At 45.4% G+C, this 1,153,433-nt stretch overlaps 1 protein-coding gene across 3 annotated transcripts; it reads right to left on the minus strand.

The window, feature by feature from the left end:
• Nucleotides 1-134,189: 134,189 nt before the first annotated feature.
• SLC37A2 (solute carrier family 37 member 2) lies at nucleotides 134,190-632,161 on the minus strand. Of its 3 annotated transcripts, none has more exons than XM_069614557.1 (19): nucleotides 631,417-631,610; nucleotides 476,385-476,466; nucleotides 402,052-402,142; nucleotides 343,652-343,730; nucleotides 331,895-332,030; nucleotides 311,374-311,450; nucleotides 261,785-261,951; nucleotides 245,959-245,996; nucleotides 244,125-244,298; nucleotides 240,685-240,775; nucleotides 239,274-239,336; nucleotides 232,574-232,659; nucleotides 231,990-232,038; nucleotides 224,313-224,386; nucleotides 175,430-175,508; nucleotides 166,571-166,668; nucleotides 144,547-144,611; nucleotides 143,418-143,493; nucleotides 134,434-134,566 (listed from the first exon to the last, which is right to left on the minus strand). In XM_069614557.1, exons 1-18 carry the CDS (start codon nucleotides 631,473-631,475, stop codon nucleotides 143,442-143,444), a joined length of 1,560 nt encoding a protein of 519 aa, XP_069470658.1. In that variant the 5' UTR covers nucleotides 631,476-631,610; the 3' UTR covers nucleotides 134,434-134,566; nucleotides 143,418-143,441. The 3 variants fall into 3 exon arrangements, with proteins under 3 accessions (XP_069470659.1, XP_069470658.1, XP_069470660.1); XM_069614559.1 differs by lacking the exon at nucleotides 631,417-631,610 and adding an exon at nucleotides 572,642-572,679; XM_069614558.1 differs by lacking the exon at nucleotides 143,418-143,493 and having other exon boundaries at nucleotides 134,190-134,566; nucleotides 631,417-632,161.
• Between the last annotated feature and the right edge of the window lie 521,272 nt (nucleotides 632,162-1,153,433).

Consider the following 1,153,433-nt stretch of genomic DNA (forward strand, 5'->3'; position numbering starts at 1 on the left):
CAAAATTGCCCACTTGTTTGCATTTTGTAATTTGAGCTTTTTGGATTTCGGTAGTTTGTACCCCGCTGGGCATCTAATGTATGCGGGGGACAACCCTTCACCCCCCTCAGCCCATAATACTGAACTAGGGGGGCGGGAGGTGGGGGGACCCCGCAACCCCTGCTCCCCTTGTTTGGTATTATGGGATTCGATCTTTTGTACCAGGCTGAATGCACACTAATTGTGCATTCTGTCTTTTTTTCCCAATATTTTGGGGTAAACCCTCTTGTATGTGTTTATGTATTTGGTTTTCTATTGCGCACACCTATTTGGAAAGCAACACATTGATAAAGTGGTGGTGGGGTAATTGCTCAACCAAAAACTGCTCACATTTATTTTGCATGTTTTTTTATTGAATTTTACCACCAAAATGTAGATGGTGAGTCGGGGGTCAGGCAATATTAGTGGTGGTGGGGTGGGGGATTAAGGAGTGATTGTGGGGGACTGTGGGGCGTCTCCCCTGTGTTCTGTTGTAAACAAGCAACAAATAAATGATCAACAAAATATTTAAAGGTTTTTTTATGAGCAATAGGCATGCATCCTCTAACGGGGCCTTTGTTCTATAGTGGTGTTCCACATATGTGTGATTGTGCTGCTTGGATACATGTACTCTTCTGCACCACTGTATATGGTGATCTTTTTTATTAACCTCTTGGGGTCCGATATAACTATGGCTAACGGTGAATTACAGCTTGACAGAGGGCAACTTTGCTAAACCACATGTACTATTACAATATTTAAGATAAAATGGGCATCATTACAGGTTTGGTGGATCTGGGCGGTAAATCCGCCCAGATAGATACCACCAAACTGTATTACCATTACCAGCACTCGGTCCGGTGGAATTACCTCCAGATTACAGGTGGTAACAATGGTGGTAAATCCCCATTCCATGGAGTTGGAGGATTTGCCGTATTACCGGCACAAGTAATACCGGCCCTGGTAATACTGGCTATTTTTGACGGTAAGGTCCCTGGTTTACCTCGAGCTCTTAGCTAGAGGTAAATCAGGTGCCCCACCGGCAAACTTGGACTTTGCCGTTGCGCTAACATGCTGGTAAATGGAATTACCAGAACGCTATTACCAAACTCCGAATGAAGCCCAATGAAAAATTAAGCAGTGCACCTTTTATTCTTTATACTGGTTTTTACTGGTTAGGGTATTAATCTCCTTCAGGGCTGATTTCAAAGTTGTAATGATATTCCACATTAAAAACACTGCATTCGTAATATATGTAAACCTTCTGGATTGTGTGCTTAACTCCAAGTGTGGGGCAAACAGTTGCAGAGACGGGTATGTAACATAAGGGACCCTGGTTGGAATCACTGTAGCTTTAAGCGCCGGGGCAGCCTTGCCTGGAACGGTCCACCAAAGGACTTCTCCAGTTTTGGCCCACCACCCTGAGCCTTTGTAGACCAGAGGGCCTCAGTGAGGTGTTGGGGCCTTTACCGGCCAAGGATAACCCCGAACACGCAACGTAATGCTGTTGGCACCTGGCACACAGGGGTGAAGATAGTCACTTGAGGCTGAGTAAATACTTCACGAAATTGCCAGTCTAAAAATTAAAGTCCAGCCCCTGAGCGGAGCCCCTCCTCTATTTCCATGCTGTAGCGGGAGGTGGCCAAAAAAGCCAGGGCTGTCTGGCAAGGATGGCAACTGTTGCCCCATGGGCTACATCTCCAATATCTAAAAACAATCATTCAAATAGACGTAAGATTTTCTGTAAATACGGTGAGGCATTTGTCTTGATTGCAGCAACGTTGTCGATGTGCCTGGGTGGCCTCCACAGTGATTGGTAGGGAGAGGAGTCTAGGCTGCAGGGGAATATTCTACCGCTCAGTGGCAATGTATGTATTCAAATAATAGATTCTTTGACCCTGGATGGTAATGTTGGCACCACTGCTCTTCATAGACCATTGGTCTGTTACAATCCACAGCCGCCTATCACGACGCCTACTTACGATGGACGTAGGGGCCCATATCTTATTAGAGTTTGTCTTCAGATTCATTCTGTGTGAATGCTTCCCCTAGGTCCTGGTGAATTGCTTGTTCACTAGTGTGTTCCTACAAAAAGAGTTCAATAGCACCCTGAATAGCACCCATTATTCTTACTTATATAGTGGTTATAGAAATGGTGGCTGGCCTGTTTGTGGCACCTATTTTTGACAGAGTTAAAAAACAAACATAGAAATATGTAATATTCAGGTATTCTTTATAAAATACTACAAACGAAGGGGGTCTTTCAGAGTTGAACTGATGTTTTAATACCACTGAACAAAGTTACCAGCTCCGTCGTTGGCATTTCTGAAAATCCGCCCCAATCAACGTTTACCGCCAGAAGAGGTGGTATTTCTGGAATACCCTCAGTGCTATTTCAGAAATACCACCCTTCATGGTGGTAATGTAAAAGTTTTTATTTTTTTAATGCAGCCATTTTCAGCATCAATGTGAAGCAAGAAATGGATTATGTACAGTATTGGCTCATATCACTAGTGTTGATTTTCTTTACACAAGCAAAAGGTACATTCTGTCCCTTTTATGCATTATATGGGTATGGTGGTGAGCGGAAGCAATCAGAAATGGCCACCTTTTTACCCCCTCACCATGGCCCTTTGTAGAAAAGGTTTTTCCCTCTATTGAAGGGAAGCACCCATGCTTCTAGTCTGTACAGCAAAAAGAAAGATTAAAACATTTTGGGCCACTTTGGATTTTTTACCACTACCTTCCAGGTGGAGGTAAAAATAGGTGGACGTTCTGCAAAAAGTCCAACTAAAATACCACTGCCGGTGTTCCCATGAAATACCACTGATGATATTTGGTCAAACCCTGATTTGGGTGGATGGAAAAATCAATGCTATTTGCAAAATACGGACAACTTTACGGTTACCACCGAACTCTGATCAATCCCCTAAGTCTGTGATTGTTTTTCATTGTCTTTTCCGGAAGACTCTATTCTTATGTGACCAATGAAAGATACGCATGCAAATAAACACCAGATTCAGATATATAGGAGTATACATTGAAGTACATATCAAAGTCACATGAACATATACATTCGTCCACCTGTACTTCACACTGTCACAAATACACTCAAACACATTACCCAGTTAAAGAAACTGAAAAACACACACACATACACTGCACCTTATTTGAAAACACACATAAATGCTCTTACTCCCTCTCCATCGTCAGGTACAAGGCTTAATCCACTTGTAGTTCTCTCTGCTTCCATGAGTTGAAATATACAGCCGACTTTCCAAGAAAGTGCAATTTAAGAGCACAAACAAAGCCAGGTCCCCTCGCCGTATTTCGCTCTGCATTGTCCAAGTGCAGACCCCATAGCCACAAGTACTGGCAAGACCCCAACCACAGCTTCTTGTCATGTCGGGCAGAGGCTGACTGGCAAATCAAGGTGGTCTACTGTCTAACTGTAAGCCAGGGCAATGGAAGGTGGTGAAGGGCAAGGAATGGGTTTGGAGTACTGGGCAATTAAAGGGGCGTTGACTGAGCAAAGTGGGCAAGGGAAGAATGTGCATGCAAAGTAAGGGAAAGGGGATTGAATTAATAGTTACAGGATGTAGCAAAAGGCTAAGTGAGATATGAAAGTGTATTGTAAAAAATAGAGATTTTTCAGAATGTAGTGCAAGGGAAGGACACCGGAAGATGATGGGTAAGGAAAATAGGGTAAATGGGACAGAGGTGCACCTCTGCAACCTTTTTTTCTTACTGAGTGATGCATGCTTGCTTTATGAGCATACATTTAAATTACTGTCTCCTATATTTTGTCAGGTTGCTTTATCATGGGACTTGGTGTGTTGAAAGTACACACCAGTGTACGAACTAAGATTAAAATTATAGTACATTTTCATTATAATTATAGGCTTAGTCTTTTTTTCAGATGCATTTGCCACAAGTTACAGGTGATTAATAGGGTTCTGTCTTGTAGATACATTGTTGCTTTGAAAAACAGATTTATTGAACAGTACATTAGTTTAGTCCTGGAATAACAACTTTGCAGAAAGCTTTTTTATTTGCTGTGATATTGAAGCTGGAATAGGGAAAGATGAAGTCTCTGCTGATTTCTGAATTGGAAACTGTGGATCCAGGAAGACAGGGCTCAAACCCCCACCTTCCACACTTCATACATTATGTAATCCTGACCACTCACTTGTCATCACTTTGCCTTTTTTCCTTAACTGTCTGTAGAGAAAGCTTCACTCATATGGGTTTATATGAGTTTATACTCCATTGTGTTACTCATACTGGTGAGGATGTAGGATGAAAAGTGAGGATCTTATATTGTTGGGGGGTGGGTAGACAGGTTGCAGGTATGAGTTTTGTGTTGTGGGCTGGGGAGACAGGAAGCCAGGTATTGGGTATTTTTCCATGCCAGCTCATGTTTGGCTCAGAAAGCAAACCCAGACTTTCTGGCACAGCAATGGCCTAGCCTTACCAATGAATTCACGAGCTTTGACGCCTCTTTGGATTGTTTAGAACTAAAATGGAATGGGATGGGAGGAGATGTGGCCTGCTGTCAAATTACAAATTGTAGTATATTGAAAACTGGGCTCAAATCCCAGCTTTTTCCATTTCACTAATTATATTATCCTGGTGAAACAGTTTTACATGTTTGTTAAGTGGGAGACTTTCCAGGGTCTGGGACTCTAAGAAAATACAAACATAACTGGAAAATGTGTTGCATAAAAGGAAATTAATGTCTACTATACATGCTTGAGAATGTGTGGGAAGGGCAGAGGTTGGTATTGAGTTTTCTTGTTCTGGAAGTTGGGGCCACTGCGCTGTGGACTTGGGCCATTGCACTGTGAGCTAGAAAAGTAAACTTGCCCCCCAAGCCAAAAGTTGCCAGTCCTCCCTGCTGGAAAGGATATTGGATGGGAGCGGGGTATTGCGTAGAGCGACAGGGGGTAAGTAGAGCTTGGTGAAGAAGGGTGAGTACGTGGGCAGCTGTGAAGGCAGTGGGGAGGTGCAGAGGGAGCTGGCAGGATTCGGGGAAAGTTGGAGATGTGGCGATGTGGCGATGTGGCGAGAAGGACTCTAGGAAGCAGAGGCTAATGTGGGCATACACTGGTGAATACAGCCCACGTTCTACAGCTCCTGATTCGCTGGCACCTTCCAGCCAAGTGCTAGTTGGAGTTAAATCGTCCTTGTGAAGTTGACTGTTTTAATACTCTTGAGCTGGGGAACAGTAAACCAGTTATTTATCTAAATTCTTCAAATGTACTTGGAGCTTTCTGAAGTAAAATCATTCCTGCCTCTCAAATCCCTGCCTCGCAAATCAAAGGGCCACACAAAGTTCATTTTTTCCTGAAGGAAAGATCATCTTGCCAGACACTATTGACATCTGGTGGAGGCCAGGATGTCTTTCAACATCATGTGCCTTGTGTATAAATGCTTGAGTGGCGATGCACAATATCATCTACATGAAAATATCTCACTGTACAGGCCCAAACAGACAGCTATGCTCTGCACATGCTAACCAACAGCTAATCACAAAAAGCAATGGCAAAGCCCATAGTTTAGCCTTTTGTGTAGGCATGACATGGGCATTTTCCAGGCACTGAAATACTCAAACTACCTGGCCATAAGATGGCAACAGCTGGCAAATGGTGTAAGGACCTTAGCAGACTAAAGCAGTACCTGACAAAGGCCTATCTACTGGTCCTTCAAGAAACCAAACTGTTTGCCTTTGTGAAGGCTTCTTTTTAAAAGGAAGGAATTTAGTGCAAGGGTTAGATGGAAGGAGACACATATTTCTCACAAATCAAGTGGCTGAAGGCCCACTTGGTTAAGACATTTTGATCACACCTGAGCTGGGTTACAGCTACAATTAAGCCACTGCCTTTCACAAGACTAATTAGAAGAATTATCGTCATCCCTTTAAAAAAACAGAGCTAGCACACAAAGATCCCAGGGGAGCGTGTTTTGGACAGGTAAGGGCAGGTAGCAGGCAGAAATGGGGCCATTTGGACTAGCATGGCCCTGGGCAGTCAATGGCTGTGTAAAAAGCCAAACAACACTCACAGAGAGTGTGTCCCTCCTCACATCACATCTCCTCTATTTTAAGTTTCTATGCCACAAGTTTCGAAATATATAGACAGCACTTACAGCCACATCTAATCAGTGCTGGAAATTGACAAAATGTACTGGGGGAACTCCCTCCCCCCTCTTCAGGTGCGGGGGAGGGGGTAGCAGGTGGGTGGGGTGGATTGTCAGTGAAGTGGGCCGGACTGAGGGGCGGAGCGAGGTGTCAAGTAATGTGGGTGCAAAAAGACAGTTTTTGCAGGAGCGCAGTTCCATCTTGTTCCAACCCAATTCCTTCCTTGCATCTAATAGCAAAACCTAAAAATGTCAAGCCGAGGTGGTCAGACGCATCGCTGCAAAGACTTCCCGTCTCTGGAATAACCCAGTTAGGCTCCCCGCCCCAAAACTTTATGTCATCCACCCCAGATCTCAAGACCCCATCGGTTCTAATGAGACATTCAGAACGATGAACTGCTGGAAATTGCCAAAAACCAGAAGTGATCACACTATGCAGTGAGCACCCTGCAAATGGTCTCATTATGATACTCGTGTTACCGGCAGGACTGCCGCCAGTATAATTCTTTTTCCGGCACCTAGGAATTGGCAATTACTGGGTCATTATGGCCTTGCCAGACCTGATAATTGCCCATTCACGGTCGCCGGAAAACATTCTTCCCCATTCATCCCCATAGGGCTCAATGGGAATGGGGAAGCCGGATGCACCGGCACCATTCGGGAATGGTGCCGGTGCATCCGACATGCTCTGCTCCCGGGTACTGGTACGGCCACCAGGTCAGATCTGGCGAGCGAAAAAGGCACCCGCAAGCAGAACTCGTAGTTTGCCGGTCCGGAAGCAACAGCACTGGTAGCTTACCGGCACCGTTACTATTGGACCGGCAAACTTTAATGAGGCTCGTATTGAGTCTAGAATAAGAAAATGTACGTCCCGACAGTGTCACTTGTTCATTTCTGACATTTGTTGAGGGTGGGTTCATCTGCCCATATTGAATGAATGCTGTACCAGTGGTTCCCATTTCCTGCATTATATAGATTGTGTGTTAAGTGTAAATGTATGAACTGGAGAAATGTTATGAAACCTCGTTATTACTGACAATACAGTCCTTGATGTCACATATATTGGATATAGATGTTAAGTACAGTGTGGGTTAATGGCTCCCTGCAGATACTGTGTGGCTAGGATTTGCATCCCTGCGGCCCATGCATTTGCATGGCTGGTGATTGTTTGGTGAGTATTTTCTCTCAGGAAGTGCACATAGGGGATCATTACGAGTATGCCATTCTGGAAATAAGGTGCCGGTAACAACGTGTACTGGCACCTTTTCGGGACAGGCATACTCTATACTCTGAGTATGCCGGCATGAGCAGTGAACTGTCGGCAGGCCTAACCTGCCGGTAATTCAGTCCCCTACCAGCAGTGAATTCACTGAATCACTGGCACCGTTAACAGCGGTGCCAGTGGTTCCTAGGGGACTCAGTGGGAACGGGAACTTACTTTTACTCCGCCACCTTTCATATCCCGATGATACCGGGATATCAGATCACGGAAACGGTAATGCAGCTTTCCCGGTATCCCACCGGAGTTATCAGCGGGATACCGGGAAAGCTGTAATGACCCGCATAATCCTTCTTTCTGAGTTGGTTGAGCTGGTGGCTGGCTCTGAATGTGTGTGATAGTCTCAGAGGTGCAACAGGCTGAGCGCTGTCTTGTTTGCTTGCTTTGTGTTCAGGGGACCAGGAGTGCGGTCATTATCGTAATTCGGTATTATTATTATTGGCAGGGCATTTATTGAGGGTGGATCTAGCTTCTGGGAGCAACAAAGCACTTTACAATGATTTGATTTGATTCACAATCACAATGATTCACAATCATAGGGAAGAACTTGCAGAGGGAAGCAGAGAAACAAGGGAGCAGGTAGCTAACAACCGGGGAGCGGGAGGGCAGGCAGTTTGGTAGCATGGGATCTGCAAGAAATCAGGGGAGGAAACAGTGGGGAGCATATCACCCAGTTCTCAGGTAGGGTGGGCAGCGAAGGGTGTGTGGACCTAGGTGTTAGGGAGGAGCATTAATTGAAGAGGAGGGCCTTGATATTCTTTCAGAACTGTAGGAGCAAGGGGACGAGCCTGATATTGATGGGGTGGTTGTTCCAGAGTCTTTGGGTGTAGACCGAGAAGGCCTGTCTTCTGGTTCTTTCTTTCCTTCACCGGCAGAGTTCAAGACTACACATGACCTTACTATTGGTGGATTGTAGGCCTCCACTATTGTGCAATGGGGAGCAGGGTTTGGTTTAAATGATAAAGTGTTCAGACTGTTTTGGGGTTAGGAGTGAGTTGGAACCCACAGTATTAGTGGGTGCAGTTGGGGTTAGAGGTTGCATGTGATGGCCTGATATGCTGCAACGGAGGGAGGCTTTATGCTTTGCCCACTATCCCCGGGAATACAGGCCGACCAATATCAGAATAAAGTTTAGCACGAGTGAAGAGCCAGAATATGGGGAGGGTGCTTGCAGCATCAGGATTTGTGAGGCAACGGTGTCACCTGTGCTGTTTAATGTCTGTATTGTAAGTGCTTTATAAAGGGTCCCTAATGTTTCCCAATATTTGATTTGCTGTGTTTTAAGGTGTCACCTCGGTGGGACAAATAGATGTTTTAATGTGCATGTTACTCACTCTTCCCTGGATGCCATCATCCATAACTCAAGTCAAGCACCTAGTGCTACCTGATGGATATTTGGGCGCATAGAATTTTGCTGTTCACGTAGTTGTGCACTATTCTGTTCTGCAGTACCTTATTAGGTCTTCACAAACCAGATCAAATTACCTTTTTTGTGTTTTTACCCTGTTTTAGGCTGAACGCTACAGAACCTCAATCTTAAAGACATTGGGTGGAACGCTGCAGAACTTCAATCTTTAACTGCTGAGCCTGCTGAGCTTTAATAAAGTCTATGCAAAAAGGACAAGCAAACTCGTCCTTAGCAATTAAGGGGTTAAATATGCTGCAACAAATGTCCACTTTATTTGGAAACTAAGCCACGAAGTTGGTGAGCCCGGAAAACCTTGTGTGTTCGATTGTCATCTGTTAAGGTGTGCAGCTTTTCTGGGGGTTTGCACACTACAAATAAAGTGAATAAATACATTTAACAAAGAGTAAATCACAAGACTGGATCTGTGCTTTATAGAATGAGAAACAGTGTTAGATGTTGTTTCCCAGCATGGCTTTAAGTGGGTGGGTCCTGCCGGGGCCCAACGGGCAGTGTTTACAGTTCTGCTTTCAGACAGGGCCTTGTTGAGAGTCCAAAGCCGCCTGAAATCTTCCCCCTCCTTTCCCGACCACACAAAGATCAACTCTGCTCTCCAGAAGCTGCTGCCTCTGCTAGCTGGGGTGAATCTTCAGTGCCAAGAGGCAGGGCTGGCTTAAGGCAAGGTCAGTCTGTGCCGTCGCCCCAGGCCTCACAGTCTTGGGGGCCGTGCAGCTACCTGCTGCTGTGACTATTAGAGGTAATTCAACTTGCTTTTAACAAGGACGGTGCTGCTTCCAGACGCAAGGCTCTTTTTTTGTCTCTGCAAGACTGAGCTGTCAACTCCCAAACCCCTGTGATGGTCTTCTAGAGACCAGTGGTGTTGCTAGGTCTGGAAAAGATCTGGGGCTACACTAATGTTTGGACTGTCTTGACTCTGTGAATATGTGCTCTGTAAAGCGCTTTGGATAAAGGCGCTATATATAAATAACACATCATTATCATTATCCGGGGGTGCAACCAAAAGACCAGTGGCTATAGCCCCCCCTAGTAACGCCTCTGCTAGAGACAAATATCCCCCTCTGCCCTCCTTCCCAGCAACCCATCAGATCCGTGGGACCTCACAGTTAGGACTTATCACGCGCTTTGTTTTAAAGGGGTATTTAAGAACCTGTGTTGTGGCTAAGGCGTTCAAAAGGGGCATTTGATCCTGAAAGCACATACAGAAAAACGAATAAGACAATGCTCATTTACATTGTGAATGTTCTTCTATTAGGAAAGGCCAGTTGAATTAAATGGGTTCTATGTCCTTTCATCGTCAGGCATTTCAAAGCCTGCAGTTTAAATGTGTATGATATAATGAAATCGTTCATCTTTTATTTTGTGGGGGGGTTCCATACCACTCCCCCTGCAGCTATTTTTTACTATACCCGAAACCCCCAACCACTTATCTGCCCTTTCTCGCCCCCCCAAAAAAAAAAAAAATCAATTCATTTTCAAGTTATTCCGTACACGTTTAAATTGTAGGCTTTGAAATGCCTGGCGATGAAGGGACGTCATACCATTAAATGTGCGCATTTCCCTTTATGATACGTTCAGTCCCTGTGTGTATGATAATGAACCCCCCCCCCCCCCGCCACACTTTTTTGGGACTTGAGCCCTATTGATAGCATTTGAAGACCCGAGGAATTGCTTACTCCGACTGCCTCAGTACCTTCCCTGGAAATATGTTTTGTTTCGATTGCACTATAAGGCAGTCCTGCAGCAAAGGCACTTTGCCCTGTCTGGCCCAAGGCCAATCCCTGCCCTTACATCCTTGTAATGTGCAGTCACATTAGGTATGCTTGGATTACTTACCGGTGATCTTCATTACTCGTTATCCCGCTCTTCCTCGTCGCAGTACTTTCTTTTGCAGTACCCATCTCTACAAATGATTCAGCTCACTCTGCGGTCTACTCCGCCATAAGCTTCATTCCTGATATTTCCACGTGCGTAATAGTAACAGTTAAAATGCAAATACTCTACTTCCATTTATTTGATCCCCACAGATATGAATGAATAATTTTGTGACATCATTTTCTGTAGTGCAAATAAGGCCCCGCCCCCCCCGCCCCCCGCATCTTTTGCTGCATAGGGCTCCAAAAATCCTATGGCCGGTCCTGCCCACAGGCCTTGAATCACACAAAGGGGATCAATCGGACACTTTGGCGCCCCACGAATCGCTGTCTTACAATGTTCTTTTTCTTTTACCAGCCGTACATTGGAAAATATATGTTCTAGTTTTTGCGAACAAGGGAGCGTGCCATGATCATTTTTTCTCTTTTGTTGGGAGAGAACCGTGCCTGCTTGCTACACACTGGTCTCCGCAGCAGGCACAGTAACCGCTCCAGCCTTCTCACTGGCAAGGGGGATTGGAACATGAATTGACCTATTTGTATTCGTTTTTTATTTAATTATTTTTTCCCGACTAAATGATGCATCATTAGTTAGGCATTTCTCTTTCGTGCAAGATACTTCTGTTAGGCCACGCTTATATCCCAATCCCAAAAATTATCTTGGGACTACAAGGTGGCCTACACGGCGGCTCATGGTCAGGAATTGTTGTCTCAGTGCTGGATCGCGGTATGACAACAGTCAGGCCGCAAGCAGATTGATGTATTTATTATTTATTTATTTTGCATTGTTTAAGCGCTCACACAGGCCGCGGGCATCGAGGTGCTGTTACAGGATTATTGTTTTTCGTGTCGCTTTGCTTCCAAAGCGAGCACGTTGCCGCTGAGCTATCCTCCCTGGACAATTTCCAATTGATCCGCAGAACGTTTGCAGAGAGCACATGCCCAAAACCCATTACTTTGGGGGACAACATCATTTTAATTGCCGTGATAAAGTTATTTATCAGGCAAAAGGGGCCAAGAGGACTAGGAGCCAATCCCTAAACTGCGGCGGAAGACGTGAAACTGCGTCATTGCACGGGTCGCCGTTGCCCACCAGCCGCGTGACGTCATAATCCGCTGGCTGGCAACCACAGTAAAACGGCCTTGAAACGAGACAACTGCTGCGTGAGTCACACAACTGCTGTGAAACTAACCCGTCCAAGAGCTAATTCCGGCGAGTGCTTCAGTACACCTTGAAATTATGAGTTCTGAAATGATTAAGTACATCAGCAAAGGTAATTATAAAACATGTTACTGCATTTTCGGTTCATGATTCAGAAAAGCTTAAGACTGCACCCATTCTAGGGTGTCCTCGATTCCCATTTACAGCAACATGGTGGTGTGTATGGCACAGGGTGTGGCTCTACTCACCAGATAAGCAACGATGTTCATTTGAACCGTCGGCGTTTCATTGCTGGTCTTTGGGTGGATTGTGCATGTTGGAATATTGGCTAGTAACCGAGTTCTTGTGTTTTAGAATAAACTATAGTGAAATGAGGCGCTAGGCTCCTGCTCATGTTGTTTAGATGCTTTGGCCTATAACTCCCATTAGCCATAACATGCATGTTCAACAGTGAGGGCTCATGGGAGCTGGATTCCTTACATGCATGATGGAAGTGTGATTCCTTACTTCCTTCAACTGACATTTTACATATCTAAAAAACCTTACTGATTGGAGAATGCAGAAACGCCTGAGGGAAGCGCACCTACTATTTAAATGGGCCTGGTTTAAATACAAATCTTACAACTGCTGTGGGTACTTTTAACTGCATTAATGTCATGTGTCGGGTCGTTTTGCTAACGCAAGCTTCGCTGTGCTACGTCTGCAGTGTCTGGGCTCCTCCTTTTTTAACGCGCGCCTTTTTTTTGTAGTTCCATGATGTTGTGTGTTGGTCTAGTGGTTACATTTGCGTGCGCGTCATGACTGTGTCATGACGCTCCTATAATAAAAGGGGCTCTGCTGGCACGCGAACGCCAGAGCAGCAGAGCCCCAGGAAGTGGCAACTTGTGTTTATGTCTGTGGGTCTGTGGTGATTGCCACGTGGTCGTGGCCTTGTGTGCAGCGCGGCCCGAGTGCCCTCGGAGCCGTGGCAGCGGGTAACCGGGGGTGACCCCCCCACTGTGAAGACCGTTCCCAGTGATCCAGGCGCCGTAGGGTGTACCCCTACCTTTGATTCGCCGGTTGCCCACCGACGTATCTGTCTTGTCGGGTGATCCCGACAGTATCGGTGGGCTGCCCCGGGGACCGGAGGCAGCACACAACACATGTGACCCGCGCATGCGCTTTTAGGGTTATTAACAGCTTGGTTGGGTGGCCGTCCCTGTCTCTTTGCATTGCCTGTTTCCAACGTTATGTCCAGTAATGTCAAACGTACCCTGCGTAGCGCACACCTGCCATTGATATGCCATCACAGCATCCTTTCCCTAACGTCCTGGCTTTCTTCATTCTGCAATATCCGTGGAGGGCATCCTTAGATTTCCGTGCGGCTTGCATAGTTGTATAGATCTGTTATGTTTCCCTCAAACGTTATTTTGTGCACATGCTTGTTAAATAGGTCTTCTGTGTGGTCGGGCTTCCTAGAATTGCTGCGAAGCTTTGCAATGGATGTACAATAGAATGTAAAGAGTCGCCCAGTATTTTAAGTGGCAAGGTGATTTGAGATGCATATGGACTGACCGCCATTGCCAGGGCGATCTTCATACGTGCTGGAGCGCGCAGAATCCGTCTGGGGATTTATTATAAAATAGGGCTATATATTTTCAGAATATGTGGTAAAACTGAATTGCTACCTGCTAAAAAAGCATGACTGCATGGAAAACTTTTTAACTTTACCTCAATTGTGAGTACAGGTAAAATATACATTTCTGTGCAGTAACCAACGCGCATGTGCAAAGTCACCATTACCCTGAGACCAGGGCACACTTCTAGACTGGGTGAGGAAACATTATCACCAGACCCAGGATGTGACAAATTTTGATTCTCCATTCACATCATATCCGTAAACACACGATCATCCTCCATACCACCGTGCGTGCCTGACTTGTTAGGACCCCATGACACATGCATGTGGCCTAGACAATTACATATGTCACATATGTCGCTTGCTGGCCCTCAGAGTCTGTCTCTCATCTCTGACATCATAGCTCTCAACTCACACGCTTTTGGCGGGTGTCCCCAAACCGCCTTGGAAACAGCGGACTCGCCCGCCAAGCCTCCAGCACGCCCATTCGTTTCAATGGGTCTCTCACCCGCCAAAAATAAAATCGGGTGTTTTCACCCGCCTTTGCGACACAAATGGTTGAGAGCTATGAGGTTCATAACCCATGATTGCCCCACGGTGTTCAGGATGTGAGGGGGCCTTCTGCGAGGAAGCTTTGGCTGCATTCCCTGACTCTGCCACGTCCCATGTGCCTCAGCCATGTTTGTCCTAAGGGGACGCTCCTCTGGGTTCCTTCCACGTGGTCCCCTTGGCCATGCAAAGCCCACCGTGCCGGTATAGGTACCAGTCAGTTCCAGGCCAGGAACTTCAGGGCAATAGGTCCTTTTGTGGCATTTTGTCCAAGCATGTGTTAGCCATTTACTATACAGCCATTTTATCCTCACAATACATTCCTACGGTGGTACGAATAAGCATGTAATGTTAGCAGATTGTTGTGAAAAATGAAGCAAACGCCAAGCCCAGTGTGCCTTATGTACTTAGTGATTGACGCATACACCCCCTTGATCAATGCATCTGTGAAATATAAAGGTCTGCGTTATTCTTATGTTCCCAAAACACTCTTTGATATTAAGCAAAGCAGGCAGCAATCATCACTGGCTCCATTTGTCCCCACCCCCTTCTTGGTATTCTGAAGGAATGTACCAGACCGTTCATCTTGGAATTATTACTGTGCATCAGAAAATAATGTATATTATTATTCTAGTTATAAGATAATGTGCTTTGGTCAGTTAGACAAGTGAAACATGTGTATTATGCAGTGGTCGAAGTGTACAAAAAGTAGTGGTACTATGTTCCCTATTGGTCTGCCCCTGCTCCTCACAAACCCCATCACCACACTCCCACCCACGCACAAAACAAAGCCCCAAACACATGCGCCTGCTGTTTAAGGGAATGCTCAGTGCAGCGCACTGAAGGCGCAAGTTTCAACTTCTTACTATACTTTTATTTATAAATGAAACCATTCCGGAACTGTTTCTTATTAAAATAAAATTGTAAGAACAGTAAAACTTAATTAAAAAAAAGTAGAGGAGCACTGCTCCCAACTGCTCCCACCTACTTTGACCACTGGTATTATGACTAAAACATATACTGGAAGTTAGCATTAGAAAAGAACATTTTCGAATGGATTGTGTCCTCCCACATATTCTTCATCTTTGATATTCAAGTCCGCTTGTAGTAGAAGACATGAGACTTCTTCCTCTCTTCTGTGGAAAGGCTTGAGCTTGTTAACATGGAATACCTGAGGGCCTACCCCACGGACTACCATGTCAACCAGATAGTTGACCTCAGCCATCTTGTAGATTATTCGGACGGGTCCCTGCCACTTATCTGCCAGTGCTCTAGGCTTGGCAGGTTCCATCACAAGGATCTCCTGTCCTGGAGTCCACTTTGGGGGGCTTTAAGCTCATGCCAATACATATTTAATTCTTGGCTTGCCTTAATATTCGCTGATGGCTGGCCCATCTGTGCCATCCTCCTTCTGAGGCCTAACACAAAGTCCCCCACTTGCCTGGTAGGACCTGGAGGGGTGGCTTCCAAACATTCTCTGATTAAGGCAAGGGCCCTCCTCACTGGATGCCCGAAGAGGAGCTCAAAGGGGCTGAAACCAACACCCTCTTGAGGTACTTCTATATAGGCAAACTTCAGGCATGGTTGGAGGAGCTCCCATTTCATTCTTAGGGGCTATTCCAAAGCACCCAACATGCCTTTGAGAGTTTTATTAAATCTCTCAACCAGACCATTGGTCTGGGGTGGTAGCATATAGAGAACCTGTATGTTACCCGACATTCCTTCCTTCCACATTGTTTGCATGCAACTAGACATGAAGTTGGACCGTCTGTCAGAGACTACCTCTTTAGGGAAACCAACTCTGGTAAAAATGCCCAAGAGAGCCATAGCAACCACCTTGGCAGTTATGGTCCGAAAGGGTATAGCCTCGGGGTACCTGGTGGCATGATCAACCAGTACCAGGATGGACCTGTGTCCACCCAATGTGGGAGGGTGCAAGGGAAAAAACAATGTTGATGTTGAACCTCGCAAATGGTATGCCAACCACTGGCAAAGGCTATAGTGGGGCAATGACACTGCCTCCAGTCTTGCCAGACAACTGACAAGTGGGACAGGTCCGGCAGTGGGACTCCACTTCTACTCCCATCCTGGGCCAAGATGACCAGCTAAGGGCACCTCGAGCGCCAACTGCAGAAGGAATGGCCTGTAAACCGTGGGTGCCACCAACCCCTTGAGGGCACCAGGTTCAGGCTTAGTGGCTTCACTACAAGGAAGCCCACCCACCCAATAGATCTTGAATGACCTAGGCACTTCACCTTGTGCCTGGGCCTGTTTCCTTAGAGCCTTGAGAGAGTGGCACTCTCTCTGACCCTTACAGAAGTCTCCCCTAAAGGGCCTACCTCAGCCAGCAGGCATTGAAGATCAGGGCGATCCTCTGGGTTGAGTACCTCTCCCTGAGGAGGGTCGTCTGGCTCTTCTCCCTCAGGAGTTGAGTCTATGGTTACCACTGGGCCTAGCCCATCCAGAGTTTGGATCCCAGTGGGTGTTGCTGAAACAGCAGGAAGAGAAGGAGCCCCCTTCACAGAGGTGGTTTTCTTGCTCTTCCGTTTTGCCTTGGGTCTCCCCTTTGGTGTGGGTACCGGGCTAGCAGTCAGACCTTTAGTGACGTGAGACCTAGTGACTGCTGCAGCAGTTGGGGGTAGTCCATCAGAGATCAACCCCAACTCCACTAAGTCATTCCCCAACAATATATGGGCAGGTACATTGTCCTGAACCTTGATGGGGAGCTTTGCTGTCTTGTCCTCAATCTGGATGGTGACTAGGGCTACAGGACATCATTTGGGAGTCCCACCAGCTAACCTGGTAGTTCTCAGAGGAGCACCTGCAATGTCCTCTGGCATGAGAACAGTCCTGTCCACCACTGTCATGCTTGCCCCAGTGTCTCTCAAACCAGGGGAAGGCTGGCCATTTAGGAGGACACTTTGCAAAAAATTGGCAGGTGTTCGTGGGATGGTACCCAGTACTTCTGCGTACTGGTCCCATGCCACAAGGGACACTAGGGAAGTCTTTGCAGGAGCACCAAAGGAGATTCCGGGAGAGGAGGGGAGGACAATGGCCTCCACCTCAGGCATGAAGCAAGGGTAGGTCAGGCTGACAGCCTGGACTCCAAGTACCTTACCTTCACACTTGGGGTCATCCTTCTTGTGGTGTAGAGCCCCACATTCCCAACAAGTGCCAGGAATGCGAGGTACTGTACTGGATCCACTGGGAGCCTGTTTTCCAGCAGGAGAACCGCTACTCTTGCTCCCACCCCCACGAGACTTATCCCCATTAGATCATTGGGTCTTAGAAGAGGGATGTTTAGGTTTACTCAACTCTGATTGCTTATGGGACTCCTCAGGCTTCTGAGAGGTCCCTTTATCTTTGTCCTTGTCCTTCCCACTGGGATCCTTAGGGGACACCCGGTGGGAGAACCACGTGTCAGCCAGCTGGGCCAGCTTAAATGGATCTAAAAGGTTCTGGTCAACAATGTACTGACGCAGCTCTGGTGAATAGGCTTTAGAAACATGCTAAAAAAACAAGGTTTTCACCTTGCATCCATCAATCCATGCCATCACGTTCATATGCGCAGCACTCACCCAGTCAACCCAAGACATATTCTCTCTTTTCTTATATTCCCTGATCCTTTTAAGGTGTTGGGTAGGTGTCTTGCCAAACTTGGCAATCAAAGCAGCTTTCATGCACTCATAATGGCCTCTTTCTTCCACACTCAGTTCCAAAATACAGACATAACCAGTCTGAGGTACTTTACTTAACAAACACTTCACCCAATCCCTTTTATCAACATCATGGATACCACAGGCCACTTCGAATGCTTCTATCTATTGGAGGATATCAAAACCCTCCACATACACACCAACCAACCAAATCTTTCATAAACTTGGTGGCAGGGGACCTGACACTCTCAACTGGTTTGGCTGAAGTCTCCACTCTAGCTTTCTCTAGCTGGATTCTCTGACATTCAGTGTCTTTGTTTTTGAGTTCAAGGTCCCTATCTTTGAGTATCACTTGCTGTGCCAACTCCTCTTTCTTCAATTCAGCTTCAGTTTCCAGCTTTTTTTTTTCAAAGGCCAATTGCATCCTTAATAACTCCAATTCCAAGGTATTCCCTGAAGAAACAATGCTGGGTTACGGAATAGAAGAGTCAGGAGAGGTGGCAATCCCAGTGGCAACATCTGTGACTTCACCAGGGGTAAGGACCCCATCAGAGCCTACCCCAGTTACATCATGTGTGTCACAATCTGCCTGGTAATCCACAAGGGCATCTATAAACTCTACCCTAGACTTATCAGTAAAATCTATTCCTCTCTCTTGACAAGCCCGCTGGAGAGCCTCTAAGCTCATCCTAGTCAATCTGCCATTTGCAATAGATTCAACTGCTTGTAATGTATTTATACCAGTATACACAACTAAACCTCAAATCAACAAAGTGTGGATATTTTGTAGGTGGCAAGGTTACACACTGAGTCTTAAAACCATTAGCATCCCACCGCTACAACCAGTGTAAAGACTGGAGGGTGGTATCTGTATTCCTGCCCCCTATATGGCAGGGTAGAAACACAGAGACCCCAGCCTATGCTCTCTATATGGTAGCTATGGACGAACAACCAAGGCTTAAGCTCTCAGGAGGTGATGCTGGCTGGTTCTTAAGTACAGTGAGTCCCCAAGCCCCCACAAAGGAATGTCCACACACTATGTTATGTGCTAACACAGTTCTTTATATAAAAGTAAGGTTCAGAGATACACCATTCAATAACACTTTGTACTCTGGTAATTCTATACTGACAAATCAACACAGTTCTATGTGCTACCACACGTAGACTTTAGATTCCCTTAAAATGCACCAACTGCTGGCAGTTATAATAATGCATACAAATCATTCAGTAAGGTTTATCAGTGTAGATAATAGGAAAGAAGGCAGGTTAAGGTTAAACAATGGCAGAATGCTTTCTTTGGCTATAGAAAGGCAATTCTGTGTGAGGATACCTCCACCTGGGCAACCTGTAATGAAAGAATTAACAAGCCCAGTCCATAAATGTTCAATAAGCATTGCTTCTTGGTTAAAAAGTTCAACCACCCCAATGTTCCTGAGGTGGAAGAGTTTCTTCTATGGTTCGTCAAAGGTATCCGTCGAGGATGGACCCCCTTTGAAGAAGGAGCCACTGGGTGTCGAGATCCTCGATGAACAGTGGAACACTCGCAGCTATTCAGCAGCTTTGTCCTTTGCAGTGCTCTTCAACAATCGATTGTTTCGATGTTGGAAGTCCAGGGCAGATTAGGCATGCGGTAAAGCTCGATCCAAAGTGTTCGGTGCCGCAAATGCTTCTTGGAAGAGCTGAAGGATGGTCTGTCAGGAGTGATGTATAGACCGTCATTGTGCAAAGATTTGATTAGACTAGTTAAGCAGTTGGATTTTAGGCTAAAACAACCTAAGGGAGAGTGTATAGAATACTACCTGATTTTCGGCAGACTTTTCATCAGGATAGGTCTAGAGGTGGGGCAGTCAGTCAAGAATTTAGACCCTCATTGGAAAGTAAAGTAGTTCCATCTAAACCAAGAGATACTTTAACCAAGGAGGAGTGATAAAAGAGAGTAAGGGAGGGTCTTTGCTTGTACTGTGGCAGACCGTGCCATTTGTTAAAGGATTGTCATAAAATAGGTTGGAAAGCTCCTTTGTAAGTCTCCAATCCTCAATTAGTGATGAACGCCCTTCAGTCTGCGGTTCCTCATTTTACCTTGAATATACCCTTGTACCTAGATTTTGCCAAAGCTGACTCTCTCGGATGTGTACTTGCTTATGTGCAATTTGTCTTAGTTTTCTCTCACAGTTCTGCTCATGTATGTCTAAGCACGTGTCTTTTCACAATTGTGTTCAACTTGTTATGTAATTACTGAGTAGCATGTTTTCCAGTCACCTGCTTGTCGCTTTTATCTTTATTTCTTTGCTTTAGAAAATGTTTGCTGAATTAAACGTCTTTTCACTGGTAGCAATTCTTTTGAAAATAGTTGAACAACAGTTAGTTTTAAGCTTTTAACCTTTTTCCTTTAACTTAGCTAACAATTTATCTGATGTGCATTGAAAAAACTATCCAAACTACAATTTCCAGCATTCCGATTAACAAAATGGCCTACGGCGCTTCACTGCGCACAAACGTCTTCAAAGGAACCCTTTCCTTTAAGTGATGGCTGAAAGATGCTGCTCCAAATCATGCGTCGGATGAAAGCGGGGAGCGGGCAAGTACATCACTGCACATTTATGTCCTATTCCTTATTTTGAATGCTTCGGGCCCTTAATGTAATTCGCAACGTTCCTCCCTCGGAACGTTAAATATCCTGCAGTTCTTTTCACGGCCACTGGGCGAAGTTTATTTATGCTGCAGGAAACCCAACACTCTCAGTGGTGTTACAGAAACCCCTGTGACTAGCCACTGCACAGAAGTGGCGCTGAATACAACTAAGGGCATATGTTTATTCAAAGCTCACTTTTCCGAATGCCTTCAAATGAACTATTTACAGGTGTAAACTTACCAAACATATTTTCACCAAAACGCCATAGTTTCGAGTTTGATTATGAGAGCTACACACTTAACTGAATTAATATTTAAACTTCTGCTTCAGAGCTGAAGGCTCTCCTAAGCGCTACGCTCCCACCAATCTCTTCTGCTCTTCAACTGCTCTTCTCCCCAAACGCTTCCTGCTTCAAAGTTTTCAAGTTTCTCCTAAAATTTGTCCTCAAAGGGAACTTCATAAATTCATGTCTTGACTCTTCCAGGAAAGGTGATGAAAGGCAGTTGGAAACAGAACATTCAACATGCCCTTACCATTCCAAATGATATCACTGTTAAACAGTCCCACCATCTTGGCCTGGGTCAGAGCCCAATCCTCCATTTTGTGCAGATCTCTGGGAAAGACTATTAAGGAAAAATGAAAGCGTTTTAGATTTTCCCCAACACCCTGCCACGGTCCATACTCTCCCACGCCTGAGGTTCCTTGTACCTAGTCTGGATCCTATACATGTCCCAGGCAGTCAGAAGGTAACTGTGTACCACCCTACAGCCCTTACTTGTTCAACTCGTTTCTTACATACCACCAGAATTCCAACTGTCTTTGCAAACCCCCAGTTAAGAAAATTCCCAGTAGGACCCGAAGGAAGCAACACTGAACTCTGACACTTCATCTCACCACTAGCAAGCATGGATAAATTAAGGGTTAAATGTGGAACAGCTGTCTGCAGGGTATTATCCACTTGTTGAGATTAATTGGCAACAGACCGGTATCTCCTAGGACACTGTGGGCAACTATAAAGAAAATGTCACTCCTTAACATAATAAAAGCATAAGTAGTTGTTTCTTCACCTTTCCTTCTCCCCCTTTGAAAGAGGAGCGTGGTTTAAGGCTATTGTGTACCACACCAGACTCTCCTGCCGTCGATGTTCCCTCTCCGTCTCAACTCGAGGACATTGTCAGGACTGTCAGGTACGTGGTGCACAGAGTGGGGGTGGGTGCTTTACCAGTAGGCATTATTGAGTACATGTTATGTGGCGTGGAAAGAGAGAAGAGAATCAGAATACATGAGGATAGGTGGGATTCAATTATTATGTTATTTTCCTTCCTTAAGTACTTTCCTTCCTAGGAAAGCAACCATGTGAGACCTTTCCAAGATGGAGGGGAGGACTCAGACAGCGATTGGTGTGTGTTTCCAGGCACCACAAGACAAAAAAGGGGGGTGGGGACAGAGGAGAAAACAATAATAATGGTCCTACTAGGCCTTTTGACATTCGGATCGTGCAAGTACAGTATCAAGAAGTGCAAAGGGAGGGGGCAGGTGAGGACAAGGGATGGGGTAGGGAGAGGGTGGAGTAGGGAGAAGTGCAGGAGGGAGGGGGCCAAAGGGCCTGGGCAAGTGCTAAGGGATGCCCAAGAAGGCAAGTGCCCGAGAGAGCAAGGGGTAGGGGTGAATGTTAAGGGGGGGTGAGGACCAGCCTAGGAAGGCTAGTCAGGGAAGGGTGCCCCAGGGCAAGAGCTGGTAGGAAGGGGTGAGAGGGGAAGATTGGGCGAAAGAAGGCCTGACCCCAGGGACTCATAAGGAACATGATAGAGAAAAATTGGTAGGACTGCATCTAATGTTTTTATGCTTATTGTGACATTATAAGAACCTACATAATATATCAGTTTTTGCATTAGAACTAGTAATAAGGAATTGATGAAAGCAATTGTGTTTATTTGTTTAACATTGACAGAGTTTAAAAAACTCGTGACAGCTTGTAACTATTGTGGCACGGTGATCCGCGGTGTAAACGTGCACGAGTGGCATTGTTATTCGACTGCGCTGGAAGGTGGTGCAGAGCAACTTGGAAGGTGCGCGTGTTCCATTGAGAGGGTACAGTAATGTTACAAAGTAATAAGCGTGTACGCATGCACGAGCCTCGTTTGGACTCACGCATGTGCTTGGAGAATAAACGCGTCCCGAACGGCAGTTGTCGCCGGGGCCTTGCAGCCATCAGACGCGTCTCTGAGTCTCCATCATTGTGTGCGTGTGTGCGTGGTATGCGAGGTGGCCTGAGGCACTCATAACGGCTAACATTGGCGACGAGGAATCGGCACGCAGTGAGAGTGTGTAAGCGGCGAGTTCCCGACCTGAAAGTCGTGGCAGTCTATCTCATTGCGCAGCTCGAATCCAACACTGCTACGGTTGGTCATTTTGTAATCCAATGTGTTGTAGTAGCAGCCCGCGAGGGTGCTCGTGCGCTGCCCACGTGATCACAAAGGAACAATTTTTGGAATCTTCATGGTTTCCCTGGACGGGGAGCCATGATTTCTGGCCCTGGGGGCCTAAAATAATAAAAAAGAAATTGATCACCCAGTCTGGTGGACCAGTCAAGAAGGAGTTGCTGGGATGAAGTGACTGCATGCTGTGAAGGAGGTCAGTGGTCACTAGTTACAGGTCAAGAAGCCAACTTCTGCCCACAAATTTCTCCAGTGGTGGAGTGCTGTCTGTGTGGGAAAGGTTTGCGGCCTCACACATGCGGATGAGGTGCCTGTGCGACCTGTGAGAATGAGTGACCAAGAAGGAGAAACAGCGGCACCAGCACAAATGTCACATAGACAGCAAGGCGCTCTAGCACCGATGCCAGAATTCAACACATCAGGTCCTCCTTCCAAGCTGGGGCCCAAGTGGCTTATATGGATCAAGAAGCTGGACATGTTCTTCAGAGTGACTGGGGAAGACGACAATGATGCAAAGGTTGCAACGCTGCTGTACTCAGCAGGGACTGAGGTACTCAGCATCTATGAATCATTGAACATTCAGGTGGTAACGTATGCCGCAGTCAAGACTGCCCTTCAGAATCATTTCATACCGCTGTCGAATGTGGACTTTGACAGGTTTGTGATGTGTAGTGAAAAACAACATGACGACGAGTCCATAGACCAATTCTGTGCGCGACTGCGCCAACTTTCAAGCACGTGCAGATGGGACAATGAAAAAGGGATGGTGAGAAACCAGCTAATACAGGGGTGCAACTCGAGCAAGTTGCGGAGGCAGATCCTGCGGGAAGCCAGAATGACTTTGGCTCAAATCCTGGACACTGGCAGGGTATATGAACTGGCAGAAAGCAGAGGGGCAAAGATGGACGCGGCCGTACGGTCAAGCAAAGGTGAAGAGGCTTTTGCCCTAGGGAGGTCCACCCCATCAAAGTCTCGGTGGAGCCAAAAGCATCAAGATGCATCCCCCACCCAGGGCACCCCGGCAGCATGTCAATACTGCGGTTATGATCTGCCGCACACAGAGGACTGCCCCGTGAAGTCAAGAGTATGTGGTAGGCGCAACACACCAGGCCAGTACGCCAGAATGTGCAGAGCTGCAGCACCAGTGATGACCCACAGAGGCCCTGCGAGGGCTAGTAGTGGCAATTTCAGGAGACCACGGAACATGGCCGCGGTAGAACAAGACATACAGAAACTCAACCTGATTGAAGAGGAAGAAGAGGACGAAGAGATATTCTTCATATCCAATATAGCTACAGGAGCCAGGAAAAGAAGGCAACCCACCTGTGTAGTAGACATTAAAGGCACCCCCACACCAGTCCTAATAGACACGGGTGCATCAGTGTGCGTTCTGGCTACAGAGCATTACAAGGCCCTCCCTGGCCCACTGGAGCTTGAAAATTCAAAGGCCAGGATTTACACATTCGGAGGCGACACTCCATTACCGATCCAAGGGGTCTTTGTTGCACCAGTTACCCATGGCCCCAATGCGATCAAAGCTCGATTTTATGTGACGGATGTCAGCCCCCATTCTCTCCTGAGCTGCACCGCATCAGAAGCCCTGAACATCGTTCACGCTAGCGGTGTACCAGTCAGACATTGAACAGCTCCTGAGCAGGTTTGAAAGCCTCTTTCAGGGAGTAGGCAAGCTAAAAGCTGAACCGATACACCTGCACATTGACAAGACTGTAAGGCCCACCGCTCTCAAGCATAGGAGGATACCATTCCATTTAAGAACTCAAGTGGAGAAAGAGCTACAAACACTGATAGATATGGACATTATAGAAAAAGTAGAAGGACTCGCACCGTGGGTATCGCCAATCATAGTAGCACCTAAACCCAAACAACCAGGTGCAGTCCGCAACTGTGTGGACATGCGGTTGCCCAATGCGGCTATAAAGAGGGAACGTCACATTACCCCAACGCTGGATGATGTTATCAGTGAACTACAAGGTGCCAAGCTGTTTTCAAAATTGAACCTGCGTTCTGGGTACCACCATCATGAACTTCACCCGGAATCATGGTACGTCACAACCTTCACAACCCACGAGGGGTTATATCAATTTAAGAGACTGAGTTTCGGTGTGTCGCCCACTGCCACCTCCTTCTCTAGTAGATGTCTTCTCTCACAAGTAAGAACAGAGCGCGAGGTGACGAACACACGCATCATTGCAGCACATGACTTCAATGTACAGCAACATAGGAAAGGATCTATCTGCTCGCATCTCCTCACTTGCATCAACAAAGTGGCAGCCAAATCCACAAAGGGCATCTGAATGAGCGCATCTTAGAATCGCTCATTCATATCTTAGATGTGCTCATTCAGATGTCTTTTCTTCTTCCCCTTTGCACATTTGTACATATATGGGGGTGTTTCAGGGCATTTAAAAGTACATCCCGAATTCACAAATGGGAGGCGTTTTTAAATGCCCTGATACGAGAGGCATCCCCCTCTGCCTTTTAAAACACGAGCAAAGGGAGACACAAATCATGGCATGGTCATTTCTGATCCTGGTAAGAATTGATTTTGAAGTGTGACAGCTGTGGGTGAAACCGCAGCTATCACAGTAGATGAATTTCTTTTTTTTGTGTGTAATTTCCCCTTAACGCCCATCTGTGAAATGCGCTCCCAGCAACCACGTGGTTGCCGGGAGCCTGTCATACATTAGTGTCAAGAGTGCATCCTCCCTACCACCTTGCCTCCAATATCAGTTAATAATGTATTTGTATATAGTTAAATAAAATTCCTCTTTAGTTTGAAGCACTTGCCCCCTTAGGTTAACGTTACTTTTCTAAGTCACATATTTTCGTGCATACATTTTCTTCTGTATGTTTTGTCCCTTATGTATGCCCCACTTTTGTGCACCCTCATATACTGGATTACCATGTGTTCCCATTTTAGTGCTATAGTACAGGCAAACTTAGTGGGAATGCTTCTGCTCTCTGTAAATTTGCTATTGTTAATTATTTCTGTTCCGAAATGACATCCCTGTTTCTTCAAATAAACCTACAAATTCCCTTGTGTTAGTTAGTACTGACCTGGGAAAGCTATCACTCAACAAATGTAGTGTGCAACCATCCTGTATTCCGAGTGATATGCTTGCTAAATGTTTGCATGGGTTCTTCCTGGGGCCATGTCTGTTAAGTTCCTAAAACCACTCTATAGCTATAAAGTCATAGGGACCCCAGAACCTCAAGAGTACAATGGAGGAGGCAGAACTAGATGCAGCGGCCCCTATGTCAGAATGAATCCTGAGGTCAGTGAAGAAAAATCTCATCAGATTCAAGAGCAACCTAATAGAAAATGCTTGGTTCTTTAAAGATGCCGGCCTGCCCCCATTTAAAATTGAAGACCACCCCCATCCAGGAGACTCTATATTGATTCCCACTAGCAACATTTATTTATTTATTTATTTAATGGCATTTATATAACACCCAGAACCTGGGGTATCACAGCATTTGTTGCAGTAGTAGTATAGATTACACAAATAGCACAGTGTTTGTTGCAGGTATAGCATAGGTTACAGACATCATTGGATTACATCGCTCAAACTTGTTGAATAGCCATGTTTTGACAAGTTTGTTAGTTTATTACTTCCTTTGGCTACAATCTGAGTTTGGACATTGGCCACATATGTGGCCTCATTACAAGTGAGGCGGTGCGGAAACAAGGGTGCCGGTTAGCTTACCAGCACCCTTGTTTCCAGATCGCGACACGAGTCTGCCTGCCGGGGCTGTCACGCCCGGCAGGTCTGTCCTGCCGGTGGCGCAGCGGCCCCGGTAGTCAGACATGTCACAGAAGAACCAGCACCGTTAGCAAAGTTGCTGGTGCTTCCATCTCCCTACTCCCATAGAGTCCTATGGGATTGGGGAGTTAGAAAATCTGGCGCCTGACTTCCCTACCATTGCCGGCGGCACCGGTAAGTCAGGTGCCAGATTCAGTGTTACAGGGTTGGCAGCAACCCACCAGTTGCACCAGGGGGTTACCACCAACCTCGCAATGAAGCCCATGGTAGCCTTTTACATTTTCTTATGTGAGAAAGATGAAACATATTTATATTTTATGAAAATGAGAGACCAACCTCGTAGAAGCTCCTTTATTCCTCTAGGGCTATACTCGTTCCAGAATCCCAATTGCCAACAGATATGTCTTTAGGGATTACAGCGTTTATTCATGGTAAGGAAACATTAACATTCCTATGATGCCAGACCTATGATATGATGGGTACCATCCTAGCGACACCATAGGAAAGCAAATTTTGGCACAATCCTCCGGTACTATGTAGGGATGTGTTCACTCATCGTTTATATGGACTACTGCTTGGATCATGCATTTCGAGGGCCGCAAATCCATTGCATAGTAAAAAAGTACAGTTAATACAGATACCAAAGCAAATGTCATAAGACTGAAGACCAACTAACCAGAACACGCTTTTTTTTCATAGGGTTTCTATCCTGCGTGCCACTTTATGCTGAAGCCTGCTACCATCAGGGGGAGTCCTACGTTGGTTTGCAGTAAGAAAATGTTGGCTTTATTTGTTCTGTTATCCACTGAATTTAGAGCTTGGCCACAAAATGTTGCCTGTCATATGAATTAGATGACTAAAGAAATGTCTTAAAATTATTCTAAAGAAGCGACCAACCTTAACGAAACTCCTTTATTTCCACAGGTCTCTACTTGTTTCCAGATTCAACTTGACACCAGCTCTAACTTTAAGGATTGCTGAACTCATTCATGGTAGGAAATATTACCAATCCTCAGATGGGTAGCAGCCCAGGGACACTGTCAGTCATCAAATATGGGTAGAATACTCTGTTATTCGGCAGAGATTTGCTGGACTAAATGTTTGCATCACCTATCTCTGAACTATTGCATTTTAAGGCCAAACCCAATGCATATCCAATCAGGTCAGAGACATCTTGTTTGTGGGGTTTTATTCCTAAAGGCCAGTTGTGGTCTAAATAAAAAGTAATGTGTTGTGTGGGTGGGGTTCATGTATGCGGGAGGAGGGAGTTGTAACCTGTGATCAATATTGGTATTGAAGTTGTGTTAGCACGTGCATGGTGGTAGGGGCCTGAGCAGAGGTAGAAGTCCCTTTTCTATGTTTAGTAAGCATTTGAGTTGCGGGGCAAAGGGTTCCGGTGCTAAGCAGGGACTATAGGCTGAATAGGCTCAGACTGTCAATGTATTTAAATGTGTGGTATTCCTATGAGTTGGACGTTCTAGTTAGGAGCTTAGATGACAGATCCCCATAAGGGTTAGCTGGAGCTATCCTAGATTGCGGAAGGTGTTTTAGCTGGTTAAGCCTCCTGGAGAGAGGCGTTTCACACGTCATGCGATGCAGCTGGTGCAGTTAATCATGAGAATAAGGAGTTTACATCATCCCAGAGAGATGGGAAGACAGCTGTGGGGTTTTGGGTTTGTGGGTTATTGGTGTGAGGTGGAAACAATGGGTCATTGTTCTGTGCACGCACAAATTGTCTATTCATCTGTTCGAACTTTAGCTTGGTGACAACCCCCATAGGTTGGTGCATAGGATGGTGTGTCACAACGGTGAGGAGCTAGCATTGTGGAACTGGGATTGGTAAAGAGGTGAACAAGTGGTGGTGCATGGAAGGTGCATGTGCACATTTGAGGTGGTGTGCCAAACAACGGCAGCGCTGGTGAAGGCGGGGGTGTACGCAGAGCCCGCCGTGTAAGGTGCAGAGCCGCTGAGGCTCGTAGTGAAACACAGTGACAAATATTGCATTATAAACTCTTTTTTCTCCCTCAACAGCAGAGTACAAAAAACCTCGACTAGAGTTCAGGTAACAGATAAAATTGTTATGTATTCATACAGTGGGACGGGGACCATGTATAGCGGGGCGGTAACACCCATACAACACCTTTGTAAGACCCTGCCCTCGTATAAAGATCAAATTGTGAAATACAGTATACAATGGTCTAAGAACACGGAAGGGAAAATAGCAAGACCATGGCCGCCTAACGGCAGTTTCTCCAAAAACGTGCTGCATTCACTATTGACCCGCTTACAGAGCACATATAAGGGAAAGAAATTAGCCAACCACACAGAAATATTTGAACTGTGGCGTATGTTTCAGGAGGACAGGCCATGGATGATGAGCTTGCGGGAGGTGAAGGAGGAGGGATCAGATCCTCCTGCACCGCCTAGCGCAATATCCGATGACGCAGAGGAGGAGCAAGGCATATACCCATTAAGAACTAAAGGCAGCAGAAGGATACTCAAACCTCGAAGAATAGGGCAGGCAGCCAACAGCTCCTACCTCGATGACGAGGGGCTACAGCGCACGAAAAAGGAGTTTGCAGAATCACAAGGTTGTGATTTCACTATATGCGGACGATATGGTGTTATTTATATGAACCCCGACATCAACCTCGATCCAATAATTTGGGAATCTATCTCGGTTAAAAGTGAACACCAGCAAATCAATTATATTCCCTCTGACAGGGGCAGTGGTACGGTTTCAGGACTCCTGGGGCTTCCAGTGGGACATGGTTCAAACTCGATATCTGGGGATCACAATAGCTAGAGAAGTGGGGGCGGTATACCGCAGAAACTACCTACGAACACTGCAGGTGGCTAAGGAGGCAATGGTCAGGTGGAACACTCTCCCACTCAATCTTTATGGCAGAATATCAGTGGTTAAGATGACTATGCTTCCCAGATTCCTTTTCATATTCCTAAACGCACCCATAGCTGTACCTAGAAGATACTTTAGAGAATTGAAGTCGGCAGTGACACAATTTATATGGGCAGGTAAACGAGCAAGGGTGTCCTGGGACAAACTAGTAGCACCTGTATGGGAGGGGGGAAAAGCGCTACAAGAATTTAAAATGTTTTACAACGTGGCGCAAGCTGGCTCTCTTCTCTACTGGTACGGAGCGAAAAACAACCAGCGACACATAGAAGTTGAAAGAGCGATCGCAGCCCCTGCAAGGCTGCAATCTGTAATTCTCATCGCTTCAAGCCGGATGCATAGGACTACAAACATGGTAGACCTCACATGCAGAGCATGGGCACACATTGGAAGGAAGGCTAAAGGGGACATTCTATATTCACCAGAGTTTCCAGTTATACACATCCCAGAAATCCCTCTGACCAGTGAACCAAGATTTGTGTCCCTGATGAAGAAACTCGGAATAGTAAACATTGGACAACCGTTCCCCAATGGGACATTTATAATAATTGACCTTCTGAATGAAAAAGGAGAACTGTCAGCAATAGAGGTATTCCTGTACTACAGGTTCTGGGTGACCTTACAACAGCTTCTTACATCCTTTCCTGAGCAATCCCAGATCTGCAATACGTTGGATAGGGTATATGCCACAGCCTTTTCTAAAAGACTCGCAGCTGTAACCTCACTGAGAGAAGTTTGGGAGAGGACACTGGGAAAGAATATATCAGAGGCAGAATGGGCATATTGCTGCAAGATGATTAGTAAAGGGGCGGCATGCACCAGGTATAAACTGATTCATTTAAAAAATTTGCATCAATAGTATTACACCCCAGCCCAACTGCAAAATTACTTCCCGCAATCCTCGGGAGAATGCGTTAGTTGCAGGTACGGAGCAGTGGGATTCCTCCATATAGCCTGGGAGTGCAGGGAGATCCAACTATTCTGGGGACAGGTATTCGGGGTACTGGAAGGAATCACTGGACAAGCGATAGAACCTACCCAATGCTAGCCCTACTGGGGTACACCAAGTCGATGCCTAAAAGTGTGAGGAAACTAGTGGGCCTCTCTCTGCTACTGGCAAAACGGAGGGTGGTGATGGTGTGGGGGAGGAAAAAGAGTCCAAAACTCGAGCAATGGTCCTTGGACATTCTGTACTGCAATGATATGGAGACTAGATGGGGCAGCATGCAGGTTGGCTGTTGGGAAGACAGGCAGATGTGGGATGCTTAAACACTTTACCTAATCAGACAGTCCGGGAATGAAGAGGACGCCTCAACACCACATGATGTACCCCTAAACACCCAGAACGCGGAGAACTGAGCATAGAAGGAGGCATAGGCAAATGAGGGAACAAGTCGGACATGACTTGGTGATGCCCTGCCACCTCGTCCCTCTCAGAAACAGACCGCAGTCCACACCTACATGACCCAAGCGGAATGTCATCAGGGTATTAAAACAAATAGCCTCGACTAAACAGACTGCAGGGCCACAACTACAACAAACGATAACTTAAAATGACCATCATGTAAAACGCGTCATGATATTTAAGATGTGCCTCCTATTGTAATGTTCCAAGAAAGGGGGGACGGAGGAGGGAAACAGAATTTATGTTGATGTTGAATTTCAAATGCCAATAAAACATTTTGTTTTTAAAAATGAGTTTGCAGGTTTAGGACCAGAAGAATGTATAGCTGCACAGATACTACTAAAACTAAAAGGGGCTAAAGTGGGGAAAGCAGAAGGTGCCACAAAGGCAAAAGAAAGCTTGGAGTTGGGGCACAGGTGTCGTGGAAGGGCAGCACAGGCAGAGAATGAGGAGAAGGAGCAAACTCAAGGGGATGAGGAAGCAAGTCGGGAACGGGAGGACCTGGAGTGGAAGCGAGAATTAGCAAAAGAACTTGAGCTGCAGGAGCAGGGACGGAGAGAGCATTTGGCAATGTTAGAAAGAGAGGGAAGAAACATAGTAGAGAGAGAGAGAGACGAAGGAGGAAAGACAACAAGAAGACATGGAGAAAAAGAGGGAGGAAATGGAGAAGATGGGAGAAGAGGAAAAGGAGATGGAAATGGCATTATGGAGGAAGAAAATATTATTGCAGGCATCACGTAAGTATGAGGAGAAGCGGCTGAAGTAGTTGAGGTCGGAAAGGTGGGCATGGTAGCAATTAGAGAGGATGAGCACGTGCGGGCGTTAGAACGGGTAAGTGACCAAATTAAAGTAGAATTGGCAAGGAAAAGGAGAGATGAGGATACACCAAGAGAAAGGGAATGAGCAGATGCACACAGGGGAGGGCCAGGAGGACACAGTGTGGCGCGGCACGCCTGGGGGAGCGAGAGGAGGAGAACGCATGCAAATTAACAGACATTGATCTTAATACACTGTACGATCCAAACATAATAACACGAAAATTAAACTTCAGACAGATTCTGGAGTCACATGGACGACAAATCTGAACATGACGATGACCATAGTGACGAGGAGAGGGAGGGGCCCAACAAGCTCTACCTAACAAGGACTGGTGAAGGGACCTACTGGGAGTGCAGGTCACATGAATAGAGGGGTAGGGGGCATGACATAGACAAACCAACCCAAGACTTAGTAGAAGGGGTAGACACCCAGATACCATGCAGCAACAGACTCAGGGACCTCCCGGGGGAAAAGAGGGCTGGGGCAATGATCATGTAATCCAGAGGGCATTCCTGCTCTGGGGCGTGGATGGGGCTGTCCGGGGAACAGGGCACATCTCAACAAACACACGCAATAGAGCCAATATACATGGTGCAGAAATTGAGGACGAGAGAGGGCCCATCCAGGTAAGGCAGTGCAGACGGACACCGAAGAAAAGGGCTGCATATTCACACATGCCGTTATTGGAAAGGGGAGGGACAAGACCACAGTACGTGCCCTGGAAACACACAGATAAGGAAAACATTAAGTGTAGATTACCCTTCCTAAATGGAGCAGCTGGGAAATGAATTTATGAAATGGAGAAATTAACCATGGGGCATAGGCTGGCAGTGCGTGACGTCAAAGCCTTGCTGGTTTCTATACTGGGTGACACAGCTGATGAAGAGGGCAGGGTTCCCAGGGGTGACTACCCAAAACACAGCACACAACAGGTCACCAATCACAAATTGCAGAGCGGCAGTGTGGCAGGGACTGCGGAAACAGTACCCTGACGCATCAGACATAGGAGCTATTACGTCACGCAAGATGCGTGACGATGAAGACCCCATTAATTACATCCAAGAGATTCAACAGCTTTGACGCCTCAAAACTCGAGAGCCGTGGGACAAAAATAATAGCAATATTTTATCATACATTGGTGCAAGCACTACCAGAGTCAGTACAGAAAAACTTGAAAACACTGGTAGGCATAGAGGCGAAGGCCTGGCCGGAAATACAACTCACCATAGTGCATCATTGTAGGTCATGGCAAGAAAAGATGAAACAAAAGGCAGAAGAGATGAAGGCAGATGAAGCAAAGTTAATGCAAAGGAAATTGTCAAAATACGCACTAGAAGGAGCGCTAATAACAAGCCCCAGACCACAGACCCATATAGTAACTTCTCAGCCACAGCCTCAGTACCAACCACAACAGCAATATAGCACCATGCCACCATATGCGCCATCCATGGGAGGAGTATACATGGGGAGGGGCGGATACCAACAGAATTTCTGAGGGAGGGGAGGCTTCCAAAGTGGGTGGGGGTTTGGACCACTGTTGGGGAGAAGATGGACCCCCACCAAGGCTTCTGGGAGTCCGAGCTATGGGAAACCCCAACACCTCCCATTTTGCCCAAAGAAATGCAGCAGAGTCCCAAGCAGGCAGCAACATGTTCCAAACTGAGTTTATTTCTGGGCAGCAAAAAAAAAAACACACACAGAGAGCTTCGTGCACAGCGAAAGTCCCGGCACCGTCTCCCCCGGGGCTGGCTTGCAAGCCAGCTTTGTAACACACTGCAGGATGACCTCACAGAATTGGACCAGCTCCCAGAAACCTATCTCATCCTACTATTGGCTGCTAAGTGATAGGTTATCTATGTAGTCCTTATAGGAAGCCTGACCATTGTACATTAGGACTTTTGCGTCAGTGGGTTGGTTTAGCTGTGCCACCCCCATTACCTAACTCTAAAATTGTTGCAGTATGAATCTGTTCCCATCACCTTTAGCTGAAACAGGCTTTTCGCCCCTGGGCTCTCAGTGTTCATTGGCCAGAGCTGAGTCCTTCTTGTTACAATTATGTTTCAAATGGTGTTTGAGTCTTGCAAAAATGTCTTTCGTTCCCAGGAAAAAACACTGGGATCTGGATGTTCTGTCTGCCAGAGTTCACTGTCGTTCAAAGAAAGCAATCTTATCTTACTGTGCGACCTTGGCTGCTCCTGGGTTTGCGAGGAGCATTGCTGAAGTCAGCATAAATCCCCACTGAGGCTGGTGTTCAGTGAGGCAAATGCACTTGGCTACTTGGCTGTAATTTTCTTAAAACATGGCTTTACATTGTGCAATTAGATCAGGTTAATTCATATAGGCCTCTGCAGCCTTTAAACAGGGATCCTTGTGTTTTGTAGATTCTGGTACTGCTGCATTTAGGCTAATGTAGCATGTAGGTTGCAATGTTGGTGAAGTGGGTGTCTTTCAGCATATTTGTCATCCATGGGTGCTCTGGTTCCTGGTTCATATGATAGATGTGCTCTTTATTCTTCCTGCTGTTCTGTCTGTCGATGTGCCTGGGGTGAGGGGCAGGAGTTTGATCTCGATTTTCCCTCTTCACCACTATCACACCAATAAACAGGGGAGTTTTGTGGATACCCACAGCAAATGTCACGGGGACCAGATGAGGGAGGAGGAGGATTCCCATGGCAAGCAAGGGAGCCAACACAGTGCTTGACCTGCGGCCAGCTAGGACACATTTCCTGTACATGCAGAAACCGGGTGGCGCAACAAGGGTGGAGAGAGCAGGGCTATCGTGGAGGGCAGAACGACTACTATGCTCCAGACATGCAGCAACAAGGACAGGTGCAGAACACGCAGCAACAAATGCCACGCCCCCCAAAAAAACAGCCCCAACATGCACCACCCACTGCAGCATCACCCCAAATGACAGTGCCCCAATTGCCTGCGCCGCTGCCCCAATATTTACCAGCAGCACAACAGCTTACACAGTTATGAAAAACTTGTGTACAGGCGCGTTATAAATGCCATATCATATCATATCATATGTGACCAATCTCCAGAACCCATGGAGATGACGGCAGCGGTACCAGTACGGAGGATGGGCAGAGTAACAATAGTGGGGAATAACCCTTGCACAGGCAGCGGGTTATCTCTATTCCCCCAATAGGACAGCCCACAGACGAACTTGCTGTGTCCCATCCTGTTGGTCACACCTAACCCCACGGTTAAACACACAAATATTCTTTTATTGTTTCACTGCGTGCATAATGTCTCTTAGAGCAAGATATTATGAACACTTTCCAGATAGTAAAGATGAATGTGTTAATCCAGTAAAATCTAACATTTCTGCAAGTCAAAATTATTGTAGTAAATTATGCAATTCTTTTTCAGGGACTCTTTGCCCATCCCAGCCCTTTCTTTTCTTCCCATGAAGACTTTGATTTGTGAAACGACCTTTCCACATTGTACAGACTTCTAATTTTAGCAGATAAGGCATAGCATGATAAAAGGATTTGCGGGGAGCACTCAATTTGGTGGAGATAAGGATTATTTTGACTGTCAAAATAAATAAACTCCAAGCAGATAATAACTGTTTATCAAGTGCTGCTCACTACAAAATGAGAATAGAGTCTCATTAATGTAACCCCTGAGGCTTGATTGGAGGGGGAGAGCAGGCCAGAACTGTTGGCCTGGTGTGGGAATATCAGGCGATCCTATAGCAGAATTTGTAAAAGGCAACTCAGCAGGTTAGGTGATTGTTGCTGAGATGTTATATGTTTATACCTTCCTGTAAATCATATGGCTTTTTTCCTATTCCTGCTGCAACATGTGCTGTAAAAAGTGTTCTTTTGACTGGGGATGAGCACGGCTCTCTCGCTTCACTCTGTGTGGGAACCTTTGATCCCATTGCGAAATTCAAAAGCTGGCACCCATGAATCCACGCATAGTAAGTGAACATATCTTAAAGTGAAATATACAAATGTAGTTCAATTGACCTTCCCCTTAGAAGGAAGTGTGAAAGACAAAAAGAGCATTGTTTTTTTAAAAAAAAGATCAACCCCAGAAAAATAACCAGAGAGAGGAAATGTTCCAATAAAAATGCTGGAAAAGTATAAAAGGTGATCACCTTTTAAACCCAGCAATCTGTAGTGAAATATTCCATGGAAAACAAAATCTCAATACAAGACAAGTGCTTGTTTTCTTGTGGGTAAGTGTCTGCACTGGGAACATGACAACCTGGGTAAAATCCTAGTAGCCAAATACTTGCGCAAGCTTGCCAACCTCAAAAAAAACCAAGAAGTTACGTCTGCCCTCAAGTTACGCTGTCCACCCACATTTATCCCTTAAATGAGCCATCATTTATACATCGCTCCTAATTTAAAAACTCTCCTTGAAGAAAGAAAGTGCTAAGCAGCAATTAAGGGGCCTGCATTTCTGATGGGCTGATGGATGCGGGGGCCACATGAGGTTGGGAGGTGACTGTGACACTGTGGCCTCACGCAAGCCTCATACATGGAAGCCTCACACAGCTTTCCTTTTAAAGCCGACAGGCAGCAGACAATTTTCAGCTCTCCTCCAGACAGATACGCATACACAGAGGGTCTCTAATCAAAAACCGAGACACTGAAAAATCCATGTTAAACCATTTTTTGTAAATACAAATATTTGTCAGTGATCAAGGGCTATTTTGAGGAATTTTAGCCAATTTTAAGACGTGAATCAGCAACCATAAAAATGGCTGTGATTTGTCTACAATTCCTCAAAATAGCTCTTACCACGGTGGTGGAAATAGCTCTTACCACATATGAATACATTTTTCTTACAAAGAAAATGATGTAACATTGAATGTACAGTGTTTTTGAATAAGGTCAGGGGACAGGAGGGAAGCAATGGGAGAAAGCAAACAAGCACACATGGGGGGTGTAGGGCCCTTTACCTATTGTCTGCCAAGCCCTCTCTCCAGCCACCCCTTCAACTCCAAACCTCATCCCATCCCTGCTCATACTAAGGCACCACTGGGAACGGGGAAACAGTGTTTTTCAGTTTAAACCTAGGAGGCACTTTTTCTTCCAGGGGTGTTTTTCCAGTGTTTATCGGATTTGACTGAAAACAGGAAAGCCTAATTATAATAGAATGTAGACTTTGACTACAGAATGTGGCCTAGGACATGTTCTAAGATGAGAGAAAATACATTTTAAAATGTTTGAAAAGAAGTGACCAACTTACATAAGCACCTTTATTTGAACAGGGCTCCACTTGTTACCAGATTCAACTTGACACCAGCCCTAACTTTAGGGATTGCTAGTCTTATGCATGGCAAGGAAACATTAACATTCCTCTGTTAGGTAACATTCGGTGGGCACTATTTGTCACCAAATGTAGTTGCAATCCTGTATTTTGATTTAGGGTGCTGCTTGACTACATTTCTGATTGGGCTAATTCTGGCCTTTTATATTTGAAATAATTCCGTGCAAAGCTGTAGATAGCTCATGACTCTTGATCATGGGTTTTTTGCAGGAGAGCACGAACGGAAAGAGCTGCCCCCAAGGTTGATTTCTTTACGAAGAAGGCCAAACGCAAGTGCCATTTGTTTGAAGAGCAAAATGTCAGTCCCTTCGGGGCAAGGAGTTTACGAGCAAGGTTCAGGTGATCCACAAGGTGTGTCCAGGGCTTATAGAAGGTTTTATTGAAGGAATTAATGTAAGCTGTAGAGTGGGGTGCAGAGAGTGCAGAATTATTTTCTTTATTTTCCTTAACTAAGGTACATTCAGAAAGAAGGACCAACCCCTTTCCAGTATGGAGGGGAATCATCTCAACATTGATTGGTCTGGAGATTACAAGTGAGGTAGTGTGAAACTTTGAGAAATGCTCTAAAATCCCTTCCACTCAAAGTATTTGAGCTAGCAAGTCACAGTATTTCCGAACTGAACAATCAGGGAACAGTCAGGGCCCAACTAGAAGTGAAATCCTGAATATATCCCTGCAGAAGAAATCCAGAGTGTGGAAGGAGAAGAACAGTACAGGATCACCATAGAAAGAAAAGCAAAGTGAACTTGAGAAATGTTTCTAAATAATACCTTGAACGTGTTGCAGAATTATAGATGTGGTACCAAAGAATATTATCAGGACAGCAACACGAGTGAGGCTGTCTTCAGAACCTTTGTATAAAGATAAACTGAAAACTATCATACTGAGTTCAGGGGTGAGCGCGTCAACAGCTGACGGGTAATGTGCATTGCGCGTGGTTGCTGGATGGCAAATCATCCTTGAAGCAACCTGTTAAATGCAGTAGGAACACGGAATTTCACTTGTTCCACGCGTTACAATGACATGCAGCATGCACAATCCAACTCCCACTAAATAAATGCAACCAACTGTGGGGCTGCGTGCTCTGTGAACTATAGGAAGTCATTTCAAGAGGTGCAGGTAGGTGCCTCTTCTGAAGTGTCGAGGGTCGGAGAAAAGCTATAAGGGAAACGCGTTCCTTGTCTACCCGCTCATCTGTACAGGATCAGATTAAGAAAAGACTACAGTTTGCAGTATTAAACTGTGGAAGTGATGTGTTGTGAGCAACACACACTTGCCTCTCATGTACAATTAGAAATGAGGTAAGAAGGATCGGAGTAACCACATTAGTGATACAAGTAACAGACATTTCAGAAGGTCAATGAAAGTGTAAAAGGAACATCTCCAGGCAGAGGAAGGTGCAATTACCTCACTGAAAAGAGAAACCTCTAAGCTGAGAGCAGAGGTGCTCGGGTATAAAGGGAGTCACAATAACATGAGAGGGGAGATCTGGGAAGGTGAAAGATTTAGTTTCAGAATTATATGGTCTGGTGTTTTTTTATGATTTCCAGGTCCAAGAGCTGAGTTTCCAAGACAGACAGTGTTGACATGCAAGATGGAGCCTGACAGTTTGTTATTTTATCATTTGCCCAACTCCAGATGATAGTTATTATTATTTTTATTATTATTAGTGAAGGTCAGAAGGTCAGCCAGAAGTCATAGGTAACTTGGAACATTGTGGAAGGTTCTAAAGTGCCTTTCATTTATAGAAACTCAAGGAGCAGGACCAGAGTAAAACAAGCGCAAGCATCAGGCCTTAGAAAGGGCCAAAAGTGAGAGTTTAAAGTAAGCAGTGACGGTGCACCCTCTTTTGGTGCAAGCCTTTTGGCTTTGGTGCAGCTTCTTCACCGCAGTTTCCCTTTAGGCCTACCCTGTTGCACCCAGACAGCGGGGCGCAGGATCCTAACGGCGCATGTACTTTTCGGCGTGATGAAATTAATGAAGGGTTGAGAGTCACAAAGAATATATGTAAGGAAAATAGTGCACACTCAGAAAATGAAGCTGTACTTTAACTATTGTCTAGTTAAAGTGCGGCTTCATTTTTGCAGGGCGCATTCTTTTCCTTACATATATTGTTTGTCACCCTCAACCCTTCATTAATTTCATCACGCTGAATCTAACTTGTGCCGCTAGAACCCTGTGCCCTGCTGGCCGTGTACAACAGGACGCGCCTAAAGGGACAATGTAGCAAAGAAGCCTCGCCGAAACAGCCGGAGCCAAGAGGCTTGCACCATAATGTCCTGATCCAAAGCAGTGCTTAGCTTCATGGGACAGGTTCCAGATGAAAAGGTGGGATCATTTAATCTACATTTCTTTAAAGGGAGACTGAGAAATGTTTGAAACTTCACTAGGAAGGTCAAGTTGTGAAACAGGGCAACATTATATTCAAGTTTAAATGTTTTTGGGAGGGGGAATCTCGCGTCTTGCCCGAGGAGCGCATCTTCATCCGATAACACTTGCCCACGTATATAGGGTCATCCTCAACCTCAAATCCGAGCATCTCTGGAATCCAGGTGGTTGCAAAGGCAACCAGGCATCCACTTCTGTGCACTCTGAGAGACCAATAACCCTGATCTGTTTCGATCTAATAACCCAGGGTGTTCAAGTTTGTTTTCTAAGGCCCTTTGCCCTTAACAGAGGTCTCCAACTTTTCTCCCACCTGTTTCACTGTCAGGGATAACTGGATGCTTTGTTTTTCCAGCTCTGTTGTTTTCTGCTACAAAACGTTGGTTCTCGACTCCAGTTGTGCAGTTGTGCCACCTTCACCGCCATTTTGTCAAATGTATTTTCCAAACACGACACTGATGTTTCAATACTCCCTAACGCTGCCATCACAGGGTCCCTCGATGGAGAGGATGGTCTGGACCTCTCTAGGGCGGGTTGTGTGCTTATTGAGCCACATGGGAGGAAAAAGTCTGAGTCTGTGGGATTATCTTTTTTCCTGCCTTTCCCAGTCGCCATAGCTGTGGCAGTTAATCAGGATAGAAGATAAAAGACACCACGCGTGCGCTTTGTGCTTGATATTGCTATGTGAGCGACTCCTGTCCTACATGGGCTTCAACTCCAACTGTCCTTAAACATAGCTTATGTGCTCAAGCGAGTAGCCATGGGTACCACAATGCACTCCCAACAACAGAGCCCTGCAGGGGTGGGTCATCTAATGTTTAAACATATCTGCAGCAAAGATATCCGCTTCCCCGGGGTCTCCCTGTGTAGCGTTTGATTACCCCTTGATGTCCTCCTGTTAATTTTGTGTCCCACAGAAGGAGACGTTGATGTCCTCCTTAAAAATGGCGTGCACCAGACGTGGTCCCGAGAGGCTGCATCTTTTGTTATCTTCTCGGTGAGAAGCTCGTCACAAAATGTGACTCGGGAAATGTTCTTAAATGAGAATGACCACAAATAAATGTCAATTTAAGAAATTAGCCAACCCTAACATAATCTGTCATCATCTCAATCAGGATGCCATTTGACAACAGCCATGACCTTAAGAACTGCTACATTCATTCATGGTAAGGAACATTTGGCTGCATCCTGGGGCCCTAGTGGACACCAAATTGTGGCACAATCTTCTGCTGCTCTGTAAAGATGTGCCTCAACCTTCAACCACCGATTGCATTGGCTACTGCTTGGATTATGCGTTTTTGAGGCCCGCAAGCCAATTCCATGGTAAGAAACTCCAGGGATCCTGGGCCACTGATCACATTGGGGTAGGCAGAACCTTGTGCAGCTGGTCCTATTTCAAGATAGTTAATAAAGACGGACAAAGAAACAAAGAAAATGTCATAGTTTTCAAGCCCTAACTCATAGAAAATGCTTTGTTCCCTAGGGGTTGCCATCCTGCCTGCCAATTAAAGCTAAAACATGCCACCATCAGGGAGTCTTACATTGGATTGCAGTAAGAACATATTTGCTTTAAGATATTGGGCACAGAATGTGGTCTAGGAAATGTTCTAAGACGAGAGAATAAATGTTTTATTGTTTGGAAAAGAAGCAACCAGCTTTACAGAAGTTCCCTTATTCCCACAGGGCTCCACTTGTTGCCACATTCAACTTGACAACAGCACTAACTTTAGAGATGGCTTCACGCATTCATGGTAATGAAACATTACCATACCACAGATGGGTACCAGCCCAAGGACTCTATCGTCGTCAAATTTGGGTTGTACAATCCTCAGTTACTCAGCAGCTTAAGTAAATGTTTACATCTGCTACTGCTGGGCTCCTGCATTTCAAAGTCAAAAATCACTGAATATATATTGCTTGATCTTTGGGTTCAGCTTTTACTATCAGTTTTTATTTCATGATTAAAGGCCAAAGGTAAATAGTGTTCGTTTAGGGATCAAACTAACATAAAGTCTATTGTTCTCTTAGGTCCTAACCTGTGCAGATGAACCCTGCAACTGACCTGACCAAGACAGTCATTTGGTCATTCATGGTATGTAAACGTTGCCTTTTGTCAGTTGGCAATGACCTGGAGTAGCCATCACTCAACACAAGCAGGGTGCAACCATCTGGTATTCAGAGAGTTATGGCTGCTAAACAATTCCAAGGCTTTCCTCCTGGGGCTCTGCCTCTTGTTTAAAACCACTGCACAGCTCTAAAGTTCTAGGGCCCCTAGAACCTCACCTCATGAGCACTTTGGTGGTGGCAACTCTAGATGCATCTGATCCTATGTCAATATCATTCCAGGGGTTGCTGAAAGTACATTTTATCACGTGTAGACCAACCTAAGAGGCAACATGTTGTTCCTTAAGGCTGCTGGCCTGCCCACAGTTGATACCCACCACCATCAGGGCAGCTCTTGATTGTTTCCCAGCAACAACATATATTTGTTCATTCCTTCCTTTTGCTACACTTTGAGCTTAGATATTGGCCTCATAGTGTGGCCTTTTAAAGGTTATTTTATTCCTTCAGTGTTGCACGTGGTCCTTGATCCAAATGTACAACAGCTCTACCTTTAGGGATTGCTACATTTATTTATGGCAAGGACACATTAACATTCCTCTGATGGGTATAGCTGCAGATATCACTTCTCTTTAGACCATGGAAGGCAGGTTGAAAGAACTACCTCCAAGGCGGATTTCTTTACTGGAAGGCCAAATGCAAATGCCATATGTTTGGAGACCACCTTAACTGAAAAATGGTTTGTTCTCGTGGGGCTCCATAACAGATGCACCAAATAATACCCCTGACCACACACAGCCCTTCAGACATTTATGCTATGTAAACATGGTGCTGTATCCGTTACTCCTATCCTGGGGTTACTAAACGTCACCAAAGGTGGGGGAAAACCATCTAGTGTTCAAAGAGATGTGCCATATAAACCTCTGTATACTTTCTTCCCAGGGCCATGCCTCTCCGGTCTCTAAAACCCATGCATGGCTAAAATATTTTTAGGGCTTATAGACCTCAGGTACCCCTAGGAGTAGCCACATCTAGGTACAGCGTGCCTTATAATGGAAACTTTAATCAGGTTGACCAAAACAAATATTATCAGTTTAAATAGCTACCTAAAAGAAACTCCTGTGCTCCCTTTGGCCTACTGTCTTGTCTGCCACTTAACACGGAAGCCTAGTAACTTCCAGAGAGTCATTCAGGGTTCCAAATAAGAAGATATGTGACTTGTTTCTTTTTTTTTTTTCTGAGTGAGCTGCTCATCACAAAACGTGACTCTGGAAATGTTCTTAAATGAGAGAGACCTCAAATTAATGGCCATTTAAGACATTTTCCAACACTAAGAGAATTTCCTCTCATTCACCGTTCAATTTGACAGCTGCCATGTTAAGATATGATAGGTTATTTATAACACGCTTTATACTTAGAGGTTTCTAAGCGGGGACCCGGGGTTCGAACCTGTGTTGCTCCGCGTCGTTTTGTTTCCAAGGTGAGCACGGACCCCTGAGCTATCCTCCTGAGACGCTTCACTCATTCATGTTGAGAGATAATTGCCAGGCCTGAGATGTGTATATTCTAGGGGACATCAAAGGACACCCAATCATGATACACTCCTCTGATAGTCTGCAGAGATGGGTTTCGCCCAGTGTTTGCCTTGTCTCCTGCTTGAATTGAGCCCACAAAGCAAGAAATGCCAAGGGTCCTGGGTTCATATTGGAGTCAGACTTGGGTACAGCAGGCCCTGTTTCAGGATATGTCATAAAGACGCACAATGTCATCGGTTTAAAGACCAAACAAACAGAAAATGCATTGTTCCTTGGGGGTGCTATCCTACCTGCCACTTAGCGCTGAAGTCTGCCACCACCAAGGGAGTCCTACATTGGTTCCCTGTAAGGAACATATTTCCTTTGCTTCTTTGGTTATCCACTGAGTTTAGATATTGCTCACAAACTCTGGCCTAGAACATTTTCTATGACGCGAGAACAAACTGTTTTAATATGTTTTGAAAAGAAGTGGCCAGCCTTACAGAAGCTCCTTAATTCCCACAGTGCTCCACTAGTGGCTGGATTCAAATTGACAATGGCCCTAAGTTTAGAGATTGCTGCACTCCTTCCTGGTAAGGAAACATTAACATGCCTATGATAGGAGACTATCGGTCATCAAATGTGGGTAGAATCCTCTGTTACTCGGAAGAGATCCACTTGAATCCATCGCCTACGGTTGGGCTTCTGCATTTCAAGGCCAAAACGCACTACATACCCATTTAGGTCAGCGACCTTTATGACTTGGGGTTTCACTGTGCAAGGCCAATTGGGGCACAGCTGTCACCATGTCGGATTTCTTTCAGGATTAAAGGCCAAAACGAAATGTGTTGTCCTATTTTGTTTGCTCGTGTGCTAAAATTTGCTTTCCCAGATGCCTTATCTGATTTGTTATTTTATAGAAAAGAAGGCCTCAACCATCAGTCTTTTTTGTTACGACCCTTTTAATCACCATTTCACGGATTTAGGCCTCAGATGCTTAACTTACTGTTATATTTTTATTTGCTTTGCAGTTGAGTGGCATCAATTCACTAAAAAATGACTTACCTGAGTAGTAACCATTTCACCGCCAGATTTCTCTTTTTCAAAAATGTGTCTTTTTCTCTTGTAACGTTTATTTTCTATGATACAGGATGAGAGTGGGATGGAAGTGTCTTTCACAACATCCTTGGAAACAACTCCCAATGTACAGGTGCGTTGCCCTGTGTTGCCTTGGGTTTGAGGGATGCATATTTATGGTTTTAGAATTGAGAACTTGAATGTCAACAAGATCAGTCTTTACAGTTGGCTGACAGAGTTCATTGCATTGCCCCATCCCATGTGAAAGCGTCATAAAAGTGCCTTTGACGAATTTCTCATTTCATTTAATATTCTACAGGAAAAGACGTATTCTAGCACAACATTTTTGTTAGCCTCCAACATCTAACATTTGGCATTTGTATCAGAGTCCCCTTTGCTTTATTCAATACTGATCATACTTTTTATTGTGTCACAATTTTGAGTAGCAAGATCAACAATGCTGTCATCATAGTGTGTTGGCCAATTAGAAAGTAGAGCCCCTTGACATTTGCCTGTGTGATCACTCTGACATCTTGTGCATCCAGCACATCCCAGTTGATTCAGCATTGTTCTTTATTGGGTTTTTAGTCTGTGCAGGTACAGGTGGAAGCATGCATGTATCAAATGCACGTCCATGGAGCCTCCAAACATACTGAAATGTAGAGCAGCATTAATCTATACATGTGGGACCTAGTACTCAGCCCGATCGTCCCAGGGACCAGCGAGTGAATAAGCAATGCTTGTCACAGGCTGGAACTTTTACATAGAGACCAAATAGGCCTTCAATCCAGTTAGAATGAATGAATCACAGGTTATTTCATTGAACAAATCAACGTTTAGGGCATACACAATTCGATCCTATCATGTGTTTTCATGTCAAATTTATTTATTTAAAAAGTACAAAGAACTAGTTAACACAAGCTCATTTCCTCATGATTATAACATGATTTCAAACTAATTATACCACTATCGTTGTTGTGGTCTATTTTTCATCCCAGATTGTTCTGGGCAGAGTACAATTAGCTGCATTGAATTGACTTACACAGAATCATTGACGGAGTGTGTTTCAGCCTTTTTGGAGCTAGTTTTAAACATTTCTGTCCTGAAGAATGTTTTGTACATGAACAAACACTATAGGATCTAGTTGTGTATGCTCTATCCATCGATTTCTTCAATGGAATAACCTATGATTCATTTATAGCAGCATGCCATTTCCTTCTGCCCCTATTGAAACTTCGAATCAGTGCTGTGTTAATTTCTTGCTCTGCAGGAGTAGAATATCATGGTCACGTTCTCTCAGGACCATATAGCACTACTCAAGGGCAATAGGAATGCACATTGTTTTTGCTCCTTGCTTTTCTGGGGAAAGGTGTAAGCAGCTAGAATTGGAAGCATGCATGTCTCTAGTCTACACCTGTGCTGTCTCCATGCCTAGTGGCATACATTGCACCATGCCATTTCCTTGTATAAATGTTGTACCTTTGACTCATGTCTCTTTTCATTTCTTGGCCTGCAGGAGGATACTATGATGGTCAATCTTTTCTCAGGACCAGATTACGCAACCCAAGGAGAATAGGTAGGCAAAATGTTTTTGCTTAGTGCTTTACTGAGGATAGGGCTCTGCAGCTACAACTGGAATCATGCATGTCACTAGTGTGCCTCTGTGCTTTCTATAGGCCTGGTGGAATGTATAGCCATGCCATTTCCTTGTGTCAATATTGTACTTTTGATTCATGTCTGTTAATTTTGTGTCCCACAGAAGGAGACGTTGATGGAGACTCTTCTCTCACTGGAGGTCTCGGGAGGATAGCTCAGGGGCAACGCGCTCGCCTTGGAAGCAAGACGCCACAGCACAACAAGTTCGATCCCCGGGTCCGCGCTTAGAAACCTCGGGTATTAAGCGCGTTGTAAATAACCTATCATATCTCACGATCATATGACACAGCCTAAGGAGAACAGGTATGCAAAAAGGTTTTGCTTGAGTGGTGATAGTTATCCACGACAGCAAGTGGAAGCATGCATATCACTAGTGAACGTCTCTACACTCTCGAAGCATAGTGGAATGTACCGCGCATGCCATTTCCTTATGTCTGTATTGTGCTTTTAACTCATGTCTCTGATAATTTCTTCTGCCACAGGTGGAGACCATGATGGCGACTCATCTTTTCTTCCACACCAGAACTCTTAATGCACCTTTTGTACCACACTTTGTAGAGTTTGGTCATAAAGTGACGGATTTAAGGTGTTTCTGTATTGTGAAAATTCAGGACTTGTCCATAAATAGAACAGCTAGGACCCTTGCCTACAAAGATCAACTATGGATCTTTCTATTAAAAAGGATTGATTCAGGGCTTAATTCCACGGAGCAGTGGGAATGGGCATGCAATTAGTACTTCTGAGATTGTATGCCATCCATCACTCTGCTGTACTCTCAGAGGTTTCCCTTGCCTCAGATGGTAGTTGTGTTGTTTATTTCCATCATTTTTATTTTGAGATTCTCCCATATTATGCGCTAATTTTTCAAAGTAATGGCCCCTTGGAGGCGTTTTCTGTTGTACATTGGTAGTCTATTTTGTTTATTTTAATTTATATAATTCCTGTGTAATTTTTCTCCAACCTCTTTTTTGTACTTGTGTTGGAAATATGTGACACATTTTAATTGCTTTCTGGTGTGTAATTAGTGCTTTAAAGTATATGTTCATTCATCACAAGACACCACTTATGGAAATGTTTTCCACTCCATCATGGCAGCTGCCTTGTCCATTGCGATGAACTCAGAAGTCTTTTTCTATTTTTATTCCCTGCTTCTTTGATTGTTTTCCACAAGCGTCCTGCATTGTGGTCTTGGCGGCATTCAGAGTTTTGTTGAGGACTACCAGCCTCTAGACTGTGGACATATGGCGCAGATCCCACCTGGACAGCATTTACGTTTGCATTTTATGAAGGTGGTGCTCTGATGTGTGGAGTCATCTGTAGACGTTGCCATAAGCGACCATTCCTGCCATTCGCGTTTGACTTTATTCCGTCCCTTCAGCCTATTCACCCACACTGATAAGTTCTCATTTTCCCAGAAGAATTTGCATTCTACATCCTAGTTTTATTTTTATTTTTTGGTGCTGGTCATTATCAACATTTGATGTGTTGACCCTTTGGCAGCCTGCTTTACATGCCCATGGCGCCTTTGGAACCTTGGTCAGCCACGTCAGGGACTATTGTTTGGTGCAGTTGAATTTCTAATCCCTTGGCAGTTTATTTCACATGCCCTTTCCTTCTTTGCAATTTTGGGCAATTTCTCCAGGTAGTTAATTGTGTATCCTCATGTTTTTTGTCTATCACACTTATGTTTTCTATCATACAGTTAAGTGGTGGTGGTGGTGCTATGGTGTGCGGTTCCCACTTTCAGATTTGTCCTTCATTCCTCAATTGATCAAATCTTTGGTGATCTTTGGATGTGCTGTGTCTGGGTTTCTGCCTCTTTCCCTCCCCTTTGTGGAAGCAGCACATGGGAGGAGACTCAAGTCAAGAAAATTGGGAGAACCGTCTAACCAACTTCCCTAGTGATGCAATAGTCTTAATGGCCTATTGTGAAATTGAAGAATTCGATGTTAAAATGAATCCAAACATTAGGGACTTCACGTGTGCACTTAGCACTGATATGAGGAAGCAGGGCTCAGAAGTGTAGAACTGTGGTCTGCAGTCTAGTGGCTCTAATGACCCACACCTAAGCAGGACTTTTAAATATGTAAAGCCCCTTCAGGTGCAGGTCATTAGACAACAGCAGTGGGAGCAGCAGAAGGAAGACGATGCCAGGACATCTCCGTTTCCAGCTGGAACCCTGTGCCGAGAGAGTCGTAGGAGTCGGGGATCCGAAATACAGAAATTGTACAATGGGAAGCAGTGCTGGGACGGGCTGTCCCATGGGAGAGAGGAGCTCTCCTAGTTCTGTGTCGTACTCCCGTGGTTGGCATTCACAAGGTAGTCTGAGGAGCAAAGCCGGCTCCCTCTGCAGAAGGCACAAGCAACAGGAGTGTGATCGGAGCTGTCCGACGTCCAGGTCCAGACGAGAGAAGAAGTTAAAACAGCAGCTGATTGCGGGGAAAGATCAGTGAGTTGGCCTTTGTTAGGTAACCCTGGGGCACTCCATAATAGACCACTGACTGGAAGCAGCCTGTTTGAATAACGAACAAATGAATTAAAACATTGATAGCGTAACGCTTATATTGAGAGAGACCGGATTTGAATGAAACAAATATAAACTACACAATGAGCGATTACTTAAAAGGGAAGATGATACCCAGCATTGCCTAAACCAAAGAAAGGCAACTATAAATAAAAGGGGAAACAGCTTTCCTAAAAGGGGAACATTGGCAAATAAACATTACCAACAACTAACTCATGTTGTAGAAGGAATTCAAAAGTGGCAGGGGAGAAGCCCTCCTTGTAGAAATCATCAAGTGGGAGAGGAATACAGCCTGCATTGCATGTGTCAAACAAACAGTGTAAATATGTATTGTACCCTTATGGAAGAGGTTGTGAACCCAAATGTTATTGAAAGCCTCACCACAGAGTACTTGTAGTAGTGGTACGAGTTGTATCCTGGTGTGCAAGTATGCTAGGAAAGGGACTATTAGTGGTTAGTCCTGGCAGGTTAGTGGACCAGGAAGAAGATCATTAAAGTACTGCAGTGTGTTCGAAGGTTGTGGTGGAAAGAGTGGTAAGTCCACTAATGTGTTATAATAAACTGTGCTAAAACCATCCTGACAAAATGTTATGGTTTATGAAGAAGAAATGTGAAAGTGGCTGTTCTTCAAAGAAGAGAAATTATATTGAATATAGACTGGAAGTGTGAAGACAAAGTATTTTTGGTTTATTGATCAATCCAACAATCCAAGTGTCAAGAGAAGGACTTATGTGAAAATAACTTGTGTTGTATTTGAAGCAGAACTTGGCTATCGAAAATAACTTTCTTGATTTGCATTTTAGTTTGGAAACTCCTGAATTAATCCTGGGGAACGGGATCCCGACATGGTTACAAGGATACATGGTTACAGAGTTTATGTTTGAATATAAATGTTATTTTGTTGAGTTTGAACGGCCATATGATACCTGTATCATTTTGTTGTATGTACAAGTGTGAGGGACAGATGCTGATATTAAAGTGTTTTTCTTTAGTCTTAGTTTGACAAGCAGCAAAATCCTTGTTAGGTTAGGGAAAACGAGGCGTTTATCGCACCCATATTATTTTATAAAAGGGCTACTTGTGAGAAAACTTTCTACTTGTCTGTCTCCCATTTCTGACTCCTCACACCACCCAAAGAGAACAGGTTTGCAATGCATGTTTTAAAAAAAATGTGCAATAATGGTGTATTTCACAAACTTTGAACTCTGTATGAATATTGATTTAGAAATTGTTCTTGCTAAATTTCCCAACAAACGATGACAATTAGAATACAAATGAACTTTTCTGTTTGTTCGGTGTAGATGCGGACAAAATACAGTGCAGGTTACCTCCTAATGCTACTTCTCTAACTTTACATTCTTCGATTGATCATATTGTAGTGGGCAGAAGTTCTATTCTTCAAACACAGCACATACAAAAAAAATAACAGATAAGGCAATACTATACTGCACTTCAAATTTTATAAATTAGTCTTTGCAGAAACTTTGCTGTATGTGACCTGATCACAACGTCAAACGATTTGTTTGCAATTTGTGGATCAGAAAGATGAATTTATTATTCAAAGGTCTGAGCATGACACCCACTTACAATTGTGTTTATATTTACTTTTAAGTAGAAGCCTAGCAATAAGGAGAAAAGGAAAATGCAGATCAGCCCGCAAACAAGTGCAGGCTGTCAAATGGTGATTTGAGAAGGAACTGTTATTGCAGCAAACTCAACTTCCACACAATGTTGTCAATAGGAATGCCCATTTATCGTGGTCTGAATTTGAGTTAAACACCACCACAGAGCTGTGGAAGTTTATGAAACACCACTGTCACTTCACAACAATCTCCTCAACTGCCATTACCAACAGAAGAGGTCACTGATTTCAGATCAGAACAACAAGTGACACAATCTACACATTCAAAGGCTAATTTTCAAGAATCTGGACACGTTTTCCCAATTTCCCTGATTGGATCGCAGCCAGCAGATTTATTCCTTTTGGAATCTACTAAAGAGAATCAAGACATTACTGATAACAAAGACATAGACCCACACTACACCATGTAAAGTTTGAAGCAGAAGAAAATGGATTCTATGTGAATCACAATATAATGTTTGACTGCTACCTGCTATATATTTTAAATGAGTTGAAATGCAACACATTGACCCGGGGTAACAGTTGGGGTAAACCTTTAATCAAGTTGAAAAGAAATGCAAACAAACTTGACCATTCAAGATGCCTTGTATGACAAACACTGTATCCTTTCATGGTCCGCTTAACCACTTCTTGGGTATGTTCTAGCAGCAATCTGCTAAATTTGTGCCCACTGTTGTGTAGCAGATTGACATTCTCTAAAATCTCTAGGCTTTGGAAATGTTTGCGACTCAAGTTCAACTCCTACTACAAATACCAGACTACAAATTCATGCACTAGCGAACTCATGGTGACAAGAGAAGGCAGCACTGGACTATGCTCTTGCTGGAAAAAAACTTTGGTGGCAAACTGATGGACAGTGTGACAGTGCTGGATTTAGCGCCAAGTATTACATGCATCATCTCCAGGACTTGGACACAAATAAATGTGTAAACTCTGTGGTGGTACATGTCACTGTGAGAAGCATGATTTTGTGAAATCTATTGAACATCTTCTATCCACAGGGTTACAAGTTAAACTAATATGTACTGACAGACATGCAAGAGGTTCCAACAGATCCCACATCAATTTGATGTTTACTATGCCACATTCTGTTGACAAAAAAGTAAATTCTGCATGTAAAAAAGGTCTGTAAAGAACTACTGAAAGGGTAACAGTCCATCAATCAGCTCTGTTGGAGTTATTGTAATTTTGAGACATACTGGTTGAAAAGTGGCAATCACTTCTGTACCATGCTGCTAATAAACATTTATGGGAAGGTAACAAACACAATCATGCCTGCTTAGATCCACCACTGAGCAAATAACAGAGGAGAAATAAATGGCTGGAGCCTGGGGCACCACCGCATACAGCCCTTGTGAAGAATGTGTGTGAAAAACAGACTCACTAGAGATAATGATGATAATGATTTATTTATATAGAGTTTTTTCCAAAGCACTGTACATAGAACATATTTACATACATGTATCATCCCAACGGAAGTTGGTACTCATTTATTGACCTTGGAAGGATGAAAGGCTGAGTTGGCCTTGCCGGGATTTGAACCTGTGACCTGCAGGTCACGCATAGATCACAGCAGCTAGCGCTCAACGTGCTGAGCTACATTACTGGCATAACAGAGATTTGAAGGACTCCTAGAATGTGACCACACTGTGGATTTGGAGGTGCTTCATGACCCATGTCTCAAATACCATCCCAAAAGGCTGCATCTCAGCATGAAGGGCATGGAGGCAAAGACACAGCTAGCTGTGCGGGCCCACAATGAAAAACAGGTTAGAACTTCTAGTGGTGAAATGGAAGGGGTAAATTAAGTTATGGGTTGGCCTTCACAAAAAGAATAAAGGTGGGTCACCAAGTATGAGTTTGAGAAAATAGAATTCAAGTTCATGCGCAATCTCACTTTCACATTCACCATGATGGAAACACATGGTCGAACACTTGGATCTTGTCAGAGTACAGAAACAATGCCCCAAAACATTGCAACAATAGAATGTTCTGAAAATTCTGCATTGTCGCAAAACTAAGTAGCAGATTTAAATAAACTAATGGTCTGGTATTTGGTCATTTTATAGCAGCTTCCACCTAGACCTCTGTCCTTTTTAAACACTGCAATGTCCTTTGTGTGTAATTTATATGAAGGACCAATTTGTGTGGCCCATTCACGTGTCATTGGCTAATAACGCATATGATAATGTCATTTCAATGAAAATTAATTAAAACAGCAAAGGCAAAATGCAGAGGGACAAAATGATATCCGGATGTGGCCATGGGAACATTGAATCATCTCCTGTGTGGCAATGGCTACAGAGCACCTAAATGGGCCATAGGGGGCTGCAGGAAAACTGTTGTGTGCATGATCAATGTACCGAAGCTGGCACATGGGAAACATGAAACCATGGATTTGCTCACTAATAAATTAATTCACTGGATATGCTTGAAATGGGGTTGCCTCTCAGTCTTAAGAGACAACATTGTTTGTTGCAAGAGAGCATCAGCCCCAGGTGTGACCAACCTGGACTACATTTGGATTGAACTTGGAGATGGACATCAGCCGAAGGGCTCAAAACATTGAATATCGAACAAATCCCCAATCAAAAACTAAGACTGAATTTAGAGGCCCATCTCCACTGAGACCAGAATCTCATGAAGATAACCAATTCAAACAGCTGTACTCATATGCAAACTATACAGGGAAAACTGTACCGCTCCATTTTGATTGTAACATTTGTAGTAGTATTGGGGTGTTGCCTGGTGGCCTAAATGTTGGTGACCATGTCGTCGGTGGGCTAGAGGACATTGACTGACTAACAAAATCTTTAATTGAAACTGGCTCCACCTATTCCCAGGATGAGTCCCCAGCCCACCAGCAGCATGGAGCCCTAAAATTAATCATGGAATATTGCTGGGCTGGGGAAAAACATGTTTGACAATGAATGGTGTGGTTTTATAAGAATCTACAACATAGTATGTCTCCGGGAGACTTGAGCTCTACACCCTTTACACATTTGAGGCTGCGAGACCCACTTTGTTCTCTCAACAAAAGGCCCAGGTGGTAGGCCTGGCTGTGGCTTAATAGTTTGGATCAAATCTTCTCTGAATGCTAAGAGTATGGAGGGTGTTATAGCCAGTCACAATCTGCAGAGGTTGTGGCTAGAATTGTTATCAGGTTTCAAATTCCTGCTGCTAAACATCTACAATAGGCCTAGTAATACAAATGGCCCCGGACTAGAGGATTTGGTGAAAGAACGAATTGAGCTGTGGTGGGTAATACATAGTATTTACGCATTATTCTCCTGGGTGAATTAAATTCTCCGGTCAAACCTCTTAATCCATTGTCTGACATTGGGGCAAAGGCGGTCACCGTGTGAGGTATCACTGACCTAGTAGCCAAACCTTTGGGCTAATCCAACTTGCATAAATGTCAATACCAAGGTACAAGTCAAGAGTGCATATAATAATACTCTGGTGTAGTCCCGTTTCAGTGATGAATGTCTAAAAACCTCATTGTCCCGTTAATATTGGTGAAGCAAAAATAATATTGGCTTTGAGGTATATCTCAATCACATTCACCCTCAGTTTGCCAACACCGCTTACATCAGGTTTAGGATCTCACCTTTACCTCTAGCATATGTTAAAAAGAATTGGAATGTTGTGAATTGGATCTCTGCTGGTCATGCATAAATGTCAGAGTCAGTGAGTATTTCTTGCTGTTTTGGCCAGGCTGCAGAGATCTGTGATCCATATACCTGAATCCCCCATTTGTAAATCATGAAATGTGAACCAATGCAGGATCCCTGACTTTTTGTAACTCTACCTCTACTGCCGTGATTACTTAGAGGGGGGGTTGCCAAATATTTGCAGAGCATGCCTGCGTAGGACTGTATTGGCAGCTGAAATTGATACTCATGTATAGCCGTCCCTCCTACCTTGTTTAATTTTCATGTGTCGAATATCAATTTGTATACGTTAGATTTTGAACCTTTGGATGATGAAGCTATTTTTAATAAAGACAATTATGTATTTTGTATTTATATGTCTGTAGCTTTTGATGACTTATGTCAAATAAAGCAAATTGATTGAAAATGAATTAAGAGTGAACACAAATTTGTTTAAGCTGATGGTCGAAAGTCATGCTTTGTGAGGCGATTGATTGTTGATCTTGTGAAAGACTATTTTATTTGATGATTCCATCAAAAGGATGGCCCTTAAACATACATGGTTGATATATGGCATTTTCATCTTCTAACTATTTGGAACTGTAGGGAAAATGGGGCTCCAAATTTCAGCTGGGGCAGAGTATTATTAAAAACACACTCTGAAAGCAAGAGGTGTGAGACTCCGGTGTGAGACTCTGATGTTAATCTGGTGCAAGTTAATACTGTGAATTCAACAGAGCAAAAAGACACATTTTAAAGCTAGCTTTGCATGGTAGCCATACGGTAGCACCACACCATGGTATAGCATGGAGTGTGTTGCAATGAAGATTAATACATACTGATCCCTAACCTACTAATCTCTAATCTTTTGCTAATATTTACAGCTCAGTCCATAGCTCTTTGGTGCAGATCATTGGTACAAGCCGGCTCATCTTGTGAGATGGCAAGCACAGGCTGCGCAATGTTGCCTGGAAAATGCAAGAAATAAACGTGCAGATGATTTAAAACTGTTTTGCGTTGAAAACGTGACAAATTGAGAGCATGGAATGTGCAAGTTCATGTTGCTCAAAGCAAGCTTTTTGGTCAAAACTTCCAGCGCAGGAAGCCTGTGTAACCAGTTTGCATCCATTTAATGTTTTGAATCTCTGTCCAAAGGTGACAGGCTAGACATGTGTTCTCTGGAAGATTCTAGAGGTTTGGTCAGAGGAGGTGGTATCTGATGACATGTGACATCAGAGTCAGGGGCATGGAATTCTTACATTTTCCATAGGGGAATTTACAATAAGGGGCAGGTGGAGGAGAGAGCCCTTAAAAAGGGAAAAGCAAAGGAAGAAGGGGGGGGGGGGGTTGTATCTCGGAGCATCTGGCTGTCTTTGCTGACCGTGGTTTTGCTGGGTTTCGTGCCAAAAGTGAGAGAAACAGCAGAGAAAGGAGGGTGCGCTGAGGGGGAGACAGCCCAGCTGAGTCCAAGGGCACACTGACAGATGGTTCGCTGACTACTGGTGTGAATATTTCAAGCATTCTTTTGGTGAGAAAAAAAGTACAAGTGAGGCGTGTGTTGTATGATTGCACAAAGTGTAATTGTATATCATGGGCAGTTGCTGGCTGGCAAAGGTTTACACGTACAAATGTAGATAGCTATTTTCATGTGTTTTCTGCTCTGTCCAAGAAGCATATTACACGGCCATGGTAGTGGCCGTGTAGTTATGGTTAAGTTGCCGTTTCCATAGGAAGAGCACTTTTTGGGCGGCTTATAACTCCGCTTCCACTGGACGAATCTTCACCAAACTTTGCAAAAAAAAAGTATATGGGCCACTCTGAATTTGTTTTGCAAAGTTTGTTGATGTTTGTTCCAGGGGGGGAAAAGTTATAGGGGGGTCCCAAAACATCATTTTTTCCCATAGACTGAATGGGGGAAAAACTTTGTGCATGGCTACAGAGCAAACCGCTGGACGGATTTTCACCAAATTTGCGGCAGGTGCTTGGTCCCAAAAGCGTGCTTTTGTAAATTTGGTGAACTTCTGTGCAGTACTTTTCTTTAAAACGACCAAAGAGTAGGTCTAAAAAAAATTAGTGATATCTATGTCCGCTCCGCGGTCACACTTCCCTGTTCGCTCTGCGGACAAGATACCGATTGGCTAAGGGGCTGGCGTCATGACCGCGGACACGCGACATCTCCGCCGATTGGCTGCAGTGAGACGTGTTCTGCGTCAGAATGTTTGGATGCACCCGACATCTTGGATCCGCCAACAGCAGAGCAGCAACCAGCGGCAACATGCTATTTCGAAAACTATTTTGCTGTGTCATAGTGTTTGGGCAGGTTCGGACAGTAAGAGATGGGTGAAAAACTGCATTTGTTCTGGCGGTAAGTGTTCATGATGTATTTTCTATGCCCGCCTTGTTCGGGATGTTTGTACGTACAGAAAACGAGGGGTTTAATAAGGTTAGTATTTCAGTCCGTGCTGTGCACAGGGAACATGAAACTGTTCTAAGGACACGCATGGTGTTTTAGCGAACATTGAAATTGAGTGTTAATGTATGCAGTGTAGTGACCTGCATTGGTTGTAGCTCCTGCATGGTAGATTATACCTACTGTTGTAAAGGTTGTCTTTCCAAGTGACACTTGACCGTGTGTGAATCCAGTCAGCTTGCAGTTGTTTTTGGAGCCATCTGCATTATAATCTAGCAGCATAAGTATTATGTACTTACTATGTGCTTGTATCAGTAAGGTAGAGCGATTGTCTGAATTGCACATGGTACATAATCTGCCATGGTTTGTATTCTGTACAAGTTGCTGAAATGGAATGGATTCACAATTAGGTATGGATACATACACAAATAGTTCATTTGGGATGTGTTCCTGTATCACATTGTTACAGAGAGTGCATGTATGTTTCCACATGTATGAAATCTGGAAGATTTCATTTATAGGTATGCTTTTGTTTTCCAGTACTTGTAGTAAGTACATTAGACATTTTTGTGGATCTTCTTGTGTGTTTATAGTGAATCTCACCATTCGAGCACAGTAGTCCAATTCTTGTCTTATTCCGTGAACACTGTATGTGTTGTCAGGATTGTTTGTTGCGTTTCTATGAAGGACTAACATTTGCAAACACAATTGGTCTGTACTGTGTAAGTAAATATTGTTCACAATTGGTGGCAATTGAAACAGAATATTCATTGCTACATTTCCATAGCAATTTACACCAGTTTCATTTGAAAATTTGAATGGAACAGCTAGTTCTGTATCTGAGTGCTTTTTTCTGAGTTTCTCTTCCTTCTTTGAAGAAGTACCTGGATTACTTTCCGTAATAGGTTCTTCTTTGCTTGTGGTGATTGATGAATCTTTACCTTCTTTTGTTTACTTTGAAGGATTTGCTGTCAGCTTCTGTTGCATTTCTGTTTCAATTAGTTTTCTTTTACCACGTTTTACTTTTTCTGGAACAGGATATTGTTTTAGATGGGGGGGTGTAGAGTGAACGTAGTCTATTGTATTCTAAAATGGAAGGAATATCAGCGTTCACTTTACTTGCATCAAAGTTGATTAGAAATAGACTGTGAAGTGTACGTAAGCGTGATAGTGCTACGTACCTCATGCCTTCTTTAAAGACTGTGTTTCCTATATCTATCAATGCTTTGTCTAGGGTAAGACCTTTCGATTTATGAATGGTGACTGCATATGCAAGAGTTAGACAAAATTGTTCTCTATGTACATACATGTCTTTGAACAGAAGGAATTGAGCAGTTGAGTGCCCTATCCTTTTCACTTCTGAAAGTTTATCAAAGCGAATATTGACAAACTGAATGTTGTTGTCAAGTGGGCATGATTGAAAGCCAACAACTGTACTCAGTGCCCCATTAACTAGCCCTTGCTCTACATCAAGGTTACATTTAAGCATTACTCTACAATTTAAGGATAATTTTAATATTTTTTCCAACCCAGCTGTGTTGGAGATTGAATTTTCTAAGCTATTTAGTCTTGTTGTGGCTTGCTCACACATGGGTAGTGTCATACCATGTACGTCTAGTTTCTCTGTAGCGCAAATTTCTATCATTGGTTGCATTTATTTATTTTACATTGTTTCATTGAATTTGAAACAGCTTGCAAGAGTTGGCATTAAGGCCATACAATTGACATTTTTGTGCGCTTATTGTTCCATAACATCAGTAGCACATGCATTATCGCCATAGAGTGCATGAATGTGCCGGTTTTTCAATATTGCTTGTGCTTCTTGAGATAGTACACCAACTCCAATACGTTTTAGGATGTTGGCATAAGTGAGATCTGCAGATTGCTGCATGTTTTCTGTTAATTCTCTGTATTGGAAATGCTGCCAAAGGTTGACATTTCCTATGCTGCCATCAATTTTACGGCAGAGTTTGTGTCCTAAGGTTTTAAAAATAGGTTGACCTTTCACTGGTGTCAATTGTAGAAGATCTCCGAAAATGATAATGTGTTTCCCTGCAAAGAGTTCTTCATAGTTTGTTTTAAGTACTTCTTGCAATCTGAGATGAATCAAAGCCAACATTAGGTTGGAGACCATGCTCACTTCATCTATTAGTAGCATTTTCATTTGCTTTAATACTCTGCATAGTTCCATTGCAGCTTCTGCAGAAAGTTTGTAATAGTCTAATTTGGTTTGGTGTTCTACTGGAAGAAGTAGTAATCAGTGTAAAGTGACACCGCCTATGTTGTAGGCAGCTAAACATGTAGGGGCAGTTACAACAGCTGACAGTTTGTTGTTTGTCAATTGTTGAAGGAACTTGCTGATGCTGTCATGTATCGACGATATCGACCCTTCTGGTCTGACTAGTCCTTCAGTCAATAGACTTTATGCAGTCACATTCAACATGGCCGACTCTATGCCCAGGAGCGGTCTAGTTGTCCGTGCGGACCTCATGCTTCCTTGAAAACAGTCACGCCCCCGCGCTTTTGCGTGTCTCAAGGCTCTGCTTGCTTGCCCTTCGTCCGGCAAGTTGTGTACTTGAGTTAGCCCTTTCCCTTCGTAGGCCCTGGTTTCCAATTCCTTTCCTTCCTGGTTACCACTTTTCCCAGTGCTCTCTCAAAACCCCTTTCCCTGTATTCTTATCCTGGTTCCATCCTGGTCTCTTCCTGGACTCTTCCTGGAACAACTGAACGTACCCGAGCCTCAACGTCTCCGTGCCCGGGAGCCGCAAACCTGCGTACCTCTCTGAAGTCCAGCAGACTGGATACAGAAAACTCCAGAGCCTACCTCTACAAGGCACGCTCATCCAGGAAAAAGAAACCCGCACACTCAAAGAAGAAAACCACAAGAAGCAAACAGGTGAGTCACAAATCCGAGGACTCGGATTCTGACAGATGCTTTTGATTAAGAATGTTTTTCCTGATCCAGCTTCACCACTGACGTACAGTAGTATTGGTTTGTAATTTTGGCAGGTACATTCTTTATTTTCGTGTTGTACACCATGTGCAATTTGTTTTGTTACGTCTTCAAAAATGGTGCACTGATCTTTGTTAAGTTTTGCTTGTTGTACAGTTAAGTCTTCTATATTTTCTTGATAGTCACACATGGTGTTTTCCACTTCTGTCATAGCTAATTCTGCCTCATTTGCTATTAGTGGCTGTTGTAGTGGTTCTTGGCTTCCTGTTACAGAAGGTTGACTACTATCGGAAGAGTCCTTATCTAGTTGGACCTGAAGTAGTTCTTCATGTTGCTGTTCAATGTGCAACATTGTTTTGTACTGCGTAAAGTTCACATCGGTGATAGCGCTTTCATTTGCTTTGAAAGCATCTTCATAGCAATCATAGTTATCTAGTATCTCTTCCCCTTTTCTATATGGTTTAAAAAGTTGTAGCAGACACATGTAATATAGTTCTTTCTGTTGAGGAGTTTTTAATGACATTTTAACATGATTAATTAAGCTTCGTTTGGTAAGTTTTACTAAGCTGCATTCATAATCTGTGACTCTATATCTGCCTTTGCTTTCATCAGGTTTTATAATATTTTTGTATGCAAAGTTTTGAGCTATGTGGTATAGACACAAGCTGTCCAAAGTACTACTCCTGTTCGGATAGTATGTGTCCAGTAAATTGTTTTTTAAAATGTCTTGGCTATTGGGATCATTTCTGGCAATTGTTTCTATGTCCTCATATGATTTCAGAACTCTTTTTCTAGATTTAGCAGGACCAAGACTTAGCCATAATATGTTGTCCGATTTTCTGTACAAAGCAGTACCAGTTAAACGATCAGCTGCTTCATAGGTGCCACGTTCTCTATGAGAGAGCATTTTTATGCCTAGGCTGTACAATTTCTGAGATAGTGTTTTGTCTGATGATAGTTCATCCCGGAGGTCTTGTAGCTCTGTTTTTTCTGCTTTTGTTAAGTAGGCTGTAACATATCATGCAACAGCAGTGGAATTGCCTGCAATGTACCGCACATCTATGTTTGCATTCCATAAGAGGGCAATGATTGCATTGTAATCATTGATATATTTTGATTCTTCTGTTCTTTTTATGTAAAAGGTGTTCTTAGGTGATTTACCTTTAACACTATGTCGAACTGAAGACATGTAGTTGTTCACTTCACCTGTTTCTGTAACTGGTCTAGGGAAACCAAACCGGCATTTGGTGTAGTATTTCCCTTTGTTTTTGTATTTGCGCCAGCAATATTTACCACATTTGTGTCTTTGAAATTGTAAAATCGGCCCATGCAGGTCACTATGTTTCTGTTGTGAAGGGATTTCACAAGTGACATATTTTTGGATGAACTGCAAAACAGTGGCATCAATGTCGTAACCAAATTTAGGTGCACCTTTGATCCATAAAAGCATGTGAATATGTGGTGCTCCTCTCGCTTGGTATTCTTTTCTCCAAAAGAAGTGTTGCACTTCTCCGAGGGGTGGAACAGTTTTATTGCAAATAAAGTGTAGCATAGCAATGAAACGATGATGGAAATATCTTGAGACATTAACTGGATCTAGAGAGCAAAGTTCTCCAAGTGTTAATAAATGTATGTTGGTTTTATTGCTGTTTGATATGCGTAAGAACTCAGGTAAATCTTCCCATGCATATTCTGCACAACTTAGTGTAACAAACCAAGTCGGTGGTCCAAGGTTTCTGATCATACAATGTACGTCTCTGTGCCGTCGGATCCAGTATTCTTTTGTACCACGCATGTTTGCAAACACATTAGTAATACTTGATTGTAAAACCTCATCTTTTTCTTGTACTTTTGGTATTAATTGCGTAGCTGACATATTTTGAAAGTGGGTTCCAGATTTCAAAATGTGTGCAACTCTGTAACATAGGGTTGCTAGTTCACTTTCAAAGAGTAAGTGGAATATGTATTCCACATTTTGTCTAAACCTGGGATCTTCTGAACACATTCGTAATGAGCGGTATTCCGATGCCGTAATCTGAGTGGGTCTATCATTGTATCTTCCACCTTTTCCAGTAGGAAATAGCAGTGGAAAAGCATGTGCTTCCATACTTTTTCCCATATGCTCATTGGTGAACCTTTGGTTTGTCGCATTTGGTAAGTTTCTAGTGCATCATCTATGTTTTCATTGGAATGCAATGGATGAATTGTGTACTGGTCCAAAAGAGTGGATACTGCAGTAGGATCCAGAAGTTCGAATTGTCCAGTTTCTGATGACTCTTCAATTATTTAATTTGTTTCCCTTAAGCTTTCTTCAATATTTATTTCCTTGTAAAATTCATTATTCTCTTTTAGATATTGCAAGGCTTGTCTAACTTTATGTAAGTTCACCAGTTGTTGCCACATGTGTTTGTCTTTTGTTGGTACACCATTTACCAAGACAATTAAAGAATGTTCTATTGAACGTTGCACTCCGAGAGTGTGTACATTTTCTGTTAGATCTAATGGCAAATAGACTACTTTGCCACAAATGCCTTTCACCAATTCAGAGGGAGGTAATGTTGCTGTTTTTGGGTGAAGGCGTATAATTGCTTGAAATGGGTGAACTGTTTGAATTATAATGCTCTCATACAAATTGAGTTGTTGGAGGGTTTTTGGTAGTGGAAGCAATTCCAAATTATTTGTGATAGCACGTGAAGGAGTTTGGTTGTTGTCTAGTTTTGTAGTACAGTAACAGCAACATATTAGGTGTTCACTTACTCGAGATTTGTTTTCAGCTAAAAGGTAGAGAGCTAATTCAAACCATTTGGAATCTTCATTGTCTTCTATTTTGTATGCTGTCTATATTTTTTGTGTTCCTTTTGTAAAAACGTTCTGCGGCAACACACACACACACACACATGGTTTGGTATTTCAGCCGATGCACTTTTAAATTTGAGTATTTCTTTTTTGTATGTGTGTAATAGAAGGTTGCTATGTGCAGAATTGTTGCTAGTCTGCTCTACAGCTATTGCATTTTGTAAGTGGCTTTCACTTCCAAAATATTTTCTCTGGATACGGTCAATTTCTTCTTGTAGATATTTGGGTGTACCATGCAGAAGAGTGTGATTTAAATTGATTAATTCTGAAGCTGGACTTTTAGCATAGTATATTTTATACACTAGATTTCTTACATTTGAATGATGTATTGATATCCTTTTGATGTCATGGAAGGTGCTTTTACAAATAGGTCCAGAAATGCAGGCTAATGAATGTCCTTGTAGTCCTGTGTATTTGCGCACTGGACAGATATTCATATTTTGCAGCACTTTCATTTTAATTTTGTCTTTACCTTTCACATACCGATTGAGGAACTGACGTAAAGATTTGAAAGATTTGTTAGGAATGGCACACCTTGATGTGCATGGCCATTTGTATACTGGACGGTCTGGTTCAGTCGAATCGAGAGGTAATTCTGAGTTTTCAGGGGATACTTTTCTAAGCAGTGTTTCTTTTTCTATGATGCTATTATTGATTTTTTCATACCCTCGTCCACTGCTATGGATGGCAATTGTGTTGGTTTGATTTTGTTTGTATGCTTCTTCATTAAAATATAGTTCTGTGGTTGTTGTGCGACTCCATTCACCTCCACAAATATGTAAGAAGTTATTTTTGTTCACATTCCGTTTATTGATAACTTTCTTTTGTAGTTTGATACTTAGTTTTGTTAGTGGTTTCATCCTATTTAAGACTAATATAAACAACTTCCTTTTGAGAAGGATTGCACTGCCCACGAGAGTTTTTAGGATTCATTTTCTACGGTAGGTTTTTAGGGTTGAGGTGATTTCGGTCCTCTGCTTACTAGATTCTGAAGGACTCTGTGGCGAAACATTTTTGCTAAAATATTTTTTTTACTATAGGTTCTGGTTACTGTATCAGGATTAATAGGAGCATTGTTAGCAGTACTGGTTTTTTGTACAGTGTTTTGTGTTTCGTACCACATTTTGTTGGAGGAGGTAAAGTTTCGGTAGTTGAAGCTTCCTTTGTTTCGCTAAATGACTGTATTAGCTGTTTTGTTCCATCGTTCTCTCTAAATTCTGCTACACATGGATGCTTAGGTTGGACACTTATTTTTATTTCCTCTACTTCTGTGTTCCTTTCTACGGACTTGCTTTTTGGTAGGCATTCTTTGGGGTCTGTTGAAAAAAAGAAGGCATAGTTTGGTCTGTTGTACAATGTATGTGTGCATGCGTGCATGAGTTTGATGGGGAAGCTCTTTGTGGTGGTGTGTGAATGTGCATTGGCCTTTTCCAATGATTTGGGAAGGTTATTTCTCTGTTTGTATACCACTACAATGTGCTTCAGTTGAGAGTACAAAGTGGGTAGTGGCGAGGAGAAGCATTAATAGTAAATGTAATGGCATAAAATTGAAACAGCTATTTTTTTTCTAGTACTAACATTCTAAGGCTTCTGTATGTTATTTGAGTTCCAAACACACTGGGATTTGTGAGGCATTCTGCCTTTTATTCTTTGTTTAATAAATGGGGATTTGTGGGTAGAATGGTTCAGAAATCACTGTTTGCTTTGGTGCGCAAATTACATACATAACCCACACAGTCTGTTTGAGGAACAGTTAGAACATAAAGGTCGTACTGTACTTACTTTTTTTTGCATAATAACCAGGTTTCTTCGGATATGTCGTTTGCAGTGTAGATGCTGTTGATTTTCAGGAGAGTAGTCTTCACTGCAATTGTAAAAAGAAGACGTTAGTAACTTAGTGTGTTCAAAGCAGTGATGTTACTGTACACGTTACTTTTGCATCTTTTGTCGGAGTATTCTCCTTTGATATTTCACCTCAGTGCATGTGTGCATTTCACTTCACTATGTGCTTTGTATGTTACTTCCCGTATATTAGTTGCACATGCTTCAGAAATGAGTACATTTTTTAGGGATATGAAAATGCCTTGTTTCTTTTAAGCTGTGTTATCTATAGCAGAGAGGTTTGTAAGCGATAGATCATTATAGTAGATGGGAAACATTTCTATACTTTCATATTATAAGTGTACGATTTCGAAAAATCGGCAGACCCTCAGAGGGAGATGTCACCACAGCAATCGGGAGCATTTATTTTTCTCATAAAATCGCATTGAAAGTTGCATTTATGTAGGTGGTACGCAGTAAAAAACAGTGCCATTTTGTAATGGAAAATCGAGTTTCGCGCTAATAGGGAGGGTTGTAACGTATGTATAGTTTATGCGGGAGACAGTAAGAAGTAGTGCGGTATGTAATTGACAAATTGGACATCTTGTACTTAAAGGGGGAGAGTTGGTATGTATTGGCTATGCAGATTTAGTGGCATTAATTTGTTTAAATGCAATCATAAGGGTTGCAGATGTTCTCTGATTAAAATATGCATACCTGTACTTTATACGCATGCATGTAAGCATGCATGGAGCCTTACGTAGCTATCCGCAACACTTGCTCAGTAATTTTTGAAGTGCTTGCTTTGCAATGATATGCAACTTGCATTCAGAGTGATCAATAGTACATTTGAAGTGCGAAATTTTGATGACGGAGTTAGATGTAGGGATGTTGAATGTGATTGGTGGATGGTTGTGTGAGTGCTTAGCTGTGTCTAATGAGGGAAGGGATTCGCGCGTGATGTGGAAAGGGTAGAAGGACTGGCTAAGAGTTACGTGCCGCACGTAGACAACACTTGTCAGCGGGTAGGGCGTGTCACATACGGGTTTCTACAGCAAATTCAGCATGTAAAGGGGACTGTAGGCATCAGCCAATTAGATGTTCACATTGTCATTTTGTGTTGAAAGACGGTGCATATACTGAAGATGGCAGAGGTGCAGAGGGTCAGGGTTTTGATCCTTGGAGACATTTTTGTGCATGGTTTACAGCACTATGCCGAAAGTAGGCATGTGGCACACCATTTCGATGTGAGAGGAGTGGAGGTGGTGTGGAGCGCTGAGACTGATCGCAATGTTGTGGCAATTCTTCAAGTTTGCTCCGAGATGCATACGATGACCACTCCTCATGTGGTAGTTTTGCACTTTGGTGCTTGCCATTTGGGCTACGTGAGTTCATGTACTTTGTTGGAAGATTTGTAACAGTTGGTTCAAGCAGTCATGAACATCTTTCTAACTGCGAAATTATTTTTTTCTGGGTTACTCCCTAGAGGGAAATGGGACAACAGTTCTGTTTTATGTCCTGATCAAAGTATTGGGAGGTGTAATATCAATCGCGGCATGCGTGCCTTTATGTTACACACTGGTATGTTTTTCTGCAGCCACGAGAACATTGTTGCCAGTAATGCGGCTTATTTTGAAGCAGATGGTGTTGCGTTATCTTCTTTGGGAAATGCCATGTTATTTTGGAATGTGAGGCTTGCTTTGGAGAAGGTTCTGTAAGGGTTGTAGGAGTAAAGTAAGAACAAAAAATATTTTAAAAACACAAAATAACAGGTTTCTGTAAGGCATCTGCCTAAAAGAAAAAGAAAAACGGCTCTTTTCAGAGCCCACCTTAAAGGGGAAAAGGGGAATAATATTTAAATGTACAGTCGTCACGCTCTGATCCTGTACGTGTCCGGAAACATGGTGGTAGTTTGCAGGCGGCGCGTAGTACCAACAGGGATTCTGGGGTGGAGCCGCATGCAAATGAGAATGTGCAAAGGTAGGCATTGGTCAGTAAAGTTCAGTGGGTGTGTTCTGTAGGGAGAAATTTAGTGAAAACGTCTTTTCCCTGACAGGAGACCAGACAGCCATGGCTCTGTGTGCTCGAAAACAGATTATCTGGATTTTGGGAGACTCATGGATACATTGGTTGAAGGTGAATGCAGAAAGTTGTGGTGTATCTGCAGATCTTGGATTTCCTCATGTGGAAGTGCACTGGCATGGCGTGCGTCTAATGAGATGGCTGGACTTGGTACCTCTCTGTGCAACTTTACAGACAGAGGGTCATCCTGATATAATTATCATTCATTGCGGAGGAAACAGTTTAGGCCATGTCTCTGGAATTTCTTTGCAATTTGCAATGAAGGAAGGACTTGCGACGGTCATGGACATGTTTCCAAATTGCTAAATAATTTTCTCCCGTATTGCACAAAGGCAAATATGGCTGCGTTCTTCTGCATTTGGTCCACAAATTGAGAAAGTGAGGCGCAATGTGAATAAGGCTGTTTGTGCCTTTCTAAGAAATGTTGGAATGTCCTCATTCCACAATGAAAACATTTTGTTTCGCAGCTCTTTCATTTTTCGCAGAGATGGAGTCCATCTCACATATGCTGGCAATCAGATTTTTCTTTGCAATGCAAAATGCATTGCGACTTTTTTTGGAATCATAGTCACCTATTTGTCAATCCATTTTTTACCACATACATTTTTTGAAGCACACACATCACCAAAAGGCTGTTTTCAGAGCCACCACCTACTCCCAACGAAAAGTCCATTGGTTTTGCTACGCTTGCACCCTCCATTTGTGTGTCCCACGGTTGTCCGTGGACTTTTTAAAAAATGCGCTGGGGCCTACAACAGTCACTTGCTAGTTTTATTGTTAAACTGAGAAAGGCGGCTCTGAAAAGAGCCTTTTTTAAAATGTTTGTTATTTTCCAGTTTACTGCTTTTGAGAGGAGGACAAAGGAGAGTAAGGAAAGGGACACCAACCACAGGGATAAGAAGGGCCAGGTTGAGAGAGAAAGATAGGGTGGCCTTTACTTAAGTAGGGAGCAGTTCTTCTGGTGCTCTGTGACCATAACCTCAAAAGCACTTCGAAGACTCTCCCCCCTGCAGAGCACTGCGTCACAATACACACACAATATTGTGAGCCTCGAAAGGTAAGGGTCAACAGCATTGCGAATGGCTTGTGAGGCAGCTGGAGGGATGCGCTCCCCCACAGGAGTGTCTCTTGTGGTGAGAGGATCGGACACGAAGGATGCTGTGGAGGAACTCAACCTACTACGTTCTACGCATGGCACCACCTTGCGAATGTCCGCACTGTGGAACGAAGTTAGGTGACGCTTCTTGGTTGTCGTACCAAAGCTGTACGAACCAGGTTTCCCGCAACTCAGCACCAACTGGCACTGGTTACACCGGACGAGGTTCGTACGTGCTTTTGGTACGTTCCCAACAACGGAAAACAACTGCCACACCCACGACTCCCGGCGAGTGTTTGTAGTGCGGAGTTCCTCCACCTCATTCTCTTCTTCCTCGATCTCTACATCCTCACCCGTATATCCATCTGCAGGCCCTTGGGGAAGTGTTGGCGGTGGAGGGTTTGGGGGTGGTAATGAGGCTAATGAAGCAACAGTAGACATGGATGCCATAAGGATTAGTTGCCAAATGGTCGCTACAGCAGTAAAGGCCGCACAACTCAAACTGCTATAGCCAGAAGCACAATGAAGATGAGCTTGGGGGTGTGGCCATTTATAGGGGTGGAGGGGTGCGCCTTGTGACCATATTCATCACTCAAAAGTGCTGCTAAAATTCTAAACGACCTGTTCATAGGTAGAGCTATTGTATGTGACATGTGAAATGGTCATTTTATACAGTAAAATAATTTCCCATGTATGTATAAGTTCTTTTGCAACGTTGCGGGAGCAGACAAACTCCGCAAAATTAGTCCACACGCTCAGCGTGGATGCAGCTACATGATGACGTCCTGAACACATCCACGAGGGAAATGCATGCCCTCTGGACAGCAAATGCAAAGATACGGCAGTGCGCATGTGTGCGGGTGTTCTACGGACAGTGGTCGGGTCCTGAAAGTAATCAAAAGTGCGACACAAGTGAGACGGACAGTTAGGGACAGGCGCGATGTTCGCAGCCCTTATGGGTGTACTGCGCATGTGCGTACATGATCTGATGACTGTACGGACAGGTCCAGTGTCCTTAGGACACCTCCATTGTGTTTGACTACGAACATGCCGGCCACCGCACCTGTTCTACGGACGCGTCCATCTTGGCTGCGGATGATACGGACAGGTAGAGTGTCCTTAGGACACTCCCATTTTGCTTGTTTACAGACATCGCAGACACCTGGTGTGTTCTAAGAACATGTTTTATCTTGTTTGTGAGCGCACCGGAGAGGTATAATGTACTTAGGACGCCCCATTTTGTTTATTTACGCACAACTTGCACAGATGGTGCGTTCTAAGATCAGTTCCATCTTGCTTGGCATTGGTACGGGTAGGTGTATTGCCGTTAGAACATCCATGTTCCATTGCTTATGGATAGCTCGAACAGGCGCGCTGTTCGCGGACATTTTAAGTCTTTTTAAAAAAAGTTTTTGCCTCAGACTCTTGAACAACAACTAATATACAAACACTTTCTAAAAACACAGTCACACTTCAATCTAAAGAAATACAGGGGGAAGCAGATACTGACACGAATATATGGGAATTAGGATTCAATACGGGCTTGTTGTGAGGGGATGATTTGTGAGGGGAAGAAGGGATGGATGTTTCATCAAAACGTTTACTTTCTTCTTGAAGGTTTGGGGATGGTTCACTAGGGAATGGAGAAGGGGGGCAGGTACAGGTGGGACAGTGATAATATATTTTTCCTCTCACAAACTCCTCCACAAATTGCCTTTAACTGTTGAAATTGTCATTTAATGTGTCAATTTTCAGTTCTATCCTTTTCAGCCTGTCTTCCTCTGTGTCGTTTGTTGGCCTTTCTTCTTTTTTTTCCTTGTGTGTTAAAAATAAATATATATATGTTGAATGCCCATAAAATACTGACCATTATTTTGTTATGCAGAGCAGTATGTACCATTATTATCGCCATCTTCGGACATTTCCCCATGCAGAAAATTCTCCTCCAGCCACTCCAAAGTACTGCACATTTCTGTGTCAAAACATCAGAAAGATTATTTTTTCTGTCCCACATACCAAAAAAAGTACACACACATATATGAAAAATGAAGGTCACTTACTATTTTGTAGTAATTTGCCTTCGTTGTATTGCATACGTCTACTGTCGATCCTGGCTGCCAAGTTTCTGTAAGGTAATTACGTTTGGAGGCATACTTTCTTTTGTTATGGTATAATCCATTTCATTCTACATGGTCATTAAATGCATGGTTTTTATTTCACACGTTTAGATTTCCCTATTTATTTATTAGTACTTATAATGTCTTTATGTGTTCTTTTTCAAAGTTGAGCATTTTTTGTGTAAGTTAATAGTACAATTTCAGATACCCCCTGACTGTTTGGGTACTGTTGACCTTGCCCGCGCCCGTCCACAAACAGGCGCTCAGTCCGTCCCTTCTAAATATCAATAGCGAGGGGGTTCTGTATGTTCTATGTTACATGAATGTAAAGTAAGTAAATTATACTACATATCTCCCAAGATCACATAATGATAGTGTGTATTCAGCAAAAAAACTTTATTAACGCGAAGTTATGATTATGTTACCCTTCAAAAAACCTGTAAAATTCAGTAAAAAAAACTTTGTTAAAGGGACATTGTGGTTAAGTTGCCCTACTAAAAACCCGTAAAATTCACTAAAAAAAAAAACTTTGTTAAGGGGACGTTATTATCTCAAATATAACTGAAGGCTTTAAGCTACCAAAACCAATGATAGGTTTCAAAGCCATTAGATAAGTGTTTTGAACTATGTGAGAAACCTGAAGGTGTCTCACCCACTAGTCACCGGGGATCTGTCATCCAGGTGGCCAGGACACGGTCATTGATATTGGATCCGGTTCCTGGGGGTGGCCCAGTGAGTGAGGATCACCTGGATGAGGGGCTCTTGGGGAGTGGAACATCATTGGTTGAGACGTGGTATCCCCCTTCTTTCAACACCTTTTCCACATCCTACCACGTAGAATATTCCAAAACACTGCGCCCACCCTATTCTGACATGAACACTTTCGCACAACACGAAAGACAACAGACTAACACCAGAGCCGTTTACCGGACATGTCCCAATACAAGGGTCAGGTGAAGTCAGGCAATTGACCAGAATCCCACACACCCGACGGCCCTTACCCTTCCGAAAGAGATAAAAGGTGCAGCAGCAGAGCTCAGTACGAGCAAGTCAGACCGCACAACATGAGAGCTAACTCACCACAACAGTTCAAGAGGAGGCAAAAGACAGCACATACCATGAGGGTGACGAGGAGAGAAGCGACTTTGCCCTTTCGATCAAGGCCTGTCAAACCTCCGCAGATGGAAACATAAGACCGCAAACAATATTTAGCGTGTGTTGCAGTGGTGTGTCATCGGTACACAAGACCCTCCTCCGCTGATGAGAGACGAATGTCTCGGAGGTACCAGCCTTGACTCCAAAGAGAAAGAAAGCCAAGCGGTTCACCACAGCCGGTGAGTTGAAGGGAGAGTCAATGAGAAACCGAACTGTGTTGAATGCAAAGTAGCCAACGGCTAATTTGACATTTGAAAGGTTTAAAGAAACAATTAATGAAAGAGGGGGGAAACCAGCAACAGAGGCATCCGGCACCACGTGGGTGCTCACACAGGAACCTCTGGGTGATTACCCGATGGTAGAGACTACCGTAACAAGAAGGCCTTGGGAAGAGACTTAACCATTGATGAACCTGATAGCTCATACGAAACGGCTGACTCATGCTGGGAAGGCTCTAATGTATGCTGTGCTCAGAAGAACCACCTTGTCCCGTGCTCAAAACATGGGGAATCACATCCTGACTTATTATTTGTGAACCCTCTTTCCTTTATTGAAAACCCTATACCACACTCTTTCTTGGCAATAGTTTTATTTTTTAGTATAGGCCTTTTTTACTTTGACAAGATGCCACAAGGACTGCCTTATTTTTAATTTGAAAGTCGAAGCTTGCTACCAACTTAGATTTAGGTTCAGATTAGGCATTTTCCACCCTGCATTTACAGTTTAATAAACACTTTTGAACTGTGATCACATGTGTCTGTATTTACTGTTGCCACCATGAGTTCCTTACACTACACAAACCTGACTGCCATCACACTTCCCACATGCTAAAAGGCAGGGCACGAAAGCACACTCTAAGCAAGGCCAAATGCACGAGGAAGCAGCTATTCCGGGATGGCAGTTTAAACCAAGGAGAAAGGCGGCGAGATCAGAGAGGAAAACAAGGAGGAGTTATCTTTGCCCGTTTCAAGAAAGGATTGCGACTTTCAAGAAGTCTCAAGGAAATGAAACATAAGACCAGGAATTACAGCTGATCAACAGTGTAGCGTGTGTCAAAGGTATACAGGGCTTCCCGCATTGATTGCCAAGGTGGGTAGAAGCATTCGCCACTGTGGTACTGTCCTTGACTCTGACAGCAAAACAACACCAACAAGTTCAGCACAGTCAGTGAGTCGGGAGAAACTGATAGCAGACCAGCCTGTGTTATGCTCAAGGTTGCAAGCGGCAACATTGTATGAACAAAGAACTTGTGCGATTGAACTTTCTGAAACCAAAATAGGTACTAGATCCAGAGTGGCCGGTGCCACATGGGTGTTCACTCGAAGGTCTCTGTTTGGTACCCCTAGAGCGTGTAAACATTGAATGGTAAAATTGAAGTGGTTCTGCAGTGGGTTAAGTTGAAACCCATGCACATTCGAAAGTCTTTCATTGCATATGAACTGAAATTGGTCTGAGACCGAAAGAGGGGGACTAATTGTTTAAAAGGGTATCTGCGCACAGAAGAGGGGTGTAGAGAAGGTCCCGAGTGAGGCCTGCACTCCAGTCGCCCATTTGAAGTACCAGGTAAGTTCACACCGAGATATGTGACGTATGACGAACAAATATAGAGAGAGCTGCCGTAGGGCTATGCCCAGTGACTATCAGAAGAACAATACCCATTGAAGTAACGATAACCAGACAACCATGGACAGTAAGGTATCCATTGAGAAAACCTTACCAGCAAATGAAACGAAATGAAGATTGCTTAAACACTGTCCCGGAAGAAACTCAAAAGGCCTTAATTGAAGACGAATGGTGACGTCACGAGCACCCGTACAGGCTTGCAGATAGAAGATAAAACGACCCAAAGATGACACATAGAGACGAAATGCCATGAATAAGGATATTGTGAACTTGTGAATTTAGGAGAGACGATGATGAAATATAAAGAAACTTAAGCAGGATGAAGCTATTCAACCAGCTAATGCCTGTACATATGCTTGAAACCGCACGAAAACTAAGAAAACAGTGCAGCTTGCTATGCTTAGTAGAAGATAGACCGCGGGAAGCACCACTTAAACATATCTACCTCAACGAAGCACATTATACAAGTGTGAGTCCACTTTACACAAAAGTAGATTTAACTCAGGTTACTAGAGGTCAAACAGGACAGGACTCGTATTCCAACTAAAACGAGAAGAGATGGCTGAATCTAAACTCAGTAAGAGCAACTCGTGCCTGGGGAGCAGAGCTTAGACCAATAGAAGGAGCGAGCGGTAGCTTTGCGGAATCAAAACCTAAGAACAGAACAACCTATCTCAGGAAGGCCAAGATAAGGAGGCCCAGGCAGGAGGCAAGCCGAATGAGAACTAAATGTACAAACTGGAGAAAACTAGGCAGATTCATGGTGTGAGCAGCACATGACCATCCGAGCAAAAGGAGGCACGGGTTCAAACCTACACCTGGCTGTCGCCCAGACAGATATCATAACTTTTTTTGACAAGAAGATACAGTTTTGAAGCCAACCGCAGCCAACTAATTGGCACATAGCCACTAAAGTAATGATTGATTGAAGGGAGACTGGGCGAATCTTAGGGCATCCTGCACCTGGTTGACCATTCTGCATGCTGCTAATTAAAGTGGAGATGTATGCATGGGGTTGAGGCCAACCCAACCACAATGGACCAAATAATCTAGGGTCCTATAGATAGTAGAACCATTGAGACGTTGTACTTTTAGTGACGTCTACATGAGTAATGTTAGAAGGAAGGGCGTAGACACCCACCGTATAGTGTTTATCCAATCCCATCACTCCGTTACCATATGCAGATATAGTACCTATAGTAAAGTTACCTTTTCCTAACCAATAGAATTGCATGCTAACTTTTGAGTGTTACACGTCAACGATGATGAGTTTTGGGTATAAATGTTACTGTTTGTCTGAAGTTCTTGAAGTTGAAACGAGACGGACTATCGCATCACTGTTGATTTCCATGTTTCGTCGTTTTTTGTACTTGTCATTAAACTGACTCCCCTTTGCCAAACCATTGAGTTGTCCTTATTGAATGGTGTTGGAGTAATATACCTGCACCCCCATCCACCTCACAGGTGCAGCTATCTTGTCTTAAAGTACTGCGGCGCAAACCTCGGCTCTATGGGCCGGCCGGGGGGTCTCCCCAGTAGAGGGGGATCGGGGATGAACAGTAAAACTCACCCGCAAAGATATTGTTGTGGCAAATGTGAACCCGACTGAGGAATGCCTGCAAATTAAACTTGGTCCGAACCCAACTGAGGGAGGCTAATTATAAAAGGAGGATCTGAGACTGGCTGAATATTTAGAAAGGAACTTTTCTTTGTTCTTTCTGGTACATCAGGCCCTCTGAAGCAATAGACTGAACGAAAGAGCCTTGGGCACAGAAGGCCATGATGTTGGTTAAAGGAACTGTATCCTCGTGCCGAAGAAGCCCATGAGTGTGCTGTGCTCGAGTGACTAGCCTTGTCCCGTGCTAAAAATTTGGTGAAGGGAGGCCAACGGCCTAAACATCCTGACTTATCATTTTGTGAACACTGCTTTCTTTTTGTGAACATTATCCCACACTATTTTGTAGCATATCGGTACTGATTGACAATAGTTTTTTTTAGTATAGGCCCTTTTTATTTGACTAGACTCCACTAGGACTGTAGTATTATTATTTGATGGTCGTAGCTTGCTCCTAACCTAAATCTAAGATTAGATAGGTGTTTTTCACACCCCTGATACAGTTCAATAAACGCCCGTGAACTGTGATCATTTGAATTTGTCTTATTCAATACCATGCCTTCCTTACAACTTCAAAACTAAAAGTGTGATTGAAGTCCATTGTGGGAAAAGCTTTGATTGCCAGGAAAGCATTACTATCAAATGTGCTCATAGTTATGGTTTAGCCTGAAGCATAGAATCTGTTATCATTGCAATAGGGAAACATGAGTTTGAGATGTGCGCTTTCATTCAAATTAAAAAGAAGGTCATGTTAAACTCATTAAATTGCACATGTCGTTTTTATTATCACTCATAAACCCTAATTGCTCATAAAGTACCTGAAGAGAATTGAATCAGTTTTGGTATATTCATTGTGTGGTCTAGTTACTTGTGATGCCATATAGAAAGGTACAACGCTAGGAAATTATTTTTACTACTGCTGTGAGAAATCTGAAGGCGTCTCCCTTGGTAGTCCCCTGGAATCTGTCACCCAGGCCTTGCACATGGCCATCACTATTGGATCCAGTTCCTGTGGGTGGACCATTGAGGGAGGATCACCTGGAAGGGGGGTCTTTGGGGAGTGGAAGTGGTACACTGACAGGGGAGACACGATATCCCCCTTCCTTTAACACCTTTTCCCATCCTCTCACGTAGGGCATTCCAAACCACTGCCCCACCCCCCTTTCCAACACAAACACTTTTGCACAACACAAAGGACAACGGACTAACACCAGAGTCATTTACCTGTCATGTCCCAATACAAGGGCCAGGCAAAGCCAGGCAATTGATCAGAATCACACACAACTGACGGCTCTTTCCCTTCCCCTCAGGGATAAAAGGTGCAGCCAGAAAGCGCAGTACGAGCAAGGCGAGCACGGCAGACACCACAACGACACAGCTACGCAGGTGCGGCAGCTCAAGGGAAGGAGAAAGGCGACACGAATCAAGAGGGTGGCGAGGAGAGAAATGACATTGCCCTTTTCATCCCACGGTACCTTTGTGGAGGAGAGCCTAATGCCATGAACAATAGCAGTGTCATGCAGCAGAGGTCTATGGTACATGGGGAAAGCCGACGCCAATAAGCAGGAGCAAGGGGAGCTCCCGCGACAGTGGTACCAGCCTTGACTCCAGGAAAGTCAAAATCCAAGCAGTTCATCACAGCCGGTGAGACGAGGGGAGAATCGTTAAGAACCGGGCTGTGTTAAATGAGAGAGTGGCAAGATTGAACCAAGTTTAATGAACTCTGTAAAGAACTGTAAAGTGTTAAGGGGAGACCAGCAGCAGGGGGAAACCAGCACCACATGGGTGCTAACACAGGAGACTCTGGTCAATCAACATCTGATAGAAACTACAAATACCAGCAGGCCATAGTAGAGACAGCGGGATAGGTCAAAGTGGTCATATGGAGGGTCGAGCAAAATCCCAGTACAATCAAAAGACTTTGATCTACAAACTAAGTGAAAGAAAGGGAACCAAATCCACTAGTGTGTTGACAGATGGAAAACCCGAAAGAGGGATGTCCACTAGGAACTGTTTGAAAAGTCATTGAGAAAACAAGTGAAGTGAATCCTGCTAAAGAGTAGAATACAATTGTAAAGGGTCAGCTCCTAGGAGATGGGGACCCAGGGGTGAGCCCATCTCCCAGCGAACATTGGAAACTGAACGTCATTTGTCTGTTAAAAGGAACTTTTGTTTTAGTTAGTTGAACCTCAGGTTCTCAAAGGCAAGAGACTTTCAAGTGAAACGAGACTTGGCCATCACAGTTCCTGAAAGCTGCTATTGGGACTGTCGTCTCATGCTGGAGAAGCCAGAGACTGTACTGTGCTCCAAGCTCCCATCTTACCCTGTGGTCAAAACGTGGGGAAGGGAGACCCAGGCAACCACATCCTGACAAATTATTTGAGAACACTTCTTTCTTTTCTTGAGAACTATCCCACACCCTTTCTTGTATTAGTTGTAAGGTTTGGCAATTAGTTCTTAGTATAGGCCCTTTTTATTGACAACACCACTACGACTGCCTTATTTTTCATGTGATGGCTGACACTTGCTGCGATCTTAGATTTAGGTTTAGAGTAGTTTTTTTTTTTTAACCTGCATACCAAATTCATTGTTCAATAAACACCCTTGAACTGTGATCACATGTGTGTCTTACTTGTTGCCACCATGAGTTCCTCACACTGCTGACAGTAAAAAGCAAGATTCACCAACACACTTTGAACTAGGGCAAATCATGAAGAGCAGATTCCCCATATTACAGTCTTCAGGTGACCTGGTAAGTCAACACAGAGTTTATACACCATACACCCAATGAAATGCCACCAAAGTGGAAAATTGGGTCCTAGTGCACACTAAATCCGATTTTCAGCTTCCCGCTCATGATCCCTATATAAGAATACCTTCCGGTAGTCCTATGTCTCTCTGGTCCACAAAATACCACAACATATTTATGGTGTGTTGGCCAGAAAGCGGTAAAGCAAATACTGGGTGTGTCTTGCATAGTCATTTTGTGTGTTCTTTCCCCTGCCCTGAAGTGCATTGCGAGGGAAGTGGCAGTGATATTGCAGTGTGCACACTGAATTTCTTATTGTGTTATCAGCATTGAGTTCTGAGATGTCGGAAATTGGGGCATAGTTTTCTGATCCATCTGATTACCTTGAGACACATATTTTTGCTTTTGCTACATGGTCATCTGAAAATGTGTTAAGTTGGTGAGATAGGATTAGCACTGAAGTGGAGAATGAAAACCCTGAAGAGATTTTTGAAAAGGGGGTATTGTGCAAACGTGTCTTCTTAGACTATTTCAAGCAAAAGAACGTAAAGAAGAGGATTACTGTATTATTCTGTTATGTGCCAAGTTGTGGTTTTCCTTGCATAAGCTTAGTAGGCTGGGAGGAAAGGATTCTGATGTCATTGCTGAGTTTGTAGTTTGGATGCAGAACGTGAACGGTTGATGCAGATGTAATCAGATTTAAAACAGAGAGTTGCACGCACCGCTTCAAACTAAATGTAACAATCTCAGTGCACAGTTGATTCAGAAAGAAAACAGTTTGCTGAGAGTGAGGAAGCATAATACACTTGAAAACCGTTTTAGACAGTGTCCTTAAAGATAGAGATGTGGCAATTTCAGAAAGTCAAACACTTAGGAAGGATGGTAGTGAGAAATCTAAGGAATTGCGAGCAATGGAAAATAAAATGTTTAGGCTGTTGGATGAAAATGAAGGAAAAATGAATACAGTTTATCATTACCAAACAAAAATTAAAGAATTACAAGGGGTAATCAGTAAAGTGAGGGTTGAGAAGTCTGCCCTTTATCATGAAGCACAGCAGCTTCATGCTCAGTACAGAGAAATAAAGCGACATCTCGGATTTTGAATACCAAGAAAAGAGACTGTGAATAACGTTCACTGAAGGTGAATTTAATCTTCGCTCTAGTCAGGGAAACTCGCCAGCATCTGTCCACTTATGATCCAGTGTTTGAGGGTGAACCACCCACAACTGCTCACCCACATGCTCTCCCATAAGAGAACAGGGAGAGAATGGACACATCCCACAATGCACCGTGCAATGGAATGAAGATAATGAAGTCTATCAAAGCTGAGATCAAACCATTCAAAACGAAATCAAATTGCTATATCGAAGATCATCTCAAAGTCTTGACTGAGATTATTCAGATGCTTCAGATTCCTAGGGCACAATAAGGCAGATATGTTCATCTTACACTTGATTCTGCATCTGCCAGTGTTATTTGTGGCCTAAATGAGCAGCAGAATTTGTCTTGGGAGGATTTTCAGAAAGAGGCTAGACACCGGGTTTCTCCCTATCATTCTATACAGTAAGCCAAGAAGGCTGCTTACAGCATGACAGGCCAGCCTAATGATTTGACTTAGCAATTTTTTCAAAACTTAAAAAGGGCATTCTCACGTTTTGATGTGGCCTTTAACCCACATTCAACAGAATTCAAGACTGCTTACTTTTATGGGCTACAGCGAGATATTGTGTCTCAGCTAATCCGTGAATTTGAAAGGGAAAAACCACTAAAACGGCTCATTGAACAGGCAATTGAACAACTAAGAGTAGAGAACCTAAACCAAAATCTAAAGAATCTACACTGGCAGTTCAAGAGATAAAGTCTGCAAAGATGCCACTAGAAACAGCCCAAATTCAGGCAAAGAATGACATACCACACAATCAAAGGGGCGTTGCTCCACAAAGGCTACCCCTCAAACACCTGTGTTCCAATCCATAGATCCCAGAACAGAAGAAGACACATTAGTCCTCAGTTTCTTGGTAGTGCTACCAAGGTGGGATTTCGCTTTGATATGCCAGGTCTAAATAACACCCAGAAATCAGATGTACAACAGGCAATTTCAGGCATTACGGGCACAGAGTAGATTTGACCCTTACACTATGGTATATGGCTATCAGGAAAGACCAAGGTATGTAGATAGGTTAATTGAAAATGGAAATCAGCATAGGGAACAATTCCCACCACATGAAAGACCAAATGTGAACTATGGACCTTGCCAATATAGTTAGTACCCAACAGAGAATGACTACGTTCAAAGAATGGTCACCAATGTTCCCCACCTCCTGTGTCACGGGAATTCAGGGGAAACAGAAACAGAAATCAATCTCCTGAACGGTACCAGAACAGGCCTAATCAGGGTGAATTCAACCATTAACGGCTTAGAGCACAGAGGGATGAGTTTAGGCCCATGGACAGATTCCAGTGTTTAGAGGCCCAGGTTAAAATGTTGTTTGGGCAAATAGGGAAATTGTGTGCAGTGCAAAATCAACAGCCAAATGAAAGTGCAGAACATCACAGGAGTGATCTTGCGTGCAGTAACAAGTGACTAGTTAGTCATGCTTGCCATGATGAGAATACAGATGACCATGAATTGTTTTTGAATGGCCAGACTGACTTGCTTAGTGATTTAAAACCAAGAAAACAAATGAATGAAAGTGATACAGGGAACAATAATACACATAAAACAGGGTGGGTGGTTTAACTTAGATTTGAACCAGACCATTCAGGTGTTTGAAAATGAGGAACAGGAAAAAAGAAATGAACATGAAAAACCCAAAGAGCAGCATGATAGATGGAAATTTAAAAAGAATGTGAAACATGAAAATGAAACACATACCATAAAGCAAATGATGGCTTGGGACAAAATGAATAATTGCAGTGCTGATGGTACATAATTATATAAGCAGTGATAAAGGAAAAGAGAGAAAAAAGTGACAATTTATCATTACTTGATAGCCAAGATACTGTTCATACTTCCACAGAAATTATAATTGCTGAACAGACAGGTACAGGTCAGTCACCTGAAGAATGTTTTGAGCCACAGATTTTTGAGGATGCGAAAATGACAGGTATCGAACAAAATGTAGGTAACTGTCAAACACCAGAATCTAACATGCTACCACATGACACAAAAATATAGATTTACTAGGTTCCAGAATGAGGGTAAGTGGAAAGGACCCAGGCAATGAGGTAAAATCAATAGATGAAAGGTATCCCGAAAGAAGTGGGTGGTCAGTGGCTGCGCTGCAAACAGGTTCTGAGCTCAACAAGATAAACCAAGAGATACAAAGAGAGATGGGCAAAACGGGTGATAAGGTGTCATTTCATATGCCCCTTTGCCTAGCAAGACGTCAGGCAGGCCTAAGGAAAGTAAGCCCTGAAATAAGTAACAATACTAGAAGAATGTGATGACATATTATGCCCCTACTACTATCGAAGAGAGGCGCAATGCATTAGCAATGATTGACACAGGTGCCCAGGCAACCGTGATGTCCCAGAAATGAATACAAGGCATAAATGAGGGAAAATCCCCAAAGGACATGCTGATATTGAGGCAGAGTGAATGCCCCATGTATAATTTCAATGGGGAAGAAATACCAGTGGTGGGTGTCACTGAAGTTGACATCAAGTTGGGAGACATAGAATGAGACAGGAAGTGGTGGTCACACCTATAGATAAGATACCATTCCTTATAGGAACAAATTTCCTTAAGAGGCTGTCACCTCTTATTGATGGGGTAAGTGGGGTATTGTGGTCTTTGGCCAGAAAAAAACTGAAACCTAAAAAGGTAACGAGCCAGAGCAAATGTGCACAATGTCACACAATTGCTAGCATTGGAAGTGTATCTTCAAAATGGCTGTGTGCCTAGTGTCGCTGTCATTTTCATGTGTCAGAGTGAAATGCACAGAGAAAAGGAAAATTAATCTGTAGAGATTTTTCTGGACCCCAAGAAAAACTGGCAGACACATATTGCTGAAAACACATTGCGTTTTTATCTAAATGAGATAAATTGTAAACCAAACATTGCTGCAGAGTCAGATCGGGAAAAACATATTTCAACAATTGCAGAGATCCACATGGAAAAATGGATACACGTGGAAGAATGGATACACATGGAAGAAGGGCAGGCCTGGATCCCGGTGCATGTGAATGGGCATCCAGAAATGATTGAGGCAGTGTTGGCCCTAGAGTTTAATTAATGAGAGTGTGGAATACCACGTTTTAAAATAAGAAAATCAACACATCTTTGGGCTCGACGACCCTGAATTGGAGCAAAGAATTATGGGAAGGTGCATGTTGATAATCACAATTGGTTCCAAAAGCATATTTGGATTGTAAGTGGGACCAAAAACAAATTATATTTGGGAAATTGCATCATGCACAGAATGTGTATGGTACTAGATTTCTTGAACCAAAAGGTTTGGTCTAGGTTTGGTGGAGCGGCAACTGAATATGAAAACAAAAGACAAGCTTATCATTGTGCCCAAAGGATGCCATATGCAATTGAGCTTCAGGTAAAGAAGGATGTCACTATTCCTGCTTTCAACAGATGATTCGCAATAGCATTGAAGAACAGAAAGGGACAACAGATGGAAGGGCCTGATGCTTTTGTGTGCCTCAAAGAATCCATGAAACACCAAGTGCTATACTACGAATATACACCATTGGTAGAGATTGGGGATGGCCCCATTCCAATACTGGTGAAAAAGTGGTACCAGAACATTCATTTGAAAGAAAATACAGCATTGGGGATGGCAGTACAGGAATCCCATTACACTGCTGATTTAAATAACACAGTGATGAGGAATATCCCTGAAAGCTTTGCAACTCTACAGGGTGAGTTGCCCGAGTCATTGGACTCTAAACCAAAGGGCATTTTCAGGATACCGTCTGTTTATCCTTACAAACCAAAAGATGTGGTATGCTGTCATCAGGATAATTACATCCTATTCAAACAGGTGAACCTGACACAGAAAAGCAGCAAGGTGACATGCAGCAAATTGAGATTGAGGATAATGTGCCAAAATATCTGAGGGTGGCAGCTGCCCAAAGGGACACTGCCATACAACTAGAGGAAAGCACAGGGGTTTCTCCTATGGAGGATTTCCCAAAATGTTCTAAAATGGTAGAGAAGCAAATTCAATCTGCAGATGCTTGCACAAATGAAGAATAGAGAGGTCAGTTGAGGAGGATATTTGTGGAGTTCAAAGAGGTTTTTGCCAAAGATGCCTATGGCTGTGGGCTGACAGCTGTACATGTTGCTACACTAGCTGAAGGGTATAGTAGGGGGGGCAGTATTTGTGCAACAACATAGGTTACCCCTGTCCTGTCTGGAGTCCCTGGCAGAAATAATAAACCAGAGGCATCATTGGGCCTATTCACAGTACTTCAAATACTCCCATATGAGTTGTGCTAAAGCTCAATGGCCAACGGTGCTTGTGTGCAGATGTGAGAGAACTAAAGAAGGTGCCTGTTTCAAGGTGGCCTCTCCCATTTATTGATCAGGGTCTTGTACAAGTCCACTCTGGATCTCACAGTTGGGTAATGGTGTGTGCCATTAGCTAAAGATATACAAAATCTATTTGCCTTCTCCTTTAACTGATTGCATTATGCATGGTCCCGGACCCCCTTTGACTATAATAATAGTGGAATTGAGTTTGAAATATTCCCAAGTAAGGCACTCTCAGTTGCAGCTGAGAGTGGATCTGTGATTTAAGTGGACAATGTGCTAATCAAAAATGAAGACTTAAAAAGTCACTTCAATGAAATCAGACATGTGCTCGGTCCGTTGCAGAAGGCCGGAGCAAAAGTATCTTTACAGAAAGCAAGTTACAACAGGAAATGTATTGAAGATTATGCAGAAATCACACAACCTTTGACTAAATTACTGCAGCAAAGGGTACCCTGGACATGGGGAAAGGAACAAAGTGAGGCGGTAGCCAAGTTAAAGGGCTGTTTGATAAAAGCCCTGTGTTTGGCTTATCCAATAAAGAACCAGGTTTCTTCATTGAGATAGGTTTTACAGACCAATGTATGTTGGCGGTCATGTGCCAAAAACACTATGTAAATAACAAAAGCATTGCATATGCCCTTAAGGCATTGTCACATGTAGAAACTAATTTCATCAAATGTGAAAAGCACTTTTCACCACTGTTTGGGCATTACCACATTTCCGTCCCATTATTCATAACGGGGGATCATTGAAACAAACCATCAGCCCCTACAATTTGTACAGAGCAAAATAATAAGATCAGGGAATTTAGCCCAGTCAAGAATTACTTAATGGACATTAGCATTGCAGGGATTCCCAGTGGAAGTGAGATATGGACAGAACAAAAGGAGTCCAGTTGCCCAGGGACTTGCAGAACTGCATGATTCTGCATCTGAAACACAGAGCTAGAAACGAACTTAACTGAGATTGAGCAATCTCCACACAAGTCATTCAATGAAGAAACATTTAAGGATCTCCCAACTGTGTATCTAGATGGATGTGCATACCACATGGGAGACGATTCTGAAAATGAATTAGTGGCAGGAATAGGAAATGTGTGGGTCAAGTGTAATGGCATTCCAATGGTAAGCATGAGATTGGTTCCCAAAAGATATCAAGTTGCAGAACTGGCCGCTATCTATAAGGCAGTATCCACAGAAGTAGAACATAAATTCAAAGAAATAGTTTTAGGTACTGATTCTGATTGTGCCCAAAATAGCTTTGTGGAATATTTACCCGGGTGGAAATTGAGAAGAATGGTAAATTATAACAAGAAACCTCGTAAACATAGCAAAATTATCCAAGCCAATCGTCAAACTTGTTTCAGAAAATAACATGATCAATCATTGGAGAAAGATACAAGGCCATCTGAAAACACCAGGGGAAGACAAGGAAGGGATTGACAAGGCAGATCAGTTAGCAAAGATCAGGGCTGTGATGGGGAGTCGCTTTCTATTGAGCACCTACTTGGTGAAATCCAGGTGGATGCAATAACATGCTCCAAAACTCAGGGAACAGTTGATCAGTCTGTGGCACAGTGGAGTTTTGACGATCCTGATCAGAACTTGTTCACGGCACAAAAAGAAGACCCGATTGCAGGCCTGTTATATAATAATTTCCTTGATGCAGAACAAAATCATATGACTGAGGAGGACAGTAAAGGGATAGAAGAGCCGAGGGGGTTGCTAAAGAACAAAGAGAATTCGATTGCAGGATGGACCGATGATTCAGGAATCTGTGTCAGACCAAATCCAATGGGTGGTACCTTTGTCAATTCGGGAATTGATGCTACATTATGCCCATTGTGCCATAACTGCAGGTCACAGAGTTTCCTGGAAAACTTTGGACATTTTAAAAGATTATGCATATTGGCCACACTTGTCCCAAGATGTGTACAAGCGGATGGTTGGTGTGTGCACAGTTTAAACCTACTTCTCCAACACACAGGGTGCCATTAATGAAAAGATGTCTGACACTTCCTTATTCAGATTTACAAATCTACTTTATTGGTCCTGTGCAAAGGTCGGCACAGGAAAACAGAAATTTGTTGACGGTCACCTGTTTAATGTCGAAGTCGCTGGAATGCATTTTGGTACCAGATTGCACGGTGCACACGTCAGCCACTTTGTTAGTCAGCCATATTTTCTCTAGGTTTGTTTTAGCTCAAAGGATAGAATCAGACAGTGGGAGTCATTGCACCATCAAAGATGTGGCAAATCATAGGTATAAAAGGAAACTGCACAATCATACCGGCCCTCTTCTTCTGGGGGTGTGGAACATTGCAACAGGTCAATTGTTGATATTTTAAAGACGTTTATAGCTGAGGCAGGGTCCAGTTGGGATTTGCGACTCCCTCTGGTGCTAATGGCTATTAGGTCAACACCGTCCAGATCCACAAGCCTCAGTTTACACAAGATTCTAACAGGCAGGAAGATGGTTTTGCTGCAACATTTACGGTACCCGACCAATGCACAGGTCCTGGTAAATGCAGCCACAATTCACGAATATGTGGATGAGCTGAGAAAACATTTGCAACATGCATTTGTGTTTGGACAGCGGAATCTGGAAAAAGCTGCTGACAGTACAAAGTCCTACTATGAAAGCCAAGCATCTGTGAGAGAATAAGAAGTTGGTGACCAAGTCTGTAAGTTTAAATTTAGGAAAGGTAAAGAAAAAAATACCAAATTACTCGCATCCTAGCACAAGCCATTTAAAATTGTACAGAAGGTTTTACATGTGATTTACCGGATCGCTGTAAAATAGGGAGAGTTGACTGTGGAAAATTGTGTTCATGTTAACCAAATCAAACCATTTACCCCGAAGCATGAGGTGAGATGGCTTGAACAGATTGAAGAAGCTAGTAGGGAGTAAAAGGTAGTTGTATTCGGGAATTTAAGCACTGTTATCGCAAAGAGATTCACCATAGCAGGCAAGTAGGTATGAATGTAAATATTGATTAAAGTGCAAAGGGGCAAAATAAGGGTACACCAGGTTTAAGAATTATGTAAATAAGTGGAAATGTGAGCACAAGATGTGTAAAAAAATATATGTATAAAAAGAAAAAGGTTGAAATGAGTCAAGAGTTCCAGATTGGCACTGGTTTAGTTTGGTAAGGGTCCAGGTTGATGTCCGATTAGAATAGCAGGTGTTTTGCATGGATGTTGAATCTTTGTAGCAATGATTAATTGGTTTCTATTGTTTCTTGATTCAAAATGATGTGTTGAATTTTGTTATGTTTAACGTACATGCTTATTTACAGTCAGAGATGAAATAGGCGCCATATTATATTTTTGTGCTTAATCCATGTGTTATTTACAGGTGGCTGTGGAGAAATATCCTTGATTAAAAAAATCATAATTGTTTATATTGTATATGTTATGTTGCTTACACAGTTTTATTTCAGCTGAACCTCAAAGCAAAGGGAAAACAAATGAGTTTTGTGTACTTGGTTCTTAATTCGGGTATTTCCCTTTTTTATTTTGCATTTAAAATTCTATTGGCATTTTGGTCAAACAACACGTTGTAAGACAACATGCATGGAAACATAACCCCCCTTTTCCCCTCCCCTTCCCTGGTCCTGTTCCAACTGGTCACTTCCATCAATGAGTTTGGCATGAATTGTTGACCTCCATTGCTATGGACTTCCGCCCCTTCCCATTTGCTTCCCCCTTGAGGTCCCCATCTTTGCTCATTGAGTAGTTGAGCTGGGTCATGGGATGGTTGGACTCCTGAGATCAGTAATTGCACCCTCTTAGGGCACCATGCGCTTTTGGAGTATCGCAGGAGGAATTTCATTGCAAGGTCCCAGTCCATGCAAAACTTCTGGTGTTCTCCTAGAAACGAATATGAAACCCATTCCATAATCGCAAGTCCCATATTTTGCCTATCCATTCATGGTTCATGGGTGCAGCTTTACACTTCCACTTCTGGGCTATTAGTAGGGCCCCTGCCAAAACCAGAATCAAATACACTTTACATTCAGCTTTTGTGGGTAGATTTTCCAGAGGAGTCCAGCCATCCCATGACCTGGTGCACCTTTGCGGAGGGCCAAAGATCTTTTCCAGGGTTTGCCCTCCAATTTCTTAATCCAGCATGTTTTCCCTAACAGTCAATATAGCCCAGCTATAGCACAGGCTCGGGATTAAACCAGTTTTGTACAGTTTCAGAAAGCTCTTTATGGAGAAACCACCTTTATGTCTGATAAAGCTCATTATGGTTTTGGATTTTCTATCCATTTCTTTTATAAATATTCAATTGTTTCCGTCCCCATTTTCCATTTCCATTTATGGCCATTTATCTTATGAGGTCATATTACCATGATGTTTGTTTTTTGGAGATAAATAATCAAACTATTCCTCGTGGAGTATTCACAAAGTATCTATACTTTTTTGCAGCCCTATAGGTGTCTTATCCAGAAATAAGGTGTTGTCAGCTTAGGCGAGCCAACCAATTCATTGCTTATTTATTTTTGGAGGAAAATTGTAAAAGTTGTCTAAAGTGGGGCCCATATCTGAAACGTATAGATTTAACAGAGTTGGAGTCAAAGGGCACCCTTGTTTTAGTCCACAATTGGTGTCCATTGAATCACTCAGGGCGCCCTCTTGGTCCAACCTAATCTGTACGTTTCTGTTATTGTAGCACTCTAATAGAATTCAGTAAACTGAGGCTTATATTTGGAGCGGAATGCATGTTTGGATGCTCAAGCGAAATATGGTCAAGGTGCGAGGGGTCGTTTTGGAAAAAGATCTTCCAAATTCCAACTAGCTACCCAACGGCATGCGTACTTTATGAAGTAGGAGTACCAACCCTGGATGCAAAAATCACTTGGAACATGCTAACTCTATACAACAAAACAATTGAGGCCTCTGTTCCACAGTTCAAAGTACTGGCAGAGCACGAAAAAGAGCAGTCAAAGCCGATACTCCAACAATGGAGATTAAACTGTAAAAAGATACTACAAGAGCTAGGAGCGGAGGAGAACCAGCTGACCACTAATCCAAACGCTGTGAAAAAGAAAGTAATGGAACACGACTGGATCAAAACAATTGAGAAAAGAAACTCCCATAAATGTATGATAAACCATCCAGGTGAAGCAAAGGGAAGAGCGCAGACACCACAATATCTGGAAATGTTTCCATGCAAAATCCTAAGAAGATCTTACCTGAGATTCAGGTTAAATTTGTACGAAACAAGAGAAATGGAAATGCACAGAAAGAAACTGCTGTTCAAGGACTTAAAATGTTGTTTCTGCCAAACAGAGAATGAATCACTGAAACACTTGATCCTGTTCTGCAGTGAACTCAAAGCTCTGAGAATGAAATATCTGGCCACTCAAAGAGATTTAGTCGCAACATACAGCGAGGAAGAGTGGTGGAGCCGCTTACACTGTAGTGCACACAAACAATTGTCGCTGGCACTCACATTGTTTTTGCAACAGATGGAAATCATGATGCAAGAAATGGAGTAAGAAATGTAAGAAATCGCACATTGCCACAAGAAAAAAGTTGAAGCAGGCGTGCCCCCCAAACGGGCAAGGCAGCCCAAGACAGACTCTGATGGAATAGAGTGACAGAATGCTGCTTCCGATGAATTTGTAAATGTTTTAGAAGAAACACATACTAAAAATCAGAAATTAAGTATGCTAGGGTCGAGCATGACAACGATAATGTAAGAAAGTTTCCAAACGTTTTCTAAAGTTTGTATAAACTAAATGGAAAAAAAACTAAAAAAGAAATTAAAAAAAAAAACTGAGGCTTATACTCCATTTCTTTAATTTCGACCACAAGAGGTTGCGATCGACAGTGTCAAATACACCCTTGTAGTCGATGAAGCATATATATAATGCACCATTTTTTTTTCAACGAGTCATGTATTAGGTAAGATAAAGCCCAAAGATTTGAGGTAGAACCCATGCCTTTTCTAACTCCTGATTGTTGATTTGACAGAAAATGATTTCTTTTTATCCACACGTTCAGCTCTACTAGAAGTAGTTTTGAGAATATGTTTGAGCACACATCCATCATAGCCAAAAATATATAATTTGAAGGGTTAGCCGTAGCGACCTTTTAAAATATAGGAATTAAGATGGACGCTTTCCAGCTCGTGGGTAGAATACATGTCTCTATTATGGTAGTTAAGATATTTCCCAGGGTTTTGGCCCACAGAGCCGGATCATTTTTGTTCAATATGTTCGGAATCTCATCACAACCCGGTGCTCTCGAGGTTTTTAATTCTGTAATTATTGTTTCTAGGTCCTCATTATCGCATTAAATGATGTTCTTGTTGTTGGTATAGTAGTCCAGCTGAGCTGGGGTTACCCCCTCTTTATGGTACAGTTGCCCTATATAGGCTTTCCAGGGCTGCTCACACATACAGTTAATCTCTTTTCTACTATCAGCAAGAGTGAGCTTTTGTTTTTTGTACAAGTTCCAAAATTGACGGCAATCTGTGTTTCTTATTGTATTAAACACAAGGAGCTAAATCCTCGTGGATGTGGAGGCCTTAGGTCTCTTAACCACGTTTCTATATTGTGTTTTAAGGTTGGCAATCTTCTTATGCAGTAAAGACCTCTCCAGACTTTCTTTTTTCAGACGTTTTAGTTTTTTATAATGCCACAATTTTCCGTTAGCTATTATTTTATCATATGTTTTCCCTGTGAGGGAGCTTTTTAATCGCACCTTTTTCTGCTCTTTGTACATATTGTTTTGTGTTTTTGTATACCCACTAAAGTTCCTCAGCCATTGTTCGGACTTCAGGACATTTGGTCTGGATTAAGTTATAAAAATAGTGCACATATCTGTCAATTTTATTGACCGTCCAATATATCCTGTTACCAGCAGTGTTGGCCCTAGTTTGACCCATCATAGTTTCCTTATATCAGAAGAAAATGCCAAACTAGATTTTTTACCACATGGTCGCTAAGTGCAGTAGGGATTAACAGCAAGTCACCCACTAGATGGAACATTAAGATTGGCAAGAGGATATAGTAAATTCAAGAGGTTCTTGTGCCAACAGACCATGTGTACTGGTTAGTGCAGAGGTCACACACATTAGTGTATAATTGATATCAGCAGTTAATATTGATAAAAGCAGACCATGCTTCGTAAGTGATCCGGTCCTCTTCCGCATTGTGAATAATCATAATACCCAGTTAATTCTTGGACCATGTGATGTTTTGGGTGCTTTTCCAAAGCGTTGGCCATTTAAATCACCCATTATTAAGAACGGAGCATCTGGTCAATGTGTCTTTTATTTGTTCTAGCCCATCAATAACCGCTGTGGAAACTACACTATCAGGTGGATTATACACATTTAAGATGTGTAGCCTCTGCTCTTTCCCAGCAACCTTAACTTCCAATGTCCCAGCTAAAATATGTAATTGCATACAGAACTTGAATGTGTCATTTGGTTATTTACATAACGATTGATTTCCCATGATAATGCTAATCCCTATGGCCATTCTGTGAAAAATCAGAAGGCGTCTCACCTGCTAGTCCCCGGGGATCTGTCATCCAGGTGACCGGGACACGGCCATCGCTTTTGGATCCAGTTCCTGGGGGTGGACAAGTGCAGGAGGATCACCTGGATGAGGGGTCTTTGGGGAGTGGTAGTGGGACACCAGACAGCGAGTGGCAGTATCCCCTTCCCTGTAACACCTTTTTCCCATCCTACCTACCAGGTAGGATACTTAGGAACTCTACCCCCCCTTCCCCTTTCCCGAAACAAACACTTTCTCATAAACAGCTCACTGTGAGAGTAAACACCCGAGCTGTATACCCAACATGTCATAACACAAGAGTCAGACAGAGTCAAGCAATTACTGAGAATTACACACAGCTGACTTCCATCACACTTCCCCACACGGATAAAAGGCAGAGCACAAAAGCACACTATGAGCAAGGCAAAACACACGAGAAAGCATGAGTTCCAAGATGGCAGTTTAATACGAGGGGAAAGACGTCAAGACGAGAAAGGGTTGCAAGGAGAGAATTGCCCTTGGCCTTTTCAGAGGAAAATCGCTACTTTCCAGAGCCCTCGAGAATAAGAAACATACGACCGGGAATTAAAGCTGAAGAAAGGTGCATTGTGTGTCGAAGGTACCCGGGGCTCTCCCACACCGATAACCAGGGAGGAGCGATTGCCGCTGTGGTACCTTGCTTGGCTGTGCCAGTAAATTCAGCACAGCCGGTGAGTCGAGGAGACGGATAGCAGACCGGTCTATGTTAGCACCATGGTTGGAAGCAGCAACATTGTATGAAGAAATCGGCAAAGAACAGAGTGTGAGGCGTATGTGATGAATGGTGTGAATATAATTGAATATAATTGAATATCCAAGGAGTGACTGAATATTTGAAACCAATATAGATACCATATACAGAGGGGTCCGGCACCACGTGGGTATTCATTCAAAGGTCTCCGTTAGGTATCCAACTGAGTGTAAAATTGTGAACTGTGAAATCGAAGTGGTCCTGCATCATGTCAAGCTAAATCCTGTGCACATTCGAAAGTCTTCAATCGCTAATACGAACTGTAATTGGGCCGAGCCCGGCTGAGGGAGACTAATTGTGTAAAAGGGATCTAAGCCCAGCTGAGGGGGAGCCGGAGTGAACCATTAGTCACCCAAGAAAAGATTTTCTATAAACATTGGAGAAGAGGATCTGATCCCGGAAGAGGGGATCCAAACTAAAGATTGTGGTATAAAAAGGATCTGAGCCCGGCTGAGGGGGATTCAGGGTGACGAGTGACTCAACTGACTTGAGTATTTGTAAATGAACTTTGCTTGTTTTGATACATCAGGCCCTCTGAATCAAGAGACTTTGATAACTTTGATAACTTAAGAGACTTAGGCACAAAATGCCCTGATGTTGGTAATGGAACTGTGTCCTTATGCCGAAGAAGGCCGAGAGTGTGCTATGCTCGAATGAACCACCTTGTCCCATGCTGAAAACGTGGGGAAGGGAGGCCAACGGCCTGAGCATCTTGACTTATCATTTTGTGAACACTTCTTTCTTTTTCATGAACACTACCCCACAATATTTGTATTTAGCTGTAAGGATTGGCAATCGTTTCTTTTTAGTATAAGCCTCTTTTCTTTGACAAGACACCACTAGGACTGTGTTAGTATTATTTGATGGTCGTAGCTCGCTATCATCTCTAGATTTAAGATTAGATAGGCGTTTATCACCCCCTTGTTAAAGTTCAATAAACACCCTTGAACTCTGGTCACTTGTGTCTGTCTTACTTTGATACCATGCCTTCTTTAGATATGGTTTCAGAGTGGGATGTGAGTCAATTGAGAATCCATGCTGATAATTGTCATACAACCAGAAGCGGAAAATAGAATTGTTGAACTCCTTGACTCTGATTGGGTGTCCATTTGCTCTCTCAACTTTGTATCCCAACTAGTCAACAAGACCTGTTTTTCAAAACCCAAGTACTGTTAGATAAACTCCCACTCTCGCACTATCATATCCAACAGTGGGATCGAATACTATTGAAAATCCGACCAGCCTTCACCTTCATTAGACCTAGTGCCCTAAACCCTCCTGCTCCCCAACATTTTTTCTTTGTTGGTACCCAATTAGCATCAGTTGCAGGCCATCTGGGTTAGAGACCAACCAACCTAAATCTCTCCTTTTGGCGGAATCAGATTCAAAAGGATCAGATGAGTTCGAAACTTTATCCGAAGGAGTCGAAACCTGTTTTTCTTCTGATTCAGAAAAAAACCACCAAAGGAACCCTTACCGTATAGGAAGAAATGGCCGACCTAGCCGATGTCATAGCCCAGTTAGAGGCCTATCAAATGCAGGCCAAGGCCAGGCTTCTAGAAAACTTGACAAAATTGGTCGAGTTGCAAGCCAGACCCCCTACTACCACAGGGGGTAATTCAACCATATCTAGAAGTCGAATATCTAGGGAACTTCTTTTTGAATGTTGAAGGATTGGCTGAACAGTTAGGATGGGAAGAAAACCTAAAAAGGTATTTGGGACCCTTGTTGAAAGGGGAACTAAAGACCGCCTACCAACTACTCAATCTTACACGGGGAGCCACCTTTGTATCCATAAAAGAAGGGTTATTGAAAATAGTGGGCCAAACTTATAACTTCTAGAGGCAAAAATTCAGGGCCATAAATTCAAATCTTGGAGAAACACCCCTTTAAATGGGTGAACGTATCAAAAATACCATAGCCCTCTGGACGAATAACAAATCCCTGGAATCACTGATAGGGATGATTACGTTCGAACAGTTCACTAATTACTTGCCCCCTGTTCAACAAAAGGCTGTATTAAAATGAAATTGACCTCCCCCAGCCATGGCCATTGAAACTGCACAAAACCTCTCGCATGCAGCCTAACACTTCCACTCAGTACATCAAGGTGAAGAACGGAAAGATTACAAACCTACCCACCGACCCGAAACTCAGGGAATAGACAAACAAGGAGGGTCATTTCAAATCAAGGAATGCATATCGAAGGAAAGAATAGAAGCCAAAAGATCCGACCTTGTTGTTGCAGTGTGGTAAAGTTTGTGCGCTTTGTTGTGCTATATGGTTGTGGTTGTGTTTGGTTAGAGTTTGAGAGGTGAATGTAGAGTGGTGAAATTGTTATGGATTGATTATTGGCAGCGCTGTCTAGATGCAATGTGTTAAATTTCCACGTTCTTTGTAGGTGTGGCGTGTGAACATCTCTGCACTTCTATCTAGGTCCAACACCGGCCGATATTCGCAATCCCTTCCATATAAAACGCCCACCAATATTCATAACTGTGTCCAATTTTGGATCCTACCCACTTTTGAAACCTATCTATATGTGAGGCAAGCAGGTGTTTGTGATTCCATCCAAATCTGCCCTTGATAGCATTCCCAATAGAGGCCAGATGTGGCATCGGTCATCAACAACCGCTACTCTGTCCAGATATGACAGTGGTCAGCATTCACTTCCATCAGGCAGAGCCGGTGACTGCAGGCCCCCAGATAAGGTATTGAGCCCTCCGTGGGCCGTGTGTTTGTTTTTCTGCCCATTCTTGGGCTGCTGCCATTGTTTTTCCCCGTGTGTTCTCCCTAGCCCCCCTCCCTACCCTTCCGTGTTTCTCCTTGGTCCCCTCCCTCCCTCCCGCCTCCAATCCTCCCAGCTCCCCCCTGATTGGCTGCCGGCCCGTGTGTTGTCTAGGCTAGGCTGCCTGCAGTCCACCGCGCTCGCCACTTCCATCAGGCAGAGCCGGTGACTGCAGGGCCCCAGATAAGGTATTGAGCCCTCCGTGGGCCGTGTGTTTGTTTTTCTGCCCATTCTTGGGCTGCTGCCATTGTTTTTCCCCGTGTGTTCTCCCCAGCCCCCCTCCCTCCCCTTCCGTGTTTCTCCTTGGTCCCCTCCCTCCCTCCCGCCTCCAATCCTCCCAGCTCCCCCCTGATTGGCTGCCGGCCCGTGTGTTGTCTAGGCTAGGCTGCCTGCAGTCCACCGCGCTCGCCACTTCCATCAGGCAGAGCCGGTGACTGCAGGCCCCCAGATAAGGTATTGAGCCCTCCGTGGGCCGTGTGTTTGTTTTTCTGCCCATTCTTGGGCTGCTGCCATTGTTTTTCCCCGTGTGTTCTCCCCAGCCCCCCTCCTTCCCCTACCGTGTTTCTCCTTGGTCCCCTCCCTCCCTCCCGCCTCCAATCCTCCCAGCTCCCCCCTGATTGGCTGCCGGCCCGTGTGTTGTCTAGGCTAGGCTGCCTGCAGTCCACCACGCTCGCCACTTCCATCAGGCAGAGCCGGTGACTGCAGGCCCCCAGATAAGGTATTGAGCCCTCCGTGGGCCGTGTGTTTGTTTTTCTTCCCATTCTTGGGCTGCTGCCATTGTTTTTCCCCGTGTGTTCTCCCCAGCCCCCCTCCCTCCCCTTCCGTGTTTCTCCTTGGTCCCCTCCCTCCCTCCCGCCTCCAATCCTCCCAGCTCCCCCCTGATTGGCTGCCGGCCCGTGTGTTGTCTAGGCTAGGCTGCCTGCAGTCCACCGCGCTCGCCACTTCCATCAGGCAGAGCCGGTGACTGCAGGCCCCCAGATAAGGTATTGAGCCCTCCGTGGGCCGTGTGTTTTGCTGCCCATTCTTGGGCTGCTGCCATTGTTTTTCCCCCTGTGTTCTCCCCAGCACCCCTCCCTCCCCTTCCGTGTTTCTCCTTGGTCCCCTCCCTCCCTCCCGCCTCCAATCCTCCCAGCTCCCCCCTGATTGGCTGCCGGCCCGTGTGTTGTCTAGGCTAGGCTGCCTGCAGTCCACCGCGCTCGCCACTTCCATCAGGCAGAGCCGGTGACTGCAGGCCCCCAGATAAGGTATTGAGCCCTCCGTGGGCCGTGTGTTTGTTTTTCTGCCCATTCTTGGGCTGCTGCCATTGTTTTTCCTCGTGTGTTCTCCCCAGCCCCCCTCCCTCCCCTTCCGTGTTTCTCCTTGGTCCCCTCCCTCCCTCCCGCCTCCAATCCTCCCAGCTCCCCCCTGATTGGCTGCTGGCCCGTGTCTCCTCCTCCTCTTATTGGTGCTACCAGGGCAGCCCCTGCCCGGCAGCCCCAGCGGCTAAGGGCCCCCTTAGGCAAAGGGCGGCTCCCTCCTTTGCGGCTCCCGGTGTGTCTGCAGGTGTCCGCAGGGGACGCCAGGGCCATTCCACCGCTTCATCTTGTGAGCTCCACCTGCTCCCCCGGCCCACCCCACCCCTACCTGTTCACTTCCTCGCAGTGTGGCTACACTTCTTTGTGTTCTGAATATGTGGTAAACTAGGGTTTTTCTCCCTCTGCAGGATTTTCAAACTTAGGTGGCCTCTCCACTGTGTACCTGATACCCCTTACTGTGTTCTGAATTTGTGGTAAACGAACGCCTGCCGCTCTCTTCCTATCCACTTGCGCTTGTCCTGTCTTCCCCCACCCACTCCCTCCTATTCTATGGTGCTCTCTATCTCACCAATAATTTCTAACTGCTTCTCCATTGACTATCCTGCTCTCCTCACTAAATCTGGTAGGAAAAAGTTTAAAAAGGACATCCTGGTCTTCAACCCAGGCCTCCCTATCGCTGACACCTACACTAGTGCCTCCTCCAAGGAAACTCTCACTGACATCCTCTTTTTCGTGCCTTCTCCTGACCTATGGACCCTTCATATGGTCTCTGTGCTCTCTCCTTTCTCCTCTTCCCCCATTAATGGTGGCACCCATTGGGATGTCCTCTTGGCTTCCTTCCACTCCTCTAAGGCCATCATTAATGTCTATGCTAATGGGACCGTCTTGGTCCAAGGCCCTCAGGCCAACCTTCACCTCTTCGATAGACGCTTCCCACGCCTCATCAACTTCCTTTCCTCTCCTGCTGTGCCCCCTCCTCTGTCCTCGACTAACTTGCCTCTTCCCTCCCTCCCCACCCCCTCTCATGCTCCTTCTTCACCTCCGCAGGGCGTACCTCTGATCTGTACCCCTCCCCGGAAGTCCTTCAAAGATGGCAAACTTCTCCACATTGCCACTCTTAACTCTCGCTCTGCCGTCAAACATTCCTCTGATATCTGCCGCCTTCTTGAGGAACTTGACCTTGACGTACTCGGTCTCACTGAGACATGGTTCACGGCCAGCTCTGTCACCAGCTTTGACACACTCCTACCCGACGGTTACAAGATCCTCTCTGTGCCCAGGCCCAACCGTGCGGGGGGAGGTGTGGCCCTTATCTTCCCTGAGTGGATTCCTGCCACTGTTACTCCCATGCAGACCTACTCCTCTTTTGAATGTCTTGTCTGCCGACTCTCTCTCTCTCCTAGCCATTCCCTTACCGTGGCTACTATCTATCGGCCACCTGGTCAAATTTCCTCCTTCCTCTCCGAGTGGGCGGACCTCTCCTCCTCACTCCTGTCCTCAACCACTCAACTCCTCTTTCTTGGAGACTTCAACATCCACCTGGATGCCTCCTGTCCCCCCTCTGGACTCTTTCGCAACCTCTGCGACTCTCTCTCACTCTCTATTCTCCCGTCTGGGCCGACTCATTCTGCAGGGCACACTCTTGATGCCCTGATCTCCTCTGACCTTCCCCTCTCTGTCCCTCTCTCCACTCCTCTCTCCTGGAGTGATCACTTTCTCCTCTCCTCCCACCTCACCCTCCCTACCCCACAGGCAAAGCCACCCCCATCACTGCCACCTTCCTTCTCGGTCATCCGACCCATGAAGCGCGTGTCAGTTGAGGCTTTCGCTGCCACCTTCTTGCCCCCTCCTCCCCCTTCGGCTGACTCCCACCCTGACACAGCCCTCTCCACTCTCCACTCCGCTATATCCGATACTCTTGATATCCTTTCCCCTGTCATGAGAATCCGCCTGAAGCCCAAAGCCAAATGTAACTCCTGGTATGACTCGGATCTCGTCACCCTTAAGCGCAAGTGCAGGGTGGCAGAGAGGAAATGGCGTGCTTCATGTTCATCCTCTGACAAACTGGCCTGTCGCCTGCTCCAAAGGCAATACCGGCTCTCCGTTCTCACCAAGAAGAGAGCCCTTATCCAAGCCCGCATCTCTGCGGCATCTAACAATTCGGCCGAACTCTTTAAAATCTGCAAGGAGCTGGCCAACCCTGCTGCAGTCTCTACCTCTCCTGTCCCCTCCCAGGCCCTCTGCACGGCACTGGTCTCTCACTTCATTTCAAAAACTCAGGACATCCTGTCCTCACTCTCCTCCTATAACCTCCCCCCTCTATTCCCTGCCCTTCCACTGGCTCTTCTGCAGCCACCCCTCCTCTCTCCTTCTCTTCCTTTCCCCTTTTTTCTGCTGACGAGGTTTCAAGACAAGTCCGATCTATGAAAGTCTCATCAAAACAGGTCCACCCCTGTTCCTCCAAAACTATCAAGGACCACATTGACTCCTTGGCTCCTGCCCTTGCTGACTTCTGCAATCACTCCTTCGCCTCTGGAGTCTTCCCAACCCCTCTCAAGCACTCCCTTGTGCACCCCATTCTTAAGAAACCCTCTTCCGACCCTTCCTGCCCAGCTAACTATCGCCCAATCTCTATCACTCCCTTCCTGGGCAAGCTCCTGGAGAAACTGGCCATCTCCCAGCTTAATCTCCATGCTGAATGTGTTGGTAGTCTTCATGACCATCAGTCTGGCTTCAGAGCTGCCAGAAGCACGGAAACTGCTCTCCTGAACATCCGTGAGGACCTGCTCTCGAACCTTGACTCTAACATTCCATGTGTTCTCATTTTGCTTGATCTCTCTTCTGCCTTTGATACTGTCAACCATACCATCCTGCTCAACCGTCTCCGTGATAACCTCAGTATCACTGGTCAGGCTCTGGCGTGGCTGACCTCTTTCCTCTCATATCGACCCTCCCAGGTCCAACTGGGGTCTTTCCTCTCTGACATCTTCTTCTCTACCTGTGGTGTCCCCAGGGATCTAACCTCTCTCCCTGGCTGTTCAACCAGTATCTGGCACTTCTCGCCCACCACATCGCCGCTCTCTGCCCCTACTTTCAGTGCTATGCGGATGATACCCAACTCATTTTCAGGCTACCCTCGGCCTCCTCTTCTCCTTCCCTCATCTCTGACTGTCTTTCTGCTATCCAGGAATGGTGTGCCGCCAACGACCTCTGCCTTAATGCCAGTAAGACTGAGATTCTACTCATCGGCACTCCCACTCCCTCCTTCCCTGCTGCTCTCTGGCCGGCCTCTCTGGGCCCTCTTCCTACTCCTACCTGCAAGGCAAAAAACCTTGGGGTCATCTTCGACTCCACACTCTCCTTCTCTCCTCACATATCCGACGTATCTAAGAAGTCACACTACCAGCTACACCTCCTCAGAGGTATCCTTCCTTTCCTCTCCTTCCCCCAGAAGCTCACTGTCTCTAGAGCCCTGGTTCTCTCTAAGCTGGACTACTGTAACAGCCTCTATCTTAATCTGCCCGCCTCTACTCTCCGCCCTTTGCAACTCATCTAGAACAGGACTGCAAGACTTGTCCTTGGCCTCAAGCCCAGGGACCGTATCTCTCCAGGACTGAAATCACTACACTGGCTCCCAGTGACTGCGAGGATCAAGTTCAAAACCCTCTGCATTGTCCACAAGGCCGTCTGGGGCCTTGGGCCAAAATACCTTCAACTCTCTCTTCCTAAATATCTTCCTTCTCGAGCTCTTCGCTCATCCGCCTCCAACTCCCTCAGGGTCAGCCGCTTCTCCAAACAACGAGTTGGGGGCAGATCTCTTTCCACTGCAGGGGCCTCCCTCTGGAACAGCCTTCCTACCTCCCTGAAACTTGAGGAGAACCACCTCCGGTTCCGGAAGCACCTCAAAACCTTCCTCTTTGCCTCCGCTTTCTCTCCCCCTCTCCCCTGCTAATACTACTGAAACTGCACTGAATCTGCAACTGGGCCATTCACCGTTCTCGGCCCAGCCACTCTCCCCTGCACTGCCTCCACGGCAACCCCTGCACTACGGGACTGTGTCTGTATCCATACAGCCCCCCTTCCCAGCACTTGTTTGCACTTACCTCGCACTTGCCACCAGCTGGCCCTTGTTATTTATCCTGTATGCTGTATGCTTATAACCCTGTACTGCACTTTCCCCTCTCCCTTTCCCCCATGCACTTTTCCCTTCCCCTCTACCCTTGCACTTGCGCGATCTGAATGACACCTGGCCTAGTAAGATCGTTGTCTGTCTCCCCTTGTTCCCCCCCCCCGCCTCGTCGCGCCTTGAAACACTTGTGTATAGGCGCGTTACAAATGCCATATCATATCTATCCAACTGCTCAAGCACGCTACCGCTCACAACCCCCATCCAAGCGTGGCACATGCCAACACTCGCAACTAGGTCCAGGGGCGTCACCTGCCATCATTCACAACTCCGTCCGGGCCTGGCGCATGCCGACGTCACCGCTCCATTCAAATGTGGCAACTGCTAACATTCACAATTCCATTTAATCCAAGTAAGGTAATTGGTGGCATTCATGGAATGGGCGAGGTTGTTGGGTGGAGTTGGGCAGAGAAGTTAATTTCTGTCCTCATGTGGTTTTCGCTTTATCCTATTCAACCTAGCGTCATCTTTCTTGTTATTGTAGGAATTTCCCTTAGTCGGTTCTGGGTGTTGTCTGTGTCCTCCTAAATTCTGTCAACCTGTTCTTTGTGTTTCCTGTTTGATTGTTTAGTTGTTTCAATTTGATTCTGCTGTGTTGAAGAGCCAGGTTTTTAGCAGTTTTCTGAATTGCAGGTGGTCTTTGGTGTTTCTTAATTCTTTTGGGAGGTTGTTCCAGGTTTTTGCAGCTAGGTGGGAGAAAGAGGAGCCTCCTAGTTGTTTCTTGACGTATGGTTTTGGTTCGAGGCGGGTTTCATTGCTTAATCTGAGGGGTCTGGTTGGTTATCTTCTTTTGTAGGAATTCAGCTCCCTGTCCACCGATTGCCCTGTGCATTATTCACATTGTTTTGAACGTGATCCAATGTTTGATTGAGAGCTAATGTAGTATTTTTAGTGATGGAGTAATGTGGTCTCTTCTGGATAGTTTGAGGAGGAGCCTGGCTGTTGCATTTTGGATGCATTGACATTTTTTCAGGTGGTGTTCTGGCATCCCAGGGTCGAGGCTGTTTGTGTAGACAATTCTTGACATGAGGGTGATGATTGTCAGTGTTTTGTGGGTGAACGAGAGGAAAGGTAGGATTCCTATTGTGAAAAGGAGGAAAAAGCATTCCTTGATTATTGCGTTTACTTTTGGTTCTAAGGTTAGGGTGTTGTCCATTAGGACTCCCAGATGTTTTACTACCTTAGATGGTGTGGGCACGGCTCCCATTTCCGGCAGCCAGGGAATGTAGGTGTTGTTCTCTTTGTTTTTGGATACAATCATGATTTCAGTCTTTCCTGGGTTGATTTTCAAATTGTTGGCTTTCATCCAGTTAAAGACTTCCTTTAGACATTCTATTAGGGTGGAGTGATCGGCTTGAGTATCTTTGATTTGGTAGATGATTTGAGTGTTGTCTGCGTAGTTATAGCATATGTGTTTTTTGAAGATCCCAATTACTGGAGTCTAGTAGATGTTGAAGTATAGTGGTGATTATGAGTATCCTTGTGGTACTCCACAGTTAATTTATGGAGTAGATTTGAAGGGTTTGATCCATACGGTTTCTGTCCTGTCTGCAAGGAATGATTTAGTCCAGAGTAGCGCCATGTCCATTATTCCTATATCTTCCAATCTTTTGGTTACGGTGTCATGGCTTACTGTGTCGAAGGCTGCAGAGCGGTCACAAGCAGAATCAGAGCCGATGATTTGTTGGAGTTTGCGTTTGTTTTTAGGTCATCCCAGATGGATAGTAGTGCAGATTCTGTTCCTCTTGGGGGTCTGAAGCCAACTTGTGCTTGGTCAAGCAAGTGGTGTTTTTCTACATGTTCTTGGGTTCATTTCTATATGTACTTTTCTAGGAGTTTTGCCGGGTAGAGAATGTTTGAAATCGGTCTGTAGTTGGAGAGGTCATCCACGTCCCACTTGTATTTTTTAAGAGGGGCTTAATATATGCCGATTTGAAGGATCGTGGTACAGTTCCTGTTGTGAGTGAAAGATTTAAGAGGTTTCTGTAATATTCTGAAGGGGTCCCTTGTGCAAGGATTGATTTGTAGATGCCAAGTGGAGAGGGTTCCATCGGTAATGCCACTTTCTTGCAGTCTTTACCCAGCTTGATGAATGCCTCTGCTGATATTTCAGGGACGTTTTGGAGTTTGTGCTGTGGCTCCTTGACAGGTCTGGTTAGTTGAGTGTTAGGGTTGGTTGGTCTGTTTTGTTTGATTTGTCGGATGTCGTTGATTTTGTTCCTGAAATGGTCTGCCAAGTTGTTGCATAGTTTCTCTGAGAGGTTTGGAGTCTTGTCGCAGCCAGGAGGGTTTCTCATTTCTTTTATGATGTTGAACATTTCTTTTTGTGTGTTGGTGGCATTGGTGATTCTGTCATCATAATGCTTTCTCTTTGCCTTTTGAATTTCCTCCTTGTATGCTTGGATTTGTTTCTGGAACTGGGTTTTCTTATCTAGGTTGTATTCTTTCCTCCATTCCAATTCCAGCTTCTTGTTCTTTTTCATGGTGCTTAGTAGTGGGGTGAACCATTTCGGTATTGCTCTTTTTCTTGAGGCGGTAAGTGGTTTTTCCGGGGTGATGATTTCGATTGTCTCAGCAATCCATTTGTGGAGTAGCTCCACTTACCCATCTAGGTCTGCCACCTCCAGTTCTACTGCTAAAGGTTTGGTCATCTCCAATTGTTCAATTAGGTTGCTTGCTTTGACAGTCTTCCAGTTTCTTTTTGTGGTGGTTGTGAGCTTGAGGGATTGGATGCTGACTTGAGTTGGTAGTGTGATCACGAATGGAATGATGAGATGGTTGCTCCAAAGTATTTGTATCAGTGGTGCCGTGGAGATAAGTTTTTTCTTGGCGAAGATTGCATCAAGGGTGTGTCCTGCCGAGTGTGTTGCCCCTTTGACCAACTGTTGTAATTTCATGATCGTTAGCTGTCCAATTAGTGAGTTTTGAGAGTTGGCATTTTTTTCTCTGAACCAAATGTTGAAGTCCCCCAGAATTATTAGATGTTCGTGCTTGATGGCTATGTTGGTGGTGCCTTATATGAAATTGCCAATGAAGGCTGCATTGTATGTCGGTGGTCTGTAAACCAGTATGAATTTGATGTTTGTTTTTGGATTCACCGATGTGTATGACCATGGTTTCGCAGTTGATGTTGAGATGTTCGTCTGTTTTTACATTCAGGTGTCCTTTGAATGCTATTGCGAGACCTCCTCCTTTTTTATTTTTCTGGTTTATCTGAAGGCATTTAAAGTTGGGGGGAGGCAGATTTGGAGTGCAATTTTGTAGTTGTCATCCAGCCATGTTTCTGTGATGAACAGAATGTCAATGCCGTTGTCGGAGAGAAGGTCAAAGATTTACGTTGAGTGTTTTGACATAAATCTTGCACTTATTAGGTTGCAGTGGATTTGAAGATGACATTGTCTTCTGTTCTGGTGTTAAGGTTTCCTTCCAGGTCAATCTAGTTGAGGTATTGATACAGTTGTGTCTGTGTCGTCGAAAAGCTCTTCTAGGTTCAATCCTGGAATTTTCTTTTCATCGGCTCCTCTTCTAAATTTTGTGGCTGTTGAGTTGAAGGTTCCTCTTGTTTTGGCGACGTAAAGGGTTAGGGCATTGATTATGTTCTTGTTGTTTCTAGCTTTGTCCTTTCTTCTTCTGCGCGGTTGTGTTTGGTTGTAAGCAAACCACCATAAGAGATGACCTGGTCACGACATTGGACCTCGAAAATGGTACCCCAGTTAGAGTTACTTGTGTACACAGGGACAATGAGATATACCCCAAAATACTGGTGTACATTAACTTCAGGGGTGAGTCATGTTTAATAACTTCCACCATCATTCCTGGGCTCCCTGAGGAGGTCGTTGTGGGCCGGGATTTCCCTACATTTTCCATTTTTTGCAGGAACCCGCCGCCTTCCTATAGAGAGTTATCACCCCAGGACTGCTGGCACTCTAATTACTATTCCCCAAACTCTCCAATGTGATTGGGAAAAAGGCAGAATCCCATGAACCTCCCACCAGGTATAAAGAACCCATAAAACTAGAATGAACCCCTAGACACCAGTTTGTTGATTGTTGCAGAGAGACCGATAACACCACCTCGCCTCTACCTACACAGCTAAAAAAAATAATCAGTGGAATATGCAAGTCTCCTTGGATATATCTCATCCCTGTTCTTTCCCAGCTCTTAACAATGAAGAACCTGGACAAAGACCAGTCTTATCCACCTTGCATAGGGGAAGGGTATGTGAGAGACCTGAAGGTGTCTCATCCGCTAGTCCCTGGCGATCTGTCATCCAGGTGGCCAGGACACAGCCAACACTTTTGGACCCAGTTCCTTGGGGTGGAACAGTGCGGGAGGATCACCTGGATGATGGGTCTTCGGGGAGTGGGACAGCGGATGGTGAGACGCGGTATCCCCTTCCCTGTAACACCTTTTCCCCATTCTACCAGGTAGGATACTTTGGAACTGAATGCCCACCCCCCTTTCCCGATAGGAACACTTTCTCATGGACAGCTCACTATGAGAGAAAACAGACTAACACCCGAGCATTATACTTGACATGTCCCAACACAACGGTCAGGCAGAGTCAGGCAATTACTGATAATTACACACACCCGACTTTCATCAGACTTCCCCACATGGATAAAAGGCAGAGCACGAAAGCACACTCTGAGCAAGGCAAAACACACGAGGAAGCAGCAGTTCCGATAAAGTAGTTTAATACGAGGAGAAAGACGGCAAGACCAGAAAGGGTTGCAAGGAGGGAATTGCCTTGACCTTTTCGGAGAAAAGACGCTACTTTCAAGAGCCCTCGAGAACAAGACATATAAGACCCAGAATTAAAGCTGAAGAAAGGTGCATTGTGTGTTGAAGGTACCTGGGGCTCTCCTGCATCGATAGTCGAAGCAGGGAGGAGCAATTGCCGCTGTGGCTCCTACAACAAAGCAGCACCAGTGAAGCCAGCACAGCTGGTGAGTCTCAGAGAACGATAGAAGACCAGTCTGTGTTATAACCAAGGTTGCAAGCAGCAACATTGTATGAAGACATCTGCAAAGAAAAGAGTGTGAGGCATATGCGATGACCGACGCAAATATAATTTAATATACAAGGAGTGACTGAACTTTTTAAACCAAGATAGATACCATATACAGAGAGGGCCGGCACCAAGTGGTTTTTGATTTGAATGTCTCTGTTAGGTATCCAACTGGGTGTGTAAAATTGTGAACTCTGAAATTGAAGTGATCCTGCAATTGGTGAAGATAAACCCTGTGCACATTTGAAAATCTTTGATAGCGAATACGAACTGCAATTGGTCCGATCCCGGCTGTGGGACTAATTGTGTAAAAGGGATCTGAGCCCGGGTGAGGTGGATCCGGGTTGAACCGTTAGTTACCCGAGAAAAGATATTCTATAAGCAATGGAGAAGATGATCCGAGCCCGGAAGAGGGGGATTCAAACAAAAGATTGTGTTAAAAAAAGGATCTGAGCCCGGCTGAGGGGGATCCAGTGTGAAGAGTGACTCACCTGACTTGAGTATTTGCAAAGTAACATTTTGTTTGTTTTGGTACATCAGGACCTCTGAATCAAGAGACTTTGATAACTTAAGAGACTTGGCCACAGAAGGCCCTGATGTTCGTAATGGAACTGTGTCCTTGTGCCGAAGAAGCCCGAGAGTGTGCTATGCTCGAGTGAACCGCCTTGTCCCGTGCTGAAAACTTGGGGAAGGGAGACCAACAGCCTGAGCATCTCGACTTATCATATTGTGAACACTTCTTTCTTTTTCATGAACATTACCCAAACTATTTGTATTTAGCTGCAAGGATTGGCAATAGTTTTTTTTTAGTCTAGGCCCTTTTACTTTGACAAGACACCACTAGGGCTGCATTATTATATGATGGTCGTAGCTTGCTCCCATCTCTAGATTTAGGATTAGATAGGCGTTTACCACCCCCTTGTTAAAGTTCAATAAACACCCTTAAACTGTGGTCATTTGGTGTCTGTCCTTCTTTGATACCATCAAAACAGAATTGCGGGGTTCCAGGTAGTAGAGCGCTCAGATATACCACTCTGCTATACTAATGTTTTTAAGATTGGGAGAAAGTGACTGCCGCAAACCTGTGGAACTGTAGGCTTCCCCAGCCTAATCTAAATAAGCAAAAACAAGACGTGTTCCACAGAAATACGCTGTCACGTCCAGTTGGTTCGTGAGTAAAGATACACAAAATCCGAATTATTACAGTCTGTGTTTCAATCACAGTTATACAGTAAATGTGCCTGAATTTTGCCAACTTTGCCAACCACTAGCGGAAATGCACAGTTGACATGATACTTTATATCGCATAGAATTAATTGGATTATTTGACCGATTTTAGCCACGTTTGAGAGCATTTGTGCCCTTTTAACAGTGTGGCAGCAGGGCTGCCAAAGGAATTTCAAGCCATGACACACAATGGTCATCACATGATTTAATAATAGAACATACATCCAGCAATCGGGCGGTTAGACACACGTCGGACGCTGATCAATTTACACAGAGCCTTGCCTTGAAAAAGACCCAGGAAGGATCGAAACATGTGTTGGCAAAGTTGGCGAAATTCGGGCATATTTGCTGTATAACTGATTAAAACACAGACTAATAATTCGCATTTTGTGCATCTTTACTCGGGGACCAACTGGCTGTGAACATGCATTTCCATGGAACTACTTTGATACCATGCCTTCTTTACAATTCCCACCCACTTCCTGCTCCTCCCCCCACAAAACACATCCTCCTGGGATCTGAGAGCTAGGTTTATCAAGCCTTATCATCAAATGTTATGGTCAACTGCCTGCCAGCGTTTTTTCTATTTTTTAAGCAGGCTTCTGGGTGTTAATGACCTAATTGAAGCTGCAAACACCCTACTGGTGTAATACAAATTCCTACCTTCAGTCAATCAATGTGTAAGCACTATGCGTGCCCTTCACTAAAGCCCTGTTAAAATCAAGCATTGAACAGTGTTGGCTTGTGCATAAATATAGGCATTTGCCAGACAGTGCTATTATATGCCGAGGTGCTCAACTTTTTGCAATTGCTACCATCAATGGTCAGTTATTACCACTACGGCAGTGTCTGGCAAATGCCATTGTCATGCCTGCACAAAAGCCAACACTGTTGGCATTGCCAATGCTTGATTGCTTATTGTTTGTGGCCCAAACTAATGTTCTCACTATTTTACTTTACACCTTGTACCTCAGATAGTAACTATCCACTGTCACACTACAGATGAACAGCAGCTAGTACCCCCACGCCCCGTACCATGCATACACTAACACCATCACAACACTATACCGTTTCCAGAGACGTTTTTATGGGAGGGCAAAAGGGGCACAAGCTCAGGGCCCCCACCTTGGAGGGGCTGCCTGATCTAAAGTAAGATTCCATTGTTGACCCGACTGAAATAGAACATGCCAGAAGATTTTATGGCATGCTGCTGAGGTGCTAAACCTATTGCCTGTCTGTTTTGACAAGTACATTCTGCCTTGATCAATTAATCATGTAATGCTTTCTGTGTTCACTGTGGAATACATAGTGTGTGTGTTCTGTATGGCACAACTTCTGTGGCATTCCTTCCTTCCTGTGGGAATTAGGTTGATCATTATGTTCGGCAGAATCACCTGCAGTACCCTTTGGGAACACTACAGGCAATTAGAAATACAAGTGTAAGCACAATTTCACCTTTGGTACAAGCCTGTACCACACATTAAAGTGGTAGCTGTGGCTGAGCAGCCAGACTTATCCCAAGAGTTTAAGTGAGCAGTAAAACAAGTTACACAAAGGACCACCCAATGCAGTGATTCAAGTAAACACTTACTCAAGGTTTCTTGGTAAAAGAATATACATTTATTTACTCAGTCAGAAAACATTACACTAGCACAAGCAGCTCAATATCACACACTAATACACCACAAAAATCCAACCGGTAAGTAAATGAACAAGTTTAGCTCTAAAATGAAGTGGGAGCAAAATGGCACTTCAGATAATTAATAAAGGAGGGAAAAGACAAGGTTCTAGGAATAGACAGCCCAAATACATTCATAGGCAGGGCAAAGGGTTTCAGTTAAATACAACCAGCAACTCTTCTCAATAGGCCTGGGCCAAAGTCAATGGTTCAGAGTCTTTTGTATAGGATAGCACAGTTCTGGTAAGTAACGGTTAAGTCTTTGCCAAAGATTTTTAAAGGATTTGGTTAGGCAAAAAGTTTGACGAATGTTCAGGGAAGGACAAGCCTTCGTAGTTGAGGAAAGTTTCACCCACTTTCTTGATGGCCGAAAACATTTCTGGACCGTGTTTGCACAGTACCTTGTCAATGAAGAAAGCTGTAGCTGAGGTGGCACTTCCTGGCAGTTCGAGCAGATCTCGCTGTTCCTGAGCTTCAGTCATTGGGAGGTTCCTTCACTGCCCAGGGAAGGGGCCAAAAGCTGTAGCAAGACGTCAGTTTAAGGTGTCAGTGCCTTAAAGTCCACAAGCTTGTTTCCTTCCCTCTGGCTATCCGGTTTTCAACAGCACTCTGATGAAAATTCGAACAGAATAGGACGGTGTCCAGGTGGCTTGCGAGTTGGTTGTTCCCACCAAACTCAAGAGAAGAAGTTAACCTTGAAGGGCTTTCTCTGTCGTCGGAGTTTCAGGCAATTCGGACCTGCAGCAGGGCAGGGCTTCACCGTCATCCAAGAGTTGCAGCAGTCCTCTTTCTTCCTCTCTTCTTTGGTTCTTTCGTTCCAGTGGTTGACTCTGCTTTCCACGTACCAGAGACCTGCTTTTAAACAGCTTTCCCCCATTCATTCCAGCCTGGCTGTCACTCACACAGCTGGGTGGCTGTCCTTGCCGGACAGCCAGCCGGCCAATCATGCCAGAGTGCATTCAGGTCTCCTAGGAGACTAAGCACAGGGAGTTTTGGGCACCTCCCTCACATTCTGTCCACCCAAGACACTCAGGCACCAGGGGAGGGCTTCAGCACCCCAAGCCCGTCAAAGGCTAATGAACAAAGGGACCAAACCTGGTTTGGCGCGCAGAGACAATCACAAGAAGGACCTTTCCTCAAAGAAATGGAGAAAAAAAGATGACTGGAGTCTGTTTTTACAGATAGGTCTTGGGCGCCATATTGAAAAACATGGCTGACCCGATTTTTAGTTACCGTTGTTAGCGGTCAGGAAAAATCACAGCAGTTGATCTAAACCACTGCCACCAGCCATTTAAAGTAGGAATGGGTAACATTTTACTGTTACATGAGTGTTTTGACTCAGGGGAAGCTAGGCAACCTCTCCAGCACTCTATAGTAAGATAGGGTGTACTGGGGCAGTACATTTAAAGAGACTAGTAAAGTCAATTTAACTTTGCATGCTCTGGGAGACAGTAGTCAGTCCCAGAGAATTTATTTAAACCTTGGCGAGTCTGAAAGACACCCCTGTGCCACTGCACTGATGGTGCTGTGTGACACACAGAAAAAGATGATGCCATGGAGTTAGTTTAAAACACCATATCCAAAGAACACAAAAGTAAAACACACATCAAAATACACGAGAGTGGGAAAACATGCTCTCACTCTTTCCAGTTAAAAAATAAAATCCTAGAAATCCAGCAAAGTTGCTGGGGGTCTCAAAAGGTAAGGGAAATTAGCACATATTCAGAATTCGCCCTAACACATTGCAATAGCCAAAGTTGAAATCCATATTGATAAATTGAGTGCCACAATGGTTCAGAAGTTAGCTTAGTGTGTTAAGCACTCATTGCAGAGATATGTGTTCATATGAAAGATTGGAAGAGCACATTCCAGCAAGGCTGGCTGGACCTTTTCTATGTCTGAAGTTTATAAACCTGCCTGCATATGTACTTGGTTTTGGTGCTATTATCAGCAATGTTCCTGCACCAGATAGGGGTTGCTATGAAAACTAACATGTCATTCGTATCTAGGTCTAGAAATTGGTTTGTTCAGATGGGGCGTTCTAAAACCTAGGCAATCCCCTGCAAACAGGTGCATAAACTATTAGTCAAAGAGATGAATAAGTATCCAAATTCAAGACTGTGGAACCAAAGTGTTCATGCTTGTATCCTGGCTTTTCCAGAAGACGATACAGTGATCCTGGCCAAATCATATAATATCTCTTGCATTACTGTGCTGTCTTCTGTGATGTTTGCCTTCTTGAATGCTGATCGCATGGTTTAGCTGATTACTTGATCTTTCTTCTTATTCAGGCCATTTGAGTGGAAGGGGTGGTAGACAGGAGAGAGCGGACCAGATGTTGTGGGCCTCGGGCAAGCATATTTTAAGGTCTGCTCATTCGACACAAAAAACGTTTGCTTTATGTGTAAAGGTCAAAGGCTTTTCTGCACGTTTATGAATAACAATTTCAAAAGCCATTGTTTTGGATGCATTTAAAGCTTAAAAGTATAAAAGACATACCTAGATTAAATCTGCTAAATCACATCGATTGGTATGCTAGTACTTATATACTTCCCTTGATGAAGAGAATGAAGCTAGAATCATTCCCATTTTGCGTAACACCCTTCTGTAACATTTTGGTTTTGAAAATGGTCAGGTTTGGAAATGTCATTTGTGTACTTTGCAAGTCAGTTTTATAAAATGAGATTGTTTTAGTACATGGTAAGAGCTGGAAAAGAAAGTTCAAACGCAGAAATTGCAGAGTTGGCTCAGATCCCAGCTTCTCCCCTTAAGCAATGTGTGATCCTAGGCATCTCATTTAATCTTGTATTGCCTAACCTCTCCCGATTGCCAGTCCCTAATCTTTTCAAAATTGTCAGCCTTCCAGAGTGATTTCCTTCTCAGGGTATGATCTTCATAAAAGCCTCACTCATGGTTTCACTGGCTATAGGGTTGCTTCCATTACAATAGTGAGTATTGATATACTGCACACCACAGGCACATTTTCCCCTTGATCTCTAATGGCAACACTATTTGAAAACCATGTCCCACTTCTAATCTCAGACTGTCTGGATAGAGACACCTTCCTGGAAGCTTCTAATCTGCTTTCACTATCCATGCTATGTGTAGCTTTCTCCTTCCTTACAATTGGTCTACTCTATCCATGCTTGAGCACTTGTGCATTCTATGAGACAGCTAACGTGAGTTCTCGGCCTATTCTCGGTTACATGTACCTTTACATATAGTCCTGCAATAATACTTCAGGCTGCATACCTTCCCGGATGCTATTGATAAAAAACTATCCTGTTTCTATACTAGAAGAGAAGTAACCTCTTCGTACATTGCTAATGTTGGCCTTCAAATGCTACTTTTTTATCATTCTGATTAGAGCAAGAATGAAGGTAAGGGGACTTAAAGGGAGTAAACATGCTTATTTTGAATGCTGCGAGGAAGCATATCAACCTATAGGTTATGATCACAGTGGGGTGAGGGGTCTGGGGGGGGAACAGATATTCTTGATCACTTTATTCCTTTAGTTTGGTGGAGGGGGGCCCGAAAGGTGTCCATGGCCAGGGCCCCAAAATGCTTAAAATGGCCCTGACTATTTCCACCAGGGTTGTCCCACAGTCTTCCAGCAACCCCCAACGGATCCACACTTGGGGCAGACCTAGTTAGTACCAAACCAGGCAGCATAGCTGAACCTGGGGCATCCTTCTGAATACCTCAACTGTCTTCACAACTCACCTAGAAACATAACAGCAGGAACAACAAGCGTTCTTCTGATAAGCCACCGTCAACACACATCCTGTCTGCATTTCTTACAGGACCTGGTGCCAAGAGGGTGTGGGTGCCCTATTCAAGATCATTTTACATCAATTGGGGAGCAGTTGCATTAAATGGCCTGGACGTAAAACAAAAAAAAAACAATAGTTCACATTTTGTTTCCTCTGAAAATGCTGGCTGAGGGCACCAGTTTCCCAAGACACTGCTTCCCAACGAAGCACCCCAGGGGTAGGCAATCAGCAGGTATGATGGAAAAAGACATTAGGACGTGTGGCAGCATGTGTCAGGCACAGGCGGGTGATTAGCAGGAAAGGTGATGATGAGGACACAGAGTCAGGAGACTGGCTATAACGAGGTAGCATGTTAAATAGTTATTTTTCTTCGAACAAATACATTTCTTATTGACCTGCATAAAATGTGCATATTGTGCTAGTCTTTCCAAAATAATGTTCCATGCAAGAGGTTGTCATTTACTTGGGAGAAATAAATTTCTTCAGCCATCGCGCAAAACACCTCATGGCGCCAGACTGCACTGCACCTTTAGTTTAGCGCAAACACGGCATAAAAGGTGCCAGGGAAGAGGAAAACACTGGGATAGCAAATATTTATCAAAGGAATCTTACACACATACAGAGTATTTAGCTCAATCCTAGCTTCAAGCATTAGCAAGCTGTCTGGGACACGATCCATATTTAGGGATCCCATAGAAGTATAAAGAAAATTGTGAGCAGGTCAAGGGACAAAGGCCAGTGGACCAACAGTCAAGGGGAAATAGACAATTCTAGCAGGTTAAGGGTCAAGGATGTGGGCTAGAACTCAGGAAACTGTGGATCACAGAAACAACAATGTCTCTGAAGTGCGTTCTAAAGTGGGCTGTTGGGCTGGAGAGACTGAAGAACTTGTCTACTGCGATTTTGTGGTGATTGCGTCATCTGCAAGAGGAAGCACACTCCATCGCCGCAACACGGATTATGGAGCTGTGACTTGCATTGGACTTTGAACAAGTAACTGCTGTTTGGACTTAGGTACTGTTCTCTCTATTTTGGCGCCGCGGCTTCACTGCGGCTTGCTGTGCTGTTTAAGCACCTCCTACCAATCATTTACTCGAGTGTTCTCTGCTTCCTCCCTAGTTACTATTGGCACCGCCCCCACCCGCCCTCTTGCCTTCCCCCACTGCATCACTTCCTATTTTAGCACCGGTGCGCGTGCATCCGAAGTGCATTCTAAAGTGGGCTGTTGGGCTGTTAGGCTGTGAGGCTGTGAGGCTGTGAGGGTGCTAGGGTGTGGGTGAGTTCTGAACGTACTTTCAATTTTGTTCAAAATACTACAATTACAAATGACCAAACTAATTGGTAAACTAAGCAGAATGGAGGGATTGCTTTTTAGTGCAATGCAATTTCTGCATTGACTCATAAGCATGATGAGATGCCATTAACTCATAATATTGCCACTCAGACGAAGTATTTTGCTGAGGTAGTGATAGAGGGTTCTAAGCCCAAGTTTGTTGCAGAGTTGGGCGTAGCACATTCCCTGAGAATATAGTGGATGTGAATGCTACAAAAATTGCAGAATTGACCACGCTTGTGAAAGAGATGGCCTCCAGATATGCTAATCATCCCAATATAACTAAAATGGAAGCTATTGTTCTTAGTGATGACAAGGAAAAAGCCTATCCGGATAGTCCCGCTGCGCTCACTGACCTTATTGATCTAACTGAGGAAGGTATTGAACCGAAAGAATCTAAAGAATTGTTATCACACAATACCCATATAGCTGAGCCCTCCATGATTCCGCAAACAAGAAAACAAAAAAGAGCTATGGCAAGAGCAGAAAAGCGCAAAGTTTTTGACAAAAGAATGAAGGGAAAAGCAGAGAAAAAACTTTTAAAAAATCAAGCTCTCGCCAAAATAGACAAATGCAACACACACATGAAGGACATATGCAATTTGTCAGGGGGGGACAATTATCGATTTAAACCAACTCAATGTAATTGAAAGCACTGCTAAATCTCTCCGAATTTAATCATTCGGCTGAACCAATGAAAAAGGGCTTACCTGAATTGAAATTCTTCCAAAGTACTAAAGGAACGACTGATATGAATCAAGTAAAAATGGACAAGGGTGGAAAAAAATGTAATACAAAACCTAAGAAAGGGGTTGTCAGTTTAGCTGAAGGAAAAGAAATCGTAAATTTGGGATCCCTCAATGAAACGCAATCTCCTACTCAAAAACAATCTGTACTTTCAAAATTGTATCCGATGTTGGGCACAAAAAAAACAGAAAAAGTGATCATCGGTATAGGTAATAATCAAAGGGCACAAGATAAAAGCAATTGTATAAATATCAATGGAAATGATCAACAAATTGCTCATAATGTCCAAAAATCCAACATCAGTGAAGTGAAAGCGAAAGACTGAGATGGGACTTGCTAGCCCGTCTCCTCACGGAGCATCGCACGAACAGGGACATATCATCCCGTCAATAACGAATGGCGACGCATTGATATCTGCGCTGCCATGTCCTACTGCATGTGACAACTATAATGACTTAAAAACCGCCATTGTGATGGGATGGGAAAGTGATCCAAGTCGATATGGGAAGGCCCGGTTGAACCGTGCCTTTCTACTTTTTGCCTTACAAGAGATCCCAGCACTACGTATTATAAGATCTAACAATATTGACTGGGTAAAACTGGCATCTGTAAATAACAATAGAATGATCTGCAAATTTATATCCCCTTTTATATTGAAGCTAATATGGGAATATAAGGAAGATTTAGAATCCATTGGTTTATCAATCTATATATTTTCCTCCCTCAAAGATGCTATAAGTTTCTTAGAAACTATTCTGCCATCTGTTGAGAGTACGTTTAACAGTATTGCTCAAGGTGATTCTCCGAACATTGATGCAAATACAATGAAACAATTTATGGCTTTTGTGTCGGCCATAAAAGGGATGTTATGGACGGATCCTCAGAGTGAACAGGTAACCACTCTGATTCGATAAGAGATTCATAGCTTCACTAAATTTCATATAATTTCTTGGAATTCTTGCGGATTAAACAATTTAAAAAAAATGGTACAGTATCAACAAGTACCAAAAGTCCGATATCATCTTTCTGCAAGAATCCATGTACCAATCAAAATTTACCATTGACAGTTACTTTGCCTATATTCAAGTAGCTAGTCGGGGACCTTTGGGAAGACCTTTGGGCGGTCTTGCCATTGTGGTCAATACTGCCTGTAAACGTTCCACGGAATTGATCAGCAACTCTGACTCGATATTGGCAATTATTTTAGTAGATGATGAGGATCCATCCATCATTCTATTATTGATCTGTATATATTGGAATAAATGTAACATGACAATTGATGCCATTCTTGATGAATTGAACTATCTGATAGCAAAGGTAGTGATAGCAAATCCCTCTGTAAGAATAATTGCTGGTGGCGATCTGAACTGTTATTGTTACGATGAGAACTCTCAATCGGGAGCTTTTTGGAACAAACATTCGAAATTGTCAAAGAAAAACGGGCAAATGTGGAATGATTTTTTCCTTCACTGGGATATGCAAACCCCTACCTTCCCCCTGTACCCTTATCACTACACCTGGGCAAGGGGAGGATGTAAGTCATTTATGGACTACTTTTTTTTCTCTTCGGGGCTCTACTGGTATGTCAATTCTGCATTGATAATCAATCCGATATTAGTGGACCATCTGATCATCAAATTGACTTTAAACATTCCTATTGCCCGTTTTTCTGAAGAGATAATGTTATCTCTGATAGAACCTGATTGTCAACATTTATCTGTGAGATGGAATACCAGAGCTTGTAACACTATTATAAAATATCTTGCACTGGATACTGAAATCATCACTAATACAGTCTCAGGGGTTACTTGTCTGTTACAAATAGAAAACAAGAACTCTATCAGAATTAATTTCCATTTGCAAAAATTGGCATCCAAAGGAACTCAGAAAGACCAGTTACACATGTCATATTCACACTTTTAATTTGCACGTAGCCAATTTGAAAGGCGAAAAAAACTTAGCCATTAGGTGTTTATTAAAAATAAAACCCCACACAGAAGGATTAAATCGAACAAATAAAAAAGATTAAACAAAAGTATAGAAATGAACTAAAATGGATGAAAAGTAAATAGCATTATGAAGACAATCAAAAAATCATTGATCACCTGCTAAAACATGACTCCAGGCAGATATGGTCCACCTTGCGTACCATAACTTCCGATTCGGGCAATGCGATAGAATCAGTAATTAAGGCAGTAGCATGGGTCCTGCACATAAAAGAAAAATATCAACTACCTGATCGCTTTATCTCGCTTAAAGGGGAAGAACCAAAGTTGAAATCAGGTATGCAATCTATGTGGTCGATTTGGGATATCATCGAGGCCGTTAAAAAACTCAAAAGATCCTGGACCCGATGGCCTGCCAGCTTGTGTATACAAATCTAATCTGTTTTTTTGGGCTCATATTTTAAAATTCAGATTTGACATGATTCTACATACTGGTATAATTCCACACTCTTGGTGTTCAGCTCTTGTCATTCCCATCTATAAAAAGGGCCCCCTTGACTCCCCGTCCAATTATCGCCCCAATAGCATTAAACAATGCCTCCTCGAAAATATTTTCCCTACTATTGTTACACCAGTTGCAAAGGCACATTGATCAACAACATTTATTGTCACCTTACCAGGTAGGCTTTCGAAAACAAATTGGCTGTCCTTTGAATGCTACCATATTATACCATCTTCAGGCTCAAACATCGACAGCTAAAAGTGGTCCAGTAAATATGGCCAACCTCGATTTAACGGCAGCGTTCGACAGTGTAATTCGAGAGATACTTTGGACTAAAATGCTAGCAATGGGAATACCTACCACTTTGGTTGCTCTTATTGCACTGTTACATAAAAATACTAACTATCAAATTTGTCTCAACCGAGAAGGAGCACTTACTAACCCCAGTCCAACTGAAATGGGGGTAAAACAGGGGTGCAATATGGCAGCAGTTTTATTCAACTTATACCTCTTGGGATTAGATGATCACTGGCAGAGTGGTGGGAGCTTTTCAGTAAAACTAGGCTCCTTCAAATTAGAATGGATGGGATTTGCAGATCTGCTAGTTTTTGACAGAACCCCTTTTGGTCTGCAAAGAAAGTTAGATCTATTTGCAGAATTTGCCTACGAACATAACCTCAAAACCAATCCTGTAAAATCCTACATATTAATTTTTTCTGACAGTAAACGTAAGCCCCACCGTTTTACCTGGTCACTTAACGGAATTAACGTTGAATATGCAGCTATGATTCGCTATTTAGGCTACCCGCTCACAGATTCTTATTCTTCGAAAATGTGGAAACATTTCTTAAATCAAAAGGTCAAAACTCTTACATCGCAAATGAAAATCTTTTTTCACAAATACTGCATGTTTTCTTTATTACCTTTGATACAATTTTACTTGTTGAAAGTGGAGCCCATAATACTATACGTACTTGACATTTGTAGCTATGAGCTTGATGATTTCTTAGATATATTACAGGACAAACTCTGGAAAAATGCTTTAGGCATCACACTTACAATCCCTAATGTAATGATATGCCATGAGTTAAATCTGCTACCCCTTTCAGTAAAACATAGCTGGAGAAGTATAACTAATTACATCAAAATGCTGAATCCGCCTAAAAACACTCTATATGTAGAGTTGAATCCAACTCTAGTCGACTCAAGCTTTAGATTGCTGAATAAACTAACTCGAAAACTCAAGGAAAACCTAACTGCTATTAATGAAACTCCAGAATCCATGAGCTTGTGGCTACCTAGTCAAAAGAAAAAATATCAAAGATTTTACTGGTGCAGTATGATGGATGTTATGGGGACATATTCTTCCTTTGAGGAGTATAATCTTTTCAGAAGTAAATGGGGCACACGGCTAAAATATCTAATTCAGTTTCCATCTGCAGTAGCAAGGAAAACATATATGCGATTCAGATTAAATCAATTTCCAAAGTACTCAAGAACTAAATACTGGTTCAGATGTCATGGAATTATGGGCTCAGGAACATGTCGCTTTTGTGAGAAAAATGATGTTATTGAAACATTGAAACAACTGGTGATCTTTTGTATATTTTTCGAGGAATCTCGAATTCGAATATTTGAGAGTTATCTATCAAACAAGTCAACTATTGCTAGGGAATCCCTTTGGAAACACTGCATGAAAGGATTTAGCCAAAAACTTATACTAAAGCTAACTGATTTCCTTGTGATCATAGAGGCAGAATAGGGCGAGAAACAGCAAAGCGTTTAATTGGACAATGTGGAGCAGTACGAAATCTTTTGAGTTGTCTTGATGTTTCTTATCAATTGGCATTCTATCATTACCTTGCCATTTTAAATAGTGGTAATACGAAATGAAGTATTTCTCTGTTTTAGGTACAATGAATTACAACTATCTAAGTTCTGATTGTGCCCTGGTAAAAATATTAATGAAGACGCCGAAAATCAATATAGTTGTCAAATTATCTGATCATGCTAAAGTGTATGTATCGTATAAATGAGTTTGTGTATAAGTCTGTGTTGAGATCAATGATGTTTACCTAGGACACCTAATGGATATTTGGTTCTTGTTTTGTGTAGTTTGATTTAAGTGGAAAAAGCTCAAGATGGATATGTTTTATGGAGCTATGCATTGTTTTAATCTTTGTAGGTTAAAGTGCAAAGTATTTTATATGAATTATGTGTAAGAAGTTTTTTTTAACTGAAATACACAATTAAAAAAAACAATGTCTGTCCATCAAGCACAGTCATCATGGCCAGAGTGGGACAATTGTGTCATGACCAGAGCCAGACAAGGCCACCAACAGAAAAGTTAGACAAAGGTCAGAGCTGGACAATCCCATCATGGTACGAGTTAGGGAAGGCTATAGTGATACAATTCCATCAAGGGTAGCACAAGACAGTGCGTGAAGGTTGCAGTTGGACAATGCTATAAACATTAGAGTGGCACATTGCTATCAACCCTAGAGCGGGGCAATGGTGTCAAGGTTATAGTGGGGTTCTGGGACATAGGCATTATAATGATTGTCATTAAAATAAGACAAGGGAGTGCTTATCCAGGGTGCACCAAACATTTTCCCTTGCCAACCAGAAAATGATTTGGTTGGTGTACAGGTGTTACCAGCAAAGTTGATTGGAGGATTTTCCTTAGTCAGTCTGCAGAAGAGGAAAGTGAATTAGGCCAAAATCCCTTATTTTCCTTCCTGTTCATGGGAAATGTAACATCTTACCCTTCACAGTGCCTGTTTTGCAGTCTGTTTTGTTCCTGGGCTGCCACTTTCAAAGAACCTGAAGGCCAGGGAACCAACAAGTATTAGGGACAAGCTACCCACTCCCTTCTATGTGTGGCCACTCACCTAGCATGGCTGCAAAGGTGACTTGGGACCATGGACTGTGGCAGCAGTGACAAACGTGGAGCCATAGCTTGCCAATGGGCATGTGGTCGTCCCAGGAGTGTAGTGCCAGGAACTGGGAGAAAAGCACTTACCTCCCTCGTCCAGGTTCTGTTCTGGTCGTTTTGGACAGCTGTACAGAGCATCCTGGCTCCTTCGCTGGCTGCAATGCAATTCAACATATCAGCTTCCAGTCAGTGCAATGCCAGCCCATTAAAGGCCAGGAGCATGACCACAAGTTTCACAATCTGCTACTATTGTTATGCCGACTAGAGGAAGCAGAGGAGTGGGCCCAAGCAACACCTTTTGAGCATGTGCATCTGTCTTTCTGCTTTTGCAGGATATGCGAGTGTTGGGTCGCCTGGGGGGAAAAAGAAAGCCCAGTGACAGAAATTAATATGTACCAAGAAATCGCACTGTGTGTGAGATTTGGTCCCCCTGCTTGGTTCTTGGGAATACAAAGGGCTTGACTCAGGCTGCCACCCCACTTCAGTGGAAGATGAGACCAGGGGGCAATATGAGGAGTATTTCCACCCATGTCACCTTGCCTTGGTCCTAATCACAGGGACAATAACAGTAACCAAGAGACAATCGTGGTAGCCTTGACCCTCCCCAATATCCCAGTGAGGCCATGCAGCACATTTATAGTGGAACCCCTCCCAACCGAGGGAGCCAGAATCTATCTCTAGGCAGAGCCAAAGTCCCATCAATGAAAGACAAACTGCTATCATTTCACTAAATTCCATATTACCTGTGTGTTCTGATGCTATTACAGCTCAGACTGTGGCGCGAGAGAGGCCATTCCAATCTCCAGCAAGATGCTTTGGGATCTTCTGAGACCCTCACTGGATACAGTGTTGCTCCACTCTCACAGCTAATGGCCCAGCTGAATACTTCACTGCAAAAATGTCCAAACTTAGAGACTCTCTCCTGATCTTCCTCACACTCCCTCCTCCTACATTTTACACTCCACCTATTCTTGCATCATTCTCTGCCTCTATCTCCCCCTTTAGTCACACTAATACTGATAAAGTCTCATGTCTATGGATGAAAGCCAACCCCTCTTGTGCCCCATCAGACCCTATTGCTCCTCAGCTAATCAAGCCTATTGCTCTCTAGTGGCCTCTCAACTCGCTGAACTCTTCAACCTGTCCTTTGACTCTGCTTGCTTTCCTCGTTTTCAAAACAGCCACAATCATGCCTCTCCTAAAAAAGCAATGGGCTGAACTCAACCTACCAGCTAACCTTCGCTCTGTGTTCCTCCTTCTACACTACTCTAAAGTGCTTAAAAAGGTTGCGTCAACCGTCATACCAATTGTGTACCCCTACAAGCAGGTTTCCGCTCCGGTCACTCCATGGAAATTGCTCTCATGAATGTGTTCAACTTCATCACCGCTGCTAAGCACTCCAACCTATCCTCTATCCTAATTCTCCTTGACCCGTCTGCTGCCTTTAACACAGTCGATAACTCTGATCTCCTTAATACTCTTTCTTCTTGGGATTCGTGAGAGCGCTCTTGCCTGGATTGAATCATACCTTCTAAATCACCAATTCTCTGTCTCCTGGAGCAACACCACCGCTCAACTCACTCCCCTAACTGTTGGTGTTCCACAAGATCCGTTTTGGGTCTGCTCCGAATTTAAACTTTACACTTGTGCTTTTGGGGCACTAATCTCCTCCTTTGGGTGCACATACCAACTCTTTGTGGATGATACCCCAATATTCTTCTCTTTTCCTGCACTCTCCTCTGATCTATCTATCAAAATGTCCAACTTTCTCTCAGGCATTAAATAATGGATCACTTTGCACTTTCTGCTGTTAAACTCTACCAAAACAGAGGTGCTCCTATTCCCTGCCAAAAGCTCTCTCTCATCTCTTCCTCCATCTATCCAGTTCCCACCTCTCCCATACTCTTCTTCGGCTAGAAACCTCAGTATGCAGTATTTAGAACGAAAAAAGAAACACCTAAATAACAACAACAATTATTTTGTAAAAGTCTATATGGGGTGGGGTTCGTTGGGGGAGGGTAAAAAGGCAGTAGAAATGGAGGGCTGGGGTGGTGGGCCCCCAAATAAAATAATTAAAAAATCATTATTCAGGTGTCATTTTGAAAGTATGTTGTTATTTAGGGTGTCGTTGTAAAGACTTGGAACCAAAACCTCAACATCCTCTATGACCCTTCTCACAACTTCTCTACTTTCATCTCCAAAACCGCAAGTGTAGCTCGCCTCACCCTCCTAAATATTAGGAAAATCAGGCATCTCATTCCTTTCAACAGTGACAAGCATCCCTTGGCCACTCTTGTCTTCTCTAAACTGGACTGCTGTGCCAACATCCTTTGTTCTCCCCAACTATGCTTTGTCCTCTTGACAAGATTAACTTCGCCACGAGGACTCTTTAAACTCCCTCTCTTCATACCTTCTTCCTTGTATCGTCACCAGGCTGGATGATGGACTATGCAAAACAGGGCCAGATTTAAATGTCTTCTCCTTGTTCACAAATCTATCCACAGCAAGGCATCACTATATCCATCATCCTCTATTGAATTCTACAAGCGTTCTCGTAATCTCCAATATGCCTCCATGGCTACGCTTGTGCCTATTAGCCCTCCATGTGCTTCTTCTTGCTTCCGCTCTTTCTCTCTTTCTCTGTTCTTGATCCACTTGTAAGGAATTATCTTCCCCCGGATATCCGAGACACAGTTCACATGAATTTGCTCAAAGCCAAACTAAAGGCCTACCTCACCACCTCCGAGTTACCCTCTTATCATCTGCCCGTTATCTAACATTTTTCTCTTGCCTCTTACCTGCCTCTGTCCCGCACTTCCTCTGTCTCCACTGTCTCCAGTCTAGCGCTTCACCCATCATGGTCACCTACCAAGCACAGCTGGCTGTACCGCATAGCTGCACTTAAAAATGTCCAATGTTGGTTGTTCTTAACCTATATATACACACACACACACTTACGCATTGTCTACTGTGATTGTTCCATTTACTCTCCTCCACAACCTGGTCAAAATGTTCCTCAAACACACCCCATTGTAAGAAGCTCACTATTTCTAATCTATTGTACGTTGTTTTGTGATCCAAAGAGCATTGTGCCTCCTGTATATAAATAAAATAATAAGTCCTCTCCAGAGACCTAAGCTTGATACGTCTCGAGCATGTGGTTTTCCCACTGCCAATTGTTCTGCATGTGATGTCATGTTACAAATTCGTTGTCTCGCCACAGAGTGATCCCTTATCAAGGATACAATGTTGAAGACACTGTGCTCCAACATCCTATATTTATTGTATTGAGTATTTGTAAGGTGCTTTATACAACATAATTGTGTTTTCATTAAAGGTTCTTATATTTTGTATTCAAACATGTGAATATCAAACCTTTGGAAGGGAGTCTGAAAATGAATAAAATTCTTGTAGACCATCTCGAGTGGGGTAAACCCCGTAGGCCAGATTATTTTAACCATGCACGTCCTTGTTAGAGGTGCTCTCACACCTCTGTAAACTTTGTTGTAATTGAACGTCACCAACCAAATGAAGTACCCCCAACTCTTCCCTGCCTGTTATTTTTCTATCTGTTGGTTCACCCTCTGTTTTCTCATTGGTTTGTGGATAATTGGAGGTTAGCTGAAATTAGATTCCCAAAACCTTGCAAACGGCAATCCAAAATATTGACACAAGTTGTGAGCCTTTGTCAGAGGTGGCTGTGTAAATGAACCACATTCTGCAGGTAAGGCTGCAGCAAAGTAGCAGATGCTGCTGGCCCTTTTATCAGGATAAAGTGCCCAGCTGTAGTCCAAACGTCTACAATAACCAAAATCACAGTACATCCTGCTTCGACAAGGAGATCCACAGTACAATCCATCAAAAGCGTGCACCAAGGTCATGGCGTAAAGGGCAGAGGTATTTATTGAGAGTACCAACAGGCTGAAGTTGCGAGGCAGATTTTTTTTGCAGAAAATGCTAATTTCTTATGAGCACAGTCTCAAAATTCTCAGCATATTTTTAAAATCACCTGCAGATTTTCAAACATTTGGTCAGTTTCCGCAGATTTCTGCTCTGTAATAACAATGTATGCCCCCTCCCACAGAAATATGAAAAATATTTCAGCAGATTTTCAGTATGATGTCCAGAGACATGGACTGCCTCTTGTTAAGTGTTGCACGGGCTTCTTCCTTTCGGGCTTAGAATTAATGAAGACCTTGCAAGTCTTTACGAAGTTTAGGACTTCCACTCACATACTCATCCATCAAACGTTGCAATGCAATCATTTCAAAGTCTTCGGATCTGCGTGATCACTGCGCAACGGAAAACATTGTGGCCAAAACATCAATTACGACAGAAAAAAAAAAAGGAAAAGAAAATTCACCCGACACGCATGAACAATTAAGTCACGGTAAAGAAAGATACCACGAAATAAGCCAATTAATAAATTATTTACCTTGTTCGAGCATGCTAGGGGCAATCGCATACCTCTAGCAGAATTCACACACTTTTTTTTTTTAACAATTTCCACTTTCTTCCCGATTTCGTTAAAATGTTCTTATATTTTGTATTCAAACATGTTAATATCAAACCTTTGGAAGGGAGTCTGACAGTGAATCAAATTCACACAATGTTTTAAAAATGCAAAAATAACTGTTCGGCTTGACATTTTAAATTACTGTTAAACTCTGTTTATTTTGGTTGATCATCCGCCTTTGAATACAGGGTTTACTTTTAGTAGCTGCCAAATATACAAATTTAGGGCACAAAGCCATAAGTTAAGAAGAACGCAATAGTAAGGAGAAGGAGATCACTGCATACACTTGTGTACGAGCGTGATATAAATACAGTGTCATTCATTCATTCATTACTGCCATTCGACAGCCACAGCGAAAGCCTTAAACCGAAACGAGCATTGCGAGAATGGAAGCGGGAGAACAAACACACTATGGGAAGGAGAGGTAAACTTTTCTGATTAAAAACGACATTTTGTTGATTGCGGCCCAACAATGATTTAGTTCAAAATTCGCAGTAATGGATAACTCAAAGAAAAAATAAATCGAAGTTTTCGACCTATACCAAGTCTTCCAATAACCAGAACGCCGAGTCATGGCACGCCCTTAACACAGAATCCCTGAGCACCTCTGAATAAATACAGCTGGACCTACTAAAATAGCGAAAATTAAATTTTGAATGCATGTTCACTGCGCATTTGCAGTAAACGAAAATACTGTGGGCCCGATTCTCATCATGGCACAGTGAACGTGCTAAATAGCACCATTCACTGCGCCATTTCATGACGCCCAGGCACCACTGCTATTCTGAAGTGGGCCTGGTCGTCATCGCAAAGCACGACAGTGCTTTCGCTGTAATCCGCCTGTTTCTAATGGAAACAGGCATATTGCAGAATCTCGGCAGCATTTTCGTTAAATAACGAGGGAATTGTTATTTAACGAAAACGCTGCCGATCTTATACACCAAAGTGAGCAGCTTCAACATTACAGGATGTTGAAGCTGCTTACTGTGGTGTATAGGAAAGTGTTCATATACACCTGTGTGGTGTATATGAACACTTTAATTTACACCAAAGCGAGCAGCTTCAACGTTGAAGCTGCTTGCTTTGGTGTACATGAAAGTGTCCATATACAACACGGGTGTATGGACACTTCCATTTACACTAGTGGCACTCCTTCAGTTTAACGGCACCAAAAGGGTACCGTAAATGTGCGCTCATTTAACGCACATATTAAACTGGAGGAGTGCCACAAGAATAGGTTTCCAAAAAGCCAGTTTACGAATGTGGCGGTTGCTAGGTTGGTTTCCAACCCATCCTAGCAACCGCCACATGTATTCCGAAAGTGGCGCATTCCTTCAGACTTCGGAAGAATGCGCCACCTTCAGAATAGGTCTTAAGTACCAAAAAGGTAGTTAAGCCTTTTAACGTCATTTTCGGTACTTAACACCTACATGAGAATCGGGCCCTCAAACTCGGTTATACCGCACAAGGGGATGGGGTGTTGAAGGGGTGTCCCCCACCCCCTTCTGCAGTAAAGCGCAGTTGGATGGTGGGATTGTGCAATTGGCGATGGCACTGATATCTATTTCACTACTGTGGGCCTGCATTGTTGCATTCGGAATTTCTGAATGCAGCATTTTCAGCCATGCAGTGATGTCTTTGAGACGTCAAATCCGAAGTGCTGGTTCAATAATGAAAGTGCAGTTTTAAAAAGTGTATTGCAAGAAGCACTGAAACTAGGAGGAGGCAGGGAAATGGTCACTATTCTCAGAAAGAACTACAAGACCATGCTTATACAGAAAAACAACATTTCGAAACCGCAGTTGAGAGTACTTCACATGATCTGCCAATGATAAAGAACCCAAATCCTTCTGGAGGGCTGTGAGTCAGGATCTTGGGCATTCCAGATCATGTGCAGATACCAACATATCTGAGAAGGAGTGGGTGTTTCATTGATTTTCGGGGCAATTACTGCAGATGCCTTAAGCTCTACAGAGGTGCATTTGGCATGGAGGACTAGATTGAGAGAGGTGAAGCCCTTGCCAATAATATCTCTAACGGAGGTTGGTGTTCTTAGAGTAGGGTAACCTCTGTTAGAGATGTTAATGGCATGGACTTCACCTCTCTCAATCTAGTCCTCCATGCCAAATGCACCTCTGAAATAGGGCAGTATTTGGCTGGACAGGTACGGTCTGCTGAAGGTTTTTTCAGGAGGGGGTCTACAAGGGAGTACTTGAGGGATGATGTGAAAGATCCAGTGGGAAAGGAGTGGTTGCAGAGGTTCGCGAGTACAGGAGCAAGCGAGCCAATGTTGTCCTTGACGGCTCTGGAGGAGCAAGGGGAAACCTTTTTCGAAGAGACGTTCATGGAGAGGGCAACTCTGGAGACTTCCTCAGGTGTGACAGGGGAGAAGGAGGAGAGGAGGTTGAGAAGCCATAGAAGGCAAGGGAGTGAGGGAGGGGTTGGCTGGGAGGGTAGCAAGGGTGCTCAGGATGTCGAGAGGCTTAGTGGTGAAGTGTGTGGCCAGTATGTTGCAGAGGCCCTCGGATGGAAGAGGGGAGGAGGAGACTGTGGAAGGGTTTACTATTTCCTTGCAGATTTGAAAGCGTTCATCCATGTTGTTTGATGCACCCGATATCCATGCCTGGATGTGGGCCCTTTTCTTGGCATGGATGGAGAGTCTGTATTTCCTTTGGAGCAGGCGGCAGGCCAGTTTGTCACAGGGTGAGCCTGAGGTTTGCCACTTCTGATCCGCAACTCTGCACTTGCGTTTCAGGGCTGTAAATTCAGAGGCGTAGCAGGTGTTATGTTTGGAGGCAGTTTTCAGGCAGATCCTCATGACTGGGCCAAGAATGCGAAGGGTGTTGGTAATGGACAAATGGAGGTTGCAGAGAGCTGAGTTGGTGGTAGAGTCAAGAGGGGGGAGAGGGGTGGATGAAGGTGGATGCAAAGGCAGCAGATGACACTCGTTTCATCGGACGATGTTCGTGAACGAGGTTGGCAGGGCTTTTGGAGGGGTGGTCAAAGGGCCAAGGGGACCCTGGTGCGAGGAGAGAATGGTCTAACTAAGAGAGTGAGTGACCAGAGGGGGAGGAGAGAGCGAGGTCAGAATGGACAAGGGTGTCCAGAGTGTGTCCAGCTGAATGGGTTGGACCAGGAGGGAGAATGGAGAGGGATGATGTGCAGTGGTCGGGGAAGAGTGGTGCTGTGACAGGGGAGTCCAATTGAATGTTGAAATCACCCATGAGGAGGAGATTGGAGGTGGTTGAGAGTAGGTAGGACCAGAAATCAGCCCATTCAGAGAGGAACAAGGTGGTAGCACCAAGAGGCCTGTAGATGTAGAAATGGCCAGAGAGGAGGCGGGGAGATGACCAGCTTGCAGACCAGACTCTCAAAGGAAGAGTAGAGCTGGGTGGGTATGATGGAAGAAGGAACTGACTCAGGGTAAATGAAGGCACCCCGCTGCCAGCACAGTGAGGTTGTGGATTGGAGGTGATCTTGAAGGCATCAGGGAGAAGGGAGTCAAAAACAGTGACATAGCTGGCTTTGGACCATGGTCTTATTCCATTATTAAACCCTACATGAGAAAGGCCCAACTCATGAGATATCTTCATACAGACCAATCTGCTGTATAGATAAAGACTAAGATTTTTAGCCATATAATTCTATCTAAATGTAACAGCAGGATAGGGGCAAACTATTCTGGATTGCACACAGGGTGGTTTTAGACCAGAGCTTTCAACTGTGGATCAGGTTTTTGTGTTTTGGCACCCATTGACCAAATACTCTCTAGCTAAGAGTATGCTGCTATATGTAGCTGTTCTCCATTTCTCAACAGGCTTTGACCTGGTGGTAAGAGATGCTATGGGTCACACTGGCAAAAATGGGAATCAACAGCTCACTGTCCAACATTACTAAGTTACTATATCTCAATATTCTGTACAGATTAGATTTGGCCCACGCAGTCAACCAAAAAAATGCCAACTGCTACAGGAGTAAAACAGAGTTGCTAGTTTGTTCTGGTTTTGTTGGTAAATAAATGATATGTCCAATTATGTCGAAGAAGCATCTAAAAAAATCCCGCTATTAATGGACCGTCTGTATATGTTGATTCCGTTCTTCTTGCAAGATCCAAGAAAGCTCTCAGCGACCAACGTAAGGCTGCAGTGCCCTATTGTAATATTAATCATCTGATCTTGAATCTAAAATCAAACGGATGGTTCCTAACAAACACCATAGTAGGAACCAAAAAGTTTGCTTTAAGATGGAGGGCAAACACATTGAGGTGAAACATTTTGTATACCTAGGTGTAGTCATGACATCGAACCTCTCTTGGAAAGACTAAGTGGAGCACACAAATAGGAAAGCAGCTGGGCCCGGCAGAGCGATCATTAGTTTTGTTCATAAGCATATGGTCAACTTTGATCCTAAAGTTGAAATGGTCCACCCAGAACGGTGTGGATGCTCAGGAGCTTGTGAGACAGATATGGCTTAGACAAGAATGTTGCCAGAAGGGGCATACGAGAGCACAGTTTCTGGAGACAGCTCCTACATCCCCCTAAAAGCTTTCTGAATGCCAACCTCTGTGCCGATGTGGGCTTCCACTGCCACCAAAGAAGGGCAATTGATTCCCCTGCCAGGTATGCGGTTAAAAGAGTAACATCCCAGAAAAATGTGCTGGTGGACAGAACCTGGCGCAAACATTTTGCTAAAGGTTTTTTTTTTATCTACTGGGAAGAACCAGTTGTTAAAAGACATTACCACATTGGGCTTAGGATACATTTTGGACCCACTCTATAGCCCTATTGATACATATAGTTCTTTGATGAGCAAGCTCAAAAATACTCAATTGATGAGAACAAGAAAGACTGAAGGAGGATCTGGTGTGCTTGGCCTACTTAGGATCGGCAAACATCTTTATAACAGGTTCAGGTCACCAACCCTACCTTTCAAGTTTGTCAAACCCTCAAGTCAGAGCAGACACTCTTCCTTTGGCAAATAACTTGAAGAGATGGAACAACGCATGTCAGTGCAATGTGCAAAATGTGTGATGAGGTCTACAAAAATCAAAATGTTTTCATCACATGACCAGCCTATGTTTTGCTGAGGTTAAGATGCATCAACCCCGATTTACTGAAGGAAGGTCTCAAAGACATTGTGAATGCAGCAATGACCCTTCTACTGGGGGATTGTGTTAGTGATATTACTCAGTGCAATAACTAGCTGAACATTTTGGGGGGTGGGACATGACATCTAAAGGAAAGGGGACCCTGCCAAATGAGGGGGACAAAATGGTGTGCCATGAAAGTTTGGGTGGGGGTAAAAACACCCTTGTCCCCCCTAAAATTACACCCATGATATTACTAAATCAGTGGCGGGTTTTATCTATGGAGCTTGGTGACCAAGATCTGTGCAGAGAGTTCATTGACCCAAGGATCCCAGGCAGCATTGGGGGCTGCAAGAGAGAAGACGTTTATGTGAACACTCTCCCTCGGACTCTTCCATGGGTCAATTTTAAAACAATCCCACCTTGGTAGACTACAATGGTATGGTGACCATGGTGGTTAGGGTCGATTTTACGTTGATGCATCTTTTTGTATTAGGCTGTATATTTTAAGTAATGTTTGAAATTGTTTTCATCTTGCCTTTGTATGGTATGCATTTTCTAATCTTGAATATCGTGGTCACAAAATTCTAAATTAGTCGACAGAGTAAAATAAATAATTTGTCTAAATGGATAATTACTAGTCCATAACTGCATCTGTGCTGGAGGAATTGCATTCGCTCTCCTGGCACGAATTACAACTCCTACTTATTCCACCTGTCAAGTTCTCTTCCAACATTAGAGTATTGGCTCTGAACTACGGATTCCCTCGCTGCAAGGATAGTGTCAAATGAAGGCATCAGATGTCTCTTCCAATCTTCCTGGCTTGAACACTATAGCAAGATTGCATTCTGCAAAAAAGAATGACCATAACACTTGAGGTGCAAGTGTCTTTGCAGATTTCAGAAACTGAAAATTCCTGAGGTCTGTCAGCACCGACAGTATGCCAGGTCCTTATCAAGTAGTGCCTCCACTCTTGGAAAGCTTATTTTATGGCCAACAATTCCAGAGCCAAAATGATGTAATTGATTTCTGCCGGCTTCACAGAGGACACTTGTCCTGTTGTAAGGTGATGCTGTGACAGCGCTGCTTCCTAGGCAAGGTGTGAAGCATTCGCAAAGAGCAGCTGATGATCATTAGGATTCAGAATGGGTTGGGTCGGGAGTGAATCTTTTCGTCAGAAGCTGGAAGGCACGCTTTGCCTCTGGCGACCAGAAGAATCTTGCCCCTTTCTTTTGTAGCTTGGTGATTGCCACAACCAACTGCAAGAAAAACAAGGATTACTTTATTTATTTATTTTATTTATTTTGCATTTTTAAAGCGCACTCACAGCCCGGGGGCATCGAGTCGCTGTTACAGGAATTGTTTTTTTTCTTTGTCTTAGTTGCATTACAGTTCACAAACCCAAGGAAGCCTAGTACTTTCTTGAAGTTGTCAAGGGTAGGATCTTGTGAGAGACCATCTCAGTCCCCCGATGAGATTAAAAAAGCCAAAACCGGCAGGTCTTAGTCCATCTTGTCCTGTGGGAGTTGCTGAACCCCACTGACCTTTCACAAGTGTCCTTACTGCAACTGGCCCTGAACAGTTACATACTGGACAACCCCAAAGGGGAAGTGGATAAAATAAAAAATACCATATTCGCTAGCTCACTGTCTTACTTCTAGGTCTTGCTGGAAATCTGAAAAGAGACACAAGATTTCTTCTCTTGCAGCTTTTTCTCCAGGTTCCCCACACCTACAGCACAACTAAAAGCAATTACCTGGAAGCCTGTGCTGATTTCCTAAAGGCAACCTGAAATGTGAATTTGCTCCTATTTACTTTAGTAAACAAATTGATTCTTATTATTTACTTACTGCAAGGGCTTCTTGGCATGTCACTAATCTAAACCCAACTTCTATTATCCTGCTTCCAAATATACATTTTTGTTTTCTTTCTATTCTTACTATTTGTCTTGTATCCTCCCAACTATTGAGTTATAGACAGTTCTTGCAATTTAGGATTTTGATTTCCTTGGTATGACCTTTTCCTTGCAGTTATGATTACTGAACATAGTCCCCAGATAGTCCATTCAAGGATATTTTCTGATTCCTGGAGCTGAACGATTATGAAGCACGACCCTCACTTAGCGGTACTAAATCTTCATCAATGAGAATGCTCATCAGACACTTAAGGGCTTTCTACACGTGCAGCGCGTTTGAGTTTTTTACGGTTACTGAACACTATGAAGGGCTGGATCACACCTTTCTACAACTCTAGCTCCTGGTAGATGATCGCATGCAAGGAGAAGGAGACTCGTAGCATTACATTTCGCTCACCAGCATTCGCTAGAGCGCTCTGGAGGGCCCTGTCGTGCAATGCTCACGTTGAAGTACTGCTCAGTAACACTAGTGTAGCCACAAAAGAAAGCACCACATATTTAGAGGCCCTGCAAAAGGGGCGTTTAGATCATTATGAACGTTCCTGAAGGCCAGTGGTGCCTTCTCAAATGTTATTTTGAATATGCATAGTTCCACATTAAACTGATTTCTCCGGTAAATCTGCATCATGTCACACAAAGACTCTTACGTGTCTGTTCTTTTCCAATCTCCTGGAAATCATCTCAGAATAGGGGGCCAAAAACAGACTCTCAAAACGTACCTGCTGCCACTGAAACAGGAATAAAAAGCATTTTAGAATGTCTTCAAATGGTTCACTCTGCCTCCCTGTAAAGAGGCAGAGCCAAAAAGCATCTTTGTTCCACCCCTCCATGTTGGAAAGGACTGGCCCACCTCCTTGAAAGGGAATTGGTTAAGGAAAATGGCAACCTCAATTCAATCATTTCCAAACGCTCTGAGCACCTACAGTCAGCCCCCAGATAGGTACTTCCCTAAAACCTGTGATACACTCAAAGAGAACCTCCCCCCACTTTTTGTATCACAATAGCTTTCCCTGAAACTCTCCTGGAGCTTGTGGATCCGACAACTGTCTCATCGCGACTCTGGCTTTGTCATATTTTGTGAATAGTTCCCTGAGATTCTCCAAAACCTGTCTTGTGTGCTCTTTGTGTAGTTCCGAATTTCTTTGGGAAAAAAGTAAGCCGTCATTGATATGTACCACCACAAAAACATCCCAAAACTCTCAGTTCATCACTGATCAAAAAAAAGTGGAAGCTTCTGGAGCGTTGACCAGACCAAATGGCATAACTTATAACTAACACAAGTCAAACTGTTTGTCAAGGGAGTCTTCCATTCAACTTCTTTAACCTATACCAGATCAGTTCCCTTGTGGTCCAGTTTCATGAATATGTTAGTCTCCAGGATCTGCGTAACATAACCAAATTTTGATTGCAGTGAGTACACTTCATAATATTAACCTCGTCGGTGCATGATAATCTATGCATGTGCACAAAGTGTCATCCTTCTTGGTCATAAAGAACAAGGGTGAAGCTGTGGGGGACTGAACGTCCGATGAATCCCTTCTCTAGATATTTCTTCAGATGATCTTTCTTCTGCATCAACATATATATCCTAATGAAAAGCCAAGGATGGCAGGGCCTGATGAGGTTCTATCATAAATATGGGGCCGGATTTTAAGTAAATGTCTTGAAGTATACAGAGCCAGAGTGGGGTCAAGGCTCCTTTATGCAAGCGCAATGTGGGGGTTTGCCAAGTGTGAGCATCGTGGGTGGCCCAGAGGGCACGACGTACATTTATCAACAGTGTTTTTTTTTTCAATGGGCTTTTTGATTATTTCTTTTGTTGAAAAATCTCTTCCAAAAATATAGGGAATTTTGGTTAAAGGTATATAAATGGTGGGGGGGGGTCAGGAATAGCGTCAACATTAATAGGGAAGAGGAATTTGGGTGGCGACCCCCCAAAAATACAAAATAAATGTGATTAGTCTTTTCAAGAAAAAAATATGTCAGCAGAAAACCCATTGAAAATAACCCTGTTGATGAATGAACATAGAACCAGCCCAGAATAAACTGCTTAAGAAGTTACCCCCGGGTACAACCAATAGTGCAATTAGGTTGGAGCTATGGGTTCTTAACCTAGTCACACTGGCAAACTTAGAATGGGACCTGTGTTGGGCCTGGGGAACCCCAACATACAGAATGCACTAAGGGCAGATGGTGTACTGTTTCCAGAAGCAAATATATATAATGGTATAATGAGGGGTGTACTCTTAACTATGTGGGACCATAAGAGAGTGAAGGAATTGACTGCTCAGGAATTTTTCAAGAAAAAAAAAAGAGCCGACAAGGAAAGCCATTTGTTTTGACAAAGAAATAGATAGGGCTAAGAAGTTGTGCACGTTACCTTCCCTTGTATTGCATAAGGCTACCCGACTGTATACTGAAGTTGGAAGAGACATCTGTAATATTAATTCCCACGAATGTAGGAGATGTAAGTTAATGATCAGACAATGTACTCCCATTAAATGCTCGTAATACCTGGAAAAGGCGGATGAGTACACAAAATGTACCTCTGGAATGGGAGCTGAGGAAGGTTTAAGGCACTTTCTGCTAATTTGTGGGAATTATCTTAAAGAGCAGAAAAGGTGGCTTATGCTCCACTTCCTAAAGGCCAACATTAGAACAAATCAAGAGGCTTTATTTTTTTTTTTATCATGAACTAATGAAAAAAAATACTACTTTGTAATTTTATCTTTTTTTAAAAACAATTCTATGATGGGTTAACAGGGATGCTGGGCGATCTGGATTGATTTTAGAACTGTATTGTGTAATTTGTGTTTTAATGGAGAAATGCGAATAAAGACATTGGATTGATTGCAATGAATCCACGTGCCAGCTTGCACTTCTACCTTGTAATCATAGGCCCTCTGTGAAGGCAGCTCCCCCACTTCAAAGACGTCCCAGAAATCCAGGCAACAGGCTGGTAGCTCACCTACTGTTTGTCCCACCAAATGTAGACATCCTGCTCCTCCAGACAGGTCCTCCGTTATCTCCATCTGATATTCTGAGCTTGGCTCTATGTCCTCTTTCCTAACACAGCAATTCTGGCAAAATGTGGGTTCAAATTCTAGGAATCTCTTTTCCCAATCTAGTCACGGAGGGCACTCCAAGAATCACCCTTAACTGTGGGGCATCAGTTAATTAAAAGACCATTTCTTCCTAATGCCTCCGCTGGAGTTCCATTCCTAGGGGAAACGTCTCATGGGTGATTGGATATGTAGATTACCGGGTCTTGTCCACTGCGTGCACCTGCACTCTGGAAACCTAAATGCTTGCAACTCTGGGAAAACCGAGGCATGACTAAATCAGTTTCTGCTCTGTGAGGATTGGAAAGACATTAGGCTCTGAAGGATTGAGACCCCCTGGGGACCAATGAGGACATTGCGGGGGCCTCCTGGTGGTGGAGAGGTCCAGTGAAACCAAGGAGAGGAACCACTCTCACAAGTTTATTTAAGTAAGCTCCCCTTTCTGGTGAAGTTGGCCCCTTTGTTATTATTTTCCTAATAAAATGTTTTAACCTCAAACATATGTTCTTGGCGTTCATCTTGGCCACAGGCAACTCTTTGACAGGTCCCATATCACTATTAAGCACAGTTCTATGCTAGTCCTATCATAGTTCTGTAACTTCTGGCTTCAGTATTGTGAGGCTAACACTAAATGCAAACAAAAGCCAATTAAGTGCTCAGATTCTTCCACTACTCGGAATCTTTAGTTGAACACATTTTAGAAATAAAATGCACTTGAGTAGCACACAAAGCTTATATTCACTAACTATTTCCACTCAGAAATGTGCTAAACTATCTGCGTTAGGTTGGAGTCTTCCCCAGCATGCAGTGGTGTGCTGCTTATTTAAAAAGGGATGGAAGAGAACCTAAATCAAACTAACTGCCCTTAAGCACCATTACTATTGTAAACCAGTTATTAGAAATAACCAAATTAATATTTTACCTTAGACAGTTTATAGCTACATAGGCTAGACCCAAAAATAAATGTGTCTTTGAGATGGGAAAAAAAGGAAAGGGGGCGGGGGGGCATCTCATCAATCTTTTATTATTCACTCTTATAGGTTCCTTATGTGGGAGCTTAAAACACATTTTGTGTTCCAGACTATCATCAGCAAATATGATATCCCTGTGTTAATTGGCCCGACCGGTGTCTGCAACAATCAGTGGTTTGTCAGTCGCATTCTTCAGGACCCTTGCCATCCATTGCTTTGGACGAGGTTTATTTGGGGTCAAGGTGCAGTTATTGTTTTTATTGCCTATGCGATTCATTCTGGCATTCCACAACAAAGGCAGCACAACAGATGGATGCTAGCAAAACAAATAATAACTTTGTTGAATAATACAAGGAACAGTGCACAACAAACCAATGCAGTAAATAAACTGTTCCACAACCCCAAATAAAACTATTTTGGTACCTAAAGTACTGTTTTTGTTTTGGGACATTCGTGCTGGCTCATACTTCTTGAAAGTGTATACTCTGCCCTCGCCCCATGCTACCGTAAAGAGGCAAAGGAGGTGTACCATTCATGTTGTGTCCATTTTGCCTTTATGATTGGAATCATGGCTGGTTAATTAGAAGTGTGGGGCTGAATTTAGAAACCAACACTCATCCCTGTTCTCCTACAGAGTAGTCATTGCATCACAGTTATCGTATGTAAACCAGGCATGTGTGAGCCTCAGGTTTTTTTTGTATTCCCTTCCCTCCAGCCTGCTTTGTCCCCGGTAGAGGACGATGGCAGACTCCAGCTGTGTGGAGACTTGGAGCAGGACCATCCCCACTCCAATTCTCCACACGGCTGGCGGCTTCCATCGTCCCCCGCCGGGAACACAGGTCCATTTTTTTCCCCCTCCCTCACACCCTCCCAACCCCACTTACCTTCTTTTTTTGGGGGGAGTGGACGCTTTGGGAACGCTTCTGTTCCCAGCGCGTCCGCTCCCGATGGCCGCCATGGAAAGGGAAAACTGACTCCATTTTCCCTTTCCCGGCTGCCATTTTCTTGGTCTTTTTTCCTTCTTTTATCTGTGCCGAAACGCTGCAGCATTTCAGGACCAAAAAAATGTTTAGTGACCCGGTCATGCAGATCTTGCAGGCCGGGTTACTAATAGCTATATGCCCCTTGCAGCGGGGGCATTACCTGAGTCGGTAATGCCCCCGCCGCGAGGGGCATATTGCTTAATTATGTACATTGCATTAGGAGGTGTAAGAATTGCATTCCCCAAGTTGTTAAACAATTTACCATTCTCGCCGAACTACTATCCCAATACGTAGCTGTGCAGAGAGTTCTGCAGTGGTCGTAACATGATTTAAACCACGTTGCTTTTCACATTGATTTACAGACAAAAGATCAAAGGGTGTTGTGTGGCACAGATGCCATTGCTTATTGCTCTGGCAAAGGATTAAATGAAATGGAACAGAAGGTCTCCTTTTGGCACTTTTAATAGTAAAAATGATGATCATAAAACACGAGCAACAATTAGCAGACAGCAGTCATGGGACAGAAACAATAATTACCCGTACAGCACATTCATAACACAAAAATACATGCAAATTTACAGTCATCTCTGAATTTGAGAACCCCCCTCCCCCTTCTGTTTGCTGTACAGAAAGTGGAGGCGATGAAAACGTGTCGGCCTATTTGCATTTCTCCTTTACATATTTCAATCTTCCAGGTCCATTCAGCTGGCTTTATTCTCTCCAACTTTGAACTAGCAGCATCAAAGCCGATTCCGTCAGCACGATTCGGCTCGAGCCCGACACCTGCTGGTTCTTCACTGGCTGCTCACACTTCCTTAAATCTACAAGATGAAAACAGACATGTCAATGCCTTGTAAGGGAGCCCGCCCGGGGTGAATGCAGATGGCGGCGGGGCCATTCAGAAACAGCTCCTGCCATTGTTAGGCTGCAGTTTGTTTCCACAAATGTAATTACATAAGGAGGAAACATTAAAAGACTGTCCGATCTTGCCTCGGTGGAGTCTGCAACCCAGGTGCCAGCTGCACGTGGCATCCAGCAACTGTCCTTATGCAAAATGCATCATTCAAATGCAAAGGGGAGTTGACGCATCGCGCAGTGAGAAAGAATGAGCGAGAACTGGAGGGTAAGGAGAACGATTGAGGAAAAGCGTCAAATGAGCGGGGGAAAGAAAGTGCGGTCAGAAAAACTTAGAAAGAGGGCACGACAGATCAGATGTGTACAAGACAGAAAAATGGAAACAGTAAAAAGAGAAATGATGCTGCAGGAAAATAGGGCTGGATAAATCAATAAAATAAAGGAGAGAAGGTGAGTAAAGTAAGTGAGGCGAGGAAGAACGAAGAAGACAAAGAAAGGAAGAAAAACAAAACTGATGCACTGAAGGGGAAAGAGGAGATGGAAAGAAAGGAAAGGCAGGCACCCGCTCAAGGCCCTGGACTAAGACTTCGGTGCAGGTACTGTATACAGTTTAAATAGAATGCTACTGTATGGACAGTGTACAAATATTACCATCTTAAACTAACATTTGTTTAAATATGAGAACAGTAAGAACACGTTTTGTGCCAAATAGGAACTGCACTATATTCTGTATGGGCAACAATGTCATAATAAGGAACGGTGCTAATCCATAGTAAAAGTACTTGCTATGCTATCCGGCCCTATAAAGGCAGATGAGAGTAGGGAGATTGCGTATGTTTCGAAAAAGTGAGGATGGCAGGAGTTCGTAAAAGGTGCAAATCATGTTAAATTGTGGTGCTGTAAAACAAGAGGCACATATCATAAAAGACCAGTGGTCGAAGTGAGCGGGAACGGTCAGGAGCAGAGTTGTACTACTTTTCTTTCTTACTTTTAACAGTTGCACTACTTTTTGCAACCATTTTTTACCATTCTGGAACGGTTCCTTGTGAAGTTAAAGCTAATTTCTCCACTTTACCACTCAATAGCAGTTACAGCTAAACTGAAATCTGTTGCAACTCAATTGGATGTCAACCAGCATAGCTGCAACCTGGTAAAATGTGTTGCATGCTGCTCTCCGCAAGGGTCACAGTTCCACTACCTTTTTGGGTACACTTCTACCACTGTAAAGCACCAGGGTGATCAGGCTGGTGAACAGATCTATGCTGCCGCACGAGACGTGCCATTTTACCGCCCCATGCACCTTCCTCGCAATGGGGCCAGATTTCGTTTTTTTTAGAGCCACAATGGTTCCCTCTTGCGTCCGCTAGAATTGCTTTAGTGGAAGACCACAGTGACTGATGAAGAGGGGAATCAGGGAGGAAGATAGAAGACTGAAAAAAAGGAGTTATGAGGTGCCAGATCAGCGGCAGGTCTTCCTTGGCAAGGACCGTGCGTTGTGCCTGAAAGAATCAGATCTTTCTCCTTCCATATAAAGATAAGGTTACAAAATACAGAAGGAAAAATTGAAGTGCAAGGAAACAAATAAAGTTCCTTTAGGATCAGAAAAGAAAATAAACACTCCGGCAGCTCTCCTGATGAACCATAAGAATTGTTATGGGGAAAAACGTGTCGAGAGATGAATGGCAATGGAAAAAGAACATTAAAATTTTATGAAACCAATACAAAGCACAAAAACTATATGACCACAAAGTGAAAATAAGTGTATAACTATATATGAGAGAGAAACAGCAAACTGTATGAAATCAATACAAAATTGCCCAAGATAAAAAACTGTGGAGAAAAATTGTATGATTTATAATACAAGTACCAAAAAGACAATTCATATTAAAAAAAAAGTATACAGCTAAACATAAGAAATTTGTATGCGTTTATTGAAGACTTACAAAATCTCAGACAGTTATCGCACAGTCTAAAGGTACCTCTCTAAGCTAAACACAAGTTTCTATTAGTGACACGGTCACAATAAGGGTACCAGATGTGCTGACAACAGTGTATAATATTTTATAGCTGTGGTCTCGCCCAAGGGAAAAAAAGCAGTTTGTGGGCGGAACCATTGTATGCAAACTTCCTTGGCAAGGAGTGTGGAGAAAGAAAGAACTTAGCCAGAGACCAGAGGGAATGAGGATAGAAAGTGTGCAACCGCTCGTGGACAACAAGAAAGAAGAAAATGGAAGATGAAGTCGTTCTTTGTTTTTATCCTAGCAAAAGAAAGGAGGTTACCCATGGCAGATAAAATAACAGAGCAAGAAAAACGAGGGAGAGAGAAAGTGAGATTAAAAACAAGAGAGAAAATGTCTGAAAGGGCCAAAGTAGAATAAAGGAAGCGAGACAACACATGTACAGACTAAGGGAGGGTCTTTCAAACCAGGAAAAGGAGGGCACACAGGTAGACAGGAGTGAGGCTGGGTACACATGGTAGAGAAACGTTGCATAGATCTAAATCTGCTGTAAGTATCACCAAACAACACATTTGTGCAGATATAATTTTTCGAAGCAGTGGATTCTTACTGTTTTCTGCAGGTATTTTCACCAAAAGCTGCAAGCCCTTCATAACTTGTATGCCTTTTTAGCATTTTCGTTTCTCTTGACACTTTTGCAAAGCGCTCCCCTTTTGAAACATTTTCTGGACTTTAAACCCTGTCAGTTCCAAAAAAGAAAGTTTCTCACTAAAGGTCATGCCTAGACAGCGAACTGCTGAACCACAAAGCCAACTAACCAACTGATGGCAAGACTCAAATCCACAGGCCTGTGTGAACAAGTAATCTTTACCTATTGGCCAAGACCCCACTGCAAGAGCAGGACTGAAAACACAAAACCCTTGGTAGACTGAAAGGGCACCCACACCAGAGGGTCTTTAAGGAAAGTGAACAGCGAGCTGGTTTACTTACATTGCACTGACTCGTTGTGACGTCATACATGCATTTAAACATGTAGCACTCTCGGTATGGTGGCATCACAAGTAGTTAGTAAATAAAACTGCTGGCTGCTCTACTGAAAATCGACCTGGAATGATAGACCCACTGCACCAAAACATAAAACCATGGCATGATGACCACCAACAGGTTGTGATGTTGGTGTTGGCGTATTGCTGGGTGTTGATCACTTTCGAACACCACCAAACTAAGCTTTCATTCCTTGAGGGTCTAGGTCTTACACATGGAGACCCAAGACAAATTCAAAATGTTTGAAAGACAGAATATGCATAGAAGAGGAGCACAGAATCCACTGGAAACATTACCTGCAAACCTCAGTGTACGCGTTACCTGGTGACAACTGTGGCCGGAGCATGCCTGGTGTCGTCCATTAGTGAAATGACATGCTGCCTTTGGCAGTGCCACAGTTTAGTGTTTTAGTTATAATTAGAATAGAGAACCTAACATCGATCCAATTAAAATCATGGGTCCCAATAGGGAAATCTACTAATCCATTTTGATTCGATCCAGAACTACTGAACGATGAGAAATTAGCGTGATTGCTTGATTTGATTTACACTTATTGTGATTAGTTTGCATGCTTTTGGCATTTTCTTAACTGCCGTTTCAACACTTCAAATAGTAACACCACCACCACCACCACCACATCGGAGGACGATTATTCCGTATCTTTAGGTATGCATACATCAATACCTACAATAGCATGCACATGCATAGCTGCACACATTAAGTTTGCACGATAGTGTGTTATTGTGTTAATTTGTTAGTTCAAGCAAGGGGTGGCAGAAACATTCAACTTCTTATATCAAAATCCTGGCTTTTCGTTTAATTTCTGCTTATTCAGGCATGAAAACCCTCAAAGGTCCCCAAGACCGGTTTTCTAAAGTGCCACCCACGCCAGGTTTTCAGGATAACCAGATTGAGATAACTCCAATTCAGATTCCAGTATGGACATGTGTTCTGTGTGAATATTCAGAAAACAGCGTGAATTTGGCTCTTGAGGACCGAAGCTGGGGAAGCATGCCCTAACTACATTAGTGGTTCGTTTCAGAACAACCTTAATGTTATGCAACACGATTTTCCTGGTTAATTTAAACACTCCAAAGGCAAGTCTTTTGGTCGACCAGTGGTGCACGCAGCACTCGTCACTCCCGTGAAATCACGGTGTTCATATCTATGTACCATATTTGGATGTAGTTTAAAGAACTTTGAACCTTGCACAGGCCTATCTAGTAGTGTTGTAGAAGTCTGATATTACAGACCATGTGCTTGCCAATTCATGGACACCAAGATTTACGCACTTAGGGGAGAATGTAAACAGGAAGTGTTCCATGTGCACCAGATGTTAAAAAATCTTCAAAATCAATAAACACATTGTTCTTTCTTTTAAGACCTGGCATTGACGAAAAAGTCTCCACCATCTCTGCTGTGAGAACCTAGTCTTCGTGTTCTCCTCTACTTACGAACCAATGGCAGAAAAAAGTGAGACCCCTCGATGCCTACTTTTCAGTTTGGCCAACCACTAGATTGTGTATTATGCAAATCATGTGAATCTAAAAAAGATTTGCAAGCTGAAAAATTGACATTTACATCGCATAGCCTAAAAATGTATATATTTTGCTTTTAAAATAATTAACAGATTTGTAGGTGGGTGGCTTGACCTTTAAGGCAGTAACACCTGGTGCATTTAACCATACAATTCTAGGACCTATTACAGACACCTGGCAGAGAAGATGGTGAAGCGATCCTTCCTCCATCTACGATTTTCATGGTTTTAAGTTGATGCCATCAATCTTTTGTGTCAGCTGGTCTATTGTAAAGGAGTGAAGCTCGCCTGCCCAAGTTAAATTGTATAAAGGCTGAGAATTTATAATTGAATCACCAGTTCAAATCGAACATTAGGATGCTGATATCACTCAAGCTATGTGAAATAGAACATCTGAGTTCAACTGATAACCATGATTAGTACCCAGCGAGGGGGTTCTGGTGGCCTCCCAGCCAATGGGGAGGCTCAGACCGAGGGCGTTACAAGACGGTAAACCCGCTGTCCTGAGCCTCCTCAGGGCTGGCGGCCGCCATCTCCCCTCGCCACGGAATTGGGTATTTCCCTCTCCCCTACCTACAAACACAGAATTCCCTACCTGCCCTCCCACACCCACTTAACTTCTTTTCTGTCTATTTCAGGAGTGGATGCGCTGGGAACACTTCTGTCCCCAGTGCGTCCGCTCCCGATCTGCGACAGGCCATCATGGAAAGGAAGAAGGGACTACACATAGTCCCTTCTGTCCATTCCATGGCGGCCATTTTTTTTGGTTTAATTTATGCAGCCATTTTGTTTGTTTTCTTTTTTCACGTATTTTCAATGGCCGCCATGGAAAGGGAAAACTGACTTTGTTTTCCATTCCCTGGCGGCCATTTCTTTTACATTTTTCTTTTCTGTTCCGAAACGGTGGAGAAAAAAAATGCTTTAAGTACCCTGGACTTACAAGCTGGTTACTAATAGCAATAAATGCCTCGCAGGGGAGCATTACCACTTCAGGTAATGCCCTGGGGCCTTCGTTAAGGGCCTCGCTTTGCTCTGACCTGTAACTACGGGCCCAGGGGCATTACCTGAAGTGGTAATGCCCCCCTGCTCGGGCTTATTGCTTAATTAAGGAGAGGCAAGTCTTCTTTGTTTTCCAACATCACAATTTAACACCTGTAGCCATTTTTCTCTGTCCCACTGTACTAATGGCACAAAGAATATCTCAGGCCCTACTTTTCTGCACATGAGGCATAAAAATATGCAAACTTCCAATAGCCTAGAATTTCTCTGCATGAAGTAGCTGCACTCACTTGGGAACAATGATTACAATTGAATAGGTCCAAGAGAAATAGGTGCTAACAGAATACTCCTGTGCTTTTATCACCCTCTGCATCAAAGAAGAATAAAAATGTCCAAACTCTGTTGTAGAATCAATCTTATTTTTTATCTAATGTTAGTACAGTTCAAAATAAAATGGACGTTTCAGAGTTAGCAACAAGAGAAAAGGGAGGTCATTGACCTAAAGTACAGAAAATATTTGCATCACACGGAATCAAAGGTTTTTCGGTAGGACCACCATTTTGTGTGTGCAAAACAAAAGCAAATTCAAATTTCATTTGTCAAGGGGTTCGCAAGTGATGTTGTAAATGTCCAATTGTTTATATGTTTGCCATTTTCATGCGAACCCCTTGACAAATGAAATTTGAATTTGCTTTTGTTTTGCACACACAAAATGGTTGTCCTACCGAAAAACCTTTGATTCCGTGTGATGTAAATATTTTCTGTACTTTAGGTCAATGACCTCCCTTTTCTCTTGTTGCTAACTCTGAAACGTCCATTTTATTTTGAACTGTACTAACATTAGATAAAAAAATAAGATTGATTCTATAACAGAGTTTGGACATTTTTATTCTTCTTTGATGCAGAGGGTGATAAAAAAAAAACAGGAGTATTCTGTTGGCACCTATTTCTCTTGGACCTATTCAATTGTAATCATTGTTCCCTACTAACCCTCCTGGGTAGAATAGGCTCCCAACCAGGAGCCCTAACTTTTGAAGCTGCACTCACTTGTACTTGGGTCCAACTCATAGTACGGGAAACGAAAACGACTAAAGCTATTCATATTCATATGCCAATCCCCGTCCCTTTTAAAAACATGCCTGGGGCAAAAATACTATTTTGTTCAAACAAAGGTGCAGCTAATAAACCGCGGGGCTTGGTGAAATACTGGCCTTTCATGGCACCAAGATTGTAATTAACCATCACCACCCTGTTGAAAGCAATGCTTCGGTTGTCAGCATTGGGGCAAATGCTCCACCAGGCTCATACATGATTAGGAGTGTTCATCCAAGTTGTGACTCTGCCCATGCGAACACTGAGCTACCCATCTCAAAGGAGATGCAGTAAATTCAACATATTAATTCGCCATTGAATTCTATCATTCAAAGTAATGCAAGCCAGTGTGAGGCTTCTGCATAAATATGGATGTCAACGCCCCTCGCCTCCCCGACCCGTTTAACAGAGTTTGGAGGGCAGAGACCCTTGCTCCTCCTACTTGGAATATTTAGTGACCATATGCCACAGGGTCCACTTAAAAGTGTATTTGTTGCAGCGAGAAGAGCTACATTTTTGGTGTCACCCCCTACTCTCCTACTTGCTAGTACTCTGGGTGAAGGTAGGGTGGGCAGGCAAATAAAGGGCATGTTCTGCCCAAACTAGTCAACCTTTACTTGTTCAGTAGATCTGTGATTTGATTTTTTTCCCATTCAATGTGCAGGTTTATTTCCTGCTTTGACAATATTAATTTGTACTATTTTTCTATTTAACATGACCTACGCAGGCATGTCATTAATTTCTCATGCTTCATATTTGAGACTTACTTTTGCTTTACCTCACTTAATAGTTAGTATCAACATGTGTACATGAATATTAAAATGTCAAGTTTCTTGTCATCAATTTTGATTTATACGTACAGAATAAATAAATGTAGATCAACATGTATTATGTGGAACTAGAATTCTGGCCACCATTTGGGAATGATGTAAGAATTGGTCAGTAAATGAGTCGAATCGTTTAGAAATACTCCCATGGAAGTTTTGTGAGCTATAGATGCATAACACCAACCCCGGCCAGTGTCCATCTGAAGAAAAGGGGGCAGGGCTACCCTTTCCAGATAACCTGCTTCTACCATTCGAGAGGTGCGGGGAAGGAGAGGTGCCCACTTGCCACCTCTCAGCTCCCTTGTTCAGGCTTGTGTTCTAGGTTTAGCATATCTGCCCTGAAGTTGCTGAACTAAAAACATTGCAGTGATCTTTTATCCAGTCAGTGGCGCTCTAGTTGTGAATTGTGTTGAAAGGTTTCTCCCCAAACAAGACTGGGAGAGACTAAAGTAAGGAATGCCACAGGTTTAAACGTCCACCCTATGCGAAATCAGGCAGTTCGTGGGGCACAATTCACTTCACACCAAATTGTGAATACACCCTCTCCACTTGCTATTTCATCCCAAATATTTGCAAAGAGAAAATGGCAAAAAATAAGTACATTTGACCAAACCACTTGCAAAGAATTGTGATGAAAAATAAAGAATTTATTTTTAAAAATGAAGTAAGGGGCCTTTGTAGATTTCTTTTCCACCAACTCCTCATAAAAAAATAAAATAAAGATATTTCAACGCTCATAGTTAAAGAATCAGGACAATTTGAGTTGTGGCCAACTGCAAAGGTGATACAGCTGCTTTTGTAGAGAAAATCAAACTCATTGTGAATTGGGGCTCAACACCACTCACTAGGTTAAACGCCTTTGTAGTAATGGCTTTGAAAAGGACCAGGTTATTGGGAAAACCAGGTGTGCTAGGAGAGCTGGAGTTTATCCAATACAGTCTCAAGGGTTACTAAATGCTAATAAGGGAGGGAGATACTTGCTGGGAAGAGATGGCCTTTAAGAGGCAGTGGTCTGGCAGAGTCTCAGTCATCCTACAAGTCGCATTGCCAGGATGTTTGCAATATGTATGATCCTTCAGAATTATTCATTTTTAAATACATTGAATAAGTTCACAGGCTCCCATGATGTGTTAAACGCATGTTGACCTACATGAGTCTTTATAAGGAGTATGTTGCAAAACATTACAATAGTAACACACTATCTTGCTTGGTTGCTGTACGAATGTAATTGGCACGCAATCCCCTAAATCAACCCCACGATAGAAACACAAAATCAATGACTGATTTTAAATGAATAGATCGATAGATTAATCGCACCAGAGCTGCAAACACTCAAGCAAATAAAACTAAAAATACTCACAATTTACAACACAAGCTTTGTCAATTACTTCATGTTATCCAATGCTACTTTGTTCTCTAATGCCAGATCAGAGCTACTGTATGAAGACACATTCAAGACAACCTTTTAGTCCAGGTGGGAAGGAGCTTGGGGGTTTCGAGAAAACACTTGCACCCTAAATTCAGAACATGAACGTCACATGAGGGACCTAGACTCTCCACAAAGCATCCGTGAAACTTTACTGACTTGTGATTAGGTGGTTGGAGATTAAGTGAGGTAATTGCTTATTCTACTGTTTAGCTTCTATCTCTCATACCAGAGATCAGGCTGGATTATCCCGGAGTACTCTCTGCTTTTGAAGTCGAGCTCCCCTCAATTTCTCAGGAGGCAAAAGACATGGCGGAAAAGGGTTTTCCAGAAATGCAGTAGAGATGGGGCAAATTCTCAAAAATGTTTTGGTGCAAGTGATGAGACGCTGGCGTATCTCGTTTGAGCCAATGTGCACTGTGCTCAAATCCCAGATGCACACAGTCAAATGCCTTTTTTTACCCTTTGCACAAAACAGGGGGCGTTTCCGTGCATTTCAAAGCACAGCCTGGATTCAAAAACAGCAAGCGCTTTAAAATGCACACAAAACAAATGCATTCCCCTGAGCTTGTTTGGAAAAGGGGAGTAAAAGCGACTCGTGCTTTTTTTGATTTGCATTCATTTTTGAGAATTTGTCCAATGGTGTCTAATTTTAAAAGCATGAAGCCAGACTGCAAAATCCCTCCCTAGGAAGCAGAGCAACTATTCTTTTGGTGGTTGGTGGTGGGGGCAGTTGAATATAAAAATACTTTGCCAGTAAGAGCTATTTGTCATATTGATATTTGATAGTTATTGGGAAAATGTTGATAAACTGAGCAAGTCCTGCTATTAAAGGAGGGGTGGGGGTTAGGGGCACAATCTTGGTTTGCTGGGACAATCATGGATTGAACAGGATTGTTGGGGCAACAGGTAATTCATGATTTTTTGGGGATCTGCACACCTGCTCAGGCATCACATGGAGGCATAAAGCAAAGTGGCCCTTAACATGTGTACCCTTGAAACAATGTTTCCAAACTGGAGCTGAAGCAAATTGGCCTAGCCTTTAAATGTCAAAAACGCATACCCTCTTCTTTTCGTTAATGATCCACACCATCCACTCATCTCCTTGTACACCAACCGAGACAGCAACTGCAAAAGAGGGGAGAGAACCAAAGAAGAGGGTTACTAGAGTCTCGACTAATTGAAGCAGGAAGAGATGAAATTACACAACGAATAAGCCAACATTTGCTGCCACATGGGATCCATGAAGTCCAATTTACAGGTGGATGAACCTAATTGACATGGCAAGTGTCGGACCGACTTGCCAGAGCCACTGGTTTCCTTCTCTTGCTGCACGCACATTAACTATGGCATTTTGGAAACAAATGTTTAAACCCCATACCCATGTTATCAACTGGCCTGCCCTTTGCCACCATAAGAAAAGGGCTGTGGCACCATGGAACTGTATGAGCATAGTCCCAAAGTAAAGCAGAGTGAGGTCAAAAATAAAGTGCCCAATAAGGGTAGGGATCTAGTGAAGTGGAGTTGCAGATTAGTCCACTGTGGACCTTGTTAACCGCCCCAGCTTTCGTTACCACTTGATCACATTGTGATTTTGTGCCTCGGCTCCCTTGTTTGCCAAACCGTAGATACTTCGAAGAGGGCTTTCATGAAGGAGTATATAAATGTACAATGGCGCCCGATCAAAGCAATTCATGTTTTGTGGTATGTTTTGTTCTGTTATTGCTCGCCGGTTAAGTGCAAACTCCTCCGACACAGGCGGCCAGTCGGATTTTGCCACGGTTAACCCCTGGCAAGTCGGACTCAGTTTGTTGACCAGAAAGAAAAAGGGACTAGGTTACATCTGGTCCACAAACTATGTTCCATTAAACTGGGTAACAAAGCTTCAAGTGGAAAGACTCTGGCACATAGTGCTACATAAAAAGCATGACATAGTATTACTTCATTACTACAGAGAAATATAGCTTAGACGGTTAAGTGCGCTGTCGAGATCTGTGTGTGATCTGCAGGCCACAACTTCGAATCTTGGCAAGGCCAACTCAGCCTTTCATCCTTTGAGTTCATTAAACGAGTACCAGATAATAACTGTATTATATAAGAGTATGCGTATTTATTATATGTCATTTAAAGCGCTTTGGCAAAAGCGCAGTGTAATTTACAGATTCATTACCCCAGAAGGGAAGAGAATGTTTCAAGATAAGAACAAGTCTGGACTGGGAATCAAAAGTGGCCCCGGATGGGTTTTCTTTTTTAAAAGTGGCCCCATACTTCACCGAACAAGCGCAGCGAGTAAGCGCAACTCTTATAAGAGGGGGTTGGGTTCCACCCATGGACAGGTTAAAAAACATGGGTCAAAAGGGCACATTTCAAAGAATATTTTTAAACATATAGGGATTAAATGACAGTTACATATACAGTGATTAGGTTCTTCTTTTCCCACTACTTACTCATGCTGGTTTAGTTTACAGTGCTTTTCCTCCCACAATGCATTGTAATATGTGTATTCCAATCTAAGCAAAAGGAGACTTTAAATAGATGGACATGCGGGCAGGACTACCGATTACTAACATACTCGAGCTAGAAAGAGGCGCCCGACATGAGGGCTTCGCCCTAGACTGGAGGCACGAGACCAAGCATCAGAAAGGAAACTGAAATGACTTGGGGTATTCAGACCATCGCAGGATGTTATTGTACACAGGTGATGTTGTCCATTTTCTTTGCAGATTCATTCATAGCTTTGCAAAATGTTGATTTCAGTACGATTTTAACCCCTGCATGTCATGCATCAGAACTTTGACGTTTAGGGTTACAGACCGGGCTTCCGTTTGAAAGGCATGTGATATGGCACGAACGCTAGAACAACCGAAGCAGAGGACAAGATAGCTGGCTCAATTGTTCCTATTCCATATAGGGGAGACTATCTAGTGCAGGATGACCCAGTAGATACACAGACACTGACCATGAGAGGAAGGGCCATCCTGGAACCTTCATTCATAGCTGGTGATGACACAGATGGGTAAAGCAAGCACGATTGTCCTATGGCTTCATTGCCCCTTCAACTAGGTCTTCTGTGGATCCGAAGAAAGATGAAAACGGTGGGTAGTAGGTCAAAGACCTTAAAAAAAAAAAAGATCGATTTAGAAAGACTGCTCTGTGACCACACTTTCTAAATCAAACTGTCATGCCCCTGCCCCACACGAGTGCGCGCAGACGCTGACAGGCATGCCCGGACCAGGGACAGAGGAAAGGAGTTCAGGGGGTGAAACACCCCTTATTTCTAGCACATCCTTCCTGAGAGGGTGGGGACAAAGCTATGTCATGTTTTTGCAGGCCGCCTAAAAACTGGCTAAAAAAATCAAATTGGTTTTATTAGGCAACCGGCAAAAAGCAAAAATATAACATAGAAGCAAACAGTGTGGCTCATTGCGCAGAGGAGAGACAACACAGTGGTTCAGCGCTTTTGTCGCGCTATACAATTCAGTTAATGTTGAACCCAGGCGATGCTTGCTTCACGTTTGCTCTGTTTTGTACATTATGGATTCGTTTTAATGGCCCCTGGCCTTGCATTGCCTTTTTGCCCATGACATGCAGGGCAATTGATACTGCTGGAAGCTAGGCTTAGTATACGGTCATAAGCAGAGGCGTTGCTAGGGGAAGGGGCTGAGGGGGCCCTTGATCTTTTCCAAACCTAGCAACATCCCGGGTCCTACGTCCTGTGTTCTCGCTCTGAATTAACAGCTCGGCGCACTCATCGATGGACCCGGTCATTAGCCCGAAGTGCCTTTTGGTTTCATATGGTTTCATATGGTTTTTGGCAATTGTACAGCGCTTCACTATGATTCAGACATGTTTGTCAAGTGCATAAAGTCATTCAAATTCACATGGGAATGAAACCGCACTGTATCTCAACTGTGGCACTCTCCCCACGCCCAACCTCCCATTCACGCGCCCTCAGGCCCTGAAGTCATGCTGAATTAAAGTAAATATGTGCTCTAGTGCGTTTTAAAGAACCACAAATATTCCCTATATACATCCTGCAATAGTTGCGTTTCTGTGAGAGACAGCAGAAGACAACGGCTCTCTGGCGAGACATGTGATGTGAACAACAAAACATCTAAAATTCAGAAAATCACTAAAAATCATGGCTCGTTCACTCACTGAACTAAACAGAAAAGAAGACCATAGAGAAGCGGACACCACCACAAGAAGAGTTCCCCAAAACAACTGAAACCCAATTAACCGAAACAGGGATACACCAATGAAATAAAAACCAAACAAGGATTAAAGGCAAGCAAACAACCCTTGCAGAGAAGCGCACAGACGGCTTCCATCACTAACCGTTATATAAAATCTCAACAATGTATTGGAGCAGTACTTGGAAAAGATTCTTGAGGCATTTCTTTCAAATGGGAATGATACCAAGCTTTCTCTGGTGCCTCCTCTCAAACCTCCCACCCACAGACCTCCCTGCTCTAGCAAACATTGCAGAGGAGGCTGCGTGACCTCTAATGTTGGCAATCGTGTTGGTGCATGAACATCCACACGACTCTTCAATCTACGTACGTGCCTACATTAGAGAAAAAAAGCCTGGAGAATTGGGTCACCCAAGCTCCACAAGGCTCTTCCCACCGGCCACACCCACATATTTAAACAAAAAACAAGACTACCAAGAAACATAAAAAAAAGTGTACTTTTCAAACTGATACACCAAGGTAGAGGTGCACAAAGCGATTACATGCCAACAGGTCCATACAAAAAGCTCAGGGCAGCAGAAAAACACACTTCTTTGCAAATGCCCCACCGCTGATTCTCAGTTACCTTCTCAGACAAGTGAGAGTGCATGTCTGCACCCATCCATTGCACTGCCAAGCTCAGAGCATCTGAGAGGAAGGGGTGCGCGGTGGTGGGTATGAGGTTTCTGCCTAGCGAAGCCCTATCCCCAGAGAATGGTGTGAGAAACTTCTGGAAGAATGGGGACTCCTGGCAGGTGGTCCATGCCAGTCCCTCCAGAACACTAGTCACATGCCGCAATCACCATACCCTGTAGTGTTGCTGTACTGCTGAGGATGCCTGGACGGTATTTACATTCAATACAGAGCCTCCACTCATGCCTAAATGTGATTGACTACAGAAAGAACTATAGCAGCCAATCACGTGGCAGCATGGGCGGAATTTCTCAGATTACCAGGAAACCCAGAGACATCATGCTCTTCCCCAGAGACCCGAAGAACTAGGCAGATGTGACTGAGACTAGTGACAACAGCATAATGATTACCGACCTGTCTCTGCCTGGCAGGGCTGGTGCTACCACTAGGCAAGGTTAGGCGCTTGCCTATAATGTGTAAATGTTAGAGTGGCAAATGCATGATTTTTTGTATAATATTTATTATAACGTATTCTCCCTCGTGAGGCAGGCAGCACTCTCGGCGGCACTGTCTGCAGCAGCAGCAGGCACCGTGAGGCTCGGGTCAGAATCAAGTGTGGGCATGGCACGCTGTGGGACACGCAGGGCCTCAGGCAGCACCTGCACATTAGCACTGCACGTGCCCACTGCCCTTTTGACTGAGGTTTGCTCGTGCAAATACTCTTTTCCGATTTCTGGATGAGTGAACGGTCTTCTGGTGACTGGACCATCCGTGGTGGCCCGTCCCACTGCACACTAGATGGAGCATTGTGTATCGTGACAGGAGGTTTCAAGGGTATTTTCACAGAGTACTGTGGAATGCCTTCAAGATTGCAAATGGTTGCAGTGCTGAGATTGGAAATTTTGTTAGATTTCCAGAAGATGGGACGGGTTAGGGGTATTCGATATCAGGGGTTGTCTATGATGTCCAGGCAATTTCAACGACACATTTTATATGTTTTATAAATGCTTTGTGGGGTTTGGTAGTATGGGGAGTATTATATAGGTAGGTATAACAGCATGCGTCCAAGGTGGTATTTACCACTAATAATCAGCAAATACAAAGTCCTCGATCAGCATGGTACTGCAGTACTAAGTATATGAAAATTCTGTTATGGAAGGTTGTATATTATGCAGGTTTGTAAAGTGCCAACTTCCCATGGCAGGTGGCTTCTTGGCGCTGCACCCCTGGCTGCAGGTGAAATGAAGAGCCGGCGTGTCTCCCAGCAGCTCAGCTCCACCATGATTAGGTACATTAAGCTTCTATATACCCGTCCGGTGGCGAGAGACCTGGTAAACTCGCAGGTCTCCGAACAGTTCCCCCTTGGAAGAGGTACCCGGCAGGATTGCCCACTGTCAACCATTTTTTATTTGGCCTTGCCATTGAAACAATGGCAGACCTGATCAGGGAGTGTCATGTGAGGCAGGGTCTGCAGTTGTTGGTTCCCTCGGAAATAATCTCCCTCTATGCGGATGACGTGCTATTGTTTATCAGGGACCTTGAAGTGAATCTGCACCCGATAACGCGTGATGTTACACGCAGTGATTTTTCAGGATTGGTGGTGAACTAGACCAAATCCAAAATGTTCTTGTTAACAGCCAGCACGGTGAGGTTAATCAGAGATTTCTCTTTGCGGTGGTCGCCAGACCGCATTAAATACCTGGGGGTAGTTGTATCTAGAGAAAAGAGCTCACTGCTCCAACATAACTATGCCGCCGTGGAACGGTATGTGGGGGGATAAATAAGTGGAAGCCTGTGTCCATTTAGCTGGCAGGTAGACTGGCCCTGGTTAAAATGATACTCTTTTCCAAATTACTATACACCTTCACCAATATCCCCCTCTGGCCAGGTAAAGCTTATTTTACCAGGCGTCATTTCCACCCAAGAAATGGGTGGAAATGACGATGCCCTATGTTAACGGAGGATTTGCGTCACAACACCTCAAAATATACTGGCTGGCCGCTGTGAGAAACCTGAAGTTGTCTCCCTGACCAGTTCCGGGGGGTCTGTCATCCAGATGGCCACTAGACGGCCATCGCTATTGGATCCAGTTCCTTGGGGGTGGACTAGCGAGGGAGGATCACCTGGATGTTCGGGGGGGGGGGGATCTTCGGGGAGTGGAAGTGGGACACTGATGGGCAAGACGCGGTAGCCCCCTTCTTGTAACACCTTTTTCTCTGACCTACACTGTAGGATACTCACACACTCTACCCTACCCCCTTTTCTAACACAAACACTTTCAAACACCATGGAAGATGGACAAGCACCAATGCCGTTGACCTAACATGTCCCAATACAAGGGTCAGGCAAAGTCAGGCAATTGACCAGGATCACACACACCTGATGGCCCTTTCCCTTCCCCACAGGGATAAAAGGTGGAGCACAAGAGCACAATACGAGCAAGGCGGACTGCACAATGAGACAGCTATCCAGGCACGAAAGTTGAAGACGAGGATTAAGGTGGCGAATATCTAAAGGCTGATGAGGAGAGAAGCAACCTTTCCCTTTCTTACCCAGACCCACAAGACCTCTGCAGAAGGAATCATAAGACTGCGTATAATAGCTCAAGTGTGTTGCAGCAGATTTCAATGGTAGATGGAGTGTGCCTATGCTGATAAGATTGACCGAGGGAGATGCCTGTTTCTGTGGGACCAGCCTTGACTCCAGATACAACGAAAGGCAAGCGGTTCATCACAGCTGGTGAGTCGAGGGGAGAACCGATAAGAAACCAAACTGTGTTGAATGAAAGTCGCAAAGTGGCACATTGAGAAAAGTTCAAAGAACTGTAAATTGTTAAGGGAAGACCAGCTGCAGAGGGAATCGGCACCACATGGGTGCTTACTAGAGAGACTCTGGTTAATCCCATATTTTGAGTAAAACTAATGATACCAGAAGGCCGTAGGGGAACCACCATGAAAGGTCAAAGTGATCATACAGGGGTCTAGCAAAATCCCTGTACAGTTGAAAGTCTTGGACCGACAAACTGTTGAGAAAGCAAGAGAAGTGAATCCTGCATCAAGAGAAAGCAAAAGGCAATATGAAGTGGTAAGAGTCTTCTGGGTAGTCAGTGTCGAAGACAAAGACATTTTTGGTTAGATCAAGGACATATCTGAGGCGCGTCATAGTTCTCGAAGCGTAAACTTACTCTGAAAAATGGAACTGAAGCAAACGGTCGCTGCGCGTGCTATATATGCCGTTGATGACGACATCCTTGAAACAGAGGCCCTTGAGGGACATCGAGTCGACTGCATCAAGGCACAGTGCACTCTGCCTAAAAAAATTAAATTTAGAAGCAGCTGTAGCTGGACATTGGATATATCAAAGATGAGGAATATGTGGGAGGACACAATCCTTTTGAATCTATTATATGCCCAATAAGCTCAACAAGATGTACCCGTCCGCAGATCATGAATGTCCAAGGTGCAACCTTGGGAATGCTGGCCACTTGCGTATGCTGTGGGGCTGTAGTAAACTATGCACATTTTGGACATATGTGCTGGATTCTGTCGGAGGTCATTGATCAGCCGGTTTCATTCCCACCCATGGGTGCATTATTTGGATTGTGGGAAGACATGCCTTCGAAACGGAACAGATCCTTTCTTGATATAGGTTGCATTGTTGCTGAAAGGTGTGTACTTTGTAAGTGGAAGGACAAAGTCCCCCCCGGAGGGAAGAGACTGGCTGTCGGTCCTGGTGTGGGTGGACAATTGCGAGGGCACCCATTTTATTTATTACATTTACGTAGGAATGTTACCTGGCACGTCGAGGTCCAAAGATGTGTGGAGTGAATTCAGAGGGTATTTGTCTAAGTGCCCTGTGGTGCCGGGTATACTTGGGCCAGGAGGGGGGCATATGTGGACGGGGCATGGCCACACCGTCTACTTCCTGAAACTCTTGAGCTTGCTATACATATATTGGTCTCCGATAATGTGCCTATGTTGCAAAGCTCAATCTATTGTTGTTACTATGATAGTGCGTCCTGTTTGACTGCCAAGTTTAAATAAATGTTTTTTAAAAAGAAAAAGATTTTGATCAGTTTAGCAGGAACAATATCTTCATAAAATGTAGGTTATTTTGTTCAGAACCGTTCATTAAAATGTTAGGCCTTCTAATAAAAACAGGGGACATAGTCGTAAGTAGCTAAACAGAGTAAGGACAGAAAAATGACCTCATAGTTAAGAGTTCCATGGAGGGAATAAACAGGGAAAAAGAGGAGTGTCATTTTCTGTGATGTTGATTTACGTTCAGCTTGTACTTTGAACGTTTGTTCAATAAAGTATGTTAATTGAAGCAGGCATTTCTGGAGGGAATTGTACAGCCGAGAGAGAAGATGGGTTACGGCAATACTTCACAGTTTCATATAAAGTAAGTGCAGGGTTTTAATTAATGACATTTGAAATCTGATTTTGGCAAGCACCGGATTTTGCCTGCAGAATGGCTAAACATACTTTGAGCCTCCTGAAGTTATATTTAATATACGTACACACTGTGCAATATATTTGTAATTTATGAATACGGCTCTGGATGACTAAATAAAGAGAGCACCTAGCTTTGGATTATAAAAATGTTCACCATCCCTGGGGCAGACTGGTCAAGGGAGGACTTTAACCTAAAGTTGAATGCATGTAAGAGATTGTTAACTTGCCATTATTCCATATGCTGGTAATCAATGAGGTCATATCTAACTATTGTGTTTCTGTAAGAGGTGAAACATTTCACTTCACAGTATACTGAAGCTTAGATACCGTGTCACCAAAGCATGGATTTAAAATGTAATAGAAAAAGGGTCGCTCCAGTCAAGAGGACCCAGAGGGCTGTATCCAACCTTAAATGAGGATGACAAGTGAGAATTGAGGGTTCTCATGTTGGAGGAAATGTGATTGAGTAAAAGATGCGAGTAAATTAGGAAATTTAAGATACAGTGAATTGTATTTCCCAGATTTGGGTAGACTGAAATCTCAAAAGAAGAATGCACAAAAAGGTCTGTGAGCCCCTGTACCAAGGACGAACATGACCAAATAACCAGTTCTATGGGAAGGTGCCCACTCGGGGGGGGGGGGGGGGGGGGTCTACAACCAGGGTATTTGACCCATGTTTGTTCTCAGTAGAGGGGCTCCCACACTCCATTGTAACACTGGGGGTTTCACCCTAAGTAACCCAGGGTAATCCAGACGTGGACACCTTGCTCACTGTGTTTTACAGCTTTACCTCAATGATGAGGCCAGACTAGGCCGAAACACGTGTCTGGGGTTGCTGATGGCACTCTTGTTCAGAGGAGAATTGCCTAGCATTTCGGTTCTAGACTGCCCTTATGGGTGGGACCAGACTGATATGCAAATAGATAGTTCTCCTCTGTGAAGGGTGCAGTGAGCTAAACGTGGTTGTAGACCCTCCTGAGTGGGACAGATTCCATATAACAGGGTATTTGACACATGTTCGTCCTCAGTCGATGGGCTCCCACACTCCTTTGTAACTTTTGGAAAAAAAGAAGTTGGTTCCAAAGGTCTGACAAAGATTCCCCTTTTATTGCCCATGACAAACCTACACCACATGTCTATGCATCACAGATAATCCACTGCAATCTCTCAGTGGAATAGAGAGTACCGATTGGGCCTGTCTGTTTCTAGCCAAGATGAGCAATCCGAAAAAAATGTGAGGGGCACCCAAACCAAGTCTGTCCTTGCCATAATTCGATGCAAAGCTGACATAGGTCAAGAAAGTGAGGTTTCTTCTAATATTCTGACCTACTTTCATGATAGGTTATTCTGTACTCTGCCCAAAAAAGACAGGCTTCTCACTCAACTGTACAGCCGACATGGTGTCAGACTGTATTTACGGCAAAAATACACAGCATTCCTTCTGGCTTGTAACTATTTCCACTTCCAACGCAGGATGGGTTTCCAAAAACAATGAGCACACAACTACAAGACATAGCCTACAAGATTTCAGCTACTCATGGAACTGCACACAACCAAGAACTTAGTTTGCCTCTTTACATTCACTTTATCCCAAGGAAGGGAGACTCGTCAGCGAGCCAGGAAGCCTGTGCTATCAAGAGATGGAGCAAGCATTTACAATATTTGGAGTATCAGCAGTGTACAATTAGAACACCTAATAATGTTCTGATCGTTAAGCCTATGTTCTGATCGGTAAGCCTATGTAGATATTGAACATGTGTGGGATTGTGAAGGATCCCTGCATTATTTCACTTGGAAGAATACAGTTCGAAGATACAAGAACTAATCCGAATAAGAAATGCACCAGGCATAGGTACTCATTCTCCATCTTTTCAGTAGACTAGTGCAGGCCACTGTGTTGTAGATATCATACATGTCGAGTATCAGGGAATCGGGGCCACATGAAGGAGTTTTCTCTAGGCAGTTGAAAAGGAGATTAATAATTCTTTGGTCACTCATCTTAGTTGGTTGCTAATAAATTGGACTTCTGGAGGACCCGAACGATAAGATCAAAACGCTTATTATGTTAAGAGTCTCATCATGGGAAGGCTGCAAGCTTACCTCAGTGTTCCTCTTGAACCAGCCATCTAATCTAGGAGCCGAGTATCAAACATCTAAAAAGTTTTAAATGACCCTGAAAAGCAAGGTTTGTGGCAGAATGTGGGTTGACCATTAAATACTCTTTCCTAATTCTGTCAGCTTTCCCAGTAGCCAAATCAGGAGGTCCCTATTTGCAACACAGGAAGCTTCAGATGGGAAAAATGGTACAGCCGGCCACCAGTCTATATCTTGTCTGATGGGAAACACTTCCAAGTACGGGCAGGTGTGTTGCCGAGATCTTCCGTTTCTCATTCCTTGGTTCTCTCGCATGTGGTTTTGCAGGTTTCCTCTCCCACCACAAGCCTCACAATTTCTTTTCTCAAACACACCTGCCAGTATTACTCCCCTTACCACATCTTGTTCCTCTTCCCATACACGGGCCCACTCTCATCCACTCAGCTCCCAAATCCCAGATTGTGTGGGACAAACTAGGCTCCAAACAGGAGAGCAGGAAGAATTCACCCAGCATTTGACATGAGGTAGACAATGCTACAGTCCAAACAAAAAGGTTACCTTGTGGAAATGATGACCCTAACTCTACGCCATATTGCATTAGCACAGAGGCCTTTTTACAAGTTAGCATCAATAATTCTAGCTCCGGGAAACCAGAGACCATGACACTAAAGCCCTCCAGACAGCAAAATCCACATGACTGTTACGAAGGGGCCCTTGATAATGGCACTAAGAGGTACTGAAACCTAAAAGAAGGAATTGTATTCCGGAACGTGGCAACAAGAGATAGAATGCTAGTCCCAGTGGAACATGGGTTCTACATCTTGCAAAGGCCACGGGCACCTTGACAATAGAGGGCGCCCTGTACTGCCAGCAAATTGCGACACTGGCGATGCAGTCAGAACTGCACAATGGGGGCCTGGCAGCATTCATCATTCGAGTTCATGGCACTACTGGATATTGGGGCCTGTGCCACGTTCACAAGAGCTTCCAATAAGGCAGGATATCGCTTCTGAAGAGATTTTTCTTAGCATTTCTTACATTTTAAGGAAGAACCTCACACTTGCAGAAATCTTAGGAGCACATTCCAGGATTTTGCTGTTGGGTCTCTAAAACATTCCTTGTCTGTAGTTGAGAGCAACTGTAGTGGTGTTCACCAAAAATCCTGCATTGGAGCATATGAATCGTTTGTGAAATATTACAGAGCAGACTGGGCAGTGTAAACTTCATTCAGGTTTCCAGTGTTAGACAATGAAGGACCTTCCAAGCCTGAAAAATAAGCTCCCCCTTTCTTAGCCATGGATTAACTATGCCCCCCCCATACTACGTCATTTCATTAATTAGGTAGTAACCTGTTACTTCTGCACAGTCCAGGCTAACATGAGCAGCTGCTTATAAAAAAAGGATTCCGTTTCAGAGATAAAGAAGGAATATTTTATAAGAGAACAATAGAACATGCCCGGTTTAAAAAAAAAAAAAAAATATTTTGGGGGTCCATGCGCATTAGTTATCTAGGGCGCGCCCTGCATTCTTCACTATGTCGATGTGCAACAGATTCGAGAATTAAGAGTGGAACACAGAGGTCTGCAAAGATGGATCTACCTGAATTCAGCAGTGCGACAAACCGATGTAAATGTGTTCTAAACATTTATCAGGGATAAATGAAGACTGATGGAGACATCTAGAGCTCTAAGTCATGTATCGGAGATCTGATTGCAAATTAAAAGGGGGGCGGCGTGGGGAGTCATTTATGTGCCAAAACTCATGAGGAAGAGTGGGACCCTCTGGGGCACGCCACAGATCACCTCTACTCTTAATAAGACAAACAGGCCCCCTCAGGATCTATTCAGCAGAAATCCACCAATCTATCTTGGTGATTTTATTGGCACCTTTCCCCACTACTGCCTTTGCCAAACAGGATTGCCTGGGCAATGGAGTCAAACATGGTTGATCTATTCGGGAGCACCAAGACTGCCACGTCCCCTCCATTCACCAATGCCAGGTGTTTTTCCAAAGAAGCAAGCAGGGTGGTTTGTGTTCTATACTTGGAGGGGTAGCCAGAGGGGCAAGGTAGTGGTTCTGAAATGTCTCATTGCGGTATCAGGTTTGCCAAAGCCCGTGTTTCTGGGCCTAGCATTCCCGTTTCAACAAGACTCAATTTTGCTGCTCGCTCCACTACCCTTCATCCTTCTAATGCAGGAACACCACTGCGACCCTAGTTCTGACCTCCCAACCCTCTACATGCCTTATATCTGTGGGCACCCCAACAACTCCTGCTCCACTCCCTCCTGCGCGTTACAGCCCGGGGATACTCACCTGACCTTACTACTCCACCTTTGACCTAAGCCCCAGACCTTGTCTCCCCACTCCACACATCACCTCAGGGGACACATGGCATTCTGGTCCCTCATATGCTAGTGAGCAATCGCTTCAGACCTTTCCCGATTAGCCACCTTTACTGAATGGTGACCTGTCTGGAAATAGCCAGCAGGAAAGGTGGGCTGCATGCAGGGTAGAGACTCTTAAAGAAGAAACTCAAAAACCCATCTTTTCCAGCTCCTTACCAAACGATGGGCAAGTTTGCAATCGATTGTATTGCTCATTCTATCCGGGTCAAGCCTGGGAATGGTGGCATAAGCTATTACCAAAGGCACCTGGTGTAATTTACTTACCATTTCCATTGATACTTGTATGGTAGCCGGTCACCTGTCTCCATACCTTGCAGTGATGCACAAAGAGTCGGCAAGCAGAAGATGAGGGGAAGCAGGAGATGGCCCAATAGCTACTGTTCCTAAGGGGTCTTTCGTTAGTCACTGGCACAGACCTCCGAGTACGGAGGGTCTTTCTAGTCCTCTGAACAGCAGATTCGTTTCAGGATGAACTAATGGAAACAGGCCCTAGTTGCACTGGCATTTGTGAACCCCTATCTTATTCATGCTTCTCCCCCTTTTTCCAGTTTTCCTTCCTTCTTCCTCCGCCTGAGTAGCCTGGGAGGGCGCAAAATGCATATTTCTCAGACAAAATACGAGAGCTGTAAGAACACTTGAGTGGTGCAGTATAAAACGTGTAACATAAATGCTGGGTGTTTGCTACTTGCACTGAGCAAACATGTAAAATCATCAGCCTGATTACCAAGTGGAACTGCCTATCCAACATCAAGTAGAGCACTGGTGTTGATCTGTGTTTGCACTACACTGCTTGATGATGAATCCGAGGGAGTCATCACCGATTTCCTGGCGGTGACCTCCTTCCATGTGGCATGGGGACAGCAGCCACTACCTGATCCTGACCGTGGCGGCAGCTACATGAGGGAGGATCACATGTGGGAGACAACCTCCGGGGAGATGTCATGGCTTCATAGAATGAGACCTGGTATCCCCCACTTTCTTTTGAAAATAGCCCCCTCCATATCCAATTCCCTCATAGCCTTTTGGTATGCATCCAATCCTTCTCCCATGAAGAATAGGGAAATCACTCTCTCCAGTTCCAACTATCATTTGTCCAGAAACTCATTCACCATTTGATATTAATGAGAATGGGTATAATTATCAGAGTACGTTCTCAAAACTGGACTTCCTTTCCCAGGATGACCGAAGTACAGGGATGAAAAAGAGGGATCGAACAGTGCAGAGCACAGGGAGCAACAACCCCAGCGAGCGCTCTGGTGGTTGTGCATACACACTGCTCACAGAGTTTAAAAAGGCAAGTGCAGCAGAGACTGTACATCGACTGCAGCTGGCGGGAGAGAGCAAAGTCTGTCCTTGAGATTAAGGAAACCCAAAGTTGATTACCAGTGTGGTGGGGTCAGGAGTCTCACCACGGAAGACAACAGAAGCAGCTACGGGGAAAAGACACACTGTGGGAACGCCATGACCCGGCGGGGGACTCCTGGCCTTTCACAGGTTATTTCAAGCAGCGCTGGGCTTACCAGAACCTGGAGCAAAGCAGACATGTGGAGGGAAAGCCGTGAGAGCCAAAGAAACCAGGACGAAGCGGTCGGGAGAGGGAAACCGATGGCAATGCTTCTCCAAGAGAGAAAGAGCAAATTAACTTAAAAAGGAATTTGTAGAACATACAAAATCCCTGCAAACACATGAATATTTATTGTGCAAATAAAGAAGGAGCCCAGAACAGATAATACATCTGAAGAACATTGTGAGAAACAAAGTATATGTACAACTTTGGAGAAGGGCAGAGGACCTTGTGAGAAACCTGAAGGTGTCTCACCCACTAGTCCCTGGGGATCCGTCAACGAGGTGGCCAGAAAGAGCCAATTGTGTCTGTGATTCGATTCCTGAACCATTATCCATCTACACAGACTGGTCATTGCGTCCTTTTGTGAGAAAGATGTGCTCATTTATATTCGTTTATATAAGATACAAGTATGATTAACATCTTGAAAAACCAACATGCCTATTTAAATGACATATTGGTTAGGTTAGACACGAGCATTCCGAAAATGATCTGCTTCCAAGTTATGGAGCAGTACCATAATAAATGCACCACAACTTTATTCAAAGTCCCAACAGCGTTTATTTTGGAGTGTATCAGAATAGCCTTGACAGAGAACTTTTTTCTATACGAAGGCACCGTCTATAATAAAAAAAACATGGTACAAGCATGGGGGCAATTTTTGCCCCTGACCTTGCAAACTTGTTCATGGATAATCTAGAAGAACTCTCCATTTACTATCCAGACAACCCTTCTAAAGATAATATAAGAGGTTGGCTACGTTATATTGATGATGTTTTTATGATCTCAAAGGGACTCCTGAAATACTTGAACAATTCTTGATTTGGTTAAATGCTCAAAATGAATACATCAACTTCACTATGGAGTATGACTATAACAAAATGCCGTTCCTTGATTTAGAAATAAAAAAAACAGCTCAAGGAGCTTTAATACAACTCTGTTTAAGAAACCTACAGACAAAATATGCTCCTTCAGTATAAAAGCATTCATCCATTGAGCTTAAGAGAGCTGACCAATAGGACAGTTTGAGGATATGAATTTAAGTGATTTTATACAACATGGAAAAATCCTCCAATCACGACTGAAAGATAGAGGTTACCCGAAAAAGATAATACAAACAGCATACAAAAGGGCACAGCATGCAAACAGAGAAGACTATCTAGACCCGCAAAAGACTACCTGTTTGGACAAAATAACCTGTGTCAGTACATTCAGCCCAAACAGTAATGGCTTAAGAAAAGTGATCCTAAAAAACGGGCATATCATCAAAACACCAGATTTCAATCCGGCGCCACCAAGATTTGTCTTCAGAAGGCAAACAAATCTAAAATACACTCTTGTCCATATTTACCCTAAGAATGAAAATGCCCAGACTATGCAACCAACATTATGTGGCCTCCAACCTGTGGTGGGTCACTTTAGATGCGGAAGGTGTTCCGTATGTTCTCTCACTAGAGATATAAAATCAATAGCTCTACAAGGGAAAGATTGGAAATTTATTAACTTGACAATTGCTTGACTGAATGGGCTGTATACGGCACAAAATGCCTGTGTAATCTTCTTTACATTGGTAAAACAAAACGCCAAGTGCATCAACAAATCTTTGAGCACCGTTCGTGCATTAAAAACAGAGAATAAACCGTTAGTAGCACGTTTTGTAAAACGCCAACATAAACCAACAGACATTTTTTGGTTTGTTACTCAAGTGATAAAAGCCCAGCGTAGAGGTGGTAATAGAGGCCTGGCACTACAGAAATGTGAACAGCTGATTTATAATCTGGACACTGTAAAAAATGGTCTAAATTCTTCAGTTGAATGGAACCTTTTTATGTAAAACCAGAGTACACTTACCTAGGAGTAAATCATCTTCATAAAGAGAATATATATATATATATATATATATATATATATATATATATATATATATATATATATATATATAAATAACATCTTTGAGCAGCGGGTGTGGACATAATTTGCTATGAGTTTATAGACTCATGGAGGTCCGAATGAACACCTCTAATGAGTAAAATAAATAAACAAAATAACAGAAAATGTTGTTCCAAGAGTTTGAACATCAAATAACTCCTTTTGGAAATAATGCAATTTGCGCAGATTATATATCTTGCAATACATCATATGCAATGACACATCTCATGCCTAAAGACACAAATGAGGTCATAAGATCGAGGTAATCTCCAAATCAAAACATATGCGCCTATAACCTGTTCCTATTGAGTAAAAGGTTCAGGTAATTGTTTGTGCATTTGCTATCTGCATTTGTACGTGCATATAAAGGACACCCGTATGGAAGTATGAAACTACATTTATGCGAGCCCACTGGCCAAAGAGAATTATGAAATCTGATTGTAGATAGTTCATAAAAATATGAACTGTCACTATATATAAATTTAAAAAAATCTGACTCGATAGCCCGAATAAGGACCAGTTTTGCCCTATTTCGGTGTTGATCAGACTGAAGGTGAACATTCCAAGCTAAGAGCCGTGATAGCTCCAACTCATGTGTGCGGTGAACAAGCATCCGTTCAGCTGATACAAAGAATATCATAACATGGCGCTGCTCTATGACACCATGGTAACACTGTTGGGAGCCGCGGCGAAACTTGAACGTGTGCTATTTCCATGTGATCAACGTGTTCTGTTCACATGATCACAGAATAGGAATCTTAAATGCAATTGACAAAACGTGCGCTGTGGACAATAGCGGCAAAACGGCGAGCAGACGCGCTACGCAGTGTAAAGAGTCTTCCGTTTTTGGGAAGATAAGTGAATAAAAAGCAGAACTTCTTCTGCTATGTTGCTTCTAATGGATACGTTAACAGCCTTAAGAAGGAATTATGGATAAACAAATGGTTAACTATTCTGAGCATAAATGATTGTGATCTAGTCAAATATTATAACATTCACTCATGGAAAATACTGCGAGTCAATAGCAGTTTACATGTATAGATAGGTAATCAATGCGTAACAATACATGAGAGTAAATGTCCCTCCTATTACCAATTGTTTTGCAGTTCAAAATTGTCGAGCAACACGTTAAGCAAATAATCTTCACAAAGAAGCACAATTTAGCACAGCCACACAAGTGATCTGGAGATACCAGGTCAGTACTCCTTAGTCAATGCATGAAAAAAAAAGTATGAAACTTGAAGCAAATATAATAAGGCAAATACAGGCCACTGATTTTGCAGGTAAACACGAATGAGCAGTTCACTGCACCTGTAATTAACGCCTGCATTAACATAATTAAAAATACATGGGAATAAATGTTCCTCTCATCATTACTTTTGCAGTAGAAAATTGTTGAGAAACACATTAAGAAAATATCTTCCACAAAGGAGCACGACTCAGAGTTGCTAAATAAGTGATCTGGGGATACCAGGTCAGTACTCCCTAAACAATGTAAGAAATAGAAGTATGAAACTCGAAGTAACTATAAACAACGCAATCAATAGAGGCCTCTTCTTTTGTAGGTAAACACGAATTAGCAATTACCTGTGCAGGTTAAGGTATTAGCAAATATACTTGACCCAGCCTCTCCTGTCCGTATTCTGTTTGTTTATCAGGTTGGTGACCTCTCTAAATTAGGTTAATATACCAGTGACTCCAACTCTCTCCTCCATGGTTTTCAATTAGTTGTTTTTGTACTGATTTTTACAGCGGAAATTCCACTGATACCCAACGGGGTAGCTGTGATTGATTCTACAACAAAGAAATGTCCTGAAGGCGGCCATAAATGCCTAGAAAAAGTGCTAGAGATAGTACCTAATTAGAAATATGGCGAAACATATGTAGACCATATATGAGACGCAAATTTGGTCAGTCTCAACATTCTGGAGACCGGATTAGAGGTCACCCGGAGAAAAACGAAGTCGTTGTGACTTGTATGTGGCGTTTACAGTCTTTTCAAACTCAAAATTATTGAAGCATGTCATAAGAATATGATCGCTTTATGTACCATCTTTTGTCTCATCCGGTCATCTCAATAAATGTTATATAGTTCGATAAAGGATCTAAGTCACATACTAACCCCACCATGATGTGATTGATTTTGATTTTATAGTATGAACGGTTTTTAGTTGTGTTTGAAGTTATAAAAAACTATTTTAGTGAAAAAACAATTGTTTGTGGAGATGGACTAACCAGCATTTATGAGTGGTTAATTGGTAGGTCATGTATCCAAATATAAATGGACAAAAGAGAGGGGTAATCAGTCCATCCTACTATTATATGAATATTGCAGTCTTCCCAAACGGATTCCCCCGTCAACAACACATTAGAGAAATACCCAATTGGATAGCACCCAGGTGGCCAGGACACAGCCATCGCTATTCATTCCAGTTCCTTGGGGTGGACCAGTGCAGGAGGATCACCTGGATAGGGAGTTGAAGGGGGACACCAAAGGGTGAGACGCAGTATCCCCTTTCTTGTAGCACCTTTTCCCCCTCCTACCAGGTAGGATACCTAGAAACTCAACCCCCCCTCCCTTTTCCAACATGAACACTGTCTCATGGACAGTTGATCGTGAGCGACAACGGACTAACACCAGGGCCATATACCTGACATGTCCCAACGCAAGGGACAGGCATAGTCAGGCAATTACTGATAATTACCCACACCTGACTTCCATCACACTTCCCCACATGGATAAAAGGTGGAGCACGAAAGCACACTCCGAGCAAGCAGCAATTCCAACATGGCGGTTTAAACTGAGGAGAAAGATGGCGAGACCGGAGAGGACGACAAGCAGGGTGTTAACCTTGCCCTTTTCAACAAAGGGTCCGCGACTTTCAAGAAGCCTCAAGGACAAGAAACAGGACTGGGAATTACAGATTCCGAGTGGTGTAGCGTGCGTCAAAGGTACACAGGGCCCTTCTGCATGGATAGCCAAGGCGGGGAGATGCGATTGCCACCGTAGTACTGTCGTTGACTCTGACAGCAAAGCAACGCTAGCGAGTTCAGCTCAGCTGGTGAGTTGAAGAAACCGATAGCAGACCGGACTGTGGTAAGCTCATGGTTGAAAGCGGCAACATTGTATGAAAAAAGGAACTGTTTGAACTTTATGAAACCGAACTAGGTACCAGATACTAAGTGGTTTGGCGCCACATGGGTGCTCTCTCAAAGATCTGTTTGGTGTCCTCGCCCCTGAGCGGGTAAGTATTGTTGAATCTTGAAATCGAAGTGGTCCTGCAGCGGGTTAAGTTAAATCCTGTGCACATTCGAATGTCTTCGATCGTATGTGAACTGAAATTGGTCTGAGCCTGGCTGAGCGGGACTGATTGTAGAAAAGGGGTCTGAGCCCGGAAGAGGGGGATCCTGGGTGAACAGTAACACACCTGAGAAGATATCGCTCTGGCAAATGTGAACCCGACTGAGGGATGCCTATGAAACTGAAGCTAGTCTGAACACGACTAACTGAGGCAAATTGTGAAAATAGGATCTGAGCCCGGCCGAGGGGGATCCAGGGTGAAGAGTGAATCACTGACTTTAATATTTGTAAAGGAACTTTGTTCGTTGTTTTGATGCTTCAGGCTCTCTGAAGCAAGAGACTTTGAATACAAGAGACTTGTGCACAGAAGGGTCTGATGTTGGTAAAAGGAACTGTGATATCATGCTGAAGAAGCCCAAGAGTTTGATATGCTCAAGTGACCCGCCTTGTCATTGTGCTAAAAACGTGGGGAAGGGAGGCCAATGGGCTAATCATCCTGACTTATCAGCATTTGCAGCATGGTGGTAAGGATTGGCAATAGTTTTTTTTAGCATAGGCCCTTTTATTTGACCAGACTCCTCTAGGACTATTATTTGATGGCTGTAGCTTGCTCACACCTTAGATTTAGGTTTAGATAGGCGTTTTGCACAACACTTATAAAAGTTCAATAAACACCCTTGAACTGTGATCACTTGTGTCCGTCTTACTTTGATACCATGCCTTCCTTACAACCTGTGTGATTGCAAGTGTGTAAATACAAGAGGTCCAAGCAGGAGAGCATACCAGGCAGTCACAATTGTGTGAAAACAAGAAGCCATGGCACAAGTGTATACCAGGCAATCACAAGTTTGTAAAAGCAAAAAACCTTAACAGGCGAATGTACCGGGCAATCACAAATGTGTGAAAGCAAGATGCCTTGATAGATGAACGTACCAGTTGGTGAGGCCTATGTGCAATAAAAATGTCATGAGATACTACACATAAGGACATAGAAAGACTGTTGATTAAAAGAGGCCCTGAGAAGTAACAGGACTGAGAGAAGGATTGTGTTGATTGAAAATAAGGAGGTCCTGAGAAAAGACATCAGGACTAGAAAAGAAGTTGTGTGAATCAAGTAGGAAAGCAGAAGCCTGGTAGGAAGGCATACTAGGTATTTAGAAAGAGGCATATTGAAAGTCAGACAAGTTTGTGCGTTAACTTAGTTGTGGACCATAAGAGGCATAAGGAACAGTTATATGTGAAACGTCAGAGAGCAAAGAGGAATCCAGAGGAAGGGAGCCACTCTCTGGAACAGAGACTTATCCTCAATAACTTGTTTTGTTGGAACTATGTATTCTTATTTTGTCAACACTTTTCAAAACCTCCCAAAGGTTAAAGACATTTCCCGGTTGACTTTAGAGTTTAGTTTTAGTGTGAGGGTCAGAAGAGAACTTTGGACACCGGAGAAGCATTTTCCATAACCCCTTTTTCTTTGATTAACATTTTTAACCAAAAACATGGCAAAGTTGTGTCCGAGTTTCATTGCCGACTCCTCACGGACCTTACTTTGCCTTCGAAGAAGCCACCCTACATGCTCTATATTTCACATGCCATGCGTTCCCCACCGGCAAAAGACATTATATGCTTGGACTTGTATATTAAAGAGTTCACAACCCAATTATAAGAAAACGTATTTAAAAAGAAATTACAAACGCGCCAAACCTATTCAAATGTGTGAGAACTATTGAACACCAGGTTTTAGTTGTGTGAATAAGGGACAACATAAACCCAGGAAAGTAGATCAGTTGGTTATGAAACAGCGACAGAGAGCGTTTTAGTAAAATATAAAGGTTTGTAGCATTTATCCTCTTTTGCCCGCAATCCAAAAATCATAGAGAAAAGAGGGCGCACGAGAGAGAGAGAGAAACTATGTTGGGTGGCGGGCGGTGCGCTGTGTGGGTGTATTTGGGGGGTATGTTTGTGTATGTGGGAGGCGCAGTGGTAGTATCGAGGAAGGGGGAGTGAAATGAGTGGTTCCAGCGATGAAACCCCCTGATATTTTTTTATTTTTTTTTTAAGTATATGCCACCAAGGGGGGAGGTGTGGGTAGGGAATGGGGGTACAAACCGTTTATGCCCGTTGGAGGCCACAATAAAACTGCCTACAAAATGGCCTTTTTGTTATGCAGATCCAACGGGCAGCATACAGACAGACTGGTTCATAGCGCTCACTTAGCCGTTTATCCTTTATAGTTTAATAAATGGTGTTGGGCAACATCGTCTATCAAACAGCCAAAATACATTCCTGGTTGTGGCGCAAGTATGCCGTTATCATTACAGTTATGCATGTCATGAGTAGTACATGCATTATAATGCAATTCAGCTCAGCCTTTATTCGTGAGGCATCTATCCCACGCCTATTACCATGTTTAGCAGCTATTTATTGATAATCTGGCTGGCGGATAGCTGGGACAGATAGCAGAAAGATACTTACCAGACACGCGCATATGTCAGCAACTATTAACATGTAGAAAACACTGCTCCAGCCAGTGGGAGAGATCACCCCTGCCAGCAGGGGTCCTAACGCAGCACCTGTGGACAGAAGAGGACCAGCGTTATTAAAATTAATTGCCTTAAAAACATGCGACTCACAGCACGTTGAGTACAACTTCCAAACACTGTTCGGCTTTGCTCATGGGGGGCCTAGACTGCGTCTATTCAGCATTTAATCGGAACTCTAAATTAGGCCACAGTTCTTGCGCAAGAGACATTTGGTTTTGATTTAGATGTCAGAAAGAGGTCCCGATAACACTTTGTTTTTATTTATCTAACATTTATAGTGCGCACCAAACCAGTGGGCATCTGGCCGCTGGAAAACAGGTAATCCGATACAGTCAACAATAAAAAACATAAGTTTGGCATCTTTTTATTGAACATATTTACAGACATAGGATAATTTACAGATGCATAGTATCCATAAGTAAAATAATCAGTGATTCTCAAAACTCCAATAGCTCGGTTTTCTATTTTTCTATTTCTATTCATTTGTAATGCGCCAGTAACTTGCAGGCCTCGGGGCACAGATACATGGACACCTGGAACAACACAAATAACGAGACAGAGCTAATACCTAAGAAAGCATCTGGGAGATTTTAGGACGGCAGTTAATTAAAGATGCAAGTCTTTACCTGCTTGCAGAAGCGTAGATAATTCACTTCTCTTCTTATGTTGATAGGCAGGCTATTCCACAAGCCTGCTGTAACAGTCGGGAAGGATTTACCTAGCTTGCGTACCTTAATCTTGTTTTGATCAGCTGATCTTAGAGAGCGGTAGGCACATATGTCTGTATTTTAGGTTTCAGGTACCCTGGTGCCTTCCCATGAATACACCGGTGTGCTATGGTGAGAGCCTTAAATTGAAATCTATTTTCAATTTTAAGCCAGTGCAGCTCTTTCCTTGAATTGCTAATGTGGTCGAATTTTGGAATGTGCTTAATAATTCTGACTGCATTATTCTGTATGATCTGGTAAACTTGGAGGCATTTGTTGTTTGCCCCTACCATCAGGGCATTACCATAATCCAATCGGGATGAGATAGTTGCCCTAGCCACTGTGGCACAATTGTCCTCCGATAGGTATGGTCTGATGGCTTTAAGGAGTCTAAGATAATAGCTACATTTTTTTTTAATATATATTGCGTCTGCGCATCGGCTCCTAATGATGCTTCCATCATCATGCCCAGTATTTTAACTTTGTTGAGGACCTTAATCTGTGCGTTTTCGATCTGGAAAGAGCTGTGTTCTGGAGAGAGAGAGTTTCTGGCCTGATGTGAACCGAAGACCATTAACTCTCTCTTCTTGCCATTTAGGCACATCCAGTTTGTGTGCATCCACTGGTCTATACTGGAATAGATGCTATGTAGATTTTCATCATCTTTTTTGTGATCTCCACAGAGTTCCATTACTAGCTGAGTGTCGTCAGCATAGTTTGTGCTCAGCAAAGAAGTTTCTCAGACCCTGGTCACCCTTGAAAGCGCCCAGAGTGCCTTAAATCCACAGTGCGCACAGTACCACCAGTCAGATCAATCACTTAACGCACACGGATTGCTAAAAGAGGCCAACAATGTGTTTAAAGGCATTTGGGTGAGCCGCAAATGCTTTTGTACCATCATAATCTTTCAGAGATCATAAAACTATTTCCTTGACAGAGTTTTCAAACAGTGCAATTTTGTTTGTTAATCCAAATTAGACACCAATGCCCTCGTTGCAGGTTCGGTAGCAACAGTAAAAAGTGTGCTATTTGCAAATAGCGCCCGTTTCTTCTCCGTGCATTATTCCACAGGCATATCAAATATGCTAAATAATGTCTGATATATGGCATTTATGACGCGCCTATACAAAAGTGTTTTGAGGCGCGACGAGTCGGAGAGGGGTGGGGGGTTACAGAAGGATGACAAAGACAACGATCTTACTAGGCCAAGTGACATTGAGATCGCGCAGGTTCACATTGAGTTTAACAAACTCTTATTGCACCAATTTTTACCCCCACCTGATAGAAGGTAAAAATGATTTTAAAAAACTTGCCATCAATTTGAATGAATAATTGCTGCGGCAGTGAAGGGAAGCGGATGCGCTTTGTTTCAAAGCAGGGAAAAACATCTCTACATTGGCCAACAAAAAGGGGTGGGAAGTGGCCACCTCGGATGTCCGTTTTCTCACCCAATTTGCAGTGTAATGCAGAGAAGGGACGAAAATGACCCTTTTCTGGATTATTAAAAATGCTGAAGTAGCGATATGATCCACCATTGTACAAAATCCATTTCCGACCTCATTAGGACGGTGGAAATGGATTTTTTTTTAAAAATACATGATTCATGTGCATTTACATAAATACTGCATGCAATGTTTCTGAACATGCGTATCCATCAATTTAGCTGATTTTCTGTAATTAGCCGGATTGCAAGTATGATTGCGAGCACCAAGGGTAATCAGAATATTCTTTGCAAAATTATGCTGGTGCTGAACTCCCAATTAAGGCCCAGGTGATTTTCATAGCTATGAGTTTACCAACTTAACATTATTGTAAAATAGTCCTACAAAAATCCAGGTACTAATATTACAGGGAACTTGAGCTGTGGAAACAGGTTTGCATCAGTTACTCCAATGACAGCAGCGGTCATTAACATAGGATGTAGTGGCCACATTGGAGATTGAGGCTGATTCGCTTGCGTCCCTTCTGGCTCATTACACAATACAGGATATCCTCTATTACTGCCGGTCTTGACCGGCAAGAACAATGCCGTGAGCCTTCGCTCCCATCGCGCCACAGCTGCACAAACACACTTCGGACTGGCTTAACGGCTGTGCTTCAAGTAGGGTGGTAAATTGAGCAGGGGCTCTCGTTAGCGGGCGTGGCCTAAGTTAGAGTGCTTAGGCCATGCCCCCGCCCTCCGACAGAGTCCCCGTGAAGAGCCTCCCCCAGCCCTTGCATTCAAGGAGCCGTGGTAAAAGAATTGCCTGCAGGTGTCACTGACCCTCCCACGCAACCCCTCAACCACACAGCTCCTTGAATGCAATGCGTGATGTGTCTTTAATACAAAACAGGAGGAGGGCGGAGTTGGCCAGTCTCTCCTTTTGGTACAGAGTAAAGAGCTAACACACAGTGGAAGCCCTTCACCCAAGCACAGTTCATGGGATTATTGCTGCACGTTAGCTCTTTACTCATACAAAAGGAGAGGCTGGCTAACCCAACCCTCCTCCTGTTTCTAAATAAAATTACATCACACAGCAGGTTTAGCCGACGCGCAGCTTGGTTACACGGCGGACTTTAGGTATCAGCATTTCGGATTAGAAGAAAGAACAGGTGATGCCTTTTCTTGTTTCTAATCTGAAATGTTGACACCTGTAGGCAGCCGTTTAACCTTTCAGCGCTCGGCTAAGCGGCTGCCAGAAAGGTCATTGTGGCTGGGACTAGTCGTGGTGAGCCCCGGCTCGGGAGCCCATCTCGGAAACTCCCGCCCCGGCCCACTTAAAGCCCTGCTTAACAGTCTACCTTTAAGTCCCATGCTGTGACTGAGAGTCACTCTGCTAGAGGAACCTTTTCGTTCTAATAATGCCTTCATAAATGGCTCAAATTTGTGTGATAAACACTATGCAGTGAGTGTTTTCCACTTAGCAGATCGACTGCATCTTGTGGAAGGCAGTCTTGCTTCTTTTTGGCTGTTTGCAGAAGCTCTCAGGTTTCCCCATGTCCCTGCGCGAGCAGGACATCCACTCCTGTTATTTTCCCTTTGGATCCTGGCACTCTTTTCCATCCCATTTAGAATTTATGAAAACTACAAGTCCCAGAATTCTGAGCAAAACAGCAATGGATGGCCTTCTAAAGCAAGGTCACAGAAAACCTGAGCTCCCATATATTGTTGTGGATGTTTTATTTTCTAAAAACTCCAGGATAAAGTCTGGCATCATGTTTGGAGGGCTCATGATATTTAGTTGGCTCTTCAGTAGGTTATGTAGTGGGTTGGAGCACTAGAAACACGGGATTCGCGTCTTCGATTTGGTGGTTACGGTATACCTTGCTGCGTGTGGTGGGGTTTACTTGGGACCGTGCCCCACTATCCTTAGTTGCAATTGGGGTTTCCACCCTTCACACTCGCACCTTTTTTACTTTACTTTAATAGATTTATAATGCGCAGCAATTAACCCGTAGGCATGATAGCGTGGACAAGACAGCATGACAAGAAACAAGTAGAAGATGGCCGCAAGGAGACGTCATAGACTAAAGCGGGAGAGGACCTTAATCAAACAGCCAGGTTTTAAGCTTTCTTTTGAAGAGCTCAAGTTTGGTTTCCAGCCTGAGGTCTAACGGCAAGCGGTTCTAGGCAGTCAGAGCTGCTATGGCAAAAGCTCCTTTTTCGGCTTTCCTGGATTTGCTTCTCGGATCATTAGCACTTTGGTCTACTGCGACCTAAGATCGTGAGGTGCTTTTGGGCAATATAAGTTCATTCAAATAGCGGGACATAATACCCAAGCGACTCTTAAAGGTAATGAGTAGTAGGCGATAATGGATTCTGGCCTCTACATGGAGCCAGTGTAAAGCTCTTCTGGCAGGTGTGACATGGTCAGGTCTGATCAGACCTGCGACCACTCTCAATGCTCCATTCTGGTTAACTTGCAGTCTATTTAATTCTGTTTTACTAATACCAGTCCACAGACTGCAACAGTAATCCATTTTGGCTCCCACTATTTCTCTAGCCAGAGTTTCTGCATTTGCCTGGGAGATTATGGGTCAAAGGTGTGCGAAAAGTTTTAAATAGTAAGCCGTACCCGATACCACACTTCCCACATGAGCTTTCATAGAAAGGTGTTGGTCTAGGATCACCCATAATGACTTGACTTTCTTGAGAGTGTCAATTTTGACTTCACCAAGCTGGAAGTTGCTGTACCTGGGATCTAACTTGGAGATCTGGCTAAGAGTACCCACAATCATGAGCTCAGTGTTGGCTCTGTTAAGTGCAAGACCATTTTGCACCATCCAATTTTCGATACACGTGTACGCATTACTTATGCACTCTTCATCTTGTGTATGGTTTCCGGTCAACGGGATGATACATTGCGTGTCATCCGCAAAGTTGGTAAACCAGATGTTTTCTTGAACCAACATGGAGAAGAAGGGAACAGTAAAGATGTTATAAAAGCAGGGTGAAATTCTTGCTCCCTGTGGGACTTCATTTTCGATCAGAATTGTATCTGCTTCAGCTATGTCCGAATAGATGCAACTGATCCGATTCTTGAGAAGGGAGGCTACCCACCGCAAAGCTTCTGGTGAAAAAGCTGCCACTTGTTCGAGCCTGGTGGCCAACAATATGTTGTCAACCAGGTCGTATGCAGCTGAGAGGTGCAGCAGCATAAGCATGGTGCCCTCTCCCTTATCCATATTGGATAGAAGCCTGGATTTGAGTTCCAGTAGGGCTGTTTCGGTGCTGTGCCCTGCTCTGAAAGCTGATTGACGACAGTTTAGAATGGGATGGCTTTCTATACGTTTAGCTATTTGTATATATGAGACCCTGTCCAGGATTTTCATCGGAAAGGCAGAGTTCGTGATAGGCCTGTAGTTCAGTGGGTCCTCTTTGGGGAGGCTGTTTTTTTTCAATAGAGGTGTCACCCATGAACGTTTGAGTACATCGGGCACTGTGCTCTCTCTGAAAGATGCATTCACAAACTGGAGAATAGCCGCTAACAGTGTAGGGGAGCATATTTTGATGAGGATAGCGGAAAACGGGTCACCCCTGCAGCTGGTTGTTTCCAAATGTTTCACTACATCCGTAAATTCCTCCAGCGTGATTGCTGAAAATGAGAATTCAGGGATCGTAGGACATCTGATGGGTTCTTGGGCTTCACTGGTGCTAATTTATCTGTGTGAGTTAGCCTTGGCTTTGATACCCTGAAGTTTAGTACTCATGGCATCCTAAATAGCCTGGCACCATGCTTTATCTTTCACTACTTCATCTACCTCAAGGCTAGGTGTAAGTTCTTGCTCTTTGAGAATTTTAAAGAGCTCTCTGGCCTCGACCTAGTTGCAGTGATCCTGTCATTAAAGAAGTTCTTCTTAGCCTCCAGTATGGCTGGTTTAAACGATCTAGCCGCCTCTCGGTAGGCAAGAAGCAGATCCGGAGAATGGTTAGTTTTCCAGCTATAATATTGATTACGCATAAACACTCTGTTTGCGTAACTCAGGTGTAAACCAGGGTTTATTGGGGGGAGCTAGTGTGTGTTTTCGCAGTTTCTCCGGGGCTAGCTGATTAGTGATGTCCTCGAAGGTTTCCATAACGTTAGTAGCAAGCTCCTGAGCGGTGTTTATTTCATTAGTCAAGTAAGTGAGCAAAGGGGAGATTTTTTCCAAAGTGAGCAATTTGGGATTATGACCCTTAGTAGGAGGAGGAATTCTACTTATGTTTAACAGAGAATACTGAACAGATTACAAAATTAACAAAGTAGTGATCTGACCAATGGCAGGGCATGGTGCTCAGGTCTGTTATAGACACATTGGCTTCTGCTAGCCAATCGAGGGTGTGTCCAAGATGGTGCGAAGGGTGGCGGTTGTATTGGGTAAAACCCAGGGAATGCAAGGTATACTCCAAGTCTGCCCCTTTTGGATCATCTTGAGGGCCAAGCCAATGATTGAAGTCACCCAGGACAATGAAACTAGAAAGTGGTTTGAGACATGTTATGAGATGGTTAGACAGCGCAGTAGGAAGACCTCAACGTGAGATGGAGGCCTGTATATTAGTAATAAATTGGTAGTAGTCTCCACATTTATGCTTATCTTGACCTGAAGAGATTCAATACCTTCTAGAATGTTGGTAGATTTACCCCAGATAGTATTGTGAGATTTACATATCAACGACACTCCATCCCGCACCAGATATTAAAATGAGGATGAGAGCATGTTCTCTCTAGTAATGAATAGGAAGTCGTCAGTTTAGGGGTACCAAAAGTGTTTAATTGTGTAGCCTAGGGTTTGGGTAGGGTGGTAGTGAAGGGGGACCATGGGGGGGGGTGGGGGGGGACACCCCATAAATAAAATACACAAATTCGAAGTAAAAATTCAAAGTAATTTCCACAAAGTAAATTTGTAAAAAGTAAGTTATTTAGTTGAAATGACATGGAACCATACAAACAGATCCACAGTGTATTCCTCTGTGTGGATAAATTGGGTGCAACGCACTCCTCCGAGGATAGTTCGTGTTAGAGTCTGCCTAGGCGATTATATCTATGCATCTTCCCGAATTACGCCTGGAATGAAGGTTCATAAAGTCTGGTTGAAGGCCTTGACAAGTTTTAATATTAATTGGAGCATGTTTGGCAGATTGTCTAAAGAATGATATGTTCATGGCGTCGCCTTTTGTGGCAGGGGGGAGGGGGCGTGGGAAATAGTTAAGTAAAAAAGGGATGCATATGGAGGGTATGCCTATGTATAACGACAGTGCCACTAGCTTTCTTATAAGGCCATTCAATGCCACCTTAAGTTTCGCATAGCTAGTCACAACATGAGTGGTATAGCACTAAATGTTCAGTCACTGCCAACACCGGCCAAGCGCATCCTTAAAACCCCCAAGTTCTGTGCATATGTCCATGTGGTGTTACTTAACGATGCTGACAGCCCTCACATAATGCCAAGATCTAAACACTAATTGGCAAAGCCAAAAGGTTTTGTTTTTCAACGTGCAGTGCAACCTCAAATCTTCAACTAGGTCTGGTGTTCTCAATTTGCTATGCTGTGAATTATTTACAACGTGTAACTGAATAATGTAGAGGTCACCAAGGTCATTGGCAAAGGCACTAGTTGACCCGATATTACTTTGCTTGTTGATTTTGTGGTGCCGATGTGGGCGTGACATCTTTCAAGTAAGCAGCATGTAGGGAGCCCTCGCTCTATCATTTATAATGGTTAGTTCAGGTTTGCTACCAAGAACCCTCCTACATTTGAAGGTTTAGTTTGTCCTTTCATTGTGTGAATGCATTTGTGAGGCCGTGCATTACCACAACTTGACCCGCGCAATCTTGCTCCATGTAAATCTGCTGCAGACGCGTTAATCCCATAATGCTTTTCACTACCTCGAGATCAGGGCATTCCCGGGGCTATGGGCACAGGTCTACTTATTCTGTAGCAGCGCATGTGACGGCCTAAAGGGAGAACCTCTTTTGCAGCACACACTTAAAACATTGGCGTCTAAATGTGGCTGCTTAGGGATTGAAGCTCTTCGATGTGGCACAGTGCCATCCTCATGTGGTTTTACGAAATCGGCAGAGCAGACCCCTAGTTTGAATTCTTGTGTGTATAGTTGCTTTATTCTAACCTTTTTCGTCAGTGATGGATGCTTCGTGTTCTACATAGGCAGTTTTTGTGTGGGAGTGTTTGGTTTTAGAATCCAATCCTGCTGCTATGCCCCAAATCTAGATGAAAGTGGCGGTACATGTGCAATCCTGAGGCGAGTTGCAAGTCTGTTTTTACTGTCCAATTGGAGACCGAGTAGCGGAGGTTGGATGGAGTGCTCTTTGGCAGGCTCTCCCGCAGTCGTAGAATCCAGCCTTGGTTTACGCTTGCTGCGAATATGGTCTTCTGGTGCCTAGTTGCACTTCTGCAACTATCACGACTAATTGCGCTGGTGTGTCGAAAGCGATGTTTTGACTGTAGTAAATGCCTCATTTAACATTAGCAGATGTTTTTAGAACCCCATATCTATTCAAAAAGCCAATCTCAACTTGCACTTGCTGCACACGACAGCGGAGAACAGGTCACAAATAAATTCTGCAACGATAACTCCAAACGGCAACTTGTGCCATGCATCTCACCTATGGAGCCCGTCCCGTCAATGATTGCAGCCACCGTGGAAAGTGCTCTGGCATTGCCATGGAGAGACTCATGGGTACCCTGTGGATGAAAGACACATTTCAAATCAAACATGCAGCATTATATGTTGTATTTGTCATTTCATTTCAAAAGGAATACTGCAGTGTGTCTTCAAAGTGCAAAGACAAGAATAGAACATGCCACTAGACACTTCAAGGAGAGGTTCCTTTCTGTCCAGACAAATAGTCTACCACCGACTCCACCACAGCCATCAGAGCGTGCTGCATACTTGCTCATGCAGGCTTGCTGAGTCAAAGCGCTGTCGGACGTAGCTGATGGAAACTCGCCCCTTTTAACTACGGCAACACCACACAACAAGCCTAACTGAGGGCGACGACTCCTAGCCCGACTACATTAAAGCATTAGCCCATGCTTGACAACACTCAATTGCTTGCTCTTGGGTTAGGAGTAGAAGGTCAATTAACACGAATGAATGCCAGCACTAGCTTGGTACTAAGGCTTCTTGAAAAATATGCCTAAAGAATATTCCAGCATAAAAGCAAAGAGACTCAAGAGGTGTAAAACCCCATTTAACTCTAGACAGCTTACACTAGATCCTAACCAAAGTCACCACATATACCAGAAGGTACCATGCACCGAGTGTGCAGCATTTGCAGTAACTTGAATTCAGTTACAACAAGGTACCAAGATGGGTGTGAAAGGTGAAGACACATCCATGGTATATCCTTAGCCCACTGTTCCTCCCACTCTCTTGTGAAACATCTGAGCCCCTGCTTTTTTGGAGTTTCAGAGGGTCTGACTGAGGTCTTGACACATTAAGATTCTTATGTCAAGCCAGTAGGGTTAACACCATAGACAGATTCCCAGCCAATTCTATTGCATGTAAAGAAGACATGAGCATTGCAGTGAGTGTTCCCTTCAACCCATGGGATGGTTAATAGCCATACCGTGCGTCAAATATTTCTCATGTCTCTTGTCATGACCAACAAGAAATACCTTGTGGAATATATGAAGGCAATACTTTGCAGCATAAATCAAGGGTATGCCTCCATATTATCCCCACCAAAAATATCACAGTACATATAGTCGTCTGTCTCACCATAGGCAATATTTTTGTGGGGAATAATTTGTGGGAGCAGGGGTTGTGGGGGTGTGCCCCGCACATTCAAAAATAATGTAGGGGTTGCGGTGGTGTCCCCCGCAGGGTCCATGGCTCAATATCGTCGCAAAACTATGGCAATATTTTTGTATCGTGATATTTTTGTGGGGATATTAACACATGGAACAAAATCAAGGACATTCATTCTGGGTTTAGAAAGGACCATATGCCAAACTACACAAGTTTCTTAATATTTATCAGTATGGTGTTTTCTTCTGGTATAACAGATTGCTGCGCAGTGTGGCATAATGGATGACAATGCCCTTTGTCATAAATAAAATGGACTAGTTTCCAATGGAATGCAATGCTCAAGCAAAGCAATAATGCTGGCAACATTAACAATATCACCCGTATTAATATATGGCAATATTCTCTGGCATAAAGGCTATACCTTTTGGCAAGGATGGGGATGATGCTTCTTACAAAAATAACAGCAATACCCTCCGACATAAATAATGATATGTTGCAGCATAAACAATAGAAGAGCTTTTGGCAGCAAATTATGCCCAAAACCAGAGGCACAAACAATGGAAATACTATTGCTATCAATGAAAGCATAAACAATGGTTGTTGACATCCCTACACATTGTACAGATATAGTTGTGAGGGCAAGTATAGGTTTTGGACACAGACCGATTCCTAAGTTGAACTCTTTGACTCAGATTTTCCTTATTTTTATTTAGGAAGGGAACACCCATCTTAGTATAAGGTAAGCTAGGCCTTTTTTCACCGTGACATTTAAGTTAATAAAGAACTTGGTTTTGAATTTATGTGTCTTGCTTCATGATGCCTTCAGATAACACATAGGATTTCTTTACATGCCATAAACTAAAGCAATCCTTTATGAAAGCCGGTCATGCCATCCTTTCAGCAGAAACGCATGCAGTTAGAGGCTCAAACACGGTTGTTTGTACCAGAATAGATTATGATTTATGCCAAAAAGTGTTGCCAGGAAGTTCCGGCACAGTTTGTATTGCCAAGCTTCCATGGACTGCCTCTCTCCGTAGTCCTCAACGTCTTTCTCCAACAAGGTTCTCTGCTGCATGCACCGGGCTCCTTGCTGCTTCCCCTCTCGCTCTCTTCCTGACTGGGCTGGTCTCCTTCTATGCACCCGCAGCCCCCCGGCAGGCTACAGGTGTGATGGTATAATTAGCCCTTTCGGACCAAATCAGAGGCACATGCCTGACCATCGCAGCTCGTAGCAGGCATCTTCCGCGTCCCAGTCCCAAAGACATAAAAGAGCATAGTCTTCATTGCTCTCAATTGCCTCTTCTTCGTCCCAGTACTGCAAAGTGTCAATTGTGAAGAAATGATGGGAACTGGCTTAACAGCCCATGAAGGTTGTGTTGTTGTCAAGAGACAAAGGGGGATACTATGTCTCACCCAAGGGCACCCCACACCCATTGCCCAAGGACCCTGCACCCAGGTGATCCTCCCTCGCTTCTCTGCGCCCTGAGTTGGGATTCAATAGTGATGGCCTTTCCCTGGCCACCTGTGCAGAGGATCCAAGGGGGTTAGAAGTGAGAATACCCTCGGGTTTCTCACACTTAGCAGAAATGATGGCACTATCCTCTGCCATATATGAAAGCAATAACGCCATACCAACGGTAGCAGGATGCAGCACAGTGCCAACCACTCTAGCCTGGCATCAATCGGTGGGGAATTATTATGATGGCTGGCCATGTCTGGATTTGCCCGTACAGAGCAGAAGCTTGCTCAGTTTGAGTTAAGGGGGTGGAGTTGATGTGGATATGTGGTGCATCCCATCGGGGAATAATGTCGGCGATATGCAAATAATGGCGGTGATCGCCACACGCCAATATTATGAGGAGCTGGTCATGCCGCGCTTGTAGCCACAAGGAAAGTAATTGCCTCAAGGGAGCGGGAAGGGCAGCAGAGCTCGCCGACAGGCTTTAAAGGGGTGCCGTTTGCAGAAATGACTGGCAGGCGCTGGTTAAGGCATTCCCATGACGGGGACACATTGTGCAAATACAGGATTGAGATGAGTGGGGTGAATGGGCTGCATGCATTTTTATTAATGGGAGTATTGATTTCATGGACTTTGGCAGCAGTAGGGCGTGTGCCGCGCTAGATCTCACAAGCCGCGTTCTACCCACAGCTTCCAGTTCCGCCGGTGGTGTCACCTCACCGGTGTGCTTTATGGAATGGGACAGCATTGACAGAAACAGGTTGAATTTCTGGCATGTTGAAACAAAAGATTTTATGCACAGTTACCTTGTGGGGCACTTTGAAGGGCGGCAGTTGGGTTGAGGGCCAAAGAGGTCTGGTTATTTTCATGCACACTGCTGCAGGGGTGGGGAAAAGGATACTGCTTGGTTTCTCTTTGTTGTGAAAGTCGGGCAACACTCCTGCTTGCATGCTTACAATTGGGGCAACACCCTTGAAAAGCATAAATTGTAAGGGGGCTGAAAAGAGAATTAGCCGGTTTTGAGGGATATTTGCATAAAGGGATGCATGAATTTAGAGGGAATTTTGATATTGGAGGGTTAAGCTCAGCACACCGCAGGGTCGGCCCCACAAAGATTTCTACTGAGAGAGGGGACGAGGTGGGCCACATACCAGGTTTTGCTACATTGGCAAATGACAGTGTGGAGGACATTATTTGCTGCCTTGCTGGTCTTTCAATAACAGGCCTATGTTTATGTGCTGGCACAGGTGAAAAAAACTATCGAAGGATGAAGAGGACCGTTTCAGGTTGGTCTCGGTTGTGCACGAGACAGGAAGTCTCAGCATCACTTCAAGTGCTGGGGAATGTTAAGGGCGTGACTTGCACGGAGAGGGAAGAAACTGGTTGTCAGATTGGGGTGTATTTAGACTTACATGCAAGGGTTGGAGACTCATTAGCGGTGTGATTAATGCAGGTGTTTGCATGGGGGAAGTTGCATGTCCAAGCACAGTGCATTGGGAGGAACAAGCCAGTTTTGAATTGGGTTTGGACCTTTCGAGAAATTTGAGCTGCATGCATAGGATGAGAGATAATTTGGCTTATGTCATCATAGGTCAGCTTTGATATGTCAGGACAAGGGTCACCAGACATGTTCTCTAGCGGTGAAGGAAGCTCCAGCGGCAGGAACGGGCACGATTTTGACTAAGAGGCTGAGCTCTGGGCACTCTTTCCAGAGAGGTTATGCAGCAAAGCAAAGGGCTGGGCGAGAAAGGTTCTAGATGAGGGGCGTGAGGTGCCCACCTGCGAGCAAGTGGTGCAAGAACAGGTTTGCCCACCTATCATGCTCAACACCCCACTGGCTACAGAGGGGATAACAGAGGAGCCAACAAGTAGAAAGAGGGCATTGCGTCAAACCAGGGGTAAGGTGGCCCCAGCAAAAAGGCGCAAACAGGTTGAGTTGCACATTTTGGGGGATCCCACACAAAGCAGCGGTGAAGCGCAGCAGGGTGAGCTGCCTGCATGTAACGAATTGGGGAATGGCGCAATAACAAAGGCTTCGGATGAAATGTGGAAATCAATGTGAAATGTTGCGCAGTCAGCAGGTAAGGAGGCCACCAGTAGTGTCAGGGTAGTATGGGGGGCCCCACAGGACCTGTCGCTATTGCGGTTGCCACAGGAGCACCAATCACCCTTGCTGCAATGGGGCACCCAGGTGTCTCGGAGGGCATAGCAGTGCCCTTAGAGCAGCATGTTCTGACCGGGTTGGGGCACTTGCTTGGGCAGGGTCAAGGGGAAAAATGTCGATTAGCCCCATCAGTGGTCCCCCAAGTTCACCCCATGTAGCAATTACATGCAAAAACAAGTGGAAACGGGAGCCCGGGAATTGGAGACTGGTGTCACAGGGCAACCTAGTGGAGTGGGGGTTAACGGGGATAGCGGTACACTTGTGACGATTGCCCCATTGCTATCAGGAAGGTCAACCCTGGCGTGGTGTATCGCCAAACAGGTTAAAGAGTGCATTTGGGCCAGGTAAACCTTTGATATATTTTCCTTATTAGTGGAGACAGCTGCGCCAGATCTAGCGATAAGCAAGGATGAGGACAAGAGAAGACAGAAGAGACAGAAGGGGACTAGGGCAGACGAGACGATTAGTAATCTGAATAAGGACTTTTCCTTGTTGGCAGCAGTTATAATGAAAATGTTTCCAGAGCAGGGAGCTGCCTTGAGGAAATATAGGAACACAATTGTAGAAGAGCACAGAAGGGATGGGACAGGCGAGATGGGTGAATTACGACCAGGATTTCAGATCCAAGTTGTCGTCGGTTCCTGAGAGGAGGTCGGACAAGGAAGGTTGGGAAGCCTACATGGGGGTAATCAATAGGGCGAACCAATCAAACTGCAAATTTGGAAGGGTTCCACGGAAGTCTTGGGCTGTGAGGTATGAGCACAACCAAAGAGGGAGCTGGCAGCCATTTCGCGGGGGAACCAAAGGCATAGAGGGGAGGGAACGGGCACACAACAGTGACCCCCAAGGGCCAGGGGAAAAGCCCCAGGTGGAGCAGGAACATGGGATAAATCATGCTGGGTATTCAATGGGTACGGGGGGAGTCATGCCACTGAGGTACAAGGTGCAGATTTGGGGTGGGGGGACACACCCAGAAGAAAAATGTCAAAGGTCTGAGGGGGGTGTGAGAGGGAGAGGGCACAACAGAGGAGCGCTATATAATGAAGTGGGGAAAAGGGCCTTCCCCCGGTTGACAGACCTACAGGAATCTTTGAATGACTACCCCAGAGTTAAGGAGCGCAATTTATTGTACAAAAAATGTATGAATGGGTTCTGCATACCCTAGGAGTGCCCACTGACGGTGAGGATCGCCAAAAACTTACCTTTGGCCGAGAAGTTGCCGGGAGTGGTGAAGGAAAAGATCACAAATGAGTTGGAATTGGGCAGGGTGGCGGGCCCCTTTACACCCCGCCCCTACCCAATTTCATAATGTCCCCACTGGGCACAGTGCCCAAGAAGGAACAAGGTATGTACAAGCTTATCCATTATTTATCTTATGCCAAAGGGGAGTCGGAATATTGCTCTGTGTGAAGGCATCATGAACAAGACACATACAACAGAGTTATTAAATCAAATGTCCGGATGGTAGAAGGTCTAACTTGCCCTATCCTAAGGTGGGATTTCCCTACCTGAACGAAACTAAGGAAAGTCCGTCAAAGAGTTCAACTTAAAAGTATGTGTCCAAAACCTATACCTGCGCTCACAACTAAAGCCAACCAATGTGTAGGGATGTCAAACCAAAAGGAAATAGCGCCTCATTAAGAGTTTGGAGGTAGCCATGGTGCTGTGAGCACCATAGCTGCCCCCAAACCGGGCTCCATAACCGGGTTCCTGCAATGAGGACTTACCGGGTCATTCCGACATAGGAGGACCCGGTAATTCCTCCTTGCAGGAACTATACCCCCATTTCCATTTGAGCCCCTATAGGGCTCAATGGGAATGGGGAGGTAGGTAATAACGGGCACATTACAACTGGCCAGTTATTGCCTCCCTCTTCCCCTCGCGGGACCCGGAAAGGACGCCTGGTTTTACCAGGCATCCTTACAGGGTCCCGCAAAGGGAACCTCGTAATCGGAGCTCCCGGGATCGCCAGGGTTATAATGAGGCCCATAGTGTTCAACACAAAGTTCTAAGCCTCTTCCAGCTTGCAGCTTTCACTCAGCTCTCCTTGCCAAAGTATAACAAAGTTTCACAAAAAGTCTGAAGACATAGTTCAAAACCAATCCTCAGGGACCCCTTCCCCAAGTTCCAAGCACCACAGTTCACAGAAACCAAAAGGTCTTGAGGCTTCGTTCTCAAGACCACACATGAAGCTCCTCAAGTCTCGGGGTTCCCTTTCCCAAGTGTTTAAAGGGATGGTCTAGTAAAGATTTTTATTTAAAAAATAGATAGGCAACATAAAAAAAAAAATACTAGCATTCTCCGTTTTAAAACTTCCTATGTAAAATTTTGAGCTATTCAAGCTCAAAGTTTGCAAAAGCAAGCACATGGGCGCATCCATTTTGTGAAATGGAGGCCCTCCTGTGCTGGCTTTTGCGGCACTAATGAAGGAAAAGCCAGCCAGCTGTAGTAAACAAAGGCTACCGCTGGGTGGCTTTCCCTTCATTAGTGCTGTAGGCGGAGGACGGGGACCGGAGACCAGAGCAGGAAAGCTGCAGCTGAATCTCGGTAAGTGCTATTTATTTATTTTTTAAAAATAAGCACTAGCTGCGTTTTTTTTTTCTAAGTTTTCCGGGCTGGAGGAGCCCGGAAAACTTAGAAATAAAACCGCAGCTTTAAAAACATTGTATTTATGTTTGCGGTCGCTTTTGAAGCGACCGCAAACATAAATACAACGTTATTGTGTTGGAAAACGCTGCGGTTTTTCTTTCCAAGTTTCTCAGGCTCCTCGGGCTCGGAGGAGTCTGAGAAACTTGGAAAGAAAAACCTCAGCGTTTTCCAACACAAACGCGTTGTTTCTGCCTGAATCTGCTTTACCATTTGGGGCTCTCGGGCTCCCCACGGGGAGCCCGAGAGCCCCAAATGGTAAAGCAGATTCAGGCAGAAACAACGCGGCATTGCGGAAAACAACCGCGTTGTTTCTGCCTGAATCTGCTTTTCCATTTGGGGCTCTCGCGTTGTTTCTGCCTGAATCTGCTTTTCCATTTGGGGCTCTTGGGCTCCCCGTGTGGAGCCTGAGAGCCCCAAATGGGAAAGCAGATTTAGGCAGACAACGCAGCATTTAGCATTTCCCATTTGGGTCTCTCGGGCTCCCCACGGGGAGCCCGAGAGCCCCAAATGGGAAATCAGCTGCAGGTAGAAACACTACGCGGCATGTAAACATAACCGCGTGTGTTTCTGCCTGCCTTGGCTTTCACTTTGGGTCTCCGGTGCTCCCCTGGGAGCACCGGAGACCCAAAGTGATAGCCACAGCAGGCAGAAACACACGCGGTTGTGTTGGAAAACGCTGCGGTTTTTCTTTCCAAGTTTCTCAGGCTCCTCCAGGAGCCTGAGAAACTTGGAAAGAAAAACCGCAGCGTTTTCCAACACAATAACGTTGTATATGTTTGCGATCGCTTCAAAAGTGACCGCAAACATAAATACAACGTTTTTAAAGCTGCGGTTTTATTTCTAAGTTTTCCGGGCTCCTCCAGCCCGGAAAACTTAGAAAAAAAAACGCAGCTGGTGCTTATTTTTTTAAAAAAAATAAATAGCACTTACCGAGATTCAACTGCAGCTTTCCTGCTCTGGTCTCCGGTCCCCGTCCTCCGCCTACAGCACTAATGAAGGGAAAGCCACCCAGCGGTAGCCTTTGTTTACTACTGCTGGCTGGCTTTTCCTTCATTAGTGCCGCAAAAGCAAAAGCCAGCACAGGAGGGCCTCCATTTCACAAAATGGATGTGCCCATGTGCTTGCTTTTGCAAATTTTGAGCTTGAATAGCTCAAAATTTTACATAGGAAGGTTTAAAACGGAGAATGCTAGTATTTTTTTTTATGTTGCCTATCTATTTTTTAAATAACATTTTTTACTAGACCATCCCTTTAACTTCATCATCACAATGTCTTTTTGTTTTCAACGTTTTGGAGCTCACTGGTCTAGGCGCAGTTGTCAAACCAAATGGTCTATCCATCACAGGTCGCACAACCAGGATCCCTGAATCTTGGCCTCTTGGCTTTGATGTGTAGCTTTGTAATCTTCTGGCTTTTCCTTATTAGCCTCTTGGCTTTGCCATTACTTGTCACGCATCCTTTCCAGTCTTTGGCCTTCTCACGCTGCATTCATTCATAAATGTTCACTTTAAGGGTGTTTTGCTCACATCCACCTTCTTGTAACTGTCACACTGGTGCCCTTTTCTGCAAGACGTTTTCACCTGGGCATTTAAGTTATTCACCTTATTTGCTTGGCCCATGAAGGTTTTTATCCCATTTACCACTGTGAATGCTTAATTTCAGAGTTTCATTCAATTCTGTATTTGATAAGTATTCATATGCTTAATTGTAACGCTTCCTTCTGTTCGGCATTCAATATGCATCTTTTACTAGGTTTTAAAGTTTCATTTGGTTCAGTATTCAGTGAGCCTTCGTTGCAAAGTTCCATTCAATTTGGTATTGAAAATACATTGGGTTTGCTTGATTTTAAAGTTCCATCTAATTCAGTATTCAACAAGAATTAGTTTTGCTTAGCTTTAAAGTTCTATTCAATTTGGTATGCAAAATGCATTCCCAGGAGCGCCCCGTTATGTAAGCGTCTTCCCCGACAATCACCTCTGCTTCTCCTTCTCCACTGAAGCCGGGGACACTCACCCTCTGGAGCCCCGCTTGTCAGCCGTGTGACTCTATCCACGCCGGCAAGAAGAATGCTTCCTTCTGGACGCAGACAGTGTCCTTGTTCCTTGGTAATCTCTCGCAGCTCCTGCTGCAGTCCTTCTGTAACAGAGGCTCCCAGACTGCCAACCTTTACAAGTTTCACTGGCTACGGGCTGTGTAAGTTGTCTGAGAAGTTTGCCGGCATCCTGGTTCCTCGTCTGGTCCCACCACGGCTGTCGCCCGTGACGCAAGGTCCCCTGCTTGTCTCTCCCACACAGGCCTCCCTGTTGCTCCTCATTGTGCTCTACTGGCCTCTCTTTATACACCTACAGACCCTTGACAGGCTGCGGGTGTGGAACTCTGAGACTTGCCTGACCATAATTAAAGGGACATGCCTGATCCTCATGGCTACTTGTAGGCATCTTCCAGTATTGAAGTGGTGGAATGGTACAGTGTTTATTACGCTCAGTCGCTGCTTCTTTGTCGCAGTACTGTCAAGTGTCATGTGTGGAAATGAGGGGAGTGGCTATATAATAAACTATAACGTTTGGGGAAAGGCTTGGTTGATTCTCAACATAAGGGGGATACCAGGTCTCCCCCAAGGGTAGCCCACTCCCAGGTCTCCAGGACCCTCCACCAAGGTGATTCTCCCTTGCTTCTTCACCCTCAGGATCAGGATCCAAGAACAATGGCCTTTCCGTGGCGACCTGAGCATAGAATCCAGGGGTCCTAGGAGTGAGAATACCCTCAGGTTTCTAACATCTGTGACATATGCTTCCTTTAATAAGGCAATGGACCTGGTGGCTGAGACTGGTCAGGGGGCTTTGTTTGCCAAAGTGGATATGGAATCTGCTTTTTGGCTCCAGTCTGTGCACCCTGAGCAGAGACGATGCATCTTGCACTACCCAATGATTTCCTCTCTGTGGGCAAAGGGGGATTCAGGGATTGTGCAGGTGCGCCAGCCTCCTTTCAGAATTGGGAGGATGGTGATCTTACGGTCACCAGACAAAACACAGAGCCCCTCTGAGAGGATCCCATTCATGGGAATTGAAAGAGACACCACAAAGGGCATCTGCAGGTTGCCCGCCAACTAAGTTATGGTTCTAGTCACAGAGATCGATAATAACTTGACTAAGGACAGGACCACTGTGGAGAAGGTGCAGCAGTTGCTGGGGAAATTTAACTTTGCCTCCAGGGTAATCCCTGCAGGCAGGGTCTTTGCAAGAAGGCTTGCGAGGGCAATGGCAGGTGTCATGTTAAAGAACTATCACATCAGGCTCAGTTCGGCCCTGAAGCAGGGTCTGCACATGTGGCACACATTCCTACTGAGATGTAATGTGATAAGGATGTGAAGGGCCCTCTGGGTAACAAGCAGGGTGTTCCAAATGTACTCCGATACATCAGGAGGAGAAGGTTTCACAGTTATCCTTGGTCGGGAATGGTATGATATATTTTATTTGTATCGCACTCGTACACAGGTGTTTCAGAGCGCCACCAGGCAAAGGTAGGGGAACAGGGGAAAACAAAAACAACGATCTTACTAGGCCCAGTGACATTGAGGATGTACAAGTGCATGGGGAAGGGAAAAGGGGGAAAGTGCATGGGAGGGGGGAGAAATTGGAAAGTGCAGAGCATAGAAGAGGACAAGATAAATAATAAGTAAAATAAATAAGGTGATCCAAAGCAGTGGTAGTGCAGCCTGTGATTGGCCAAGTGCAGGGTTAGTCAGATAGGGAGTATCTGATAAGTGCAGAATAGAGGAAGGGGGCCTGTAAGGGTACAGATACAGGCCCAAGTGTAAGGAGTGGACAGGTGGCAGTGCAGGAGGGTGGCAGGGTGAGCAGGTACCCGGGCCTGAAGGGAAGAGGGTGGCTAGGTGCAGCATTGCCGAGAGAGAAAGCAGATCAGCAGGGGAGAAGAGGCGCAAAGGCAGAGGCGAAGAGGAAGGTCTTGAGAAGCTTCCGGAACCGTAGATGGTTCTCCTCAAGTTTCAAGGTGGCAGGTAGGCAGTTCCAGAGGGAGGACCCCGCTGAAGAGAGATCTACCACCAGCTCGTTTCTTTGAAAAATGACTGACCCTGATGGAGTTAGAGGTAGAAGAGCGAAGGACTCTAGAGGGGAGGTATTTACGGAGGGATAGTTGACGGTAATTTGGACCTAGGCCCCAGAAAACTTTGTGGACAATGCAAAGGGTTTTAAATGTAATCCTTGCAACAACAGGGAGCCAATGAAGTGATTTCAGAGTTGGGGAGATTCGATTCCAAGGCTTGAGTCCAAGGACAAGTCTCGCAGTCCTGTTCTGCATTAGTTGTAAAGGGCGGACAGTGGAGGAAGGTAGATTCAGAAAGAGGCTGTTACAGTAGTCCAACCTAGAGAGACTCGGATCTTGGGAGACCAGGAGCTTCTGAGGGAAGGAGAGGAAAGGAAGAGTGCCTTTAAGGAGGTGCAGTAAGAAGTTTGACTTTTTGGAGACATCGGAGATATGTGCGGAGAAGAAAAGAGTGGAGTCAAAGAGGACACTGAGGTTCTTAGCTTTGCAGGTAGGGGCAGGAGGAGAGCCAAGGGAGGCCGGCCAAAGAGTGAGGGGAAAGGATGGAGGGGGTGTACCAATGAGGAGAATCTCAGTCTTGTTGGCATTTAAACAAAGATCATTTGCGGCACACCAGTTTTGAATGGCGATTAGGCAGTCAGAGATGAGGGAAGGAGAGGAGGTGGCCGAGGGAAGCCTGAAAATGAGTTGGGTGTCATCAGCATAGCACTGGAAATTTGAGAAGAAAATGGAAATGCAGTAGGCGAGAGTTGCCAGGTATTGGTTGAAAAGCCAGGGTGAGAGGTTAGACCCCTGGGGAACACCACAGGTAGAGTGGGAGATAGAGGATAGGAAGGTCCCAAGTTGTACCTGGGAGGGTCGATCAGAGTGAAAAGAGGTCAGCCAGGCCAGAGTCGGATCGGTGATAACCAGTTTGTCATGGAGACAATTGAGCAGGGTGTATGATTGACTGTGTCAAAAGCAGAGGAGAGATCGAGTAGGATGAGGCCAGAGGGAAAGTTAGAGTCAAGGTTGGAGAGCAGGTCTTCACTGATGGTCAGGAGAGCAGTTTCCATACATCTGGCAGCTCTGAAGCCAGATTGGTGATCATGGAGAGAGCCAACCGAGTCGGAATGAAGGTTAAGCTGAGAGAAGGCAAGCTTTTCCAGGAGCTTACCCAAAAAGGGAGTAATGGAAATTGGGCGATAGTTAGCCGGACAAGAGTGAACGGCTGTGTGTTTGAGGAGAGGATGCACAAGGGAGTGCTTCAGAGGGGAGGGGAAATATCCAGAGGCAAAGGAGAGGTTTCAGAAGTCAGCAAGGGCCGGAGCACGGGTATTGATGTGGTCCTTAATAGTTTTGGAGGAGCAGGGATGGACCTGTCTTGAAGAGGCTTTTATAGATCGGACTTATCTAGCAACCTCATCAGGGGAGAAGAGAGCAAAGGCAGAGAAGAGAGAGGGGGGGAGTTGAGGGTGGATCAACAAGCCGAGAACGAGAGGAGCGGGAGAGGAGGAGAGTGTGGACAAGATGTCCTGGGTTTTAGAAATAAAGTATGAGGCAAGGTCATTTCAAAGAGCCTGAGAGGCGAGAGGAGGAGTGGATACTGCACCAGGGTTGGCCAGCTCCTTGCAGATTTTAAAGAGTTTGGCCGAGTTGTTAGATGGCGCAGAGACACGGCTTGAATATGGAATCGCTTCTTGGTGCGTACAGAGAGACAGTATTGCCGTTGTAGTAGGCAGCAGGCCAGTTTGTCAGAGGATGAGCAAGAGGCCCTCCATTTTCTCTCAGCCACCCTACACTTACGTTTAAGTGTAGCTAGGTCAGAGTCATACCAAGAATTGCACTTGATTTTGGGTTTCAAACGGATCCTCATGACAGGGGCAAGAGCATCAAGAGTATCAGAAATAGAAGAGATGTGAGAGAGGGCTGTGTCAGGGTGCGAATCAGCCAGGAGTGGAGGAGGGGGTGAGAAGGTAGCCTCGACTGAAACACACTTCATGGGCCAGATGTCCGAGAAGGTGGGTGGCAGTCTTGGGGTAGGCTTGACTTGAGGGGAGGAGATGGAAAGATGAGAGGAGAGCAGGCAGTGGTGGCTCCATGAAAGTGGAGTGATGAGGGGAGTAGATAGGGGGAGGCCAGAGGAGATCAAGACATCAAGTGTGTGGCCAGCAGAATGAGTTGGGCCGGAGGGGAGGCTAGAAAGGGAGAGTAAATCGCAGAGGTCGTGAAAGAGTGCAAATGAGGAACAAGGAGAATCAAGATGGATGTTGAGGTCACCAAGGAGGAGGAGTTGAGAGGTAGAGGCAAGGAGCGAGGAGGAGAGGTCAGCAAACTCAGAATTAAAAGAGGTCAATTGACCAGGGGGGCTGGTAGAGGGTAGCAACAGTAAGGGAGTGGCTAGGAGAGAGACAAAGCCTACAGACAAGGCATTCAAAAGAGGAGTAAGTCTGAATAGGGATGATAGAGGCAGGAATCCACTCAGGGAAGATCAGGGCTATACCCCCTCCAGGCCGGGTGTATCTGGGGGCACAGAGGATCATGTAACCATCAGGGAGGGGAGTGTCAAAGCTCTGGACAGAGCTGGCTGTGAACCATGTCTCAGTAAGACCGAGGACATCGAGGTCAAGTTCTTCAAGGAGGTGGCAGATGTCAAAGGAGTGTTTGACAGCAGAGCAAGGATTGAGGGTGACAAGATGGTGAAGGTTGCCAGTCTTAAAGACCGTCCGGGGAGGGTTACATATCAGAGGTACACCCTGTGAGATGGGGCAGAGAAGGAAGGGGCAAGGTAGCCAAGGGAGGGGAGTAGGGGACAGCAGGAGATGAGAGGAAGTTGATGAGTTGAGGGAACCGCCTATCGAAGAGACGGAGATTGGCCTGAGGGCCTTGCACCATGACAGTGCCATTAAGGTAGACATTAATGATGACTCTGGAGGAGTCAAAGGATTCCATACGCACTTCCCAGCGGGATCCACCATTAATGGGAGAGGAGGAGACAGGTCTGAGAACAGATCATATGAGGGGTCCAGATATCTGGTGAAGGGATGACAAAGAGAATGTCGATAAGGGTTTGTCTGGTAGAAGCGCTGGAATAGGTATCAGCAATGAGGAGTCCTGGATTGGAGGCCAGGATATCCTTTTTAAGTTTCTTCTTAGCAGGCTTAGTTAGAAGGGAAGGATAGTTGATAATGCAGCAGTTTGAGTAGATAGGAGAGACAGACAGAGCCATGGTCAGGTGGAGAGAGGGCAATGGGAGAAAAAATGCAAATACAACGGTAGAGAATAGTCACTGGGCTAGCTGGTTACAGTTTCGGTCCAAAATGAGATGAAACAAAAATGAGAACAGACCCAAACTTTGCTGACAAAAAACACACCCAGATTTGACTTTCTAAAACACACCCAAATTTGCTGACAAAAACACACCCACATTTGACTTTCTATGACATAGGCTAGGGGGAGCTGATCCCACAAGAGGAAAGTAGGAATGTCTTGGTAGTCCAGTTAAATAGTTGATAGAGATGGCGGCCACAGGAAAGGGTCTGGCTGGTGTAGTGGCATCATCATGCATTCTGGTATGCGGACAGGGAAGCTGACAGGTCCTTAGAAGTGGGCCTTGGAATGACTGGGCCGGCTGAAAGCTTGCCAGTCCCTCGTTGGCCCAGAAATGCAAACTCCCCACCAATCAGGGAGCAGGATGGAGCAAGGTGCCCCAACACAGAAAGCCTCTCTAAAAGAGAGGGCCCAGACGGCCATGTTGAAAGCATCTAATGGTGCAGGATAGGCAGTATGGCTTTCAATCACATGCAGGACGTGTGCAGACAAGTGGCCTATTCAATGGCGCAACAAAGGAAGGACCAATAATATCATGGCTGTAGAGTTGTTCGCCTTTTGTGGTGGACTTCCTGCTGTGACCGGGTGAATTGTGTAACAGGAGGGGGCATTTTTGGTCCAACAACAGGGCTGTGGTGCAGGCCATTAACATGCAGTCAGCGTCTTCTCCGGTGGTACGAGGTCTCCTGAGGAAACTAGAAGAAGTATGCATGTACCAGAATATTGAGTTCAGGGCGCACCATGTAGAGAGTACTGTTAACATCGCAGCTTAAGTGCTCTCGTTTTCAGTGGGACTGGTTCCAGAAGGCCCACTCCACTGCCTGGGAGAAAGGGGTGCAGTTCAGGGACAAATGGTGGCAGCTGGTGTCGTGGTCCGGACGCTCGGGGACCCATTGCTCACTCCAGGAGTTAGGTCCAGGTACATGAGGGGCTTAGTTTCTGAGTGTGTCACGCACAATGGATTGTGTCGATGAGGCGCTGGAAGAGCAGGTGCGCATATATTTTGCGTCAGCGAACTGCCCACGACCGGTAGGGACGACCAGTCGGGGAAGGCGCTGCTTTTGAGTGATGTGGTGTTCCCGGAGGGCAGGATGAACATAAGGTCGAGGAGATCAAAGACCGATCAGGATGGCAAAGGTAAATGGGTTTCCCCGTTTAGCTCCCTTCACAAGGAGATTTGCGTCATCTGGTTGCTTTCCATTACTTGAGCAGCAGACCGTCAGGTGGGACATACCTATTAGCGCATGACAACAGGTCCCCCCATAACGATTTTTCAATTTTGCCAGATTGCATCAGCGACAATGGGTGAGGTTGGCTTCCACAGGAAGGGATGGTCATACCACAGTTTCAGGATAGGGGCTGCAATAACAGCTTTCCAACAGGGGATGCTGGGGCCAACAATAAAAAAGATAGGAAGATGGGAATCTGACCATTATCGGCTGTATGTGAGGCACAGGCGGGGTCCCCAAGGCTCAGGAGTAGGCCCAGATAGAAGGATGAGCACTGAATGGTGCGGGTTATGGGTAGCAAGACGACCTGCACTTTATTGCAGGAGGGGTGTATGGTGAAAATGTACGCTTTTCATAAAGCCGGCAAGTGGCATTGTGTGGCTCATGGGGCGTTCATTCATGTGTCGAGGGTGGAGAAGAGAGCGCAGCAGTGGCGGAGAGGTGTGAGCAAGGGTCTCGGGAGTACAGAATTGGTCTTGCAGGGCACAACTTGGCATGCATTGGTATTCATTGCTGCTCGCGGTCTGCAGCTGAGAGAGGATGCCGGCACCTAGCATTTCGGTATTGCACCTGGGGGGGGGGGGAGGGGAATGATCACCACATTGGGAAAGGGGCACCTAATAGCACAGATGCAGGTTGCAAAGAGAATTGTAGGTTAGTAGCTGCCAGGCACAGACATTTTCTGGTAAGAGATTGTGCCCCGGCAGCTGTGGTGACGTGCTATCTCTAATGCTGCCATGGAACAATGAAGAAAAAAGGGTAAATAAGCAGGGGAGCCACGGCCAAATCATGGCGAAGTTGCTGAGCGCAGTCACGCCGCGGTTCCTGCTGTGAGTATTACCCGCTGGCCGCACAAGGAAGGTTGGGGTTAGACCGGCACCGACACCCTTACGGACAGTTGACCAGTGTTATTCGCTCCATGCAAGGGCGTGGGAGACCGAGGTGGTCATCCACCAGGAAATAACCGGAAGTGACAGGGTCGACCCAGGACATTAAGGATTAAAATGTAATGGTTAAAGATCGGTAATTGTAAAGGGCTGCCCGAAAGGTGTTGTAGGCCATTTATGCTGAATAAGGCTGGGACCGCCCATTTTTGTTCACTCCAATAAGCGTGATCTGCTTTTCCAATATAATATTGTCTCTGTGGTCTATTTAGTAAGCTAATGTGGGTATGATGTTTGGGTGGGGGGGGGGCACAGTAGGGGTTAGCCCCGCTATGCTTCTTGCGTTTGTACTGGGAGCACATTTGCCCCTGGAAAGACAAGTGTCTTAGCTGCTGTATTGCAACACACGTTTGGGGTCCAGTGAAGACTTTAAGGTGCTCGCTCTTGGGTCTAAACGTTCGCTGAGCTCACCACTGGAGCAAATTTGCTGCTCAGTGCTCTGCTCAATCAAGGGAATGTTTAAAATGGCATGGACCAGAAAAGAACAAACAAGCAGACAGCTGGTCTCTGCGTGCAGTTTCTGATTCGTGCCATTTTAAAACCGCTTCAAAACGAGGCTACACGTGTGGGGTCAAGTTATGAGAATGTTTTGAGCAGTCTCTGAAACCTATATATCAGAACAATGTGTTGAAAAAAAGGTAGCAGGCAAAGTTGAAAAATAAAATCTTAAAGGGGCGGCCACACTTTAATAGATTGGCTGGCGGTCTAGGTTTGTTTATACCCCATGGTCGTTCTATAAAAACATTCAAAAGTCGGGCACAACAGCACTGTTGCAAACCTTCATATCCAAAAGGTATTGGAGCATGATAGGTTATATGCAATTTGTAAAATGCTCACCTCCCATTTGTATGACCGCACCGTGCTGTGAAAGGTATGTGTGAGGCGCTTCGATGCTCTGGGTTTCCAATATGATATAAAACACATTTCAGAGATTACAAATGGCTTTGGGATAACCGTGTTTGGCATTAATAACATCCATATCAAGTTTGACCTCTTACACGCACCAGACAATGCAACACTGCTGAGGATGAGGATGTTCCTAGTTGCAGAGGGGTATGCAGTTATGCAGTTGACAATGTCAGTTTCTAATGCTGCCGGAGTGAATGCGTGATTGTATATATGAAACAAATCGAAAACACTCAAAAGCTGTCCTCTGGTGCAAATAATAACATTACAAGAATGTAGACAAAAAAGAAGCTTGTGAAGTAAATGTGTGCTGCATGATTCTAGAGAGCCCGTACTTCTTTTGTGGTCCTTCGTTGCCAGCTTGTTGGGCAAGCTGCTCCTTCAGCATGCCAGGCCGACCAACTGCTCCAAAGAAGCTACATAAAGCAGCAACAGATTTTTTTTAATAGGGGACCCTGCCATGTAAACCCTCTATTACGTGCACGAGCCCATAATCCTCTGTAGAACTAGGCCAATCGCCAGGTCCTGTTTTTCCACCTTTCAGCTGTGTTGGAGAACTGCTCCTTGTTTACAGTTTTATGTGTGCAGGCATTTCTACATTTTCAATAGCTTTGAGAATATTTTCTGAGAAAGAGGACTTTTCTCTTTATCCGGTGTACAAGGCCTTTGCTATCCACATCCTGTTTTTTTTAATAGCAAAACGCATTGGCGGTCTGCTTCACCTTTCCTCCCCGGATGAAACTCTCGTCCATAGTGGTATTGGAATCAGATTCTGGATTCCCTGATAAGGACCGATTGAGGCTATTGCTTCCGTGACCTTAACCTTCACTCCTGGAAGACTTCCTTCCTAGTGTCAGTGACTTCTGTTAGGAGGGTGAGTTCCAGTCACTCCTCATAATAAGCCCGATGTGGTTTCCCATGTAGATTAAGTGAATCGTAGGACAGTTCTGTCCTTCATTCCCAAGGTCCTGTCTAATTTCTGAAACGGCAGATTTACCTTCCTCTTTCCAGTCTGGGCCACAGAACTCCCAGGCAGAAGAGGTTCTGCACAGTGTGGCGATGGCCAAGATCTTCAGGCTTCACTTGCGCAGGACCACGCCTTTTATGCAGGTCAGAGAACCTTTCGTTACACCAACATTGTGAGGTACATTTCAAAGACATACAACCTGCACAGACTTCTTGTTCCCAGATGGGCCACAACTGTATCCAACCAAATCATGGGCAACATCCTACACTTTCCAAAGGTTTGTGCCCATTTCTGAGATCTGTCAGGTGGCCACATGAGCTACTGACCATGTGCCCTGTAAGCATTGCCCGCTGAATATTTCCGGCAGGCAAAATGTTTCTTTCAGCCAGGAAATGTTGATAACCTGTTTACTAGAAGCCATCTGGCATATACAACATCGGCTTCCAATGGACAAAGGAGTAAAGAAAACATTCCCTTCATGAACCTTCATGGCAAGTTGGGATGGGTTTTTAGGGGACCATGGGTAACTGGGTGCGTACAGGGGGTTCACGTACTGGACTCCACTGAAGTGGGAGAATGGGAGAACAAGCTCCCCCCAATCTCATCACGACCATGGCCTAGGGGATCGCGGCCCAGGCACCCCCCATGGGACGCGTTTGTCTATCTACCAGATGACAAAATACTCTGGTTCAGGAACATAAGGATATGCCCACCAGCCTGTCCGACTCAAGCCGACACCTGCGGCATGGATGAACTCGACTAAGACAACAGCCACAAGCACCCACATCGTTAGAGATGCCACAACGACCTAGCCAACTGCCAAGAACACACGTCCCACCATGCACACTGGTCACTCACGCACCAGCCTACACGGAGAACATATTCAGTGCTATGACGTAGGTGACTGACACACCCACTGACGTGCATCATTGTTATTTTTCACATAGGCCCTTTTATAGTAATACAGAAACGCAAGAAGCTTGAAGAACTCGCGTATACGCTTGCTGACGCTTCTCCCACCACTCGCAATGTGATGACCCCATCATATCATGTATACCTAACATTGCTTGTGACGGCATGTCGAACCGCAATCTCCATCACATGGATTATGCATCACCACCCATAAACTAGGCCCGAGTAGGCCGCAAGCAAGAGCCTCATCATGAAAACACTCTCAGTGCAAGAATACAAGTGCTGATCAAGCAGAACAAGCCCCAGCGAGAGCTCATAGCCAAGGCCACGATGTTGCAACTCGTATGCTACCAGCCGGCGCTAAGGTTACACCTGTAAGAAAAGCCAAGCACGCAGAAACGAAATACAACTCTACATGTGCAGAATTCCGCTCCAGCTACAGTCTCTCCATACGTGACCAAGCCGATCTGACCAGGTGCCAGACCCACGAGACAGAAGTCTGGGACACAGGTTGCAACAGCAAAGCAGCAAGATGGACACCTACGGCGATGGAAATGACCTGCTCACAAGCCTATGAGCAGACCCGTATGCTGTCTGCACAAACACATAGTAACACATTGTTGCTAGTGACAGGTACACCGCGAGCTGGGAACGGCGATCGTCCCAGGCTTGGGGGCTTGCGAGAGGACCAATCAGAACACGGGGGGGCTCATCACTGACGCCACTGTTATATCCGCCCTGCGCCCCGCAACACGGTGACGCAGGGTGTATGAATAAAAGGCCCGCCCCCGTGCAAGGGCGGCAGTTCCGGGCACAGACTCTAACAACATGTGGCGTGATTCATTTCGCTCCGGCCAGAGCTGTGCCACTGCGGCCTACCTCAGAGGCCTTCAACGTTCTGCCTCCGTGCGGAGCCAGAACACAACACTGGCGACGAAGGAAACGGGAACCAGCACACGTGCTCGGCACCCTACCATCTCATTCCTCCTGCAACGCACGACCCATCGGCATCCATGGGCCACTGGTACCACGCCTGGTCGTGTGAGCCCACCGCACATGCAGTGCACACGTGCGATCACGGCAGCGGGTACCTGGAACGAGGCAGCGGCCCCATCTGCCAACACTTCGTAGGTCGGCCCCAAAAGGGACCATCAGGTGACGACGACACCCCACCATGGAGACCGGCACATCCACCCCCGGGCCCAGCACGCCATCTAGACTTGCGGCAAATCTGTCGATGTTGTCACTGCCGGCTCGCCCACAAAGCAGCTCCTCCACAATGATTCAGCCATTTAACCCATTCACGGATCCATCTTCAGTTGGCCCCCGGTGGCAGCTATGGCTCCAAAAATTCGAGATGGCAATGGAGTGCAAAGACGTAACCTCTGCCAGGAAAATGAGATCGCACCCATCATTGAATGTGGGGGACGAGGTGCTACGAATCTTCAACTCGCTAACCATTGCGGATGGCCAGGACATTTACTAAACATCGAAAGACGCTTTGACGGTTCATTTTCTCCCGCAACTCAACCCCGATTATGAGACTTTCATATTCTGCACCACATTTCAGGCAGAAGAGGAGACCTTGGATGCCTACCACACCCGGCTCAGGAAGCTGGCGATGTCGTGAGAGTTCACGGATGTCGAGAAAGAAATCCGGAGACAACTCATTAACGGCATCCAATCGGAGAAACTAAGAAGGATGGTGCTGGGTGAGAGGGGCATCTCCCTAACACGCATTCTGGAGATGGGTCGCCAAAGGGAACTGGCACATGCCAGGGCCGCCAACATGGGCATGACTCTGCAAAAACTAGAACCTGCCCTCGCGTCATCCATGGTGGCCCATATCACCAATAAACAGTCCACTAGAGATTAATCTGGCTGCAACTACTCACCAACCAGATGGCAGCCACGGATCCCGGGACCGACGGAGTGCGGATGGTGTGGTGGATCGCGTCATGGGTGGCGAAACTGCCCGGCGCAAGGCACAACGTGTGGGGCATGTGGCAGAAAGGACCACTATGCCAAGGTGTGCCGATCGGGCGCTCCATTACCGCCTCCGCAGAACCCCCAGGAGAAGAGTGGAACCAAGAAAAAGAAGCAGGCGATCACAAGGCGAGTCGAAATGACCAACTCGTCGACCGAGTAAGAAGGGGATGACATCACAAGGACTCAACAGGACCCCGGTAGAGAGCAGCGGACTAAAGGGAGAAAGGTCTACCCGGTGTCAGCCCTGGATAGTGGGCACGCTACGTAGAAGAAAGGGCTCTGGAGGCGCAAATGCCAGGTCACCCTCCAAAACCAGCAGGTATGGATGACCATAGACACGGGAGTCTTGGTGAATGTCATGCCCACGAGCACCTTCCAAACACTGCAACCACGACCAGCCCTCAAGAACACAGACACTCTCCTGTTTGGATATGGCAGAAAGCCGTTACCGGTGGTTGGCAGATTCTGTACCACCCTCAGCCATGGTGAAAACAGGCTACCATCCAAAATATACACAGTGAATGCTGGGATTGAATGCCTTCTGAGTGGCGATGAAGCTGAGGATCTAGGGCTGGTACAGTTCGTCAGTCAAGTCAAGGAAGCCCAAGAGGTTGAGAACATCCTTGCACAGTATCCCAACATACAAAACGGGATTGGGTGTCTGAAAGGAAAGACGATCAAGCTCCATATTGATAAGTCGGTCCAGCCAAAGGCCGTCAGACACCGAAGGACCCCCTTCCACATGCGCGAACAGGTGGAGATAGAACTCAAAGCGTTGGAAGAAGCTGGCATTATAGAGGAGGTGACGGGCCGACACCATGGGTGTCCCGATGGTGGTCACTAAGAAACCTAAACAGCCGGGAAAGGTCCGCATTTGCATAGACATGCGCCTCCCGAACACCGCCATCAGGAGGGAGTACCACATCACGCCAACCCTCGACGAAATTGTGGCTGACCTCACGGGATCGAGAGTCTTCCCGAAGGTTGACTTGAAAGCAGGATACCACCAGCTGAAGCGGCACAGAGACTCTCGGTACATAACCACATTTTCCACACATTTGGGTCTGCGAAGGTACAAGCGGCTATGAATGTGAGCGACGACATCCTGATCCATGCCCAGGACAAAGGTGAACACATGAGAAGACTACAGATGTTTCTGTGCCGATTAGAAGATGCAGGCCTAACCATCCATAAGGAAAAATGTGAGTTTTTCAAGACAGAGATATCGTTCTTTGGCTACAAGTTTAGCAGCACTGGCATCTCCCTGGACCCCCAGAAGGTTGCTGACATACAGGCCGCGAGTCCGCCCATGACACCCACCGACGTCCGCAGCTTCCTGGGGATGGCCACGTACTGTGGGAGATTCATCCGGAACCTGGCCACACTGTCGGAACCCCTTCGAGAATTTACCAAGCTCAACGCAAAGTGGGAATGGGGGAAAGAGTGCCAGGAATCCTTCGAAAGTATCAGTCACTTTCCGTGGATACGAAAATGTCGTACTATGACACAGCGCTTAAGACTGAACTTTATGTGGATGCCAGCCCTGATGGCCTGGGGGCCATCCTCATGCAGGTCACCAAAGAGGGCGAGAAGAGACCCATCGCCTATGCGTCACAAGCTCTCACGGCGACGGAGCAGCGATACTCACACCGAGAAGGAGGCAATCGCCGTACTGTGGGGGTGCCGCCATTTCCACCTCTATCTGTACGGTCGCAGGTTCACGGCGATCACAAACCCCTCCTACCAATCTTCATGGGCACCCCCTCGCACCCGCCGGTCAGAATAGCCAAATGGCTGCTCCATCTTAAGCAGTATCATTTCGAGTCGACGTATCAGCCGGGAAGCGGCAACCGGGCAGATTTCCTCTCAAGGCACCCTCGGGCGGCGACGCCACAGGAGGTTCAGGTGGCCGAAGAGACCGAGGAGCACATCTGCCAGGTGGTGCGGGCCATGAGGCCGAAGGCTGTCAGCATTGATGACACCGCAGAAGAAACAGGCAATGACTCCTGTTGCGACTTGGTAAAGGATGCCATAATTTCAGGTGACTGCTGAGGTCCTTCATGAAAAACACGCACAACAGGACGGAAGAAGCAAAGGCGTTCCTCACAGGGATGTTCACCATTCGCCAGGATCTGTCGATAACAGAGCAAGGTCTGCTGCTCCGCGGAAATCGCATCGTCATCCCACCAGGCCTGCACGACCAAATAGTGGCCCTCGCCCATGAGGGCCACCGAGGGATGGCTCGAACGAAGGCTCGAATTCGACACCGAGTGTGGTTTCCACGGATAGACGAAAAAGTGGAAAAACTAGTCAACACTTGCCTACCATGCCTGATAATCGGAGCCCCACCGGATCCAGAACCTATCCAGTCGGCGGAACGAGGCTCTGGCAGGTGGGACGCAATAAGCATGGACTTCTGCAAACTGCGAGAGGGCCTGTACCTCCTGGTGGCCATCGACGATCACTCCCGATACCGAGGTCGAGGTGGTCAAATCCACGGCGGAAGTGGTCATCCCGGCCATGGAGAAGATGTTCGCGACACATGGACTACCCACCACGCTCAAAAGTGACAACGGCGCACCGTTCCAAGGGGAGGAGTTCAAACACTACCTGCAAGATCTGAACATCCGGTATCACCACATCATGCCAAGGTGGCCCCAGGCGAATGGGGATGTGGAACGGTTCATGAGAACAATCAAAGTGTTGAGGTTATCAAAAGAAAATGCCAGTCCGTGGAAAGTCGACCTCTATCATTTACTGAGAAACTACAGGGTCAACCCGCACTGGTGTCCCCCCAGCTGATCTCATGTTCGGCACCATCATAAAGTTGTCCATTCCACATCACCCCAGCAGAAGACCGGACAAACTCGACAATGGGCGCACCGAAAGAAGGAGAACAGATGCCAATGCCCACATGAGTGCCAAGAGGAGGTCTAAACCATCCAACCACCAGGTGGGCGACCAGGTGGTCATGTTATGGAACCCGACGAAGTCCAAGATGGACTCACACTATGAGACTCTTCCCATGGACCGTGCGCGAGACGCAAGGGACCATGATAACCGTGCAAAGAGGGCACCGTCAGGTGACGCGCAATGCGTCTTGGTTCAAGGCGGTGCCGCGCAACCTTTGGACTGATGAGGACTGTCCCCAAGAAGATGAGGGCTCTCCGCTGGTCGACGACGAACCTGCCAATCTTCAGGGCGAAGAAAATGCAGGTGACAGAACGTGGGAGCAGTGGAGTGAACCGGACCTGGGTGAGCCGGAGGTGGAAGGTGAGAGATCAGATGAGACGGTGGAGCCCAGCACCCGGGGTGGGAGATATGGACTGAGAACCGCCACTCAGCCGCCAGCTCGGCTCAAGGACTATGTGTGGTAGTTGGCACCACAAGAACTGTGAAAGTGAAAAGTGTCGGTATTTGTTGTGTTCACAAGCATGGGTATATTCATATGGGTGTGTTTGGTTGTTATGTTTATTTATAATAAAGGAGGAATGTTATATTCGCCCTGCGCCCCGCAACACGGTGATGCAGGGTGTCTCAATAAAAGCCCCACCCCTGTGCAAGGGCGGCAGTTCCGGGCACAAACTAACAACGTGTGGCGTGTTTCATTTTGCTCTGGCCGGAGCTGCGCCACTGCGGCCTACCTCAGAGGCCTTCAACGTTCTGCCTCCGCGCATAGCCAGAACGTAACAGCCACTAACATTAGCCAATCATCAGGGGTCTTCTTGTAACGATTTTCAAGTATCTAATAGTAGGGACAGCCCAAGTATACCACCTGACTCATCCTTAACCACTAATATTCTTCTCTATATGTATCCTATACTAGCCCTACCACTCGGGGAACCAATCCGAAGTGGCAATAGGTTTTTTGCTAACTTTCCCAGGTGACGCAAGTAGCGCGTCATACTGCTGTAAAAAGCGCCTGCGAGCCCCACTAAAACGGAGTCTGGACGGACGCGTACGATCCAAGACCCATCCCTGCCGTTGTTATAATAAACAGCAGAACCACCTTGCTCCTTGTGTGTGTCTCATACTCATTCACGGAAGCACGGGAGGAGTTGGAGCCTCCCAGCCCGGAGGTCTGCGGATGGCTCAACCGACCCTGGGATAATCACCCCGACAAGTTCGAGGCACTGCTGAGATCCGTTTAAGGTCTACCTTTTCAGTTTTTATTTTCCAAGGCCTCTCGTTGCGAGGAGGCCCGACGGTGCGGCCCCCTCTGCCGCTGCCCCCTTTTGAGGGCTACAGGACCATCGCAGAACTGCGAGAAGACCGGACAGCGCAATCCGGATATTGGCCCTCGGGAGCCGGTTGAGAAGTATCCCGCCTACGGTTGGCGAGTGTCCAGACGTGGTCCAGACGAGGGGAGGTGGCGAACCGCTTGGAGGGGTGCACGCAGTCGAGCGGCCCCGCATCAAGAGAACTTGGTGAGTATGACACACCCAAAAAGCAATGTGAGATTGTGAGGGAGGTGGGAGGAGTTGTAATAAGGGCGGCGGGAGGTGTTATTAAAGTGTGTGGCGAAGATTTGATCAATTAGTGTTGATAGGCAAGTGAGCGTTAATGGGACAGGCACGAGGGCCGTCCTCTACCACGTCACGGAAGCAGGGTGGGTGGAACGAGAAGGCACCACATGCGGTTGCTAGTAGACACCGATTGGTCTAGATCGTGGCCACCTGTAGAGGGTGTGTGGGTGGCTTTCCTACGAATTGGCGTTTTCAATCAATGAGTAGATGAGGATCCCTATTGATCGAGCAGTGAAACACGATAGATAGATTATGTTTTCCTGTAGGAGGTAGCTAGATTGTTGCCAAGTACGGAAGATAATTGGCTGGTTAAGCCCTCCTGGCGAGGGGCGTGTCACACGCGAGGCGACGCAGTGTGCGCAGTCCAATTATAAGCGGGTATTGTTGGTTACCTTGTTCCGGGCGTAACAAGAGGACAGCTGTGGGGTTAACGGGGACAAGAAGTTAAAACTTATTGCGCGCTCTCTTGAAGTGTAAAGATCTTACCGGTAGTAGTTGAAAGAGGTTGCTGACGTCACCGTAGGGCCTTCATAGGACACCTTGACCACATCGCGTTGTTGAAGGGTGGTGGGGGAGTAAACTGATGACTAGGGCAGTAAACCGGAGGTGGGGGGTGCGCACGGAGACCGCCGGCCACCCCAAATACGGGAAAGGTGGAGAGGGGGAAGTGACCGTGCACAGAGAACGACGGCCACGCTGAGTGAGGTCGAAGAAGGAGGGGAGTGGAAAAAGTGGGGCAGTTGTACAGCACGTCACACAGGGCACGCAGCCGCAGGGGGCTTCATGCGCTGTGGCCGCAGGGGGCCGTACCAACAGCATCAAGGAAGAAAACAAACGGAGGAAAAGGACTGTATATTTGTAATTGTTATATTTGGTTGTTTCACTTTTAGCGGACGGTGGAAAGTCCCCAATCTATGGGGCCAGGTAAAGACGGCTGTACTGAGGGGAGCTAAAACACAGTGTAACCATGTCATACAGGTTGGGATCGGGAGGGTGGGGGAACACCCTGACTACCCCCTTCCAGCATATTTGAAAAACACTGTCAACCCATAGGGAAAAACTCATCAAATATAGCATAGAATGGACACAAGGAACAGACAACAAAATGACGACACCATGGCCGCCTAATGGCAGTTTTGACCCGTACATCCAACACTCACTACTGACACACATACACAACATGTACAAAGGGAAGAAGTTGGCACATCACGTGGAGGTGTTTAAGTTGTGGAGGATGTTCCAGGGATCCTGACCAGGGCCAACCGGAATGTTCACCGTGGAAGGGACGACAGAAGGGAAGGGGAGCGAGGAAACAAAGGAGGGGAAGGAGATCAAGGAGGAAGAAGGAAACGGGGAAAGGGCGACCAGTAGCGGACAATGCGCTGGAAAAGACGGGAAGGGGGGTGAAAAGCCTGATACTATACATGAAGTAGAAGTAAAAAAGGAAGGGACAAGAAGACATGCCCCTAGCAAAGGTAGTGAAGGAGGAAGGTGGGTTATATCCTGTGACAGAGCTACGAGAGGCAGCAAGGCAACAACTGATGGCAGCTGAGGGGTACTCGAACCCCACGTACAGCCCTCCACCATATACAGCTACAGGTAGCTACCGGGGGGGGGGGGGGGAGGTGACAAGCACGGTAGGCCTGAATTGCACGCAGGTGCGCACATGGGAGGGAAGAACAGCGAAGAGCCCATTTCAAACATAGGACAAGAGGAGTGGGTAGCAGCGCAGGTGCTCTTAACGCTGTGGGGGACATTAACAGGAGAAGAAAAAGAGGTGGTGAGGAGAATGAATAAAGACGACGTGGGTAGCACTGGAATAAGAGGCGAGGAGAACAACACGAGAGACGGAGAGCTGTCACAAGAAGAGGAGGAGATTTTGGAGGAACGATTGGCTGAATTAAGGGATGAGCAGAGTACACTGATTAAGCAGCTCGAGAAAGAGGCACGAGGAAGAAGGAGGGAAAGGAAGGAAAGTAGGGATGAGTTAGAGAGAATGATGGAGCGAACTGAAGAAAGGAAGAGGGAAGCGGAGAGGATGAAGGCAATAGCAGAAAGGGTATCCCGAGCAGCACAGCGTGACAGGAAGAGAGAGGAAGAAGAGAAAGAAAGGGAAATGGAACTATGGAAGAAGAAAATACTCTCCGAGAGCACCAGGAAATACGAAGAAGGTAAAGTAATAGAAAGCATATTAGAAAGGGAGAGAGAGAAATGGGAAAGGAGGAGAGAGGAAGAAAGAATATTGGAGAAGGTAAGTAGTGAGGTGATGGAGGAATTGAAAAAGAAAAGACAGGAAATAGGTGATGAAATAGTGGAAAAGAAGGAAGAGGAGAGAAGAGAGGAAAGGGGGCAGTGGGGTAAGAACATATGTGCATCGGGATGCAGAAGTAGCTACAACATCAGCACAAAGGGGAGTAACTGGTAAAGGAGAACAGGAAGGAACGGATGGGGGTCGTCACTCCTGGATGAATTTTGCAGCAAAGAAGAAGAGGGAGTGGGGGGAGAAGGAAGAAGCGGTGGTACGGAGAGCTTAGATAAATTGTACATTACACGCACTTACGGGGAATCACCATGGGCATGTAAAAAGAAGTAAGAAGTGAAGGGAAGTGAGGAGCAGGGAAGAGAAGTGGCAGGAGGACCAACACGTGCAGTTACACTCACATCATTACGCCCAACACGCCCACCCACACCCGCTCCTGAACACACCCCATACATCGGCAGGCTCAGGGACCTCCCAGGATGCAGGCAGGAAGAATGGACACCCACCTGCAGTAAACAAAGAGAGCAATAGGAGAAGGGGGAGAAATGAAGGAGAAGATACGACAAGCAGCGGTAATATGGATATGGCAGAAGATTTAGTTGACACAGAGGAAGAGGAGGAATACAAGGATTCCATCCCGCGACAACTAGGGGGACAGATGGGGTACAATTTAATGCCACTATTGGAGAGGGGAGGGGTTAGATCACAATGCGTCCCTTGGAAGCATGCTGATAAGGAGAATATAAAGTGCAGGCTCCCATCACTAAGCGGAGGAGCGGGTAAATGGATATACGAGATTGAAAAACACACCACAGGACAGAAACTAGCAGTGGGAGACGTGAAGGGTCTATTAATATCGATATTGGGGGACGCAGCAGATGACATTTGGAAGAGGGAATGATTCCCCGGAGTTACAATAACAAACGCATCACATGACGGGGCACCATTTGCGAACTGCAGGCATGCATTATGGCAAGCCCTGAGGGTGCAGTATCCAGACACATCAGATGTAGGAGCAATTACGTCACGCAAGATGCGTGAGAATGAAGATCCTGTTGATTATATCCAGAAGATTCAGGAGAAGTGGCGCATGGAAACTAGAGAGCAATGGGACAAGGCACCGGCAATTTTAGGAAAGCAGAGGATGCAAAATTAGTGCAGAAAAAACTAAGTACACCAGGGAAGGAGCACTAATAGCTACACCGACAACAATGACACCAAACCCCACGCAAGTAGTGGCTGCACAAGATCCCACACAGCTACAAATAGCACCATTACCACAACTTATAACACAACAGATGCCACCACCCCACCATACAAGGCTCCCACAGGAGGAGGGTACATGCTACCGGGAAATGGATATTATAACACCAGGGGAAGGGGTTGGAATGATGAGAGGGAGGGGATATGGCCAACCTGCACAACAGCAAGGGGGAGGATTTCAGAGTTACTACCCCAATGGGCAACAAGGGTACCAAGAAAATGCGGGGAGTTTCCCATGGCAGGCCAGGGAACCACCTGTATGTGGTTCCATGTAATAATGTCGCCACAAAAATATCGCCATACAAAAATATCGTGAAAAATGGTCGTTTTTGGTGGCGGCATTATTGTATGGAACATGCCGGGGACACCCCCGCATTTTTTTTTTGCCCCTATCGCCACATATATGGTCACCCAAATAATATCACCATGACATTTTCGCGGCGATATTATTTACGGCGACCATATATGTGGCGATGTTAATACCTGGTGCCCTGTATGGTGGGTTTGTGGAATGTTAGGACACATGTCACGCACGTGTAGCATGAGACCCACCCCACCAGCCTGGGGGGGAACAGGGACCACAAGGGCCTATGAGGGAGCAGCAGGGTTACCAGCTACTGCAGGGAACACAACAGAGCAACACGCAGCAGCAAGTATCACCACAACAGTTGCAGACATACTCACCACCGCAGCAGCAGGTTGCAATAACACAACCCCACCAAGTACAACCAGTACAACAGCTCACTCAAATACAGGACCATAAATTGACCCCCATCGATACACCGCTGCAACAAACACAGTTAGGGAGGGTGACTATCTTGGGACACAACCCTTACACAGGAAGCGGTCAGTCACTGTACCCACAATAGGACAGCCCACAGACGTCCTTGGTGTGTCCCATGCTGTCGATAACACCTAATAGTGCGGAGGACCACGCATTGAGGTAGCGATAGGTGACAAAAAAATTCTCCTTCCTTGTTGACACTGGGGCAACCAGGTCTTGCATAAGGGAGGGTAGATTTAAAATGTCAGGCGAGGCCATGCACACCCAAGGATTTTCTGGGGCTAGAGGGTTGGTTCCCTTTACTGATAACATCTCCTTATCTATAGGAGATTATGACATTTCTGTCCCACTCCTGTATTCAAGGGAGTCGCCAGTGAACATACTTGTAAGGGACATAATCAGCAGATTAAATACGACAATCTCCTTCACGGAGAATGGCATAATTTGCTCCACACCAGGAATAAGCAGGCTTACTGCACGACAAATACTGCAAGCGTACTGTGGCCAGACAGTAGCTCGAGCAGAGCCTGTGGATGGCGAGCTGTTCCAATATGGAACAGACATGGCATTTGCATGGATGCCAGGAATAGAAGGAAAGATTTGGAGGAGGCCAGCAGCATATTTGTTCAGGCCTGAGACACCAGCTAGTGAACCAGAGGGGAAGGTGATTTCGGTGAGCATCGAGAGCATTATAGCAACTGCAGATTATATCGCAGTACATGCCCAAGACAGGGAAGAGATAGCATGGAGAGCAGTGATAGCCCTGGCTGAGGGATGCAGGCTCACCCAGGTGTCTGATGAAGAGCTATTTTCAGAAAACAGGGGAGAAGGAGAGATGGTATTTATGATGAGTGTAGACATCTGGTTAACATTAACATACAAGCAAGTAGCAGTGAAAATGGCTATGGCACTCGAGGCACCTGCATCTACCCCAGTACCATTTTACGAGGAAGATATGGCTAAGGTTCCAGCATCACTGTGGACCACCAGTCCCTATGACGTGGGCTGCATAAAGAGTATTGGAGGAGTAAAAATAAAGTTGAAAAAGGGCGCAATACTACCTAGAGTGGAGCAATACCCACTATCAAAAGAAGCAGATGAGGGCATATACAAAACCATAACGGCCCTGATAAATAATGGCATATTGGTACCATCAGAGTCAGCATGTAGCACTGCTGTGCACCCAGTGCGCAAGGCTAAAGGAGGGTCTTGGTGTTTTATCCAGGACCTTAGGCCCTTGAATTACATTGTAGAGGCAGAGTACCCCATAGCAGCAATCCCAACCACGATACTATGTGGAATACCAGCAGACGCATCACGCTTCACTGTCATTGACCTCAAGTCTTTTTCTCAATACCTCTGCACCCAGATTCACAAGATTTGACAAGCTTCACATACAGGAATACAAAATGGAAACACACAAGGTTACCACAAGGGTACTGCGAGTCACCCTCAATTTTCAACAGAGTAATACAGATGGATTTGGGAAGAATTCAATTGGAAAGTACAGTGCTGCAATATGTTGATGATATAATAATTTGCGGCACAACTGAGGAGAGGTGCAGGGAAGACTCAGTGACTTGACCACTCCCCAGACACAACACTGCCATAGACGTTGGACACTTGCCCATAGCTCACCCCATGGTCACGAGATCATAAAGTAAACAAACCTCTGCCCAATCCAGTCCCACCCCTCCCTCCGAGGCCACCACCGATTGAAGGACACTATATAACAAACTTGGATGTTACACAAACACATGTTTTTCTCTATTTTTTCTTGCGCACATGCAGGTACCGCATATAAGTGTACTGTTTAGAAAGTAAAGTAACTAATGGTGTGTTCTGCCCAGGAGTAGATGCTGCGCGCGGATGATAACACCCCTGAGGCCCTATCACACCAATGTGTATATCATATAAGGCCGAAGTACCTAAAAAGAAGAAGGGTACGCGTATATTACACCGCATTTGTTTTGGCCATAGAACAATCATTTCCCCATCTTCACGAGCACTTACCGGCTCTAAGAGATAGGTCACTAAGATTAGCGTGGGAACAGCTCTTCGCCTGGGCACTGAACGATTGATTACTTTACTTGATAGGTAGAGCTTAATTAACAAAAACTAACAATAATAACCAGCACATTGAGGATTTTCAGGCAGGCACCTTTAACGTTGCAAGAATAAGCTGCCGGACTGCAGCAAGGTAAGAACAAAATGCCGGTGAGACTAGCTCTTGTAAGAAAACTGATAGGGGTGTTGGTCATCACTGGTTTGTTGGCTGCCTCTGTATGGCAGAAAAGTTATGCTATCAATTTTGTGGCTGCACCCAAAACTAACATGCCCCCTACCACAGCTGCAACAGGTATGATATCAGGTGGTACTAGCAACCCTAAGAGTAAGGGAGTTAAACGGAGCACATATACTGACAACAAAAGGTATTGATAATTACATAACAGATTCAGCACACGTCTCAAACAACATGTGGTACCAGCACATGACCCAAATTGGTAAGCAGACAACAGAGGATAGCTGCTATGTGTGCTCATTGATCCCATACGCCATGAGCGCATCAAGGACATTCATTGCCACAGAAATACAGGAAAAGACAGCGCAATGTATAGTATATCTGGCACTATTCCAAACGAGGGGACAATTCCAAGGAACGGTGGTGGAATGCAGTGGGAAACAAGGGACACGTACCCATACGAAAACAACTTCCTCAAGTCATATTTGAGCTACCATAAGAGCAACTTACACGCTGAGGCATTCAGATACATGATGAGTGAAGGAGAAACGAAGAAAGTAACACTATAATACCTGTCATGAGATTGGTACACCACTGAAGTTCCTGGTGTGCAGGGATGTTGGGAAAGGCCACTGATAACAATAACAGGGAAGATATACATGAACAATGAATGGGAAATAGGAGCGGTTGGGAGAAACATGATAACAAGAGAAAATGTTACCACCATACAGGAAAACAAAGACAGATGTTGGACGACATCGGGTAAATATGTACCCATGCTGACATGGATGGAGAAGGATGAAGACCCAATAAGCATACTACCGCTGACCACATCCAAGCTATGCTACCAACACAAAGGAGATGTGGAGGTGGGATACAACACTAACTGCGGAAGCGTATTAGAACTACCAGAGGGGGGTGGTGGAACGGCAGTAATAATGGATCACTATTGGGCCTGCGGAGATAAGGCATACCACACCTTGCCTCCGTTGTGGAATGGAATATGCACCATGGTACACATCAATGTACCATCACTAGTAGTGCTCCAAAAACATGTTAACATGGCCAATTTCCCCAAGATGGATGAAGGGAACAAGAGGAGGAGAAGGTCTGTACAATCACGAGAAGGAGAGAACAACAATAACATCCTACCGAGAATGAAAAGACAAGGAGAACCCCTGACAGGAAACTACCTGTGGGGAAGATCGTAAACAGCACTCACCTCCATCCCACCAGAACACAGATTATTCAGCAGGGCTGCAATGTTCTTCTTGTCAATAATACACCCAGGACTACAAGCATATGCAACGCAAAATGGCTTCAGATCACCCGATGGGAACTGATGATGACGATTAATTCAACAGTAAACGGATTCAACGCCATAAAAGAGGAGCTGCGAGTGGTAAGAATGGTAGCACTACAAAACAGATGTACTGGATCTTCTCACGGCTAAGGAAGGAGGAGTTTGTGCGAAATTTGGACAATCATATTGCACATTTAACCCTGCTAACGATGCAGATAATGGGACACGTACTGAAGCAGTATCACAACTGGCCCAGAGGCACTCCAAAATGATGGAAGAAAGCAAAGGAGTGAATAAGGATACTAGTTGGTTTTCATTGTTATGGTCATGGATGCCATCATGGCTGTCAGATGAACTGAAGGTGATAGTTGGATGCATAATATTAGCTGCAGCAGTATTGACTGTAATAAGGTTCTGGAAAGCCAGGAAAGCACGCACTACAGACAAAATGATCGAAATGGTTGGCATGCACCCCTTGATGCCAACTGATGATGACCAGCACACCGACGTGATAATAAAGGAAAGAGAGAGACTGCGTAAACAGATCATTACCAACCACTTGGATCTGCCATCTGTAAAATTGGAGAACCCAAGAAACCCGAGGAGCTATGTTGGAAGATGGGTAAACTGCAAACCAGGAGGCAGCTGTGTTTATATGTACTGGTCATTCGAAGACCATGTCAACCACTATGGACACTTGGCTGCAATAACTAAAGTATGGAGAGTAAGAGGAGATAAAGAAAAGGATGTTTGTGGTCGACAAGTCGACCAGAGGGGGGACTGAAGTGGGAGAATGGGAGAACAAGCTCCCCCCAATCTCATCATGACCATGGCCTAGAGGATCGCGGCCCAGGCACCCCCCCACAGGACGAGTTCGTCTATCTACCCGATGACAAAATACCCTCGTTCAGGAACATAAGGATATGCCCACCAGCCTGGCCGACACCTACGGGTGACCCATACGTTGTCTGCACAAACACATAGTTACACATTGTTGCTAGTGACAGGTACATCGCGAGCTGGGAACGGCGATGGTCCCAGGCTTGGGGGCTCGCGAAAGGACCAATCAGAACACGGACAGACTCATCACTGACGCCACTAACATTAGCCAATCATCAGGGGTCTTCTTGTAACGATTTTCAAGTATCTAATAGTAGGGACAGCCCAGGTATACCACCTGACTCATCCTTAACCACTAATATTCTTCTCTATATGTATCCTATACTAACCCTACCACTCGGGGAACCAATCCGAAGTGGCAATAGGTTTTTTGCTAACTTTCCCAGGTGACGCAAGTAGCGCGTCATACTGCTGTAAAAAGGGCCTGTGAGCCCCACTAAGATAGAGTCTGGACGGACGCGTACGATCCAAGACCCATCCCTGCCGTTGTTATAATAAACACCAGAACCACCTTGCTCCTTGTGTGTGTCTCATACTCATTCACGGAAGCACGGGAGGGGTTGGAGCCTCCCAGCCCGGAGGTTCGCGGACGGCTCAGCCGACCCCGGGATAATCACCCGACACCACGTTCAAAATTATTTTACTGCATGATGCAGCAACTCTGCTGCAGTTATCCGGCTGGAGTAAGCTTCTGAAAAAGTTGGGAAGGTGGAAAGTACACGGACTAAGTCCCTGAATCACCATGAAGCTTATTTGTAGTTATTGTACTCTTTTGCCTTGCTTAGGTAAGACCTAAAATAAACATGACCTGCAAAATAGCAAATGTCATGTCTGGATAGGCATCTATCCTCGGTAGCACTAGTTTTCCGTCTGGAAAAGGAGGCTGGTTAATTGATTAAAGTATTTATTACTTCTTAACAAAAAAGTTTTAAGTATTCACTTTTTTTAATTTTATGGACCAAACCGCCATGATTGAGGGTCAGATGAACCTACATACCACACACCTGGGATTATGCAATCACTAAGGAAAATGGGATCCTGTCCTCGGGATAAATGGATGGATCACTCAGTCTCTGATCCGGCACCACCCAAAGCATGACCATCCAGAGATCAGAGCTTAGAGTGAAGTGAAAATTGAGCAAGTTCTCGGCCATGTTCAGAATGAATGAAACAAGGCACATGCTATGCAGTGCTGACCTGGCAAATGCAGACGGACACAACCTTCTTGCATGAATGGATTCATGCCTCAATGTTTTCTTTGACCGTGAAAAAGATCAGGAAGTGAACACCTCAGATAGAACTGTCTGAAGTTTTACTTCCACCAGTAAAGTCATTCACTTTGTAATTCATCATCCCAGTTGTACATCACACAGAGAAGTTAGATGAATGTTTCAGGAATGTTTCTTTAGCTTTTCCTCATTGGTTCAGTGTTATCCACACTTTTGAGGATATTAGGGAATGCGCCACAGTGGCTTGAGTGAGCACTTGTGTCATGTGCCATCAGAGACTAGAATGTGGCATCTGCATTTGAGGAAATTGTCATCTTGCAAGGATGTAGAATCTCTGGATTTTTAGTTTTTAATACATTAATAAAATGATCTGGGTAAATACATCTCAGGAAGGGAAATCTGTTCCGATTTCCCTTTCATAAGCTCCATGCCAAAGCATAATATACTCCGATGTCCCGCTGCACCAGTAGCCCGATCTCCAGTGCCTGCTCTCCAGTGGCACAGAGCAGATCCAGGGGGTCACAGATGCCCTCTTGACAACCACAGCGATAGCCAAGTCTCTGCGTCACAGGGGCTGTATTTAAAATATGCAACCCTGTTAAAAAACTACATAACTATGTTAACTGTAAATATAAGCCATACCCGAGTTTAGGGTATGGTGGCCAGCATCTGTTATCCAAGCTACATTAATTAGATTTCACACATGCGTCAGCCCGGTGAGCCCATTTCATCTGTAGAAGGGTTATGTGTATTTCCCCCAGACAGGCTATTCTGCTCCAGCCAGCAAGACTGTAGTCTTGAGGGGAACTCTGTTCCTTTGTGAGGGCAGGTAAAACCCTGCCCAGAAAGGTAGCCAGTCCACAGGAAGCTGTCTTGGGAACAGGAATCAAAGGGCACACCCACCCTCAAAAGGGGCAGTCTCACACCAGGGTGCTGCATATCTAAGACCATTAAGTCTACTGAGAAGGAGAGGGGTGGGATTAATGTTGGCAGAGGGTGCTCTTTACAGCTGGAGGACGGTTCTGCCATCCTGTTGCTCTTTGCCTCCATCATTCCTTCTTGTCCTCTCCACTTCCTGTAGATCAGGAATTGTGGGTGTGATTTGAGAAGGCAAAGCCCACTTGTTCCAAGAACACGGATTGTATCTCTAAAGCAGGCTTGGTTTAGTACAATAACCTGGGGGCTATTGCCTTTAAAAGAAGGTGTCTCCCACCACTTCTGACTTCAAACTTCAAAGAACATTTTTATTGGACCCTGTTTGAGAGCAGTCCTTTCAAAAGTATTCCAGTTGTGCGGTGGGGACAGGTGGTACAATGCAGAGGCAATCTCTGTCCCTTAACCATCTCACGGGACTATTGGGGATGACCTTCTGTTGAAACAAGGCTGGCATCTCTACAAGCCATGCTGCTGCTTAGGACCTCACTGTGTTGCAGAGCCCCCGAAAGTGTATGCTAGCCTCTTCATTTTTGGGAGCCTGAGAAAAGGGCTCAGTGGTCGCAAACCCTGGAGTGGGACTCGCATCTCCTGGTGCGTTAACGTCTACTCTTCCTTGTACTCCTGCAGGGCATCTTTTTACTCTGACAGGGCAAAAGTCAAATTATCACAGTGTACTTTAAAAGAAGTGGTCAGCACCAGTAAAACTAACTGCACTTTATGCTCTGCCAAAAATCACACTCTCAAAAAGATGGCACTCAGGACAAGCACAGAAAAATAAATAGGCAAGGGATCCTCAAAAAAGAGGAAGGGATACCTATGAGTAGCTACTAATTTTTACTTTGTTCGCACTTTAGACGGTCCATAGAACAGTTGTTCCTTCATTCTATCCCCAGCAAGCACACTAAGAGGCTGCATGCTCTCCACAGCAGAGCTGAAAAGGAATGAGATAAACAAAACAAAAAATACAAATAAAAAAAAAAAATGTTTGCGTTGAAAAAGTGGAGACGCAAGATGTTTTGCTTATTTATTTATAGGTGTTTTCACTATATGTTGTTCATTTGTTGGTAATTGTATGTCGTGTGGCCAAAATGCATATACCTTTATAATGTCCTTACTACGAATGCATTGCATGTCTACGACTGATTGTTGGGATCACCACAATGTCGGTTTTGCCGGATCACACTAATTCGAATGAACTTTGTTCGGTTTGCATATTTGAATTGTATATGGCCTTGATGGCCTTTTGATTCACTTATTTTTTTGGTGGAGACATCTCGATTTCCCCCACATTATTGCATCTATTTTGATTTGATGCACTGACCGATGTTTGATTTTATGGCCAGTTTATGCCCTGAAGAACTTGACAGTCCAAAACGCATCGGCGATTGGTACATCTGCATTTACTTCTAAATCAATAAAACCACAGCCAGCGCTTGGCGAATAAGAGTGAAGAATACTACTATCTATGAATCTTCTGGAATTTCCATAAAAGATATGGCAACAGAAATGTACCACTTCTATCTAACCACATAGCGGATGTCAGAGCGTGCCGCCCACACCGAAGGCTAGAGCGCCTTGATCCTTTTCATCTCAGTTATATTGTGTGCCCGACATAGAGGCACTCATTACTGGGTTTGCACCCCACTCATTTATATGAGCAAGAATTGTCTCGCATGGAGCTGGATGATTCAACTAGGGAAGTAAAAGCTGTGCCCACTCACCACAAGGATCCTCAAAAGATGCCATCACACCTCCCCACGCCCCCTTGCACAATGCGGGGGACAGAGCAATGAGAAGGGGATGGCAATGAAGGCTCAATTTAAACAGGTGCTGGAAAAGCCAAAATAATCTTTTGTATAGTAAGATGGGTTTTGCAAAGGATACACATTTTCTTTTTTAATCTAACCACGATTATAATGTCTCTTGATTGCAATGGGAGTTATCCATTGGTCCATCATCGAGGTGATGCACACAGGGGCGATCCAGTGCCATCTCTAAATAACGGCAGTCATGGATACACTTGGAAATATGTAGACAACATGCTTCCAAAACCAAACGAGGACTGTGCCACTGAATGCTTTTCTCTACCCTCTAAATAAATACCCCACAGCCCACTGTGAAGTGACCTCAGAAAGAGCAGATGCACCCACACCCAAGGACAGGAAGCATTAGAGTTGCAACAATCAACCTTTCACGTGTGGACCAATGCTCGCGTGTGCCTTCTGTGCAGAAGGGAGTCATAGAAACTTGCCCACTCACCATGCCCAATGTTTACACCCCAGGGAACTTTAGAGGTCAGATACCAAATACATGGTAAATGGACAAAACCCAGGAGTATGATGCAGTACGAACAGGTATGCTTTTATGGCTTGAAATCCCTGTATGATTATGTGATGGGACAAAGGTATCCTGGGGCACAGAAATGCTGGAAGATTTGTGGACAACAGTAGCCTCGAGATTCTCTGTTCGCATGCAAGGGTCTAAAAGAAATAGGGAGGACCTGATTTAGGTGTAATGTGGTAGTACCCAGAGGGAGTTTATCACCTACCAATCATTAGCACAGTGCCCGTGTCACTTTGTGAGGTGAAAGATTGCTGCCCTCCCCCTTGGGAACAGCGGGGGGGGGGGGATGGACATGCAAGCAATTTACACGCATCTTTAAAAACTATATGCGTTATACTCAAGGATGTGATCATTACATTGTACAACGGTATAGTTTAAACACCATCAGCGTGCTAGGGTGAAGAACAGACTCCTGCTTATTAAATGCATTTATAGCTTGCATTGAGTTCTTAGCTTCTTTTGGTGATAGATTGTCCCAATTTGGCATTGTGAGGATGTTAGCATGGGCATACATGTTAAGCAAGTCTGAGCAGAAATTCCTAGTGCTAAAGAATCCTTTACAAATTGGAGAATGATGAAAGTCGATCACCAGTCAGATATTATGGAATCTTCCGGCCCCAAAGGATCCCGGTCCATGAGAAATGTTTGTGCTGTGCTCGACAATATTACCGCCTTCTCCCAGTGAGACCCCTAGCCCCACATACAGAACAGGATATCCTACTTCTGGAGATTAGTGAGATTTCAACCTATGCATGGGACTGTAGGACATCTGCTGCAGCCCTTGTGTCCATAAGGAACACGTTACTTACCTGTAATTGTTGTTCTCCAGCATGGGTCTGGCATGGATTCACATGCTCATGAATATTCCCCGTCGTCAGGCTGGGAATCCTCGGTAAAGAAAAAACCAGTATCAGTTTCGTTTCTGATCTGTCTTTCGTAGTAGTAACCAATCACTGGTCTCTGCGTCATACTGACCACAGCCAATGACTGCCCTCTACCTAAGCACCGCCTCTGGCAGCCATCTTCAGATTTGGAAGCACGTGAAGTGGCAGTATGACCAAGTGAAGAGCCGCAGAGGGGTAGGCGGGAGGGTTCGCATGTGAATCCATGCCAGACCCATGCTGGAGAACAACAGTTACAGGTAAGTAACTTGTTCCTTCTCCAGCATGGGGTCTGGCATGGATTCACATGCTCATGAATAAAGAATACATAGCAGTACACACATGCACAACCACGGGAGGTGGCAAAGGCTCAACATTAAGCATCACATCAAACTCAACATTAACCATCTTACCTCCTCACCAGGCTCACCTTAGGCGAACAGGTTGCGCAGCACTGCTTGGCCGACCCTGGACTCCTCCCTGGAATCCCGATCGACGCAGTAGAATTTCGTGAAGGTGTGCGTCGACCTCCACATAGCAGCCCTACATATGTCCAGCAGGGGCACACCAGAAAGGAACGCCGTGGTAGCTGCGATCGCTCTGGTGGAATGGGCTCTCGGACGGCCAGGCAGCGGTCGGTTTGCCAACCGATGACAGTACATGATACAGCCGGAGAGCCATCTGGAAATGGAAGCCTTCGAGAGAGCCTTCCCCGGATTGACAGGTCCAAAGTTCACAAAGAGTTGTGACGTCTTCCGAAAACACTTCGTGCAGTCCACGTAGAACTTCAGTGCTCTAGCCACATCCAGCGAGTGCAAAGTCCTCTCAGCCGGCGACGAAGGCGACGGGAAGAACACAGGCAACACCAAGGGTTCGTTGAGATGGAAGTCCGACGGCACCTCGGGCATGAAGGAGGGGTGTGTCCTGAGCACTACCCTCGTGTCGTGAAAAGTCAAGTACGGGGCCTTGCAGGAAAGCGCCTGGATCTCTCCCACCCGTCGTGCGGAGGTGATGGCCACAAGAAACACTGTTTTCCACGACAGAAACTTCAACGGGGCCGAGTGCAGAGGCTCGAACGGAGGTCCTATGAGCTTGGTCAGCACCACGTTGAGCTCCCACGCCGGGGCCGGAGCCTTCACCGGCGGGAACGATCTGAACAGTCCCTTCATGAACTCTTTCACCAGACGATGAGACCACAAGGACATCCGCCCCGTGATTCTGGTGTATCGGGAGATCGCAGCAAGATGAATCTTGATGGACGCGTGTGCCAGACCAGCTTTGGCCAGCGTCAGCAGGTACGGCAGTACCTGAGGAGCCGTAATCCGTAGAGGGTTAATCTTCTGTGCGTGGCACCAGACAGAGAACCTCTTCCATTTGTGTCCGTAGCATTTAAGAGTCGAAGACGCCCTGGCCTTTGCAAGAACCTCTCTGCAATCGGCCAGTATGTCGTATTCTCCAAACTCTAGCGCTGCAGGAGCCAGGGCTGCAAGTTCAGTGATTTCGGGTCATGGTGGAGGATGGCGCCTCCTTCCCTGGAGAGTAGATCCGCGTCCACCGGCCGCTTGATTGGCGGGGACGCTGACAAGTTCAGAAGGTCCGGGAACCATATCTGCCTCCGCCACGCAGGTGCGACGAGGATCATCCTGCACTGTGACCGCTTGAGCTGGTTGACGAGCCGGATTAGCAGTGGCAAAGGAGGGAACGCGTAGAGGAAAAGGCCCTCCCAGGGGAACGAGAAAGCATCGCCCATGCTCCTCGCCTGGGGAAACCTGCTGGCGAACCTCCGGCACTTGGAGTTTGTCGCCGTCGCGAACAGGTCGATCTGGGGTGTGCCCCACCGTCGGAAGAGGCGATCCACTAGATCCTGCCGTAGTTCCCACTCGTGGCACGAGCGCAGCTCCCTGCTGAGTGAGTCGGCGATGGCGTTTTTTATCCCTGCCAGATGAAACGGCACCAGAAATGTCCTTTGGGCGACGGCCCAATGCCACAGGTCCTGCGCCTCCTTGGACAGTGCTGGGGACCTGGTTCCGCCCTGTTTCCTGATGTAAAACATGGTGGTGGTGTTGTCGGTGAAGATCCTCACCACCTTGCCCTTGAGGGACGGAAGGAAGGACCTGAGGGCCCAGAACACTGCACGGAGCTCCAGGACGTTGATATGGAGGGACTTCTCCGTCGGGAGCCAAAGGCCTCTCGCGTGCAGATTTTCGGTGTGCGCTCCCCACCCTTCCAGGGAGGCATCCGTGGTCACTGTCTCCTGGTGGTCTGGGGTCTGGAAGTCCATGCCCGCCGTCAGATGCGCGCGGGTGCCCCACCACCGGACCGCTCGGCGGAAACTCTCGTCGAGTGTGATCCTCTCCTCGAAGCCGCCCGTCGTTTGGATCCAGCGCGCGTCCAGGAACTCCTGCAACGGGCGCATCCGGAGCCTGCACATGGGAATGAGGTAGATGCAAGAAGACATCATTCCGAGGAGGGACTTGATGGACCTCACCTTGGCCGCGTCGGAAGCCAACATCCGCTGTACCTTGCCCAGGATGGACCTGGTCCTTTCCTCCGACGGGGAGGCCAGAAGGGACACTGTGTCGAGCTTCGCTCCCAGAACAGTGCGTTTTGCGCGGGTACCAGGTGGGACTTGGCGTAGTTCACAGAGAATCCCAGGTCTGTGAGAAGTTGGACGGTCCTTGCCGTGTGCTCCACGGCGAGCTCCCTCGTCTTGGCTCGGATGAGCCAGTCATCCAGGTAGGGGTAGACGTGGATCCCCTCGCGGCGCAGCTGCGCCGCCACCGGTGCAAGGCACTTGGTGAATACCCTGGGTGCCGACCGTAGTCCGAAGGGGAGGGCTTTGAACTGGTAGTGACGCCCTTGGACCACAAACCTGAGGAATTTTCGGTGCCCCTTTAGGATGGGAATATGGAAGTAGGCATCCTCCAAATCCAACGACGACAGGAAGTCTCCTTCCTCCAGCTGACCCAGGACGTGCTGGAGGGTGACCATCCGGAACTTCTGCGCCTTGATGAATTTGTTCAGACGTCGCAGGTCTAGGATGTGGCGCCATCCTCCCGTCTTCTTCTTCACGAGGAAGTATCTCGAGTAAACTCTGCAGCCCCGAAGCTTCTTTGGGACGAGTTCGATGGCGCCCTTCCTGAGCATCGCCCTTACCTCCAGGAGAAGCTGAGGGACGTGAAGCTCTTTCCTGGCCACGGGGGGGACGCGCGGGCACCTTCTTTGAAACTCGAGCGCGTGGCCCCGGGCTAAGGCGTCCAGCACCCAACGGTCGGTGGAGATGGACTCCCACACGCTGACGAAGCTCGCCAGCCGGCCTCCCACCGGGGTGCATCGGTGGGGGCCCGACCCCACGGTCGGTTCAATCCTGTTTCGACAAGGCTTTGCCGCCTTGACCTCCTTGGCGACGACGGCGGGGTCCGCCAGACTTGCCTCGTCCTCTGTAGGCCTCCTGAGACGACGAGCGGGCCGCTTGACGGTAGGTGGAGAAACCGCCGCCAGAACCTTTGGAGGCGCCCTTGCCTCCGCTGCTCCGAAAGGGCGTCGGTCATTGCTGCAGAACCCAAGGGCCCGGGCCGTCTCAGTGTCCGCTTTAATGGCCTGAAGGGAATCGTCCACTGTTTTCCCAAACAGGTTGTTCCCATCGAACGGCATGTCCACTACTCTGGTCTGTACGTCTTGACGGAAGTCCGTAGCGTTGAGCCATCCACGCCGCCTAAGGCACACGCCGTTGCCCAACTGGCGAAACCCAGTGTCGGCGATGTCCGTCGCAATAGTGATGGCGTGGTCCGACGCCACCTCACCTTCCTGTAGGATCTCCAGGGCATCCGCCCTCTTGTCGTCCGGTAGGAAGTCCAGCAGGGGAGCCAGTTTGTACCATAGCTCCCTGTCGTAGCAGGCCACGATAGCCAAGGCGTTGGCCGCTTTAATCGTCGTCGCTGCAGACGAGATAACCCTGCGTCCCATAGAGTCCAATTTCTTTCCCTCGCCGTCCGGTGGGGAAGTCGATGTGGAGGCCGCACCCCCCCGCTTTCTTCTTGGCCGCCGCGGAGACGACAGAGTCCGGGGTAGGCTGCGCCCGGAGGCACAGGGGGGCCGCGTCCGGGACCCGGTACTTCTTCTCGTACCAGTCTCTTCTAGCTGGCATAGTGGAAGGGTTCTTGAGGAGGGCGAGGCCCTCATCCCAAATGTCGTCCAGTAGAGGCACCGCAAGGACCGTCTTCCTCTTGGCCTCGCGCCGTTGATAAAGGAATCCTTCCTTTTTCTTCTCCTCAGGGCAGAGTTGGAAAAGCTCGGATGCCCTGGCGATCATGGAGTGGAACGAACCAATCTCGTCGGGCGGAGAAGCCCTGGTGGGAGGTGACGACGGTAGATCCTCGTCGTATACCTCGTCGTCCGTACCCGTCGCTGCCGTGTCAGTCCCCGTATCATCCCCTCGGGTGGACGGGGAGGAGGGCTGGACGGTGCGCGACGGCTGAAAAGGAGGTGGAGGGTGAATCCTTCTTTTCTTGGGCGGGGGAACACCAGAAGGTCCCGGCTCAGGATCCCCCGATGGGAGAGGTTCCTCCGTCGGCAACGGCAGTCTCGTCCTTATCTCTGAGCATAAGGACTGTATAGCCAACAAAATGGCCGCCGAGTTGTCTTGCGGCGCTGGCAGAGGGGAATCCGACGGGCGATCAGGGGCCCCGTCGGCACCCTCGACGATGTTGTCACCTGCGTCGGGATCGATCCCGATGGGCCGGTCTTCTTCCACGGCAAGGCCGTGGTTTAAGACCTCGATCAGCTCTTCCTCCGAGGTTGAAGCCGAATCTACGACGACGCCCTGCCCCCCCTTTTTCTTCCCCGCCGGGGATTTCACGGGGGTCCTATCGATGGGCACAAAAGAGGACTCCCTCCGAGGTGGCAGGGAGACTCTGAGCCCCGAGGTCGCCACCACTGGTGTAGCCTCCACAGGCTGAGCCAGGGTCGCCGCGACAGTATCGATAGAGGGCTTGGCCGGATGGATTAAGGCCTTCACCACCTTAGGTGTGCTCACCGCCTTATCCTTGAGGGGAGGGACACTGCCTCGCTCCCCCTCCGATGGGGCCTTCGAGCTCGACCGGGGCCTCTCCAGGAGCTTTGCCGGGTGCTCGCCCTTCCTCTTACCCGACCCAGAGCGTTGGCTCGTGGCTGAAGGTGCCGGGGAGGGTGCGCCCTGCCTGGCGCCCGTAGAGCCCGACCGTTCGGCGCTCCCGGTGCCAGCGGACTCGCGGTGCTTGGCCTTGTGTTGGACCCCCGTCGCCGGGGCGTCCTCAAAGGTCTTAGAAGACCGCTCGGATTTCTTCCTCTTCTTCTCGCCTGACGGGCTCTTACCTTCCAGCCAGTTGATGGCGGTCCTTCATGGTCCGCTCCGACATATTGCCGCAAAACGCACAGTCCTTCTCCACGTGCGTCTTGTCCTCATGTAAGCCGTAGAGACAAAAGGAGTGTTCGTCCTCCTTAAAGACGTTCTGCAGCTGGCATCCAGGGCAGACCCTGAACAGCTTTCCGGGCGTCGAGCTTCCCTTCTCTGGGCCATGTCCGGGCCTGAGAAGCTTCTGGAGTCCTCCAAAAGCGTAGCTCGACGAAATCTTCACGCTTGAGGGGCGCAGACGAATCCGACACGGGTCCCCGTTGATCGGATGGAGAGTCGGTGGAGCTTGAGGCTCTTTTGACCGAAAAAAGTTTTTGAGCAAAAAACGTGAAAAAATAGCACTAACGCTCGAGAGCAATAGCACGAGGATCCCAACACATCACATGAACGTGCGGTAAAAATCTGAAGATGGCTGCCAGAGGCGGTGCTTAGGTAGAGGGCAGTCATTGGCTGTGGTCAGTATGACGCAGAGACCAGTGATTGGTTACTACTACGAAAGACAGATCAGAAACGAAACTGATACTGGTTTTTTCTTTACCGAGGATTCCCAGCCTGACGACGGGGAATATTCATGAGCATGTGAATCCATGCCAGACCCCATGCTGGAGAATAACTATCCTCTTGGCTTTGGTACAGAAGGGAGCAATTAAGACAGATCACCACCCGGTCTCATTTTTCACCCAATAGGACTTGTTGTGGTTTCTGTGGTGTGATAAGAACAGCTGCCTACTTTGAGAGAAACTGATATGCATTGTCCAGTGAAAGAAATATCCAGCAATCCTTAGTAAATATTTGATACTCTATGCAAACATGTTGCACCCATGATATGATAGTTTATTTATATAGCGCCTATACACAATGTGTTTCAAAGTGCCTATACCCATGAAGAGACAAAACACTGGTGTAACCAGAAAGAAAAACATCTCACTGAACCAAGCCCTCAACATCATCCTCTGAAACCAGTGACTCAACCATGGGTGAACAGAACATTTTAATATTGAATAAAGTGACAGTTCTGAACACCTCTTTAGAGACACTAGAACCCCCACCACTTCCCTCCCCCCCACCCCGACCTCCAATTGAGGGAGGCCCACAAAACCTAAAAAAGAAAATGGCATTAAAAAGTTGATACTACTTTTCAGGTTGGTTAAGGAAATCTATGTCCATAGAACAACAAAGAAATTTAAAAAAAGAACCTGCAAGTATGCAGGTAGACTAGGTCAGAAGAAAGCCCACGCTACCCCCACACCACACCCCTGGAATATCAACTCCAACATCTTATTAACTGTAGATATATCTAAGGTAGACCACAGCTCTGCATAAAGCAACCAATCGGTTGTGGCAAACAGAAGGGACTGGGTCATGCAAGCCAGAGCATGCGTGATGGGCGGATTAGGGAGTGGCACCTGGCTTCGTCCATTACAGCACACAAACGATGGCCATTTTTTTCATGCTTTGAAAAAAGTGTTCTTTTCGATGGAACTCATGTTATATAAAAATATCTTAGATATACCAGTATATTTACAGATGATGTGGAGCGATAGACTACAACATCTTGTGCACGAGTACACCCAAAACATAGGTCTGGTAATTTCATCATTTATTTAAAACAAAGCTCCCATTCACCCCAAGTCAGGATAGCCAAAAGAGAAGGCTTATGGAAGTGTAAAGGAATGACTATACCCCCACCTTAAACTGAATATAGTGGATATAGACCCCATCCGCCTCATACCAAACGTAGATAACTCGGTGGGGTTATCAATGCCTTCAAATGTTGCAGAATTTAGAATTGTAGTGCTTTGCAGCAAAGTGCTTTAAAGACCGATTCATGTTAATAAGGTCTGAATGTTTTCAATAATAGAAGACTTGTTTAGTACATGCTAAGTATATTGTACTAAAAAACTAGACTTGAATTGGACAGGTATCAAAATATGGCCAGAAATCGGGTGATCCACCATTTTGTAATAGGTCAGGCGATTCCTAAAATGGTGGATTACTGCGAGTCATGATGACACCAGTGGAGATCTTTTCATAAGAGTTAATCCAGGGGACAAGGGAGGGGGCTAGGAGTGGGTTTAGCCGGTTTAGACTAGGCCAGCGCATCACAAAGTAGAAAGAAGAGCAGCTCATTAATCATCCCATATGAGTTAGCGAATCATAGGTAGGAAGGGGTTGTTTTTGTGACCCAACCATTACTTCACCTCCCTAGGACTGTATATAAAAGGCTAGGTAAACGTAGCAATTTGAGCAGAGTTCCTGAGGTGCCCCTGATGTATGATGTGTACTGCCTACTGGAAGAAATAAACATGATGACCTCTGAAACTTGTCCGAGTATCCCGTTTGCTCCAGAGTCTCCTTTTTGACCCGAAGAGATGCCAAAGGCTAGCAGATGGGGGTGTTGGGACCCCCATGAACAGAAGTCTTAGTCCAAAACCTAAAGAGCCACAAGTGGAAGACGCCTGATCCAAAGAACTATGTGCACAAATTCCAGCTTAAATCATTCCACTGTCTGCCAGCAAATTCAAGGCCGTGTGCATGTGGCAAAAGGAATTCTGGAGGAACAAATGCTCTCTGAAGCAATCCCAACCCCATTGAAACTGTACTACCATCCCCTACCCACCTGATCTTCCCGATTTACCAAGCAAACCCCACACACTTGCAAACACAGCATCAAGAGAGGCAAAATAGAGATTCTGCCCATTAACTGGGCCAACAAATGCATGGGGGGGAGCTGCAAGGGTTTCCAAAACTTCTAAATAAATACTCCTGGAGCTCAAATGGCCAAAGCACCAGAGCCCCTTTACAGAACCAGAACACGTGCCCGCAGTATGCCAAATTCCCCTCTAGGTGGCCTCACTGTCCTAAAAGCATTCATATTTGTTCAGGTAGATCTACCTTATGTGCCTAATTCTAGATTGGCCTCATTGATCACAAACGACTAAAAAAGAAAATAGCAGTTTCAGCATTTCACTCTTGTGCAATAAAACATACATTTTGTGCAAATAAGTTTGAAGAAGCAGCGCAGGGTAAGAGAAATGCAATTGGGTTTGGAAAAACAGTGAAGTAATCGTGAAAAGTCTTACCAGATCAGCAGACACCGCTGTGGTTATTAGCGCGTAAGGCCCGTTCACCAATGCCCCACAAACCACAAGAAATGCTGCAAAGAGAGAGAGAGAGAGCACAATGTTGCATATTATTTCATGAAATACCAAGATATTAAATCATGTTATCACCACAAATATTCAAACACTGCAACTAGCCACGCGAAAGGACTTTAGACATGCTCCTGGAAAGTAAAGAAAACACAACCAGAGATTTAGGGGCGCTGTGATGCAGAAAGAAACAAAAGTCCACACTTAAGAAAGACCAAACAAGTCATGTGTTCTATTCCAACAATGCCACTTCATGACAGCATCCAGAAATGTTAAGGCTTGTGGACACTCCACAATCGTATGTGTTTCACAGAAAGACGACTGTTAAATGCAAAGGCAATCCAGCACATCGGGTCATGGACAGAACTTACAAAAACATAATGTTTGACTTATGAATACGAACTAACCAGAACATAGGACCCCCCCCCCTCCCGCCCCCAAGCGCACTGAAAACCAGGCAAAGGCAGTTACCGAATCCATGCGTTGAAAATTCATCCTGTTCTCTTTTGGAATTCTGGGATATACACTTTTGTCTTATCATTCATAATTTAAGGCTAGACATCCCAGAATTAAGAAAGAAAACTGGACTAGATGACTTGCTCACTCGTGGAAATTGGAAACTTCAGAGCTCTGGCCAAGGTGTGACGAGCAACCCTGTGAGGACTCGCCATCCTATCCTCTGTGACCTTACTGTGCTTGCGATGAAGTTAGGGTGACCAGATTTTTAAAATAAAAAAACGGGACTGGCCACCAACATATAAGTAGGACTACCGTTTCAGCTGACAAAGACAAAAGCACTAAAATGCACATTGGACTCCAATGAAACTGTAGTGCTACGTCTAAGTCAGCAGCCTTTTCCACTCAAAGTACATGCTTAAAGGTTCATTGGAGGAAGAGGGAGAGTGTGAAAAACAATCAAATGCAATCATGAAGAGCCATGCCCAGCCCGATTGTGGCATTTATTCAAGGAGTACCAGCAAAAACCAGGACATTAGCCCGCCATCCCTCAAATCACGCGACATGTCAAAGTCACTGAAAATAACTTTTGCAGGAGTGACTCCTAGAGGGCCACATAATGTACACTGGCATGGACTATGGCTTGAGGATGGAACCATGGAAAATAACAGCCACATATAGAAAGCCAAAATGCTGAGCGTTTTGCTTGTGATTCGGCGGGAGATTTATAGAACGACATCTGGGGTTTGTGTAGGAGGCCTCTGCGTTGATGTAGTCGTCCACCCATCTATATAAACTGTAGACATCCTTCCTCATTGGAATAGAAGAGTTTAGTTTCTGGACGATTCTTGGGTGGTTGTAATCGGGTCACAAGGGCTTGACCTATACATTCGGAGGTCTGGTGGCCAGGTCAGGTTGCTGAGTGAACTCATTGCTCCGTTGACCGTCTTGCAAGACAACAGAGTCTGACTCTGTTCCTATGCGAAAAGGATTTTGTGAACTTAGTTTCTCCAATGCACCATAGGTAAGAGCACAGGCTCCTATTCAGATTAGCCTATAGCAGCCGTCTGAGAGTGTAGTCCGCTATAAAATGTGGAACACAGGACAGTGAGCTTGAAGTTGTTTCCGTGGTTTTAAATGAGCTGGACAGGCTGATCACTCTCTGCTCCCGAGCCGGGGCTCAGACTGTCCACCAACACATACAATCACGTGTCTCAAAGCACAACTGAGGAAAGCTCACGCTAGTTGAAAATTGCAGGGACCAGCATCGATGTACACAGTTGCGAAAGGAATGCTTTTAGAGTTCGAGAAATGAGAATTTGTCTTCTGCTCAATGTGCCAAGTTGAGGATGTCCAAATGAGTGTACCTGGTTCTTGGTTTTCAGACATTTTACTGTCAGGTTAAGTATTGTGACTAATTGGACGAGCACCAAGCCCACTATGTAGTACATGTTTTGAAGGCTTCATGCTTGATTCACTATCAGCTATATGTGTCAAGTATAAACATCTGTGGCCATACTTCTCTTCCCAGAATGTTCTTTGATTTTATGCAAAGCAGCAAGGAACGTACATTAGTACTCTTTGTGCCCTTATCGTTTCCCGCATGGGATTTGTTTACACAAAAAGAGTGATGTACTCACCGATTGAAGTGTGTAAGCAGAGAGAATGATTTATTTACAGACATCCTGAGCCACAGAGATTTATTTACAATTTGAAGACTGGATGTACACAACTACCCGAGACCATGTTGACTGACCCAAAATGCATGTTTTCAGCGTCCCATAATATATTGTATGGGCACATACCCTCCACCCCCTTTTAGGCCACACCAAACATTTGTTATCCCACGCCTAGCTCTTAGGTCACACCTCTTGCTCGACTCCACCCCCCCTTCATTTTGCATCCCAATTAAAGCAATGAGAATTTTGAATGGCTCGATTCCTAAAGGCGAGTCACCATCTGGACAAGGTACCTTTTTGTGTGATTTCCAAGAATCGAGGATTATGTTCAAGTTTAGAAGTAGTGGTTGTTGCCAATACAAGTGGCAATTCGTACTCTGGTCATGATACCTACCTATAGGGTACCTTCATGTGGAACTTGTGGGGCCCAAAACGTCTCAGGCATACAAAGATGCCGGAGCCCTCCCATGTACTCCCCAAAAGGATCAATGAACTCCTGGGTTGCTTACTGGAGCCTAGCCAGCCCAGCTAATTCCTAATCTTGGCCAAATGCACACACGCATTCAGAGCCTTTCCTGAGAATGTTCCCATGCCTTAACTTCGGTCCCCATGGCCGTTCCCACCACAAGCGCGTTAAAACCATAATAATGGGGAAAAAGGCACTAAATGAATGACTACTACTACTACTACTACTCAGTACTGGTACCTCAGGGCGTAGCAGACATGAACTGGAACAGTCACATGCAGCTTCTTGTTGCACTGTTGGGCCATCTGGTACCTTAGAGTTAGCACTCATGGAGCAGTCACAGATGCAGCTTACCTTCGGGCCTCTGTGCAGAGTCTGCCTCAGAAGAGCCCATCAGTAGGATCAACAGACTGGGGGTGCCTACATACCTTCTGTTACCTTGCAACAAAATCTGGGAACCTTCCGATAGGTACAAGCTCTGAAGATGTCTTGCAAGTGATAGACAGGCCTTTTAGAGGCCAGCTTGAAGAGGAAGCAGCACCAATACCAAAAGGTAAACAATGGGGTTTCCTCCAAATAATGCAGTGTGCTAGGGTCATCTTCAGTAATTGGGACCTGCATTAGGTTGAACTGCGGTTACGTAAAACAATTAAGCTTTTCATATAAGACCAAGACCCTCAGTCATTCCCGCTCTTCCTTTGGAGCCCACCACATAGTCCTTCCTTGTCTTTTGCGTTATAAGTGCCCCAGCAATGTTTTCTTTGCTGAGCTTTTATAGAAGTGGTCAGGGTATCGCTTTTCTTTTTGTAACAATACTGGCACCACCCTCCCAGCTGACCTAAATGTGGGCCACCAGTCAGATTCTTTAGGACCTGAAAGATTTCAGTGGGCCCTGGGGTTGTCAGGCTTGCCTGCCTCTCTGGTGGTTGTCGATTACGCCAACATTTCTCGAGGCACTTAGTATTCACCCACCTACGTAGTTTACTGCCCCTTGACTTTTTCACTGCATCCCTCTTAGTTCTTCCCCTTTCTTCCTGTATGGTCTTCACCCTCTGGATTCTCTAAACGGTACACCATGTTCTTATGTTTACCTCCTCCACCTCCCTCCCATTTCCTACTCTTTCTCTCCCTCCTGATCCTTCCATCCCCTCACCACCACCTTATCTGCTTTTCTCTTAGCATTGCTGCCCTCTTGGGGCTTCCCTCAGCCTACTTCATCGCTGATGCTCAACTCATTCAGGATAGAAAGAAAAAGTCCAGAAGTCCAGCAAAAAGTGCTGGGTGTCTCACTAGGAGAAGGGAAGAAGCATAAAAATGATAGAATTGTGAGGTTTAGCCAGTCATCAGACAGAGAATTGTGATGTTTTCCCATTGGCCACAATTACACAGAATTATGGAGATTAGTCTTTTGTCACAACAGATAGGACTGTGTTTATTATCCACATAGAAGAATTTAGCGAGTAGCCAAAGCACTAACCACCTGCTTCTACTTCCTCAAACACACCATGCAAACACTATACATGCCCATTGGGCTAGCCAACCTGTACCCCAACACAAGCAAAACACAATTACAACGAAAAGGCCTGGACACTAGACCATACCCATACAGACACAACAAGCCTGTACGCACAAGCTTAACCACCTGCCAATCTACAGATAAAACACACAGACACACCCCAACACAACAAACGGCAACACAGAAAACATCCCAGTCATTGGACCTTACACGTACGGAGACAACAAGCAAGTGCACACAACTTACCATCTGCAAGTGAACACACGCAGAAGCCAGTTTCTCCTGGTTCTGGACCTATCACACCATTCTTCCCTCACTAACCAACCCCGTCCTCTTTCTTGCAGGGCCACGCACGTGCCTTGAGACTGCCCTTGGGTGGTATCTGTGCGCGGTATAAAAATCAGCATAACATAAGAGACCATAACATTGCACCTACTGCTACCTGCCCCTCTTTCCAATCCTGAACCCCCGCTTTCCTTTCTTTCCAGATTATCTCTCTGCCCCTTTTCCATTCACTGCACTATCCTCACACTCTTTACTTCTACACTTAGGGCCCGATTCTCATCTTGGCGCAGTGAGCGTACTAAATAGCACGACTCACTGCGGCATTTCTTGACGCCCAGGCACCACTGCTATTCTCATGTGGGCCTGGGCGTCTTCGCAAAGCACGACAGTGCTTTCGCTGTAATCCGCCTGTTTCTAATGGAAACAGGTGGATTGCAGAATCTCGGCAGCATTTTCGTTAAATAACGAGGGAATCGTTATTTAACGAAAATGCTGCCGAGATGAAAACAAAAATGCACGTGGGTTTTGGGTGTGCAGAGGCTGACAGGTGGGTCCTGCACTGCATTTGTTTATCTTTGTTTCCAGAAGAGTGCATACTGCCATCCATATGGATGGCAGTATGCACTCTTCTGGAAACAAACAAATAAATGCAATGCTGGACCCACCTGTCACCATCTGCACACCCAAACAGCCATGTGCTTCTTGTGGCACTCCTACTGTACGACACCAATTTGGTACCTTACTTTAGCGTCAATTTCAAGCGCTTATTGGAGGAGTGCCACAAGAATAACCATACAAAGACAGAGTTAACGAGAGTGCCGGTTGCTATGTCGGTTTCCAGCCATTCCTAGCAACCGGCACCCATATTCCTAAAGTGGCGCAATCATTCCGACTTCGGAAGATTGCGGCACCTTCAGAATAGGGTGTAATTACCGAAAATGTCATTCGCCCTTTTTACGACATTTTCGGCAATTAACACCAACTTGAGAATCGGGCCCTTAGTCTTCACCACATCCTCTACAACTCTATCCCCATTGCTGAACGATAATGCACTATCCTGCTCTGTACATCTCCAACTCCTGACTTTAAATACCTCTCCTTTCCATATGCTCTCTTTTATATGGTTGTATACGAATTGTTCGTTTTACAACAGTTCGAATTACAATTGACCTTTTCACAATTGACCGAATTGTGAAGGTCAATTGTAACATATATGTGGGGGAAACCCCCCACAGCCCCCCACCCAACGCCAAACCCCCCAAAACCCCTATATAGATATACGGTCAATTGTGAAAAGGTCAATTGTGACCCTTTAAATTCGGTCAATTGTTCATTCGAACAATTGTAAACGAACAATTTGGGTAATACCCTTTTATACTCCAGTGGGCTCCCCCACTGGCCTTGTTAATTATGTTATTTACATCAGACCTCAGTCTATTTCAAGAGCTCTATAGCCATAGGCGTAGACAGGTTAGGGCCCGAGTGAGCAAGGCCCACTCAAAATCTGTAAATGCCCATTCAGCAGAGCTTTGTGGGCATTTACAGATATTAATGTCACTGCGGTGGGCCCAACTACATTAGCTTCAGACCCCACTTGTTAGACAATCCTGGCTACGCCTCGGTCTATAGTTTGAGCACATGCTAGCAACTACCAACTTCCCAGCTGATCCACCCTTGTCGTTTGCCTCTTTGCACAGGTCTTCCCACATCCCCTCCCCCGAGCCTTCCACTAGGTGGGCTGCCATCTTGAATTCATGTTCTCAGAGTACGTGGCTGAGGCCACTCTACTGGGGCTCATCCTCCTTCGGACATGCAGTGATAACGGGCACGCTTCCTTGCACCATATTGATTCCGGTGAAAAACCAGCACTCTGGCTTTGCATGGACCCACAATAGCGAGCGTTGTCACCAAATATTTTCTCGTTTCAGACCACTTTGTCAACATTAAATTAGTTGGCTCGCAAGAATTCTCAGTAGCCATCCCTTGAGCAGGTGAGACCAGAGATGTTGATTGCCCACAAGCCTCTCTCTCCTTTAAAGAGTCAGAGTGTTGCTCAATACATAGCGTTTTCTGTAGGAACAATCGCAGGGTCCTTTTGCTCACGATATGGTCTTTGCTCCTTAATATGTGGAACAGTTCTTTCCTGACTGAAGGCAGGGATCGTCCCACTGACTGGCAGGGACTCCCTGGGTTTGTTGGGGGTGCTTAAGCGCAGTAGGCTAGGGGCAGATTTTGGCACGTGGGATCCTCCTTATCGCTCCTATGGGGTCTATTTCGTGGTGGTGGTCCCTGGGCCCCAGGATCTCCCCACGTCCATCCTCTAGCCAGACATTATGGGACTTCATAACAGCCGTCTACTCCAAAAGAGCATAATCGTAATATTGACTGCAGATTATTTGTGTTGCTGGTCATAAAAGGCATTTCAATCAGCACAAAGCATCCAATGAACAGATCACGGATATGCGCACATGGGAAAGAACACCACCACAGGAGGCGAAGTTTACATTCAATAAAATTGACACTTTTTCCCCCTCTGCAAAAAGGCATGCTTACAAGACATACCACCAGGTTTGAAAATAGTGATTGTGTGCCCAGGCCTTTAAAAGAATGCTGGATGCAGGGACTTAAATATGACATTTCCTTTTGACCAATCCAGGTACGAGTGCCTTTAACTGTACCTTTACCATCCAAGAGCAGCAGGCCTTTGGCTACTATGATGCAACATGATCTGCAGGAAGCATTGCAGTGCTGTGCTAGAAGAACTTTGTGTGGGGAAAGCAGAGAGCTGGGTTTTAAATGTCTTTTGGATCAATGCACAAGTGTTCTTCTCACTAAAAGGATGTTGTTTCCCCAAAATATTTGTGCAAATAGAATATGGCTCATGGAGCACCTACATCCTAGGAATTGTGTGTTGTAATGGGTGCTCTAGCTTATCTGCTCTGCCTACTATTCGTGAAGATGCCAGAGAAAGAACTCTTGCTATCAGACTTCCTTTAACTTGGTCTCATCAAAGCTAAAAAGAAGAGGTTGACGGATGTTCAAAGTAACGGAGACAATGTATATATTGCAGATGGGCTGGAGGCAGCTACAGAGTTGAAAGCAAAAAAAAGCTTGAAGAAAATAACTGCAGAAAAGATGTACAAACAAATAGAAAATAGAAAAGCTCAATTATGTATTAGGGGAAAAATGTATCATCTTCCACTTACCAATTGTAGTCGAAACTCCAGTTGAACCAAAGTGATTGTACAAAAACAACTAAAAAAAAATGCAAACCATTAGTTGACGTGATCTTGGAAACATCTGATAGACATTTCAAGATCCAATTTAATTGCAGGCTATTATTTTCTATTTGTTATTTAGTATGTGGTGATTTTGGGGAGGCCCAGCCCACAATGCTCTCAAGTGAAGTTGACTACAGTCCATGGACTGATGCAGTGAAAGGCGGATCATGTGTGCTCAAGGGGGACCAACTCTACACATTTCTGATCAGTTACCTAGAGGAGGCACTCGCGATAGTAAATCATTGATTAGGACAATCACATTCCTTTGATGTATTCATTAAAAAGGTATTTGGCAACTTAAAACTTGCAAAATCTAGTTTTACAGCTTCTGACACACAAACTATTTGGATAACACAGAGCTAACCAGTTAATTTAGGACTAGCAATGTAAAATAATGTATTGAACTATAGCCATGAGATGCCAAGCTTTACATCCATTGTGCCCTTGCAAGTCCTCTTGCAAGGGCAAAGTTTCAGTGTGGCTGATGTGAAGCAGCCGATTCTACTCACCATAGGAGCTGCCAGAATCAGCATCACTGCGCACGTGGTGGCTCTACCATTGGAATAATCAGATACCAGGCCAGCAACAATGCCACCTGCAGAGAAAGCAAAATACCTCAGACCTGGTTGCAACAAAAAAGGTGTGGAGGCCCAGCACCAGGTCTCTTCACATTTGGAATACCAACCCGGGCTTGCTTTGAGAAACGGGCCAAAGGTTGCCAGATCGGTTCATCCTCACCCCAACCCCAAGTGGGAAAGGTTCATCCTCACCCCAACTCCAAGTGGGAAAGGTTCATCCTCACCCAAAGTGGGAAAGGTTCATCCTCACCCCAACCCCAAGTGGGAAAGGTTCATCCTCACCCCAACCCCAAGTGGGAAATGGATATCTTGCATTTTCAATTCGAACTGTCAACGTGCTACAAAATAATCAACGCAACAAACCACAACACAAGTAAACATAACACTACATGGGAGAAGCAAAAAATAAAAAGCACAGAACAGGCTTAGCATGCTTACTGCTTTTGGACATAGCTCTTTTGAGGAGAGGAACATCGATTTAAAAAGCTGCTTCCAGTTGGGCCATTCTGCTAGCCTGTATAAACTGCTATTCAGCTAGTTGTGTCGCGGATGAATCTTTCACATGCAAACACCAGAATTACCTGTTTTATTGAGGTTTACATCGGACCCCTACAGCTTGCAAGAGGCTGACCGGTGATTTAACCCATGGGCCATGGCATTGCCTTGTTCCCAATTGAAGACTTTGCCCAGAACTATTCTCCCAGCCCAAATTTTAAAACACCATAAGTCATTCTTTTATTAGTGAACCTATACTCATTACTATTTACTTCTGCGTGGGATAGTCCAGATTGGTTTGCAATGAGTGGGTCCGCGTTCCTACTGCTTTCAGACACAGTATTTTATTGGGAATCTATACAAATGCTCCATTTCAGCATTTTCTGGTATGAATAATGACCTTAATGATGGCCCAATGCACCATTGTATCCTCGTCTGGGCGCATGCGCTCAAATTCAACATGTACAGGGCTTAAGGCGGTCATCAATTTGGAAGGGTTACACTGTACAAATGAAACAGAACAGCATGGCTGAAGAGGTTGACATACTGTAGACTTGGAATACAGTCCTAGGGGTTCGCAGGAAGCAAGCCGATACACCATGGTAAAGTGGGTACATCACATGCATGTTCCATACAGGTATTCAGGGAAACAAATGGCAAAAGAGTAACTGCACACATACATCACATTCAGGTTTCATTCAAGCTTTCATGCGTTCCAGTACTTTACATTGCGAGAGGCGGAGCTGCCTCACCCAAGACATTGACATTATTATTTTTAATCAGATAGTTTGATTTACTCCTTTTGTGCTTACATTGTCATTACCTCTTTCGCTTTAACTTTGTTTCTCCGTTTGACGAGATCTAGGTTGCTTCACATAACACTATCACTCTTGCCTCTTTACTCCCTTCCTCCACTTATTTCCCCCCACACCCCTCATGCCTTCGGCCGACCACTCTTCCTGGACCCCAACTGCTTCCCCTCCGAATCTCCCCATTTTCCTAATCCTCTACCACTGGCTTTTCTTGTCATTTATAGGCCCTCGTGTCCTACCTCTAACTTCTTTAATGACCTTGACTCTTTGTTCATCCCTTGTTCTTCTCCTTGGTGACTTTAACCTCCCCCTTCCTCATTACTCACCCTTTATCTCCTTTTCTCGCTCTTCCTGAATCCTATCATTTAGACCTAATCCCTTATCCTCCATCTCATACTTCCTGCTCCCACCTGGATCTTCTCTTCTCTTCACTTGCCTCCCCTAATAACAATATTACTACCCACCCTATTCCTTCTTCTGATCATTTGTCCTCTTTATTTCCCCCTCTCGGAGCTCCTGCACCCCTTCCACCCACCTTTTCTCATCACAATTTTCCCTCATTCAATTACTCTTCCTTCTTATCCTCTCTCCTCTCCCTCAACACCATCACTTCTCTTCTCTTCCCCTTGACTGCACCGCTGCCTCTCTTCATACCTCTATCATCGCAAACCTAGATTCCATTTATCCCTCTAAGCCCCACATCCCTGGCTTACCCCGGATCTCACTTACCTTTCTGTAACCTTTGACCTATAACCATACTATTCGCAACGCCGAATGGCAGTGGAAGACATGTCAGTTTCCCTCGGACCTCAACAATACTATTTCTTTTCTCCACTCGCCTTATGACTGGTTCTTCCGACTTCTCCAAAACATTCTTTCTCCTCGCCCTCCTGATGAATCTATCATCTTCTCTTTTTTACTCTCACTTTGCCAACTACTTCACGTCTAACATTCCTCCTCCCCGTTCTTCTTTTCCCTCTATCCCCTCCTTATCCTACTTCTGTACCCCCTTCGCTCTCGTCATTCCAGCAACTTACCGACCTCCATATTGCTGCTCTTACCCAGTCATCCCACTTCTTCCCCCACACCCATCTACCCTTATCCCTTGCATCGACCTCATCTCATTTCTTATCATACCTGTCTCATCAACATATCTCTACCTCCTGCTTTCCGTCCTCTTTCAAACATACTATGGTCATACCTATCCTGGAAACAAATAACTATCATATGCTTCCTGCCAAGTTCATCCCATTTCTCTTCAACCATTCCTCTCTAAATGGACTGAGTAGGTGATCTACTCGCTGGTGTCATCTAAATCTTCATTCTCTTCTTCCTCCTCTTTAGTCTAGTTTCTGCTCCTCCCACTCTACTGAGACAGCTCTCAATGGTCCAGTTGCACTCTACTCTAAATATTCTTCTGGACCTTTCCGCTGCCTACACCACTGTGGATCACTCTGTTCAACTGTCCTGTCTCATTTCAATCAGGTTCTCAGATTCCATTCTTAAATAGTCCCAGTCCTATCTTCATAAACATTCCCATTTAGTTTGCTGGTTCAGAACACATGTCAGCCCCATGTTCACTTCTTTCTGGCATTCCACACGGTTCTGTAGTTGGCCCTCTCCAGTCTCTGCTCCCATATCTTCTTACAACCTAGCCTATTGCTTCTATGCAAACGATACACACATCTTTTCTCCTCATTCACTGACTCACTTGATTGTATTGTCACCAACTGTCTCTCCACAATACAACTTTGGATATCCTCTCCCTGCCTTCTATTCAATTCCTCCAACACAGAGACCCTCTTTTTCCCTGCCACCACCCTTCCCCAATCCCCTTCCTTCCCCTCCTCTCTTCACTTCACTATCTCTGATCATACCTTTTTAATTCCTCTCTTTCTTTGCCTCTACATATCTCAAACGCTGATTGATCCAGCCATTTCTATAGCATCTACCGTGCCTGCCCGAATCCATCTTTTCATGCTACCAATCTCCTCATCGCTTCTCTCGCATTGACTATTGCTCAGTCTCCCATCTTGCTCCTCTCTTCTGTCCAACTCATCTGTCCATTACTTTTTCTCTCCATCGCTCCTACCTTTTCATACCATTTTTTTCACATGCTTTCTCTTGATTTCATATGCATCCATGGCCTTGCTCCATTCTATCCTTCCTCCTTAATTGCCCTCTACTCTCCCCCTCTCTCCCTAAAACCAGCTACTTACTGTTTTCAGGTCCCCCTGACCCTCATCCCATTTCCACTCTTTTTTAACAGTTTGAATTAATTTGTTATCATTGCCGCCTTATCGTACTGTCTCTTGCCATCATGTGCAGTGCTTTGGCAAATACTGTTCCAGAGGGTACACTTGACAAAAACAATGCTGAACTATACATTAATATGCGGACCACTTTCAGAAAAAAACTGCTCGCCAAGATAGTTCCAAAAACAAAGACCTCCCCTTTCATGCTAAAACTACAGCATTTACTTCACCCAGGTACAGGGGTTTCCAAAGGTTTCATTGACGGGACGCCATATTCCTGCAGGTGCCTCAGTCTGCAGCAAGGTGACACGATTACCTCAATTTTAAGATTACTAAATTGGCTCTGACTTCTAATGGTTCTATGTGAAAATGTCCCCAGGAAAATGTAATCCTGTGAAAAAGGAGTCTGCAAAAAGAAGTTTTCAAAAATGTAATCGTTCAATGCAAAATGTGAAAATGTTGCCAGTAATAAAATCACCAAATAAGAGATTTTTAAATACATAAAAGTACAAGGCTGTTACCATAGCTACCCACACTTCTAACAAAACATCCACAATCTCTCTAACTCCATTTCTAACCCTTAACCTAACTCTCATTACAACCCTTACTATACAGTGAACCCTTAATTAACAATAACCCTTCAGCGCACTAAATCATTCTTGTGACTTAATACAAAACACCAAATGAATAGTAAATGAAGCGAACCTAACTCCAACCTCATGCATCAGCTCTACACAAAATCCATTGACCTTGCTCCAATCCCAACCTTAGTCTTAAACTATCTATAACTAGAACACCTACCATAATGCTTACTCTACCCCAAGCCCTAGGTTTATCCTAACCCCTGTGACGAAGGTGGTCATTTTGTCCCTTCTTCCCAGAGGGGAGCCGCCCCATGAGGCTAGGGAGGTGAGCCTACTCTGCAAGACCCTCCCTAGGGGTCTGGGCAAGTGAGACCTAACTGGGAGTGACACCCCTCTCGAGAACAAAGACTCCCAGTCCGATAAGGAACTCCCAGTGCGGAAGACATGGTCTGCCTACATGGAACTTGGAAAAACTGTTTGACTCTGCCAACCAGTAACATTGCTTCCATTTCTTTCAATTCAGGTAATGCTGGATTTCGCCTGAACGCAACAGTCAATGAAGAAGGACACACCTTTTGTTTGGCATGATGTACATGAAAAACAGGAAGAACTGTGAATGGAGTGAAAACTCCTATGCCGAGATGAGCGCGACTCCTGCACAGAGGCAAACCTCTGGAGTTGATATCCTGGAGGGGCAGCGCCACACAAGACAGTGAAATCAGGTGTGGCATGGAAGACAACCAACCGCTAAATGGACGCTGGAAGTTCTGGCATGCTGACCGACCGGGGAGCCCAGGTCGGGAACTAGGCAGAGATGGAAGAGTGACAATCTCATCTGGTGGCACGACCACAAGGGAGCCGTGGTGGGCCGAGCCCGTAGCCGATGCCGAGACCAGACTGCAGAGGGGTGCCCAGATCCAGGCGCTCCGCACGAGAAATGCATTTGCAGCGGAGAAGCACAACAGAAGAGAAAGTAAACGCTCCCAGTGAGGAGGAGATACAAACTTGCACCAACAAGGCTGGGTAAGCCAAGTAGGTTATGGGAGCCTGATAAATCTGTACATAGAGAGAGTGAGCCTGTCGGAGGGCCTTAGGGCTTCTGAGAGCCCTGGGAAATTAAGAGACTATCAAGGCTGGGGAAGCCGTCCAGGTTATGGGAGCCTGATAAACCAGAGCAGAGAGAAAACAATCCTGTTAAAGGAAACAGGGCTTCGAGAGCCAAGAGAAACTATGAGACTGCCAAGGCTGGGGACATCAGCAAGGTTACGGGAGCCTGACAAACCCTAGGGGGCAGATGCACTTTGCAAGCCAAGTTCGAACCTAGCAAATAGAGGACCAGGGGAGTGTGAAGAGTCAAAGAATCACGGAAATTGACTTGACAGCAGAACCTACAGAGGGGTTACAAACTGTCTTTTGCGACGCTAACAAACTTTGTTCATAGGCAACAGAGATTCTACTGATTGGGTCAGGCAGAAGCCGAAGATGGAGGCCATTGCTCTGGCCTCCTCCCTTTTGTTGTTTTCTTAAAGTAGTCTTGATCGTTCCAAAGGGAAAAGAAACCGTACGAAAGACTGACTTGACAACAGAACCTACAGAGAGGATATTCTCTGTTTTTGGGATACTGATGAACCGTGTACATAAGCAAAAGATTTCGGTGATTGGGCCAGACACAACTTCTCTTAAAGCGGTAGGGCCAGTTAGCAGAATTGGATTTGGATTAAGGATGGTTTTCTTTTGACACGCACCATTAATTTTAGTTTCTAGGTAGGAAACTCCCTCAGACATGGGGCAAGATACGAGTTTTCTTTTAAATGTAATAAACACCCTGGAACATGTCAGTCATTGGTCTGATTCCTTCTTGTTCGCCACACCCCCCACCCTACACCAACATAACCAGCCCTCTATAACCTTCATTTTCCTTTCTTTAACACTTACCCAAACATTACTCTATAGCCCTATCTTTACCATAAGCTCTACCCCAACACCTGACACTTCATCTACCCTAACTACTACCCAAACCTCAACATCACCAGGCCTCCCCCACAAGCAATTATAACCAAAATCCTTTCTCTAACCCCCATCTTCACTTGACCCCCTAACCTAACTCTAAACAGGCTATCACAAGTCCACTTACCGCTCTTTGACCCGAACACTTAATTCATGGCCATTTTCAGCTGCATTGTCCGACTATTTTTTGCTTGATGACTTTCACTACAGGGGAATTTTCACCATGATTTTGTCACCGACTACATCTGTGTTGGCAACATTTTCACTGGCTCCCCTGCCTTGTACAGTGACCCCAATACCGTCTTCTGTCAAATCCTGACTTGGTGTTTAAAACAGGCCCACTATAGATAGTGAGCATTTAGCACCAAACGTGTTTTGCTAATACGCAAACATGCTGCAACAGTTTGCGTTTTTTAAATGCGAAAAAAGAAAAGTAAAACTGGACATATGTTACCCATTGCATATCTATGTATCTTACCAGCAATTCCTCCAGCATCGAATAGAGTGGACATGTCACCCGCCTGTTTCGCGTCAAAGTGTCCTGCAAGAAAGAGCAGAACAGTAAGCGGCACATTCAGAAGGTACAAGAAAAAAGGTCCGTGGTGGTTCTTCCTGTGATGAGCACTCACAGCACAGATATTACGAAGATCCCAAACCTCTGATCGCATGCAATTTACATGAGTGCTACTAGGCATGCAATGGGATCCTCGGATCTCACAAAGTTCGTTTCCTACGGTGCAGTCACATACGTCACTGATATCAAACAGGTCCACACAAGGTGTTACTGGTTCCAGAATCTCTAGACCCGTGCAATAAAAGGCGTTGCTCTCAAACCGTAGCCCCCACATTCACCCACACATAAAACGAAGGCAGAAAAGTGAATTATCCGTTGGAATGGATGGAACAGAGCGTGACTTGATGGGATGTTGGTGTATAGAGTAGGCCTGTGCAGCACTCAATGTACAATCTTGCGTATTTCCAAACAGAACTACAAATATGGAAACAGCGTAATAATGAACACGCTATAGATGAGCCGGACCTTCGAATACCAAAAAGACCCTATGGACTAATGGTGCTGGGTTTTGTGTATGGATACAATCCCCTTTAGCGTTCATTCCAGGAGGCTCCCTTTTGTTCCAAACCATCTGAGCACAGATAGCCAAGCTGGAATCCTGGGGTCACAGGGGGACGCCTCAAGTTGGGCTTTTGGCATACATCTTAGTTGCCATCTCTTTTTGGCCATCATGACATCTATTCCCTCATCAGTCTTTATTTTGGTATTTGCGTTATCTCCCCAAGATACCCTAATAATTGTGTTGCTCTCACATATATCCATGATCTGTCTTTGCTGATTACTCTCCAGGTTTCCCCTCTTGAGCTTTAAATTCTGCTATTCCAGACAGTCTTATTTCACTGAATTCCTTCCCAATCTGTTTTCCCTTTACTCCCAGTTAACGTTGCTAATCATGGAGGGACCACTCCACCTGGGCTCATGCCCCCTACACCCAGAGCTCCTTCTGTTTTCCTGTTGAAAAGAACAATCCTACTTTCCATTGATTCCTCCTACCATATACTAGAGTAATGATTTCCACCAGAGGAATGACGTCTAACCCCCTGCTTTTAGACTGTCAATTGCTTCATGCATTCATGACATTATTTCAACATGGAAGGCTTTGAAGGTAGCACCATATAAATGCAATGAAATTAAATTCAGGGGCATTTGCAGATAAGCACAGGACCTTACAAATACCCTCTTGTCAAACGTACAAACTGTAGTGGTGACTGGCCAATGATAGAGTAGACCTGGCAAAGTCCACTTAAGCAGCATTTCCCTGAAAGGCGCAGGTAAATTATAGGTGACGGCCGCCGCCTGTGTGCCCACAACTTACCAACATTTGCAATGTAGAGTGGCAGCCAGTAGAGGAACGTGTAACTGACCAGCTTGGCAAACAGCAAGCACAAGGCAAATTCCACCACTCCCTGGAAATGAAAGGCAACACATGTCAGGCAAAATTGACCTGGTTCTTTTCAATTGCAAGGGTTAGCTCCCTGGGAATTTCAGTGGTTAGTACAAAGCACCCATCATTTGTGTTTTAGTCACCTTTAGTGGAACGGATATTCCCACATTTGGCTTCAGAGATCACTGTCTTGTGACAATTTCAAAATATATCTGGGAGTGCTTGTTGAGCCACACAGAACTAATGGAACGTAGTAGCTTGTGCATAAAAGGCTCTTTTTGCAGAGAGACAATAACAGTCTTTGCACTTGTGTTATTTTGATGCGCTGTGTCCTACGTTGCATCTTGCCCCCTGATATCCCAAGTCCTCTCGACTCCACACTGTATTTTTTTACTACACAGTAAACAATTTTAACATGGGCCCCACCAATCTTGCCCCTGAAATATTGGAGAGACGATATAAATTGCCCATTGACCTCCCAAAGCCAGCACTCATCTTCCCGACTCAGCTACAGCATAAGCAGACCAACCATGCCAGACACACGCAGGGCAAGGTTAAAAATCCTTCCCTTCAGACATCAATGTAATCAAAACTCTGATACATTCCACCACTCCGGCCAAGGCATCCTAGCTACACTGCGCCGGAGGATCCCTCCTCGAAACAGAGGCCTCAATCCCCCTCAAAACAGGCCATGTAGAAACAGATCTGCATGCAGACCCCTGGAGCTTCCAATGTGGACGCAACGACACAACGTCAGAGCCCCCTTGCATCGTCTCTCGCTCAACGCTCCCCTAACCCACAACCCACTCTTTCAGTTCCGCCCGAGCACCGGGAGAGCATGTGTGGTGCACATCCCAGTAATAGAGGGCTCTTCCTCCTTCTGAAATGGCACTACCGGGCTACAAAATCGAACGGAAAGCCGATCGTGGGAATGGTTACATTAATTCGAAGATGCCCATTGGTGAAATGATTCAGGAATTCTGCAAACATTGTTTAGACTATGAAAGCATATCCAACATGCACCATGTCACACGAAGGAGAAAACGGCTCTGAGTGACATACATGCCAAAATGCCACATTCCCTTTGGGAATTGCTGGTGCAGTCCTGCTATATTGAATTCTATCCTGGCATCCGAGGTCGTGTATTTCTAATGGGAAATGTGGTTCTAAATGTGCCAGAATGCAAAGAAAAAAGTCAGTACCGGTCAAGCACTGCCGGACTGTGATTGGAATGAGGCGTGCTGATCTGTCAGCTGCTTCACCGAGCAGGTGTGCACCTGCACAATTGGATTTACATTTTCGAAGAAATAGAACTTAACATAATACATTGGCATCATTAAAACGGAGACCGTGTGTATTATTCCATGATTAAAGCAACAAATGTAAGCTTTTCAAAGGGAAGTTTGATTCATCCGAACCATTGGCTGTTCCCGGCGTAGTATGCGCTAATCTAACACGAAAATGTTCTAGCTCGTGCGCGCTCCATTTCTGTGGTCGAAATGTACATTAATAGGTATGCTCTTGGTCAGTGCGGTCTGGTACACTCTCACACACTGTTGGCATGGTACGTTTCACTTTCTCTGTGTTACTGCGGCCCATCTCTGCTGACTCAATACATTCTTGTACATGTGCAATCCCCATCAGTAGTGCCTGGTTATAGTTCCCTCTCTCTCGTTCTCTCTCTCTCTCGTCATGTCCCTCTCGCATCTTCCTTTCTGTGTCTCTCTCGCTCTCTCTCTCTGCCCCTCTCTGTCTCTCACTCTGTGTTTAAGTTCTCATTCCAAGGTGGACACACTGGTATGCTCTTATTGTATTCTTTCAAGATGCCCCTACGTGAAAAGAAAAAGGTGACAAATAACACCAACGTGGGTTCCTGTCTGCTTTGCATACAATCAAAGAGCATTGTGGAGACATGTGTATGAACATGACAGCAGGACTGAAATCCTTCCCATTGGGACTCCTACTCCCCTTTCTTCCTCTCACTCTGGCCACCCTCTATGCCCTCCTTCTCCATCTGAAGCCAGAAACCTTGGAGTCATCTTCGACTCCTCTTTCCTTCCTCCTTCACAGTCAGGACTTTGCCAAGAAGGCCCACTTTCAACTCTACCTCCTCAAAGGAATTGTCACTTTCCCCCAGAAGCTCATGATCTCTAGAGCTCTGGTTCTCTCTAAGGAAAAGGCTATTGCAGTAGTGTAGCGTAATCTACCTTCTTCTTCTCTACGCCCGCTCCGTTAATCCAGAATAGTGCTGCTTAACTGAAGCCCAGGGACCGCACCTCTCCAGCCCTAAAATCTCTCCACAAGCTCCCGGTTTCAGCAAGGATCAAATTCAAATCCTCTGCCTCATCCATAAGGCTGTCTGGGGCCAGGGACCACGCTATCTACTACTGACTCTCTAAATACTCTCCCTCCAGATTGCTACGTTCCTCTGGCACTAACTCTGTGTGTCAAGCGCTTCGCTAAACACCGAGCTGTTGGCTGATCTATTTCCTTGGCTGCCTCCCTCCTATGGAACAGCCTCCCCTTCCTCTTGAGCCAGATCTCCTCAAATTCCGCAAGCTCATAAAGACCTTCCTTTTCACCTCCTCCCTGCTCTGCTAAATCCCACAGTTGCGGAGATTGGTGACGGGGGCCGTTATTTGTCCACCTGGGCCCTGGCCTCCCACAACCAATCTCGTTGAGCCTCCACCTGCTCCCAGCACTTCCCTTGGCACCCACTGGCCTATGCCACCACAGGCCTGCACTTATTTATTGGCAGACCACTCTCACCAAATCACTTAATAGCTGCCTACTCCCCAGCACTTCCCCCTGCGGTACTGCTAGCACTTACCCCAACTCCCTCATCCCTTCTCTCTCTGTGCACGTGCACATTCTGAATACGTGCAAGGCCTAGTAGGACCGCCTCTCTCTTTCATTGTTATATTTGCATTTCATTCCCATGTTCCCTCACTGTTGCCCTTTGAAACACAATATACTCTATGTTTAAGTGCCTTACAAATGCACAATAAATAAAATAAAAAAAATTGACCTTTACGACGAATAGGTTTGCGATACAATGGTTGTATGCTTGAATCGCAAAATGCAAAATTCACACTAATCTTGATGCCGATTTCATTCTTCATGACAGCCTAATCGTAAAGTGCATATACCAGTGTACTCCTTAAACACATTCAGAATTTGGATGCAAGAGTAAAATGTATGTGAGGACGCCTGCGTTTGGCAGCTTTGCTGAATTTGAAAAGAGGTGGGGAGGGGCCGAGAGGGGAAGCTGGGTTTCAAGAGGATGCATTAAAGCTGAAATGTATCATGATGTCAGGGAATTGCTGAACAAAGTCCATGGAAATGGTACTGGTATGGAAAGTTTTACTGACTGGTATCCGGAGAGCTCCAATAAAGCTGATGGCCTCTGGGTGCTCAACGGGGCTGGCATCATTCACAGAGCCATCCACTCTGTTCTCTCCGGTGTGGTTTGAGCCAGGGGGGAAAAACTCCTCTGTGCTGCTGTTTGGCATCTGTGGGTTCTCCAAGTCTTCTTCTGTGTTAACCTAAGAGGTAAAACATTCAAGAAACAAGTGTAAAAACCCTAGTCTGGTGGCAGTAAAACTGTTGCTTAAATGCAATTACTTCTGTGTTCTGAATAGAAACACGGGCAAGGTGATTGCTACACTTGATTGTCCAGAGAACTCACAACTTTTCAATATCCATTAGCAAATGGTTGACTGTATTGGAGTGGAGGCATTGCATCATTTCAGAACAGTTCATATAAGGAGTGAAAAAGTACAGAGGGAGAGGAGGCCAGATATAGCACTCATTGTCTAGCCGAGGGGATCCGGATTTCGTTTTGTAGGACCTCGAGGAACCTGGGAGATCAGGGTCATTACCAGGCACCCCAGTAAGTGTATGCACACCAGAAAAGGGGGGCAGCACTGGGCTTCCTTTAATCCCTATAAAAACCCAACAACAATGGCACAGCGTCTACAGCAGGACCAGTGATGCCAACCCACATTTGAATCCTAAGACACGATTCTAGAGAAAACAGCCAAACTGGTTCAGCAAAACATTCATCCCACTCTGGCAAGATCCCAGAGAGTTAGCAGATGATTCTCAGACCCAAGAAGCCTGGGTACTCCAATGATGGGCCCCGAGGGCCCCACGGGGAAAGGAAATGGAAGACTATCTTAGAAATGACGTAGTGTTCATCATTTGAAAAGGCATTCAAAATGTGCCAATTGAGCAGGGCGGAGGTGCCCAAAAATAGGACCGAAAAGGGGGGCGGGGGGCACAGGGAGTGTACATAATAGAGGACACATCTCTCCTGGATTAGTGCACACAAATGATGAAATCACACAGCTGTGCATAGGTAAGTTAAAGAGGGGTCTGAGAGACCTATAGGGAAGACATTTAGGATGTTGACATTACACTAAACATGCAGTTGGATTGTTTTGGGGGTTGGGGAGGCAACAGGCAGAGGCTCCTTGTTGCCTTCCCACATCAACATTTTTTTTTTTTTTTAAAGACGTCACATGGTGGAGGTCATCGATCGGGTGACTGGAACAGTGGGCGGGGGAGGTTTGTGGTATTCTCGCCCGCTGTGCCAGCTAACTGATTGGCTGATGGTCCTTCCCCCGGGTGCAAATACGAGATCAGACAGAGGTTGGCTAGATGTCTAAAGACCTGGTTAAAAGTTTAGCGATACTGGTAAAACACCCAGTAATTGCTGTTACCAGGTGTTTTACCACTCTGCCAAATTAGAAGTTCAATTTTTTCAACTCATTTTTCTAGCCACAAAAGCCGTACTGCATGTGATCATTACCAGGTGCGGTAATAACCGGACCCCCAGGAAGTCATTGGGACTTCACACAATGGGCAATAACAATGTGGTCAGCATGACTTGTAATTTGGTGGTATTAGATGGTGTAATACCTTCAAACCAGTAATCAGTAGATTAGTAGTTTGGGGGTGAGGGGGCTCAGTGACAAATTACATTTAAGTGAAAGTTGCTTCATAGAAAGGTCGCAGAAGAGAAAGATGCACTTTATGGAATGTGATGAGAACCACATTTCCTGGAATATTATCATGCACTTTTATCCCCGGTAACCAAACTGCACTTATCGATACAAACAAACTAGGATTTGAATGGCGTTGGCGGTGCGACGCCATTTGCCTGTGAAGATATCCTTGTCCCCAACATCCCTCCATACTCACATGTTGCCGCGGAAGAGAACATCCCACATCATTAGGATCTAGAAGAGAAATAAGAATGACCACTGCAAAATGATGTTTGGATGGACAACAATTTACAGTTCATAATAATGTAATCAGCAAATAATGACATTAGAGCGAGCAGAGTATAATATAGCTCAACCTTTATCTCCGCTTCCATCTCCTCAAACTCCCCAGGCCCGTAGGTCCACTTGAACACTAGTCCCACCCCCATTCTGATGCACATCATTGCAGCTCACTAGAGTACCATGACGTCACATTCTGGAGACAGGAAGAAGGGACTGGGGCAACCAGAGGGACCAGGGATAACCACCACCAGCTCAGTGATGCCAGTCCCAGAGAATGTAGGTGGGCGATTTCCCCCAGACTGCACAGTCAATCCCAAACCTGGTCAACCCTGCCGTCCATGAAAAAGAGGGGGGAGGGGAAAACGAGCAAGAGGAGGAAAGAGCAATCAGGGAATGTGGGACGAAAGAGAGAAACCGCGCGAGAGCGAAAGAACAAGCGAGAGAGAGAGAGAAAGAAATCCATGCTGTCAATGGAGTCACCACTGCAGGCATCCGTGTACGACATTTCTCAAAAACCTGACATGTTGCACAGTTGTGGATTGAACGAGACATTGGCCATCAGAGGTAGTGACAGCACGAGCTGTCCACTGAATAATTCCAAGATCGCGAATTTGGGGGAATATCGGTGAGAAGAGACGCAGAGCAGTCCGTAGCCAAACCCTGCAGTCCAAGGGTTCAACACCCAAACACAAGACACACACACACACACACACACACACACCAGACCCGCGTACAGCAGCAATTTCACGTCCTGGGCCTCTTCTGCCACGTGGAAAAATGGGAAGCAAGGCCTGAAGGGTCTGGGAGGCAGGAGCTCAGAAGGTGAGGCACAGGACTGTGCAACGAGGACAAGAGGACACGAAAGAGCAAAGCAGAGGTAGTGGGGGAGTCCAGAGCAGAGCTTTCGGAGGCCGAGGAGGTGGAGAGCAGACCGGGGAAAATGGAGGAACCTAGAGGTGGCAGGGCCGCGAGGAGGCAAAGAGAAAAGGAGAGGTAAGCAGAAGGGGAGAAAGGACTTCAAAACCAAAGGAATACCAGATAGGAGGGAGCGAGGTAGCTCAAGGAAAGGCTGAGAGCCAGAGGCGGATTGAACAGTCGCCAGGCAGACAAATGGCAAGCAGGCCCCTGTGCCCTGCCCCACCCCCTGCCTTCCGAGTCTCTCTGACTGACACACGTCGCAGACACCACATTCAGATGTACTTCAACCCAGAGCTGGAAGTGTAATATAAATAATTGGTACGAGAAGAAAGAATAAGAGAATACACCGTATATCATAAAGTCAGACCAAGAACCAGGGCCCTGTTAAACCCCTAGGGTAGAGGGGGCCAAGGCAGAGCCAAGACCTACTCAAAGGGAAGACGAGCCTGACAACCCCGTGTCCAACAACTGCCAATGCCTGCCACCTGACCCTGAATAGACTACCCACGGCAGCAAGGCTGATGATGCCCGGCATGCCACAAGCTCAGGAGGACCAATGCCATGTCCAGACAAGTCCAAGATGAGCCCAAGGGGAAGTGTGGAGGCACCATTAAAACCAGAGGCTGAGTGAATGCTTGCCACACAGAAGGCGTGCTCTTTTGGGGACGGAAAATGGAAGGAGAGAGGATAACGGGTCTAAGGTGGCTAGCAGATGGCTATTGATGCACCCCAACCTCGAATTTTGTTTTGATGTAGAAATTAAACCTACTTTAAGTTTTAACTTGGGGGTGGGGTTTGGGGTGAGTCTTTTTTTGATCCATTCAGTCATCACAAAATCAGATCTTGGGGAAACTATGTGGAGTGCTTTCCATTATAAAGGATTCCACTACCCGCCTATTTTGCATAATCACAAGAAATTAGTCTTACTTGGATTCTAAAAGACATAACTCAAAAGGTAGTCTAATGATATTAAAAGGCCTCCAGGTGCCGCTTCACATGATTCTCCCTGGGAGCTTGTGCTTTCTGGACCATTAAATATCATTTTAAAAAAGGAACAGAGTGCATTCTTTTTTATTTTAAAAAATAAACTAAAGAATTTAATCAAAATACATAAGCAGTAAATAACGACTGCATCTGGCTAACAACCCCAAAAAAACAGAGCGGGCCAAGAACATCCAGAGACGATGACATTCTGAGATCTTGGAAAACACTGGACACTGCTAAGGTCAAGCGTTTGCCGAATCGGTAAAAGCCATCACTTTTTAAATGGGAGTTTCAACCCCCGGCACAAAACCGCCTCTGAGGAGGATAGCTCAGGGGCAACGTGCTTGCCTTCGACGCAAGACGACACGGAGCACCACAGGTTCGATCCCCGGGTCCACGCTTAGAAACCTCTGGGTATTAAGCGTGTTATAAATAACCTACCATATCAACTACTCCCACTACTTCCCATAACACTTACTACTTTGCGGTTTGTTCCATTTGGTTGCTCTGAAGAGGTCCATTTGAATTTGTAGAGTAAACAATGCACCTATGAAGACAGGCCCCCGTTCGGAGTTATGTTAAAGGGCAGGAATATGTAAAACACTAAATACCCACTGGGTCTCGCAAGCAGACTTTTCCGTTGTCTTGACATGTTGGAGGGGGAATGGAACATTTAAATCAGGGTTGGCACTACCCTAATGGGGACCTTTCAGCCACAACTGGTAGGACACGTCACTTCTGCAAGAGGTCACAAGCAACCGCAGGCCTGTTTCAGCCTCATTGGGCGTTAGCGAGGTACATTGGGTCTCACAACTGGGCACACTCACAACTGGGCATACCAGCCGCAATCCGAGTTCACCAGTATTCTGGCCGCAGACGCATTAACCCACTGAGCTAACCAATAGGGTACAGCAATCAAATAAGGACTTACCTTTGTGAAAAAATGTCATTCAAAACATTTAACACACATGTTAAGGAATACGTGCTTAGTTCTGAGGAGACAGGAGAGGTGTGCCTTGTCCCACCAGGGGGGTGGGGGGTATCTGTGTAACTGCTTTTTCTGGAAACGCCCCTATTGTCACTATTGCTGTAACAATAATGAACTGGCTTACATGCGGCACATTATGCAGAGTGCTGATGCAGCGAGCAGAAAAAATGCCTACACAAATCTTGCCGTGATCTTAATGCAAGCCCATTGTATGGGTCAGAGGTCGACCACTTCACGGTTGGCACACGTTTTAAACGAACCACTGCTTTTAGCCAGAATGGCTGCCTCAGCCATGGGGCAAGCCTGCATTCCCACAGTGCATTTCCTTTGGCAGGACCGACTCGGCTCTTCGCTCTTCCAAGTCTAGATCGGGTGAACCCTCGATGCGCCCTGCCTCGGCCAGCATTAATTATCTCTGTACCAAGAGACGTCATAGCCGATTGTATAGCAGCTTGCCGCTTCAAAGCACTGGCAGTCCCCTTAAACAGAAAAGATGAATTTATTGGACATGGAGCCAAGCACAGATTTGACTTCTGGATGAGGAAGGTGGAAAATTAAAGCACGTTCACTAAATAGTAAAAAACCGGTCTTAAAAAAACAGAGCAGAAAAAACACAGCCGCCGTTTGAAGCCGCGACAACCATAGTGAATGGAATGAATGGCACGATTGCCCTTCGTGGCAACATGCCCACCCCTTTCCTTCAGGAAATGCCAGTCGCGTCCTGTTTTGTTGCTCTGCAGTCTGCGATTCCGCCCTGGATTTCGCCATAATTAATCCAGGACTGCAATTCCCAGAATGCACAGAAATAACACAGGCTGGCATCCCGGAATGGAATGTAATATCGTGTATTCAATCCTTCGTATGCTCACAGATTGTTTTAGTCTAGTCGTAAACACTTGGTAGAGATACAGATGTTCCCGTATGTGACGGGGCGTAGCGTTCCCGAGTTTTACAGCCTTGGGCATTTTTCCCGTTCCTCTGAGTGAGATATGAGATCGCGTCACTGCTAGAACACAGAGCTCGAGCAGAAACAAGGGACAGTCACAACCTGGTGAGAGGAAATTGCCAAAAATGTCGCAATCCGAGAACGAAAAACAACTTCGGCTGACGCTCGTCAGAATAAGTTGCAGTTTAAGCAGCCCACATGGACACATAGGTCACGTGAATAAGAGGATACCGTACAGAATGCAGCCAGAGCAGTCTAGGACACCAGGAGTATGCAACCTTCAAGCTCCACTTAAACAGCAGCCTGCACTCAGCCTAATACTCATCTCCGCGCCTGGCGGAAAGTCTGCACGCCCACCCGTCAGCTAGGAAACGGGTTGCTTCATAGACGTGCTGCACGTGCCCCTTCTGATCAGTAACCTTCCCTGTATGCAAGGTCACAGGCACGGAAGGCGTGATCGTGACGCCATCGCATTTCTATCCAGCGCTCCAAGACGGACTGCTCCCGCTTCCAAGCGCTCCAACAGGTGTGATTATTGACCCGTTTAATGGTACGCGTATCGACCACTTGATGGGTGAAAGGAAGAGTCGGCCCTGCCAAAAATCAAACCGGAGACTTAAGCGACAGTTTAGTCCTCTTGCTTGTATAAAAGTGCATTATATAATACTTAGATTCTGGTTTTGGACTCTACTCCCGTTAACATACCCAGCATAGTAAATTTGAAATGGCATGAGACTTATCTGGAGGGCTACTCCATGAGTGACCTCCCCTTGCAAACAATTTTAGACTTCCTACAGAGAGCATTATCACACAGCTATTGCACACTGCTTCCCTTTGCGCCACACTACACACTCCAGAACTAAAAGGAATACATTCAAAACGATGAAACGTTAAAAATTGAGGGCTTGGTCACTCAATGAGTATCCTCCCTTTAATATTGGAGGCACCGCCTTCTATCACTTATCCGCAAAATCCTTGAACAACATTCCAAAAGAAATAACACCAAAAGGTCACCTAAAATTCAGAAAATTACTAAAAATCTGGCTCTTCAACACCACAGACAAACTGAAAACCGAAACAGAAAGGAAAAAGAATGACTAAACCGGAAAGGACACTGACAAGCTCCCAGAACCGCCTGAGAAGCACCCACGGCACCTGGACGGGTGATGCCGGGTAGAGTGGAACACAGGTGACACCCATGGGGACGGAGTCAACAACCCCAACCAATCCCAGCCAACATCTTCACTCGCCCCTTAGCTGCTACTAGGCACCACAGTGTTGTGGAATTGTCGCGATAGTACCAATCACCACACCGAGTTGTGGACACTGGCAGGTGCACTGGCCATACGTAAGTGGGAAGGACAGGTGGGGTTGTGAGGGAGGCTGGTGGAGGTGGGAGCGAGATGTGAAAGGGACCTTGAAAGCCAGCCGGGCCCAGATCAGGCCAGAGGAACAGGGTGCCCCCGCACACTATGAATAACGCTGGCGACGATGGATTTTGGAAGAAGACAGGTAACACCAAAGGTTAGGTGAGGTGGAATTCCGACTGTACCTCCGGCATAAAGGTGGGATGTGTACGCAGTAGCACCATTGAAGCGTGGAAAGACAAGTAAGGCTGCTTGCAAGACAGGGCCTGGATCTCCTCGACATGCCTGGCCGAGGTGATAGCCACAAGGAAAGCCATATTTCACGAGAGAAACTTGAGCAGGCTTGATGCCTAGGCTCAAAAGGCGATCCCATTAACTTAGTCATGACTACCTTGAGCTCCCAAGCCGGGGCAGGAGCCTTCACCAGCAGCAAAGTTCTGAAGAGCCCCTTGAAGAACTCCTTGACGAATCTGTGCGACCACAAAGAAGGCCTACCCAGAGACCTGGTGTAATGGAATCTGGCAGTGAGATGCACCTTGATAGAGGCATGAGCCAGTCCAGCCTTGGCCAAGGAAAGCTAGAATGGTAGAAGCTGCAGGGCTGTGACACGCAGAGGGGTAATCTGAGCCTGGCACCGCACATAGAAGCGCTTCCACTTACGGCCGTATCACCTCAACGTTGACGAGGCTCTGGCCCTAGCCAGAATGTCCTTACATTCCACAGGTAAAGCACAACTTCCAAGCTCTAGAGCTGCAGGAGCCACGCCTTCATGTTCAGCAACTGCGGGTCGAGGTGCAGAATCACCCCTAGCTCTCTGGTGAGCAGGTCCAGGAGCAGCGACAGCCTGATGGATGGAGCCACCGGTAGACACAGCAGGTCCGGGTACCAGATTTGTCACGCCCACGCCAGGGTGACTAGTATCCTGCAGTGGCACTGTCGGAGTGTGTTGATCACACATAGATGGGGTGGAAATGGAGGAAAAGCGTCCAGGAGCAGTCCCGCCCATGGGAACGAGAATGCGTCCCCCATGCTCCTCGGCGGAGGGAAACTGCTGGTGACCTTCTGGCACTTGGAGTTCACCTCCACTTAAAGATTGATCTGGGGTTGGCCCCATTTGCCGAAAAGAAGGTCCATCTGGTCCTGGCAAAGCTCCCACTTGTGGCACGAACGCAGCTCTCTGCTGAGCGACTCCGCAATGGTTTTCTTGACCCCCACCAGGTGAAAGGGGAGAAGATCCTGGGCCTCATTGGAGAGGGCTGGCGAGTGGGTCCCTCCTTGCTTCCGGATGTAGAACATGGTGGTGGTGTTGTTGTCCATGAAGACCCTCACTACCTTGCCCCTCAACAATGGCAGACAAGACTTGAGGGCCCAGAATACGCCCTGAAGTTCCAGAACATTGATATGCAGGCCCTTTTCTCCCTGTTGTCAGAGGCCTCTGGCGTGCAACTGCCCGGTGTGGGCTCCCCAGCTTTCTAGAGACACATCTGTGGTGACTGTCTGCTGGTAAGACAGAACTTGAAATGAGTGCCCTGGACAAGATGCGGCTGTACACCCCACCACTGTATCGCCTGATGGAAGTCCTTGTTGAGGGTGATCTTGTCTGCAAAAGTCCAATACTTGCATCCACCTCACATCCAGGATCTCCTGGAGAGACCTCATCTGTAGTCTGCAGATGCGGACAAGGCTGATGCAGGAGGACATCATGCCCAGCAGCAACTTGATGGCCCGTACTGTGGCTATCTGCATCAATGACAACCGCCGTACCTTCCCCTCTATGGCGATCATCCTCTCCTCTGAGGGGGACACCAAACACATTACTTTGTTGAGCCAGGCACCTAGAAACTGTCAAGCAGGACTTTGGATAGTTTATGGATAATCCCAACTCCGTCAACAGACGTACAGTTCTCAATGTGTGCTTGCTCGCCAGAGCGTGGGAGCGGGATTGAACAAGCCATTAATCCAGGTAAGGGTACACATGGATGCCCTGCAAGCGAAGGTGCACTTCCACCAGGGCCAAGCACTTTGTAAAGACCCTTGGAGCCTATTTTAGGCTGAAGGGAAGTAGGCGTCCTCCAGATCCAACAACTTCAAAAAATCCCCTTCCTCCAGCTGGCTGAGCACGTGTTGTAACGTGACCATCAAGAATTTGAGGGCCTTAAGTATTTGTTGAGATGACACCAATCCAGGATTGGCCTCCAACCCCCCCCCCCATTTCCTTTCGAACCAGAAAGTATCTGGAATATACTCTGGAGCCCCAGAGGTGCTGGGGAATGGGTTCTAATGCCCCCTTCCGTATCATGGCATACACCTCTTGCAGAAGCTGGGGCCGTGTTGTTCCTGTCGAGGTACCAGAGGGATACGAGGACAGCTGCATTGGAACTCCGAGATGTGCCCCTCTTCGAGAGCATCCAGCACCCATCTGTCAGTGGTGATCTTCCACGTACTGATTAACTGGGGTGCATAAGTGGGGGCCTGTAGCCACAGCCAGTTCAGGCCTGCTTGGGGGTAGGGGCCCTGCCGACGCGTCCTTCCACTGCCGTAAGCCTGAGAGCGACCCCTGTATGCTTCTTGAGTGGAGGAGCGGGAAGGCTGTCCGTACACGGTAGTATATCCCTTGGAGGATCTGCTGGGCTTTCCTATGGACAAACAAAATGACAACCAACGCTGTTGCAGGGATACCAGGGAGCGCGCTGTCTCGTGTCAGTCTTTATAGCTTGCAAAGACTCATCGAAGGCCTTGCCGAAGAGGTTTTCACTGTCAAACGGCATATCCAGCAGCTTCGCCTGAACATCCTGGCGGATGTTTGTGGCCTTCAACCACCCATGTTGATGAAAGGACACGCCGTTCCCCATCTGGCGGAATCCCATGTCTGCGATGTACACCACCACTGTAATGGCATGGTCCGAGGCCACCTTCCCCTCTTGAAACAGTTCAGTTGCCTCAACCTTCTTGTCCTCAGGCAGGAAGTTTAGAATTTGTGCCAGCTTGATCCATAGTTCCCAGTCATTTTGGGACAAAATGGCTAGGACATTAGCGGCTTTGATGGTGGAGGATGCTGTATAGATCATTCTCTTGCCCATTCTCTTGCCCATTGTGTCCAGCTTCTTTTCCTCCTGGTCCGGAGGCACCATGGCTGCAGACGATGGGTTTGTTGGGCGCTTCCTGGTTGCAGCTGAGACCACCGAGTCGGGTGAAGGTTGAGATCTTGAGCACCTGGGGGCTGAATCTGATACCCTGTACTTTTTCTCGAGTCTGTCACGCTTGGGTGGGGCAGTCCTCTGGTTCTTCTTTAGCGCCAGGCCCTCTTCCCAGATATCATCCGGGAAAGGAGCAACATTATGGTCTTTCTTCTGTTCTTGTGCCGCCGGTACAGGAACCCATCTTTCTTAGTTTCCTCAGGTACTAACTGAAACAGTTCAGAGTCCCTGGACATCATGGAATTAAAGGATACAACTTTGTCTGGCGGGGATGCCCTGTGGGGCTTGTCCGCGTGTGGCGTTTCCCCATCAGATGGCACAAAGTCGTCTTCCTTGTCGGTACTTGTAGCCGTAGTAGCCGTGTCCGTGCCTGTGTCCGTGTCCGGAGCACCGGGTGGAGTCGGGTCGCAACATGGCAGAGGTGGAAGAGGGGTGGAGTGACACAGAGGACCAGCTCCCCCTTTAGACTTTCTCTTCCGACGAGGAGGGCTCAACCTTGGAGTTTCCCCGAGGGTCCTGTGGTGGCACATGCCCCTTGTGTAGGGGGCAAATCGCTGCTGCATCTACGTGACCAGTGTGTGTAGAGTCGTCACAATGTCCAGCGACAGCTCCCTCAGTTGAGGGGTGGAAGGAGCCAACAGTGTAAGGTCTGGACTGACATGCCTCTTTTGAGTGCAGGGGATTTAGGCTCACCGCCCTGAGATTCTCCTCCTTCGTGGTCTGTATAGTAGTAGTCATCAAGCAAATCATTGTTGCCGTTTGAGCTTGAGTAAATCTGCATCAGTTTTTCTGGAGCCGTACTTGGGTTCAAATCCTGTTGAGGTTCCATGGGGAGGGCCTTGTCCTCTTTCCTTCTCTAGAGGTTTCTAGAGGAGTCGATGCAGTCAAATGGCCTTTTTCTATCCCTGGGGTGCCTACTGTCTTCGTTGCTGCCACCACAGCTGTATAAAGTCTCGGGGTAAGGACACACGTGGTGTGGCCGTTGTAGGCACCACCTTCATGGACCCGCTCTCCTTCAATGCTGTTGTGATGGACGTCATCGACTTCGTTGACAATGTGGTCATCGAGGCCCTCGCAGATAGGGCCATCGTCGAATCGGTAGACTGAGAGGTCTTAGTTTTAAAGGATCCTCCCCAGACTCCTCCCACATTGATTTGTCAGCTGATAAATAGAGTTTGGACAGGGTTAGGGACTTTCTCTTAGAGGCCCCCTTCGTAGGCAGGCTCACTGTGGAGACTGATGGTGATGCCGATCGCGCTCTGCCGGACTTGGAAACCGCATCAGCGGCGAACCCAAGGCAACCAGTGTCACAGAGCTTGGCCTTCTTTTGGACCCTGACAGGTAGGGCGTCCTCAGAGGATCTCAACCTCCCCACAGAGGGCGTGCTCTCCTTGTACTGGCAGGTCCTGAGTGAGGCACTGCCATTTTTCCAGAGGCCAAGTCAGGGGCGTGGCTCGATTCTTAGTTTTCTTTGAGAAACGACGGCACACCTCACACAATATAAGCATTTATGATGTCTATCTTCTATGAATATGTTCCTTAATCCACACTTCATGCAGAGTTTGAAGAGGCTCCTGCCCCCCTTCTCCTCGGACATGGTTGAAAGGCATGAAGTAGGCCCAAGGCAGGGCCTTCTCGCAACTTCGATGGATGAACCGCAGTGGATGTCCATCTTCGCCGGCAGCATATCCACGCAGCCGGTAGCTGTCCTTTGGTCAAAAACAGTAAGTCAAATGTATTCAATTTTCTATGGAAAAAAACTCAAAAATGCACAAAAAATAGCTCGGAGAGCAACATAAGGACTCGTAATACTGAGGTGGAGCTTAGGGAGAGGGCTGTCATTGGATGCAGGCAGTATGACCCAGATGACAATGATTGGTTTAGAGGAGAAAAACTGTTTTAAAAAGAAAGTGAAACTGTTTTTTCTTATACCACTGATTTCCAGCCTAATGACGGGGTATATAGATGAGCAAGTGAATCCATGCCAGACTCCATGCTGCAGAAGTAAAGAGTAAAACAAAGGAGAAATTGCCTATGCTCTTCATTCTTCCACTATGTATGTCCGACTGAAGCCACCTGCTTTTATCAGGTGGTAATTCCTGGCAGATTTCCCAGCAAGGCCCAGGATAATAAGGCCAATACCTGTCTTCACCTGTCCTCAGCCTTCCTCGCCGTTCGCCCGGACCCCCTGCCGGATTCCCGACCAACCACGACGGTAAACGCCACTTCGCTTACGCAGCCCGTGGGTAAATTGAACTGCTTTGACTCTTGATAAGGCTTTGTTACCATAAGCTTCTTACTGCCATTTTCGTGCACTCCTGCCTTATTGCATGCTGTATCTGTGCCCAAGGATGCTTTGCACTGCATATGTTTGCTCCCCTTCCTCCTAATCCATGCCCTCCTACCTTACGCGCACCTTGATACTGCTCAAAGCCTTCACACATACCTCTGTCCTACCTCCCTTCGCAGCCATCCCGTCGACAGCGCTGTCGGTAGGTTGAGATTTGCCATGTTGCATCCCTCTTTACTGTAAACACTTTACCATCATTTTTTATCCTCTGCATGCTTGGCCGCACCTACCTGTTTGCCCAACCTGATCTACATGCTCTCCATTGAACTTCTGTACTGCCTTTACCACTAGCCTTACACTATGACACTCACTAACTCTTGAACTTAGGTGGCTGCACCTATTGTTACCTCATCTTGCTATGGTCCGCCATGATCAATGACTTGTGTGCTGCCCGAGATTATAGTCTATAGACCTGAGCCATCTGCAGCCATTTATAGGATCCTGCTACAGTGCTGCTGGCCTGCTATGCATACTCTCCAAGCCGCACTAGGTCAGCCCTCTCTGGGGTTATTACATAATTGACCCTGCCATAGCAACCCTAATTGTGTTGTGCCCTAAGGTCGCTTACAGACCAGTTCACTTGTGTTGTGCCTTAAGGTCGCTTACAGACCATTTCACTTGTGTTGTGCCCTAAGGTCGCTTACAGACCATTTCAATTGTGTTGTGCCCTAAGGTCGCTTACAGACCATTTCAATTGTGTTGTGCCCTAAGGTCGCTTACAGACCATTTCAATTGTGTTGTGCCTTAAGGTCGCTTACAGACCATTTCAATTGTGTTGTGCCTTAAGGTCGCTTACAGACCATTTCAATTGTGTTGTGCCTTAAGGTCGCTTACAGACCATTCAATTGTAGGTTAAAATTGCATTTAGTGATATGTTTCTAGTCGCAAAATGGAACTTAGAACTTAGCTATGTTTTTAGTCGCATTCTACAATGGCATACCTTTAGTTTAAAGCTGAATCTAGCTGTGCCTTGATTCGCATTCCGCAACTCCCTATCTTCAGGTTAATTAGCGAAAGCTAAATCTAACTGTGCTGCTATCTGCGCACCTGACTTAGTCAGCTAGCATGTACTCTCCAAAACCAAACAAACTAAGTATCATTGCACTAGATAGGACAGCTAAGTTACCTCTCTACGCTGCCTCCCTTACCATATTAGTGGTATTATCACTCTCCTACCTTACCATGCCTATTTCTCAACAAACCATTGGACCTACAGCAAACCAGTATCAAGATGATACTACCACATACAGGCCCTGTAGTACCACGGACAGAAACCTCAAACTTCGTGCTCGCCTACCAAAATTGTACGAACTACCAGCAAAGCAAATTGAACAAATCAACTTCCTAAAAATGAACATACAGCCGAAAACCACTGCAGAACACACTAGGAAACCTCATATCCCTAAAAGACCCACACAAAAATGCTCCAAACCTACCATTATAGCAAGCACCATGCTCACTAAACATCACCTCAAAGGTGCACTCATAAATGCTAGGTCCCTAGTCGCTCATGCTACAGAAATCTCAGATATTATTCTCGGACACCACCTAGACTTCCTGGCCATATCAGAATCATGGCTTCACGATGCAGCGGGTCCCGCCCTCTCCTTAGCAGTTCCCGACAATTATACCATCATACGAGCTGACAGACACACCTCCCGAGGCGGGGGTCTAGCCATTATAGCCAAGATCAGTCTTGACATAAGAGTCTCCACATCCCCCATCACGAAATCTTGTGAATGCCTCTCGGTCAAAATAGCCACCGCCAGCTCCCAAACATTAAACATCGTCCTGCTCTACAGACCTCCTGGTCCTATTGGAACCCTTGTTGAGGACCTCTCCACCACCCTGTCCAACAATTTGAAAAACACCTCCCAAACTATAGTGCTAGGAGACTTCAACCTAGGCTACAACGATATTAAAGACACCCAGTCCACAGCTACTGTTCTGATCCTAAAAGAGCTGGGCTTTGCCCAAAGAGTCACCTGTCCCACTCATAATAAAGGTCGCATCCTTGACTGGATAGCTGATCACAACTGTGGAGTAACCATTACAGACACTGTTCCCCAGATCTGGACGGACCACTTTCTACTACTATTTACAGTAGATACAAACTTAGCCACAGCCAAGTCCACACCTGCCCCTCCTATACCCACGAGGAACAAAAAGCTAATAACCACGGAAAAATTGTTGCCAATCATACTACCCCAACTAAACGCGCTCCCAGCTAACACGGAGCCTGATATGCTAGTTGATCAATTCAATGAAACTATGAACTCAGCCCTTGATCACATAGCACCGCTCAAATTACGGACTAGTAAACCGAAAAAACATCTCAACTCATGGTTCACCCCCCACCTAAAAAATCTCAGGTTAACCAAAAGAAAACTAGAATCCAAATGGAGACTTACTCCAACAGTAGAAAACAAACTGAACCTTGCAAAGATATCATCCCAGTACAAAAAAGATATCCTACTAGCCAAACGGGAAACATACAATACCAGAATATCCCAATCTAAATCAAGTGTCAGAGAACTGTTCAGTATCTTGAAAGAGCTGGAAACACCCATCAATCCTCAAGAAAACTGCACCAAGGACAAAAAATGGTGCTCAGACATTCAGTCTGCCCTTACCAACAAAGTAGTCAACCTACAAACTAAAATCGCCTTCAAAAAAGCATCTCTCACACCTCAGGACGCTCTAACCCCAGCACCCCTACTTAAATCTAAACAAATAACACATTTCTGCTTCTCCAAGGTATCTACCATTGAAGTCGAAAAAGTGATCCTTGGACTTAAACCATCCAACTGTAAAGGCGACCAATGCCCTGCCCAATTAATTAAGGATGCTGCGAGAGAACTATCGCCATTCATAACTAAACTCATCAACTCATCCTTCACTACCGGCATTGTACCGAAAAATCTTAAAGAGTCATGGGTCCTGCCACTCCTAAAGAAGCAAACCCTCGACCCTGCCATTCCCACCAATTTTAGGCCTATCACGACTGTGCCCTTTCTTCTAAAAATTTTAGACAAAGTGGCATACATGCAAATAAAAAATTTCCTTGAATCCAACCACCTGCTCGGAACCCGCCAATCTGGATTCCGTCGCCAGCATGGAACAGAGACTGCCCTTATCGATCTCAAGGCCCAAATAGATCATTGTAGGGACAATGGCCAAGCAGCCTTACTCCTCTTGCTAGACCTCTCAGCAGCGTTCGATTTAGTCGACCATACAGTCTTATGTAGCCACCTAGACTCTGCTGCTCACTTCTCCAAAGAGGCCATATTATGTATCAAATCCTTCCTGAATAACCGCACCATGAGAGTCTTCTCTCCATCAGCCTCAGCTGACCCGATCCCTATAACGTGCGGTGTACCCCAGGGATCTTGTGTATCACCAACCCTCTATAACATATTCACAAAGCCGCTCTTTGACGAAATGGATCATCTGGGTATCGCCTACACCAACTATGCAGACGATACCCAGATCCTCCTTCCGCTCTCAGGAGATTACGTCGTGGATCTGGCTTTAGTAAATAAAATTTACAGCATTGTTCAGGCATGGATGGCCACACACGGCTTATGCCTGAACGACGACAACTGAGCTCATAATCCTAGGCACTCCGACATACATAACTAAACTTAACACTGACTATGCCAGCTTCATTATCGATGGGAATAATATCAAAGTAGCAAAGGAAGTCAAGACCCTAGGCTTTTACCTTGACGCCACCTTAAACTTTGGCAAACAAGTCAACTCCCTAGCCTCTTCTACAGCATATACTTGCAAACTCATTAGAGCCAGCAAGCAATTCCTCTCTACAGACAGCTGCATCACGCTTGCCAGAGCCCTTATACTGTCCAAACTGGACTACTGTAATGGTCTCTACATTGGGGCTAACAAACAGACTATCCAAAATATCCAGGTCCTACAGAATAATGCCCTGAGAGCCGCGCTAAAGATCAACAGGAAAGAGCATATCTCCTCTATAAGAAGAGAATATAAATGGCTATTCACCCAGGACAAAATCCAACTCGAAATTGCCTCCCTTACTCACAAGTGCCTCAATAACATGGCACCACCGTACCTCATGGACAGGCTACACTTAAGAACCTCACCTAGACCAACAAGAACGGTCAATGCGAATTGCCTCTATGTCCCTCGCTTTAAACGTGCCACTATTGGAGGACATAGCTTCGCAGTCAAAGCAGCACAGCTTTGGAACTCCCTACCACATGATATAAGAGAACCCCAGCCCTTCGCGAAATTCAGGCAGAATTTGACCAAGTGGCTGAGAGCCAATGACATCTAACTAATCCGACCTGCTTGACCTGACTGTCCCTACTGGCGATCCACCTGCATGCCCCAGCTCTGATACCTCGGTCTGTATTTTACACCATTGTATATTACTGTACTTATTCCACTATTTTACACCATTGTATATTACTGTATATCACCTCCACATTGTTAAGTATTCCTGTACCCTTATCACCTCTTGTCTGGACCTAGCTCCAGCCCTGCTCATTCTTGCTTATTGTATACTGTATTATGACCATGCACATGTACCTGTACATATTTTATTTATTGTAGAATGTACTATGATTATGTAGATGTACCTGTAACAAAGTTGAGCATATTCTTGTCTTGTGCGCCCTGATGCTCCAGGGCATGGCGCGCCCTACAAATAATAAACTAAACTAAGCTATAGGAATTCATTTAATTACCACCAGTATGGAAACACATGTAGTGGAAAATGAAGTGGATTTGACAAGTGGATCTGGGAGAGCAAGACATGTTTAGTCTACTTTGTTCTCTAACTCTGCCTGCCAAACCAAAGAAAATCCTGTAGATCGGTAGAAATTGTGGTAAAAGTGTACCTTCACTTTTACCGATCCGTTGGACTTCGAAAATGAGGCTCAATGTGTCTAGCTCAGCAAAAACAGCAAGAGGAAACCATAGGAAGAGACCAGGGGAAATGTATACTTACACTCAACCAGGAAAAAGAAGCAGACCACCCCCAAAGCAGCAATGATGACTCCAGGAACAATGAAAGACAGCCCCCACGCCTTCGACACAAATGCCCCTGCGATCAAGGACCCCAAAATATTTCCAACCGAAGTATGGGAATTCCAGAAGCCCATGATTACTCCTCTCCTGCAAAAAAGAAGAAAAAAAAAGTCACTCGCCAAACTGTCAAGTCAATGCATGTCTGAATAAACACCTAGTGTGAAAGAAATTAAAGGGAATTTGCATTCCAATGACAGGGTGCCAAATTCGGTGAAAATTATTGAATACCCCCCCACCAAGGCAAACCTCTAGACTCCATGCCCTCCCAACTCATTATTAGATTTGTGACCATGAAATATGGTCTAAAGGCAATAGCTTTCAATATAAATATGTGCAGAGGTTGAAATATTAGGGCCGAGAAGATAACTCTGGGGCAATGCGTTTGCTTGGGAAGCAAGACAAGACAACAGAGCAATACAGGCTCGAATCCTGCCCCTGTAGGTCTCTGGTAGTAAGCTTGTTATAAAAGATTAAATAATTTCAACACTGACACAACATGTGTTCACAGCTTTTGTAATACACTTGACACAGATCAGTTTCATTCCACCCATCAATGTGCAGCAGAGATCCAAGGTTGAGCTTGTTGGAATGATCAGTTTTATTGAGAAACACACGTCATAAAGCTTGGTTTGGTTACAAAACCGTAATTAAAACCTCCATACCAAGATAAGGGTAATTACCGTGGGATGATGACTTTCCCCCAAAGTATTGCCCAAGGAGAAGCTGAGGGTTATTAGTGAGTGAGGCATTATCCAAAATGATATTACACCCCCAAAAGGACACTAAGGCCATTACCAAGTGAGATGAAAGTAAAAGAAAACTCGTTATTGTGGGTGAAAACATGGAATTAGTAATAATAAATTGTACACATTTTGTGTTTCATTGTGGATTGCCAATTTATGGAATTGAACTGTACATGCTCCTATTTTTACGCAGCTGAACAACTGTTTTTGTGCATCTTGTCAGGATGCTGCTGAAGTCAGAATGTTTGGAATGTCTCTACCGGAGATTATGGACTGCATTCGGAGCATTGTAATTGGCAGAGAAGTCGGTAATGGAATCCATGAGCTAAACGCAATTTAAACGGTCACAAAATAGAATAAAAGAAATGTATTTAAAAACTGAGGTGCAGTCTTATATACAAGCAGTAGCCTAAACCAGATGGATTAAAAACACTACCACACACAGTCAGGCTATTAAAGATTAAAACAACTGCAAAGAATACATATCATGATGTAATAAAGGGTGACTTGATTCTCAGGAACAAGCGGGCCTCACTTTGATTCGTTTTTAGGGGTGTACAGTGCAGCGGGGCAACACAGTGGTGTTTTATGAGAAGCTTAAAGAAGGCGGAGGGGGAGCTGGTTGCTGCAGAAATTAGTGCAATCCATGACCTTCTGCACAAACCACAGTGTCCTATAGCTTCATCAGGAGCCTGTCATAGCAGGCGCTGTGCCTTAAAATCAGCACAGCACATCGTCGTTCCTCATTTCTGCTATTGCGCCGGGTAGAACGGCAGCATTGGAATGTTCCATGACAGAATTATCTGAGAACAGATGCAGCGTGCTCTTGCAGGTGGAGCCTAAGCGTTTCAGTGGAATATTTTGGTCGAGGTGCAAGAAAACAGGTTGCATGCGATATAAATTGCTGGATAAAACATCCAGGGTGACTCGATATTTTTAAAGGCACTAAACACCCTTCCCAATATATTTTAGGACTGGTGCAATTATATAAACAAACTCCAATCGTAGTATCTGTGGTGAAAGTGTTTGCTATTGGCTTTAAAAATGAGTCCCCCTCGATGTTTATTTCCAGCAATGAAATCACTGGATGCCGCCACAACATTGCATGTTGTGGCTGAGGGGAGTATGTGCAGGAGATGGCAGAGTGAGGGTCTGTTAGAAGGAACAGCTCTTCTCTGCTTCAACACTTCCTCAGAGCTGCTCCTTGGTGGAAATCCCCATGCGTTGGACCTCAAATTTCATGTTCCCCTGCAACAGTTTCCCTTGAACCTCCTTTGCTCTACCGCACTCCTCCGTTTCTTTTTTTTCTCTTCAACAATGTCTTTATTCAACTGTTACCATTTTACAAATTGGGCATAAGACCTAGCAATGTACGTAATATTACATGAATCACTCATGAGCCGATTCATTAAGAATCTACTCACAAACATTGGTAGCAATCACCGAGATCCCAGCATCCATGTGTTGATCCTTCTTTTTGCTCTCCCCACCCCACTGCCGTTAATCCAAGTAGTTTATCCCTCAGTGAGCAGGATCGCCACAGCAGAGAATCTCTTCTGATCAAGGGAGGTTTCAGTTACCAGAGGCACTTTGAATGTTCTGTAAACGGCATCCATATATTTCTGTATCGCTCGTATTTCCCCATCCCTCCGAGGGCTCCCCTTCTCTGGGCCGCTCTGTTCCAATAGTAGATTGTATTTTGTGTCGAGATCAGTTTGGGAAATGCCTCCCTATGTTTGCCTATTTGCAGAAAGGGAATGTGAGATGGGGGCCGGGTGGGGCAGGGAGAACACTTGTTCAATTTACTTTCACTTTGGCCTTAGGTCTTCCATCTTAACGTTACGATATCTGTGCTGCCAAATTAGATCTATGCACGTCAGGGACCCCCAGGCCACCACTGAATTCCCCTCAACAGAACCTTCCTTGGTCTACGTGCTTTTTTCTTCCCCCATTTGAATTAGAGTATCTTTGCTTGAAGTGTCCACAAATCGGAATCGGGGATTCTGACTGGTAGTGCAGAGCATTGGTATAGCAGCCTAGGGATCAGTTTAATCTTGACTGCCGCTATCCTACAAAACCAAGGCGTTTCATGCGGATACCACCTATCCAATTCCTCAACGAAATCTTTAAAAAGCAGCATGAAGTTACATGGAAATATCACCGATCTGGTATTGGGAATCCTAACAACCAGGTAATCTATGGCCGTCTGAGCTGACTTTAATCGGGCATATCTCAGAAACCCTGTCCTGCATCCAATGAGGCAATATACCAAGGGCACGAGACTTTGAATAGTTGACCACAAATCCAGAGGCCAGACCAAAACCCCCCAATGTTTCCATCAACCCAGGTACAGATGTATCAAAGCCTGACCAAATAGGAGAATCAGTAGTCTGGTAGAGAATGGACAAAGCAAGACATTTATTCAAAAAGAAGTTTGCAAACTGAATAAATGGACAGCACCCCACTAGCCCGCCACCCAATCTAACCCAACCCAGCTCCAACTTGCCTTCACCCTTATATTCCCTCATGATGTGGCCCCTTTAATTCCCAGTCATTTCTACTTGACCTTTCCCACCCCCATGATGTCACAATTACTCCCATTATTTATCACTTTAGTCTTTCCTCAGTTTCCATCGGAATTCCATGTATAATGTTATCTTCTTCTGGGTCGGTCACACTGGTCTGAGGATATCCAGCATCCTCCGCCTCGGACGAGTTGCATTGTCCCACCACACCCCGACGTGTTTCCGGAAAACAAATAAGAACCCATTGTCTTGTCTAGTCCAAATTGGTGAAACTAAGATGGAGGATCAGTGCCCCAGAGAGCTCCTCAGAATGCTGTCTCAGCAGTCCTACTGCTCATGCTTGGGCAGAGAAGTACCCGTACAGGGACAAGTATTACCCAAGTTTTCCCTATCCAATGTCCACTAGGATTGAAAGGAAAATACTACACAGTCGGCCCTTTTCATATGACAAGTGAACCTTCAGGTATTTGAATATTTCCCCAGACTCCTCATATCCTCATTTACCTTCTTCATGTTTGTAGCCATCATATGCAGTTAAGACAAAAAACACCACACAAATCCCATCCTCAGACCCCCCCACTCCCCCTCACTTCTCTCGGGGTCCTTAATCATTCACAAGCATATGTAGCTCTCGTATTGGGACCATCACATCATCCGCAAATAGGGATATGTTATACTCCTCTCCTCCAATCTCGATCCCCCGAATCCTTTTGTTAGACCGAAACAAATTTGCAAAAGGTTCCATAGACATCTGAAATATCAAGTGGGACAAGGAGCATCCCTGTCTAGTACTGCTCGTATTTGCTATTTTCGATGCAAGGAGCCCATTCATTTTTATTGTCGTATTTCGTTTCTGATTGTTCGCCACAAATCAATCTCCTAATGTTCCGATGAAACCGAAATGCCTCTAGCACCAAATGAAGTCCCAATCTACCTTATCACAAGCCTTATGTGCATCCAAAAATATAGCCCGCATTGTGATCTTTTCACTTTTCCTAACTTTGATAATATTCAAACACCCTGAGAATGTTGTCCTGGGTATTTCTATTTGTTATAAACCCTGATTGGTCCTCATTAATCAGACCCGGGAGGGTATACATCACCCTTTGTGCCAGGATTTTGCAATACGATTGTGTGATTGTACCTGTGTCTGAAAAGGAGTTAAATAATTGTGTCAGGTACGGGGTCAGTTGGGCCTGAAATTTGTTATAGATGCTGCAGTAAAGCCGTCATGGCCTGGGGCTTTATCGTTAAGTGTTTTAATGGCCCATTCCAGCTGCGATGGCAAAATCGGAACCGCCAGATCTCGCTCAAGACCGGCAAACAGACAAGGTAGGTTTGCACCCGCAAAATAGTGCTCTTCATCCACTGCATTAAGGAACTCTTCGGATATTAATGCCGCAGAATACGTGCAGAGTATTTTCAACTTTCCGGCCTCATCAAAGCCCATTGCTCCATCTCAGTTCTAATTGCTTGTATATTGTTCCGCATTTGGATCTTCTAAAAACTTTAAGAGATGGTTTACCTTATTCCCATTAATGTAACAATGGCATTTAGTATTGAGTAAGGCCTGCGCTATTCTGTCTGCCAAATTAGCTTCTAGTTTAGCCCTAGCCAATTTTCATTTCTGAAATGCTGCTTGGGTTCTACTCGCCTCCTCTAGTTGTGACCGATTTTTGTATTGGTCCTCGTATATGCCTCCGTACGACTAATTTTTCCCCTCTATTACTTCTTTCATGGTATCCCCACTGCCGCCATAGATTGGGTGTGTATGAATTTTTTCAAAAAGGTAGTTTGAGATAACCTCAGCCATCTCCTGACAGAGGACCCAGTCTTCGGGAGACTCCTAATATTGCGACCACTGGAGCATGGTCAGAGATTATTTGGGGCACTATATGGGTCTCGCGAATACAGGGAGAGAGAACCCGATGTTAATAAGTGATCTATTCTGGACAGTCGCCATGGATGAGAGAGTAAAACATGGAATCAAGGGCATCATCATTAGATGGTCTACATTCAGGTACCACTGCCATCTCCCATCTAGAAAATGAAATTGCATTGTTATAATTTAATCTAGAGGGTTGTGATGATTTATCTACCTCAGGATTAGTTACCAAGTTGAAATAGCCCCTTATTATTGTTTCCCTTTTGGCGAATGCCACAGTTTGTGGTAGGACAACAGACAAATATTGCTCCGGTCAACTATTGGGCGCATAAAGCGACATTAAAGTGAACATGGACCCCCAGAGCAAGCCCTTAAACACACATTTCCCACGAGAATCCCTCAAAACACAGGCATTAACAAAAGGTACATCTTTGCCAATAATATCGCAACTGCCCTCTTCTTTTCTCTCCCAGATGCAAAGAACTGACGCCTATACATTAAACTGTGTTCATCCGGTATCCAGTCATTGCCTCGACAGCCAAACCATCGACAACCATACCCTTGAAAAAAATGGATCGAAAAAAAACATCTAATGCATTTTTTTCAATGGCAAAGGGTTTTGTTTAGCAAAAATGGGTTTTAAATGTTAAAAAAAGGTGGGTTGGGGGGAACCCCCCCCATTAAAAAAATAAAATAAAAATGCATCCAATGGTTTGTCGATGCTTTTCTTTCAAGGGTAGGGTTATCAATGGTTTGGCTGTCGAGGCAATCACTATAAACCATTCATCCACTTTCAACAGGTGTGTTTCATGCAAGCATACTATTGCCGGAGATATATCTAACAGCCTTCCAAAAACTGACCTCTTCATGGATCCCTGCATATACCACTTGACTATACGCATCTCATCATTTACCCCATCTGTATCGAACATGGCTCATATATAAACATTTTCCCATCCACAAACTTTCCATCCCAGTCTTAGAGTCTTGACTCGGCCCATGAAACGTTGTACCCAAAGAATACGTCAATTTTCAACTCCAAAATTGCTAAACCCCTTCCCCTCACACCCATTCCCTATCCAAGCCCATATCAACTCACAAACTTGAACAAGTATGGCATACATTACTCACAGTAATCGTATTTCTGATGCTTGTATCTGCTTAGATTCACATGCTATGCATAGGCCGACATCTAGTCGCAGAATATGACATGATTTGTTTTTGAAACTCAAAATAGGACGTCGACTGGGCGTGTTAGTAATACCATCCTTAGTGTGCCGTCTTCTGCACCCATGGTCCTTCATGCATCAAGGTCTCGGAGATTGTTTTGTTTCGTACATGAGGTTGCATGAAGTGTAGCATGAGTATGGAAGTAGTAAACAGAAATGTAGATATAGAAAAACATCTATGCCCCTTCAACTCCAGGAGGGGATGAAGGGTGGGCGCATGTGCATCTAAGCAGATACAAGCATCAGAAATACGATTATGGTGAGTAATGTATGCAACCTGAGGCTTGTGGATCTGCTTAGATCACATGCTATGCATAGATTAGCGAGCAGTACCTGGAGAAGGAGGCGAGTTGTGAGAAGGTACAGCAGCATAAAGAGGTTTTAGCACCGCTTGTCCCACCTGTGAATCTGTTTTAGAGTGTGTGTCAATGCAGTAATGCTGAGTAAATGTATTTATAGAGCTTCAAGTAGCTGCCTTGCAAATTGTGTCTAAGTGAACATTTGCAATAAAATCTAAAGTAGCTCCTGTACTTCTTGTAGAGTGAGCTCTTTGTGTAAAAGGCAGACTCTTTTTTGACAGCGAGTAGCAAAGCTATATGCACTTGACTATCCATCTGGAGATAGCGTTCTTTGAAATATGATCTCCTTCCCCAATGGATGCTATGGAAACAAAGAGTTGATCTGTTTTCCTTTGGGGTTTAATTTTGTTTATGTAGTACAAGACCACCCTTCTTAAATCTAGGGAATCTAGGGTATGGAGCCATCTTTCAGTCGAGTTTGATGGTTTTTGGAAAATAATAGGTAGTTCAATGGACTGGTTAGCATGGATCTTGGATATGAATTTAGGTGAGCACCTAGGGTGTGTTCAAATAACCACCTCGTCTTTGTTAATGACGATGAAAGAATCTTGTACTGAGAGTGCCTTTAGTTCACTGACTCTTCTTATAGAGGGGATAGCTACTAGAAAGGCAGACTTGTAAGTTACATTTTTGAGGCTGGCCTTGTGCATAGGCTCAAAGGGAGGGCATGGAAGATTTGAAAAGGGAGGGTATAGTCATGACTCCTTCTGTGAATGCTTTGATAACTGGTAACTTCCATTATGACACTTTAATTTGGGATGTAATGTAAGCAAACAGAGCCGCTAGGTGTACTTTGATGAAATTAAATAGTAAACCTGAGTCTAGCAGGTAAAGCATATAGGGAAGAATGTTAGAGGGTGAACATTCAATTGGATTTATGCCTTGTGATCTGCACAAAAAGACACATCTCTTCCATTTGTTAAAGAAGCAGTGTCTGGTGTCGGGTTTACATGCTTCCTAAAGGATATCTATACACTTTTGTGGAAGATTTAATTGCCCAAATTCTATGACTTCAGGAGCCAAGTTGCCAGGTTTATAGTTTGAGGGTATGGATGGAGTGTGGTCCACTCTTGCTGAGACAGTATGTTGAAGGGGCACAGGAGTTTGATTGGTTTGCACATTGCTAGTTTGAGCAGGTGTGGAAACCATGGTTGTTGTGCCCACAGTGAAGTGATTGGGTGACCTGTTCCTGGTGCATCTTGTGCAATATCTTGTTGAGGAGTGGTGTTGGTGGAAAAGTGCAGGCAAATTTCCCTTACCGACTCATATACAGGGCATTCCCCTTGGACCCTGGTTGAGGAAACCCGGATGCAAAGTCTGGGCATTGTGTGTCTAGGTTTGTTGCGAACAAATCAAGTGGTGGATGCCCACACTGGGTGAAGATATAATTTAAAATAGCCTTGTGAATTTGCCACTTGTGTTCCTAGGGTGGAGGACTTCTGCTTAGAGTGTCTGCTAGAGCATTGAGTTCCCCTGGAACGTGTTGCAAGACTAGAACATGTTCCTCTTGAGCGCTCACTTCCAAATCTTTTGGGATAACCTGGACAGAGTTAGAGAGTGTGTCCCTCCCTGCTTGTTTTGATAAAGCATGGCAGTGGTTTTGTATTTGAGAACTTGCACTGTTAGGCCTAATAGATGTTGCTGAAAAGCTTGTACAGTCTTGGTACTACTAGATGTTCTAGAAGGTGTATGTGGCTCTGTGCTGTAGTTTGTGTCCACATGCTATGTGCTGTGTGATGAAGATAATGGGCTCCACTCCCTGAGAGTGAGGCGTTGGTTGTAAGAAATCACTTGTACTGGTGGATTGTGAAAGGGTTTTTCTTTTAGCAAGTTGTCTTTGGACCACCAGAGTACAGCTCGTACTAAGGTTAGTGAAACAAACCACTATATTGTCTGTAAAGACTGGTAGGGGGTGTCTGTACTTCCGCTCTCTATATGGTAGAGGAGAGGCAGAGAGGACCCCAGCCAAGATTCTCTATTATTGGTACGTGGTCGAGCAATCAAGGCCTAGCTTCTCAGGAGGTGATGCAGGCTGGTTCTTAAGTACAGTGTAGTCCCGAACCCCGACAAAGGAATGTCCACACACTATTACTGAAAACACAGTCTTTATATAATATTCAAAGGGATGTACACGATCACAATAACGCACTTTGTACTTGGAAGTCAATAATGATAAATATACACAATTCTAAAGTGGTACCACTAATGTTATCCAATCTCATTAAAGTGCATCAACTGTACGGTTAAAAGGTCACACAGATTAATAACGAGGAAACCAGCAATAGAGATAGGAAGGAACGCAAGATGGTTGAAACAATAGGCAGAATGCTGCCCCCTACCACTAGGCACAGTTCTGTGTGGAGATCCCCCCCACCTGGGCAACCTGTAAATAAAGATATATAGCACAAGCCCAGTCCATATAATGTTCGATAGTCTTACTTCCTCCTATTAAGGTTTTACCCCCCCCCCCCCCAATGTACCTGGTGGAGTAGAGTTCTCCGACGATGCGTCGACCGATCCTTCTTGAGTGACTCCCTTTAAGGCAGCAGCCACGGATCGTCGAGAGGTGTCGGGGAATCGACGGCCCTTCTTGAGTGCCCTCCCTTTAAAGCAGGAGTCATGGGACGTCGAACGTCCGACGGTGAACAGGTTGAACTACGGCAGGGAAGCGACAGCTTCGTCTCTAGTGGTGCTCGTCGACGACAGAGCGTTGGCGTCCTGCAAGGAAGAGGCGTGCGGGGCACCTCGATGACGATAGTTCTGGACCGCAAAGAGATGATGAACTGTGGCCCAGCAAGGGCGTCGAGTCGTCGGCGTCTGTGGTCCTTAGGTGGCGGAAAACCCACCGGTGGATGATCCTTGGCGCGTCGACGGTCGGGCCTTCTCCAGTGGGAGACAAGCGGGTGATGATGCAGACTAGAGCGTCCGATGATCAATGGAAGTTCTTAGGCAAACGGGAGCACGGCGGCTCCGGTCGGCGACGGCGGTCGTCGACAGTGGCGGACAACAGTCCGAGTGCTTCTCCTTGGAGTTCCGCAGCAGTCCCCGTCTCGGGTCGGCAGCCTGTCGAAGGTCTGTCTACCAGGGAGCTTTGGCAAAGATCAGCTGTGCACGATGGTCCCTCGTAGCTCGGGAAGAGGGCGCCTTACCAGGTCCTCTCTGGGTCAGTCCTTGGAAACACAGCAGCTTTCAGATTGCGAAGGAGAGCAACAGCACTCCTCCTCGTCCAGCGGGGCTTCAAGGTCAAGCGTCAGTTACTCCAGTTACTCGACGTAGTGGACTTCAGCTTCTGAACACGATTCCTAGCAGTGAGAGGTCCCCAGATATACTGTTGATCTCCCATTCATTCCGCTGGGTCACACTCAAGCATCCAATCACTACTAAGGGCATTCATGCAGGCAGGCAGCCAATCAGGCACACAAGGTATTCAGGCCATTCACTTCTCTCCAGACACTCACAACAAGTTATGTGTATTGGGACAAGTACCGACCCATTCAACACTGCATTCATACCGGTTTCGGGCAGGGCTGTCTCAGTCATTGTGTCAACCACCAGATACTAGACATCCACAACATAGAATGCATATTCGTCACACACTCTATTCACCCAGGTCCCACCCACAGGAGGTACCCACAACATACATCACCAGGAAGGCTCCAGCTAGTCTGGCCGGGCCTTCACAACAACACCATATACGCATTTCCTCCCAACAGCCAGTCAGGGGGAAGGGACAGAGTCAGGGCTCCCCAGGACTTTGGGAAAACAAGGTAATGGGTAATAGAAAGCAAGAGGCCACCGGGGCCATCTTGTTTTCCATCAGGAATCAACTGATCCCAATGGCAGGGCCGGGGTATCCCAAAATGGAGGATACTCCGCGCACCTGTCAAATTCAGCATGGAGCTGCCACCAGCCCATACCCTGCTCTGTGGGCCACCCACAGGTGCCCAAAAACATACACTAGGGGCACAGGGTTGTACCCCCACCCATGGGTGCCATAAGGGTATCCCACGGGTCTGTTCACCAAACCAAAAGAAAGAGCTGCACCGCCAGGAGTCCCACATGAACTCCTGCGTGGAAAACACGAGAGAACACACGATAAAAAGCCGTAAAGGACAAGGATACGGAGGCCTGTCCCTCTGATGCATTTCCAGCATCACGTTGTCCCACTGACCACTTGCCTTACACCATTATTTTGCTAACCACTCCTGCATTTGGCGTGTGCGCAGCCACGCATGGGGAACCAGGTAGATGCAGGAGGCCATCATCCCAAGCAGACATTTCCTTGCAAACGATTATCTTGCATCTGGCTAGGTAATAAAGTACTTGAAACATGTTTTGTACCCTTTCATTTCAGGGGAATACTAGCTCTTCTTGAGTGTTTATGATAGCTCCCAGAAATTGTTTTAAATGACTGAGGACAAGACTTGACTTTCTCACTGATGGAGAATCCCAATTGGAACAACAGATTTGTTCTTTGGGTGTTGAGTTTGCATATTTGTAGAGTCTCCCCTGTTATTAGGCAGTCGTCCAGATAGGGGCACACTGGGATTGATTTTCTGCGTAGGTGCGCCGCCACCACTGCTAGTATCTTTGTGATCACTCGTGGAGCAGAGGCTATGCCGAAGGGGAGTACATTGAATTGGTAATGTTCTGTCACTATTTTTGGAAGCACAGGTACTCTGTCTGCTGGGAAGGGAACATGGAAATATGAAAGTATGCATCTTTCATATCCAATGTTGCCATGAAATCCCCCAGTTTTAAGAGAGAGATATGACATCCTGCAGTGTTGTCATGCAAAACATTTGCGGTTTGACATGTTCGCTGGGCGCAAGTCTAATACAGGGCGCATAGTTAAGTCTTTCTTTGGCACAGGAAAGTATGTTGAATAAATATCCTGATTTACCTGGTTTGCTGGGACTATTTCTATAGCGTCTTTCTCCAGCAGGGCCTTTACTTCTAGTAGTACAAGTCTTTCTTTTGGGGTCATCTTTCTTTGTGTTGGTGGATACTTGAATGGCTTCTGCAAAACTACTATGCAGTACCCTCCTGCCACGGTGGACAACCCCCACTTGTCCGGAGGGATCCTTTCCATGCGTGGGTGAAATGCGAGATGCAACCTTCTACTGGAGTAGCATGGGAGGGGACCTAAATCAGGGCGTCATTGTTTAGAGCCTCTAGTTGCAGGGCCCTACCTCTAGTTCTGGATCTTTTGTATCCTCTTTGAAAACCCCATGATGGGGACGGGCCTCCTTGACTATAGTTAGTGGAGCGTTGTGGGCCCTGGCCTCAAAAAGAATTTCTGGTGCTGGACGCCCCTCTTTCGATAAAAGGCTCATTAGACAGTTGTCCTAATGACTTTAAGGTGTCATTCTTCCATAGCACTTTTTAGTGCATCCTCAGCTGCTTTGCCAAACAAAGCGTTAGGCTTGATGGGCATGTTCAGACATGTGGCCTGTGTTTTCAGCTTGAAGCTTGACTGCCTTAACCAGGCACGGCACTTGATAAAGGTGCCCTCAGATAAAATACGGCCTGCATTGTCTGCAGCGTCCAAATTATTCTTTAGATTTAGAATGCAATTAGCGATTTGCTTGCCTTCAGTAATAGTTTTAGTAAGCAGAGATTTCAGTGGCTCAGGGATGGCTTCAATCTGCTGTTCTAGTGAGTCCCACACATGGCAACAATAATTAGCCAGGAGAGTGGCATTATTGGCGGTTCTGGTTTGATAAGCAGCTGAGGATATCACTTTCCCGCCGAAGGTATACATCTTTACTTTCCTTGTCAGGAGGTGCCTCAGCAGAAGCTAGGGGCTTCCTGGTCGTGGCGACTACTAGCGAGTCCAGTTTTAGCTGACCTTTGATGTAAAGTGGGTCAGTTTATGCTGGCTTCAACATTTTCAATGCAGGGGTTAACCACCCTTGTGAGGTTGGGAGTAGGTAGGGAGGGCTGAATATGCCTTTGTACTGACTGAAGGATGTGAATACATTGTAATGCAGACTTTTTGGCCCCCATAATGTCGTCCACAAAATCTTGGACGTCTTGAATCTCTATTTTGAAGTGTTGGGTGGACTTTAGGAGCAGCTTTTTATACTGGAGCTGATCTATGGTGGGGGGGAGGGGCCAGGTGGAGTCGGCCACCGGCTGGTCCTGGTTGTCTGAGGACTGAATGACGTAGATATCGAGGTCATCATAGTATTGGTCCTGACTATACTGATCGCCCCGAGAGCCTGGTTCATGAGAGTTTGAAGGGTCTACAAAATACAAGTCCTGTGAGGGGTCTTGAATATGAGAGGTGACTGGAGTTTGGGTAGAAGTGCCGGGTTGGGAACTGTCCAACCGTGGTACTTTAGAAGGTGGTTCACCAGTAGACACTCATTTACCCTGCAGGCTTCTAAATTATTCTGGGCGACGGTCCATGAAATCCACAAAGAAAGATATCCTTCTCATCACCCTGTCAAAGCTGTCAGGTGTCCATTCAGTGGAGCTTGGGAAGACAGGAGGGGCAGGAGTCTCTTGGGGGGGGGGGGGTTTGCTTTCACAGTGTGTACTCAGATGGAATATAGCCTCTCTCTTGTGAAGGAGGGGGCTTAGATGGCACGTCAGGCGATGTTTCGGTGGTTTTCAATGTTATAGGATTTTTAAAGCGTCTTTGGGCATGTTTTTTTAAACTTTTTTTTGCAACACTTTATAAGAGGGCACTGAAGGTTTTGGTTTCGATGTGTGCCCTTCGGCGCGTGAAAGGAGGGCTTTTTTGGCCACAGTGTCTGAAATGGGCATACTCGGCACCTGGTTGGGAGACCTGCCATGCGGTGATCGCAATGGTCCCTGGTCACCTTTCATAGCCTGAACATCCTTTTACATAGAACTCAACGGGCCGGCAGGATAGCTCGGGGGCAAAGCATTTGTCATGTAGGCAAGAAAACGCAGAGCAACATAGGTTCAAATCCCAGTCCTGCGCTTAAAGATTAATTAACAATAGTGTGTGAAAACATCGGATTTTGTTTTTGGCAGGTGAGAGCCCACTGAAGTGTATGGGCATATAAGCGGCTTATAGGGGGACTGAACTGATGACGGGTGACACCTGCCAAACGCGTGAGAGTTGGGCGGTATGCCTTCAGAGCCAAGTTTTCATCTACTGTCTAATTCACCCTCCAAGATCTAAGTTTACAATATACACACAGAACTGCAAATGTTTGGTAAGCATGTACTTCAGACCCAGACTGCGGAACACTGTAGCAACGGTCCAGAAAAATTGGCAGTCTCTCAATTCAGAGCTGCACTGAACATTGACCTTTTCTATTTGTGTTATCTTGATGGCGTGGATCAATGCAGAATGTGCACTTTATTGATCTGCTTTTGCTGGTCCAGTTTGCTGATTTCACATCGTGTGTGTGTGTGCCTCAGTCCACCGAGGTGGTCACTTTCTTGTATCATACTGTTCTGTTTGTGTGCTTATTTAAAAGAGAATGCCCATTACTCGAAGTAGAGTGAAGAATTGTTTTGTCGCATTTGATAGGTGGGTGGATATCTGGTATCTCCACTGCTTGGATAAATCTGCAGAATGTTGAGATGTGTGAATGGAATGTTAGAATGGCTTAGCGTTTGAACAGACAACTTGAAATGCACTAATTGTATGTTTTATCACAAACGGAAATAGGATTGACTAAACCAACACTGGTGGGGTCGGAAATGGTATAACAAAATCCAGCCCCACACCAGACATGTGACTTCCCTTAGCAGTGTGGTCCTCAGTACTTCCACCTCTCCTTTTAGTTCAAGGTCACCTCCCAGGCGGCTCAGTAATGCAGTCTATGGGATTGTTTAGGTTTCAGAACACTTATCTTTTTGCTGGTGCAGGAAGCGGAAGTCTCTTGCAGTTATCTATCACCACCTGGCACCCTTATAAGGCTTACTCATCTCTTCATCCAACTTACCGACTCCTCTCAAAGAGACAAAGAAAGAGAAACACACACACACACCCAAAAAGGCAGCCACCACAGGCCTAGCCATTAGCACATCAACACTACCCGAACCGTGATTAAGCTCTCCTCTTTAGCCCTACCACATTCTGCACATCAGCAGCTATCCAGACCCACAGCACTGTGGTCTATGTGTTCTCTAAGAATAACCTACTCTCAAGTCTCTCCACCAAACCCATAGAAAGCATTAGGACACACAAGAACAGGGTACTTCTGGCCAGCACACAACAGCGCAGGTCTTGCATCTGCCTCTCCCACTGTCCCCACTAAAGACACCCCATTATTTTTCTTACAGAGCCACACAGCGAGGCCACCAAAAGTGGCAGAAGGGCCCTATACAAGGCCACATACAATTTTCATTCATCCTAAGGGTGTGAGGCATCAGACAAAGCATATGAAGTTGCACCCAAGGCACTTCAATCGTTCCCCTTCTACATGGTCTAAAATCACAGCATCCCCCACTTAGTCTGTATTAGAGGTCTCCACCACTAGGCTTGTGTGTTTAGCCTACATTAGCCCCTGTTGCGGCCCGTCTCTACCAGCTTTAGAGCACCCTCCGAGCCCAGGTCTAAACAAGCTGGACTTCTTTGACCTCCCCTCCAAGACATACCCCTTTGCTTACCTCCTTTAGGCCACCTCTTCCCTGGCGCAGCTGGTGCGCCTCCTATTCTCTGGCTTCGTTTCACTTCCCTCTCGGATATTCCCTCTTTTTTGCTCTACACAGATCTATCATGCTCTGTTCCCTCCCTTGATATTATTCTTATGGCTCCTCTCCAACTACAAGAAGGTAGTTTCCCATCACCATCTCTCCTTCCTTGCTCTTCTTCCTCCTCCTTACTTTGGTATCCCCCCTCTACCTCCTCTTCATCCACCTTCTCTTTGGTCTCGGTCTCTCCACTCATTTTATACCCTATCCTGTCCATTCTCCAAGATGGTCACTTCCCTTTCATTTCCCGCTTCTATGATGTTTCTTCTCCACCTCCTCTGAATCTGCTTGCTCGCCAGGCATCTCCAAACTCCCTCACTTCTCCTCAGATTAACTCCTTATCCCCTAGCAGGGTTTTGAACTTGCCTTGCGATAGGAAGATGTGCAGCCCTGTGGTTGGGTCTGGAGCAGGATTTGTAAATGATGTAGACTTGGGCAGACTACAATTTGCTCAGGTGAGCTTGCTTTTGTGGCAGACCTCCCCATGTCTCCGCGCACCTAATGACCATTTAGCATTTTGGAATCAGGCAACACTTCCCTTCTGGTCACCGGATTTCAAGATGGTCAAGCTATGGTTTATCTGCCAAATTATTTCTGATGTGCTCTCGATGTACTTGTATGCCTGGTTTGCTCTCCAGTAAAATTAATGGACAAAATAAAATAATTGTGCACATTCTCAGCCAAAAGAAGGTGTTCTGGAACCAATCCATATGGTCTTTGAATCAAAGCACTTGGTAACTGGTTCGAGTCATCGATGAACTAACTCGCTCAATGGCAGACATCCCAGGCTTTGAATAAAAAGGCTGCCTCATGTCTTCATTATTTATTCCCTCTAATATCTGTAAGGTGGACGTTCATTTGATGCAAACACCATTTTCATTCAAACTGATAGGGAATGGTTTCAAAATATCTGAATTGAATTTCATAGGAATTGCCAAATGTTAATTAGAAAAAAAGTCATAGGCATAGACCATTTGATTAAACTATTTATAGAAAACTAGCACCATTTGTTTAAATCTCTTGTTGAGTATCCACACTAACAGAAAATGTCACCCCATCACAGAGTGTCAAGAAAAGGAATGTCATACTGAAAAGCTAAAATTGCATTCGTTTCCAATGGATGTTTTAAGAATGCATTACTGATTAAACAAATGGCACTAGGACATGAACCTTTTCAAAATGTCTGCATCCACAGGATTCAAGATTGAATATCCTAGTGTGAGTAAGTAGGTGCACCTTTAGATTCCACGCATGATGGCACCCTCACCCCTTGAACAGCTATAACTTCAACTAAGGCGTTTCTGTAACTGCTGGTCACTCTCTCAGAATGCTTTGAGGAATACTCCTCCCACAACGTTTCAATGATGTTTGGGTCCAGAGATTTCAGAGGCCATTGCTAAATCTGCAGGAAAGTTTGAGTCGTCTAGCAACTCAATGATTCTACTTCGATTCAGCTTCTGCTCAGAGATGGAGGACCCGACATTAACCACACATATCTCCTGTTACAATTCAGAAATCATGCTTGTATCAATGATGGCAAACTATCCAAATCCTAAAACAGCAAAGCAGCTCCAAACCACCACACTGCCATAAGTATACTTGACAGTGGGATGAGGTTATTCGGTTTCAACACTGTTTGGATTCTGCTAAACGGAAAATGTCTTATTGAGGCAAAACGTTCTACAGTGGTCTTGACTGTCCAGAAAACTATGTTCCAGAAGCCCAGGATCCATTGATGTGCTCTTTGACCACTTGAATATTGGTAGCAAATAGCAGCGGTTTCCGCTTTGCTATTGCAGTGAAATCCCCTGCCTGACTCGTGGGATAAATGAGTAGAGCCTGGGCATAGTGTAGAGGATTCCTGACCACTCTACCATGCCCCAATCATTTGGCAGGGTTGGTCACATTGCACAGGAACATGCCCCTGTTCCTCTAAGAAGACCTCCAAGCATGCGTATACATCTAAATAAAAATGCCATTGCCCTTATGGTACAACCAGGCCCAATGATTTCTGTCTGCAGCGAAGATGAAAACATCAGAAGCCATAGTAACAGGGCAACACAGAGCCTGCTGTAAAAATACGGCTCACACATGCAAACATCAAGACACCGGTATGATTCGGAATCACGTGCAGCTGAGCAAAACCATGGGTCAAAATGTAAGTATGCTACAGTAGCCCCTCTCCTCGTTTTAGAAAAATGGAATAGCAACCTTCGTCAAGGCTCAGACTACACTCCTGGTGGGCCATAAAGGTGGTAGAAAAGTCGTGAACAATTACCACTTAGCCAATCCAGTCCCAAGTATTAAATAAACACCTGAGTGTGGTTAAGCAAACACAGTACTCAGGGTATGGCCAGCCTGCTTTATAAGCTGCAGGCTTGCTAACAGTGTGGGTGTTTGGAGGCAGTTAAGGATCTTGGGAGAGAGATGGCGGTGTAAACAAAAGGAGGTAGCAGGTTGGAGAGAGGTGGCTAGAGGAAGGGAGGAGGTGTGTATTCAGGAGGAAACTGGATGGGACAGTGAGGAGAATAAGGAGTGTGTTAAGGTGATTGGGGGAGGAGAGGCCTATCGGAGTGAAGTTGGAAAAGACTAGAGTCAAGTGAGTCAGGAGCAGACACAACCGAAGACTGAGGGTCTTGAGTGGAGATGAGATGGTGGTAGGAGCATATGGCAAAGTGTTGAGAAGATACAAGTGAGAGGAAGCAGAGGAGAGGGCATGAGGTGCAGCAAAGCACACCTTAGTCACAAGGAAATTGTGTCAGGTAGGGAAGGAAGATGAACATGGGTTGTTGAAAACTAGAACCAGGACCCGGAGAGCGAGAGCTAAAGAAGGCACCCTGATGCAGCATGTACAGGCGCTCAGGTGGACAGCCTCCTGGTGGAGGCTTTGGGGCTTTTCCTGGTATTTTCCAGCCCTAACATCTGTCAATGTCCCAGGCTAGTGTGCATCTGCACTTGGGGCCCGAGACCTAGGCAAGAGCATCTTGAGGGGTAGAGAATGAGAAACAGGATGAGAAACAGAGGGCCTACCAAGACTAAGTGACTGAAGTCAAGATGTCAAGATGTACATCCCAGGAAAGGATCCCCATTTGGGGAATTTGAAAACCATAGACTTTGTTAGAGCTCAAAGGCAATACTTTCCTTAGTTGGCCCATTTATGTAAAAATCCCTAATAAAATTACGGGCCTCATTAGGAGTATGTCACTGCATGAAAGAAATGGTGGTAACAGAATTATCGCCACATTAACCACAAACAAATTCTAAAATTGTTGGAAATTTAAATCAACTCAATTTAGCAAACTCACGGCCAAAACGAGTTCGGTAGCAGTGAACGCGTTTTACAGCATTGTGCATTTTAGAATATCCTCATCAATCTTCGAACCTAAACGTCATTGAAATGTTGTGGGAGGACCAGGAGCAATCTCTTGTGTGTGAAGAGGTAATGGAGGTAAAGTGATCTCTTGTGAGCGGGTACCATAATGTCCTCAGCAGGACACCTCGTGACCATCCGATCTTGAGGTGTAGTCTTAAAACTCTCCTGAACCATAGAACAACCGTCCTAAACATTGATGGGCGCATCCAAATACCTTCTGCAGGCTTAAGTAGCAAGAATGGATCCTTGGTTCATGTAGGACGGTCTACATGAGGACACTGATTTCATTTGGTTCCTCCTTCACTCCTGCTGTCTGAGGGCATCAAGTGACAATATCCTTGGTGTAAAGAATCAAACGGAGCAATGCTCTCTCTCCTCAAAGTCACTCTAATTTGCACACTTTCCGTGAGCTTTCAAATTCATATACTTTCATATGCACTATATTTAGTATTCTGATATGAAGTTTCATTTCCATGTTTGTGTGCTGGAAACAAGACACCCTCAACTAAGGGAACACTTTAATTTGGAGTCAATTTAGCAGTATGTTTGTCTGCCTGCTCCCTCTTCTCTTTGAGTTTCATTGCATCAGTTGATCTAACTATGCATTTTATAAACTAAACTTTGTTCCTTCTGAATTATTTTGGTTTCAAAAGGTCAAAAAGTCAAGATAGACATTGGGTTCATATCTCTGCCACACCAAATTGGAGTTTTGGAGTAGTCTTTCTAAGACAATCAATGGGTGTTTTTGCATGCCTTGACTGGACAGGCATCTTTTTGGTAAGGAATAGTTTTAGCTCTACCCTTTAACACAATGATTCTTGTCACAGCAAACAAGTGTTTGACTTGGATTAGTGCATGGTAGAACCTTATTAAAAGTCTATCAAGTACTTCCTTCAAAGCAATCTCCTTATTTAACCGCAGGGAGATCTTTGGACAATCATGCTTTGTGTCCTCTATGCAACTCTAGGTGCCATCACCGTCATTAATGCGGCCAGTTAATGCTGCCACAAGAGAGATCAGCGGCTGACTCGCTCATCAAGGTTGTGGCACAAAGCCCACTCTTTCCTTGCTGATATTTTGCTTTTTGGTTTGAAGATGCTGACACAACTGCCCTTTGCATTGCAGTGATGTTGCGAAGGCCAGAAGGTTATCCAATAGCAGGAACATTGTATTGCACCCAGTGTAGAACTTGAACAAAGTTCTCGTTATGCCTAATTACAGAGTTAAAAGATGATATCCTGAATTGAAAAGTCTCATTCATCTTCCAAAGGACCAACTCTCCCCCTTCAGAGCAGAAGAGCTCCTCTGGTGAATGCTTTCTGGATTCTCTGCCTAGCAGTTCCAGATTGTGGTGGTAAAAAAAGAAATGGTATTGGGGTCTGCACCATTGTGAGCTTCCTGTCGACATCACACAATTATTCAAGAAGCATCCATGATCAGCACCAACAATGTCAAATTTAAAGAACACAACAAACTAAATTCAGGCAGTATCTACATCTTTTATGGATTTTCACCATACAATAAATGTTACTTTTAATCAACAATAGAAAATAAAAAATTCATTTCATCGGCCTTAGACATGTGTAAGGGAAAGTTGGGATTCAAACCTGCGACGTGTGGTTTACACAAAGATACCAACAGCCTGTGCTGAACTCACTGAGCTCTCTCACCAGTTTCTTCATTCACAACAAGTTAGTGGCAATGGATGTCACAATTGTCTAGCCCAAGGTTTATCATAAATCATAATTAATCATTTATTTCTTAAATAGTGCTACACATCGATAGGTCTCAGAGCACTGAAATAACAGAAGAGATTATCCCACAGTGTCGCACTGAATGTGGCTACCTCGAAAGGCGGAGTTGACCCTGCCAGGATTTGAACCTGCCACAGCAGGCTGCACACAGATATCAGTAATGAGCGCTTAGCTCACTGTGTTATCTGAATGGCTATTGCTGCCAAGTCAACTCAGCTATGCTGCTGGGCTGCCATCAGTAAACTTTAGGGCTTACAATTGTGCAGCATCTTCTGTGACCTCAAATGAAAGGAGGCGATGCTCTGCCTCAGCTCCATTTTTAGCGAACAGGCACGTACTTCACCCATTTGACCATATGTAAGATAGCTTAGCAAGTTAAGCCCATGCGTGAGAGATCCGTGTGCAGCATGCCAAAACCCCTGTGGTGGTCTAGCAGTGAGTCAAAGGGTGAAGAGATGGTTTGGATTGCGTGGTATTGTGGAAAATTACCCATTACATTTGCCTCCTGCAGTTCCACTCTGCAGCGAGTGTAAACATGAAGGCTTATAAAGACGGAGTGGAGGGGCTGCTTGACTTGTTCCAGGAGAACCTGTAGAACAGGCTTTGTGATGAACTATGCGATGGGAAACTTGATTTGTTGGTTCATTGTGGAGTAGCCTGTTCACAGCTACCACTGCCTGGATGTACCATTTTGGTAGCAATTTAAATATTTCCATTCGCTCCCTATGACTTATTTGCCATCTTCCTCATTCTGTCATACACATGACTGAAATCATTTATTTTTCCATACATCCCCCTAAAACAAGTTTCCAATTATGGAAAGAAGAAGCTTAACAATGTTTTGGGCGATTATATCGGTGATTAAGAGGGTTGGGGCTAGGACAGTGGATATATTTTTGGCATGGTCCTTTGAGGAGAAGGTTAGTCAGTGTGGAAATCAATGGTGAGGACTAAACCGTCAAGGGCAAGTGCTCTGGATCCGGAGCTGCAGTGGTATATTGGAGTGTGCTGGCAATGACAAACCAGTCAGCAACAAGCAGAGCCTATACAAGCACAACAAGACCACAGATTTTAGGAGGGCTCAAGAGTGGTTGGATTCACGGACACATTCTCTTCCCAATTAGAACACCTTCTGGTTTCAAAACCAGTCCTGAAGACGTCACAAATGTGTAGCAACAGAATTGTCTTAGTGAGTTTACAATGTATAAAGGTCAGTTAAAGTTGTGTGGCAGTCGGTGAAGTTAAAAATGAAGTGTACCCCACAGCTGTAATGAGCAAACTCAATGGGCCTCGTCACTTCACGAACAAAGGATGTGTACCTCAACCTAGTAGTTGTACGACGAATACATTAAAAACATCATGCACAAAAACATAACTAAGCCATCACAATAAAACAGGGAGAATTGGTGTATTTCACATGTATCGGTTTCAGTTGTGTTTAGGTCACATAATGGCAGCTAGGGGGTCCGTGCTAGGAGACCCTGCGAGCCGGGGACCGCCAACCACTCTGCTGATGGTCCCAGAGACAGAGCATGTGGGATTAACAAGGGTCCCTCGTCCCCAGCGTCGTGTGTCGGGGTTTCTGTAATCACAGGGAACCTCACTATGATCGTCAAGTCTGTGGCTAAAACCTCAAAACTCCCCCCCCCCCCGCGCGACCCAAGAATTTTCAATGTCATTCTAAAGCCCCACGTCTGGAGAATTCAGGCAGCCTTTTCGCAGACGGCCAGTGGCGGTGCTCAGTGGAATGCATGGTAACGTTTGCAAATTCATGACAGAATAGGCTCATGTGCACGGTGTGCGAGAGGCTCTATGCTTCCTATTCGCTTCAGACCGCAGTCGCTTGGAAGCATCAAGACCTCATACCATGAGGCAGAAGATCACAAAAAATGCATTAGCAAGCAGTCTGGCTGGGAGAGATTCGCCAGCTGAATCTAAAATGGCAGCTGGCCACAATACACTCTTGGTCCAAGCAACTGCTAAGTGGTCTAACACAAAAGCTAGTTGACTTGGGGAAATTGTAGATCTCCCTGGTCCGCACGAATTACTAAACTCGTCCTTAGCCAGCACTCCGTTGCCATGCATCCTCAACGTACCAGCCCAACCCCAAATGTATTCTAGGTACAAAGAGAAAAACTGAAAGGGTAAGTGGGGAGCTACACATCGAATGGCAGAGGTGCAAGAGAGATGAATAGTGTAGAGTAGAGCATGGCGGAGCAGTAAGGAGGTGGAGAGAAGGAGAAAGAATAGCGGAAGAGTTGGTAATGAGGAGGAGAGGAGGATGCTAAAGAGGAACATGCGAAAAGCTGAAAGGGCAGAGGTGGCGATGAAAGAACCACAGAGAAGAAAGGAAAGGAAGGAGGTCATTATAAAACCCCAGAGTCTGAGTGACTGTTTGACTCAACAGGGAACAGGAAGAAAATGGCCAGCTGGCATATGCAGCGGTTTCCTGTTCAGCTCCTAACTCCCATCCCCTTTTTACTCAGTAAACCCTCAACAAAAAATAATGCCAATATTGAAACTACAATAAGTCTCAAGTGATCTGTGGATCCTGGGCCATTACATGTTCCGTTTTCAACAATTTGATCTGCAGCTCGTACAGAAACCTAAACATCAAGAAGAGTTGCAGGAGTTACCAAAAGATCAAAGATGTGGATTTGTCCAGGATTTCCAAAAATTATTCCTCCACACGGTTTGCGGCCAATGCCTGTAACCCGTCTCACATCTGTGAAGGGGTATTCAATATTTCCCCAGTAAAGTTTACAGTCATACAGATTTTGAACTGGCAGAAAAGGGGGTGGGGGAGGGCGACAACATCTAACTGTGGGCTCCATAGACTGCTACATACCTTTATAGTCCGGATAACCTTTCTAGTGTCAGAAAATCCTGCAACCTGGGGGCTACGCAGACTTGAATTTGTATATATTGGAACTGCCTCTAAATACTTCAAGGTACATACACGTGGCTCACTGTCCTGCTTACACCCACTGTTGAGGGGTTCCATTTTCTGAATATCTACAATCATTTTCGGACCCCCCCTATCTGTACATTTACAACTTCTGAAAGTGCTCTAATCCTAGGGCTACACGATACCAGGATTTGTTGACTGGTTAGTGAGCTTATCAGCCTTTCCGTGGCCGGTTCCCAAAGGCCTTTGGCAGGAGGAGATTACATCTCAAGACCATCTGGAAGACTATATAAAAAGTGGGGTGGTCCCCGTCAACTTTCAGGGTTTTAAGCGTCCAGATCACCAAAAGAGTCTGCAATATGCAGCTTTGCTGTTTCTGTATAGAAGTAACAGACTTGCCAGTAGGAGTGAAGTATTACTGGTCTGCTGTAAACAGGAGAAATCGGGAGGCTACTTCACCCCAACACTATTATAAGCACCAGCATTGGCAGTTTACTGGTTTAGGGTGCGGAGCTTTGAAGGAACAAACATGTTATTGCACCCCACCATCTTTCGTGCTCTTGCTCCCGCTATTATTGTATAGCAGGGTTGTCCAACCCAGGCCTCGAGGGCCGGAAACATGTCGGACTTTTGGGATTCCACTCATTAATATTCGTGAGGTAAATGCACATACAATGTTTCTAAAAGTATGCCATTTCTTTCTCATGAATAATGAGGGATATTCTTAAAACTCGTCAGGATTCCAGCCCTCCAGGCATGGATGTTGGACAATCCTGTTACCATCCTTATTAAGCGGGATGCACAAAACATCAACTGGAGTAGCCATACTCTCTGCTCTAGAATACCCTGCGAAGAGTTAGAAGAACTTGCAGTATGTTTTTATCTGTTTATTTTATTTATTGTATTTGTCGAGCGCAGACCCAGCCCAGCGGAGCACCCGACAGCTGTACTTAGCAGTGAGGGAGCAAACATGGGTACAAGGTACATAGCAATGACTGATGGCGACAGGGTAAACAGCAAAGCGATCAACAGCATTGAACAGTTCTCAGGAGCCTTGAAAGATTTGAAGAGGAGATGAAGTACAGGGTCCATGAGGACTGGTTAGGCAGTTTAGATATTGAGACCAGCAGGAGGCGCTGCTAGAAGAGGACGGTTTTTAGTTAGAGTTGAGGGGGTGGGGGGCTGGTTGGAAAGATAGGTCAATGCAAGTAATGGGCTGCGGGACTGCCACCAATTAGATGGAATCCATTTGTGATCCGATGCTTCTGTGTACAGGGTTGAATCGTTATAAAAGGCTGTAGGCATGCTCAAATAAGCCCTGGACAGCCGTGTTTGTCCCAGTATGTTCATGGGGTTACGCGTGATCTGCAACTTGAGGTGCATGTCCAGGGTCAGCTCTGCATTTCCAGTGCTGTACCGTAGCCATAAGGGCGCACTGTGTAGCGGCAGAGCCCGAATTCATGCAAAGCTCTGATCAGGATTGAGCAGTCCAGATCCAGGGACCAAAAGCAGTGCAGGCGTTCGTTTGTTCGGTCCCCAGGAATTTCAGTGCGGTTTATTCACTGCACACATTTTCAGTCATTGCAAAGAAATTTACCTACTATATACATTGGTTAAAAAGACATAGGTGGGATGTTTGGAAAAAGAGATAATGGCTTATTTCGAGTGGGGGTCCGGGCTAATGGGGGGCTGCATCACATTTTCCTGCCTCACGGAATTGAAAAAGGTGAACATTTAAAAATGAAACATTCCGCACAGAAATAATGAGAGGTAAAAACGCAGGGAACCTTTATTCTTCCCCATCCTTCTAAAAACTCCATATGCAATCCAAAGGGGAGGACAGACTGAGCTGGTTGGGACTACCAAGCCGAGAAGGGCAGGTTGGGGCAGCTGGACTCCAGACGACAATTTCTCCCTGTTTCACCCGGAGCAATGAAGAAGCTGAACAGCTGGACACACCTGTCCTACTAAGCGGGCCTCCTGGCCTTGTACAAATGAGCCATTCCAGCAATCTCAGTGAAGACCACATAGAACCTATGCCCTCATAGGCCCTCAACACCGTTTCGACTGCTCGCTGAGGTCCATCACCCGGTGGGTGTGCACGGGTTTTGAAGAACCTATGTCCTCGTAGGCCCTCAACACCGTTCCAACCGCTCGATGAGGTATATCACCCGGTGGGTGTACACAGGTTCTTGACAGTCACCACCATTACAACATTTGAGCTTCCACCTCTCTGCGACTTTTAGACACATTCTGCTGCAGCTCGTGTAATCGGATCTCTCTACAAGCCTGTGAGCAGTGGCCATTGGGTACTTTTGAGCATATGGCAGACAGCAATTAGGAAGACATTATTTTGAAAGGTTTCCACCCATTTTAATATGACTCCAAGCATTTTCGCTGACTGTTTTTTAAACCCCAGCTTGATTTTTTGAAGTAACGTACTTCACTCCCTGGCTTAACTCGCCATGCATTTGGGGGCACTGGCCAATCTTTAAAACGGGTATGAGGGCATGGGGCCAATTTAAGTCTATTGTAGCACAACTTACACCTCCCTTAAGGAGAGTAGTGCAGGGAAACCTTGTAGCATATGGGTGTATAACAATGCTATGTGCAGCCCAGATAGGCTAGTGGCAGTGGTATCTCTATGTTTTACCTTTCTATGGGCGCCCTTTAATTACTGCATTCAAATCTTTTGTGCTGTACAGTGTTCAAAATGGCTGGCCATGTCCGTTATACTGTGTCGTTCTTCACTGTCCATTTGACCTTCTTCCTGCCTGGCAGGAGTAGGATAGGACCATAAACGGGCAGTCTCTTCCAGTCACTTGTGAAGTAGCTCCTTGGTGTGCATTGGCCTGCTGGTTTAGGTAAGGGGCCGGGATACTGTCCCAAAGTATATCCTAAACATTGTGCGTGGCCATTGCTGTACCGGATGTGGACACCCATGATTGGGCAGCCACCGAGTCTGAATGTAGCAGGGCCCCCTGAAGGGCAGGGGGGAAGGAAAGTGTGTTGATTGTTCGGTCTCTCTCGCCCCGCTGTCTTCCCTCCCTCCCTTGGTGTTACAGGAGAAACACATCATTCGTTTTATTCAGTGTGCCACCCTTCCCAAGAAGGAAGGACATTGATAGATTAGACAGTGTGTATTCCTGGCAAAAGAAGCTAGGACAAATGGAAATGATCTTTGTAAGCTGGCTCTTTTAACATGTTACAATATTCATTTCTAATATCACTTCAATATAATAATACCAACGTTACACTTGTCTGTCTACGCAAAGCACATCATCAAAACCGAGAAGAACCATGGACATTATTCCCTATTGCACTCTTTCGAAATACACTAAGAGAAAGGTGAAAAGAACAGTGCACCAATGGGGGCTCCTGGCTGCTTTGCACAAAAAAAAAAAGTTAGAAAGCATATTTGGAACATAAGAATGATGACAGATCTTTAGATTTCACTAATAAGAGAGCAATTAAATGGTTGTTGGCTTGAATCACTAAGCACGTAACGAAGAAGGGCTGGGCTCCCTGTTTTTTCTCAACACTTCTCCGATCGTTAAAGCACTGTAATCTTGAACCTGGTTTGGTCAGCCTCAGGATTTGGATGTTAGGACAAAAAGGCTACACATCAAAAAATACATTGGGATTTGCTGGCCTTCCTTCTTGCCCCAGCTGAACGCTAGAAGTTGAAGGACTGAAAGGGTAAATCGGGTCCATTGAGATTGATATATTTTTATATTCAGTGAAAAAAAAAACTTTGTTAAAAGGGACATCATTGTTACAAGTAAAACCAAAAAACCCCAGAAATTTGCCAGTTATGCTAAGCTAAGCAACCATAACTCGTGACACCACCGTGCCCTGCTAAGACTAACACCAAGGACATCAAAGACGACATCACAAATGTCATTGATGACAAATACATTTTGATGAAATCCCTACAAAGGGTTGTGCTTACAATATTGGTAACAAGATGTCAGGGTTGATCGGGAGACCACTCGCATACTAATTCATTAAAAAATGTACTCATCTAAGCAAAACATTACATTGGAGTGTTGTGTATAATACAGGAACCTAACAATACGTACACATAGGAAATGGGTGCAGCATGCACCATAGAAGTACATTATTTTTTATCTGCTAATGTTGGCCAGTACAATAATACATGCAAACCTATCAGAGTGTTGACTAACATTAAACTTGTAATTACTAACTAGCAATACAAGGCTCACTAGTACAAACAATACATATGATGTGCAGAGCCACAATGCATAGAAATCTGAGGCACATACAGGGAAACAGCAGTAAAGAGTAAAGACACGACATCACCAAAAAATGACACAGAGTTGATCATCATGTACACAAATGAATTGTGTGTTTGAGGCCTGCTTATTGACCCATGTATGTGCATCATAAACTGAGATCAAACTCAAAGGAAAGCACTTTAAGAACATACGTGAAGGTTAATGTCTAGATATATAGCATCATTTCAATTTCTGAAATTCTCAGTCAGTGAACAAAAACAACTAGTCTAGATATGTCAGACAACACAATAAGTAGCCCACCCGTGATGTCATCAGTGATGTTATCAATGACATTTGTGATGTAATCTTTTATGTCCTTGGTGTTAGTCTTAGTAGTGCACAGTGGTGGTGCGAGTTATGGTTGCTTAGCTTACCAAAACCGGCACATTTCTGGGGGGTTTCTGTTTCACTGTAAACATAATGTACCTTTAACAATGTTTTTTTACTGAATTTTATAAGTTTTTACCAGTGCAACATAATTTGCTACAACTTCCTAATATAATACTCAACTCCAATATATCAGCATTTCCATAAAATCTAGAAAGTTTCAAGTAAAAACTATGCCATTTCCTAGTAACATTCTAAAATCAACTTTCTACAACTCTTTACACTGTTTTTTGTTTGCAGATGTTCGCAAACGTCTGACGTCACCACATACTTCTCGAACAGCATCATGTGACCGCACGCGCAACATGATGATTTGTTCACAAACCGGTCCGTTTTTCGTGACCACGTCCGTGCTTCCTGAACTTTTCGCAACTTCATTTTCAGCCGATCTAGGAAGTTTCAAGCTGAAAGTGTACTCTTCCACAGCTCCTAGACCCATTCTTACTCATTTTCCATCCACAATCCTGGAAAGAGCACCTGCTGGAAGAGCATTGGCACACCTACTATTTATTTAACTTCAAACATGGCATCAGCCATGGCCATCCCTCCTCCCCATGGGCCGCAAAGACAACCTCCACCAGCTGGAGGGCCGGGACAAAGGAAAAGGTGCATGATACAGAGGATGATCAAGAGGACCAAGAAGATGCGACAGAAGAAATGCCTACCTCCAGCACCCAGAGAGAATTATGGGTGTGCCGGTTCTTTAAGAATGTAGAAGGGGTACAACAAAGGCTCAGGCTACCCATGTTGAATGCACTGATTGTGGAATAACACTTAGTCGCGGACAACACGGGTAGTAGTCGTTTGGTACCACCTTCATGCGCCGCCATACCTGCTCATACCACCCAGGTACTCAGAGAAAGGCTGTTCCTTTCTCAGGAAGTAGTAGGCTGTCTTCCTCTAGCGCATCTTCCTCAACCACTACTGCCACCACAAAGGCTAGTAGGGTGGGGCACAAGATCCCCACCAGCTACCTTGCAAGTCATAAAAGAGGCTGTTGATCCATATCTTTCCAAGACAACAGTACTTTATATATACTGCAACACACCACTGTGCAGGGGGGAACAGTTTTGTAGTGCTTTCGAAGCTGTGATCATGTATCATGAGAAACACTGCCCCCTTCCTTAGATTTAACGCACACCCAACATCTTCCCCTGGTCCACCTGCCCCTTCATATATGTGGTTGGTGCCACTTCCCTAATTTCCCTCCTCCACCGTACTTCCTAGCATCTCCTGGAAAAAATTATAAAATACACAAATACAAAAAAAAGTTCCTTTAGGACATTTCACAGGTAAAAATACAACTAAAATAAATAGTTTTATAGACTCCATCTAATTTACATTTTTCAGTAATGTAGTTAAAACTCAATAAGATGCTCCAAAATGTCCATTATCATGTTGTACTATGCCAATGGAAATAATGGACAATTGCAGACTAGACAAAAAAAATAAAAAGGACAAACAATTTTCTGTCCCAAATACTTTTCTCTAGCATAACTATTTGTGTCTCTGCAGTCCCCTTTCCAGGCCATGCATCATTAAAAGACCCAGAGGACACATGCACACCATGGCACAGGACAGCCCTTCTACCCTTTTTACTTTTATGTTTGTAACACTCCCTCATTGCACGCTTTCGAAAAGTCACATATCCATCCACCAACCACTTCCAAACACTCTACATATAACCCTATCAATATATTAAACTTCCGCACACCAAATGCCACTTAACAATGTTCTGCATAACTTCTGCATCAGCATTTCCCTTACCTATACAAAAATATCGTACACAGTGCTGCTATAACTGCAGCATATGCATTGTTCAGTGACAGAAGTGCATGATTGGAAGGAGGAGTAAGGATGGGCAAGTGCTGATGGGAGCCCAGGAGGGAAGTGCCAAAGGATGCCAAGGTGAAAGGCCACTGGCTAACTGCTCGGGTGGGGTAGTCCCATGGGTGGGGTGCATATCTGCCAGGCGCTAGACCCGCAAGGGCAGTGCTGAAGGGAGGAGGTACTGGTGTCGACTAGATATAGGTTCTGGACCCAGTTGTATGAGTGGGCAAGGAAGGTATAGAGGGAAAGAGAAGAGAAAAGAAATGTGTTGAGAAGGTTCCAAAACTTAAGGATGTCAGGCTCAAGTCTGAGAGGTGCAGGGAGGCTATTCCAAAGAGGCACCAGCTGAAAAAAAGACCGCTGCCACCCACTCTCTCTTTGGAGAAGCATTTGACAAGCTGAGAATTGGAGTCAGAGGAGCAGAGGGCTCTAGCAGAGGAGTATTCAGGGAGAAAAAGTTGGAGATAGCATGGTCTCAGGCCCCAGAAAGCCTTGTCGATAATACAGAGTATCTTGATTTTCATCCTTGCAGCCACCAGGAGCCAATGTACAGATTTTAGGGCAGCAGAGATCCGATCCTTGGGCGTGAGGGCAAGGACAAGTCTTCCAGCCATATTCTAGATTAGCTGAAGGGGGCACAGACAACAAAAGGGGAGGTGGATTAAAAAAAAAAGACTTTTGCAGTAGTCCAGCCTAGACAGGACCAGGGCTCTAGAGATGTTGTGCTTCTGGGGGAAGGTCATGAAAGGTACAATGCAGGTAAGGTGATGAAAGTGAAAGTGGGCCTTCTTGACAAGGTCCAACATTTAAGCAGTGAAGTAGCGAGAGAGGGGAGTCAAACATAACCCCAAGGTTTTTGGCCTCACAGGATGGTGAGGGGAGAGGCCCAAGGAAGGCGGCCAGAAGGTAGGAGGGAAACAGGGCACAGCTGTCCCAAAAAGAAAAATCCCTGTTTTACTGGCATTGAGACAGATTGTTGGCTGCACACAATGCCTGGATGGCAGTCAATCTGGATGAAAGACGGGGAGGAGAAGTAGAAGGACGTTTCAAGGAAAGCTGTGTCTTCAGAATAACAGTGGAAATGAGGCGAGAAGAAGGAGAAAAGGTGAGCCAGAGGCACTGGATTTACCAAAATGTTGGCATCCCCCTCCCCTTATAACTTTGCACAATTATAAGCCGACCAAAAAGTACTCTATAAATTGAGCAACTTAACCATAACTACACTGCTGCCACCAGAGGCCATGTAGAATATATATATATATATATATATATATATATATATATATATATATATATATATATATATATATATATATAAACACACACGCGCACCCAAGAATCTGGAGTCTGGAGCCAGCCACTACAATAGAATTAAACCATATGCCTTCAAATAACAAGACTCGCCCACAACCCCGCCTAACCCTAATGATGTCCGCAGACTCTAAAATTAACTGCAGCCTTGACGGCACCTGCAAACCCTTTTTCCACCTAGAAAGACAACTCCATATCAACTTTCTTCCACTCCTCCACCCTTTCCAGGCCCTCTTTCGGCCACCAAATAACCCGAAATCTGTTTTCCAGACTTTTTCCTTACTGCACTATCCACAGACACTGGCAGCCGTCTGCCGAGCCAACATGGACACCGGTCCCAAAAATATGACAAAGCTAATGTTTATCCCCATCCAATTAACGGACGCATACAATGTCTGTGGACATCACACCGTTCCCAGATTGGTCCAGAGGCGTCCGCGTACTTCGAATCAGGAAATGAGTCCATGGACCGGACCCAGATTATTTTTTTTACTACTTTTTGGCCATTTAAAAAAAAAAAAATACTGGACAGAAAGCACACTTTTGGGACCAAGCTGCACTCCTGGCACACATTTGGTGAAAATCTGTCCAGCGGTTTCAGCTGTAGGCGCATGCAAAAATAATTTCCATTGCATCTACAAGGATTTCCACACATTTTGGGACCCCACCTATAACTTTGCCGCTCCCTCGACGAAACTGCACCAAACTTTCCAAAATCATTCCGACGGGGCCATATACTTTCTTTTCAGCGTTTTCTGAGGGTTCGTCTGGGGGTTTATAAGCCACCCAAAGAGTTGAGCATCTCAACCATAACTACAGGCCCTGTAAAATAAAAATGATATATACATACACATATATGTATGTGTATATATATATATATATATATATATATATATATATATATATATATATATATATATATATATATGGGATACATTACTCACCGTAATCGTATTTCTGATGCTTGTATCTGCTTAGATTCACATGCTGTGCATAGGCCGACATCTAGTGGAAGCTGCGGAGTATTACAGTTTGTTTTTCGAAAGTCGAAAATGGGCGTCGACACAGGCGTGCCAGTAATACTATCCCTAGTGTGACGTCCACTGTACCCAAGATCCCTCACGCGTGTAGGATCCTCAGATTGTATTTTTTCTGACATGAGGAAGCATGAGGAGTAGCGTGAGTACAGATAATCCAAGCAGATAGACAGAAAAGGTAAGACTACAAGCAATCATGCGCCTTCTCTCGGAGGGGAGGAAGGGTGGGTCGCATGTGAATCTAAGCAGATACAAGCATCAGAAATACGATTACGGTGAGTAATGTATCCCTTCTGAGGCTTGTGGAATCTGCTTAGATCACATGCTGTGCATAGATTAGCGAGCAGTACCAGAAGAAGGAGGTGGGATGTGAGAAGGGTCATGAGCAAACAGGTGTCTTAGAACCGCTTGTCCCACTTGTGTATCTGTCTTGGAATGAGTGTCAATGCAGTAATGCTGAGTAAAAGTGTGAATAGAGCTCCAAGTAGCCGCTTTGCAAATGGTGTCGAGGGGAACATTTGCAATGAAAGCCAGAGTGGCACCAATGCCTCTAGTAGAGTGGGCCCTTGGCGTAAAAGGCAGAGTCTTGTCAGAAAGAGAGTAACACAGCTGTATACAGTTGATAATCCACTTCGAGATAGCGCCCTTAGAGACGCGATCCCCCTCTCTGCCTGTAGCTACGGAGACAAACAGTTGATCTGTTTTCCTTAGCGGTCTGGTTTTATTTACATAGTATAGGACCGCCCTACGCACATCTAGGGTGTGTAGTTTCACCTCAGCCGAGCTTTGCGGGTTCTGGAAGAAAGCCGGAAGCTCGATGGACTGGTTTACATGGAACTTGGATATGAATTTAGGTGAGAACCTAGGGTGTGTGCGTAAAACCAGTTTGTCCTTGTGGATAGTAAAGAAAGGATCCTGCACTGACAGAGCCTGAATTTCACTGACCCTTCTTATGGAGGTAATGGCTACTAAGAAGGCCGTTTTATAAGTCAGGTGTTTGAGACTACTTTTATGCATGGGTTCGAATGGGGGTCCCATGAGCTTAGCTAGCACCACGTTGAGGTCCCATCCTGGCGGTGGGTTCGAAATAGGAGGGTGAAGTCTCTTTACTCCTTCCATGAAGGCTTTAACCACTGGTACTTTCCACCACGAGACCTTGTTATGGGATGTGGTGTAAGCCGAGAGGGCTGCCAGGTGTACTTTCAGCGAGTTAAAAACCAACCCTGCATCCAGCAGGTGGAGCATGTATGTCACAACGTTGGAAGGAGTGCAATCAACCGGGTTGATTTGTTTATTCTGGCACCAGATAACGAATCTTTTCCACTTATCAAAGTAACAGTGCCTTGTATTTGGTTTCCTGGACTCCTTTAGAATGTCCATACACCTCTGTGGTAATTTGAGATGTCCAAACTCTATGACTTCAGGAGCCATGCTGCTAGGTTCATAGAGTTGGGTTCCTGATGCACTGTTTGACCCTGTTGCTGGGACAGTAGGTTGTACCAGGCTGGGAGTCTGATGGGTTCGCACACCGCCATCCTGCGTAGGTGTGGAAACCATGGTTGTCTCGCCCACATGGGAGCAACTAGGATGAGCGTCATAGATTCCTTGTTCATCTTGTACACCACCTTCCTGATGAGAGGAGTTGGTGGAAAAGCGTACGCAAACATCCCTGACCAGTTCATCCACAGGGCATTCCCTTGGGAGTCCGGCTGGGGGAACCTGGATGCAAATCCTGGGCATTGTTTGTTTTCGCTTGTGGCGAATAGGTCTATAGTGGGGAAACCCCACTGAGAGAAGAGATCTTCTACTACGTCTCTGTGAAGGACCCATTCGTGTTCTTCTGGGAGGGAGTTTCTGCTTAGAGCATCCGCTAGGGAATTGAGCTCCCCTGGAACATGTTGCGATGACAGGAAGATGTTCCGTCTGAGTGCCCATATCCATATTTTCTGGGCAAGCTTGGACAGATTTGGCGAACGAGTCCCCCCTTGCTTGTTCAGATAGAACATGGCTGTCGTGCTGTCCGTCCTGATCTGCACCGACAAGTTCAGTAGATGGGGCTCGAACGCCCTTAGCGCTCGGAATACTGCCAGAAGCTCTAGCAGATTGATGTGGTTCTTGGCTACTGAGTGAGACCAGAGACCCTGAGCTGTGTGGTGGAGATGGTGAGCTCCCCACCCAGTCAGGCATGCATCTGTAGTCACCACGGCTTGTACTTCGGGATCGTAAAAGGGTTTCCCCTTTGCGAGATTCTCTCTTGTCCACCAGTGTAGGCTCTGTACGAGTGTTGGCGAAACGACCACTAGATCGTCCCAATGACCACTTGCCTGAGACCACTGTTTCGCCAACCATTCCTGCATGGGACGCATGCGCAGACGCGCGTGGGGGACCAGGTAAATGCATGACGCCATCATGCCCAGTAACCGCATAGCTTTGCGTACTGTTATCTGTTGACCTGACTGATAATGCGGAATTTGCAGAAGTATATTCCGAATTCTCTCTTCCGAAGGGAAGGTCAATCCTTTCTGAGTATCTAGGATAGCTCCTAGAAACTGTTTTGAGGTGCTTGGCACCAGACTTGACTTTTTCTCGTTGATGGAGAAGCCTAATTCGTGGAGGAGGTCGATAGTCCTCTGAATGTTTGACCTGCAAATTCCTGGGGTTTCCCCCGTTATGAGCCAGTCGTCCAGATAAGGGTACACCGGGATTGCTTCCCTGCGTAGGTGTGCAGCCGCCACCGCCAGTACCTTGGTGAATACCCTTGGTGCTGAAGCTATCCCGAAGGGCAGTACCTTGAATTGGTAGTGGCGACTGTCCACCTTGAAGCGCAAGTACTTTTTGTGCGCTGGGAGCATGGAAATATGAAAATAAGCATCTTTCATATCCAAGGTTGCCATGTAATCCCCCTTTTTTAGGAGGGGGATTACCTCTTGTAGCGTGGTCATACGGAATTTTTGGGGCTTGACATATTTGTTGGCAGGCCGTAAGTCCAATACTGGGCGCATTGTCAAATCTTTCTTTGGCACAAGGAAGTAAGTTGAATAGATACCCTTGTTTACCTGGTGTCCTGGGACGAGTTCTATCGCGTCCTTTTCTAGCAGAATGGCGATCTCCTCGAGAAGGATCCTTTGATGCTCTAGGGAGTGCACTCTTTGTCGTGGAGGATGATTCCGGGGACGCTGCAGTAGTTCTATACAATATCCTGCGGATACTGTTGACAGCACCCATCTGTCTGAGGTGATCCCTTCCCAAGCCTGGGTGAAGGTGGAAATGCGTCCCCCTACTGGGGTTGCGTGGCAAGGGACCCTGAACTGAGCGTCACTGTTTTGGTGGAGGCGTGCCCCCGCCCTTGTTGGGGCTGCCTCTGCCTCTTCCACGACCTCTCTTGTTACCCCTGCCGTAACTCTGGGTAGACTGCTGGTTGTTATTCCATTGTGTACCTTGTCCCTGGGCATAGTTGCCTCTTTGTGAATTTTGGCCGCGTGGGCGACGAAAATTATTGTTCCCCCTCTGGTTAGGGGGTTTGTTGGTAAGCTGGCCAAGGGATTTGAGAGTCTCATATTCATCTTTGGCATTTTTAAGTGCGTCTTCGACCGCTTTCCCAAACAATAGGTCGGGTTCCACTGGCTTGTCTATTAAAGAAGCCTGGGTTTCTGTCTTGAATCCCGACTGCCGTAACCACGCATGTCTCTTGATAACAGTACCTTCTGCTATCAATCTCCCTGCGTTGTCAGCGGCGTCGAAAGTTGCTTTTAAAATGCAACCAGACACGGCTCTCCCCTCTGCCGAGATCCGAGCCAGCTGGCCCTTTAACGGTTCTGGAGCAGAGGCAATGAGCGCCGCGACTTCTTCCCATTGATGGCAATTGTAACTAGCCAACAGGGTGGTGGAATTCGCAATCCTTGCTTGGTAGGCGGACGTTGAGGCTACCTTTCTGCCAAACCCGTAAAGTTTTTTGCTCTCCTTGTCGGGAGGAGCTTCTGATGAAGATAAGGGCGTGCCAGCCCTCTTTCTAGTGTTGGTCACCACTAGGGAATCTGGTTTAAGATGTCCCTTTATATACAGAGGGTCAGACTGGGCTGCCCGGAAAATCTTTTCAATTCTGGGGTTGACAGCTCTGGTGAGGTTAGGATTCACCAGGGAAGGATCTATTCTTCGTTGGATGGATTTGAGGATAGGGATGGTCTGAGCGACCGGTCTTCTCTCTCCTACAAACTCCTCCGCGAAGTCCCTTTCCTCCTGTACACCGTGGGTGTCGATGTGGAAGTGTTCCGCTGCTCGAGCGAGAACCTCGTTAAGGAGGGGCTGGTTATCAACTGGAGAGTCAGTAACTGGGGCTTCGCTTTGTACTGGGGAATCTACTCTGTAAATTTTCTGCTCATCTTCTCCCTCCTCCAGGTCCTCATCCTCTGCATAGTAATCTGTCCCGGTTTGTTCTTCCATAAATGCAAACTCCTGGTCCTCTTCAGGGAAAACTTGTCCCTGATAACTGGGGAGTGGAGTAGAATATGGAGTGGAGTAAGGCTGAACCTTGAAGGGTTCAGGTCTTTCGACCCGGGGCTCTTTACTTAGCGGGATAGGATCGGAGGAGCCTGAGGGTGTGGCCCCTTGAGGGTTATATGAAAGAAAGTGTTCTGGGTTCTTATCATAAAAATCAGCCAAGGAAGACATCCTAGACATAACCCTGTCTATGTCTTCACTGGACCATTCCCTGGAACAGGGTATTACTTTAGCAGGTGATTTATTTTCAAGGGTAGACTTGTGTTTGCTTGTCTGCTTAGGCTTTACAGGGGTGGAAGGCTGTGCTTTCCGCTGTTTCCCCCCTTCTCCGTGCGTGGAAAAATGTTTTCCCTGTCCCTTGGGGGCCCCAGAGACTTTCGACGCCTGGCGTCGAGGGTCTGGAGAGGTATCTGTGTGCTTCGGGCGTGGGGCCTCACTGATGTTAACCGCGGTCTCGGTATCTTGGAGCGCGGCCTGGGGGTGGAAGTCGTCTTCGTCTCCCGACGATCGAACTTCCGTTAGTGTGTGTAGCGAGGCACTCTTGGCAAGAGTGGATGATTGCCTTGCGTCGTGAGGCGATCTCGATCGAGAGCGCCCAGAGGACACCGAGTCGGACCGTTCTTTTTGTGCCTCTTTCCGGGAAGTCGACGTCGTCGAGGTCCGGTTGGTCTTAGTGTGTTTAGTGTGTGTTAGGTGTGTAGCGCTTGCGTCGCCGGGGGTCTTCCCCATAGCCGCCTTGCCGGACGACCTTCCGAGGTCGGGGACCTGCGCTCGTCGGCTGTCTTTCGACGCCGTAATGCCCTCGCCGTCCGAAAGTACGGCGTCGCTGCCATCGCTGAAGGCGCCCTCCGCTGCCATGGCCTCCTGCCTGGCGTGGTGGGCCCAACGCTTTGTCGAACGGTCCTTAAGTGTCTTAGGTTTAAACCTACTACACGCTCTGCAGTTCGCTTCGGGGTGATCCCTCGGCAAGCAGAGATTGCACGTGGCGTGCCTGTCGACCCAAGGGTATTTGCGATTGCACTTGGGGCAGAATTGAAAAGGGGTACCCTCCATACGCACCTTAAGGCAGCGGGCTGCTAAGTGTAGGAATATATATAAATGTAACTATATATCAAGAGTGAAGAGTATGTACCACCCCCCACTCTCCCTACTTGTAAGGGCCGAGGCCAGCGGCCTACTAGGCCCGGGCCGAGGCCAGCGGCCTACCGAGGCCCAGATCCGTCGTGCAGCAGTCGACGGTCGATGACTTCTCCAGCCGTCGTCGAGGTTGAGGGTCGACGTTGGGGTGGGGAAGGGAATGAATAAGAATTAAAATTATAATAACAGCAAAAGTATGGCTAAGGCCAGGGAACTCCGCAAGATGCTTCCGACCAGTATGGCGGAAAAAAAACAATCTGAGGATCCTACACGCGTGAGGGATCTTGGGTACAGTGGACGTCACACTAGGGATAGTATTACTGGCACGCCTGTGTCGACGCCCATTTTCGACTTTCGAAAAACAAACTGTAATACTCCGCAGCTTCCACTAGATGTCGGCCTATGCACAGCATGTGATCTAAGCAGATTCCACAAGCCTCAGAAATATATATATATATATGGGATACATTACTCACCGTAATCGTATTTCTGATGCTTGTATCTGCTTAGATTCACATGCTGTGCATAGGCCGACATCTAGTGGAAGCTGCGGAGTATTACAGTTTGTTTTTCGAAACTCGAAAATGGGCGTCGACACAGGCGTGCCAGTAATACTATCCCTAGTGTGACGTCCACTGTACCCAAGATCCCTCACGCGTGTAGGATCCTCAGATTGTATTTTTTCTGACATGAGGAAGCATGAGGAGTAGCGTGAGTACAGATAATCCAAGCAGATAGACAGAAAGGTAAGACTACAAGCAATCATGCGCCTTCTCTCGGAGGGGAGGAAGGGTGGGTCGCATGTGAATCTAAGCAGATACAAGCATCAGAAATACGATTACGGTGAGTAATGTATCCCTTCTGAGGCTTGTGGAATCTGCTTAGATCACATGCTGTGCATAGATTAGCGAGCAGTACCAGAAGAAGGAGGTGGGATGTGAGAAGGGTCATGAGCAAACAGGTGTCTTAGAACCGCTTGTCCCACTTGTGTATCTGTCTTGGAATGAGTGTCAATGCAGTAATGCTGAGTAAAAGTGTGAATAGAGCTCCAAGTAGCCGCTTTGCAAATGGTGTCGAGGGGAACATTTGCAATGAAAGCCAGAGTGGCACCAATGCCTCTAGTAGAGTGGGCCCTTGGCATAAAAGGCAGAGTCTTTTCAGAAAGAGAGTAACACAGCTGTATACAGTTGATAATCCACTTCGAGATAGCGCCCTTAGAGACGCGATCCCCCTCTCTGCCTGTAGCTACGGAGACAAACAGTTGATCTGTTTTTCTTAGCGGTCTGGTTTTATTTACATAGTATAGGACCGCCCTACGCACATCTAGGGTGTGTAGTTTCACCTCAGCCGAGCTTTGCGGGTTCTGGAAGAAAGCCGGAAGCTCGATGGACTGGTTTACATGGAACTTGGATATGAATTTAGGTGAGAACCTAGGGTGTGTGCGTAAAACCAGTTTGTCCTTGTGGATAGTAAAGAAAGGATCCTGCACTGACAGAGCCTGAATTTCACTGACCCTTCTTATGGAGGTAATGGCTACTAAGAAGGCCGTTTTGTAAGTCAGGTGTTTGAGACTACTTTTATGCATGGGTTCGAATGGGGGTCCCATGAGCTTAGCTAGCACCACGTTGAGGTCCCATCCTGGCGGTGGGTTCGAAATAGGAGGGTGAAGTCTCTTTACTCCTTCCATGAAGGCTTTAACCACTGGTACTTTCCACCACGAGACCTTGTTATGGGATGTGGTGTAAGCCGAGAGGGCTGCCAGGTGTACTTTCAGCGAGTTAAAAACCAACCCTGCATCCAGCAGGTGGAGCATGTATGTCACAACGTTGGAAGGAGTGCAATCAACCGGGTTGATTTGTTTATTCTGGCACCAGATAACGAATCTTTTCCACTTATCAAAGTAACAGTGCCTTGTATTTGGTTTCCTGGACTCCTTTAGAATGTCCATACACCTCTGTGGTAATTTGAGATGTCCAAACTCTATGACTTCAGGAGCCATGCTGCTAGGTTCATAGAGTTGGGTTCCTGATGCACTGTTTGACCCTGTTGCTGGGACAGTAGGTTGTACCAGGCTGGGAGTCTGATGGGTTCGCACACCGCCATTCTGCGTAGGTGTGGAAACCATGGTTGTCTCGCCCACATGGGAGCAACTAGGATGAGCGTCATCGATTCCTTGTTCATCTTGTACACCACCTTCCTGATGAGAGGAGTTGGTGGAAAAGCGTACGCAAACATCCCTGACCAGTTCATCCACAGGGCATTCCCTTGGGAGTCCGGCTGGGGGAACCTGGATGCAAATCCTGGGCATTGTTTGTTTTCGCTTGTGGCGAATAGGTCTATAGTGGGGAAACCCCACTGAGAAAAGAGATCTTCTACTACGTCTCTGTGAAGGACCCATTCGTGTTCTTCTGGGAGGGAGTCTCTGCTTAGAGCATCCGCTAGGGAATTGAGCTCCCCTGGAACATGTTGCGATGACAGGAAGATGTTCCGTCTGAGTGCCCATATCCATATTTTCTGGGCAAGCTTGGACAGATTTGGCGAACGAGTCCCCCCTTGCTTGTTCAGATAGAACATGGCTGTCGTGCTGTCCGTCCTGATCTGCACCGACAAGTTCATTAGATGGGGCTCGAACGCCCTTAGCGCTCGGAATACTGCCAGAAGCTCTAGCAGATTGATGTGGTTCTTGGCTACTGAGTGAGACCAAAGACCCTGAGCTGTGTGGTGGAGATGGTGAGCTCCCCACCCAGTCAGGCATGCATCTGTAGTCACCACTGCTTGTACTTCGGGATCGTAAAAGGGTTTCCCCTTTGCGAGATTCTCTCTTGTCCACCAGTGTAGGCTCTGTACGAGTGTTGGCGAAACGACCACTAGATCGTCCCAAAGACCACTTGCCTGAGACCACAGTTTCGCCAACCATTCCTGCATGGGACGCATGCGCAGACGCGCGTGGGGGACCAGGTAAATGCATGACGCCATCATGCCCAGTAACCGCATAGCTTTGCGTACTGTTATCTGTTGACCTGACTGATAATGCGGAATTTGCAGAAGTATATTCCGAATTCTCTCTTCCGAAGGGAAGGTCAATCCTTTGTGAGTATCTAGGATAGCTCCTAGAAACTGTTTTGAGGTGCTTGGCACCAGACTTGACTTTTTCTCGTTGATGGAGAAGCCTAATTCGTGGAGGAGGTCGATAGTCCTCTGAATGTTTGACCTGCAAATTCCTGGGGTTTCCCCCGTTATGAGCCAGTCGTCCAGATAAGGGTACACCGGGATTGCTTCCCTGCGTAGGTGTGCAGCCGCCACCGCCAGTACCTTGGTGAATACCCTTGGTGCTGAAGCTATCCCGAAGGGCAGTACCTTGAATTGGTAGTGGCGACTGTCCACCTTGAAGCGCAAGTACTTTCTGTGCGCTGGGAGCATGGAAATATGAAAATAAGCATCTTTCATATCCAAGGTTGCCATGTAATCCCCCTTTTTTAGGAGGGGGATTACCTCTTGTAGCGTGGTCATACGGAATTTTTGGGGCTTGACATACTTGTTGGCAGGCCGTAATTCCAATACTGGGCGCATTGTCAAATCTTTCTTTGGCACAAGGAAGTAAGTTGAATAGATACCCTTGTTTACCTGGTGTCCTGGGACGAGTTCTATCGCGTCCTTTTCTAGCAGAGTGGCGATCTCCTCGAGAAGGATCCTTTGATGCTCTAGGGAGTGCACTCTTTGTCGTGGAGGATGATTCCGGGGACGCTGCAGTAGTTCTATACAATATCCTGCGGATACTGTTGACAGCACCCATCTGTCTGAGGTGATCCCTTCCCAAGCCTGGGTGAAGGTGGAAATGCGTCCCCCTACTGGGGTTGCGTGGCAAGGGACCCTGCACTGAGCGTCACTGTTTAGGTGGAGGCGTGCCACCTCCCTTGTTGGGGCTGCCTCTGCCTCTTCCACGACCTCTCTTGTTACCCCTGCCGTAACTCTGGGTAGACTGCTGGTTGTTATTCCATTGTGTACCTTGTCCCTGGGCATAGTTGCCTCTTTGTGAATTTTGGCCGCGTGGGCGACGAAAATTATTGTTCCCCCTCTGGTTAGGGGGTTTGTTGGTAAGCTGGCCAAGGGATTTGAGAGTCTCATATTCATCCTTGGCATTTTTAAGTGCGTCTTCGACCGCTTTCCCAAACAATAGGTCGGGTTCCACTGGCTTGTCTATTAAAGAAGCCTGGGTTTCTGTCTTGAATCCCGACTGCCGTAACCACGCATGTCTCTTGATAACAGTACCTTCTGCTATCATTCTCCCTGCGTTGTCAGCGGCGTCGAAAGTTGCTTTTAAAATGCAACCAGACACGGCTCTCCCCTCTGCCGAGATCCGAGCCAGCTGGCCCTTTAACGGTTCTGGAGCAGAGGCAATGAGCGCCGCGACTTCTTCCCATTGATGGCAATTGTAACTAGCCAACAGGGTGGTGGAATTCGCAATCCTTGCTTGGTAGGCGGACGTTGAGGCTACCTTTCTGCCCAACCCGTAAAGTTTTTTGCTCTCCTTGTCGGGAGGAGCTTCTGATGAAGATAAGGGCGTGCCAGCCCTTTTTCTAGTGTTGGTCACCACTAGGGAATCTGGTTTAAGATGTCCCCTTATATACGGAGGGTCAGACTGGGCTGCCCGGAAAATCTTTTCAATTCTGGGGTTGACAGCTCTGGTGAGGTTAGGATTCACCAGGGAAGGATCTATTCTTCGTTGGATGGATTTGAGGATAGGGATGGTCTGAGCGACCGGTCTTCTCTCTCCTACAAACTCCTCCGCGAAGTCCCTTTCCTCCTGTACACCTTGGGTGTCGATGTGGAAGTGTTCCGCTGCCCGAGCGAGAACCTCGTTGAGGAGGGGCTGGTTATCAACTGGAGAGTCAGTAACTGGGGCTTCGCTTTGTACTGGGGAATCTACTCTGTAAATTTCCTGCTCATTTTCTCCCTCCTCCAGGTCCTCATCCTCTGCATAGTAATCTGTCCCGGTTTGTTCTTCCATAATTTCAAACTCCTGGTCCTCTTCAGGGAAAACTTGTCCCTGGTAACTGGGGAGTGGAGTAGAATATGGAGTGGAGTAAGGCTGAACCTCGAAGGGTTCAGGTCTTTCGACCCGGGGCTTTTTACTTAGCGGGATAGGATCGGAGGAGCCTGAGGGTGTGGCCCCTTGAGGGTTATATGAAAGAAGTGTTCTGGGTTCTTATTATAAAAATCAGCCAAGGAAGACATCCTAGACATAACCCTGTCTATGTCCTCACTGGACCATTCCCTGGAACAGGGTATTACTTTAGCAGGTGATGATGTATGGGACTTTCCAAGGGTAGACTTGTGTTTACTTGTCTGCCTAGGGTGAGAGGATGGCTTAACAGGGGTGGAAGGCTGTGCTTTCCGCTGTTTCCCCCCCTCCCCGTGCGTGGAAAAATGTTTTCCCTGTCCCTTGGAGGCCCCAGAGACCTTCGACGCCTGGCGCCGAGGGTCTGGAGAGGTATCTGTGTGCTTCGGGCGTGGGGCCTCACTGGTGTTAACCGCGGGCTCGGTATCTTGGAGCGCGGCCTGGGGGTGGAAGTCGTCTTCGTCTCCCGACGATCGAACCTCCGTTAATATGTGTAGCGAGGCACTCTTGGCAAGAGTGGATGATTGCCTTGCGTCGTGAGGTGATCTCGATCGAGAGCGCCCAGAGGACACCGAGTCGGACCGTTCTTTTTGTGCCTCTTTCCGGGAAGTCGACGTCGTCGAGGTCCGGTTGGTCTTAGTGTGTTTAGTGTGTGTTAGGTGTGTAGCGCTTGCGTCGCCGGGGGTCTTCCCCATAGCCGCCCTGCCGGACGACCTTCCGAGGTCGGGGACCTGCGCTCGCTGGCTGTCTCTCGACGCCATAATGCCCTCGCCGTCCGAAAGTACGGCGTCGCTGCCATCGCTGAAGGCGCCCTCCGCTGCCATGGCCGCCTGCCTGGCGTGGTGGGCCCAACGCTTTGTCGAACGGTCCTTAAGTGTCTTAGGTTTAAACCTACTACACGCTCTGCAGTTCGCTTCGGGGTGATCCCTCGGCAAGCAGAGATTGCACGTGGCGTGCCTGTCGACCCAAGGGTATTTGCGATTGCACTTGGGGCAGAATTGAAAAGGGGTACCCTCCATACGCACCTTAAGGCAGCGGGCTGCTAAGTGTAGGAATATATATAACTATATATCAAGAGTGAAGAGTATGTACCACCCCCCACTCTCCCTACTTGTAAGGGCCGAGGCCAGCGGCCTACTAGGCCCGGGCCGAGGCCAGCGGCCTTCCGAGGCCCAGATCCGTCGAGCAGTCGACGGTCGATGACTTCTCCAGCCGTCGTCGAGGTTGAGGGTCGACGTTGGGGTGGGGAAGGGAATGAATAAGAATTATAATTATAATAACAGCAAAAGTATGGCTAAGGCCAGGGAACTCCGCAAGATGCTTCCGACCAGTATGGCGGAAAAAAACAATCTGAGGATCCTACACGCGTGAGGGATCTTGGGTACAGTGGACGTCACACTAGGGATAGTATTACTGGCACGCCTGTGTCGACGCCCATTTTCGAGTTTCGAAAAACAAACTGTAATACTCCGCAGCTTCCACTAGATGTCGGCCTATGCACAGCATGTGATCTAAGCAGATTCCACAAGCCTCAGAAATATATATATATACACACACACACACAGGCTGCATTTGGTTCAAGATACAAGTTCTCTGAATTCCTAAGGTGATAAAACGGTTGTGAATAAAGGCTGCAGTATGAAGGAGACTTCTGGTTACCCTCATCCCAGCGCACTCCCGTGATACTTTAAGAAAAGGGTTTTCTAGGTATGTCAAGCTCATCACTAAACTCATAAGCACGTCACCCACACCCATTCTTAAGCACCCTTTCTATTTCCATAGAAGTGCAGACTTCCCAGCGCTTCTGCTTAAGTGTTTAGTTTCTTGGCATTAAACTTACTACAAACCTGGAACATGCCTTCCTCAGGGACCCATGTGAAACAACATTCGCAGACCTATGACCGCAGGATGGGCAACATTTATATGCAAATTTAATTTTGTTAATTGAGGCCCAGACACTAAAAGCACTAGGGATGTGAAACTGACCCAAATAAATAAATCGTACTTCCATTCTCATATGACCTTCCCGCAAACTCGCAATGCTGTGTCAAAGGACTCCAAGTCGTGAGAAGTAGATTTTCCACCATTGGTTTTGATCATGATCTGGGGAGGGTGTGAACTAGGAGCGTTGTGGTTAGCATGTACACATCATATACAGATCCCATTACGGAGATGCCCAACAAAGCAAACAACTTGTAATACTCCAGGCGAACAACTGGTTGGTGGTATATGAAAAACATGTATAGCTCAGAGGCAACGCATTCGCCTTTGGAAGCAACACTTCACAGAGAAGCACAGCTTCGATCCCCGCGTCCGTGCTTAGAAACCTCTGGGTATTAAGCGTGTTATAAATAACCAAATCATACTTGCACATCTAAAAGTGTTGCAAGCTGCAAAAATATGTTAAAGAGCTCCTCTGTTAAGTTTCCTAAATGCTGTTGCCCAGGCTCTGTTTCTAGTTTGCTAGGCACCCACAGAAACATGCGCCCTCCCTCATCTTGATATAATCTATCCATAAGAACAAAGCATTCTTTTCCGAGCTCAGGATCTGCTGCATTGGACAGCTGCAAATTGAGATGCCAGAAAGTAGAGTTCTCGATCACCCTGAACATTTGCGTCGCCCATAAAAGCCCGCTCATGATCTTGCCAGGCACTCTGAAAACTCCCTATAAAAGGCAGGCATGTCCTGAAAAACCTTTAAAAAACATGAACAATGACAACTACTTTCCCAAATGACAGGCGTCTCAACGAAAGCAACAGCTTTAGCCAGAATTGGATTTACATTTTCTGCAACCCACTGCCCTTTTTAGATTTGTGCTCAGGAATCTGAAGCATGATGTTGCCTGGTTCAAGGGTAAGGCCGCCAGCTGTCTTTCTTCCTTATCCATCAGTCAGAGAAGATGAATTTCACAGCAACATTGCCTTTTCAGTGTTTGATCAGAAAACACACTTTAGTTTGCGAGAATCGGGTCTGGGCGCTGTGTTCCAGGTTGAGCTGGCAGAGTTTTAGTATTTTCTCTTGATGTAATGCTTTACGTGCAAGAAAAAAGGCACCTCTAGAATATCCAACTGCGCCACACAAGACCACATCAATTTACTTTACAGGCCTGAACCGGTAAATGTCGTTGTATGTACTTTGCATGCGACCTGGGATGGTAACCAGAGCAGAGAACAAACCAAGGTCTGCTTCCAGCTTCATGAAGCATGCATTATGCTGCGTCTTTGTGCAATTTATCAATCTGCTGGTCCAACCTCTGCCGCCACATTCCCAAAAGTATCATGGAGCAGAAAGTCTGTCTCGGACATGGAGATATGCTCTCTAAAAGAGCGGTCTTTTCATGTTTTCAATGCTAAACATTCAATCCATGTAGTTTCTGTGGCATTGTAAGTAATGCAGCTTTGAAGAGCTACAATTCTATTAACTCAAGAATTGTCAGAAAGTGTTAAGAGTTTACATATTAATCGGCCCAAACATTGAGCAGTGGTTCAGAACGGAGCCCAAACATGGTAAAAGATGGGCAGGCCACTGGGAGGAGTGTCCGCAGGGCAGCTCCTGGCGACCATAGCATCCGGGGGAAATACCACAACGCACGCCTATACTTCAAACGCCCCACTGCAAACCGCCCCTCCACCCCCAGCGTAATACAAGCATTACAATAGAAAGAAAACTCGTTTTATTAAACGAGGAGCAGATCGCTCTACAGATAGTGTACTCATCACGGAAACCGGAAATATCCAGCAGACAGCCCCATAAAAAAAAAAAACACAAAGTATTAACTAATAGGTAGAAACAGCAAAGTGGACAGAATTGCAAAAAATGTACTTTCATCATCTCATGTTTATTGTCCATATGTTGCTGTTGCACAATCTATGTTTGCAATAATGTTGCTCTCCATTGAATGTACAACTAGAGCCAATAGCCTTTACGCGGCCATTACATTTTGCTTAATATGGTGAATACGTTGGTAAAAAAATAAAACACATTTTGACCTTCTGCAAGCCATCATTGTTGGCTTGGTCAATAACTGCAGCCCAATAAAGCATGAGTGAGGCATTTTTTTTTCGTAGCACACGACAAACTTTAGCCCTTCTTAAGGTCTCCCAATGTTGGTAGCTACAGCACAGTAAGATTAAGGCCTAATTCACAGGAGTGTTTTATGATGGCAAACCCCCAGTGGAAAACACTCTGTGAAAGGGCCTAAATGATTTGCCCAGGATCACATGCTCAGGTTATGGTGGGATGTGCGCATAGCCTGCAATTGAAGCATTTAACCACAGCTTGTACAGATAATGGGAGCCTAAACAGATCTTCTCTGGGCTTTACAGCTGTAGTATGGGGGCTGAAAGTCACAGTGAAAGAAATGCACAAGGCCACCTGTTTGAAGTCACGGTTTTACAAAGCATTTTCACTTCACAAGGGACATCTCACTAACACTAGGGACTTCCAATTATTTGCAGCTGTGATTCAGCTACTACTCGCTCCTGGTGTAACATGCTTGGCTATACACAGACTTTTTTCATACATATTTGACAGACTATCATCTGCTTTTCTTCGTTGTACTTGACATACAAAGCAAAAAAAACAGAACCGTGTTCATAAACGGAACTGCTCACCCTACGCACTAAATAAGTTGTGCCCTTGTCTGCTGCCCATTTCAGCCAACCCAAGAAAAGCCTTGACATTTGTCCATTTGTGACATCCATGCACAGAAACAGAAGGCTGTAAACATGATTAGCCTAAACAGACACTGTTCATCCTGGACTTCAGTTTAGCGTCACATTCAGACACAGCCAAAGAAAGCCTTTTTAGGGCCTATTCGAGTGGAATACTGCTTTCTTAGTTGTTTAGAGGAATTCTTTAAATCTGAAGATACTTTACTGTAAGGGGATGTGTGCAACTGTAAAAATACAAGTATTCCAAAAGAGAGACAAAGGGGCTCATTATGACTATGCCGGTCCAGCAACAACGGTGCTGCGGTTTCTGGACCGGCATATTACATGTCTGCCTAGCGGATCCGCTGTGCCCGACAGGTCGGACACTGCCGGGCACAGCGTCCACGGTAGGCAGACCGTCACGCAAGCACTGACACCGTTATTAACGGTTCCGGTGCTTCCGTGTTCCCAATTCCCATAAATGGGAATGGGGATTTACAATTTACTGGTGCCTGACTTTCTGGACAGCAGAGGTTGTAATATCCCGGTGTTACCAGCAAGCCAAGCACCGGTAAATCTTTACGAGTCTGGCGGCAGCCGGTCAGTAGTACCGGCATGGTTACCACCAAACTCATAATGAGCCCCAAAGTCGCTCAGTACTGCTAGTCATATGAACTAGTCAGTTTCCCCATAACAATGAACAAAATAGGCAAGCAGGGGGCTTTATTGGCCTTCAAAAGTCAGGACAGGGTTAAAAAAATAAGTAAAAGGAGTGGGGCCCCCATAGGAATCAATGGAGGGAAAGGTGCAAAAGGAGATCTTTCCTAACACACGGCATGGCTGATCATGCTCCAAAATGAACCCCAGGGGCAGCCATGGCAATGAGTCATCAGACGTGTGTCTCGTGAAACATGGACTGGTGCATGGAAGTTGGATCCATAGAGGTCAGATTAGGCAAAATTATTCATTATAAATACAAGAGCTCTGCAGAGGTAGACTAGATAGTCAACTGTCATTTTATCCTATACGCTGTGCCACCGTATGCACAAGTAGTCTCCAGCTTTGTGTTTTACTTAGACTTCACCAGTACAAAACGTTTGAAGTTTGCAAACTTCGCATAACTCCCATTCCCCAAGCTTCAGATTACAACCTTTCCTTCTTTACGGAGTGGTCAGTTAGCACCAACATGGAGATTAACAGCACCAGTTAATAGTGGTCTCCAGGGAGCTCAGTTTCAAATGTACTTCATATATTCTATTTCATCCCAATACTCCACTGCTTCTATAAAAGCACTGTACAGAATGCTAGTAAACTGGAGCTCTCCAACCCTTGCAAAACAGAGAACTGTTCACTTTATGAAAATCACCCAGAGTAAGCTGGTGAGGTAGCTCAGCAGTAACAGATTCCAAACCTAGTGACATAGCTTTGCATGTCAGGGTGCCTGCTGCAGAGATCTGTGTGTAGCCTGCGGGTTACAGTGTTAGTAAAATAGGTCAGCAGGCTGTGTTTGCTACAGAGATTCTCTCAATTACTGGTGCCCCCTAATTGATTGGACCCCCTGCCTCCAGTGCAAAGCATTGTGAATCGGGTTTCATATATGTAGTCATCCGGTTTTCAAAATTTCACACTGCAAAAGCAACACTGGGGTTTGGGCCAGAGAGTGCCGATTGCCGGCACTGAAACACACAGCGTTTAAGACTTCCCTCAGATTTCATTATGCAAATACCTACACAAGATCATTTATACAAAAGTAGAAGTGTGGAAATCTGCAGCTGTACGTACCTTCCCTTCCCATACCAATTTCCCATGCAAGCCACCACCGAAGGCCAGCCTGTTGTCTGCACCAAGCCATTGATTATCTGCAGGGTAGGAAAGAACAGGTCAGTTTCGTCATGCCAAGATTGTAAATGTCATATATACTTTTGTCGTTTGTTGGCCATTAGTATCATGCTTGGTGGAGCCAGGCACTACGCGTGCTCGGAGCAAGTACTTTGTTCACCGGTACCAGTGTTCTGAGCTGGGTGGTGTCTGGCTTCCCCCAGATCCCCGGTTCCCCTCCACTCACTCACTTGGCACTCCTGTGATTAAAATGAATGGGAAAAAGGACATATTGTCTAGTCAATTCCACCCCACATTCGCAGCTGCTCATCAGCCCCAACCAGCAGCCGTCATGAAAATAGAAAAGGGGCTCCTTCAGTAAATCCCTTTGCATCTTCTGGTAAACCAGTTTGTGATCTCAGTGTGAACTAGTTTACCAAAAATCAAACGGGCACTAATGGTGATAAAATATGCCTTAGTGGGCCTCCCCAGCCACTAATGGCACTGCACACCCCTCTTAGGACCAGAGGGCCTAAGCGCAGCGTGCCAATTCTAGCTGGAAGGGCTCATCACCAAGTGTTTATTAGCTCCTAATAAAAAATATATAAAATACATTTGAAAAAAGTGTATGCACTTTGCATGCAGTGCCAGTTTGAGGGCAAGTTAAGACTTGATGGTTGCGCGTGTAGTCCTTGGACTGGGATGCCAAGGTCAGGCCCAAGATCAGAAATAAGCAAACGATATTCGTGCAGCTCCTTGCTTCAGAGTCCTCCTCAACCAGGGCACAAGAAATATACGTTCTACGGTTCTATGCCTGTGGCTGTGAAGTTTCAAGCTGTCAGTGCGAAGTTAGCCCACTCCTGCTCCGAATACATTTTTGGATGTAGTGGGTTGAGTACCTGCTTGGAGGCAGTGATCTACTTGGAACTCGTATGCAAGGTGGAAAAAGCAATGACAAGGCAAGCGCCTCCCCAGTAGATCGCATTTTTTTAAATTCTTGTGCATTTGCAGAACCTCCCTTGGCCACCACAACTGAGCAACGTCCTGCTCTTGAAATCACGGGCAGATCACCGTTGAAGTATGTGGGGTGATAGGGCCCACATTATTCATTCTGGGGCCAGACCTTCCACAAGAAACAAGGTACTTACCTGCAACAATCACTTGCAGCTTATTATCCATTACACACGCGCATGTACGCATGATCGTTTCATGGAGTACTGGGGGGAAAAATACCCACTTGCTCCTGCAAAAAGTTGACCACTCATTTTCATTAACCAATTATTTCCTATTACGCCACATAGCCAAGGGCGTAGCACTGCTGTACAATTGCATACTAAAAATAACTAAACACCCCTCCCCCCAAAAAAACGGAGGATGTAGATGCCATGACTAAAATATACAAGACAAAATGAATAAAACAAGTAGGAAAACAGCCAAAGTAAAAATAAAATTTTAAAAGTAACAAAGACAGTGAAAAAAAATATTAGAAGCTCTGAGTGTGGCCATTTGCAGGGACAGAATTTAAAAAAAGAAGCGATTGCAAGTCCCACTGCCAAATCTTTCTGAAAAAGCGACAGTTCTGAAAATGACTGCTGCTTTAGCTTGCTTTTTTGATCATGGGGTTTCCAATCTAAGAATGCTCCTGTACCCAAGTTGCGTCTGGGCTCGGACATTCGCCATGGCGCAGTAAACGGCTTCATGAGAAGTCCTGCAATCTGAAATAATCTATGATCTAGCGGCAGCCAATCCAGAGCCCGGCATCTTCTGGCTCCACTCACCAGCGGGCCTGCAGGACAGAGTATTGCTTTTAGTCAATCAGGTTTTCTAGGATGAATACTCAAAGCCACCAAAAAAATAAAAGTCTAGAATACAAACAAACCTACCATCTGCCCAAAATAAGAATATAAAAATCAATATAGCAGGAAATCATGAAGCAACACAGTTATTATCTACTTCACAGCTTGAAAACAGAACGTTGATTATACAATTACATGAGCCATCATATGTGGGTAACCTACAAGGATGGTGCTGCCTTCTAATGCTGCCTTTTCAGCTTCCATGCTCAGTCCAGAAATGTAGACCACCCTGCCAGCGACTTGTGGGGATTTGCTGTTCATTTTCACATTATTTCGGGCCCCCCTCAAAATGCGCATGGCCCAGATTTCTGAACAGGATGAGCCAATAGGGTCTGGGTCTAGTAGAGAGTGGGCAAACATCACAAAAAATTGCTTCATCCATGAAGGCTGCAGGGCCGATGGGATACATCCCTCCAATGCTTCCCAACCATTGCAGCGACGCGTGAAGGAGCCGAACGGCAATGTACCAAAATAATGCTTGATCTACCAAGACCTATCGCAGGGATGGGCTACCGTGCCGAAGGAACTCTTGCAATTCAAATGAAAACGTAACCTCCAAGTAACGTGATGGTGGCCCATTGGGTTTGGTGGAATATAACACTTTCAAAGTTCTGTAGGCCTGCTTAATTTCTCAGTTAGATCCAGAGAGGGGGGATTGTCCCAAAGAGGGGCCAAATCCAAGAGGCTCACTGTCTCGCTTACTCCAACCATGGGAGTGACTCGGCCCACAGGGCCCTATATATATCCAGGGGCGTTGCTGGGGGGGGGGCTCAGGGGTCTATAGCCCCTGATCTTTTGGTTGTAGCCCCGGATAGAATCTCAAGAGCTACAGCCAAAAGACTAAAAGACTAGCTAGCCCCCAGTCCCAACAGTTACGACATCAGCTTAGCCCCGGGTCTTTTCCAGACCTAGCAACTCCCCTGCATATTTCCCCAAACAGAGCAGACTCCAAATCCTCACCAGTACACTATGGGCCTAAGTTTTCTACTATTTGATATACCCAGATGGCCATATGCTGATTACTAATTTCAAGGGAACTGTAGGTGTACTTGGATGGGGTGACAATATTTCCTTATGGGACTTATTTTTGATTCTTTCCAAAGTAGATAAATGACTGACTCCCCAAATCTGAACACCATACATGGCCACAGGGATTGCTTGCGCTTTACAGACCTCCAGTGTTAGACTGATGTCTCTCCTGCTAAATATTTCAACAAGGTTCCTCAGTGGGAACAACCATCGAGCGATTATATTGCTCGCTTAACGGATTACCCCTCTTTGCATTGATACACAACGGGACATGCAGATAATCAAAATTCTCCATCTGCGCCAAAAAAGGACACTGTAGGTGGGTATCTAGAGTGGCGCGACCTAAACGTTGTCTCGCTCACATGCACCATTAGCTCTTAAAGGAACACGGACACGAAAAAGTAGTCCGCTGACGTTGCATGCGAATTGGGGATTTAAAAAGCAAACCTGCATTATACACAATTAAAAGGGCCGCCCACCTTTGTCGCCATCTAACCATTAAATTCCTTGGAGATCGCATCAAAAGGTCCCCAGAGACCCCTTCATAAAAAACAAAAAATGAAAAGAAAAAAAAATTAAAAATAAAAAAAATTCAAAAAAAATCGAACAAATCTCAGCAATCACCCAGCAATCTACAAAGTTAAAGGTGTTCACACACCAGCATCTTCCCTCCCTGCCCATATATGATCTCCTACTTGGTGCACATTGCTCAGGTGCATGTACCAGCTGGCTTCAGCAATGTCCAAATCGTTCTGGTTGATGGCTTGGACACAGGCTTTGGTTGCAATACATGCCAAAGGTCCAGCCGTTCCCATCAGGCATCTCTTTTTAAAAAAATGATTGCTTTCAAAGGAAGGATAGAAGACCTGGGAAGGGCAGCTAGCACAGCATTAAGTACATCTAGGTGCAAACTCTTAAGGAGCTAGACAACCATGCACAAAGTCCACCTCCTGAATTAGATGGTGAATTTCCACAGAAAAAATATTGGGAATGTAACTGACTTGGATACTTTCAACGTCAAGCCAGAGACCAGGAAAAATCCCACCCCGTGAGATTAAGACTGCAAACACATGACCTGCTCACATCGCTGATGTCTCCTGAAGCCAAGCTTGCACAGGAAATCTTCAGGAGCTGCCTGGGACCCGCAGATATTTCAAAATGAAAGGGTTCAATTTGACAGCGTCAGGCAATCCAGGGTGTGATTGCTTCCAAGCAGAACCACAGGACCTGGACATCCCGAATTGGGAACACATGAAAATATAATTGTGTCTGTTGTCTGTGTGCTGAGATTTTCAGCTGGGTGGTCAAGGTCTTGTGGTAGACAGACCAAATAATTGACCCAAGTTATACATTGCAACTTGTTTTACTGAGGTCAGGAGGCAGACGAGTATAGGAGCTAGTGGGTTATCTACAACAGAAAAGAGTGTTCCGATCCTGGGACAAGGTAAACAAAAGGTTTCAGGAGGGGCTAAACTATAAAGCATCAGGGTGTCAAGAGTAAGAGGTCTAGAAAGTCTCTCGCAAAACTAACTAGGTTCTCCCCTTGAGAGCCAGGCCTGAACTCGTTATTTTAACTAATTATTCTGAATCGTACGAGATCAGGATAAAACTTCTACCTATGGAGAATGGGCGTTAATATATCAAACGGATTTTCTCTTCTTAGAACCATCTTGACATATGGTGTTGGGTTACCTTCAAATATAGAGCGGCATGGATTCCTTTCTAGTAGGCACACTTATCTTGCTCGGGGTCCCGCCTCTCCGTTTTGTGGCCATAGTGCCCAGCATGGATCTTTCTCAGATTCAGTCCTAAAGGTCCAGTGCTGTGACATTCTCCTATTTGCTAGGGAAAATCTGCATATTAATTTAAAGAAATGTTAGGAGTTCAAGATAATGGATTATGACTACAAATTAGCGTCCCTTTCGTAAAGAGGGTGCCTTAATACATGGAATGTGTGGTTTCTACTTAGTTGGACCGGTCACGATATATGGAGCATTATCTCTGGAACCCCTATGAACACATGTATATTTCTGCCATGCATCATTAATTTTAACTAACATACTAGCAACTATTAGGGAACATGGTCACCTAACAGTAGATACAGAGAGACAAAGTGCACATGAAGGCTGAACCCAGCGTTCATGCAAGTTTCCTTTAAACGCCAAGTGACTTTAATGACTGCCAACCCCGAAACCTCACCAAATCAGAGCAGAATTAGGTTTACTGTAAAGGTACAGCCCCAAAAATAAAATATCACTGCCATATTGTTTTGTTTGCCTTTCTAGGTGGCAGTACCCTTGCATCAAAACTGGAGGCTAGAGACCCGCCAACAGGATGCAGTTCGCCTCCTAAGGATTTGTTTGGTCAATTCTGGAACAACATTCTGGGCAATTTAACATTTACATTTCTAGGCGTGCAAACTTGACAATCTTTTTCATGCTAAGAGCCAACCGGCTCTAGGATTATGGCCAGGATACATATTTATCTGTTGGCACCTCCAACATGATTAGTGCAAATATCAACGTTGGAGTGTACCATTAATCAAGTCTGCTACGCAAATCGCAAGCGGTCTTCCATTGGACTCTCCAATTTTCGCACTGCATCGGGCAAATTAGATCCTGGATTGAAGTATACTCGCAGTGTCTAATACCATGTAAAACCCCTTGTTCTGTTGATTAAGTGTCCTTCTCCAACTCATCGGTGCAGTCTTCCGCCAGAGCCTGCACAGTCTCCTCTGTGCACAACCCCCCGTGGCCAAACAGACTGGCATACACAGAAACAAGTGCCTAATCTAACCTTTTGTGGAAGCGTGGTCCCTCATCTTCACTCCTGCCTTCATGGACGTGTGCGCCAACAGGAAACAGAAGTGGTTTGACACCTTTCTACCTCCCTGGGACCAACTTCAAATTCGGTGCCTTAATGCCTTTTTATGGCCAATGCAGCCTTGTGTTATCTAATGAGCCAGGGACCGTGCATGCTTTGCCTCGAGACAACACCCCAAATGAGGGACTTCAGGGCTTTAACCCATGCAAACAGCAGGATATGAATCAGTCATGAACAGCACTCCTGAAATGGTTCACTGTGCAAGACTGAAAGATGGTGTACAATGGGAAGTTCTCCCCTCAAAGCCTGTAATTCTACTGCCACCACTGCCTCTCATTCTACGAGGAATATATTACCTCCTCTCAGACTCTAGTAGTTCCTTTACCTTCAGGTGCCCCAATCCTTTCTCCTAGTCTCACTCTGCAGCTACAGTTTGGTCATCCTGCCAGGCTGGTCCAGGACCTTCACAGTTTATTTTGTCAGTCTGTACAAACGGTCTGTGTGTGTGCTTCTTTGTGTAAGTCTCGGTTGTTGATCTCTCGCTCAGAATCTGCATGATCTACCAGCTCCTGGAACACTGCTCTCCTTCCTCATTCCACCCTCATTATAGGTCTTGGCATTCACAGACCCATCTTTGATTGTTCAATTGTTTTATAAGGTCTCTAACAAGCTTCCTGGATCCATGAAGTCGTTTGCCCCAGCTTTTATGGGTCTGTGGCATGCTGAGGTTTGAAAAGACCAACAGTCTTCTTTGGTTAGGCTAAGGTCCCGCCCCTGGCCTTTAGCTCTGCTCTAGTCTCTTGTGCCTCCTCAGTGTCCATGGGAGTCCCCGTTAGTCCATGGGAGCCCACAGCGGTGCCTGGGGATGCAAGGTGATAGATTAGCTCTGTGCATGGATCCCTCATAGTACACTGTAACCTGACGTCCTAGTTTCTCACTATTACTCAGAATCTCTGCTTCCCTCTGGCTGCATAAAGAGTAAGGGGATATGGTCATGGAGAGGACCCTGCAAATATGTAATCTCCCTATTATTATAATCCAAATCTTTGACTCAATGTTTAGGTCTCTGGGAATGAAGGGGGCATGTAGGAGGAGGGGTACCTGGAAATACCCACTCTGAGCCATCTCTAGTTAGGTCAACGCTCTAGTGATAATGCCCCGCTAATCTTCCAAGCCGCCTTCATGCCCATGATGGAGCCAGGCATCAGACTTCACAGTTCCTAGTGGCTCCATAAACACAATGAGCATGGCAGCCAAGATGGAACCTCATGGCACTCAAAAAGGGGCAGTGCTTAGGCTGCATTTGGCATATAGCTGTTCCGATAGCACAGCGCTCCCTTTGTACCTCTCAAAACAATGTGTAGAGTAGAGGTCACTTGGACTGTTTGATGACGAGTGTAGTGGATAATTTGGCTTAATTTTGGTCATTGTGCCAACAAACCAGAACAGGTATCCAAGCACTGTCACAGGAGCTATATCCTCAAATGTGAAGTAGTACAAGGATAATTTAGTGTGAATTTAGTGTGAAACTGGGTTGTTGGGGTTTAGGTTATAAAATGGCGGCTCAGTTAGTGGCTGCTATGAGTTTGTACAGGATTCTCTTAGAAAACGAATACAACTTTAGTAAACTAGACAACCTTACAGAGAAAATCAATGAGTAGGTAGTTGGGTCTGTGTATATTGTTTAAAATAAATATATGTAATCGGATGATCAATTTATATTATTTCTTCTTCGAGCGAATACCAACCATAAAAAAAAACCTGGGTTTGGATGTTAATGCATTTATCATCTGGTAGGTTTTGGAATGGACCAGCAACCAATGTGTTAAAGTTAAATAAAGCAATAACCTGATGGGCAGAAACTGGGGAGCTGCTTGGCCCAGCTATGTACAAGAAACTGCGGCCAGTAGCTTTAGCAACTCAGGCAGTTTCTTTTTCTACCAAAAAGGAGGAACTTGATGTCACAATGTCTGAACCGGAAACACGAGGAATTACTAATCTGTGCCATTTCAGATGTCCTTCTGCGGGATGTGCGCACAAAAGGTCCACTCTGCACACCGCCTTCAAAATATGCTTTCACTGGGATTGCGACACCTACAGGGACATCCTGACCACCACCACACCTTCCAGCACTGGAAAGAAACCTATCCTGTAATTTGGGAATTATTCAATTGCACAGAAATGGCTACATTGAAACAATTTTGAACTCATTATCTATGATGAGCTAACAAAGCTTTTACCAGTATTGCAAAACAATACTCGTCAATGTTTTGTCAAAGCCTTGCAAACCACAAGCCCCAGACTTACGCAAATTAAACCACTGCTACCAAGTACTTGCATTCCCAGTTTATAAAAAGATAAGATTATTTTTTGGACATTTATAACAAATGCTGGTGGCCATTTCAGAGTAGCAGTGAGAAGAAGGGAGGATTAAGAAGGGCGTATGAGTGAAAAGAGAGGCAAAGAAAAGGACTCCAGATGCAGGGATGCAAAACCTAGGATGCGATTATTTAGAAGGCCAAGTTGAACAAGAATATTCTCATTTTAGTTTTGCTGTGCTGAAGAAAGATCATCGTCCAAAATGGCAGCATGAGGGAGTTCTGGTATTCATGAAGATGGATTTCCAAAATCCACCCGTTTACCCTATTATAGGGACCAGGGAGACAATGAGATTTTAGCCAAAGCCAATCAAGGCAAGGTAGCAGAGCGTCCAGGCTTAGTTTCAGGAAGGATGAGAGAGTGGTGTAGGGCTACAATGAGTCCACACGGAACACCATCAATAAGTCCAGTTAGACAGGCAAGTACAAAAATAAACAATGTTTAGTCCATTAAAGTATCTACTAAGCAAGTAAAAACATCTAGTCAAATATTGTCACACCAACACTATAAAACAGATATGTACATTCACCCTTAGGAGATAAAGGAAATCCTTTGATTCAATAGTGCAACATAGGGAAGTACTCAGATGCATTAAAAGTAGAAAAGATACTTTAGAATAACCAGGAGCAGCTTGCCTAGCTCTTATAAAGTCCAACCCTAAAATGATTCTGGGCTTGTGCCCGAACGTTATCAGTTCCAAAGATATACTTTACAGGTAGGTTTATTAAGAGGTTTACGATGCTAGTGGTTATGATCAAAAGAGTCAAACGTTATGCACAGTTCAGGTAAGTAAATACACTCAATCCTAAACACTAGAATAGATCTATAGTAAGGGATCCATGACCAGGCCTCCACCGGCCAAAGTCAGGAAACAGTGATTTAGGGTCAGGACTGGACACCCATCTAACCCTATGGAGGACAAGGACGGGGGGACAGAAAATTGTATGCTAATTTAACCCCACCCCCTCACTCAGATTACTACAGAGACCACTGCAGAGGCAACAGAATCCATTGGGGACAATCTTCTGGGCTTGGACTGGTGGAGGGAGGCAACAGGGTTGCAAGTGCAAAGGTCACCTTTTGGCGTGAAATTCTGTCAGTCGGGGTACAAAGGAATCGGTTTCATACAGCTTCTAGCAGAACCACCAGAAAAAGAACAGATAAAGACTCCTGCAGTGCAGACGACCAAAGGACACCTCCAGGATGCAAAAAAATACAGATTGCAGTGGGAGTCAGCAAGGTCAGTAGGCGACAGGCGCTCTTCAATGGATGAAAAAAGGAACAGGCCCAGCACAGCTTCAGGAAGGCTGAAAATGCAGGCGCAGGTGTCTTCTTGCACAGGTTGAAAATCCTACAGATTCCAAGGTTGCACTCGGAATGGAGATGGTTGCTGAAAGTTAGCCCAGGAAAATCAGTCAAAAGATTGGTTCAGCAACACTTCCAAAGCAGAGGTCGACACTCGTCGATCCCACCAGTCCAAATGTCTAAGCACCGACAAGTATCTTCTTGAGATCAGACAGTAGTGTGGCTTCACCCTGACATCACTGGAGTTGGTGCCTTGTCAGCTGCAGGCATTGTCTTCGGGTCATCAACTGGCTGCTCTTTTTCATGGAGGACTTGGCTCAAACGATGTTCTGTCGAATGGCTGCAAGAGCCCTCCTTTTATGAACTTTGGGCTGGGAGCTCACCCAAGCTCACCAATGGTAAGGATGTGCGCTAATCAAACTGGTAGTGGCTATCAAATTATAGCTAGCCACTGGCAACGTCTTCCCAGCATAAGACATTCAGTCTCCCTGTCTTTACTGGTACCAAACATTTCCATTCCCCACATCCAGGCTCACACACAACTCCACCTTTACCCGCGAAAGCAGCAGCTTTACCAGGGAAAGGGCATTCCATATACAGCAAACTAGCAATGGACAAGATGGCCACGGGCAAGCGAAAACCTTGTGGCAAGACTATCTTAGAGTTCTAGCCACCCTTTGTAGCCATTTGCGGTAAATGCAAAGATGCACAGGTAAAATTACAAAACACAGTAAAAAAATATCTGCTGCCACCAGCTAGTCCTACGCACATTGTCAAAGTAACCAAAAGCCTTTAAAGAAAAAGTTATAAGCAGAGGCATTGCTAAGGAGTTAGGGGGTTTTAACCCTGGATCTTTTGGTTGTAGCCCCGGATAGAAGCTCAGGTGCTACAGCCAAAATGCTACCTAGTCCCAAATCCCGCCAGTCCCGACATAAACCTAGCCCCTGATCATTTGCAGACCTAGCAACACCCTTGGTTATAAGGATACAAAGTATCCTAAATCACACTTCACTTCTTTAATTTGTGCAATTGTAACAATACAAGAATTTCACAAAGCAAGACATAGGGCCTAATTAAAGGTTTGGTTGTACTGTGGTGGTAAATCTGACAGAATACCACTAAACAGAATTACCGTTACTACCACTTGGTCCTGCAGAATTTCCACCATATTACAAGTGGTGATATGGCAGCATTAGTCTTTATTTCAATTTTTATAAACCGCTGCACGCAGGCCTCAGAGCGCACAAAGTCCATAGGAATCCATGGGGATTTTCGGCAGAATTACTGTCTGCAGGAAGGAGGCGGAATTACCTATATAATTTTTCTGCCGGTTTTTCCTCTGTCTCACCACCAAAGTTGTAGTACAGCAGTGCAGGAATGCAGTGGTAACAGTTACTGCTGCATTAATGCTTTTTTTCCCCCCAGACCGCTGTACTTGTAATGAGGCCCATAGTCTCTGAACGGATGGATTGATAAGTTTCATCAGAAGAATGAGCAAAAGGGCAAGGGAAGTAAAGCAGAAAGCTTTAGCTACCTCAAACAGTCAGCATAGGAGTGTAAATAAAGCAACAACAAAAAAGGGTGCCCCATAGAAGTCTATCGGAGGAAAGCAGCAAAAAGACTTTCCTAACAGTATTGCTGGAGTAATCTTGTAAAGAAAGCTTTGTATAACTGTTTGAGTTGATGCTGATCTGATGAGGGTGGTCCTCTGTGTGGTTGGATTTGGAGTTCCTGTTTGAAACCTTATTTGTCACTATGAAGAGTGAACCTGTGTTGGAGTATCTTGTGCGGTGTCTTTGGGCCAATCCGACAGGGATTTGCAGTATGTGGACTGTCATCCAGAATTCCAATATATATCTTGATGATGCACACCAATGCATTGCCCCTTTCTGTGTGCTTCATACATGTCGATCAATTATTTAGGGGGGAAAAAGCCTAGTTGCTTCTGACACTAAGCTACAAACTCTATGGAAACCAACATGCTCACAGTAGACTCCTACCCAACAGATGTTGGACACCAGTAGTAAAAAGACTTTAAGGCTTCCTTTCTTATTAATATACGAGAAACCTTAAACTTCTACTGTGATTTAATTTTTCTGTTGGAGTCAACAGTTGTCAGGTAGGAGGAGCCTACCACGCACCCTTTGGTAACTGGTTATCCAGGCAACCTCTTGTTGGGTCCACCGGAGGGAGGGGGAGGGTCTGGGGTCCCATTAGCACACAACTGAGATTTGACGTTGAAACATTTGAAGAACTCTAAGCAGCCACGAGTAAGGGTTGAAGTGCTGAGGGAATGACAAGGTTCACAGGGCGATCTTTGTTATCCAGCACGCATCAGGGGAAAAAGGAAAATAGACGAGCAGCATGGCCTCAGACCCCAAGCCAGTCTTTTGAATGAAGACCTACAAACCTAAACTAATTAGGATGGCGTGTTTCTCATTGTTAATCTCCCACAAGAGGCATTGTTCACAAGAGGGCAGATTCAGTGCTGTGCACAGTGGTCGAAGTGTACGAAAAGAAGTAGTGGAACTATGTTCCCTGCTGGCCTACCCTGCTCCCCACAAACCCCATTGCCACAACCCCTCCCACACACAATGCACCCCCCAAACACTTGCACCTGCTGTTTAAGGGAACGTTCAGTGCTGTGCACTGAAAGTGAAGGTTTCAACTTCTTCCTACACTTTGAATTTAAAACGAAACCATCCCGGAACGGTTTCTTTTTAAAATACAAATATAGGAGCTGTAGAAGGTCATTAAAAAAAGTATAGGAGCACAGCTCCCGCTCACCTCGACCACCGGCTGTGCACGTGCCAAATATTCCCGATTAATATGAAAAAATGAGCGATTTCATCAAAGCTCGGAGCTGCACTCCAGCCAGACCTCCAAGGGTTTGCTGATTCAGAGGAGATCGAAGCTTCCACTGGGAACTGGGTCAAACCCAGGAGTGTTTCTAGGTCTGGAAAAGATCTGGGGCTATGCGAATGTCGGGACTGTCGGAACTCGGGGCTAGCAAGCATTTTGGTTGTAGCCCCTGAGCTTCTATCTGTGGTTACAAGTCAAAAGACCCATGTCTATAGCCCCCTCAGCCTACCCCCTAGCAACACCTCTGGTCAAACCTATATCTTATGTTTGTTGCCATAGAGCTAGAAAATATTTCCGATTTGCACATTGTTTCCCCTCCTCTGTAATGGCAAATAGTGCTAACAATCTACAGTCTGGTGGTGGCCCTGCGCAACTCAATGGATTCAAAACCTTCCATGCATCACTCTTCAGTGTCACGTTTGTATGGCACTTAACCTGCCCTGCAGGTCCAAAATTCTACCCCTATTGCACATGGAGAACTTTACCCCTTTTTGGACTATCTGTTTCTTCTCACATTAGTACTACTCGGCCAGATGAAAACAATGCAGAGGTCTTCAAAACCACACCTGCAACAAACCTATTGCCTGGTTAGTATAAGGAAAGGGGGCTGATTAAAGTGCACCGTTAACACCTGCTATTGCATTTTCAGATATGTCCCCCTGCACGTGCAATGTCCTGCCACACTAACACCTCATCAATATCATTGGTTATCTTCTGTAGGTCTATATTGTTGTATATTTGGTATTGTGTACATTGATTTCAGAACACAAACAATATGTGCAGGAGGTGCTTCTGAGACTTAGCACCCATGAAACGATGTGAAACAATGTAAAAAAAATAAACTCCAAGCACCATCCTCTTTCTAGCATGGGTCTGTTTGCAGCCTCCAATGTTTTTCTCTGCTTGCTGGTTGTTTAGCCATTTGATTTTCTTTGCCGTGGTAAGTTCTTAGTTTCGGGTTTGCGTTGGGCGTTGTCTGGTTGTGGTGAGAATTCGTAGTCTGTGTCGATTGCAGCATTTGTAGTTTTCCATGCATTTGGACCTTTCTCCACCGGATTTCTGGGACTGGTGTGGAAATGGCAGTTTCTACGTCCCCTTTCATTTGCAATGTAGTACATGTCTTAATTTCCCCACTGTATTCATTGTATTGCACAACTTAATTTTCCAAAGTATTGGGCAACATTGATTTTTCCCTGTGGGGGTTGTGGTCCCAAGCCATGATCCCTCCAAGAACGAGTTCTACCTGTTGGTCAGCGGCATCCTGGTACCCCTTTCAACTCTTATGCCCACTCACCCCACCCTTTAATTAATCTCCCCTTTGTCTTGGCATGAAGTCTCTATGAACCCTGCAAAACGAGTTCCACTTGTTGTGTCCATCATGGGTGGGTGGCCCCAGCTTCCATTCCAGTGGGTGTGCCTAGCTAGTCCAGTGTGTCCAATATATCCTGCTGTCAATGAGTTCACTCCTCTTCCTGTAATAAATATGCTCCTGGTTTCTACAAAGACTTTGGTGCCTTCATGTGTTCCCACTTTTCAGTGCAGCCTGCCTGTTATTACTAGAGGGGGGGGGGTGGAGATCCAGTACTTCAGTGTATAAAACATGCCCCACCGGGTCTGTTGACTCCCTGATCCAAGACTGTGGCCCTGAGTGAGCTCTCCTACACGGCCTCCCCAGTATGGCCTCCCTCCCACTTCCACATGGGAGTCCTGCAAAATAGCAAACTCTGGCCAGAAAACTGTTGGAGTATGAATCGTACAACAGAAAATGGTACCATTGTCAACATGCATTGCACATGTGAGGGATCAGAAATGCGAGGTGGACAAGTTTTTGATGGATTTCTTAACAAATTCCATTTTAATAAATTATAAGATTGGATAAACACCTCACTATCCCTACACCGACGAGGATATCCCTGCCTAAAAAAAAAGTAAAGGAACCACTCTAACAAAGGATATCTGTCTCACTCATTCATATAATAAATACACAAGGATATACATGGCAGTTCAAACAATAATGACTGACTTTTAAATGTACCACAGTCCCTCCTAATAAAATTGACAAATTCCCCTTCCCCAGGTTTTCAGCCGAATTCTTCTTCGCAGTTCAAGAAAAGAAAAATAAGGATCACCTGTTTTGCAACAAAGTTCCAACACAGTTCATTGCAAGGTCAACTGCTCAATAGAAATTCTCAGCTCTCCATTGATAAAGAAAATAAATGACTTCTATTTTGAGTATATTATTTATCCTCCTTGGATAAAGGACCTTTTCTCAGTTAATCAATAACAACAATGATTGTCTTGGTCAAGATGATTTGCCACAAATAAGTTCCAAGGAGATAACTTCTTGATAATAACTTTATAAAGTACTTTCTTCAGTACTACCTACAACATAAAGTGTCTGTCAGGACCACTTTTTAACACTTCCTCAACTTCCAACTGATTTACTCCCTTGCCAGGCCTACTCTACAGATTTACATCATCCGGGTATACTCCCCTGCCCAGACAATGTCTCACCATGGTAAATACTTTTGTGGTCAAGGTCGACTGACAGATGGTTCACAACAATTTCACAGTATGCAACAGTTTGCAGCTTAAAAAGTTTAACAGCTCTTTAGGGAAGACCAGATTCAAAGTGGTACTCCAATACTCTTCTGTAAATAATGTTCCTCTCCTTATGAATACCCTTTTCCAGAAGGGCAGCCTTTTTGCCACTCTTGTTTCCCCACTGCCCCAGTAACCAAACACTGACATGGACAGGGTGTTCTGCTTCTCCCTTGGCTTTGGCAATATGAGTTTACCCCAGCTTTTACACTTCGTTGGGTAAGATATGAGAAACAAGTTTCAAAATTAGTGAACCTTTCAATAGCCGCCTTCTGCTGTTGGTAATATCTCAAGATTGTATTTGCCTTGATTTTCGTCTCTTGGCTTGGGCTATGCTTATTGGTAGTAATTTTGTCCCCACAGACTCACTCTTTTAAAGTTACTGTAATTTGGCTTTGTTACATAATCCTTTAGTTGCTTCGATAATTCAGTATTCATAATTACTTTGATAACCACTTTTACTCATACGCGAGTGCTGCTTCCTCGCTGAATGCCTGCCTTGTACTTCATGAGCCAGTGCAGAGCTCTCCGGGGTCACTACCAGCTTTTGAACTCACTGGTTAAGATGTGCGCCTTCGTCCCTTTGCCGATTACAAGACTTCTGCTTCTGAGACTTCTCGGAATCCAGCAAACTGCTTCTCTAAGTCTGCCTTCACCCACGCCGCGTTCTCTTCACTCCTGAGGCTCTTGTGCAACCCAGCTACTGGAGTTAGCCTCAAGGCTCTCGGGTGCACACCAGCCACCTGCAACAGCCTCCTGGGAATTTATTTTATTTATTGTTCATTTATATACACAGGTGAAGTGCTTCAAAGTGGAAGGACTTCATTTCTGCTGTGCAGCCTTTGCAGAATAGGTCTCCATGGGGGCAAGCTTCCCTCTTGCACGCTTTCCGCTGCATGACCTCTGCACTTCAGGAGTTGGGAAAAAGTCCCTCTCAGGACCGGCAGCTGATATCTGCCATACAGTGATCCCGGCGTCGTCTCTGTCCTCCAGTGTCTGCCTGGTGCCTGGGCTGCTTACACAAACTACAATGCTGCTGCTTGCTTTCTCCCCTCTTCTCTCTCTTCGGCCTGCACCTGAGGGAGCCTTTTAAGCCTCTGTCTCCATCGGGTGTGGGCCATTTGAATTAACAAGCAGACCACTCCTGCAACATCACTTTTTAGGCCTCTTCTTCACCCCAGCACTTAGGGAATTATCTGACTTGAATTCCATGATGACAACGTTGGGTTTTTGGCTTTTACACCCAACTCTGTTTCTTATAATATTCTCAAAATGTATGCCACATGGATTGGTCGATGTGTGGGATATATTGACCCCACTCAACAGCATTGCCGCACATCACTAAGCTGCAGTTGCACAAGAAACAGCAACCTGGCTGCGCTGGCTCCTGTGCGCACCAGGACTTCAAAACTGCGTTTTGGCAGCAACAAAAGATGGCTGCACCATCCTGCCTAGTACACTTCAGGCAAGATGGAACAAGGGGACACACTGAAAAAGTATGCCAGTGTGGTATGAGACATATATATGGAATCAAGTGAACCGGCAGCACTGCATTGCTGCAAAAGCCAATAATTCCCCTTCAAAATGAAACCTTGTTCACCCTTTCCAAATGCTGTGCTATGCTATTTCCATCGGCCCTGCCAGGCCCAGGAAAATTCATTGTGCCTCAGAAAAAACGGCCATAATTCCTGAATGGCAGGTCCTGTCAAAGTAGATTTGAAAGAAATCAACAAGCAACATTTTCACCTGCACGGGAACACGTGTTTATTGTTTATTTCTTGCCAAAATGTATCCAGGCGCAGTAGTTCAAAGAGACTTTTTACGCTCTGAGCCAGATCAAGGATACATGCATCTATGCTTTAGATAGAACTCCTGCATGCAAAGAAATTACTACAGCTGCAAAGACAGTGGCAATCCAAGGAGCTGCAAACCGAATTAAAGAAAGAAATGCTTGCAGGTTTAACAGATGTGAAAAAATGGGCTGTGCTGACTGAAGAGAAAAAAAAATGGCCCGTTTTAAAATAAACTGTTGATGAAAGCCTGCTTGGTGATAATACACACATATGACATCTTCTGCCATAGGTTTGTTTAATTCAAGACCCAAAGTAAGGAATTAAACAGTTTAAAAACACATAGGCTGGAGTTGCAAGCTCTCTGAAAAAACTGTTATTCCAGTTGCCAGCCATGAAAATTCTCCAAGGAAGGGAGATACACCATAAATCCAGGACATGTAGGTGCGAAGATCCAGCTTGAAAAACTGAATGGGACAGGACAATGAAAGTTCACACGCTCGTCAGATATTTGTCAGATATTTGTCTGTGCCCCAGGCTGGGACAATGGCAGTCCTGGGACACTCACCTGTGTGAAGGGGCAATAAAACCTTCAATTAAGACTGGAAACCCCCTTGCCTGGAAGGAAATGACATTTGCTTGCAGTTGGAAGAAAAAAACAGGATCTAGTAACAAAGGGACTGCCTGTTGGTGCCAAAGACTAGGTTATAAAGAAACTTTAAAGACTTATTTCTGCAGCAAGAGTTTGCAGTTTTAAATCTAATTTTGTGGGCTATCTTTCAAAACTTGGTAGAACTCATTGCCGCATGGGGAACAGAAGTTATGAAATATGACAGATCCCAAGGAAATTATTAATGTGGCAAACATAAGATTTTGTACATACATCCCTGGGGACAATTCGCATTTGTGTATAAAATTGTGGAATTTTAGCCCAAATCTTTAATGTGTAAAACTACCAAACTGTATCAGGAAGGCGAAACAAGGTCGTACAGACCTGAGGATTGGATTGATCTGGGCTGCACATATGTAACCTATGTGTATAATTTGGCAAGAAATTACAAGTGAAGAAATGTATGTTTTTAGCAAAATTGGATTTTAAGTAAAGTAAATGGGGGATTGTTGGGACATTGTAAATATCAGCTCATAAACCTGACATCATTCCTTTAGAAATCCAACCAACTGAGAGCGAGGCGGAGACTAGCTCCCCTGCCCAATCCAAGTATTTTAGGGGCGGGCATAGTTAACCCTGCCCAGCCTCTACCTTGATGATGTCATTTTGCATAATAAACAAGGGTACTTGACAAGACCCTGGACACACACACACTCTTCCCGATTTCCAGCGCTGTGTTCCTGTTCCTGTTTCATCTTCAAGACTCCAGATCCCAACAACAAGGCCAAGCATTGTTGATCCTGCTCCAGCAAGGCCTACCCTACAATATTAAAACCCACCAATCTCCCAGTAACCAGGAGAAACTGTGGTACTTTTGGCATCCTAATCCAGGTTGGCTTGCCACCACTCACTGCATGCTGCTGCTATCCTGCTACCCTGATGACCTATAGTAGCCAGAATTGCCAGTCCAGAAGAACTATCCTTTGGTATCCAGTCCCTGCCCAGCTGATCCTGTCCCGCTGATTTTGTCCAGCTGTCCTATGTTAGACCAGACACGTGTGGAGACCAGAACCGCTGACTGTCCAAAATCCAAACTAAAAAGTGGACTGTATCAATAGGAACCATAGAAAACCATAGCATACCTTGCCCTGAGTTCCACTCTCTAAGTCATCCTATCCTTATCCTGATAACTTGTAATATTGTCATAAATCATTCTTGAAACCCTGCCTTTGATTTCTTGTACTAGCGCCAACTTCTTTAATAATTTTGTCTGGTGAAATCATAAGCCCTTAGTCCTCTTCCGAGTGATCAGACTGGTTCTGCCAGGGTGGGCGCGGAGGTGCTAGGGTTGAACTCGCAAGTCAACCCTGGAGCTTACTGTGTCTCAATCTGGTAGCCTAGCCTGAATGCTCTAGTGTAGAGTAAAACGGTCTTGTCAAAACTGATTTCTTTTCCTTTTTCGCGCCTTCATTTTCTCAAAACGCACCTCACTAGATCTTGCATACCTCACTCAATTTACCAGCTAGATACCTAATTTCACTTACTTCCATATTGTACCTATGATCCATAGCTACACCTCAAGACAAAAACAGAATAATGAATTACAATATTTCACCCATTTTTATTAAAACTGTTTTGGTAAATTCAGGCGGGAATTGCAAAAGTTTGCTAAATTTACAACATGTCATTTTCATTATAAACTGTTTTAAATCTTCCTTTCAATTTCGAATTGTATGCTTTTGCTCAATCCATTGCTTGTGATTGCAAGCATCTTTCCAGTGTTGCTCCAGTAAAGAATAGTTTTTGTTTCAAGAGTTTTATACACATTCGTTGTTTTATTAATCCATTTCTGAGTGTCAATTTTAGCATTGCCAGGGTTTAAAATCCGTTTTTCGCTCTTTTTTGGGGGAGGGAAAGTCAGATTTCAATTCTGTTTGGTCATTCCCGATTACCTGCTGCTTCAGTTTATCCACTTAGAATTGATTATTTGTGGGTGGAGGGAACATTGCAGGGGTAAATTCTCACTCAACTGCTATCTTACCTAAAATCAAAAAGTGTTCCTATTCCCTGGTGTTTTGTAGTTGTGTCAATGGAAAGTTAAACTAAGTGCATTGCTTACATTCCTATTGTTCTCATCACCCCATTGGTGATTGCTACCCCATATTAAAAAGGTTATGATTTCTTTTGAATTTTAAAATACATAAATAAATATTACATTTCATGGTCCATTGTGAACCGGGGTATTTGAAAAGGGGGTGTGATATGAGTGGTGTACCATCTCAATATTGAATCTAACAAAACATAAGCCTTTCGATTGTGTGCTGCATACTGGGTGGAGACTAAGGTGTTTGTGGCTGATTGAAATCCTTAACAACCAGATTTGATTGCGAAGGGGAAGGCAGTAGTCATGATCATTCACAGATTTCCTTTCACTGTATCTTTGGGAGTTAGGAGTGCTTCTTACTTTATAATTCTCCAGGATTTTAGAAGGGCTTTCACTTCTTCCAATGTCTAAGGACCTAGGATTGATTTTACCTATGTTAAGATGTTCAACTTGTGGAACAGACAAATTATAATGCGACCAAGCCATCATACATTTGGGCATGGAAATGTCCTCCCCAAGGGAAGACAAATACTGCATCTGATCCCATGCAGTCTGATCATTCCCCTGAGCCCTTTCTCCTCCCAGGAGACCCTCCCGCAGAACACCACCCCCAAGGTCAGGATCAGGAAGTGTCTGCCTTTCCCTGGCCCCCTGGGAGGAGACTTTAGGCAGGGATTTGGTGAGGAGTCCGGAGTATTCATCACACACATGAGGGGGTTTCAAGGGCAGGGACCCCCTCCCAAGCCACTTCTGGGTGGGGTTCCTTTCCCCACCCCCTAACAGGGTCATGACCTGGACCCTGTCACAGCAGATTCAACAATTATAATTTGATGGGTTGCTATTTGTTCATGATCATTGAATTCCTTTGACTTAAAAAGAGAAAACGCCCACTTGCACATTTTTCTTGGATGTTCCAAATTCCACAGACTGCAAGCAGGAGTACACTCAAGATCATTCTGATGGAGTGCCATCATTAAAAGTGAAGCATAGCTTGTGGGCAGGTGGCTTCTGTTTAAATCCTACATAAATAAACTCTTACAAAGACAATTTAACAATGCAAAAAGATTAACATTTAGTCATCACCTTCAATAACCTATTTTTCCCAAAGAAATGTAACGCAGCTTACCTGAATAATGACATAGTACCATATGGAGTGAATGTTCCAGTAATAGCCCAGTCCAAAGAGAGCAGTGAAAAGACCACTTAGTCCCATTCCACATGACAGGTAGTACCGCAAAGGGAGGCGCTCACCAAACACGCCACTGTGGAAAAGGAAGAGATCAGTAAGTGTTAATTGGAGGTTCTCCCATGGTGTACAGTGTAATTTCATGCCTGCAACAGACAACACAGTGGTACAGGCTCATTAAAGCAGGCCCCCAGCAGGGAATAAAAACCGGTTGGTGTCCTAAGAAGGAGCTAAATACACAAGACCAAAGGCCACGTGCCGGGCAAAACTCTCAGGATTGTGCCCAGGGTTTTCTATCTGATTGGTAACTCTCACACTTGAGAAATAATACATACACACATGCCAAATGGGGCTGGTGCTCCAATATAGCAATTCTAGGCAGCTGCCTAGGGTGTCCCCAACTTGGGGGCACAATATCTGCCTCAAAACATCAAATCTGGACATGGGGTGAATATATCCTTGCACTCCCCCAGATGGTGAAAAGTCACCTTCGGTTCTGTCAGCCAACCACTTAATGATTGTCCTCCCAGATGGATTTGTGGGCAAAGGACTCAGAATTCTTCATCATTAGGGGTCAGATTTAGAATGTCCTGGGGCATGCCGAGACAGGCAAGGACCATCTCGTTTTACAGAAAGGCTTAAACCATTTCCTATTTTTAGAAAATCCTTATTAAATGGAAACAACCTCCTGCCTAGTGTGAGAAACCATAAGGTGTCTCACCCACTAGTCCCTAGGGATCCGTCATCCAGGTTGCCAGGACACGCCCATCAGTTTTGGATCTAGTTCCTGGGGATGGAGCAGTGCAGGAAGATCACCTGGTTGAGGGGTCTTCGGGGAGCGGGACACTGGATGGCGAGATGTGGTATTCCCTTCCTTGTAAAACCTTTACCCCACCCTACCTGGTGGATATTTAGGAACTCGACCCCCCCTTTTACAACACAAACACATTCTCACTGACAGCCTGCGCTAAGGGAAAAGAGACTAACACCCGAGCCGTGTACCTGACATGTCCCAATACTATGGTCAGACGAGGTCAGGCAATTATCGACAATCACTCATACCTGACTTCCATTACACTTCCCCACACGGATAAAAGGTGGAGCACGAGAGCACACTGAGCGAGGCACAACACACGAGGAAACAGCAGTTCCAAGATGGCAGTTTAATGAGAGAAGAAAGACAGTGAAACAGAAAAGGATCGCAGGGAGGGAAGTACCCCTGACCTTTTCAACAAGGAACCGTTGCTATCATAAGTCCTACATTGAAAAAGACCAGAAAAACAGGCTGAGGAATCATGCATTGGGTGTTGGAGATACCCAGGGCCCTCCCCTGTCAATCAAGGATCAAGCCCGGAGAGAATCACCAGCCACTGTGGTACTGTCCTTGGCTCCAAGAACAAAGCAGCATTAGTGAAATCAACACAGCCGGTGAGTTGGGCAGACTGTGTTGAAGGCAACGTTGCAAGCAGAACATTGTATGGCAAGCGCTGAAACAAACATTGTTAAAAAGCGTGTGATAAGAGACACGAGTGAAGTTAAACTGTTGATGAGTGGTTGAACTTTAAAGGAAGCTACAATACCTTTGACAGAGTGGTCTGGCATCGCGTGGGCGCTCAATCGGAGGTCTCTAAGGTATCCAGCTAAGAAGTTACGAAAGGAGATACATTCGATTTGAGACTGGCAGAGAAAGATCATTTGAAAGTGAACAAATAAATGTTAATCAAAGTGGTTCTGCGATGGGCCAAGCAAACTCCTGCGCACAGTGGAAAGTGTTCTATTTTGATGAAATAGAGAAAGTTTGGATAAATACATGAATCTGGTCCGAACCCAGTAGAGGGAGACCAATTGAAGATAAAATGTTAAAGTGGGTCTGAGCCCGGCAGAGGAGGGCCCGGGATGAACAGTAAATCATCCAAGAAGGTTTTGGGCTAAAGTGGGTCTGAGGCCGGCGCAGGGGTACCCGGGATGAATTGAAAATCACTGAAGAAGTTGTACAGGAGAATCCTGAGGAGAAAGGAACTTTTGCATGTTTGTAGTATCAGGCCCTATGAATTAAGTGACTTTGAATGGCAAAGAGACTTTGGTACAGAAGGCCCCGATACTGAGATTTGAACTGCATCCTCGTACTAGAGAAGCCAGAGACTGTGGTAGCTTGAGTGTGCCATCTTGTCCCGCGCTGAAACATGGGGAAGGGAAGCCACTGGCTTGAATATCCTGACATATAATTTCTTGAACTCTTCTTTTGCATCACATTGTTTCCCACACTATTTGTATTTAGAAGTCAGGATTGCCAAAAGATTTCTTAGTATAGGCCCTTTTATTTTGATAAGAAACCTCTAGGAGTGCGTTATTGTTTGATGGTCGTAGCTTGCACCCATCTTTAGATTTAGGATTAGATAGTCGTGAAGTTCAATAAACACCCTTGAACTCTGATCACTTGTGTGTCTTACTGTTTGTTACCATTCCTTCCTTACACTAACAACCTTCATCCATATGCAGGAAACTTTAGTGGCATGCATGATGTATGTCAATATCATTCAGTCAATCGCCATTTCCATCCTAGTTGGCAATCTTCATTAGACAAATAGAAACATGTTTTCACATCACAGCAAAGGTCAACCAACGCCCATTGGCTAGCCCCCTTAGGAACAGTCTCAGGTTTGGGTTAATGGCACCAAGAGCAATGCCAAACCTCTCACTACTCTATAGAAAAGAAAGCATGGAATCCTGAAGGTGAGTATGGAATCCAGAAGGTGCGCTATCAACTTGTCAATATTTACCCATAAGCCAATGGGTATGTCAAACAAAGCACTACTCGTCAATTCACAAGCCAATGGAAAAACAAGAAAGTTCGAGCAGCAACCCAGTTTTCAGTCTAGGTATCTTCAGTCTTGGATTGGTTGAATGGAAGCAGGAAGACTCATGCTTTCCATTAATCTAAACATCACATGATGCCTCATAAATATACGGTGCAGAGACTAAAGCTGTTCTCCCGGTCAGTTTTTGACTACAATTATTTTGTGATAGGAGGGATTTCAGAAAAGACGGTTCACAAAATGCTCAAACCACCATTACATGAACTCATGGTGAGCAATAATCACATTGCATAATTAATGGTGTTCACATTGTGTCTTTGTGCATTCAGTCCTCACAAATAGTCCTCGTTTCTCCTTTTATCCCCATCCTCAGCTGGGATCAGCATCAATTTGGAAAGGTCATCTCAGGTTACTTCAGGTTAGGAGTTTGCAATATTTGGCTCTATGGATGTTTTGGACTACATCTCTCACCAGCCCTAGTCAGCATAGTCAAATATGGGGGTTCATGGGAGTTGTAGTTCAAACTGTACTGTGAGGCACAGGTTCCAAGGTCTATCCTAGGCCTTCAAAAACCTTGTGGAGAGCGCCCATTTCAATAAATCTCAATAGCAATGCTTAATCCCATCCACAGACTCGCGCCATCATGGTGTCTAAATGGCAATCTCACTGTCCCACAGTACAGCTGTATTGGTTTTGACTACCAGAAATGTCATACTCTGTCGTGGCCTGATGAATAATTGGGGCCTCCATATCGTTTTATAAATCCATAAGCATCTTCTTTATCTAGTTTCTTCACAATCCATGTGACACTGTCCAATACCTGGAAGGAATAGTATTCTATAATGGACAGCACAACACTGTAGAGTAGAAACCCACTCTACACATCTCTCTGCTGAGAGCTATTCTATGCAGTTTTGCCTCTCCTCATTAGTTCATGCGGGTGGGCAGGAATTAAAATAAGGAGGACCATCAAGTCATATAGAGAAATAAGGATCTAATGCAATGGAGGCATGCAGGCATTAAAGGATGTGAGATCCGAGGTTTGCAAAAAGGATGAGATCAAACCATAGAGTGCACTCTAAGGAAATTAGAATGAGCTTATCAAGAAATTCCCTAGAAGGAAAACATCCAGGCTTGAGCATGGGGATAGACAGAGGGTCGAGTAAGACAAACTGTAGGTCACAAACATGCAGGAGTAAAGGGGTAAAAAAAAAGAAAAATTAAAGTCCAGGAAAGTAAATCAATTAATAATTTAGTGCAAAGGAAACCATGTCATCTTCCCTGGATATTAATGAATTTGTATTTACAATTTCCCTTTTTAGCACAGGGAGGAGAGTTGAATACGATAAGGCTATTGATAATCAAAGGCCTGAAGAGTAAAACCCAACCACAAAGCACAGTGAAGCGTAGCCCCACCATAGGCTTGAGGCACACGATGAGTGCTTTACAGTGTTACAATATCGCCCCTATCCATTGTCAACAGCAACTGCAGACAGTGGCCCTCCTTTAGGACTATGCAGATCTGAGAATGAGGCTCAGGGGTCCCTCTGAGCCTGTTGAGCTGCTGTGGGGCTGAACATCAAGACATAATGGCAGCACAAGGGGTTAAAGCTAAACATCAATGAATCGCTAAGATAGGTCACACTTTGACACCTGTGTGGTCCATCCTGTACCTCCAAAATCAAGAGGGGAGGAGTCCATGGCAAAATGCTGTTAACAATTAAGACAAGAAGGACATGCTCTCTGGCAATGACGCCAAATTGGGGAGAACAAATGTATTGAATGTGCAAGAGGTGAGTGTGATGAGGGGCTGTTATAAGAAGAGGGACGAGAAAACATAGCTGATTAACAGAACCTGGTAAGGAAGAGCCAAACCTAAAAAATAGAAACTCTAAATGTAAATGTCAGATAAGAGAAGGCGAGTACAAGGACTGGACTGGAGGGTGCGAGTGCCATGGAAACCTGAAATATGGAAACTTAAAATAATCCTAGAAGGCTGGGGAAATGTCTAAGGGGTGGGTAGCATAAAAAGGCTTAGCCAGGTGAGAGTGGAGGCCTAGAACCACAACTCATCAAATTAGGGCAGGAAGGACGTGCAAGGGGTGTATAACCAAAGATTCCTAGCCAGTCGAACTACAACCCATCAGAACTAGGGTGGGACTGGGAGACGCAATAGCACTACTCCCAGTGAGCCCATAAAATGACTCCCGCTTAATATTTTTTTTATAATAATTGGTTATTTATAACATGCTTGATACCCACAAGTTTCTAAGCGTGCACCTGTGGATTGGACCGGTGTTGCTCCGTGTCGTCTTGTTTCCAAGGTGAACTCGTTGCCCCTGAGCTATCCTCCCAGCCTGTGTTGATCGATGTTAATCCAAGGTTTAATAAGACAGAAGTGCACAACCCCCAGCGGACCAGTGATAACCCTCCTGCCGAACCTCCATGTCTCCGGTCATGCTCCTGTTACCTCAATGGCACTTAATGTGCCCATAGGGCATTGCCTGTGGCCATCCCTGTTCGACACACTGCCCAGGGATGTGCACAACAAACACAGCTGCAGTGTCTAACATGTTTCTGGCTGATCAAAAGTCTTGCTTTCAAATAGCTTTTCAGATTGATTTCTTTCTTCAGTCCAAGGAACAAATGGGCAAGTCTGGGGCTACAAGTGTGGTATGCAGGTCTGCAATAACACCAGCTCTATTTATGGTCAATTGGTGCCACTTTTCCAGATATTTTATACAAACCACTAAAAAGATTTTCATCAGACCAAGTTAAGATCACAAGTGGGAGCAGACTCTAGTTTATGTCATAGGTTTGGTGTAAATTCATCCAGCATAGGAGTTTGCAAAGGAAATGCATCCTATGGGCCCTTACCTTTAACTTTGCCACCTAAAAACTCAACTTCAGAATGTCTTGTGCAGTTTTGTCGAATGGTGCCATTTGTCACAAGTATTTGAAAAGTTCTCCTCCTACCCCCGTGAGTCCAATTTAAACCATAACCTCAGAGTTACAATAGCTGGCCTGAAATAGATATAAAGGTCTCTATTGCCCAGTCTAGATAAGGGGGATGAAATGCGTTCCTGCCTTAAATAGGCAAAGTCTACAAACCTTGGCAATGCCAGCGTCATTACACTCTAATAATACTACATAACACTAAAAATGAATCTTTAAATCAGTCTCTACCTCTGCTTCACAAGACTCATTTTATGAGCAGTACCGAAGTAAGCTATCGAAAGGTTAAATGTAGAGGAAAGGAAATATTATTGTACTTCAAGATCTTAAACGATATACAGTAATCAAACATATTTGGTTCAGACAATAAAGAAAGTGTAGGTCAGTAAGTTTTCCAAAATGATTGAAATGTGTTTTTTAAAGTTTTAATATTAGTGGTTTAGTTTCCATATACATAGAAGCTTTGAATTTATGGTTTTAAAAAGAGTATTTTCTTAAATGTCTGATTTACATAAAGTAATAGTTAAGTCCTCCCATTAGCTACCATAGCTACAAATGCAGACAGAGCACATCAATGGTTCCAAGTTAGTGGTTACCCTTCCCTGCAAGATAAAACTATAAAATCGCTCAGTTTGCTGGGGTCCATTGCTCTGGGAACCTTATGTAGAGGTTTCTGGCAAATGATGTCCCTCCTGGGCATTGGTTGCAGGCGGAATTGGAGCCCCTGAGCTAAGGGCAGTGTTGTTCAGTACAATTCCTGCAGCCAGCCTTGGTTTCTCCCACTTCATCTGAGGCTTAGATGTCTGCTAAGCCCATCAGAGGCCCCTTCCTTGTTTGGAATTTGGGGGTTACCCAGGTTCAGATCCTCCTTGGTTCTGCTCTCAATGAGCCCTCCTGGTGTGAGTTCAGAAGAAGTCCTCCTTTCCAGGATACTTAATGATACTTCAACGCATGCCAATTTCTCCGCTCAGCTTGGTTTAAAGACCTTTAAGATCTGTTTTAGAATGAGCCTCTTTGCATTAGATTCACAAATTGCCACATTGCTTCAGAGTCACAATAAGAATATTCTGTTCTGTTCCTTGGTGTGTCCCTTCCACTAGAATCCAGCCTACATGCCCTGGTTAATATAGGACTGTAAATGTCTCGATCTCTCTCTCTGTCCCCCACCAGAATCTTGGCAGCCAGATAGTCTCTTGATATTTCCTGGATCATTAGGTTGTGGCCATGCCAGTCTTTAGGCACAGGCAGTCAAGGCTTTCAACTTTACTAGCACTCGTGTCCTGGGTGCCCCCAGCTCTGGTGCCAGTGGTCTCGCTGCCTACCTCTATGCACCTGTTCCAACCCATGGCCCCCTTTGGCTTGGCCCCTGCTGGAACTCTATTCTGGACATCCGTCAACTACCCCAGCAGTCGTCTTCCTCCACTAACATAGTCCTCCCCTTCTTGCGTGCACTCCTTTAACTATCACTTACTTCAAGTCCTCTGTCCCTTCTCCAGCGATTACTGGCCAGCCTGGATGGTGGTCATATGCCCCTCCCCGCTGTCCTGCTGCTTCATGTGCCGATACTTTAAAAGGAGGGGTCACCACTGTTCCCTATGGCCACTGTCAAAGCTGCTCCCTCTCCCTAAACTGCTGCCCAAACTTTGATGAGTTTTCGCTGCCGCGAGATACAGACGAGGTTCAGATTGCAGGCTAGAATGGTGTACATTACCTCTCCCCAATACCATTCACTATAGTCTGGTGTGAGAGGCATCATTTAATCTGAAAGTCCCTCTTGCTCATAGTGCTCGGGGGTATCCGAGATACCCCAGTTACGTGGTTCAGACAGACTGGCGAGGGAGGAAGATGCTCTATATCCCTTCTCCGCAGTCAGCATCATAAAGCGGGTGGCTTTTTCCAGCTCCCAAGTCCCTCTCATCCAATTTCCTAGCCTCACCGCTGGTAAAATGGTCACACATGGTTGACCAAAAAAACATGCACAACTTGGGTCACCTGCTCACACATGGCACAACGTGAGCCCTTAGCCAATACTTTACTATAGTCCATCATCACACAGAAAAGTGACACTGACCATCAGAAGCTTGCTTAATCTACCTGCTTTGCAGGAAAACGCAGTTTGAAACAACCACACTGCTGTTCGCTTCCCTTCTGCTGCAGCCGATGAGCACCTCGCTGTGGGGATTCCTCCGACTCCCTTTCAGCGAAGTGCAAGTCACACATGTCATATCCGGCTTTTTCACAGCCTCCAATTGTACATTCCGGAAGCTAGATTAGAGACGTTTAAAGTCTAGATTCATAACTAAATCTCGAACACAGGGGTTTAATTTTATATTATAGATTTTTCAGGACTAATTTCAAAGCACTGACCTTAGGGTGGCTTAAGCAAGTAACCTCCGTCAAAAGCAAAAAGGATGGTTCTCATATTTACTGCCCTTAGATGAGCACACCACACCAAGTCGACGGTCCGACTGCCTTTCCCACACCACTTAGAGTGGTACTAATCAGCATGGAATTAAATACAATATGCATATATTTTCATCTCGTATATCCCAATTTCTAGCCTTTGAAAAGAGTGGGTGCATTTAGTAAATAAATGACTTCAAACCAGGGTAACCAGTAGTATCTAAAAGCTATGTGGTAGCCCACTGCTTTAAAAATTCAATTATACAAAAGTCAGCTGATCTAGTACAAGGCAGTACACCATGTCTTTTCTTATGCCGTGTACCCATGAATTGATTTTGGCAGACAATGTGCCAATGAAAGGGAGTTGAAATAATTGTGGGTGTGGTTATGGCCAAGTGCAATGGAATCAGTTTCACAGGTCACTCAGGGTGTGCTGGAGGTCTCAAGCCTGCGGCTACTCACACTTCGAAAGGTTGAATCAATCCTTTCGAGGTGGAAAATAGAGTACCTTTAAATTCGGTAATAACAGCTATTACAGCACTTAGAACCAGGAGGAATATGGCATGAAGCACTACATGAAAACCCAGTTTACTGATTGTGGACACCTCAAGGGAAATCATGCTAACAAATGCCAAACTGAAAATTTGATTTACCTTAATTGCAGAGTATGAGCTAGATCTCAATTATGTTGCCCTTTCAAATTAATGGTCTTCTAAACTTCGGCTCAGGTGACATTTGTTTAAGCTCATTCTTGCCAACATTAGAATTTGCTTTGCCCTCATTAGAATGGTTTGAAGTGAGAATACCAGACTCTAACCTGGTCCCTCTGCCACAGTTTCATTACCAGTTAAAAGAAACATATTTGCCTAAACTTGTTTCTCAGTCCATCAACGCTTCTAAATGTTGTACGTTTGCAAGAAACAACTGCTTTTAGGATTAGGGGTGCTCAAAGGGTTACACTCAAGCGTCTACATTCGTCCGAGAACTACTAAAACTCAGAATGGAGATTTCCTCTTCTATGGTGCCCATATTTTGGTCTTACGTACATCGGATCTATTTGCAAATTCTTCTTCGGTTGTTAATGGGATCATGTATAAAAAACAAACAGGTGTCCATGTGTACTTGGTCACCCCTGTTCCAGCTCTGACTTTTTCCCCATGGTATTTGTATCCATGCTCTATTGGTTAATCATGGTTATTACGTCCATGGTCTGTCCATGAAACGGTGATCTACAGACCAACAACTTTCGACCGTCTTTGGTATTATGGATAAACAAAGTTGTTGATGTGTATATTGGTCATGACTTTTCAATCTGTCCCAATAATGTTTGGCCATGTAACAAGGGTATGGAAAGACAAGCAACCAGAGCAGCCCACAGTCAGTTTGATTCTCCTCAATATCATCTGACCAGGGTTTGGGTATGGACATGCATCTTAGATTTTGGTAATGCCTTTATTTCATGTATAATTAATTAAGAGTAGAGGGGTGTTCATCTGTGGATGGAGAATGTGTACTTCTATTAAAGCAAAATACTAGTTGAGTGGAGAGGGGAGAGTAAGATTGGTATGGAGAGAGGAGATTAGTAGTGTGAAGTAGAGAAAGAGTAGCAGGGACCAAGATAGGAGGGTTGAGGTAGATAGTACATGAAGACACATTGGAGGTATAGAGGAGGAAATGTCCAGAGGAAAGTGGAGAGAGTGTGGGTGGACAAGGAGAGGAGAGTAGGAGGAAGAAAGGAGAGCGACAGACACATAGGGAGAGGGACATCAGAGTGTGGAAGGATAAGACCAAGTGGGGCCCAAGTGTCCGGAAGGCACAACCCCATCCATTATATCACATTGGGGATCCGGCATTGTTCCCACTGGGAGATTTAGATGGATAAGGTGGTTGTTCTTAGTTTAGGCCATCGCTGTCGGATCGTTTCGTAGATAATAGGGATTACTGCTCATTAGTGACCAGCCTGGGGTTGCGGAACACCTGGGCTAGGGTGGGAATGTCTTGTACTAGGATAGAGAGCTAGGGACGGCCCTTAGGAAGCCCCTTGATTATTTTGAGAATAGAAACACTTGAATTGTCTTCAAAAGTTGGTGTGTTCTTGAAGCCATCTGAGACAGGGGTCACATGTAAAGTGCAGATATTAGTTCAATATGAGTTATGAATCACATGGTGTTCAAAGAATGGAGGGTTATCTGCCTTTCAAAATGGTTTACAATTATGGAAATATTTTAGGTAGATTAATCTGGTCTTTGTAGTGGATTTTATGGTGAAAACGAAGAAGAACTTTTTTTCAAGTGATTATGAAATCACCAATGAAATGAACAGATTTGATGAAAGGGAAATTATAAACATACATTTCTAGCTTATTTTGCAAATATAGCAATGTACAAAAGATGATTTTACATTAATGCTATGGATATTAAAAAAAAATGGAACAATACTGAGATACATGTCATCATTTGTGTCTTTATACTGCACCAGAGCCCAGTGTGTTCACTATGGGATGAATTTATTTTAGTGTGGATATGATGTTGAAGCTGAGAAGGTCTCTTTCCATCTAGCCGAACCTTGATTTATAGTCCAAGATGCACACTCTGATGAGGCCTGTGTTTATGTTTGATGTACAAGAAGTTTGGATTCTGATGAAGACATTGGGCCTCATTTGTTTGGTGGTATCCCGCCAGTAAATCCGGGGGCATACCACTGAACGTTATTACTGTTACCGGCACTTGGTCTGCTGATAATACCGGTATATTACAAGTGCCAGTAAGGGTGGGTATTTGTCCATTCCATGGAGTCCCGCGGGACTCCAAGTAGGTAATATTGGCATTTGTTGGTGGTGGGGTACCGGAATTACAGTGAGCTCGGAGCTGCAGGTAATTCTGGCCACCCCACCAACAAACTTGTCGTTTGGTGATATGGGAAAAGTGCACTAACAGAATTACTAATCAAACTTGTTGACACAGTGCACTCCTTATAATAAACTCATTGGACTTTTACACAAAGTGACTGAAATTTAAACTAAAGAGGAAATGTATTTCTAGGTGCGGGGGAGAAAACCACAACTTTGGCATATAGGTTGTATAACGGACAGAGGAGCCATTTGCCACTTCACCCAAAAAAAGTTTGCCTCGGATTTAGGCCATAGACAGTGTGCAGGGGACTGGAGTTCCCCCAACATGGAACCTTCTTGTTATTCCAGTAAAGGAATTACTGCCACTTGTATTAGGCCAATTGTGTTGACCCGGTCTATAAGAATCTGCCAGCTTCTTCCCACGTCTTGGATGATCGCATGTAAATGTCCAGTGCTATACAACCACCTAAAACTAAGCTTGCTACTAAAATCGAAGGATCCATAAAATACCATACAAAAAAGGCTTTCCACAAGTGACAAAAATAAAACAATGGCAAATTCTTTAATTGTAATAAAATCCACAAAGCCAAACAGTTCGGAGGCAATGAGCCATTTAAGGAATTAGCGAGCAAATGATGATCGACTCGACTTTTCACATTTGAAAGCACTTACCTGACGAACATGCCAATAGCATAGGCAACAAGGAATGCATTATCCAGGGCACCAAAGAGTTCCTTGTAGTTAGAATTTTCTGAAAAAGCCAACAGAAAGAAAAATATTACAAACATGTTCACAAATCGTCAAGCTCCACTTCCATTACCACTTGGTTTCTAACCTAAAGAACATCAAAACATTGCAAAATGACATTTAAATTAGAATGGTTCATATTTGATTAAATAATGCTGTGTACCTAATTGGCATATGAAGAAATATATTTTATTTGCTAGAACATCATGCTATACTAAGACGAGTGGACATGTCTGAAGTTTAATTATAATTATTTAAATGTCAAGCACTACGTGCTACTTTAGCAAATGCATTCAAGTAAGAAACTTGGTTTTCTACTCTGCAACTGTAAGACCACCTACTAATGCATGGTTAAATCGTTTTTCATGCAGCTGAATTCCAGACAAACTCAAAAGCTTATTTTCAGCATTTCACAGGTAACCTGGTACACTTATTATTTCCAGGATACTGGGACGTATGAACAATTAGAAAGCGCTCAGTCCCTGAACATCAGATCAGTTGCTCATTAAGAATTTACAGGGTCTGCAGTAGCGACTCTGTAGTTATGGTTAAATTTGCTTTTCCCTGGGGGGCGCTGTTGAGCAGCCGACAAAATGGCTGCCTAGCTTTTCGGCTCCGAGCACTACCGCTCTTCATCCCCCGACATCTGCATTCAGCTACTTCACCCCGCCTTCATACCCCTCCCCCTGCGTTGCTGATATCCAGGGCTACCTTTGTGTGAAATTTGGCCCCGAATTGGACATCTAAGCCCAACATAGGGCCGGCCTGCACTGCCTCTGTACTGGGCTAGGCCCTGTGACTGCGGAGGCGCGCGGCGGGCCCTGTGTGGCGCTTGCTGCTGTCTGTGCCCCTGCAGATCCGGAACTTGTGCCACCTACCTGACTGGTCACCTTGTTGTCCTTGCCGGGCCTGACCGCCTGGGGACCCGGACCGAGCGCGGTGCGCACGGTCCGCCTGCGGGACCTGAGCCACTACGAGGGGGCTGAACCTCCATGAGGTGTCGGCGCTAGGATCCCGGGACTGCCAGAGGCCTGTGACTGCTCTGGGCCCGCGCGCCGCGCGACCGCTGAGGCAGCCCTGCAGCGCGGCACCTTGCCCCTCCTCTCTCTGTGCCTGACAGATGGAGAGCCCCCTGTGACCTTGCTGGTGCTGCATTTTCGGGGCTGTACGTGCCAGCCTGCCGGAGATCCAGTCAGTTGTGACCTGAATCACGGGCCTCGCTGCAGGTGAGGAGCTGGAGGGGCTGCTGCACACTGATTTCCTCCGCTGTCCGTTAAAGCCAAATGTGATTATCTCGAATCCAGATCACAGAGAAATTATATACGTATTATCGGAGTCCCGGAAAACGCGCTGAAGGGCCAGCTTGAACTGGCAGTCGAGAATCTTCGGAAAGATCTACTGGGCAACCCAAAAATGTCCCCCTTCTTCACCATTGAAAGAGCTCATAGGGCGCTGTCTCCGCGCCCCAAACCAGGGGGCTTCCCGAAGCCCATCATTGCGAAAATCCTAAGCTTTAAAGACCGCAACCAGATTCTCCGCCTTGCACGTGAAAAGGGAGAGCTTAGAATGGAATCACAAGTGATCAGAATTTTTCCTGACTTTTCAACCAGAGTGCAGCAGGTGCGTCGCCCATTCCTTGGAGTTAAAAAAAACTGCTTAGAGAGAGGAATATTCCGTATGCCATATAATTCCCTGCGCGCCTGAAGTTCACATTCAACAACAAACTATTTCTTTACGGTGCCATCGGAAGCAGTGAAATTCATAGAAGCACATGTTCCCCTACATCCTCCCGCTGATGACCTCATGGACAATGACTGAGCTTCGAACATGGCCTGTATTCTTTAAATGTCCTATTCATATGTGAATCAAGAATCTCACCGGACATTGACCTTACCTACAGTTAACCCTGTTGCCTTACCCTGTTACACAGCTCTGGCTGCACACATGTCACCTAGTACCTTGGGGATACACACCACTGAGCTAATGCAATACTGCATTGTTTAATTTGATTACATTTATTGTTTATTAGAGTTCAAACTGCAACGCTCTAATGTTTCATATGCAGACCCCTATCTCCCATTTAGAGATGCAGGGGCAGGCACTATACGACCTCTAAAACTGCTTGTTTTGTAACAGAACCATTTGAGTTCCAAGCGTGCTAGTGCACGGAAATGGCACACCCCACTGTGATTGCACTGTTCTTAGATACACCTTTGTTTTGGGTTAGCCCCATTTGGGCTGTTGTACAGGTTGGGCCAAGTTGGGGGAAGGCTCAGCACAAGCATTGAAAGGGCACAAGTGCACTTTCAACTCCAACTTTTGGAGCTCACATAATCGCTGGATCTAGGATGTTCATTAGACAGGTATTATGGGATTAGATGATAATCACTGACATGCCTACCGTCATAATGTCCTGGAACATCCGGGGATTGAGCAATCATACCAAGGCACGTAAGATCATGGCCTATGCTAACAGGCATGGCTGTAAAATACAATTTCTACAGGAAACGCATTCCAATGCTCGTATGCCACGGACCATGGTTCCGTTGTGGGGCCCCGATAGGTACTTCACTTCCTACTCAACCCAATCCAGGGGTGTCCTCACGATGGCCCATAAATCTATTAAATTTGTATTACACAAAAGCTACATAGACCCCGAAGGACGCTATATCATACTACACGGCACACTGGTCAACAAGGAGTATCTGCTTGTTAACACCTACTGCCCTAACGTAGACTCTCCCGAGTTTGACACTGTAGCCACCATACTACTAGGCTACGTAGGAATCCAGGTTATATGGGGAGGGGACATGAATCTTATTCTAGACACTGTTCTGGACAGAACTGGGACTGCTGCCCGATCCCTGTCTGGTGCTGCACGCAGGTTACATGGCCACATTAGGACGCTTAACATCTGTGATGTCTGGAGGATGCTATACCCACAACGGCGGGAATATACTTATTACTCGTCGGTGCATGATAGCTCATCCAGGATATACCGGTTCTTGGTGTCTAGTGAAATCATGGGCAGGGTGGAGGAGTCCCGGATCTTACCTCGCACATTGTCAGACCACGCCCCAATTACACCATCTGTGGAGCTGGGAACACCTGTCCCGACATGCAGTACCTGGTGCTTTAAATCCAAAGCCCTCAAGGATATTATGTTCAAGGCTGAAATACTGGCTGACATTGAGTCTTTCTTTGAGCACAACTCCCTCCAGGCCACGTCTGCTGGAGTTAGGTGGGACACCTTCAAAGTGTATATTAGGGGGATGTATATCTCCAGGGAGGCTGGAGTTCTGAAAGCAATTAGAGCCGCCCTCGGTCGCTCCGAAGCCAAACTGAGGCAACTGGAGTTGCATTACTCCACTGGTGCTGACCCTGCTATACTCGCCCAAATCAGCGAAGAACTCCAGACATACAATTCACTTGCTACCAATGAAGTCCAATACTTTAGCCGCCCGCAGACCGCCCGTAAATATGGTGAGGGGGATAGACCAGGGAAAACACTAGCAACACTTGTAAGAGGGAAACCTGGCCAGGCCCAGATTACCTCCATCAAAGACGAGCAAGGTAACGCACAGTGGGCGGACCAACAAATCTTAGACATATTCACCGAGTTTTACAGGTCCCTTTACTCCCAGCCTGCTGAACACACAGAACACCACATGCAAGAGCTTCTTGACCAGAACCCCACCACATGTATTTCCCCCCTCACCCAGGACCAACTTGACTCCCCAATCACACTAGATGAGATAGTTACGGCCATCTCACACCTGCCTAAAGGTAAAGCGCCGGCCCTGATGGGCTCACCACAGAATTCTATCAACAACACATCGCCATACTAGCCCCCAGGTTGCTCGAGGTTTGGGACAAATCACTTTCCGTGTTTTCATTCTTCCCCCCCTCCTTGCGTGAAGCTGTCATCACGGTACTGCTCAAGCCTGGTACGCCCGACGATGAGTGTGGGTCATATAGACCCCTCTTTCTCTCTCATGAACAATGATACCAAAATCTTTGCAAAAATTATAGCTAATCGCTTTCTGCCCATCATGACATACCTGGTTCATGAGGACCAGGCAGGCTTCGTCCCTGGGAGGTCCACCTCCCATAATATTAGGAGAATGTTTAATGTAATGTCCCGTATTGACCAGGATGCGCAGGCTGTGGCGGTTACGCTGGATGCTCAGAAGGCCTTCAATATGGTCTCGTGGAGATACATGTGGCTGGTGCTGGAGGTAATGGGCGTCGGCCCAAACATGATTGGGTACATTAAACTCTTATACACTTCCCCCTGTGGCGCGAGTACGAGCAAATTCATTGACATCTAACCTGTTCACACTTTTCAGGGGTACCCGACAGGGTTGCCCCTTTTCCCCGATCCTTTTTGCCCTAGTAATAGAGCCAATGGCAGATTATGCCTGTGCGCGCCATGCCTGCAAGGGAAGAAAGATAACCCCGAAATGATATCCTTATATGCGGATGACGTACTGTTATACATCAGAGATCCCACTGCCCATCTTGACCCCGTACTGAGAGACATCACTCTCATTGGCACCCACTCCGGGTTTACAATTACTCAAAGTCTGAGATGTTCCCGCTCACTAGATCTACTCAACAACCCACCACCGAATACCCTCTCCACTGGTCCTCGGATGGTGTCAGGTATTTGGTTGTTTAGATATCCCTAACCAAACCCACCTTGCTTGCCGATAATTACCTGGCGGTAGCACAAACAGTCGAGACAAATCTCACGGTGGCGTACTCTCCCATTATCTATGGCTGGTCGCTCTCCCGCATTAAAATGATTCTACTTCCCAAGCTCCTTTACACTTTTAGTAACAAACCCGTATGGCCTGGGAGGGAATACTTTGCCAAACTACACACACTATGTGCACAGTTCCTATGGCACTCTGGCGCGGTGCGCAAGAAGTGGACCGACATGGTGCTTCCATACAAACAAGGGGGATTCACGGCTCCTGATCTGGCACTCTATTGGACTGTGGCCCAGGCCCAACACGCCTCTCACTGGTACCCTGGCTCTCCAGCGCGTCTGCACGTTAAATTGAAGAGGCTGGCAGCTGCTGGCGTCAACATAATGTCCCAGCATTACACACCTGACTCTCCTATTGATCCAATCAACACGACCCTCCGTGCCTGGACCCTTTTGCTGCACCCGACAACCGAGTCCTATCCATACTAAAAATGTCTCCCTGTGTGGGCCTTCCCCAGTCTGGAACCTACGCATGACACCGCTCTGGTCCGACACTGGGGGGCCTTGGGATACCAGGCACTGTCTGACTTCTACACAGATGGCAGGTTCATTGACCCCCAGACATGGAAACCAGGGCACACCGGATCCACCTTGGAGACCCTCCAATATTATAGACTCCGGGATGCATTCCGCAGCAAATGGTCCTCCTTTCCAGACGAGCCCCCAGATGATCTGGTGATCGCATACATTGCCAACTCGGGCGGCACCCGTGGCGTCGTCTCCTCACTGTACAAGATTCTACAGGACACTGTCCCGACTCAGACTCTCAAGGCATGCAATGAATGGCAGCGCAATTGGGCCTGAAAATATCTGACCATATTTGGGAGAAAAAGTGCCTACACACTCAAAAGGTCTCCCTCAACTCCCGCTACTGCGCCATGTAGTATAAGCTTCTAAACAGGCTTTATTATACCCCACATAGAACTTGGAGGTTCACCCACACCACTGTGCACCCCTGCCCCCGCTGCAGGGCGGATGAAGCGGATCACTTACATATGTTCTGGACCTGTAACAAACTGCTTGAATTTTGGGAAAGCATCTTGGAAAGACTTACTGCAATTACTGATACTGCAATTGATCCTGACCCTCTAGTGGTCCTGTTTGGAGCATGGAGAACAGATGACACCAGACGTATGGCTACATTTCTGAACATAGGTTGTATGATAGCTAAAAAGTGTATACTCCAGAGTTGGAAAAGCTCCTCCCCCCGGTCTTTCAGAAATGGCTGCACTTGCTCACTTGGTCTCGAAACTGTGGAGGAATACCTGACCATGCTCCCCGCCCATTCTCGCCTCAAGAACATCTGGGTCGAATTCAACACTTATCTTAACAATCAAGATGAAAGTACACCCCGGTCTGACTTGTCCCCTGCCCCATCAGGAACTACTCCTACATCATGAACTCCTATACCCTTTCCTCTTAAGTGATGATATGGTGACATTGTTGTGATTACTGTATTGTGCTCAATGTGTTGCTCCAGAGTATACCTGCTATATACATTCTGTGCCTTAATGTATGTGCCTACTGTGAACCTCTGCCGTCAAAAATAAAAGGTAAAAAAAAAAAAAAAATAAGTGCTTTTCCCTAGGAAGAGCAATTTTGGGCCAGTTTATAAGTCTGACAGTTCCATGAATCTGCACAAAACTTTGCACAAAAAAATATATAAATATAGACCTGACTGAATTTGTTTGTAAACTTTCGTGCGGTTTCCTCAACAGGGGGCAAAGTTGTAGGGGGGACCCAAAATCTTTTGAAATCCAGCTAGGCTTGAATGGACAAAAATGATTTGGTCGCGGCTACAGCCCAAACCGCGGGACGGATTTGCACCAAACTTGCATAAGCAGCAGTGGCCTGGTCCCGACAGTGTGCTTTTGCGAATTTGGTGTGTGGGAGATTTGTATAAAAAGCCCCAAAAAGTAGGTAAAACAAATTATTGGTGTCTCGGTCTGGTCCGCGGAATCACTTCGTGATCTCGGTGTCCGCAGCAGGGGCGGCTAGTCCACAATGGGCGGCACTGCGGCAACCCACCTCCCAGTTACCAATAATGGATGAGTCAGCAGGCAACTTAAAACAGATAGAGCAGTGTGTAGAAGCGCCCTCTCCCACTGCAGGAATTGGCTCGGGCATACAGCTCTCCCGGCCTGGCATGACTCACTGAGAATGCTGGATGGGTCATTGCAGCGAGAGGGGGCGATTCTGTACACCCATCCCTCTTGAAACTTTATTGGAAGCCACAGGCCGTACATTTTTAAGAGCCCCAACATGTGCAATATTTGCATGTCCGGAACGCTGACACTCGTCACCACAACGCTTCCTTGTGAGGTGTTCCTGGCAGGATACTGGAGGCAGAGCAGCGGAGAGGCCAGGCTGAACTGCCAGGCAAGCTGTTTTTTCTGGTGTGAGAGCAAGGGAAGGTGAGCAGCATGTGTATATGAACGAGGGTGTGACAGGGCGAGTGGAACTGCTCGAGTGGTTGTCTGCGAGTGTTTGTTTATAGTGACGCTCTACTTTCAACGCATTTACCTCTCAGGCCTCCACCCCTGGTGGGAGAGAGCATAGGCCTTGAAATTAAGCTAAAGATGCCAGAGGAATAGCGAAAATGAAAGGACGGGACAGAGCGAAGGCGGTGGGAGATTTTGGAGGCCAATAATATAGGGTGATCACTGGGTCTGGAACCATGTTCGCCAATGATAATTGAATATGTTTTTGTTAATGACTGTATAGACGAAACATTCTAAAAGGGTCGACCCAATATTTCAGATAAAAAAGCTCTTTGCTTTCATGGGAGCCAAATTGAAAACTCCATTGTGCTCCACATATAAACAGGCAGCACATCAAATTTGAGTAGTTTTAAAAAATGCGTCTTCGTACATTTTTTGGTAAAAAGTAGGTTATTAAATGGAAATATTGAAATTTAACTCACCATTGCAAGTAGTTCTGTTCTAAATTTTAATTTGAGTAGCCTTAGAAAAGGATGTCTGCTACGTTCTTATCCGTGTTGTTTGCTGTTGCCAATGCTTGACGTAGGAATAAAGTTTGATTATCGAGTTTAAATTGGAAGGTGGCTCGGTGGGTTGAAAATTGGCTGCTGAGGTGTGTGTGGAAAATCCCAACATGGCCGATTCCCAGTATTTCATCCTTCTGGGTTGAATAAAGTGAGTCTGGTTGAGTTCGGTAAAAGCTTACCAAACGTGCCAAATTAGGAAACCTATATATAAAAGAGGATGTATTTGATGTAACAAGGTTTTCCAGGTATCCTGCTAAAAATTAGATGTGTTGGTACACACCTTACGTCGAAAAAGAGCTAGAGCGACCTTCGTGTCATCTGTGTACAATTGTCCCTAGAGAACCAAGAGATTGGAATCATTTCCGGAAGGAACATTTGCGGCACAGACTGTCTCCTTTAATTGCCGCAAGGACTAGCGTTAGCGCACATTCCAGCCTGTACTTTACAGGACAGTCAGCAGTGAAGGCAGCCAATTCTGACACCGGCGAAGCTTGGAGATTACTGGTTAATAATATCCCATTCGCAATTGGTCACCCATTCGCGGGGTGAAGACAGTGGTTAGATCGCAAACATCTCTGAGGTTTAGATGTGCTTTCTTAGTAATGCTCTTCTTTAAAGTCCTTTCAGCTCGGCTTTGTGAGTTTTGTGAATGGAAATACTTGTATGGTGTTGCTTAGTGTAAAACGTCTGTACCAAATTAAGTGTTCATTTTCCAACGAGCAAATATCCTTTGAATTTGTAGTGAACAGCGTTCTTGGCATTTGTTGGGAAAAGAAATGCCGGGCATTGTCACTCAATGACCAAATTATAAAATGCTCCTGGAGGCACTGGAGTAGGTACATAGAAAACCAATAATGTTAAAACAGAATGCCAACGCTCCAGCCACAATCAGCTTTTTGCCCAGCTCTGTGGGTCTTCTTAACGTTAACTCTGTGCAGCCAGGGATGGCGTCCGGTCCTTCCAATATTTTCAAATGAAAGGCATGCGGTGGGGTGGGGGTTGCCCATCCCTCATCAACTGCCCCCATGTTGCTAGACAACAGTCTTATGACACAGCAACACATTCCTTATATACATTTTATTCTGGGCCTTTAAATGTGCACTTTGCAGCACTCGCCTTACAAGCTGCATTTGCTGGAGCCCTTCAAACCCTCAATTCCCTCAGGGTATGCAAAAGTGTTAGCATTAAGTTGCACTTTTCAGGGGCATTAAGTGTTTAAGCTTTCTACTGGCTGGCTGTCTCATGTTAATTAGCGGCTATTAACCTTATCTTTGCCACCATAATAATGTATGCACCCACGATTGGGGGCTTCAGACTGCTTTCGCTCTAAGCAAGTGATGGATAGAAACTATTGTGTTGCAATGGCCCCCGCACATCTTCAGCCAGGCCTGGGTGCACTCACGATCAGCATATATGGGAGCATGGTAGGTCATGTTTGGCAGTCAAATACACATTTTGGAAGCCATTTTTCCAAGGCTTTTGCAGGGTTGGGGACCCTACCTAGCATCCTACTTAACATGGATCAGCTCCCTCACTGGGCTTGCTCACTTACAAATGTGGCCTGCTAAATGTCCCCACACCACCATTCTGAGTCGCCAGTCGCCAATGGTCCGCAGACGCCTCTGGATCAAATGAGGGAGCTGCGTAATGTTTGGCACATTGTGTAAAAATGCAGCTGGAGCAATTGAGAAACGTGAGGTGCGTCAAAACCTCTGAAAAGGCCACCATGTTGGATTCTCAAGCTACCACCGTAGACTGCAAACGTGTTGGTAAAATAAAAAAAATATAATAAAATAAAAACATTACACTTGTCTTACAAAAGAAACAACCTCTGGGAAGGTAAGGGGGTGAGGACAGGGTGCAATAGGTCTAGAAAAGGACAAACAAATAGGTGTTTTCTTATCTGAGAAGTCCGACCATCCCAGATGTTCAGGGACATTGCAGTGATGTTCGCGAACTTGAGAAATGTTTGTGGACATTCAGGCATATGTAGACATATTTCTATATTACAAGGTCTGCGGTAGCAACCTTTTAGTTATGGTTAAGTTGACTTTACCCATAGGAAGAACACTTTTTGGGCAGCTTAGAACGTTGGCACCGTTTAAAGAATCCTCACAAACCTTTGCAAAAAGGTCCATTCTATAACAAACAAGCCTACAAAACTAATTACTAAAAGAAAAGTGTGTATATTAGGATGGTTGAGGAGAATATAAAAGAGTTCTGGGGCCAAGGGTTTTGGAATAGGTTATGGGAAGATTATGGACATTTCTCAAACAGTTTAAGCAATGCATTATAATCAGATCATGTTTAATGAGACAGTCGATCAGTTTCAACTTCTATGGAGTTGAAGGTTTTCCTCAAGCAGTGCAATTTCACCCTAGAACAGGTTTTAAGGTCTGTCACCGTTAGTAAAATGGGTAAAGCCACTGGTCCCGATGGCATAAGGTTGGATAAATACAAACTGTTCCAGGAAATGGTGGGCTCCAATTCTGGTGTGCGTGTTTAAAGTGATTGCCCAGGACCAGGTTTATTCGGCTTCATGGAGCAAGAGTGTGATCCTACCAGTATAGAAGAAGGGGTTGCCCAGTAATCCCCATTGTTACCGTCCAATATTCCTTCTTGATACTGCTTGTAAGATTTTCGCGAGTTACCTTGCCCTGAGATCAGAGGAGTGCGCTAAAGCGAATTATGTATTGCCAATCCATCAAGCCAGTTTTAGGACAATGGTTCACTGTTCGGTTCGTAATACATTGCTTAAGTAGTATATTGTAATTAGGAGAGGGCAGGTATAGGCATCCTTTTAGACCTGCCTAAAGCTTTTGGCTCCTTGGATCGAGCAATTCTTGGAGCAAATTATACAAACTGGGAGTCCCTGGGCGCTTATTGCATCTGATAATCTTCCTTTATTCTGAGACCTCCGCTGCTGTGCGCCGCAGTGGAAGTGATGGCGCACCCACTGAGTTCAATGCCAATAAGGATGTTAGGGCCCCACTGCATTATCTTTTTGTCTCATTTTAATCCTCCTCGTCAGTAGGAAATAATATTTTCACCCATGCTAAATGGATCCATCTACCCAGCACTTTTGTAAGCAGACGACGCAGTTTTGATGGATCTGGCCACTAAGGGACTGGGATGCAGCTTGGACTATGCAGCCAGTTATTTTGAGACTCGTGGCATGAAGTTAAATCTGCCAAAATCCAAAATTGTTTTTTGAAAAAAGTTCCTAAATATGTATGCTCAATCAATAATTTGAACACTGAGATCGTGGACACTTCTAATTATGTGGGGACTCTGTTCTCAACAAACTGTAGCTGGGGTCCTCACCTTGGAATGGTGGGAAGAAAAGCTGCGAGTGGGAATGGGTGGTCTGGCTAGATTTTATTATAGGTTTGGGGGTGGTCGTTGGCATTTACTGCAGTGCATTATGGCTGTGAAATATGGGGCCATATGGACTCTCCTGCATTGGACCGCATGCAAAATGGGTTCTTGAGGAAGATACCCTGTTTTGGGGCGAGCATAGCAGGGGCGGCACTGTGGAGGGAGCCGGGAGTATCTTGTATTAGGCTCCCAGAGGAACGAACATTCTTAAAACTCTCCATAAAAGATCCCGCACCAGTTCAGGACACCCAAAAATTATAAATGCAATGGGGGAAATGAAGGCCCGCCTTCAATAAAGTGGAATTAAATTGATTAAAAAGCGAGCAGCCATTTGGAAGAACTCGGGTGTATATAAACTGGACCCAAAGAAGAGAGCCAAGATGCTAGAATAGGATTATGCGATGTTGCATATTTTTAAATGGTGATCTTTAAAATATTTTAGGGACCCTCCCTGTGTGCCTCTTACAGAAAAATCTAAATAAATTAAGTCCCCCAGAGCACAGGGGGGGGATTATCCTACTGCCGAGACTGATGTTCTACTTCCAAGAGGACGTATGTGCTGGTTAAGCAATACTAGGCTCCACCGAAGACTTACCACATTTTATGTTGATTTGCAGCTTGCTGACAGATCATAGGAGGCAGTGGCTTAGGGGATATTTTATTAATTATGTTCGAACTACAGAGAAGGCAAAGTCATTTTTAATGTGGTGTAATATTAGTAGAATGGATAACCATGAATACGTCAAGGCTATTTTAAAAAGATTGGATAGGCAATTTTAACCTTATTTTAGAAACTATACAGGTTCTATCTAGGTCTTTTATAGCGACATTCATTGTGTTAGATTATATATTTTCATGTTAATGGCAAAAGCCAAAAAAACAATTAAAAGCCCCCAAAAATATGGATTGTAGAAATCATTTTGACCCACCTCTACATGTTTTTTTTGCAAATTGTGGTGCTGTTTCATAAGGGGGGGCATATTTATAGGAGGGGTTACCACACTTGCAGTATTTGGCAGCCATTGCCTCTACTGACTAGAAGGTTAAGATGGGCACTGGGCTGGCCTGTGGGAAAGGCATCCAAACACATAAAAAATGTGGATTGTCTTGCATGATAAAGAAATTTGTTGCATCTGCAGTTGAAACCGCTCGATGGATTTTCACTAAACTTGGGTGAGGCTCATCAGTGTTAATCTGTGCAGTGTTTTATTTTTTTCAAAAGGGCCAAAACGTAGGTACAAAAAAATAGTGATCTTTGGACCGCCGGCATGGCCAGTGGCCATGCTATGGGGTTATGGTGGGTATGGGTCTTGGCATGTGGCAATGCCCAATGTCTACTCTAAGATGCTTAGCAGGGCTGCAACATAACTGAATCCCATGCACCAGGGATTGGTCACAAGCTGTGAAAAGCAGCCACCGGTATCTCATTATGAGGGTAAAGTGGCAACTGGGCCAGGCGATAGGCCACGGTCAATGTTTGCTTTAGGTTATTATTAGAATTAGTTTTTTTCATAACACGCTTAATACTGAAGAGGTTTCTAAGCCTGCGTTATCTTGCTTTCAAGACGAGCGCGTTGCCACTGAGCTATACTACCCGTGCAGGTCAATTCGTGGAGCAGGGAACATGGCCGATTCCCATGGCCCAGGGAGTTTGGCCAGTGGCCATGGTCACAAGTTATGGACAGTGTCCCACAGACCCAAAATTGGGTTTACTGACCACTGGAACAGGCTGCAGGGCAGGCCCAATCTCTACTGTGGATTTGTTTGTAGGGCTAGCAACATCTCTTAAACCCACGTCCCAGGTTTTGAGACCACAAGCCATGGACAATGGCCCATGGTCCCATTATGGTATAGAGGGAACAACCTTGGTGGTCGAGTGGATTTATTTTGTGGGTGGCTTAGTGGGACCTTGGGCATGGCTCAACCTCATGCCCCAGGCACTTAGTCATAACTTGCATCCCCAGAATACGTTGCTACAATCGACACACGTCCATGTGTGCTGAAAACCAGACGTTAAATAAACTTTAAAATATAGGAAACTGTAAAGAGCCATTTTTTATAACTTACATACAGTGCTGGAAATTAATGATATCTTCAGTTATAAAAAGCGTTACAATTCAATGACAAAACATTAAGGTCAAATTGTCCGTCCAACATCTGCTGCAGATTGGGTAGCAGAGCTTGCAACATGGCTGAAGCACATGACCCAGGGATTGCTGACACTGGCCATGGCCACAAACCATGAAAGTGGCTCCCAATGCAAAACAGAAAACCAAATACATGTGCCAGTTCTGGTAAGCTATGCTACCATAACTCTCACCCTTGCCATGCACTGCTCAGACTAACACCTAGGACAAAGTTAACATTGCAAATGGCATCATCAATTACATCAGTCGATGACATTAGCTGATGACATTTGTAAATCAGGTCCCCCTTTCCTCCAACTCAGCCCCCTTCCTTGTCAAAAGCCTTTCTCCCATCCCACCACAGACACTAACAGGCAGACAAACACACGCACTTACATTTACCTACCACCCCCGCCACCCTCCCCAAACATTAGTCACAAAACAAACCTTGGGCACCCAGGTCTCCCCTCTTCCGGCCCGGCAGTGCCCATCATCCCCTGCATGTAGTCATGTGCATCGCAGGGGCTGACAGTTCAATTTTATAGACTACACAGAGCGGTCCATCTAAATTGGCCTTTTTAGGAAATTGATTTTATTAAAATTGATGTCTTCACTTAGTACCGAAAGGGAATGGACTGTAATGGATCAAGAGTAAGAGTTGGACACAGTGGCATTATGTTTTTGGTCATAGACTTTTATTAAGATGAAATAAATAAAGGGTTGGGAGAAAAATCGTACCTCGCCCTAACTCTCTTATTTATATTTTTAAAAGCGCTCACCCAGCCCGGGAGCATCGAGGCGCTGTTACAGGAATATGTCTCTTAGTTGCATATTTATAACGCGCTTAATACCAGGAGGTTTCTAAGCACAGACCCGGGGATCGAACCTGTGTTTTGTTTCCAAGGCGAGCACAATGCTGAGCTATCCTCCCGGGATAACTCTGAGGGGTTTCCCTGTCTCAACAAAACTAAGGGCTGTCTGTGTCAGGATGTTTAACCAAAAAGTGTCTTCCGTCATGTGTCCAAAAATGACCCCTCAACTCAATATAATGTGCAACTCGGATTTCTGCAAGCTATTCACGTATAGCATTTTCAAAGTTCCAAAACAAAGTTCTAAGGTGCAGAAAAGAATACAAATTCCACCAGCAAAATGATTCCTCCTTCCCCTTATGTTTCTTTGGGTCTTCCACAGTCTCTCTGGTACTTCCATAAAGAGTCAATAATGTTCCACTGCTTCACAGGGGGGGGGGGACGACTTTTCCCCTGCATTTCTCCTATCATACAATGTTTTACGTCACAGTTTCAAGGGGGAATGACACCTCCCTTTAGTCTCCCTTAAGCACACAGTTCTTTTCAATGTTTCAATCTCTCTTTCTGGATCTCAGTTATCTTTAAAGGGGTATGATTCTTCCTTTTTCCACTTGATTGTCACTATTCCACAATTTCAAGGAGGGGTTTTGACCCCTAAGCTTTTGCAATTCTTTTCCTACCGCTGGTCTGCTCTCCTGCCAGGGTACTTGCAGCTTCATTACTTCTTCCGTTCGCTGGGTCTCAATTATCTTTCAAAGAGGCAGGGCTCTTCCCTTTATGTATTGATGCTGCTTTTCCACAATTTCAAGGAGCGGTCTTGAGCCCTGGGCTTTCCCAATCCTTTTCCTACCCCTGATGTACTCTCCTTTCAGAGTATTTGCAACTTTGTTACTTATGCTTAAAAGGGGGTACAATTCTTCCCTTTTTTGGTTATCACTATTCCACAATTTCAGGACAGGGTTTTTATAACCAAGTTCTCACTCTCTTCTTAACCCTGGTTTACTCTCCTGCCAGGGTATTGCACTTAGGTGTGGGTCCTAGACTCACACACTGCCTGGTCCACTTTCCTTCAACGGTAATCAGGTAAGTCTATGGGGGTAGTTACTATTGCCTCTGTTTATTCCCTTGGCTCACCTTTGCTGTTCTTGTGTTCCCCTTAGGTGTCGCTGTTTGCCTGGTTCAATATCCTGCTGTTTCAATATCCTGCTAGGGCTTTTCTGTTCTCCATTTACTCTCCCTTCTGTCAGGAAATAATGCTTTTCAAGTGCTGGGTCATGAACCTTTAGCAATGTTTGTATTAACTATTTAAGTTCCTTTAACTAGGCTCTCTTGCACGGTCAACGGTATGCATTTGCCCTGAAGCGCCCCAGTGTCCCATTCACTCTCACTGGTCCTCACTAGTGGCTTCGGCATTCCTAGAGTCTCACCTTCATCTTTGCTTTCAGCCCACTGACAGAATGCGTCCAGGTAGCTGCTTGGTTCCTGCTTCGCCTTCCTCTGATTTTGGCGGCTCCAGCTGCCTGTGACAATAATGCAGTAAACTTCTTTCATCTCAGTTTCTCTGCACACCGTTCTTGTCAGCCTTGTGTTGCATCCTGCAGTCTGCTCACCTCTGTGTCCCAGCCAGCCTCAGAACAGGTTGGATTCAACAGCAGTCTCCATATCCCTCTCCCGTTCTGTTCAGCTATGTCAGCTTTAAATGTCCCAGCGTTGGTTAGCATTTTACAAAGACTGGAACACAGTGTTGGTTTACTGCTTCTAGTCATCCTCATTACCCCATCCCTCTTCCTCCTCTCAGTAGTATACAGGTGGGATGGATGGGTAAATAATGTTCTTGGCCAAGAATTACAGCTAAAGTGTTATTCAGATTCAGTATTTTTCCGGTCCCCATGGAGTTTGACCTCCCCTACATGGTCCTCACTCACGCAGATGGCCACACCCAGGGTTAGAGTCATGTAGCTTCTGCCTTTCCCGGTCTATGTAACAGAAGCTTCCCTCCAGGAAATCAGTGACGTTGTTGCTAGATTTGCCACAGTATATAGAGACATTAGCCATCATAGGCCAATTAAAAAGGTCCATTCTGATGTAACGCATTTGTAGAGAAGTCTTTCAATCTATTTTGTTTTTGGGGTTATTAAATAGAGTAAAAACCTGCATGCTTACTGTTATGCAAGAAATTCTTGGTTATCAGGGAAACATATGATGGGTTTCAATATTTCTCATGCGCGGACCAAAGGTAGTCCAGAAACAAAGTACAGGTTCATCCAGATCCCTTGTCCCAGTATAGCATGGGGTCCTTTGGGTTTTGAGCTTTTCCAGATGAGCATCTTTATTAGATGTCATTTAAAAGAAAATCCAGAACCCATATTGAAAGTGATTGCAATGTACTAAAATAGGCACGGCCCCCGAATTGCTATTTCTATGAAATGTCAAAGCAATGATAGCAAAACATGGATTCCACCAATTGAGCTGCTTGACTGCATCTTAGAGCAAGTCAGTCAGTTTAGAAACCACTTGCAGCAAGGATTGCCAGTCATACGAAAAGGAAAACATACTAGATTTGCTCCTTAATGAGATAAAAGATACATTGGATTATTCTAGAATTTAAAACTGGGGTTTCCAAAATATTTCAACTTATAGCCAGAATACACATTTTTATGGATAGTCCATTCTTTAACACTATCAAGATATTTTGTCAAGTATGTAAGGTTTTTGGAGTTAGTACATTCATTAGGTGCCATTATATTTGGAGCAGCAAGAATGTCTGTAATGTCGGTAAAGCAAGTGTCAAAAAATAGGTTGAACAAAAGCAGCTGATAGCAGGGACTGTTTCTTGTCAGACAAAAGGCTAGATATGCTTGATAGACTGGGGTTAACATGGAACTGTATACTACACTTCCATCCCTCCCAAACCTTTCAAGAGGAATCAGCAATTAATCAGATCAAAAATGTTCTTGTGCATCTCAGAAAGTGGTGGCAAGTTTAGTTGACCCGGTAATGTGCAATATTTCACCGGGCGGTAACAATGTATGTTTTGTACTCTAGAGAGGTATTGAACAAATCGCATCTCCCGTTTGGTTTGTACAGAAGCCACCCTCAGACCTGGGCATTGAGCTTCACAACCCACCTGAAAAGCATAGTGGTGATCCTCCCAAACACCAGCTGTATGGAATGGCTCTTAGACTGGTAGTCAGGTATGGAAGGGAGTAGGGCATTAAGTGGGAAAAAGGAGAGAGCAGTTCTAAGTGAAATGGAAACCACTGCTGTTTCAGGATGTCATGGCATAGGCCATTTTAGAGTAGGAGAAGAGAACCTTCCATTGTTTGCTGCTACATAGAAGAGACAAAAAAGTAGGCCAGAAAAAGTGGGGGTCAGTGGATTTATAACACCCATGTGAACTCAGTCTTTTAGATTAGCTCTACTGGGAAGCTTTGGAGAAAGGTTGGAGGGGGGACTTGTATATTGTTGTTTTTTAATTGAATTGTACATCACAGTCTGGGATAAATGGCGATAACACCATGCCGTTATCCTTCACCTTAGACCCAGGCAGAGGTCTGCATTAGTAGGTGAACCCATGGCATTTGGGAAAGGGAAGACCTCTTGAGGTGACACAGGTATATTGTCCTGTGCAATCTGCATTACTCCATAGGATCTGTATAGAGAATCAGGAATAATGTGGTATTGTGTTTGCAGATCTGAGAAGAGATATTTAGGTTGGGTTGGAGCACAAGTTTTTCAGACTGGAAGACCCGTTATTAAGGGTGCATGAAATGCAATATCTTGTGGAACTCAGAAAAGAGAACGTTTGCGATTCATGATTCCGCCAGAGATGGATTGCTTTGCTACTGCAATCACTTGAAGACAGAAATTTCCAAGCAAAGCGCAGTCAGAGATCCTCCCAACATGGAGGGTTTCTCTACTGGGTACTGTGGAATGCTAAAATTGATTGTTGTATATGTTATATCAACGATTTTAACGGAGGGAGCCTAGTTTAGAGAAAGGAGAACCTTCTGGCTTTAACATTGTCTATTCATAAGTACTCCCCTGCCACAAGCTCTACCCTCTATATTTTGTGTGAATTACTGTAGTGCTAGGAAAAACTACATCCTTCATTCAATTATACACATTTGCACATTTCACAACTTCATAAATTTGCCATGTAATCTTGAGATGTCAGTTCTGCAATTGTTCCTTCTTCACCATTTTAACAAAAATGATCTAAAGACTGTCAGTGATCACGATTTGTTCAATTAAGCCCGGATTTGAAAAAGGCAAAAGTATTGTCGAAACACTCGTTATCCTTGGGCATTTTGTTATGACTGTACAAGATTATTTACATCATTAAAGAACCTTTTTGCACATAAATTGTTTGTGGTGCAAGTTAATGCAGGGTCATACCACTGAATCCTGTTCCTAGAGGTGGGGTCCAGACCTCTGTCCCTCCTTATACTGAGACACCTTTCTAAGCAGGGTGCAAAAACAGCAAAGGCTGCATTGCAAAAGAAAGTTAGTGCAACAACCCCCATTTCTTTAGAGACCCTGGGAAGGAACCCTGAGAAGGAGGACAGGCTGCCAAGTCATGGGCCTGTGAGTGAAGGAGAGGCTATAGTGTGGCAAGAGACCAGGGGCAGATGGAGCTATTTGACAGGACTCACGCCAAGGCTTATCCCCTGGGTATAACATTAAAACCCAGGCCACAGAGGGGCAGGTGGGACAACCCTGATCACAGAAATGCCCCCATTGGAAACCCCAAAACCTGCAGAATGCCATATTGGGGAGCTGGCGAAGTGGGAGCGAAATAGAGACTGATGCATTGTGAACATTAATCTCCAGAGACTTTTTTAATTAGAACCTTTGTATAAAGTGAAAGGGTCTGAGCCCTACTGACTGAGACCCGTGTGAGAAGCTAAAGGAGGGATGTGAGACCAACTGAGGGAGACTCATGAAAATTGGAGCAGGGTGGAACACGTGAAGAAGCAGAACTTCTGGGACAGAGGCGAACCCACGGGAACAGAACGACCAATCGAGGGGGGGACCAGACCAAAGGGTTGGGAAACCCTGAAGGTCCCTGCAGGAGGTAGTTGCCTCCAATAAACCAGGAGAGAGCCAAACCCCAGACAAGAAGACTGCATAGTGTTTAAAGGACATCAGCGATCCTCCCGGGTGAAAGACAGAGTTGGGGAGGTGAGGCAAAGCGTCAGTATTAATTTTGACTCCTGAATTGAAGCTGCAAAGTGAATGAACTCTGAAATGCATAATGGTCAAGATTAACCCCGGAAAAAGGGGAAATGGAAAGGTGATTGCTTGACGAGGAACTACCAAGACCAAGAGACACTGGGGCAAATAACACAAAAGGAGAGTGGAAGTGAAAGTCGAAGTGGTCCTGCAGAGGTCCATAGTGCTGTGATTGCGAGTTCCAAGCCATTTAATTAGGTACTTTTTGCTTTGAGAGGTCCAAGCCCGACAGAGGAAGACGTATGTGAACTTTTTATTGAACTGTGAAAGAACTGTGGTGAAATGGAAAACCAGTGACTTTAACGTGGAATGCCAAGTGGGACTCGATCCACGTTTTGAACTGCTTTTTGATAACCTGAGCCAGAGTGTGCCACCCTGCCTACAGGGGGCCACCTCATGCTGTCCAACGTGTGAAGGAAAGCCAACTCAGCCATCTAGATACGTTGTTAGAACACTGACTTTTCTTTGCATACTAATTCCCCTTTACACACTTTTGGTATAAGAAATAGGCAGGCATTAGATTTTGTTAGTATAAGCAATTTTGATTTGACAGACTGACTAGAACAGTGTTTTCTTTATTATTTGATGGTAGACTACTCCCATCATAGCTACAGACCATAGGAGTTTTTCCAAACCCCATGAACCTAATAAAGGTTTTGAAATTGCATCTCTTGTGGCGGTGTCATACTTGTGATACCATGTCTTCCTTACAGTCCATTCCCATCAAGGTCTGCAGTTGAAAGCTAGAACATTCAGGTAAATTCCTTGGAATAATCCCTGCGGATCTGCGCCTCTTCCTAGTCTCAGTCCTCTCTTGTTTTGGATCATTATGTTCATCCCTATTCTTACTCATCTCAGTCCTTTCTACTTATTACCTACTACAGAAGTCCATGGGATAGGCGGGAAGAGGGGGTGAATGAAATGTGGGGGCGTTATATGAATTCTGCGTTCTCCCAGAATAGTCATCACCGAACCCATAGGGGGTTTCCTCCCCCAAGAGCTCCACCTGCTGAGTACCCAGGGGGACTATCGGGTTGTAGCCTCATCTCCCTGCGCTCATGGGAAGGGGATCCCCTACAGAAGCAGCAATGACATCCTGGGATTCGTCAAAGTGTCTAGTATTTTCTCATGGTCTCTGTGCCCGAGTTTACTGAAAGATACAATAGGACATGTTGAAAAGGGTAATTGGAGTGTGAAGAGTTGTAAAAACGGCCACAGAGGCTTTTGTATGGCTTGCTAAGTACAGGTGAATGTATGCATTTGCATAGTTGTAGCGCACATCAATGAAGCAGTCTTTGCATTGGAGTCCTATAGCATACAGATGTTATTTGCTCACGGTGGACAGGATGGTAATCTGGAATGAAAAACAAACTTTTATGTTCCTTCCTCATTTGAGCTTAAGCATAGGCAGCTGTGACGTACATCCTGTACTGACAACAGGATTCCAATATCTTTGATTTGTGTGGTTTTATTACAAAAAGTCATCACTCAAACCAGTTTCCTCATGGTGTCTGTACGAATCTTGGGTACCATTAAAGTTTCAGTCTTGGTAGACAGCGTGTTTGACAAATTTTAAGAATTTTGCATGTGTAGCCCCACTCGCTATGACAAGCAATCAGAATATTAGCTTCAACCTCACAATCATCTTTGAATGTGCAGAAATTGGCCAAAGGGTAAGATATTCTGGAGCGCCTAGGGATGATGACTGCTATATAATTGAAATGTGTCACAATCTCTTGGTTTCCTATAAAGGCATGTGTATATTGTTCCCTGATGGTGTTTAATAATGATGCCCGAAAATTGAATCTCTTGGGCACTTTAATTAGGTGTGAACTCATTGCAATTGTTAAAACATACCATGAACTGATCAAGATCTTGTACAGAGCCCCTCCAGATGAAAAATATATTGTCGATATAGCTCCATCAAACACAGATGTAGATGTATGGGTTGTTGGAATAGATGTACTTCTCTTCACTCACAGTCCCCTTTCTTTGAATGTAGATGTCTTTCTCAAAGGCAAAGTATTGTTGACATAGCACAATCCTGAGTAGTCTCAGAATGAAATTTCTAGCCACCACATGTGGGAGAGGATGAGTGCTCAGGCTGGTTTCGAACACTGTAAGGGCATCTTCCTGCAGTATATTTTTGTAGATTGGTGTAATTTCGCAAGTGACAAGCAACTCCTGGTCTACACAAAACCTGCACCATGTTGAAAAATGCTGTGAAGTCCAGAGGGTAGGGTCTTCGACTGGCAGTATGTTCACCAGGAGGTTGGGCTGAGGTCGTGACGAACAGGGCCGATGAACAATGGAGGAACGTGGCAAACTTCATCGTTCTGCTACCTCTTGGCAAGCGCATGGAACTCAGAGACCATATTGCTTTATTAGGTATCAGAGATCAAAGCTGTATGTACCCAGGATGAAATGTATACCAGCACTGAAAGCGAGGAAGCAGGATGACAGCTGATGGCTGGGAGATGCGGAACAGAGGGGAAAGCCACACCACTAAATCAGAGACAAGCATTACCTCCTTGACGGCTCACCCATGTGCATGTCTATGAGAAACTGGTGAGCGATTGAAGAAGGCATTAGAGGAGAATCTGTGGTCTAGCAACCACCACAATTCGAGGGAGAGTGAGCGGCGCTAGCACGAGGAGGGAATCAGAACTGTTACCGATTAAATTTAAGGTTGAGGTCAAGTTAACCTTTAACTATACTTCGACCAGGACATTTTTTGCATTTTGAGAACGTTGTACATCCCTAAGGGAGACAAGAAACTCAACAATACCATTTTTTAGGGCTGATCACACCTTTAGCATCTGTAAATGGAATAAGTTGGTGTCATCTCCAATCCAAATAGGTTACAAGTCAACAACTATTCAAGCTCTTCCTGTTCATCACACCAAAGGAAAAATAAAGCTCTGTTTAACCATGATTTCGGAGTCTACAGTTTATTTTGCGTTCCACTGGCACACCTACTAGAAAGAAGTCAATACGAAAGTAAACACAATACACTTTGGAGTAAAAGGAGTCTTCTCTATACAATGGGTTAGGCAAACCCCATAATTCATCCAGTCCTAACATCATGGAATTGTCTTTGCCCAAAATTAAATTTAAATCCATTATGAAAATAATCCAAAAAAAAAAGAAAAATAAATAAAATCACCCGCTCAATAATGGTTTGTGCCGTAAGAGACAATGGGCCTCATTATAACTCAGGCGGTCCGGAAATAACAGTGGCGGTAAACCCGCCGCCACTGTTGTTTCCGGACCGCCTGATCCCGACTCCTGCAGGTAGGAGGTGATGTTCCCGCCAGGTCTGACCTGGCGGGTTTAACCCCGCCCGCCTGCAGGACAGACGAGGAAACACCGGCAGCATTACGAGATGCTGCCGGTGTCTCCATGATCCCCATTCCCATCGAGTCCCATAGGACTCGATGGGAATGGGGATTAACACCATTCCGCCTCCGAGATTCCCGGAAAACCGGGGTTGTAATTCCCCGGTAATTCCGGGAATCACAGAGGCGGAATGGTAATACGAGTCCGGCGGTAACCAGGCGGTTTTACCGCCGGACTCGTAATGAGGCCCAATGAGTTCCTAGGACAAATAACGCGCTGGCATTACATATTTGAAAGGTCAACACATATCCCTCATTTTAAACAAAACCATTAATGAGAACATGCAAAATCTCAATGTACTTTATAGACAAATTAAGCTTCTTCATAAATCGTATACTCAGTCCTTTAATCTTGTCGGAAGGTAAAAGGATGTCCTTACGCATCTACTCCCTACATAACTGTAATGCTAATTCCTTGAAAATCTATTGAGATACTAAAAATACAATAGAAACACTTCCATTTACTGTGATGAAGAAAGTAATACTCTGGTCTTCTTTGGGATTATTTAAACCCTTATGAGGGGTGTTGAATGAATTAGCCCATCATGAAGGATTGACCAGCATATAAGAAGGCCAAAAAACTACAAACTAACAGGTCTAGCACTGAAGTGTGCAAAGGAAAGCAAGAACTACAACCACTCATAAAATAAAGAACAGGCACAAAAATACTGACTGTTTAATATGTGCTAGTCAGAAATACAATGTGTAATGAATACTAACTCAATTACTAATTAACAGTACGTTGCACAGAACTATAAATACAAGTTGAATTGGGCAAGAAAAACAATTTAAATGTTCCACAGTAAGCAATACGAATGGTGGCAACTTTTTTAAGCCTTAACATTTGGACCAAAGCAGAAAACAAAAAAACCCAACCAACTATAAATTAAAACAGTCCGAGAACTACAGAACAATTAAAACTACCTTCCATCCTACTTCAAACACCCCATCCCTTCCCTGATCGAAAGGAAAACAGACTGATGTAGTTCTGACAAAAGTACTTTGTCAAATAAAACCCAGATTAGTAGAAATAAATGAGGATCCACTGTTTCAAGCATTTAGAAAAGGTATTCAAGTAAAACTAATATATTACATAAAGAAGTCCGCGCCAACCTGTCCGGAGACAGTCAACTCGAAGCCAAAACAGCCCGGGAAAATGTGGCTGATACCTAATCCCACTGGTCCACATACATCAGTACCTTGAGTAAAACAGGAACATTCTCACTGAGCAACACATTTCATTTTGGAATTCAATCCGTTCCCTCACAGTTGTGTAGACAGTAAAGTCCAAGACTTATTTCTATTAATATCCTTTGTTCCCTATTGTGGTTCTGAAGATTTGGTTATTTCAGATAACTGGGATCCTTCGGAAGTACAAAAACACTGAACGTAAATTGAATAAATTGTCCTTGCAATGAATGGAATTTGCTAAACATGAAAGTAGAATAATCTACTTTCCCCAAAGGCTATTGATTTATGGCAGATGCACCAGCGCACACTGGAAAACTAACATGTTACATGGACAAGGCAGGCAACATGCATGCAGTGCCCGAAACAATAACTGGATTAAATCTGTTGCCTCGTTTTAATAGGGGTCTCGAGCTTTAAAAATTCAAGAGGGCGATTCGGAGGTGGCTGGCACCACTTTACAATGGCTTAACTGTACTTAAAGATTGGAATACAAAGGGATAGGTTAAACAGTTGTAGGTCAGAAGGTTATCATGCTTTACATAGTTACTTTGGCAACTACCTTATGTACATTTCTTTCAACATTCTGCATATCAATGAAGTGCTCTTTTCAACGCATCGCAACTCTTACACTACTTCAAGACATAGAAAACGTGTCGAACTAGCGATCCGGGGTTCACATGACTTAAGTCTTTTTTTTTTGTTGAGTTGTCAGAGTACATTTTCTGTAATATAGTGGTCCAAATGACATTTCTCATAAAATATATCACTGATTCTTTGGGAAATTCACTCATTTTCCCAGAATAGAATGTCAGGCCTCTTTCTCACTAATCTTTTGAGATTTGGTCATTTCGTTACCCTTCCCAGAAATCAGTGCCAGGGCTCTCCATATTAAAAGGGCAGTTGAACGCTTTGGCTTTCATCTCGTTTCGAAGGTTCAGCATATAGATTATCTTTCAGGGCTGTCTAGCAGGTTGGGTTTCATCAAGTTTCTAAGAATTAAGCATCCAGGCTCTCAAGCAATAGGTCTTATGGAAACTTTGGTACTTGACTACATCTCCTATGCAACACCAGGTTCAACTCATGTACTTTTAGCACCAGGGTCTCTTATGTAAGCCTTGTTCGCATGGTCTCATGCAGACTATGGTTTTCCCATGCAATTCTTTAACATCGGTGGCTTTCAGGCTTGCTCACGTCATACCACTTCTCTACAGATATTATGCTCTCATTTATCTCATAGCAGTGTCTCTAGCATCACTTGCAGTGTCAATGTCTCAACTGCAGGGCTTTCTTTTACAGTGTTCCAACTGGGTGTAGGCAAATCAAAATTAGAATGCCCATTTCACACATCACTCTCTAGGCACTCTCCCCCAAACCAGCGCAGGTACTGCTTCCATGTTGCTCCTTCAAGGTCTACACTGTGGTGTCACTGACCCTTCTCATACCACTCATTTCTTGACCCCATTGGTGGGGAATCCCATGGCCTTTTCTTGCAGGTCTCTGGCTCCACCTCATTCTCCAGCATTCCCAGTCACTGACTATGATCACATAGTCCAGGGAGCAGAGGTTATAAAAACTAGGTTGCCATTTTGGACTTTACTGACATTCATCTCTTGAGCCGTGAGTGAGATGTCTGTGTTCTCGTGTTCTCGTTGTATATCAAGGCTGGAGGGTGTGTTTGTTTCCACTAGGCCTGCATGTAATAGATAAGGCCCTCATTATGTGGACTTGTGATCCTAAATGTAGGTCACGGTCAGCAGGTTGATGTATTGTAGCAATGATCATCTTGTTACGAATGCAGGCTTCTGTATGTGACCACTATCAATAGACCGCACTCTCCTAAACATTTTCCTACGGTCTCCAACTTTGGTGAGGCATTTCCCTTGAAGAACCTCCTTGACCTTAGAGGATTTCCATATCCCCATCTTTTAGGTGGATCAGCCCTTCAAAAGAACGCTCTAGGCATTAAAATGCCCCGTGATTTGGTAGTTAATTTTCTTTCTTATTCTAGTCCATCATGTCATTAACTTCTTTAACAAAAATGTTGTCTCCATCAAAAGGCATGTTGATGACTTGAGTCTGTGGGTTGAGCTAGAAGCGTCTCACCAGACCGGTTGCCCTTTGTCTGTCCACCATGTCTGCCACATCGAGACTCATTTCTAGCAATCCATCAGAGCCTATCTGCCCTGCTGTACAATGCATAGGGCTTGTGCCCTAACCTCTTCTGGAAGCATTTTCAGTACTGGTGGCATCTCATACCTGTTGCTCTGATCATACCACACTAATCAGCTGATGTAGCTTTCCCCCGTCTTACGTCATTTAAGCACTTACTTTTCTTGTCTGCTATAGCGCGACGTGGAATCCAGTATACTGACATTTGTTGTGCTGCAATCAGTCATGAGTCAGGCACAGGGTGTTCCTAGTGTATGACTGGAACCTCCCGCGCCAAATTGTATTAATTCTCAATGCAGCAGTTTGCCACTCTTCCCAGGGAGGGATTAAGCATAGTTTGTTTGGACTGCTTTGTAACTTATATCGTCAGGGGGAGGTGTCTTATCCATCTGGGGTCACATACATGTTTCCATCTAGAAATCAGTTTGATGGCATAGTATTATTCGCTCATCAATGAGAGGAGGGGGTGAAGGGTGATAAGACTGTTAGTTTTATTTCTTCAGATAAATAGGATATTTAATTGTCCCATACACTTTTGCTATTCATCCTGTAGGTTTTCCGAATCTTCAGGAAGTTATTTTTCTGCTCCAAGGAGTCTGCAGTTTGACTGAGGTGGGTGGGGAGACAGGTGGTTTCCTGGGTATTTTAAATGGGAGAGGCAGTGGATCTGGCAGAAGTCCCTTTTGTCCCTTATCTCCTGCCCTTCACATTTGGCCTGCATTAATGCTATGCAGAAAAAGCCACCAAGTCCTTATTTCCTTTTTGCGTTTGCATGAAGGTTTAGTGTCGAGATTAAATTCAGATTGAGACATCCCCGGTTTTACCTCCTCTCCATACATGTCTTGTATAGGTGTCGAAGGCTTTTCCCAGCTGAAGTGATTTCATCTTGGAGCAGAGTTTCCCATATTGTTGTTAAAGGTTTTCTTTAGTTGCAACTTGTAAAAGATTATAGGCCGGTGTCCATGCTTTGGAAGACATGTTTGGATAATTAGACCTTAGATTTTTTGAGGCAAATGACACCAGTAAGGGATTTAATGCTGAAGCCACTGGTCTTTGTCTTGGCCTTTGTATTTGGCCCTGAAACCTCCGACAGACATTTGTTGCAGAGTTGGTGTGAGGGTGGCCTGGTTTTGTTCGGCTTGGTACATTACTCAAATTGCAGCATTTCTGTAACACGTGTCTGACCGCTCAGTCTATCCCATTCTGAGGCTCGAATTAAGAGCATTGTTCTTTAAAGCCTACCTTATCTGCACCCACACCTTCACCTTGAAAAAGACCCTTGTTTGGTTGAAACACGTGTCAGCTACACTGTGCAATTGAAAATCACCAATATATACTACACCATTGAGCTTTTTTTACTTATCACGGTTTCCTGCAACATCACAAACGTCAAGCTTTTGAATCTTTTTCTACATCATAGAAACATGTAAACAAAGGGAAACTACCAACCAACCTGGCGCCAGTTTAATACGCACACTGTAAACCAAAAAACGAGATGTAAAGGCACCATCTCACAAGAACCCAGTTATAGGAAGCAGAGTCACACTCACGAATGCATGGATCTAGCGCAGTGATCCTCAAATTTCTAGTGCCTCATCTTCCTCAGTACGTGTGTAAAGGGGTTGCAGGTGAGAGGCTTTTGTTTTAATTGCCTGGCCATAGTTAGGCTTATTAGTAAGATGTGCCTGGTCTTTACAATGGTACTCCTCGGAGGCACTCTACCCCATCTCAGTACCAAAGTGGTGTACCTGCATGTGTGTATAACTCCTATTGTCTCTTCCTCGTCCCAGTACGGTCAAGTATCCCATGTGGAAAAAATGAGGGGGGCAGGTTTATAATAGCCCATACAAGTTGGGGGAGGATTAGGTTTGTTGTCCATAGGAAAAGGGGGATACCATGTCTCGCCCAAGGAATCCCCAATCCCAATCCTCAAGGACCCTCCACCCAGGTAATCCTCCCATGCTTCTCCACCCCCAGGTTCAGGATCCAAGACCGATGGCCTTTCCCTGACCACCTGCAAAGAGGATCCAAGGGGAGAAGGAATGAGAATACCCTGGGGTTTCTCACATAGGGAAGCACACCAGGCAAGGACAAGCTGGACAGTTTATAAGAAACCAACGGTATGTATTGACAGTCATTTAAGACTAGTCACAATGGGAGATATTAATCCATTGATGCACCTGTGTAAAGCTCTGCCAAAACATATGCCTGAGGAGTGGATGCTTACTCAGTGTAGGGAGAAGGTATTGAGCCCTCTGCTCCCCTTCCCTCGCCAGAAGTGAATGATGGCAGCACAGAAGATGTAGGATTGTACACGTAAAAGCAGTGACAGGGTTTAGTAATCCGATATATGAACCGCCTGCTTATAGCAGGGACGATAGTCCAGAAGAGACTAGAAGAAAGGAGGAGATATTTAAGATCTTACAGAACAAGGAGGAGAAAAGTTAACAATTGAATGCAACCACAGACATAGAACGAGAGATTAAGAGATGGAAAGGATAACGCTGACGAGATAACGCTTGTACAGAACAAATGGATGGGAGGACAGATATTGCTCAAGCTTGATGGGAAAAGTATAGAGGAAGTTAGGCAAAGGGAAGATCAAGACAAGCAGGACAGAAAAGACAGAATGAGAAAAGCGACTGAAAGAGGATGAGCTTAAGAGAAAGAGTAGGCAGAGACGAGAAAAGATGCATCAGGAAGACCAGCAAAAGAAAGAGGACAGGGTAGAGAAGAAAAGGAAGTATGACAACAGGCAAATGAGAGAAATTGAAGAACGCGAAAGGAAGAAGAGGAGGAAGCACAGAAATTGTGAGATAAAAGAATACAGAGACAAAGGGAAGAAGAGGAGCGTGGAGCAAATGAAAGAAGAGAAAAGACATGAAGAGGAAAGCGTTAGATGGGAAGCGAAAAAGTGAAGAGAATTAGACAAAGAAGTGGAGCAAAAAAGGAAACAGAGGGAGCGCAATATTGAACGCATTCAGAAAGAATTGATGGAACCGAGTCCAGTAATATCATGGGGCAATAGAGAGGAGTTCCTCCCCTCACAGGGAGCAACATCAGGACTGTCTAGGGTGGCCCGAGAGGAGAATTTTGACAGAGGGAGCATCAGAGGGGATCGATAAAGCCTAATCAAGACTTTAGAGAAAGTAGAAAACCGGGAAGCCGAGGCAAGGGAGAACAGTCCATGGTCTTCCAATCACGAAGTGAAGAAAAAGACCCGTTCAGTCTCGAGCATAGAGCCTTGTCATTAGGCTGACTTTGGATAAGGGTGAAGGGGATGAGAGCCATACTAGCTGGGGGCTAGATATGTCATATGAAGAGAGAGAAACCTTCTGTGGGGAAGAGGGAAGAAGTGTATGCGGCTAGAGGGATGTCTTCAGACAGACAAGGAAGTGAGATGGTCTGATCTAGAGCAGCCTAGAGATAGGACGCCAGATCCTATAGCGCATCCAGAGTGACCTAAAGGATGATTGCATAGCGAGAGGGAGAGTCACCACTATATGTGAGCAGGCTGAGGTCATTGCCAGGTAGAAGGTGATCAGGAACCATTTTCCCTACTATGGATAGGTAGACAATGGGAGCAGGTTATGGATTTGGGTTCACGCAGTTCCCTTTATTGGAGAAAGGAGGGACCAGACCGCCATATATTCCCTGGCCACAAATGGATAAAGTCTCGGTTTAATGGCGGATAAGGGGAAAATGGATCTATGAGCTAGAGAAAATGACAGGGGGGAAATACATTAGCAATAGGGGACATTAAGGGTCTCCTAGCAGCCATTCTTGGGGAAAGGGCTGATGACATTTGGACGAGAACATGATACTCAAGTGTCACGGCACAGAACACAGCGCACAATGGAGCAACATTTATCAATTGTAGAGCAGATGTCTGGAGAGCACTTAAGGTGCAGTATACCGATACATCCAATATGGGTGCAACTAGGCCGTGTAAGATTAGAGAAGATGAAGACCCACTTGCTTACATTCAAAGTATTCAGGAACGTTGGACTCTTGAAACGTGGGAACCATGGGGGAAGACAGAGGCAGTATTCTACCACATATTATGTCAAGGATTGCCAGAACAGGTACAAAGACAACTCAAGAAACTATTGGGAATGGAAGCAAAGCCATGGGCAGAAATACAGTTGACCATAGTGCATCACAGTCAGTTGTTGCAAGAGAAAAATAAGAAGGAAGATGCTAGAAAACTTAAGGAAGCCAAGTTAGTTCAGAAGAAATGGTCAAAATATGCCATAGAAGGGGTGGTGTTGACAAGCGGAGAAGGCGGCTTGGGAATGCAGCAAGCAGTGGGTGCATCACAGGCGAATAGTCAGCACGAAATGGATTAAGGCGGGAATGGGTTTATTCCGCGAGACAGTGGAATGGTCTACAGAGGAAGGGGTCGTTTTCAGAATATGCAGAATGATATTCAAAATATGCACAGAGGATTTAATCAAGGGTGACAAATCAGAAGAGCTCCTCCTGTATGTTGGACATGTGGGATGACAGGGTACATTGCGCGCATGTGTGGAAGCCAGGGGTATGTACAGAATGAGCAATTCTGAAGAGGGGGACAGCTTATCCTCCAGCATATAGTTCACAAACTAGTGATGAATTTGCCCAAGGTCAGACCGTGTATCAAGCACAAGCGCCGCTAATACATCAGGCATTGCAGCCACAGCAATCACCATTGAATCCACTGCAAGGACAGTCGCAACAAGCACCCATGCAAATGCAGCAAAATGCAAACACAGGACAGCTACTGACAACTAGAGTAGGGGCGTCACTGTGGTGGGACAAAATCCTTTCACAGGTACAGGGATAAGTATGTATCCACAATAGGACCGCTCACAGGGTGACTTGATGTGTTCATTAATACCAGTGACACCAGACCCCCCTTTCCCCCCCCAAGAGGAACAAAGGGTTGATGTGACGGTAGAAGGCAAGTCTTTCTTTTTTAGTAGACACTGGGGCTACACGTTCATGTATACAAGAGGGAAAATGCCCAATGTCGGGAAATGCCATGAATGCTCAAGGTTTCTCTGGAGCTACGAGTCAAGTTCCTTTTACTGACGAATTACAAGTAGGAGAGTGTGACATGTCTGTTCCATTATTGTATTCAAGACAGGCACCAGTTAACATCCAGATTTAATGAAGAAGCTTAATATGACGATTTCTTTTACCGATTATGGTATAGTGTATTCTACTCCAGGGATAGATTATATGAATGTGGGCAAATTCATATTGGCATTTACAGGGCAAATGGCTCTGCAAGGAATCCTGTTAGAGCCGGAAGTCCTTTATGGGGTACACATTTTTTTGACATGGCACCCGGCTTAGTGGGAAAGAGTATGAGAATACCTGATACATTTTTGTTCAGGCCGCAGATACCAATGGATGAAGAGGGGGGGACAGACTATTCCCCTAGAGTTAAATGCAGCTAAAGTGCGAGGGGAGATGGCCATGCTCGAAGGAACCGATGACGAGGGCAGGCCATGAAGGACAGTGATTGCCACTGGGGAAGGGTATAGATTGACATCACTGACGAGGATATGTTCAGAGATGATCCATTAGATGAAGTAATATTCAAGATAAGTATTACATATTGAATCAAAATAGAACAAAGAGATTCCCACATTGAATGGTGATAGTGTGGCAGTGTCTCCAGCTTTTTTCAATGAAGATTTGGAAAAGGTACCAAACTCTTTATGGACTACAGACCGCTATGACTTGGGTCTATTGAAGGGGCTAGGGGAGGTTAAGATTAAGCTGAAGGCAGGAGCAATTTTACCTCGAGTAAGACAGTGCCCTCCATGGGGCTACCTCCATGTCTCAAGAGGTGGATGAGGCCATTTTTAAGATTATTTCAGCTCTGAATGAACACGGTATTTTAGTGACATCAGAGTCACCGTGTAATACCGTAGTGTATCCAAAAAATGTTTTTTAAAAAAAAGAAAATTATCGAAGGGAGGGTCGTGGAGATTTATTCAAGATATGAGACTGATTAATCAGATAGTAGAGGCAGAGTTTCCTTTTGTTCTGAATACGGTGACAATATTGTGTAGTATCCCAGCAGAAACATATTTTATGGCGATTGACTTGAAAAAGGCATTTTTCTCAATCCTGTTGCAGAAGGACTCCCAAGACCTTACGTCATTTACATTTTGCCAAACTAGACTGAAAAGCACTCATTTGCCCAAAGGATACTGCGAGTCTCTATCGATCTTTAATAGGTTCCTCCAGATGGACTTAGGCAATATTGATTTGAAAAGCGTGATACAGTACGTAGATATTTTGGTTTGCAGCACAATAAAAGATGAGTGTAGAAAAGACTCAATTCAGTTCATGATTATCCTAGCAGATAAGGGATAGAAGGTAGACAAAAAGAAGTTGCAATATTGTCAAGAAGAAGGGTTATATACAGGCCAGTTGATTTTACATGAGGGGAAGAGGGTCACACCTGAAATAGCTGAGGCGATTATGAAAACAGCATAACCGCACACGGTAAAGCACATGCAACAGTTTTGGGGATTATGCAACTATGTTAGAGTGTGGGTGTTTGATTATAGTTCATACACCAGACCCTTTTTGCAGGCTCTGAAGAAATCCAAGTGAATAAGGAAAAAAAATGGAATGGACTGAGGAAATGGAGGGAGGGTTTAAAGAACTGAAGAAAGCAATTTGTACAGCTCCAGTTTTAGAATTCCCAATTATGACGAGGAGTTCTTTTTATTTTCACATACGAATGGGACAGTCATGACAGCAGTATTTACACAGAGGACTACGGTAGGGTATAAGCCTCCGGCATATTATAGTGGGATTCTGGATCCAGTTATGAAAGGGCACTTTCCTTGCGAACAGTCGCTGGCAGCAGCCCCGTTCGCAATCGAGAAGTCTACGAGTATTGTGATGGGGTGTTCTATGACATGGCTTGTTGAGCATGCTTTGTTTGCCATTTTGGAAAAACCTAAGGGTAAATTAACATCTCAGGGAGCTTCTCATAGGAGGTGGCTTTATTGAATCCAGCAAGTTTGTAGCTGAGCCACTGGCTGTGGTAATGTGCATGATTGCGCCATCTATGAGGAATTCTATGATGACATCTCATGCGTAAAGGAAAATGTGTTAGCGGGGGGAATTCTCTTTATTGATGGTTCTTTGAAAAATCGATCTAACTAGTGGGGAAAGGCATTCAGGTTCAGCTGTGGTGAGACAGAGCAAATGGTGAATTTGGGGTGGTAGCAAGTGCAAGACTACCGTCTCACTTTTCAGCGCAAGCAGCAGAATTGGTGGCGCTTATTGCGCTCGATAATCATACAGGACAGGAACAATGTACAGTGACTCCGTCTATGTGACGTCAACCGTGCACGCAGGGCTAGCATGTTGGAAAAGGAGGGGCTACCACCAAGCAGATGGCTATCCAGTGCATTGGAAAGGCTTATTAAGGAACTGTAGCTCCCAATATACATAGCTTTGTATGTGCTGCACATTTGACTATAGCTAACTGACCATCTCTCGTGGGAACGAAGCCGCAGACGAAGAGGCCAAAAGGGTTGCATATTCACCAGATATTTCAAGTTTTGATACTCCAGATGTAAAGGAAAAAGTAGTCACGATTATGACAGCAAATGAAGGGTTTAATCATTTATCAAGAACACAGTTGGAGGTTCAAGGCAGTGCCCCACAGGAAGAGCATGAATTGTGGAAATGAAGGGGATGTTCTTTATCCCCCTCTGAAGAATTATGACGACAGGACGGCACAGTAAAGCCAGTGATGCCAGTAGCATTGTTAAAGGTAGCGCTTGAACAGCTGCACTACCCTGTGCATGCAACTAGAGAAAGCCTCGCAGCAGCTATAGCAGAGGACTGGTTCGTACCAAACCTGTTAGAACATGTTGCATATTATGTAGTAAATTGCATCGTATGTCAAAAGTTTACTGATGGGCATACACTGCTAATGATCAGAGGAGTGATTCATCGACCGAACGGTCCTTTTTAGCATTTACATATCAATTATGTTGATATGCTGCAAGTATGTAGTGGATACAGGTATATGATAGTGGTGGTGTGTCCCTTTTCCAGGGGGATCAAAGCAGGTCCTTGTACACACCCTGATGCCAGTTGTGCAGAAATGTTTTAGTTCAAGAAGTCTTCCCAGATGGGGAGTGTGTGAGGTGTTGAGATCTGACAATTGACCCCATTTTGTTAATGAAGTATTTGAACAGATTAGTCTCTTACTAAGTATTAACACAAGTTTTTGTCTGCTGATCACCCAGAAGAGAACGGAATATGCGACAGACTCAACAGTCTCCTTAAAGAGAGAATTGCAAAATTGAAATTGACACTGAAGAAGGGATGGCTGTATTGCTTGCCCCTAGCATTATATGCATTAAGGAATCAGCCTGGGTTGGTCCACCACCTCACACCCCATGAGCTAGTAACAGGGAGGTAAATGAGAACACCATTGTCTCCTCTATTGAGGAGCAGAAGTGAGACCCAGAAGACTGCAGAAGTGTTAGGAAATTAGTTACGCGATTATGTATGACCGCTAGTATCTCTGGCATTTCAGATCAACTCAAATGCAAGGGGGGGAGGAATAGTCTCAGGACACAGATGAAGACCACCCAGAATTCAAGAACTACTTCCTGTACCTAGACTTTTTATTGGAGATCCAGTTCTGGTGCGTAACTTCACCCGTAAGTGGCATGAGTCACGCTTTAGTGGCCCTTATATTGTAGAAAATGTTACTCCATCAGCAGTAAAAGTCCAAGAGAGACACGCCTGGATCCATTTAAGTGACGTAAAGCCATAAGCTGGTGAGACCGACGCACCACCAACCATCGATTCGGAAGCAAGACAAGTAGTAGTTGTTCAGCATGAGCAGACCTCGATCGATGACGAGGAAGGACGCTAAGGTTGCTGAATAAATAAATGCAAGTGTGCATAATGCAAGTGTGCATTTTGACTGTGGCTCACCCCAGACGCTCTTTATAGATATTATAGCTGGAGTGCAAACTCAGTTCTTGAGACACAGGAATCTTTTGAATTGGACTTTAGAAAGTGTTGACGTACTAAATATGCCAAATCTGGAGTTCGAATTTGATGACTGGAAACGTGAGCAGTTTCCAGAATCATTCTCACAGAGTTTCTTTTAGGTTAATTCAATGGTCCTGACAGATGACGATGCTCATAGGCCGTTTTCATTTTTATACTTGGAGCTTATCCTGCTCTTGTTTGGCGCAGTACTGATAGTCGCACTTCTCTGGATGATGCTAAAAATGGCCCTGCGATCAGGCGGCTGCTTGTGGCAATAGTTGAACAGATTCTGCCATTACCTGACCATTTAACAGAGTTGCCTGATTAAAAAAACAGAATACAGGTACAATGAGGATTGTCGAGAATGGTACAGTTTTGGAAAGTGAGCCAATCCAACGACGTGTGGAGAATCATAAATGATGGGGATTGATGTATTGGTGCATAATATATATGTGCTCAGCATTTATCATTGTTTTCCTGATTTTACTAAACCATACAATCTACTTCATTGGTCCAAGCAAAGTATAAGTCCCTTTGATTCTTCCCACTCCAGTGACTCTCACAGAGTTGTCCATTACTGAACGACTAAGACCAGTCGTGATTTTTTCCCACACCAAGAGCTCATATAAGTGTGCCTATCACTAAAGCGAATGTACCAATGATCACCCCTGTAGGAAGGGCGATTACTGATATACTTCTGGAGAATTATGCTAGAACTCACCTTACACGAGGGAGACACAGGAGAATCACAGGGGAAGACTATTATGAGTTAAACAATGAGTAAAACAATTATCTAGACAGTATGGCGCACTTGGGTAATAACATGTGGTATCAGCACATGAAAAAGGTGGGAGTGAGAATGTCCAAAGAAAGTTGCTATGTTTGTGCTCTCATACCTTATGCCATGGGGATTTCCAAGATATTCATAGCTATAGAAGTAGCAGTCCAGAAAGCTCACTGCCGGACACCTTGCACTTTTCCATACTAGAGGTCAGTTCCAGGGTCGAACAGCATCCTTGGTATGAGTGACAGAGAAGATTGCTCCACAAGAAGATGATTATGTGCAAGATTTAAAGACAAGAGAGAGACCCAAAACCAGAGATCACGTGATTGATATGAACAGGCTGGAATAAATGGAGCAGGAATCAGATGGGAAACTAAAAGCTCAATTGTCAAGATGCAAGGAGGGAGGTCAGCTGCAAATCAAGGGAACAGTGCTTACTCCGAATGGATGGGCTGAAGGCATGAATATGTGTAAAGCGCCAGCACTAAACCGAAGCATCATTGGCCAAACATTGTAAAGTTGCTGACATGAGTCGAGGATAAAGGAGGACCTTTGCAGATAGTACCTCTAGCAAATGCATCCTTGCATTTCAGAAACAATGGCACGAGAAAAGTTGGGATAAATCTGCAGTGCAGCTGAATTTTCGATGTACCAGGCATGAAAGAGTAGTGATAATGGATCACTACTGAGCATGCGGATCCAGAGCGTATATGAAGTTGCCCAAAGACTGTGGAGGGCTGTGTTCCATAGTACACAGGCATGTTCCAGCATTGGTGATTCCGAGGTGTGACTTGAATATTGGAGAGTTTCCGAAAGCTGATGCCCACATGAGAAAGAGGCCCAATTGAATTTCTTAATCAAACAAAAAAAGCAGAATTACTTCTCAGTTAAGGCCATAGAAGCCTTTGATTCTATTCCATATGAACACATGTTGTTCAGTTAAACTGCTGCAGTATTCACAGCCATCTTCATGCCAGGAATCCAGACGATGGCGAATGCAAAAGTAGTTGCAAATCAATTGCTGGGAGCTCCTTCAGCCGATCAACACTATCATAAAGGGATTCAACGCTATCAAGGAAGAATTGAGAGCCATAAGACTGATGACTCTCCAGAACAGATATGTCTTGGACAGGATTACAGCTATGGATGGAGGTGTTTGTGCCTAAATTGGAGAATCATGTTGCACATTCATACCTTCCCACAATGACGGAAATGGGACCTTGACAGAGGCCATAACGTTGGTAACAAACTTGCACATCAAGATGGAAGATGAAACAGAAGATATTGCAGCTGGCTGGTTTGCATCGATCTTCTCATGGGTTCCACAATGGATGGTGAATATTTTCAAGTTTCTTGGAGCACTATTGGTGATGATCATGTTCAAATTTTGTGTGATCAGAGTAATAATCACAAGTGCAAGTAATAACACAGTGAAAGAAGTCAAAGAGCAATAGGAATGAAGATCATGATCGATGTTGAGTCTGGGTTTGGACCCAAAGAGTTGACAGATGAAGAACTCAGAAAATATATATAAGCGGTTGTTCTAGCACCCGAGGGAATGAAGTTCCTGTATCCAAGAAACCAAAAGTAGTATGTGGGAAAATGGATCTGGACAATGTAGTCACATGACCTAGAGCTTTGATGACCATGTAAAATCAGCAGGATCTCTGAAAGGAGTAGTAAAGATATGGACTCCAAAGAAGCACTTTTTCAGATGAGAATGTCTAAACGTGATGACTGATGGAAGAGTGGATGATGAATCAACCAGAGGGGGGTGGGGAGTGGGGGTTGGGAGTGTAGAGGTGGAGCCAAATGCCTCTACCAGAAGTCCTGCCCCTATTTTGCCTATATGTTGGAAGCCGGAAATTGCGACATGCACAATGCCAATAATGGTACCTATCCCACGAAGAATTCTCGTAACAAGGTATCCATTGAGAAAGCCCTATATGATGTACCCGCAGAGAAATGACAGTCTCTTAAAGGAGGTTCCTGAAGAATTGTGAAGCAGTGAAGGTGCACCAAGGAGAGATACCAAGGAAGACAGTATATAAACCTTATAGAATCTGATGACGAAGTAAAGAATTGAGTAACATTTCATGTGCGGAATGAAGATTGCACGTGTGAAGAGCACTGAAGAAAATTGCAAAATTGCTTTATAATTTTACAAATGCTAAAACGCAAGTAGGATAAGTAACCATGAAGGCTGGCTATACGTAGTGAATAGCGTGCAGTCGGTGTCGCCATTATATAGATGTATATAGAATCTGGATGTTCGTCGTCGCATTTTTAGCAAACTAGGACCCCAGTTGCAAAAAGGCTGAAAGTGTGGCACAGTAGAGAAAGACAGCTGACGATGGAAGATTAGAGAAGGTTGTCTGGCCCAGTGTCAAGGGTTGGGGCAGCCAATTATAGAGGGCGATGTAGCAAAGAGCCCTATACTTTGAACGCCAATGAAACGTGTATTTTATGACACTGAAGATGACTTGCACTAGGGGTGTGCACAGTTGTCCACCCAACTAGAAAGACCCAATTACAATCCTATTCTCCACAGAAAGTATACCTAGATGTTCCCCATAGACCAACCACAATCCAATTTAGGTTTTCTTATTTTGCCACATAGTATGATGTCAATGACGACAAGATTTTACTATAAATGTGTTTTTTGATGTAATACGTTGAGAGAAATACTGCAAGACGTCTGTTGTATTCCCGGTTTTAGAGAATTGCAAATAAAACAGCTAAGTTTTACCAACTTCCCGAGTCAGTCTCATTATTGGTGTAAGAGTAACTTCTGCATCCCCATCCATCCCATATAGTGCTGCCTCGCTTAAAGGGCCTGCGGGCTCAAAAGGAATTCAATGGGGTGCCCGCGAAGCCAATTTCAAGTGAAAGAACTGAAAGGCCCTGACAAGACAGCCAGCTAGCAGGGAGCTGAAACACTAAATTCCCACTGCAAATCTTCAAATCCTCCTTTGTCAGCAAGTGGCTGATGTAGAGCAACCGGTGTCAAATGCAACGAGGTGATTACTCGTGTACCCCAAGGAACTCACGGCTGGAAGGGCTCCATCAATCACATCTTGTAAGGCGAGCATTTCAAAGCACACATTTCAAGCCCCAGAACAAAAAGGAATGTAGAAAGGAATATATTGCTATGTTACAAAACTGCTGACTGGCAACATGGGGGCATTTGCTGTGACCACCGATTCTCCTTTCAACTGAAAAGTCTAAAAAGCCCAGACGCTGTCCCTAGCTCTACCCTTAGGTCTGCTTCACCATTGATGCATGGATCCATGCATCCTGGGTAAAGCGACCCAGCAGCCCCTACCCTAAATTTAAGGGTGAGGACTAGCAAAGACAACACTTTCATCCACCAGTCACACTACTCCTTGCATGCACGCATACATAAATACAAAGATCATTGACACCAACATACATGCTCACATACATACACAGTTAATTTAAACACACATATACACACACACCCACACACAATTTTTTTTAAAAAACACCTACCTCACTTCCATGCACCCTTCTTCATAAAAGCCCATGCAGCCACGGGACGACGGGATGGCCCTCCCTCCTCTCCAGCACCTGGACACTATCTGAGATGCCATGTGCATGTCTGCTGCAACTTTCGTCATGTGTTAGCATGGATTATTATGTTACGTTCCATTATAAAAGTGCAGGGAGTAAAAAAACAACTGCCCAAGTCGGTGCAATTCATTCTTTGCGGACTTGAATAGGAATGCAGAAGTCTTAGACTGTAAAAAGCCGATGCACGCGACTTCTGGCACAAAGATATATTTACATCAAAGGTGATAGACATTTTGCAGAATTAATGATTGAGACTGGGGCTACGCCTGTGGAATTGGGTTTGAGCCCAATCTCATTACTAGAAAGAGATCTATAACAGCTTATGTTTGATTGCCTGCAGCCCAGTGACTGCCTCCAGCTGACATCCTCCTGTCAGCAACACAGCAGAGCTGTACAGTTGCCAATTTAGAGCTGCCTCACCCTTGGTGTACAAAGTAACAAACAATGCCGACACAGACAGCCAAGGGGAACAAAACGGCAGTTCCCTTTTCAAACAAGGAAAGCTCTTCTCATAGATTGGAGTACTAAAGAAGCGTTGCACTCCCGCTTACCTCACAAGCACAAACATTTTCAGTAAATAGAAAACACCACTGCACACATGGCTTGCAGACTGAATCCCAAAGCTCCTGAGGCCATTGCACTTCAGATCTCCGGAAACTACACTGCCATGTCACCGCCGGCAGCATCATTGCAAGTCACAGTGAATGTGCATGAAGCTTTCTGGAAGAACCCGGATGTTCCAGTGCCCCTCTCCAGCACAGGAATGAGAGGCGGTGGAGCTCACTTCAGAGCTCCGCCATCTCTCAGTTTTTTTTGCGGAGCAAAACGGCTGCACAAACAAACCAAAAAAGCATTTAGCAGGGGACAGGACCCTGCTGAGAAGCAGGCAGCACCCTTCCCTGTGTCAATAAAGAATATGTATGGACTGTTGCCTTTGATTCTGGGGCGGGAGGTGCCACAGGCCCCTCCCAAGAGTGAGGCCTGGGACAGATTGCCCCCTCTGACTCCCTTGTGACAGCTCTGACATTATCCTTAAATTAGCGGTCCTCCCTCCCTTTACACGATGCAGGGTTCCCATCTTGTGCCAATAGTCTATGGCATACCTTGGTCTCTAGCAGGCTGTAATCCGATCGCAGAGATTGACCATCTTCTATAAATGGCTTTTGCCAACTAAATGTAGCATACATGCTCAAAAAGCAATGGCTGCGCCAGCCCTAGAAGTGTTTAGGGCTCTCTGATACGGAATTAGTCAATGCTTTACTTATATTTAAATAAAAACATAATTGCGATAAAAACATGACAAAGAGGATTATTTATACAATAAAATCACACTATTAATTAAAAGTAAAAAGTATACAGAAAAACATACAACTGAATATAAATTATAAATATTGCAAATTACTTTAGCTATTTTAAAAATGATTATACACATGAGATGCATGGTATCTTTCCCATTCAAAGATGGCCACTTGTTGTGGCTGGTTTCCAGACAGCTTCCTTAGATACAGTCATCCAAGATGACTGCCTCCATGGAAGAGCTCAAAAAGAACTCAGAGTTCCTGAGATGGGCAGGAATGGGTGCAATTAGCCATAAGGATTACCATGGCTAGAGGCAGGAAATGGGAGGGTGAACAACTGTGTATCCCTCCACAAATATATCTCCATTGAAAATCATTAAAAATGTTCATTCAAAACCCATATTTGAAGCTCTTATGTTAATGCCAAGAGTTTTGGTTTAAAAGGTAGCACTTTCAGTGCCACCTAATAGCCCAAACTAAAAAGGGCCAGCGGGAATGACTCCCTTCCCCATGAGTCTACAGTATACTTGAAAGATTTCAGTTTCCACACTAGGAGAATGACTCCCTTCTCCTGGTGTTTTGAGAGTTCTTTTTCAACTTCGGTTTTATCTTGACAGTATTTCACTATCTCGGGGTCCCAGACCCTTTTGTGGTGGTCAGTAAACTTATCACCACCACTGGTTCGAGGAAGATTTTCTCGGTTGCTTGGTTCTCTTCTGTTAGGGTCCCAGACCTCGCTCTGGTAGTCAGTGGGCTTATCTGCACCACTGGTATAAGGAATGTTTCCTCGGATGCATTCTTCTCCGTTAGGGTCCCAGTCCATTGATGGCCCTCTGATAAGCCTCACGCTTGTTGCCTGCATGCAGTGGAGAACGCTTTGCCTCCCCCTACATCCCTAACGGTCCACCCATGCTTCTGGTTACCTCCGGGGGCTAGCTTGCACGGCGCCGGTCTCTCCAGGGACTGGAATCAGTCTCCTTCCCATTTCCTGCAGTCGTCTGCTTCATTACTGCTTCTGAAGCGGCTCTACATGTTGTGGGACCTAGGAGTCTCTGCACCATTTGGGGACAACACGGTCAACCTCTACCTGGAGGTCGTAACACTGCTTCACCAGTTTCCCGCTGAACTAGGGGACCCCTTGCGGACTACCTTAGCCACTCACTGGCGTCCTCTGCACAGCCCTCTCTTCAGGTCGAGCGCATACTTTAAAAATCCCAAGTTCTCAGATGAGGAGAAAAGGCATAGTCCTTCTCTTTCCACTTTATAGGGCTTCCTCCACCCAAGCGTAACATCAACACCTGTTGTCAATGGCTTCTTGGTATTCCACATTTCGTGAGCCATGAAGTCCTCCCACAATAAACCACCCCTAGGGGGACTATTGGGTAGGGGCCTCCTCTCCCTAGCCTCATGGGAAAAAGGCTACCCCTGGGGAGGAGTCACGATACCAGGCGAATCGTCACAACGGGCAAACCATCTGCATACACCACAAAAGGCAATCAGACATTCAATGTTTTTTCCAAAAAGCACTGATCTATCAGCTGATCCTGTATATATGTGCGTCTATCAGGCACTTTGCACACATTAGAAGATCGCTTTGGATTTAGTTTGACATTTGGTTGTTAGTCTCGTCAATAGGACATGATGTGCACTGTGCCATCTACACCCGGTAATAAAAGTATGCAATCCACATGTTACAAAGGCAGAGAAGGCGATCACATCACTGGTCTGAGATCATCTCCCATTATTCTCTCAAAGCAAAAACCCGGTTAGTGGTGCCACAACACAGAGGGTTGGCTAGCACGCAACTCGATTTGCTATGTGGAATGACTGTCTGCTACCATACAGAAGCCGCTGCCTATATTTCTTCATGAGAAATGAACCTACTAATTGCAAAATGCATTTTCAAATTGAAGTCGTCAATTATTCAGAATTACAGCAGTGCTTAATGGGGTGTGTGCGACTTCCCTGTTGCACACTAGAGCACACCCATCACACTTGGCAAACTTGTGATCCATTCTAATACGTAAAACAAGTGACACAAAGGATTTCATGAAAGGAAGCACATGCATACTGGTAATATCAGTATCCGGCAAGATTTGTCAAGTTATAGGACGTGGAAGAGCAAAACAAGTGGAGACACATTGTCTTTTACAGAGGCAATTATGATGCAGGGGTAGAAGCACAGCTCACTTAGAAAGAAAGACAGTAGATGGAGCGAGCCAGACATGAGTGGATATGCATCCAATGCTGGCAGCTTTCAATGTATGGGGGAATACCCTCAATACAGGACTCACCCTGGCTTCGTTAACCGATCTTCGGAGCCGCTGCCCAAAAGAAAGGACTGAATCATGCCTGACCTCTTGCCACATAAAGGTCATTTTCACAGGTTATATACGCTCCATTTTTATGGAAGGCATACTCGCCAAAGGCAATGCCCAAAAAAAAATCTAATGCCATGTCCCATAAATGGTCCAAGGACCTACACCTCCAATTCATGAAATGGTGCCCATGGCGATTATGTTGGGAGTGGGGGTGGGCAGCGTAGTCGCAAACTTAGTTTGGAGCTGAGATTAACCTTCAAGCCTAGAATATACCAATAAGTAAATACCTTTTTATTTTGCATGCATTCTTCTTGCTTGACACTATTTTGCAATGAACAGAAACTTGCCGACTACCAGAGACTGAGGTTTTCTACATTCCTCAAGAGCACATCTAGGGTACGTTGCATTGAGCCAAGATTTTATTTCCGATAGGTCGACGTTTCAGCTACCATGAAGCTGCGGTTTGTGTTAAGCACCTGCAGACTAGAGAAACAACCTCTAAACTAGTGTCCTTTGCTGCCAACGTCGTCTTTCCCTCAGAGACTATTCCTAAGCCTGGTTCTTGTGCAGCTTCCTTGCAGAGCATCCTTGCTTTGGCCAATGAGAGTAGATCTTCCGGGGACTCAAAGTTGTGCTGTATTTATAAGAACCTGGTCCATCCTTCCTGTGTAACCAAAAGCATCCCGCCACCCCCCACCCCCGCCATCTCAAACCAGGTTTGGTGTCACCAATTCACGCATCCTTCCTGCCAAGCTACCCCAACCTTGCCTCTTTGCTCATCCCTCTACCTTTGCCCAGTTTATTGTATACTCCATTCCCAACAGATCCTAACAGATTTTGCCAACCCTACCTATGGAGCCTTCACATTCTAAATGGCTCAGACTCCTGTCCAAGGAGCAGAACAAGACACATGGAAAGAATCTAAAACAAATAAAAAGAATGTAAAACAAAAATGTAATGGTGAATGGAAGGGGGAGGGGCACCACTTAGGTGACAGAATAAGGGCAGCAAGTGCAAGGAGTAACAGGTTTGAAAATGGCCTCTGATAAGTGTGCACGTGATGCAGCCCACGCTCGCTAATGTTCACCAAATACAAACAGAAATTGACTTGCGTAGGTATATCTGGCATTCAAATGTTACAATTACATTGGGGGCATTATTCAAAATAGTTCCATGATAAACAAATGAGGCTAGATTGGTTATATGGCCCCTCCTGATTAATAAGTGTTCAGCAAAGTGATTGCTGATAACCGACCATGCGGAAAACCCTTAAGTTGTCAATAATCACGTTATCTCATTCTAGAATACCAGGAACAAACCACATGACCCCCCCTATCCCCTCCCAATCTCCTGATTGGCACAGTACGCCTAGTCTGTGCAGTCCAGCGGACGGCATTAAAACCTACTTTACAGACATACTTTAGTCAAATGGATCAATGTGGTCACACGCTAATGATGATGAGATTGTAAATCAAAAGGCTGCTCCTGTAGCCACCAATTCTGCATCGTAAAATGGCGATAAGAAACTAGCAAACACAAAGAGGTGATGGCTGGAAGGTTTAGAATGAATCTTAACCACTGGCATTGCTCTGGGCACCCTCCAGACCATCGTTCTCCACCTGCCAAGCCATTACAGAAGGGGAAAGACCATATGCAAATCAGGCTTGGTCCCACCCCAAAAGGGGCATTCCAGCCCAAACTGCTAGGTCACATCCCTTCTGCACGAGACCACAAGCATCCCCAGACATGTTCCGGCCTTGTTGGGCCTCATCAGTGAGGAGTAGCTTGGGTCTCTAGGCCCAGCAGGCACGGGACCCACGTCTGGGCATACGCGTCCCACTCGGGGTGACAAAGCAAAAACAAAGAGGTGATGGCTGGAAGGTTTAGAATGAATGCGCCATAGGGAACCAAGCTGCACCTCATTGAGGAGGCCCAACAAGGCCGAAACATATCTGGGGTTGCTTGTTGTTTCCGTGCAGAGGGGAACTGGCCTAGCAGTTCGGGCTGGGCTGCTACCATTGGTGGCAGTACCTGACTGATTTGCATATGGCTGGACCCCTTTTGCAATGGCGAGACGGGCTAAAAAAAGGTGGTGTGGAAGGTTGCCCAGAGCAATGCAAGTGGTACAGATTCATTCAAAACCTTCCACCCATCACTTTTGTGGTCACGATAAGAAACCAGCACCTTTTCCCTATTATAAATGATTGCAAGTTATTAAAGTGGTTCCGATTACAAAAGACTTCCTGCGCTACGGTTTGGAAGGACTCCAATTGGGTGAGATTCATCTGAAAATGGCTCCGAAGTCCATAGAAAAGAAGGTCGCATTTGCTGAAGGGAATGGAGGTGAACAGTGCGGAGAGAAAAAGAATCCAGGCTCCGTTTCAGTATAGTTTCTCATTTGTATAGGATAGTCCTGCTAAGGTAAGGAATATATGCCTTCACATTCTCCATATAGAAAATACCACTTTAAACATCGATTTGCTTCTTAGAAAGTTACCAGATGCTTCACCTACATAACGCGAACAATGTACAGTACTCAAGTATAGGCAAGGAACATACACACACTTGCCATGAAAAAGGAAATGCTTTTAAGTACATGCCGAAAGAGGTTAAAACTCCTCTTAACCCATCCACTCTGAGAAATATTTATATAATGGCACACCATCCATCCATCCATCCATCCATCCATCCATCCATCCATCTGGTGTGATGGTCCAGCATAACCAATAAAGAGAGTTGACCGAACTTGGCATAGATCACTTTGGCGGGGAGCGTAGATGGTGCAACATTAGAAACCTGGGCACAGCACATACAGAAACCGTGCTTTAGTGAAGCCCTTTGTGCACATTATTAAATCCAGAAAAAAACATTTGACAGAAGAGGTAGAAAGCCAAAGTGGACCTTTGGAAGTATTCTTACCCTTGCCAATGTCGGACTCTTACACTGAGGACGTTTTAATGAGTCCCTCTCTGCTCCTTATGGCTACAATGGGACTGCTACGAATCCATTTGGCTGATGGACCTTATTTTCCGTCTGAAATTTGAGAACAGTAGTCAGGTGGGATCTACCCAACTCCTGGCCTGAGCCGAAAGGATAGCTGAGGGGCAAACTGATCGTCACGGGAACAAGACGGTGCTGAGAAACATGGGATTGATACTCGCTCATGTGCTTTGAGGTGGAAATCCAGCACGAAGCAAGTTATAACCAATTACATTTTTTTAATTTACTTTTTGGGGTCACAGAAGTCCTTTAATGAAAACATTTTAAGGAAGGATGGGTTTTCACATCGGACTTGAAATTTCTTAATTTCTCCGCCCTGTCCCAAAAGGTCATCTGAAGCCTTGAATAGTATAAATGGCCCCGGGGGATGAAGAGATGGTACAGGGATGTAGATTGAAGAATGCATTGGTTAAGGGTTGCAGCATGTATTTCAGGATGTGGAAAAGTTGTTTTTTATTGTTAAACATAGCACTTAAAATGCGCACCTCAGACACTGGTACCCAGTGCAGGACATGCAAAACCAAGATCCATTGGAGATTGAATAAGAATCAGATGTACATATTCAAAATAAGGACGGTGGGGGGTGGGGGGGCAGCATATAGAAGTAACATAGAAAGCAAACTGGACAAAGTCAACAAGGACAGTGTAACTAGATTCACCTGGAGAAAATGAAATATGCTACATAGAATCCCAAGTTGCAACTTTGCTCATTTTATAAACATATTGGGCCTCATTACAAGTCCTGCGGTAACCCTGCCAGACTCGTAATATTTTACCAGAGCCTGACTTCCCGGTACCATAGCGATATTACAACTCCGGCGGCCTGGGAAGTCAGGTGCTGGTAAAATGTAGGTCCCCATTCCCATAGAGTCCAATAGGACTCTACGGGAGTAGAGACTCGGAAGCACCGGCACTGTCCTTAGCTGCCTACCATGGCTGCTGCGCCCGGCAGGACCTCTCGGGAACAGCGGTCATGGCAGGCAGACATGAAGTTTGCTGGTCTGGAAACAAGGGTGGCAGTGAGTTTACCAGCACCCTTGTTTCCTGACTGGCAAACTCCTAATGAGGCCCATTGTTTTCGTCCGTTTGTATTCTTTTTCAAAGGTTTCATTAAAATGTTTGGAACAGTACAGATCACCTTGTTAACAGATTTACTTTGAGGAAGCCATTTAAGATTAAGAGGAATGTTGGGATGGTCGATAAAGGTCCTAATGAGAAAGATAGGTTCACTTTGCATGCGCCATATTGATGACTAGGAGAACAGAGATGTTGACGCAATGTTTCAATTTAACATGTATCTCGTGTAGTTAATGGGATATGTTACTTTTAGTGTTCCTTTGTGTTGAAGTTGATACATTTTAGATTTGCAAGCGCGCAGCAAGATAAATGTCAAAACCTGCCAATGCAAATATAAACGATATAAGTGTGGTGTGGCATGTAGCACTACACTTTGGGTAGTGAGGTGCTTCATATGTGCATGCAAGAAGATTTGCAGTGGGGAAATCACAGTGAGAGGATGCAGTAGTCTTGAACATACATACATGGGGTTCTTGAGGGATGTATGTTTTGGGCCAGTTGGAGTGCATGGTGAATATCCAAATTTGTAGGCCCCAAATCCTCTCATAAGATAGCGACTTTGCAGGCCTACGAGCCTGGGTTGGTGAGATGAACAATGTTGCTGTGACTGTGGTAAAACGGGTTTAGCAAGGTTGAAGGCTGAAGAAGGGCAGCGGTCAGCTGCGATAATATTCAAAAGGTCAGTTACCGCCAGGCTCTTTTTTTACTTGCCACTATTGTGGAAAGGAGATGCAATTTTTATAAGTAAATGGGAGCCTGTAAATCAGTGTCCAGGGAATGAAAATAACAAACTGCTTAATTACCCCTTTCCTAGTCTACCTTAAAGGGTGGTCAGTAAGAAAAAACAAAGGAATAGATTATCTAGTTCATCTATCCAAATAGTTGTACCAAACAAGTGATCATTATAAAAAAACACATTTTAATCAATGAACAATTCATTAGAAAATGATATGATGTATGCTTTCCCGCCGCATCACAAACATTCAGAGATAATTAAAAACTTAAATTTAAAGAAAAAACAGTCCAACAATTATTGCATTCTTGTGCCCCAAAAATTTGGATGGTGTTAGTAAGTGACATTCACCATTTATCACCATGGCATCAAAAATGTTACCACATGCTATTGTGGCAGGGGAATACTGTCAATGTACAGCAAAAGCTCAAAATTCATTTAGAAGAAAAAGACAACGTTGCTGTGGTGTCTGTGGGATGTCTACATATGTTTCGGCTGAACAGATGTCGTCAACATCTTCCCTGGTTTTCTGCTGTTTGCTTTATAGCCCTCTTCAGGACGGTACGTTGTTTTAATGGATTGACAAAAAATTCAAGGTAAATCCCCAAGGTGTCAGAATATAGTTGGAAACTTTTTGATCTTAATATGGTTAGGCTGGAGCGTCGTGGTTAAAACCAGGAAATTTGCTTCCTTTATGAAGATTGCAGATTGCACTCTAAATCGTGTTCTGATCTTATATTGAGATTAAATCCTGCTAGACGCTTCTTCAAAAGTGTGTGCGAAACCTGCGTGGGTCTTAACGGTCTGTTAATTGTTGTTGTGCTGTTACGAAGCTGGATACTTACCCCATGCAACAGTTCAGGGTGCAGACAGAATCCGTCTTCTCTGTGCTTTTTATCGCGTGTTATCCTGCGAGAGAAAACTGTCTTTCGATGCCCGTGCTGGTGAAACTCCGTCCAGTGTCCAGGGAAGTCTGGCCATCTATTCATGACCAAGTAATAAACCCGGTGCAAGGGTCGCTTAAGGGCAGAGTTGACAAATGTTTTATCCGTTTTTATTAGTTTCTTAGGATGTACCCAGAGGCCATGTGTGTTGAATTGTTAGTCGTGTAGATTAGAGTGAAACAAGATGCCACCAAATCTGGGTGGTTAAGATATTTATCGCCAGTTTAAAGTGAACTTGTTTATTTCTCCCCCTCTACATATCGGCAAAGTGTTCTTGCAAACCATGTGCATCACGTCTGGGGTTAGAGGTCCCAGGCCAGCTGCAACTTCTGATAAATTATGTTTGCATGTGAATGTGTAACTATGGAATGACGTCATTACCTACCACAAAGATAACAAAGGGGATGGTAGCTAAATAAGTATGCCCAATGAGAGTATGGGAATTAAAGAAGACTGGATTTCTTTTGTATAGGTTTAACCAATCATGTGTAGAGGGATGATTTGTTATAAATAATTTGGGAGTGTTAACTGTTACAAAATGTCTAAAATGTGTCAACTTGTGTGGTTCAAGGAGACTCCGGTTAGTTTGACTTTACAGCATCATCTAGCTACTCACAACCATTTTACAATAAACTTGCTTTACGGATTAACGTTCACTCGATTCTTAAGAGGTGGGCCTACATTGGGTTATGGTGATCAGAGGTCTATCCGCACATTTGGCATCCCTGGGACTCAGGCCTTCTGAGAGGTTGGGGGTTTCCTGTCTGCACAACTTGGCTTCAGTGCTTCTCTGCGGGGGACCAGTCTTCCAAACATAGTAAATGGAGAGAACCACATGCAGCATATTGGTCAGAGGCCTGTCTGCTCCCCGGAGGCATGGTACTGTGGTCCAACTGTGCAGGGCGAATTGAAGGAGCACCATTTCAGGGTTCTTTCATGCGAGGGCACTTTTGGCACGTAAAGCAAGGGGTTAATAGGGGGAAAAAAGGGTTTGTCATTGATTTTAGGGGTTTTGGTAAGGGCATGTGTGGAGTTAGATGAGGTTAAGTGGATTGCCATACTCTTGCAGTGTGAACCTGAACATAAGGTTGAATGAGATGACCAAAACACGAAAGTCTCCTGGCCTCTAACGATTAGCAATACAGCAATAGATGACGTAGCATCTCCACCTCTTCCGGCATAGAACAGAAGCAACATACTCTCAAGTCTCTCAGAACTTTATTCCAGGCACCTAGAATTTCATTTGTGTGAATCAAATTCTGTTTTAGCCTCATCACTCTTGACTGCCATGATCTACTGGGTGACCGGTTGAAATATTCCGGACAGATTCTGACTGGTCTACCGTCAATCAGCAAGTCAGAGTACAGATTGTAGGATCTGACTTTGCCGATTGTGTCAATCCAGTCCCACTCTTTCAGTCTCCTTTTCAATTGCGTTGGATTATGACAAACTGTCTTTCAAAAATATAATCGAGAATGACTGCGGGAAACTAAAGGAATAAAATGCTCAATTGTTGGCCTAACGAGGGGACCGATGACAAGGGAATGTTGGACAACTTGTAAACTCTTAGTCACTAGGCACAAGTGTTCAAAGTTAGAGAATCATTTAAATATCTTAAAGTTATGGAGGATGTATGAGGAGGACACCAAGGCCCACAATGTTAAACTCAAAGGAAGGGTCGAGAAAGGAGGTTGCAGGAATTCCTTCTGCACTAACCCCCCATTTCGGTGCCATCGATTGCCTTCAGAAGGGAATACAGAACTGGAATTCGGACCTCCATTTTCTCGGACGCCCCCTCCAGTGGTTGCAAGACAGACACAGGCAATCCCTTCATCAGCTAGGATTCCTAACATATGGAATACTGAGGAAAGTGGAAGGGTAACTCCTTCAATGGCTAGGGACACAAGAAAGGTTGAGAACAGAGGGCAAAAAGGGAATAACTCCCTACTGCTAGGGTAGCAAAGAGATCAATGGTGGAGGAGCAAGAGAGAGCGACCGGCCACCGGAAGATTAGATGGTGCCCTGCAAATGAGCGAAAAAGGAGAGGACTGTGCCTTCTACCACAAGGATAGAGGATAGGCTGCGAATGGCAGTGTAGATGGAGGAGTGGGAACAATTGGAGAAGCTTTGAGGCTAGCGGAGGAAGAGATAGTGTTACGACAGCAGAGAAATTAAGAGCAGGAAGACGTGAACAGGCAGGTAGAAGGAAGTTGGAGGCATGGACAAGTTCTTGTTAGATTGGACAGGTCAGTGATCAAGGAGGTCAATGTGGACCTTGAGGATGAAAGCCTTGCTATGGGTACAGGATGTGAGCAGGCTGAACAAGAACTGGCATCGTACAGAAATGACGAGAATATTTCTGTGCCCATGGATATGCCAGGGGATGTGGCAGCAGAATAGGATGAATGGGAATCATATGTTGAGCAGGGTGCAGCAGCCCCACTGCCCACTCCAGTATCAGCGACAGGTTACACGATGGGGTCTTAGGAAACGACGTGGTACTCATATGGCCGTAGTGAGCAGCAGGGGAAAGACCGGGAAAGCCCCCATAAAGGCGTGTATGGCTTAATTTCTGTTGCGCAAAAAGGATCAGGGGGGAAGTAGTATTATGTCCCATGGTCATCCATGGACCAGAATCATTTGATGAAAACACTCCCTTCACTCACTGCAGAGGCAGGGCAGTGGATTAATGCCTAAGAGAAGCACACTGCCGGTGTCATGTTGGCTATAGGGGACATGAAAAGCGTATTCACAGCTCTAATGGGGGGAATGGTCAGATTAGTTTGAGACACGCAGGGTATCCGGGAGTTAAATTGGATAGGAACACCCACAATGGAGCAGCATTTAATAATTACAGGGCACAGGTATGGGGGGTCCCTGTGTGTCATGTATCCCGATAAACCAGACAAATTCTATTTTGGCCAAGACAATGAAGTTAGATGATGATCCTGCCACACACATCCAGTTAATTCAGCAGATGTAGCTGGCAGAGATGGGAGAAGTATGGGATATTAAAGTGGCGATTTACACATGCTAAAACTGACCTTTCCAAAGAAGTCCAACATGATCTAGATAAAGTAGTAGGGATGGAGGCCAAGGGTTGGCCTGAAATTCAGCCACATAATTAAAGAGAAGTAAAATAAGAGAATAGTGCAGGCACAAAAGGCAGAGGCCAAGCTTGTTCAAAACAAGCTACTGAAGATCTGTTTGGAAGGAGCAGCGATTACCAGCTCCATGGAGGGACAAAATGGACATGTTGTATCAGGTACGACAAGGTTGGATGGACATGTATCCTCCTGGTCAAAAGCAAGTGAGGATTTCCGAGGGGGAAGGGGAGGATTTTCAGGGGGAGGTGTTATTTGGTGGGTTCAGACGAATGGGGCCCCAGTTTAATGGACCAATGGGAAATAAGTATGAAAGGTTGTATGGGATCCAGTGTTGGTCATGGGACACATGGCACAAGAATGTCAGTGCATGCTGCAGTATTTCAATGTAGGTGACCAGCAAATACAAGCCCTGACCATGCCATATGCCCTAGGTTCTGTGCAATCACAGAAGGCATGCTCGGACTGGCGTAAATGGCAATAGGATAATGCCCCAACCAAAAAACACAAAATGCTGGTGTGGGCCACTTTTTTCACCAATGTGGGACAATTTAATGCGTTACTTTACTATGCGGCTAGTAGTTTTGACCAGTTTTGCTGAATCTTTAAACTGGACAATTAGTATTGTCTTGTACAGATAGCGCAGCAAATCTCTTGGCCAGAGATCTCTTCAGTCGACTCCACATGTGGACTGCTTTCATGGAGGAAGGTATATGCTTGACTACAGGTTTGTATCCGGTAAGAGAAGCAGCGCTTTTGCATGCATACTGTAGTGATAAAGGAGGGTATCTGTACATTCAGCTTTGTTCCTTTATGGGGGCAACAATTGTGTCGAGTTGGGTTCCAGGAATTGGAGATCAGACATGGTGGGTACAGATTGAATTTTTGTTTCGGCCTGCTATGCCGAGGAGGTAACACCAGGCACCATTGTCACGGTTGTCCTAGAAGCAGTAGTTATCAAGAAGGGCATGGTGGTTCTCTCAGGCACTTATGAGGAAAGTGGAGCGTGGTGCACAGTTTTGTGCATCGATCTGACCTTATCGATAAGGGACGTGTCCGATGAGCAATTGTTTGAAGACACCAAAGGGATGGTTTTTGAGATTGGGGTGCGATAGAGCAAAGGGAAGTACCACAGACTATGCTCATTGGCAGAAATACATCATCATGTTGGAAGGAAGATTTGGAGAAGGTGCCAGACCATTTATGGACCAGCAATCCTCATGATGTGGGGCTGCTAAAGTGTGTTGGAGTGGTATGGATAAAATTGAAATTGGTGCGTTACTGCCATGTGTTAGACAGTACCCTATCTCTAGAGAGGCAGACTAAGATTTATGAGACCATTATGGCGTTGTTGAAGCATGTGTCCCCATGCAACATGGCCATCTGCCCTGTGAAGTAAGCAAAGGGGTCCAATTGGAGAATGATCCAGGATTTGCGCCTCCTCAATAACATTGTTGAGGTGAAGTTCCCGGTGATACCGAATCCTGCAACCATTCTCAGAAACATCCCTACTGGGTCAACCCACTTCACCGTGATTGAATTAAAGTATGCATTTTTCTCTGCCCCTTATACCCCGAATCTCAGTACCTAACGGCATTTACATATTGTGGTCAGAGATTCGAGCACACAAGGTTTCCCAAGGGGTACTGTGAATCTCTAAGTGTTTTCAACAGGGAGGTTCAGAGGGATTTGGGAAATGTACATGTGTCCAGTACAGCAATCGCGTACATGGATGGCTTAATCTGTAGCACTTCAGAAGAGCAGTGTCAAGGAGATTCAATAAAGCTCCTCATCCTGCTTGTGGAACAGGTAAATCAATTTGTAGGGAAATGTATAGTTTGCATAGAATATAATTCTGGAAACACTATGAAGACGGTAAGAGGAGTTTTGCCCAGGCCCCCCCGAGCCATTTCGGGAGCTCCATATTGATTTCGTAGACATGATTTAGAGATGTAATAATTTTTGCTATCTTATTATCGTTGTATTCCCATTTTCCCGTTAGCTCGAGGTTGGACGCTGCAGGCACCCTGATGCGAAGTCTGCAGCAACATTTTTGGTGAGAGGTATTTCCACGGTTGGGAATTTGTGAGTTCCTGAAGTCGGACAATGGGACCCACTTCTTCAGTGCCTTCTTCTCAAAAATCACTTTGTTCTTGGTGATCAAGCACAGGTTGTGTTCAGTGTACCACCTTCAGATCAATGAAATGGTAGAAGGGTTAAATGGGGTGCTTAAGGTTCATTTATAAAAGTTGTGTAGTGATTTGAATAAAAATTGGCAATATTGTTTGCCAATCGTTCTGCTTTATTTGAGAAATCAGACAGGGAAACATCACCATTTCAGTTCACATGAGATTGTGACTGGACGTAGGCTACACACACCATCTGATGCTGTGTGTGCAGGCGAGAGTGAACACAGATCAGCAGAGATTCTTGCTGAGGAGTTTAGGTTATACCTTAGGGCTTTAACCAAAAGTGTCAGACTTCTATCTTCACGGGTTGCATCTGCTCATCAACCGTGTACAGGAGAAAGCAGCAAAGAACCTGATGATCTACACCAGACAGTTGTACACAGGGGACTTGGTGTTCATCTGCACCTTTGTTCAAAACTGTAACAAGTTGCGTTTCCATGGACTGCACTGACTGACTTTTGCAACTCTGTCTGGGAAGGTGGAGGGCAGCCCGCGCCTTCAAGCTTTCTTCTATTCTTATTCTTCTCGGTCTGTCTGCAGCATTTGACAGTGTAGCCACTCCTTTCTTATTTCCTCACTTTCCACTTTTGGTATTTCTGGGTCTGCTCTCAAACGGTTTCGCTCTTATCTTTTGCAACATACTTATTCTGTTACTTGGGCTGGACACTCTTCTTCATGGTGTCCCCTAAGGCTCGGCACTTGGCCTTTTTTCTCTATACTGCTCCTCTGCCCCCATTTCCTCCTTTCACCTTTCTTTCTGGGTCCAGTGGTGTGGCAGCAGCAGACCCAGGTGTACAGGAAGTTGGGTGCACGGTCAAGCAGTTTAGTTTATTGGCATACAGCTGCTGTTGGAAGCATGTCACCAGTTAAGGACTGGCATTGTTGGTTGACTAGTGCCCGAGAAGGTTCCCCTGTGTGGAGCTGTGGGTTGTCAGCATTTAAGTGGTTAATACTGTTAAAAAAGAACCTTTGAAAGAATCTGCGTTTGTGATATTACTGTGAGGCAACAGCAACAAACGTATGATAACAGAGCCAGCTATTGTATTGAAGTTGAGACAAACTTGAGCACCCTGCATGACCAGTGAATGTGTAGGAGATAAACGTGCAGGAATGTACGAAATGTGTTACACTTATAACTGTGGTACTTGAATAAAACTATTTGTGCCTTGAGAAAGCCTGGGTACGGCAAAAAAATTGCACATGCCTGCAAATGGAGAATGTTGGCACTGCTTAAAATAAATAATTGATCTGATTTAAACGAACAATCAAACAAGTGCAAGAGTGGATTACAATAATTTGATCTTAGAAGCTTAGGCGCATAACATAAACCTACCAACTCACACAACATAACATTTACTAACCGACTGACTAGTGAATATCAGTTAATGCTAGGTTTTTTCTGCCAGGCAACACTATCCATGGACCAAACAATCAGACACGAGGCAGGTGCACTGAAAAATATTCACTTATTTTTACCCGAATATACAAATCTGTATGCTGCAAATCGTCTCATAAGCTAGGGAGCGTGCAGGCCTAGGAGCTTGGGTTGGTGAGATGAATTCCATGTCATTGGGAAAACTGGTTTAGCAAGGCGGAAGGCTGAGGAAGGGCAGTGGGCAGTTGCAATATCGGATGGTCAGTTGTAGCCAGGCTTGGGTTTTTATTACTTGGCACTATTGTGGAAAGGAGATGCAATCTTTATAAGTACATGGGAGCCTGTTATTCAGTGTCCAGGGAAGTCCAGTCATCTGTTCATAACCAAGAAATGTTCCAGGTGCAAGGGCTCATTAAGAGCAGAGTTGACTTTTTATTTATTTTTTTTTTTTATTTATTTTTTTTTTTTAAATCGGTTTCGATTCGTTTCTCAGGATGTACCCAGAGGCCATGCGTGTTGAATTGGTAGTCGTGTAGATTAGAGTGAAACAAGGACACCAGTAAGTCGGGGGTGGGGGGATAACATTTATCGCCAGTTCAAAGGATTTCTCTTGTATAGGTTAACCATTCATGTGTGGGGGGATGATTTGTAATAAAATATGTGTTTTAACTTACTAAATGTATAAAATATGTCAACTTGTGTGGTTCGAGAAGACTCTGGTTAGTATGACGCAACAACATCATCTAGCTCCTCCAGGCCATCTTGTACAATAAACTAAAATGTGCACTTGCTTCTTAAGAGGTGCGCCTACTTTGGGTTAGGGTAATGAGGACCATCCGCACCGGTCGTTCCAGATAGGGAAGGGATATGAGCTGGAGCCAAAACAAAAGAAAAGAAACAAATTAAAACAAATTTTAAGTGTGTTAAGGTATATATGGGTTATCTTTCCTTTCATGGTCTTCAAGTAGTGCATCTGACCTAGACTGGTTGATCTGGAAGGTAGCTCTTGAATATTGAACTTGATGGAAAAAAAGCACTAATCCCGTTTCTGGAGCCGGTTATGGAAGACTGTAGAGCGGAAGGTCGTCAGTGTACAAAGGATATGGGAGCTAGAGCTGGAAAGACATTGGCCTACTGTATGTAATAAGAAGCATTGGCAAAGTCAACAGTGATGGCAACAGCTGGCAAATGGTATTAGTACCTGGCATACTGCCTGGCAAATGCCTTTCTAATGCCCATAAAAGAGCCAAAACTGTTGGCTTTGCCCAGGTGTAAACAGGTATTCAGTGCAAGGAAAAGATGTGCGAGGAAGCATATTGCGTATAATTCAAGTGGATGTAGGTGCACATGGTTAAGACATTATTATGCATGGTATCGTTTATAGCTGCAAATAAGCACTTAACTTTCAGAAGGCTTCTTACAACTAACAATGGATCCCCTTAACAGCATAGAATCCAAGGGTGTGCGTTTTGGGCATGTGGGCCGTATTGGGCTGTAATGGCTTCATAGACTATCATGGCCATGGGCAATACATGGATGGGTAAAATCCAAACACTAACAGGCTGTTTCCTTCCTCACATACCATCGCCCTCCTTTCTTCACTGACCATGCCAATAGTTTTGGCATCTAGGAAGTACTAATCGCGCCAACTAATAGCCAAAACTAAAAAGGGGCAAAAGGAAATGCCACAAGTAGCAGGATGGGTACAGAAAAAAGGATTACCTAATGTATGGAATGTGAATTAATTTTGGAAAATTCCAGAACCACAACCTTACGGATACATCCAACACCACCCTATCACATATTGAAGGTGGGTCACGGTCAACCAATATAAAAAAGTAGCATGTCTGTTGCGTGGTCACCATATGACAAACAGGGTATCAAACCTTCAGTAATTTATTTTTGTGTTGAACAACTATCGCAGACTCCAGGTCTCAGAAAGCCCTCCAAGAGCTATGTCTTAGCTCTTGCACTATCTGAAATGTCATCAGGCCAAGTACGATAGTTAATTTCACATCCTTACTGTTCATGGCCTGTTAGAATGTGGTTGTAATTTCCCTTGTTCCCTCCCTTGCCTTGAAGCGCTTTGAAACACATTGTGTATAGGCGCTATATAAATAAACGATCATATCATAGGAGTGAATAAAAACCTCAGAGCATTAGCTAATGGTTTCTGAGAGGAAGTCATACAATTCTGTGCCTACCTGTTTAGCAGTCCTTTCTTTCATTCCTATTTGTTGCAATTTAAAAATACAGAAATCCTAGCAACATTCTGGCAGTAAATGAATTCCATTTCATAAACAAGGAAGCGAATTGTTAACCAAGGAGTCAGTAAGAATCCTGCCGAGTTCCCTTAAGGTTTAAGGCAGCCAATCACATTTGTAAGTCAGCAATCAGGTTCAAGTTGTGAGGGGCTGGTAAATGTTCAAGGAAAATAAATAGCCAAGAGCAAGAACACGTTGAGGTTTCCACAAGTGGAACCACAAATGAACACAGTCCAGAGTACTTCAGTTCCTGCACTTCATTTTGGACGTTTTATGGCATTTTCTACCCTCAAAAGGGCTCAACCGTACTGCTAAAAACAGTTGCCCATGTGCAGTGTTTTTAGGACCTAGTTCTGCAGACTTCTGTCCCTTCTCTCACCACCTTTTCCCATTGTGATGTCCTAGGAGCTACGCTAGGCATTCAACCGACGGTCAATGTGTGCACTAACTGCACAGGCTGCATAAGGAGAGCGAGTGTTCCTTACAATCGTATTCAACAATATCCATTACTGTGGCACTTACCGAATGGAGCCCAATCACACCACGTCGTATCATTGACCGATATGTTTCCGGGACGTCCAGGGACATTGGAACAGTTCATGTGCAATTGACTCTAAAAATAAAGAGGCGGAAAAACAGTATCAAACCTATATCTCCTCACAGATATTCCCAAATCGCATGCTTGCACCTTCCAAAATATCTTCCATGGTTATCACTCCCAGTCATATTGTTTAAACAGCTCAAGATACATCCACTGTAGAGCACTAATTTTTTATTAATTCACTTAATTGTCATGGTTACAAAATCAATCCATAAATCAGTATTAAAAATTCTAAAATAATAGTTTTATTAACAAGCTACAAATCAGATGAACATAAGGAATTACAAATACATCCCACACCAAGCATATTGGTCTAGCCTTCAGCTTCCTTAATCTTTCTAAACTATAGGCAAAAGACTGGACATGTAAATATATTTACTGTAGGTTTATTATAGAATTACACATCAATCCTTTTTTCTTACTGTCATACAATGGTGTGACTTGTGACAAATAGAGGGATTTAGTCACTTCCCCAAGAGTGGAGGTAAGCGGGACCTCACGGGGAGAGAAGCCCTCTTGGGATAAGGACTCGCATTTCGCATAAGGAACTCCCTCCTTGTTATCCCCCAAAACCCAGAACTACTTACGGGTAGACAACTAAACTCCTCTCACATGTATTGTTGTAATATAATACCAGAAGAATAATGTCAACCATGATACAGTGAAGAGTAAGAACATGAGAGTAATGAAGAGTGCTTATCTATCAAGTACTGACACGAAAAAAGCCAACGGGAAGCATAGAGAATATAGACTCAACACAAAGGAAGGATTTTCCTTGGAAGCAAGGGAAGCCCCAGCAGCAAGTTATAAAAAGAGGATGGTCAAGTGAGCAAGGATGCGAGACCCGGGAGCTCCAAACCGGCCAGATTGAGGAGGCTGGGAAACCAAGGAAGATGCTGCCTTGCCTGTCCAAAAGCAACTATGCAGAAGATGGGACAGCAGCACACTTCCCCGACCAGCAGAGCAGAGAGAATCCCATAGAGTATCTAGAGGGACGCTCGAGAAGGGCCAGTGAAGAGCTCCATCGTTGGCGTGCCGAGTATACGATATGCCAATAACAGACGAAGGAGGTCTGTTCAAGGATGAAGAACGCAAACAGACTATAGGAAGACGGTGGTGGTGATGAATGGTACCAAAAGAAAAACACTTTAATCGCCAAAACCACCAGAGAAAAACAAAAGCATTTTGGAAGAGCGACACAGAAGGAACCAATGAATCATCCTGACCAACCACAGAGGAAAGAAAGAACGCCGACTTGGTCATGCAGAACCCCTTCAGTACAGGCACAGGAGAGATCGGGAGACCGGGAAGCGAGGTCGCACAGCGACCCTGCATCCTCATCCCAGTGATTGGCAAAAGTATAAGAAATACTTAGGAGTGCATGATGCATACTCCTTTGAGTGGCAAGACTGAGAGGAAGAAGAGTAAGAATGACTTTGTCTACACATCGAGAAGAAGTGTTTGGAGAAACAGGGGGAACAAATACATAAGGGCCTGGGAAGACCCAGTGAAAGAACTGAAGGAGCTATTACAAGCTTTAGCAAGGGAACCATTCGAAAATATCATATTGAAGAGTCTGTTGTTGAGAAGCACCCCTCAGGAGAAGGGATTCAATCAATAATACATTTTATTCGGATAACACTATCCATGAAAGTACAAAACGCAGTTCTATAAAAATCCATATATTAAAACATTTTAAACATTAAAATCCAGCCAACCCCTTCAAACTTAACAGTAGCGTAAAATCACCCAAACTCTACCCACCTACTTGAAGGGAAGGTTTACTTTAGTTTGCTAATAAAATGGCATTTTTGTCCTGTATAATCTTCGGGCGCATTTTCAGTGCCCTACTTACAAAGACTGACACAGCCCAGGCTGTCAGAGGGGCTTCTGCTATCAACAGAAAAAGCATCGCTGGACCATACGGAGTAAAGTTTTTTTCCTCTAAAAACAGGGGCCAGCGACCACCTTCATAACAGCGTAATTGCTGCAACAAAAAAAAGGAAGTGTGCCAAAACCTCCAAACCCGCACCACATGCAGGACAGACAGCATGAGTAATCAATCCCTTTCTCCTTGCTATTACTTTCCCCCAATGGTAGACAATTAAAATGTGCTCTGGTGATGTGACTGATTTCTTGTGGGATCATTTTATTTCATTTGTTAATAACATAAAAAGTCTATTCAATGGTTTTACTGTCTCTAAAATCTCTCTCATGCCAGGAATCCAAGTTATCACTCTTTCCCCTTTCACGGCTCCTCACCCTAGTCAGTAGGTTTGACATAACAAAATGCACCGGCAGATTTAGATTCTGTAAAGTTATAGAAGAGGAGCCATTTGATTTTCACCCCATTATGCTTAGCAATGTTCCGTATAGGATGCTGGGACAGGGAAGTATTAGGATTTGGCCAAACCCTGAGCCACAATGAAATCGGTTCTATTGCCACATTCTCCACCATATAGTTCAGGCCCAGCACGGTGCTGACAGTGGTCGGGTGAACTACTTCTTCAGAAACTGCATCTTCTTCATGTTTAATCTCCTTCTGGTTCACATAGCCCCCCAAAAAAAAAACAACTAAAAATAAAAAATAAATAAATCGCAGCCCCATATTTTACGATTCGTCTGGTCCTAGCCATAAACATTGTGCTAACCATCTTTAGCGACTGCTGCCTATGTAGCCCCATAAAGCTAAAAAATGTCCTAGTGAGTGCCTCATACTGCAGAGTTTTTTAAAGTGAGCCTCAGGAGAAAAAGCCTCAGAAAAACTGACCCTCAGGTAGTCAAATTAGTCGACCCATGGAATTGGATCCGTCCCACACCACATAGTCCTAAACATCCCCTCCTTCCTAGCTTGACCACAGTACATTACAGCAGATTTTTTTAGAATTCACCTGCGGGACTAATTCTCCCATAAAGGCTACATAACTGTTAATCAGACATTGCAAAGGTCTTGGGAGTCCGGACTATAAGCACAGAGGCCTCTACATAAACTAGGAATGGCAGTGGCATACCACTTATTTCTGGGAAGTCCGCATGACAATCTACTAAGGCCCTGAGCAGCGTATTGATATACACACGGAGGATAAAATCGGGGCAAGAACGCACCCTTGTCGGAAACCAAGATGTGCAATGACCCTCTGCCCCCGATCTTACACATGCCACATTATTCTCCTGTAAGAAAATGAAGAGAGCCAAGACCCATGGTTGAAAACACCTGCAAGCACCATAGTTTAATTTTGTTGGGTAGGGCATCCCATAGACTAGGGTTAATAAGGCGTTTATTATTTAAATAAAAGCAATTTGATCATGACACCTTATAGTCTGTCTCCTCCTTCTGACCTACCACAGACACCAACCCAATTGTTAACCATATTCATTAATATTAGTGAGCCTATTTAGCATGATATGAAGGTAATGTGCACGTTCGGCAATACATTGCAGTTAAAATAATAAAAACGCAGGTAAGTGTTTCGATCTCGCGTTCAGAGCGCATACAATATTGGATAGTAGTTTTCACCGGGGGACCATCTGCCAGTGATGGGTTCTATGGTTTCTCCAAGACAAAAAGATTTCTGCTGGACCTCTCAGGGCACAGAGACCATTGGACACTGGGGAATTGTTCTGAGATACTATGGCATGGGGACACAGATTTCATGGCATGGCACGATTGATCAGGCAGCATTTTTCTGAGGGTCACCCAGGTGTCACTCTTCCAGGACATTGGGACCCTGATCTTATGGCTCACAGGTAAATAAGCTCAGGAAACGGGTGCATTGATCTCAGAATACTGCTCTCAGGGTGCCAACGGTACTGGGACCTTAATCTCTGGACACTGAGGTGCGATTCTCGGGGAATGGTAGGTACGGATCTCATTCCAATGGGGGTATTCCTCTCAAGGCATTATTCGTGTAATCTGTGGCAGTGACAGTACTGATCTCAGGTGCGAGAAGATGTCAAAGAAATGCACCAAGTGTAAAATTAAAACCCAAGTATTCACTAAAGTAACACAGGATTGATTGGTGGTTCAGTTCGGCCGACTTCCACGTAGTTTCACTTCTCTGCCCCCGTTCTCTCCCCCGCTCTCCTCATGACACTTGTTAAGCGGTTTTTTTACAGGCCTCGAGTTAAGAATATAAAGCCACTAACGTGAATGTGGGGCAGATCACAAAGCACAAATCAAAAGCCAAATCCCTCTTAAAATTGTAGCATGGGAGAGCAGCCAGGCTTAACTCTAGGAAGGGTGAAGGCTGCGGACACAAAAGGTGCAATCAGTCTACACACGTATAAGTAGAACATACACGACATTAGTATACTGAAAGATATACACATGTGTTATGTTACATATATATATATAGACCTAGTTTACTTAAATACTAAGATACGATAGAAACAAAAACACACACACTATAAAAATACCTACCGCATTAAAAAGAAAATGCAAATGTCAAAAAGACGCAACACATCACATTATATTGTAGGTCCAGTACATTGTGGTAGGCACTTTAAATATAACCACAAGGGGTGTCAAGAAAGGTGGACCAGGCAATCCATAGTTAAAATATGAATATAGAATACCGATGCCGACATGAACATTTTTAGACCTTTATGACATAGAATTTTTGAAAATACTAATACACATAAGGTCAGCCGCCGTAAGACCACTATGGTGGCGATTGTCGCAGTACACATATTTAATAAAAGTCAATAATGGTTCTAGGCGGCTGGAAAACAAAACAAAAAGCCAGGAGGTCACCAGAAGACAGTACAAGTTTTAGCTACCCACATTACATCATAAAACCTCAAGGAAGAATTCTAGGCCTGCATCATGGTTGCCCTGAACAGATGAAGCCCCCAAAACAAAATGGCCAAGAGCAAGACTTTAAAAACACAAACACACACAGGTTGGTACCCAAAGGCTACCAGGAAAGAAGATGTTGGCTTCCTTTGGGGTCAGCTTGCAACCCTGGTGAAACCAAAACGAAGTAAAAGCTGCTGACACGCCACACCTAAAACCAATTTAGGGTGGTCTGATCACCCTAGAGCACAAATGGGGTGCTTAGGTAACACTGCTGCATCCGGGAGCATTATGGACGACCCAGGGAAATATACTCAAGGTGATGAAAAAGGTTTGCAATGGGAAGGGACTTCATTATACTTCCTTCCAACCACCAAGAGATCCAAATATAAAAGAGAAAAAGAGCTCTATAAAAATGTCCAACAACATATCCAAAAATGAAATTGTGTTAGCATCACTTTATCTGGTTTTTGCTACTTGTTTATGCCTTCAAGTCCTTTTTCATGGTTTCTTGAAGTTTAGGGATTGGTCTTGGTTTGCCTACATGTATTTAGCCTGTTGCATCCCTTCCCTTCATTATTTTAGAGTAGGGTGCGAGTCATTCTTGTCTCAAGATTTCCAGATTGCAAGCCTTTTACACTCTGGTCCGCCCCATTTCCAAGAGAACGCAGGGGTTGAATGATCACTCCTTGAGTAGTTTGAAATGTGGCTCAACATCTTAGAATACAGTGGGCCTCATTACGAGGTAGGTGGTAAGGGTTTACCAGTGCTGGTAATCCCTTACCACCCTATTCCGTGGTCCCTTAGCGTGTCCCTTCCTTAACGCCTGGTTAAGCTCCTCTCTTCTGGGGATCCTCCGAGCATATGCACTGGCATGCTCTCTTGTAATCTTATTTCATATTGTACAAGGGTGTTTTATCTCTGTGTTTAATATTTAACCTTGCACGGTTATTTTTTAATTTTGTAGTGTGATGAATCGGACAATGTCATCACTCCCAGAGGAGGCCTCCCCCCATGAGGCCAGTGGACGGCAGCCACTCCCTGATCCTGGGAGCGGCTAGATGAGGGAGGCAACCCTCAGGGCGATGACACAGCATTGTCAGGTGAAAGCATATATCCCCCCCTTTCCCTTATATGGATGTTCCTTCCATTCCTCATGCCTTAATGGTACACTGTGGTAAACGCCTTCTGCAGACCACAAGACCTTCTAATGACATTCTCCAATGTTATTATTCCATTTTATTGGTCATTTGTAATGCGCACTATAAGGCTATTGTGTTTCAAGTCGCATCAATGTGGGGGAGGAATAAGGAAGGAACAAAATAAAAGCACAAATGCTCTTAAGGACTGGAACGTGCAAGTGCTAAAGTAAGAGGGAAGGTGGAAGAGGGGGGTGGCGGGAAGTACAGGAAGGGGGTGGAGGAAGAAATAAAACATTCCGACTAGGTCGTGAGATGATTTGGAATGTGCAAGTGCTGAACATGAAAAGCAGCACAAATGAGGGGTGAGGTGGAGGACAGCGAGTGAACGAGGAGAGGAAGGAGAAACAGGCAAGATACAACAGTAAAAAAAGGAATCAACGAAAGTGGTAGGGTTGCATAGGAACAAACTAGCGCAGCAATGCAACAATAACAAGGGCGGATACAAAAATGCAACCAGGTCAGAACTGTAAGGCAGGAAAACAGCACCAGGTGCAGAAGGGACCATCTCAGTAATGTGTAGGCGAGGTGGAGTAGCTGCAGTAAAGAATTGGTAAGAAAATAAAATGTCACAGAAGGATGGTCCAATTGTAGCTTTCAAGGAGTACCGCACTGATATAAGGTCTGCAGGAAGGGGGGTTGCTGGCTTGAAGAATGTTGTTACTGCGATAAACCGACGCAGGAGTTCCGGCCTCTCAGTGTGGACTGAGGGACAATAGAGCCACAAAGCAGACCGTGAAGCCAGCCGGCTTAGGGGGGGGCGGTGAAGGAAGACATTAGATGCTGGTTCACATTATCAGAGCCACAACAGGAAGAAGAGAAATGTCTGCCTGATGGCCACAGGAGCCGAGCGGCAGCACCTAAGCTCCCGGAACATGGAGAACAACTTTACAGCAAGGCAGGATGCGCAAGGGACATGGGAGAAGATGAACAAAGCCAGCAAGCCCGTGAAAGGGAAGCCTGCAAGTCCTTAGAAGGGAAATTGGGACACAAAGGCACCCCAGAAACGTTATCAAGGACAGAGAAGGGCAAGCGAAGTGAATGAAAGGGAATTTGATACCCGAGGTCTCTGGAATAATGATAAAGTGAATGCGAGAAATATACAACAAGGTGAATGCAAGGCAAAGTCAAGTTTGTAAGTGTGTAAAAGGAACTACAGAAGACAATCCTTGTTAGGGGAGTATACCATGCAAAGTCAAGTTTGCAAGTGTGTAAAGTGAGCCACATGAGAAAAACCCTGGCAGGAGAGTTCACCAGGCAAAGCCAAGTCCAAGTTGTTTTGGTGACCAGAGAACCAACACCGGCCCCACCCCCCAAGGAAGAATCATACCCTTAGGAGTTTAAGTGTTTTGAAGAGACCTGGGGAAGGAAGACAGCTCCTCAGGCATGAACTGCGGCGCCAGGAGGAGGGAGCTTTTGTTGTGCAAATGATTCATGGCGTTAGTGAGACATCCCCTGGAACTGTGAAACTTTGTATTGGAGTTACATTTTTCTTTTGATCTTAAACATTTGTGCACTTTCAATCCCAAAGACATTATGCCCATCACATTAGAGTTACTTTTATAGTGTGAGGTCTAGGACAGGATTTCGGACACAGGACATTTTGCTTTGGACATCTTCACATGGGACAGACCCTTTGTTTTTGGTTGAGGTAGGGAAATACCTCTTAGGGTAGGGACAGTGAGGGATTTCCTAACCCCTTCTATTTTGAATAAACGCAAAACAATGAGCTCTGTGTCAGCGTCTCATTCCTGGCTCCTCACATTAGCTTTAATAGATATTTTTATATTCAAATAAAAAGCTGAAGCAAGCTGAATATCATGAGCACATTTCAAAGGATTCAGAGACTGGACAGATTCAACTCAATATCAAAATTGCTCTCAATGCAAGGTGGGTGCTGGGAGAACACGATGGACCACCTTCAAATACCAAATATTGTCCATATTCAACTCAAATATTGTAGTGTACTGGACATTTCTGGTAATTCAAAGGTTAAAACAACGGTGAGCACAAGCTACTTATAAAAATAAGTTTTTAGTCCACTTCACTTTCTTTCTTGCAACCTGGGGATGCAAAGGAAAGCTGCAGAGGTAGGTCCTCAGCAAAGAGGACGCTGCACCCAGGTTGGCAGGGCACTCTGGAGGCTACAAGCAGTTGGAGGAAGATCGTCAGTGACGTGACCTCACTGAGGTGGACCGTTCGGTCTGGCAACTGCGCTGAAACCAAAAGGCCAAACATACTGCAGAGCCAGCGGGTAGCGGAGAACGAGGAAGACCCCAGAAAGAACCGGCAATGTGGTTGAAAGGTAGCGGGGGGGGGCACAGTAGAACCAATAGGGGCTTGGGCAAGGGTCAAGAAATACTTGGGAGCCATCTCCCTCGTCACAGGAGTGATACCCGTAAATAGTTGGATCAAAGCAATTTTAAGACCTGGACATTGTTTATAAGTTCATGGACAGAACTAAAGAAACTTTGTAAGGCTTATGGGAAGAATCAGAAAAAACAAGTTGAAGGAATGTTTACAAGCAGACCGGGAGAACAGAGTCATTCTCCTGGTCCTGGGACAGTTGGTAAATCAGACCCTATCTCAAGGGACTGCTGTTGAAGCAACCAAAGATTGAAATACTTTACCAGGAGAAGGGAGTCATTCTCCTGGTTTTTAATGAATAACTTTAAAGAACACTTTATGCTTTACTTTAGTAGTGGCAGGGATAGATTAGGTGGTTTGGGATGGAGGAAGGTTTACATGTTTTTGGTTGACTTGCATCCTGACGAGCACCTCTATTCTAGGTTGAGGCAGGGAAATTCCCCCCCCCCCCCCCAGTATCCCCTGCCCCCTCTAGAAGTAGGGAGGGATAGGTTTCCTACCTTAGTTAATAAAAGTTTATAACAAAACCAAGTTGTCAGCTTCCTTACTCTAATTGTGGGTTCTAGCCCTACATCAATACAATTAACACTTTTGGGGGTTCTTCGATCAACATCTACTTGCATGACGCACATGGAACTTGGTTGGCATTATTTTTCCAATTATCTTGTCATCCAGCCCTTAATCTTCTGGGCATCAATTTGGCAAAATGATCGATTAGATCACAAGATCTATAATAAACAATTTGAGTGGTTCTCTGCTGTGTGACAATATCCTCTGGCTACTTCATTTAAAGGCTTTTGCTGGTTTTGGGCAGGGGAAAATGGTTTGAAAACGCAGACTGTATTCTCGTGAATACCAAAGGTGTTTCAAGGCATATTTGCTAAAAAATCTTAGAAATAAAAGGAATGCTGCTTTTATATGTTCCAGTGAAATAGAGGAATTTTTGCCGATACCTCTGTTATCGGCGTCCATCAAACTAAGAAGTCTGATTATGCAATTATTGCTCACATGAGATTTCATATTCTTCCATTGGCCTATTTTAGTGAAAAGAGTGTGGTGATACCGGCAACACCAAGCAGTGACATTTTGATACACATCCCCCTGTTTTGGCGCGTTTGTTACTGTGAGAAAACAATTGTTGGTTTCAGTTTTAGACACCATAAACCAGTTGTACTTGCTGTGTTAGCTTCAAAATGATCCATACTTCCGTTTTAGCTTTGTTTCTTATGGTTTAGCTGCATGAAAGATTATAACTCCACTGCTTTCTTGGTCATAGGGGCATGACCCTTGGGTACAATAAAAAGGTATCTTATTTCCTTTTGTACAAGGGTGGGTATTTTATATTTGTGATTAATATTGTACCTTGCATTGTTATTCTTTCATCTTGTATCTTCAATGAGTATTGCTCATATTCTAATAAAGAACTGAAAGAAACTGAATAAAAGGAGGACATTTCATCAGCTTCAGAGACTGGACAGATTAAACTCAGTATCAGAATTGCTCTCAATGCAAGGTGGGTGCTGGGACAACATGGACCACCTTCACCTGCAATTTGAAGAAGGTGCAAGTCAAGCAACTGGGCCATTCATTTGTTACAAATCCCGTGGAAAGAACTGGAACAAGCCTCTGTGTGAATGTACTCATTTTGTGACAGCCCAACCCAGGTAGCAGCTTGCATTCATGAAAGTTCACTCTCAACAGAGAAACGAAAAAAATAAACATACATTCATGCATAAGATTGTCGAGAAAAACAAGTCACACTATAACCTGAATTGTATAGAAAATGTTAGATTAAGCTGTAGCGAACAGAAAATCCTACCTTCAATCTCAAAATTCTGCCCTCTTGAAATTCACAAAAATGAATGTTCGGGAAGTCAGTTGAAAGGAGTGCCCTACATCAATTTGACCAACTTACCCCCAGACCACCTTGTCCATCCAACCTCCCAGTAGAAGACCTTTTGTTTTCCTTGCAGACGGGTCTTTTAAATGTTTTTTATCCCATAGTCCCTAAAGGAAGGATTATTCTCTTACCCTACCTAGTGTGTTTCATGCAATCAGCACATCATTGTTTCCAGAGCCCTCTAAAACCTTCTTTCTTGGCTTAGACAATGGCAGTACACAACCGCTGCCACAAAGTGGGGCACAGAACTAGCACGCCTTGGGAAAGTATTCATCTCAGTCTTGTGGTTCTATGGAAATTATGCATAGTTTGGATGTCTTCCACACCAGTGGCACGTGGCCTAGTGAGTTTTAAAACCATCCTTCCATTGGTCAGACATTTCTGATGTTGCACTGCAATTGGTGGTTATGAATCATCATGTGCATTTAAACCCTATGTATTTTCCTTTGTCCTCCAAGCTGTCCATAACCATGGGCCCGGCATGTCATTCATTGAAAGGCTATGCGTCATCTTTCAGCAGTCTGCTCAAAACCACAAATGTAATGTTTGCCAATCGCAGGCCCCATTCGATGTTTCCGTGAACAAGGTAGGTTTTTAATCTACAGGCGAGCTGTGGAACGCCCAGCTTAGTTGTCACTTTACCTATGGGTCCAGGCACTTTACAATACTCTTTGGGAGTATTCTCTGACATCCAGCAATTTTACTTTTTTGCATGCATTTTAACATGGTTTCATACAAACCTATACGAAAGGAGAGATCGTTGAATGCAGTAAAATCTTTTCACCTAGTAAGGCTTGGAATGAGGACTGGGCAAGTAGTGGGTGGGGGACACACGTTTGGGATGCGAAATGGGACACAGCAGTATATTTGCTTACATGCAACCAAGCTACTAGACCCAGGAGAGATGCCAGGGAACATCAATTTAAGTGCTCGAGTGGTGGTGGCAATCGGAACAGGCATATGTTCCAAATTTGCCGAGGCCATGGATGAAACCAGTGCAGTCAGAGCTGGGGTGGGTCTAGGGAAGAAGGGCTAGTGAATTTATTAACCTAGTTTCTGGGGCTGGTCGGGGTAACGGCCTAAAGATCCCAAGAAAAGCCATAATCTGGATTCTTGTGGGATTGGTTATCCCATCGACGTATTTAAGTAAAACATGTTTGCGGAAATGGAGAGTTTGAGAAAGAAAGGTACAGGTTGCCATTATAACCACAGAAGATAATGGAGATACGTTTGTGGAGAATCTGAGCCGGAATGGTTGGTCTTGTTGCAAATTGGAGCAAAGAAGGGTCGTTGAGAATTCAAACCAGGAGGTTCACTAAGAAGCAGATCCTGGACGACTCCAGTACAGTACCAGTACTAGGCTCTGAAGATGCTGAAGGCAGCAGTAGCATTGGAATGGGCCAATCCCAAAGCAAGCAAGCCCAAGAAACTGCTCTCAGCTAATGTGAGTGAATAAATGACTGAAGCCCAAAAATCCACCTATGACAAATGAGACAAAAATCAAATGTTGCCTGGAAAATGAAGCCAAGTGACCAATCACCAGTGGGGCCAATGTCTGTAGCAACATACGCAAGGGTCCATTTTCTGAAGCTACTAAAAGAACTATGAGTTACTTTGCACAATTCCTTCAATTAAGTCTTATTCGGACTACAAACAATTCTACACAAGAGCATGGTCCTGCTGTCGTTCGGATTTGAGGATCTGAATATCCCTCTCACCCCTTCAGTTCTTCGACAAAATGGTAAATTATAGTACTGTATCTGTACGATTGTGTGTATTTACCAACCACTTGATGGCTATTTTTCTGAGTACATTGGTTTGATTTATTTGGGCTGGCGCAGTGAGGTCAAGGTGTGGAAAGAATTGAGACAATGAAGACTAGCAAGTAGTAGAAGTAACTCGTGTTAAAAAATGTATGTTAGGCCACAGGATGGCGGGATTGTGACGGAGGGATTCTGCAATAATACAATGTTTGTGAAGGCAAGTGACTGAAAAATGAATAAAGACAATGCAAAATACTTGTGCCTGGGCATTGATCTAAGGTTACTTGTGTAATTGATATCAGGATATTTGGGGTATTGATCTAAAGGCAAGTTGTGAAACCTTGGCATCTTGCTGTGATCTTTACATGTGTAGCGTGTGGGCATTGAGAGAACTACTCCGGCCAACTTGCTGCTATTCTGGGTGGTAACACCGGCAATATTTCATGAAACATGTTTTTCTATACAGGTGTAACCTGCAATTGAACGTATGTGCTATGAGCGTACTACTGAGGCATACATGTATTCCATTGCTCTTTAAATGTGCACATTTAGAGCATTTTTCATTTCTCCATTTAATGGTTATATTAACAGTATTCAAGGTTTGCCTTCAGTTTTCTTCCTTGTAAACAAGTACACAAATAAGACACTTGGTTTTCAGAAATTGCAATAAAAATAAATCGGGGGGGAAAAAAAAAAAAGACAGAATTCCGATACAGAGACTAGCGTCCCCAAATATTCACATATGCTAGTCTATGTAAAAACCGGTGGCTCTAGAAAAAAATATTAACAGCCAGTTGGATAATTTATCATCTTTTCCAATACAATGTACTGCAGTTAGCTGGTGAATATATACATCGAATCAAAATATTGCCAAACTATTTAAGGTACTAATATTAAATACTTGCTTATAACATCATCCTATTAATATGTGTCTATAAAGAACTACATCTGTATATTTTGCCTTGGTTATTAGAACTATGAGAACACTCAACTTTAACAGGTTAGTTAAGATACACCTGTGAGACTACAGCCAAGGGAAAATGTGCAATTGACAATCCGCGTCATTCGATGGCTTGAGTGGAAAAAGTAACTATTGGATAGTAAAAAAAATGTGGACTAAATTCATTTTTGGATAACTGTTCTGCCAGTCAACTTTCCAAAATATGGATAAAACCATAGTAGCCAAATTACTTGCAACTGAATGGAAGAATTGAAGAGAAAGCTTGCAAAACATTCAGAAATGAAGTGCTAGCTAGCAAAATCTCACCATGTACGGTACCACACATGTGGTTACACCCATAGGTCATGTGATACTTATTTCAAGCTCATTTTAAGTTGCCCATGTATTACCCGGAGAAGACCCTGGGCACCAACAGAGTGGCCCTTATTGTGTAATTTTAGTTGCATCTGGGTGTAAAAGCCTCTTGAATATTAGCACCGCCAGGGTTCCTATGCTTTATTAGTACATTTCTTTGCTAAGCTCTCTTGGCACTTTATGGCAGACTGCTTAAAATGGGAATTCAGGAATTTTTGTTCAAAATGTATTAATGCTTTATAAAGACTGTTTCATAGTGGAGAGTGTGCTGGATCCTCAGGCAGCTTTGCCAGAGGTACCTTTGAGATTTGGGTTTCCTTGCATTTTGAGTGGGGCCTAGTAGCTGTAGAATGGGGGTGCATGTGCATGGCCAGCCTGCACTGAAGATACATCCTTAGCATATTTTATATGGTGGGCATTACTTATCCAGTAATAGTCCTTCAGCGGCATAGTACACCTGTTTAGAGTCACATGTATCGCATAGGTCACCATCTATTGGTGGTCCAGCGGAAACCGTTCAATGCAACAGAATGCTTGCAATTAGATGAAAAATGTTAGCTTAAGTGACATGATGGTTTAGCGCAACAATAAAGTTTAAATTCAGCAAGTGTCGGAAAATATGCCACCCTAAATCAGACTCCCATTGCACATTCCGTGAGCACACAGATGACGTTACCAATGACTTTGACAGACAGAGCACAGGCGATAACCACGGTCTGTTGCCACACTGCCTGGGGCATGGCCTTAATTTTGGCCTGGGCCATGCCAAGCCGCAGACCAGGTCCAGTGGCTACTTTGTTCCAAAAGTCCCTTTGGCCATACCCCTGGCCCCTCAATATTGGACGTGGCTAGGGGCCAGGAACTGACCCCGGGGGACATGGACAGGCCCAGCGCTTCAAAGGAAAGGCTCTGCCAGGCCAAGAAAAAAAATCGCACCAGCGTGTTAATTACCAGAGACCCTTTGATGCAGGCAGAACGAAGAAAGGGGTGGGGTAGTGTAGTCCTGAAGAGGACTTTTCGTTAGAGAGCAATTCTACCACCAGTTTTTTCCTAGGCCCCCAAACATCCTGTCCCCGTCCCCATTTCCTGCAGACAAAACCACTCTAGGTATGATACCACCAGGCAAGAAGATTCTGAAACAGCAGTCAGGATTGGACCCTTTACAGAACGCTAGAAGGGACCCACTGTTGTGCTTTTCATATTTGGGGGGCTCCCCAGTGTCATTTCATCTTTGAACATTTGAAGGATTACGGCATCTGTTTGGGAGTACAGTCTGCTCCACTCTTCCCACCAACCATCCCAGCTGAATATTTAGGGTGAAAGGTTGGCTGGCCAATGCCTACTACAGCTGTGACCATTGGCACCCAGGAACTGCTCACTGAAGGCGACAGACCTTTGCAAGTGCTCTCTACAAATGCTGGTTTGTTTTTGGAAAGCGGAAAAGGACTTTTATGGTCTCTGCAAACCCTCTAATGCCCAGGAGCCAAGCACTAGCTCTGATCCCAGTTTTCCAGTTTCGATCCATCTGAGCTGGCTCAACTGCTTTGAGATGCTTTGAGCTGCTGCAAGCACCCACAACTGCCTTTAACAATCACAGCTTTTTTGATCTGGTCAGCCATTGAGCCATTGACTCAACTGATGGAGTGTTTATGAGCTGATCACCATTTCAGAACTACATCACGCTGTTGGTTCTCCATGCGCAGACTTGGCCCTTCGCTTGGTTTTTTCACCAGATATGAGACAATCATCGGTAAAGGATGCACTGCATAATTGGACCATGTGAAGCGTACTTGATTGTCTCGATGACCGTGGTCTATTGGAAATCATTGATTTAAAATGTGTCGATGTCACCTCGCCCCATTTAAAAATGCCCTGAATCCTGTCACTAAGTGGTTGGGCCACAAAGGCAAGCATTCAAAGGTATTTTAATCAGTTCTGTCCCGTGGCCCACCTTAAAGGGCCCTGCTGACCGGCTATCGATTTAGACCTCTTTAGTAACGGTCAATTGCTGCTGAAATCACTGCCTGTGCACCCCTGTCTTCAATTCGAGAGAGGCCCCTTTATTCCAAAGTCTGCATTCTCTTTTTTCCCTTACAGGGGTGTGTGAGTGTTATTAGTTGTGTGTATGTTCTAGTTTAATTATAGGATTCTATTTGTATAGAACTTTGGTTGGATATTCTTATATTTTGGTACCCCAATACTATTTGCTTTTCTTATGTACCAGCACAAGGCCCCTGAACAGTATGGCCTGCTCTACCCTAGGAGGTGAAGGAGTTGCTTCCCTCGAGTGGCGCTTCTTACCTTTACAATTGAGACCACTGCGGTTTGCTAGTATTATGGGACCAGAGTAGGCTTCTTATTTGCATCTCACACCTGTGCTATCATTGTGTCACAACCACAACCACGTTGTAGCTCAATGTACCTTTCAAGGAGGAGAAGTATCCATTTACATCAGTCTGGTCCCCTCACAGGGCAGCCCAGCACTGAAATGCTAGGCACTTCTTCGAACATGAGGACCAACAGTAACCCCAAACGTGTTTTGCCTTGTTGGGGTGTCAGTGAGGGAAAGTTGTGCCTGTACAATATGCCTGTCAAGAGATCATTTTACTTCATGTGGTAGTTTGCCGTAATGTACATTTTGATGACATCTGAGGTCATCGGTCTACTCTGCTTTCCAGTTAAGTCATTGATAACAAATCATGACATCTGTAACATCACGGGGGTCATTGGCCGCAGAATGGGGACCTCAGTTTAAAGGGGTCAAGTGTTTTGTTGTGTTAAACCATCAGCTGAACGTCACATCCACTAAAGGTTTTTTCACTGAATTGAAAGGGTTTTGTTACGCAATATCCCTCTCCACCTGCAGTAAAGTTTTTTTTTGTTTTCACATCACAAAAGGGATGTTCAATATTACCACTATGTGAAAAACGAGATGCTGAACCCTCCTTCAACTATGCCGAGCTCCCTCAGTTTACACCAAGCCCCTTCTCAGACCCATAGCATCAAAGGGCCTTTGGTATGCACCACCCTAGTGGGAGGCTAGTGCTTGTGTAGGGTGTGCCCTTTGATGCTCGTTTCCCAGGACAGCCCTTGTGGAGGGGCCGTTTCCCTGTAGAGAGAGGTTTCCCAACCTCACAAAAAAATCAAATGAGCGGACCAGCCATTCAGTCTCTAGCTCTGCAGAGCTGTCAGACCAGAGCACACACACACAATCCTTCCAAGGCTGGTCTGGAATCATGGTGCCGACACACGTATGATATATGTGGCTTCTTTTAGGTTTGTGAATTAGTATTCAGCATACCCTAAACTCCGGTATGGCTTTAGGTTTAAAGATTAAAATGCCACCAGAAGAGTAATTCCAAAGGACTGTGGTTTTGAAACGGGGGTGCAGACTTAAATGCAGCCTCTACGCTGAAGACTTGGCTGTCACAGCAGCTGTCAATAAGGCACCCATGACCTTTGTGCCTGCTCTGTGCCACTGGCGAGCAGGCTGGTGCAGCAGGGCACATCACTATGCTTTTGGCATGCAACTTACGAAAGGGGGAAGTGGTTAGCAGGTTACCTGGGATCAATTACCCTCAAAATGTTATTAAATAACAAATAAAAAAGCCTGGGCTCCTACAGCCTTGCCAGAGGGCATTCCCTCAATATGTGACTTGTAGGCCTGAATTTCACCAATAATAAATATAACAATTCCTACAATACAAATAAAACTATAAGGCTGAGCTGGCATCTCCCCAAAAGAAATGGTACATGTTGGCGTGCATGGATGACAAAAGAGCCCCTAAACCCTTTCACACTTTGCAACAGTCAAAGCCCTAATTTTAGGCCTGCCAGGCCTTAGGCACCAGGTGCAAATAGGCCTGGTAGTTGAACAGGGACGTTAATTCATCAATATGCTAGAGGAGCTGGAAGGGTCGTGTGTATACCACCCTTTCCTCGTGCACTTTGACCCTCCTCCCTGACGGCATCACGTAACCTTTGGATTACCCCTACATTAAAATGGATGCCGTCAGCATGCGACTTGGTTGCTGGTTATATCCGTGTGGAATGTATAGAGAAGGAGCTAAGTACCCCCACCTCAACCAGGTCCCCCATATTGCCTATATGTTGGGAACCAGAGTGTGAGACACGTGCGGTACCAGTGAAAATACCGATACCGAGGAGAATCCTGGAGACAAGGTTCCATTGAGGAAACCATACCTGCATTCGAGACAGTATGATGGACATTTGAATGAAATCCCGGAAGAAGCAGAGCAAATAAATGGCAGAGAAGAATGGCGATGTCACACAGAAGAGATGCAGAGACTAGAGAATGCAGATATTCTATAAAGGCATCAAGAAAGTGTCAAAGATAAGTGACATCTTGGGATCAAGATGAAGAAACCTATGCTACAGAACTTATGAAGATGTCAAGTCAGTTTACACATGTACAGATGCCAAACACAAGCAGGCTAAGTATTCTTGAGACCAGCTAAGCAGTGACTAGATTGCAGCATGCGCCAACATATATATATTATATGTAAAGAATGGATGTTTCCACTACGTGTTATAGCATAGCTGGGCTAAAGAAGGAAGGCCTCCTTTACAGTATGTTGCAGTTAGAAAACAAGTGAATTACAAAGGGAATCTCAAAGGCGAGACAGGATAAGCCAAGAAGCCATGGTCTTATCAGGCTGGAGTGAGCAGACATTGGATACAAATCATGTGAAAGAACGAAGCTCCTGTTCAGAAGGCATGAACAAAACAAGGAAGACGTCAGAGGTCTTTTAGAAAATGGTATTTTAAATACACAAGAAGCTAAATTTTGTGGTCTTCAGTCACGTGGAAGGATGAAGTTGGATGAACATGATGGTCACACCTACGCATGAGGGCAGAGCGCGCCTACACTCCCCTGAATTCTCCAGAGCTAAGAACATTTCCAAGGACAAGTTCAAAGCCCTAATTGACAGCAGACCACTGAGGTGATGATAGATGAATATGGCAATTGGTGGGAAGCTATGGTTGAAGACTAGCTCACCAGCACCTGGAAGCCCAGTCTGCATGCTGCTAAACGTAGGTGGAAACATACTGGCGGAGGTTAGAGTGCCAACCAATAGTAGGGGAACCGCGTGATTAAGGGTCCTATAGTTTGAGTAGCCAATGGGACGTCATGTATTTAGTGACATTCATAGTGACCTGTTTAAGGGGAGGGCTTAGTTGCCCCACCTGATGTTCAGAAACAAATCACTTTCTTTCACTGCCTTAGACGAGCATTGATCGTATACTTAGATATTCCCTTAGACCCGATCATACATGCCACTAGGTGTTTGTAGTTTGCCACAGAGGATGACGTTAGTAATACATCGATTGACGTCACCTAGGATGATTTTTTGCTATAAAAGAATGTTTTTTTTTAAGACGCGTTGAGGGATCTTATGCCGAGACATCCGTTGATGTCCGTTGTACTCCCCGTTTTAGATAATTGATATTAAAACAGTTATCCTTTTGACAACTACCTGAGTCGTTTCGATTATTGATGTTTGAATAATGTCTGCATCACCATCCATCTCAAGGGTATTGCTACCTCATCTTAAAGGGCTGGGAGACTCCAGTTCAAATGCATCCTGTTAAGATTATTCCCTGACGCAACACTGCTTTGTAATGCTACCTGCTAGGTGTGCATCTGGGCTTTGGCGCGTGCCTTTCAAGACTTTCTTCTCTAAAAGTCACTATGGGAGGTTTGCACAGACATCCTTTTGACAGGCCTTTTCTTTGGAGAGTTTCTGTATAGTAAAAACGATAGAAAATGCATCTGACCTGTTGTGTGTGTGCCATGTGCCTCAGCGGTTCTACACATGGCAAACTAAATGGCAGAGGTTATATAAGCATGTGCAACATGTTAATACTGGGAGCACATGGCTAGAACATTAAGCTGCCAACATTTGCAGGTGGATTTTCAGAAACCTTGTCAGTATAAGATATATCAACTTGGCTGATTGAAAGTGAACCTAAAGGCTGTGTTTGCCCTGTGAAACATTATGGTAACCTGATCATGCTATCCAATGCACAGTATTGCAACGAAGACATGGGTGTATGGCAAGGTGTAAACAGTAGGGGACTGGCCTATAGAAAACTCTGGAGATTACCACACGAGTGCCAGGGTGCAGAGGCCTATTGGGTAATCTAATGAATTTAAAAATGTTCTCTTAAGAAAAGGATTGGGCTTGCTGAAAATGTGTAATATCCAAGCAGAGAGCGGGGCAGAACTCTCTCCTCAGCTGGCTCCCTCGTATGGAACTGCCTCCCTCTCTCTGTCTTGAAACGGTCCACCTCAGGTTCCGCAAACATCTCGTCGTCCTCCTCCTCCTCCTCCTCCTCCTCCTCCTCCTCCTCCCCCTTCCCTCTACCCCTCCGGTGCTAACCAATGCCTCTGTTCCTGAGATTGGCGGTCTGGTCCCTCAAAAGTACAATAGGGTCGTGGTCTTCTGCACAATCATCCCCAGAACCCTCCCTGTACTGCCCTCTGGGCCCACACCCGCCTATCAGGTGGGTGCATCCGCTCTGCACTTACCTTTGGGCGGTAGACTTCCCTCACATGGGATGTCTCGTCCATGCACTTATCTGTTGCCTCCTGAACCGGCACATCTGGCACTTACTCCCGTAGGGGACTCTAATAGCACTTACCCCCACCGCATCCCCCCTTCTTATCCACTTTTTTCTTTGCCTGCTCTTGCACGCTCCAAATGTCACAAGGCCCAGTAGGACCGCTTTCCTTTCTATTTACACATTGTCAATGTCATTGTTTATTTGCTCCCTTGTTCCCTTCCCTTGTGGTGCTTTGAAAAACACTCTGCTGTATAAGCGACTTATACATATCCAATAAAATAAAAAATAATGGTCACTTTGAAAATTATTTCCATGGCCTCTTTCGGTTCCCTGTTCACCCCTGGGTGTCAATAATGCAAAACGTTTAGGGTTTTTATTGTGTAATGTAAATCTGATGCATTTAGAAAAAACATGTAAAACATTTAGTTTACACGCCAACATTATCCATTCCAATCGGGAGAGGAATTGAACCCTGGTTTTAGCTTTGCATTCTGGGACGTTGCCATGGGTTTATATTGGGGAAATTCAGGACTACAAGTCCCAGAATGCAAAATTAAAAGCATGACCGGTCTCGGGTCTCCCAAATGGAATGGATGAGGGGCATGCATGATTTGGTGCGCTTCCTTAAAGTGTTTCCAAGCACAAATCAAACGTTTGACCAAAGATCAGCAATCTCATTGACTTGGGTGAAGGTGTGCAAGCAATGTCTCTGGGGTGCCAAGCTAAAGCTCAGGGGTCAGGGTCGGACTGAGCCATAAAATAGTCCTGGGCACCAATGAAAAAGTGGCCCACAGTTGCAAATGGCAATTCATTCCTTATGACACTGTTTGAATAGTACCCAAGGGGGATTTTTTTGATAAAATGTGATGCAAATTGTGCATTTTAAAGAATATTTTTAGAGCAACATTGGTTAAAACCTACTAGCCGCATCGTGAAGTAACTCAAACTGGCCCACATAGGTCAAAACAGTGGGCCACTTTGGGCCAAAAAACGGGCCCACACAGCATTTTTATGTTTTTGGTCGGCCATGGGCCTACTGCTCTATACGCCAGTTCGAGCCACACCGGTAGCACCTGTTACACGTTACCCCTCCCCACCCCCCCCACGTTCCCCTCCCGTACTCCTAAATCATGTCTGTGTTCTTCTCAAATGTCCCTCTGTTTTGCTTCCAATCACGACTTCTGCTTCTGTTTGAAGTTGAACCAGTGCTGACAGGCGTAGACGGGACGTCTGTCGGACTCGTTAGCCTTTGCCGCGGTCCACCTGCTTCTTCTCTATGGTCAAGAGGGCAGTGCATGCAAGTGAACGCCTCGGCCAACTAATTCCCTGCTTCACCACGATCAAGTCATTAAGCAAAGGAAGACTGCCCGACGAAAAAGCGTGTTGCACTGCAGTTCATGAGTTATGTTATGTTATGTTAGCGGTACTTGTATAGCGCACCGTCACCAACGGAATTGGTCCCCAGGCGCTCTGGCGGATCTGTAAACAGGAAGGGTGGGTAGGGTTAGTCGGGAGGAGGGGAGAAGGAGAGTGGGAGAAGTGGTGTGCTGTTGGCAGCTTCAGCTCAGTATACACCGAGTGTTGGGCTTTGGTGCTAGTATCGGATCGGATGAAGGCCTCGAGTGCTGTGGGTGAAGTTTATGTGTTGTTGATGCGGTGTGGTAAAGTGCGTGCGGATTGCTGGGAGAGAGATGGTTGTGTGGTTTTGTGTGGGTTTAAGTATGCAGAAGATTGAGGGTTGGGTTAGTGGGGTCTGTATCCTGGTTCAGGTACTTATGATTCCGTTAGAGTTGTAAACATGTGGGTTCAGATGTTGCTGGTTCTTCGTGGGCCGACTTGTTTTGGTGGTGATGCGCTGATCCACCTGTATCCTATTGAGTATAGTTTGGATTGGTGGGTGCGTCTGAACCAAATCTTCAGGTGTGGGACTGGGTGGGTGATATTTGTTCTCAGGTAATCTAGTGTGACCCTGGTCGGTTAAGGCTTTGAATGGTTCAGGGTAGGGGTCGTGTTGCAGTGTTGTCCTTCTGTCCTGACCGGTTCTTTGATTTTTGTGGGGTGAACATCCTTGGGACTATTGTTTAGTTGTAGTTTTTTGTGCTTCCTGCTTTGTATTGGTGGGCAGTGTGTAGTGATGAAACATTCTGTTTCTCACTCATTGTAATGGGGTCCGCGATGCAGTGCTTCCTTTCTCTCTCTATGTTTTGTTCTTATGACTGTTGGGTAAGGTCATAGTTAAGGTCATGGTCCTCTTGATGATTCGTTCTAGTCTGTCTTAGTTTGCTATATTTACTGTCATTGGTCGTATTGCGACTGTATCCCATTTGGTCCTTTAGTATGTCTTGGGATATTTACCTCAGTTTTTCCCACTGATTGATCGGTGTGTATCGCGGTCGCTCTACGTTCATTGATGTTTTTTGTTATGTCGATGCCCCTGTGGCTAGTCGTTTTAATTCTGACTTTAAGAGCCAGGTTTTGAGTAGTTTCCTGAATAGGTGGTTTCTTGTGTTGCGTATGTACTTGGAAGCTCGTTCCAGGTTTTCGGGGCTTGATGAGAGAGGGAGGATCCTCCATGTTTTCTTTTGTTGTAGGGCTTCGGTTCCGGTCGGATGTCCATGCTTGATCTGAGCGTTCTTGTTGGTTGATGTAGGCGCAGTTTGTCTCTTAGGAACTCAGCGCCTTCGTTGTTAACTGCTCTGTGCGTAATGCACATTGTATTGAATTTTAATAGTTGTTTTATTGGTAGCCAATGTAGTGTTTTCAGCGCTGGTGCGGTGTGTTCCCTTCGGGGTAGTTTCAGAAGTAGTCTGGCTGCCGCGTTTTGAATGTGTTTTTTTTTTTTAGGAGTCATGCCTAGGTATAGGCTATTGGCGTAGTCTACTTTGGGCATGACAAGGGCGATGATGGTGGTCATTTTGTTGGCGAACGATAAGAATGTTAAGATTCTCTTTGCCGCTCGCAGGAGGAAGAAGCATTTCTTGAGCAGAGCGTTTACTTGTGGCTCTAGCGTGATATTGTCCATCAGAACCCCCACATTTTTTACAATTGCCGAGGGTGCTGGGGTTGTCCCGAGTTCCCTTGGCCAAGGGATGAATTGGTTTTCGCCTACATTTATGGTGACAATCATTATTTCGGTTTTGCCTGGGTTGATTTTGAGGGAATTGGAGTTCATCCAGAAGAATACATCGGGGAGGCAGTTTTCTAGCATTGAGTTTCTTTCCGGGTTGTGTTGTATTTTGAAGATTTGTGTATCATCAGTGTAGTTGTAGCAAGTGAGGCCGTGTCTTTTGATGATTCTGATCAGTATGTACAGGTAGATGTTGAATAGTAGCGGGGAGAAGGATGATCCTTGTGGTACTCCACAGGTGGAATCTCTCGGGCTGGATTTGAAGGGTTTCATCCATACAGTTTCCATTCTGTTTGTTAGGAAAGATTTGATCCATAGTAGGGTGATGTCTGTTATTCCAAGTCCTTCTAATCTCGTTATGAGGGTGTCATGGTCGACTGTGTCAAATGCTGCCGATAGGTCTAGGAGTATCAAAGCAGTGCTGTTGTCCGAGTCTGCGTGGATTTTTAGATTGTCCCATATTGAGAGTAGAGCGGATTCCGTTCCTCTCAGTGGTCTGAAGCCAACTTGTGCTTGGTCTAGTAGGCCATGCTCTTCTATAAACTCTTGGGTCGTTTTGTATATGTACGTTGCGAGCAGCTTGGCTGTATACGGGATGTTGGAGATGGGTCTGTAGTTGGAGAGGTCCTCTACGTTTCCTGCTGTATCTTTGAGTAGTGGCCTGATGTATGCAGTTTTGAAGGCTTGTGGCACTTTCCCAGTTGCGATGGAATGGTTGAGGACGTTCCTGTGATATTCCATGGGTGTTCCTCGTTTAGGAATTGATTTGTATATGTCTGGTGGGCATGGGTCTTCGGGGGACCCCGAGTTATTGCTTTCATTCACCTGTTTGACGAATGTCTCCACTGATATTTCTAGAAAGCTTCGTAGTTTGTTTGGGTGCTCCTCCCGGGTGTAGGTTGGGGTTGTGGTCAGATCAGACGGTCTGCTTTGAATGGTTTGTTGGATGGTGGTGATTTTGTTTTTGAAGTGGTCTGCAAGGTTGTTGCAGAGTTTCGCGGACGGAGTTGGTGTGCTGTTACATCCCAGAGGGTTTTTGATTTTGTTTATGATTTTGAAGAGCTTTTTGGGTGTTTGGTGCTTCGAGGATTCAGTTGTCGTAGTGTTTCCTCTTTGCTTTTTGTATTTCCTTTTTGTAAGCCTGGTTGTGTGTAGGAATTTCAGTTTGTTTGCCGCATCGTTTTGTTTTCTCCAATCAAGTTCTAGTCTTCCGTTTTTTCTTTTCATGGTGCAAAGTAGTGGGGTGAACCATTTTCCCATGGACCGTTTATCAGAAGAAGCGAAGGGTTTTTCTTTGGCGATGTTGTCTATAGTATTTATAATCCAGGAATGCAGCAGGGTTACCTTTTTGTCCAGGTCATCATCTTCCATGAATGTTAGGTGTGGTTTGTTTAGCTCCAGGAGTTCATGCAGGTTGGAGTTTTTGATGGTTCTCCAATTTCTTCTCATGGTTTTCGTTCTTTTGTCTGGTTGATTATTAGCCTGGTCATTTTGATTACGAAGGGGATGATGAGGTGGTCGCTCCAGGGTATTTGAATTGGGGGTGCTGTGGTGAGGAGTAATTTGTTGGTGAAGATTGCGTCAAGTGTATGCCCTGCTGAGTGGGTTGCTCCTTTGACTAGTTGTTGCAAGTTCATTTCTGCTAGTTGGCTGGTTAGCGATTTTTGTATGGTTGTGCTTTCTCCTTCAAACCAGATGTTGAAGTCTCCTAGGACTATCAAGAGATTGTGTTTGATGGCTAGGACAGTGATTGCTTCTGTAAAGGAGTCTATGAAAGTTGCATCTTTGGTTGGTGGTCTATATATTAGTACGAATTTCAAGTTTGTTTTGGATGTTACTGCTAGACGTATGATTAGGGATTTGAATTTTCGATGATTAGTGGGTCTTCCAGTTTGATATCCAGGTGTTCCTTGTGAATGATTGCCAGCCCTCCTCCTGTTTTGATTTTTCTGTTTGATTGGACGCATTTGAAGTATTCATGCAGGCAGTTGTTGAGGGTGATCTTATAATTGTCGTCTAGCCAGGTTTCTGTTACAAATAAGATGTCGATCCCTCCGTCACAGAGCAGATCGTATATCTCGGTGGCATGTTTCAACATTGATCTTGCATTGATGAGTTTGCAGTGGATCTTATTGGTGTGGTTTTGCTTGTTGGTTGTACCTTGTTTTGGTTTGTGGTTGTTCAGTTGCGGTTCATCATTGTTGGCGTTGATTGGGAGTGGAAGAGGATCAGCAAAGGATGTATCTTCATTGTAGGAGGGTGTATGAGGATCAGCGGAGGCTGCATCTTCATTGAAGCGGTCTGCTAGATTGAGAGCTTGGGTGCTCAGTGGTGTTGCTTCTCCGTTTGTGCTGTTTAGGTAAAGGTCGTGAAGGCTTCTTCTTTGTTGAATTGGTCAGATAGGTTCATGATTGGGTTTTTGGTTGTAAGATCTTCGTCGTTGATATGTCCGGTATGGCGCAGGTGTTGAGGGCGTCCTTCTGTTCTTGTGATGTATGGGGTGATGGGGTCGGACTCTAGCCACCTTCTTCATGGGTGTTCCCATCTTTTTTCTAGTTGTCTCGGGATGTTCTTCGTCTGTCTTGATGTCTTTGTGTCGTTGAGGTATCCTGGTTCTGGGGTTGTTGCGAGGTATGGTGTGAGATATAAGGAGTTTTCCCTTTGGAGTTTTGTTCTGGTCGTTTTGGTTTTTGGTGTTGCGTTTCTTCTATTTGAGGTTGTTGCTTCGGTGGTAGGTTGGATTTGTGTGCCTGTGTCCAGTGCGGCCTTGTCTTGTGCCCTTTCTCGGCGTCCCTTTCCGGTCCGGGGCATTTTGCTGCTCTGTGCAGAGGTGCCGGTTCATTCGTTGGCTGCTGTGTCTTCTGATGGGAGTGCTGGTATTTCTTCTTGCGATGGTAGGCTTGGGTGCTTTTGTGCCGTCTGTTCTTCCGGTGGGTCAGTTTGTATATCCTCCGAGCGCTGTCTGGTGGGGTTTTGGTGCTGTGCGTACTGTTGTCAGGGGTGTCGGTCAAAGTTCAGTGCGGTTTGTGTAGGTCTCTCGGATAGGATGAGGGCGGTTAGAACTATTCTATCATGGTCTGGTCCTCCCTGGGAGTATGTTAAGGTGGTAAAGCTAAGTTTGTGCTCGAGGCTAGTTCTGACTATGTTCTAGGGTCTCGTATGTTAGGAGGGACCCTAAGGAGTATAGTAATCCTTATGATTCAAAATAAATAAATTCATTTTTTTGGAGCAAGTCCCTACTAAATTTGGGAGACATGTATAGTGGGAGAGAGGCCTATCAATGTAGTCTGAATGGCACAAGGCGCAATTTTGGGGATAGAACCCCTGCTAGATTTGGGAGACCTGTATAGTGTGAGAATGGCCTATCAATGTGAACTGAATAGCATACAATCCGGTTTGGGACCAGAGCCCCTGCTAAAATAGAGAGACCTGCACGGTGGGAGAGAGGCACCCCAATGCAATCCCAATGTCACAATACAGTCTGGGAATAGAACCCCTGCCAAATTTGGGGGACCTGTATACTGGGAGAGAGTCCTAACTATGCAGTCTGAATGTTCCACATTATAATTTTGGGGACAGACCCCATGCTAAATTTGGGAGACCTGTACAGTGGGAGAGAAGCCCATCAAAACAGTCCAAACATCACACAATGCAACTTTAGGGATAGATCCCCCACCAAGTTTGGGAGACCTGCACAGTGGGAGAGGCCTATCAGTGCAATCTGAATATGATACAATACAATTTGGGAATAGGCCTATATCGTGGGTGAGAGGCCTATCAATGCGATCTGAACACCACCCGATACGACCTGGGAACAGAATCCCCGCTAGAACTGGGAAACCTGCATAGCGGGAGAGAAGCCCACCAATGCAATCTGAATATCACAACACAATTTGGGGTTGAACCCCTGATACATTTTGGAGACCTGTATAGTGGGAGAGAGGCCTATCAATGCAATCTGAATATCTTACAATACAATTTGCGAACAGAGGCCCTGCTAAATTTGGGAGACTTGTGTATTGGGAGAGAGGCCTATTAATGCAATATGAATATCACACAATACAGTATGTGTACAGGACCTCTGATAGATTTGGGAGACCTGTATAGTGGGAGAGAGACCTATCAGTGCAATCTGAATATCTTACAATACAATTTGGGAACAGAAACTCTGATACATTTCGGAACTGTTTTATATCAGTTTGTTAAGTGGCTAGGATTTTAGGGTAGAGTGGTTGATCTACTCCTAACCCAGGCCACTCCTACCTTACTGGTCCTTGTAGTTGATGGTTGACGGCTGGCACCCGGCTTCCCCTGTGGACTCCTGCAGACACTTCCTGGAACCTCCTCTATTGGGGCTGCCTTTGGGCTGCCGGGCAGAGGGCTGCACTAGGAAGACCAGTGAAGACGGCTTCCCAGTGTAGGAAGCAGTGGCGGGGGAGAGGGGCAGTGGTCAGCAACGGTGCTGGGGCGCTGGAATGGGCATAGAAACTAAATGCTATGGGCTCAGGAGCTCTCTGGAAGCGGCCGCAGTTACCTGCCTCTGAAGTGGGGTGAGACGGTTGAATGAGGGCGTGACTCTCACCGTGCTTCTTGACCAAGTCAAGATGTCACACAGAGCTATGCTCCAATCAGGGCTCGGGGGCGGGATGGGAGGCGGGAGTGCTGGAATGGAGCCGGTGACCCGCTTGCAGCGAGGCTAGTATCCCCCAACACCGTCCTAAGGACCAATGAGAGCACGGATGTGCGGGTCGGGAGGCGGGAGGCCAGGGAAAGCAGGAACTGGGCACAGGGTGGGAGCGGGCTGCTGGGGGCTCTCAGAGGCCTTGGGGTCTGGTTATATTAAAGAAAGTGCTCAATGGATGAGCCAAGCGTCCCCGAGCTCTGCTGTGGGCCGCAGCGGCGGTGGAATGGGCACAGAAGGTTAAAACTACGGGCCCAGGGGGCTCTCTGGAAGTAGCCGCACTTAACTGCCTCTGGGGTGGGTCGGGAGGCGAGACAGAAGGGAAAACAGGAAGGGGTGAAGGTGGGGAAGGACTACTGCGGGTTAGGAAGGAGCCTCGAGGCCGACACAGGTGTTGCTGAGGGACGGTTGAATGAGGGCGGGACACTCACCATGCTTCTGGACGAAATCCAGGTGTCACACGGAGCTAAGCTCCAATCAGGGCTCAGGGGCGGGATGGGAGGCGGCAGAGGCGTAGGCAGGGTAGGGCCTGAGCAGCAAGGCCCACCCAAAATCAGTAAATGCTCACTCAGCAGCTGGCGTAGCGGGAGAAGGCCTGGCATGCAGGCTGTTAATGTCAAAGGCACCCACGGCAGTGGGCTAAAGGCGCCCCTCCGCCGCGGGTGCCTATGGCAAAAGGCGCCATTAGCCCCCCACCACGCCAGCTCGGGGGAGTCTTTCAAGGACTTCCCCGAGCTGGCGTAGTGGGAGAAGGCACAGCATGCAGGCCTTTGATGTAAAAGGCTCCCACGGCGGTGGGCTAAGGGCGCCCCTCCGCCGCGAGTGCCTTCCACAAAAGGCGCCATTAGCCCCCCACTACGTCAACACTGGCGAGTCTTTCAAGGGCTCCCCCGAGCTGGCGTGATGGCAGAAGGCGTGGCAGGCGCCTCATTGTCATTGAATGCACCCGCGGCGGCGGGCTCATTCAATGACAATGGGCTGCTGACGCGCCCAATTCCTATCATTACCTCCTCGCCTGACTATTTTTGAAACTTTAAGATTCCTACAGATTTATGGTCACAGAATGTTGGCATGTATGCCTGGGTAGTGGGAGCGGGATGAGCCAAGCAACCAAGCTACTCCCACCCAAAAGAGATCCTGCCACCTGACGAATGCTGGACGTCAAGTGGACGTCACCCACGTGAGGAAGACTGGGGCAGCAATGTTTGAAGCGCCATTAGGGTCCAGGAAAGTGGAAATGTGAAAATGTAATGAAATAGTGCAGACCTTGGCAGTCCCAGCTGAAAGGATAACTTTGCTTTACCTTCAACCGTTTGGCAAACACCTTAACACCAACACATGGATGATAAATAAATACACTTTTCAAGCAAAAGCCAACAGAGTGCTATAAAAGTAAAGCAGGCCATGTAGCTCATTGGGGAGTTCATCATTTGGAGATAAATGGTGCAAGCTACCCGCTCGCCCACACTGCGTTCCAGATAACATTCACGTGGCAATGATCATTCTCTGAAGTACCTCGGTACTCAGTAGGGATTCTCAGATACTACCGAAGCAAAACATGAAAGGAAATGAAAAAAGGAAGGGGAAGAAGAGGGGAGAAAAAAAAACAATGCAGGGAAAAAGAGAAATTTTTTAAATTTATGTTTGTATGCATTTTGGATCTTCAAGGCATTTGATAGTAACTAGTAAAGACACTTGTTCTGAAAAACTAGAATCAGTCGCATTAATAAAGTCTCAAATGAAATTCATATCAACCTCTACCCAAACAGCTTTGCGGACAAAACTTACTTTTTTTTTACGTACCGGCTGTTAGGTGTGACCCTCCCATGTGTATTGCCCCTTTAAGGGGATGTGTCCCTCCCACGTGTATATCCCCTTTAAGATGGGCCATGACTGCGTCATGGCCCAAGTTAATAAAGGGAGCCCCTGCAGGCACGTGAAACAGAACGGCTGCAGAGTCCAGAAGAAGAGCTACTGAGGCCAATCCTTACAGGCACTGGGTCTGTAATGTGCTGAGGTGAATAGCATGCGGGTGCCTGCCGGATGTCCATGGCAGGCAACTCCCCCCCAACATCGGCCAAGCATATTAAAAATATTTCACGAAATAAGGGAAATGACACGGGAACACAAGGAACATGAAACATGCTGATGGGTCAGTGAAAAATCATGACGAACCATTTTGATGCAGTACTTGTTATGTGGAATAAAAGGCATCGTTGCGGAAGATCATGTTTAAATTGAAAAAAGCATAGACAGTACCATCACGTTTTTATGTAGCGCTTCATGCCGCACTACTCCCACTTCTGAGTGTTGTAATAACAGTGGCAATGTACAATCTAACAGTTCCCAATTGATCAGCCGCAGAAGGATGAAGGGCTGAGTCAGCCCTTCCAGGTTTGAACTTGCTGGAACCGATGCTCAAAGATTTCCATCGGAAAAATAATCGGCGATACCTAAATGCATTCATGATTTGCATGTTATGTTATTTGGCATTTATATAGCGCTCTATATATAATTGGTATGACCTCAAAGCGCTGGTATGTTGAACGCCCTCTGGGACCATAGTCCCGATCAGTTGAGAGAGTAGGGTGTTGAAGGGTGCTTGGGTCCACCAGTTAAGTGTGCAGCTGATGTAATTGCCCGTTGGTAGCTGCATCCTAGCAGTAGGTGTGGGGGTATTGATATCGGTTCAATGTGTGCAGTCTGGCGGGTGGACACCAAGATTGGGTTCTGGCTGCGTTAGGCTTGTGGGACGGTTATGTGATGAGATGTTCATGGGATAGTGTTCGTATGTGAGCAGCTAGGCCAAATTGATCGAGGGGTGTAGCTGCACTCTAATTGTGTGACGGTGTAGAGAAGTAAGCAAAGTGTTATGATAGTTTATCCATACAGCACCCCCACACAATGCACTTCAAAGCGCTCCACGAAAAGGAAGGGAACAAAGGAAAAAACACAAATCACTCCTACAGGCCATGAACAACAAGAATGCGAAGATTTAGCCATTGCACTCGGCCTAGCGACAACCCACACATTGCAAGTGCCAAGACACAGACAGGAGGGAAACGCAAACAGACAAGCAATTACCACACTAAGCCCGACATCTCCAGAGAATCCCACGAGGTGGAGGGGGGGGGAGGGAAGGAGGAAGAGGAACAAAGCAAACAAGCATCGCACACCTCAGGCATTGTAAGACGGGGGTAACAACTAATGGGGAGGAGAAACAACTTTAACCATCACACTTGGACCAGGGACAATTCCGATAGAGCAAGTGCAGAGAAAAGTTAGGGGCAGGAGAGGAGAGAGATGGAGAGAAGGGGGAGCGGCGGGAGAGGAGAACAGAATAAAACAATGGAAAGAGTAGAGAAGCAGAGGGGAGAGCGAATACAGTTGCAGAGGTCAGGAAAACACAATGTTGTAAGGAACAGAGAATGGAGGCGAGGATTCACGCGGACAAAGGGTACAGCATGATTCAGGGCCAGAATGAGTGCAGGAACCAGGGGAGGTCCAGCATGAGAGTAGAGGGGTGAAGCACCACAAGTTGGTGTCCAAAGGTCGAATCCAAGCGTTGGCAAAAGGTTATTGGTGGTGGACCCTTCGTGACTCAAGACAACTCCTGCAATGAAGATAGGGATGGGGGTTAAGAGATCACAGAAAGCAAGGGGGGGCCAGAAGGGGAGCAGACAGCGACATTACAGGGACCTGAGGGAGCTGGGGGCACACAGCAACAACACGGGGGACCAGTGGGGGCTGGCGGCACACAGCAACAACACAAGGAACCAGAGGGGTAGGGTGGTAGGGGGCATACAGCGACATCACAGGAGGCCAAGAGGGGTTGGGTTGGCAGACAGCGATCATGTGGGACATCTCGAGGTAAGCTGGGGCACACAGTGACAACACGGTGGACCAGAGGGGCGGGGGGGGCACAGCAACATCACAGGGGCCCAGAGGGGCTGGGGGGGGGGGCACACAGCAACATTACGGGGGACCAGAGGGGGCTGGGGGCACATAGCAACATCACAGGGACCAGAGGGGCAGGGGGGATACAGCGACATCACAGGAGGCCAAGAGGGGCTGGGTTGGCACACAGCGATATCACAGGGGACATATCCAAGGGGGCTGGGAGCACACGGCAACATGGGGGCCATAGTAGTTGGGGACACACAGCAACATCACGTGGGACCAGAGGGGCTGGGAGCACACAGCAACAACACAGAGGACCAGAGGGGCCGGGGGGCACATAGCGATATCATGGGATACCAGGGGATCTGGGGAGCACATAGCAACAACACAGAGGACCAGAGGGAGCTGGGCGCACACAGCGACAACACGGGGAATCAGAGGGGCTAGGGGCACACACCAACATCATGGGGCACAGGGGTGTGGGGGCACCCATACGGGGACCCGGAGGGTCTGGGGGGCATATAGCGACATCATGGGGATCAGGAGGGGGCTGGGGGCACACAGCGACAACACGGGGGACCAGAGGGGCTGGGGGGACATAGCAACATCACATGGGTGGGTGGGAAGTGTTCCTGAAGCGGACAGGGAGCAGACAGAGGCCTTTGTCGTGGGCCTTGGTGAAAGGCAGCAAGGATACTGGCAAGTATATGTGAATATCAGCAAGGATAGAGTTTGCGTGGAGTTGTGATCTAAGGAGATCAATATTCAGCATTTCAGTCATTCAGTTGCTTAATAGCAAATTAATTCGCCTATTCAGTGATGAGATTGTTGGGGGATCTCATTGAGCGTTAGTCATCGGGCTGCTAGAGTTCAATCGCTTCAGGAGGTCATGGTTGGTATTACGGAAAGAGACATGTTTTTAGAGCTTTACGGAATGTCATATAGTCTTGGGTGTGTCAAATATGAGGGGGAAGCGAGTTCCACAGAGTCGGGGCCAAGGTTGAGAATACGGATCCTCCGATCCTGACAGAGTTTGAGGTTGGAATCACTAGAAGGAGGGCAGTGCTTGATCTTAGGGTTCGGGATGGGCGGTATGGATGTGTCTCTTTTTGCAGGTATAATGGGCCTGTCTTGTGCACTGCACAGTGTATGATGCACAGGGTCTTGAAAGTGGCCCTTCGTCCGACTGGGAGCCAGTGGAGGGTTTGGAGAGCTGGAGAGATGTGGTCTCTCAGACCCAGGGCAAGGAGCAGCTTTGCAGCTGCGTTTTGGGCTCTTTGGAGTTTAAGCTGGTATGCTGGGGCTCCTAGGTATAGGGCATTGGCATTGTCCAGTCTTGACATCACAATTGACATAGCTGCGACAAGACCGCTCGGGAAGGAGAGGTAGGGAATGATATGTCTGAGAAGTTAGAGATGGTAGTGACAACATTTTGAGACATTGTTGATCTGACGGGAGAGGGTCAGGCCACAGTCCGTAGTGCAGCCTAGGTCGTTTACTGTGTCAGGGGAGGTGAGGGGGGCCCATGTGAGAAGATGAGGTAGAAGGGTAGTTTTGCTGCACACCATGATTTTGGTTTTATTGGGGTTCAATAGGAGGTGGTTTATTGTCATCCATTGATCAATATCGCAAAGACAGGCTTCAAGATCGGGATGGAGTTTAGTGCCAGATTTGAGAATTCTTAGGATGATTTGGGTATCGTCAGCGTAGTTGCAGCATAAGATGTTATGCATGCGCACGATTCCAGCAAGGGTGGTCACAGAGGTTGAACAGGAGAGCAGGTAGGCATGCGCCTTGCGGTACTCCAGTGTTCACTGAGCGAGCAGCTGAGACAAAAGGGGAGAGGAGGGTTATTTGTTTTCTGTTGCTGAGGAAGGAGACGATCCACTTGAGAGCAGTGCCACGGATTCCAAGGTAGTGGAGGTGGTCAAGGAGGATTGAGTGGTTAACCGTGTCAAAGGCTGTGGAGAGATCGAGGAGAATTAGTGCAGCGCATCCTTCAGAGTCTGCAGTGACCTTGAGATCATCCCAGATTGAGGTCAGAGTGGTTTCAGTTCCATGTCGCGGTCTGAAGCCTGATTGTGCAGGGTGGAGGAGACCATTGGTTTCTACAAATGCGTTGGGCTGGGAGTATGCTGTTCGGTCAATAGTTTTCCAAGAAATCTGGTGTTCGAGATGGGTCTGTAGTTTTTGGGGTCAAGCAATGCCTTTTTACATGTGCAATTTTTAAGGTATCGGCGAAGATGCCAGAGGAAAGGGAGTCATTTAGTATGGCTCTTGCATGTTCTCCTGCGCAGGCAGGCAAGAATATTTCTTTCAGGACAGAAGCGGGGCAGGGGTCGAGGGGGGGGAACCGGACGGTTTGCTGGCAGATAGTAGGTCAAGAAACTCATCTCCGAAGATGGGTTTGAATGAGTCGGAGGTAGGAGAATTAGGTGTCAGGCAATGGGGTCCGGTGGGGGCTGGTCATCAGGGGAAGAGGAGGGATAGTTTGTTTTTGAGGGAGGTAGACCTGTCAAGAGCAGTGGTGTACAAGTGTAGGGAGAGAGAATCCCAGAGTGATTGAGATGGGGTGGATTGGGTAGCGGTGCACGTGGGTTTGACGAATTCTGATATGATCATGTGGAGTTGCCACAGTTGATAATTCCGTTATTGTAATAGGCTTTTTTGACCTTTCGGATATCAGCTTCGTACTTGCGGTGGTGCAGGGCGAACATGGATCTGCTGACATCGGTTTTAGATGCTCGCCATTTGCGTTCAAGGGAGTTAAGTGTTTTTTGGTGTTCCTCAGGTGGCACGTGAACCATTTGTGGAATGGTCCATTGTGTGAGGAAGCGGGGTGTGAGGGGATGAGAGGAAGTAGAGAATCATTGAACCAAGAGTCAAAGGAGTCAATGGTTAAGGCTCCATCAGGGGGGGCGGGCCTTGCAGGGGAGGAAGAAGTAGGGCTTCGGTTAAGTCGGAAAGGATCTGGACTTTGTTCCAGCATTTGAGATCCTGAGGGGGGGCCAGGGGGAGCTGTAGGAGGGGGGGGCAGATGTGTTGATAGAGAAGGGGATGACATAGTGGTCAGTCCAGATGAGTGGTGTGGGACAGGATATATAAACCAAGTCATGGGAACTGAAGGTTGCATCAAGAGTGTCCTCCCGAGTGAGTTGGGCCAGTCATATGATGGGAGAGGTTGAGTGCGTCAAGACTGTCAACCAGCGGATAAGTCATGGAGTTGTTGGGAATATCAAACGAGATATTGAAGTCACCAAGAAGTGGAATAGATGGACGCTTTACTTGAATGGTAGCTAGAGAATCACAGAGGTTGTTGGCGAAATGCATGTCGTAACTGGGGGGTCTGTAGATGAGTAGGAAGTTGTGGGAGAAAGTCAGGAAATGCATGTCTGTGATTCAATGAGTGAGACGGAGAAATGAGAGTTGAAGAGGACTGCCACTCTGCCTTCCCTAGAGGGTCTATTGTGGGTGATGAGTGAGTAGCCGAGGGGTGGGGGGGTTCGGGGAAGGCTTCATGTGCAACAGGGGCAACGTCTTCAGAGAACCAGGTTTCGGTGATAGACTACATCAGGCTTGTCAGAGGATAGAAGGTCATAGACGCAGTGTTGGTTACTTGCTACGGAGCAGGCATTAAAAAGAATGCAGTTGACTTAGTGAGGGGATGTAGACCTCGTAGAGGTCAGAGTGTTAGCATGAGGAGCGTGGGTGTTTGGTAGGGTGGTGGTTGAGGGTGGAACATTCAGGGTGGGAGAGACAGGTTGAGGGGGGGGCAGGGATGTGGATTTTGAGTGACGGGTGAGGGGCTTACGTCGATGGGGCAGGGAAGAGTAGGTGGGCGGAGGTGGATCTGTGAGATGCAGGGGAAGGGTCAGGAGGTGGTGGGGTGAGTGGATCAGTTGGTGTGAGGGGGTTTAGGAGGCTAGGAATTGGATCGATCTGGAGGGTGCTGGGGGTTCTGGAGTACAGGGTGAGAAGTCAAGAGAGGGGGTGGAAACTGTGCGAGGGGAGTGGGAGGTAGGGGAGGGAGAGACTGGGAGGTAGGGTTGGGGCAGAAGTGGTGAGGAGTAGCGGGTCGAGAGAGAGGACCAGTCACGTGTTCTGCATTTCGTGGGTTTCGGTGCTATAGGGGAGTGAGGGGGTGCGAGGGTCAGAAGGGGAGGGAGATTTAGCTACCAGTTATCTTGTACTGGTTTCTCAAAGGCTGAAACTGATGCATACCTGGAGGCACTCTGAGCATCTCTAAGAAGCTCATGTGCAAATAGAATACTCAAAGATCTGCTCAAGGAATCTTAGAGGATCCAGGAATCCCCATATTTGACCTAGTTTCACACTTTGTGCATCGGGTACGAGGTAGCAGGAGTAAACCACATACAATAACAGGCATCTCTGTTCTGACCTTTTCCATTTTCAGTCCGTGGTTCGTGCCCGCAAAGTGCAGGCTGGCACCATGTCCAATGTGAACACTTAACTCAGGAGCTATTTCAATCAAAGTTGAACTTCTGGAAACATACAGATGCTTAAAAACCAAAAGATATGTATTGCAAGTAGCTATTGTATTTTAAGTTGCTTTGTGGGATCCACCAGGTGCACCTGGCACCTCTGAAACTTTCTACAACAAGGATTGTGTCCAAATATCAACCCAAGAGAATCTTGAGATCTCAGAGGCCAGTCTATTATTTATTAATCCCTGCTGCAGGACACAGTCATGTGGTCCTTCCTTCAGCTTTTGAGACCACTTCCAGGAATTCTATTCCCAGGGACCTTCATGAAATTTACAATGTCCGTCATTTTTGGAAAATACCCAAAAACTATAAAAAGAAAAATATATATATATATATATTCTCCGACTACTGTGAGGAATCTGAGGGCATCCTCACTTCTTTTCCCCCCCTTTATCTGCCCCCCCAGGTGGCCAGGCAAAGGCCTTTGCTATTGTATCCTGATCCAGTGGATTATGCGAGGGGGGGGGGATCATCTGGGTGGAGAAAACTCCGGGAGCAGACCACATTTAGATCACCCAGGAGCTGGGTGAGAAACGGGAGGAGAAATCCCCTTAAGCCCTTCCATAAAGGCCTTAAGCACCTGTATTTTCCACCATGACACCTTTTGTTGTGATGTGGTGTAGGCTGAAAGAGCAGCCAGTTGAACCTTTAGGGAACTGAAGACCAACCCTGTGTCCAACAAATGGGTTAGGTACAGCACAATGTGTGTGGGTGAGCAATGGGATTGACGCCCTTGGTATTACACCAGATGACAAAAAGTGTCCATTTGCTGGCATAGTTATAACGGGTGTTAGGTTTTATAGCTTCCCCGAGTATGTCCATGCACCTCTGAGGGAGCTGTAGGTGTCCAAACTCTAGGACCTCAGGAGCCAGTCTGCTAACTTCAGAGTTTTGTGGGAATGGGTGTAGGGTCTCCCCCCTGTACTGAGACAACATGTTGTACGGCAGGGCAGTTTTACTGGTGGGGAGAGGGACATTTCCATTAGATGAGTGAACCAGGGTTGGCGGGCCCACATGGGGGCCTCCAGTATCATGGTAACTGGTTCCTGGTGCATCTTGTTGAGAAGTGGAGTCGGGGGGGCGGGGGTGGAAAGCGTAGACACATTTCCCTGACCATGTCATCCAGAGACCGTTCCCCTTGGAGCGGTTCTGGGGGTACCTGGAGGTGTACTATTGGCATTGGGCGTTCTCCTGAGTCGCGAACAGGTCGATCTCTGGGAAGCCCCATTCTGCGAAGACGTTGGACACGATGTCTTTGTGCAGACGCCATTTGTATTCTATGGGCAGAGGGAAATCTCTGCTGAGCACGACTGCCAGAAAATTGAGTTCCCCTGGAACATGTTGGGACAACAGAAACATCTTGTGTTTGAGAGCCCACATCCAAATGTTTTGGGACAGCTTGGATAGCCCTGGAGAGGGAGTGCCCCCATTTGTTCAGGTAAAACATGGCTGTAGTCTTTCCTTGTAACTGCATCTGAAAGGCCTTTAATGCCTTGAACACCGCTAATAGCTTCAGTAAATTTATATAGTTGGACGCTACTTGTGGGGACCACACTCCATGCGATGTCTGCTGAAGCAGGTGAGCCCCCAACCCCGTGAGAGATGGGTCTGTCCTGAGAGTGGCTTCCACTGCAGGGGTGGTGAAGGTTTTCCCCTTCAAGAGGTTTTCCCTTGACCACCACTGCAGAGAGAGAACGAGGGCTAGCGAGACAACTACCAGATCTTCCCAGTGTCCCCTGGACTGACACCACTGGCTGTTGAGCCACTCTTGCATGGGACGCATGCGCAGCCGCCCGTGGGGAACCAAGTATATGCATGATGCCATCATTCCTAGCTAATGCATGGCTTTGCGCACCGTCACCTCCCGACTGGCTACATATTGAGGGATCTGAAAAAGCATGTTCTGAACCCTCTCGTTGGAGGGGAAGACGAGGCCGTCTTTCGTCCGGATTAAGCTCCCAGAATTTTTTTTATTTGACTGGGGACTAGACTGGATTTTTTCTCGTTGATAGAGAAACCCAGACTGAACAGAAGGTCTACGGTCTTTTGGGTGATCAAAAAACATGTGTCGTACGAGTCCCCCGTTATGTGCCAGTCGTCGAGGTAAGGGTAAACCGGGATGGATAGTCTGTGCAGGTGTGCTGCTGATACTGCCAGGACCTTTGTAAACACCCTTGGCGCCGAGGCCATGATGAAGGGGAGCACCTTGAATTGGTAATGCCTGTCCTCTATCATGAAACTTAGATATTTCCTGTGCGCTGGCAACATTGAAATATGAAAGTATGCATCTTTCATGTCCAATGTTGCCATTTAGTCCCCCTGTTTCAACAGTGGGATCACCTCTTGTAGCGTTACCATACAAAACCTTTGAGGTTGTATGAACTTGTTCGCTGGGGTCTAGAACAGGGTGCATGGTGAGGTCCTTTTTTGGGTACAAGCAAGTACACTGAATAAATACCCTTGTTTACCTGAAGAATAAGGACGGCTTCTATGGCCTCCTTTCCCAGCAGCGCTTCCACCTCTTGATTCAGGATCTCCAGATGGTCTGATAAGGCGCCGTGAGTGCAGTGGTCTGAACTGTGGAGGTCTGGCAAATACCACCCAGTACCCATGGGCAACCGTCTTTATGACCCACTGGTCTGAAGTTATCCCCTCCCGTGCCGTGAGGAAAGATGTTAAGCGCCCCCCGACCGGGGTGACATGGGAGGGGACCTGGGTCTGTTGGTCATGTCTGACCAGTGGCTGCGACTCCTCTAGGATTGGGGCCTCTACCTCTGGCTTTGCCGCGTTGCTGACCCCTTGGTGGGTAGCATGCGGGGCTTCCTGATGCTTGTCCAGCATTAAAGTTTCCCGTGCTATAGTTGTTCTGACTTACACAGGACTGCCCTTAAAAGGACCGACGATAATTACTTCCCCTTTGTGGGGAAGGTTTTTGAGTAATCTGTTGCAGGGATTTAAGAATCTCATGCTCTTTTTAGGCCGTTTCCTGGGCCTCATCGACCGCCTTTCCAAAGAGGTTAGTTTCTTCAATGGGTTTGTTGATGAGAGCAGCCTGTGTCTCAGGCTTGAAACCCGAGTTACGAAGCCAAGCGTACCACTTAAGTAAAGTGCCCTGGGCCAGAAACCTGCCTGTTGTCTCAGCAGTGTCCAGAGTGTTCCTTATTACATTCTGGTTTACCTGCCCGCCTTCGGCCACAATTGTAGAAGCCTGGACCGGACGGGTTCTGGGACTTCCTTGTGACCTTCCCGTACTAGGCTCCATTGAGCGTCTGCATAACTCGCCAGCAGCGTAGTGTTACTCGCTATGCGTGTGGTATATGCAGCTGCCGAGGTTACCCGCTTACCTAAGGCATACAACCTCTTGGATTCTTTATCCGGAGGCGCCTCCCCCGTAGCAAGGGGTACTCCTGCCCATTTCTAGGTGGTACTCACTACCAGGGAGTCAGGGGGTGGCGTGCTCTTTAATGTATTGAGGGTCTGAAGGAGCTGGCCGAAATAGCTTTTCCACTCTTGGGCTCACTGCCCGGGTCGGAGCTGGCGACACCAGGGAGGGGGCCAATCTTCTTTTAACAGAATTAAGGAGGGGAATGGCCTGGCTCGAGGGGGGGATTTCTCCTTGAGAATGTCCTCCACAAAGTCCTGCTCGGGTGCTGCTTCTTGAGTAGTGATTTGGAAGTGATCTGCTGCCTTCCTTAAAATGGCATTGAAGGCCAATTGGTCGTCTACAGGCGAGGCCTGGCGAGCCGGGGTGGACGGAGGAGAATCCAGGCACAGAACATCAGTGTCCTGATCTTGTTGGGGGAGCGTCCATGGGTCCGTCTCCACTTGCTGGGTTTCTTCCCAATTGTCCGTGGCATCCGCCTGGTCCTAATTGTAGCCCTGCAGGAAGGAAGGTTCTTTATCTTCACTGTAAATGTCCTGATAAGTGTCGATTTGGACAATATTCAAGAGGGACGGGGACCGAGGGCTGATCTTCTTGGAAACGTGAAGCCGATTTAAGATTAGGTTCTCCACGAGATGAAGGATGTTCAGAAAAATTGATAATGTTTTCAAGACGATCTAGCACCCTTCAAATTTCTCCACTTAGAGGAACCAGAAGGGCCTACGGGTGGAAAAACGTCGTCTTCCGCCCCTTGGCACTGAAATTTGTCACTCAGTGTGTTGGAAAGAGGCTCCTGACTGTCCTTGTAGGTCTCGCGAGAATCGTGGCACCATGGCATATCTATAGATTTGCCCGCGGCCTGCCCCATGTTTTTCGACGGAGTAGGCATCAGCCCAACCGACGAAGTGATTCTTGCGATACTGTGTTCAATCACAGCCGAAATGGCGTGAGTTAGGGGGTCTGAAGGTCATCGGTAGATTTACCACCTACCGCAGCATTTGAGGGCCTAGTGGTAGGTTTCTCGCCTTGAGGCCTATTCGTAGATTTTGGGCCTACCGGCCTTTAGAGACCATTGGCGCGTCGAAAGGCTGCGCTTCGACGTGTAAACCTGATTTAGGCGTAGCACCCTCGTTTGTTTTGGAATGCCCAGTCGCAAAATGCTTCTGCGGAAGCCGGGAAGGCTGCTGATATGAACGATCAGAGGAATCCGCCGAAATTTTCGATGGCCCTGCTGGCGCTTTCACCTTTTTCGACGTACCCGTCGAAATAGGTGGAGGGGTTGTGTGTTTAGTGTGATGCGTTCTTTGTACGCTCCTGTCGCCGGGTGTTGTCCCTGAAGTGAGACTAGCGTCAGGCCTTGAAGGGTCGGGGACGGGCATGGTGGACCTAGAAGTGTCCGCTTCGAGGTCTATAACATGCACAATGGATGTTTGGTCATTGGAGGTGCCCCCGTCACTTTCGGTGGGTGTGGTGGTGGGGGATTGGCGGGGGGGGAAGAGGGTTCCACCCACGACATACCGTACGCGGCCCACCGGTTTACACGGTGCTCTGAAGGAGTTTACAAGCCGCACACCGCTTCTCATCATGATCTAAGGGGAGACAAGAATTACACGTTCTGTGCTCGTCCTTCCACGGGTATGTGACCCTAAACTTAGGGCAGAACCTAAATGGAGTCCTTTCCATAGCGAAAGGTGTAAACAAAGATGACCAGACCTAGACGTCAAAGAAAGGGCACAGAAGGGGCAAAGAAGGGGAAAGAGGAAAGACATGACGAAGATTTGGCCACCACAACCCCACTCTCCCTATTGTGAAGTCCGGGCCAAGTTGATGCTTCAGCCGCCGGATCTTAGGTGCCGAAATCCACCGCCGTAGACAAATCCCGCGCAGTCTTCGTCAAAGTTGTTCCTGCCGTCGAAGTGACTTAAAGGGGGAATAACCGACAAGTTGGTTTAAGATAAACAATGTCTCTTGTAAGAGCTCCGCTATAGGGCGACCAGTTATCTGGGCGGAAAAAAACAATCTGAGGGACCTCGGTGCGTGAGGAATTTTGGGTACACTACACGTCACGATAGGGATAGTCTTACAGACATGCCTATGCCGACGTCCCCTTTCGGTCCCCGAAAGACAATTACCAGGTTCCTCACCGTAGTGACCACCTTACTCCTAGTCCATGGTCCCCTTTCCTCCATATTTATGGGACATCTCTCCGTCCTGTGGGACGGGACCGGAGCACTTTGTAAAAAGCATCCAAATTTTTCTCAAAAATGTGTCCCTCCTCTCTTTCCTGCGCGGGGCCCGGCACGCGGCCGTAACCCCGCCCTTCTTGGCTCCGCCCCGTGCATCGCCCATCAATCCTTTTCTATTGCAGGGTCAAAGAACCATTAGCAATAACAGAGGAACCTTATTAGAGGGGACGGCGGGCGGGCGTATGGAGGAAAGGGGACTATGGACTAGGAGTAAGGTGGTCACTACGGTGAGTGACCTGGTAATACTCCTACGTCCGTCCCCTTTCCTCCATACATATGGGAGATTCCCAAGCACTCCTTACAGGAACTATGGGTGAATGGAAATAACCCTTACTGAAACAGGTTCTTCAGCACAGCCTGGCCGAACTGAGCATCAGCTCTAGAGCTCATATCGAGGCAGTAATGCTTACAGAAAGCAGATGGGGAGGCCCAAGTAGCCACTTTAGCGATGGACTCCCAGGGAACATACTTCTGAAAAGCAACCGCGGCTGCCTTGCCTCGCACCTGGTGTGCATGGATACCTTCAGGAGATTTCAGCTTTTGGACGGTGAAAGATTCCGTGATACAGGCGGTAATCCATCTGGAAATAGATGCCTAGATGCCGGCCTGCCCTGAGGCTTACCGAAGGTCACAAACAGTTGGGAAGAGCTCCGAAGCTCGGAAGTCCTGTCCAGGTAGAACCTAAGAGCCCTTCGGACATCCAGGCAGTGTAGAACCCTTTCCGCTTCCGAGGCAGGGTTCGGAAAAAAGACTGGAAGGGAAATCAACTGATTCAGATGGAATTCGGTCACTACCTTTGGTAGGAAAGCTGGGTTTGTCCGAAGGACTACCTTGTCCTTGTGAAAGACCAAGAAAGGGTGCTCCACCGACAATGCCTGGAGCTCACTCACTTTCCTCGCTGACGTATCAGCTACCAGAAAGGACACTTTCCAGGACACGTACTTGAGGTCAAGCGTAGCCATTGGCTCAAAGGGTTTATGGCACAGCGCCGTCAGGACTACATTTAGGTCCCAAGGCGGGTGCGGACTACGAACCGGAGGGTAGAGGAGTGTCAAGCCTGCAAAATGCCTCTTAGCCACTGGGTTACTCAGAGAATAAGAGCATTGGTCTATAGCAAGATAAGCGGAAAACGCTGAAAGGTAAGTTCTGCATGACAGAATGTAAACACCCGACTCTGCTAGGGAGGACACGAAGGACAGCACCTTGTCAATCGTAGCCACCCTTGGATCCAACTGCTTTTCCAAACACCAACGACAGAACCTGAGCCATTTACTCCTGTATTGGGATCTGGTCGAGGGTTCCCTGGCTGCCTGGATAATACGCATGTTATCTGTAGATAAGTTAAAAAGCTCTAAGACTTGAACTCAGGCACCATGCCGCCAAGCTGAGCGATTGTGGGGAGGGGTGCCAAATCTGCTGTTCCACTTGATGAAGAAGATCTGGGGTTACTGGTAACCTGATCAGCAGAAACACCGACAGGTGTTGAAGTTCTGAGAACCAAAAACTGGCTGGCCACCACGGGGCTATGAGTAGAAGGGAACAGTTCACAGAGTTCTTCAGCTTCCCAATTGCTCGATGAACTAGAGGCAGAGGCGGGAAGGCGGAAGCTCTCATGTTGTGCCATGGAATCTCGAGAGCATCCCCCAGAGAGGAGGCTCTCAGCCCCCCTCTGGGGGCATACGGAGGAAGCTTCTTGTTTACCACCGTAGCGAAGAGGTCCACCTCCGGTGTGCCCCAACGCAAGAAAATCCATGAGAGGATCTCCACCTTCAACTACCACTCGTAGCCGACCACTGTCCGCCGGCTGAGGGCATCCGCTGTGACATTCAGCTGGCCCGGGATGTGCACCGCAAGCAGCCAGACGCCATGAAGCATGGCCCACTCCTATATCTAGATGGACAGATCAACCAAAGGTGCCCACCCCGCAAGCAACAAAAAATTGTGTGGAAGGGGTATCCGAGCATTCCGGTCATAAACTGACCGATAAGGATGCGCACAAGGCCGAGAAACCAGCCCTACACCTGAGGCTGATGGCGCAGCTGTAGGGGTAGCGTTCAAAATGGCTGCCGTTGTCGTGGCGGGAACAGCCACCATTTTGTCCTCATCTGAGGGGAACTGTGGCACGTGAGGAAGTGAGGCAGGGGTCCCCGTCGATGGATCAGGGGTCTTAACTTTAGCCTTAACGTAAGGAACCTCGGCAGAGCCGGTACTATGAGGCCTGGAATGTTTCTGCGACATACCAACTGAGCCTTCAAAGGAAGGGCCTCGGCACTGCCGGTAAAAGAAGAAACTTTCTTCTTTGCCCCGTCAACAGATCTGGTATCACCACAAGAGCGGTAACGGTGCGCTGTCACAGACAGGGCCTTGCCCGGCCCCTCAGAACTGTTGGTATCCTTAGCCTCTGTACGAGGGACCTCGGACCTAGGCCCGATAGAAGTCTTATCGGCACGGGCCTCGAACATCCGTTCGGTAACCTCAAGCCCAGCCAAGACCTCAGGGTGCACCCCGTTTTTTTCTTGTTGAGGGAAGCCGAAAGAGCGGCCTCAGCGCAAGCTCCGGTACCCCACGACTCAGTAGAACTGGGTCTACAAACAGCCCCCACTGGAGGGGTCTCGTAGCGTACTCCGGTGGACACAGGCCCCTTACGAAGACCCTCGGAGAAAACTCTGGTAGAATTATTAGGCCCGACAGGCACCTCAGGGCGAACCCCGGTAACAGAGCGATCAACGCCCCTCCCGGCTCGAGAGGAACCCAGAAAGGTGTCCCCCGGCCGGGGTGCTCTGAAAAGTAAAGAACTTACCAGCGTTTTTTCTTCTCGTCGATGAACGCCTGAAAACGCGAAGGAGGAGTCCGTCCGAACACCTCCTCCCTCCGCTCCAACCGACATTGAAGTGCCCGGACCGAAAGGGAGTCACAGTAAAAACAGGAGTCCCAACGGTGTTCCGGACCCAAACACTCTAAACAAAGAGGATGGGGATCCGCCCTCGCGAAGCGACGGTGTCACGATGAGCAGTCCGGAAAATCTAGTTTAAAAGACAGACAGACTAGTAAATGAACGCTAGCAAGAGCCAGAGAGGGAAAAAAGGGAAGAAAGTCTTCCGAGGATGCAAGTGCATCCGGGCCAGATTGTGCGGAGAAAAGGACTGATGGGCGATGTGTGGGGCGGAGCCAAGATGGGCGGGGTTACGGCCGTGTGCCCGGCCCCGCGCAGGAAAGAGAGGGGGGACAATTTTTGAAAAAAATGTGGATGCTTTTTACAAAGTGCTCCGGTCCCGTCCCACAGGACGGAGAGACGTCCTATAAGTATGGAGGAAAGGGGACGGGACGTAGTAGTAGATGCAATACTCTGAGGTTACCACTGGATGTCGGACCATATGCACAGCATGTGATTCTAAGTAGATTAACAAGCAACAGAAATACAAATACCAGTTAGGTATTGGATGGGAAGGAGGCCAGCAAGAGCAATCCAGGCCTCCCAGTCAGCAATGTCCAGTCCTTTTTGGGTCAGCAATGTCTAGCCCTTTTTGGGCCAATTAGCCCAGCAGGAGATTTAAAAGCAGGAAGTACGGGCGAAAAGTGAGTCACCTGTGGGAGCCAGGTCAACTGTGGAGACAGATCAGCTGAGGAAGCCGAATCAGCTGTGTCCGCTGTGGAAGCAGGTCTACGAACAGCGATGCAAGAGCAGACCTCCTCTGAAAGGCAGAATGGCAAACGGAGTGCTCAAGATCCCTTGGAAGATGCAGAGTGTTTGCAGCAGGAAGCAAGGCTAAAGGAAGCTGAACCCGGTGGCGGACAGTGGAAAGGCAACCGGTGTGACCAGGTCAAGCAGCAGTGTGAGGCCCGAGCTGCGAATGACGCATCAGAGGTGCGAGCAAAGCCACGGAGAGCCGCAGGGGAGATGGAGTAAGCGCTGCACAAGCTAAAGGGAGCTTGTGGCGACTGGAAGCCTTGCTGGAACGCTGTAAACTCGGACCAGTGAATCAACCTAGGGAAGGGGGACACCAAGATGGCAGGTAAACACGCAAAACATTTAATGACTGACGATTTGAATGAAAGGATCTACTTTTGAATAATGAAAGAAAATGAACTTGTTAGGGAGTGCTCAGAAATGTGCTATTTCTTTCTACTTTAGAGACCCACAGCTCTTTTGCTGGGTGTCAGAACTTTACATTTTTATCCTGGAGAGAGAGAGAGAAAGAGAGAGAGAGAGAGAGAGAGAGACCTTTTTCCCATTCCCTCATGTATTTTTCTTTAATTTGAACACTGTTTTTTGGTTTTGGAGTCTGACAAACTCCACAGGCATCATCTTTTTACACTGACACACAGCACCTTCAGTGCAGTGGCACAGGGAAGTCTTTCAGTTTTCCCAAAGGTTTAAATAGCTTCTCTTTATGAAACTACGGTTTCCAAGAGCAGTGAAGTGAAATTGACTTTACTTACATTTGTAACTTTCTAGATCCAGCACACACTATCTTACAATAGGGTGCTGGAGTGGTTACTTAGTATCCCCTTTGTCTAGTTTCTCATGTAACATTTTTATGTTACCCTTTTTACAATTAATGGCTGGTGGCAGTTGTTTACTTTTTTCTACCATTGTGTTTCTACAGCGGGCTGCAATTACAGCTGCACTAAAGCACCCATGGGTGCCCATTTTGTCAAAATGACCTCGGTCTACTTTTTTCACCATTTCTTGCTGAAAAGGTCCTTGATGAGATTTACTCTGTGTGCCAAACTATGTTTGGTCCCTTTCTTCATTTTGACTTTGGCGGGATTCACTGGTGAATCCCACTTCTGGCTGCAGCGTATCTGGCAGGGCAGGAAGTGAGGGAGGTTCCCGAAACTCCCTGTGCTTAGTCTCCTTGGTTACAGGGATGCACCCAAAGGTGATTGACTGGCTGGTTGTCCTTGGAGGACAGCCACCCTGCTGTGTGGGTGACAGCTAGGCTGCAAATGAATGGGAGAAACCTGCATAAAAGGCGAGGTCTTTTGGACAGAAGGCAGAGTCGATCACTGGACGAAGGAATCCAAAGAAGAACTTGGAAGAGATGCTTGCTGCAACTCCTGGATCATTGGTTTGCCCGGTGAAGCCCTGCTGCAGTGCTGAAGCTCTGAATTCGCCTCAACTTGGGAAGCCCTGCAAAGAGCCACTTCGCCCCTTGGGTTGGTGGGACCAATCGACCCCAAGACAAACTCATCTGGAAATCCTCTTAAAGCTGGCTGTACTTCCATTGCTACTGCAGGAACCGAGTGCCAGGCAGAGGAACACCAGAATCAGTTTTAAAGTCAGACCCCAAGCTCCAGGAAGATCCTCCAGACTCCCTTGAAGCAGGACTAACCAAGCCTGAACCACAACAGACTGCTGGAGTCCAGGAGCGAGGAAAGCCCATAAAGGTATCAGAGAACCGCAGTGGTGCTTCGTGAGAAGCTGAAAGCGCAAAGTGCTGCTGATCTGAAGTTTGCCCAGTGCTGCCGTCGACCTTCAAATCATAGTGCAGGAGTCCCCAGACGTCCGCCCTAATGTCCCCACGACTGAGGCCCAGGTACAACAGGATCTGCCATACTACCACAGGAACAGAAGCTAGCTGGAACCAATTTCTTCAGACCGAAGGTACTTTAAGCTAAGGGGAACTTACCTCTTGTTGTGTAGCCTTGCTAGCTCTCAGTTGAGACTTGCCTTGGTTGCCTTTTGCAAAGTTGCTTGCAGCTTTGCCCATCACATGTTTCCCAGTTTGTGGCCCAACAGTGATTCCATTTTCTACAAAGATATAACACATTGTGCAAGACTTTTTTACTTACCTTCAAGAAGTGTTTCAGCTCCCCTAGACGGCTCGATGAAAGACTCTTCTAACCGCTGACTGTTTTAACTATCCCTCCAAAAAGTCATACATTCTTTACTTGTATAGCTGGGAAAGGGTTCATCTACATTGCATTGGGGGGTGGAGTGGAGGTTCAAAAGTACTTACCTGCTTAAAAATATTTGTTAACCATTGTTTTATTCCCTAACCTTTTCCTTTTGACACCAAACTCAGGATTGTTCTAGATGTACCAGTGATAAATCAATGTCCACAGTGCCCTAGTTATTTAAGTCACTTCAGGCTGTAGGAAGTGTCTGTGTGCCATCCCAAATGGGTATCTACTGATTTATTGAAACAGAGTGTGTATTTTCTGAAGTATATTTTAAGTGTTACATATTTGCTCCCTTCTAAAGAAGGTTTATTCAAACGGACTGTTAGTTTAATCAAGAAACCTTGAGTGTGAGTTGTATTTGGATACTTGTCACTGTGAAACTATGTTGCAACCCTACAGCTCACATTGACTCCTCTTGAGATAAGCCTGGCTGCTCAGTCACTCTACCAACTTGTGTACTACATGCTTATACCAAAGGTTGGGTTCACTATTGCTAAGAGGACAAGGCTGGTGCAGTCTCCACAGGGTACTGCATACAATCTTGACTAACAGAAATGAAGCACTTTTTGAATACTTGTCTGATGAAAACTAAGTTGGTGGAACTGCCTGATATAAGTAACTGTATTTTGAGAAAACAAGCATTAGCAACCAAGCATTGGCAAGAGCCATACGACTACAAGGAACTGTGCAACTTGCATGAACAAGCATTGGCAAGAGCCAGGATAGTATGAGAAAGGGCAACAAGTAAATGGTCGCAAAATAAAGCATCATGAGGATGTGAGATGAGAAAAAAACCAAATACCACTGTAAAGCTGAAGCAGACGCAACATGTATATGAAGAAGCAAGTAAGGTACGTTGGTTGCGTGACCTGTAATGGGTCTGACAACTGTGCATAGACAAGTGCACCCATCTATGGAAAAGCCAGTGAAAGCAACCACAAATAAGATTGTGATTGAATAGAAAGGAACTCTTGTAGGATCTGAAGTTAAGGAACTGAATGAAGTTGATGAAAAGTAACCAGACCAGAAGAGCTGGGAAGCATCCGCTTGAGGAAGGGAAACCCATAATAAACCAAGAGCTGGAAGAAGCTCTGAACTTTTATTTGAACACTTCTTATTCTTAAGCTGACATCCCTACACCCTGTATATAATTAGATGTGGGGGCAAGTATAGGTTTCGGACACAGACAGACATTGGTTTCTGACCTCCTGACACAGACTATCCTTAGTTTTATTTAGGTAGGAAAATCCCACCTTAGTATAGGGCAGGTTAGGCCTTTTTCCAACCCTCCTTTTAATTTAATAAACGTTTATAGCCCAAACTTTATTCAGTTGTCGGTGTCTACTAGGTAATGTCAAGGCATCATGAAGTAAATACTACATGAGTGACAAGAGGCTACTCCAGTGGCAAACGTGCATTGAATGAAACACAATGACGTACCCTTTGATTGTGTAGGAGATATGGGATTGTGCCACCCACATAGACTGAGGTCATGCACGTCATTAGAAAAGCTAGGACAAGTACCACCTGGCTCAGGAAGGCAGCGAGGGTGGATTCATCTACCTCAGAATGTTTTGGTATCCCTTTGCTTATTGTCTCCATGGACTGAATGTTCTAAGCTATCAGACTTTGAATGCTTATCTGTGATAGGCTCTTTGAAATCAACTACTTGTCATGCTACTGCACAATGGTTATTGCGCATCAATTACATGATGTATTTGCTCCTCAGTGTACTGGGGCCAATTCCTCCCTGTCTGGGGGGATATTTTGTCACAGTTGAAGTTGGGCCTTATTTCCCAGTTATTGATTACGATTGAAGACAACCCAATGTAGGTAGCAGTATCAAGAAGATAGATTTCATATTGATCAATGTAATCCCTTCAGATCTTACCAATCAGGATGTTGCCACGCCCCCGACTACGGAACAGAAGCACGCACTCTATGCAGTGAGTGACATGCTCAGAGTGACTGAGGATGGGAGATCCAGTTGCTTCGCAGCTTAATCATTATCACCCTAACAACTCACTTTGTCCAATGAGAGAAAAGAATGCCAGTTGAATTTACAGATGACTCATGTGGATGCCATGTTCCATTGCACTACTTTGCTCCCAGCACCCTGGGCCCTGTGCAGCGCTGGACATGCCAACGAGGGATTCCATGCAGATGGGCACATGGGCTCCTTTGGCCTCCGACTTTCCATCCATGGTATCCCCTCCCTCCTTTCCATGCTGGTTCCTCACAGAGTGCCTCCAGGCTCCTCTGCTACTATCCTCCCCAGCCCTTCCCTCCCCATTGACCTGCAGCTCTGTTCCCCACTCAGCAGCCTCAGTAACGTCACTCCAATCCATTCATCACCTTGCACCAAGGTTCCCACTCCCCTATACCCTAGTATCCCTGCTCACTGGAACTGAAAGTTTATTTCCTGCACCCCTATGCTACCCTCCCCTCCGAGCTCCTGAAATATGGCTCAAGACACAGCAACCTTCTACCTCATCCTAGGTCTTCTCAAAACTTCAACCCACTGAATGAGCCACCCCAGCGCTTTCATAAATAGTGATCCTGGGCAGAGAGGAGAGTCCCTGCTCCCTCCTCGCGCCCTGGCCCTCCAACAATAGCAACACAAGCAAGTGGTCACCAAGCTAGCTTCAGTATGCATGCATCCCGTTTTATCTTTCCCTAAGGCTTCCCCTAGACTACGCCAAAAACCAACATGGAATGTAGAGCAATAATGGGGACTTAAAAGTCCTGATCCGGCATTTAAAAGTCCCTTGCCTGCTTTGAAGGCCCTTTAGTTAACTTGGAATAGTGTCAGTGACCTTCCAGTTCACCACCCCATGGTGGTCATTAATGCCTCAAAGAACCCTGCAGTCCACCTTGACACAGGCAAGAACCTGGGGGGTATGGTCCTGGAGCGATGCACAGCCATATCACGTTCTCCAGGCCTCCTCCCCTACCAATGCATTGCAGTGACAAAATGGGGTTTATGCTAGATCCAGTATTGTTCATTCTTTATATGGAACCATGGGGTAATGGGGGGCATATCATCTATACATTCACCAATAATCTGACAACACCCAATTAGACCTGAATAATAATCAGTTTTATAGAACACTACAAACCCACAGGTACCTAAGCACTGAAATAACAGTTGATATTATCCAACCACGTGGTACTCAATTTATCGACCTAGTAAGGATGAAAGGCTGAGTTGGCCCTGCCGGGATTCGAAACCTGCATCAGCAGGCTGTGCACAGATGTCAGAACAAGTGCTCAGCTCACTGAGATACACCATTTGGGACGATGCTGCTAGGAACGTCTGGCCTGGATGGTTGCAGCAAACTGAAAACTCCATCTATTGAAGACTGAACTCTTTCCCTGGGAGTAACTGGCCTTCCACTTCAATCGCAGCGGTCTAAAGACCACTGAAGGAATTACTCCATTCCTGTTAGATTCTGCTCTCTCGGTTTTCTTTTGGATTCCAAGTTGTCTTTTTGGCAATCTGATCACGGACTTCCATTAACACAACCCCGTTTTACTCTACCCTTTCCTTCTCTTCCGCAATGTAGAAAAAAATCTCAAGTTCCTCCCTGGTCTTTGCATGCTATCATTTGTAACGGTTTTATAACACGGCACACTCCAGCCAGGGACTTCTTCCACTGACAATGAATGTGGCTCACAATAAAATTGCTTTTTATTTGAACCCTGGGTTCTTAGTTTGAGAAGGCCCCAACTCGTCTCACACCCACCTTAACAAATACCCCATGTCGCAATGGACCATGAACCAGGCCGGTGTGTAACAATGAAATATTTATTTATTTTTAGAATTGAATGAAAAATCAGAGCAAAATCAAATAGGGCAGCAGCTACCACTTTTGTGGCAATACAAATGCACAATCCTATAACACAGGTAATTCAACTTCCTTACATAATCTACATAAACCTTTAATGGAACAGAAGTAACAACGTTTTTCTTAAATGACAGATAGCACACAGGTTATGCTCTCCCACTGCAATACTTCCCCAACCACCTGCTAACGAAATTCTTTGTGAATGGAAAGTAGTGGCAAGGAGTCAGTAGGAAGAGAGAAATCGAAATGTGAATTCACCCCACCATCCCAAGATGGGAGGCCAGAAACAAAATTGAAAACTTTCAAAAAGGAGCAAAATGGCATACTCTGATTTCACTTGTTACTTGTACATCAGTTTACAATTGCAGAGGGATAGCTAGGACAGACATTTGTGCGTAGAAGGGACAAGTGCGTAGAGGGAACGAGTGCGTAGAGGGGATGAATGCGTAAAACAGGTGAACGCATAGTGCGCCCAGTAGCCGCTCTGTGAATTTAGAAGTGTGCCCAACAGCCTTGCTGAATCTATAAGTGTGCCCACTAGCCGCTCTGTGAATTTAGAAGTATGCCCAATAACCTCTCTGTGAATTAAGTAGTATGCCCTATAGCCTCTCTGTGAAAAGTTGAACTTAAAAGTGCACCCAATAGCCTCTCCGTGAATTTTAGAAGTGTGACCAACTACCTCTCTGTGAAAGTTGAACTTAGGAGGGTGCTCATTAGCCTCCCTGTGAATTCAGAAGTGTGCCCAATAGCTTCTATGTGGAAACAGAACTTAGAAGTGCGCCCAATAGCCTCTCTGTGAATCTAGAAGTGTGCCCAACAGCCGCTCTGTCAATTTAGAAGTATGCCCAATAGCCTCTCTATGAATTAAGAAGTATGCCCAATAGCCTCTGTGAAAATTGAATATAGAAATGTACCCAATAGCCTCTCTGTGAATATTAGAAGCGTGCCCAATACCATCTCTGTGAATTTAGAAATGTCTGAAAGGGCATGTAACCCATCATATCTCACCAACACGCCTACTCTCTCCTTACATCACCACTCAAATAGAACACAGAGATACTATGACACCATTCGGTATAACTGTTCTCATATCAACCTTCGCCGCTCACTCCACATCATTCTAAGTAATCACTGCTGGTTACACACCCCCCAGCCAGGCGTTCTCCTCAGGCCTAACACAGCCACTTCCGATCTGGATAAATACTGCCAGAACGAACACATACCCCTGACCTCTCAACCATCACACCTACCGCTAGAAAGCAGCTATTACACAGATACCACACGAGCTGTACACATACCCGGTGCTCACACGCACCTTTTTGACTCTACTCTCTCTACTGATATGAACTTCGGTTCCCAAGGGCGTTCAGCTTACCAGCCCCTTCAGACCATACCAATGGTATATAAGGCGCTATATAAATGCAAAATAACAACAACAATTTGTGTGGCTGCACTTAAAAGATAAGGAAGCTGGGGGCGTGGCCTGGAGCGCCACTGATGAGGCTGCTCCGTTAATGGCCTCCGTAGGGACCCGCGGCCTCATCTGAAATTTAGCCGGCTCCAGCGTCGCCACTGCTGTCCCCCTGGCGGGGGAAGCTGGCGGAACCACTTGCGCATCCACCGCTCCAATTTTGAAAGCGAACGCGGTAGGAACCCGGAAAACGCGGCGGAAGAACTTGACGCGGGTGCCTCTCCGCGCCGAGCCAAGATGGCGGCCGCAACCCAGGCCCCTCTCCTCTGCCGGCGCCCAGTGACGAGACTCCCATAGGACCCCCTGCTCTCGCCCTCCACTCCGATCCTGAGCCTCGCTATCGGAGGCCGCTGGAGAAACGGCCGCTCCGGTCCCCGGGGCCCTTCCACCTGAGGCCTCGGCTCGGGTTCGGGTGCTCCTTCCACCCGCCTCCCCCTCCACTGGAGCGGAGTACGGGATTGGCGTCAGCCCCAACCACCATCTGGACCCCCCCCCTGCGGAGCCACTCCGTCCGGCCGACTCTCCGGCCCTCCAGACCTGATAAACAGATCTCAGAGAGAGGCCCTCCTGGAGGAGGGCCTCCGGAGCTCCCCGACCCTCGCCCGTGCGGCAGACCAGCTCTCTGGAGAGACGACCAAGCCCCCGGAGCCCTCCGGCTTCTGGACCAGCTGTGGGGGCGAGGGCCCTTCATCCGCCCCCCCCACCTCCTTCACTGGCAAGGATCACCCCGGAGAGCGGGCGAGACGGCGGCTCCCTCCTGCCCCCCAGGACTTTGCATCGGCCCGCAGCCCAGCACCCTGGAGGCGGTATCGGAGGCCTGACCGGGTGAGTGTCCACCGCCCCCCACAATCTCCCCGGCGCTGAATCCGGAGCCCCTTCTAGCTTCCTGGGGCGCCCCTGCCCACCAGATACCTCGCCGGCTGGGGAGAGTGGTCACGTTGTGCTCCTGCCCACCTAGCCGCACAACAGCTTTCCCCGACCTCCTTCTGAAGGCACCCCCACGTCTCCGGCTGACATAATATCCTGGGGCGCTCCTGCCCACTTCACCCACCAGGCCTATCATCCTGGATAGCTGCAGCCCCCTGGCAGGGTGGACATCTACCTCAAGCTGAATCGACCCCCTCCACGACATCCAAGAGTGGCAAGACCCAGATATAACCACTACAACTCTGACGACAAATACGGCTGGCGGATCACTCGCCCTCCACAGCAGACTCGTCCGAAACCAATCATCCCCCCCAAAGCGCCCCCCCAGGGGCCCCTAGCCAGAAGAGGATCCCCAGAGTCCCAGCCCCGGCAAAATGTCGAGACTCACCAAACCAGCCAAAACCGCGGACATTTCCACCATGCTCCTAGTAACAGACAAGACAAGAAAACCGGACCCCTCGCTTAAACTTACCCCGCAAAAGCCCCCAGAAGAACAAGGTAACCTCGCCACCAGAGATGACTTAATGGCCTTCATGAGGTACATCAAAGCCGAAATCCGGTCCTGCATGACCGAGCTCACCACACGACTAGAACAGACGGACCAACGACTCACGGAAGCGGAACAGAGAATAGGAGAGGTCGAAGACTTGACCCAGAACCACGATGCAGCAATAATAGAAATGCGACGCGAGATCCGAGCGCTTCAGTCCAGTAATGAGATTCTCACATTCAAGCAAGAGGACTTAGAAAACAGGGCCCGACGGAATAATCTGCGCATCCGTGGGGTCCCAGCAACGATCCCAGATAAAGACCTCCCGGAGTATATAGGCAACTTCTTCCAGGCTCTCCTCCCGCTTACGGACAAAACCCAACTCGTCCTGGACCGAACCCACAGACTACGCCCGAGACGAGGAGTAGATTCAGACGGCCCGCCGGATGTGATCACTAGAGTACACTTCTACGCTACCAAAGAAGCCATCTCGGCGATAAGCCGCTCCAAAGATGAACTGTCATTCATGAGCACCCCCCTGCAGATATACCAAGATCTCTCCCCGATCACCATACAGAAAAGGAGAGCTCTCAAGCCCTTGAACCTGTTCCTCCAGAGCCAGCAGATTCGCTACCGTTGGCTCTTCCCCGCTACGTTACAATTCTCGTACCAGGGAACTCTGCGCAAAATTAGCCACCTGGAGGACGCGAAATCGATTCTGCACCCAAACTCTCCAGAGTCCTCAACCTCTCCCAGTCCACTCCTCCCGCCAGAGGAACCAGATCAATCACCTCAAAGACAGCAACAACCCTGGTCTAAATCGCAAAGACGCCGAAAGATGAAATGATTCAGAGGTTTGCGCCCATGGTACTAAGACTGACGCTGAAGCCAAAATGAAGCATGGCAATGCCGCGGGCCCCGAACGGCCCAGTCCCCCTCTCCAAGGAGTATGTCACCTACCCACCCTTGGAGCCGAGCCGATCTCAATGGTTCGACCATCGCCCCGTTGGCGAGGAAAACTGTTTGGGCCACGTTGGCCGTGATGGTGGCTGCGCAGAAAATTCCGGCCCCCCACACAGTCGGGAGTTTTCCCACCCGTTGGTGGACCCACTCAGATAAAATGTTACCCTCCCGTTGGAGGATGCAGAAAACCCGGCTGCAGGAGGACCTAGCTAACTCAGAATCTCGAAATGAAGACTGAATACCCCCAACCCACCCACGAGGAACAGTATCCCACCCCAGAAGGCACCCAAGAGGCCCCCCCACCGATCCAGAAACTAAGGTTCCTAACGCTGAACGTTAGAGGCCTCAACGCCCCACAGAAGAGGAAAGCGATCCTAAAACGCATCCAGAATGACAAAGCCTCTGTGGTCTTCCTACAGGAGACACACCTGATCCCAGCGGACTTCATAAGGCTCAGAGATCGGCAATTCCCAACGCAGTTCCTAGCTTCGAATGGAGCGAAGAAGGGTGGCACAGCTATTTTAATCGCCAAAGATTTGAAGCCGCAAATCCTGGACCCTAAACGGGACCCAGATGGCCGCTTCGTGGCGGTGAAATGCCGAATTCTCGGCCAACTATACACGTTGATCTCTGTATATGCGCCAAATCAAGAACAAGAGGCATTCTACTCGGCCCTGGAAAACACCCTTCTTCCATTTGCTGAGGGTCAGACCATCATCGGGGGAGATTTCAACGGAGTCCCCAACCCACTAGTAGATAGACCACACCCCCCTGCCCGCGGAGACTTTGGCTTAGCGATCGCTCTGCTTAAATTGCTCCGAACCTTCGAAGTGGTAGATACCTGGAGGATCCTCCATCCAGAGGAGCGAGACTACTCATGCTACTCTTATGTGCATAGAACTTATTCATGGATCGACCTCTTGCTTGCATCCCCGCAGATCCTGTCGTACACGGACGATGTCCTCATAGGCCCCAGAATCCATTCAGATCATGCACCCTTAATGCTGACACTAAGAGCCTATAACCCGGACCCGCCCCCAAGACGCAGATGGTCTCTTTATGACCCGATCCTAAATAACATGGCGACGAGAGACGTAGTAGCTAAAACCATCAAACAGTACTTCGAAGACAATAAAAACGAAGATACCTCTCCAGCGACTACATGGGACGCAATGAAGGCCATAGTGCGAGGGGTGCTGATCTCCCGAGGAGTGGCCTACCATAAGCAAAAGCAACAGACCCGCCGCATCCTAGAAGACGAGGTCCTTGAGGCAGAGACGACATGTAAAGCCAGAAACTGGTCCCCGAAAACCTACCGAGTCTTGCAGACGGCACGGAGGAAACTAGAGGCTCATTATGCGGAGGACACAGCCCAGCTGCTAACCAAGATGAAACAGAGCTACTACGCCAGGGGAAACAAAGCAAATAAATTCCTGTTGGAAAAACTCGCAAGAATCAAGAGAAGGAACACTATACTAAGCCTCCGGGACCCTCAGGGTGCAGCCCAATTCGCAGATCGGGATAAGCTGAGAATTGCAGAAGCTCACGTAACCGAAACTATGTCAGCTACCCAAAAACCCCAGGAAGAGCAGCAGTCCTACCTGCGGGAAGCCGCCTTGCCCAAGCTCTCAACTACGAGTAGGGAAGAGTTTGAGGCCCCGATCACCATCGAGGAGATCGACGAAGCCATTAAAAGCTTAAGAACTAGAGCCCCCGGGCCCAGATGGTTTCTCGTCCCGATTCTACAAACTCTTCCGGCCTCAACTACTAGCCCCAATGACGACCCTCTTCAACTCCTTCGCCACTTCTGGATCAACAACCACATCAATGAAAGAGTCAATAACAGTATTAGCGCTGAAACCAGGAAAAGACCCCAGCGATATAGCAGCTTATCGACCCATCTCCTTACTAAACCTGGATGCGAATATCTACTCGAAGGTCTTGGCAAACCGATTAGCGAGGCTTCTTCCGGCTTCTTCCGGACATCATAAACCCAGACCAGACGGGATTTATTTTAAACAGAGCCACCACAGATAATACGCGCAGAGTCCTCAACCTGATCGAGATAGCCAGACAAGACTCGAAGAAACTCGCCCTGCTAGCCTTAGACGCGACCAAGGCTTTCGACAAAGTGGACCCTAGCGGAAATCCACAGATTCGGGAAGGTGTCCGGATTTGCCATTAACTTGACGAAATCGACAGCTCTGGGGATAGGATTGAATCAGAGAGATAAGGCATCCTTCAGTGCCCAGTGCGCGGTCCCGCTAAATGACACATCCATGCCCTACCTCGGGGTGCAGATCCCCGCTAACCCGGGAGACATCTATCGAATAAACTTCCCGCCCCTGATGAAAACTTTGGAAAAAGACCTAGACTCTTGGCACAAGCAGAAATATCCCTAATAGGTCGTATCACAGCCTGTAAGATGAATCTGTTGCCACGATTCCTATTCACCTGCTCAGCTCTCCCCATCATAGTCCCTCGCCCCCAACTACAGAGACTTCAAAGGAAGATTTTTGGATTCATATGGAGGAGGAAGGCGGCCCGCATTCCACGGAAGACAATGCTATGTGCTCCGGACCAGGGAGGCCTAGGGGTCCCGGACCTCCAAAAATACCAAATGGCGGCACAGATAGCGCATACCAGGGCTTGGACTATAACGTCAGGACGCCCCAAATGGATGGACATAGAGCAATCCCGATTACCCACCCATTACGCTTTCTTCTACACCTCCCAACCGCGCTGCGCCGGACATGGCCAGCTATTCTATCCTGAACCAAGCAAACGCTGAAGGCGTGGGATTGGGCCCGCAAATCCAGAGGTATCCCGAGAGCTCTGGGCCCCTCAGCCCCAGTCTTCCACAATCCGGCGTTCTCTCCGGGAGCTCACCCCTCAAACTTCAAGAATTGGATCGCCGGAGGCCTCACCTCCCTAAGCCAACTATTTGAGGGAACACAGCCGCTGACATTCGCCCAATGCAAAAGTACGTTCAACCTAGCAGGGTCAGACAGGTTTCATACTGCCAAATCAGACACTGGTGCACACACCCCCAGACGCGAGAGGCGGCCACCCGGACCCTGGATGCCTTGGAATTAACAGTAGCGGACCCTCCCTCCTGAGGGCGGATTTCGACGCTGCATCGACTATTCCAGGAGAACCTCCTGTCCAATAGAGCGACATATATGGCGCAGTGGGAAAAGGACCTAGGGCACTCAATTCAGGATCAAGACTGGGCCGATATCTGGGCCCGCACACACTCATCGTCGTTCTGCATCACCAACCGAGAATGTGCATATAAACTGCTCATGAGATGGTATTTCCCACCGCTACAACTACACCACTTCAACCAGTCGCTAGACCCACAGTGCTGGCGTCGGTGCGGCTCGCCAGGCTCCTACTTACACATGTGGTGGTCATGCCCGGTGGTGAGGGTCTTCTGGGCTACTGCTGGGGACCCCGATCCCAGACACCTACCCGAAAGCGGGCGCATCCGCGGCCCTCATTACACAATTACTCCTAGCCGCTAAAATCACAATAGCCCGGACATGGAAGACTCCGGAAGGCCCCCTAACGGTGCTATGGTGGTTGAAAATCTGGGACATCTTCATCGCGGAGAAAGTTATGGCAGCAAACGGAGGCCGCCTCCATCGTTTCACGAACATTTGGTCGCCGGTGATAGACTATGACTTACGCTTCCCGGCCCTGGCATACAAACCGCGCCTGGTGCAACAGGCCCAGCAGGCGGCGGACAGAGAACAGTCTCAGCCGAAGGAGGAGCAGGCCCCGGAAGATAGCCAAACCCAGGATTGGAGGACGTAAGCCGGGAGAAGGAGGAAGGCGAGTCGAGGTAGGAGGAGACAGGAGCGAGTGAGTCAGGAATCGGACCTTATTGGAAAAGAGACAGTCCAGGGTAGACGGCCGAGACTAAGATGTGGGGTTGGGTGTTGGAGTATAAATAAGTGTATAAAAATGCTGAGATAAAGTGTTGATCTGACATGCTAATGCATTCTCCTGTATGCCAACCGAAAAATAAACAAGTTAAAAAAAAAAAAAGATAAGGAAGCTTACACACTACTATCAGGGCACCAATGCAATGTGAACAAAGGTAAGAACATAGATTTTGGGAAGAAAAACAGAATGCAAAAGAAACACGTGGCAGAATGGCAATTCGATTGTCACACAGGCTTTAAAGTGACAAGCAGCTAAGAAAAGGGGCTTAGCTGGCAAAATCCAAAAATCGGTTTTCTGGATCAGAAACACAGGCACGTGACAGATAGGATTCTGAGGTAAAGGGTTACTCTTTATGGGATTATGGTGTGGGTTTTTTTTTTTTTTTTTTAAATGGGGGAAAAAAATGCAAATCGGAGTTTAGAGAAAAACACAATACACAGGTAATTTCGGTTTGGTTAGCACAATGACTAGTTCTGTAAAAACTATATTTTAATTGCTATAATTAGTAAACACACTCAAAATTGTTACTTTCGAAGGGCAACAATAATGAATGTGAATTTTACAATGAGGAAACTAATTGATTTACTTAAAATGATACTAGGGACTTACACAGATAACAGAAAGAACTAGAAAAGGAATGCACTAACGGACATAGACTAACACAGATTCTTCTATGGAAAAGCAAACAGATGATACTGGCAATTTGGGATTTTCAATAGGATTTGCTAAGAGATGCAGGATTCAAAAGAGGGGTATGCATTTTTTTTTTTAAATTTTTTTTTAGGGATTGGTGATGCAATTCAACGTAAGCTTGAATTTGGTAATTTGGACCACCAGCAAGATATCTGTACAGCGGGCCAAGAGATCTGGTCACTAGGACAGCGAGGCTCTCCTGGATGGGATCAGCTGGTGAAGGTCTGGTCACTGTGGACAGCTGGGCTCTCAATGGGATAAACTGGGCACATTCTGGTCACTGGGCTCTCCTAGATGGGATCAGATGCCTTTCCTCCTTTATCCCCAGATGCTTGGGTATGCTTGGATCTGGATGGGTGGTCTGCCTGGATCTGGATGGGTGGTTCTGCCTGGATGGAATCAGCTGCCTCTGCATCTGGTTTTTGGGTTTTGAATCCCTGTGTTTCCCTGTCTCCCCCTTAAGTAGCCAGAGTGACATCTTAGAATTTTACAATCTGGGCGGGGGGGGGGACTCTGGAGTTACTCCGATCCTAGGATGGGCCAGACTACTGGTGTTCCCTCCACCCCCCCGGGCAGATTGGTACAGGGGAAATTAAATTATTTTATGTGTGTGCATTTATGACTTTGTTCACAAAACCCATTTCTTGACAACATTAGTTATGGAGCAAAAATTTAAATCCATACTAGTCACCATCATAAAAAGCAGATATGCAGATTCCATATGTGACAGGGAATTGGACAGTCAGATTGCCAACTCTGTGTGAGGTTGCAACACCCTTTGGCGCAATTTAGTTATTTTCAAGAAAAGCATACTATTTAAAATTCTGCAAATAGCTACACACATGCCCACTAGTATTTGGCATATTTTCACCAGGTTTCATGTCTGTGCCGTTTATAATTCACCCCAAAATGTATTTTTCCTGCCATTCCAGTTCACTAAGTGCCAGACACATGCACAGGGTCTCATTGTGCTGAACCAAAAAATCCCACTAAATACTGGCATAATATTGAATTATTGCTTATTCATTGTACTAGGAAAAATGTCTTAATGTACAACAGTTTTAAAAATCAATGGACTGGATGAGTCACTGTGTGGGCAGTCTGGCAAAACCCCAACAGCCAAATTGTCTTCCTCCTGGGTCAATCTGCACAAAGGGTTTTATAACACCCTTTGAAGCCATACAGTGTGTGCTGGGACGGGGTGTAGAAGGAATTCACACCTCTGGGTCAACACTGCGCTTTACTCCCTTCGTTTGTCTCTTTGGGCAGTCCTGCCTGCTAGTCTAGCAGAATCAGCAATGATCACACTGTCAGTCCCAGCACATGTCCTCGCAGAATCAGTTCACTTGTAGGTGTGAAAGTGGGAGGTAAGCCTTCCAGCCAAACTGGTTTGACTGGAATTCCTGGGCCTCAGCCAGGCTGATTGAAGTATTTTGTGGGGACACAGCATAAATTACAGGGCTTTGCAGCCCCTCCACACATATACAACCATGTTTCTGTGCAAGCACAGGGTGTCATCTAACATTTAGTTTTAAAACAGCATTTTCCTGATCTGTACAAAAGCAGATCTACACGTGTATTTATTGCCTTTTCAGGTCAATTTCACAAATGTGGTTTCTGCCGTACAGAGTTCCTTGTTAATTAACCTTCTGGAGTGCTTTTAGATTAGACTGTAGGTTCATGGACACAAAGAGATGCTGCAAAGAGTTTCTTTGTAATTGACACGAGAGAAGAAAGAACCACGCTTTCTTTTGCAGTAATTTGAGTGCACTGGTTTATTTCAAAAGGAAATCAAAACCGTGTTGACTGAAAACAGCATTCTTTGCTCTTCATGGACTTTATTAGTGAAAACAATGCCGTTCTGGAAATGTATTGCCTCACTTGATGGCAATCAGATGAAATACACATACAGGGATGTGTTTAACGGAGCAAAACTTTGTGGTGTTTAAAATGAAAGGAAGAACACATCATAGTGCCGTATTGACTGTAGGGCATTTTCTTGTCCTTGATTTGAAGCAAAAATAAATGCAGCCGTTCTCTGGGGTGGCAGTGTTCAAGTTTGCCACACATGTACCAACGAGAACATGACACCATTTTTGTGTGCAATGTTGAAATGCAGTTTTGTGGTGTAGGGAACTTCTGTTTGGGCTGGTAAATGTACCACACACACTGGAAACTGGTGCCATTTTAGTTCAGGTCCATAGAGACCATGCAGGACAGCAGCCACCATTGTGGAAGCTACATTGAAATCACAGCTGTGATAAGGGGTGGTTGTGCAGACCTAATACAGATAGGCTGGCAAGCAAATGGGTGCTCACAAGGCAGTGCAAGAATGAGGCAAGTCATCGTCCAATGCCCAGGTATGCCTACTATGGGGTAGACATGGTTTCAGAAGGCAGACAGACACAAATGAAAAGTTTTGAGAACCTTTATTTAACTTTAATAGGGGTGGGAGGCTTCCTATCTGGCCCCATCTCCAAAGTGGGAGTAGTCTTGACCATTAAATTAAAATAAAGAATGTCCAAGTCAGTCTGTCAAAATAATAAAGGAGTCCATGCCAAACCTCATCTTGCCCACACTTAATTCTACAATGATAATGTGAACGGGGTTTAGGTCAAAAGAGTGAGTCAAAGAATGTCAGGATGGCAAGGGATTTAAATAGCACTCCCTTCCCCCAGCTTTTGTAATAAACATTCATTATCAGCTTGGGTGGTTAGTTCACACAGTTCAATGAGGCACAGTTCTTCCAAGCTTCCCTTGCCTGGCTCAGAATTCACACAGCTCATCAGCATACAGTTTGCTCAAGCTTTCCTCGCCTGCTTTGGTACTAATTTCTCAAAACAGTTTTCTCAGGTTTCCCTCGTCTGATTAGGCATCAACGAAAAATGGCACACAATGGGGTTCCCTTCCCCAACAGTTCAACAATCTTTGAATGTTTTACCTGACAGAGACTTTCGCAAATGCACAGTATTGTGCTTGGTCCAGTGGGGGACCACTCTGTTACTAAGGCCATCTGTACAGTTCGTGCTCCTCTATATTTCACTTGGTCGTGCCCTCAGCACGGCCCTTCACAATTTTCACGTTGTGGGTCCCAGACACTCAATTCTCACAACGGGTCTCGGACCCTCCCCTTAATTCCACAAATAAAACATTCACAATCTCATTTAAACGTACATGCAGCCTCGCTGTCACTTAATTTCTCATCACACACTTTCAACATTGGGCAATTGAAGCTTTCTTCTTCATTGCGTATCCGGTCATACACTTCTCCTCACTTTGCAACATTGTATTTCATTTGCAGCCTTCACAAACCAGGTTCCCTTCTGCTTGGAACTCACCGGCTGTGTTTCTCTTTATCGCCTGTTGCCTGTCGAGGTCAGGGTCTTCTCTGCTTCCCCTCCAACACACCCAGGAGTTCTCGCATGCCCGGGGGAGGGAACAAGCATCCACACCAGGCTTGCTCTTTGGAGTTTGTTTCCTCAAGAAACCCACTTCTGGCTCCTTGCAGACACTGATCACACACGCTTTTTGCAGCCTTTTCACCTCTCTGCGTCTCTGTGCTTCGTTCTCCGCTGACAGATTTACCAAAGGACGCCCCTACCCAGGTGATCCTCCCTCGCTTGTCCACCCCCATGGTCGGGATGCAACAGCGATGGCCCTTCCCTGGACACCTGAATACTGTTTCCCTGGGGCAGGAGTAGTGAAACACTCAGGTTTTTCACACTACCTACTATCCGGACATTAGATCACAATGTGTGTTCAGCTGCCTGAGAACTGGAATAACCACCAGTGACAGCAGAGTTCAGAGTTTTAGTACTAGTGGGCGTGAAGGAAATTTCCCAAAGAGAAGTGGTCTCATGTGGGTGGGCCGAGCGGTATTACATCAAGCTCAGATGTTCTTGAAAAGCCATGCCCCCAGGATGTACTGTTTATTGTTAATGTAACTCACTAAAAAGTATCACACTGACTTTTCTGTATTGGGTTAATTGAGTAAAAGCGTGGGGGAAGAGGCACAATTTTGGGGCACGGATATTATACCGATTTCCCGGCCATTTCGGCAGAGCTTTATGTAATAAATCCTGTCTCGGTCTTTGGTTCCTGTATCCCTGTTGGATTGGTGATGAGCTGCACAGGTTGCTGCTTTTGGTGCTGTAACTCTGATTTGCCATGCCCAGGTGAGATAACAGTAGCAGGATGCACACAAAAAGGTGAAAGCCTTGATTATTTAAATATAAGGCAGTGTGTGCTTTTGCTCATTTATGGAGACATGGTCCAAGGTTCGAAATTGAGGAAAGCTGGGAGCTATTTAGGTCCTGCCTAGATCCTCGTTAGCTTGACAAGAACAGCTACCAAAAGCTACTTTTGGCTCTCCAGGACAGCTGATGCTGAAGAAACACACTTATGTCAATTTCACTCTGTGCATTTGAGACAATCTATAAACAAGCATTAGCACACATCCATGTGAAATCTACACCATAAGGAATAATAAATAATTGTGTTTTATGTGGAAGTTAGATTTGCAGTATGCTATGTACTAGCTCTTAGTTCCCCAGTGGTAGCTTCTAGTTACTAATACTGGATAAGCAGGAGCTAAAAGCAGCTCCTGGGTATCCAACCCTAATTTTGATCCGTGAAGGCCATGCTGGTAGGCAAGACTAAATCCATTTTCCTTCATGTGAAAACATTGCTGTACTCTGCAGCTTGTCTAATCACAGAAGCAAAGATGTCGGGACACAGCACCCCCGCTACCTCCTTGAGGCACCAAGTAAAGAATTGGGAGTGTCTTACAAGGTTACAAAAAAGGCAGCAGGCGCCACCCTCTCGAAAGAACACGGCATGATAACCTGTTCAGCAGTTTTTAGCCACTTTGAGAGTTCGCAGCCACTGCTTTTACTCTCTGTACCTTTCACAGATGGGAAATGATATTCATTTGCATATCAGTCTTTGTCCCGCCCACATGGGCCGTCCAGCACCGAAATGCTATGACCTGGGGGCAACCAGGCGTGGACACCCTGCTCACTGTGCACAGAGAGGCACAGCTCCACCTCACTGATGAGGCCCAACTAGGCTGAAACACGGGTATGGGGTTGCTGTTGGTACTCTTGTTCAGAGAGGAATTGCCATAGCATTTCGGTGCTGGACTGCCCATGTGGGTGGGACAAAGACTGATATGCAAATCGGTATTTCTCATCTGTGAAAGGTACAGTGAGCAAAAAGCAGATGACTGAACTCTCAAAGTGGTTAATAACCACTGAACAGGGTATCATGCCGTGTTCTTTTCGAGAGAGCGGCGCCTGCTACCTTTTTTTATGTGCGTCTTACAAGGTGCTAATTCTCCAGCAGCCTCCCAGCTGTGTAGTCTAACCCACTTCAGATTTCACCTTCCCCAAGGCAGTGAACCTCTGTCAAGCATGGACATGGGAGGCACAGGACATGGCACGAAGCACTGTTATGTACTCATACGGATACATACATCTCCAACTCACTTCACACCTCGCAGTGAGTCACAGCAGTGCTTGCATGCATTGGACAGGAGTCTAAATCCACTGCTGCAACACTACAAGGAGGTGGAGAGAACATGCCACCGCTTTATTGCAATCCCAGGAGTTTCACTGAAGGCGTTCCAAGGTTGTTGAGTTTGCAAGGTTTGTTTTCTACCTTAGTTACACGAGATCCCTTATCGACACACAAATTCATCAAAGCTTGGAACAAAATGTTCTTAGTCACCAGAAACGATCTATCGAAGACTTTCACCAGTGGCAAAATCCAACGGGCAGCAATCCAGAACACGGCCAAGGTACGATGCACCCAACTACTCAGGACATGGAGAGAAATTACAGCGGCAGAAATGAACGAGTGTGTGCTGGGGCCAGGTATGGGGGGCGGACGGAGGGGGGTGGGGGCTGGGGCGGGGGGGGGGACAGACTGAACAACAGGGAGCTTTGGATTACATTGTTTTCGTTCTGGCATCCAAGTTCAGTTTCACCACAAGGATTGCCAACAGGGCATTCCTTGTGTTTTAAAGGCCCTTGCTGGGAATGCGGACATCCTTGGCTATCAGTATCCTGTGTCCATCTCTCTCTAGCAGTTTCCCATGATCACAGCTTGAATATCATGGCCATCACTGGGATTATATTGTAAAGTCACTTTCGAATGTCAGGCCTTTAAAGGTGGTTTAACAAAATGTGAAAATGAAATGTTAGCTGAAAAATGCAGCCATTGAAATGAACCGGAATGTATTTACTACTTAGTGAAATATAATTGTCAGCTCACATCCAAGTCAAACCCACATCGAAGAGGTCCCCTAAGAGCAGGCATTTCACTACTTGCATGCCCAAGTGTGCAGTGGGCCGGGGCTTCTAGCCGCTCCTTTATTCAATCCTTGAGGGCTACAAGAGAGCAATAAAGATGAGAATTCTAATCCCATGAGCGAGGGCTCCAAGGAAGATGCTTTGCTGATGCTAATTCAATTAGACGATGAGGCCTCTCCGAGCTGCCTTTGGGATCATTGTAAAGCCATGGGTGAAGGTTGAGGCTTACCAAGGGCTCTGTAACCGCCTAGTCCAAAGAGGGGTCCACGTCACAATGTGTGGGTTTGGTAAGCCTGCGATTACTTATTGAAATCCAAAGTGGGACTTTAAGGGACCTCATAACTGATAACAGCTCTTGAGATAAAGTTAATGAAGGATACGAACTAATAAAACTCAGGAGGCCCAACCTTCAATCCATCAACACTAACCCACTAGCATCAGTGCCATGAGGCACTGAACTGCGTCAGAGCGCTTCACAAATACAAAACCCAAATCACACGAATGAGGCATCAGGGTAGGTCGTTCTATTTTTTTTTTATTGATTTAAAAAGGGGCGAGAAAAAAAAAATCATTTTACACTATACAAATTGAAGAGAAGCTCCTGTTGACAAAGGAGCTTTTTCCGATTCGATAGTATGAACATGTGTATACTCACTGGTTATTAATCATGTACCCTCTTTCTGAATATAAAAGCGTGGCTATTTGCAGTTGCTTGTGTTTTAACCTCTCCTTACTCAGTGCAATGTTTTCCTTTCCCTTATTTCAGTTAGATACTCTTACTCCTGAATCATCTTAATATGAACATTTTTCAAAGTTAAAAAAAAAACCAAAAAAAACCAACAAAAAAAAATACACACATGACGTGGGGTGACGGGCAAGAAGCAGAACTGGTTTTAGAACCAGGTAGAGGAGTGCTGCAGGCACCAGCTTTAGCTGCTAAATCCCTCAAGGCCTCATTAAAAATGTGGCGGTAGCGGAAAACAAATCCAGTATTTTGGAATAGCATGGGCCCTCATTAAGTGTTTGGTGGTATTTCTGTGGCAAATCCACCAGAATACTGCCAAATGGAATTACCATTACCGCCACTTGGTCCGGTGGATATACCACAGGATTACAAGTGGTTGTGGTAGGCAGAGTAAATCCCCAATTCATGAAGTCCATAGGATTCCATGGGGATTTCAGCAGAATTACCGCTGGCTCTAATTTCGCCAGGAGTAATTCCTCCAATTGCGCGGCAAAAAGTTGGAGTATTTCCCTTCAGCATTATGCTGGAGGTAAATTCCTCACTCAGAGGCCAGACTATGGCAGAGCGGTAAAAGTGCTGGTAATTCAGTTACTGCCACTTTTTTACTGCTCTGCCATAGTCGTAATGAGGGTCCATATGTTTTATCAACCCGTCAAATTCAGGGCTTCATAAAAATGTCCTCCACACAAAGAACAAATGCATGCAGTAATGCCGCAGGCGATATGGCGTTGCCCCTCGAAGTTCAATGGTACTCCAAAATGGGGGATAGAGGAAGGGTGACACATGGCCTTTCCGATTACCGCAAGTGGTAGTGCTAAAATTATAATAAGGCCCTTAGTACATTTAGACTTAAGTTGTCCACATTCTTTTCCCCATTAAGGGGTTGGTTGGGAATATGGTGCTAATGATAAAACAGGTGGTATTTTAAAGCTCACGTGTTTTCAAATAGCACCCAATTAAGATTTGCACATGATATTTACTTCATGTGGCAACTAGAAAATATTGTATGGGGTTCACCAGGTAATTTATCCTGGGCAATCATTTGCAAGCACCCAATGCCAAATACTCAGAGGGATTCTGGGCTCCTAATCAGGTACTATTTTAAAAACAAGTAGTATTTAAAATGCCACATGCTTTTAACATGATAACCATCCTTGTACTGAAGAAATTGGGGGCTGAGAATTGAAGGCATGGATCGTTTGCAACACAGATTGGATTATATGGGCCCCCGTGTTCACAATGCCACCAAATGCACAGCCACCAGCCTGGGGCACATTTCTGAACATGCTGTAGCTAAATTATGAAGCAGAACCAGCATCCGATAGTGTTCTGCAAGGGACTGCCTGGTAAGCAAGGATCATGAAATAAATTGCCTGGCAAGAGACTTGCTTGATGGTCTTCGTGTCTTAAAAACCTGCCAATGAAGAAGTTTATGAAAGAAAGATTTGAGCGTGGAGAAAACCAGAACAAAGACTAGGCCCACGTCCATGACACTCTTGAGCCATCTAGAACACTATCACTGTCAATCACAGGAAGAAGACAGATTTATGTTGGTACTTGCTGGGTGTAGGTGCAGAATAAAGTAGCCTAGACATAGACGTAGCCTAGAAGTAACTGCAGCGCACTATGGGGCTTCGCATGTCAGCCAGATGCTAAGCAACTATGTGGAATGATTAATGCCAATACTAAGAGCCTAACTTAATGTCTGGTCCCTCGGAGCCCATTCCATCGATCTACAAGACCGCATTCTAGAACTCAAACTAGACTTCTTAGTACTTACTGAAACATGGCTTCACTCAGGCTCAGGTCCTCAAATCATTCTAGCCGTCCCCTCTGAATATACTCTAAGAGCAGATCGCCTAGCAGGCATAGGTGGTGGAGTGGCAATCATCCACAAGACCACATTACAGTTCAGTGAATGCAAAATGGAGCCACTTACAGGTTACAAACTCCTCTCACTTGAGTTAGCCATCAACCCTAAAACCACCATTAACATTTTAATAATCTACAGAGCGCTGAACGCTTCAAGTACTCCAGACATAGACCTACCCCTCTTAGTCACACCACTCCTCAAACCCAAAACTAAATACATCATCCTAGGAGACTTTAATCTAGGCTACAACGACCCTCTGGATAGTAAAGCAACAGCTTGCCACAGCTCCTACCAAGAGATGCAATTCACTCAAATTGTTAATGCCCCACCCATTCCAAAAGCAGATTCCTCGATTGGATACTCACAATAAACACTGCAGTAACCATAGTCGACAGCTTCATTATGCAATGGACAGGCCACTACCTTATCAAATTCAACATGAACTTGGACAAGGACCCAACAAGCAAAACATGCAATCCAGCACCCATACAGGTCAGGAAATTGCGCAAACTCACCCCTTAGAATCTCAAACCCCTATTACATAATCTGATAAATGCCAAACCACCTCAAAGCAAAGCACCACCCCAGCTAGCATATCAGATTATTACCACCAATACCTAAAAAGCGCCATAGATGTAGTAGCCCCACTGCAAACTAAGCAACCCAAACCTAAACGTAGTTCGCCCTGGTTCAATGATGAACCATAGAACTTAGAAGAAAAAAAGAAAAAAAAAAAAAAAAAGAGCCCTAGAACACTTAAGAAAAAACCACTCCCCTGAACTACAAACCAAACTCCAACAAATATCTGAATATAAAAGTAGCGTACTCGTCCACAAATCTGAATCATTTAATAAACGCATCTCTAATGCAGCAGCGAACATTAACAAACTTTTTTCGATCATTAGAGAATTAGAATCCCCCATACCTCCCTCCGACCCCACCAACACAAGCAAAGCCTAGTGCACCACCATCCAGGATGCATTGTCCACTAAAGTAAATCCACTCCAATTCAAAATAGTGTCGCAAAACAATTTCAGAACTCACAGCCATTTCTCCTCATCCCTCGGGCACAAATACTATATCCAATGTACCTGAATTCCACTTCGCCCAAGATACTAACCACCAAGTCCTCAAAACTATAGCAGCCCTAAAGCCATTAACTGGAAAGGTGACGGTTTCCCAGCAAAAATAGTGAAAGACTGCGCCAACACACTAGCACCTATCATCACCAAATTTGTGAACACGTCCTTCAACACTATTGAAATACCAGCCTCCATCAAAGTAGCATGGGTTACACCCCTTCTTAAAAAACCTACTTTAGATCCGGAAATCCCCACGAACTACAGACCCATTTCCACAGTGCCTTTTCTCTTGAAAATAATCGACAAATTAGTATATACCCGCTAGGAAAGATTCTCTTTACTGCACCTTTCCTTCCATCTTTATGGAACCCCCAAACTTTTGGCTTTTATTTTTCAATCTGACCTGTACTTTTTGCAGTACAGTGAAGCCTTCAGCTTCACTGTACTGGCCTTTGCTCACATGTCATGGGGAAACTGATATGTTCTTAAGGCTATCAGTAATGGGAAACAGTGTTTCCCTTAGTCTTGTGACTGTGTTGCTACTTGTGATTACTTTTGTATCACATGTGGTAACTTTATCATTGCACACAGCAGCTTACACTGCAGTGCAATGGGGTTCATTTTTGTTTTGCCCTAGACTTACACTCAAATTATTTTTTGATTATTCTGATGTGCTTAAAAGATGGGCTGGTGGCAGCAGTGACTTTTCCCCAATTTTTGGGGAATTTCGTTTTAGCTTTACCACGTTTGGCTACTTACTGTGGCTACTGGCCATACATGGCCATGCCATGAGGTTTTACATCCATTCTTTTTGCATCTTATTGTTTAGCCTTCTTCCTGGCCTCAGAGGCCAGAAAGAGCCTTATAAGGACTTCCTGTGCCTGGGAAAGCAGGAGCTTTTGGTGGGCTACTGGAGGGTTTGGTGTGCTTGCAGGCAGGATGTGGGCTGGGTCAGTCTGACCCCAATACACATCCTGGTATCTGTGTGTCTGAGTGGTATGCATGACTGTTCCCGCCAGTGGTCCTGACTGGACCACTGTGGGGTGTGTGTGGGCTAGTTCTGCCATTGGCTAGTGGGAGTTTCGACTCCTGCCTGGCTTTTAGGATAAGAAAGAAGAGGGCCCCTGCATGCATTTCTCCGAGATCCTGGAAGAACCTGAAAGAGCTAAGAATCCGTCCAGCTGAGAAGACCCGCAAAGAAACATGTAGCCTGTCTGAAGGTGGTGGCCTGGCAACCAACTTCTGCTGCAGTCCTGGTGGAGCCCTGTGTCTCGTGATCTCCAGTAGGCCTACGAAAGTGCTACGACCCCAGGAGTGGAGGGACCATCCATTCCCAAAGCCTACTCGGTGCCCAGCATAAAAACCACCAAGATTTGGAGTGAGGGGGGGTAAGTTACTGAGCTTTTAACATACCCCTACAATCCCATTGAAAGTCAATGGACTTATAATATCCTTTATCTAAAAACTACTGGCTTTCCCAATACTTGCGTTGGCAAGACTTCTAACTGTTGGGGGTAATTTTGGACACTATCTTGAACACTGGCTCTAACCCTGGCTCTAAGAATCCATCACGGGACCCCAGAGACCCTCCCCATATTTTCTCATGCCTCCTGAGTGCTGTGTCTTTGTATCCTGAAAAGTAGGGCACAAGGCCCCAGGCAACTTGGGGTTGGACAATATTAGTTAGGGATCATCTTGGTGTACCTTTTTGTGTGTAATACTCACCTATTCATTCCCTTGCAGGAGTATTTTGATTTGTGTTATGCACTTGAACCTGTGACTGTATATATGCATTTTAGTTTAATGGTATTGGTTGTAAATCTACCTGCTTGTATTAATTTTTCTTATAGTGTGTTTGGCCATAATTAAATAACTATTTTTATAGATCCTGTCTAAGTGTAATTTGTGACTGCCATTGTGTGACCTCATTGTGGACCCTTTACATTCTCACCCCTCTGAATATCTTAGCCTAGACCGCCTGTCACTGCTCCCTTAAACTGGTTTGGCTACAGCTTCCCAGAGTTGTTCCTGTCACAATATAGGTTGGCCTTCTATACATCTGTCCACCAGGCCAAAGTATAGGAAATCAGTCTTAACACCCAAGTACAAACCCACCTAGAACAAAACCACCTGTTAGACAATCAGGATTCCGCCCTACACACAGCACTGAGACTGCCCTCCTGGACCTAAAAATCCAAATGGACTAGATCAGAGACTCAGGTAAACTATGCATCTTACTTCTACTAGACCTCTCAGCGGCCTGCGATTTAGTCGACCACGACAAACTATGCCAAACTCTAACCACCAATTTTCATTTCTCTATGAAAGCCACCACATGGATAAAATCTTTCCTTTCTGACCGCACTTCAAGAGTCACCCTAGGCGACGAGGCAGTCGACCCATCCCAGTACCTTTAGGAGTACCACAAGAATCGTGCCTCTCCCACACCCTTTACAACGCCTACACAAAACTACTCTTTGCGGCACTAGACGCCATGGGAGTCATCTATACTAACTTTGCCGAAAACACACAAATACTCATCATAGGCGATCTCAAACAGGACACAACTTCCATTAACAAAATGTACTCCCTCATCCAAAACTGGATGGCTAACATTCTCTGTTTCACTGGAGAAAAAAAACTAAGATCCTTATAGTCAGCTCCCCAGCCAGACTCAGCAAATTCCAGCCAGACTACTCTTCCAAAATGATAGACGGCACTCCTATCCCCATCTCCCGTAAAGTCAAAACCTTAGGAGTTCACATTTATTCAAGCCTTACCATGAACAATCATATTAGCGCACTTGCCTCCTGCACGGCATATACTGCTAAACTCATCACTCTAAACAGACCTCTCCTCTCCGCTGAAAACTGCATCACACTCGCCAGAGCCCTCATCCTAACAAAATGAGACTACTGTAATGTCCTATTAGGCACCTCAAAATAGAATCTAAATAAACTGCAACTCCTTCAAAACAAAGCTCTCAGAGCTGCTCGAGGCTTTAACAAAAGAGAACACATTTCCCAACAAAGAAGAGATGCCCACTGGCTCCCAGTACAAGCTAGAATTCTCCACAAAACCCTTACCATCACCCATAAATGCATCACAGACAACGCCCCCATTTACCTCAGCCAAAGCGTTTCTCACAAAACCATGGCCAGAACACACTGATCCAGCGCCAGCACAGCTCCACATCCCACGCTTCACAACCTCCCTATAGCAGCACCCCGTATCTGGAACTCACTCCCCGCCCACCTTCGCAACGAAACCTCCTTCCCGAAATTCAAAAAGGCGCTAAAAGCATGGCTGTTCAATAAGCACTAACAGCTTAAGAATACCCCTACTACCCCCACTTTTGCTCCTACTCCACACCTCTACGTGGACACACCCCTCGCGGGCGTAATTTTAGAGGGGGGGACAGGGGTGTTTGTACCCCCACCCCCCAACTTTCATGGCACACTATTTTGTCCCCATTAATTTGGCTGGGGAACCTTTTTTCAGAGGTCATGCCCCCCCAACATTTTCAGCAAAGTTACTCCACTGACACCCCTCCTCTCTCAATCTGTGCAACTGTACATAATGCTATAGGGATTTTTCACCTAAGATGCATGTATGCACCTGTCCAAAATGCAGGCAACCCTATGAATGCATGTACCTGTCCAAAATGTAACAACCAAGATACCCAAAAGACTTACCCATGACATATGTAACCAATTAAGCTCACTAAGCTGTATGTAATTTATGCCGTGATACCGAAGGGTTTGGGCGTGTAACCAAATGGAATAAATACATTATTAAAAAATTGAGTTACCATTGTCTTTGAGTGGTACTACTTTAACAAGAGGGCAATACCTAGGACACTCCTGTACACATCCTTGCTGCCCTGCGTCCCTAGGATTCACATCAACGAAGCCCCTTTTCAGTGTACAATTTGTTCTGGACAAATAGCATGCTCTTATCATACTCACTGAAGGTAGTTCAGTAGGCTATCTGCTCAAGCAGGGTGCGGTCAGCCTGGCAGAATGCTCAGCTGGATACACGGATTACGGATAATAGCAATGCACTTTATAGGACTTCAAAGCAGCAAACCTGTGGTAGCAAGTTCTATAGGATTATTGGTTTCACTATTAAGACTGTTACATTTCCACAAATCCCAAATGGGACCTCATCCCAAAAACATCAACATTAGCAGAACTGTAGCGACAGAATATTCCACAGTACATACCTTCACAATGCTGATTGGCTTTCGCGAGAGGTGAAAAGCCGCGTAAAACAAAAATGTCAGCACAAGGATAAGACCACGATACCTGCAAAACAGATATATGGGAGAGATTATTAGGTGAACACAATACTAGAACAAGACAAGACAAATGGCTCTTAATTTACAAATGTGTGCGCTTACATTACAATATAGTGGGTTAATGTAGCTACGAGCAGGCAACATGGTACATGGAGTCCTACAGAACCACAAAATCCTTTGCTTCAATGGCAATTAGCACATGGTGGGGGCTTCTCACAGCCAAACAGAATGCTTGGAGTGCATTCAATAACTAAGTGTGGACTCTAGTCAAAATATTGACTTCAGGAGCAGATGGGGGAAACCAAGCACCGAGTTGCTGTTTCTTGAATGCAGTGCAATTTCCCAACAGAATGTCTTTCAACAAGGCATTGCAACAACCAATTTACCAAAGTGACACCTACGGCATGACACAATTTGTGCACTTTCGTATACAGAAATCATTCACTTACGTCACACTTAATGCATGGTCATGTCAAACCCATTCCAGCTCAAACAAGCTTACGATTCAAATGCATACCTTATACAAAAAGATGAGCTTTTTACTTAAATACTTCAAAATGCGTACATTTACTCAATTTTAAATTATTTGTTTACTTAACAACCACAACTCCAAAACCTATATTTGTATTACCCCTATGTAAGAATAGCCTTGTAGTTCTCGGGAAGGATCATTTTAGCTTGGGATAACGACCCTTTCCAAACCTATGGCCCTCGGCTTTGCCTCGGGGAATAGCTTGGGTTTGGGCCATTATCCTTCGATAAAGACCCTCTCTACTCCATCCAAAAGGCTAACTAAGAACTACATTTAGAAAATATACATGCAGATACATATCCTCATTTTGCAATAACCAAGAGGTTCTCAACAACGTTAAAAAGGTGAAATACCTGGCTCTAATTACGGTGGCGAAAAAAAGGTTCTTTCTAGTATGTGGTACAGAGTAACGAGAATATCGATAATAAATATTGCCCGAGACTGCAGGCGATATGCCAAAGCATGAGCCTGAGCACAGTGAGTAGGCAGAAGGAGAGCTCAAGCATCAGAATATTGTATTGCCCCATGGCTCTGGGGCAAAAACCCTATTAGTGCCCGGCCGTCTGTGCAGCTGCTAGGCATGCCACTAACATCAGTGAGCATTAAATAAAGGTGAAAGAAAAAAGCAAACACATTTCAACATGGCCACTTTGGAAGAGACTCTCGCCTGCCTTTGGTAGCCACTGGTTTACTGGAGGAGTTGTGAAATATCAATCCAATATCTGACTTTCTGGATGAACATTTGAGGTGGATCACAGGGGCTGCACTAAGTGGGAGATAGTGGACCTACTGGACCCAGAATTGGAATCTCCGATTTATGCCAATTAAGGTCAAACCAGTGTGTTTGCTCCCATGGAAATGGCCCAAGCATTGACGATCCCCCTTCCAGTTTGAGATGAGCCTGTATCAGCAGCATTGCCATGGAAACTACACTGTGGGCTGCAGTGAGGGGGGGGGAGCAGTGCCCTTAAGATCTGGAAGAGGATCCATCGGAGGGAAGCTCTTAAAGGTTCCCCAAATGCGTCGAGGGATCTCGAGTGTGGATCCCTTCTTAACTTCTTGGGTATGGGTTTGCAAAAATCATGCAACCCACTTACATGAAAGGTTTTAACTCCTCTATCTGCTGCATGCAGGCAGCACTTCGCGGTCACTGCTGTTCAATGCAGAAAGAAAGGTCCTGTAGCATTAGTCTGCATACCTTTCTTTGATCACCAGATCTTTATGTTCCTTGGGACTGATGTTTTGCCCGGTCATGGACGGAATCCAGGTTGGGGGTCCCTTACAAGGGATTATTTCAGGAACGAAGATCAAGAGCCCTTACTTTAAAGAAGGCTCCCGCTTAACACCTAGGTCTCCCCCCCCCACCACCTCCCTGCACTCACCGCCTAATCTGAGACTGGGAGATCTGCTCCTCCCGGTTTCATCTCCTGATTGCTTGTAGATCTCTTGCTACCCGATTGCCCACCCTCACCCATTGTCAGATCCCCACTCCCTTGCATTGATCCCTCGTGATCTACTTCCTGCACCATGTATGAGGGAAGTGCTCTCTTGCTTCCTTAAGCTGGATCCACGCTCAATAACTACCCTAATAACTGAATTACCAACTGAGAGAAGATTTGGAAACCGTTTCTAGCGCCTTTGCAATGTGTGGTAGTAATGGACCAGAAGGCTAGAATACTCAGATTGCTGTTCCAGACGTTGCCTGAGTGTTGCATGTCAAGGCCTGAAGTACATGGTCAGAAGAGAGGCCAAATACAATTAAGGTTTGATTTGCAAGGGGGGGTATAAAAGAGCTGTGGGGCTGGCGGGGGGCAAGGTTGATGAAAACAATGTTGCACATCGATTGGAGAATGTAATTCCCTGAGCAAGCAAAGATCTTTCCAAAGGCACATTCATAAACAAAGTTGAACACTAAGAGGGGGCATTTCACAGAGTGCCTCTGGGGGGGGGGGCAAACTATGCCCTTGGGTGGGTAATCAGGTCTGACGTTAGCCTCACCGCAGTCATCGTAATCAGTGAGGAACAGATTCAGAGCTTGAAAGAAGGGTCAGGGGTTTTGAGCTACTCGAGTCCCCATCATCAGCTCTTTTAAATATGAAACAACTGAGTTCTCAGAACCCACAATGTGGGTCTAGAAATGATTATCTGACCTAATGCCAGCAACATTGTAGCCAAGATAAGTGCAGAACTCAGAGGGGGTGTGATGAAATGTGCGATAGGGACCATAGTTGTTCGATAACCCCATCCTTATATTTTAGGTGGCATAGGTTTTTCATGAGCCAGTAGTTTTCTTTCTTATGTCTAGGATTGGATGCATGAAGTAGGTTTGGGGAGTTGATGTAAGCAGTAGGTTTATCGACAGTGACCTTTGTAGTGGAGCAAGGCTATCCAAAGGGCTCACCAGAATGTGGTCTTATTTTGCCATACCTGCTTGCGTGAAGGTGTGCAGATGCATTTGGTTACAGTACCTATTTTCAGAAGGCTTTGGGTGGGAACAATTCTTCAGATGAACAATGTGATTATGGTGATCCATTCACAAGAGGCTTTTAGTTGTTCATCTCCAGATGCAACCTGTCCCTCTCCAGATGTTTTAGACAAGGATTCCCATGATCTCTCACCGTGGACTATGCTGGCTAGGGCAGATGGGAGTTGTAGTTTAAAACATCTGAACAGCCAAAGGATGCTAACCTGTGATCCAGTGTTCAACGGATTAGTGAAAAAAGAAGGCCAATATGGTCACTGACCACATGGGTTAGTTTGTTGAATATTCGAGAAGTCAAGGCTTTCCATATCCACACAGGCGCTGTGACAGTAGGTGTTGACAAAGCTAACATCTCAGCTTTAGCGTACAAAGAACCAAGACACATTTAGAGCAAGTGGAATGAATGGATGGAGCTGAAAAAAGTTGGTTGGTAAGTTGTGGCATTTTTTGGTGCAGAGAGTTTGTCACCCTGGAAGCAGGCAAAGGAATTGGTAGGGCTGATAAAACAAATAGACTTCATAGTTATGAAATGTGTTAACCATTTAACTTTAGCCTTTCGTTATGAAATTGCGATGAAGAACACAGACATTTAGTTGTACTTGAAATATGTACCTATGTTTGTTATAGACATGTTTACATTTTGGAATAAACGTTTTTGCTAACAATGAGGTATTGAAATAAGTCAAACAACCACCCCTATATCGTTTTGAAAGACATTCATTCACATGAAGGCTTCCTCATACCCTTTGCCCTCTGTGCCCGGTTAGAAAGATCTGTAAAGTTCTGTGTAAGAGTTCTTCGACCAGCTTCCACACCTCCTGGTCAATTGAATGTGTTTTGTTATCAAGTCGCAAATTCAGGAGGCATTTTTGATGAGACTAGTGTATTGTGAAGTGCACCCACTCAAAAATAACTATGGAGGTGGGTAGAGGTGACTGACGAATGGCAGTGTGGTCTTTGCTGCTGTAAATGCTGTGATAAAAGGCGGGTCTTATTCTGCAAGGTTGCTGACTCATGATGGAACCTATGGGACATTCCTTGTTCGAGTCGCAGTGGTGTAAGAGGCAGGAAACTATGCTTCGTGTTGGTTAGGAAGTCCAGAATTTTGAGGGGAGACCTCTAAAGTCTTTGCATTCAATGGTAGTTGGTGTGAAGGCCACCAGTAGATACAATAAAAGTTGATCAGGAGCGGCCATGAAAGAGTCAGATGTGTGAATGGCGGGAAGGCTTGTTTATTGATAAATAGCTACAACGTTGGATGCATGCTCATTAGCCCGACGGGACATGTGGACATCTAATGAGTGAAATTACAAATGATCAGAGAGCAAAATGGCAACTGTTGATGACCATTTAGTTGACCCAATTCATTCAGCTGATGTAGAGCTCTATGGTGTCCATCATCTTCAAAACAGCAACTATTTTGTTGACATCCAGGATCAATTTGGAGAATGATATTGCATAAGTATGTCTTAAGGTCAGTGTTCAAGTAAGGATGTCCAGAGAGCAAGGCAGAGGTGGCCATTTAGTGTGCCCAATGTAGGGTAGTAGTAGATAGCTACAAGGAGCATCTCACTGTGATATTGTAAAGTGCTTGATATAAGCATCTTCCTTTTACACTTGGGCGTCCTCCCACCATCTTTAACATAAAAGCTGTACAACCCAAGGACAAAAATCAGTGCAGCTTGGGTACTCTTTTCTTTGGGAAGATGTTCTGTGCCGAGTGATGATGATTCATCCATCCACCTGGGACCTCAGGAGAAGCAAGTCAAAAATCATCTTTATGAACACTTTTGCACCACGTTTAGTGCACAAGCAACATCCCGCTGGTGCATCTGACCACAGACTGTTCGACCATGATGGCTTTTGGAGGGTCCACTTGGTAGACTAGCAGAAAGCACCATGATAGGTGGGATTGTGCTGGGTTCCCATGAGCAGTATCTTGGTTAAAAAGAGTTGGGGCGAGCAAATTTGCATGCATGGTCCCGTGCCCTGAAAGCTAAAAGGGATACTGAGAACATTCAAGAACACGCAAGCCCTTTTCATTTGACACTTCTTTAAAATATTACATTAATATTATTGAGTGTTTGTGCTGCAGGCAATTTAGGGAGTATTGACCAGGTTCTTTAGCCAAAGTTATTCTTTTAGGAGATTTGAGGGGTGGAAGTTACCATCTGGATTCTTCAGAGCACCTCACTACCAGGAACATGCTGGAACCATAAAGGTTCAGAGCACAAGTCGCTTATCGACCAGGATTATTTGAATCAGGCAAGGCCTAGAAGCAGATTCGAGGGTAGAGACATCGGAGTGTACCCCTGTGGCCCGGACCCTACACAAAGGCAGATGGGTGGAGGGAATTCAGTTACTGCACCTGTCACTTACTTGATGAGCTAGAGCCTCCTTCTGCAAGGATTGCTAGCATTACCAACTGCCTTTATAACACACTTTTGCAAATCGAGTTCTGCAGGCATGAAGAGCTTTTTGTTGCGGGCGGTTTGGTCAGAAATGGCCTTGACAAACAAAATAATAAAAAAAATCATCCACTTGCCCTCAAATTAGGACTCATACAGCCTAGTTAACAAGACAAGCCTACCTTAAGGGTGCATTGATTAGTCCCAAGACAACACAAAGGGCTGCATTTTTAAAGTTGGCATCCTCTGCAATGGTGGCCTTAGTAGCAGCAATACTGCCATCTGATTTGAGTTTCACAGACCGGGGTGCGGGACGGGTGAAGGGGCATCCTTTACTTTGCTTACAAGATTAGCAAGGATTTTGGGAGGGGGGGGAGAGGTGGCTTAATATGGGGCGTTGGGCCGAAGAGTAAAGAAATTAGTTTCAGGAAGCCTTTTATTCCGGTTCCTATGTTGGAGTAAATACTCACTCCCGGGGTTGTGTTGGGTTTTAGCGCCAGCTTGTTATCCACTTATAAGGTAATAAGCATGTGTTCTGTCCAAGAGGTCCCATAAGTCATTAATTGAAGTACGGAGTCAGAGACACAAGATCAAACCCGTATCTGCCTCTGAGCTGGTTAAGATACTCAGATAGTAAGTAGCACGATTCAGGTTGGTGCTAATGGAATTGAACAAGTGAGGATTTTTGACTAGGAAGGACATGTGCCACTTTGAGGATTAGAGGATCAATCAAGCATAAACAAATTGGAGAGTCAAGAGTTGCCTTTCAGCAGCATATGCTCCAAATTATAGATTTTCATTTGTTGATTTCGTACAGGCAGTTACTACAGACAATTCACCTTAGAACAGGTGTCTGCAGCCTGTGGCTCTCCAGATGTTGTGGTCTATGACTCCAATGACATATCACTATTGATTATGCTGGCTAAGGCTGATCGCAGTTGTAGTCCAGAGAAGCAAAGGATTCAGAACCCTATTCTAAAGGCTCCGTTGTTGTAAACAATTCCATAACTCTTGGTGGTCATGTCTCTGATCATCAGGAGAGATGGGCGAGTTAACTTTAACCAGGCTGTGTTTGTTAAGTGGATGACGGATCTATCATTTACAGACATGGTTTTGTATCGTGGTAAAGGCAGCAGACTATTAACATTTCTGACGGGAAGACCAACACACACAAGATGATAAACTCGTCAGCAAGAGTCAATCTTGCTTTGTGGGTACTTATGAAATCGGCTACTCACCTGTGCTTTTTAATCTCTATGGCACCAGGAGGTAATTAGAATACCCCATCTGGATTTGACATTGCAGAGTTGGGCTCCAAAAATCTGTATAGAATATAGGCCCACGAAGACCCCTGATAAGGCCACTTTGCTTCATGGATATTTAGCTCAGGGGGATAGCTCAGGGGCAACATGCTCGCCTTGGAAGCAAGACGACACGGAGCACCAGGTTCGATTCCCCGGTCCACGCTTAGAATCCTCTGGGTATTAAGCAAGTTATACATATTAACACTTGGATGGGTGAAAAATCATCTGGCTCCAATGTGTGTAAAAGTCGAGGTCCCGACGGGTGGTGCCACTATTCAACAAGTTCTACCCATTCATTGGCCCTTATTATTGGACACCGGTGTATATTACTAGACACAGGCCATGTACCAGTCAAGCAGGGTTCCAAATAAGACTTGGAGATGGGAATAGTCTGCTCCCTACTTTTAGGCGTTCTGAGCAACATATTTCAAGGAGTAAAAAGGTGGATTTCACTACTTGCTAGGTCATTTTAGGCAATACTTTTTAATGTTAAATACATCGTCATTTTCGTATTCATCATAGTGCCCGGTAATTACTATAAATATTTCATTCCCATCGTCTAGGCCTTCCAGATCTGATAACACTTCATAAGAGTGGTTTTCAGACTAGGGGCATCAGCAACGCCATAAAGACATCAACACTGCAGTTCAGGTTGCAACAAATATCTTTTTTTAACAGTAACAAATATCTGTGCATCTGTTCTTCGTTTTATTGTATTCACATTACTTCCAGGAGTAAAACAGACAGGTTCTATGCTCATCAGGGGGAGCACAGCCAAGTCAGTAAAGAAACTCAGATGTGTTTTTTTTACAATTCCTCTTTTGGCCTACAAATAACAAAATGTACCAACATCACTTCAAAAAGGAGTATGAAGAAAGCCAGAGAGCAAGGAAGCAAGAATACTAAACAAGTGTGTGGGAGCCCCTCTACTAAGAATGGACATGGGTGAAATGCCCTGCTTTATGGAATCTCTCCCACTCAGGAGGGTCTACAACCACGTTTTAGCTCACTGCACCCTTCACAGAGGAGAAATATCCATTTGTATATCAGTCTGATCCCTCCCACAAGGGAAGTCCAGCAACGAAATGCTAGGCAAGTCTTCTCTGAACAGGAGTACCATCAGCAGCTACAGGTACATGTTTTGGCCTTGTTGGGCCTCCTCATTGAGGTGAAGCGGACTCTCGCTAAGGTCAGTGAGCAAGGGGTCCACATGTGCTTAGGGTGAAACCAATGTTTTAAATAATTAAACACGGGTGTGGGAGCCTCTCTACTGAGAGTAAACATGGGTCAAATAGCCTGCTGTATGGAGTTTCTCCCTCTCAGGAGGGTCTACAACCACATTTGCTCACTGTACTAGAGAGGCACAGCTTCCAGAGGGAAGTCAATCAAGGTCTTTATCCTCAAGGTACTTAGTGATCTGGTTGAAGACCTGCTCAAGGACCTCTTAAATATGGGGAAAGAGGAACACCAAGAGAGTTCGCTGGGTTGTTTGGGTCAGAGAGTTGCTTCAAAAGGGGTTGGAGAGTTGCAGATTTGAAGGATGCAAGGAACAGTCTAGCTAAGAGTAGTTAAGGAGCTCAGAGAGGTGCAGCTGAGACTAGGTCTTGGACCATTTGAGTAGCTACAGGGTGGTAGGAGCGAATAATGGGTTGCCCCTGTGAAGGATTGGTGCTAATTTGGTTGGGGAGAAGTAGAAGTAGTTGAGAGTAGAAGTGGTAGGGGCCACTGGTGGTGGACACAGAAAGGGGTAGAGAGAGAAAGAGCAGATGGCTGCAAGTGTCGTGCATTTCAGATTTTAACAGAAAGGTAGTGATCAAAGTCATCAGCAGAAAGGGTGGAGGCAATGGATATTAGCTTGGGACGTATGAGCAAATCTTGGAGGGTCGATGAAAGTTTGCAGGGGTTATAAAATAGTAGATTTGGTTTGGAAGTAATATGATTTGGCAGTATCCAGTGTAGGAGCAAGGACATCAAGGGAATGTATTTATGCTAGACGGATGCGAGTCAATGATTTGCACCAGTGTCACAGGTCATGACACAGGTTTGTTTCGAGGGTCTGAATTTCAGATATGATCCATGGCTGATGGGGACAGGAAGAGGAGATTTGTGTGCAGGGTAGTGTTGGTAAAAAGTGCATAGTGAAAGTTAAAACTAGCATGATCAATGAAAGATGTGTGAATGGGGAACAGACAGTGTTTCCGCCCACAACATGGCACAGAGACAGCTCTCATTGATTTAAAGACCCAAGTTGATGAATTAAGAGATAAAAGGGAAAACGTCCCTCGTCCTTCTTGACCTCTCATCTGCATTCGACCTGGTTGACCACAGGGTCCTATGCAGCCACCTAGACACAGCTGCTCACTTCTCTAGGGAGGCCATAGCAGGGATTGAGTCTTTCCTCAGTGAAAGAACCATGCTGGTATTCTCGCCCTCAGCAGCTGCAGGCCCTGTCCCCATCACATGTGGCGTCCCCCAGGGATCCTGTGTCTCTCGCACGCTATACAACATATTCACCAAGCCCCTTTTCAGTGATTTGGATCTCGGTATCACCTACACTAATTACGCGGATGATACCCAGCTTCTCCTCCAACTTTCTGGGGATTATTGCAAGGATTTGGCCTTGGTGAATAGGGTGTATCTCATCATCCAGGAATGGATGGCCAATCATAGTCTATGCCTGAATGATGACAAAACAGAGCTCATCATTCTGGGCACCTGCTCCAACCTCAAAAACCTTGGGACTGAATATGCCTCCTTCATAATTGACAGCAACCTCATCAAAGTGGCTAGTGAGTTGAAAACCCTTGGCTTCTATCTTGACTCAACCCTCTCCTTCTCCAAACAAGTCAACATGCTGTCATCCACTCCCAGTTACACTTGTAAACTCATCAGAACCGGCAAACCCTTCCTTTGAAACAGCTGCATCATCCTGGCCAAAGCCCTCGTCCTGTCCAGGCTTGACTATTGTAACGCCCTCTATGTAGGCTCAAACAAAGCAATAGTCAGGAAGATCCAAACACTCCAAAACAACGCCCTTAGTGCAGCCATTGGGAGTCGCTAAGAGATCACATTTCTGAGATTAGGCATCAAAATAACTGATTTTGTCATTGGCCGAGAGCCAAACTGAAAACTGCGTCCCTCACTCACAAATCCCTGAACACCGCTGCCCATAGCTATCTGACCGAGAGGTTCCACAAAAGGACCTCCACCATACCCACCAGACTAGCCCATAGCAACTCCCTCCTTGTCCCCAGATTCAAACTCTCCAAGGTAGGTGGGAATAGCTTCCCCGCTAAAGCGGCCCAACTCTGGAATTCCTTGCCTCCTGCTATCCGAGAAGATCAGCCATATCAGAACCTCAGATCCAAATGCACCAATTGGCTCAAATCTTCCGATATCTAACTCACCTGTGTGACTGCGAGCTTCAATCACCTTCAAGTGGACAGTAACGTAATGTAGAACATCAATTGTCACTGTTACCCGTGACTATTGTATGCATGTATGTACCTGTATTGCCAACTTCTTTATCTGTCTAACTAAGCTGAGAACCTGCCTGTAACTGTCACGCCCTGATACCCTCGGGTCTGGAGCGCGTTACAAATGAATAAAACAAAAACTGTGAAGAGGGCCTCACATCATCAAGGCAAGGAGGTTCGGGTTGGGGTGGGGGGTCCTGCTTGAATTTCCTCTTGGTCATTAAAGGGGGGAAAAGCAGAACTAGAGGAACCAAGGTGAATAATGGAGTGGCCATAGGGAGAAGGGTCAATCACAAGGTCCCCCATCCGAGATAAGGGTAATAGAGTTTGCACCAAAGCAGGGCGGCTGCTCATGGAGTGAGTGGTCCTACAGGGCCTTGGGAGCATTTTTCTTTAAATGAAAGGCCCTACACTGTCACCTGCTGCTCCTGTGCATTATTACAATGACATTTTTAAGGCCAACTTGGAATAGGAAAGATTGATTTCATGTCGTTGGAGGGTGTTCTTCAATAGGAAAAGCAGAGAGCTATAGTGTACATTTTGCAAAGACAACATCACATGTTTACTTACAAAAGAGTACTAGTCGATGGTGAAGGGTTATTGTTAAGATTTTGAATCACGGCAACAACAAAAAATATAACAAGCATCAGCAAAGTCAATAGGTAATGTTTATAAATATTGAGCATAAAAATTAATTATCCTGCGGATCAGGAAGGTGGGTGGGGAACGGGGGGTGGCCCTTAAGTTAGGTGAGAAAAATCCTCTGATAGAACGACCATGACGCTAGGCTGGCAATGTTTCATCCTGTAGAGGATTGTTAAAGCACTGCATGTGTTTAGATAAGGCTGGAATGCATTGTGAAAGTGCCTTTTATCTTGTCCTTTAAAGTGCCAATGTTTAAAATATCAAGACTGAGCTAATCTACCCCTCCAAGCCATAACTCACAGACACAAGTGTCCACTACTCAAAGTATACACGCTAGAAAGGTAAAAAAAAAAAGAAGAACACAAACTTGTTTTTCAGAAGCTTCAAAAAGTAGCTGTACACACAAGAAGAGTTTAAGACTGCACATTCATTCACATCGTGCCTACACAAGCAGCACGCCGGGGGTACACAATGCCTCAAAGCGGGTAGGACTTCTAGTGTGTGCTTTACATTTGAAAAGTAGTACACACAGAATTTATAGGGAATCGTAGGTGTCAAAGGTTCAGCCAAACCTGGATTTTAAATTTGCGTTGCTTTGCATTCTGGCACTGTATGCGTGCCTGAAAGCACCCCTGGCAGCATTAGCAACACCACAAATAAAATAAATCAGCATGAAATTAAAAACTTCAAGTAGTGTACAGAATGCAAAATAAAATGACCTAACAAGCCAGGACTTGAAGAACATCCGAGCAGTGCACGAAGGAATGAGTTTAGGTGGGGAAAACATCAGGATTCCAGTTTAACGGTGTCACTTTGCCAGAATTTCCTGTTTAAGCGAGCTTCAGAGTGACATGTTTTTGCTCTGGTGCCAACACTGTGCTTTCGAATGCATTCGCATCAGGGGGAACGCAACCCTCGTAGCACAGTCCTGCCTTTGCCCCCACACGTCCCATATTCATTTGCAAGACTATTGTACTATAATGATGCGCAGTAGACTTGAGGGTTTCTGGTGGAACTGCTTTATTGTGGCTCCAGCATCAGCTTCCTTAATGCAAACATAACTCTGTAGAACTGTGCGCAACAGGCCCTGAAACCAAGCTTTCTGAATAACAGAGAATAAAGTCCATGACATTAATTATTGTCAGTCTTAAGAGGAGCACAGGGAGCTAAGCCTACTCCGTGCCCTCTGACCGGATTCTGGCGCTTCGCGTTCGCGCTTGCGGGAGCTTTCATTTCCGCTTTGCGCGAGATCTCACAAGACTTGGGGTCCCGCGATATCGCTACAACTATCCTACCTTGCCTGACGCTGCTGCTGAAATGCTAGACATGACCAAGAACAATAGCGCTGCTGAAGCACTGCACAACCCAATAGTCCGGTCTATTCACCTTTAGAAACTGCAGCCTTATCAGACTTTTGCCATACCCCTTTTCTACACACTATACCAATATTAGCATCTTGCTAAGTAGTGCTGGGGCACGGTTTTGAGTAAAAACTAAAAATGGCCTGGCGAACATGCTTTGCTGAGAGATCACTTCCTGTGATATCACTTCCTCGGATGGTGTATCGACTCCAAGTTAATTAGCCTGCCCACTATTTTGAATACCTTATGCTCTGCCCAATGGTCATGTCATTTTTACCCAAGGATTAAAGCTCAGGGGTTGACTTGCCGTCAGCCTGCGCAAGAGCTTTCTACTAGCAGAAAAGCCACTGTGTACACAACGGTTACAAATTGAAGACGGAGGAAGGTCGACAACCAAATCTAGGCGGCCCACACCACTGCCTGCTTGTTTGCAACACTGCAGACTAGTGTCCTGCACTGCATTAGCATCACATTAGAATAGAAGGTCTCGACTGTGTGCCATCAGGTAGCAACACCTCAGGAGTACGGTGGTATGGCTAAAAACGGTGCTAATGAAGTGTTAAGTTAACACTGCATTACCCCACTGCCGAACTATGGGGTTGGAGGCGAATTGGAGGAAAAATTCTGCCACCTTCCCACCAAAACTCAGTGTTTTTATCCTTTGCTGAGCACTTTCCACTCCTCTCCTCTCCCTTGCACGCTCCCCCCTTCCCTCTGCACCTGCGCATTCTCAATGTCACTGGGCCAAGTAAGATCATTGTTTTGTCCTCCCATTCCACGTCACGATCTGAAACACTGGTGTATGAGCGCGATACAAATAAAATATATCATATTCAAATGTGCTCCTAAGCATATTCAGAAAGGTGGAAAAGATTTAAAACTAAACAATCACCTATGCTGGCATTCACAAAGATATGCTTTGTAATAATTATGAATTAATTGCATAGCAGAAAAATGCCACAAAAAAAAAAAAGAGCTTGAATGACGTGAGGCCATAAGCAGTGTGGTCCAAGTAACTGGCTTTCAAGAGTGAAGGGGAAGATGTCCAGTGCATCCTTGGCAACTTCGTGTTCATGCTTCTTGGTACAGCGCACACCTCAAACTCAATGGGCCTCATTACGAGTCCGGCGGTAAAACCGCCTGGTTACCGCCGGACTCTTATTACCATTCCGCCTCCGTGATTCCCGGAATTACTGGGGCATTACAACCCCGGTTTTCCGGGAATCACGGAGGCGGAATGGTGTTAATCCCCATTCCCATCGAGTCCTATGGGACTCGATGGGAATGGGGATCATGGAAACACTGGCAGCATCTCGTAATGCTGCCGGTGTTTCCTCGTCCGCCTGCAGGCGGCCGGTGTTAAACCCGCCAGGTCAGACCTGGCGGGAACATCACCTCCCGCCTGGAGGAGTTGTGATCGCCTGGCATGGAAACAACGGTGGCGGCGGGTTTACCGCCACCGTTGTTTCCATACCGGGCGATTTGTTATGAGGCCGAATGGCTTCTGGGTACTACAGTTAATTGCAAATGTGCAATGCAGTGAACGTGTATAAACTATCTGTAACGCTCTGGAGAGAAGTCTGGGTACCTGAAGAACAATCTTTTTTTGCTTTGCAAGACCAATTTATTAGCCTGCTGCAAACAATGGTCCGCTACAATAATTAGTCGGTTTCTTCAAATGACCAATTTTTTGCCAAAGATTTTCAAAAAGTGAAAGCTTTCTGCTTTGAGAAGGACTTGCAAATTTGTTCAATCTCTCCATAAATGCAGGAACCGCCGCCCCCACACCCTCCCTCCCGCCAGGTAACTGCCAGCGATCAAGCCCCTACTAATGAAAAAGATATTCTGTACTGATACGGTCAATCTTTAAATCTATTTCACAACCTGCCTGTCTAGCAAAACTACTGGTCTGTTATCCACGGAGAAGATAACATTCGATGCAACACATTTGCCATTTTTGACTAGCTCAGGCTCGAGACGGTTGTCGACTGTAGAAGCCCCGATTCCAATAAATCTATTGGCGGCCTTCAACAACACGGACCACAAATTCTAGGACATGTACACCAAATGTTCATGCGTCAGCTTGAAGCTGCATCCGATGGATTAGTAAGAAATATGCAAGTCTTCATTCGTCCTTTCAGAAGCCCCTCCCCTCGAAATCCATGAAATCTACAGTCCCACAGGGCTCCACCATCTCCCCGCTCCTGTTCACTTTATTTTTAGCCTTAGTCGGTTGAGTTCTACTCTTTGAACTATGCACACAACATGATAATGTATATACATTTGTCAATTTCCATTTTCTATTATGGGCTGTATGTTGATAAACCTTTCAACACAATACTGGTACTGATTTTTAGCCGCTGATGCTCCTAAGAATCACTGAAATGCAATATTTAGGCCTGACTACATGGGCATGCGTAACCCAATCTTCCAGCATCTTCAAAATCTTGGCATGACTGAGGTGATCCTTTTCCTGGAAATCCAAATATTTGCAGTGATTACTCTTAAAGTTCAGGGGAATGGGGGGAGTTCGATGCAATGACTTTGCTACCCTTCTTATTTCCCCAACAGGGACAGCCACAAAATGCTTCTCTGTCTTCATTGGAATTTTGAAACGTTTGTCTGGACAGCTCTAGAACACAGATGGTCAGATTACATTGCATAAAAAAGGAAGCCACTAGCATCTTCAACAGAGCATCAAGATGTAATCTTTACACTCCCATCTCGATCTCTAAGATCTACCCTCAACCAGAGCCTAATGATCCCTAGATACAAGCTCCAAACAGCCGGTGGATCCAGCTTCCCAGTTTTGGCAGCCAAATTGTGGAACTCTGTCCCCCCTACCATCAGAAACCTTCCTTCTCTGAATCTGTTCAAACACAAAGCCAAACAGTGGCTAGTCACATCTGTTGACCAAGCTGCACTCTGAATACTTGATTACATATGTATCTCTGTACAAACTACCAATGTGTTTGATTACTATGTTAATTTAAATGTAACCTGAAATGTCGTAATGTGATGTAACCACTGTTGCTAAGATATGCGCCCGGTAGCCTCAGGGCCTGGTTTGCGCTATACAAATAAAACAAATACAAAATACTGATGGCCCTTCTCTGGTTGGCATGGATAGGGGAGTCAATAGAAGACCTTGCCTGTTCTACAGAGCTCTATTCTCCGATACAGAGCTCTCCTCCATCTTCTAGACAAGTCAACTCAAATCTAAAAAAGGAATCTCTCCGAGTTCTCCTACCACCATGAGCAGCCTTTTCTTCAGAAAAAGCACGATTAGTGGCAAAGGTGTTTCTGGTATGGAGTGTAAAGATTGGATTGTTAGATTGTTTCTGCATCATGGATGCTGTGGTGAACTATTCCAGAGTTCACCAAAGAAACAATTGGGTTGCTCTATTCATTAGCAGAGGTGCTTCATGTCTCTGCTCATTCGGCACCAAAAGGCCCATCTGGATGAACGTCTCTGCTTTATGGACATGCATATAACATGTTTTAATTATTCTGGTTTAGGGATGTGAGCATGTCAGAATGTGTCACTATTGTAATGGAGAAACAGTCAGCTCTTCCAACCTTCATGGTAGAATGTCTTGGTCAACTAACAGCAACGCCATTGGTTTACATTCATTTAAAACCTTCCAGTCATAACTACAGCCGCTTCAAGAGTCGCTGTAAGCAGAATCGGGTATGCCGAGTCGTGGGTCTCGAGCTTGCTATGCCTAGAGAGCCTTGCTACACCTCACTAATGAATGCTGCTGAAATATGCCTGGGCTTGCTGGTGGTTTCATGCACACAGGATGTGACCTTGGTGCTGGGCTGCCTTCGGGGGTGGGGCCAAGCTCGATCCATTGTAATGCCATGAAAGGCTGAAAAGCAATCACCCGAAAATTTGCCCAGAGCAATGGCAGTGGTTCCCGCCATCCCTTTTCAGTATTGCACGGGTAACGAAGGTGTGCATGGGCTTGAAGGTGCTGCTCTGTCACCATGCCAGTGCCGCAGCACAAGGGAAGTAGCATGGCAGCATTGACAGTGTGGCTACCCCTTCAGTGGCACTAGGAGGCCATGATCAGCAGGAAACAAACTGAAAAGCTAGTAAATTGCAGCGCCTAGAGATTAAACCATAACAAAGTTCAGCCTTTAACAGCAGATGGTGCTTCCCTGAAGATCCATCATAATTTATAGAACGGCAAGTGTGTACATTCTTCGGCTGCACTGTCGGATTCTTATGTCCTGTGGACTTTAAAATGAATATTAAAAAAAAAAGTAAAATAAATAAATAAAAAAAAGCCTTTAGAATCCGGAGGCGCGGCTGAGTTTGACGGATTCCCTTAACAGCATAACAGTCTCCTTGGACTCAAAGTGGTTCTTTAGTCTGTCATATTCAGTGGGAGCTATTCCGTGAACTCCATTTAAAACGTTCGTGGCACAACTATGACTAACATGCAAAACAAACCACTCGTATATTTAGTAATCGTGTTAAAATAATTAGAAAATTGCACACACAAGGCTCATTGTGCGTGATTTGGTTTAGATCACTGGAAAATAGATTTTTTTGCTGATTATTTGCAGCTGAACAAAAAGTGTTCATTTGATGAAGTAAGTTAGTCTCCCCATTCACATCCTGGAGGAAAGCGCTCAAGAACTTGCCTTGCAATTGCAAGACCCAAGACAGGCTTCAATAACGCCAATCCTTACTTATCACTCCTAAGGCCCCCATAGTCTTGTTGCTGCTCCAGTGGTGGCCAGGAAGTGGTGGCTGCCAGGATGTGTCCAGAGAATTATACCCGGGTCTCCAGGAAGCAGGCGAGGTAGGAGCTGTAGACATAGAAATTGTCTATCGACAGGACCTTTCCACTAAAGTCTAAAGAACTGTCCCCCGAAGAGAGCGGAACTCTAAAAGAAGCAGCTGCCAACCAAGATTGCCTTTTCACATACAACTAGAAGACCTTACTTACATGAACAACAATGGGCACCTGTTAGGAGAATTCTCTGTTAAGGCTAATTTCCCAAACCTAGTGAGTCCCCCAGCAGCTTTTCTGGACTTTTGGGGTTTATTTTTTTCTCCTGCTAAGAGTGAGACTCTTTCTCCCACTCTTAGACATGATTTGAGATATCCTTTGACTTTGTAATGTGTTTTATGGGCTATGGGGACTTTTACTCCATAGGGCTTCATGTGTTTTTGGTATGTGTGTTACACAGCACCCTCTGTGCCGTAACACAGGGGTGTCATAGTGACCCCCAAACATAGACTCCGTACCCTGGGACGGACTACTGTCTCCCAGGGCATGTAAAGTCACCATTGGCTTTACTAGTCCTAAATTGTGAACAGAACCAGTACAAACCATCAGATTGTGGGTGTACTGGTAGGGGCAATTCGATTGCCCCTGGGTCTGTTGTTCGAGGGGGCACTGTCCAGTCCCCCCTGAGCAAATTTTGGCTGGTGGCAGTGGATACTACTTTTTATATTCAACCGCAAATATAATCCTATGGGATTTTCCCATTGTTAGAGGCTAATACTTTTTAACATAGCCTCAAACATACCGCCGGTTTATTTATTTAATATTAATACACCGGTTGGTATTTTTTGCCAGAACTCGGTTCCAAAATGGCATTTGTGTTCGCTTCTGTGACTCCAACCCGAAGTTGCACAGAAGCCCTCCAAAGTGTTGCCACTCTGTCTGGGTACCACAGGGGGTGTGGGAGGGGATTTAGGCACCCTGGACTGAGTTGCCTCGGCAACTCAAGTCGCACTCTTGTGTGATTGGCCCAGTGGTGAGCCGCCCGGCTCACCACTTAGCATGTTTGAGTGACAGCTAGGACTGATGAATGGGGGTTTTCTGCATAAAAGCAGGGCTTTGGGGACTGGGACTTCAGACGTCGCCACAGGACCAAAAAATCCAAAGAGGGAGAAGCTGAGCCGACCTGCAACGACGACACCACCGGTGGAGCCCTGCTGAACCAACTCACCAGCGACAGAGGAGATCTTCATCCCGAAGAGTCTTCTTCCTTTGACTGGTGGGGATAACCAGTTTGCCTGCCTTTTTGCCTTCCCGGATCATCTCGTGGCTGCCTTGCCTGTGCCAAGCACCCCGGCAACCGGGACACCACGTTTTACCACTACCGCGAATAAAAGGGTAGTACCTTTTCACCGGAGAACTCTGCGGCTGGTTTCTTCCCTGGCAGTGCAACGACCTTCAGCTTTCCTCCACATTGAGATCCTCTCTTCCTCTGGACGACGCCGCGACTTGCATCCACTGCCAGGAACAACTGCCCCGGCTGGAGGATTCTCTCCACTTTCAAGGTACTGTGTCCGCCTGGCCTCCCTCGCAACGGTCTGTGTGGGGTGTCTCGTAAATCCTCATTTTACCACTTGGGTTGGCCCTAGGCTGGCTAACTGAACTTTCTGAGCCGAACTGATTCCTTTTTAAACTCTCTGCAAGACTTTCCAAGCCTTTTAAACTGTGTGATCTTGGGCGCATTGGTGTTCTACTCCCTCCAAGAGGGAGCCTGGCCTCTGAACTTTTTGCTCACAAGTAGACTTTGACTTTCCTGCCTTGCTGAGTGCTTCTAAAGTATTGTGTTGTGTGCTGTTCCTAATTTCTGCCTTTTCCCTCCCTTTTTCTTAACTTATTGGAGTGCCATCTTTAGTTAAGCGCTCACCTCGGTCTGGAAATAAGTGGTGTTAACTAAGACTTGTCTAATAAGGAAGAAGGGATGTATATATATTAATAGTGACTGTTTTTGAACTTGCTTACAATAATAGTGCTGGAGTGTTTCTAAGTGTGTCTTTTTAATAAATAATTATATACTTGATACCAAAGCTCTGATCAGCGTTTGCTTGTGCTCCTGTATTTTGGTACCTGTCTTGTATACTCTATATACTGTCTAACTCTTATTGAGAGAAGTCTGGCTGCTCAGCCACAGCTACCAGGTAAATCTGGGTGGTACGGACTGCTACCAATTGGGTTTACTGCCAACACCTGTAGTCTTAAGCCTTTTGCAGTGGTCCCTAAGGGAACTGCACAGGTTTCTGCCTAACACTGGTGTACAGCAGTGGGATTTGTATTGAGTATACATTTTAGTGCGCTTATAGATACCTTAGTGCAACTAACCACAAAGCTTAGCACTAAAAAGTTATTTTCTAAACCCGTCAACTATGGAAAGTTATAGTCAAGAGTCCCTTGTTACAAAAACTGCCGATTGTTTAAGAGTTCTCTGTAAGCATAAGAATCTCCTGACTAGAGGCAAGAAAATGGAGCTAATAGAAAGGTTGTTAGCAAACCAAAGTCTGGATGGTGGTTCAGAGGATCCTACCACTCCAGCAAATGTAGATAACAGCAATGATATTGATATTCAACCTAATATTGATAACCTTGAGTCAGAAGCAGAAGAGGAGGATGAAGATTATGTAGTGGTCTCCCCTAGGCCTCTACCTGCTCTGCCAGGTCCCACACTTAATCCTCAATATCTGGAACTAGAAAAAATGGAGCTTGAATTAGAATTCAAAAGAATTAGTGCTCAAACCGAACAACGGCACCAAGAACTAAGTCTCAGAGAAATGGAGCTCAACCATGAGCTAGAAATGAAAAAAATGGTCTGTGGAAAATGCTTCTCTCTCTGAATCCTCTAGGAGTTACAGTCCCAAAAGACCCCGGATGCCTAAGGAGTTGGTGGGTATGTATGTGCCTAAGTTGGATGTGTTAGATTGGTTGAGTCTGTTTGAGTATAATCATGGGCTCCAGGACATCACAGGTAATGCTTTACTTACCTGGTTGTTCTCTAGGCTCCCCCTGTTGCAACTGATGCGTTAATGGAGTTGGGGGAGGAGGATAGGAAGGATTATGAATGTGTGAAGCTAGCTTTGATAGCTAGATTTGGGAAGACCCTTCCCAGTACCTTAAGAGGTTTAGGACCCTCAAAAAGAATGATGGTACCCCTTGGGCTACCTGGGTGAGTGAAAGTTTGAAGAACTTCGAGGGATGGATTAAGGGTTACAAGGTGAACACTTATGAGGGAATAAAGAATCTTGTGATGTTGGAGTCAATATATGATGCCTGCTCTCCTGAGCTCAGACAGCACTTGGCTGATTCAAAGGAATTAGATTCCAGAAAACTAGCTAAGGCTGCCGACTTGTGGGTTGCCAACAGGGCTACTCACAAGGACTCTGGGGTAACTCAGAAAAAGGATGAGGGGAAACAGCCAAAAAAGGACTCCAAAGAGAATTCTAATAATTCCAATCCCAAAGAGGGCCCCAAACAAAACAATAAGGGTAAGCCACAAGGGAAACCAAATCAGATTAGTGTACCTTCTGGTGGTAAACCAGAAGGAGGTCAGAGCAAGCCACCATTCTAGAAAGCATTTGGTAAATGCTATGTTTGTAGCCCGACTGACCATGTGAAAGAAGATCACAGATGTAAGGGTAAACCTTCAGGGGTCCAGCTTGTCTCCTTAGACTTCGCTCCAGAGGAGGAAGTACAAATGGCAAGTGGAAACTTTCTACTACTGGCTGATGAACCCATTGGAGTCTCTGCCAGTGTTTCTTTAGTGTCTCTGGGTCTGTGGGAACAACAGAATTTAGATGTCTATAACTCTATCCCGGATAATACTAAAGAGTACTATAAGGACAGTGTCTAGGTGAATGGTCAGAAGACTCCTGCCATTAGGGACACTGGGGCCAGCATAACTGGTGGATAAATCTTTTTTTTCAGGCTGAGGATGTTGCTAAGGCACCCAAACGCCTCACCAAGTTAGCTGGAGGGCCTGTGCAGATGCTTCCCCAATTACCAGTTCTCATACAGTGAAATGACATGACTGTGAAGATACCTGTCAGCATACAAAGTGAGGTACCAGGAAAGGTTCTGTAGGGTAAGGACCTGAAGACTCTTGGAGTTGTGTCACATACCCCCAGACCTCCTAGTAAAAGGTTACAGGAGCTCACCAGACATGCAAGGGAGAGAACCATGAGAGGTACTCCCAAGGAGATGATGAAGAAGGATATCACTCCTACTCCACTGGAGTTACAACTTGCTATCTCTGAACAACAAGAAGCAAAAGGGGAAACCCAAGACTTCTAGGAAACAGCCACCAGCAAGCACTCCACTGCTTCCAACAAGGACTTCCCCTAGGTTGTCCAAAGTTAAACCTGTAACTCCACCTCCAGCTGAAGCTGAGAGGGAGGTACAACCCTGTGTGGTTGAGCTAGACTCGGAAGAGGAGCTGATGGAAGGCCAAGAACTCATTGGAGACCTGGATCCTGTTTACCATCCTGAGCTGCAGTCTTTACTGGCAGAGGTGGACCCAACAGGGCAGACTTCAGTAAGGGACAGAGAGAATGTCCAACTCTAGAAGGTCTTTGCCAACAGGCAGCTTCTCAGGCTGATGGGCAGGAGCCTGGGAAGTATAGGTTGCACTGGGAAGATGGCAACCGACTGAAGAGAGCGGAACTCTAAAAGAAGCAGCTGCCAACCAAGATTGCCTCTTCACACACAACTAGAAGACCTTACTTACATGAACAATAATGGGCACCTAATGTAAACCCTGCAATATAGACCGAGAATCCATCAGCGGCACATCAAGAATTGCACAGTTGAACTCCAACATAAGGTAAAACAAGCACTGACAAAGCCAACAGGTCTGACTTTAGTCAGTCTATGAGGCAAAGAGGAGAACATGACACTGCAAATAGCTACTCGGGAGAAAGCCAAACAAATAGCTTCTATTTTTTTCTTTAATGATAAATTTTTCTGGGGGCAATTAACATCTACTTAAAAATAGTGTTTTAGCCCAAACAGACTATAATTAAGTACTTATTAATGAACCACCAACTTTGGTAAATGCCACTTATATTGTCACATGCCCAGCTAAAGCCACCATAAGCACAGGTACAGCCTCCCATGTGAAGGTGCTGCCACCAGAAGCCAGATACATCCTTGTGTAGTCGACAAAGCCAACCTATGATGGCTGCAGCCCAACTGTTGTATTTTGCTGCAACATGGCCAGTCAGCCTATGCCAAGGTCTACCTTGGTGTGACTCTTCTAGCCATCTTATCCCAGAGTGAAGTTTACTGTTAAATACCTATGTTAGGCACTGCTTCCCATGTGGATTTATTTACTTGAAGAGCACACATCAGTCATAAGTGCTGAAAGAGCTCATCAGATGACCGCAAGCCAAAGGGAGAGAGGGTAGTCGCGTGTAAAACAAAAAAGTCTAGCGGGTATGTAAATTAATCTTGATTGAAAAGCCATGTTTTTGGGAGCTTCCTGAATTGCATCAGGGAGCAGTCTTGTCTAATGTAGCTGGAAAGGGGTTCCATAAGGTAGCGGCGACCACTGACAACCTCCAGTCTCTTCAGGTTTGTATCTGAGCTACTACTCCGAAAGGATCCTTTCGCCAGACACTGCCATAACATGCAGGTTTTGTCAACGTTTGCCTAGGAACCCCAACTGGTCAGATTGCTTGCTCTTTCACAAAGGACTATGCACTGCACTTGAGAGCAACAGTTCCAATGATTACGCAGTGCAGATGTTGGTACATGACTACATGTCACACCATGAGAAGAAGAAAAATGGGTTGGGAGGCACTCTGAAAAATAAGTAAAATTCACTATAGGTAAATGACCCAAATGGGTCTTGAGTAATGTGTATACTTTCAGTATATAACACTTCAGTTGCAGCAGGGAGAAACTCGAGGTTAAAAAAACTAAAGCAGAAGACACACACCGACCGTTGCCAGTCGGTAGCCCTATGCTGCACTCCTAACGGGAACTAGTCCCAAGTGGTAATTCCACCTTGCAGATACCAGAGACTCCCTCCTGGGAGTATTAGTTCTACAAGGGTTGATCTCAACAACCGTCAAATGATACAACTGACTTTGTCTAATGTTCAAATAGCGAACAGTGTATATGAGGCACTGTCAATCTGTAAATCTACAGACAAGAGTAAATCAGGCTGAGAGCAGACAGATAAAAGACAGACCCAATTGTCATTATATCAACACATAATCAGATTTAATTTGCACCACACTGTTACATTAGATTGTGTTAACACTAATTCAATTCACAGGTTAATTTATACAAGTCAGTTAACGACTCAAAAACAAATGACAGCATTTCAATTGAGCTGAGAAAATACTCAAACCCTGTTTAGTAAAGAAAAAGAACATATATGAAGTACACATTATCTTAGTGAAAATAGTAAGGTAATTCATGTGCAGGGTGGTCACCACATTGGTGTTTCCCTGCTGCTGAGCAGTTACATTCACTCTGCTCTTCCTAAAGACACTCCTATTGAATAATCAGTGCCAACGCATTTCGGATTATTGGAAATCCATCTTCAGGGCAGGACGTGTTTTAGTTTCAACAAAATTCAGTTGGAATTCCTACAAAGTATAAGGATACACTAATTAGATCTTTAAAGAGTTTAGAAGACTCAACAGGTAACTCTCACAGATGGAGATAGACTGACCTGCTTTTCTTGATAAGCAGAGACGATTCATAATCACCCGTATGGTTAAAGTGACATGACATACAGTTTGTAAAAGTTTGATCCTAGGCGCAAAATCATGTTCTAGAGTACTATTAATGTAATTCCTAATTACTCACCCGGTCACAAGACCCAAATGTCTCGCTGGGTGCAAAGGCAGTGTCAGGCTGTGATTCCGAATATGGACAACTTGAGGCATGGAGAGAGAAGGGGTAATCTTAATTACTACACACCCAAGCCTGGCGGCTTTGTGAGTCTGTGACTGTAGTTAGAAGAGTTAACAGTGAATTCCATAAGTAGTGCTGGTTAAATACAGAGACTTAAATATCACAATTCTACAGTCGTGATCATAGACCGTCAGTAAATGCATCCAATTCACTTACGTAGAGAGAATCGCCCTTGGTACGCCAGAAAGAGCAGCCCCTCACAAGGACGCGCTGTACGGCTCTCCGAAGCAAAATAGGTTGCCATAGGATCCTGAGCGGTTTTAAGTCAAAAGGGCAAAGCCTACAAGGAGGCGGCACAAGGTGGAGCCAGTGATGTGTGAATCAGCGCAGGTCAGGATTCAACAGCTGTAGCACGTGCCTTACTGACCATAAGTCAAGCCCTGAGAGGGCCCAAGCCAAGCCTGCTCCTGGACTAACAGGCAAATGAGGGGGTGGGGGGGGGGAGATCACCAGTAACCTTATGCTGGCCCTGGTGGAAGTGGCCAGTCCACCAATGTACTCAAGCAATTGCTGAGTGGAAAAGCCCAGTGAAACCGAAGCTGGACAGAAAGAGAAGGACCGACAATAGCCATAACTGGCAAGTCCACCATGGACGCTACCAGTCCGGAGCAAATGACTACTAACCCAGTGGCTCCATTAGGTACCTGCCTAAGGTTGAGACGCGTTTCGAAAGTGCAAATGATCCTGTAACAATCTCCTGAGAGATTCGGTCAGATGGCACAGCTCCCTTTGAAATTCATGCAGAACCTACAGACGCAGGTTCGAATCCCGGCGGGGCCAAACTCAGCCTTTCATCCTTTCGAGGTCGATAAATGAGCACTACACACCACCATGGGTAATATAAGCAGCACTCAGATCCCTTAGGGTTCATAGCGCTTGATAAATGCAAACATTATTATCCTGTAACCATCTCCTGTGAGAAACGGCCCTTTGCAGGGAGGGGTGGTAAAAACCACAGCCAAAAAAAATCCAATGGTAGACAGTGAAGAAAGAAATATCCAGATTTTCGGAGGACCAAACTGTGGCAAATAAAATCCGAGGAATATTTCGGTCGCCAGAGTTGGACCACAAATCTGGAAAGCTACAAATGGGCTGTCAGCCTCTGAAAAAACACTCAAACCCCAGAGATCTGTGAAAGAGGAATGGGATTTCGAGAATCAGACTCCATGAATAAAGAAGGACTAATTCCAAGCGCAGCATAAACCATCCAGACTTTAAACTGGTATTACTTTTCACAAACTGATTTTGCCAAGGCTTATTTTTCTTTCCCTCGTTGCAGACCTAGCCTACATAGGTTTTCACTTTTCTCCCATCCACTTTCAAGATGCAAGCATAAGATAGCCAAGCAAGTTGTGTTGAGCTGTACGAGTTTTAATGTCGATGATCCCTTTACAGGGACAGATGCCACATGACCAAATGCCCTGCTTACATCACCTGACATGGCATTACAAAAGAAAAAAGAAAAAAGACTAAAACCAATAGCATGACAGCAGACTACATATATGAATTAAGGTGCTGCCTCCGTCTGCCGCAGTTACAGTCATGATATGCCAAGATCACCTCTGCAAGCAGATAAGTTATCGACCAGAGGGAACAGTCTAATATATCCATCCAGCCTCATGTGGACACTTAACTGCCACATTGTGCCAGGCAGGCGTGCTCCACATTGGCTGAATACAGCGATTCAGGCAGGGGTGTTGCTAGGTCTGGAAAAGATCCGGGGCTACACTAATGTCGGGACTGTTGGGACTCAGGGCTAGCTAGCCTTTTGGTTGCAGCACCTGAACTTCTATACAGGACTAAAACCAAAATACTGGGGGCTATACATCCCCATGCCCCCCCCACAAAGCCTCTGAAGGCACTGCCATAATAGGCTACGTTCAGCCTGATAGGTGAAGTAGTGCCATCCTATGCCATGTTAAGCCTCATATCGCATATGCACGGTAGAGCCTCACACGCAGAACTGCTGCCATTACATGGCAAGCGCCACCTAACTTGCTCAAGCAGTCCATGTTCTGCCAGGCAAAGACTAAAATGTCTGCTATGGGATCAGAGGAGACGGAAATGTCTGGTATAGCATCAGATGTGAGGCACAGGCTCACCGGTCCACATGGAGAGTCATGTTTAAGATAAAGGGCGCCATAGACAATGGGCCTCATTACGACCCAGGCGGTAAGGGGTTTACGGCAGCGTAAACAGCGCCAACCCTTACAGCCTGATTCCGAGGTCCCTTAGCGCCATGGAGGATTTAACACCTGCTTTTAGCAGGTGTTAAAATCCATGGCGCTAAGGGACCTTGTTGTTAATTACGCCACCGTAATTTACGGTGGCGTAATTAACGCCTTCCCCACTCCCATTATGCCCTATGGGGCAAAAATGGGAATGGGGAAGGGTAAATGGGGATTGGGGACTTACCGCCCCGCCAACCTCGGAATGGGGCGGTAAGTCCGCCAACCACCATGGCGTAAACGTAGTTTACGCCATGGTGGTAAAGGTACGACCCAGGCGGTAACTTACCGCCTGGGTCGTAATGAGGCCCAATGTCTAAAAGGGCCTGGAGGTGTGGAGGAGGGACATGTGATGGGGTGGATATTAAGGTAAGCAGATTTTAGAAGGTTTTGGATGTGGCCATTTTGTATTTTAAGGGTGCATGATACACCTTGCGTTTGTTTGACTTGCAATTAAAACAATCACTTCTTGGAGAACTAACCAGGAGGTACTGATGTCTTGTGATGGGGCCAAATCACTTTGGTGATTTGGCTGGGATTGGAGCAGTGGTGAACCGGTTCAGTCTCCAGTTAAGCCAGTAGGCCACATTTCCACCCATCTCTAGCCGCGCTGCTGCGTTCCAACCTACAATGTTCTGCATTGTAGTTGGTCAAACGGAAAACCACGTGTCTGTATCTAGTCGAACGAATTTAACGAATTTGCCAAACACCTAACATGCTGATTGAAATCAGATAATACCAAGGAGACCTCTATAGAAACATGTTGGGTACAATAATGAGGATTCATTTTCTTGTTTTCTATATGAAACTTGGTAAAAAAAAAAATGTTCTGCATTTTGCAGCACTGTAAATAACAATTCCTACTGTTAGTCAACGCAATATACCCAATTTACCGACACTGGAATGTTGAAAGGATCAGCAGGGTTTCTGGGATTCAAACCTGGGACAGGGTGTGGACGAACACACTTACCAGCAGAAAAAAAAAGATCAACCAAGCCATTGCCACCCCTTTCTACATAATGTACTTTATCAAAAGAGGCTCCCATTCTGAAACTCGGACACTGGCAGGGCCCCCTGCACAGCAGCCATGCCAAGTTGCCAAGTTGTGGAAAATGTACACGTATTCCTTATGCAAACAGAAGCAGCTCACACTCGTGCAGGATATTCTTGCAATGGCGAAGCAAGCAATCATGGCATCGTGTAGAAGAAGGAACCCGCACAAGTAGAACGTACAAACCAAATGGACACATTTTAGACAAGCCTGTGTTTCACAAGGACACTAAGTGAACGGGCAAGTGGTTACTACCGAAACTGTCTCCTTCACCATGTGCCACAGAGGCAGTGCCAGGGATAGAGAAGAGATTGCCATGGGCAGAGGCGTTGCTAGGGGGGGCTTAGTGGGCTATAGCCCAGGGTCCTTTGGTTGTAGCCCCTGATAGAATCTCAGGGTCTACAACCAAAAGGCTAGCTAGCCCCAAGTCCCGACCGTCCCGACATTAGCGTAGCCCCAGATCTTTTCCAGACCTAGCAACACCCCTGGCCAAGGGTAGACCCGGCCAACCCCATCGTTGCCAATTGACATCCCTCTTGAGCAGCTGTGGCAAAAGAAATATAAAATAGGACAAGAGGAACAAAGTCTGAGGAATGGCAGTAAAAGGAGTAGGGAGGATCTGGCCATTAAAGGGTGTTCCCTGCTTAGCTCAGCGTGGTGGACCCTACACAGCACTGCATGTCACAGACCTCTGGAGAAGGAAAGGCGGAACCGTTCAGATGTAGGTTCCAGGGATGGCAGTGGACTAATACCGTGCATTGTGGGGCATTCCTTTTGATGCACGGAATATATTATTAATGTCTCCGAAACGTTTGACATGCACATTCCTCTTCCAAGGCGACCAACAGGGAAGCATTGTGCACCGGGGGGAATGTACGCTAAAAAGCTCAAGCATATTCCTGTTACAGGGTTATTAGAGTGCATTGTGGGGGTTGACGTGTTTGACCTGGCCATGTCATAATACATCATTCTTGGAGGAAACTAGGCAACTCTTCAGTGCTAGGCTACCAATGTATCCCATATTTTCTCTGGCCATATGACCAGATTCGAAGACCCATGCCTACCCATCTGCCGCATTCCTCAGCAATGTTCCCACTAATACACGCCCCTTAATGCCCGGGAAACAAAGGGGAGGATGCTGAACACCTGACAAAAGACACCAACTTATGCAGTCCTCAGTTTTACTGCCTAACCTAACTTACAGAGGGGATGTGGATTCGATGCAGAATGGGAAATGGCAGGAAGGGGTGGCCAGCCCCTGGAGTGGTCCATCAATGGCTTCCACTTTCTACCTTCCCACCTTGTGCCAAGGACTCATTCACGGAATAGACATTTTGAGAAACCAATGGAAACAGATGCAACGTCTGCTGGCATCATTCAACTGCTTTTTGGCATGCCAAAGCACTTTCCTGGAGTGCTTTTTTAAATATTTTTATTTCCCAGTACAAAAGCTCTGTCTGACGTCAACCAGACTAACAGGTGAACCATGAAGGGAAATTGAAAAAGAACGCCGAGAGCTTGCCACAGATCTGTAGCTCTGGATTCAGTGCTACAACTGGTCGCTTACATTTCTAAGCATTACATAAACGTGTCAGAGTTGCTTTGCAATCATTTTGATCGCATTCATGGATGTTTCTCCCTTGTTAGGTTGACTGATGCCTAAACACATGCCATTACACCACTGTTAAAAGAACCATCTACCAACCTTGAGAAAAGACTAACGACCTTCCTTAAAGCCTGCCCCTTTGATCGTGAAAAAAAGTAACTAAACCATCCTAGGAATAGGTGGCGGCTAGAATGCCCCACCAACGGGTGGGATTCTGCCCACCACAAACAATCAAGTGCAGGAAGCCAGCCTTCAGACACCAAGCAACAGTCCTGCTTCTTCTTGGCTTTACGAACTACCAACATTATTGACCACAAGATCCTGATACGGCACCATGCATGGATACCCGGACCAGCAATGAATACACTGCATTCTCATTTCAGAACCAAAACAAGCACTTTACGGATGGTTCAGCAATTCTCCAGCCTTTGTAATGGTTGACTTTAAGAAGAGTCCTATTCCTTTAATTGAAAAACCACAATGTTCAGACCAAGAAAGCCCAGTCTCCCAGTAACGAGCACAGTGTTAACCGAGGACCTTGAAGGTCTACCATAAGATACATCTATGAGGGTTCATTATGTACTTACCCAGGCAGATGGTTGTGTGCAACAAGTGGTGTGGTAGGTGAGAAGAAGGAGACGGACCAAATGGTGGCATGATTACTAATTTGTTTATTTAAATAATAAAATGCCTTTCCCCAACACAAGGGTTGCCCTACCTAACAGTACACCAACTACAACTGCTGATAGTCAGATCGTTGGCGTTGGCTCCCCACCCAGTGATTGAAGCGTCCGACACTACTGTTATCTCTGGCTATGGTTGCCAAAAAGGTTCTCCTTTCACAATGTTCTCCTTGCAAGCCTACCACAGAAGGTCCTGTGCGACTGCTCAGAACCTGAAGGAGGTCTGACATCCTGCCTGAAAACGGGGACCATTGAGTCCTGAGGGCCCATTGAAGGGGTCTCATTATCAGGTGGGCATCTGGCATCAAGAAAATGCAGGATGCCATGAGGCCGAGCAACTTCAAAAAATGGATGGCCGTAAGACTATGGACACTCTGGAAATTGTTAACCATCTGCAGAATGTCTTGAGCCCTCACCTTGGGTGGCAAGGCTTTTCCCAAGGAATTGTTTCTTGGACAGCCTTGATGAATTAGAGCCTTTGAGATGGTACCATGTGGTACTTCTTGAAGTTGAGGGAGAAGCCCAGTATGTGGAGGGAGTTACAGGTGGAGCCGAGGTGTTCCAGGGCTTGTTCGGGGGAACATGCCATGATCAGCCAACCGTCCAGGTAGGGGTAGACGTGAATCCCCACTCTTCTGAGACTCGCTGCTACCACCAGGGGTGTTGCTAGGTCTGGAAAAAACCCGGGGCTACGCTGATGTCGGAACTGTTGAGAATGGGGGCTAGCTAGCCTTTTAGCTGTAGCTGTTGAGATTCTAACGGGGCGACAACCAAATGACCAAGGGCTACAGCACCCTTAGCCCCCCCCCCAGCAATGCCTCTGGCCGCCACCGTCATCAACTTGGTGAAAACCATTGGGCGAAGGTCAGTGCAAATGGCAGAACTCGAAACTAATAAGGAGAACCACCAATCGAAAACCTCATGTACTTTCTGTGCTCGTGATGGATTGGCACATGAAAGTAAGAATCCTGAAGGTCCAATGATCCCATCCAGTCATGAAGCAGGAGGGCCTGAAGGATCTGCGAAAGGGTAACCCATCTTGAACTTGTCCATCCTGGAGGAACTTGTTCAAGTCTCTTAAGTCCAAGATGTGCCTCAATCCTCTGTCATTTTCGGGTATTAAAAACTAAGAGGCATACCAACCCTTATTCCTCTCAGCTACAGGTTCTATAGCACCTTTCTCTAGCAGGGTCAAATTTTCCTGCATAAGGAACGGATCATGAACTTTGAAAGAGCTGTTCCCCGGTGAATGATCCGGAGGTCTTTTTAGAAAGGGAAGGCAGTAACCCTGGGAAACTGTTTCCAATGCACATTCATCTTAAGTAATACTCCGCCATTCTTTCAGATTCTCTGAAGGTCTGCCTCCCACCGGGGTCTTGTGGATTAATGCCTCAGAGGTTTTGAGGCACCTGATGCAGCAGCTGAGGGTAAAGCAGATGTTGCCTGGGCAGTCTTCGCACCTCTTCCCCATCCACCACGGGGGAATCTTCTCTGACCTTTCATTTGGCATTCCTCTCCCTCTTCCAACTGATAAATAATAGCAAAAGGACCTGCCCTTCCAAGGTGTACCTGTGGAGCGAAATGGTTGTGGCGGTCCGATTGCAGCGCCAAGGGATTTGGCTGCTGCTTTGGAGGTCTGCAGCTTCTCCAGGCTGTCATCATCCTTGCTGCCAAATAAATATGTTATATTATAAACAAAAGAGGGACTCCAAAACGTACAGGCACTCAAATGGAGCAAACAGACATCTATAAACACAAGGGTGTGCCTGAACATACAAAGTCAAAAAATATCATTTGTGGAGCTAACAGTATTATTCTCCTGGTAGCCTAAACAATAGATTAAATCAAATTCAATATTTTAATTTACTGGTCTCTCACCAGTCAAAGTAACCTTTATGAGAAAAAAAGGGGAAAAAGTACATTGGCATAAAAAAATTATAAACTTGCTTTAATTGTTAGTTTGTAACTAGACAATGCGTCAATTTAATGAGTACATACAACATGAAAAACATACAAAAACAATGCAATTTACAAAGAGAAAAAAACAGGACTATTTAGTCCATACAATCAATGCGAGCAGAATTTATGAAAAGGTTCACAGAAGTAAGGGTACAACCCCACTAGGAAATACACATGGGAACCCAATATATGGGAACTGACAAAAAATGATTTGGTGTTAGCAAAACAGTGAATACATTTTAAATCATAAGAGTTTTCCGAGATAGCTAATAAAACTTAAACTATCCCTAGCTGACCCTTACTTGTCTAAAGGCTCAGATTAAACAATTTCGTGAAAATGGCACAGTACATGCGCCAACCAGACCCTAATTATGGCTACAACAAAAAATATATATATCACACAGAATATTGTTTGCTAAGCCTAATTTTGGCTAACCATGTAAACAATGTCGCACAGTGCTGTGTGTTAAGCCAGATTTTGGCTGAATTTTTTTTTCGACATATACAATGTCACCCAAACAGTCATTTATCTGCTGTGTTGTCACAGGCTGAAAGGGGGTGTACTACGCCTGCCGCTATAAAGCGTGTATGTCCATGATGCCAAACCGCAGGAGAATGTAGTTCCTGTGACCATTACATAGGACTAGTTGGCGTTTCGGTGGTATATTGATAGGTAGCAACCACCTTTCCTCAGGTACTGGGATCTTCACATTCAGCCTTAATACAGACATCCTTAATGTAGGGGGTCCTCCTGAAAAGGTAGTAACAGGGGACATTTTGTGAATTCAAAAGGTTTAACTTTAAATGGGAAGAGAACTAGAGAATATACCAATATATGGTGAAGGCATCAGGCCTCAGTGACCCAGAAACAAGTTGGCAGTACCCCCAGACAGAAAACTTTAAGGGCGCCTTTCTGGTAACCTTCAAGTGTAAAGAGCGTGCCCAAAAACTAAGTCACCTTGTGAGAAAAATAAGTGAAAGATGTGATCATATAGTGAAAAATGTGTGTGATAGAATACAAAAAATGCTGTGCAAAAGAAAGGCACATAAATCAAAACATGGCGGAACGTACCTCAGAGGGCACATCATGTGCTCACCATGCAAGGTGTCGTGCATTCAGCACATTATTTGGGTTTAGCAATTAGAAAACGAACTGAATCTGGAATTTTCACCTAAAGTGAAAGAGGAGGAGAACAAAGACATAAAGGTGGCGATAGTTTATGTGCAGCGGTAATTTAATATGGCTGGTGTGCAGGTATGGTAAAGGTAACAAGAACTCACCATATGAATATGTGGATACCCATGAAGCGCTTTGTATTTTGCGCAGGACACACAAACTCCTAGCCTGGGGCTGGTGGTATCAGGCTATGGGTTGATGAGTATGGCAGTGCTGCATAATAGTAAAAAATGACAAGCCCAACATGTGAGTTAGGCAGTGTAAATAAAACGCCCAGCGCGTGGGTCAGTCATGGCTTAGTGAGAAGAGTAAGTAAAGTGGAACTTACTGTTGACTTCTACCACGTAGAAGCAACAGATGACTTGCTTCTAAAGAAATTTACGGCTTGCTTCTGGAAAATGCTGCGTGTATACGCTATTCTTCATAGTGAAGAAAAAGGCAGCCAGTGGGGTGTAGTAGCACTCAACTGGAAGGCATGTAACACTGAATGGAAAAGGTAGACAAAGAAAGAGGACTGGGACTAACAAAGTGAATGGAAAGCAAAATGGAGCCCTTCCATGAATGACCGGACACAAACAAGGGACTAACACTAACATTGCAGGCTTGCTGAGACGTTAGTGAAGCCAGGCATTATTTACTATATGCAAAGGGTACTAATCCTATGAATGAATGAACGGACATAGACAAGGGATTAACACTAACATTGCAGGCTTTGCTGAAACTTTAGTGAGGCCAGGCATTATGTACTATATGCAAAGGGGACTAATCCTAGGGAAAAAACATTAAAAAGCGAAAAGGGGCAGCACACCCCAAAGCATATGGAGTGTTAATTCTACCAAATTCGAAACTGCATGAAAGAAAATTGAAAACCAACCAATAATAAACATTGGTAAAAAGAAACATATAGAAATGCATAAATGCAAAAATTATGAAAAAATTGTAAAAGAGTTTTTTTGAAGAGGACTAGTTAAAAAATTAATTAAATAGTGCCTTAGTGCCAAAGCGGAGATAGCTCATTAAGACCATTGGAAATGGTCCAATTGGAAAATCCAACAAGCCTCCTTTGTGGGCAGAGTTTGAGAGGGGTTGGAAGAGTTTTTGACAACATCAATCACGCACCAGCACAGATCCTCTGTAGAGTGGCCGTATTCCATGTAATTGCTCACTAGTGGTGAGTTAATTGACTTACATTGAATCCTGTAGCGGTGCTCCGTGATTCTAGTGTGTACTGGCCGTGTAGTTTTTCCAATATATTTAAGCCCACACGGGCATTCAATGCAATAGATAGCCCATGCAGTCTTGCAATTTGAATAGTGTCTCAGTTCCCAAGGTTTGCCATGCACCAGGACTGTTTTTGTCTTCATCGCAAATTTACAAATGGAGCAGGACCCGCAGGGAAAGTTACCCGTCAGTGGGCGAAGGTCCCAACTGGTCGTAGTGGATCTAGAAGATTTTAGTGAAGAGGAGGCATGGACTAGTTGGTCCTTGAGATTCTTTTGTCTCTTCATGGCGAAGATCGGCAATGGTTCAGCTGGTAAAGCTAATTGTGCCACTGACCAATGCTTCTTAATTGCTTTTTTGATGCGAAAGGAATGGGGACTATAGGTAAGGGCACATACTAGTTTGTCCTGTGGCTCCACATTTTTAGGTAGTAGCAGGATGTCCCGAGGGGTGAATCTTGCTCGTTTATTGGAATTGGTAATCAATTTTTTGGGGTACCCTGGCTGGCGGAACTTAGTGGTCAGGTTAGTAGCATGTTGGACATAATCTGTTATGGATGTACAGTTCCGTCTAATGCGTAGAAACTGGGAATAGGGTAAGTTTTCTTTCAGAGTGCGTGGGTGGTAACTGTCGTAATGCAGTAATGTATTACGATCTGTGGGCTTGGTAAAAAGAGAACAGACCAGTTGGTTGGCCTTATGTTGAATGAGTAAATCAAGAAAAGGGATTTCGATATTGCTCCTATCATGAGTAAATTTAATCGTCCAGTGGCAAGAGTTCAACCAGAGAAGAAAGGAGTCAAGTTCCTGGGAGGTGCCGTGCCAGATGAAGATTATGTCGTCTATAGAGCGCCTCCAGCTCTCGATATATTGGCGATATGGATTAATGTCAGAAAAAATGAATTTGGACTCAAAGTTGCAGGAACTACTTTGTATATCAAAATCAATTTTATCAGCAAACCCAAGGCACTGCAATGGGTGCGGCCTTCGCCCCCAGCCTGGCCATCATTTTTATGGCTGACTGAGTACAAATTCATTTTTTCTGACATTAATCCATATCGCCAATATATCGAGAGCTGGAGGCGCTATATAGATGACATAATCTTCATCTGGCACGGCACCTCCCAGGAACTTGACTCCTTTCTTCTCTGGTTGAACTCTTGCCACCGGACGATTAAATTTACTCATGATAGGAGCAATATCGAAATCCCTTTTCTTGATTTACTCATTCAACATAAGGCCAACCAACTGGTGTGTTCTCTTTTTACCAAGCCCACAGATTGTAATACATTACTGCATTACGACAGTTACCACCCACGCACGCACTCTGAAAGAAAACTTACCCTATTCCCAGTTTCTACGCATTAGACGGAACTGTACATCCATAGCAGATTATGTCCAACATGCTACTAACCTGACCACTAAGTTCCGCCAGCGAGGGTACCCCAAAAAATTAATTACCAATTCCAATAAACGAGCAAGATTCACCTCTCGGGACACCCTGCTACTACCTAAAAATGTGGAGCCACAGGACAAACTAGTATGTGCCCTTACCTATAGTCCCCATTCCTTTCGCATCAAAAAAGCAATTAAGAAGCATTGGTCAGTGGCACAATTAGCTTTACCAGCTGAACCATTGCCGATCTTCGCCATGAAGAGACAAAAGAATCTCAAGGACCAACTAGTCCATGCCTCCTCTTCACTAAAATCTTCTAGATCCACTACGACCAGTTGGGACCTTCGCCCACTGACGGGTAACTTTCCCTGCGGGTCCTGCTCCATTTGTAAATTTGCGATGAAGACAAAAACAGTCCTGGTGCATGGCAAACTTTGGGAACTGGGACACTATTCAAATTGCAAGACTGCATGGGCTATCTATTGCATTGAATGCCCGTGTGGGCTTAAATATATTGGAAAAACTACACGGCCAGTACACACTAGAATCACGGAGCAACGCTCCAGGATTCGATGTAAGTCAATTAACTCACCACTAGTGAGCCATTACATGGAATACGGCCACTCTACAGAGGATCTGCGCTGGTGTGTGATTGATGTTGTCAAAAACTCTTCCAACCCCTCTCAAACTCTGTCCACAAAGGAGGCTCGTTGGATTTTCCAATTGGACACCATTTCCAATGGTCTTAATGAGCTATCTCCGCTTTGGCACTAAGGCAATATTTAATTAATTTTTTAACTAGTCCTCTTCAAAAAAACTCTTTTACAATGTTTTCATAATTTTTGCATTTATGCATTTCTATATGTTTCTTTTTACCAATGTTTGTTATTGGTTGGTTTTTAATTTTCTTTCATGCAGTTTCGAATTTGGTAGAATTAACACTCCATATGCTTTGGGGTGTGCTGCCCCTTTTCGCTTTTTAATGTTTTTTCCCTAGGATTAGTACCCTTTGCATATAGTACATAATGCCTGGCCTCACTAAAGTTTCAGCAAGCCTGCAATGTTAGTGTTAGTCCCTTGTCTATGTCCGGTCATTCATTCATAGGATTAGTACCCTTTGCATATAGTAAATAATGCCTGGCTTCACTAACGTCTCAGCAAGCCTGCAATGTTAGTGTTAGTCCCTTGTTTGTGTCCGGTCATTCATGGAAGGGCTCCATTTTGCTTTCCATTCACTTTGTTAGTCCAAGTCCCCTTTCTTTGTCTGCCTTTTTCATTCAGTGTTACCAATTCACTTTGTTAGTCCCAGTCCTCTTTCTTTGTCTACCTTTTCCATTCAGTGTTACATGCCTTCCAGTTGAGTGCTACTACACCCCACTGCCTGCCTTTTTCTTCACTATGAAGAATAGCGTATACACGCAGCATTTTCCAGAAGCAAGCCGCAGCTTTCTTTAGAAGCAAGTCATCTGCTGCTTCTACGTGGTAGAAGTCAACAGTAAGTTCCACTTTACTTACTCTTCTCACTAAGCCATGACTGACCCACGCGCTGGGCGTTTTATTTACACTGCCTAACTCACATGTTGGGCTTGTCATTTTTTACTATTATGCAGCACTGCCATACTCATCAACCCATAGCCTGATACCACCAGCCCCAGGCTAGGAGTTTGTGTGTCCTGCGCAAAATACGAAGCGCTTCATGGGCATCCACATATTCATATGGTGAGTTCTTGTTACCTTTACCATACCTGCACACCAGCCGTATTAAATTACCGCTGCACATAAACTATCGCCACCTTTATGTCTTTGTTCTCCTCCTCTTTCACTTTAGGTGAAAATTCCAGATTCAGTTCGTTTTCTAATTGCTAAACCCAAATAATGTGCTGAATGCACGACACCTTGCATGGTGAGCACATGATGTGCCCTCTGAGGTACGTTCCGCCATGTTTTGATTTATGTGCCTTTCTTTTGCACAGCATTTTTTGTATTCTATCACACACATTTTTCACTATATGATCACATCTTTCACTTATTTTTCTCACGAGGTGACTTAGTTTTTGGGCACGCTCTTTACACTTTAAAGGCGCCTTTCTGGTAACCTTCAAGTTTTCTGTCTGGGGGTACTGCCAACTTGTTTCTGGGGCACTGAGGCCTGATGCCTTCACCATATATTGGTATATTCTCTAGTTCTCTTCCCATTTAAAGTTAAACCTTTTGAGTTCACAAAATGTCCCCTGTTACTACCTTTTCAGGAGGACCCCCTACATTAAGGATGTCTGTATTAAGGCTGAATGTGAAGATCCCAGTACCTGAGGAAGGTGGTTGCTACCCATCAATATACCACCGAAACGCCAACTAGTCCTATGTAATGGTCGCAGGAACTACATTCTCCTGCGGTTTGGCATCATGGACATACACGCTTTATAGCGGTAGGCGTAGTACACCCCCTTTCAGCCTGTGACAACACAGCAGATAAATGACTGTTTGGGTGACATTGTATATGTCGACATTTTTTTTCAGCCAAAATCTGGCTTAACACACAGCACTGTGCGACATTGTTTACATGGTTAGCCAAAATTAGGCTTAGCAAACAATATTCTGTGTGATATATATATTTTTTTGGTGTAGCCATAATCAGGCTCTGGTTGGCGCATGTACTGTGCCATTTTCACGAAATTGTTTAATCTGAGCCTTTAGACAAGTAAGGGTCAGCTAGGGATAGTTTAAGTTTTATTAGCTATCTCGGAAAACTCTTATGATTTAAAATGTATTCACTGTTTTGCTAACACCAAATCATTTTTTGTCAGTTCCCATATATTGGGTTCCCATGTGTATTTCCTAGTGGGGTTGTACCCCTACTTCTGTGAACCTTTTCATAAATTCTGCTCGCATTGATTGTATGGACTAAATAGTCCTGTTTTTTTCTCTTTGTAAATTGCATTGTTTTTGTATGTTTTTCATGTTGTATGTACTCATTAAATTGACGCATTGTCTAGTTACAAACTAACAATTAAAGCAAGTTTATAATTTTTTTATGCCAATGTACTTTTTCCCCTTTTTTTTCTCATAAAGGTTACTTTGACTGGTGAGAGACTAGTAAATGAAAATATTGAATTTGATTTAATCTATTGTTTAGGCTACCAGGAGAATAATACTGTTAGCTCCACAAATTATATTTTTTGACTTTGTATGTTCAGTCACACCCTTGTGTTTATAGATGCCAAATAAATATGTGCCATCAAGGGGCATGTTAAGAAGTCTAAACTGCACAAAGCAAAACAAGACTCAACCAGGCAAATCTGCACATTACAGTGCTAGCTGCCGTAGCCCTGCTGATACCGTCAGTAGAGTCAAGACTAGTCTGGAGGGATTAGCACATTGCATCTTTCCCATCCTTGACCATGTTTAAGAAGTTGTCTCATTCTTCCCCTTCCGGAATAGATTCAGTCACCATCGCTATGCAATCCCATAAGGTGAAATTGAACTTGGCCAGTGCACATGTGGCATTTGCGGATTTAAGGGCCATACTCCCTGCAGAGAAAAAGTGTCTAGCCTAAGAGTTGTAATACTTGTCATCTCTGTCCAGGGGAGGGGGCGGGGGGTAGTTGGGTATGCATTTTGTTTGGATGTAGTAGTGCAGCCTGAACTACCAAACCTTCGTGAGTTGGATGCTTAGTAAGGGCCACTGCTTGCCGCTCTGTACTTGCTCGTCAGCTTTTTGTTCACTGCTGGAATTAATTTCGGCGTCTCCCAAGTGGCATCAACTCTCCATTGTAAAGCTACATGGAAAGGAAAAAAAGGGTCCTTGTGGGGTCCCTTATGTAATATATCAGTGAGGTTGTCTGCTCAAAAAGAGGTGCAGGCATTTTCCATCCCACATATGCTATGACCCTAGACATCGGCTGTCTAAGATCCATTGGCATGGTCTGAAGAATCTGGTCTGACAAACTATCTCTGGGGAAGCGTCCAACCCACTTGGAGAGTTTCATGAATGTCTTTTATTCTTGAGTCCTCTGAGATTAAAGGCCTCTAGAACATTTGATGTCCCATACTGTAACCCAAAGGGACGCGATTCATCCAAAGATGGCTCATCAGCCTCATAAATTGAGGAAAGAGATAAGTCTTTCTTAGGCATTGGGGTGAAACATTTCTAGTCTTCCTTCAAGGGTTTAGCCAATTGCGTCGACAATGGTGTCTAAGTCTTCGACGCCGTCGATTGTTTTGATGGTTGTGGCGTCAAGGCTATTTTAGGCATCGACTTGGAGTCTTCCAGCACAAATGGCATCTATGATTTTGGCTTCAAAGGAGTCTTTTCTTTACTTGAGGGAAGCTTTGAGGGATGCAGAGGAGTTCTCATGGACACTTGGTCCCGCATGTGCACAGGTTTTATCTTTCTTCGATGGGGGTCAAGGCTGCATTCTCTAATTCTTTGAGCATCTTTAGTCTGAACTTCTCCCACTCAGTCAGGGAGGCCAATTTGGTCAGGCACGAGACCCGTTCTGGTGAGAAACTCGACAACGAAGACAGCGATCTGCATCGCCTTTTCTTCGACCACCTTGGGTATGACGAGTGGTGTGAACATGTGATCGGGACCTTCTAGCTTTCTTCCAATGAGGATAGTCGTCTCTCGACTTGTCAAACGATTGCTTTTTCGACGGGGTTGTTGAAGGGGATTTAAGATACCTACCTGCAGCTAACTTACCTCAACGCTCTTTCAGGGCTTTCGCTGTCATCGATAGGCAGAACCCACACTCCGATGTTAAATGAGTGGATTCTAAGCACCACAGACGCACCCGATGGGGGACCGCAGAGAAGATTTTCACCCCACCATCGTGACTTTGCACCCTGATCTCGCAGTCAAAGATGCCGATCACAAGGTCATCTTTTTCACTAAATACAAAAGGTTTCTTGACAAGGAACCAAGCGTGCCGATATTCCAAAGCGATGGCCCTCACGAAAAAATGGAACTGAAGCTAACAGTCACTGCGCATGCTATATACCATCGATGACGTCGACACCAAGACGGAGGCCCTTGAGGGACATCGAGTCGACAAGCATGGACTCACAGCGCTTCAAGATGGAAAAAGAAATTAATTCCAGAGCAGCTAAAGCTAGTTAGATATGGACATATCATAAAATGAGGAATACGTGGGAGGACACAATCCATTTGAAAGGACCACTTTAATAGAAAGTGAAGGGTTTTCTCTAGAGTATATGCAAGAGCCTAACAACCAGGGCTCCATCATACAGGGGTATTGACCCCTGTGGTGTACCAGAATAAAAACTCTGGCCAGAAGACATACTTTTGCTACAATAGTTTTATTTAAAAGGAAAGAAAATGCGTTATTGACACTATTGCTAATATGGAAGCTCCTTACCGGACAAACTAATCTGAGAGTATCCTCTAATAAACCGTGTCCTCTGTTCAAATCCTAACTTCTCAACTGGCCCCACTACTTAGAAAAACAACTTAAAATGGAAAGCAGGCAAAAAAAGGCTGCCCTCTGTGTTCTTTAGTCTGTCGTCTCCCAGGGATTCCAGGAATCTCTCGGAGTTTCAGTTCCCATAATTATTTAGTAGGAGATAGGCTTCCTATTCATGTCCATCTTGTCAGAGTTCCAAATATAGAAAAGGTTTTCCTCTTATGTAGCATAAACTCTCAAGTTAAAAAGTCAATTCTCTGTGGTCATAGATGAAGAGATATTTCTTTAATCCTCCCCCAGAAGCTACGTGGGTTTCTCCACATGAGATTCCAGTCTTGCTCAATTCTTGTTTCTCCTTGGGACAGGGTCGGACTGAGACAACAAATAGGCCAGGTCACCAAAATAAAAGTGGCCCACCCCTTGCCTCAAAGAAGTGGCCCACCCCTCACGATCCTGAACCTCTGATGACATCACCGGAAGTGATGTCATTTGACCCCACTGCAAAGTGACATCCCGGAAGCGATGAAACATGACCGTTCACCCCTTGACAAAACAGAAAGTGGCATCAAATAGCATTGTACACTACGAAAAATATGGTTATGATTTCACTAATGTGATATACATTTCATACAAGAATGGATCACAATATGTATCATTAATATGTGTGTATAGATCCATATTGCCAAATTACTGTGAACGCAAGCAGACGTCCAATGCCAAATGTTAATATGTTATACACTAACAAATATGCACAAAAAAATATATTTTTTTTTCCAAACAGGCCCAGGTGTGGCCAGAAACTGGCCTCTACTCCCCAGGGACGATTTCGGCCCAGCCACGGGCCGAAAGGCCGAGGGGCCAATCCAACCCTGCCTTGGGATGATTCCTTACTTGCTTGCTTTATAGGGCACCCCGGCTCCCTTGTTCCCAGTTTCTCCCTGGATTCTAAGGGGTATGGGTACCCCCCCTTAATATATCCCTTGGTTTTTGTGCGATGCTTTGAGCCATTTGGCTGATTGCAAGAATAAGGTTTTTGGGGCTCCTGCTGCTTATTAGGGCTCTAACGTTCCCATCTCTGGATCTGGTTGCCCTTTGTAGGGATCTATCACAAAAAAATGAGGTCTCCCACAATCTTATTTCAGGTCAGGACTCTGTGGGAATCAAAAGTAACACAAAACAAATAGAGTGCTGGACACAATGTTTCTTTTATTTCAAAAGCAGTGGTTAATGACCATTTCCAATTCGAACACTGATGCTGGAAATGCATCGGATGGACAGGGCATCCGTATCCTTGTCCTTTACTGCCTTCTATCGTGTGTTCTGTCATGTTTTCCATGCAGGAGTTAATGTGGGACTCCTGGCAGTGCAGCTCTCTTTTGGTTTGTTGTACAGACCCATGGGATACCCTTATGGCACCCATGGGTGGGGGTACAACCCCTGTGCCCCTAGTGTTTGTTTTTGGGCACCTGTGTGTGGCCCACAGAGCAGGGTATGGGCTGGTGGCAGCTCCATGCTGAATTTTACAGGTGCTCCGAGTATCCTCCATTTTAGGATACCGAGGCCTTGCCATTGAAATCAGTTGATTCCTGATAAAAAGCAAGAGGCCACAGGGGCCATCTTGTTTCCTATTGCCCGTTACCTTGTTTTTCCCAAAGTCCTGGGAAGCCCTGACTCTGTCCCTTCCCCCTGACTGGCTGTTGGGTGGAAGTTCCATATATGGTGTTTTTGTGAAGTCCAGGCCAGACTGGCTGGAGCCTACCCAGTGACTGTATGTTGTGGGTACACCCTGTGGGTTGGACCTGGGTGAATGGAGTGTGTGACGAATACGCATTCTGTGTTGTGGACGTCTAGTATCTGGCGTTTGACACAATGACTGAGACAGCACTGCCCGAAACTGGTATGAATGCAGTGTGGAGTGTTGAATGGCTGGTTACTTGTCCCAATACACATACATTGTTGTGAGCGTCTGGAGAGAAGTGAATGGCCTGAATGCACTAGATTGGATGCCTGCCTGCAGGAATGCCCTTCTGACCGATTGATTGCCTGAGGGTGACCCAGCAGAATGAATGGGAGATCAATTAGTATATCTGGGGGCCTCACTGCTAGAATTTGTTTTCAGAAGCTGAGTTGACACTTAAAGAGTAACTGGAACTGCTTATCCTCGAGGCCCAGCTGGAAGAAGAAGAACTGCTGCTCCATTTGTTTCGACCCGATCGGAAAGCTGTCGATTTCATCAAGGACTGATCCGAGAGAGGGCCTGGTTAGGTGCCCTCTTCCCGTGCTCCGAGGGACCATCGAGCACTGCTAACCTTCGCCAAAGCTCCCTGGAAGTCAGACCCTTGAAAGGCTGCCGACCGGAGACGGGGACCGCCAAGGTGAACGAAGTAAAGCACCCAGACATCGACGAAGTCCATTGCCATCGACCAGGGTTTGGAGTATCGCCGTAACTGCTGGAGGCCCGTCGAAGCCGGGTTGCCCAGAAGAGGGGACTGCTTGACGCCGTGCCGCCGACGACCGAAGCCTTCGACTTTTCATTCACGGATGCGCTCGTCCGCACCGCCACCCGCCTTATCCTGCTAGAGAGGTGCAGGCTGTCAACGCGCTGAGGAGCATCTGCCAGTGGGTTGCCCGCCACCCGAAGACCATAAAGACTTCGACGACTCAACGCCTTTGTCGGGCCACAGTTCTTCAGAAACTTTGAGGTCCTGAAGTATCAAACACCGAGGTTCCCTGCACACCTCATCCTCGCAGGACGTCGCCGACGAGCACCGCCTGGATCAACGCCGTGGTCTCGGCACCATCGAACTTTTCATCAATGCCAAGTTCAACTTCTTCGACGCCTCTTGACGATCCGTGGCTCCTGCTTTAAAGGGAGTCACTCAAGAAGGATCCATCGACGCCTCATCGAAAAACTTTGCTCTACCAGGTACATTGGGGGGGGTAGAAACCTTATAGAAGGAAATAAAACTTTTAGCACAATATATGGACTGTGCTTGTCATATCTTTAATTTACAGGTTGCCCAGGTGGGGAGGGGGGGGGTCTCCACACAAAATTGTGCCTCATTGGTAGGGGTCAATATTCTGCCCATTGTTCTAAACAACTGCTTTCCTCCTATATCTATTGTTGGTTAGTTTTATTCCTTGATCTGTGTGACATTTGACCAGAGTATAGATGATGCACTTTAATGAGATCTGATAATAATTGTGGTACCACTTTAGAACTGTATATATTTGCCATTGTTAATTTTCTGAGCATAACGTGAGTTATTGTGATAGTGTACATAACCTTGAATATTAATTATATAAAGACTGTTTTAACTAATACAGTGTGTGGACATTCCTTTGTAGGGGCTTGGGGATTACATTGTACTTAAGAACCAGCCTGCATCACCTCCTGAGAAGCTAGGCCTTGATTGCTCGACCAGCACTACCCTATAGAGAATCTTGGCTGGGGTACTCTGTGCCTCTCCTCTGCCATACAGAGAGCAGGAATACAGACACCACCCCCTCCAGTCTTTACAAACACCAGCTGTAGTCAAGAGACCACCAACAATTTGTACCTGGCTAGGAGGGTGTGGTGGCATCCCAGCAAATGGGGAGGCACAGAACGGGGGTGTTAACAGACGGTAATCCTACTACCCTGAGCCTCCTCATGGTTGTTGTCCGCCATCTCCCCTTACCAGGGAATAAGGTAAGTGCTTCTAAAACCCCCTGCCACCTCCCTCCACCCCCATCTACCCCACACTTACCTGCTTTCCAAAGAGGACCCGCTGAAAACACTTCCGTCCCCAGCGCGTCCACTCCCAATCTGTGACAGGCCGCCATAGAACGGAAGGGACTATGTGCAGTCCCTTCTCTCCTTTCCATGGCAGCCATTCTTTTTGTTTACTTTTTTCCTTATTTTTGAATGGCCGCCATGGAAATGGAGAACTGACTTCCCCGGCGGACAAATGTTTCACTTTTTTACAGGCCGGAGTGCTAATAGCAATAAGTTCCTCGCAAAGGGGGCATTTCCACTTCAGGTAATGACCCGGGGTCTTCATTAAGGCCCTTGCTTCCCTCTAGCCTCCAACTATGGGCCTAGGGGCTTTACCTGAAGTGGTAATGCCCCCCCCCTGCTCGGGGCTTATTGCTTAATTAATCAAAATATCTGTTTATTTGTTAAGGCATGTTAATAATATAAACCAAATATGTAACAGATCAATACCTCTGTGCATAAGCCCTCTCTAACCCAACACACAACTGAATTACCAAGGCATACATTCACATGCTCACCACATTTTTCACATACCAAACACTCTCTCTTTATATGCATGAAAACATGAATCAAACCATCAACCAATAAAATACTAAAAACAAGTGTGATACTGTAAGTTATCACCCAGCACCGAAATAACTAAACTCGTGTGCGACTACTCTAACGCGCAAACAATGAAATGTGTAACATCTACGTAATTTTCAATCTCAAAAATCTCCTTAAACAAGCATCAGCAATTCCAACAGATCGGGCTTATGTGTAGGCATGGGAAAGGCACTTGCCAGGCATTGCCATACTGGTATTAACTGGCCGTCAATGGAAGCAGCTGCACATTTTTTTATTTATTAAGTGCATATGGTTACATCTGTGAACTTTTACACTAATACAAAACGAGCTAAATACAATATATATAAAGCAGAATGCATGTATGTGTGTATGTTTGTCCAGCTATACAAATCTATACCATTGAACCCACTGCTACCACATTTTGCATGGATTCCTGTTTTGTCTGGGGCAAGATTGCAATCTATGTTCAGATGCAAAAAATTCACTCCATAAGGGGGGCGCTTTTGTGCACGTTCAAGATGGCCACCTAGGTGGAGAGCTCTGGCTCGTTCAGAATCCTTGCAACAAATTCATCCTTCCAGCTCCAAGTTGGTCGACGGTTGACTATGAAATACTGTGGCGGAAGGTCTAAGGAAGGAATCCTGAAAACGCTGACTACGGCGGCCCCGGAACAGCGGAGATATCCGGGTGTGAGGCTGCAGCGACTGCTGGGCTGCAACACGGCCGCCCGAGGGCTCCACACGGCATCTACGTGAGCCCGCTGCTTGTAGTCGCGAGCCGGCTGAGTAGGGGAGGGGCGATGCGTCCACACCCGGGCGCAGCTGAGGGACTGCAACGCACTACATCGCTGCCCCCTGCCTGGGAAAAGACACAATCATGTCGGACCAGGAAGGCAAGACCCGGTCGAAGGCTTTGCAGCGACGCACTCCCCCCATCGAAGCGGAGGCCCGGCTCGTGTGCCGCTGGCGCGGTGAGTGATCCGGGGAGAGGGTCGTGAGAGCTCAATAATAATGACCCGAGGACGGGAGTGTACACCTTGGTCACGCCAAGCCTCAATCCCTCATTTGGGTTGCGACAAGATCCTTGCTGGCAGACAGGGCTAAGGCTGCTACACCGCCTGCTCACACAACTGCTGACATTAAACTCTGGTCTCCGGGGGACCCATCACATACACGTTGGAGAACGCAATCCACCCCACACCAGTGGTGCTAACTAATGGGCCGCACTGAGAAGAAGGCTGCGGGGGGGGGGGGGAAACAGCCAATGGATACCTTTGCCAGCTCCCAACCGCAGGCGATAACGGGGTGGGGGGGCATCACAAGCATCCAAAAGCCGAGACACAGACCCATTGGATTGCCTGGCAACAATCGTGCAGAATGGGTTCCTGGCTGTTAACGTCAAGTTGGACGACATAGTGGCTACAATTGGTTCCCTAAAGGCGAGAGTGGAAAAGGAAAGCTCGCGCATCACGGAGGCAGAGAACAGAATAAGCTCCAACGAAGATGTACTCACACAACATGGCCGCGACATAGCTCTACTTCAAACCGAGCTGCACAAAACCCTGAATAAGTGCGAGGATCTCGAATCGAGGTCCCGCAGAAACAACATTCGGATAGTTGGGGTTTCGGAGACGTTCGGCAGGGGCTCCATGGAAAGGCAAGTGAAGGAACTGCTAAAGTCTGTGCTGGGGACAGGATCCCTTTTGAACCATTTCCTTGTTGAAAGAGCTCACCGTACCCTTGCACAGCCTCCGAAGCCGGGCGCTCCACCCCGTACCATCATAGCACGGCTCCTCAACTATCGGGACAGGGATACAATACTCCGGCTGTCCAGAGAAAAAGGTACGCTACAATATGAGGAAAATAGAATCCACATTTATCCGGATTTCTCTGCGAACATACAATCACAACGCAGGTCCTATGAGATGGTTAAAAGACAGCTACGGCTCCGTGGTGTCCCTTACGCATTAATGTTCCCCGCAAAAATGAGAATCCAACACGGAGGGAGGGCCCATTTCTTTGAGAACCCTGCTGAAGCTATGGCATACTTGGAGGCCTCCATCCCGTTGCCCACTAGAGACCGAAATGTGGATCAAAATGCAAGACCCAATCCTGGGGAAGAGTGAAGAGATCTGACAAACGGATGTCACCACACCATCCCCGCCATGGTATCTTGCTCACCGTCCTTCATATAAGTCGACACAACTGGACTGGACGGATCTCCGTAATTCCTGCACCTGGGGCCTCCGGCGTGGGCGGCCAAGTGTCGACAGAGGCTGCCCCTTTGGAAATGTCCACTAACTCAACAGGAAAGCCCACCGGGCGAGTTATGAGTGTTCATGGGTTGCATCATCGAGTTGGGGGAGATGATGCGGGTGGGGGTCAGGGTACGAGGCAACAGTTGGCTGCGTTGAGCGGTGGATGAAAGGTGGAGGGGGATAAATTGCTTTGTTGTTCAGTTTGGTTTGAAGGTTAAGTGGTCTCGCAGTTGCGGTTGCTGCCCCCGCCGTGTGAATACTGGAATTGGATGATGGTATGGCAAGTGCCATTACACATGGGAATGTTACCACAGGGGGACTGCGAATACCACTGCTGTCCTGGAATGTAAGAGGTTTAAATAACCCGATGAAGGCCAGGAAGGTCAATAGCTACGTTTCAAGACATTGCCCTCAGATCGTGATGTTACAGGAGACCCACGCTATGGGCGCAGTAAATATGAATATAATGCCCAAATGGGGTAAGACATGATATTATAGGAGCTATTCGTCCCAGTCCCGGGGGGTCATCACTCTCATTCATCCTTCACTGGGGTTCCGGGCAGAGGGGCACAAGGTGGATGTGATGGGGAGGTTCGTTCATGTGTGGGGGAAGTTAGCGGGTAAGCAAATCACTCTGGTTAATACATATGGTCCCAACATCGATGAGACCTTCAATAAACTAGATGCTTCCTCCATAATATGGGGGGGACTTCAATATGGCTGTGAACCCGGTAATGGATAGATCCAGTACGAAAACGAGGACACCGACCAAAATGGCACCAACACTGGGACAACTCCTTCCACAAATGGCGTTAATAGATGCATGGCGCACATTACACCCAGACGTTAGACACTACACCCACTACTCTTCCGTGCATGACAGTGAATCGCGAATAGACTATTTCTTTTTATCCCAGAACCTCTCCGAGACACTGCACAGCTGCGAATTCCTGTCCCGCACACTGTCCGACCATTCCCCTGTTACACTGGAGCTCAGGTTGGGAGATGCTCCTGACCTGCCAGAAGATGGCGCATGCCGGGTGGGATACTTGGTGACCCGGGTGTAGCGGAGACCCTACGGGAAGAAATAACAGATTTTTTCAAGAATAACGTTGGGTCGGTGGCACGAGTCTCCACGGTATGGGAAACCTTTAAGGTCTGGGCTAGGGGGGCAATTATCTCGAAATCCACTGGACTCCTGAAGGGAGTGAGGAGGGAGCTAGAGGGGGTAGAAAATACCTTGAACAGCCTTGAGGGGACGTATAGCCGTTCACACTATAAGGCCGTTCTGGCCGAGATTAATAAACATATCCAAACCTTTAATGAGCTGGCTGCTAGAGAAATACAATATATAGCAGCCCCTGCCAGAGCACGCAGATATGGTGAGAGCAATAAGGCGGGCAGAACATTGGCTAACTTGATTAAAAATGTGAGGCACCCATACCCAATCACTAGCATACAAAACGCTGATGGCGGGGTACTGACGAGCGGAGAGGGGATAAACGGAGAATTTGCCAAATTTTACCAGACGCTGTATTCAAACAAAGATAGAAAGATGACTACTGAGATTAGAACATACCTGGCATCGCTAGGGCTCCCACAACTTTCACTCGAGACTAAAATGGCACTAGATCAGCCGGTCACTGCGGAAGAAATGAGTGAGGCAATCATGGGGCTAGCATCGGGTAAAGCACCGGGCTCTGACGGGTTGGGGGCTGAATTCTATAAGGAGTTCCGCACGGAACTGATCCCCATAATGTTGGAGACCTGGGAGGAAGCTCTAGAGGGAGGCATACTACCCCCCCCCCCCCCCGACGATGAAGGAAGCCATCATCACTGTGCTCCCCAAACCCCGGCGCCCACCTAGCGACATGTCATCATACAGGCCCCTTTACTGGCGAATCGAATGTTGCCCCTGGTCTCCACTCTAGTCCATCCCGATCAGAATGGTTCATTCTCCAGAGGTCCACTGCACTGAACCTCGGCAGACTATGTAGTATAATAGCACAGATTGACCCGGGCAGAAGCACAGCAGCTGTAGCCCTAGACGCCGAAAAGGTGTTCGATTCTGTATCATGGGTCTACCTTTTCATGGTTTTGGAAGCGTTTGGGGTGGGGCCGGCGTTTATCATATTCGTAAGGCTGCTCTATACTGCTCCGGGCGCCAAAGTCTGCACGAATAGAACCATTTCTGAGATGTTGCAACTGGGTTGGGGAACTCGGCAGGGTTGTCCCTTCTCGCCCATCTTGTTTGCCCTAAGTATTGAGCCTATGGCAGCTGCAGTTCGGCTGAGACACAGGGACAAGGGAATTAACATGAAAGGCTCTATCCAGCAAATCTCACTTTACGCAGACAATACGTTACTCTACGTCCGCGAGGCAGAAATAAACATAGCACCCATTATGAATGATATACATGATTTCGGGGATTACTCAGGATACGTCATCAATATAACCAAATCGGAAATATTCCCGCTCACACCCCACACTAAATGCCCTGCGAACACCTGCGGCCTTAAATGGTCAGACCAATATATTAGATATCTTGGGGTGTTAGTGTCTAGGACCAGGCAAACCCTCTATGCGGACAACCATGAGAAGGCGCTGCAAACATTGGGCACCAAGCTACAGATCTGGGGACACCTCCCTACATCCCTGTACGGCAGAATAGCTCTACTTAAAATGATAGCTCTCCCCAAACTACTATATTTTTTTGTAAATATACCCATATGGCCGGGTAGAGACTTTCTCGAGACTACGGTCGCTGGTAGTAACCTTTATATGGAACGGGAAGGCGGCCAGAATCAGGTGGGAGAAAATGACAGAGCCCTACGACACCGAAGACATAGCGGCTCCAGACTTTGAGCTCTATTACCTGGTCGCACAGGCACAGTTTGCTAAATATTGGTACGAGGAACCTGGGGTTGCACCACACACCTGGGTGGAAGCACAAACTATATTCCCAGCGGACATTAAGTCGGTCGTATTTAATTCACGTCATAAAGACACCGGTGATTACGATCCGGTTAGCTGCACGGTCAGGGCCTGGGGGGCATTATTTAAACGACTCAAGCTGGAAACACCATACAACCCAGAAGTCCCCTTGTGGAATTTTCCGGGCATCCCCCCTATGTCGGATCCACACGTGTAAATGAAGGTGGGTGATATGTTTATAGATGGTAAATTTGCAACCAGAGAGGACTTTACTAGAGCGATGGGGGGTGGGCCCCTCAAAATACTACAATACTACACAGTAAGGGCCACATTTCAGAAAAGATGGCCAATGTTCCCAGATGAACCTCAACACCCCTGTACACAACTCATCACAATGAAGGCCGGGCTAGGCATTTCTAAACTATATGGGGCAGTACAGGCCCACACCCCCTCGATGAACCGGGTCAAGGACAAATGGGAGACAGACTTGCAAATGCCTATCCCAGAGGACAAATGGAGCAGATATTGTTCACTCACAAAAAAGGTTTTATTGAATGCAGGATTACGTTCGATACAATTTAAACTCCTAAATAGGTTACACAACACGCCAGCTAAGATGGCAAAATTTGCTGTGGAACTTGGGGGGGGGGAATGCCCCAAGTGTGGGCCCTACATGCGGACTCCTTTCACATGTACTGGAAATATTTATTTGGAGACATTGGCAAGTGCTTGGAGAAAACCAGGAGGCTATTTAATATCGCATGTGCTGTGGCTAAGAAATGTATCCTGCAAGCCTGGAAGATTACTGTGCCACCAAATGTGACCACTTTCCTCCGCGAACTTACATACATTAATGAATGTGAGGAACAATTTGTTTTGACTTTGCCGGGGGCAAGCCGACCAAAAGACATATGGGGCCCCTTCCAAACCTATCTGTGTGAGTTGCTCTCAGATGATGAAATGTCCATATAATGTTGAACGTAAATGTTTTCTTTGCCTATCGACTTGTGTTTCTTGATGGGGTATGTTGCTGTAACTGTTGAGACCACCGTTGAACAATAAAAAGAGTTTAAAAAAAAAAAAATATTCACTCCATAGAGACCCTCATTTACTGGTGCTCACCCAGATTCACTATAGTAGGTACTAGAAGGAGGCCCAATTTTGAAAAGTGTCTGAAGCAAAATGTTTAACGTGTTGGTTATTCCTTTGAAATGTATTACTACTGTATACAGTTTGAAAGTATCAAAGCATTTAATCACGCCACTCCAAAAATGGGAAATGGCAAGGTTACATTTTAATGAAGTTCTTTCACGAGAAGAGAGCACAGTCAAGCCATCTTTCTTGGACATTTTCTCAAATGCGCTGAAGCCATTGAGTGACTGAAACATGCTGCACAAAAAACAAATCACTTGGAAAAGCTCCATCTGATGCAAAGTGGAAATATCAAGAGCTTCTGAACACACAACAGCAGCACGACTTGCCGACAAGAGAGCAACTTCCTCCAGGGCACAAGACACCACTCGATCAGGACACGGGCAACGCCGGGGACCGCAGCTAGTTTCTTATAAGCAACAAATCCATTGAAATCCATCCAGCATCCTCACTTGATAAAAACCTTACTAGTTCTAAAATAGGAATACCTATTTCCATAAAATCCAAATATAAATGGGAAGCAATCATTCAAGTGGAAATCAGAACTACCAGTTGCCAAATGTTAAAAGCCGCTGTGGTAACATCCCAAAGACTCTGCACCAAAACTGTTCCGAATAAAGCAGGGTAAATCTACTGTATGCCTTCGCATAAACTTCAGCCAGTGACTCGCACTGGGTGAGGACATGTCATGAGACTCTACATGTTTGCCACACAGTCTACAAAATGTAGCCTCACAGGGAATACCCAACCAAGCACCAGTGGTCTCAAGAAACGGGAGAATCTCTAGACTAAGGGAGAGAATAAATCTACACAAAGCCCGTTAGCGCAATTTCAGCAAGTAGGTCTTGGGGGCAGTCAGTGAGAACGCTTGGTGGGTATACAAGGAGTACTTCTGTAAGCCTTCTAAATGGGCCATGTGAGAAACCAAAGGGTATCTCAACCACTAGTCCTCAGAGACTCGTCATACAGGTGGCCAGGACACAGCCGTTGCTTTTGGACCCAGTTCCTGGGGGCGGACCAGTGCGGGAGGATCACCTGGGAGTGGGGGTGAGATAAATGATGGCGAGATGCTGTATTCCCCTTTTGTTCATCTACCCCATCCTATTTTTTAGGATTTTCCGAAGTCCCAACTCTCCCCTCCCCCTTTTACACAAACACTTGGCCGAGGAAGAGGGTGACAGTAACTAGACTAACTCTCTCCCATCAAACTGACATGTCCCATTCGGGTCAGGCAAAGTCAGGCACTTTAACACACTCTGATCAAGGTGGAACACGAGAACAAGCAGAACTTCTGGGACAAAGGCACACCTACTAGAGCAGCGCAGCAGACCAAGGGACAAGAGTAGAGGGTCGAAAACCCCAAGGCTTCCCTATTGGAGGTTGCTGCCTCCAACAGGCCACAAAAGACACGTGGAGCAGGCCAGACCCCACAAGTGAAGATTGCATTATGTTTCAAGGACACCAGCGACCTGCCTAGGTGAACGGCAGAGTTGGGGAAGCGAGGTCAAGCCTGTGGTGCTAACCTTGACTCGAAAATCGGAAAGCACCAAACAAGAAAGCAGCATACACAGCCGGTGAGTTGGCAAGCGACCTGAGAGACCGGTGTGTGTTAAAGTATATGAAGTAGCAACATCATATCACAAGTGAAGGCTGCACGCGTGTCGCTGAAAACGCAAAGAAAGCCAGTCCCGCGAATTAACTTGAAAGTGAAATACAGTTGTAAGATATGCGATAGAAAGTAGCGGAGTGGTCCAGTGAAAGGAAGTAGCCCATTCGAACGTCTGTGAAAGGTGCATTGTTTAAAGCAAAAGAACGAACAAACGAGTGAAAATAAATAGTGACTGTTAAGTTGGAGTGGTCCTGCAGTGGTCAATAAGCAAAACCCATGCACATTCAAAATACTTTGACAGCCGAAGAGTGGTCCGAGCCAGATTGAGGGAGACGCGAACTGCATTAAGCTTGGGGAAGGGAGCCCCCTTGTAACTTTGTGTGAATTTTATCGTAAGAGGTCTGAGCCCTGCAGAGGGGGACCTACGAGAACAATATGGTGAAAGGTCTGAAACCGGCAGAGGGGGACCTTGTGAACATTTTGGTGGAAACATTATTTTGGAAATTAGAGAAAAGGAACTTGGAGCGTGCAAAGCCTTGCAGGCCTCAATCCACAGTTGTGAACTGTGTTGGAAGCCAAGTCAGAGTCTGTCATCCTGCCTATAAGGGTCACCTTACCTCGTGAAGCCTAACGTGGGGAGTAGAGCTGGTTCAGCCACATTAACATTTGAACACTGACTTTTCCTTTTGCATACATTTTCTCCTTTTTGTACAAGAGATAGAGCAGGCATTAGGTTTGTTAGTATAGGCCATTTTGATTTGACAGACTCCACTAGGACTGTTTTGTTTATCATTTGATGGTCGAGACTACTCCCATCTTAGTTATAGGGCAGAATAGGAGTTTCTCCAACCCCAACATTATCAATAAAGGTTTTGAAAATTATATCCATTGTGTCAGTGTCAATACTTGTGATACCACTCCTTCCCTACAGCCATAGCTTGGACTGCCTCGCAGTGGGTAGACTTCTACTGAATTTTGTCGAGAATAAAATCCAGCCATGATTCGGGTAGACTGGAAAGCCCCCTTTCGTTCAAATACTTCCAGAGCCCTATACCGGCCACTCTTGAAATACCTCATGGAGTGAGCAGTAGTTTGGGCCTGCAGGGAATATACCCACCTACAAGGCCATAATGAATCTTAGCCCAAAATGTGCGTGCCCCAGTACATACCACAATGGGGGGGGGGAAGACCCAGTTCAAGCCTTATTGCCGCAACCGGAACGCCTCTCAGGAGATTCAAAACGCAGGATTTTCCCCTCTAGCTTTGGGAGCTAAGAAAGTGCATTAACAGGAAATACTTACAAGGCATGTAATGTTGTGGGGATGATAGACGACTTATGAGCTGTTTTTGTTGCCTCTATATAACAACCACCTTGTGAGTCAATTTTCCTGAGTACTAGCCACTTAGTCCAGACCTTACGTGAAATCCCATCAGCCAAATATGAGACAGGGATATTAGGTCTAATTTCAATACCCAAGTATTTATATTCCCTTACGTGTTCCAAATTGGTGTCCCCCAACCACCACTCAAAGTGAGATGTACTGTAATCTCCCTTCCCACACACCATAATCTCGGTCTCAGCCGAGTTAGGGCACATACCGAGATCAATGGCATAGGAAAAGAGTGCCGGTAAAGAACTCTGGAGTTCCATGGGAGTGCGATCTAAAATTACGGTGTTATCAGTATACGATAGTCATTCTTTACCATAACATGGTGGATTGTTATTAACCGACTTCAGTACTAATGGTAGTTATCAGATATAAAGATGGTAAATAAGAGGGACTAAAGCGCACCCCTGTTTCAGACCTTGAATTGTAGGAAAGGGAGCAGATAGGTCGCCTTCTTGGGACAACCTGACTGACTGTAGACTCACTATATAAGGCCTTAATGAAGTATAACATGATGGAGCAATATCCCAGCGGGCCAGCATTTCCCAGAGCTTTGGTGTAATAACACTGTCAAACGCTGCTGTGTAGTCCACGAAGCAGAGATAAAGTGATGTTCCAGGGTAGCATTGGGTGTCCGAAATTAGCATTAGCAGGGTCCAGATGGAGTGGGTGGTCACACATCCTTTCTGGGAATCCTGTGTGATGATAGTGTAATAAGCCTTTCTCCACCATCCCAGCTGTTGGCAGCTCCAGTAATAATATTGCAAATAGTTTGGCGCTACAGCCCAAAATTGCTAATACTCTATAATTAGACGGTTAGTTACGGAGACCTTTCTTTAAAACAGGGATAAGAATTGAGGCTTTCCAAGAGGCAGGAATTAGCCCTGTTTCGCAGATCTTACCGAAGAGTTGCTGAAGCAGAGATGCCCATAGCGATGGATTACCTTTTAATACCAGGTTACATAGGCTTTCACTGCCGCAGGCCCCTATGGTCTTAGCCTTATTTATAAGGGATTCCAGGTCCACTTCCCCTATATATCTACTGAACAAGGTATTATGCACGGACTTCACGAAAACCGCCGTGGCAGTGTGGTCTCCACCCCCAAACATGCTACCAATGTGGATGTCCCAATGCGTCTGAGATAGCTATAATCTCATTGGCTCCATTACTTGACCCATAATCGCGATGGCAATACCAGAATTTTAGGATCTTTGGTCCTTAACCTATTAATAGTTGTCCAACCAGAATCATTTGCTGAGAATCTATGGTACTTAACCCAGTATTTATATCGGATCCTTGCCGACTTGATACTTTCAATTTTTTCCCACCCCAATAAGACACCAGATCTCCATACTCTGCGAACCCGCGCATTTAGCTCTTCTCTTTTTGGCAATTTCCACATCAAAATTACGTCTGGATTTCGAGGGTGGATTATTTTTCTGGGCAGCCACTTTCCAAGTCATCAATAGCATGGTGTGGTCACTCGCAGTTGTGGGTCTCATCTCCAATTCGGGATTCAGTCTCGATCCCCTGTCGTTTAAAAAAATATAATCTATGCGACTGCTGCCGCGACCATTTTCCCACATGCATTGCTTTTCCCCCTTTTTGGGCATTAGGGGGGGGGGTGAGCTCGAACTCGGCCAGAGCTAGTCACCAATGGTTGGCCCTTTGTCCTGATCTACTCTTATCCACCCTCCTTGGGTACATTTTGGCACAGTCTGTGTTAAAATCTCCCGTTAGGATAATAAAGCCCCTCGGCATGCACATATACCAGCTTCTAAAAAAAGTCTCAATTACTATGTATACAAGTTCAGTGGTTGACTCACCACCGGGAGGGTCATAGAGAGGGGGTCAATAAAGTCTGGTCCTCACCCCTCCAAAATGTTCAATGTGAACAGCCAGAAAATGTCAGTGGACCTTGCCAATTCAATATAATTCGATATTCGGTACCGGTAGCCATGGCTTTAACTCCAATTCACAACCAGCCCTTTGGTCGACCCCTGGCCGGGGAGAGGATGAAAAAAAGAGCATATATCCATCTACTTCAAAAGTTGAGAATAACAAAGTTTCCTGGAAGCAGAAACACTGAGCCCTCCTAATCATCGTTAAGGATTGAAGGTTGCTAATAAACGAGCCATGGGCCCTAGTATTCCAGGATAGTCAGTAGATAGAACCTGCCTCCCCCTTTTTGGGAGGTCAACATTTTACCTGTACTACCGGGGACCAGTTGCCCTTTTGCTTAACGAAGGGTTGCATTTTCTCGTTCTTTCCCATTTCCCGCTGATCAGTAATGGAGTCAAAAGGTACGTTATGATTAGAAATTTGGGTGGAAAACCAACATTTCAAAACGGCAAGTGCAGCAAAGCCACAGCATTGTTGCAGATACGTTCCACAATTAGGGGGAAAATGAAGGTAACTAATGCCCAATTGTCAAACCTAGGTAACTCAATATTAGAAATGTACCTAGGAATACAGTACGTAGATCCGGAAGTGAGTGCATGAGTTCCAATAAACATGTCCGGTTTACGAAGGGGCTGTGGGTAGTCATGCTGGTCTCCACAAATTTGATATGAAATTGATCATTGTGCCAAGCCGACTCGGTTAACTCTCCCTGAGTGGAGCCAGCCTAAGGTCTCAACTGGTCCAACAGATCCCGCCAGGTGACCGGTTTGTGTAGTTCTTAGAAGTTGCCCTATGAAGCAGCCAAGTATTAAAAGATGCTGTTCAAAGAATAAGTGACTATGGTTCCACTCGGTGGGTCAGCGTCTCTCGTGATGACTTTTTGGCAGCAACAGATGGGCCTACATGGCCCAGTGATCGTTGTACCCCCTGCACCACCTCAATCGCCCCAGACGATCTCAAGGACACGTGGGACGAGGTAGCTACTTCCTCATTTATGGGAGTTGGTAGCCCCTGCTGAAGAGACAATGATTTTGTCACAGAGGGGGTGGAGGGATAGGTTCTCTGCTTGCGGGCAGATCGTTGGAAGGAACCGTTGGGGGCCTTGCTTAGGTGTGATGTAGGGGTTAAAGGTGCTCTGCCCAGCCAGCCATAAATCGGGCCTCTCAGACGTACCTGTCTTGAGTAGCCATCTCCCAGTGTTTTACACACAATGGTTTCCCTCATGCATGATCGGGGGGCAGTGGATAGGCCAGCATTTGTTTGCTTAGGCTTCCGGCATTCCGCCGATGGCCGCTTTACTGGCAGAGCCCTTTTCTGGCATCGTTTGGATTTCCATTCGGTATTATTCAAAAAGGGAGAGCTCCGCACAGATAACCTCCAGTGCCCTACTGTCGAATTCAGCTACCAGAGGCAGTGGGTGCCGGAGGTATCAGTTGGATTGGGGAGGAGGAGGACCCGCTTGGCTCCTCCCTGGTCAGGTGGTCAGATGTTTGAGTCTCCACCGTAGCAAAGTTAGGTGACTTTACTGCTAGTTTGGTGGTAAATCCATAAACCCTTGATGCCTTTAAGGTCAGACTGCCTTTGCCCACGTCCCTCTCTGTTGGTACTCTCTCAAACTATTATCAAAACGTTTTTGCAGGCACATATTTAGGCCTCGCTTCTACGCTGCCATTTTAGCACACAACACAAATGGCGCATCAATCTTCGCTTCAAGCACTTCCATCCCAACCGCTTGCAATAATATTTTTGCTCAGCTGAGAGGAGGCTGCCTTTGGGGCAACTAGACTCTCCTCTAAGTTGCTCTCACCGAACGACTCTGAAGCAGTCAGAAGATTTTCCAGGTCCGGGGACCGGGAGAGATTAAGAGGGCAGGCTGTTAACAAACACAAAGTCAGCAGGAGCTGACAGTTTTATAAGAGAACCATTATTGTCAATTGGGATGTTAAGCTCAGTATCACCTTCTTCATTTTCAGCACGGGTGTCAATGGTAAGAGTGTCTTGCACCCCTGCTTTATGGGGTTGTTGGAGGCTCAAAAAAAGCTTAGGCTGAGTCTTGGAGTTCATTGAGTGCGCAATACATTTTTTGTTCCTAGGTGCCTTTTTGGCAGACCTCTTGATTGTTTGGGGGCTACAAATATGTTTACTCCTCATTCTCATGTCACTAATAGAGATGTTAATATGTTCCGGAGGAGTTCAACTGCAGGACCATGAATCTTAGCAATGAGGTCACAGGGGAGTGGTTGGTGTGCAGAATGTAGAGTCAATGGGGGAGGCGGAAGGCCCCAGGCTGCTAGCTCAGATGCATTTTACCGGAAGTTACCCAGTTATGCACAATGAGCATCAGCAAGCCTTTTGTTGATTTAAACCCACTCCCTGCTCCATCCAAGGCCAGTCACGGGCAGAAGATTAGGACTCCATGACAACTTGCCGGAATGTGGACTTTAGTGAGATGGCCTCACGGCAGCCCGCTGTACCACAGACCCCAGACCACTTCTCCCCCACTTCCGTTCTGCAGTATTTGCAATTTAAGAGTCCCTCACAGCAACAAGCCACACACCCAGGCAATAATAACAAAAAAAAAAAACCAGACACCGCACATCATAGCTCACACAGACCACTTCTGCAGCTGCAAAATGGTGTGTGTACCTGCACACCTAATGGCTTTGGCAATGCTTGTTTTTTTGTACTTTTATTTATTTAGCTCGGCAGCACAACATAGGCGAGTAACACACAAGGCAAGTACAGTGCAATTACAGTTTAAATGATATAGGCATGCAGCGACTGCGTCCAACACAGTCGTATCCTCTAAGCACATATGCGGAGTAGGTATGAGGTCAGGGGAACTATGATTCAGGAGGGGGATACAGGACGTGAATGGATAACAGCTGGGGATGATGCACCCCACGCCACACTTAAATCAGACATATAGGATCAAAATTTAAGCCAGACATCCCTGGGCCTTGAGTGAGTGGGCTGCAGTAAGGACCAGGTTTCCTCAGTGTCTGAGGCCCAAGTGATTGCCTTGAGCCACTGTGCATGAGTGGGTGGTGTTGGCCAGAGCCAGCAAAGTAGGGTGGATCACACTGCAAGAAGCATGCAAAGGCCAGCCAGTTTTTTGGAGTTCCGGGGCAGTTCGAGGAAATCGTGGAAGAGGCACCTTATCGGGGAAGGGTCAATAGGATGGACATAGTTGAGCACACCATACTCCAGAATTGGGTAAGGCGCGTGCGGGACCAGATCATGTGCATATAATCGGCAGTATCGTGGCCACATCTGGGGCATCTTGGGGAGTGATCATGAAGCATGCGATGCAGCCTGCTCGGGGTATAATGGAACATGTGCAGTACCTTAAGCTGAATTAGTTTGAAGCGGGAGTTAAAGGATACCCCGTGTATGCGAGCGCACATGTGAGCCCAGCGTTCGTCAGTCACCTCTACCCCGAGGTAGTCTCCACATGCTCGCCTCAGTTTAGTAAATTCCGGGGTAGATCTGGATTGGACCATGGACCATGGTGTACAGTCTAGATATTTTACCTTTAGTAGGTGTAGGGGAAGTCAGTTCTTCAATAGCCGGGTCGCCTGGCGGTATAGCTGGGAACATGGGGTATTGTTGTTTAAGGGTTTTTCGGAGGGACGAGTACTGGAGCCATACAGACGGACCCTGTCTCAGTGACAATGGGCGGTCCGGCCATTCAACGAAGCTGCCCTGCTCAGAGACGTCACGGATCAGCTCATATCCCGCCTCGGCCCAATGGCACACTATTGGCGGCGGTACTCGTGGGACCCCTGTGAGAAAGTTCCAAAGCGGGAGGTTGCCGTTGAACGGGTGGGCAGTGCCAAACAGTTTCCACATTCTCGTTAATGCCAGGGACGTGCAAGCCACTGGGTCAAGTGAGTCCAGGGCCGCCGGGGAGGGTTGTATCACCAGGAAGCGGATATCCCGGTCGCTAACCGTTAATTTTTCGAGTCTGACATGTGGAGGGGGGTCTGTTGTGTTAAACCAGTGCGACGTAAATTGGATTTGAGAAACCAGCCAGTATTTAAGAAAATCACCCGCCCCAAAACCGCCGCTAGCCATCGGGGTGGACAAGGTTCCACGTTTAAGCCGAACAGCACCCGAGTGCCACAAGAAGGAGTTGATCTTACGAGTCAGTGTCCGAAAGAAGCCCTCGCCTGGCCTAGGGGGATGTTGGTGAACCTGTAGAGTAGTTGGGGCAATACTAGCATCTTCAGTATCCCTATTCTGCATGCAAGGGAGATCGGGAGCTTACTCCAGGCCAGGGTCGTGGTCGCCAGATGCCTGAGATAATTTTGATAGTTCTCCTCAAAGGTCGACTCGAACTGCCGGGTTATTTTTATCCCAAGATAGGCGATTTTTGATTGAGCCTACGCGAACTCCATGGTGTCAGGAGGAGGGAGAGTGCAGTCAGTGAGTAGAAAGAGTGGATTTTGTGCAGTTCACTTTGAGGCCAGAGATGTGGCCGAAGCGGACAACGTCCTCCAATATCGGGGGTAAATTAATGGAGGGAGAACGAATGAAAAGAAGTGTGTCGTCGGTGTACAAGGACACGATCTGCCTAGCCCACAGATCGCAGCCCTCTATGTGTGTGGAACTGGCATAGCATGTCAGCAAACGGTTCTATTGCTATGGCAAAGATCACTGGAGAGAATGGACAACCCTGTCTCGTCCCCCTGGCGATCTTAAAGAGAGGGGAGCATCGGTCTTCAGTGCGGACCCTGGCCACCGGATCGGAGTAAAGTAGTCTGACCCAGGAGAGAAAGGTGGGTCCAAATTTGCATTTTTCGAGGACCCGCCAAAGGTATTTCCACGAAACCGAATCAAACGCTTTTTGCATGTCAAGTGTGGTGGCCACCACGTGCACATTGGGACTTATTCTGCTAATTATGTTAAAGAGGTGCCTCAGGTTCAAGGAGGTGGAGCGTCTTGGGATGAAGCCTGCTTGATCTGGGTGGATAACGGATGGCATACAGGGAGCAAGTCTTATCGCTAACAACTTGGCATATATTTTGACATCACAATTTATGAGCGAGAGTGGGCGGTACGAGCCGCATTGTGTGGGGGATTTACCAGGTTGAAGTAATACAGTTATCGTGGCTTCTCGAAGTGATGTGGAAATTTGCATGTCTCCACCGATTCTTCCCAGAGAGCTATTAGGTGAGGAAGTAGAAGAGATTTATAGCGTTTGTAAAATTCAATCGGGATGCCATCAGAGCCGGGAGCCTTCCCAGAGCAGAGGGAGTCCACAGCATCCGAGAAATCCTCAGGAGTGAGCGGAGAATCGAGGGATCCGATGGTTTCGGAGGAGAGGACAGATAGGGGGAGGGCATCGAGATAAGAGTTAATTTCTGCCATAGAGGCATCATATGCATTGGAATACAGGGCTTCATAAAATGTACAAAATTCTGAGTTGATATCCTGCGATGAGACAGCCAGAGAGCCATTGGGCCTCTCGACCCTGGGGATATGTGGGGCACCCATCTCGCGGCGGATGAGCCTAGCAAGGAAGCGGCCAGGGCGTTCACCCTCTCCATATTTCCTCGTCAGGCCAGGGTTATCCAAGAATTTTTTGTTCATGATCCACCAGGGACCGGAATGTGTCTAGTTCCACTCCTATAGATGCCAGGGTCTCATGGGTTGAGAGTAGTGAACATTGGGCCTCCAGTATCGATAGTTTGGATTCGCTTTCAGCAATGTCCCTCCGAATTGTTCTGAGAATGCCACTCTCCTTGGACAGCGCTATGCCCCTAATGTAAGCCTTGAAGGATTCCCAGAGAGTGAGTGGCCTGTGAAGACACCGAATCTGTATTTATTTCAAAGAACTCCGATAGCCACCTCAAGCCGGAGCTAAACAAGGGGTCGATGAGAGAGTGAGTTGGCGAGGCCTGGACCCAGATCTGTCGAGGTTCATATCAAAAATTGTATTAAAGTGGCCCCCCCCAGAGGATGGGAACTAGAGGGAAGCCATCGGGCAGGGATGCAAGATGTGTATACAATTCAGGGTTGTCTAGGTTAGGGCCATAAATGTTCAGTAGGACCACCTCCCTGTTCTGGAGTGTGGCATGGAGTAGCACATATCTGCCCTCAGGGTCTATCTGTGAGGATATAAGGGTGAATTTAAGACTCTTGTGGAGAAGAGTCATAACCCCGCGGCTTTGGGTAGAGAAGTTGGTAAAGTATCTTTGGGGGCCCCACGTTTTGGCAAATCTTGCACATTGTTCGGCACAGTCATGTGTCTCTTGCAGAAAGAGTATCTTGGATCCATGACGTTCGGCCTGTAGCTGGAGTTGCCCAATTTTCTTGAAATTGCCCAATCCCCGCACATTCCAACTCATGAAAGTCATGTTATTTTCAGTCGACAATGTGGCAGTGCTCATATCAAAAGAGTGTAGATATCCGATGGACCGGTTTAGCAGCCCTGCAGCCCCAAGCGTTCAATGTTACCCTATGTTCTGCCCCTGCTGCCAATGCCAAGCATTTTATAACATAACACCCAACGTATCCCACACCCACCCAAAACCCTCCCCCAACTAGAGGAATGACAATCCCAAAACCTATTAACCAAATCCAAACCAGTGGCATCAACGCCGGGGGGGGCCTGTGGGCCGGACTGGTGGTGCCGCTCCGGGCCGAAGGCAGTTCAGGATAAACATAGTGCCTAAAAAGAAGCTTTGTACGTAACTTGAAGAAGGTTTTGCAAGTATTAGTGTGGCAAACGTGTATCGGTGAACCAAACTGAACTTGTTGAGGAATAATAGACTAATATATTCCTGGCGCACAGAGGTAGTCGGTGTTGGCGACCTCTCGATGGAACAGCTTAATAGTTGTAAGAACATGGTTGGAGGGGAGGTTCAGCCTGGGAAGTGTTCGCCGATGAATCTGGAGGCTTCCTATGGGATCGTGAAGAAAAACACCTGGTTGGCGTGCTCAACGCAGAGTTTGGCGGGATATAGCATGGAGTATTTCACTCTGTGGTCTCTTAGCCTTCTCTTTACCGCCAGGAAAGTCTTGCGCTCCTGTTGGACAGCCACTGAGAAATCGGGGTATAGGTGTACCCTTGCTCCGCCCAACAGAAGTTCTCCCTTGAGTCTTGCGGCCCTGAGGAGGGCATCTCGGAAGTTCAGAACCCTAGCTATGATGGGGCGTGGAGGTGCACCAGGCTTGGGTTTAGCGGTTAGGGCTCGGTGCGCTCTCTCTATTGCAAACTGTGGGGAGAGCTTCGGGCGACAGAAGTGTATGTTCGACATAGTCCTCCATCGGTTCATTGATACCATCCTCGGGGACACCAATAATGCGGAGGTTGTTACGCCTCGATCGGGATTCCAGGTCCTCATTTTTCTTCTCCACCTCACGGACTCGGTTTGAGAGCGCGGAGAACTTCGCACGCAGGGAACCCAGACTATCCTCGGCGGAGCTCACTCTGGTCTCGACCTCTGACACCTGAATGTCGGTCCTCTCGATATGGGTCTTGGAGGATATGGTGCCGTTCATGTCATCTAGTTTGGAATGGAGCGTGGTGAAGCCATCGCGGATGAATTCCATTATGTTCTGGGAATCTGGGGGGACAAGGGATGATGAGTTAGTGGGGGGCTGCTCAGGCACATCTTCAGACGATCTCGACGGAGTCTTAGCAAACATTGATGGAGCACTGCTTTTTCCCGGTTTCCTTGGTCATTGTGTCGATGACAAGGCTCAAGAGGAGCGAGGGAGGACTTATGGCGCCTCAGGCAGTATGGGAGGGAGTCCAGCAGGATACAGTACGTTGGAGGACCGAGCCACGCAGGAGGTAGTCGCCTGTAGTGGCAGTAGGATATTGCATCTACCCCCCCCCCCCTCGATGAGTCAGGGGTCCACCGGGTTATGTAGGAGATTGAATTGGTGTGGCACGGTAGACAGCCCTAATGGCCCAAAGGATCGAGTAGGTGGTCTGGGGGTCTGATGACCGCGCTCACGGCTGGATGTGGCTACCTATGAAGCCTGTGGGATCTCGATCTATAGTGGGCGAGCTGGGGATGAAGCCTCAGAGCCACTTGTGTGTGAGTAGATAGGCGTAACCGCTGTTGGTCCCCGAGGGTTTAGGTGCAGCATCACAGTTCCACCTCTCTGGAGGTCAGCAACTCAAAGATCAGGCATCAAGTTGTATTTGTTAGGGGGCGAGGAAGACTACCTCTCCGCTTCATTCTACCATACACAGGAAGGTCAGAATGTGCACTCAATTGTTAGTAGGTCCCGTGACGTTATCTTAAGAAAAGATAATGTGCCCTGTGCATGTATGGGGCACAAAGCCAGGGTGGACAGGAGGCCGCATCAAAGCAAACAGGGTCTAGTTTCCCTTCAGGCACAGTGCAAGAGACTAATGCGGACTGAGCCGCGTGTAAATGGAGCAAGAGGATTTGGGCGAACCTACACCGCAGGGGGCACCACGAGGGGAGGAGGAGCGGAGTCGGGACGGGGTCCGGGCCACAGTACGCCCTCAGGTGCGAGACAACGGGTCCCACGACATCCCCTATTGAATGCGGACAGTGGTAACTCCCCTAGAGCAGCGCAGTCCAGTATTATTTCACCTTGTGGCAAGGGACTGATGGCAGTCAATCTGAAGATCCCTTTAGGGCGCACAAGTGTTAGTGTCTATCAATGGGGGCGTTTGAGGGCTTTTCTCCCCCACGTACCTTAAAGTCGCCGAGGATCCAGTATCTTAGCCCACACTGCCAGGGGAGCGCGGCACCTGGTATCAGTCGATGTGCCACAGCTCTACCCAGAGTGCCGAAGTCTCGCTGATGGCGGGGGGAGGCCCACCACCGACCCGCTCACTCGTGGAAATGCGGCCACCGCAGGGGAAAGCAGGATACGTCCGACAAAGGCACAGCCCGCTTCTCAGGGAGAGTGTCGGCCTAGCTCACAAGAGTCCAAGCCTGCCTCGGGGCGTGCGGTTCCGTCGACGGTGTCCACTTGCACCAGTGACGCGGGGCCCCAGCGCGTTTTCCATTCCAGGTCTCCGCTCATATGTGGAACTGTGGGGGTGTCACACTGCCCGACGGGCTTCCACGAAGGCAGTGGGGTGTCCCGGGCATATGAGGCGGGACGATTCGCCTCCCCTCCAGCGCCGGGTTTCGGCGCGAAGTTGCACAGCTGTTGGGGAATGGCCGCAGCAGCACCCGATTTCAGGGTTCCCGACACAGTTTTTAGTCGGTATTTGGATCGGGCGATCCGAGGGCCAGCAGCTCGTGAATCGTAGCAGCCAGGTTCACGCAGTTGGTCGTAAAGGCACAGGATCGTGTGATCTGCCTGCTGCGGAGCTCGCAGTTCAGGCGGCCATCTTGTTCGGCGCACAACAGCGCCCCCCCGGCATTGCTTGTTTTTAAGTTATTTGTAGACACTGCTAACAGCTTTGGTTTGTGTACAACAGGACGTCAGAGAAGGACAAGCATATGGCTTATTAAATCCAGTGGCTGAAGAACTTTTTATTACAACAGTTGCGGGTTTACAACTCCAATTAAGTTATTCACTCTCGGAAGACTGCTTTGAGAAAACATTGGCAGGCACTTGTGCAAAGTTTTGTGGCAATGCTTGACTAAAGCAAGCTCAAAGAGTTCCCATGAGGAGGTGTTTGGGTCATGGAGGGGCAGGAACTTGGAGGAATCGCCATAGGGATTAGCATGGTTGAGGGCAGTCGATGGGTGAGCAAACAACCAAACACCACCTGCAAGCTTTGGGTCCCTCCTCATATGCCATTCCTCACTATCCATACGCTAATGCAGTAGTTTCAGCGTATAGGTGGCGCTAGCTATGAAGCCATGAGGATAGCTCAGGGGCAACAAGTTTGTCTTTGTAGCTAGACAACGCAGAGCAACGCAGGTTCGAATCCCGGTGCTGTGCTTAGAGACTGGGCTACGGTGTGAAGTGCTTTATAAAAAAGTAATAGCCCACACTAAAAACAAAATGCTCCTTATCCATCCATGAGGTAGCTTCCCCTAGACCCTTATCCCAGACCGTCAACCCCCACAAGCTCTTGCAGAATCCCCCCATACCCATCTACACCTCATGTACCTGCTCCACTCCATCCCCTACACCCTTTTCTATGTTTCCGGGCGGCGATCTGTTAAAAAAAATAAAGAGGGAAGAGCCATTTGCACTCTGGAGGGTGCGGAGACGGTTGATCATAGGCCCAGGTTTGTGAATTGGTAATGGCCCTGGGCCGAGGCCCTTGCTTCGCTTGGATCTATCTTAGGCTCAGCTAGCGAGTCATTACACCCCCTGTACCCCCCCCAATCCCCCAAACGCAGGGGGCGGGAATCACTAGAATAGTTTTTCTCAGCATTCATTGTCAAGGTCATAGTGGGGGTCCCAATACCTCCCTACTACACCAAGTTAATATACTTGTCCTTGCATCTCATCTACTACTGTAAGGCACCAATTCTCTGAAAGGCGGCCATACCCACCATGTACAGAGTTTGCCCAACTTGTTCTCCCGGTCTGAATAGATCATACGAATTAAAAATATAATAATCTTCAAATAACATATTGGGATCTAGTGGGATACTTACGAAATGAATAAGGAGTTATTTTTGTAGCCTAAAAGGGAGTATCCTCAAGCCTGAGGCGGTCTAAAGCAGTGGTATGGGGGGGGGGGGGGGATGCCCACCCAATGTTAGAAGAAGCTGGCTAACAGTTGCCATTTTTCTTTATGGAAAAGTCAAGGGGGTCCACTTGCGGCAACTAAAGGAATGCCCTCCCAAATACTCTGAGGAATGAAGCCCTCAAAACGAGGCTCTTTAACTAGTCCACACTACACCCCTAGGTACACCCAGATAATCATGTCCACGAAGTTATTAGCTGTATATGGTTTCCCCTGTAACCACTGAACTCTAAAGCCCCGCCATATGTAACACTGCATGTTTAATCACCAAATGTCATTGTAACCACGAACCACAGACAGCCTGTCTTTCTAAGCTGCATTTCCTTCGGTCTCCTGTAACTAAGTAAACCGTGCTTGCAACAGCACCGCAATGCCCGATAGCTGCTCTGTGCGCTTTATAAATGCAAGCAAATAAAATAAATAGCAGGACAGGGTTCTTTGGTAAATGCAACCGCTCTGCCTTGCAAGCTTTACCTCTGCAATGCTTACTTTTGGCATGTTCATACCTATGAATAAGAGGTTGCTGGTTTCTAAATCGCGTACAGCTTTTGCTAGTAGAGCGCTAGAGGCATTGCGTGCTAATCTCTGCACGTACATTCCTCAAACCACACGAGGCTTCTGTCCCAGCGAAGGAGGAAGGAAGATGAAAGGCCCAGTCATTACAATGCAAGTGAAGGCAGGATGCTAGACGAACAGGCACCCGATTCCCGATCACGTGATAAACCTGACTTGCACACTTGCTCAGTGCTCACATTCTTTCCGTCACATGCTGTACCAGCCCTTCATTAACATAGACGGCCTCCTGCTGTAGTTACTGAATGTCCTTACTCATCCCAGTGACGACATTTTTTTTCACCAACCTAAATATTGTGTGTGTGGACTTTTCAAAAGAGAGGTCGAAATTACAGTGCAATCCAATTGCGTGGGTGGCAACTATGCTATATGTGACTTTACTGAACTATGCCCACGGTTGACGCATTATAAAAACAATAAATAATTTGAGGGCGTCACCAGCCATGGACGCCATTTTGCCCTCTCAGAAGTAACGGGATTATCTTCCCCAGGAGAAGATTAGCCACCAAAACAAGTGTGTGCATTGAAATGAGTGGGAGGGGTGGGAGGAGGCAGGAAGCACCCGGAAACACTAATGTCCAGACGTAGAGGAGAGGTGAACTATTGGGCAAGTATTATAGCCATTTTGAAAAGGAGCTCGACATATGAAAGGCCAGATATGGCAGAGAAACACTGCCTGTAAAGAGAAGCCTCTACCCTCAGACATGATAATTTCAAATGGTGTTGAATACCAACTGCAGCAACTTAGTGCGGAAACCGTTAGGAAACTAGGGGCCTGTGGAATAGAGGTCATTTGAATCTCCTTTTTAGCTGATGTCCATTTCTTTAAACAAGTTCATATGTCACTTGCTGTTACTGCTTTGTTTACGCTCTTCCCCTCCACCTGGGCCTACCTGTGGAAGTGGGAAGGAGTGTGCAGTTAGGTGTTAATGTTCAGAGAAGGAGCTTGAGAGGTATAAAGGGGACTGGGTTCAGCCATGCAGAACAAAGAATGATACAGCTGCCATGGAATTTGGAAACCCTTTTATTAATCCTGTTTCTTCCTCAGTCTTGTACAAATGAAAGCCTGCCTCCATCAGTCATACCCTCCCCTCCCTGTTTCTGCCATCTTCCTTACGTCTTCCTCCTTACAGTGTCCATGTGTGGACACATCTGCACCGATTGTTTCTGCTTAGGTCTAGATTTCTTCTAGAAGAGCGCAGAGTTCCTTGATAAGTCATCCTGATCTGCTGTCCTGACACAGTATGTGATTAGGGGTGTTGGAGTCTTCTTGGATCACTGAGCTGCAATAGTAATTTCCTGTAAATAATATTCTCTTGTTTGCCTTCTCCTTGGTATCCAAGCTCTACCATCCTTGAATCCTCTGATCTTCGAAACGGTCAAAAAGGATCTTTTCCTTGAGCAATACGGCATAGAACTCTGCACAGAGCTTTCAGGTTCAGTTCTGGGTGCAGTTTTCTTCATTATGGCCATGGAATGCTTTGACATTCCGTTTTGATTGCAAACAAGTGTGGGGATTTTTTGGATAAGCGAATCCAATTTCACCATTTGTGGGATTCTCCACTCACCGAGTACTTAATCTATCGTGTGGGCAATTGTCTTGAAGTTTGTAGAGCATACGATCCTGGTGATGGGGAACCAGGAGTACACCTCTTACAACTATGCATCTGCCTTTCTTCATTGACCCATAGAAGTCAATGACTACTGTGCCATACACATTCTGAGACTCTGGATTTTGAGTGGTAGGGGGTGGGAGGTGATGAATCTAGCATCCTAGCCACTAATCCTCTGGAGGGAAGCTTCTCTTGCGTGGCCATGCAAAGGCAGACGCTACCCGACTCCGATCCGGAGGGTGGCTATCTGCGGGAGGACCACATGGGAGAAGACAAACTCCAGTGGGATAAGACAATAGTTGATCGAAATAACCTATTAATCATCATTTCTGATGCCATACATGCACCTATAAAACATATCTACAGGGCCTATTGTGATATAGTTGAAAGAGTATATAGGTATTCCCAGTCGATCACAGTATCTCCCTTCTCCCCTCCCCCTTTTGTACTGGGATGAGGAAGAGCAACGGAGTAATGAATGTGACGAAGACCGGTAAATCAACACAGCAGTCTAGTTTATGGAAATTGTTCGTCAAGGCCGGGCAGTGTAAATTTGCAAAAGCCGACAGATCCGCGAGAGAGGGCAGAAACCAAGTGAGCTGGCGACTGGTGCTGCCACTAAGGAGAATGCTGAATGCGAGCAAAACGTAAGGAGAACGATTGTGGCCGACGAGAGGCTTGCATGAAAAGCAGAGTGAAAGAAACCAACTGATCGATTCCCAACAGCAGCGGGAGACGTACGCTGCAGGAAGAGACAGCGCGAGGGCCTCTTGGCTGACAGGATGCACACAGAGTTAGCGAACCAGAGAAAACAGAGAAACCGACACAAGAGACACAAAAGACGAACTGTAAGCCTAGGAAAGCCAAATGGGTTACCGGAGAGACTGCAAGTGAACGGTGTGTTAAAGAAGTAGAACAGGGAAGGCAAAGTTAAGCCTTTGAGGAAACTGGTATGTTTGCAAATACTGAAAAAGGATCGGCGACCTACTGCATTAAAAAAAGAGATGTTAATGTGAATGCAAATAATGGTGAAAGGGAGAGTAATGAACTTTGGTAAAAGGGGGTCAGCAACCCAATATTGGGCAAATATAATATTATGGATAAAATAAAGCATCATTAGAGAGGACACAAGCCCTGACAGGTTAGTGAAACAGGCAAACGGTGAGGCTGGACTCACACACAGGAGTAAGAAAGAAAGTGAACTTACATTTATGAAACAGATGTAGTCAGGGGCTGCCCAATCAGCAAACAATTGGGGGCACCATCAAGGCCCTCCCCCAAGTGAGGCCCTGTCTGTGCCTGACCAAGCCTAGGACGGCTGCGAGGGCCCCCACTCTTTCACCCCCCCCACAAACTATGCTGCAGCCTGCTGTGTACATCCTGCTCTACCATGAACCTGGGCCTCAGCAACCCTACAAACTGTTGCACCGCCAGTGAATGATGGCTGAAATGTGCCTCCTCCGCTAGCACCCGGATCTATATCTGTGCCTATTTCACTTTGCTTATCCTCATCACCTTTTCTACTCTCTCTGCTTTTGTGTTCATTGCACAAAGCCACCCTCATTTCACTGCACTGGACCCTTTTCCTTGTAAATCGAATTTAGTTGTATGTATGTTACATCCTGCACCCCAATTTTCCTGCATTTGTGCCTTTTCCATCCTGCGCTCAAATTTGCATCGCTTTTTCTCCCTTTGTTACTACTAGGCTACCTGTGAGATTAGGCCAGAACTGTGCAGTGCAGTCACCCTTCTCCTTTATACTTCCCTCTACCACCCTAATGGCACTCACCATCCTTCCCATATTCTCCAATTGCTACTCTATCTCCTAATCCACCTCTCTCATTAAGTCTGGAGTGAGAAAGCACAACAAAAAAAGAATAAAAAGATATCCTGCATGCAAACCCTATGTCAGTGCAACCTCCAGAGAAGTCTTCACAGATAGCCTTTTCTCGTTCCCCTCTCCAGATCTATGGATTCCTCATCTCATCCCTACAATCTCCCCTTTCACTTCCTCTCCCATTAACTGCGGCACCAAGTGGGAAGTCCTCTTGGCTGGCTTTTAATCCCAGTTGCATCATTAATGTCTACCACACTGGCACTATCCTGGTTCAGGGTCAAACCAACCTCCATCTCTTTGACCAGATCCTGCCTTCCCTCAAACTTCCTTCCTTCCGCCCCCACCACTCTCCCTGTCCCTCCACTCTGCTCAGTCACTGCTTTTGACACCCTCCTCCTGACGGCTTCAAGATCATTTCCAAGTCTCAACCTCACTGTGCTGGCGGTGGGGTTGCCTTAATCTATCCTGAGCGCTATCCTTCTTCCACCGCACCCACCCAACCCTATTCTTCCTTTGAGAGCCTTGTTTGAAAGTTGGTCATCTCTCCCCTCCTCCACTCTGACCATTACTACCATTTACTCGCCTGCAGGCGCTACCACGCTGTTCCTCTCTGAATGGGCTGATTTCTGGTTCTCCTTTCAGCCACCTCCAACATCCTCCTCCTTTTGGGTGACTGCCAACACCCAATTGGACTCCCCTGCCTCAGTATCCACTCTTTTCGTTGACCTCTGAACCCCCCCTTTCCCTCTCCATTCTCCACTCCGGACCATCCCACTCGGCTGGACACCCTGGACGCCATCATCCACTCGAACCGCTCTCTTGCTCCCCCTCTGGTCACCCATCTCTCTTGGTCAGACCGATTCATTCCTCTCCTCCCACCTGCATCCCTTCGGCCCTCATACCGCACTCTCAAAAGCCCTGCAACCTTGTTCTCGAACATCTGTCGGAAGCAAAGGCAGCAGCCAACAACTCGTTTCATCAACCTTCATACCCCCTTACATCCATACCTCAGACTACCACCGACTCTGCTCTCAGCAAACTTTACTCAGCCATCACCAATACTTTTACATCCTGGCCCCAGTCATGAGGATCTGCCTCTAAGCTCAACACGTGGTATGACGCCGAACTGGAAACGAAAGTGGTTCACCCTCTGACAAAGTGGCCCACCGCAAAGGCAACACAGACTCTCCACCCGTGCCAAGAAAAGGGCCCACACTGAGGCACTGGCATCTGGAGCATCCAAAAACACATCTGAACTTTTCAAAATCTGTAGGGAGCTAGCCAACCCTTCCGCAGTCTCCTCCTTCCCAGGCCCTCTGCAACACACTGGCCACACACTTTGCCACCATAACTCAGGACATCCTGAACACCCTTGTTATTCAGCCGCCAAACCCATCCCACACTATCTTTCCTCCCTTGGCCACTCACCCTCCTCCTTCTGCCTTCTTCTTCAGGCCTGTCGCACCTCAGGAAGTTACCAGAGTTGTCTGCTCTATGAAGGCTTTTTCCAAACAGGTTCCTCCCTGCTCACCCAGAACTATCAAGGACAACATGGTCTCTCTTGCCCGTATTCACTGCAATCACCCTTTCGCCATTGGTGCTTTCCCCTCCTCTCTCAAGCACTCCCTTGTGCGCACACTCCTGAAATAATCTACAGCAGACCCTACCTGTCTATCCACCTGCAACCCTATTTCAATCATCCCCTTCCTGGGGAGACTGCTGGAGAAGCTAGGCTTGCCCCAACTGAACTCGCACACTGAACTTGGCGGTGGTCTCCACGATCATCATTCTGGATTCCAAGCATCCAGAGGCACGGAAACTGCTCTTCTGAATACCCGTGAAGAACAGCTCGCATCCCCGGACACCAACCCCCAGCTGCCCTCATAGTACTTAATCTCTTCTCTGCCTTTGACACAGTCAACCACTCCATCCTCATACAAAGGCTCCACGATACCCTTGGTATCTCAGAAAAGGGCACTAGAATGGCTGACCCCTTTCCTAACTGACCGCTCTTCCCAAGTCATCTTGGGCACTTCTCTCCTACTGACTTCTCCACCTGTTGTGTCCCCCAGGGATCTATCCTTTCCCCGTGTCTCTTTCACATCTACCTTGCTTAGCTGGCACACCTCATCTCCTCCTTCTCCCCCCAACTTCCAGTGTTATGCAGATGACACTACTCTTCAGACTTCCTGCTGACACTCGGACCTGCCTTCATCCCTGCCTGCCTATCTGCCATCCAGACCTGGTGCACTTAGAATGATCTCTGCCTCAATGCAGGCCAAACAGAGATCCTTCCGATTGGGACCCCTGATCTCTGCTCCCTCCTTCCCTTCTCTCTGGCCTCTCACCCTGGGCGTCCATCTCCCCCACCCCCGCTCCTTCTAATGAAGCCAGAAACCTTGGAGTCATCTTGTACTCCTCCCTCTCCTTCGTCCCTCTCTCACACTCAGGATATTGTTAAGAAGTCCCACGTTCAACCGTTCCTTCTCAAAGGAATTCCCCCCCCCCTTCCACCCTTTCCCCCCAGAAGATCAATGTTTCCGGAGCCCTGTCTCTCTAGGCTGGACTATTGCAACAGCATCCTCCTCAATGCATCTTCTTCCACTCTGCGACCCCTTCAGCTAATCCAGAATAAAGCAGCAAGACTTCTTCTTGGCCTTAAGCCCAAGGACTGCATCTCTCCTTCCCTGAAAAGTCTCTGCTGGCTCCTGGTTGCTGTACAGATCAAATTCAAATCCCCAATCATCCACAAGGCTGGCTGGTGCCGGGGACCACATTATCCACAACTCTCTTACAAAATACGCTCCTTTTAGACATCTACATTCCTCTGGCACCAACTCCCTGTGTGTAAAGCGGATCGCTAAACAGATAGCAGGAGGTGGTTTGCTTTCCTCATTTGGATACCTCCTATGGAACAGTCTCCCCCTCTCTCTCTCTGTCTTGAGCAGGACCTTTTTAAGTTCCGAAGGCAACTAAAGACTTTCCAATTTTCCTCCTCCTTCCCTTCTTCCCTCCTCTGTTAATCTCACAGTTGCTGTGATTGGTGTCTTGGACCCTTATGCCTCCTACGTGCCCCCAACCACTCACACCCAATCTCCCCAGCTTCTGTCTGCCTCCTTCAGCACTAGCGTCAGCGCACCCTCCGCATTGGAGACTCACCCCTTTCCACCCAACGTGGCTCCTGGCTGCATAGCACTTACCTTGCACTTCATTTGTGGCTCAACCTCGAGCACAGCTACACCAGCACCTACCGCACTGCCCTCTTCCTTGCTGCACTTGCACGTTCTGAATAATCACAAGGCATAGTAGGGTCGGCCGCCCCTTTCCCACTGTATTTTTTGTATATATTTTAATTGTACTGCAATCCCATGTTCCCTCCCTGTTGCGCTGTGGGCACTTTGAAACAGAATGTATTTGCTGTATAAGCGCCTAACAAGCAAACAATAAAATACAAAAAAATAAAAACAGTTGAACCATGTGAAATAGCAACATCCTGGCAGGGGAGTACGCCAGGAGTGGAAAGCAAAGCAAAATTGGAAACGTAAAAGTGTAAACCAGTGTTGGAGGAAGCATACCCCTTTTTGGAGGATACATGAGAAAGTCATGAATATCCTGGTTAGGGAGTATTCCAGGAGTTTCAAGAGGAACCCTTTTAAGCCAATGGAAATAGAGTTTGAGAAAGTGAATGTGGACCACAACGAGACAGACCCTTTTTGATTACCAGAATAAATCAAGGTGAAGGGAAAACCCTTTGTTATTCTTTTCATTTTCACACGTTAAACCTTTTTGCATTTTGGATCTTGGAAGAAAAGCTACGAGTTATAGCTTATGTGAATCCACTGGGGCACATTATATTAGAGCGTAAGGGTCAGTTTAGGGTTTGGACACAGCACAATCTTTGTTAACATCCTGACAGACATTCCTTAGTTTCGTTGAGGCAGGGAAACACCTCTTGGAGTTAGTGATAGATAGGATTTTGAATATAAAAGTCTAGAACCAACACTTAACATGCCACAGTGTCAGAGTCTTACTCTTTGTCCCTTACAGGGGATTAGTGCTTGCTGTCATTTGGCACGTTTCTCATTTCTCAATCATGTCTTGTACCACCTCATCCATATTGGGGGAAACAGGTCTGGTTCTGCAAGGTCTTTTTGTATCCACTACCCCTCAAGGTCCTTCACAAGCAATGCTTACTATTGTTTCCCTGACGAAGCTGAGTATGGCCAGCTTTGTCTCCCTTAGTAGTAGGGAATTGCTAGATACTGCTTGTTCAGTATGAATGGTTGCCAATAGTTGTAGGTCCTCCAGGTTGACCGCTGGTTGCTGGATGCAAACTACTTGAAGTCTCTCCATTTGTTGTCCTTGGTAAGGGCAATTGCAATTTGGATGGTAGGATCACTCCTTCATGAGGTGGCTATTGTTTGTTCCAAAATTGTCTTTGGTAATGGATTAACACCCATGTAGTTTAGGTATTGTTCACTCTCCCTCACTATGTGGAGAGTGCTTCCTGATCGTGGATGATAGTTAATCTCCCAAATTCAGATCTTTCTCTGGTCAGTGTATGATAGATTAGTCATGCTCTTGACGACGAATACCCTACCTTTCAAATGCAGTGAGAATTTGTCTGTGGGTTTCCAAACATTGAGAGTAGCTTAGTAGTTGGTTACCAGTGTGAAATGTTGGCCTATGAAGCAAATGCTTACATCCCGATACTGCTGCATGGTTCTGGTTGGGAATATGAGAGTTTAGTGCTGGATAACGCTCTGCTGGCATATATCACTCGTCTTGTACGGTGGCTTCTTCGCGTTGTCCTAGGAATGCACCTAGTCCTACAGGACTGGCATCAACCACTTCCGTGCACAATAATGGAATCGAAATATGCCATTGTATGTGCATTCACCAACATGCTTTTGATAGCATTGAATGTAAAATTGCATTGCGATGTCCATCAAAATAATGTTTCTTATTTGAGGTTTCACAGCAGTGCAGTGTTTCCGTCATATTCAAGAATGTATCAGAGTTGTATCCTGCCATGCCCAGAAATTACCTCAGCTCTGCTATTTGTTTGGAGTAGGCAGTTGGCAGACGAGGGTGTGGGGGAAGGCTACTTTCCTGGTATCATCCCCTTTTGTAGAAAATGGGTCCATAAAACACATTTAACATTTTTCTGGCATAAAGGCCAGGCTCGCCAAGAGGAATACTGACAGATTTTCAGTAGGGTCTGGTTGCATTCGTCCAAATACAAGAATGTCATTATTGTAATTAAATGCTTGTGGGAATGGAAGTAGTGGTCAGTGAATCGTCTCATAGAAAACTTCTGCAGCAGATACCATACCGAAACATAATCGTTTAAATGTAAAAAGGCCTGTGTGCGTCGAACATTTTGCGATTGCTTGAACTGTAGGGTGTAAAACTAGCTGGGTGTACACTTGGTTGAGATCCAGCTTGGTAAAGGGTGTGGCTTTGTGGAGAGGTATTATGTTATTGATGTTGGGACCATGGCGTTTTTCATGTTTTATGGCTGTGTTACAGATGCGCATCTCGACGCATAATCCGTTGCAGGTCCAATGAGGTCTGTTGCAAAAAGACATTCCAATTATTTCTGATACTTTTTGCTGGAGGTGGAACACCACTATTCTCAGGTGCCGTGGGACTGCTATCACAGTCACTGATGTATAGGTGTATTGGTGACCCATTGAACTGGACAAGTCTTGCGATTAGCTGTGGAAACTGATCTTGTATTGCTTCCTTAGTGTGTAGCAGGAGAGGCTGCGATTAGCTAGGCATGTTGCTCCAAGTTTATATGTGGTCGGTTAGCCCTAGGAGTCCAAGGAGTTATAACGTTTTATAGCAATTGAGGCACCTGCCTATCGGAGTTTGCAGGACATTAAAGGTTGCACGTTAGGAGAGTTTGATGGTGGATGATGCAGGTCAATTGCAAAGCTTGCAGCTTCAGATTTGTTTTCCATAGTATCGGGCGTGGTGCGTTGTCGAGTCGTGGCCCTCGACGACCTCCGTCCTGTCCTCGGCCAGGACTTTGACACTGGTATAAGTAGCTTGTGCTGCACCTGTTGCCTCAGTTCTAGTTTTTTCATCCATATGCTCAGCCATCTTAAAGGAATGGGAGGGTGATGGAGATCTACGTGGGAGGAACATCCAGTCGAAGGACGTAACCAAGGGAAAGCAATTTGTTCTTCGAATGGATTGTGTCCTCCACGTATTCCTTATCTTTGATAAACTCCCAAAGCAGTATGTAGAAGGAGGAGGGAACAGAGAATGTATTGTTCATTAATGCTGTGAAGTACAGCCTTGCCATATCCTGCTTACTGGCAGAGTCCAGACCATAGTATTTGCTGAAAGTGTGCATAGAGGGCCAAGTTGCCGCACTACTGATATCTTGTATGGGCACCCCTCTTTGAAGAGCCAGCCAAAGAAGTAGTCACTCCGAGTGGAATGCACTCTTAAACCACCGGGCAGATCTTTGCCAGCCAATGTATAGCATTCCGAAATGCATAGAATTATCCAGCACGAGTTGGTTTGTGTTGACAGCTTGTCCCAATTTGTGAACTGAATAGCCCACAAACAGCTGGTCATTTTGCCTGACTTTGTAGATTCTGGAATTATAGAAGCTCAAGCCCCTTCTAGGGTTTAAGCAATGTCATCTTCCCTCCTCCATACAGGGGGAGGAGGTGGATAAAAAGCAGGGAATACTATATTTTTGAGCCAAGTGGAACTCGGATACCACCTTTGGCAAGAAAGAAGGCCATACCCTCAAAACCACCTGATCCTTAAAAAGTTAGTAAAGCATGGTCTAGCAGAAAATGATGTATGCTCACTGACTTGAGAGCTGATGTTATTGCAGTCAGAAAAATAGTCTTAAGAGATAACATTCTGAGTGGACAAGAATGTAAGGGTTCAAAATGTACCCCTATTAGGTATCTTAACACCAAATTCATGTCCCAAACTGGTACCAAATAAAAATGGAGATCTTCATTAATCCCTTCAAGAACTGAATTACAATAGGGACCTTGAACAAGGAAACCACATCTGGCTAACCTTAAAAATAGAAAGCGCCACCAAATAACACTGTACCATGGAAACCTGAAGCCCCTGAAGTAGCAAAAACGACAATACAGTTGATAAGTCTTGCATGTAAAAGGATCAATTATCTCTGCACCAGCTGCAAAATTTGTTCCAATGGCAGCGTTCAATATTTTGTTGCTGGCTGTCTGACCGAAAGCAACACTTCAATGACATCTTCCAGAAAGTCCCAATCTTTGTATCTTATCTTCTCAGAAACCAGGCATGAAGGTTCAGAGTACTGATTTATGGATGAAGTAGATCCCCCTCTTACAAGAGTAAGGCCTCTCTTTGGGGAAGACGAATTGGAGGGCAGAAGGCCATCTCTTTGGGGGAAGAGGAATTGGAGGGCAGAAGGCCATCTCTAGAAGGTACCACAGTCTCCTGGCCCAATCAGGATCATGGATATCCTGAACTTCGTCAACCTCCTGATGACATGAGAAATGACGGTGACGGGTGGAAACACGTACAGAAGTGGAAATCCCCATTCCCCTACAAACAAGTCTCCTAGAGCTTCTCTCTAAGAAAAATCCCTGTAGGAGAAGAGGTCGCAGTTCCTGGTGACATGATGCGAGCAGATCCACCTGATGGGTTCCCCAAAAAGCCAAGATCTCTAGAAGGACTTCCTGAGCCAACTCCCACTCGTGGAAGATAGAGTTCTGCCTGCTCAGAGTGTCCGCTGATATGTTTTCTTCTCTGGCTAGGTGAATTGCCAGTCGAGAGATTGCTTTTCTTTGTCCCCAAAACCAGAGCTGCATTGCTTCTCTACACAGGGGAAGTGACCATACACCCCCCACCCACCTCTTGTTGAGGTAGTACCTTGCCACTGTATTGTCCATCATTATTAGGACAGTCTTCCCCACACAGAAGGCAGAAATGCCATCAGCGCTAGTCTGATTCAATACTGTACATTTCACTGAATCCAATTTCACTTAATCATAAATCTTCAATTTTTTTTTCTTCTAATTGGTTAGGCAAGTGGGTGCATTTTAAAACATAGATGGGGTGGGGTAAGGAGATAGGATAAGGTAGAGGGAACTGCGCTGGGGAGGTGGGTCTCCCCTGCATAATAAAAAGAATTCTAAGAAAAATAAATTCACGGGCATCCAATCTAATTGCTCTCAGCTCTTAAAGGTTAATGTGAAGTTTTGATGGCAGAGCACAATGAACGCTGATTGAAAGGTTGTTCATGTTTGCTCCCCACCCTGTGAGGGAGGCATCTGTCACAATTTCAGCCAAGGGTGCCAAGTGTTCTCCTTTCATCACGTTCGACAGTCCCACCACAGGAGATCCTGAGCAACTTTGTTTGGGACCTTAAGATGGTCCGTCATTCTACTGGAGAACTGAAACCATTGGGGAGGACCCACAGAAGGGACCTCATTCTCAAACAAATGGGCTTCTGGCACCAGAATAATGCAGGATTCCATGAGGCAGATCAACCTTACAAAGTCAAAGGCAGGAAGAGATTGGGCATTCTGATACTTTTAGATCGAGTTCTGAACTCCGGGGGATGGGGAGGAGGTGGTGAGGCTTTCCCAGAGGATGAATCCAGGACCCCTCCAATTAACTGAAACTTCTGTGATGTTATCAAGTGGGACTTCATTAAATTCAGGGAGAAGCCCAGTCTGTGGAGGAAGTGGCAAGTATGACTGAGATGATCCGAAGCCCATTCAGGAGAACAAGCTCTGATCAGCCAATTGTTCAGGTAGGTAGATGTGAATCCCCTACCTCCTTAGACTTGCTGCAACCGCCGCCATGAGGTTGGTGAACACCCTCGGGGGAGAGGTGAGCCGAATGGTAGGACCCAAAACTGATGAGAACTGCCAACCGTGAACTTCAGGTACTTACTCCGTTTGTGATGAATAGGCACATGAAAGTAAGCATCCTGAAGATCCGAAAGAGTTACCATCTTGAACTTGTCCTTGCTGTGGAACTTGTTCAAGCGTCTCAAGTCCAAAATGAGACTCAGTCCTCCGGTCTTCTTGGGGATTAGAAAATAGGAGTGCACCAACCTTGACTCCTCTCTGCTGCAGGTATGGACTATTACACCTTTCTCCAACAGGGTAAAGATCACCTGTAGGAGGCGCAGATCCCAATCTTTCAAGGATTGGCCTCCCGGAGGACAATCTGACAATCTGGGGTGACGGGGGGGGGGGAGGAGTCTTCAAGGGAAGCAGTATCCGTCTGCAGTGCCCAAGCATCAGAGGTTATGCCCCTCCAACTCTCCAAATGCTGAGTCAGCCTGCCCCTCACCCCCTCCCCCTGCTACAGTCCTGTGCATCAAAAACTCAAAAGGGAGGCGGAGAGAGAGGTTTTTTTCTCCTCGTCCTCTTGAACCGCAGGGAGCTCTTTTTCCCTTTGTGCAAACTGGCCTCTTCCTCTAGCAATTGAGGAGTAGAAAGGAAAGGGCCAACCCCTCCAGCCATGGGAAGACCCCAGAGATTGATGATGCCGGCATATAACTGCTTCCAGCAACTTCGCTGCCATCTTGGATGTCAGTAATTTTCTTGGTGCAACCACTGAGCCGAAAAGCTGGGAGCCATCAAAGCTGGCAGTCCTCAAATGGCATGTCCAATAGTCATAAATGGAGGTCAGTTGCAAAACCTGATTTCCTTAGGCAAGCAAATCTTATAGCACCAGTACTCGCTGCTATAGCCCTGCTAACAGTCTCTGCAGAACCAGACCAGACTGGAAAGATTGGCACATGGCATCCTTGCCATCTTGCACCACGTTAGGAAATCCCTCTCTCCTCCCTATGATCATTTTATTTGGCACTGTGCATGCTCTAGGGATCACTCTCTCAGCACTTCGCATGTCTGTTCTTCAGGTTGGCGGCCTGGCTTTGCAGGTGCTTATCTTTCGTCCGGTGGGTCTGTATTCCTTCTCGGAGGTCCCGAGCGGTGGATGGGCTCCATTTTGGGTCCCTGGGACTTCAAATGCTACTTTTTTTAAAAAATGTGATCATCACAATCAATTTGCTGTAGATCTAAACACATTATTGTGTCATCCTACTCTGCAAAGCGTAAGAAGCACAGGCACCAAAAGTGTCGCTACCATATGGGTTGCAAGAGATGCTGGCAATGGAATTTTCACCCTTTCATGCAATGGATCTCCGATTATGTTGAGCGGATTCCCCTAGAGTAGGTTCCACAAAGGCTCTTGAAGAAGAGGATTGACCTCGAAACGCGTCAGCCTACAACAGTGGATTTTCTGTTATATGTTGCTTCCTGTATTGCTTTTGCTTCAATTATCTTTTTACGAATAAATGGGAGTTCACCCTTCATCTACTTTTTACACTATTTCTAGTTGAGTGTCTCTGGCCTAACTAGACAGAATATAGCTCTAACTTACCACTTTACACACAGTATGATGTACTATTCTTCTTAAGAATTATATGCCTTTGCTACGTATACCCAGAGTGTGCAGGGGACGGGAGGACTCAAATCTTGGGTCCTCTTTGTTCCTCTCTTGGAGGACCACCATCGAGAATGTCAGTCAGAACATCCTTTTCTAGGACTGCTACTGGTTTTCCCCATCCCAGATATTCAGTGACTTTTCCCCATCACAGCTCGTATGAGGGGTCAGAATGAACTGAAAAATCAGGAGTGGCCAAATCGGTTTCTGCTGAGGTGTTTAAGCCACTAGCCTCTTTAAAATGTCCACCAGATTTTGCATTCTTGACTAATCTGAAATGAATTTAGGTACATTGGGTATACCACATTCAAAAGCAAAAAGGTGCATTTTCAGCATCTTCCTTCTTCTCAAAAATCGACCTCATGGTTTTAAAGAAATCAGCCTTAGGGAAAGGCTTAAAAGACTGACACTTTAACAAAAGGTCTCAAAATCGCTGAAGGACCAGAAAATGAACTCCTAGAGTTCTTTTCGTGGCTGAACCAGATTGATACAAATATTCAATTTACACTTGAATACTCCAAGAATCAAGTTATTTTCCTCGATCTCATCATTAAACATCAAGATGGAGAGCTTAAATGTTGCCTGCAAAGGAAACCTAGTGCAAGGAACACTCTGTTACATTACACAAGTGACCATCCTCGGCATCTCAAGGATAATCTTCCCTATGGGCAGTATTTAGGAATTAGAAGAAACTGCACTGAGCTTCACAACTTTAACCAACAAGCAGATGATTTAGACACCAGACTCCGGGATAGAGGCTATCCTAAATCACTTATTAAAAGGTCTCGTAAACGTGCATGTTTCACAGATCGTGCTCTTTTACTCACCAATAAAACCCAACAACCAGAGACTGACAACATGACTTGTGTCCTTACACATGGTATTAAAGCCTTTGAAATCAAGAAAATTATCCTAAAACATTGGGATATTGTGAGATTGGACCTTCCTGTGGAGCCCTTACCTCGTTTTGCATTTAAAAGGGCTCACAATATTCGCGATAAACTGATCCATTCTCGTTTTCGCAATAATGCATCTAAAACTGGCTTATGGGATCTACGTTTAGTCAAGGGTCACTACCGCTGTGGCTCCTGCAGTGTCTGCACGTTCACCAGAAAAATGAAAGACTTCAGAATAAATGAACGAATATGGAGTTTGTCAAACCTCACCAATTGCAAAACTAAGAACGTTGTATATTGCATTGAATGTCCTTGCGGACTAAGGTATGTTGGACAAACTAGCAGAGCAGTACATGTTAGAATTGCTGAACATCGATCGCGCATAAGATGTAAAAATGCTACGGCACCTTTAGTCAATCACGATCTTACTTTGAAACACTCGCCCAACAACATACTATGGTGGGTCTTAGAAACAGTTCAAAACTCTACCAACATACAGACATGTTTGTTAGACAGGGAGGCTCAGTGGATCTTTCGATTAGGCACTCATACCCATGGATTAAATGAGGAATTTATTCCACCACTTTAATTCTCCTATACAGCCACTGTACATGTTTGCATATTGAGTCACATGTGTACTGCCTCCTCCTTTTCAGAGGCCCTACACTAGGCTTCATTATATTCACTGAAGCCTTTCTTGTGCTCTGCATACCTCCATTCTATCTAGTCGCTTTCCTTATGCGACCCACAGGAGCTGTACCTGCCATTGATTTATGAGTGGTACAATGTTGTAGTCATCCACGATACACCAGGCGTCATTACATTTAATGTAGCCTTTCTTGTGTGCAACACTGACCGTAAAGGCTTAGGCATCTTGGTCTAGCCAACATGGGGCTGCGTTGCATACTTTCACTTCATTTAGTCGCTTTCCTCATGCGACTCGCAGGAGCTGAACCTGACTTACAAATAGCACAAGGCTGCAGCTAACCAATATGAGCGCGGCTCCGTTGTGCGCCAGTGCACAGAGACTAAGCGCGGCTCCCTCCGAGCGCGGCTTTGCTTGGCGCATTCAACGGCTTTCATACACCTCCCCCTCAGGGTGTGTGTCCAGGGTCCGCGCTGCGATTGGACACGCCTCATGCACCAATCACGGGGCAGGTGTGTCAGTTCACCTCCCCTTCGCGCTTTCCCTATCATACAGGAGTTGTGCCTGTTAGCACCGCTGATATAGGATACGTCACGCGTATCCCTCCAGAGGTGGGAGCTGTGGAACGTAGACGTTCTAGCCGAATCAGGATCCCTATTTGGCAGCTTGATCGCACGTCATCACGCCGGCCGCTACTTATCCAGTCCCTACTGCATCTCTTTCCCTGCTGTCAGATCCTCGCTGACACAGTCCACTTCACATTCAGCGTGTGCTGCGCCAGATCCACTCGCAGGATTCCGGTAAGCACACTTCCGCTTTATTTTCTATTTTTCACCAATTCTGCAAGGAAGCCTCACTCACTGCTCCATACCTTGCACAATACTTTGGTTTAGGACCTGTGCATTTTAGTGACCTTCATGTACATTTGCAGTTAAACATCTTTCTTTTTTTAAACGGATTGCAATAGAATCAATCCTGCCTCTTCCTTTTTCTCTTTTCTCTTTCCTCTCTCTCTCTCTCTCTCTCTCTCTCATTCTTCTGTTTCTTTTTCTCCCCTTTTCCTTTTCTTATTCTTATTCTCTGCTTTTCTTTCCTCCGGCAGGTATTTGTTACCGCATTACCCATTGGATACCACCATTGTTTTACTAAGGGGTATCCACTCTTCCATTCTGAAGATGGTCTATGACCATTGGGTTCCATTAATTAAAGATCCCTATGCTGCATTTGGAGAGGAACACGTTATATTCTCTATACTCAGTTAAATTTTCCTTTTGTGCCTTTCTTCTCTCTCCACCTTGCAATGACTATATTTCATAGATTCTGTATTTTCCAGATTTACTGAAGGATAAAACTCCCCCTTTTTAAAAAAAAAAAAAATTCACTTCAGTGTCTTTCTCCAGCCACTCCTGCTCTGTACCGAGGTCTTGGTTGACGTCCTGACCTTCTGCTTTTGAAGTATTCCCCCTCATTCACTTAGGGTAAGGTTCTCCTTCTAGGCAGTTTAAATTAGTAGTCTTCACTTAAATTACTGCTTTGCCTTAAAGAAATTATGGTTTTTTTAAAAAACTTGTCAGCCCAGGATTTTCATTTGAGAAGTATACAGCAAGTTATAGTGTGTTTCTGTTTAAATACAGCTTATTCTCTGTACAAACTACATATTTCGTTATGTGACCGAGTGTTTTGTCTGCTTCCCCGCAGGGAATTTTACTACTTATTTTGCCCCGAGGAAGGCGATTTTCCAACATCAGTGGCCTTACAGGTGGCCCGCCGAAACGTTTAAACGGTCTCCTTGTCTGTTGGAACTCATCCTTGTTCCCAATGGCTTACAGATTTACTCTCTTTGAGACCTTTTCTTTTCATAAACAACCATACTATGTGAAAAGTTTACGTTGGCAGACCTGTATAAATGTATTTACATCTTGCCTAATCAATTGGCAGACCTTTATAAATGCATTCACATTTTGTCTAAATCAACTCAATTCTAAATGAAAAATTGCTTGATTTACATTATGTATAAATAAATACGAATCTATTTTTGGATAAATGCCCGACCATATCGTCTTTATATATGTTAGATAAGACGGTTTTTCCCATTTTTCTTCACATCAGGTATATGCTATTTTTCTCAGCCCTATAAGATATTAGCAGGTAGCTTGTTGTGGACCTACACTAAGGATTATCCAAAGTTTAGTATCTCACTCCAATGCGAGTTTCTGGAATATTTCCTTTCCGGTATGGCGAAGAAAAGTTTGCTGCTGCTGCCATCGTCTTTGGCCAGTTAAAGAAACACAACCCAGGTTTTGATACCTTGTATTTCAGGAACTGAAAATAGTATGTAGACATGGACAATGCATTGGCTTTTAAGGTCTGGCAGACTACACCAGCTGGTGCAGAGTGAAATGTTCATAGGAATGACCAATACCTTTGGCCACCTCCCACTGTTATCCATATTCCAAGAGGCAGGTGTGTGGGGGCTTCCCCTTGGTTTCCAGCTGTGATGCATATTGGGCACATCACTGCATGCAGAGATACAGACTCCAAAGACTCAATACTGGAGGTCTACCCCTCTCCCTAAAGCCATCTGGGCCAAGCCAAACACCAGCAATCTAATCACATCCCTGACTGTCCAGTCTTTGACTCGCTCACCTAACCGGACAGGAAAAAGACATTACTGATACCAGGAAGTAAAATCACAATTTTGTTGTGAAGCGGTGTGATGGGGCTGGGGTGGCAAGTCTGCAAGTGTGTTGTGACTGGATCCTGGTGGCCTTCCACTCCGCCCTCCCCCAGGTACTTGGTTGGGTCGTCCGATCAAATAGGAAATGTGTGGTGAAGTGGATCAAGTGGTCACAGCTTGGCCTTATGTCCTCTCGTCCTTATGCCTCACTCCCAACCTTCCTGGGGGATTAGTTACAGAGATCTCAATCTCCATTATCCAGCTGCAATTTACCACTGCAGCTGCCAACCCCCATCCCAGCATGCGCATAAAAGATTGTTGATGAGTTCACACCACCAGAGGCAGAAGCAAACATGCCTTGCAATTCTAGAAAAAGGAAAATGGAAGGAGACAAGAGGAATAAGATACCATGGGTTCGGCTTGGGGTGTGGGGGAGGCTGCTGGAGCTGAACGCAGCCGCTTATGGTGGCCTGGATGGCAGCATCTAATGATGCACTGGGCAGTCTGTTTCTGGTGTACTCTATAGACACCAGGATACCGGATGAATGAGGCTCGCAGAATAAAACAGTATGTGGAGACCTGAGTTACAAGGACTAAAAAAAGATAGCATGTTGAAGGATTGGTGCCCGGTTTCAGGGTGGGGGGTTCCTCTGAACCTGCCCACTCCTACTGCTAACTATACCAATCCTTCAAGTATTTTCCATGTGGGCGGCAAGGTACCTTGAGGCACCTTCTGCAGTCGCCCTCACCAAAGAACCTAGGGACTTAGGCTTCACCCAAAAGGTAGAAAATCCCACTCACGTCAAAGGCCGTATCCTAGAATGGGTCGCAGACCATAATTGTCTCTCCACTATTACCTCGATCTCATCACTGCCATGGACCGACCACAACTGCATCGAATTCTCTATTCCTATCACCAAAAACCACAAAACGCTGACCCCTGCTATCGCTGCACAAGTTAGAAGTTCTATAGAGGACAACCTGCGCCCCTACCTCAACACCCCCCAAACTAGCACCCCCTTTCGCTAATGACCCCAATATTCTGGCAGACATCTACAAAGATGTCGTCACTAAAGCCATCAATGAAATAGCACCACTCGAATGGAAAAAAGAAAAGAAATAACCAACTCCTGGTTCACTGAAGAACTGCACTCAATGCGATCCCACAAAAGAGCAGCTCTAAAAAACTGGCAATCTGACCCTTGCAACAGCACCAAAAATGAGTTCAACTTAATCTCCAACCAATACAAAACAGCTATCACTGCTGCTAAAGCCAACGCATTCAACGCACAAATCTCTAATGCCAAATTGCACACTAAAGAGATCTTCAGCATCTTCAACGAGCTCATCTCCCCTCCCCTCCAATACACCAGATGAAATAATCAAAGATGAAGCGTGGTGTGCCAGCATTCAAACAGCCATGCTACACAAAATTGACCTTCTCCAAAAGAAAATCAAAGACCATTGCAAAGCACTAACTCAACAGACAGGTACCTAGCCCTCTAACGCTTCACCCTCCTCGTCCAAGCCCACCATACCAGACTTCTCTTTCAGTGACGTCCCTGAAAGAGAAGTTATCAATCTACTAAAAAATCTCAAACCCTCCCCCTGCAAAGGCGACATCTGCCCACCAAAACTCGTCAAAGACTGTGCAGATTGCTTTGCGCCGCTCTTTACGGCTTTCATCAATGCGTCTTTTAAAACAGGGATTATCCCTGCTAGCCTCAAAGAGGCTTGGGTCCGCCCCCTTCTAAAAAAAAAAAAACACCCTCGACCCCCCACAACCCAACAACTACAGACCAATAACCACAGTGCCATTCCTCCTGAAATTACTGGACAAAGCCGCACATTGCCAAATCCAGCACTTTCTGGAAACCCACTCCATCCTTGGAATGAGGCAATCAGGCTTCCGGAAAGGACACGGCACAGAAACAGCCCTAGTGGACCTAAAGAATCAGATCACCCAAATCATGGACAAGGGCAAGCCAGCCCTCCTACTCCTAGATCTCTCAGCCGCTTTCGATCTAGTTGACCACAAGACCCTCACCTCACACACTCTGCCAACTTTTCTAAAGAATCAGCTCTATGGGTCACCTCCTTCCTAGAGGGAGGAGCCATGAAAGTCTTCTTGGACATCGCCACTCCCACGACAATCCACTGCGGGGTCCCTCAAGGTTCCTGCACTGCACCCACACTTTACAACTTGTTCACTAAACCTCTTTTTGACAAACTTGACTCCTACGGCATCACATACACTAACTACGCGGACGACACACAAGTACTTCTACCCCTCACAGGTACATACCACGATGACGCAAAGGCACTCCACCTACGCCATCATCCAGGCCTGGATGGCAGTAAATGGCCTCTGCCTAAATGGAGACAAGACGGAAATCATGATATTAGGTCAACAGAGCACCCTAGACAAACTGGACATACTGTACGCCAACTCCTCCATTGGCAACTCCATCATCCCCGTCTCCACAGCGGTAAAGACACTGGGAGTGTACATAGACTCCTCTCTATCTATGAATAGACAAGTCAGCGCAATCACCTCCTCATCTGCGCATACCACTAAACTCATAAACGCCATCAAGCCTTACCTCTCCAAACCCAACTGCCTCTCCATAGCCAGAGCAACCATTGGAGCCAAACTGGACTATTGCAATGCCCTCCTAGCGGGCACATCAGCAAAAAACCTAAACAAACTCCAAGTCACACAGAACAATGCTCTCCGGGCCGCTCTCAGCATTCCAAGAAGAGAGCATATCTCCCATGCCAGACATGCAGCCCAATGGCTCCCGGTTAAAGAAAGGATCACTCAAAATCCTCACCCTCACCCACAAATGCCTCTCTCTATTTCCGCCCCGTCCTATCTATCAGAGACCATCTCCAAACCCTCCTCCGCCCGTCCCACCAGAACGCAATACACCAACCTACTTTGCATCCCACGCATCAAAAAAGCCAAATCCGGTGGCCTAAGCTTCCCCTACATTGCCGCCAAGACCTGGAACACTCTTCCTGCAGACATTAGAACAGAAAACTCGCTCCCGATTTTTCGTAGGAAACTGAAGACCTCTTTCCTTGCACAATAATGTGACCCCTGCGAATCCATGTAAATATACTGCATTGCCTTTTGTGCTAATACCACATCCACATTTTCCACTGTAAATAATGTATTCTTTGTTAATATTGTATTATTTGTATTGTATTATGTGTAACTAAGATATGACTGTAACAAGCGCCACGATGCCCCCGGGCTGACGTGCGCTCTACAAATCTGAATAAATAAATAAAGACTTTATAGTTCAAGGCGTAATCCAAATTGCTAAAAATGTCCAGATGTAAAAAAAATTCCAGATGTTTGAAGACTTTTCTTTTAAGGAGGACCTTTGCTAACCTGCCAAAAACCTTTCTAACCACATGTTTTACCTTGCTATTAAAAGTACTTTTTACATCTAACCGATGTTGGTTTGCCGGATATTCCCTTCAACACTACCACCTTTGTGGCCACTACCTGAAGTAGCCTATTCAGAGCCTTCTTAGTCTACAAGCAGCTCATCAAAACCCATGTCTGCCGCCCCCACACCATCTGAGCCTCTGTACAGTCCTCAATAAAGCCTGGAACCCATCCCCACCCAAAAACATAAACCATGTGAAATATTCTGGTTTATTATTCAAACAGTTCAAATTTCGAACAGAGGTGGAGACCGTGACCTGGCTCTGCGCAAATGTGAACAGAAGTGGATTTTTGACTTGGATACAGAGAAAAATGGTCTTAATTCATCAGTTGAGTGGGGCATTTTTTTCTGAGGAGAACGTCTTGAGTCTGTATGGCCTTTTTTCAGATATATTTTTTCAATTACAACAAACACACGGGCTGCACCTTATGAAAACACTTTCATCATGTGTGTTCATGTATCATTTTATTTCACTCCTATGAATAAAACATAATCACATATCATCGAGACCTCCAAAATAAGGAGCATCCACCATCTTGCTCACACCCTCCAAGATGGCCGCATGCACCACCAAGAAAGAAATAGGCGTTTTTTTAACACGTTTTTTGAACACGTAGGTGGCAGTCACATGACATGCAAACACGGAAGTAATATAATCCCCTCTCTCGCGGCACCAAATTCAAACGAGTTGGCTTTCCCGTGCTGAAACTGAGAGGAGCTGCACTGCGATGAGAAAAGATCGTCCCACTGAATCATTCAGAAGGTAAACTAAATTAAAACGCCGAAGATTCGAAACTTAAAAACAACAATGGAATTACGCTAACAAACGAGCGGAGTATAGCATATTACAGCTAATGTGGAGATTATTTCTCCTAACATAGGTTCTATTCCATCTGTCCCTATAGGTCTTTGGAATAGAAAAAGATGGTACCCCTAGGAAATTACATACAGGGGAAACGTGTAACTGTGAAAACAACCGGTGCCAAACTGAATTATATGACTTCGATAAAACTATCAGGTCAGTAAATAATGAAGATGACTTTTGTGCTTGGGAAACATCAATATGTACAAACGCAACAATGATTCGTCAAAATTTCAATACATGAATTGTGTCCGTAGGTTTGAAGTCTGACTTATTGCAATGAAAGGACCAACCACTAAGCCAAAACAAGATAAAAGCAATCCACTGTACGACGACATACAGGGAATGGAAGTGAATCCACCTGTCGCTACAAATAAAACTAAATATATTGAGTCCGACTATAAAAGCATATAAAAGGTCAGTGGCAAGTGGGAATGTGGAGAAGTTTGTATCCATGTCGCACAAACTTTTACCAGAAGAGCTTTTAATGTGAGTCGAGTTCTAGACTAAACACTAACACAAATTCCATATTTCCATTCCCTACAGCACTGGAAAATAGCCTGAACACTTGGGGTTTTCTGAACTTTTGTCTTTTTGAAAAACAACACCTCGTCCTGAAGAGGGCCACAATTAAAACAGCAGAACACCAGGGATGGTGTTGATGCAAACTGTGTGCCGAAACATATGTAGACATCCTGACACTAAAATAATTGTGTTTTTTGCAGCATTAAAATTTCTATGCTGTACATTTAATGTCTTGGTTTCCCCAAACTGAACAAGGAATTTAACAATTAAATTGTCAAAGTGTCTTATCAGAATTGTCACTTTACTAACCCTAGACACCACAAGCAGAATATGTGTGTGTTTTTGCTGGACTTTTTAATTTCATGTATTTATTTCTAAGTCTGGAGGTGTCCTGTGGAAAGCACCGACTACTTATAAAAGTGTATAACTTAAACTATTAAAAATTGTGTTTTTACTTTGACTGCTCTCTGAATAATTAAATGCTTCTATGCGACTCCTAGATAGATAAGAAACACATCTATCAAAAAATCCCTCTGTCCCTGTTCCCTTGCAAGGCGGACGAAAAGAGGGGTAATTGAGCTTTTGTTACTTGGTTTCCCTTCAGAACCAAGTCCCTTTTTTAGCTCAATGCCCCTTTAACAAAAAATTGGGACTTACCCTCCTTTATACACCATCCCCACCCAGGCAGGGAGTTGCTCCCTTCATAAGCCCATCAATTGCCCTAGTGGAGATGGACAGCAATCACCAACACAAGCTGGAAGCCAACCCCCACAGCATAGCTGTTGTGCTTTCCAATGTTGAGTCTATGTGATGCCTTTCATCTAAGCCTATGAGCTGCAACTAAGCATTTACGCAACCCCTCCACTAGAACTTGTCAAATGCATCCACCCTACATGTATTTATTAATATACAGGAGGAGCCAGGCACAAATGAATATACAATAGATAAGAAATCAGAGTTGACGAGAAGCAGTGAGCTTGTTACAATAGGGTGTGTTTGAGGAACATTCTGACCAGGTTGTGGAGGGGAGTAAATGGAGTGCATGAGACTATGTTCCGTTTTCCCAACTTAACCTGTAACCCGATCTAAGTCCACACTCGCCCCTTATCGGAGCCCTCACGTTGCTTCCTACCAAAGCCTGTGAGCTGCCCCGCATCTGAGCCTATTAGATATCACCTCCTTGGTTACCAGTCATTTGGTCGAAAACCAAATGGTCGAATGACCATTTGATCGATGTAAAATGGTCGAAAAAAAAAAAAGTCGAATTTGTTTATTTTATTTTTTTATGGTGGGGGGTTCTTCCCCCAACCCCCCCTTTTTCTTTATTAAAAAATATTTTTTAAGCAACCAAAACTAAAAAAATATATATAAATAAATAAAATCGATCTTTTTTTTTCGATCATTTTGATTCGCTCAAACGGTCATTCGACCACTTATTTTCGACCAAATGACCGGACACCCACCTCCTTTGCATCTTCACAATCAAAAAGCTTTCCCGCCCCTCTACGGATTCCCAGTTTGAGCCCACACCAAAGCCAGAAGGTTCAGGCAAACAATCAGCATGTTTCAAGACCAACCATTGTGAACATCTCCCAGTGCCTACAGGAAAGGTGCTTACACTTGAATGGTGCAGGGAGCCAATCTGGACATTGCAAGCCATTTGCAAGGTTGACACATTGTTGCTTTCAAGCAAGACTCATTACTGTCAACCTCCCAAACTCATCCACATAACTAACAGGCTATCAACACCCCCTCCCCTGACCAAGTGCACAATGACCAGACCTGGACAAGAAGCTCCACGGCACAGAGCACCACAACTCCTCTGGTCTTGACCAAGCACCCCCTGCAAACCAGACAGCAACTCAATCAAGCCTTGCATAGGACTCTTGCACGGCCAGACACACACAATACTGGGCCGATGTAATCCTTTAGCCACAAACTAAGACTCTCCTGGGCTATTATGGCCATATAAATGGAAGCAGAACAGGAAGAACTTCACCATCCCAACTACTTTTAACAAAACCTGGCTTGGCATTGGCCTCTCATCTTTCACTTCTACACTGCCTACACGGCCCATATGCACAGTGCAATCTCCGAAAGTATACACATGTAATCAAAGCAATAAAATAAATAGGCCTACCTAGAATTCACTTTTCTATACCGCTGATGTGCTATGCCTCTTTCTACCCACTAACAATTTCTTCACATATGGGAACCAACGCACAAGCAGATTAAATGATATGCCCAGTGTCTCCAGCTTAAGCTGGAACACAAGCCTATGCTTTCTGATGTTGCATGTCAAAGAGAATTTGCTAGTGGCCTGCATATATCGCCACAAGCACACGGACGTTTTAGATACCCTATTGGAAATTCTAGTTTTAACTAAATCCAGCTATGCCAATGGGTTTATAAAAATATGCAACTAGGAGAAAAAAGAACAATTATATTGGCTAAACCAGTGACCAGAACATACTACTAGACGGCAGTAGTCAGTTCTGAGAGGGAATTGAAACCAATTGGAATGTTCTTCACTGCAACTCAGCAGTGGACAAAAATCGAAAAGCACATTCTAACAACTGGATCCAGTAGAAACCATCTGAAACCTAAATGGAATTTGTACAGGTGGGAAGTAATGGTGTCTAGATAAACAGATACCGATAAATAACCCAAGCAAGAAACCTGCAATCCAAAATTTCAAATCACTCGAAATACAAAAGCAAGTTTCAGGCCCAAGTCTTCTGGTGAAGGAATAACTTACTTTTTCTAAACCAATTAAAGTTAATGATGTGCAATTACATTGAAAGTCTAGGGCCTCCAAGTCAGGGGGACTGAGGCACAGTAACATGTCATGCCTGACACGCTACTGATTATGTGCCGGTCAGCCCTGCTACCCCCTTCAGAGCAAAAAGCATTTCAGTTACGCTTGTTTGCATGCATTAAAACAGGCACCCAAAGACGAATACAAATAAAAGCAACTCAGACCATGATAGACTTGATACTGATGGATTTGGGTGAGACAGGCTACACATAAAGACGGCTTTAAGAAGTAACTACACTCATTTGTACGCACAACCAGAACCTAACCATAGTGCAGAGACAATAGACACTCTACAGCTCAGTTTACCCAACCTCACGGAGGAACAGTCTCAGACACTAGATATCATTATTATCATTCAAGAGGTTCTAGAGACGGAGGTCCGAGAGATGGCGGTCTCCCAGACTACAGGAAAGACTCCAGGGTCAGATGGGTTGCCTGGAATTTATGGACAATTTAGAGGTCAACTACTACAACCGTTACTGGCTGGCTTCCTTTAGGCATTTGATAAGGGAGCACTGAAAACTACGATGCAGGAGTCCCCGATAGTTCCCATCCGGAAACCTAAAAAGGACCCACAAAAGAGCAGCTCTTATCACTCATTATCTATGCTTAACATGGATGCAAAGATCCTTAGCACACTCATAGCCAACAGACTGAAACCTCGTCTGCCCTTATCCACCCAGAACAAGCAGGATTCAGACCTGAAATTAACACTTCTCAAAACCTTTGTAGGATTCATCATGTCATAGCGGAAACCCAAAAATATGAAAAGCATATAATAGTATTCCTAGATGCCATCAAAGCTTTCGTTACAGTGGGGTGGGAATGGATGTTTGATACACTAAAAATGTGGATTCGGCGATATCCTACTGAAATGGATTGGGTTATTATGCAAGAACCCAACGGCTAGACTCCGAACTGGTAAAGCAATCTTGGAAGCCTGGGATATTCAGCGAGGAACGAGATACGGTTGGTTGTCTGCTATCCCTATATTGTTCGCCCTAGCGATGGAACTGCTAGTGAGCTTTCTGATTGGACAAGAACATCACCTGGCCTCCCTATAGGCAGACAAGTGTAACAAACCCGATGGGTCATTCCCATGCATCTTAGAGCTATTCAACAACTTTTGTAGACTCTCTGGATTAAAGATCTTTATTTTATGTATTGGTCATTTGCAACGCAGCAATGTGTGCATCAAGACAAGGGGGGGGGGTAGGGAAGAGACAGATGTACAAAATAAAAACAAAATGTTCTTAAAATGTCTTGAAACATTCGGAACGTGTAAGTGCTATTGCATGAGAGCGGGGGGTGGGGGGGGTGAAGGAGGGATAGCAGGGAGGAAGACCACAACAAAATATCAACTGGGATAAATCATGTGTATTCCCTTGACTAGCAATGTAATGGAAATCCCAGCAGGCCCAATTCCCCAACTGTGGCGTCACGATCTGGGAAGAGCACTACACCACATACAGTTGTAAACCACACACAACCAACAGGTAATCAGGATGCAATGGGAAATGGTCCTTTAAACCATCAGCCATGCAACCGATGAGAAACCTCAGTGATTATCACAAAACCTCCTTCTGAATCCCGATTTACGAAAAGGCCATAACGTGAACGGCTTATGTAGACCTCTGGGGGTTGATGGGAGCAAATTCATGTATGGAGGGAGTTTTGTACGGATAACCAGCGACATTGGACGCCTAGTGTGCCCTACCCTGGTGCAGAGGTGGCCGCCCTACTGTATTACATTTGATGTTTTGTATAATACAAGCCTGATGAGTCATAAAGCTTGTATCTTTCATGTGTGTTAAAAAATTCAAATAAAGACATTAAAAAAAAAAAGCTACCTCCCCCAGTCTAAGGTGGAGTTGAATAAATAAAACATGCACGTGTGTATACATTAATTGTATCCAATCGGTAGGTTTTAAAAGCAAACAACCCTCAAGTCACAAAACAAATCACTTTGTTCGGGGTTCATAGCATATACAGCATGCAAGTATGAACAATATGCCCCTGAACATTACCCGATAAAGGGAGAACTATGGCTTAAAAACAGAGCCAGTTGTGGAGCACATGCACAGCCCCAGGACAGTGTGAAGCTTTCACCAATGAGCAGAAGATACCGACCAATCTCTGCACTACTGTGCTTGGGCGTCAGCTCCAGACAAGGCTGGGCTGGTCACTTCCAAAACAGACAGGCAGCCCCTTTCACTACTTAAGCAGATCAAGAGACCAAGGGACTTTGAGATGTGTGCAACGTGGGAATGGTTAATGCTATGGCTACACCTTGCTTTGTTCAAGGCCTGTAACACGGCCCGGGGCATTGGCTGACCCGGTAATGCCCCTGCTTAAGTAATTTCTACTTCATCGTACCAGAGTATCCCACCAGTATTTGCTCTCCCTCACCACCAGTTGTCGAGGCTTTACTGTTCCTATACTTTATTCGAAAAAGGAACCGTTCCAGAATGGTTTTGTTTTAAAATAAAAGTGTAGGAGTTGAAACTTGCACTTCAGTGCACACTGCACTGAACATTCCCTTAAACAGCAGGTGTGTTTGTTTGGGGGTTTGGATTGCACGTGGGAGAGGGTGTGGCGATGGGGTCTGGGGGCAGACCAACAGGGAACATAGTTCCACTACTTCTTTTCGCACGCTTCGACCACTGGTCCCTACCACAGTTGCATATCCTTCAGTCCTCTCAATATCAGCTGCCTCACATTTTAAACAGCTCTGAGCGAGGACTAGCTTTGGCTGGTAAAAACACTCACACAACATTCAAAGCACACAGTTTAACATTGAATGGTGTGTTTAAACACAAGAGTTGCACGCATCCAGGCATCACATTCACACCATATTTGAAAAATACACCGATAATACAACGTGATGCACGCCTTACCGCAAGTATTCCGTCTGCATCTCTAGAGCTTCAAGCTGCAAAAGGCTACAGAGAGGCTGGAAGCAGCACAGGTAGCACGTGGGTAAAAGGCAGCTGGAATGAAAAGCAGGATCCAGGGGCGTGGCTTGGCTCCTGATGAAGACTGCAAGCAGAAAGCTCTGCCAGCGTGGAGCAGCTACAGAATTTACTCACGCAGCTCATGGCCTCCCATTAATATAGTTAGGTGAAGATCGCGACCGAGCAGCCTTTTCCATAACTTCGCATGAACAAAACAAATCTGTGGCCACTGTCTGTGGAAGACTCGCCTCCCCTGCACACTCAATGATGTGTTTGTCAAAACAAACAAAACTAATGATTGCTGGAAATATACTTTTTTCACAACCAAGTTAAGAGCATGATGTTCATACCAAAGTCATTTATACATAAAAATTGCCGTAATCAATTTAAGTGATTTAATCAATGTGAGATATAATAGATTGCATACACTATGCAAACAATACTGTGCAATACAAATAAATAAATTCCTGCATTTTTTAATCAAATTCTAAACTCATGAGCTCTATGTGTTTCGGGACACATAGAGCTTCGTCCCTTCGTCAGGAGCAATCTGTCATGTTATTTTCATAATTCCTCGTTCTGTGTTATTCTGTATATCACCAGAGCGGGAGACAAAAATAATGAACAAAACGATCATAAACTAAGAGTAAAATTGCTCATCCTTCTACAATACACGAGTCCCTTATGTAACACCTCTTCTGTGCCTATCAAGGACAATCACCTGTTAGAAATAAATTGAATCTCTTGCTCGTGCGCTATGGGCAGTAGCTTGTGTCGTGCTGCTTCCTAGTACTTGATCCCTAGGGCGAAAGTGTAAAAATCAAATGTTGATAATAGCCCTGGGAGAAGGCTAAGGGAAATGAATGAAGGAAACTGGATTCTACCTATGAATCCACGGCAGTATTGTGGTGAATGCGAAGTTTGACGGAGGCTTCCCTCAAATAATCTTAGCTAGGCGGATCGCGATGGCTGTAAAGGTTTGTGTCGTAGGGTAACGTCGTCCTGCCACTGCTCTATAAGTGTGTGATTAGAAAGGGTAGTGGTTACAGGGGTAATCTGTATTAGTTATCAGAATAGTCATCTAACCATGGATATAATCGCTCCCTTAGTGGCTAACGCTCTGCCAGGCACGGGTGTCAGCGAGTAGCGAGAGCCGCTTCACTCTGTTGTTACTTGGCCGGAGACAGCAGAGTAGCAGAGAGGCCCCCTAGTGAGTGCAATGGGGAGTGGCATCGAAGCAGATTGGCAGAGCAGACCTCCACCAGACCAGCGGAAGTGTACGCGCAGTCCACCAGTTTCTCGGCTACCCATTCACGTGGAGGTGGCTCCATTTCTGAATGGAGGCTCGATGTGGACTCCGTCTCCAACCCACTGCTCAGCCGCTATCCTGCCTCCAATGCATCAATGCTGTGGTGCAGAGTAGCAGCAGGGGCTTACACCTCCAGGCACATGTCCAGCGAGCGTGCACCTTTAAGCAGGAAACTTGGCAAACCGGACTGGTGCGAGGCAGAGGGTCTTAGTGTCTTTGGGGAGTTCCCTAAAAGCGACAACAAGCCATTTACTGCAGCAACCGTGAGGTGAGCAAGAAGAGGCTATCATTTTGAGCCTTACTGCTCCATAAATATTCATGAGGCAGTGTTGATAGGAGCCTGTCCCCAGCTTGCTTTCATATGCCCGTTTCCTAGTTTTTGCTGGGAGAGGCCGATAAACCCCTTAACTGTAGGGTTGTTACTAGTGCCTTACACAACAGTAATACATCTAGACACAAGCTTCGGCCAGACCTTAAGTTCACCATTTTAGTAACACAATCTCCAAACCTTCGAGCAACAAGGAAACAAAATAGGGAAGCACCGGAAAACACCTCAGTTCAGTGTACAGCTTGGAGACCGCCACACGACTGTACCAACAATCTCAGCTCTGCAAACGGAAAAGACAATTCTTCTGACATTGCAAAACTCAGCAGAGTGTCACACTACAACAAGGCCCTGAGCAGTCCAACAGCCAGACAAAAATTAAAAAAGGTTCCTTTCACCGCAAGCTTGAAAAGAAGGACCCTCCATTCCCACACAAATCACAGCGACCTTGGAGAAAGTAGATCCTCTTGGGCAAAACTCACTATTATGGAGCTAACAACATTCTGAAATTGTTAAAAGGGACTTGCACCTCCAGAACCTCCCTCCCATAATGTGGTTTATGGGGGAAAAAAAAAAAATACAAATATTCAGTGAAGAGAGCAATAACAGAAAAGAAATAATGCACGTCTGCATGGCCTTTGTGACAAATGTGAAATTCTGTCACTTCTCCCCAAGGAGGTGAGGGAGGTGCTTTTCTTGTGAGGCTAGGGAGGTGAGCCAGATACACAACACCCTCCCTAGGGGTAGAGGCAAGCGGGACCTCAAAGACTCCTGTTCCCTTGAGGAGCTTCCTAAACTTAAGTTCACTACACCCTCTTTAATAAGAATCCATGAACAACAAGTAAAAGTTTGCCATTGTGAACCATGTGTAACATTAATTTCCACAGAGAAAGAAAAACGGGGACAAAAGAAATAAAGATTATGCGAGCCATACTGCATGAAAGTCTGAAAGGACTTGTGTGAAATACCAGGGAAGCCCTACGGCAACATCAAATCAGGAAGGCAGGGCCCTGGAAGGTGAGAGGTTACAAATTATAAATCAGCTGGCGCTGTCCAGCTGAGGACGCACCAGACGCATGGCGTCCGATGCCAGGAGGAGAGTCGGGCAAATGCACCAAATCGAGACTTTGGGAAAGGGAGAATGCTTGAAAAGATGAAACCAGGTAAGAGCGTACCAGCTGGCAGGAGGTACTTCGACGAGTCACCAATACATAGCGTTGGCAAGAAGAGACAGAGAACGCTAATGCGGAGAGAGAGGACATGGCGTGAGACGTCCTGACCCCGAAGGGAGGAAGAGTGGTGGCGTGACCGCAGGCGAGAAGAGGTGGACCGATGGGTCCATAAACATGGATACCACCATTGAAGAGTTGGTGGAGAATACGCGGATGGAAGAGCAACAAACCAACAGCCTCATATGATGCCAAAAAGATCTGAAGCCATTCTGACACAAAGAAGTAGGTTCCTGTCCACATTGGACCCCATTGAGGTTTCCCCTACAAAAACACAGGTACCCGGGAGACCCAGGAGGGGGACAGAAGAATGATAATCATTACTGAAACACTCCTACATATCCTAGCCACTAGAAAATATTGGAAATACTGAGAGAGAGTAATAATCATTCCTGGAACGCTCATACTTACCCCAGTCACAAGACAGTATTGGAACTATCGAGAGAGTAATCCCGATTGTCTTGCTGCTGTTTAAATTCAAACTTAGCTATGTGCACATCCCACTTGTCTTGCTGCGGTTTAAATTTGTTCTCCGCTGTGTGCTGTTCATGAGAATGTGTTGACCGGTCCACCCCCTCTGTTTTCTGTCTAGTCTGCTATCTGTTCCCTCACCCTCATCTCAGATTGTTGGCATTACGGTGATTGGTTAACCCCTCTGCTCTGTTACCTGCTCCCTCACCCCCCTCAGTTCCCATTGTCTCTCTGTGCTGTTATTCCCTTCAGCCTTACACCCCCTATCCCACGCCCTCTGCGTGTTCACTGTTTTCTGTGGACATTACCTTCCCCCAGCTTCGTGGTTCTCCCCCCCCCCCCTAGATCCCCTGCCTATTGCTCCTCCTGGGCCTCTGTGGCCTCAGCCTGGTTAAGTGTACCTCACTCTCTGCAGTGCTATGGTGCTCTCCATCTCGCTTATCTTCTCAAACTGCTTCTCTTTCTCTGATCCCTCACCCGTTACTAAGTGTGGCAGGAAGAAACTCAAGAAGGACATACTGGGCTCCAACCCACACCTTCCTATTGCACACTACGTCACTGCCTCTGCCAGAGACTCTCACCAACATCCTCTGCCGCTTCCTCACCCAACCTATGGACTCTCCATATGATCGCTCTTCTAGCTCAACCCAACCTTCTATTCTTTGATAGGCTCCTCCCTCATCTTATCAACCTTCCTTCTGCACCAGTGACTTCGGCATCCCTGGCTCCCTTCCCAGCTGTGCCCACCTTGGATCCCTTGCTGCCTCCTAACCACCCTTCTACCCTCACCACGGCCTTCTTGCCACCACCCACCATGCTGACAACCTCATCAGCCGCCTCCTCTTTGGTGAATCTGCCACCCACTAGCATGTATCTGGGGCTCCCCCCCCCCCCTTGCACTGGCTACCTTCTCAACCACTGTGGTCCCGGATCCCTTGCTAGCCTGGTCTCCTGTGCCCCCTTCAACCTCGATCCCTCAGGCACTCTTGCTACTGATGGTTGCGGGGCACTGTCCCCTGTTCCCCCGCTAAATCTTTCACTGATGGCACTCTGCTCCATATTGCCACGCTTAGCACTAACTTAGCCGTCAAACACTCCTGACATCTGCAACCCTCTTGTACTCCTAGACCTTGAGGTTCCTGCCCTCACTGAAAATTGGTTCAAGGATAGCTCTGTCACAAGTTTTGACACACGTCTCCCAGAAGGCTACAAGATACGCCCGCACTCTGCCTAGACCAAACAGACCAGGTGGGGAAGTGGCAATGATCTTCCCTGAGTGGATTCCCTGTGTCTGTTATTCCCACTCAGGCCTACTCATCCTTCGAGTGAATGGTCTGCAGGCTCTCCCCCTCTCCTAGTTCTTCATTACTGCTGGCCACCTGGTCAGCCTTCCCTCTTCCTTTTGGAATGGGCTGACCTGGCCTCCTCTCTCCCTTCTTCCTCTTCTCAACTCCTCCTACTGGGTGATCTCAACATCCACCTTGACTCGCCCGAGTCCTCAGGATGCCAGTCGGGCAGCATAAGTACAAAACCACAATTCAAAGACAGTTTGAGGGGGAGAGTGTTGGATCAAAGGCCTGGATACAATGTAGAGCATAACGCGGAACTTCAACAAGAAGCAGTGACGCGTACGACTGATCGAGATTTATGGGAAGCTGGTAGGCAGGTCTTCCCAAAAGGGACTCACATGATCGGCCACATGATTGAATGCGACTGTAGGCAGTGCTGTAGTGGAACACAGCGCTGCTGTCTGGAAACCGTAAGACTCGCATGCTCCCAGTCACCATGGCAACCCCCAATACTGTGTAAAGGAAAATGCCCAAGAGGAAAAACACAGTCTGGATACCGCTGTTGCAGCGAAAACATGTTAGAAAAAAGCCTACCATGGGGTGGATGGGGCAGAACCATGACAAACGCAAGTGTAGGGCAGCCAAATGGAAAGCCTCAGTTGCACCCTCAGACAAACTAGCCTGCTGCCTCCTTCAAAAGCAGTATAGACTCTGCATCTGCTCCAAGAAAAGAGTCTTTATTCAAGCCCACCTCCGAGGCATCCAAGAACATGGCTGACCTTTTCAGTCTCCAAGGAACTAGCCAATCCTACCTCAGCCTCTTCCACCACTGCACCCACCTAGGCCCTTTGCTCGGGCCTGGCTACACACTTCACCTCAAAAACACAGGATATCCTATCCTCTCCCTTCCTTGCCACCTCATACACCAACATCTCTTGCACTGCCCTTGGCCATCCCCATTTCTCTCTTCTCTGTCACACCTGAGGAGGTCACTAGACATGTCCGGTCTATGAAAGCCTCCTCCAAACAGGTGGACCCCCTGTCCCTCCAAAACCATCAAGGACAATATTGACTCTCTCGCCCCAGCCTTGGCCAACCTCTGCAACCTCTCCTTCACCACTGGAGTTTTCCCCACTGCTCTTAAGCACTCCCCTGTGCACGCGCCCCTCAAAAACCCTGCTGACACTTCCATTCCAACAAACTATCGCCCGATCTTCATCACTACTTTCCTGGGCAAACTCCTGGAGAAGTTAGCCAATTCTCAGCTAACCCTCCATACTGAATCTGTTGGTTGCTTCCATCACCACCCATCTGGATTTAGAGCATCCAGAGGCACAGAAACTGCTCTTCTGAACACTCGTGAAGATTTGCTCTCAAATCTTGATTGCAACTCTCCCTCTGTACTAATTCTACTCGACCTCTCCTCTGTCTTTGATACAGTGAACCACAACACCCTGATCGCATGTCTCTGCGATTCCCTGGGCATCACTGATCAGGCCCTGGCGTGGCTAACCTCCTTTCTCGGACTGCCCATGCCAGGTGGAATTGGGGTCCTTTCTCTCCCCCATCACTCTTGCTATGTGCGGTATCCCCCAGGGATCTAACCTATCCCCCTGGATTTTCAATGGCTACATGGTACCCCCTGGCCCGTATGATAGCCAACTCCAACTTTCATTGTTATGCGGATGACATGCAGCTCTCCATCAGGTTACCCTCAGCCTCCTCCTCACTCATACCAGACTGTCTACAATTCAGTCATGGTGTGCTGCAAATTACCTCTGCCTCAATGCCAGTAAGACAGATTGTCCTTATCGTGACCCCTGCTCCCTCCTTTCTCTGGCTTGCCTCCCATGGCCCTGCACCTCCACCTTTCAACGAGGCAAAAAATGCAGGGGTCATCTTAGTCTCCATTCTCCCCTTCTCATCCCGGACATCTCTGAAAAGTTCCAAACCCAACTGCACCATTTCAGAGGTATTCTACCTTATCACACTTTCCCCCAGAGGATCACCATCTCCAGAGCCCTGGTCCTCTCTAGCCTAGACTACTGCAACAGCCTCTTTCTCAACCTGCCCTCTTCAACTCATGAAGAATAGAACAGCAAGACTTATCATTGGCCTCAAGACCAGGGACCGCAACCCTTTACTGGTACGCCCGTGGCTGCAAGGATTACGTTCAAAACCCTTTGTATTGTCCACAAGGCTTTCTGGGACCTAGGTCCACTCTATCACTCCCTCCCTAAATACTCTCCTTCCCAAGCCGTCTGCTCGTCTTCCTCCAACTCATTGCGAGTGAGCTGCTTCTCCAAGCAGAGACGTGGTGGGGTCGGGGTCTCTCTGTCTCTGTCTCTGTCTCTCTCTCTCTCACAGTTTACTCTCCCAGACATCTTGCCATTTCTCTTATCCATCAATTTTTAAGGCTGCAAGGGGGCACATGCAAAAGAACTAGTAACTGCCTACATGATGAAAGTGAACCACCATTTCTCTAGACCAGAAACACGGTGGTCAGTCATAACTTCGGAAGAAAAAAAAATGTGAAAGACAATAATGTCGAAACAATAATATCGAAAAAAAAATATCGATTTTGTTTTTATTATATATTTATTTTGGGGTCTGGGAATAAAAAATAAATAAATGGGTAAAACAAAAAAGTTAAAAAAAGGGGGGGTTGGTAATTTATTTTTGCAACTTTTATTGGTGCCCCCCGCAGCGCATTGCAGTAGTCTAGTCTGGGCATAATAATTGCCCGCACTAGAATTTCACAATTCTTGTTAGTAACGTATGGTTTTACCATTAACAGTCTGGGATGGTATTGGGATTTCTTCACCACACTGTCTACTTGAGCCTCAGCACGTAGGCCCGCGTCGACCATCACACCGAGTCTTCACCTTATGCTGCGCTTTGATACTGTGCCCATCAATAGTTTGTAAAGTATGGATCCAGTTTTGTTCTGGCTTGTGATGATCCAAAAATCTCAGTTTTTCCACTTTTTAAACATTGACAATTGGCAGTCATCTAATCTTTCACCATTTTATAAAATGCTTTGAATTTTCCTGGTGTCCTCCATGTAATCTCCGCACAGCTCTGTCAAGAGCTGTGCATCGTCTGCAAAGTTTGCAGACTTTGCCCCCATCTTCTCTAGAGGACTACACAGTGGGCGAATATAAATGTTAAAAAGGGACGGGGACCAGCACACTCCCTGTGGCAGGTGAATATTCTATCCATAGATGTGGCCTGACCCCAGCAGACCCTTGACCTTCTATTCGAGAGGAAAGACTCAATCCATCCAATAGCAACCTTTGAGCAGCAGCCCACGGTTGACAAGGCAGTGAAAAGCTTTTGATGATCTAAAAGATCAAAAGCTGCTGACAAGTCGAGCAGCATCAGTAGCCCGGCTTTACTCCGATCCACGATTCCCAGCATAAGTCCAAGAGGGCACTCTTGGTTCCTTAATTGGACCTGAACCCTGATTGTCTGGAATGTAAAATATTTTCCTGCTCCAAGTATTCCTGAAACTGTATTGTGCCTCCTTATCTATAATCTTTAAAATAAATGGGACATTTGTACTAGGCCTCAAATTGCATGTGTCCATGGGGTCTAGTCCCTTCATTTTTTGTAATGGTGTGACTACTACTTTCTTCGTACTCTCAGGAATAGTATTACGTATAAAAGGTGGCATATGTAAAACGTGTCAAAATTGGTACAAAAGGATCAACATTATTCAGGATAATTTTTCCACAATATTATCCCGGGACAGGATGTCGGTCGCATTTTCCTCAATGTCTTCTCCATATCTTTAACAGAGATAGTCGAGAGTGGGGAACTTTCCCCTCTAATTCTTACATCTGTTTCAGACAAAATGTCTGGGGTGGACTCCACTGTAATTTTTGTATATACTCCTGACACCTTGTCTACAAAGGCTTGCTGCATTCTTATACAATCCTCGTTCGTAGGCAGAAAAGCTTCAGATTCCACCTGCGCCTTTCTAAACCCTTCAAAATCTCAAACAGTTTGTGTGTTATTAACTGCCTTCCCAATTTCTCTGTTAAAGAATTCATTTTTTGCATCACAGATATCTTTTTTTATAAAGTTTTTCTTTGTTTTTCCAAATAGTTCTATTTTCCTCATTTCGATTTTTACTCAAGTTCGGTCTGCTCTCCTCTTCTCTTGTTTAAGCTTCATTAATTCAGGAGAGAACCAGCTATGACTATGTATTTGCTTCCTAACCATCTTGGTTTTTCATAGGTGCAATCGTGTTCAACATTACCTCCAAGTCCTCCTCGTATCTTGCTGCCAACACACAAGGTGGATCAAGATCAGAGTTATTTTCCATAATTTCCTGAAGACAGCTTTCTAAGTCTTCTTTTAGTACCTTTTTTAAATTTCTGCTGCTGATTATTTTAGCTATATTGCTCCTTAAGGCCCGTCTACCTGGCAATGTTATTTGAAACGTAACGAAGAAAAGGTCGGACCAAATACATGGTTCCATAACCATCGACTTGACCGACAGATTTGGTGGGAGGCGAGAGTTAGTGTGCTGCTGCATTCTAGGACCTTCTGTGCCCTCTCCCCACCTGTTGCCTCGCCCTGGCATTGTGCAGTATGTTGTGGTGCAAATATATTGAAAACAGTGCGTCCTCGTGCCTGGACTTCGAGTTTTGTTCCTCGTGTCGGGACAGGTCTTTCTATGACCACATAGTTGTTCGCCAATTTCATGCAACTGTCTCAGTTGTGAAGGTGCTGAAATCCAGGTAAAGGGGTGGGGTGTCCAAATGTCATGTAGCCAGTAATGCCGGGAGGATCCTAACGTGCAACTATGCAACATTTGGTGCAGATTGGTCAAACTGTGTTGAATTGTATAAGGAACACCGCTTTGCTACAAACACGCAAACAAATTGACTTGTGCTGAATTCCGGGGAACGGTGTCCAAATGTCATGTAGCCAGTATTGTCTGGAGGGTCCCAACTGGCAACTATGCAAAATTTGGTGAAGATTGATTGAAACGGTGTGGATTTGTACAAGGAACAATGCTTTGCCACAAATCCATGTGGACTTGTATATAAATAGATATATGCCACAACACACTGAGACTTACATTTTGGACCACCTCAGTACTATTATGCAGCCAATCTTGCACACTAACCAAATTTTATTAGGAAAACAGGGAACAGTTACATGACCGTTTATCCTTATTTTGATCACAAATCAGAAATAAATTCACTGCGGGAAAAAGCCCACAAATCCTTTTCCAGATAGATTTCCAAATACAAACTAATGGATATATACGTAGACTGTACGATACAGCAATTGAGAATTCACTTTCTTCTTAAGCCCAAATAAATCTTCCTCTAGAATCGATCATATTTTCATAAACAAATGTACAAGAAACTCCTCTATTCTTGATGAAATTGGTCCAATCGTCTTCTCAGACTACGCGTCCATAAGTGTCATGCTATCCTTAGACACCCTGCCCAAACGGAGCCCAAATGTCTAAAAATGGAGATTAAACATCTCACTCCTAAAAGATATCATTAAAAGCATGAGATCATACACCATAGAGTTCTCTCTCAATCGTATCTAAGAAATACTTTAAATAATTTGGACCCTCTAAAGGCATCACTGAAAGGAGAAAGCATTAATTACTATAAAGCATTCCAAATAGCAGTTTCAAAAAACGTATAACTCCAAAGAATCCCTCCACAAGTTAATGAACCCAAAAATAGATTACAACAAAACTGCACTCTAACTGCCAGCAAACTACTAAAAAAATAAAAAAAAAAATATATAAAAATAAAAAAATAAAAATAAAAATAAAAATCACTGCAAAAATATCAGAGAGGCTTGAATAAAGCGGACAAGATTCAGACTAATTTAAAGCAAAGAAGAAAAGTCAAAAATAGTTGCCATAAAAGAGACACCAATGCATAAAAATAATTAAGCAATATGCCCCAAGCCGCGGGGGCATTACAGAGTCAGGTAAGACCCCAGGGCATTACCTGGCTCTAATGCTCCCGTGATGCAGGGCATATTGCTATTAGTACCCCGGCCCGCAAGACCAGGGTACTAATAGCATTCTTTTCTGTTCCAAATTGCTGCAGCATTTTGGAACACAAAAGAAAAAAAAATGAAGAATCAAAAGGAAATGGTCGCCGGGAAAAGGAAAACTGAGTCAGTTTTCCCTTTGCATGGAGGCCTTCGGGAGCGGACGCGCAGGGAAAAGAAGTGTTCTCAGCGCGTCTACTCCCGAAAAAGGAGAAATCAGAAGATAAGTGGGGTGGGAGGGCACATAAAATAAACACATACCTGAATCCCCGGCAGGGGACGATGGCGGCCTCTCAGCCTTGTGGAGGCTCGGAGCAGGGATGACCCCGCTTCGAGCCTGCTCATTGGCTGAGGGGCTGCCATGCCCTCCCACCTGGAACAATGGCGTGGAAATCCCAGCTGAGGGATTCCCAGCCGGGTAATGCCCCGGCGAGATCCAATCAGAATGTTTTACATTCTGGCTGACTATCGCCGGGTACTAATAGACAATAACATGGTAAATACTTCCAGAGACTTTTCTAGGACACTATAAAGCAGACAATCCCCTTTGTAAGGAAGGCATGGTATCAACAGTAGACACAGACACAATATATGCAAGTCAAATACCTTTATTTTGGGAGGGTTGTTAGAATTCCTAACTGGCCCTAGCTCTAGAATGGGAGTAGTCTCGACCATTAAACAAATAACAAACAAGTCCAAGTCAGTCTAGTCAAAATGAAAAGGCCTATACTAAACACAAATTAACCTTGCCCTCCTTCTCAAATGACGTGTTAAGGGAATACAAAAGGAAAAATGTCTTAAAAAAATATCAGAATGGCTTAAGTAATAACTCCCTTCCCCACGTTCAGAAGCACAGGGTCTCGAGAGTTTCTAAAAAAAGGATAGTTCGATGGCAAGTTTATTCAGTCTTGCACACTGGTACAATTCAACAGTTCAGGCTTCAAGCTTTTGGCAGTTCAGTGCCTTAGGCTTTGTCCGCCTTGTCATAAATCCACAGTTCTGCTCTTGACTTTTACTTTGCCACAATTCAACACAGGCTTCCCTCTGCCGGGTTCAAGCCCGTCTCTTTGCAAGTATTCTCTTCCCCCATGTATTGTCCATCTCTTTATTGTCAAAGACTTTCATAACTGCAAGGATTTTACGAAGACCTCTGAATGACCACTTTGGCCGCTCTTTAAACAATTCAACAATCAATCGTCCGCAGCACCAATGACTCTTGGCATTTAAAGTTTCTTATTCTCTTTACTTTGCCCTCTTTCAAAGTTCATATATTTTGCCCTCTTGGAATATTCAGAGTTCACATACTTTTGCTTTTCACTTATTCAGCTTTCGTTCGTGATCACAGTTACTTTCTTGCTTTTGGTTCCCGTTTCAATACACTTCAACTCAGAATATTTCCGAGACTTTCGAATGTGCAATTCCGCCTCACAGGGCCACTCTTACTTTGTATACTTTCTTCACAATTCAGCAATTGTCCTTTCCATTACGTGTTATCAGCACACTCGCAACCTTCAACTTTTGGTTACAGTTACTTTTGCTTTTAACACAAACCAGGCTTTTGTTGCCTTCGATAACTCACTGGTCGGGTTGATTGGGCTTCTTTCTTCAATGCCTTTCATGTAACAGTCAAGGCCGTTACCAACGCCTCCTCCACAATTCTGTTGTTCACCCGGGAGGACTGCATCCCTCCAGCTCTAAAATCTCTCCACTGACTCCCGGTGGCCACGAGGATCGAATGGAAGACCCTTTCCATCATCCACAAGGCTTTCTGAGGCCTGGGACCCCGCTATTCCTTCAGTCCTCTAGCTCCAACTCTCCGCAGATCAGACGTGTTTCCAAGCAGAGAGTGGGGGGGTAGATATCACTTTCGCAGGAGCCTCCCTCTGGAAGGGCCTCCCTGTCCCTCTCAGGCTTGAGCCGGATCTCCTTAAGTTCTGGAAGCTTCTCAAGACACTCTGTTGCTCTTCTTCCTTCCCTCTCCCTCCCTCACCTGCTAATGTGCCCCTCTGCCGCATTTTGACTGGCTGCTTGTTTCTTCTGAGTCTTACAGGGCACCAGACCCTCTTACCCAGTCTACTCCAGCACTTTGTTTCCCCCTGACTGCCCCCAAACATGCACTTGCCCTGCTGGACCCCCCCTCCCCTGCACTAACCTGGCATGCATACACCCCTTATGAGCCAAATCCAGCCCGGTCCTCGCACTTAGCAGTGGACCCTCATTCCCTGAACTCCCCACTTCCCCTGGCCCTTGTCCACCTGGCCTCCCTGTAGCACTTGCCTAGCCTAGCCCAGGAATCCAACATTCGGTGGGATACCGAAAATGCAAAATATCCTGTGGTCATAAATCCAGGTACTGACTGAACACTGAACCCAGATCCATAGCTTCAGAATTATCAAACGTGGGGCTGAATCAACGAGCTCAGCTATTGGGCATGTGGCCAGTCATTTAGTCCCAAGTAAATGCATGCAGTTAGTCATGAACTACATGCCTGAAACACGCTTGATAAGGGAACTGAATTAGTCCTGCAGTGCTCAAATTTTCCCCAGACGCCAGGCGCAAGTAGGCCATTCAGTCCTGATCCTCTGAGAACCAACATCCAACTAGCAGTCAACACAAGTGCCTCAAACACAAACAGCCACTTAGCAAACGAATGAACCGGATACCAGCTACACAACTCTATTGCAAACAGAGCTCCCCAAGATTAAAAGGAGAGTATTAAGGCGGGATCATCCAATGACTCTTGCCCAGCAGTCATGTACAAAAACCTACTCCCCAAAGAAACACCAGCCCGCTACTACACAAATTGATTAAGCTTTTGCTGAAAACAGGAATCGTACCAAAGATTTACAAAGTTGCCCCATTAAAGAATGAGGTGGGAAAAGCAGATGGTCCAGCTAACAAGAGGCCCATATCCAACATGCCCTACCCGGCCAAAATCCTGAAGAGCTACATATACAAAGAAATCGTCAACCACATGGAATCAAAAACAGACCAATCAGAGGTACGTTTCAGACCAATAAGGGCAACAGAATCAGCACTCCTACCATCAGCTCACAATACCGAACATATCAGCAGCTTTCGACACCATCAGCCACACAACTTTAATCAGCAGACTGCAAGACTTCGGCATTTACAACCATGCGCTGCAAGGGTTACATTAATTCGTCACAAACTATTCATTTACCTTCTAAGAATAAACAGGAGGGAACAGATCACGCCAGCCTGGAGTTAATTTTAAGATCCGTTTATTGGTATTTGCAATCTTAATAAATAGTTCACAATCAGTATGAGGAAGTTAGCTGCATAGCAAATAACAAAAATTAGAACAATTAATAAAACAGCAAAACCAGGACATCTTGGATTTCCTTCTATCCATCGGTCCAGAGGGGGACAGTTTGCACCTGCAATGCATCCTTAACCTAGGAGCCGCCCTTGTAGCAGAGCCAGTTCGATCAGAAAGGGACATATGGCCCAGCAGAAGTGTCACAGTTAGTATAAACCCATTTAACCAGATGATCAAAATGGAGAACCTCAATCAGGCATTCACAGCGGTTTGTCATCTGACAGATAAACATTGCTAACAGAAGTGCATTCCACGCCTCAATATACTCTGGGGGCTCCAGAGCTCCAACTCTCATAGCCCTATACCAGGCAGTGTTCTCCAGCACACTCCACATTGCAACATCCTTGTACCAAAGACAATATTGCGGCCCTCCCTTCTGCTTCCAAGCCATGCTAGACATCGCTTAGCTAAACACATGCCAACTCCATGAATTTTAATCACATGTCTGTACTTTTTCAGTCTGGGGTACGCACCCAGCAAACATTACACTAGCTTCCCAGCGATAGCGTGTGATCCCAGCATTAAAAAGCTTGATCCTGCATACAATTCCAAAACATGTGAATTATGTCTGCACCACACCATGGGCAGGATGGTGGCACAGCAGGGTCAAATCTAGCCACTCGACTGGGTTTCATATATGTTTTATTAAGTTGTAGGAGGCGTAACCTGGCACCGTGTAAGACCGTCTTAACAAAAAAGCATCCCATTGAGTGTCACTTAACCGCTGCCCCAAATCCACCTCCCACAGCGTCTTCAAACTCATATTCCGCACGCTGACCACACTCGGCAGCCACCTGTACACACGAGATTCTGGGCACAAGCCATCTTCCAACTCTTACATCAATGTTAGCGTTGTAGATTCTGGTTCTTCTGACCAGGTCCCCAACTTCTTTTTAGCCACTATCACAAGCTTCAGGCATCGTAAGAATTGGCCCTTGGGGAAACTCACAGTCTGCTTCAAGACCATGAGAACCCCATCCTTGTACATGTCTTCCCCATGTGGAGAGCCCTAATTCATCCCATCGTCTGGCCATCGCCAGTTAGCCTAGCTCCAAGCACACATCCGCTGTCAGGGGAACATCTGGTGAGTATGGTTACATAATTTCAGTACCTCCACCATACACTCTGGCCTTGAGAGGCCTGCACTGGTTAGCAGTGAAATAAAAGGATCCCCACTTCAAAGCATTCTGCATCGCTCACATAGCACTGCAAATATGTGGAGCAGAATCCCTGTAATCAAAAATCACTAGAGAAGGACACTGAGATCAAGCAACGACATACTTCTAGAATAAAATACACCAAGACAGAGATCCAGTCACAACCCCGAGATAGAAAGCAGAGTACAACAAGCTGCCACAATGATGCCACCGCTGCACTAAGCAAACTACATGCCTAAACAAACACAATGACCAAAACACCCTACCTAAAAAGGAATAACAGCCAGAAACCATGATCAAAGAAGGCCACAAAGCAACCACAATGACCGAACAACTTTTAAGGAACACCAGAACAGGCCTTCAGAACAAAGGAACACCACAAAGCCGGACTATCTCAACGAAACACTCACAAGACAACATAAATCATGCCCACAAAGCCCAGCAGATCGGCCCAAAGAATCCAACTGACCAACAACCTCATTCAACACCCTCACCAACTTGCAGACAAAATACTGCTAAAACAAATACTTTGGCCCATCACAGCTTAGCTCAAACTCTACACCGCTCCAACCAACTGATAATACTGGCCACATCATAAATTCTGCTGCCCCTCAGCTTTCCCATCTGGAAACAGACCTCCAGAAAAACACCAAACCACCTAAACAGCTCACCCGCACAGACACCAGTTGCTCCAAGCTCTACCTGCACAAACTGTTAAGCACAGCACCTTGTCCTTTTTCACCAACCCCTTAACAACTCCCCTCCCCCTTTTTCTGCTTTTGGGACCATGAGAGTGCCTCAAGACCATGCAAATGGCATTGGCACCAATCCCAATAAGATATGTTTAAAGGACCTTTGCTACCCCTATGCTATGTGAGATGAGGTGTCTAAACATAGTTTTAACTTTACACACATTTGAACAAAGTGCTGGCAAATCAGCAGTAGGGCTGATGTTTGTTCGTAACCTACTGTTCAGTGAGTACAATATGTTCTCATCACACAGCACCAAGACATTCAACACAATATTCTAAACGATGATTAAAAGTCCCACACCTGGTCACAGGCCGCTAATGTAACAGAGAAGTTGGAAGCCTGTACACACAGTGCCTTGGCAGGTATTAAAGTTTCATCACAAAACATTTTTTTTTCTAATACAAGGGGACACAAGCCTCTTTGCCAGAACAGGTTTTGCAAGTTGAGCAGTATATAGTTGAGAAGGATGGAGAAGTTCTCTTTAAGAGGCAGTGATGGCACACCTCCACCTAGAGTGGGTCCTCAAGCATGGCAGAGTATTGGACAAATTGCTGTATCGAAGGGTGCATAACCTTATGGGACAAATTAGAAAGCAGCTGTTCGTGGTTCAATCTGAATCACTGTTGTGCCTAGAAAATCACACAACAGTAATTTAAAGAAAATGGCGTGTACGCTCTTCATCCAAAAAAACAGAGGATTAACAACTAAATACATCAGCAGTCCTTGGGACAAGGTCTAGTCCACCTTCCACACACTACTATTTCCATAAAATATTTTTATATTGTGGAGGGCAGATTTTCCAGGGAGAAACTGGACTGAAAAGTTCATAATTGTACCAATTCATCAAATTGCAAAAAGGAATGGTTAAGGGAGGATTAGGTGGGCAAAGGGGTGAGGATTTATATCTGTGAATTGGTTCTTTTTTTCACAAATCGATAAATAGACTCCTTATTTTAAGATCGCTTTAATCATTTTCTGACCCTAATCCACTGCTGTTCCCATCTTCAACACCATTCATCCCTTAACACAGCACTGGTCTTTCTTATAGAAACGGACAGTACTTTTTCAAAATTCCCTTTTGGAAAAGCAGAGTCAGTGGTGCTGGTTGGGACAACATGTAATGGCATGGCAAACAAGCATAAAGGGCATTACAATCATTTATTTTTATTGCATCATTAGTTTAATACAAACACGTTTTGCAAAACATCTTTAAGCCAAAAACCATGCTTCTCACCATTAAAAAGAAAAGAGAAAAGAAGAAACCCTCCACACAGCCAGTGGACTTTCCACTGTTCCTACCCCTCTGGTTAAGTCTCGCAATGTCCCACCAGTGCTTGGCCCAAGCAGCCCTTCACGTATTTTACTGATGCGGTAGACTGAGGTTCTCTCCCCTTCCAGTGAAAGCTGCCTCCACTCCACAGCCGATATGGACACACAGTCCTCCACAAATTTGGCGAAGTACTTTGATCGCTTTTCGGTTAACGCTGGGCAAGAGGTGGACCGATGCAGCACGTTTTCTACCACTCCCTTGCCTTTACAAAGTCTACAGGTTGCTTCTCCGCGGCCGAGACCAGCTCTTACGATATGATCTCCCTAGTGTTAGAGGTTTAGTTTAGAATTTGTAGGGCGCAGCTAACCCCAAGGTATCTGGGCGCTTGAACTTATGTATGTACTTGTAACAATCTCCTAAGTTTGACCGGATCCTCAGAAATTGATCCCTTAGATAGGTCAGGGAATTTCTCTAGGTATGACGGGATCTGGCCAAAAGCTCTTGATTTGTTCGCCAAGTGCAGAAACAACGTATACCTCGATGCCTCGTCATGGGTGTGAATACAGTCTTTTTCCCACAGCTTCCTTTTTACCTTACCTGGGTACGGCAATAGCTCTTCACAAGAAGACCCCAAGTCGTCCAGTAAAGATAAACAGATTGGGGGCAGTATATCATTCCAGCATTTCTCATAGAATGATAGTCCAGCGCAGCTTTCAGCGAGGTCAGGCCAAGTTCTCTTCCAATAAGCTGAATCTGTGTTGACCGTGGGATATTAAGCACGCTGTTCCAAAATGAGCCCTCCAGTCTGTTACAATGATTTTTTTGGAACTTTTGGCCGAGTGTCTGCTCCGTAGGTCATAATTGGAACTAATTTTGCTCTGTATAAGACCAGAAGAGGCTTGATGGAAAACCGGCAGAACCTGTGCTTCAATATCAATGCTTGATTGACCAAGGCGATAGTTAGAAAAGATTACCCATAGGTGCAATTTTCCCTCCATTTGTGAACCTCCCGCCCCCCCCAAAAATGTTGTTTTTGTATGGCTTACCTGACTTTCCAGTGGAGCATAGCCTTCAGCTACACTCCTCTGGGCTTTCGCTCATTTGTTATGGGGAAACTGACACATCCTTCAGACTGTCAGTACTGGGAAACTATGTTTCCCTTAGTCTTCGACTGTGCCAAGTACCTTAGAGCACAGCGTATAGGGGTCCTTTTTATTACATACCCCTAGCCACCCACTAAAGATTTTTTGGTTGTTTTGTACAAGTGCACCTAAGATGGACTAGTGGTAGCAGTTTTCTTTTAAAGTAATTTTACTTCGTTTTTAATGGACCATACCACATTTACTGCGCTTGGCCTAAGACTGTGGCCAGTGCCGAAAATGACCGTGCCACAAAGTATTTTCTTCTCTCCTTTGGCCATTTTGTCCCTTTGCCTTCCCCCAGGTAGAGAGACCCCGGGTATTCCTTATTTGGGCATGCAGCCTCCTGTGAAAAACGCATCTTTCATGGGCTCCAGCATGTCACGTGTGCTCGTTGCCCAGGAAGAAGGTTTGCACTGTCTGGTCCCAATCTACATTGGTGGTACCAGTATGTCATGTAGGCCTGAATGACTTGAACCACCGTGGGCTATGATTGGCCCAAGCCTGTTGTGCAAGCAAAAGAGCAACTCTTCCATTGGATATCTGAGATTTGGGTGCGAAACGGATCTTGGATAAGAGAAGCAGCTCTGCATCCATTCCTGGTCGATCACCTAAAGTTCACACCAAACTACAGCAGGAGCCAAGTATCCTGAATGAAAGAGCAGACTTGTGGAACTACCTGAGACATGCTGGAAGGTATGGCACCCTGACCCCATTGTTGTCCCATCGGACCCCTGCTTTTACATCAGACCAAGAAGGCCTGGAAGGTCGCTTCAACCCTTTGGAGTAGTGGGACCGACTACTTACGGCACCTCTTGCTTACCCTAGCAAAGAGCCTCTTCGGAAGTGCTCTTAGGCCATCCAGTGAACTGACCAGCTCAAACCCGGGGTACTGCACAGGAGCGCCGCTGTCCCTAGTTGAGACTTTGGGCATCGCTTACATTCAGTGCTGGGCCCTCTCCCGCCACAATCCATTAGCCTAGCTTCTCTGGGTCGCAATTCATGAGAGTCTGCCACAACGCAAGCACTTGCAGTCCCTGCGTCGCCCCGCTGTGGTGACAGTCGCTGCAAGTGCCTGCAGACCTGCCCCACCGTGTCCTGAGACATGCTGCACGGAAACTATCCTTCTCCTTCATCGAGAGCTGAGAAAAGGCTACTGTCCCGCCACAGACGATCGTCCCATCGCCGCTGAGAGCCAAAGCATCCTGTAACTGCAGGGTTGAAACCTACTAGAAAAGTGGACTAGATGGGCAAGTTTGGTCCAGACTGTGTCGAGGGTCAGTGAGTACTTCATCATTTACTGGTGGCCCACTTGCACATCCATCTGTTTTTACACATGGGAATCCCTTAAAAGATACTCACCCTGGCTGGGCTAGCCTCCGCTCCCCGCTATTCCCGAACTCTGAAAGTCGCTCTATCTGCAAGGGTAGACTCTCCACAAGGAGTAAAGTTTTATTATTCTTCCCCTCAACCCCCTTTCTGAGCTGCTACAGCTCCCTGAAGAGAACCTGCTTTTTGTTTTATGCACAACTGCGTGTTGTAATGCACTGCTGTACTTTGAGCAGAAGGCTCCTCACTTCTTAGGGCTGGACTTCAAAGAACTGCCTAATGCAATATCTGTGTTTAACTTACACCTTTCTGTTGCAGGTTGTGGTTATTTTCTCCCCTTTCTTCAGCATAAGACTAAAACGCATTTTGTACATATGTTACATAGTGAAAAAGCATGTGTGGTAATTATTACTGTGGTTAAAGCATGTTTTGTTATAAAGCCCTATAATAAATGCATTTTTGCTCTACAACTGTCTAAGAGTAATCTGTGGCGTTTTACTGTGTGTGCTCATTGTGGGCTTCCGATCATGCCCACCCCTCCTGAGACTTAGTCTTGACCGCCTGCCAAGCAATCGTAGATTGGTCTGGTTTGTCCAGAAGGATCCCCAGTGCCCCTAAACTAGTGTGTCCTCCTAAACTTCTGCACACCAGATCAGAGTTTAGAAATCCATCTCAACAGCGATCATTTTCCTTTTTTGAGTTAAGGCATTCTGTGCTTTGACTGAGCTGTTGCCGATCTGTATTCCAAGAAAATAAAGAGTCAACTAGCTCAGTCTTCTTTGCATCCAAATACGATGCAAAAGCCACCTTTTTTTTCTTGAACCTTTTTGAAATGTTAAGATCTTGATTTTTCCTGAGTTGATTGTCAAATTATTTTGCCTGGTGTATTCCTCCAGGCGATTTAGTTGCAGTGGGCTGACAGCCATTCCACAAAAGAAATGTGGCCCACAGACGTCCTCCTTTTATACTGTCAAAGGCCAGGCAGATTTTGGTGTTGTGTGGGTTTTGTCCGTCAAGAATTAAAGCAAGAAAATTGTTGGCAGGGTCACCAGCCCCTTAACAAAGCCCAATTAATGTGATCCTGACGACCGGCATTGACCCCCACAAGCTAATGTTGCATATAGTTTCCCCAGCACGTCTAACAGGGCAATTGGACGGTAGTTGCTCGGGTCCTCCCTCTCTGTTCTTGAAGATGGGGGATTACATTGCCAGTCTTCCATGATGGTGGAATAGTACGTGCTATAAGCGCTTGTCCAGCACCTTACCCAGAATTAAGGTCCACTGGTCAGGGTTTTGTTTGAGAATTGCATTTGACATATCATTGGGACCAGGTGCTCTGGAGGCCCTAGATTTCTTTATCAGGTCTACCAAATCCTCTTGATCATAGGGCAAAGTTTAGGTGGCTAAACTTCAGGTTCATTTTTTGATGGCAACTCGGGGCGTCAAAAAAAAAAAAAAAAAAAAAACAGACCACTACACAGGCTTCTTCTGAGACCCCATTGACTGGAGTTAAGTTTCCTTCTTTACCAGAGGATTTGATTATAGCACAGATTTCCGATATGCTCTTCCTGGATAATGCTACAAGCATTCTCTCTGTGTCGTATTGAGCCATTTCGCGCCTATAGCCCTTTAACCAGTTCTTTTATTTTAGTTATTTCTTAATCTCTTGATAGTGACTGCTGGCGATCAGTCCCCCTTCAAGCAGGCAATCTCCCTCCTCATTCCCTGCCTCTTCAAAGCTATTTGGTCGTCAGAGGCATGCTGGTGGCTCTTTGAGTGGGACACTTTATAGCAGTAACTGACCAGGTTTGTTGACAACAGGGGAACAAAGTTGACATTTAGCGACGCCTGAAATTCTTTGCTGGTCCAATGAATCTTCGAGTAGTTGTCACACAGCTGAGCCATGTACAGATTTGACATCTTCAGCCTAGAGCTTTTCAACCGATGCCCCCACTATGGGTATTTTATGTACTTTTCTTTGACTCTCCCATGATGTTTTCAGCAAGTTGAGATCGCCTTCCTTAGTTGAGACGACTTAGAACATCAAAATGATTGCCATCAAGTCCCTATAGACAAAAATAAAGTTGATCACTGAAGATTATAGGCCACGGTTCCAGGTGTGATTGCTTAGCTTATCCTTTTCGAAATGGCCATTTAGCATATGAAGGTCATGAGAATCCATTAGATCGTTCCACAGGAGACCTCTGATCCGGTGAATTTCAAACTGCACCACTTAGGGTTCCCTTTCCTTCACGCAGTTTACGTTAAGGTCACTACATATGATTATTGACGGGTTCTCCGAACAAAATGGTAGGCTTTGTCAATCGCCACTGTAGCCAAGTATATTATCTCCTCAGGGTTTATTCTTGAGGGGGTTCCAATAGATATTGATTATAACAAAATGGTTAATGCAGGGCTTCATCCATAGTGCGTGTTCATGTCTTGAGGATAATATAGTTTGCTGCACATATGGCCCTCAATATGTGGAGCTGACCACGTCATACCCGTCGCCCGACTTTATCAAAGTCAGGACGCCAGCAGTAGGTTGACCAATGCCCATATATAGTGCCGGGTTCAAGAACAAAGAAAACCATCCATAACTGGTTGAGATCTTAGCCAGACCTCCTGGAGGCAAATACAGTCTATCCCTTCCCAACTTGTCTCTCCACTTGTAAACAAGTGGGAAAAGTCTTGTGTATTCCAGGAGGCTAATGACAAAGACTTCTTTGTTGGATTTTGACGAGTCAGCTATTATCAACAGTCGTTAATGTGGCTGCTAGCCAGGACCACGATTTGTGCTCCGACACGACCAATGGATTATGTAGGATTAGTTTGGGATGCTTTCCGATGATGTTGAGAGATGGTCTGTGTTAAATTAACCCATTTACTTGGGTCCGAAGCTGCCACAAGAACCGGGCCTCTCAGGAGTTGGTTTACTAGCCCCCATGCCCCCCTGGTCCACCAAGACCCCCCACCCCCCATCTATATTTCTGGAAACAGTTGATCCTTTGCATTACAAGGCTTATATGCGAAAGGGTGTGTATTTGTATGCAAGCACATTGCTTCAATTACCCAAATCTAGTTTATGGATGTTCCAGTCCATGAACTTGAATGCACATCCTTTGAGCTCATGCCAACTTCGACATAACCTGCCAAAACCGTATGCATATGTTTTTGTTGAAGACTCAGGCAGTTTGCAGAGCCAGCACAGAATGACAGGTGAAGTGGAGCTGGTTATGAAGTTCAGAAACATATTGACAATCTTTTCCAAGGGGTCCTTGCCAATCTATCCCTACAGTTCACAATTACAGAAAAGAAAAATACAGTTTATGCAAGTCCAAAAGCAACAAAAACTAAGAAAGGTGGCGATTATCAGCCAGACATTAAAGGCAACCCTGTTGACAGTATATATTGCTGTTGTGTAAATAGTGGGGGAAATGCATTTGTTTAGTCTTAATGTAGATGTTTGTTCAGAAAACAGTCAGAGAGCAAATGGAAAGAATATACAACATTTAGTCTCATAGAAAAGATTACAACTAGCAGTGGTGCTTACAGAAAAGGTTGGTGATGTCACACGAAGTAAGGATGTCGTACTAAGAAGAGTATTCAAAGGAGAGAATGTATAGACCTTATAGAATCTGAGTAAAGACCCTAGTAAACTTTCACATGCGGGATGAAGATTGCACATGCAAAGAGCACTAAAGAAAACACAAGCAGTTTTATCATAGTCTACTTGTGTTACAGCACCTGCACAAAGTAATCATAAAGGCTGGAGGCGGTGCCGCCATTATAAAGAATCTGGATATTCGATGTCGCAACTTTAGCAAGCCAGGGCCCATGAAGAGAAGGGCTGAAAGTGTGGCGCAGCAGAGAAAAACAGCTGAAGATCGTGGAAGGATCGAGAAAGGATGTCTGGCCCAGTGTCAATGGTTGGGGCAGCCAATAACTGGTTATATATCTTTAAAAGATAGAAAGGACCCGAGAAGTGAGACAAGCCCCTGTTAAGGTGCGAAGGAAAGACACCATGAGTGCCAGTTTTGTTCATTTAATATTATTAAACGTGAAAAAAGGAGCCAAAACACGGACTCCAGTCACATTGGGTAGACAGAAATAGAAAATGGGCAAGCAGCACCGAGACTTGAAGATAAGAACATGCTCACACTCACCTCTAGTCTCAGGAGCAGTGATACTTTGCAAGGCCGAGTTCAAAGACAATTCTAATGGCAGACGGCATGAGCAATGATGGATGATGGGCTAATTGGGTGCGAAAGCATGGTCCAGTCAACCCAATGACACCTTGGGTACCAGCTTGCGTGCTTCTAGTGAGTGGAATATTCCAGAAGGGTACAAGCGTGCCAACCAATTATAGAGGGCCACGTAAAAAGGAGCCCTATTGTTTGAGAGCCAATGGTGTGTCATGTGTTCAATAGAGATGAAGATGACTTGCACTAGGACTGGTCAAACGTTGTCCACCTGACTATAGAGACCCAATCACAATCCAATCCCCTACAGAAAGTATACCTAGATGTTCCCCTTAGACCAATCACAAACCCAAGTAGGTTTTCTTAGTTTGCCATGTAGTACGACATCATGAATGATGAATTTTTGGTATAAAAGAAGTTTTCTTTTTTTAATTTAATGCTTCCAGATTATGCTGTGCAACGTCCGTTGCACTCACTGTTGACAATTGAGAATAAAACAGATTACTTTGCCAACTTCCTGAGTCTGCCTTATTATTTGGTGTAATAGTTATTCTGCATCCCCATCCATCTAGCGATGTACTACCCCATTTGAAAAGGGCCGTAACGGTTCATTGGGATCAAATTTGTTCTTCGGAATGGATTCCGCTTATTGAAGTGTTAAATTAGCCTTTCCACATCAATCAAGGATGTCCATCATTGAGCTCTGGTAAAGTACATCTCGGTGACTGCGACTGGCATCCTTCGACGTGCCACCGTCTGTGGCCTTTGAAACAGTGTTCTTGTGAAACAGTACAGCGAGAGCAGCGCTGTAGTCACGCATTTAATGGCCAGGTCGTAGGTTGCATGGTCGTCACACCTAGAGCATGTTGCTTGGGCAGCCAAGTACATTGATTTTTGACAGTTGTATGCATTATAGGGCTGTTTACATTAAATGGATAACATGGAGTAGAGGGACACGTGCTGTACATTTATTGCGCCCCATGAGCATTCCCCAAAGCTCTTGCAGACTCCACTGCTAAAATTGCCCCCTCCAAGGGTAAACCATCGTCGTCTATTAAATGCCTAATGATTTTTATGAAGTACTAAGAGAATACCCCAACCTCCAGTTTGTGAGTTAAAGATATAGCCACCCCTCACACAGCAACCATTGACCAGAGTGTTGATGAGCAAGACAACAAAAATGTATTACTTTTGAGACTGTTGTGTAGAAAATGCAACTAGGGGACCTACTTGGTGTGAATTATTTCATGTTTGTAAACCCTTGCATGACAGGTTTCCTATGTGCACAATACAAGCCTGGCTGGTGTGGGAAAAATAACACTTCATGAGTTTAATCAAACGACAGGAAACCAAGCATGCATCACTCTTACTCACAAACCTCTTAATTAATGTTCCCAGCCCTAGTCCGTGATAGTCGCAGACCATCTCAAGCGACTTTAAGACATAGAATGGGTAGATTCTAGCACACTCAAGCTTAGCACAGTCTCTGGCTTCTCTGCACGAGGATGCAGTTCAAATCTCAGTATTAGGGCCTTCTGTACCAAAGTCTCTTTGCCATTCAGAGTCTTACTTCAGAGGGCTTGATGCGGACAAACATTGCTCTAGATTCTCATGTACAACTTCTTGGGTGATTCTCGACTCACCTCGGGGCCCCCTCAGCCAGGCTCAGACCCACTTTAAACACAAAATCTTCAATTGGTCTCCCTCTGCCAGGCTCGGCCCAGACTCCCGTATTTTTCCAAACTTTCTCTATTGTATCAAAACTGAAGACTTTTGACTGCACAGGATTTAGCTTGACCTGTTGAAGGACCACTTCTATTCACATTTATTCGTTCACTTTCAAATGATCTCCCTCTGCTGGGCTCGGATCAATCTACTTTCGTTACTCCTCACCTTACAGAAACCTTTGAGTACCGACGCAGTGCCGGACCACTCTGTCAAAAGTATTGTAGCTTGTATTAAAGTTCAATCACTCATCAACAGTTTAACTTCACTCGTGTCACTTATCACATGCGTTTTAACAATGTTCGTTCCAGCGCTCCCCATACATACAATGTTGTTGCTTGCAACCTTTACTTCAACACAGACCGGTTTTGTATCGGTCTCACCAGCTGTGTTGATTTCATGTACGCTGCTTTGTTCTTGGAGTCAGGGACAGTACAACAGTGGCTGGCGATTCCCCCTGCTTGGAATATTAACGCAGAAGGGGCCTGGGTATCTTCAACACACAATGCAGGATTCTTCAGCCTGTTTTCCTGGTCTTAGGCTTTCCAATCTCTGACTCATGAAAGCAACAGCTCTTTGTCGAAAAGGTCAAGGGTACTTCCCTCTTTGTGATCCCTTTAAGTTTCCCAGTCTTTCTTCACTCATTAAACTGCCATCTTGAAACTGCTGTTTCATTGTGTGTTTTGCCTTGCTCAGAATGTGCTCTCATGCTCTGCCTTTTAACCATGTGGGGAAGTGGAATGGAAGTCAGGTGTGAGTTGTCGATAATTACCTGACCTCACCCAGCCATGGTATTGGGACATGTCAGGTACACGGCTCGGGTGTTAGCCCGCTCTAAGGGAAAACAGACGGTCAGTGAGAAAGGGTTTATGTTGTAAGGGGGGAATCATAGTTCCTAAATATCCTTTCGGGTAGGATGGGGTAAAGGTGTTACAAGGAAGGGGATGCTGTGTCTCACCATCCCCGACACCCCTCGTCCAGGTGATCCTATTGCACTGGTCCAAGGTCCACCCTCAGGAATTGGATACAAAAGCGATGGGCGTATCCTGGCCACCTAGATGACAGATCCCCGGGGACTAGTGAGCAAGACACCTTGTGGTTTCTCATACCGGGCAGACTCTCCAGATGTGTAATCGTCCTTGAATCTAGAGATCCTGCACAAACCAGTTTAGTTTCAGTTCGGGAGCATAGCTCAGGGACAACATGTGCGCCTTGGTAGCAAGACGATATGGAGCGCCATATGATCGATCCCCGGGTCCATGCTTAGAAACCTCTGGGTTTAAGCGTGTTATAACTAGCCTATCATATCTTGGTCTAGCCACTTCATCCTTCTTAACTCCCGAAATGCCAGAGCCATGACCACATCCACATTTGCTTCACTCGTAAGAACAATTCCTGAATGAGCCTGAACAGGATTATACATAGCTGTAGTGAGTAGGCTAATCCGCCAAGTACAGAAAAGTTTAATATTGTAAAGGAATAAAAATAAATAAATAAAGTAGAAGCTGCCACTACTCAATGGATTCACCCACGCCAAGGTACATGGAGTTACTCACATAGTATAAAAGAGATATATGGTGTATCCTGAATGATTTAAGAGTCCCTTTAGAAGGAACAAATGGTATTCGCATCTCCAAAGAGAATTGAAATGAACACTTAGAACAAAAATCAGGTTAACCAGCAGGGCACAGTTTTACAGAAAAGCTGCCATAGGGCCACAGCTTAGGACCTCTACTTTCAGATATCATTATTACTCTAGGAGGAGCGGGGAAGTGGGTCATACTGGCCAATGTATTGGAAACACCCATGGTGGATATTGCATCTAAAAGAAAACTGCTTTCAAAATTGTTCTGCATGTGTCACGATCTGAGCTCCACGAAGTTAGGTATACCTCCGTTCCCAAGTACCAATCAGAGTGGTAGATAACAACTCACTGACCGATTATTGAGACCACAGGTGGTGGGTACAGGAACACGGATCCCAGGTGGCTACAAGAAAGGGATAGGATTAGACAAGACAATACCGCCAGTACAACAAATGTAACACTATAAGGACTGTTGCCTCCTACCTGCGGGAAGACCGATGTGGGCTCAAATACCTAGATGTCCCTCCCTGGGAGGTGAAAGATTCAACCAGGGCCCACCTGTGGTTTCTTAATTCTCAACTATAGCGTAGTGGTGGCAGATGCTGTGGTTCATGAAAGGCCAATATCCAAAAAGTGTCCAAGTTCACCAAATCCAAATGTTGACCAGAAACAGTCCAATAACCAAGTCCAGAGTTCCAAAACCGTGGAGAACACAATACCAGGATTCCAAATGCAGAAGGGTAATCCAAATAAGTCCAAAAATCCAAAACAGGGTCCAAAACACAAGGTAGCCGGATCGTAGCTCAGTAGCAGTAGTTGGCAACACGCGATGAGAACAGCTGAGAAGCGTATGCCTTAAAGTGGGTGTTTCTTATATTTCGTGTTTCCTGGTCATGTGATCACGTGCAAACTGCTCCTGATTGGCCCCGACACATAACACATGACCCACACGTAAGCGTACTTTGCAAAACTACGCGTGTGGTCACATGAGCGGCCAGGACGTTGGAATGTCCACTGGGACCACAAGTGCCATGGCAGTCTCCATCCATAACCTTGCTCTAAGGGCCGTGATGTCGGCACTGCTGTGCGGCGTCGAGCCGCTGATGTCACCAGGGACCGTCGGCCTCGCAGTCCAACGCCACGGACCCTGAAGGCATCCCGCACCTCTGCGGACGCTGAGCCGGGCCCCCATGGGACGTTGTCTCAAGGAGGGTAGAAGTAAGTGTTGTTGTTGTATGACAGTATGCTTTGTTAGGGATCCCATGCTTTTTCTCAAATTGAGAAATATTCCACAGGGATCCATGTTTCGGGGGAAACTGTTTGGTGGAGGATTTTGCAAGGCTGCCTAGGGAAATGGAATGGCCCCTGGTCAGATAGGTAGAAGGGTCTACGGCAGAGTCATTCACAGGTAGGAAATGGTGGTCATCGTTGGCATTTCAGAAACAGCCGTTCAGAGGCTCACCGCTTTATTCAGAAATGTCTTCACATTTCTCTCTGTGAATGAAGTGTGCTCCATCACCCATGCCCAAATGCCATATCAGAGTCTACCTTCACTGACCACCATCTGCTGACCTGTCGGGTGGCACATTGCCCAGAAAGAGGACCATGGCATTACAAGGAATGAGTCTTCACAGAAGGTACATGGGTGTGTGCACAAAAGTGCACAGAACATGAACCTTCAAACTTGGGCCACAAGAGGAGCCTGTATTCTATGGAGATAGACATTTGTCAAACTGAGAAGGCAAGAGTTGGACGCCAAGGTGAGATACGAACTGCTAGGCCTGAACTAACCTGCTACAGTCCTGATGAACAGATTCAAACCTGGGGGCTGACATAGCAGGATAAGCAGATCCACAGAGCCGCCACGACTGAAGACAACGACTGTGGACAGACTCCCGAATGACGACTCAAGCAAAACCGCCAGATACAGAGGAAATATTCTACTGGGCTAAACGCTGATGGTACAAGCTGCATTAGATCAAATGCTGCATGCTTCAGTTTCAAGAGCAAATTTTAAAAAAAAGCCTCAGTAGAAAGTAGCAGTGCATACTGGAAGAGGGACCATGATCTCCTAATGTGTCCTGAGAAAGATCAACAATAAACACGAATGCATGCTGGAGTTGTGATTCAGAACTCCTAGGCTAGGAGAGGGAGTGTAACATACTCTACTACATGCTGGAGCAGGGTGTCTAAATGAGTTAGGTTCTAATAGCCCCACTGCGGGTAACATTGTTGCACCCAATTACGCATTTCCATTGGACTTCATTGGGGAAAGGAAGCACTCTCACAGGCGCTAATAGGACTGGCACCATTCATGCCATCTGTTGGCAGTAATACCTCCAGGCACACAGTGGCAGTTTCAGAGGTTATGGGTTTGTAAATCAAGAATTGGGCAAAGAAATGCGTAGGAATAGAATTAACGTCTTCATTTTCCGTTGCACCCACACTAAAAATGAGGTCTTTAGGCCGAGTTGAACTTTTGGCTGACCTGGTTTTTTGCAGCCACCTAAAATTATTTATGCTGTGCTTTTCTGCCTATCCGACTTACACACACCCCCCCACCCCCGACCAAAGGAACCAGCTGGGCCACCACATTTTGTGCAAGCAAATGATTTCAGTTCCTCATAAGAAATTTCAAATTAAATGCAGTCAGCATATATTCTGGAGCCCTGTGATGCAACCATGAATTAAAAAAAATATATACATTCAAGTTTTCTGACATGTAATAAAACAAGAGGCTCTTAAACTGTGCCACGTAAAAGTTTCCTAGACGTTTGGTGTGGAGGAGGACTTGGACGATACTGCCCTTTCTGCGCAAATATTAGCTATCACCATTTGACATAGGAAGCATACTCGGGCATTCTGTAAATTAACTAACAAGTTCACCAATGCGGTTTTTTACCACAAATTATGCTCCTAAAATTTAGGAAAGTACGCTCGTCCAATAAAAAGAAAAAAAATTAAAATATATCAGAATATTGCAGAAATTGCTCCAATCACCTACACATCTCCCTAAAAGTAATGACCAAGTATCAGAAATGCTTTGTGGCCTGACCAAATGTGGCATTTCATTTTATTTACATGGCTTTTTTGCAATACATTTTCCAATGCGGACTTCAATTTCTTTTTGGGTGTATACTTGCAGTTTTGATACTATTAGACTTTGCAAAGGCACACCACAGGACATTGGACCCCCGCGGGGAACACTTAAATCACCCTATAGCATTTCTCTACCTTCCCAAGCATTTGGGAGGCCAAAAAAACAGGAAGTTCCCAGTGAGCAGCCATACATGCCAACATAAGAGGGCTCAAATTACGTAGACTTCCATTACCCTGCTGACATGTACTGGAAGAAAAATAGCCCGTCATTAACAGGGAGGAAGTAGGACCGTTCTGAAAAGCATACAACTTGGGAATCTTCAACAACACATAGGGAAAGTTACCAAGTAATAGACTGTGTCTGGCTGGAACTAAATGTCCAGAGAGAAAATAAATGCAATTTACTGGCAGTACAGCAAGTGCAACCATACTTTTTAACAACTTAACCTGCAAACAATTTGGAGTGCCTTTACATGTATTGCTGGAACTGTGATGAATCCCAGGGTATCGTCACTGTTTCCCTGGGGGAAGCCCCTTCACATGAGGCCACTACCCGAAAGTCCCCGAGGGTGGTACTCAGCAAGCGGATCTCATGGGGAGGGAACCCCTCCATGGGACCAGTGACGATAGCCTTGGGAGAATGCGGTATTCACCCCCTCCATTGTTGTACCATTATCCTTATAGCCCACTCAGTACCCTCTGTTGCCCCATACCTCCATGTGTTATAGTAGAGTAGAAGGTTTCATTAATCATACTGGGATGAGGCTTACCCAAGTTTAATACAAATTACCACTGACCCAAAGAAGATGGAGAAGGGAGGCAAAAGGTCCACTGCGGAACTAACACACGCAGTACAGATTACAAGAGCCAGCCACAATCATAAAAAGAGAACGACTGGACAGAGCAGCAAACCAGATGCCGGTTCTGTGGCGAAGGCCCTGAAGGCTGGAAGCCAAGACACTGTCAAGGAGAGACGCGACTCTCCAGGAGGTCCAAGCAACAGGGACCTGAACAGTCGGGTTGGACCGGTTATTGGGGCACTGGGGGAGATGAAAGGATAAAAAAGGCAAATAAGTACATCCCCGAGAAGCCAAATGGGGATAGGAGGAATTATACAATTTGATATTTTGTGAAGAAGCCTATGTGGAACAGTGCCTGGTAGTAGAGTACACCAGGTCTGTTCAAGTGGACATTAGGTGAGACAGGGATCCCACTGATACAGAAGGCCAGGATCTGGGACCCAAATAAAAAGCAGGGAAGCCGCACCAGTGTACATTAGATCTGAGATCCATATTGAAATTGGCAAAGCCCACCAGAGAAGGATATAAGGGTGAAGGACCCACACCAGTACAAAGATACATATGATCAACTGGTGTCTAGAGTAAATTTGGGAGACCCCAAGAAAGTATTAAAGTATCTGGAACGCAAGCGAGAAAACAAAATCAGCGAGACCAAGAAACAGTCCAGAGAGATCTGGGGGTAAGGCCGACAAGGAAAAGAAGGAAGAGGGCAGAAGGGGCCAGGGATCCTTTGCCAAAAAGAGAAATATGTTTGGGAACTCTAAAATATACAACCAAGTTTGGCAGGATAGTGAACCAGACTTGATACCACATTTGTTATCTGGAGATACTTGGAAATTGTCTTTTGGGAAAGGCCACAGTCAGGTCTGCCAAGATCCTGAACCAAATTTGATGACACAAAGGGGACCAGGAGGTGTTTGACATTGAGATTTTGTACATCTTGGAACTCAAAAATATGTAATCAAGTCTGGCAGGATAGTGAAGCAGATACCCCATTGGCGACCTAGACAGATTATGAACATTGAGTTTTGTAAGGAGTACAGACCATTGTCAGGTCTGGCAGGCTAGTGAACCAGACCCGATAACCCATTTAGGAGCTAAAGCAGAAACAGAGGAAGCGGTTCCCTCCAGATGCTTGATGAACTGTGTTGTGTTTGAGTTGAATTGAACATTCAAGAAGTGAACATTGAATTTAAATATTCTTTTACAATAGTTCATTGAGGATTGAGCTTCAGAGTATACATCCAGAATGAAAGGGGCTTCCTTATGGATTAAGAAGACACCCAGTTTTCTTTGGTTAGTTAAGTTAGTGTAAGGAACGGAAATAGATTTGGACACAGGATGGTGGACATTTTATTTTACTGATATCCTGACAGAGTCCTTAGTATTTTTGTTGGTAGGGCAATCCCTCATAGTAATAGGGCAAAATCCTTACACTTCTATAAATAAAAGTCTTTGCCAACAAACGTGAGACTCATACTTCTGCAGCCTTAAAGAACGCACCACGGAATCTGAGCTACATTGCTGAAACATTTGAGGGACGAGTATTTTCTTTTCCAAAGTTTCTAATGTTTTCTCCGTCTGAATAGCGTAAATGAGCATTTCTCATATATACTTCACAGAAATAGATATGTTACAATAATCAGAAATATTTCAACCAAAGACTAGTTGAATACACAAGTAAAAATGTACATGATTGTGAGCCCATCAAGAATGTTCCAAACTGTATCTACAAACTGTGCCGTTTGTATAGTAAACATAATAATTACAAAGAAACTTGTATTCTAAATCATAGAATGTCAAATTGGCAATTCAACAAATCAATACCGGTGTCCTGTGGTCACTACGCATTTTGGGACAAACCCTTCATCAGGAATGCAGGCACCATTTTTCAGCACAATTTAGCAGTAGGACAGTAAGATCGAGGGCAAATGGCTTAAACTCCAGATTAGTATTATGACAAATCTTGACATTTTGTCCCTTCTCCCCAGGGGGAGTCACCCCTTTTGAGGCTACAGAAGCGGGCCTGCTATGCAAGACTCGCGGTAGGAACTGGGAAAGTGCAAACTCACTGGGAGGGTCTCCCCTCTTGGGGACAAAGACTCACATTCCACCAAGGAACTCACTGTCCAAACAACCCATTGTGCCTGCATAATTGTTGGAACGACTTTTGCATCTCCTGTAATGACTACATTCCACAAAGATCCTTCTTTGTCTATTAGCTTCAGGTAATGCTGAATGGCGCCTAAGTGCCTTGGTCAAGGAAGATGGACACAATCCCCTTGTGTTTCAATGACACGTATAAGGAGAGAGACTCCTACGTCGGGAGTAGATCGTACTACGCAGAGGCAAGCCTCTGTAGTATGGATGTCCTGGAGGAGGAGAGTCACGTCGAGCCAGCAGTGGCTTGAGGGAAATGGGACCTGCTCACTGGAGGCTAGACGGTGGGTACCTTGAACGAGCAGGAGGTTCCGGTCAAGGAGAAAGACGCTGAGAAGGGAACCATCTTCTCTGCTGGCATGACCACAGAGCCAATGGTGGACATGTCACCCAACAAACTACACCAAGACCTGAGAGAGGAACTGAGCCAGAGGTCCAGAGCTCCACTCTGCAACTGTTTTTCCCACGAAGAGAGGTACCAACGGGGAAGCAGACATTGCAAACTTGAGCAGGCCAGCGAGGCATAAGACTGCTGGTTTCCACAAATACCGAAACCAAAGTAGGTACAAGAACTCAAGAGTGTAACAGGCACACAGCCCCACTAAAATGGAGTGAAACAAATACAAACACTAATTCAAGGCTGCAATAGCCATGAAAGGCACACAAGCTTGAGAGAAGCTAACTGGCACATGTCCCCACTGAATCAAAGCAAAAGATATACGAACATTGTGGATCAAGACAGGGATAGCCAACAAGGATGGTTGCATGTGCTACGCTGAGAGTGAAAGGAATGCGAATGCTCTGCAGCATAGATAAAAAGTGCCAGAAACCACAGGAAGCTATATTACCCAAGTGGGCTGACGCCCTGTGAGAAATTGTGTACTTGCGAAATAAGAGGTTTACTGCAGAGCCACAGGATTTAGGGAAGTCCCAACACTACGAATGTGAGAAAGAAAGACATGCCTTTTCAAGTAATCCTGGAAGGGTTAGGACATTTAAAATCACTGACTGTTTCCTTATCAATCGGAAGAGTTCAACCCATACAGAAGATAAAATGTGTAAAATATACGGTTGTGCTTCAAATTAACTTTGAGATTGAGACAAGTCAATTACAACCTGGGCCAGGAAGAAGCTCACACACAGGCTGTTGCGCAAGCCTTTATTTTTCCTTTTAGTTAGTGGTTTTCTAAAGTGGTCGGGCCAGTTAGTTGGTCAGAATTCAGCCAAAAGACTTTGTTGAACCTTGACATGCACCCCTCACTTTAGTATTGCTAGGTAGGAGACATCTCTCATAGTGATAGGCCTTGTTAGGAGTTTTGGACTTTTTATTTAAATAAGCATTTAAATGACCCCAGGTAGTCCGAGTCCTCCTTATGCACCACAGTAACAACTCGTTCATGAATGACCTTCGAGAGTTCGATCTCTTTTCCTGATCGATTTTATTTATAAGAACTCGCATTGTCTAGTTTTGTAAAAGGTGCAATGCTGGCAGAAATACTAGTGGGTTTTAGAAATGTTTATATATTTGAAAAGATGTTACCTAGGTTTATACATGGAGGTTGAAATGTTGTTGTTACACCTTTGCACCGATGGTCACTCTGGCGACAGCATCGTGTGTACAACACAATGCATTCTTACTCACCCAAGATGGCGGACGCCTCTGAATCTGTTTGTGAAGCTCACGCTGCAGAGGTTGCACGTTGTTTACCTTCACGCCGCGACGATCATGTGACTCCATATAATCCGACCAGGAAGTTCAGCAAATGCGTCGCTACTCTCCAGATCGGCGCTTCGTAAGTTCGTTCCTAGGGAATCTGTTTCATGTCCCGTCCTCCTATCTTTAGTCTTCTGAATCTAACTTCCTGTTCTCTCTGCCCCTTCCTCCATTAGGCCATTTTCCGTCATCCGTCCGCTCACCACCTCTCCTATAAGGTCCGATTCCAGCCTAAAGAGTGAGTTCTTGAGGGTTTATAGTTCCCTTCAATCCTCTTCCCCAATCTTAGCTCAAATACTAACATCCGCTTCTGGTTTCCGGAAACTCTCTCTCTTTCCTCATAGGACTCACCCCCTTCTCGAAGACTTTACACAGACTTCTCAAATCTCTCAACTCCATACCCGGAGTAAGTTAATCATAGCTTTTCGAATCAACAGCAGACTATCGAAAGTGGAGAAAACTCACCTCTCCTTTCTTTCGTCCAGGACCAGCTTCGTCCGCACCGGATCCTTTGAAGGAAAGCTGGCTGATTCATCCCGAAGGTCTACAGTATCCCGTCACAACAACACAGGGTTTTTCTTCCCCGGAGGGTTTTCCCTGGGGACTGTGGTTCCTCCGCAGCTGAAACTAACGGCTGGGAGGGAGCAGGGTTTCCCGGGAAGCCTTCACTATCTGCCTTGTTGCTGATACGGAGTCCGCCCGCTGCCCAGGTTAGTGAACTGCATAATTGTTCTGTCTCATATTGGACGCAATGTAATAGTTAGCGACGCCAACAAAAAGAAAATATTCTATTATAGGCTCTTGTGCAGACGGTGGACTCCGATGGAGCAACAAATGCAACAATTAATGGCTGCCATGCAGTCTATGTCTCTGGAGATGCAATCTCTGAAACAAGACAATGCTCAGTTAAGACAACAGGTCGCTCGAGCGTTTTCAGAAACTCCTCCTTATGCCTTACATACCGATAAGTATGACGGAGACCCGCACAAACTCAAGGAGTTCCTGGACAGTTGCCTGGTTCAGTTTACCTTTAAAGCACGTTTTTTCCCCATCTGATAAGGACAAAGTAGGTTATCTGATATCCCATTTGACAGGCCCTGCATTGGCCTGGGCGACTCCTAGTCACCTCAGGAAATGCCATTCTAGACTCATACACAGCCTTTACTAACAGTTTGCGGTCTATGTTTAGTAGGCAGGAAATTTCAGTCTCTACTCAGGAGAAACTACTAGATTTAAAGCAGGGAAATAAGGATCTTATGAGTTACGTGACTCAATTTAAACAGCTATCAGCTGAAACAGGGTGGCCGGATGACGGTCTCCTCACGCTATTTCGCAGAGGTCTTTCTGAGGAACTGAAAGATGAGGTCTCAAAGGTTCCTCGACCCGCCAATTTAGCCGAGATGATTGCGCTCACGATGCAGATTGATTACCGTCTCCATGAACGCTTCCATGAGAAGAAAAGAGGGAAACCCACTAAACTCTTCTCCAGTTCTCCTTCCCCGGTTTCTCGATCTCAGAATCCCGACGAACCCATGCAAATAGGAGTGGCCAGAGGCCCTTTGTCAGAGGGCGAAAGAGAAAGACGGATGAGTCAGGGCCTATGTATGTACTGTGGGGCTTCATCTCACATGCTGAGGGATTGTCCCGTCGTTCCTCCTCGTCGGATAAGGAATCCGATGCGGGGAAACGCCAAGACCCTGTCGTAAGGGGAACCACGGCAGGAGGTCCTGAAAGGAGTTCCCCAAAGAGACTTGGTACTTCTCTTAAAGAGGAGATTACGGAACACACTATGTTAGTACTTCCCCTGATCTTGAAATTACCAGACTTAGAGCTACGTGGGGTTCCGGCATTGATCGATTGTGGAGCAGCTGGCAACTTTATAGATGACCAATGGGCTGCGAAGCATGGAATCATTAGATCCGCCAAGACGTGTATAACTCCCATTCAGGGGGTGGATGGTTGTCCCCTTAGTTCTGGACCTATTCGAGAACAGACTACTCCTCTTACATGCCTGATTTCAGCCCACAAGGAGACGTTAGTTTTTGACCTGATAAAAACTGCTCATTTTCCCATTATTTTGGGCTTACCGTGGCTGCGAACCCATAATCCTTTTATAAACTGGAAGGCAGGAACTTTGTTCTTAGGTTCCGAATATTGTGTTTCCCATTGTCTTGCTCAATCATCTGTTGGCATTCAAGCACCTTCCATGATGGTAGTACCAACCGAAGGCTCCTCGATTGGGATGGTCAGTCAGATCCCGAGGTGTCATCAACAATTCCAGTCCATATTTTCTCAGCCAGAATTCCCTACATTACCTCCTCACCGTCGGGATGACTGTCATTTAGATTTGTTCCCTGATCGACCGATACCTTTCGGCCGAATGTACATCTTATCCCAGCCGGAAAAAAAGGCTCTCAAAGACTACCTTCAGACTAATCTTCAAAATGGTCTTATAACTGAGTCCAAATCGCCAGCCGGTGCTTCTTTATTCTTTATTCCCAAGAGAGATACAGAGGAACTACGGCCATGCATAGACTATCGAGGGCTCAATAAGGTTACCATCCCGGATAAGTATCCAATGCCGCTTATCCCAGACATTCTGGAAGCCGTTCAAGGGGCTTCTCTCTATACCAAGTTGGATTTACGAGGGGCATATCACTTGATTCGCATCGCCCCTGGCGACGAGTGGAAGACTGCCTTTCGGACCCCATTCGGTCACTACGAATATAGGGTGATGCCGTTTGGGTTGGCTAATGCTCCCGCTGTTTTTCAGCGCTTTATGGACCATCTATTCGCCGATGTACTCCTTCACTATGTAATCGTCTATTTGGATGATATTCTAGTCTTTTCACAGAATATAGAGGAACACATCGGACATGTCAATTTGGTATTAGACCGACTTAAGGCCAACCAGCTGTATTGCAAACTGGCAAAATGTGAGTTCCACAGGAACCAGGTGACGTATCTTGGGTTCGTGCTGTCTGCCCAGGGGATTTCGATGGACCCTCGGAAGATCTCGGCTATTTTAGATTGGCCTTCCCCTTCAAACGTCAAAGAGATCCAACGATTTTTGGGATTCGCTAATTTTTATAGAAAATTCATCCCAGGATTCTCCAAGACCGTGCTTCCCATTACCAGTCTTCTGAAGAAGGGGAAGACTTTCGTTTGGGATGACCCTGCGCAGAAAGCTTTTTCTGAACTGAAGAATCTTTTCACGTCTGCTTCCATTTTGCTCACCCCAGACCAGTCTCGACCATTCATTGTCGAGACTGATGCGTCTCACCATGCTCTAGGGGCAATTCTTTTGCAAAAGGACGAGTCAGGAGAAGAAGGACCAGTTGCTTATCTCTCCAAAACCTTCTCCTCCTCGGAAATAAATTATTCAGTCCTCGAGAAAGAATTGCTGGCAATCAAGCGAGCATTTGAGGAGTGGAGACATCTGTTGCTGGGCTCGGCCTACCCGGTCGAGGTTCGAACCGACCATCACAACCTCAAAGTATTACAACAAGCCCATACCACAAACAGTCGACAAGCTCGCTGGGCTCATTTTTTTCTACCGTTTCGGATAGAATTTACTTTCCTTCCAGGAGATCAAAATCTCCGAGCAGATGCACTTTCAAGAAAGGATCCTCCAATAAAAAAGTTCCATTCAGAGCCTTTCTTTCCTAAGGCTAAATGTCTGGCAACAGTGACTGATTTTCTACATATTGTCAGACAGGAAACGGCACGTCTAGATCCGATCTGCAGGAACTTACAAGAGACTCATTCGCTGACTCAGGAGAAAGGATACTACTTTTTTAATGATCAAGTATTCATTCCGACCCCAACACTTCAGAAAGAAGTCCTGTTCATGTGTCATGACTCCAAGGCAGCCGGGCATCGAGGATATCAAAACACCCTTGAGCTGATTACTCGTCATTTTTGGTGGCCAGGGATAACCAAGGATATCCAAGATTATGTATCAGCATGCACGGTTTGTCTACAGTCTAAGACTCCCAGGTATCCACCTTTTGGTTTACTCACCTGTATGCCGATTCCGGACAAGCCCTGGCAAGTCATTTCCACTGACTTTATTGTCGATCTTCCGTTGTCCTCTGGTTACACCACCATTATGGTGACTATTGACTATTTCACGAAGATGGCCCATTTCATTCCTCTGCAAAAACTCCCCGGGGCTGCTCTGATGTCAAAGATCTTTATATCAGAAATTTTCTCTAGACACGGTCTTCCTAACACTATTGTGTCTGATCGGGGTCCCCAATATATCTCGCAATTTTGGAAGGGTATCTGTCAAACATTGGGAATCAATAGAGCCCTTTGCTCAGGATATCATCCACAAACAAACGGGCAGACTGAGCGCCTAAATCAAACATTAGAAACATATTTGCGTTGTTTTGTTTCTGCGGCACAAGATGATTGGGGAGATCTCCTACCCTTGGCTGAATATGCTTACAATAATGCCAGTCATTCGGCTCTAAAGACCAGTCCTTTTTACTGTTCTTATGGTTATCATCCATCCTTTGAACCGTCCATCTCAAAGTCCTCCTCCAGATGTCCTGGAATGGACAGTCTAGTCGATGGTATTCAGAAGGGTCAACAGCTCGCTCAAATAGCTCTGCTAGCTGCCCAAGATCGAGCCAAGAGGGCAGCTAATCGCCGTCGACAAGATCTGCCATCCCTTCGAGTCGGGGATGCGGTCTGGTTATCAGCCCGGTTCCTCCCGAGACATTTGGTGCCGTCCAAGCTGTCGCCCAAATATTTTGGACCATTTAAAATAAAAGCATTTGTCGGTCCGGTGGCAGTCCGACTGGCGTTGCCTCCTTCTTGGGCCCGTCTTCATCCGGTCTTTCACGTCTCCCAGATTAAATTATCCGTGAAGGATAGATTTCAACGCACCCCTGCAGTTCGTCCTCCTCCGATAATGACAGATACGGGACCGGAGTATGAAGTGGCAGAGATTTGCGATTCCAGATATCACAGAGGCCGGTTGCAATTTCTCGTGGACTGGAAGGGCTATTCTCCTGCCGAACGGACTTGGGAATTGGCATCGGGGGTACATGCTCCCTCGTTGGTTCGACGGTTTTTCAGGCGGCACCCTGGGAAGCCGGGTTATGCGCCTCGTAGGAGGGGGCATACTGTTACACCTTTGCACCGATGGTCACTCTGGCGACAGCATCGTGTGTACAACACAATGCATTCTTACTCACCCAAGATGGCGGACGCCTCTGAATCTGTTTGTGAAGCTCACGCTGCAGAGGTTGCACGTTGTTTACCTTCACGCCGCGACGATCATGTGACTCCATATAATCCGACCAGGAAGTTCAGCAAATGCGTCGCTACTCTCCAGATCGGCGCTTCGTAAGTTCGTTCCTAGGGAATCTGTTTCATGTCCCGTCCTCCTATCTTTAGTCTTCTGAATCTAACTTCCTGTTCTCTCTGCCCCTTCCTCCATTAGGCCATTTTCCGTCATCCGTCCGCTCACCACCTCTCCTATAAGGTCCGATTCCAGCCTAAAGAGTGAGTTCTTGAGGGTTTATAGTTCCCTTCAATCCTCTTCCCCAATCTTAGCTCAAATACTAACATCCGCTTCTGGTTTCCGGAAACTCTCTCTCTTTCCTCATAGGACTCACCCCCTTCTCGAAGACTTTACACAGACTTCTCAAATCTCTCAACTCCATACCCGGAGTAAGTTAATCATAGCTTTTCGAATCAACAGCAGACTATCGAAAGTGGAGAAAACTCACCTCTCCTTTCTTTCGTCCAGGACCAGCTTCGTCCGCACCGGATCCTTTGAAGGAAAGCTGGCCGATTCATCCCGAAGGTCTACAGTATCCCGTCACAACAACACAGGGTTTTTCTTCCCCGGAGGGTTTTCCCTGGGGACTGTGGTTCCTCCGCAGCTGAAACTAACGGCTGGGAGGGAGCAGGGTTTCCCGGGAAGCCTTCACTATCTGCCTTGTTGCTGATACGGAGTCCGCCCGCTGCCCAGGTTAGTGAACTGCATAATTGTTCTGTCTCATATTGGACGCAATGTAATAGTTGTTCTGCAAATACCTTGATTTACCCTCAAATGTCGCTTTCTTATACCTTTTCAATGCCCTTGGACTATGCTGACGCGGGCCGACATGAGTTGCAGTCCAACACATCTAGAGAGCCAAAGGCTGCAGACCCCGATTTATACACTTATGTAAAGAAGGTCCTCTGCATCCTATCAACCTCTCTGGCATGACGGAGGCCTGGATGTGATTCACAGTCATCTCTAATACAAGTTCATGGGATACACTGGAAAGGCACACACACAGCTCTGCAATCAACTTGCTTATATAGACCGTTTTCAATGATGCAATACCCACATGCAAATTCAGGAGACATATCGGATTGGTCCTCTTAGCCAGAAGAAACTCCACCTTATCTTTGATTGGGTGGCTTATCAGTCACTCATAATACCCACATGAGCTCATTATTGGCACCCACGTGCTGACTGACACATACTGGTAAGTTTATTTTAGACCCAGCCAAACATAATTACACATCCTTTAACTCCTGACAAAAACAATCTGCTTCTCGAGGTCCTGCCAAGTTTCAGTCAATGTCTCATTCCGTGGAAATCCCAATAGGTTCATTTGTTTTCTGCCAAGTAATTCAGCTGATCTGTTCCAATTGGTACCTTTCTTGCCTTCTTCTGATTTACCATCAATCAGGTCTGCTTTTCCCGGCCAAGTTTCAAATTTAATCTCCAGACTCAATTATTTCACCGTGAGATGCTGCCAAAGACCTACTGTGTAAGCATGATTCAGGCCTTTTTGGCACCTGTCCTTACAATGCCATTTTGCGTTTGGACTCCACTTTAAAAAACATCCCAGTCTGTTTGGCCATACTATCAAATGGTGAGTCAATATTTACTTTTAAGCACATCTCATTTTCTATCCAGTTTCCAGAATATATTTTTACATATTCATAATATGCATGTAATACGAGACACCCTTCACTTCCTGGGTCATTCTGACCCAAATATATGCGCCGCCCACATGCACTTTTTTATCTTTAAAAACACACATTCTAATTTCTACAATACTGGAACCATTGACAGCCCATCATGTTATCTGTTCTTAATTTGAGGGGTGAGGGGTCTGGTACCCCTATACTCACCCCTCTCTGGTCAGTATTAAGACAACTGTTCAATACAGTTGTAATCACACACAGAAATTGGCACACATGTAGTTGCACACACCATGGTGAACGACCATGCACTGTTCATTACAACCATGCCTTGAGACAAACAAATGCTTGTACAGAAATACACACATAGTCGCCCATGAATTAGTGGGACCGGTGGTCCTGTGGATAGTTAATTGGTGGCTGGAGCCAACGACCAACTCTTCAGTACCACTGTATACATCAATTCAACATTTGATGCAAAGCAAGGGCCCACTAACGGAAGGGTCACAGAGAGGTGGGGGTGTATTAAGTGGCTACTCTGTGTTGGTAGAGCAACCATGAAATTGCTGCCATGACATATACAATCTGAGGCATGTGTACTAAAGTATACAACCGAGAGACTCCTCCCCTGAGGTATTCTATGGCACATGTAGGCGGCAGAACTCTGTACAAGTCATAGGACTATTTTGTTGCTTCATGACATGTATGTGCCCATCAAAGTTGTGCCACCTAGAAATACTACATGTGTACTACATCACTGAAGCAGTGTCTTGTGGGGGGGCATTTGTTGACCAATAGAAATTACACTGTAGAAGTACTGCACCAGGAGGAATATAACTGTTTCAGCAGTGCCATAGTGGTCAGTGTTGCTGCAGTAAAACATGATCAGTCCGTCACATACACTGTCATTTTCCAGTTTCAGTATAGACACAGTACAGCACATTATCATGTCAACATGGTTGTGTGTTTTGCCGAGGCATTATCTAGTATGGCATTTTTAAACCGGCATCACATTCTGGGGAAATGTAGAAAATAAAAAATGGCATTTCAGAGTTGTCCCGCTAAATCAAACTCATGACATTTCCCTAAAAAGAACTAATGTCAGTCACAAAACAACGCAGGTTTAACCACAACAAAAATTAACATGCAGAGGTCTACATTCCCCCAGAAAATAAAATGTGATGCCAGTATCAGCAGTGCCCTTAAAGAATTGATCCAGTTAAGCACATTGCCTAGGGGTCATCTGAGATATCCTCCAACTGCCCAATGTCATGCCCACTGTCCCCAGACCTTAATCATGCCACAAGCTACCCATGGAATGGACTCATGCCACATTAATTTCCCCCAAAACTGCCCCTGCTGCTTTGCCCCAGAATCCTGGTATGCACCCACCAAGCATGGTATGTGAATCAGAGAGGTTACCCAACTCTGATAATGCCATCACCTTCTTATGTTTATACACAACACACACTCATGCACCCACAAGTGTGAACATAGTTTTTTCTTGCATGGTCCTTGAGTGCGAACTCCAGTGTTGGCTCAGAATAAGAAAATCAAGGAGAGGCACGTTAATTGCCTCCTCCCTTCCCTCCCATTGTCCTGCTTCCTCCATGATATGGGAGGTTTCGGGGAGGGGCGGGACGCCACACTACCCTTGGGCATGCTGTGTATGCAAGCCATGGGCTGTGAAAGTCTGGCACCCACAATGCTTCCTGTGTGTGATCATGCACAGTCCCACTCTGGTTGAAGGGACAGCAGCTTCCAAGCACCCATTTGTCAACTGAAAAGCGTTGCACCCCACCATATTGTTTGGGCCAATGGGCATGCATGGCTGTCATTACAATTATTCCAACACCAGCCATCCTTCCTCATCTGGATACAGATTATGGTCCTGAAGAAGGCAATTTTTATTGAGCCAAGTGTCATCCAAGAAAGAAACATTATCCACAGAAGGCTAAATACTCGTTCTGGCTGCCTCTAGAAACCACTTGAAGAAAGGAGGCATTTGGAAATATATTGATGAAATTCACTCAAATGCACTCCCATCACGATGCTTGAAAAATATCTTTTGAGAGGGTTAACATTGGTGAAAATGAATGTGGTCAGCCACAGATTGTATGGGTATCCCGCCTGGGTTTTGAAAACGATTTTGCGTTCCTACCTACTGCACAATTCTCCATTTAGAACTACCCAGGTCTGGGAGTCTGCTATGGGGGAAATTATTTGTTTTAGGGCAGGTTTTAACGCAAACCCACCGGCTTTACTTCATACATTAGAAAAAAGCTTGATGATGCTAATTATTATTTTTTTTTTAAACACATATCAGCCTGCCTTAATGGGGATGTTAACCCCCCATAATACGCATGAACACTCCTATTGGCGATCCACTTATTTCCACCCTTGCCTTTTATTTTAAAAACTTTCTTCCAATTGTTGATGTTGTTAATAAAGGCCATTTTTTGCTTTTAAGGGAGTTTTGCATCTATGTCTATACTTAATTATCCCAATTTACATTTTTGGACAATCGTGGTTTAGTTACACAAGCGTACATTGTGCAATAATCCATTATGTCATATTTTGGCAGCAGCACTCGATGCCCCTCCAAATAACTAAAAGAAATACATGTTAGAGGAACTCAGTTCAGGAAAAGGGCCCCATCGCCCATTATAGACCTGCAAAAGCAGACTACAACCCCTCTGAACCTAAGATTACCCTGCTACCCTCTATTAAGAGGACGACGAAACTGCAGCCCAGGTGGAGAAGGATATACAAGGCTGGATTATACAGGATAACTCCCCACAAAGAGCCAAGCCTTGGACCAAAAGAAATCCAACCTCTCACATCACCATTACCATCCCTATAAAGCTCCTAGCAGACCTCAAGAACTTTCAGGCAGCAAGGACTTGCTCCCAATATAGGCACAAACCACAAACAACCCTCATTTAAGAGAGCCCATAGTTACACCCGGCTTTCTGGACTATAGAATCTGGCTGTTCGGAGCCAGGGAGTATGTGGAAGAGGGTGTGCTCTCCTGCGGGAATCGCTTCAATACACGTAGGCAGGGGAAGTCCTCAAAGCCTATGCTTATGGTGCTAGACAGCCTCTATGCACGGGCCTCATAACAGACAGTTTGCCTCCTAGACTGTTGTCCATGGTCCGAATCAGCTGACATTCTAGCAACAGCATCGTGTATGCTTGCATGAAAACTTGCATGGTCAAAATCGGTATTTTAAGCAATGGGTGGCAGGAAGGAGGTTGGCGATAAGGTATCTCTCTGGGAAAGGAAGAAAAGATCTATCTGATTAGGATCGGTTTATAGTTTTGGCTATTAGGTGGGGCTTTAGCCCCACTTAGAAGCTAAAACTATTGATTGGGTTAAATCTAAGAGGGAGATAAAGTGAGGAACAAACAGATTGTGGGGAGTGTTTAGTAATTTACCTACCCACCGACTGACCCTTGCAATGCTAATCCCCATCACTAGTTTTACCCATTACTTGCCCCCTCCCAAAACACATCATTCTGCATAGACATTTGACAAGTAATGCTATCATATGCCCAGATAAACTGTTCTACCCGTTGGCATCTTATAGCCAGATAGGATTCTCTGGCGGTGCTTTGCAAATGCCCAACAGATGCCTGCACAAAAGCCAAAACGTTTGGCTTTGCCAATGCTAGTTTATTGAACTGCTTGTTTCCAAATACTAAATTCGATTAGTATGGTGTTACATTATAAAAGACGTTTGAGATGTTACATACTGTAATATAGTTGAGGGTGTACAGGGTGGGAATTTGATGAGCTTTGATATTACAGAATGGCACTAGATTACACCTAATCTCAAACTAGAAAACATGGACACTTAACACCCAAGTGTCTCGTTAACACCGGAATTCAAAATGTGTATTGCAAAACAGGTGTTCATTCCTGGAATCCTCTTCCTCCTCTAAATCCTTGTTTACCCTCTTCGCTCTCTAAATCCTTTTTATTTTGGACTATTTTGTCCTTGGCAGCCTTTTCTGTAGACCTTTAGAGGTCTAACCAAGTAGTGACCAGGTCAATAATATGGCGTTCTTAACCAGTTCCACAGGCCATACCACGGGTAAAGGCCGATTAGCCCGAGTGAACGGCCCTATGCAAGTGCGTTTAACAAGGGCATTGGGACATAACCCTTTCACGGGCCATACGGGGGTAAAGAATGCCATTAGCACCCCGGGTTACCATAGCGGTAACATGGGGTGTTGGGGAAAAAAAAAAAAAAACATTTTCATTCATTGAACGGGGCATGCACGGCTTCCCGTTCAGTGAATGAAAATACTTTGCCGAAATGGCCGCCATGGTAGTAGAAGGCAGGGCTCCGTACCGAGCCCCACTTCCATTAACATGGTGGCCAGAAAAGTGGCAGCAGAACTGCTGCAGTGGCGGCATTCAGCGCTGCCACCACCACAATCAGGTAAGTGGGGTTGGGATTTTAAAAAAAATATATACAAGAAAACAGAGTGCAGGGGGTGGGGGTGGTGGCCGGTTGCGTAGCCGGCCATCAGGCACCTGGAATGTGGGCTAGATTGGGAGTATCAGCCCGCATTCCCAGCCTTCTGAATGGCCGGCTGCCACCCGCATCACGCTAATGCCTCTCATTATACGTAGGGTAGCTAGAGCACTTCTCAAGCCCCTCATGCATCCATAGAATAATATTATTTATACTCTGCTTCATTCCATTTCTCTCTTCCTTCTTACTCCGTTCCTGGCTTTTTCTTTTGTTTCATGTAAAGTTTGAGAGCCATGTGGAAAGGGGCCTAGCTATAATTATTAGTGGACAAACAGTAGTGTAATTCACCAACAAAGGAGGAATCAAAAAATCCTGTGACATGGAAAACAGGATTTTTAAACATTAAATGCAAAAATGTGTTTGCAAATAAAAATGGCTTTAAAAAGCCACAATGGAAAAAGATATCACTGTTCACAGAAAAATGTCAGGAAAGCAAAACCTGATGTGTGGGGTAACCAAAGCAAATGTATATTAGGTTTCACCCCCAAAACTCAGTAACATGTGAAGAGGCACTTACTTCAGGAAAAACCTGTTCTGGCTGAGGTCAAAACTTCACAATGAAAAGCCCCACTTCCAGCCCTGGATGTCACACCTCCCATCTAATGACGCCCTGCAATAGAATCTGCTGCTGAAGGTGTTGGAAGTCCATTGTTCCCCAGACTGGCTGGCCCCGAAGGCAGTAAAAGCAGGGACTTCAAATCAAAGTCAACCCTGGCTGAAGCATGACAAAAAGGTGCGAGTCCTTGTTGCACCAACTTCAAAAGAGCCCACACTGACTTCAACGAGACTCATTAAAAATCTCTGGTCACAGACGAGCCCAGGGAGACAGAAGACTGTGGGGGATGAAGCCACCCTCCCATTTGCTGAACAGACACTCCCAATTAATTTAAGACTATTTTCAATTTAGGCATTTTGCGCAGCAATCAGACTGAGGATTGGTTTCATTTTTATGCCATTTTTGATGCAATTTCCAGGCAGTTTTAAGGATATAAAATGCATCTACCCGTGACTCTGGGAAGAAAGAAAGAAAAATTAAATGAAAGGACCACGAGGGTGTTCTCCCCTTCAGATGCAGTGGACCCCATCCCTATCCTGTGCAGCGTTCCCCAAGGCTCCTTTGTGTCACCGACACTATACAACATATTTACTAAGCCCCTTTTTGATGATCTGGACCGTCTGGGTATCACCTATACTAACTATGCAGATGATATCCAGATCCTCCTCCCACTTTCTGGGGATTACAACGACGATTTGGCCTTGGTAAATAGGGTTTATCTCATCATCCAGGCATGGATGGCCACTCATGGTCTATGCCTGAATGATGACAAAACAGAGCTAATCATTCTGGGCACACACTCCAACCTCAAAAAACTAGGCCACGAATACCATGCCTTCGAGATCAACAGTAATATTATCAAGGTGGCCAAGGAAGTGAAGACTCTTGGCTTCTACTTGGATGCCACCATCTCCTTCAACAAACAGGTGAATTATCTGGCCTCAGCCACAGCTTACACATGTAAGCTTATCAGAGCTGGTAAACACTTCATCTCCACTGACAACTGCATGATTCTAGCCAGAGCTTTCATCCTATCTAGACTATTATTGTAATGCTTTATATATTGGGGCTAACAAATAAATCCCACATATAAAACAAATTCTACAAAATAATGCCCTGAGAGCAGCTCTTCGCATCTCGAAACGATCCCATATCTCCAAGATAAGGCGGAACAACAACTGGCTGGCAACCCAAGACAAAATCTTATTGAAAGTTGCCTCCCTCACAAAGCCCTGAACAATGCGGCTCCTCCCCATCTCTCTGATAGATTTGTAGAAAGAAGATCATCCAGACCCTCAAGAATCACCTATTCCAATACACTCATCATTCCGAGATTCAAACTGACTAAGGCCGGAGGTTCCAGCTTCCCCGTCCGGGCAGCCCAAGTATGGAATTCACTGCCCCAAACTTTACGTGCTGAGAAATCCTACCTTAAATTCAGAGCCAATTATATCAACCATCTGAAGCAATAGATCAGTCAGCCAGCGCCCCCTGCCTTACTATAGATACAGCCTGTACACTGTAATTTGTTCTGGCTTGTACTGCACCGATGAGAAAGAAAGAAAGCGAGAAAGCGAGACATCCTGGCGGTAGGGATCATTGTAGGGTACTTCCCCTATAGGGACTGTACAAGGGCTCAAGACACTCAACAACAGGGGAAGACAGAAAGAGGAGGACGGAGAGAAGGCTGCTGAAATTTATCATCTTTTAGAGTGAAGTGACCAGACCCCCTGACCTATCTTTCCAGAGTGTCCTGAGATCCAGCTGGCTTTCCTGGAACTTAAACACAGGCTTGCTATGTAAGTAGCAATCACCCCAGCCCTAAAGCCATTCATTTTTTTTTGCAACAGTGCATCCAATATTTCCCCATTGAAAACCCCAAATTGCCAGTGTAGTTCAGCCATTTCCCCATAGAAGAATCTCTAATTTGCCTGTGTAGGTTAGCATATGCCCATTGAAAAACCTCTCATTTGACTGTGTAAATCCTTAGTATTTTTGTAAGTAAATCATTTAATTCCCCCGTTGAATTGCACAGGATCGGGATTGTTGGCGTTCGAAACCAACAATCTTTTTCCCAGTGTTGTTGTTAATTGTTCTAATCATTAAAGTGTTGCCCAAAAGAATGAATCCCCTTGTGAGCTGAAAACCGAATGTTTCCCTGTGTCTAAATTATGCCCTGCTAAGCACATTTTCATTTGCCAGTGTCATTCCTATTTGCATCTGTCCTATTAAACCCAAACCATTGCTCCCATTGTGGGTAATCTATTTGTCCAAAGCCTACCTGTTGGTTGCCCCCGTCATTTTCACCGAACACCGTGGTTCCTATATGCCTTTCTCATTGTTGAAAGCGTGCCTGTCATTTTCAGCCCAGTCAAATCTGTGTGATTTCCATTTTCGTTTTTCTAAAAATTTCACTTCACCTGTTTAAAACCGTTTTTCCTCCTTTATATCTCTTCCGCTGATCACAGATTTTGAATTCCATTCCCTTTTATTTTTTCATTTTTTACCTATATTAAAATCGAATTTCCTATATGTGCTAGCTAGTCTGTTTTGAAGCCCTATTTGTCTCCTAGTGTAAGCTGCCCGAAGTTCCCTTGTGTGCTGTCCCATAGCAGTAGTATTAAATCATTGAGAACCCATTGTACTCCAAAACAAAAGTTCCCCACCTTGTGTCGGTGGGCACCACCCCAAAACCAACGTGTTCATTGTATTCTTACTGCTGCCACTGCCTTCCATTCAAAGGGATTCAATCCAATTGTTTGAGGGGGTGGGGGTGCTTAACCTTCCTGCAATCATTTGAGTGAAATTGTTTTGTACTGCTCGTCATAAAACAAAATAGGAGTGGCATCATAGTGCCTCTCAACCTGGTTATTTTCTAGAAGTCTGTGCATTTGTGTTGCCACCACATTAGTGACTGCTGCCATTCATTTGTTCTGATTTGATATTAAAATAATAAATTGATAAAGTATTCATTGACAACACACCGGCCTGGTTCCTGGTCTATTGTGATAATGGGTGGTGGAGGTTGGGTGCAGGACGGGTTGGGGGCCTACTCAAAAAGAGTCCGTACTATACTAAAAATAAAGCTTTTTACAGTGCGCCACATTCATTGTAGGGGAATGAGTTCCCAGGCTGGCGTGTGCCGTGTAGGAAACCCTGACACTTTGTTTCCCCATCTTCATTTTCCTCTAGCAGACTAATATCTGCTGTGCTGGAGTGGGCGCATAATATGCCCTATAGCTTGGACAACGTTAGGTGCTTTGAGACCCCTACAATGGTGATTTGGTGCATTACAAAGAAAATCACCCTGTCAAAACATTTACATTCCTTTTGATCATGTGCATGTGTATCATAAATTAGCATCCAATTCAGTCATACTACTGGATCAACAGAAACACTGCATGATACTTTAACCCTCAAGCCCAAGAAAACCCTCCTGTGGATGCCTGGCCAACTATTCCGGTACTACGTACAGCATGTAGAATTCTGTCTTGGTGAACAGAACGTAAGAAAGTGTTGTGAGCAAAAAGGTTCCTCAGTTTTTTGTAAAGAGTGCTGTGGTATGTTAGGAAAGATGCATCAAAGAAGCGAGTAAACTAACCACTAGCTACCCACCTCTATCACACAAAAGGGGCTATTCATCAGAAATGTTCCTCAAAGTGGAAGTTTCATGAGATTATATCTACCACCACGGTCAAGGTAATACATTTAGCATATTTTAATTATTATTTTCTCAAAACATAACACTAAAAAAGCATAAGACACCATTTAAGCGTTCGTCATGTGTGAAAAACACAATAGAGAGAGAGAAAATACCACTTGACATTTCTGGCTGTTGTTAACACCAATGTGTTTACAGTTTATAGGCATTAATTGGTTTGTGTGATGTTAGTAATGGTGTGAATTGATCACATTACAATTATACACAAACATAGTATAATAGTGTCAACCATGGTGGTAGATATAATCTCATGAAACTTCCACTTTGAGGAAAATTTCTGATAAATAGCCCCTTTTGTGGTTAGTGTACTCGCTTCTTTGGTGAACAAAACTGCATAACAGGATCACATTCATGTTCCCGAACCCAAAGTGACCAAAAGTGATAAATGCCTTGAGAAGAAGGGAGGTGGCTGCCCAAAATCATTCTGCTGAAATACCCGAAGTCCAGGTGCCATAGAGACCTGAGCAAACATCAATCGAAGAGCCTCCGCTCCATTCAATCCGGTAACAATAATAAAGAATATCGTGCCCCGGGTTAAAATTATAAAAAGGATATTACAGTCACGGGGGCATCCAGTGCCAGAGTTCCTTTTGGAGACACAGTACTCTGAAGTAACAGAATATCACAAATGGGCAGTTGGGGGAATATAGAATTATAGTGAATGTTAATTATATTTGGAAGTGTTGAGATGAACCAGCTTGCTACATAGTTAACCGATTCTGACTATAGTTAGATGAAGGGATGGGCCTCACAGCAATGTTGGGCTCTGGGAGGTTACAATGGATTGGCCTCAGTGTAGGGAAGGAACACGGTATGGTACAGCGACAGGCCTAAAATGAATGTTTGGTATGGTGAGCGATCGCTCTGCGATAATTTCAGAAGTGGCCTATGCTAGCTGCGATGCCCCAATCAATTGATGAAATCTAGAATTGTAAATGGGAAACTAAACAACGGACACAAAATCCACCAGAGAGGTTCCAGTTTACCTCACGAGTTCCGCATGATGTCACTCGGGCCCAGTGGGGGAAAATAACCGGTGCGGTTGATAGATGCCCATCTATAATTCTATAGGCCTCCTTCAGAGTTTGGCAGTGTGCGAAAAGAATTGGAGGAAATTTGACAGTAATAGAATTACCTCCATTTTTCCTGCACCACCGAATTACATGTTTTGACGAAATTACCAATTGGTAATTCAGCCAATTTTGGGGGAAAAAGTGGGAGGATTTACCTCCAGCTCGCTGCTTGTCGTAAATCCTCAAATTTTCCTCCAAAAATCATTGTGCCAAAAATCCAATGGGGTCCTACAGACGCCCTAAACGAGGACTAACACTACTTGTAATCGCATAGTAAACTCACGGAACCAAGTGGTAGTAACAGCAATAGATTTTGCTGGGGCGGATTTAGCGCCGAAAATACTGTCAAACTCGGAACGAGGCCCCATGTTGTGTACTGCCCCCAAAGCAACCCGTTCATTATTCCCATGGACCAGAAATAGGGGGAGTGGAAAAAGTGTGCATGTGAGGTGTAAGCATCACAGGAGGAAACAAAATGCCCGGGGGTCCTGCCACCCTAATCTGTTAACTGTTCCCGCTGCACCCCCACTGGAATTGATAGAAAAGCACAGAACATGTTATTCCATTGCCCTGAGGTGAGGTCATCCCAGTGACATGTTACATGCACCTCCCATTCGTGGGATGTCAACTCAGAAGGGTTCCACTGACAAACAGCTGCATGCGCTGCTGGCTTCCTATGCAAGCCAAGCACAACATGGCTGGGCTCCTTGCAAAGTATACGCCTTGCTTGGTATTATTACAGCCCTTGAAAGCGGGGGGAGAGGTGGAGGCGTGGGGGGGGTCCAGCTGGAGCGTCTCATCAACATGAGATCGCTGGCACCCGCATGGAGGTGGAATTTAGCGTGCTAGTGAAGACAGCGGGACGGTGCACAGCTCATTAACAAGCCACGGTTTAATGCCATCAGTAAACTTGGGCTTAGAAAACTAGACACAGATCAGCAGCATGTGTACGCGGCGCTAACGGGGGCCGAGCGTTGGGCAGGGAGCCCGTTACCCTCCCACACCTCTCATCCTCCAAAGACCCAGTCACGATTGCCCGCAATACGTGTATCGCGCATCGGCGTCGGTTATCCTTCCGCGTTTACATCATGCACTTCAATTTCACACGGGCCATTCCCTAGTTCCTTCTTATGCATACTTTTCAACGTTTCACGGGGGTTCTTACCCGCCCCTCCTAAATGTCGTTAACAATTCCTGGCCGGACGAGGGAGGAGGTTTGAGGGTCCGCAGCCCTCTTATCTCCCTGCTCTCAAGCGCTCCCCCCAGGGCCAGCAGCGCACCTTGGCGAAGCCGGGACAAAGGCGTGAACAAACAAGTTACAGGGCGCACAGCGATAAGAAGGCTTTGCCGAGGGGAGGACAGGGCTCTGGGGGCAAGGGTTAGAACCACCAGCCCTGCCAGGGGAAGTGAACCATGTATTTAGCATGAAACATGTACATATATACAGGAGGAACATCACAAAAGAAGGTACAATAGATAAGAAATCAGACTAGACAGGAAGTGGGTTGCCAAAGGCAGCTTGGAGGCAAGGGAACCATGTTAGCGGGCAGGTAGATGAGCTAGCAGGTGTTATGTGTGTCCCTCCCACGTGTATGGCCCCTTTAAGACGGGCCATGACAGTTAATAAAAAGGAGCCCCTGCAGGCACGTGGGACAGAATGGCTGCAGACTCCAGAAGAGGAACTCCCAACTCCCGAGTCCGTGTCTCATCCCATGTAGGCTTCAGGCCTACACGTGGGGGCACCGGCCTGCGTGCCCCATACCGTGGGGCCCTCGTGCCAGCAGGGTGGCAGAGGTCCGCATGTACAGCGGTACAGCAGGCGCGGCTCCCACCCCCAATGGTGCTGGTGGTACCTAGCACCATGGGGCCTGCCCGATGACCAGGGCAGGCCCCAAACCCCACAGGCACTGGGCTTGTCATGTGCTGGTGAGTATCGCACTATGGGGGCCTGCCAGATGTCAATGGCAGGTCACTGACAACCAGCAGGCAGGTACAGGGGGGGACTGGGAACTAAAAGAGGCCCTGGAAATAATTTTCAAAGTGGCCCCATATGACACATTTGGATCAAGCCCAACCTTTTTCTTATGAGAAAATGTGGAAATACCACACAAGAGGCCCATGGTGCAGAGGCCCACCGGGAAATCTCGAGGGTTCCCTATAGGCAAGTCCACCCCTGGGCAGGTAGATGAGCTAGCGGGCAGGTAGATGAGCTGCTGGCATGCGACTGCCTTTCAGGCGCAGCAGAGGGTCTGAAGTGGCGCCCCCTATAGAGAGGCCTGGAACGACGTGTGTGATCAGGTAGACCGAGTAAAGCCTGCACAGACTTGCAGAGCAGTACATGTACAGCAGGTCTGTTCAGTGCCGCGTAATAAAGGGACACATGGAGCTTCAGGGCACGGGAGAATAAGCGGGGGGCAAAGGGGCAATGCCATAAGACATAGGGAATATAACAGTGCAGCAACTATTGTCAGAACTCCCTGCCATATTCACCTGCAATCACACATGGCCCAATGTCACTAGCACCAGACGGGAAGGGAGACACACACCAGGGTGCTAATGGCAGCTAGGAAGGGACAACAAACTAAGAAAGGCCTCTCACAGCAAAGCACCAGCTGCCCAGGGGTACATCCAAGCACCCGGACAAAGGACAAAAAAGCATAGCTTCAGGCTATGGAATGGGAATAGAAGGAGAGGCACCTGGAGGGAAACTCAGTCCTTCTTGGTACTCCAACGGACCACCAAATGTCATCCCGCGGACGCAGGAGAATGAATATCTTTTCCCAGAACCCACTCACCAATAGGTTATTTATTTTTTTATTTTATGTGCAATAACATCCACGCCCTTTTTATTGCCAAAACTAAATCCAAGTTCTCAGTCCCCTGTGGGGCAAACCCAAAGAGGTTGGGTTTGGGGTGAGAGGGGGGTGGGGAGAACAAATGGTTGTCATCTCTGCTCACCAGCTTATCGCAAGTGTAAAACAAATGACAAACAGAGGGGTCAGCACTGCTGGCGAGCCGGGCTAGAGTGACAGCAGCCTCTGCTTCTGACTCCCATGGCCAACTGGGGACATACAGACAGAAACCTAACTTTGGTGTGGAGGGAGGTGTAATGAGTTTAGAGGTACACTAGGAAACCCCAAGAAGACATTTTGCCGGCGTGTGATGGACAAAAAGTATAGTCTGAAGCATCTGGAGTAGAATTGCCTATGCTACAAGCTAGCGGCTACCCTCCTCACTGTTTGATGCCCGATTCCCGGGAACTGCGTTCAGCTCATCAAATCTTTCATTTGTACCCCTTCATAAAGTCCACCCATTAACGATTGCGTCAGTGAGCAAGCAGCAGCCACAACACCCAAGCCCCTGAAGGTTACGGCTCACATTCCAACTGGACCTGGCACAAGACTCCATCTTTCCTTGGACAATACAAAATAGTACCATGGAACTCCCAGTATTAAAAGTGCAGCACACCCTCAAATATGTGGCGGGAGGCACTAGAACAGAGAAAAGGGTCTACTTATGAGAAACCACAGCCGAACCGTTTAGTCGTTTTACAATTCATTGTTTTTTTGGAGTGGGAAGTGGAGAAAAACGAAGCATTAAGGAACATGAAATGAAAGAACCACATGGGATTCGGGAGGGGGGGGATTCAGGCGGGAGCAAAGAGCGAACAAGAATGATATGGTTGAGTTCTGACAGGTCACGTGATTTCAGAAAAACCATGTGTCCCTCGACTAAGGCAGATGACCACTTCCTGATTTCCCTGAAAAGGGTGGTAGGCCCCATAATCTGCCCAGAATGGGAACACGCATTGCCCCCATAAGTTCAGGGAATGGCAAGTCAGTCATAATGAGGGATGAATACATTCAGCACATTAAGAACAAACAATGTTCTAGGTTGCAAGCCAGGCCTGCCTCCCCCATATGGAGCATGGATGGCCGTTATCAATGCATGCACTGGACACCTTGCCTGCTTGACCTGCTACATTCGGAGGGTTACTACCCAGGTCACTGATATGTCTGCTTCATTTGCAGCAAGGTTTATCCATTAGCTCCCCAACCTGCCCTGTTCACTTCCCACTGACTCACTCACTGCCCCAAGACTCAGTTTACTCATCACCCGCGCCCATTCGCTGGGCACTCTGCCACCCTTACTGTTCTGGTACTACTGCATTATTGCGTGCTGGCGAGTCACTACTCGGTCCTTCATGCCAACTTCCCACTGCCTAATTCACTGGTGCCCTTAACTCATAGGCTGGCCACTCCCACTCATGATCTCCCACACTGGACACTTTACATAGGATCTCTCGTTCAAGGGTCCTCCCGCCATATCCACTTGTAGTTCTGTCTCACTCACTGGATACTCCGCCTCACTTGTTGGTCACTCCCTTGCCAACAAGTCAAACTCCTAAACTCCCTTCAGTGCCTGCTCTCCCTGGCTCTTTCACTCGTCACCATACCTTCCTCGGTGACTAGCTCGTCTCAGTCACCGAGGCAACCTCCCCCGCCCCTTCCTTCTGCACCACCCACTGTGCTCGATGTAGCTCGTTCACTGGTCCCCTCCTGTACATTAGTCCTGTTACCCAGACTCCCCAGTTGATGATCATAACTAGCTGCGGCTAAACTTTAATGTTGCTGGCCACTGCACTTCACAATTGCGGTCAGTTCCATGGTACATATTCATCACGGCTTCATGCATAAATGAATTTGAAATAATGTTTCCATATTTAAGCAATAAATACCAGATTCCAAGGGCATTAACTGGTGATAAAGGCCCTGGGCCCAAAATGAAAGACCAGAGTAAAGCGAGGGATTTTAAATGGAGGGCCAAGGGATATTACCAGCTGGTTCTCGACCAACAGGGGTGCATTTTCGCTATTAGAACATTCACCCCAAAGTAAGTAGAGACAGAAAAAAAATTGGAATGTTATGTTACTTTGCATTTATATAGCACCTTATGTATCATTGGTATGATCTCAAAGCGCTGGTAGGTTGAACGCCCTTGGAAACTGCAGTTCAAGTCGAGAGAGAGAGAGAGATAAGGTGCGTGGGTGCACCGGATATGTGTGCAGCTGGTGTGGCACTTGTATGATAGCTGCTTCTTAGCGGTAGGTGTGGTGGTTAGGAGGTCAGGAATATGTGTTAATTCTGGTGGGTTGATACCCAGAGTGATTTCTGGCTGCATTAGGCCAGAAGAGACACTTAGGCTGGTGGTGTGGGCTCAGCTAGCTGTGTTTAGTTAGGATGAGGAGTATGTGGCGGGTGTTAATATGAGAACAGCTATACCAGGCCCGTTTCTTGGCCCGGGCGAGGCGGGCAGCCGGGCGGGGCGCAATAGCCCTGGGGGCGCTATTGCACCGGTCCCTGGAGCCTCTGGAGGGGATCAAATTCCCCAGTTTGTGAGGCAGCGCATTTCCGTGGAGAAGTTCCGCGGGTCAGGTGCTGGTGCTGCCCTGACATTACATGACTCAGAGGCTCACTCTGACCACTTTCGCGCGGGTGGAGGTGGCAGTTACAGCGGCATAAGCACAACAATGAAAACACTTGATGTCCCCCTGCAGTTAAGACCAGCCCCTCCCAAACAATGCCGGCAGGAAACTGCCAATAGTGGGCTATTAATCACTGAATGGTTTCTTGCTGGCATCGTGATGGGAGGGGAGGCACAGTAGACTGTGGGGAGTGGGCGTGCCTTGCAGGGACGTACTGTGGGCCCCGACACGGTACAAACGGAGACCCGTTTCGGCCCATGGTGCGTCCCTGCAAGCCTAGAAAATGGCAAAAATAATAGTGTAAAGCGGCGCTATTTCTTTCATGCTGCTTCTCTGCCAAACTATATATCAATTAGACTTTAAACCACTTCCATGGCACTGGTGATGGGTTACTTTATTATGCTGATAATAGTTTTGACCAATGTTGCTGAGTAAATATTCTTTAAGCCATGACCCGGTTTATTTATTTATGCAATGTTTGTCGGGTACAAGGACACGGATAATGTATTTATTTATGCAATGTTTGTCGGATACCTGCATCCGACAAGCATTGCATAAATAAATATACAGGTACCCGAAAAACATTGCATGAATAAATAAATAATACGGGTCCATGTATCCTTATAACAAGTCAGACTTTACTGTATCAAAGCATACACTCGATTCCCATTCAAAGAATTTTAAAGGGATTGTTTATTTGGTTCAGGTGTCTCCTTGTCATTGCCCTTTTGGCTTATGTTGCCTCCAAACCCCCCTTCATCATCTTGTGTTCTTTGTTGGTTGTATATATTGCATCCTGTGCCATAATTATGTTCTCTTGGTGTGCCCAGTCCTCATTATCTGCAGCCTAAGTGGGACTGGGGCATACAATTGTCTTGGGCACCAATGAAAAAGTGACCCACTGTTGCAAATGACAATTAATTCTTTGTGTGACGGACTGTTTGACTTTGGGTAAGAGTTGCTGAATGGTGTAGTTTGGGAGTGGCGCGTGGGGTGCGGTGGGAGTGGTGCATTCCTAGTGTTTCGCCCTGGGCACCAAATGGACTAGAAACTGCCCTGGCTATACCAAATGGGTATCTTGGGACAGAGGACTTATACCAGCCATTAATTGCACCATCGTCTGCAATGGGAATGCCGCCGTTCGAGTGCTCCAATTACATGTAAGAATCTTGTCAGATGGGAGGATCTGGAATGCAGCAGCAGCATCACGTACGAGGCAAAGCTGCCGCATGAATCATAAACCCGTTCAGGTAGGATGTGGAACCTATAGCTGACGATATCGAGGCGGGTCACTTACCTCCACCCCCCACCCCCCCATACATGCGGGAACCTCCGACCACCCCCCATACAACCCGTAACATAAGATTGCAAAACACAGACAGTGACCGCGGAGAAGACACATCAATGTCAGTTTCGGAGCAGGACTTGCAAGAGACAGAGAGATATTGAAAGCATCACTCACCAGCCGTCCGTGGAAACGGACCGGAGGAGCCTGATCCCGGGAGCCAGGGAAGATCTCATGCTTTCTACGACACGGGCACAGCCGCAGCAACCGCCAACACGAGCAGCGAGCCGGGGGCAAAGGCACACTAAAATCCAACGGGGCCAGTAAAAGAAAATGCAGCCTAAAGCTTAAATTGATTAAAAACAATTAATAGTATTTAAAAAAGTTGAATGGCCAAGGCGTGAATGGCACAATTGAAAAATGCCCCCCTAGTCCGCAGCTCTTAGAGTCGTCCCTTCTATTTAAAAGGTTTTAAAATGGCACCGGGCTATTATCGGAATAATGCCACGCTGAGCAGCCCGGTCCCTGAGCTTGGCTTCGGCTGTAGCCTGATCGCGGGCTGATTGGCTCCTGCACCGCCCGCTGGCTTTTAAATACCCGGCGTAGCGTTTCAGGGCTGGGATGTGCGGCGTGATTCAGCCGCGTTTCCACCATGGAACCAGTGACTTCACCTTCCCGCGATCAGCTGTGCGCGACTCACGCCCGGGTGTCCTGCTGCCCCTCGGCTCGCACGTCTGTCCTCCGGCTCCCCTTTTAAAGAGCCCCATTCAGACCTTGCCTCCCGGGCCGGCTGCTGTAAACAGAGGGTGGACCTGGGAGAACAATGGAGCTGGCTGGGAGAAGGCATGTGATTGCGAGGGAGGAGGGCCGCAGAAGCGGCCCGGGGAGGGGCTGAAAGCTCTGGAGCCGAGAGAGCAAGATAACCGAGCTAGCGGGAATCAGGGCAGTGAACTAGACGGAACGAGAAGGCAGGGACCGAGTGCAACGCATACAGAGAACACGAAAGAGCTGAAAGGGCATGGGTGATTTAAGAACGGCAGGGATCTGATTTTACAGGGGAGGAATTGGGTCGGTACCAGACGGAACTACGCTCCGCCAAAAATCGGCTTGGCGGAGCTCTGTTCGGTGGAGGCCCGAGGTTAAACACCCCTCTCTCTCTATGCCTTTGCTTGGAATGTATCCTGTGAGCCAAGGGCACTAGATTAAGAAGCCACTCTTTGATAGCCAAGTACAATGGTGAAATAGTGCAAAGGAGTATATATGGCTCATATACTTTCAAGCTCCCCACCCCCAGGAGTCAACTACAGGCGATCCCAGTGACCTGCAGTATCCCATAGTGTTGTGACAAACTGCTGCAGCTGCTCCCCTGCATCCCTGGACACCACCACTCTCAAATCCCTACAGACACCCAAAGCAGTGCTTCAGGCACTCCCCAGAAGCACACTGTGTCCAGAGTTCTGGTCCTCTCTAGGCTGGACTATTGCAACAGCCTCTTTCTAAATCTTCCTGCCTCTACTCTTCGACCTTTACATCTTATCCAGAACAGGAATGCGAGACTTGTCCTTGGCCTCAAGCCCAGCGATTAAATCTCACCAGCTCTGAAATCTATTCACTGGCTTCATATGGCTGCAATGCTCAACGTCAAGACCCTCTGCATTGTCCACAAGGCTTTCTGGGGGCTGGGACTGCTCTGCCTCCAACTTTCTCTTCAAAAACTTCTTCCTTCTCGAGCTCTTCACTCATCCACCTCCAACTCTCTCAGGGTCAGATGCTTCAAACATAGAGTTGGGCGCAGATCTATCTCCTCGGCTGGGGCATCCCTCTGGAACAGCCTCCCTGCCTCTCTCAAACTTGAGCAGAACCACCTCTGGTTCTGGAAGCAACTCAAGACCTTCCTTTTTGCTTCTGCTTTCTCTCTTCCTCTCCCCTGCTGATGCACCTGACTGCTCCACTCACTGGTCACCTGGTCACCCTCTGAACTTGGGCCCAGGCTCCTGCATGTCCAGATGCCTTCGCACTGCCTTCGGGCTCCCCAGAATTTAAGGGTCTGTATCTGCAACCCTACAGTCCCTTCTCTCAGCACTTAAGAGCCATCCGCGGGCTGCACTTGTGAGTTAACTGCTCTGCCCCTCCCCAGAACTTCTCCCCTTCCCTCTTCCCTGCACTTGCGTGATCTGATTGACACAAGGCCTAGTAAGAGCGTTATTTTGTCCTCCCTTGTTTCCCCCTCCTTGTCTTGTCGCGTCTCGAAACACTTGTGTACAGGCGCGTTATAAATGCCACATCATATCATATGAAAGAGAGCATGGCGCATGCGCACTGCAAAGTCACGGCTAGAGCAATGATTGCGCATTGGAATGACATAGCAGGGACATCCCACGCTTTGCCCTTAGTACAGTGGAATAGGACTTGAACAATCCTTAACCTCTATAATGCCCCGACCAACCATACTATTCGGCTCTACCGATTGCGTCAACCAGTTCCAGTGTGCAAACAAAGAACACAGACAAATATGAGGGCAGAAGAGAGCCTCAGGCGCTTTGTTTCGGTCTGGAGTAAACTTACAGGGGCTCCGTAATAACAACACACAGTGTCAGGATTCTACTCTGAGTTAGCATCCAAGCTTCCTCACCCACAAAAGTAATATAGCACTATATGCTGAGGGAGGGGCAGTTATCAGAGGATAATGACCTGCTACCAAGTTATGGCCAGAGGTGAAGCAGAGGTCCATACAATGGGGAAGGGCCATTATCCCAAGCAATCATGACTCATCCCGAGGTCTAGTAGCACATGCTGGCTACTTCTTTTGGTTGTGAAGTAACATTTCTACTTTAAGAGTGAGTAAAGGAAATAGACAAACTGAGTTAGTAAATTAAATGTGGTTTTATTTTGTAATTTTTAAATAACATGGTTGTCTTCATAAATTAAGCATTTTAATTGTGACTTGGTTGGACTGGAACTGATTTATCATGAGTGTGCATTTGGTGTCATGTAAATGTTGAGGGTTTCTCTATAAGAAAGTGAAGGAATTTTCCAAAGCTTCAGCTTTCTCTTTGATGTGTTAAATAGCATGTTGCAACAAGTGTCTTGTTAAAAAAATATTGCCTGGGAATTGCTTTATTGTTTCCCTGTCTGCTTCTGAAGACATAATGTTCAGAATGCAGTCAATACTCTAAATACTCCGGTTGGCTGAGAGGAGGTCAGTAAGTACCCCCATGTGCTAATAATAGTTATTCACCCCGGGGCCACTTAGGCAGGTCATATGATCAGTCTATGGGGGAGTCGCTAATCTTTACCCGATTCCCACCCCAGCATCTGTCTCTAAATGGTGCTCTATGTATTGTTTGGTACTCAGGCCCTAGTCTCAAGACCAAACCTATTTATGTGTCATGACGTCTTTCATTTTCTTTTTTGTTTCCTCTTTAGGCAGAGTCCTGGCACTTCCTGCTCCTGTTGTCTTTTCATATTTAGGGAATGAAATTGCCTGGACCTAATGTCCAAGGTCACCACCCCTGCACACTCGAATTCACAGTGTGTCCAATGAAATAAAGTACATTTAATTTAAATATATATTGCTGTGCTCACACGCTAATTATTTTGAACTTGTCTTTTCATACTTGGACATCTTTGCAACTTTTTTCTTCTGAACAACTCTCTCAGATCTTATCCTCAGGAGTGCTGTCCATCTAAGCTTGTTGCAGCGCTGCACCCCTGTGGTTCCTGCCTGCTGTTTTTGGAATGTATGGATCATGTAAACATATTGCAGGGCACGACCTAGATGGGGTTTAAGGTTTGAGTGCTGCATTTCAAAATCACAAAAGGTGAAACCCTGCCTTTTTGGTGACGTGGAATCCCGCCACTTTCCATAACAAATCCCTTGCCTCCTCCAACCGACTGCTTCACCCAAAAAAGACCCCCTTTTCTGAATTGCTGTCCCATTCCACATGCTCCACCAAGGGTGACTGGAGAGGGTGTTGTGCTGCTGGATGATGGGCATCTTTGTGAAGAATGACGCTGACCAAGGACACCCTCATAGTTGCCATGGCCACCGACAGTGGCACAGCCATTTGAGTTCCCCTAGCAGGCTTGGTACTGCTGCTCCGTAGTAAACCAAAGTTCATGTTGTGGAAGAAAGCAGCATGATTGTGTTTACTCGTTTGTATTCAGTGCTTTGTAATGATGGCCTGGAAAACCCCAGATTTATGCAGTAGTAGGCATGGAGCCAGTAAAACTCGGACTCAATGATGGAAATAGTCAAAGTGAAAGGCAAACCACAGCTTCATTAACATCCAAAATAAAGCAGGGACAGCATACAAGCAATAGTGTCTCAGCTCTCAGAGCTTTCATACAAAACAGTACCTTATAAACCAAAAACACGTCATAATGATGCCATCATACTAATAAACCTACAGGATAGGAAGACAAGTTAGGGGAATTGACTACATATAGACTCTATATGTGTCAAACGTTTGATTGGGTTACACATATCTGATAGCTCCACCTGGAACAACCTCTAAATTGATAATAGTAAATACATGTCAGCTCTAAAATAAATGATTGGTTGGCAACACACGTACTGGGCGGCCTAGCACTGAGGGTCCTGATTTACTTTCTGAAGTAAGAAAGTGTCAACCATGTTCACTCTTAAATCTGGTATGCCTTGTGCGGAACGAGTGCGTGCCTTATTGGAGTCTACCTCAAGAGATAGTCCAACGTTCACCCCCAAATTGACGCGTCCTTTTGTTAAAAGTGCGCCTCTGGATACGCGAACAAAGAAGAAAAGATCACGACTTGACTTTGTTGCAGGTGACCTGAGAGACTACGGATTCGACGTTGGTCGTTCTACACGTACTGTGGTTCGAACTGCTGAATGTAATAATTTAAGTGTATCAAGTGTTGAGGCGCACTCTCTCAATAATGAACAAGCGGGTTCCGCTATCCAGCAACCCGCTCTGAGCCCTCGATTGACCCAGGTCATAAATGCTGATACTGAGATGGGAGAGCAACACTGTAATATTTCTTTATCGGACTCAATGATGTTGTTGAACGCTCGCTCAGGAGTTGTTAGTTTAGCACCTCTGTCCACGCAGAAGCAAGAGTGTGTTGCTGTTGAAGACAATGCAATTATAGAGTTGGGGTCATCGGACTCTTGTTTTGTGGCCAAAGATGACGAATCCGACCTCTCTAAGTCCCCTGTTTTATTTAAAAATGGAGATATTTCAGAATCAGAAAGCTCCATTTCATTTATTCCACCGACTGCGAGGAGACTAAATAGTAATAGTTCAGCTGCAAGCCCGACTTTGATAATAAAAAAAGCAGCTCCTGTAACATTAGAAGCAATGAATATGGCTCTGATGTCCCTCGCTAAATTATTTGAAATCTTAGACTCAAAGATCAACTCATTGCAAAATAATGTTGAAACTATCTTGAGGTCACAGAAGGCTTTTGGTTTATCTTTGGCCCAGAAACAAGAGTATGATGTTGATCAGATAGAATTCTTCTCTAAACAGTTAGGTGAGTTGGTGTCATCATGTAATAATATTGGTGACCAAGTGGACAGGAAATTGAGCTCATCTAGAGTTGAGAAAAATATGCAAAAGTCTATGACTGCGGTGCCTTTTGTGGAGGGTATTATACGAGAAATAATAGCAGAGGACGTAGGGTTGGTATCTGTGGTGTCACAATCAAGCCCTTATGTGGGAACAGCTAATGTTGTTGGTGAGGACGCAAGGGGTCAAGGGACTGTGAAGCTGACTAAACTGGCTCCTATATTTGACCAGGCGGTGTTATGTGAAGAGGAACCTGAGGTCCCTTATGCTATTGCCTCCAAAACAAGAGACGAGCATCAGTCTAAAGGGGCATATACAATATTCGCTAAAAATGCTAAAGGGCTAGACCATCAACAGAAGAAAAATCTGAAGAAATCAAAAAATCAGAAGTCTAGGACAATAACTTCGAGTGGGAAAACAAAACAATTTTTTAAATCCTTGGCTAAACCGGATAGGGGCGCTTTGATAGCTTCTGATGCAATTTTAAAAAAATATCAGAACTTATCTCAAGAGCGACAACGAGTGAAGAGTGGGGGTTCGGACCCCCTCAATGTGATCCCCCCGCATGCTCCCCTCAATGAGCTGGTGCAAATAGTGGAAGATCTAGAGAGCGAATCCATAAATGCGACAGATCGGAATTCAGCTTTAAGGGCCCCGAAGAAAAAGCAATCGAAAGATGATAGAGTATCCAACTCAATTATTAACACTCAAGATCTTAGAAAGGCAGTGGATGAGTATATGGCTCAATTTCATCCAGAGCCATCTCTGACTTACCCACTGTCCAAGGTCCTAAGTCCAGCAGTAAAAAAGCTTGAATTAGAGATTGATGGGAAGGTAATTACTGGGAGAGCCTCTGATAATCAACTAATAACATCATCTGGAAATGTTTTGCCAGTAGCAGATCGGACTTTTGATACTCAAGAAAATCTACAAAATAATATCTTAATCACAATTAAAGATTGTCTAGCTGCTCTGACCTCAGAACAATTGACTCTTAAATCATCTCTGAAGGCAATGAGCTTTAGTCAGGCTGATCTGGCAAAATTTTCTGATGAAAGTTCCACTTCTAAGAAGGTTTCGTTCAAACTTCCAGTTGAAGAGACCAAATATTATCCGTCCATAGAAACATCTAGTATTCAGAGTCGCTCCGGCTCTAAGGGAAGATTAAAGAGCAAAATGCCCCCCCAGCTATTTGCCTTGTTTCTCAGCTGTCGTGAGGGCTCCTTCCCTAAGTACATTATGAATAGACAAAGTATAATGCAAATATTCTCGGATGTGCCGAGTTTAGAGGACATCTCTTCCCGGGATGTAGTACAAGTAGAATTTCCGGATGACAACGATCTAACGGTGTCCTGTTTGTGGTTGGGATCCCGTGTCATTCATAACATTATTTGGTCTGCTAAATCTGATCTTTTTGATCTGGGTTTTAACCTAATTCCGATCACGAAAGATCCCCTGGTGTTCGAGACTGCTTTCAAATCTACCAGTCAGGTTACTAGTGATGATGGTAATTTAGCTAGGAGTTGTAGCTGCGGGAAAGCATAACTAAGAACAGGTGAATCTGCTGCGCGAACCCAGAAATTTGTAGTTCTGAGCTGGAATACCAGGGGCCATAAACACCTGCTAAATAATATGAGTAGCTGTTTGGAAGAATGCGATTTAGTTTTTATGCAGGAAACATGGCTAACTGCCCCACCATCATGGGACAACCATTATGTCCATTTGGCTCCAGCGATTAAGGGACAAAAAGGTAGACCTATGTCAGGGATGACAATTATCACTAAAACGTCCACGATAAATACAATTTCAGATGGTCCTAACCCAAATCCCTATTTGCAATGTTCCAGAATAATGTTTCATAAATTGGCATTTCTTGTTATAAACATATACTGGAACCCATTTGCAATTACAACATCTACCTTTTTTAATGATTTGAATGCATTGATGGAAAACACTATGACCACCACAGAGATTGCGCACGTGATACTAGCAGGGGACCTGAATCTACATCTGTTGGAACCAACTAAGAAAAGAAATACGGATAGGGTCTCCCAATGGTTGGTATTTATTGATACCTGGGACTTAATAATGCTAAATGGAGCAGTTAATCCTGACAATCCACCATCTTATACTTGGACTTGTGGGGGCCAAAATGCTACAATTGATTACATGTATGTTGACCGAAAGCTATTTGAAAAAATATCTGAGTTCAAGGTAATTCCGACTACAGTAAGTGATCATTGGATGCTGAGGGCTGAGTTTTTACTCCAGGTTATGATTGAACCTCGATATTGTCAGTATCAACTGAATGGTCTGGTTATAAATCCTCAACGGAACAGGCTATTATGGACAAACGAAGGACTAAACGCTTTTGCGGCCAGTGTAACAAATGACTATCACTGTTTGTTGAAAGGTATTGACTCATTCAATTATCATGATAAAATGCACCTCTTTGCCTCCACTCCGTCTGCAGGTTTTGGTAAGGGCAATAAGTGTCATACCCATGTATTTGACCAGGGCATCAGAGAGAGAAAAGCACAGTATCGAAAAGAGAAAAGGCAGATAGCCCTTTTACCGGTACACTATCGAGAATCTGCGTTACGCAAATTGAAGACTAATTATAGGAATTGGGTCCGGGGCAACAAGGCAGCTTTGTTCCAACATGATGGCGAAAAGTGGTTACAGGTGGTTAAAACCAAAAACACATCGCAAATTTGGAAATTGTTAAATAATGGAGTGGCTGGTACTCAACTAGCAACTCAACTTAATGGTGTGTCGGAGAAGAAGTGGGTAACCTATTTCTCTGACATATATGGTCTTCCAAATAATAAAAAAATCTCACAACCAAACTTGGAATTGAGCAATCCATCTTTTCAAATCAAGTTTGATCGAGAAGATGTATTGTTTTATATAAATAAAGCGAGCTCATCTAGAGCTCCCGGGCCAGATGGCCTGTCAAATTTTGTATTAAAACAGAATTCAGAATTATGGGCATCAATTCTATATGATGTTTTTCAAACCGTGCAAATTAAACAAGCAGTTCCTCCTTCATGGTGTAAGGCCATTACGGTACCAGTCTATAAGAAGGGAGATCGAGCGAACCCTGCGAGTTATCGTCCGATTTCTCTTCTTGACGCCCCGGGTAAGATCTTTAGTAGACTTATTCTAAGAGAGCTCAACAACTGGGCGTCAGAAGAGAATCGACGAGACCCATTTCAAACTGGATTTGTGGCAGGTTGAATGCAATTAAAGAACTGTATGCATCAAGAAATCAACCAATTTATCTTGCTTATGTTGATTTTCGAGTAGCGTTTGACTCCGTAGATCGGAGTCTGCTATTCGAGAAATTTTTAAAATTTGGGTGTCCTTCTTCACTTGTACATTTAATATTTTTACTCCATTCCAATACTTCAATGAAAGTTAAATTAAACTTAGAAGGACTACTATCTGAAGAGATTCTAACCCAGCGAGGCCTGAAACAAGGATGCATCCTTGCTGCCACACTGTTCAATTTGTTTATTCTAGATTTAGGCAATGAATTCAATATTGTAGTGAATGCTGCTCCGAAACTAGGGAACCAGATCATCGCATGGCTTTTGTATGCAGACGATTTAGTCCTCGTCTCGAAAACACAGAGTGGCTTACAAAACATGCTTGATAAATTAGATCAATATGCCACAAAGAATAATCTTACTATGAACTTAGAAAAAACTCAAGTGATGGAATTGGGGAGACAGAAGTTAAGATTAAGGAAACAGTACTGTTGGTTTCTGAATAAACAAAAGTTGACCGTGGTGAATGAATACAAATACCTGGGTGTTTTATTCAGTAACTCTCTCACAAATAAGCCCCAAAGAGACAGTCCAAATGGTAAATTGACCACATTAATATCACAAGCCAGAATATTGCAATACAAGTATGGTAAGTTTTCATGTAAACATATTCTTACCTTTTATCAGCAAAAGGTACTTCCCATTATTACCTATGGATGTGAGGCTTGGCTACCTATGGAGGCATGCTATTGGAACAAATTCGAGGCAAAATTTTGGAAGAAAGTCTTGAATCTCCCAAACTCTAGTCCAACAGCACTGCTCCGCTTTGAGTTGGGAATTCTATCAGTAAATATACATGCTTCATGGAAGAGATGCTGTTTATTCAGAAAATGTGTGTTGGGCCTGGCGAGTAATGGCATACTTAAGATTCTGGCAGACTATCTTCTACGCTCAGTACACTTATTTCCATCAAGCTGGAGAGCGGCAGTTATGTCCGATTTGACGGAAGCCAATATCTCATTAGACACTCTACTAATTAATCCCTCTAAAGCCAAAATTAAATTATATCAACTCGATTGGCATATAACCCAACAAGATTGTCTAAAATTAAAAGATTTTGATAGAGCTCTGTTTGGGCATAAAAAATTCCGCCAAACCGCGGATTACTTACTAAAATGCCCCTCTCACAAACTCAGAAACCAAATACTGAGGTTTCGCCTGAATCTATGGCCGACCAAACAAATTTTGGTAAGAAGGGGCATCATTAAGTTGGATGATTCATTCTGTCGATTTTGTAATGATAAACTAACCAAAGAAAGTCTGAAACATCTTTTAATAGAATGCACGGCTTTAAAAATGCAGAGAAAAGACATTATTGATAAATTAACAAGACATCACTATATAAGACGCTCAAATGATGAATTATGGAATGAGCTATTTGCGACTCCAAAGATCACAGTAAGAATAGCTACTATTCAATTCCTAAATAAGCTTTTATGCCCAATCTGTCCAAGTGAATAATTAATTGCTTTCTTTATTCCGATTATATGATCAATCATGCTAATCACATGCGATATTGTATGATGTTTTATTTGTTGAATTGATATACCTTGCCTTTTATTGTATTGAATTGGCATACCTTGCCTTTTATTGTATGTGTTTTGTATAAAAGTAATTTTGTTTGAAAGGTTAATTTAATTAGCCATCCCAAACTAATTAAAAAAAAATAAATAAATAATTAAAAAAAGATACCATCCTTTATTACTAGGTCATGAGTCAGAGTGATTCCTCTGTAGTTGGCCTGGCATGGCGCCTCATGTCTGGAAATAAGCGCAAGGAGTGAGGCAGGTGCCCTATTTGTGTCTATTGATAATGAATGGATGTTCTTCAAGTTGGGTCTTGTGTGATGACACCATGTTTGGAATTATTTCACCCTGCATTTATGGGGCTTTTATCTGATTTTAATGAGTGGCATGGTTTTCACTTCCAGTAGGGACTTTTTTGATCCGTTACCTATGAAGACATTAGCTTATTATTCTGCACCTGGCCTTCAAAGACCGTTTATTCTTTTAATTAATCTAAGAATATATAGCATGTGCCTTGAAAATTATTTTCTCGTGTTCTCTCTGAGCAGTCCGGACCATCCCTATTTTCTCAGTAGGCTTGGCTTGGTGTGCATAGCTATTTGTCTGGCTCTGCACTAATATGTATTTCAGTGTATTCAGCATTTTGGGTTCCCAGGAAGCTTTGTGGCTTATCATTTACTTTAATGCGTGGTCCGGTTTCCATTTTGAAAAAGATGGTTGCTCAGTGCTGTCATGTTTCTATGTTAGTAAACTATATAGTCATGTTGTTTCTATTGCATTCAGCTTACATAAGTTGCTTATGTTAGTATTCTTTGTCTAAATGGATGCAATTGACATTCTTTGTGTATAAATGCATATTTGACCCAGTATTCATTCTTCACGGTGAGTGCATATTTGCCTCTTGTCTAATGCATACAGGTGTGTGGTTTCACTGTACGCTTGCTTATTCTCGCCATCTTTAATTTAGATCACTGTGTTTCTATTCTGCTGTACCTGTCTGGGATATGGAAAGTATGGCTATCTTTGTGGATTATGTTTCACACCTATGCCATATAGGGTCGGGGGAGGGGGAGTAGCTATGCATGATGTATTCATCTGTCTCTCAACATTCCCCCCTCTGGCAGATATCTTGACCACACCCTTGTTCATGCCCTCCCCCGTATAAGTTATTTTGGTGTTCCATGTTTTAGTCACCCCCCTCAGATTGCCTGCACGTCTTATGTGTTCATCCACACTCCAGGTCAAATAGCAGCACTCCCCATTGAAATAGCAATATACCCATCATCCAACATAGTTACGAGGGTCTTGGGTACAGGTACATTTTGATCCTGGAGGGGTAATGGGGCTTTCCCTTAAGTGAACATGAGGTAGATCATCAGTGTGTGTATGTTCATGAATCTGGGCATTCAGATTTATCACTATTTCCATTCCAACTGCTCCTTTGGCAGCCTTTTTGCAACCATTTATTGCCATTCTTAAAACACAGAAGGCCAGTAGGAGGAAGACTACTTTGGCTATTAATATTTTTAATGCATTAGCCAACAAGTGGCTATCCATGAGAACATATAGCTGAACCAATCATCATTTTCCGGTTCATCCACCTCTTCCACCATTCTTGTGTGCAATTCTGTTACAGTGGCTATGGCCTCTGTCAGGGTTCCATTTTCCTCATCATGGGCAGGTGGGTACGTGCAGCAAGAAGGCCCCATTTTTGCGCACAGGGAACCCTCCATTGCCGTTATCAAATCAATGACATATCTGTTTGGATGGCCATGAGTTTTATGGCCCTCATTTCCTCCTTTATGGCATTAAACCCTTTTTCACTGTTGCATTTATTGTTTGTAGAAACTCCCATCTGATTATTTGTAAGCATGTTGCATTCGTTGATGACTGCAAACCGGGAGTAAAGAAGGACGGAAAGAACACTACCATTCTGCAGAACAGCGTATAATCATCTGGTATGTCATCATAAACCTCTGCTGATTTTGCTGAGAAATAATGTTCTCTTTTACTGCGTTTGAGGGACCTTTTGTTTCTTTGTACTACTAAAGCTGGTGTATCTATGTCACGATCCCGTTATGGGCCCAGGGGTGGCGGGTTAACAGGAGGAGGGAACCCCCCTCCCGTACAATAGGGACAAGGTGGACCGGGATGGTGACAGGCTGGCGCGAGCGTGTGGGTGGGCGCGACCTAGTTACGGCCCATGAGAAAGAGCCGAAGGCAGGGGCACCGCCCATCACAAGCCAAGAAGCACTGAGCACTTGCGAGTCCGGCACATGCAGCAAATTACCTGGCATGTGCACAAAGCCAACACCCTTACGCATCTAGCTCCAGCAGGGTGTGGCTCAGGACTATAAAGCCGTGCCCAGGACCGCACCCTGTGCTTAGCGTTTCTTCTGCTGCTGATAAGAGTAGTGTTTTGCTTACCGCTTCTACACTCAAGCATCTTCAATCTTCTGTATCCAGTTGGGACCCTTCTAGCCTTCATCATCCTTCAGTCCTTCGGCATCCTTTGGTCCGTCGGCATCCTTCAGCACCCCTCAGTGCCCTGGTCTTCAGTCATGGTCTGTGGCCTTTCAGCATCCTGTTCAACACTGCTCCGTGGTGGACTCTGTCCTCCTTGCATCCTGCTCGGACTTGCTCCCGCCCGTTGCCTTCGAGATCCCCAGATCCTGGTGTCGGGCGCCCTGTTCGAAAGCAAGCAACAAGGTTAGCATCCGCCTTTCATCCTCCTTCCATCAGAACAAACCCCCATCTAAGAACTCGAGAACTTACCTGTATCCAGAAACGAGCGATCCTCCCTCATAATTCCGCTACCGATGTGGTGCTGAAGTTTCATCACCTAGAGGGGAGAAAGAACATAAGACAATTAGCAGAGACGCCACACCTGGGGGAGAGACCCTCGTCCGCTTCAGCTCCCTCTTTGGGATTCCATCTCGGAAGCAGCGCTTGCAGACACAGAACCACAGGTGAGCCGCCTCCACGCGCTCCAGCCAGCCTCGCTCATCCAGGGGGTCCAGGGGAGGGAAAGGGGGTTGGGAACATTAGTTATTTTTCCATAGTAGACTTCCCTATGTTCACCTCTTATGTTCCACAACACCCCCTGAACACCAGTAAAACAAGTCTCGAATACACCCCAGCCCCTCCCAACCTCACGGCCCCCGGGAGGTTTTTCCTCCAGGCGACTGGGAGGAAAGGCGTGGCTGGAACATACGACCTGGTGAAGGAAAGCAGTGCGGGGGCCACTCTGCAGCACAGTCCAGGCCAGGCACTCCTGCAGGGCACCAGAGGTAAGTGTGACAATTTATTAGCATTATCGAACATAGGCCTCCCAGTTTGGGGGCAATTGCATATAAGCTTCGGAGCCACAAGCCCAATAGTGGTCCATTATTACTGCTGTTCCTACTTTCATGCCTGCATCAAAAATGCATTTGCATCCAGTGTCCTTTCCAACCTTTACTGTACCATTTTTCAGAAGCATGTGGTCGTCATTTTTCAGGGGTAGTAGCTGTACTGATTGCCACACATTTTTGACCCATGTGAATAACTTTGTGATTTTGGGCCATATGTCAAGACATGCTGCATTTGCTTTTAACACAACCTCGTCCCACTGCTCCAAGAGTGCTAGTGCCTTGCACACCACAAATTATTTGTAACTGGCCTCTTTCCCAGCATCCAGGTATTTCTTTTTGTTCTTATTGTTGCACTGCAGCATTTTATTTTGTTCTATTCTAATCCCTGTTCAATTTGTCTCAGATAGTCTGTATTTTATCCCCTTGTGCCATGTCTCGGCCTTTATCATCATCTTCATCTCTTGTATGTAATTATCTTCAGATGTGGATTTTGCTTTATTCATCCATACTAGTGAAGCTGTCTGACCCTGAAATTGCCCTCTAGTAATACACAGTGCAAGGTGCGTTATGCAATGTGCTGTGTTTGTGGATAGTTCTGTTGCTATAAAAACTCTGGACGCGCTCATGGCATAGGGGATAGGAGAGCACACGTCAGACATCTCTCTGCCCACTTGGCTTATTTGCTGATATGTTTTAGTCTCCTCATCTGCTAGGTTACTACAGGAAATTCTTGCGTAATCATTTCATTTCATTTACCATTAGCCACAGCATATCCCGATGACATTCACCCTGCATCCATCCTCAAAACACTCCCAGCGGAAGCTCTCCTTCCCTACCTGCAGATCATCAACAGCTCCGTAACTCACGGCACATTCGCATTGACCCTAAAAAAAGGACAGATCCTCCCTCTACTAATGAAACCCACTCTGGATCCTGACAACCTAGGTAACTATCACCCCATCACCCATCTTCCCTTCCTAGGTAAGATCATCGAGAAAGTGGTAGCCATACAACTGCAGCAACACATTGACACCAACAATCTCCTCCAAACCTACCAAACCAGATTCAGACCCAGATGCAGCATGGAGACAGCAACTATACAGGTGGTTGATGATGCCCTCAACATCCTTGACAACGGTCACCACTGCTTCCTGGTTCTACTCGACCCCTCGGACGCTTTCGACAAGGTAGACCACCTGGTGCTACGGACACCCTATATCGGTGTATGGGGATCAGCAAACTTGTCCTACATTGCCAACCGCAAGCAGTTTGTTCAGATGGATTCCTTAGATCACCAGTGCTACCCTTCACCTGTGGAGTCCCGCAGGGTTCCGTCCTCTCCCCAGTGGTGTTCAATCTATACATGGAGCCGCTGGTAGCCTTCCTAGCCACACACATCCACATCCACCATACACCTACAACACACAGCTATGCCTCAAGATCGACTCCATCAAGGACATCCATAGGCTCAAAACCTTCCTCTCGATGATCCAGTCTTGGATGTCCAGTACATACTTGAAGCTCAACCCTTCCAAGACCAAATTCATACTCCTCACCAACAATAACAAACACCCAGACATATAGACCTGGCTTTCAACCTTGAACTCAGAGGGCTTCACATCTGAGCTCACCTCCTGTGCCAAGTCCCTCAGGTTCAGCATCGACAAACGCCTCTACTTCAAGACACACATAGCTAAGAAAAACCAGGCAGCTTGGTATCCGGAATCCCTCCTGCAAAAAGTCAAGCACTTCCTCCCTCTGGACAGCTTTAGATCCACTGTTCAAGTACTGGTCCTATCCAACCTGGGTGGGGGCAAAGTACTCCTCGAAGGCCTCCCGTCATCTTCCCTTGTGGCCCTGAAAAGTGGCATACATGCAGCAGCACATGTCATTAAGGGTCTACGTAGATACGACCACATCACCCCGCCCGCCTCGACCTACACTGACTCCCACTGCACGCATAAATCACCTTCAAGTCTTGCTGCATCATCTATAAGGCAGTCACCCTCAAGTCACCCAGCTACCTTGCAGAGAAACTCTGCATCTCCAGCGGACAGTGCACCACCAGAAGCCAGAACACGTGCAGTCGTGAAATCCACTGCTGCAAAAAGGTACGGACCAGAAAACAAGCCTTCTCTGTCTATGCCCCAAGACTATGCAACCTCTGCCCCATCGGCATCGGACTCTTCCCCCACGCTCCTACAATTCAGAAAAGAACATAAGACCAACCTCTTCAAGGAGTCTCTCCTCCTCAACACCGAGACCACCATGTCACCCCGTGTGCCACCTGACTTGCTAGAGGCCGCCTGCCCCTCTCCTCCCGTCACCCGGTACAGCTGTACCTCTCCTCTGTCCCCCTCTGTGTCGTACCCCCCTGCTGTATATCTGTTCTGTTGTTACAATTGAATGTGCTCCATTATGCATCTGTAATGTTGTAAACCTATGTAAAACACTCAGTTATGTATCTGTAGTGGTCTATACCTCTGTAAAGCACTCCATTTCTTCTCGAAGCTTTTTCCGCGCTCAATAAATACCATAATAATAATAATTTACCATTGTGATGGGGGTGACATTGCTGTATACTGGTCTTGCCACAAGGAACAAATCCTGCAGTGCCATCAAAATAATAAAAGAAAGGCTTCAAAATGTAAAACATTTTGCTATAAGCATTATTGCTAACATGTCTACCTTTTGCAAATAGCTAGGAGTATTATTTCTTCTACGTGCCAAAAGCGAATATATAACAAAATTGAAAAGTCCTATTTTTATCCCCCCAGAAAGTTCTTGTCTGTTTCTTCAAAAGGTCAGTGTTCACAGGAAAAATTGCATTAATATGGCAAGACAAAATCTTTAAAAAATAATAGAGGTTCCTCTATTCACCAGTAACTGCTAATCCCTGAATCCAGAGGCTTCTGTAGCAGGGTCGGTATTGGTGAGGATGAATAGACTACCGGGTCATGCTAGTGATTCCTGCAAATATGAGAAAAGCAGGGATCACAAGGGGAGCCCGGTAGGTCTGCCTGGAAAAAGGTTGATGGATCAAGATCTTGGGAGATGCCTTGGGTACCATACAGATGTGGCGTAGGAATGATTCAACACCAGGCTTTGTTGAAGGCAGACCAGACTGTTAAGTTGAAAGGTGATGAAGGCAGCGTCATGGAAAGTGAAAAGACAGCTCTTTACCCCCAGATAACAGTCTCTGGGCTGGAGCACTACCTCCTGTATCTGGTTCTTCCTACCCACTAGTTTGTACTAGCACTCATGCAAAACTGAATGAAATAACTAGTACTTAACTGGTATGGTATTGTTTATTTATAAAGTGCCTATATACAGGCAAGTGTTTCAAAGCGCTCAAAGAGGGTGGGAACAGGGGGGAAAAACAACAGTTAAGTGCGAAAAATACATATAACAGTTGAGCCAGAGCAAATAGGGCTGACGGCGATTCTGCAGTTTTACCAGTGCAATTAGGGGTGCAGATAAGGGAGAACAGATAGACGATCTTCAGGCCTGGTGCATTCGGATCATGCAAGTGCCCGGATGGTCACAGGGAGCGGGTGGTCCAAGTGCACCCAGTCGCTGGAGACTGGGGTAAGTGCAGTGAGAGCCACTCTCTTGGGTTGTTTCTCAAGTGCAGTGAAGGTGGGTGGGGTGTAGGGCCCTGAGACAAGTGCGAGAGAGGACTGGCGGGGGTGCCCAGGACCTGTGAAACTCTGAGGTACACTAGGTGGCCAGTCAGCAAGCTGTAAGGAAGAGGAGGGAGAGGGAGAAAGAGCAGAGAGCTAGGTTAGCAGGGTAGAGGGAGAGAGAAGGAATATTTGAAGAGGAAGGTCATAAGGAGTTTCCGGGACTTAAGAAGATCAGGCTCAAGACGGAGGGCGGCAGGGAGGCTATTCCAGAGGGAGGCACCTGCTGAGGATAAGGATCTCCCTCCAAATCTCTGCTTGGAGAACCGGCTCACTCGCAGAATGTTGGAGGTAGATGAGCAGAGCGCTCGTGAGGGACAGTATTTAGGTAGGCGGCATTGCAGGTACGTAGGTCCCAGGCCCCATAAAGCCTTGTGGACAGTGCAGAGGGTCTTGAACGTGATCCTTGCAGCCACAGGGAGCCAGTGAAGGGAATTCAGTGCCAGAATGATGCGGTCCATGGGCTTGAGGCCAAGGATAAGTTTTGCGGTTCTGTTCTGGATGAGTTGCAGAGGGCGCAGGGCAGAAGAAGGGAGGTTGAGGAAGAGGCTGTTGCAATAGTCCAGCCTACAGAGTACCAAGGCTCTGGAGACAGTGAGCCGCTGGGGGAAAGTGAGAAAAGGAAGAGTACGTCTGAGCAGGTGTAGTTGGTCGTTAGACTTTTTAGAGATGTCTGAAATGTGAGAGAAGGAGAGAGTGGAGTCGAAGATGACCCCAAGGTTTTTAGCCTCTCAGGTGGCTGCAGGCGCAGGGCCAAGGGACGCAGGCCAGAGTGAAAGTCGGAAAGTGGGAACAGGGGTCCCAATGTGAACGATCTCAGTTTTACCGGTGTTGAAGCAGAGGTCGTTTGCAGCACACCATAACTGAATGGCGGACAGACAGTCAGATATGAGCAAGGAAGAGGAGGTGGCTGAGGGTAGCCTGAAAGATAGTTGTGTGTCATCTGCGTAACAATGGAAGTTAGAGGTGAAGTGGCAATAACACGTGACATGGCAGCCATATAGACTTTAAAGACCCAGGGGGATAGGTTAGAACCCTGAGGAATGCCACAGGTTTGGCGGTCGGAGAAAAAGGATGTTAACCACTCCAGAGCCTGACCTGTGATTCCCAGGGTGTCACAGAGACATGAGATCAGGATGTTGTGGTTGACCATGTCAAAGGCAAAGGAGAGGTCAAGGAGAATGAGGACAGAGGTAGTGTTAGTGTCAAGATTTGAGAGCAGGTCTTTACAGGTGTTCAGAAACCAGTTTCCGTGCCTCTGGATGCTCCAAAGCCAGACTGATGGTCATGGAAGCAACACATAGATTAAGTGTGAAGGGTCAGCTGAGAGCCAACATCTCCAGGAGTTTGCCCAGGAAAGGAGTGATAGAGATAGGGCAGCAGTTTGCCGGAATGGAGGGGTCGGCAGAGGGTTTCTTGAGCAGAGGGTGCACAAGGGAGTGCTTAAGGGCAGTTGGGAAAACTCTAGTGGAAAAGGAGAGATTGCAGAGATCAGCCAAGGCTGGGGTGAGGGAGTCAATATTGTGAAAACCTAGTGTTTTCCTAAATTACCCTGAAACTAAAATAACTTACTGTCATAATACAGTGAAGTGGTGTGTATCGCCTCTACACACCTCTAGGAAGTCAGATGTTGCATCGAAGCTGAATGTATCTTTCTGGATGTCTTAGGTAGCAGTGAACCGTAAGTGGTCTTTAACACTTCCGGTTCGCTTTTATTGGAATGCCTGACTAGCACTTGGCGGGCCACCATCTTGAGGGCAGGTGCCACGGCAGACACAAGTCTGCAAGACTCTGTCCCGAGGTGTGGGACATTCTTGTGTGGACCTCCCCAGTCAGAACGATAAGCCCTGGAGGGTCTGGGAAGCGGCGGCGGTACAGCTCGGAAGAGGACCCGCTTATGCCGCAATGGAGTGTTCCTAACAGTAACACAGCAAGGTTAATATTTTACACTCCTAGAGAAGGATAAGTGTTCCATTTTTGGGATGATGGTTGTCTCCATATCAATTGAAAAAGTTTGTTTAACCTTAAGAATGTTGGTCTAAGGGTGTCTGTATATGTTTTTGAGTAATTGTATGTATTAAAATCACACATACGCAGGGTCGGATTGTGGTGAAATGCAGGATTAGATTTATTGCACATTTTCACAATGCACTTTATGCACTTTATGATTGTCTATTTGTATGAACATGATGATGAATTGTAAACTTATCTGAAGACAAATGAGGACTGGGGATTGTTTTTAAACCTGAGGCCAGGACCGTGCACCTCACGCAAATTTGAAAAATATTACCAAAGAGATCCTGCTACCTCACTCTCTCCCCTCTTAAATGAGGTAAATACTCATAGTGGACCCACGCGGATGTGCAACATCACAGGACAACTCAATTACACATTTAAACCCATGATATTAGAAAATAGAAAATATATATTTTATTTTATTTCATCATATCCTGCTCTTAAAAATTGTATAACCTACTTAGGTGTACAATGTTTTTTTTTTTTTAAAAAAGATCATCGCTCAAATTCATTTCAATCATAAAGAACAGAAAAGTAACACACCACAATTATTGAAAACAGGGGAAAAAAAGAAAAAAGTGAAAAGGGTGAAAGAATTAGTATGTGAACAGAAACCACCTAAATGCACAAAACAATCCTACACCTTGATTGGGTCGCTAACTAATTACAAAAACAACTTTACAGAATCGGCATATAAACAAGAAAAAAATATTACACTGAGATTACATAAAAACACATTAAGAAACCACTGTACAAATCAAAGAAAAGCAATTTACGCTACTAGCAGAGCTGCATTAGTATGACATTAAGCTGTCTAGTGATTTATCCCCATATTTGGTGACAGGAATACTCAGTATTTTTAATAAGTACAAGCTTTAAATGCACTATTTTAAACGTGTCTGTGATCACACGGTAACATTGTCATAAATTGTGTATTTTTCTGTGATATATATATGTATGCCTAACATTTTATGTAGCCAGCGATGGCGGCTTTTAAAATAAACAATGAATAATTAAATAAAGAATCATTTAGCAAAACTATGAGACTTTCCTCATTCCATTCCCACAGTTTTGCATTAACTAAATAAGATCAAGCCATCAAAAATATAATTGTTAGAGGAAGCATTGGTTATATATATATTTGTTTCTTCTTTTTTCCCCCAAAGTATAAATGTCACTTTCTATTTCAGACAGGTATCCCTATAAAAATGTTGGATCGCTCCTTGTGTGTCTCTGTGGAAATCAGTGTGCCTTTATTCTTCTTGCTGCCAATTAGCCCTCGCCATTGACCTCGTCTGCACTCGTCTTGTTTCTTCTTCACCTTCACGATCTGGGGTGGGTATTGCATGGGGGGTTTCAGAGGATCTTGTCCCCTGGGAACAAGTAGAGGTTTTAGCAATGTTGCCAGATCAACTTGTTCAGTATCTTCATCAATCTTCTTTGATCCGCCTGCTGTGCTCGAAGCTTTCAAGACATACATAACAGACTCTGGATGTTCGGATCTCTTCAGACCTCCTCATTGGAGACCTCAACATCCACCTGGAGGCTTCCTTTCCCTCCTCTGGACTCTTTCGTGACCTCTGTGACTCTCCCTCTTCCTCCCTTTGGGGGTGTCAGTGAGGCTTTCGCCACTACTTTTTCTCCTCCTCCTACACCTCTGGCTGACTCACATCCTGACACAGCCCTTTAAAAGCTCCACTCTTCTATCTCTGATACTCTTTATGTACTTGCCCCAGTCATGTCGATCCGCTTGAAGCCCAAAGCCAAGTGCAACTCCTGGTACGACTCAGACATCATCACCCTTAAACAGAAGTGTAGAGTGGCAGAGAGGAAATGGCTGGCTTCCTGTGCACACTCTGACAAAGTGGTCTGCTGCCAGCTCAAAATGCAATACCTACTTTCTGTCCTCCCCAAGAAGAGAGCTCACATCCAATCCCGCATCTCTGCGGCATCTAACAACTCAGCCGAACTCTTTAAAATCTGCAATGAGCTGGCCAGTCCTGCTGCAGCCTCTACCTCTCCTGTCCCCTCCCTGACCCTCTGCAAGGCCCTGGCCTCTCTTTTCATCTTTTAAACCCAGGACATCCTGTCCACTCTGTCCTCCTCTCCTCTCCCCCCTTCTCCCTCTACTCTCTCCTCTGCCTCTTCACCTCCCTTCTCTACCTTTCCTCTGTTCACCCCTGACAAGGTTTCTAGACGAGTCTGATCTATGAAAGTCTCATCAAAGCAGGTTCTTCCCTGTTCTTCCAAAACCATCAAGGACCACTTTGACACCCTCACCCCAGCCTTGGAAGACTTACTTCTGCAACCACTCTTTTGCCACAGCAACCTTCCCCTCGCCCCTGAAGCATTCTCTTGTGCCCCCTCTTTTTTGTTTGAATCTTTATTGCATTGCAGTTTACATAAAACCTTTGGCAAGAAAAGCAGAAGAGAAGAAAAGAAAACCCATGTTTTGTTAATTCAGATCATCTTCCTTCCTGGCCCCTCTTAATAAAGGCACCCAACCTGTGTTTCAGATTTATCAGCAGCAACTCTCATTGTGAGCGCCTTTTCTAAAAAGTTTCTGTGAAAGACAACTGTGGCGATTAACACTGATGTTTTCAGACCATTCAACATACATTTCCACCACACATCTGCTGTTACTTTTTGTATTCCTTTAAAAAACGACCAACGAAAATTTTCCTTTGTGCTGAAAAGTAGAGGCAGAAAGGAAAGAGGTGAATCAGGGTTTCTTTTGTGTCCTCTTGCTTACAAACTCTACAAGAAGAGCTCTTAGAATGAGTAAAGTCTGTGGCGGCTATGATTTCCCCCCTGTGTTGTATACGTTAAATCTAATTCTCATCAATGTTGTTCGGAATCCTGAGTCCGGGCATTGTTTAAGGTACGGTTGTATATCACGTAATTTTCTTGTCTCAGCCGCAAGGTCATAGTGGAGCTTTAGCCGATCTACTTCCTCCATTGTAATTATCCAGTCTCGTTTTCTTAATGTTTTCTTTGTTATATCTGGGGTTAGAAGCAGCTCTTCCAGTTGGCTTTCCAAATCCTCAATTTATTTTTACACACTATTTTACCCATTTCCTAATTGAAGGGTTGGTACCATACAATAGTTCCTGTTGGACCCCCTCAATCATGGGTGTAGAGGACTGGTTGAGGCATTTCGCGAACAAACTCAGTTTCTTCCACTGGACTGTCATTGACAGTGAGCACAGGCCCAGTTCTTTTCTGATGACCTGAATAGGTAACGATTGAGGCAGAGCAAGAAAATGTTTCCAAAAATGGCCCTCCATTAGGGGCCACCATTTAGGTAACACATTAAGGAACACTTCAGATCCATAAGTGAGAGTAGGTGTAACCTTTGATCTGTATAATTCTATTATTGGTATTAGTGACTATCTACAGTATTTTCTCTTCAGAATCGAGGCTTGACTTGCCAATGCCCTGGCCTTAGTTTTTAGTATGTCAGCAGCTTGAGTTTCCTCTGTGCTGCTTGAAACCGTGATTCCCAAATATTTAAATGAAATAACTCTTGCTATTTCTGTCTTATTCAGAAACCATTAGAATTTTTACTTTTTGTATTTGGTGCTCCTTTTGTAGTCAAGATTTTTGTTTTTTTTAATGTTGATTTCTAGGTTATTATCTTCCCCATATCTCTGAAGGCTGTGCAGCTCACGTTGTAATCCTATTTCAGTGTAGTCCAGAAGGACCAGGTCATCAACATACAGTAGATGAGTCACCTTTATCTTGCCTATTCTACGAGGGACGCTTGGGATAGAGTTTAGATATTCTCCCAGTTTGGCAATGCAGAAATTGTAAAGGGTTGGTGCCAATGGGAGGCCCTGTTTCACTCCCCTGTAAGTTTGTATTTTTTTGCTTAACAGTCCTGAGGTAGTAAGTCGGACTCTTGTGGAGGTGTTAGAGTACAGGCATTTGGTTTGGTCTAAGAGGTCTGCATGGCATTCTTTCTTAGCCAATTTTTGCCATGGACGATTTCTATTTAGACTGTCAAACGCCTTACCAAATTACACGTCAGAGTCTTGGCTTTGAGCAGGGAAATTATAATGGCCGGCGGGGTGGTCCCTAGACCTTTAACAAAGCCAGCTTGAAATCTATTGTGGCGAGCTCTTGTTTGGATCCATCTGTTTAATCTTTTTAGCAGGAGAGAGGCGTATAGTTTGACCCATAACATCAAGAAGGGCTATCGGCCTGTAATTTGATGAATCTGATCTTAGCCCATTTTTAAATATGGGAATTACATTAGCAGTCTTCCATGACATCCGGATCACTCACACTCTCTTGTTCACCCTCTTCTCAAGAAAACCCTCAGCCGACCCCTCCTGTCCAGCTACCTATCTCTCGATCTCCATTACTCCTTTCCTGGGTAAACGCTTGGAAAAGCTGGCCATCTCCCAGCTTAATCTTCACACCGAATCTGTTGGTTGTCTCCATGACCATCAGTCTGGCTTCAGAGCAGCCAGAAGCACGGAAACTGCTCGACTGAACATCCTTGGAGGCCTGCTCTCTAAACCTGATGCTAATCACCCCTCTGCCCTCATCTTACTTGATCTTTCTTCTGCTTTCACATGATCAACAATACCATCCTGCTCAACCGGCTCCATGATAAGATGGATATCACTGATCAGGCCCTGGCCTGGATGACCTCTTTCCTCTCAGAGCGACCCTCCCAGGTCCAACTTGGGTCCTTCCTCTCCTCTATCTCACTCTCTACCTGTGGTGTTCCCCGGGGTCTAACCTTTCCCTGGCTGTTCAACCAATACCTGGCACCTCTCGCCCACTGCATTGCTGCTCTCTGCTCCAACTTTCAGTTCTATGCAGATGACACTCAGCTCACTTTCAGGCTCCCCTCTGCCGCCTCTGCTCCCTCTCTCATCCCGGATTGTCTCTCTTCAATCCAGGAGTGGTGTGCTACCAATGATCTCTGCCTGAATGCCAGTAAGACAGAGATCCTCCTCATCAGCACACCTGCGCCTTCCTTTCCTGTCACTCTCTGGCCTGCCACTCATGACCTTTTCCTGCTCCCACCTGTGAGGCTAAGAACCTTGCGGTCATCTTAGACTCCACACTCTCTTTCTCTCCTCACATCTCTGACGTCTCTTAGAAGTCAAACTACCAGCTGCACCTCCTCAGAGGTATTCTTCCTTTCCTCACCTTCCCCCTGAAGCTCACTGTCTCCAAAGTTCTGGTTCTCTCTGGGCTGGACTACTGCAACAGCCTCTTTTTAAATTTTCCTGCCTCTACTCTCCATCCTCTACAACTCATCCAGAACAGGACTGCAAGACTTGTCCTTGGCCTCAAGCCCAGGGATCGTATCTTTCCAACCCGGAAATCTCTCCATTTGCTCCCAGTGGCTATACGGATCAAGTTCAAGACCTTCTGCATTATCCACAAGGCCTTCTGGGGCCTGGGACTGCAATACCTCCAACTCTCTTTGGAAATATCTTCCTACTCAAGCTCTTTGCTCCTCCACTTCCAACTCCTTGAGGGTCATTCGCTTCTCCAAGAAATGTGTTGGGGCAGATCTCTTTCTTCGGCTGCTGCCTCCCTCTGGAACAGCCTCCCTGCCTCTCTGAAACATGAGCAGAACCATCTCCGGTTCTGGAAGCACCTCAAGACCTTCCTCTTTGCTTCTTCCTTCTCTCTTCCTCTCCCCTGCTGATCTCCTGTGTGATACTGCACTGGTTACCCTCTGAATTCAGGCCCAGGTCCCTGCCCACCGAGTTGCACCTTGCACTGCCTCCTTGCAACCCTTGCACTTTGGTCTGTATTTGCAACCCTACAGTCCCCTTACCTGCACTTATTAGACACCTGCTGTTTGCACTTTAACCCTTGTACGTGCCCCTGCTGGCCACAATACTTGTTGTTTTTATCCCATGTTCAGCATTTGCCCATTCTCCCCTCCCACTTGGCACTTTCCCCCTTCCCTCTCCCCTGCACTTGCGCAATCTCAATTTCACTAGGCCTAGTAAGATCGTTGTCTTTGTCCTCCCTCTGTTTCCCCTCCCTTGCCTCATCGCGCCCTGAAACACTTGTGTATAGGCGCGCTATGAATGCCATATCATATCATAGCAATCAAATAATCATGCAACTCAGTACCTAATACAATAGATGCGCTTTCTGCATCAGTGAGAGTTCGAGTGGGAGCAGCAAGGGGTGTGCGCATACAGTGTCCCATCACCAGCTCATATGGAGTCAGGTGATGATTGCGTAGTGCGAATAACGCTAAAGGAAGGCAATGGAGCCAGCCTTTTTTCAGTGTCACTTTTAGTTTGGCAATGCGCTCCTTTAGGAGGCCACTGAGATATTCGCAAATCTTGTTTGCTTGCAGGTGATAAGCAGACGAAAATGAATGCTTAATACCCAACAGAATTGTGGTGGTCTCAAACAATTCATTTACAAAATGCAGTCCATTGTCAGATCAGAGTACTTCGCACACTCCCCACATTGGAAAGACCTTGCGTATGAGGAACTTTGAGGCACATGTGGGATCAGGGTGTGTGCATTGACCTGCTTCAATCCATTGCGATAAATGATATAAGACTACTAACATGTACCTGTAGCCGTTACAAATTGGGAGCATATCTACAGTAGTTTTGCAAATGCTGAAATGGCCCAATAGAACGTGTTATTGGTCCTCTCACAATTTGCAGAGTGTGTCCAGCAGTGAACTGTTGGCAAGTCAGATAATTTATGAAAACATTTTTGACCTGTTTGGTCAGGTCTGGGACGAACCAGTCATCCGCAATCAATGCTGCAGGACATTGGGCCTTATTACAAGTCTGACGGTAGCCATGCCAGTAAAAACGGCAGGTTGCCGTCAGACTCGTGGGGATTTACCGGCTCCAGACTTGCCGGAATTATCAAGGCATTACAGCCCTGGTGATCCCGTAATTCCGGAGCCGGCACTCTGGAATGGGCAAGTGGAAACACCGGCACCATATGGTAATGGTGTCAGTGTTTCCGCGTCCATCTGCGGCCGGTGGCGTTATGCCCGCAAGGTCAGACCTGGTGGGTGTAACACCACACGACCACAGAACTTGTAGTTGGCCAGTCCGGAAAATGATGCCGGTATGGTTTTACCGGCACCGTTATATCAGGACCAGCTTACTTGTAATGAGGGCAATTATCTCGATGTGTGTACGGGATACTGCAGTTGGTCTAATGCTACCTTATGCAGCCCTAAAGGCATAACTAGTTTCCCGGTGCTGTCCTGCCGCCACATTGCATCTGTGCGGAACAATGAGCACCCCCTTTGTTTCCATAATTCCTGATCTGATGGTGGTCTTCCCTGTAATATGTGCTATGGGCAATGTGTTAAACCCTTCTTTTATTACCATATGGAGTAAATGTCTGTTTATTTGGTGCAGTGTCAAATTCAGATATTTCGAGAAAATATGCACCTCTTTTGGCTTCAAATTCAGCGGCCTAGTTACTGGGAGGAATCAAGTCTGTGCCTTCGATGTGCGCTGCACACTTTAACATGGCGATGGCTGATGGGAGTTGTAGTGCATCAATGAGCCTGTCCAACAATGGCGCGTGCTGCACTGGCGTGCTGTCAACACGTAAGAAGCCCCGCCATTTCCAGTGTGACAATTGCTCACCCATGCTGTGGTCTATCGATGAGGACCTGTCAATAAAAAGGATTGTCCCACCTCATATGGCATTTTCTTTAACATGTGATATCTCATAATATTAATTATATTTAGTACAGTCATGTACGTAATCCCCCTCCTCCATTGGTTCTGCTATATATGTAGCCAGATTTACCACCCGACACCTGAAAATTTTGATCAATTCATTGTGTGACAAACCAGAAGGTGTCTCATCCACTAGTCCCCAGAGATCTGTCATCCAGGTGGCAAGACACGGCCATCACTTTTGGATCCAGTTCCTGTGGGTGGACCAGTGCGGGAGGATCACCTGGGTGAGGTTCTTCGGGGAGTGGGAGTTGGACACCGGATGGTGAGACGCGCTATCCCCTTCCTTGTAACACCTTTACCCCATCGTACCCAATTGTGTATATATATGAACTCTACCCTGCCTACTTTTGTAACACAACCACTTCCTCAATGGCAGCCTGCTCTAAGGGAAAACAAACTAACACCCAAGCCATGTACCTGACATGTCCCAAAACTATGGTCAGGCAATTAACGACAATCACTCTCACCTGACTTCCATTACACTTCCCCACACGGATAAAAGGCTGAGCACGAGAGCACACTCTGAGTGAGGAAAAGCACACGAGCAAACAGCAGTTCTGAGATTTCCATTTTTACGAGAGAAGAAAGATGGTGAAACAGAAAGGGATCTGTAATTGTAATTGGCTATTTATAACGTGCTTAATACCCAGAGGTTTCTAAGCGCGGACCCGGGGATCGAACCTGTGTTGCTCCACTATGTCTTGCTTCCCTAGCGAGCGTGTTTCCCCTGAGCTATCCTCCCGGCACTGCATGTACCAACTGGTCAACAAGATTTGTTTTATAAAACCCAGTTGTTATTATACACCCTTGCACTATCCCACTATAACATCCAACAGTGGGATCGAATAATCTTAAAAATACGACCAGCACACGCCTTCATTAGACCTAGTGCTCTAAATCCCCCTTGTCCCGAACCTTTTCTTTTCGGTACCAAATTAACTTCGGTCCCTGGTCCATCAGGTTTAGAAAACCATCTCTCTAGATCTCCCCCTTCAGTGGATTCAGACTTCAAAACTCTACCAGATGGAGTCAAGACCTGCGAATCAGAAAAAATGACAAAAGGAACCCTTATCCCGCCAGAAGGAATGGCAGACCTAGCAGCCATTATGACCCAGCTGGCCACCCATCAGATTTAGGCCAAAGCTAGGCATCAAGAGAATTTAACAAAATTTGTCGAGTTACAGGCAAGACCTTTGCTACCTCAAGGGATACTCCAGCCATACAAAGAGGGTGAAGAACTAGGTAATTTATTTCTGAATTTCGAGCAATTAGCTGAATAATTAGGTTGGGAAGAAAATCTTTTTTTTTTATATTTGGATCTAGGACCTCTACTGAAAGGTGAGCTCCAGACAGCATATTAGTTAGTTAATATTGCCCAGGGAACTACCTTCATATCCATAAAAGAGGGTTTTTTAAAAAGCATAGGCCAAACCTGTAACTTCTATCCTTCTATCGGCAAAACATTAAGGGCCATTAGACTAAACCCGGGTAAAACCACCCTTGAATTGGGATAACAAATTAAAAACACAATCGTTCTTTAGACTAACAATAAAACAATGAAAGAATTGGTAGAAAAGATTACATTAGAGCAGTTCACCAATTCCTCACCCCCCTTTTTACAAAAGGCAGTACTACAACTACAACTAAATTGACCTACCCTAGCCATGGCTATTGAGACTGCCCAAAACCGTTCGGATTCAGCCAGACACTTTCACTTGGTACACAGAAATAAAGAGTGGAAAGACCACAAAGGTACTCACCAGCCACAACCTCAGGTATTAGATAGGGGAGGGGGATCCTATAAAATCAAGGAATGGACACTGAAAGAAAGAATGGAAGTTAAAAGACCTGACCCCAGACGTAGAGAGGAAAGTAAAAGAGAAGAACTTAAGGAAGCAAACCATCTCCTTTTATCTGTTTTTCATGTAGAGAAACTGGACACCTGGCCAGAAACTGTCTGAAAAATTTTAAAGAAGAACCCATGCAAATAGGCTGTCTAAAAGGAGAAGAGTGGAAAGAACCCAAAGAAGATCTAGAAACCTTTAGCATATATTTATGTCAGTCTTCCACTGACTTGACATATGAAAAAGGCCTTGATAAATGAGAAACAAGTGAAGGCATTATTTGACTCAGGCAGCAAACAAACCGCCATAAGGGCCGATTTGGTTACAACAGCAGACCTTTAGAAAGCCACCCTAGTTAGAGTTACATGTGTCCACAGGGATAACAAAATATACCCCAAGATACCTCTGTACATTAACATCAGGGGCGAGTCCTATCTGATGTCATTGGCCATCTTTCCTGGACTACCCAAAGAAGTCAATGTGGGAAGGGACGTCCCTGCGTGCTCCACATTTTTGCAGGAATCTCCAACTCCCCATAGGGAGTTTACACTTCAAGACTACTGTCACTCTAACTGTTACCCCAAAACCTCTCCAATGTGGGATTGGTCGGAGACAGAACACTGTGAGCCTACCATTACCAAGATCCTTCCAGGGATATAAGGAGCACATATATCCAGGGTTACCTGCTTAAGGCCAATTTATGAGATACATTCAAAAGACACATAGAAACATCTCACCTCTGATAACACATAGGAAAAGAAACCAATGGAATATGCGAGAGTCCTTGGATATATCTCGTTCTTGTTCTATCCAAGGTCCTCAAATCGAAGAACCCAGACAAAGACCAAAGAAAGCAGACAGTGCCTTACCCACTAGTCCCCGGGGATATGTTATCCAGCTGGCCAGGACACAGCCATCGCTTTTGGATCCAGTTCCTGGGGGTGGACCAGTGCAGGAGGATCACCTGGGTGAGGGGTCTTCGGGGAGTTGGGCACTGGATGGCGGTTTCCCCTTTCTTGTAACACCTTTATCCCATCCTACCTGGTAGGATATTTAGGAACACCACCCCCTTTTTACAACACAAACACTTTCTCACTGACAGGCCGCTCTTAGGGAAAACAGACTAACACCCGAGCCATGTACCTGACATGTACCTGACATGTCCCAATACTATGGTCAGGCAATTATCGACAATCACTCACACCTGACTTCCATTACACTTCCCCACACGGAAAAAAGGCAGAGCAGGAAAGCACACTCTGAGTGAAGCAAAACACACAAGGAAACAGCAGTTCTGTGACGGCAGTTTAACGAGAGAAGAAAGACGGCAAAACAGAAAGGGATAACAAGGAGGGAAGTACCCTTGACCTTTTCGACAAGGAACCATTGATTTTATGAGTCCTCGAGATTGGAAAGCGTAAGACCCGGAAAACAGGCTGAAGAATCATGCATTGTGTGTCAAAGAAACCCGGGGCCCTCCCGCATCAAAAATCAAGGCAGGGGGAATCGCCAGCCACTATTGCACTGTCCCTTGCTCCCAGAACAAAGCAGCATCAGTGAAATCAACACAGTCTGTGAGTTGGGGAGACCAATACAGGACCCAAGGTTGAAGCCAAGGTTGCAAGCAGCAACATTATATGGCGAGCGCTGGAGCGAACATTGTTAAAACACAGGTGATAAGAGACGCAAGCGAAGTTAAACTACTGATGAGTGATTGAACTTTGAAGCAAGCTACAATATCTTTGATAGAGTGGTCCGGTATCGCATGGGTGCTCAATCAAAGATCTCTGTAAGGTATCTAGCTGAGGAGTAACAAAAGTAGATAAATGTGATCTGTGCCCAGAGGAGGGAGATCATTTGAAAGTGAATGAATCAAAGTGGTCTTGCGAGGGATCAAGCAAAATCCTGTGCACAGTCGAAAGTCTTCTGTTTTGATGAGATAGAGAATGTTTGGAAAAATGCATGATTCTGGTCCCAGCCCGGAAGAGGGAGACCAATTGAAGATTTTGTGTTGAAATGGGTCTGAGCCCGGCAAAGAGGGACCCGCGATGAACAGTGAATCATCCAAGAAGGTTGTGTGTTAAAGTGGGTCTGAGTCCGCCGGTGGGCAACCCGGGTTGAATCAAAAATCACCCAAGAAGCTGTACATGAGAATTCTGAGGAGAAATAAACTTTTGAATGTTTGTTTGTAGTATCAGGCCTTCTGAAGTAAGAGACATTGGTACAGAATGTCCTGATACTGAGATTTGAACTGCATCCTCATGCTAGAGAAGCCAGAGAATGTGCTAAGCTTGAGTGTGCCACCTTGTCCTGTGCTGAAAATGTGGGGAAGGGAAGCCAATGGCTTGAATATCCTGACATATCATTTCTTGAACACTTTTCTTTTGCATAACATTGTTTCCAATGCTCTTTGTATTTAGAAGTAAGGATTGCAAATAGGTTTATTAGTATATTCCCTTTTTTTTTTACAAGACACCATTAGGACTGCGTTATTAATATTTGATGGTCGTAGCTTGCTCCCATCTTTAGACTTAGGATTCGATGGGAGTTTTTCAAACCCAGTTAAGTTCAATAAACACCCTTGAACTGGGATGACATGTGTCTGTCTTACTGTTTGATACCATGCCTTCCTTACAGTTGGATATAATAACTTCCCAACAAGAAGCTCTCTGTGTAGTCAATGTACCTTGGGCCTTTCAATGATAGCTAACAGGGCATGCTCCACATATAATGTCGTTGTTCATCCCATGGTTATGCTAGCGGATGTCTCAGTCGCTAAGGCTGCTGCTGCCAATGCTTGTTCAAATGGATTATGTCCTCCCATCACTGAAACTAAAATCACACTATAAAATACTAATGGTTTGTGTTCCATGGTAGTTATTTTTGCAAGGACTGCTGTCATCACAACTCCGTCCAAATAGGAGAACATGAAACATTCCGCATTGTAATCAGAGATCCTTAACATGTGAGCTGTGCTTATGGCTAATTTCAGTTCATCAATGGCATCTATCATTTCACCTGTCCAGCTTTGTCACTGTTGTCCTTCTGTGCTTCGTTAAGTCCTTTTAAAAGTGGCCTGAAATGCATGCTGTAGCTAAATACCCATGCCCTGCTGTAATTGCAAAGACTCAGAAATTGCTGCAAGTCCCTCACGGTCTGTGGTTTGGCCATTTTCATAATTGCTTTTGCTCTTTCAGGTTTGGCTTTTTTTGCTTCTTGGGATTTTAACTGGCCTATGTACAGGATTTCTTCCTGACAATATTACATTTTCTCTTTGTCGACCTTGTAACCTTTCTCTGCTAATGCGATCATCAACTGCATTGAGTCTCTCCTGCACCCTCCTTCTGTCTCGCTACACACCAAAATTTCAACCTATTGTATTACTGTAGTGTCAAGTTGCATGTTTCCTAAGTCCATTGGAAGCACTTGGTTGAAGACTGAGGGGGTCTCATATTACCCCTGGGGTAAACAAGTAAGTTTTAACTTGATCCTGCGACAGGTAAACAAGGTCAAATCTTGGGACTCTTCATGGAGTGGTATCGAAAAGAAGGCATTCTTTAAATCAATCACTGTGAAATATTTCGCTTTGGATGGGATGTTACACAATATCGTGGCAGGGTTTGGGACCAGTGGAAACTCAGCCTCAACAAAATTGTTCAGGGGGTGTAAATCCTGAATAAATCTCTACGACCCCCTCTCACTTTCTTCAGTGGGTACACAGATGTGTTACATGGCACTCCAATATTCCTAATCACATTAGGACAGCAATGGTGGCATAAATGCCTTCATCTTCTTCCTTTGACATCAGATACTGTCTCACCCACGGTAAAATGGCTCCTTGCTTTAATCTAATTTTAACTGCCCCAACTCCTTCGAGTAAACTAACATCATATGTACTGCTGGTCCACAATATGCTTGGCACCGGTACCAGATCTTCCTGGAGTAGGGTCGGTGTCTTTTTTTACTTTTAACATTCCCTGGGGTATTTCTCAGTTTTCTATTTTTTGCTGATATTTAAGACTTATGTGAAACATCACTTCATCATCTGAGTCACCGTCTGTAAACAAGTCTTCATCTGTTAATTCAGTCAGCCTAAATCCTTCATCAAGAACTATAACTGTTCTCTAGTTTATTCCTTCCTCATCAACTCTGGGCAAAATTACTCTGTCTTCCCCTAATATTGTTGCTTCTGGCTTTGTTGCAATCACCTGGCCTTCCTTCTCATCCATCAGTATTTCTGATCTGAACAAAAATTCTGTAGGTAGTCGTAATAGTCTGCCCTGTATTCTCGGAAGCCAGGATAATATTATATGTGCCCCGTAAAGGAATTTTTCTGGGTCCATTACCACCCCCTTTGTACTTTCTAACCGTAAAATGCTGTTATAAATCCTTCTGCATTCACATAATGAATCCATGGAAAGGGACACATTATTCCTTGGTCAGCAAATTATATTGCCATGTTCAGTTTTCTCATAAAATCCCATCCCAACATGTTAACTTGTGTCTTGCAGGAATATGATAGTGGCATGGAAAAGTTGTGTTCTTCTATGGTGATAGGTAAGTCATCAATAAAAGGAGCCGTACTTGTTGCCCCAGAAAAACCTTGTGCATTCATAGCAATGGCTGACATTTGGTATTTTCCATCTCTAACACAAGACCGAGTCGCCCCTTTATCTACTAGGAAGGAGAATGTTTGTCACCTATGGTCACTCCGACCCTTGGCTCCTCCTGTGTGTCTGGTGTAAAAGATAGGAGGGAACACATCAAGTATATCTGTGGGCTGTCCTGTTGTGAATATAAGTCCAGCCCTATGCCGGTGAAAGGGTTCCCTCCCACTATTGTTACATCCCCTATTATAGGTGTTGGTGCCTGCAGCAATGTGTTTGCGTTTCGGAGCCCCACTGCATTCTGATGTACAGGTGTTTGCCTATGCATCGGTATCTGCTGTGCCTGAATTGAAACTTGCTGTGTTTGTATTGGTGCTTGCTGTGTTTGCATTGATGCATGTGATCTTGGGCATAATATTCAGGTGGCACTGTGCTATATTGTGGGAGATATGTATTCCCCCCTCTTGGATCAACCACTGCCCAATTCTGCTGCATCCCTCCTCTGCTTCTGAATGCCCGTGAAATGTACCCCATCTTACCACATGTCTAACATTGATGTGTCTGCCCTACAAACCTGGGCTGTTCTCCATTAAAACCCCCCTCCCTGTGGAGCTTGAAATCCATACCGTCTACCTCTGGGCGGCCCCACTTGCAGGAAATAGTCATACTCTCCTCTTCCTGCAAAATTCCTGTTAGCTGGTGGTTGTACCTGTTGTGCCCCTTATGTATGGAACCCTTCTCCACTTGTCAATACCACCCCTTCCACTGAGATCTTTGACCATTTTTTCTGACCTAACTTTGCTTCCTCCATCTTCCTGTCTTCAAATTTCTTTCTGTCTTTTTCTTGATATAGTCGACAATGATGAATGATTGTCAGCTGAATTTCTACCCATGGCTTCCCTTCCATTCCCACAATCTTGCTTAACTGTCTTTGTACTGGTTCGGTCAGCCCCTGGCATAATATATGATCATTAATTTAATTTTTTCTTTCCCACGGTTCTCTCATTTCTAGCTGCCATTTTTCCCGAATATACATATTCGGATCTTCGCCTGCTCTCATTTTGCGCATTATTATAGCACTCACATCTGATGAGTCCAGGTACTGAACCCTAAAGGCCCTCCACACATTAGCTCAACAATTATTCAAGGGTGCTCTGTAATGGTCAATGTTTTGTGCAGTCACTCCAGGATAACCCACTCGTCTCCAAATATCATCTGGCCTCTACCCTATTATGGCAGCAAGCAAGATTTGTATGTCCCCTACTGGTAAGGTCATTCCAGCTGTCATTCTCTCCAATTCATAAATCCATTTACCCGCTCCTGAGGTCAATGTTGGAAGTTAATTATTTTTATCCATTTGTGGCCATGTTAAATATTTCAGTGCCACTCCCCCTTCCTCTAACAAAGGGAACTGTGTGAAACCAGTGCCCTAGCTAAGCGCAGCCAAGCCCTTTGTTTTGTCACTACATCTGTCATGCTAATTTTCTTTCATCTTGGTAGATTTCTCAACCTATTTACGTATGGTGTTTTATCCTCTGAACTTCCTAATATCGTCTCAGGACGTTTTGGGTATTAACTGGGATCTAGCCTCCTCACTAGTTCTTCTAAATATAGCCACGCTATCTCTCTCCCTAGCGCTGTAGAAGGGGCTTTTGTGGCTTCTTCCTCTCCACTTTGCTCTCTTTCTTCATCTTCAAACATAGTATTGTCACTCTCATCTGATTCATCAACCTTCCTGTCCTAAAAATCTAATCTTCTGAGGGGACTTGTTATATACGTTCCACTCATCACCTCCTCCAATACATTTCTTTGCCCACTTTGCAAGAACCCTCTCTTCTCCATCATGCTGCCAGTGCCATTCCTTCTATTCCTATACACGTTGGTAATACTCCTTTGTATTGCCTCTCATTCTTCTTCATCTGGAAGGGTATGTTGTCTAAGAATTTCATCTACCTCCTTGCGACATCTTTCTAAACACTTCTCTCTTTCTTGGTTTTCCTGTCTCCGGTTCTTCTCTTTGTCTGGGAGAGTATTTTGTATTTTGGAATTGGTATTGCGCACAGAACGGACCAAACCGTATAATGGTGCTGATGGAAACATGATTCAAACAAAACATAGTTAGACCCAAGTATAGAATTGCCAGGATATTATGAGAACCCTATCTAAACAAGAACATTTTTAATGCTCTGTGAAATTGGTACAGTGAGTCAATGGTCCTCAACTCCAATGGTAAGGAGTTCCACAATTTTGGACCAAACACCGAGAATCTTCTGTCTCCCCGGGATTTGTACGCTGAATGGGGTATCGACAGAAGAAGCGCATCACTCGAAAACAACTGTCTAACAGGCTGATATGAGTGAATCTATTCCCTCAAATATTGAGGAGCAGTACCATTAACACATTTAAAGATAAGGCAAGCAGCCTTGAATCTAATGTGATCCTCGATCAGCAACCAGTGCAGATCACGACAGAAAGATGACACATGGGCAGTTCTACCCAACTTAAAGATCATCCCGACTGCCAAATTTTGAGCTTTTTGGAGTCTGCAAATTTGATTAGCTGGAATTTCCAACAACTGACTTTTATAGTAGTCTAAATGCGGGTTAGTCAAAGCACCAACCACGGTTGCATGATCTTCTGTAGGAATGTATGGAAGAGCTTGGCGTAGGAGTCTCAGAGCAAAATGCACTGCCTGGACCTTAGCTCCCACATGACCTTTGCTGCCGAGATCCTCTTGTCAGATACAGCCAAGATTCTTTACCCTCGTTACACATTTTAAGGTCTTTCCAAAAAGAGTTGGGATAAGCAATTTCTTGGCTGTGGTCAGCAGATGTCTTGGGCCGAACAAAATAGGTTTGGACTCGGCTGCATTGAGCTGTAGTTGGATTTTAGACATCCAACTGCTAACGTCTTCCAGACACTGTTTCAATCTGCTAAAGGCCTCAACTAAATTGACCACCCTGATAACAATCTGAGTGTCATCTGTTTAGGAATGAAAGTTTAAGCCGTAATGTCTAACAATCTCTAAAAGAGGATGGGTATGTAAGTTAAACAACAACAGTGAAAGGGATGATCCTTGTGAGACCCCAAAGTTCAACCTAATCAGATCTAAAATACATTTACCTAATTTCACCTGTTGTTGATGGTTTGTCAAAAAAGACCTAAACAAGCCTATGGCATGATCGGAAACTAATCCAATCTCTTGCAATCGCGCAAGGAGGATGTGATAGTTCACTGTGTGAAAGGCTGCAGACAGGTCCAACATTACCAAGAGGGAGAATTCTCATTCGTCCGCAGCCTTTAACAAGTCGTCCTGCAAAGATAGAAGGGCATTCTCGGTTCCAAAACCTGATCTGAAACCTGATTGGAACTTATCCAGTAACATTTTGTGTTCCACAGATTTATGCAGTTGACCTGTAACTACCTTTTCGAGGACTTCGAGGCCGGCCAAGGAAGCATTGCTATGGGGCGATAATTCTGCAGAGACTCAGAATCAAGCTTTGGCTTTTTTTTAGCAAAGGGGCGACCATAGAGTGTTTTAAGCTATCAGGTACAGTCCCATTTGTCAGTGATTTGTTGACAAATTTGGTCACAAAAGGAGTCAGCTCCGGAGCAAAACGCTTTGCTGCATATGCAGGAAAGGGGGAGAGAGAATCAACAGTAGGCTTAAGGGTCTCCAACATTTGATAAATATATTTTTTCTCTACTTCGTGAAAATCAGAAGTGGGCTATCAGGTTTCCTTCCCCTATTCAGGCTATTTTCCCTTATTCAAGTTTCTTTCCCATTATTTCTCTTTTATTATCCTTTTTGAGATTAGCCTTGTGTGGGTGGGAAGTTTTCTATTGTAGTTGGTTTGGCCTTAACTTCCTGATTCAGAATCCTGGTTCTGACCCAAGGCCAAATGGAGTTTCACAGTGACAGCTCTGATTGGTTAGAAAACACTGCTGAACAACAATGAACATTCTAAACTGTCACTCTTTGCCTTTCATCATGTAAACCCCATCTGAGAGGACATGTGTAGTGGCTGCTCCTGCTTTAGACTTGGGCCTGGTGGATTTTATCCTTCAGGCGCTAGCAGTTGAGCGGCTACTTTCTTGGGGGTTTCAGGAGAAGTTATCAGCTGTCAGGAATGCGTTTTGAAGACAGGAAACTCTGAAGATCTTTAAGAAATTGTTCTGGATATAAGTGACTTTGTTTAACTGCCGCTCTGTTTATCTTAAAGACATTTAAGTGAGACCTCGTAAAATTTTACCTTTGAATTTATATTTTTGAACTTTTTGAGTGCGCTTGAAGTTTTGCGCGAGGTTAACGGGTGAACGCTATTTGTTAAACACGTACTACGTGTAATCTGAAACTAACCGTTGAACCTTTGCGCGTGCAAGGGAAATGTGCGCGTGTGTTTTCAAGCGCGTTGTTTTGGAATGAGAACTCTATTGCGCGTGTCTTTCCCAGCGCGTGTACATCCAGGCGAGAGAATTCAACTGCGCATGTGTTTTCCAGCACGTGTGCTTTCTAGCGCGAGAATCTGTTCGCCGCGTGAGAACTCTATTGCGCGTGTGTTTTCCAGCGCGTGTGCTTCCTAGCGCGAGAATCTGTTCGCCGCGTGAGAACTCTATAGCGCGTGTGTTTTCCAGCGCGTGAGAATCTGTTCGCCGCGTGAGAACTCTATTGCGCGTGTGTTTTCCTGCGCGTGTGCTTCCTAGCACGAGAATCTGTTCGCCGCGTGAGAACTCTATTGCGCGTGTGTTTTCAAGCACGTGTGCTTCTGCGCGAGAACTCAATTGCGCGTGTGATTACCAGCGCCTGTGCTTTTTAACGCGTGAACTCGACCGCGTGTGAACTCTTTTGCGCGTGGGTTATAAGGCACGTGTGAATAGGCGCGGGAAGTCATCAGCGCGGGAGTTTACAAGCGCGTGTGTTATCTACGCGTGATTCCGTTTGCACGTGAATTCTGCTTCGTGTGTGTTTACAAGCGCGTGTGTTTTCTGCGCGTGGACTTTTCTTACAGTGTTCTTCAACGCAGGAAGTTTTCAACGTGCGAATCTTCAGTATTGAGATTATCTGCGTGTGTGTTTAGCACGTGTTTCTTCAAGAATTCACAAACTCTATAGAATTGTAAAAAGTTTGAAAACTAAAGAAAAGTTTGAAAGAAAAAGAAAGAAAAAATTAAAGACAATTTAACTGGACAATTAGTGAATTTTGGAAAAAAGGCAAAGAGCAAAACTTCCAGGTTTGCCCAAATTAAGAAGTTGCTGTGAATTTCAAGAGTCTCAAGTAAGAGAGATTTTCAGCTTCTTTACAAGCTTCTCTAAGAAATTTCAAGAGAAGAACCAGGTATGATTCTTAATTATTAGTTAAGGATTTAAAGTCTTTCCAACTCTAAAGGTTAAGTAAGTAATAAAAGGATTTGTATCTGCTTTTCTTATATCCTCTGCAGGTTCAGCTTTGGTTAGCCTTGACGCAGTCAGCCTGGTGTTGTTTTGTTATCCACTTCCCCCTTTCCCTTTGGGGTGTAGTTTGCAGAGCTGAATTAATATCTAGTTCTGGGAATTACATTTCCGGGGGATTGACGGGGGTTCAGCAGCTTCCGTGGACACAGGACCGCTCAGCCTGACATGGGCAGAGAGATCTGATTAAGTGAATCATTCAAGATAGACACAGATTGAGTGTCTAATGGCACCAGTGGACTGATAACAATGGCCCCAGCAATATCAGCCTTGATGCTGTAACGCTCACCTGGCTCCCACGGAGGCGCTGGTCTGGTCTGGGTTGCTGTGGCCTCTTTAAGCGTGATGCGCAGAATTCGGACCACCGATTGAACAGGACCCCCAAATCTTGCTTGTCTGGCCCGTAGGAATATCCTTCTGCAGATGAGAAAGGGGATTAACTGTCTGCTGAATAATGTGCTTGCTCCCCCCTTTCCCCCTTCGTTCTTCTCTGACTTCCTCCAAAACCCCCGGTTTAAGCACACCTTATGGTTTGGAAGGATGAACTCTCCATCCTGCTTCTGGTGCAGGGGCGCGCGTTCGTCCAGTTACTTCACTGGTTTTCAGAATGGCGCTGGCAATCCACTTGACTTTACTGAGCGATACGCCGTAAGTATGAAGATGCAAAAGTTCAAGTGTGAGCCTCCTTTTATGTTGTCTTTTTCTGTCCTTTATTTCAGGTGCAGAACAAAGGCGATGCATTGAGGGGTTAAATTGCCGGGGTAAAATCAGGTGAGTTAGTGATGAGGGCGACCCCTCTAAATGTCTTTATAATTCCCCAGTAATTTCTTTTGTCCTTTCCCCATAGGGGCCGGGGTGCGGTACCTGCCAGAGATGTGGTGCCGACCCGAGATGTGAAATGGTTCACCAAGAATAGCCGGTAAGTAATATGGCTGAAAATTCGGGTTTCCTCTTGTGTTCCCTTGCTCACCTTTTGTCTCTTCTTCTCTCCCTTAGGCGCAGTGCAGAGATGTGGCGACCAGCACTGAGAGCCGTGATGGAGCCCGGCGGCGTCTCTGGAACAGGTGAGTGAAGCGCAGCGCTGCAGCGGGCAACGCCGTGCTTTTAAATGGAAGTCTTCCTTCAGGAATGCTGGCGTGAAAATTCCGGATGCAGGTAAGAAGGTTGAAATAGTTCTTGGTTTTCACCTTTCTCTTCTCTTATTCCCTTACAGGTGTTCCAGGTTCGAGGCGGGCGTGGCTGGAGTCCAGGTGCAGGAGCAGACACGGTGAGCGTTCAGCTGCTGGGATGCAGAACAACGCGAAGCACGTGTGGCTGTCCGGGCGTGGCTTAAATAGCCTTGGAAGAAGTTCCAGGTGAGTATTCTTCCACAGCCCCACCCAAGTAACAAAATAGTTCCTTCAGAAAAATAGTCCCTCCTAAGCCTCATTTGGCTTGGTTCTTAATGCAGCATGGTCTGCATCAGGTGAGTGTGCAGCATGGTCTGCTTCAGGTAAGTGCACCAAACACTTCCCCTTATGAGCCTGGCGCCAACGCCGCCAGGACAGAGTCCAAAGAGCCCCTATAAAGGGCCGCTGGGCTTTTACCCGGGGGCGTGATGCCTGCTCCCGGGGGTGCTGGGCCTGGCCTGGTGCTCCGGGGGTAGGCATCATGACAGATGCATTCAATCTTTTCACAAAAGAACAAATTAAAAAGACGAGCTTGCACAACCAAGTGATCCATTGAATTAGCTTTACAGCTAGGACTGCAAAATTTAGAGATAATGGAAAACAGTTCCCTTTTGAAAACTATTAGCAACTTTAAGCTTGTTACCCAAGAAATCTTTCTTCACCAGAAAAGTAGCCAATTTGTAGTCAGTAAGTGCCTTCTTTGCCGTAGCTTTATTCTCCAACGTCAGCTTCTTCTGCCATTTATAGTTAGTCCTGCTAACTAACTGACGCATTGGAATTAGACTTGGTAAGAACCATGGGTACGGAGTTCTCCTGTTTTTTGGTTTTAAAGGGGCGGCCTTGTCAAATTCCCCACTGCTAAGAATTCTTCACAAGGGAGTAAGGAGTCAATGGAACAAGCGCCACCTTAATTTTGTGTCCATTGATTCTATCCAGATCTTTGGCTTTCCGCGAGTGAGAAATCGGTCTATCTCTATAGTTAGCCTTATCACCCTCCACCAAATTCAAAGAGAGGAGCTGCACAAAGAGGTCAGACCAGTGGACAGGAATAGTATCCTTCAAAAGGGAAAGGATACCTCTAGCTAGAATTACATCTAGACAATGGCCCTTTATATGTGAAGGTTAAACCCCCAGAGGATGAAAACCATGAATGTTTAAGAGATCCCATAATTTTTTTAATCAAATTTTATTCGATCATCCAGCCATATATTCCAATCACCCATGAATAGTACTTCCTTGTATTTATTGTCTTCACTACTAAGGAAAAGATCAAAACTCTCAAACAATTGCTTGTAAGGCCCCAGAGGTCTATAGCCCAAGATTATATGGATGGCAACTTTAGGAGAGACGTGAAAGGTGAATTGGCCGACCTGGGCATCATCCCCCCACTCAAGAGCGCATAAGTGTGAAATATATAATGCAGATTTATAGATAATTGCAATACCTCCCCCCTTTTTTCCTGCCCTATTGACATATTTAATCAGATAGTTCTCAGGTACTACTATTTCATGGTAAACTAGGTTTCTGTAAATAGCAGTAATTCCAAATCATGATGTAAAATGAGCTCTCGTATCAGAGTATCAGAGTACGTCCCCATATAATCTCATCAGCTTGTTGTTATCTTTCTCTGCTTCTTTCTATTTCTCGTTGTCTTCCTTTAACACTTTCTTCCTCCTTCTGTGTTTATTCTTCACTTTCTGCATCCCCACCATGTTCCCTTTTCTCTCGTTTTCTCTGCTTCCCTCTCATTTCTTTTTTCTATCCTTTTCTTCTTTGTATCTTCTTTCCCTCTCTCTCACTATTCTTTCTCATTCTGTTTTCTCTTCTTCTTCTTACTCCTGCCTTTTTCTGACTTCCTTTTCCCTTTCTTTATGATCATCCATGCCCCTTCCATCTAATTTGAGCATTATTTGTCCTCCTACCCACTAATTTGATGCCATTGCTGCCTCCTCCCTATTGTTCTGTCTGTCTGTTTCCGAACCTTCTCCTCAGCCTCTGTCAATCTTGCCTGTAACTCACAACGTTCGTTGTATTCATCACGGGTGGACACTGGGTTTTGCTTACTTAAGTTTCATCTATAATATCTTCACTTCTGTATGCAGGGTGCTCATACATGGGTTTAGTACATCCTGCTGCTGCTTTTATTTCTTGTGGTAATTATAGTCCCAGCACTTCAGGGGATGGATTTCTACGCTGGGGAGGAGGAGGAGGCGTGGGCACTATATCCCCCTCATCATATTGATTTAAGCATTCATTGATTCATGGGTGATTCTTCTGTCTCCTCTCCATACACTTTCCACAATTCCAAAATGGCTAGTCTATTCTGTAACTTCTTCCCATTGTACATGGCATGTAAATATGTCATCATGTGTTGCAGCACTGATTTCGAGTGAATGCTCTCCTGCGACCAAGGCATAAACATTTTGCCTGCACTGACCCGCAACCATTGGGCATGGTGCTTATGGATTGTGTCCTTGTACCATGGTAATGCTTTACACAAATGAATAATGGGAGTATCCCCCATGATGATACGTCACACTCTTACCATACCAATATATTTACCCAATGTTTTTATTTCAAATACCTCTCACCCCATTCCCCAACAACACTTTTTCCTGTGCGTCTCTCTGCGAGACCACGCCTTCCGCATCACTCAAAACGTTTGAACGGCATCACATATGCCAGCCACGCCCCGAGCAGCACCAATTCACTGCTCCTCTGCCAGACCACACCTTTCGGGTCCAAACCACAACTTCTCGTCCTTCACAATATTCACCAATATAAACAAATACACTTTTCACAAAGCCTAAACTATCTCACAACACAAGGCTGGTGCCAGTAATCACTACACAAATAAATAAACTACGGTCATCTTCCCAACTCCTGGTGAGATAATCTTCTCTTATTATTTATATCCCCGTAAACGAGGGTTCCCAAGCAGTCTTTTTGCCCTTGGCAAAAGCTAGCTCATCTTTTTTACCTCATATTAGTTGTACTGCAGAGTCTTCCCTAACCTTGTCAGAGGCTACATATCTCCTTCAATCCTTTCACTTCATCACAATTCCCCAAAATATAGAAATAAAATCCTCCCGTTTTGCCAACCCGATGCTATATTTACTTTCTGTGGATCAGCTGAGGGTTTTCGGTATTGAGTCTCCTCCAATTGCCAGTCACCCTCCGCCCCATGAGGCGTCCTGCAGTGCGGGGACAGGAACTTTCTCCAAGGGGTCTCCTGCCGACCTCGCTCTTTTCACGTGTAATACCACTCTCCACAGGCCACCTCATAGTTATTCGGGCCATGGCGGGTAACCCTCGACAATTCGACACACCTAGCCAACCAACCATCACCTCAACTCCCATTTGTCATGATGGCAGATTTATGCAGTAGGTGGGGAACCAGTAAAACTCAACTCAATGACAGAAAAAGTCAAAGTGAAAGGCAAAACCCAGCTTTATTAACATCCAAAACAAAGCAGGGACAGCATACAAGCAATAGGGTTGCAGCCCTCAGAGCTCTCATGCAAAACAGTACCGTACAAACCAAAACACATCATAATGATGCCATCATACTAATAAACCTATGGGACGAGGGGATAGGTTAGGGGATTTAACTATATATAGACTTGTATGTGATAAACGTTTCATTGGATTACACATATCTGATAGCTCCACCTGGAACAACCTCTAAATTGATAACAGTAAATACATGTCATCTCTAAAATAAATGATTGGTTGGCACCACACGTACTGGGTGGCCTAGTACTGATGGTCCTGATTGGTTGGCATTCTACTGACCACCCATGGGCAACTGACAGGTCATCAACACATGAGCCAAAACTGGACTAGGGGGAAGAGAGGTCCACGGATTGTCTTCTTTTTAATTATAAAAGATACCATACCGTATTCCTAGGTCATGCGCCAGAGTGATTCCTCTGTAGTTGGCCTTGCATGGCGCGTTGTGTCTGGGAATATGCGCAATTGTCCTATCTGTGTCTCTTGCTAAAGAATTAATATTGTTCTTCAAGTTGGGTCACGTGTGATGAGACCACGTTTGGAATTATTTCACCCTGCATTAATATGGATTTTAGCTAATTTTAAAATGAGTGGCATGATTTTCATTTCCACTAGGGACTTGCTTGATCCATTTCCTATGAAGTCTTTAGTTTATGATTATTCTGCATCTGGCCTTCAAAGATTGTTTGTTCTTTTAATTAATCTAAGAATATATGGCATATGCCTTGGGAATTATTATCTCGTGTTTTCTCTGAGCATCTGGACCCTCCCTATTTTCTCAGTGATCTTGTCTTGGTGTGCATAGATATTTGTCTGGCTCTGCACAAATATGTATTTCAGTGGATTCATCATTTTGGGTTCTCGTGAAGGTTTGAGACCTTTAATTTACTTTAATGCATGCTGCGGCTTCCGTTTTGAAAAGAATGGCTGCGCAGTACTGTGTGTTTCTATGTTAGTAAACTATATAGTCATGTAGTTTCTATTGCATTCAGTTTATATATGTTGCTTATGTTAGTATTCGTCATGTTTACATGGATGCAATCAATATTCTTCATGTATAAGTGCATATTTGACCAAGTGTTCATTCTTCATGGTGAGTGCATATTTGCTTTCTGTCTAACCATCCATGTTTGTGTGGTTTCACTGTATGCTTGCTTCTTCTCGTCAATTAGTTTAGATCACTGTGTTACTATTTTGATGTACCTGTCTGGGATATGAGCCGTACGGTACGTCTGTTTTAGTGGGTAATGTTTCTCACCTATGCGATACAGGGTCGTGGGAGGGGCAGTAGCTTTGGATGACGTGTTCGTCTGTCTCTCGACAGTTTGGTGATATTGTTCCCTGACATAACAATATGCAGTAAGAGCAGTGGAGGAGGTAGCTTTTGGTGCTGGGAGTGCAAATGACTCCAGACGAGGTACTGGTATGCATCTGCTGCTGTGAATGTTTTCATTGAAGGGGCATAAGTATATTCCACAAATGTGTGTACGTGACAGAGCGGAGTGAGGGAGCCCCATAACAACCAGCGGGGGTTTCCCCCAAGAATGATTGCAAAATATGTGGTTAAAACTATGAATTTTTGCAACTCATTTTTCATGAAAAAGTGGGTAATGCAATTTCCAATTGTTTTTGGATGGTGACACAAGAACAAATCCTTTAGATGCCAGGTCACCGACAGCGCAGAGGAGCCTTTGTCTGCACATTTTGAGGATTCCTTTGCACACAAAATATGCTAGTATCCAGCCAAGAAGACATTCATGTGCCAGCATCCCCATGCAAGAACACTCTCTTTGGCTTTGCTCAAAATGCTACGAATAATGCCATGCCACATCAAGAAAGCATGGAAATTCTGGCCGTACTCATGATAGTATCCAAAAATAAGAACACTTAAAGGATAGTTCCGGGACTTTTTTTTTATTGTCCCTACGGTTCGGCCATGTGTTTTTAAGCATAACTCGGTAGATCGTAGAAAACTTTCCTATGGACCTTACCCGACTTTTCGTCCATTATCGCACTCGAAATCAGCCGCCATTTTCTGATAATCCTATCATTTCCCCCCATCGCCCTGGCTCACCTGCTTTTGCGGCACTAAATCAAATCCCCCGCCCCTGAAACAGACTTTATCAAAACATTCATATTCCCCGCCTCTATCCGTGACGTGACTGTGCTGCGTAGGCAAACGCGCCCAGGCGTCTTCTACGCGACTCCACACAGAACCCGGAAATCAACACAGATTAGCTCACAACACAGCGCGCCACAATTCGGAAATATGAAACTGTACTTTTAAATCAAACCGCAAGATTGTAAATTTGGTAAAGTACATTTATTTGACATCAAATGTTTTGAGAATATTCAGCGATTTTCATTTTTATTTGCTCACGTTCCAAAAAGTTAGTTTTGAGGCACGCGATGTTCCTTTGCTGTACACAGGGTCTTAGATCATCTCACAATACAGCGCCACAATTCGGAATATGAAACTGTGGTTTAAAAGCAAACGGCAAGATTGTACATTTGGCAAAGTACATTTATTGGACATCAAATGTTTAGAGAATATTCAGCGATTTGCATTTTTCTTTGCTCTCGATCCAAAATAGTTCGTCTTGAGGCAAGCGATGTTCGTGTGCAGTACACAGGGTGTTGGTTTACGATAAAATAAGCCCTTCGGTCGCACTGATAATCGCATGGCTGTTCCAACAACGAGGCACTAGGCCACCACAACGGTCTGTATGTTGCATCTAGCCGTTAGTACCGCGTAAGGGCATACTTGTACTTGGCGATCGTCCCATAAAATGGTCAGGGTGGTAACGTTGTTCACGCGGAGAAGCAACTGGCGGTTAAAAAAGCCATCCAGACAGTGGACCAGTTGTAGCAGGGGAGAGGGAGAGAGAAAGCAGAAGCGAAGAGGAAGGTTTTGAGGTGCTTCCGTAAAAGGAGATGGTTCTCCTCAAGATAGTGCGCGGTACAAAACAATATGCCACATAGAACGAACAAGTACAACTTAAGCCGTCTTTAAAGCTACTGTATAGTAATTAAATTGCGGTATCAACTCATCTAAAGAGTTACTTACATTATATTTGCATTTTCCATTGTGTCTGTGCGTAGGGCAGCCCCGAAATACCACTCCTTCTATGCCGACGTTATTTCTTCTAATGAACGAACATTAAATGGCTATCGTTTCTGAAATTTTATTCATTATCGTTTCTTACGTTATTGCACCACACCCCCAAAAAGAAGTCTTTCGGGATGGTCCCGGCCTGTCAAGGTCAAATAACAATAGAACCTTATACTGAGTCGTGGGCCATTCCGGCACCCAAGCAAAAAATCAAAGCAGCTGACCTTCACTTTGAATGAGCACACATTCCTAGTTAGCTACATTCAGTGTAAGGCCATCTCACAGGACTTGAAATTTACACTCCATCTTTGCATTTTGTCTGCGTGCTTTGCAGCCCCAGAGAACCATAAATATGGAGACATTCTATATTTTTTGAAAAATGATTTATATTACTGTTTGGTTTAATTTAATGCGCAAATGAACAAGGTTGGATAGACACATTGCATGTACACTGAGCAATCACTTTTATTTACACAATACATAGCTACACATATTCAATGGGCCTGCGACATGAGGAGACTCGAGAGCAAAGTCACAGGTGACACCCGGGTGGTTCGCACTACTGCACGGTGAAGGGAGGGGCAAGGGTGGAGAGACACATTGCATGTACACTGAGCAATCACTTTTATTTACACATTACATAGATACACATATTCAATGGGCCTGCGACATGAGGAGACTCGAGAGAACAGACAATCAAATGACAATCATTTAAACCGTGATGTGTATTTCTCAATGAGCTCTGCCTTAGGTGGACATGGAACAGAGGCAATGTTGGGTGGCAATGCAGTTGTCCCCTGCACAGGTTCGTTCACAACTCCATGTATGTGCCTATCTAGGACATCAACAATAAGTCTCTCAATAAACTCATATTGCATATCCTCAAACACTGGTTTGATCACCCATTGTTTACTTCTTTTAGTGAAGGCCTTATTGTAGCGAAGCGTCCCTAAAGTTCCGGTCGTCCTACTTTGTTGACGGCCAACATTATGGTTATGTGCCAAGACCGCTAGAAGAGTCCGATTTATCATGCCCTCCATGCCAAAATGCAATCGTTTTGGCCTGTACTTTAGGCACATATTGTGGAACACCTCCAAATCTCCTGTGTGGCAGAATTCCGTGAGTCCCCTCAAATCTCTTGTTATAGTTTTATCAAATACAATCTTTTCAATGGCTTTGTGAGTGGGTGATGAAGGAATCAACCACTTCTTCTTCCGTGCCTCCTCTGTGGACAAATGGCCATGTTCACAATTGTGGAAATGTTGGTTTGTGGTCCAGTGGTGAACGTTGATACAGTGTAGCATTACTGACCGCCATTTTTCCAGTAGAATTTCCAACGACCCTCCACATGTTTTTGAGCTCCACCAAAGATGGTTGCTGATTGACTTGGACCACTGTGAAATACCTTGCATATCTTTTTTTTTACCTGCAGCCGACAATTTTTTATTGATTGTTTTTGCAAGATGCCAAACGTCAAATTGGTGATTTATATTTTTGTACTCTTCTCTCATTGTCTTGGCAATTGAAACGTGTCTGTCCGTGGCTATCAGGTCGATCACCATTCCCCGCGATTGTAGTTCTTGCAATGATGCTACAAAGCCAACTTTCTCCATGGCCACTGAGGATGTACTTTGTGACACCTGCACGACCACCGAACTCACAATTTTCTTACTTTCCATGTCCTGAAAGTGGTAGGTGCAGTACTTGGCTGAAAATCCTGGGCTGTCGCACTGTCCATCACCGGCTAGCCTGAACCGTTTGCCCGCGAATGTACTATCAATAGACATTTTTTCCATTCTCCAAGCTTCGCTAATGGCTGGAAATAGATAATCGGTTTGGTATTTGTAGAACTGAGTTTTCGCAATGAAATGGATTCCCACAAACTGAAAGAAAGACTCTAACTTTTTAAAACTTGAACCACTAAAAAGTGCGGCCGCTGCACAAAGTAGATTGCCTGCTGGCAGTTGCCCCAGCATGGGTTGTGCAGACCATGAGAAAGGATGATATTTTGTACAGGTGGCATGTATTTTAAGGTTAGTGCCTCGAATTGCACGAGTCACATTAATCAATGGCTCCCCACATACTTCCCCACCAACCGAATGCCCACATTTCATCCGAATAATAATATCAATCAAACAACTATCGAATACAATGAATTTGGCCTCTTTCCTTATACTGTCACTCTGCATCCCAGCTGGTTCGGCCTGTAACGTTGAGGACATGTCACTCACATGAAAGGTAGAATCTCTGATATCGTCTTCCGCTATGTTCAGTGATATTGATGGTGTTTCATTGTCGTCCACTTCATTCTCTTCCATTGCAACATCTGTTCCTTCTCCGGCGATGGGTGAATAAAACAATTTCTTCAACTTTCTCGCGGTCTTAGTTTTTGCAGGTGTGGATTCTGTGAATTGATCTCCGACTGCATCCGAACTACCAGGAGGACATTCACTATCAATGGCTGGTGGTGGTATAGCTCCGTTGTCAATCACTTCATATTCTTCCCATTGGCACGATGCATCTCCAGTCTCAAGTCCCTGCCAAAAGGTTTGACAAGCAACATCTCTCGTTCGCTTCACTGTCTGTGTAGATTCAGTTCGTACACCCACTCGCAACTAGAGGACAGATTGGAAAAGGGATGTTCAGTTTAAACACAACTTACAGTATTGAACTATTAACAGTGAAAAACAACATAATATAGTGACCAGGAAACTAACCTTCTTTTGCTTTCTTTTCTTTGAAACTTTCTTGCCTCGAACTTCAACATCAGGACGCTGTTGCTCCGACTCGTGTGTGCATGTCTCCACTTCCTCTTGCGCTGCAACGACTATATTTTCATGATAAGCACATCCATCACGCACTGACGCTCCATCGACTCCCTGAAACATAGAACTTTCATTAGTATGTATAATAATATCGAAAACACAAAATGTACTTGGGGACCAATACCCACGTACATCTCAATAGCAAAACACGAATGAACGCTTTGTGTAGAACATTCAAACGACAATTATTCACGCATTGTTGATCTAGTTAGATGGAACTGTCAAGATCCATACCTCGGGCTCCTCATAGACTTCCATTGATGATATTATTGAAGATGATGCTTCAGTAACTCCCTGAAACACAGTAATTGCATTAGTATGGTTTTCTATTTTGTTAAAAAGAACATAAACTTTGTGCAGGCGTCAACGGCTCATCTAAATATACCTGCACAAATGATCAGTTGTCTAAAATAAATAATGGATATGTAAATATGATTCGATTTGCTCGATCATTGGAAGTGTCACCACCCAGAGATCTGCATCAACTACTAGGGGTGATATTCTTGTAGAAGAAGCTCCGTCATCTCCCTGAAACATAGTACTTGCGTTAATAAAGAAGGAAGTATAGCGGATGTAATCACGTCATATGATTTCGCTTGATCGAACTGTCAGTATCCATACCTCGAAATGCATAAGAACATCAAGGGACGATGTAACTGCGGTGCACACTTCTGCAAGCTGTTGCGCCGACCCGTAACTGCATGCTCCCCCTTCTTCTTGGACTAATGCTCCATCGACTCCCTGAAACATAGGACTTTCATTAGTAATGAACACAATATTGAAAAAAGAAGACACATAGGAGGGCGACGACAGAAGGACATATCAATGGCTAAAAACGAAAGAAACATTGTGTGTAACAATCACGCTACAAGAATGCAAGATCTGATGATCTCCATCGATGGAACTGTCCGGAAACGTACCTCGAGCATCTGAGTGACATCAACGGTTGTCGTCAATAAGTTTGACTCCTCAGCATCTCCCTGAAAGACAGTACTTGCATTATTTTGGATAACAATAATTATATCTGAAAACAAAGACTAGAGGACGAGTACAAGGGTGTACCATTAGGTAAAATAATTACACGATCAATTAAAACTATTGATTTACATGCCTAAAAGAAGTCAGTGGCAGAATAGCCAAGTAAGATTACCCGATAGGCGCTTGAAGTGGCTGATGACTGCAATAACGACACGGATGGAGAATCTTCCGCCTTCATATTGAGTGGATACATAAATGGGGAAATTATTGTTAGCTAATGCTACACACTACCGCAAGGCCGAGAGATAAATACGTAAACTTGACTCACCAGTGGAGGGATGTGGACGAATAGAGTGGGAATAGCGGTTGAGAGCAATTTTCGCCTCGCTCGCGGTGTGTTCTTCTTTATTAGCATTGATGTGGAGTACATGTCTGAGCTAAAGTGCCTGCTGCAGATGCGGTATCGATCACCCCTCTTGTCCGCAAAGACTTCTAGGACTCTACTTTCAAGCTCAGACGGTGGATATCCGCAATATCGGACCCATTCTCTTATCTGATCTATTGTCTTAGGGAAAACATGCATTATAGTACCTTCAGATTTATTATGGGTCTTCGAAGGGCAACCGCCAATGGAACAGGCAGGCATTGTGGAAAGTTCTGAAAAGTAAAGATCAACAATTCTCTATGAATACCAATGTGTTAAAAAATTAAATGACACATAAAAGGTTCAATGCAAGGTTCGTTTTGGTTCTTGGAACTATACACGTTATTCACATGCGGATAAGTATTTGAATAACTTTAAAAAAATAGAAAGATAATTTGACTAGACTCAGAATATGTGACTAGTTCCTTGCATGTACTGTCTTGAACGAAAAGAAATTGGACGCAAAATGATTATGGTACATGGCCTTACCTTGACGAACAAACAGTTAGATTCCGGGATCAGAGTAGTTTCTTGTCGTAGAACAGGGAGCAGTTCACAGGTTGCAAACTGACGAGTTTCCTCGAAGTGGTCACAGAAGTTCACAGAGACGAAGAGCAGATAACCAGCACCTTCACGGGTTGACTAGCAAAGCGCAAAGAAGTTCTCATTAGAAATATGAAGTGGGTTATAAAGAATTCGAAACAGGGGTGTGTTTGTGAATGAATGAAGTGTTTATGTCTTGGCATTATGCGGTTTGCAGGGGGCCGCCCAGCGTGAGGGGGGATGCTTGGCAGGAGACACGGGGTCTGGAGGTAGACATGGGAACAACAACCCACGCTCCATAGACCACTTTGAAGTGTACATGGTCTTTGGCACCTCTTGGCCTTTATCGCTCCCTGACAGCTCCACTTGGCAGCACAAGTACCCCGGTGCGAACTGCCTTTGATAGGGCGGGGGGTGGATTGGGGCGGTGGTCATGCAGACAAGACACAGGAAGACTCGTGAATGGAGACACACTTATGTGGATTGCAGGGGGCCGCCCAGCGTGAGGGGGGATGCTTGGCAGGAGACACGGGGTCTGGAGGTAGACATGGGAACAACAACCCACGCTCCATAGACCACTTTGAAGTGTACATGGTCTTTGGCACCTCTTGGCCTTTATCGCTCCCTGACAGCTCCACTTGGCAGCACAAGTACCCCGGTGCGAACTGCCTTTGATAGGGCGGGGGGTGGATTGGGGCGGTGGTCGTGCAGACAAGACACAGGGAGACTCGTGAATGGAGACACACTTATGTGGATTGCAGGGGGCCGCCCAGCGTGAGGGGGGATGCTTGGCAGGAGACACGGGGTCTGGAGGTAGACATGGGAACAACAACCCACGCTCCATAGACCACTTTGAAGTGTACATGGTCTTTGGCACCTCTTGGCCTTTATCGCTCCCTGACAGCTCCACTTGGCAGCACAAGTACCCCGGTGCGAACTGCCTTTGATAGGGCGGGGGGTGGATTGGGGCGGTGGTCGTGCAGACAAGACACAGGGAGACTCGTGAATGGAGACACACTTATGTGGATTGCAGGGGGCCGCCCAGCGTGAGGGGGGATGCTTGGCAGGAGACACGGGGTCTGGAGGTAGACATGGGAACAACAACCCACGCTCCATAGACCACTTTGAAGTGTACATGGTCTTTGGCACCTCGTGGCCTTTATCGCTCCCTGACAGCTCCACTTGCCAGCACAAGTACCCCGGTGCGAACTGCCTTTGATAGGGCGGGGGGGTGGATTGGGGCGGTGGTCGTGCAGACAAGACTCGTTTGCCGCAGGGCCTCACCAAGGAGAGGCCATCTAACTGCATGTAAGAGGCAGGCTGCAGGATCTAGTACATGGAAGGCAGGGGGGTGAGTTTATAAATACCTCACCGTCCCAGGAGAATATATGGGTGCAGTTCACCCTGGAGACCCTGGATGCCTAGGCTTGATGCCAACCCTTAAAATAACATATGTATTTCTGCTGCATATGGGTTCAACGGTTATGTGGATTGAAGGTGGGCGGCCAGCGTGAGGGAGGATGCTGGCCGGAGACATGTGGTGTGACAAGGCACAGGAAGACTATTCAATGGAGACACACTAGATTCATTTAAAAAATCAAAACAACCATTGTTAAAATATATGTTGGGTTTTATTTTAGATCTTAATTTCAATTGAACATAAATAATAAACATTACACATTGTAAAGTTCCGGTTGCAGCACATCCAGGGAAAATCCGCTGTATTGTCCACTGTCGCTGGGGAAATGTTGTCTAATGGCAAGTACCGCACAGGCAGGTATTACTCTCCGAACGCGGTGTCCGAGCCTCCCGTGAAGCCACCAAGTGAAGCAACGATAGGCCACCAGCCTGTACCACCTGTGAAAAAGAAAGATGCGAACTGTATTAAAATGACAAAACTTTCTTATCACTGTCGATTCAGGTAAAAAATGTCATTCTGCTTTGAAGAAAATTCTATCTAGAAAATGCACAATATGGAACCAAATTACATGCATTCGAATGATATGTAGATGTAATTTTATATGTGGGAGACGACCATGAAATAGTAGTGGCATCACTGACATCACAACCAGAGTATACTTACTCGTTACTCGGATTACGCGGACGAACAGTGCCGCGAAGTTCGTGCATAAGCACCATCATCATCCTCAACACGGTCCGTGAGAGGCAGGCTTCCCTGAACTCTGGCAGCTCGGTGATGCATTGCGGACTTGGCTCGCCTTCCGAAATGTAGGCCAAGCACCCGGAATTTTCACGGCAGCAGCAGTTCTCCTCCTCAGTTGGCATTAGCTCGCACCGATTGCACGTGCACCAGGTGGAGACGCCGTCCATGCGACATGGTCCAGGCTCTTCATCCGTTGACTGGTCCTCCCAACTGCCGTCCGAATCCCCATCGTTTTCGCGTGCTTGCCTTTCCAGTAGTTCTTCCTCGGTGTACTCGGGCTCGTACATATACGGCATTATTGTAGCCATTGTGTGGTAAAGAAAGTAAAATAATTTACAGAGATGGTGCAGGTGTTCACAAGGCCTAGAAGCGGCGAAGGTAGCTGACCAGAGCACAGAAACGAGTCACAGAATACTCAAAGTAACACAGAGAGAGGAATGGAATCGAAAATCTGCTGCTGTGTGTTGTGAAACGGTGTGTTTATACTTATTGAGGAAAGAGGCGTCCTGCCATTTCCATGGCGACACGTCATTAGCTGAGGCGCAGCGATTGTTGACACGAAACGTGCTTTGGCGTTGGGAAATGGGCGGTACGCGTCTGCTGATGTCAGGCTCAGGGGCGGGGGATTTGATTTAGTGCCGCAAAAGCAGGTGAGCCAGGGCGATGGGGGGATATGATAGGATTATCAGAAAATGGCGGCGGATTTCGAGTGCGATAATGGACGAAAAGTCGGGTAAGGTCCATAGGAAAGTTTTCTACGATCTACCGAGTTATGCTTAAAAACACATGGCCGAACCGTAGGGACAATAAAAAAAAAGTCCCGGAACTATCCTTTAATTCTGCTTTGATTAAAATGCTGGTAATAATGCCATGCCACTTAAAGGAAGCATGCCCATTCTGTGACTATACCTATTAGACAAGTATCCGCATAATAGAACACTTACTTTGGCCTTGTCATAATGCCAGAATAAAATGGTTTGAAACTGTAAAAAACATGTCCATATTGGCTGCACCGTTGCGGGCCAGTATGGCTTTGTCCATGAAATATGTCCATGCTGGCTGCGACAAGGTAGGCAAGTATGGCCACGTACGACCACTCATTATGTTGACTTTACCCCGTAAATAGTAAATAATGCAATACCACTGTAAGAAAGCATGTCTGTACTTGCTGCACCAATGTAGGGCAGTATGGCCACATAAGAACAGTCTATACACCAGCAAAGGGGAGGGGCACTCACCATATTTAGTCATACAAGCAGCAAACAATCTTAGCGAGCAAGGGTACCCACGTAAAATGCTCAGTCAGCCAACCGTGCCTTCTACTAAGACCAAGAAACTTTAATGGTACCCAAGATTCGTATGGACACCAACAGGAAATTTGTTGGTTTGACAACTTTTTCTAACAAAATCACACACATCAAAAAGCTTGTGAAAAAATATTAGAATCTTGCTGTCAGTACAGGATGCACGTCACAGCTGGTTCTGTTTGCACTCAAACGAGGAAAGAACACAAAAGATCACGGTGTTCGTTCCAGATTACCATCACGTCTACCGCAAGTAAATACCACCAGTATGCTGTGGTATATACGCCTTGATGCAGTTGTTGGCCACTTCCAATGTGGCAATTGCAACAAAATGCCAATTCTGTATCTCCAGCATGGAAGTTGTCCATGATAATATTAATTTGAGGCTACAGACACACACCAATTGCAACACAGCTAATGTGGTGTACATGATCCTACGTCCTTTTGAACGAGCTTACATTGGCATGACCACCAGGAAGGTATACACAAGGAGAAGGGAACATAGGTGCAGAATCCGGAACGGTACTTTGACAGGTGCAGCATTTTATGTCCAATCACCACATAGATTCCGATATCCGATGGATGGTGGTACACTCGGTTAAACCGGATATGAGAGACTACAGCACCAGTAACTGTATATTCAGGCTAGAGCAAAATTGGATATTTTGTTTAAAGACGCATCTGTCAGGATTGAATGATGACCTATAGTCGGCCCCTCTTTATAGACGTTGAGCAGTGATATGTGTTGGACCAGACACATCTGGTTATTTTGGACACATATGACATTTCCTCTTATCCATGTATCTTGCCAAACTGGTCTTCGTGCCCAATTACCTATGCAGTAGGTGACATTCATTCCTTTTACTCCAATATGGTGACTGGTGCAGCAGTGCCCGTTTGCATTGGTATGCATATAGTATTTGTCTTTTGCACATTCAGAGATTTCTGGTGCGACCCCCAGCAGTCATTTGACTCTAATGTGAGTGATAATTGGCTTGTGGTTGACTGGCTCTTTTATTCTTTCCATTCCTCTTTGTTTGGGATTCATTAGCCATCAATAGTGGATGGACGCACTTTGACAACAGTCTAGATGACGGACCCGGTAGTGGCCCGTGCAACAATCACCTGACCATGGGTCACATGACTGCTGCCATTTTCGGACACTTTTATCTCTAGGCGACCCGGCGTACTCTCGACGCTGATTCTTTGAGGATGAAATAAGTACTTTGCCTGACAACAGTGTTTGAACTTTCTCCCATTCAAGGTTTTCGGTCAGGATGGTGTGTCTCACCAGCATCTGCACCATATGTGGCTCTGATGCGATACGCTTGGGATTTTTACTAATTAAGAAGTCTTGCTCTATTTGTAGTGTCGGCTGGGATTGAAGTCCACTTTTTGCCCCTCTCCGCGCCAGGCAACGTTTGCGCAGCGCTTGACGTTAGTTCATTTTTCTGAATTGTTGAATGGAGATTAGTCTCCCCTTGAAACTCTTTAAACTTCTATCGTGCCAGAAGGCTTGACTTTTGGGACTTTTTTTTGTCCTTTTTCAGACTGATGAGGACCCAGGACACAGCAGGGACGGCTGTGCACTTGAATTGAGATGAGGTTTAAAACCATGGATCACACTAAAATAGCCTAACAGTGTAAACATGGTATGTGTGTGTTGTTATGTTGATGAAGTTTGTTTTTAAGTCTGTCAACAATCTAGTTGTCTTTGGGCATCTTTCTAAATGTGCATACTGTGTATAGCATAGGTGTGTTGCTTTTGCTTCTCTGTTTGAAATTCTCCTGTGCCCCGAAGAAGGCTGGACAGCTTTCCAAGTCTACGGCAAGTTGCAGCCAAAACTCAAGTTGCATAGCACTTAGCACTTTCCTATAGGCCCCCAGCACTTTACTCAAGGGCCCCAGAACAGGTCAGCACCTGGTCTAGTACCTGTAGCTGTGCATCTTACAGCGCGGACACACCAGTACTCTTAGGACCATGCAATAAGCAACACAATCACGAGCAATGCGGGTTTGTGCAATGGATTTCATACGGCCCACAGGGGCGATTATAGTGTCCAAGCACCCATGTGTTTTTATGTTTTTAAGAAATGTAAGCACTGAACTTTTTATGTATTGTTAGTTTAGTAATGGTATGTATTGTGAAGAATATATGTTTTATTATTATTATGAATGTTTGACATAACAACACAGTTTGAGAGGTGATTACGTGCTTGATTGCTCTTGGTTATGTCTAGCCTTTCATCATTTGATTGATGATTAAACATTGCACTTGCACTTTGATGAGAATAAAGTTATAAAAATCCATCTCTGTTTTTACTCCTTGGGGAAACATATAAATTTCCTAGGCAGGCCATGTATAGGCCAACAAGTATAGGTAACACCATACCTTTGGGCACCTGATAAGTAAATATTTAATGTTAGCAACATATGTTCATTTTGTATGTATGACATTAAATATCTTGGTTTAATGCTGTGTTGCTCATTTTTATGGGCACTTTAGTTATTGTAAGGCAGACCTCCAGACGAAGAAAAAACAACACTGTAAGTAAAAAAAAAGCAAAGTGCACCTCTTTGCAAGGAAAACAACTTGATTTTGTATACAATGAGGGAAAACCGGTCTCATAGAACCCAACTGCCACAGAGCTCTCAGTTCAAAGCAAACGCAATGTTATAAAGCGAGACATCATCATTGATGACACACAGAGAGTACCGTGTTCATCCCCCACCCTCATTGGCTGCAACCTGTATACATACTACCAGTCCCCTATAGTCCCTCGCCGGATTGGCCACATTCTAATCTATCATAGCCTTCTAACACATGGTCTTCCTCTTCGTCACCATCGGTTCCCTCTTCTTGATTGGTGGACCCTTTATAATGTTACTCTTCTCACTGGCCTAGCCACAAGCCACATGATGTGCACCTGGTCATTAATATGAGCTCAGTGGATACCTCCAAGGTCAAATTGGCCCTTGAGAATAAAGGAGCGCTTCTCTTAATACCAGACATGCGGGTGCACCCACTATGCCCCCCCATCGCAGGACCGAATTTGTTGGCATCACCTCTTGCTCCACAAATCAAGGAATGTTTCACTCCTGGCTCACCACTTATCAGTTACCCCTCCCTAGAGCATCTCCTGGGCCTCTCAAGGACCACACTAAGCAACCGAATTCTGATGGATTTAGGTGTTCTGTTATATGGACGTCTGGCGGTTCAAGCAGGATGGCAATTTTTCTGGGGGCGCTAATGCTATAAATCTAGGCCAGGCCTTTTGGCAGCTCAAGACCTTTACCCTAGCTCCCATGAGTTTATCCTTCGGGACGGGCGCGGCCCTACCCTTGCTTGGCCATCCACATTTCTTTCTGGTTTCACAGGCTCATACCTCTTTACAAATACATTTGTAAAGGCCTCAGTGTTCGGCTTCACTGCTGAGACTTGGGATGGGGAAGTGATTCAACACTCATTATCACACTATCCAACTACTTTCAGCAGGGACTGTAACATATTAGTCCTTACTACAAGCGTGGTGGTGCTTTGGTATTTCTCGCGTCAGGGTCCAGGGCCTACGTTTTCATCCATGTACATTAAGTTTCAACTACTATACTTCAATGTCACTTGTGCCTTGTACCTGGGCCTATGTATATGCTCATGGCTGCTACAAAGCAATTATATTTGTTATTGCCACTTCACACGTTCCACCCCCCTGCATCCGCACACGTTCACTTTCTTGTGCGTTAATATATTTCCTGCAGCCTAAATAGTTTGGGAGCTGGATTTGAATCCTAACATTCCACCCTTTAGTTAATCTTTCATGAACTAACCCAGCTTCTTCTCTTTTTCTATCAGTATCATTTTAAGGTACTTCATGCCCAACACATGTGACTGAGGCTTTCCCCCCTCTGGGCATATTGTTCTGGGGAACATGGTAAGAAAAGGCAGTCCCCATCTTCTGCTAGGTCAATCCAGTATTCTATATAATTTTGAGGGTCTGGTGGGGGTGATATTACAGTCCCAGGGGGTGCAGCTGTCGATCAATTAGCACCATACAGAATTTATTAGGATTGTATGTTTTGGTGTGCCTGTCTTTGGTGATTTGAGAAGCTCCATCTGCCCTTATCCAGATCATCGTCATAGCACTGTTTGGGAGAGTTAGCAGAACATCACCAGCAGGAGCACCATGATAGGAATCAATATTTTCACTGCTCCTCCTAGCCATGTCGGTGCCCATGAGAACATTGTATCAAACCAATTGTCGGCCTCCACTGCTGCTTCAGTCTCCATGCCTGTCTTTAGCTTGTGTAGGGCCTCTATGATGTGTGACAGGGACCCGTTTTCAGCATCGTTGGGGGGGTTGTAGGTGCAACAATCCAATCTTTTTGCACACACCCCCCTCCATGGCTATCAGCAAGTCCAGAATGTATCGGTTTTGGAAGGACATCAACCAAATCGCACACATCTCACTTTTGTTCGAGTTCAGCCCTTGTTCTGTTTCATTTCTCAATTGGATATTGTCCCACTTCACGATTTGCAGCCATTTGACATTGGCTGTGGCCTGGACCCCTGGTTGTAGAAGAGAAGCAAAGAACACTTCCCTTTTGGCATATACGCAGTATTTATCTAGAATCGCTTTGAGCAACTTGGAGGAGTCTTCCGACAGATAGTTTGACCACTGTTGTCGCCTTATTCTGAGTAAACGCTTCTTCCTATTTGCTTGAGGGGGTTGCGATGGCAGTGGGTTTGCTGCAACATGGGTGTTTGTGGGGGTTTGGATGGCAGGGGGTTTGGTGCGGATATGGTGCTGGGGTTGGGTGTGAAAGGGCCAAGTGTGCGACAGGAACCACTAATATGGCAAGGTTGCTAAGGAGCATGTTCTTTTCCATGATGTTGGGAGACACATGTATGCCCGCTGGCCGTACACCCAGAAAATATCAGTGAGGGCTGTTGTGCCTTTATTGATGTCAGGGATGAATAATGTTTTATTAAACTTGCTGTTGCTTCCCAGAGGAACAGTTCCATGCCCTCAAAAACAAAATTCATATTCATCTGCTGCTTGCACCTTTTCTGGGTTTTCCTTTGTGTCTATCCATGTGAGTTTTGACAAATATTTGACCCATATGGTGAGGCAATTCTCGTCCCATATTACTTCTTCACCAACCCTGTCAACCCCCCTGCTGTGGCCTCCTCTCATTTGTTTCATACAAACAACACCCCATCCATCTTCATTGCACCGGGGGTCTTTTCCATCTTTTGAAAATGTTTCTTCATCTATATCCATCAACACAACTCACACTCTGTGCCCTTGGGACATGCTTTGACATGCTTTGAACCTGACACAGTGCCAAATGACCCAAACACTGGGCTTCCAGATAGGGAATCTTTTGAGGTACTAACATTTCGGGTTCTCCTGACGCATGCTGGATGACAGAGCATACTTAGCAGCTCCCATTTGGCCTCTGCTTCCCCACTGAACGCATGTGAGTGTACCATAAATTACTAAATTCTGGGTGGTGCACATCAGTCATTGTGTCAAATACAACCCCCTCATATTGGTCATACTCTTTTTCTTCTCCAACCCCTCTTTTAACTCGAAGCTTCCATTGCCAGGTAACTGTATCAGCTACTCAGGTTCTTTTTATATCTAGTAAATAATTTTGGAAAACCTCATTTCGAATTGTAAAATGTTAAAAAAAAGCCATGCTCTATTTACCCCCCTACACAACACCCCCCCATTTATATGTCCCAACCATATTAACTGGCTGAGCGGATATATACACAATCCTGAAACAAAACCTACACACATATACAATATAGTCATTATTACATGATGCTTGTGATGAGATATCTGCAGAGAGTGCAAAGAATGGTTTAGCCATGCAATATTCAGAGAATTCCTCATATTACTGAATGCCAAAAATGATTGCCTTATACCAATGGAGGAATGTAATCATAAGAGGAAGGCATATCTTTTGGTAACACTTTTAATTAATTACAGGAAATGGTAAGAGGTATATAATTTATTGAGGTAGAAAGTCTTTTGTAAACACCAAGAGATGATTACCTTACTTCAGAGTAACACAAAGATTGTGGCAAAGGGGGAGCTGTATCGGGTGCCCTTCAGACATCAGAGAGGTGCACCCAATACTGCAACTCCTGGACCTTCACTGCAAATAGAGTGGTATATGCTACACTATCGGGGCCATTAAAGTGTGGCTCACTCCATCTGCGTACAAAGTTTCAAAAAAATATAGTATATCTGGCTGTAGTTGTAGCGGTGACGAGCTCGCATAGTCTGGTGCAGCGCTGTTGTCCTCTTCTGTTCTTCTTGGTGCTATCTGGCAAGAGAGTACCTTAATGTATTTTGTCAAATGACGCAAATATACAGTAAATTCTTCTCCAAGGACAATCACAGCCCTGTGAGCATCAGATGCACTATGTGCAGGTGAAAGTGGCGTGTGAATTCTCCTCTCTGTCACTCTCTTGTGAGGTGAGAGCTTAGGTCTCGGCAGGGCTGTGTTCTCAACTGAATAGGGCCAGGGGCAAACAGTGGCCCCAATCTTTATTGAGGGTAACACAGAGTTTTGATAACTTGCCTTTTAAGAGGCCATTCATTCTCTCGACAATGCTGTTGGCCTGAAGATGCACAATGGAGCACATCTTATGTCTGATGCCTAAGAGAGCAGCTATGTCTTTGAATAGCTCATTGAAGAAGTGTGTGCCGTTATCTGATTTTAACATCTCATACACTTCCCAGTGGTGAAACACTTCTTGCACTAGAAATGTAGTTGCCAATTTGGCATCTGGATGTGCGCATGGCCCAGCCTCAATCTAATGGCAAAACGGGCAGACATCAACAATTATATACTGCTATGTTTTGCACCGCTCTCCCATGTCGGCAAAGTCAATATGTAATTCTAGAAGTGGTCCACTGGGGCGTGGTAATGTACCTCGCAGAGTCATTAATGTTCACCCCATATAGTACCTGTGACAAACAATGCAATTGGAAATGAAACCATTTAACATGTGAATATTAGGCACACACCAGTCCTCTTGTATATCTGCAGCAATGTACTGCCTCAATACATATGAGGGTAGTACAACTGTTTAAAGGCAACCATTACTAACCCCTGAGGCATTACCACCTTACCTGTATCCATATTAGGTCAGTGGTAGACTGCTCTTTTGCCATAGCAGCTTTTCCTCCTGAGGTGCCTGTCCTTGTAACTCAATGACCTGGATGACTGGTAATGCTGTATATGCAACCTCACTTTGTAGTTGTATGCTAGCTACTTCTGGATATTGTATGACATCTGGAACTGGGAGGTGAACAGCTATTTTAGCCGCTTTATCTGCTGATTCATTACCAAGAGAAATTCGGTGTTGTTGGTATGCATGGCACACTTGAGGACAACGAAAAGTGTAGGCCATGAGAGAAAATACATTATTTTGCCTAATAGTGCAGCGTGCTGTACTAGGGACCCATCTGCCCTTCAGAACCCCTTTGTTACAGCCATGACGTCCTGAATGTACGGTGTGTGTGGGGTCAGTAATGCATAAGTGGACAACTGTTTGAGGATTTCTCAAAGTATGCCATTTTATTATTAAAGAAAATATATCAAAATGCCATGCTGTCACTACTCTGCTGAGGAATGCCCTGTCTATTCTAAAAATGAAGGGAATACACTCTAATATAGGATAACTTGCCCTCACACTAAACAACAAAGATATAAAGCAAAGTTCTGGCAATTTAATAATATAAACATTCACAGTTCCGGAATGACCTTCTAATGTCCTGAGTAATGTTCCCTGGCCCACGATTCAAAGTCACCTCTGCAAATGTTCAACCAAAGAAAGAAATGTCTTGAATCAGTTCTTGATGTTTTAAAGTCCAAGCGTTCATTAACCTAAAATTCCATTGGCAACAATCTCTTCTCTTGGGTGAACTATCCACTTTTGCACTTCTAGCAAAATGGCCCCAATGGTAATCCTTGCCACCATGTTTTGTCACCTCTTTAAGAAGATTGCCACAGTTCAAAAGAAAAGGTAATATCTACACTGCCAATGATACACAGTTCTTGATTATCAGTTAGGATTATAGTCTTGGCATTTACAATGGTATGCTTGTCAGGACAACTTCTTAGTGCTGCTGCTTCGACCTAAATGACTGCAGGTCTACTTCTTTCGGTATACACGCATTTCATCGCAGTATTTTTCATTGCATGCTTTTTCATCGCCGTTTTTATTTCGAAAAAAAACTCATCATTTTTTTTTTTGAGGGGATTAAAAATTAAATATATGGTTGTGGGTGTGTCATGATGCCTACACCCGGAGCACCAGGCCAGGCCCAGCACCCCCGGGAGCAGGCATCATGCCCCTGGGTAAAAGCCCAGCGGCCCCTTATAGGGGCTCTTCGGACTCTGTCCTGGCGCCTTTGGCGCCACGCTAATTTTGGACATCAGTCCTGGCGCCATAGGCGCCAGGCTCATAAAGGAAGGTGTTTTGTGCACTTACCTGATGCAGACCATGCTGCAAGATTCAGGCCTCCCTGAGACCTGTAAGGGACTATTTTTTCATTGGGACTATTTTGCCACTCGGGCGTGGCCATGGTAGGATACTTACCTGGAACTACTTTGGGGGCTATTTAAGCCACGCCCAGACAGTAGCTCACGCTTCGCTTGTTCTGCATCCAAGCAGCTGAACGCTCACCGTGTCTGCTCCTGCATCTGGTCTCCAGCCACGCCCGCCTCGATCCTGGAAAACCTGTAAGGAAAGAAGAGAAGAGAAAGGTGAAAACCAAGAATTTTATCAAACTTCTTACCTGCTTCCGGAACCTTCACGCCAGCGTTCCTGAGAAAAGACTTTCATTTAAAAGTACTGTGTTGCTCGCTGCAGCGCCGCGCTTCACTCACCTGTCCTCGGGAGTTCTTCTGGCTCCACCGCGACTGTCTGCACCGGTCGCCACATCTCTGCGCCTAGGGGAGAGAAGAAGAGACAAAAGGTGAGCAGAAGGAACATATGAGGAAAGCCTAATTTTCCGCCATAACACTTACCGGTCTTCTGTTGGTGGATCATTCCTCATTTCGGGTTGGCGCCGCTTTGTTGGCAGGTACCGCACCCCGGCCCCTATGGGGAAAGGACAAAAGACATTACTGGAGTAATATAAAGACATTAAGCGGGATCGCCCCCATCGCTAACTCACCTGAGTTTACCATCGGCAAGTCAATCCCTCAACGCATCGCCTTCATTCTGCACCTGAAATAAAGGACAGATCACAGGTTAGGAAGGCAACAGAAAAGGAGGCTAAACACTTGAACTTTTGTAATCTTCATACTTACGGCGTTCCGCTCGGAAAAGTCAAGTGGATTTTGCCAGCGCCATTCTGAAAACCAGTGAAGTAACTGGACAAACATGCGCCCCTGCACCAGAAGCAGGATGGAGAGTTCATCCTTTCAAACCATAAGGTGAGCTTCAACCGGGGATTTCGGAGGAAGTTAGAGAAGAACGAAGGGGGAAAGGGGGAGCAAGCACACTATTCTGCAGACTGTTAATCCCCTTTCTCATCTGCAGAAGGATATTCCTACGGGCCAGACAAGCAAGATTTGAGGGTCCTGTTCAGTCGGTGTTCCGAGTTCTGCGCATCACGCTCGAAGAGGCCACAGCAACCCAGACTAGACCAGCGCCTCCGTGGGAGTCAGGTGAGCGTTACAGAACGCAAAGCCTTCCTACAAATTCCCACCCAGGCGCTATGGAAACTTCTGAGACTGATCAGTTGCCCCAACTACTGGGGGAATTACGGGCCGAAGTACACGCCGCTCGTCAAGAGACTAATGCTCTCAGGAGGGAAGTGATTGTATCAAAGGAAAGAACTGATGACCTGGCTTGACAGTTTTTGCAAGGTCAAGCTGGACACACTCCTCTACCCGGTTCCGGAGGGAACCCCGCTCCTGTGGTTCCCAGTAACCCTGTGCATATTAATCTAGCTGGAAACATGCCGCTGGCGCCACCCGAACGCTTTGCTGGGGACCCCAAACGATTCGCCGTATTCATGAATCAGTGTCGTTTGCACTTCCTATGCAGACCTGGGGCTTTCCCTAATGACCAGACCAAGGTAGCGTTTGTATTGTCATATCTCAGTGGCTGTGCTGCCGATTGGTCAGTTCCACTGGTTACTCAAGATGACCCGATTCTCTGTGATTTTCAAGGATTTCAAGCAAGCATGGAAAGGTTAATTGCTCGACACTCTCAGGGGCAGGCTCTGGATGACGAACTCCTATCCCTGCGACAGGGCAATCAGGACCTCCTATCCTACATTGCAACCTTTATAGACTAATTGTGGATACTGGGCGGCAAGAGGATAAAAGAATCACGTTATTTTATCGAGGTCTACGCGGAGAACTTAAAGATGTCCTGGCCCAAGTTGTAAATCTGCCCCAAGAATGCACAAAATATATAGACTTAGTGGTCCAATTGGATCACAGACTTCAAAACAGAAAAGCAGATCGGTCCAAGTTTGAGACCCGGGTGTTGGTCAAGACCCACGCTAACCCCAAGGGTGCTGATGTCTCTGAGCCTATGCAAATCGGAGGGGTTAAAGGACCTTTAACTCAAAAAGAACGTGAAAGAAGACGGCAGATGCAATTATGTCTTTATTGTGGGTCCTCTGGACACTTTCTACGAGATTGCCTGGCAAAACCGCCCAAGAAGGTGGTAGGAGCCGCTGATAAAAACCATGAAGACTCTGTTTCGGGAAACGACCACGCCCGACAAGCGTAGGGGTCCGCTTGCCGAGCTTGAAAACTAACTCTCAGACATCGCATTTCATTGTGCCAATGGTCCTCGTAGATCCGGAACAGCCTAAGCGGTTGCATGCAATAAAGGCATACATCGATAGTGGGGCTATAGGAAATTATGTGGATCGTGAATTGGTCTCTAGGATTAACCTCCCTCTGCGTCCTAAAACCAGCAAAGATGTCATCACCACAGTCGATGGAACCGAAATTGCCTCTGGACCGGTAACACATTCCACTGCTGAGGTGACACTTATAGGTCCGGACGGCCATCGGGAGGCAGTTGTGTTTGATGTAATCAAGGCTCCACAGTTTCAAGTTATTCTCGGAATACCTTGGTTAGAGACACATAATCCTCGAATTGATTGGCGAGCGAAGAGAATAACTTTCCCGGATTGTGCACAAACCTGCTACCAAGAAAATCTGAAGATTAGTCTAGCATCTGTAACCTCTGTCTCCATGAAACTACCTCTGGAATACCAAGACTTTCAGGACGTCTTCCAAAAGGAACAGGCCAACACGTTACCTCCCCACAGATCGTACGATTGCCAAATCGATCTGGTGCCCGGTGCACAACCCCCTTGTAGCAGGATTTATGCCCTTACTGAACCTGAGAATCTGCATTTGAGACAATATTTAGATCAATACCTAGCCAATGGTTTCATTCGCCCGTCAAAGTCTCCGGCATCCTCGGCTTTGTTCTTCGTGCCCAAAAAAGAAGGCGACCTTAGAACTTGTATCGACTACCGCGCATTGAACCAGATAACTGTTAAAAACCGTTACCCTCTGCCTCTGATCCCTGAAATCCTTGACCAGGTGAAGGACGCTTGCGTATACACCAAGTTAGATCTCCAGGGGGCTTATCATCTGGTGCGAGTAAAAGAAGGCGACGAATGGAAAACGGCCTTCCGTACAAAATATGGATTATTCGAATACCAGGTGATGCCTTTCGGGTTGTGCAAAGCGCCTGCTGCCTTCCAATTCTTCATGAACGATGTCCTTCGGGAACTCATCGATGTTTGTGTTGTCATATATATCGATGACATTCTTGTGTACTCCTCTTCGGAATCTGATCACAGAAAGCATGTCAGGGCCTTCCTTGAGAAATTGCGCCAGCACAAACTGTTTGCAAAGCTGGAAAAGTGCGTTTTCCATACCACCGAGGTTGAGTTTCTTGGATTCATCCTGACACCTAAAGGGGTCCGAATGGACGCACGAAAAGTGGATGCCATCCTCAAATGGCGATCACCTAGTTCGGTGAAAGGTGTCCAAAGCATGCTTGGTTTTGCCAATTTTTATCGCAGATTTATCCCAGAATTTTCACGTGTGGCACAACCCATCACTGCACTCTTGCGGAAAAATAAATGCTTCGAATGGACCGAGGAAGCCGAACAGGCCTTTCAGGAATTGAAAACTAAATTCACGTCCGCACCTATTTTGAAGCACCCGCGTCCCGATCTCCCATATATAGTCGAAAACCGACGCGTCCAGCTTAGCCATGGGAGCTGTCCTGTCTCAGAGAGACCCTGAAACCAACCAACTGCACCCCGTAGCATTTTGGTCCAGAAAGCTCTCGCCGCCTGAGGTAAATTATGCAATCACCGACAAGGAATTATTAGCCATTAAGTCCGCCTTTAAGGCTTGGCGGCATTATCTTCTTGGCGCCAGGCATACCATCACCGTGATCACTGATCACCGAAACTTACAATATTTAAAAACTGCCAAGGCTCAATCGTCACGTCAGCTCCGATGGGCTTTGTTCTTTGCTGAGTTCGATTTTGTAATCACTTACCGCCCCGGCTGTAAGAATGGCAAAGCGGACGCGCTATCTCGAATAGGAATGGGAGAAATAGACACAAACTCAGAACCTGTGCCGATAATTCCCGAACAAAGAATCTTGGGGATAACCTCTTTACAAACCCTTGAAGACATTCAAGCACGGGTAAAACAACTCCTGGACTCTACAGCCTTGCAGGATTGGATCCAAAAGGGTCTTACTTTTCGGTCAACGATGGCCTACCTTACTTCCAAGGACGCTTATTTCTGCCAGAAAAGGAATTGCAAGAACTGGTTATTTCCCGTCATCATGATACCCTGATGGAAGGACATCCTGGCATTGCCAAAACTGAGGAAAAAATTAAACGACAATTCTGATGGCCTTCCTGGCGAAAGGATATTAAATCTTTCGTGATGTCCTGTGGAGTTTGCGCCAAAAACAAAGGCCAAAAGACAAAACCCGCCGGTCTTCTTCAGCCTTTAGACATTCCACCAGCACCTTGGCACACCTTGTCACTAGATTTTATCACGGACCTGCCCCCTTCTAATGGATACAATATTATTCTGGTTGTGGTGGATTTATTTTCCAAGATGGCCCATTTTATTCCGTTGAAAGGATTACCTTCAGATTCTGTCCTAGCCAAGGAATTCCTCGAAAATATCATCCGTTTGCATGGATTCCCGTCCATACTAGTCTCCGACCGGGGAAGCCAGTTTATTTCTCATTTTTGGAGGAGGTGTTGTCAACTGGCACAAATCGACGTAAGACTCTCAACCAGCCACCACCCACAGACCAATGGTCAGACGGAGAGAACGAACCAGACCCTTGAACAATACCTACGATGTATGTTGCACCAATCGGAGGGTAATTGGAAGGATATTTTATGGGTGGCCGAATATGCATACAATAACTCGGTACACTCTGGAACTGGACAAAGCCCCTTTTATACCCTATATGGACATCACCCTCGTACTTCAGACCTGGACTCACCTCTGAACCTTGAAATGCCCGCAGTGGACCATTTGCATTCCACGATAACTCAAGCCTTCAAGGATGCAACTGCACATTTGCAACAAGCGAAAGGGAAATACAAAAAGAATGCGGATCTGCATCGGAGTGAGTCGCCTCCATACCAAATAGGGGATCAAGTATGGTTGGCTACCAAACACCTATTGCTCAAGGGACCTCGAACTTTTAATCCAAGGTATTTGGGCCTTTACTCGATCAAAGCTATAATTAACCCAGTGGCAGTCAAGCTTGATCTACCAGCTAACAGGCGGATTCACCCCGTTTTTCATGTGTCACTTTTGAAACCAGTGCAACCAGGAACCAGATTAATAAAGCCACCAGAACCAATCCAGATAGATGGGGAGCCTGAATTCGAGGTGAAGAACATTTTGGATTCTAAGATCTCAAAATCAAAACTTTTCTATCTAATTGATTGGAATGGGTACGGGCCTCAGGAAAGGTCTTGGGAACTCAGCGACCACGTACATGCACCTCGGCTGGTAAAAAGGTTCCATCGGAATTTCCCAAACAAACCGAAACCTCCAGAGGGAACAACCTTGGGAGAGGCCTTGGGGGGGAGTGCTGTCATGATGCCTACCCCCGGAGCACCAGGCCAGGCCCAGCACCCCCGGGAGCAGGCATCATGCCCCCGGGTAAAAGCCCAGCGGCCCCTTATAGGGGCTCTTTGGACTCTGTCCTAGCACCTTTGGCACCAGGCTCATGTTGGACATCAGTCCTGGCGCCATAGGCGCCAGGCTAATAAAGGACGGTGGTTTGTGCACTTACCTGATGCAGACCATGCTGCAAGATTCAGGCCTCCATGAGACCTGAAAGGGACTATTTTTTCATTGGGACTATTTTGCCACTCGGGCGTGGCCAGGGAAGGATACTTACCTGGAACTACTTTGGGGGCTATTTAAGTCACGCCCAGACAGTAGCTCACGCTTCGCGTTGTTCTGCATCCAAGCAGCTGAACGCTCACCATGTCTGCTCCTGCATCTGGTCTCCAGCCACGCTCGCCTCGATCCTGGAAAACCTGTAAGGAAAGAAGAGAAGAGAAAGGTGAAAACCAAGAATTTGATCAAACTTCTTACCTGCATCCGGAACCTTCACGCCAGCGTTCCTGAGTAAAGACTTTCATTTAAAAGCACCTCATTGGTCGCTGCAGCGCCGCACTTCACTCACCTGTCCTCGGGAGTTCTTCTGGCTCCACCGCGACTGTCTGCACCGGTCGCCACATCTCTGCGCCTAGGGGAGAGAAGAAGAGACAAAAGGTGAGCAGAAGGAACATATGAGGAAAGCCTAATTTTCCGCCATAACACTTACCGGTCTTCTGTTGGTGGATCATTCCTCATTTTGGGTCGGCGCCGCTTCGTTGGCGGGTACCGCACCCCGGCCCCTATGGGGAAAGGACAAAAGACATTACTGGAGAAATATAAAGACATTAAGAGGGATCGCCCCCATCGCTAACTCACCTGAGTTTACCATCGGCAAGTCAATCCCTCAACGCATCGCCTTCATTCTGCACCTGAAATAAAGGACAGATCACAGGTTAGGAAGGCAACAGAAAAGGAGGCTCAACACTTGAACTTTTGTAATCTTCATACTTACGGCGTTCCGCTCGGAAAAGTCAAGTGGATTTTGCCAGCGCCATTCTGAAAACCAGTGAAGTAACTGGACAAACACGCGCCCCTGCACCAGAAGCAGGATGGAGAGTTCATCCTTTCAAACCATAAGATAAGCTTTAACCGGGGATTTCGGAGGAAGTTAGAGAAGAACGAAGGGGAGAAGGGGGGAGCAAGCACACTATTCTGCAGACTGTTAATCCCCTTTCTCATCTGCAGAAGGATATTCCTACGGGCCAGACAAGCAAGATTTGAGGGTCCTGTTCAGCCGGTGTTCCGAGTTCTGCGCATCACACTCGAAGAGGCCACAGCAACCCAGACTAGACCAGCGCCTCCGTGGGAGTCAGGTGAGCGTTACAGGGTGTAAGGGAATAAAAAAAATAAAAAAAGGGGGGCTTGGGGCGGTAACCGCCCCCAAATACAAAAAAACCAAAAAAACCAATGAGTTTTTCGGAAAACAAAAAACGGCGATGAAAAAACATGCGATGAAAAATACTGCGGCGAAATAACGTAGAACCCTTGCTTCACCATGAGAAACAGTCACCTTTCTCTCACAGTATTCCACTTTATTTGGACAGCTGAAAAGTTGTATCCACTGAAAACCAGACATACCACCAAAGCTTCAGTATTTTGGACTTCTACCACGGCTTCAATGTCTTGTACTTTTAGACAGACTTCAACAAGATATTCTATAAAACACTTCAACCTCTTCAGGCAGGCAAGGCACTCTTGCTCTGACTAACTTCCTTCAAAAGGGCAGCCTCTTTGCTTCTCTTGTCTATCTGCCACAATATCAACCTGAGTTTTCCACCAAGACTCACGTTTCTCTGGCTGCCACAGTCTTGGGCAATACAGGTTGAGTCTGCTTTGGAATAGTCTTTACAAGCAGTCAGTTCCCCTTCCCCAACTTTATCTGTACCTTTCTGCCAGCTATCAGTCCGATCAGTTACCCAGACACCTTGGTGCCACTCTCTTAGCTTCAGGTAATGCTTGCACACTGTTGTTTTAGACCAATTAACTGTTAAAGAATAATCCAGCTGTACTGTGAAGTTATTAACTCTGCAAAAGGTTGATTTCACTATTAGTATGGGGTGCCTCTTGGCATGGGTAATGCTTGTTCTCCTCTTCAGCAGTTTATATGTTTCAACTGATTGCTTCTGTCCTTTTTATACTTCCAACAAAGGTTAATAGGCTGCAGGTGATAATAGTCAGTTCTAAATGCTTGACTTTGCCTGACCTCGTTAGTGGGACATATATACTGAGTGTGTATGTTTCCCTCTGCTCACATCTCCCTCTTCCCAGTACTATAATGGTGTTTCCCATAGGAAGCCTGCATAACTCCTTGCTCCCTCTTCCCTCAGTACTTGGGTGCAATAGTGGAGACTGGGTATTTCAAGATTGAATATCATGGGGCCTCATAACGTAAATGGGTGGTTTGTCCCGACGTCCGCTATTCAGGTTATGGTGATGGTATCGGGTGCTGATGATAACTCCCTTGGTTTTGGGACATTACAAGAGAGGGATGACCGGATGGAAAAAGGTGGGTTTATGGCATCTCCTCTGGGATTACAAGAAAGGGAGACAAGGTTCGTATCAAGGGTTGTAACAGGGTTTGGTCTTCTGTGATGTTTTATCTTTCCCTATCTTGAGGGAAAGTGCTGGGGTAGGATGGTACTTGGGTGGCAATATCCCATACAGACTGAGGGGATGTCGGGTAGGAGGGTATTGGAGAAGGGGGTTTACCATGTCTCCTCCTCGGGCACTCCTCCCAGAGTCCCCAAGGACCCCCTGCCCAAGAGCAATAGCCCTTCCCTGGCAACCTGATCAATGGATCCTCAGGGACTACTGGTGAAAACACCCTCAGGTTTCTCAAACAACTCTAGGAACGTATGCATGTCCTTTACTATTACTGGCTGGGCGGTGCTGCACACTGCAGCTGCTCTCTGAGGTGTTACTTTCTTACCGTCAACGGAAATCAGTTGGCCTAAATATAACACTTCCTGTTGACAGTACTGCATCTTTGTTCTGTCTACCTTGTACCACTTGTCTGCCAGCAATGTCAACAGTGTGATGGATTACTCCCTGCAGTGCTGCTCGTTGGCGCTAAACACCAATACATCTCAATGTATTGAATGATAGTACTGGGCACATGTATTTTGCCTAAATCCTTGTGGAGAACTCTGTTGAAGATACTAGGGGATTCACAGTACCCCTGTGGGAGCCTTGTTTTTTTAATTTAAATTTTTGTATTTATTAGGGTATATAGTTATTCAACTTTTACAAAAAATCAATAATAACTTCTTAAAAGAATACAATTAATTAAAATAGCACAATTTATAATTCATAATTCATAGTTCACATTCATAATTTCAAATTTGCATCATCAAGATCAAGTTTGGGTTAATATCACAATCCTTAAAAAAATCCCAATCCTTAAAATATATACAGTCAAGCAAGCAAGCTTATTTCATGGGCAATACACTACATAGCTCATATATATATACAAATAGGACAGGTAAAACAAATAAAACATATCCTAGTCTAAGTTAGGTGTAAACTGCAATCCATACATAGTAATAATCATACATTTGGAGCCGGAATCTAGGCATTATCATCATCCTGTTATGATTACTAGCAGTTATAATGCACATAATCAAGGATATTGTTCCCAATAGGTTGACACTATATAAATCTTAGTGTTACCTTCATCTTACTTATCAGGATCAGTTAGCAATTTAACATCATCCTCAAATTTACATAGACATTCATCCACCTTCTTCCAAATCTGAGTTATAGCAATGAGACTTTTGTTAAATCCCATTAAACATCGGAGCCAGAAAGTTTCACTCTGAATATATTCTTGCTCAAACTCAAACTTGGACAACTATTTTTCATATATATTATCCATCTTTGGGCAGCATGTAATTACATGCCTCGCAGTTTCAAGGATATTATCCTCAAGACATAGTCTACATGTCCTCTTATTTATAGGAATGCCCGTCGAAGCACCCCTAACAGCTAATACATTCAATCAATTGAATCTGATATTCACAAATGTTCTACGTGTATATTGGTATGGTAATAGTTTCAAATAGTTTTGAGGTTTCTTGAATTCACAGGGCATCTTAGCATATATCGGGAGGATAGCTCAGCGGCAGCGTGCATGTCTTGGAAGCAAGACGACACGAAGCAACAACAGGTTCGATCCCCGGGTCCGCGCTTAAACCTCTTGGTGTTTAAGCGCGTTATAAATACGTAACTAAGAGGAAAAAAAAACCACAATTACGCAACTAAGAAAAACAAACTATTCCTGTAACAGCGCCTCGATGCCTGCGGGCTGTGTGAGCGCTTCATAAATGTAAAAAAATAAAAATAAATAAATATATAAATAGAGATTTCATACTAGCAACTTTCTCATTACTCATTACCCAATCCCACTGCTTAATAGATTTTTTTATGGATTTCCTAACTGCACCTTTGCTATATTTCCATTTAGGAGACCAACCAATTTTGTCAAAGAGTCGGTAAATGCTTTCTTGAAAGCTATTCAGGGCTTTACTTTTGCCCCCTTCTAAGCCCTCTCGGAGAATAGATAGCAGAGTATCAGGACGTGCGTATTTCATCTTATTATAGAGCATCACTCTAGTTAATTCTATGCGGGAGGACAGGGATATAAGTACCAGTTCAAGCCGTATAGACTGAACTGGTGTGTATAATGTAAGCCCCAATATTATCCTCCAGATCTGCCCTTCAGTTCCATCAGCCCAGTCTGACCAGTCAGGATAAGAGGCTTCGAGAGAGTATAGAAATATAGCAGCCAGTTTCTGCTTATTCACATTCATAATGCTCACAAGGCTATAACGTGCTGTTTTGTTAGAAAAGGATACAACTGCCTTTAGAGTGGCCAGAACTTTGGTTGTTTTCCTTTGTTTTACCATGGGGTTGGTTTTGTTTTGATTAGTCCAAACCTCATGTCCTAGATATTTGTAGGATTTAACTTTATTAATAACACACAGCTTTCCAGAATTTTTACAGCAGTTGCGTCCCATAGCCATAAACTGAGTTTTGGACAGGTTTACCTTTAAGCCATTATCTGAAGCATATTTGAAGACTGCCCTTGCACAGTTACAAATACCTATATATGTATTATCAAACATAATGATATCGTCGGCATTGCTTATCCAGCCAATCTTGCGTGTACCTATTTTAGGGAAGGCATTCATTTTTTCCCTAAAGATATTTCCAAAGTCTGCCATATACAAATTATAAAAGGTAGGTACCAGGGCACATCCCTGACGTACCCCCCTATTAATAGGTATCAGTTCAGACATAGCACCATCATTATCAAGCCTGACCCCAGCCTTACTCTCACTATAGAACATCATACTAAGATATAGAAGATGTTTGGGCATACCAAGTGCTTCAAGTTTATTCCATAGCCTTCCCCGCTCTACAGTGTTGAAAGCGGAGGAGAAATCTACAAAGAGCATATATAAGGGAGGCTGATCTATACCCTTACTCTGCTCTATCAAAGTATTGACGACAAAGATATTATCTATTGTGGAGCAACCTTTTCGGAAACCTGTCTCCGCCACATCTAGTATGCATTCATCGTCAATCCATTTGTTAATTTCCTTTACAATAAGGGTACATAATATCTTTCTGGGGACGTCAGTTAACACCAGCAGATGGTAATTATCAGGAAGTTTGCTGGATCCACTCTTATGAACAGGGACAATGTTGGACATTTTCCAAGATTTAGGCATAATGCCGGTATCAATCAGATTTTGGAAAATGGTGTTCAGGCAATGGGCTCAGATCTCAGGATTACTTTTTATAACATTATTACAAGCCCGTCATGGCTGCGGGCTCTAGATGTTTTATATTCTTAATTATTGATATAATATCTTCTGTGCATATACTGATCTTATTGATATGATTAGTTATCATCCTATTGGCTTCTCCCTTGAATTTCTCCCATAGAAATCCAACCCAGCTGGCGTTATTAATAGGAATTATAAGCTCTTGTTTATCAATATTAGCTATTGACTTAAAGCTAGCCCAAAATTTCTTGGAGTCACCATCTATCAATATCCTAACCATATGTTGCCAGTTGATATTTTCTTCGGAGGCAAAATACCTTCTCTCATTTCTATATTTATTTTTCTTGATCCTTCTTTTATGTTTATATAGAGAAAGAGGACTAAGCTCAACCTGAGCGCATAATTTCAACTCCTGGCACATCTTAATTTTCATATTCCGTACAACCTTATCAAACATTCTTTGATTACCTTGTCCCTCCTTATGGGGTCTTAACTTGCCACCCATAGGCGTGGGACCATACATACATTTAGATATCCAGGTTATTATCTCCTCCACAAGTCGAGTAAGAAACTGCTCTGGATGTAGATTTTCACTCCAGATCCTAGCCTTCTCTGAGTTAGCATCAGACCATCCCAGCCTATTTCCTCTATAGGAGATATTTGGCCTCATTACAAGTGCTCCGGTCTAACTATACCGGCATGTTTCCGTGTCCGCCCAATCATGACCCGCAGCCCCGGAAATAGCACCTCCCCCAACCGCCACCGCGGAGTTAAGGGTCCCGTAAAGTCCACCTGCACTGAAACCCCTCCGTTACCGTCAATACGAAACACTGCGAGCATCACAACTAGCGCGGACACGGAAACACCGCCAGAAAATGGTGTTAAAACCGTGATCACGGTGGCGGTACTGCCATCAACGCGAACATGACGTTAAACAGTGCCTGCTGAACTGAATCAGGGCACAGGTGCACCAAATCAGCCCAGATGGACCCAGCAGCACACTGGGAGCCGCCTACAAAAGGGCCACACCCAGCCCAACACAACACAAAACCATGCAGGCAGCAGCTCTAGTAGCACTTGGACTGGGCCTACTCAACCAACAGGCAGCACTGCACGTGATGGCAGTAATGGTGCAGAGGAGGAGGAGGCGGAGGCGGAGGAGGCGCATGCGCCAACCAGCCAACCCTGCACCTATGGCAAACCCCATTGTCCAGACGGCACAACCCCGCAGGCAGCCTGCAATACCACGCATCAGGGCCTCACCCTGGAACTTTACCCCAGGACAGATCCACACACTATACCCGCTGGACCGTCCAACAATCCTGTACATCACTGCCATGATTGAGGACAACATCAGCAGCCACATAGACACCCCCACCCCCCCCCTCCTGAAGGTTGTGTCTGTGCTGCATTTCCTTGGCACAGGCACCTATCAACACACGGTCGGTGAGCTGCACGGCATATCACAACCCTGTTTTTCAAAAATCCTGGTACAGGTACTGGATGCCCTGTTGCGCCATGTGTCGGAACACATAGCCCTACCCCGTACCCTCCCCGAGGTTATTGCCACCAAGGTGGCCTTCCATGCCATAGCAGGCATGCCAAATTGCATAGGTGCAGTTGACTGCACCCACATTGAGCTGACAGTACCACGTGCAATTGAGATGGTGTTCCGCAATAGGAAACAGTATCACTCATTGAATGTACAGATGGTATGTGATGCCACGCTACTGATTACACACTTCTGCGCATGTTTCCCAGGCTCAACCCATGACTCAATGGTACTGCGGAATTCCACGTTGCCACGGTACATGGAACGCTATGCTGGACAAAACACATGGCTATTAGGTGAGTACAGCTCACAATGCTCCGACCCTGTTGAAATGGTGTGTGTGTCTCCAGGCCAATGAGCAATGTGAGTGTGCCGCTGTGACCGCACATGCATCACCCCCCCTGCCATCAACCAAATAGACAGCGATCCCAAACATCACAAAGGAAGACATGACAGGTCAACACAGTGTGCCCGTACACACCCTGCCACATGACACACACAGCCAATATTGTCACTGTCCCATACACCCTGTGCCACTGCAAACACCCACCCACAAATGGAACACTGCCCTCCCAATGCACATGATGCCTGTAAATGAGACGTCCTGCATTAACTACTTCATTACAGTGGAGTGACTCTGCCATGTGTGTACATCACTGCACTATGCCATACTCACAATCAAATGTCACCCGCAGGGCAGAGTACACATGCACGTAAATGTGTAGGTCAATATCCATTTGGCTACATCCACTGTAATGGCCGATAAACACTTCCAACCACTGCATGGCACACATGCATGAATGAACAATGATACAAAATAGCACAGCATCATATGAAGACATGATACAACAAACACTGACATGTGCCCCCATCAACATGCCATGTAGGTGATGCTGGATATGAACTCACGCCATGGATGATGACAACTGTACGGAGACCAAGGAACAGGCATGAAGAGGCGTACAATAGGGCACATGTCCGCACACGTGGAATGATTGAGAGGACATTCGGACTGCTGACGGCCCGGTTCCGCTGTTTGAGCAGATCTGGCGGATCACTGCTGTACAGCCCAGTGAAGACAGGTAAAATCATGCTCACATGTGCCATGATGCACAATCTCTGCCTGCGCAGGAACATCCCAATGCCCCCAGACGCAGATGAAGAAGATGGGGATGGGGATGGGGATGGGGATGGAGATTGAGGTGGAGATGGGGATGGGGATGGAGATGGGGATGGGATGGCACCACCTCCCCCTGGGGGTCCACTTGATGGCCAAAGAGCACGGGATGAACTGATTTGCATTTACTTTTGAGACACAGCACATTCACAGCAATGCATGGACATGGTGATGACAATAAATGATTTGTTGTACTGCAAATGAAACGATAGATGTCCACACATGTATGTTTTGATTTCAAATGATGATATATTGATGAATTAACAACAGGGAAGGAGGTGCAATGGTGAGGGAAGCTGTACACCCGTGCCCACCCACCACCCAAATGTACCCACCCCCACCCAGGCCCCAATGTTCAAACACCCAAAACAACCTCCCCCACCACCCAAACGTACCCACCCCTCACACCCTTCAAGTCCACGTGTGTCCTGCAGTGCCCCACACACATGCCATCACTTCCGTGTGTGCTTCTGTGCCTGGCATCCTTGCCTGAGAGCCCCGTTAGCCGACTCGAGCGCCTCCTTGGACTGGCAGTAGCGGAGCTGGATGGGGTGGTGGTATTGGATGGCGCAGAATCAGGTATAGATGGCATATGTGCAATATTTGCCTGCTGCCCAATCAACATGTACTCTATGAGCCTGGAGGTGTTGTCATTACCCTCCCACACATGGCGTGCCAGGGTGACAATAGTGCTGGCAAAGTGTCCAATGGACCTTGATAGGTGACGCACTGACGTGCTGTAGCACTCCCTCTGCAGCCTAGATTCCTCGAGCTGCCTCTCCACCAGCTGGGTGAGGGTAGCCTGCTGCTCCTCCATCCGCTGCATGCGGGAATTAAGCTCTGCCATAGATGGGGTGGGTGACCTCATGGGACTTCGGAGTGATGTGGGACTAAACTCCAGCTGATGGAAGGATCCCAGGTCATCAAATGTGGGCATCTCCCCCTGTGGCCCAGTATCAGAGTGCTCTGACGGGGCACTGTTGTCACTACAGGATGCCTCCTCTGCAGTGCAGCTGCCTTCTGTGTTGGTTTGGGTGGGCACGATGGGTTCCCGTGGCACCTGTGTTAACTCAGGCAGCGTGGAGACGCTGGGGATGTTGGTGGTGGTGGCCGGCACATTTGTTGCAGTTGGTACTGAGGGCAGGGATGCCGAACTGCTGGTAGCATCCTCTTGTGCAGGGGCGGTGGCTTGGACACGTGCCGGTGCAGATTGCCTGGCCTGCTGTGCAGTATCACTGTCACTTGACACGGCTGTGGGGACACAGAGGATATGCAATTAGTGTTGTGGTGGTGGCTGATGGGTGCATCACATGCATCATACAGGTTAATCATTCAATAGTGTTAGTTACATGCATCTGATTGTTGGGGGTATGCATTGTTGTGATATTGGTTGCCATACGGATCATGATGGGTCCTTTGGGCCAGTCATGCACTGCTTGGGGGGGGGGTTGTTATTGGGTCCTTTGGCCCAGTTATGCACTGCTTGGGGTGGGGGGGTTATTAATGGGTCCTTTGGCCCAGTCATGCACTGCTTGGGTGGGGGGTGTTAATGGGTCCTTTTGCCCAGTCATGCACTGCTTTGGGGGGGGGGGAGTTGTTAATGGATCCTTTGGCCCAGTCATGCACTGCTTGGGAGGGGGGGGGGTTGTTAATGTGTTAATGGGTCCTTTGGCCCAGTCATGCACTGCTTGGGGGGATGGAGTTGTTAATGGGTCCTTTGGCCCAGTCATGCACTGCTTGGGGTGGGGGGTTGTTAATGGGTCCTTTGGCCCAGTCATGCACTGCTTGGGGGCGGGGGGGTTGTTAATGGCGATCCCATGGATGCCCTCAAGGTGGAGGACACTGCTGCAACGCTCCTCCCATGCTTGCAGCCTCAGTGGGGAAGGGGGTCCTCCACCTGTCCTACTGCTGCGTTGGCGGTGTGTGGAGATCAGGTTCCGAACCCTCAGCCTGAGGTCATCCCACCGCTTGTGGCAGTCCTTGACGCCTCTCACAGTAACGCCCACAGCAGTGCACTTGCGTGCTACTTCCGCCCACACTTCCTTCCTCCGCTGCTGTGTGGCACACCGTTGATCGGCATTGAACAGCATCTCTGCATGCTCCACTATATACTCCACCAGAACAGTTAGCTCCGTCTCACTAAAGCGCTGTTTGCGCTGCCTCTGAGCTGAAATCCTGGCAGACATGCTGGTGGTCCCTTTTGCCTTCTCACAGTGTGGATTCTGCGTGTGCTGACTCTGGATGGCAATGGATTGTGCTTTATATGATGGCCGCCTCTCTGTTTCATGTTTTGGCGATCATGGTATTTCCGGTTCCTTGTCCGTGGTGATGGAGGCGGACACGGTTTTTGCGCTACTTGTGGCAGTGCTATGTCCATTTCCGTGGCTTTTTCCGTGATGGCGGTAACAATGTTTCCGCATCCGTGTAGTGCGCGCGACCGACAGCACGTAATCGGACGGTCTTTCCGCAACCTTGCGGACACGGTAACTTTGTTACCGCCGTCACGGAATCACAGCGGTCCAAACCTGTCAGGTTGTAATGAGGCCCATTGACTTCTCCAATGTAATCAAATTGGTCACATTTAGTATTCAGCTTAATCCTAGATATAAGCATTGCATGATCACTAAAATAATTCATATTTACTTCAAATTCAACCATCCGATCATATGGATTTTCACTTACACCAATACAGTCCAACGTGGACACCTGAAAGCCATTTGTCCAAGTACCAACCTTGCATGTTGGAATCGCATCACACGATACGTAAACACAGTGAAGTATTGAGAATCGGGATGTAAAGGAATAGAGAAAAACAGATTTTTCAGGTCAATCTTTGTGAAGTGTGTCGCTGCAGTGGGTATATTGCAAAGTATCATTGCTGGTTTCGGGACAACACTATGCTGTTTAGGGGGTGCAAATCCTGAATCATGCTCCAACTTGATCCCTTTGCTTTCATGTATGTTGCTCTGTTGCAGGGGGAGGTTGATGGTACTCTGATACCCTGGTGTAACAAAGCTGTGATGGTGTCATGCATTCACTCATCTGCATCTTTGGAAAATGGGTACTGTCATACTCTGGGCAGCACTGCGCCTGGTTTAAGAGTAATGTTTACTGGTCCTACACTCCGCAAGAGCCCTACATCATGGGGTTAACTCGTCCACAAGCTGTCAGGCATCTGCGCTAAATCATCTTGGGCAATCTATGGGACATTTCCTGCTAGCATCATAGGACATGCAACATTTTTATGATGAATCATCACTTCACATGGGACCCATACTGCCAGTATTCTCTCTCCATCTCTGTCTATGTCTCAGAACAGTTGGTCATCCGATAGTTCTCTCAATTGCTGGGTTGGATGAATGCATGGGACATTGCACCATTCACCTTCCTCTGCGTCCGTCACTATCAGTATAATCTTTTCTTTTGATACCACAACAACCTCCAAATCGAGTGTGATAATGGTCTCCGCCAAATGCACTTGGAACTGAGCTGGCCTGAACAAGAATTCAGATGGCACTCTCTGTGCTCTTTTTTTTGACACCTGGTACTGGGTTGAGCAATACTGTGGCCCCGTACATAAACATGTCTGGATGCATGGGTACTCCTCTAGTTGCTCCCTCGTTCCCCAATGCATGTACAATAAGCATTGCACTTACGTAACATATCCCTGGAGCGGAACACACTATTCCCTCTTCCGTGAAGGAGATTGGCATGTGTCATGTTGAGTTTGCTTAACACATACTTTTCCAGCAAATTTACAGCAAATCTTCGTATCTCCCTTTTACCTACCTTGATGCGTAGTTCTTTTGTGAATGGAACTGATTTTGTTGCCCCAGAGAACCCTTGCGTGTCCATTACCTCACCACAAGGGGAAAGGCCCCAACCTAATACATGATTTTGTTGCACCTGTGTATACCATAAAAACAAATGGTTTACTTCCTATCTCCACGCCCTCGAATGGTTCCTCTTCTGGGTTGGCAGTGACAGACAGGACTGGGCATGCTAATGTGTGGGCTGTCTTAGTCTGGGTAAGTGTTTGTCACCAGAAAGATGAAGGGATTCCATCCTACCACACTGGCCCGCTGGTAGTTTGTTACTGTGCCGCAGGGTGCTGCGTTACTGTTGGCACACAAAGGGAAAGGCCCCACCCTAATACATGATTTTGTTACACCTGTGTATACCATAAAAACAAATGGTTTGCTTCCTATCCCCATGCCCGCCAATGGTTCCTCTTCTGGGTTGACAGTGACACACAGGACTGGGCATGCTAAAGTTCTCTGTGGGCTGTCCTAGTCTGGGTAAGTGTTTGTCACCGGAAAGATGAAGGGATTCCACCTTACCACACTGGCCCTCTGGTAGTTTGTTACTGTGCCGCAGGGTAGTGCGTTACTGTTGGGCACTTGAGGGGTTGGTGGCTGTGCTGGGTCTGACGCATAAGTTGGTGCGCCGTTGGGTGCCTGTGCTTGCAGCTGTGGGAACTGTGGTAGAGGTGCAGGCGGTGCCATGGGTAGTGGCACGCCATACAATGCATATGGGGTACTTGAGCATAGGACTGTGGATAAGGGGCAGGGGTGCCTTGCATGTACAGGGGTATTTTATGGTTGTATGCAGCCACTTGTCTGCTCCTACACTCGCGTGAAAAGTGACCCATCCTATCACAGGTCCAACATTCCCCTCCCCCCTTGGGCCAATTCCTCCAAAACCACCTCTTCCTCCCCAGGATCCTGCAAAGCCTCCTGTCATGATGCCTACCCCCAGGCATCCGGACCAAGCCCATCAGCCCCAGGAGCAGGCATCTAGACATTTAATAAAACCTCAGCAGCCCCGGCTAGGGGCTATCTGGGTTCAGTCCTGGCGCCTTAGGCGCCAGGCTCATAGTAGGAATCAGTCCTGGCGCCTAAGGCGCCAGGCTCATAGTCATTACTTACCTCAGGCAGACCATGCTGCAAATGACTCCAATCCAACATGAAGCCTGAAAGGGACTATTTTTCTACAGGGACTATTTTTTACTCGGGTGTGGTTCTAGGGACTTCTTACCTAGGACTACTTTTGAGGCTATTTAAACCATACCCGACCAGCAACACACGCTTCGCGTTATTCTGCATCCAGCAGCGTAACACTCACCGTGCCTGCAGCCTGCATCCAGTCTTCTACCACGCCCGCCTCGAATCCGGAGCTCCTAAAACAAAGAGGAAAGAAAGGGACAAGGTTAGAAAACAAACATATTTCTATTCCACACCTGATTCTGGATCCATCTTGTCTCCGGACCTGTAAAGATCATTTCTGCATGCGCCGCACCTCCAGCTGCAGCACCGCACCATACTCACCAGTCTTCACACATCCTTCGGGTCGGGGCTGCCTCCATCATTTCTTCGCCGAACTTCGGCACCTAGGAGACAAAAGAAAACCACAAGGTGAGCCGAGGGAAACAACAAATATAATTCTTACCACCATAGACTTACCTGATTTACCACCGGAAGCATCCTTTTGTGACTCTCCATATTTTCACGTGCCGCATCTGTAAAGAGAGACAAAACAACATGTTTCCCTCGTGCAACATTTACCGGACAGCGCCGGGTAATACAGACTCTTACCTGAGTGCCACCAGCTGCCACAAGAGCATCTTTTCACGAGCCAGCTGCAAGACAAGAAAGGAAGGGGGAACAAGAGTGAACATCGGACATATTGAACTCTATGAACTTAATACTTACTGGTCCTCACCAGGAACCTCCGAGTCAATACTCTCCGGAACTCTCCCGAGCCTTCAAACCAGTGAAGTAACTGGAATCGACACATCCCTGCAAATCCACTCAGGATGGAGAGCTCATCTTTCAAGAATATAAGGTGAGATTGCTTTGAGGGCATTTCGGAGGTGATTAGTTGGGGAGGACTGTGGGGGGTGCCATCACTTGAATCCACAAGTGGCTAAATCCCTTTGTCCACTTGCAGGAGAATATTTCTACGGGTTAAGCAGACAAGATTAGGAGGGCAGATCCAGTCAGTCATCGCTGCACTACGCATCACGTGGGTGGAGACCGCAGCTGTCCGGGTCCGACCGACGCCCCTGTGGGAGCCAGGTGAGCGTAACACCCCCTCTCACCCTGGGGTAACCTCCCGGGCCCCTCACTGATACTGTACTGATACCCACCATTCCAGTAGGCTGTTCGTGCCTCTCCTACAAGCACTGTGGGCTCCGTTTGCCCTTGTTGTGGTGCTCCTACTACTGCTCCTCCACTGACAATTTTGCCAGTTTCTTCTGCATTAGTTTCACTTCCTCTGTCTATACGTTGTGCCGTTTCCCTTGCCTTCTCTCTCAACCATTTACAGTGGTGCACAGTTATGGACTGTATCTCCACCCCTCTGCTACAATCCCCACCACCTTATCTAGTTCCTTCTGCACTTCCTGGGGGAGGCCTTTCGTAACCATAAAGTAGAAAAGTGCTATTGACCGATCCCGTGGTTGCCCTGTTTCTGCCCTCCACATCTCCTGTATTTGGAACATGTACTGGGCCGGATCCTCATCGCCCTGCATAGTTGATTGCATTATCGACTGAAGATCAGGCGTGTTGGGGTATCCGCGTCCCAGCACCGCCCACATTCAGGCCCTGCAATCATTAAAATGTGCTCCGTCATGACTGTCATCCCCTATCAATACCCCAGGGTATCCCGCTTTGACCCAAATGTCGTCAGCCCGAACTCCTAACACCGGAGTGAACAAGCTTTTCATGTCGCCCACAGCCAGGGTGATGCCTGCTGTCTGTTTCTCAAATGAGTATATCTATTTTCCTTCACCTGCAGTAAGGGACGGTAATGCCTTTTTAACATTATTTCTGTCGATGTGGGGTGTACCCTACAGAATGTACACATTCCACCCTCCAGGGGCCCTTGTGTAACAACAGAAACTGTGCCCCCACAATACCTACCGCCTTCTTTTTTTCCCCTTGCTTTCCCTTCACTACCGCCACACGCCCATATAGTGTTCTTAATCTGGCCCCCCACAAACTTCTCTCAAACTTTTCTCCAAACTGCCCTTCGGAATGCTGTCCACTACCTCCCTTCTTCACATGCACATCCTTAATCGCTGTACTGTCAATTCGGAACAAGATGTCTCTTGCCCTCCATTCTCCTGTCCCAATAGGCACTTCCTGCCCATCTCTTCTATCTAACTTCAGTCTCGCTAACTTTTCCTCTGTCCTTTTTAATGCCTTCTCTAACTCCTTCTGTGGCCTCCGCTCTAGTTCCCTACACTCCTGAGCTCAAGCGGCTGCGGATGCTATGGAGTTCGGGAGATTGTGATACTGGGTCAATGTTGAAGTAGTAGGAGGAGGAGGAGTGATGGCAGGCAGCGGGACATAGGTGGGATTCGCGTACCCTAACGCTGCACGTGTTGGATAGCACCCTACTGGGGGAGGCTGTGCCACCTGGTCAGTAGTTGTGGGGCGGGATGCTTCTGAACACTTGGGGTGGTGGGCATGGTTGAGATCGGGGCACACATCAAGAGTGGCCCATTTGCTGTCTTTGCATGGTCTGGGGGGCATTGTCTATGTCCTCCACCATCTTACATAATTGTAACACCTCCTTTCTGTTTTTCAATTTCTTCTCCTTATATTTTGCTGATACATATGTGTAAATGTGCCCCAGAATCTCCTTGTTGTGTGTTTCCTTGCCTGGCCATGGTTTGTGTTATGTACGCCCCCTCTCATCTCAGGCACCCCTTCTTTCTGCTTTTAATTATCTTCTCCCCATACAGTGGGAGGGCCGTAAACATATAATTCAATGGGGCTGATGGCCCTATTTTAAGTACCCCTACTCAAATGTTAATACTCTGTTAATCTAGGCTCTGATCCAGTGGCGGCTCAACGTCCTTAACCCCTTTCCCATTTCCAGTACTCTGCCCTTCTCCTACGTCACCTCTTACACACATCACTATGGTCTCACACCACTGCTCCCCACATACACACCACACTCTCATGTCACCTCAATATATATATACATATGTTTGCTTAGCTTACCATAATGGGGGAATGTGCAGTGTTTTTTGGTTTCACTGTGAAGTATAACATCCCTTTAACAAAGTTTTTTTACTGAATGTATATATATATATATATATATATATATATATATATATATATATATATATATGTCAGGCAACGAAAACAAAAAGGCTAAACATGTGATGTCGTCAGTAATGTCATCAGTGACATTTCAGAGGACAGCTTTCATGTTCTGGGTGTTAGTGTTAGCAGTGCACAGTGGCAATGGCAAGTAATGGGGTTCAGTCTGCCATAACTGGTGAATTTCAGGGGTTTTTCGTTTTTAATTTGAACCACATTTTTCTTTAGTGAAGTGCACAGGTTTTTCGTAGGGCAACTTAACCATAACGTCCCCTCAACAAAGTTGTTTTTGTAGTGATATATATATGAAACCAGAATATGTCTCCCTGGCTAGTCCCCGGGGATCTTTCATCCCGGTGGCCAGGACACGGCCATCCCTACTGGAACCAGTTCCTGGGGATGGACCAGTGAGGGAGGATCACCTCAATGGGGGGGGTCCTTGTGGAGTGGGACACTGATGGGTGAGACGCGGTATCCCCCTTCTTCTAATACCTTTTCCCCATCCTACCACGTAAGACATTCGAAAACACTGCCCCCCCTTTTCCGACACAAACACTTTTGCACAACATGAAAGACAACAGACTAACACCAGAGCCGTTTACCTGACATGTGGCAATAAAAAGATCAGGCAAAGTCAGGCAATTGACCAGAATCACACACACCTGCCTGCCCTTTCCCTTCCCCACAGGGATAAAAGGTGGAGGACAAAAGCACACTATGAGCAGGTCGACCGCACGAGGTGAGAGCTAAGTCAGCACAGCAGTTCAAGAGGAGGAGAAAGACGGCGCATACCAAGGGGGTGACAAGGAGAGAAGCAACCTTGCCCTTTCCGACTAAGGCCCATGAACCCTCTGCAGAAGAAATTGTAAGACCGCAAACAATAGCCAGCGTGTGTTGCAGCAGATGTCAATGGTACATGAGACCCTCCTCTGCTGATAACCAAGCCAGGGAGAGACGCTCATCTCCATGGTACCAACCTTGACTCCAAAGAGAAAGCCAAGTGGTTCATCAAAGCCAGTGAGTCGAAGGGGGAATCGATAAGAAACTGAAACTGTGTTGAATGAAAGCCGCAAAGTAGCAACTTAGGGGAATCCAAAGAACTGTTAAGAATAAAAAGGAGACCAGCTGCAGAGGGATTCAGCATCATGTGGGTGCTCACTCGAGAGACTCTGGTCTATCCCTTGTTTGTTGAAACTACAGAAGCCCGTAGTAGAGCCACCAAAACAGGTCAAAGTGGTCATAATGGAGGTCTAGCAAAGTCCCAAAGTCTTTGACTGACAAACAGTAAAGAAGGCAAGGCAAGTGAATCCTGCAGCAAGAATGGAAAACATGTCAAAAGTAAAGAGGAGAGAATCCTGTTAAAATGAAATGTGAAGTGGCAAGGGTGAACCCGAAGGAGGTATGCTGATAAAGAGGGGCAAAGTCTTAAGTCCCAAGAAACAGTGTGTTGACAAAGGTGTACCCGGCAGAGGGATGTCCACGGGAACTGTTTAAAAAAGACCTTGGGCCTCATTACGGGTCCAGTGGTAACCCTGCCGGTGCTACCGGCGGGTTAACTCCCGGTGCCACGATCTCATTACGAGTCCGCGGCCTGGAAAGTCAGGTGCCGGTAAATTGTAAGTCCTCATTCCCATAGAGTCCTATGGGACTCTAGGGGAGTGGGGACACAGAAGCACCGGCACCGTTGCTAACAGTGCCAGTGCTTCTGTGACAGGTCTGCCTACTGTGGCCTGTGTGCCCGGCAGGGTCAGACCTGTCAGGCAGAGAGGCCACAGCAGGCACAGATTTTGCAGATCCAGAAACAAGGGTGGCAGTGAGCTTACTGGCACCCTTGTTTCCAGACCGGCAACATTGTAATGAGGCCCATTAAGATTTGTGAAGGAGAGGAAAGCCATAGTGAACCCGGTGGATGGAGGCTGAGATTCGAGAGGGGTCTGCGCCCGGAAGAGGGGGACCCAAGGGTGAGAAATCAACACCCTATATGCCAAAAGAAAGCAAACTTTTATTAAGGAGAAGCCATAGTGAACTTGGCAGAGGGAGGCTCACGTCCGAAAGGGGTCTGAACCGGAAGAGGGGGAACCTCAGGGTGAATAGCTATCACCCGAGTAAAAAGAGGAACTTTTTGATTGAACTTTTGGTTTTGATACTTGGAACCTGACAGGCCCTCGAAAGCAAGAGAACATAGCTATACGAGGTCCTGGTATCATTAAGAAACTTTCTAGAGATCTGCGCCCAGAAGAGGGGGATCCAGGGGTCAAACCATCACCCAAGGTATACGTGGAACAGAACTTTTAGTTTTTTTTGTTGAAAACTTCAGGCCTTCGAAGGCAAGAGACTTTTGTTGAAAGACGCTTACCACTGAAGAACCTTATAGCTGATACGGAACGGTTGGCTCGTGCTGGGAAAGCTCGAGTGGAAGCTGTGCATGGTAGATCCACCTTGTCCCGTGCTCAAAGTGTGGGGAAGGAAGAGCCTTAGTAATCATATCCTGACTTATTATTTGTGAATACTTCTTTCTTTATTGAAAACCCTCTCCCATGCTCTTTCTATATTTCTTCTGTTTTTTTTTTATTTTACTTGTAACCATGGTGTGGATAGGGTGTTGTTAGTGTAAAGTGTAGCGTCCCTGTAGCAAAAGTGTTTGAACTGAATTTGGTAGGTTGTTTTTAGGGTAACTGAAGCATAACGTCTGTTTACCAAAGTTTTTTCACTGCACTTGATAGGTTTTTAGTAGGGAACTGTAAGCAGAACCTTCCTTTAGCATAGTTTTTTGAGTAAAAGGGATCGGTTTTTAGTAGCGCATCTTAACCATAACGTCCCTTTAACAATGTTTTTTGGTAGTGAATTGCATAGGTTTTCAGTAGGGCACTGTAACCGGAACGTTGCTTTAGCATAGAGTTTTCAGTAAAGGTGATAGGTGTTTAGTATCACAGCTGAACCATAAAGTCCTGTTAACGTTTTGTCACGGATTCCTTGGCTGCCCTCATGACGAACTTGGTGAAAGCCTAAATTCCTCTGTGTATGTATCCATTTGTGCTACCCCTTCCCTTTCCTAATAGTGTTGGTGTATCCTAGAAATAGAAGGTGTGCATGTGAAGTGTTAGTGAGTCTGTGAGTGTTTTCTGTTTTTGTGGTAACAATGCATGGTGAGTCTGTGCCGCACATTACTGTCCGAGATGACTACAGGTAAGCAATATGGGGGTTTCCTGGGGAGACTGCACCTGGCTGGCGTATGTGCAATCAAAATCCAGGTATCCGTAGGACTCCAGTACTGGCTGCATGGCCGCATCTTCTAATGCACTTTTAATTAGGTGTGGGAGCGCACGTCTGTCCATTGCACAGCTATGCGCATGCATAGGGAATCCTCTGTGTGCTGGTAACACTGCCCCTGTCTCCAGCCCTACGGATTCCTACGGTCGGCTACCTCATTTGAAGTAGGCCTGGCGACTACTGAGTTGCTGTGCAAAACTACCAATATATGGCTCCAGCATGCCAGGCTGTATGAGGCCCACGGAAAACAAGGAACAGCAATCTCCAGTGTACGGTGGGCTTGTTAAATGTCACATTAATTTGATTGATCTGCTGGTAGCCTTTCCATGAACTGTGAAACAGACACACCGTCTCTGAACTGAGCACTGTGACGGAAAGTGTCAAGGGTTCGCCTGCGGGTCATAGAGTACGAGAAAACATATCACTGCAGGTGTCACAGTTTGTAGTGAGTCTGCAAAATGGCAAAGGTGGTGCGGCTTGGGCACTTAGATACTAGTGCATAAACACAGAAATAAGGAAACAGCAGATTCCTCGAGGCTCAAAGAATATCAGTGGTGGTTAGAAAAGTAGTGTAGCTGCATGTGTCTCGCAGAATAATTATCTTCCTGCTCCACGTAATGAAGCTGTAGTTCTCATTGTTGTAAGCATTCTTGTATTTTACAATTTATTAATCTCCTTGAATGTGGGTCCAACGGCTAATGCCGTACCATGAATTGTCCCTACTGCATGTGACGAGAACTGAAATCGAAGGACAAGGGATAGTGGGCAGGGCACTGCCCTTCCAATGCAGTAAGGTAATTTCATGTACAGCATTCTCCACATCTGCTGCAGCCAGCAGGGACACCCCGGTAGAGCAGTGGATCTTTACAACATGCTTGCAGACCATATGTTGCGTTACGGACCATTGCCAGGCAAAGGACATTGTAATGTGCATGTATTGTGACGCTCTACTGTACAGAAGGAAGGGACTTGGAAGGGTTGGTCCTGGAGCATGACAATGACTGCCGCCTATTTAAGTGAGGGCCACCCAACATTTACCTCTCTGTGTACGTCCCTATGTTATCCCTGTAGGTGCTTCCCCTTCCGTACCGGCCCTTGTCCTCCGTTCCTTCTATGTTGTGTGTTACAAGACCAAAATAAATAGAAATCACTGGAAAAGGAGAAAAATGAAGTAAAGAAAGCTCCTTTCAGAGTTCACCAATGGAATTGCCAATGGACGGATGCAGGGCACCGCGCACTGTATATGCTCCACAGAATGTCCGCTAAATAAAGGGAGGCGTGGCACTGTGGAAAACACTTTAGTGGAATCAGGTAGAAAGGTCTTGCTGTAAAAAGAGGTGTTTTTACGTGTTGCAGTGCATTTTGAAGAGTTTAAGTAAAAAATTCTTCCTGTACTTCCAAGAAGGGGAGCAGGGAATTTTGGATACTGTTTGCAGAAATCTGAAGGGCAGCAATAGTAGGAGAAATGCTACTTCTTCATGCTGTGAAACGTTATATTCCCAATTTGTGAAGTACGACATTGGCACATGTCGTTAAAAGACAGAAATAGACTTCTTCACAATGTACTGCGATTTCTGCATTGCCGGAGCAAATGAAAAATAATGCAGCCACATCTCTCTCTGCGTAAAGTGATGAACAATTATGCGGGAGATTGGAAACAGACGCATGACCTGGGCAAATGCCTCCTTCATCGCAAATGGCACTGAAAGTTGTATAACATGTTGTGTAATTTTCCCTTCACAATGAAGAACAGTAATGTGGACATCATCGCCCGTCACCAAAGTCTCACAAAGATAAACCAAAATCAGAGTCACTTGATTGTATGTACTCCTTTGAAGTACAAATCCACATGATACAATGCAAAATGAGCAACCACTGCAGTGTTTTTGTTCACTTTCAATCAATGTATTCAGCACTCCCCCAAAAAGCGTACGCTCTGGCTCCTGAAACACAAAGCTATAAATGCACCTTCTGCATTTCTGTCGACAAATGCACTGTGTAACACAGTCTGAGCCTACAAACCACACCCAGAAACCTTATTGAGCAATCCTGTAGCCTCCACAGGCCCATTTCTATGGCTGCCATCTGCAAAAGGGGCGTATGTGACATGTGCAACCCTGCAAGTCTCGCGATGTCTGCGGACTTGTCGTGATGTGCATGCGCAGGAGTGGGGGAATAAATTGCAACCAGAGTAGGGGACTTCGTTAGTAGAGGTGGCTCTGAAAACTGTACATGTTGTGGTCATGCACTGCAGAGCCTTGTTTTTGGGTTCCATGCCTTGTTCACGTGTGTACCGTCAACTGAAGAAGTTGATGAAAGCAGTGAAGCGCGTTGTTCCCACTGCCAAGGTCCTTTTCTCATGTATAACACCAGGAAATGTATGGCACTATTCCAATGAACGTTGTCGACAGCCAGAGGTCAGAAGGGGTCCCATTACAGTCTTTAAAAGCATACTGTCTTTTTTTCTCATCCCCTACCATCAAGTGGCACTTCAGTCGTATGTGCTTCCAAGGTTTTCATTTACCCATATCATGCATTGTAAATATCGAAACAGGAACTCTCTGCTCTCCTTCCGACAATGCTACAAAATGTTTTCCCCACTAACTCATTGCCTACATAAATCGTAAAGATATGCCACCAAAAGCAGAACTGCATGTATTTTATCAACCTATAGCAAGTTTCCAAAAGGTCACTGTCTGCACAGCTGTGCTTCTGTCTAGGCTGCACTATTGCAACAGACACTTTTTAAATCTACCCGGTTCTACTCTCCGCCCTCTGCAACACATCCAGAAGAGGGCTGCGGGACTTGGGATGGTATCTCCTCTGCACTGAAATGTCTGCAATAGCTCCCAGTGGCTGCGAGGAGTAATGTGAAATCCCTCTGCGTTATGCACAAGGCCTTCAACTCTCACTTCCAATATATCTCAGTGCTCACACTCTTCCCTCATCCGCCTCCAACTCCCTCTAGGCCAATCGCCTCTGCAAGCAACCAGTTGGTGGTAGATGTTTTTTTTTTGGCTGGGGCCTCCCTCTGCAACAGCCTCCCTGAAACTTGGGGAGAAGCATTGCTGGTTCCGGACGCACCTCAAAGCCTTTCTCTTTGCGCCTGCTTTTTCTCCTCCTCTCTACGGCTGACTGCCTCGCGTAAAATGATTTTGCACTGGTTACCTGGTCACTCTGTGATGTCGGGCCATGCCACCTCCTCCCACCAGGCGCACTGCCTTTCTAGCAAACCCTGCACTTGGGGACTGTGTTCTGCATCCCTAACAGTTCCTGCTCCACCTGATGTGTGCACTTATCCTTGCACTTGGCACAATCGGCCCGTATTTTGACTTAATTGTCATTTCTTCTTCTACCCATGTACTGCACAATCTCCTCCTCCCACCCATGAATTTGGGCGATGTAAGTTATACCTGGTCTAGTAGGGTCATTGTCTGTCTCCTCTCTGCTCCCCCATCCCTTGCCTCATTGTGCTTTTCTAAATGTGTGTATAGGCGCATTACGCATGCCATAGCATACAATTGCACATCATATGATATCATATACAGAATGCATTCATAACAGTAGGATGCCTGCCACTTACCTTCTACACTAAACAGTTTTTTTTCCCGCAGTACCCCACTTACTGCACACTTTTCAAAAAATGATAGTTCACAAACAGCACTGCTTTTATGTTTAGAACTTCAAACAAGTACAAACAGTTCATGCATACACCCAGGATGCCTGGCCATTACCTTGCATACTTCCACCATTGCTTCTGCACTTCTATGTACAAAGAGACCTTCGGCCACACTTTTTGCATACACACCACAACCACGAACCTAATTGAGAGGTGTCTTTAGCTCCACAGTCCCATGTCCATGGCTCCCATCCTGAAAATGTCTGGATGTGGCACGTGTAATCCTGAAACTACAGCGTAATCTGCAGAGTCTTTGTGCTAGGAATGGAGAGGGGGTAGTGGGAAACAGGGTTGGCAATTGGGTCTTTAGTGGTCCCTCTCCAAAAGATTTATTTGTTCTGTTATTGTGTTTTTTGCATGTTTTTCTTTTTACGTGCTTTCAAACCACCTGTTTGGTTTTTTCTCTTTGACTTTGTTTGCTTCTCCTCCTTCATTTTTTACAGAAATAAGAGGAGCGCTTCATGCACAGTGGACAAGAAAATGGTATTGCCAATGGTGTTCATAGAAATGTCATTTGCATGAATGCAGTGTATGTTTAGGAAATTCATGCTCTCATAGTGGGTGGGCAACTGCCATCAGTGCACATAAATGCAGACATGCTTCTGTTCATAAGCCACCTTCTGAGCTGTGGCTGGGGACAAATTACACCGGCATAGTCCCATACCCCTCTTGGGGGCAATGGGTGAGAAAACGACCTTGGTAGTGGGAAAAATCTGCATCACGGCAGTCATCAACTTCTTCAGGTGACGGGGCAAACGTCCATACGACATGTAACCCAAATGTAGACCTCCATAATGCACCACAACAACATCAGCAGTAACGATAAAGGCCATCTATCTGCAAAGGCGATCCCTCCCAACGAAACTGCACGTATCAAGACTGGCCCACAAAGCGCCCACTCCTTCCAATCTGAAATTGGCAGCAACGCCTCTTTGCAAGGCATACCTGTACAGATCTTGTAGACATGTATCACCCACGATCAGCGCATGTGTGGCTCTCCATGTCCACCAACCTCATTACACAGAGAGTATAGATAGAAAGTAGTACCGCCCCTTCCTGTGAACCACACCTTTCATACACGATTCCATAATTCCAACAGTTCTGTTTGCATGCCCACGATGCTGAGAATGGCAGGATGTGGTGCTTGCACTTTGCCAGCTACAGTGAGGGCTACACCCTAGTAAAGCAGGGAAAGTCCTTCTCGCCACTCCACTGTTCTTTTTCCAACACTCCCTCATTGAGGATCTTGAAATATTCACGCATACATGCACCAATCACAACCAAGAAGTTTGCATTCAACACTATAATTTCTGTACAGCACTCCATATTTACCATTCAACGCTCCGAGTACACGTCGTGTGTGCTTCCAAAGCACCTTCCGTACAAAGGTGTGGAAAAAAATCACGATGCCAGCATCCAAAATCATCCAGAATGGCACCCATCACGGCTTTGACCAGTGCTTGCCGACACCCATCACAACTTAAAGGAGCCATGCTTGAGAACATGTGGCCATAAACCACAATCCACAAACGTAACATAGGCAGCAGCACTTCTACCCAACCCCAGCACCATAACATAGCGATGCATGGACTGCCTCTGCCACCCGTACCCCCTTCCATTCACAAAGTATTATGTCACTGGCAACCAAACCGCACAATCTTCACAACATTGAGCCTACTCCCAGGAAGGTACACAAACCAGAATGTCGAAGCACATAGAAGATTCACTTCAACACTACCCTCTTCCATACTGACAGTGTTCCAACACTGCATCCATTGGGCACACTGCAAGACTTTTCACTGCACAATCTCCAGCCATACACCAAAAACTGTAGGATGTTCCAACAAAGACTGCACCCATGGAACCAACAATGTATGCATGATAGTGCGCTTCTGGTGCTCTATGAAGAGTAAAATGTGCTCCACAACCATTCTGTAAAGGTGACCACCCTCTGAGAGATGCAGTCGAAACTGCATTGCTGCAGTGGGTGTGGTGAAGGCCTTGGCTTTGGGGTGCATGGCCAAAGGCCTTTGGCCATGCACCCAATACTCTAGGCCTTGGGCACACCCACTGCAATGTAATCCAGCCATGCATGGCAACATGTCACCAAGTACCACAATCCACACATGTACCACAGCCACTGGCACTCCTAGCCAAGCTCTGCACCATTATATGGCAATGCATAGAAAGAATCACCTTCTACCAGAATCTACAAACTTAAACAGCCTCCGGCACCCATACCCACTTTCATTCACATACGATGGTGTTACTGCCAACCAACCAACAGTAATTGCATGTCAGCGGACTTCTGGTGCTCTATCAAGTCTTCAATGTGCTCCACAACCATTCTGTAAAGGTGAAGAGTCTGTGACAGATGTAGTGTAAACTGCATTGCTGTGGTGGGTGTGGGCAAGGCCTAGACTATTGGGTGCATGGCCTACGGCCTACGGCCTTTGGCCATGCACCCAATAGTCTAGGCCTTGCCCACACCCATTGCAACATAATGCACCATACATGGAATCATGTGCTCACGTACCACACTGCACACACGTACCACAGCCACCGCCACTACTGCCCAACCTCCACACCGTAATACTGCTGTTCATGGAAACATACCACAGCCTCCGGCACCCATCCCCACTTTCATTCACACAGTACATCTCCTATCTCTATATGCAGTTTAGCCCCTCTCCACTTCTATGCGCACATTATGGAAGCATTGCGCTCACTTCACACACTGATATATTCATGCACATAGAATGTGCACTTCATCCCTACTCTCTCCTATACTATCACTATTACAACACTGCACTCAGTCGACTCACTGCACAACTGTTCACTGCAATAGCTGCAGCTCATGGATTAAACACTGTAGGATGTTCTAAGAAGCACTGCACCCATGCAATGAACCATCTTTGCAATGCTGATGTACCACACTCAGAAGGGAACCATGTGAAACCTATTTGCAAGCACGGCACATAGTTGTTGCTGCAAGGCCTCCATCCATGCAGCACACCAGAGTACACGCTATCTTATAATGTGCATGTCATGTGCAATGCGCTCCCCTTTTGCAATTGAGCTCCCACCAGTCACGATGGAAATATGTCTCTGCACCAGCTATCGTGCTGTAACGAAGCCTGCTCGCATGCAGCACACATGGGAGGCGGCTGTGCAGAGAGGCGCAAATTGGTGCTGTATGCAAGGAGACTGCAGGCACTTCAACGTCTTCGTCCACCTATTGACATATCTCAGATGATTAAATTCTCACTTCACCACCCTTTCCATCCCTTCTTCCCACCACCACATGGCGTAATATATGTTTTGCAATGCACTCACTGTCTGCTGTTCAGCTGCCACCAGTCAGCACGGTAAGAGGTAGCAGCATAAGCTATCGTGCCATAACAAAGGCTGCCTGAATTCACCACACATGGTAGTCGCCTCTGCAGGGACCGGCGAATTGGCATAGTATGCACAGATAAAGCAGTGACACCACCGTCTTCATCCACGTAATAATCACATATCTCTGATGAACCACTTCTCTCTGCCCCAACCTTTCCATCCCCTCTCTCCACCACAGCATGCCGTACATTATGTTTGTCACTCCCTTTTGGCATTGCACTGTACTCCGATACACCATGGCGGCGTTTCTCCAAAAACTTTGATGCACAACATGCTACCCTCCAGCCAACCACCGGCCGCGTCCAATGTTCGTCAACATCACGGCGTACTGCAAGCCAATTACACTTCTGTCCGCAGAGCGAACAGGGAAATGGGACTGCAGAGCGGACCCAGATATTACACATTTTATGAGACGTACATTTCAGTTCTTTGCTGCAAAAGTACTGGTCGGATTTCCACCAAACATACAAAAGCATGCTTACTGACCCAAGCCCCCGCTCCTGCTGCAAATCTGGTGAAAACCCGTCCAGCTGTGCGCAAAGTTTTTCTCCAGTCTAAAAAAAATTGTTTTTTGTTAGTGATATATACATTTATATATCACTAACAAAAAACGTTGTTAAAGGGACGTTATGGTTAAGTTGCACTAGCAAAAACCTATGAAATTTTATGGAAAAACATTACAGGGATGTTATGGTTACAGGTAAAACCGAAAACCACCAGAAATTCGCCAGTTATGGTAAGCTAAGCAACCATAACTTGTGCTACCCCTGTGCACTGCAATGACTAACACCCATGACATCAAAGATGACATCACAAATGTAATTGATGACATGACTGATGACATCACATGTGTATATAGTTTTCATATACACCCTCCACAAGGGATTGTCATTGTAATGTTGGCAGAAAACTATCAGAAATCATTGGAAGAACTATCATGAGATACATAGTTCTTTAAGGAATGTATTGCTATAAACACCATTGCATTACAGAGTTCTTTCTAGTACATGCACCCAGTCATGTAGAAACGTAGCAATTGTCTACAGCATGCATCATACAGGTGCAATAATCAAAATCTTCGGATGTTGGATTGTACAATGATGAATGCTTTCGTTTGAGACCTTTCTGCCGTGTGACACATGCAATAAGTAGGTACGAATGCCTCTCTTACTACATTACTGTACTACTATACACAACACATAAAGAGACCACAACGTATACAAGTAGGAGCATACATAGAGAAAGTAAAGTAAACAAAAAAGTAGGCATTCCACCAGAAAGTGTTCATAACCTCACCACATATGTTCATGCACAGAACTGACTGCTGTGTTTCAGACTTGCTTCTTTCCCTATGTATATGTATCTTATGATGTGATTCAACCCTAAGGAAAGTAGTGTCAGAACATACGAGAAGGGTAAGGTGAACAAATATAGCAGCTTTTCCACTTTTAGTTCCTAACTCCCAGTGAAGAAAAGCACCAGGTGTACATATGTCACTAAACAAAATAAGAGGCCGCCACACATGTGATGTCATCAGTCATGTCATGAATGACATTTGTGATGTCATCTTTGATGTCATGGGTGTTAGTCCCTCGAGTGCACAGGGGTAACATGAGTTATTGCTGCTTAGCTTACCATAACTGGCAAATTTATGGGGGTTTTCAGTTTTACCTGTAACCATAACGTCCCTGTAACAACGTTTTTCCATGGAATTTCATAGGTTTTTGCTAGTGCAACTTAACCATAAAGTCCTTTTTAACAAAATGTTTTGTTAGTGAATTTTATGTTTTTATTATGGCACTATAAACATAATGTAGCTTTAGCATAGTGTATGTAGGAAAGATATGTTTGTAGTACCGCACCTTCACCATAACGTACCTTTAGCAATCTTTTTTGTGACTCATTGTCAGATAAAGCTCCTTTCAGAGTGTCACAATGTAAGTGGCAATGAAGGGAGGCAGTGCGCCGCGCATCGTATACCCTCCACAGATTGTGTGCTAAATAGAAGGAACCGTGAACTGTGTAAAACACTCCAGTGGAAACAGGTAGAATTGGGTGGTTGTTGAAAGAGATTGGTTGTGCGTGTTACAGTGCGTTTTAGAGACAAGTGTGCAATACCTTGCACAAATATTATTCCTTTACTTCCAAAAAGGGCAGCAAGACTGTGTGTAGAGCGTGCATAGTTCAGAAATGCAATAATATCAACAGGAACGCTATTTGTGGGGAAAACTGTTAGTGCTGTGAAACGATAGATTACCATTTGTAAAGTAAGACAAGGGCACAAGTTGTAAAAGGACACAAATACACTTCTTCACAATGTACGGGGATTTCTCCATTTTCTGACCAAATGGAAAATAACGTGCCTACATGGGTGTCTGCATAATAGGGTACACAATTATGCAGGAGATCAGAAAGATATGCATTACCTGGCCAAGTGCACCCCTCAGCGCAAACGGCACTGAAAATCGTGTTACATGGTGTGCAATTGTCCCTCCACAATCATCTACAATAATGTCGTCATGATCGAGCGTCACCAAAGTCTTACACAGACGAACCAAAAGCAATCAATTCATTGTAGGTGCTCCATACACATACAAATGCACATGATACACTCCATACATAACTCCCATCGGACTTTTCCATTCACTGTCAACTAATGTATGTGCAATTTACCCACAAATGAGGCGCTGTAGCTTGTACAACACACAGCCATAAGCGCACCCTCTGCATTTAGTTTGACAAATAAACTGTGTACCACAGTCTGTGCGTGCACTCCACACCCAGAAACCTTCTTGCGCAATCCTGTGTCCTCCACGGTCCCAAATACATGGTGGCCATGTGCAAAAAGGGTGCATGTCACACGTGCAACCCTGCAACTGTTGCGATGTCTGCTGACTTTTCCATGTGAGCGCGCGCAGGAGAAGAGGAATAAATATCAACCAGGGTAGGGGATGTCCTTGGTAGGGGTGGCTTTCAAAAAAGCCATTTATTTTTTATTTTTTAAAGGAGCTTCCACAGTAACAACTCTTTTTTCGGGTTTTTATAATTGTTTTCTATCTGTTGCACTGTGCCTCACATTTTTACAATAGCGTCTTCAGTGCAGCCTGTAGATTCGAAAACCAAATGTCATTGCCACTGGGTGACAATGAAATGCCATTAGCATTGAGAAGGTGCACATATCGATAACCAATGTTGTCATTCTGACAGGAGTACATCCCAGTAGCATGCAAGAAGTTACTCATGCTTCTTTTAATAAGACGCCTTCCCACCTCTGGCTGCAGACAACATTCATTGGAACAGTTATATAATGGACTTGGTGGAACACATGAGAAAAGCACCTTCGCAGTAGCAAAAATGCGCTGCACTTCTTTCATCATCTTTTGAGTTGACGGTACACACTTGAACAAGCTATGGAACCCAAACGCAATGCTCCATACTGCACTGCCACAACGTGTACAGCACCTAAAGTGGCCACTCGTCGACATTCTGCAAGCAAATTGTCGCAAGTGCAGACAGCGACACCGCACCACAAAGCCTCCACTTCCTCCAAATCCTAATTGCCATTAAGGCCTCTTTCCACAGCATACTGGAGCAGATCTAGCATAAAGCGATCACCCACTACGAAACCTGTGCATCTCGCCATCTCTGCCAGCCTCACTACATAGAGTATTGAAACAAAATATGGCCGCCCTTTCCTGTGATGCACACTCTAACCACCTGATTGGACAATTTCAACAGTTGCATATCCATTGGCCAGCATGGCCAAAAGTGCAGAATGTACACGTGTGCCTCGCAAAGTATCGTGAGGGCCACGCCACGGTAAATCACAAAAAGCCCTTCTTCCCTTTCCACTATCCTCTACCTACCACGTCCTTATAAGGTAATGCTAAGTACTCACACACTCATCCACCAATGCCCTTCAAGACTTCAGCATCTTACAATGTCAGTTCTCCACAAGACTTCATATGTACCATTACAAAATCAGCCTGCAAGTGTGCTGTTATTGAAAAGCATGTCCAGTGGAAAGTTCAGTGAAACATTGCAGGAGTTATACATGGGCATTTATCAACATGAGCACCCATCACCACAAAGGAAAGGCATGAACATTTTTTTGGCAGTATGTTCAGAACTGTTACAAGTGCATCTGCGCCCAATATCTGGCTCTAAGCGGCTACTACTTGTGTAAAAAGCATACTGATGTTCCTCCCATCACCTATCAAGAAGTGGCAATTTAATGGTATTTGCTTGCAACATTTTCATTTACCCGTATCATACACTGTATTAGCGAAAGAGGAACTCTGTTCTTTCCTTCTGACAATGCTACGGAAACTGTTCCCCACTAACCCAGCTACTACATAACTCATAAAGAAGAAGGCACTAAAGCTACCACTAAATGTATCTTTCCAATCTAAAGTCACTTTCCAAAAGGTCAGTATGTGCACGGCTGTGGTGCTTTGTACGCTGCACTGTTGCCACAGGCTCTTTATAAATGAGCCAGCTTCCACTCTGCACCCTCAGCAACTCATCCATAAGAGGACTACGCAACTTGTCCTTTGCCTGAACACCATGGATGGTATCTCTGCTTGACTAAAATGTCTGCAATAGCTCCCAGTTGCTGCAAACAATAAAATAAAAAGCTCTTCGCATTATGCAGAAGGTCTGCTGGTCCCTTGGACCTCAATACCTGGCACTCTCAGTTCCTAAATATCTGCTTGTTCCAGCATTCGCCTCCTACTCCCTCAGGGTCAGTTGTTTCTGCACGCAACCAGCTGGTGCTAGATGTGTTTCTTCTGCTGGGGTGTCCTTCTGGAACAGACTCTCTGTCTCCCTGGACCTTAAGGAGAAACATGTTAGGGTCTGAAAGCACCTGAAAACCTTTCCATGTGCTTCTTCATTCTCCCCTCCTCTCCCCTCTCAGTTCCTGGCTAAAAAATATTGTGGACTGTTTCCTACCCGCCCTATAATCTGTGCTCCAGGACACCTCCCTCTCTACATTTCCACCCCTGCACTGTGTTTCTGCCAAACCCTGCACTTGGGGACTGTTTTCTATAACCCTAACAGTCCAGCCACCACTTCTCCTACATTTATCTGTACAAACAGACCTTCTGTCACAGTGTTTGTGTACACACCACAACCAGCAACCACATTGCCCAATGGCTTAGCCTCCACAGTGTCAATTCCATGTCTGCCATCCTAAAATGAGCCGGATATGCCACATCTAATACTCAAAGTACTGCGGAATCTGTCACATTACCGTACTACAAACAGAAGGGAGAGCGGTTTGGGGGGGCAATGTAAAACAGGATTGGGGATTGTGTCTTTAGTACTGTCTCTAAAAACACTTATATATTTTAGTTTTTTTGTTTTTTCGTGTTTGTCTTATGTACGTGCATTCATAAATTTTTCTTTTCTAGTTTTTGCTCGCTGTCTGTTTGCTTCTCCTCCTGACATTTCTCTCGACTGGAGATGAATGCTTAGCTTACATTTCTACAGGATTCTCTGCAACGCTTCGTTCAGAGTGGCAAACACAACAGCATTGCCAATGGAGGTAAAAAAAATGCCATTTCCTTGTAACCACTTGTATTCTTGCTGGTTACTAATGCTTTCATAGTCGGTGCTGAACATCCCAGCACTGCACATAAAGTCGCACATGCTTCTGTTTATCCAACATCTCCCGACCTCTGGCTGTGGAAAAGTTACACCGGCATGGTCCCATTTTCCTCTTGGTGTCATCGATGAGAAAATCATCTTTGCTGTAGGAAACATCTGCATCACGGCTGTCGTCAACTTCTTTAAGTAAGCTAGCAAACGTGAGCACGACATGTGCCCCAAATGTAGTCTTCCAAAATGCACGACCACCACATCTACAGTACCAACAGAGGCCACACATTTGCAAAGGAGATCCATGCACCCGAAACCCCACTCATAAACTATGCCCCAAAAAGCCTGCACTCCTTCTAACTGAAAGTCAGTTTTAAAGCCTCTTTCCACGGCATACCTGTGCAGATCGTGCACAAAGGTATCCCCGAATATAAGCACTCGCCGTCTGTCCATCTCTGCCAACCTCACTGCATCGAAGTTTGGGTAAATATGTCACTGCCCCTTCCTGTGAACCACACCCACGAAACCTCATTGGAGAATCCCCACAGTTGCATTTGCAAAGGCTCCATGCTCACAAGGCCATGATGTGGCAAGTGCGCTTTCTCAGCTACAGATAGGGGCACGCCTCAGTAAAGCAGACACAATATTTCTTCCCTTTGCACTAGCATTTTTCCAAAACTCCCTTATTGGCAGCTATTGGCGGCTGTGAAATGTTCAAAAATGCCTGCACCAATCACATACTGCACCTCGGCATTGCACACTATCATTTCTGGACACCACTCCATATTTCCCGTTAAACACTCTCAGAACACGTTCCCTTTGCTTCCAAAGCCCCAACAACAGAAACTTTTGCTACAGGATGCCCTATTTCAGCATCCACAATGATCCTGCGGCACACCCAACACCCCTTTCAGCATGCACACAACGGTCCACACTTGCCCACACCCAGCACAACACTATGAATCCATGCACGCGTCCATGTGGGCAGCTAGCATTGTGCACAAATGTAACATTCATAGCGGCACTTCAACTCAACTCCCTCATACCATACAACACCTATTCAGTAAACCAGGTCGCAATTAGCAGCATCCACAAACATACCACATCCTCCACCACCTCAACCGACTAGCATTCACAAAGTATTGTGTCACTACCAACCTAATCACAACATTGGCCCTACTTCACCAAATAAACACACAGCATAGCAACAAACCCATATTAGCTGCACTTCAACCATACCCTCTTCCATACTGACAGTATGCACACAATGCACCCAGTACCCATACTGCATGAATTTTCATTGCACCATCTGTAATCACACATCCAAAACATTACCATGTTGTACCAGCAATCTCCCCTGCGGAACCAAACATACATACCTGCCAGCTCACTTCTGCTGCTCTAGGGCTTCTGGAATGTGCTCCACAACCATTCTTTACAGGTCACCACCCTCTACCTGATGCACAGTCAAAATGTTATTAGTGGCGTGGCTTTCCTCAAGTTCTAGGCTCTTCAATGCGTGGCCTACGGCCTATGGCCTCCTGCAGCGCACCAAGCACACCTTTCACCATGCACACAACATTCCAACCTTGCCAACACCCAGCACAACACTATGAATCCATGCATGCGACCAGGTGGGCAGCTAACATTGTGCACAAACATAACATACATTGCAGCACTTCAACCCAGCTCCCTCACACCATAAAACACCCATTCACGAAAACAGGTCGCAATTAGCAGCATCTACAAACATACCACAGCCTTCATCACCCCTACCCACGGCCATTCAAAAAGTATTGTGTCACTACCAACCTAACCACAACATTTTCACAACATTGGCCCTACTTCAACAAATCAGCACACAGCATAGTAACAAACCCATAAAACCTGCACTTCAACCATACCCTCTTCCATACTGACAGTATGCACGCACTGCACCCAGTGCCCACACTACGTGACTTCTCATTTCACCACCTCCAATCACACATCCAAACCTTTACCATGTTGTACCAGTGACCTCACCTGCGAAAACAAACATAGACACCTGCCAGCTCACTTCTGCTGCTCTATGGCTCCTGAAATGTGCTCCACAAACATTTTTTACAGGTCACCACCCTCTACCTGATGCACAGTCAAAATTGCATTAGTGGCGTGGGTTTCCTCAAGTCCTAGGCTCTTCAATGCATGGCCTACGGCCTTCGGCCATGCACCCAATAGGGTAGGCCTTGAACACACGCAACACAACGTAATGCCACCATGCATGTCACCATATTACCAACTACGGCAATCCACATACACACCACTGCCACCAGCACTCCTATCCAACCTGCACACGCATCTACCAATCACATACTGAACCTCTGCATTGCTCACCATCATTTCTGTACACCACTCCATATTTACCGTTAAACACTCTCAGTGCACTCAAGCCCCTCCACCCGAAACTTGTGCTAAAGGATGCACTATTTGAACATCCACAAAAATCCTGAGGCACACCCAGCACACCTTTGGCCATGCACACAACAGTCCACCCTTGCCCACACCCATCATAACACTATGGATCCAGCTCACATTACACAGAAACGTTACATACACAGATAGCAGCACTTCTACCCAACTCCCCCACACCATAAAACACCCATTCACGCAAACTGGTTGCTATCAGCAGAATCCATAAACATACCACAGCCTCTAACACCCCTACCCACACCCATTCACAAAGTATTGTGTGACTACCAACCTAACCACAACATTTTCACAACATTGGCCCTACTTCACCAACGTAGCACACAGCATAGTAACCAAGGACATTTAAAGTGCACTTCTACCATAACCTCTTCCATATTGACAGTATGCAAACCCAGCACCCAGTGCCCACAATGCATGACATTTCACAGCACCATCAATAAGTACACAGCAAACACTTAACCATGTTGTAGCAGTGTCCTCACCTGTGAAACCAAACATGCACGCATAGCAGCTCACTTCTGCAGCTCTATTGCGTTGCGTCTCCACACCCATTCCTTACAGGTCAGCACCCTCTAACTGCTACAGAATCCAAACTGCATTACTACTATGTGTGTCCTCAAGTCCTAGCCTCTTGAGTGCATGGCCTATGGCCTAAAGCCTTCAGCCATGTACCCAACAGTCTAGGCCTTCAACACTCTCACAGCTACATAATGACACCATCCATTTCACCATGTCAACAACTTCGACTATCCACATACACAGCACTACCACCAGCACTCCAACCCAAACTGCGCACCACCATGGAACTATGCAGCATCAAATTACAACAGTTACCATAATGTAGAAAGAGAACACTCTGTCCTGCACCCCTGTGCAAGTTCATTGACATGCTATGGCCATCCCCAGTTCCATTCCCTAACTATTGTGTCACTGCCAAACTACCCAAAATCGGTTCACAGCACTGGCCCTACTGGAATCAATCTGCACACACCACACTATGCAAGCATCACCCTCTACCGGATGCAGAGCCGGACTTGCGTTGCTGCAGTGCGTATTCTTAAGCCCTACACTCTTGAGAGCAAGGCCTATGGTCTACGCCCTTCGCCCAGGCACCCAATAATCTAATCCTTCCACAGACCCACCGCAACTGCCTGCACCCATGCATGCCACCATGTGCCCAACTACCGCATTCCATCCTCATAGCACAGCCAACCACGCTCCCACCCAACCTATGTCATGTGCAATTCATTCCCCTTCTGAAGTTCACCTACCACCATTCACCACGGAAAGAGGTTGCTGCAAACAGTTAGCGCCAGAAGCTATCGGGGTGTTACGACACGTGCCTCCAATCACCACACAAAGTACTCGCCTGTCTAGCTACCCGCGATATGATGCAGTACGCGCGAAAACTGCAGGCACTCCTCTGTCTTCTTCTACCTATATCTACATATGTCACATGAACCACTTCTCACTCCCCCACCCGTTCCCTCCCTTCTTGCCGTCAACACATGGCATACGCCACATTTTCCAGACCCTTACGCCGCCATGCTATCCTCCGATACACCATGGCAGTGTTTCCCAAAAAAGTTGACGCACAGCACGCTTCCCTCCAGCCAACCACCGGACGCATCCAATATTCGGCAATATCACGGCATACCGCAGGCCATTGAGACTTCGGTCCACAGAGCGAACTGGGAAAGGGGTCTGCGGAGCGGACCCAGATATCAATAATTTTTTGGAACGTACATTTCACCAATTTGTAACAAAAGTACTGGTCGGATTTTCACCAAACACAAATTTGGTGAAAATCCATCCAGCCGTTCGGCCTGCAGCCATGCGCAAATTTTTTCCCCATTCAGTCTATGGGGAAACAAATAATTTTGGGACACCCCCCCTTCACGAAACCTCACCCATCCTGGCAAAAAAATTCAGAGCTGCCCATATACTTATTTTGCAAAGTTTGGTGAGAATTCCTCCAGGGGGAGCGAAGTTATAAGTTAAAAGTGCTCTTCCTATGATTTTAGAAACTTAACCATAACTTCATGGCCGCTACCCCGGGCCGTGTGATATAAATGAAACAAAACCGGACACCACCACAGTCCACACCACCACAATAAAAACACATAAAAAAACACCAAAACGACTTCTTGTACTCACGCCCCCTCTTTTTCTTTTAATCATACAGTGCTGTCGTCTCCTCCCAATCAGAGATGATCCCATTACTCCATCATCCTTTTATCTCATATAATATAAATCAAGTAAAAAATATATAATGCCACGTGGTCTTTCCATTCCACATCCACTCCACCCACAACACACTGTCACACTCCCCAACACTCACACACCCCACACCCACATTGTTTTCTGCCGCAAAAAGTGCACTTACATCTATGTGCTCTCCCAAATTCCTCCATCAGGGGGTCCCATCAACGGCCACCACAATCCGGGAGCAGTGCCCCGCTCTAAAGAGTTCTCAGCAATTCAGGGAACACGTCTCCTGTAAACCTCTCCAATTTGTGCACAGGGGGATTGGTCACTGCAGGTGGGTGCGGCCCTTCTAGATCTGCGGCCAGGAATCCTCTGTCAATGCGGAGAGTCTGGGATAGCGTTGGGTCGCCAAATTTGTAAGGCAGACCTCCAGACAACCAGACAAAGAAAAAAACAATCCTCTAAGGAAAACGCTTGATGCACCTCTTTGCAAGGAAAACAAGTTTATTTTGCATACAAAAAGGAAAAAGTGACAGAGGGTCCAGTAGAACCCAACTGTCATGGAGCTCTCAGTTCAAAGCAAAGAAAACGTTATACAGAGAGACATTGGGCCACATTACGGGTCCGGCGGTAACCCTGCTGGCGCAACCGGCGGGCTGCCGCCGGACCTGTAAAAAATTACCAGCGCCTGTCTTCCCGGTACCACCGGGCTATTCCAAGTCCGCCAGCCGGGAAGTCAGGCGCCAGCAATTTTGTTAATCCCCATCCATGGAGTCCCATAGGACTCCATGGGAATGGGGACACAGGAGCACCGGCACCGTGTGACCATAGTGGTACCAGGGCAAGGTTTTTGCAAAAGTGCCCCAGTTCGATCCTTTGTAGGTTTTCCTACATAGACAGTGGGTCCGTGTTGCAGGCGGGTGGCAGCTCTTTATTCTTTAGAGGATGCACTGCCAGTGTAGCTATTTTTATAACATCAATAGCATTTTGTTCCCTGAGCCGGTGCAAAATGGCTGACTGGTGTTTTTTATGTGTTATGAACTGGCCCTTGGGGGGGGGGGGGCTTGGATGTGTGTGTGTGTGTGTGTACTACCTGATGTATCTGGTAGAAGAAGAAGTGATGATGCTCGTCTCCCAATCACCTAAAGGAAAGACAAAGTATTTTCTGACCAGAGGAAACCTGTCTTTGGGAACCCTTTGCTTGATCAATTTATTTTCTGTTCTCCTCAAGTGGTACCCCATCGCTAAACTCATCAGGCTGAAGCTATCTTTCATCCAAGGGGAGCTACCTTGCCCTGTTCCTCATTGCTCAGTCTTGATTGGCGCACCATCCACTGTTTTGAAAGGTCTACATTTTGTTGACATGATGTTGTTGCTGTGCCGCAGTCCACTAAATTGTTGGTCATTCTTGTGGCGTCCTCGAAACTTGTCTTCAATATTAGTCCAGTTCTTCCAATACCAGTGGCTTTGACTGTCGTCCTTGTTGCTTGATTTTCAACAATGAGAATTGAAAACCCAATACTGTAAGAGATCTCTGACCCTTTGTCCCAAGGAACCTTCTGTCTCGCCAGGTCAAAATCTTGAGGGTCTTCTGCCTCCTTATCCATTACTGGTTCCTTTCTCCAGTACCTCCAGACCTGCATATTGACTTTGTTCCATTGTTCTCTAAGGGAAAACTTTGATCCTATATAAAACTATCCTAAAGTATTATTTATCGCTAAGTAATTGTGGCTCGCTTGTTTAGTTTCTTGGTTGGATCCTTCTAAAAGCACCTTGCTGCTTTTAGCACTCCTTTTCTACTTTTAAGTACTTACCTTCAAATAAGATCTTTCTTTTATGCACAACTTTAAATAAAGCATGCACTTTTCAGTAGGTATACTGTATGGATATTCCTTTATTGAGTTCTTATGTATTTTTAAGCTGTTCCTTACTCCCACCATCTTCCCCTCCTGAGAGGGAAGACTTCACTGCTCTGTCAGCTACTGAAATAACTCAGGGAAAGGGGAACCCCTGCCTAGACCTACAGGCTGCTTTTCTTCAGCCCTAACCAGAGGACTTGTGGAAATACTCTTTAACACCCCCTATGTTAGGAAAATATTTGAATGCCCTTTTGGAGTTGTGCTTCATCCAACAATTCAATCTATAGTTACTATGGCCTACCAAAACATATACATTAGTAAAAGAGTGGATGAAACATACAAAATTTGGGTTTATGCTGAAGGGGTTGCCTTTAAATATTTGAAGGCTGTCTAAAGCAAAACACGCTCAAAGATTTCTTAATGAAATAACCCAAAACTCTTGGAACACAACTCATGATGATACCCTTTTACTAAGACATTGATATGCCTATACCCTTTAATATAGTGTGAAGCACCTTACCCTTCTACGTAAAGTCCTGCTCTACTTGACGAAGTCCTCTGTCTGTTCCTGGCCATAAAGAATGGGGGTGTCGGATGAAGCTGGGTTGAGAGGAGACACAAAGGGGATCCCTAGGACCTCCTAATCCCTGCCCCTGGTCATTATAGGGTATTGTTACTGGCATCCAGCTATTAGCATTGTTCTGGGTAGGGTAGTTGGCCAAGACCAGAGGGACTCTGTGGGCCTGACAACATTCACACACTTTAAAAGAGCTGTGATCTGAAAACAGATCACAATTATGTGACACACTCAATGGAAGCACTCCAACCTTAGTGTTGACATGGTAGCACAGATCGCATGCATGTTGTGATAAATTTAGAGTATTCCCCCCTTGCCCCCATGGGGGAGCCACTCCCTTTGAGACTAGGGAAGTGAGCCCGCTCCACAAGACCCTCCATGAGGGGTCTGGGCTAGTGGGACCTCACTGGGAGTGACTCCCCTCTAGGGGACAAGGACTCCCATTCCCACAAGGAACTACATATACCAGCAATACTATCTGCCTATATGGGATTTCCTCCAGTAACAAGTAATGTGCCTTCCTTTTGTTTGTCTTCCGGTAATGCTGGATCAAATACGATGCGTGGAGGAAAAGGGAACCCCCCTTTGAGCGTGAACCTGTATATAGCCAGGAGGCATTGATCAGAGAGGAGGAGGGAGAGACATAGACATGGGGAAGCCCTCTGACATAGCTACGCCTTGAAGGGGCAGAGTAGTGTGGATCCATGGAGCCCGCAGCAAAAGGAGGCAAGGATAGAATAAGAAAGATGCCAGAGGCCTGGCACAGTGAGCAGTAGGAAGACCGCTGTCAGGACAGAGTCTTAGAGACCGTCCAACATGGTGGTATGACCACGGACAAGCCGTTGTTGGTCTGGGGCCTGATCAACAGCGCCAAGACCAGAGTAAATGGAAGAGACGAAATCTCCCAGCGGCAGATCTATGCCGAGCTCACCATCACAGCGAGACACAGAAAGCGAGTCTGCTGTGAAACCGTGAAAGGGGACACAGAGAGTTGAGGAAACCGGCGTGTACGGATGTCAATCCCCGACATGCCACTTGCGTCAAGAGAAGGTACTGAGGTGGAACAGAGAAGGAGGAGGCAACGTAGACCACACACATTATTTGGAATGAACCGCAATGTTGACTGTCAATCATTGAGAGCGCATGAATAGGCATGTTGGGAAATGGTATAGGCCAATTTGACTGACAAGAAATGGTCTCAATGACCAAAAGTTCTAAAAATGCTACCAACAAGGTTTGAACACCAAAAGTTTGAACCTTTGGTGGTAGCATTGTGAGAAAAAAAACATGGGCTGCGGGTGTGTCCTCCGCATCGCCCCGCTCACTACACTTTATGGTATAGTGAGCGGGGGCTGCGGGGGACACCCCTGCAGCCTTCCATTTAAAAAAAAAAAATAGAAAAGAAAAGGACCCTGTGGTGCTGGTTCCCGATCATGGAGGTGATGGAGGTGAAAGGGAACTGGCCTGAAGATGAAGGTAAGTGTGGTTTGTTTATGTTGGGTGTGTGGGTGGGGGTGTGAGTATGTATGTGTGTTCGCATGAGAAAGGTGCAAACGTTTGGTAGTTCGCACTTTTCTCATGTGAATGTTTTGGCCGCAGTAGTTTCTGCCGCGGCCAAATCACTTAGATTCTTGTGAAACATTGAGAAAGTTACCAAGTATGCTTGCTGGTGAACATTGGAATCCATTACCAAGAGACTGTGAAAGCGAACTGAATTAAGTCCAAGTATCAATCCGAGAAATCTAAGAAAGAGAGAGGGGAACTCATTAGAGAGGGGGACTCATTAGAGAGGCCCCAGGAGTGGTGATGCCACACCATTATTAAAGGTGCATCCATGTCTCCAGATAAGGTGCGTACTAGGCCTTTTTACACATGAAAACCTTGTAAATATGACAGCTTTATTATTTTCCTGTGTACATTTACACACAGGTTTAGAGCAGAGGGCAGTGGAAAGATCAGGTTACTTGACAGAAACCAGAAGACTTCTTTCGATTTGTATCTACATAGATGTAATTGCAAGCCACCTCTGAACCAGAATGTATTACTCTGAATCCTTTCAAAAAAAGAAACTGCACACTGTGATAAAAGGAATGGTTTCTTTCCTTTCAGCTTCAGAAGCACTGTGCATATTTTCCTAGAATTTTAAGATTGTATAATTAATAAGATGGAAAACTAAGTTGCAATTGAGAATTAATATTTTGTAACAAATTATGCCTTTTTTCAGTGAAAGCTGCTGTGCTGTGTGCATAATTAATCATGCAGAGGCAGATCATTTTTACACTTATAATTTCATTTACACTCTAATTATAAAAACAGTGTGTAAAATCATGACTACGCACAGTCTAGTTTACATCTATTCAACCTTGCATTGAATGGGGTACATTACTATAAATGGTCAGCGGCAGCAGAGTCTTTACTCAAGGGTGAGTGATTGTCATTACACCAATCACAGGTGTTCTAGCCTCTCATATCCTCAAGACTACAAGTAAAACATCCAAAACCTGTGTCTCCTGGAAGTGCAAGCACTGTTCAAAAACAAACAAATCAAAGTTACATTGGTAGTTGAAATAGAAACTCAGCAAATCCTGTCCCTGTGATAATCCAGACTGGTACTTAACTTTATGTAGCGCTTCATGAATGGTTCTTCTAACATATAGGTACTATGATTATTATACCTCAGTTGACAATCAGTTAATCGACCTCTGAAGGATGTTAGCAAATAAGATAGCTCAGCCGGTTTAGCATTTGTTGCTGCAATCTGTGCGTGATCTGTAGGTTGCAGGTTCGAATCCCGGCATGTCCAACTCAGCCTTTCATCCTTTTGAGGTTGATAAAGGAGTACCAACTTTGGTTTGGTGATAATTGTGATAAATATGTTCTATGTACAGCATTTTGCCAAAAGCGCTATATAACTAGCCATTTGACCATGAGATTAGGTATAGAATTTAGCATGGAGTCCTTGCCTGTCTGCACTGTTGTATCATAACATTGGCATACCATTAGGTAGTAATAGCTCCAGGAAATGAGGACTGCATTAAACATCAAAAGGCAATTCTGTTATCGAACCTCAAAACACACAATACAATTCATGTTTGCTTCATCATGTAATTGGCTCGGTTTCTGTGATTTCAACATTTAAATATATACAGGAGAGATCAAATGGCCAGACCTTGAAGAAATAATGAAAGGTGTATTCTGTCATAATGCAGAAAGCTTTCACATATTAATGATTTCCAGTTTTTGCACACGTCGGTTGGATGTCACGTACATTTTACTCTCTTGCAAAGGGGAAAAAACACTTTTACTCTCTTAAAATCACATTTACTCTCAAAGTTTAAAAATAGGGAGTAAAATATTTCCACCTCAAAATCTCATCTGGAGCACTGGGTACATCAAACCCCAAATGAAGGAGAGTTGACTGTAAATAATCTGAAGGACTAAAAGTAAGGAAAAACAGTAAGAGAGTACATTCAGAAAAACCATAAGGAGGATATCGAGGACATTGTTAGGTCTCGCACCCTCTGGAGGACCAGACTTATGAACATATACCAGGGGTTACAGCAGCTCATTAAAAAGACACTGTGAATCAAGAAGAATAGTCTTGATTGACTTGTTTCAAGCTAAGTGGCAGACTTGTTGCATTTGGACAGACTCTGAAATAAAGCTCTGAGACATCTGGCTAAAGGGAAGGTGCCAGTTATTAGTTCAAGTGGTAGGGTCACATAGATGTAGGCTTTAGGACTGAGTACATTTTCCTTTGGAATTTTGACAACAGACAAGCACCCTTAATTAGTTTTCTTAGGCAGGGAACATCCCTTTAGGAGTAGGGCGAGTTAGGAATGTTTCTTCTAATTTAAATAAAACACTTAAAATGTCCAATGTGTGTCCGACTCCTCCTTCTGATTCCCCCACATATGGTGTCCGAATGGGATGTCTACCAACTGATAGAAGTTGGGGACCCATGCTGTTCATTAAAATAAGTCCAAGGGCCGTAAACACCACAGTAGCCACCAACCAGTCAGTGGGTTTTCGACTTGTAAAGTATAGGAGAAGTTCTAGACCCACCTAACAAAAGACAGTTGATACTCATGGGACTTAGTCTTTCCCCACCCCAGGTACCTATATTAGGTTAGCCTCAAAGTCAAGGCTCGCATGGAGATATGGTCTTGATGTCATGGCGGGCGTGATAGACCATGATTGTTTAGGCAAAGTTATATTTCTGTTACATAGCCATGAGAACAACCCCTACACAGCCAAGAAGGGAGCGAAAATAGCCCAAGGGATTCTGGAACAGGCTCTACTCCCTATTCCCCAAGAGGAAGAAGAGACTGAAAGGGGCTCGAGGGGGTTTGGGGAGGCGGATGCCCCCTTTGCGGAGATCCACCGAAAGAGGCAGAGAATGTTGCCCTGCTACCTGAATGTTGCACAAAGAAATGATCCAGCCCTTACAAAGGCTTTTGGCACAGTGACCATGGAAGAGAATGGGCACCGCCATGCTGGGCCTTTTTTCATCCTAAAGAACTGCTTGTTATACAGAGGAGACCTTGGGAGAGATGGTCTGCCCCGAACTCAGTTAGTGGTTCTCCTGAGCCATCGAAGGATAGTGATTGAGTTAGCCCACTCTCATCTCACAGCAGCTCACCAGAAAAACTCGGATCCAAGTCGTCCTTAGGTTTTATTAGCTTGAGTCTTTGCTGAGGTAAAGAACTATGTCTCGGCTTCTGACATCTGTCAGAAGACTGCACTTACTCCGGTTCCACCATCACCTTTACAGCCACTACAGATTATCAAAGTCCCTTTCTCCATAATAGCTATAGATATAGTTGGTCTGCGCAAAACATCCAAGCTGGGGAATACATTTATTCTGGTGATGGTTGACTATGCCACCGATATCCAAAGGCATTTCCTCTTCTAAATAGTACCAGCCAGCAGATCTTAAAACATCTGTACCTTTCCTTTCCAGAGTAGGATTTCCCAAGGAAAATCTTGCAGACACTTATGTCTTTATGGGAGGGCAAATGGGGCTTGTATCCCAGGCCCTCATCCTGGAATGGTTGGAGGGGGGCCCCCACTTAACCTTCACTTTGGAGGAGTGTCCGGCAGGATGTGTGTGTGTAGTGTTGTTCATTATTAATTAGTTGCACATACTTTCTCAGCCGAGAGACATGTGCCTGATTGCAGCCTGCATGCACGGGCCTCCGCTCCAGTGGCAAGATAAAAAAGCATCCTTCAATATAAATTAAGTGAATGATGTCTGATGGTTCTGTCTGCTCTGTGCTCCCACACGGCAGCATTTCAAGCGTACTACCAATCACAGCTCTAATTTTACAGGCTACATGATCCTCCTAGTGGCAGTGTGTCTGGGTGGAGGCTGTAATAATGTTGACAAGAAAAAAGCAATTTTGATTGATGAGCCTCATGTCCTGTACTAACTCTGCTCCTGCAACACATCAACCAATCAGGAACCAAAAACCTGTTGCCATGCAGCTTCTGCCGGCCAATGATATTCAGTCAGCTTCTGGGTATGTCTTCGAGGATCTGCAACAAGTCAAGCTCAGCACAAGGCCCCATGTGTTCTTCTTCTGAAGAGGCCATCTCTCCCAACTGGACTTCAACTCCTGCAGCCTTCCACTAGGGTCTCCTGGCCGGCCTGAGAGAAAATCCTGAACCCGGAGCTCTGCTGCTCGATTATCAGGTAAACAGATAAGTTTGCCTTGCTGGGTGGGGACGGTCTAATCCATAGAAATCCAACAGACCTGGAAAAGGGGAAACTGTCCATTAATTTATCAGTTCCAACAGGGTCTGGCTTTCTAACTGACAATTGCAGGCCAACTTTCAGCACTTGTTGGCTTCAAATATCCACTCATATAGCTTCTCTTAAATAACTGTAACCTGTGCCCGCTCTCACCGGAGTCATTCCGGCATGCCAGCTCCCTTTTGGGCTTACAGTGATGCTTTGCAGAAAGGATCCTCTTAAGCAAGTGCTGGGTGTGTCCTGGAAATATTTGCATACCCAGGTCCTTGCTGCTGGGGAGGTGTTGAGTAAGGAGAGAAGAGTCAACCAATTTACTCAGCATTTGTAGGTATACTTTAACCCAGGCTCAAAATGTGCACTCCCCACTAGCCAACTGGTTAGTGACAATAGACTCTTGGCCAGTAAGAAATGGTGTGCTATGTTTGTGTAGAACTGAGATTGTCAGTGTCTTTTTATGGCTTGCTAGTAGTAGCTTGCAACTCAAAGGTTCCCTCTGCTTTTGCCATTAAGGTCCTCTTGATGGACTAAACGGCATTTAAAATATTTATTTAGAGGGCTACATTTCTCTGTGTTGTCATTTTTGTGGGGAACAGCCACTCTTCAGTTCCCCTGCCTGCAAAAGCTAGAAGCACTTCTAGCAAGGACTGGTGGAGGTCTAGCCATGACAGGTTTCATGGAAAGGAAGCCAATTGGAACAAAGAGCTGCCTCGAATAACATAGCATAGCCTAGCCTAGCAATCCAAAACGTAAGAGGAACACAACATAATAAAGCATACTATGCACTTCCCCATGTTTAGAGTGCTTTATAAATGCAAAAATAAATATATAAATACAATAATGCATCAAAGCAGGGACTAGCGAGCATAACCAAGAATACCCACAATACACACCATGACATCATTGGAAGATATGACACACACACACCTCTCTCTCTCTATCTCTGTCTCTCTGTCTCTGTCTCTCTCTGTCTCTCTCTCTCTCTCGTTTCTGGTCTCTAATTTTCCAGGTGCAGGTTTTTTACTTGTTACAGTTTTAATGGCAGCTCATGAGACACAATGCCAACGCCTGATGCACACTGGGAGCACAGCAAAATATTCAGAGAATAGGATCATCAGTTGCCGGAGTGAAAAGGGCACACAAATGCTACCGACTTCTGGGGTTCAGCAGGTTTGCAAAAGTACAGGTCCAAAACTATTATTGTCATTTTCACATGCTTGGTGTGTCTTTTCAATATAATATTGCAAACCGCACTTGCACCCAAACTGGCACGGTCAAAAGCAGTAAGGCTCAAATTAAGGAGTTACGGCCTAAATCATGATTTTTGCACATTAATGGTGTTTGTGCCTTTCATGGTGTGGACAACTAATCTGTTCTCAAATCTGGGAGGTGGGGAGCCTGTCCTGGCCTAGGACATTTACGAATGGCATATGGTATATCCATAGCATACATTTCATAACCCACAGATATTGCCTGAAGTCAGTCACTGCTCACAAGAATGCCAGCATTCCCCATTCTATGAAAGAACTTGTCACGACCCTCAGCCCTGATCCCCACTGGCAAGCCCATTGGCCAGGTAGAATCAGGGCTCGGATTACTAATAAGGCCTGGCATCCACTTCTCAGGGCCTCTTGGGACCAGTCCTGGCGCCTTTGGCGCCAGACTCATCAGTAAGGAAAGACATCTGCTTGGGGAACTACTTTATTTAGGCTTTCAGCCAACATGGAGGCATCCACATAGCTTGGTTCCCAGAACCAAGCTATGCGGTCTAGTGTTTGGGTGTGGTTGCCTATGGACTACTTTACCTGGACTACTTTATAGTGGCTATTTAAACCACACCCGAACAAGACAACACGCTTCGCGTTACTTTGCTTCTAGCAACGTGACGCTCACCGTGTCTAGCTTTCTCACAAGCCTGGTGAATTCCAGACCTGCAGAAAAACCAAGAACATCGTTAGCAGCAGAATCTTACCTGCATTCATCATCCTTCACTGCTCGCAGCTCCTGGGCAGCTCTGTTGGTGGAGTTCACCGCCCAGATCGAAGGACCTGAGAAAAGGAGAAAGACATCATTAAAGGAGGTAGTGGAGACATTACAACCACAAAGCGCTTAAAGAATTACCTGGTTGGTTGCTTTTCAGCTGGCATAGCTCCGGAACTCCATCTGCGCTGGGAACTGACCGTGACCTACGAAAAGAGAAAAGCACAGGTCAGTGAGGACAAGACATTGCTGCGCTACGCAAAGCGCCTCCTTACCGCATCATAGCGCTATAGCGCGCCATCATCTCCCGGTGAGAACCAGCATATCCAGTTCTCCAAGCGGACACTCTGCGCTCCTAGGGAGATAAAAAAAGAGACATTTAGAATAGAGAAAAGGCATGCAAGAATTACGACGCCATCAATCGCAGTAAGACCTACCTGAAAGACACTACAATTGCAGCAGTCAGTGAAGTAACTGGATCGCCCACGCCTACAAAAGACAACGCGCCCCTGCCCAGAGAGCAGGACGGAGAGCCCACCGATTCCGACAACCAGGTGAGAAGAGAACCTGGAGGGGCTGGAAACACAAGGCAGGTGGGGGAAAACTTACCTTGGTCGCCAGTCCTAATATAGTCTTCATTTCCAGGCGGAATCCCATCGACACCGAGACCACACAAGGGAATCATTGGGAAGGGCACCAACGACCAACTGGCTGGGTGGCGTCCCCGTGGATACCAGGTGAGCGTAACAGAACTAGTGCGAAAAAAAAACAAAGGGACACAGGTCACAGAGATGTGCAATGTTTATATTTTATTAACAACTAGATAATACATTTAATGCTTAGACAAGTATCTGTTGAATTTGACTCAAGGTATGTAATCCCTTCATTTTTCAGATGAGGAGGGGGGCATGGGTTTTGGGTTGGGGTAACATGGGTATCGAGGGGGGTGGGAGTAGGACATGGTTTTTGAGGGGGGACCCAAGGCTGCCTGTGCCCTGGGCCCCCAGAAACTGTTAAGATGGCCCTGCTTACAGACCAAGGTAGTACATTAGTGTCCCGTATAATGCAGGAAGTGAACGAGCTACTCCATATCAAAGCACGACCACAAAAATATGGATCGATAGAAAGATTCAATCAGGCTCTTAAATCCTACATAAGCAGGTTGAAACTAACGGGAGAAACTGGGACATTATGGTACCATGGGCTCTATTTGCTTTTCGTAAGACACCACAAGCATCCCTAGGTATTCCATTTTTGAGCTCCTCTATGGGAGGGAACCTAAGGATGTTTTAGACATGTTGAAAGAAACAGGGGAAGAGAGGGAAGAGGCCATTTTACCAAGTTCACAAACCGCCAAAAATGTAAGGGTCACATGACGACAGTGAGAGAGATAATCAAGCAACACCTAGGCCAGGCCCAAGAACATAGAAAAGTAGTCTATGATAAAGAAGCGGTAGCAAGATCTTTTTCCATAGTTCAAGCGCTCTTGGTTCTCCTTCCCCCATCAGAGAACAAGATGATTTCTAAATGGAATGGGCGGTATAAAATCTTAGAAAACAAGGCTTGTAAATCTACCTTATATCCCAACCTGACAGGCATCAGAAAACACAAATATACCACATAAACCTAATGAAGGAATGGAAAGTAGACCCCAGTGAGGCAACCACAGTGACCATGGCTGCCCTCCTTACCGAGTCAGAGAATCAATTGATTCCCACGTCATTACACCTCTCCCAACAGGAAGACCTCACTGACTCACTGTGACAGTTCCCCAAAGTGTTTTCTGAACAACCATGTAGAGTCACTAACTTCTTTCATTATATCGGAACACCTGCGGGGAAACCAATAAACCTAAAGCCATATAGAATTCCAAAGGCTAGGAGGAACATTTTTTTTTTTTAAATATATTTTATTAGTTTCATTACAAACAATAACAAAGAGAAAAAACAGGCATCAATGGTGATGGTTGAGCATATCAGAAAAAATAAATCCCCAACTCTCCACCACCCCTCCCTCCCCTCCCCCTCCAAGACCACCGTAAGTTCTAAGTTTGTCATGAGTCCATGCTCGGGCCTGTGTCGCCTTCCCCAGCTATCTCACTCTCCTGTGATTCTGGGTATAGCAAGGGTACTGTTAAGGCCACCCAGCAGTGTAGCTCTTCGCTGGAGTCAAGTCTCTGCACTTGGATCGCAGTCTCCCATGCCGCAGTTTCCGCTGCAATCCACTTTGTAAGGTCCCCCCACGATAGGGCCATAGGCGGGCCTTTGGGGCTCTTCCACCCCATGGCTATTCGCCTCTTGGCAGTTATGTAAATAAGGTCTCTCAGCCTGTTGAGGGGTTTGTTTTCCCTGCTGCGCCCAAACCTGCCCAGGATGCATGCTGAGGGTTCGTCCACTTCGATGTCAATGTCTGCACCAGCCACTCTATCCCTCACTTGAGTCCAGAATTCTCTAATCACTGGACATCCCCAGAACATATGGGTCATGCCAACCTTGGGCTCGCTGCATTTGGGACATGATTGGGTGGTCGCACCGGTACATCTGGATATGGCTTCCGGGGTGAGATACGCTCTGTTCGTGACGTACAGTTGAATGAGCTGTAAGCGGGCGTTTCGGGAGACTTTTTTATGGTAGTGGGTTATATCACCCCAGGCTTTGTCTTCGAAAACCAAGTTCAGTTCGGTTTCCCATTTGTCCCGGCATTTGAGGTCTTCTTTGGTGGAGCCCCATAGTAGGGCCTCATAAATACATGAGGTTTCGTGGCCCCCCTCGGCGGCATTAAGTATCGTTTCAATACATTCGTTTTCATCATTCAGGTCGCCAGCGACAGGTCACCTGCTAGTCAGGGCCTGTATGACCGCTCTGTGCAGTAGGAATTGCCCGGCCGGGAGGCCAGTGGCATTGCAAAGGTCCGGGAAGGCTAAAACCGTCTGCTCCTGGATCAGGTCCCCAAGTGTGGCCACCCCGAGGGGCTCCCATTGTGTACGGGTCTCAAGTTGCCCCCAGGAATGGTTGGACATGAGTGCTGCAATGGGGATCTGTGGGGAGTACGGGTCTTCAGACCCGACCAGTTTGCAGCCCTTTTCCAGAGTCGGAGTCCCAGCTTGACGATGTAAGGGCAGTGTTCGAGAGCACTCCTCTTGGTCCGCAGCAGATCCCTGAGTAATAGCTGGGGGAGGGCCGGTTGGAAGAGGAGGGTGTCTGTTGTGCTCTCGTCGGCCATCCACCGCACAATGTGTCTCAGCTGGCTGGCTAGGAAATAAAGTTCAAAATTGGGGATCTTCAGCCCACCCCTCTCGTATGGTCTCTGGAGGGTCTCCAGTGCCACCCTATGCCTGCCTCCTTGCCAAAGGAAGCCCCTACAGAGCTTGTTGAGGTCTTTAAAGAACGCCGGGGGGAGGTAGAAGGGAATGTTAGTGAAGTAATGCAATAGGCGGGGCCCATCTTAAGGAGGCCCGCCCTCCTGGTTGCCGAGAGCAGAAGCCGCCCCCAAAATTCCATGGACTTCAAGAGAGAGTCTTTGGCCTTTTTAGTGTTTTAAATATATGTTCCGTGCTGGGGGTTCGATATATGGTTATCCCCAGATATTTAAACAATGTCGCCTGCCATTCGAGATCTAGGGGAGGGAGGGACCCATAATAATCACTGTGTAGTGCGGCTAGGGGGTAGAGGCAAGATTTATTTTTGTTAATCTGGATCCCGGTATGCTTATGAAAGCTGTCCAGGGTTTCGAGAATGTAGGGTAATAGGTGTTCGGGGTCCCGCAAATATAAGAGGGTGTCGTCCGCGTACATAGAGACGAGATGAGTTGTCCCATCTATAGTGATGCCCCCATCTCCATATTCCTGCCTCAGGTAGGCTGCTACAGGCTCGGCGGCGATGATGTACAGCATGGGCGACAGGGGGCAGCCCTGGCGGGTGCCTCTGTGTAGGGACCATTTTGCAGAAAAGGTTCTATTAGTTTGTGCCCTTGCCGTGGGGTTGGCGTAAACCAACTGGGTCCATTTCAGAAATACAGGAGCTATTCCCATCTTTGCCATAGTAGCATATAGCCATTCCCACCTCACGGAATCAAAGGCTTTTGTGGCATCCAGTGACGCCACCGCAAGTTTCTGTGGTCTTCCCTCGGTACTATAAATAACGTGATGTAGCCCACGCAGGTTTTCAGTAATGGATCGTCCGGGGACGTATCCAGTCTGGTCTTGATGGATCAACAGTGGGATCACTCTACGTAGTCTGTTGGCGAGCAATGCGGTGAGGATCTTGCAGTCTACATTTAGCATGGAGAGGGGCCTGTATGAGGCACAATCTGCCCCGTCCTTCCCAGGTTTGAGTAAGGGTATTATCACGGCCTCGCTCAGGGAATCCGGGAGGGTGCCACGCTCGAAGGCCTTGTTTTAGACCTGGGCCAATATAGGGGCAAGTGTTTCCTCATAGGTTTTATAGAACTCCCCAGGGAGGCCATCCGAGCCCGGGGTCTTCCCAGCTGGTAGCGTTCTGATCACCACCTTGACCTCATCGGGAGTGATGGGCTCATCGAGGGTCTCGGCCATATGCGAGTCTAGTTTTGGCAAATCGATGACGTCGAGGGCGTCCTCGATCCCCGTGTCAGAGTGGGGGGTCTCAGAGTACAAACTATGGTAGTAGCTAGAGAAAACCGAGTTGATTTCCTGTTGGGTATGCACAGTAGTGCCATCTGGTGCGAGTATGTGGCATATGGGCGGCCTGGGGGTTTCCCTTTTGTAGAGCCAAGCTAAGAGTTTTCCGGGCTTGTCCCCCAGGGCATGGACTCTCTCCGTGTGTTTGGCGTAGCTTTGTTTACCTAGGGCTTCCCAGTGCTTTAGGCAGGTTTGTCTGAGTTCAGAAATTTTAAGTAAATGATCGGGAGATGAGTCAACCCTGCCCTCGAGGGCGCTAAGGTCTCCTTCCGCTTGTTCCAACAGGGTTGTGATGGATCTCTGGGCACCCCCAACTGCTGCGATCATCTCACCCCGCATGACCACCTTATATGCCTCTCAGGCGGTGCCTATGTATTTAACACTATGTAGGTTGTTCTCCCAATATTCTTCGGTCTCGTCTCTAATGTGCTCTCTGAATGCTGTATCAAGTAGAGCTTAGGCTCTCAATCTCCACGTGGGTATGGGGGGTCTAGGCGGGAACACCTCCCAGGTGACCAGCAGGGGAGAATGATTGGACAGCACCCTCGGCAAGTAATGCGCATCAACAAACACAGACTGCTGTGTCTGGCTGAGAAAGATATAATCTAACCTGGTATGCACGGCATGTGGGGGGGAGTAGAAGGAGTACTCGCGTTGCACCAGGTGCTGGTCCCTCCAAATATCACTGAGTTGCAACTGGTGGACTAGTCTGGAAAGTATTTTAGCCGGAGTGGAGGGGCGGTCGTGTTTGTCGTCGGATCTGTCCAGCAAAGGGTCAAGGGTGCAGTTATGATCGCCCCCCCATATCATAATTCTGTCCATATACGCGGTGAGCCATGTGTAGAGGGAGTGGAAGAAGGTAGTTGCGTCGTGGTTGGGTGCGTAAGTGCTGACAAGGCATAGCTCTTTGCCTTCAATAGAACCACAAACCACAACCATTCTACCCTTGTTGTCTGATTTAGTGCTGGTGAGCCTGAAGGGGACCGTGGGGGCAATCCAGATCAGGATCCTTCTGGCATAGGAGGAGTATGTGGAACCCACTAAGGTGCCGCGCCAAGTTTTGGCCAGGGCGTCTAGCTTTTTGGCAGACAGGTGAGTCTCTTGGAGCATGGCGATTCCGACCTTGCATCTCTTCAAGTAGGATTGGATGCGTCGTTGTTTGACAAAGCTGTTCAGACCTCTAGCGTTCCACGTAACGATCTTTACTGTGTCAGCCATAGGTGTTGCGTAGTCGGACGAGTGGGGCCAGCAGAACTCTGAGTCTTATTAATGCAGAAATGCATGACGAGTGCTTCCGTGGTCTTGGTAAATCCCGTTTGCAGTTCCCAACTGTAGTAATAACTCCCCGTTTCCCACCCTCCCCCCTTAACTGTAAACAACCCAAACATGGAACTAGCCCAGCGAGGTTACCCTCGTTATGACAATCCCGTTTCTGCTCCGTAGGACCGTGCATAGGTCACCAGGTGCCCTACGGGTGGGTATGTACACCCAAAAAGGAAAGAATTTTCCAGGGGGAGGTGTGGATCTTGACTCGAGTGTCTCTATATCAGGATCCATTCAGCTGAGTAGGGGGCTCATTTTGCCCGCCGGTGGTGGGTGAAGGCTGCATGATTACTATCGAAATGACAGGAGAAAAGTTATCTAGGTTTCCGCTTTCTTTCTTTGATATCAGGTATTTGCTGCCCATCCATCCAGTCTCTGGCCTGTGCCGGAGTGTCGAATAGGTGTGCCCTGTTGTTGTGTAGCACTTTGGGTCTTGAAGGGTACAGAAGCATGTAACGCAACCCAGCTGCCTTCAATCTGGCCTTTGTGTGTATAAACTGGGCTCTGTTCATTTGAACATGGAAGGTGTAGTCAGGGTAGATTACAATTGTGGCGGAGTCTCGTTTGATTTGACCACCTGCTCGGGAAAAGGCTAGGATCACTTCTCGGTCTCTGTAATTAAGGACCTTTGCTATCAACGGCCTGGGTGGAGCGCCCGGCGGAGGTCTTTTAGTAAGGGATCTGTGGGCCCTTTCAATAGAGAAACCTTGGGATAGTTTGCCAGCTCCCAGCTCCTGCAGCAGGAGGTTCTCAATATAGTTAGTGGGGTCGGAGCCCTCGATACCCTCAGGTAGCCCAAGGGGGCGAATATTGTTGCGACGGGCTCTCCCCTCCGCTTCCTCTGCCCTGTCTTCCAAGTTCTTGACTCTTTGTTGGAGCTCGTCTACGTCTCGGAGGAGTTGCGTTTTGGATTCGGTATTTTCTTTGACCTGTATTTCGAGCGCCTCAGTCCTGCCGGCCAAAGAGCGGACATCTTATTTTTTATTATTTATTATTTTTTTTTATGTAACATTAGTTTATACAAAAGGAAAGACAAACTTTAAGTTACAGTTCATCACAGAATCTAAAAACAAGTAATCCCAAGGATCCACACATCTCAGGCCAAGCCCTCAAGATTGGATAACCCTAAAGCATCCATGAAGTTTATAATCGCACAAGTTAATTGAGTATTGAAACCTCCAATCAAATAGCACCACCAGGCGTCCATGTTTCCAGATAAAGGGTCAAACTTGGCTAAGTATAGGGAGCGCTGAGCACCAATCATCTCACAGTCAATGATTAGATGCCGTACCGATTCTGTCGCTTGACTACAAAAACGACATCAATCGTCCTGTTCAGATATCTCGCGCCTCCTTACAAGTGTTTCTTTGGTTTTATAGAGATTGAGACGTAATCGTAGAAACATGTTCCTATGGTAACTAGAAGGGAATCTGTCCAGATATTTTGGGCGGGCGTCCAGTTTGTTTCGGGCGCAACCAAGGTCTAAAGAAGAAGCCAATTTGTTTCTACTCTCTTCATTAGTTATCCAGTTTTGTTGGCGAATTTTCTTTTTTGCCACTAGTGGTCGCAAAATTACAGTCTCAAGAGACACATCAGCATTGTGTAGTATACAGATCAGCTTTTCTTTCCACATTTTTACTAGTCCGGCAGAAGGGTGCTCTGAGACTGTGTGCATAATTTCATATGGTTTCGCCGGGGGCTCCAACATCATTTTCCTCATGGCGGAGATTGATTTCCACAAGACTGTACCGTAGAGTGATTCGATACATAACTCGTATCGTATCGCAGCCACTGAGGAATTTTTTGGCAGGCTTAGGACTTTTGCCAGAATTTCCCCTCAAGCTTGTCCCACAGGTCTTGGGGGATATTCCAGCCAGATTCACTCCCGAAGGTTATAGAAGGCGTCACCTTTTGAAGGTAGAATTTTAATATTGGCTTAGATGAAAATTTACCATATGCTGCGTGTAATTTTGCACCTTGAAGTGCAAACATTTGCATCCGGGCCAACAGATCTTGTGTCCAGTCCCATTCACGAATGGAATTGTTAAATTGAACTCCTAAATATCTGATACTGTTCGATAACTCTAGTTGTTCTTTCATGATTTGCCAGTGAAATTTTCGAGATCGTACTTGCATTCCTTGGCCGACCACTATTATCTTCGATTTTTTAGAATTTATTCGTAAGTCATTTTGCAGGCAGTAGTTTTGGAGCGCATCTAACAATCTCTGTAGCCCAATTGGAGTGGAATCCATGAGAACAATGTCGTCTGCATAGATGACCCAGCTTATTTTTTGCCCATTTACAGACGGCGGAAAAATCCTTAGGTCTTTTAAGGCCAGTGATAAATCTGAAATGAAGAGCTTAAATAGTTGTGCTGCAAACGGGCAACCTTGCTTCACGCCCTTTTTTGTAAGAATTTCATCCGATAGATCACCCTGCAGGTTTAGCCTTACTCTAAAGGACGTGTTAGAGTGTAGTGCAATCAGGGGCGCCAACAAGTCACTTGGGCAATTCCAATCATTTCGTTTTTTCCATAAGAGGTTACGGTTAATGCTGTCAAATGCCTGACTCAGATCTATAAAGGCAAAGTACAACATTTTCTTCCTCATTATGGCTTCGAGTTTTAAACAATTTAGGAGGACCAGGTTTAACTCAACTCCTACCCCTTTGGTAAAACCTGTTTGCCGAGGATCACTCACTGTAGCCTCTTCCGCCCAGTTTGCCAAACGCTTTTGGAGGAAAGAGCCGAACACCTTACCAATTGTGTCCAACAGGGCAATCGGGCGATAGTTGTTGGGATCATCCCGATTGCCCTTTTTGAATATTGGCACCACCACTGCCCTTAACCATGACTCCGGCAGGGTTTTTTCATACGAAATTCTTTCAAACAGAGAACACATCATGTTTGCCCATAAAATTTTATGGGTTTTCAGCATCACGTTGGAGATTCCATCGGGGCCTGCCGCCCTGGAAGACTTTAGCTTCGTAATTGCCCATTCGATGTCTTCAGCAGAATCTGCAACGTTCCATTTTGTAGAAGTTAAAGATAATGGTGGGACCATGATACAGTTGTGGTCATCAAAAACATCTGAAAAGTGAGCGACCCAGCTGGCCCCATTCACACAATTCGACATTGAATAAGTATGATTTAAGCTGCCAGTATTAATTATCTCCCAAATGTGTCTCCTGTCCTTTAATATGATCAGTTTTAACATCTGTTCAGCTTGATTCTGCACACGCAACAAATTGAAAGATTTGATCCAGTTTCGATATTGCTGGCGTCTGGATTTTATTTTCGTGGTTGCACTTCCTGGATATACTTTTTTCAGAAGCTTTATATCATCACCAAGTTTTTTCTTTTCATTACTTATTGTAACATTGAAAGGATGTTTTTCTTCAATCGCAGCCCCCTTGTGAATGATGTTCCTTGCTTTGAAATAGTGAAGTAGCAAAGGGTAGTTTATCCTTGACGTTATTGTGGTTGCTTTCTCAAGATTGCTAGTCAATGTTAACAGCTGAGGTGCACTCAAGCGCAACCTATTTGCTCTATTATTTATTGTTACACTCTCATAATACTTGAGTGAAGCAGGTTTTGTTGCTTTTTCCCAATTTAGCAGCATTGCGTCGTGATCACTCTTTTTTGTCTTTTTTATTTCGAGTAAGGTGACTTTCCTGGACACCCAGATATAATCGAGAGTCTTTTTACTCAGGCCTCGCTTCCATGTAAAACCTGGGGGAATATCACCCCGGGTGAATCCGTTTAGCATTGAACACTCTCTTAGAGCCATCTCCTTTAGCCATCGATCTCCACGATCCTTCAATCCACTATTCATCATTGAGCCTGCTGCAGCTCGTTTTTCTATTGGGTTATTTAGCCAGGCATAATTAAAGTCACCACATATTATGATTTCCGGGTCGTCATAAGCCAATAGGCAGTCGTCTACCGCCGCCAATACAGCAACAATGAAATCTGCTTGCGAAATAATTGCGGTATTCCAATAGATGTTGACAATCAGTATCACGTGACTTCGGGTGGATGAGGATTTGGTGTTTTGGATTTTAGTTGTTTGCACGAACATATTAGAATTTTTGGAGGATACAATCGTCCAATCGATGTTATTTTTGATCATTGTGACCAAACCGGCAAAGGGACGACCAAATGGGTTCTTTCCTGCAGGATTCAGAAAAACTGTATAGCCATCACATACAGGGCATTTGCGCAACCAAGTTTCTTGTAAGCATATAATAGACAAATGCATCGGAAATTGCCACTTTCCATCAAACAGATGTGTGAAGCCACGAGTATTCCAGGATAAGAGCTGATGGTTGTCTTCAATAGTGTCCACTCTTAGCTAATTATCCTGTTGTTTTGCGTCTTTTAAACAAGGCGTGTGTTTAGTGCTCATGTGTGCCCACAGTGCTTGCCTTCTTAATTCATTTTCGGTTTGTTCCACTGGCGACGGGTGAGGATTACCCTCATCGCGAGCGTCTACACTTATTACTTCAAAACCAAAAAACATGAAGTCATCCGCAGCATCCAATACGGCCGCCCTAAGAGATCTAGAGTTTAGATGTAGGTTTACCCAGTCCGAAAAATCCTCAGACATATATTCTACAACTGCTATGTCTTCCGATTTTGTTGCACGCAGCGTTGGGATACACTGCAGCAGTTTTAGAATGTTCTTTCGGTTTAAGTTTACTTCCTTCTGTTCGGGCAGGGCATTTTTGATTTGAATTTTCCAAGGGCCTTTACATGAACCATCAATTTGGTTTTTGCTAAACATATTTGCACCTTTTTCAAGTTTTTCAGCTTGTGCTCTTGTTAGTTTTGGATTTAGTTTTCCCCACAAGGGAATTGGGAGTTCAGGCATCCCTCCTTTATTCGAGTTTGACCCTTTTCTCTCTTTAATGGCGATCAGTTTTTGAAGTGCCCTCGGAATTTGTTTTGATGCCTGCACGCCGGGATGGGGTAAAGACTTATTTGAGTCATCCGTCCGCGGCTTAATTTCCTTTGCAAGTTTTTTGAAGTCCGAATTTGTTACTGCTGCAGTATCGTTGCCCTCGTGGATGTCAACATCATCTACTGAGTATGTTGAATATTCACATAGCTCCAGTGAGGCATCAGAGCTTGGATCATTGTCGCTGTTTGAGGCTTCTCTTACTCTTTTGGCATTTGGTTGGAAAGTCCACTTTTTCACCAGATCAAGTTTGGGTTTCAATAGAGCCCCCAATTCCTTCACTGACCGATTAAACAGGGAAGGGGGTGGCGGTGTTGATAAATTCTGTATAAATTTTTTCTTACACGTTGTACGGGCACGTTTGGCTAGTTGTTTCTGAGTTGAACGATTTTGAGGAGATTTTACACCGCAAGACTTTTTTTCATGAATTTGCTTTTCACTTTCTTTCTCCAACACTGTGGGCTTGTGGAAGATCCCAAAGGAGAGTATTTCCGTTAAATTTCTTGTATCTCGTTCTGCTACACCTTTTTCCGACTGAATATCAGCGTTTAGTGGAACAGGCGGGGCAACACCATCTCTGGCGATCACTGGATCTGCCCTCTGAGGGTTATGAGTTAATACCCTAGCAGGCAGGAGGCAGTCGCTCTTAGAGCTCGCCGCCATGCTCTTTGCCTTCAGGAGTGAAGCTCCTTTTTCAAAAGAAGGGCATCCTGTAGCGCCACTGCATTCAGGACCACCTGAGGTCTCTTGTCCCTTCTGGTGTACCTGTCCGGCCTTTAGAGGTGATTCTTTAGCCAAGTTAGTTTGACAAGGTGGACAATGCTGCCTTTCGCAATCTGGTCTTGTAGTTTTAGACGTGTTGTGGCGCATCCACTTTGTGCACTCGATTACTGCTTCCGTTAGTGCAAAGTTGTCACTGTGTGACTGCCGGGCAAGGTCACTTAATCTAATTTGCCATTTTGCAGATGTTTCAGCTTCATTTCCGAGTCTTGATGCAATTGAAATGGAAAAACTTTCTAAACTTGAGATTTTTACATTGACAGCTGCAAGCAGAGACATTTGATCGCTTACCGCCTCGTGTAATGATTCGTACAATTTCATAAATGGGAGTAATGCAATTGAAGTTGCAGCCAGGACGTTATTATGTATTTGGATACTTGCAGCCGTAGACATGGAGCTTTTCGATGGTTGATCTGCTCTTGCCGCTTCAGAGACCGTCTTTGCCAAACTGGGCATCACATTGATCTCTTTTGCCAGGTCATCCCCATCTGTGATACACGTTACAGCTCTTATTTCAACTTCTTTAGTACCTGATAACTCAGTGCTTTCATGAGAAGTTTGAAGGGAGGAATCATTTAAGCCAGACTGTAGCGACATCTTGGTGCAGAAGGCCCAGGTCAATGGCTACGGCATCAATTTTGTGCTCCATCGTTGTTTGGAGAAGTCTGATGGCTTCGAGGAGCTGGGTGTGGCTGGGTTCAGGTATCGTCGGTGCTGTATGGTCCGGTTGAAGATTTGTGGGCACACAATTCGTACTCTCAGGGTTTGGAGATTCACTGGCTGCGTATGTGTCCAAGGTGGTCTGCCTTTGCTTGGGCCTGCTATTTTTACCAGCCATCTTGCGAGCACACAGTCCTCTCGCGCCGGGGGCGCCGGTGGTAGGCCGCTAGTCAGAGGCGCGGAGGGGTGCCCCGCACTGTTGCTGCGGGGCCCGGGGCCAAAGTAAAGGGGGGAGGCGGCGATATCTAGCCGCCGAGGTGGGGCTCCGCACATCCGAAGAGGCAGGCGTCAGGATTCGGCAGTGCCCGCACCCCGTCCTGTGGGTGAAGTCTGCGTGGGAGGAGGGTAAGCTATGGCTGCCCAGGGGTTCACCAGTACTTGTGGATGTACAGTGCGTCGGGCCTGGGTCGCCCTCGGTGTCGGCTGAAGGGCGCAAGGTGGTCGGGTGAGCTTCGGCGACACTCCCAGGCGCAGTTACGCGTTGGCGGGGGGGGACGAGGCCCCGGTAATATGCGGTCGCAGGTCCTCTGTCACTGGTTACCCCCCACCCCGCTCACCTACGCGGCTCCGGCCGGCCGCAGGTCTCGTCAGGGCTCCACTGGGCTCCGCGGTCGTGGGCAGGACGCTGCTGGATGGAGTCTCAGGGGGCGGCTCGCTCTGTCTACGAGCACGGTTGCTCTCTCTCCCGACCCCAGCGCAGGCTGGCTGGTTGTTCCGGCTCCCCGGCAGGCCCCGATGGACGACGTCCTCCGCGGTGCAGGTGCGCTCCGGTCCCTCGAAACTCAGGACGAGGGAGCTGCCATTTTAGTTCTCGGCTCCAGCACTTCTCGCTCGACGTATGTCGACGTTGGTTGTCTCCGACCATCTGAAAGACGGATCAAACGACTGCTGATAAGATCCGGCAACGAATGGTGCAAGTTGCAGCTTTTAAAAGTTAGCAGAAATACATGAAAAACAGCTTATGATGGCACATCGGCGCGGAGCTCACAGGAGACACGTCCGCTCTACATGGCAGTTAGCCACGTCCCCCCAGGCTAGGAGGAACATTATTGAGGAAGAACTAGAAGCGATGCTCAAGGCTGACATTATAGAGCCCTCTGAGAGTCTCTGGTCTTTCTCCATTGTCCTGGTCACAAAGCCAAATAAATCTTGGCACTTCTGTATTGACATTAGGAAGCTACATTTGATTTCCACTTTCTATAACTATCCCATTCCCCGTATGGTTCAATTAATTAAAACGTTGAGTACTGCCAAATACATCTCCCCACTAGACTTAACAAAAGGGTATTGGCAGGCACCCTTAAGCTCAGGGGATAGAGAGAAAACTGTCTTTTCTACACCACAAGGTTTATTTCAGTTTAAGGTACTTCCCTTTGGCCTACATGGAGCTCCTGCCACATTTCAACAGCTTATGTATGACGATATCATAGTACACAGTAACACCTGGCCTGAGCACTTACAACATTTGTATACTATCACCATGCCCTCCGGAAACCAGGCCTAAAGGCTAACCCAAGAAAATGCCATTCAGTCCAGTCAGCCATCAAATATCTGAGTTACTTTATGAGGAATGGCATTATCCAATCCCAGGCCAATAAAGTAAAGGTTGTGCAACAAACACCAACCCCTAAATCAAATCGAAACCTTCTAACCTTGCTTGGATTAACTGGATACTACCAGAGGTTTATCCCTAATTATTTCATCCTGGCTGCAAATCTCACTGACAAACTAAAGAATTTGCTACTTCAGAAATTGGTTTGGGAAAAAGATCAACAAAGCTTTGAAGGCTTGAAGCACATCTTCTGTCAACAGCCAGTACTCAAAATGACAGACTTCAATTAAGAGTTCATCCTACAGACCGACGCTTCCAAAGTCGGCTTGAGAGCAGTAATATCTCAATAACACATGGGTACTGAGCAGCCCATATTATAGACCAGCAGGAAGATCTTTCCTCAAGAACAATCGTATGTCACTGTAGAACGTGAGGCCCTGGCTATCAAGTGGGTCATAGTACATCTACGATATTACCTAACAGAAGGAAGTTCAAGTTAATAACAGGCCATTCACTACTAACCTGAATGAGCCTTTGAAAAGATTCTAACCCTAGAGTCATGAGATGGTTCCTAGACCTGCAACCCTTTTGTTTTATGGTGGAGCACAGGAAAGGAAAAAAACAAGGAAATGTGGACTTTTAAGTCAATTCCAAGACTGAAGGGGAATCCACACACTTATGGGTAAGGTTATGTGACAAATGGAGAGTATGCATCCCTTCTCCCCAGGGGGGAGCCACCCTCTTTGAGGCTAGGGAGGTGAGCCTGCTCCGCAAGACCCACCCAGGGGTCTGAGCAAGTGGGAGCTCACTGGGAATGACTGCCCTCTAGGGGACAGGGACTCTCATTCCCACAAATAACTCCCCATACCAGCAACACAATCTGCATATATGGGACTGCCTCCAGTAACAAGTAATGTACCTTCCTTTTATTTGGCTTCAGGTAATGCTGGATCAAACACAATGCGCGGAGGAAAAGGGTATGCCCTTTTATTGTGAACTTTTATGTAACCAGGGCGCACTGATCAGAAAGGAGGAGTGAGGGCCATACGCAAGGGAAGCCCTCTGACATAGCTACACCTTGGAGAAGTGGAGTAGTGTGGAGCAGCGGAGCCCGCAGCAATCCGAGAAGGGAACAGGAGGGAAACACTGTTAGGACTGAGTCTTGGACACCGTCCGATGTGGTGGCATGACAACGGAAAAGCCGCGGTGGGCCTGGGGTCCGATCAACAGCGCCAAGACCAGAGGAAATGGAGAGACAAATATCCCATTGCGAGACCTACACTGAGCACAGGCACACAGCGAGGCACAGTGAACGAGTCTGCTGTGAAACCAAGAAAGAGGAGATGGAGAGTCAAGAAAACGAACCTGTATGGATGCCAAGCCCCGAAAAAAGCCACCTGTGTCGAGAGAAGTTACCGGGGTGGAACAGAGAAGGGGAGGCCACTGGGACCACACACATTATTTTGAAGGAACTATTGAGAGAGCATGAATGTGTATATTAGGAAACATCGAGAGAGCTACCAAGTATTGCTGGTGAACATTGGAGTTCAGTATCAAGAGACTATCAACACAGACCATCTATCTAAATTGATATGCATAGAAATCTAAAACCTCAGGCCTATCTACTCCTAGGCCCGGCTCCCGAAGTAAGGCAGTTCCTACTAAGACTACGAACAAACCAGCTACCGGTCCTTTCCATCATTGGGCCTCGGCTGAAGGTTACACATGAGTCTAGGCTCTGTCGGCTTTGCCAGGGTGTATGAGCTTTTGAATCCAACCGACATGTACTATCACTCTGTCCTAAATTAGGTTCCATATACATGAGTGCATATGGGAAATGGGTCCATAACTATGAGGCAATAACAGAGGAAGCATTCTGGTATGCTTGCCTTAACACTGACTCCTTAGGCCTCCAGCTTGCGCTCTTTAGGGTGTGGACACAAATAAAGTCTCTACTTCAGGTATAATCTAATTTATATTAGATACTTGTATCGATTACCTGGTGGACCCCCATTTGGCCTTACATTGATCTACTTGACTCTACACATAAGAAGGAAATGGTCACATTTTTCTTTTATAAAGGGTACGAGTATTGGTTGGTGGGCTGACTTTTATACCCCAATAATATCATACTGTTGTAGTGACAAAAAAAATGAGATCATGACTGTGCTAATCAATCTGCAATACTGTGTAATAAGTTTAATATTTTAGATTTCTAGAAAAGTTTCTTGTACCATATATTCTTTCTTTGTACTTCTGTCTATATATATATATTTATTGAGTTTATTGTATTGCGATTTGTTTTGAAAATTGAAAATGTATGAGTTGTGTAAAATCCTATTTTGGATTATATAACAATAAAGTATTTATTATTATATTATCAAGAGACTGTGAAAAGCGAACTGAATTAAGTCCAAGTATCAATCCGAGAAATCTAAGAAAGGGAGAGTGGAACCCATTAGCGAGGCCCCAGGAGTGGTTGTGCCACTCCATTATAACCTCAATTGAAGGAGTGTAAGGAGGATATCAAGGACATTGATAGGTCTCCTCCCCTATGGCGAACTAGAACTATGAACATATACCAGGAGCTACAACAGTTCATGAAAAAGACACTGTCAATCAGGAAGAATAGTCTGAATTAACTTGTTTCTAGCAGACTTGATGCATTTGGACAAACCCTAAAAGCTCTGAGACATCCGACTAAAGGGACGGAGCCGGAAGATATATTTTGGCACATTTTTAGTTATTGGTTCAGGTGATAGTGTCAGATAGAAGAAGGCTCTTGGACTGAGGACATTTTTCTTTGGACTTTAGACGACAGAGGAGCACCCTTAGTTAGTTTGGTTAGGCAAGGAACGTCCCTGTACCAATAAGGCGAGTTAGGCATTTTCCTTATTATTTAAATAAAACACTATAAATGCCCAATGTGCGTCCGACTCCTTCTCCTGGCCTGCCAAAATGCCCACATGAAAAAGACTCAGTGCTTACCAGTGGGAGGAATGCAGAGCTCTGCAGCAACATTCAGCAGTGTGAGCCAAAGCTACTGCACATCCAAGATGGACATAGGTTCTCATATTGACTCAGAATGCATTGTTGCCCACATAATGGCATGAACAATTAGACACAGACCTATCCTCATGTTCACTTAGTAGTCATACTCAGATGGAAGGGGTTGGGTAGGGATGGGCACGGGGGCAGGGACAGTATACTATAAAGACTTCCAGCATTCTGATCAGGGAATGGGTGTTAGGAGGTGGCATTCAGAGAGTGAAAGATGGAGAGAGATGGACATGTTGCACAAGTAGGAGGTTGGATACAGAGTCCAGGGGAAGGTGGGACAAGAATGGAAGGGTGAGTAAGGTGTTGAGGGGGTGTCAACCCCCAGCATGCCCCCAGGATAACAGATGACCCACTGAAGCAGCCCCCCAGACCATAACTGGATGACATCACCAAAGTAATCATGAAAAGGTGACATGGCTGAACACACACGTGGAGGCATTAGCCAGGTGCACAAGAACACACATGAACTGCTTGCCGAAACCTAAAACCAACTAACATGATCAGCTATGAAAATAAAGATAGAAGCCACAGCTGCATCGAAATGAATGGAAAGACATTGGAAAGTCTCAAAACACAGGGAGAGGCACGACACACTGATTTTCCTGAGAAACGCAAAGCAGAGCTGGCAGTGCAGTCGCTGTGCCCAACCTTGTCACGGATGCTGGTAGAGAGTGTTTCGAGTCAACAGAAAAGATACAACACCTGCAAGGGCTGGGAGCTGAATTTCTTCATCAATGCAAGCAGAGAGCTCACTTCTTCAGTCCCTACACACGTGATCTGAACGTGGGTAACATGGACCATTCATGCGAGGCAAGCAATAATTGTTCTAATTATCAACCTGAAGACAGACGATGCAAAAATGTGATACAGAATGAAGCTGGAGGCTGGAATGTCCTTGCTCAGAGCCAGAGGATTCAGAGAGGTGGTAACATTGGCGGGAAACAGGCAAACCCTGAAGCCATTCTCTCCACCAATTAGTGTGCTCACATGCTGGTGCATTTCCCAATTTGAGAAGACTCACACTGGCTTCCTGTGGGTGGTGCCAGGTGGAGCAACCTGATATGGCCAGGCCAATCACATAATCACATCATCTTTCCCCTATCGGGTGTAAGTCTGGCTTTGCTGTTCACCCAATCCCATCTCGCACTAGGTCCAGGAATGTAACTTTTTGATTGTGATGTAACAGTGGAACAAAACCTTGCTTCCAGCTTGTAATGAAACATGAGTGCATTTGGACGCTGCAGAAATCGGTGTGCCTATCCCTGCTTTTGAATTAATAAAAGCAGTAAGTTGTCACTTTTCTGGTCTCCTCCATTTCTTGGGCACTGGGGATTTTCCCTTCGAGCCAACCTCTGGTTTTCAATTCTGCTTCAATTTTGCAGCAGATGATGGCTGCTAATGCCTTTGGCAACAAATGCTATCTCCCCTGCATTCCTGCCTTTTCCACGTGGGACATCGAGAGAAGGTGGGGGTGGCAGGCTGTGGGAGTGACAGCCAGTCCAAGAGCTTTAGCAGTTCCACAGAATTGTTGTAAGTATGGGCCGAGAAATCTGACAATTACATGTGGGAGGGATGTTGGAGGAACAGTTATGTTTGTTGTCTGTTGTTTTGTGTTGAAAAATATTTGAAAATAAAATGTCTATATAATGGTTTCCCTGTGAGTTAGGCAATTTAGCTTGGTTCATGGATGATTATATGGTTTAGAACAATGTTACCTAACCCCAAAAGTTCGACTCGCAAAAGTTTGACCCCCAATTTCCCGCATATATATATGTTGGGGGGTAAAGTATATAAAAAATGTATAGGGGTAAGGTGGGGGGGGTGTGGCGGTCTCCCCCCACCGCACATATATATTTGCGGGAAATAAAAAAAAGAAAAAGTCAAACTTTTAAACTTTTGGGAAGTCGAACCTTTGGGTTCGGTAAAATCACTTAGATTCGATTATATAATGGTTTACCTGTGTATAGGTGTTAGCAGGAGAGGGTAGATTATATCACAGTGGTTTCCTGATTTATCTCTCTGAGATGTATTCCTATAAGTTGACACTATAGAAGAACAAGTTACTTACCAACTGTAACGTTCTTTCGACTGGATGTTCCTCCCACGTATTCATCATCTTATGATAAATCATTATCTCCAGCTTCACTGCTTCGGAAAAAAAAATTCTCGGCAGAGGGCGCTGTGCTCGAGGTCGTGGCGTCGATTTACCCTCGACGGACTCCGTACTCTGTCGACATCACCGATGGTATAAATAGCTCGAGCTGCGCCCGTTGCTTCAGTTCTGTTTTTTCGATGAACATATAGGAGGAACACCCAGGCCTGCCCCATGACAGATACATTCTTCGTGAGAGGAAAGTGTAAGAAAACGTAAACTGTACTGCGGGGTAGGATGGGAGGGTCGATGAGGAATACGTGGGAGGAACATCCAGTCAAAAGAATGTTACAGTTGGTAAGTAACTTGTCATTCGAATGGATTGTGTCCTCCCACGTATTCCTCATCTTATGATAGACTCCCATAGAAGTGGCAATTTTAGAGGTGGGAGTACTAATTATAGTTTTCATGAACAGAATGCAGAACTGCCTTGGCAAATAACCCCTCATTGGAGGAGGCAGTATCCAAGCAGTAATGCTTGATAAAAGTATGCATTGTTTTCCAAGTTGCAGCTGAAAAAATATCTGCTGCCGGAACTCTCCTCTTTAGAGCCGCAGAAGTAGCCATTCCCCTCGTAGAATGGGCTCTAAGCCCATCTGGTGGGTCTTTTCCCACCAATCATTCAATTATGGCCAAAATGATCCAGCGTGATATGGTCAGTTTTGTTACTGATAAGCACAGTTTATGACCAGTATAACCCACAAACAGTTGGTCATCTTGTCGTAATTTAGACATCCTTGAGATGTAAAAACTAAGAGCCCTATTGGGATCTAGCCTATGCAGTCTCTCCTCTTCCATGCCCAAATGAGGAGGAGGACAAAATGTTGGTAATATTATTTTTTGTGACAAATGGAAGTCTGAAACTACCTTTGGTAAAAAGGAAGGTTTAACTTTAAGGACTACCTTATCCTTATAAAAAACAGTATATGGTGGTTTGCATGAGAGAACCTGAAGTTCACTAACCCTGCGGGCTGATGATAGGGCCACAAGAAGGACAGTTTTTAGTGTTAAAAGCCTCAATGGACAGGAGTGCAGAGGCTCAAAAGGTATGCAAGTCAAGAATTTTAGTACTACATTTAAATCCCAAGTTGGGACATGAAAAGGTACTGGAGGGTATACATTAGTAAGCCCTTTTAAGAATTGAATTATTAATGGTATTTTGAAATATGAAACCTCTTCCGAGGTGCGCTTGAAAATGGACAGCGCAGCAAGGTATCCTTTGATTGTTCCTATCTGGAGCCCCAGATTAGCTAAATGTAAAAGAAAAGAGAGCACTACTGGAGTGCCACATTGAAAAGGGTCCACATCCTTATCTTTGCACCAGTTACGAAACCTGTTGAGGTGACATCGGTACAAAGATTTTGTTGCTTGCCTTCTGGCCGAAAGCAAAACTTCCATTACGTCATCTGGAAGATCCCAATGCTTGTATCTCAACCTCTCAGAAACCATGCGTGAAGGTTGAGTGTCTTGACCTTTGGATGGAGAACCCGACCTTCCTCTTGCGAGAGAAGATCCTCTCTTTGCGGAAGACGTATAGGAGGGCAGATGGACATGTCTAGAAGGTCCAGGTACCACGTCCTCCTGGCCCAATCTGGGGCAATTAGGATCATGTTTTTCCTGAACTTTCTCAACCTCCTGATTACTTGAGGAATCACGGGGACTGAGGGAAACGCATACAGTAGTGGAAACCTCCACTCCACTACTAATGCATCTCCCAGAGCTCCTCTTAGAGGAAATTCCCTTGAGCAGTACTGATCGCACTTCCTGTTGATCGCGGTGGCAAACAGATCCACTTGACAGGTTCCCCAAAGGGCGAAGATCACCAGAGGGACTTCCTGAGCCAGTTCCCACTCATGGGAGACTATGCTCTGCCTGCTCAGAGCGTCTGCTGCCATGTTCTTCTCTCCGGCTAGGTGAATTGCTGATAGAGAGATTCCTTCTCGTATTGCCCATAACCATAGCCGCAATGCCTCTCTGCACAATGGTAGTGAACCTACTCCTCCTCTTTTGTTGAGGTAGTACATGACCACCGTGTTGTCTGTCATTATCAGGACATTCCATCCCTGTACAGAGGGCAGGAAAGCCTTCAGCGCTAGTCTGATAGCTCTCAGCTCTAAAGAATTGATGTGTAGTTTGGACTCCGATGGAGACCAACGACCGCTGATTGTCAGATCGTTGGCGTGGGCTCCCCACCCTGTGAGTGAGGTGTCCGTCACTACTGTAATCTCCAGCATGGTTACCAAAAAGGCTCTCCCTACAGAATATTTTCCTCACAGGCCCACCACAGAAGATCCTGTGAGACTCTGGTTGGAATCTGAAGTCGGGCTGACATCTTTCCTGAGAATTGGGACCATTGTGTTCTCAGAGCCCATTGAAGGCATCTCATTCTCAGGCGGGCCTCTGGCACCAGAAAAATGCAGGATGCCAGGAGGCCAAGCAACCCCAAAAAATGGAACGGATGTAAGACTTTGAGCACTCTGAAATGTGGTTACATCTGAAGAATGTCTTGAGCCCGCACCTTGGGTGGCGAGCTTTTTTCCAAGGATGTATCTATCACAGCTCTGATGTATTGGAGCTTTTGGGACAGTGTCATATGGGACTTCTTGTAATTGAGGGAGAAGCCCAGTCTGTGAAGAGAGTGTCAGGTAACGTTGAGATGATCGAGGACTTGTTCGGGAGAATGCGCCCTGATCAGCCAATCGTCCAGGTAGGGGTAGACCTGAATCCCCGCTCTCCTGAGACTCGCTGCCACCACCACCATCAGTTTGGTGAAAACCCTTAGGCAGAGGTCAACCCGAATGGTAGGACTCGAAATTGAGCCGCCAACCACGAACCTCAAAGACTTGTGCTTGAGATGGATTGGTACATGAAAATAAGCATACTGAAGGTCCAATGACAGCAACCAATCCTGAAGTTGGAGGGCCTGAAGAATCTGAGAAAGATTGACCATCTTGAACTTGTCCTTCCTGAGGGAACTTGTTCAAGTATCTTAAATCCAAGATGGGTCTCAGTCCTCCGTTCTTTTTAGGGATCAAAAAATATGGGGAATACCAACCCTTGTTTCTCTCTGCTACAGGCACCGGTTCTATAGCACCTTTCTTTAGCAGGGTTAAACTTTCCTGCACAAGGAGCGGATCCGGTGTGTTTCCCCGGTGGATTGTTCTGAGGCTTCTTTATAAAAGTAAGGCAGTAACCGTAGGCTATAGTTTCCAGAGCCCAAGCATGTAAAGTAATATCTCGCCATTCCTCTAGATGCTGAGGCAGTCTGCACCCCAGTGGTGAGCTGTGACTCAAGACCACAGAGTGCTTTTGTAGCGGCTGTTGCAGAGGCCGATGGACTTTTTTTTGGCCTCTTTGACTGGCAATTCCTCTCGCCCTTCCAAATGAAGAGTAGTAGCGAAAAGATCTACCCCTCCAAGGTTGTCCACTAGGACAAGAAGGCTGAGGTTGCCTAAGAGCAGTGCCTAAAGATTTGCCGCCTTCGAGGTCTGAAACTTGTCAAGGCTCTCATCAGCCTTGCTGCCAAAAAGATGAGACCTGTCAAAAGGCATGTTGAGAAGTCTAGCCTGCACATCAGGTGCAAAACCTGACTTCTTCAACCACGCACATCTGTGCATCAAGGTGCTTGTAGCCATGGACCTGCTGATGCTATCTGCAGAATCCAATCTAGATTGAAGGCACTCACACATGGATTCTTTGCCGTCCTTAACAATAGCTAAGAAGCCGTCCATTTCATCCCCTTCTGGAATATGCTCTGCCGCCATAGAAATACATTTCCATAGAGTATATGAAAACTTTGCACGGGCACAAGTGGAGTTGGCAGATTTTAATGCCATGCTCCCTGCAGAAAATACCTTGCTCGCCCATCAATCTACGCGCTTGTCATCCCTATCAGGAGGGATGGTAGGGTACGCTGCTTGTTTTGAAGTGGCCGTAGCTGCCTGGACCACCACACTCTCTGGAGTGGGGTGCTTTACCAGGTAGCCGGGGTTGCTACTGGAGGGATGGTATTTTTTGGTGAGATTCTTGTCAACTGCCCTATTAGTTTCTGGAGTCTCCCAATTCCTGGCCACCCGTTTTTGAAGTGCCACATGTCCAGAAAGTCAGTGAGATGGTCTTGGTCATAGAGTGCTGAAGGCCTACTCCAACCCAAGTACTCAACAACTTTAGACATGAGCTGCCTGTAAGAGGAGTCAGTATGTTCCCCTGGTTCTGGTTTTCCGAACTCCAGCTCTGGAGAGGTTTCAATTACACTTGCATTGTGCAAATTATCATATCGATCCTGCATTCTACTTTCCTCTGAAACGAGGCATTCATCGACATAAGCTATATCGTATTGAAGCCCAAAAGGGACATCTTCGTCATCTGAATGCTCTTCCCCTTCAAAAATAGAAGTTAGAGACTTGAAAAAGTCATTCTTCCGGAGAGGAGTATATATTTTTTTCTGGTTTTGAAACCAGAGGCTTTGAAGTTGTCGAACGTTTTCTTAGACAGTGGGCCTCATTATAAGTCCGGCAGTAGCCATGCCGGTAAAACCGGCAGGCTGCCACCGGACATGCACATTTTTCGGGCACCTGGCTTGCCGGTAACAACAGGGTATTCTAACCCCGCCGGTCTGGAAATTCAGGCACCGGAAAAATTGTATTCCCCATTCCATTAGAGTCCAATAGGACTCTATGGGAATGGGGAACACGGAAGCACTGGCACTGTTAATAGGAGGGTCACTTGTTTCGGCGTCAATGTCAACAGTGGCGTAATTGGTATCAACGGTTTAGTAAGGGTCGAGGGCCTGATGGGCATCATTGGCACCTACGGTGTTGAAGGTCTCGAAAGCGTTGAGGACCTCGACCTCTCCCCATGTCTCGAGTGATCCTTCGATTTCTCAGATCGAGACCTCGAGGGCTCTCGATGTGGATTATGCCTTTTACCCAGGCTCGAGGGTGCGCAAGTCTTAGGCTGAGACCTCTCCTTTCCAGCTTCCTTAGAAGGCTTGGTCGCAGCACGGCTTTGTTTCGCGAATATTTTTAGCATTTCCACTCGGAAAGCTTCCCATTCTGCTGGAGTAGACTTTTTCGAATGGCAAGCGACCCTTTTCGGGGGAACCGTCAGACGAAGAAGTCGACAAAGGCGACTTGTGGTGCCTCCTCTTCAACTTCTTTGAAGATGACAACGAGTGGCGGGAACCACTTCTAGACCTGAAACGCTTGTCCTTCTTCCTCCGAGGAGAGTCGCCTCTCAAGTCATCGGTCGAAGTCCTAGCAGGTCGGGGCCTACAGAACTTGAATGTTTTTCTACCTTAAGTTTCCCCTTCCGTTCCCTCAAGGCTTTTCCCGTCATGGACTGGCACATGGAGCAAATGGTAGTATTGTGGTCCTCCCAAAGGCACCCACAGGCAGATGTGATGCAGGTCGGTTAGGGACATCTTCGAACCGCAATCTGTGTATTTTTTTAAACTTAGGTGTCGACGGTGTAGATGAAGAAGACATATCGTTGCAGTATGAGCCACACTGCGTTTCACATGAAGCAAACCCGGTTTGCAGAAAAACAGAACTGAGGCCAACGAGCGCCGTGTGTGCCTATACCCTCCAGTGTGTGAAGCAAATACATACTGCGTGTGACTTTTTAATTTCTTTCAATGGAATTCAAACAAATGGGCGTATGAATATACCCCAAGGGTAACCCTTTTTGAACTGCCCTTTCCCAATGGTGTGGAGTAGAGGAATCAAGGACTCCATTGTTACCCGGGCTAATGCGACCTATAAATTTAAGTGTGTGAACTAACACAGAGGGCGCAGAGTTCTACTTCAAAATTACCTCAAACAGATTCCTCACACTCTCATAATATGTATCTTTGACGGTTGCTTATGATTCACCAAAAGTACCGGAAGGACTAGATGCGAGGTCTGCACGGATTCCTTTTTCTCGCTCGACAAGTGGACCCCTATGCTTGTCGGACATTGGAGTTTCCCGAGTCCTGTACTTCTTCTTCGTCGTTTTCATCCGTTGCTCCAACTATTTTCTTGGGTGGTTTTACCGGACATTCACAAAGGAAGTGACCTGCTTTACCACAATGTAAGCAGAGCTGTTGCTGCCTTCCTTTCTCTCTTTTGGCCTTGGTAAGAGGACTCCGTAAACCACCGATTTACATTGGTTACGACTGTTTGTGTGGTTTGTCCTGGTTCTCACGGGGTCGCACATAAACTGATCTTCCCTCTTTTCTGGCTCGATCCATTTTCCTATTCTGCAACCTATGATCGAGTTTCACTGTCAGGTCTATGTAGTCTGCACACCCCTCAGGTGGGTCTACAACTTGAGCCAACACGTCCTTATGTTCTCCACGTAGCCCTCGATAAAAGAGCGTAGTTCTCTTTTCTTCTGGCCAGTTGGTCTGGGCTATGAGACGATTGAAGGTTGCAATGTAGGTTAAAAGGTCTTGATTCCCCTGTCTGAGTGACAACTATTCGGTGTCCAGAGCTTGTCCCTGAGTATGTCGGCAAACAATTTCTCCATCTCATGCCTAAAATCCACAAAGTTCCGAAGCAAAGGATCATCTTGAGTTACATGGTGGAGTATTGAGGACGTGGCAGAGGGAGTCAAGGAAGCAGTAGTGGAGGAGGAAATACAAGTCATATACAACCTAATGTCCCCTTAAGAAAGAGCATTTTGTGGTCCATCGAGGAGGTAGATGGGCAGGGAGGAGTTGGGAAGGAGTGCAAGGGCCCAGCCACACTGAGGTGGTGAGATAGCGAAACAAGGAGCTAGTCTGTGAAACGACTCGATAAGATGGTGGAAGGTCTACGTTGTTGAACGCCTTCCACATTCTGGGTCTTAATCTTGCCATGCCAAGCTGAGGCCCAGTCACTGTGATGAATTGGCTGACATGCAGCTGTAAAATGGGTGAATATTCTCAAAAGGACCTGTTGGGCTCTATAAATCTTCTGGTCAGACTTGGGTAGGTTTGTGGGTTCCTGCAGATTTTTCTCCCAGCCCAAATCAGCCAAAATCTCCTTTAAGGGCTATACATTTTCAGGGAAGTTCAGGAGAGGTTTGGACAGATTTGGGCTGATTCATGGGAAAAACCCATACAAAATAACTTAAAAGGATTAAGTAAAGGAGAGAAAAGTTTGGAGACATTGACGAGTCAGGTGAGGCTGGGTCCGGTTAGTAAGAGAAAAGTGAATCCTGTGCATTTGTTAATGTTATCCAAGAAAGACATAATTTACACTCTGCTGTAAGATATCTCAGTAGATTAATGCACCTACAGAATTGCACAACCTATTGAATTGCACAACCACCATCACCAAAATAATCCCGCAACCTTGGACTGACCACCACCTAATTGGTTTCTCCTTAGCATTAGATGAACTTACACCTAATGTTACCGTTATGGCACCTCCTCTTCCTACCAGATGTAAAAAAAATATTACGCTAGTCAAACTACTACCTCACCTCCTTCCTTCCATTAACTCACTTCCAAGCGACTCTGACCCCAACCTCCTTGTAGAAGTCTTCAACACCACCATGACTAAGGACTTAGACATCATCGTACCAGTCAAACTTCGCAAAAGTAAGCAGAAGGCTCACCTTAATGCCTGGTTCACACCTCACCTCAAAGACCTAAGAATCCAAAAATGAAAATTACAATCCCTATGGCGACACACCCCGTTGGACGAAAACAAACTACAACTAACTCACTTTGCAAACATGTACAAAAAAGAAATAATTTGCACCAAAAAAATCTCTTCAGTGAAAGAATATCCAAGGCCAGCTCCAACACCAAGGAGTTATTCACTATCCTCCGGGAACTGGAAGCCCCATTCCACCTCAAGACAATGTACCCAAGGACAAACAATGGTGCACCAGCATCCAGAATGCCCTGACTAGCAAAATTACATTACTCCAACCCAAAATAGCCAACAAAAAAGCCTCCCTGATCCCCACTGAGACGCAACCCACCACCCTGTCTGAAGTTACCAGTACTCTAGCACCATTCAGATTTACCAAAATTTCCATCCTGGAAACCGAGAAAATTATCTCATCACTGAAACCATCAAACTGCCAGGATGACAATTGCCCCGCACAAATAATCAAAGGTGCAGCAAGAGACCTAGCTGCGTTCATATCCAAATTAATCAATGCCTCCTTCAAAACTAACACTGTCCCAAGTAACCTCAAAGAGTCCTGGGTCCTACCCCTACTCAAGAAACAAACACTAGACCCGTCCATCCCTACTAACTACAGAACCATCACCACAATACTGTTCATCTTTAAAATTATCGACAGAGTAGCGTACTTACAAATTCAGAAATATCTGGAAGAAAACCTCCTACTAGGCTCTCACCAATCCGGATTCAGACCACAACATGGTACTGAAATGGCACTAATTGATTTAAAAACATAAATTGATGAGCTCAAGGACAAGGGTAAAATGGCCATGCTACTCGGCGGCCTTCGACTTGGTGGACCATGCTGTCTTGTGCAAACACTTAAGAGTCGGCAGAACACTTCTCAAGTGATGCAATAGCTTGGGTTCATTCCTTCCTTGAGAACAGAACGATGAGAGCCTTCTCCCCCTCGGCATCGGCAGACCCGATACAGACCACGTGTGGTGTTCCACAAGGATCATGCGTCTCGCCCACGATGTATAATATATTTACCAAGCCCCTATTCGATAAATTGGACAACTGAGTGTCACTTAAACTTATTATGCGGATGACACCCAGATCCTCATTCCCCTTTCAGGCAATTTTGATAAGGATACAGCCTCGGTAAATAAAATATACCTCCTCATTCAGGCATGGATGGCATCCATGGCCTCTGCCTGAATGACGATAAAACAGAGATCTTGATTCTCGGTTCTGATGCCAATCTAAAAAACCTGAGTGCCAACTATACCGCATTCAATATAGATGGTAAGATAATCAAAGCAGTGTCTGAGGTAAAACCTTGAGGCTTCTACCTTGACGCTACGCTAACCCTGGAGGAGCAGGTCAATTCCATGGCATCATCTACTGCCTACACCCGCAAACTCATTAGGGCCTGTAGACCATTTTTATCTAAAGCTAGCTGTATCACCCTAGCCAACGCGCTTATATTGTCTAAACTAGACTATTGTAACACCCTATCACTAATAGCCAACAAACACATTCTCGATAAAATACAAACGTTACAAAACAATGTCCTGAGAGCAGCCTTGAACATTCCAAACAGAGAGCATATATCCAATATTAGAAGAGATCATCACTGGCTAAAAATAAGTGACAAAATACTACTTAAAACCGTCTTGCTCACCTTCAAATGCCTTAATAATGCAGCACTCCATATCTTACAGAGCGAATGGTTGTGAGAACTTTGACCCGCCCCACCAGAGCAGCCAATTCCAACTGCTTAGAGATTCCTAGATTTAAGCTAACAAAATCAGGAGGAAGCGGCTTCCTGCTGAAAAGCTGTGCAATACTGGAATGCACTACCTCCCGCCCTCAGAGTGGCCCAATCGTACCTGAGCTTTAGACACGACACGCTAAAGTGGCTGCGTTGCAATGACACATGATCCCATGGACACCCTGCTATCGACATCTGTGCACCTGACTATGTAATTATGTATGTTTCCCTTAGTTCCTCTTATCACTGTATTCACTGTATCTACCTGCACTGTTTTTATGTGCACTTTTTCTGTATTCACTGTACCTATTCCATGTTGTAACTAAGCTTTAAGTATCCTTGTACCTGCTGCGCCCAGTTACCTAAGGGTTCGGTGTGCATTACCAAATTCAATAAACTAACAAACAAACAATAAACAAACAAACAGCAGTGATCTATGTGAAGCCTGCAGGTCCTTGGTTTGAATCTGAGTAAAACAAACTCAGTCTTTCTTTCATCATTAGGAAGATGATCAAATCAGTATAGTGGAAGTGAGGTATTGTAAAATTGGTAGTCAGATCCTCCGAGTCAGTCGCATGTCAATCATGCCTGGTTCTGCTTTTCATCATTCAGAGGTCAACACATTTTGTGTGAATCCCTATTAGACATGGCCCTCTGAAAAGGCTGAAGGGCTGGGGAAGAGTCGGGCATGCATTAAGTGTAAAGGAAGTATCATCCTGCTGACATTGGTTCCATGAAGACTACTGAGGTTGTTTTTTTAATAACAGGGAGAGTCCATGACTGCGAGTCAATGACCTCAGCAAGGCCAGTAGGGCTGAAACAGAGTCAAACACATGTCAATCATTCATGAAGCAGACTGTTGTTTCTTACAGGAATACCATTTAGTCAGTGAGGGTTGCAGTATTATGAGCTCTGAACCTGGGAAAAAACAAACAACAAATCTACAGTAAGAGTCCTTTGGATGCAGAGAGCACCATAAAAGCTCCAGACCCTAATGTATGCAGGGAGCAGGCCAGCGTATAATCTGTACAATGGCACAGCCCCCTGTAAATGTGAAGACCACCTTTGTGAGTAAGGTAAACTGCACATTTCTCAAAATAATAAAAATAATAATGCATTCATGCATTTTTTATTTACGTTTTGTGAATTTGGAACAAAGTGTGTTTTTTATATATTACAATGTTTTCGTCAGTACAAAACAAAAAAAAGATTTCATTTTGGTTTCTATATTAAAGATACATCAAACTAGGTACCTCCCATCAGTCAGACACTTTTCTTTCTTTGTGTATCCCTAGCAGGAGTGACAATTGACAGGATCTTGTCACGTCTCCCCAGAGGGTAGCCCTTCCATGTGAGACTAGGGAGGTGAGCCTGCTATGCAACAATGCCCCTACGGGTGGCAGCAAGTGAGACCTCAGAAGGAGAGACTCCCCTCGTGGGGACAAGGACTCCTGTTTCATCCTTGGTATGACCCTTCCTGAGAAAGTGACAAGAACATCAAGGAATGAAAATCTTCACTCCAGACCAGTCACTATTTGTTACTCTAATACTACCAGTAATTAATCTTCAACAAACAATAATACTGGGGAAAAGAAGAATATGAGAATCATGGAGAGTAATCAGTGGCTGGAAGCCAACCACACTGAGACGAACGAGGCATAACAAATTCCTCATGGAAAGAAACAAAGGACTGTTCATCCATGCTGGGTAGGACACAGCGTTTCCTCATAAAAACCAAGAAAGGACCAATGAAGGAGGTCTTCGTCTTGGGATCCTGGGAAGTATGAAACCGGGGATGAGAACACAGTCAAGAGACGCTGATAGGTCCGTGGCCGAGTGGACGTTGTGGATCCGGAGAAGGAGGAAGCACTCCAAAGGCAAGAGAAAAACCTGTAGGCTGTGGCATGACTGAGAGAGGGTGGACCCGGTGGTTCTCGAACTATGCCAAGATTGTACCAGGAAGGGCTCTGCAGAGCCACAACCAAAGCCGGAAGAACAAAGAGCACACGCAGGTTGTGTCTGTTGGACAAACCTGATCACACAATAAGAGCCAGTGATGCCAGCCCAATGCAGAAAAGGTAACGGGAGCGACGGGAAACCCGGATGGGGGACGCGTCAGAAAGCTAATAAAGAGTACTGAGGGACCGAATCATAGTCGTTGCAGTATAATTGAATGCTGGGAAGTTATTGAAGAGTACCAAGGGACTAATCATACTAACCCCAGTATAATTGAATGTTGTAAAATTAAGAGTACCAAGGGACCATTTCTACTCGTCCCAGTACAACGCAATATTATAAAGAGAGTGGAAGCTACCAGGAAGACAATTGTGCATGCTACAGAGTATATACTAAGTGGAAAGAAAGTAAAAAGCGGAGAGAGACTAGTTGTACGCATCCCAACATTGTTGAAGGACTGTTTGTGAATCTAAGGAAACCAACTAGGGGAGAACCTCAGGTATACACAAAGTTGGGAAGTGGTAAAGAGACTTCAATAGATTTTGAGGAGAAGATGAATCTGAACCTCTGTTCGTTGAATCAGGGAACGGTACCACAGGAGAGAAGGGGAAGCCCAGTAGGGACACAAGCCCCTTTGAGAAACCTATTCATGATATTGCCATGAGCCATTCTAAGGCAGACTTGTTAAGGCTATAAAAGCCTGTCCATGAGAAGGGAGTCATTCTCCTAGACATATTTTTCTTTTGAGCCTTTTTGAATAGTGCTGAGAATAGAACAGGGTAGTTTTGGACGGAGGAGGGAGGACGGATATTGGTTTAGACGAGCTCACTGACGATGAGCACCCTAGTTATGTTTGGGCTAGGTTGGGCAAACACCCTATTTTAGGGAGAGCTAGGCCTTTTGATTTATTATTTAAATAAAAATAATTGTGAAAATGCCACCAACCACTCTGTCTAATTCTTCTGACCTACCATACAGGAAAGGTTCTCAACCTCTGACCTACTCCACATACTTTGTTTGATTTAGACATGTGCTGTCAGGAAAGAGTCTGACCTCTTGAACCCAATGTCTAAAGCAACATTTCATCAGAATAAATTGTTATATGCTTAACACAGGTTTGTCACTTGAATCTGTTGACCCAAATCCTATAGGATGAATCTTTTACTCTCTCTGGAGTTTCCCCCCTCCCCTGGTACCTCTGCCCTGCATCCTACTTGTAGCCTTTGGTGCGTCTCCTTTGTACAGTGCTCCATTGCTCCCCAGCTAGGTTCATGCTTTATGTGTGCCCTATAAGTATGATATTGGAGGGCGAAGTCAGGAGGAGATAGGAGGAAGAGTTCAGCATTAAGAAGCGATTGGAGGAGAGGAAGTGCAGATGATTTATCAGGGGGAGGATTGGAGTTGATAAGAGGAGATAAGAGGATATAAGTGGGTTGAGAGGAGAGGAGGAGACGGGAAGGAAACATCGGAAGGGGGAGGAGGAGGAGAAGTAGATGTAAGGGGAAGGAGAGACTAAGAAACCACAAGAAGCAGAGGAGAGTGAAGCAAACCTCCACACCTAACTGGTGTTGCCTAGAGTGGGTGGAGGAATGAGCGTGTGGCATAGCATTGACAAGTAGCATGGCAATCCAAAGGCTAGCAAGGAGGTGTAGAAGGAATGGAGCAGTAAGAGAACAGTAGGTATGAGTATGTGATGAGACATTTAGGAGGAGCGAGAGTTGGCTGGGGAGTTCAAGAGGCAGGACTCAGAGCGATTGAGTTTGCAAGAAGCTTAAGGTAGGGCACAAGGGAGGAGAAGGTGTAACTTGACCTCTAACCCATTCAGCTTCCTTGTCCTCTTGGCGAGAGGGGGCCCGGAACCACCACCTTGTTCATCTCAATTGGCAAATTCTCCCCTGAGCCAGAGACCTCAGGAGAAGGCCTCCCACCATACCCGAGCAGAAAGGAAGATTCAAATATTTTCCAAATATTTTCATCTCACCGAAGGACTGTGAGTGATGGGGAGAGACCATGAGAGAATGACAAGTATAGGGAAATACCAGTGACATTCAGTTTGCAGACTTTTCATTCGTTTTTTTGGCCACTGCGTGATTGTACAATTCAGATGATTTGTACACCACCACCCGAAACTCACAAGACCCAAGAGAGAAAGGAGAAAGGTTATTATATTAGCATTATTCCTATGGTGCGTTCAAGTTAGTATTGCTATTAGATAAAGCGCTTTATAAGAATTAAGCATATTAACACTCTATCCTTGATCCAATGGTCACTTCATGACACCCACCCGAAACTATCCAATTCTTTTTCCTTAGGATTTGTATAAAGGTTAATGTCAATGCAAAAATCCATTTTGGGGTTCTTGTGATTAACTTTGTGGACCCCCTAACTTTATTTGCTGGCTTCCATTGTTTTTTAAACTTTATATTTCTTATTTGATGGAATTCTACTAAAGTCCCCTTGTCACTGAAACCCTTTTCTGATCTGATCTGCTTCCTTTAGTAGCACATAATGGCACCAGGGTGGGGTGCTTTTTAACCACTCTATTTTGGTCCCATGGTGATTCTTTAACCCTAGAAGCACAGGCTGCTGGCAGTTGCACCTTTGTTTTGGCTGCACCAAATTTGTAGCCTCTTCTACCCCATTAGTAGGCCAATTTCATATATGGAGGCCATTGGGATACTGTTCAGAATCCTACGGATCCCTCACTGAAACCCTGCCTACGGTCTCCTCCCAGGTGGATAGGGGAAGGCATGGGGGTGGTGCACTGCGGGAGGATCACCTGGGTGGAGACAGGGCCCAGGGTGGTGAGGAGATTCCTTGGGATGAGGCACAGTATGTTTCCTCTAACAGGAACATTCTTCCCAATGTATGTAAAGAGGTCTTGGATTATTGTCATTGTGCTGTCTCTAAACCTTATACTAGATCAGGGGTTGTGAATCCTAAGATTATAAAATCAGAGCAAGTTATACTGAAAGAAAGACCCTTTTTGGTATCCCAAACTGAACACCTATCTCAGACCTAAGGCTAAAATGTAAAGGAATATCGAAATGTTGTCTTTACTAAACCATCTTCCTTTGAAATAGCTAACGCTCAAAGGCCCTCTGTTAAAAATGTTAAGGGAATTAAATATACCCTTACAAACAATACAGATGTTGAAAAAACAAACCTTGTTGGAAGAAACTACAAGTCCCAGAATCCTAGAGGTAAAGAGACAAGGAAGAGGGTAGAAGAGACATGCAGATGTAGTAGTCAGGCAATTAAGCTTAGTAGCCATTGCAGTAGTCAGGCAATTAAGGCTAATAGCCTGCACCTGAAGACAATCAGTGAACCTGTGCGGCATTAAAGGGCCCTTCAGGAAAGAAAGAGGAGAAGGACTTGGACGGGAGCTGTATGGCTGGCGGCAGCAGTAGAAGCAGAGAAGCACAAGCCTGGCAAATCACAACAAAGCAGGAGCACAGAAGGGACACCGGGACGTGGAAACAGCAGATTTTACCTGCAAGTTCTGAGAGAATCCTGTTCTCCCAAATTCTTGAGTGCAGAGGCTGCGCTGAGGAAGACGTGCTAGAGGCTGAGTTTTTCCCATTTGAGCTTCATAGCCGTAATTGCAGAGCTGTGAACGTGCAGAAGACCAAGGCCAGAAGCAGAATGTAAGCTGAGGGTTTTGGGAGGAAAAGGAACTCCCAATTCGAGTGGCCTGACCAGAGACACACAAGCAGGAGTAGGGTGTGGGTCCCCAGAAAGCCTGAAGTAGTAGCAGTGGCAGAAGAAGTCAGGAAAGTTGTGCAACCTGCAAACCCAAGGTTAATGAAGTCAGTGAGTGAAGCACAGCGTTCAGATACACTGTGCAAGCCTTGCTGGTAACTGTGTCCAGCTCCTAAGTGGCTAGCATATTGCTTTATGCGAGTGAAAGTCTTACTAATAATGCAAATTTAGCACTTGCATATATCGTGAAAGATTTAACAGTCACATGAAAAGATAAAGCACTTTGAAATCCATTGTTGAGTTGATCAAAGATTGTTGTTGTAACGGAATGGTTGCATGTCCCTAATTAAGTTAAGAGAACACTTTCTGAACCATTCCCTAACAGCTAACGTTGACAATAACTGACTTACAAGTTACAAAGAGTGGAAATGACATCTAAAGGAGGTCGCGTGTACCTAATTATAATTCCCAAAGGAAGTTAAAACATCCTCCTTTATGTTTACATGGGAATGCGAGTCTTGTTCAACTTTAAAGTTTTAAATCCACTTTAAAGAGAGGTCACGTATGCCGAATTGTGTTTTCACTTGACAACCTGAACTTTGTACAGAAGTGACATTCTTTGTATTTTTATGAAGCAAAGAATCTAAAACCTTGAAGAAAAGAACAAGCATTACAAAAGCCAAGAGGCAACATCTTTTGATAGTGAAACTACCCTTGCCAAGAGTCAAAGAGCCATCCAAGTACACTGTGAAGTTGTTAACAGTCAAAGACATGAATGTACCCTTGTCGCCTGAAGCTGAGAGAGTGGCACCTGAGGTTCTGGGTGATTGCTGGGCTGATAATTGGCAGAAGGGGTGTATACAAAGCTGGGAAAGGGGAGCTGAATTCTTGTGAAGAATATTCTGACCTGTGGTGCCAAAGACTGTTGAAGCTAGAGGGAAGTGAGTCTTATGAGCAGAAGCAGGTTGTTATGGTGGCAGACGAAAGGAGAGACAACAAGCCTGCCCCTTTTTGAGAACATAATTAAAAGGGAAGAGTGCCTTGCCTACCTGAAGAGGTTGAAGTATATCTTGTCGAAGCCTGTATAACAATCCAATGTACTGAGATGTGATAGTGGTACGTAGACTGTGCTGCTTTGCTGAGTTGTCAGCAGATGTAACCTTGGAGTGGTATGAGCCAGTAATGTACTTTGGGACAAAAGTAACCGTTCTCATAGTACCACCTGTAGAAGTATGGTTGTAGAGGTGGAATAAGCAATATAAACAAAACACCCTGACAAATATACCAATGCAGGGCTGTAACTCAAGAAGTCCTAAACAATTGTGTATTATTGACTTTGGAGAATATTACATCGTCTTTTGAACTGTGGCAAACTACTTGGAAGAAGAGACAATTTCACATAACAAGGATTACCATTGGTGCTATTTCTTTTCTAGAAGTTGAAAGGGGATATTTTGTCCAGGATCTAAACATTAGTTACCAGTGGAATTTGGTTTGTTGAACTTTTTCTTTTACTTGGAAGTATCAAGAGCTGGTTTAAAACTTTTCTTTTGTTGAACATTTTGGAGTGAACATTGATTCCTGGGGCAGGGACCTCACCCAGGACCACAGAAGGTCATTTAGATATTGGGCCTCATTACAACTCCGGCGGTAGCCGTGCCGGTAAAAACAGCAGTCTGCCGCCAGAGTTGTGTATTTTTTCGGGCGCCGGAAAATGTCACTCCCCATTCCCATAGGACTCAATTGGAATGGGGAGGACGGAGGCACTGGCACTATGTGCAACAGTGCCGGTGCATCCGTCAAAGACTGCGGGTGGTGCCGTTCAGCCCGCACGCAAACTTGTACTGGTGGTGGCCGTTGGTATTGGACCGGCAATGTTATAATGAGGCCCATTGTCTTAATATTGTTTACTATATTGTGTGTTATGTTTGTTGTTTAGTGTTAGGGCCAGTTATCACATGCTAGAGAATGTCCCTTTACCTTATCAACCAGGAAGGGAATTCCCCAGTAGAGTAGGGCAAGCAAGGCTTTGTTTTCATACATTTTCTTCAATAAAAAGGCATATTTTGGTAAAACCACAAGCAGTTGTCTGCCTCGCATTACTGACCCCATACAATATTAAGGTAATTTTTTTAAGTCCTTTTCTGTTCATTTTGTTTCGTGGCCTTTATTTGTCTGGGTGGAGATTGAAGCACAGTCAAAGAACAAATGACTCACCCCTGATAATGTTCTTTCTGATAGATGTTCTTCCCACAGATTTCTCATCTTAGATTTCCATTTCCTGCTTTGCAGTTTTCGGCAAAGAAATGTGGCAGCAGTGGATACCATGCAACATCGCCGTCTGAGTCCATCGAGGCTACTCATTCTTGTGGAAGGACATGACGTTGATGGTACTATGAACAGCGTGCACCCTGCCCTGTTGCCTTTTTTCCTCGTTTAATTTTTTTCCCCATGCTCAGCTGCCTTGGTGAAAGTGATGTAACAATTTACAGGTGATAAAAGAGAGAAAAGATGAGAGCTCATCTTTAATCTGAGTGGTAGGCAGGGAGGGAGATGAGGAATCCCTGGGAGGACAGCCATCATAAAGAACATTACCAGGGGTAAGTAATTTGTTCATGTCCTTCCACGGATTCCTCATCTTAGACTCCCATAGCAGTGTTTGTGATGGTGGCAGGAATAGCAAGATCTCCTGACTCTCTATGCCATGATGTTGTGAAGAACCACATTTCCAAAATGAGCATCCTGATATGATAGGTTGTCTAGACAATAGTGTTTTGAAAATGTATGTAGAGTCGACCTAGACATATGTCCTGCACTGGAACACCCCTTTGTAGTGCTGATGTGGTGGCCATTCCCGTGGTGGAGTGAGCGCTTAATCTATCAGGGGGATCTTTCCCCGCAATAGAATAGCACTCTGCAGAGTATGATCCAACTTGACAGAGTTGTTTGGTCGCTGCCACACCAAGATTGAGACCAGTGTAACCAATAAATAACTGGTCCTCTTGTCTGAAATTTCTTGTCCTTACGACATAAAAGCTGAGAGCTTTTTGGGGTCCAGTCTGTGCAATCTCTCCTCCTCTTTCGAGGAGTGGGGAGGTGGGTTTAAAACGCTGGTAAAGTGATCTTTTGAGACAAGTGGAATTCAGATTCCACCTTAGGGAGGAAAGAAGACTGTACTCTTAACAATACTTTCTCCTTCGGCTGGCAACTTGCTAACTCTGCAAGCAGAAGTAATGGACACTAAAAATATTGCTATCCAAGTGAAAAGTCTGAGTGGACAGGAATGAAGTTGGGGGGAGCCTTCATCAGGAATGAGACAAGCAGATGTAAGTCCTAAACTGGCACCAGAAAAGGGACTGGGGGAAAGATGTTTGTCAGTCCTTTCAAGAACTGGATCACAATAGGCATCTTGAAGTATGATCCTTAATCTGGCGTATGCTTTAAAATTGAGAGTGAGGCCAGGTACCCTTTTACGGTGGTAAGCTCTGATGGGCCTGGTTCAGTAAGAAAGCAGGAACCAATTGTATGTTACACTAGAAGAAATCTATATCTTTTTCTCTACACCAACTGCAGAACTTATCCCAATGGCAGCGGTATAGGGCCTTTGCTGCTAGTGTTGTGGTCGGAAGCAACACCTCCATAACGTCTTCCGGAAGGTTGCAATATTTGTACCTTTGCCTTTCACAAGCCAGGCGTGTAGATACAATGTCCTGATCTCTGGGTGGAAAAAGCAACCCCCTTCCTTTGAGAGTAGATCTACTCTCTGGGGAAAACAAGATGGAGGGCCTATGGACATGTCCAGAAGGTTTGGGTACCACATCCTCCTTGTCCAATCCGGGGCAATCAGGATCATGGTTTTCCCAACTTCCTTAACCATCATAGGCCTAGATGAATGACAGGGACTGGCGGGACTACATATAGCAGTGGAAAATTCCAATTTACTGTGAACGCGTCCCCCAGGGTTCCTCTCTAGGGAAATTCCCTGGAGAATAATAGATTGCATTTGCTGTTGGAGCTGGATGAGGACAGATCTACTTGAGGAGTTCCCCAGAGGGCGAAGATCTCTTGAAGGACTTCCTGAGCCAATTCCCACTCATGGGAGGACCAGCCCTACCTACTCAGAGTGTCCGCCATTCTATTCTCCATTCCGGCCAAATGAACTACCAACAGATACATTCTGTTTTGTAAAGCCCAAAACCAGAGGTGCATTGCCTCCTTGCACAGTGGTAGTGACCCTACATCTCCGCTCTTGTTGAGGTAACGTATGGCCAGCATATTTTCCGTCATTATCAGGATGTTCTTCCCCTGGATGGAAGGCAGGAAGGCCATAGAGCACCAGTCTGATCACTCTCAACCCCAACAAGTGTATATGCAGTCTTGATTCTGCTGCGGACCACAGTCAGCTCATTGACAGATTGTTCATGTGTGCACACCAGTCTTTGAGGGAGGCATCCGTGACTAAGTGATTTCCAGCCATGTTTACCAAAAAAGTTCTCTGGCTATCAAGTTCTCTTTGCAGGCCCACCAGAGAAGGTTGTGCGCAACCCTGCTCAGGACTTGAACTCGGTCAGTCATTCTTCCTGAGAACTGTGACCAGTGGGACCTGAGAGCCCACTGAATAGATTGATTCATCCACAGGCTGGCCTTTGGCACCAGGAAAATGCCAAATGCAATGAGACCCAGCAACCTTAGAAAATTGAAGGCTGGTAGATGTTGGATATTTTGAAACTTCATGATCATCTGCAGGATATGTTGATCCCTTAACTCGGGGGGGGGGTGAAAGCCTTACCCGAGGATGAGTCCATGACCCGAGAGGGAGTCACGTGTGACTTCTTGAAATTGAGGGAGAAGCCCAGTTTGTGAAGGAAGTGAAAGTTGCTGTTGAGATGTTCCAGAGCCGCCCCAGAGAAAATGGAGCTGAAGGGCCTGGAGAATCTACAAAAGAGTGACCATCTTGAATTGCCCTTCCTGAGGAACTTTTTCAAGCCCCTCAGGTCTAAGAAGGGGTTGCAGTCCTCCATCCTTTTTGGGGACCAGGAATTAGGTAACATACCATCACTGGTTCAGTTCCACTAAGGGTACTCTTTCTATTGCACCCTTGTCCAGTAAAGATAGTATCTCATGTCGGAGAAGTGGTTCTGGAACCCAAAACGATGTACAGTTGGTGGACAGTCTGGAGGATTTTTTATGAATGGAAGGCAGTAACCATGTAGTACCCATGCATCCGAAGTAATGGAATACCATTCATCCAAATGACAGATCAGCATTCCTCCTACTGGAGGTTTCTGGACAAAGTGTTCAGAGTGGGGTGATTTCGAAGCTGCAGGTGCAGCTGTTGGTAGCGAAGAAGCAGTTTCTCATGCATGTTTTCCTCCATGGCCTCTAGTTGAATATGGAAATCTTCTCTATCTCAGTCTTTAGGAGGGTTGGCCTCTGCCTCTTTGATTGATGGTGGAGAATTATTGAAAGGACCACCCTCTCTAATTTTGAGATGGCGTTTGCTGGGGTTGCCGAATTGCAGCTCCTAAAGATTCCACTACTGCTTTGGAGGCTTGAAGTTTCTGCAAACTGTCAGCTGCTTTAGGGCCAAATAGATTTGACCCATCAAAGGGTATGTCTAGCAGCCTAGCTTGGACGTCAGGTGCAAAGCCTGTTTTTCGTAACCATGCAAAATGTCTAGCCACTGCTTTAGACCCCATAGATCTGCCTACACCATCAGACGTGTCCATGTCATGACCACTGTGAGGGGGCACACGTTGTGCCACAAGTAGGCTCCCACCAGAACCCCGAGGGCCTTAAAACCACTGCAAAAGGGCTCCTGGAGCCAGTCCTGGCACCTTTGGCACCAGGCTCATATGTAGGAAGGAAGGGCTGTTCAAACTAGGTCCCATTTATGTACATGGGCCTTTAAATCCAACATGGAAGCACCCACACAGTCTAGTTCTAAGAACCAAGCCATGTGGTCTAGTGTTTTGGGTGTGGAAGGTCTGGACTACTTTCCCCGGTACTACTTTACCTGGGTTTTATAAACCACACCCTGACTGCAGAACACGCTTTGTGTTATTCTGCAACCCGCAGCATGACGCTCACCGTGACCAGCTCCTAGTCTTCAGCATCTTCCTGTAATCCTGCAAGAACAAGAACAAGATTATTCTGTTTTACCTGAGAAAACACCATCCAGCACTCAGCATATCAACTGGGCTGCAATCTGTGGAAACCGAGAGAAGAAGAAACCTCACTCACCTGTGAATACTAGCTTAAGGACTTCCAGCGAACCGCTACCACAGCTGCTGTTCGACCATTGCTACCTGCAATAACGAAAAAGGGAAAAACAATATTAGAACGTGCGCTTCCAAAACATCGAATTCCATCAGTCTTACCTGAATTCCATCATGCTACGCCACGCTTCCATCCGGAGCACCACAGCAACATCTGCAAAGGAAAAGAGACATATTCAGATTCGCTTTCAATATTAAACAACCGCACAGCGCTGTACTTACCTTAACGGATTCCAGGGGTCTGTTTTTCATCGCACTCTCATCCACTCGCAGTACCACAGCGGCCTGTGAGGAGAAGAAGAAAAAAACATAGGTTAGCTTTAAAAGACAAGAAAGGCGCTGTGCTTCGTGCTTTCTCTTACCTAGAAAACGTGCCTCTCTGTCCGGCACGCCAACATCAAGACCTTCGCACTTGAAAAGAAGGAGACAAAGACATTAACAAATTCCCACCATAAACAGAACAAAAACTGACAATTAACAAACCTACCTGCCTACCAGCAGATTCAGAGTCACAGCAGGCCTGGGCCCAAGGCAGGTGTACTGCACCAGTGAAGCAACTCGGGCAGCTCACCAACAAACGTCAAGCGCCCCTGCACAAGAAATGCAGGACGGATAGCTCACCTTACAAATAACTAAGATTCCTTATTCAGCACTGGGCAACTACGCATCCAGGGTTCCAGATCTCAGAGCCTTCCAGGTGCCCCCGGGGATATCAGGTGAGCGTAACAGAACACAAAGCCTTTAAACCTTATCCACCTGGGCATCATGGAGACATCTGAAACTGATCAGTTAGCCCAGATTTTGGGACAATAACGTGCCGAGGTACACGCAGCCCGGCAGGAAACCAATGCCTTAAGACGAGAGTTAATAGTCACAAAAGACCGTACTGATGAACTAAGCAAACAGCTACTAGAAACACAGGCGGGGCAGGCTCCATTGCCCGGATTCGTCCCATCCGTCGCTACACCATCATCAGTCAATCCAGTACAGATAACGTTGCCGGGAGCAGTACCCCTGGCACCACCAGAACGGTTTAATGGAGACCTGTGGGATGTTTTTACCCATGCATCCGAGCCCTACAAGAAAAACTGTGCATTACTGGCATTGAAAACATCATGATGGCCAGAGCTTCCCAGAAAATGCACAGGGAAATGCATGAAGAATAGGCTGCCACCCATTTTGCCTATGTTATGGGCACAGAAGGGCACTGCCTAAAACCACCATTGGGCTACCCACACAGTAGCCTGAAACCATTGCAAAAGGGGCAATGCTGATTGCCAAAAGCAACCCACAACTATTGGGAATTCATTCCTTCAACGGGCACAAAATTATTTTACTGCAGAACCACACCAGTGCCATGTGCTGAACCTGGATAATATACTTCCATGTAAAATCTCTTGTTTGGAATGCATTCATTCAAGACTGATCCAAAAAATGGACGCAGTACCGATAAATACCTCAAGGCGGCGCTAGCGGTCTAAACTCTGACAGGGAAACTGCACATCAAAGGCTGTGAGTTCATTAAAATCTTAAACACTTGCTGTTCCCAGAGACCATCTGATTTGATTAACAGGCCAAAAGGCTGGGAAACCTCTCACCTCCAGAGATTCACACCAGGAGTTAGAATCTCACATGACCTCTTGATTGATAGAAGGCAGACTGGCTGGCAGCCTCCTGGAGACCACACAATAGGCTCTTGCACTTGAATAGAATATGTTGATTTTGACTGTTTCCTGTCAACAAAGACCTGCCGGCCAGGAGACACATGTGATCACTGACCCACCCAAGTCTTGGAGGCGGACTCCAACTCTCTGAGAACTGAATTGAAAGCAAAATATATATTTTACAGAAACACTGATAACTCTTGGTAACCGGATGACAGAAATGTGAAATGTGGGGAACCTTAAAATGGAAACTTTTCCTACAATTCAAGCCCAAAATCCAATTTGTGTGAGGTTCTGGGGCAAAACCCCGCCATTTATTGACACCACAGACACTGTATTTAAGCTAGACAAATGGAAAGTTACTGAGATATGTGTAGTAGGGGGGTGTATATGTTTATCAATTTTAATGAAAAACCAATGTTGCATAACCCACTAAAAAGCGCAAAATATTGACATTTCTGGATGCAAGCTCTTAGAAACATCAGAATTTGAACAGAGCATACCTCATGTGATACTGATGGGTGCATGTAATTTCAAACCACTGTGTATCTATGAAATATGTCTTTAGGTCAAATATAGATTTGTGTGTAATTTGACAGGGGAGTGTCCTTTCTGCAAGCCATTAAATGACATAATTCTGACACACAATCCTGCTCTCCAGTGAGAACGCAAAGAATTCTCCAACCTATCAGAACTCTGAAGGGGTTGGGCCTAGAAAGCTAGCCTCTCCACCCACTTTCAAACCACATAAAAAGGGACCACTGAAATCTAGAGAGGACTTCATTTTCCATTTTCTTGCGGGAAGCTTTGCCGGACCACACAACATCCAGAAGAAACCAGTTCCAGACTGACTCCAGCGACATATTCCAGAGCCTAGAATTTATACTTTAGAAGCTAAATCAGAGGCCTAAAACCACAAGCTGAGTTCTCTGCAGAAGGCCTCAAATCATTGCAAGCTACTCACAGCCGGGCGAGCTGCTTGAATCCCTTGCCAAGAACTTTTGCCAGGACCAGTGCAGAGATCCAGGAGCCGTGCAGAGACCGCTGTATCCGGACAGACCAGACCAGAGATCCAGAGTGACCCAGATCACTGTGAAGTGCCGAGACCAGAACCAGAGTCCAGTCCAAAACCTGACCAGATCCGTGGCGAAGCCTATTTCAAAAATATATTGTGAGTACCTAGCAGAACTGTGCAGAACCAATCTCTTAGTTAAAATAATCTAATCCAAACTATTTTAATCTAACCAGAACTGCCTCCTAGAAGTTGTCACTTGTTATTTTGTAAAGCTGCACCACTGTCATTTGTCAATTCTGCAGCTGCAAAGCTGTCACCTGTCATTTTTAGTTTATTTAAAATCCGAAAAACTACCTTTATTTAATCGTCCGTATCTCTGGAACCGTTTGGGCTACGAACTTGGTTTAACTTCCTACTCCTTATACTTTTTCCGCAATCACGATTCACGCACTCGCAAATTTTGCTGCGATTTGCGATTTGGCCCAATTTCTTTACTTGTAAAAAGATAGCTGCTTTTGCCTGAACTGCTAAAATTCATTTGCATCTTAAGAACCATCCCTGAATCATTGCTAAAGTGAGCCTGAACTCATCCCAAGTAGCTACCTCTCCCCCTGAACCTCCTAAAGGGAATTAAAAGCATTTTCAGCATATTTTTCATCCATTGCCATCACATTTAAAAAGCATTTTGAGCCTGTGTTTTAAAACTCATACCGGTTTTCTCTAAGCTTGCTGGGGGGGAACTGAATTTCGTATTGTATTTGATTGTATTCCTGAGAACTGTGTGCTCCTCTTTCCATCTACTTCCATGTCTTACATTGCATAGGGGAGGGGGGTGAATTGGAAGAGAAAAAGTGATTATTTTATCTTTTGCTAAAATCATATCAAGTATTTCTGTACTGCATTTTATTCCTCATTGCTTTTCCCTTGAAATCATAAAAGTAGTTTTGCTACTTTATCCATCCTATACTAACTCCTCATTGATTGTAAAGAAGTGTGCTAGTGCCAGATTACCCATTGTTGACCAACATATGTCTAAGTGTACTATCAGATATTAATTTATTATAAAGTGTGATATATATATATTGTTTAAATTCTTAAATAAACCTTTTAAACTTGCAAAACTGAACTACTTCAGGGGTTTTCAACGGGAGATGGAGAATGTAATTGCTCGACACTTGCATGAACAAGCTCTTGATAACAAACTCCTGTCCCTCCGCCAAGGGAATCAAGATTTGCTGACTTACATTGCCACCTTTAATAGACTGGTTGTAGAAGCGGGGTGGCCAGAAGATAAAAGAACCACATTGTTTCATCGGAGCCTACAAGGGGACCTGAAGGATGTCCTTGCTCAAGTGGTAGACCCACCTGGGCAGAGTTTATCAACCTGGTAGTTCAGTTGGACCACAGACTCGAAAATCCTGCCATGTACGTACGTTCAAAAGATAATGTTTAACGTCCTTCAGAAAATACCACATAACCCATGCAGATTGGAGGAGTACGACCCCCTTGAACCAAGGGTGAAAGAGACAAGTGGAGACAGCTACAGTTATGCCTATAATGAGGTAAATCGGGTCACTACCTCAAAGAATGCCCAGTGAAACCTCCAAGGAAGGTGGTAGGTGCTACAGAGAAAGAAGATGATGGAAAGGAATCAGAAAACTACCAGGCTCAGTAACCGTAGAGGTCCGCTTGTCGAGCGAGAAGGATGAGTCACAGACCTCACATTTCGCCCTACCAGCAACCTTGATCAATCACCAACGACCATCACGGATGCATGCCATAGAGGCATATATAGACAGCGGAGCAGTTGGTAATTACATAGATCAAGATCTGGCAACAGAAATGGACTTCCCTTATGCACAAAACCAACAACTGAAAAGGTAGCTACTGTTGACGGTACAGACATTGCTTCGGGACCATTAACCCAATGCACAACAGAATTAACCCTTCTGTGTCATGATGGACATCAAGACATCAAGAAGCAGTCATGTTTGACTCATCAAAGCTCCTCAGTTCCGGTTGATCTTAGGGGTGCCATGGTTAGTAACTCATAATCCCCACATAGACTGGCGTGCAAAGAGACTGACCTTTTCCGACGAATGAACCCACTCTTGCTACCCGAAATCTATACCACAGCCAAACCTGAAATCTGTTCAAGGAATAGCATCAGAGATCGCGGAACCAATGGACACCTTACCAAAAGAATATCAGGATTATCAAGATGTTTTTCAGAAGGAACAGGCTAACACATTACCACCACATAGGCCATATGACTGTCAGATCAACCTGATATCTGCGCACAGGTTCCTTGTGGTCGAATTTATGCACTTACGGAAACAGAAAATCTCCACTTGAAATCCTATCTGGATCAATACCTGGCTAATGGGTTTATCCGCCCGTCAAAGTCACCGGCAGCCTCTCCCTTATTCTTCGTACTCAAGAAGAAAGGAGATTTGAGGACTTGCATCGATTACTGCGCACTTAATCAAATCACAGTAAAAAACTGCTACTCTTTGCCTCTTATCCCGGAACTGTTGGACCAAGTCAAGGATGCCCGAATCTACACCAAACTAGACCTCAAAGGAGCATATCACCTTGTACGTGTTAAGAAAGGGGATGAATGGAAAACCGCGTTTCGCACCAAGTATGGCCTGTATGAATATCAGGTAATGCCTTTCAGGCTGTGCAAGGCTCCCGCAGCATTCCAATACTTCATGAATGATGCATTACGGGAATTAATCAATGTCTGTGCCCTGGTCTATATTGACGACATCCTGGTGTATTCCCCCTCTGAAAGAGATCATGTGGAACACGTTCGCTCAGTCCTTGCAAAACTTCGCCAGCACAAACTGTACGCTAAACTCGAGAAAAGCTCCTTCCATGTCACCGAAGTTGAATTCCTCGGTTTTGTTCTCCTCTCGCCAAAGGGAGTCAAGATGGATTTACACAAAGTAGATGCCATCCTGAATTGGCCATCACCTTCTTCACGTAAAGGAACCCAAAGCATGCTCGGCTTTGCAAATTTTTATCACTGATTTATTCCAGATTTCTCACGGATAGTCCACCCAATCACATCGTTACTGAGAAAAAAAAACAAAAAATTCCAATGGACTGAAGAGGCGGAACAGGCCTTTCAAGAACTCAAGAAAAGATTCACCTCCGCGCCGATTTTACAACATCCTCGCCCTGATCTCCCCTATGTAGTGGAAACTGATGCTTCCAGCCTAGCTATGGGAGTGGTTCTCTCTCAAAGAGATCCAGAGACAGGCCAATTACACCCCGTGGTCTTTTGGTCACGTAAATTCTCACCACCAGAACTTAACTATGCAATTACAAAGAATTGTTGGCAATAAAATCAGCCTTCAAAGCCTGGCGGCAGTATCTATTAGGTGCAAAAGCCCAATCGTCACGACAGTTGCGGTGGGCTCTATTCTTCGCAGAATACGATTACGTAATAACATAGCGACCGGGAGTTTGGAATGGGAAGGCTGATGCCTTGTCTCGTATGGGTGTTGAAGAGAAAACGAACAGTACCCTGGACCCTGTTGCCATCATACCAAGTGATAATCTACTGGGGCTCACCATCACATTGACTCTGAGTGAACTTCAAGATAAGATTCAAACCTTAATGAACCCCGAGATCTTGCAGAAATGGAATTCCCAAAATGAACATCACACGGTTCTGGATGGATTACCCTACTTCAGGGAACGACTATATCTACCAAGTTGTCATGACCGCAGCCTCCAAGGAGTCAGATTTAGCCCAACTGCCGCGGAAGCTGGGTCACAACTTCATTTTCAGGCACCCATCGGCTCCCATAGGGGCCTTATGGACCTTGTCCTGGCGCCAGTGGCGCCAGGCTCATAAGGGGACCCAGTCCCGGCACAGGACGTGCCGGGCTCATGATGTAAGGAATGGTGCTTGGGTGGACCTACCGGCTGCAGACCATGCTGCTCACTCACCTGCAGGATGAAATCCTCATCCATCCATGGCTGGAACTACTTTACCTTCTGGGTGTGGCCAGCACCACTCCCTGGGACTGGATACTGGAACTATTCTGGAAGCTGGGACTTTTTACTTGGGCGAGGCTGCTGTGGAAGGAGACACCTAAGCACTCCAGTAGGACTATTTAAACCACGCCCGATCAGAGCAACGTGCTTCGCGTTATTCTGCAATAGCAGCAGGACGCTCACCGCGTCAGCTCCAGAGAATCTTCAACTTCTGCATCTAGGGAAGAGAAATCCGTAATCTTACCTTCTGAAATATCATCTTCGTCTTCTGCAGCATCTGAGAAGGGAAAAGAACACCAGGTTGGCACGAGATAAAAACCAGCGCAGCACTTACCCAATCCATCGGTGCATCTCAAGCCACGGGCTGCAGCTTTCCATTTTTCGGCATCCTGTGGAAGCAAGGACATTGGTTAGTAACCATCGTGAAACCTTCCCTACCTGCGCTGCATTCTTTTCGCCTCCGCCGACGCTGCTACTCGCATCTGCAAAACAAAAGGACATCATTAAGAAATACAAAACTCCATCCATACGCACGTGTTTTGGGCAGCTCTCATCTTTCTCACTCCTCAGCGCATTCCTCGACATCTATTTTTCTACCCAGCTGCTTCTGCAACCTGAAAAAGGAAAAGAGACATTAAGAAGTGCTTTAAACTTCGAATTGACATTTTCTACTTACTTGCCTGCAATACCTTCGCCATTCAATCGCTCTCCGGACCTCCACATTCAAGCAACCGCCGTTTGTGCTGCTAACGACGGCCTAGCTCCAAATCTTCATCCTCTGCAACCAAGAGGCTGGACAATTACCAGTGAAGTAACTGGCTTCGGCGCCCCTGCACAGACGAAGGATGGAGAGCTCCGCTTTCACCTATATAAGGTGAGCACATTTAGCCTACGAACTACTTGGGGAGTACCAGGAAGGGGAGTCAGCTTGCCCAGTCAGGCTTATAGATCCTATTAACCCCTTGCTCTCCTAATTGCAGACACCTCACCCTTCAGATCAAGATCTCAGTGAGGAAAGGGCCTTTCCAGGGTGGCATTCGAGGCCTGCGCGTGACCCTAGAAGACTCCGAGAACTCCCAGCCCAGACCTGCGCCTCCGAGGGATTCAGGTGAGCGTTACAGAACGCGAAGCCTTCCGCAATATTCCCACCCAGGCGCAATGGAAACCTCGGACACAGATCAACTGGCTCAATTGCTTGGGGAATTAAGGGCAGAAGTACACGCATCTCGCCAAGAAACAAACGCTTTACGAAGGGAGTTGATCATTGCCAAGGAACGGACTGATGATCTGGCCAGACAGTTGCTACAGGCTCAAGCGGGACAGACGCCACTGCCTCCCTATGGAGGGGGCGGCACTCCTACAACCTCAAGTAATCCGGTGCAAATTAATCTGCCAGGGAATGTGCCTTTGGCCCCGCCCGAACGTTTTTCCGGTGATCCAAAGCGATATGCAGTATTCATCAATCAATGCCGCTTGCACTTTCTGTGTAGGCCCGCCGCATTCCCAACGGACCAAGCCAAGGTAGCGTTTGTACTTTCCTATCTTAGCGGTAGTGCTGCAGACTGGTCCATTCCTCTCGTGACACAGGATGACCCGCTCCTCTATAACTTTCAAGACTTTCAGACCAGTATGGAAAAGTTGTTCGCAAGACATTCGCAGGGGCAGGCCTTGGACAATGAACTCCTGTCACTTAGACAAGGTAATCAGGATCTCCTGGCTTACATAGCGTCCTTTAATAGACTGGTGGTTGAGACCAGGTGGCCTGAAGATAAGAGAATCACGCTCTTCTACAGAGGTCTACGTGGGGAACTTAAAGACGTTTTAGCTCAGGTGGTGAATCCGCCCCTAGACTGTTCAGATTATATCGACCTAGTGGTCCAATTAGATCATCGGCTACAGAACAGGAAGACCGATCGATCCAGATTTGAAACCCGGGTATTTTCAAGACCTCAGAGCACCGCTAAAGGTAATGACTCCGTGGAACCAATGCAAATAGGAGTAGTAAAAGGACCATTAACCCAGAAAGAACGGGAAAGAAGAAGGCAATTACAGCTGTGCCTATACTGTGGGAATTCTGGACATTTCCTTCGTGATTGCTCAGTGAAACCGGTCAAGAAGACCGTAGGAGCTTCTGATAAAACTGCTGAGAAACTGGAATCGGGAAACGACCTCGCCCGACAAGCGTAGAGGTCCGCTTGCCGAGCGTTAGAACCAGTTCCTTGACCTCGCATTTGGTAATGCCTATGGTCCTCATATGTCCCAATAGACCAGATCGCATGCATGCTATCAAAGTATACATCGATAGCGGAGCAATCGGTAATTATGTGGACCACGACTTGGCTACCAGGATGGATCTTCCCCTACGTCCCAAGATGGTAAAGGACGTAATCACTACAGTGGATGGTACTGAAATAGCTTCCGGACCAGTTTCTCATACCACCATGGAGGTAACGTTGTTATGTCAAGGCGGACATCGGGAGAAGATCGTGTTTGATGTAATCAAGGCCCCGCAGTTTCAGGTGATTCTGGGAATGCCTTGGTTGGAAAAGCACAATCCTCAGATAAACTGGCGAGCCAAGGTGATTCGGTTTCCAGAATGCGCTTCAACCTGTTATCCTCAGCCCGAAATCAAGCTAGCAGCCATCACTTCCGAGGACCCCCGATTACCTCTGGAATACCAAGAGTTCAGCGACGTCTTTCAGAAAGATCAAGCCAACACCCTGCCTCCACATCGGTCATACGACTGCCAGATAGACCTGATACCTGGGTCCACCCCTCCGTGCAGTAGAATATATGCCCTCACTGAACCAGAAAACCTCCATCTCAGGCAATACTTGGACCAGTACTTGGCTAACGGATTCATCCGCCCCTCGAAATCCCCGGCTTCCTCAGCTTTGTTCTTCGTCCCGAAAAAGGAAGGTGACCTAAGAACGTGTATCGATTATCGCGCCCTGAACCAGATTACAGTCAAAAACCGATACCCGTTGCCCTTGATTCCTGAATTATTGGACCAGGTAAAAGGCGCCTGCATATACACAAAGTTAGACCTCAGAGGAGCTTACCATTTGGTACGCATTAAGGAGGGCGACGAATGGAAGACGGCCTTTCGCACTAAATATGGATTATTTGAGTATCAAGTAATGCCCTTCGGACTATGTAACGCACCGGCCGCTTTCCAGTTTTTCATGAATGATGTCCTCAGAGAACTTATTGATGTGTGCGTAGTCGTTTATATTGACGACATCCTGGTCTACTCAGCCTCAGAATCTGATCATCGTAGACACGTCACAGCGGTTTTACAGAGACTTCGCCAACACGGCTTGTTTGCTAAACTGGAGAAGTGCACCTTTCACGCAAAGGAAGTGGAATTTTTAGGGTTCATCTTATCACCCAACGGAGTTCACATGGACTCAAGAAAAGTGGATGCTATCACCAAATGGCCTTCCCCAACTTCCGTGAAAGGTGTGCAGAGCATGCTGGGCTTCGCTAATTTTTACCGAAGATTCATTCCTGAATTCTCTCGGATAGTCCAATCTATCACGGCTCTTCTGAAAAAGAATAAAAAATTCGAGTGGACTCCAGAAGCCGAACAAGCCTTCCAAGAACTAAAGGCCAAATTTATCTCTGCTCCAGTCTTAAGGCATCCCCGTCCAGAACTTCCCTACATCGTCGAGACAGACGGTTCCAGTCTTGCAATGGGGCGGTGCTGTCACAAAGAGACCCCGAAACGCACCAGTTACACCCTGTAGCCTTTTGGTCTCGCAAATTTTCGGCTCCTGAAATCAACTACACAATTACGGACAAAGAACTCTTGGCAATTAAGTCCGCCTTTAAGGCCTGGCGGCATTATCTTTTGGGAGCCCGGCACACAGTAACTGTAATCACGGATCACCGTAACCTCCAGTACCTGAAGTCAGCTAAAGCTCAATCTTCGAGGCAACTACGCTGGGCTTAATTCTTCGCACAATTCGATTTTGTAATCACATTTCGACCAGGCGTTAGGAACGGAAAAGCAGATGCCCTTTCCCGGATAGGGGTAGACGAACTTACAGCTAATCCGGAGCCAGTGCCAATAATTCCTGAACAAAAGATACTAGGAGTAATCAACACATCATCCCTCGAAGAGATTAAAGCAAGGGTCAATCAACTCATAACTCCCGAAGATTCATCGAATTGGCAATTGAAAGGAAAGGATTTTACAATAGATCAGAACCTATTGTATTTCCAAGGAAGACTATTCTTACCCTGCACTGACTTACAGAACAGGTCATCACCTGCTACCATGATTCTCTAATGGAAGGACATCCTGGAGTTGCCAAAACCTCAGAGAAAATTAAAAGGCATTTTTGGTGGCCATCTTGGAGGAAAGAGGTTAAGGAGTTTGTGGCTTCTTGTGGTATCTGCGCACAAAACAAGAGTCAGAAGGAAAAACCAGCAGGATTATTACGTCCAATAGACATACCACCAGGCCCTTGGCACACGCTCTCGATGGATTTTATCACGGATTTACCCCCTTGCACCGGATACAACACATTTCTAGTGATCGTGGACCTTTTTTCAAAAATGGCTCATTTTATCCCACTGAAGGGATTACCAACAGCTTCCATTATAGCCCGAGAATTTCTTGAAAACATTGTCCGGTTGCACGGTTTCCCTTCAGTACTAATCTCTGACCGAGGGAGTCAATTCATTTCCCATTTTTGGCGGAGTTGTTGTCGTTTAGCACAGATTGATGTACGACTTTCCACCAGCCATCATCCTCAAACCGATGGGCAGACTGAGAGAACTAACCAAACTCTAGAACAATATCTGCGCTGCATGTTGCATCAATCCGAGGGTACTTGGAAGGATGTCCTTTGGATTGCTGAATACGCTTACAATAACTCAATCCATTCTGGGACGGGAAAAACCCCTTTTTTCCTGCTGTATGGAAGTCATCCTTGAACCTCAAATCTGGACCCACCTCAAGCTCTCGGAACACCTGCTGTTGACCATCTGCATTCGACGATAACTCAAGCATTTAAAAAAGCCACAGCTCATCTTCAACGAGCTAAAGAATCATACAAAAAAGGAGCAGACCAACATCGAAAAGAGGCTCCTCAATATCAAAAAGGAGATCAAGTCTGGCTGTCCACTAAACATTTATCTTTAAAGGGGCCACGCACCTTCAACCCAAGATATTTAGGACCCTACTCGATCACGGCCGTGATTAACCCAGTGGCTGTCAAACTAGAATTACCTACTCGAATGAAGATACATCCTGTCTTCCATGTTTCTCTCCTGAAACCTGTGCAACCCGGAACCCGTTTGACTAAACCTCCTGAGCCAATCCAAGTTGACGGAGAATCCGAATTTGAAATTCGAGACATCTTGGACTCCAAAATTTCCAAATCAAAACTATACTACCTGATTGATTGGAAGGGATATGGACCCCAGGAGAGATCTTGGGAACCCTCAGAATATGTACATGCACCTCGTTTAGTCCGAAAATTTCATCGGGCTTTTCCCAACAAGCCAAAACCTCCGGAAAGGACAAGCTTGGGAGGGGCCTTGAGGGGGGGTACTGTCATGACCGCAGCCTCCAAGGAGTCAGATTTAGCCCAACTGCCTCTGAAGCTGGGTCACAACTTCATTTTCAGGCACCCATCGGCTCCCATAGGGGCCTTATGGACCTTGTCCTGGCGCCAGTGGCGCCAGGCTCATAAGGGGACCCAGTCCCGGCACAGGACGTGCCGGGCTCATGATGTAAGGAATGGTGCTTGGGTGGACCTACCGGCTGCAGACCATGCTGCTCACTCACCTGCAGGATGAAATCCTCATCCATCCATGGCTGGAACTACTTTACCTTCTGGGTGTGGCCAGCACCACTCCCTGGGACTGGATACTGGAACTATTCTGGAAGCTGGGACTTTTTACTTGGGCGAGGCTGCTGTGGAAGGAGACACCTAAGCACTCCAGTAGGACTATTTAAACCACGCCCGATCAGAGCAACGTGCTTCGCGTTATTCTGCAATAGCAGCAGGACGCTCACTGCGTCAGCTCCAGAGAATCTTCAACTTCTGCATCTAGGGAAGAGAAATCCGTAATCTTACCTTCTGAAATATCATCTTCGTCTTCTGCAGCATCTGAGAAGGGAAAAGAACACCAGGTTGGCACGAGATAAAAACCAGAGCAGCACTTACACAATCCATCGGTGCATCTCAAGCCACGGGCTGCAGCTTTCCATTTTTCGGCACCCTGTGGAAGCAAGGACATTGGTTAGTAACCATCGTGAAACCTTCCCTACCTGCGCTGCATTCTTTTCGCCTCTGCCGACGCTGCTACTCGCATCTGCAAAACAAAAGGACATCATTAAGAAATACAAAACTCCATCCATACGCACGTGTTTTGGGCAGCTCTCATCTTTCTCACTCCTCGGCGCATTCCTCGACATCTATTTTTCTACCCAGCTGCTTCTGCAACCTGAAAAAGGAAAAGAGACATTAAGAAGTGCTTTAAACTTCGAATTGACATTTTCTACTTACTTGCCTGCAATACCTTCGCCATTCCATCGCTCTCCGGACCTCCACATTCAAGCAACCGCCGTTCGTGCTGCTAACGACGGCCTAGCTCCAAATCTTCATCCTCTGCAACCAAGAGGCTGGACAATTAACCAGTGAAGTAACTGGCTTCGGCGCCCCTGCACAGACGCAGGATGGAGAGCTCCGCTTTCACCTATATAAGGTGAGCACATTTAGCCTACGAACTACTTGGGGAGTACCAGGAAGGGGAGTCAGCTTGCCCAGTCAGGCTTATAGATCCTATTAACCCCTTGCTCTCCTAATTGCAGACACCTCACCCTTCAGATCAAGATCTCAGTGAGGAAAGGGCCTTTCCAGGGTGGCATTCGAGGCCTGCGCGTGACCCTAGAAGACTCCGAGAACTCCCAGCCCAGACCTGCGCCTCCGAGGGATTCAGGTGAGCGTTACACAAGTAAAGATCTGCAAGAATTGGTAATGTCTGGTTATCTCGATTCCCTGAGCGAAGGCCATCCTGGAATTGCTAAGACTCTAGCCAAGTTTAAACGGAATTATTGGTGGCCAACCTGGCGTAAGGACGTTGCTCGATTTGTTCTATCCTGTGGGATATGTGCACAGAATAAATCACAAAAACAGAAACAAGCTGGCCTCCTACAACCACTGGATATTCCACCGGCTCCCTGGCATACTCTTTCTCTTGATTTTATTATGGACTTACCTCCCTATCAAGGTTTTATACCATTCTAGTGGTTGTAGACCTGTTCTCTAAAATGGCACATTTCATTCCATTCAAAGGACTTCCTAACGCTACCGGTCTGGCAAAAGCATTTCTTGAACAGATTATAAAACTGCATGGTTTCCCCTCAGTCCTAATCTCAGATCGTGGAAGCCAATTTGTATCCAACTTCTGGAGGAAATGTTGTACCATGGCACAAATCAATGTTCTATTATCCACTAGCCATCACCCCCAAACGGATGGACAAACAGAAAGAACAAACCAGACATTAGAACAGTATCTACGTTGCATGCTGCATCAAGTGTAAGAGAATTGGAAAAACTTGTTATGGATAGCGGAATTCACATACAATAACTCCATACACACCAGCACGGGACAAAGCCCGTTCTATACAATATACGGAAGACATCCACGTACCTCTGAACTAGACTCCCCCCATGACCATGGAAATGCCAGCTGTAAAGACTCTACACACAAGCATAACCCAAGCCTTCAAAAGGGCAAATGAACATTTACTGCAAGCCAAAAACAGACAAAAAAAATTCTCAGACCAGCATTGAAAGAAAGCTTCCGATTACCAAGTTGGAGACCAAGTCTGGTTAGCATCAAAACATGTGCCCATAAAAGGTACCCAGACATTTTGTCCAAGATATCTAGGACCCTATACCATCGAACCGGTGATAAATCTGGTGGCCGTCAAGTTAGCCTTACCACCAAGCATGCAAATTCATCCGGTGTTCCATGCGTCACTTGCAAAACCTGTACAACCAGGAACCCGAGTCTTAACACCACCAAAACCTGTGCTAGTTGATGGAGAGCCTGAATTTGAAGTTAAAAACATCCAGGATTCGAAACGTACCAGATCTAAGCTATACTATTTAGTGGACTGAAAAGGGTACGGGCTTCAAGACAGAACTTGGGAACCAAGTGAACATATTCACGCACCACGTCTGATTAAGAGGTTTCACCTGGATAACCCCACCAAACCCGGACCAGACAGGAAGGGTACCATGAGAGGGGCCTTGGGGGGGAGTGCTGTCATGACCACTGTGAGGGGGCACAAATTGTGCCACAAGCATGCTCCCACCAGAACCCTGAAGGCCTTAAAACCACTGCAAATGGGCTCCTGGAGCCAGTCCTGGCGCCTTTGGCACCAGGCTCATATGTAGGAAGGAAGGGCTGTTCAAACTAGGTCCCATTTATGTACATGGGCCTTTAAATCCAACATGGAAGCACCCACACAGTCTAGTTCTAAGAATCAAGCCATGCGGTCTAGTGTTTTGGGTGTGGCAGGCCTGGAACTACTTTCCCTGGTCCTAGTTTATCTGGGCTATACACACCACACCCTGACTGCAAAACACGCTTCGTGTTATTCTGCAACCCGCAGCTTGATGCTTACCGTGTCCAGCTCCTGGTCTTCAGCATCTTCCTGTAATCCTGCAAGAACAAGAGCAAGATTATTCTTTCTTACCTGAGAAAACACCATCCAGCTCTCAGCATCTCAACTGGGCTGCAATCTGTGGAAACTGAGAGAAGAAGAAGCATCACTCACCTGTGAGTACTAGCTTAAGGACTTCCGGTGAAGTGCTACCACAGCTGCTGTTCGAACATTGCGACCTGCAATAACGAGAAAGGAGAAAAACAATATTAGAATGCGTGCTCCCAAAACATCTAATTCCATCAGTCTTACCTGAATTCTATCGCGCTACGCCACACTTCCATCCGGAGTGCCACAGCAACATCTGCAAAGGAAAAGAGACATATTCTGGTTCGCTTTCAATATTAAACAACCGTACAGTGCTGTACTTACCTTAACGGATTCCGGGGGTCTGTTTTTCATCGCGCTCTCATCCACTCGCAGCACCACAGCAGCCTGTGAGGAAAAGAAGAAGAAAACACAGGTTAGCTTTAAAAGACAATAAAGGTGCTCAGATTTGCGCTTTCTCTTACCTAGAAAACGTGCCTCTCCATCCGGCACGCCAACATCAAGACCTTCGCACCTGAAAAGAAGGAGATAAAGACATTAACGAATTCCCATTATAAACAGAACAAAGACTTGCAATTAACAAACCTACCTGCCTACCAGCAGATTCGGGGTCACAGCAGGCCTGTGCCCAAGAAAGGCGTACTGCACCAGTGAAGCAACTCAGGCAGCTTGCCGACAAACGTCAAGCGCCCCTGCACAAGAAACGCAGGACGGATAGCTCACCCTACAAATAACTAAGATTCATTATTCAGCACTGGGCAACTACGCATCCAGGGTTCCAGATGTCAGAGCCTTCCAGACGCCCCCGGGGATATCAGGTGAGTGTAACAGTCCAGACCTGATTGCAGGGATTGACATGCTGCTGCTTTCCCATTGTTAACAATGTTGAAAAAAACCTTTTTGCATCTCGCCTTCAGGGATGTTCTCTGCTGCCTGTGCTACCATGTCGCACAAAGTGTAGGAGTACTTAGCTAGAGTACTGGATGCATTCATTGCCTTTAAAACCATGCTTACAAATGAAAATACTATTTTTGCAAGAGTATTGTATTTCATATTATCCATATGCAATGGTAGGGTAGGATAATCAGAAGCCTTTGACAACTTAACACGGATGTGAACACCTGCACAAGAATTTCTGGAGTGTGGTGTCTTCATAGGAATTCAGAATCTATTGAAGAAGGTCTGTCTTTTTTATCAGCTCCGTGTTGGCTGCTGGTGCAGAAGCTGGTTTCTTCCATAAGTTCAAGAGAGGGTCTCTAAGAGCTGCGTGAAAAGGTAAAACAGGCTCCTTAGGGGGACCTGGTGCATGATATCAGTAAGATCATCCCGTGTAATGTCCTTAGCAGAAGTACCCTAGCCCAAGAAGTTGATTACTTTGTTCATTAGATTTCTGTAGGCAGCATTAGGGCATGAATGTATGTGTGTCGGTTTCTCAAAGTCGACCTTGGGGGATGTATCGAGTCCACTGGTGTCTTGAAGATTACAAACTAGATCTTCTCTGAGATGAATTCCTCCTAAAACGTTTTAAACCAAATGGAACATCCTCACCCTCATCATCTCATAAATGGATCCAAAAGATTTGAAAAAATCTGCATGCAACTGAGGTGCATATATCAACGTTGAAGTCGACGTTGAGGGACCCTTTGACTTTGAAGCCTCCTTCGAAGACGAGATTGATGTGTTTTGTGTTTTGAGAAAGCACAGTCTGTCAACATTTGCATAGGTGGCTTTCATGGACTTCAGACATGGGCTCTTGGGTGCACAAGTCGAGGACTTGTCAACATCCCTGTCAGTCTTGGAAGACGCAGTAGGCTCAGACTTTTTATCAACATTTTTTGAAGGATCGGCCTGGGCTGCCTTTAAAAACACTTCCAACATTTTTACTCTTGGCATGCTTCCTAAACTATTTTGTTTGTCTTTCGGTGGATTTCTCACCTGCACAACTGGGACCTTAAGAAGATTTTCTTTTCAAAGGTGTGGTACTCAGAGATTTGGAAATGGAGTGACCCTAGACAAGCTTTGATTTCCTCTCATTTACGGTTTTAGAAGTCATTGATTGGCAAGAGCCACACACGACAATGTCATGGCCTCTGCCAAGACACTACAGGCAAATCCTGTGAGGATCTGTGATTTACATCTTCGAGTCACAGTTCTGGCATCGCTTGAAACCTGTCGATTTCGGAGTAGACATTTTTGAATTAAAAAGTCAAAAAAAGTAACGACGTGCGTCAAAGAAATTCTGAGGCGAAGTTGAAACGTTCAGACAGTTAAGCATGCGTAAAAATGAAATTGAGGCAACGGGCCGCTGTGCAACCTATTTATAGTGCCATCAATAATGTCGATTATGCACGGCGTCCCATGCTATCGATTTTTTATCTATGATGTGGAATCCATGGGAGCCCACGATCCATTAAAAATTATCATTTTTAAAAAGTAAAATGTAATTTTACTGTATTTAGTTTAAAACATTTCAAACCTTTACAATCTATTTAAAGAAAAGAGAAGAAAAGAAGATACAACTATACAAAAGCCATCATATAGCATTAACATCCTAAAAAAGTCTCAAGAGGACATACATAATCCTCTAGCACATATAAAACAGTGACATTTCAACAAAACCAATGTCAACAGAGTTTCCAGAGTTTCAGATATCTTAGCGCTCCCAATATCATGAGGGTAGAGACCCCATTCAACATAGATAGCCGTAACATTTCCTTGTCTAATCTTTCCAAGCAGGATACACATTTTCCAAATTCCTTGTATTGTTGATTCCACAAACCAGGGTAGTGTACTAACAGATGTTTAAGATTGTCCATGCAAACTGGTAATTTGCAAAATCTACAACACGATGACTCCAGGGCCAAATGATTCCTAATAGTCAGTATTTCATGTATGCATAGCACAGTGAGAGATGGTTGTAGACCCTCTAGAGTGGGCACCTTCTCATAGAAAAGGTTATTCGGCCCTGTTCATTCTTGGTAGAGGCGCTCCCAGACCTTTTTGTGCATTTTTAGGAACTTTGGGTTTCACCCTATGTTCCCCTGGTTAATCCAGATTTTGACCCCTTGCTCACTGTGCTTAGAGAAGCACAACTTCACCTCACTTATGAGGCCCGACTATGCCGAAACACGTGTCTGGGGTTGCTGTTGGTACTCCGGTTCAGAGGAGAATTGCCTAGCATTTCGGTGATGGACTGCCCTTGTGAGTGGGTCAAAGACTGATATGCAGATGGATATTTCTCCTCTGCGAAAGATTCAGTGAACTAAAACGTGGTTGTTGACCCTCCAGAGTGAGTACCTTTCCACAGAACAGGTTATTTGTCAGTGTTTGTTCTCGGTAGAGGGGCTCCCAGACCTTTTTGTGCACAGTGAGATGAAACCTGATCAAATCGGTTCTATACTTAGTATCAGGAAATCTATAAACATAGGATTCCGCTCTTCCAGCTGTTTTAGGGATTGCAGTTACATGCCCATAGAGTCTATATTTATTCAGTTTTTTTCTTATGTTGATCCAATCACTCAGGCGGATCATTTCCTTACCTCTATCAGGATTTGTCAGCAGGGTTTCCAATGTAAGGGTCATACGTTTAAAGTGATTATTGCAATATTTTACAAATTCCCATACCAGAGAATCCCTACTATAGGCACACGCTTAACCAGATTGAAATGCATAAAATCCTCTCTGAAGCTTATAGTTTCCTGTAGAGTGCTCATTTTCACCAGATCACTGTACTTTTTAATGATTGGAGACCAAGCTCCCAACAAAGTGGCACAAGCAGAACACATTTAGGAAGGTAATGCAAAACTTGCCTCCACACCCGGGCTTCCAGACTGTCCAAATCCTCCACCTGCCAGACTGCCCCAACTCCATGCCATACAGGGGTTTCAGGACCATCTTTCCATTGTAGAATTTAATTTTAGGGACCAATGAGAATTTGCCATATTTATTGTTAATATATAGCATTTGGGCGGCTAATTTGCTTGCTTTTGCTTTCATAAGCTCATGTAAGGAGGTTTTCACTAGGAAGGCCATAACAGGAAAGCCAAGGAACACCAAACTATCCACAATTTCCAACTGTGTATTCTATGTGAGCCAGACAAAGCTTTGCTTATTCTTTTTGTTATTAATGCGTAAGATTTTCATTTTCAGCAGGTTAATCTTCATTTTGTTAATTCTCATATAATTCTCAAAGGCAGTTAGTAACCATTGAAGACCAAGTGGAGTCTTGTCGAAAAGGACAAAATCATCTGCATACGAAAGTCATATTATCCTAAAACCCTGAATACGCGGTGCAATGTAATAGACCCCTTCTAGACAATTTCCTGTATCCCCCATATGCAGGTTAAATGGACAGGGGCCAACCTACCTCCTTGCCTCAATCCTAGGAAAGTATCAATGTTTTTGTCTAATTTAACCTGTATCGTGGTGTTCTCATGTAGATAGATTAATACGTTCAATAGACCTTAATATATTCCCCATAAGTCTAGTTTTGCCCACAACAGGTTTCTGTCCAACATGTCATAGCCCACTGACAGATCCAATGATGGCACACATCTTAGAGTGGCATTCTTCCGCCATGCCCGTTTTTGAATGCATGACATTATGAAGCCATTGCAGTCCGTCCCTATCCCTCTTCTGGAGCCTGTTTGGTTTATTTTAAGGATGCTCATTTGGTTAATCCTGGCTTCAAGATCCTTTAGTATTAACACAGCAAAAACCTTGCTATCAGCATCGGCATCTAAGAATGCTAAGGGCAGTAATTAATTTCCTCCATTTTCGCAGCAATAAGGACAACATTACTTCACCATGTTGTTGGAATAATTGGTATCTATGATTAGTCAACCGGTTCTTGTATCGTTACCTCTCCTTCCTAATCAGCCTAGTGCTTTCCTCCTTATTTTTATTTTCTTGTTTAATATGCCGGATCATGCATCAAGAGTATTTTTTCTGGTCAACCACCTCCCGATCCAATCTGGGTTTGTTTCTTAACGTGTGCAATATTGCAGAATGGTGTCAATTTCCGAAAGAGTATCTTTAACAGAGGGGCATATTCTCAGCCGTCAGCATATCCACTTTTTGCTTCATATTAGAATTTATCATGACATGCTTAAGCTGGCAATTAATGACTCGAATATTGCTGTCATTCCATTTGATACGGTTACCTGCGCAGTTAACAATCAATTCAAGCTGGATCATGGTACCTCTTTTTTGTTTAGCGCTGTTAATTCCTGGGATCAACATATTGTGATTGCTAAAATCAGTTTCTTCAATATTAAATGAGATACATTTATACAGCAATCTACGCAAAACAAAATTGAAATCAATAAGCTGGATTGACCTCTATGCCACATCAGAGCTTTAGTATGGTCAACCCCGAAATTGTTACTTTAATACATCTAGGCCCCAGTCCTCTACAAATTGGCATCAGAATTCACCCCAACACACTCTTTGATCATTTTGCAAAGCCAGCTCATCCGGTCTATACAAACAATCGGAATTAGTATCCCCGGGTAGTAGAACCAGCCCTCCTGGGAATCTTGCAAGCCATGCCTCTAATAGTATCAATGCATTGGACAAAAATAATTGCAGAACACAATGCACCCTCTGCCAATAAATATTTATAAGCAATAGATTCTCTTGATTGTGCTTCTTCTTTGAAGGACTATTGCCAAGATCCCCCCACTTGACTCTAGCTGTTCCAGAAAGAAGAATCCTGCATCAATTCTAACTGCTATAATAAGCCCCCCTGAGGGGCGACCCAAATTGCTCTTTATAGCTGGCTGCAGCCACATTTGTAGCCCATTAATTACTGGGATTGACGTCCGGAAAACTTCTTAAAGGAGCTCATTTGAGTGCATAAATAAAAACTGGCAGAGGGTTCCATTGCTCATTGGATGTTTATGGCCTCTTTAATTCCAAGATAGACAGCTATAAGAGCCATTAACACTAAAGCTGCTGTTTTAAGTCTCTCAGTTGAGTGATCAACTCTTTTAGAGAGATAGCTAACCAACGCCACTCACTTGCCCCTATCGGGTTGGTATCGGCAATGATTTCTTTAATTGAATTTCCCCCCTCGCTATTGCTGTTTTCTCGCAAGGCACCTTTATGTGTTCCAGGAGGTAACGTTGCCCCTCCCTCCCATCAAGAGCATTTACTCTTCCTCCACACTCTCTGGCCATTCCCTTATCTATACATGGAGCAAGATCATAGCCCAATTGCCTCAGGCTTCTTATCTCGCTTCACAAAGCATTATACACCATGCGTGATGGAACAGTCAGAACCACTCGACCTTCATATTTGTTGACAATAAATTCAACTGAGTCAATGGGCCTCATTATAAGTTTGGGGGTTACCGCCAAACTTTCACTACCGACACCGGCTCCCGCGAATGGTCCATTACGGACCCATTACGAGATGAATGGGCTGGTAATTGCCCATTCACGGGTGCCCTTATGGCCGGCCTCCCAATCCAAATTCTGCCCTGTAGGGCAGAATGGAGGTCGGGAGCATGGTTGCACGAGTTCTGCTCGCGGGTGCCGGTCTGCACGCCTGGTCAGACCACGGGTGCAGTCTGGCACCGGCAAGCAGCACTCGTAATGTGGCAGAGAGGTAACAACGGCGCCGGTAGCACTACAGGCGCCGTTGTTGCCTTTCCGCCACATTCGTAATGAGGCCCAATGTCTTTGGAGGTGACGAGAGGAAGGCTTGGTATTTCATTTAGCAGCTCCAATACTTTTGCCCTATTCAGCACCCCCAGTCCTCCAACTTGAAACAAATATTCAGCAGTCTTGTGCCATTTCTGTCCCTGGTTGAATCTTCTTTCTGCCAGGTTTTCCCAGATGGCAGGGAAGTTTGGCAATCAGCATGTTTCTGACTCAGCCTGGGCAAAACAACATTAATTCATTATTTTCAAATCACAGTCACGTCATTCAATGTGAGTGTTAGTTGTTTAGATAGGAGTATTGGTAACTCTCCAATTACTTTACTCCCCTTTTCCATCATCCACAAAGGTGGAGGGGCATCTGGAGTCTCAACTTCCCGCAACTAGTTTTTATTGACAGTCACAGCTATCTGATTCAAGATGCCAGTCCGACCCTATAGTTCCTCAAGAATACCCATGTTCATTTCCTTCAACATAGTTGCAATCAATGCCACCAAATCCACAGTTGGCAATAGTTTGATTTATGGAAGGAATGAAACATGTTGGGTTTATAAAGATGCAACTGAGCAGTATCTAAACTAGTACTAATTAACCTTGATGCACTTTAGGTATATGCTGACCAAGGCACCTCAACCAGAGACATTACATAATGACGGTCTCTGCATGTATATATTGTGTGGTTTAATGTTCAGTCAAGAACCAATGTTACAAGTATCTACAACTGTTTACATGTTGACCTGTACACTTGCTGCTATCAAAGTATCTCAGAGAAGAGATACAGATTAATTGCGGATTTTGCACAAAACCAGTTGTTTTGATGATGAACACTTAGCACTGTCTGTAAAGCACTTATCACTTTTGTCACTTTTGTATGTTAGTTTTTATGTGCTTTTATGTAACCATTGTCTAGATTAAAATTCGTTTTTTTAACAGAATTATTGATGAAGTCAGGTTGTATTTTCCTAGAACTTCTATTTTTTAGATTTACATTGTCCTCATAAGTGTGAGAATCCCATTAGTATCCAATGAATGATGTGTCTACAACCTATACTAGCGTGGGGGCCTCTCTCTTTTTGAAGGATTATATATGTCAGGTTAAAACCCCCCCGTTATCCTCATGTGTACCTGAGTTCCCTCTTATTGTTTTTCAAGCCTTACGGTGGAATCCCATCTCTTTTGTTCCTGTCCTAGAATCCCTGCAGCAAACTTCTACTTCACTTCCGCTCTGCTGTGGGAGTGTGCCTTACACCCACTGCCTCCTTTTTAGGACCATTTTAAGGCTACCTACCTTGATGGTCATACTCCCTTGAGCTGACCAGTGACCCCTGATGGACCCTTCCTTCCTTTGCTGTTGCTGTATAGTCCAAGTGCCATCTTCATGGAGATTGCCTCGTCTGGGTTCTTGCAGTGCTGTGGGTTAAAGTCACACCGACCGCAGACACCAAGCCACCACTAGCCAGACCTACTCCCACGTGAATACTCACCTGTGCCCCAGCCAGTCTTGGGAAGTTTGTGCAGTAGCCAGCACTGTGAGTACTCTACTGAGGATCCTTATACCCAAGCCCCATAATTGGCACCATTTGCCAGGGACTCCTGGCTCCGGGGTAGAGATGTTTACCTGCCACCCTACCATGGCCTGATTGTGCAATGATGAACATGTGTTAACTCTGCAGGCAACCCTTATAAGCCTCCTAGAATTGCTACCTTGTGCTAAATGTTTTCTGTGGGGGCTACCTTAGACTTCAAGGCTGGCAAGGTGCCATTCCTGCTGCACCTGTAGGTAAGAAATAGAACTTACCTAACCTTTCCCCCATAACAGCATCAGACCAATTATGTTTTTTCCTCTGTTCCCAATGGGATTAACCTCTGGAAACTTTGCAAATGCTTAGAAAGTGACTCCAACAGTTCCCTACCTAGACTGTGAAATATGTGCATTGTCCCCTTTAAGGCCCTGGAATTTCATAAACAATTAGTATAATTTGACAGAATACCAATGATTCTATATAGTTCCTATAATAGTATTACTGTAGAAAATTGTAGTTACATGTTTTCTACTGGTTTTGTTGAGTGAAATGGGACCGCCTTAGTCCCTGTACTGTACCCCTTTATTGATTTGCTCTTTGTTGCCCCTTTGGGCCTTTTCCTAACAGTTTTACCCTTTTCCTTCATCCCTCCTAAACCATAAACCAGAGGTCCCCAACCTTTTGTTAGCAAAGAGCAACATTTGAGTGTCAGATGAAATGGTGAGCAACTTCAGTACTTTGATGTAATTTATCAGCGGTCAGTGGTAAAATAATTGGATCAAATCATAACTTTACTAAGCGCAATACTGCTAATAGCGCTGTTAATTATAAGTAATTAACAGTAATCTCATCCCGGTGTAAGCCTAGTCCAGGCAATTCATAATGGCCTTAAACATAATTTGACATTAAATTGGTATAGAAATACAATCTTTAGTACATTAAGTGGCAAACGGTGCATTTCTAGGCACTAGACCAGCAAAATTATTCAAAAACATTGCAGGATGTAGCAAAATATTTGAGTGCTTGGAGTTCTCTCCCAGGAAATGGTCAAGCGATTTAATGGCAAATCTGTTTAAGCACATTTCAACAGTAGCATTTGCTCCAAAATATAAAGGCTTATTTTGGTACTGCCCTACCCATCCCTCCAAAGGGATTGTCAGGATCTTTAGGGGCAAATTGTGAATTTTTAGGAGAACAGGATGAGTAACACTGGGCAGAATATGGTCGAATTTAAAGATCATTTCAACCAGGCTTTGTGTGAGGGGAGGGTTATCCACCTAAGAAATCTAGTGGAAAATTGTACTTTGTAAAGCACTCAAGGTCTGTTACATTGAAGACAAGTGATTAGGAATAAAAAACATTTTTCTGATGGATGTGGGTACTCTTTCCCCAAGAAATCCCCTTGGAAATATAGTTGCAAGTGGTGCATTTTTAAGCATGCAAGTGGGCCATTGTTCACAAATTGGAACTTTTGAAGACCACTTTTCAGAAGAAGTGGGTTTTTTCCTTCATATTGTACACATATATGTTTATGGTTGTATACCTCACTCATTAAGTGCACTCCCTTGACATGGGGTCAGCCTGCACTTCACAAGTTCAAAGCTGTGGCAGGTTCAATTTAGCCATTAATCGATCGAGGTTGATGTGTTCAGTACATTACATTGGGTAATACCCATTCTTAAAGAATTTAGAAGGAGGAAGAATCTAGCAAGAAACACTATACTAAAGTAAAAATAATTTCTATGTCACTAAGAAATTATTTTCAGTAACTTAAGTGAATTGCAATTGGTAGCTACACTAATTAATTGTGCACAATTTGGAACTCATTCCCCTTAGCAACCCATTAGTCAAATGTCAGATAAGCAAAGCATCATATAATGTGAATTTTCACACCAGACACTGCAATACAAGTAGTATGTAACATTTGTGCAAATTATGACGCGTGAGGCCCTCAAACACAAACTTCACATGTAAAGAAATGGGCATAAGCAAATGTTTTAAGAAGGAAAGTTTGAGAATGCATGCCAATTATTTGTCCAATATCTAGGTACCAGCTGTATAAAGGCACAAAAGTTGGCAATTGTCACTAGAACACAAACATTGGCATTTGGTTTGATTATTTTTCCCCATTAATGAACTTCCGTACTGGAAAGAAGAAAATGTATTCATAAAGACTATTGAAAATCTAGCGTGGAGATTGGAGGGGATTTTCATATATGGTCTCAGCCAAACAATCCCTCATTTTCGAAAACATATGGTACAACAAAGGTGTTTGGGTGGTCCTATGTCGTTTCAAGTTAACACTTATTGACTGAAAGGTAGAAGCCTTTACATTAATTGAGTATCACCAGTTAAGGTGTCAGTGTCATTCTCCTCATGAACAACCTTTTCTCAAACAGTTTTTGTAGCCAAATATATCTTTTATTTATCTTTAGGAAGACATATGTACGTATTGGTACATTATGTTTACAAGATTAAATTGATTGATTGTTGTTTTTACAGTGCTTTTACAATGTTACTCTCAACATTTTCATAAAAACATCTATTATTTCTGTATTAGAGAGAAAACAATTCAGCAATAAAAAGTATTAAATATACAATTATTTTATTGTACGATTGAATAGCATTTTTTGTGGTGCAATCAAATTCATATGGGTACAGGAGCATGGAAAAGGGGCGGGCCACCTGTGAACTGAAATCAATGCTTGATGAAAGGTATCCCTCCTTACTACTCCCACTCATAGCTCTTCTTTAAAGGCTATAAAAGATAACTGAAATCATAACAGCACACACACAAGCCTGCTCTGACAATTTATAGGGCAGAATTAGGAGTTGTATTTCCTATGAAAAGGCTACAAAATAAAAACACTGTTACCGTATGTGGTAATGATGTGGTATCTTGAAGGACCAGCATGATTTAGGGTCATGTGGACCGTTCTTGTATTCCTCCATTTGTATCACATAGGACTGTCTTGGGGACCATGAGATATTACCAGATGGTTAATACCGCATGGGGTACTTGTTTATTCTGTGACTGTAATTAAATGCAGACATAGTTAGGTGGTTTTTAAGATTTTCTGCAACAGAACTCATAATTGTTTGGAGAGGTACAAGAGGTAACTGCCTTATGCTGCACTGACATACTTTGAGGTTTTATCCTGTTAATAAACAAGCATACTTTGAGCTACAGCCATAATTTACCATATTACCCCCAAGATGGAATTATCATGAGTGGCACCTAAACAACTAGTAGTGGTTCGTCTTTATAGTTTGCTTCTTGTACTATTTAATTGATGCATCCTCGGCAGTAGGTTACATCTCACTTTACCTAGAACAATACAAAGTAAAGGGCATGGAGAATTAATTAGTCAATGACTTGCACAAAGTAAAAGGCATGGTGCCTGTTGGAGCAGGCCAGGGCTGGGAATTTGAGAGTTTAAAAACATGAGGCGCAGTATGGACTAATGTGGGTGCAAAGGACTTAGCTGGCAGCCCTGGGGGGGCCTCAGCACAAAGATAAGCAGTCACAGTGATATTTCGATGCCGGCCGCCATGTTTGTTTGGGGGTTTAAGTAACCGTGTGGTTCCATTTTATTGGCTATGAAGAAGCACGCATCTTATTGGTTCAAGTTTCGCTTGTGCTAATGGACTGATGTGTAAGACTCTAGTCATGTGAGTGATGGCCCCCTCCAACATGAAACAGGCACCATGGCTTTTACTTTGTGCAAGTTTTTGACTAAGTTGCTTTGGCCAGACGCCCTCGGCACATGCTTAGTACGAACCAGCCCCGCCTTCACCATGACACATAACCAAATGCACCAGTTCTTTAGCTCACTAGGCCTGCCAGTGTTCGCATTTAAATAACTATGCAGATTTCTAACTCTCCTTTTACTGCATGCTTAGCTCAATTTAGTGGCACCACCCACTCCCTCTGGCGTCTCCCACCAGGGAGCCATTGCATCTACCAGCATCAAACCTACTCTCTGGCTTGCCCCCCACCCGGCCTGGGTTTCAACAGCTAACACCCCTAAATCGCAACCTGTGCTCACTACACTTTGCACCGACTATCAAGCATGCTGTGCCCAGCTACGCAACACACTTCAATAGTGTCCACCCTTACTTCTTACTTCTTACACTACCTGCATGCATAGTATTGTAATCTATGTACTCCTCCCCATACCAGAGACACTCACTTTACCCAGTGCCATTCCACTAGCCATACGTGACTCTACGCAACCATGGCACCACGGTATCATACTAACACATTCACTCACCATGCCAATCGCAGGCAGCACACCATGAAACACCTATCAGGGACCCCCTCCTCCACCCTAATTTCTTACCACAATGGTACCTAACCGCATAACAGTTATCTTTACCCCACAGGCTACTCGACATGAGCCCTTACTCAAGAGCTCACACCCACAACACCATTAACACATATAACACACACTGTAAGGAACCATATTAATCAGCTAACTTCTTTCCTAGGGCACACATGGCCGCGTACCCAAACCCACAACAACTAACGCAAACTATCTCCCTCTCTTTTCTCCTCTGCTTCCTTGGTGCCACATACCAATTTGGCATGGCTTTTTACATGTTTTCGACAATGTAACTTAAACTTTCAAATGTATATTACCTTACTCATAATGCATTGTTCGAATTCTTGTTCACTCACAACTATCACAATGACACTCATGCAATATGTTCATTTCTTATGTCATGCGGATTCTTGTCACTATCACCACATCTCATCTGTGCACCAATATGTTACAACAAGCCCAAATGCAACACTGTACAACACAGGACAATTCACCTTAGTTTTTCAGTACTCGAATGTTCACAAACCATTATGAATACTTTTGCACATTATGAAAACTCACCACAGCCTTGAGAAAGACCCATGTCGGGTCAAAAGAAGTGTCGGCTTTAAGTGTGTAATAAATCACTGCTAGACCCTAGCAACAAGTGACAAGACTCCTAATTTATTGCTTGAGAATTTAAGTCAAGTAACAACCAATATTACCAGTATTTTAACGCCCAGGTGAACGTGGTTCCTACCAAAAACTCACATAAATAGTTATTTTGCCCGAAGTAGCTCTTATGCCAAGCCACAAGAGGGATGATGTTCATTGCATTAAGCAGCAGGTTTTGACCGTAACCATGACCCTTTTATGGTCCACTTGTAAAAGATGCATAAAAATGCATCAGGTTTATACTATGGTAAAATAAAATGTCTGCATACCACTAGACTTCTCAATTTGCACCATCCCCGCTCCTATGCCAGAATACAGAAATATTAAAAACACTTTGAAAATTCACTTTAAATATACCACATTTTAATAAAACACATGTAACATGTAAAGATGTTTAAAACAGCTATTATATTATATTGTAAGAATGTTATTTCCACTGTTTATCAGATGCACTCCATCAGTCCTAACAAATGCAGGATTGCTAGGTCTTATGTTAAAATGTTCAATGACTGACAGTAAATAATCTTGCATCATGGCTGGCCTACTTATTAATATTGCATTTTGCTTAATCAATTTTACAGTTTAGGACCGTTGTAAACATCCAACCTTTGCTAGGTGCAATGGTTGAAAACACAGTGGGGTTCATTAGACATGGGACGGTGCAGGAAATGAACGCGTAAAAGCCAAGTGTAATGCTTGTACGCATTCATTTCCTGCTCTGCCTCATCCTTGAGTCTTTTGGAGGTGGAGAAGGGGCACACAGCGGGGTTAAGCTCTCTGCTATGCCTATGCATCTTATGCCTGCATGATATTTCTTTGCAGGTGTAAAAGAAATGAACTATCTGATTGTTATAAGTGCAGGAGGAAAGGATCTTATCTGTATTGTAGTATTTTAATTGCAAGGGTAAAGAGATAAAGCTGCATACTTCATATATCAGTTTTTCTGCAGGGCTGTCTTGAACTGATCAATGTTTCCTTATTATGATTTTGCATGGACTTCCTTAATTAAGTTCTCTTGGTTTCTCTTTCAGCTCTCATTTTCACTACATCAATATTTTACTTCACAATGATGATCACATCACTCTCATGCCCTCATTATCAATCAAGTTTATTCAATAAAGTTTGTTCGGACTAAAAACATCCATTAAACACAGAAGCAACACATACACAAATAATCAACGATAGTCATTACATCAAACTTTAAAATACAGCATTACCATTGTCAAGACATTTCACATTTTGTTTTTTTATTTGTACACAATTAAGAAGCTTTCGTAGCTGTGAAACAGTTGTTGGGGTATACGTTTGACACTGGCACCAATGTTAAGAAGGGCCTGAGAGTGATATGATCATTATTGTCTAGAAAAGAATTAATGGTGTAAAGATAAAGATTTCAAAGAGTAACTGAGAGCGATTAATCGGAGAAGCACATGCAAAATCAAACACCAATCAATGCAAAACAAATTAATTTCTATGGAGCTTTCCTCCATTTAGCACCTACTAAAATCAGGCAGATTCCATAAGAATTCATTAGTAAATGCTGTCTAAAATCCATAGTTTACTGGTGGGATTCACCTTTTTACAGCAGAATAAAATGTTATTTATTCTTTTCACTGATTTTGCCTGGTTTTGCTCTTTCCTTTTGCACTCTGCCTTGCAAATGTTTCACTCTCAAGCCCTTCTTAACATTGGTGCTAGTGTCCATTTTATACCCCAACAAGTGCTTAAAAGTGCATTTGTGGATCCCAACAGTAAGAAATAACGGGGGTAGTCTCTGCATGCAATTAATATTTGTAATAAAATGACACCCTATGTGACTCCATGAGGGAAATGAAGTCATTGCACATGAGTCAGCACAATTATTTTCCTTTCATTTACCCCAGATCGTTGCCTCAGACATAGGGTACTACATAGTTTCAGCTACTCCATGAGGTGATGTTGTGTCTTCCACAAAAGTCCTTATTGTCACCCAATTAGCCCTGTGATGTCCATGCCATAAGAATATCAACATTCACAACATCCAAGTTTGTGTTCAGACGATATTTTAAAAGGTACTCGTACACCAAGTAGATCACCAATAAACCACAATTGGTGTCTTCCACCTGTAACATATTTTTTCAAACAGCATGCTACTTACCCTACTGAGGGGGAGGTTATCCTATGGGGGTGGGGGGGATTTAGTGGTTGATCCCACGCTGCACCACTCAAAATTGATTTACCATGGAGTTGGAGCAGCAGTGACCAAACATAAGACTAAACTTAGTGATATGGGATCGATAGATGGCTAGATAAGGAAACATCCAAGTCTAGTGGATTGTTCCTTTTTCCCACGTTCACCATACCTATTACAGGATAGATATTTTTTCTCTTAGTTGTAACCACCTGAAGGAGGCTCATATTGTGATGAGGACCATTTCTGATCATGTTCCTGTTTCACCCAAGTTTCACATATGCAAATCCCCATATCATGCTCTTCAATGATGCTCAGAAGATTATATACTAAGGAACTGTTGTCATAAACAAGTAATCAGAAGTGATTGAAACCACTGCAGGGACTAATTAGGTCAAAATATTGTACCGGATATGCTTTGGCACTCTTTGAAAGTGGTCATACATGTGGGATACATTAATTGCAATTTCTTCTGAAAATAAACAAGTTTGATGTAGATTTGAAAAGCAATTGGAGTCACAGCTGAAGCAGTTGGAACAGAAGCATACAAGAGATTTAGACAGGAAAACTGTAACTGCAATCATAGGTGAATTAAACACTATACAAACATTAGAGCTTATGCTTCTTAGCTTATAACTAAACAGCAGTTCTTTTAATTGGGATATAAACCAGGCTCACTTTTGGTTTGTCAAATGACATTTAAACATAACAATAGATCTTACATACATAACATTGCATGGGTGGACAAAGGGATATTTTCTCTAGGGAAGACAGAGGATGTTTCGGGAGTTCTTTTGGAAACTCTATTCAGCCGATCAGCTGAAACTTCAGAACCAACTAAAATATTTAAATGAGATAAATGTTCCTTCAATTTAGGCATATCAAAGAGAAGAAGGAGATAGGCCAGTAATGACTAGGGAAGTACTGGATGCAATATAATCTCTTAAAGTGCATAAAAATCCAGGACGGGATGAATTTACAAGTAGTTTTTATAAAACATTTGCACCGGTCGTGCTGCAATAGTTTAATTGATCTTTTTCATCCCTTCTGTTTAAGCAGTCATATTACAAATTGTATGAAAGACTCATGCATCTTTTTGATGCTGAAGCCAAATTAGGATGTGAGTCAATGATTCTCCCTCAGACTAATTGCACTAATTAACTCCAATGCCAAACATTTATGAAAACGTTACACAAAAGGATATTAAAATATCTTCCCATGCTAATTGGTCTTGATCAGATAGGCTTTATACCCCATAGAAGTACTTTTGATAATGTGTGCAGATTATTGCATGTTACATATCCCACAGATGTAAATATAACACTGTCTTCTTGGTCTTAAATACTGAGAAGGCATTTGATGAAGTACACTGGAGCTTTCTTGCAAACACACTACGCATATCTGGATTTGGCCCTAGGCCTATGGCACTGATCATGGCCAGTTACTGCACTTCCAGAGTAAGAATCCGAATGGATGGTGCACTCACTGATATCTTCAAAATTGAAAGAGGGAAGAAACAAGGATGTCCCTTTCACCTTTATTGTTTTGATTAGTCATGTAACCCTTAGCATCACATATTAGAGAATAGTAAGCTATTTCTGAAATATATTTGGCAAATACACAACATAAAACACTTCTTTAAGCCAATGATATCATTTTAACAGTTCCAAAACTGGAATCCTCCCATTTAGCCACTGCCAGAGAAATAGCGTCCTTCTCAGAAGTTTCTGGGTACAAGGTAAACTCAACTAAATCAGAAATATTTAATATAAATCTTTCAAAATAAGAACTTGAAGCACTAAAAGTAGCCTTTCCCTTCTCCTGGGTGAAACACTGTTAAATACCTGGGTGTGTGTTTAGCATGAAAATTGGTAGATCTTTCAAGAGCTTGCTAATCGGAAAAGATCACTGTCCTGGTTGGGTAAAATAGCTATCTTTAAGATGACTGTGCTCCCATGTTTATTATAGCTTTATCAAGCTCTTCCTATACAGGTTCCAAGACCAGTATTGAAAACAGGACAATGTCTTCTCTCTCGTGTCATGTATTTGGAGACACAAAAAGCCTAGATTAGGAAGGACTCTTTTTTAAGTAAGGATCAAGGTGGTCTGCAATTTCCCAATCTACTCTATTATTGTACAGCCTAGCAGATCAGAGCTTTCACTGAATGATTGAGGACAGTGTCAGGAAAAGTGTGAGGCTCTATGGAACAACCCATTTTGGCATCTCATATATGGAAACAACCTTGGCTGTTACTTAAAAATGAACTTTAATCTTTCACCGAAAACCCAATCATTTGCTTCACTGTTTCGGATGAAGTTGTGAAATCGAGCATCCATTGATCCATTGATCCAACTATCCATCTATCTCCCCTGAAATATAGTTGCACCTTTGTTGTTTAGTATGTATGGCTGTTAATGACCCTAATTAAGAAAAGTTGTATTGAGTATCACCTAGTAGTGTACTGGGGGTAAAATCTGCTCAGTCACTGATGAAAACGTAGTGCACACTTGCAAATTGCAATTCACTCCTTTTGTGACAGACAGTTTTAGTAGTGTCTATGGTGGATTTTGTTACATTAAATATCTCCCAAATTGTGCATTTGAAAGAATATTTGTTCAGTGATACTGCTAAATAGGAGTAATAGTTTAAAATCTCAAGTAACCACCATTGTTGACCTACTACCTCAGCTAGTGTGGATCCCCACCCAGTATTTTCTCCACTAAATGCATTGGTTTCCTACCAATCTTGCCAGATGGGTCTGTGATAAATGGTTACTAATAGCAGGCTGATTTTTGAGGGAGGATCCCAGTGGGCGGCTTGCATATCATTAGAGTTAGTCCTCAGATATGTTATCTTTGCATTTAGGTCAATTTCTACTCAGGTTTTGAATCCACCCCTGGGGTACTTCCTTTTACCTTTGATAGGAACAGAGAGGTTAACATGCACCTCTATACGGTCGCACGTTGTTTCTGTGAAGTAAATGACAACCCGGTAATTTACTTCATGGAAATTACATTGACAGTTTACTTCGAAAATGTATTTTTCTGTGGGTTATGGGTTAAAAGGGGGTGTGGGCAGGGGTTTGGGGTAAGGGTTATGGTGAAGGGGGCTTTGCATTTCGAAGTAAACTGTCGACATAATTTCCATGTAGTAAATTACCACAAAATAATTTACTTCATGGAAATGACATGGAACCGCCCTATACAAATCGCTTTGCATGGCCATGTTTCATAGAAACATGTTATATCCACATCTCCAACAAGATGAAACCAATCCAGGTAGGTGTTTTTTTTAATAGACCTGATATATTCTATAACAACATCAGTTCAACTTTATCAGTTCCACTTCATCAGACAGAATGTCACCACAGCACCGACTACATCCTGTGAAAATTGCTGAATTGCCGTATTGCTGGCCAGAATTTATGCAGAAATTCTCATTTCCATCCAGCCCGCCACGTTGTTGCCGAGCACCAGCCCATTCCATCATAGCCGGCTAAACGCGGCCTGAAACCGAGGCTGAGCATACTCGTTGCTAGGCTACCATCAGTTCATTAGCCAATAGCCGCTACCGTAAGGCGGCAGCCATCCGCGGCAAAGGCCTAGGATAAGGCTGTGTTTTGCCTCCTGTTTGCCACACTGTGCTGTCTCCAGTCTCCCTCTAACCTCAGGTGAGCTTCCTCGAGTAATCCTAGAAACGTGTCACTAGAGTACGTATCCCCCCGTAACATACTACGTCTGAATCACAACAGTACGCTACTACCAAGCCCTCTGAGCCACTTGTGACAAACAGCCGCCACAAACAGCAGTCCCAACTCCCCATGTACTCCATCCAAAACTCTCCTGAAAGCGGAACCCATATTCGGACACACCCATCACCTGTATCTACGCCCTATGACTCTACCAGCATATAAACTGACGTCTCGTGGACGCACCGTGCACCACTAAGGTACTGTGCCCAATGTTTATGACAAATGTACCTACTATTCTGCCACTTTGCCTGCACTCCGCCAATTTTACGCTGCATGACCTGAACGATTTAAAGCAATCACGCACAATGCACAATGATTACTAATTGCTACTTTGACATGTGTCCTGCCAATCTATTATGTATACATCATTTCAACCTACACCTTTTTGTATAGTTTATAGCTTGTTTGCCTGAACACCACCCTCGCCTATCTATGTTGCTCGCCCCTGAACTATCTTAAGCTAATCTCGTACAAGGTACAACTATTAATCATACTTGCCGTGTGTCCCGCTAAGTCACTATGCACATTTCCTTTGAACTATGTGCCCAACTACATAGTGCTTAGATCGATCGCTGGCACACCTCCCACCAGCGCATACCTATTGCGGAATAGTCACCTATAGCACTGATTTCTCAGTCCTACCTGGCACCTCGGACTCCAACCCTTACACTTCTCTAACCCAATATTATTAATTAACCAGGTTGACTGAGCCCTTGGATAACTATGATCCCGAAGTTCATTTAGCAGCCCTCACCATCTTTATTGACCCTAGCACTAATTAGCCTGCAGCTCATGGCCTCTACTATAATCTATACCAGTTACACACCCTGCCCGCTAGCGGACAGAAACTGTAGACTTAGGGCCAGACTACCTCCCCTTTACGAGACACCAATTAATAAGCTCACAATACCTAACCAGAAACAGTCTGTAAACAGTCTGTAAACACCTTTGTTAGTAAAAACCCCACTTAATCGTGATACTGAGAAGTCACACAGTATACTGATCGCAAAGCCTTGCCAGCCATACAATACTAAGTATAACACCTTTTCATCTAAATCCCTCCACAACAGCCCACAGGACCCCAAAAACCTTACTACTTTCTCCGGTGCTTTCATCAACGCCAGGTCACTAGTGGCTCATGCCTCTGAAATAGCAGATACCATCTCCAATGAGAGCCTGGACATCCTAGCCATCACCGACTCATGTTTGCATGATGCTGCAGGCCCATGCCTCACGCTAGCAGTCCCTGAAAATTACCAGACAGTCAGAGCAGATAGACCTAATGCCAAAGGAGGCGGTTTAGCCCTTATATTAAAATCTAACCTCGCCATTAGACTTGTACCGTCGCCCTCTATCAAATCCTGTGAACTATTTACCTACTCTACAGACCCCCGGGGCCTATCGGCACCTTTTGAAGAAGATATATCTAGTATCCTAGCCAACAACACCAAAGAGTCCTCACAAATCTTACTTCTGGGTGACTTCAACCGTGCTTGTAATGACCCTACAGACAAAAATGCCCGGGCAATAGCTAATATCCTGCATGAACAAGGACTAACACAAAGAGTAGCCTCTCCCACCCTTTGACAAAGGCAGGACCTTAGACTGGGTAGCGGACCAAAACTGCGATACCTCCATCAATAAGGTCATCCCACAACACTGGACTGACCATCATTTGATCACATTCACACTAGCCACTCCTAACCAACGACCTAAAAAAAACGCCATGACACCTCCTCTTCCTACTAGAAGTAAAAAGGATATTACCCCGGAAAGTCTACTCCCCCACATCCTTCCTTCACTTAACGCAATTCCAAATACTTCTGACGCCAACCTCATGGTTGAAGAATATATTAACACCATGTCTAAAGCGTTAGACACCATAGCACCTCTCAAATTGTGCAAAAGCAAACAGCGTGCACACCTTAATGCTTGGTTCTCATCTCACCTCAAAAACCCAAGACTCCCAAAAAGGAAATTAGAGTCCACATGGCAACATACCCCCACTGAAGAAGACAAATTGATTTTAACCAACTTCTCCGACAACTACAAAAAAGGAAATAATCCACACAAAGAAAGAGCTTTAGAATGAAAGAATCTCAAAAACAAGCTCAAATACTAAATAATTATTTGTGATACTATGTGAAATGGAATCCCCAATTCCGCCCATAGACAATGCCCCTAAGGACAAACTATGGTGTACAAGCATACAGAATGCCTTAGCCAACAAAATAACTTTACTTCAAAACAAAATAGCAAACAAAAAAGCATCCCTAAACAACCTTGGGTCACATCCGACTACCCCACTAGAAACCAACAAAACATTAGAACCATTTAAATTCACCAAAATATCAATCCTGGAAACTGAAAAAATCATCTCCTCTCCAAAACCGTCCAATTGCTAAGGTGACAACTGTCCCGCACAAATAATCAAAGAGGCAGCGACAGAACTTGCCCCCTTCATTTCTAAACTCATCAATGCCTCCTTTGCGAGCAACACTGTCCCCAGTAATTTAAAAGAATCCTGGGTCCTATCATTACTAAAAAAACAGACTCTTGATCCTGCCATCTCAACGAATTACAGGCCAATTACCACAGTACCTTTTCTCATTAAAATAATCGACAAAGTTGCATATTTGCAAATACAGTCCTACCTTGAGTCTAACCACCTCCTAAGGCTATCGCCGATCCGGTTTCAGCCCACAACACTGCACGTAAACAGCATTAATCGACCTAAAAACCCAAATCGATGAGCTCAAAGACAAGAGGAAAACTGCCTTGCTACTCCTCATTGACCTGTCAGCCGCCTTCGACTTGGTGGACCACGGAGTGCTGTGCAGACATTTGGCATCTGCAGCCCATTTCTCTGAAGATGCTATTGTCTGGGTCCAATTGTTCTTGAATAATAGAACAATGAGAGTTTTCTCCCCGTCGGCATCCGCAGATACCATCCTGACTACATGCGGCGTGCCACAAGGATCTTGTGTCTCGCCAACCATGTACAATATATTTACCAAGCCTCCGTTCGACAAATTGGACAGGCTGGGTGTCACCTACACTAACTATGCAGATGACACCCAGATCCTCATCCCCCTTTCGGGTTAATGACTTAGCCTTGGTAAATAAAATCTACCTCCTCATTCAGGCATGGATGGCAATCCATGGACTATGCCTGAATGACGACAAAACAGAGAACCTGATCCTGGGCTCGACTGCCAACCTAAAAGAACTGAACAACAACTACTCCGCCTTCAATATAGATGGTAACACAATCAAGGTCATGAAAGATGTAAAAACGCTTGGCTTCTATCTTGACTCTGCGTTAAACTTTGGCAAACAGGTAAACTCCCATGCTTCCTCTTGTGCTTACACATGCAAATTAATCAGGGCATGTAGGCCTTTTTTAACGAAAGCTAGCTGTATTATTCTCGCTAACGCATTAGTATTGGCAAAACTAGATTACTGCAACGCCCTCTACCTGGGTGCTAACAAGTACATCTTAGACAAACTCCAAATCTTACAAAACAATGCGCTAAGAACAGCCCTGAACATTCCCAACAGAGAGCATGTGTCACAATTCAGAAGCGTTGGCTGAATATAAATGATAGAATCATGCTAAAACAGTGACATTGACCTTCAAATGCCTAAACAGAACAGCACCCCCTTACCTAACAGAGAATTGTAAGAAAAACCTCTACCCGCCCCTCTAGAACTACGAGTGCCTTCTGCCTCAACAGTCCCAGATTTAAATTAAAAAAATCTGGAAGAATCAGCTTCCCAGTGAAAGCTGCCCAATCTTGGAATGCACTACCTATCGATCTCAGAGTTGATCAATCCCTCTTTAGCTTCAGGTGTAAAACCTTGAACTGGCTGTGCTCAAACGACATCTGATCTGTCCCTCGGCACCCAGCCAAGCTACTATCTCCAATCTGTACTGTCGGTACTAATGAAAAGTATCTAATTCTGTGTATCCTTACTATGTTCTATATCTTTGCTTAACCTGTACCTTTCACTGATTCCTTGTACTTATATGTAACTTGCCTTTGCCTGCAACTAAGCTGTAAACTTATTTATACATTTGTTGTGCCCAGTTACCTCTGGGTTCGGTGCGCCGTACAAATAAAAATAAACAAACAAACAAAACAAACAACATTTGTGTTGTTTTGGTTACCTTTGCAAAATGTTGTATTCGATTTTGAAGGTGGTTAGCGCCAGAAGTGAAAAGAGCATGTCACCCTATTTATTCTAGAGGTATCACTCTGTCTCACGCTCTGGTCAATTTATCTTTGGACATTTACTTTATATAGGTAGTAACATTAACTCTTTGAATAAAATTGTTTTCCAACTAAATCCCTCTTTTTTGGTGTCTCAAGTAAATGGATGTTTCTGTATGCCCTTTTTCTCTATGCAGTGATTCTTCATGTCTGGATTTTCCCACATTGATTTTTCTGGGTGGAGGTTCTGTATGTTCCGATATTTCCATATGATCATGGAACTCGAGTTGGCACCGGATGTCCATCTGCATATGCGTTTTCCATATCCGTATATGTTTCTGCACTTTCTGTGTATTGTGCATTAATGGGATGTTGTGTGTGTTTTATGTTTCTGTATATGCATGATGTGGTGCATTTTCCATGTTTTAACCACGTCATCATTAAGACAGAGTTGCTGTAAGACGAACCATGCTTGAATAGTGTCATAGATGCTGTTGATGTAGCTGGAGTCTTGCTTATAGTTGCCTGAGAGGGGGATGCGGATCTGGGTATCATCAGCATAGTTTGTATATGAGATGCCCAGAGAGTCAAGGTAGTTTTGTATATATAAAACAGAGGGGGTCTGGGAAACTCTCTACAAGCACAAACACAGCCCATTGACTTGTTCTTGGGTGGATGGGCCCTGGGTGAGTCTCAACCAAGTCTTTAGCTCACTGTTCCTTTCACAGAGAAGAAATGTCCCCGCATATCAGTCTTTGTCCTGCCTTGGGGCAGTCCAGCACCGAAAAGCTAGGCAATTCTCCTCTGAACAGGAGTACCACAGCAACCCCATACACGTGTTTCAGCCTAGTTGAGCATCATCAGTGAGGTGAAGCTGTGCCTCTCTAAGAGCAGGGAGCAAGGGGTCCACGTCTGGATTCCCCTGGTAACTAAGGGTGAGACCCCAAGTTACTTTGTATGCAAAACAGAGGGGGGTCTGGGAAACTCTCTACCAGCACAAACACAGCCCATTGACTTGTTCTTGGGTGGATGCCCCCTGGGAGAGTCTCAACCAAGTCTTTAGCTCACTGTTCTTTTCACAGAGAAGAAATGTCCCCGCATATCAGTCTTTGTCCTGCCATGGGGCAGTCCATCACCGAAATGATAGACAACTCTACTCTGAACAAGAGTACCACAGCAACCCCATACACGTGTTTCAGCCTAGTTGGGCATCATCAGTGAGGTGAAGCTGTGCCTCTCTAAGAGCAGTGAGCAAGGGGTCCATGTCTGGATTCCTGTGGTAACTAAGGGTGAGACCCAAAGTTACTTGGTATGCAAAACAGAGGGGGGTTCTGGGAAACTCTCTACCAGCACAAACACAGCGCATTGACTTGTTCTTGTGTGGATGGCCCCTGGGAGAGTCTCAACCAAGTCTATAGCTCGCTGTTCTTTTCACAGAGAAGACATTTCCCCGCATAGCAGTCTTTGGCCTGCCATGGGGCAGTCCAGCACCGAAACGCTAGGCAATTCTCCTCTGAACAAGAGTACCACAGCAACCCCATACACATGTTTCAGCCTAGTTGGGCATCTTCAGTGAGGTGAAGCCGTGCCTCTCTAAGAGCAGTGAGCAAGGGATCCACGTCTGAATTCCCCTGGTAACTAACAGTGAGACCCAAAATTACTTGGTATGCAAAACAGATGGATTCCCAGACCCTCCCTTGTTTTGCATAGTTTTGTATATATGTTGTACAAAGGTGGGGATGCACAGGGGCCTTGTGGGACTCCACAGGCGATTTGAGTTGGGTGGGCAGCTGTGCTGCCTGCGTAGACAGGGGCACTTATGTCAGCAAGGAAATAGGTGATCCATTTGGTGGCCACAGGGGAGAAGTTTGCAACTGTGATAAGATCGTGGCAAAGAGTTTGGTAGTAGACCAAGTCAAAAGCTGTTGAAAGGTCTAGACGTAGGAGGGGGCAAGGTTCCCAGTGTCGCAGATGTCTTCCTGATGAGGTCCAGGAGGGCAGATTCAGTGCCATGCCGTGGGCGGAGGCCTGGCTGTCGTGGGCTTAAGATCTTGTTGAGTTCCAGGTAGTGTGAGAAACCTGAATGGGGAGTCCTTGGGGAGTGGGAGTGGGAGATCGACGGGTGAGACACATTATTCCCCTTGCTTAAACACCTTTTCCCCATCCTACCACGTAGGATATTACGGCCCCCCCCTTTTACAACATGAACACTTTTGCACAACGCAAAAGACAACAGACTAACAGTAGAGCCGTTTACCTGTCCCAATACAAGGGTCAGGCAGAGTCAGGCAATTGACTAGAATCACACACACGTGACTGCCCTTTTCCATCCCCACAGTGATAAAAGGTGGAGCACGGGAGCACAAGGGGAGCAAGGCAGACCACACAACTGAGAGCTAACTCAGTCTGGCAGTTCAAGAAAAGGTGAAAGACGGTGCAAGTCGAGAGACTACAAAGGAGCGGAGTGACCTTGCCCTTATCAACAGAGACCCGTGAAGCTTCGAGAGAAGGAATCGTAAGGCCAGGAACAATAGCCTGCGTGTGTTGCAGCCGATGTCCACCTCCTCCGCTGACAGCCACCCGGGGAGAGATGCATGACCCAGTGATGCCGGCCTCGACTCTACAGGTAAGAAAGCTAAGCTATTCATCACAATCAGTGAGTCGAGGGAAGAAAAGAAACCAAACTGTGTTGAACGAAAGTAGTAAAAGGCTAATTGAATTTTGAATACAAAGAACTATTAAGAGAACAGGGTAAAACCAGCAGAGGAGAGTCAGGCACCATGTGGTGGCGCGCTCGTGATGATTACCCTATTGTGGAACTGCAAGTCACAGAAAGCCTTGGGAGAAAGGAGAACAGAGAGGTCAAAGTGGTCCTATGGGGGTCATGTAAAAATCCACTGTACAGTGGAAAGTCTTTGACCGACAGATGATCGTGACGCTAAATGGAAGTGAATGCCACCTGGTTAAAGTGAAAACATGAACTGTGTATCGTAAAAGTTGGCCAGAGTGAACCCAGAAGAGGGAAGCCGACAAGCAGAGGTGATCCCTCAAGAGCTGTTGAAAAGCACATTCATTTTTATGAAACTGAGATATTATAAGGCAAGGAGAAGTGAACTATCCAGCTTGTCTTTTGGGTTCCGAGCCCGGCCGAGGGAGATACAGGGGTGAAAAGTATTCACCCAAAGTTCAATGAGAAAAGAACTGTTTATTTGATTTTGTGAGCACGACTGAGAGGGGTATGCACCCAGAAGAGTGGGACCCAGGGATGAAGCCATCACCCAAAGCGTTCGTAGAACAGAACTTTTGTGTTCTTTTGTTGAAAGTATCAGGCCCTTGAGGGCAAGAGACTTTTTATTGGAAAGAGACTTTAAGCCATCGGAGAACCTGATAGCTGGAACGGGACTGTTGGCTTGTGCTGGGAAAGCTTGAGTGTGTGCTGTGCTCAGCAGACCCACCTTGTCCTGTGCAGAAAACGTGGGGATGGGAAGGCCTGGCAATCACATCCTGACTTATTATTTTGAGAACACTTCTTTCTTTATTGAAACCCTATCCCACACTTCTTTTGTATTTTGCATAAGGATTGGCAATTGTTTTTTTCTTAGTATAGGCCCTTTCATTTTGATACAACGCCACTAGGACTGCCTTATTTTTATTTGATGCTGACGCTTGCTCCCATCGTAAATGTAGGTTTACTTTAGGTGTTTTTCCACCCTGCCTTTACAGTTTAATAAACACTGTTGAACTGTGATCACGTGTGTCTGTCTTTACTGTTGCCACCACAAGTTCCTTACAGTAGTATTGTATCTGAATGTTTGCTGCATGGTCTAAGATTTTTAGAAGCAAAGGGACCATGGTGATGGGCCTGTAGTTGGTAGGAATAGTGGGATCGAGGGATGCTCTTTTATTGAGTGATGATACCCATGCTTACTTAGATGGGATGAAGCTGTTAGCGAACGAGGAGTTGATGAATGCACTGATGATAGGGATGAGGAATGAGGCACAATCATTGAAGAGGAGCTGGAAAGGTGTCAACCTGGCAGTGGGAGGGCACCAGTACAGTGATGAAGGTAGACATTTCTGTTTCTGTGACAGGAGTGAAGCTGAAGGTGGTGTTGGTGGAAGGAGTCTGGGTGAGGGCAGGGAGTGACTGGACATCAACTTATGTGCTATGGCCAGGATGGATGCTCTCTTGGTTTCGAGTTTTGTCCTGAGGGTTGCGGTCTTATTGGTCAGGGCATCTTGGAGAGTTTGGCACCAGGCAGCATTTTTGTTGAGGTTGGAAATGGGTGTGATGGGAGATTCCAGTTCAAGTAGGATACAGAATAGCTCGTGATTGGGATTGGGTTTTGGCAATCCTATTTGAGAGGGAAGTAGTTTTGGCTGCAAGGATGGTTTGCCTATATTCCTGGCATCAATGGCTGACTGGATGGCCATATTATAGGTGTCGACCGGATTGGAGGGGTTTGAAGGCAGTGCAGCTGAAGAGAGGGTATCATCAGATATGAGGAGAGGGAGAAGTCATTCTTTGGTGATATTGCGGGAGCATCTTGTGACCGCAGGTGAAAGAGAGTGGGTATTATTACTCTGGGTAGTGGAGGCAGGCATCCTAAAGGCAATTTAGTGGTGGTTCGACCATAGAGTAGAGGTGATGTCTACATCAGTTATGTTGCAGTTGAGGTCTGCAAGCCAGTCAAGTAATCTACCTAGTTCATGTGTTGGGCTTGAGATATGTTGAATTAATCCTAGAGAGGCTAAGGAGTTTGTAAGTGTTGTGGTGTCTTTGTCTGATAGATCATTGAGACCCAAGTTTGGATCTCCCAGTAGGAGGACTTTAGAAGAGGGTTTGATATTGGTGCTGAGGAGCTATGCGAGGTCATCGTCAAAGGATTTCACTGGGCCTGGAGGACGATAGATAACATGAATGGTTATGGTGGAGGTAGGTGATAGTGTGAGCTTGGTGCTGAGTAGGTCACAGGAAGGAAGAGCAATGGTGGAGATGGTTCTAAATAACAAAGAATCTTAGTAGATGATGGTGGCTCCACCCCCTTTCTGAATTTGGTGGTCACAGCGTAAGATTGTATGGCCCACTGGGACAGCAATGGTAAGAACAGGGCCAGCGGCAGGGTGCAGCCAAGTTTCGGTTACAGCTAAGATATCCAGATCCTGATCTGAGATGAGGTCTCTGATATCTGTAGCATCAGCTATGGTTCAGCGTGCATTGATTAGTGTCAGGCGAGTGGTCGGGGGCAGGAGTAGGCATTGCTGTTGCAGTGCTGGAGGTAGAGGGTGGCATTGTAACAGAGGGTCTGTATTGTGTGCGCATGCTTAGGTGTGCAAGGCGTTAATAATCATAGTCCTCTAGCAAGCTGTGATTGCTCATCATAATTTGAGTTCCCTGTTTACTTATTTTCAAACCTACTTAATCCCTTAGGATATGTGTGATGTATAATAAAGAACATTGGAGTTGATGACCTGGACGGCCTAAGCGTGTTCTCTTTCTGGGCCATGCAGTATGGTGTCAGATATGGGATTGCAGAAATTGACCCAGCCCTACCCATTTCTCCCAAAAGTCAGTCTGGCTAACTGGATTAGCACCCATATTGTTCATTCTCTTCCTAGGGCTTTAGAAAGTGTTTAGGGACAGTTGCACATAATTAGTAGGCTTGGTTCAACCAGACCCAAGTGTCCATCCCCTTTCAGGTGGATAGTGAATTTGGTCACCTCCTCATCTGTAAAAGTAAGACCAATATTTCAAGAGATCACTGACAATGAAGAAAGTTCATTTTCTTTCTCCAGGAAAACAAACATGCCCTACCAAACCTTGTAAGTCACAACCAAATAGTTCTGTCAGATTGCAACAATGCATGAAGAATTCACAGCACAACCATGCCCCTAGGCCCCCTGCGGGGAATGCAGCCTATATACCACTTGGAGGTGAGTTGTACAGAGTTTCTGATGCATTGGAACCACTGATGTATTTATGTATGTAGGTGCCAGTTCTTTTTATAGCACAAGCCTAGATGTGAAGCAATTATGTGCTGTAGATGCAGCACAGTAATAGGGTACAATAATATGGATACATTTAGACAAACGGTACAATAGAGGTCATGTAGAGGCTTATAGGCAGGGGATGCAGGTTAGAGAGGCAAAGTCAGACCCACTCTTAATTAATTTGTTGGTGGATCTGCAGCTGTGTTCCAACTAAAGGTAGACTTATGTGAGTTCCACACCATATGACCATCCTAAGCGCATGTTGAGGGCCTGAGTCTGCATCACAGATTCCCCACCTTGACTTCTTCTGCTCAGAGAGTGGAAGCAAGTGTATTCACTTTTAATCCGCCCAGGAGACCCCCCAACGTGGCAAGTCATTAAGCAGCTGCTCACACCTTTTTCTGCTGTTTCCTATGCCGCTTTCCGTAGTACACAAGGTGCTAAGTTGTTAAGCAAATTCTACATTTCTCCAGCATTTTTGTATGCCAATATTTACAGCAGGGGTGTTGCTAGGTCTGGAAAAGATCTGGGGCTACGCTAATTTTGGGACTATCGGCACTGGGGGCTAGCTAGCATATTTGGTTGTAACCCCTCAGCTTGTATCTGGGTCTGTAACCAAAAGACCCAGGGCTATAGCCCCCTTGGCCTCCCCCCCCCCTTCCCCTAGCAACGCCTCTGGTTTACAGGCTTTACAAAGTAATTCGGAATGTAATGTTTTATTTTCTCTCCAGGATTTCACTCTTCTGATTATCGTTGCTTACTTTGATGTTCAATACATTTCAGTCGGGTGTAATATATGGCAAATTGCAATACCTGTCACATTAAAGTCTGAAAATAATGTTCTAATTACAGGTTAGTTGTGACATCACTGCTGACCTGTATTAGGAAATCACATCACTACCACTCTGTAATCAGGTATTACAGTTGAGTTGTGATGACACAATACCTGATTTTTCAGCCAATAAAGAGCAGAATTCCAGCTGGCAGTGCAGCACGGATCTCGAGCAGCTGGTAGTGGGCAACTTTCTGCAGTTGTTAACCTGCATTTGTTGTGGCATTTATTTTGGGGGGCAAGCCCCCCCCATCCCTTCTCCAACCCCCAACTCCCTTTAAATCTTAAAACAATTTACTAACCCTGCACCTCTCATAAAAATGCAGCAAAATAATGTACTACAACGGCTGTGAAAAATATGCAGGGAGGCGGTCACGGTGAATCGGGCCATCAAGGTGCAGCCCTGACAAGCTTTTCAAATTCTTTTCTTGTAAAATTGCTTTCTGTGACATTTTACAGGCATTAACTGAGCAGGAACTGGTTATGGTAGTATGTTTATTGTGTGCACTGCTGGAGTTCAGTACATGCAAGCAAGACATGCAAGCAAGACATGCAAGCAAGACGCTGCATGTTGTTACTTATTTTATAGCACAAAACTAAAGCGTTTTAGATGCATTTTTATTAAACTGCTTAAACTATTTTTCTGCAGGACATTAGAAGTTGCATTTTTTTTTTATTTAAACAGATTCTGCATTAATTATATGTATCAGCTAATAAATGGGGTTTACAGTTTAGTATGGTCATGCATTATAAGAAATAAAATATCCCCTGCAGTATATAAAAAGGATATTACAAGTCACCTTAGAGTTCTGTGGCCGTGTAAAGGAACTTGGTCTTCGGACTCGTTCCTCTTTTTGGTCACAAAACGCTCGTCGGCTTACAATATTCTTATGACCTCTGGTAGGGACTTGAAGGAGTAATTTCCCCCATATATAAATGTGAGTAGCCTTTCACTACAGAATTCCCATATGTTATATAATTAAAGACATATTCTAGAAAGCGAGAACATTCAATAATATATTGAGATGTTTATGTTCACAACCAAAAACAATAGCAAATGATATACCAGTGTGAAAACAATCTTCGGAATATTGGCAGTCTTCTGTGACATTATACAATTTGCATATATGGTACAGAAATGCACTTTCTGACATATAAACATTAAAAATAATTCGATTCATGTCATTCTATATAGACTAGACTGAAGTAAATGCAGTCTTCAAACTGAACCAGATGCATGTTTACTGACTGTATTGCATACTACGTAGAACTAAAGTTTTGTCACTGGAAAATATACTTTTCTTATTCTGAGATTAATCATCAGCCACATGGCCCTGTCCCTTCTGTGACCCTGACCCCTTCACTCAGCTCCTTGGAGCTATTTGTAACTTTGGAGCCCAAACTGTCAAGAAGTGGTTTCTTCAGAGCACTTTCATTTTACTGTGTACAGTGCTGGGATAAGTAGGCCACGTTAATCACCGCATTGTCCTCGTCTAACTTTAAACTCAATAACAAAATAGCATTTCCTGTGATGGCCGCTTTTTCTTTCGTTGCTCTCCTGCGTTTAGGACATGCCTGTGGCACATCAACTTTCTGTCTAAAAAATCCCATTCCTCCAATGCATTCCAATTGCTGTTAAAATAATTCTGCTTAATGCAGCCCTGTCCACGTACTCCTGGTCAGGGCTCTGCAATGCTGAAACATAAGTTCCTTTTTAAGGGGTGCTTTTTAACTTTGAATTTCAGAGCACGGGACTGCATATGTTTACTCCTACTCTCTGATTTTTTCAAGTAGACATTGAGGTTTGTAGGAGCTTTGACGTTAAGAAAACATTAGATGGCTGTGAGGTGTGTGTGTGTGTGTGTGTGTGTGTGATGTGATTGTAATTATCCCGTTTTACTGGGCTCAGGGACAGTGGAGGCTGGTGAATGTTCACAGTGGATGGGCACAGGGGCATACATATTTCCCATTAAAAAGTAAGCAAGCATAGTGTAGGGGCCACAATGAACCAATGAATTGAGGCGTGTCTGAGAAATGCATCCAAATAATGGTTTGGACTGGTGCAATTGGTTTTGCAGGGTAATACATACAAAACTCCAATAGATTCCAGATCACCAAAAGGAGAACTTTGCAACACATTTTCAGGATGCCTTTGCCCACAACATATGCCAGCATTGCTAAAGTCAAACACACATCATGAGGCCTGTGCCTACAAAAGGCGACAGTATTTGAGCACATATGTCATTATTGACATTGTAAGAACACACTTGTGTTGATTGTGCCCAGTACCGCCGGTGTTTGACACTTTACGTTGTGACAAATCGCGGGATTCAGTCCCTTCTCCCCAGGGGAATGCCTTTCCCTATGAGGCTAGCGATGTGATCCCACTATACTATCCCTCCTTCGAGGTATAGGTAAGCGGGACCTTGCCGGGAGAGACTCCCCCTTGGAGACAAACACTCCCTCTTCGAAGAGGAACTCCCTAAATTACTCACCCACAAACCAACACTAACAGCTTCTATCCAAAGAAGATATTAAGAACAAGTTCATGTTTGTTATTGTGGTGCAGAAATATTTGTGCAATACTGAGGAGAAGAAGAAGATCGTGACAGCAATACAGAGTACTCAGGCAACAGAGAAAAGGGACTTTGACGCTCTGCCAGGGAATTCTGAGCAATCGGTCATAAATGAAGGAAGAGGAGTCCTGTTTGAAGAGAAGTCCAGGAATTTCAAAACAGCTGTGCCAGGAGAGCTCAAGGAGACTGGGACACAGAACTTTCAAGCATGTTAATGTTAATGTTAAAGGATATTTGTACCGAGCACTATCACCCCCGGAGTGGTCCCGTGGCACTCTGGCGGCACTGACACGGGAGGGAGGTGAGTTAGTGGGAGTAAGCGGGAAAAGTGCAAGAGAGCAGTGATGTGCTGTTGACAGTGACACAACACGGTTAACACCGTTTGCTGGACTTGGGGTGTTTCCTGGTCGGTAGGCGTTTTGTGCTGTTGTGCGAGTATATGTGAGGTTTGATTTTTTTGTTGCGGTATAGGGAAGTTTGTGCGGTTTGTTGTGGTATAGGGTTGTGGTTGTGTCTGGTTAGAGTTTAAGAGGTGTAAGCGGAGGGGTGAAATTGTTAGTGGATAGGTTATAGGCACCGTTGTCTATAAGCAATATGCTGAATTTCCACATTTTCTAGGTGCAGCGCTCGAACATCGCTGCATGTCAATTTAGCTCCAGCATCAGCCGATAATCAATCTCTCTTCCATAAATAACGCTCGCCAATATTCACAACTGTGCCCAAATTCTATCTATGTGTGGGGCCAGCTGGTATTCGCGATTCCAACCTCATCTGGCCTCGGTGGCATTCCTGATGCAGTCCAGACGTGGCTTCACTCAACAACCGCTACTCTATCCAGGTGTGGCAATAGTTGGAAATCACAATCCTACCCAGCTGCTCATGCAGGCCTCCACTCCCAACTCTGTCATCCAAGCGAGATATATGCCGACATTCGTAGTTACGCCTAGGTGTGGCATCTGCCATCATTCACAACTCCGTCCGGCCGGACTCTGCGTGTGCATAGCTCTGCATAGCTCCGTCCAAAAGTGGCAGCTGCGAACATTCATAATTGGCACTTGGTGGCGCTCATGGAGTGGGTGAAGATGTAGGATGGAATTGGGCAGGGGTGTTAATTCTGTCCTCATGGAGTTGTTGCTTGTGTCCTTTTCAACCTAGCGTTGTCTCTCTTTATATTGCTGGACATTCCCTTAGCCGTTTCTGGGCATTGTCTGTGTCATCCTAATTTCTGTCGAACCTGTTCTTTGAGTTTTCTGTTTGGTTGATTAGTTGTCTCTGTTTGTTCCTGTGGTGTTAAAGAGCCAGGTTTTTAGGAGTTTTCTGAATTGTAGGTGGTGTTTCTTATTTCTTTCGGGAGGTTGTTCCAGGTTTTTGTGGCCAGGTGGGAGAAGGAAGAGCCTCCAAGCTTTTTCTTGATGTAAGGTTTTGGCTCCAGGCGGATTTCATTGCTTGATCTGAGTAGTCTCATTGGCTTGTAGATTGTTATTTTCTTTTGTAGGAATTCAGCTCCCTGTCCGCTGATAGCCCTGTGTGCTATGCACATTGTTTTGAAGGTGATGCAATGTTTGACTGGGAGCCAGTGTAGTATTTTTAACACTGGAGTGATGTGGTCTCTTTTGGATAGTTTGAGGAGGAGTCTAGCTGCTGCATTTTGGATGCGTTGTACTTTCTTCAGGAGGTATTCTGGCATCCCGAGGTAGAGGCTGTTTGCGTAATCGATTCTTGACATGATTAGGGCGACGATTGTGAGTGTTCTGTGGGTAAAGGAGAGGAAAGATAGGATTCTTATTCTTGTGTGAAGGAGGAAAAAACATTTCTTGATTATTGTGTTTATTTGTGGTTCTAAGGTTAGGGTGTTGTCCATCAGGACTCCCAGATTTTTTACTACCTTAGATGGTGTTGGTGCGGTTCCCATTTCCTTTGGCCAGGGAATGTATGTATTGTTCTCTTGGTTTTTGAATGTAATCAATATTTCTATCTTTCCTGGGTTGATTTTCAAGTTGTTGGCTTTCATCCAGTTAACAACTTCATTTAGACACTTAGTTAGGGTTGAGTGATCGGTTTGAGTGTCCTCTATTTTGTAGATGATTTGAGTGTCGTCTGCATAGGTGTAGCATTTGATTTTGTATTTTTTGAAGATTCTGATTACTGTAGTCTGGTAGATGTTGAAGTATAGTGGCTATAGTGAGGCTCCTTGTGGCACTCCACATTCGTTAACTTGTGGAGTAGACTTGAAGGGTTTTATACATACGGTTTCTGTCCTGTCTGCTGGGAATGATTTGATCCAGAGTATTTCCATGTCCGTTATGCCTGTGTCTTCCAGTCTTTTGGTTAGGGTGTCATGGCTGACTGTGTCAAAGGCTGCGGAAAGGTCGGGAAAGCATGGAAGAAAGCCGGCGTGTAAAAGCTACGTGTGAGAAGCCTGAAGTGAGAGAAGCTGAGCGAAGGAAGCCTTAGACAAGTTACCAAGTCCTAGGTGGTGGCGGGACCGAGAGTTGGTGGAATGCTAAGTCCAACAGCAACGCTGAGACCACAGACCCGTTCGAGGCACAGAGAGGGCACGGAGCAAGAGAGAGAGAAACAAAGAAGCCAGAAGCCAACCTGATGAACCAAAGCAAGGATCCCATCCTTAACGCAGGCCCGGTGACGCTAACCCCAAGAGAAAGAGGTAACTGGGAAGGCGGGAGACCCAAGAGGGATATCGAATATAACAAGTGTAAGAATAATATTCACCCCAGTAAAGATCTAAAGTTAATGCTCCCTAAGAATAGTGAGAAGTCATATAGGAACACTCATACTCGTTGCAGTAAGGACGAAATAACGGAGAACACTACGAATTTTTATTTGAACCATGATACTCATACTAATAAGGAAAGAACAGTAAAGAACCAAGAGAATCATTACCGGTACCTTCATACTCACCCCAGTAAGACCAAAGAGGTGGAGAGAGGCAAGGATCATTACTGACCCTCTCATACTAGTCCGAGTAAAACGAAAGAGGTGGAGAAAAGTGGAAATCAAAATTGAAACATTCATACTCATCCTAGTGAGACTAAAAAGGTGGAGATATGTGAGTATCATTACTGGAACAGTCATACTCGTTCCAGTAAGACTAAAGAAGTAGAAACAAGTAAGAATGATCACTGGAACCCTTATACAAGTCCCAATAGCTGTCAAGTGGAAAAGGAAAGTGCTACCCCTTTTAGGAACATCTCTAGCAGCCCAGCCAGGGGAAAAAATGGACATTGTGTATAGAAAAAGTGACATGTGTGATAAGCAAAGAGGGAGAGAGAGAAGAAGAATCTCAGAAGGGTAAACCAAGGTGTCATTAACCTGAATAAGATATTGAAGAGACTGATTTCTGAACTGTATGAACTGATCAAAGTAGTTGCCAAGAACTACCTACGAATACGTTATTAAATTGACTGTGCTGAAAAGCAGACCACAGTAGAAAGTGAGTCATTCTCCTCTGCTTAGCTGGTTTTGACAGTGGTAGGGGCAGAATAGATTAGCTTTGGACAGAGGACAGATCTTCCTTTTGGACTCACCAACGGTGGACAAGCACACTAGTTAGTTTGTGTTAGGTAGGGAAAACCCATATTTTAGGCATAGTGAGGAGTTTGTGCTGTTTAATTTACTCAAGGAAGTCATTAAAATGGAAGATATAAGTTTCTGTCCTTCGTCTGCCCTGCACCTTATGGTGGCAGTAATGGGACCGGGACCAGCTGATAAAAGTTGGGGGAACCTGCAGTTCACTAAACTAAGCCCCAAGGCCCATGCACCCACAGTGGCCAATGCAGAATCGATTGGCTTTGACTTACAAAGCAACATGGAAATAATAATTGCAGGTGGTGAAAGATGCCTTCTTCTTACAGGGTTCATCGTATCACCTCCCAGGGGAACATACATAAGATTAGTTTCAAAATCAGGGTTAGCATGGAGACAGGGATTGGACGTCATAGCAGGAATCATTGATCCCGACAATACGGGTGATGTGAAAGTCTTCCTATACAACCATTGGAACAATCCATACATGGTGAAGGAACGGGAAATGATTGCCCAGGGAAACTTAGAGAAAGTCCTATTGCCTATTTCGCAGGAGGTACAAGAACATAAGGATACTGTCAGAGGCTCTAAGGTTTGGTGATGCAGATAAGTCAAAGAAAAGTAAACCTCCACAGGAAACTGAGTAAATGGGTCTCCTCCCGGATTTAGGGTTTGCCCAGAGAAATAACCCCGTACTAACAGAGGCCTTTTCTAAAATGACCCCAGAGGCAGAAGGGAGAAATCAGTTTGGTACTTTCTTTTTTTAAATAAAGAACTGTTATATAGGGGCGATTTTACTCCGTAAGGGAAAACCCCCAGTTACAACTCATGATACCTAGAAGCCATAGAAGAGTAGTCCTGGAGTTGGCTCACTCCCACTTGACAGCTGGACATCAAGGAGTAGAAATGACTCAGAATCAAGTGATGCTGAAATTCTATTGGCCTGGGGTATTTGCAGACGTAAAGAATTTTGTTTTGACATGCCATCTTTGACAGAAAACAGCAGCTACCCTAATTCCGCCAGCCCCTTTATAAGCTCTCCCTATCAACGACATTCCTTTCTCCCGCATTGCAATGGATATCGTGGGACCCCTAGAACCATCTAAATTGAGGAATCAATTAATTCTGGTAATTTTGGATTACGCCACTAGATATACCAAAACCTTTCCGCTGAGAAATAACACTAGCCAGCAAATCCTGAAACAACTGAATTCTTTCCTTTAACTAGTGGGATTTCCTAAGGAAATAATGACAGATCAAGGTACCACCTTTATGTCCCGCCACATGTCTGAGGTAAAGGAGATCCTCCATATAAAGACCCTGAGGAAGTCGGTCTATCCCCCCAGACTGCTGGTCTGGTCGAGCGCTTTAACCAGACACTCAAGAGGATTTTAAAGAAGCGTGTAGAAGCAGATGGTAAGACTTGTGGGCTCTTTCCGCTGTGAGAAAGACATGGCAGACCTCTTTGGGATTTTTCCCATTTGGGTTGCTGTACAGAAGAGAGCCACATATGTCCTTGACATGCTTAGAGACATGGAAGGAGACGGAGGAGGCCAGATTACCCATTGCCCAGACAGCTCAAAATTTGAAACACCATATAATTACCGTCTGTGAGATTATCAGGAAACATCTAGGGCAAGCTCAGGAGTATCAGAAGACACATTATAATTAGAAGGCTGTTTCCAACTCCTTTTCAGTAGGACAACTGGTCTTGGTGCTGTTACCAACAACGAACAACACAAGGATTTCCAAATGGGTTGGCCCATATAAAATCCTGGAAAGAAAAGGCCCTTCTGACTACTTAATTTCTTTACCTGACAGGAAATAGAAACACAACTATGTCATGTTATACTCTTGAAAGAGTGGAGGGTAAATCCCAACGAAGACTCCACCATGACTATAGAAATATTACACATGGAAGTAGGGCAAGAAAACACTTTGATCTCCAATGACCTGACTTGGTCTGAAGAGGTGGATATCAGAGATCGGCTAGGCCAATTTACAGATGTTTTTGTAGATCAGCCAGGTAGAGTTAAGAGCTTCACAATTTAAGAGCACCACAAGCGAAAATTGTAAATCTTAGGCTCTACCAGATTCCTGAGTCCTGAAAAGGAGATGGAAAACATGAGCCAGGCAAACATTATAGAACATTGAGAAAGCCCCTGGTTTTCGCCAATAGTCCTAGTAGCAAAACCTGATCAAACGTGGAGATTTTGCACTGACTTCCGGAAACTGAATTCGATCTTGCAATTTGACAACTTGCCGATGCCCCCGATAGATGATTTGATTGGCAAACTGGGTAGTGCCAAATTTATCTCTGTGATTTATCTCACTAAGGGCTATGGGCAAGTCCCCCTCAACTCCTTGGATAAAGAGAAAACTGCATTCCCAACCCCTCAGGGGTTATTTCAATTTAAAGTGTAACCATTTGGGTTACATGGTGTCCTGCCACTTTTCAACACATAATGGACAATGTTTTACAACCCTTTTCCCAATTTTGTGGGGCCTACCTTGACAATATAATCATCTACAGTGAGACTTAGGCAGATCACATATTCTATCTATACCAAATCATTAGGGCCTTGAGAAAGGCAGGACCAACCACTGTGTCGAATCCCCAGATGTTGTCACTTCTCCCTGAGCGGGAGCCCCTTCCCATGAGGCCAGGGAGATGGGGCTGCTACCTGATAGTCCCCCTGAGGGTGTACCCCGTGGGAGGATCTCGTGAAGAGAGACTCCCCCTCTAGGTGCAAGAAGGAACATCCAAGGGAGACATGGCATAATAACCCTCACCCACCACCCTATACACCTGCCCTCTTTGTAAATCCCAGTCATATACCAATCCAACCCATGTACTGCTGCAGGACCAGAGACTTGACTTCTACTTAGATGAAGAAGAACACAAACTACCTAAAGAGAGAGTAACAATAGAAGTACTGGGATGAGGAGGAGGCACAGAGGAATAAAGATTGAAGGAGCAACGACACTGACAAGGGACTTAACATATCTTGCCAATGATTGCCAACCAGGCGATATAAAAACAGAAAAAGGACTCAATAAGGGAGCCAGCCATTCAGCAGGAGAGGCAGTCCAGCCTGGGAAGTTCCAAAAGAGGACGCCAAAGCACCTGCAAACAACCCGCGGTCCAAATTTGTAAGCTGTAGAGGGGAACCCTTTTCCCAGTGGCATGGAGCCACTCCAAGGCAGAGCTGGAGGATGGAAGGCGGCGGCATGACCCGAAGCGGGTGGACCAGGAGTCCAGGAAACAACACCATGGCTGCGACGGTATCCTGCAGCAGAGACGCACAGGATCACCCGGAGAAGAGCAGTGCTGTGCAAACCAGGACCTGCTGCCCTGCAGAGAAGCGAAGACCCTCCCAGGAAACAGGTAACAGGAGAGAAGGGAAGTCCGGATGGGGACCGGGAATGAGAGCCCTAGTCAACAGTGTGATAGAGTGCATCAGAAGTCATCTTCCTCGGCACAGTGGTTGGTCGCAGACTACTTTTGAGAACAAGAGTGAGAAAGAGTACAACAGGAATCATCTTCCTTAGCACAGTGGTTGGTCGTGCACAACTTTTGAGAATAGGAGTAAGAAAGAGTGCAACAGGAATCATCTTCCTCTGCACAGGAGACACCTCTTACCAAGGATGAGCCAACATCAGTGGCAAATGACATGGAAGGCACACAGTCAGCAGCCACCAGTTCCGTGGGCGAGGTTTCAGAATCGGCCCAACACAGTGCTGACGATGACGAGAGGCCTGAGGAGGATCCTAATGCAGGAGTCAGCATGTTGGGGGATGGCGGACACACGCCCAGTCTGTAGCAGGGCACCCCTGAGCATAAGTCCAAAGGTCACTGCAGTGAGGAGGCGTTGTTTCTACAAGAATACAGCCCTTTGTTGAGCATGTCACAACCGGCCATGCAACCATCCCGACGCACATCAATCAGGGACCCAGAGGGACGGTTGACCTGCATAGAGGGGAGACAAGAATCAATGCACGATATGGTAAGGCAGTATTTGGCTGATGGGGAGGCAACGCACAAGGCCAACAGAGACAACACTGTGGCCATCATCTGTGCTGTCAACCGCACTGGCGTAACAGGGGCCCCCAGAGTCCCTGTGGAGCGGGGGTCCCCGCCAGCAGATGTCCTGGGAGGGGGCTCCACTTGAGAAAAAAAAAAGATTTATTTTCTCGAAAAAAAAGAAAAAAGTTTCTTTTTGAATTCACTCTGCATTAAGGCAGAGTGACTATAAAAAGAAATATTATTTTTGAAGGCTGAGGGCTTCCTCCAACCCATGACATGGAAGGCTGGAGGGCTCCATGTCATGGGATGGTGGGGAGCCCTATGACTTCAAAAATAAATAGTTTATTTTTGAAGTCACTCTGTCTTCATAAAGAAATTATTTCTGTTATGGTTCGGTCCTTAACCGAATAATTTCTTTAATGAAGTTAGAGTGACTTAAAAAAGAAACATGGGGCTCATTCTGACCATGCTGGCCCGGAAACAACGGTGCTGGTAATCTTACCGGCACCGTTGTTTCCGGACCGGCATATTACAGGTCTACCTGCTGGGACCACTGTGCTTGACAGGACTGACCCTGCCGGGCACAGCGGCCACGGTAGGCAGAATCGCCACGGAAGCACCGGCACCGTTACAAAGAGTGCCGGTGCGTCTGTGTCCCCAATCCCATGGAGTCCTATGGGACTCCACGGGAATGGGGATTACCAAAATTACCGGCGCCTGACTTCCCGACCACCGGACTTGAAAGAGCCCAATGCCACCAGGAAGTCAGACGCTGGTCATTTTTTACGGGTCTGGCAGCAACCCGCCGGTAGCACCGACACGGTTACTGCCGGACCCGTAATGAGCACCAATTACTTTTTGAAGCAATAGGTCCCTCCTCAACCCCATGACGTGTGCGTGTGTGAGTGTGTGAGTGTATGGTGAAAGGGTGCACATAAATGTATGGGTTGCTGGGTGTGCGTGTGTGCGTGTACAGTGAAAAGGTGCACACTTAAATGTATGGGTGGCTGCCTGGGTGTGCCTGTATGATGAAAGGGTGCACACTTAAATGTACCGCTGGCTGCCTAAGTGTGCCTGTATGGTGAAAGGGTGCACACTTGAATCTATGGATGGCTGCCTGGGTGTGCTTGTATGGTGAAAGAGTACACACTTAAATGTATGGATGGCTGGGTGTGTATATGGTGAATGGTGTGTGTGCTTGTGTACAGGGGCACAACAAAGCCTACATTTCGGGGGGCTAGCCCTTCAAGTGTTGGGAGAGGCGCTAACTTCACGGGTGGTAGGGAGGAGCAAACTTATTTGTGTGGGGACATCTAACTTCTTTACGTGTTTTAATGAGACTATTCTAGTGCAGTTTCAATGTTACAAGCAGTTAACTCTCTCCTTTAAGTCTCCTATTCCCTCTCTACCCTTCCAATCACTCCCCTGGCATGCAAGTACTAGACCCACATTGCGTTTTCAATTGCCTAAAAAATGTGTCATTTGAATGCAGGTACTAGCAATGAAATGCTTTACGTTGGTAATTGCTGGGCTCTTATTAACAGCAAAACCCAGGTGCCGTTTAACATGTCTCCTGTTCTGTCCGGCCACTGCTCTAAAGGTCAGCCAGGTCGAGTCAACATAGCCCAAAATGTCAGGGGGGGGAGTGCTGAAGCCCAGTCAATTCAATGGTGTTGCACCACTACTGTGTTTAATGCCTTGATGATTACTCCTAGCCCTATTCTTCCTCGTCCCAGTACTTATTTATGAGGCAGTACTTGTGTACTCTGCCCCATACACAAGTACTGTGATAAAGTAGAGGTACATGGAGGTAATGCCTGACTTATAAACATGTAATCTTCATTACTCCTAGTCCCACTCTTCCTCATCCCAGTACTTACCTATGAGGCAAGGAGCCTCATATATAAGCTCTGGGACAAGGAAGAGGGACGTGGGGGGTAATTCTTGGCCAATTAGCTGATTTTGGAGGTTGGGGTAGGGTGTGGGAGGGAGAGGGGATGTGTGGGGGGGTGTGATTGTGAGATAAATCATAATGGTTGTCCATGTCCAGGCTAAGCAGGCATGATATGTGGTATTAGTGGCTAGAGAGGCATTGGGATGCAGCCAGTCTAGTCATTCCTCAGTTTGGTATGACTTTCTTTTAACTGGGAATTTCTGATAAAGCAGTCCTGCTAGGTGTAATTACCTAGCTAGATTGGCATTTTGGTACTGCCAGTCTAGCCATTTCTTACTGCGTCATTGTATATTTTTCTGGGCATCTGTGATAGAATGATATAAGTAATTTATAACACGCCTGTACACAAGTGTCTCTATGCGCGACAAGACAAGGGAGGGAAGATAGAGGGAGGACAAGACAAACAATCTCACTAGGCCTTGTGTCATTGTGAGAACGTGAGGTGTAAGAGGAAAGGAAGGGGGGAGTGCAAGGGAGAGGGGAGGGGAAAACATGGCTGCAATGCTCTGAGTAAGTGCATCCAGGGCAGCCGGCTATGGGTAGTGCAAGGAGAACAAGGGGCTGCAGGGTTACAGTTAAAGCCCCTAAGTGCATGGTAGGCACGAAGACAGTGCAAGAGTGACCGATCAAGAAAGAGCCTGGACTCAGAGAGACTCTGAGGGTATCCAAGCAACCGGTCAGTACAGCAGACAGGTAGGTCAGCAGGGGACGGAGAGAGAGAAAGCAGAGGAGAAAAGGAAAGTTTTGAGCTGCTTCCAAAATTTCAGATGGTCCAGCTCAAGTTTGAAGGGGCAGGGAGGCCATTCCAGAAGGAGGCACCAGCAGAGGAGAGATATCTACCCCCACTCTCTGCCTGGAGAAGCGTTTAACACTTAGAGAGTTGGAGGTAGCTGAGCGAAGGGCTCGAGAAGGAAGGTATTTTGGAAGAGAGCGTTGGATGTAGTGTGGGCCCCGGCCCCAGAAAGCCTTGTGGACAATGCAAAGGGTCTTGAACTTGATCCTTGCAGCCACCGGGAGCCAGTGGAGAGATTTCAGGGCTGGAGAGATATGATCCCTGGGCTTGAGGCCAAGGATATGTCTTGCAGTCCTGTTCTGGGTTAGTTGCAGATGACAGAGAATAGAGGAAGGCAGAATGAGAAAGAGGCTGTTGCAGTAGTCCAGCCTAGAGAGAACCAGTGAGCTTCTGGTGGAAAGTGAGAAATAGAAGAGTTCCTTTGAGGAGGAGCAGCGTCGAACTTCTTGGTGACATCCGAGATGTGAGGAGAGAAAGAGAGAGTGGCATAGAAGATGACACCAAGGTTTTTTGCCTCGCAGCAAGGTGAAGGAAGAGGGCCCAAGGCGGGCGGTGTTAGTAAAGATTTCATAATTGTCTGTAATTTTCCCTCCATGTGTCAACCCCCGAACTTTTTGCTGCTATTTAGACACCATTGACTGACTTTGCCAGAGAAGCACAGCCTTCAGCCGCACTCCTCTGGGCTTTCGCTCACTTTTTATGGGGAAACTGACATGCCCTTCAGACAGTCAGTACTGGGAGACTTTGTTTCCCTTAGTCCTTTCCTCATGTTGCAGCTTTTGTGCAACATGTAACAAGTGTGCAATGTATCTTACCATACAGCACCATTGGGTCTATAGTCATTTCCAAAGGCCCTAGATACTTGTAACGCTCACCTGGTATCCACGGGGACGTCACTCAGCCTGTTCTGACCTCTTACAACCTTGAACCTTTCCCTGGAGTCTACTCGACTGGAGACTGGGCCTGAAACACAGGATTGGTAGAGTTTAACTCCCTATTGTCTCTGTGTGCTTGAACCCCTTCTTCCCCGGGGTCCAACCCTCCCCTTTGATCCACAGCTCACCTTGTTTTCTTGGAAACTGTGCTCTCCGTCCTGCTTTCAGCGCAGGGGCGCATTGATTGATGCAGGCTCGTTGCTGCCTAGTTACTTCACTGGCAAGAGTCCGAAAGGTAAGTATAATGAGTCTTTTGAACAGTTCTCTAACTTCGTTCCTTTCCTTCCTTAGATGATGGGCGGCGTCCGGAGATGGCGACATGCTGCTGAGATGAGTAGTGCTGAAGGTGAGTGAGAGCGTGATGCGCGATGCGACCCTTTCGTATTTGTATTGAAGTGAGTTATTTTTCTGTGTCTTTTAGGTGCCGCAACGTTTTCAGCTTGGATGCCGGTTATGAAGAAGAAATGCGTGAGTAAGCGCGGTATGCGGCGCCTCTAGATGTTTCCACGCTAACCTGGAGTGTCTTTTCCCTCTTGCAGATGGATGAAAGGTTCCGGAGACAGAGTTCCCCCTGAGCGACTGGGATTCATGTAAGCGTTTGAAGCTCGTACAGTCTTTAAAAATAAGCGAAGATTTGCTGAATGCTTACTAATGCCTTTTTTCTGTTCTTTTGCCTTTTCCTTAGGAAGCGGCGTGCTGGGATGGGAATGACACCGCCGAAGATGCCCGCAGAACAGAAGGAGCAATGAATGATGGGCAGAAGCGCTGCAAGGTAAGGCTGTTCCTAACGGTGTCCTTGTTCTTGCAGGAGCTGAGCTCAGAAGAAAGATGCAGGCCTACTGGAGACCGATCCGAACACGGTGAGTGTCACGCTGCAGGTGCAGAAAACACAAAGCATGTTTCTCAGCCTGGGCGTTGCTTAAATAGTCTCTGGGTATCCTATATGTCTCTGGGCTGAACCACACCCAAAAGACTAGACTGCACATGCAGTTCTGGGAACCGAAATATGTGGGGGCATCCATCTTGTCCCCATCAATGCACTACAAGTCCAATCCCCAATGTTATCCTATGGGAGTGAGTGAGTCTGGTGCCACAAGCGCCAAGTCTGACTCCAAGTGGGTCTTTGGAGGGATGCAGAGGCCCTTGAGGGCCATGTAGGTGCTTGTGGCGTGGCTCCAGCCTTACATCTTGGAGGGCTGGGGACATGAGGGGCAGGAATCATGACAATACTCTCGCTGGACTTTTTATGAACTGTGCAGATGTGTCATGGACAGGACTAATGGCAGCTATCATTTTGCATTAATTTTAACCCTTTCCTGCCATGTTAACTGCGTTTGGCACAAATAGGTGGCCTGGCTCCAATATGGCAATGCCACAAGGTTCTTTGTCCTGTCCTTTGGCCATCTTGCCCCTTCACCTTCCCGAGGTCGAGTCGACCCGGGTCAGTCCTCATTTGGTCATGCACTTTCCCGTGAATCCCAATGCTTTCGCTGACTTCTGAATGTCTGATTCCAATACACATCCTCGGTGCCAGAGAGTCTGGAGAGCCATGAATGCCTCGGACCACCGTGCTCCGTGATTGGTCCACGTATGGAGTGTGTGTTTGATAGCAGATCTCCTATTGGGTCCTCCCCGTTTTGGCACAAAGGGAACTTTGAATACGAGGAGGCTGAACACACCACTACCATGTCGATCTTCTGAGTTCACACCGAACAAAGGATAGGAGCCAAGTATCCTGCAACACAAAGCTGAGTCGAGGAACCGCTGGTGACCCGCTGGAAGGTTTGGCACCCTGGGTCCGCTGTCGCCCCGTGGGACCCCTCTGCATCTGGTCCTCCTAGAAGGTCTGCGAAGATGCTTTGACCCATTGGAATAGTGAGACCAACTATTCTCGGCACCTTCATCAAACTCTGCAATTAAGCTTTCTCGGAAGTGTCCCTGGCCAACCAGTGGACTGACCACCTTACCCAGTTGCCTTGCTCTGTCACCGCTGCCATTTCGAGGAGGCCCTCAAAACTTAGTATACTGATAGCTCTGTGTCCACGGCACCCTCACACAGAATTCTGTACACTTGGCTTCCGAGGTCTGAAGTGAGACGAGTGCGCCAGGACCGGAGTAAACGCGGTTACCGTGTTGCCCTGCTGCAGCAACGACCAGTGCAAGTTTGCTGCATTGGTGACCCTCTTGCCCCTGAAGCCTGCTGCAGTGAAACTGGGACGATTCCTCCTCCTGGAGTGGAGAAATCACCACTGTTGCGTTTGGGAATCCTCGCTGTATCTCGGGAACTACAAGGTGCCGAGGCGTCCTTTTTGCCGCATTGGAACCTGCCTGCGAAGTGGACTGAACTGGCAAAGTTTGGGTCTGCCTGCGTCGGTGACTGGTGAGTACTCCTTACCCCAACTGGTGGCCCCTAGCACAGGAGCCCATATTTACGCATCAGTGGCCCAGAGGGCCCCTTTCCTTTCCACGGCTATTGTGAAATAGCGACTCCATCCCGCACCCTCAAACTGCCTCAGCCTTCAAGTGGAGGTCCTTGGTGAATAGTGGGAACTTGTTCTGCATCATCGCATGCACCTTCCTGAGCTGCTCGAGACCCTTAAAGAGACCAGATCCGGTTGAGTACAAGGCTCCTATCTTCGTAGGGCTTGGACTGCCTCTTAGTTCGCTGTATTACTGATGTGGAACTGGGTCTAAAGAATACCTGCACTGCCTGTTTCCTTCCCCTTTAGGTTGTCAACATATTTCGTGCATTTAACCTTTTGGACCCTAATGGTCTTGTATATATATTGTATTGAGTGTGATGTGTTGGTTTACTTATTGTTACTGTGATTCTTTGCTATGGTCTATGTTACAAAGGCCTTGTAATAAATGTGTCTATATTTTTAATATAACACCTGTCTGGAGTCATTTGTAAGTGTCCTTACTCTGTGTGCTCATTGAGGTCTTTCAATCACCCTCACCCCTCCTGAGACTTAGGGCCTTATTCCGAGTTGGGCGGTAACGGATACGGGCACCGGTAAGGAGACCGGTGCCGGTAATCCCTTACCGCCCAATTTCGAGGTCCCTTAGCGGGAACCGCAAAGGACGTGTGGTCAGACCACACGTTCTTTACGGGTCCCACTAAGGGACCAGGGCGCTAATTACTAATAGCAGGCCCGCAATTAGCGCCTTCCCCATTCCCATTGAGCCCTATGGGGGCTCGAATGGGTATGGGGAATGGTTGGGTGAATGGGGATTTACCGGGTCCGCATAGGTCGTAATGTCCTGGTAAATCGTCGTTCACCCAAACCGGACACTGACCCGGGTTTGGAGGCAGCCATGGCGCAAATAGCGCCATGGCTACCTCCAAACTCAGAATGAGGGCATTAGTCTTGACCGCCTGCCATAGCTACCCTGATTGGTCTGGCTTGTCCAGAGGTTACCCTGTTTCAAGAAACTAGGTTGGCCTTCTGAACCTCTGCCCCTCCAGGTCAGAGTTCAGAAATCCTTCTTAACAGACGGCCAGAGTGAGAGAGGGAAAGCTGGTGCCAGGGTCCCAATGAGAAGGATCTCTGCCTTTCTGGCATTAAGGGAGAGATCATCGGAGGCGCCACAATCCTGAATAGCCGATAGACAGTCAGGAATGAGCAAGAGAGCAGAGGAGGCTGAGGGGAGCCTGAAGGAAAGCTGAGTCACCCGCATAACACTGAAAGTTAGAGGAGAAGGTAGATATCAAGTGGGCCAAAGGGGCCAAGTAGAGGTTGAAAAACCATGGTGAGAGTATAGAGCCCAGGAGAACGCCACAGGTAGAGAGAGGTGGCAGAGAGATTGGGACCAGGTTGGACCTGGGAGGGGAGTCGAGGGGAGGGCGGTCCGAGAGGAAGGAGTTCAGTCCCTTCAGGGCCTGATCCGTGATGCCCAGGTTCTCATGGAGTCGATTGATAGGATGGCGTTGTTGACTGTGTCGAAAGCAGAGGAAATAAGGAGGCTGAGGACAATAGTTTTCTGGGCAGGTAGGATCAGCAGACGGCTTCTTGAGGAGTGGGTGCACAAGGGAGTGCTTAAGGGGAGAGGGGAACATTCCAGTGGCTAAAGAGTGATTACAAAAATCGGCAAAGGCTGGAGCCAGGGTGTCAATATGGTCCTTGATGGTTCTGGAGGAGCAGGGGAGCACCTGTTCTGACAAAGCTTTCATAGATCAGACTTGTCTAGAAACCTCGTCAGGTTTTGTCAAAGAGAAAGAGGAAAAAGGAGAGGGAGAGGTAGAGATGGTCAAAGGGGGCCGAGAGAGGAAGAGGGAGAGGAAGAAGAGATAAAGGACAGGATGTCCTGAGATTTAGAGGAGGAGTGAGAGGCCAGGGCCGTACAGAGGACCTTGGAGGGAACAGGAGATGATGATTTGTTGCTGAGTTGGGGGGTCCCCTCAGCATGGCTCGTAGGGGGACCCCCACATTTTGTGTTACGCCACTGGTCAACTGTGTTGCAAAGCGGGTCCATGAGGGCTTCACATCTGTTGCACAGACCCTTGATCGCATGGCCAACAACATGGAACAATGCCGTCCTGCTGCAACTGAACCACAACCAACTACATCAACGAAGACCACGCCTGCAAGCTCCACACAAACTAGACCTGTGCGCAGGTCCCTGCTCAGCATGTGCCGTCCAGAAATGCAACCCCCTCCATCAAAAAGTGGGCGGCAATAGCAGGGGACCCTTGGACGTTTTGGTTTGCAGTTCATTATAAGATATATTGAGCTGTGGGTGTGTGGGGGTGTTGGGGGGCTGGGGCCGTGGGTGTGTGGGTCTGTTGGGGGGTGGGGGTGTGGGTGTGTGGGGCTGTTGGGGTTTGGGGGGTGGGTAGACTTTGACGTTCTGCGGGTGGAGGGTTCATTCATGTAAATAGTTTCACAAGATCAATACACCTGTTGTGTCAAGAAAATCACATGACTGGACATTGCTTATTGAGTGTGTGTCAATTTATTGTACAACAGTGTCCAGTGCCCAGAGTCCCCCAATCCCACTGCCGAGAGTCCCCCAATCCCACTGCCGAGAGTCCCCTAGTCCCAGTGCCCAGAGTCCCCCAATCCCAGTGCCCAGAGTCCCCAAATCCCACTGCCCAGAGTCCCCCAATCCCACTGCCCGGTATTCCACATTTCAAGCACCCTCTGCATCCCATTGCATCAGAAATAATGGGCAATCAATGATTGGCAGACAGCATGTCCCTCATGTGCATCATGATCTGGCCGATGTGCAACCTCTTCTTCTTCATCATCTTCATCCTCACTCGGTGGTGGCTGGTTCATGTCAAGTGGCAGTGGTACGTTGCGCCGGATGCACATGTTGTGCAGCAATGCACATACCAATACGATCTTGCCCACCTTCTCAGGCCCGTAGATGAGTGCGCCACACGACCTTCTGAGGCAGCGAAACCGTGCCTTTAACAGGCGAAAGGTCTGCTCTTTCACCACACGAGTGCGTGTATGAGCACGATTGTAGTCCTCCTCGTGCCTGTTCTGCGGATTCCGGACAGGGGTGAGGAGCCACGGCTTCAGGGGATAGCCAGCATCACCTGCATGGGAGCACAATAATGTATGTGTGTGAGTATTTGTTCCATTCCATTTGTGCACAGCATGTACATTGTTCATGTTCATATGCAGTGGGTCTTCAACAGTAGCTATTGACAACTCATCTGCGCAAATATCGGGAATGTGTACTACTTGGCAATTCATGATGGGGGGCATGGGTGACGCACACGATTTAGGGGCATTAACATCAGATTCACCACTCACCTAGATGAGGTGCGAGGGTCCATAATGTACTCACATGTGAGGGATGTGTGGCAGAGGATGTTACCATATGCATGTTGGGAGATTTTGGATGCATTGGGCTGATGTCCAACATTTTGCAGGTGGTTTTGGCAATCATGCTTTCTGATGATTGATGACGCCATGCACATGTCCCTCACCATCTTCACACATCTGACAATGGCACAATATGGTTGTTGGTATGGTCCGCCAATGTAGGGATACGTTCCTTGGATGAGGCTTGGTGTCGACTGGCATGCTGGTACTTAAGTACTGTGGATTGTTACTGCACAAATCGCACACATGTTGGTTATGTTCACTACTTGATGGATTCCATTTTCCAAACATTGTGGCATGGTATTTTTGAGTTTGTCTTCATGTGCACATGTTGGCATGGTGTTATACGGTGATACTGTCGGGGAGGGGCAGTGATGGGGGATTCCATGAGTGGCATCTTGTCTTGCCCAGTCATGGATGCATGACCTGTGAGGTCCTTTGATACGCTCATGTGTATTTGGCTTTGTGACTGCAAGATGGTGCATTGTGGTACCTGTGGCTGCAGTCTGATGATGTCCAGTGGACATGTGCAGGGGTGGGTGCTGATTTGAATCTGACATTTGCACAATGAGGTACAGCCATGGTACGTCTGAATCCATTGTCAGTGTCATGCATCAAGTTGGAATGCACAAGGGCACAGTGTTTGCCACCAAGGACAGTGTCCAGACTCCAGACACCCAAAAGAAACATTGCTAGGAAAGAAGACAGGTTACATATGCATGTAACCTCCCCCCCACCAAAAGACACCCCTGTGGCCCTGTGATCAGACTTACCCAGCACGTCCTGCAGCATGTCGTTCCATGTAGCGGGCAAGCGAGGAGTTCCACAGCACCATTGCATCATGTGTGGATCCTGGGAATCTGGCACAGAAATGTGTTATCATCTTGCTTGCATCACACACCATCTGCACATTGATGGAGTGGTATAGCTTCCAATTGCGGTACACCACCTCCACGGCATGCCAGACTACCAACTCCATGTGGGTGCAGTCGAGGACACCACTGACATTGGTGTGCTGTCCGTGGTAGGGATATGTAGGCCCTTGCATGCTTTAGTAGTGCATCCAGCACTTGGTTTAGCACACCGGAAAAACATGGTTGTGAGATGCCATGCAGCTGGCCCACTGTGTGCTGGTAGGTGCCTGTGGCCAGGAAGTGGAGCACAGACACCAGCTTCAGCAGAGGGGGGATGGCGGTGCGGATGTTGATCAGGCTGAGCAAGTCATCATGTATTAGATCCACAATTGTGGTGATGGTGTCCCTGTCCAGGCGGTACAAGGTGTGGATTTGTGCTGGGGTTAAGTCGAATGGACTGGCCCTTATGAGAGAGATTGGTGGCTGCCTGCAAGGAACCACTGCCGGCAGTGGTGTTATTTGCTGGACCAGTCTCACCCTCCTTCTCCTCCTGCGTCTCCTCTGTAATCCCTGGTGTACTGCCTGCTCAAGGAGTAGCAGTGCAGGCCTGTCCTCCAGCTCCTGCATCGCAACTGCAAGTGGAATCATTTTGGTCTTGGAAGGGTTGTGGTGTGTGGGTGTGCTCCTTTTGTGCAGGGCCAGGCTCCATTGCCTCCATCTGTGCTGATTGTGTGCACCTGTGGCAGTTGGGAACACAGCAGATTGCTATTAACGGGTAATCCGCGATGCCTGTGTTACCAGCATCACGGTGACCCTTCTTACCAGCATCTTGATGCCAGTATGTCCATGTCCGTGCGACTTGTAATGTCCTCTTCCTTGCGGCATGCCAGTGTTACTGGTACGGCGTCCGCGCGCAAGCCGGTACGGTGGTGCACAGTCACAGCGGGTCCCAGTCGATGCCGGTAAGACCGGCATTGCAGGTCGTGATGGCCCGGTACGGTAAATGATGCCGGTAATGCCTTACCAGTATCGTTATTACCGGACCGTATCCTTATAATGAGGCCCAATGTCTTTAATGCCTTGGGGCTCCCTTCCCCAAGCTTTTGTCCTTCCAAGTTCAAAGTACAACCAAAAACACAATTCTTCTTTAAGCGTCTCTGGGTTCCTTTCCCTGTGCTTCAATTCCTCAAGTAACACAAAATAAGCAAGATTCCACTTTGACAGGCCTCTTAGGTTCCTTTCCTCAAGCTCGGGCCTCTTCCAAGTTCAAACACAAGTTCAGCCCTTAGGCCTCTCAGGATTCCCTTCTCCAAGCTTAGGCCTCTTTTGAGTTTCAAAACACAAGTTCAACTTGTCAGGATGTACCTTTCTTTCGCGTACAATTCTTTCAAGGGATAGCATCAGAGGCTTTCAAAAACGCCAGGCTCTTTGCTCCTCCTAAGCACGACCATTCCAAGCTGTAACCCTTCGCTTTAATTTCCTGCTCTTCCTTCTTTTAACCTTTTGCCTTCAGGGGCTTTCTGCACCCCCTTCTAATTCTCCTCTGTATTCTTTCCTTTTTTCTCGCGCACATTGGCACCTCCTTTACCTTCCCCCGTGCACACTTGCACAGTCTTTTTCTTTCCGTGCCCACTGGCACCTTTTTCTGCCTTCCCTGCACACTAACATGCTTTCCACTCTGCTAGGTCGATTGCGCCCTACTCTCTCAGTCCGGGTCGGTTGCGGCCTCTTAATTACAGTTCTTTCACTTTGTGCCACTTGCACGTTCTGCTTTTCTTGCTTTCTCTTACTTTCTCTGTATCTCGCAACTCTTCTTTCACTCTAATATTGCTTTACCAGCTTCTTTCATTTCTTTCCTCTTTTCTGCTCTATGCCGCGTTGTGCATTCTTTTCGCTCGCTCTGCTTCAGTCAGCCACATGCTCCTGAGCCTCTCTCTCTCTTTCTCACAGGAATCACCTGGCCAGCAGCACGATGACAAGTGGTCCCTTCTGGTTGTGCGGGCCTGAGGTCAGGTTCTCACCACCTGCCCCTCAGACACGCTTGGGGCCAGCACAGGTGCCAAAGGAATGAGCAAAGTTCTGACCGCAAATAGCAGCCTGCAGGGTGCTTCGCTCCGGATCTCTGGAGACACAGCTCCCTAGCCATGCTGCAGCCCCTCACCGACACCGGGCCAGCGTCTCAGCACGCCGCTCTCCTCTGGGGCGTAGTCTGTTCCTTGGCTTCTCTGGTCCAGACAACATCCCCAGCTAGCTCTCCCACCTGTGTAGAACGACACCTTTTATAGTTGTGAAAACAGTGAAGTGGAGTCAGGTATTAGTGATAATTAGTAAGCACCTGACTCTACGTGCCTCTATCAATGGGCCAACTTAAGTTCTTTCCACAGTTGGTTTCCGTTACACTCCCCATGTTATTCCAAGGGGAAATCTTCACTGCTCCCGGTTGCCTCTTCGTTTTCCCAGTATTTTTGGGAAATAGGGAGCGGGAGATGGGATCAAGGTGAAGAGTAATCAGATGATCGAGTTTAGGGAGAAGGGGAACACCCAGCTTGATTTTTATATATCTGGGGCAATTCCCTTTTCCCCATTTCATCTTTCTTTACTGATGATTTGTAATAGTTGGACTGATAGGGATAAGAAGTTCTCTGACTTAAGTTGGGGACGGACCCGTTTATGTTGTAGCCAACCAGATTCTGGTCCCTCTGGTTCCCACATTTCCCCACCTTTGTAATTCTATTAGAATTGGATTTCTCATCCTCATTCAAGAGGGGTAGACCCGAATATCCTATAAAGGCGCCAGGATGTCTTCCTCAACCCCTGTTATCCTATTTGGAAACCGTGCTTCACCTGATTGTCTCCTGAATTTCTTACCCCGGATTCCCCTACCCAGGTGATTCTCCCTCGCTTGTCCACCCCAGGGTTGGGATCCAAAAGCGATGGCCCTCCCCAGGCCACCTGAATAGAGGAACCTCATGGCCTACCTGGGAGAATACCCTCAGGTTTCTCACAGTCTGCATTGCAAGATGCGCCATCCCCAAGAGGAAGCTTCACCGCAGTAATGTGCCACGGGTCAGGAATGCTAACAGACACCAGTGAATCTGCCCAGAGATATTGGGGACCCCGGGACATTCCGACAGGCATGTAAACAATTAAGAAACTGTTTTGAATGATGACCAAGTAAAATACAAAGACAGAACTTGCACAAATCCTCATGCTTGAGATGTCGATATGGGGAAAGTAGGGGCAAGTATTACCACAAGCAAATTAATGCTAATCAAACAGTAAAAAGACAGAACTTGAAGAAGTGTTCATATATGAGATATCAATGTGGGGAAAGTTGGAACAAGTAGAAGCTCAAGCCAATGAAGTATAGGCACAGTGAAGGAATACAACTGTGCTATGTTAAAAGACAGTGACCTTAGAGAAGACGTCCTGATGAAAGAAGCACATCGGGCAGTGAGCATTTTGGAGGAAAGATACCTGGCAGAGAAGCATACCAGGGGATCTAGAACTCCAGAAGGGGATTCCCGGCAGGGGAGTACACCAGGCGATCCATTCAAAATATACGGAAGAATAACCTAAGCATGTGTGTGCAAAGGGCGTGTGGCTGTATTTTAAAACTGCTGTTTTGCTATGGCTGCTGCTCCTGAGGACCATATGCAGCTTCTGTGTGCTGGAGAACTACGAGACGAGCCGTGAGAAGGAGGAGAGCGCTGTTGCGCTATTAGGCCACTCCCACCTGCACCTGGTCCCGCCCAAGCAGGAAGTGCCCTGATGAAACAGACCCCCAGGCACCCTTGCAGCACTAAGCCCGTGTGTGCAAAGGGCGCATGGCAGTATTCTAAAACTGCTGTTTTCTGTTTTGGCTGCTTTGCCGCGGCACCGATGGGAAACGGCCGTCAGTCTTGAAAGCGGTGTATTTGGTGTTTGCCAGTCGAGTGGCAGGCTGTTGATTACACAGACCTGTTAATCTTATGAGAAGTTGCACGACGACAAAGACCCCCCCCCGGCAGAAAATCGGACGGAACCAAGGACTATGCCGACCTTGGGACTAAGAACACGGCTACATGTAAGGCAAAGATTTAATTCCAGAAGCGGCTGGGAATCTTGATTTAAAAGTGGCACCGGCAGTGAAGGATCCGCCGGTGCTAAAACAATCCCGATTACCCTTTAACACTAAGAAAAGAAAGAGCCTTTCTGTAGGGGCCAAACTGGACCCTACCCCTGTTGTTGAGCCCGAAAATGGACAAAACAAAGATTCACAGCCTAAAGAAGCGGGGACTTTTCCCCCACTACCCCCGCCCTCACCACTACCAACCCCTCCCACCACCTTTACTCAGGTGGGGGGTGTTAAACACCCACCCATGTCCTCGGAATACTCACAAAATAGATCAGGAACTATAGTACCAGTACCAGTCGAGGAGCAGCAAAATAGTAGTAAAGGTGGAAATTAACTGGAAGGGGAAAAATACCCTCAAAGTGTGCCAGGCGAGTACACGAATGCAAACAGTGACGAGCTATCCATCAGCCCAGTCACAGTTCAGGGCAGCTCGGGGACCAGTGAGACCTTTATGGAGATTATAGTGCTCTCAGAGGGTTCCGACCCCAGTGAAAGAAAAAGAACTGACAACTGCCATTTCGGGAAGCCATTAATCCCGGACTGGGGTAAACTTTGTCAACTGGTGGAGTACAAACCGGAAACAGAGATCGACTTAACTTGTGCTACCCCAGAAACTGAGGGGGAAGCCTCGGAGACCAGAGAAAATAGCTCTAGTCCGTTAAAGAAAGATGACGGAAATTCTCAATTTGAAATGAACAAACCAGCTACTGAGATCTCAAAATGGGAAATAGCAATTGTTTAACACTTCCCTAGTCAGAAGGAGTCGCCGGAGGGCATATGGAAAGATGTTGGCCCCTGGGACTCTGCAGACCTGGAGCAAATAGAGGATGCACGACCGAGCCAATAATAAAGGATATATTTCTGCCATATATGGCAGAAACACAATACCAAGGGGTGAAACCGCCCCGATATTGAAAACAAGGGAAAATTGACACAAGTTTGGTGGTAGGGAAACCAGTGGAGAAATAAGTGGGGAGTATCCACTCTTTAGCACAGAAAAAGATTTTGAAGTAAACAAGACAGTAGCCTGTAATAAAATCAATGTGATCACCAAGGAGCGGCTGAAAACATCTCCGAGTTCCAGTGTCAATGAAAGTGATAGTGTGCCGGTTGTAAATCTGAGAAACTCAAGGCTGGCGAATAAAATAATGCAGGACATCACAGTACTGAAAGAGAGAAAAGAAGAAGTCTATCCTTCATAAATGACAAGATTGCCGCATTAGACAAAGAGCATATACCAATGGAGTATATGGAAGAATAAGGGGATGATTTTAGGCTGACTCAGCCCCACACAAAAAGAAAAGCGAACCAAATGTCCCAAACTCCATTCCAAGTGGAAAAGAGAATGGTTCTAGAAGGTATAACTAAAGAGGAAGTCTCACAGTTAATTAATGAATCATGCCAAATCGAAAGGCTGAATGACACAGCTCACATTCAAAATGGGATCATGGCATCCCTAACCATTTCCATTGCTCCATTCCTCAAATTATATGAAGTGGTAAAGGACTCCTTGCAGGAAGTGGCCCAGACAAATGTACATATTAAAGTGTCCAACACAGAAATGGAAAGTTCTGGGGCGTGGCTTGGAGCCGACGCGATGCAGTCACTCCTCTAAAGCCGCCCGTGGACTGCCCGCTGCTATAGCTAAATTTGTGCGGTTCCTGTGGCTTACACGATCCACCGACGCCAGCTATGTGGCTCGGAACCGTTGGGGCACTAGCAGTTCAAAGATGAAAGCCGGGAGAAAGAGCACTATGTCCGTACTCGCCGTCTGAATCCCGGTCCCCCCCTCTGCCGTTCAAGGAATCCAAGATGGCGGGTGCACGTATGAACGCATACGCAGCTGGGAGTTGGAGGCGAGCCTCCCAGTAACACACAAGCCGGAGGGGACGGACGAGCATCCAGACATCCAGGCAAGAAGCGAGGACTGTTTCCATCTGCCTGTGGGGGGGTCGGCCCGGGCTCTCCTGGGACCGGCAGGGAGTGCGGCATGCACCGAGGATTGGCGAGGGATTCCCCTGCGGAGTGATCTCCTTGCCTGGCCCCCGTTTTGTGCTCCCTCTCCTCCCTCCTCCTCCTGGGGCGCCCCGTCCCACGCCGCTTTACAGCTACATGCCCGGCAGACAGAGACCTGAGCGGGCTGCATTGGTGGCTCCTCTGAGTGCCCGGTGGGGCCTACCTTCCGGTCTATAGACATTTGCAATGGCCCTTAAAGCGACTCAATCTGTTGGAGCGGGGACAGGAGACCCTCCCCCCAATGGTTGGTGCAGGAGCCTTCAGCAGGAGCCCCTTGAGAGCACTCCATCGCACCTCATCGCCTCCCTGAGTCTACAACCAGCACCCGACCCGAATCCGATTAAGGTAGGCTCTTCTCCCTGAGCCTTTCCTGGGGCGCCCCAGCCCACCACCCTGCTGCCCGCGGATAAGGCCTATAACCCGCACGGGTAGCGCTCCCTAGCCTCTCGCAGGGCTCTGGGGGCCCCTGGGCGGCTCTCGTAGCAACTCTCCTTCACCGCTACAGTGCTCCCGGCGGCCATTGACCCGCCGCTGACAACCAGCGCAATGACTAAGCAACAAAAGACCACCAAGTCTTCGGACATAGCAACACTGCTGATTGCATCTGACAAAGCTAAGAAACAGGACTCCTACCCCTCTATTTCACGGGAATCCCTAGACAACAAGTGACCTCTGGCGACCAAAGAAGACACACGTGAATTCATGGCGGATATCAAATCAGAATTCCGCTCTTGTATGACGGAACTTACTACTAAGCTGGAAAGTACGGATAAAAGGGTCTCGGAGGTTGAACAAAGAGTGGGAGTTGCTGAGGACCATATACAAGATCATGCCTCTGCCCTAACTGAGGTCAAACGCTCAATCAGACTTCTGCAAGACAAGTACGACATCCTGGAATACAAGCAGGAAGACCTGGAAAATAGGGCCCGGCGCAACAACCTCCGTATTCGGGGGGTCCCTAGTTCGATCCCAGACAAGGGGTTGGCTGAATATGTGGGCCTCTTCTTCCAGTCTCTCCTCCATGACCTTGAAGATTCACAGCTTCTCCTAGATCGCACCCACAGGCTGAACTCCCGCCGCGGAGTGGAGCCAGATGGCCCCCCTGACGTCATCACTAGGGTGCACTTCTTTCCCACGAAGGAAGCTATCTCGGCGATAAGCCGCTCCAAAGACGGAATTACATTCCAAGGGACCTCCCTCCAGATCTTTCAGGACCTCTCCCCTCTTATTCTCCAAAAGAGACGAGCCCCCCGCCCACTAACCACTCTTCCTCAAGCCCAAAAAATCCGCTACAGATGGCTCTTTCACACAGCTTTGCAATTTTCCTATAAGGGCTCACTAAGGAAAATTAGCCACCTGGAAGATGCTGAAAACATCCTGCGCCCAGATGCTTCCAAGCCTTCGCCTTCCCTGCCCTCCGAGGCAACGGCTGACTCTGACCCTGTGGCCTCCCCTAACCCCACACAAAATTCCTGGTCGAGGGTTCCCAGATTCCGGAGGAGGAAGTAGCCGGATGCGGTCCCAAGATGGAGCTACCACTTTCTGTCCCGGCTCGTCAATCCGGCACCCTGAAACCGATCAGCACCCACAGGAACACAGATGAGCTCCATCCCCAAAAAAGCAGCGGGAGTTATTCCACGGCCCATGCCCGGTTCCAAGGCACAGTCCACCTATGAGTCCTTGGAACGATCCACTGAGACTACCTGTAAGGTTAGCCATGTTGGCTACATACTGTTCTACGGCCCCGTTGGCCAAGGGAGGCTCGAGACCTACAAAAGGTCCGCCACCCCCAGTTAAAACTCGGCCCTCCCGTTGGCGGCCCGAGCAAAAACCCCATAGGCAGGTTAATGAATGGCCACACACTCCGCGACATGATGGCTGATCCCTCTACGTCTCCCCCTCTCCCCCAGGACTTGTCAGCGGCCCCGGAACTAGCCCCGGAACATCGGACTTCGAGGTTCGTCTCCCTGAATGTCAAGGGACTGAATTCACCCGCCAAACGCAAGTCCATCCTACAGAAGCTTCAGAATGACGATGCAGCAGTAGCTATGCTACAGGAAACCCATCTGCTTCTGGCAGACCACAGCCGCTTACGCTCCCGAAACTTCCCGAAGCAACTCTTCGCATCTGGGAACTCCAAGAGGGGTGGCACGGCTATCCTATTTGGGAGGGGATGGAACCCTCAGATTCTAGACTCTATAAGATGCCCGGAGGGGCGGTACCTGGCGGTGAAATGCCTGCTGCTGGGACAACTCTACTCTATAATCTCCGTATATGCACCCCACTCAGGCCAGGCGCTGTTCTATGAGTCCCTGAGTACGACTCTCTCTCCATTTCTGGAGGGCCAGATAGTGATTGGTGGGGACTTCAATGGGGTCCCGGACCCCACGAAAGACAAGTCGCACCCGCCCAGTGCCGGAGACCTCACCATAGCCCTGGCTCTCCTGCAACTATTCAGAACTCTGGGGGTGGTGGACTCATGGAGGGTACTCCACCCATCCGAAAGAGACTTTTCCTTTTATTCTTATGTCCACAGAACCTTCTCCAGGATAGATCTTCTCCTTGTATCCCTGCAAATCTTCACATTCACCAACAATGTGACAATTGGCTCCAGAATCTTGTCTGATCACGCCCCGGTGACCCTAGAAATCCGAGTGCAGGAACCGTCTAAACGCCCAACAGCGCAGATGGACACTATATGATCCAATCCTTAATGAGATGCCACTCAGAGACGCGATCGCAACCACGATCACCAACTTCTTTAAGGAAAACCCCAGCGAAGACACCCCTACCGCCAATAATTGGGACACAATGAAAGCAGTAGTGCAGGGAGAACTGATTGTGCAAGGAGCGGCCTATCACAGGCATAAACGACAAACTCGTCAGGGTCTTGAGGAAGAACTTAAAAATGCAGAAAGGACCCATAAGGAGAGGGGCTGGACCCCTAAAACTCAACGGGCCATCCGGATAGCGCAAAAAAAGATTGAGGCCCACTACGCCGAACACACTGCCCACCAAATGGCGAAAGCTAAACAGTTTTATCATGCTAAGAACAACAAAGCGAATAAGTTACTGGTGGCCAAACTTGCCAAGGCGAAGAGGAACAACACAATTGTGGGCCTGCGGGACCAACAAGGCAAGATCCATTACGCTGACCAGGCCAAACTACAGCTCGCAACAGCCCACCTGACCCAGATGATGACCGCTCTGGTACGGGACATGAAGGAACAGAGGGAATACCTACGGAGTGCAGCGCTTCCCCGGCTAAAAAGAACAGCCCGTGACTCTCTGGAGGCGCCAATTACCGACGAGGAAGTGGACGAGGCAATAAAAGCCCTTAAATCCCGAGCCCCTGGCCCTGATGGATATACAACCAGGTTTTACAAGATTTTCAAACCCCAATTATTAGTGCCTCTGGTACAGTTGTTTAACTTGTTCAGGACCACGGGCACTATAACACCGTCCATGCAGGAGTCAATTACGGTCTTACTACCTAAACCCGGAGGCGATCCGAAGAACTCTGCGTCATATAGACCCATTGCCCTGCTCAACATAGATGCTAATATATACTCTAAAATCTTAGCAACACGACTATCTCAGTTCTTGCCGGAGATAATCAGTGCGGATCAGAGTGGCTTTCTCAGACACCGCTCCACGGCCGACAACATTCGAAGGGCCTTAGACCTGGTGGAACTTGCCTCCCGAGACTCCCGGTAGCTGGTGCTTCTGGCCCTGGACGCAACCAAGGCGTTCGACAAAGTGGATTGGACTTTTATGAGGCTCACCCTTGAGGCCTTTGGATTTGGCCCGGAATTCTGCACTATGACACTGGCCAACTACAAAGCTCCCAAAACTCTTCTCAGAGTTAATGGCACCCTTTCCTCCCCTATCAACCTAACTTGCGGAACCAGACAGGGATGCCCGCTGTCGCCACTCCTCTTCGCTCTAATCATTGAACCGTTTGCCCAGCGGATCAGGATGAACCCTTCAGTCGAAGGCTTTCAATCAGGCCCGGCACACCACAAACTGGCTCTCTATGCAGACGATGTCCTCCTGACTATCACGAAACCCCGTTCCTCCCTCCCTCAAGCCCTGGCTGAGATAGCGAGCTATGGTAGGGTCACATGCTTTGCCATCAACTTCTGGAAATCAGCTGCCATGGGAGTGGGTCTGGCCCGGGAAGACCGAGAAGCCCTAATCCTTCTGTGCCCAATACAATGGACAACCAAGGGAATCAGCTACTTAGGAGTCCAGATCCCGTCCAACCAAAGCGAGGCCTATCGGGCTAATTTCCCCCCATTATTTACAAACTTGGAGGCAGATTTGAAGCTCTGGGCGGCACAAGAGATATCGCTGATGGGCCGTATTACAGCCTGTAAAATGAACTTACTACCGGGATTTCTGTACGCTTGCTCCTCACTCCCGGTGCCGGTTCCGGCGCCAGCCCTTCAACGCCTACAGAAGAAAATGCTGCAGTTTATCTGGAGGGGGAAAAAACTCAGATTCCCTAAATCCACAATGCTGGGCAGCGCGAAACTCGGTGGCCTCGGGGTCCCAGACCTACAGAAATACCAAATGGCGGCTCAGCTGTCCTGTATCCAATCGTGGCAAATCCTTACCAACTGCCCTAGATGGGTGGACCTCGAACAGGCGCAACTACCCCTCCCGCTGCGCTTTCTCCCACATATCCCCCCTCCGGAGCACCGACAGTGGCGGAACCTTCGGGCGACCACCAAACACACCATTTCGGTATGGGACAAGGCGTTGAAACAGAAGAGGTTCCCGACGGGGCTCATCCCCCTCTCCCCGGTATTTATGAACCCGACCTTTTCACCTGGTCTGTCTGCCCGGAACTTTAAGTCCTGGATTGCAGGAGGCCTGGAGACCCTGGGACAACTTTTTGAAGGGGGCCAACCCTGCACCTTTGAGCGATGCAAAGAACTCTTTGGGGTCCAGGAACAGGATAGATTCACATATACCCAGCTGCGCCACTGGTGCACCCATCCACAGACTCGCCAGGCAGCTATTCGTCCCCCCACAGCCATCGAATTGACCCTTAATGAGCTCCCGCCCCGAGGGAGAATCTCCACTCTATATAAACGCCTCCAAACGGATTTCTTAACCTCCAACACTCGGTACATGGCCCTATGAGAGGCGGACCTGGGCCGTCCGATTGAAGACCAACAGTGGGTTGACATCTGGTCCCGGGCTCACACGTCCTCATCATGCATCACAAACAGATGTTGCGCCTACAAGATCCTCCTCCGGTGGTACTACCCTCACCTAAGACTTCACCACATGAACCCCACACTCAACCCACAATGCTGGAGACAATGCGGCCAAATAGGCTCCCTCTTCCACATGTGGTGGTCCTGCACCAAGGCTCAAGCCTTTTGGAAACAATGCCTAGCGACGATAGCGGACATCACTCAGGTGCGACTGCCCTTGTACCCCGAACCTATTCTCCTTGGAGCACCGATCCCCGGGATCTACCCAAGATCTGGTCCTAAGGCCAAACTATTATCCCAATGCTTACTGGCGGGCAGGAACGTGATAGCCCGCACCTGGAAAATGACGGAATGCCCGCTCATGCCTTTCTGGTGGATGAAAGTCTGGGACATCTGGATCGCTGAGAATGTGACGGCTGCCGGGGCAGGCATTTTGCATCGCTTTCACAACATCTGGGGTCCGGTTTTGTATTTTGACCAAAGGTTCCCGGCCCTGACATTCAAGCCCCAACTGGCCAGGAGAACTGTTCAGGATGGAGATCCCCACCGGGGACTTGAAAACGGAACTTGAGACCGGAGGGTGGGGTGGGAAGAGCGTCAAATGGTATTGCTTTATGCTTCATGTCGCAAGTGATTAAGCTTTGTATTGTCATAACTTGCCTGTTTAAAATAAACATGTTTAAAAAAAAAAAGAAATGGAAAGTTCTCTGAAGAGACTGGAAATAAGAATGGACAAGGAAGCAGATCAAACACAAAGCTGGCAAAATCGACTAAGTGATTTAGCAAGAAAAGACGCACATGATAAATCACTACTGATAGAAAATCTGCACAACATCACGACAAAGATAATAAAGCCAGGAAACGGCCCAATGAGACTGGACCAGATGGCAGGTGCTAAACCCAACGAAGGAGGGTCAAGCCAGGGGGCAAATGACTCGATCCCCCTGACCAGACAGGCTGAAAAGAGAGGGGTATCTACATCAAAACCAAACTTCTCAATTTTCGCAGGCACAAACACAGCGACCTCAAATGACCATGACCTACAGCGGGACAAATGAGAGGTCAAAGATTTGGAAAAGGGAAAAAAGTCAAAAAATCAAGTCACAAAGCGGAAAGTAAACGGCTCTGGAGCTTTCTTTAGAAATATAAGAACGCCACGAGAAGGGAAAGTCTGCAATGTGCTAAGAAACCCAGGAGAGAAATGATACTCAGCAAGTCTGTATTTCTCCCAGACATTACGGGAACCAATTCTGCAGATAATAGTGTAGTAATTTGCTTGTGGCGCACGAGCGTGGAATTCTACACTTAGAGTTCCACGCTTGTAGTCATAATGTTCTAATCTTGTTTACCTTTGGTTGTGGCCGGTGAGACTGTTGTAAATGCAGGGAGCGGTTGCACGGCCGGCTGCGGGTTGATCAATAAAGGTGTCGCTTAACCACCAGTGTCCTTCCGTTATTACAGATATCGAAATAGAGAAGGAGGAATGGTCAGAAGACGAGTCTAACGCTGGTCTTTGTGATCTCATTGAAATAATGGACACAAATAGGGAGGATGAGGAATGGGACAACATCAGGTTATCAGATTGGCAAGACATTGAAGAAAGGGTAAAGGACTCCCATGCAGCGTGAGCTAAAGATCCAATCAAAGAAGAAAATCGACAGTGGAGGAGAAGGCCGCCGATGGTCGGGCTAATCCAGCAAAGAAAAGAATCACTCAAAAGGACAATCAGAGTGATACCCCTTTCAAAACGCTGGAAGAAAAAAGGAAGAAATATATAAATGAAGAAAAGGGTAAGCAAACTCGTTGGGAAAAGTCACTGCAAAAACAAAACAAAAGAAAAAAACGAGGAACAACAAATTGAAAAAGATCAAAGAAAACAATCTCCCGTGCAGAGTATAAGGAAAAATCGACCAACAAAAGGGTGGTACCTAAAGCTAGAAATAACATCGAAAGTTCCCAAAAGGGTATTACTGAACAGGAAATATGTGATGACACTTTTTTGTCAAATTTCAATTCTACAGAACGTCTCAATGGAAGATTTAAAAATAGTTGAGTTTGTGATTGAAGAGCGGCTTGATCAGGTTATACTACACATAAACTCAAACCGAGAAACTACAAAAAATGGGATACCATTTAAGCACCCTGGATGGAAAAGTAAAACAAAACAGTCCACAAGAAAGCAGAGTAAAAGAAAAAGAAAGAAAGGGAGAGAAGGATTTTGATCAAGTAAAAGACGATGATAAAAAGGAATCGAAAACTAAAAACAGATCTAATGCATCAAGAGATGATAGAAAAGATCTTAAAGAGAATCAAAAATCATCACCAACAAAACAAAGAAAATCTTTGTAGCAGAAAAGAGTGATAACCGCCCTATGATGCTACGGGAAGCAAATCCGAGTGGCTCAGCCCTGAGTGGCCCAAAAGCAAAATGGGGGATCCCCCTCAGAAGCCCTCGTTAGAAAATTGAGGTTTACAGTGGATAATTCAGGCAAATCGGGTAAAAGCAATAACACTTCCATAGGAGGAGGTAAGAAGGTGGATGACTGGACCTGGATGGCAAATACTTTAACCACTAAGAAAAAACAATAGATCAACGAGGAGCCCTTTAAAAATGTCCACTCTGCCCCATGGAACACCAGAGGCTTTAAGCATCTCTTCCTATGGCGGACGCAACTGTTTGGGCAGATATGACATCATATGCATACAGGAATCCTGGATGAGGACAATTCCACTTTGTGAGGGTTATGAAGTCTGCTTAAACCCGGGCCAAATGGGACCGAACGAGAGACCTTTTGCAGGCCTGCTGACCCTGAAGAAGGTAGATTGTGATTTACAGGTTCTAGAACATCACACCCCAAATCCGTTTGTTCAAATTCTGAAAATAGAAATTAAATCAGAGCCAAAAGAAGGGCCAACCAAGCTGCTATTAATTAACACTTATTGGAGTGAAAATATGCCTAAAGTGGAAATATATATAAGACATATCATGGAAGGATAAAGACCAACTCATTATACTCAGTGGTGATCCTAACATCAAATTACTGAACAAAGAAGGAAAGCAAAAAGTAATTGAACAACTTGTAGGTAAAGAAAAGAGATGGATGGAGGAAATGAGAGCTCGTGATGTGAAGATGCTGAACAGTCAGACAAGAGGTGATGTACTGGAGGCAAACACGTGGTCCTGTGGTAAGAGTGGAGACTGCCTGGATTACTGTTTTGTGGGAAGTTATACCCTGCAGTGGATAAATACCTTTATAATTAAGAAGCAAGTGCACAGTGACCACAGCCTACTGGAAACAGAATTATCTTGGAAAATAAGAAAAGCCCACACAAAGAAGGGGATGAAATAGAAGTCTCTTGGGGTAGAAACCGATTTAGAATAAAAAAACAATCGATACCAAAGCTGGTGGAGCAATACAACAGTGCAGTAGTGGAAAGGCATAATGTGGTTGAATATAGATGGCTCTTGAAGGCATTTGAGGTCAAGCATGACCCAAATAGAATGAAAATAATTACAAAGAAGCATGCGCATGATGAATCTCTAGTTATTAAAAGAAGAAAATACAGAGCTGAACTTGTACAAATAAAAAAGAATAACAACTTGGAGAAAGAGGAACAACTGAGGAAGTGTCGACAAACATATAGAAATTGGCTACGCTCTACGAGACATCAAAGAGCCCAGGGAGATGCGTATAAAATGTTAGCCGCAGTAGAAACAGCCAACGCAAGAAGCCTGTGGGACATAATAAACAACAGGGACTTCTGCCAATCAGCTATTGCTGTAAATCAAGTCCCGGAAGAAAATTGGATAAACCACTACACAGCCCTATATGAGGCAGACAACGTGAAAATAGATGAAAAAAAGAACATGACGTAAAACCTTGGTCAATTGAATTTGACCGTGAAGACATTTCAGCGATGATAACAAAATTTTGTTCATACAGGGCGGCTGGGCCGCATGGTATTTCCAACAAGATGATTAAGGACAGTTGCGAAGAATGGACAGATCTAATACTTTTGTTGTTCCAACAAATAAGGCGAACCAGTAAAATTCCAGCATCGTGGAGAGAGGCATTCATTGTGCCAATTTATAAAAAAGGGGATAGAGGTGATCTCAGAAACTATAGGCCAATCGCCCTACTGGACTCAATAGGTAAGCTATTTGCTTCTATCCTGTTAAGAAACCTGAAGAAATGGGTGCTAAAGAATGAAATCCTGGATAAACGGCAAACAGCCTTTACTAGTGGTCTGGGTACATCACTGAACTTGTTCCTACTTAATCTCCTGAAAGCAAGAGCACTTGAAGAAAGAAAAAACATCTATCTAGGCTTTATAGATCTCGAACAGGCGTTCAATGGAATAAACCGCAACCGTTTATGGTCGAAGATGAAAAGCTGGGGTTGTCCGGTTGACCTATTAGAAGCCATTCAGGCCCTCTACACTAATACCAGTATACAGGTCCAAACAACAGCAAAGGGGATGGTAACGAAAAAGATTAAGACTTTCAAAGGGATACAGCAGGGATGCGCATTGGCACCTTTCCTGTTTGTCATATATATGGCCGACATGATGGCTTCACAAGGAAGGATACGTGTGTTTGACCCAAAGATCGACGGTACAGAAGTGCCATGAGGGTTACACGCAGACGATGTGGTATTCATCGATCAGACAGCCATTGGTCTCCAGCGGCGGATTATGGCATTCAAAGAGTACCTAGCAGAAAACAGTATGAAGATCAATACAAAAAAATCTATGGTACTAATAATGAAATCCAGTCGTGGAAAACAGATTGAAAAGAAAAACTACACCTGGATGCTAGACAACCAAAAACTGGAAGTGTTGGACACAATGCTATATCTAGGAGTGAGGATAAATAAAAACATCAACGAAGAGGGGAAATATGCACTGATTCGGGAAAAACGAATGACCTTAACCAACCAGGAACTAGTCATAAACCGAAGATATGGGAAGTTTTCCTTGATGCCTATCGTAACCTTTTACAAACAAAAGGTGGTAGCTGTAATCACCTATGGATCTGAGGCATTATTGGCCCTCAGTTGGGAAATTTGGGGTGTCTGAGAGGCATATTTCTGGCATAAAACCTTAAAATTGCCAAACTCCCTGTCAGTGGAAATTATAAGAAACGAACTAAGTCTGCAATCTCTGGCTTCTATAGTATGATGGAAAACCCTGTCCCTCTACCGGAAAAGTATCCTCGATCAACCACCAGCACCATTTGAAATCTTGGTCCTTCAGGAGTTGGTAAAGAGAGACAAGACACTACAATGCTGGAAGAGCAAATGCAAAAGCCTTTTGGAGCAGCTAAACATTTCGGGTGACCTTTTGAAATACAATCCAAATAAGGCAAACTTCCAGGAAAAAGACTGGGACGCAACTCAGGAGAAGAAAATGGAGAAAAATCTCTGCCATAACATTATATGGGAGCGGAAAACTCTGAACGTCCTCCCCCATACATGAAGAAGTTCCAGTCGTATCACTACAGAGACCTACTGATGCGATGCAGATTAAACATCTGGGACTCTAGAGAGGTACAATTGAGGAGAAAACTGATTACGAAGAATGAATCATACTGCAGGTTCTGTAAAGTCAAAGACTCACTGGAGACTATTAGAAATGTGATGTTAAACTGACCAGCTTTGGGGCTGAAACGTTCGATGGAAATGGGAAGTTATGTGACAGAAATTCCACCAGAGAGGGAAGAAGAATACTGGGAGAGACTATTGACAGCGGATAAAGTGGGACGGACAATAGATGCTTTGAAATGTGTTGAATCCCTGAAATTGGGCTGAGAGATGGGAAGGAAACCATGATGGGATGAGATGAATGGACCTTGAGAAACTGTCATTTAAATGGCCCAATTGTAAGATGAACAGTATATACCAGCAAATGATAAGCATCTAAGGAAATTGAAATATGGAAATGTTATAGGTTTAACTTTTTAACCAATAAAATAAAAACAAAACAAAAAAACAAAAAAATAAGACATTGTGAAAAAGATACCTGGCAGGTGAGAATACCAGGGGATCTAAGAACCAGATGAAAGGAAGCTCTGGCAGCCAAAACACCAGACAAACTGAAGTTAGAAAGAAATGTATTTACTTTTGCAAAGCACAAGTAAAACAAGTATACCAGAGACTCTAAACAGGCAAGTGGAAGTTGTGAAACTGAACAAAGACCTTTTCTTGTTGAAATCAGAATACCTGACGGAAGGGCACATAAAAAGCTCACAGGAGAATTTCTGATGGACAAGTACATCAGGGGTATTAGCATACTTGATCGAAAAACATTTCACCTTTTCAATTTGACCGAATTATTTTGATTATTTTCAGTTAAAATAAACAAATATATGGGGAAGGGTAAGGGAATAGGTTAAGGTGCGGGGGAGTGTGGTAGGGTAAGTGGGTCTCTCCCCGCATTTATGAACAAAAAAACCACCCAAAAAAATTAGGTCAAATTGGAAAAGTTCTCATTTTTTCGATCAAGTTGACCTAAACCTACATCAGGTGGTCCGTTGAAATATCAAATAATTTGCAGAGCACCCTATGTGGAATATCTAATTGTGAATAAGGGCCCTTTGGGTTTTGGACTGAGTGCAAAGAAATCTAGTAGGAGCTGAATGGTGAGGGACATATTGTTTGCACAGAAACTTCCTAAACCAGGTATGAGGAACCAAAGGAACTGTTATCGGGAAAGAGCCACTTTGCCATCTGTGAAGGGTTAGAAATGAGAGACGGAAACAAAGCTTTAGTTTTTTTAACATTTGCCATGTTTATTGAAACAAAAGGGGGATCAGAGTACGGCCTATCTATCCCTATCCCAACAAGAATGTTCCTGCCTGGCAAACTAAAACTAAAAGATAACTGACCTTGTATCCAAATATATCTGACCCTCACACTAACACGCAAAACCAGAATGCACCAGGCAATTGTGTCTGTTTTCAGTTCAACCAAAATATGTAAAAGTTCAAACTTATAACATCCACAAAGCAATTCTTGCATCCAGGATTTTCTCCCCTTCCCAAGGATCAATTCAGGAAGACTTTTAGAAAAGGTCTGCTCCAATAGTATTCTATTCAGTTCAATGAAAAGTATTTCTCCCATCCAACACTTTCTCCAACTTGGTAAAACAAAGGTCTCTTTCACAAAACATTTGTTCAGAACTAAAGCAACTGTTTCTTATACAAAGCACTTTTCTTGGTATCAAGTTGATTATTCAAAAGGATGTAGTTGCAGTCTTTTCCCATAAAATACTTTTTTCAGTGTAGCCAAAGCAAATGTCTGTTATTATATAATAGTTTGTCAGGAAGATAAAGCAAATACTTTCTTCCAAAATATTTTTACAGTGCCAAAGATTTCTCCTTCAAAGCAACTGCTCTCTTCCTGGTTTACTCGCCGGCCAGGAATTGGTTTCAATCCCATACAACATTTCCTTTCCTGTCCTACTCGCCTGCCAGGAAATGGGTTTCAATTTCATACATGTTTTTAATGTTTGTTTATTTAACAACTGTTCCTTTTCTGGTTTACTCACCTGCAAGGAAAAGGATTCCAACTAGCTGCACACAACTTCTTAACGTAATGTTTCCATGCACAACAACTACTGTTCCTTTCCTGGTTCACTCACCTGCCAGGAAACGGATTTCAACTTCACACAACTTTTTAATGTTTCTCTGCTTCAACTGCTACTTCCTTTCTGGTTCACTCGCCTGCCAGAAAAAGGATTTTCAACTTCGTAAAGCTTGTTTATTGTTTGTATATTTATGGCAATTTAGGTTTCCATGTTTACCCAAACTGACATCTCATGCGAGGAGAAATGCACCTTTTTTGCCTTTCTGTCTCTTCTTTATAGTCTCATGGCTGGTGGTTATGTGGGTTCCAGGTTTCTCCAAGCTGACAACCCATCTGCAGAGAATTTTACGCTTTTAACTTTTCTCTCTGTCTTTCAAAGTCTCTTGGCTGTAAGCATTGCGGGTTCCAGATTTCCCCAAACTGGCTTCTCATGCGAAGAGAATTGCACCTTTTTTGGCTTTCTGTCTCTTCTTTATAGTCTCATGGCTGGTGGTAATGTGGGTTCCAGGTTTCTCCAAACTGACAACCCATGTGCAGAGAATTTTACGCTTTTAACTTTTCTCTCTGTCTTTCAAAGTATCTTGGCTGTTAGCATTGCGGGTTCCAGATTTCCCCAAACTGGCATCTTATGCGAGGAGAATTGTACCCTTTGTGCCCTTCTCTTCTACTTAGTCGGTATTCACAACTTAATTGTCCTTCTTGGAGTGCCCCGGGGTAACCTCTTTTGCTAGGCCAACTCACCAGCATCTTCTGGCATCTCTGTGTTGTCTTGGGCTGTTGCGATGCAGTCTCACAGCAGACTGGACTGCAGAAATGGGCCCAGCCGTCCTTCAGCTCCCTAGCCGGCCTCGCGTTTCTTCGCCGGTAAGGTTGCTGCTCTTTAGACTGACAACATTGTTGCCAGCCTCTCGGCAATGGTCTTCCCGACGCACCATTTCCCTGGAGCTCCGCAAGCTCTGTCGGGGCTCCGGACACTCCAGCACATCAGACCATTCCTCTGCCACTTGGGAGTATCTCTCCCCTTCAGCTGGGCTTCTACTTCTGCTTTCCTCTGCGATTCCGGTTCTCGCTCTGCATTCTCTGCGCCACACGACTTCTCCTTCAACTCCTGCTCTCTTCATCTGCGGGTGATTTACAGCTTTAAATGTCCAGCTTGTTTGACTGGAATAACAACAACTAGACTGCGCTGACTGCTTGGCAGCACTATTGATCATCATCAACTCTGGGTTCCTCTTCCTCGTCTCAGTACCATAGGCATTATGGTTACTGAAGTCCATAATGTCTTTACATACTTCAAAGTCACTTTGTCTCAATTGTTTGTTGGATTTGATTTTGCTATAAACAGAAGATGTTATTGGAATATTAGAGGTAAAGGTTTTGGGTTCAGGACCCTTAACCAAAACAGAATCATTATGGTTAGGGTCCATTACATGTGCCTCATAGTTTCCTAAATTGGACAACTTATTCTGTCTAGGTGTTTCCTCATATTTTGTTCTTTGTGATTTTGCATGGGAGAGACCTGGACAGTGACGCATGCCATTAGGTATTTGGGAATCATAGGGTCATCAACCGCATAGGAAGAGGAATACAGCGTCGCTCCTAAGAGAGTCACCACTTCTCCCTGACAGCCATCTCCTCCCATGTGATCCTCCCTCATATTACCACTCGAAGGGTGAGGATCAGGTAGTGGCTGCCTTCACCATGCCGCATGGGAGGAGATTTCAGGCTGGGGATTAGTGATGACTCTGTAGGATTCGTCACACATCCTTAAGAAACTGTGTTTGCAAGAGACACTTTTTGCCATCCTACCTGAATGATCCAGGGTAAGGGATCCACCCTCTGGATCCAAGGATTTCTCCTTGGGAAGGACTATTTTTGTTGGATTTATCTACTTACTTTAATTGTGAACACTTTTTGCCAAACCTCTGTCAGAGACATTTCCTTACACCTTTAGGTGTTCATTTCTAGTGTGAGGGTCGGATTAGTATGTTTTGAACACAAGGACAATATATAAGACTTTTATAAGCTCTTGTGTACCCTTCACCCTTCTACTTAATCATGAGTGTGCACAGTAATGGTTCGAATGTAAATATTTTAAATATAAAGAATTATGTGACTTTAATGGTTTGTAACTGAGTAGAAAAAATCTATATACTGGCACTGTGTAATCAAATTCTCGTGACAATGGATTTTATTTAGTACTAATTTGCACATGCACTTTGCACTTTATACATTGTCCTAATACTGATCCATTTAGGTCTTGTACAATTGACTAAATAATGAACGAACATTCACGTGCCAATATTCAAGGATTTACTGGATTCCATTAAATTCTCAAGGAGCAATTAGTCACAAAAATTCCTACTAATTTTAACTTATCATGTTAAACAATAATGCTTAAAAACAAAACTATTATGCACTATGCACTTTATATCTCTTTTTTATAAAAATTGATTAAGTAAGTTTCGTTGATATATTTAGCTTTGAAAAACATATGGCATACACAAACAACTGCATGAAACACAAAACGTACATGAATGATGTTTAAAATCAATGGTGAAGCTAACACATAAGAGCTATTTCAAAATGGCCGAATGTTTTTACCGAAGGGTTTCTTAGAACCTCACTATGATAGAAAGTGAAAATGGACATAAAAAAAAAAACTCAGTGTTAACATACAGTTTTCTTGCATGCACCTGTATTTAATGGCTGATTGTAATGTCTGTCCTTTTGTACGTGATCAAGCAACGGGAGCGTTGCGAAACGCGTTGTACCGAAGCATATCTGCCATAATGATGCCAAAATAAAACTGGATATTTGAACATACTCGTGGTTGTGTGATGGACTAATTTCAAGGAATTCTCAACTGACATACGACCATCAATTGGAGAGTGCCCTCCCTCCTTGGGAGAAGTGTAACTACTTCTTCTTTTTTTGAAATAACTACGTGCCTTGTGACAGGCAATGGACGAGCACCGGCTGTAAACAAGGAAGCGAAGAGGAGCACCGAGTCATTGGCAGGCTGCCAAATAACGCTCCAAACCAGGACACACGTTCAAGAGGCGCAGGGTGTACGGGTGCAGCCAGGAGTGACGCAACCGATCGCGGGTGAACCCGCTTTTCATCGGAGGATGGACAGGGATTCCGAAGCATTGGTGAGTGTTCTCCAGGCAGCCCGTATTTCTTTGCAATTCTGGTTCAAAATGGTCTTGTAAAAGCGTGTTGCACACAGTATTATTATGAGTGCATTCCAAGAGGTCGTTTAGACTGACAACATTGTTGCCAGCCTCTCTGCAATGGTCTTCCCGACGCACCACTTCCCTGGAGCTCCGCAAGCTCTGTCGGGGCTCCGGACACTCCAGCACATCAGACCATTCCTCTGCCACTTGGGAGTATCTCTCCCCTTCAGCTGGGCTTCTACTTCTGCTTTCCTCTGCGATTCCGGTTCTCGCTCTGCATTCTCTGCGCCACACGACTTCTCCTTCAACTCCTGCTCTCTTCATCTGCGGGTGATTTACAGCTTTAAATGTCCAGCTTGTTTGACTGGAATAACAACAACTAGACTGCGCTGACTGCTTGGCAGCACTATTGTTCATCATCAACTCTGGGTTCCTCTTCCTCGTCTCAGTACCATAGGCATTATGGTTACTGAAGTCCATAATGTCTTTACATACTTCAAAGTCACTTTGTCTCAATTGTTTGTTGGATTTGATTTTGCTATAAACAGAAGATGTTATTGGAATATTAGAGGTAAAGGTTTTGGGTTCAGGACCCTTAACCAAAACAGAATCATTATGATTAGGGTCCATTACATGTGCCTCATAGTTTCCTAGTTGGACAACTTATTCTGTCTAGGTGTTTCCTCATATTTTGTTCTTTGTGATTTTGCATGGGAGAGACCTGGACAGTGACGCATGCCATTAGGTATTTGGGAATCATAGGGTCATCAACCGCATAGGAAGAGGAATACAGCGTCTCTCCTAAGAGAGTCACCACTTCTCCCTGACAGCCATCTCCTCCCATGTGATCCTCCCTCATATTACCACTCGAAGGGTCAGGATCAGGTAGTGGCTGCCTTCCCCATGCCGCATGGGAGGAGATTTCAGGCTGGGGATTAGTGATGACTCTGTAGCATTCGTCACACATCCTTAAGAAACTGTGTTTGCAAGAGACACTTTTTGCCATCCTACCTGAATAATCCAGGGTAAGGGATGCACCCGCTGGATCCAAGGATTTCTCCTTGGGAAGGACTATTTTTGTTGGATCTATCTACTTACTTTAATTGTGAACACTTTTTGCCAAACCTCTGTCAGAGACATTTCCTTACACCTTTAGGTGTTCATTTCTAGTGTGAGGGTCAGATTAGTATGTTTTGAACACAAGGACAATTTATAAGACTTTTATAAGCTCTTGTGTACCCTTCACCCTTCTATTTAATCAGGAGTGTGCACAGCAATGGTTCGAATGTAAATATTTTAAATATAAAGAATTATGTGACTTTAATGGTTTGTAACTGAGTAGAAAAAATCTATATACTGGCACTGTGTAATCAAATTCTCGTGACAATGGATTTTATTTAGAACTAATTTGCACATGCACTTTGCACTTTATACATTGTCCTAATACTGATCCATTTAGGTCTTGTACAATTGACTAAATAATGAACGAACATTCACGTGCCAATATTCGAGGATTTACTGGATTCCATTAAATTCTCAAGGAGCAATTAGTCACAAAAATTCCTACTAATTTTAACTTATCATGTTAAACAAAAATGCTTAAAAACAAAACTATTATGCACTATGCACTTTATATCTCTTTTTTATAAAAATTGATTAAGTTTCGTTGATATATTTATCTTTGAAAAACATATGGCATACACAAACAACTGCATGAAACACAAAACGTACACGAATGATGTTTAAAATCAATGGTGAAGCTAACACATAAAAGCTATTTCAAAATGGCCGAATGTTTTTACCGAAGGGTTTCTTAGAACCTCACTATGATAGAAAGTGAAAATGGACAAAAAAAAAAGCTCAGTGTTACCATACAGTTTTCTTGCATGCACCTGTATTTAATGGCTGATTGTAATGTCTAACCTTTTGTACGTGATCAAGCAACGGGAGCGTTGCGAAACGCGTTGTACCGAAGCATATCTGCCATAATGATGCCAAAATAAAACTGGATATTTGAACATACTCGTGGTTGTGTGATGGACTAATTTCAAGGAATTCTCAACTGACATACGACCATCACTTGGAGAGTACCGTCCCTCCTTGGGAGAAGTGTAACTACTTCTTCTTTTTTTGAAATAACTACGTGCCTTGTGACAGGCAATGGACGAGCACCGGCTGTAAACAAGGAAGCGAAGAGGAGCACCGAGTCATTGGCAGGCTGCCAAATAACGCTCCAAACCAGGACACACGTTCAAGAGGCGCAGGGTGTACGGGTGCAGCCAGGAGTGACGCAACCGATCGCGGGTGAACCCGCTTTTCATCGGAGGATGGACAGGGATTCCGAAGCATTGGTGAGTGTTCTCCAGGCGGCCCGTATTTCTTTGCAATTCTGGTTCAAAATGGTCTTGTAAAAGCGTGTTGCACACAGTATTATTATGAGTGCATTCCAAGAGGTTGTTTTATAACGTCAGTTTTCCTACAGTATTACAAGCTTCTTTGGCTCGTTCTCTGCAAATAAGCACCCACCAACAACCTTCTCTCCAGTACATGTCTGAAACATCGTTTTAATTATAAAAGCATGGCATCACAAGCAGATAGAGAAAATGCACACCGTGAACAGGCACAGACTTTATTTTGTGAATCCCAGCATTTCAAGGTAGCATCCAAAACTATCATAGAGAAAAGCAATGGGGAAAAAAACAAAATCAGTTTACTAAAAGAATTGGAAAAATTGCAAAAAAAAGAAGTAAGCAAATGGTGGGAGGAACATTCACTACAAAATTATGTGGATGTAGGAAGAATTCCGCGAGGGTTGAGAATTCTAACCTCGCCATCTTTTGAGGAACAGGATCCGGAAATGCTGCGAGAGTGGGGCGATTCTACCAAACAGTGCTCAGGACAATTCCTAAACATTCTAATAAAGTATGCGCGAATAGATAGACAAAAAACACGGACAAAAATAGAGGAAATCAATTACCAACTTTCCTCACTTCCCCCAAGTGAAGATGGAAACAAACTCAGAACAAGCATGGAGGGCAGTTTGAAAATCTATGAAGAGGATATAAAATTGCGCAAACAAATGAAATTTCTTCGCGATAAGGAAGATTATGAACTGGGCAGAGTATATACATTCGCACAGCGATTTGACCATCTAAGGAAAAATATGCCAAGCCAGAATGTGGGAAATAAAGAGACAAAGCCGAGCTCAAGTGACGCAGCAACTACATCGGATTCGGAAGCCTCGACTAGTACCAATGAAAATCCACCAAAAAAGACCAATTTTTTAGACAAGATGAGAATGCTCAGGCTGGATGGCCGAAAAAACACCAGCAAAAAGAACACAGGGTGGGGCAAATATCAAGGATCAGGAGGAAAAAGAAAACAAGGAGGGGACAAAGGAGCAAGGAGCTCAGAATCAGATCAAAATACAAGAACACGCTCTGGGACCAAAAAAACGCAACAGATCTGAAGAAAGCTGACAATAGTATCATCAATCTTTCAGATTATGTCCTTAGTCTAGAACAAATCAAAGTATTGCAGTATGGATTCAATTTCTGCCCCACTGCTGGTTATGATTACATGGAAACAAGAATTGACTTTTATAAATACATGAGAAAGATTTGATTAAAAAAGTTTTTCATCATGAATCCACCGAAAGAAAAACAAAGTGCTGGCTTATCGGGTCGAACCACGGTAGCCATAGAAGACCTGGACGCATTAATAGATCTTGCTGAACTGGAATTAACTGGGGAACAAACCGAAGGGACTATTGCAGTTGCGCCAGAAACGTTGAACATAAACACTGATTGGCCAATAAAAAGCAAATTAAAGGCGAAATCTAGGTTCAACCCAATGTTCCAACCAGGAGGGAAAATTGAAGCATTCCAGGATGTAGTTATACAGGATCTAAAGAAAGCCAGACTCCAGAAGCAAAAAACTAAATCGAATTTCACTTTAAAAGAAAAGAAAATTCTTAAAGACCTGCAGGAATTAAATAATATTGTCATAAAAGCATCTGACAAGGGCAGTAATATAGTAATCCAAAACAGAACGGATTACATAAAAGAAGCAGAACGACAACTGTCAGATATGACCTGCTATGAGAAATTGAATGAGAATCCAATCGAAACTGTAAAGAACAAAGTGGAAGATTTTTTGAAAAAATGGACAGACTTGGACATTCTGAATGATGATGATCATAAATACCTTTACAACAAATTCCCCACAATTCCGACTATTTACTTCTTACCGAAGGTCCTTAAACACCCAACCCGCCCCCCTGGTAGACCCATTGTCACTCTAAATGGAGCTTCTCTTGAAAACATGTCGAAATATGTTGACCAAACGTTGCTGCCTTTAGTCTTTACCCTACCATCCTATTTACGGGATACAAAAGATTTTTTGAGTAGGATTGAAGGGGTTGTTTGGGAAAAAGACTTTATGTTTGCAACATTGGATGTGGTATCTCTCTATACCTCCATAGAACATCAGGATGGGAAGAGAGTGTGCAAACACGTTTTAGACAGCAGATCTTTAAATTATCGTGCACATGGTGAAATGATCATGGAAATGATAGATCTATGTCTATGCAATAATGTTTTCTTGTTCGACAATGTTTACTATAATCAATTGAGAGGCACGGCGATGGGTACGAGCTTTGCACCGTCATATGCAAATATGACAATGGGCTGGTGGGAAAAGTTCATTGTATGGACTGAAGCCAACAGCCAGTACACTGATCGAGCAGTTTTATGGCTACGGTTTATAGATGACTTGTTCATCCTCTGGAATGGCAAGGAGAAAGAGTGGCTCAACTTTGTAGAAATTCTAAATACTAAAAATTTGAATGTAAAATTTATTGAGACACATAGTCGAGAGTCATTAATCTTCCTTGATGTACTGGTGAAGACAAATCAAAAAGAGATAAGTACAGAGCTTCATCGGAAACCTACTAGTTCAGACATGCCTCTGTTTGCTACCAGTAACCATCCTACTGCATTAAAATGGAGTATACCGTATGGAGAATTTGTAAGAATTCAGCGCAATTGCAGTGAATTAGAGTGCTTCGATAGAGAATGTAAAATCACTGCCAATAATTTTGCTAATCAAAGATATCCAAAGGCAATTATTGAAAGAGCCTATTCCAAAGCACGCAACCTAGACCGAACTGCCTTATTATCAACCAATCGAACATCTGAAGAAATAACAAAAGCAGATGAGATAAGGCTTATTCTTACATACGGTACCAAAGCAAGTACAATAAGAAAAATACTGCGCAAACATTGGCATGTCCTAAAATCCGATGAAGCTCTACAACCATGCCTTGAGGAGCGAGCAAATATAACATTCAGAAAATCGATTTCCATCAAAGATCTACTAGTTTGTAGTTTCTTAACCCCCAACATGGAAAACTCTGGCATCTCATCATGGTTAGGGAGCAAGAATACAGGGTTTTATAAATGTACAAAGTGTAAAGCCTGTCAATATGCTTTAAACAAAAATAATTTTGTGCACCCTGTATTAGGCAACAATGTAGAAGTGAAATCAATGATCACATGCAATTCAGAGTTTGTTGTATATGTATTATCTTGTTCATGTGACCTCTGGTACGTGGGAAGTACCATAGGTAAATTGAAATTAAGAATTCTGCAACATATGCGAGCCATCAAGAACATTGACGCTTCCTACCCCATGCCAGTCCATTTTAGGGATGTCCACCAAAGTAAACTGGACTGTTTTAAGTTCTTTGGAATACATCAGGTGAAAGAGAATCCACGTGGGGGAAAACGAGAATTAGAGCTTCGCCAGATGGAAACAAAGTTTATACTGGATTTAGCAACTAAAAAGCCAAAAGGACATAACTTGGATGAAGAGTTATACACTTTCCTTGGAACATAAATTGCTCAAATACTGTGAATTTTAAAAGTTTTTTGCTATTTGCTTTAAAATAAGCATACAAAAAAGTTGAAATTTGGAAAACCTTGAATGTTGGGATCTAATAAAGAGGGAAAATCTTAGAAAAAATTTAAAGAAAAGTCTTTTTTACTTGTTGAATATTTTGTGATTTTTATCTGCCTAAAAATGCAGCCTGCATGCAAACTTCTCAATGTCCAGATTGAGCATTAACCATCTTAAACACTTTCTTTCTACCAAGCGTTGGGTCATAAATGTGGTAGAAAAGTATTAACAACTTGTGGCAGCTATATATTTTAATTAAATAATGCACTATGCACTCCACACATCAACTATAAGGCTTTATAAGGCTCTTGTGTACTCTTCACCCTTCTATTTAATCATGAGTGTGCACAGTAATGGTTCGAATGTAAATATTTTAAATATAAAGAATTATGTGACTTTAATGGTTTGTAACTGAGTAGAAAAAATCTATATACTGGCACTGTGTAATCAAATTCTCGTGACAATGGATTTTATTTAGAACTAATTTGCACATGCACTTTGCACTTTATACATTGTCCTAATACTGTTCTATTTAGGTCTTGTACAATTGACTAAATAATGAACGAACATTCACATGCCAATATTCGAGGATTTACTGGATTCCATTAAATTCTCAAGGAGCAATTAGTCACAAAAATTCCTACTTATTTTAACTTATCATGTTAAACAAAAATGCTTAAAAACGAAACTATTATGCACTATGCACTTTATATCTCTTCTTTATAAAAATTGAGTAAGTAAGTTTTGTTGATATATTTAGCTTTGAAAAACATATGGTATACACAAACAACTGCATGAAATACAAAACGTACACAAATGATGTTTAATATCAATGATGAAGCTAACACATAAGAGCTATTTCAAAATGGCCGAATGTTTTTACCGAAGGGTTTCTTAGAACCTCACTATGATAGAAAGTGAAAATGGACAAAAAAAAAACAAAAAAAAAACTCAGTGTTACCATAGAGTTTTCTTGCATGCACCTGTATTTAATGGCTGATTGTAATGTCTGTCCTTTTGTACGTGATCAAGCAACGGGAGCGTTGCGAAACGCGTTGTACCGAGGCATATCTGCCATAATGATGCCAAAATAAAACTGGATATTTGAACATACTCGTGGTTGTGTGATGGACTAATTTCAAGGAATTCTCAACTGACATACGACCGTCACTTGGAGAGTGCCGTCCCTCCTTGGGAGAAGTGTAACTACCTCTTCTTTTTTTGATATATATATATATATATATATATATATATATATATATATATATATATATATATATATATATATATATATATCCCTCCTTCCATAGATTCAAAAACATGGCCAAAGCTTTGCTGTCCGCTCAAGACCCCCTCTTTCCACTCGCCAACCTCCTTCCATGCAATAGCCACTTGCCTCACCTCATGTATATAGGTTATGGCTTATTATGTTAACTCTGTAACTGCCTTATGTATATAACTGCCTCATGTATATAACTGTAACTTAAATTGTAATTGCAATGTTCTGTTTTCCTTTATCATGTTGTAACTAAGTGATGTGCCGGGATGCCCTCGGGCCTGGTGCGTTCTATAAATAAAATAAATACAAATACAAATAATTTTGATGATGAGACACAGACTGGTCTTTAGCTTTAGTTTCCTGGGTAGGGAAACTCTTTTTAGGATAGGGCCTGAGAAACCTTTTCTCCAACCTTTTTATTTTATTAAAGATGTCTTACAGTCTGAATGTGAAAACAATACAACTTTGTGTCTGCCTCTCATTTCTGACCCCTCGCAGAAGCCAGCGAACCAAGGGAAAGGGTATAGGATTAATTGCGGCATTCAGCCACTTCTCCCCACGGGGGAGCCTTTTCTTGTTAGGCTAGGGAGTTGAGCCCGCTACTCGATGCCCTCCCTAGGGGTAGAGGCAAGTGGGACCTCACCGGGAGAGACTCGCCCTTGGGAACAAGGACTCCCGTTTCTCACCCGCAATCCACCACTAACAGCTCCCACCCAAAGAAGATATGAAGAACAAGCAAATGTTTGTTATTGTGGTGTAGTTACATTAAATCAACATGAGAAGGAATATTTGTGCAATACAGGGAAGAAGAAGATTGTGCGAGTAAAACAGAGTACTCAAGCAACAGAGAAAAGGGACTTTGACACTCTGCCAGCGAACACCCAGCAATGTGTCATAAATGAAGTAGGAGGAGCCCTGTTTGAGAGAGAAGCCCAGGATTTTCTAATCAGCTGTGCGACGAGAGCTGAAGGAGACCTGGATGCGTAGCTTTCAAGTGTGGAAGAAAGCTGGCGTGCAAAGGCTGTGTGAGAGAGGCCTGAAGCGAGAGAAGCGGAGGGAAGGAAACCTCAGATAAATTACCAAGTCCTAGGTGGTGGCCTCACTGAGAATCAGTGGACTGCTAAATCCAACAATGACACAGAGACCTCAGACCCGTTCGAGGCACAGAGCGGGTGCGGAGAGAGAGAGAGAGAAACAGAGAAGCCAGAAGCCAACATGGCGAACCAAGGAAAGGATCCCATCCTGAACGCAGGCCCAGTGATACTACCCTCAAGACAAAGAGGTAACAGGGAAGGCGGTATACCCAGGAGGGATACTAAATATAACGAGTGTAAGAATCCTACTCGTCACAGTGAGGACCTAAAGTTAATGAGTTAATGTTTCCTAATAAGAGTGGTGAGTTATATGGGAATATGGGAACACTCCTAATCGACGCAGTAGCGGCATAATAACAGAGAACACTACAAATTCATTTTTGAACCCTGATACTCGTACCAATAAGGAAGGAACAGTAAAGAACCAAGAAAATCATTACTGGTACCTTCATACTTGTCCCATTAAGACCCAAGAGGTGGAGAGAAGTCAGAATCATTACTGAAACTCTCATATGCGTCCCAAGTAAAACCAAAGAGTTGGAGAAAAGTGGGAATCATTATTGGAACATTCATAATCATCTCAGTCAGACTAAAATGGTGGAGATATGTGAGCATCATTACTGGAACAGTCATACTCGTCCAAGTAAGACTAAAGAAGTGGAAACAAGTGTGAATCATTATTGGAACCTTCATACTAGTCCCAATAACTGTCAAGTGGAAAAGGAAAGCGAGAACCCTTTTTAGGAACTAGCTAGTTGGCCCAGCCAGGAAACAGACAAGACATTGTGTAGAGAAAATGTGACAAGTGTGAAAAACAAAGAGAGAGAGACAGAAGAATATTCTCAGAAGGGTAAACCAAGGTGTCAATGACCCAATTGAGATATTGAAGAGCCCTATTTCTGAACTTTATGGACTGATCAAAGTAGTTGCCAAGAACTACCTACGAATAAGTTACTAAAGTGATTCCGATGAAAAGCAGACCACAGGAGAAAAGAGTTATTCTCCTGTGCCTTAGTTGGTTTTGATAGTGGTAGAGACAGAACAGATTAGCTTTGTATAGAGGACAGATCTTCCTTTTGGACTTGCCAATGACTGACACGAACTCTAGTTAGTTTGTGTTAGGTAGGGAAAACTCATAGTTTAGGGATAGTCGGGAGTTTGCACCATTTCATTTCCTCAATAAAGTCCTTAAAATGGAAGATATAAGCCTCTGTCCTTTATCTGACCCACCACAACATACACTTGTGCTGGCTGTTTTCTGTAAGGAGAGTATTTGCCACTGTGTGATCACTCCTTTTGGCTGTGCTCTATTTCTTTTATTTTTGTAAAACAATTTCTATTAATTTTCAAACAAAATAACATACAGACTTTGAAATAACATCCAATGATACATCACATTGTTTGTCTGTTCATCCCTCCCCATGCCCCTCCTCCCCTCCCGCCCCCCAGCCTATTCCACTTGTAATGTCTTCTTATGTTATGTATTAACCTGCTTGAACTCCTCACCATAGTCCGATTCCGTCGTTAGCGGTGGTGCTTGTATCCGAGTCTGAGCGTCATCATGTGCAGGGGGAGTCAGCTCTTGTATTGTATGTTTCCAGGCTATTAAATAATTCATGTTCTGCTCCTCCTGACCACAGCGGGATGCTTCTTGCTACAGAGCCGTTTCTGCCAATGACCATTTCTGGAGGACCCTCAACCACACGCTTATAACTGGGCCTTTACATGCTTTCCATCCCATTGCAATCTCTCAATTTACTAATGTGTCTTGTCTGCTTTGGTCTCGGGAAAATACCTAGCAAGCACGCCTTGGGGGAGACCGAGTCTGCTGATAGGCCGATCTTGGCTAGGATCTGGGCCATGTCCTCCTAAAATAGCCGTATTTGCGTGCAGGCCCAGAACATATGTATCAGGTCTGCGTTGATCAGACCACATTTCGGACAAGTTTATTATGTCGCCTTACTAAATTTTGCAATTTTCTTCGGAGTGAAATATGCTCTGGGATATAATTCGATCAACTGTAGTTTTGCATTTCTGGACACTTTCTTGTGATACCCCATGGTCCTACTCCAAGCGTCATCTGGCAGTTGCTCTTGCAAATCTACTTCCCAACATTGCTTAATCTGCATTATATTGCTATCTGGCTTCGCCAACAGAATCTCATATAGTCTTGATATTGTGTGTCCCCCTTTGGAGATATCATAGAGTGTTTCTATTGTTTCGTATTCTACCAATACTACCTCCGTTCCTGGTCATTTCAATTTCAGTTTGTGTAGAAGTGAGGCATAGGTTATGTGTTGCCCCACCCGTGTTCCTGGTTCCGAAACAACCTCGTTAAAGGACTTCGGCCATCCTTCCTTCAGTATATCGCCCAATGTCACCACCCCTCTTTCATAACATTCAGTGTAAGCTACGCCTCCTCACTCTGAAGTGTCACCAGTGGGATCTGAGGTAAATAGGGTGTGTCTTTGCCCAGAAAGCAGCAGGCCCTTTGCCTCATTATCATGCCTAGCTTCAGCAACAGAGATGGCCTGGGATCCCGTGGTACCGTGGTCCAAACCATCTCTTTCAGAAAGAATGGGGTGCATGCCGGTTGTAGTAACTCTGTGACTTGGGTATGTTCATCAGATAGCCAATACGTGGCAAACTGTACCCCTCAAAATCCGGCACTTTTATCCCTCCTTTTTCGTATGGTCTCTGCAATTTGTCCAGCAATGATCTACACCTCGAACTCGGAAACTCCGGCAAGTGGAGTTCTGTTTCTTAAAGAAGGCTCTGGTTCGTAAAATAATCAAGCAGCCTTGGAAGGACTACCATTTTCAACAAAGCGGCCCTCCCCATTAAGTGGCAGCTTGGCCCAAAATGTCATGGAGTTCTGTAGTTTATACACCGCCTTCAACGTGTTCTGCACATGTTTGACTTTAGGATTATGAAAAATGTCAACTCCCAGGTATCTAAATGTGTCCATTTCCCATTTAATCGGTAACACTGGTAACACCCCCTGGGGACTTCCTCTGTACCCTGCAAGGGTGAATAAGCTTGACTTCTGCGCATTTATTGTAATCTCAGAAACGTCTGCATAGCGCTCAAACACATCCAATCTGTATTGTAAATTGGTATCCGGTTATTGTAGGTAGAGAAGCATATCATTCGCATAGAGGGAGATCAGGTGTGTGTTTCCCCATATTCGGATGCCAGCCTCATGATACCCTTACCGTAAGTATACCGATATCGGCTCTAAGGCCAATACAAATAACACAGGAGACCAAGGACAGCCCTGCCTGGTGCCCTTGCTTAACGCCTATTGTTCTGATATCATGGTGCCTGTCTTAATTCTAGCCACAGGATTACTGTATAGTAGCTTTACCAATTTAATATATGTAGGGCCAATACCGAAACCTTTCAATACCACTAGTAGCCATGGCTACCTGACCGAATTGAAAGCCTTGACTGCATCCAGCAAGGTTACTGCCATGAGCTGGGTGCTGTCCTGGGTATGGTCAATGACCTGGTGCAATCGTCTTAGATTACATGTGATATTCCTATTTGGGGCATAACCTGACTGATCTGAGTGTATGAGTTTGTGAATTACTGGATTCAACCTGTTAGCCATCAGAGCCGTCAGTATCTTCCCATCCTGATTAAGCAGCAAAAGGGGTCTGTAAGCGCTGCATTCGGGATCAGATTTGTTAGGCTTCAGTAATGGAACTATAATTGACTTTCTTAATGTCAGCGGCAAAATGCCTTTATCTAGGGATTCACTTAGCATTGCCAATAATGAGGACGTAATTTCTGCCATGAATTCTTTATAGAACTCGCTCGGTAGACCGTCTGCACCTGGAGTTTTTCCTGATGGCAACCTTCTTATGGTGTGTTCCAACTCCTCTTTAGTTATGGGGGCTTCAAGCTTGTCTGCCTCTTCTGCATCTAGTTTGTGAAGATCTATCAGCTCTAAAGCCTCTTCTATCTATGAGTCCTGGGTTTCTGATGTCTCCTCATATAACATCTTATAGAACTCACAGAAACATTTGTTTATGTCCTGCTGCGTCTCACAGATCTCTCCGTTCTTTGCTGTGATTGCTCGAATCATGCTCCGCTTTGTCTTGCTTTTGTACAACCAGTCCAGCAAGAGCCCAGGTTTATCCCCTTCAGCGTGCTGCCACTCTACATATTTCCTATAACTCAATTTACCTAATCTATCCCAGTGTACTAAACACTCTTGCTGCAGGGCAACAGCCTCTCGAGCACTCCGGCCAGGGGGATCACTCTGACCGTTTAAGGCTTCTAATTTAATTTCCGCCTTGCGTAAGTCATTCTCTATCGCATCCTGAACCCTGTTTGCCTTAGCCAATGCCGTCCCTCTGATCACCACCTTGAAGGCCTCTCATAACGTGCCTGCTGACTCCACACTTCCCGTATTGTTCCTAAACTAATCTGGCGCCCCTTCTTTTAAATGTTCCTGGAATGCTTTGTCCTTTAGGGACTCACTCCTAAGTCTCCACGTCAGGATATGTGCTCATGGGGGGAAATTCGCCACGTAACCCCCAGCGGGGCATGGTCTGACAACACTTGTGCTTTATATTCTGCCCCCTCGAATTCACCCAGGGTGTCCTCACCCGTAAAATTATAATCTAATCTAGTGTACAGGTCATGGGGAACAGTGCAATGTGAATATCCACGGGCCTGCGGGTGTAGAGTCTGCCATATGTTTGAGAGCTTGAATTCTTGCAGCAATGTGCATAGGGCTTTGACAGAAAGGGCGGGTTGTGTGAATTTATGATCCGACTGGTCCAGTGTAGGGTTAAGCACACAGTTAAAGTCACCTCCCCATATCAATGTACCATCTCTATGTGGAATTATAAATGGGTATAACGTGCGAAAGTAAGCCGCAGACTCTTGGTTTGGTGCGTATGTGTTGATTATACAGAATTCTCTGTGTTCAACCCGACCTTGCAATACGAACATCTTGCCCTCTTTATCTTGGAAGGTCTCGAGCACCCTCAAAGGTATCGACGGTGCCAACCATATTAGTACACCCCTAGTGTTAGCAGAGTATGACGAGCCAGCGTCATGCCTCTCCATTTCTTGGCAAGTGCAGTCTATTTCTCTTTTGTGAGGTGAGTCTCCTGCAGGAGTGCAATGTCGATTTTCTGACACCTTAGGTAAGTCATAATTATATTATATTTAATATAACTGTTAAGGCTCCTGACATTCCAGGATACTATTGCAAGTTCCCCCATCGCACTTGAAAATTCTGACACATATCAGCAGACTGATGTTCAAGTTCAAGATCAGTACATACAGTGTGGACTCATAGGCTAACTCCCAACTAACTACCCCAACTCCCTTACCCACCCCCTTCCAAACAATTGACCAGCTCAATACCTTTGGCAGACTTGGCAAGTTAATAAAATCCGAAATGATCAGATGCTGTTCATACATACACACACGACTTGTGCATCTACATGTGCAATTAGCTAGACGATTCAACTCTAAACCAAAGAGTGATATTGTTGGTGCATACAAGTGGGGGATATATATAACAAAGTATCCCTTCGAATTTTTCTGCATTGTTTTGATCACAAAATAATTCATTTCATGTGATTTCCTCAAATGTGGTTTTCTGTTTAACAGTGTTGTTTCTTTTTATGTTTACACTTATTCCTTTTCCAAATTTTCACTTGATAGTTGTGCATTTTAAATTTAATGTTTATAACAATATTTATAACAACTTCATGTTGGAATTAAAATCATGCAATTTTGAAGACACATCTGTAGATTTCTTTTCCTTTTTTGATGACTCTTTTGAGCATTGGGTTAGGTCTCTTCCAAAACCTCTATGATTAACACCTTGAAATAATTGGGTGTAGACATGTGGATTTTCCCTTCTTTCTGTTAGATTATTGTTCTCTGTCCCCAAAATCCACATTAGCAAATATGGGACTACCCTACCTTTCGTGTTCAGTACCTTGTGCTCAGGCATTCCCACTTCTCGCCTTCACTCCAGGGTCTTGTCCAGGTGCATAGGCGCAGTAGGCGGATACATAACTGATAGTATCCGAACAAACAAATCAAATCTTAGTGGTAGGGCACTCCTGCATGGTGCGCTCTTAAATAAGCGCCACGTCGTGGACTCCTGCGTTTGCAATCTAGTCATCCTGAAGCTTCCATCTGGGAGGATCTTCCTGTCACTTTGCTTTGTACTTACAGACCCCTGCTACTTGCAGTTGTCATAGTCTTCTACATGTGTCAACTCGTCGCTACTGGGACCAGCCTCTGTTCCAGTTGGAAAATCCAGAGTGTACATCCATTTGTAGGCATCTTCTGGGTTATCGAAGAAAATGGTGCAACCTTTGTGAATCACTTTCAGTCTGGCCGAATACAGCAACATGTACTTCAGGTTAGACGCTCGTAATCTCCTTTAAAATGCTATGTAGTTCATCCGTTGCTTCTGTACTTGTAGGGTGTAATCCGGGTATGCAGTTATCGTGGCAGACGCTAGTTGGATCGTCCCTCCTTTGCGGAAGTGCTCAAGGATCTTTTCCCTATCCCGGTAGTTCAGTATATGGGCTATTATTGGTCTCGGCGGGGCTCCGGGTGGTGGTTTCCTCATCATTGATCTATGCGCTCTTTCGACCGTGAAGCCTTGAGTGAGGGCACCAGGTCCAATTTCTTGCTGCAGCAGGGTCTAGATGTAGTCCATCAAGTTCGCCCCTTCTTCGTCTTCTGGGAGCCCAATAATTCTTACGTTATTGCGCCTACCTCTGCCTTTTGCATATTTAGCTCTGTCTTCCAGATTACGCGCTTGTTATTGCAGTACCCTGACTTCTTCCGAGGTGTCCTTAAGGCCACTTGTATTTTCTGTAACTGCCTTTTCAAGTGTACCTGTGCATTCGGCAAGTGACCTAGCATCTTGTCTGAACAGTTTCACATCTATGCTGATGGCATCTGTTTTAGCCTCAAGAGATTCTTTCAGGGATGCTATGGCTTCGAGAATCTGTTGATCTCCTTTCTTGAGCATCAGCTCTCTTTGAGGTGACCGTGAACCAGTATTTTCTGCCGCCGTAGTGGGCTTAGTAGAATTATCCAGCGTAGGTTGCTTAGCCTTGCTTTTCTGGGGCTTAGATGCCATGACTACTCTTCTGCATCAGGGTCCTATTCTTCACAGTGTTGACCTGCTCACTTAGTCCTCCACTACGACGAGTCGGCTCTCCAGTAAGCGGACCCACGTTTCCACTGGTGTTGTGACCCAGCTGTTGCTTGATATGTTGTACTAGTGGTATAGTAGCCTCTTTTCACCCTGAACTTGCGTGCCAATGCACCCTGGAAATTGAACTGAATTGAATTATCCATACAGTACCACCTTGTCCTTTTTAGGATCTTAGCAAGTTAATTTGTTCTTGTCTGCTCTTGGCAGCTACATTTTGCGAAACTTCCAAATCCAAGCCACAACTAGTGTTTCTATTATTTTTCTGTCCTGAAGAAGGCTTGGCTCTATGAAGTTCCTTTGCCATATTATCCGAAACTCAACTACTTGAGTTGACGTATACACCCACCCTAATTTGTTCCATGAAACTATAATGTTATTTTTTCTAGTGTTTCTTTGCTAAACCCATGATAAAGGCTTTGTTCAAAGTGACTTTTCCTGATTTCTGATGTACACTGTGTTTTGTCATTATCCATTGTCTACTTTATTTATCCATGTGAACCTATATATTTGAACAAACCACTGTTTTTCATTGTCATATTTTCTATGGCTTGCGTGTCACAACCCTTAAATGAATTTGAAATATTCTTTTTGACCGCACATGTGGATTATTTTCCACAACATCCTCAGACATTGTGTTTTGCCTCTAGTTCTGTAATACTTATGCTTCTCTAGAGGGACATATTTTGAATTGAAGTAGCACCAGCTCAGCCCCTCTCCCTGTGCATTCGGCTGAGAGTTTTGCCTTCCCTTGACTATTAGTTTGAGACCATGCTGACCTCATTTACGAGATGGACTTTTATGCAATTTTACATTTTGTCAATCTTCTGAGAAGCTTCAGCATGCAGTTTATTGTACTTTAATTGTCTTTGTGCTCTACAGGGAGCATAAAGAGTCTTGTGCAATTAAATTCTACCTGTGCTGTAGGCTGCAAGGCTTGCGGTTGCTGTTACAGCCCTTGCTGCAGAATTAGCAAATGTTACCAAATGAAGGCATTCATTACTTTGATCAGGCCTTTCATGTACCTGCTTGGCCACTTAGGTACATAGTGTTGGTTTTTAATCTGTACCCTCACAAATGTAGGCATCATGAAAAAAAGCATGGTCATTATTGCTTTAGAATTTATTAAAGAAGAATGTTCAGTATTTAATTAGCTAATAGTTTCTTTTAGTGTGCTATCCTGATTTTGCGCTTGGATCGTAGATACCACAACATGATGCATGGCCATTTGGGTATTATTTCTTACTATTGGTCCCCTGGTGAAGCGGCTACATTTGACATTGGTTTTCCTGATGTGGGGTGTGTGTCATTTTGTAATTCTTTTTCTAGTAATTGTTCTTACTGAATTTCATTTTGGAGCATTTGTCAATAGTTTTAAAATTCAGGGCTTTTTATATAATTTGTATATTGGTTAAATGACTCTTGATGATGATTATATCTCATTAGTAGTTCCTCCTCTTTGCACCATGTCAAAATAAGTTGGAGGAGTCAATAACAGTAGAGTTCTTTGTGTTCGTTTATACTAGAGATTCGTTTCTGATGAATAAAGCAACTTAGTTTTGTACATCATAATAGGCAACCATTAGAGGTTTTGCTTTGTGTTGGCCATTCTCTTGATTTTCATGGACATCTTCTTTATAAGTAACATTTTGTAAAATGTCTTATAAGCATACATCCTCTAGGTCATTCGACCTGGATAGTGATTATCAATTATGTTATTATATACAGCATCAGTACTATTTGGGTCAATACGCACTAACATTTCACATGAATAAATTATTGTACGATTCATTTTCAGTTTTGATGGTATCCTAGAGTATGTTTAAAAAAAAGGAATTGGTTTCTTATATCGCGCTTCACACCCGGGTCCAGCCATATGCTTCATAAGGGCCACACTCATGATTGGTTAGTATTTCTTACCCAAAAACTGATTCATCTGGATGCAAGGCTTTTCTCACTATCAATTTCTTCCTAGGGTTGCTGCAATTGATGTTTTTCTGAGTTTGTGATGTAAGTAATTATGTATAGACTCAATGGGGCTTATTATGGGTCCGGCTGTGCTCCGGACCCATAAATATTTACTGCCGCCTGACTTTCCAGTGCCATCGGGGGATTACAACCCTGGCAGCTTGGAAAGTCAGGCGCCGGAAAATTGTAAGGGTCTGCCTACCGTGGCCGCTGTGCCCGGCATGCTGGTCCGGAAACTACAGTGCCGGTAAGCTTACCGGCACCCTGATTTCCAGACCGGCAGGGTCAGAATGAGGCCCATTGAGTTCTTGGCATGCATATTCTTCACAACTTAGTATTATGAACTGTGTCGGTGGTCCAAGATCTCGAAACGTGCAACTGGGTTTAGATTATCGTCTAAACAAGTAAGTACTCTCATTTTATGTGCGTGTTCAAATCTTCAACTTTAACCATTTATACTAAAGTTGAAACAGGCAATTTTTCATACCACTTACCTGTATTTAACGTGTGTGCTATAAAGTAAGTGGAATAGATAGTTGTTTTTTTTTCTACATAGCCAGTGTTGGGGATTTGTCCAGAACCCCCATGCGATGCCTGTAAGCCCCCAACCTCGCAAGGACAACACACACACACGTCCTTGCTGTTCGGGCTTCCCGGTCGCTCTGCCCGCGTCCGGGAATGCCCCCTTTATTTATGCTGCACGCGGCGGCGTGCAACGTCACGCCGCTGCGTGCGCGTCCCTGTAAAAGGGACAGCGCCACACTCCTCCTTTTTCGGGAGGACACACAAAATACTAGAATAATACACCCTGCAAACCACACAAAATTATTAACACAACCGATCAATACAGTTTCCCCACTGGCCCCTTTATTATCAACCACCCGGGTCCCCTTATTCAACACTCCCAGACTCAGGTTGATCCAACAATTGTCCCAGCACGTAATCGCTGAGGTAAGCGGGTTTCCCTCGCCCAGCCCTCTGGGGGTACCTCCCGCTTACCTCCAGCACGGGTAGTCTTTCCCACGACGCCCCCTATACAGGGGATTCTGGAGTGCTGGGAGGGCCTCCTCCATCGTCCGGTATCTCCACCAAGTCAGGTTCCAGAGGTGGTTCAGTTCTGGGATCCCTCAGCTTCTTAAAGAAACTGACATTCCTGGTGATGGCAGACCTTCCATCAGAGGCAGTTACCATGGACCCCTTGACGGCCACAACGTCCAACGGCTCCGGCTCATAGGGGAGGGAGAGTTTCCCGTGGGGGTGACGATTGCGGATGAGCACTTCATCCCCGGGCTCCAGCCGCTGTGGGCGAAGCCCCCTTCGCAAGTTCTCTTGCTTGATCCTCACCCGCCGGTCCGCCTCGACCTTTTGGTTGTCAATCACCCCCGGCTCCTTCTCCCCAACCTCGGGAAGCAGACCCCGCGGGCAGCGCCTGAACAACGCCTCCGCCGGAGCCACGCCCGTGGAAGCATGCAGGGTGGTGCGGTACACCCGCAGAAACTGATAAAGAACTCTCTGGAGGGACTGTCCCTGTCCTTGGGCGATCCTGAAGGTCTTGTTGAGTGTCCGCATTAGCCTTTCCGCCTTTCCACTCGCCCTGGGCCACGACGGGTTTATTTTCTGGTGTCGCAGTCCGCAGCTCTCCATCAGCTCCGAGAACCTTTCACTCTGGAAGGGCGCTCCGTTATTGGAGCACAGCGTGTGGGGGAACCCGTGGGCCGCAAACATTTTCTCCACACCGACCACCACATGTTCGAACGCCACAGACTCCACAAACTCCACTTCCGGATATCTCGAGTACTCGTCGACCATTACCAGGAAGTGGGTGCCCATGGTCGTCGATCCAAAGTCTGCATGGACCACTTCCCAAGGTCGCGTGCCCCGGGCATCGCCCCAATGGCAGGTTCCCTCTGTAATGTGGGTGCTGCTTGACACCACACACAGGCCGCTACAAAGTCGTCGACCTTCCGCTCGAGTTCCAGGAACCAAACCTTCAGCCGCAGCCTGGCCTTGGTCTTCGCAGCGCCCTGGTGTCCATGGTGAGCTAGACTGATCACGTCCTTCACCTTCGACTGGTGGACTACTATCCGGTCACCTCGGAGCAGCAGGCCCGACGCTGAGAATGACAGTTCCTCCCTGACCTTCCACAGCTGCTCCAGTCCGGTCTTGGCTTCCTGGGTCCGCCCTGCCAAAGATTCTAGCACTGACTTCCACGACCCCTGTTGCATGGACTGCTTTAGGATTCAAAAGCATTCAACTTCGGCAGCTGCCGCTTCTAGCTCCGCCAGGGGCATGGCATTGGGAGTGGCTGCCTCCACCACCATTCAGATATGATCGTCAGCGTCCTCCAAACAGGTGTCATATTCCACTCCCCCACGCACTCCCAGGTGCCGGGAGAGATAGTCTGCTGCGTTGTTGGCCCCAGGTCTGTACACCAAGGTGACTCCATACTCCAGAAGGGCGAGCATCCACTTCTCGATCCTCGCCAGTGGCTTCGATGATGACCCTGCCGAAATAGGAATCAGGGGCTTATGGTCAGTCATGACCGTCACCGGCCGCCCCAGGACATAGAGCCGGAAGTGCCTGCAGCCCCAGAGAACCGCCAGTGCCTTGCGCTCAATCTGGGAATACCTTTGCTCAGTCTCAGGTCTCAGACAGCGCCTTGCTGCTGTATGCCACTGGCCGGACACCCCCGTCACGATCTATCTGAGTCAGTACGGTGCCCAGGCCAAACGGACTGGCATCCACGATGATCTCCGATGGCAATGCAGGATCGAAAAACGCCATTGTGTTCTCAGCCGCCAGTGCACCTTGATGTCCTCAAACACCGCCTGTTCAAGTGGGCCCCAGTGCCAGGTGGATTCCTTCTTTGTTAGTGCCTCGAGAGGCTCAGATCTGGAGGCAAGGTTTTGAATGAACCGCCCACAGTAAGTGACCATACCGAGGAAGTGTTACGCTCACCTGGCTCCCACAGGGGCGTCGGTCGGACCCGGACAGCTGCGGTCTCCACCCACGTGATGCGTAGTGCAGCGATGACTGACTGGATCTGCCCTCCTAATCTTGTCTGCTTAACCCGTAGAAATATTCTCCTGCAAGTGGAGAGATGGATTTAGCCACTTGTGGATTCAAGTGATGGCGCCCCCACAGTCCTCTCCAACTAATCACCTCCGAAATGCCCTCACAGCAATCTCACCCTATACTCTTGAAAGATGAGCTCTCCATCCTGCGTGGATTTGCAGGGGCGCGTCGATTCCAGTTACTTCACTGGTTTGAAGGCTCGGGAGAGTTCCGGAGAGTATTGACTCTGAGGTTCCTGGTGAGGACCAGTAAGTATTAAGTTCATAGAGTTCAATATGTCCGATGTTCACTCTTGGTCCCCCCTTCCTTTCTTGTCTTGCAGCTGGCTCGTGAAAAGATGCTCTTGTGGCAGCTGGTGGCGCTCAGGTAAGAGTCTGTATTACCCAGCGCTTTCCGGTAAATGTTGCACGTGGAAAACGTGTTGTTTTGTCTCTCTTTACAGATGCGACACGTGAAAATATGGAGAGTCACAAAAGGATGCCTCCGGTGGTAAATCAGGTAAGTCTATGGTGGTAAGAATTATATTTGTTGGTTCCCTCGGCTCACCTTCTGGTTGTCTTTTGTCTCCTATGTCCCGAAGTTCGGCGAAGAAATGATGGAGGCAGCGCCGACCCGAAGGATGCTGTGAAGACTGGTGAGAATGGCGCGGCAATGCAGCTGGAGGTGTGGCGCATGCAGAAATGATGTTCTTTACAGGTTCTGAGATGAGATGGATCCAGAATCAGGTGGGGAATAGAAATAAGTTCGTTTTCTAACCCTGTCCCTTTCTTTCCTCTTTGTTTTAGGAGCTCCGTATTCGAGGCGGGCGTGGCAGAAGACTGGATGCGGGCTGCAGGCACAGTGAGCGTTACGCTGCTGGATGCAGAATAACGCGAAGCGTGTGTTGCTGGTCGGGCGTGGTTTAAATAGCCTCAAAAGTAGTCCCGGGTAAGAAGTCCCTAGAACCACACCTGAGTAAAAAATAGTCCCTGTAGAAAAATAGTCCCTTTCAGGCTTCATGTTGGATTGGAGTCATTTGCAGCATGGTCTGCCTGAGGTAAGTAATGAGTATGAGCCTGGTGCCTTAGGCGCCAGGACTGATTTCTACTATGAGCCTGGCGCCTATGGTGCCAGGACTGAACCCAGATAGCCCCTAGCCGGGGCTGCTGAGGTTTTACTAATGTCTAGATGCCTGCTCCCGCGGCTGATGGGCTTGGTCTGGATGCCTGGGGGTAGGCATCATGACAGGAAGCTCCTGACATCGGACAATGACTCGGGCGGCTGCGCCTTCTTAATGTCCTGAACCTTCTTGGGGTCCGGCGATACCGCTCCCTCTTTGAATACGAATCCGAAGAACTCAATGGAGGGGCGCAGGAATTCGCACTTATCCCTGTGAAGGGTGAGTCCCAGTGACTGCAGTCTCTCGAACGTCCTCGCCAGCTTCCTCAGATGATCCACCCCCATCCTTGCAAACACCAAAATATCATCACTGATGTTTAGTACGCCCTCCAGATCTGCAAGGGTGCCTCTGATAATATACTGAAGGACTTCCGCTGCCGAGGACACTGCGAAGCTCAGTCTTTTGTAGCAGTATAGTCCCCGGTGGGTGGTGAATGTGGTGATGTACCTCGATTCAGGATGGAGGACCACCTGATGGTAGCCCGCGCGGAGGTCCAGCTTGGAAAAGAAGCGAGCCCCCTGCACTTCCGCAATAATGTCATCGATAGTAGGGGTAAGATGCCTCTACCTCTTGATGGCCTTGTTCGGCAGCCTCATATCTACACAGATGCGGACAGAGTCAGGTTGCTTGGGCTTCCTAGCCACGACAATCGGGGACACCCAGGGGGTCGGGCCCTCTACTTTCTCAATGATGTCGAGGTCCACCAGGTTGTCCACTTCCTTGTCCACCTGTTCACGGAGATGGAACGGCACCCTGCAGTGTTTCAGGGCGATGGGCTACACAGAGTCATCAATATGCAACCTCACGGGGTCGCCAGTCATCCGCCCAATCCCGTTGAAGAGAGTGGCATACTTCTCGAGCAGGTCGTTGATGTCCTCGAGGTATACCGAGTACGCGAAGCTAACAATTCCAAGAGCCTCAGCGGCGGCACAGCTCAGCAGAGTGTTGTTGCTTACTGGCGTCACGTAGAATCAGGCTTTGATCTGCGAGCCCTCGTGCTCCACCTTCGCCACAAAGGCCCCATCCAGTGGGATCAGCTCCAGTCCAAATATGCGAGCCTTCGGTGTTAGTAGCTTGGGGGGGCGAGTCCATGGCATCATAATGTCCCCGGGCCATCACATTGACATGCCCACGTATCTACCAGGACAGGGACTGGCGAGTTGTTGACCTCCACCACACACCTCGGTTGTCTCCGGTTCTTTCCTCTCAGGATTCCCAAGCTGGAGACAAAGAAAATGTTCTCTTCCTCTTCCTCCTCTGCCTCCTCCACCTGGGCATCCTCCTCACCCTAGTCCACCTGAGCTACATTTGGCCGGCGTCTTTGGCGCTGGAACCCAGACCGGGCCGGGCCTCTTGGCACCATTACGGGCAGGGCTGCCTTGTACACCCTCGAGAAATGGTCAGGCAGTCCGGACCTACCACATGTCCTCCCCGCCGCCGGACACGCAGTTGGGTGAGGAAGATCATACCCACACTTCTGGCACGATTCACCCGCTCTTCCTGCTCTGTCACGGGGGCCTGGCCCCGGTCTTCTGACTCCTCTGCCACCTCGCCACATGGCACACACCTCCTCAGATTTGACTGAGCGGGACCCCGCCTCCATCCTGGCTGCCCGAGCCTCCGCCCACCTCATGGCACCGGCCCAGCTCAAGGATGCGGGGGGGAGTGAGTCCCGGCTCTCTCAGGACCTGTCTTCTGAGTTTGCCCGAGGAGCACACCTGGATCAGCATAGTTCGTATCATGTCCTCTGCGTCTCCCCACGCACATGCCAGCGAGAGGCAACGCAGGCGTCCATAAAAGGTATCCAGCGTCTCATCTTCCTTTTGTTTCGCCGACAGCATCACAAACCTTTCATAGTCCGAGTTGGCGGGAGGCAGAAAATGAGCCTGGAGGACAGTCTTAGCTGCGTCATAGGAGCCATCTCCCGGTGGAAGCGCCTCAAAAATCTCTTGGACCGAAGGCCCCGCCGAATACAGCATAGTTGCTAGCCTGCTGTCATCATCTGTCACTTGTGCAGCTCTAAAATACATGTCGAGGCGGTCGACCCACCTCTTCCATCTGGGACCAATGCTGGATGGCGGTCCCGATACGTCGAACTCAGGGATGGGCTGTAAGGCCGCCTGGGCACGTGCCTGGGCCATGATGGGAGGCCCTTGCTGAGCAATCTGCTGCACCGCCTGCGGTGCCTGAGGCAAAGGAGCTTGCCCACCTGCTTGAACTTGAGGGAGTTGCTGTGGAGCTGCTATCTGTGGCTGCACTAGAGGCACAGGGACCTGACCCCTTGCTGGAGCTAGAGGGACTTGTTGATCCGCTGCTTGTCCGCCGTCTTGGGGAGCTGTTGGGTTGCTGGGAGCCCACCGTCTTGATCTTCAGAATCACTCATGGGCCTGAGCGCAAAGGCACCCCCACCTTGGACTTTGAGGGCCGCAACGCAATCGCCCACCACCACAGCACAGTTCTGATGCCCCACCCAGGAAAATGAAAAGTCCAACCTGGGGGAGCATGATGATGGTGCAATGCCTCTGGCTCCAGGACGCCTCATGCGCCCGCACAGCAACTGGACCTGATGAAGAACCAGAAGACGAAACCAAAATGGAGGGTCCACCACTGCAGCAATCCTCACTGATGATGAAGAGGATGAAGAAAGAAAGCCTCAGCAGCCTGATGATGAAGGGGATGAAGAAGCACCTTGACCCCAGCTGCAGCAGCACCCAGTGGGTGTAGGAGTCCCAAAAATTGAGCCAAAGAAAGAGAGCTGGGCTATGCAGGCCCAGCCATTATAGCCCCTCTCCTTGCTTACACTCGACGTAGGAGACCCAAATCTTGAAGAAAAATCCAAAATCGGGCATGGGCATGCAGGTATAACTGCCTGCTAGCAGTGTGTCCAAAAATTAGGCCTGGATGCCACTCACCGCCCAAAGCGGACCTCAGTGAAGTTCCACGGCCTCATTGACAAAATGCCCGCCAGCCGCGTGTGCGATGCACGGCCACGGCACGAAACAATATGTCCGTTGATTCCGTTTCAGGGAAAAATTATTCAACTTTGTCACCGCCGGGCCCAGGCATCATCATCCACCCAGCGCCACTGTTGGGGGTTTGTCCAGACCCCCCATGCGATGCCCTTAAGCCCCAAACCTCGCAAGGACAACAAACACACACGTCCTTGCTGTTCAGGCTTCCCGGTCGCTCTGCCCGCGTCCAGGAACACCCTCTTTATTTATGCTGCATGCGGCGGCATGCAACATCACGCCGCTGCATGTGCCTCCCTGTAAAAGGGGTAGCGCCACAGCCAGTCAGGAAAATACATACAACTTGCTCAGTAGTTTGAAGGGGAGATTCACTTAAATTGATCTGTATTTTGAAAGGGAGATTCACTTATCTGTCATCTATCTAATCTTCCACCGCAAGCAGTCAAGAATATCTGTGGAAAGCATGTTTCCGTCTTTCACAGATATTTAACAGAGTTTCTTCCGTTTGTCACATTTGATGTAGTTCTATAGGAACACCCATGGGAGCTGGGGAGGTGAGATTTAGGAAAACTTGAGGTAACGAGAGGCGGCGCTACTGGCTTGGAGGCCTGGGGTGCTGGCTTTGGCTGCACCCTGCCTATGCATCGTCCCCAGCTTCTGCTTCCTCTGGGCCTCTGTATGGGGCCTTTGTTGCATGAGCACTTGCCAATGGGTTCCACGAAAAAAGAACGGAAATAAACGACGAATTCGGCATTGGAAAAATAACCCAACTCCCAAAGTGACAATCAAGGGGAGAGGGGATTGCGGGGTGTCCCCCGCGCCCATTGATCGTCATTATAGGACTTTGGGGGTTGCACGGGTCTCCCCCGCTTCTATAACAAGGAATGCAGGGGACAAAGTTCAAAAGAAAAAAAGAAAAGGCCCCTGCGATGCCAGTTCCCTTCCACATAAGTGCAAGGAACCTGCGTCGTAGAGGGGTGAACCCGTGTGAGAAGGGGCGGCACGCAACACAGTTTGCCGCCAACAGCTAAGTAGGGAGTGGGTGAATGGGGATGATGATTTGACTGAGGAGCCGATTTCGAATTCGTTATTGCCGTATTAGGCAATTTCGCATTGGAAATGTTGGTACTTTGTCAAATCACCGAGATCCCTCACCAATATTGGTGGATGTTGGGGTGTGGAGGGATCACACTTGTGGTTGAGGAGTGATTGACATCTGGGCAAATGCTTGCACAGGAAGTGAGGATGTGTGCCTCTTTGGCCAGGAGGGGGCGTGAGAGATAGTGTGGTGAGGATTCGGGGGAATTAATGTACATAAAACGAGAGAGAGGGAGGGAGGGAGGGAGAGAGAGAGAGAGAGAGAGAGAGAGAACTTGGAGTTTATAATAGGGGGCTAGAGGACACACTGGGTAGTGGGAGAGCCCTAGTGACTCACAGTTCAGTGAGGCACGTTGTGAGGAACTGGCCGCAGGGATGGGGAAAGGTGGCTGTGATGTCTCGGCAGGTGAGGCAATTAAGTGGGGACTTAGTGGAGCTTGGATGGGTCCTGGTTGAGCCAAGTGACTCTGGCAATCCAGAACCTATACAACGGCCTTCAATGAATCCATTGGGGAACAGGCGGAAAAAAATAGGTTGTTCTCTATCCATACTTCGCAGGTCATGTTAGCTCCATTCCATGTAATAATGTCCCCACAAAAAATATCCCCTGACAAAAAGTCGCCGTTTTTTGCAGAGACATTATTACATTGAACATGCGGGGGACACCCCTGCAACTCCCATTTTTAAATGGAAGCAGGGGACATCCCCGCAACCCCTCCCCATACATAATGTCACCATATATAATGTCGCCAATGGCTTTTCCAGGCGACATTATGTATGGGGACATTATTACCTGATTCCATTAGTAGCTTGGCATCTGCACTTTCATGTGTGTCCTTTTTCCCTACAAGAATCCCAACTTCCTTCCCCATCAGGAGGGAGAGGACTGGGGGAGATTTTGAGGGCAAAGTAACTGCCTTTTTAACAGCCATTCCCAAGAATAAGATAAAGGCTCTGGGTTAGGTTCTTGGAACCGTTTGGGGTCAAAAGGCAGGGGGTCAGGCAACATGAGGGTAAACAGAGCCTGACCTTAGCAGGAGCTAATCGATAGCTCCCCTCCCCCGTTGAAGCACGCTGATGAACTTCAAGCCCCCAATCATCCTGGTGGGGATGGCTTTGCTTTAGTTCTTTTATGTTCTCATTGTATTTATCACGTGATCACTGGTCCCAACATTGCAATATGCTTATAGCATGTTAAGAGCTTTCATCACTCTCAAGCCTTTTACTTTTTTTGTAAGGTCTCTTTTGTTTATCACGTTGTGTCTGTGGCACTTGGAAAGCTCTCCACTTTGTTACAAGAAGAGGAATTTTGTTTAACCCGAAGTAGGATGGTGGGATTGGGGCTACTGCCTGGTTGATCATGTCTTCTGTGATACAAGCAGCTTGTTCAATAATCGTGTTCCTATTATTGTTTGGTGCTGTACTCTGATCACCCTTCAGCATTTTGATGTCCCTAATTGTGGGGACTGCTTTCTGGCTCACCCCAGTACACACACTACTACTTAACTTAATATCCTACATTTCAGCACCCTCCTACCCCCTATTGTGCTCTCCTCCAGTGCATGTTTCAATTAGGCAATGACCTTCTCACTTCTTTCTCTATTCCTTTGACGTACATTTGTAAATGGTTAACCTCTTCTTGGCCAAGCTCCATTTACGCCTTGGGTCCGCTTAGCCCAGATGTACTGCATAGCCAAACATAGACATGAACATGTACATGCTTATACTCGGTTCTTTTTGAAGAAGACAACATAGACTGTTGTGTATGGTGGAAACAGCCAACCTAACCAAAGCATTTGCCTGTCATACATTTCATAGCAGACCAGATGTTCCTGTTGAATAAAACTTGGCTGCTTAGCAGAGGTCCACAACTTCAAAGGACCCCAACAGTATCAAGAGGAATTAAACTAATTATGTAATGAAAAAAATGTAACAGTGCTATATGGAAACACACTTTTGTATGCATCTTTGAAATATTATTGGAATGTATTTATTCATGTTGGAATAAAATATAAGCCACCTTAATTTTTGCAAAGGATTGTGGGAATGCAAACAGTTTAAGCGGAGGGGAACAGAACATGCAGTTCTCGATCCTGTTAGAGGTCCCCAGTCTACCGTGCATTGCATAAGCTGTATTCCAACTCCTCACATTTCACTCTGATTATGCTAATAAAAACATTTAGATTACCTAGACATTTAGGTAGATGGTAGAGGAGATGGCGGGAAAGGGAATTATTTGGTTTGGCCTGAAATTAATTTGACTTACAGAAGGACTGGGTTTCATAGATGGGGTTCCTTCCAGAGAGCCCTGAAAACCTGTAACTTAGAATTAGTTGTTAACAGAAATGCTGTTAATAATTATCCACAAAATAAAGAGAGGAGTAACATCAAACATTCATGCCCATTGAGCATGGATATATAACTGTCAGAGGCTGACCACGTATCGCAATGCACAACTCGGGGTGCCTGTCGTCGGATAGCGCTTTTAAAGGGACAGAGAGCACAGGTGTAATTAGCCTGATTCATGAACAGACCATGGACAAAAATGTCTCAGCAAGGCAGACCAGCCATGACCATGTATATACCCGGGCAGCATAGTTTTCCTATGATATCTGGACAACCATAGGTTGCCTGCCCATGTAAGCCTTGGTTGGTTACATGAACAGAGACCAAGGACGAAATGACCATGCGTCCTAGACAGATCATGGCAAAGATCAGAGACAGCACAGGGATGACCATGTATGTAAAAAATACTTTGTCGATCCGTGACTTCATAGACAACTGAAGAACGGGGAATAGACCTAGGCAGGACAGTGCTGCTACGGCCCCATTAAAGACAGATAGGACATTAATAATGCACTTCTCCCCCAACCAGCAGATCCTAAAACTTCCTGGAAGCAGGAGCCATGCATTTCTGCTCTGCCTTCAGAAGCCTCCCTGATGAGATTTTTCTGCTGGTGTACTTCCAATTGATTCCTACGGAATCGGATTGTTTTTAGCACCTGTCCGCATAAGGCTCGGCAACCATGTACTGACCTCTGGTTGCCACTGATACGATTGTGTGATGATGATTAATGCTCTGCTTTACTCACTTTAACCCAAGGACCCAACCCCTCGCCTTTTTATTTTTACGCATTGCTAACACGCAAGGTTTCATAATTGCTCCTCAATTAGTCTTACTAATATTTCTTTAATCCATTACTCTTCAGTTTACTGTGTTTGTTTAAATGTTTTCCATACATCAAACTTTCCAAAAACATTTTATTTCACGCCCCTGACTGGTAAAGCCATTAAAGCCACTTCACAATATCGGATTTAATACTATTTTCATCATTGCTTAGTGACTGCTCCAACCACACTTGCATAATTTCCATCTTTCAGGTATTTCCTGAAGCAAATAAGACAAGCTTGATTGTTTTTTCAATGTTCTCTAAGCACACGTTCACCTTGTAGCTCAACATTCTGAACTCTTTCCCTATTCATAACATCATTGGCTTATGTGCAACCACACCTGACAAGCCAGTTCCTTCTTGGCTATAGTCCATGCATGATCTGCAATTATGAAACCATTGCATTTAAAACGGCAGATTAAAGAACATTTTCAAGGTAGTTCCTTCAGACCCCCAATGTGAAAGTTCAATGGTTAGGCTTCATGCATTCACTCCCTCTACTGCACCAGAGGCCAAAGCATTGTGGCTCAGAGTGGGGGAGTCTTTGGGCCTCATTACAGGTTTGCTGGTGTCCCACCGGTAAATCCGGCGGCATACCACCAAACGGTAATACAGTTACCTCTGATTGGGCATCTGGAATTACCGACAGATTACAAGTGGCGGTAATTGCAATAAATCCCCATTCCATGGAGTCCAATAGGACTCCATGGGGGGATTTGCCAGTATGACCGGCACCAGTAATACCGGTGCCGGTAATTACAGCTATTTTTGCCAGCAGGGTGGTGGAATTACCTGCAGCTTTTAACTGAAGGTAATTCCGGCCACCCCACCAGCAAACTTCTAGTTTCGGAAACAGAAATGTGCTGGTAAACGTTACTACCGGCACGTTATTCCCATGCCGCCAAACCTGTAATGAGGCCCCAAGTCTCCTCCCACATAGCTTCAGCACACTGCCAACCCTTGGCTCTGACGCTTCAGTCGGTGAGCTAGGGAGTACCAGTTCCCAGAACTTTCCTCAATGGGGAGTTTCAAATGAAATATCTGGCCTGGCTAGCCCTCACAACTGACTGGAGCTATTGAACACATCTAAAGGCCATAACGCAACCGTATTCCCAATTTTAGTCAAACTGACCAACACTAACTGTGTTGTATACTTCTCCTTGCTGTTTTGAATCAAGCCTGTTGTGTTCCGCATATCTTAACGCTATGCCCTCTCACTCTTGTTTTTTTCCCAAATTTCCCCTTTCATCCTGGTGTGGTTTACGACCTGGGCGGGGGCCACAGCTTGCTCACACCTGACAAGGTCCCTGTGCATTAAGGCCACTGCGGTGATGACATGCGCAGTGCCAGATAAAATAACAAAGCACAAGCTAAAAGCAGATAGATACCAGAGGAATCCATTGTAAATGCTGTTCGTTGTGCATTAATGGCAGGCGGCATTTCCACTTCATTTACAAAGAGCAATGTAAAAGGAAGGTGTAAAGGCGAATTGACCTGTTTTTACACGTTGCTTTTGTATTCCGTTTTCAAAATGTGGACAATTGCATGGAGGGCACCCAACAACACGTAAGTGCTGGCAGCCCCATCCATGCGATTACCGCCTTCAAATAAAATGATTTGGATATTATCTTGCCGGCACCCCCTTTTCATCCTGGAATATGTTTCTCTTTGTCTTCATAGCAGGGGCAGGGCTTAAATGACCCTGCAGATGGGGTACAGCTAACTACTGGACCTAGGAATCCTGATATTAGAATGCAAGGGTGGGGCTCTCTTGGGAAACCAGGCACCACTCAAAACACTGGGTTTTGGAAGTTTGCCAGCAAAGATCGTTGCATGGGCCAAGAAAAACTGGGGCCTCTAGTATTGTCAAAATATGCCTTGGTCTGGGTATGAGCGAGGAAAATGTGGGTTCCCCCATTCTGATATCAATACAGTACGTAAAACGGTTCCATGTAATAATGTCCCCTCCAAAATATCGCCATGCAAAAGAATTGCCGAAAAATTGCCGTTTTCTGTGGGGACATTATTACATGGAACTCCCAAACCCTTTTATATTTTTCATGGGGAGCAGGGGACAACCCCGCCACTCCCGCTGCCCCTGTAAATAAATATATGGTCACCTATATAATGTCGCCACAACCTTTTCCCGGAGACATTATATACGACAACCATATATATAGGGATATTACCTGATATCCATAAAACGGGGTTGGAGCTTGTAGGAACTGTGGATCTCTGCACAGGGTTGTAATTCTGCACAGGTTCTTGCTTTTTGGTTGACTGGTTAGCTCCAGCAGCCTGTATATGAGTTTCCAACTGGACAGAGCTCCTGCAGTCCAAGTTTCAAGTATACGTTTGCTGGGATTGGACCTCTTTTTTACGTTGGCGCTGGATCGGGTAATAACCTTTTGAAAGTGTAATAACCCAATGAAAGTGTATTTGTTTCTTCTTCAATTAATATTGTACACCTTTTTTGGTTTCAAAAGATACTGTTTTTATTGTGTCAGTTAGTCACACATGTTCCTTGGTTAGTATTGGTTGTCACTTGTGTGACATACATTTTAATGTGTACGTTGTTCATAATGCAAATCATCAAGCTACATGCTTAGGATTTTAACACCTTTCACAGCATCAGCCTTTAGGTCAATTCTCTGACAGACGGCAGAACCCTCTCACCAGCCCAAGCAGCAGGGATTGAGTCTCTGGACCAAAATGAAAACAGGAGTGTATTTTGAGAAAATATGTGGGTCCTTAACTTTTCCTGCACACAGACATGTATGGATGTGTGCTCAGACCTTTGTATCTGGGGAATTGAAGAGACAACAAGGATGAAGCCAGGAACATCTACCAAAACATCTGAGGCTGCTCAAAACCAATGACTTACTACTTGTGCAAAAGCTAGGTGGATGCGCAGGAGTCATAGAAACCTAATATACTAAAGGTATGTGGGGGATCTCCGACCTTTCCTTGGTGATTCTGGAAGATGTGGGGAAAAACCGAGAAAAGGGCTTTCCCCTTTTTCTTCCCAAACCTGCTGATTATCCAGGGTCCATGCTTCTGGCAGCTGTGTGTTCCCATCCTGAGAAATCAATGCTGCTTGGTAGCACTGTGTGGCCAGGATCTGACATGCTGGACAATCACTTAAATTCTAATCAAAGTGGAGCAGTCATCCTTGTGTACTATTCTCGTGGAGATCCTGTGGTTAGCCAGGGCTGGTGCAGCCCCTGGAAAAAGTTTTTGTAAGGACATATTTGGACAAAAAATGGTGTTCCTAAGAATGGTGGAGAGGGAAGTGTTAGGTTGGGTTGTGTGATGATCGTTCATATGGCGTTTTTTCTCTCCAGAGGTCAGCCCCTTTCCATGAGTCTAGGGGGTGATGTGGCTAAGCAATAGTCCCCCTAGCGGTGGTAACATGCAGGAGGATCTCATGGGGAGGAACTCCCCTCCTGGGGACAAGGATGTGAATTTGGGACACAGCCCCTTTATTTCCCATTCCCACAGGGTAATAACAACACCCAACCCTTCCTTACCTATGATCTATGATAAAGTCTGAGACTATATGTGTTACTGTAATGAGTCAGTATCACTATGATAAGCAGTGGGATGAAGAAGAGCCCAAGAACACTACAGACTAGCATGAAGAGTGTTCGACCAGTTGTTGTCAATCGAACTGACACTATGCTGGGGCAGTCCAAGCTACTTAAGCTATACAATAAAGAAGGACAGAGAGAGTGACATCCGGAAGGAGAAGTTGGCAAATTAGTAAGCTGCCAAAAAGCCCAGGATTTAGAACCGGGGCGATCAAAGGCTGTATAAAAGCAGCCGCATGGAGTGACAAGAATTAACTGAGGGAAGCCAGTAAACCGTCTCGCCAGTCGGCTAAGAGTAGACAACCTCAAACCTGAGAGTCAGTGTGGTGGTGGCATGACCTGTGGTGGGTGGATGTCACAGTCCAAGTACAATGCCGAGACTGGCAACACTAGCCTTCCACAGAGCTGCGTAGAGGAAGTACGAGGAACTGTGGTGGTTGTGCAAGTTGTAATGGGTGCACTGTCTGGTCTGAAACTTGCGCCCAGACCACCAACGATAACGGACCGTGAAGTCAAAAGAGGTGAGGAAGAGCAGAACAAGAAAGAGAAAGAGAAAGAAAGAACCACAACCCCGGTGAAACCAGGGAAGAGTTCCCTGAGAGAAGGTAATGGGGACAGTTATAAGTCAGGGAGGGTGCAGGGAAAACTTGGGAAAGTGAAGCAATAAGACAAGAGAGAGGTAGATCATTTTGTGTGATAACACCCTGGTCCGTTCCATAAGATTGTGGTATTGAAGAGTCAAGAAGGACTCAGGGAGCCTCTTCCTCATCCCGGTGGGGGCAATTTGAAGAATATTGGTAAAACGTTAAAGAACCAAGGGGAGCTCTCAGAGCCTCTTCCGGAAGTCTCTCCCAGTCCCAGTGAGGGAAAGTTGAAGGACAGTGTTCATCTGGAGATAATCCAAAATCCGGGGAGAGAACTTAAATAATTGATGAAGAATCAAAAATTAAAGTAACTCAAGAAAGCCTGTTGAAAACTGGGTGTAAACTAGGAGAAGGGAGTCATTCTCCTAGTCCCGTGATATTTCTGGAACTTTGTGAATCCTAAGCTTGGAGAAACTTGTACCCAGTAGAAGGGAGTCATTATCCTGGGTTGGGATAAGAACTCTTTTCCTCAGATTAGTAATTTTGGGAAACAGAATCGAAGAAGTCCGGTAAGCAGAAACCAACATCCTTTGGAAGGTGTCTCCCACAACATAGATGCATCCCTTGCCCGAACGGAGAAGGTCTACAAACGCCAACGAGAAAAAAGTTCCTGTGTTTCACTAGGAACTTCAGAACCGTGTCCGATAACTTCTGTTTAGAAGTGGGTCTTTTGTCTAAGTCGATCTTACTCTTTTATTGTGTCAACACTGGATCGCCCCAAGAGTCAGCCCTTCTTTCCCATTGCCCTCCTCTTTTCAATAAAAAGGGATGAAATCCTTAAACACCTCCAATAAGGGACTCTAAGAGAGCGAAACAAGGGAAGAGAAAACTAAATGCAAAGAAGAAACTTTCAAGTGAAGGCCTACCTCACTATCTAGGAGAAGGGAGACATTCTCCTAGCCACAGATATTTCGACCGCAGAGAAAGGAGGCACTCTCCTGGGGTATGGTTTTGTTGTTTTGGACTTTTGTGTTTCATTGGTAGGGATAGCCTAGAAGTTTGGACCAGGACAGTAACATTTTATTTGACATCACAGACTTCCTGACAGACCCGAGTTTTAATTTGGTTGAAGTAGGGAAACTATCTCTAGAGATAGGGAAAAATAGGATTTTGAAATATCCAATAAATATTTATAGACAAAACTTCAAAACCCTGGTCAGACTTCTCAGTCTATGTCACCACAAATGGTGTCAGCAGTAGGATGCTGCAAAAACAATACAAAAATGGGGGTACCTGCGATATAGTAGGTCAAGTATACTTAACCTCTAACCCGTTTGTATTTGGAAAGGTCCAAAACCAAGCCACCTGTCTGATCTGGGATCAGACTCAGTTTACCAAGACCATTGGTTGAAACATCAACCGCAACTTCCTCCTTATATGGTGATTGGAGTAGCGAGGAAGAAATACCCTGGTTGGGGGAGGAAAGGTGGGAAATAGTCAAACAACACATGGAGGTTGGCCAGAGAAATCCAATGGAGATCTTATTGGAACAACTGGTGGAACACCAGATCCAGGCAGACAGGAGATATCATGAGGGTTGAGAGAGAATATCAGCCACGCAACATCACCAAATATTACCTCATGGAATTCGCCAACCTTATCGGGATCGGAAATACCTTGGAAACGTTTTCCTCAATTTTGAGAGGTTAGCACAGAAATGTGGCTGGATGGCGGAATTTAAAATGTGCTACGTCACACCCCTCTTGAGGGGAGAGCTGCATGTGTTCTACCAAACCATAAATCCTCTGGGAACTACTTCATTTGAGGAGATAAAAAAAGGACTTCTTCTCAGGTTCGGCCAGACTGAAAGGTTTTATAGGCAGAAGTTCTGGGAGATCTGATTGGGTCAGAATGAGACCCCATTGGACTAGGGGTATCTATCCAAAACACCCTGTCCCAGTGATTATGGAAGAAAACCTTGCCCTAGGTAATGGAGGAATTAGCGCTAGGACAGCTAGTTAATGGCCTTCCAAACTTTTTACAAAAAGCTGTGCTGCAGATTAGCAAGCTAAGTCTGAATGTTGCTGTTGAGACAGCTCAAGCACACGCCAAGGAATCTAAACAGCTGCGGGCCTTACATAAAGGCGACGAGAACAAAAGAGATATGAAATCCACTCGCAGAATGTAATTATTTGAGAAACCTAATAGAGCCACTCCTAAAGAAGGGAAGAGAAAGGAAGAGAAGAAATTCCCTGAGACTAGGGAGGTGAACCCGGCAAACTGATAGTACCCCTAGGTTTGGTAACATGCGGGAGGATCCCATGGGGAGGAACTCCTTTCCTGGGGACAAGGACATGAATCTGGGAAATTGTCCCTTTTTTCCCCAAACCCATAGGGCAATAACAACACCCAACCCTTCCTTACCTATGATAAAGTATGAGACTATGTGTTACTTTAATGTGTCAGTCTCACTATGATAGGTACTGGGATGATGAAGATCCCAAGAATGCTACAGACAAGCTTGAAGAGTGTTTGACCAGCTGTTGTCAATCGAACTGACGGTACGCTGGGGCAGTCCCAGTTACTTAAGCTAAACAGCAAAGACACACAGAGAGTGGGACATCAGGAAGGAGAGGTTGACGAGCTAGGAGGCCGTCACAAAGCCCAGGAGTTGGAACCGGGGCAATAGAAGGCTGTATCGAAGCAGCTGTGCAGAATGATGAGAACAAACCGAGGGAAGCTAGGAAAGCTTCTCGCCGTCTTCCCCGTGTTCCATTGGGAACTTCAAACCGTGGAAGATAGCTCCCGTTTAGAAGTTGGTCTCTCTCTCTTACTCTTTTATTGTGTCAACACCAGATCGCCTCAAGAGTCAGCTCTTCTTTCCCCCTTCCCTTTCTTTTCAATAAAAAGCAATTAAACCTTTAAACCCCTGCAAGAAGGGACTCAAAGGGAGGCAGACAAGGCAAGAGAAAACGAAATAAGAAGAGACTTTCCAATCAAGGTCTAACTCACAAGCTAGGAGAAGGGAAGCACAGCGGAAGTGCCACAAAGTGCAGTCTTGCAGCGAGGAACTCTGCCTGTAGCTTGGACAAGTACGTTCTACATCTCTGAATATAACTGTTCTGGTACGTGCTTTCATAGCGCTGGACTTTTGAACTAAGTTCTTATTTACATTATATTACCAACAGTGTCTTATATACCTATTTATTTGATTTTTTTTAGTGCTTTTTCTGGTGGCCCGTCCCTTTCCACTGTCAGCCTTCTTAAACTCTGGTGTGCGCGTGCACAGTGGAAAAACCAGGAGGAAGTGCAGTCTTGCAGTCCTGCGGTCCGCAGATAGGGGTGAGGGGCCTATTTATTTTCAAATTTTGCAGTTTGGTTGTTATTCTCACACGTTAAGAGTATTATAAGGTTACTCACCATAGTAACCACCTTACTCCTAGTCCATAGCCCCCTTTCCTCCCTACTTATGGGACATTCCTCCGTCCTGTGGGATGGGACCAGAGCACTTTGTAAAAAGCATCACATTTTTCAAAAATGTGTCCTTCTTCCCTTTTTAAATGGGGTACCGCACGCGGCCGTAACCCCGGCCTCCTTAGCTGTGCCCAGCGCATCGCCGATCAGTCCTTTTCTATCGCCAGGTCAGAGACCTTTAAGCAATAATAGAGGAACTTTTATTAGAGGGAACGTATGGAGGAAAGAGGACTATGGACTAGGAGTAAGGTGGTCACTATGGTGAGTAACCTTATAATACTCCTACGTCCCGTCCCTTTTCCTCCATACTTATGGGAGATTCCCAAGCACTCCTCACAGGATTTTACGGGTGGATGGAAAACTTCTTACTGGAAAAGGTTTTTAAGCACAGCCTGGCCAAACTGAGCATCAGACCTGGAGCTCAGATCCAAACAGTAGTGTTTACAAAAGGCCGATGGGAGGCCCAGGTAGCCGCTTTCGCGATGGTCTCCCAGGGGACATACTTTTGAAACGCAACAGCAGCTGCCTTGCCCCGTACGAGGTGTGCGTCAACCCCTTTTGGAGGTTGAAGACCTTGAACAGCGTAAGACTCCATAATACAGGCAACGATCAACCTAGAGATAGTTGCTTTGGAGGCCGGTTTACCCTGTGGGTTACCGAAGGTCACCAGGATCTGAGAAGAACTCCTAATTTCAGATGTTCTATCCAGATAGAATTTAAGAGCTCTTCTAACGTCCAGGCAATGCAAAACCCTCTCAGCCTCCGAGGCTGGATCTGGAAAAAAGACAGGCAAAGAGATTGACTGATTCAGATGAAAATCAGAGACCACTTTTGGAAGGAAAGAAGGATTCACCCTCAGGACAACATTATCCTTATGAAAAACCAGGAAGGGATGCTCCACCGACAGGGCCTGGACCTTACTCACACGTCTTGCTGAAGTCACAGAGACCAAGAAAAACACTTTCCACGAAAGGTGCTTAAGGTCTACTGTAGCCATTGGCTCAAAGGGCTTATGGCACAAGGCGGAAAGGACTACGTTCAGATCACGCGTCAGATGCTGTTTGCGAACTGGAGGGTAAAGACACATGAGACCCACAAAGTGCCTTTTAACTACTGGATTTGACAGTGAAAAAGAGCACTGGTCCGTGGGTAGGTATGCGGCAACCGCCGAAAGATAAGTCCTGCATGACAAGACGTGAATGCCCGATTCTGCTAGATGAGAGACGAAGGACAGCACCGCGTCGATCATAGCCCCTCTGGGGTACAGCTGTCTGGCTAAGCACCAGTGACAGAACCAAAGCCATTTGTTTCTGTATTGGGATCTTGTCGAGGGCTTCCTGGCAGCCTGAATAATGTGCATTTTATCAGCAGACAAGTTGAGGTGTTGTAACGATCTGAACTCAGGCACCATGCCGCCAAGATGAACGATTGTGGGGAGAGGTGCCACAGCTGCTGATCTCTATGGTGAAGCAGGTCGGGAACCAACGGAAGCCTGACCGGTACACACACTGACAGATGCTGAAGCTCTGAAAACCAAAACCTGACCGGCCACAAAAGAGCTATGAGCAGAAGAGAACAGCTCATCATGCCCCTCAGCTTGCAAAGTGTCCGATGAATCAGAGGCAGAGGCGGGAAAGCATAGGCCCTCATGTTGTGCCAGGGAATTTAAAGGGCATCCCCCAGAGAGGACGCTCCCAGCTTGTTCCTGGAGGCATACAGGGGAAGTTTCCTGTTTGATGCCCGTTGCGAATAGGTCCACTTCTGGAGTGTCCCAACACTGGAAGATTTGCGAGAGGACCTCCGAGTTTAGCTCCCACTCGTAGCTGACCATTGTATGCCGGCTGAGGGCATCCGCAATAACATTCAGCTGACCCGGGATGTGCACTGCCACCAGCCAGATGCCATGCTGAACCGCCCATTCCCACATCTGAATGGCAAGATCCACAAGAGGAGCGGACTTGGTAATCCATTGCTTGTTGATATAAAACATGGACACCACATTTTCCGTGCGGATCCTTACTACTTTGTTGACAATGACAGGCTGGAACGCTTTGAGCACCAGGAACATCGCCAGGAGCTCCAAGTGATTTATATGAAGGAGTTTGTCCTGCGGTGACCAGAGATCAGAAACCAGAAGAAGGTCCAACGTCGCACCCCACCCCAGAAGGGAAGAGTCTGTCATGATTGTCACTAGCGGGCCGGGGTCCTGAAAGGCCGCGCCCACCGTCAGATTGCTGAGAGACGACCACCATACAAGGTCCACTCTCATGAAAGATGGAAAAGGAATCATTTTGGAGTCTCGGTTCACTGCGTGGCGGCAGGAACTCCAGAGAGCCATCTGTGTTCACCTCATCATGAGACGAGCAAGAGGAAGAGCCAGCATGCACAAGGCCATGAGGCCCAGAAGCCTCTGGGACCACCAGGCTGACATGCTTTCTGACTGCGCAAACACCTGACACGTGGCCAACAGATCGGCCATTCTGTCCCCGGTCAGATATACTCTGCAGTCGATCGTGTTCCAACGAAAACCCAGGAAAATCAGGTCCTGAGAGACCGTCATAGAGGATTTCCGACAGTTCACTGACAGCCCAAGATGGAACAGGAGCTGGAGGAGAGACTGAAGGTTGCTCAGGGCTGATTGAAGACAAGGACTGTGCAGCAGCCAATCGTCCAAATACGGATACACATGATACCCTGAAGGCGAAGGTGAGGTGCGATAACCAACATCATCTTCGTAAAGACACGCGGTGCCGAGCTGATGCCAAACGGGAGCACTTGGAACTGGAAATGCTCCTCCCCCACAGAAGAGACTCCAAATCAGACTATGCATATAAGCATCATGAAGGTCCACCACGCTGAGCCAATCGCCCTTCTGTGAAGAGGACTTTATCTGACAGGGCGTGGTCATCTTGAATTTCTCTTGGGGTAGAGAGAGATTGAACTGGGAAAGGTCTACGATGGTGCGCAGGCCAGCCTGGTTGGCTATGGGCACCGTAAATAGCCGGGAGTAGAAGCCCTCCCCTCGCTCCCCTAGGGGAATGGGTGCCACCGCTCTGAGATCTAGCAACTTTTGAATCTCGGCTCTGAGGGAGGGCGACCCCGACTGCTGGAAGAGAGGATTGAAAGGTGGGGTAGGGGGAAGGGGCAAAGAGAAGCCCGCCCAAGCGACTGACAAGACCCACCGGTCCTCAGTGATGGCCTGCCATGCCTCCCAGTGAGACGCAATGTGCCCTCCCAGCGGGGTCTCGTGCGAGTGCAAAGAAACTTCATTTGGTTGGTTTATCGGTGTTGGCGCCACCTGATCCTGAAGAGGTGGCCGAGGAATGGGAGAAAAACAGGCCCCATTGTTGCCGTTGGCGGGAATTTCCTGATGGAGTATCGACCCTACGGGTCTTCCGATCCAGAAATCCCCTAAAACCAGAGCAAAGCAGAGGCTGCAAAGATGTTCTCTGAGCCCTGAAAGGCGCCAGGACAGACAAGGACTTGGCAGTCTGGGTGCTGTCCTTAGTCCTAGTCAGTTCAACATCTGTCGTTGAGTGAAAAAGTTCCTTGCCATCAAAAGGCAGGTCCAGAACTTCATCCTGCACCTCTTTAGAGAACTTGGTAGCGTGCAGCCAAGCCTGATGAGAGGTGTCCATGCCAAGCATAAGGCCCCGGGCCGAGGTGGCAACATGATGCGCCGCGACCTCCAGCATGTGCTGTGCCAGGACCCTGGCATATGACAATCCCGCTTTACAATCCTCTAGTTTATTAGCGGGAATGAATTCCTCAAACTCTGACAGACTTTTCCACATTTTCATATTCGCCCCCGCTAATACCTGTTCCGTGTTAGCTTGACGTAACTGCAGGGCTGAATTAGCAAAAATCTTCCTCCCCAAAGAGTCAATAAGCTTGTCCTCTTTGGCCACAACCTGCGTTGCCGCTGTAGAAGACGATGAAGCGGGTCTGGATTGTAATGTAGCAGCAGCCACCTCCGCAGAGGAAGGGGGCGGACACGACGCTAAGGCCACTTCTTCCGAAGAATGGAGCCTATAACGAGTGCCAATCTTTTTGTTAACAAACAGTCCAGAGTGTGGTTTCTCCCAGACTTTACGGACCTCGGCTAAAACGTCCTTCTGGAAGAACAAGCAGGTACACTCCAAAGAAGACAAGCTGAACACCCACAAAAGCACCCCTTCGTGTGGAGCGGGTTCCTCGGGTACTGGAACATCCAAAAGACACATCATGTCCAGCACCCGGTCGTGAAAGGCTCTAACCAAGCAGGGCTGTTCCTCGCTGTCCTGATCCCCCTGTGCGTCGTCCGACACATCCAGATCAATCTGCGCCGCATCTGGCCCTGCTGAAGATTTGTCCACTGGAGACAGTTGGGGCAAGAGAGGGAGAGCCAGAGGAGGCCTGGCTGGCAAAGAAGGCGGGATCACCGGTGCCACAACTGGGACCGACGGCGCAGGAGAGCATATCTCCCTAAACAAACCTCGAAAATTCTCCTTCATGGGGTCGGAGTGCATTAGCTTTTGAAATTTACCGAAAAAGGCGTCCTCCGCCGATGTTTTAGGTGCAACTGGAGCAGGCCTCTCATGAGCGGAGTAATTCCAGGGGCGTAAGGGAGAGGGTTGCCAAGAGGGCCCTTCTCCACTGGTGTCAACATAGATGAAGGGCGCAGATGCCGCAGGAAGTGGGATGTTGTGTGGTAGTGGCATCCGAGCGTTCCTGTCATATACTTGACAAAAAGGATACGCACAAGGAAAACCATGTTCACCTGAAAAGCTGTTCCACCACCCAGTGCCGATGGCGTAGTTGTAAGGGAGGTATCCAAAATGGCCGCCGTAGTCTTCGGGGGAGCAGCCGCCATTTTGTCAACACCTGAGGAGAACTGCGACACATGTGGAAGTGAGACAGTGGTCTCCACAGATGGGTCAGGGGTCTTCATATTAGCCTTGACACAAGGAACCTCGGCTGAGCCGGTACTGCGTGGCCTAGAATGTTTCTGAGACATGCTATCAGCCAGAATAGCCTTCAACGGAAGAACCTCGGCAACGCCGGTAACAGAGGAATTCCGGTCAGAGACCTCACTCCATGCCCCCTCAACAGGACTGGCGTAACCGCATGAGCGGGAGCGATGAGGAATATACCTCACCAACAAGGCCTTAACAGGCCTCTCAAAACTGTCTGTCACCTTAGCCTCCAAACAAGGATCCTCGGGCCTGAGCCTGGTAAAAGCCCCTTCACGAAGGGGCTCAAACTTTAGTTTGGTACAGAAAACCTCAACGGAGGCCTCATGGCGTACCCCGGTGTCTTTACGAGAAGCTCCAGACAAGGAGACCTCGAAGCAAGCTCTGGTACCCGCCGCCTCAGTAGAACTGGGCCCACAAACAGCCCCCACAGGAGGGGCCTCGGATTGTAATCTGGTGTCAATAGGCCCCTTACAGAGGCCCTCAGAGAAAACCCTGGTACACTTTTTAGGCCTAAAAGGCACCTAAGGGCAAGCCCCGGTAACAGAGCTTTTGACGCTCCTCCTGGACCGGGAAGACCCCGGGAAGGAGTCCCCCAGCTGGGGTGCTCTAAAAAGTAAAGAACTCACTGGGCATTTCTTCTTATCGTCGATGGAAGCCTGAAAGTGCGTAGGGGGAGTGTGCTGAAACACCTCCTCCCACCACTCTAAACAATGTTTAAGCACCCGGACCGAAAGGGAATTGCAGTAAAAGCATGAGTCCCACCGGTGGTCCGGACCCAAACACACTAAACAAAGAGGATGGGGATCCGCCGTAGCGAAGCGCCGGTTACAAGATGAACAATTAGGAAAATCTAACTGAAATGGCATAGACGGACTACCACACGACCACTAAGCCGGAGCAGGAGAGATGGACACTGGAAGGAAAAAATCTTCCAAAGATGCAAGTGGGTCTAGTCCCGATCGAGCAGAGAAAAGGACTTATGGGCGATGCACTTGGTGGAGCTAAGGATGGGCGATGCGCTGGGTGGAGCTAAGGAGGGCGGGGTTACGGCTGCATGTGGTACCCTGCGTAAAAAGAGAAGAAGGACACATTTTTGAAAAATGTTTTGCTTTTTACAAGGTGCTACGGTCCCGTCCCACAGGATGGAGGAATGTCCCATAAGTATGGAGGAAAGAGGACGGGACGTAGGAGTATATTAGTTATCATGTATCCCTTACACAGTTTGACTTGGTTTTGCTTTTCCACTCTAGTTGACATGTGTCTAATGCTTGTGTAACATCGGCTTTGTGCGTCCACATTACCTGTAGCCTAGTATTTTGCAACAGTCAAAAATTTCCTTTGATACACTGCTTGCCTTGTTGAACATTTTGGATGTAACTCTATGTGCTCTATATTGACGTGTAGTGTTTGTATACACTAATCACGCTCCACGGTCTTTGCAAGGCATCAATATACCATAAGTTCGTACTTGGCTCCCTGCAATGGCGGTGGCTTACGAAGTGGCCACTTTCACTTTGATCAGGTGGCAAATTATCTAACCGATATTGAAGACACGCCGCAGCAAACTGCTGAAGACCCAATGAATTTAAACGAGAACCAAATTCAATCAGACCTACAGTCAACATCAAAATCGCCATGCACGGTCAATGAGTCTGATATTGTTCCTAACAAGTTGTTATGCCATGAGATTGCATTTGCTCATATGCGGGCTCAAACCCACACTCCCTCTTCCACATCAAGAGAGGCCCACTCCTTTGCATTGCAAGATATACACGACCCTGACTTATCAATTCTGCAAATTTCATGTAATGCGCATAATATTGACGCTAACTGCAGTTTCTCCTCTATCCCATTTGTAACATCCTGATTCCCGTGTTGATGTTTCAATGATGGCACCTGCAGTTATGGACGAATTAGACAAAAGAGTGCGTCTGTCTCTGGGCCCCTCCACTCCTGTCACAGCATCTTTGGGTTGCCATGCACATGTGCATTTACATAATCAATATTCATATGATGTTATTAAAAATGTTTTTCCTTTGAATCTGGGTGCAAGTCCTCCATGCACCTCTAGTGCAATAGCTACCAGTTCACCTAAATATGTGCATGCTGGCCTTACCCAATGATGCTCACTTTGACAGAAATGGACTAATCGGCCGTCCGACTACGGATAGGGAAGAGCTCCCTCAGATTACTAGTAACAACCTGAAAAAGAGGTCTACTCATGAAAATCCTTTATCCTATGATCTTACTAATCATAATAATGTTGACGACTTATCCTTTCCAGTGATTCTGCGTATACTAAATCTTTTGGACAAAGGCCATAACCTTACTTACTTGGCAATTAGAAACTTGAAGGTTCTGAGTAATGATATATTATGTAAAATGAACAATATTGAGGGTTTTATACTTGCATAAAATCATAGATTACCTTATATTTATGACATGACTGCCCCTACTACAAAGCCTACTAATAGAATAGTTTTCACACAAACTTTCAAACGCTGTACTCACTCCACCTTGAAGCAAACTGATTAGAGAAATTGTGTTGAAGATCAGTTGAAGATATCATATGCACAAGCAGTTAGTTCAACTGCTCCGACTAAAGACTTTTGTCTTACTGATATCTCACAATACCGTACCGAGAAAATACATATCTTAGAACAACAAATTCAAATGATACCGACAAATAACATCACGTCTAATGGTGTTACATTATTGGCAACCTCAACTTTAGAGATTGCAGTCTCTTGCAAGGACTTAGATAGTCCTGGTGCCCTAACAAAGATTATTGACCAAGATGAACTGTTGCACCCAACTGATTCCAAGGTCCCAGAAGCATTGATAATGGAAATGTGCTTTCTGGATCTGAATCCTCTACCCATTATCTATCATGGCATGCCAAAACATTGGAACGTAGAGCCCGCAAAAGAAGGCTTAATTGATTCCACCAATCCAACGATCATGGCAAAAAAATTAAAAAAAACAAATTCAACAAAGTCAAAAGGGCATAACACCAATGAAAAAATGTCTGCTGAGGATATTCTATTGGATTTGAACCAATTGAACGGAGAGGGCAAATCTGCTCTCCAAGTTCCTGATACCACTTCATTATCTGATCCTAAAAACACCTTATCTGATAATTCACAGATTGTCTCAAAAATAAATAAATAATAATAACTAAAAAAAAAAAAAAAGATTCTCAAGTAGAAATGAGCTCAGAGCCCACAGTGTCTGTGAATGTGATCCCAACAGATGCTACAAAACATTCCTCACATGTATCGCTAGGGCAGAACTTTACTAAACAGACTCAACTCTCTGCATTCTATCCTATGACTGTTATTAAAAAAGTGCCAAATTCTGTACCCATTGTAATTACTACTCCATCTAGTCAAACATCCAGGACTGGCACAATACTTAGTAATAATCCTATAGCTGCATCTGCTGATACTACTTCATCCTACATCAAGACTGTGGCTTTAATAACATCGCCTGAGGTGGTTACCTTAGATACTAATGTGCCTAATGATAAGACTCTCGCTTCGACATCCACCGCTGCAAACAAAACCCCTACGCCTATAGTCAAGCATGAACTACAAAATACTGCAGGTTTTCTTCCTGCTTTAGCGAACGAAGAATTTCTTGAATCCACCAAGATAATTGGTTGGATTAGCTATGGCAAAATTAATGGCAGTCAAAGATTATGTAGATCTTTTATTCTGCAGGATTTGAAGCGTATTCCTTCACTAAGGTTTCTGATGTCTGAAGACATAGGGCCTCATTACGAGTCCGGCGGTAAACGTGCCGGAAATTCCGGCAAGTTACCGCCAGACTCGTATTACCATTCTGCCTCCGTGATTGCCGGAATCACGGGGCATTTCCATGTCCTCCTGCAGACAGGTGGTGTTAAACCCGCTAGGTCAGACCTGGCGGGAGTGACACCTCCCGCCTGCAGGACTCTTAATCAGCCGGTCCGGAAAGAACAGTGGTGGCGGATTTACCACCACCGGTCTTTCCGGACCGGCTGACTCGTAATGAGGCCCATTGACTGGATTATGCTTAGCTTGCTGAATAATAATCATATGATTTGTCATCTCCAAAATGATCTGGCAATATAAATCTGACTTAATCCACATAGGACTCTCGCCTCACTTATTTAAAACTCGAGATGAAGCAGTTGAATTTCAAGACCCTTCTACTAAACCTGTTGAACAGTCCATCTTGCCTAATGATCCTAACAATATCATTACGGCCTCTCACTTGACTGAACTTGCTTCACTGTCCACAGTCATAAAGGAATGATCTTGGCTAGGGCCTTTATCAAAAATGTTTGCACCTGCTAGTACAGAGGTAAACCAAACACATTTTCTTAAAATTGCCTCATGGAACTCGTGTGGGTTTAAAAATCTGGTGCTAGGGCTTATTTCACAACCCAGTCCCATGTACCCTGGTGTGATTATTATTCAAGAATCCATGTATATACACAACTTCAAAGTTAACAGCTATGCCATCTATCTTTCTCCTGCCAAAATTGGTCTCCTAGGAAAACCTTGTGGAGGATTGGCTATCTTAATTAACAACAACTTCAAAGTTTTGTCTAAGCTAGTCTCAAGTTCCTTTGATATACTAGTCATCGATCTATTTCTACATGGTTCAATACCCATGTCTTTATTATTGATTTGCTTATATAGGAATCCTGTTCCCCAGTGCTCCAGATAAGATTTTGAGGTGGGAGTATTTTACGCATGATTTTTCAAATTAGAGCGTAAATGCAATTTCAAGAGAGTAAAAATTAGTTTTCTCCTCTGCAAGAGAGTAAAACGTATCCAGCATACACCCAATACATACGTAAAAGCAGACCCGTAGCCCAAAAGAGTTGTAAATCAAATTTGTCTGGCTTGGCTTTAACCATTTTATTACACTTGTGGAAAATATTCTGCCGTAAAATAACTTACAAGTACCTAGTACTTACACAGCTTCATTTTCAAAATTCTAGAGCCTAGAAACTCTGTTAAGAACTACTATAGATTGAGACTGATGTATTGCCTGCAGAGGGAGTGTGAGTAAGCAATTGTTGGCATATGATTTACTTACAGGAACTTGCACACATAATCTTAGCAAAAGTCACAAACTGCTAATCTACCTTTCCCGCTGTCTGCTGCAGGAAATTAATGTGTATCGCAAGACACTAGTTAGCAATATCACTTCAAATAACCAAAAAGTGCATGCAAGCTGAATGGCATTATGGTAGGCATATTTATAGTTTTACTGGTTTATTGTTTGTGTACAAAGCCAAAAACCATAATTCTGGCAATTACAGTTAGGAAGAAATGCAGGCAAGTGCATAAATTGAAGACTGGTCCCAAAGCCCTACTTCAACACTAAAGTGTGTGATTCTGGACAAATACTTTTGCCACTGTGGCTTTTTAGCAAAAATAGAAATTGCTACTACAAGTGATTTATTTCCAAATAGTTACAACTAAAAAAGCCTGACTGGCCTCTGTTCCACTGTTCGACCTGTAGCATTAATAGTAGTGACCATTTATATAATGTGCATGGCAAAGTTTATGTCTCTTGGCTTACTCCTTGCTGCTTGTTTAATATAACTTCACATGAACTCCTTGAGTATTAAAGAATTGTCTGTACCTTCCCCCATCTTCTACTTCCATCCTAGGAGAGCAGTCTTGATTGCCCGATAGGTTTCCTCCTAGAATCTGCATCTCGGACATAACACGCATCACAGCAAATTCAGCCCATGACCGCTAATCACATCAGTGGTGAAAGTGGAAAAAAAGAACTAGTGGTCCTCTGGTTGCATCCAAAAAGGAGGGAGTAGGATGGCCGGACAGATGGGGTGGGAGGCAGGGTGGAGTATGGGGACAGGGGACCAGGATCACAAACCTTGGCTGAACAGTGAAGCTGGGATTTTAATCCACTCTGCAAATTTGACCACATACCTTCCAAGCGTTACTCAGTACAAATAGTTTGGATTTCAAGGCCTACAGTAATGATGTCTTAAAGAGTTTACTTCCAAAAACACAAATTACATAATAACACCACATGGCAACATGTAAATCCTTACATCAACATGGCAAGCCTGAATGGTAAACTAGAAGTCCCAAAAATCTAGTTAACCCCACTGTACTTTCAGTGATTTAATAAAAGAGGTTGTGTAATACACTCAAATATGGAGATTATTGCCCTCTACTGACATCTAGTGGAAGAAAGTATGCTTTTTAATGAAAATATATATAGCGTAAACGGGACGCAGAAGACAATTAAATGCTCTGTAATGGCTTTAATTACATGCGTATAAAGCCAAAATACGCACCTTATCTGTAGGGCTGCTGTTCCCATATCTTTGGATACCATGCTGAAGAAACTTGATTCTGTTCTAATAGATGCCTATTCCAGAAATTCTGAGTATAAATTTGTTATCGGTGGCGATTTTAATTGCAACTGTTGTGACTATTCATCTTCTTTATCTCAATACACCTCTCTAATGGTGTCTGACTCTTACCTCTCTATCTCTCCGATCTTGATGGGCTCTGGAACCTTGATGTTGGTTTTCCTGTTAAAATTGGAAAACTTAGTCTTGAATGGATGGCATTCACTGATGATATAATTATTTTTGATAAAATGCCATATGGCTTACAAGCCAAACTGTAGAATTTGTCCATGTATGCACACAAACTGAATCTCCAGTCCAATGCCATGAAATCCAAGATTATTTTTTTTAATAATATGAAAAGAAAATTGTATAGATTTCAGTGGTCCATCAATGGCAAAGTAATTAATCGAATCCCTGCACTCAGATATCTGGGCTACAACTTGTGCAACATTTCTTCTAGTCTTATGTGGAAAACAACTCTTAATCAGAAAATCATCCCTTTTATTGCACAGATGAAGGTGAAATATAAGAAATTCTGTAAATACTCCATGTTACCAGTGTTTGATTTATATACTCTGAAGGTAGAAGCCATTATTCTATTCGGACTAGAAATGTGTCTTCTGAATATCGATGCTTTACCTGACCAAATTCAAGGTAAAATCTGGAAGCATACACTGCGCTTAGCGAATTCAATTCCAAATGCAATTTTAAGACATGAGCTAGGGATTCTTTCTCAATACACCAAATACTCATGGAGATTACTTTCAAATTATTCAAAAATGCTAATGCCCCCCGCAACTCCTTATACGTAGATCTTGCCAATATGATACAAGATCAATATCCAGTATCTATGGTTTGTTTTAACAACAAAATTAAAACATTATTGGACAAGATTGACACAAATTGTGAAGACCTATGTACATGCCCTGTGTACGTTAAACATAAACTTTATGAGTACGACTGGCGTGCTATGATAGAATCGATAGGAGCCTATAAGAGCTATAAGGAATAGTCAGGCTTCTTGATGAAAATAATTCCAAGATTTTCATATTTGCAATTGTTTCCCTGTCAAATTGCACACAATTTGTATCTAAGATTTAGATTAAATCAACTCCACACTCTTGAGAGCACTAAATATTGGAATGTTACTAACGACGATGGCATTATAGATTTGTGTCATTTTTGTTCTGATGGTCACCATACTGAAACATTAAAACACTTAGTTCTGTAGTGGTCCCATTACGATATAAACAGAACTTCTACATTTGGCTCCTTTCATCCAGGTGACAATACTGAATCTTGGGAAATGCTTTGGAATAGATTAATGTGCGGCAATAATAGGTCTTTAATTCTTGCCTTAACACAAATAAATAATCAATTTTGACTTGACTTGAAAAAACACACATTCTCGTATGTTGTCTGAATGTAGCTAAAGTGATCAATTCACCCCCAAAATTAAGGAGGTTTTGTATCTTTGTGATAAAGATGCTTATGCTTCTTGATGGTCATTGATGTATTTTGTTACTTTGCGATTGATGTTGTTTTATGCTGTATCCATTTATGGATCTAACTAATGTATATGTTAAGTTTTGATGTTTAGGCGAGGCTGTGTTGTTAAACTGTACTTTTTTTTAGCATACTAACGCATAGTTTTGAGTTTAGAAGCCGTAGTTCTTTGATTTAGCAATTTGTTATTAGGTGTCATCTGCCTCTTTCCATTTGTCATCTTGAGAACATGCTTCTATCTCTTGCTATTCTTTTTTTTAATATTACTAATTTGGATTGTTTAAATTGTATGTGACAACACTATATACTGATTATGCGAATGTTTTATGAAACTACTATGATAATATATATGTATATAATCATACTTCTTTGTAAAGGTTTGTTTTACAAACCAAAAACAATTTAAAAAAACAAAAAAAAGAAGGGAAGCATTCTCCTAGCCGTATACATTTCGATCCTGGAGAAGGGAGGCATTCTCCTGGGGTATGGTTTTGTTGTTTTGTACTTTTGTGTTTCAGTGGTAGGTATGGTTTATAAGTTCGGACCAGGATGGTAAACCTTTATTTGGCCATCACAGACTACCTGACAGACCAGAGTTGTAGTTTGGTAAAGAAACCACCTCTAGTGATAGGGAAAGGTAGAATTATGAAATATCCAATAAAAGTGTATAGCCAAAACTTTAAAAGCCTAGTCAGACTTCTCAATCTATGTCACCATAGGTGGCAAAGGATCTTCCATGAGCACAAAAATGCCAATGAAAGAGAGCAGCTGTACAATTCTCTCCGCAATGCAGCCTTGAAGCACATCAGACAGGAAACAAGGATTCTCTGCATGAGTGCCGAGACCATTATCCCCACTCGTGCAGAGAATCACCGATCCATCTCTTCCATGGGCGTAGATTTGTATTCTTTTCTCGGTGTTTGTACTTTTATGGGTGGTTTGGCAGACACTTCTATCAGAGGGACAACAGTACACATGTTGGAGGCAGTCCCTCTACTGGTGACTTTACAAAGTTACATGAATTACTGGATGGGAGCAAGCCTGTTGGTGATGGATATGTCAATGGTACATAGACAGGCAACATTGGAGAACAGGTGGACATATACAAGCTAGGACATAGGATTAGGCACATAGCTGCCAAATTTCCCAGTTCCATGCAGAATCTTTGACACAGTCTTTTTTTTCTGCACTGCATGCTGTGACTTGCAGGCCCACCCTTGCAATGGGAACAACTAAAATACAAGTTCCAGCATGCAATTAGTAGCAAAAACCTGGAGTGGCTCGAGGTGTCACACATGGAATTGTGAAACTTGGCAGAGAGGTAGGTATAGAGCTAGTATTTACATAGTTACAATTTGCATAGGTACTATTTGATTTCATGATGGATTCGACATTTTCTGGAAGTGGCAGACTCACCAAGACACCCTCACTCGACCCTAAACATGAGAATTAGCGTATTAAAAAAGAATTTTGGAACATTGTGATCGGGAAATATTTTCCCACGAAAACACAGTCAACAAACAAAAAAAGAAAAAAATACAAAATAGAAAAACACATAGATGAGAAAAAAAGAAAGCATTTTTAGTGCAATATGATGAACGAATTAACATGCATGATTTAAGACTCACAAAAAAGTAAAATGTCCTACTGAAATGTGGGAAAATAAAGACAAACAAGTTACTTTAGCCAGCAGTATTCTAACAGTGGGGCGCGACCCACTGGGGGGCTGTGGCCTCATGTCCAGGGGGTAGTGCACTCACAGTCTGAAAAAGTAATCTTTTTTTTTTCTTTTTTACTCTAGAATCTAGAGTCCAGATTCCAGACAACAACAAAAAATGTAATAACAAATTCCTGGCATCAGCAGTGTAGAATGTTAAGAGGCATGTAGACGGGATCAACATTACCTTGAGGTTTATGGTTTTACCTTGTATAAGAGAAGCTAAATGTGTCTTTTTCTGTGGACATTTTCATATCAACATCTGCAGCTTGTGCCCTATGTTTTGGAATTAAACCACTTAACAGTGATGGCAATGTGCATGTGTGTGTGGTCATGCCACGGATATGAGTATCAACTTTGGTTGGATGATAATTGTATGCAAATAGGTTCTATATACAGTGCTTTGGTGAAAGCACTATATAAATAACAAATCATTATCATAATTATTATTTTAATTTGAACCTAAAAGCTAAACTGAACCCAAGATGGCAAAAGAACCACGATAAACCATTTGCCGAAACACAAACCTGTACCTGGCATTCTGCCTCCCCACGCCCACAATAAAAACCTCATCTTGCATCCTGCCTCTCCAACCCCGCAACACAAGACCTGTGTATGCCATCCTGCCTGCCCACCCTCCAAAACACAAAACTCCTTTCTGGCATCCTGCAGTCCCACCACACCTTTCAGGCCCTCAACACAAAACGTTTATCTTTACACCCAAGTTTGGCAGATACTGCCCATTGAAGTAAAATCATCTTCCAAGGATCACACATTATAGAAAAACGATAACGCCTGGATATGAACCCAATCTCAACTTTAGTAACTTGAAAACATAGCTCCTCTGCTCTAGCAATACAACTATGTGTTAATGTTTGAATTTAAAGAGCTAAAATAATACTATGTGTTCATCGGATTACTGATATTCCAAACCCTACTAAATAGCTGTGGCTGTTTAAAAAGTATTTTCAATACTGCTCTCTTTGGGTAAAAGGGTCATGATACCCTGTACACTTGTGACATACTGAAGAATTCCATTCAGCCTCTCTAAATTCTAGTAATCTTAGAAATAGTTTCTTAGCATACTGCGTGTTAGTGGCATTCTCAGTTCTTAGAACATAAATGGATCATCGAGAAATACAGCAGCTATCACCGATGTCCAATTAAAATACCATGCCTCCACCCTCTGCCCCCCAATGACAATTGCAAACTGTTTGGCTTTTACCCAATTTCTTTTAAAAGTGTGCTCTAAAACTAAAAGCATCTTTTTAACCCATTATTTTAAAAAAAAAAACAGCAATCCCCCCAGGATTGGTTTGGGCTCCCAGTCTACCATCAGTAACTATGGCATATCTGGGGGAAATATTTATGCCCCTCCATTAAACAAATTACCAGTCACCACTGGCCTTGGCACTGTGCTTGGAGCAGGGAGAGGGGGGCCCAGGGACTGTGGAGGGAGCAGGGTGGGGGAGAGCCATGGGATAGTGGTGGGGGCAGGGTGGGGAGAGCCCAGGGACTGGGCTAGGAGTGGGATGAGGGAGTCCAGAGACTGGGATGGGAGCAGGTGGGGGAGCCCAAGCACTATACTGGGTGCAGGGTGCGGTTGCGACATGCAATAGTTCATAGTCATTTGGACTTACTGTCCAATGGGCATTTTTATTTTTGGTGGGGGCGACCTGCCTCATTTTGCTCAGGGGGTCCTGGCCAAAAAAGTTTGAAGACCACTGCCGTAAGCCGACAGGCGCATCTTTACCAGCTAGTCTATAGGACTTAGTAATGCATAAAATTATCCACCGGGAAAAAGTTTGCTTTTTGACTGCCAAACCTATTTTATGCCCGGTGTATCTAATAAATAACTGATCATCTTGTCTCAGTTTAGCTAAATGAGAAATATAAAAGCTTAACGCTCTTTTGGGGACAAGTCTGTGAAGTCTTTCTTCCTCCTTACTAGGGTGAGGTGGAGGGTAGAAAGTTGGCAATACAATTTCTGGGATAGACGAAATTCCAAAAGTACCTGTGGCAGAAACGTAGGTCGGACTCTTAATGCAACATTTTATTTGTAGAAAGTTATAAACAACGACTTAAATGACAAGGCCTGCACCTCATTGACTATGATTAATCCTGCAGATCCCCCATTAACCCCTGCCTAAAACTTGGTGAAAACCCTCAGGGCAGAGGTCAGCCCGAATGGCAGAACTCGAAACCGACAGTGAGAACTGCCAACGGTGAACCTCAAGTACTTCCTGTGCTTGTGATGAATAGGCACATGGAAGAAAGCATCCTGAAGTTCGAGTGACACCATCTACTCCTGGAGCTGTAGGGCCTGAAGATCTGAGAAAGGGTAACCATTTTGAATGCGTCCTTCCTGAGGAACTTGTTCAAGTATCTCAAGTCCAAATTAGGTCTCAATCCTCTATCCTGTTTGGAAATCAAAAAGTAAGGGTAGTTCCACCCCCTGTTCCTCTCTGTCACAGGTACTGGTTCTATAGCACCTTTCTCTAGCAGACTGGAAGTCTCCTGCAAGAGTAATGGATATGGAATTTTGTGGGAGTGGTTCCCCAGTGGATGATCTGCAGGCTTTCTTAAAAAGGGGAGGCTGTCACCCTGGTCTACTGTTTGCAAGGCCCAAGCTTCAGAAGAAATGCCCCGCCATTCTTCCAAATGCTGAGTGAGCCTGCCTCCCACAGCAGTTTTGTGGATTAAGGCCTCAGAGTGGTTTGGAGGCAGCTGAAGCAACGGCTGAAGGTGAAGCAGCCGATGCTTGGGCGGACTTAGCACCTCTTCCCCGTCCACCATGAGGGGATTTTCTCTGACCTCTGACTGATCAGCACTCTCGCTCTTCCAAATGAGGAATAATAATGAAAGGACATACACCTCCAAGCCTGTGCCATGGGGTGCGAAGGTTGTGGCTGTCTGATAGCGACACCTAGTGATTTGGCGCAGCTTTTGTGGTCTATATTTTCTCAAGACTCTGATTAGTCTTGCTGACGAAAAAATTGAGTGCCATCAAAGGGCATGTTGAATATTATGGACTACACATCTGGTGCAAAGCCAGACTTCCCCAACCATACGAACCTGCGCATCACTGTTCTCACCGGCATGGCTCTGCTAACACTATTGACAGAGTCCAAACCTGACTGGAGAGATTTGCAAATAGGTATTTTCCATCTTTCACAATGTTCATGAATCCATCCCCCTCCTCTCCATCATGGATATGCTCAGATGCCAAAGACATGCAATCCCACAAGGTGTGGGTACATTTTGCTAGAACACACGTGCCAATGATAGACTTTAAAGCCATACTAATGGCTGAAAAAACCTTTTTAGCAAGTGCGTTGAAACGCTTGTTGTCCCTGTCTGGTGGTATGGTTGGGTAAGCTGCCTGTCCTGATGTAGATGTAGAGGCCTATACCACAAGGATTTATGGGGTGAGGTGCCTTGAAAGATATTCCGGGTCAATGCTTAAGGGGCTGTATTTTTTAGTCAGATTTTAACTGACGGCCGGGCATGTATCAGGGGACTGCTAGTTAGCCTTGACCCTTTTTTGCAGAGCAGATGAAATGGTAAAAAGGGACTTTTCGCAGACCCTTGTCTAGAATGTCCGTCAGGTCATCCTGTTCAAAGGCTGCAGCTGATCTCCCTCAACCCAGGTATTCGGTTACCCTATTCATGAGCTCTCTGTAAAACGCCTCTGCGTGCTCAGATGGGTCAGACTTACCAAACTCAATTTCAGGGAAAGCGTGCAGCCCACTTGCACTGTGAACATTTTCATAGTCTTGAATCCTTGACTCCTGAGACACTAAAGGCTCAAGAACATTGGGTGTTCCGTATTCAAGGCCAAAAGGTGGAGTCTCCTGGTCTGAGTGTTCATGTTCCTCGAATATAGAGGGAAGGAACTTGAAAAACATTTTCGGTAAGGGTTTGAAAGATTTCTCTATTTCCTTTAAAGGCGCAGAAGGCTTCAACACTCTTGACTTCGATAGCACTGGTCTCAACCGGGTCGACCCATGATTCGAAGGAGTCTTCTAGGTTGGGGCTAGGCCTCTCCTTGAGTCGAGGCACCGATGGGTCGGCGGCTTTTCACCCGGGCTCGAGGGTGCGCAAGTCTTAGCTTTTTTTGCTTCCTTCTTGGCCTTGTTAGGTGCGACAGGGTCGTGGATCTTCATCTTTTCCTTCGAGGGGGCCGGGGCTGCCGTCTTGAATATTTTCACCATTTGAAGCATAAAGGCCTCCCATTCAGGCTTTAAAACTGACTTCCCTGGGCAGGCTACCCTGCATTCAAGAGAGGAGTCGGAGTTTGAGGACGCAGACATGTGACGTTGCTTCTTCGACTTTTTCGATGACGAAGAGGAATGGCGAGAACCACTTTGAGAACATTCATGTTTTTTTGGGATGTGTTCTTGGTGGTGACTCACCCCTCGATTCGTCCGACAAACATCTCTTGGAAGGTGTTGTGGAAGGGGATTTCTGAGGGGGCCTACCTGCAGCGAGCTTCCCCTTTTGTCCCTTGAGCGCCTTCCCCGTCATGGACTGACAGGATCCACAGTCAGCCGTCCTGTGGTTGGTGCAGGGCACCACAAACAAATGCGATGACGGTCGGTAATGGACATTTTCGACCCACAGTTGACGCATTTTTCAAACCCGGTCTTTGGATGGAGTTGAGGAAGTAGACATTTTGACCAAACATTGTAGTTTCCAAAGAAACAACCGCGTCGTATCTGAAGCAATTGCTTTAGTGGAAAAACGGAACTGAAGAAATGGGTGTAGTGCGTGCTATTTATGCTGTCGATGATGTTAACCGCGAGAGGGGACAGAGGCCTTTGAGGGACATCGAGTCGGCAATGATGCACAGCGCCCCCTACTACAAAACATTTCCAAAGCAGCTGCCGCTGGAAGGAGATGTCATAAGATGATGAATACATGTGTGTGTAGTCTCCCCCACCCCGTTGGTCGCCCGTATCATGTGTGTTGTCTCCCCCTAGCCCCTTGGTCGCCCGTATGTTGTGAGTGGTCTCCCCCACCCCCTTGGTAACCCGTATCATGTGTGTTGTCTCCCTCCACCCTCATGGTCACCCATTTGTTGTGAGTGGTCTCCCCACCCCTTGGTCGCCCGTATGTTGTGAGTGGTCTCCCCAAGCCCCTTGGTAACCTGTATCATGTGTGTTGTCACCCCCCACACTCCTGGTTGCCCTATGCTGGACCGGTTTGCCAGCCACACCCCACCTCTCTCCTTTTCTCCCCCTCCGTACATCATCTTGTCCTAGCCACACCCGTTCAAACTGTCTCAACGCATTAGTATGCTGCTGCAGCTATGCAAGATTGGTTGTCCGTACCATCTATTTTGACATTGCACTCATATGCTGCTGCCACCCTGCAACATGGGACTGGTCAACATGCCTGTGCCACCTAATCTGACTTTTGCACTTGCCTGCTGCTGCCACCCTGCAAGAAGGGGTAGGCAACATGTTTGTGCAACCTATCCTGACCTCGCATCTGTATCCTGCTGCTGCCCTGCAACAAGGGGCCAGGCAACATGTCTGTGCCACCTAATTTGACTTTTGCACTTGCCTGCTGCTGCCACCCATCATGATGTTGTAGGCAACACGTTTGTGCCACCTATTTTGACCTTGCATCTGTTTGCTGCTGCCACCCTGCAACATGGGGCGGCGCAACATGTCTGTCACCTAATCTGACTTTTGCATTTAGATGCTGCTGCTGACCTGTAAAATAGGGTTGGCAAACTGTATTTATTTGCAAGCACTTTGTAACTAAACGAGCCGCACCCAACTACATGGGGTAATGTAACATTCATGTATGGATGTCTTCACAAGCAATTATGTAACCAAGTAAGCCTTCTTGTACAGCGCTGCGATGCCTGAGGGCAGTTGTGCGCTCTGCAAATAAATGAATAAATAAATAAACATGGAAGGACACAATCCATTCGAATGAAAGGTTTTGCCAGTTGGTGACAGTTTCTGTTGCGATTTCTAGTGAAAGTTACTGTTAAAAGTAAGTGAGTCTGTCTGGGTGAATGTCGATTTGATGTCCAGGCTCCCACTCTATGGAACCCTTTGCCACTGTATTTCTGACATGAAGGGAACCCCAATCTCTTCTGGCAAGCCCACTCCTCTCTTGCTTTTTAATTATCCTCCTCTTTGTCCCCTGAGTCCCACTTACTTGGTCCCCATACTTCCCATCTTAGCCCTGTTTTACCCCCGTTAATCAGGTTCCCAAGCTCCGAAGCGATCACCAAATTGCATGGGCAAGCAACAATAAGGAAACTCGCATTGACAAAGCCCACATACACGGCTTTAATGAATGTCACATGTCTCAAATACCTAGATGTATCCATCATATACCCAGGAACAGGCTCACATGCACAAATGCTGACATGGTACACAAGGTGCAGCCTCGCATGGTGAGATACTGCCTTCATATGACAAGTGCAGCCAAAAACATCCTCTACCAGTCAACGCGTGCCTTGGTCCTTTGCACCTGGTACATCCATCATATACTTAAGAATAGCGCATATGCCAAATACAACCTTGTATTGCATTTGTAGAGTTCACTATCACCTGGGGATTTCTTGTTGCTGTGCACAATTGAAGTTACAAAGGCAATGAACAGGTTATGCTGTGGAAGGGAAGAAGGGAAGAGAGCAGTTTTCAAGGCCCTGTGGTCAGGCAGGTGGGCAGGCACACAGAGAAGCATGAGAGGTAAGAAATGCCAGCAGTGGTGGGCCATGATGAAGGTCTCAGTTCGAGAAACATGGGTACCCTCAGAAGAGGTTCAGAGCTAGATTGGAGGAAACGCAGGTGCTGATCTATCTTCTATATACATAAAAGTAAAATAGGTTTTGTTTGTGGTAGGATTTGTGGCAAAGCATTGTTCCTTATACAATTCCACACTGTTTCACCAATCTGCATAAAGTTGAGCATAGTTGTCTTTTAGCATCCTCCGGACATTACTGGCTACATGACATTTTGACACCCCACCCTTTTCCCCTGATTTTAGCAAAAGTCAACATTTGTTCATAGGTTTGTGGCTTTGTGAAGCGTTATTCCTTATAAAATTCCACACAGTTTCACCAATCGGCACCATATTTTGCATAACTACCTGTTAGGATCCTCCAGACATTACTGGTTACATGACATTTGGGCACCCCAACCCGTTCCCTGAATTTAAGAACAAGTCAAAATTTGTTTGGGGGTTTGTGGCTTGGCAAAGCATTGTTGCTTATACAATTCCACACCATTTCACCAATCCACTGCACATTTTGCATAGTTATTTGTTAGGACCGTCCAGACATTACTGGATACATGACATTTAGACACCCCATCCCGTTCACCGAATTTCAGCACAAGTCAACATTTGTTTGTGGGTTTGTGCCTTGGCAAAGCGTTGCTCCTTATACAATTCCACACTGTTTCACAACGCTGCACCAAATGTTGCCAAGTCACCTGTTAGGACCCTTGGGACATTACTGGCTAGATGACATTTGGACACTCCACCCCTTTCCCTGGATTTCAGCACCTTCACACTTGAGACGGTTGCCTGAAATCGGCGAAACGTCAATGTGGTCGTAGAAGGACCGGTCCCGACACGAGGAACGAAATTCGAGGTCCAAGCCCTAGGATGCACAGTTTCCAAGATATTTGCACCACAATGCACCGCAATGAAGTGCACGAGGCCAGGGTGAGGTGAAAGGTGCGGAGAGAGCACAGAAGGTCCCAGTACGCAGAATCGCACCAACTCTCGCCTCCCCCTAACGTCTGCTCTGGGGGATGTCAGCCAGCCACATGCACCCATTCTCAGTGCAGTTTACTTCAGGGTGCAAAGCACATCAAGCGATAAGTGAATCGTAACAGCAACCTACAGGATCAGTGTTATCATGTATGTATGTCCGTCTGTCTGCCTACAGAACCCGTTCGCAGAATGGGTATTCTGCTAGTATTTAATACATTTCCAGGATGAACGAATGGCCCATTCTATACTAATTCTGTTGGACAATGCAGAAGGCCTAAAAGTGAAAATTGCAGACAAGTGCAAACCACTGGATTCGGCAAAGGGATGGGGTTGATGTGTTTGAAACGTCGAACACACCCATCAAGAGAAAGGTGACTGCATTCTGGACTACCTGGCAGCCGAGATAGAGAGGGTTACAGTAGGCCATTCTGCTGGAAACAGTTGCAGTGACCATAGCTATGTGCAGCTCATGTGGGAGAAGATTCTGTGCAGTAGCTTTAAAAGGTAAACCGCAGGGGTCGGAGAGGTGACAGGCTCATGGAAAGGAGACATAAGGTGTATGTCACAGATGGGGTTTATAGTGATAATGTCGAATTACAAAATGTCGAAAGTCAAAATGTAGAAAAAAAAGTCTGATTTTTTTTTTTAAATGTTCTTTTTTTTAAAATGTTCTGTTCGAAATGGGGGGGGGTTCCCCCCCAAGTCCCCCCTTTTTTAAACCCTTTTTTTAAATGCACGAAAGCAAAAAAAAAGTAAAATAAAAAAGTGACATATTCGAAGAAAAAAAATTCGGCAATTTCTTTCCGACATTTTTGTCATTCGACTTTTTGCAGTCGACATTATAACTGCACACCTACAGATGGTTGTGCTTTCCACCATTAGGACACCTGAAGTGGTGCAGCCAACATCCCTGTGTCTCCCTCTAGGTGGAAGAGGAGCTGTATGTTAGTTACAGCCCCAGATACCCAGATACTCTACTTTTTTTCACAGGCATCGTAGGACTACATTTCCAAGAATGCACTCTCTTCATTCAGTGCAAAAGCTCAAACATGTTCTAGAGTACACTCTGCTATATTATGTGGAACTGCCTGGAAGTAACACATGTCCTGCACTGATCTTTAATTAACAAGTTACAGAGGCCTCAAAGGACTTAATTTCCATGAATGCACTCTGTACCACTCAGTATTGACATTGGAACAGGACACTATGTCCCAGAATGCCACTCAAAACTGATTTCAGAGCACCCATTAATTATGTCTCACTCAGTGTAATACGCTCTCCCATATGACTGAAGCCCCTTATCACATTTTGCTTACTGTGTGAAAATTCCACCACAGACCTGTTACAGTGCGACTGTCTCCTTAAGAGACAGACGCTGGGTCAGGTGAGCAGCGTCACGTGACGAAGGACGTAAGGGGGAGGAAACGGTTATACGGGCAGTTTTATGTTGTGCTTCAATAAAGAAAGACATATGCACAACCTCAGCGTGTCCGTCCTCCTTATAGCAGCCCTCACGGGCATAACAACTGGCGACGAAGTGCTCTCTAGGACCGCTGAGTCCTCCTCCTCCATATCCTGCAAGCGATCCGGCTCGGAAAACATGCCGCAGGCACTTCCAGCCTGCCGGCGCCCATGCCTGATCCCAGGCCTGCCTCCTCCTCCTGCATCCAACGGACCGATCCCGGCCCGCCTCACAGCATTGGCGTGCATCATCCCTGACCCACCCTCCTCCTCCTCCCCACTGCGGCTCAATCCCGGCCCGCGGCGGCGGACACATACTCCCAGGCCCGCCCTCCCTCCTCTGTGCACGCGGCCACGAGAGAAAGTACATGTGCGCCACCAGCAGCCAGCCAAGCTTGGGGTTGCTCTCCTCCTTCTCTACTACAAACACGTGCACGCCACATGCTTGATCCCAGGCTCATCCATCCAAACAGAAGGGCGCCTGATCCCAGGCCCAGGCCCATCCTCCAGCAACAATTCCACGCCAGCACAGAAGACTGATCCAGGGTGCACGCGAAGTGCCCCCATACTTCGACTGCACGGCAATCCGCCAGCGGTCGCAATGAAGGTACAGCAGAGTCCTGTGAAAGGTGGGTGATACCGCTGCACTGATAGCCACTGCATAATACAGCAGGCACAAGCCCATCCACCTGCAACATCTCAGATACCATACCCAATTCGGGAGGACCAACAGAGGCACCCACCCCGACCACCACCACTGCACCACCATGAGCTTGCCCCAAGATCAGCAAGCTCCAGCCCATACGGGGAACACAGCAGCCACGGCATGGCGCATGCCACCACCGTTCTCCATGTTGCCACAAGCGGACAAGGCCCGAGGTGGGTTTGAGTGGCTAGAGGACTTCAATACCTTCATAGATGCTGCAGGGGAGGAAAAGTCTCTGAGTCTGCGCAGGATGTTTCTAAACCTAGCAGGAAATGATATCAAAGTTCTGCTGAAAACCATTCCAACGGCTGAACAAGCTGACTTCCTAGCACTAACTGTGGCACTGAATGAAAGACTGGTAATTGAGCCCAATAGGGACTACGAAAGGTACACATTTAATCAGTGCACGCAAGAGATTGACAAGACTGTTGACGAATGTATCACTCGTCTACGAATAAAAGGAGAAAAATTGTCAATTTCACACGTTCTCACTTGATGAGGCCATACGTCTGAGAGTAATTGAAGGATGTGTTTCCCAGACCCTAAAAAAGCAACTCCTCAATAAGCCAATCACCATAGAAGAAGTAAGCGAGATGGCGAGGATTTTGGAAAGGGTCGACAAACAAGTAACACAAATAGCGGGCACCACCGTGACGAAACTAGACAAGAACGAAGTGATAGCGGCAGTGCAATCCAATGCCACTAGAACAATGGAAAGAGCTTCCCAACTTCTCAATGACACCGAGAACCCAACGCCAATGCTATCGCTGTGGGATAGCGTTCCCCCATGCAGGGACGTGTCCCGCATTGTCACAGAGGTGCGGCAACTGCGGCAGAGAGGGCCACTTTCAGTCGGTCTGCAGAGAAGGCAGAACATTCCCGACACAAAGGCCACCCATTGCCCCCCGTTTCAAAACGGCCAACAGGAACCCGCAAACTCAAACATACCAAACATGCCCCTACCACCAGATCCCGAGAAGATACGTCAGAGTTGTTGAAGACGTCTACCCGACTGCTGAAGACCAAGCAAATGAGGGACACAAATAGGTGTCTCACATAAGAGATGAATACGATGGTCCCCCAACACACCAGACCTATTATGAAGCAGACCAACAAAGACTCGACTACGAGGTCGATCAGTATAACCAATACCCCGCAAGACAAATACGTCAATCTCATCATGGATGAAGGAGAAGCGCGTGAAGCACCCAAGATACCAGTAGAAATAGGAGGGACACAATTCTGCTTGTTAGTCGACTCAGGGGCCACTGTTAACATGGGAGAGAAAGAGTTCCACCAAATTCCCAACAAGCCGGCCTTGACACCATCTGCCTCCAAGATATACCAATGGGGCGCCGCAACACCCATGCAAACAGTTGGGTTTTTCAGCCGACGACTCATCCACGGCGACCACTCCACGACGACAGACATCCACGTCATTCGCAGTCCGACAAAAGGGAGATGCCTCCTTAGCTATAGAACTGCCTCTTGCCTAGGACTCATAGACATCCATGTCCAAGAAGGTGACAAGATCCGCACAACAGTGCCAACGCACAAGACAAGAGACAATGTGTTCAACATCCAAGTAGGACTCACCCAAAGAGACACGATGTTGAAAGACACCATCGTAAAGGAATTCCCACACATTTGCAAGGGCCTAGGAAAACTAAAAGGAGCACCGCTAAAACTCCACATTGATCCCACTGTCCGACCAGTGCCGCAACATCCAAGGAGGGTTGGATTCCACCTGCAAGTAGCAGTGTCCACCGAACTCTGGCAACTCCTAGAAGGTGGGATAATTGAGCCAGCTACAGGCCCGACCCCCTGGGGCTCCCCATTAGTACTCGTACGGAAAGAAGGAGGACGAATCAGACTGTGCGTGCACATGCGCATCACAAACACCGCCATCCAGCGAGAGCGTCACCCAGGCCCCAAAATAGAACACATGATTGTACAATTAAACAAGTCCACTCTCTTCTCCAAACTTGACTTAAATCAACGTTACCACCAGATGGAACTTCATCCAGAATCGAGAGGAATCACCACCTTTGCCACGCACGATGGGCTCTTCCGCTACAAGCGCTTAAACTTCGGCATATCATCCGCCGCAGAAATTTTCCACGAGGCTATCAGACAAATCATCCGTCCAATCAAAGGTGCACTGAACTACAGTGACGACATTCTCGTGTACGGGCGATCAAAAGAAGAACACGATGTCGCCCTCCGTGCCACATGCAAAGCGATTCAAGATGCAGGCCTCACCCTAAATGTCGACAAATGTCAGTCCAGCAGGGACAAACTAAACATTTTCGGCCACATCTTCTCCGCAGACGGAATGACCCCTGACCCCGACAAGGTTGCCACAATGTTCCACCTCCAAGAACCAAGACAAATAGCGGACGTCAGGTCGTTTCTCGGCATGGCAGGATACTTCACGAGACATATCCCGCACTATGCCACGATCACCGAACCGCTCCGGAAGCTACTCCAGAAAGGCATGCTTTTTGCCTGGATGGCAGAATGCCAAGAATCATTCGACACCATCAAGCAATCGTTTGCAGAGGCCAGGAAACTTGCCTACTTTGAGATGCTTGTCCGGTGGGGCTGGGAACTATAGTTGCGCAGACCAACGGAGTTGACACCCACCCGAGACATGTAGTGGCATACGCTAACAGGGCACTCGCACCACCCGAATCCGCCTACTCCCAAGCGGAAAAGAGAGCCTAGCTGCAGTCTGGGCGTGTGAACACTTTCACAATTTTATAATAGGAAAATGGTTCACCCTTATCACCGACCATCAGGCCCTACTTTCACTGTTTGGGAACTCGCAGACAAAGATGCCCCCCAGAATCGAATGATGGGGCATTCGCCTACAAGAATACGATTACTCGATCATCCATTGCCCAGGGGGTGAACACAACCCAGTGGACTATCTGTCCAGACACCCCACAGGAAAGCCGGCACCGAGGTCAGGCGACATGGAATACATAAGTTACGTCACCACAAACGCACTGCCACCAGCAATATCACTGGGAGCCATTGCCCTGGCATCAGCAGCAGATCCGTTCATGGCGCTGGTGATTCACCTCACGGAACACAACAAGTGGAAAGACTACAGGAGAACATTGACAACACACCATGGGGCAAACAGAGACGAACTAGAGAGGCTAGCAAAAATCCACACGGACCTTGCTGTAAGAGACAATGATTCCAGCTGCCCTACGGTCAGATGTAATCAAGACAGCCCATGAGGGACACCGCGGAGCAGAAACACTAAACGACAGCTACGCTGCCTCGTATGGTTCCCCTTCCTCGATGCTTTAGTGGACCGATGGGTAAGGAACTGCATGGCATGCCAATGCACGGCCAGAGCTGAAGCACCCATTCCTCTACAAACAACACAGATCCAAGAACACCCATGGGAAAAAGTGGCAGTGGACTTTTATGGACCCCTAGAATCAGGGGAATACCTACTTCTATTCATTGACGAACACTCAAGGTTCCCAATCGCAGAATGCATTATCTTGTGCAGTATAGAAGCCCACAGAGTGAATCGATTCCCGGAATTCCATACTGCCTCAGTACAGCTGTCCTCATAAAACTACAGGCTCCATAATGCATTATGCCTCTCATAGTACAGATAAAAACATTGGGTTGCTTAATACAGAATTAACTGTGACTCACTGGTAAACATGCCGCTACATTTCCACAAGACAAAGTGTACCATAAACCAGCCGTCCTCCCTCAATACAGATGCCTCTACAGGATTACACGTCACAAGCCCCAGGAGTGCATTTCCCTACATGCCCCGAAATGCATGTTGATCCCTAATTACAGATCCACCCACGAGACTATCAAAAATACAAAGTTAAGCTTCAATTGGACAGCCCTTTCCCTGGCTCAATATAGAGGTTCTCTCAAAATTATACGCAATACAGTATTACTCTTCATCATTATAGCAGAACTATATATCAGAGAATGCCGCTGCCCAGGTACTGAGGTGCTCCCCTCCAATACAGGGCTCTCACATAGCCCTACATGTTCCACAAAAAATTCCTCCAAAATCTTGCTGAAGGTCCCTGCACATTTACACTTTTTGTCGTGCTATTAAGTGCCTGAACAATCTTGAAAAGATGAAACACAGTGTACCCTTTTGGGATTTAGACCTGTGACTTGCAGGCCACAAACACACACATCTCAAAGCAAGAGTTCAACTCATTGTGCTACTTAACTCCTGTTACAAAATCCCCTGCTGGCTCCTGGGAAAGAGGAGGGTGGTAATGGAAGCCGGGTTCTGCCACCAACTACTCCCATGGAGGGTGAGGTCCCCTGTCCTTCCCATTATGCCCCAGTCATCTGTCAATGCCTCCTCACATTAGGCAGGGGCATGGTCTTGTCCTCTTCAAAGAGGATCCAAACATGAGTAATGCAGCCAAACTACCAGCACTTGGAAAGCACTTGGCTCATGCTGAAATGAGTGCTCCTCACAGTCAAGCGGCACATATTGGCAACCCTGTTTGAATAAATTAAAATCACCAAGGAACATAATTTTACATGGACGCAAACCACAGTGCTCCATGGTACATGCCCTGCCGCGGGCATGCACAGAGTGGAGTCCCAAGATGGCAGCCAGACATAATCAAGTCTCAGCAAGCATCCCTGCACAGCAAGGGGGGTCTACAAGAGTGACAAAAAGCAATTTAACACTTGGACAAAAACCCTAATAATAACCCACACCAGAGTGCAGTTAAGGACAGGTGGGCCCCTGGGGTGGGCTTTGGGAGAATTATGTGTTTTTTTAGAGAAGGAGCAGCGGCAAGAGTTTGAGGTGGAGAACAGGGAGGTGGTGCTGAGGATATTATCAAGAGTAAAGTGGCTGGAGGAGAGAGGATAGAATGCAGAGAAGGTTGGAGGCTAACACCAATGGGAAGCAGGAGGAGTGTATCCCAAGGGGAACGAGGAAGAATAAATGCAGGAGGAGGTTGGAACTGATACATAGGTGGGGGGTGGCAGGAAGAGAGTGGAGGTGAGACTGAAGGAGAGAAGGAATTGGGGTTAGGAAGGAGACCTGAGAGGAAGACTTGGGAAAAGGGAGGGAAGAGTAGTCGCACTCAAAGGTTATAGGGTGTAAGGGGAGGAAAGGGGAATGTACAAGAATTGGCAAAGCATTAAGGAGGCAGGGGTAAGAGAAAAACGAAAATAGGAGACCAGAGGTACAGCAAAGCTCCCCTTACTCATGAGACAAGTGTGAGTCATAGAGGAGATAGATAAGGCTGGGGTGCCGGGGACCAGAATCAGGACCCTTATACAAGGTGCTGGACAAGGGACCCTGACCCAAACTGTTGAGAAGATCAGCTGACAAGACCCCTAGTAGAAGCTTTGGGGCTTACCACAGTATGACTCAGCATTAACATCTGCTGTTATTCAGGCCTAGCGTGCAAGCGATCAAAAGGCCAGAAGACCAAGGCAAGGGGTCTCCACAGGTGAAGAGGACGAAAAGCAAAGGGCCTGAAACTACACAGAAAATATCCATGAAAAAAGTGTGCGGACACTCATAGGCCGAAGACTGTGACTGATTGGACAGGGTGGATTACAGCAGGGAAGGAATTTCTGGATGGAGACAAAAGCTCAAACCTTGAGACAGTGTTGTAGTGAGGGACTTTGATAATCCCTAGAGACCTTTGAGCAATAATGACCAGTTCCATGGGCTGGAACGGGTGGTAATGGCCTGGGGCCTGAGTTAATAGGCCCGAGCACAGCAAGGTGGGGCAGGGGAAGCAGCCATCAGGTTGCTCGGAACACTGGCTTGTAACATGGGAGTTAGCCCATGATCCGTGCAACCTGATTGGTTGCTCCCCCCATCCAGATGCTAATGTTGTTTAAACACTAAGGAGAGTATAGCATACTAGCGGTACCACCCGGCGTTGCAGGGGTCTGTCGCTGACATGCACGTGGGTGTCTGCTACAGCCTTGTGTATGTTTAATTGTGTCATACCTTCCTATTTTTGAAAAATCGCACAATGTGCAATCTTCCAAAATCATCTATACTGATAGCACAGGGCCGGACCCCGCTCCAACCCTGCACAGGCCGAATGGGTGGGGTTGGTCAAATGACACTATCGCCAGTACACCCCAGAGTGGTATGTCGACCTTGTGTCTTAACTTCCTATTATTGAAAAAGTCGCAAAATTGGCAATCTCCCGAAATAGCCTAAACAAATATCACAGGGCCGGAGTCCACCCTGTACAGGGGGGAATGGGTGGGGTTGGTCAGATTTCACTATTGCCAGTTCACCCCAGACTGGTATGCGGACCTCGTGCCAAAATTTCAACCCACCAACTGTTGTAGGGCTGGAGCCAACAATTGCAGAATCGGCATTCTCCCAAAATCGCCTTTACTGATAGCACAGGGTCAGATCCCGCTCATTGCAGGGTGAATGGGTGGAGTTGGTCAAATTTCACTATCGCCAGAACCGGAATGCCAACATTGGGCCATAATTTCAGCCCACCAACTGTTATGGGGCTGGAGCCAACCCCGAACATACAAACAAACGTTCACAAATATATACATATAGAGAGAGAATTGTTGAGTTCTAATTTTCCTCTGATGGCCCACTCTGGGTTGAGGGCAGGGAAGATATGATGGAGCCACGAGACATGTTACTGAAAGAGAAGCTCATCAATACAATACAGATCCAAAAACCCAAAACACTAAACACTTCACCCACACCTGGCCGAACCTGTCTCTACTGTCTGGGATAGACAGAATGTAATAACCAATCAGAAGAGGTAGGGATTAACACTTAAGAAATGGTGACTTACTACTACTCGCAACTACTCACAGTCCTGAAAAAATGGACTTGATAGTTGTAGTATAAAATAAACAAATGATTTTATTTCATTTGATATACAAAACTAAAACATATTGAGATCACCCATACAGTAATGTTCAAATACAAAAAACAGAAACAACAAATTTATTGACATGAAATTTACAACACACTCTTAAAAAACATGATACAAAAATACAATAGGACAAACAGTGACAAAATTATCCAGTTCATGTATCTGCATTACTTACGTTTTTTTACTTTTTTCTCTGTCTCTTGTTCGTTTTATGTATTTCTGAATTGGTTCTTTTTTCTCTGTCTCTTGTTCGTTTTATGTATTTCTGAATTGGTTCTATGCAGACGTGATGGTTTTTAGAAAAAGTGTTTTTATGAGAATTTTCCCCCAAGATACAAGATTTGGAAAATGAAACAGGGCAGCTCCTGATGAATGTCCAACCGAAGTAGTGTTAGGGACAGAAACATGTTGGGTTCTTCTAATGCAGATACATGAATTGGATGCTTTTGTCATTATTTGTCCTATTGTATTTTTGTGTTGTAAATTTCATGTCAATGAATTTGTTGTTTCTGTTTTTTTGTATTTGAACATTACAGTATGAAGTACCCGAAGACTTCCATGAATCCCAATGGCATGTCTTGAAATTCTTCTTAATGTCCTCTCAAATCTTGCAAGCAAATCTCCCAAAGGTTGTATCGAAATGTCACAAATAATCCCTGCAAAACCCACACAAGTGTATCACGAGAACAAACACACTATACACCTCTGTGTTAGCTTCTGGAGTGAACTGTCTTGCTGTAGAACTGCAGAGAGGGTGGGTGTGTGAGCTGAGGGTAGGGTGTGTTTGCACTGTTTGCAAGCGCCTAATGATATTGATTTTGGGTTGCTGTGGGAAGGCTGCACGTGGTAGAAATTGAAGTGAAGGAGAACACCCCAACATAAAGCACTGGGTTTCCCCGAATCTCGGACCAATTCAGTACAGAAGGTCCCCCGCAGCGTTAGATGTTCCAAATCTCATTCATTCTACTCAATATGTCACTGTTATTTACTCTGAGATGTTTTTCACATTTTCTGAGATGTTGCCTATCAATGAGGTTGAAACGGTCACTTTCAGGTTCCAGCGCTACCAGTGAAACCAGTGAAATGCATTGTTGGAAATGTCGTTTTTTGCTGCATGTTTTTCTTCATCACCGTTTCCAGAACATTAAAAGAAGGGCAGATTCCGATTCCCAGGATGTCAGTAAAGCAGCACTGTGCATTGTGGGAAATGTAGTGCTGAAAAGCGCACGTTCATGTGCTAGGTCTTCCAATAGACCTGTGCAGTGTGGTCGAGCTACATCTTTATTTAGATCAGCACGGTGCATATGGAGCTTGTAATAATGAAAGGCACACGAGACGAGTCTTGTTCTTGCAATAGGCAAGTGCAGTGTCTAGTGGGAGATGTGTTTCATTTGAGCAATTCCATATGCAGATTATCGATTAAGTCGCCTTGAGTGAAAATCACCTTGTGTTTTCAGCCCTGAGCTACCAAACTATTGCACCCACTGCTGGCTACATACCCAGATCCTAGCCCACATTCCTACCTATCCTACTGCAACAGTAAACCTGATACGCTCCTAGTCCAGCACTTAAGTCTCCCCATTCACACACTCATTGGTTAAGGAGTATGAGGTGGGTGGGCAGAAGGATGATTGGATAGCTGGAGAAAAACGAACACATTCAGAAATGGCAGGAGGAAGTGGCCAGCCATAAGAGAGGGGTTTGCTCGACATTTCCTTCCTGCCTTTCAACCTTTTCACAGTGACAGGATTATTAGAGTATGCAAACTGAACAGGCAATCAAAACGAGTCCACTTTATGCTAGTATCACGCCCGAGTTCTTTTCTTAATGTTTTTTTTTTCTAATACAGTAACTCCGGCATACCTCCGCAGACTTTATAAAAATACATTAACCAAATGCTCACATTTCTTAGGACATTTCATGATGTTAAAGATAGAATGCAGTGTTGGAATTAAGAAAATTAAGAATGTGCATAGAAAAAACAATAAAAACAGTGTGTCTTCCAAAGGAGTGATTAAAGTGACAAAATCAGACTTTCTGGCGAAGCATTGGTCACATCATGTTAGAGGAGATAATCACAAGCAAGCGGAATCGAGTTGTGGTGTCCGCCCACATAGTCAAGGGCAGTTGTCATAATAAGTGCAGGTTGTTGTGGGTTTGGCCTGGCTTTGTGTTTGTTGGTGGTTTGGCACAATTCATGTTTTCATATATTTGGCAATAGTTTATTCGAGGATATTGTACACTTCACTCACACAGATTATAAGTGCCCACAACACTGAAAAGCTGTCCCTATTAAAATAAGATTGTGTTTATGCAAAATCAATACACATCTATGAAAAGGCAATACATGAATTGAACAGATGTTTCCTCCTTTTTCATTTATAATTAGTGTTATTAACATACTCAACACATACATACTGATTGACCTTCTTCTTATGTAGTGATATAAACATATGTCAGGGAAGGTACAATGTAAATAATAGAAGGGTGATCAGATGTTGGCAGCTGTGAGCAGTGGCCAGACATCCTGAGAATTCCTGCAACCCTGCAAATACACTGAGACCCCAGACAGGTGGCGGGGGTGGTCTATAAAAGTGAGCCAACCACTGTCAAGGGTAGAGTAAAGCCCTTCTTTAAATAAACTACAAAGCAGGGCCTTGAGATGAACCCATTTCTAATTCTATTTCATATGATGGTGTTTGGAGCTCCAAGTCCAGCTATTCAATGTCCTGATTTAATTGAAAAGTGGGCTGACACCTGTGTGAGTAAAGTTTATGTGATATTCCACTCAATCATTGTTACCGGATCCGATAGGGTCATTGGCTTCATTATGAGTTCTTATAATCTGAGGTCAGTGGCAAAAGGTCATCGTTTTCATTGAGCCATAGCATGGTTTGCTTTAATCTAAATAATTATCCAGAAAAGGGTGCACAATTTCTTGGAGATTCAAGTCAACAAGACTTAAAAATTTACATAAATTATTTTATTTTTGAAAAAGTACATTGCAAAAATATTTTATATTAGGCCATCTCTAATTTTAAAATGAAATTAAATTCATTTTAATATTAAATTTTAATGACATTTTTAGCTAATATAAAAATAAAATGTAATGCAGCTTTTGAAAAATGAAATCATGAATGTATTAATTTAATCATGAAAGGTGTGCTCATTTGTATCGCAACAACATACATGTTCAACCTCCTGTTGATAATAACTGGATGATGCACATTTGAACTGGTGCCCTCTTTATATGCAATGTTGTTTAAGTCTAAATGCGTACTGGTAGTAGGATGGACAACTGGCTATTCCTTCAATGTTCTTGTTCAGAAGTTCTTTTATAGGAAGTTGCAGGTCCTCTGCAAATTATAAGAAATAAGATAATAGTTGGTTTATTTCTTTAAATGAAGACGGGTAGGACACGTGATTGAGATTATCTGTCTCATGTTTAGAGAAAGCTATTTTTCTATGCAGGTTTAATGGTGCTCTTGTTCAATCTGCATTCATCTCTAGAGAAGATTGGAGGTCCCTCATACACATGACCTCCAGAGATTTACTTTGGTCTGATTTCCATGTAGGAATGTCCCTTTTAGTGCAGGATCTTACTTTATATAAGGATATGTCTAAGAGCCTTATTATGAGTGTGGTGTAAATGATAAAATTATGCTGTACATTAAATACCTCCTAATTTTAAAATAACGGTATTCCTATGGGTTATTTACCCCATGAAATACTTTATATGTACCCGGCACAGCAAATACCCCATATAATCCCAACTCATAATTAGGAGGTGTTTCGGAAATTGGAGGTATTTAAAATGCTGCATATTTTTACTGATCCCACTATATGTATGTATGTATCTATCTATGTATCTATGTTTGTATGTATATGTGTCTGGTATTTATAAAGTCCAAACCTAACTGGGCAGCAGCAGAGCACTGTACAAAGGGGACATGCACAGGGGCTGGGTAACAGAGGATCTGGCTTGGTACGGAAAGCTGGGGAGGGGGAACTCCAGAGTGGGAGAAAAAGGGTTGAGTGGAGCAATCAGTGATTGACTAGATATTTTTGGCGAGTAGGCGTATGGTCTTCAGGTCCATCCTAAACAATAGGGTGAAGTAGCCCCATACCTGGGCAGCCCCTAAGTATTCTAGGATGCACATCAGAGGAGTTATACATGAGGTTAATGGCTGAAGAGGATATAATTGAATACAATCACACTTTCAATTCTCATTGTCAGATATGGATACCAGACGTTAAGAGTTGACTTGAAGATTCTTTAAAAGCACCACTAAAGTTATAATGAATGAATAGATGAGGAAATAGAGGGCAGACAGGTCTTGCTCTCCTTTTGAGGAAAGTAAGCAGACCATACTCCATTGGTATGTGTGTGTTCTAGAACATTATTGTGTCATATCCTTTACTAATGAAATTAGTTATTGACCCAAGCCATACCATTAAAGAAGTGTGAACTGAAAACCTAAAGGCAGTCGGTTTACTGTTATTTTAATAATCAAGGGCTGCTGCAATCTAGGGTTCTTTACGGTTTTGGGGGGGTTAAAATAAAACAGACCAATCACTCATTGAAGATGAGAGGCAATCTTTACACATTTCTGATCTAGTATAATTAGGCTGGAAGCCATCTTGTAGGTACTTTGATCAGCTTACCAGCTTTAAGGTAAATTGAAGCACAAGAGCTTAGCCCTTAGGAATGGGATGCACAACTCAGTTTTCTGCTGTAACGTAGGTTTTTTAAGCACTGAGGTCAATGTCCTACACTATTGTTTACTTTCCTGACATTTGCATCCTAAATAGAAAAAGTACAGTGTTTACAAATGTCTGGAATTTCACATTACAAGAGACAGTTTAAAACTATTATGACACACATCAATGTCAACTTTAATATTATATATTTTATTTGGATGCTTTGTAACACCCTTTATTCCGGACAGTCAACGGTAGTGCGCAGGGGAGAACGTTGCAGAGGAGGCATCTTGTGATTGAAGATATCATGGGTTACAATGAACCATGCTGCTATCAAGGACCCTAAGTGATCTGAACAGATTTGTTTTAAAGGACTTGCTACCTCTACAGTAGCTTGACTCAACTCTAAGCAATTGCCAGAATGTCAACTGGATGATCCTTGAAGGTGTACGTTGGCAGGCAAAAGACAGCCCTAGGAAGTAAAGTGGGAAGTAATGGCGGATCATCTTAGGATGTATTTGCCATAGGAACTGTACTTTTTGAAGAGCTGTGAGCGTTTACTCCAAAAATGGACAACAATTTGAATAATTGCTCAGGAATGTCTTATGTTAATTTCATTTTTATTGTGTTATGGTTTTATATTAAAACCTGTCACAATCACATTCACAGTTTTGACAATAAATATTACACCATTTAAATATATACATTTCACATTAGAATTTGAGTAATAGTGCCTACTCATAATCAAATATTAAGATGGCATAATACAAAATTGTTAACCGGTAATTTCGTTCACTCTTGCAAGATCAATACAATTACTGTAAGAGACAGAATATCACCCAACTGTGCAAATATTTCCTTAAAAAAACAGTAAGTGAAGTTGACAGTGATACATTGCCACCCATCATCAAACGCTTCCACAAGTTGTTCACAATCACTGCACTAGTAGAATGGACAAGCTTCTCAAGATAAAATTAGCAGCGCTGTACGAAACACAAGCATTCAAGAACTAGATATCAGAGAGTTTCCAACTGCGCTGTTTTGCATATGCGACATGTTCTATTTTCAAGTGGCAAACCAATATGGGGACCAATTACCTCTAGTGTATGTAAACAGTTCAGCCTAAATTTTAGAAGCCACATTTGGAAGAATCGTGATGGGGACTTTATAACATATGGCAACGGGGCATCATAACCAGATGAGGTATTCAGGTATTCTTTACAAAAGTTTACATTTTGTATGCTGTCCAAATCTCTATGTTGTCCCATTCTTTTAGCTTTCTTTTTATGATCAATTTCTCTGTATAGGGATCAATAGCTGTCTCAGTTAAAAGATGATCACATATTTTAATAAAATTCTTCAGGGAGATATACAAATCTTCTCGGGATACCTCAACCAATTTATAAAAGAGTGTGGACCTGTGGCCTTCCTTCATTTTAAAATACAACCTCAGCTTATTACATTTATAGGCAAACCACCAAGAGGTCAGCCCTAACTCTAATCGTATAACTCCAATGGAGCCAAGACTGACCAACATATTTTACCTTTCCTGGATCCCTAGTCATTTCTTAATCGTAAGAAGTAAATATTCCAGGCCATACATTATCGTTGGTGTAACTCTGGATTTATAAAATACAATCACGGGTAAAAGACATAGAAACAAGATGTTGACTGAATTATCTTCATTTGGGTGATGAAAGCATTAATCCTTACAGCTATTTTCTCTTTTACCGTAACTAGATGTCTTTGTGAGGCAAATATAAATCCTAAATAAACCAACGCCTGGAACTCATCAATTATCTCACTATTAATACTCCAGGCAAATGATTTGTACTTGGCCAATTTGTTGAGGATATCTCAGAGTTAACCACTAAATTGTAGTAGTGTGACTTCTTGGAGACGTCGGAGGTGCAGCTGGTAGTGTGACTTCTTGGAGATGTCGGAGACGTCAGAGATGTGAGGAGAGAAGGAAAGTGTGGAGTCAAAGATGACCCTGAGGTTTTTATGCTCACAGGTGGGAGCAGGAAGAGGGCCAAGATAGGCCGGCCAGAGAGTGACAGGAAAGGAGGGAGCAGGTGTGCCGATGAGGAGAATCTCAGTCTTGCTGGCATTAAGGCAGAGATTATTTGTGGCACACCACTCCTGGATAGCAGACAGACAGTCAGAAATGGGAGAAGGAGAGGAAGTGGTGGAAAGGAGCTTGAAAATGAGCTGAGTGTCATCCGCATAGCACTGAAAGTTGGGGCAGAGAGCGGAAATGCGGTGGGAAAGAAGTGCCAGGTATTGGTTGAACAGCCAGGTAGAAAGGTTCGACCCTTGGGGAACACCACAGGTAGAGATAGAGAAGGGAAGACTCTGTTGGAGAAGAAGTGATTGCAAAAGTCAGCCAGAGCAGGGGACAGGGTGTCAATGTGGTCCTTGATGGTTCTGGAGGAACAGGGTTGAACTTGTTTTGACAAGATTTTCATACATCGGACTTGTCTAGAAACCTCATCAGGGGAGAACAGGGGAAAGGCAGAGAAGGAGGGAGGAGAGGTGGCCGAAGAAGGGCCCGGGGAAGAGCAGAAAGTAGAGGGAGGAGGGGGAGAAAAGAGAAAGGCCAGGATATCCTGAGTTTTAGAGATGAAATGTGAAGTCAGTGCCATGCAGAGGGCCTGGGAGGGGACGAGAGAAGTAGAGACTGAAGCAGGGTTGGCCAGCTCTTGCAGATTTTGAAGAGTTTGGCAGAGTGTTAGATGCCACAGAGACGCGGGCTTGGATGTGGGCTCTCTTCTTGGTGCAGATGGAGAGACGGTATTCAGAGGCGTAGCCAAGATTGTCTAACAAGTGGGGCCTGAAGCTAACCTAGTTGGGCGCAACGCAGTGACTTTAAAATCTGTAAATAGCCACACAGCGCTGCTGAGTGGGCCTTCACAGATTTTGGGTGGGCCTTACCCACTCAGTCCCTACCCTGTCTACACCTCTGCAGGTATTGCCTTTGGAGCAGGCGGCAGGCCAGTTTGGCAGAGGATGTACAGGAACCATGCCATTTCCTCTCAGCCTCCCTGCACTTGCGTTTAAGGGTCACAAGGTCTGAGTCGTACCGAGAATTGCACTTGGTTTTGGGATTCAAGCAGATCCTCATGACAGGGGCAAGAGCATCGAGTGTATCATATATAGCAAGAGTGGAGCAAGGAAAGGGCTGTGTCAGGGTGTGAGTCAGCCAAGGGGAGGAGGGGTGTGAGAAAGTGGCGGCAAAAGCCTCAACTGACACACGCTTCATGGGTCGGATAACCAAGAAGGTAGGTGGCAGTGTTGGAGATGGCTTGGCCTGCGGGGTAGAGAGGGTGAGCTGGGAGGATATGAGAAAGTGATCTATTTACAGTGAAACCTTAGGCTCTGTTCGTTATCTGACTGCCGAGACCCTAATTGAGGAGGAGGTAGGTTCCCAACCCATGTTCACTCACACTCCTCCTGCCCTAAAGGTTCACAATGAACAGTCAGTGAATGAATCTACTCTATGAGTTGATGATCTCGATTCACACACTACTGAACAAGAAGCCAAGGTTTTATCTTCAGACCAGTTGATCATTATGGCACTACTTTCTGCAACTACTCTACAGTAGTTTCCAAATTCAGAGGATATTTGGATTTCCCGAGCTCTAGTGTTGTACTTCCTCTGACTAATCATAACCATCCCAAAGAAGGGTCCCTCAGCGCCAATTACTATGTAAAGAGAAGCAAAAGCACACTTAGATTATTAGCTACTAACACCAAGGAGTTTACCGTCCAAGAAGTGCCTTCTATTTCTGAGCCTCTTGTGAGTCTGTCTGTGGCTTATGAACTCTAGTCAGTCTCCCATCAACCGCAACCCACCACTGTACTTCTCTTCAGTGGAAGAGCATTCAGTATGTGTTCTTCCACTACAAAGTCATCTCCTGAGGAATGTTTAGCCTGCCTGCCTCAAGCTCCATAGGGTAGCTGCAGTTGCCGTCCTGCCTTTTTGCTATAGGGCCTTTTCCAGTTGGCATAGCTTGTTCTCCAAGCCGCCAAATTATCCTCTATTAGCTCATGAGCCTCTTTGCTCTAACTGTTAAACTGACTCCTTACAAATTAAATGTTTCCTTTAGAAGCATTAAAATTAATTTCGACTTTTTTCAATTAAGGAAATTAGTGCATTTGTTCAATTCAATATCGTGATTTCTTCATCAAATTTGCTATTCACCCATTCACAGTTGATTCTTTGCTTATTTTCAACATTGGTAATACTGATAAGAACACCATTCTTCAATACTTCAGATGCTACATGTGCAAAAAAACCTGATTCATGAAACAATTAAAAATAAAAGTGATCTTCCATTCCACCTTGCCATCTCTGTTAATATCTCACTATACATGCATCACTTAATGAAGTACCACATTTATAGATCAGGGTTTCACCGCTCATGGAAAACAACAATTTCAAAGATTCATGCCGCAATGTAATCTAATTTTGTAACCTGACCAGCCTTAAAGAATTGATTCTAATCTTTGTATAACAAGAACAGGTCACATTAGAATGCTCTAAATCTTCTCTCCCTACTCAAAACATTCGAGTTTCCTTTGTACTTGGACCATTTACACATTTCATCCTTGAGGGGGAATGCATTAAAGCTCATTTTGAAGAGGCAAACGCTGACCACAACAAGATAATATGCATAGATATTTGTTTCTTGATTCCAAAACAGACAAGTTAGCTTGCAAACAACCCCCGAGTCACTAGTTGTAATATTATCCTTAAATTGTAACATCTTACTTTGGGACACATTATGAGCATGGTGCTAATGGTAAAAACGTGTGGTATTTTAAATACCTGCTATATTTAAAATACCACCTAACTATAAATTGAAATCGCCTGGGCTATTTGCTGCATTGGGTTTCTAGAAAGCACTGCATGAGTAAACAACCCACCTGCATCCAGTTTTTCTCTGTAGCCCATCTGCTAAATATCCAAAGCAATCCCAACTCATAATAAGTGATATTTTAAAAGCAAGTGGTATTAAAAATATTTAATTTTTATACCATTGCTATCAAACTCATAATATGGCCCTTTCTAATGAAAGCCTTTTAAGCCTTGCACCACCTTCCTTGAAACTTTATTCTCCAGAAACCTGCTCATCCTTGACTTTCAACTCACCGAAAGTGATAGGAATGTCATGATTAGGGCCATTATTACACTGTCTCATTGAATATCTTAATGAAACCATTTCCTATATTGTCTTTGAATAAGGTGATATTGTATTCCAGTCTCAGAACTTTTGCTGGAGCGATTTTGAGAGACTTTCTTATTTCCCTTAAAATTGAACTTTTTCAATTCATGATGGTAAGCCTATCAGATGATTCAGCTGTACTTCCAAGCTAAGTCTACTTTTCCCAGAAAGGTTTTGACGGTGAACATTCACATTTCCATACAAAATTTGGGACTTTTTAAAACAAAGAAAAGTGAGCACCACAGTCATTTAGCCAAAGCCTGGAGATTGTCTAAGATTCACTCTGATTCAATGGACAAAGAAGAAAACATGTACCCCTAGACCAGACGTCTGCAACCTTTAGCTCTCCGGATGTTTTGGACTACAACTCCCATTTAGCATAGCAATAATAGTCAATGAGGAGGGATCATGGGAGTCGTAGTCCACAACATCTGGAGAGTCGCAGTTGCTGACCCCTGCCCTAGACCCTTGCCACAATCGCTATGTGCTCCACTAACTACTGGTTTTCACACCAATGTAGCCCCTCTGACCCGCCCCCCATCCGGGAAAAGAAGTAGGAATTTGCTTGCTTCAAGGGATAAATCGATAAAATTGAAGTTCAACTTACAAAGTGCAGTTCATTGATTACCTTTGTAGCCTTCTAAGGTTCTCATCCATCTGTTCAATTTGACCGTGCACATCAGCCAGCGAATGAGGAGACCACAAATGCTTGGCGGGAAGAATTAGTCCATGCCCATTGGGCAGGAAAATCTGCAAGATAGAATTTCAAAAGGAGGTATGACAGCTGTACGTCCTTTCTTCAATGAGCAAAATAAACACTGAGGCATGAGATCATGCTTCATGCCATAAGTGTTTTAAATAGCACATAGTTTAATATAGTAATAAGGGGAAATAAGGTGGGCTGTCAGGGTCTCCTTCCCTTCTTTGCTTCCTGTCCCTAAGCTCTGTTCAAATCTTCCGTATTCTACTTACTTGGTGTGGAATCTTCAAATAATGGGTGCCATAATTCTTTACACAATAATGTGGGTGTGCAGGTGGTGCAGCTGCATCTGGCACACGTTTTTAAAGATGTAAATGCTAAGAGATTCTCTGGCAGTAAAGTTATACTACCTTTGCATGCAACCAATGTTTCACCACACCTGTGCTTCGTGCATGCTATTCGCTTTCGACATGCACATTCACCACTGGCTTGGGCATACGTGTATGGAAATGGAACACTCCTCCTTTCACCCTATCTTGTATTACCAGATCGAACACATCTCTACTAGCATATCGAATATATGGTTCAGATCTGACGCCACGCTTGACTATGTTCTAAAATATGAGCTTTATAGGCTGGGCTACTCATGTAATATAGTATATATCTTGCCAGATAAACATAGTATACCCATGCCTGCCAACTGCCCGCGGAGCCATACACCTGTCCTTCTGTTAATCCCACTTCTGTTATACACATGACATCTGTTTTGGCTAACGCAACCGCACCAGTGGCATCGTCCATAGCGACAACATGTATAGTATCATCTGGTGACAATTTTAGTTATGAAAGAATAGGTCCTTTTGATGGTTACTGGTAATGGCTACCTGTTGCTTTTAAATCTCATGTTTCTTCGTCGTAAGCTTTTATGTTCTTGGAATACGCAAGGTTTCGCCCACCTGTTTGAAGTGGATGGGTTGTGGTCCGTAATGTACCTGTTTGCCGTTTTAGCTCTCCAAGAAACATGGCTCACTGAGATCATTCATCTGGATGGCCGTAACACGATTTAGAAATTAGCCACTAAAGGGTTGCTTCGCCGACCTAAGGGAGTTCTTTTAATTTTAATACGGCATCCCTGGCAGATAACTGAGTTACCAGGTTCGACTGAGTGGGTACTAGGGGCTCAAATCTTGTACGCTGAGATATCCCTTACTTTGATTAATGTATACGACTCCCCAAATTGCATTGCCACCAAGATGAATGCTACTAGTGTAAAACGTATTCTTGAAGCCAATGTAGAACATCTTCCGATTTGGCTTATGGGTGATTTTAACGCTGACATTGTAATTAATGATAGTTCTCCCATGGTGAGGCCGGTATCTTCCACTGTGAGACAAAAGGTACTCAAACCACAAACCACAAGCACGTATATGGGGAACCCTGTAGAAGTCATTTGGGGTCACGTGTTTAAATGGTTTCTGACCAAGCGATATTGATCAAGCTTACACCTGAATCCGTGGGAAAAGTGCCTCCACAATAGATTATGTTTTTGTAAATCAATTAGGACTATCTGTGGTTGAGGATATGGCCATCCTGTCTAGAGAAGAATGCAACCATCTCCCACTATGTGTACTTTTTTGCCCTTTTCAGAAAAATATACCACCATGCCATTATGATTTGAATGGGGACATATTTGTAAATAATAGTGGAAATCGAATCCGATGGAATCCCCATAACTTGGGTAAAGGCCAAGAGGATTTGATAAATCTCTTACCCGGGTTAGTTGATAACTTCTCTGGTATTCAAACAACTTCCCGGTTTTCCATTGCAGAATCTTTCTCTAAATTGATTATATCTATTAGTGAGTGTATTAAGAAACAAAGTCAGTATAAGAGCACATTTGAGCGCTGTAGTAAATTGATGTCTAGACCAATTATTTTCGATCTTGCTATCTTAGCCGCCAAAATGCTCTTGAGGGCTGCTATTAAGACCTAAATTTTTCCTTCTGTAGGTAGGTGAATCCCTGATATAATTAATGAGCATATTAAAAGTGCAACAAAAAAAACATCATGTATGGCTAAAAGACCATAAAGCCACTTTGGAAAAAAAATAGATGGTTAGAGATGGCTGCCCTAGCAACATCAAAAGATAACATGAAAATTTGAAAGTTATTGAGATTGTGTTCTAAACAAGTCTAGATGGGTTGAACATATTGAATCCACTTTAGGGTCTACTACATCTGAAGATGATGAATTAGCCATACCCGATGTGACTTGGTGTTGTAAAGCTTCCATTCTTGACATTATTGTGATCATTGAACATCTAAATCAGTCTTGTGCTGCAGGGCTGGAGGGTCTATGCAATGGATTCCTTAAAATGTCACCTGAATTGTGGCCAAACACCCTTCATCTATTATTCATAGACATTGGTAAAACTGGCATACTACCTTTCACGTGGCGGGAGAGTCATATTCTTCCTATCAATAAGAAAGACCCTCAGTATTCCCCCTCCAACTATCGCATGCTAGCAATGCTTCACATACCGGCTAAGATATTTGCTAGAGTAATACTGGCTGAATTGGCTGAATGGGTAAATGTCAAGGGTATTCTGAGCCCTAATCAAACTGTGTTTTGCAATAAATCTTCGACATCTCATAATATATTGACCTTGGTTTCGGCGGTTTAATACGCTTGACTGAGGCGTGAGATGCCGGTATCGATTTCAGTGCCGCCTTCGACACTGTGCTGAGAAACAGATGGTGGCTGAAACTGGTGGCATGGAATATCCTCCCTGGCCTTTTTAAGATGTTAATGCTGCTCCATTGAGACACTAGTCTCAGGGTACGTTTGGATGGGAGGGGAAAATTCTCTTCAGCCATTCCAACGAATAGTGGTGTGAAGCAAGCAATTGTTGCAGCCACGCTTTTCAACCTCTATTTGGCTGACTTGAATGAGGCTTTCACTAACATCATACATTGTCCAGTTAAAGTTGGCACTGAGTTCATACAAAAAAACATAAGTGTTCGGGTGCCCTAATGGACAGGCAGCAGGATGGGAGTATGCGAAAATTAAATAGACAAGAGAAACTGATTCCCCTGGTTGATACTGAGGAGATAAGTGATTCCAAAACATATGGTATCAACCTGTAATGTAAATAGTGAATAAATCAATGCCAAATTCATTTGGGTGCCAGAAAAAAACACACAGTCTAGTAGCGATTATTCATAAAACATAAAAAATAATGTATTCATTGTTCAATAAGCCCTCTACAGAGAGGTAGTACAAAACATTTCATGCTGTACTATTCAGACATGTTCATGTAGATGTATATCTACAGGTGTTTAGTATATCTTTGTACCAAAAATGAAGGTAGAATGAATTCATAACCCTTGAGTTGTGCAAAAGACCCAGTGATGGGACAGATGTGATGACCTGAAGGTTGCCCTCACAAAGGCCCCAAAGTGAAAAATAAAAAGAAAAAAGATTCTTGAGTAGTGAGAATGTATATATAAACTGTACCCATGGAAAGGCCACTATTGTCTTACAAATTTAAATCACTGTTAGTTAGGTTTAAGAAAAAACCTGTGGCCTATATCATACCATATAAGGTATATTGTAGAACTAAATTTATGTCAAATGAACAAACATCTAACTGCTCCACAATTTTTTATCAAATGAAGAAACATCTAACTGCTCCAATTGTGTTGGAAAGTGCACTTTCTATTAGGCAGGGTCTACCAGAGACTGAGTTTATAGGCTGGTTAGCTTATGCGGATGATCTTTCCCCCAAGGGGCTTCAGTAGATGATTGAGGCACTTGGAGTCTACGCATCTCAGAATGGTTTAACTCTCAACATAGCAAAGAGTAAGATCATGATATTCCCAGTTAAAAAGAAATTGAGAACGTACCCTCCATGGTCTCTGGATGGGGTTAAGTTTGAGATTGTGAATAGTTACAAATATCTTGGACTTGTTAATTTGATAACTCTCTTAAATGGAACATCCATTGGCAGGAAACTCAAAACAAATGCATGGTAATGGCGAACACAATTAGCACATCTATAGGTAAGAATGGTGGCTTTTCTGTTCAAACTGTGCTGCTGTTATATACCTCTAAAATGTTACCCGTGCTGACATACAGGATTGAAATATGGGGCCATGCCTATGGAGCTGAGCTGATATGACTGGAGGCAAAAATATTGCGTAAATGATACCGAATGGCACCATCTCTGCCGAACGAAGACCTATATCTTGAATTTGACCTAATAGGGATCATGTGAATGTTTATTTCGCGAACCGTTATGTTTTGGGTAAACTTATGTGCACTCAATAAGGGTAAAATGATGTTGAACTATATGCAGGCATTCTGTTGTTTGGAGAATTACTGCAAGCTAGGTATAATGGGCAGGATAATGTGCCTTTATAATCAATGGCGGACTGGAATAAACTGCATTGTTGTTCCTGCCACGATTCAGGCAATTAAACGTGTTCTGAAACTGAATCTGGGTATTTATAGCTATGAAAATCATATTGTCCAGCTAGCCACAAAATCTCACAGCGGCCCATTTATTACTTATTTTGCGGCATTCCCCAGTAGTTGTGTGATTCGACAATATCTTCTCTTAAAGTTCAACATCTGTGAAATAATGGAGATAAAAGTTGGCCATCTTGGAATACCCAGGGCTGAACGCAAATGTAGATTATGCAGAAACAATGCAATGGAAACGCTTGAACATATCCTAATAGTATGTGAAAGTCTTGATCACCTAAGGTCTAAGTACATGAAATCGATTAACAACCAAATTGACTGTACTGATTTGGCGCCAATATGGTCACAATTTATGAAGGGTAACAACCCCAATCTTATTTATTTTATTTAAAAATTTTACTGGAAGTGCAAAGACATATTTGACATTTTATGAATCCTAATTTAGTTGATATTGGATTTTATCGTTGCTCTTGTTTTAAATTGTATTGTTTGTTGATTTTTTTTTAAATTGCATTATGTATTATTGATTTTAAAATGATTGTTTTATGTTGTATATACAAAGCTTAATTGCTATGCGTATATTAAACCAAATAAATAAATAACACATATCTTGTATTTTACTAGTTTCAGTGCAGGTCCTCATCATGACATTAACATGTATTGAACTTCCACTTACACTTAGGTTGAAACATATGACAAGGCCCTCTAGCTGTAGGTGATACGTAACACCTGCAGTCACAAAACATACTCCAGAATATCTGCATCAGTTCACACAGTAACCTTGAATGTGCACGATGTGATGGCTTCTGGAAAGGATGGTGTGCTTTTTTAACCCCACGAAGTCACGCCTTGTGTTTTTCCTGCACTCTTTGCTACACGTGATGGAGCACTCTGGCTAAAAGGAAGTGAAGTGTAAACACAAGGCAGAGGATATCTTTAAGGGAATGTGCCCAAGATCACCCATGAAGTTTATACTCATTAACCACATGCCCTCAGGAAACCAATATCAGCTACACACTAATACCCATTCTGTACAAGATAAGAATGTGATCACACACATTTTAAAAAGGGTGTGGGGCAAGAACTCAGCAAGGTCCTCATCCACAATTGCTATTATAGTTGCTGCCTGCGCTAAAACCACATATGGGACAAGCAAAGACAGGGTCGCTTAATGGTACAATATAAGATAACTAGCAGTACCACCCGGCTTTGCACCGGTCTGTAGCTGACATGTACGTTGGGTTCTGCTATAGCCTTGTGTATGTTTTATTGTGTCATAACTTCCCATTTTTGAAAATGCAGGGTGAATGGGTGGGATTTGTCAGATTTCACCATTGCCTGTACACCCCAGACTGGTATGCCGACCTTGTGGTCTAAATTCCTATTTCTGGAAAAGTTGCAAAATCGGCAATCTCCCGAAATCGCCCATGCTGATAACACAGAGCCGGACCACACCCTGGGTGGTGTTGGTCAAATTTCACTATCGCCAGTACACCCCAGACTGATATGCCGACATTGGGCCAATTAAAGCCCACCAACAGTTATGGAGCTGGAGCCAACTCCAAACATACAAACACACTACTTTCACAAATATATATATATATATATATATATATATATATAGATTTGAAGAAAAAAAACAAGGACGGCATACACCACATATGAGTTCTGGCAACTTAACAGGCACAGAAACTAAGCTAACAACAAAGCTGCAAAATGTAATAAATGCCAATGTCAAACAAGGAGCAAAGGAGGAATAGTGCTTCCTGAACTGATAGGAAAATGTAGACAAGCCTACAGTTGCATGCATTTACACAACCCACTCAATAACAGCCGGATCTGTAGTGCTGGCCAAATAACAGGAACACATTCAACTTCTCAAATCCCAACCCAGTGAAAGAAAGGGCCAGGGGAAAAATAAGAAGAAAGCCCAACGCCACCCCGCCCAGAAATGGAAGGTAGAACTGGAAAGGAAAAAGTTACTTACCTGTTACTATGGTTCTCCAGCATTAGTATCTTTCATTGGCATACCTGCCTGTGTCTTGGTCCTGGCCCAAAGCTTTCCTAGGAACATGGAAATAGAACAGTACCCGATAAGCGTTACTCGTCCACCCATACTATCCTCTATCCCAACAACCTCTCTTTCACTATCAGGATGCTTCAATTAAACCTTCCTGCATCCAGAGCACACGTTTAGGCCTGAGGGATGTAGCACACAGCTCCATGGGGCTCTTTGAGGAAATCAGACTTCTTTTAAGTTTGTTTTTGCTCCTCATTATACCATGAAGAGAGAGTTTCAGCATTACTCTGAAGCTGGAGTTATGGAACGGCTGCAAAGCCAGGTGAGAAGTGGTAGGTGGGAGGAATTCCATTTTTGCCTGAGGCTCATTGCATTGTGTGAAAAGAGTATGAAGTGTGTCGGAGACACTGGATTAGCCTTCCTGGAGAAACAACCAGGGATTCTGGTCTCTGCCCCGAACGACTGACAAACGCCTGATCAATTCTCTCCTACGCCTTAATTGGCTCCTTTACGAAGGTGAAAATAGACCCAGCTGGCCAATGACCAAAGCACCTGAAAAAAGTTAGAGTGGGTTTTGAGATGGCTCTAAACCTGCCATTCAACAAACTAAGACCTGAGGTTTTCATATCTAAAACAGCTGTTTCTCTGAACCAACGTTTTGTTGCCTCTCATAACCCGAAGCTCCAAGTTTATGATAATGGGTGGTCTCCAGTCTGCCCTCTTCCTGCATCTGCCAATTCCTAGAGCCTTGTGGTGCTTAGAGTAAAATGTACGATTTGAACGCGAGAGAGAGAGAGCGAGAGAGAGAGAGAGACGGACAGTGGCAATGTGAAAAGACGAAATGGGACCTGTCTGCAAGAGACTAGCTATAGGACCATGAGGTAAGGACACCGTGTTATAAAGCCTTTTACTAGGTGTTTCTATAACTTCAATTGCAACGTGATGACGTTCATGCTTTTTTGCATGTCTTGCTATGCTATTTAATGACCTGCTATATGTGGTTTCAGGTTAGTCTGCCCGTCAAGATCTCCCTATCCTAACCCGCTCAGATTATACATTACAACACAAAATACACATACCAACAAAGCCATCCAATTATGGCAATTGAGCAACCCGCACAACAGACATCAAACACCAAAACACACCTCCTCTACAACCAATATACATACATCAAGCAAAGCATCCTAGAACCACAAGGCTCCTCTTCAGACAAAAAATCCTCTATGCTCTTGACACACAGAACACCTAGAAACTGACACCATGCAAAACTCAGGGTATGTTTTGTATGTACACAACAACACAACAGCAAAATGATCTTGCATTCTCCCCTCTCTCCCCACTAACCTCAACCACCACAAAATCTTTCGCATCCGGCAGAGTGCCTGGAGACCATGCTAATGCAAGCAAAGTGCGATATAACATTCAAAAACCTAAACCAAGATAACATAATCTAACATAGATTCACATGCTGATGAATATTACCCATTGTCAGGAAAGGAATCCCTGGTACATTATTAAAGCAGTTTCAATTGTAAACACAAGAAAACCTGCACTCACTTTAGTGTTCTATTAGACTCATTTTGTGCCATTTGCCCTTTGGCCAATAGGCACTCTCTCGCTAAGCTTTATCCCATGAGGCCATTTTCAGTTTCTTATAATCCACTGTCAGTGTCCACTATCAAGCCTCAGGCATGGTCAGTGGGAGGTGTGAGAAACCTGAAGGTGTCTCCCTGACTGGTCCCCGGGGATCAGTAATCCAGGTGGCCAGGACACGGCCATCACGATTCGATCCAGTTCCTGGGGGTGGACCAGTGAGGGAGGATCACCTGGATGGGGGGTCCTAAGGGAGTGGAAGTGGGATGCTGACGGGTGAGACGTGGTATCCCCCTTCTTATAACACCTTTTCCCCCTCCTACCACATAGGATACTCAGAAGCTCTGCCCCCCTTTACTAACACAAACACTTTTGCACACCACAAAACACAACGGACTAACACCAGAGCTGTTTACCTGACATGTCCCAACACAAGGGTCAGGCAAGGTCAGGCAATTGACCAGTATCACACACAACTGACGGCCCTTTCCCTTCCCCACAGGGATAAAAGGTGGAGCACGAGAGCACACTATGAGCAAGGCAGACCGCATGATGAGACAGCTATCCAAGTACGGCAATTCAAGAGGAGGAGAAAGGCAGCGAGAACCGAGGGGGTGACGAGGAAAGAAACGTCCATGCCCTTTCCAACCCAGACCCACAGAACTTTATCCCACACTCTTTTTGTATTTACTTGTAAGGATTGGCAATATGTTATTTTAATATAGGCCCTTTATTTTGACAAGACACCACTGCGACTGCCTTATTTTTATTTAATGGTCGTAGCTTGCTCCCATCTTAGATTTAGGCTTAGATTCGGCATTTTTCCAAACTACCTATACAGTTTAATAAACACCCTTGAACTTTGATCAGTGTGTCTGTCTTTAATGTTGCCACCATGAGTTCCTTTCAGAGGGTCACATTTGAATCTAAAAAGTATACCAATGCTGGAGAACCTTAGTTACAGATAATTATGTTTTCCGTCTACATATATGTTATAGATCCACATGCTGTTGAATAGATTACAAAGAAGTAAATCTCACACTGTAGACAGGGAGGGGGAGAGAATTACAGGCTCACCTCACAAGAAGACTTTGCATAGGACAAACTGTCTGACCATGGACTCCTCCGCTATCCTTCTGTCAATGCAGTAAGCCCATGGGAAGGTTTGCAGAATTACCCATGTTGCCACTCTGCAAGTGTCTTCAAGTGGCACCCAGCCAAGGGGGCCATCGTGAAGGGCAGAGCTCTTGTAGAGTTCACCCTCGGCTTTCCAGGAAGAAGTCTACCTGCCTTTCCATGACAAAAGGCTATGCAGGTCGACAACAAACAGGAGATGTTGGCCTTTAACACGTCATGGCAAATTCCCTTGCGTCCGAAGGTTATGAAAAACTGAGTGAAAGCACTTGATCATCGTGGTTTTTGAGTGCCTTTCTAGCATCCAGGATATGCAGAAATTTTGCTGCTGGTGTTGGAGGGTTATTGAAGACAATTGGCAGCACTAGAGGTTAATTCAAGTGAAATGAAGATGGCACTTTCAACATGAATTTAGGGCTTATATGGAGAAGTACCTTGTCTTTTAGGAATTTTAGATATGGTTTCTGTATAGAGTGCTTGGATTTCACTCATTCACCTGGGCAGTGTGACAGCAACTAAAAACACATTTTTCCAAGAAACAGTTTGGCTAGTACAGTATTCAATAACCACAAGAGAATGTCCTTGTGCACCAGAGGAAACATTCTGAATAGGCCCCTTTAGAACACGTGTTACACTCTGAGACCACAACAAAGGCATTAGGTTTCTGAAAGTAAGGTGAATTGGCTGCTAAATACACTTTGATGGACGAAAAGGCCTCCTGTCACTAGGTGCAACAAGTATGGAAATATCTGATGAGGTTGAAAATTAAGAGGATCAATCCAATTACTGACACGCCAGACATTCAATGGATACCACTTCTCATAGTACTTGATGGTGGACAGGGTGCTTCTTGTTGTTAGTATATCTCTGCAATCCTGGGGCATGTCTATGTGTCCAGGATTCAGGAGACAATCTTTGAGGCTGAGGGAGGAAAGATTGTGATGTAGACTCTTCCCTGCCTCTTGGAACAACAGGTCAGAGGTCAGGTAGAGCATGATTAGTTGTAATTTGCTGAGGGTCAGTAGATCCAAAAAACAATGTTGTCTCTCCCGCCCATGCTGGTCCAATGAGGAACATCTTGCCCCATGAGATCATGCAGACATCCCCCCAACTGCCAAGTTGAGGAGATCTGTGGGTGAACCCTTCACACTTGGAGTTTTCTTTGGTGGCAAATAGCTCTATTTCTGGTCTTCCCCAGTCTCGAATATGATATCCTGCTAGTGCTGATTCAACTCCCACTCAAGGCAGGAGAGTAGGCCTCTGAGTTGCTGAATCCTGGCAGGTAATAAGGAGACATGAATATGCCATGGCACAGTGCCCATTCCCATACGTTATCTGCCTCAAAAGACAGGATATGTGAGCCTGTTTCCACTGATTTCCAGATGGAAAACATTGTAGTTGTGTTGTTCTTGAACACTGTCAGACATAGGAGACAGAAAAGAAGACATGTTTTGTACCAGAATACGGTTATTAAAGAAAAGTAAGGCCTATTTTAACACTACTTCTACAACGAGTTCCGTGCTCGTCAGGATGTCTTACAAAGAAACTCTGTCCTCTGTGCAAACCTACCCTACCATAACCTCTGCCTAACCACTAAAAAAGGATAACATAAACCGTAGCTTAGGATATTACTTTCCCTTAGGTTGTTTTGTGGTGGCTGGTTTTCTGACCCCCACCAAAGATTTCTCAATATCTTCTTCCAGCTCTAGGCCTTCTATTGTAGTCAGCCTATCTCTTAACAAAAAGGCTTTGTTAGGCAGTTCACACAGTTCCATGTCTATCCCGTCTTCCGGGATGTGTTGTCCTCGTTGGGGACAATAGCTCTCCTGCTCTGGGTTGGTGGTCGGTAGTCCCAAAATTGACACTGTCTCACTTGGCCCGGCCTGGGCTCCCCAGCTCTTCAGCCTCTCTTTGTTGATCAATTTTCTCAACCCAAATTGTCACGGCTGTGAGGACCTCATGGTGGCAACAAGTAAGACAGACAAAAGTGATCACGGTTTAATGGTGTTTATTGAACAATGAATTGACATGCAGGTTGGAAAAACACCTATTCTAAACCTAAATCTAGGATGCAAGCAAACGTCGACCATCAAATAAGAAATAAAGCACTCCTTTTGGCGTTGTGTCAAATAAAAGGGCCTATACTAAGAAACCTATTGCCAAACCTTACGAAGAATACAAGAAAGGGTGTGGGATAATTCACAAGAAAATAAAGAAGTATTCCCAAATAACATGTCAGGATGCTGTAGCCTGGGTCTCCCTTCCCCACGTTTTGCGCACGGGGTAAGGTGGTATCTCTCGGGCTTCTCTAGCATGAGACCACATTTCTAAGGGCAACTTTCAGGACCGTCGATGGCCAAGTCTGGTTTCACTTGAAAGTCTCTTACCTTCGAGGACCTGATGTCTTCAGCTAACACAAAAAATTCCTTCAGCAAATGAAAGTTTGTTCCCAATGTTCGCTGGGTGATGGGTTCACTCCTAGGTCCCGCTCTTCTGGGCCCTGCCCCTTTTCTATTGTTTACCACAGTAACACATAGGGTGATGGCTTCACCCCTGGGTCCGCCTCTTCTGGCCACTGACCCTTCTCACTGTTCAGCCACTGTACACGTAGGGTGATGGCTTCACCGCTGGGTCCCCCTCTTCCGGGCACTGACCCTTCTTTATTGTTTACCACAGTTTCACGTATCAGGTCTTTTCTCTAGGAACACTGGGTGAGAGCTTTACCCCTGGATCTCCCTCTTCCGGACTCTGACCTCTCTTGACTGGCAGCACTCGTGTAATCGCTTCACCCCTGGATCTCCTTCTGCCGGGCTCGACCCCTCTTGACTACCAATACTTGGGGAGGGCTTCACCTCTCTTGTTTTCGCAATGCCTTTTCAAACAGTTCATAGTGGACATCCCTTTGTCAGTCTTACGTCTGTCAACACTCTATTTCGCAGGACTTTAGACTTTGCCCCTCTCGTCAGCATCCCTTGGTTGGGTTTACTCCTGCTGACTTCTCATTCACAATTCAATGTTGGTGGGATTTGTTTCCCTTTCTTTCTCATAGTCTGTAGATCAAAGTCTTTCTATTGTACAGGGATTTTGCTTCACCCTCAGTATGACCACATTGACCTATTCCGCTGGCCCTCCTATGGCCTGCTGGTTTCTGTAGTTTCTTTCAGATGGGTATCTACCAGAGTCTCTGGAGTTAGCCCCCACGTGGTGCCAGTTTCCCTCTACAGCTGGTCTCCCCTTAACACTTTATAGTTCTTTCAAAGTTCCTCGAACTTGGTTCAGAACTTGCCACTTTGCGATTATCAATGAACACAGCCAGGTTCTTATCAGCTCTCCCCTTGACTCACCAGCTGTAATAAAGCGCTTGCCTATTCTCTTCATTGGAGTCAAGTCCGGTGCCATGGTCACGGGAGCTTCCCTCGCTCCTGCTTATCGGCATAGGCTTGCCCTGTGTACCGTTGACACCTGCTGCAAGACACTTGTGCTATTGTTTGCTGTCTTAAGCTTTCTTCCTTGAAGGTTCTGTGGGTCTAAGACTAAAAGGGCAGGGTCACTCCTCTCCTCGCCACCCTCCCAATTTCTGCCGTCTTTCTCCTTGGTTTGAACTGCCGCGCCTGATTAGCTGTCTCGTGGTGCTGTCTGCCGTGCTTGTACTGTGTTCTCTGATTCCACTTTTTATCCCTGTGGGGAAGGGAAAGGGCTGTAAGGTGTGTGTGATTCTGATCAGTTGCCTGACTTTACCTGACCCTTGTATTGGGACATGTCAGGTAAACTGCTCTGGTGTTAGTCTGTTGTCCTTTGTGTTGTGCGAAAGTGTTCGTGTTGGAAAAGGGGCGGGGGCAGAGGTTTGGAATGTCCTACATGAGAGGATGGAGAAAAAGTGTAAAAGGAAGAGGGATACTGCATCTCATCCATCCGGTGTCCCACTCCCACTCGCTGAGGACCCACTATCCAGGTGATCCTCTCTCACTCGTCCACCCCCAGGGGTTGGAGCCAACAGCGATGGCCGTGTCCTGGCCACCTGGATTACAAATCCCCGGGGACTAGCTAAGGAGACACCTTCAGGTTTCTCACACGGGTACCGGTGGTCATTGTGGCACCAGTGGAGGATAGGGCAGCCATTACACCTTGCCACCACGTTGTTTGCTGACCGCCTTTTAGCGGTCTAGTTTATTTTCCAAGATGGCGACATTCTGCTCAGAGCGTTGCAACTCTCAAGTGTCAGGTATTACGGTACCTTCCTTTTTCCTGTCCTTTCCTTCCAATTTGAATATCTCCCATTTTCTGTGCTCCGCTCCGCTTACCCGTTTCCTTTCCCATGTGTGCCTCTGTTTTTGCTTTTGGCTAGTCCTGATTTTTCCAGTTAATTTTTTTCTTCTTGTCTCCAAATATTTACATGTTCCCTTTTGCTACCATATATTTTGTGGTTACATGTGATTTTTGCGAGAGAAAAAACCAAGAATTAATTTCTGACAAACCCAAAACATCGTAAAAAAATAACGAATTTGGCTTTCTCCGAATCCCAAAACGACTATTCCCATTCACCACTACATTTGTACACTTTTTTCAAAATCGTTATCTTTGTTTTTGTTGTTTTGCGTTTGTCAAAAATTCATTCTTTGTTTTTTTTCTCGATGAGATCACTGCATACTATTTTTCTACCTGGATTTCTGGATTCCATTTTTTTTTGTGCATCATTTGGAGTACTCTTTGCCTACTGAGAGCCATCACAATACCATCAAAGGGTTTTTATGCCACTGACTTTTCCCCTTACATATAGATTTCCTACTGGGTTCCACCTTTTGTTTTTGCCTGTGTACACTTCCAGGCTAACAAGGTGGTAGCTGGTCAGGATCGACCATTCCTCTTCTCAGACCATCTGAACTCACAAAGGACAGGATCCATGTCAAGCAGACAATCCGGTGAGAAGGAGTCTTTAACTTCTGAGAGTCATATTGACGAAGATAGAGACTTTAGTGAGAAAATGTGGGTATTTGGATTCTCTTTTGCCACCCCTCGTGGGGTATTTAGATTCTCAGCACAGTGTGGGCTCTGGGCCTTCCCAATACCTATTTTGGTTGTCGCTTTTCTCAGCCCCTTGTGGAGTATATAGATCCTCAGCCCGGCGTGGGCAATGGCCCTTCCCAGTCCTGTTTTGTGGCTCAGTTATTCCATCCGCTTGTGGTGAATTTGGATTCTCAGCTTGACGTGGGCTATAGGGATTCTCAGCTCGGCTGTGACTATCAGTTCTCTCACCCACTCATGGGGTATATGGATTCTCTGCTCGGTGTGGGCTCCTTTGTGGCCTCACAACCCTACACCCACTCCTTGTACGATGCTGTGTGCCTGCTTTCCAGTGGCAGTTCAGGTTATGTGGAGGCGGTCTCTCTAGCAAGTGAAGACCTGCACTTTCAACTTTGCTCCTGTCTGCGTGGTTGAATCTTTTGCGTCGAATCTTCCCATTCTGGACTGACGGGACTTCAGAGAGTTGGGAGAATTCATTGGTTCCGCTCTTCATGTAAGGGCTGCAACAAATACAGTCAAGCCATCCACCTTTAAAGGGTCCTGTACATTACTGTCCTATTAAATTCCCATACAACCAACAAACACTTGGGATTCTGAAGTAAAGGGAAGTGGAGTAAACCCCTTATTTGGGGATTCCTTGTCCCCTAAGGGGGGTTACCCCCCATGGGATCCTGCTTGCCCAGACCCCTAGGGGTGTCAAGCATTGCAGGCTCTCCTCCCTAGTCTCAAAGGGTGGGAGGCACTCCCTTGGGGAAAAGGGATGAATTCCCTGAATTCGTCACAACACTCTCGCTGTCTTCCCTTTCAGCTAGGGTAGGAAAGATTCAAGAGGCTTCCTCTCCCTCGCTGACTATAAGCCTCCAGCATGGAGGATACCTGTGACCCCAAGCCCTCCATGGTCGTATCTGTTATTGTCACATTGGGGCATGATTCTGTGAAAGTTGCCCCCTTTCTGAGATTGCTTTCATCCTGACACCAGAGGAGGCTTTGATAGAAGTCCCTGCTTAGCTGAACCTTATCATTGCAGTCCTCAAAGACATTGCACAACTGCAAGTCTAGCAACTCCTGCCGCGGGCACAAGTAAAGCCTATAGTTCCAAACTAAGTGAATGCCTGACAACAGCATGCCCAGGAGATATTTCAATGCCCAGACTAAGGTCCTTGCCATCGATAAAAAAGAGCAAACCTCGGCCACAGTGTCTTGGATTCATTCTTCTGAGGGCTTTGCATTCGGGGGTTGCCCTATCCAATGCTTTCCCCAGAAACACCATGTTTTTGATGGAATTCTGGATGACATATTTTACTTAATGAAGAAGCCTTACTAAGTCACACACTCATCAATTCTCTATCTGACCCACTGGCCTTGTTCAGTTTTAGTGCCCAAATAAGTCACTCTGAAGGGTAGCTGTGAAGCCCTTCCCTTCGGAGATAGACCACCACTGGTGCCAGGTTCTTGGTGAAGACGCTCGGGACGATTTTATACACTTTAAACTGATCATGCTCGAAAGCTACCACAAAGCGAAGATACCTTTGGAGCTATGAATGAATGTGGAGCATCCATGTCTAAGTACAAGAGGAAGTCTCTGTCATGAATTTGATTAGAAATCTTTTGTAAAGTGACCATCCAGAATGACTGGGACCTACAGTATTTGCTCAGGAGTCTGAGATACCTGATGGGTCTCTGAAATCTAAACTTTTTCTGAACTAGGAAATAACATTATTTCCCTAAAGTTTTGTTCTGAACGAGGACCTCACTCAATGGCTTTTTTGAGCAGCAGTTCCTTCAGTAGATCCAGGTGATTTTCCAGCTTGCAGGTGGGAAGAGCGACTGGTGGCTTCACTAGCAATTCCAGAGTGTGGTCATGTGCCACTACTGAAAGCACCTATTGGTCCGAGGTTGTTCTTTTACGTCTACAAAGGACGACAGGAACCCCCTACTCCCACTGGCAAGCTGAAGTGTTGGGGCAGCTGGTGAGAGGAGTCAACCTGGGTTGCCTGACAGGCCTTTGGCTTAAGGCATGCCCCTTCACCTGCTGCAGCATTGATATGACTGAGACCTTTGCTTGATTTCCTGTTGTGTAGGAGGCTCCTCTATAAGATTGTGATCATTAGAAAGAATGGGAGTCCCCATTCTTGAAAATTATCTTCTGGAATGAAATCCCTAATGGTAGCGTCTCTACTGAAATGTGCCCAGTGACCATGCATTTCCGTCTTTATCATCAGCAATGAGTCATCTATCTTTTTCCCAAACATGTCTTCCCCACTGAAGGGCATACCCACTGCTTTGTCTCAGATGTCGAGCCTATAGTTTGTAGCCTTTAACCGACCTTGACAGTGAAGAACCGCTCCATTCGCTATTTGTCTAAAGCCTGTGTCTGCAATATCCATAGAGACCAATATTGTCTGGTTGGATGCTGCTTCTCCCTCTCTCTCAGGAATGCATCAAGTTTCCTGCTTTTTATCAACCTCCTGAAATTGAAAAATGGGTCTCATCCTTTCCCATAAATCTCTATTGTAGCTGGCTAAGATGGCCAGAGAGTTTGCAACCTTAATAGTTGTAGCTACTGTGGAGAGGACTCGCTTTCCAAAGGCACTGAGTTGCTTGCCTTCTCTCTCCAGAGGAATTGCACAAGGGTAAGATGGATTGTGGCCACATCCTGGGGCTAGGCTGAGTTCTTAAATATTTCAGGGCATTATATGGCTTATACTTCTTAATTAGATGATCCCTTAAGGTTGGTGCAGTAAAAGGGTTTCTCATGGCTGCTCTCCCATCTTCCCAGATATTCTCCAAGATGGTTATATATATTATTGTTTTCCTGGGCTAATTCCTCCACTGGAATAATAACCCCTCTTACCTTTGCTATGTAGATAATAGGTCAAACCTCTTGGCAGCATTTGCCATTGTAGAGTGAACAGTCCAGATCTCGCCCCTGGGAGAATCTCTAGAAGGGTGTTCATCTGATTCCCCTGGGATAAGGTCATCGACTTCATCATTGATGGTGGATTTCATCAAGGCTGTATCATGGTGTGTGTGTGCCATTGTGAGAATGTGTGTCTGAAGAAAAGTCAATGTAGTGCTGTCTTCCGACCCCTTCCCTGTGCAGATATTCCCTGCTATGCTGCAAGATTGGAGCTCAAGGCTTGTGCTGTGGTGGCACTTCGAGAGGACGATCAGACCTTGGAGGGATGTTAGGCACCCTTGTCTTCAGCTCTCTTGCCAATGTTTTCAAGGGGCACAAAATGACCAGGGACAGACACTGATCCACTGCCTGTGGAGAAGGCCTTGATGGCCTTGGTAGCTGGTATTGGCTGTCACAGTGTTTTTGGGAAGCTGGGGAATGCCATAGGTTGTGACAAGGAACCTTTTTGTTGTAACTCTCCCGATTCCTCTTCAGGGAAAATGTACTCCAGGCCTTAAAAGTTTAAGTCTATTTTGTGTTAAAGAATGTCCTCTGGAGGGACACCTGAGGGCTCTAAGATGGTGCGATGAATGTACGGCCTTGGTGTCAGAATGCCTTGTTTTGGTCTTTTTAAAACAGATGCACCATTGTGTCTGAACTTCCTTTAGGAAAGGGACATGACAGATTTGTTGTACGTTTTAGAGGCTGATCCATCAACAGGTTCACTGTCAATGAGGTGCTTGTCAACAAGGCTGGTAATCCTTATGGCAGTGCCATTGATGGTATCTCTGTGAACAAGGTCGTCGACAGGGGTTGTCTACAAAAGCCTTGGTGCAGCACCCATCGATGATGCGCTCATCGATAGGGCCATGGGCACATTCTGTTTTTGTTTCAATGATGGTGGCATGGGCGAGGCCTACTGTGTGGATGTGTCATGGACATTGTGGGCATATGAGAAACAGTATGGCTTGTGCAAGATGAAATGGCCGTCAACAGCTTTGTGGATGCTTTGTTCATCGATTTGTGCAGCTTCTTACCTGCCAGACATGAAGACATGAATAGTTTTCATGCAGCAAGGGCTTTCTGTATCCTTTTGAGCCCAGGTTGGGACTTCATGCTCACCCTTTAATCCATGGGGTCTCATCCCTTTAGCTGAGATGGCTTTATTCAGTAGTCTGTTCGGGTGAACTGGGGCAGAGCTCTTGACTGAGGCCGAATCTGAAGCTACTATGCCTTCATCGAGCCATGCCACCAGCCTTCTATGACTGCTCCACACAATCCTGTTGTAGAAAGAATGACGGGTGGAGCAGGAGCACATGTCTTAATCAGGGTATAGGCAGTATAAGCACTCCTCATTATTGTCTTCCACATTGATGTTCTTTAACTTGCAAGTGGAGCTAGTTTGAAAGAGACTTTACTTTGGAATCAGCCATCATGAGGTGATTGAGAGCAACCAGAGGACTATAACCCTGAGGGAACACTAGTGTTTTGTGTGCCAATCTGGGGAGTTCCTACTGAGTTCAAACAGTTCCAAAAGTCAATATAAAAACGAATATTTTGTTCTTCCAAATGAGATGAATCTCAAGATGATGGCTTGAAATATTCTTCTAAAACCATTGTAAGAAATGTTTACAAGTCTATTGTTTTGTATTTGTTTTTATTGGCATCATATGGTTTCACAATTGAAAACCTTAAGCCATTACTAGGTAACATTCAAGTTGTTAAAATCCAAATCTAGAAAAAGAAACAATTCACTGGTTTTCTTACAACATTACTAAAGCAGTTTGTTGCCACCTCTTTTATAGGTTTAATTCCAAGTGTACTCATTTCCTTTCTCTTCTAGTCTCTTCATATCTGACAGTTGTTCGATTTATTAACAGTCTGACCAAGGCGAAGTTGATGGATATTCTTTTCTCCTTCAGTAAAATCATGCTACCATACTGAAATTTCTCAGTTAACAGTGCTTTTCGCAATCTCACCCAAACAAAAAGTTTGCTCGCCAGTTAAACCCTTACATTCCAGTGTCAGATGTTTCAATGTTTCTACTGAGTTTGGGTTTAGACATACTCCACATCTGTTAGTACCACCTGTCTTCAATCTTCTATTCCAAACTTCTCTTGAGGGCAGGATATTCAGACGAAACCGCATCAATTGCTATCCCCAGTTTGGAAATAGTTTCAAATAACCTGGTATTGTGTTTAGTTTTCTTGGTGCTGCCTGAAATTCATCGTAACTTTTGTATTTTCACAGGTCTTCTTGAGTCTGCATCCAGTCATTTTTGTAGAGTTTTTTTGTTTAGTTTTGGATGTGTTATTTAGAAGGTCATCTTTCATCTCGTTTAGATCCTCCAAGATTGCTTCACACTTTTTTCACCATTTTTGCAGCGGGTAGTCTCGGATGACACTCAATACCTTGTTAATGGCTTGAAAGCCACCAGATAGTGGTTGCTCATAGCATTTCCGGTAGAATGAAATAATCTTCCAGTCCACTACCGCTTTTAGTGACGTCAGAGTGAGCTCTCTTCTTATCGCTTGAATTGGCAGTGATGTTGGCAGTTGTAAAACCGTCCACCAGAATATTCCCTCTGAAATAGTCCAGTTTTTATCTGGCAAACAAAAAGATGTTTCTGCTCCGTAAACTAGTATTGGAATCACTTTCATTCGATAAAACTTTATTAATGGGATTTCAAGTTCCTCTTCCATGTGCATCTGTGTAATCAAGGTTTTTAAATTTACGTTCAGCCTGAAAAGTCTCTCCGGTTTTATTCTTAGTGAAGTTCCACCTGCAGTGACTGATACTGAGAGCAAGTTTCTTTGTTGTTGCAGATGCATTTACATGTGATTTTCAAGATATTATGGTCACTAACAGTTGTGTCAATCACTTAAGGTTTCGATTATGTTTGGCATGTTTGAGGAAATGCATATATAATACAAGATGTCTGTTGTGTATGGCCCTTTCCAGGTTACTCTGGCAGAGACATCCCCTTGTGTGCAGATCTTGGTGGTAATAGCAAATATTCAAACGAGATATTCTGTGATTCTGTTTAGGATTACACAATCCCTTGATTGAATTGCATTCCTCCAATGAATACCCCATTTTAACGTAGTCGTTGTTTCCACCATGTGTTGTTCTACTGGCTGATTTATAGAGTTGAAACAGGAGCAGTTTAGGTCACCTACTATTATAAACAATGGGTCATGACATTATTCCCTCTGAGTGTCAATTAGGGCTACTATGTTTTCTGGTAGCGTAGCATTTAAAGGCATTACTGGGTTCCAGTAGACGGTCAGTATCATCAGCACTCGCTGGCTATTGTGTGGTGTTTGATCCAATTTTACTGTCAATAGCTGAATATATGGAGTTGGGATTTGAGTATAAACCACAACCCATTTAAGGTAGTTCTTAATCGCCACCAGAAGGCCTGATTTAGGTCTTCCCTTCAGGCCTTTTTGAGCGGATTTAAAAATACTTTGTATCCTTCCAGGATCGAGGCTTCAGAGAGCCATGTTGCCTGCAGACACAGTATATTTAACTTCATTTTTTGCAATATACCTTTTCTGAACAGATGACCAAACCCTCTTGTGTTCCAACTAACCAACGTCCATGATCCCCCTACAGTTTAATTTAAACGTTATTGATTTTGTGTTTTTTCTGCTACCAGATTGGCTAACCGGTTCAATTTTTCACCCTCGCCTTCAAGCCCTTTATATGTGTTTCTGCTATTATTTGTGTGTCCTGAAGTTCTCTGTTTTTTTTCTTCCAGTCTGCAAATTGCTCTTATTGTTAGTTGTTTCCTTCCTATTAGACTTCGATTCTTCATTTCTACTGTGTTTGTCTTGTTTTTTTATGATTACTTGTTTGTTCTCACATAGATCGAAGCCCATCGGACGTAAGTGATAGGCTTCATCCAAGAGCAGCTGCTTTACTAACCTTGAGACTGTGTGTAATATCACTTTATCAGTCCACTCCACTTCAAAGAATTCTACTATAGCAATGTCTTTGAAAGTTATTAATCTCAATGCTGGAATGTGGTGTAGTAGTCTTACCATGTTTGATCTATTAAGGATCAAAACATCATTGTCGTGTATCATTCTTTCTAAGATCAAACCCTCTGGGTGGTTAAAGTTTTTATCCTTTTCCTTGTCAGACCCTCTGCTGTTCTGATCATTACAAGGTGAATGGTGTCTATCCGTCAACCTCTTAGACGTGGACTCCTTTTCTGTATTATAATTCTTAGTGGCAATGTTGTGTAAGTCTCCACTCACTGATCGTTGGCTTGACGAGTCTCTCTCAATTGGGTGTCTGTCTTTTGGTAATCCCTCTTGGCCCAGTAGGTTGTCTGTTGATGTCCTTGTATTCAGTTGTCTTCCCTCTTGTTGGATCAAGGTTTTTTTTTCTGCACTTGATGTAATGATCACTGTTTTATAATTTGTTCATTTATTTCCTGCTCGTCCTCGTTCTCCTCTTCGTCCGAGATACTTATGTCGCTCTCTTTGCTGTTTTGATCCTTCTCTTGCTCAGAGTCTGTCTCGTATTCAGTTTGGTCCTCATCTCCCTTACCTTCCTCATCATCTGAGATGGTATAATTTGATATGTCTAACAAGGATTGGTCTGGCCCTTCCTCATCAGATAACACCAGTATGTCTCTTGATGTCTTTTGTGTTTTCCCTTTATTCTCAGGTGACTTTGCCACCTCCACACCATTTTTGGGTTTATTTTGATCTTTCGGGAGGGTTAGTTTTTTTAAAACACTTGAGTTGTTGTTGAGTTGTGTTGAGTTTTGTTTAGAACGTTGTTGATTTTTTAGTTTGCTCATTTCAGGTTGTTTTTCCATAATGATTTTATTCCTTTGTTCAGTTTGTCCCCTTCTTAGAACAACGCTATTAGCACCATGGTTGCTGCCGGTATTGTAACAAGTCCGCCAATGGTAAATGGGGAAATACCGCCCCATTCCAAGGTTGGCGGGGCGGTAATTCCCCATTTACCATAGGCCCTTCCCCATTCCCATTTTTGCCCCATAGGGCTCAATGGGACTGGGGAAGGCGGTAATTACGGTACCGCAAATTGCAGTACAGTAATTACCTCGGAAGTCCCTTTGCGGGTCCCTACTTTAACGGCTGGTCCAGACCAGCCGTTAAGGTCGGGAGCCACAAAGGGACCACGTAATCAGGCGTTAAGGGTCAACACCTTTTAGGGCGCCATTAAACCCTTAACGCCAGGGTCGTAATGACCTCCGTAGTCTGTTTTAGGATGTAAAATTTCACACATTTCTTTCTCTCTTCTACCTTTAAGAGTTTCCTCATTCTCCTTAGAGATATCGAGCCCTATCTTCCCTGGTATCAAAAATCTTTGTGAAGGCGTTTTTTGATTGCTTGTACTGATTTTTTTAATCTCCTTTGCTGGTTTATCATTCTGTAAAGTAGTCGTATCCTCCTCCACTACTTCTGCTGGTTGACATACTTTAGTTTCTTTATTTTTTTATTTTTTTACCTTTTTTCGGTTGTGTGTTCTTTGCACACTTGTGAATAGTTTAGCCTCTCTGCTTGTGGTGACACATTCCTGTGCAAGTCCTGCTCCTTGACTTTTTGGTTTTTGATTACCTGCTCTTCTGACACCAATGGTCTTGTCTTTATCTGATCATACTCTTGGCCAATGGCTGTGTCACCAAGTTGGGGGGTGGTTTGATTTCCCAACTCTGTGGCCCCCTTTGGATCCATTGTAAACAGGCTGTTTTGGTTATTTTTAGGTGGGATCACCAGGGATTCCCTTCTGGCTGCCTGTTTTCTTTCTTGTCTTATCTTTAATATTGGTTCCAAGATATCGTGCAGTAGTTGTGTGACCTTTGCGTTGCTGTTATCCAGGTTGTTCTGTACTGAAGAAATAAATCTTTCCACAAAGATCGTCTTAGAATGAACCATGACCAGTTCAGTTGTGTGGTCTTGTAAGGTACTTGCAATATCCTCGTAAAGTTTCATAAAAGTCTATACATGCAGTAAAGAATCTGAGAAAGGTCTTCACGGGTGGAGCTAAGGAAGAGGCTGCCTATTGGTGAAAGACAAATGGCCCAAAATTAGTCCAATAGAACACTAAAGCCTGTTATTCTTGTGTTTACAATTGGAACACCTTTAATAATGCACTATGGATTCCCACCCTGACAATGGGGAATATTTGACGGCGTGTGAACATGTGAAATAACCAATGCTGGAGAACAGGAATATTCATAGCAGAAATGTTTAAGAAAATAAAGTAAACCGACAATTTGTGCAGGTCCTGGAGCATGGGTTCACTGAAATAGTGCTGGCTAAAGACATAAAGAGTTCTATCAATGTGTACCCAAGAACCAAGAAAACACTGCAGAGAAAAACAAATTCAAATTTTCAGGTAAGTAAGTTAAATCAGGAACTAAGAACTGGGAACTAGAAACAGAAGGTTCAGCCACAACAGCACAGTGCATACATTAACTCCAAGGCTTTAAATTCGCCCTAATTCTCACTTTCCTCAGATGTGATCAGATGCTAGTGCAGCAAGGGTTTTTGGGTGTTTCTAGGCACTCCCTGTAGGAGATGGTCTGCAAGCATAATCTTCTGCTGATTGATTTCCTATGTTTGCTCAGTGCCTTGCAATTTCCAAGCCCCTTCCGAATGCAGATTTCCATAGCTGTGTGTCCGCCTTGATCTTTATTTAGGCACTACAGTGGCTCCAGCTGACGGGACAGAGTGGACAGGGCCCCATATAGTGTTACACTAACACACAGTGGATTCACCAAAGATACACAGCGGTATAAAATAATCCAGGTACTAGATAAAAAACCTCAAATCAAACTTATTCACTCATTTTCTTTTTGTTAAATCTAAGTAACTGTCTTTGAATTGACATTTTAAGGCTTTGTTATTTTCTTTTAGTCATTGCTATAGTCATACATCCACCAACTCCTCCCTTAAACACATCAGCCTAGACGGGCAAATTACTAGCAACAAGTTTACAGTACATCTTTCCCGGCCTCTTCATTTGACCTTGGAACGCCATCTACTCTGTTGATGAACAAACAGCTATAATTCTGTCCTCAATATCTGGCAATTTGTTTGGCAAATTTTTGTTCCGTTTTCTTTAAATTCTGTTTATTGCATTACAAAGTGAAATACATAGCTGTAATCGGGAATAAACATATCATCAGTGACACACAGTCTATTAGTCAAATCCAGTATGACAATGTTTGGTAGTGCAGACAGCAACAACAGTGAGGGGAGAAACATGTGCGTACTCAAATACAATGATCATCTTCATACCATTAAGTAAAGCCTCTTTCCCTCTTAATCCCTTACTCCCCATGAAACTTTTGTATTCATCAATACAAATGTATTTAGCCTCCTGCATCTCTACACAACCAAGACCTCATCAACCTGTGATAGATCAATGTAGTGTGTGCTCTCCCTTTACCAATTGTTATTTTGACATTAGCTGACCCATCCACATTCAATTAATGGATCTTCTCTTCTCTCATTCCTTTCCAGTAGCCACAGACTATCCCAATGAAAATTGTACTGCATGTAATCCAACCCCACTCCCATACCCTCAAGGGCGGAAGTGTGGATCAAACAGACACTCAGCGCATGGGCATAGGACATGGGGAACAGGGGGGAAAATCCCCCCCACCAATTTAAGTGGGGGGATATAATAGCATTTATACCACCAGAATATGTAGGTGTTGTCGTGTACAGTGCAGTGCACTGTGTCTCTGCACTGTCTGCAGTTGCATCATGCAGCATGTAAAACTACTTCTGCAGGCTGCAGCCGTCAGCATGCAAAAGTACAAGTTACTACTTCTGCTCATTGTGTGCAGCGTGCCTGCGCATTTGGTACGTGCCCGGGCCAGGGAACAAACTGCACGTGCCCCTATGCAGTGCATTGCTGCGCAGCCTCAACCTGCATTATTCCAGAACGAAGTGGAGCAGCCAGGCAGTGACGCATGCTCGTGCTGACTGAGAAGGCTGGGCCGGCCTCTGTAACGGACGGCGTTTGATTATTGAGGGAATGGGAGACTAGAGAGAGACTCGACTCAAGCTAGCTAAGGTAAGTGTCATAGTGCGTGTGTGTGATGTCGTGTGACAGGACGAAGGAGGGGGACATTGTGTGACTGAGTGAGTGTGTGATGTCGTGAGGCAGGGGCCGATCTTTAAGAAAACCACAAACCGATGTCTTGACAATATGCAGTGTCCAAATAGAAATGCAGGTAGATCCTGCTCTATACGCGACTGTTCGTGTTCCACAAAAAGTTTGCAATACACTGTGAAATGTATGGTGTTCTTTTAGAGAGAGTTTTCCTTCATGGTTTGGGAAACACTGATTTTGTGACAAATGTTTTATCCACACAAAACTGTATTTTAATTGAATCACTGCCGCTACCTCTGCCGCTCCAGAGCAGTTTTATTTCTTAAAGATGACTCAGTGTTAAAGGTCACCAAAATCTAGGTCAATGTACCAATGTGTGTACACATACAACCAGAATAAAAACAACAAACGTACCCAACAAGTGTTTTCAAATGTTCATTCTTTGACACAGCCACTACTTGAAGCTCTGGCCAGTTTTTAAATTTGACCAGGATCACACATTTTGGACATGGCGGAAATGCCAGGACTAACCAATGGGTCTCCTGTTTGCACAGTTGAACACCAGCAGATCATATCTTCACCGTGCCACCTACACAGTGTCTGCCATTTTAGTGGCATTTACGTTATTGGATGGTAAACTCTGTGACCTGCGGTCCAGAAGGATAAAAGTTACCAAATTATGATTATTTTTTTAATTATAATCTGGCATGGGTGCTGTAGGCCCATCAGATGGCAGGCACATATCCTTACTCAGACATGCTTTAAATAGTGCACCGGCTGCTCTTCGCTCCTGGAATATTGATGTACAAACCTATAGGGAGACCCCCCATGTATTTTCAAGCCGAAGTGAGATGAGGCCACTGAACGACGTTGGCCACCTGCTGTAACCTGCATGCACGCATGTGGGGAATTCACACACGCCAGAGCAATGTGTTTAAAGTGCTGTTAATACCTGTCGAGGGTTTGCCCTCTGTGCCCTCTGTGCTGGTGGCACTGTGGCGGCAGTCGGTGTGGCTCGGGGGAAATGCCCACTCGCACCTGGGAAATACACCCTGATCAAGGGGCAGCTCGAGCAGGTATTGGACGATATGCAGTGATCAGCCCAGGATGTTAATGGGGCTGTGTGTTTTATACTTTTGTAGGGTGCTGTAACTCAGAAGGTGATGCGAAAGAGATGCTGAGCACTAATAGGTTTCTTGATCACCATTGAGTGGCATGAGAACATATTTATGTTCTGAAAGAGTGACACCTACTTGGAGCAGTCCCAGCAGCAAGGAAGGTGTGGACCAATAGAGTCATTAGAGGAAAACAGGGCATTCTGGTGTGAGCTCGGGGTGCATTTGTCCTTGGCCAGTAGGCTGGGACCCGTGCAGACATTGTGGGCCTTGGCTGTCTTTGAACTTTGTGGGCACTGTCTGCAAATTGGTGTGTGAAGTGTTTCTCAAGTGTGTCCGGCAAAGGCTGTGTGGGGACATGGAAAATGCATGATAAATGTGGAATGCCCAGAAACTAAAGTATATCGTGTCCCCAGTGTGTTGGATCCCGATGCTTTTCCGGTGATAGACAAGCGGCTCAAATAATTGAGTACAGAATGTGTGCTTTCAGGGCTTGTAGGATGGCTCTGGTACCAATAAAGCCCATCCAAACAAAGTGAGAGTTGGTCATCCCCCTCTGAGCCCAGAACAGTAATTACCCAGGCCTTAGGTGACATATTCGACTGGCGGCTGATCTCTCCACACAAGTTTCCTCCCAATCTTCACGCCAGATTTTAAGTTTAGCTGCATCTGGATTTTCATGAAGCATATCAATTTTGATGTCAAAATTCTTTAAGATTGCTTTGCATCTGTTTGACCACATATGAATCACTTTTGAATTTCCAGGAACGGCATTGTAAAAGATATCAAATTGTGGAATCTGTGCACGCGTGCAGGTTTTCCGGTACAGGCTCAACAGGTTCTAACATATTCTTGCATGCATTGATATTAGGGCGAGCTCGTATCTTATACACGAAGTCTTCATACCTCTCGGAAGTGTTAGTACCTTAGTCCAAAAACAATTTTCTAGAGAAGCCCATGTCTTGTAAGGGCAACCAAGGGCGTTTTCTGCCCCATATATCACAACAGGGATAAACTTAATAAATAAATATGTTGTGCTGTGCACATCTAACATTGTGCTTCATATGTCCTTGGTTCAAAAAGGAACTTTGAAGACCTGAAGCAGTGAAGCTCATGTGCCTGAGGAAAGCAAAACCAGAGCTCATTTTTTCGATTACTTACAGCAGCCGAACCTCACACAGGAAAGCGGACAAATTACAAAGCATAATAAGTGAGCAAAGTTGATTAACAGAATGGCATATATATTGCCATCCTCTTTTGTCCAATCCTGTGTGAAGTGAGACGCCAAATTGAAGGATTTTATACTCAGAACTGCTTTTCTTTTTCTTAATGTTCTTCTATTTTCTTTTCTTCTTTTCTCTTGTCTTATACAGTGATGAAATACGTACTGCCATTTTGATTTTAATTTTGTGAAAAGTCCAGTTCTTTGACTAAAACACAATCAATACATTTAAAAAAGCAAAGTCCCCGAGGTGTCCCCGCCAGATGTTATGTGTCTCTTACGCCCCTTACTCAGCGTCTACACATCTCAATTCTGGGAGGTCTTAAATCCGTGCTTGTTTACGATCAGTCCCACATTTCATGCCAAATACTGTAATAAGCAAATTCACCTTCTGGTTTGTCTGGAAAAACAGCATCATCCATCTCGGCTTTGATCCATTTCCAAGCATCGCTTAGCCAACTGTCGAAGCTGGGTCCCTCAGAGCACTTCACGCCATCACTATAGTGCGCTTGACCAAGATTAACCCCAGCAAAAGTGCTTAATTCAATATCTTGTTTCGTCTACACGTTCTGTAAGGCAGTAGGCCCAATTGACACGGTTTTACTGTTGCCTTTATCCTTATCCCGTAATCTCAAACAATCTCCTCAGAAGCTGATCACAGAATATTTTAACCAAATAACAGCCCTGACCATATGTGTAGATATGACTCAAGTTCTTTCTTGCAGCTCCAGAAGGGTGGGTTTGTTCCCTGCACTATGTTCGCTACAACCACTCGTGTGACATATGCCCGCATGACATATTTGTATTGTATTCACTGAAATCGTGCATTCCTGGATACCTCACTAGAGGATAGTTTAGGGGCAACGGGCTCGCCTTGGAAACAATATGACATGGAGCAACATAGGTTCAATCCCCGGTCCGCTCTTAGAGACCTCTGGGTATTAAGCGCATTATACATAACCCATTGCAATTACCTGCTTGCGTGTAATAAGACTCTGTTTGATGTACTGTCAGTCAATTGCTCCTCTAAGTCTTTAGCCCATTTATTTTTCAAACTGACACTCCCATAAGTCCTGGCAGCTGCCTCGGCTGCATAAATCACAGTAATGCATTTATCTCTGTTTGCTAATTGTTTCAATGCAACATTAATCTCGTGTATCTTGGGTTTCACTGGAAATTCACCACACAACAGTCTAAAATCTAACATTAACTTAGAAAACTCTAAGAAATTCAGGCCAAAATGAGGATGTGCTCATCCGAAATCCTGAAAGGTTATTGCTCTGTCACCACCCACATACCCACCTACATTCTACCCTTTCTATGCTACTGCCTCCCTCCCCCAATAGCATATCGGAGTCTACTATAGGATAAATTAATCTGGGGCAGAAACAACATTTTATGCCCCAAGAGTTTCATTGCCTGCCCCCATAAATGTATCAATGTTGCCACTGGTGAAGGTAACGTTTTGAGTTCCCTCTCCCAGATCCCCACTAATTCAAACATCTGGCTCGGTCGACATGCCACAGCTATCATATCAGTAATTGCATCTGCATGCGGGTGAGCAAACCAGGTCACCAAATAGAAGCATAGTTGCCCAGTAGTACAACCTCAAATTTGGTACACCAATGCCCCGTTTACCTGCCACCCTTCCATAACAGTTCACCTAATATCATGCTCAAGTCACAAAAGCAGTCATTTGGTGTGAGTATCAGCATCATTTGGAAGATATTGTTACGATTCACGGGATCTCGTCACTTCTCCCCAGGGGGGAGCCCTTCCCTGTTAGACTAGGGAGGTGGGGCTGCTACGCAATAGTCCCCCTAGGGGTGGTGGAATGTGCAAAGAAGGGAGTCAACCCTGTGAACTATTGGCAGCAAATTGGGAATTAACCCTGTGAATTTTTAAGGGAATCAACCTTGTGTTTGGGATTTAACCCTGTGATTGTTTTTGGACATTTGTTCAGGTAATATATTGGCCAGGAATTGGAGTGTGCGCCTCGCCCCTGCTTTTTTGAACATTTAACTTGTGGAGATCTGGACTTCAGAGGCTGCAGCACCAGGGTTATTTTGCCCTACACTGGAGAGCCATAATCATGGTTTTCCCTCCTCCCCCTACTAAGGGTATGATGATGTGTGTGTTGGAGGGGAGTCTTTCACTGGTCACCTGAATTGCTTAAATGGGTTCACTACATTGACCATAATTCCTAGAGACTTCAACTGCATTTATATTGGTTTCACCTGAATTGAATGGCAACTCAGCCTCACTGATGAGTATTGCAGATACGAAAGTGCTTGGAGGAGTACAACAGTGCAAGAAGGGAATCAACTCTGTGAACTATTGGGCCGCAAATTGGGATTTAACCCTGTGAATTTTTAAGGGAATCAACCTTGTGATTGGGATTTAACCCTGTGATTGTTTTTGGACATTTGTTCAGGTAATATATTGGCCAGGAATTGGAGTGCACGCCTCACCCCTGCTTTTTTGATTATGTATTACAAAGAGACTGTGATGAGGTTGCCCCAAGGAGGCATGATGATTGCATCAAGAATACCAAAGAAAGATGTTTATGTTACGCTGGGGCGGGCCCAGCTATATAACGTAAAGACTGAGGAAGAACTAAGGTTGTGGGGAAGCAGTTACAGCTGTGAAGGAAGCCGGCATCTGTCCTGCACAGCCCAGGAAGTTCAAACCTGTGGCATCCGAAGTCCCGAAAGACAGTGAGTCCTTGGGCAAAAAAGCTCTCAAGTGGGAAGAATCCAGTGGTGGAGTGACCTCCAAGAGATGAACTGCATGGTCCATTGACAATGCTGAGACGACAGTGCAACAGTTCTGCTGAGCTACAGCGACCAAGAAGAAGCAGCAGAAGAGCACACTGGGGAAGCGAGCAGAAGCAACACTGACCTGAGACCCTGTGAAGAACCGGTCACACTCTACTGTCAAAGTGAAGGTAACAGGAGTTGTTGGCCAGCCGGGTGGAGTCTGGGGGGGGGTGCAAGTGTCAAGCATTCCTCAGGAGTGAACTCCCTCATCACAGTAGTGATACCCATGGAACCAAGAGTTGAGTATTCTTCGGGAGTAATCTCTCTTGTCACAATAGTGATACAGAAAGAACGAAGAGTCAATCATTCCTCTGGAGCAAACTCCCTTGTCACAATAGTGATACCCAAAGAACCAAGAGTCAAGTCTTCTTCGGGAGTAAACTCCCCCATCATAATAGTGACACCCAGTGAACCAAGAGTCAAGGAAATGAATAGTAATCTACAAAACAGCCAAGGTACAGAGTAAATCAGGAGTGAACTCCCTCGTCACAGTGGTGACAAAAAGGGAGTTCACTCCAAGGGCCACGAGTGCCCAGGGAGTGAACTCCATCATCATTGTGGTGAAAACAAAAGTAGTAAAATCCAAGAGTGCCTCAGCAGCAGTGAACCACAGCAGTGAACCTAAGAAGCATAGAAAATATCTATTAAATCAATAACTGTCTGGGAGCAAGCTCTCCAATGATCAAGAGCAGACACAGGGCTCAGGGAGCCCTGACAGTATCAGGCACATGAGAAGAAGAATTGATATTTTGAGGCAGAGCCCTAAGAACCCCTGGGAGGAAGTCAAGTGACGTTTGAAGACTTGTGCAAAATACTGTAACAGAACAGCCATCAAGATTCCTCCAGGTAGACCAGGAGAAGGGAGCCAGTCTCCTGATCATACTGGTGAATCAAACCATATTGCAAAAGACAAACCACTGTAACAGAACAGCCATCAAGATTACTACAGATAGACCAGGGGAAGGGAGTCATTCTCCTTTTCATATTGGTAAAATGGAGCCATTGCAAAAGACTGCTGTTGACCCCGCCTAAGCAATGTATACATTCGTTTTAAAAAATGGATTAGCAGAGTTTGCTAATGAAAATATTTTTGGTTAGCAAACAAACCTATTTCTTTAGCAATTCTGTACTAATATTTGTTATGTCACCAGAAGTTATTTGCACCCAAGACACAAAAAGAGAAACCATACATGATTGTTTTGCACCACTGAAGTAAAACATTAGTGTCATGAATGTCTGTAAAATGTAAATGTTAGCTGCATGAATATAAACAAATAAACAGATCATATAAAAAAGGGTCTCAAAACAGTTTTCAGTGCAAGGCTCAGTGCAGCTGGGTGCAGCCAGTGTTTGCACTTGGGAATCGTAGCATATATTGTATGCTTCACCCATCATTTGATGTGTAAGGAGAAGTTAAGAGGTTTCATGAATCAAACGGTTCACAATATTAAAGGAACGTCATAGGCTGAGACTGAAGTATGTATGGTGTTTTGACAGGACAGGTAATTGTCAACTTCAGGTGGACAAGATGGCCCTTACTTGTCATTCATATCGACTGTTTTCAATATAGCATTAAAAAACACTTTCGGAGAAAGGGCAGCACCGCTAGCGGTTTGTCCAGCTTTGGAGTAGATCTATAGATGGACAGACTAGATGGAACTATGGAACACTACTTTGCACAACACTCTAGTTAGCTTTGTGTATTTATTATGAGAGAGGAAAGAAAGTTCCTAGAGACTAAGCAGAGTGCATGGCACAGCAGACAGAGAACTGGGCAAACTAGCCATCTCACTTTAGGTGCAGCTGGTATAAAGCAACAGGGTGATAATATGGAGTGCCAAGGAGTTTGGGATCAGCTCATGGGCACTAATTGCACAGATTAATACAACCAGCATGTCACAGAACTAGGTTTGCTATCAAAAACATTTGACCGAGTGATCATGTACATCTTTAAAATCAATATGAGGCGCCTTCACCAACAAAATGAAAAATAGTTGGCACTATGAGATTTAGAAATACTGACCTAAACTTCACTGAAACACATGGAGACAATGCAGTGTTTTACAGTAACAATACTGTAATTATGCATTATGTAACAACTTTTAGGAATGGAATTGCAGGACTGTCTTTTTATTTACATTTCTTTTAACACAGATTGATTTTTGCCAAATAGGACATAGTTAGCTTAATAAAAGTATCATCTTGTTGACTTATTTGAAAAATAACTTTTCTGGGCTAGCACTCCCACATAGGTCTTTGGCAGTTTTGAGATTGGAGGAGATGATTAGTGCTACACTCTCTATCCATAAGCCCCTTTGAACTTGCAGTAAAAAGGTGGAGAGAGACCTGAGGGCAAGAGAGGAATGCAGCGTGAGCTGTGCTGTCATTGCACAGGGTAATTTAAATAGCTATCTGTGCTACACAAGTGGCAATTTTGTAAGCAAAGCTACGGAATTGCATCGCAAATTGCTATGCAACACTGCTTATTGTATGCCTTGGTTAGACTGAATTATTACACCAGGAGAAGTGTCCTTCATAGATGCATTCACGGAAGCAATCACCATCCTAGCCATCAAGTACAATCATCTGATCATCCTCGGAGGCTTCAACATCTGGTTCGACGAGGAAACCACAACCACACAAAAATCCTTAACCACCCAACTAGCAGCCATGAACCTACAGCAACTAGTCAAAGGAGCAACACACTCAGTAAGGCACACACTTGACGCACCAACAAAAAAGCAACAAGAAAAACCACTGATCATGATGAAAAGAAACTGGAGAAGCATAAAAAACTCCAACCTAACCGAGCTCCTAGAACTCAGCAAACCCCAAGCATCAACCATGGAAGAAGCAGACCTAAACAAAAAATTTGCCCTGCTCCACACCTGGATCGCAACAACTCTAGACAACATCGCCAAAGAAAAGCCCTTCACCCGATCACATAAGAAAACAAAAGCAAAATGGTTCACCCCACTACTCAACACCATGAAAAGAGAAAACCGAAAACTACAATCTGAATGGGTGACGAACAACACCACTGCAAACAAAATTGAAATTCCTGCAACAGATCCGCTCATATTAAAAGGAAATACAAAAAGCGAAGAGGAAACATTACGACAACTGAATCTTCAGACCACCAAACGCACAAAAAGAACTCTTAAAAATCATAAACGAAATTAAAAGCCCAATGGGTTGCAACAACTCGCCAATTCCATCGATGAAACTTTGCAATGACCTAGGAGACCACTTCAAGAACAAAATAATCTCCATCCAACACACCATACAAAACTGACTAAGCAATCACAGCTCAAACTACAGTGACACCGACGAGGAACATCCAAACAAGCTACAAAGCTTCCTAGAAATATCAGTTGAGGCTTTCGTCAAACTGGTAAACCAAAGCAACAAATCAGGCTCTCCTGAAGACCCTTGCCCCCGGACACATACAAAACAATCCTCAAACAAGGAACCACCTTGGAATACCACAGGAATCTCCCCAACCTCTCTATCTCAACAGGTAAAGTTCCACAGGCCTTCAAATCAGCGTACATCAAACCGCTACTCGAAGACACAACAGGAAACGTAGAGGACTTATCCAACTACAGAACCATCTCCAATATACCCTACATAGCCAAATTGCTAGACACGTACGTCTACAAAATAACCCAAGAATTCGTAGAAGAGCACTGCCTACTAGACCAGGCTCAAGTTGGTTTCAGACCAATGAGAGGAACAGAATCAGCTCTCCTCTCAATATGGGACGACCTAAAAACGAACGCAGACTCTGACAACAGCACCGCCCTGATTCTCCTTGATCTGTCCGCAGCTTTCGACACTGTCAACCACGACATCCTCATAAAGAGACTACAAGGACTAGGGATAACAGACACTGCCCTACTATGGATCAAATCCTTCCTAACAAACAGAACCGAAACCGTATGGATGAAACCATTTAAATCCAAACCTAGAGACTCCACGTGCGGAGTACCACAAGGATCATCCTTCTCGCCGCTTCTATTCAACATCTATATGTACCTATTAATCAAACTCATCAAAAAACACAGGCTCACATGCTACAACTACGCTGACGATACTCAAATAATCTTCAACATACAAGACACCCGAGAAGAAAACACTACACTAGAGAATTGCCTTCGTGAGATATTCAACCGGATGAACCTCAACCACCTCAAAATTAACCCAGGCAAAACAGAGATAATGATTGTTTCAAAAAAGGGAGGAGACATCAGCTACATCCCCTGGCCAAGAGAGCTCGGCACCACACCAGAACCATCATCAACTGTAAAAAACCTAGGGGTCCTGATGGATAACAACCTCACTCTAGAGCCACAAGTAAACTCTCTACTCAAGAAATTTTTCTTCCTCCTGCGAGCAGCAAGAAGGATCCTACTGTTCCTGTCGTTCACCAACAAAACACTTACCATCATCACTCTGATCATGTCCAGAGTAGACTACGCCAATAGCCTATACCTGGGCATGCCCGAACTACTTCTAAAAAAACTACAACGCATACCAAATGCAGCAGCCAGACTCCTCCTCAAGGTACCAAGAAGAGAACACATCACACCTGCACTAAAAATACTATACTGGCTACCATTAAAACAGCGAATAAAGTTCAAGTCCATGTGCATCACGCACAGAGCAATACACAAACAAGGCGCAGAATTCCTAAGCGATAAACTATGCCTACATCAACCGACAAGAACACTGAGATCAAGCACCGATATCCGCCTGGAACCAAAACCTTATAGCAGAAAAAAACTCGGAGGATCCTCCTTCTCTTACCAGGCACCGAAAAACTGGAATTACCTACCTAAGAATATACGAAACACAACAAACCACTTAGCATTCAAGAAACTCCTAAAATCATGGCTCTTCACAGCGTAACCACAACAACAATGCACTAGAACCCCACCCCATTAAAACAACAACGAAAATAACACCAACCTCGACCACTCTCAAATGGACAAACACTGAACCCAAAGAACCGACCACACGACAGACCATAAGATATCATGGGAAATAGCCACAATGGAGGCCTCCAGAGACTGAACACATAAACAGACCCAGACGAAAGCCCTAAATGACCCACCCAGTCCCCCCGGATGTACCATATCCAAACCAGCAGACGCATTTAGACAGAAAGTTTGAGAGGAGTCCGCAACACCAGCCCAGCACCCAAGGAGGAGAATAGACACCCAACCCACACTACGCAATCCATCGGCATTAGAACACCTACAGAGCTGGCTAGAATAGAACGGCGAGGAGCAATCATAACACTTACAAAGCACGTTAGAACAGCACAAGGGCGCTCCATACAGACCAAAACCCTGCCAGGCATAGCCTTTTGCCCACCCCGATGAAACTGGAAGGATTGGCGAGTGCCTCAGATTTCTGAACTTTTGTTAACCTTCATACTACCGACTAACAAAAAACTCATTTCTGCAGACTTATCTCACTCAATATCTCACACAACTATCTCTCGCACAACAACCCGCACGCACTTCACAACACTGCAACAACACATAAGCAACACCAACAGCACACGAGGACTGACACCGATCCAATACTCGCACCGAAGCTCAGCACCCGGTGAATACCGAGTTGAAGCTGCCAACAGAACACCATTCCTCTCACTATCCTACTCCCGCTTCACCTACTAACCCATCCCACCTTTTCATTTGCAGATCCGCCAGAGCGCCTGGGGACCAACTCCGTTGGTGACGGTGCGCGGTACAAATACCTTTAGCATTTAACATTTTACATATCCATTTGCAGGCGTGGACGACTGGCACCCACTTTCTTAGGAATGGTGTAGGTGGCTGACTTAGAGTGATTTACTACCTAGTCCTGAAAGCAACCCCCAATCCTCGCTGAGGCCAAGACCTGTCCCAAGTTGCTAAACAGCTCCTCTACATATAGGAGTATGTTGTCCGCAGATAGGGAACTACAATGTGTCACTCCTGCATCACTAGCCCCACTGCCTCATACCTCTTATGAATCACTCTTGCCAATGGCTCTATCTCCAAAGCAAAAACAAGTGGAGAAAGCGGACTTCCCTGGCAAGTCCCTCTGCACACCTTACAGGAAGCAGAAATTACCTTATTAACATTGTGCCTCTATTTTGACACCTCATACAGTAGTCACACCCAACCTATGAATTGAGAGCCTAAACCCATTTTCTCCAGAACCATCAACTAAAAATCCCAATTAATCGAGTCAAAGGCCTTGCAGGAATCCAAACTATCCACTGCCAGCTTCTCTGTCGGGTCCCTATATTTGTCCAATATTGAAAACAGCCTTCTCAGGTTATGTGCAATGCTCCTACCCGGTATAAATGCTGTTTGGTCTGGGTAGATTTTGTATCACCCAGTTCAATCGACGAGGTAGTATTATACATAACATTTTGTAGGTTAACGTTTATCATTGATAATGGTCTTTATGGACTTTAATCACTGCCATCCCTATCCACTTTGGGGAGCACAAGTACCAGTGCCTCTAGCATGGAACCAGGTAGGTCGCCCCTTGTCCACGCCTCCTAAAAAACCTCCAGGAGTTTAGGAGCAAACAATTCCTTGTACACCACGTACAACTCCACAATTAGTCAGTTTATCCCCAGGGTTTTACCAAGTCCTAGGTTCACTATTGTGGTGTTAACACCTGATCCGGCCCGCTGGAGAGGGTGTTAAGGCCATTAGCACTTTCCTTCCTACAACGGGATGCACGTGGCATCCGGTTGTAGGAAGGAAAATCCTTTACCAACATGGCCACCATGGAAAGGGAAGGCGGGGTTCCATACGGAGCTCCTCTTCCGTTTCCATAATGGCCATTTTGCACAGAGTGGAAGGTGCTACTGCAGCGGCGAGTGCCACCGCAGCCGCAATAAGGTAGATTGGGGGTGGAGGATATTAAAAGTAAAAAAAGGGAGACAGGGGGTGGGGGAGATGGCGGTGGAGGGAACCGGCCATCTGGTGGCTTAAAACTCAGGCTTACACCAGTGATTCAAGTTTGCGTTCCTAGCCACCTGATTGGCTGGCTCCCTGTTACGCTCACCTGTTCTCTGCGGTGGCGTTGGGGCATGGTTGCAGCCCTCCCTGAACTTGAATCACCCCCTTCAGGCCTCTCCCTCAGTAGAAAAGTTGTGAGAAGTGGTATGTGGTGATATTGCTCCTGCGTGAAGATAAGAGTGTGTGAGTGCGCCAATCTGTGATTTTTCTAACTCTCGAACCCTTCACCCCAAAGTACGGTTTCTGTGAGCATACGCCGGCCCATAAAGCTCACCTGTGAATTATTGAAGATAAGCTCTCCGTCCTGCTACTTCTGGCAGGGGTGTGTCGAATGGGATCTAGTTCCTTCACTGATCCCTGATAAGAATTAGTCCAGGCCAGCTGCGACTATGTTTCTCCTTATGATTGGTAAGTCTTTCTTGAGCTCTTGTGATGCTGTTCGTCTGTTTAATGTCTTTATATGTTGCTCCTATTTATGCCCGCAATAATGTCTCTCTTCTGTTTTCTTCCCTTTGATGGAAATACGGCCTCAATGCAGCTGTGAGACGCAAAACGCGGCCGGATTGGAAGATGGATGCTACCGCAATGTTCGACAGCAGGTAAGTGATGGTTTAAGGAAAGCGTGAAGTATGGCGAAGTGCAACCTTAAACTGACTGTTTTTTCGATGTCTAACCTTGTCTTCTGTTTTTCCTTGCAGGCGCTGCTGTCGACGATGGAGCGTGTCTGTCGTGCTGCGGTGCCAAGAAGAAGATTTCGGTGTTCCGGAAAGAGCAAAGATGAATACTTGGTTCGCCGAAGAGATGTACAGGTAAGAACAGCTTCCCCCAGTTGGTAAGTATGCAGGCAGGAAGCAGGATGTCCAGGAAGCAGGATCTTCAAAGGTAAGTCTGAGCTCAGGCGACGGTGAGCGTTATGCTGCTTGCAAGTGCAGAATAACGCAAAGCGTCTTTCTTGAGGATCGGGGCAGCTTATATAGCTGAGATCATGGGCACGCCCATTAGGGCCAGTTTACCAGCCACACCTATAGAGTGAGCATGTGCAAAGGCAATCCATTAGCTGCCACACCCATGAATACACATGGAGCTGCTTAATGGATGGAATGTTCAAGGTTAATGCATCCTGCTTAATGGATGGAATGTTCAAGGTTAATGCATCTGAAGTGCTGTGTCCATAATAAAAGCTTTTTGGTGTTAAATTGATGTTCTTGTTTACTTTTGTTCATGAGCCTGGTGCCAAAGGCACCAGGACAGTGTCAACCCAGGTCTCCTGTGCATGCGTCCCCTGCATGCCTGTGCCCCAGACTTCATGCCCATCACACTCCCCGTGCCCGAGGGCTACTGCCAATTCAATTTACTGTAACCCAATGGGCTCTATGAGGGTCCCTCTATGCTCATTCGTCAGTCTGTGATAGTCAGCCTCTATCACCCACTCGGTCGCCCGCTCTCTGTCAAACCCATCTCTCTTCACATACAACTCACTATGGAAGTCTTGTTCCGTGGCTAGCTTCCCATTTATGTCTGTGATACTGCCCCCCACTTGCTTCCTCCCTCGCTCTGGACTAGCCTGTCCAGGAATTTGCCAGCTTCATCACACTTAGCATGCTGTTTCACCACATACCCAGCATAATCATCTGGGTTTAATCTGTCCAGTGTTTCATGTAAATCAATCCTAGCTTCATCCGCTATTGCCTTTGAATTTTCCATCATTACTCCTGTTTGTTCCAGCTCTGCCACCCTCTGCTCAAGTCCAAGAACAGTGCTGGTCAACAACCAACATACCCCTATCTTCACAGATATGTATGCTCCCCTGAAGAATCCCTTCAAAGTCTCCCATTCGCTTAACCTATTGTCTGTAGAACCCAAGTTGCTCTACAGAAACAGCTGAATCTGGTCCCTTGGAGAGGACCAAAGCAGTATCTGTTAGCGTGCTATTATTACTTCTCCACACTGGGATTAGAGGGATCTGATTCACCTAAGCAATTTCTAAATGTAAAGGAACATGGTCCGATAAGGACCTACCCAATAACTCAGCTTGCGCTATCAGTTCCATGTCCTCCTCCCTCGTAAAGACATAATCTATGCATGGGAGCCATGTACTATAGAGTAATATGAATAACTACGCTCCACTTCATACTTCAGTCACCGTACACCACACATACAAAGTTCTGCAGTGACCCTGGATAGCCCCTTAGATGCCAGCCCTAATGGCCAGGTGTTCCTGCTTTGAGTATCCAACTCCTTTTTCAAAACCAAACTAAAAACACCTAGTCGTAATACCCTGTCATTGTGGTGTTTAACTAGCAAATTGCCCATGTTTCCAAATAAATCAGCTTGGTCTTCATTTGTCAATTATATGCCAAGAAGTAATATGGCGTGTCCCATCAATCTTCACACTACACCTAGGTACCTCGCCTCTACATCCACTACCGTCGGTTGCACTATGAGATCCGACAAGTCTCCAACCCATATAGGCACCCCTCTGGCATAGGAGGAAGAGGAATAGTCCATGACCTGCCCCTTCCACCTAGCACTCAGCTTCGTCAGCTCAATACCACTAAGACGCATTTAGTATATTTTGCTCGTTTTAACTACATTATTACTCCTCCTTCCCTTCCAGCTGATTATATTCAAGTGACTATGATATCAATACTGTCAAAATATCATTCCTAGAAAACAACAGATCCGGAATCGTATGTACTCGAAACATAACAAGAAAAGCAAAAAAAGCAACAAATCATCCCTCCCCCCACTCTGCATCCACAATCCCCAACCGCAAATGCACCCCATCAGCCAAATCCAAGGAGCATAGCATACTCACCCTATGAGACTCAAATAGAGGTTCCTCTCCTTGAACCTTAGTCCTGCTGTCCACCGGAGCCAGCAGCCCACAGAAGGAAGCCGGGGTAGGTCGAATTTCGCCGGGGACCTAGTTTGTACGGGGTAAGATTCCCCGGTCGTTCCCACTACAAGAAACATCTTTACCTCCCAGACCTAAACAAATCTTTTCCGTGCACCCCACCGGGCCTGCTTGGCACACCAGGTATATATATATATATGAAGGCACGTCCTATAGTACCATATGTCAAAATGGTCCACTGTAACCATCCGGAACCCCACAGCCCACCAGGCCCTTATGCACAGGCACCCCTGACACAATGATAACATTTAACCAATAGGTCACCACACTCAGCTTCTGTATGCCATCCGTTCCGTAATCCAGCTGTGACTTTTCGCTGTGTATTATCAGCCCCCTTGTCAAGGTCTGCTTCATCTAAAGCCAAAGTTCCAGCAGTATTCACAAAGATTTTCCAAGTAGGTGGGACCTTGGTCGCACTCGGGTTTCTCTGTGCATCACTCCTGCAGGCCGATCTGTGAGCACTCCTATCTAATCTCCTCATTTTGGTGCCTCCCGGTGCTTTACCATCCAGCCAGACCCACAACTCACTCAGGGTATTGAAGAAGAAGAACCTATCATTCGCTAACATCTTCATTTTGGCCAGATCATGTTTTGACATTTTGGCCATCATGTTTTTATAGTTGTGTTCCCTCAGCTTCCTTTTCACATACGAATTGTGCTGTCATTGCACCTCCTGAGTGAAGTCCGAAAAAATGTGGATTTTTTTTTCAAGCTGCATACCAAATTGGCCGAGCAAATCCTGGCGTTCTGAAGCACAGCATCTGTGTCCAGAAAATTGAGGAACTTTACAACAATGGCCTGCGGGGGCCCTCCAACAGGTACCCTGTGCGCCCTCTCAATCGTGAACCATTTTGATAGGCCCCTAACACACAATGGATTGACAATTAGCTTTTCGAAGTACAGTTCCATGCTGTGCCCTTCTTCGCCCTCCGCTAACCCAATTATTCTGACGTCACACCTCTGTAACTTACCCTATGCATCCTCCGCTCTGCCCTCTAGTGTTCTTGCAACAGTGGCGAGGGCAGTGAACCTGGTCTGCAGTACCCTCACTGTTTCCTCCACCTCGCTCATCCTCCGCACGACGTCTGTGACCCTATCATTCACTATTTTAAGATCCACCCTTGCAAGTGAGACATCAATGCCCACTGTTGCACTTTGTTTTCTAAAGAGGATCTGGTATATTATATTGCCTCTAAGAGGTTCTCCATAGTTATTGTTCCTTCATTAGGGGTATCCCATCTGTCTCCAACACCGCATGCTGTGCGTGTTTGGTCTGTTTACCCTTGTTACCAAAATATTGATCAAGCTTCTGCTGTGGTTGCTGACCCTTCACCATTGTGCAGCTGATGTACCTTGCTACTCCTCACCAGCCGTTAGCAATCAGCGCAAGTCCTTGGAGGCAGGCCCGCCTCATACTCTACTGGCTACCATGTCTGATCTCAGCCTTGTCTGCCGGCATTTCTCTAAGTTATTGCAGCAGTAGGAGATTGTCCCCCAGGACAGCAAAATCTCACTGAGGTTAGATATTCAGTGCATACATGGACACTGCCCTATCACCTCCATGTATGGGTAGGACCCAACAGCCACAGGGCAGAGTAGCACGATTCATTTGAGACTAGAAAGCCCTGTGCAGTCAACCACACCATCCAACCATCGCAAGGGAATCGGCCACAACGAGTGCGGACCCTCTGCGAGATGCCAATGTAGTCCCCAGCAGTCAGACAGGAAGTGTGAGGGAGGGGGACAAGTGCATCCAGTCCACCAGGGCCAGGGTTAAGTGCAGAGTGGTTGCCACTCTCATGGAACGTATTCCGAGTGCAGTAGTGCAAGGCAGAGGGTGTAGGCCCGCAGGCAAGTGCAGGACTGGCGGGGGAGCCTGGGACCTGTGAGGCTCTGGTGCACCAGACGACCAGTCAGCGACTGAGCAGGTTGGAGAAGAGAACAAAGGAGGGAAGCAGGAGAGAAGAGATAGGAGGTCATCAAGGGAGAGGGAGAGAGAAAGAGAAAGAGAAAAGGAAGGTCTTGAGGAGTTTCCAGAACTTAAGGAGGTATGGTTCAAGATGGAGAGAGGCAGGTAGGCTGTTCCAGAGGGAGGTACGTGCAGAGGATAAGGATATACCCCCAAAACTCTGTTTGGAAAAATGGCTCACCCGCAGAGAGTAGGAGGAGGCTGAGCGGAGGGCTCTGGAAGGAGAGTATTTTGGAAGAGAGTATTGTAGACAGTAAGGGCCCCGGCCCCAGAAATCCTTGTGGACTATGCAGAGGGACTTGAACTTGATCCTTGCAGCCACGGGGAGCCAGTGGAGGGATTTCAGCACCGTAGAGAGGTGGTTCCTGGGCTTGAAGCCAAGGATAAGTCTTGCGGTTCTGTTCTGGATTGCTTTCTTCGGAAATAGTTTGCACGTAAAGGCTGGAAAGGTGTGAAACACCTCACACATATGTTCTGATCAGGCACCTTCCCTACCACTCAGTGGCCAGCTTAATGGCAGGCAGGGCGCATGTTCTTTTCATCATGGCTCATGCACATCACGTTCATGTAAACACACGGTGAGAGTCTGTACTATTGATGCAAGGGTATTTTACCTGGCAGCAGTTGTTCAATATTTCTTTCCTTAAACACGTTTAATGCATTTTCCTATGGGTCCCCTTTTTTGCAGCTTGCACATTTTACAACATTTGACATTGAACTCAACCTTACTTGAAAACCATTTGAAAGTTATTTTGTCCAGCTTTGCCACATAGCTAAGTACATTCTTGTTAGATACTGTCTTATTGACATACTTTATATAAATACTAACTCTAACAAAATATATGCTTGCTATCAAAGTTAAAACTAAGACAAACAACAGAAACAATCAAGCAGACAAGAAAAACCAAGTCTGGTTGCTTGGGTCACTTTGCTGGGTAGCAAGGCCAGTGGAATGATGTGGGGGAAATGGCAATTCATCCCACCAAGGTACCCCATTGCAGAGGCGTAACGAGGATTGTGTAACAAGTGGCACCTGCAGCCATGTAGTCAGGCCCAAACTAAGTGGAGCCTGCAGAGCGGAGGGGGCTTGTTCTGCCCCTGGCTGTATGTGCCAGGGAGCGCACATCAATCAAGGGTGGTTCTCACCCGAAATATTGGGGTAAAAAGGTGCTTTTTACAGTGCACCTTCTGTGATAGATAAAAGGCCACACAGTTTACAATCGGTTTTGTAGGGTGAGACATGAAAAAGCTCCCTAAGATGCCGAGTCACCAACAATGTACAGGAGCGTTTTCCAATGCATTTTCATAATGCCTTTGCCCACTATATACCAGTACTCTGCAAGTGTAAAAAAACATGTTCATACTACTTGTGCCCACACATGTCCATCCTGGTGCACCTGTATGTATGTCAGTTTTATCAAGTTTGTAGAGGTCGTTCGAATTTAAAAACGTTAGACCCTGATTATGAAAACGTGGATCATGTATTGTACCATGCAAGTCAGTGAGGCAATCATAGGCTGAATAAATAGCTGGGGGTGGGGGGGAGCGTTTTTGGAGCTTACATTTATTGGGCAAGATTTATTAAGAATAGAAATAGAAGTTGATTTTGGCTGACTAAGAAACAACCAATGGAAGCAGATGTTTGTGCTTCAGTGGACTATACGTTTTGAGACACTGTACGAGTTTATATGATTAGTTGCCCTCATGCTAAAAAAAGAATGTTAGGTTAGTTTCGTTGTATATCCACAGAGTCTGACTCAACACAAAAAGAATGATACATGGTAATAACGAGGTTTTTAGATTGATTGGAACGTAATATGTCCTTATTATGCAACACGTTAAATGCCATCACTGATGAAAACAAGAAGTGTCCTGAAGACAGTACCAATGACAGATGCCAATAACATTAATTTGATTGCATTTCATTAATTGTATATTGGTTCTAGAAACACACGTCGAGTGTTGACACATTGACTCTCCCTAAAAAGGAGATTTAAAAAGACACACGATTAATTGATTGAATAATCTGTTTTCATTGATTGACAATACAAATTTTCTCTTGTCATGCATATATACCAGAATGAAACAATTTCTGTTTTTTTTTAGATAAACTATACTAGATCAGTGAAATATGTTTAGACTTTTTAAGTATATGTTTGTCATTGATAGTATTTTATAAAGATTCAAATATGTATATTTTTTTTTAATTCATTTATCTTCAGCTCAATTAATGTTGAATATGTGTTTGTGAAAGTGTCAGGTGGATATTTGGAACAACCCTAAAGCCTGAAGGGAGGAAGCTGTTTTTGTGGTAAATTTGGTGTACTGTATGTCAGTAATGCCACATAAGAAAATGCACATGTTGGCATTGCCCATAATGCCCGTATTGATACTATAACAAATCGTGCTCATGCTGGCTCTGCCAATATATGCCAGTATCCCCACGTAAGTATATATATATCAGAAGGGAATCCCGTATCACAGTAGAGAGCTTGGGCACAACCTACACACCTACTGAAGCTGGGTACCAGGTCTACTCATGCCAGCTCTAGCTTCACCCAGGGCAGTGGCCATCTCGCAAGAGTGGAACTAACTGTGCAGGGGATGCATTGTATCCCTCCGCAGCATCTCTGCATGTGCAGGGAAAGTCTTGATCTCTGTCATAGCACCTGGAAATTACTCCAACACATCATCTGCCCATATCAAATACAGCAAAATATGCCACACCCTGCGCCTCCAACATCAGAGCAAGCTGCTAACTGAAGTTCGATCATGCCTTGCCACAATTTGGTAATGCTTTACCACAATTTGGTGTACCGATGTGCACTGAATGGTAATAAAGTGGGTCCGGGTCGGCCCCCTACCTTAACTATTACCCTTAACCTACCCCACACCTACATTTTAGTAAAATGGCCCCAACATTCGAATTCATTCAGTAAAAAATCCGTCATTACGCGAGCCGTTATTTTTTTTCTGATCATTTCTGCAGATTCACAATCTTAATACTCTAAATTCGTATAGTTGCTCACTGACCTTGCAGCTTCCCAGTGCAGGCTTTTCTTGGTATTCGTTTGCCTTGATCTCAACTCCTCATGCCTTATGTGACTTCAGCTGTCCCTACGCTCCAGTTATTAAATATTAGCATGCAAGGAGAAGGCTCCAGCCAATCAGGTTCATATGAACGCAGGCTGAATCTCATGATACAATCCTGCTTTTAATATTGAGGCTAGCACCTTTCTCCCTGAGTCCCTCACAGTCCCCATATCCCAGAGCCCCAGCACCCCTCCGACGACATCCCCACGCCTCCCCATACCACACTCACTGTCTCCCTTGTCAAACCACACACCCACGCCTTCTCCGCTAACCTCTGCTCTGCTTCTCTCCAGAGCTCTGTTTCCCCGCCCATCATAGAAATGGAAGAAGGGCCATGTGCAGTGCCCGTCTTTCATTGCTCTATCAGGCTCACCTGGCCTAGCCCAAAACTCATCATGTTTAATTTCTTGTCTTTTGATATGAATGTACCAAGGCAGAAGCCCTCCTGCTCCCATCCCTTGGGACAACAAGTCGTTCATGGCATCTTTGTATGTCCCTAACTCTGGATAGCTCCAAATCCTTGCTCAGTACAGCATTTGCTTGGATTTAATTGCACGAGCTATACTGTGCTGATTAAGCTCCATCAATATGGGAATTGAGGGGGTGCTAAATGGTAGCCCTCATTGATTATTTCAGAAGCCATCAATTGTGGTCAGGGGCCTAACTTTCATGAAACCCCATAGCTCTGTACCATAAAATGCTGCCTGGCAAGCTTGCATCGCATAGGCCTCAATTGATACTCTTGCGGCACCAACCCTCCAGATCTTGCAAATCTCACTATTGCCCCACTGTATCTTGACAATAGCACACTGGCCCTCTCCACATGTTTAGTCGAATTACCTTGCAAGGTGACACTCATACCGAGGTAATAGGTATTAACCTGTTCAATGCGTTCACCATTTTTCTATAGTCTCACAGATTTGGGCGGGTCTCGTAACCAAAAGTTGGATTTTTCCCATATTTGATGTGTATAAGTTTAACATGTCTTGCTCAGAAGGAGCATCCGCCCGGCATATGACTTCAATATTGGGTAGTACTAGTGATTTGTTGGAGATGATCTGTACAATCGCTTGTTTGTTCCGGCCATCCCTTTTGATCACCCTTCGAGCAGTCGCTGTTATGGTGATCCGTTTCAATGTATATATCCACCCACTGCTTCCTTGCAGAGTTCAGATTTGTTGGATAAAATACTAGCAGCATGTTTGCATTGCCTCTTTCCAGGGTTCTTCTTTTGAACTCGGGAGTGAGATCACCTGGGAGCCTCTGTGAGAGATGTAATCTACCATGGCAGGAACATGTTCTACCTCGAGCTGTTACGCCTAATTACTTATGGAAGAAAGGCACTGGAAGACTGGCTCACCTCTAATGTAGGAATAATACTGCATTGGCACATGTTCAAGGTCAGGCAAAGCTGAGAACAGAGACTTAACTTTGAAGCTGGGCAGACGCGCCTTCACAACACTTTTAGGTAGTTTACAGCACTAAATCCGCACCTCATTTCAAGATTTAAGTCTGCAGGACCTAGTCAAGGGAACTTGTGACGCATCAGTCTGCAGAGCCGGAGGATAGGACAGGGGCAACGTGCTGGTCTTGGAAGCAGGGCAACACCCCATGCAGAGCAATAGAGATTCGAATCCCGGATCTACGCTTAGAAACCAAACTTGGGTATGCTATTAAAATAGGTAGATTTGTGAATGGAAGCAGCCTGGCCAAGGGACTTCTCTCTCATCCTCCATCTGTTCTGTCCTTTTTTCCAGCTCTATGAGAAATGTCATAGATCCTGTCTGTCTGTCCCTGAGCCGTCTTGGTGTCTCAACCAGATATAGAACTCATCGCCAAGGGCACTCCATTGTGTGTTAGGACATGTCCTGGTGTCGGGAGGCATGATTGGGCGAAAGGTACTCCATAATGACAATGCTACTACAAGGGCCTCTTACTTTATCCCATAGGAATACTGCCGTATCCCAAATCTAAAGAGGGTCCACCTCCCTCTCCCTTACTGTTCTACCTCTTACCTGATCATCCTGCAGGGATCCACCCCAAGGGTCAAATCACCACCCCTGCTTAAGAATCTACACCCTGGCACCTTCCAGGATATCTGGCAGGTACCAGTGAAAATATATCAATTTAGAACAAAATACAGGAAGCCCAGCAGAACATGACAGCTCGATTTAACTTTCACATTCAAAGATGACACTCATTTTGACTTCACAGTGTGCACAAATTGAAAGCATCTCTTTATCAAATATTGTGTTAAAACCTGCATCCCCGTAACTTCAACAGGGGTTACACAAGCTTCGGCCAGACCCAGGAGTTCCGCTTCTTGCACCAATCTTTGAATTGCAAGGGTGGATATGACGCTGTGTGCAATGCATTATGAAGCAATGTCATATTTAGAATACAAATCCATACTGGCTGTCACAATCCTGCAACAGATCCGAATTGGAAGAGATCTATCAAATGCAATCCCAGTGTGTCAGAATCACTACTGTATTGTATTGTATTGTATTAGTCATTTATATAGCTCCTTTTCCCATTTGTATGGCCTCAAAGCGCTTTGTGATGGGAACGCCCTCGGGGACCGAAGTCCAAGTATGGGAAAGTTCTCAAAGGAGGCTTAAGATGCGTGTGTTTGGCCGTGATTAGGACTTAGGGACGGGGGAGCTGGCAGGCTCCAATAAGCAACCCAAGAGGCTTGGCAGGTGGACGGGTGCTGACAGAGGTCACGTCAGAGCGCAAGTGCAGGAGACTCGATATATACCCAGCTAGACCGAAAATTGTCTTAAGTTGTCGCTGTATTCTAGTGGCATAGGTGTTGGGACAAATCTGGTGTTTCAGTGCAAAATGGTTATGTGACCAGTTACACCGAATTTGTCATAGTCATAGCTGCATGCTAAAATGCATGGAAGGATAGCCATGCCTGCGGCAGATGTCCACTGAAGTGGTGTGTTGATAAATACCTTAAGCTCAGATGGAGCTTATCTTTGATGTTGCTGTGTCACCCGATCTTCTGTGGGGAAGAAAAGGCTAACTGCCTTTGTAGATTTCTCTGGGCTCTATGGACAGTCTACCAAGTCCAATAGACTGGATATCCTTGAACCTTTTCTAGGAGGGACAGACAGGCTGCTATAGAACTGGGATAATGGGATTCTCTAAGTGCAATCGACAAATTACCTTTATAGTCTTACCACATGTCTTCCAAGTTCTACCAACACTATTGAACGGAGACTTCTAAGTGTGATATCAAGGATACCTGCATATAACCGCTATGTGTTACAGTGGCCACCCTAAGCAGATTATTAGTGCAATGGAGGTTACCAACATATATCCTCGAGCGTGGGTGGGCTAAACATTATAAGGCATAAATGCTTTAAGTGTGACACGTGTTAACCTGCATTTGTTTTCTTCTAGTTGCAATGCCCGGCTACTTGCATATCTAGGTACAACCCCATGGCTGACCTTAGAGGTACTGTAAGCGTATATGCAAGCTAGTATCAAGAAACTGACAGGTCTAGTACCAAGGCCCCAGAGCAGTGGCAAGCTATCCTGACAGGTCTTTTAGGCAGAGGAGGGGCAATCTTGATACATCCTCTTGGTGCAATTAACAGTCTGTCCTCAAAGGAATTCAGACGCATGGGCCTGTTCTCCCTATGATCTTCAGAGTGCTGGGGTATCCTCATAAAACCTCTGTGTACATAGACGGGCTAGCGAGAGAGTGCTACACCATTCTTACCCCACTAAACTCCATCGAGTGTATCACATTTCCTACTCCCAAAATACATCTAATTGTGACATTTTTCATACTCAAAAAATCTAAGTGTGTCATATTTCATACCCCCCAAAATCCATCTGGGTTCCACATAATTCTAACCCCCAACAAACCATCTAAATGTGTCACAATTCCTAAATCCCAAAATCCATAGAAGTGCGTTCCATTTCCTACCCCCAGACATTCATCTAGGTGCACCACATTTCCTACCCCCATCAATTCATCTAATCGAACATTCTGAGTGCTTTGTTTGGCAACCCCTTTCGATATCTGCCATGAGAAGGGCTACCAGTGGGGGTACTCTAGATGTGCAGCCGAGGCATATTTCATGTCCTCATCAGCTGTTCTGAAACATTTAATTGGTAATGAACAGGTCATCATCAGAGTGCCTGGTGTTGCATACCCACAACCTGAGCACACCAGTCAGAGCGAAGGGGGCTGGGGCTGCTGTGTGATCGTGTGCAAAGTGTGGTCTGGGGTTCAGTTAGCAGGTCAGGGCGCCTGTGGGTTTGTGTATGAGAGATTTTCGGAGATCGATGTGTGAAAGGCAGACTGCCACAATAACAGCCGGCATCCGCTGCAGACGTGACTTGTTGGTGTTTCGATGAGAGTGCCCCTGGTGCTAATGAACGAGGCTGTGGTGGTGGAAATCAGGAGTAAATGAGGATTTCAGGTTATAGTAGGCGATAGCCAGGATTTTAGGGCCTTTCTGAATGAGAGGTGGTTATCAATGCGTCGGATGTGGAGAGGAAGCGAGTTCCAGATGGCAGGGGCTTGGATGGAGAAGGAGGATCCTCCCAATCTGGTAAAGTTTCAATGGGGGATAACAAGGCAAAGAGCAGAGCCAGATCTGGTGGGTTAATAACATATGGTTTATCCTGGAGAAATTCTGGTTCAGTGTTGTGGAGGACATGGTAAGTGATGCACATGGCTTTAAAGGTAGTCCATCGAGTGATCGGGAGCCAGTGTAGGACTGAGTGCGGGGCAAATATGGTCTCTAGGTGAGAGGTCAATGAGGAGACGGGCAGCAGCGTTTTGAATTCTTTGAAGTTTCCTAAACTGGAATCCCAGGGCTCCTAGTTAAAGACAGAGAGGGAGGAGGAGAAAAGGTTTGGTCAATGGTATTGAAGGCGGCAGATAGGTCGAGAATGATTAATGCTGCACATCCTGCCACATCTGATGTCCTTTTTAAGTAATCTAAAACCGATACAAGGGAGGACACAGTTCCCCGGAGGGATCTAAAACCTGTTTGGGCTGGGTCAAGAAGGTTGTTGGATCCTGTGAAGAGGCAGAGCTGTTTATATGCTGTGCAGTGCAGGAGTTTGGCAATGAAGCGTGTGTTGGAAATAGGCCGGTAGTTCTGGGCAATGAGTGGGTCGAACAAGTTTTTTTTTTTAGGAGAGTTTTGATATAGGAGGTCTTGAAGGCTTTCGGGAAGATTCCTGAGGAGAGGGACTGGTAAAGGATTGACCGTGCAATGCTGCATGCACAGGATGTTGTTAGGATGTTCTTGAGGAGAGCAGGGGGGTAGGGAGAGCTAGGGAGAGCATGACAGACAGCGCTGCACCAGGAGCATGAGGCTCTCAAGCTATGAGATTGGGAGAAAGAGGAGAAGACTGGCATAGGGAGGGAGGTGGGTCTGGGGTCAGTTGGGGAGTGGGGATGGTTAAGGGGCATCAGTGCTCTTTTAGCGAGGATGGCACAGTGTCTATAAATAGCGATATTGTGAAAGTGTTCAGACAGGGCATCAAATAGAGATTGGGACTTGGGGGGTGGGATTGAGCAACCTGGCATCTTGGATTCTGAGATGATTCTGTGCAGTTCCTTGCTTGGGTTGCGTGAGTTCAGGATTCGATTCCCGTAGTTGATTTTTTTGGCTTTCCTAATTTCTGACAGGTAGGCCCTTGTCAGTCTTGCAAGAGAGGATTTGTTTTGAGTAGTGGGGTTGGTTCTCCATGTCCGCTCCAGTCGGTGCTTTTGTGACACTGTTTGAATAGTACACAATGGGGAGTTTTTTGATAAAATGTGATGCAAATTGTGGATTTTAAAGGATATCTATTCTGGACTGGTCAAAACTACAAGCCGCAAAGTGAAGTAACTCATCAAACTGACCAACTTTGGCCAAAAAAGTGGCCCACTTTGACCAAAAAAACTGGGCCGCACTAGGATTTGGTGTTTTGTTTCGGTCATGGGCCTATTGCCCAATAGGCTAGTCCGAGCCTGGCAGTGATCGAAGAGTTCAATGGGTGGAGGACATTTTTGGAGTGAGAGTACTGGGAGTGAGTTGAGGAGGGAATTGGCTGGATCTGCATTAATGGTGATTTTATTCCAGAGAGGGTTAGCAGAGCGAATGTTTGGAGATGGCAGGCAGGGGAGCTGGGAGAGAGGGGAGGTGAGGTTGAAAGGGAGAAGAAGATTGCACAGGGATCTGTCCAGATTAGGAGACAGGGGAAGGGTGGATATAAGGTTTGTGGTGCTGAATACTGCATCAAGGGTGTGGCCAGCGGTGTGGGTGGGGAGGGATATGACTTGTGTCAAATTGAGAGCTTCCAGGTTATCCACGAGAGAGCAGGTCATGGGGTTTGAGGGAGTGTCAAACCAGATGTTGCAGTCTCTTACTATGGTGAGGGAAGGATGTCAAATGCCAGGTGGTATGGAAGCCAAGTCTAATATTGGAAATGCCTCAATGCTAGTCTCAAGGTGGTGGTAGGAACAGGAGTACAGGAAGTCATTACAAATGGTTTGGCCTAAAATCACCATTGCTCCCTTGAAGGCGAATCTTTATGCCACTACCAGGCTTCTAGCCATCTCACCTACGTTCGATCATATTACCCCACTACTGACCAGCAGAGGCGTTTCCACTTTTGGCTCACATACATTTTAAGATCACGTATCCTGCCCATTGAGTAGTGTATATTGGTATCCATGGTGATCTGGTCAAGAGGTTGGGGATATGTGGAGGTTCAAATAGGCTCAGGGGCCATGACCAGCTGCGACTTCTGGTGTCATATAGCCAGAAGTCTACAAGACTCTCCTACTCCATCTCCAGAGCCTCTCTGAGCTACTGGAACGGGCTATTGCTGCACGGCGGGTCATTCCACATCATCTTTCACTTTGGAAGAAATTAAAGGTTTTGTTATGCTCTCCCTTCAATATCAGATTTGATATTTTATTATGTTTTGTGACGCCAGAGTGGTTTCCTCTGCATGCAATTTGTGATGTGTTCAGGCACATTTGTACATTGTTCTCTATTAAGAATGCTACATATACAAATATATACCCACCAGACCACCTGCTCCGCAATCAAGCCTATCAACCCCTGTCTTCCCCCCTTTTTAGAGTTTAGAGAGTTAGCGAACAGGGGATATACTTCGCAAGGAAATGACTGTATTTTGATCCCAGTTCAAGCCTTGAGGCCTTTCATACCAACCCTCATACCAAGCCTCTTAAGAAAGGTGCAATGAGAGGCTATCTTCCATTCCAAGGTCATAAGCTCCTTAGTTAGACCCTAGGATACACTACATTGACTTAAACATTTTGTGGAAAGAAAAATTGGATATTGTGGTGCAAATCGGAACATTTTGTGGCATTAATGCTCTATCAGAGGTAGTGTTATGTTATATGGATTTGTATAGTGCCTACTACCATAGGTATGGCCTCAAAGTGCTGTGGGGACGAACGCCCTTTGGACGACCACAGTCTGAGATGTGAGAGGTGAAGAAAGGGCTTCTAAAATACGTGTGTGCATTTTTTGTCAGCACAAGGATGGTAGGGAGTGGCTAGGTCCCTTAGCAGCGACCATAGTTACCAGTTGAGAGAATGGGTGCTGTGACAAATTGTCGATGGGGTGGGAGAGTCAGAAAGGTCAAACTATGTGAACGGCTGTTCCAACATTTTCATTGGTCCCAGCTGTATTGTATTGGAGGTGGTGATGCGTGTTATGTGTCTGTGTAATCGAGTAGTGTCTATTGAGAAGTTTGAAGGAGGGTGGGCCGTGCCCGAGCGGGCTACCGTAATGTTTCGTTCTGATGGCTAGTTTGACATTCCAGTGAAGAAAGCCTGACACCTGGTTAGAAAGGCCTTGTAGAGCTTATCTTGACTGAGAGGTGCATTCAAGGGATGGGAGCGACATGTCCCCCATTGTGGACTCCTCAGGAGCCCCAGCACTCCCTTTGGGCTGAGTGATTATTCATCCAGGAGGTGTGCTGAGTCTGTCAGTCTGCGAAGGGAAGAGCCAGGCTTTGGAGACGAGGTGATCTTCTATGCGAAAGATGGTTAATGGGTTCGAGCTCCAGATGGTGGGTGCTGGGACTGAGAAAGAGGAAGTGTTAATGGTAGTAGATGTATTGCTAAACCAACAACTGCTCCAATTTATTTTGCTGTTTTTTTTTCTCGGATTTCAGCAATAAAATGTGATGGTGGTTTGGGGTCAGGCAATATTGGTCGGTGGTGTGGGTTAGTAGAGGGTTTTGAGGGTCTCCCCCTCAATGTGTGTTAAAAAAAAAAAACAACAGCCAAAAAAATCGAGCTGATTTCTTTCGAGCAATAGACATACATCCCTAATAAAAGTAAAAGGTAGCTAGTAAACCTACAGAATCACAATGCGCGAGTCCTTATTGGGCCTCCTAATGAATAATAAGCTCTTAGAAGGCGAGTGCCTTCATTTAAACGATGTGCAGGGTTTGCGGATACTGGCGCCAATGGATGACAGCAGCTGGCATTGACACCGTCCTTCAGACCAACTAAAGTGAGTGAAAGATCCGTCCAACTCTATATTTTAACCGTTTCGGAGCATTACAGAAATGATGCAGTACATTTGAAAATGGCACATTTGCAGTCATTTGTTCCATGCACAATATGACTATAAGCTGGGTCTTTTCATAGCCCTGCAGTTACATGTACTCACAGCAGGGTGCACACTATGCTGCAGCACTTTCCGTCATCAGTGGGTTAACAAAAACACAAAACTAATTTAGGTGCAGACGAAACAAGAGCAGGGTAACTGACTTGTACCTGTAACAGCGCCTCAATGCCTACGGTGTATCTGTGCGCTTTATAAATGAAATAAATAAATAAAATAAGGGTGATGAACGAATTCACCTAAAAATCCAGAGGCGGATGTTTTGCCCTTAAACAAACCATGACCTTTTTCAATCATATTCGTCGATCTATTTTAAAAAGCACAATACATAACAAAGGTTTGCAACACCAAATTACTATTTTGTTTCAAGTGTTTACAAAATGAATTTTTATAAGTACACAGAGAAATGAGTGACGCCCGGAGAGGTCAGTCAGAACCAGTTGAGTGAACTATTGCCGCACGCCTGGCAGAGATGGTTTCAGGCAATGAAACTGATGAGCTGCGTCAGTGAGTGGTGAAGTGAAGTAGACAAAACAAATTCCTACGGAACAGATCAAGAAGAACATGCAGTCCAGTACAAGAAGCATTGGCAAAGCCAGTAGGGTTGGCTATTCTTAAAGGTTTGTGGGCATGTTATGTGACATATATAAGGGTGTGTTGTTGGAGAGTGAATTGAACATATGCACTTTATGCACCCAGGTGTATGGTGCAAATTATACACATAGGCGCTCGCATTATGGCCCTTTTTAGGGGTAAGGCTATGGCGACAATAACAGGTGGTATTTGGAAATGTTGCCTGTTGTTACTGCTTTACTGCTTATGGCCCAAGCAGAATTAATTACCCCATGTACTATTTTATGGGAATACTATGTGCAATAATTGCCAACATATTGGGAGGTTAACTCCATTCAATTTCTACCTCCACTGAAAAGGTGGAGGTAAACAATTAAAAAAATTCCCTGGAATTTATTTCAACAGTTGTTTCCCGTGCATGCACCTCCCTTCATCACAGCAAAACAAGCTTTTGTCTCGCCAGATTTTTTGGACCACAAATCCCATCAACCCTAGACATTATAGCCATGTTTAGGAATCAGGGAGGTCAGAGTTATTGTTATTGTTATCAGGCATTTATATAGCGCCCTATATATCATTGGCATGATCTCAAAGCGCTTGTGGGTTGAACGCCCTTGGGGACCGTAGTCCGGGTCAGTCGAGGAAGTCGGGTAGTATAGGGTGCTTGGGTGCACTCAATATGTGTGCAGCTAGTGTGATTTGCCTCATGGTAGCTGCATCCTAACATTAGGTGCGGTGATAGTGAGAGATCAGTCGAATGTGTGCAGTCAGGTGGTTAGTCTCCGAGACTGCATTCTGCCGGCATTAGACCTGTGTAGGACATTTATGTGTGCTGCTCAGGGCTGTCACAAGATGTAGTGAGGCCCGGGGCAAAACATTTGCTGAGGTCCCCTTAGGATTTTCTGCACTTGGCCAGCGGCGGCACCTCCGCAAACAAGACTCAAGAAATCTCCCCTTGAGTATGTGTGGAGGAACCCAAATATAGTGTATTACTACAACTGCCCATCAACTACAGCAAAGTTAGTTTTCTCTACTGAAGAAAGGCTTATGCCAGACTAACCTTTGTATCATGTGCATTAGTACACATAGGCTGGCATGACAGCATGCGGGGTGTGATGCCAGCATTAAGGAGCACCTTGCCCCTGTGTGTGCATTAAAACACACACCATACACAGTGACAGATAGATGACGTAAAGTGGAGGCTGGTACATTTCTGAACTGAAGAGGCTTAAATGTTTGTGCCAATTATACGGGATCGGCAGAGCCCAATGAGGGAGCCCAAACAAAACAAGGGTTGCTTGAGGGGGTTTCTCAATCTCAAGAACATTTCTGAAACATTAGGTTAAAATTATGCATTTTACAGCACTTTCTTTGTAAAATTGGGTAGAAATCCATACAGTTTGCAATTGGGTTTGTATGGAAGCACATGGAAAACCCAATAGTTGCAAGTCACCAACCATGCACAGGAACATTTTCCAATACATGTCGTGCCGCCTTTGCGCACAACATATGCTAGTATACAAATATATTCATGCTGGTTGTTCCCATGTATGTCCATACAGGCTGCACTAATATATGCCATTATTACCATAGACAGACTCCCAGCCAGTAAAAATGCCATTCCACAGAAAGTACGTCCAGGCCGACTGAGCACCAGAACTGTTATTACTGGATAGATTGGGCTAAATTCAATATGGGCCAGTTTAGCCAAGTAGTATGTTAGCCTTAACCTTGATGCATAGTCCTGTGCATCAAAGGTAAACCAAAACAAGCATTGGCAATGCTAACAGTTTGGGCTTCCATGTAGGCATGGGAATGGCACTGCTGTATTAGTATTACCTGGCCATTGATAGTAGCAGGTGCAAACTTGTTTGAGTACCTGAGCATCTGATAGCAGTGCCCGGCAAATGCCTACTACTTAAGCACAAGCCAAAACGGTTGGATTTGCCAATGTTTGTTTTTAACAGGACTTCAGTGAAAGACACACAGGGTGCAACACCATTGAGCAGATCAAGCTTTAGCCCCCTCACAAAATGCTGGGCTTTGTTTGAATCGACCTGGCTGCATGGGCGGCGCCAGCCTCTAACTAGGGAGGGCTGAAGCCATACCACTTTGAGGCAGAAGACCTCTTGTGGTGTGTTGCCAGCTCATGGCACTCGTTAAGGAGTGGCAGCAGCATCAAACATGCAGAGCACAAAGCGTATCCATGCAATATCAACAGACTTACTTTGATTAAGTCTTAACTTCTGGTCTCAGGTTGTAGATGGCCCACCTCTCCATAAATTAGTATAGCATCATGAAAGTAAACAGCCTCTGAATTAGGGTGAAAGGAACGACTACTGGCCAAAGGGAAGGTGAAATAGCTATTCAGGTTCCCAGCTGGGCTTATGGAATTGGGAGGGAAATGGTAGCGGGGCTGGTAAAGATGTGTCAGAGCTGGTGGGGGCCCATTTCTTTGTGATGTTTGGGGGGGCTGCCCTGGCCGTACAGATTGGATAAATAGGCCAAGGCACCTGTGGAGTGCTTAAATCAATAAAGAAGTCAAAATAATGCAGCAAGGTAGTTAAAAGCTGCAGATTTTCAGTAGGTTTCTGTGTCATAAGACTGCCACTATGGGAGCAGCTGCTTAGGGGCCCATTTCAACTGCAAATGGTTAAAGACCCAGACTCCATCCCTTAGTCGGGAGACTGACAGAGCAATGGGTTTATTGGCCCCACATTGGCCCCACTCACTGTCCAATTTCAAAACAGTCATCCACCCCCTCCCAGACTAACCAACAAAGTTGTGGCTAGACGGAACACAGCAAAGACATTAAATGGTGCCTGGGGTTCATTGTGAACAAAGGCCCTGCAATTAAAAACATAAAACATTTCACATTTATCACCTGCATTCATGTGCATTCATGATTAGGTAATTGAAATTGTGATGTTGTGTTAGCACTTGCATGCCAGGGGAGTGATTACAAGGGAAATGGTGACATGAGAATTCGCATTCTCAGAGCAGTGTGACATTCCAGAAATTAAGGAGAGAGTTATTTGCTTCTAACATTGAAGCTTCACCAGAATAGTCTCATTTGAATGTTGAAAGATGTTAGATGTCCCCACACAAGTAAGTTTGCCCCTCTCTCACAGCCCCTGAAGTTAGCACCTCTCCCAACATTTGAAGTGCTAGTCCCCCCCCAGCCCTTTTTGGCCACCCAACATTTTAGGCTATGTGCACCTCTGTTGCCATGACCCCACCCCTTAATTAAGTGGCCTGCATTAGGGGCGGGCTCGCACACACATTCAAATTCAACACTTTCACCCATGCATTCATCCACCAGTCACACAACTTACATGCACACATACATAAAACCCTAAACAGCATTGACACAAACATAAACATCAACATGCATGCATGTATTCATACACATATACATGCTCCATACACATATACATGCTCATTTAATTTAAATACACATATGTACACATTCAATTTAAAATAAAAAAACACTTACCTTACCTCCATGCACCTTTCAAAAGCACCCGGGCAGCCACAGCATCCGGACACGCAGACATGCTGCCTGACAGGAGAGAACTCCTCTCCTATCAGTCAGCGTGGTCACGCTGAGCGACGTGAACACACTGACTGACAGGATAGGAGTCCTCTCTTGTCATTCAGCAAGTCTACGTTGTCAGCTGAATAAAGGGTGGCAGCAGAGCTCACTTCTGAGTCCTTCTGTTTCCCATTATTTTACTGTTTGTTGCAGAGCCAAACGGCTTTGTAACAAACAGCAAACTCACTTCTGGGGCAGTGGGCCAACAGCACAGTCCCCCATGTGAATAATGGACACGGGTGGACTGTGCTGCTTTGTACTCAGCAGAAGGTGCCACGAGGCACCCCATAAGCGCGAGACCTGGGGCAGTTAGCCCCTCCTGCCCCCCCCAGTGATGGCCCTGGTGCTGCTAGGCCGATTTTATCATGGGTACACCTGCGTTCTAGCAGGATGTTGAGGTGTTCATGGAGTATTGTTTGTATGTGTGCAGCTAGCTCGAAATTGATTGAGGGGTATAGCTGCGCTCTATTGTGTGTTGGTGTAAGGTAGAGAGTGAGGATAGGGGTAGGAAAGGTGAGTGTCTGGAGCGGATGATTTCCTCTTAGGAACCCACTGTTCCTGGATTACATTCTGGATCTGGGCGAGGTGGCAGTGGTCGTCCTCATGTTTCGCGGTAGCGGCACTCTGAGGTACATTCACAGGTAGGAACAGGATGAGATACGTTTGATCAGCCAGAGGGTCATTATTCTTGGGATCAGCACTTTGTGACTCGGGAGCCCATTTTCCAGGTCACTGGTTGTGGTTTATGGTGAGTTGCAGGGTAGGTCTAGGCAGGATACTTGGTTATAGGTTAGGCTATATTGTGCACCGACCTGGTCACACCGAGGCAGTGATGCTAAAGGACAGGCTGGACACTTGACAGCCAGCTGTAACATTTGTCGGTCGGCTGTAATTAATTTCCAGACTAATGTCATTGAAGTCATGAATCCATAATGTTGGTAGGTTTCAGCGGCCCTAGATGGTCCAAATCATGGTTTACGGAAAGAGACAGGTTTTAGAGCTTTGTGGAAGGCCATGTAGTCTTGGGTGTGTCGAATGTGCGGCAGGAGTGAGTTCCACAGAGTTGGAGCCAAGGTTGAGATGGTGGACCCTCCAATCCTGGCTGAATTTGAGGCTGGAATCACTAGTAAGAAGGCTGTGCTTGACCTCAGGGTGCATGACGGGTGGTAGGGTGTAATCTTCTCTTGATGGTACGCTGAGCTAGCCGGGTGCACTGCTTGGTGGGTAATGCATAGGATTTTGAAAGAGGCCCTTTGTCCAACAGGGAGCCAGTGAAGGGTGTGGAGAGCAGGCGAGGTGTAATCCCTGTGTCCCAGAGCAGGAAGGAGTCTAGCGGCAGCGTTTTGGGCTCTTTGGAGTTTGTTATGTTGCTATGCCAGAGCACCCAGGTATAAGTAGTTGGCATAGTCCATTTTTGACATCACAATGGACATAATAGCAGTGAGTCTGTTGGGGTAGGTGAAGCAAGGGAAGATGCATCTCAGGAATTTCAGGTAGTAGTGACAGGATTTTGATATATTATTGATCTGATGGGCGAGGGTTAAGCCCAAGTCCATAGTACAGCCAAGGTTTGTGACTATATTGAAGGTAGGAGAGGGGGCTACCAAGGGAGGGGGGCCATGGGAGTGGTTGCAAGAGAAGGGCTGTGTTGCCACACACCATGATCTGTTTTATTTGGGTTCAGTAGGAGGTGGTTTCTTGTCATCCATTGGTCAATATCTCTGAGGCAGGCTCCAAGGTCGGGACGTGGGTTAGAGCTTGTTTTGGGAATTTTCAGGATAATTTGGGTATAGTCAGCGTAGTTGTAGCAGGTGAGGTTGTGCGTGCGGATGATCCTTGGTAGAGTGGTCAGACATAGGTTGAAAAGAAGAGCAGAGAGTTAGGTGCCTTGGGGTGCTCCAGTGTTCACGGTGCGAGCAGTTGAGACAAAAGGGGAGAGGACAGTGATTTGTTTCCTGTTGTTCAGGAAGGAGGCAATCCATTTGAGTGCCGAGCCTCAGATTCCTAGAGAGTAGAGTTGGTCAAGGAGGGTAGAATGGTTAACAGTGTCAAAGGCTGCTGACAGATCAAGGAGAACCAGCGTTGCAAAACCCCCTGCGTCTGCCGCGACCTTGAGATCATCCCAGATCGGGATCAGAGTGGTTTCTGTTCCATGGCAAGGCTTGAAATCTTACTGAGCGGGGTCGAGTGGTTTGTTGGATTCTACGAAGCGGTTGAGCTGAGAGTACGCAGCGTGATCAATGAGTTTTGCCAGGAATCGGGTTTTGGAGATCGGCCTGTAATTCTTAGGGTCAAGGGGGTCGAGACATGCCATTTTCAGAAGCGGTTTGACATGCGCTATTTTTAATGCCTCAGGAAAGATGCCAGCGGTGAAGGAGTCATTTAGTATGGACCTTGCTTGTTCTCCTGCACAAGTCGAGGAGAATATTTCTTTCAGAAGAGAGTCGGGACAGGGGGGGGCGGAGGTTCTGCTGCTGGATAGTAGATCAAGGAACCTGTCTCTCGAGATGAGTCCAAAACATCTGTAGAGGCACAGGTTGCAGATTCCTGTATTAGGACAATCAAGGGGGGCAGGGGTGAGGCGGAACGTGACCATCTCTGATGTCCACCTTAAAAATAAAGGTACAATTGAGGCATGTACTGCTACTACGTACAACCCATTCCTGTTTCAAAATGAGGGTGGAAAAGGATTTTTTTTAAAAATAATGCAGCTAAGTGTGTGCCAAAATTCAAAGTTGACAATGTCAAGATATGCACCCCAAAAGTGATTTTTTTGGCTCTATGGAAAACGTATTGTAAAAAACTCTATTTTCAACATTATTTTCTATTTCTGAAAGTCCATGAAACTTCAACAAAGTTGGCATGAGTGTTGGGATATGGCGAGCTTAGTTGCTTGCCAAATTAGCTGAACTGTAATGGAGGAGGTCAAAAGTTATAGGAAAATCTTTAAAAGTAAGAGAAAGGGAACATAATAATGGGGGTATCACATTATATTTTCTACAGTATTATACTGCAGTAATGTTTTAGTATAATCAAGCTTTTGATTGGTAGTTCAAATTAGAAATGCATAAACAGGGATTCTGTTTGTGTCCTATTTTATAGGAGAAATACATTATTCAAGGGTGCAGGAGAGTGTTTGGTGATGCGTAAATTGCCACAAAGGCTATTTTTTTGGCTAATAGACACATTTTCTGAACTTACAATAAATTTGAGGATACGTGGCATTTATCCCCCTTGCATTTTCCATTCCTCACGGCACGGTATCCATATAACAGTGTTAGGTGCAAATTAGTGTCAAATAGGGAAAATCGCTGCTGTGTTGGCCAGTAACATGGTCTTTGGCTAGTAAGGCTAATAAGGCCATAGGATTATGATGCTGCCCAGGCCTTTGCTTGGAATACCTGCAGAAACATGTCCTTGAATACATTTAGTCTTATTCAGTGAGATATAGACCCCAGTTACCACAATACCTCCTCGACATTAGATAAATCTGATCACAACTCATGCACCAGTCAACTGAAACCCTTAGCTCTACCCTTGCGCACAGCAAACTGGTCTACTACACGAGCCTGCTTTGTGGTCTACCCCTTTACTCTTTTGAGCTCTTCCACAAACTTCTCACTTTTGCTGCACACACGTTTTTCATCCTAACCAGATCTTTCCACAGCATCTACCTATCTTCAAACGCAGGAGTGCCCTACATGCAAAATCGATCACTCTTTAAATTGCAGTGACTCATCCGTAAATCAATCTGTTGTCTCGCTCCCCAGTACCCACTGAATGCACTGCATTTATCTCACTGCATTCTGCCTCTTAAACTCTCTGCCCCTCGACTCTTCATAACCTATCAGCCCCATACGCCCCCTGTGCCTCCTCTCTCTTTTGGTCCTTTTTCCTACTTGCCCCACTCCACTGGACTGCTGTCACCAGAGCGATCAAAGCCATCCATTCCATGAAACTCTTCAAAATGAGGCTAAAACGCCTCCTGATGGAAGCATCCCCCACATCTCCACCCTCCTATCCAAACGAACCGCCCAACCCACCTCTCGTGCATTCTGCCCCAGACTACTCTATGTAATTTGCAAATATTTGAGTACTGGCCTTAGGCACTCAATGTTAAACACTTTGTAATGTCATCCAGTCCGTGTCCATGGTTTAAGATCCTATTCTAACCCCTTCATTACCCAGTGTACATCATTCAATAGACGAATGCTGTTATGTAAAGGCACCATAACCTAAGAATGCCTCTATAAATGCCTACTTTGTAAATCATTTCTATACAAAATGGCATACTTTTCTTAAATAAAACGTTAAGAAATGCCTTAATATATAGTAAAGGATTCTACCTATATTTACTGTGGTGGAGCTGCTAATGTGTAGTATCTACAGTACATGTACTGGGTGCATGTACTGCAGTATATATCGTAGTACATAAATTAGTATCTGTAGTATATATTTTTTATATTTTTTTTTATTGTAGATATAGTTTATTACAAACTCATTCTCTCTTCCATACCAACAATACAATAAGTTAATCATTAACTATCGCGTCCAACAACCAATTCATACCTATAGCAAAAGAAGCCATTTACAAATATCTGAAGTGTCTTAATATTTGTTCCTACGTCGGCCAAATAAGCATTTATGAGCTCAGTCCACTCTTTCAGCAAACCTTGGTATGGGTTCTTCTTGGTCGCGTACAGAATTTGGTAAGGAGGCGACGACGACTCCATTGATATTTTTCTCATCAATGAGACTGACTTCCAAACCACTGTTCAATAAAGGGACTGCAGTCCTAATTCATAGCAGAATGGGTGGAATAGAAACACCATTTGGTAACCGAAGAACCCGACTGCAAAATTGACCTTCCAGAATGTTCCACACCGTGCTGCTGATGTTAAAACCTGCCTCGCTGACAAAGGTTATTGCAGCTACAACTTTTTGACGATAAAACATGATTACCGGTTTGACTGAAAATTTGCTTAAATCTGAATGTAGTTTTGTGCTTTGTAACATCACGTTATCTACGTGTGAGTGTTTTGAAATAAATGATAGTCTTTACTATCATAATGGCAGTATAGTCCAACTGCTGTCTACTGCAGTATACTTTTTTTCTGCAGTATTCCTACAATATTCAATCTACAGCTTATTCACTGGTGTAGTGGGTGCCTCTGTAGTGTGGGGGGCTCCAACCTGAGTAAAAGATGTATGTTTTCAACTGGCTGAGCCACCATGGCCAGGGCTGCTGAAACGAAACAACAAGTCACCTCTCAAATTGCTCTCAAGTTGCTCAGTTCAAGCTGATACTCAGTCTGATGGCTCTTTTTCAGCACCTCTACCTTTAAAAACAAAGTGGGAAATAGGCATACCACTGAAACATAGTTCCCCGAGCAACACCCAGCTACGTTAGTCCTACCCGCTCTGTGGCGCCCAGTGTACCACATCACTAGTCATCTACTCTGATACCTTAACTCCACTCTGAAAATCATTAACTGTGACACCCCGTTCTCTTCATTAATAAGGGCTTACTAAATTTGTGGCAGATCAAAAGGCTAATCGGAGTGTTGCTGCCTCATCAGTATTGTATATAGTAAACACAGCCTGACTTAACGTGCTTTGTCTCTGCGCACCCATAGGCTTTCCCCTCTTGCGGTCACGTACTTTGTATTTTGTAAGTCTCTTCTGTGTCCTGAGGCTGCTGTGCCTCCTCACTGTTACTGCTGTGGCTTCTAGTTCTGTTTTCCCCCCTCTAGGTTCCTACTGTACTGTTGGTTACTGTTGGCTATGTCCACTAGGCTTTCTCCCACTCTCTAGGTTCCCACTCCACTGTGGTTACTGTTCGTGTTGTGTTCACTTGGTTCCCCCCTCTAGGTTGATCTCTGTTGTCCCTGCTGTGTCTTTGTTATCCCCTTGTGTGTCACTTGCCTTTCTTCTTTTTGTTGTGTTCCCTACTGTGTGATCCCCACCCCTTCTGTGCATTCTGCATTGTGCAGCGCTGGGCTGTGCTCCTCTCTTTCGCTCTTCTTCTCTCAATCCCTCCAACGTTCCTCCTCTCACCCTCTATGGTGCTCTTGATTTCTGCCATCTACTCCAACTGCTACTCTATCTCTAATCCTATCCCTCTTACTAGGTCTGGAAGGTAAAAGCTCAAGAGGGATACCCTGGTCTCCAACCCAGGCCTTCCTGCCGCTGATACCTACACCAGCGCTTTCTCCAGACAGAGTTTCACTTTGTCGTTCTCTTTCCAGACCTATGGACCCCTCATATGGACTCTGTTCTCTCTCCTTTTCTCCTCTTATCCCATTAATCGTGGCACCCGTTGGGAGGTCCTCTCGGCTTACTTCCATTCCTCCAAAGCCATCATCAATGTCTATCTAAATAGTACTGTCATGTTTAAAGGCAGCTCTTCCTGCAGGGGAGGATGGTGCATCTAAACCCTTCTCCTACCTTTGCTTCCATCTTGCTTCCATTAGTGTCATTGGATTCTTTGTTACTTGGTCTTTGTGCATCTGGTTTCAAAAGTCTCGTCCTGAAGTGGAAAACCAACTGGGAGTTTTGTGTCTGAAGTGTTTTCCCCAGAAAGGGATCTCATCTATGGGCCTTTCTGCATAACTTCATAACTGTGGGTTTAACACCAAAGACCATGGAGTGCGATTAGGGAAGTGTTGCCAATATCTTCATGTCAGGAAGGATCAAGGGGCATTTGTATGAGCCATCACAGACAAGAGTGGTGTGCTTTTATGCAAAGTGTTGTGAGGAGCCAGTAATGAGACGCAGACACATAGGACTCATGGTTTTGGTTACACACTTTTATTAAGTGATGGAAAATGCCTTACTATCCCTAATCTAGGAGGTGTTTCCCGAACTCAACCAAAACGAGTGGGTCTGTCCTTTGTGAAAATATACCAAAGTAAGAATACGACCTGTGTCCAAAATCCTATTCTGGTCCTCACACTCTAAAACTAACTCTAAGTCACAAAGGATATTGTCACTTGTTTTCAAAAGTATGCACATGTTCCATTCCAACACAAAAAGTATAAATCCAAACCAAAAAGTTCCAAATGGTTAATGTTCACAGTTCCAGTGGATGGTTCCCTTCCACAGGTTCCTTTTACCAATACCAAAATGTTCAAACTAAGAATAATCAAGTTTCTTAAAGTTAAAAAGGATATCTCTCTCCTTTGGATACTGCAATCAACTCCTAGGGAAATGACTAATCTCCCCAGGTTTCAATTCACAATAAAAGCAGGTTACAATACTAAGGGTATGAGTCCTCCTTAGAATTCTCCTTTTACTGTTTCATAAATTGGGTGCAGGTCCCAGATTCCCAGGTCACCTGATATACTCACTTGCCAGGTTCTTTTCAGATTTACAAATGTTTGAAGTCTCACGTGTATGAATCTTCCTTAGGCTTTCTTTCTACAGCAGTTTATCACACATACTTGACTGTGCCTGGTGTGCTCTCCCGCCAGCTCTTGGATATAGGCTCTTTCACTGCTTTTCATATAGTTAGCTTTGCCTGGTGTACTCTCCTGCCAGGACTTGTATGCATTCAATTTCAACACTGCGCATCAGTACTTCTCATCTGTTCATATTACCATTAATGTATGTTTGGTAGTTTTCAACCATTCATTCAGCTTGTTTGACAAATATCCAGTAAACCTTTTCATCAGGGTTCAACATATAATGTCTCTCTCTGGTTTCCCTCGTTGGTCTTCCCCAAGTTTGTATTGACGATCCCAGACATCAGTCCTACTGTCTAGGGCTTTCCTGACACTGCCCGACAGTGCTTCGGTGTCCCAACCCTTTCCCTGGTCACACCGGCTTTCTGTTTATGGCTTCTTGGCATTCCCTACTCCAAGTGAGGTGTTTCTCCGGCTCCAATGGCTCTGCCTGCTGCTGTCAGAGTCTTTGGTAAGCGCCTGCACTCTATGCAGCCCTTAGGAAGCCTGACTTACTACCTCGCACTCCGCTCCACGTCCTGCAAGCCTCTCCAAAGCGCATTGCTCACCTAGCTGCCCTCTCGCACCTCGTAGCTGTCTGGACTTTTGCACCACCAATGGTACCTTGCTCTTCCGTGAGCTGGAGAACTCCATGCTCCTCTTCCCAGCATGGTTTTAAACCATGCCGGGTCAATGGTCTTATCCCAGCGGCTAGACCGCTGCACATGTTTCATGTGGGGAGTGATCATCACGCCTCGCCTCTTTCTCACCTCAGTTGTTGTATTGTTTCTGATGCGATGTTGAGAAAGGTGGCATTGGGCTTCGTTGGCAGTGATCATCACTGCTCCCTGCTTCTACCTCATCTCTCTTTTATATAACCTAGTGTTTAGGGGTATTGTGGAATACTTGAAGTAAGCTTAATTAGAGGTTCAGGGACAGTGCCACAATATGTCATCAAAGCATGAGGAAGAGAGGGAACATCCCTAAAAAGGAAGGTGGGTATGCAACTGCTTCCGATGATGCTGTATTATACCCCTGAGGGTCGCTTCCCCCAAAATGTGGTCCACCCTTGTAAAGCCACCACCAGTGTCAGGTTTCAGGTAGCGGCTGCCATACCCTGGCCACATGAGAAGAGGCTGCCTCAGGAAAAGGAGTGACAACATTATCAGATTCATCACAGCGTATTGATGAAAAGTATCTAAAGAAGCTTGTGACAGAAATGTATTGGTCAATGACGTTTTATTAGGTCTGCTGGTCCCTGATTGAACCTGGTAGTAGTCGGACAGAATTAATACCTATTTGTCAAGTTGTTCTTTTTGCTGTGCATTTTCAACTCAAGGAGTGGGTTATAGTTATTGGTTCAGAGTACATAGCTTTGTGGAGCACTGAAAGTGGATACATGTGCTCAATTCTGGCAGAGTGTTTGTTAAAAAAAAGGGTAAACTAATTAGAAATATTGATCATCTAGTCTACTGATATGACCTTTTACTTGACAAATTGTAAGATGAAGAGCGATGACAAAAAGGGTAATGATTCTGCAGGTCAGACAGTCTTTTACTGTGGCCTTCATGAGAACCTCTTATGGTAATATCAGAGCAGTGTAGTGACTGCCGGCAAGCTACAAAGATGAACTGCCCACAGTTCAGTGCAGACTAAAGGCTCCAGATGTTTACTGACCCTCCATCCAAATGGAGGACCCCATAAAGGAGCTGTAACTTCAGGATTTGGTATAAGCATTTGGACTAGTGAGGATTTGCAGGGAAAGAAGAAACTAAGATTGTATGTACATTTCTAAGCGAGTTTGAAAAAAAGCATGCGTTGCTGACTCACAGTACAAAACTAACTCGAAAACTGGAAATAAGGGATTGGGTTAATTGAGGTACTTAGATGGGTTTCACACAAAGTACCAAATGGTCCTCATTTTATCATTCTCTCCCTTAAACTCCACCTTAAAAGTGGGGAAAGGTGACTCACAGTGTCTGAGGTTTCAAATTGCCCTGCACTTCTTTCTTGGTCTTGGTTAATGTGTTTCTTGTATTTCGTTGAATTCATCAGAATGTCAGAACTCTTCTCCTTGGATTCTTGTGGCACCTGACACCAAAACTGTATGTCGTCTGAACAAGGGTCAGACACCAGACTCTGAGGAAAGGGCTGGACCCTGGGGTTCTCAAACTTAATCCCTTTTGCAAGCTGTCTCATCCTTCCTGGGGTGCTGCTCCCCCACCACCATAGGACCCTCTCCATGACCATGGGAATTAATCAGCCCTTTCTCTCACTGCCCTCCTCTTTAGGCACCCCCTTTTCCTATCACTTTCCCCTTGTTCCTTTCTAGTCCTCACCTCTTCTCTACCCTCCTTATTTATTGTCTTCCTTCCCTTCTCGACATTCCCCCATGCTCTCAAAGATTCTACTGCTCCACTCTGATTACATTCGTGCTCTCTCTTCACCGTGCCTTTTCCTCCTTCCTCTCCAGTATTAAATCTCTCTCCTCCTCCCCATTTCTTAACTCTTTCACCTCCTCTTTCTTCCTGTTACTTTTCTCTTCCTTTACCTCATTTCTCAACTTTCTCACCATCTCCTGTTTCACCTTCTTTCTCAACAGTGTACATGCCTCCGCCTTCATGTTCCTTGCTCCCTCATTCACCTCCTCCTTTATGCTCGTTTCCCTCCTTCACCTCCACTCTTAACTGCCCCTCTCTCTCTCTTTCGCTCTCTCCTTTTACCTGTGCTCTTAGCACTCTCATCTACCCCTGCTCCATGTTTCTTCCTCCCTCCATTACCTCCTCACTTAACTCTCTCTCTGCCTCCTCTGTCACGTCAGCTCCTTCCCCCTCCTCCTTCTTCACGTTCCTTCCTCTCACTTTCCTCCTTTCTGCACCTCCACCCTAACCACACTCGCTAGCTCAGCCCACTTTAGACCAGGAGTTTACCTCTAAGACATATCTGTGCCAAACCTACCCATAGCTCTTACATTCCTATGCTGTCCAGCTTCCACCTTCCTCAGGATCTCTCTCAACTCTCGCTGCACCTCTTCCTCCTTCCCTTGACAAATTATAACCTCCTCATCTCGACTCCTTTCCACTACCTTCTCTTGTCCTCTTTGTCTCCTTCTTGGATACTATGATGGTCCATCTTGCCTACTGTTCATGTACGCCAATCTCTTCCTCTTGTCTTCTCCCAACATTCCCCACTTCTCTTATCCCAGCCTCCTCCTGTTGTCCTCTCCCAACCTCCCTCTTAAATGTTGTGATTGCCCTCCTCTCTTTCAAGGGATTCATCTCCTGATCTACATCCGTACACTTGTTCTGCAGCCTCCAACTCTCTTCATTGCTTTCTTCATGTTCTCCGCTCTTCACCATCCTTCTCCAACATCACCTCTGCTGCCCCTCACATTCCACTCTACCCTTTGTTTCTTTCAGGCGTTTTTACTCTCCTAACCCTGCACTTAGGGTTGGCCTTGAGGTTAGGTGTTTACAGTGTGGATTGTTATTCTTGGATACTATGCTGGTCCATCTTGCCTTCCGTTCATGTACGCCAATCTCTTCCTCGTGTCTTCTCCCAACATTCCCCACTTCTCTTATCCCAACCTCCTCCTATTGTCCTCTCCCAACCTTTCTCTTAAATTTTTTGATTGCCCTCCTCTCTTCCCCTTTACATTCTCCAACCTCCTCCTTCTCTCTTTCTCAACTTCCTACTTTTTTGAGGGATTCCTCTCCTACTCTACATTCTTACACTTCTTCTCTGCTGCCTCTAACCCTCTTCATTGCTCCTTTGATGTTCTCCACTCTTCACCATTCTTCTCCAACATCACCTCTGCTGCTCCTCACACCTCCCACTCTACCCTTTGTTTCTTTCAGGCGTTTTTACTCTCCTAACCCTGCACTTAGGGTTGGCCTTGAGGTTAGTTGTTTACAGTGTGGATTGTTATTATTATTATTATTATGGTATTTATTGAGCGTGGGCCTAGCTTCAAGAAGCAACTGAGCACATTAAAGGGGTATACAACAATACAGATACACAACGGACCACTTTACAGGGGTACACAACAATACAGATGCATAATGGAGCACTTTTCAGAGGTAACAACAGAACAGATTTACAGCACGAAGTAAGATACAGAGAGGCACACAGGAGGGGTACAGGTGTACAAGGTGGCGAGGAGGAGCGGGGCGGATGGCATCTATTGAGTCACATGGAACAGGGAGCTAGGTGATGGCCTAGGTGTTGAGAAGGAGAGACTCCTTGAAAAGGTGGGTCTTGAGATCTTTTCTGAATTGTAGGAGCATGGGGGCGAGTCTGATGGGGAGGAGGTTCCATAGTCTTGGAGTGTAGGCAGAGAAGGCTTGTTTTCTGGTCCTTTCCTTTTTGCAGGCACGGATTTCAAGTGTGCACGTGTCCTGGCTTCTGGTGGTGCGCTGCCCACTGGAGATGCTGAGTTTCTCTGCAAGGTAGCTGGGTGACTTGAGGGAGATGGATGGTGATTGTTCATAAGCAGATTTCAATATTGGGTCATGCTTTCCCTTAGTATCATGGCTCTAACCCGCTCCTTTTGTCTCAATGGATCAAACGCGCCTTGAAACACTTGTGTATAGGCGTGTTATAAATGCCATATCATATCTTATCATATCAAACCTTCTTATAGTCTGTCCACCATCTTGGATTCTCAGACTTTGCGTCTGTTTGAAGGTATTGCTCAAATGTCTGCAAGCCCCGTGCTGCATTCCCTTTTCTCTTCGGCACTTCCTCCCGAGTGGACAAATAAGTGGGGCTCTGCACACAGAATTCCCTGCTTCAACTTTGTTTGGATCTCCTCTTTGGGGAGGGACACCCCTTGTCCATTCTGACACCCAAGTGTTCCCAAGAATTACAGTGTAAAAATGGGGAATCACTACCACTTTGTGGTTCTCGCCAAACAATGGGCATCGCAAAGGAACCTCTTCCTCTTGTAGCCACATGTCAGGATCCCATGCCCTGAGGAGGGGACACAGTGAAGCTGACCAGGGTATTCTTGCCATAATTCCCCCATGTCCATAATCACAGAGCATGTGGAGACACCTGGCTTCATTGGTCACCCCCTGTTTGTCCCCTCAGCCAGGCAGGAGTCTTTCTCAAAGCCCCCAGACTGTGGTACATTTAACACATCCACATCAGACTCAACATAATGCAAATCAGAAAAGAAATCTCGACCCCTTCTGATCAAGGGTCACCTTCTTCATACACCGTAAGATATTTGCCTGAACCCTCCCAGCCCAGTATCTCTTCTGAGAACCACCTTCTACAGCTTGTCCCACTGTGACCCTTTACCCCATTTGCAGCACCAATACATGCTCCTCAACCACTGTGTATTTTAACTCTCGTCTGCTGACCTAAATGGTATGTTGGTATAAATGCTACGTTGTAAGGACTGCTCCCCCTATGGCCATCTCATGTAAACCTCTGGCCACAGAGATGTGCAGCTCTGTGTGGAGCTAGGTTTGCACTCACCTATTACCCAAAATAAAATAAAATAAAACAATATTTGATTTGATCTCCGTCTTCTCTCCTCACTTCCAGTGTTATGCAGACACCATGCAGCTCTCCTTCAAGCTTCCCTCCACTGCCTCCTCTTCTTTCTCTTTCATTCCTGATTGTCTGTCTGCTATACAGGCATGGTGTGCTGCTAATGATCTCTGCCTTAATGCCAGTAAGAATGAGAGCCTACTCATTTTGACCCCAGCTCCCTCCTTCCCTACTACTCTCTGTCCGCCCTCCATGGCCCCCCCACTTCACCCTCCTGTGAGGCAAAAAACCTTGGTGTCATCTTCAACCTCTCTTTCTCCTTCTCTCCACACATCATGGACTTTGACAAGAAGGCCCACTTTCAGCTGCACCTCCTCAGAGGTATTCTCCCTTTCCTCACCTTCCCCCAGAAACTCCATGTCTCCAGAGGTCTGTTCCTCTCTAGGCTGGACTACTGAAACAGCCTCTTCTTCAATCTGCCTAAATTCTCCCTTTGGCCCCCTCAACTAATCCAGAATAGGACTGCAAGACTTGTCCTTGGCCTCAAGACCAGGGACTGCATTTCTCCAGTCCTAAAATCTCTCCACTGGCTCCCGATTGCTGCGAGGATCAAGTTCAAAACCCTCTGCATCAAGCACAAGGCTTTCTGGGGCCTGGGACCCTGCTACACCCAACTCTCCCTCCCTAAATACTTCCCTGCTAGAGGGCTTCGGTCTTCTAGCTCCAACTCTCTGCAGATTAGATGCCTTTCCAAGCAGGGAGTGGGGAAAGATCTCTCTTTTCCGCAGGTGCCTCCCTCTGGAATGGCCTCCATGATATTCTCAGACTTGAGCCAGATCTCCTTAAGTTCCAGAAGCTTCTGAAAACCCTCCTTTTCTCTTCTTATTTCCCTCTCCCCTGCTAATTTCCCCTCAGCCTCTTGACTGGCTGCCTGGTTCATTCAGATTCATACAGGGCACCAGGCCTTCCTTGACCAGTCTATCCCTGTGCTAGGTCTCCCCTGAAATCCCTTACTTGCACTGCCCTACCGGGCTCCCTCCCCCTGCACGAGCCTGGCTGGGCCTGCACCCCTTGAGCCCATCCAGCCTGTTCCTCGCACTTTTCTTGTGGACTGTCTTTCCTGCGCACTCTCTGCAGTCCCCTGGCAGTTGTCCACCTGGCCTCTCCTTAGCTCTGCCCTAACTCATGGGCCTTCCCCCCCTTTACCGCCCCCGCTATTGCACACTCACAACTCCTACCTGCACTTGCTTTACCTCCATAGCACTAGCACATTCCACTCTGACATGCACTTCCCCCTCCTGCCCTTCCCCCCACAATTCTTGTTACTGCACTTGTACAATCGGAATGACACAAGGCCTAGTAGGACCGTTTTTGTTTTCTTCTCCCTGTTGACCCCTCCCTCTTTGTCTTGTTGCACCTTGAAATACCATTTGCTGAATAGGCGCATTATAAATACCCAATATATAAAAATAAATACATAAATAAGAAAAATACTTTAAATCTCATATCTGAAAAAAAGGGCAACAGAGGAGAATAGCTTGAAAGAACAAGAGCCAAATAACACAGACTCAATGGAATTGGTTAAAACCAAATGGACACAAGAAGAAGGATCAATAAGACCACCAATACCAACCCTCCTTAATGGATTTTATTAACCTTGCTGTGAACCCGCAGCTACAATTATGTAAATCTGGAAAGTCCACAAAGATGTATATCTCTCTTCAAGATTGGTCAAAGTGTAGAGCAAATTGACATGGGCCTCAAATCACCAAAATACCAGCTGTACAGAAGAAGTGACATCATGCTCACACGGACATCACAGGAAGTGTTATCCCATTACCTTTGACTCTCAGTGGCAAAACAAGTGGTGGTATAAAATGGTCTTTGGTTCTTCTTAAAATGCAGAAAGTGACATCACAAATGTAATACATGTTAGATCTGTAAAATAACAAATAGTGCTGCAGAATGCAAAAGGGTGTTTTAGTTGTCAACCATATATCAACTAAGGTTCTGCCTCAATATGTCATAGGTGCAGTCACGATAAGGGCACACCAATCAGAGCCATCATGGAACAACATTCATATGCATTTCCAGATGTCCATCTGGTGCTTGTGGTGGTGGATCAAGGATTGAAAACAAGGAAGGCACAGGAAGGCAACGTGGGAAAACAAATGTGTTTTATTTCAGCCCAACAGATATTTCACTAATCAAACATGTTGAGCTAAATTAAATCACTTCTTGTCACTAAGTGAATTAGGCAGAAGCCACTGGCACTCTCTTTGTGACAAGGGGTGGCAGAGGCCCTTCAAGGGGTACCAACCGGAATGCATGGATAGCCCCTTCTTCCCCTGGAAACCCTTCATTGCCATTCTTGCATAGTGGCGAGTGTTTATTAGAGGTGAAGGAAATAACAACAAGAGTGGAAGAAAGATAATTGCAGGATCTCAGACAAACGAAAGCTCACCAAGGGGAATTAGCAGATTATGCACCAAATTGGTGGACGTGGAAAATAATTATGATCATGATGATGATGATGCTATGTACAATAGGGCATGACCCTTTACTCTAAGGATTTATAGTACAAAGTGTAAAGAGGAACAAAAGTGTAAAACATGCATAGTCAATCTCATGAAAAAAGAATGTTGCCCTCCCACAAATAGAACTTTGCTCTGAAGTTACAATGAACAGACTACCTCCCATTTAAAGGCAATCCAAAGATGTAAAAAGCTCCTCCAGTAATAGGCTACTTTGGCAACTAGCCCTTAACGGAATAAAGGCAGCGCTTAGTTTGACGAATCTGAGGATATTGTTCCTTCTTCGCTAGGGGGAGACCTTTCCCATGGGGCAAGGGCGGTGCGTCCAAAGTACAATAATTCCCCTGGGGTTGGTGCACTGAGGGAGGATCGCATGGGGAGGGAAGCCCCATATGGAATTGGGGAGGATTGTTCTCGGAGAACGCAGTATTGTTCTGCCTTAGTACACCCTGTCCCCTCTCAGATACCAAATCCTGCCCCCTCCTTTGTAGGCAGAACTAATATACTGTGTTGCAAGGTTACTGACTGTAATATAGTGAAAACATTCACCTGTTAGAGAATCCTGAGTGTCCTGCCTCAGAGAAGAAAACGAGTACTGGGAAGAGGAAGATCACTCAGAGGAAGCAAAGTGAGCAGTCTAGTCTTTTTTGCAATGTCAAGTGACTGAATGAACACAGCTGGCCATCGAGGAAGTTCAAAAGGAGCTCAACTGTGAAGCTCAGGAAGAACGATCCTCCGAGGGGGAACAGCGGGACTCCTGCCCCGGGCAGACGGAGAGAAGTCGAACGGGAAGCCACAAAGCGAGGGGAAGATAAACCTGATGAAGGTTCGAGCAGGAAGGAATGACAGCGTTGAAGCCGATACTTACCTGCAGGAATCCCTGGCACCCACGAGGTGCTTGCAAGGCAGGACATGCAACTGGAGAAAAAGAGACATCAGCGGAAACGCTGCAGACCCCGCCATTCACCAGGGAGCTGCTGGAGCCTCTAGAGCAACACAAGACTTTGGGAAATGCTGGTATGGGTCAAAAGAGGCAGAGCAGGTACGTGGGTTTACCAGAATCTGTTGGAGGTCCGGGAAGCTTGAGGTGAATATAAGAGTTGGAAGAAGAGGATCTGGGACCCAAAGGAGACTGAACGAGAGTTGCATACTCGGCAGGAGAGAGAGCCAAGAGGCAACAAAACTAGAAGCAGAGGAGCTGGGACCCTGAAGTTGCATACTTGCAGGAGAGTGAACCAAGGTGCAACGCACCTGTGCGAGTCTGGGACCCGCACCCAAATAAGCAAACAAGAGGAATAGGGTCTGGGACCCTGGAGTTGCATATTTGCAGGAGAGTGAACCAAGGGGCAACGAACGTGTTTGAGTCTGGGATCCGCACCCATATCAGAAACCAAAGTCTAAAGGCAGGAGGGTCTGGGACCCAGTGGAAGAGACATTTTATATAGACATTTTTATCTTTGCCAGTCAGGGACTTGCACCCACCTAGAAGATTGGAAACCAGGAAACAAAGACTCTGGAACAGATAAAGCTAAACCTATACTTGGTAGAGGTGTATGCCAGGTTAGGGAAACTGAAGGAGTGGAAATATAAGAGACAATTCTTTGTGTGTTATCTAGTGTCTTGGAAGAATAATAAACCTTGGGAAAAGGAGCATTACCCTAGCTTTGGAATTTACCATTTTATTTAATTATTTTGCATCATTTTATTACCAGTGAACCTGGAGACTTTCCTGTTTACTGAGAACACCAAGAACACTGTTTATTTGAAGTAAAGACATTCCTTGCACAGCATAGCAGTATGTTAGTGTTAGGGCAGAAGTAGGTTTTATTTGGAGATTGCAGGGAGTGACTATTTTTAGTTTTGGTCTTCCTGACATTTTCACTCGTTTTGTTAAAGGCAGGGAACCCCTCTTAGTTTTAGGGACAGAGGGATATTTTTCAAACCCACTTTTTTCCATTAATAAAAGTCTTTGCCCAAAATCATGCAATCCTTGTGTCTGAGTCTGACTTCTGCAGCCTTACATTAGTCAAAACTAGTAGAACTTTATTGACTGATTCTAAAAATCCGTCAGCCAGATGATGAGACAAATAGCTTCCGTCAGCCAGATTATGAGAGATAGAGCGTGCGTCAGTCAGGTGATTAGAGATAAAGAGCCTCCGTCAGCCAGATGATGAGACATTAAAGTGCTTCCGTCAGCCAGATGATGAGCGATAAAGAGCCTGCGTCAGCCAGATGATTAGAGATAAAGAGCCTCTGTCAGCCAGATGATTAGAGATAAAGAGCCCTCTGCCACAAGAAGGACATTTTTCAAATACTTTCTAAAATCCCCAGCCAATGGAGCATCAATTTACCGCCAAGAGCCAGTGAAACTAAAGATAGTGATAAATGTCAGAACCTATATTTTCATCTCAAATAGGGTTGTTAGAAGGAGAACACATAGGAGAAGATAAGGAAAACGTACCCCAGGACATTTGTCTGAGGAAAAGATCACTGAAAGAAATACCCGTAGGAACCCAGCCATCAAAGCACAGGAACATCATAAAATGGTCAAGAGGACAACGGGCATTAGATACCACGAGAACTGCATTTAACAAGCCTTCTGAAAATCCCACTACCCTACTAGGCCCAAGCTCAGCAGAAATTGGAGGCAAGGCCTATCCCAGCTCTCATCAAATGGCACCATAGGTGTACGCTCGGTTGGGCGACCACCGCATGAATAGCACTTTATCACTGAGTGCACGGCCACAAAGGGGTACAGATGGTCAAAGTCAGTTATGAAGCACCTGGTCACTCGAGTTATGCTTGATAGGAGGCAACAAGTGATATGACGTAGGGGGCACCCTATTCAGGGCAATGGTCCACCATGATACTTAGATATCCTCTTAAAGACAGTTGGCATGTTAGGTCAGACAGCAAAGTCTTGACTAGTTCTAATAATAATAGTAGTCTGGCTTCCAAATAACAAAAGGGGATGCCCTGGGCTACGGAAAATCAAAAATGCAAGCAACCCTACCACTGGCTAACAAATCTATACACTATACCCAAAATCAACACAACAAAGAAAGAATTCAAACACTGTTTGACAGGCGCTCCAACATGAATGTTTTATTTGTCTTTTGTTGTTGGAAAATGTCTGTACTGTTTCACAGAATTAGAAGGAATGATTTTTGGTTTTTTTTTGCCCTCAACACGTGTGTCCCCACTTTATTTTCAGTGGTTCTTCAGGAGGTAGATTAATATCTGCTGGCATTTCGAAGCACACACACCCCCACTCTTAAAGAGCAAACATTCTATTAACTACTGTATTCTGCTGAAATATATTTGCATCGAAACAACTCACATTAACAAGTTTAAAGAAGCATTCTCATTTCTGTGTATTTTCTATCTGCAGTTAAATGGATTGTACCATTACCTATATTGTTATGACCTGCACAATGAGATCACCAGTAAAACAGGTTAGAGGCCCCAATGATTATGTCACCTGACGGATAGCTTTTCCTAAACTATTTTATTAACACCAGTCTCCAGTGCTGGTAGATGTGCCTCCTGGGACTTCCTGATTCACACTTGACGATCTGACTGCTTGTCACATTTCTGACTTGTCAAAAGAAGTGTTTTTCTTCAGTCAGTTACCAAAGGACCCCTTAGTCTTCCCCTTTTAGGAAACCTCAAGTTGGACTAGTGTATACGTTGGTTAGATATGTTTCAGTAAATACCACTGGTTGAGAGCTATGTAAAATATTGCTCATTCCTATGACTAAACACACTAGGAAGGATGACTCACAATGCCCAGGTGCCTCCCAGTAACATATCCACCATAGAAATGGACACATTTATAAACACATAAGCTCATTAGCCCATTCCAATGATTATATTCCAGGACATCAACGTATGGGATCTAGATAACATCACTGTAAACAAGAATCGCCTAGTAGTCAGTGAGCAGAAGGGAAATGGTTGCATTTCATTCTCTCTGTGGAAGCAATAAAGTTGGTATTTAATTCAATATAATTGCGATGTTGTTAAACTTTCTTATTTGTATTTTATTTATATAATTTATTTAGGAACCTTCTAACTTTTCTGCTTCTCGTTTCATCTTGAAGAATTCCATGCAGGTTTGCAGCATCACTCTGATATCGAAGGCCTGGTGCCACGTCAAAACCTGGTGAGTTGTGGCTGTTGGTGTGGAGAGGAGGGAATTTTAATTTTGGACTGTGTGAGAAGAGTTTGGCACTTGTGGGGGACAGTAGGGTGGACCCTTGGGAGAAATGAGCAGGGATTCTGCCCCCTGCCCCTTTCAAGTATTCCACAGACCCTGACACCTCGTAGCTGTCTGGACTCTGCACCACCAACTGTACCTTGCTCTGCCGTGAGCTGGAGAACTCCATGCTCCTCTTCTTGCATGGTTTTAAACCATATTGAGAACATTTTCTTTTCCCAGTGACTAGACCACTGCTCATGTTTCTTGTGGGGAGTGATCATCATCACTCCTCTCCTCTTTCTCATCTCAGTTGTTGTATTGTTTCTGATGAGATGTTGAGAAAGGTGACATTGACCTTCATTGGTAGTAATCATCACTGCTGTGCGCTTCTTCCTCATCTCAGTTGTTAATAACCTAGTCTTTAGCGGGTATTGTGGAATAATTGAAGAAGACTTAATTAGAGGTTCATGAAGAGTGCCACAATATGCCATCAACACATGAGGAAAAGAGGCAACATCCTGAAAAGGGAAAGGGGGTATGTGACTGCTTCCGATGATGCTGTGTCATCTCCCTGAGGGTCACCTCCCCCATGTTGTCCCTCCCTCATATAGCCCTCCCCAAGGTCAGGATCAGGTAGCAGCTGCCGTCCACTGGCCACATGAGAAGAGACTGGCTCGGGAAAAGGAGTGATGCCATCATCAGATTCATCACAGCGTATTGATGAAAAGTATTTAAAATAGCTTGTGCCAGAAATGTATTGGTCAATGACGTTCTATTAGTTCTACTGGTCCCTGATTGAACCTTGAAGTAGTCAGACAGAATTCATACCTATTTGTCAAGTTGTTCTTTTTGCTGTGAATTTTCAACTAAATGAGTGGTTTATGGTTATTGGTTCAGAGTACACAACTTTGTGGAGCACTGTTCAGTTGAAAGTGGATAAATGTGCTCAATTCTGGCAGAGTGCTTGTTAAAAAAAAAGGGTAAACTAATTAGAAATATTGATGATCTAGTCTACTGATATGACCGTTACTTGACAAATTTTAAGATGAAGAGTGATGACGAAAAGGGTAATGATTCTGCAGGTCAGACAGTCTTTTACTGTGGCCTTCATGAGAACCTCTTATGGTAATAACAGAGCAGTGAGTGACTGCCGGCAAGCTACAACGATGAACTGCCAACAGTTCTGGGCAGACTAAAGGCTCCAGATGTTTACTGGCACTCCGTCCAAATGGAGGACCTCATAAAGGAGCTATTGTAGCTGTAACTTCAGGATTTGGCATAAGCATATCCGACTAGTGAGGATTTGCAGGGAAAGAAGAAACTAGGATTTGATGTACATTTCAAAGTGGGTTTAAAAAAAAGCCTATGTTGCTGGCTCACAGAACAAAACTAACTACAAAACCGAAAATAAGGGATTGGGTTAATAGAGGTACCAAGATGAGATTCACACAAAGTACCAAATGGTCAGGGTTTTCCTAGGACCCTGGACACTAGTTCTCAGTTTATCCTTCTCACCCTTAAACTCCACCTTAAATGTGGGAAAAGGTGACTCACAGTGTCTGGGGTTTCAAATTTCCCTGCACTTCTTTCTTGGTCTTGGTTGATGTGTTTCTTATCTTTTGTTGACTTCATCAGAATGTCAGAACTCTTCTCCTTGGCTTCTTGTGGCACCTGACACCACCACAGTATGTCATCTGAACAAGGGACAGGCATCAGACTCTTAGGAAAGCCTTAAACCCTGGGGTTCTCAGGCTTAATCCCTTTTGTAAGCTGTCTCGTCCTTCCCAGGGTGCTGCTCCCCCACCACCATAAGACCCTCTCCAGGACCATGGGAATTAACCAGCCCTTTTTCTTACTGTCCTCCTCTTTAGGCACCTCCTTCTCCTATCACTTTCCCCTTGTTCCTTTCTAGTCCTCATCTCCTCTCTCCCCTCCTTATTTACTGTCTTCCTTCCCTTCTCGACATTCCCCCATGTTCTCTAAGATGTTACTAATCCACTCAGATTACATTTGTGCTCTCTCTTCACCTTGCCTTTTCTTGCTTCCTCTCCAGTCTTAACTCTCGCTCCTCCTCCTAGTCCTCCTCCTTTCTTAACTCTTTCACCTCCTCTTTCTTCATGTTACTATTCTCCTCTTTCACCTCATTTCTCATTTTCTCACAACCTCCTGTTTCACCTCCTTTCTCAACAGTCTCCATGCCTCTGCCTTCAAGTTCCCTGTTCCCTCATTCACCTCCTCCTTTATGCTCTTTTCCCTCCTTCACCTCCACTCTTAACTCTCTCTCTCTCTCTCTCGCTCCACCTCTTTTACATGTGCTCTTAGCACTCTCCTGTGCTCCTGCTTCACTCATGTTCCTTCCTCCCCCCTATACCTCCTCACTTAACTCTCTCTCTGCCTCCTCTTTCACATCTGCTGCCTCTTTCTCCTCCTACTTCATGTTCCTTCCTCTGACTTTCCTCCTTTCTGCACCACCTCCAAACCACACTCCCTAGCTCAGCCCACTTTAGACCAGGAGTTTACCTCTAAGACCTGTCTGTGCAAAACCTACCCATAGCTCTCACCTTCCTATGCTGTCTAGCTTCCACCTTCCTCTGGATCCCACTCAATTCTCTCTGCACCTCTTCCTCCTTCGCTTGTAAAATTATAACCTCCTCATCTCGACTCCTGTCCACTATCTTCTCTTGTCCTCTTCGTCTCCTTCTTGGATACTATGGTGGTCCGTCTTGCCTACTGTTCATGTACGCCAAACTCTTCTTTTTGCCTTCTCCCAACATTCCCCACTTCTCTTATCCCAGCCTCCTCCTGTTGTCCTCTCCCAACCTCCCTCTTAAATGTTGTGATTGCCCTCCTCTCTTTCAAGGGATTCATCTCCTGCTCTACATCGGTACACTTGTTCTGCAGCCTCCAACTCTCTTCATTGCTTTCTTCATGTTCTCCGCTCTTCACCATCCTTCTCCAACATCACCTCTGCTGCTCCTCACATTCCACTCTACCCTTTGTTTCTTTCAGGCGTTTTTACTCTCCTAACCCTGCACTTAGGGTTGGCCTTGAGGTTAGGTGTTTACAGTGTGGATTGTTATTATTATTATTACTATGGTATTTATTGAGCGCAGGCCTAGCTTCAAGAAGAGCGCTTTACAGAGGTATACAACAGCACAGATGCATAACGGAGCACTTTTCAGAGGTAATAACAGAGCAGATATACAGCAGAGGGTTAGATACAGAGGGGCACAGAGGAGGGGTTCAGCTGTACAGAGTGGAGGGGAGGAGAGGGGCAGATGGCGTCTTGCGAATCAGGTGGAACAGGAAGCGACATGATTGCCTACGTGTTGAGGAGGAGAGACTCCTTGAAGAGGTGGGTCTTGAGTGAGTTCTTTTCTGAATTGTAGGAGCGTGGGGGCGAGCCTGATGCTGACAGGGAGGAGTTTCCGTAGTCTTGCAATGTAGGCAGAGAAGGCTTGTTTTCTGGTCTTTTCGTTTTTGCAGCGGCGGATTTCAAGTCTGAATGTGTCCTGGCTTCTGGTGGTGCGCTGTCTGACAGAGATGCTGAGTTTCTCTGCAAGGTAGCGGGGTGACTTGAGGGCAACTGAGGGTGACTGTTCATAAACGGGCCTAGGGATTGGGGAATGCTTTCCCTTAGTATCATGGCTCTAGCCGTTCATTTTGTCTCAATGGATTAAACCTTCTTATAGTCTGTCCACCATCATGGATTCTCAGACTTTGCGTCTGTTTGAAGCTGCTGCTCAATTGTCTGCAAGACCCATGCACTGACTCCCAAGTGGGAAAATAAGTGGGGCTCTGCACACAGCATTCCCTGCTTCAACTTTGTTTGGACCTCCTGTCTGGGGATGGAGACCCCTTGTCCATTCTGACATCCAAGTGTTCCCAAGGATTGCAAGGCAAAATTGAGGAATCATTACCACTCTATGGTTCTTGCCAAACAATGGGCATTGTAAAGGCACTACCTATTCTTGTAGACACATGTGATGACCCCCTGCCATGAGGAGGGGGCACAGTGAAGCTGACGAGGGTATCCTTGTCATATTGCCCCCGTGTTCATCATCACAGAGCGTGTGGAGACACCTGACTTCATTGGTCACCACACTGTTTGTCCACTCAGCCAGGCAGGAGTCTTTGTCAAAGTCCCCAGACTGTAGTACATTTAACATGCAAATCAGAAAAGAAATCTCAATCCCTTCTGATCAAGGGGCACTTTCTCAATACACGTAAGATATTTGCCTGAACCCTCGCAGCCCAGTTTCTCTCCTCTACAGCTTGCCCCACAGTGACCTGTTACCCTATTTGCAGCACTAATACATGCTCCTCAACAACTGTGTATGTTAACTCTTACCTGCTGCCCTAAATGGTATGTTGGTAATAAATGCTATGTTGTAAGGACTGTTCCCCTGTAGACATCTAATGTATGCCTGGGGTCGTAGTGATGTGTAGCTCTGTGCTGAGTTAGGTTTGCAATCACTAATTACCCAAAACAAAATAAAACAATATTTGATTTGATCTCTGTCTTCTCTTCTCACTCCCAGTGTTATGCAGACGACATGCAGCTCTCCTTCAAGCTTTCCTCCACTGCCTCCTCTTCTTCCTCTTTCATTCCAGACTGTCTGTCTGCTTTACAGGCATGGTGTGCTGCTAATGATCTCTGCCTTAATGGCAGTAAGACTGAGATCCTGCTTGTTGGGGCCCCACCTTCCAGCTTCCCTTGTACTCTCTGGCCGCCCTCCATGGGTCCCCCCTTCGCAATCCTGTGAGTCAAAAAACCTTGGTATCATCTTCAACTCCTCTCTCTCTCCTTCTCTCCACACATCACAGACCTTGCCAAGAAGGCCGACTTCCAGCTGCACCTCCTCAGAGGCATTCTCCCTTTACTCTCCTTCCTCCAGAAACTCAATGTCTCCAGAGCTCTGTTCCTCTCTAGGCTGGACTACTGCAACAGCCTCTTCCTCATTCTGCTTAAATCCTCCCTTTGCCCTCTTCAACTAATCCAGAACAGGACCGCAGGACTTATCCTTGGCCTCAAGCCCAGGGACCGCATCTCTCCAGCCCTAAAATATCTCCACTGGTTCCCGGTTGCTGCGAGGATCAAGTTCAAGACCCTTTGCATCATCCACACGGCTTTCTGGTGCTTGGCATCTCACTACATCCAACTATCTCTCCATAAATACCTCCCTGCATGACAGAGCCCTTTGGTCTTCTAGCTCCATCCCTCTGCAGATAAGAGGCTTTTCCAAGCAGAGAGTGGGCAGTAGATATCTCTCTTCTGCAGGTGTCTCCCTATGGAATGGCTTCCCTGCCCTTCTCTGACCTGAGCCAGATCTCTTTAAGTTCCGGAAGCTTCGCAAAACCTTCCTTTTCTCTTCCTCCCTCCCTCTCCCCCTTGCCTGCTAATGTCCCCATCTGCCTCTTGACTGGCTGTCTGGTTCCTTCAGAGTCATACAGGGAACCAGGCCCTCCTCTTCCAGTCTACCCCTGCACTAGGTCTCACCTAACCCCCCTTACTTGCACTGCCCTACCGGGCTCCCTCCCCCTACACTAGCCTGGCTGGGCCGGCACCCCTTGAGCCCATCCAACCCGTTCCTCGCACTTAGCTTGTGGACCGTCTACCCCCTGCACTTGTCCACCTGGCCTCCCTTTAGCACTCCCCTAACCCACCGGTCCTTCACCCCTTTGCTACCCCCTATTGCGCGATTGCCACTCCCACCTCCCCTCCCCTCCCTTTCCCTCCCTAGCACTAGTGCATTCCGCTCTGAAAGGCACTCCCCCCCTCCTATGCTGCACTTCTTGTTACTGCACTTGCATGATCTGAATGACACAAGGCCTAGTAGGACCGTTTTTGTTTTCTTCTCCCTGTTGACCCCTCCCTCTTTGTCTTGTTGCACCTTGAAATACCATTTGCTGAATAGGCGCATTATAAATACCCAATATATAAAAATAAATACATAAATAAGAAAAATACTTTAAATCTCATATCTGAAAAAAAGGGCAACAGAGGAGAATAGCTTGAAAGAACAAGAGCCAAATAACACAGACTCAATGGAATTGGTTAAAACCAAATGGACACAAGAAGAAGGATCAATAAGACCACCAATACCAACCCTCCTTAATGGATTTTATTAACCTTGCTGTGAACCCGCAGCTACAATTATGTAAATCTGGAAAGTCCACAAAGATGTATATCTCTCTTCAAGATTGGTCAAAGTGTAGAGCAAATTGACATGGGCCTCAAATCACCAAAATACCAGCTGTACAGAAGAAGTGACATCATGCTCACACGGACATCACAGGAAGTGTTATCCCATTACCTTTGACTCTCAGTGGCAAAACAAGTGGTGGTATAAAATGGTCTTTGGTTCTTCTTAAAATGCAGAAAGTGACATCACAAATGTAATACATGTTAGATCTGTAAAATAACAAATAGTGCTGCAGAATGCAAAAGGGTGTTTTAGTTGTCAACCATATATCAACTAAGGTTCTGCCTCAATATGTCATAGGTGCAGTCACGATAAGGGCACACCAATCAGAGCCATCATGGAACAACATTCATATGCATTTCCAGATGTCCATCTGGTGCTTGTGGTGGTGGATCAAGGATTGAAAACAAGGAAGGCACAGGAAGGCAACGTGGGAAAACAAATGTGTTTTATTTCAGCCCAACAGATATTTCACTAATCAAACATGTTGAGCTAAATTAAATCACTTCTTGTCACTAAGTGAATTAGGCAGAAGCCACTGGCACTCTCTTTGTGACAAGGGGTGGCAGAGGCCCTTCAAGGGGTACCAACCGGAATGCATGGATAGCCCCTTCTTCCCCTGGAAACCCTTCATTGCCATTCTTGCATAGTGGTGAGTGTTTATTAGAGGTGAAGGAAATAACAACAAGAGTGGAAGAAAGATAATTGCAGGATCTCAGACAAACGAAAGCTCACCAAGGGGAATTAGCAGATTATGCACCAAATTGGTGGACGTGGAAAATAATTATGATCATGATGATGATGATGCTATGTACAATAGGGCATGACCCTTTACTCTAAGGATTTATAGTACAAAGTGTAAAGAGGAACAAAAGTGTAAAACATGCATAGTCAATCTCATGAAAAAAGAATGTTGCCCTCCCACAAATAGAACTTTGCTCTGAAGTTACAATGAACAGACTACCTCCCATTTAAAGGCAATCCAAAGATGTAAAAAGCTCCTCCAGTAATAGGCTACTTTGGCAACTAGCCCTTAACGGAATAAAGGCAGCGCTTAGTTTGACGAATCTGAGGATATTGTTCCTTCTTCGCTAGGGGGAGACCTTTCCCATGGGGCAAGGGCGGTGCGTCCAAAGTACAATAATTCCCCTGGGGTTGGTGCACTGAGGGAGGATCGCATGGGGAGGGAAGCCCCATATGGAATTGGGGAGGATTGTTCTCGGAGAACGCAGTATTGTTCTGCCTTAGTACACCCTGTCCCCTCTCAGATACCAAATGCTGCCCCCTCCTTTGTAGGCAGAACTAATATACTGTGTTGCAAGGTTACTGACTGTAATATAGTGAAAACATTCACCTGTTAGAGAATCCTGAGTGTCCTGCCTCAGAGAAGAAAACGAGTACTGGGAAGAGGAAGATCACTCAGAGGAAGCAAAGTGAGCAGTCTAGTCTTTTTTGCAATGTCAAGTGACTGAATGAACACAGCTGGCCATCGTGGGAGTTCAAAAGGAGCTCAACTGTGAAGCTCAGGAAGAACGATCCTCCGAGGGGGAACAGCGGGACTCCTGCCCCGGGCAGACGGAGAGAAGTCGAACGGGAAGCCACAAAGCGAGGGGAAGATAAACCTGATGAAGGTTCGAGCAGGAAGGAATGACAGCGTTGAAGCCGATACTTACCTGCAGGAATCCCTGGCACCCACGAGGTGCTTGCAAGGCAGGACATGCAACTGGAGAAAAAGAGACATCAGCGGAAACGCTGCAGACCCCGCCATTCACCAGGGAGCTGCTGGAGCCTCTAGAGCAACACAAGACTTTGGGAAATGCTGGTATGGGTCAAAAGAGACAGAGCAGGTACGTGGGTTTACCAGAATCTGTTGGAGGTCCGGGAAGCTTGAGGGTGAATATAAGAGTTGGAAGAAGAGGATCTGGGACCCAAAGGAGACTGAACGAGAGTTGCATACTCGGCAGGAGAGAGAGCCAAGAGGCAACAAAACTAGAAGCAGAGGAGCTGGGACCCTGAAGTTGCATACTTGCAGGAGAGTGAACCAAGGTGCAACGCACCTGTGCGAGTCTGGGACCCGCACCCAAATAAGCAAACAAGAGGAATAGGGTCTGGGACCCTGGAGTTGCATATTTGCAGGAGAGTGAACCAAGGGGCAACGAACGTGTTTGAGTCTGGGATCCGCACCCATATCAGAAACCAAAGTCTAAAGGCAGGAGGGTCTGGGACCCAGTGGAAGAGACATTTTATATAGACATTTTTATCTTTGCCAGTCAGGGACTTGCACCCACCTAGAAGATTGGAAACCAGGAAACAAAGACTCTGGAACAGATAAAGCTAAACCTATACTTGGTAGAGGTGTATGCCAGGTTAGGGAAACTGAAGGAGTGGAAATATAAGAGACAATTCTTTGTGTGTTATCTAGTGTCTTGGAAGAATAATAAACCTTGGGAAAAGGAGCATTACCCTAGCTTTGGAATTTACCATTTTATTTAATTATTTTGCATCATTTTATTACCAGTGAACCTGGAGACTTTCCTGTTTACTGAGAACACCAAGAACACTGTTTATTTGAAGTAAAGACATTCCTTGCACAGCATAGCAGTATGTTAGTGTTAGGGCAGAAGTAGGTTTTATTTGGAGATTGCAGGGAGTGACTATTTTTAGTTTTGGTCTTCCTGACATTTTCACTCGTTTTGTTAAAGGCAGGGAACCCCTCTTAGTTTTAGGGACAGAGGGATATTTTTCAAACCCACTTTTTTCCATTAATAAAAGTCTTTGCCCAAAATCATGCAATCCTTGTGTCTGAGTCTGACTTCTGCAGCCTTACATTAGTCAAAACTAGTAGAACTTTATTGACTGATTCTAAAAATCCGTCAGCCAGATGATGAGACAAATAGCTTCCGTCAGCCAGATTATGAGAGATAGAGCGTGCGTCAGTCAGGTGATTAGAGATAAAGAGCCTCCGTCAGCCAGATGATGAGACATTAAAGTGCTTCCGTCAGCCAGATGATGAGCGATAAAGAGCCTGCGTCAGCCAGATGATTAGAGATAAAGAGCCTCTGTCAGCCAGATGATTAGAGATAAAGAGCCCTCTGCCACAAGAAGGACATTTTTCAAATACTTTCTAAAATCCCCAGCCAATGGAGCATCAATTTACCGCCAAGAGCCAGTGAAACTAAAGATAGTGATAAATGTCAGAACCTATATTTTCATCTCAAATAGGGTTGTTAGAAGGAGAACACATAGGAGAAGATAAGGAAAACGTACCCCAGGACATTTGTCTGAGGAAAAGATCACTGAAAGAAATACCCGTAGGAACCCAGCCATCAAAGCACAGGAACATCATAAAATGGTCAAGAGGACAACGGGCATTAGATACCACGAGAACTGCATTTAACAAGCCTTCTGAAAATCCCACTACCCTACTAGGCCCAAGCTCAGCAGAAATTGGAGGCAAGGCCTATCCCAGCTCTCATCAAATGGCACCATAGGTGTACGCTCGGTTGGGCGACCACCGCATGAATAGCACTTTATCACTGAGTGCACGGCCACAAAGGGGTACAGATGGTCAAAGTCAGTTATGAAGCACCTGGTCACTCGAGTTATGCTTGATAGGAGGCAACAAGTGATATGACGTAGGGGGCACCCTATTCAGGGCAATGGTCCACCATGATACTTAGATATCCTCTTAAAGACAGTTGGCATGTTAGGTCAGACAGCAAAGTCTTGACTAGTTCTAATAATAATAGTAGTCTGGCTTCCAAATAACAAAAGGGGATGCCCTGGGCTACGGAAAATCAAAAATGCAAGCAACCCTACCACTGGCTAACAAATCTATACACTATACCCAAAATCAACACAACAAAGAAAGAATTCAAACACTGTTTGACAGGCGCTCCAACATGAATGTTTTATTTGTCTTTTGTTGTTGGAAAATGTCTGTACTGTTTCACAGAATTAGAAGGAATGATTTTTGGTTTTTTTTTGCCCTCAAAACGTGTGTCCCCACTTTATTTTCAGTGGTCCTTCAGGAGGTAGATTAATATCTGCTGGCATTTCGAAGCACACACACCCCCACTCTTAAAGAGCAAACATTCTATTAACTACTGTATTCTGCTGAAATATATTTGCATCGAAACAACTCACATTAACAAGTTTAAAGAAGCATTCTCATTTCTGTGTATTTTCTATCTGCAGTTAAATGGATTGTACCATTACCTATATTGTTATGACCTGCACAATGAGATCACCAGTAAAACAGGTTAGAGGCCCCAATGATTATGTCACCTGACGGATAGCTTTTCCTAAACTATTTTATTAACACCAGTCTCCAGTGCTGGTAGATGTGCCTCCTGGGACTTCCTGATTCACACTTGACGATCTGACTGCTTGTCACATTTCTGACTTGTCAAAAGAAGTGTTTTTCTTCAGTCAGTTACCAAAGGACCCCTTAGTCTTCCCCTTTTAGGAAACCTCAAGTTGGACTAGTGTATACGTTGGTTAGATATGTTTCAGTAAATACCACTGGTTGAGAGCTATGTAAAATATTGCTCATTCCTATGACTAAACACACTAGGAAGGATGACTCACAATGCCCAGGTGCCTCCCAGTAACATATCCACCATAGAAATGGACACATTTATAAACACATAAGCTCATTAGCCCATTCCAATGATTATATTCCAGGACATCAACGTATGGGATCTAGATAACATCACTGTAAACAAGAATCGCCTAGTAGTCAGTGAGCAGAAGGGAAATGGTTGCATTTCATTCTCTCTGTGGAAGCAATAAAGTTGGTATTTAATTCAATATAATTGCGATGTTGTTAAACTTTCTTATTTGTATTTTATTTATATAATTTATTTAGGAACCTTCTAACTTTTCTGCTTCTCGTTTCATCTTGAAGAATTCCATGCAGGTTTGCAGCATCACTCTGATATCGAAGGCCTGGTGCCACGTCAAAACCTGGTGAGTTGTGGCTGTTGGTGTGGAGAGGAGGGAATTTTAATTTTGGACTGTGTGAGAAGAGTTTGGCACTTGTGGGGGACAGTAGGGTGGACCCTTGGGAGAAATGAGCAGGGATTCTGCCCCCTGCCCCTTTCAAGTATTCCACAGACCCTGACACCTCGTAGCTGTCTGGACTCTGCACCACCAACTGTACCTTGCTCTGCCGTGAGCTGGAGAACTCCATGCTCCTCTTCTTGCATGGTTTTAAACCATATTGAGAACATTTTCTTTTCCCAGTGACTAGACCACTGCTCATGTTTCTTGTGGGGAGTGATCATCATCACTCCTCTCCTCTTTCTCATCTCAGTTGTTGTATTGTTTCTGATGAGATGTTGAGAAAGGTGACATTGACCTTCATTGGTAGTAATCATCACTGCTGTGCGCTTCTTCCTCATCTCAGTTGTTAATAACCTAGTCTTTAGCGGGTATTGTGGAATAATTGAAGAAGACTTAATTAGAGGTTCATGAAGAGTGCCACAATATGCCATCAACACATGAGGAAAAGAGGCAACATCCTGAAAAGGGAAAGGGGGTATGTGACTGCTTCCGATGATGCTGTGTCATCTCCCTGAGGGTCACCTCCCCCATGTTGTCCCTCCCTCATATAGCCCTCCCCAAGGTCAGGATCAGGTAGCAGCTGCCGTCCACTGGCCACATGAGAAGAGACTGGCTCGGGAAAAGGAGTGATGCCATCATCAGATTCATCACAGCGTATTGATGAAAAGTATTTAAAATAGCTTGTGCCAGAAATGTATTGGTCAATGACGTTCTATTAGTTCTACTGGTCCCTGATTGAACCTTGAAGTAGTCAGACAGAATTCATACCTATTTGTCAAGTTGTTCTTTTTGCTGTGAATTTTCAACTAAATGAGTGGTTTATGGTTATTGGTTCAGAGTACACAACTTTGTGGAGCACTGTTCAGTTGAAAGTGGATAAATGTGCTCAATTCTGGCAGAGTGCTTGTTAAAAAAAAAGGGTAAACTAATTAGAAATATTGATGATCTAGTCTACTGATATGACCGTTACTTGACAAATTTTAAGATGAAGAGTGATGACGAAAAGGGTAATGATTCTGCAGGTCAGACAGTCTTTTACTGTGGCCTTCATGAGAACCTCTTATGGTAATAACAGAGCAGTGAGTGACTGCCGGCAAGCTACAACGATGAACTGCCAACAGTTCTGGGCAGACTAAAGGCTCCAGATGTTTACTGGCACTCCGTCCAAATGGAGGACCTCATAAAGGAGCTATTGTAGCTGTAACTTCAGGATTTGGCATAAGCATATCCGACTAGTGAGGATTTGCAGGGAAAGAAGAAACTAGGATTTGATGTACATTTCAAAGTGGGTTTAAAAAAAAGCCTATGTTGCTGGCTCACAGAACAAAACTAACTACAAAACCGAAAATAAGGGATTGGGTTAATAGAGGTACCAAGATGAGATTCACACAAAGTACCAAATGGTCAGGGTTTTCCTAGGACCCTGGACACTAGTTCTCAGTTTATCCTTCTCACCCTTAAACTCCACCTTAAATGTGGGAAAAGGTGACTCACAGTGTCTGGGGTTTCAAATTTCCCTGCACTTCTTTCTTGGTCTTGGTTGATGTGTTTCTTATCTTTTGTTGACTTCATCAGAATGTCAGAACTCTTCTCCTTGGCTTCTTGTGGCACCTGACACCACCACAGTATGTCATCTGAACAAGGGACAGGCATCAGACTCTTAGGAAAGCCTTAAACCCTGGGGTTCTCAGGCTTAATCCCTTTTGTAAGCTGTCTCGTCCTTCCCAGGGTGCTGCTCCCCCACCACCATAAGACCCTCTCCAGGACCATGGGAATTAACCAGCCCTTTTTCTTACTGTCCTCCTCTTTAGGCACCTCCTTCTCCTATCACTTTCCCCTTGTTCCTTTCTAGTCCTCATCTCCTCTCTCCCCTCCTTATTTACTGTCTTCCTTCCCTTCTCGACATTCCCCCATGTTCTCTAAGATGTTACTAATCCACTCAGATTACATTTGTGCTCTCTCTTCACCTTGCCTTTTCTTGCTTCCTCTCCAGTCTTAACTCTCGCTCCTCCTCCTAGTCCTCCTCCTTTCTTAACTCTTTCACCTCCTCTTTCTTCATGTTACTATTCTCCTCTTTCACCTCATTTCTCATTTTCTCACAACCTCCTGTTTCACCTCCTTTCTCAACAGTCTCCATGCCTCTGCCTTCAAGTTCCCTGTTCCCTCATTCACCTCCTCCTTTATGCTCTTTTCCCTCCTTCACCTCCACTCTTAACTCTCTCTCTCTCTCTCTCGCTCCACCTCTTTTACATGTGCTCTTAGCACTCTCCTGTGCTCCTGCTTCACTCATGTTCCTTCCTCCCCCCTATACCTCCTCACTTAACTCTCTCTCTGCCTCCTCTTTCACATCTGCTGCCTCTTTCTCCTCCTACTTCATGTTCCTTCCTCTGACTTTCCTCCTTTCTGCACCACCTCCAAACCACACTCCCTAGCTCAGCCCACTTTAGACCAGGAGTTTACCTCTAAGACCTGTCTGTGCAAAACCTACCCATAGCTCTCACCTTCCTATGCTGTCTAGCTTCCACCTTCCTCTGGATCCCACTCAATTCTCTCTGCACCTCTTCCTCCTTCGCTTGTAAAATTATAACCTCCTCATCTCGACTCCTGTCCACTATCTTCTCTTGTCCTCTTCGTCTCCTTCTTGGATACTATGGTGGTCCGTCTTGCCTACTGTTCATGTACGCCAAACTCTTCTTTTTGCCTTCTCCCAACATTCCCCACTTCTCTTATCCCAGCCTCCTCCTGTTGTCCTCTCCCAACCTCCCTCTTAAATGTTGTGATTGCCCTCCTCTCTTTCAAGGGATTCATCTCCTGCTCTACATCGGTACACTTGTTCTGCAGCCTCCAACTCTCTTCATTGCTTTCTTCATGTTCTCCGCTCTTCACCATCCTTCTCCAACATCACCTCTGCTGCTCCTCACATTCCACTCTACCCTTTGTTTCTTTCAGGCGTTTTTACTCTCCTAACCCTGCACTTAGGGTTGGCCTTGAGGTTAGGTGTTTACAGTGTGGATTGTTATTATTATTATTACTATGGTATTTATTGAGCGCAGGCCTAGCTTCAAGAAGAGCGCTTTACAGAGGTATACAACAGCACAGATGCATAACGGAGCACTTTTCAGAGGTAATAACAGAGCAGATATACAGCAGAGGGTTAGATACAGAGGGGCACAGAGGAGGGGTTCAGCTGTACAGAGTGGAGGGGAGGAGAGGGGCAGATGGCGTCTTGCGAATCAGGTGGAACAGGAAGCGACATGATTGCCTACGTGTTGAGGAGGAGAGACTCCTTGAAGAGGTGGGTCTTGAGTGAGTTCTTTTCTGAATTGTAGGAGCGTGGGGGCGAGCCTGATGCTGACAGGGAGGAGTTTCCGTAGTCTTGCAATGTAGGCAGAGAAGGCTTGTTTTCTGGTCTTTTCGTTTTTGCAGCGGCGGATTTCAAGTCTGAATGTGTCCTGGCTTCTGGTGGTGCGCTGTCTGACAGAGATGCTGAGTTTCTCTGCAAGGTAGCGGGGTGACTTGAGGGCAACTGAGGGTGACTGTTCATAAACGGGCCTAGGGATTGGGGAATGCTTTCCCTTAGTATCATGGCTCTAGCCGTTCATTTTGTCTCAATGGATTAAACCTTCTTATAGTCTGTCCACCATCATGGATTCTCAGACTTTGCGTCTGTTTGAAGCTGCTGCTCAATTGTCTGCAAGACCCATGCACTGACTCCCAAGTGGGAAAATAAGTGGGGCTCTGCACACAGCATTCCCTGCTTCAACTTTGTTTGGACCTCCTGTCTGGGGATGGAGACCCCTTGTCCATTCTGACATCCAAGTGTTCCCAAGGATTGCAAGGCAAAATTGAGGAATCATTACCACTCTATGGTTCTTGCCAAACAATGGGCATTGTAAAGGCACTACCTATTCTTGTAGACACATGTGATGACCCCCTGCCATGAGGAGGGGGCACAGTGAAGCTGACGAGGGTATCCTTGTCATATTGCCCCCGTGTTCATCATCACAGAGCGTGTGGAGACACCTGACTTCATTGGTCACCACACTGTTTGTCCACTCAGCCAGGCAGGAGTCTTTGTCAAAGTCCCCAGACTGTAGTACATTTAACATGCAAATCAGAAAAGAAATCTCAATCCCTTCTGATCAAGGGGCACTTTCTCAATACACGTAAGATATTTGCCTGAACCCTCGCAGCCCAGTTTCTCTCCTCTACAGCTTGCCCCACAGTGACCTGTTACCCTATTTGCAGCACTAATACATGCTCCTCAACAACTGTGTATGTTAACTCTTACCTGCTGCCCTAAATGGTATGTTGGTAATAAATGCTATGTTGTAAGGACTGTTCCCCTGTAGACATCTAATGTATGCCTGGGGTCGTAGTGATGTGTAGCTCTGTGCTGAGTTAGGTTTGCAATCACTAATTACCCAAAACAAAATAAAACAATATTTGATTTGATCTCTGTCTTCTCTTCTCACTCCCAGTGTTATGCAGACGACATGCAGCTCTCCTTCAAGCTTTCCTCCACTGCCTCCTCTTCTTCCTCTTTCATTCCAGACTGTCTGTCTGCTTTACAGGCATGGTGTGCTGCTAATGATCTCTGCCTTAATGGCAGTAAGACTGAGATCCTGCTTGTTGGGGCCCCACCTTCCAGCTTCCCTTGTACTCTCTGGCCGCCCTCCATGGGTCCCCCCTTCGCAATCCTGTGAGTCAAAAAACCTTGGTATCATCTTCAACTCCTCTCTCTCTCCTTCTCTCCACACATCACAGACCTTGCCAAGAAGGCCGACTTCCAGCTGCACCTCCTCAGAGGCATTCTCCCTTTACTCTCCTTCCTCCAGAAACTCAATGTCTCCAGAGCTCTGTTCCTCTCTAGGCTGGACTACTGCAACAGCCTCTTCCTCATTCTGCTTAAATCCTCCCTTTGCCCTCTTCAACTAATCCAGAACAGGACCGCAGGACTTATCCTTGGCCTCAAGCCCAGGGACCGCATCTCTCCAGCCCTAAAATATCTCCACTGGTTCCCGGTTGCTGCGAGGATCAAGTTCAAGACCCTTTGCATCATCCACACGGCTTTCTGGTGCTTGGCATCTCACTACATCCAACTATCTCTCCATAAATACCTCCCTGCATGACAGAGCCCTTTGGTCTTCTAGCTCCATCCCTCTGCAGATAAGAGGCTTTTCCAAGCAGAGAGTGGGCAGTAGATATCTCTCTTCTGCAGGTGTCTCCCTATGGAATGGCTTCCCTGCCCTTCTCTGACCTGAGCCAGATCTCTTTAAGTTCCGGAAGCTTCGCAAAACCTTCCTTTTCTCTTCCTCCCTCCCTCTCCCCCTTGCCTGCTAATGTCCCCATCTGCCTCTTGACTGGCTGTCTGGTTCCTTCAGAGTCATACAGGGAACCAGGCCCTCCTCTTCCAGTCTACCCCTGCACTAGGTCTCACCTAACCCCCCTTACTTGCACTGCCCTACCGGGCTCCCTCCCCCTACACTAGCCTGGCTGGGCCGGCACCCCTTGAGCCCATCCAACCCGTTCCTCGCACTTAGCTTGTGGACCGTCTACCCCCTGCACTTGTCCACCTGGCCTCCCTTTAGCACTCCCCTAACCCACCGGTCCTTCACCCCTTTGCTACCCCCTATTGCGCGATTGCCACTCCCACCTCCCCTCCCCTCCCTTTCCCTCCCTAGCACTAGTGCATTCCGCTCTGAAAGGCACTCCCCCCCTCCTATGCTGCACTTCTTGTTACTGCACTTGCATGATCTGAATGACACAAGGCCTAGTAGGACCGTTTTTGTTTTCTTCTCCCTGTTGACCCCTCCCTCTTTGTCTTGTTGCACCTTGAAATACCATTTGCTGAATAGGCGCATTATAAATACCCAATATATAAAAATAAATACATAAATAAGAAAAATACTTTAAATCTCATATCTGAAAAAAAGGGCAACAGAGGAGAATAGCTTGAAAGAACAAGAGCCAAATAACACAGACTCAATGGAATTGGTTAAAACCAAATGGACACAAGAAGAAGGATCAATAAGACCACCAATACCAACCCTCCTTAATGGATTTTATTAACCTTGCTGTGAACCCGCAGCTACAATTATGTAAATCTGGAAAGTCCACAAAGATGTATATCTCTCTTCAAGATTGGTCAAAGTGTAGAGCAAATTGACATGGGCCTCAAATCACCAAAATACCAGCTGTACAGAAGAAGTGACATCATGCTCACACGGACATCACAGGAAGTGTTATCCCATTACCTTTGACTCTCAGTGGCAAAACAAGTGGTGGTATAAAATGGTCTTTGGTTCTTCTTAAAATGCAGAAAGTGACATCACAAATGTAATACATGTTAGATCTGTAAAATAACAAATAGTGCTGCAGAATGCAAAAGGGTGTTTTAGTTGTCAACCATATATCAACTAAGGTTCTGCCTCAATATGTCATAGGTGCAGTCACGATAAGGGCACACCAATCAGAGCCATCATGGAACAACATTCATATGCATTTCCAGATGTCCATCTGGTGCTTGTGGTGGTGGATCAAGGATTGAAAACAAGGAAGGCACAGGAAGGCAACGTGGGAAAACAAATGTGTTTTATTTCAGCCCAACAGATATTTCACTAATCAAACATGTTGAGCTAAATTAAATCACTTCTTGTCACTAAGTGAATTAGGCAGAAGCCACTGGCACTCTCTTTGTGACAAGGGGTGGCAGAGGCCCTTCAAGGGGTACCAACCGGAATGCATGGATAGCCCCTTCTTCCCCTGGAAACCCTTCATTGCCATTCTTGCATAGTGGTGAGTGTTTATTAGAGGTGAAGGAAATAACAACAAGAGTGGAAGAAAGATAATTGCAGGATCTCAGACAAACGAAAGCTCACCAAGGGGAATTAGCAGATTATGCACCAAATTGGTGGACGTGGAAAATAATTATGATCATGATGATGATGATGCTATGTACAATAGGGCATGACCCTTTACTCTAAGGATTTATAGTACAAAGTGTAAAGAGGAACAAAAGTGTAAAACATGCATAGTCAATCTCATGAAAAAAGAATGTTGCCCTCCCACAAATAGAACTTTGCTCTGAAGTTACAATGAACAGACTACCTCCCATTTAAAGGCAATCCAAAGATGTAAAAAGCTCCTCCAGTAATAGGCTACTTTGGCAACTAGCCCTTAACGGAATAAAGGCAGCGCTTAGTTTGACGAATCTGAGGATATTGTTCCTTCTTCGCTAGGGGGAGACCTTTCCCATGGGGCAAGGGCGGTGCGTCCAAAGTACAATAATTCCCCTGGGGTTGGTGCACTGAGGGAGGATCGCATGGGGAGGGAAGCCCCATATGGAATTGGGGAGGATTGTTCTCGGAGAACGCAGTATTGTTCTGCCTTAGTACACCCTGTCCCCTCTCAGATACCAAATGCTGCCCCCTCCTTTGTAGGCAGAACTAATATACTGTGTTGCAAGGTTACTGACTGTAATATAGTGAAAACATTCACCTGTTAGAGAATCCTGAGTGTCCTGCCTCAGAGAAGAAAACGAGTACTGGGAAGAGGAAGATCACTCAGAGGAAGCAAAGTGAGCAGTCTAGTCTTTTTTGCAATGTCAAGTGACTGAATGAACACAGCTGGCCATCGTGGGAGTTCAAAAGGAGCTCAACTGTGAAGCTCAGGAAGAACGATCCTCCGAGGGGGAACAGCGGGACTCCTGCCCCGGGCAGACGGAGAGAAGTCGAACGGGAAGCCACAAAGCGAGGGGAAGATAAACCTGATGAAGGTTCGAGCAGGAAGGAATGACAGCGTTGAAGCCGATACTTACCTGCAGGAATCCCTGGCACCCACGAGGTGCTTGCAAGGCAGGACATGCAACTGGAGAAAAAGAGACATCAGCGGAAACGCTGCAGACCCCGCCATTCACCAGGGAGCTGCTGGAGCCTCTAGAGCAACACAAGACTTTGGGAAATGCTGGTATGGGTCAAAAGAGACAGAGCAGGTACGTGGGTTTACCAGAATCTGTTGGAGGTCCGGGAAGCTTGAGGGTGAATATAAGAGTTGGAAGAAGAGGATCTGGGACCCAAAGGAGACTGAACGAGAGTTGCATACTCGGCAGGAGAGAGAGCCAAGAGGCAACAAAACTAGAAGCAGAGGAGCTGGGACCCTGAAGTTGCATACTTGCAGGAGAGTGAACCAAGGTGCAACGCACCTGTGCGAGTCTGGGACCCGCACCCAAATAAGCAAACAAGAGGAATAGGGTCTGGGACCCTGGAGTTGCATATTTGCAGGAGAGTGAACCAAGGGGCAACGAACGTGTTTGAGTCTGGGATCCGCACCCATATCAGAAACCAAAGTCTAAAGGCAGGAGGGTCTGGGACCCAGTGGAAGAGACATTTTATATAGACATTTTTATCTTTGCCAGTCAGGGACTTGCACCCACCTAGAAGATTGGAAACCAGGAAACAAAGACTCTGGAACAGATAAAGCTAAACCTATACTTGGTAGAGGTGTATGCCAGGTTAGGGAAACTGAAGGAGTGGAAATATAAGAGACAATTCTTTGTGTGTTATCTAGTGTCTTGGAAGAATAATAAACCTTGGGAAAAGGAGCATTACCCTAGCTTTGGAATTTACCATTTTATTTAATTATTTTGCATCATTTTATTACCAGTGAACCTGGAGACTTTCCTGTTTACTGAGAACACCAAGAACACTGTTTATTTGAAGTAAAGACATTCCTTGCACAGCATAGCAGTATGTTAGTGTTAGGGCAGAAGTAGGTTTTATTTGGAGATTGCAGGGAGTGACTATTTTTAGTTTTGGTCTTCCTGACATTTTCACTCGTTTTGTTAAAGGCAGGGAACCCCTCTTAGTTTTAGGGACAGAGGGATATTTTTCAAACCCACTTTTTTCCATTAATAAAAGTCTTTGCCCAAAATCATGCAATCCTTGTGTCTGAGTCTGACTTCTGCAGCCTTACATTAGTCAAAACTAGTAGAACTTTATTGACTGATTCTAAAAATCCGTCAGCCAGATGATGAGACAAATAGCTTCCGTCAGCCAGATTATGAGAGATAGAGCGTGCGTCAGTCAGGTGATTAGAGATAAAGAGCCTCCGTCAGCCAGATGATGAGACATTAAAGTGCTTCCGTCAGCCAGATGATGAGCGATAAAGAGCCTGCGTCAGCCAGATGATTAGAGATAAAGAGCCTCTGTCAGCCAGATGATTAGAGATAAAGAGCCCTCTGCCACAAGAAGGACATTTTTCAAATACTTTCTAAAATCCCCAGCCAATGGAGCATCAATTTACCGCCAAGAGCCAGTGAAACTAAAGATAGTGATAAATGTCAGAACCTATATTTTCATCTCAAATAGGGTTGTTAGAAGGAGAACACATAGGAGAAGATAAGGAAAACGTACCCCAGGACATTTGTCTGAGGAAAAGATCACTGAAAGAAATACCCGTAGGAACCCAGCCATCAAAGCACAGGAACATCATAAAATGGTCAAGAGGACAACGGGCATTAGATACCACGAGAACTGCATTTAACAAGCCTTCTGAAAATCCCACTACCCTACTAGGCCCAAGCTCAGCAGAAATTGGAGGCAAGGCCTATCCCAGCTCTCATCAAATGGCACCATAGGTGTACGCTCGGTTGGGCGACCACCGCATGAATAGCACTTTATCACTGAGTGCACGGCCACAAAGGGGTACAGATGGTCAAAGTCAGTTATGAAGCACCTGGTCACTCGAGTTATGCTTGATAGGAGGCAACAAGTGATATGACGTAGGGGGCACCCTATTCAGGGCAATGGTCCACCATGATACTTAGATATCCTCTTAAAGACAGTTGGCATGTTAGGTCAGACAGCAAAGTCTTGACTAGTTCTAATAATAATAGTAGTCTGGCTTCCAAATAACAAAAGGGGATGCCCTGGGCTACGGAAAATCAAAAATGCAAGCAACCCTACCACTGGCTAACAAATCTATACACTATACCCAAAATCAACACAACAAAGAAAGAATTCAAACACTGTTTGACAGGCGCTCCAACATGAATGTTTTATTTGTCTTTTGTTGTTGGAAAATGTCTGTACTGTTTCACAGAATTAGAAGGAATGATTTTTGGTTTTTTTTTGCCCTCAAAACGTGTGTCCCCACTTTATTTTCAGTGGTCCTTCAGGAGGTAGATTAATATCTGCTGGCATTTCGAAGCACACACACCCCCACTCTTAAAGAGCAAACATTCTATTAACTACTGTATTCTGCTGAAATATATTTGCATCGAAACAACTCACATTAACAAGTTTAAAGAAGCATTCTCATTTCTGTGTATTTTCTATCTGCAGTTAAATGGATTGTACCATTACCTATATTGTTATGACCTGCACAATGAGATCACCAGTAAAACAGGTTAGAGGCCCCAATGATTATGTCACCTGACGGATAGCTTTTCCTAAACTATTTTATTAACACCAGTCTCCAGTGCTGGTAGATGTGCCTCCTGGGACTTCCTGATTCACACTTGACGATCTGACTGCTTGTCACATTTCTGACTTGTCAAAAGAAGTGTTTTTCTTCAGTCAGTTACCAAAGGACCCCTTAGTCTTCCCCTTTTAGGAAACCTCAAGTTGGACTAGTGTATACGTTGGTTAGATATGTTTCAGTAAATACCACTGGTTGAGAGCTATGTAAAATATTGCTCATTCCTATGACTAAACACACTAGGAAGGATGACTCACAATGCCCAGGTGCCTCCCAGTAACATATCCACCATAGAAATGGACACATTTATAAACACATAAGCTCATTAGCCCATTCCAATGATTATATTCCAGGACATCAACGTATGGGATCTAGATAACATCACTGTAAACAAGAATCGCCTAGTAGTCAGTGAGCAGAAGGGAAATGGTTGCATTTCATTCTCTCTGTGGAAGCAATAAAGTTGGTATTTAATTCAATATAATTGCGATGTTGTTAAACTTTCTTATTTGTATTTTATTTATATAATTTATTTAGGAACCTTCTAACTTTTCTGCTTCTCGTTTCATCTTGAAGAATTCCATGCAGGTTTGCAGCATCACTCTGATATCGAAGGCCTGGTGCCACGTCAAAACCTGGTGAGTTGTGGCTGTTGGTGTGGAGAGGAGGGAATTTTAATTTTGGACTGTGTGAGAAGAGTTTGGCACTTGTGGGGGACAGTAGGGTGGACCCTTGGGAGAAATGAGCAGGGATTCTGCCCCCTGCCCCTTTCAAGTATTCCACAGACCCTGACACCTCGTAGCTGTCTGGACTCTGCACCACCAACTGTACCTTGCTCTGCCGTGAGCTGGAGAACTCCATGCTCCTCTTCTTGCATGGTTTTAAACCATATTGAGAACATTTTCTTTTCCCAGTGACTAGACCACTGCTCATGTTTCTTGTGGGGAGTGATCATCATCACTCCTCTCCTCTTTCTCATCTCAGTTGTTGTATTGTTTCTGATGAGATGTTGAGAAAGGTGACATTGACCTTCATTGGTAGTAATCATCACTGCTGTGCGCTTCTTCCTCATCTCAGTTGTTAATAACCTAGTCTTTAGCGGGTATTGTGGAATAATTGAAGAAGACTTAATTAGAGGTTCATGAAGAGTGCCACAATATGCCATCAACACATGAGGAAAAGAGGCAACATCCTGAAAAGGGAAAGGGGGTATGTGACTGCTTCCGATGATGCTGTGTCATCTCCCTGAGGGTCACCTCCCCCATGTTGTCCCTCCCTCATATAGCCCTCCCCAAGGTCAGGATCAGGTAGCAGCTGCCGTCCACTGGCCACATGAGAAGAGACTGGCTCGGGAAAAGGAGTGATGCCATCATCAGATTCATCACAGCGTATTGATGAAAAGTATTTAAAATAGCTTGTGCCAGAAATGTATTGGTCAATGACGTTCTATTAGTTCTACTGGTCCCTGATTGAACCTTGAAGTAGTCAGACAGAATTCATACCTATTTGTCAAGTTGTTCTTTTTGCTGTGAATTTTCAACTAAATGAGTGGTTTATGGTTATTGGTTCAGAGTACACAACTTTGTGGAGCACTGTTCAGTTGAAAGTGGATAAATGTGCTCAATTCTGGCAGAGTGCTTGTTAAAAAAAAAGGGTAAACTAATTAGAAATATTGATGATCTAGTCTACTGATATGACCGTTACTTGACAAATTTTAAGATGAAGAGTGATGACGAAAAGGGTAATGATTCTGCAGGTCAGACAGTCTTTTACTGTGGCCTTCATGAGAACCTCTTATGGTAATAACAGAGCAGTGAGTGACTGCCGGCAAGCTACAACGATGAACTGCCAACAGTTCTGGGCAGACTAAAGGCTCCAGATGTTTACTGGCACTCCGTCCAAATGGAGGACCTCATAAAGGAGCTATTGTAGCTGTAACTTCAGGATTTGGCATAAGCATATCCGACTAGTGAGGATTTGCAGGGAAAGAAGAAACTAGGATTTGATGTACATTTCAAAGTGGGTTTAAAAAAAAGCCTATGTTGCTGGCTCACAGAACAAAACTAACTACAAAACCGAAAATAAGGGATTGGGTTAATAGAGGTACCAAGATGAGATTCACACAAAGTACCAAATGGTCAGGGTTTTCCTAGGACCCTGGACACTAGTTCTCAGTTTATCCTTCTCACCCTTAAACTCCACCTTAAATGTGGGAAAAGGTGACTCACAGTGTCTGGGGTTTCAAATTTCCCTGCACTTCTTTCTTGGTCTTGGTTGATGTGTTTCTTATCTTTTGTTGACTTCATCAGAATGTCAGAACTCTTCTCCTTGGCTTCTTGTGGCACCTGACACCACCACAGTATGTCATCTGAACAAGGGACAGGCATCAGACTCTTAGGAAAGCCTTAAACCCTGGGGTTCTCAGGCTTAATCCCTTTTGTAAGCTGTCTCGTCCTTCCCAGGGTGCTGCTCCCCCACCACCATAAGACCCTCTCCAGGACCATGGGAATTAACCAGCCCTTTTTCTTACTGTCCTCCTCTTTAGGCACCTCCTTCTCCTATCACTTTCCCCTTGTTCCTTTCTAGTCCTCATCTCCTCTCTCCCCTCCTTATTTACTGTCTTCCTTCCCTTCTCGACATTCCCCCATGTTCTCTAAGATGTTACTAATCCACTCAGATTACATTTGTGCTCTCTCTTCACCTTGCCTTTTCTTGCTTCCTCTCCAGTCTTAACTCTCGCTCCTCCTCCTAGTCCTCCTCCTTTCTTAACTCTTTCACCTCCTCTTTCTTCATGTTACTATTCTCCTCTTTCACCTCATTTCTCATTTTCTCACAACCTCCTGTTTCACCTCCTTTCTCAACAGTCTCCATGCCTCTGCCTTCAAGTTCCCTGTTCCCTCATTCACCTCCTCCTTTATGCTCTTTTCCCTCCTTCACCTCCACTCTTAACTCTCTCTCTCTCTCTCGCTCCACCTCTTTTACTTGTGCTCTTAGCACTCTCCTGTGCTCCTGCTTCACTCATGTTCCTTCCTCCCCCCTATACCTCCTCACTTAACTCTCTCTCTGCCTCCTCTTTCACATCTGCTGCCTCTTTCTCCTCCTACTTCATGTTCCTTCCTCTGACTTTCCTCCTTTCTGCACCACCTCCAAACCACACTCCCTAGCTCAGCCCACTTTAGACCAGGAGTTTACCTCTCAGACCTGTCTGTGCAAAACCTACCCATAGCTCTCACCTTCCTATGCTGTCTAGCTTCCACCTTCCTCTGGATCCCACTCAATTCTCTCTGCACCTCTTCCTCCTTCGCTTGTAAAATTATAACCTCCTCATCTCGACTCCTGTCCACTATCTTCTCTTGTCCTCTTCGTCTCCTTCTTGGATACTATGGTGGTCCGTCTTGCCTACTGTTCATGTACGCCAAACTCTTCTTTTTGCCTTCTCCCAACATTCCCCACTTCTCTTATCCCAGCCTCCTCCTGTTGTCCTCTCCCAACCTCCCTCTTAAATGTTGTGATTGCCCTCCTCTCTTTCAAGGGATTCATCTCCTGCTCTACATCGGTACACTTGTTCTGCAGCCTCCAACTCTCTTCATTGCTTTCTTCATGTTCTCCGCTCTTCACCATCCTTCTCCAACATCACCTCTGCTGCTCCTCACATTCCACTCTACCCTTTGTTTCTTTCAGGCGTTTTTACTCTCCTAACCCTGCACTTAGGGTTGGCCTTGAGGTTAGGTGTTTACAGTGTGGATTGTTATTATTATTATTACTATGGTATTTATTGAGCGCAGGCCTAGCTTCAAGAAGAGCGCTTTACAGAGGTATACAACAGTACAGATGCATAACGGAGCACTTTTCAGAGGTAATAACAGAGCAGATATACAGCAGAGGGTTAGATACAGAGGGGCACAGAGGAGGGGTTCAGCTGTACAGAGTGGAGGGGAGGAGAGGGGCAGATGGCGTCTTGCGAATCAGGTGGAACAGGAAGCGACATGATTGCCTACGTGTTGAGGAGGAGAGACTCCTTGAAGAGGTGGGTCTTGAGTGAGTTCTTTTCTGAATTGTAGGAGCGTGGGGGCGAGCCTGATGCTGACAGGGAGGAGTTTCCGTAGTCTTGCAATGTAGGCAGAGAAGGCTTGTTTTCTGGTCTTTTCGTTTTTGCAGCGGCGGATTTCAAGTCTGAATGTGTCCTGGCTTCTGGTGGTGCGCTGTCTGACAGAGATGCTGAGTTTCTCTGCAAGGTAGCGGGGTGACTTGAGGGCAACTGAGGGTGACTGTTCATAAACGGGCCTAGGGATTGGGGAATGCTTTCCCTTAGTATCATGGCTCTAGCCGTTCATTTTGTCTCAATGGATTAAACCTTCTTATAGTCTGTCCACCATCATGGATTCTCAGACTTTGCGTCTGTTTGAAGCTGCTGCTCAATTGTCTGCAAGACCCATGCACTGACTCCCAAGTGGGAAAATAAGTGGGGCTCTGCACACAGCATTCCCTGCTTCAACTTTGTTTGGACCTCCTGTCTGGGGATGGAGACCCCTTGTCCATTCTGACATCCAAGTGTTCCCAAGGATTGCAAGGCAAAATTGAGGAATCATTACCACTCTATGGTTCTTGCCAAACAATGGGCATTGTAAAGGCACTACCTATTCTTGTAGACACATGTGATGACCCCCTGCCATGAGGAGGGGGCACAGTGAAGCTGACGAGGGTATCCTTGTCATATTGCCCCCGTGTCCATCATCACAGAGCGTGTGGAGACACCTGACTTCATTGGTCACCACACTGTTTGTCCACTCAGCCAGGCAGGAGTCTTTGTCAAAGTCCCCAGACTGTAGTACATTTAACATGCAAATCAGAAAAGAAATCTCAATCCCTTCTGATCAAGGGGCACTTTCTCAATACACGTAAGATATTTGCCTGAACCCTCGCAGCCCAGTTTCTCTCCTCTACAGCTTGCCCCACAGTGACCTGTTACCCTATTTGCAGCACTAATACATGCTCCTCAACAACTGTGTATGTTAACTCTTACCTGCTGCCCTAAATGGTATGTTGGTAATAAATGCTATGTTGTAAGGACTGTTCCCCTGTAGACATCTAATGTATGCCTGGGGTCGTAGTGATGTGTAGCTCTGTGCTGAGTTAGGTTTGCAATCACTAATTACCCAAAACAAAATAAAACAATATTTGATTTGATCTCTGTCTTCTCTTCTCACTCCCAGTGTTATGCAGACGACATGCAGCTCTCCTTCAAGCTTTCCTCCACTGCCTCCTCTTCTTCCTCTTTCATTCCAGACTGTCTGTCTGCTTTACAGGCATGGTGTGCTGCTAATGATCTCTGCCTTAATGGCAGTAAGACTGAGATCCTGCTTGTTGGGGCCCCACCTTCCAGCTTCCCTTGTACTCTCTGGCCGCCCTCCATGGGTCCCCCCTTCGCAATCCTGTGAGTCAAAAAACCTTGGTATCATCTTCAACTCCTCTCTCTCTCCTTCTCTCCACACATCACAGACCTTGCCAAGAAGGCCGACTTCCAGCTGCACCTCCTCAGAGGCATTCTCCCTTTACTCTCCTTCCTCCAGAAACTCAATGTCTCCAGAGCTCTGTTCCTCTCTAGGCTGGACTACTGCAACAGCCTCTTCCTCATTCTGCTTAAATCCTCCCTTTGCCCTCTTCAACTAATCCAGAACAGGACCGCAGGACTTATCCTTGGCCTCAAGCCCAGGGACCGCATCTCTCCAGCCCTAAAATATCTCCACTGGTTCCCGGTTGCTGCGAGGATCAAGTTCAAGACCCTTTGCATCATCCACACGGCTTTCTGGTGCTTGGCATCTCACTACATCCAACTATCTCTCCATAAATACCTCCCTGCATGACAGAGCCCTTTGGTCTTCTAGCTCCATCCCTCTGCAGATAAGAGGCTTTTCCAAGCAGAGAGTGGGCAGTAGATATCTCTCTTCTGCAGGTGTCTCCCTATGGAATGGCTTCCCTGCCCTTCTCTGACCTGAGCCAGATCTCTTTAAGTTCCGGAAGCTTCGCAAAACCTTCCTTTTCTCTTCCTCCCTCCCTCTCCCCCTTGCCTGCTAATGTCCCCATCTGCCTCTTGACTGGCTGTCTGGTTCCTTCAGAGTCATACAGGGAACCAGGCCCTCCTCTTCCAGTCTACCCCTGCACTAGGTCTCACCTAACCCCCCTTACTTGCACTGCCCTACCGGGCTCCCTCCCCCTACACTAGCCTGGCTGGGCCGGCACCCCTTGAGCCCATCCAACCCGTTCCTCGCACTTAGCTTGTGGACCGTCTACCCCCTGCACTTGTCCACCTGGCCTCCCTTTAGCACTCCCCTAACCCACCGGTCCTTCACCCCTTTGCTACCCCCTATTGCGCGATTGCCACTCCCACCTCCCCTCCCCTCCCTTTCCCTCCCTAGCACTAGTGCATTCCGCTCTGAAAGGCACTCCCCCCCTCCTATGCTGCACTTCTTGTTACTGCACTTGCATGATCTGAATGACACAAGGCCTAGTAGGACCGTTTTTGTTTTCTTCTCCCTGTTGACCCCTCCCTCTTTGTCTTGTTGCACCTTGAAATACCATTTGCTGAATAGGCGCATTATAAATACCCAATATATAAAAATAAATACATAAATAAGAAAAATACTTTAAATCTCATATCTGAAAAAAAGGGCAACAGAGGAGAATAGCTTGAAAGAACAAGAGCCAAATAACACAGACTCAATGGAATTGGTTAAAACCAAATGGACACAAGAAGAAGGATCAATAAGACCACCAATACCAACCCTCCTTAATGGATTTTATTAACCTTGCTGTGAACCCGCAGCTACAATTATGTAAATCTGGAAAGTCCACAAAGATGTATATCTCTCTTCAAGATTGGTCAAAGTGTAGAGCAAATTGACATGGGCCTCAAATCACCAAAATACCAGCTGTACAGAAGAAGTGACATCATGCTCACACGGACATCACAGGAAGTGTTATCCCATTACCTTTGACTCTCAGTGGCAAAACAAGTGGTGGTATAAAATGGTCTTTGGTTCTTCTTAAAATGCAGAAAGTGACATCACAAATGTAATACATGTTAGATCTGTAAAATAACAAATAGTGCTGCAGAATGCAAAAGGGTGTTTTAGTTGTCAACCATATATCAACTAAGGTTCTGCCTCAATATGTCATAGGTGCAGTCACGATAAGGGCACACCAATCAGAGCCATCATGGAACAACATTCATATGCATTTCCAGATGTCCATCTGGTGCTTGTGGTGGTGGATCAAGGATTGAAAACAAGGAAGGCACAGGAAGGCAACGTGGGAAAACAAATGTGTTTTATTTCAGCCCAACAGATATTTCACTAATCAAACATGTTGAGCTAAATTAAATCACTTCTTGTCACTAAGTGAATTAGGCAGAAGCCACTGGCACTCTCTTTGTGACAAGGGGTGGCAGAGGCCCTTCAAGGGGTACCAACCGGAATGCATGGATAGCCCCTTCTTCCCCTGGAAACCCTTCATTGCCATTCTTGCATAGTGGTGAGTGTTTATTAGAGGTGAAGGAAATAACAACAAGAGTGGAAGAAAGATAATTGCAGGATCTCAGACAAACGAAAGCTCACCAAGGGGAATTAGCAGATTATGCACCAAATTGGTGGACGTGGAAAATAATTATGATCATGATGATGATGATGCTATGTACAATAGGGCATGACCCTTTACTCTAAGGATTTATAGTACAAAGTGTAAAGAGGAACAAAAGTGTAAAACATGCATAGTCAATCTCATGAAAAAAGAATGTTGCCCTCCCACAAATAGAACTTTGCTCTGAAGTTACAATGAACAGACTACCTCCCATTTAAAGGCAATCCAAAGATGTAAAAAGCTCCTCCAGTAATAGGCTACTTTGGCAACTAGCCCTTAACGGAATAAAGGCAGCGCTTAGTTTGACGAATCTGAGGATATTGTTCCTTCTTCGCTAGGGGGAGACCTTTCCCATGGGGCAAGGGCGGTGCGTCCAAAGTACAATAATTCCCCTGGGGTTGGTGCACTGAGGGAGGATCGCATGGGGAGGGAAGCCCCATATGGAATTGGGGAGGATTGTTCTCGGAGAACGCAGTATTGTTCTGCCTTAGTACACCCTGTCCCCTCTCAGATACCAAATCCTGCCCCCTCCTTTGTAGGCAGAACTAATATACTGTGTTGCAAGGTTACTGACTGTAATATAGTGAAAACATTCACCTGTTAGAGAATCCTGAGTGTCCTGCCTCAGAGAAGAAAACGAGTACTGGGAAGAGGAAGATCACTCAGAGGAAGCAAAGTGAGCAGTCTAGTCTTTTTTGCAATGTCAAGTGACTGAATGAACACAGCTGGCCATCGTGGGAGTTCAAAAGGAGCTCAACTGTGAAGCTCAGGAAGAACGATCCTCCGAGGGGGAACAGCGGGACTCCTGCCCCGGGCAGACGGAGAGAAGTCGAACGGGAAGCCACAAAGCGAGGGGAAGATAAACCTGATGAAGGTTCGAGCAGGAAGGAATGACAGCGTTGAAGCCGATACTTACCTGCAGGAATCCCTGGCACCCACGAGGTGCTTGCAAGGCAGGACATGCAACTGGAGAAAAAGAGACATCAGCGGAAACGCTGCAGACCCCGCCATTCACCAGGGAGCTGCTGGAGCCTCTAGAGCAACACAAGACTTTGGGAAATGCTGGTATGGGTCAAAAGAGACAGAGCAGGTACGTGGGTTTACCAGAATCTGTTGGAGGTCCGGGAAGCTTGAGGGTGAATATAAGAGTTGGAAGAAGAGGATCTGGGACCCAAAGGAGACTGAACGAGAGTTGCATACTCGGCAGGAGAGAGAGCCAAGAGGCAACAAAACTAGAAGCAGAGGAGCTGGGACCCTGAAGTTGCATACTTGCAGGAGAGTGAACCAAGGTGCAACGCACCTGTGCGAGTCTGGGACCCGCACCCAAATAAGCAAACAAGAGGAATAGGGTCTGGGACCCTGGAGTTTCATATTTGCAGGAGAGTGAACCAAGGGGCAACGAACGTGTTTGAGTCTGGGATCCGCACCCATATCAGAAACCAAAGTCTAAAGGCAGGAGGGTCTGGGACCCAGTGGAAGAGACATTTTATATAGACATTTTTATCTTTGCCAGTCAGGGACTTGCACCCACCTAGAAGATTGGAAACCAGGAAACAAAGACTCTGGAACAGATAAAGCTAAACCTATACTTGGTAGAGGTGTATGCCAGGTTAGGGAAACTGAAGGAGTGGAAATATAAGAGACAATTCTTTGTGTGTTATCTAGTGTCTTGGAAGAATAATAAACCTTGGGAAAAGGAGCATTACCCTAGCTTTGGAATTTACCATTTTATTTAATTATTTTGCATCATTTTATTACCAGTGAACCTGGAGACTTTCCTGTTTACTGAGAACACCAAGAACACTGTTTATTTGAAGTAAAGACATTCCTTGCACAGCATAGCAGTATGTTAGTGTTAGGGCAGAAGTAGGTTTTATTTGGAGATTGCAGGGAGTGACTATTTTTAGTTTTGGTCTTCCTGACATTTTCACTCGTTTTGTTAAAGGCAGGGAACCCCTCTTAGTTTTAGGGACAGAGGGATATTTTTCAAACCCACTTTTTTCCATTAATAAAAGTCTTTGCCCAAAATCATGCAATCCTTGTGTCTGAGTCTGACTTCTGCAGCCTTACATTAGTCAAAACTAGTAGAACTTTATTGACTGATTCTAAAAATCCGTCAGCCAGATGATGAGACAAATAGCTTCCGTCAGCCAGATTATGAGAGATAGAGCGTGCGTCAGTCAGGTGATTAGAGATAAAGAGCCTCCGTCAGCCAGATGATGAGACATTAAAGTGCTTCCGTCAGCCAGATGATGAGCGATAAAGAGCCTGCGTCAGCCAGATGATTAGAGATAAAGAGCCTCTGTCAGCCAGATGATTAGAGATAAAGAGCCCTCTGCCACAAGAAGGACATTTTTCAAATACTTTCTAAAATCCCCAGCCAATGGAGCATCAATTTACCGCCAAGAGCCAGTGAAACTAAAGATAGTGATAAATGTCAGAACCTATATTTTCATCTCAAATAGGGTTGTTAGAAGGAGAACACATAGGAGAAGATAAGGAAAACGTACCCCAGGACATTTGTCTGAGGAAAAGATCACTGAAAGAAATACCCGTAGGAACCCAGCCATCAAAGCACAGGAACATCATAAAATGGTCAAGAGGACAACGGGCATTAGATACCACGAGAACTGCATTTAACAAGCCTTCTGAAAATCCCACTACCCTACTAGGCCCAAGCTCAGCAGAAATTGGAGGCAAGGCCTATCCCAGCTCTCATCAAATGGCACCATAGGTGTACGCTCGGTTGGGCGACCACCGCATGAATAGCACTTTATCACTGAGTGCACGGCCACAAAGGGGTACAGATGGTCAAAGTCAGTTATGAAGCACCTGGTCACTCGAGTTATGCTTGATAGGAGGCAACAAGTGATATGACGTAGGGGGCACCCTATTCAGGGCAATGGTCCACCATGATACTTAGATATCCTCTTAAAGACAGTTGGCATGTTAGGTCAGACAGCAAAGTCTTGACTAGTTCTAATAATAATAGTAGTCTGGCTTCCAAATAACAAAAGGGGATGCCCTGGGCTACGGAAAATCAAAAATGCAAGCAACCCTACCACTGGCTAACAAATCTATACACTATACCCAAAATCAACACAACAAAGAAAGAATTCAAACACTGTTTGACAGGCGCTCCAACATGAATGTTTTATTTGTCTTTTGTTGTTGGAAAATGTCTGTACTGTTTCACAGAATTAGAAGGAATGATTTTTGGTTTTTTTTGCCCTCAACACGTGTGTCCCCACTTTATTTTCAGTGGTTCTTCAGGAGGTAGATTAATATCTGCTGGCATTTCGAAGCACACACACCCCCACTCTTAAAGAGCAAACATTCTATTAACTACTGTATTCTGCTGAAATATATTTGCATCGAAACAACTCACATTAACAAGTTTAAAGAAGCATTCTCATTTCTGTGTATTTTCTATCTGCAGTTAAATGGATTGTACCATAACCTATATTGTTATGACCTGCACAATGATATCACCAGTAAAACAGGTTAGAGGCCCCAATGATTATGTCACCTGACGGATAGCTTTTCCTAAACTATTTTATTAACACCAGTCTCCAGTGCTGGTAGATGTGCCTCCTGGGACTTCCTGATTCACACTTGACGATCTGACTGCATGTCACATTTCTGACTTGTCAAAAGAAGTATTTTTCTTCTGTGAGTTACCAAATGACCCCTTAGTCTTCCAATTTTAGGAAACCTCAAGTTGGACTAGCGTATACGTGTGTTAGAGATGTTTAATTAAATATTGCTGGTTGAGAGCGATGTAGAATATTGCTCAAACAACTTGCATGCACCACACAATGCTGTAATGCTGAATGGCGTATCTGCAGCACTTTGGAAGAAGCACTTTGAGACACTGTTCAACTCTTATAATGCCACAGGGTCACATCCCTATCTATCTAACATACCTTGGTCATTTTCGACAGAGAAATCTGAAATTAAGGCCTTGATCTTATCAGCAAGTAATTCAAGGGCACCTGGGCCCAATGGCCTGTCAAACTACAAACTTAAAGAGGACCCTGGTGGCTGGACAGAGGTTATGTACACCTTGTTCACAAAAATAAAGGGAACTAAGATGATTCCTATTTCATGGAGCTCTTCGATTGTTGTACCCATATTCAAGGAGGGCGATAGGGCGGAACCATCTAATTATAGACCTATCGCCCTTCTTGATGTTATGGGCAAGACCTTTGGTGCCTTGATTCTGAGAGTCTTTAATTACTGGAGGACGAGCTCTGGTCAATTTGTTAGGTGGCAAGCAGGTTTCGAAATGGGAAAAGGAACAGCCCTTAATCTTTTTTTGATAAATCACACCAAGACAAGTGTGTAAGCGCAACCAAAGATGAAAGTCCACATGGCATCAGTAGACCTTACGCAAGTGTTTGACGTGATTGAGAGAACCAAGCTATGGGCCAAGTTAAAAAGATGGACTGCCCAGATGAGAGAAGCAATAATGGTCCTACACACGAACACCAACATGAGTGTTAGATTGGATAAAAAAGGCAACCTTACTGAGCCAATAGTAACAGAAAATGGACTGAAACAAGGTTGTAGACTAGCCCCTACGCTATTCAGTCAATTCATCTCGGACGTACCCATAGCCTTCGAGAAAACCAGAATGTTTCCACCGAGAATGGCAGGGATTGCAGTGAATCGTCTGCTATATGCAGACGAGCTGATTCTGCACGACCAAGCCAAAGTAGGTTTACAAAGGCAGCAGGACGCCTTAGCGAGTTACTTGGACGAAAACAGCTTAAAAGTAAATGTTGCAAAAACAAAAATCCTGACATTCTCCGGGAAAATTGCACATAAACCTTCTGGGAAACAAGCATGTTTCTTTAAAGGAGAAAACATTGCAGAAGTAATTAGTCTTGTGTATATGGGAATCTGTATCAACAACAGCGCAGTAGAAGCACCACAGGAGACCTGACTAAGATTAAAAATGAGAAACCTTACATCGCAGGGAAAAATAATTGTGAAGAAATATTGTAAGTTTACATTACAACCGGACATCGATTTTTACACCATGAAGGTTGTGCCTATTATAACCTATGGCTCTGAAACTACACTACTAATTCCTAAAGATCTCTGGCCAAAACTGGAGGGCATCTACTGGAGACAGGTGTTGGGTCTCCCGTCTTGTATCTCCATTGATTTAGTACGAAAAGGACTGTGGCTCAACTCACTCTGCTCAAACGTGCAATGGAAAACACTGGCTTTCTTCCGCAAATGCCTCCTGGACAATAGGGATGGAGGCTTTAAAGTTCTGAATCAAGCACTCCAACAAGACTTTGATCATAGCCTAAAAACTTGGAAAAACTGTTGCCGGTCCATTCTGGTAGAATTGAACATTTCGGAAGAGACCTTAATGACAAACCCTGCCAAAGTATTTGGATTTGGACTGGACCTACACTAGAGACACAGTTCGATCTTTGAAACTGTATGTACAGAAAGACTCTAACCACAGAGCAAGAGTAAATCCTCAGGGGTATTTGAAAAAATTCCCTTATAGCACGCGTAGAAGAGAGTTCATGAGTCTGCAGATGAACTTAATGCCTTCCTAAGAAGTATTGTAAGAATGAAAACCTAGAGACTAGAGAGATTATGTATGTAGGTGGTGCGGGGAGCAAATGGAAACTCTACAACACCTAATTATGTTCTGCCCTTCTCTGAACAGCCAGAGAAACAGATGGATGGGTACATTTGTTCAGAAATGTACAAACAAGAACAGCAGCCGAATGGTGGGCAGACATCCTTTATGGGAAGAGTAATTCTCTGATTATAGCTGTTTTTGGATATTTGAAAGAATCACTTATGTAGACTGACGAAGCAGATGTAATCGTTGGAGGAGATAACAATACACCTCCCTAAGGATGTATTATTTCACTGTTAGGAATTTTTTCTTGCTCCCTAAGTGGATGGCCCTCATTACGACCCTGGCGGAGGTCCATGGTGCAATTTGCACCATGGACCATGGCGCAGAGCTGCCAACACCGCCATGGGGGTTGGCGGACTTACCGCCCCATTCCGAGGTTGGCGGGGCGGTAAGTGCCCAATCCCCATTTACCCTTCCCCATTCCCATTTTTGCCCCATAGGGTATAATGGGAGTGGGGAAGGCGTTAATTACGCCACCGTAAATTACGGTGGCGTAATTAACAACAAGTCCCGTAGCGCCATGGATTTTTCCGCCTGCAAAAAGCAGGCGTAAAAATCTCCATGGCGCTACGGAATGTCGTAGTCTGGCGGAGAGGTACGCCATGCATTACGCTGGCGTAAACCCCTCTCCGCCAGGGTCGTAATGAGGGCCGATGTGTTTTAACTTTTCTTCCTTTGTTTTAGACGGTTTGCTGTATTTTGCTAAAAAGCTTAAGGTTTTCAATTGTAAAACCAAATGCTAATAAAAATAAATTTTAAAAATGCTCATGCCTATGACTAAACACACTAGAAAGGATGACACACAATGCCAAGTCCCTCCCAGTAACATATCCACTATAGAAGTGGACACATGTATTAACACATAAGCTCATTAGCCCATTTGTATGAGTATATTCCAAGACATCAACTTATGGGATCTAGATAACATCACTGTAAACAAGAATCACTGAGTCGTCAGTAAGCAGAAGGGAAATGGTTCCATTTCATTCCATCTGTGGGAGCAATAAAGTTGGTATTTAATTCAATACAAGTGCAATGTTGTTAAACTTTCTTATATGTAGTTTTTATACTTTATTTTTTGAGCAATGCACACCTTCCAACTTTTCTGCTTCTCGTTTCATCATGAAGAATTCCCTGCAGGGTTGCAGCATCACTCTGGTATCGAAGGCCTGGTGCCACGTCAACACCTGGTGAGTTGTGGCTGTTGGAATGTAGAGGTGGGAATTTTATTTTGGACTGTATGAGAAGAGTTTGGGGCTTGTGGTGGACAGTAGGGTAGCCCCCTGGGCGAAATGAGCAGGCATTCTGACCTCCGCCCTGACCAATGCCTGACGTATGCCTTGCCCTGCACTCGACGTTCAAAGCTTCCAGCAGGCCACTGGTTAGTGTAAGGCATAAGGTATATCTCAACCTAATAACCAACACGCTAAGGCAGGTAACATGGGTGACTGGGGTTCTCCAATTTCAAGCTGCCCTTTCACTGATCCTTAAATTCTTGCCTCCCATAAATAACCCTTAGTAGGTTACGGTAATGTCTGAGTTTCCACACCACCCTCTTCCCTCATCTGCCAACTCACAGATGCTTGATGTATTCCTTGTGCAGAACAATGCATCTAATGGAGACAGGGAGATAGAGGGAGACAGATGGAGTGAGAGGGCAAGAGAGAAAGAGAGCGAGAATGACAGAGAGAGAGAGAGAGAGAGAGAAAGAGAGAGAGAGAGAGAGAGAGAGAGAGAGAGAGAGAGAGAGAGAGAGAAAGGGGCAGCATTGGGAGCTACAGAAATGGGACCTATCTGCAAATGGCCAAAGCTAGGAGTCCAGAGTTTTAGGTTGCTTTGCTTTGTAAGGCCTGCTCCCATCTTCCCCCAACTAACTGACACCCCTTTAATATCTCCCAGCACCTTACAATTACACACAAACCCCCTACATATGGCTACCAAAGTCCTAGCCATTAGCACATCAAAACTAAGCAAGCCACGACTAAGATCCCCTCTTTAGTCCTGGGATGCTGTCCCAAATCAACAGCTAACCAGGCCCAAAGCGCGGTAGATCATGAGCTCTTTACTATGGATAACATACTCTCAAGTTTCTCCGCCAAACACATAGAAAGAATATTGGTGCTCAGGAACCGGGTACTTCCAACCTGCACCCTCAACACCACATGTTCCAGATCTGCTTTGCCCACCCACGCCCCCTTTTTTCTTACAGAGCCAAACACAGTGAGGCCGCCAATAGTGGCAGACGGGTGTTATACAAGACCACTTACATTATGGGGAAAAACACTCATCCGCAAACCCTCTTGTTTTATTTCCCACTACAGCTTTTTTCATTGACACATTTTTGGAGCATTTTTAAAATGAACGATTGTTGAAAAAACGTTACCTTCACAACAATGCATATAACAGCAGCGAAACAACCTTATGAGGTGCTCCACCAATACCAGCTATCAGTGTTGCCCTACCACCATGAAAGCAATCATTCACAACAGCCGGCCAGTTCTCAAACACACATACTGCTCCATCCAACACAGTGATATCATCAAACATATCCAACTCCAAGCTCTCCAACCTTAATGTGCTGACCGTTGATCTTGGTCCCAACAGGATTCAATACTGACAGTGTCCATGCACCGAACATGGGCAATGAAATTGCCTGAAATTGCTGAAATTGCCTGCAGGCGCTCTACAGCTCACCCGTAGAAACTCTCCACAGTATTGCAAGAGACTTCAAATCTCAAGCAATAGGGCCAAGCAGCAAACCATCACAGCCTTATCCCAATGGAGTAGGCAATTGACAACCTTTAGCAGTCTAACCAGTTACTATCAGGGTAGCAAACAATATAATAAACCCTTTTTTGGAATCCTAGCGTAGCATTAAAGGAGGGGCAACAAAAACAGACCACTGTCCACGCTATGGCATGGGAAGAGACCTCATGCCACCCATCAGTATCGACTCACATGAACAGAAGGTGCAGCGAGACCTGATGAAGCAGCCAACACCCCACTTCACAGCAAACACGTAACCCGAACTTACGTCAATAGTACAATTAATATCCAGGTAACTCGCACAAACCAGAGAGCATGTTAAAAGAGTGTTCATGTCCTCAAAAAGTCTAAAATAAGATCTATAAAAATTGAACTTCCACTACAAACATCTCAGGCAGCCCCATGGCAACTATGACACAACTCACACTCTACCTAACAGAGGCTCTCAGTCAGCTAGCCTTGGCTTGCAATGCAGTCAAGTTTGTTCACGAGAACCTCATGCATCGCATGCCAGATGCAAATGAATCCCACAAATTGGACATATTAAATTATTCTGCCCCTCTTTCCCCGAAGAAAGACAGTCCCTTCTGACACATATGTTTGGCGGGTTATCTCCAGGACATTTCCCATTAAAAAAATACACTTTTTATATCTCATAACAAAGTCCAGGAAAAGATCATGACATGGAGACCTGCTTGCCAAGAAGGCCTAATACGGCTTACTAATAATACTACCTATATCATCAAGAATTATAAGATTGTCGGCCCTCTTAGAAGATGAGCTAATCAACACCCACTCAGCACACAAACAAATACCTGACATCTAATGGCCTAATTATTGATAATGCCAAACACAAATTCAGTTTGCAAATAATTGAAATGCCATCCTTGATAAGCATGTGGACCCGTCGTTCATAATTATCTTGAATAACAGAGGAGGCAGATGCCTACAACTAGTTCATTCATCAGCTCTGACGTCTACAGAAATCACAGACCTCGCACTCTTCACTCAAGTGCATCGTAGTATGCTGCATAATGAACATACAGATCATGATGGGAGTAGTCTATAACTTATCAGGATACAAGCCCATCACCCAGGAGTAAATCCTTGAGATGTCCCTTCATCAAAGATTCTTCCAGAAAATCTTGGTGATGGACTTGAAGTTGTGGGTGAATAGACAGCAAGCCTGCTTCAAAAGTCATAGAGAACATGGCGGCTCTGGGTTTCAATCACATAGTACGGAGCCAACAAATATTGCAGGCCATGCACTACACCAAATGTTCACACATAACATTGATACATCATAGATGAGAGTAAAATCTCGAGTCTAGTTAAATTACTCTCTGTTAACTTTCCTGCTGTCAAACCCCATCCCACGAAGGGAACCTCAGCCAGGCTCCCTTCTGACCAAAATTAAGTAATGCTGAGTTTGATTAGCTAGGAAGAACAGTTCAAGCATGTCTGGATGATACTCCAACACAGTAGAATTATTAGTAGCCTTTAACAGCAACAGCACTCATCCTTGAACATGTTGGTGTGGCTCATGGGAATTGTACAAAATTGAAAGCAAGGAGTATAGCTAACAAGAAATGATGCTAGTCCCAACACTTCTGCCTAAAAGAAATGTACAACTCTCTCTTGATAAGATTTAACAAATGGTACGAAAGTCTCCTTGTCTTACATCATCCTTCTACTTCCACAGTGCAGTGTCGGGCCACTTCTAGCTCCTGACTAGAATTTCAGAAATAATTGGGGTCCGTTCCTCTTGCTCTCTCATTACCAACGTTACCATCACAAGTGCTTTTGATCCTTTATGTACCTCAAATCTCTTTTTTACTTTGTCATTCTGTTGCGGAGTCCTTCTGGCTTCACTATGGATGCTTTCCCAAGTTCCCTTTTACACCACGGTCCTAAATTCCCCAGTGGTGCTCACTGATATCGTCCAACCAGGCAAGCCCTTCAGTTTTTCTCTCTTCCTGCCTATTTTTGTCATTATAATATAACACTGGGAGACAACACATACAACCATTAAAGAGACTGCTAGTATTCATGTTCTGCCACCCAGAGAATGTCTTGATTTGCTCCTATCCTGCCACCATTCAAAACTGGGGATGACCACTCAAGTCTGTTGACTCTCCTTGCCTAAGATAATAAATGGCAACACCCCTTATGCATTAGGTTGCGTGTAAAGTCAGAGGGGTGTTATCGTTCTAGCCACAATCCTGTGACCTTGTGCACTGTTGCCCTCAGTAAGCAGCAATCTTTAGCTTGTGATACTGTAGATCTCAAAATCATGTTAGGTAAACTTGAACGGGGTTAGAGGAAATCAGAAGCAGCTCCCAGCTAGTATGGGATTATCCGACTACTAGGATCTTGTGCCAACTAGGATCTTGTGCCATTAATTGCTGCACTCTGGATTAAAAGGGGGTTGGACTTAAAACTATGTTACTCGTCGTGATCGAAAAATCAGATTCACCTTCTAAGATACGTCATAGCAAACAAACCCTCGATACAGAAAAGTCCCTTCCAAGGAAAATGTCGTTTGCACTCTAAATACCAAAGCAACCACGCACACATAAAACAATCCCTATTAAATCAATTCATTATCTTAGCAAATGTACTAAGACATCAGCAAACATTTCAATATAACAAAGCTGGACCTGCATGCTCTGCTTTGGAACATCTTATGCCCCATAAGGCTCAGTCTATGCTATGAATCTCTGGCAAGGAAAGCCAAAAGCAACAACACCTGGGGACCTCCATCAAGGGAAGGCCGAGTTATCTCTGTTTTGTGCTATTCGGTCAAAAAAGTAGCCCCCTAAAAATAAAATAAACGCAGGGCCTGATTCTCAAAGATTTGTACGGGAGCAAACAAGAGGTGTGCACTAACATCTGAAATGTGCACATCCTGCCTTATACCTACTTTACAAAACCTGAAGCTGGAGCACATCTGGAGAAACTTGGAGAAAATATTTGTGAATACCAATTACCTGTGAGCATCTGATAAAAGCTTCAGGCATGTACAGATTTGCCCATGGTTTAGGCTTTCTGAATCAGGTCTGAGGCAGCCGGTGCAAATGAAATCATCTCTTAATTTCCTCTGCTGCAAATCCTGGTGAATCAGGTCCATTGACAAAAGAGGGGGCAGGCATGATAAAGCACTCCCAAAATGACACCCAGAACCAACTCTAAACTCAACACAACTGTTATGGAAGACATTTTGAAAATCAAGACATCATTTTTTGTAACCATAAACTATGCAAAAAAAATGCATCATTTTGAAGATTTTCAACTATACTACATACTAAGTAAACTATATTCATTCAAAAAGAAAATCGCAATAGAATGCTTCAGATGTACTCAAACTGAACCTTTAACACTCCATGTAGCCATCAGCACATAAATACACAAATACTGTGAAACTCTTTCCTCAAAAATCCAAGATTAAAGGAAAAAGAACACCCCCACTATGGGTGTCAGTTCTCATAGACCACCTGTGGCTCTCTGGCTGTTTTGGACTGATACTCCCATAATCCTTCACCGTTGAATGTGTTGGCTAGGGCTGGCAGGAGTTGTAGTTCACAACATTTGGAGAGCCAAACGTGCAGACCTGTGTGACAGTGTGGAAATCATGTGCACACCTGCTTTCTCACCACACAACCTAATTTTGGTAACAGCGGCCAGAATGTTCATGTCCTTGTAAGTTCCTGAAATCACTCCCTAAGCCCAATATCAATATACCCCTAGTAAATACACTTTCTTTTTTACTCCCTTAGGTGCTCATTAGGAGTATAGAGATAGTGGTAAATCCGGTGATATTTACAAATACCACCTATTTTAACACTCCTTATTATGCATTGGGAATCCACAGGGAAAAACACCTGTGTGTGAGTGGAAGTATTACCTCCACTAAGGGTGGCAGTAGTGGTGGCCTCGGTATAACCTGTTGCTGGAACAACGCCGCTCCCCAATGAAGTCCTGTAGGACTTTAGACTGAGGAGTAACAAACACCCATAACAAGGCAGAGATTTACCATTCCCGCTGGTGGTAATGGTATTGCAGTTTGGCATTTTTAGCATTGCTAATGCCGGCAAACTTGTAATGAGACACTCATAGGAAAAAAAACCATACATCCTGACATAAAAGTGCTTCCAACAAGACCAGATTGTATACAGGTGGCAGAAGATGGCAGCCACCACCAATTTAGCGCCACATAAAAATATGCCAAACACAGTACCAGTGTTCACGTGTTCTTGTCCCACAACAAATGAAGATTAGCAAATTATTTACAAATATGTTTCAAATTTTACCAGCACCCGCTCAACCACTGGACAGTGCATGAGTGCCTGTGGGCGACAATACTCTGAAACATCCACTATTCCATGATCAAGGAATGCTTACAGGCTGTACTAGACATCTGTCTAATTAGTGATACACTCTGGGACCTTCCGACAGGACAAAACATCGTCACAATTCATGAAATTCATTCAAGATATAACCTGTCCCGCAGTTTTAGTTAGATCATAAATCTGTAGAGCTTGGCATTCCTCGTAAATTCAACATGTTTTCATAGCGTTTTGGGAATCTCTGAAACCCCCCTCCGGCAATGGAACATTCCTATAAGTATTTAGAGATGTTGCCCTGACTCCTCATCTCACATGTACCACAGGACGGAGCAGGGCGGCCAGCTTTAGTATCCCCTAGCCCTGGCTCATCTTTCCACCTCCAAGGACGCTGTAGCCCCTCCTTTTCTCCTGTGTGAGCACAGTTCAGTTTACTTCTGTTATGATCCTGTGGGAATGGGTTATGGTACAGTACCGACAGGGGCTCACTAGTACCTCTGCCCACCCTCCAGCCTCCCCTCTCCTCACTGTCACCCTCTTGGTGTGCCTCTGATTTCAGCCCCACAGTGATGCTTTAGAGAGTATATAGCAACAAAATCAACAAAAGAAAGGTGACACACTCCCACCACCTCTATAAGAGTGAGGGCCACTAACAAACACCCCCAAAAAGTCTCCATTCAAAGATTTGTCTCATTCCGGTCTTTACCTTGTGTCTCCATTCCTCAGCTGCCTGTGACCAACTGCTTCAGATCTCCTTGCCTTTCTCTAACAGTTCCCTGTCAGTCATGCTCAGAAAGTTCTAATAAAGAACTAGAGGGCTAACTTCTGACTCAGAATGCCCCATCACTGGCTGCCATGCTTGTGGACAAAGCAGCTTTGGAACTCATAAGATTGCAATGAAGGCAACAGCGTTTCAAGACAAAAAATGGTTCTTCTCTCTGCTGATATGAATTGCAGGAGTTGGGGAAGCCAGGAAACACAATGTGGTTGATTATAAGTGTGGCAGCAATAATAAAAACTGAAGGTATTTAGAATACATTTTCAGTGTGCAGACCACAAAATTGATTTCTTTCTTGGTATGTTAACACAACTCACTCCTTTTAATCGACTTCATGTGGGCGAAGGTAGGAGTTTTCCATTTTCATATTTTAACCTGTGACCTGTTTTGCATACAGATGTCCACACAGATGTCCACAGCACATCTGTTAACACACTTAGCTATCTTCCTGGTCCATTGTGATCTGCATAGTACCTCAGTCTTCCCTGTGTGACCACTGAATCATGTTTCAGCTCCCCCCCTGCCGCAAACCTTTGACATTTGAAGACTGCAATGGATACTCCTGGAGATCCGAGGGCAGTCACAATGGTTCTCAAACCCCTCGAAATACCTTGATTATCTTCAGTGAAAGTTACAAGTGCAGAGAGCCTCTCTTGTGAAAGTTCACCCTCAACTAGTCAAACATATGCGATTGACTCCTCCACTGCAGTAGATTTTGGCCATCAAAATGATAAAAAAGTAATCAAAGACTAAACAAAACACACCAGCTCATTTGTCAAACTGTTGTGGCGTGTGCTACGGTCTCCCAGGAAGGCAGCAAGTCTTTCCTCCCAACTGTGCTCCGGCAACATAGACTTACTAGCAACGGAATACAGTTGAATGAAAAGGTGTGAGGAATAACAGCAGGCTCTCTATCCCTTGCTGGCCTGCAAGAGAATGGAAGCAGGTTGAGAACAGGAAAAAACAGGACAACCTTCCACTGCGGAACATCCAAACCATACTCCCAGACAGATGATGCAGGTAATCTAATAGGGACCGGTCACTCAGCCAAATGGGCGTGCTGCTCAGAGAAAACAAAAATCTGGGGAGACGATGCAGGATTACATATCCGCCAGTCCGCATCAGGGGTCAGGCAATACATTGTTCACACCACCATTTGAAGAAGAATCACGCAAAAGAGTTCCAAGTTACGCCAATCAAAAAGGAGATCCAAAGAAAGCCCAACAAGAAGGCCAAGGGGAATCCACTGGCAGTCCTGAGTCAATCTGAGGTCAACGTGGGGCGAGCATTCCAGGCAAATGAGGGAAAACAGCACAGGGAAAGATGAAATCCGACAACAGATATCACAGCACTACTCACCACACGTTGGGCCGCGGTTTCAGAACCGCCATCCCGGATTCCATGCCTTAACTTCTTTCCGGGTCTGTGGTTCGGTGTTGCCCAGTGTGAACGCCAAAACGCCAAAAAGGACAATGTTCATTTTGTTTCATGAGATGAGATGAGCAGAAGGGTTTATAACAGTTAGGGCCTCATTACACGGACGGCGGTAACCATGGGGCTATTAGCGCCAAGGTTGCCGCCGGTATTTTACAGAGTCTGCCTTGGTCAATGGGGGAATTACCGCCCCATTCCAAGGTTGGCGGGCGGTAATTCCCCATTCACCAAGGCCCTTTCCCATTCCCATGGGAATGGGGAAGGAGCAAATAACGCTCTGGCCACACGGTAAGGACAGGAGCCGCTCAGGGACCTCGTAGTATGGTGCTAAGGGATTACTGGCACTGGTGCCCTTACCAGTGCCGGTAATCCCTTAGCGCCATCCGTGTAATGAGGCCCATAGTCTTGCAAGACAAACCGGCTGTATCCCAGGATTAACCGATTCCCAACACAGTTAGCCACATCCCCCTCCAGACGAGTTCCTTAAATGCGCTCCATACATTCGACCCAATGACATCGAAAGGCACTTACCATGCCTTCTGGTATGCTATTCCCACCATATCTAGAACAATAATTCACTTTATCTCCAGGGAATAGTCCTCACTCTATGTCCATGCCACCAGTGTAGCACATGACTGATCAGTACCAGGCAAACATGGCTGCACTGGAATCTTTTCTGATTACCTCCTCCTCAGGCGAGGGGTGTAGGACTGCACCTTTGACAACATCTGCCGCAGATGTACAACGTATCGTGCAAAATATTTCAGACCAGTGAGATCCATTGGTGTCAAGCTGACATACTTGCCCCAGGCGAATGTCAAAAGCCAGAACTTTCAGGGCAGCTGTGCAGTTCGATACGGCGGCAACCAGCATTACCTGGTGCCAATATGAAGGCGTTAGCCTAACCAAAGTCCACTAAAATTCATGGAAAAATAATAAACGCTAGGCACATAGAGATAACGTTATGGTCAAGCATTCAAGATCAAATGTCCCTATTCCTTGTTTTATTTGATCAAGTTCCTTTAGGGCCCGCCCCCTCTCGCCTCATGATCTCGCCCTATATTTTGCATAACGTCTCTATTTATTTATTTTTTCCTCTATTGTTCAACTGGGGGTCTTCCACACCAGTATGCTTGGATTGGCTTTACTCGGGCATGATGGCGTTGTGCCACACTGGACATTCTGGAGATTGTAGTGTGTCCGCAAGTGCCAAGACTCCTAATTGCCAGAGAAGCCTCCAGCATCCCTCCTGCACTTCTACCTTTCCTGCAGCGTGTGCCCAGCAGAAGCGCATCTCCTCTCTACACCAGGAGCCTTTTTGAGCACCCTGCGCATCTTTGGCAGAATTAAGGTAAGGCCCCCTGGGCTTATTTGCAGAGCGCACGCTGGCGCTTATTTCTTCATCTAATTTCGTGCCTACAAGGTGCTCATTTAAAGGTTGCATTGGGGTTAATACTTGTGTTGTGGCAAAACAGGTTATTTCTCCACTTAATTCAATGCGAGACGGCCATTCCAAGATGGCGGCTCGCATTTCGACCACTGCAGCCCTTTGTGCCTCATCTGCTGGATTGTGCTGTGATTGGGTTGAGGCCTCTACATCACGGCCGATCGGATTGCTGGCAGGCTTGGCCTGTCCTCCCAGCAAAGGCCCACTCCGAAGGCCTCTGTCAGCTCCCTGTCTGCCACAGGTACGCGATGGTCACAAGTGCTTGTGCGTTGTATGCTCTTCTCCTCCCTGGTCGCCTGTGCGTGGAATAATCCCCTCCCACCTGGTCGCCTCTGCGTGGTATGCTCCCCCGCCCCCCTGGTCGCCTATGTGTGTTGTATGCTCCCCTCTCCCCCCTCTGGTCACCTGTGCATGGTATGCTCCCCTCCCCCACTGGTCCTGTGCGTGTTATGCTCCCCTCTCCCCCTCTTCCTGCTGTTCCCTTTCTATCCCCCTCCCCCCCGGCCCACCTGAAATGGTCCCCTTGCATCTGTGTGCTGCTTCCGCCCTGCAACCTGGGGCTGGCCTACATGTTTATGCCACCTATACGTACTTCATGCATTGCTTGCTGTTGCCACCATTCAAGATGGGGTTGGCCCTCATGCTTATGCCACCTATACGGACTTCATGCATTGCTTGCTGTTTCCTACCTTCAAGATGGGGTTGGCCCTCATGCCTATGCCACCTATACTGACCTTATGCACTTATGTAACTAAGCAAGCCTTCTTAATAGCACCACGATGCCCAAGGGCAGTCGTGCGCTCTACAAAAGCAAATAAATAAAATTAAATAAAAAATTGTAATTGAGAAACAAGGAGTAATGAAACTTTTCAGGTTTCCTGACGTAAACAGGGTGATTCATAAACCCATTAAAAATGGAAAGAAAAAAAAAAAAATAAGTTGCATATGCCCGCAGGTTTGTGTATAGGAAATGCTGTGAATGCAAAGCTCCTATTCCATCAGTATGCTGTCCATAGTGCCTCACGTTTTAGTGTCATGAAGTAGAGAATGTCCTTCTGAAGGTTCTAGACACTGCCAATCACTCACCATCATGCCCTGTGGTAACGGGTCCTTATGAATTTACCGGTCCAGCAAAAAGGCCAGGAAAGGTGCCGGAAATTTTGTGACCGGCCCTTTTCCCGGACCAGCAAACTACAGGTTTGCCGGTGGCGGTTCACTGATTTACCTCCAGCCAAGAGCTGGAGGTAAATCACGCCCCCTCCAACAACACACAGCCTCCAGCACTGGTATCACAGGTGCCGGAAATATCGGTAATACTCCCCATGTCCCATAAGCCTCCATGGAATGGGGATTCACCGCCCTTTCCACCACCTGTAATACCCTGGTAATTCCAGGATATCAGGTAGCAGAAATGGTAGGTCAGTTTGCCGGTATCCCAGATACCGGCAAACTTGTAATGAGAGCCCGTGTATGCAGTCCTGATCTTACATTGCTTTATTGACAAGTGACACGTTTATGAAGCAACCCGCAGCACCCACACCCATTATCACTTTGCGGATAATCCCTGAGCTCCAATTCATCATCTTGATTGGTTTTCTTTGCTGAATGTAATTCTGCCCACAAACGAGACAGAGATTGCAATCCATAGGAAGCCCACATCGTGTGCCTTTCTAGTTCATGCTTTTATGCCTACAGCGGACTACGACCTGCAAATCAGCCGTTGGCAGGCATTTTACTTCTTATCAGGTGATCCTGCAGCCAAAGGAAACATAAGGAATCTGCCTGGGTATGTATCTATGTGGCCACCTTCATCATCATCAAGTGCATATTCTGAAGAGAGGAGCAGGGTGGAGTAATAGGGAAATGTCCATGTGGTATATATCTTTGAATATTCTCTTATTTTAGTTTCAGCTGAGACAGGTATGCAGTATGTTACAGGTGACTAGCTTGCTTTTAATGACAGAGTTTGTGAGGGCTGTGACATGCAGAATCTAACAAATGTTCAGTAAACCATCCAGTAACCGAACTTTCAGTGTTTTTGAAAGGATTTTAGAATTGTAGAAAAACCCAAAGTTAGTCAACGGGATTAACCCATGAATCCTGTAGTAAAGTACTACAGTTATTGTAAAGCACAGGTGCCAGAGTGGGAACATCACACAGGTCGCGGCTGTGCTTCGCTTCAGTGTGACAAAGACGAACTGCAAATGTCTGGTTCGAGCGAAAAGGTGTGATCAATGTGCGGTCCAGCTGAGAAGGTGCAGTGTGTGCAGGTGATGGCCCGAGCCAATGGGGTCAGCACAAGGACCCTCTATTGTGTTGCTGAGGCTAAGAGGGAAGAACGTGATGCTGAGGATCAGTGCAGCTTCTCCAGTAGCGGAGATTGCAGCTTCGGTGGCCACGTGGTGGAAGAGGCGGCCTAGCAGAACAAGCAGGCCAGATGGCGCCATTAGGCAGCAGTCTGGAAGGCAGTTCAGTGGCTGGCAAGGGCTGTTCAATGCTACCCAGAGTCATGGAGTTAGGTGACTTGACTGTGCCCGGCTGGTCGAGGAAAGGGACCAAGACACTGGATTTAGCTGACCAAGAATTTAGCTATAATTCAGACGTTTGTAGAAGGAGCCGACATTCCAGGAGGACGGTCTGAGCTGTGACCTATACGAAATGATGCAACAGTGATATTCAATTGTATGCCTTTTATTCAAGTTGTCAGGATGGTTGGGGTTAGTAGCGGTGTGACACTTCATAGTAAAACTGTATGAACAGGGGAACTTCCCCTTGCTTTGCCTCTTTGGTTGAGGCCTCCACCTTCTCGTATTCTGCCTTCTTGTAGGAGATTTCATTGGCCCTCATTACGACCTTGGCGGAGGACCATGGTGCAATTTGCACCATGGTCCATGGCGCTAAGCTGCCAACTCCGCCAAGGTGGTTGGCGGACTTACCGCCCCATGCCGACCTTGGCGGGGCGGTAAGTCCCCAATCCCCATTTTACCCTTCCCCATTCCCATTCTTGCCCCATAGGGTATAATGGGAGTGGGGAAGGCGTTAATTACGCCACCGTAAATTACGGTGGCGTAATTAACATCAAGGTCCCTTAGCGCCATGGATTTTTCCGCCTGCAAAAAGCAGGCGTAAAAATCATCCATGGCGATACGGGAACTCGTAGTCTGGCGGAGATGTACGCCATGCACTACGCCGGCGTAAAACCCTCTCCGCCAGGGTCCTAATGAGGGCCATTGTCTCCTAGACCAGGGTATCTGTATACCTCACTTTTGCCGAATAGCAACTTTCCTGAAAGTATTTTCGCTGAATTCAAACCTCTTTCTTTTACCACAGATGGTACCTTTACCTGTACACCCCGTTCCCCCCCTCTCTAATGTAACTAGGGCCTAGATACCTGAGGGTTCAGTGTGGTGCTTCAAATGCAATAAATAAATAAGTATGGGTAAGGTATATAAAGGGAGGGGTTGGAGACCAAAGTGGGCGTTTTGGGGTGTCTCCCCCCACTTTCTGTGATAAAAAAAGAGGTAGAAACTGCAAAGAAATGTGTCAAAGGTGCCATTCGGCAAAAAAATAATTACCAAAACTGTATAGATCCAGGTCTCCGCCCATTATTTTCTGACAACCCTGGTGCACTTCCTCCTTCTCTATGTTGAAGACCTATCCCCCTTCTTACTCTTGTCAGGGCCTCTGACCTTTCCTGCTCTGCCTCCCTACTGGTCAGAGCCTTCGTCTTCACCTTCTCTGCCTTTTCCTCACCAAAGGCTATTGCCTACTCTGTCCTTTCCTTGACAAGGGCTGTGGCCATGTCTCCGTTCACCTGCTTTTCTGTCAGCTTCAATCTCCTTCTTCTTCTATATTTCTGGTCTCTAGGTTTTAATCACCTCCAGTCTGCAGGCTTTACAGTCAGTCTCTGCTATCCAGGTCTTACAATCAGCCTTACTTCTCCAGGGCTTACATTTCACCACTCCTCTCCAGGTCTTACAATCCGTCCAGCGATCTTCTTCTCCTCTTTGGGTCTTGCAATCTGCCATTCCACTTCATGTCTTACAGCCAGCCCAGCAGAGTTCCTCTCCTCTTAGGGTTTTGAATCTGTTCTTCCACTCCAGGTCTCACAACCAGCCCAGCAAACTTCCTCTCTGCTGCAGCAATCTTCTTTCTCCTCTTTAACACCACAACTCACCTTCTGCGTACCACAACATTCTCTTCTACTCTTGTCATGGGAGATGGCCCTTTTATAGTGCTTGGACAGCCTAGCTTCACGCCAATTGGCAAGAAGGGTCACATGCCCTTTCTGGGCATGCTTCCTGGCAGGGATGGTTTCTAGTCCTGAGTTTATAATGATAATGATAATGATGTGTTATTTATAAAGCGCCTTAATCCAAAGTGCTTTACAGAGCACATATTTACATACAGTATCACCCAACCGAAATTGGTACTCATTTATCGACCTCGGAAGGATGAAAGGCTGAGTTGGCCTTGCCGGGATTCAAACCTGCAACCTGCAGATCATGCTCAGATCGCAGCAGCGAACGCTTAACCCGCTGAGCTATCTTACCTTTATGGAGGAAGTCTTTACCCAGGGAAGCCGCCATCTTGGATTCCACTTTAATCTGTGTTTGTTGCTGTTCGTTTGTTTGCCTCTCTCAGGCTGGAGAGGTTCTCTTATCTGAATTTCATTTTGGTGTCCTCCTCTGTCAAACAGCTTAGGGTATGTTTTAAGCATTACTTCTGTGGGATGGAGGTTTTGAAAAAAACGTCTCCTTTGTTTGGTGCTGTGCTGTTATCCTTTCTTTTGATCTTAATAGAGGAAGAGGCTACGGGTGAATCATTGTCCTTGCGCTGGTAATTGAGAGGGAGACGTGAGTTCTCTTCTCCTTAGTCTTATTGGTAGTGTGTGAAGGAAGTTTGGCTCCGTTTGTGTATGCATTAACTTTACGGATGATGACTGTATTTGTATTTATTTTATTTATATAGCGCACCAGGCCCAAGGGCATCCGGGCGCATCACTTAGTTTCAGGCATGGTACAGGCAAAGCATTTGAATTGAATTTACAAAAATATACAAGTTATACAGGAAATATACAAATGTACAATAGCAGGTTATAACAATAGGCCGTTAATGCTATAGCTTATGACTCTGGGACAGAGTCACGGTAATTCACAGGCAGACAACCAAGTTTTGGCTTTGCGCTTGAAGGCTGGGAAGGAGGACTCGGCTCTAAGAGTATTAGGTAACACGTTCCATAGCTTAGCTGCTAGGACTGGGAAGCTGCGTCCACCAGATCTTTGGAGGTTGAAGCGCGGGATGTCAAGACAATTGGTTTGGGCACTTCTGAGTGGTCTCGCAGCGGTGTGTAGTGTAAAGCTGCTGGCTAGGGGCTTGGTTGGCGAGGCCTTTGTGTGTGAGTGCAAGTGCTTTGAGAGAGACTCTTTGGGAGACTGAGAGCCAATGGAGACTACGTCTAGAGTCAGAAATGTGTAGGTTCCTAGGAATGTTTAGAGCCGCTCTGATTGCATTATTTTGGATGATTTGTAATTTTTTAATATTGCAGTTGTTGGTGCCCAGATAGAGGGCATTGCAATAATCAATTTTGGATAGGACCAAGGTCCTGGCTAGTGTGGTACAGTTGGCTGGAGAAAGGAAGGGCTGGCATGCTGTGATGAGCTTGCAAGTGTATGAAGCTGCCGATGATACTGCGTTGGTTTGCCTGTATAGTGAGAGTGTGGAATCAATGTAGATACCAAGCGTTTTGGTATCCTTAGCCACTTTGGTGGTTTTACCATCAATGGTGAAGGATTTGAACGATGGGTCAAGTTTGCTAAATCTTTGATGGGAGCCAAGAATGAGGAGCTCAGTCTTTTCGTCATTTAAGCACAATTCATGCTGTGCCAACCAGGCCTGGATGACTTGATAAATGTCGTAGATGGCTAGAGAGTCGGTTTTCTGGTCTCCTGTGATGGGGATAAGTATCTGGGTGTCATTGGCGTAGTTGGTATATGTGACACCCAGTAGATCCAGGATGTCAAAAAGGGGTTTTGTGAATACATTGTAGAGTGTCGGGATACACATGATCCTTGAGGGACTCCACAAGTGACTGGAGAGGGTTCAGCGGTGGCAGTTGGGGAGAAGACCCTCATGGATCTATTATCCAGGAAGGAGGTGATCCAAGCTGTAGCTTTGTCTGAGAAGTGGGCGGCAGTTTTAAGGTGGCGGCATAGGATTTGGTGATTTACTAAATCGAAGGCCGCGGAGAGATCTAAGAGGAGTAAGAGGGCATGTTTACCCTTATCCTTTAGGTCTTTAATCTGAGTTTTTAGGTCTAAAAGAGCAGTTTCTGTACCGTAGCACGGGCGGAAGCCAGATTGCCTCAATCCCAAGAGATTATTGGTTTCCAAATACTCTTGGATCTGCAGGTATGCAGCACAAACAAGAATATGTAGAAGAAAAGGGACCGTGGTGATCGGTTTGTAGTTAGTGGGTATGTTAGCGTCCAAGGTGGGTTTTTTCGGGAGTGGAATGACCCAGGCATCCTTGAGGTTGTCCAGGACAATGCCAGAGCTGAAGGAGGAGTTTATGAGTGTGGTGATGAAGGGCGCTAAGTTATACGAGGCCTCCTTAATGATGGTGGCAGGGCATGGGTCCCCCTGACAATTGGAGGGTTTAAGGTTGTTGATAATGTGTTCAACTTCAATGATGGAGAGAGGTGAGAAGCTAAATGGTTGCATGGATTCAATGTTGCATTTGATATTAGCCTGAGGGGTATTATGTGACAGACTGGAGTGCAGGCTGTTTTTTTCTCGTTAATTTTAGTTTGGAGGGTGACGATTTTTCCCAAGAGGGCCTTTTGAATATTAGCACACCAGATGCTGTCTTTGGAGCAGGTGTCTGAAGGAGTGGCAGGGGATTCCAGTTCCTTTAAGATTTTAAATAGCTCCTTGGTGTTGGATTGGGCTAGTTCAATGCGTTTATTGTATGTCTCTTTTTTAGCAGAAAGTATGGCTTCTTTGTAATTTAGGGTAGCTAAGGCAATGCTTGCTTTATTGGCTTCCGTTGGATGGCTTTTCCAACGTGCTTCAAGAATCCTTTTTTCCTTGCATAGGGTTCTCAACTGTGGCGTGAACCAAGAGTTGAGGTGGGCCCGACGTTTGGGTTTTCGTAATTTGGAAGGCGAGATAGGATCAAGCGCTTTTAGCATGGTCTGACTGTATGTGTCTACCAAGACTGCAGGATCAGAGCATGAGGAAGAGAGATCATTGAGAGCGGGGAAGATGAGTGGGAGTAGTTTAACGGAGGTTATGTTGTGCTTATTTCTTGTGGTGGTGGCGGGTGCAATATTATGGATAGAGTGGATGATTTTAGTGGGGATGCTGAAGGTGAGGGTCGGTCCATGTACATGGTTGATTGGAATTGACATTAGAGTCACAATTTAGGTCAGCTATCCAATTGAGAATCCTACCCTTGGAGTGAGTTGGCATAGTGACCCGTTGTGTGAAGCCTAGGTTAAGTAGTAGGTTGTTGACTTCGTGGGCAGAGGCATCATTAGGGTCTTGGTAGCCTAGATTGAAGTCACCTAATACAATGGGCTTCCTGCTGCCATTCCGGATATCAAATGTGCGCGGGTTGTGTGTTCCCCACGCCTGCCCCCTGCAGGGGATGGAAAACACTTCCATGGGGTACCCCAGTCTGCTCCATTATCTTCCTGATTCCAAATCTGTAAGCACATTTAGCTAGTATGCTCCAGGTTTTCCTCTGTTTGGAAAAGGGATTACAAGAGGTGTAGTCCCATTCTCGTTGGTTTACTAGAATAGAGTGGGCCACGGGACCTGTTTTTCAGTCTTCTTTCTAGCCTAGGTGACATGACTGGGTCTTCTATACTGTCTATCCCCTCCCCAGTCCATAATTCCACTTCCTTGATTCTATACAGGTTTTGTTTTCATTCAATAGGGGAATTACGTGATGTTGTTTTTTCTGGTTTGTTTTTCCAAAAAGGGATTTGTCTATGCCTGGGGATATGCTTGTACTGCACACAGCTTCTTTTGTGGACCGGGGATACCATACCCAGGTGGATGTAGCAAAGTCGATGTGGTCACTTCACCACAGAGCACAGGAGGTTTTGGGTGGGTCCTTGGAGAACATGCGTGTTCACTTTTGTCATCATACTAGTACACCTTTCCTTGTGGATACTTTCTGTCTACCCTCTGTGCCTGGTTTGGTGTCTCTCCTTTCTCTGCATCCTCACACTGAGGTAAGCCTTTCCAGACAATGGCCTCCATAATCTCCCCATTTCTTTGTAATCAGTGTATTTAGTGCGTGTCCATTCTCTGGCTGACCTCCATAATGTACTAACCTGGAGTCTTGGCACATCACTAGATCCCAACTTCCTCTCATTCTCACTCTATCCTTCTGCTCCCTCTGTGGGTCCATCACTCTCTACCAATTATCTACATTCCATTGTCTGTGCCCCTCCTACACCTTACCTCCGTCCTTCTAAAATCCCAAAGCAAAAGTAGAAGCCTGGCTAAACTGTGTGTGCGCTAAGTCACCAATTCCCTATATGCTGTCTCTCAATGTCTTGCCGACTCCTTTGAATTTGTATTTTGTAGTTCAGTTCAGCCTTGGCATTTTGCTTTGTGCAACATTACACACTCAGACCATTATTCTATCTCACTCACACCTTCAATCATGGCTCTTAACAGCCATTTAACAGCTGAGAAAAAGCGTGTCAAAACTCACTCTCATTCTTTCCATGCGTCCTACAAGAGATCACTCATTAATCTCACAACTGCTTTGGACTCCTTTTATTACACTAACCTTATCTCTTTGGCACAACAGCAATGTTTTTCCTGGGTGACAGACCACCCCTCCCAATTTGGGTTCTTCAGCAGACAGCCAATGGAGTCTGTCAAGATGCACCTGGAGATACAAGCATGTCAGTTGTATCCTCTGGTGTGTTTGTGGATCCACTTTGATGGTGTTTCGGGGTCACGGGAGAGATGCAAAGGCCCGACACGATCCAAGATGATGGAAAAAACAGAACCCCGGGATGGTACCAGCTCCTAAAATCCCATTCAGACGGCACTTTGCAATTAAGGTGTTGCGGGAAAATGCCAAGTCACTAGTAACTGGTAACAACTAGTAACAACACCCAAGCTTGGTTCGACCACAAAGGGCCATGCGCCAGAATGAATTTAGCATTGAGTAGGTTGGTATGTTATGGAAAATGGTTTGGTGCATAGCACTCTGCCTTTCTCCAGGATCAACTGGTGCCCAGCCTTCCAGGAATGATGCAGTAAAAAAAAAAATCAAATAAGTACTGTGAACTTGAGAAGCAGGGTCCGATGTTATATAACAGACAGCATACCTTTTCCAGTCTATGGGGACATGGAGGTGGCTTTGACCGAGGCCAGAGGCATAGATGTTATTGACTTCCTAATCAAGCTCACCAATAAAATCACGGGCAGGATATGGCACTGATCGATGAAAGGAGTCTGTAAGGTATGGCACAAACAGGAGCACACCAATGGCAACATATATATTCCAAAATGATGGAAACTTGAGGCGAAAGGTTACAGATAGTAAGCATTGGATGGTGGAGAAAGGACCGAAAAAGCATTTAGCAAACTTCTTACGTACATTCCACAATGGTAGATTTGCAGGAGAAAGGCATACCTTGCCCCCACTTGGTAACTGGGATCAAGAGAACATCTGTTGTCAGCTGTTGCCTTCATATTAATGTTGGTGGATTCAAGCATGGTCTTGGTGAGGCGTTGGATCTCGGTGATATGCAGTGTCAATGGCCCTCATTCCGAGGTTGGTGCTAGTCATGGCGCTATTAGCGCCATGACTAGCACCAATACCGGTACCGCCACTGACTTGGTGGTATGGGGACTTACCGGTCCAGTCCGAACTTGGCGGGACCGGTAAATCCCCATTTGTAAAGCCATTCCCCATTCCCATTTGAGCCCCCATAGGGCTCAATGGGAAGGGGGAAGGCATCAATAATGGTACCGCAAATTGCGGTACCGTTATTGACCCCGGTATCCCTTTGCGGGTCCCGTCCTTAACGCCTGGTAAAACCAGGCATTAAGGGAAGGACCCGCAAAGGGACCTCGGAATAGGGCACAAAGGAATTAACAGCACCGGTGTCATTACCGGTGCCCGGTATCCCTTTGCGCCCACCTTGTAATGAGGGCCAATGTATCTATGGCTGTCACTGGGTCAGGTAAACTTGATTCCATAAGGAGCAAATGTATATTCCAACCATAAGTAAAGTCTATTGCAGAATGTTCTGTGGTGTTATAGGCCCCTTCTGCTGTGTCCAAATCGTCAACCCAATCCGACTAGTACTGGTTTAACAACAGAGGTATTATTCAAGCATCTGGTTAGTGTGCTCTGTCTGGCCATTGCTTTATGTATGGTAGCTTGAACTAAGGGCATTTATTAATGCAGAATCGGAACATAAGACTGCCCAAAAACAAGAACTGAACTGGGCACCATGGTTGGAAAATAGGTTAGAAAATAAATACCTTTTCTGGAAGTATGTGCAAAAAATAGATTCGAAGTAGAAGTCTGCCAATTCTGTGGGTATTGTGGGTAAATGAGACACTTTGCTGCAGCAGTCCATGACCACTATATTGAACGTAGCACCATTTGATGGAGGGAGACACACAATGAAGTTAGCAGCAATCATGCACCATTGATTCAGGGGGGTTTCTCTAGGTTGGGATGGCAATATGGTGTTTTTGTTCTTAACCTGTCCACAGGTTGGACCCATGAACAATCAATCAATCAATACGTTTATTCAGAAACAAATTTCCATAAACAGCAATACAAGATAAAATACAATACGAAACATAACATTAAAAAAAACACATTAGATAAAAAATGATCCATCAACCTATATTCCTTCACTTGGTTTATCAACACTTGCCATCAGATCAACCCATGTGTAGCCAGTGGCCCACAGTGCCCTGCGACATGGGAATTACGAAACCAGATAAGATGAATAGGCGACTTTTCGGTGCAGGTATATACAACCTTTCCCAAAAGGAAAGTTACCCATCATGCTTGGTGATAAGTGGCTTGCAAAGGAAAGTTAGGGAGTTAGAGATCATTGGAGATGCATTTCTTAATTTGCTGCATAAATGGGACTACGCCTAAAAGAAAGTGCTTGGTGGTAGACAGCAATGCACACCATGGCTCGAGAGAATTTTCTGTGATTAGTAGAGGACAAGATAGAGCATCTGCTTTTGTGGTCTGAGACACCAGAATATACGTAACATAGAAATTATACTGTAATAAGAAGACCCATCTGGCCTGCCCCCTAGTCCTGTACGTAAGAGGACGTAAATACTGAAGATTGATACAGTCTTTGTGACTTTTGACTGGTATTTGCTTTCCTGTAGATGATGTCTCCACACCTCGCATTCTTTCATTATGGTTAACAGTTCTTTTCCAAATATGGCATCATTATGTTCACATGGTGTTCATTTTCTGGTAAGGTAGACAATGGGAGCCTGCATTCTGGAGGCCACCCAAGCCCCTTCACAGGATGCCATCATCATGATTTCCTCGATGGCCAGAAACCGAAAGACAGAACCTGGCAAGCATGTATAATAAGGCATGGAGTGATGCATATGTGTACAGCCCATGTATAGACAGGCACTTGGGGAGGGGACATGAGTTGGGGCCCTCTCGAATGGCCACAGTCGCCCTGTGGGGTCGGACTCACTCTGACTTCCACCCTGGGAAGTCTCCACCCACCGCCGACAGGCTGAGTGGGGTTCCTATCTCCACTTGGCAAGGTCAGGTTACTGACCTTGTCACAATATATGTGCACGAGAACAATTTAATAGTAGGTTCAATTTTACATGAGTGGTAAATGCATTCCTGTTATTAGGTGGTGTTGCATGTCCAATGCAGTCAGATTACAGATACATGAGTCATTGCACATTAAAGTTTAGGATCTTTGTAAGGTTCATAGTTGCCTTCATGTTCATGAGAGCAGTGTAATGTTTTATATTTTTTTCTCCAGTTGTACCTAGAGCTCTGTTTCCATAGTGGATTCTCTTGTAAGTTGTAGTCATGGCCTTTTTGTCCTTCAATGATCCTAGATTTCTTCTTGGCTTGTAAATGTTGACGCTTGGGATACGGTGGTTAGTGGCACTGTATCGAAAGCTGTGATGGATAACCCTGGGGTATGGAGACAACAGTAAAATTGTGTGGCTTTCAGAAATACTGGCTGTTTTTACCACTTGATTAAGAGTCTAGCGAAAGTACTACATGCAGTATTCAATGGGACTAGAACATGTAGTAATAACGGCCATTTTATCGGGTCAACTACCTAATTTTTTTTACACCATTTTTATCTACTCCTAAAAGCTGCTGGTAGTAAATAAAAAGTAAAAATCTTCTAAAAGATGTCTAACTTTTTTCCTTTCGTTCTTAGTTCACGTCCGTAAAGAGATCCATACATTTTACAGCAATCCATAAAACATTTTGTATCATAGAATGTGGTCTTCTGTTCCACACCTTAGATAGAGAAATAAACAGTATAAAACCTGTTGGCATGGATTATGAGTACACAAGAGGTTTTTCTGCCATATCCCCAAATGAACACAAGGGGGGGGGGGCAAGCTACCTTTTCAAGCGGTCTACATTCAGACGAAAAATAAAAAAAGGATTCATACATTCAATCCCAGTTGTATGAATAAAACATTTATTAGAAGTACCAGTCTGCCACTTTGATTCAAAGCCAGCTACAAAAGTATAGTCAGTTGGGATTTAGACCCTACCCTACAGATTATTAGTCTAATAAAAATAGGGTTCCATCCCACTTGTAATCTTAGCGGTCAAATATCTTTCTGTAATGGGATGAGCAAGACCTTTAGAGAAAATATAATCTTTGGTCCATATTAAGCATCCCCCCACCCCCCAAGCCTCTACATCTCTCTAATGGCTTACAATGACATTTCAAGACAAAAAATTAAATGGGAATGGGGACATACCGGCTCCGGCACCCGCGCAAGGGGAATTACCGGGTCCACCGAGGTCAAAATGGCCCGGTTATTCCCCTTTCGCGGGTGCCGGAGCCGAGTTTCGGGGTAGCCATGCAGGTAAAACCGCCATGGCTAGCTCCAACCTCGTAATGAAGCCCATTGCATTACCAATTTGAGGTCACAGGCGTGCAGTACTCCTTTCAAATTGCTGGGTCCAGGAAACATTCTTTGCAGACTGACTGCTAAGTAATCAAATTGAATTAGTCCACCTGATTTATAGTCTCACCTTCATATTTAAGATACATTGCTGGGGATTTTGTTGCATGGCAGGCTACAAACACAGTTATAAGAAGTGTTTACAATCAGGTTGCAAATTCTGCAACAGGCCCTTGTGGCATTCAGTTGTTTTTGATGCTCATTGGAGTTTTAGAACACATGACCACATCAACTGCATAAAGTAAAATACTTAATTTCTTTCCCCATTAAACGAGAACATCACCTTCAACATTGCTATATTTTTTGCTAAATCATTTATATATAAGAAAAATAGCCATGGGGCGGACCACAGCATTAAAGGGAAGTGTCAGGGAAGTGTCAGTAGTTCCCTCTTAAGCTCAATATCGGACCTTCTTATTGTATAACAATCTTATACCTTCCAGTAGGCAGATGGCTTTCCAAATACCAACACAATAAAGATTTTCAATAATAACTTACTAGAAAGTCTTAATTCTATTAAAGACACGGAGGCGAGCATTATGCTTCTCTTTCTTTCTTTAAATATATAAAGAAAAGCTCAGCAGCAAGATATTATTTTTTTCTTACAGTGCACCAGAGTACCATATAACATATGTATAGATAAGGTGCGCTAGAAAAAAATATATAGCCAATATAACAAGTACAGTATCATAATATGTCTTTTAAGTCCTTTAAACAACATTAAACTTCATTTCCCAGAGGGCCTGAGGAAAGTTCAACTCGAGGCGTCTTCCAATGGGTGTCTAAGTCCCCACATAAACAGTCTTGAACATGATGCAACTTCCTCTTTCGAGGATGCGAACATGGGCGATAGAAGAATTGGAACTGAAGCCATATCATAGCAGAAGGGAGAAACGTGATGTGGATTAGACAGATTTGTCTGTTGACACTGTCAAGAGAGAGATAGAGAATTCAAGTTACTTCATGTATATTACAACCCTAGTTCCCATAGAGGGGTGGGAGAGAAATATATTGTGTTATTTTGAGGAACAGTCATGCATTCAAAATGAAGTAACATTCTTAGCAATGTATATATATAATAATTATCAAGCGTGATACATTCTTATTTCTCGCCGGGTGGGATAATGCTCGCCTCCGTATCTTTAATAGAATTAAGACTGTCTAGCAAGTTATTATTGAAAATCTTTATTCTATGTCAAGACCGGAGGCTCCTATTATGCTCGTTTAAAGCTTACTTACCACAATGGATGCCTGCTGTTCTACCGGTTTCAGGTAGAATTGCTTAAATACAGATTCACTTGCCCAGTCTGCCATTCTCATGATATCTTCCAGTCTGATTCTGATTTGGAAGGCCTTGGAAGCCATGGCTCCTCTCACGGAGTGGGCTCCAAAGTGCAATGTATCTATTCCTGCTTGGGTTAAGGTCGACCGCACCCAGCGTGCTAGGATTGGAGCGGAAACTGCTTTATGGGGCTTGCGCAAAGCTATCAATAGTTGCCCATTAGGAGAGGCTCTAAGAGGAGCCGTAACCTCTTTGTAGGCCATCAGGCATAGCAGAGCTTGGGCTGGTCTGTAAAAGCACGGTAAGAAATCACTCTTGAGTTGCACTTCGACCTCCTATGTGTATGGAACACTATGCCATCGGGGGAGAAGGTTCTGCCCGCTAGATCGAGGACTCTGACGTCAGAAACGGACAGAGTCAGACGAGGCTGAGCAGCGTAGTGAGTTTTCCGGATAATGCAGTGCAGGATAATTCCTCATTATCTGGCCAAGATAAGAAGAGATTCAGCACTTTGTTAATGTCCCAAAGCTTGCTGTAGCGAGACGGAGGCAGGACTGTAAATCTAACACCTTTGAGTAGTCTGCAAATAAGGTGACATTCTCCTACTAGGATCCCTTGTATTAAGTTGTGGCCTGCTGAGATAGCAGAGCGGTAAGCGTTACCTGTCCTGTAGGCAAGACCTCTTTCAACTAGGGATGCTAGGAAATTTAGAATTTCCTCTATAGGTGCTGAAACTGGATGTAATCCTTTGTCCTGGCACCAGTTTCTCCAGGTGTTCCATGAATTGGAGTATCTTTTAAGAGTAGCGGGGGCTCAGCTCTCTTCAATAAGGCTGATCGCCATGAGTGACATGTCGGGAACTCTCCATCTGGACCTGAAATCCTCCAAGCTGCTAGGCTCAGGGATCCATTGAGGAGTAGGGGGTGACGCTGCCCCGATGGATCCAACAGGAGATCGGGAAAGCGGGGTAGACGGACTGGAAAAGCCAAAGAAAGTTCCAGAAGAACTGGATACCAGGTCTGAGAGGTCCAGACCGGGGCTATGAGGACTAATTCCGTTTGTTCCTGACGGGCCTTCGCCAGGGTCCTCGCAATCATGTTGAAGGGGGGAAAGGCATAGTGTACTCCTTCGGTCCAATGTTGTAGGAAAGCGTCCGTCGTGGTCGCGCCGGATCTGGTTTACAGCTGAAAAACACTGGTAGCTGGGTGTTGAGGCATGAGGCAAACAGGTCCTTGGATAAGGGACCCCAAACCTACTGCAGGTGAAGGAAAACTTCTCTGTCGAGCTTCCAGTCGCTGTAATCGATCATGTGTCGGGAGTACCAATCTGCCACTACATTCGTGAGACCTGGTAGGTATTCCGCCGTGACCGAAATCCAGTGTTCTAGACAGAAATGCCTTTGGCTAGTTGAGAGTCAAGTCGTTGAGAGCCCTTAGGTTTATCACTGGGAGTACTTTTTGCTTTCTGCGCAGCAGAAATATGGGGCCGAAGAAACCGCCTTGGCTTGTGCAGGGGCGAATCGCTTGTTTCGAAGCTAAGCTATGAATTTCCTTGTCTAGTGCTATCTCGTCCTCTTTGGACATTGTAATCGGAATGGGGCGACCTGCTTGAAAGGGTTGTGCAAAGAATTCTAGGCGCATACCACAAACGGTGTCTCTGACCAATGTGTCCCCTGATAAGGAATCCCATGCATGCGCAAAAGGAGCTAGCCTCCCTCCTATAGGCGTTTGTGACACTGGCGCTGCTATAGGCAGACTGACCTGTGGTTTGTTGTTGTTGTGCTGGTTACCGAGTGGCTCTCCTCCAACCGCGACCTCTTCCTCACCCTCTTAAAGGGAAGAAGGTGTCTGAGCGGTCCTGCCAGGCGTTGTGTTGATCTCTGGATTGTTGAGGTCTTCGATCAAAAAAGTATCAGCCGGAAGAGCGACCCCTACCTCGTCTGGCCCTAGAGAACTTTTTTGAGGAGAAAACTCTTTTAATGGGGGCTTGAGCTTTGTCTAGAGCTGTGAAGGTGCCAACGATCTTGGACATTTCCTTTATGAAGGTATTGCCTAAGAGCAGACCCTGTGCCGCGGCCCCGGATACGGTGTCTGCTAGTTCACTTAGTTTGGCGTCAATCTTGTAGAGGATGCCTTTGCGGCGTTCTGCCGAGATTGCACAGCTGGTGTTATCCAGCAAACAGATGGCTCTCTGGGCCCAACCAGAGAGGATTACTGGATCAATGGGGTCTCCAGAAGCTATGGCTACTTCGGCTAGGTCCATCATCTTAGCTAGAGGACCCGTGACGTCCAGTACCCTGTCCTAGCAGGACCTCCAGGCGCGATCTATGCCTTTTCGTGGGTCTTTGACATGCTTCACTAGAAAGGTAATCATTTTGGAGTCTAACTCTGGCGTCAGGGCCACTTTGCCTGGAATCTCTGGGCGTGGGCATTCTGCCCTGAGTCTCTCTCTAACCTCCTTGTCCAGGGGTTTGCGTAATCTGTCTTTTATGTATTCCAATGTTCTCAGAGATGGTTCCCAGTTGGTGGATCTGGGATGTACCAAGTCTTCTGGAGTAAACATCCCCTTAGAAGGAGAAAGTTCCTTTGTTAGGGATGGGGGCTGCCGCAATCCCTGATGTTGAGGGTCGTGACCATAATGTTTGCGTGTCCTCATCTGAAGATGTGGGGGATTGATTGCCGAAATCATATCCCTCTTGATCAGTGCCCTGTTGGTAACCCTCCAGGCTTGAGGGTCTAGTGCCCCTGTTTTCTTCCTCGGGGTAAGAGGGTCCATCAGTGGAAGGGGTTTCCTTCCTAACCAAAAAGGCCTTTTTCAGCCCGGAGAAGGCGTTTGATAGGGCAGCAGTGGCTGGTTCTGGCTGGCTCGGGGGGGGTCGTAGAGTTTTTACTCAAGCGAGCAGGAAGCAGCTGGCGTCGGAGAGGAAATCATGCAGGCCAAGAGGACGCAATGTGTGCCTCAGGGGCCTAGAAAGCAGTTAATACAATGAAAATAAATGCGCTGCCATAAATTACGATGATTCAATATAAGTAAATATCTGTAAATATAATTAAATATAAGCAAAACAAAGCAATACAAAGAATATTAACAGTTCTTGAACATGCTGCACTTATCTCTTGCTGTGAGCAGCAAAGAAAGAGGAAGTTGCATCATGTTCAAGACTGTTTATGTAGGGACTTAGACACCCATTGGAGGACGGAGGTCACATGTTGGTGGCCTCGAGTTGAACTTTCCTCAGGCCCTCTGGGAAATGAAGTTTAATGTTGTTTAAAGGACTTACAAGACATATTATGATACTGTCTACTTGTTATATTGGCTGTATATATTTTTCTAGCGCACCTTATCTATACATATGTTATATGGCACTCTGGTGCACTGTAAGAAAAATAAATATCTTGCTGATGAGCTTTTTTTATATATTTAAATAAAGAAAGAGAAGAATAATGGGAGTCTCCGGTCTTGACATAGAATCTCCCACAACTTAAATCTATCAATTGTGACAGGGGGTTCCCGTCCCAAAGAATCATGCTGAGTCTTAACGAGAAATCCAAGGGTGTTTATTACAAAAGAAACGTCAGAATGGTTTGTGATCTCAAGTTCATTGGGGTTTCTGGGTCGTTTGGAGTTGGTGCTAGGGCTGACCCTTTCCTCTCTCATTTCCATGGGCCTGGATCCCGCCTCCCAACCGCAGATGTCCCTACGGGGCTGTTAGTAGCTCAAGGATCGGTAAGCCCTATCTGTCTTTCACTTTTCTACACATCAGGTGTTTACCCTAGGACGTTTGCTACCTGACTCCCTAAAGAACCTCTAGCTTTCCCTCACCTAATCCCGCTTAGTGGTCTCAGGAAAGGAGGAATTGTGCCTTCTTTCGCCCAGCGTCTCTCTCACTTCTTTCAAACCCTCTCACTCCTGACCCTTCACTATACTGATCCCTTACACTGTTCTCCTCCCACCACGTCACTGTCCCTCCAAACTCTCACTCCACATTTCTACCTCCATCCTTCGATCTTACTTCCTTTCTCACTCCTATTCCTATTACCACTTGTATCTATACCTCCGTCTCTCTTTCTCCGTTCTCCCTCTCATTCTACTCCACCACCTCCTGTTGTGCCTCCCGCTCTACCTCTCCTACTCTACTTACTCTGCTACTACCACCACCTCTCAACTACCACTATCCAAGGGATACGGTGGCCTGCTCACCCCTCTATTATAGACTACCACTCTACCAGTTCTGTCCTTCTCTTACTACTCCTGCCACCTTCTGTCTTTGCTCCCAACTACTGCTACTAACTCTGCCATTACCTCTGCTCCACTCCACTACTCTTACTCTTAGTCTCCTACTCCCACTCTAATCTTCTTTCTCTCACACAAACACTTCACATACCAGTGGTCACTGTCAGTGGGAGCTGTTGGGAGCAGTGCTCCTCTACTTTTTTAAATAACGTTTTACTGTTCCTATACTTTTCTTTTAAAATGAAACCGTTCCGGAAATGGTTTCATATTAAAATAAAAGTGTAGGAAGAAGTTGAAACTTGCACTGCAGTGCACTGCACTGAACGTTCCCTTAACAGCAAGCGCATGTGTTTGGGGTTTATATTGTGGGTGGGAAGGGGTGTGGAAATGGGGTTTGTAGAGGATTGGGGGCAGGTCAGTAGGGAACATAGTTCCACTACTTCTTTTCGTACACTTTGACCACTGCCACAGAACCCCTCTCACCAATTTGTTCTGCACTGCTCTCTGCTTTCACCTCCTCTGGTCTTTTGGACGTCCTTCTCCGTATCCTGTCCTTACCCAACTAACCCACACCATACAAGTCACATGCACCTTGTTAAATACCCCACCCGCTCCCAGGATTGATACTCACCCGGTGCAATCACTCAACTGACTCAAGGGGGTGTGGCAGGTGGACTGCTTAGGGAGGCTTAAAAAATGGCTTGGAATCCTGGCTCCCTTTTCGTGAAGCATCTCTGGCAAGGAAAGTGAAAGAGTTTCTGAGGAACTGGAGTCCCTGTTTTATAAGGCCTTCTGATGGGCCTTTCAATCTTAATGTCTCTGTCTCTGGTAAGCTGGTGTAGCCTCATTAATAAGGCCTCCTTTTCTGAATGGCGTGTAGATCCCTGGACACTTTTCTGCACCCTTTTCTCGCGTGGCCAGTGCTAGGCTGCTGGGTGTCTGCTGTGACAAAGTGTGAACTGTTGCTGCGTGTCAGCTTGCCTCTGCTGCTTCCCGCTGCGGCTTTCCACCGTCAGTGTTCACCATGATCATCATCATCATCATAGTTAAGGTGGGGAGGGGGTCTGTACACATACGGGCGAGCACCGGGAAATGTTTGGGGTGGACTCCCTCCCTTCGCTGACACGGCCTGTAAACAGGCCTTGTCACACAATTCTATCAAAAAGATCTTAAAATAAACAAAAAAAAGTTAGTGTGATTTTACACAAATTTCTGTACAATTATAGAAAGTAAAAAAAAATGTGTTTAATTGTCCAAGTTCTTATCCTAAAGCCTCTGTTGTAATATCATTCTCTTCTACCTATGATTGAAGGTGAAAAATTAAAATCTTTCCATAAACCTTGGCTAGTCTCTCGGTTAAAGAGATTAGCGTGTAGTTCCCAGGTCTGGCGCCTTTCTTGAATATGGGGACAATTGCTTTCGACCTCCAAGTTGACAGCACATCCAGATTCATTAATGTGGGTAAAACATTTTTGAAACGTGCAGAGTTGAGATTCACTTTTGAAAGAAGTCAATAAGGATAACTTTTTTCCCTGTAGAGTATGGAATTTCAATCTTTTCCATTCAACAAACCAACACATGCTTCTGTATGGGGATAATCATAGGGGATGAAAAAAAGTGTACACCTCTGATGCCCAACTTCTGACTACATTTGTCTTGCAATACAAGAAAGGTTAAGACTGAAACCTGTGTGCATTTTCTTTTAAATGTACACAACAGATATGAACCACTGCTGGAAACAATTACATTTCTTCCCATAGGTGAAAACCTTTTATTTTTAAAACATTGTTTTACGTCATATGGTTAAAATTAAGAATGTAACCTTGAACATTTTTTGCCCCAAAATGAAGAAAAGGAAAGTACTACATTAGCACCACTTATGACACATGTAAACAAGCGAAATAGATATACGTATGCCTAAAATCACATCCGACAGTCTCCAAAATTCATCAACATATCTATATAAAAAAAACACTCCAACGTTAAAAAGGACACACATCATATAATATGTAAAAACAATAGAAGAATATAGTACAATCCGGTCCTTCAATAGCGCCAAGTCAATAAACCATCACTTTACTTAAAATATAAAATATTCACTGACAATATAAAAATACATGCAACTAAACAGTCAAATTAGTAAAGGGGGCTCCGTATTAAAATGCATCTACTTTAGTGGATCCAACTGTAAAGATAACCTACTACAGCCAACACTGTCAAGGTTGTCTGTCCTGACAAGTAGTGGAAGCACCTTCCTTGTCCTCCAGTAGAAAGAATTTTTCAATTTTTTTGGACAACATACCTCGTTTCCCTTGAAGTGTGGTACAAGAAATCAACAAAGGATGTCGCAAAGTCTCTCTAAGGCCTAATTTATTGCAAAATCTGCAGCTTGCAAAATCTGGATTCAATATGCCATACATTGTTAAAATATCCTTGGTTGGACACAAGTTCCAAGTAAACCTTAAAAAATACTGCCTAATTTTTCTATCAAGGAAAATTGAGAGGTATGGAGCTAATACACCCAGTCGCTTGTGCAAATGACACATTGATTCCTATTTGTGCAAGCCCTCTATGGTTAATGTCCAATCATACTCGTTTAATTGACGTTTCACCCTACCTGGAGTCTCACTAAGCTCAAGTGAAGATGAACACATTTTATTAATGAGGTCGAGACAACACTCTGAGTATTCCATAATTAACCTGTTACCGGGATCCACTAAGATTACGTTCATGTCATCATATAAAGAGCCTTCCCAGGACACAAGATCTTGTAATATATTGATAGGAGTTTCCAGTGAGCTCTTGATGGCATTGAGCTAATCCCAAGCTCATACCTAATGGCAACTATTGAAACCGCGTTAGGCACCCGTAGTTCTCACCTACAAATACGTGCTTCCAGGTAAGGTAAGAATTCTAATATAGCCAACGCTTGGATCTCCATCCCATACAGATTTTAGGGATGATTTTACCCTCATAAAATGTAATAATCAGAACCACAGAGAATGTGCCATACCTGGTGTCCACCCAGCTCATCTGATTCGACAGCGATATTGCACAGGTTTTCAGCCACTCCTTAATTTGAGCTTTCTGGGGTTTGGCAATAATTGGGAACCCAAGATATATGAGGCCATTCACCTTTTGCAAAGGCTCAGACCTAAGTCGCCATTGTAAAGAAGTGCCCTTTTTTCTTCTTTGTGCACTGCATTATTTTAGTTTTGCGTGGATTTATCTTTAGCGAATGGGCATCAACAAAGTCGAAGAAGCCATTAATTAAGCGCTGTACGACAATCTGGGTGCAATCGTAGATAATAAAATTGTTGGCATAGCCATCCAAAGGGGCTTCAGATTGTGCAATTTCGGAGATGAAAAGGCCAACGCTTCAAAATTGTCACCTATGTCAGACATGTAAAGAATAAAAAGGCAGGATGCAAGAATACAACCCTGCTTAACCCCTCTAAAGGTAGGGATAAAAAGAGCGAGGAGCCGTTTTGATTTAACCTGACCTGAACATTAGATTTTCCATGGAGACCAATTATCATGCACAACAATCCATGTGGAATTTCCCAGTTCCTCAGATTAATCCACAAAATGAGGCTATCGACCACATCAAATGCGGCCAAGATATCAATAGACACCAGATAAATGGAATCATACTTTCCTGACCAGGTCAGATTTTGAATGCACTTTAATATGGGGCCATTAAGGGTTGTTTCCATAAGCTTCCTAAATCCAGTCTGCCATTTCTTGACCCTACCAACTTTTTTTTCCCATGATTAATGGTGTTGGTAATAGTATACCCTCAAACACCTTGCTGTCGGCGTCCAGTATGGATATGGGCCAGTAATTGGCTGGCTCAGAACATGCCCCTTTTATATATGGGGACTATATAAGCCATGGTACAGGACGGGGGAGATGTGTACGAATTAGGCCCTTGATTAAACAGGAAAGTCAGTATGGTGGCCCACGAAGCTGCATGACCATTAAAAAAGTAGTTGGACATCTGGCTCAGGCCTGGAGCCCTGAAGGAGCTAATCTTTTTAAGTACTTCCAGCACGGCTGCATAGTCTATTTTCAGTTTCCAGCCACCCTCACCCTCTATTAGTTCACTGTCTTTACTGCTACAAGCTCAGGCTCAGCATACAGTAGTTAAAAATGTGCCACCCAATCTTTCTCTGGTACGAAATTTATTTGTTGATCAGGCTGAGCAACGTCCAAATCGTTGATCAGTCCCCAAAGAACCTTAGCTTTCTTATTACGAAGGGTCATCAGCATAGATTCTGCATCCATTTGAATCCTTACAGAGCGGCTTCCTCAAAGCCAGTTGTTAAAAACCAATGACAAAATCTACTGACACTGGTAAGAGTATACGTGCTCTTTATTGCATGGACCCCACAGCAGCCTCCTCCTCCAGCGTCCCTGATCAACCGCCCCCCGTGGAATGTTGACTCCTGAAGCGGCATCAACATTCCACAGGCACCCGTGCACATTACAACATATCCTCTTCCCTTAAATAATGGAAGTATTAACAACCTGTAGAACAGTTACATGTAAAACATGAATTGAACCATTGGTAATATAAACAGTAATGAACAATTGGAAATGTAAACAGTAACATATATGTGACTCTCATACTTAACAAAATGTATAGCAATAATGCAGGATCATAATCCAAACCATTGCATCTGAAATGCCCAATGTTTTGCACATTTAACAAATGTAATCTCTGAACCTTATGGGAGGCCCACAACGCCTGGCATGGCGACCCCATTCCTGCCCCACCCCAAGTTCCCGAACAGGAACATTATGGGACTCCACGTTAATTTGTGGGCCAACAGGGCCTGGAGCAACCTCTTCCTGTTCACACCTGATCACTTGTGAACCCGCAGGCTCATAGTCCAGCACTGTTTCCTGAGACTCCAGATTACCCTCTGCCTCTGAATCATCAGCGCACTTACGGCCATCCAGCAGCCCCCGTCTCTTACTCCACACAGAGCCATTCTCCAATTGTACATGACCCTTTCCAACCTTAACAACTCTCCTCGAGGGTAAAAACATGCTGTTGCCTTTGTGAACCATCCTGGGGTTTTTTATGTGCACATCATCCACAGGCTTTACACTCAATTCCTTACTGAATTTCTGGCGCGCCAGAATACTGCGATTTATAGCCTGCAGATCCACTTTACATGGCCCGCCACCACCCAAAGCTAAGGTCCTCAACATTGTACCTGCTTTCCTGCCCCTCATGAGTTCAAATGGAGATCTTCCCGTGGCAACAGCAGGGGTTCTCCTATATGCGGCCAGGTACTGTGTCACAACTTCCTGCCAATCCAAACCATTGGCCAAAGCCAATTGTATAGCCGACTTAATAGTACCATTGGCCCTCTCAACCAAACCGTTTGCAGATGGATTATATAAAGCTGTCCGGTAATGAGAAATGGCATGCTGCTCCAAAAATTCTCTCATAGCTCTAGATGTGAACTGCACATCATTATCAGTCACTAAACTGGCGGGTAATCCCTCACGATCAAATACTTTCCTCAGAAAAGCAATAACAGCATCGGTATTGACACTAGCACAAGCCGCCACTTCAATCCACCTGGACGTTTAGTCCACCAACACCAAGAGATATCTACACTCAGGCTGTAAGCATTCAAAAGGACCCATGATGTCCAAAGCCAATTTGGTCCAAACTTGCTCAGGAACGTCTACTGGATGTACAGGTTGGGGATGCAATACCTTGCTTTTATCACCGACAGCACATGCCTGACAGTCTTTCACCGCCTGTTCCACGTCCTTGTCCATGGACGGCCACCAGTACTCCTCCCTAAGTCTCTTCTTGGTCAAAGACCGCCCCAAATGACCAACATGCGCCAATTCCACCATTTTACCTCTTACACTTACAGGGGGAATTAACCTGACGCCTCTGGACACACCCCAAGGACCCTCAGCCAATTCATGCAAAACCTGGGTATAACCTTTCCCTTCAGGTTTATCCTTGACAGTATGCCAACCTTTGACCAGACCTTCCCTAATCCATTTCAACTCCACATCAGCCTCAGATTCTACATCCCACAACGACTTCTCTACAGCAGAGGCCACATAAGCAACCTGACACCGCTGCAAGTCCTCCTCCTTCACCAACCCTGCCTGACTGTCCGCCTCCATCACAGGCAAACGGGATAAGCAGTCCGCCACAACATTAAACTTCCCGGAAAATATTGCAACGAGAAATTGTAATCATGTAGCTCCACTGACCACCTCGCAATCCTCCGAGATACCACCATGACACCTTTGGTAGAAAACACTTGCATCAACAGTTTGTGGTCCGTTCTGACAATATACGGTATACCCCACAGAAATTTCCTGAAATGTTTTGAGGCCCACAACACAGCCAAAGTCTCTCTCTCAATCACCGAGTACCTAGTCTCCACATCTCTCAATGTCCTCGAGGCAAACGCCACCGGCATCCATTCACCACTCACCCATTGTTCTAGCACCGCACCCAAACCCACCTCACTTGCATCCACAGTGAGAAGAGTCTTGTTTTTTGGATCAAATGACTTCAGGCACAGAGCATTTTCCACTTCCCTCTTAACCAACTCAAATTCTGCTCCACACTCCTCAGACCACACAAATCTGACAGACTTCCTCATGAGGGCTCTCATGGCCACAGTCTTTTCAGCATAATTGGATATAAATTTAACATAGTACTCTGCCAGGCCCAGGAAAGCCCTCAGCTGATCCTTATTGACCGGAGCTGGAGTATCTCTCAATACTTGTACCAACTCCCACTTGGGACTCACACCTTGGAAATTCAGGGTATGCCCTAAATAGGTAACCTCCTCCACACCCACCTGACACTTGGTTAATTTTACAGTCAGACCTCTCTCTTTAAGAATCTGCATGACCTTCCTAACCCTGACATCATGTTCTTCCCTGCTACTGCCCCACACCAAGATATCGTCTTGAAAATAACTGACTCCCAACACCCCTCCAAGCATCTGCTGCATCAACCGCTGGAACACGGCAGAAGCTGAAGCAAGGCCGAATGGCATGCGACAAAACCGGTATGCCCCAAAAGGAGTCACAAATGAAGTCAAAGGCCTAGATTCAATGTGCAAGTCAATTTGATGATATGCCGTTGACAGATCAAAAGTGGAAAAATACTTGCCATCCCCCAATGTCAACAACAATTTGTTGATATTCGGCAAAGGATGCCGATCCACCCATATGCTAGAATTTAGCTCCCGGAGGTCTACACACATTCTGATGCTCCCGTCACCCTTCTTGACCAAAACCACAGGAAACAACCACTCTGACGACTCGATGGGCTCAATTATTCCCGCCGTCTGCAGTTTGGCCAATTCTGCTTCCAATGCCTCCCTCGCTGATACTGGCACTCCCCTAACTTTGTGTACCTTGGGGACTGCACCCTTCTTCAAGACAATGCGATGGGTAAAGCCTCTGAGCTTACCAAGAGTGTCCGCAAATACTTCAGGAAACTCACTCATGAGCGCAGTCGGGGTAATTATGTCATTCTGCCCCGCTCCCTCCCCAACACTGAGGACCGGCACTTGCTCACCAGGATGAATCTGTATTTTTGGAGCTGCCTGCTCCTCCCAACCCAACACACTAGTGCCCTTTGAAGCCACATACAGTTTACCCAAAGTTTGCCTCCACTTGAAAGAAAAATTTGACCAATTGTATCCCAATAGATCGGTGGGCTTTTGTCCATAAGCACATGGTCTGATGTCCGGAGCCAACAAAGTTGAAACCTGTTTACCCAATCCTTCCTGATATACATCAGGAACCACAAGTGTGTAAGGTGACCCTGAATCCACCAGCATATCCACAGGGTGCTGATCCACCAATACTGACGCCCAGGGACCCTTCCACGCACCTCCCTCCACGTGCAGTATCTCACCCTGACTAGATCCACCTCCTGATGCACCTTCTGGCAACATGGTGAGATCATCTGGAGCCAAATTAGCCACCACCTGTCCTTTACACATGCGTGCAAAGTGGCCCAGACGCTTACATTTCCTGCATTCAACATTGCAAGCAGGACAGGCCTTTGAATCAGCCGTATGACTGGACCAGCCACAATTTTTGCACCCATCCTTGCTCTTAGACACCTTATTCCCTTGACCAACCACTTTGTCCAAACCCTTCTTGTTCCTCCGCATCATGGCATGTACTATTTCCCTAGACACATCTCTTTCAGTAACAATTTGTACACTCGTCTTAGAAGCTTCAATTGCTCTGGCAATCTCCAACACCTTCTCTAATGATGGATCACTCTCGATCCACAACCTATCTCTGATTTTCTGATTTGATGTCTTCATCATAATTTGGTCCCTGATATGTTCATCCCCGTTACCAGGAAACCCACACGTGGCCATGAGTGCATGTAATGCCATAACATAAGTGTCAATGCTTTCCGTGGAACATTGCGCCATGGAAAAGAATTTATATACCAAAACGCATCTGCAGTTTCCTTAAAGCAGTCTCCTAAGCACTTATAACCATCTCTCCCTCACCGCCCCCTTGAACCATTACATTCTCTACTGGCAGGTGACGGAAAACCCTCAACCCCTCAGTACCAATACAATTGAGCAATGCAGCCTCCTTCTCATCATCGTTGAACTTTGCACCACCAGCGGCCCTCAGGTACACTTTGAAGGCATCCACCCACTGCTCCCAAGGAGCAGCAGGTTCACCAGGCATCTTAATCAGACGGCACTTCTCCACTATTGTCATATCCTCTTTGCTCTTTAACAATCTGAACTTTGCTCTCATCTCCTTTTTCCTAGTGGCTAACTCAACGTTGAAAGCGTGGGGGTGCTTTTTTCATATTACTAAAGTCACCTGATTTTACTCAAACCAGACTAGTACGAATCATTTCCCCCACAAAGTTCTCGAAGTTGTCTACTGTAAAAGTATCATACTTCCAGTGGAGTGAAGTTGCGGTAATGCAATCGGCAAGGGTTTCACACACCCGACTTACAGAGCCCTGGTCCCAGCTTATTCTGTTTCCTGCAATATTTACACGTAGGTGAAAATGGATTTTAAATAGATGCAAAAATAAATTATACAGACTTTAGAAAGTATTTTCAAAGATCTGCACATTGTGACAGGGCCAGCATACCGGCCCTGTCAAGGGACGGAGAGAGTCCCCCTCCCGAACACGGTGCAAGGGTACATGATGGGGGACCCCCTCCCCCGAGGAGAGAAAGAGATCACTGCAGCCGAGCTCAGGCCCCGCTGTACAGTGGGATGCCGGAGCAGCAGCCCGGTAGGAGAGGGAGGAAGGAGGGGATGCCGAACCACTGCTTAACCCACCAGGGATTTTGTTTTTGTATAAATAAAAACCACATTGGGCCACCAGGTAAGAGTTTATAGTAAACTTTTAAGACCTCAATTTTTGAAGCAAAAGAAACCAATCTGAATGGAGAATTCTAAGGGCCAAATCAAGACCTAAGAAATTGTTCTCTATTTTACAGGAGTTAAAAGGGAGAGCCACTGCTCCCCCCATGATCATTGACAATGACTGGTGCTAACGCATTCATGACGGCTCCTTGAAGAAAACATTAAAACACCAGAATAATAAATTGGATCAAGTAAAATCACTGAAAAATATTGTATGTTTAACACCTACCTTTGATGAAAGATTATGTTGTTTACTTTCAAGAGGAAGTCCTGAATGTGGTAAGTAAACTTCCAAAATCTTGCAAGGGGCAAATTTTCCCAGCCTCACTATTCAAACACTTTATCTCAACCATGGTACCCTAGTTTACCAAGTTTGTTAATCGTTCTTTTCAGGAAGCCCTCGTTCCAGATAGCATTAAGGAGGCATGAGTCACTCCTTTACTGAAAAAGGAAAATTTGGACCCTACAGAGGTGGGCAACTACAGGCCCATTACAAATGTCCCTTTTATTCTAAAACATTTAGACAAAATTGTACACAACCAATATCATAAAGTTTGTAGAATACCAGGACATTCTTGCAGCACAGCAATCTGGTTTCCGTCCTAACTACGGGACGGAGACTGACCTGCTGGATTCGAAATCTGACATTGTCAGTAATATTGAGGATGGAAATGTGGCACTACTCTTGTTTTTAGATCTTTCAGCCGCTTTTGGTTTAGTCGACCACTGCCTTTTGGCAGACAGACTGTCCATGGTTGGCAAATGGACAGTGCCCAATCCTGTAGGACCTCCCTCATATGAGGAGTTCCCCAGGGATCTTGTCTATCGCCTCTGCTCTTCAATATTTACTCGAGACACCGATGTGATCTCTTGTCTGCTCTGAGGGTACAATTTGCAAACTACGCAGACGATACCCAGATTGTATTGAAGCTATCTGGCTCATATCTTGATGATACTGAGTAAATTAATAATATCCTCTCAGCCATACAAGCATGGATGGATATGAATACCCTAGCCCTGAACAACTCTAAAACAGAGGACCCAGTTCAAAGGCCTAGTTATGGTTTTCAAATGCCTCCAGGAGGAGGCACCACCCTACCCGACTGTTAGAATAAATAAGACCCCCATTAGACGTGTTCTACACTCTAACAATACCATGAGACGTGGCCAACCGTGAATTAACCTCAAGAAAATTGGTGCAACAAGCTTCAATTTTTGGGGCCCAGCTCTGTGGAATACACTTCCCAAGGTTCTCACGGAGAGGGCTTCAACCATTCTTTCAAAAAACACTTGAAGACGTTCCTCTTTGACGAAGAACTTGCCTAAGATGCTGTAGTAACCTTGTCTTACACATTTGTTTTTCTTGTTGCTGCTTTTTTTATGTCTTTGTTTTTGTGTGAACGCCCTGAGGCCTTCGGGTTAGTGGCGCTATATGAAAAATAATATAGATAGATAGATAGATAGATAGATAGATAGATAGATAGATAGATAGATAGATAGATAGATAGATAGATAGATAGATAGATAGATAGATAATAAAGACCCCCGAGAAGGTCTACTGGAAACACTAAACCACCAGGGATTATTATTTAAAAAAGGGGCCCACGAGACCTTGACTTCATCACAGCCCATACTGTTGGAAGAAAAGGGGCGGGCCTCTTTAAGTCCTCCCAGAGCCTTTCCTGTCACACCCTCGTAAATCAGGTAAGTGATTGGACAGGGTATGTAGCAAACCCCGGGAGAGGGTGCAGTATTTAGGAGTATGTGTGTGAGTGCAGGGGTGGGTTAGTTGGGTGAGGACAGGGGGTGGTGGAGGACGTCCGAGAGACCAGTGGAGGCAAGAGTGGAGAGCTTATTAAGGAGGGGTCTGTGGAGTGTTTGTGTGACAGTGGGAGAGTGTGTACAGGGCACCATATCCCTGGGTGTCCCTGGGGATCTTACTAGGGTCTAGCGAAAGAGGTGAGCAAGGCACGATATCCTTGGGGGTCCAGAGAGAGGAAGACAGTTGTAAGGTGGGATTGGTAGTAGTGGAATAGGTGCAGTAGAAGAGGGAGAGTGGTGGGAGTGATAGTGAGTGGGGAGTGGAATATGATGATAGGTTATTTTAAACGTGCTTAATACCCAGAGGTTTCTAAGCGCGGACCCGGGGATTGAAACCTGTGTTGCTCTGTGGTGTCTTGCTTCCAAGGCGAGCATGTTGCCGCTGAGCTATCCTCCCAAGTCCGGATATGCTATTGTCATAGAGGGAGAGGAAGAAAGAGACCCTAAGAGAGGAAGAAGGGGTAGTTGAAGGTATGGGCGACAGTAATACAGGAGTAAGAGAAGAATTAAGATCGAAGGGTGGACGTGGAAAGGTGGAGGGAGAGATTGGATGGACAGTGATGGGGTGGGAGGAGAACAGCCTGAGAGACCAGTATAGAAAGGGGCAGGTCCAAAAGTGTGTGAAATGAGTGAGTGTGACACTGGGCAAAAGAAGGCACCATTTCTTACCCCTGTGATGACTGAATGGGAATAGGAGAGGAAAGGCTAGAAGATCCCTAGGGATTCAGTTAGCCATCATATTAGGGATACCACCAGCAGACCTACATAGACAGCCAACAGGTGGGTGTTACTGTTGGCTCACACTAACTTCCATGATAAGGACGCCTGGGCTAGGGAGGAGGGAAAAGCCCAGGAAAGGTCAGGGAGAGGGACAGCCTTAGCGCTAAAGCCCTAAGTCCTGAGAACCATAGAGAACTCTCTAATTGACCATAAAGACAGACTGTATTGAAAAATTAACACCCTTGGACTTTTCATCGGAGCAAGCATGGTTTGTTGTGGTGGGCCAACCGGTCACAACGTTTTACCACATGACTCTAACATTCCTCACCTTCCCCCAGAGACTCAATGTTACTTGTGCTCTGGTTCTCTCCAGGCTAGACAACTGCAATAACCTCCTCCTTAATCTTCTTTCCTCCACCCTGCAACCCCTCCAGCTAACTGAGAATAGGGCAGCAAGACTTATCCTTGGCCTCAAGCCCAGGGGCTGCATCTCTCCTGCCCTACAAAGCCTTCACTGGCTCCCGGTCTCAGAACGGATTAAATTAAAATCCCTCTGTATCATCCGCAAGGCTATCTGGGACCGGGGACCACTCTATCTTCAATCCTGCCTGCCCAAATACTCCCCTTCTGCACTCCTCCTTTCCTCTGGCACCAACTCCCTGGATATTAAGCGTTTTGCTAAACAGGGAGCTGGTGGGCGATCACTTTCCTTGGCTGGCTCCCTCCTGTGGAACAGCTTCCCTCTCCCTCTGCGTCTTGATTATGACCTCATGAAGGTCCGTAAAAGCCTCAAGACCTTTATCTTTACCTCTTCCTTCTCCTCCTCTCTTACCTGCTAAGTTTACTGCAGTGTGACTGGTGTGCAGGGCCCTTATGTTTCCTCTGGGCCTTTACCCCCCACATCTCTCATCCCAGCTGCTGACTTTCTGCTGCACTTACTTGGGCTCACCCTACCCACAGGTGGTTGTACTTAGGTCTTATCCTCTTAGCACTTACCCTGAGCACTTATCCATGAGCATCAAAGCAATTATCCCTCACCCCCTCTGCACTTGCACGTTCTGAATACTCACAAGGCATTGTAGGTTTGTCTCCCCTTCCCTTTACTCTCATTATTGTCTGTATTAGTTCAATTATTTATCCTTGCTGTAATGCATTCTACCTTCTCTCGCCCCTCCCTGTTTGGCCTGTTGGCGCTTTGAAACAGTTTTTCTAATTGTATAAGCGCCTAACAAGTGACCAATAAGTAAATAAAATAAATAAATATAATCACAGTACAGCAATAATGTTGTAATGAGGCAGATGTACAAAATTACTGCTTGCAGCAATTCTGAGAATTGACCCACCAACCTTGTAATAATTAGGCCCATTGAGTCTTGAACATTATTCTTTGTCTGTTAGTAACCAGCGAAAAGACTGAGGGTGATGAGTGTCCCTTGGTTTGAGAGCTAAGATTACTCTAGTTGCTCTCTTTCAGATTTTTTTTAATTGCTCTATGAGGAATTTACCTCAGCAGATACCAAGGCAGTAGTCTAATTGTGATAGGATCAAAGCTTTGGTTATATCCTTTTTGGGACATTTTGTGGCACAGTTGGAGTTTCCTCCTGTAGTCTGATGCCCAATCCTTACCTTGTGGTATGGCTTTAAGTTGTTTGGCCTCCTATGATGTCAATCCTCCATGCAGCACTTGCCCTGAGCATTTTTACCCGGCACGGGTAGCGGAGCTCAGTGGCAACGTGCTTGTCTTGGCAGCAAGACGACACAGAGCAACACAGGTTTGAATCCCTGCACTGGTGCGAAGGGGCCCCGGCAGCCCCATTGGTGTTGGGGACCCCGCACATGTCCTGGGAGAGGGAGCCCCTCATACATAAAAATACAAAATTTAAAAAACAATAAAAATGTAGTTTCTTTAGGCAGAGTGACTTGAAAAAGATACTATTTCTTTATGAAGCCTGAAGGCTCCCCCACCCCATGACATGGAAGCCTAGAGCTGGAGTCCTCCATGTCTTGGAGTGGGAGGAGCCCTATGACTTCAAAAAGAAATAGTTTCTGTTTTAAGTCACAATGTCTTCATAAAAAAATGATTTATATTTCAGATCCTCTGCAACAAGCATTTCTGGCTGCTGCAGAGAGCTGAAGATCTTGTTCCCTGGACCAACGGATTAAAGGTAAGAAAATGTATTTTCTTTAAATGTGTGTGCGTGCATATACGTGTGTGTATATGTGTGTGTGTATATATATATAAATATAAATATATATATATATATATATATATATATATATATAGTATGCGCATTAATGAGTGAGTGCATGATGCAGCCTGGGTATGCCTGTGTGAGTGTATGGTGAAAGGGTGCACAATTAAATGTATGGGTATGTATGGGTGGCTGGGTGGGTGTGTGTGAGTGTATGATGAAAAGGTGCACACTTAAATGTATGGGTGGCTGCCTGGGTCTGCCTGTATGGTGAAAGGGTGCACACTTAAATGTATGGGTGTTTGAGTGTGCATGTATGTTGAATGGTATGTGTGCTTGTGTTCAGGGGCTCAACAAATCCTACATTATGGGGAGCTAACCGTTCAAATGTAGGGAGAGTAGCTAACTTCACGTGTGGTGGGGGTGGGGCAAACTTATTTGTGTGGGGGCAGCTAACTTCTTTACACATTCTAATGAGACTATTCTAGTGCAGCTTCAATGCTACAAGCAGTTAACTCTCTCCTTTAAGTCTGAAAGAACCAACGTATGGACTGCTGTGAGAATGAGCGATCACCTGTCTCCTTTCTACCGTTCCAGTCACTCCCCTGGCATGCAAGTACTGAACCCACATCACTATTTCAGCTGCCTAAAAACTAACGGTGAAATGCTTTATGTTAGTCATTGCCGGGTCTCTGCTAACGCGAAACACAGGTGTCGTTTAACATCTGTGTCCTGTTCTGTCCGGCAACGGATTTGTAGGTCAGCCAGGTCGAGTCAACATAGCCCACAATTTCAGGGGGTGGGTGAAAGGACTGAAGACCAGTCCGAATAATGGTTTTCTGCCACTGCTTTTGTTTAATGCCATGATTACTTACATGTATGATGTATTATGCTGTATGATACCTCCTATCGCTGAACACAGGATCCTGCCTCACTGTAACCCAAGAAACAACCTGTACCCATTGTAACTAAGTGCCTCTACAAGTAACAGCACCACAATGCCCATTGGCTGCCTGCGCGCTATATAAATGTAATAAATAAATAAATAAAATACTTATTGGTAATCTTTATTACTCATAGCCCCATTCTTCCTAGTCCCAGTACTTGTGTATGAGGCACTTTGACTCATACACAAGTACTGGGATGAGGTAGCAGGACATGGACGTAATGCCTGGCTTAGTTACCTGTAATATTCCTTTTTCCTAGCCCCACTCGTCTTCATCCTAGTACTTACCTATGAGGCATGGTGTCTCATAATTCAGCACTGGGACAAGGAAGAGGGACGCGGAGGTAATTCTGGGCCGATGTCTTGATTTTGGGGGGTTGGGGAAGGGGGTTGGAGGGAGAGGGCATGTGTGGGGTGGACGGGTACTGTTGCAATAATCATAATGGAAATCCATCTCCAGGCTAAGCAGGCATGATATGCTTTATTAGTGGCTAGAGAGGCATTTTGGTGCAGCCAGTCTATTCATTTCGTAGTTTGGCTTGATTTTTTTTAACTGGACATCTCTGATAAAGCAGTCCTGCTAAGTGTAATTACCTGGCTAGACTGGCATTTGGGTGCTGTCAGTCGAACCATTTCTTACTGTGGAATTGTATATTTATCGGGGCATCTGTGATAAAAAACAACCATGATAACGTGGGTGTATTGCTTCGAAAAGCATTTTGGTGCAACACTCTAGGTATGTCTAAATGTGGCCTCGCATGCCTTACTCTAATATGTTATTATGTGTCTAGACTGGGCCTATAATGTCCAACCAGTTGGACATGTTTTCATTGTGTTTCACTGTGTTTTAGTTGTGGCATGGCATTTTTAATAGCAAAACATTACATTAATTAAAGCATTATTGGATTTTTGGACTAGTGTTACCCAACATAATAATTGCAAACACTCTGGCTATTTAGCCAATTATTCTCACAAAGTATGCTGTATAATGCATTAAAACCCATATATACGCTTCTCCTAGTACAGTGTGTGGCGTACCCTTGAATCAGCATGTTCATGCATATTGCGCAAGCCTGGTAATCTAGGCCGGCTCAGAGTGTGCGTGACCCATGATTTGTTTCCGAGCTGGGGGAGCCCTCAGCATGTCTCACAAGGGGGCCCCCAAATTATGTGTTACACCACTGAATCCCGGGTCCGTGCTTATAAACCTCTTCGGTATTAAGCGCGTTATAAGAAAACAATGATATATAATGACCTGCAACTGTCCTCCCCAACTTTCCAGCTCCATATGGCCACACTGGTGTCCACTCACTGGACTGCCATTCTCTGGCCACTTCCTCTGAATCTGGCCACCACCCCTCCTACAGCGGTCTCAGGCTGGCATCCATCCTGCGTTGCTTCGTCATCTCGAGCTTGTGACTTTCGCCTTTTCTATTTCAATTTCAACTCTAACCTTGGTCATCACAGATGCGATGGCCTGTCTCCCCCAATTAGTACCCTGGGGACCCCATATCCACACCGATGATCCCAGGAGACGACTAGCTATAAACCCCTTAGCTGGTGCGGCTTTACCAGCGAGTAACAGCTCCAGGTACTCTGGTGAAAGCCAGCTCATATCATGGGAATGCTGGCAGGAGGTCCTTAACTAGTATTAAATGGCCTGATGTTTCTCTCCAGCTTTCCACATCAATGCTCACTCCAGGTTTCTAAGCACATTGTCCAACTTTTAGTTGGAAATAACATTATCATATTTCTAAATATCAACTACAATTGTTGAAGAGGTTGTGTTCCATTTACTTTTTTGATGTATATGATATGTATGAAATATTTGGAAATGTAAAGGCATGCAGTGATTTTCAATAGTGCATTCAATGAGAGAAAAAGATAGCCCTGCTTTCTACTTTCGCCGCTTTAGCACCGAATGCGTTAATTCGTGTTGTGGAGAAGCGCCTAAAAAATGCTTAAATACCAAGAACTTGATCAAACTAACGGTTTAAAGTTGAATGCGCATCCTGTCTGCTTTTTCCTGCAAGTTTCTATGGCCCAATCATAAGTCAAGGAGATTGCGGGGAAGGGTGGTGCTCAGTGGTGAAACAGAAAGACAAAATGTCAGAAAGATTCTATTTTGGACAGGTTTAAGAAACAGTAAGGAGCTATGTAATGTGATGCAGTATAGAAGTACCAGAGTCCTGGGCACCAGAATGATTCTGAGTGGTTTGTGGTGGTGGCACTTGGGTGTGTGCTTAGCCTGAAGGAAGAGCCAAAGGCCAATTCAAAAGAAGTCAGTGGTGAAAGACTGGAGTAGCCACTGGTGTGACGGAGAGGGTAGGGCAATGAAATCAGAGATATGATAAGATATGGCATTTATAACGCGCCTATACACAAGTGCTTCAAAGCACAACGAGGCAAGGGAGGGGGAACAGCGGGAAGACAGAGACAACGATCTTACTAGGCCAGGTGACATTGAGATCGCGCAAGTGCAGGGGAGCCGGGAAAGGGAAAGTGTGGGTAGGGGAGGGAGGGGGAGGGGCAGTGCAATACATAGGATCAACATTAAAAAATAAATAGAATAAATAAAAACAGTAGGTAAAAGTGCGGCCAGCTAGTAGCAAGTGCAGGGGTAAGTGCAGACATGAAGTGTCAAGAGCTGGTGGGGACTGTAGGGATACAGAAACAGCCTCCAAGTGCAGGGGTTGCCTGGAGGTAGGTGGGTGACCAGTGCAGTTTCAGTCAGAAGCGGTGAGTATGAATGGAGCCTTCCCACATGAATGGAGCCTTCCCACATGAATGGAGCCGTGCTCCATTGATGTGGCATTTAGCCGGCTGTCTGGTTTGAGCAAGGTCTTTAAAAAAAAATGTATTTGTCTTTTAAATACAACATAATTAGTTTCAATCAATAACACCATGAGTTTTAAACTTTCTATAACATGAGAATAAATATTTGCATCTGTCACTTTGTAATACTATACAGAACATATGAAATCTAAATATTATTATTTTTGCTCAAACATATACCCTATTGCACTTAAATACGTTTGCTTTGCACGTTACTTCAATATACAGATATAAAGTCATGTGGTGCCAGCTGACACATCCCCCATTTCCTGTGTAGGTGTCATCTGCTACTTATATTGCTCTTAACCAATGACATTATCATACTATGGTGAATAAGGAAAAGTAAAGTTTAACTGGGGAGCACTCCGGGCTGCTCTGTTGGAGTATAGATAACTGTTCTCTCACCCATCTTTCTAAATCTAGAGACTAGAGGTCAAGGATCTTGATAAACCAGAAGACTATGTGCCTATGGGCGCCCAGATATTATCAGTTTGGCCCAATAAATCAGGGGAGCAATCGGAAAAAGGGACCGTGGAAAGCACTGACAGGGGGCTGGGTGATTCCAAGCCACCAGAAAACTGGCCGCTTCTCATGGATCGTGCTGAATGCACAAACATTGACGATTTTCAGGCGTGGGTGGTTTCTGTAGCCACCAAAATACCTGCGTCACTCCCGGTAAACTTGCAGAAGTCCAAACAAACAGAACGTAAAGGAATGGAAAAGTCCTCTCAATGCCCCTCCCCCCCCCACTTCCAGGATGGATCCCATCAGGGCTGCCAAACTGACGTAATAGAGTCTCTTCACAAAGGACTGCCTTCGCAGGTGAAGGCAGCCCTTCCTGTTCTTTGTTGCGTGGGTGAAGTCCTATTGGAGGGCACTCCAACACCTATTAAGCCTGTTACATCATCTTCTCCCTTCATTTCCAAGGATATTCACCTAAAAAAATCAACAATGTCAAAAATTAGGGATCCCAGTTTAAGGAGTTTTGTTTTGGACTCCAGAAACATCATCATTACAAATGTGGACAAGCCGAGGGAATTATTTGAATCAAGGGAGGCACTAGTGCATTTAAAATAGGGTTTAGAAATGGTTCTTCAGGAAGGTCAGACCAGTTTCTTCTGCCAGAATCCGTCAAAATTATTTAAGTCAGAAAGTCACTGCTATAGTTCGACGTGAAGATGCAAGTCTTATCACAGTTGATAAACAAGCCAAAGAGGCTTCCAAAATTTCTGAAAATGTCTCATATACACAGGAGTGTGGACTCTAGGTTTCTGAGGTAGAGCACATCCACATGTCATCCACATATAGCCAAATCAAATGACGCTCTTTTCCCACCATTATGCCTATATCTCCGTATTGTTCAATGAGAAGATTTGCCAATGGTTCCATAGCCAACAGAAACAAAATGGGCAAGAGCAGACACCCCTGCCTCGTTCCCCATTGTATATCTCATTTGCTGGGTATTGTCCAACCTATTTTGTATTTCACAGTGGGTTTCGTCTACAGAAGTTGTATCCATCTTATGACTGAGTCGGCCATACCTAAGTGTTTTAATACTGTAAATGTCCAGTTCAAATTGATCTTATCTAATCTTTTAATGACACCTTGAGATACTACTATAGACTTATTGTCCAAATTATCGTTTTCTGCTATTATATGGTGTATAATACACAGGCTGTGTGTAGTGTTACTCTCTGGGTAAATCCCGCCTGATCTGGGTGCGTAAGATATGGAAGTAGTGGCTTTAGTCTATTCATGAACAGACTACTGGGTATTTTTATGTCTGTGCTTAGCATGGAGAGTGGTTTATAAGAACCTCTATCTCAGGGGTCCAATCCCAGTGTTGGAATAGAAACAATTATTGCTTCTCGCATACTGGCAGGGAGTTCACCTGTGACATTTGCCTGGTGGTATAGCCTCTACAAGGAGTCCAGCATCCTATCCATAAATCTGTTATAAAATTCAGACAGCAGACCATGCGTGCCTGGAGTATCACCTGTGGGCAGGGTAGTCACTGCCTCCCTTATCTCCTGTATTTTCATTGGTTTATCAAGGCAGTGTGCCTGTTCCTGCGTTAAACCTGGTGGGGTTATCAACTGTAAAGTATTGTTAAATTCATCATCTTTATTTAGATCTGGTTGTGCATGTAAATGGCTGCCCTAGGCTCAGAAGGTACTATTTATGTCTTGTTGTGTATAACATGTTTCTCCTACATCCAAAATTAGGAAGGCAATACTCATGCATGTATTTTCCTTCTTTAAGAGTCAAGTGAGTAATATGCAAGCTTTATTGGCATTGTTGTGAACTGCTAGGCCCTTTTTTATTTTTAAAGATATCTTTATTAGATTTTCATCAAAATACAGATTCATCACACAGGTCTAATAAGCCAAACCAACAAGAACTATTATGAAGAATATCGTCAGAACAATAACACTATTAATCTATATCCAAAATACTCTGACTAGAGTTTAAATCATCTCCTAACATAAACCTGTTTATGCGCCGCCTATTTTACCACGATTGGGGTGTGAGATGACTTCTTCTAAAACTCCTTAAGTTAGGAATCCCGGGCCTTTGCCATTATCTGTATCCCTAGCATAAAGATAGTTGTGAATACTGCAGCAGTCTGACTGAACAACCGGTGTACATACGGAATAGCGTCAAAGGCTTCTATTGACTTAGCTGAAAAGTAATTCTCTCTTCTTGTCCGATTGAGAAATCCAAATGATCTTGTCTTCCTCATATAAGCATCTGCTTTTTGAAACTCTCCAATGTTCAGGTCACTCTTTGGAATCACTAATGCTGGAACAAAAATAAGTACTATGGAACGTAGCCCTCCCCAATCGTTGGGCAACTTCATATAAGCTCTGGATCCACAAGCCCAGTAGTGATCCATTAACACTACTGTGCCATCCTTCATGCCTGATACATCGACAATTCGGCCACACTGCTGATTCATTCCAACTTTTCTTGTGCCATTTGTTCTGAAACACAAGGATGCATTTGCTAGAGGTATTATCTGCAAAGACCCTCCTTTATCATCGACCCACGTCAGAAGCTTCACAATGTTTGCCCAATGATGCTTGCATTCATTCTCTGCATGCCACACAATTGCTTCAGGTCATCCTTTTAGTGCTGGCACTTTGCACACAATCAGGCATTCCGCCCATCCTTCCGGAGTCAGCACTGTTCCCTTGATTTGCAGCTGACCAATTTCCTTACACTCTCATATTTTTTCAGGGTTCCTTCCTTGACAATCGAGCATTTTGATTCCAGCTTTGTTTATTCCAGGCCGTTCATATCTGATCACTTGATTCCTTGTCTCTGATTTCTCTGTTGTCTTTAAATCTTGTACATAGTCATCTTCTCTTAGAGATGTCACCCATAGAAAGGATGCTATTCGATCCTGGAACTGACCTCTTGTCTGGCAGATTGCAAGTTGTGTCAGGCAGTGAGCTTTCTGGACTGCTACTTCTATAGCGGACATCTCTCTCCCACTTTTTTAATGTGCTGATACCACATATTATTACCCAAGTGTGTTGTGCTGTCTAAATAATTATTTAATTCATTATCATCTTCCCTAGTGCTTCTCCTGTGTCTCCCTTTCACAAGGTGCTTGCAGAATAGTCAAGAAGCATATCAGTAACAGTCCTCCCTTCAGGGAGCACCATATGAACATTTGTCTCAGCAATAGGAAATCCTACATGAGCTACTGAAGTGGGGGAAATCATGATAGGCAAAATAGCCATCCCCTATTCAGTGTCAATTTGAGCTTTGCCATCCTCTCTATTAGAAGACCATTGAGTCTCTCATATATCCTGTACGTTGCGGGTGATAATCAGAAGAACATTTTTGCTTAATATTCAGTAATAGGCTAATCTGTTCAAACACTTAATTAACAAAATGGGGCACATTATCAGATCTCAACACCTCACATACTCCCCTTCATGGAAAGACTTCTCGTAATAAAAACTTTGTTGTGCAAGTGGCATCAGGGTGTGTACAAGGACCTGATCAATCCACCTGGAGAAGGGACACACCACCACTATAATACACCTATATCCATTAAGTACTTGCAGCATATCAACATAGTCAATATGTAAATGGTGAAAAGGATCATTCGGTCGAAGAATCACTCCTCTAATCGTTCGCAGTGTATGCCCACTGTTAAACCTTTGATATAGAATGCAATTAACTATATAAAATGCAACGTGTTCTAATAGGTTTGGTACGAACAACTCCTCAGCAATGGTTGTTGCAAGGCTTTCCCTAGTTACATGTGGAGGGTAGTGCAGCTGTTCAAGTGCTACCCTTAACAATGCTACTGGCATTACCGGCTTTCCAGTGCTGTTTTGTCGCCATAAAGCTTCAGAGGGTGAAAAAGAACACCCCCTGTGTTTCCATAATTCTTGCTCTTCCTGTGGTGCGCTGTCCTGAATTTCCATCAACTGTGTTCTCGGTAAATGATTAAACACTCCATTTACTACCATAATTGTGACGACTTTCTCCTTTACATCTGGAGCATCAAAACATGAAATATTTGGCGAATACGCAACCCTTTGGCCTCTACGTCCATGGCTTCATTCCCACGAGAAATAAAGTCAGTTTGCTTAGTATGTGCTATGCATTTAATTATCGCTATGGCTACTGGGAGTTATAGTGCCTTAATGAGCCTGTCCAATAATGCTGCATGTTGCACTGGAGTGCCATCCGCTCTGAGGTAGCCCCTCCTTTTCCAATGTGCTAGTCCTGCGTGCATGGTTGACGTCAAACAGGCAGAGTCACTGTACACCTTCACTTCCTGCCGTGCATGATTTTCGAGTGCGACAACAAGCATTGAAAGTGAGACGGTAGTCTTGCACTTGCTACAACCTCAAATTCGCTGTTTACTCTATGTCTCACTACAGCTGCGCCAGAATGCCTTTCTCCACTAGTTTGATCAATTTTCGAAGAACCATCGATAAAGAGAATCTACCCACTGCTAGCGCATTTTCCTTTACACACCGGATGTCATAGTTTGCGCAATCATGCACAGGCTCAGCTACAAACATGGCAGGGTTCACTATTCTATATCGTATTATTTTAATTGCTGCATTTGATATAATCACCTCATATACAGAAGCTCTCTGAGATGTCAATGTACCCTTAGGTTTCTACAAAATAGCAAACAAAGCATGCTCCACAAAAAGTGTCATAGGACACCCCATTAAAATACTGGTAGACTTCTCAATTGCGAACATGGCTGTTGCCAGCAACTGTTCGCATGGAAAGTGTCTCTTCATAACTGGATCTAGAATCCCACTATAATATGCCAGAGGTTTATACCCTAGTGTAGTCATCTGTGTAAGCACTGATGTCATGACTGTCCCAATTGTATGTGAAAATAAAAAGAACTCCTCAGCATATTTGAGAATTCCTAAAACAGGAGCTGTACAAATTGCTTTCTTCAATACCTCAAACCCCCCCTCCATTAATTCAGTCCAGTATAGTTTTGCATTGTTTAGCTGTGCTTCTTTTAGAGCTTGCAAACCGGGTCTTGTGTACGAATTATAATCAAACACCCATGCTCTAACATAATTGCATAGTCCCAAAAACTGCTGAATTTGCTTCACCTTTTCCGGTTTTGCTGTTTTCATGATCGCCACAGCTCTTTCAGGTGTTACCCTTTTTCCCTCATGCGAGATGAACTGGTCTATGTACAACACCTCTTCTTGACAGTACTGAAGCTTTTCTTTATCTACCTTGTATCCCTTGTCTGCTAAGATAGTCATTAACTGGATTGAGTATTGCCTGCACTCCTCTTCTGTAGTTCCACAAATCAGAATGTCATCTACGTACTGTATCACAACGCTCTTCAAATCAATATTGCCTAGGTCCATCGGAAGGACCCTATTAAAGATCGACTGTGACTCACAGTACCCTTGAGGCAAACAAGTATGTTTAAGTCAGATTTGGAGGAACAAAAAGGAAGTCAAGTCTTGTGAGTCCTTGTGCAACGGGATTGAGAAAAACACATTTTTCAAATCAATCACTGTAAAATATTGCGCTTCTACTGGGATACTCCATAGTATCGCCGCTGGATTAGGAACTAAAGGAAACTGTGCCTCTACAATCTGGTTTATCAGTCTCATATCTTGTATGAATCTCCATGACCCTCCCTTTGATTTTTTTTATCAGATACACTGTGATGGTGTTACACAAAGATTCAGGCGGTACCAGAATACTTTGTTCCATCAGTGCGGAAATAGTCTTAAAAATTCCTTCACCCATCTCTCCAGACATGGGGTACTGTCTTGCGCGAGGTAAAATTGCTCCTGGTTTCAACTTTATCTTAACCTCCCCTATCCCCTTCTATCCCCTTCAATAGGCTTACATCATATCGGCTTGTAGTCCATAGAGCGCTTGGCACCTTTTTCCAAGTCCTCATAAATCGCCTTTCACTGTAGGATCTCTATTTTCTCTATTCTAATCCAATATGTAATACTCATTTCAAATATTAGTTCATCATCTGTTGGATCATCTCTAAACATGTCATTGTTAGTGACGTCAGTCAGTCTATACTCTTCCCCAATAGCAATCACTGTTCTCCATGGCCTGCCCTCATCATCTGTTTCTTCGAGCATTGCCATTTCCCCTCGTACTATGGCTGTATTTAACTGTAGGAGAATAGTCTGTGCCCCCTCTTCATCCATAGGTATCTGTGGCCTGAACAAGAATTTATCAGGTATTCTCATAATCTGTCTCTGCACTTATCAGATATACCCTATCTGACTAATCATGCACTTGCCACTTGCTGGCTGCACTACCACTATACACTGCCATTATTTATTTATTGTACTTATTATTTATTCTGTTCTCCCCACTGCTCCGCACTTTGCACTTCTCCCCCTTCCACGTACTTACCCCCTTTTCACTTTTACATGCAATTGCGTGTTCTTAATGTCACTGGGCCTAGTAAGATCGTTGTTTTTGTTTCTCCCTTCCCCGCCCTTTGCTTGGGTGGCTCTGAAACACTTGTGTATGAGCGCAATATAAATAAAACATCATATCATATCACTAAGCTGGGTAGCCATGTCAACAGAATTCGTACCTCATAAAGAAAAACTTTGGGTTCCAGTGGCATTTCTCGCAGAGCCATTTGCCCTGTAAATGCCAATATAAGTTCACCCACGTTCAAATATTGTATCGCTCGAGTAGAGCACACTATGCCTTCATCAGTAAAAGAAATTGTCATGTTAAGCTTCATAATTAAATACCGTCCTAGAATGTTAACTGGTGTCTGCCGTGAATACAATAATAGAACTTACATGTCACACTCTCCTATGGAGACTGGTAATTCATCAGTAAAAGGAACTTGACTCGTAGCCTCAGAGAATCCCTGAGCATTCATGGCAATTCCTGACATTAGGTATTTTCCCTCTCGTATACATGAGCAAGTTGCACCAGTGTCTACTAAAAAAGAATAGAATTTGCCTCTTATCATCACATCGATTGGTTCCTCTTGGGGGTCTGGTGTCAATGATAGTACTGAACATATCAAGTCACCCTGTGACCTGTGAGCTGTCCTATTGTGGATACATACATACCTGTACCTGTGAAAGGACTTCCTCCCATCACAGTGGCACCCCCTATTGTAGGTGTAAATAATTGTCCTGTATTTGCGTTCTGCTGTATCTGTATGGGTGCATGCTGCAACTGTCCTTGCAGTGGATTCAATTGTGCTTGCTGTGGCTGCAATGCCTGTTACCTTTGTGGCGCTTGTGCTTGGTACACTGTCTGGTCTTGGACTAACCCATCCCTAGCTTGTGAGCTACATGCTGGAGGATAAGCTTTCCCCCCTCTTGAGAATTGCCCATTCTGTGCATACCCTTGGCTTCCGCATGCACGCGCAACATGCCCTATCATCCCACATGTCCAACATACAGGAGGAGCCCTTCTCAATAGTTCCCCTTGGTTAAATCCTCCTTGCACATTCTGATTATCAACCTGCATATTCTGAAAACCGCTTTGATTATTCTGAAAACCACCTTTTCCTCTATATTCCATTCACTCATTGGCACATCTGGTGCTGATTATTCGCCTGTGATGTACCCACTGGTTGCTGTATTCCAAGTCCTTCTCCACTTGTCAATACTGCCCCCTCTATGGCATATTTTGACATTTTCTTCTGAACTAACTTGGCTTCCTCAAGTTTTCTAGCATCTTCCTTCTTCCTATTTTTCTCCTGTAACAACCAACAGTGGTGCACTATAATCAACGGAGTCTCTGTCCATGGCTTCACTTCCATTCCCACTAGTTTCTTGAGCTGCATCTGTACCTGCTCAGGTAACCCCTGACATAAAATGTGGTAAAATAATGTCACTGTTCTTCCCCATGGCTTGTGAGTTTGAAGATTCCAGCACTCCTGAATATCTTGAATATAAGCAAACAGATCCTCATCTTCTTTCATCTTACGTGTCTTGATTGCACCCATATCTGATGTGTCAGGATACTGCACCCTAAGAGCTGGCCAGACATCTGCTCTACAATTTTTAACTGGTGCCCCATTGTGCGCGGTTTTGTGCTGTGACACTTGAATAGCCTGCTCTCGTCCAAATGTCATCAGCTCTTTCCCCAAGAATGGCTGCTAGGAAACCCTTAATGTCCCCTATTGCCAGAGTATTTCCCCCTGTCATTTTCTCTAATTCATAGATCCATTTTCCCACACCCGCCATTAAACTAGGGAGCTTGCATCTTAAATTACCCTTATCCATTTGTGGCCATGGAATAATATGCGATCTGGCCCCTCCTTTCTCCAATAAAGGGAACTGCGTATATCCCAATCTGCAATCGGCTCCCATCATCTGCCTATCCCTAGTGGGGACAATGGTTCCTGATCACTTTCGACCTGGCACTGACCTCAGCCTGCTCACATATGATGGTGACTCTCCCTTCTAGCTATATGACCGTTCTCTAGGACGCTCTGGATATGCTACAGGCTGGTGTCCTATCCTTAGGTTGCTCTAAATCAGACCATCTTACTTCCTTGTCTGTCTTCAAACATCCCACGGGACTGCATGCACTTCCTCCCTCCTCCTCATGGAAGGTTTCTCTCTCTCTTCGTCTGACATATCTAGCCCCCAACTGGTATGGCTCTCATCCCCTTCATCCTTATCTAAAGTCATCCTGTCTAAGGACAAAGCTCTATGCTCGAGACTAAAAGGCACTCTTTCTGCGCTTCGTGATTTGAAGACCAGGGATCTATCTCCCTTCCCTTGGCTTTGCATTTTGCTATCTTCTCTTAAATCTTAATAAGCCTTATCGATCCTATTCCCAATGCTCCCTCTGTCAAAAACCTCTTCTAGGGCTACCCTAGATGGCCCTGGCATTGCCTCCTTTGAGGGAGAAAACTCCTCTATATCGCCCCATGATATTACTGGACTTGGTTCCATTAATTCCTTCTGAATGCGATCAATATCGCATTCCTGCTGTCTCCTTTTTCGTTCCACTTCTTTGTCTAATTCTCTTTGCTTTCTCACGTCCCATCTAACTCTTTCCTCTTCTTGTCTTTTCTCCTCTCTTCTTTCGTTCGCTCTATACTCTTCCTCTTTACTTGGTCTCTGTATCCTTTTATCGCCTAATTTCTGTGCTTCCTCCTCTTCTCTTTTCCTTTCTTGCCTATCTCGTTCTTCAATTGCTCTCTGCATGTTGTAATACTTTCTTTGCTCATCCACCTTTTCTTCCTTCCTTTGTTGCTCTTCCTGATACATCTGTTCTTGTCTCTGTCTGCTCTTTGCTCCTTCTCTTGTGTTCATCCTCTCTCAATCTCTTTTCTTGTTCTCTGTCTTCTCTATCTTGTTTGTCTTGTTCTTCCCCTTGTCTGACTTCCTCAATACTTTTCCCATCGAGCTTGAATAATATCTGTCCTCCCATCCATTTTTTCTATATGAGTGTTACCTCGTTAGCTTTATCCTTCTCTCCTTTCTATCTCTTAATCTCTTGTTCTATGTTTGTTGTCATATTTGATCGCTCACTTTTGTCCTCTTTGTTCTGCATAATCTTAAAGATCTCCTCCTTTATTTTGATCTCTTCTGGACTATCCTCACTGCTATAAGCAGGCGGTTCGTATATGTGATTACTATAACGTGTCGCTGCTTTCAGTTCCTTTAATGGATACAATCCTATGTCTTCTGTACTTTCGCCTTTCACTTCTGGCAAGATAAGGGAGGCAGAAGGCTCAACATCTTCTACCCTACACTGAGTAAGCATCCACTCCTCAGGCGGTGGATCTTCTCTATCCTCTTGGTACATCTTCCAAAGCTCTATCTGAAATAGCTAACCTGTTTCCAATTTCTTCCCCGTGTATGCAGCGTGCAAGTATGTGGTCATGTGCTGCAATACCACTTTTAGCAGTGATCCCCCTTGCGGCCATGGCATGAACATTTTATCTGCTGTGCCCTTTACCCACTCAGCACTGTACTGTTTGAGCTTAGACACATGTTTTGGCAGTGTCTCGCAAAGGTGCATCAGACGAGTAATACCTCCCATTGTGACGAGTCTCAATTGACTGTCAATACTTACCAGTGTTTTACACAGATACGTTTATAAAAACAGCAAATATGAGCGCGCTCCAACACTCTCCGTTCAAAACCTGTTTCTCAATAACCTCAACCTACTTCTTCGTCAGCATCGACAATGACCTTAAATAGGCAATAACTTTTTATCTCTACTTCAACTTTACAGAACTTATTATTGTTACTCTTCAACACCTTTTTTCAATTACAAAACACACAGACAGACTAGTCGACTCTTTTACATTTAAACCATGGTACTCATCTTCATCATTTTGCCCCTAAAACACACTGACGAGAGTTAAACTCATCTCCTAACATAAACCTGTTTATGCGCCGCTTATTTTACTACGATTGGGGTGTGAGATGACTTCTTCTAAAACTCCTTGAGTTAGGTATCCCGGGCCTTATCTCTTCTCTTATGTTACACTTTAAAACACTATGGGCCTCATTACGACCCTGGCGGAAATCGAAAAACGATGGCGGAAATGCAATACCGCCATCGAATAGCGCTCGGTGCGATCATGACCCGTCACCGCAAAGTACAATGCCATTAGCGACACCGTAGTGAACGCCAACGCTAACTGCACCAAGTACGCGCGCGCGCGCCATGGCAAACCGTAATTACCACCATGGCGCAACGGTACACGAATTCTGACCCTAGCGGACATGCACCTAACGCCATCAAGCACGGCGGAAAGTACCATTCCGCCATGGTGAGAAGTACGGCATCGCGAACCAACCGTAAACGGCCCTACTGAGTGCCTGTACACCGCTCACTGGCCACATTGTACAACTCCCCGTAGGTGCAATGAAGTCACACAATGCAACCAGTGAAATGTACTAGTCATCCATGCCTGCCAACGAACAAATGAATCTCAAGAGGGGCCAATGGGAGCTGCAGGGCACAGATGGCACGAATACAGAAGCTATACAAATGGACATGACCTCAGTCTCCCACCAAGAAACGCACGCAAACACAGGCACCTGTGACCAGCAATATTCCGATAATCACATCATTCCACCAATCCAACTGGCTGACCGGCATCTGTTACACAAAAGCTAATCCCCCGCCCCTGAGCATGACATCATCAAAACAGTCATATTGGCAGCCCTTATCCCTGACCTCACTGGGCTTCGTAGGCAAACGCGCCCAGCACAGTACCACGCAACTATACCCCGAAGCTGGAACCCAATGCAGATCTCCTCACAATACATCGCTCCCCAAATAGGAATATGCCACATCACTTGCAAAGAAGAACGCTACACGGTTCATATCAGAATAGAAATTTAATGCACAACAAATTCTCCAAGCCCATACAGCCATTAGGCCATGAACTCCAAAATACATTTCACCATTGTGGGCTGCATCCGCAATAAATGACCAGCTACTTCTTGTGTGACGCCCTGTTCCTTCATGGTACACAGGGGCTACATTCTCGTACGAAAAGGCAACATGGAAGCGCCTAGAACCGCAGGGCCGTCCCAATAGGGAGGCACTAGTCCAGCTGAAAGGCCGAAATGTTGCTCCTAGCCACTAGTACTGCGTAAGGGCATGTGGCCCATTGGCGATCGTCCCATAAGATCGTAATGCTGCTCCACTGATTAACACGAAGCAGCAGGTGTCGGGAGTAAAATCCATCTGCAGGAGTGGCATACAGATGGCAGTGGCAAAAGGGGAGGAGATACCTGTCAACCAAATGAAATGAAAAAGAATAGTATGGCCATCAGAACTACATTTGAATTACTCACTTCAATGATCACACCAAATCCACAGCCATATGCATGCTAGCCCACTCCAAAGGATCATCACCACCCAAAAACCACTTGCGAATCATAACTATCTATATCGAGGTGAAAACACTATCACAAACGAGTGTACCTGTGCATGCGTCTGTTAAAACAGAATCCATCTGATGGGATTGGTAACGTGCATAGACACAAGTGTCTGAAGGCGCGTCGAGACAGGGAGGGCTCAACAAGGCCAGATAGACGATGGTCCCACTATGGCAGCCCTGCATCACATAGCGCAGGGGAGGCGGATAGATTCCAAGAAGCCCTGTACATGGCAAACTCTGTATCAAATCATCTGTCCATGCATCCATACATCATTCCCTCATCCCGTAATGAAAACGCCTGTTTCCATACTCACATAACATGTGAAATGTCCATTGAGTCTGTGCGTTATGCAGCCTGCAAAATCCACTGTGCCCCAGCCCGTAATTCCAGTGTTGTGAAGTAACATGTATTTGGGAACGTCCGGCCTCATCGCCCACGTCGCTATTGCGCATCCCAAACTATTCATATCAATCATTGCATCCTCGCCATGGCCCCTGTCCCAAGGACATTGAACAATAGAACGTTATATTTGCAGTCAGACCTGTGGGCATCTCCTCGCCGCTAGCTGAAAACCGAAAGCGCCGCCCTTCGAATTCCTCATTTGCAACATCACGTCGAAAAGGCATCTGTGGCCGCTTGAAATCACAAATTAATCCATCTAGTGCGGCTGTGTGTGAAAATGGCAACTGCCTTCACTCACAAATGGGACGCCCCGCCCGTCGGTGAACCTCGGTACAGTGTTGCATGAGGGTCCACCGTTACTCGAGTACTACGTTCCACTGACCCTTCACAAGTCTGTTCGCGACTGCAAAGATAGTATGTGAAACAATGGGACCATAGCCGAATGAACATATCAACCAATGTTACACTGCCATCGGGTACAAATACATGATTGTAATAGCAAGATGCCATTCGTCGAATTGCAGCGTTGTGTGCGGGACGTGCTCGCCCAAAGGGGAGAGCAGCTTGCACAGGTGGAATGAATCACCACAGGTGGAGGCCATACAGCCTGAAAACACATAAATTGCACACCCAGTCTCCTCCCACAACCACACCCACTCCGAAATGCTACCGGCAGGGCTAGCTATGTTGGCCCTGGGGGACCTGATAGCACTGCAAGTACTCCAACTTCAAGAAGAAGACGAACACCAACTACAACCGGCCGCACGGAGGAGACGCAGGAGGAGGAGGAGGGCAAGGCAGGGCCAGCAAGGGCCGCCAGCACAGCCACTACCACCACGCAGGCAGCCCGCAATCCCACGCCTCCGAGCACATCCGTTCAACCTCACTGATGAGCAGATCCACACCCTCTACCGTTTGGACCGGGACACCATAACCGCCATTGTGGACATGACACAGGCTGACCTTGTCAGCATGATAGATAGCCCAACCGCCATCCCACCCCTACTGAAGGTGGTGTCTGTACTCCACTTCCTGGCCACAGGCACCTACCAGCACACAGTCGGACAGTTGCATGGCATATCACAGCCACTGTTCTCACGGACACTATTGCAAGTGCTCGATGCCCTCCTGCAGCACGCAGACGACTACATCTCTCTACCACGCTCGGAGCAGGAAATTACCAACACAAAAGTGGGATTCCATGCACTTGCCGGCATACCGGGTTGCATTGGTGCCATCGACTGCACCCATGTGGAATTGGTCGTCCCACATGCCATGGAGGCCCAGTACCGCAACCGAAAACAATTTCATTCTCTGAATGTACAAATGGTGTGTGACTACAACAGGATCATTACACATTGTTGTGCCCGATTCCCTGGATCAACCCATGATTCTATGGTCTTGAGGAACTCTACTATACCACGCTACATGGAGCGACACGCAGGGAACAGATCCTGGCTACTCGGTGAGTCTCATTTCATGCATGATGATGTGGGGTATGTGATGCGGCAATGACCTGGCAGGAAGGGGGGGGGGGTGCGTACGTAGCAATGGCATTCCTCAAAATTCCTTTATTGTCCACATACAGGTGATGCCGGGTATCCACTGAAGAGATGGCTCCTCACACCAGTCCGGAACCCACGGGACCAGCATGAGGAGGACTACAACCATGCCCACTCACGTACCCGTGTAGTCATAGAACAGGCATTCGGCCTACTGAAGACTCGTTTCCGCTGCCTCAGCAGGTCTGGCGGGGCACTCCTGTACCGCCATGTGAAGGTTGCAAAGATGGTCATGGCATGTGTCATGCTCCACAACATGTGCGTACGTAGAAATGTGCCCATGCCCCCTGACGCGGAACTGCAAGCACCTGATGATGGTCATGATGAGGGTGGGGATGTAACAGCACCTCAAGGAGTCTGCGAGGCACAGGAGGGCCGTGACATTCGTCAGCATCTCAAAGATGCATGCTTCTAGCACTCACGCCTGGTGGCTGATACATGGACACGGGACTCGTGGCACTGTGTGTGTCTGGAACATGCACAATATGGACTGTACGCCTATAATGGCCTCATACACAAAGATCAATGTCCACACATCTCATTGGATGATCGTGCATTGTTTATGGCATATGTGATATCATGTTAAACACCCTATCGAACCGCCACCCAAGTGAGCCCAACACACCCCCTCCTCCCTCCTACCTCCCCCCCGAACACCAGTGTCCAAAGATGCTCATTGTCAGTGGGCAGTTGCTATTGCAAGCCCCCTCTGCGGGTATCAGGGGCACCCCTGCCTGTGGAGTGCAGGTTCCTCCCAGATCTACGTTGGGGGCTGCCCTGGACGGAACTTGCAACGGATGATGTCTCTGCCTGCTCACGTCCATGCATGTCCCTAAGGGTTTGTGAGAGCTCAGTGAGCACACGGCGCACTGTGGCAAGTTCGGCACATACGTCTTTGGAAGTCGCATGCAGTTCCCCCCTCAGGCTCTCGGTGCTTCTCTCCATTTGTACTCTCAGGCTCTCGGTGCTACTCTCCATTTGTGCCCTTAGTGTCTCTGTACTTCTCTCCATTTCTGCCCTAAGTGTCTCAGTTGATGTTTCTATGTCTGCCTTAGTGCCCCCACATTCATCGGCATGGTCCTTGAGGAGCGTGGCCAGTTGCTGCTGTTGCACGATTACCTGGTCGAGGGACTGTTGCCTCTGCTGGGCCATGGCCATTTGCGGTGGTGTCACAGAGTGGCTGATCACCTCATGTTGCCTTGCCACAGGGCTTGTGGGGGATGGCCAGTCGTCGTCTTGTGGGTGCCCCTGCGTGGTATCCTCATGGTGTACGGGATGGAACAGACAGGGGGATTGAGACAGGTCATGGATGGATCTAACTTCGACATCCCCGTTTTCTGTGTCGGAGCATGCTGCCATTAATGCAGTGTCACCTATGGTGCTGCTGCCACCAGAAGCAGTGCCTACTGTGGCATCCATTGGGGGGACCTGTGGTGGTGTTGTTGTGGGCATGCTGGCTGCTGGGGTGCCTGTTGGAGTTCCCTCCTCTGTGCTGCCACTTGATTTGTGCTGCTTCCGTGTCTTGATGCGTGCAGCTGAGGTGGAGGGTCTTTGGCCGTTGGTCTTGGCCCTCTTTGCAGGTGTGCTGGTAGGGGTGTCCTGGAGCTCGTCGTTTGGATCGGACCCTGTGGTGGAGTAAAGGAGGGCGAGCGTTATTGATGGGTCTGTGGGAATTGGAATGGCAATGTATCACATGCATTGGGGTGGTACCTGAGGGTGATTTGGGTCCGGGCCTTGGAGGTGGTTTCATTTGTGTGTGGAGTGAGGGTGCAGTTGTTTGGCAGCCTGCAGTTAGGGTGTGCCTGCTGCACGTGTAGAGGGTGTTTTTAGGATTTTTAATTATTTATGTATTTGATGTGAGTTTTAAAGTGTGCTATCAGGCCTATGTATGTGGACGTTCTCCTGGACATGTGTTCCTGTTGCACTATGTGGGCACGTGGTACTTCACATGATTGGACATTGTGGTTTTGGCATTGTTTTATTTGGGCCACCTACCTGATTCTTCGGATGTCTGCACTCCTTTCTCCATCCCTCCGACTCCCTCTATGCTCTCCATTCCAATGGTGGAGGCACAGATTTCTTCCCAGGGGGTCAACTTGATGGGTGATTCCGATCCTCCCCCGGTAGCTGTGGCAATGTTGCGGTTGGCAGAAAGTATGCTACGGACGCGTATCCGCAGGTCGTCCCATCGCTTTCTGCATTGCTGTGGGTTGCGGGGTGCGGTCCCCACCGCACTTACCCGCTGTGCCACCAGGGCCCATATGGCCTTCTTGTTCGCAAGTGCCGTCCTGGTCATTTGCGTGGAGAAGACGGCGGCAGCATTCTCCTGGAGGGTCTCTGTGAGCACGGTGAGTTCCTCACGGGAGAAGTGGACCTGCCGCTTGCGGTCGCACGCTTTCTTCGCTACTTTTCCCATTTTTCTTGGTTTCACTAGGGTGGATGACGGGTTGGGATGTGTCTCAGGGTAGTATTTTTAATGGTTGTGTGGAATTTGTGGTTTTATAGGTGTACGGCGTGATGTTTCCCGTTCCGGGACCATGCTTTTACTTCCGTTTCCGTATATTTACGGTCACCGTACTTTCCGGTTGGCGCTCACTGCGGTGTCCGCTGAGATGGGTGGCGGTATTGCACCTAGGGCGCCGTACGGCGGCGGTGTGGGCCGTTTTGGGGTCATTTCCGCCATCGCGGACTTTGCACTTCCGCCATGGCGTGGTGCTCGTGCCCGATGGGTCCGAATGAGCCGCACTTTGCTCCATCGTGCAATGGCGGAAACGCTATTTACGCTATGGTGGTCCGGTCGGTTGATTTCCGCCAGGGTCGTAATGAGGGCCTATCTGTTTCTTTTTTAAACTACAACAATCCCGTCCCCACATTTTGCCATTCCACTCAGTCTACTCACCATTCGCTCGTTCAGCTTGAGGTATCGGCTCCCCTCTCCAATTGACCACTTTTTCCTTCCGCCCACAAAGCGCCTGTGGAAACCATGAGGGATTTTGTCAAAAAGGGAACCTTCCCACTTGTTTCAAGTTTTCTTGCAAGAATTCTATATTGGTCGCTCTCCACAGGAAAGCCTGCGATCTTCCGGCTAGATGGCATAGGGTGCTTGAATGTACAAAAGACTGGAGTTCTATGGGTCTTAAACCATCCTACATGCTACCACGTGAATGGTTAGGCCCTTTTAAATGAGGTAGCGCATCATTAGATGGATGGGGATGCAGAATAACTCTTACACCAATAACAAGACCGACTCAGGAAGTTGGCAAAGGTAATCTTTTTTATTCTCAATTTTCTCAACAGGGAGTACAACGGAGGTCAACGGACGCCTCATAGCATAATCTCAACGCATCACATAAAAAATAACAATTTTATAGCAAAAACTTGTCATATGTGACGTTATACTACATGGCAAACTAAGAAATGTATTTAGGATTGTGGTTTGTCTATGGGGAACATCTAAGTATACATTTTGTAGGGGATTGGATTGTGATTGGGTCTCTATAGTCAGGTGGACAATTTATGCCTACCCCTTGTGCAAGTCATCCTCAATATTTGTTAGATACACTACACACCACTGGCTCTCAAACTATGGGGCTCTGCAATACATGACCCTCTATAATTGGTTGGCACACTTGTACCCTTCTGGAATATTCGACTCGCTAGCAGCATGCAAGCTGGTACCTCAGGTGCAGGTGGGTGGACTTGACCATGCCTCCCCATCCAATTAGCCCACAATCCATCATCACTCATGCCGTCTGCCATTTGAATTGCCTTTGAACTTGGCCTTGCAAAGTATCACTGCTCCTAAGAATAGAAGGGAGTGCGAGCACATTCTTATATTCAAAGATCCTTGCTCATGTTCTATGTCCATCTACCCCATGTGATTGGAGACCTTGTTTGAGCTCCTTCTTCACATTTAATAATATTAAATTAATAAACTTGCCACTCATAGTGTCTTTCCGTTGCACCTTAACACAAGCTTCCCTCACTTCTCACCTCCTTTGTATCTTCTTGAATAAATAACCAGTTATTGGCTGCCCCAACCCTTGACACTGGGCCAGACAGCCTTCTCGATCCTGCCTCGACTTTCAGCTGTTTTCTCTGCTGCGCCATCATTTCAGCACTTCTCTTTCACAGGTCCTGGCTTACTAAAGATGCAACATCGAGCATTCAGATTCTATACACGTATTTATATATTGGCGGCACCGCCTGCAGTCTATTCACTATGTATAGCCAGCCTTCCTGGGTACTTTGTCTACTTGCATTGCAGCATCTGTACAGTTATAAAGCGACTTATATTTTCTTCAGTGTTCTTCGCATATGCAACCTTCATTCCGTACATGAAAAGTTACTCCATTCTTTATTTCGTCATCTGATTACATAAGGTCTATACATTCTCTTCTCTGGTCATCCTTCTCACTGAGTCACTCTCATCTCTTGTGACATCACCAGCCTCTCTTGTTCACATTTTAGCACTTCTTCAGGGCTCTCTCTCAGGAGACCGTCATCTCTCCACGGATACATTTTATAGGGCTTTCTCAATGAATACCTGGTTTTAAAGATCTTTCATGTTATAGGTATCATTATCAGCATTGTGGTTGTCGCAATTTCCGGTTTCCAACATATAGGCAGAATAGGGCCGGGTCTTCTGGTAGAGGCCTTTGGCTCCTCCTCTACAGTTGTGTATGTGTTTTGTGTGGGCTGCCCTATGATGCCCTATGATGTGTGCCCAACCTTTGCCATAATTCTGAGCAGCTTGCACTGCGATCCCCAAGACCGTGTTCCTCTTTCCCTTGAGTCATTAACAAGTTCACATGTTGCGAACCCCCATTGTGGAAGAGATACACAGCCCCTTATCATAACTTTAAATACTTCCCAATTAACCATGGGATTTGGTGATGTTAGGTCATTTTCTGTAAACAATAAAAAGTGTGGTGTTTTCTGTTAGCATAATGCAAAATGCTTTTTCAGTTAGTTCTCTCAGATCAAGGACCTCATTATGGGTTTGATATCTGAAAAAGACTATACCCACTTCATTAATACTACTCATTCTACTCCCATCCACACCTGACTGGGCTACCTGTTTATACGCTTTATACTTAGAATGAAACCTATCTGGTCATTCACCACTAATGGTCACAATTCGACTTAATCACGTAAGACCAGTCATCTTGAAGAAGGGACTCATTCGGAGTATGCCAGTCCGGAATTAACGTGACGGTATAAAGCGTCCTCGCTTAAGTGTGCTTGCTCACTTTTTATAAACAGGTAGGGCAGTCAGGTGTGGATGGGAGTAGAATGAGTAGTATTAATCAAGTGGGTATAGTCTTTTTCAGATATTGATTAGGTCGAGGTTGATCATTATCTCATGCATTGCTTTGGCGGCAGGGGAGGGTGTGTGCCTCTCAATGCCAATCTATTGTTACGCTCACCTGGTATCCACGGGGGCACCACACGATACTGGATGGAGGTCTAAGCGCTATCCCAGGCCCCTCTCTGCTCGGTTATGTGCCAGATGTTGGGTAGCGCCTAGAACAGGAGAATGGAGGTTTAAGATACTGGTTCTGCGATGGGTGGACTCCCAACTCCTTCTGGTCCAAATCCCCTCCCTTGGGGTTATTGCTCACCTTAGGTTTTTGTTCGTTGAACTCTCCCTCCTTCGTCTCTGTGCAGGGGTGCATGGTTGGTGTGGGCGTTCCGTAGACCTAGTTGCTTCACTGGTCCATGTGCCCTTATGTCGGGTCCAGACCGGCTGTGACTCCGACTCTGCTTGCTGTCTTCCAGGTGAGTTATAATGTCTTTTCCGTCTTTAGTCTGTCTCTTTCTTTCCCTCCGTTTTCTCTGTCGTCTTGGTGTCTTGCTCCACTACGCTGTTCCCTAACAATGTCTCTTTTTGTTTTCACAGGGATGGTTACGATTTCGGAGTTGCCGCGCCAATGGCGAAGACCATGGTGAGTTATTGATGCACGGAGCGCTGCGCTGTGTATTCGTGTTATTTGCTAACCTGTGTTCTCTTCTCTTCTTTGTACAGGTTGCAGTGATGTTCCGGAGTGATGAGCGATCGAAGCGCTGCTTGCCCAGGTAAGTGCTTTGTTAATGCTGACCTTGTTCCTTCTCCCTTGCAGGTTGCGGTGAAACCCAGAGATGGGCGAGGTAAGAAAAGCGCAGGGTGCTGCCAGGACTCGCTGCTTGCCCAGGTAAGAATCGTTATTAAAGCTGTCCTTGTTTCTTTACTTTTGCAGGTTGCAGCGAACTCCGGAAATGGGCGAGTTAAGTGAAGCGCAGGATGGATTCAAGGCCGGTTACTTCACAGGTAAGTGTTCTTGCTCGCTAATGCTGTTCTCGTTCTTCAGGACCGGCCACCGGAGAAGCAGATGAGCAGGAGCTGGACACGGTGAGCGTTACGCTGCAGGAGTGCACAATAACGCGAAGCGTGTTCTGCTGTTTGGGTGTGGTTTAAATAGCCTAGGTAAAGTAGTTCCAGGCCAAGTAATTCCAGGCCCAGCCACACCCAAAACACTAGACCCAAGAACCCCCCATTCCATCCATCTTCATCGTGGGGTGAGGGCAGGAGCCCCCCCAGCACCCCCAGCCCAGCAGAGGATCTACGCTCCGAGCGAGCAACACGGGCAGGGCCCGCCTGACCCTGTCCCCACACGGCGCTTGACTCGCCCATGCCGGGCGCAGCGCGGCGCGAAACCGAGGCTGAGCCTCAATCTCATCAGCTGGAACCGCCGGCAGGCGGATTCGCCGGCGGCCACAACAAAGGCCATACTAAGGCCTGTCCCTGCGCCCAAGAACCCCCCATTCCATCCATCTTCATCGTGGGGTGAGGGCAGGAGCCCCCCCAGCACCCCCAGCCCAGCAGAGGATCTACGCTCCGAGCGAGCAACACGGACAGGGCCCGCCTGACCCTGTCCCCACACGGCGCCTGCCTCGCCCATGCCGGGCGCAGCGCGGCGCGAAACCGAGGCTGAGCCTCAATCTCATCAGCTGGAACCGCCGGCAGGCGGATTCGCCGGCGGCCACAACAAAGGCCATACTAAGGCCTGTTGGGTGCCTGTTTGGAGCCATAGGAGCCAGGGGCCAGGAACTCTGCCCTTTCCACTCCAGGTTCTTCACTATTAGAAGGTAATGGCAATTCAAATTAGTATTTATGGACTGTAGATATATACAACCTTAGGGATTAGAATATGAAGATGTCTACTGAAGCTGCACCTTACATTGCTTGCTTACATTGTGTTGTGCCTTATGGTCACCAATAGACCACAACTGATTGTGTTCTGCCCTGATTTATGTTGTGCCTTTAGTCTTATGGCCCTTGCCTTTCACTGCCAATCTGATCTGTCTATGTACATGGTTGTTGTGCCACCTAGCTCTTCTCTCTCACCTAGGTGACCAGAACCTTCATCATGCACGTCAGTGTACTCCTTCCACTACTCTACACACTATCCCTTCGACTTGCCCAAGTTCTCCAGCTACCTACGGTAACAACCTCCACACTCTGGGTTAAAATGGACCTGCCTTCTACCAGCATGGCATCCCCACGACCTCTCGCGTCACCTAGAATGAGCCCGGCAGCACCCACTGTAGGCCATACCAACCAATACCTCAACGACCCAGCTTTATGGCTGGATCACTTTGCTAGGAAACCTACACCTAACCAACCCTGCCCCCTCTCTCTTAGAAATAAGAGACTAGGCACCAGATTCCACCTACGCCTACGCCACATCCGCCACATCACCAGGAAACAAACCCCCCTCTCTCCTGGATCTCTGTCAACTACCACCACATGCAAACCCACCACCACCGAGGTTAAACTGCCCATGTTCAAAGGTGCCCTCATTAATGCCAGATCCCTCAATGCACACGCACTTGACATAGCTGACCTCATCACCACGTCCGACCTTGACTTCTTAGCTATCTCCGAAACATGGCTTCATGCCGCATCTGGCCCCTTACTAGCGTTAGCCCTACCACCGAACTACGGCATCACACGATGTGACCGCCCCACCGCCTCTTCCAAAGGCGGCGGTGTGGCCTTCATCCATAAAAATACTCTTGACCTAAGAGTGTTACCTGATTCCAAACTCACATCAGCCGAATTGCTGTCTGTCAAACTAGCACTCACACCTAACCAAACAGCCACCATGCACCTAATCTATAGACCTCCAGGACCCGCACCAACCTTTGTCAGTGAAATCTCCTCTCTCCTCCTCAACAATACAAAGAACAATTCGCAAACAATCATCCTAGGCGACCTTAACTTAGGTCTTGGTGACTCAAAAGATCCTGTGGCCTCTGACCTGGAGATCGCACTATCTGACCTCGGCCTTACCTTATACATCCAAGAGCCTACCCATATTAAAGGTAGAACACTTGACTGGGTAGCTGGCTCCAATTGCAATATCAAGGTCCTTAACAATACCCCCTGTCTATGGTCCGACCATCACATTATAACTTTCAACATTGAAGCCACACCACGAATCCCGTCACCATTAGCCCCAGCACTCCCAACTCGAAGCAAAAAAGATATAACCAAGGAGAAACTCCTCCCATTGTTACTCCCTTCCCTTAACACAGCCACCAACTCTTACTCTGATCCAACCTCACTAGCACACACCTACAACCAAACAATGCGAACTGCCATTGATTGTATAGCACCTCTCAAACTTAGAAAGGCTAAACCTCAAGCTTATCTCAATTCATGGTTCACACCTCAGTTAAGATTGCTCCGCAAAGCCAAACGCTGTGCCGAAAATCGATGGAAAAGCCACCCCTCAGACGAGCATAAAGACAGTTTCCTTCTAGCCTCACTCTCCTACAAAGATGCCATCATCACGGCAAAAAAGGAATCTTTCAACAACCGCATTATACAAGCCGACTCGAACACCAAGGAACTCTTTAAAATCCTAAGAGAGCTTGAAACTCCAGTCGCCCCCCCTGACACATGCGTGAAAGATAGTAAATGGTGTGCCAACATCCAAGCAGCCTTACTAAATAAAATCTCCACACTACAAGACAAAATCAAAGATAAACAGGACAGCCTGAACCGCGACAACCACGCTCTTTCCCTCACTAAGGCCCCCTTGCCAGACTCTACCAATATCACACCATTCGCATTCTCTCCGCTTACCGTGGCAGAGGTAGAAAATATAATTCTTAGAATTAAACCAACTAACTGCCAAGGTGACCCGTGCCCAGCCCCTACTATCAAGGACTCAGCGCATGAGTTGGCCCCATTCATCACGGCCTTCATCAACTCTTCCTTTCAAACAGGAATTGTCCCGGACAATCTGAAGGACGCTTGGGTTATCCCACTGCTTAAAAAACCTTCCCTAGACCCTAACATTCCCACCAACTTCCGACCTATCACCACTGTACCATTTCTGCTCAAGATCCTAGACCATGCCGCATACTTTCAGATCCAAAATTACTTGGAAACTAATAACTTGCTAGGTCTACGACAATCTGGTTTCCGCCCCAGACACGGGACAGAGACCGCATTATTAGACCTTAAAACTCAAATCGAGGTTCTAAAGGATCAAGGCAAACTAGCAATGCTACTACTTCTCGACCTCTCAGCCGCATTCGATCTGGTCAACCATCAGATCCTGTGCGAGCACCTCCATTCAGCTGCCAACTTCTCTTCCTCGGCTGCGGCTTGGATCAAATCTTTCCTGAGCAACAGATCCATGAGAGTCTTTGCCCCATCCGCAGCCGCGGACCCTTCCCCGATTCACTGCGGCGTTCCTCAGGGATCTTGTGTGTCACCTACACTTTATAACATTTTCACGAAACCACTCTTTGATGTGCTTGACTATCTGGGTGTCTCCTATACTAACCATGCGGACGACACCCAGATACTCATCCCCATCACTGGTGATTATCTAGGTGACACCAAGGCCCTTAACGACGTCTACTTGGTCATCCAAGCCTGGATGGCCCAACATCAGTTGTGCTTGAATGATGACAAGACGGAGCTCCTGATCTTGGGCACTGCACAACGCCTGAGCAGACTAGAGCCATCCTATCAGTCATTCAACATAGATGGTAATATCATTTGTGTCTCAAAAGACACCAAAACGTTAGGTTTCTACCTTGATGCCACACTCTCATTAACCCGACAAACTAATGCTGTCAGATCTGCGTCTGCATACACATGCAAACTTATCGCAGCTTGCAGACCATTCCTCACTACGTCTAACAGCGTTACGCTAGCGAGAACCCTTATTATGGCTAAAATTGATTACTGCAGTGCTCTCTATCTTGGCACCAGCCAAGAGAACCTGAACAGACTTCAAACGACACAAAACAACGCCATTCGTGCCGCTTTAAACATTCCCCGACACCACCACATCACAGAAACCAGAAGTAAGTTAAATTGGCTACCTGTCAAACAAAGAATTTCACTCAAAACACTCGCCCTTACGCACAAATGCCTAGCCAACAAAGCCCCGATCTACCTTGGTAGTCGACTGTCGCGCCACTCTACCTCCCGACCTCTAAGAACAGCCCAATCCCACTGTCTAGCGATCCCCAGATTTAAATTGCAAAAAGCAGGGGGCTCAAGTTTCCCCGTCTTAGCTTCCAAGTTATGGAACTCCCTCCCTGTTTCAATTAGAGCGGAAGACTCTTTCAATACCTTCAAAGCCAATACTAGATCTTGGCTTTTCAACCAGCTTTAAGGCCGGCTTTGCGCTTCTTCCTGACCTACCCTGACTTGCCGACCGCTATTATCGCCCATCGGCACTGAAACTACTGTACATATGTATATAAGATCCTCTTGTAAATGTATATAATGATTCTATGTTATACCTGCACCCATGTGTAAATGTTTAATGATTCTCTGTTATGCCTGCATATCTGTAACCTTGTACAAATTGCGCCCTGATGCCTCCGGGCCTGTTGGTTTGCGCGTTATAAATAAATAAATACAAATGGCTTGGTTCTAAAGAACTGAGCTGTGTAATAGGCCTCCATGTTGGATTAAGGTCCAAAACTGGTATTGCTTTATTCCTGATAATGAGCCTGGCGCCAAAGGCGCCAGGACTGACTCCATTTTTTGTTTCTGATGGAGTTTTAAAGCCCTTGGAGCCGGTCTGTCAGGGGGCTGTTATACCTGAGGGGGTCAGGGGCATGGATCGTGACATCTATCTAGGGCTGAGTTGAAGACCCAGTTCAAGTCTCCCCCCAGGATAATTACCTTCCCGTCTTTTGTGTTTTCCACTTGAAATGGTAAATTGTATGTGATTCACGAGAGTACTCCACTGGTGTATGTGGAGTAGCTACAGCCGAACCCCTGCCCACCCGATCTGTTTGATATTTTGGTTTGTTTAGAAAAATCTAAATGTGTTTCCTGGTGCATCGTAATGGGAAATTGTTTTCTTATGATATACTGCTTAACCCTACAGCACTTTACAAAGCTATACAAGTCTTGGATGTTCCAGGTAGCCACCTTAATATGCATTTTTTTGGCAATTTTGGCAATCTACCAATATGGGCCTAGAGTACCATTTCCTTTTCCTGAACCGGTGACCCTGCTTCCCCTTAATTTCCCTGACATGAACTGATCTGTTTTTATCAGAACAGCATACACCAGACTCAGCATTTATATCAACCAACTTATCAACCATAATAAATTACATTTAACAAACATTCTCTAGAACTCAACAGCTTTAGCTGTTAGAGTAGCACACAAGTTGCAGGCCCAAACCGTTATAGCTACCAGTACCCCTCAAAAGAGAGGCACCCCAAACCCTTCATGAGGCCGCACGGTTTTAGTGTGTATACAAATAGAAACCACTCTGCTTTGTGCAAGGGTTGACTGTGTGAGTAGTGTCAGATGGTCAATGAGGAAGACAATGGTTGATTATTGGGGAAGGCGAAAGAATGAGTTTGGAAGGAGTTTCACGCCATTCCCCACAGTCACCCTCCTTTCAATCATAGTCATTTCTCTCCATCACTCTCTCTCCCACTTCCTACACTCCCATTTTGTCTCACTCACCTTACACGCACTATCACACCCAAGTTCCACTTTCATTCACCAGCCAATACCTCACCTTGCACACGCCTCCTATAATTCTCCTCCATGCTCCGCTGTACAGTCCTTCCTCTGCCTGGGCTCTTGGTCCAACTTCTCCTCAACCAAACAACCTGCATTTTGCTGGAGGGCCTTCCTCCACCTCACCACCAAACCTATAGTATGGCGGTGCAGTGATGCAGTGCTAAAGGAGTTACCTCCATTTTACTGCCGTCTTTTAACACACCTCCGTACTTGTAATGAGCCCAATGTCTTATAAAATGAAACCTTAACTAACTAACTGACCCTAAACAAAGCCCGCTCTAATGACTTGTCTCCAATAGAATATATGCATAGCCTGTTCCTTTTACTTCTAGTTGGTTACTGTTGCTCCAAGAGGTACACGTTGCATTCCCTAGAGAGTTTATTATTTAGCATGTCCAATGTGAATTTCTCATGACCCTACTTCCCCAGGGCTGCAATTGGAACTGCAGGCACAGACATCGAGTTGGATAGTGTCTCGGAAAAGACTGCGCAGGAGGCTGCACTGTGACAAGATGCTAGTCTCCAAACGTAGAAGCCCTCCAATGCTGCGCAAAGTGTAATACTGACGGGACTGCAACATGACTTTAGAAGCATGACAACAATAAATTAACTTTACATGGAAAATAGTTTATTGTCTTAGACCTTCGCAGGAGTCCCCTTAATTCCACACAGGGTGGGTGACACTTGTGGGTAAGATAGGTTCTTCTTTATGAGCTACATTCGCTGCGCCGCAAAGTCACTTTTCTAATGTCCCTGAATAACTAAAAACTTGTAAACTGGATTCAGATGGTAGGCCCCTAGAAAGGAGCTCAGGGAAACGGTCCATACAATGAAATTTCCACATTAAAGGCAGCTTAGAATGACGGTTTCATTCCAATCTGCATACGTCTTTATCCAATCAGTTTTCAGGTTGTTTCCCTCCATCTTGGATTGGGAACAAGCCCCTCCTAAAATAGAAAGTCAAGGGTCAAATAACCAACCCACCTGACACCAATTAATTTCGCCCCACAAAAACATATCACTATTCTCACTTCTTCACGAAAAGCAGTCCCCTAACCGATGTACCACCACAGGGAACCTGTAAAACCTGACAGTCTCTCAGAGCTTGTGAGCTAGGCTATGCATGTGTCTATGTCCTTTACAGGTGCTATGGTGTTTTGTCTCTCAAGGGAGGGAATTGTATTACCAAAGCCCTTCTTACTTTCCTCCCCACATAACCAATGTTCACATCATACCCAGGACCTGTCTCTAATCTTCCTCCCTAAACCTTGAGCTATATGTGTGCTAACCTCCCTATATTTTTCAGACACTGGGCATCATTACTTGCGATCCGGAAATAAGGGTGCTGGTACCCTTTCTGGACCATCAGACTACAAGATGGCCTGCAGTGGCTGGTGCCCCCCAGACCTGGCCCCAGATCCTGTAGGCATGTTTCTCACGGAAGCACCAGCACCATGTCCCCACAGTGACCTGCACTGCCTCCGGCCCCTGATCCTGAACGGCACCAGTCACACTTACCTCATCAACCCTGCCGGGCCCCATGTGCTGGGCTAATGTGGCCTCCTCCTCCTCCAACACCAACTTGGATGACTCCCCACCGTCTTCCTCATCGGATTGCCCCTGTGTTGTCTCACTTGTCCCTCCCGCTGCCAAGGAACCCACAACCAACTTCACCCCCTTGGGCCTCCCCTCAGCAGCTGCGGCCGTTGTTGCGGATGCGGCACCAGTCTCCTCACTCCCGGAAGATGGAGGCATCCCTGCTGCGGTGCTCAACATCGCCATCTCTGCCCGGTTCATCCATCGACGCCGTGGATAGGGAGACATTGAACACAAGCATCAGTGTACCAAACAAATGTCTGCTTGACACAAAGCAAATGCACATGAGTGGCACTGTCAAACGTCACAACCGTCATCACCCTCCCCAACACACAGGTCAGTGCAAGCAACACACATACACAAACATCCATGCAATGTGCAACAAACATTCACATCCATGTACAAAGCACTACAGGCACATCAGAGGAGGGGTTGACCCTCACATGCATCATGGTACATGCACATTACATACACACACATCACCTGACAGTCATGCATCAGGCCATGTAGACCTCCCATCACAGACAACTGGGCCACATGAGTCAATCACGCATTCAGATGCTCATGTGTCATGCATCCATGGGGTTGGCCAGTCACACACTCACATTAAGCACCCATGTCTCACACCTCTCGTATGCCCCAGTGCAGACACAGGTATGCAAACATGTGCACCTCGTTACATGCCGGTGCGCATCACGCATTTCAACACAGACACTATTGATGTGGGACACGCTTGAATGGACTCACATGTAGCACTGTCAGGGACATGCACACAGACATCTATACAGGAGGCATGCCAGATATAAGGCAAGGTACACACTCCAGCCACACGTCAACATACACATAAACTATGGTGGACAAGAACACATGAACACTTACCAGTCGACTCCAGACGGAGCACCAGATCCAAATCCAAGACCTGGGAATATAGCGCTGGGTCGATGCGCTCCAGGACCCGCATCTCATCGTTGGTCAACCAGCCCCGGCGCTTCACTCCATCATCACCAGCCTACAGGAGGCACTGGGCCTTGTGGAGGGTCCGGAACCTGAAGTCTTCCCAGCGCTTACGGACATGTTGGTAGTCACGGGTGCCACCCCCTCCGCGTTGATGGCACCCACAATGTCCGCCCAGATCTTAGTCTGTCCTTCCTTGTTGAGTTGTGATGGTCCATGGAAGAGGGCATCATAATGCCCCAGGACATTCTCCACCAGGATGCCAACTTCTCTAGGAGAGAAGCTGACAGCCCTCTGCCTCTCTGACGGGAGTTGCCACTTGCCTCAGATGGTGTAGGGTCAGACATGGCAACCCCCGAAGCAGGTGTGGGTGGGCAAGGCGGTCCTGGGGCTGGGCTGTGGAGCGATGGTACGGCAGTCGGGAGTCTTCAGGATTGCAGAGGTGGTCACAACAACAGGTTCCCTGGCAATGGATTCAGTGCAGGCATCACAATGCAGGGCATGTGAGCAGCAGGCACAGAGAATGGGCTGGCAGCAGCAGATGGCTCGTAGAAGGCAGCTTGGGGCAGTTGGAGGCAGGTAAATGGCCTTGTGGGCAGGAGCGTGGGTCTTACGTGTGATTTCGCATGGCCAGCCAGATGCAGAGTCACTCAGCATGTGCAGAAACAGCACGTTAGTGTGTAATCAGAGGAAAGGCCCTAAGCGCGTTAGTTACGTGATTCACGCTGGATGTTGGACGTTGCCGTTCAATATGGGTTAAAGGTCCGCGTACGACAACAGTGCAATGTACGTGCTTTTCGTCGCGACTGACGCATGAGATTCATATTTTTGTGGGTTCACACGCAAATTGTTCACTACTGTGGCAGTGCGTACTCCTTGTTTGGGCGGGGGAGTTGCCTACGCGCACACGCACATCTGTTTTTCTTCATTTTTCCATGCAGACAGTGAGTTGTGCACGCATTTTTCCCAATGTGGTTGCCCCTGTGTGTCGCGTACCCCATTTTCGAGGTCATAGTAGCCTACGTGTTCCCTGCGTACACATTTTTTGTGTTTCTGCTACTGTGGGACATTTTTTCATCCGACGTGAGCCACCGAGGCGTCGCATGCACGTTTAGTTTAGTTTTTGGGGTGCCTGCGCATTGCATGATCCATTATTCTTTCCCCAGGGGTCACATACACCCTTGCTGGAGCACAGTGGTATGTTTTCCATCATGTACCCTGCCCCCTTACCCCAATTGCCCAGGACAATTGTTTTCTGCACCTCCAATTGCGCTAGTACATCAGTGCCAGACTGGGAGGGCAACAAGTGGTAAGGGAGGCAAAGCTGGGCAACCTCCCAGAGGTAGCCGCGGTGGGTGAGGTGTCCGAGGTGGCCAAGGTGGGCGAAGTGGCCAGGGTGGCCAAGGTGGACAAGGAGGGTGACATGGCCACGGTGGTCCACAAGGGCAAGGTGTCCAGGCCCAAGCAGGGATAGCCATGCCTCCTACCCAAGTGGGTCAGGGAGATGCAGCTGCTGCTGACACCCCCAGCACCCGTCAGACCCGACAAGCAGTGCCCTCTGCTGTCCTGAGCAGTCAGGGTGTGGAGGCTGCAGGGGCAGCTGTGGCTACCACCACCCAGGCTCAGGGTCAGCCAGCCCGGACTGCAGTGGTCCCGGAACAGGCACTGGGTGACTCAATGGCAGATTTCCGTGTACGGAAGGCCAAGCCACTTGTGGTGCAAGTTGCTGTCACCAGGACGCGTGGATCTGGGGCAGCAGTGTCATCTGCTGTACCGAGCAGCCAGGGTGTGCAAGGCATAAAATAACAAGGCATAAAATAAGTAGTGTTGCATAGCAATTTGCTATGCAATTCTGCAAGATTGCTACTCAAATAGACACTTGTGTAGCAAGGCTAGCTATGTAAGTTACCCCACTGAATGAAAGCACTGCTTGCTCTTCATTCCTCTCTTGTCCTCGCGCCTCTCTTCACCCTCTTTTCTCTGCTCACTGCAAATTCAAACGGGCTAATGGAGAGAGAGTGCAGCAGTAATCATCTCCACTAACTGCTCTGTTTGAGTGCTAGGAAATAATGTATTAATATTTTTCAAATAATTGTAAACCAGAAGAAAATGGATTATTAAGATAATTATATGCTGTCTGGCAAAGACCAGTATGTGTTAACTTGACAGTCATGCAATTCCATTCCGTAAAATGTAAGCTGTTACATAAATCATAATGACAGTATTGGTACCCTAAAACACTGCATCATCACCATGCTATGTGGTAAAGTTTAGGTTACTATACCTAACTCTCAATGTCAACTATATTACATTTTGTTGGGGAAGATGCATCGTATTGACGAGTGAACACTTTTGAAAATGTACATGATCAAACGCCCAAATGCTTTTGATGGCAAACCTAGTCATGTAACTTGCTGGCATCTTTGGAACTGGTGCTCAACACATGAGCTGATCTCATACTCCATGACATTCTATCTTATAAACTTGTTGCTTTATACCATCTATCTAGAAAGTGTGATTGCCCACAAACTACAATATTCCCACTAGATTATCCATTTCTCTGCCTGCTATGCCAGCCACTCTCCCTAGTCTTACTTCCTTTCCTCTTAAATAATGAATGCACAAAGCTAACTAGATGTTTACGCAAAGCAGTGATCAGTAGTTCCATCCAGTCTGTACATCTACAGATCTACTGCACTACTGTACACTGTAGTGCCTCCAGATATCACTTGGCTCTGTGATTGCATTATATATTAGTACCTTCAGGAGAGAGCTGCCAAAACTGTTTTAAGCTAACCTCTTACATTTTACAGCCACTCACCCAGGGCTCTCAAAGTCTTTTCACCAACTTGCATAGTCAAGTAGATTTTATGAATGACACGTACCATTTGCAGGCGATGTTTGAAACTTTTATTTAACATTTAGTTTTTTGCAGTAAATATCAAATAAAGGTTTAAATGTGCACGGCTGACCTCTGGGTGGCAGCAGTATGCCAAACAAAGTGAGTTACAGAAAGCACATTTACATTTGTTGACATCCATTGCCATGGGACGAGTGTATTTCTCTTAGCTCAGTAGGTAAAATAAGTTACTCGACCTGCAGATCTAGCAGAATTGCAAAGAATTTGCAAGGCCTTACTCCTCTCACTAAATAATGTCTTACTTCAGCGGTACACAAAACTGCTGTAATTTTGCTAGTTTTATGTCTTGGGTACAAATAACATCTGTGGATATTATATATTAGTACAACATTGCTAATCAAATAGGGTTGTTTGCTAATCAAGAACATTTTAATGAGAAAACTCTGCTAATCAATTTTTTAAAACTAATTTATGCCTTGGTGTGGAAGCTGCAGAGGCAGCTGCAGCTACCAACACCTCTGCTCTGGGTCACTCAGCCAGGACTGAATTAGTCCCGGCCCTTGTCACCAAGCCAGGTGCGGCGCAGAGTCCTAGCAACAGCAGTCAGCTGCCATTACCTGCAGTCTGACTTTCGGTCATCATGTCATTGCCTGATTCCATTGGCTAGTCCACCTGCACTTCAGTCCCTACTGATCAGAGTGACACAAACTACTCAGAGTCTGCACCACCTCGCAAGAGGAAGAGGCGTGCTCCAGTGGTACGGGCTGGTAGCCCAGACACGGCTCAGGAGTCCCACACGTCAAAGAAGCAGAGTTTCTGTGATGAGGAACTGGACACACTTATGGACTACGTGAGGAAACACGGCCATGACATGCTGGCGCGGGCAGGGAGTACACATACGCCTGCTCAGCATAGGGCCCACTGGCAGTGCCTCGCGGACTGTATCAGTGCCTTGGGATATGAGAGGCGCAAAGCAGATGATGTCATCAAGTGTTGGAATGACCTCCGACAAGCTGGCTGCAATTTATGCCTCTTCTCTGGTGACAAAGTTAAAAGTCAGGTACTGGAGGTACCTTGCATTAACACTCTAAGCAAAACAATAGGAGGGACCAGATATAGTTAAAAAATAGCATAAAATGTTCATAATAACGAAGAAATCGTCAAGTTTAAAACATCCAATTAAATTAAATAAATTGGTCCAAGTGACAAAAATTATATATAACTTCCAATGTGCAAAAACAACAATAGGGAATACGTAACAGGCTTATATGGCCATTTTACAGAAATGTTACCAGAAAAATACGACCACTGTGGGTACTTGTCAAGCAAAAAGTGTGGTACCCATCCACATATGGATGAATATGTCCTGAAATATAATCCCTGTTTGCAGTCCAGAGATGTTTCTCGACATGTTTCTGTTCCATAGGACAAAGTGTGGAACATTCATCAGGAGGTAAGTATTATACAGTATAGCCTATTTTACAAATGGGGTAGTTCACAAATCAATTAGAACCTCATAGCACCTGTAAAGGATAAAAACAACAACAGACATCAAAGAATTAGTTACTGAATAACTATGTACTTAGGTAGGTTCAAAAAATGAACTAGGCAGCAAAACAGGGGTATAATTACCTATAGTGGTGCCAGTGGGGGCTCTCTACTTAGATTAGTAGGTGTAGGGAGGCAGCCATCGCAACCCTACGAGAAATGTAGAAGACACTACGGTTGATGATACAAAAAACAGCCTACTAGCACATATAACATAACAGCAGATAACGGGAGTGTGACACCCGGGTGGGTATCAATAGGTAGATGCAACTCCTAGTAGGTGAAGGGGCCGATAGCAGTGTGTTATGCCTAAGTATTGAAAGGACGTGGAAACGTGAGTGGTTGACCGAAGGGGCACCGGTCTGAGATGCACTGCCGCCTATACGAACATAAGGCTAAAGCTAGAAGGATACACGGACACCAGGTGGGGGCGTATCCGTGGTGGGGCTCCCTGGGTCTGTGTGCGGTAAGATGTTGGTCGAGAAATGCAAGGAGTCCCTCATCGTGCACACCCGCGGTGACTAGTATTCAGAAAAACAATGCATATCACTTTACCTAAATGCGTCCACGGGTTAGTAAGCGGGAATGAATCTCCGTGGTCCGTACTATAAAGAGGGGACAGAAATGGAGCGGACAATGTTACATAGTGCGCGCTACCTCAAATAAGGACCTAGTAAAGCGGAGGGATGCGCGGAGCTAGGCGCCTGACGAGTGACTTACCCTGTGCGGAGGGGTGCACGGGATGCAGGTCTTCCGTGTACGACCAGCCAAAAGGAACTAGTGATTGCGCAAAGCGGGCGATGCTGACAGGTAGCCAAGGCAACCCCGTAGGTCCTACTACTATGTCGGTGATTCCAAAACTTGGTGCCGAGAACGGCAGGAGAACGGCGGCCATATTGGAGTGGACCAGAGGATAACGTTAGAAACTGGCCAAAAAGGACTCCTCGGGTGAGGGCGTTCAAAAGCCCTTAATGCAAGCAGGGCACTAACGATGTGCAGGGGAAACACCAGACCTCGACAGGGTGCCAGGTGTGGGGAGAGATAGGGAGGGAGTGGGTGACACTAGGTGGATCAAAAAGCTAAAAGGTGATGAAACTCAAGTCAGGACACTGACAGGGGGTAGAATGAAATCCTCATCACCACACCTGCTCCCTCCTTCCATGACAATCTCTGTGCAGCCTCTCTTGGCCCTATTCTTGCTCCAACATATGGTCGCGGATAGCCTGTGATGATCTTCCACTCAACACTCACCTTCTATTGTCACATGACTGACGTCTCTGTGAGGTCACCCTGCGAGCTGTTCCTCCTCAGAGGCATTCTTCCTTACCACTCCATCCCCCAGCAGCTCACTGTCTCCATGGGACTGGTGATTCCGATGGCGGACTACTGCAACGGACTGTGCGGATGGAACAGGCTCACAGTGGCTATCAGTGTTCATTCCTGCACCCTGTGCATTCCCAGCAAGTCCATATGGGTCCTGGGCAAGCAATTTATTCAACTCCATCTCCAGTATTTGCTTCCTTCTCATGGTATTTGATCATCCCTTTCCTGCTCAATCAGGGTCATTTGCTCCTCATGGCCATTAGTTTGGGGTCCTCATCTGTGTCGAGTGGAAGCCTCCCTCTGGTACAGCCTCACTGCCTCTATGCAACGGCTGTTGTAGCTTCTCCAGGTCTGGGGACACTTCTGATGCTTCCTCATGTGTTGAATGCAATTGATACCTGCCCACACTGCTACAACACGGTACTCTGAGCAACCATTTTGAGCCATGCACTAACTCCAAGCCATCCCCCGCCCTTGGGTGTGGGGTTTACTGTATCCTTACAACCCACTACCAACACTATACACAGAATGACTGCAATTGCCATTACACTGCCATCAGTCCAGGACATTCACACTACTGCCTCCGTGTTCTCAATGATAGTTGAGGCTGTACACATGTACTGCACTGCACCCACACACTTCTGAACCCTGTTCTCCCCTTCCACATGTCTATTTACTTGCGTGATGTCAAGGTGACCTGCCATTGATGAATCCATGTGCCTTCCTTAACTGTATTTGAACACCTTAGCGTCGTTGCAGCCTGTGACACGTGTTTTTTATCATAGTGATTTCAATGAAATGTCAAATGACATGCATTGTACATGGCTCATGCACAGTAGTATTGAGCTTCCATCGGGGTCTGGTTGACAGTTCAGGCATGGCAATGTTACGTGCCATCTGTGTGTTGGCATCTGTCAGGTTTGTTGAATGACTATGCCAGTCACAAGCTTGTGTGTGATGCAGGTGCTATGCACCATGCAGTACATGTCTTATTTTGCCATTTCACATGCATCAATGTCTTCTTTCAGGCTCCCCTTCCATTTCATTGACACTGCGTACCTGAGTTTGTGTCATGTGTGACATGGCTGGTTCATGTGTTGGCTGTCAACATTGTGATACCTATGTGTGTGGCCTATGCTGTTAACGTGTGTTCATGTCTTCTTTTGATTTTCTGCAGGTGATGAGGGACTGGATGCAGTGTAGGAGGCCGTGGAGGAGTAGAATATGGTGGAGGGGGTACAGTATTCAGAGCCCCAACCAAGCACCAATGGAGGCTGTGGGGTGGTGGGCCATGAAAATCCATTGGTGCTCCAGTCCATCATGGCCAGGGGTGTCTCTGAGTACACCTCTGAGGAGCCCTATGCCTCTGGTGCGGAATCGGACATTGAACCCTCATTACTGTTGCAGGTGAGTGATTCTGCTGTGGATGTTGTTCTGTCCGACACACCTGCAGGGGGGTAGAACCCTCACAAGGCCAGTCAGTGTTGGTAAGTCCGTCTGTGCTGGTTATTGATGCAGCGTCACGCTCCACACAGTTTGCTCCTGTTCCTGGGGCAGCTCAGCAAGGGAGGAATGCAGTCATGCAGCCACAGACAGTGCCAGCGCAGCAAGGGCCAGGAATCCTTGGGCCTGACTGGTGTGCTGTCTGGCAACGCAGTGGCTGTGTGCCACCCGGGAATACTGTGTGAGAGAATTCCATGTATGCCATTGCACAGCAACAGTGGGCATCATGTGAGGTGATGGCTCAGGGCGTGGAAAGGGTGGATAATGCCATTCCCCCCCAAAAGGCAGATGGAGCTCCAGCAGCAGGCAACGCGGTCCACATGCCACTCACACAGGCTGGACATGTTGGCCGTCAACAGGGACCGACAGGCTGAAATGGGGCTCTGCGCACAGCCATAGCTGCACAGGCAGAGGCCCACAGGGATGCCCTGAGGAAAGAGAACACCTCCCTCTGAACTACTCTGGCTGCACCTGAGGTGGCCAGCAGTAGACGGGCAGAACAGCCGATGGAGCAGCTGACACAAAACATCTCTGCTGAACTCCATGCAACCCGGGAGGAGATCTGTGTGCCACGTGAGGCCTTGCAGGTGGAACTCCATGCAACCTGGGAGGAGATCCGTGTGTCACGTGAGGACTTGCAGACAGAACTCCATGCAACACGTGAGGTGCTGCATGGGTACCTCCGTACTAGAATCATGCAGAATCAGACCTATCAGGCCTGCATGCTTGCTGCCATTAAGGAGCATACCAGGGCTCTGCTTGGTCAGCCTCCCTTGCCATGCTCACCTTCTAATGTTACACCAGAGAGTGCCGACAGCGGCAAGAGCTCTCCCACTATAGGCTAGCGTTGCAGGCCATGAACCCATGGAGGTTTTTTTTATTTATTTTCAACATCCACACATGTGGGTGTTGAGGTGCACCCTGCACCTCCTCCCTCCTGGGTGGTCCTCCCCCCGCCACCAGTCCACCATGGCCATTTTTGCAAATTTTTTACATTTCTTTTTGTGTCTATTGTGCATTCATGTAACAGTGTGTTGCTTTGTGTGGCATCCACTGTGTGCCCTGGCTGTGCCCATACAGGCTTGTATCGTGTTTGTGGCTTGGGGTCCAGACACATATGACACTCCTGCTTCCCCTTTCCATGGGCTTGCAAGGAGGGCAGCGTGTGACAGTAACTTCACAGAGGCATTGGGCTTCCATCATTTCTGTGGCCAGTCTGAAGTCCAACCTGTGTATACACCCCTTGTGGGGATTCAAGATTGTTTGACCAGTACATGGTTAGCATGCATTTTGCTTTGGATATTGGTAAATGTGTATTGTTTAATGTTTACATCTTCATGTATTACCTTGCCTGCCTCTATCATTGATACCCTTCATGCTGTATGTGTTAACCTGCACCCTTTAGCTAGCAGAGACACACTCAAGATGGAAGGGGTCCATGTGGTGGCTTTGTCACATTGAGGCACTTGTACT

This window comes from Ambystoma mexicanum, chromosome 9, assembly GCF_040938575.1.
Source record: "Ambystoma mexicanum isolate Mex_15411 chromosome 9, UKY_AmexF1_1, whole genome shotgun sequence".
Classification (NCBI taxonomy): domain Eukaryota; kingdom Metazoa; phylum Chordata; class Amphibia; order Caudata; family Ambystomatidae; genus Ambystoma; species Ambystoma mexicanum.

What these genes read in the sequence shown, in the direction of transcription:
- SLC37A2 (XM_069614557.1), bottom strand. Translation starts at nt 631,475, where the DNA reads ATGAGATCTTCCCTGGCTCCCGGGATCAGGCTCCTCCGGTCCGTTTCC. An exon ending in AATTGGTATGGGAAGGGAAG is followed by an intron (nt 261,952 to 311,373) that starts GTACGTACAGCT and finishes TCTTTTTTGCAG; the next exon opens with GAGAGGAGTAATCATGGGCT. An exon ending in TTGGAGCTCTCCGGATACCA is followed by an intron (nt 240,776 to 244,124) that starts GTCAGTAAAACT and finishes TTTCATTTCCAG; the next exon opens with GGAGTGGTGGAATTTGCCTT.